Source organism: Phyllobates terribilis, unplaced genomic scaffold (assembly GCF_046119375.1).
Source record: "Phyllobates terribilis strain yellow unplaced genomic scaffold, ASM4611937v1 Scaffold_5__5_contigs__length_657084704, whole genome shotgun sequence".
In the NCBI taxonomy this organism is placed as follows: domain Eukaryota; kingdom Metazoa; phylum Chordata; class Amphibia; order Anura; family Dendrobatidae; genus Phyllobates; species Phyllobates terribilis.
This window is the reverse complement of record NW_027362765.1, coordinates 532,236,684-533,390,116: the sequence shown is the minus strand read 5'-3', so window position 1 is coordinate 533,390,116 and position 1,153,433 is coordinate 532,236,684. Positions and strand designations below refer to the sequence as shown.

At 44.3% G+C, this 1,153,433-nt stretch overlaps 4 protein-coding genes across 10 annotated transcripts; 2 read left to right on the top strand and 2 right to left on the bottom strand.

Moving 5' to 3' along the window:
* Positions 1 to 326,043: 326,043 nt before the first annotated feature.
* NFKB2 (nuclear factor kappa B subunit 2) lies at positions 326,044 to 382,243 on the top strand. Its single transcript, XM_073685777.1, has 22 exons — positions 326,044 to 326,306; positions 341,707 to 341,788; positions 343,291 to 343,331; positions 343,733 to 343,831; positions 346,422 to 346,573; positions 348,624 to 348,736; positions 349,581 to 349,739; positions 357,153 to 357,257; positions 358,357 to 358,442; positions 358,536 to 358,674; positions 358,906 to 359,022; positions 360,797 to 361,018; positions 361,200 to 361,341; positions 361,453 to 361,567; positions 362,174 to 362,381; positions 363,216 to 363,385; positions 364,759 to 364,861; positions 365,951 to 366,186; positions 367,461 to 367,527; positions 372,293 to 372,465; positions 372,548 to 372,659; positions 381,312 to 382,243. Exons 1-22 carry the CDS (start codon positions 326,274 to 326,276, stop codon positions 381,461 to 381,463), a joined length of 2,826 nt encoding a protein of 941 aa, XP_073541878.1. The 5' UTR covers positions 326,044 to 326,273; the 3' UTR covers positions 381,464 to 382,243.
* An 8,189-nt stretch (positions 382,244 to 390,432) lies between these two features.
* On the bottom strand, positions 390,433 to 945,774 carry LOC141273646 (PH and SEC7 domain-containing protein 1-like). 4 transcript variants are annotated; one of them, XM_073685772.1, is made up of 19 exons: positions 945,635 to 945,774; positions 931,287 to 931,398; positions 912,855 to 912,933; positions 766,632 to 767,675; positions 766,404 to 766,506; positions 752,765 to 753,227; positions 730,409 to 730,852; positions 666,177 to 666,377; positions 662,657 to 662,737; positions 658,699 to 658,811; positions 560,975 to 561,033; positions 548,262 to 548,351; positions 474,679 to 474,722; positions 405,440 to 405,618; positions 403,992 to 404,062; positions 403,016 to 403,173; positions 401,533 to 401,677; positions 398,879 to 399,022; positions 390,433 to 395,694 (listed from the first exon to the last, which is right to left on the bottom strand). In XM_073685772.1, exons 4-19 carry the CDS (start codon positions 767,574 to 767,576, stop codon positions 395,449 to 395,451), a joined length of 3,486 nt encoding a protein of 1,161 aa, XP_073541873.1. In that variant the 5' UTR covers positions 767,577 to 767,675; positions 912,855 to 912,933; positions 931,287 to 931,398; positions 945,635 to 945,774; the 3' UTR covers positions 390,433 to 395,448. The 4 variants fall into 4 exon arrangements, with proteins under 4 accessions (XP_073541873.1, XP_073541877.1, XP_073541874.1 ...); XM_073685776.1 differs by having other exon boundaries at positions 666,183 to 666,377; XM_073685773.1 differs by lacking the exon at positions 931,287 to 931,398 and having other exon boundaries at positions 945,635 to 945,769.
* A 62,449-nt stretch (positions 945,775 to 1,008,223) lies between these two features.
* FBXL15 (F-box and leucine rich repeat protein 15) lies at positions 1,008,224 to 1,046,887 on the top strand. The gene is made up of 5 exons (XM_073681433.1): positions 1,008,224 to 1,008,379; positions 1,022,779 to 1,022,848; positions 1,026,574 to 1,026,733; positions 1,037,813 to 1,038,315; positions 1,046,197 to 1,046,887. The coding sequence occupies exons 2-5, from the start codon at positions 1,022,823 to 1,022,825 to the stop codon at positions 1,046,384 to 1,046,386; spliced, it is 879 nt and encodes a 292-aa protein (XP_073537534.1). The 5' UTR covers positions 1,008,224 to 1,008,379; positions 1,022,779 to 1,022,822; the 3' UTR covers positions 1,046,387 to 1,046,887.
* Positions 1,046,888 to 1,092,708: 45,821 nt separating this feature from the next.
* Positions 1,092,709 to 1,151,974, bottom strand: CUEDC2 (CUE domain containing 2). 4 transcript variants are annotated; one of them, XM_073685769.1, is made up of 10 exons: positions 1,151,825 to 1,151,974; positions 1,149,566 to 1,149,688; positions 1,133,739 to 1,133,830; positions 1,125,726 to 1,125,869; positions 1,116,307 to 1,116,368; positions 1,115,089 to 1,115,195; positions 1,111,833 to 1,112,000; positions 1,106,402 to 1,106,454; positions 1,099,660 to 1,099,720; positions 1,092,709 to 1,096,540 (listed from the first exon to the last, which is right to left on the bottom strand). In XM_073685769.1, the coding sequence occupies exons 3-10, from the start codon at positions 1,133,810 to 1,133,812 to the stop codon at positions 1,096,394 to 1,096,396; spliced, it is 816 nt and encodes a 271-aa protein (XP_073541870.1). In that variant the 5' UTR covers positions 1,133,813 to 1,133,830; positions 1,149,566 to 1,149,688; positions 1,151,825 to 1,151,974; the 3' UTR covers positions 1,092,709 to 1,096,393. The 4 variants fall into 4 exon arrangements, with proteins under 4 accessions (XP_073541870.1, XP_073541869.1, XP_073541871.1 ...); XM_073685768.1 differs by lacking the exon at positions 1,149,566 to 1,149,688 and having other exon boundaries at positions 1,151,825 to 1,151,968; XM_073685770.1 differs by lacking the exons at positions 1,149,566 to 1,149,688; positions 1,151,825 to 1,151,974 and adding an exon at positions 1,133,917 to 1,133,961.
* Between the last annotated feature and the right edge of the window lie 1,459 nt (positions 1,151,975 to 1,153,433).

The window sequence follows — 1,153,433 nt, the reverse complement described above, 5'->3', positions numbered from 1 at the left end:
GATAAAGTCCATAGCAATGTGCTGCCATGGAGCAGCCAGTACGGGCAGGGGCAGGAGATGGCCAGCTGGTAGATGTCTGGGAACTTTGTTACGGGCACAGGATGAACAGGCCGTGACGAAGTCTACAACGTCCTTACGCAGGGTAGGCCACCAGTAATGCCGGGTAATGAGCTGGAAGGTCTTCTTTTGGCCAGCATGGCCAGCTAGTTTAGAAGAATGTCCCCAGCGAAGAACCCTCTCCAGATCTGGTACTGCTACAAACGTCTTACCGGGTGGAAGACGAGTCAAATCCAAGGGGGCCACATTCATCACCTTGGAAGAGTCAATGATGTGCGTAGGCTCCTCCTCTTGATCAGAGGACAGGAAGGACCGGGACAAAGCATCAGCTTTGACGTTCTTGTCTGCCGGGCGAAAATGAAGAATGAAGTCGAAGCGGGCAAAAAACAACGACCACCGGGCCTGGCGAGGATTGAGTCTCTGGGCATTTTGGAGATATGCCAGGTTTTTGTGATCAGTGTAGATGATTACCGGGTAAAGAGCCCCTTAAAGCAGATAGCGCCACTCCCCCAATGCCAATTTGACGGCTAGCAATTCACGGTCTCCTATGGAGTAGTTGCGCTCAGACGAGGAGAAGAGTTTGGAGAAGAAGCCGCAGGTAATCATTCTCCCGGTAGAAGATTTTTGGGTGAGTACCGCTCTGGCTCCGGAGGAGGAGGCATCAACCTCCAGGTAGAATTGCTTATTACAGTCCGGACGGTGCAGTACGGGGGCAGAGGCGAAGGCTCTCTTTAAGGAAAGGAAGGCCTCCTCGGCTTCAGGCGACCATACCTTGGGATTTGCCCCCTTACGGGTAAGCGCAGATATGGGGGCAGTCCGGGACGAGAAGTGTGGGATGAAAAGACGATAGTATTTGGCGAAGCCCAGGAATCGCTGTATCGCCTTCAAACCTTCAGGATGGGGCCATTTAAGAACAGAAGAGAGCTTCTCGGGATCCATTTGCAGACCTGTCTGGGAGATAAAGTAACCCAAGAATGGAAGGGAGGTCTGGTTGAAGAGGCACTTCTCGTATTTGGCATAGAGGTGGTTCTGCCGAAGCCTAAGCAGGACCTGACGAACATCCCAAGATATCGTCCAGGTATACCATTACGCAGGAGTACAGGAGGTCACAGAAGATGTCGTTGACCAGCTCTTGAAAGACAGCGGGGGCGTTACAGAGACCAAAAGGGCATCACAAGGTACTCATTGTGACCATCCCGGGTATTGAATGCTGTCTTCCACTCGTCTCCTTGGCAGATACAGACCAGGTTATATGCTCCTCGTAAATCCAGCTTGGAGAAGATCCTAGCGCCCTTGAGACGGTCAAACAATTCAGAGATGAGCGGCAGGGGGTATTTGTTTTTTACAGTGATTAGATTGAGTCCTCTGTAGTCTATACAGGGATGTAGAGAGCCATCTTTCTTTTTGACAAAGAAGAATCCGGGCTCCAGCCGGGGAGGTAGATTTTCGGATAAATCCCCTAGATTATTTTCTTCAATGTATTCTGACATGGCCCGGGTTTCGGCCGCAGACAACGGGTAGATATGCCCACGGGGAGGAGTGGCGCCAGGTACCATTTCAATCGGGCAGTCATATGGCCTATGGGGTGGCAATTAGTGTTGAGCCACCCCCGTAGTGTTCGAGTTCGGTTCGGTTCGTCGAACACCCGTGTGTTCGCCGAACTGTTCGTCGAACTGTTCGTCGAACACCTTCGAACACCGTTAAAACCAATGGCAGGCAAACAAAAACACATAGAAACACATAGAAAACACCTTCAAAGGTGTCCAAAAGCTGACAAACTGCTCAGAAGACACAACTAACACATGGAAAAGTGACAAGTACATATAGTCATGCGAAAAGAAAAGAGGTGGAGGAGTAAAAGGAGGGGGAGACACAGATATAGGCATGTCATGCCCTTCTAAAATCCAAAAAGTGAGAAGCCGACACGGCCAGTCCGTTCCTGCCCGTGCCACCTCTGTGTCGCCGGGTTTGTGCCAGAGCCGCGGTGGACCCTGACGGCCAGCCCCCCTATCCCAATACTGGTGCCTGTCTGCCGGTGGGTCAAGGCCCCCCACGGTGGGGGGGGGAGTAACATCTGCAGAAGAAAGACCATCTTCCAGCCAAACTAAGATGTCGACTTCTTTTCGTGGACAATGTGATACGATCCCATTCTTACGGACACGCCCATCGCTACAAATTCTAGATGAGGCACAAAAACAGCAGGTGCTTCAACGGATATCAAGTGCTCCTTCAAGTGGGCTCTCCATCACCTCAATTTCAACATCACAAATACTCCAGTCCTCAGAGGTGTCACCCCAATCGCACTTGCTTCCTCACAGCTCCCAAGTCTCCACCTGCCCGTCTGAGTATGGGGTAACACAGATGGTTGAGTCTGCACAGCTGTTTACTCATACTATAGCCTGGGAATCAGAGGTCGGCTCCAGCGCTTCTGTGAATCCAGACGAAGAAATGATCTGCACTGATGCCCAGAATCTTTGAGTCGGATCCAGGACCAGATGAAGAAGGTTCTGAGCATAATGTAGACCCTTGTTCCCAAACTGTAACTCCTGTTGGTGGAGAAAATGATGAAGACGATGATGAGACTCAAATACCTGATTGGAGCGACAACTTGACTTTTCGGTCAGGGCAGGAAGAGGATGGCTCTGAGGACGACGGGTGTGATAACACACAGGGTGATGATGACGAGGTTGGAGATCCCACTTACTGTCAACCCACAGTCAGCCAGTCGATGAGGTCAGCAGAGGAGGTGGAGGAGGATGTGACTAGTAGAGATGAGCGTTGTTCTACTCGAACTGTTCGCCAATCTCAAATTCGAGCTGTTTTGGGCGGTGGTCGAGCCATTCGGCGAACACGAACGATTTGAGAAAAATTCGGCTGTTCGAGGTTATGTTCGATAACTGTTCGTGCACCAAAATCATAACTGGATTTTTTCTCAGTAATGATGAAAATTAATGTTAATACGCAGTTTGAGTGTACAGCGGGGTGGGGGGAGGGGCAGGGGATGGATCTCTGCAGGAACAATGAAGATCTCCATTTTTTTTTCTCTTTCCCGCATTTACAGTGGGGAGGTGCAATCTGTCAGCCTATCAGCAGCGCACACACGGAGCGAAGTGCTTTTTTTCACACAAGCAAGGGCATGTGTCATTGGCAGTGTATGTCACGTGTCCTTGCCCTATAAGACCAAGCCATTTTCCCTGTCGCCACCATTTTCTCACTGCTGCAGCTGCGTGTTAGACGGCACCGCTGTTGCTGTGTGCGCTATACCTTGTTAATTTCAAGCCAATTTTCGCACAAATCTACAGATAGCTTGGGAGTAGGGAATAGTTGTGATTGCAGTCCTTTTAAGGACTAGGTTACAGCATTTCCTACGACTTTTATCAGGCAGGTCTGTGCTCTTAAATAGATAGATTGTGGGAGTAAAGACTAATTGTAATTGCAGTCCTTTTCAGGACTAGGTTACATCAGTTCCTATCAGTTTTTGCCAGGCAGGTCTGTGCCAGTGCTGTGCAAGTTTTTTTCACAGCATTTGGCTGAATCTAGCAAAGCTAATCCTTTTTGGCCTATTGCAGAGTGTGTTAGTCAGTGGAGTAGCCTATCTGTGTTGCAAGATATACCACCTGTGTATAGAATACCAATTTTTTTACTGCACCTAGTGAAGTAAAATCTTTTGGGCATAGCATCATTCTATTAGTCCATCTATACTGACCTCCATCAGGTTGCAAATTGAATATAATTTTTTTCTGCATCTAGCTCTGAAAAAATATTTGGGCTTCTAGCAGTGTGTGGGACTTGTTCTATTAGTCCATCTATACTGACCTCCATCAGGTTGCAAACTGAATATAATTTTTTTCTGCATCTAGCTCTGAAAAAATATTTGGCCTTCTAGCAGTGTGTGGGACTTGTTCTATTAGTCCACCTATACTGACCTCCATCAGGTTGCAAATTCAAAATAATTTTTTGTCTGCATTTAGCTCTGAAAAAATATTTGGCCTTCTAGCAGTGTGTGGGACTTTCTCTATTAGTCCATCTATACTGACCTCCATCAGGTTGCAAACTGAATTTTTTTTTTTTCTGCATCTACCTCTGAAAAAATATTGGGCTTGTAGCTGTGTGTGGGACTTGTTCTATTAGTCCATCTATACTGACCTCCATCAGGTTGCAAACTGAATTTTTTTTTTTTCTGCATCTACCTCTGAAAAAATATTGGCCTTCTAGCAGTGTGTGGGACTTGTTCTATTAGTCCACCTATACTGACATCCATCAGGTTGCAAATTAAAAATAATTTTTATATGCATCTAGCTCTGAAAAAATATTTGGCCTTCTAGCAGTGTGTGGGACTTTCTCTATTAGTCCATCTATACTGACCTCCATCAGGTTGGAAATTAAAAATAATTTTTAACTGCATCTACCTCTGAAAAAATATTTGGGCTTCTAGCTGTGTGTGGGACTTGTTCTATTAGTCCATCTATACTGACCTCCATCAGGTTGCAAACTGAATATAATTTTTTGTCTGCATCTAGCTCTGAAAAAATATTTGGCCTTCTAGCAGTGTGTGGCACTTGTTCTATTAGTCCATCTATACTGACCTCCATCACGCTGCAAATTCAAAATAATTTTTTGTCTGCATCTAGCTCGGAAAAAATATTTGGCCTTCTAGCAGTGTGTGGGACTTTCTCTATTAGTCCATCTATACTGACCTCCCAGGTTACAAATTAAAAATAATTTTTAACTGCATCTACCTCTGAAAAAATATTTGGCCTTCTAGCTGTGCGTGGGACTTGTTCTATTAGTCCATCTATACTGACCTCCATCAGGTTGCAAACTGAATATAATTTTTTTCTGCATCTAGCTCTGAAAAAATATTTGGCCTTCTAGCAGTGTGTGGGACTTTCTCTATTAGTCCATCTATACTGACCTCCATCAGGTTGCAAATTAAAAATAATTTATATCTGCATCTAGCTCTGAAAAAAATATTTGGCCTTCTAGCAGTGTGTGGGACTTTCTCTATTAGTCCATCTATACTGACCTCCATCAGGTTGCAAATTCAAAATAATTTTTTGTCTGCATCTAGCTCTGAAAAAATATTTGGCCTTCTAGCAGTGTGTGGGACTTTCTCTATTAGTCCATCTATACTGACCTCCATCAGGCTGCAAATTAAAAATAATTTTTATCTGCATCTACCTCTGAAAAAATATTTGGCCTTCTAGCTGTGTGTGGGACTTGTTCTATTAGTCGATCTATACTGACCTCCATCAGGTTGCAAACTGAATATAATTTTTTTCTGCATCTAGCTCTGAAAAAATATTTGGCCTTCTAGCAGTGTGTGGGACTTTCTCTATTAGTCCATCTATACTGACCTCCATCAGGTTGCAAATTAAAAATAATTTATATCTGCATCTAGCTCTGAAAAAATATTTGGCCTTCTAGCAGTGTGTGGGACTTTCTCTATTAGTCCATCTATACTGACCTCCATCAGGTTGCAAATTAAAAATAATTTTTTGTCTGCATCTAGCTCTGAAAAAATATTTGGCCTTCTAGCAGTGTGTGGGACTTTCTCTATTAGTCCATCTATACTGACCTCCATCAGGCTGCAAATTAAAAATAATTTTTATCTGCATCTACCTCTGAAAAAATATTTGGGCTTCTAGCTGTGTGTGGGACTTGTTCTACTAGTCCATCTATACTGACCTCCATCAGGTTGCAAACGGAATATAATTTTTTTCTGCATCTAGCTCTGAAAAAATATTTGGCCTTCTAGCAGTGTGTGGGACTTGTTCTATTAGTCCATCTATACTGACATCCATCAGGTTGCAAATTGAATATAATTTTTTTCTGCATCTACCTCTGAAAAAAAATTTGGGCTTCTAGCAGTGTGTGGGACTTGTTCTATTAGTCCATCTATACTGACCTCCATCAGGTTGCAAACTGAATATCATTTTTTTCTGCATCTACTTCTGAAAAAATGTTTGGGCTTCTAGCAGTGTGTGGGACTTTCTCTATTAGTCCATCAATACTGACCTCCATCAGGTTGCAAATTAAAAATAATTTTTTGTCTGCATCTAGCTCTGAAAAAATATTTGGCCTTCTAGCAGTGTGTGGGACTTTCTCTATTAGTCAATCTATACTGACCTCCATCAGGCTGCAAATTAAAAATAATTTTTATCTGCATCTACCTCTGAAAAAATATTTGGGCTTCTAGCTGTGTGTGGGACTTGTTCTATTAGTCCATCTATACTGACCTCCATCAGGTTGCAAACTGAATATAATTTTTTTCTGCATCTAGCTCTGAAAAAATATTTGGCCTTCTAGCAGTGTGTGGGACTTGTTCTATTAGTCCATCTATACTGACCTCCATCAGGTTGAAAATTGAATATAATTTTTTTCTGCATCTACCTCTGAAAAAATATTTGGCCTTCTAGCAGTGTGTGGGACTTGTTCTATTAGTCCATCTATACTGACCTCCATCAGGTTGCAAATTGAATATCATTTTTTTCTGCATCTACTTCTGAAAAAATGTTTGGGCTTCTAGCAGTGTGTGGGACTTGGTCTATTAGTCCATCTATACTGACCTCCATCAGACTGCAAATTAAAAATAATTTTTATCTGCATCTAGCTCTGGAAAAATATTTGGGCTTCTAGCAGTGTGTGGGACTTGTTCTTTTAGTCCATCTATACTGACCTCCATCAGGTTGCAAATTGAATATAATTTTTTTCTGCATCTACTTCTGAAAAAATATTTGGGCTTCTAGCAGTGTGTGGGACTTGGTCTATTAGTCCATCTACACTGACCTCCATCAGGTTGCAAATTAAAAATAATTTTTATCTGCATCTAGCTCTGAAAAAATATTTGGGCTTCTAGCAGTGTGTGGGACTTGTTCTATTAGTCCATCTATACTGACCTCCATCACGCTGCAAATTCAAAATAATTTTTTGTCTGCATCTAGCTCTGAAAAAATATTTGGCCTTCTAGCAGTGTGTGGGACTTTCTCTATTAGTCCATCTATACTGACCTCCCAGGTTGCAAATTAAAAATAATTTTTATCTGCATCTACCTCTGAAAAAATATTTGGCCTTCTAGCTGTGTGTGGGACTTGTTTTATTAGTCCATCTATACTGACCTCCATCAGGTTGCAAACTGAATATAATTTTTTTCTGCATCTAGCTCTGAAAAAATATTTGGCCTTCTAGCAGTGTGTGGGACTTTCTCTATTAGTCCATCTATACTGACCTCCATCAGGTTGCAAATTAAAAATAATTTATATCTGCATCTAGCTCTGAAAAAATATTTGGCCTTCTAGCAGTGTGTGGGACTTTCTCTATTAGTCCATCTATACTGACCTCCATCAGGTTGCAAATTCAAAATAATTTTTTGTCTGCATCTAGCTCTGAAAAAATATTTGGCCTTCTAGCAGTGTGTGGGACTTTCTCTATTAGTCCATCTATACTGACCTCCATCAGGCTGCAAATTAAAAATAATTTTTATCTGCATCTACCTCTGAAAAAATATTTGGCCTTCTAGCTTTGTGTGGGACTTGTTCTATTAGTCCATCTATACTGACCTCCATCAGGTTGCAAACTGAATATAATTTTTTTCTGCATCTAGCTCTGAAAAAATATTTGGCCTTCTAGCAGTGTGTGGGACTTTCTCTATTAGTCCATCTATACTGACCTCCATCAGGTTGCAAATTAAAAATAATTTATATCTGCATCTAACTCTGAAAAAATATTTGGCCTTCTAGCAGTGTGTGGGACTTTCTCTATTAGTCCATCTATACTGACCTCCATCAGGTTGCAAATTAAAAATAATTTTTTGTCTGCATCTAGCTCTGAAAAAATATTTGGCCTTCTAGCAGTGTGTGGGACTTTCTCTATTAGTCCATCTATACTGACCTCCATCAGGCTGCAAATTAAAAATAATTTTTATCTGCATCTACCTCTGAAAAAATATTTGGGCTTCTAGCTGTGTGTGGGACTTGTTCTATTAGTCCATCTATACTGACCTCTATCAGGTTGCCAACTGAATATCATTTTTTTCTGCATCTAGCTCTGAAAAAATATTTGGCCTTCTAGCAGTGTGTGGGACTTGTTCTATTAGTCCATCTATACTGACCTCCATCAGGTTGCAAATTGAATATAATTTTTTTCTGCATCTACCTCTGAATAAAAATTTGGGTTTCTAGCAGTGTGTGGGACTTGTTCTATTAGTTCATCTATACTGACCTCCATCAGGTTGCAAATTGAATATCATTTTTTTCTGCATCTACTTCTGAAAAAATGTTTGGGCTTCTAGCAGTGTGTGGGACTTTCTCTATTAGTCCATCTATACTGACCTCCATCAGGTTGCAAATTAAAAATAATTTTTGTCTGCATCTAGCTCTGAAAAAATATTTGGCCTTCTAGCAGTGTGTGGGACTTTCTCTATTAGTCAATCTATACTGATCTCCATCAGGTTGCAAATTAAAAATAATTTTTATCTGCATCTAGCTCTGAAAAAGTATTTATGCTTCTAGCAGTGTGTGGGACTTGGTCTATTAGTCCATCTATACTGACCTCCATCAGGTTGCAAATTGAATATCATTTTTTTCTGCATCTAGCTCTGAAAAAATATTTGGGCTTCTAGCAGTGTGTGGGACTTGTTCTATTAGTCCATCTATACTGACCTCCATCAGGTTGCAAATTGAATATAATTTTTTTCTGCATCTAGCTCTGAAAAAATATTTGGGCTTCTAGCAGTGTGTGGGACTGGGTCTATTAGTTCATCTATACTGACCTCCATCAGGTTGCAAATTAAAAATAATTTTTATCTGCAACTAGCTCTGAATAAAAATTTGGGCTTCTAGCAGTGTGTGGGACTTGTTCTATTAGTTCATCTATACTGACCTCCATCAGGTTGCAAATTGAATATCATTTTTTTCTGCATCTACTTCTGAAAAAATGTTTGGGCTTCTAGCAGTGTGTGGGACTTTCTCTATTAGTCCATCTATACTGACCTCCATCAGGTTGCAAATTAAAAATAATTTTTGTCTGCATCTAGCTCTGAAAAAATATTTGGCCTTCTAGCAGTGTGTGGGACTTTCTCTATTAGTCAATCTATACTGATCTCCATCAGGTTGCAAATTAAAAATAATTTTTATCTGCATCTAGCTCTGAAAAAGTATTTATGCTTCTAGCAGTGTGTGGGACTTGGTCTATTAGTCCATCTATACTGACCTCCATCAGGTTGCAAATTGAATATCATTTTTTTCTGCATCTAGCTCTGAAAAAATATTTGGGCTTCTAGCAGTGTGTGGGACTTGTTCTATTAGTCCATCTATACTGACCTCCATCAGGTTGCAAATTGAATATAATTTTTTTCTGCATCTAGCTCTGAAAAAATATTTGGGCTTCTAGCAGTGTGTGGGACTGGGTCTATTAGTTCATCTATACTGACCTCCATCAGGTTGCAAATTAAAAATAATTTTTATCTGCAACTAGCTCTGAAAAAATATTTGGGCTTCTAGCAGTGTGTGGGACTCATTGTATTAGGCCATCTATACCAAGCTCCACCAGCTTTGAAATTAATAATAATTTTTAGCTGCATCTAGCCCTGAAAATAATTTTTCCCAATAGTGGTAGCAATAGAAATATGGGGCGCGCGCCTGGCTAACAAAAATATACGCTTCATAACACAAAACACCAGCCTAGCGCACTGCTTTAATAAGATGGCATCATCGTCTCTCCCAGTGCTAGGCCTACTACGCAGGCTAGCATTCCTGTGCCTAAAACACAATGTATAGGTCCGCGCTAGCCACTATGCTGAGGGGTATAAAGCTGCTGCTAACGCTTTATAACAATTCAATTGGCAGATTTTCACAGAGCTCTTCCACAGCGCTCACCCATCGGGCAACAGTTGCCCACCCTCCCTATGGGATCTAGTGGCGAATAGTTGATGCCATTAATCAGAGCGTCAGTTGCCCCGTCAACGTGGCAAGCATACGGTAAGGCATGGGAAGAGTGGACACGACTAGTAGCAGGCAGACGGGTTGACCAATGTGAACAAGCCAGATCACAAGTCACCATAGAATTTCTCCACCAGCTAATGATGAGGGGCATATCAGGGGCGTCAACGCAGCGGTGTCTGACCGGAGTAGCATTTCACTTCCAACTACTGAATTGGGGAGATGTGACAAAGATTCATCATCAGACAATCCATAAAAGGGTGGAAAAGGGGTCAGCCAAGTCAGGAATGTAGACGTCCCGTCCCGTGTCACTAAAACTGATTTCTCACATCTTATCCCTAACACCATTAACATGACACTCACAATTTGAAGCAACACTAATGTCTACTGCATTTGTGACCGCCTTCTTCGGGGTGCTATGTATAAGCGAATTAGTCCCTCAATCCAAAATTACCACCAGTGGAGGCTTATTACACCAGGACGTAGTCATAGCCAATAATGCAATACGTCTACGCATACACCAATCGAAAACGGTTCCAGCGGGCAGGGGTACTTGGGTACTTCTACAACCCACAAACGGTGCACTGAGTCAGGTAACAATAGTAAAAACATATCTAACCATCAGATCACAAAGTAATTTCTTCCTATCACACATTGATGGAACGCCATTATCAAGATACCTGTTCCAAGCTATATTTAATAAATGCATAACATCGGCAGGGAACCACCCCAAAGATTACGGGACACACTCATTCCGCATAGGTGCGGCCACGGAAGCAGCAAGAGCAGGACTGTCAGAAACGGAAGTTCAGAGGATAGGGAGATGGCGATCCACGTGTTTGGCGAGATACATAAGACCGGACTTGTTATCCTAACGTGGTTTGTTTCTTTTACAGGTGACGCTAAGCCAACAGTGTGAGTTATAGGCCACTCGTATATATATTGGGCACAAAAAAGGGCGAAAGTCCGCCCAGGCAGGAGGAAATTAGAGTTTCATAACACATATTTCAACTGGAGAGGTATTAGAGGCCTGCTATGGCCACAGGTACTAATGGAGGTAATCAAGGTAGGGAGAGAGGCAAGAGGTCCGGTCATCTTAGTTATACAGGCCGGGGGAAGCACCCTAGGTCATCACAAGAGCGCATAACTAATGGCAATAATGAAACTAGACACTGAGCGCTTCAGAGAATTTTTCACAAAATTAGCTATAGTATGGTCAGAGATTGTTCCGATAGCGGTATGGCAAGGTGCGCGAGACATCACGGCCATCGAATGGACAAGGCGGGTAATAAATATTCGGATGGCAAAATTTAGAAGAGACAGAGGCGGTGTAGTGATACGACACCGACAACTGGAAGGAGATAAAGCAGGCCTCATACGGCCCGACGGTGTTCACTTAATAGATATTGGACTGGACATATTCCTGTCAGGACTCCAGGACGGAGTGGAACAAGCGTTAAGAGTGATGGGTGGGGGTCAGAGTCCTGCATACGAGTACGCTGGATCCTCCGTGGCCTGGAAATAGAAAGGACATGTTGGAGAGTTACACTTGTTGGCCAACTTGCCGGAGTGGGGACCCAGGGCATGCTGCAACAAGCTGAATTATTTTAGAAATAAAATGCCTTTCTAATGGAATGAGTATAAAGAGTTAATAAAGCTGTGACCGATCCTCACCCATCCAGTTGTAAGAGTTACATTATTGTATTGTCCATGAAAGGGGGGCGGTAGGGGGGCTGAGCGTCTGGGTTTGGTTGGGGGTCCCCACAGTCTGCCTAGGCTAGATTCATTTAAAAATTCTTATTAGATACACAGGCGGTGCAGCTTGCTTCGCAGCTGGGCTGCTACGCCCAAAGTATTGCCTAGGCTAGATGCAGTTAAAAATTCTACGCTGACTAGCAGACACTGAAGATTTGGAGCAGACCTCTGAGTAAACAGCTCTTCAGACTCAACCATCTGTGTTACCCCAAGCCATAGTGTATGTAGTTTCTTACAGTTAAAAGGGGGGGGGGGTGCGACCCAACCCACCTGGAATTGACGATGCCAACGTCACGTAAGACACAGCAAGGGGACTCCCAAAATTGTGGCACAGACACCACTTAACCCTAGAACGCATACCTGTGGCCTTGCAGGCCCGCCCAGTTAATTGTTTTCTATTTTCTGCAAGATTACTTTAGTTAGAATTTTGAAACTCTAGGTATTCTTCATGTATATAGTTGTTTGTCATTTGAGTTTGAGTTATTCCATGTTATTTGCACACGGGCCTAAAGGGCCCCAGGTATGTGAAAGTGTAGATTTTTATGGTCATGCGTTCTAGGGTTAAGTGGCATCAATTGCCCCACTGTTGCTTAAAACGTTTGGTGAGGTGATTTTACCAAATCCCCAAGCTTTTAGTCTCCCAAGGATGACACAGGGGTAGAAATGTCCTTGCGAATCCATGATTTGTTCATCTTTATGAACTTGAGTCTATCTACATTCTCAGTGGACAGCCGCGTGCGCTTATCTGTCAGCACACCACCAGCAGCGCTGAACACACGTTCAGAGAGAACGCTGGCTGCATGGAATGACAAGATCTCCAAGGCGTGAGTGATGAGCTCCGGCGATTTTTCCAGATTGGAATACCAAAATGAGCAAGGGTCCAGCGACACAGTCATGGCTTCGATGTTCACTTGGAGATTCTCCTGTACCATCCTCTCTAGGCATTGACTATGTGTCAGACTTCTTGTCTCCTGTGGCCTTGCAAATTATGCTCTAAAAAAGTGGTGAAACGATTCCACAAAATTGCTGTTACCAGCAGATACTGTGTTACTGTTACTGTTTGAGTGATGAAGACTCGACAGTCCCACCGTTGGCAAGTTAGAACTGTGAGATTCACTACGTGCACCACTGGTGTTTTGTGGAAAAGCACATGTAAGATTCTGCAACAGCGTCTGCAGATACTCCTGCATTCGTCAATACCTTTTTATGGCAGGAATTATTTCGGCAAATATACTTTTGTACCGGGGATCTAAGAGTGTGGCAACCCAGTAGTCGGCATTACTTCGAATTCTGACAATCCGGGGGTCATGTTGCAGGTAGTGCAGCAAGAAGGCACTCATGTGTCTTGCGCATCCAGAAGGACCAAGTCCTTGTTGTGTTGGTAGCGAGGTAAGAATCATGCTTCCTTCCTCTGCCCTCTCCCTCCAACCTCGCACAACAGAAATGTGATCAAGGTCTCCCTCATCTGATGAGTCTTCCATGCCCATCGCCAGTTCGTCCTCCACTTCTTCCTCGGCTCCTGCACCTTCCTCAACAGTTTGGCTACTACCATGCGCCCTGGTTAATCCCTCTCCCCCACCCTCCCATGCCTGCCGCCTTGGTGCTGCCAACCGTCTGGACCTTGGAGATGTTATCCCTTCCGCATACGACTCCTCCTCTACTTCCTCCACCTCCTCTTGTCCCACCACCTGACTCTGAATTCTGTTTAATGTGTGCTCCAGCATGTAAATCACTGGAATAGTCATGCTGATAATGGCATCGTCGTCAGCACTAAACATCTTCGTCGCCATTTCAAAACTGTGCAGAAGGGTGTGTGGCGCCCCTGAGGGTTCAGTCACCACAGAGTTACTGCATCTCACCCAGAGGTGTGGAATCTCACCCTCAGGTAAGGAAGGCGTATGGCTTGGGACCCTAACTCCTGCATCCAACACATACCCGCAGTGGGGGTAGGGCGAGATTGCTCCTAAGGGAGAGCACAGTCCCAGGTCCCTAGCTGGTTTGAGGGTCCTATGTAGTGGGTGCTTAGGGGAGCAGCTTAGGGGAGCACATGACAAGGAGAGTATAAATAGGAAGCCATCTTAGAAAGAGCAAGCCAGACAGAGGAGGAAAAGTGACAGGAGCAGAGACTAGGCATGAGCTCTGCTCCGGAGGCGGGCCTAGCCTGGGAGGCCCAGGACTGAAGGAGAGAAGAGAGGAGTGGGAGCTGGAAGGCTCCAGGAACCGAAGGGACCCTACGGCTACGGGCCGTGCAGAAGGCCACCCGTACTCCCGCTGCTACCAGGAGGTAGAGGGGTCAGACCACATAAGGGGAACCGGTCCCTCAACTAGCGGAGAAACAGCAAGGCTCAAGTAGAAACCGGAGGCTGCTTCATTTCATGTACTGCAGGCCAAAGTCCACACCAGTCTCACTAAGAAGGTAGCCACATAGGACCCAGGGGACGGAACACAAGTCACCCGCTAAGGCCCGAGGATACCGGATAGAAGTGTCACTGGGTGTGAGGTGCAGGGAGAAGGCCAGAGAAAGGACACACACAAGGGGGTCCTGCTAAGTACTCCGGAGCTATCTGGGGGTGGACTGAGCCCCTCACTGAGTATGCACAGCACGACGGGGGAGATTGCTCTGGTATCTGTAATCTGGACTACAACAACTGTGAGTAATATCTTGAGATGGCATCACATGGACTCTATGTTCATTACTGACTCCCTGCACTACAACCACCATCATCCACCCACACTGCCCTGAAGCTACACTCTTCCTGTGGTGAGTAATAATACCGTTGCTGCAAAACCACCAGCTTCAGAGGACTGTTCCGCAGCGGCGGCCCCTTTGGCCGCACTCCACAGGTGGCGTAGTCAGACATTATAAAATCCATATATACAAATTACCCTTGGATTGACCGCCCTGGGTCACGGACTGGGTCACCGCCACAGTGACTACAACCCCCAGCGTCTACCGGCCCGGCTCAGGGTACCCCATGGTCCAGGGGGCGCGTCAACTTCATAGGTCCCTGATCTGAGACCACTCCTGCAGCATGATTTGCCCCACCTCTGGATCTCGTTGGCCCAGGCTATACGTCAGAACGTATTGCACCAGGGCTTGTCGGTGCTGCCACAGTCGCTGCAACATGTGCAGAGTTGAATTCCACCGTGTCGGCACATCGCATTTCAGCCGGTGAACTGGCAGGCCCAACGACTTCTGTAGAGATGTAAGTCGTTGAACTGCGTAATGCGAACGGCGGAAGTGAGCACACAGCGACCGTGCCCTCTGCAGAAGGCCATCGAGATAAAGAGGATTGACGCACAACTCGTGGGGACGGTAAGACTTGGACAGCAGCCCCTTGTCCTGCTGTCACCATAGTTACCCAGTGCCCAGTCAGCGACATGTAACGCCCCTGTCCATGCCTTCTCATCCAAGGGTCTGTGGTGAAGTGCACCCTGTCACACACAGAGTTTCTCAAAGAAGCGGTGATGTTGTGTGCGACATGCTAGTGGAGCACAGGCACACCTTTCTTTGAGAAGTAGTGCCGCCTGGGCATCTGGTACTGGGGCACTGTGATGGACATAAGGTCTTGAAAATCCTCTGTGTCCTCCAGGTGGAAAGGCAGTCAACCCACAGTCAGCCAGTCGATGAGGTCAGCAGAGGAGGTGGAGGAGGATGTGACTAGCCCTGGGGATGGGGATGACTCGGTACCCGGGCATTTGCCTGGCCTTGGGGATGTCGCAGTGGTCGGCTCCCTGGCCCGTACCCAGGGGTCTCTCTTTAAAAGGGTGGATAATTGTTAATTTTATAAGAGTTCATGACGCCACCTGTGGTATCTGGTGACAAGCACCAGCGCTGCAGCAGTCCACTGAGGCCGGTGATAAGGCAGCTCGATGGTATAGCTCCCCACAGGTGGAGCTAGGTCTCAGGGCAGCGTATGCAGGGGGAATGCAGGACAGGCGAGACCCAGCTGGGTCAGAGCAAGAACGGGAACGGACACGGTAGTCACTTCAGTACCTTTTACTGGTGAAAATTCAGGCACATCCCGGAGCACTGTAGGGTGAAGGGTGCATATCAGGATCCTCCCCAATGAGCGGGTGTAGGGCCTCCTGTTTCTTGCCTCTGCGTAGTAAGTTTCTGACCTGCCTGGAGCTAGGCCTAACTTTGTCTCTGTCCTGCGCTGGCTGACCTTGTGGTAGGGCCTTCTCTTGGAGTTCACGCTCCCAGTATGCGGGGCCTAAGCGTCTCCTGGCTCTGTTACATATCAGCACCTTAGCGATCCTGGGACTTGTAGTTCTCCAGGGATTCCGGTTATGCCTTACTGGGTCATAGAGATACCGGTAAGCTCGGATCCTGTGTCCGGTAAATGCTTCGGGGTGAGCTGGTTAAGCTCCTCTGCCCCTTATGTACTAACTCGCCACTCGCCTTCGGCCTACTCGGGCCCTCACTAGGCTATACACACTAACGGCAGCTTGCCGCGCTTCACTGATCTTACGGCACCGGCACACCTTAAGCTCTATCTGGGCTCCCTGAATCTAGCAAGCAGGAGCCTCGTGCTCCACTGCTGAACTATTAACTGCGTTCTCTAGACTAGACTGAGCTCCACTGCAGACTGACCTCTCTTAGGCTTCTCTACTGCAGGAACTCTTCAGAGGAACTGAACTGCCTAGCTCCACCTTCCCTATTTATATCCCTAACGGGCTCCCTCTGCTGGTCTGAGGTGGAAGGTGGAGATGTGTGAATGTTTATGGGGGCCTCTTGTGGAGGATTCCATCAATGCACTCTTCTAGGATCTGTGATACCAAGCGCAGCGGGGCATCACAGATGCTATTGACGACAAGGTTAGGTTGCGCCTTCCTGAACAGAGACGGAGTACTGGAAGCACGTCAACAACTGCATCCTCAACCACAACTCTGCCTCTGACCACAAGTCGTAGTGGCTCTTCAGGTCATGTGGGCTCTAAGCCTTGCATAGCCTGGGCATTTATTCAGATCGATAAGGATGACCCAACTCGTGTTATCTGTAATATTTGTCAGCAAAAGCTAAGTAGAGGCCAAAAAATCCATAGTTTGAGTACTTCATGCATGTACCGTCACATGGATATGAAGCATAAGTTGCAGTGGGAAGCTCACTGTGCTACAATGCGGCCTAGTCGGCTGGGCCAACCACCGTCTGCCCCATCTTGTGCATCCGCAGCCTCTTCATCCTCTGTGACTGGGGGGACAGCAGTCACACATGTTTTTGGACGCAGACCTGCCACCTCTTTACCCGCAACAGCCAGTGTGATTGGCAGGTCATCAGTTCATTGGGAAGTGGAAACACCTGCTAGTGTTTGATCGCTCTCCGACATCGAGAGCACCACCTTTGGATCAAGGCAACCTAACATGTCCGTCTGCATCTTCCTCACAGACCGGCAGTTTGCCGGGGACACCCTACTCAACATCGTCTAAGCACAACAGCCAGCCCTCGGTCCCTCAGATGTGGAAAAGTAAAAGACCATTTCCTCCTAGCCATGAGAAAGCTAAGAGGTTGAATTTCACCATCTGCAAGCTGTTGGCTACAGAAATGCTGCCTTTCCACCTGGAGGACACAGATGATTTTCAAGACCTTATGTCCGTCACAGTGCCCCAGTACCAGATGCCCAGTCGGCACTACTTCTCAAAGAAAGGTGTGCCTGCGCTCCACTAGCATGTCGCACACAACATCACCGCTTCTTTGAGAAACTCTGTGTGTGACAGGGTGCACTTCACCACAGACACTTGGACGAGAAGGCATGGACAGGGGCGTTACATGTCGCTGACTGGGCACTGGGTAACTATGGTGACAGCAGGACAAGGGGCTGCTGTCCAAGTCTTACCGTCCCCACGAGTTGTGCGTCAATCCTCTTTATCTCGAAGTTCCTCCACTGCTTCTGCCTCCTCAACCTCCTCTCGGTCCTCCACCTGCACCCAAAGCCTGTCTGGTAATGTCACCTGCTTTCTAACTGCGCAGAAGGAATCCTGCACACCTCCTTACTATGCTGGCAGCAGGGCTCAACGGCATCAGTGTTTACTTTGAAATGTCTGGGAAATGTGAGTCACACAGCTGAGGAGTTGTGGTCAGCTCTGGAGACCCAGTTTCATGAAAGGTTGTCTCCACTGGACCTGCAACCAGGGAAGGCCATGTGCGACAATGCTGCAAACCTGGGTGCGGCACTTCGCCGGGGCAATGTCACACACGTGCCTTGTATGGCTCACGTGTTGAACCTGGTTGTCCAGCAATTTTTAGCCCACTATCCCGGACTAGATGGCCTTCTGCAGAGGGAACGGTCGCTGTGTGCTCACTTCCGCCGTTCGCATCCCGCAGTTCAACGACTTACATCTCTACAGAAGTCGTTGGGCCTGCCAGTTCACCGGCTGAAATGCGATGTGCCGACACGGTGGAATTCAACTCTGCACATGTTGCAGCGACTGTGGCAGCACCGACAAGCCCTGGTGCAATACGTTCTGACGTATAGCCTGGGACAACGAGATCCAGAGGTGGGGCAAATCATGCTGCAGGAGTGGTCTCAGATCAGGGACCTATGAAGTTGACGCGCCCTCTGGACCATGGGGTACCCTGAGCCGGGCCGGTAGACGCTGGGGGTTGTAGTCACTGTGGCGGTGACCCAGTCCGTGACCCAGGGCGGTCAATCCAAGGGTAATTTGTATATATGGATTTTATAATGTCTGACTACGCCACCTGTGGAGTGCGGCCAAAGGGGCCGCCGCTGCGGAACAGTCCTCTGAAGCTGGTGGTTTTGCAGCAACGGTATTATTACTCACCACAGGAAGAGTGTAGCTTCAGGGCAGTGTGGGTGGATGATGGTGGTTGTAGTGCAGGGAGTCAGTAATGAACACAGAGTCCGTGTGATGCCGTCTCAAGATATTACTCACAGTTGTTGTAGTCCAGATTACAGATACCAGAGCAATCTCCCCCGTCGTGCTGTGCATACTCAGTGAGGGGCTCAGTCCACCCCCAGATAGCTCCGGAGTACTTAGCAGGACCCCCTTGTGTGTGTCCTTTCTCTGGCCTTCTCCCTGCACCTCACACCCAGTGACACTTCTATCCGGTATCCTCGGTCCTTAGCGGGTGATGTGTGTTCCGTCCCCTGGGTCCTATGTGGCTACCTTCTTAGTGAGACTGGTGTGGACTTTGGCCTGCAGTACATGAAATGCAGCAGCCTCCGGTTTCTAGTTGAGCCTTGCTGTTTCTCCGCTAGTTGAGGGACCGGTTCCCCTTATCTGGCCTGACCCCCCTACCTCCTGGTAGCAGCGGGAGTACGGGTGGCCTTCTGCACGGCCCGTAGCCGTAGGGTCCCTTCGGTTCCTGGAGCCTTCCAGCTCCCACTACTCTCTTCTCTCCTTCAGTCCTGGGCCTCCCAGGCTAGGCCCGCCTCCGGAGCAGAGCTCATGCCTAGTCTCTGCTCCTGTCACTTTTCCTCCTCTGTCTGGCTTGCTCTTTCTAAGATGGCTTCCTATTTATACTCTCCTTGTCATGTGCTCCCCTAAGCTGCTCCCCTAAGCACCCACTACATAGGACCCTCAAACCAGCTAGGGACCTGGGACTGTGCTCTCCCTTAGGAGCAATCTCGCCCTACCCCCACTGCGGGTATGTGTTGGATGCAGGAGTTAGGGTCCCGAGCCATACGCCTTCCTTACCTGAGGGTGAGATACCACACCTCTGGGTGAGATGCAGTAACTCTGTGGCGACTGAACCCTCAGGGGCGCCACACACCCTTCTGCACAGTTTTGAAATGGCGACGAAGATGTTTAGTGCTGACGACGATGCCATTATCAGCATGACTATTCCGGTGATTTACATGCTGGAGCACACATTAAACAGAATTCAGAGTCAGGTGGTGGGACAAGAGGAGGTGGAGGAAGTAGAGGAGGAGTCGTATGCGGAAGCGATAACATCTCCAAGGTCCAGACGGTTGGCAGCACCAAGGCGGCAGGCATGGGAGGGTGGGGGAGAGGGATTAACCAGGGCGCATGGTAGCAGCCAAACTGTTGAGGAAGGTGCAGGAGCCGAGGAAGAAGTGGAGGACGAACTGGCGATGGGCATGGAAGACTCATCAGATGAGGGAGACCTTGATCACATTTCTGTTGTGCGAGGTTGGAGGGAGAGGGCAGAGGAAGGAAGCATGATTCTTACCTCGCTACCAACACAACAAGGACTTGGTCCTTCTGGATGCGCAAGACACATGAGTGCCTTCTTGCTGCACTACCTGCAACATGACCCCCGGATTGTCAGAATTCGAAGTAATCCCGACTACTGGGTTGCCACACTCTTAGATCCCCGGTACAAAAGTATATTTGCCGAAATAATTCCTGCCATAAAAAGGTATTGACGAATGCAGGAGTATCTGCAGACGCAGTTGCAGAATCTTACATGTGCTTTTCCACAAAACACCAGTGGTGCACGTAGTGAATCTCACAGTTCTAACTTGCCAACGGTGGGACTGTCGAGTCTTCATCACTCAAACAGTAACAGTAACACAGTATCTGCTGGTAACAGCAATTTTGTGGAATCGTTTCACCACTTTTTTAGACCATCCTTTGCAAGGCAACAGGAGACAAGAAGTCTGACACATAGTCAATGCCTAGAGAGGATGGTACATGAGAATCTCCAAGTGAACATCGAAGCCATGACTGTGTCACCCTTGCTCATTTTGGTATTCCAATCTGGAAAAATCGCCGGAGCTCGCCACTCACGCCTTGGAGATCTTGTCATGCCATGCAGCCAGCGTTCTCTCTGAACGTGTGTTCAGCGCTGCTGGTGGTGTGCTGACAGATAAGCGCACGCGGCTGTCCACTGAGAATGTAGACAGACTCACGTTCATAAAGATGAACAAATCATGGATTCGCAAGGACATTTCTACCCCTGTGTCATCCTTGGGAGACTAAAAGCTTGGGGATTTGGTAAAATCACCTCACCAACCGTTTTAAGCAACAGTGGGGCAATTGATGCCACTTAACCCTAGAACGCATGACCATAAAAATCTACACTTTCACATACCTGGGGCCCTTTAGGCCCGTGTGCAAATAACATGGAATAACTCAAACTCAAATGACAAACAACTATATACATGAAGAATACCTAGAGTTTCAAAATTCTAACTAAAGTAATCTTGCAGAAAATAGAAAACAATTAACTGGGCGGGCCTGCAAGGCCACAGGTATGCGTTCTAGGGTTAAGTGGTGTCTGTGCCACAATTTTGGGAGTCCCCTTGCTGTGTCTTACGTGACGTTAGCATCGTCAACTCCAAGTGGGTTGGGTCGCACCCCCCCCCCTTTTAACTGTAAGAAACTACATACACTATGGCTTGGGGTAACACAGATAGTTGAGTCTGAAGAGTTGTTTACTCAGAGGTCTGCTCCAAATCTTCAGTGTCTGCTAGTCAGTGTAGAATTTTTAACTGCATCTAGCCTAGGCAATACTTTGGGCGTAGTAGCCCAGCTGCGAAGCAAGCTGCACCGCATGTGTATCTAATAAGAATTTTTAAATGAATCTAGCCTAGGCAGACTGTGGGGACCCCCAACCAAACCCAGACGCTCAGCCCCCCTACCGCCCCCCTTTCATGGACAATACAATAATATAACTCTTACAACTGGATGGGTGAGGATCGGTCACAGCTTTATTAACTCTTTATACTCATTCCATTAGAAAGGCATTTTATTTCTAAAATAATTCAGCTTGTTGCAGCATGCCCTGGGTCCCCACTCCGGCAAGTTGGCCAACAAGTGTAACTCTCCAACATGTCCTTTCTATTTCCAGGCCACGGAGGATCCAGCGTACTCGTATGCAGGACTCTGACCCCCACCCATCACTCTTAACGCTTGTTCCACTCCGTCCTGGAGTCCTGACAGGAATATGTCCAGTCCAATATCTATTAAGTGAACACCGTCGGGCCGTATGAGGCCTGCTTTATCTCCTTCCAGTTGTCGGTGTTGTATCACTACACCGCCTCTGTCTCTTCTAAATTTTGCCATCCGAATATTTATTACCCGCCTTGTCCATTCGATGGCCGTGATGTCTCGCGCACCTTGCCATACCGCTATCGGCACAATCTCTGACCATACTATAGCTAATTTTGTGAAAAATTCTCTGAAGCGCTCAGTGTCTAGTTTCATTATTGCCATTAGTTATGCGCTCTTGTGATGACCTAGGTTGTTTCCCCCGGCCTGTATAACTAATTTGACCGGACCTCTTGCCTCTCTCCCTACCTTGATTACCTCCATTAGTACCTGTGGCCATAGCAGGCCTCTAATACCTCTCCAGTTGAAATATGTGTTATGATACTCTAATTTCCTCCTGCCTGGGCGGACTTTCGCCCTTTTTTGTGCCCAATATATATACGAGTGGCCTATCACTCACACTGTTGGCTTAGCGTCACCTGTAAAAGAAACAAACCACGTTAGGATAACAAGTCCGGTCTTATGTATCTCGCCAAACACGTGGATCGCCATCTCCCTATCCTCTGAACTTCCGTTTCTGACAGTTCTGCTCTTGCTGCTTCCGTGGCCGCACCTATGCGGAATGAGTGTGTCCCGTAATCTTTGGGGTGGTTCCCTGCCGATGTTATGCATTTATTAAATATAGCTTGGAACAGGTATCTTGATAATGGCGTTCCATCAATGTGTGATAGGAAGAAATTACTTTGTGATCTGATGGTTAGATATGTTTTTACTATTGTTACCCGACTCAGTGTACCGTTTGTGGGTTGTACAAGTACCCAAGTACCCCTGCCCGATGGAACCGTTTTCGATTGGTGTATGCGTAGACGTATTGCATTATTGGCTATGACTACGTCCTGGTGTAATAAGCCTCCACTGGTGGTAATTTTGGATTGAGGGACTAATTCGCTTATACATAGCGCCCCAAAGAAGGCGATCACAAATGCAGTAGACATTAGTGTTGCTTCAAATTGTGAGTGTCATGTTAATGGTGTTAGGGATAAGATGTGAGAAATCAGTTTTAGTGACACGGGACGGGACGTCTACATTCCTGACTTGGCTGACCCCTTTTCCACCCTTTTATGGATTGTCTGATGATGAATCTTTGTCACATCTCCCCAATTCAGTAGTTGGAAGTGAAATGCTACTCCGGTCAGACACCGCTGCGCTGACGCCCCTGATATGCCCCTCATCATTAGCTGGTGGAGAAATTCTATGGTGACTTGTGATCTGGCTTGTTCACATTGGTCAACCCGTCTGCCTGCTACTAGTCGTGTCCACTCTTCCCATGCCTTACCGTATGCTTGCCACGTTGACGGGGCAACTGACGCTCTGATTAATGGCATCAACTATTCGCCACTAGATCCCATAGGGAGGGTGGGCAACTGTTGCCCGATGGGTGGGCGTTGTGGAAGAGCTCTGTGAAAATCTGCCAATTGAATTGTTATAAAGCGTTAGCAGCAGCTTTATACCCCTCAGCATAGTGGCTAGCGCGGACCCATACATTGTGTTTTAGGCACAGGAATGCTAGCCTGCGTAGTAGGCCTAGCACTGGGAGAGACGATGATGCCATCTTATTAATGCAGTGCGCTAGGCTGGTGTTTTGTGTTATGAAGCGTATATTTTTGTTAGCCAGGCGCGCGCCCCATATTTCTATTGCTACCACTATTGGGAAAAATTATTTTCAGGGCTAGATGCAGCTAAAAATTATTATTAATTTCAAAGCTGGTGGAGCTTGGTATAGATGGCCTAATACAATGAGTCCCACACACTGCTAGAAGCCCAAATATTTTTTCAGAGCTAGATGCAGATAAAAATTATTTTTAATTTGCAACCTGATGGAGGTCAGTATAGATGAACTAATAGACCCAGTCCCACACACTGCTAGAAGCCCAAATATTTTTTCAGAGCTAGATGCAGAAAAAAATTATATTCAATTTGCAACCTGATGGAGGTCAGTATAGATGGACTAATAGAACAAGTCCCACTCACTGCTAGAAGCCCAAATATTTTTTCAGAGCTAGATGCAGATAAAAATTATTTTTAATTTACAACCTGATGGAGGTCAGTATAGATGGACTAATAGACCAAGTCCCACACACTGCTAGAAGCCCAAACATTTTTTCAGAAGTAGATGCAGAAAAAAATGATATTCAATTTGCAACCTGATGGAGGTCAGTATAGATGGACTAATAGAACAAGTCCCACACACTGCTAGAAGCCCAAATTTTTTTTCAGAGGTAGATGCAGAAAAAAATTATATTCAATTTGCAACCTGATGGAGGTCAGTATAGATGGACTAATAGAACAAGTCCCACACACTGCTAGAAGGCCAAATATTTTTTCAGAGCTAGATGCAGAAAAAAATTATATTCAGTTTGCAACCTGATGGAGGTCAGTATAGATGGACTAAAAGAACAAGTCCCACACACAGCTAGAAGCCCAAATATTTTTTCAGAGGTAGATGCAGATAAAAATTATTTTTAATTTGCAGCCTGATGGAGGTCAGTATAGATGGACTAATAGAGAAAGTCCCACACACTGCTAGAAGCCCAAATATTTTTTCAGAGCTAGATGCAGATAACAAATATTTTTAATTTGCAACCTGATGGAGGTCAGTATAGATGGACTACTAGAACAAGTCCCACACACTGCTAGAAACCCAAATATTTTTTCAGAGGTAGATGCAGAATAAAATTATATTGAATTTGCAACCTGGTGTAGGTTAGTATAGATGGACTAATAGAACAAGTCCCACACACTGCTAGAAGCCCAAATATTTTTTCAGAGCTAGATGCAGAAAAAAATTATATTCAATTTGCAACCTGATGGAGGTCAGTATAGATGGACTAATAGACCAAGTCCCACACACTGCTAGAAGCCCAAATACTTTTTCAGAGCTAGATGCAGATAAAAATTATTTTTAATTTGCAACCTGATGGAGATCAGTATAGATGGACTAATAGACGAAGTCCCACACACTGCTAGAAGCCCAAATATTTTTTCAGAGCTAGATGCAGATAAAAATTATTTTTAATTTGCAACCTGATGGAGGTCAGTGTAGATGGACTAATAGACCAAGTCCCACACACTGCTAGAAGCCCAAATATTTTTTCAGAAGTAGATGCAGAAAAAAATTATATTCAATTTGCAACCTGATGGAGGTCAGTATAGATGGACCAATAGAAAAAGTCCCACACACTGCTAGAAGCCCAAATTTTTTTTCAGAGGTAGATGCAGAAAAAAATGATATTCAGTTTGCAACCTGATGGAGGTCAGTATAGATGGACTAATAGAACAAGTCCCACACACTGCTAGAAGCCCAAATATTTTTTCAGAGCTAGATGCAGAAAAAAATTATATTCAATTTGCAACCTGATGGAGATCAGTATAGATGGACTAATAGAACAAGTCCCACACACTGCTAGAAGCCCAAATATTTTTCCAGAGCTAGATGCAGATAAAAATTATTTTTAATTTGCAGTCTGATGGAGGTCAGTATAGATGGACTAATAGACCAAGTCCCACACACTGCTAGAAGCCCAAACATTTTTTCAGAAGTAGATGCAGAAAAAAATGATATTCAATTTGCAACCTGATGGAGGTCAGTATAGATGGACTAATAGAACAAGTCCCACACACTGCTAGAAGCCCAAATTTTTTTTCAGAGGTAGATGCAGAAAAAAATTATATTCAATTTGCAACCTGATGGAGGTCAGTATAGATGGACTAATAGAACAAGTCCCACACACTGCTAGAAGGCCAAATATTTTTTCAGAGCTAGATGCAGAAAAAAATTATATTCAGTTTGCAACCTGATGGAGGTCAGTATAGATGGACTAATAGAACAAGTCCCACACACAGCTAGAAGCCCAAATATTTTTTCAGAGGTAGATGCATATAAAAATTATTTTTAATTTGCAGCCTGATGGAGGTCAGTATAGATGGACTAATAGAGAAAGTCCCACACACTGCTAGAAGGCCAAATATTTTTTCAGAGCTAGATGCAGACAAAAAATTATTTTTAATTTGCAACCTGATGGAGGTCAGTATAGATGGACTAATAGAGAAAGTCCCACACATTGCTAGAAGGCCAAATATTTTTTCAGAGCTAGATACAAACAAAAAATTATTTTGAATTTGCAACCTGATGGAGGTCAGTATAGATGGACTAATACAGAAAGTCCCACACACTGCTAGAAGGCCAAATATTTTTTCAGAGCTAGATGCAGACAAAAAATTATTTTGAATTTGCAACCTGATGGAGGTCAGTATAGATGGACTAATAGAGAAAGTCCCACACACTGCTAGAAGGCCAAATATTTTTTCAGAGCTAGATGCAGATAAAAATTATTTTTAATTTACAACCTGATGGAGGTCAGTATAGATGGACTAATAGACCAAGTCCCACACACTGCTAGAAGCCCAAACATTTTTTCAGAAGTAGATGCAGAAAAAAATGATATTCAATTTGCAACCTGATGGAGGTCAGTATAGATGGACTAATAGAACAAGTCCCACACACTGCTAGAAGCCCAAATTTTTTTTCAGAGGTAGATGCAGAAAAAATTTATATTCAATTTGCAACCTGATGGAGGTCAGTATAGATGGACTAATAGAACAAGTCCCACACACTGCTAGAAGACCAAATATTTTTTCAGAGCTAGATGCAGAAAAAAATTATATTCAGTTTGCAACCTGATGGAGGTCAGTATAGATGGACTAATAGACCAAGTCCCACACACTGCAAGAAGCCCAAATACTTTTTCAGAGCTAGATGCAGATAAAAATTATTTTTAATTTGCAACCTGATGGAGATCAGTATAGATGGACTAATAGACCAAGTCCCACACACTGCTAGAAGCCCAAATATTTTTTCAGAGCTAGATGCAGATAAAAATTATTTTTAATTTGCAACCTGATGGAGGTCAGTGTAGATGGACTAATAGACCAAGTCCCACACACTGCTAGAAGCCCAAATATTTTTTCAGAAGTAGATGCAGAAAAAAATTATATTCAATTTGCAACCTGATGGAGGTCAGTATAGATGGACTAATAGAACAAGTCCCACACACTGCTAGAAGCCCAAATTTTTTTTCAGAGGTAGATGCAGAAAAAAATGATATTCAGTTTGCAACCTGATGGAGGTCAGTATAGATGGACTAATAGAACAAGTCCCACACACTGCTAGAAGCCCAAATATTTTTTCAGAGCTAGATGCAGAAAAAAATTATATTCAATTTGCAACCTGATGGAGATCAGTATAGATGGACTAATAGAACAAGTCCCACACACTGCTAGAAGCCCAAATATTTTTCCAGAGCTAGATGCAGATAAAAATTATTTTTAATTTGCAGTCTGATGGAGGTCAGTATAGATGGACTAATAGACCAAGTCCCACACACTGCTAGAAGCCCAAACATTTTTTCAGAAGTAGATGCAGAAAAAAATGATATTCAATTTGCAACCTGATGGAGGTCAGTATAGATGGACTAATAGAACAAGTCCCACACACTGCTAGAAGCCCAAATTTTTTTTCAGAGGTAGATGCAGAAAAAAATTATATTCAATTTGCAACCTGATGGAGGTCAGTATAGATGGACTAATAGAACAAGTCCCACACACTGCTAGAAGGCCAAATATTTTTTCAGAGCTAGATGCAGAAAAAAATTATATTCAGTTTGCAACCTGATGGAGGTCAGTATAGATGGACTAATAGAACAAGTCCCACACACAGCTAGAAGCCCAAATATTTTTTCAGAGGTAGATGCAGATAAAAATTATTTTTAATTTGCAGCCTGATGGAGGTCAGTATAGATGGACTAATAGAGAAAGTCCCACACACTGCTAGAAGCCCAAATATTTTTTCAGAGCTAGATGCAGATAACAAATATTTTTAATTTGCAACCTGATGGAGGTCAGTATAGATGGACTACTAGAACAAGTCCCACACACTGCTAGAAACCCAAATATTTTTTCAGAGGTAGATGCAGAATAAAATTATATTGAATTTGCAACCTGGTGTAGGTTAGTATAGATGGACTAATAGAACAAGTCCCACACACTGCTAGAAGCCCAAATATTTTTTCAGAGCTAGATGCAGAAAAAAATTATATTCAATTTGCAACCTGATGGAGGTCAGTATAGATGGACTAATAGACCAAGTCCCACACACTGCTAGAAGCCCAAATACTTTTTCAGAGCTAGATGCAGATAAAAATTATTTTTAATTTGCAACCTGATGGAGATCAGTATAGATGGACTAATAGACGAAGTCCCACACACTGCTAGAAGCCCAAATATTTTTTCAGAGCTAGATGCAGATAAAAATTATTTTTAATTTGCAACCTGATGGAGGTCAGTGTAGATGGACTAATAGACCAAGTCCCACACACTGCTAGAAGCCCAAATATTTTTTCAGAAGTAGATGCAGAAAAAAATTATATTCAATTTGCAACCTGATGGAGGTCAGTATAGATGGACCAATAGAAAAAGTCCCACACACTGCTAGAAGCCCAAATTTTTTTTCAGAGGTAGATGCAGAAAAAAATGATATTCAGTTTGCAACCTGATGGAGGTCAGTATAGATGGACTAATAGAACAAGTCCCACACACTGCTAGAAGCCCAAATATTTTTTCAGAGCTAGATGCAGAAAAAAATTATATTCAATTTGCAACCTGATGGAGATCAGTATAGATGGACTAATAGAACAAGTCCCACACACTGCTAGAAGCCCAAATATTTTTCCAGAGCTAGATGCAGATAAAAATTATTTTTAATTTGCAGTCTGATGGAGGTCAGTATAGATGGACTAATAGACCAAGTCCCACACACTGCTAGAAGCCCAAACATTTTTTCAGAAGTAGATGCAGAAAAAAATGATATTCAATTTGCAACCTGATGGAGGTCAGTATAGATGGACTAATAGAACAAGTCCCACACACTGCTAGAAGCCCAAATTTTTTTTCAGAGGTAGATGCAGAAAAAAATTATATTCAATTTGCAACCTGATGGAGGTCAGTATAGATGGACTAATAGAACAAGTCCCACACACTGCTAGAAGGCCAAATATTTTTTCAGAGCTAGATGCAGAAAAAAATTATATTCAGTTTGCAACCTGATGGAGGTCAGTATAGATGGACTAATAGAACAAGTCCCACACACAGCTAGAAGCCCAAATATTTTTTCAGAGGTAGATGCATATAAAAATTATTTTTAATTTGCAGCCTGATGGAGGTCAGTATAGATGGACTAATAGAGAAAGTCCCACACACTGCTAGAAGGCCAAATATTTTTTCAGAGCTAGATGCAGACAAAAAATTATTTTTAATTTGCAACCTGATGGAGGTCAGTATAGATGGACTAATAGAGAAAGTCCCACACATTGCTAGAAGGCCAAATATTTTTTCAGAGCTAGATACAAACAAAAAATTATTTTGAATTTGCAACCTGATGGAGGTCAGTATAGATGGACTAATACAGAAAGTCCCACACACTGCTAGAAGGCCAAATATTTTTTCAGAGCTAGATGCAGACAAAAAATTATTTTGAATTTGCAACCTGATGGAGGTCAGTATAGATGGACTAATAGAGAAAGTCCCACACACTGCTAGAAGGCCAAATATTTTTTCAGAGCTAGATGCAGATAAAAATTATTTTTAATTTACAACCTGATGGAGGTCAGTATAGATGGACTAATAGACCAAGTCCCACACACTGCTAGAAGCCCAAACATTTTTTCAGAAGTAGATGCAGAAAAAAATGATATTCAATTTGCAACCTGATGGAGGTCAGTATAGATGGACTAATAGAACAAGTCCCACACACTGCTAGAAGCCCAAATTTTTTTTCAGAGGTAGATGCAGAAAAAATTTATATTCAATTTGCAACCTGATGGAGGTCAGTATAGATGGACTAATAGAACAAGTCCCACACACTGCTAGAAGACCAAATATTTTTTCAGAGCTAGATGCAGAAAAAAATTATATTCAGTTTGCAACCTGATGGAGGTCAGTATAGATGGACTAATAGACCAAGTCCCACACACTGCAAGAAGCCCAAATACTTTTTCAGAGCTAGATGCAGATAAAAATTATTTTTAATTTGCAACCTGATGGAGATCAGTATAGATGGACTAATAGACCAAGTCCCACACACTGCTAGAAGCCCAAATATTTTTTCAGAGCTAGATGCAGATAAAAATTATTTTTAATTTGCAACCTGATGGAGGTCAGTGTAGATGGACTAATAGACCAAGTCCCACACACTGCTAGAAGCCCAAATATTTTTTCAGAAGTAGATGCAGAAAAAAATTATATTCAATTTGCAACCTGATGGAGGTCAGTATAGATGGACTAATAGAACAAGTCCCACACACTGCTAGAAGCCCAAATTTTTTTTCAGAGGTAGATGCAGAAAAAAATGATATTCAGTTTGCAACCTGATGGAGGTCAGTATAGATGGACTAATAGAACAAGTCCCACACACTGCTAGAAGCCCAAATATTTTTTCAGAGCTAGATGCAGAAAAAAATTATATTCAATTTGCAACCTGATGGAGATCAGTATAGATGGACTAATAGAACAAGTCCCACACACTGCTAGAAGCCCAAATATTTTTCCAGAGCTAGATGCAGATAAAAATTATTTTTAATTTGCAGTCTGATGGAGGTCAGTATAGATGGACTAATAGACCAAGTCCCACACACTGCTAGAAGCCCAAACATTTTTTCAGAAGTAGATGCAGAAAAAAATGATATTCAATTTGCAACCTGATGGAGGTCAGTATAGATGGACTAATAGAACAAGTCCCACACACTGCTAGAAGCCCAAATTTTTTTTCAGAGGTAGATGCAGAAAAAAATTATATTCAATTTGCAACCTGATGGAGGTCAGTATAGATGGACTAATAGAACAAGTCCCACACACTGCTAGAAGGCCAAATATTTTTTCAGAGCTAGATGCAGAAAAAAATTATATTCAGTTTGCAACCTGATGGATGTCAGGATAGATGGACTAATAGAACAAGTCCCACACACAGCTAGAAGCCCAAATATTTTTTCAGAGGTAGATGCATATAAAAATTATTTTTAATTTGCAGCCTGATGGAGGTCAGTATAGATGGACTAATAGAGAAAGTCCCACACATTGCTAGAAGCCCAAATATTTTTTCAGAGCTAGATACAAACAAAAAATTATTTTGAATTTGCAACCTGATGGAGGTCAGTATACATGGACTAATAGAGAAAGTCCCACACACTGCTAGAAGGCCAAATATTTTTTCAGAGCTAGATGCAGACAAAAAATTATTTTGAATTTGCAACCTGATGGAGGTCAGTATTGATGGACTAATAGAGAAAGTCCCACACACTGCTAGAACGCCAAATATTTTTTCAGAGCTAGATGCAGATAAAAATTATTTTTAATTTACAACCTGATGGAGGTCAGTATAGATGGACTAATAGAGAAAGTCCCACACACTGCTAGAAGACCAAATATTTTTTCAGAGCTAGATGCAGAAAAAAATTATATTCAGTTTGCAACCTGATGGAGGTCAGTATACATGGACTAATAGAACAAGTCCCACACACAGCTAGAAGCCCAAATATTTTTTCAGAGGTAGATGCAGATAAAAATTATTTTTAGTTTGCAGCCTGATGGATGTCAGTATAGATAGACTAATAGAGAAAGTCCCACACACTGCTAGAAGGCCAAATATTTTTTCAGAGCTAGATGCAGACAAAAAATTATTTTGAATTTGCAACCTGATGGAGGTCAGTATAGATGGACTAATAGAGAAAGTCCCACACACTGCTAGAAGGCCAAATATTTTTTCAGAGCTAGATGCATAGATGCAGATAAAAATTATTTTTATTTGCAACCTGATGGAGGTCAGTATAGATGGACTAATAGAGAAAGTCCCACACACTGCTAGAAGGCCAAATATTTTTTCAGAGCTAGATGCAGAAAAAAATTATATTCAGTTTGCATCCTGATGGAGGTCAGTATAGATGCACTAATAGAGCAAGTCCCACACACAGCTAGAAGACCAAATATTTTTTCAGAGGTAGATGCAGATAAAAATTATTTTTAATTTGCAACCTGATGGAGGTCAGTATAGATGGACTAATAGAGAAAGTCCCACACACTGCTAGAAGGCCAAATATTTTTTCAGAGCTAGATGCAGACAAAAAATTATTTTGAATTTGCAGCGTGATGGAGGTCAGTATAGATGGACTAATAGAACAAGTCCCACACACTGCTAGAAGGCCAAATATTTTTTCAGAGCTAGATGCAGAAAAAAATTATATTCAGTTTGCAACCTGATGGAGGTCAGTATAGATGGACTAATAGAACAAGTCCCACACACAGCTAGAAGCCCAAATATTTTTTCAGAGGTAGATGCAGATAAAAATTATTTTTAATTTGCAACCTGATGGAGGTCAGTATAGATGGACTAATAGAGAAAGTCCCACACACTGCTAGAAGGCCAAATATTTTTTCAGAGCTAGATGCAGACAAAAAATTATTTTGAATTTGCAGCGTGATGGAGGTCAGTATAGATGGACTAATAGAACAAGTCCCACACACTGCTAGAAGGCCAAATATTTTTTCAGAGGTAGATGCAGATAAAAATTATTTTTAATTTGCAACCTGATGGAGGTCAGTATAGATGGACTAATAGAGAAAGTCCCACACACTGCTAGAAGGCCAAATATTTTTTCAGAGCTAGATGCAGACAAAAAATTATTTTGAATTTGCAAACTGATGGAGGTCAGTATAGATGGACTAATAGAACAAGTCCCACACACTGCTAGAAGGCCAAATATTTTTTCAGAGCTAGATGCAGAAAAAAATTATATTCAGTTTGCAACCTGATGGAGGTCAGTATAGATGGACTAATAGAACAAGTCCCACACACTGCTAGAAGGCCAAATATTTTTTCAGAGCTAGATGCAGAAAAAAATTATATTCAATTTGCAACCTGATGGAGGTCAGTATAGATGGACTAATAGAATGATGCTATGCCCAAAAGATTTTACTTCACTAGGTGCAGTAAAAAAATTGGTATTCTATACACAGGTGGTATATCTTGCAACACAGATAGGCTACTCCACTGACTAACACACTCTGCAATAGGCCAAAAAGGATTAGCTTTGCTAGATTCAGCCAAATGCTGTGAAAAAAACTTGCACAGCACTGGCACAGACCTGCCTGGCAAAAACTGATAGGAACTGATGTAACCTAGTCCTGAAAAGGACTGCAATTACAATTTGTCTTTACTCCCACAATCTATCTATTTAAGAGCACAGACCTGCCTGATAATAGTCGTAGGAAATGCTGTAACCTAGTCCTTAAAAGGACTGCAATCACAACTATTCCCTACTCCCAAGCTATCTGTAGATTTGTGCGAAAATTGGCTTGAAATTAACAAGGTATAGCGCACACAGCAACTGCGGTGCCGTCTAACACGCAGCTGCAGCAGTGAGAAAATGGTGGCGACGGGGAAAATGGCTTGGTCTTATAGTGCAAGGACATGTGACATACACTGCCAATGACACATGCCCTTGCTTGTGTGAAAAAAAGCACTTCGCTCCGTGTGTGCGCTGCTGATAGGCTGACAGATTGCACCTCCCCACTGTAAATGCGGGAAAGAGAAAAAAAAATGGAGATCTTCATTATTCCTGCAGAGATCCATCCCCTGCCCCTCCCCCCACCCCGCTGTACACTCAAACTGCGTATTAACATTAATTTTCATCATTACTGAGAAAAAATCCAGTTATGATTTTGGTGCACGAACAGTTATCGAACAAAACCTCGAACAGCCGAATTTTTCTCAAATCGTTCGTGTTCGCCGAACGGCTTGAACACCGCCCAAAACAGCTCGAATTTGAGATTGGCGAACAGTTCGAGTCGAACAACGCTCATCTCTACTGCTTACCTATTTAACCCCTTACCAGCATGGTCATTTTCTGTTTACGTTTTTTCCCCTACTTACAAGAGCCATCATTTTTTTTTATTTTTCCATCGACAGCCATATCGGGGCTTATTTTTTGCGGGACGAGTTGTATATTTGAATAACAGAATTCCATTTATCACGTGATGTATTAGAAAGTGGAAAAAAAAATTCCAAGCTTTCCAAAATTGTGAAAAAAATGGAAATTCCACAATGGTTTTTGGGGATTTTTACTTACAATGTTAATTATATGGTAAAAATTACCTGGCAGTATCATTCTCCAGGTCAGTGTGATTATGGAGATACCAAACATGCATAAAAAAATGTGCAAATATGGAGAAAAAAAATTCTGCTAGTGTCGCCATTTTCAAATATATAAAAAATAAAAAGTTTCAATCATCCCCTTTAAATATATTTAAAAAGTAAAGAAATAAAAAAAAATGATATTAAGTGTCCATAAAAGTCTGATCTATCAAGATATAAAATGATTTTAACCACACGTAAAACACCAAAAAGAAAAGTCAAAACGAAAGAATATAATTTCGGATGCTGTACCACCCACTAAAAGTGCAGAAAAAATAAATTGAAATGTCATATGAGCACTAAAATGGTCTCCATAAAAATGAAAGCTCAGGTCTACAGTTACAAGGCTCAGAAAATGGTGTCAAAAACCAATTTATTTTATTTACAAAGTTTTGAATTATTTTTTACCACTAAATTCTAAAAAAAATCTTTCTAAGTTTGGTATCACCGTACTGTAACTGACCTAAATAATAATACCGCCAGGCCATTTTTACCAATAATAAATGCCACAATGAATTGTGTTTTTTTTTCACCATTTTACCACTTTTGGATTTTTTCTGCCATCTTTCAGTACATTATATGGTAAAGTGATTGGTGTCATTAAAACTAGAATACGATCCTCAAAAAATTAAGTCCTCAAATGTCTATGTAGACCAAAAAAATAAAAGGATATGGCTCTTGGAAGAAGGAGAGTAAAAGAAGAAGGCTCCAAAATGGAAAATTTCCCAGTCATTAAAGCATTAAATAAGTCTGGGAAAATATATAATAACCATGATGTCTATTTATGCCGCCTGCCTTCTAGGTTTCTTCTGTCCATGTACAGTGAGCTCCCTCTAGTGGTAGCTCCACGTAGACAAAATTGTATCATTTGTGTGATGTAAATGGAAAATGTTGGCAAAGTATTTTGGATGAAGGCCAACAGGCGGAATTTGTTCACTAATGCTCTTCAAATTGCTGATATTTCTATATTTACATATGAGATGATAATTATGTTCCATGTAAAACAGGAAAGAAATCAAACAAGCATTACTAGAGAGATTAGAAAGGGAAGAGAAAGAGCTGGATGAGATAGAGAAATCTCTGTAAGTGCTTTTTTTCAGGTATTAATTATATAAACCCTATCTGCACATACTATATATCTGTCTACACTGATCGTGGTCATTCAGTGGGTGAAAGTCATTTCTCAGTTTAGGAGGTTTATAGGACACAAATTAGATGAATTCTATTTATCTGACTGTATAAAATGGTACCAGGAAAAATAGAACATGATCCGTCATTTTTATATGACTCGTTTAGTAAGACATAGGTTATAATTATAAGCATGTACACTTTCTATAGTATACCTCCTGTATAGGATGCTGGATTTGGGAAGCTGTCTCAGGAGGTTGGCACATGTCTAATCTGTATCCTCATAGATATGGTTGAATATAATAGTGGAGCAGAGAGCCGTCAGCTCCCTGCACCACCACACGGCCTATGCTCCCTGCGCTGTCTAAGGTCTGGTGCAGGAGACATAATGATGTCACTAGCTTATGCTTGTAGCCCCAGCCACACACAGCATACAGCAGAGCAGCCTGTAGATTCATGCCTATCATGGGAACAAGGCTTTGTGAAGGGTCCCAGGAAACCATCCAGTACGTATGTTATTTCTGGAAATATAATATATGACCAGCCTGATATATTATACAAGGTTGTGTTTCCGCTTGACCCGCTGGTGGAGTACAGCATTTTTATAACACTGGATGTCCTTTCATATATCCACGTAACATTGTACTTCCAAAGTCATATTAATCACAACAACATTACAAAGTGACTGGTTGTCTACCTGGTAATAAATAGAAGTAACTCCAATTAAAGGAATCGAAATTTACATTTTTATTAAACAAGATTAAAACATATTAAAAAAGGATAAGGTACCAAGTAATGGAAAACTTACGGAGACCTTTTACAAACTGTAAGGCGTGACTGGTGTATCAGACAACTATAAATATGTCATAATAGTTACTTAATTGTTTTCCACGATTCCTATAACAAAAGATGTAAAATCATAACCCTGCTATAGACATAGTAAATCTGTCATACAATGGCTGTTTTTAGTGCCTCATGAATGCATATCATGCCAGTGCAGCCCAAAATCACCGAGGTTAATTAGCATCCGGACGTTATAAGTATTGGCAACCTAAGGATGCATAAGGTACTAAACACCAAAGCTAGTAAATATGGAGGATTGTGAATAATTATATCCCTAATATAGAATGATAATACAGAGCTGATAGCATAAATGCAAAAATCTACAAATGTAATAATAATAATAATAATCTTTATTTTTATATAGCGCTAACATATTCCGCAGTTCTTTACATACATTATCATCACTGTCCCCATTGGGGCTCACAATCTACATTTCCTATCAGCATGTCTTTGGAGTGTGGGAGGAAACTGGAGAACCCGGAGGAAACCCACGCAAACACGGAGAGAACATACAAACTCCTTGCAGATGTTAAGAAAAGTGCATCAGTGCATTTTGACTGGTTTGCTAGAGGAATTGTGAGTGAGAAACTGGGGAATTTACTCTGTCACGTTCTTGAAAACAAACCTTTTACAAATCTTATGGGGAAACCTGGACTGCTTCAATTTTAGTGTTATAGAGGTCATTACGCCATCCCCAAGAGGAGGTAACTGGAAGAAGAGGATCCTGCAGAAGGAGAACAAGTGGATCTACTGCATGAGAACCAAGAACCCATTGGGCCTTAATGAGCAGATCCACTTTTGGTGATTTCTGTGGGATCCCTTGTTATCCTTCTGTGCGATTTTGAACAACTGTAGTCCTTACATTTGTTTATCATCTCAGGATTTATATCCCCTCCCTGAGGAACTATATGGATCTGGAAAGCCTGCTTTACCCATTGACCCATATGAGTAATTGTTAACCTCACTAAATATCCCCACCTTACACTGGTTGGGACCAGACAGGGCCGGCTCCAGGTTTTTCTGGGCCCCGGGCGAAAGAGTCTCAGTGGGCCCCTTTAACACATACCACGATTCATGATGCACAGATACCGCAGAGAAATATATATATATATATAGTACAATGCAAAGATTTCACTTCATGAGTGATATCTATTGTAAATTCCACAATAGCTCAGAAACCGGTGAATCGCTCCACACAGAATAGTGGCCCCCATATAAGGCTCCATACGGAATACTGGTCCCCATATAACGCCCATACGGAATACTGGCCCCCATATAACGCTTCATACGGAATACTGGCCCCCATATAAGGCCCCATACGGAATACTTGCCCCCATATAAGGCCCCATACGGAATACTGGCCCCCATATAAGACCCCATATGGAATACTGGCCCCCATATAAGACCCCATACGGAATACTGGCCCCCATATAAGGCCCCATACGGAATACTGGCCCCCATATAAGGCCCCATACGGAATACTGGCCCCCATATAAGACCCCATACGGAATACTGGCCCCCATATAAGACCCCATACGGAATACTGGCCCCCATATAAGACCCCATACGGAATACTGGCCCCCATATAAGGCCCCATACGGAATACTGACCCCCATATAAGGCTCCATGCGGAATACTGACCCCCATATAAGGCTCCATGCGGAATACTGACCCCCATATAAGGCTCCATGCGGAATACTGGCCCCCATATAAGGCTCCATACGGAATACTGGTCCCCATATAAGGCTCCATACGGAATACTGGCCCCCATATAAGGCCTCATATGGAATACTGGCCCCTATATAAGGCTCCATATGGAATACTGGCCCCCATATAAGGCTCCATAAGGAATACTGGCCCCCATATAAGGCTCCATACGGAATACTGGCCCCCATATAAGGCTCCATACGGAATACTGGCTTCCATATAAGGCTCCATACGGAATACTGGCCCCCATATAAGGCTCCATACAGAATACTGGCCCCCATATAACGCTCCATACAGGATACTGGCCCCCATATAACGCTCCATACAGGATACCGGTCCCCATATAATGCTGCATGCAGGCTGTTACCCCCCACATAATGCCCCATACAGGCTGTCCCCCCCTTATAATGCTCCATGCAGGCTGTTACCCCCCACATAGTGCCCCATACAGGCCCCTCCCTTTTAATGCTCCATGCAGGCTGTTACCCCCCAACATAATGCCCCATACAGGCTGCCCCCCCCTTATAATGCTCCATGCAGGCTGTTCCCCCCCACATAATGCCCCATACAGGCCCCCCCTTTTAATGCTCCATGCAGGCTGTTACCCCCCACATAATGCCCCATACAGGCTGCCCCCCCTCCCTTTTAATGCTCCATGCAGGCTGTTACCCCCCAACATAATGCCCCATACAGGCTGCCCCCCCCTTATAATGCTCCATGCAGGCTGTTCCCCCCCACATAATGCCCCATACAGGCCCCCCTATTAATGCTCCATGCAGGCTGTTACCCCCCACATAATGCCCCATACAGGCTGCCCCCCCCCTTATAATGCTCCATGCAGGCTGTTCCCCCCCACATAATGCCCCATACAGGCCCCCCCCTTTTAATGCTCCATGCAGGCTGTTACCCCCCACAGGCTGCCCCCCCCTCTTTATAATGCCCCATGCAGGCTGTCACCCCTCCTCTTTATAATGCTCCATGCAGGCTGTCACCCCTCCTCTTTATACTGCCCCATGCAGGCTGTCACCCCTCCTCTTTATAATGCACCATGCAGGATGTCCCCCCCTCTCTTTATAATGCCCCGTGCAGGCTGTTCCCCACCTTATAATGCCCCATGCAGGCTGGTCCCCACCTTATAATGCCCCATGCAGGCTGTCACCCCTCCTCATTATAATGCCCCAAGCAGGAATCCCCTCCTCTTTATAATGCCCCATGCAGGCTGTTCCCCACCTTATAATGCCCCATGCAGGCTGTCACCCCTCCTCTTTATACTGCCCCATGCAGGCTGTCACCCCTCCTCTTTATAATGCCCCATGCAGGCTGTCACCCCTCCTCTTTATAATGCCCCATGCAGGATGTCCCCCCCTCTCTTTATAATGCCCCGTGCAGGCTGTTCCCCACCTTATAATGCCCCATGCAGGCTGGTCCCCACCTTATAATGCCCCATGCAGGCTGTCACCCCTCCTCATTATAATGCCCCAAGCAGGAATCCCCCCCTCTTTATAATGCCCCATGCAGGCTGTTCCCCACCTTATAATGCCCCATGCAGGCTGTCACCCCTCCTCATTATAATGCCCCAAGCAGGAATCCCCCCCTCTTTATAATGCCCCATGCAGGCTGTTCCCCACCTTATAATGCCCCATGCAGGCTGTCACCCCTCCTCTTTATACTGCCCCATGCAGGCTGTCACCCCTCCTCTTTATAATGCCCCATGCAGGCTGTCACCCCTCCTCTTTATAATGCCCCATGCAGGCTGTCACCCCTCCTCTTTATACTGCCCCATGCAGGCTGTCACCCCTCCTCTTTATAATGCCCCATGCAGGATGTCCCCCCCTCTCTTTATAATGCCCCGTGCAGGCTGTTCCCCACCTTATAATGCCCCATGCAGGCTGTCACCCCTCCTCTTTATACTGCCCCATGCAGGCTGTCACCCCTCCTCTTTATAATGCCCCATGCAGGATGTCCCCCCCTCTCTTTATAATGCCCCGTGCAGGCTGTTCCCCACCTTATAATGCCCCATGCAGGCTTGTCCCCACCTTATAATGCCCCATGCAGGCTGTCACCCCTCCTCATTATAATGCCCCAAGCAGGAATCCCCCCCTCTTTATAATGCCCCATGCAGGCTGTTCCCCACCTTATAATGCCCCATGCAGGCTGTCACCCCTCCTCTTTATAATGCCCCATGCAGGATGCCCCCCCTCTCTTTATAATGCCCTGTGCAGGCTGTTCCCCACCTTATAATGCCCCATGCAGGCTGGTCCCCACCTTATAATGCCCCATGCAGGCTGTCACCCCTCCTCATTATAATGCCCCAAGCAGGAATCCCCCCCTCTTTATAATGCCCCATGCAGGCTGTTCCCCACCTTATAATGCCCCATGCAGGCTGTCACCCCTCCTCTTTATAATGCTCCATGCAGGATGCCCCCCCTCCTCTCTTTATAATGCCCCATGCCTCCATACATTAAAAAAAAAAAAAAAAAAAAAAATACTCACCTCCCTTCTCCTCACCTGCTACCTGCTGCCCGCTGCCTGCTGCCCGCCGCTCGCTGCTCGGCTCCGAACTCCAGCGTTGTCGGCATCTTCCCGCTCAGCGCTCCCTGTGACGGCTCAGGGGAGGGCGCGGTGTAAAGACGTCACCGCGCCCTCTGACCTGAGACGTCACAGGGAGCGCAGAGCAGGAAAACAGCTGATCTGCGGAGGCACGGGGAGAGGTAAGTATCGGGCTGCCGGGGCCCTGAGCAAGTGGCGGAGAAGGGCGGGCGCTGACACCGCTCTCCTCCGCCCATAGCCCAGCGGGGTGCGCGACCGCCAGTGGGCCCCTCTGCCTGCTCAGGGCCCCGGCATTTGCCCGGGTGCGCCGGGTGCTGACGCCGGCCCTGGGACCAGATAGCAAAAATGTGGGACACCTATAAAATGGAATGGAATAACTATTGTTACTGTTTATCACGCCTTTATATTCAGTGTTCGGACCTTGTTCAGTGTTCAACGCAAATCCTAATTATACAGGTTTCTTATGTGGCATAATGTACAGTACTGTTAAAGAGATCTATTTTCTATTTAATTGGTCATTATGTAAACTGATAGTTTGTACCATCATCCCTTTACTTACCCTGTGAAGGTGTTATATTCACACCTAGCATTAAAAATGTTGTAGGCCACATGCGTTTCATTGTGGAGCGCGCGGCCATTTTTTTTGGTATCTATTATGACTGCACCAGCACATATTATCTCGGTATTGCGTTCTACCCAATGCATTCCAGGGTGTAATACGTAGCCAGGTTCATTTATGTCATTTCTGGTCGCGTGGAGATATGCAGCCATATTGATGACATCACTTCTGGTCGCGTAAGTGCACTAACCAGAGGCATTCCACAGTGGACAATGATGCCATCTTATATTAGTCACTTCCAGGCGCAGTGAGCTGTAAATAGTATTTTGTTTGGTATTTAGTCTCTCTGAGTAAGATATTAAGGGGAAACCCACCTCTCCAGCGGAAGGGACCTCGCCAAATCCGGTCCTGAACACACTTAGGGAACAGAGCTTCACAATTGTGGCACACATTTCCTATGGGGTAGAGTGCGGCGGTGTTCACACAGTGCGATTTAACAGGCAGTGACTCAAGAATGTCCAACTTATAGTATAGTCCAAAAACTCACACAGTTAAGGGCAGCTTTATCCTCCAGATCGCAGCTGGGTCATCCAATACAGTCTGTACGTTGCCTTCTCGGGTCTGTGTTCAGCCTTCACACAGGCTTGCAGTGCACAGAGCTTCCTACTCTGCTGCTAGCAATCCAAACCTTTGCTGCAGGTTTAAATGAAAACTGTGGCCATGAGACTCTTGTAAGACCCGAGCTGGAGGGAATCACCCGCCCCACTACCATCCTGTAGATCACTCCAAAAACAAAAGCCCATGTTAGGTTTTCTTAATCTGACCTGGTCAAATGGCTTGACCCAGTCCACACTTACTTTTATTTTGCACTGCAACCCTAGCTGTGGCAGTGATTACAATGCACATCAGCAGGTTCAATATGTCTCTATGTGCATCCTGGGGGACACATACCGGCCCTCACATTTGATGCCCCTCACTGTCTCACAGGGGCCATTCAACTCTGGAGAATATATTCTTTGATATGTGCTTCCATGAGGACCCCACACTCCATTGGACCTGTAGTTAGTGAAATCCAATGATATAAGCGAAGTCATTTGGTCTTTATATCTATATCTATTTTGCTGCAGATCTGTTTTCACTCCTGAAGAAGCTCTGATGCTGGAGGGGAAACACGTTGAGTGATTTGGTTACAATATGTTTAGCGCTGATTGAGGTGCTTTGTCATTTAGGCTACATTCATTTTTAAAGCCATATATGAAAACTTGCTCTATACTGATTGAATTTGCACAAAACAATCTAGTTTACCGTTATAGTTTACCGTTATATTTGCTGATGATGAGGATATGAAGCCATGTTAGTTTGCAACTATCAGCATATAAGTCTGATTGTGTGGGTAATATGACCCTTATATCATTTGACTTAACTGTGACCTGTTCCCCTATGTAAAAGACTGTTTTGGCCCATTAGGTATTATTGGGGCTAGTCTTTGAGCAGGAGCGCTGTTTGCGTTTTCTAGGGTGCCAGTCTTTGCTGTTAGGTAGGATATGTAATAGGGTAAGTTTGGGACCCCACTTTGTCAGATGTTACACCTGTAGTTTTCCATTAGGGCTCACTACCCGGCCCATGGAGCATTTTTTTTACCACTGTGTTGATTTTAAGTATTGCTTTTTAATGAATATCTAATAAAGTATGATTTTATTGGTATATTTTCACTGTGAATATTGATCCTAATTTGCACTGTTACCTGTTTACATGAGAAGATATATGTTTCATGTACTGTAGACACAAGACCACCAAAAATGATGAAGAGGGGAAGACCACCACCCTGATCATGTAAGAGCAGAGATTACTGAGTAAACTTTCTAGATGACATAATGATATAGATGATTCCTGACTACTGTATATATCTGACTGCACAGATAGCGGCCATTTATTGTTACCACTCTGGCATCTTATATACCTGATATTGAAGAGGTTTTGGAAGAGTTTTTATTCCTGAAGCGTTCTTTGCTGCATTCTGATAGGACAGTAACATGTTTAGAGAGGTTTCTTCTTGGATCCTCGCCAAAGAAATGATATGCAATTTATTTCTGTCCATCAGAAATTTTTCTAAACCTCTTCAGAGAAAAAAAAGATGAAAAAATTCCTCTATAAACATTGGATTTCCCATAGAAATGAACTGGCATCCAAGAGTTTCTGAAGGTGAATTTTGGAGAGGATTTGCTTAAAAAAAATAAAATAAATTTTGTGCACATAGTCTTCATGATGTAACCAATTTTTAGCTTTAGGGAGTGTTCACATTTAGTGGTTTTACTGAGTTTTTAAAATAGAAACTCCAAAATCCTCTTCAAAATTTCACAACTCCTCAGAAACTAGGAATTTCTGCTATTTCCACTCCAAAGACTGAGCAAAAGACTTAGTATGAACACACTCTTAAGAGAACCTGTCAGCAGGATTTAGCTAATTATACCCATGGCCATATTGGTGCTGTGATACTGATTATAACGATACCTGTGGCGAAGAAATCTGTTTTGTAGATTTTGTGTAATCGGGGTTTGACGTTTTCTTATAATCATATCTTCATACATTGGGATGGGACTGTGGGTAGGGTCTTCGGCTCTGCCACGGCCCCTCCGCTGCCTCTGTTGTCTTTATTGTCCTTCTGGTTTAGACTTTGTGCTAGTGCCGTCCTAGCCGCAGACATCGCTTGTGCACATTGATCTCCTGGAAGTCTTCAGGAAAATGACGCCGGTGGCAGCGCATTAATAGATTTAGATCTTGACTCAATGACTAGCCAAGATTCAATCTGAACATGCGCCAACACTGGCGTCATTTTACTGAAGACCGCCGGGAGGTCAATTTTGCGCATGTGATATCACCAGCACCATTTTCCTAAAGACTTCAAAGAGATCAATGTGCTCCAGCACCGCTTGTGGCTAGGACGGCACCGGCACAAAGTCTAAACCAGGAGGACGATAAAAGACAACAGGGACCATGGCAAGACGAAGACCCTACCCACAGACCCACCCCAATGCACGAAAATATGATTATCAGAAAACTTTAAACCCTGATTGTAGAAAATCCACAAAACGGATTTCTTCACCCCAGGTATCGCTTTAATCACTATCACGGCGCCAATATAGTCATGTGTGTACTTTACTTAGCAAAATCCTGCTGACAGGTTCTCTTTAAGGTCTGGCAAAATGTTTTCCCCCTCATTGTTCCATCCAGTGCTTATACTTTTATTTTTTCATCATGATTAATCAATACAATTCATTGTATTTTGCAAGATGGATTTTTTAGTTTTTATAAAAGCAATAAACACATAAAAAGTGTTGAAAAATGTGTAAGTTTTTTAGAGAATGAAATTAAATCAACAGTAATTTCATCATTGCTTTTTGGGGTTTCTAATCACAGCATTCACCGCTTCAGACCAGATCTCTGTGCATACTCAGCCAAGCAGCCTATGGAGAAACAAAGCCAAAACTGCACATGCTCCACTGATAGCATTGGAGCCATGGGATGGCAACATGAGGGGGAATTTGCCAAAAGGGGAGATATAAATATGCATTGCATTGGCATACACAAATAAATATGGTCTTAATATTGTACATACATATTATGGTTTTGGGAGTACCCCTTTAAGTGAACAGTTATTAAAACATAGCTATTTTTACAGTATATGCAGTTGCCAATGACCATATAATTTTAATGCCATTTCCTTAATTTTTTTCTGCAAAATCATGCACCATAAAGCCATTGCATGCAGGAATGGTATCAGCATTACATGACATCCTGTAGTTATAGTAAATTATGTAGTAAATAATTTATTCATTATTCAGGATGGGAAAATGTTAAGAAACAAAAATATAGCTTATCTGTAACGTAAAGGGGTTCTTTTGTCACATCACAAGATATTGATTACCTATCCTTAGTATAGGTCATCAATATCAGATTAGTGGGGGTCCAACACCCTGCACCCCCCGATCAGCTATTATAAGCTCCGGTTGAATATAAACACATTGAATAGTGTTCCAGTATGTAGTCCCAGTCAATGTATAATGGTCATCACCAGACAATGCAGATCAGGTCCTACAACACCATATAACTGCTGATCTTTGGGGATAGATCCTGAGGATAGCTCATCAATATCTTGTGACTGGAATGCGCTTTAACATTATTATTTGTTATATCTCCACTTTATATAGCAAAGAAACTTCCGTCTAGCAACAACGACCAACGCCAAATTCCATCTGGCAAAAACCACCAGCAAATTCCATCAGGCAACCACCACCGCCAAATACCATCTGGCAACAACCACCAGCAAATTCCATCAGGCAACCACCACCACCAAATACCATCTGGCAAAAACCACCAGCAAATTCCATCAGGCAACCACCACCGCCAAATACCATCTGGCAACCATCACCGCCAAATACCATCGGGCAACCACCACCGCCAAATGCCATCTGGGAAGCACCACCAGCAAATTCCATCAAGCAACCACCATCGCCAAATACCATCAGGCAACGACCACCGCCAAATACCATCAGGCAACGACCACCGCCAACTACCATCAGGCAACCACCACCTCCAAATACCATCAGGCAACCACCACCGCCTCATTCTATCAGGCAATCACCACCACAGCCTAATTCCATCAGGCAACCATCGCCACCTCCTAATTCCATTAGGCAACTGTCACTACCGCTTCATTCCATCATGCAATCGCCACCACCGCCTAATTCCATCAGACAATCACCACCACTGCCTAATTCTATCAGGCAACCACCACCACCTAATTCCATCAGGCAACCGTCACCACTGCCTAATTCCATCAGGCAACCGTCACCACCGCCTAATTCCATCAGGCAGCCATCACCACCGCCTAATTCCATCTGGCAACCGTCACTACCGCCTAATTCCATCTGGCAACCGTCACCACCGCTTATTTCCATCTGGCAATGACAACAACAAAATTCCATCTGGCAACAACTACCACAACTTATTTCCATCTGGCAGCAATTTAAAGAGATTGTTCGACCCTAAAATTATCTATGCTCTGCATTGTGTATAACAATGCATTTTTATGGTGCCTGTATACTGAGGTGGAGAAAATGATTTTTTTGTTCCTATAAAAGAAATAAAAATAATAAGCAATTACAAAAATTTTTATTTTTTTCTGTTGGACTCCCCAGGATTCAAACTCACAACCTGAACTTTACACACAGGCACTTAAGCTACTGAGCCACAAGGTCTAGTGATATCATGGGGAGAATTTTGTGTACTTGATCTGTATTGCAGCCTTTGCCTCCACAGGCAGATTATACTCATAGAAATACACTGCTGTGTACAATATATTTGTATTCTAGAGAGAGAATAAGAAATTTTTTCATCCTATAAAATTGTTAAAAAATAATAATGAAAAATACTTGATAATGAAAAAAATAATGTAATTTTTAATGTTTTTTTAAAAAATAATAAACATCACAATTCAGAAAATAACACAGACATATTTGGTATCACAGTAATCGTAATGATCCGCATATCACAGCAATCCGATTATTTACGGGGATCGGTAAATAACGTAAAAAAAATGACGTCGTTGATATTTTTTATCTATTAAACCAATAAAAAAAAGTAATAAAACTGTAATGCTGAGGCCGTGTTCACACGTAGTGTAAAAGCTGCATTCTTTCTGCTGCTTTTTTTCTGCAGGTGTCCACACCACACAACGCCACAACAATCTTCTCTGATTATTGAGTGTTTGCTGCATTTCTTTAATGCATTTTCACACTTACCTGATGCGATTTTGAGGCAGATATGAAGCAGAGTTTTTGTTAAAATAGTTTTTACTAAAGGATTTTTTACATAAATGGCGTAAAAGAAAAAGTAATACACAGTAATATAGAAGCAAACAACAAGATAAAAGCAAGAAAAAAGCTAAATTTAAAGGGATAAAATATATAGGCGAAATAAAGGGTGGAAAGGGTTAAGAATGAGAAGGGGGAAGGAAAATATAGTTTAAGGAAAATCGGTAAAAGAGAAAAGGAAAAATTAAAGGGATAGAAGGGAAATGAAAAAGGTTAGTATGTACAGGATAGGCAAAGTAAAGGAGTTACAATACACATAAAAAATACCTTATATATAAAACATTTAGGGTGGAGGAGGGGAAGAAAAAGAACGGGAAAGGCAAGGAAAAAAAAGGGAAAGGAAGAGAACCTGTAAAAACAGCTGGAGAGACAAGCATATAGATAAACAATAACTTTTAAATATTGTAAAATATGGTTTGAGTTCTAATAAAAACATTATAATAGTCTGCATTGTAGAAAAATAAGTGGTTAGTAAGATGAAGCAGAGTTTTAAACCCTATTTTAATAGTACAGAAAAGCTTTGATTCTGCACCTAAAAATGCAACTGTGTTTTTTTTCATGCATTTTTGCAGAAGAAGCCTTTAGAGAAAACATACACCAAAACTGCAGAGTTCAGCAGCGTCTTAGACCCACAGGGGCCGGAGATTTCATGGAATCACATGCACTTTGCTTCGAAATTTAGACCTTGTTCACATGTAGCGTAAATGACGCGCCCCCTGGGCCATGTTCAGGGAATACCCGGAGCCGGATCTGTTGGGGTTAGTAGTCCTCGTGGCGGTGACCCGGTCCGTGCTCAGGGTGTCAAACTAAGTGGCGGAATTTAGTAGAAGATGTTATAGTGTTCGACTACGCCACCCGTTGAATGCGGTTATGAAGCCGCCGCTGCAGGGCAGACCGCTGAGGCCGGTGGTACGGTTGTGCAGCGTGGATAGTATAACCCCCAACGGGAGGGGTATGGCCTCAGGGCAGCGGACGTGGATGATGGGGATAGCAGAATTGCACGCAGGCACCAGGAACCACTCAGAGACGGTGCGGTGTAGTTCAGGGTCTTTACTGGTGGCAAAGGTAGACCCTCCCGGGAGTACTGGCTAGCGATCGGGGCCTGGTCAGTCCGTGAGCAGATAGGATCTCCCCCGGCCAGGCGGAGTTGTAGGCCTCCCCAACTAATTGTACTCTCCCTGGCTACCTTGCTAGAAGCGGGTAAAAGTAGCCCACGTCCCTGAGTGTACCGTGTGGTGCTCACCCGTATGGCCGGTGACTCGGGGCCTTCTGGTAGCCTCCGCTCCACGACGGCGGTGCTGGTCCCTTGCGTGTGACCGTACCTTCGGGTTTCGTGGCCAGAGGACCTGAAATCCCCTGCCGGTCGGTTTCTGCTGCTGGGTATGGTTCAGTCCCCACAGCCTCGGACTCCGTGTCCGGTGAGATCTCTTCAGTCAGGACGAGCTCTACAGTTTCCAGTCCCTGACCCCTTTTATCACTGCTCCCACAGAGCTCCTGATCTTGCTCTCCCTGTATCTGCTCCACTCCAGACCAGACTGTGTCTCTGTCTGGGACTCCTCTTCTTCTCCTCTAACCCCGCCTCAGTCCCAGTTTATATAGGGGAAGTTCTTCCCCTCCCAGGACTGGGCAGGAGGTGTTGCATGCTTAGGGTTCCTGACCAGGAGACCTCCCACCTGCTCTCAGACATAATATTGCTATTACTGTGGTAACCAGACCCCTGGGGTGCCACATTCCCCCCTAGTAAAATTTAGTACTCCGGGACTAAACATATTTTTGAAAACATAACAGGGTATAAACAGGAACAATACAATAGGAAAAAAAACACATTAGGGTGGTCACGGCGTGTCCGCAACCGGGTGCAATTTTTGAAGCAATAAGGGTGTCCATTTCACCAAAGAACGGGGAGCCGTAACCAGGTAGGGGTCTGTCCTGCCCCGAGTCTTTAACAGTCTATAGTCCGTTCCTGGGTTACGCTCCAAACATATATACAACAGAGTTCCGGTTAATCCACAAAAGACACCTATAAAATAACTGGAAAAACATAATTATTTACAAGCAACAGTAAACAGGTAAATACCAATAAAACAGTCTGAACACTTTAGATCCTCCAACGTACGGGCAACTGGCCTCTATTGGCCCTAGTAGACCTACGGAGCTTACTGACCGGTCCTGAGCTACAGGGTGTAGGAGCTGTCAAAGGTAAGCTGGGCAGCTGTCTACGGACTCTTTGGCTCACTAGGGGCACGGAAGGCTCACTATAAGCAGAGGGTCGATTCTCCTGGTCTGCTTGTGTGGGGTCTTCTGCCTCCTGGACCGGCTGCTCTTCCAGCTCTACCTGTTTTTCCGTAGGCACTTGGGATGCTGGCTGGAGGAAGGTGAGGACGGGTACCACAACAGCGCCATTTACTTGTGTCCAAGACCGAGGGAAGTCTCCGAGTACAGTACTGACCATCTCTTCCCTTTCCTCTGCGGGTCGAGGGTTTTCTTGATCTTCTTCAGGGTTTCGTAGCTGCTCGGGACACTTCTTCAGGTGATCTCGGGAGACAATGGCTGTGGTTTCTCCTCCATCCTTACTGATTGTGCAGATTTTTGGGTTTTCATGGCTTGATGGCAGTACGGTGTACGGGTCCTTCTCCCACTGGTCGTCCAACTTGTGGAAAAGTCTTTTCCTCTTCAAGACCTGCTCCCCAGATACCAGGGGAACAGCGGGAGCATACTGGTTGTAAGTCTTCTCCTGTCTTTCTCTTGCTTGACAGAGACTTCGCTCAACGCTCTCCTGTACTTTCCGGTACTGCTGCTGCCTCTCTGTGTCCCAGTCTGCTTCTGGTGAAGTGTCCTCGGGTGTCAGGACTCCCATATCCAGATCAACAGGCAGCTTACCAGGTCTTGCTCTCATTAGGTAAGCCGGGGTACAGTTGGTAGAACCTACAGGGATGTGGTTGTATAGGTCCACCAGATCAGGCAGTTTCTCAGGCCACAGACTGCGTTCTTCCAGGGGCAATGTTTTCAGAAGGTCTATCACCACCTGGTTCATCTTCTCGCAAAGTCCATTGGTTTGCGGATGATAGGGTGTTGTTCTTATCTTCCGGCAGCCATACAGAGTGCAGAACTCCTGGAAGACTTCCGCTTCAAAGGCAGGTCCTTGGTCCGTCAGCACCTGCTCTGGGTATCCGTGTGGACGGCAGAAGTGCTGCTGGAAGGCTCTAGCTGCTGTTTGAGCCGTTAAGTCCTTGACGGGGACTACAACCAAGAACCGGGAGTAGTGATCCACGATGGTTAACGCATAGACGTAGCCACTTCTGCTGGGGGTCAGTTTTACATGATCCAAGGCTACCAGTTCCAACGGCTGCCTGGTGACGATGGACTGCAGGGGAGTCTTCTGGCTGGCACGGTCCTTCCTTCTTAGGTTGCATGGGCCACAGTCTCCGCACCACCTCTCGATGGTTCCTCTCATGCCTACCAAGTGGAATCGCCCGCGCAGCAGGAACTCCAGCTTCTTCCATCCGAAGTGCCCAGCTCCGTCGTGGTATACCTCCAGTAACATAGCCGCGTCTCTTCTTGGCACCACTACTTGCCAGATCAGTTCATGCGTCCGGGAGTTAACCATTCTGCGACACAACTTCCCCTTGTAAAGGAACAGTTGACTCTTCTCAGCCCACAGTTGCTTGGTCTCCTCCGGAGCATCTGGGTCAAGGCGGGCATCTGGCTGAGTCAGCATCTCCATCACTAGTTGGACGGCGGGGTCACTGTCTTGCGTTTCCGCCCAGTTGTAATGAGGTAAGGGGTTGAATGTAGCGGATTGCTTACCCCTTACACGGTGGGAATACTTGGGTAGTCCCATGACGGTGAAACGCGGGGAGTTCAACTTCTTCCAGTTCCTCTGGATCTTCCCCTACGTCCAGTAGGTTTGGCATTCTGGACAAGGCATCCGCGTTGGTATTGGAGCGTCCTGCCCGGTATTTGATCGTGAACTCATAGTTGGACAGGCGGGCCATCCATCTCTGCTCCAGGGCACCGAGTCTTGCAGTGTCCAGGTGTGTCTACGGGTTGTTATTCGTGTACACGGTGAACCGGGAAGAGGCGAGGTAGTGCTTAAAGCGTTCGGTGACTGCCCACACTACCGCCAGGAACTCTAGCTTGAATGAGCTGTAATTCTCAGGGTTTCTTTCGGTGGGTCGCAGTTTTCGGCTGGCGTAAGCAATTACCCGTTCTCTCCCCTGCTGGATCTGGGACAGTACGGCTCCTAGCCCGATGTTACTTGCGTCGGTGTAGAGGATAAAGGGCTGGCTGTAATCAGGGTACGCCAGGATTTCATCCCCCGTGAGGGCCATCTTCAGCTGGCGGAAGGACTCTTCTTCCAGCTTCTCCCATCTGAAGGGCGGCTTCTGGTTCTTGGCCTTCCTGGACTGGCCTATCAGGAGGTCCTGCATAGGAGCTGCCTTTTTGGTGAAACCGGGAATGAATCTTCGGTAGTAGCCTACCAACCCGAGGAACTGCCGCACTTCCTTTACGCTGGAGGGTCTTGGCCATTCCTTAATCGCGGTGATCTTATCAGGGTCGGGAGCCACTCCGTCAGCACTCACCACGTGTCCCAGGTACTGCACTTTTGATTTTAGCAGGTGACACTTCGACGGTTTCACCTTCAGACCGTAGTTTGCCAGGGCTTCAAACACTTCCGCCAGGTGTTTCAGGTGGTCCTCGTAGGTTTTGGAATAAACTATAACATCGTCCAGGTACAGCAGGACCGTCTCAAAGTTCCGGTGTCCCAGACAGCATTCCATCAATCGTTGGAAGGTTCCTGGTGCGTTGCAGAGTCCGAACGGCATGCAGGTAAACTCGCTAAGTCCCATCGGGGTAGTGAATGCGGTCTTCTCCCGGTCCGCCTCTGCGACAGGAACCTGCCAGTACCCGCTAGTGAGATCCAAAGTGGAGAAGAAGTTAGCAGATTTTAAAGCAGCCAAAGACTCCTCTATCCTTGGTAAGGGGTACGCATCTTTGTGTGTGATACGGTTGATTTTCCGGTAATCTACACACATTCTCATGGTGTTGTCTTTCTTTTTAACCAAGACTAGTGGAGCTGCCCAGGGGCTACAGCTATCCCTGATTACCCCAGCCTCCTTCATGTCTCTAAGCATCCCCTTGGCGTGTTGGTAGTGTGCAGGGGGTACGGGACGATACCTTTCCTTTATGGGAGGATGATCTCCCGTGGGGATGTGATGTTCCACTCCCTTTACTCGCCCGAAGTCCAGCGGGTGTTTCCTGAACACTCTCTCGTATTCCTGGATCACCCGGTAGACTCCCTGCTTTTGGTGAGCAGGTGTGGAGTCAGTACCCAAATGCAGTTACTGACACCAGTCCTCCGTTTGTTGCTTAGAGCCGTTACCTTCCTCTGGATGAGATGGAGGCAAGGGTTCCACGGACTGTACAGAATTTTGGTTGATGGTATACAATTTGGCTAGCGTAGCATACCGGGGCAGGTACACTTCCCTCTTCCCGATATTTATTATGCAAACGGGCACCCTCCCATGGCGTACTTCAACCACCCCCCGTGCCGTCAAAATGGTGGGCCTACAGTCTGAGTAGACTGGTTCTACCATTGCCTGGTAATCTCTACCTCTCAGACCAATAGCTGCCCGGCACCAAATCATCATTTCACTTTTCGGGGGCATGGCAATAGGGAAAGGGTCACACATTCTCACGCTACCAATCTCACCACCGGAGAGTTCCACCTGTTGCCGTCGCATCAGTGCCCGGATCTCTTTTTGGAGCACTCGCTGCTGGCCGGAGCTGGCGTTCTTGGCAACCTGCTGTAAAATGAGAATCACCTCTGCAAGACAATTTTCAATCACATTAGTTCCTAGAGTTATCTTTGGGTGACTCTCGCGCTTGTCAATGTCCACAATGATCAGTCCCTGTGCTGCCAGTTCGACTTTACCGATTTTAATGGTCATCTCTTTAAATCCGATCTGTGGCACGGGCTGACCATTGCTGGCGATGATACTCAAGTCGTCGTCTGGGTAGCGGGTTATATCCGAGTCATTCCAGTACTGCTTGAAGAGCACGTACGGGATGGTGGTGACCTGTGACCCGGTGTCAAGTAGGGCACTCATAGGAATGCCATCCAGTACCACAGGCAAGACTGGACGTCCTCCCACGCATTTGTCACGCCAGTTCGATGGGCCTGGTGATCTTATTCCTAGGGGTTGGTCCTCTACCCCAGGTTGTGCCAGTTTAAAGGACAGTACCTTGCCATATGTCCGGGTTGATTGCAGTGGCGGCAGATGGGTTGTCCGTCCTCGTTGTATCGGTCGCTGGGTCTTCCTCTGGCCGGTGGGGTCCTCCTTGGTCGGCGCCACGGGATATCCTCCGGTCCGGATGCCAGCTGGATCTTCCCTGGAGTAGAAACCTGTAAAGACTGCACAGTTCGGGTTAGCGCGGCAACGCTTTTAGTTAGCTCTTGGACCTGATGGTGCAGGTCTGTAGCCGGGTCATTGTTTAAAGCCTGCGCATCAGCTCCCACAGGCCCTGCCGACAAGGGCGCCGTCTCCTGGTGGTAAGTGGTAGCAGGGCGTTTGTGGGTCACAGCGCCACCTGGTGCCGGTTCTCGGAGCACCCGGATGGCTCTGTCCTTGAACTGTGCAAAGTCCAGATGAGGGTCCTGTAAGGCCATTGCTCGCAACTGGGTTCGGTGGGCATTGCAATGTAGACCCTCTATAAATTGTTCAGTCAACAGCTTGTCTTCGTTTCCCACGCCGTCAGGGTCGGCCTGCTTAAAGGCTCTCAGGGCCTCTTGTAGGTTTAGTGCATAGTCCCTTATATTCTCATGTGCTCGCTGCTTGCACCCGTAGAATCTAAGCTTGATCTCGGCTGAGGTACGGGTATCAAAAGTGTCCTTCAGCCGGGCTAGTATCTCTGCGACAGTCCTCCTCCTCCCAAGTGGCCAGGACTTTACCTCCCTTTGGGCTGCCCCTGTTAATTAAGCCACCAGGATGCTCACTTTTTGCTCTTCTGTGAGGGGGTACACCTGGAAGAGGCTATCCAGCCTTTCTCTGAAGTCATTTAGGGTATGTGACTCCCCTGAGTACTGGGGTAGCCAGGCTGCCCCCGGATTATAGGGCATGGTGAAAGGCATGACCGCAGCAGCGGTGGCGCTGGCGGTGGCTGTGGCAGTGAAGCTCTCCTCCGTATCCGACATCCTCCTCCCCCCTAGTGGACCGTGGCCTACCTTGCGATGAGCCTCTTCCGTAGGCCGCGGCTCCGCAGTGGATCGTCAGGGTTGAGGACCTTCCGTCGCGCTCCTGTGACGTCGGCGTCTGCTGGGCTCCTTCCAGGACCTTACGCAACGTCCGGACGTGAGGCGGGGCTTCAGTTCTCGCGCGCTTTCGGAGTCCACGCCCCTCTTCTTCCCGCGCGGCGTCCTCAAGATGGCGTCCAATGGCGGGAAAACTCCACGGATGGCGGGAAGAAGGCAGAAGATGGCGTCGGATGGCGGGAATCTTCACCACAGGTAAGTTTAACAGTCTTTTTCAGGCACGCAGTACCCGGTGGTTGCGGGCACGGTATCCTGCCGACTACGCCAAAGTTGACGCGCCCCCTGGGCCATGTTCAGGGAATACCCGGAGCCGGATCTGTTGGGGTTAGTAGTCCTCGTGGCCGTGACCCGGTCCGTGCTCAGGGTGTCAAACTAAGTGGCGGAATTTAGTAGAAGATGTTATAGTGTTCGACTACGCCACCCGTTGAATGCGGTTATGAAGCCGCCGCTGCAGGGCAGACCGCTGAGGCCGGTGGTACGGTTGTGCAGCGTGGATAGTATAACCCCCAACGGGAGGGGTATGGCCTCAGGGCAGCGGACGTGGATGATGGTGATAGCAGAATTGCACGCAGGCACCAGGAACCACTCAGAGACGGTGCGGTGTAGTTCAGGGTCTTTACTGGTGGCAAAGGTAGACCCTCCCGGGAGTACTGGCTAGCGATCGGGGCCTGGTCAGTCCGTGAGCAGATAGGATCTCCCCCGGCCAGGCGGAGTTGTAGGCCTCCCCAACTAATTGTACTCTCCCTGGCTACCTTGCTAGAAGCGGGTAAAAGTAGCCCACGTCCCTGAGTGTACCGTGTGGTGCTCACCCGTATGGCCGGTGACTCGGGGCCTTCTGGTAGCCTCCGCTCCACGACGGCGGTGCTGGTCCCTTGCGTGTGATCGTGCCTTCGGGTTTCGTGGCCAGAGGACCTGAAATCCCCTGCCGGTCGGTTTCTGCTGCTGGGTATGGTTCAGTCCCCACAGCCTCGGACTCCGTGTCCGGTGAGATCTCTTCAGTCAGGACGAGCTCTACAGCTTCCAGTCCCTGACCCCTTTTATCACTGCTCCCACAGAGCTCCTGATCTTGCTCTCCCTGTATCTGCTCCACTCCAGACCAGACTGTGTCTCTGTCTGGGACTCCTCTTCTTCTCCTCTAACCCCGCCTCAGTCCCAGTTTATATAGGGGAAGTTCTTCCCCTCCCAGGACTGGGCAGGAGGTGTTGCATGCTTAGGGTTCCTGACCAGGAGACCTCCCACCTGCTCTCAGACGTAATATTGCTATTACTGTGGTAACCAGACCCCTGGGGTGCCACATAAATGCTGCCTTTTTTTTTGCCCAAAAATTCTGCTGTGTTTATGACGCGCCCCCTGGGCCGTGGGGTACTCGGCAGCCAGGCCTTTGGTTGCTGGGGGATATCACGGTAGCTGGCCCGGTCCGTGACCCAGGGCAGTCAGTAAAAGGGGGGATATTTATAAGGGATTTAAAGTGTTCGTGACGCCACCTGTGGAATGCGGCTAAGGGGTGCAGCCGCTGCGGAGCAGTCCTCTGGAGCTGGTGTTGCGGCAGCAGGGATGGTGTGGCTCTCCACAGGTAGAGCTAGCTCCAGGGCAGCGTGGGGTGTAATGGATGGTGGTGCAGGGAAGATGGGACCCAGCCGGGTCAGAGGAAGAACAGACACACACACCGGGGCTAGTTTCAGTACCTTTACAGCAGATGGTAGTCAGTTACGGTCCGGGGTACTTGTAAGTGGTGTGCACTTCTGGTCCTGCTCCCTCCTTTCTGTATCTCCCTGTCTCTCTCCCTGGAGCTTCTGACCTGCCCGGAATAGGGTCTAGCTCCCTTGATGTTTCTCTCACCCGTCTTGCTTGGCGGCGAGGGCTTTCCCACTGGTTACCACGATCCCTGGACGCTGGGGCCTTCGTGGTACCTAATCCTCTGAGTGTGTGCTATTCACGGGTGGACTGAGGGATATGAAATCCTCCTCAGTATGCCGGATTCCCTACTGGGCATAGAGATCCCAATAGGCTCGGGCCCAGTGCCCGGCTTGCAACAGGGGACGAACACTCTGTGGTTCCTCTGTCCCTCATGGCTCTTCTCTTCCTTCTTGCCTTCTAGCCCACTTTAGGCTCTCACTGGCCAGACTAGCCCGCAGCTTGGGCCTAGCCTGGCTTTCAGCCACACAGACTTCAGCTTGTCTGGTGCTGCAGCATCGTGTCACACTCACTGACTGACTTCCTGAACTGCACCCCCCAGTATATATATACCTGACAGGGCTCCATCTAGTGGACTTGGGTGGAGATGTCTGCATGTATTGAGGCCACTGGGGAGAAACCATCTGTGCAACACCCAGGAGTTCTGTGACAGCCTGCAGCCGCAGGGCGTCACATTTAACTGTCCAAGCAAAGTGGATGTGATTTCATGAAAACTACGCCCCATGTGCTGAACTGTGCGGTTCTGGTGCGTTTTTTTTTCCTCTCTTGTCTTCTATGTGGAGCCTAAAAAAACACATGTAAAAAACTGCAGATACTTTATTAAGTGCAGAATCAAAGCTTTTCTGAACTACAAAAAAACACATTAAAAACGCGCTTTCACATCTGCACCAAAAATGCATCAAGTAAGGGGGAAAAGATTGTTATTGTGTAGTATTTTGCGGACATCTGCAGAAAACAAAAAACACAGTATTTCTGCAATGTGTGAACACGACCTTACAGACACAAAAAAAAGTCAGATGCCATGTAGTGAAACTACAAAAAGATGAGAAAGTTCTGGCGGCTCCGACTGTGAATGAAGGAACAAAAAATGAATCCAGAGGTCCCAACTAGCAGGACACACAGATGATGTCGCGCTGCCCTGGGTGATCAAAAGCCGCGCCGGGGGCGCCGAAAGGTAAGAAGTTCGTGGCCTCCCGTCAAACTGCCAGGTAGCACTGTCCTGGACGCTGGACCAGAGACCTGGGAATCCATCCGCTCATCTCTAGTCCCAACTGTTCTGGGTACAGAGAGTCCCGAATTTGGGTCTGTGCCCTGCAGTCTCATGTGTCTGCTGAATGTCCCTCACTGCCAGCGCCCCTCTGACATCTCCTCCTGCCGGGGCAGGAAGAAATGGTAGATGGGAGTGGGTAGGGCTGTGTCAAGGGAGTGGCCAAAATTTGTCAAGACGCTCTACGCGCACCGCATCTTCTGTCCCTCTTTCTATTCTTTAAAAGTTGTGAGGTATGCTACAAGGGCCCACACATCTGACCAGCTTGCAGGGGGTGGGGGTCCCACGTCAAAATTATCCACTGGGGCCCATCAGACTCTGAAGGATACTAGTGAGTAGGGTCACATTGCGACCCCTGTGGTGATGGGACAAGTTACAATTTTTTTCAATTGCTTGTCGCAGTACGGGGACGTGATGTGACCCTATTCATTTTATTTATTTATTTCTGCTGCTATGTAATGTAGCAGCAGATACCAATGATTTTGTGCTTCATAACCTGCGCCATGGTCAAAATCATTGTGTAACCCAGCATCAATATATAACAGTGTAATGTAAAGCCGAATAAAAACATTCACAGGACTCCATTTTTATCGGATCAAGGTCATGCCAAGAAATTAGGATCGGTAAAGAAATAGTCGCCCTTGTAAATGTCACATACATCAAGGATACTTGTGTCCGAATCAGAGGCGTAGCTAGGGTTTTGGTTCAGGGGGGAGAAACTTCTGAGTGGGCTCCTTACCAGGTAACCCTGATTACAGCTATGGTGGCGCACCCAGATAGTGGATGTAGGAGAACCTCAGCAGATGACCGCTCTGTTACTAAAAATAATCTCTATACAAAGACCAGCACTGATACTACCGCCATATGGTGACATACAGTGGGTACGGAAAGTATTCAGACCCCTTTAAATTTTTCACTCTTTGTTTCATTGCAGTCATTTGGTAAATTCTAAAAAGTTCTTCTTTTTTTCTCATTAAAGTACACTCTGCACCCCATCTTGACTGAAAAAAACAGAAATGTAGAAATTTTTGCAAATTTATTAAAAAAGAAAAACTGAAATATCACATGGTCATAAGTATTCAGACCCTTTGCTCAGTATTGAGTAGAAGCCCCCTTTTGAGCTAGTACAGCCATGATTTTCTTGGGAATGATGCAACAAGTTTTTCACACCTGGATTTGGGGATCCTCTGCCATTCTTCCTTGCAGATCCTCTCCAGTTCTGTCAGGTTGGATGGTGAACGTTGGTGGACAGACATTTTCAGGTCTCTCCAGAGATGCTCAATTGGGTTTAGGTCAGGACTCTGGCTGGGCCAGTCAAGAATGGTCATAGAGTTGTTCTGAAGCCACTCCTTTGTTATTTTAGCTGTGTGCTTAGGGTCATTGTCTTGTTGGAAGGTGAACTTTCGACCAAGTCTGAGGTCCAGAGCACTCTGGAAGAGGTTTTCATCCAGGATATCTCTGTACTTGGCTGCATTCATGTTTCCTTCAATTGCAACCAGTCGTCCTGTCCCTTCAGCTGAAAAACACCCCCATAGCATGATGCTGCCACCACCATGTTTCACTGTTGGGATTTTATTGGGCAGGTGATGAGCAGTGCCTGGTTTTCTCCACACATACCGCTTAGAATTATCACCAAAAAGTTCTATCTTAGTCTCATCAGACCAGAGAATCTTATTTCTCATAGTCTGGGAGTCCTTCTTGTGTTTTTGAGCAAACTCTATGCAGGTTTTCATATGTCTTGCACTGAGGAGAAGCTTCCGTCGGGCCACTCTGCCATGAAGGCCCGACTGGTGGAGGGCTGCAGTGATAGTTGACTTTGTGGAACTTTCTCTCATCTCCCTACTGCATCTCTGGAGCTCAGCCGCAGTGATTTTGGGGTTCTTCTTTACCTCTCTCAGCAAGGCTCTTCTCCCACAATTGCTCAGTTTGGCTGGACGGCCAGGTCTCAGAATACCTCTGGTGGTCCCAAACATCTTCCATTTAAGGATTTTGGAGGCCACTGTGCTCTTAGGAACCTTGAGTAATGCAGAAATGTTTTTGTAACCTTGGCCAGATCTGTGCCTTGCCACAATTCTGTCTCTGAGCTCCTTGGGCAGTTCCTTTGAGCTCATGATTCTCATTTGGTCTGACATGCACTGTGAGCTCTGGGGTCTTATATAGACAGCTGTGTGCCTTTCCAAATCAAGTCCTATGAGTTTAATTAAACACAGCTGGACTCCAATGAAGGAGTAAAACCATATCATGGAGGATCACAAGGAAATGGACAGCATGTGACTTAAATATGAGTGTCTGAGCAAAGGGTCTGAATACTTATGACCATGTGATATTTCAGTTTTTCTTTTCTAATAAATTGGCAAAAATTTCTACATTTCTGTTTTTTGTCAGTCAAGATGGGGTTCAGAGTGTACTTTAATGAGAAAAAAAAATGAACTTTTTAGAATTTACCAAATGGCTGAAATGAAACAAAGAGTGAAAAATTTAAAGGGGTCTGAATACTTTCCGTACCCACTGTATATTGATAGATACCAGTCCTGCAGAACATATAAGAGATCACAGTACAGTTATATATTGTAACTTACAGCTGACGTTCTTTCTGATTAAATTGTTCATTTTTCCCGTCTTTTCCATCTGGCCCAGACCGACATGACAACTTCTCCATCCAGGACTCAGTCTTAGGTCTGAATAGATCCCAACATAGACACATTTGACTAATTACATTTCAGGCCCCGTCCCCATCTACTCCCAAACTGCACAAACTCCTCATCCTGCTGATAATCCAATACTGAGCCTTTGTTGCTGTATGTGTTCTTATTACTGCTCCTTCTGTGTGCTCTCAAGATTTTAAAACAACCCTCTAGAATATAGTAATGCCGTGTGCAAGTGCCCTAGAAAACAGTGCCCACATTGTGCCCCCTAGAAAGTAATAATGCCCTCTGTGTGCCCCTTTGACAGTCATAATAACCTGAGTTCCCCTATAACGATAACTGCCCAATTAACATTAAAAAATGTCTTGAGTCTCCCCTCATGTACAGCTCCCCTATACACAGTATGATGCTCTCTTATACACAGTATAATGCTCCCTCAAGGTATAGTACCCCACACAGTATACTGACCCCTTAGTAGCCTCCAAATTGATGGCTCCAACACTGCACAAAGACCCCACATTATCTGCCACACTGTATGATGGCCCCCACACTGTGCAAAGACCCCACATTATCTCCCACGCTGTATGATGGCCCCCACACTATACAAAGACCCCACATTATCTCCCACACTGTATGACCCTAACTGTAATCCCCACACTATATAAATAGCTTACATATAATATAATGCACCAGATAGTCCTTCATATAATATAATCCCCTCATAGGCCGAGTCCATAGCATAATCCCCCCCATAGGCAGTCTGTATCATATTCGCCCCCATAGCCAGTCTGTAGCATAATCCTCCCCATGGGCAGTCTGTAGCATAATCCCCCCATAGGTAGTCTGTAGCATAATCCCCCCCATAGGCAGTCTGTAGCATAATCCCCCCATAGGCAGTCTGTAGGATAACACCCCCATAAGTAGTCTGTAGCATAATCCCCCCATAGGCTGTCTGTAGCATAATCCCCCCATAGGCAGTCTATAGCATAATCCCCCCCATAGGCACTTTGTAGCATAATCCACCCCCATAGGCAGTCTGTAGTATAATCTCCTCCCATATGCAGTCTGTAGCATAATCCCCCCTATATGCAGTCTGTAGTATTATCCCCCCCCATAGGCAGACTGTAGTATAATCTCCTCCCCCCCATAGGCAGTCTGTAGCATAATACCCCCCCCATAGGCAGTCTGTAGCATAATCCCCCCCTATAGGCAGTTTGTAGTATAATCTCCTCCCCCATAGGCAGTCTGTAGTATAATCTCCTCCCCATAGACAGTCTGTAGTATAATCTCCTCCCCCCTCCATAAGCAAAGTATGTAGCATAATATCCCCCCCAATAGGAAAAATAAATAAATAAACACAGTACTCAACTCTCATCCTCGTTCCCTCGCTGCTCCGAGTGCCCGGCCCGCACACATCTTCAGCACAGCGGCCAGGCACTAGGTGATGACGTCATTGACGTCAGACGCAGAGGGGGGACTGAGGGGAGAGGGAGCGTCGTGCTCCTTCTCTCATTAGTTAACTTGCGGCGGTGACAGGCAGGGGTGCCCGATGATGGCACCGGGGCCCCCCCTCCTGCTCAAGGGCCGCGTATTGGCCGCCGGGCAGTGCAGGGACATCCAGTCTCCCTGCTCTACCCCTGCGCACGCCGATACAGTTACAGTAGCGTAGCCCCGGGTGGGCCCCCTCAGAGCGCGGGGCCCGGGGCGACCACCCCCTCTGCTCCCCTGGTAGCTATGCTACTGGTCCGAATACCAGCTGAAGAACATTGTGTGATCTTGATCCGACTACAATAGATCCTGTGATCGATTGGCTTGAGTCTGTAGATTATACACTTCATATACGAGGATGTGACACCCCAGGGGTCTGGTTGCCACAGTGATAGAGAGATTACGTCTGAGAGCAGGTGGGAGGTCTCTTGGTCAGGGATCCTATGCATGCCACACCTCCTGCCCAGTCCTGGGAGGGGAAGAACTTCCCCTATATAAACCTAGGGCTGAGGCAGGGTTAGTGAGTAGAGAAGAAGTAGAGACAGAGAAAAGAAGCAAATATAGGAACAGAACATCAGGAGCTCTGTGGGAGCAGTGTTACAAGGAGTCAGGGGCTGGCAGCTGCAGAGCTCGCCCTGACTGAGAAGTTATCACCGGACCCGGAGTCCGAGGCTGTGGGAACTAACTCCTATCCAGCAGCAGAAACCGACCGGCAGGGGATTGCAGGTCCTCTGGCCCAGAAACCCGAAGGCTCCGAGTCACCGGCCATACGGGTGAGCACCACACGGTACACTCAGGGACGTGGGCTACTTATACCCGCCTCTAGCAAGGTAGCCAGAAGAGTACAGTTAGTTTGGGAGGCCTACAACTCCGCCTGGCCAGGGGAGATCCCATCTGCTCAAGGACTGACCAGGCCCCAATCGCTAGCCAGTACTCCGGGAGGGTCTATCTTTGTCACCAGTAAAGACCCTGAACTACACAGTACCGTCTCCGAGTGGTTCCTGCTACCCCCATCATCCACGTCGGCTGCCCTGAGGCCATACCCCTCCCGTTGGGGGTTATACCACCACGCTGCACAATCTCACCACCGGCCTCAGCGGTCTGCCCTGCAGCGGCGGCTCCAAAGCTGCATTCAACGGGTGGCGTAGTCGTCCTACATCTACTGCTAAATACAGCGCCACTTAGTTTGACTCCCTGGGCACGGACCGGATCACCGCCACGAGACTACAACCCTCAACAGATCCGGCTCCGGGTAAGCTCCCGCGTGCGCAACGCAGCGCGACACAGGCCCAGGGGCGCGTCAAGGACATGTGTGAAGTTATTAAGTTATTGTTCTACATATAAGAAATGTAACCATATGAATAGAGATTGATATAGATACATATTTATTTATAGTGATATACAGCAAAATATCTCAGCACTCCAGACGTGAGATACTGTGAAGGAAATAAGTATTTGATCCCTTGCTGTTTTTGTAAGTTTGCCCATTGACAAAGACATGAACAGTCTATAATTTTAAGGGTAGGTTAATTTTAACATTGAGAGATAGAATATCCAAAAAATAGAATATTGCAAAATAAAGTGTTCTGATGTAGTTACATTTCTGCCAGTACGTGTCAGGATAGTCACAATGAGACTGTCCTGGAGAAAGTGTTTGTGATGGAAACAATTGTAACAAGTTCATTGGAATTAATTACTTGTTGGGGCAGGTGCCTAGGGCAACAGGTTGCAGGGGGGTAGCATCACCATGAAGGAAGACTACATTTTTTTTTTTAAATTTCCCCCTTCTTTTTACCTCCGCTGGACAGCATATGAAAAGTGCCATCCTTGTTGGGGGGGAGAGGATGAATGGGCAGGGGGGCACCAATCTGCTCTCTGCCCCTCAAAGGACCAAGATAAATGATAGAGGTGAAGAACCTATGATGACACCATGCCATGTGACTCTTATGGGCGGAGCCATGCAACAGTCTGTAAGTGAAATGTTTCCCCAGGCAGGAAGAGCAGATGTGGCACAGGTGACAGCTAATTAGGGAACAGGATGGGAGTATAAATATGGGGGTGCATGCTTCATGTGGGGTACATATTGGGTGCAAGCTATATGTGAAGATGTGAGGGTACATATGGAGTGCAGTCTATATGTGGGGGTATATATGGGGCAGGCTATATGTGGGGGTACATATGGGGTGCAGGCTATATGTGAGGGCACATATGGGGGTGCAAACTATATGGGCAGCATGGTGGCTCAGTGGTTAGCACTGTTGCAGTGCTGGGGTCCTGGGTTCAAATCCCACCAGGGACAAAATCTGCACAGAGTTTGTATGTTCTCCCCATATTTTCATGGGTTTCTTCCAGATTCTCTGATTTCCTCCCACACTCCAAAGACTGATAGGGAATTTAGATTAGACAGTCTCCTCACCCTTCCCTCTTCGCCTGCCTGGGAGAGAACAGCTGCGACTTTGGAGACTTCCAGGGCCGACTACCTCAACCAGTGGCCCCCCGCTTCTGGCGGGCCCCCACAGAGAGAAGGTAGCAGCAAGTTTAGGAAGCTAGCAGTCCATCAAGGTACAAGACCAGGAGACCCGAGGGTCCCACCCTTGCCTCTCCAAGAGTTTCCATGGGGCCAGGCGACTGGTGGGTACCTCCTGGCAACTCCAAATGTCTCCATGGATTCTAGGGACCGGTGGGGCCCTCCTAGAAACCCCAAAACAACATATCCATGGGGCCAGGTGACTTCTTCGTCCTCTTTTGGACTTCCCAAAAGTATCCATGGTCTCTCTGATGGTTAATGGAGCAGATCCGAATCTCTCCAGTCAGGGCCGATACCCTTAGGCTAGAATTATGTAGAATACAAATATGTGTCTTTTTGGGTAATGCCATGCAATCCATCTGCTATCCTGAAGGATGTCTCTCATTCTCCTTCTAAAGTCTTTCTGATGTTCCTTGATTCTCTGTCCCAAGTCTGACTGCTACAGAAGCACATCTCCTTTTTAAGTACACATCCACAGCTTAAGGGTCAATAGTCACATGTCAGAGGTAAAGGTGCAGGGCTCAGCTATCATTGTTTTAGCTAATATATTTACATAGTTGGTATCACAGGGGCTGTTGTAGATAAACATCTAGGTTCCTTTTAGTACAATTTGTCATTAGCATAGTAAACATGATTGTTTCCAAAGGAATAGAATTTAACATTCAGGGTTATACAAATACTGGTCTGTTCTTATTGACCAGACACAAATACACAAAGATAATGAGGTATTTATCTTGGATAAACAAATCTAAATGTCTGGCTTATTAATATTTTACTCTGTATAGTCACAAGCAGTGAGGCACACAGTGTGCATCACAGCTCTAGACTTCCAACCTCAGGAACGTCAATTCGTCAGCACAAAAACATTAGCAGCAGCAGCGTAAGTGGCAGAAGCAATTTCTGTGAGTCCTTTCACACATTTTTTAGACCAGATCGTGCATCAGCACAACAGAGTACAAGTCTGACACGTGGAGAACGACTGGAGAGGATGGTGCAGAAGTATCTTGAGCTCAATATCAATAACATCAGGGAGGGTTTGGAGCCTTTTACATTCTGGTCTTCAAAAATGGAAGAGTAGCCTGAGCTCGCCTGTCACGCCTTGGAGGTTTTACCATGCCCGGCAGCCAACGTTCTCTCAGGACGTGTTTTCAGCGCTGCTGGTGGTGTTCTTGTGGCGCCCCTGAGGGTTTGGTCGCCACAGGGGTACTGCATCTCTTTAATGAGGTGTGGTATCTCCCCTTCGAGGTAAGGATGGTGCAGCTGTCAGGACCCCACCTTAGCATCCAACACTACTCCTCTCCCACCTGAGGGGGGGCTTACATGCACCAGGGTGCTGCCCCAGCTGGGATAAGAGGAGATGGGGGAACCAAAAGTAAGGGGGAACCTAGTAGTGGGTGAGGGTGGAGGACGCACATTTAGGTTACACCACAAAATTCATATTTAATTAACAGCCAGCTTGGGCTTATGGTCTTTGATTGAGATCTTCATCGCTGAATGTGGCTTTCTGTGTGAACCTGCAGTTGATAGGGACACGGTCCTCGTACTCTGGCATTGAGTCGAGGAACGGGCAAGAGTTAACAGCTGTCTATACTCAGTCAAGGTCCTTACCCAAGAAGGCCTGGAGGGGAGCGGAGGAGGCGGCATACGCCACCTGTCCTCACTATTCTGGCCTTGTCAGAGGGATTCCTGCTGCAAAAGGGGTACCAGCCCCCGATATCTGACTCTGTCACTTCAAGTCTTAGTCGGAGAAGCCCGGAGGCTCAGTGGATCCCACCGGGTAACGGACGGAGCGGAGTCGCCACCCATACCCTTGTTCTGTGCATAGTCCAGAGGGAGACCCGGCCTTAGTACACGCACCACATACGGACAGGAGAGGACCTAGTGGGAAAGTCTAGGAACTCTCTGGTGCGGGGTCCTGAAAAAAGCACCTGAACTACCCGGAGGTTGTCGGACCCCCGGCCCTGGTGGCCGCAGCGCACCGTGAGGAGCAGGGAGAAGCCTTGCAGCTGTGCATTCTACCGTGAGTAAAGCTTGGAAGACTACCCCTATGGCCTCCGGTTTCTTATTGCAACGCGGCACCGCACGACACCGCACCACATCTCCCACTACAATTTCCATCCTCCTGTTCTCTCTGCCCTGAGGCCCTGCTCCACCTGTGGGGTGTAGTACCATCTTCTGTTGCCACTACATCCCCCCTCAGAGGACTGAATGCAACGCTAGTGGAGGTTTACCAGAAACCACAGGTGGCGTAGTCAATACAACCACTCGATTAACACCAAACTCCGAAAGCCCATTAAATCTTTTAATTGTGACAGCCCTGGGCACGGAACGGGTCCAGGCCACGACTGCAACCCCCAACATCTGACCTGGCTCCGAGTACCCCCATCTCCCAGGATGGGCTGTGAGCGTCACATTCTGACGAATAAACGCGCCGGCTGTCCCATGAAAGTGTAGACCGCCTAACTTTAATCAAGATGAACAAGTCATGGTTCTCCAAGGACTTTTGCATACCAATTGCAGACTGTGCAGACTAGGCAGTTGTGTGGTTTTTAGTGTGCTGCATTGATCTCATGTAATTACAGTCTGTGATATCTTTGTCGAGCCTGCTGTTCCTGCTGTTGATGTTAACAATAATTTTTTGAAATGTGAAGTCTACTACCTTGCCATTATAACATTTGCACTGTGAGTCAATTGATGCCACTTTTCCTGTTGTCTGCCCCTAATTTGAGCTGTTTTGGCAGCTTTTGGGTCCCTTTTGAAGGTGTTGTGTATGCGTTTATTTTTCCTCCCATTGATTGTAATGGGATTCGGATATGTTGAACTGTTCGACGAATTGTTTGGAGCACATCGGGAAGTTCGCCGATCTGAAACTAATCGAACCTTGAGAGGTTCGCTCATGTCTAATAATGACGCTGACACTCGGGATGGAGGATAATGACGCTGACACTCGGGGTGCAGGATAATGACGCTGACACTCAGGGTATGGAATAATGATGCTGACACTCAGGGTATGGGATAATGACGCTGACACTCGGGGTATGGGATAATGACGCTGACACTCGGGGTGCAGGATAATGACGCTGACACTCGGGGTATGGAATACTGACGCTGACAATTGGGATGCAGAATAATGACGCTGACACTCGGGGTGCAGGATAATGACGCTGACACTCGGGGTATGGAATACTGACGCTGACAATTGGGATGCAGAATAATGATGCTGACTCTCAGGGTATGGGATAATGACGCTGACACTCAGGGTATAGTATAATAACACTGACACTTGGGGTATGAGATAATGACGCTGACACTCGTGGTATGAGATAATGACGCTGACACTCGGGGTAAAGGATAATGATGCTGACACTTGGGGTATAGGATAATGATGCCGACGCACTAACACTGTCTGTACCATTAAATCACCTGCTGCCACAAGATACTGTATTTGGTTTAGTAAATTTTATTAATTTAACTGCTGATGTATAAAAACAGATGTCGTACGGATGTAAATATGGGAAATAGAGATTGCATACAGATGACAGTGTAATTCAATTATCTAATGATGTAGCACAGTATATAGCTCACACTCGAGGAAAGACACTGTGGCCCTGATTCGTCAATGAGTATTCACCAGTTTTCTGGCTTAAATATCACAAAATGTTGGCATTTTTACGCCATTCCCGGCCACCTGTGCCAAAGTAAGCAGCATTGGGGTGGAATGGGTCATGTCGAAGCCCACCCGTCAAATTTATCATAATTTGTGCATGTAAGTGATGTAAACTATGGCAGACATGTACATCAACCTTGCAGAGATGCATGAACGTTGTAAGATTTGACAAATGAATTTGGCACGTGTTACTCCAGTGCACTTTTCATTAGAACTGACTTGTAAGGCCTTGTGCACAAGGTGCTTTTTTGATGCGTTTTTTCCGAGCGGAATTGGCCCCAAAAACACATTGGAATCTTTATACCAGCATTGTCTATGAGAATTCTGAAGATCTGTGTACATGATCAGGAATTTTCCTGACAGGATTTCATGTGCGTTTAAATCTGCAGCACATCAATTATTTGTGCGTTTTGCCCTCGTTTTTCCTATTGAATGCATTGGCAAAAATGCATGGCAAAAAAACACACCAAAAACGTGTGTAATTTCCAAAGTTTTTTGCTGCCAAGAGGTGCAGAAATGTTGCAGACATCTCTACACAAAATGCTCATCATGCTCACATACCCTTAAACACCAGTCCTAATGAATCGGCGGAATATATTTGTAATATTTTCTAGTTCCTCTACAAACTTTTCTTTTTCTCAAGAAAACTTTTCCTGTAAATGTATACTTCCAGACTGAGCATTCTGTGTTCATCAGCCTGAGGATGGAGATGGATGATGCCTCTCCTGTATATGTTGTAAGTATAGCTGTCTAAAGGATCCATCTAAAGTTCTTAAATGGGTCAAGTCACAAAGTGTTTGTAAAATCAAGCTACTTTGCAATTTAACTCTTTTTTAGTGTTGAGCAAACATGCTCGACACTGCTCAGTACTCGCCCGAGCATCACGCTACTCGGGATGTTCGGCGAGCACCGAGCATTTCCGGGTTACTCGGGCGGGAGCTCGGGTCTCCGCCCTGCATGTTTGGCGCTCTTTACAGAGCCAATGAACATGCAGGGATTGCCAGCCAGTCACTGTAATGCTGCAGCCATGTTGGTTGTGGGCATTACAATGATTGGCTGGCCGCACAGCGTCACCTCGAGTATTTAAAACCGGGCGCCGCCATCTTGGACACAGTCGCTCCGGATTAGACAGTGTAGGGACAGCGCTGCTGATTTAGGGAGAGATATAAACTGTGAAATAGTTAGTGTAGGGTCTGTAAAGGCTGCCAGAACAAACAAACAGTCCTTTTCAGGACTAATATCCATCTCAGATACCAGGCAGGCAGGCAGGCAGGCTGTATAGGAGACGCAGTGGTTATACCAGCAAACGCTGCATTACAGTCCTGTGTGCTCCTGTTGCTGAAATTGCTGGACTTAGCACCAGGTGTCGGGGGCCAGGAAAAATCCTTTTTTTTCATCTAAATCCTCCTTTTTTTTCCCTCCTTCACACTGTACAAATACCCGTCTTATTAACCTTTTGGTGTCCCCCCCCCACTCCCCCAAAAAAAGCGTGTCTCTGATTTTTCAGACACAAATATAACTGTTGAAAATAGTCTGGTGTAGGCTAGGGAAACAGAAGTGTTGTTTTGCACTTCCACGGTTCAAACCTCTGTATTATCCATTTTGGGCCATTTGTATCTAAAAAAAAAACAGTTTGAGTGTGTCGCTCACTGTTCAGCCGCAAATCTATATATTTAAAAAAGTCTGGTATACCCCAGTAAACAATAACTGTGGTTTTGCCATCCCACGGTAAAAAATCTCTATTATTCAAGTTTTGGTATATTTTCCGTAAAGAAAAACAGTAGTGTCTCCTGACTGTTGTGACACAAAAATATATCTGTTAAAAATAGTCTTGTGTAGGCCCGACATCCCAGTGTGGTTTCGCAGTTCCATGGGTCAAATCGCTGTACTATCCAATTTTGGGCCTTTGGTATCTAAAAAAAGCAGTTTGAGTGTGTCGCTCACTGTTCAGCCGCAAATATCTCTATTTAAAAAAGTGTGGTGTACCCCAGTAAACAATAACTGTGGTTTTGCCATCCCACGGTAAAAAATCCCTATTATTCAGGTTTTGGTAGTTTTTTCTGTAAAGAAGAACAGTAGTGTCTCCTGACTGTTGTGACACAAAAATATATCTGTTGAAAATAGTCTTGTGTAGGCCCGACATCCCAGTGTGGTTTCGCAGTTCCACGGGTCAAATCGCTGTACTATCCAGTTTTGGGCCTTTGGTATCTAAAAAAAAAGCAGTTTGAGTGTGTCGCTCACTGTTCAGCCGCAATTATCTCTATTTAAAAAAGTGTGGTATACCCCAGTAAACAATAACTGTGGTTTTGCCATCCCACGGTAAAAAATCTCTATTATTAAGCTTTTGGTAGTTTTTTTCCGTAAAGAAAAACAGTAGTGTCTCCTGACTGTTCTGACACAAAAATATATCTGTTAAAAATAGTCTTGTGTAGGCCCGACATCCCAGTGTGGTTTCGCAGTTCCATGGGTCAAATCGCTGTACTATCCAGTTTTGGGCCTTTGGTATCTAAAAAAAAAGCAGTTTGAGTGTGTCGCTCACTGTTCAGCCGCAAATATCTCTATTTAAAAAAGTGTGGTATACCCCAGTAAACAATAACTGTGGTTTTCCTCTTCCACGGTTCTAATCTACTCCTTATTACCCTTTTTCCATTGATAGTGCAAGTGTAAGCTATTTTACTTCATTTACAATGGGCAAGGCGCGTGGCAAGGGACGTGGAAGTGGACGTTCTGGTGATGGTTCGTGCAGAGGACGGGGCCGTGGCCAAGGTGAAAATGTGCCACAACCAACAGCCACATCTTCTCGCTCCCACTTCTTGACCGAATTACTAGGGAAGCACAGAACAACACCAGTATTGAGAACTGATCAGTGTGAACAGGTTATTAATTGGATAGCAGATAATACTTCCAGTTACCTGGGCACCACCACCTCCGGTCTGTCTTCCACACGGTCAACTCTTAGTAGCCATGAGTCTCGACCGCATACTCCTCCTCACCCTGATGCTCCTTCCTCCCACCATGCCGAGTGTCGTCAGACAGCAAGTGATCCCACACTTGGACACTCTGAAGAGCTGTTCACTGGTCCATTTCCATATTTGGGCCCGTCGCCTGATACGCTTGAAGTGGTGGAAGAGGAGTTCCCATGTTGCGTTGCCCAAATATTTGAACAGCCACGGCCACAGGATGTCGACGTTGGCAATCTGTCACAAGAGGTGGACGATGACGAGACACAATTGCCAGGAAGTGAGGAGGAGGATCGTGGTGCGCAAGTGGAAGAGGAGGAGGTGGTGGATGATCTAGTAACTGACCCAACATGGAATGAGGACATGCAGAGTGAGGCCAGCAGCACACAGGGGGAGGGAGGCAGAGTACCCCAACAGGCAGGAAGAAGCAGTGTGGTGGCCGCAGACAGAAATCAGGCAACCGCTCCCCGTAACACCAACACGAGGGACGTTGCCAGTACAAGCGGTAGGTCTTTCAGAGTCTGGAATTTTTTTAAAGACTCTGCTGATAACCCCAAAAAGCCCATATGTTCCACCTGCCATGCCAGCATCAGCAGGGGTGACAAAATTACCAGCCTGACCACCACCAGCATGATCAGGCACATGACAGCAAAGCACCCGACTTTGTGGGGCGAAACCCAGGGTCAACGACCAGTGTCAGCGGGTGTCACCACTGCTTCTTCCACTGTTGTGCGTGCAATAGAACCCCCTGTTGTGTGTGCAAGGCAATCCCCTGTCCATACTGCATGTAAAGATGCCCCCTCCTCTCAGTCTTCACTTGTTATGGCAGTTTCTCAAGAAACAGCATCAATGTCTACGTCCACGTCCCACCGCAGCGTTCAATTGTCCATATCCCAGACCTTTGAACGAAAGCGGAAATCCGCAGCTAACGCCCCACAGGCCACAGTCCTAAATTCGCACATTTCACGACTGCTTGCGTTGGAAATGCTGCCTTTTAGGCTGTTGGATACCGAATCATTCTGCAATCTTATGGCGGTGGCCGTCCCTCGGTACTCGGTCCCCAGCCGACACTATTTTGCCCGGTGTGCCATCCCCGCACTACACAAGCACGTGTCCCAAAGCATCTGCCGTGCCCTCAACAACGCAGTTACTGGGAGAGTCCACCTGACAACGGACACGTGGACAAGTGCTTGTGGCCAGGGACGGTACATCTCTCTGACGGCACACTGGGTAAACATAGTGGAAGCCGGGACCCAGTCGGACCTTGGGACGGAACACATCTTCCCCACACCGAGGATTGCGGGCCCTATGTCAGTCAGAGTTGCCCCCACAGTGTACAGCTCCTGCGCATCCTCCTCCTCCTCCTCCTCCTCATCTTCAGCCTCCATCTCAGATATCACCACATCAGTTACAAGCTGGAAGCATTGCAGTACTGCCTTCGCCAAGCGGCAACAGGCTGTGCTGAAACTCATAAGCTTAGGTGATAAACCTCACACTGCTTGTGAGTTGTGGACAGCTGTGAAAGAGCAGGCAGATTTGTGGCTGAGACCGCTGAACCTACATCCAGGCATGGTCATGTGTGACAATGGCCGTAACCTGGTGGCGGCTCTGAGGCGAGGTGAGATCACACACGTACCATGCTTGGCTCATGTGCTTAACCTCGTGGTTCAGCAGTTTCTTAAATCGTACCCCGAGTTGCCAGATCTGCTCGTGAAAGTACGCCGCCTGTCAGCTCATTTTCACAAGTCTGCTACAGCTTCTGCCGCCCTTGCTGTGTTACAGCAGCGTTTGCAGCTTCCGGCACACCGATTGGTGTGTGATGTCCCCACACGTTGGAACTCTACCCTCCACATGTTGCAAAGGATTTGTGAGCAGAAGAGAGCAGTTGTGGAGTACCAGCTGCAACAAGGTCGTCTATATTCAGGTCAGACTCCACACATAAACCTCAGGAATGGACCTGGATGTCTGACATATGTACCATCCTGACAAACTTTGAGGAGGCCACCAAGATGGTGAGTGGCGATGACACCATCATTAGTGTCAGCATCCCACTTGTCTGTCTTTTGCAACGCTCTCTGCAGAGAATTAAAGAGGAGGCATTGCAGCCAGAGTATGATGAGATGGATCAAGAAGCCGTAGCGGGCGATTACACACAGCCCAGCCTCATCTCATCCCAACGTTCATTGGGGGACAATGAGGGAGAGGAGGAGGAGGAGGAGGAGGAAGAACAGGAGCTGCTATCATGCGTTGTAGACGGTAGTACCTGTACAAGTGTCATACCATCGGTTCAGCATGGGTGACCTGAGGACATGGGGGAGGAGGAAGAGGAGGAGGAGGAGGAGAGCATGGTCAGTCATCATCTTGGTGAGGACACGGAAATCTTGCCCGTTAACATTCTGGCACGCATGGCTGACTTTATGTTACGCTGCCTTAACCGTGACCCTCGCGTTGTCAAAATGTTGGGTGACAGTCATTACTGGTTGGTGACACTTGTAGACCCCCGCTACAAGGAGAACTTTCACTCTCTTATTCCTGAGGTGGAGAGGTCTACAAAAATGGGGCAGTACCAGAAGGCCCTTGCTGCAGAACTCTTAAAAAAATTCCCATCTGAACACGCTAGTGGCAGAGGTCACAGTTCGTTGCCCAACCAAGGCGTACAGGCGAGAGAGATGCAACTCCAATCCAGCAGAGGCAGGGAACACTGTCAACGTTCTGGGACAGTTTTCTGACACCCGCCCAGCTTACAGGCCCTGAGGCGCGGGGTACTCTCACAAGGAGTGGAAAGTTTCAAAAGATGGTGAGGGAGTACCTTGCCGACCGTACCAGCGTCCTCCGTGATTCCTCTGTGCCTTTTAATTATTGGGTATCCAAGCTGGACACTTGGAATGAACTCGCTCTGTACGCCTTGGAGGTCCTGGCCTGCCCTGCCGCTAGCGTGTTATCAGAGCGTGCTTTTAGTGCCGCTGTGGGAATTATAACTGATAAGCGCACTCGCCTGTCAACTGACAATGCTGACAAGCTGACCCTTATCAAAATGAACAAGGGCTGGATTGGGCCAGACTTCTCATCACCACCAAATGACAGCAGAGTAAGATAAAGTCAAATCCACTGTGTTATTTCGGGAGGTGTATTCACATGCACCGCTTCACACCCACACATGGGTATACGCTTCCTAGTTTCGGCTGTTTTATCTTCTTCTCCTTATCCTCAGCCTCCACCACCACTATACCACCAGGGTGCCAGCATTGCAAGTTCCTCCGTCCTTATTTTTGGCAGCTTTTGCTTGCAAGGCATAAGCAAATACTATGGGACACCCACTCCCCAATAATGGGACTTATGTTTGTAATATGCTGTACTGCATGGCTCTTGTAAAGGGCATTGCAAATTGCTCCGTCCTAATTTTTGGCAGCTTTTGCTTGGAAAGCATAAGCAAATACTATGGGACACCCACTCCCCAATAATGTGACTTATGTTTGTAATATGCTGTACTGCATGGCTCTTGTAAGGGGCATTGCAAGTTGCTCCGTCCTAGTTTTTGGCAGCTTTTGCTTGCAAGGCATAAGCAAATACTATGGGAGACCAACTCCCCAATAATGGGACTTATGTTTGTAATATGCTGTACTGCATGGCTCTTGTAAGGGGCATTGCAAGTTGCTCCGTCCTAATTTTTGGCAGCTTTTGCTTGGAAATCATAAGCAAATACTATGGGAGACCCACTCCCCAATAATGGGACTTATGTTTGTAATATGCTGTACTGCATGGCTCTTGTAAGGGGCATTGCAAGTTGCTCTGTCCTAATTTTTGGCAGCTTTTGCTTGCAAGGCATAAGCAAATACTATGGGACACCCACTCCCCAATAATGGGACTTATGTTTGTAATATGCTGTACTGCATGGCTCTTGTAAGGGGCATTGCAAGTTGCTCCGTCCTAATTTTTGGCAGCTTTTGCTTGCAAGGCATAAGCAAATACTATGGGACACCCACTCCCCAATAATGGGACTTATGTTTGTAATATGCTGTACTGCATGGCTCTTGTAAGGGGCATTGCAAGTTGCTCCGTCCTAATTTTTGGCAGCTTTTGCTTGGAAAGCATAAGCAAATACTATGGGAGACCCACTCCCCAGTAATGGGACTTATGTTTGTACTGCATGTCACGCGCCCCTGGGCCGTGTGTACACGTCTGTGGGATACCCGGTGCCGGGTCTCTGGGGTCTGTAGTCTCCGTGGCGGTGACACGGTCCCGTGGCTCAGGCTGGTCAAACCAGTGGCAGTCTTTCTTAGGTTTTGAGGTTAATTGTCCGACTGCGCCACCCGTGGATTGCGGTCAGGGAGTACCACCGCTGCAAGGCAGACCACTGAGGCTGGTGTTGTGTGCGCAGCAGAGAATGGGATAACTCCCCACGGGAGGAGTATAGCCTCAGGGCAGTGAGTGTGGATGATGGGGGTGATGGTGCACGAGCGCAGCAGGAACGACTCAGAGTCTTTGCAGTGCAGTTCAGGGTCTTTACTGATGATTATAAGGTAGACCCTCCCGGGAGTACTGGCTAGCATAAGAGGCCTGGTCAGTCTGTGAGCAAGCAGGAGTTCCCCTGGCCAGGTGGAGTTGTAGGCCTCCCCGTCTGTCTGCACTCTTCCTGGCTACCTTGCTGTAAGCGGGTAGAAGTAGCCCACGTCCCTGAGTGTACCGTGTAGTGCTCACCCGTATGGCTGGTGACTTGGGGCCTTCTGTTAGCCTCCGCTCCATGACGGCGGTGCTGGTCCCTTGCTTGTGACTGAGCCTCCGGGCTTCTATGGCCAGAGGACCTGAAATCCCCTGCCGGCTGGTTTCTGCTGCTGGATATATAAGTCCTCACAGCCTCGGACTCCTGTGTCCGGTTCCTATTGTCTTCTGCCAGGGCGAGCTCTGCTCAGCTTCCAGCCCCTGGTCTTTAGCTCCTAGCTCCTACAGAGCTCCTTGCTGTTACTTTCCCTTGCTCTCACTCTGACTCTGACTGTTCTCTGTTCTCTGACTCACTCAACCCCGCCCCAGATCCAGTTTATAAGGGCAGAATTCTCCCCTCCCAGGACTGGGGCAGGAGGATGTTGCATGTTTAAGGGATCCTGACCAGGAAACCTCCCACTTGCTCTCCAACATAATATCTCTATTACTGTGGTGACCAGACCCCTGGGGTGCCACACATGGCTCTTGTAAGGGGCATTGCAGTTCCTCATAATTTTTGGAAAGCCTTCCATTCACTGCTTAGGCCAACTGTGCACAGGAGATCCAGTTGCTATAAATGGAAAAAAAGGTTTAGTTAACGCCCTCTGACCTCCATGTCATTTCTAAGGGGCATTGGAGTGCCTCGAAATTTTTGGTAGGCATTGCACTCACTGTATGCCCTATAACTGTGTAGCCGAACCGCTCCTTTTGTTACAGAAACATATCCTACAAGACATATCTGGTTGACTGGCCTGATATTGATGTGAATGGTCCCTGTTCCTCCTGCTCTTTCTCCTTTGCCACTACCTCATCCATCATTTATCACCTGAAGCTTTGTTTTAACGGGAGTCATAGAACTTGGATAGTAGCAGGAAAACATCCAGCAATCCTCGGAGGAGGTAGGATATGCGCCAAAACGCTGACCACCTCAGGCCTAGCCGCTACTACATACATGCGCTTGCATTACAACAAAACAAAGCAGATGCTAACTTCTATCATCCTCATCATGCTCCTCACCTTGGCACTCTCAACTCCCCTGATGGAGAAGCCAGGGCCCACCGAAGGAGTCTGATAGTCCGGTGGGCTCGGCCAATGCTGCCCTAAAGCAGGCCAGGCTAAGAAAAGTGTGGGAAAGGTTACCGGGACAAAAAGGGGTGGCTGGGGACCGAGTATGGACACCCGGCCACCCCCTGGAGGCTGGGGAGCAAGCGGGGACACCCGGCCACCAGGCGGCTGGGGACTGAGTATGGATACCAGGCCGCCGACACAGCCATGGCATGGTGGCCAAATGCCTAAAAGGCCCAATTTAAAGTGCAAGCAAGCAAGCAGTATGGTATTGCAGCCTGGGGGTGGGTGGGTGGCAGGCAGCATACTTGCGCTTGCATTGCAAGGAATGGGAGAGGTACAATTGAACACTGCCCTGGGACAAGGACTTGAATGGGGATAGTTGCAAGTCTGCAACGACAGGTGCAAGGTGGGAGGCATCTTCGCATGTACCATGAACAGGGGTTTAGCATGCACACACTACAGCAGAATAGGCTCTCCTTCCCACTAAATGCACTGGGGAGGGCACAGGTAATGTTTTGGTATACGCGCTTAATCTTATGTATAAGGCACACCAGGACAAATAGGGGCGGCTGGGGACTGAGTATGGATACCTCGCTGCCGAAGCAGCCATGAGGTAGTGGCCAGCTTCGGCCTCCTCCAAACTAAAAGGCCCCATTTCAAGTGCAAGCTAGCAGTATGGCATTGCAGTCTGGGGGTGGGTGGGTGGCAGGCTGCACACTTACACTTGCATTAAAAGAAAACATAGCAGATGCTAACTTCTGTCATCATCATCATGCTCCTCACCTTGGCACTCTCAACCCCACCGATGGAGAAGTCAGGGCCCACCGGAGGAGTCTGGTTCTCTGGTGTGCTCGTCCAATGCTGCCTAAAGCAGGCCGGGCTAAGAAAAGTGTGTGGGGGGATGTTCCAAGGAGAACATCCGTTCAAATTAATTTGTTATCAGACCCACTGTCCCTTACTTTCCCTACCATTTTCTGAGTATAGTTGCTATATGTATAGAGGGATTGTCAGGTATATGTCTACTTTAATATAATAGACTGCTGTGTATATACAACTACAAGTTATATGTTCGGTATCTTGAGTAAATAGTAGCTGAGAGTTCAGCATCTATCAGGTTCCATCCTCTGCTGGTGAGATTTGCTTTTCAGACCAATGGCTTTGCGCAGAACATACAATCCAATAAGTCTGCTGCAGTCATCTTGTTGCAGAAGATGCATTCTCGCTGTGCTGTGGTTATTATTGTAGTAAGGACTTGGGCTTGTTTCACTTCAGTGTCTGTATCAATTTTATGTTGGGATTTACCTGGAAAACATTTACAATTAGAAGCAAGAATTTTCTTTATCATCATCACAAAAAGTTTTATGATTATTGCAACCACCACTATTATAAACACAGCCTGGATCAAGAAATGTATGACACCACTTATCCATCCTCCAATTCCCCTAAATAAATTTAAAGGATTCATCCAAGCGAGCCACTCGGGGAGTGGTAAATTATCTAAGGCATTTGCTTTTCGCACACCTTCCTTGATCCGCTGTGCTTGTTCTATATCATGTGTAACTTGCATTAAACCAGTGGGATTTATAAAATGGCAACATGCTGGACCTACAACCTGACAGAAACCTCCTTGTGAGGCAGTAAGATAGCCCAGCACCATAGAATGTTGATTGGTTATCATTATCAGTTGTTTCATGTAGGCAGATTCTACATTGATTGCATGAAATAAATAATCAGTTATATTATCAAAAACATCCCCCAGTTCTTCTAACATCTGGGCATTTCTCATTGTGCCAAAGGTTACTCCCAAGGGACCAGTTAAAACCATTCCTGCCTTGAGATACCAAGGCGTTCCCATGAGATGTTTTCTTGGTGGGGGAGTTATACTTCTTTTTGCAAGCATATGGTTGGGCACATTTTTGTAGGGAAAGTCCCTATCTTCCCAAACCCATGTGGCAGGCTCTAATCTAGCCAATGTACAGGTGCCTTCTGCACCCTTGGGTATCCATCGGTAGGCCTTGTCCCCACATACTATATATACACCCTTTGGCAACTGAAATTGAAATTCATTTAAAAATGCCATAACAATAGTTACCAAACGTACTGTTTTTGGGTATAAACACCAAGAATCTTCTAAATCAGTAGTGACTGCTCTATAGTATTGGAGAACTAAACATTGGGGTTGGGTGTTAATACTTATGGACATTTCGGATGCACCATCTCCCAATTGGCCTTCCCTTGTTTCTTCATCTATATATATAGCTCCTCTTTCTGTACATTGGTGGGTATCTCCTATGGCAAAGAGGTGTTCCTTTCTCCAATTCCTATGGATATGCCGTTCCAGGCAAGTGGGTTTACATTGCTGACCACCTTTACTGACAACATCAGGGACAGGGTTTTTTGCTGCGAAGCTGAGCTTCAATTGTTGATCAGGTATTTTTCCTACGTAATGTCTATTACTTTCCTTGCTTCTCCAGGTACCATCAAATTCCGCAAATTCATATATATTGTTTTTATCTTTGTTAGTTAGTGGCTCGGTCAAATTGACCTGAAACCAGGGCTGTTTGGTCCATCCCGTAATTGGTAGAGCTGCTAAAGTTTTACTCTCTTGGGACGGTAAATTTAATGCATACATGTCCCAACATCTTTCCCTAAGGATTTCATCTTCAGGGATGGGGGTTGCAAAATAGGGCATAGTTTTGGCAGCTATGGGGGCATGTGTGCAAATCCAACAGTTTGAAAGATTCCTAGCACGGGCTACATAATCATGATATTTTACAAACTTATTACTCCACTGTTTTGTTTGTTCATCATCCCACTCTATTGGTATCTGGGCACCCCTTTTTCTTTGGAATGACACAAGTAATATAAACACATGGAGAAAGTAATACTTCCCAAAGCCCATTCTTTTGGTTTAATTCTTGTAGAACTTCTTGCAATGTGAAGCGTGGATCCAGGTGGGTTTTCCTTCCACCTTTACTGACGTAGGTGTTGTCAATTGGATTTGGTAAGGCCCTTCAAATCGTGGATCCAAGCTTTTCCTTATGTGTTTTCGTATCGTCACCCAGTCCCCAGGGTTGAGGCTGTGCGTGCCTTGCAAAGAGGAAGGATCTGGAATGGAACTGAAAACACGGTCATGAATCTGTTGTAACACAGTTTGTAAAGCTCCCACATATGATGTCATATTTGAATGTAAGGCCTGCAACTGTTGAGGGAAATAAAGCCCAGTCTTTGGCGGTCCCCCAAACAATATCTCATATGGACTGAGACTAGTTTTCCTCATTGGGGTTACTCTAACAGAGTACAACGCTATGGGGAGGCACTCAGTCCAGGGCTTTCCTGTCTCTGCCATTGCCTTTTGTATTTTTGATTTGAGTGTACCATTCAGTCTTTCCACCCTACCACTGCTCTGTGGGTGGTAGGGAGTGTGGAAAGACTGTTGGATCCCTAAGGCGTCCAAAATTTCCTGACAAACTTGAGAAGTGAAATGGCTGCCTCTGTCACTTTCTATCACCTCAGGGACTCCATATCTGCACACCACTTCAGAGAGCAGTTTCTTGGCTACTGTTTTAGCGTTAGCTTTTGCAACTGGCCAGGCCTCTGGCCATGATGAGAATAAGTCGATACAGACAAGCACATATTCATAAATGCCTACCTTCGGGAGCTGAATGAAATCTATCTGAAGTAGCTGAAATGGGTATAATGGTCTCACGGTGCACTTTGGTGGCACTTTCACCGTTTTTCCCACATTATGACATGCACAGATTATGCATCTCTGTATGAATTTAACCGCAGCGTAATGGAATCCTGGTGCCACCCAATAGATTTTTACCTGACTTACCATTGCATCCTTGGACTGATGGGTTGGTCCATGAGAAAGAGTGCACATCATAGAGTACAGGGATCTTGGCAGACAGTATTTGCCATCTGCTCTCCATAGTCCATCCTTTCCCTGTTTAGCTGAGCGTTTAGTCCATTCTTCCTTTTCTGGTGCAGAGGCTTGATCCTGTAGACTTTGCAAGAGATCCAAGTCCACACTCCCAGACACTTGCACAGTGTATGTTTCTATTGGGAGGGGCAACAGGGCTGCAGCTTTTGCGGCTGCGTCCGCCCTCCTATTTCCCTCAGCCTCTTTTGTGCACTCTTTGGTGTGAGCTTGTACCTTTACAATAGCAACCTGTTTTGGCAACTCCAATGCTCTGAGGAGTTGTGCTACTGCTTCTGCATTCTTTATGGGTTTACCAGAAGAACCAATAAACTTTCTGCTTTTCCATATGGGACCATAATCATGGCAAATGCCAAATGCGTAACGACTGTCTGTAAAAACATTCGCAACTCTGTTTTCTGCATTTATACATGCTTCAGCGAGTGCTTTTAACTCAGCTTCCTGGGCAGACATTCTAGGGGACAGTGCTTCACCCTTCAATACTTCATTTTGACTGACTATGGCATAGCCTGTATGGGGCTTCCCATCTAGGTAATATCGGGAGCCATCTACATATAACTCTAGATCCGCCTCGGACATTGGTGTTTCTTGTACATTGGCTAGTGGCTTAGTTTCTGCGTCCATTAACTCAAAGCAGTTATGCTCAAAGTATAATGTTTCATCATCAATTGGTTCAGGTATTAGTGTGGCAGGGTTAAGAGTCATACACCTTCTGATAGTGACATTTGGGGGAGTCAATAGTGCCACCTCGTACTTGGTCAATCTGCTCATGGACAGGTGCTTTGTCCTGGCCTGGAGCAGAAGCTCCTGTACTGAATGGGGAGCTTGAATTTCTAGTGCATTGTCTAGCACTATATCAGCCACCTTTTCCTTTAAGATGGCACAGGCGGCTACCGCTCTGATGCATGAGGGTGCCCCCTTTGCAACAACGTCAAGCTGAGTAGAGTAGTACCCCAGGGGACGATGTCTGCCTCCATGTTTTTGAGTAAGCACACCTTTGGCATGCCCCCCTGATTCATAACAGAAAAGGAAAAATGGCAAACAGTAGTTTGGGATTCCTAGTGCTGGTGCTGAGAGAATGGCGTCCTTGAGCATTTGAAACCCCTGTTTTGCTTCTAGGGTCAGCAAATAAAGCTGACCCTTATTGCATGCGGAGAGCACGTCAAATAGGGGCTGCGTCATGGCAGATGCAGAAGGAATCCACTCTCTGCAGTAGCTGACCAGCCCCAGGAACGTTCTTAATGTGCTGGAAGTAGTTGGTTCTGCAGCCTGACTGCCTTTTTCCTCTCTGCAGTAATGTGTTTGAGTTGGAAGGAGATACAATGTCCCAGGAACACCACTCTTTCTTTTGCAATTTGCAGCTTTTCCTTAGATACCTTGCAACCTTCGTGGTACAAGAAGATCAGCAAAGATAATGTCTCTTTTAAACATACATCCTTACTTGGGGTACACAACAGTAGATCATCCACATACTGAAGTAGCTGAATGTCCTCATTCTCAGGATGCCACAAGTGGTACTCCACCATTGAGACTACAGAGCGGTACCAGATCACTCCAAGTGGCATCATAGTTCTCAGCTACCCCTTTCACCGCCTTATAATATCCTATCGGATTCTTATACATGTCTGGAAAACTATTTGCCATGGACAATTGTTCTGACCTAGTCCACGGTTTATACCAAGTAGTGGTATCAGTTTTCACCTGTTGTTCACCCTGTGTGCCTGTGGTTGTCTGTGTAATAACTGGGAATGCAACAGTCTCTGGTTGTCCTCTAACAAAGTTACAATTTTTACACTCGGATTCTGCATTGCTGTTACTATCCTGACATCCAGGGCAAATCCATGTTTTAGAGCGTAGTGCTATTGTTCCTCTTAGCTGCTGAGTGCGGGGAGGGGCTGTGGGCTGCACGTGTGTGCCTGCGTTCTCCTCTCCACCATCCTCCTCACTGGCAACTGAGCTGATAGCTAGATTTTCCCTTTCTCTCTCTTTATCCTCAACCCCCCAAGTCCCGTCCTTGCCTACTTTTAGTTTTAACACTATTGTCTCATGTGGAGTCCTGGATGGGGATGGTGTCATATGCAGATGAAGGGATCTGTCACTATCTGTAGTAGATGCAGTACTATGCGGGGGAGAAAATTGATAGGGGTCGTTCTCGGGAGGACTTTTGTTTCCTCTTTGTTGGGGTGGAGAAACTATCAGTAGACCCAGATGGGATCCCTGGAAAATGGTTTCCTATAGCGTAGGCTGGGGGATTCTCAGGTGTACCTGGACTGACTGGGAGTGGCGGATACAAAATTTGAGAATACTGATAGCCCTGTTGCCGTGGCATCAGGACGGGTGTCTGATACCGCGGCATCAGAACGGGTTGTTGGGCATAAGTATAATGAGGTGAGTGCTGTGGCTGTGATGGTGTAAAGGGTTGCATCATGGGTGGTGGTGGAGAGTCTAGAGCCTGGCCGGTTGATTCATCCATATACGGGATAGTGCTAGCACTATGCGTGGTTGCTGGGGAGGTAAAAATCTCGGACAATGATTTTTCTTTATCAACACTTACATTTGACTCTGGCCTATCCTCTGACGGAGCAAAGGATGCAGCCTGGTATGAACCCTGTTGTCGACTAGATGTCGGGGGTTGAGTGGGTTGAGATCTGCTTCTGATCACTACCTGATCAGTTTCTTCGTCATCAACCAGGCTGCAACCTGTGCTCCATAATCATGCTTATCAATCCATTCTGAATGTTCCTGACTGAATCGCTCCATCTTTCAGCATCTAAGCATCCCTTGGCTGGCATACCAGCCCTTTTTAATATCTTTGTTGCATCTTTTACAGCTGCCCTGCCATGCTCCATTCTCACCAGATCACACATGGTGCACCTCGGATCCTTGTTCCTTGATCTGGAGATTCGAGCACCCATAACAGGATTTGTCAAGGGTTGCGATCCCTATCTTCAGTATCCTGCTATATAATCAGCTGGGTCAACCAGTCAGATACGTTAGCTGGTTACCCCTGATTCAATCAGCTGGGTCAACTGGTCAAGTACGTTAGCCAGTTACCCCTGATTCGAGGGCCTTAAGCTGAATTGCAACTCTTTGCTCTACTCTGATGCTGAGACAAATCTGTCTAAACAAATAAATGTAGACTATTATAAACGTAACTGTTCCAAAGGCAATCGCTATATATTCTTCATACATCTGGCTCAGAGTCCCCACTTGATAAATATCCGATATCTATTCCTGAGTCTGTGTCAATATCGGCAAGATAATTGTCATGCGTAATAATATTCTGTCACGCAGGCATATAAAATCTGCTCTGTATAATGTATTGCCACTCTTGCCCTATAGCGTGTGGATGTGGCACAATATGGCAGGAGAAAACTCGGCATGTAAGGTTGCTTCTTCTATATTGATGTGCATTAACAGGGTACAAATGTATCCTTTCCAGAAACCAAGCAGTGTACCTACGATGAGGTACTCGCTTTCTCACTACTGTAACTGAACACAAACACTTTTCACAAACCATGTATATATTTCTCAATCACCATTTCATCACTGTTTCAATCACTATCACTTCCTCATTTTCAACCTCGGTAGTTCTGATATTCCAATTATGATAAAAACTATCTAAGGCCATTGGGCAGAACCATGTTATATTCTCTAGAATGTAGAGTCTACGTATTATTACTGCAAAATTAGCATAAGAATAGTCATAAATAGCACAAGGCTGAACGTAAGAATGACTATTAATACAGAGATATTCCAATGTACAGCATGAATTATCTTCCTCCCATAGCCCCCACCCTGTAGATTCTCTACTAATATCACAGTTACCCAAAATGCGTGTGATAGTTCCGTAATTGCAAATAAGTGTGCTACATATACATTGGGTACACGTCATCTAATCACTTATATCTCATACATTTTTGCTATAATAAGCATATAAGCATGAACTTAACACAGTTACACTTAGTATGAACGTTAGTTAAGTTGGAAGCAGCAATGATTGGGGATTAGTTGAGGTAGAAGTACTATATATATATTATATGAAATAGTTAATGCATGCAAAAGTGCAGAAATACGATATAGTATTTGAATTAGTAATTTTTCCAGTTATGTGAAATTGTTAGTAATAATATATATATATTAAAAGAAATTAATAATAATAATGATAATAAAATTGCTACCTGAGGGTTTCCCGTTCAAGATCCCCGGAGACTGACCTAGGTCGACCCCACCTCTCCCGGAGAGAAATTTGCTCAGAGTGTTAAGGCCACTCACTTACCCGGCCGGGGTTTGTTTCTGTTCGGGATAGGGGTAAAGCTGTTGTTCTGTCTCAGATGAAATTAAAAGGAAAAAAAGAAAATAGATCTCGCTGGGGCCTCCAGCTGTTAAAGACAGGAGGGGATCTCACTTCTTCTCAGGTAGACAAAAGAGATTACCTATATAGATTTCCTATAGGAATGACGCTTCAAATAAGACACTCACTACAGACTGTCTCAAGAGAATGATTCTGTTTATTTTAAGATGTAATGTAATTATATACCCCAATCAACGTGGGTTGTGCTTCGATACATGCGTATGAGATTATGTAAATAATATGTTATCCTTGGCGTAAAATAATTAAATAACAGGTGCTTGTCAATACATCTGCAGGATATTCATGATGTATGATACTCCCAACATCCTTTCTCACTGATAATACTGAATACAGTCCAGGTCATGGTGAACTTAGGGAGTTTCCTGGTGGTGATATATTGGGACTTTATTTTGTGTACAGACAGAGGACAAGTATGATAATTATAAACCAATGAGCCAATTCTTATAAAGGTCATGAGAACACTACAAGAAAACAGAACAAACAAAAGTATTGCTAAATAAGGATTATCTGACTGAAAAACTAGTCTTCTTAAAGGCAATGATTTGAAGCTGAACCATTATTTTAACCTGCACTACCTATACTGACCCTATAACTGACACATATTCACATTTCAAACAGGATATAGCGTTAAGTGCACACATACAGAAAAGGTGCAAGACCAGATCCTGGTCACCCTCTACAAGTGCTCCTGAACTACCTGGAGAGTGCTGAACCCCGCCCTGGCAGCCGCAGCTCACCGTGTGACAGCAGAGAGAAGCTCTGAGCTGAGTAAACACCACAGTGAGTAAAGACTTGGATGACTTCAACTACGGCCTCTGTCTGTTCTTTCCTCCGTGGCTCTGCACCCATCAATGCTCTATTCTACACCCTCTCTATGCTGCCCTAAGGCCCCACTCCACCTGTAGGGAGCCGTGTTGGCATATGCAACAGACTAGAACTTATTATAAGTGAAAGGAGGACTTTATACTAACCAGACAGCAGATGGTGATAGTGTGTAAAGTTATATGCTTGCTGTAATGTGTGGGAGGAAAGCTCTCAATTGTTGGTTGTTTATGCTTCCTGTGTTTTCTTTTTTTTCCTGAATGTGTTATGTCAGCAGCACACGGACTGTGTGACACTGAATTGTATCTCATGTTTAACCAGTATGAAGTAAATACTGTTTACTCAAGATATCTTGCTGATTGAAGCTCTCCTAAGTACAGTGGTGACTGTAAGAAGATACACTCTGCGACAAGCCGCACCAACTAAGCTGCCTGAACACTGGCCTCAGAGGACTGTCGCAGCGCTGGTGATCCTCACCAGTCACAACAGGTGGGGTCACAAACATCCCTATCCCATACAACTTCCCCCTTTCTTTTTTAAGAGTGACCCCAGGGTACGGGCCCGGGAGCCGACCACCGCGACATTCCCCAAGGTCAGGCAACAACAAGGCCTGGGCGCCGAGTCGTCCCCATCCCCTCGGCGTGTCACTAGAATCCTGGGAGAGCGCTCAATTTGGACCAGTACCGGGACCATGCTGGTCTAAACTGTAAATCTGCAGGAGCACACCACCTCCAGCAACCAGGAAGCCGGGAGTCAGGGAGCAGTGCAATCCTGAAGATACAATTTGAGAAAACCCTTTTAAGGCTAAGTTCACATATTGTGTTTTTTCTGCCCTTTTTTTTGCTGTTTTTTTATGCAAATTAAAAGCTGCTTTTTAAAAAGCTGGGATTTCAGAAATCTCATACACACACTTGCTTTTTTTCCTGATTGAATTGGAAAACTGCTGTTGTTTTTAAAATCTGCAGCATGTCAATTCTTTCAGCGTTTTTGCAGTTTTTTCACCATAGAAACCAATGAGAAAAAAGCAGCAAAAATACAACATGTGAACATAGCCTAAAGGTCTTTGTACACATTGTAGTTTTTGTCGCGTTTTTTTTTTGTGTGATCAGAAAATGACATATTGTTTAATGAGGACTTGTCACGAGGTCAAAACTGGCCAGTGTTTACTTTTATGTTATTCCTGCTCTTCCCTTTAGTATCCGAGATTTTTTTTTTATTTTTAAAAATCCACCATAGGGTATGTGCACACGATGTCTCACCGTCTGCGGCCCCGACGCTGCGAATATTGTTATGTCCTGCAGCTTCTCCGAACTTGTCTCCCATCAAGCATATCTTGAAAGTCATTGATTGACAATTGCACAGGGAGCTGCCAGCAGCGGATGTTGATGATTTGCCCAAATGCATTAAGTGTGGCAGAAAGCTCCTCAGACAATCATTAATAACCTGATTGGCAGCAACCAAGGTGTGTAAGTGCAGGGATTTCTGCGCTTGGCGCTCATACTTTATACTGAATAAATGAAGATGTTTTGAAATTTTGCTGCTATCCATCCTGTGATTTACCTAATTCCACAACTTTTCTGTATTGGTGCGTGTCCATAGCGAACAATAGCAAGGTAAGTACTTCTTTTATTTCTCCATCTCACAGTAGATGGGATATTATCCAGGGGGCAGGATACATAATGGTCCACAAAAGTAAAGCCTTCCTGGTTCTACTGTTTTGGCATCCACAAAAAGTGTTTCTACAATATTTTGTTTTATGGGGTTTTTTAGTAGTTGCTTTTATAACTTTTTATTTAAAAGTGTTGACATAAGATTTTACATAAATCTATTTAGAATAGGATTAAATAAAAGTTGCTAAAGTGGATCTGTCACCAAATCTCAAGATACAATCTGAATAAATTATCTTAGACTTTGAAATTCCCTTTAAGAAAGGCTGTGCGATCCTTTATTAAAGTTTTCCTATCTAATTTCCTGGGTGCATGCCACTCATTTGCTTTCACATTTATGGTGGTGGTGCCAGTTCACATTACTACCATTATAACTTTACATTGTGGCATCCCGTTCCCACCATCTTTATCCTGCCACTATACCTCCATCTTCTGTAAGGTCAATGACACCTCCTTTTTCCATCTATAACCACCCAATATGTCTCTTGCTGCACTAATGTACTATATTCCCATTACATCCCCTTGCACCAAGTCCACCTTTCCATATGTGATGGGCTTGAGGCTACTGAAATGGTGCACGGTTTGGTGCTATTGCAGGGTAATTACAGTGACTATGAAATATTTTTTATTTATTTATTTTATTTTATTCACATACGGTATATAGCGCCATTAATTCCACAGCGCTTTTCAGACATTATTGGCACTGCCCCCAGTGGAGCTCACAATCTAAATTCAGTATATATTTTTTGGAATGTGGGAGGGAACCGGAGAACCCAGAGGAAACCCACACAAACAGTCAAGTCAGGCATGACATCAGCGGATGCCAGAGCCGGCTGCAGCCGGGGGTCACACAATGCCTGTGATAGCACCGCTCACAGGCAAGATGCCCAACACAATGTATTTCCAAAACAACTTATTTACACCATTTAAATTGGGGCATTATCTACAGTAGTGTACAACCTCTTTAACTCTTAATTCCTTGCCATTTGTACCATTTACTACAGCAATCAAAAATTTAAATAAAAGTCTCAGCACAATGAACAGCATATAAAAATACACAGACACAAAAAATAGAGTTTATTCACTTTTAATCTTATCTATTATCAAATTTAGTTTAATTTAACCATCCAGGGACATTTATAGGATTTACTGCATAAAAAGGAAGTGAACCAGAGGAAGGCAAAACAACCCCATGTATGGGGAAAAATTCCTTCCTGACCCCAAGTACTGGCAATCGGCTAATCCCTGGTTCACTGCAGTGTCAGCTCTGGATGGACCCTGTCACACCTCTACATGGAATATTTATATATCTTATATTTATATCTAAACTATTGAATATTAAATATACTTATCCTTACTTATCTATACTTATACTTTCTTACCTACGCTTATCCTTTCTTACTGATATTTACCTATACTTTCTTATCCTTTCATGCCTATAATTATCCTTATTTACCTTTGTTTATCCTTTTTTTATTATTTTTATTGAATGTTAAATATACTTATCTTATTTTTCTTATTGAATTTATATATACTTATGATTTCTTACCTATTTTTATCCTTTTACAAATATACTTATCTTTTATTACCTAAACTTATCCTTTGTTACCTATATTTATTTTTTCCTAACTATACTTATTTTTTCCCTATCCTTATCTTTTTTTTCTTATTAAATTTTAAACATACTTATACTTTCTTACATATTATTATCCTTAGTTACCTATAGGGAAAAAAGCAACAGGTAGACCCACTTGTATAAAATAAAATAACTTCTTTATTTAGGTTCCATTATAAATTTGTTCAGACTATTCAAGCTATCTTCTCTAATGCGTTTCTGGCACAAATGTCGCCCTTAGTCATAGAGATCACCTGTGTACACAGAACAAACTATTTAAAATCAAAATAGCCAATCAAATACCTTGCAAATAATTAGCATACAAATTTTTGAACCTGGAAGTTGCTTAAATCAATAATTTTAAATTATACTTTGGACAAAAGAAAAGAGAGAAATTTTAATAGAAATATAGTGTGTCATTACAATAGTTCATACCATTAAGTTGCTTTGTATTCATCAGTAAAATCCAGTACATTTCTCTTAGCAGAGGTTTTTTCCACCAATTGCCTCCCCACTCTGGACATGTAGCTCTTTCCTCTTTCAATTCCATAGCATACAAAATTAGATAGATTATTTTTATGTATTTTGAGGTGTTTAGCTGCTCTTAATATATGCCATGACTTATTTATATTGTAGATGTGTTCAGATATGCGCTTTTTACATTGTCTTGTTGTACATTCAATGCAATTTATATTGCATATGGTACACACTATGCTGTATATTATATGATGTGTGCTACAATTCATGAAAGAAATGATTTTGTCTCTTTGTTTTGTGGTAATATTATTGTTTTCAGTTTTTCTGTGTATTGGCATATAATACATTTGTTTTTCCGACATTTTAAAAAAACCTTTCTGTGACAGCCATGTCAATTTAATGTCGTTATAAACTTGGTGACATGTTTCCCAATGATAATCCACTTTTTGCTACCATTCTATATCCATTTTTCTAAAATTTAGTTTAGTGTGTCGTCTTGATATAATATTGGTAGATATTTATTCATTATTTGTTTAATTTGGTTGAAATGTGTACTGTATGGAGTACTGAAGGTAAGAAGATTATTTTTAAAACTGACTTGGTTTTTTGGTTTATTGGATAATAATTCTATATGCAGTTTTGTTAATACTTTGTCATATGATCTCAATATATTATTTGGTTGGTATCCTATTTTTAATAATCATTAATGTTGTTGCACTGTTCTTAAAATATACATTGGTCAGAACATATTCTTTTGGCTTGCAAAAATTCACCATAAGGAATTGCTCTTAAAGTGTGAACAGGCTGACAGCTGTTGGCTTGTAATATTGTGTTACCACACAGTTTTGTGATATGGGAAGATATGCACTTTAAGTGATCAAAAGTCACCTACCAAATTAATATCCAAAAAATTAAGCTGTATTATTTGGTCTAGAAAAAGGGAATTTTAGGTTGTATTCATTATGATTTAAATATTTTAAAAAAACTGGTATGACCGCCGTGCTGCCTCTCCAAATGATTAGGATATTGTCCACATAGCGGCCATAACTTGAAATTTTCATAGAAAGGATTGTGTTCTGAATATATAAAGGTTTCCTCCCACCAGGCTACATATATGATCCCTAAAGATGGGGAGAAACATGACTCCATTGGAGTTCCTTCTGTTTGTATGAAGGATTCTTTATTATAGGAAAAATAATTGTACTTTAGCAAATAATCAATGGTTATAATTATAAATTGTTTGAGTTCATTTTTGTACAGGCTATAGTTATTTAAATGGTATTCTATAGCTGTAATTGATAGATGATGGAGGATGCAAGAGTTTAAATTGGTGATATCGCATGTTACTAATTTATAATTATAATCCCAGGTCATTGTATTCATAATATTCAATACAGATGTTGTATCTTTAAAAAAACCTGGAGATCTTTTTGTTAGTGGCCGCAGATATTCATTTATCTATGAACTGTGGCTTTTGTTCTAGGACCCGATTCCTGATATTATCGGTCGGAGTAGGGGGAGGGGGTGGGACACTCTTTGTGTATTTCAGAAGGCCATGGAATATGGGCATCAAATAAAACTCTGGTATCAAAAAATTCCTTCAATTATTTTTCTATTACTCCCTTTTTTTCTCCTTCAAATATCAGAGAGATTAGCTTTGAGGTCCAAAATCTAATACAAATTCTCAGAATACATTCATTTATCCATCACTACAACACATCCTGTTTTATCTGATTTTTTGATGAATAGTTTGTATTACTTTGGAGAAGTTTAATAGCTTCAATTTGATTATTTGAAAGATTTTTACTTTAAATAATAATCTTTCAAATAATCAAATTAAAGCTATGAAACTTCTCCAAGATAATACAAAATTAATCATCAGAAACTCAGACAAAACAGGATGTCTTGTAGTGATGAATAAAGGAATTTATTCTGAGCAGGTGTATGAGATTTTGGAGAACAATTTTACATATAGATGTTTAAGTTGTAACCCATATGTGTGAACAATAACTAATCTCTCTGATATGTGAAGGAGAAAATATGGGAGTAATAAAAAAAAAGGTTATGGAGTTTTTGATACCAGAGTTTTATGTTATTCCAATATTCCATGGGCTTCTGAAAACACACAAAGAATGTCCAACCCCCTCCCCTCACTCCGACTAATAATACCACTAATTGTGTCCTTGAACGAAAGCCTCAACTCATAGATAAATGAATATCTGCGGCCACTAACAAAAATAATTCCAGGATTTTTGAAAGATACAACATCAGTTTTGTATATTATGAATACAATGACCTGGCATGATAATTATAAATCTATAACATGCAACATCACTAATTTATACTATTGCATCCCCCATCATCTATCAATTACAGCTATAGAATACCATCTAAATAACTATAACCTGTACAAAAGTATACTCAAACAATTTATAATTATAGCCATTGATTATTTGCTAAAGAACATTTTTTTTCCTTTAACAACGAATCCTTCATTCAGACGGAAGGAGCTCCAATGGGGTCACGTTTTTTTAGGAGTCATATATGTAGCCTGCAGGGAGGAAACCTTTATATATTCAGAACACAATCCTTTTTGTGAAAATTTGATCTGGTATGGCCGCTATGTGGACGACATCCTAATCATTTGGAGCTGCAGCATGGCGGCCATATCAGATTTTTTTAAAATATTTAAGCCATAATGAATACAACCTAAAATTCACTTTTTCTAAACCAAATAATACAGCTCAGTTTTTGGATATTAATCTGGTAGGTGAATCTAGATGAAATAAAATGCATATCGCAAACCTGTGAGTGGTAACACAATATTTATTACAAGCCAACAGCTGTCACCCTGTTCACACTTTAAGAGAAATTCCTTATGGTGAATTTTTGAGGGCCAAAAGAATATGCTGTGACCAATGCATATTTAAAAAGGAGTGCAACAACATTAATGATCTAATAAAAAAGAGGATACCATCCAAATAATATATTGAGATCATATGATAAAGTATTAACAAAGCTGCATATAGAATAATTACACAATAAGCCAAAAAGTCAGTTTTAAAAATAATCTTCTTACCTTTAGTACTCCATACAGCACACAATGTAACCAAATTAAACAAATAATGAATAAATATCTACCAATATTATATCAAGACAACACACTAAACTAAATTTTTAAAAATGGATATAGAATGGAAGCAAAAAGTGGACTATCTTTGGGAAACATGTGACCCAGTTAAACACAGAACAAAAAACCACTAAAACAACATGGCTGTCACAGAAAGGTTTTTTAAATGTGGGAAAAACAAATGTAATATATAATACACAGAAAAACAAAAACAATAATGTTACCACAAAACAAAGAGTGCAAAGAAATTTCTTTTATGAATTGTAACAAGTGTCATATAACACACTGCATAGTGTGTACCATATGCAATGTAAATGACATTGGATGTAAAACAAGAAAATGTAAAAAGCGCATATCTGAACCCATCAACAATATAATAAGGGTCTTGGCACATATTCAGGAGCAGCTAAACACTTTGTCAAAATTCCTTAAAAATAATCTATGTAATATTGTATGATACGGAATTGAAAGAGGAAGAGCAAGGAGGCTATTGGCAGAAAAAACTTTTGCTAAGAGAAATGTACTAAATGTTACTGATGAACGCAAAGCAACCCCAGGCTATGGACTTTTTTTTTTGTCCATGGTGTAATTTATAATCAATGATTTATGCAACATCCAGGTACAAAAATTTGCATACTAATTATATGCAAGGTATGTGATTCACTGTTTTGATTTTAAATAGTTTGTTCTGTATAACCATGTGATCTCTATGACTAAGAGCGACATTTGTGCCAGAAACGCATAACAGATGAGAACTTCAACAGTCTGATCAAGTTTTTAATGAAACTCAAAGAAGATATTTTATTTTATACAAGTGGATTTACCTGCTGCTTTTTTTCCCTCAAATTGCATGTGAACCAGTTGGTCAACAGGCAAAGCAGCATCCACAACAGAATAGGTGAAGTTGTTCCCATGTGCGTGGTGAGCTAAGGAGCTTTTTCCTACTATTATTTATCTATAATTATCCTTCCTTACCTATGCTTATCCTTTTTTCATTATTTTTATTGAATTTTAAATATAGTTATCTTTTTTTATCTATGCATATCATTTCCTAACTATACTTATGCTATTTTACCGATACTTATCTTTATTTTCTTATCCTTTCTTATCTATTTGTATCCTTTTTCATTTATACTTATTCTTTCCTACTTATCCTTATCTACCTATATTTATTCTTTTTTTTATTGAATTTTAAATAAACTTATCTTTTGTTACTTATTCTTATCTCTTTTTATCTATATGTATTTTTTTTTACCTATACTTTTTTTACTAATACTTATCCTTATCTGAACAAAGTGTTTATGAAGGAGGCAATCCTGGCCCTTGCTCTTCTCATCACCCTTCTTGCGGGAATGCGGGGCCAGGCGCAGCAAGTTGTTTCCGCCTCCTCCTCCTCTGTTCTTGTGCTGCTTTCTTCTGACACAAGTTCTTCTTCCACTGTAGTATTGATGTCTTCTCCTGGAATATGCTCTATCTCTGGTTCCTAAAAACACAATGAAGTAAAACTAAATATCATGGCCACAATTCACCATATGTTTTTTGTTAAGTCATTTTACTTTATTGTCTTGTGGTATTAGTTTCCTTTTGTGGTGCCAAATTCATCAAAATGGTGCACAAGAGTCATGAAATTGGCATAAAGTAAAAAATGGCCCCAATACTGGTTTACTCAAAAGTACAGCAGGATTGGACTGGAGTAAGGTTGTGGAAAATTTTGAAAGGGTTTCAATTGATGAATCAGGTTACATTTGGAAGTATTAGACTGTTCCCATAAATGGGAAAACAAAACCAAAAAACAGGCAAGCACATATAATACAGACTTAAAAAAGGCGCAAATAAAATATTGAATTAGTTGGCGCTGCGAACAAAAAAGGAACTAAACATAAAAATCTAGACAAAAAAACAGGCACAAAGGCAATGATGAATCCGAGCCTGTGACCTGGAGCCGTTCCCTATGTGTAATAATCCGAGCGACTTAGAAGTGCATCAGCTGAGAGATGGGGGCGATACTGATATACAACTAACTAACTGTGTGTAAGTATAAATGCTGCATGTAGTGATGGAGATCTGTATATAACTACTATAACCAAATATAAGGACATTTCCATTTTTTTTTCCTCTACATGATGCTAATGTAAATCATGTCCTTTCAGTTCAGATACACACTGGATCATCACTACATCACTTACGTCTTCCTCTGGGATCCTGATGCCTTCATCCAGCTTTATGTAGATAGGCTGCAATACAACAGGTAAGAATTAGTTTGTTTGTATTTATTTTTTTTGTACTGTAAAGGGCTTGTGTAGCCTCGGTGGAATTTTCATAAAGCATTGGAATTTTCATAAAGCACACTGTCAGGATTCGGCTATGCCTCCTGGTTAGAGCAGTTATCATGTGATCAAAAGTATGTGATTTACATACAAGTGGTCATGTCAGTAGAACATTACATACTGTTTGGATTCAGCAGAATAAATTACACCTGGGCTAAACAACCCCTTTAATTTCAGTCATTTTATTAATTCCTCATATTATTGCATACTAGGAGTGATAGTTTAAAGATGCCTGCAGGACCATAGGTAAGGGAGCACTTATATAGACTATGGTGCCAATGAGACTCTTACCCCATCATCGTCGTCATATTCACCTGCATCCTGGTCCTTATAGAAGAAAAGAGAAAAATTAGAAATTGTATTGGGAAAATGTTTGGGCACTCTCAGATCTGCACTATATTATTGGTGTTTTCATGTGCCAAAAATTGTAGACATACAAATATATTCATAATTTTGTGCCCTTTTCACCAGTTGCTTAATACACTGCAATTTTTCAGAATATTACTTTTTGTACATGACACAGAGCGGAGTGACCTAGGTGAACTACAGTATAATAATTTCACCCTCATTAACTGACCACATATACAATATTTCTGCTGACTAAACATGAACATAGCAGATCTGACACCACTCACGGCCTTCACACTTATTCTCCTGTGATTTTGTGTGTTTTTTCTCCTTTTTGTGATTGGTAGAAGTTAGTATATATTGCAGTGTGACTTCAGTTACTGTGAACTTTGACTAAGAACAATTTGTTTGTGTGAAACGCGCTAGTGAAAGTTTATATGGTTTGTTATGGATTTAAAAATAACATTCTAGATAAAAGCTGAGTACGTTTTATTTGCATGGATGAGAGAACGGTCATTTTGATCAAGTGCTTGCAACCAGAAATTCTAGGTATATTACTACAGTATGGCTTTTGTTTTGTTGCTCTGAGGTAGGTAGAAAGTTAGCGTTTATTACACATAGCTGTCAATCGAATGATCTTTTGGCCAATAGATATCCCTATTGACCCCCGTACACTAGAACCCTTGATCAAGTGCTTTTGTGTTGTCTATGAGAGAGCTGCTGCCAAATTTCCGTGGCAGCGGCTTATCTCCCAGAGAATAAAAGGATTAGTCATTGGAAATCCAACAGGCCAGATCCTTCTCTCCTCCAACCTCATCTGTCAAAAAAGGTTCACACGGGCCCCATAAACACATGCACGATATTGGCAGATTCTGCTGATTTTAGTTAAATGTATATAGCGGCCTTTAAAGGTGTGAGGTTTCAGAGTAAATATCTGCAGAAAAAATAAAGTGATTCTGATAATATTTTCTTTTTTTCTTGATTGTACATAGACATTTATCTAATGGACATGAATGAGCGGCATTACATCTGTTCTGTGTAAGGATGTTTTCTAAATCGCAATTGCAGCATATGAGCCAGGAAAGCTTCCAGCGCTTTTGTCCATTTGTCACATTTTCGGGAAGTATTTTTGACATACCTTTTTAATTATATACAATAACTTAACCTATTATACTCTATACAAATACAGTACAGACCAAAAGTTTGGACACACCTTCTCATTAAAAGATTTTTCTGTATTTTCATGACTTTGAAAATTGTACATTCACTCTGAAGGCATCAAAACTATGAATTAACACATGTGGAATTATATACTTAACATAAAAGTGTGAAACAACTGAAAATATGTCTTATATTCTAGGTTCTTCAAAGTAGCCACCTTTTGCTTTGATGACTGCTTTGCACACTCTTGGCATTCTGTTGATGAGCTTCAAGAGGTAGTCACCGGAAATGGTCTTCCAACAATCTTGAAGGAGTTCCCAGAGATGCTTAGCACTTGTTGGCCCTTTTGCCTTCACTCTGCGGTCCAGCTCACCCCAAATCATCTCGATTGGGTTCAGGTCTGGTGACTGTGGAGGCCAGGTCATCTGCCGTAGCTTCCCATCACTCTCCTTCTTTGTCAAATAGCTCTTACACAGCCTGGAGGTGTGTTTGGGGTCATTGTCCTGTTGAAAAATAAATGATGGTCCAACTAAATGAAACCGGATGGAATAGCATGTCGCTGCAAGATGCTGTGGTAGCCATGCTGGTTCAAAATGCCTTCAGTTTTGAATAAATCCCCAACAGTTTGACCTGTAAAGCACCCCCACACCATTAAACCTCCTCCTCCATGCTTCACAGTGGGAACCAGGCATGTAGAGTCCATCCGTTCACCTTTTCTGCGTCGCACAAAGACACGGTGGTTGGAACCAAAGATCTCAAATTTGGACTCATCAGACCAAAGCACAGATTTCCACTGGTCTAATGTCCATTCCTTGTGTTCTTTAGCCCAAACTTGTCTCTTCTGCTTGTTGCCTGTCCTTAGCAGTGGTTTCCTAGCAGCTATTTAACCATGAAGGCCTGCTGCACAAAGTCTCCTCTTAACAGTTGTTGAAGAGATGTGTCTGCTGCTAGAACTCTGTGTGGCATTGACCTGGTCTCTAATCTGAGCTGCTGTTAACATGGGATTTCTGAGGCTGGTGACTCGGATAAACTTATCCTCAGAAGCAGAGGTGACTCTTCGTCTTCCTTTCCTGGGGCGGTCCTCATGTGAGACAGTTTCTTTGTAGCGCTTGATGGTCTTTGCAACTGCACTTGGGGGGACACTTTCAAAGTTTTCCCAATTTTTCGGACTGACTGACCTTCATTTCATAAAGTAATGATGGCCACTTGTTTTTCTTTACTTAGCTGCTTTTTTCTTGCCATAATACAAATTCTAACACTCTATTCAATAGGACTATCAGCTGTGTATCCACCTGACTTCTGCACAACACAACTGATGGTCCCAACCCCATTTATAAGGCAAGAAATCCCACTTATTAAACCTGACAGGGCACACCTGTGAAGTGAAAACCATTTCCAGTGACTACCTCTTGAAGCTCATCAAGAGAATGCCAAGAGTGTGCAAAGCAGTCATCAAAGCAAAAGGTGGCTACTTTGAAGAACCTAGAATATAAGACATATTTTCAGTTGTTTCACACTTTTTTGTTAAGTATATAATTCCACATGTGTTAATTCATAGTTTTGATGCCTTCAGAGTGAATGTACAATTTTCATAGTCATGAAAATACAGAAAAATCTTTAAATGAGAAGGTGTGTCAAAACTTTTGGTCTGTACTGTACATCCTGCAGTAAATGTACACAACATAGTATACTGTTTTATTTTCATAATGGATCCTTATAAGTGACATATGACATTATGGGGCCAATTCATTAAGCTCTTTTTATCAGAAAACTGGGGTAGAAAGGTCACAAATTTTTGCACAATGTATAGCTGTTCCAGAATTTTCCAACTTCCCTCCAGTATATTTCTTACTCTAACGCATTGGCAGCTGAAAGATGAACTTGGTATATCTTACTCCAGCATTGGATCACGACTGGTGTGTAAACCACTTGTTATGATCCATTTTCCCCTGAGTACTTATATCTCTGCCATACAGTTGGAATACACTTTAATGATATGATCTGCTCATATCGCTTACGTGGTATTCGGTGATCAGTAATCCATAGATTCTTATCTGTTGCAAAGAGAAAAACATTATTAGTAACTTATCTGTTTTCTAGTAACAGATCTAAAACAGTTCGCCTCATGTGGATTCTGTTAAAAATCAGGTCGAAGGCTGTGTGCCCACTATTTTTAAGCATTTCTGCAGCTACAATTCAGTCGCAGAAACGCTTAATAACGCTTGGTAGAAGATCTGCTATGTTCCCCAATGATAATCCTCATGTGCTGTGTACGTGCTGCAGGAATTTCTGCTGCGGATTATCATTGCGGAAAAATCCGCAGCACTACCAATTATTTTGCGTAACCGCGGCGTTTTTGCCGCCAATGACTTGCATTGAATCGCTTAATATCCGCATGACTACATGTGCACATGCGGATATTAAGCGATTCAATGTGCGGATGGTACCCGGGTCTGGAGAAGAGGAGACTCTCCTCCAGACCTGGGTGCCATAGTACCTGTAAAAAAAAAAAGATTTTAAAATAAAAAATAAACATTATACTTACCTTCTGATGGCCCCCAGTGTCCTTAGTGATGCGTCCTGGCTTGCCCGCACCTCGCGATGGTCGGCAGTCGCGTGAAGCCGAGACGCATCAGATAAGGACACCGGGGACCATCAGAAGTAAGTATAATATTTATTTTTTACCATTCTTTCGGTCACACTATATAAATCCATGCCGGTTGCATGGATTTATATAGTGTGATCAAGTTGTCAAGCACTTTTCCAAGTGATGCTAAAATCGCTTGGACAGTGCTTGACAACCCGCATATGAAATCGCATGTAAAAAACGCGTGAGAAACGCTTATCCCTGGCTGAAAAAATGCATGTAAAATCCGCATGCGTTTTTTCTGCCAGGTAGATGCAGAAACGCTCAGGAAAAATCCGGAGCATTTCTGCTTCATGGGCACATATAAAGGATAAGGTTATGTATCTGCCCTCCCACTGCACTTTATACGTTATCATATATCTTTGCCAATTCCTCATCAATCTTGTAAAATTACTGCTTTTCTTACTGAGGTTAAGGATTTGTTCAGATCTGCATAGTTTCTGTCATTTTGACCGCAAAAATAGCAGAGTGCTCTGACAATACAGAGACAACCTCTGAACATAAGGCCAAGTTCACACAATTTTATTTTCGGTCTGAGTGCTGTCTGTGAAAAAACTGCCACCACCCGGACGGCACGAGGACCAATGTGATTCAATTAGTTGATAGGAGCGTTTTTTTCATTTGTTTTTTTTTAATGGACCGAATCTCCACTTGAAAAACATCTCAGCGTGCATTAGTGTCTTCTGTATGTCGGATGAGACTTGCCTATTTAAGTCTATGGCTGCGCAAACAAAATGGATACCATACGGATCATCCATATGGGGTAAGATTTTTATGGATATTTGTATGATGGTCATTCTCCCCTGAGGAAGACACTTTGTGTCGATACACGTGGGGGCTCTCTTCCCTCCCTGGCCATGCTTTGTGTTCATAGGGGTAACATTCATGGAGTGCTGGGTATATGCTTCCTCTTATTACTTGCGCATTGTTTAATTATGTATATTAGATTGTGTTCCTATATCATATATGGTGCCTTCACTGGCATTGCTTGTTGAAAAGATTCTCTTTTAGCACAAATACATTATTTATGGTTATTGTACTTGTGATATTCTGCTTGTATCACTTAGGGACACATTCCATCTTGTGAATTGATATGGATTTTCTTGCACTTTAATTATAGTGATTAGTGTTGAGCGATACCTTCCGATATCAGGAAATATCGTATCGGATTGGATCGGACCGATACTCAAAAAGTATCGGATATCGCCGATTCCGATACCGGAAACCAATGCAAGTCAATGGGACACTAATATCGGAATGAAAATAAACCCTTTCTTTCCTTGTAGGTTAATTCTACATGAAGTAAAACAACTAAGAATAATGTAGAATGTATTACATGAAAAGCCGGCAATTCAGCAGCGCATACACCGTACCCGACAATTTACAACAGAAAGAATAGAGCTTCACACATAGATTAGATAGATAGAAACATGTCAGTCACATATATATGAAGTACAGTGACAGTGTTGCTAACTGTACTTGTCATTTAGTGTAAAGGATTTATTTAAAAAAATAATAGTGTTTTCATGCACCGTCTCTTTAAAAAAGCCTGCCGGCAATTCAGCAGCGGTACCCGACAATTTAGAATAGAAGGAATAGAGCATCACACATAGATTAGATAGATAGAAACATGTCAGTCACACATATAAGAAGCACAATGACAGTGTTGGTTACTGTACTTGTCATTTAGTGTAAAGGATTTATTTAAAAAAATAATAGTGTTTTCATGCACCGTCTCTTTAAAAAAGCCTGCCGGCAATTCAGCAGAGGTACCCGACAATTTAGAATAGAAGGAATAGAGCATCACCCATAGATTAGATAGATAGAATCATGTCAGTCACATATATAATAAGTACAGTGATAGTGTTGATTACTGTACTTGTCATTTAGTGTTAAAATAAAGGATTTATTTAAAAAAAAAATTGGCGTGGGGTTCCCCTTAATTTTAGTTTCTAGCGGAGGTTAAGCAGACGGCTGGGGCAGATGTTTGAAGCCTGGGAAGGGGGTAATACCCACGGAGCTCCCCAGGCTACTAATATCAGCCCCCAGCTGAATACCTAGCCTTTACTAGCTATTAAAATGGGGGACCCCCCCAAAAAAATGACGTGGGGTCCCCCCTATTTTAATAGCTAGCAAAGGCTAGGCAGACAGCTGGGGGCTGATATTAATAGCCCAGGAAGGGAGCCATGAATATTGGCCCCCTCCCAGGCTAGAAAAAATGATGGGCGTCTATAAGACACCCCCATTACTAACCTAAAAAGTGTTAAAAAGAAAAAACACACTACACCCAGAAAAAAATAATTTATTTGAAATAAAACACACCATTTTATTTAATTCTTAGTTTACTAAAAAAAATAGTTACCTGTCCACGTTCCTGCGCTGATCTCCCATGCACAGCTGTCACATCTGGAGATGGTGACAGCTGTGCATAGCTGCTGTAAGCTCACGCTGCCGGGAACACGTCTGCTCCCGGCAGCGGGAGCCCCTGACTGAGGTCAGCGGAGTGCATTCAGGCAGCGCAGCTCCGGAGACCTCCTTTACGGCACTGCTGTACCCTGGGAATTTCTCACGATACAGCAGGGCCGTAAAGGAGTTGACCGGAGCAGCGCTGCCTGAACTCCGGCGAACCCGCTTATGCAATGACGGGGCTGCTTTACGGCCCCGTCATTCTAGCGGCGGCAGTGGTTCAGAGCGGTCACATTCTATGTGGCTGCTCTGAACTGGAGATCATCGTGGGACACTCGTGGACTACTACGGAGGGGTAAGGATAAGGTTGTGGTTTATTATTTTATATTTTATTACAGGAGATCGATGGCTTTGGGGAATTAGGTGTCTAGGTGAGTATAGGTGTAGTTTTTTATTTTTTACTTTATTTTAGGTGGCGATCGGCGGGGACAGGTAATGTATGAACTAATTTATTGTAGGTAACCACTGGCCACCAATGACATGTATTTAAAATTTATTGGGGACACAGTAGGGCAATTTAAATAGCAGGATCAGGCTGATGGGAACTACTGCTCCCATCAAGCTGATCCTGCTGGCACGAGTGGACGGGGGACAGACATAGGCCGATGGGAGTAGTAGTGTCACATCGGCCTATGTCTGCCTGCACGCGCACACCCGCACACACCCGCAGACATCGCACAGACACCGCACACATCGCACAGACACCGCACACATCGCACAGACACCCACACACACCAATCATGACGGGTCTGGGAGGTGAGGCTGACCTGTGCGACCGTGGGAAAGTTCATGTGAGTTCATGCAGTCAAGCATGAACTCACATGAACCCTCTGAGGGCACCGCGGCGACTTCAAATGAACAGCTGATCGGCATCACCTGATACCTCAGCTGTTCATTTGAAATAACCGGCGGGAAAGCGCAGCACAGAACGGGAAAGCCGGCGGTGAAGTATTTTCACTGCCGGCTTCCCCGCCCGGGTCCTTCGCTCCGCGCTCCTTGGTGCTGCGCTCCCCGCCCGGTCCTAACTTACGATCGGGATGGGAGGTAGCGAGGGGAGCGGAGGATCGGGGTGGGAGGCTGCGGGGAAGCAGTATGGGGCTGTGTGATTGTTTAAAAGCCGGCGGCTTTTTACCGCCCGCCGGCTTTTTACCGCCCGCCGGCTTTTAAACAATCAGGAGAATTCTCTCACGCTGGGATGGCATTCTGATGACAGGCTGGATCTTAGCTGAGCGCTGCCATCCAGCTTGTCATCCTTCAGAGACACTGCAGAGCGCAGGCATTATGGGAACTTCCGATTCCGGTATTCGATATTGTAAAAGTATCGGAATTAAGTATCGGAATTCCGATACTGCGAATATCGGCCGATACCCGATATTTCAGTATCGGAATGCTCAACACTAATAGTGATGTAACAGTTTTCCCCTATATATGGTATTGAACTAACACAGTACTGGTCTTGTTAGGTACCACTACAACCATACCAGGTTGTTCTCTGTCTTTTTTTGTCGCCATGGGGCTTTTGAATTGTTTTTCAGTGCTCTGTTTTTACATGTTGTTTATTAGTTATAATAAAGTTATTTAATTTACCATATTGTGGTGATCCCTTTATATGCACAACCCTTTCTCTTGCTGTTTTTGTGTCTATACTTTTTTAGTGTGCATAAGGTAGATCCTCTTGTGTATTGGCAGTGCCGCTAATATAAACTTTCTAGCGGCACTAGCTTAGTCTTGGAGCGCATTCAGATAAACATATTAAGCGCCCATATGCAAAACTAATTCAGACAGCACAAGGACCAACTCAAGTCTATGAGACTGGATGACTTTGCACACACTTCTGTGAACCCGGCCTCAGTGTAAGCTGATGCTTTCCTGCTCCTGTGAGGAATTCTTTATAATGTAGATGTGAGGCTCTTACCTCCTCCAGGGTAATCTCTTTCCTGTGCAGGTTCCCGAAGAGCTAGAAAGATCAGACATCACATAGATGACATGAACAATATATGCTGGGTTAGGAGTGGGGGGCACTTCCATTTATTCTGGGGGTAGGTTGGGGTTCTGGTTCTATATATACTGGGGAAAGTAAGTATTTGATACATTGCCGATTTTGCAAGTTTTCCCACCTACAAAGAATGGAGAGGTCTGTAATTTTTATCGTAGGTACACTTCACCTGTGAGAGACAGAGTCTTGAAAAAAATCTAGAAAATCACATTGTATGATTTTTACTTAATTAATTAGCATTTTATTGCATTAAATAAGTATTTAACACAATAGAAAAACAGAACTTAATAATTGGTACAGAAATCTTTGTTTGCAATTACAGAGGTGAGACGTTTCGTTAAGTTCTTGACCAAGTTTGCACATACTGCATCAGGGATTTTGGTCCACTCCTCCATACAGATATTCTCCAGATCTTTCAGGTTTCGGGGCTGTCGCTGGGCAACATTGAATTTCAGCACCCTCGAAAAATTTTCTATTGGGTTCACCGGAAAATCCTCCAGTGGGCCATGGGGCCTTGGCGGGTCCTCGAGGAGGACGTAGAGGGACGCACACTCAGTTGAAATGTATTGCCCTGTCACCGCCAACCCAGCAGAGGCCGGCTGCTGATATGTGTGCGTCCATCGCAGGGGGCGCATGACAGTGCTGTCACCAGCACATGATGTCAGTGTCATGTGGTGCCTGCGATGAGAGCACTGACATTGGTCGCCGGCCTTTGCTAGGTCGGCGGCCATTTTAACATGAGCACACCGGATCTAAGAAGAGGATACCATGTGGCACCGGAAACGCGGGCAGGTAAGAGGGATCTTTTTTTGTTTTACACTTCAGCCACTGTGCATGTGGCATAATGCTATGGCCAGGCCAAGGGGCATGGGGGCACAAGTAGGGTCAATTGACATAAGGCCTTTAGGTCCCTTGGTCCCTGGCTATGCTCCCCTAGGTCCATGGTTGTGCTCCTTACGTCTCTGGCTGAGCCCTCTTGGTCCCTGGCTTTGCCCCTACTATAGGGGGCACAGCCAGGGCCAAGGGACTTAGGTGGCACAGCCAGGACCAAGAGATCTAGGGGGCGGAGATGGGGCACATTATTAAATAAAGGGGGCCAGGATGAGTGACTTAAAGGAAACCTGTCAGGTCCCCTATCCTCTCCAACTCAGCAGCATTCACTTATTTATGAGTAAATTCCCTGCCTAACCAGTCCTTTATAACGTTTTTCTGTTAAAATGAGGTTTACAAAATGCATTTATATTGTCCTCGTTTCCTATGCTAATGAGGGCTTTGACTAGTCAATGGGGTGTTAGTTGCCCCTGACTAGTCAGCCTCCTGTATATAGTGTATAGTGTACACTACGCACTATATACAGAGCTCATGTGTATAATGTCACCAGTGATCCCTGTATTACCTGTACACTATACACTATATACAGAGCTCATGTGCATAATGTAACTGGTGATCCCTGTATTACTTGTACACTGATACTATATACTATACTGTGCACTATGCACTACTGCATATATTGTCACATGGCAATAACAGTTGTTAGTATTGTGGTTTTTATTCATGATTAGTATTGTAGTACTCGGTCACTATGTGATGGTAATATGTGCTCTGGTCATGGTGTGACGGTATTTCTCCCTTATATGTAGTATTATCCGATGACTATGTTATGTGGTGGTAATATATGGTCTGGTCACGGTGTGGCGGTATTTATTTTCTGAATGTGGTATTATTTGGTCACTTTGTGGTGGAATATGTAGTTCAATCATTGTGTGGCAGTATTTCTTCCTTGTATGTGATATTATTATAACTTTTTTTAACCAAAGAAGCCCTTTAATGGAAACTGCCGTAATTGTATTATGATATGCGCACAGCAGATATGCAGGACCCTCCTGTGTTTTACAATCAATGCTCCACTATAACTGGGATAATGGCTAACAGATATTTGCATATAGCTGTAGGGTGGGTCCCTAGAGTCAATTCACCCTGTGGACCCTAGACACCCCAGTCCAACCCTGGATTCAGGTGTGGAGACTGCCTAGGCCACTCCAGGACCTTGAAATCCTTCTTACGGAGCCACTCCTTTGTTGTCCTGGCTGTGTGTTTCAGGTCATTGTCATGTTGGAAGAACCCGCCACAACCCATCCTCAATGCTCTTACTGAGGGAAGGAAGTTATTGGCCAAAATCATCGCGATACATGACCCCATCCATCCTTCCATCAATACGGTGCTGACGTCCTGTCCCCTTTGCAGATAAGCACCCCCAAAATATGTTTCCCCCACCATGCCTTCACCGTTGGGACAGTGTTGTACTCATCATTTTTCCTCCAAAAACGATGAGTGGAGTTGATACCAAAAAGTTCTATTTTGGTCTAATCTGACCACATGACCTTCTCCAATGCATCTACTGGATCATCCAGATGGTCATTGTCGACTGTGGTTCCAGCTCTCTTCTGTTCATTGAGCAGGTCCTCTCATGTAGTTCTGGGCTGATTCCTGACCTTTCTCAGAATCAACCTTACCCCACTAGACAAGATCTTGCATGGAGCACCAGACCAAGGAAGATTGACAGTCATCTTGTGTTTCTTCCATTTTCTAATAATTGTGCTAACTGTTGTTGCATTATCACCAAGCTGCTTACCTATTGTCCTGTAGCCCATCCCAGCCTTGGATGCAGGTCTAAAATTTTGTCCCTGGTGTCCTTAGACAGTATTTTGGTCTTCATCATGGTGGACAGGTTGGAGTGTGACTGAGTGTGTAGACTGGTGCCTTTTACACAGGTAATAAGTTTAAACAGGTGCAATTAATATAGGTAATGAGTGCAGAGTGGGAGGGCTTCTTAAGGAAAACCTAACAGGTCTGTGAGAGCCAGAATTTACTTCATGCATTAAAATGCAGTCTAATTATTTAAAAATTATACAATGTGATTTTCTGGATTTTTTTTAGATTCTATCTCTCACAGTTGAACTGTACATACGATTAAAATTACAGACATCTCCATTCTTTGTAGGTGGGAAAACTTGCAAAATTGGCAGAGTATCAAATACTTATATTCCCCACTGTATGTTTGGTTTTGGTTCTGTGCAGATTAGTGATAAAGCCCCCAAAAAAACTGATGCATGTTTTGTATCTGATAAATATGAGCGTCTGAATTCATAGATACGTCCCGGTGCGTTATCTGTTACGGTCACTTACACGGTCCTCAGCGGTCCTCAGGATGCTCTCCATAGTGTGGAGTGGCGGAGGCTACAGTACAACAGGAGATGCTGATATTTTAGGATGTTTCATAACGAAATCAAGTTTATACATTACACAGCCAATTTAATGGATGAAAGAGCCTGGCACTGACAATATTCTTAAAGCAGTCAAGCAATGCAGACGCCATCATGGTGGTCACGTCGCTCCATCCATCGTCCTGTGGCTGGAGGTCCATCTTTATATGGAAGGCGGTGGATCCCTGTTTCCTGGATAGAGATTAAAAATATGTTTAAACATATAAGAATATGTCATAATCCAGAGCCACCAGTATAAAGTGAAAATGTAAGACCATAACATAAGGCTAGAAATGTGCTCAGTAAATGGATATAACAGAGAGAATACAATATCTGAGTGTACAAGATACAGGATGACTGTACAAATCTATATTCCCCTGCGCCATGTTCAGTACAGTGGGTTTCCTGTTTAATCCTTTTCATTTTTGTGATTATGTTTTTCCTCATTTTCTTCCAAGAGCCAAAACTTGTTTTTATTTTTACGCTGATATAGCCATCTCAGGTTGTATTTTTTTACAGGTTGAGTTGTACTTTTGAATGACACCATTCATTTTACCTTGTGATATCCTGGAAAATTCAGCTATTCTGTTTTGTGTTTTGTTTTATGGCATTCATTGTGCAGTAAAATGTCCTAGCAGTATGATTCTCCTGGTCAGTGCAATTACAACAAAACCAAACTTCATATTTGTTTAGTTGTTGAAAAAAAAAATTGGAAGTTAGTAAAACAAAAATGTGATTGTGTGGCCATTCTCCAAGAACTGTTAAAGTTTAATTTTCAGTCAATGGAGCTGTGTGAGGGCTTGATTTATTGATATTATTTCGGGGTAGATATTATGTTTTGATCGCTTATTGCATTTTTTAAAGGAGTTGCTGCAACCGAAAAGCCACAATTCTTTAGGTTAAATTTTTTTCTCTTTATTGCACGTGTCCCCAATCTGTGGTTCGGGAGCCACATGTGGCTTGTGGATCCATGATGTGTGGCATTAGCACCAGGTCTAGCAAAGAGCTATGAACAGCAGATCTCCAGATGGTGACTTTTGTGATTAGCCCAGTAGAGAAGAGCAGATCTGGAAGCACATATATTGATCTTGGGGTTTAGAGATAATTTAAATATTGTAAGCTGGAGATAGGATACTTATAGTCAGAGGAGATGCTTGATGCTGGATGTCACAGTGTGGTGGGGGTGGTTGGTGCGAGAATACTGAATGTGGGTGAGGTAGGAACCCCTGGATCTAGGTATACTGCCCCAGTGTGATTTCTGTGGGAAAGCTTTTGCTGTCATTATACTGTTCATGGGAGCTCTTGGTGTCGCTACTGCGAGGGGGAGCGGAGGCCAGATGTCACAGTGGCGCCCCTGAGGGATCAGTCGCCACAGAGGTACTGCACCTCACCCAGAGGTGTGGTGTCTCCTTCTCTCAGGTAGGGAGGGAGTGCTGCCCGGAACCCCAACACCCACATTCAACACTATACTGCTCCTAGCTGGCTGGAAGGGCAAGATGCAATGTGTTTTCTGCTGAGCCCTGTCCCTGACTAGAGTGGGGGGAACCAAAGGTAGGGGGAACCAGTAGTGGGTGAGGGTGGAGGAAGCAGTTTAGGGGAGCACTTATAGAGGAGGTATATAAAGGGAAGCCATCTTAGGGTGGCAGAACAGTTCGTTCAGAGAGTGAGGACAGTCAGTTAGGGAGCAGAGTCTCGTTAGGAGCTCTGCTCCACAAGTGGGGCCTAGTGATAGAGGCCCAGGAGGGGAGCAAAGGAGAAAGGCTCCATTCTATAGAAGGGATCCCAGGGGGTACGGCGAGTGCAGGACGGCACAGGTACGCCCCGAATCTGCCAGGTGTGAGAGGGATCAGGCCGCAAGAAGGGGACCGGCCCCTGGACCAGCCGTGTTACTCCAGGTCTCTGCTGGAAAAAACGGAGGCTTCTGACTTTTATAGTGCAGTTGCCACAGCCTCATCCTAGTCACCGTGAGGGTCAAGTATGTCCGGGAACTCCAGGTTGCCCAGAGGGACTTCAGAGCACCCAAGCGGGACTGTGAGTGGGGAAGCGCAGGGCAGGAGGGAGAATACCCAGCGTGAAGTCGGTCAAAGAAAGGGACATAAGAAAGCGGGGTTCTGTCAAGCATTCCTGACGCATCTGAGGAAGAGCTGAACCCCCGGTCTGGTGAATGCAGCGTGACGTGGAAGGTTGACACGTGTACAGTGTACCTGTGGAACTTACATAAGAACTGTGAGTAAAAACTCGGATGACTGCACTGCACTGCCTCCGTCAATTATTTCAGCTGCGCCATCTCTCTGTCACGCTGTCTCTGTGTACTGGAGGTAGGGGGCCTAAGCTGACCCTAAGCTGGGGCCCTGACTAATCCCTCTACCTGGAGGTACTGTTAAAGGTACAGAGGTCCAGGTCGCCAGCGTAACCCCTACCTCCTGAGGATCCCTGCACCTAAGTAATTTAGTCCTGAGAAGGACCCCTGATCACAACAAAAGGGGACAGGTAATAATATGCCCACACTCAGTACTTAGACGAACGAGACAGTACAAGGGTAAAACCAAAACCACCTTGCATACAAAAACTACACAACTACAACAGAGGGAACACCAACGGGAAAGGAGATAAATGATAAAGCGAGGAAGGGAAAAAACACTCCAAATACACTTAGCTCTGAAACTCCAAATACCACGATCCGCTCTGTTAGTCTGCATGAAATGCTTTCACCGACACTTCCCTAACAGACCGGCAGGCATTTGAAGGAGTCCCACTACAGCAACATTGATTGCAGCTGGGCGAGGCTGGACCTCGTCTAGCACAGAGAGAGAGAGAGTTAACTCCCTCACTGCCGAAAAACACAAAGCACCAAAAACTCAGCTGCGAGAAGTCAGGCTGTGTAATCGTGACGATCTTCGTGGCGACACACCCGTGACAGTACCCCCCCTTCTACGAGGGGCCTCCGGACCCTCAGGGCCAGGTTTATCCGGGTGAGTCGTGTGGAAGGCCCGAACTAATCGGTCTGCGTTAATATCCGACGCAGGAACCCACATCCTCTCCTCAGGACCATACCCCTTCCAATGAACCAGGTACTGAAGGGACCGGCGATTAAAGCGTGAATCGATGACCCTCGATACCTGGAACTCCAAGTTACCATTGACCACCACTGGAGGGGGAGGTAAAGGTGACGGTACCACCGGCGCCACATACCTCTTAAGCAATGATCTGTGGAACACGTTGTGAATTTTAAACGTAGGGGGGAGGTCAAGACGGAATGCCACCGTCTTAATTATAGAATGGATCCTGTACGGCCCGATGAACCTGGGACCCAGTTTCCAGGAGGGAACCTTAAGTTTTATATTCCTGGTAGACAACCATACCCGATCGTTCACACTTAGGTCCGGACCAGACACTCTCCTCCTATCAGCCATACGTTTGTATCGGTTCCCCATAGTATTCAGATTCTTCAGCACCCCTCTCCATACTGAAGCGAGTGATGAGGAAAATCGTTCCTCCTCAGGAACCCCCGAAGAGCCCCCCCTACTGAAAGTACAAAACTGGGGGTGAAAACCATATGCCCCAAAAAACGGGGACTTACCAGTGGACTCGCTCCGCCTATTATTAAGAGCAAACTCTGCCAGAGGTAAGAAAGAAGCCCAGTCCTCCTGGTTCTCTGACACAAAACACCGGAGATATGTCTCCAAGCTCTGGTTCATACGTTCCGTCTGACCATTGGTCTGAGGATGAAAAGCCAATGAGAACGATAAATGCATCCCCCGCCGTGTACAAAACGCCTTCCAGAATTTGGACACAAACTGAGACCCCCGATCTGACACCACCTCGGAGGGTACCCCGTGAATCCTCACAATCTCCCCAATGAACACCTGCGCAAGTGTTTTAGCATTAGGAAGAGCAGGAAGAGCGATAAAATGTGCCATCTTGCTGAACCTGTCCACTACAACGAGTATGACCGTTTTACCCGAAGACGGAGGGAGGTCCGTAATAAAGTCCATAGACAGATGAGTCCAAGGACGCTCCGGGATCTTCAAAGGTAAGAGGGCCCCAGACGGACGGGTATGTGAGGTCTTAGAGCGCGCACAAACCCCACAGGATGCGACAAAAGTTACCACCTCCTTATGTAAGTTAGGCCACCAAAACCGACGCGAGAGGAGATCCACAGTTGCTTTACTCCCCGGGTGTCCTGCAAAAACTGAGTTATGGTGTGCCTCGATCACCTTTTGTCGCAACTGATCTGGAACAAACAGTTTCCCCGGAGGTCCAACAGGGGCGTCCCCCTGAGCCTCCAATACCTCCTCCTCAAGCTCAGAGCATACTGCCGAAACCACCACCCCCTCCTGAAGGATAGGAATCGGGTCGTCCGTATTCCCGGCCCCAGGGAAACTACGAGATAAGGCATCCGCCTTTACATTTTTTGACCCAGGACGATATGTAACGACAAAATTAAACCTGGTAAAAAACAATGACCACCTAGCTTGTCTGGGATTCAGACGTTTCGCGGACTCCAGATATAGCAGGTTCTTGTGATCGGTGATGACGGTGACCGGATGGACTGCCCCCTCTAAAAAATGGCGCCACTCCTCAAAAGCTAACTTAATGGCCAAGAGTTCCCTATTGTCGACATCGTAATTCCTCTCAGTGGACGACAATTTTTTAGAGAAAAAGGCGCACGGATGCCACTTACCAGGGGACGAACCTTGTGACAATACTGCTCCCACCCCTACCTCGGAAGCGTCTACCTCTACAATGAATGGCTGTGACGCATCAGGTTGAATGAGTATGGGTGCCGAGGCAAAACATTTTTTCAAGGAGGAGAATGCTTGACAAGCCTTGTCAGACCACCTAGAAAAATCCGTCCCCTTTTTAGTCATGTCTGTGAGAGGCTTAACCATGGACGAGAAATTACGAATGAACTTCCGGTAATAATTAGCAAACCCCAGGAAACATTGTAGTGCCTTAAGATTCTCTGGCCGATCCCACTCAAGAACTGCCCGCACTTTCCCAGGGTCCATACGAAAACCGGACGCTGAAACCAGGAAGCCTAAAAACTGGAGTTCCTGTACGGCGAACACACATTTTTCCCATTTGGCATACAGTTTATTATCCCGCAAGATCTGTAACACCTGCCTAACGTGCTCCTGATGAGACACCAGATCCGGCGAGTAAATTAAGATATCATCCAGATATATGACAACAAACTGTCCCACCAGGCGGCGAAAAATGTCATTAACAAAGTGTTGGAACACTGCCGGGGCATTAGTCAGACCGAATGGCATGACAAGGTTCTCATAATGCCCCTCCGGAGTGTTAAACGCCGTCTTCCACTCATCCCCCTCCTTCATCCTAATCAGATTGTACGCCCCCCTGAGATCCAATTTAGAGAACCATTTGGCGCCCACGATCTGATTAAAGAGATCGGGAATAAGTGGGAGCGGATACGGATCTCGGACCGTAATCCGATTAAGTTCACGGAAATCCAGGCAAGGGCGTAGGCCTCCATCTTTCTTCTTAACAAAGAAGAACCCCGCGGCCACCGGTGAAGATGAAGGTCTAATATGCCCCTTAGCCAGACTTTCTGAAATATAATCCTTCATGGCCTGCCTCTCAGGACCAGAAAGGTTATACAACCTAGCTTTAGGTAACTTGGCCTCAGGGAGCAGTTTTACAGAACAGTCATACTCGCGATGAGGAGGTATTTCCTGACACCCTTTCTCCGAGAATACATCCTCAAAGTCCGCCAGAAATGGAGGTAAGACCCTAGGAGTAACCGCACCGATGACCGTATTCATGCAGTTTTTATTACAGAATTTACTCCATTGGCTTATCTCTCTGGATTGCCAATTAATAACCGGGTTATGCTAAGTTAACCAAGGAAGGCCCAACACTATAGGAGTGGGAAGACCCTCCAACACGAAGCAAGACAACAGTTCTTTATGTATCGCCCCCACTTGAAGTTTTACGTTATGCACAGCTTGCAAAAAACTTCCCTGACCGAGAGGCCTGGCATCGATCGAGAATATGGGGATGGGTTTAGCCAACTCACTCAATCGCATACCTTGAACCCGGGCAAACCGAGCGTCCACCAGATTAGCCCCGGCCCCACTATCCAGAAGAACAGATATCCTCTCAGTTCTCGTACCCACCACCACCTCCTCCTGAACGAGAAACTGAGACGAACCTAGGGACGAAATACCTACTCCCAGATTGCCGTCCACCACACAACCTGGGATCAACAGTTTTCCGACGACTCTTCACTCTGCAAGGGACGGGATGGACACCCCCCAATAAAATGTCCCTTTCTCCCGCAGAAGAAACACCTTCCTGTCTTATGGCGCACCACCGGTCCCCTCCCCCGAAATGATGTCCCTCCTAATTGCATAGGCTCCTCTGGACTGACCAGGGGAACCACCATATGAGGGGACCTTGTAGGAGGTGGAGTCATCACAGGGGGTGGAGTTATCCCGCACCTCTCCCGAAGCCGTCTGTCAATGCGAATAGCAAGGGCCATAGCGGCTTCCAGTGACGCGGGAGAGTCATACTGTGCCAACACATCCTGTAATTTGTCGGATAAACCTTGACAAAACTGGCTCCTAAGAGCCGGGTCATTCCACTGGGTGTCAGTGGCCCATCTACGGAACTCCGAACAGAATTCCTCCGCCGGACGATCTCCCTGCTGGATCCTACGTAACTTAGATTCAGCAAGGGAGATCCGATCCGGGTCATCATATACAAGACCCAGAGCAGCAAAAAACCTATCCACTGACTGGAGAGCCGGGGAGCCCGGGGGAAGAGAGAACGCCCAAGATTGTGGGTCCCCTTGTAGGAGCGAGATGACAATTCCCACCCTTTGTTCTTCACTCCCCGATGACCGAGGCCGCAGCCGAAAGCACAACTTGCATGCCTCCCGGAAAACAAAAAACTTGTCCCGCCCCCCAGTGAACCTGTCAGGGAGAGCTACTTTAGGTTCTGGTCCGGCTTGCTCCTGAGGATACAAAACCTTGGACCTAACGTCCGCCAGCTCCATGGACAAACTCTGCAACTGCCGAGCTAGACCGGCTACTGGATCCATGGTAGCTGGAGAAAACCTAAGTGGTCGGTGAAAATGTCACGCTGTCTCTGTGTACTGGAGGTAGGGGGCCTAAGCTGACCCTAAGCTGGGGCCCTGACTAATCCCTCTACCTGGAGGTACTGTTAAAGGTACAGAGGTCCAGGTCGCCAGCGTAACCCCTACCTCCTGAGGATCCCTGCACCTAAGTAATCTAGTCCTGAGAAGGACCCCTGAACACAACAAAAGGGGACAGGTAATAATATGCCCACACTCAGTACTTAGACGAACGAGACAGTACAAGGGTAAAACCAAAACCACCTTGCATACAAAAACTACACAACTACAACAGAGGGAACACCAACGGGAAAGGAGATAAATGATAAAGCGAGGAAGGGAAAAAACACTCCAAATACACTTAGCTCTGAAACTCCAAATACCACGATCCGCTCTGTTAGTCTGCATGAAATGCTTTCACCGACACTTCCCTAACAGACCGGCAGGCATTTGAAGGAGTCCCACTACAGCAACATTGATTGCAGCTGGGCGAGGCTGGACCTCGTCTAGCACAGAGAGAGAGAGAGTTAACTCCCTCACTGCCGAAAAACACAAAGCACCAAAAACTCAGCTGCGAGAAGTCAGGCTGTGTAATCGTGACGATCTTCGTGGCGACACACCCGTGACACTCTCTCTCTGCACTACAAGTCCCAGCATCACCACCCACCAAACTCCACACTGCCCTGGGGGCCCGCTCCACCTGTGGGGAGCAGAAACACCTCAGCTGCCATCCCATCACCCCCCGGAGGTCTGCAGCAGCACTGGTAGACCTCACCAGGTACCACAGGTGGCTTCACAAACTATTTACTTTATTTTTATTTTCTATCCAAGTTACAATCCCCTTTTTGGTTGACCGCCCTGGGCCATGGACCGGGCCAGCCACTGTGACATATCCCCCACCAGCATCCATAGGCCCGGCTGGCTACCGAGTACCCCATTGCCCCAGGGGCGCGTCATCACTATTCGGGGGACATGTGGGGGTCTGAATGTGGATTGTGACCATCTCTCAGAGCTGAATGTGGCTCTCACTGTAAGAAAGATTGGGGCCACTGCTCTACATGTAATAAATACATTTTCTGATAGATTGTACTTTTACAAATGTCGAGATGTCAAATATATTTATTTATTTTTTACTATCTTTATCTTTATACTCACCTCTGGTGTTGGCGCCATTCCAGCGGTGTCAGCACACGCTTTCCTGCGGCTCACGTGCAGTTGTTTTGACATGTGAGCTCTGCGCCCAATCAGCACTGGCGTCACTGTCCCACCTTTGGACGTATACATAATCAAGAGAAAGTCAGAGCTGCGGCTGCCGCTCCCTTCCTCCTGATTACTAGTAGTGTCCTAATAGGGTACGAGAACATATAAACAGGATCTATGCACAAATAATGAGGATGATCCAACTTATCTGAAAACCATTCCCAGACACTTCAAGCTGCACCATGACTGTGATTCATCTGGATGTGACGGGCATTGATAGATTCATCTCAAATATAAGAGGTGGAAACATCAGCCAAATATTGGCACAGAGGGAGTCCAAATTGATTTATGACCCTGAATACGGAATACCGCCTGGGACTCAAAGAAAAATTAGTTTTGTCCTCTTCCTCTGACCACATTTGTCATCTAGCTATGTATTTTTAACCCCTTTCCAACTTGTACATGTACGGTACATGTCACGTTTCTCCCTTCAGCGCGGGCTCCAGCGATGAGCCCGCACCTTTCCAGGGACATGACAGCTGATCTGTACAGCTGTCATGTGCCCCTAACAGCCGTGAGTGGAATCGCGATCCACCCGTTGTTGTTAACATGTTAAATGCCACTGTCAATCTCTGGATGGCATCTGGGTCACATGACCGCGGGTCGTCGATGGGTTCGCATGACAACCCGGGATCTGCAGGAGACCCCTCCGGTTGTCATTGCCAGGATGCTATATATTTTTGGTATCTACGAACTAGTGATGACCTGGAGAATCATAATGGCAGGTCAGTTTTAGCATTTAGCGAACACAGTAAAAAAAACACCCCAAAAAACAACTGTCGAATTGCATTTTTTTTGTAATTTCACTGCACTTGGAATTTTTTTCCAGTTTTGCAGTACAGGATCTGGTAAAACCAATGGTGTCATTTAAAAGTACAACTTATCCTGCAAAAAATAAGCCCTCACACAGCCATATTGATAGAAAAATAAAAAAGGTATGGCTTTGGGAAGTAGGTGAGCAAAATATGAAAGCGCAAAAATGGAAAATGGCCTGAAGGTGAAGGGGTTAATGTATTTTTAAGGTTTTCTCGTTCATATCCTCTCTTCATGCATTTTTTTTCCATTATATGTTTTTTATGTATTTTTATGCAATTTACTCATCTTTCTACTTATTTTAGTGTCTCCAAGCGTTTATGGCATTTGGACGACTGTGACTGTGTCTTTAGTTTCTGAGAATGACTGCGATGTATCATCACATCATTCTCATCGTAATTCACTGTCCCTCTGAACCATCTGATATGTGCATTTTTACCACCTACGGTATGTAGATATACAATTTTTATAACATCATTAATATTTTTATCTATATATTACTGTGAATCTACACATTGTTGCTTTACTGTGTCCTGTTTGGTTTTTACACCCTGCACCGTTTATTCCGATTTCATTTTATGACCACTATACTCACTTATTTTCATATACAGTGCTGTGTAAAAGTGTTTGCCCCCTTCCCGATTTCTTATTCTTTTGCATGTTTGTCACACTTAAATGTTTCAGATCATAAAACAAATTAAAATAGTAGACAAAGATAACACAATTAAACACAAAAGGCAGTTTTTAAATTAAGGTCTTTATTATTAAGAGAAAAATAAATCCAAACCTACAGGTCCCTGTGTGAAAAAGTTATTGCCCACGCCCCCTTAAGTTATGTTTTAACTGTGGTTTATCACATCTTTTGGATGCTGAATTCAGTTTACCTATCCACACACAGGGCCTGATTACTGCCACACCTGTTCTAAATCAAGAAATCACTTAAATAGGACCTGCCTGACAAAGTGAAGTAGACCAAAAGATCCTCAAAAGCTAGACATCATGCTGAGATCCAAAGACATTCAGGAACAAATGAGAAACAAAGTAATTGAGATCTGTCAGTCTGGAAAAGGTTATGAAGCCATTTCTAAAGTTTTGGAACTCAAGCAAACCACTGTGGGAGCCATTATCCACAAATGGCGAAAACATGGAACAGTTGTGAACCTTACCAGGAGTGGCCGGCCGTACAAAATTACCAGAAAAGTACAGCGACGACTCATCCAAGAGGTCACAAAAGACCCCACAACAACATCCAAAGAACTGCAGGCCTTACTTGCCTCAGTTAAGGTCAGTGTTCATGACTCCACCGTAAAAAAGAGACTGGGCAAAAATGGCATGCATGGCAGAGTTTCAAGACGAAAACCACTGCTGAGCAAAAAGAACATAAAGGTTTGTCTCAGTTTTGCCAAAAAACATCTTGATGATCACCAAGGCTTTTGGAAGAATACTATGTGGACTGATGAGACAAAATGTGAACTTTTTGGAAGGTGTATGTCCCATTACAACTGGCGTAGAAGTAACAAAGCATTTCTGAAAAGGAACATCATGCCAACAGTAAAATATGGTGGTGGTATTGTGATGGTCTGGGGCTGTTTTGCTGCTTCAGGACCTGGAAGTCTTGATGTGGTAAATGGAACCATGAATTCTGCTGTCTATCAAAAAATCCTGAAGGAGAATGTCCAGCCATCTGTTCATGACCTCAAGCTGAAGCACACTTGGGTTATGCAGCAGGACAATGATCCTAAACACACCAGGAAGTCCACCTCTGAATGGCTTAAGTAAAACAAAATTAAGACTTTGGAGTGGCCTAGTCAAAATCCTGACCTTAATCTGATTGAGATGCTGTGGCATGACCTTAAAAAGGTGGTTCATGCTTGGAAACAATTTTGCAAAGATGAGTGGGCCAAAATTCCTCCAGAGTGTTGTAAAAGGCTCGTTTCCAGTTATTGCAAATGCTTGATTGCAGTTGTTGCTGCTAATGGTGGTCCAACCAGTTATTAGGTTAAGGGGTAATCATTTTTTCACACAGAGCCCTGTAGGTTTGGATTCCTTTTTCCCTTAATAATAATAAAGACCTTCGTTTAAAAACTGCATTTTGTGTGTACTTGTGTTATCTTTGTCTAATATTTAAATTTGTCTTGTGATCTGAAACATTTAAGTGTGACAAACATGCAAAAGAATAAGTAATCAGGAAGAGGGCAAACACTTTTTCACACCACTGTATGTGTTTTATATATACATAGTCTTTCCTTTCCCCACTTTCCCCATCTATCCATCTAGGACATACATAGAAATCATCTGGCGCCATAGCAGAAGTTCTAATTGGTTCCCCCTTCAAATAAAATAAAAAAAAATATCTAAATTTGTCAGGCTCATAGAAGAGCATATCTCACAACATTCTATCCTTTACACAGTAATTTTCCCACTGCTGAAGTGATAGATTCCTCTTTCATTGCCCCCATAAAGTATGGTGTGTAACATACCTGGCGGCGTCCTTGCATGGTGGTCCATCTCCCACTGTGCAAGAGAGCGCACTTGATCTCCTGTCCAGAGTGTCTCTCTGGCTTCCCTCCATGCTGTCTGTTTGTGTCTGTCTCTGCTGCTTAAGGGCGGCGCCCGATCACTTCCTGCTTTTTGTACCTGCTGTGGGTCACACCCCTTGTGCGTCCTCAGCCTATTGCTGTCTGACACTTGGTATATAGCTCAGCAGCTCCCTTCTATCCCTGCCTGAGCATAGTGTTTTCCTTCAGTGTGTGTTTGCACTCTGAAGGTGCCAGGTCCCGTCTTTGTTTCCTTGTCTGCCTTTCCTGGAGGCTTTATTTCCAGGCCTGTCTGAACTTAGTCCTGTATGTCTCCTGCTTTGCGGTATTAGTTCCCGTGTCTGAACTGAGTCCTTTCTGTGTATCTTGTCTGTCCTGTCTGAACACGCTCCTAGCCTGTTCCTCCCGCCTTCTAGGGGCCGATTACCTAGACCCGCTCCTGTATCTTGTCTGTCCTGTCTGAACACGCTCCTTGCCTGTTCGTCCCGCCTCTCTGGGGGCAGTATTCCCAGACCCGCTCCTGTATCCCGCTGCAGTGTCGGTCTCCTCCGTACACTCAGTTCCAGTCTGAACTCTCTCCTATCCTTTACCTGTTTTTCCTCTATGTCCGTTCCCTTCCTTTTTCTGCAGAGTCTGAACTCGTACCTAACTCCTGCCTGTTGTCTCTGTACTCCCGTTTGTGAGTTTGTGGTCCACTCGCTACTTCACTGCAAGTACCCTGTGGGTGTCTGGCTCTGTCTTTCCCTTCCTGTCTGTTCCGTGTGAACAGAGTCCTGTCCTGCCCTGTTTCTGCCCGCTGCTCCGGCAGTCCTGTCCTGCCCTGCTTCTGCCCGCTGCTCCGGCAGTCCTGTCCTGCCCTGCTTCTGCCCGCTGCTCCGGCAGTCCTGTCCCGCCCTGCCTGTACCCTTCTGCCTGTATTGTTCCTGAGTCCCGGTGTGTACTGGGTCCTATCCCGCCTGTGTTCCTACCTGCTAGTGCCTCCCTGTCTGCACTCTTGCTGTGCTTGCCTATACCCCCCTGCCTGCTTACCCGCCTGCCTGCATACCAGTCGTGCCTGCCTATACCCACCAGTCAGTGTGCCAGCCAACCAGTCTGTTCCTGTATTCCCCTGTGTGGGTCAACAGCCGTGTCCGGGGTCTGTCCTGGAGTAGCACCTGGTCCCTCTGCTCGGTTCCTCCTTGGTGCACTGGCGTCGTATGCCGTCGTGCGACCCTGGTCGGATCGGGTGAATACCTAGTTACGCCCCTCCAGGCATTCACTCTCCGGCACGGTCCAGTGGAATCACTACCAATCACACGCACACGCCGCTTAGCCCGGGCGTGTGCATAACAGCATGCTCAGGCCATGGTTCCCGTTGAGCCCCACGGCCTTCGCTCTCTGAGAAGTTTTTCCAGCAAATACATGCATTAAAATAAATAAATAAATTTTTTTTCCCTTTAGCTGAGTTCCAGGCGAATTACGCACCCGTCCAGATGGATCTATCAGCTCTCGTTCCTGCGGATCCGCCACGTTACTATGGGGATCCAAGACAGTGTCGTGCATTTGTGGAGCTATGCATGCTACACTTTAAGGCCTACCCTCTCTATTTTCCTTCCGATTGGGCTAAAGTGGCCTTTATGATTGACTACCTAGCGGGTGATGCCTTGAAATGGGTCACTCCCCTATGGGAAGCATGGGATCCTGTCGTCCTTGACCTGCAGGCCTTCCTGGTGGCCTTTCGTATGGTCTTCGAGGATCCTAACCCTGAAGCCCCTGCTGAAGCTTCACTTCCCAATATCCCGGAGCAGCCCCGACAGGTAATGTGTGTGGGTAGCGCAATAGTCCTCCAGCCCAATGAGACTACTGCCCACCCAGAATCCTCACAGGGTGACTACGCTTTCCGGAATACTTCTCTCAACCTCAAGAGGCAGTCCAGACGTGCTAGACGTAGAGGCAAGCCGTCACGCCAGGGTCTGTCCTCCCTGAGACCTCCTGACCCCAACCTTGAAGTCCCTACTGAAGCTTCATCTCCCTGTATCCCGGAGAAACCCCAATGGGTAATGTGCGTGGGTAGTGCACCAGTTCTCCTGCCCGAAGAGACTTCTGCCCATCCAGACTCCACACAGGAGAATTTCCTGCACCCGGCATCAGATGCTTCTCTCTCTTTAACCGGTGTGCATGTCCAAGGATGCTCCAAAGCTGTGGTTACCTCTGAGTCTGTGCACCTCTACTACCTGGCGGAGGATCCCCTGTTGCCTCCTGAATCCTCCGGGATACCACTCGATGACAAATGGAGAGAGACTTCTCTACACCCGGTACTCAATACTTTGTCCGCTTCGTCCTGTGAGCCTGACAATGGGTACCCCAAAGTGGTAGTTACCTCCGAGTCTCTACACCCCTCCGACCAGGCGGAGGATCTCCAGTTGTCTCCTGAACCCTTCGGGGTGCTACCTGGTAGCGACAGGACAGAGACTCTCCTATACTCTGTACCTGATACCTCGCTCGCTTCGTCCAGTGAGTCCAACCTAGTGTACTCCGAAGCAGAGGTTACTCCTGAGTCTCTACACCCCTCCGACCAGGCGGAGGACCTCCAGTTGTGTTCAGAATCCTTCGGGGTGCCACCTGGTGGTGAATGGACAGAGACTTTCCTATATCCTGTACCTGATACCTCGCTCGCTTCGTCCAGTGAGTCCAACCTAGTGTACTCCGAAGCAGAGGTTACTCCCGAGTCTCTACACCCCTCCGACCAGGCGGAGGACCTCCAGTTGTGTTCAGAACCCTTCGGGGTGCCACCTGGTGGTGAATGGACAGAGACTTTCCTATACTCGGTACCCGATACCTCGCCTGCTTCCTCCAGTGAGTCCGACCTAGTGTACTCTGAAGCAGTTGTTTTCTCTGAGCCTCTGCACTCTTCTGACCCGGCGGAGGACCTCCAGTTGTTTCCTGAATCCTCCGGGGTACCACCAGATAACAAAGAGACAGTGACTTTTCCTCATTATGTACCTGATAACCCGTCTATTTTTTCCTGTGAGCTTGACAAGATGTACCTCGAAGCAGAGATTACCCTCAAGTCTCTGTCCCCCTCCAACCCAGTGAACGACTGGTCCTCGAATTCCCTGCGGAAGATTCTGGCAGGCCTGAAGAAGAGGGGGCGTAAGGGGGGAGGTACTGTAACATACCTGGCGGCGTCCTTGCATGGTGGTCCATCTCCCACTGTGCAAGAGAGCGCACTTGATCTCCTGTCCAGAGTGTCTCTCTGGCTTCCCTCCATGCTGTCTGTTTGTGTCTGTCTCTGCTGCTTAAGGGCGGCGCCCGATCACTTCCTGCTTTTTGTACCTGCTGTGGGTCACACCCCTTGTGCGTCCTCAGCCTATTGCTGTCTGACACTTGGTATATAGCTCAGCAGCTCCCTTCTATCCCTGCCTGAGCATAGTGTTTTCCTTCAGTGTGTGTTTGCACTCTGAAGGTGCCAGGTCCCGTCTTTGTTTCCTTGTCTGCCTTTCCTGGAGGCTGTATTTCCAGGCCTGTCTGAACTTAGTCCTGTATGTCTCCTGCTTTACGGTATTAGTTCCCGTGTCTGAACTGAGTCCTTTCTGTGTATCTTGTCTGTCCTGTCTGAACACGCTCCTAGCCTGTTCCTCCCGCCTTCTAGGGGCCGATTACCTAGACCCGCTCCTGTATCTTGTCTGTCCTGTCTGAACACGCTCCTTGCCTGTTCGTCCCGCCTCTCTGGGGGCAGTATTCCCAGACCCGCTCCTGTATCCCGCTGCAGTGTCGGTCTCCTCCGTACACTCAGTTCCAGTCTGAACTCTCTCCTATCCTTTACCTGTTTTTCCTCTATGTCCGTTCCCTTCCTTTTTCTGCAGAGTCTGAACTCGTACCTAACTCCTGCCTGTTGTCTCTGTACTCCCGTTTGTGAGTTTGTGGTCCACTCGCTACTTCACTGCAAGTACCCTGTGGGTGTCTGGCTCTGTCTTTCCCTTCCTGTCTGTTCCGTGTGAACAGAGTCCTGTCCTGCCCTGTTTCTGCCCGCTGCTCCGGCAGTCCTGTCCTGCCCTGCTTCTGCCCGCTGCTCCGGCAGTCCTGTCCTGCCCTGCTTCTGCCCGCTGCTCCGGCAGTCCTGTCCCGCCCTGCCTGTACCCTTCTGCCTGTATTGTTCCTGAGTCCCGGTGTGTACTGGGTCCTATCCCGCCTGTGTTCCTACCTGCTAGTGCCTCCCTGTCTGCACTCTTGCTGTGCTTGCCTATACCCCCCTGCCTGCTTACCCGCCTGCCTGCATACCAGTCGTGCCTGCCTATACCCACCAGTCAGTGTGCCAGCCAACCAGTCTGTTCCTGTATTCCCCTGTGTGGGTCAACAGCCGTGTCCGGGGTCTGTCCTGGAGTAGCACCTGGTCCCTCTGCTCGGTTCCTCCTTGGTGCACTGGCGTCGTATGCCGTCGTGCGACCCTGGTCGGATCGGGTGAATACCTAGTTACGCCCCTCCAGGCATTCACTCTCCGGCACGGTCCAGTGGAATCACTACCAATCACACGCACACGCCGCTTAGCCCGGGCGTGTGCATAACATGGTGTCAACAAAAGTGTCCCCCAAACACAGTTGTAGCGCCGGCGTCCCTGCCCTCTGCTAGGCAGGGACGCTGTTCCCCTCACCCCTCTGCTCCGAGCCCGGCGTCCTCCTCCCGCTCTGCTGGCAGCGCGCGCTCCTTCCCGGCCACTGTGCTTAGGGCGCGCGCGCGCTCCCTCCCTCTTAAAGGGGCCGCGCGCGCCATCCTAAGGAGTCCCCGGCCAATGGCCGGAGGACTTCACCATATATAAGGCACCTCCTCCAAAATGGAGGTGCCCGAGCAATGTTGTTGCACTGTTCACTACTCTGCTTCAGCCCTCAGGTCCCGTTGCCAGTTACCTGCCAGATTCCTGCCAGTTTGCTGTCTGATTCCTGCCTGATATTCCGCTTACCTGCCTGCTAGCCTAAGGTCCGACGGTCTGCCCTCCAACTCCTGTCAGTCTGTCTATGGACCAGCTTACCCGCTCACCTGGGAGCGCACATCTGCTACCTGCCTGCTAGCCTACCTGGAGGCTCCGCCGTCACGTGCTGTGACCACCCGCCTGTCCAGAGACTCCTGCCCGCTCATCTGGGAGCGCTCATCTGCTGCCTGTCTGCTAGTCTACCTGGAGGCTCCGCCGTCACGTGCTGTGACCACCCGCCTGTCCAGAGACTCCTGCCCGCTCACCTGGGAGCGCTCATCTGCTGCCTGTCTGTTGGTCTACCTGGAGGCTCTGCCGTCACATGCTGTGACCACCCGCTTATCCAGTGACTCTCGCCTGCTCACCTGGGAGCTCACGCCTACCATCTGCCTGCTAGCCTACCTGGAGGCTCAGCCGTCACAGGTCGTACCAACCCTTTACCTAGAGACTGCCCCGGTCACTTGCCGTGACTTCCTGCCCGTTCATCCAGAGACTGCCCCGGTCACTTGCCGTGACCTCCTGCCCGTTCATCCAGAGACTGCCCCGGTCACTTGCCGTGACCTCCTGTCCGTTCACCCAGAGACTGTCCCAGTCACCTGCTGTGACTGACTGCCCGTCTTCCCTGTTCGCCACCTGCTCCCTTACAAGGACCGCCCCCTTGTATAGTAGCTCAGAGGTTCCGCCTCCCTGCCCCGTTACAACAGTATGATACCCCCATGGTGAATTCCTGCACATTAGCCTCCATATGCACAGTATAATGACCCTACTGTACCCCACTTCAACTCCCAAGGCAAAGTATGGTGACCCCAACACAGTATGATAGCCAACTGTGACCCCCATGCAGTATAACAGCCTCACACTGGATAATGGCCAGCACTAGCCCTCCAAACAGTATGATGGACCCCACACAAATCTTTACACTGTATAATTGCTTGCATACAGTATAATGGCCCCATATAGCTCTCCAAATATTATAATGGCCTCACATAGTATAATGGGCCTCATATAGTTCTACTTATAGTATAATGCGCCCCCATAATCCTACATATAGTATAATGCACCCCCATAATCCTACATAGAGCATAATGCGCCCCATAATCCTCCATATAGTATAACACGCCCCCATAATCCTTCATACAATAAAATACACTCCCTATGGTCCTCCACAGAGTATAATATATTCCCCATGGTTCTCCACAGAGTATAATACACTCCCCATAACCCTCCACAGCATATAATACACTCCACATTGTCCCCCACATAGTATAATACACTCCCCATGCCCCCCACCGAGTATAATACACTCCCCATGGCCCCCCACGAGAATAATACACTCCCCATGACCCTCTACAGAGTATAATGCACTCTCCACGGTTCTCTACAGAGTATAATACACTCCCCATGATCTTCTACACAGTATAATACACTCCCCATGGGCCTCCAGAGAGTATAATACACTCCCCATGGCCCTCCACAGTGTATAATACACTCCCATGACCCCACACAGAGTATAATACACTCCCATGGTCCCCCACAGAGTTTAATACACTCCCCATGGTCCTCCACAGAGTATAATACACTCCCATGGCCCCACACAGAGTTTAATACACTCCCCATGGTCCTCCACAGAGTATAATACACTCCCATGGCCCCACACAGAGTATAATACACTCCCAATGGTCCTCAACAGAATATAATATACTCCCCATGGTCCTCAATGGAGTATAATATACTCCCCATGGTCCTCCGCAGAGGATAATACATTCCCCATGGTCCTCCACACAGTATAATAAACTCCCAATGGTCCTCCACACAGTATAATGCACTTCCCATAATCCTCACACAGTGTAATACACTCCCATGGTCCTCAATGGAGTATAATACACTCCCCATGGTCTTCTAAAGAGTATAATACACTCCTCATGGTCCTCTACAGAGTATAATACACTCTCCATGGTCCTCCTCAGGTAAAATGCGCCCCCCCCCCACAGGGTAAAATGCGGCCCCCCCCACAGGGTAAAATGCAGCCCTCCCCCACAGGGTAAAATTCACAGCCCCATTGGGTAAAATGCACAGCCCATAGGGTAAAATGCACCCTCAATAGAGTAAAATGCACCCTCCATAGAGTAAAATGCAGCCCAGAGTCCTCCAGTATTATGGGCACCACGTATTCACTGACTTAAAAAAATACATAAATACAATACTCACCGCACCTCGTTCTCCGGTGCTTCGGTCTCTGGAGCTCGTCTCCTCACCTCACTAGCTGCACTGTCTGACACAGCGTGGAGTGCAATGAAGTGACGCCATGGCTCCACTGCGTCAGACACAAAGGGGGAATGATGAGAGAGGGAGTGACACGAGATGCTCCCTCCTCCATCATTGCTTTCCACTGTATCGGCATCTGCATCTTCGGCATCACAACCCAATTTGTGACACGGTTCGCACATGCGTCACTACACGCCGCGTCCCCTCTCCTATTGCCTAGTGCTGCATTGTTATACTGCCTCTTCCTGTGATGACGCCACCCCCTGACGAAGACATCGCCAAAACACACATTGGGGAGGGCGCAATGCAAGGAAGCTTTGTGAACCAAGTGTGAACTAAACTGGGGTGTGGTTACAGCCGCTGCTCACTGTGTACTGAGTGGTGACTGAAGCTGTGCCAGACACTGCTCTATAACTGAAAGCTGGTGGCTCCTCCATTGTCAGCATCCATGGTGATCGCAGTTCACTTGGATGACATCTGAGTGCAGTCCGATGTTTTGCACCCATAGACTTGTATGGGTACATGTGAGCTGAGTCTCACTGCCAATCACAGCATGCTGCAATTGCTCTCTTATGCTGAATCGGCATGAGAAAATAATCACAGCTCTGAGCTGCCCAATAGAATAACACTGGATCCGAGTGCTATCCGATGTTTTATCACCTGATGAGCGAGCCCTTAACTTGCATATTTATCCCATGTCTACAGGCTAATAGCTTTTGGGGACAGGAGAGGTTCCCTTTAAGCTCCTCCCAACAAAGCATCTTTCCTGTGATGTTATTATTCACTTTACCTGTTTCTTTTAGGGTGTTTGGGGAGGGTAAGGGGCATTTTTTTTTCAAACGCAGCATGCTGTAGTCTGCTTTTTTTCAGACTGTCACCGACCTGATGATATTGTACCCGAAGGATAAATCCCTTTTAATCGGTCAGCGCTGCTGAATAAATTGATCTTCAACAATAGGAGTATAAGGGTTTTCTTCACTTGATAATATTAGCACACTATGTGGCACTAGGCCGGGAATAGTGCGGAGAATATATGCACTAGACCTAATCCGCCCCGCCCTCGGGGCACTTGCATCCTCATGTACATATAATACTATATAATACTATGTTCTCTGATATAGTCCGCAAAATATGTTATATTATAAGACGCACACCAAATATTGGGGAGGAAAATAGAATTACTTTTTTTTTTTTTAATAAAATGGTGTTGCATCTTACAGTCTTCTTTTACGGTAGGTTACTGGGGGTGGCGGCTGCAGTGGAGCGGGGTCTGAGGAGGCAGGGTCGCTGCTGCAGGAAGCTGGCGGCGGTGTCAGGATTTTGGCGATTCTGTGGCCCCTGGGCTGGGAGGAGGGGGTGTTCGGTGGTGTGAGGCTGTGGCGGGCTCAGGGCTTTCACAAAATGTCGGCAGAGTCCTCGCACTTCCCATCCTTTTCACTGTGGCAGCCATTTTTCCAGAGGCAGCGCATGCACAGATTGAGATCTTGGGAGACGAGTTCTCTATCTGCACATTGCCAAATCCGGTGGCCATTTTCCCCAGATTCCCAAGATTTCACACCTTGACCAAGGTGTGAAATTGGACAATACCTGGTCAACCCAAAGGCTGAACAAAATGTGAAATTAAATAGTGTCCTACAAATTCAATGCTCTGTCAATGTCTTAGGTAAACTATTCCTGACTAGTGTTGAGCGATACCTTCCGATATCAGGAAATATCGTATCGGATTGGATCGGGCCGATACCCAAAAAGTATCGGATATCGCCGATTCCGATACCGGAAACCAATGCAAGTCAATGGGACACAAATATCGGAATGAAAATAAACCCTTTCTTTCCTTGTAGGTTAATTCTACATGAAGTAAAACAACTAAGAATAATGTAGAATGACATGAAAAGCCGGCAATTCATCAGCGGCATTCACCGGTACCCGACAATTTACAACAGAAAGAATAGAGCTTCACACATAGATTAGATAGATAGAAACATGTCAGTCACATATATATGAAGTACAGTGACAGTGTTGCTTACTGTACTTGTCATTTAGTGTAAAGGATTTATTAAAAAAAATATTAGTGTTTTCGTGCACCGTCTCTTTAAAAAAGCCGGCCGGCAATTCAGCATCTGTACCCGACAATTTATAACAGACAGAATAGAGCTTCACACATAGATTAGATAGATAGAAACATGTCAGTCACATATATAAGAAGTACAGTGACAGTGTTGCTTACAGAACTTGTCATTTAGTGTAAAGGATTTATTTAAAAAAATAATAGTGTTTTCATGCACCGTCTCTTTAAGAAAGCCGGCCGGCAATTCAGCATCTGTACCCGACAATTTAGAATAGAAGGAATAGAGAATCACACATAGATTAGATAGATAGAAACATGTCAGTCACATATATATGAAGTACAGTGACAGTGTTGATTACTGTACTTGTCATTTAGTGTTAAAATAAAGGATTTATTTAAAAAAAAATTGGCGTGGGGTTCCCCTTAATTTTAGGCTCTAGCGGAGGTTAAGCAGACAGCTGGGGCAAATGTTTGAAGCCTGGGAAGGGGGTAATACCCACGGAGCTTCCCAGGCTACTAATATCAGCCCCCAGCTGAATACCTAGCCTTTACTAGCTATTAAAATGGGGGACCCCCCCAAAAAAATGACGTGGGGTCCCCCCTAATTTAATAGCTAGCACAGGCTAGGCAGACAGCTGGGGGCTGATATTAATAGCCCAGGAAGGGTGCCATGAATATTGGCCCCCTCCCAGGCTAGAAACACCAGCCGTCAGCCGCCCCAGAAATGGCGCATCCATAGGATGCGCCAATTCTGGCACTTAGCCTCGCTCTTCCACGCTGCCCTGGTGCGGTGGCAGGGGGTAATAGGGTTGGGGTTGATGTCAGCTTATAATGCCAGCTGACATCAAGCCCAGGTTAGTAATGGAGAGGCGTCTATAAGACACCCCCATTACTAACCCCATAGTCAAAGTTAAAAGAAAACACAAACACCCAGAATAAAGTCCTTTAATTGAAATAAAGACACAATTCTTTATTGTTCTAAATTAAACCATACTTACCATCACGCCCATTCCAGCTGAAGCCAACGATCTCCTGCAATAAAAGAAAAATAATAAAGCAACCTCATCCTTACCTTTCGATGGTTCCCAGGACAGCTCCAGCTCTGCTACATCGAGATGACAGGCTGGACCGCAGCAGAAAGCTGCCATCCAGCCTGTCATCCCGCAGACACTGAGAAGCGCAGGCATGCTTGCGCTCCTCAGTGTCTCTCTGTGACGTCATCCAGATGAGCCGAGTTCATGTCCAATGAACTCAGCTCACCTCATGCACGTCACTGACAGCGTGGGAAAATTCTCCTGCACTCAGCGCTTCAGCGTGAGAATTCTCCCACGCTGTCAGTGACATACATGAGGTGAGGTCATGTCCAATGAACTCAGCTCACCTCATGCACGTCACTGACAGCGTGGGAAAATTCTCACGCTGAAGTGCTGAGTGCAGGAGAATTTTCCCACGCTGTCAGTGACGTACATGAAGTGAGCGGAGTTCATTGGACATGACCTCGGCTCATCTGGATGCCGTCACAGCCAGACACTGAGGAGTGGAAGTATGCCTGCGCTTCTCAGTGTCTGCGGGATGACAGGATGGATGGCAGCGTTCTGCTGCGGTCCAGCCTGTCATCTCGATGTAGCAGAGCTGAAGCTGTCATGGGAACCATGGAAAGGTAAGGATGAGGTTGCTTTATTATTTTACTTTTATTGCAGGAGATCGTTGGCTTCAGCTGGAATGGGCGTGGTGGTAAGTATGGTTTAATTTAGAACAATAAAGAATTGTGTGTTTATTTCAATTAAAGGACTTTTTTCTGGGTGTTGTGTTTTTTTAAATACTTTACTAGAAATTCATGGTGGTCATGTCTAATATTGGCGTGACCCCATGAATTTTGGGCTTAGGGCCAGCTGATAATGCCAAGCTGGCCTTAACCCCTTTATTACCCAGTGAGCCACCGCACCAGGGCCCTGGATGAGTTGGGTACAGCGCCAGAAGATGGCGCTTCTATGAACGCGCCATTTTCTGGGGCGGCTGCGGACTGCAATTTGCAGCGGGGGTGGCCCAGAAAGCTTGGGTCTCCCTGCGCTGCGGATTCCAGCCCCCAGCTGCCTAGTTGTATCTGGCTGGGCACAAAAATAGGGCGAAGCCCCACGCATTTTTTTTTAAAATTATTTCATGAAATTCATGGAATAATTAAGAAAAAAAGGGCTTCCCTATATTGTTGTGTCCGGCTAGGTACAAATAGGCAGCTGGTGGTTGGGGGCAGCCCGTTCCTGCCTGCTGTACCTGGCTGGACACAATTATAGGGCGAAGCCCCACATAATTTTTTTTTAATTATTTCATGAATTTCCTGAAATAATTAAAAAAAAATTGACGTGGGGCTTCACACTATATTTGTGTCCAGCCAGGTACAGCAGGCAGGAACGGGCTGCCCCCAACCACCAGCTGCCTATTTGTACCTAGCCGGACACAACAATATAGGGAAGCCCTTTTTTTCTTAATTATTCCATGAATTTCATGAAATAATTAAAAAAAAAAAAACGTGGAGCTTCTCCCTATTTTTGTGTCCAGCCAGGTACAACTAGGCAGCTGGGGGATGGAATCTGCAGCGCAGGGAGGCCCAAGCTTTTTGCCCTCCCCCCCCCCGCTGAAAATTGCAGTCCGCGGCCGCCCCGGAAAATGGCGCGTTCATAGAAGCTGGATGCTGTACCTGGCTGGCATACAAAAATATGGCGAAGCCCACGTCAAAAGTTTTGGGAAAAATTTATTAAAAAATAAATAATAATTTAGGGACTGCATCTTTATTAAGTCCTCAAATGTCATTTAGTGTTAAAATAAAGGATTTATTTAAAAAAAAAATGGCGTGGGATCCCCCATAATTTTAGTCTCTAGCGGAGGTTAAGCAGACGGCTGGGGCAGATGTTTGAAGCCTGGGAAGGGGGTAAAACCCACGGAGCTTCCCAGGCTACTAATATCAGCCCCCAGCTGAATACCTAGCCTTTACTAGCTATTAAAATGGGGGACCCCCCCAAAAAAAATGACGTGGGGTCCCCTCTATTTTAATAGCTAGCAAAGGCTAGGCAGACAGCTGGGGGCTGATATTAATAGCTCAGGAAGGGTGCCATGAATATTGGCCCCCTCCCAGGCTAGAAACACCAGCCGTCAGCCGCCCCAGAAATGGCGCATCCATAGGATGCGCCAATTCTGGCACTTAGCCTCGCTCTTCCACGCTGCCCTGGTGCGGTGGCAGGGGGTAATAGTGGTGGGGTTCATGTCAGCGCCAGCTGCCATGAAGCCCAGGTTAGTAATGATGGCCGTCTATATGACACCCCCATTACTAACCTACAAAGTGTTAAAAAGAAAAAACACACTACACCCAGAAAAAAATAATTTATTTGAAATAAAACACCATTTTATTTAATTCTTAGTTTACTAAAAAAAAAATAGTTACCTGTCCACGTTCCTGCGCTGATCTCCCATGCACAGCTGTCACATCTGGAGATGGTGACAGCTGTGCATGGCTGCTGTAAGCTCAGGCTGCCGGGAACACGTCCGCTCCCGGCAGCGGGAGCCACTGACTGAGGTCACCGGAGTGCATTCAGGCAGCGCAGCTCCGGAGACCTCCTTTACGGCAGTGCTGTACCGTGGGAATTTCTCACGATACAGCAGTGCCGTAAAGGAGCTAACCGGAGCAGCGCTGCCTGAACTCCGGTGAACCCTTACGGCCCCGTCATTCTAGCGGCGGCAGCGGTTCAGAGCGGTCACATTCTATGTGGCTGCTCTGAACTGGAGATCTTCGTGGGACACTCGTGGACTACTACGGAGGGGTAAGGATAAGGTTGTGGTTTATTATTTTATATTTTATTACAGGAGATCGATGGCTTCGGGGAATTAGGTGTCTTGGTGAGTATGGGTGTAGTTTTTTATTTTTTACTTTATTTTAGGTGGCGATCGGCGGGGACAGGTAATGTATGAACTAATTTCTTTTAGGTAACCACTGGCCACCAATGACATGTATCTAACATTTATTGGGGACACAGTAGGGCAATTTAAATAGCAGGATCAGTCTGATGGGAACTACTGCTCCCATTGAGCTGATCCTGCTGGCAGGAGTGGACGGGGGACAGACATAGGCCGATGGGAGTAGTAGTGTCACGTCGGCCTATGTCTGCCCGCACACACACACACCCCGCACACACACACACCCCGCACACACACACACCCCGCACACACACACACCCCGCACACACACACACCCCGCACACACACACACCCCGCACACACACACACCCCGCACACACACACACACACACACCCCGCACACACTAATCATGACGGGTCTGGGAGGTGAGGCTGACCTGTGCGGCCGTGGGAAAGTTGATGTGAGTTCATGCAGTCAAGCATGAACTCACATGAACCCTCTAAGGGCACCGCGGCGACTTCAAATGAACAGCTGATCGGCATCACCTGATACCTCAGCTGTTCATTTGAAATAACCGGCGGGAAAGCGCAGCACAGAACGGGAAAGCCGGCGGTGAAGTCTTTTCACTGCCGGCTTCCCCGCCCGGGTCCTTCGCTCCTTGGTGCTGCGCTCCCCGCCCGGTCCTAATTTACGATCGGGATGGGAGGTGGCGAGGGGAGCGGAGGATCGGGGTGGGAGGCTGCGGGGAAGCAGTATGGGGCTGCGTGATTGTTTAAAAGCCGGCGGCTTTTTACCGCGCGCCGGCTTTTAAACAATCAGGAGAATTCTCCCACGCTGGGATGGCATTCTGATGACAAGCTGGATCGCAGCTGAGCGCTGCCACCCAGCTTGTCATCCTTCACAGACACTGCAGAGCGCAGGCATTATGGGAACTTCCGATTCCGGTATTCGATATTATAAAAGTATCGGAATTAAGTATCGGAATTCCGATACAGTGAATATCGGCCGATACCCGATATTTCAGTATCGGAATGCTCAACACTATTCCTGACCAATTCACCTTCCCCCGCTGTTACATTTGTAATTGTGTATTTTTGCATGAACTCATATGAACTTTTTTAGAATAGTCATTCATTCTTATTATTTTTTCAGACATAAAAATATTTTTCCACTAAATAATTTGATCAAATTGCCTTTTTTTTTCTTCCAAAAATGGTTTTATGGTTTCACATACAATTGCATCTCACTAAATTAGAACATCATCAAAAAGTTAATTTATTTCAGTTCTTCAATACAAAAAGTGAAACTCACATATTATATAGAGTCATTACAAACAGAGTGATCTATGTCAAGTGTTTATTTCTGTTAATGTTGATGATTATGGCTTACAGCCAATGAAAACACAAAAGTCATTATCTCAGTAAATTAGAATACTTTATAACAACAGCTTGAAAAATGATTTTAAAATCCGAAATGTTGGCCTACTGAAATGTATGTTAAGTAAATGCCCTCAATACTTGGTCGGGGCTCCTTCTGCATCAATTACTGCATCAATGCGGCGCGGCATGGAGGCGATCAGCCTGTGGCACTGCTGAGGTGTTATGGATATAAATTACATAATAAATTACATGCACAAGATATATATATATCACCCACATATTTATATATATATATATATATATATATATATATATATATGTATAAATAAATCTGATTTTGTGTATGTATCTATCAATCTGTATATACAGGATATATATATGTATTAATATATTTATATATATATATATATATATACACACATGTATATATAGAGAGAGACAGAGAGAAATAGATAGATAGATATTTTTATTTATCTATATATAGATATATATATATAGTTAGATATAGAGATAGATATAAATATATATATATATATATACATATACACATATTTATATTTGTAGTGAAGAATATTGCCATAGAAAACTGTGTAAAAGCTTTAGACAATTCCCCTATGTAAAATCCCATGTTAAAATCGCATTGCATACAGATGTCACACGGATCCTAGGTGAGAAAATCGCATGGCACTCATCCGTTTTTTCGGTTCTTAATACAGAACTTTTTTTTCACACATATGGGTATGAGCCCTAAGACTAAAACTATAAATCTGTCATACAGTTCCTTCCTAATGATATAATGTGAGCAGTTCTGTTCCTATCTCTGTGTATACACTGTGCAATGTGAATGTATTGTGCTCTGGGAACTGTATATGGGGCACAGAGAATGATACTTGCCACATGATGACCAGTAACGGATGATGTAATCCAGTAAATCCAGGAAAAATGAATAAAGGGGCAATGGGGGAGGGTACAAATGGGAAGAAATGGGAAAAAATGACAAAACAATGCGCTTCTAAGGCTAAAAACTCTCCAGATGCTCCTTGTAGACAAGTCGCTGCGTCGCTCTCTCCCAACTGTCACCTGAGATACAAATGATAACATTACAGATGTCAGGAGCGACCAGTAACTGCCAATCACCTGCAGTCACATGACCTCCTCACTGCCGCCAGCACATTCCTCTTACATGGGAAACCTTCCAGTAAAGATTTAGCCGCCATTCACCAAGACCGGCCGTTCTCATGCCGGAATGTGCTGGTTTCTGGCCCTTACTCTGACATTTATTGGTTAGACATTGTGCCTGCATGAGCTCCTGGGTCTATTTGGCCATTTGCAGTAACTTGGGCTAATCCTAAATTATTGGAGGTTTCCCTTTTGTCAAAGAATTATAGCAGAGTCTGAAGATTCATTAAATCCATTAAAAAACACTGTGGGCCTGATTCATCATTTGTGATTTATTGAAGTCACTTTTCCTTTTTGTCTTCTGGCATTTGCTGCCCTTTTTTACATCAAATCCTTCAAAATGGCGTACGAGGCCCATGAATGGTGCAAAAGCAAAAATGCTTTTTATTGTTGTTTTTTATTGGTTTTTCACCTTTTCAGCATCAAAACTCGCAAATTTTTTATAAAGCTGCACAAATGCATCACATTGAAAATTCCTCCAAAAATCTTACTCCAGGCAGTGACTGGAGAGAGATGCGCCAAAGAATTTCCATAAAATTCTCAATTCATGAATCTAAAACATCTGGAAAAGCAAACTTGTCAAGAAAAATAAAAAAAGACTTGAAAAAGAAAGACAACTTAAAAAGTGGCACAAAACATAATGCAAATAAGGCGCAAATAGTAAAGCCACTAAAAAGCAGCAGAAACAGCAATGATGAATCGGGGCCTATGTGATTTCTGCCAAAGGCAAGCACTGTCAGGAAGGTCATTTATTGGAGAAGGGTCAGCAATTATAGGCAGGGGTACAACTCCAATACAGTGGCTTGAAGAAGTATTCACCTCTCTTGGCTTTTTAAGTAGCCAGCAAAAAAATGAGAATTTAAAACATTACTTTTACTAATACATATTAAGAATTGTTAAAAAGTGAAAACTCCCAACACGAAGACACATAAAGTGCCACGGACAAGATTATTTAAAAACTGAAGTAGTAAATGGTAATAAATGTCATCTAATGACATAATGGCGCCTGCTGAGCTGAGGCAGGATAAATGGTGGTACAGGAACAGTAATATTGTGTGGGGTGATGGGGGAACAGAGCGAGCACTCCCCAGGACTCATGGCCGTGTGGTCGTCCGCTATGGATGTAACACCCCTCACTGCAGTAGTTACAGTACAGCCGAAACCTGAATGCCAGATCAGATCTGATTGTAAGGAAATCTCTGTGCTATAACATTGGAAAGGAAGGGCTCATTCACATGGTTGTTTTGTACCAGGTGTGCTGTCTGTATTTTTCCCTGGCCCTTATATTCTATGGAGCTAGTAACATGTCAGCTCTGGGGAGAATTGTGGACCAAACTCACCCATTGACCGACTGGGAGGAAAAACTTCCATCAGCTTTTTTCCTTTTTTTTGCATATAAGAGAAATTGATGACATACTGATGGTAAAAATGGGCACACGGACCAAAAAAAAATGTAAATTGGATGCAGCACAATAATGATTTTATGCAGATGAAAATAAAATGAAGTGTGAATACGGCCTAAGACCATGGCCCCACTATCAGTATTTGGTCAGTATTCGGTCAGTATTTTTTCTCAGGACTGGGAGCCAAAACCAGGTGAGGAACAATCAGAGAAAAGGTATAATAAAAACAAGTCACCAATTCTGTATTTATCACCCAATCCTGGTTTTGGCTCCCACTCCTGAGAAAAATATTGGGGCCGTGGCCTAAAAATAAGTCAGTCATCCACTGCAACTGAGTGACTTTTATTAAATACTTCAGTAAATCTAATTCTAAACTGTTTTGTCTTTCAGCCACAGAACTAATTTACAGGTAAGAGTCTTTCCTCTCATTGTATAGTGGTGTGGGGCGCATGTGCCCCCGCGGCTCCATCCTACAGGGACATCTCAGAGCTGGAGGCTCCAGAGGACGGATCCCCAGAATCAGTACCTTATTTCCTATACTGTGGAGAGGGGAGAACTAAGTTGGGACATATTTTTTAATAGTTCAAATCAATTACCAGTATTACAAAAAATTCCTAGTTTATCCCTTACCTAACATACACATTGATATGCTTTCCTTGTTCTATAGGGTGGACCCCCTGAAAATAATTCTCCAGGATCTGAGTAAGGACATTATACAGAAGTTCTCAATAACGTAAGTGAAAAAGTGTAACGATCTAATGTATGGAAACCTTATAGATGACACAATGATAAAGACGTTTCTTATCTCAGACGACTGGTTCTTTTTATTCAGGTAGAGACATTACATGTAAATCCTGTCTGCACACAATATCTATCTACACACATAGCCGCCATTTATTGGGCCCCAGTCATGTGTCATATTTCACAGTAAAAAGATGCCATAGTAGTTTTGATGGGATACAAACAGAACAGGAATTAGTATTTAACCCCTTAACGACAGCCAATAGACAGCCAATAGGCATTAAAACAGCGGCCTCTAAGGGCTTTATTGCTGATCGCTGTGTTACAACAGCGATCAGGAATAAGTGACTAGCTGTATATGACAGGGGACAGCCTTTAGCATCCGCCCCAACCAGCTTGCAACTGATCAGAGCTGATTAACCCCTTAAATACTGACAGTGGCATCCAAGTGGTTTAAAGACCCCCTTTCGATGATCGTAATCGCTGGTGCCGATGGTTGCCATGGTACCCTAAGGTCATCTGATGACCCCAGTATATGGTGGCCTGTTAGATCCCACTTTAAGCACAGTCAGTGAGTCACTGACAGGTCTCATGCACTACAGTACATGACTAGTGCAATGCATGAGACCAGTGATTAAAGTAAAAAATGGACAAACCCATAGTGGGACTAAGCAAAATATTAGCACAAAATGAAATAAAATATGTAAAAAACACACAAAAAATAAATAATCACACAAAAATCAGAAACACAGCCTTTGTGTTAAAACAAAAATTAAAAAAGTACACAATTGATATCAACACATGCAGAATTCCCCAAAATGTACAACTGTCATTTTATTTATTACAGATGGCGAACACCTTAAAAAAATAAACTCACACAAAATGTTGCACTGATAAAAACATTTTACTTGTATGCAGAAGAAACTCAATAAGGCTTTAGGCCACACATGTCAAACTCCGGTCTGTGGGCCAAGTCTGGCCCTCAGAGTGATTATATTTGGCCCACAACACCAGGTACTATGTAGGGCCCATTATACTGTATGGACTACTATGTGTGGCCATTATACTGTGTGGAGGACTATGTAGGGCCCATTATACTGTATGGAGTACTATGTGGGGCCATTATACTGTGTGGAGGACTATGTGGGGCCATTATACTGTATGGAGTACTATGTGGACCCATTATACTGTATAGAGGACTATGTGGACCCATTTTACTGTATGGAGGACTATGTGGGACCCATTTTACTGTATGGAGGACTATGTGGGGCCCATTATACTGTATGGAGGACTATGTGGGGCCCATTATACTGTATGGAGGACTATGTGGGACCCATTATACTGTATGGAGGACTATGTGTGACCCATTATACTGTATAGAGGACTATGTGGGGCCCATTATACTGTATGAAGGACTATGTCGGGCCATTATACTGTATGGAGCACTATGTGGGACCCATTATACTGTATGGAGGACTATGTGGGGCCCATTTTACTGTATGGAGGACTATGTGGGGCCCATTATACTGTATGGAGGACTATGTGGGGCCCATTATACTGTATGGAGGACTACGTGGGGCCCATTATACTGTATGGAGGACTATGTGGGACCCATTATACTGTATGGAGGACTATGTGTGACCCATTTTACTGTATGGAGGACTATGTGGGGCCCATTATACCTTATGGAGGACTATGTGGAACCCATTATACTGTATAGAGGACTATGTGGGGCCCATTATACTGTATGAAGGACTATGTGGGGCCATTATACTGTATAGAGCACTATGTGAGACCCATTATACTGTAAGGAGGACTATGTGGGACCCATTTTACTGTATGGAGGACTATGTGGGGCCCATTATACTGTATGGAGGACTATGTGGGGCCCATTATACTGTATGGAGGACTATGTGGGACCCATCATACTGTATGGAGGACTATGTGGGGCCCATTTTACTGTATGGAGGACTATGTGGGGCCCATTATACTGTATGGAGGACTATGTGGGGCCCATTATACTGTATGGAGGACTATGTGGGACCCATTATACTGTATAGAGGACTATGTGGACCCATTATACTGTATAGAGGACTATTTGGGACCCATTATACTGTTATACTGCATAGAGGACTATGTGGACCCATTATACTGTATAGAGGACTTTGTGACCCATTATACTGTATGGAGGACTATGTGGGGCCCATTATACTGTATGGAGGACTATGTGGGACCCAATATACTGTATAGAGGACTATGTGGACCCATTATACTGTATAGAGGACTATTTGGGACCCATTATACTGCATAGAGGACTATGTGAACCCATTATACTGTATAGAGGACTATGTGGACCCATTATACTGTATAGAGGGCTATGTGGGGCCCATTATACTGTATGGAGGACTATTTGGGACCCATTAAACTGTATATAGGACTATGTGGGGCCTATTGTACTGTATGGAGGACGATGTGGGGCCCATTATACTGTATAGAGGACTATATGGGGCCTATTGTACTGTATGGAAGACGATGTAGGGCCCATTATACTGTATAGAGGACTATTTGGGACCCATTATACTGTATAGAGAACTATGTGGGGCCTATTGTACTGTATGGAGGACGATGTGGGGCCCATTATACTGTATAGAGGACTATGTGGGGCCCATTATACTGTATGGAGGACTATGAGGTGACCTATTATTATATATGTAGGACTATGTGGGACCCATTATACTGTATAGATGATTATGTAGGGCCCATTACACTGAATGGAGGACTATGTGGGGCCCATTATACTTTAAGGCGAACTGTGAGGTGGCCTATTATTATGTATGGAGGACTATGTGGGACCTATTATTCTGTATGTATGGAGGACTATGTGGGGCCCATTATACTGTATGAAGTACTATGTGGGACTCATTATACTGTATGGAGGACTATGTGGGACCCATTATACCGTATAGAGGACTATGTGGGCCCATTATACTGTATAGAGGACTATATGGGGCCCATTATACTGTATAGAGGACTATGTGGGGCCTATTGTACTGTATGGAGGATGGTGTGGGGCCCATTATACTGTATAGAGGACTATGTGGGGCCCATTATACTGCATAGAGGACTATATGGGGCCTATTGTACTGTATGGAGGATGATGTGGGGCCCATTATACTGTATGGAGGACTATGTGGGGCCCATTATACTGTTTCGAGGACTACGTGGGGCCCATTATACTGTATGGAGGACTACGTAGTTTCCATTATACTGTAAGGAGGGCTGTGAGGTGGCCTATTATTTTGTATGGAGGACTTAATTCTAAGATCTAGTAATTAAAATATACTTTGTTTATGGCACAATCCCTTTAAGTTTGTTTCCATAAGCAAAAGTTTCATCGTTACATTTGATAAGGAAAAACTTCCTCAATTGTAGACTTTTTTTTAATAACTCTCAAGGTTGGCCCATAACTTTGTCCAAGCTTTTAATTTTGGCCCTCTGTGTATTTGAGTTTGACATCCCTGCTTTAGGCTGACTTACCAGTAGAGTGCATTAAAAATCACAGTGCCTAGGGCAGTATGAGCAACAAATGGCCCTGACCGCTCACACCACTGATTGGCAGCTTTCTGGGTAAATTGTACATTGATAGAAAGCTGCTGATCAGTGCTGGGACGGAGTTATACAGAGCAGGAGGACTACATGGCAAGTAACAACTAGTCCTCTAGTGATAATCTCCTGCTGATAAATCAGTGATTTTATTGAATCTACAGCAAGCAGCCCATTAATTGACATCTTGCTGGAATCAAGGTCTCAGCCCCTACATAATACTGCTCTCAGGTAAAAACATACTGATGGATTCCATTTAACTGTGGAACGTAGTGAATGTAAAATGTTGGCATTGAAAGTACCTAGAAAGGAAGGAGAAGGGGAGGAATTTAGACAAATTTGTCATGGTCACTAACGTACATCGTAATAATTAATGGCATTTGTATATTCCAATATGAGACATATTTTCCATTTACAATAGGAAGAGGAACATACAGCTTCTAGAATTGAAGATTGAAGAAGAGAACATGGCCCTGAAAAACATTAGTCTGACTCTGTAAGTGCAGAGATTTATTTAGCTGTTAAAAGCAAACATTATAAATAACATAATGATAGATATTCTAAGGCTATGTTCATACGTTACATTTTTGCTGCGTTTTTTTCTGCAGGCAAAACCTGCTCTCTTGGCAGTAAAGAAGCTGCTTACAAAAATCAGGTTATGCTGCGTTTTTTAGGATCCCAAAGTTCAGCTTTGATTCCACCTCAGAAGCATGAACACAGGTCACCAATGCAAGACATGTGTGAAACCATAAAACCATTTTTGGAAAAAAAGGGAAATTTGATCAAATTATTTAGTGGAAAAAGATTTTTATGTCTGAAAAAATGCTAAGAATGAATGACTATTCTGAAGAAAAAAGTTCATATGTGTTCATGAAAAAATACACAATTACAAATGTGGGGGGAGGTGAATTGGTCAGGAATAGTTTACCTAAGACATTGGCAGAGCATTGAATTTGTAGGACACTGTTTACTTTCACATTTTGCTCAGCTTTTGAGTTGACCAGGTATTGTCCAATTTCACACCTTGGTCTGCAAATGTTTACTTTTTCACACATCACAAATTTAATTAAGCTGTACTAATCCTACTTAAATTGTACTAATCCTAAACTGACATTCTCAGGTGATGAGACCAAGACATTATGGTCTAAACTTGGGAAAATCACAAAAATAAATGGGTTTCACATTCTGCTGTACGTGCTTATTTTTCACTAAAAACGCAGCAAAACCTGATACCTACGTTTTGCTGCGCTTTTACACTTAGTGTTTTCTATGGGTGAAAACGCTGAAAGAAGTGACATGCAGCAGTTTTCCAATTCAGTCAGGAAAAAAACAATGTGTGTGCATGAGATTTCTGAAATCTCATATCTTTTGCTGGTACTGTAAAACACAGCTGAAATTTGCATAAAAACGCAGAACAAACAATGTGTGAACATAGCCTTACAGTTTTCCTCTTCCCTACCTTTATGGACTGTAACTTAGTGTGGTGCTAAAACTTTACACCAAGTTACATGGAAAATATGAGAATTTGACTGGGTGAAACAATAGTTATCAACAAGATTCAATGAAAAAAAAACACCTACTATGCAGGGAGCTACAACACAGCGCTATGTAGGTGAATGAGGCCTTGCCGCACCTAAGGCCCCATTTACACGTTCAGTATTTAGTGAGTAGATGTCAACACATTAAAGGGAATCTGCCATCAGGTTATTGCTGCCCCATCTCAAAGCAGCATGATGTAGGGGCAGAGACCCTGATTCCTGAGATGTAACACTTACTTGGTTATTTGCAACAGTTTTGATAAAATTACTGTTTTATCTGCTGCAGGTCTTCCAGTTCTCCGAATACTGAGCTCAGAATAACTCTGCCCCCATCACTGATTGACAGCTTTCTGCCTATGCACAGTGTACACAGAAAACTGCCAATCATTGGAGGGATATAGGGTTATACAGAAGTTATGAATATGGAGGACTACATGGCAGCATGTTTACTAATCCTTTACTGATAATCTACTGCTGATAAAACAGCAAGCGGCCCAGTAAGTGACACATCGCTGGATTTAGAGGTGACATATTCCCCATAAATCAGATGCATGTATTGTAATATAGAGTATAATGAGTGAGTAATGATACGAGGCCTCATGTATGAAAACTGTTTTCTTTTACGGTCCTGAAAAAACAAAGAAAAAGAGATGGCTCTGCTGGTGCCCAGCCATCAAGTACGTACCGTGTTTTTCGGATTATAAGACGCACATTTCCCCCCTAAATTTTGGAGGAAAAATGGGGGTGTGCCTTATAATCCAAATGTAGCTTACCTTGGGGGACATGGCAGCTGCGGTGGATCAGGGTCCCAGAAGGCAGGGTCTCTGCTGCAGGAAGCTGGCGGCGGTGTCAGGAGTGGGGCGATGCTGCGGGCCCCAGCTTGGGAGGAGGGGTGTTCAGTGCTGCGAGGGTGCAGTGGGCCCCGGGCTTTCACAAAATTTCAGTGGAGTCCCCGCACTACCCATCCTTTTTACTGTGGTGAATCTGAGGAAAATGGTCGCCGGAGGTGGCATATGCGCAGATTGAGATATCGTCTCCCAAAACCTCAATCTGTGCATGCGCCGCATCTGGAAAAATGGCTGCCAAAGTCCACTATAGTGAAAAGGATGGGAAGTGCGGGGACTCTGCCGACATTTTGTGAAAGCCCTGAGCCCACCGCAGCCTCTCACCACCGAACACCCCCTCCTTCCAGCCAGGGGCCTGCAGCATCGCCCCACTCCTGACACCGCCGCCAGCTTCCTGCAGCAGAGACCCTGCCTCCTCAGACCCCGCTCCACCGCAGCCGCCACCCCCGGTAACCTACCGTAAAAGAAGACTGTAAGATGCAACACCATTTTATTAAAAGAATATTTTTTATGTTTTCCTCCCCAAAATTTGGTGTGCATCTTATAATATACCATATTTTGCGGACTATATCAGAGAACATAGTATTATATAGTATTATATGTAAATGAGGATTTCAGTCTAGTGCATATATTCTCTGCACTATTCCCGGCCTAGTGCCACATAGTGTATCAATATTATCATGTGAATAAAACCCTTATACTCCTATTGTTGAAGACTAATTTATTCAGCAGTTCTGCCCGATTTAAAGGGATATATCCTTCGGGTACAATATCATCAGGTCGGTGACAGTCTGAAATAAGGCCGACTACAGCATGCTGCGTTTGAAATAAAAATGCCACTTACCCCCCAACACCCCCCAAAAAAAGGTTAAGTGAATAATAACAGCACAGGAAAGATGCACTGTTTGGAGGAGCTTAAGGGGAACCTGTCCTGTCCCCAAAAGCTATTAGCCTGCAGACATGGGATAAATGTACAGGTTTAGGGCTCGCTCACATGAGCGTATAACACGGCCGAGTGTCAGGTGATAAACATCGGATAGCACTCGGATCCAGTGTTATTCTATGGGGCATCTCAGAGCTGTAATTTATTTCTCATGCTGATTCAGCATAAGAGAGCAATCACAGCATGCTGCAATTGCATCCAAAACTCGGCTTACACACACCCATACAAGTCTATGGGTGCAAAACATCGGACTTCACTCAGATGTCATCCAAGTGCAGTGTGATCACCGTGGATGCCGGCAATGGAGGAGCCACCAGCTTTCAGTCATTGTGGAGTGTCTGGCACAGCTTCAGTCACCACTCAGTACACAGTGAGCAGCGGCTGTAACCACACCCCGGCACTGACTGACAGCCGGCACTGATGCACTTCTGAGCGATCTGTCAGTCAGTGTCGGGGTGTGGTTACAGTCGCCACTCTCAGTGATGTGAGCCATGATTGTAATTCCTCCGGGCACGCCTGCATGACTGAAAGCCGGCGGCTCCCAGAAGAAAGTTCATTCTCTCCCAGCTGACGAACATTCAGTACAGCGGCCGGGCACCTTCATAACGCTATTAACCTGCAGATTAATAACTTTATAGGACCAGACTGGTTCACTTTAAACTGCTTTTTAATTATTTTTTGTATAGTGAGTTCAAGATGCAGGTGGGAGTAGAAGGGGCTCTTAAGTGGAGAAGGAAGCATATTTTGTTTGTGACCATTTAACAAATTGATGTATCTTCCTTGTACAATAGTAAGGACACACCTAAGAAAAAATTAATGAAGAAGAGGATCAGGACCATGTAAGTGCCGAGAATTACTGATCTAATATAAGCAAACCTTATAGATCCCAATGATATAGATGTTTCCTTATCTCCAGTGTGTGATTCATTGTGTCCAGGTACAGATGATATACAATCTGTCTGCACATGATACACCGTATATCTACTACACAGACACAGTAGTTGCCATACACTTGGTGTCGCTCATTTATCATATTTTACTGAAAAAAGATGGCAAAGCGTTTTTTATGGGATAGAAACCTGAGAGGAATTGTTATTAAACTTGTGAGAAGAAAAGAAAAATGAGGCAATATCTTAATATGGCGTCTGTAGAAATATATCAGATATTATATATGTAAGCATATAGATAAAGTCATCTCACCGCTGGAGTTGAGGATTCCCAGATCGCAGTAACATCTGCCAGGAGACACAGACTTTTCAATCCAATATTTCAGTCCAGCAAAGCAGATCCCATAAGACGTAACATTTATACCATCATGGATAAAATATTGTATAAAAATACAGGAGATAATGGATTATTGCAGTAGATAGGTGACAAACCATTTTTGCATTTTGATTTCATTACAAATTTTGCACCATTTGGCTTTTACAGGCCTTTGTGTCCCTGCACATTCAGCTTTGATGTGGTCTGTGGTCATGAATTGACTGTGAGGAGCAAAAGAAGACAGATAAAAAGTTACAAACTCTCCCATTGGACCATTAGAACAAGTTCACTGACAGATTTTCAGTTAACTCATTATGCAGCCAGCAATATATATTGCAAAACAGAAGCTATAGAAGGCAAAGGGTGCAATGTTTTAATGAAACCCAATTGGAAAAATAATTTTTAGTCAAAAATAGGTTCATTCAAATAAGATTAAAAAAATTGTCCTCAAAGGTGGACAACCCCTTTAACCTCTTACCGAGACACATCCCATTAGATGCCCCAATTCTGGCGCTTTGCCCGGCTCTTCCTGATTGCCTTGGTACGGTGACAATCAGGGTAATGATTTTTGGGGTTGATGTCAGCTGTCTAATGTCCGCTGACATCAACCCCTGGGGTTAGTGAAGGAGAGGCGCCCATCAGACACCCCCATTACTAACCCAGTATGAACACAGTATGTTAAGAAAGAAAAACACACACATTTTATTTAATAAAACCTCCGACCAACTCTAGCCTTGTTTCACCAATTAAGATAAAAAAACAAAAACAAAGCATCCAGTGCGGGATCCCGATATACAGTCATGACCAAAAGTATTGAGAATGAGACAAATAGTAATTTTTCCAAAGTTTACTGCTTCATTTTTTGTAATGGCAATTTAACCCCCAAAACACATTTCAACATCATTGCAGTCCTGCCTTAAAAGGAGCAGCTAACATCGTTTTAGTGATTGATCCATTAACACAGGTGTGGGTGTTGATGAGGACAGGGCTGGCGATCAATCAGTCATGATTAAGTAAGAATAACATCACTGGACACTTTAAAAGGAGGCTGGTTCTTGGTATCATTGTTTCTCTTCAGTTAACCATGGTTATCTCTAAAGAAACACGTGCAGCCATCATTCCACTGCACAAAAATGGCCTAACAGGGAAGAGTATCGCAGCTACAAAGATTGCACCTCAGTCAACAATCTATTGCATCATCAAGAACTTCAAGGAGAGAGCTTTCATTGTTGTCAAAAAGGCTCCAGGGCGCCCAAGAAAGACCAGCAAGCGCCAGGACCGTATCTTAAAACTGGCTCAGCTGCGGGATCGGACTACCAGCAGTGCCGAGCTTGCTCAGGAATGGCAGCAGGCTGGTGTGAGTGCTTCTGCACGCACTGTGAGGCGGAGACTCTTTGAGCAAGGGCTGGTTTCAAGGAGGGCAGCAAAGAAGCCACTTCTCTCCAGAAAAAAACATCAGGGACCGACTGATATTCTGCAAAAGGTACAGGGAGTGGACTGCTGAGGACTGGGGCAAAGTCATTTTCTCTGATGAATCCCCTTTTCGATTGTTTGGGACATCTGGAAAACAGCTTATTCGGAGAAGAAGAGGTGAGCGCTACCACCAGTCTTGTCTCATGCCAACTGTAAAGCATCCTGAAACCATTCATGTGTGGGGTTGCTTCTCAGCCAAGGGAATCGGCTCACTCACAGTTTTGCCTAAAAACACAGCCATGAATAAAGAATGGTACCAGAATGTCCTCCAAGAGCAACTTCTCCCAACCGTCCAAGAGCAGTTTGGCGCCCAACAATGCCTTTTCCAGCATGATGGAGCACCTTGCCATAAAGCAAAGGTGATAACTAAATGGCTCATGGAACAAAACATAGAGATTTTGGGTCCATGGCCTGGAAACTCCCCAGATCTTAATCCCATTGAGAACTTGTGGTCAATCATCAAGAGACGGGTGGACAAACAAAAACCAACAAATTCTGGCAAAATGCAAGCATTGATTATGCAAGAATAGACTGCTATCAGTCAGGATTTGGTCCAAAAGTTGATTGAGAGCATGCCAGGGAGAATTACAGAGGTCTTGAAGAAGAAGGGGCAACACTGCAAATATTGACTTTCTGCATTAACTCATTCTAACTGTCAATATAACCTATTGGTACTCATAATATGATTGCAATTATATTTCTGTATGTGATATAAACATCAGACAAACACTAATAAAAACCAGAGGCCAGCAGATCATGTGAAAATATAATTTTGGTGTCATTCTCAAAACTTTTGGCCATGACTGTAGTCCACCGAATCCGAAGTAGTCCACAAATGGTGACCTGAAAGACATATAAAAGAGGTTAAGAAATAAAAACAACAAATATTCACTAATTTATTATTAAAGAATAATCCCCGCAGGCCCAATGTAATTCTTGCTGCTCCCACGACGTCCACCGATTCTGTGGACTCCTGTGTGGCATGTGGTGGCATCAGGGGCATAGAGCGGCTCAGAAACTGGACCAGGTAGATACTTGCTGCGTTTCACAGCGGTCATCGGCCTGTAACAGCTGCAGCGTAGTCAGCTCCACCTGCGGCTGCTTACCTATTTAACCCCTTACCAGCATGGTCATTTTCTGTTTACGTTTTTTCCCCTACTTACAAGAGCCATAATTTTTTTTTATTTTTCCATCGACAGCCATATCGGGGCTTATTTTTTGCGGGACGAGTCGTATATTTGAATAACAGAATTCCATTTATCACGTGATGTATTAGAAAGTGGAAAAAAAATTCCAAGCTTTCCAAAATTGTGAAAAAAATGGAAATTCCACAATGGTTTTTGGGGATTTTTACTTACAATGTTAATTATATGGTAAAAATTACCTGGCAGTATCATTCTCCAGGTCACTGTGATTATGGAGATACCAAACATGCATAAAAAAATGTGCAAATATGGAGAAAAAAAATTCTGCTAGTGTCGCCATTTTCAAATATATAAAAAATAAAAAGTTTCAATCATCCCCTTTAAATATATTTAAAAAGTAAAGAAATAAAAAAAAAATTGATATTAAGTGTCCATAAAAGTCTGATCTATCAAGTTATAAAATGATTTTAACCACACGTAAAACACCAAAAAGAAAAGTCAAAACGAAAGAATATAATTTCGGATGCTGTACCACCCACTAAAAGTGCAGTAAAAATAAATTGAAATGTCGTATGAGCACTAAAATGGTCTCCATAAAAATGAAAGCTCAGGTCTACAGTTACAAGGCTCAGAAAATGGTGTTGACTAGCCCAGGGGATGGGGATAACTCGGTAGCCAGGCCTTTAGCCTGGCCTTAGGGATGTCGCGGTGGTCGGCTCCCGGGCCCGTACTCTGGGGTCACTCTTTAAAAGGGTTGATGGTTAATAAAAGTTTGTGACGCCACCTATGGCTTCTGGTGAGAATCACCAGCGCTGCGCAGTCCACTGAGGCCGATGATAAGGCAGCTCAATGGTATAGCTCCCCACAGGTGGAGCTAGGCCTCAGGGCAGCGTATGAAGGGGGATGCAGGACAGACGAGAGACCCAGCCAGGTCAGAGCAAGAACAGGGACAGACACGATAGTCACTTCAGTACCTTTTACTGATGGAAATTCAGGCACGTCCCGGAGCACTGTAGGGTGAAGGGTGTATGTCCGGATCCTCCCCAATGAGCGGGTTTTGGGCCTCCTGTTACTTGCCTCTGCGTAGTAAGTTTCTGACCTGCCTGGAGCTAGGCCTAACTTTGTCTCTGTCCTGCGCTGGCTGACCTTGTGGTAGGGCCTTTTCTTGGAGTACACGCTCCTCAGCTTGCGGGGCCTATGTGTCTCCTGGCTCTGTTACGTATCAGCACTTTAGCGATCCTGGGACTTGTAGTTCTCCAGGGATTCCGGTTATGCCTTACTGGGTCATAGAGATCCCGGTAAGCTTCGGACCCGGTGTCTGGTAACTTCTTCGGGGTGAGCTGGTTAAGCTCCTCTGCCCCCTATGTACTAACTCTCCACTCGCCTTCGGCCTACTCGGGCCCTCACTAGGCTACTCACACTAATGGCAGCTTGCCGCGCTTCACCGATCTTATGGCGCCGGCACACCTAAAGCTCACTTCCCTGAGCTACACTGAGTCTTGACTGTGCTCCACTGCAGACTAACCTCTCTCAGGCTTCTCTACTGCAGGAACTCTCACAACAGGCTTGGTTCTCTGTCGACTCCAGTCTAGACTAACTGCTGCCTGGCACCACCTTCCCTATTTATATCCCTAACGGGCTCCCTCTGCTGGTCTGAGGTGGAAGGTGGAGATGTGTGAATGGTTAAGGGGGCCTCTTGTGGAGGAATCCATCAATGCACTCTTCCAGGATCTGTGATACCAAGCGCAGCTGGGCGTCACAGTGTCACAAACCATTTTTTTTTAATTTACAAAGTTTTGAATTATTTTTTACCACTAAATTCTAAAAAAAATCTTTGTAAGTTTGGTATCACCGTACTCTAACTGACCTAAATAATAATACCGCCAGGCCATTTTTACCAAATAATAAATGCCACAATGAATTGTGTTTTTTTTTCACCATTTTACCACTTTTAGGTTTTTTTTGCCATCTTTCAGTACATTATATGGTAAAGTGATTGGTGTCATTAAAACTAGAATACGATCCTCAAAAAATTAAGTCCTCAAATGTCTATGTAGACCAAAAAAATAAAAGGATATGGCTCTTGGAAGAAGGAGAGTAAAAGAAGAAGGCTCCAAAATGGAAAATTTCCCAGTCATTAAAGCATTAAATAAGTCTGGGAAAATATATAATAACAATGATGTCTATTTATGCCGCCTGCCTTCTAGGTTTCTTCTGTCCATATACAGTGAGCTCCCTCTAGTGGTAGCTCCACGTAGACAAAATTGTATCATTTGTGTGATGTAAATGGAAAATGTTGGCAAAGTATTTTGGATGAAGGCCAACAGGCGGAATTTGTTCACTAATGCTCTTCAAATTGCTGATATTTCTATATTTACATATGAGATGATAATTATGTTCCATGTAAAACAGGAAAGAAATCAAACAAACGTTACTAGAGAGATTAGAAAGGGAAGAGAAAGAGCTGGATGAGATAGAGAAATCTCTGTAAGTGCTTTTTTATGGTATTAATTATATAAACCCTATCTGCACATACTATATATCTGTCTACACTGATAGTGGTCATTCAGTGGGTGAAAATCATTTCTCAGTTTAGGAGGTTTATAGGACACAAATTAGATGAATTCTATTTATCTGACTGTATAAAATGGTACCAGGAAAAATAGAACATGATCCGTCATTTTTATATGACTCGTTTAGTAAGACATAGGTTATAATTATAAGCATGTACGCTTTCTATCGTATACCTCCTGTATAGGATGCTGGATTTGGGAAGCTGTCTCAGGAGGTCGGCACATGTCCAATCTGTATCCTCATAGATATGGTTGAATACAATAGTGGAGCAGAGAGCCGTCAGCTCCCTGCACCACCACACGGCCTATGCTCCCTGCGCTGTCTAAGGTCTGGTGCAGGAGACATAATGATCTCACTAGCTCATGCTTGTAGCCCCCAGCCACACACAGCATAGAGCAGAGCAGCCTGTAGATTCATGCTTATCATGGGAACAAGGCTTTGTGAGGGGTTTTTAGCCATTGTACTATTCTGAGTGTCGTGAGGTGGGCACTGGGGAGGGCATTTTGAGGCATTTTATTGAGCGTGAAGGAGCACCATGGGGCATTATACTGTGGGGGCATCATAGTGCGAGGGGTATACATTGGGGAAATATAGTGTGTGGGGGTGCAACTTTTTTGAGCATCATATGTAGGTGTATTGTAGTGCGTGTGTGTGAGGGGTATTATCCTATGAGTGGGAATGCATCACTGTGCTATCATACTATATGGAGGGGCATTGTGGGGGTGTCATATTGGGGTAGTTTTATACTGTGGGGAAGGGACATACACAGGGTATTCTACAGTGATAGAAGACTAAATGCCCTCACAACACATGACCTTCTTTTTTGTCAAAGTTGGGAGGTATGATGTAGGAATGTGATCTTATAAGAGCAATGCACCTGCTAAATGATCTAGATAAGATGTCTGAATGGGCAAACACTTGGCAGATGAGGTTTAATGTAGATACAGTAAATGCAGAGTAATGCACCTAGGACGGAGTAATCCTATTACTGCATATACAATAAATGGGAGTATACTTGGGACTACAAAAGAGGAGAAGGACTTGGGTATTCTGGTTACAAGTAAGCTGAGCAGCAGTACTCAATGTCAAGCAGCAGCCGCAAAAACAAACAAGATTTTAGGATGTATTAAAAGAGAGATAAAATCCTGTGATCCTAACGTATTGTTTCCCCTTTATAGATCAATTGTGAGGCTACATAAAGTATATGGGGTCCAGTTTTGGGTTCTACATTTTAAAAAGGATACTCAGAAGATAGAGTCAGTTCAAAGGCGGGCAACTAGATTATTACACGGGATGGAAAGCTTCTCATATGATTAGAGGTTGGAAAATTTGGACTTGCTTAGCTTAGTAAAAAGACGTCTTTACAGTCAGAGCAGTCGGACTGTGGAATGCCGACCACAAGAGGTAGTAATGGCCGACACTATAACAGCTTTCAAAAAAGGGCTGGACGATTTCCTCGATACACATAACATTGTGGGTTACAGTTAAATTAGACAAATGTTACACCTATAGTATTACATTTAATATGATAATAGTAATTACATAACTAGTATCATAATTAGGTTTGATCCAGGGCTCTTGGACTGATCGCCTTTTCTCGGAGTCAAGAAGGAATTTTTCCCCATGATGCAAATTGGCTGAATGTGTTCTGGGGTTTTGCCTTCTTCTGGAACAACAGATTTAGGCATAGGGACTTTAGTAATACCATTATTAGAATCATAAGAGTAATACAAAATATAAAACTAATCAAAAAAATTATAAACAGGTTCATTTTTAATTGTAATAGTGCAGCAATAATAAAAATGTTAATAATACATTTGTGAGGCCGAGTCCCAGTAAGTTAGTAAGTTAGTGCAGGGAGTACAATTTGGGGAGAAAGGCTGAACTGGAAGGACCTAGCTCTTAATTCAACCTACGTTACTATGTTACTATGTAATAAATGGACCTCACATGTAAACACGAATGCAGATGAAATAGAAAGTAATTCCCTAAAATCATTCTCATCCCTTCTTTATTTCGTAATATTAAAGTTGAAAAGAAAACCCAAAATGTCACTTTTTTATTGTAGATTTTGAACTTATGCATCAAGTACACGCAGTGGGCGCATTACTCAGCTGCCTTAAGTGCATTTTAACCCCTTAATGACGTGACTAATTTTAAGTTTACGAAACAGTTACTTTTATAAATAGAAGAAAAAACAGAATCTGAGTTATATTAAGAAAGAAAAACTAAAGCTCCAATACATCAAGACCGGTGATTTTCTGTCTGGTCTTGATGAGGGAACATGGTGGCATCAGATGCTCCTGATCCATGAAGAGGTGTCTGTCTCTTCATCAATCACTGGCATCTGACGAGTCGCGTGCACCATTTTGGCAGAGCTGGGAGTAAATTATGCCAAAGTGACAAAAGCTACAAAATATTTGCGCAACTCCAAGTTGTGCTAAAATTTTGCAATTTATCCCAGAATTCTGCTAAATTACTTTGATAATTGTCGGATCATTGTGGCTCTGAGGTCGCTGTCATACATTTGCTGATGTGAAATCTTTATCACTACTTTTCTTTTACAACAGAAGGATCCACAAAATCACCGAAAGACTGTTCGGGCCATCTATTCCCGAAAATAGTATGGAGAGTTCATCCCCGGAAACCATCCAGTACGTATGTTATTTCTGGAAATATAATATATGACCAGCCTGATATATTATACCAGGTTGTGTTTCCGCTTGACCCGCTGGTGGAGTACAGCATTTTTATAACACTGGATGTCCTTTCATATATCCACATAACATTGTACTTCCAAAGTCAGATTAATCACAACAACATTACCAAGTGACTGGTTGTCTACCTGGTAATAAATAGAAGTAACTCCAATTAAAGGAATTGAAATTTACATTTTTATTAAACAAGATTAAAACATATTAAAAAAGGATAAGGTACCAAGTAATGGAAAACTTACGGAGACCTTTTACAAAATGTAAGGCGTGACTGGTGTATCAGACAACTATAAATATGTCATAATAGTTACTTAATTGTTGTCCACAATTCCTATAACAAAAGATGTAAAATCATAACCCTGCTATAGACATAGTAAATCTGTCATACAATGGCTGTTTTTAGTGCCTCATGAATGCATATCATGCCAGTGCAGCCCAAAATCACCGAGGTTAATTAGCATCCGGACGTTATAAGTATTGGCAACCTAAGGATGCATAAGGTACTAAACACCAAAGCTAGTAAATATGGAGGATTGTGAACAATTATATCCCTAATATAGAATGATAATACAGAGCTGATAGCATAAACACAAAAATATACAAATGTAAGAATAATGATAATAATAATCTTTATTTTTATATAGCGCTAACATATTCCGCAGTGCTTTACATACAGTACATTATCATCACTGTCCCCATTGGGGCTCACAATCTACATTCCCTATCAGTATGTGTTTGGAGTGAGGGAGGAAACCGGAGAACCCAGAGGAAACCCACGCAAACACGGAGAGAACATACAAACTCCTTGCAGATGTTAAGAAAAGTGCATCAGTGCATTTTGACTGGTTTTCTAGAGGAATTGTGAGTGAGAAACTGGGGAATTTACTCTGTCACGCTCTTGAAAACAAACCTTTTACAAATTTTATGGGGAAACCTGGACTGCTTCAATTTTAGTGTTATAGAGGTCATTATGCCATCCCCAAGAGGAGGTAACTGGAAGAAGAGGATCCTGCAGAAGGAGAACAAGTGGGTCTACTGCATGAGAGCCAAGAACCAATTTGGCCTTAATGTGCAGATCCACTTTTGGTGCTTTCTGTGGGATCCCTTGTTATCCTTCTGAGCGATTTTGAACAACTGTAGTCCTTACATTTGTTTATCATCTCAGGATTTATATCCCCTCATTGAGGAACTATATGGATCTGGAAAGCCTGCTTTACCCATTGACCCATATGAGTAATTGTTAACCTCACTAAATATCCCCACCTTACACTGGTTGGGACCAACTATCAAAAATGTAGGACACCTATAAAATGGAATGGAATAACTATTGTTATGACTAAAGTACCTATCATTGTTAGTTACTGTTTATCACGCCTTTATATTCAGTGTTCGGACCTTGTTCAGCGTTCAACGCAAATCCTAATTATACAGGTTTCTTATGTGGCATAATGTACAGTCCTGTTAAAGTGATCTAATTTCTATTTAATTGGTCATTATGTAAACTGATAGTTTGTACAAACATCCCTTTACTTTCCCTGTGAAGGTGTTATATTCACACCTAGCATTAAAAATGTTGTAGGCCACATGCGTTTCATTGTGGAGCACGGGGCCATTTTATTGGTATCTATTATGACTGCACCAGCACATATTATCTCCGAATTGCATTCTACCCAATGCATTCCAGGGTGTAATACGTAGCCAGGTTCATTTATGTCATTTCTGGTCGCGTGGAGACATGCAGCCATATTGATGACATCACTTCTGGTCGCGTAAGTGCACTAACCAGAGGCATTCCCCAGTGGACAATGATGCCATCTTATATTAGTCACTTCCAGGCGCAGTGAGCAGGAAATAGTATTTTGTTTGGTATTTAGTCTCTCTGAGTAACATATTAAGGGGAAACCTACCTCTCCAGCGGAAGGGAGCTCGCCACATCCGGTCCTGAACACACTTAAGGAACAGAGCTTCACAATTGTGGCACACATTTCCTATGGGGTGTAGTGCGGTGGTGTTCACACAGTGCGATTTAACAGGCAGTGACTCAAGAATGTCCAACTTATAGTCTTGTCCAAAAACTCACACAGTTAAAGGCAGCTTTATCCTCCAGATCGCAGCCGGGTCATCCAATACAGTCTGTACGTTGCCTTCTCAAGTCTGTGTTCAGCCTTCACACAGGCTTGCAGTGCACAGAGCTTCCTACTCTGCTGCTAGCAATCCAAACCTTTTCTGCAGGTTTAAATGAAAACTGTGGCCATGAGCCACTTATAAGACCCGGGCTGGAGGGAGTGACCCGCCACACTACCATCCTGTAGATCACTCCAAAAATAAAAGCCCATGTTAGGTTTTCTTAATCTGACCTGGTCAAATGGCTTTACCCAGTCCACACTTACTTTTATTTTGCACTGCAACCCGAGCTGTGGCAGTGATTACAATGCACATCAGCAGGATCAATATGCCTCTATGTGCATCCTGGGGGACACATACCGGCCCTCACATTTGATGCCCCTCACTGTCTCACAGGGGCCATTCAGCTCTGGAGTACATTCTTTGATATGTGCTTCCATGAGGACCCCACACTCCATTGGACCTGTGGTTACTGAAATCCAATAAAATAAGCGAAGTCATTTGGTCTTTATATCTATATCTGTTTTGCTGCAGATCTGTTTCTGTATTCACTCCTGAAGAAGCTCAGATGCTGGAGGGGAAACGCGTTGAGTGATTTGGTTACAATATGTTTAGCGCTGATTTGGGTGCTTTGTCATTTAGGCTACATTCATTTTTAATGCCATACAGTACAGACCAAAAGTTTGGACACACCTTCTCATTTAAAGATTTGTCTGTATTTTCATGACTTTGAAAATTATGCATTCACACTGAAGGCATCAAAACTATGAATTAACACATGTGGAATTATATACTTAACAAAAAAGTGTGAAACAACTGAAAATATGTCTTATATTCTAGGTTCTTCAAAGTAGCCACCTTTTGCTTTGATGACTGCTTTGCACACTCTTGGCATTCCCTTGATGAGCTTCAAGAGGTAGTCACCGGAAATGGTTTTCACTTCACAGGTGAGCCCTGTCAGGTTTAGTAAGTGGGATTTCTTGCCTTATAAATGGGGTTGGGACCATCAGTTGTGTTGTGCAGAAGTCTGGTGGATACACAGCTGATAGTCCTACTGAATAGACTGTTCGAATTTGTATTATGGCAAGAAAAAAGCAGCTAAGTAAAGAAAAACGAGTGGCCATTGTTACGGGTCCGGGTGGTGGAACCTCTGTGCCGAGGTGCAAGGAGGGACCCAGAGGGGCGTGACTAAGTGTCCACCCGAACCGACCCTGGTCGTACGGCAGCTAATGACACCGTGACCAGGGAAGATCCGGGCAGAGGGACCAGGTGCTACTCTGGGGACGACCTTGTAAGAGAGCAGGTGGCTCCCACGGGTCAGAGGGCTCGGACTGACCGGTATGGTGGATGGCCACGGCAAGCAGGCGGACGTCTCTGGCAGCTGACAGGAGGTCACAGTTCGAGAAAGCAGGGCAAGTAGCATTCTTTCTTGTTGAAAACATCAGCATAAGACCAATAAGGAGCCGGTAGGCCGGGTAGATTGGCTGGAGTAGGAGAAGGACGAGCAGGACGAACAGGAACTAAACAAGTCTTATGACAGTCCTGCCCCCAGCGAAGGACCTCTCCGGTCTGCCAATTCAGCACGGGTGCATGTCTCTGGAGCCAAGGAAGGCCTAACAAAAGGGCGTGAGAGAGTCCAGGTAGAACATGGAAGAAGATCCTCTCAGAGTGCAGCATTCCCACCTGCAGAGTCATGGGTTCGGTGATGAGTTGGATGGTTAGTGGTAAGAGCCCTCCATCCACGGAGACGACAGATAAGGGTTCAGCCAAAGGTTTAGTGGGAATGCGGTATTTCTCTACCAGGGACTGGGAAATGAGGTTTCCGGCAGCTCCAGAATCGAGTTGAGCTAGTTCAAAGTAGCGGTTCTCCCCTCAGATGATAGAGACCGACAGCATTAGAGATGGAGGGGGTTTACTTTTGTCTAGGACGACCTCTCCGAGCGATCCTAGACACTGGCATTTCCCGGCCTCTCTCCGGGCAGGAACGAATCCTGTGCTCCTTACTGCCACAGTAGAAACAGCTCCCCTCGGTACGGCGTGATTCTTGACGGGTTTTGACCATCTTGGTCTGGTCGAGCTGCATGGGCTCTGGCGAGTGCGCCCAGGGAGTTACAGAGGAAGAGACGGGTCTCTGGAAAGTGGGAGCAAGACGGGGAAACCTCCTCTCACGGGTGACCTCTTTGGTACGCTCCTGGAACCGGATGTCAATCCGGGTGGCAAGTGTTTCTAAGTCATCCAGGGAGGTAGGAATGTCCCGACCGGCGAGTTCATCTTTAATCCGGCCGGATAGGCCTTCTCAGAAGACGGACACTAGGGCCTCGTTATCCCAGGCAAGCTCGGAAGCAAGGGTACGGAACCGTATGGCATATTGGCCCACGGTGAGACTCCCCTGGCGGAGGTGTAGCAGAGAGGAGGCAGATGAGGTCTTTTGCCCTGGTTCGTTGAAGACTTTCCGGAAAGCCGTGAGAAAGGCTGGCAGATTGGACACCAGGGGGTCTCCTCTCTCCCATAGGGTATTTAGCCAAGCCAGTGCTTCCCCAGTGAGATGGGACATAATGAATGCCACTTTGGCCCAGTCAGAGATAAACTGGTGAGCCAAGAGTACAAAGTGCAGGGTGCACTGGTTTATGAAGCCCCGAGCTTGAGCGGGGTCGCTTCCGAAACGAGGAGGTGCAAAAAGCCGGAGTCCGGGACAGGATGCCATGGTATTGGTGGACAGCGGCGCTGCCGGGGTGCGAGTCGTGACACTAGTGGTGGTTGCTGGTGGAGCAGTCAGTGTGTCCAGGCGGGAGTTGACATTTCGCAGGTTGTTCTGGATGGACTCCTGCTGGGATCTCTGACGGGAGACTTCAAGGTATAGGTCAGAGAGCGAGGGAGCTTGGGTACCACCGGGTTCCATGGCCCGAGCAAACTGTTACGGGTCCAGGTGGTGGAACCTCTGTGCCGAGGTGCAAGGAGGGACCCAGAGGGGCGTGACTAAGTATCCACCCAAACCGACCCTGGTCGTACGGCAGCTAACGACACCGTGACCAGGGAGGATCCGGGCAGAGGGACCAGGTGCTACTCTCGGGACGACCTTGTAAGAGAGCAGGTGGCTCCCACGGGTCAGAGGGCTCGGACTGACCGGTATGGTGGATGGACATGGCAAACAGGCGGAAGTCTCTGGTAGCTGACAGGAGGTCACAGTTTGAGAAAGCAGGGCAAGTAGCAGTCTTTAGGTTTACCAGGAAGGTGGTCACAGCAAGTGACGGCAGGGTCTCCAGGCAGGCTGGCAGAAAGCAAGCAGGTGCTCCCAGGTGAGCGGGCTGACGGACACAGCAGATAACAGGCAGGTAACTGGTGGACGCTCCCAGGTGAGCAGGCAGACAGACGAGACAGGTAACAGGCAGGTAACTGGTGGACGCTCCCAGGTGAGCGGTCTGACAGACGAGACAGGTAACAGGCAGGTAACTGGTGGACGCTCCCAGGTGAGCGGTCTGACAGACGGGGCAGGCGGATGCTCCCAGGTGAGCGGGCAGATAGCCAAGGCAGGTAACAGGTGTGCGCTCCAGGTGAGCAGGCTGGCAGGCTCGGCAGGTAACGGACGGATAACAGGCTGGCAGGCAGGATGAGAAGTCAGGCTAGCAGCGAAACCTGAGGGCTGAAGCACAGGTAAGACACAGTGCAAACAACTTTGCTCGGGCACCTCCTCCAAAATGTGGGAAGTCCTCTGGCCATTGGCCGGGGACTCTTTAGGAAGACGCGCACTGTCCCTTTAAGAGGGGGGGGAGTGCGCGAGCGCCCTAAGCACTCTGCTGGAGGAGGAACGCACGCCGGCCACAGCAGGGAACGGAGCGCAGGGAGAAGCCGCGCCAGGAGCCGGGGGGCGGGAGAGACGGTGTCCCTGTCTGACATGAGGCAGGGACGCCGCTGCGCCGACAGAGACAGGAACGCTGGAGGGACCCACGCGAGGAGCGCGGAGGTGAGAGTGACGGCGTCCCTGTCTAGCAGAGGGCAGGGACGCCGATGCTACAGCCATCATACTTTAAGAAATTAAAGTCAGTCAGTGCGAAAAATCGGGCCAACTTTGAAAGTGTCCCCAAGTGCAGTTGCAAAAACCATCAAGCGCTACAAAAAAACTGGCTCACATGAGGACCACCCCAGGAAAGGAAGACCAAGAGTCACCTCTGCTTCTGAGGATAAGTTTATCTGAGTCACCAGCCTCAGAAATCGCCGGTTAACAGCAGCTCAAATTAGAGACCAGGTCAATGCTACACAGAGTTCTAGCAGCAGACACATCTCTTCAACAACTGTTAAGAGGAGACTTTGTGCAGCAGGCCTTCATGGTAAAATAGCTGCTAGGAAATCACTGCTAAGGAAAGGCAACAAGCAGCGAGACTTGTTTGGGCTAAAGAACGCAAGGAATGGACATTAGACCAGTGGAAATCTGTGCTTTGGTCTGATGAGTCCAAATTTGAGATCTTTGGTTCCAACCACCGTGTCTTTGTGCGATGCAGAAAAGGTGAACGGATGGACTCTACATGCCTGGTTCCCACTGTGAAGCATGGAGGAGGAGGTGTGATGGTGTGGGGGTGCTTTGCTGGTGACACTGTTGGGGATTTATTCAAAATTGAAGGCATACTGAACCAGCATGGTTACCACAGCATCTTGCAGCATATTCCATCCGGTTTGCGTTTAGTTGGACCATCATTTATTTTTCAACAGGACAATGACCCCCAAACACACCTCCAGGCTGTGTAAGGGCTATTTGACCAAGAAGGAGAGTGATGGGGTGCTACGTCAGATGACCTGGCCTCCACAGTCACCAGACCTGAACCCAATCGAGATGGTTTGGGGTGAGCTGGACAGCAGAGTGAAGGCAAAAGGGCCAACAAGTGCTAAGCATCTCTGGGAACTCCTTCAAGATTGTTGGAAGACCATTTCCGGTAACTACCTCTTGAAGCTCATCAAGAGTATGCCAAGAGTGTGCAAAGCAGTCATCAAAGCAAAAGGTGGCTACTTTGAAGAACCTAGAATATAAGACATATTTTCAGTTGTTTCACACTTTTTTGGTAAGTATATAATTCCACATGTGTTAATTCATAGTTTTGATGCCTTCAGTGTGAATGTACAATTTTCATAGTCATGAAAATACAGAAAAATCTTTAAATGAGAAAGTGTGTCCAAACTTTAGGTCTGTACTGTATGTGAGGGTACATATGGGGGTGCAAGCTATATGGGCAGCAAGGTGGCTCAGTGGGTAGCACTGTTGCTTTGCAGTGCTGGGGTCCTGGGTTAAAATCCCATCAGGGACAACATGTACACAGAGTTTGTATGTTCTCCCCATATTTTTGTGGGTTTCCTCTGGATTCTCTGATTTCCTCCCACACTCCAAAGACTGGTAGGGAATTTAGATTGTGAGCCCCTTTGGAGACAGTGCCAATATTGTCTATGAAGCGCTGCGGAAAATGATGAAGCTATATAAGCAATGCATAATAAATAAAATATGTGTGGGGGTGCATATGGGGATGCAGGCTGTATGTGGAGGTTACATCAGGGGCTGAACCCTGCATGTGGAGCTTACATGAGGGTGCATGAAGTATGTGGGTGGGGTACATGGGGTTGCAGGCCGTATGTGTGGGTGACATGGGAATGCAGGCTGTATGTAGAGGGTACAAAGATAAGATTAAATATCGTATTCGTACAGAAACGTAACAATTTAAATATCTTATACATAGGCTTGGAGGATGTTCATTCAGTTGTTTAATGTTGAAAAAAAGCAGATCACAGACATGGCACAACACTAAAGTAAGTTCAAATGGCAACTTTAGGGCTTTAAGAAACACTAAAAGAAATCAATATTAAAAATGTGGTACTCAGTAAGGGTAATTTTTTTTCAGACCAAGCAGAGGGAAAAAATTCTGGAATCATGAAAAACAAACACACAAAAGAACCCTCCAATACATCACTAGTATTTTGTTGCACCACCTCTGGCTTTAATAACAGCTTGCATTCTCTGAGGCATGGACTTAATGTGTGACAAACAGTACTCTTCATCAATCTGGCTCCAACTTTCTCTGATTGCTGTTGCCAGATCAGCTTTGCAGGTTTGAGCCTTGTCATGGACCATTTTCTTCAACTTCCACCAAAGATTTTCAATTGGATTGAGATCCGGACTATTTGCAGGCCATGACATTGACCTTATGTGTCTTCTTTCAAGGAATGTTTTCACAGTTTTTGCTCTATGGCAGACTGCATTATCATCTTGAAAAATGATGTCATCATCCCCAAACATCCTTTCAATTGATAAGATAAGAAAACTGTCCAAAATATCAATGCAAACTTGGACATTTATTGAAGATGTAATGACAGCCATCTCCCCAGTGCCTTTACCTGACATGCAGCCCCATATCATCAATGACTGTGGAAATTTGCATGTTCTCTTCATGCAGTCAAGCACCAAACAAAAGTTCCAGCATCATCACCTTGCCCAATGTAGATTCGCGATTCATCACTGAATATGACTTTCATCCAGTCATCCACAGTCCACGATTGCTTTTCCTTAGCGGATTGAAACCTTGTTTTTTCCTGTTTAGGTGTTAATGATGGCTTATGTTTAGCTTTTCTGTATGTAAATCCCATTTCCTTTAGGTGGTTTCTTACAGTTCGATCACAGACATTGACTCCAGTTTCCTCCCATTCGTTCCTTAATTGTTTTGTTGTGCATTTCCTGTTTTGGAGACATATTGCTTTAAGTTTCAAGTTTTGACGCATTGATGTCTTTCTTGGTCTACCAGTATGTTTGCTTTTAACAACTTAACCATGTTGTTTGTATTTGGTCCAGATTTTAGACACAGCTGACTGTGAACAACCAACATATTTTTCTACATTGCGTGATGATTTACCTTCTTTTAAGAGTTTGATAATACTCTCCTTTGTTTCAATTGACATCTCTCGTGTGGGAGCCATGATTCATGTCAGTCCACTTGATGCAACAGCTCTCCAAGGTGTGATCACTCCTTTTTTTGATGCAGACTAGTGAGCAGATCTAATTTGATGCAGGTGTTAGGTTTGGAAATGAAAATTTACAGAGTGATTCCATAATTTTTTCCCTCTGCTTGGTCTGAAAAAAATTACCCTTACTGAGTACCACATTTTTAATCTTGATTTCTTTTAGCGTTTCTTAAAGCCCTAAAGTTGCCATTTGAAATGACTTTAGTTTTGTGCCATGTCTGTGATCTGCTTTTTTTCAACAACATTAAACAACTGAATGAACATCCTCCGAGACCGGTGATTCCATAATTTTTGCCAGGGGTTGTATGTATACACACACACACACACACACCCTCCCTTAAGAGAGGTTTTCTCCAATACAGCTTTGTGAAGACCCGGAGTCTTCAGACAACACAGGGTGAGAGTAAAACAGCGTGGCAATACTTTATTGAACCACAAAGTGGACAATAAACACATAGAACAGTCCCAGCAAATACCCCAAATGGTACAACATTACACAGTCTCCTCACCCTTCCTTCTCCGCCTGCCTGGGAGAGAACACCTGCAACTTTGGAGACTTCCAGGGCCGACTACCTCAACCAGTGGCCCCCCGGCTTCTGGCAGGCCCTCACAGAGAGAAGGTAACACCAAGCTTAGGATGCTAGCAGTCCATCGAGGTACAAGACCAGGAGACCCGAGGGTCCCACCCTGGCCTCTCCAAGAGTTTCCATGGGGCCAGGCGACCGGTGGATCCCTCCTGGCAACTCCAAATGTCTACATGAGTTCTAGGCGACTGGTGGGTCCCTCTTAGAAACCCCAAAACAACATATCCATGGGGCCAGGTGACTTCTTTGTCCTCTCTTGGACTTCCCAAACATATCCATGGTCTCTCTGATGGTTAATGGAGCAAATCTGAATCTCTCCAGTCAGGGCCAATACCCTTAGACTACAATCATGTAGAATACAAATCTGTGTCTCTTTGGGTAATGCCATTCAATCCATCTGCTATCCTGAAGGGTGTTTCTCATTCTCCTTCTAAAGTCTTTCTGATGTTCCTTGATTCTCTGTCCCAAGTCTGACTGCTACAGAAGCACATCTCCTTTTTAAGTACACATCCACAGCTAAAGGGTCATTGATCACATGTCAGAGGTAAAGGTGCAGGGCTCTGCTATCATTGTGTTAGCTAATATATTTACATAGTTGGTATCACAGGGGCTGTTGTAGATAAACTTCTAGGTGACTTTTAGTACAATTTGTCATTAGCATAGTAAACATGATTGTTTCCAAAGGAATAGAATTCAACATTCAGATTATACAAATACTGTATACTGAGGAAATGGCCTCAAGATAGATACAAATACTGGTCTGTTCTTATTGACCAGACACAAATACACAAAGATAATAGGGTATTTCTCTTGGATTAACAAATCTAAACGTCTGGCGTATTAAGATTTTACTCTGTATCATCACAAGCAGTGAGGCACACAGTATGAATCACAGCTCTAGACTTCCAACCTCAGGAATGTCAATTCGTTAACACAAAAACATTAGCAGCAGCGTAAGTGGCAGAAACAATTTCTGTGAGTCCTTTCACACATTTTTTAGACCAGCTCGTGCACCAGCACAACAGAGTACAAGTCTGACACGTGGTGAATGACTGGAGAGGATGGTGCAGAAGTATCTCGAGCTCAATATCAATAACATCAGGGAGGGTTTGGAACCTTTTCCATTTTGGTCTTCCTAAATGGAAGAGTGGCCTGAGCTCGCCTGTCACGCCTTGGAGCAGGGGCGTACATAGAAATCATGGGGCCCCATAGCAAAAGTCCAAATTGCCCCCCCCCCCATAAAAAATAATAATAAATTCTGTAGTGTAAGTAGAATCACAGTATATAGGCGCTTTCACAAAGGGCATAGCTCAGCTTTTGAAGACAGGGAAATGAACATGTCTTGTGGCATGTACATAGTGAATGTGCCCATACTGAAGTCCTTTAGTGTTCTCATCCCTTTTTATCGCCCTATTGATTTAAATACAACAAAACATGCATCCAACACACAGTATTATACCCCCCTACAGTAAATTCCCCTACTGTAACCCCCACACACACAGTATGATGACTCCATAGTCCCCCCAGTAAGGTATGATGCCCTCACAAACACCCACACAGCATGATGGCCCCCCATATACCCACACTGTATGATGGCTCCCTAGCAACCCCCTCCCTCACACAGTATTATGGTTCCCAAGAAGTATGATGATCCCCACAGACCCACATTGTATGATGGCCCTCACAGCTGCCCACACAGTATAATGGCCCACAGGTCCTCCACTGTATCATGGTCTCCACAGGACCTCCATACAATATGATGAAAGTACCCACAGTATAATGGCCTGCACAGGTACCCCACACACAGTAATGTTGGCCCCCACAGTAGTCCTCACCACAATATGATGGTCACCACAAGCCCTCCACACAGTATGATGACCCCACAGTAGGCGCCTCCACAGTATAAGGCTCCACAACCCCCTACAAGTCCTGACTGATAAAAAAATATATAAAAATTAATCACCTACCCCTGTTTCCCCAATGAGCTGCTCTATGCACCGTGTGAACAGAGGCGATGCACAGCAGACGTGACATAGTGACATCATGCTTGGTGAGCTGAGACACAGACTCATGGCTGAATGGTACAGCAGGGAGCCTTTAAGCAGCTGGTCTGCTAAAGAGCTCAAATGTGGCCATATGATCTGCCGCTATAATAGGCTGTGTGCCCACGATGCGTTTTTAGTGCGTATTTTGGTGCATATTTGCAGCGCGTAAACGCTCCAGAAACGCATTGCACACCTTATCCCATGACTTCCTATGACATTCTGCAAGTTCTGTGCACATGGTCCGTATTTTTTCTGCGCAGATTTTACTCGCAGAAAAAATACAGACATGACCAATTCTTGTGCGTTTCTGCATGCGTATTTGCCTATACAATGCATTGGAAAAACGCATGGCAAATACGCATGCAAATACGCGTCAAAAACGTGTCAAAAACGCATGTAAAAAACGCATGCGTTTTTCTGACAAGGAGATGCAGAAATGCTCAGGAAAATTTCTGCTTCATTTCTGCATCGTGGGCTGTATGCCTTAGTGGTATGCCACTGGTACTATAGTAAGAGCTATTTTACACAGTGACATTCTTATGTACATACATATATAGTGAAGTCCATATTACGTATAGAGCTTCACTTATAAAGACAACCTTTGTCCATTTGCCGATATATCAACATCGTGGATGAAATCCCCTGATCAGAAACTGGGCTAACTTGAGGCTATGTGCACACGATGCGTATTTCATGCGTATTTTGTGCGGAAAATTCCGCAGCGTAAACGCATGAATTACGCATGTTAGCCTTCTGCATGGTCCCCTATGGCATTCTGCAATTGTAATGCCCATTTCCGCAGCGTTTTGTTGTGCGGAAAATTCCGCAGCATGTCAATTCTTTGTGCGTTTACGCATGCGGAATTGCCATCTACAATGCAGTAGAAAACGCAAGGCAATTCCGCATGTGCAAAACGCGCGAAAAACGCATGCCAAATTCCGCATGCGTTCTCCAGGAAAAAGGACACGCAGAAATGAAGCTGAAATTTCCGCTTCAAATACGCATCGTGTGCACTTAGCCTTAGGCTATGTTCACACGTTGCGTTTTTGCAGCGTTTTTTTATGATAATTTTCTGCTGCGTTTTACAGTACCAGCAAAGTCTGAGATTTCAGAAATCTCATGCACACACTTTGTTTTTTTTTTCCTGACTGTTTTGTCAAAGAGCTGCGTTTTTGCAAACTGCAGCATGTCACTTCTTTCAGCGTTTTTCACCCATAGAAAGCAATGGGTAAGTGCAAAAATGCAGCAAAAACGCAGGTATCAAGTTTTGCTGTGTTTTTGGTGCAAAAACCTGAGGAAGTTGAATCATGTTTCTTTTTATGCACTAAACTTTATCAGCATGCACAAGAAACAAATGTACCCTGACAAAAACGCAGAAAAAAACTCAGCAAAACCTGCTTTTTTGACGCTGCTTCTCTACTGCCAAGAGAGCAGGTTTTGCCTGCGGAAAAAAATGTAGCAAAAACACAATGTGTGTATATAGCCTTACGGGTTTGTAACCTGTGAATATTGTGCAAAGCGCATCTCTCTACACTCCACTGTGTTAGCACTCAGAACGTCAGCTGGCTGTGAAGAACAGACTGGCCTGCCGAGAATCTGATCAAAAATATGGATGTGTGAATAAGGTCTTAGGCTGATGGGAGGGGATCAGTCAGATATGGAGACAGTCACCACCTCCAATAGTATATGATCTCCCATCAGCCTAAGGCCTCAATCACACGTGCAATATTCGCATACGAGTGCTATCCATCGTCTTCAAGAATAGCACTCGTACCTGTGATAGTCTATGGGGCCATTCACATGTTCGTGATTTTAGAGACATGCCCGATTTTGATCCAAGGGTCAGATTACACTTGGCCATGCAAGGTCAATGGGTTTGTGAAAAAAAAGAACGGACTGCACTCTGATGACATCTCAGTGCAGTCGATTTTCATGGTCTGTAAGAATGAAGTAGGTGGAGAATTGTTTAATTTTTTTATTTCTCCAGATACGAGAACAACGGATGACACTCAGGTCACACTCTGATTAAAGTCTGATCAGAATAATCGGTCCATTTTTCTTGTATGTGGAAAAATCTGAAGTGTGAATGAGTCCTAAGGTTGTTTTTAATTAGTAGTGGATCCTACCTGCCCTTTAAATTTGGTTAGTCCTATGAAAGAATGGTACATCTTGTCGTTCTTGATGGGCTCCCATGAATTGGCCAATTTATGCACCAAGTACCTTCAGTTTCCATAACTCTACGCTTACAGAGGCGACTGTATTCTTTATTATGCAGTGATAGCAGCAGCGCCTGTTCACACTTATTTTATTCTGTCTGGAGGTGATGTACATACAGAAACACAGAGGGGTTGTCCAATTTTGGGGTGAAAGTCTACAATCGCTCTATATGACTACGGTCATCTGAATCCTCACATCATACGCTGTCAGGATTCTTCGATGACAGTGGCAAGAACAGCTGGTCACGTACAAGTATGTGTTTTGCATATCTGTGGTCACGTGTCGGTTAAACGTGCTCGGCCGCATTCAGTTCCCTTGTATTGATCGAGGACGAACACGTCTAGTCATAATGTGACTGTAAGCATGCAAATTGTTAGAACCCTCCTGTTTGTTTTTATTTCCTTCCTGTGTTTTGCGGTCATGTGACCATTTGCCTTTATATTCCAGCTCCGCCCTTTTGGCTGTGCTGGACTTCAGTTTTTGACTGCTTCTCTAGCCAGGTGCTTCTGTGCCTATCTGGCAGCTCGCTTGGTCCTTCTGGGACCTTTAGTACCTTTTTGTCAGTTTGCATTTTTGTGTTCTGCAACTACTTCTCTGTTTAGGAGGTGTCCCATTTTTGTCCCAGACCTTAGTTCTTTTAGGGACCCCTCCCCTTATTCTATAGGTCTCCATTCAGACTAGCTGAAGACTAAGGCGGGTCTGTTCACTAGGAACAGGCAGCCCGCTACATCGTAGGGATTCAGCTTAGTCTTACTGTAGGGACAGCCTTCCCCTATCTTTCCATAGTTCATGTTGCAGATCATAACACAAATCACATACTTGTGGTCGGATGACCGCCTGCACGCGATGTGTGTGCTGTGAGGATTCAGAAGTCTGCAGTCATAGAGTGATTGCAGACTTTCATCTCAAGCCTGGACAACCCTTTAAAGGGGTTGTCCACTACTTTGACATTGATGCCCTGTCCTTAGGATAGGGCATCAATGTATGATTGGCCGGGGTCCCACACGTGGCATCCCTGCCGATCAGCTGTTATCGTGCCGGTGGCCGCCGGCCGGAAGGCCTTGCCTGTGGTGTCTGGCCGTCAAGTTGTAGTGGCGGCCGCTTGTAATTGTATATCCGCCTCCTATTCATTTGAATAGGAGGCGGATGTGCAGTTACGAGCGGCGGCCACTACAGATGGACGGCCAAGCACCGCAGATAAGGACTTGTGGCCGCTGCCGCCGCCACGATAACAGCTGATCGATGGGGGTGGGGCGTCCGGGACCCCAGCCGATCATGCATTGATGCCTTATCCTGTGGATAGGGCATCAATGTCATAGTGGATAACTTCTTTAAGAGTACATTCCCACTTTCAGGATTTGTTGCGGTTTTCACGCTGAAGAATTTTTGTACTTATTATGTAAATTACTGGACACTCATTTTTACACATGCGGATCTTCCTCATCTAAGCAAGTCTATGAGGAAAGTCTACATGCGGACCCACAAGAGAAATCGACATGCTGGGAGTCTGAAGGACACGCCGCATCTCAGTTTCTGCTGGTGATCCGCTGGTGCACAGAGATGCATAGTGGACATGGGATTTCTAGAAAGAACATCCACTATACTGTAACATCTGGCAGTTGCGGGTTTGACACTGCATAAATATGCAGTGTCAAAACCGCAGCAAATCTTGAACGATCCGGAGCCGCTGCGGGTTTGACACTGCGTGTTTATGCAGCGTCAAAGGAAAGTCTGTAGGTGAAAAAAAAATGGCGCTGCTCATTTGCAAATTGATAGCCGGCAGCTATTCCGCAGCATTGGAGCGCAGGCTGGTACGCATTGTGCGCACATACAGTGTGGCTAGCTGCAGCAATACTAGTGATTAGTGATGGTCTGGGGTCAAATGTACTCACTCTGACAGCCGTGTCCTTTGCTCTGCTGTGCACTATGCAGCCTGTCCATTCCTCCTTCAGTTAATCCTTCACTAGGGCTGCATGATCTGCAGTGCAGATAAATGTGTGTAAAGAAGTAATTTAAACAATTTATTAATAGGCTTCCATTGTCACAGATGTCCTAATGTTTAGCTCAACCCTCTGGTCCCAGGTTCAGGATCTCTGTGGTGACTGACAGACACAAGACAGTGGCTTGGTGTGAGGGGCTTCCTGACTTTTTATTTGCTTGCAGCCCTCCTCCCCAGTTACCCTAGATAGTTGGCAGAATTCCAAACACAACCCCTCCCCCTGCCTTAACACCCGCACATCCAAAACAGGACACAAGGTAAAAGAAACTCGTTTACATTTCACACTTACAGTACAGAGTCCTGCAGTGAGCCAGTCAGAGACTTACCCTGCAGCCAGTCAGAGACTTACCCTGCAGCCCGGCCGGCTCCCTCTGCCTCCACTAGGCAGCTCTAATGATGATCGCTCAGGCTGCTCAGCCTCAGCTCCTCTCTGCTGTGCACGCAGCGTAGCGATCTAGAGGGGCGTGTCTATGGACAGGACATCCGACGCCGGGCCCCCTGAACACTCGGGCCCCATAGCAGTCGCGTGGTCTGCCTCTATGGACAGTACGCCACTGCCTTGGAGGTATTATCATGTCTGGCAGCCAGTGTTCTCTCAGAACGTGTCTTCAGCGCTGCTGTTGGTGTCCTGACAAATAAGCGCGCTGACTAGCCCAGGGGATGGGGATGACTCGGGTACCCGGGCCTTTAGCCTGGCCTTTAGGGATGTCGCGGTGGTCGGCTCCCGGGCCCGTACCCTGGGGTCGCTCCTTAAAAGCTTTAATAGTTGTTTATTTTATAAAAGTTTGAGACGCCACCTGTGGCTTCTGGTGAGGATCACCAGCGCTGCAGCAGTCCACTGAGGCCGGTGATAAGGCAGCTCGATGGTATGGCTCCCCACAGGTGGAGCTAGGCCTGAGGGCAGTGTATGAAGGGGAATGCAGGACAGATGCGACCCAGCCGGGTCCGAGCAAGAACAGGGACAGACACGATAGTCACTTCAGTACCTTTTACTGATGGAAATTCAGGCACCGGTCAGTTGTCCTAATACAACGGCGGCTCTTTGTTTGCCGGTCATAGAGTACATGTCCAAGATACCACATATCTTCCTTTTGAACCCAGACAGGGTATCTGATATGCCGTTGTACTGGGGGAGCCACTTTGCTCCAGGAATGTACGGTAAAGTCATAGGAATGACGGGTGTTACAGGCGCTGCTGGTGGAGCGGCGGCTTCGGCCTGCTCATCATCGGGCGCGGGTTGAACCTCAGGGACGTTGGCCAGCATGTCGGCGTTCTGCTGTTGCTCGTCGGACATCTTGGCGCCCCCCTAGTTAACCGTGGTCTACCTACTGGTTGTTCTTCCGGTAGGCCGCAGCTCCGCAGGTGACGGTCTTCTACAGGACCTTGCGTCACTTGCGTCCTTCGTCAGCGCGTTCTGCGAAGCTCCTTACAGGACCTGGCGCTTCTCGGTTTGAGGTTGAGGCGTGGGGCGTGTCCAGGACTTCGCACTCTTTTGCAGGTGCGCCCCTGATTTTCCTGCGGTTACTCCCTTCTTCTCGCTCAGCGGCCCAACAATGGCGGCAACCTTCACCACAACTTTACGTACACAGTTCAGAATGAAGGCGCACAGTACCCGGTGGCAAGGGGCATAACACTCTGTCATTGCAGCGGGCACGTGATCCTGTTCGTGATGCCAGTTGGAGATGACTAGCCCAGGGGATGGGGATGACTTGGGTACCCGGGCCTTTAGCCTGGCCTTTAGGGATGTCGCGGTGGTCGGCTCCCGGGCCCGTACCCTGGGGTTTCTCCTTAAAAGCGTTAATAGTTGTTTATTTTATAAAAGTTCGTGACGCCACCTGTGGCTTCTGGTGAGGATCACCAGCGCTGCAGCAGTCCACTGAGGCCGGTGATAAGGCAGCTCGATGGTATAGCTCCCCACAGGTGGAGCTAGGCCTCAGGGCAGTGTATGCAGGGGAATGCATGACAGACGCGACCCAGCCGGGTCCGAGCAAGAACAGGGACAGACACGATAGTCACTTCAGTACCTTTTACTGATGGAAATTCAGGCACGTCCCGGAGCACTGTAGGGTGAAGGGTGCATGTCAGGATCCTCTCCAATGAGCGGGTTTTGGGCCTCCTGTTTCTTGCTTCTGCGTAGTAAGTTTCTGACCTGCCTGGAGCTAGGCCTAACTTTGTCTATGTCCTGCGCTGGCTGACCTTGTGGTAGGGCCTTTTCTTGAAGTATGAATGAGTCCTAAGGTTGTTTTTAATTAGTAGTGGATCCTACCTGCCCTTTAAATTTGGTTAGTCCTATGAAAGAATGGTACATCTTGTCGTTCTTGATGGGCTCCCATGAATTGGCCAATTTATGCACCAAGTACCTTCAGTTTCCATAACTCTACGCTTACAGAGGCGACTGTATTCTTTATTATGCAGTGATAGCAGCAGCGCCTGTTCACACTTATTTTATTCTGTCTGGAGGTGATGTACATACAGAAACACAGAGGGGTTGTCCAATTTTGGGGTGAAAGTCTACAATCGCTCTATATGACTACGGTCATCTGAATCCTCACATCATACGCTGTCAGGATTCTTCGATGACAGTGGCAAGAACAGCTGGTCACGTACAAGTATGTGTTTTGCATATCTGTGGTCACGTGTCGGTTAAACATGCTCGGCCGCATTCAGTTCCCTTGTATTGATCGAGGACGAACACGTCTAGTCATAATGTGACTGGAAGCATGCAAATTGTTAGAACCCTCCTGTTTGTTTTTATTTCCTTCCTGTGTTTTGCGGTCATGTGACCATTTGCCTTTATATTCCAGCTCCGCCCTTTTGGCTGTGCTGGACTTCAGTTTTTGACTGCTTCTCTAGCCAGGTGCTTCTGTGCCTATCTGGCAGCTCGCTTGGTCCTTCTGGGACCTTTAGTACCTTTTTGTCAGTTTGCATTTTTGTGTTCTGCAACTACTTCTCTGTTTAGGAGGTGTCCCATTTTTGTCCCAGACCTTAGTTCTTTTAGGGACCCCTCCCCTTATTCTATAGGTCTCCATTCAGACTAGCTGAAGACTAAGGCGGGTCTGTTCACTAGGAACAGGCAGCCCGCTACATCGTAGGGATTCAGCTTAGTCTTACTGTAGGGACAGCCTTCCCCTATCTTTCCATAGTTCATGTTGCAGATCATAACACAAATCACATACTTGTGGTCGGATGACCGCCTGCACGCGATGTGTGTGCTGTGAGGATTCAGAAGTCTGCAGTCATAGAGTGATTGCAGACTTTCATCTCAAGCCTGGACAACCCTTTAAAGGGGTTGTCCACTACTTTGACATTGATGCCCTGTCCTTAGGATAGGGCATCAATGTATGATTGGCCGGGGTCCCACACGTGGCATCCCTGCCGATCAGCTGTTATCGTGCCGGTGGCCGCCGGCCGGAAGGCCTTGCCTGTGGTGTCTGGCCGTCAAGTTGTAGTGGCGGCCGCTTGTAATTGTATATCCGCCTCCTATTCATTTGAATAGGAGGCGGATGTGCAGTTACGAGCGGCGGCCACTACAGATGGACGGCCAAGCACCGCAGATAAGGACTTGTGGCCGCTGCCGCCGCCACGATAACAGCTGATCGATGGGGGTGGGGCGTCCGGGACCCCAGCCGATCATGCATTGATGCCTTATCCTGTGGATAGGGCATCAATGTCATAGTGGATAACTTCTTTAAGAGTACATTCCCACTTTCAGGATTTGTTGCGGTTTTCACGCTGAAGAATTTTTGTACTTATTATGTAAATTACTGGACACTCATTTTTACACATGCGGATCTTCCTCATCTAAGCAAGTCTATGAGGAAAGTCTACATGCGGACCCACAAGAGAAATCGACATGCTGGGAGTCTGAAGGACACGCCGCATCTCAGTTTCTGCTGGTGATCCGCTGGTGCACAGAGATGCATAGTGGACATGGGATTTCTAGAAAGAACATCCACTATACTGTAACATCTGGCAGTTGCGGGTTTGACACTGCATAAATATGCAGTGTCAAAACCGCAGCAAATCTTGAACGATCCGGAGCCGCTGCGGGTTTGACACTGCGTGTTTATGCAGCGTCAAAGGAAAGTCTGTAGGTGAAAAAAAAATGGCGCTGCTCATTTGCAAATTGATAGCCGGCAGCTATTCCGCAGCATTGGAGCGCAGGCTGGTACGCATTGTGCGCACATACAGTGTGGCTAGCTGCAGCAATACTAGTGATTAGTGATGGTCTGGGGTCAAATGTACTCACTCTGACAGCCGTGTCCTTTGCTCTGCTGTGCACTATGCAGCCTGTCCATTCCTCCTTCAGTTAATCCTTCACTAGGGCTGCATGATCTGCAGTGCAGATAAATGTGTGTAAAGAAGTAATTTAAACAATTTATTAATAGGCTTCCATTGTCACAGATGTCCTAATGTTTAGCTCAACCCTCTGGTCCCAGGTTCAGGATCTCTGTGGTGACTGACAGACACAAGACAGTGGCTTGGTGTGAGGGGCTTCCTGACTTTTTATTTGCTTGCAGCCCTCCTCCCCAGTTACCCTAGATAGTTGGCAGAATTCCAAACACAACCCCTCCCCCTGCCTTAACACCCGCACATCCAAAACAGGACACAAGGTAAAAGAAACTCGTTTACATTTCACACTTACAGTACAGAGTCCTGCAGTGAGCCAGTCAGAGACTTACCCTGCAGCCAGTCAGAGACTTACCCTGCAGCCCGGCCGGCTCCCTCTGCCTCCACTAGGCAGCTCTAATGATGATCGCTCAGGCTGCTCAGCCTCAGCTCCTCTCTGCTGTGCACGCAGCGTAGCGATCTAGAGGGGCGTGTCTATGGACAGGACATCCGACGCCGGGCCCCCTGAACACTCGGGCCCCATAGCAGTCGCGTGGTCTGCCTCTATGGACAGTACGCCACTGCCTTGGAGGTATTATCATGTCTGGCAGCCAGTGTTCTCTCAGAACGTGTCTTCAGCGCTGCTGTTGGTGTCCTGACAAATAAGCGCGCTGACTAGCCCAGGGGATGGGGATGACTCGGGTACCCGGGCCTTTAGCCTGGCCTTTAGGGATGTCGCGGTGGTCGGCTCCCGGGCCCGTACCCTGGGGTCGCTCCTTAAAAGCTTTAATAGTTGTTTATTTTATAAAAGTTTGAGACGCCACCTGTGGCTTCTGGTGAGGATCACCAGCGCTGCAGCAGTCCACTGAGGCCGGTGATAAGGCAGCTCGATGGTATGGCTCCCCACAGGTGGAGCTAGGCCTGAGGGCAGTGTATGAAGGGGAATGCAGGACAGATGCGACCCAGCCGGGTCCGAGCAAGAACAGGGACAGACACGATAGTCACTTCAGTACCTTTTACTGATGGAAATTCAGGCACCGGTCAGTTGTCCTAATACAACGGCGGCTCTTTGTTTGCCGGTCATAGAGTACATGTCCAAGATACCACATATCTTCCTTTTGAACCCAGACAGGGTATCTGATATGCCGTTGTACTGGGGGAGCCACTTTGCTCCAGGAATGTACGGTAAAGTCATAGGAATGACGGGTGTTACAGGCGCTGCTGGTGGAGCGGCGGCTTCGGCCTGCTCATCATCGGGCGCGGGTTGAACCTCAGGGACGTTGGCCAGCATGTCGGCGTTCTGCTGTTGCTCGTCGGACATCTTGGCGCCCCCCTAGTTAACCGTGGTCTACCTACTGGTTGTTCTTCCGTTAGGCCGCAGCTCCGCAGGTGACGGTCTTCTACAGGACCTTGCGTCACTTGCGTCCTACGTCAGCGCGTTCTGCGAAGCTCCTTACAGGACCTGGCGCTTCTCGGTTTGAGGTTGAGGCGTGGGGCGTGTCCAGGACTTCGCACTCTTTTGCAGGTGCGCCCCTGATTTTCCTGCGGTTACTCCCTTCTTCTCGCTCAGCGGCCCAACAATGGCGGCAACCTTCACCACAACTTTACGTACACAGTTCAGAATGAAGGCGCACAGTACCCGGTGGCAAGGGGCATAACACTCTGTCATTGCAGCGGGCACGTGATCCTGTTCGTGATGCCAGTTGGAGATGACTAGCCCAGGGGATGGGGATGACTCGGGTACCCGGGCCTTTAGCCTGGCCTTTAGGGATGTCGCGGTGGTCGGCTCCCGGGCCCGTACCCTGGGGTTTCTCCTTAAAAGCGTTAATAGTTGTTTATTTTATAAAAGTTCGTGACGCCACCTGTGGCTTCTGGTGAGGATCACCAGCGCTGCAGCAGTCCACTGAGGCCGGTGATAAGGCAGCTCGATGGTATAGCTCCCCACAGGTGGAGCTAGGCCTCAGGGCAGTGTATGCAGGGGAATGCATGACAGACGCGACCCAGCCGGGTCCGAGCAAGAACAGGGACAGACACGATAGTCACTTCAGTACCTTTTACTGATGGAAATTCAGGCACGTCCCGGAGCACTGTAGGGTGAAGGGTGCATGTCAGGATCCTCTCCAATGAGCGGGTTTTGGGCCTCCTGTTTCTTGCTTCTGCGTAGTAAGTTTCTGACCTGCCTGGAGCTAGGCCTAACTTTGTCTATGTCCTGCGCTGGCTGACCTTGTGGTAGGGCCTTTTCTTGAAGTACACGCACCTTAGCTGCGGGCCTATGTGTCTCCTGGCTCTGTTGCGTATCAGCACTTTAGCGAATCTGGGACTCCAGAGATTCCGGTTATATCTTACTGGGTCATAGAGATCCCGGTAAGCTTCAGACCCGGTGTCCGGTAACTGCTTCGGGGTGAGCTAGTTAAGCTCCTCTGCCCCCTACGTACTAACTCTCCACTCGCCTTCGGCCTACTCGGGCCCTCACTAGGCTATACACACTAACGGCAGCTTGCCGCGCTTCACCGATCTTATGGCGCTGGCACACCTAAAGCTCACCTCTCTGAGCTACATGGAGTCTTGATCTGGATAAGCTCCACTGCAGGATAGCAATTGCAGGAACTGGAACAGGATTTTGTCCTCTGAGGTAACTCTTCACAGACTGTACTGGACTCACTGCTAAACCAGAATAGACTAGACTCTGACTGACTGCTGTCTGGCTCCACCTTCCCTATTTATCTATCCCTAACGGGCTCCCTCTGGTGGTCTGAGGTGGAAGGTGGAGATGTGTGAATGGTTATGGGGGCCTCTTGTGGAAGAATCCATCAATACATCCTTCTAGGATCTGTGATACCAAGCGCAGCTGGGCTTCACGGCGCCAGCTGTCCCATGAAAGTGTAGACCGCTTCACTTTCATCAAGATGAACAAGTCATGGTTCTCCAAGGACTTTTGAACACCAATCCAGACTGTGCAGACTAGGCAGTTGTGTGGTTTTTAGTGTGCTGCATTGATCTCATGTAATTACAGTCTGTGATATCTTTGTCGTGCCTGCTGTTGCTGCTGCTGCTAACAATAATTTTTTGAAATGTGGAGTCTATTGCCTTGCCATTATAACATTTGCACTGTGAGTCAATTGATGCCACTTTTCCTGGTGTCTGCCCCTAATTTGAGCTGTTTTGGCAGCTTTTGGGTCCCTTTTGAAGGTGTGTGTGTGTTTATTTTTCCTCCCATTGATTGTAATGGGATTCGGATATGTTCGTCGAACTGTTCGACAAATTGTTTGGAGCACATCAGGAAGTTCGCCGATCTGAAATGAATCAAACCTAGAGAGGTTCGCTCATCTCTTATAATGACGCTGACACTCGGGGTGCAGGATATTGACGCTGAAACTCGGGGTGCAGGATATTGACCCTGACACTCGGGATGCAGGATATTGACGCTGACACTCAGGGTGCAGGATATTGACCGGGGTATGGGATAATGACGCTGACACTCGGGGTGCAGGATAATGACGCTGACTCTCGGGGTATGGGACAATGACGCTGACACTTGGGGAATGAGATAATGACGCTGACACGTTCGGGGTATTGGATAATGACGTTGAAACTTGGGCTATAGGATAATGACGCTGACACTCGGTGTATGGAATAATAACGCTGACACTCGGGGTATGGGATAATGACGCCGACACTCGGGGTATGAGATAATGACACTGACACTTGGGGTATAGGATAATGATGCCGACGCACTAACACTGTCTGTACCATTAAATCACCTGCTGCCGTAGGAAACTGTATTTGGTTTAGTAAATTTTATTAATTTAACTGCTGATGTATAAAAACAGATGTCGTACGGATGTAAATATGGGAAATACAGATTGCATACAGATGACAGTGTAATTCAATTATCTAATGATGTAGCACAGTATATAGCTCACACTCGAGGAAAGACACTGTGGCCCCAATTCATCAATGAGTATTCACCAGTTTTCTGGCTTAAATATCACAAAATGTTACAATTTTTACGCCATTCCCGGCCACCAGTGCCAAAGTAAGTAGCAAAGTAAGTAGAGATGAGCGTTGTTCGACTCGATCTGTTCGCCAATCTCAAATTCGAGCTGTTTTGTGCAGTGTTCGAGCCGTTCGGCGAACACGAACGATTTGAAAAAAATTCGGCTGTTCGAGGTTATGTTCGATAACTGTTCGTGCACCAAAATCATAACTGGATTTTTTCTCAGTAATGATGAAAATTAATGTTAATACGCAGTTTGAGTGTACAGCGGGGTGGGGGGAGGGGCAGGGGATGGATCTCTGCAGGAACAATGAAGATCTCCATTTTTTTTTCTCTTTCCCGCATTTACAGTGGGGAGGTGCAATCCGTCAGCCTATCAGCAGCGCACACACGGAGCGAAGTGCTTTTTTTCACACAAGCAAGGGCATGTGTCATTGGCAGTGTACGTCACATGTCCTTGCCCTATAAGACCCAGCCATTTTCCCCGTCGCCACCATTTTCTCACTGCTGCAGCTGCGTGTTAGACGGCACCGCTGTTGCTGTGTGCGCTATACCTTGTTAATTTCAAGCCAATTTTCGCACAAATCTACAGATAGCTTGGGAGTAGGGAATAGTTGTGATTGCAGTCCTTTTAAGGACTAGGTTACAGCATTTCCTACGACTTTTATCAGGCAGGTCTGTGCTCTTAAATAGATAGGTTGTGGGAGTAAAGACTAATTGTAATTGCAGTCCTTTTCAGGACTAAGTTACATCAGTTCCTATCAGTTTTAGCCAGGCAGGTCTGTGCCAGTGCTGTGCAAGTTTTTTTCACAGCATTTGGCTAAATCTAGCAAAGCTAATCCTTTTTGGCCTATTGCAGAGTGTGTTAGTCAGTGGAGTAGCCTATCTCTGTTGCAAGCTACACCACCTGTGTATAGAATACCAATTTTTTTACTGCATCTAGTGAAGTAAAATCTTTTGGGCATAGCATCATTCTATTAGTCCATCTATACTGACCACCATAAGGTTGCAAATTGAATATAATTTTTTTCTGCATCTAGCTCTGAAAAAATATTTGGCCTTCTAGCTGTGTGTGGAACTTGTTCTATTAGTCCATCTATACTGACCTTCATCAGGTTGCAAACTGAATATAATTTTTTTCTGCATCTAGCTCTGAAAAAATATTTGGGCTTCTAGCAGTGTGTGGGACTTGTTCTATTAGTCCATCTATACTGACCTCCATCAGGTTGCAAATTGAATATAATTTTTTTCTGCATCTAGCTCTGAAAAAATATTTGGGCTTCTAGCAGTGTGTGGGACTTGTTCTATTAGTCCATCTATACTGACCTCCATCAGGTTGCAAACTGAATATAATTTTTTTCTGTATCTACCTCTGAAAAAATATTTGGGCTTCTAGCAGTGTGTGGGACTTGTTCTATTAGTCCATCTATACTGACCTCCATCATGTTGCAAACTCAAAATAATTTTTTTCTCCATCTAGCTCTGAAAAAATATTTAGCCTTCTAGCAGTGTGTGGGACTTGTTCTATTAGTCCATCTATACTGACCTCCATCTGGTTGCAAATTGAATATAATATTTTTCTGCATCTAGCTCTGAAAAAATATTTGGCCTTCTAGCAGTGTGTGGGACTTGTTCTATTAGTCCCTCTATACTGACCTCCATCAGGTTGCAAACTGAATATAATTTTTTTCTGCATCTACCTCTGAAAAAATATTTGGGCTTCTAGCAGTGTGTGGGACTTGTTCTATTAGTCCATCTATACTGACCTCCATCAGGTTGCAAACTGAATATAATTTTTTTCTGCATCTAGCTCTGAAAAAATATTTGGCCTTCTAGCAGTGTGTGGGACTTGTTCTATTAGTCCATCTATACTGACCTCCATCAGGTTGTAAATTGAATATAATTTTTTTCTGCATCTAACCCAGACAATAGTTTTGGTATAATACCACAGTTTGGCCACTCAGCTCTGCTCGGTTCCCATCCATTGTTTTTTTGTGCAAACAACTCCAGAGTTGTGAATTAGTTAACCACCAAAATGAGTGGAAAAAGGCCTGCTGCTGGTGGAAAGGGGAATAGGCGTGTTGGGAAGGGGAAAAAAGGTTGTGTCCGTGGAGTAGGTGTTAAAGCAACAGTAACATCTGCAGAAGAAAGACCATCTTCCAGCAAAACTAAAATGTCTACTTCTTTTAGCGGACAATGTGATAAGTTCCCTTTCTTACAGCCACGCCAATCGCTACAAATCCCAGATGAGGCACAAAAACAGCAGGTGTTTCAACGGATATCAAGTGCTCCTTTAAGTGGGCTCTCCTCCACATCAACTTCAACATCACAAATACTCCAGTCCTCAGAGGTGTCACCCCAATCAGCTCCCAAATCTCCAGCTGCCCGTCTGAGTATGAGGTAGAACAGATGGTTGAGTCTGCAGAGCTGTTTACTCAGACTATAGCCTGGGAATCAGAGGTCGGCTCCAGCGCTTCTGTGAATCCAGACGAGGAAATGATCTGCACTGATGCCCAGAATCTTTATGAGTCGGATCCAGGACCAGACGTCGAAGGTTCTGACCATAATGTAGACCCTCATTCCCAAACTGTAACTCCTGTTGGTGGAGACAATGAGGAAGACGATGATGAGACTCAAATACCTGATTGGAGCGACAACTTTAGTTTTTTGTCAGGGCAGGAACAGGTTGGCTCTGAGGACGACGGGTGTGATAACACACAGGGTGATGATGATGAGGTTGGAGATCCCACTTACTGTCAACCCACAGTCAGCCAAGAGATGAGGTCAGCAGAGGAGGTGGAGGAGGATGCTAGTGACGACGAGGTCAGGTTGCGCCTTCCTGAACAGAGACGTAGTACTGGAAGCATGTCAACAACTGCATCCTCAAACACAACTCTTCCTCTGACCACAAGTCGTGGTGGCTCTTCAGGTCGCATGGGTGCTAAGCCTTGCATAGCCTGGGCATTTTTTCAGATCGATAAAGATGACCCAACTCGTGTTATCTGTAACATTTGTCAACAAAAGCTAAGTAGAGGCCAAAAAATACATAGTTTGAGTACTTCATGCATGAACCGGCACATGGACATGAAGCATAAGTTGCAGTGGGAAGCTCACTGTGCTACAATGCGGCCTAGCCGGCCGGGCCAACCACCGTATGCCCCATCTTGTGCATCTGCGGCCTCTTCATCCTCTGTGACTGGGGGGACAGCAGTCACACCTGTTTTGGGACGCAGACCTGCCACCTCTTTACCCACAACAGCCAGCGTGATTGGCAGGTCATCATTTTCTTTGGAGGTGGTAACACCAGCTGGTGCTGAGCGCTGTCCGACATCGATAGCACCACCTTTGGATCAAGGCAACCTAACATGTCCGCCTGCATCTTCCTCATAGACCGGCAGTTTGCCGGGGACACCCTTATCAACCCCGTCTAAGCACAACAGCCAGCCCTCAGTCCCTCAGATGTGGACAAGTAAAAGACCATTTCCGCCTAGCCATGAGAAAGCTAAGAGGTTGAATTTCACCATCTGCAAGCTGTTGGCTACAGAAATGCTGCCTTTCTGCCTGGTGGACACAGAGGATTTTCGAGACCTTATGTCCGTCGCAGTGCCCCAGTACCAGATGCCCAGTCGGCACTACTTCTCAAAGAAAGGTGTGCCTGCGCTCCACCAGCATGTTGCACACAACATCACCGCTTCTTTGAGAAACTCTGTGTGTGACAGGGTGCATTTCACCACAGACACTTGGACGAGTAGGCATGGACAGGGGCGTTACATGTCGTTGACTGGGCACTGGGTAACTATGGTGACAGCAGGACAAGGGGCTGCTGTCCAAGTCTTGCCGTCCCCACGAGTTGTGCGTCAATCCTCTTTATGTCAAAGTTCCTCCACTGCTTCTGCCTCCTCAACCTCCTCTCGGTCTTCCACCTGCACCCAAAGCCTGTCTGGTCATGCCACAAGCTTTCTAACTGCGCAGAAGGGATCCTGCACACCTCCTTACTATGCTGGCAGTAGGGCTCAACGTCATCAGGCGGTTTTTACTTTGAAATGTCTGGGAAATGTGAGTCACACAGCTGAGGAGTTGTGGTCAGCTCTGGAGAACCAATTTCATGAATGGTTGTCTCCACTGGACCTGAAACCAGGGAAGGCCGTGTGCGACAATGCTGCAAACCTGGGTGCGGCCCTTCGCTGGGGCAATGTCACACACGTGCCTTGTATGGCTCACGTGTTGAACCTGGTTGTCCATCAATTTTTAGCCCACTATCCCGGACTAGATGGACTTCTGCAGAGGGCACGGTCGCTGTGTGCTCACTTCCGCCGTTCGCATCCCGAAGCTCAGCGACTTACATCTCTACAGAAGTCGTTGGGCCTGCCACTTCACCGGCTAAAATGCGATGTGCCTACCCGGTGGAATTCAACTCTGCACATGTTGGAGCGACTGTGGCAGCACCGACAAGCCCTGGTGCAATACGTTCTGAAGTATAGCCTGCGCCAATGGGATCCAGAGGTGGGGCAAATCACGCTGGAGGAGTGGTCTCAGATCAGGGACCTATGCACCCTTCTGCACAGTTTTGAAATGGCGACGAAGATGTTTAGTGCTGACGATGCCATTATCAGCATGACTATTCCGGTGATTTACATGCTGGAGCACATGTTAAACAGAATTCGGAGTCAGGTGGTGGCACAAGAGGAGGTGGAGGAAGTAGAGGAGGAGGAGTTGTATGCGGAAGGGCTAACATCTGCAAGGTCCAAACGGTCGGCAGCACCAAGGCGGCAGGCATGTGAGGGTGGGGGAGATGGTTTTACCAGGGTGCATGGTAGCAGCCAAACTAGTGAGGAAGGTGCAGGAGCCCAGGAAGAAGTGGAGGACGAACTGATGGAAGACTCATCAGATGAGGGAGACCTTGATCACATTTCTGTTGTGCGAGGTTGGGGAGAGGACAGAGGAAGGAAGCATGATTGTTACCTCGCCACCAACACAACAGGGACTTGGTGCTCCTGGATGAGCAAGACACATGAGTGCCTTCTTGCTGCACTACCTGCAACATGACCCTCGAATTGGGAGTATTAGAAATAATCCTGACTACTGGGTTGCCACACTGTTAGATCCCCTGTACAAAAGTAAATTTGCAGAAATAATTCCTGCCATAGAAAGGGATGCACGCATGCAGGAGTATCAGCAGAGACTGTTGCAGAATCTTACATGTGCTTTTCCACAAAACACCAGTGGTGCACGTAGTGAATCTCACAGTTCCAACTTGCCAACCGTGGGACCGTCGAGTGTTCAGCACTCAAACCGTAACAGAAACACAGTATCTGCTGGTAACATCAATTTTGCGGAATCATTTCACCACTTTTTTAGCTCATCCTTTGCAAGGCCACAGGAGACAAGAAGTCTGACACATAGTCAACGCCTAGAGACGATGATACAGGAGTATCGCCAAGTAAACATTGAAGCCATGACTGTGTCACTGGACCCTTGCTCTTTTTGGGCTTCCAATCTGGATAAATGGCCGGAGCTCGCCACTTACGCCTTGGAGATCTTGTCATGCCCCGCAGCCAGCGTTCTGTCTGAACGTGTGTTCAGCGCTGCTGGTGGTGTGCTGACAGATAAGCGCACGCGGCTCTCCACTGATAATGTAGACAAACTCACGTTCATAAAGATGAACAAATCATGGATCCGAAACGACTTTTCAACCCCTGTGTCATCCTGGGGAGAGTAAAAGCTTGATGATTGGTTAAAATCACCTCACCAACCGTTTTAAGCTTTCAAATTACTAATCATGTTTATCTGTATCTTGGCTGGAAAATAATTTGGGCTTTGTAGCAGTGTGCAGTAATGATTCTATTAGGCCATCTATACTAAGCTCCACCAGATTTAAAATTACTAATCATGTTTATCTGTATCTTGACTGGAAAATTATTTGGGCTTTGTAGCAGTGTGCAGTAATGATTCTATTAGGCCATCTATACTAATCTCCACCAGATTTAAAATTACTAATCATGTTTATCTGTATCTTGGCTGGAAAATAATTTGGGCTTTGTAGCAGTGTGCAGTACTGATTCTATTAGGCCATCTATACTAAGCTCCACCAGATTAAAAATTAATAATAATTTTTAGCTGCATCTAGCCCAGAAAATAATTTTGGGGCTCCGAGATCCGCAAGACACATAAGTGCCTTCTTGCTGCACTACCTGCAACATGACCCTCAGATTGTCAGAATTCGAAGTAATCCTGACTACTGGGTTGCCACACTCTTAGATTCCCCACACTCTTCAATCAACCTTTTCATTTTAATAAAGACCAAAAAAATGGTAATTTTTGAAATTATAAGCATTAGCAGGTTATTAGAAACTGAAATCAAACACTTTTCAACTCAAAACTTTATTCTAGGTGATGTTACATTTGCACATAGGAACCCTTTTTCGAAAGGAGCTTCTGAACTCTCTCGTCCATTGATTTTGTCAGGGTTTGGATGGTTTCTGCTTCAATTGCTGTGCATGAGGACAGAATACCCTCCCAGAGCTGTTGCTTAGATGTGAACTGCCTCCCGCCATCATAGACACTCCTTTTGATGATGCTCCAGAGGTTCTGAATGGGGTAGAGGTCAGGGGAGCATGGGGGTCACACCATAAGTTTGTCCCCTTTTATGCCCATATCAGACAGAGATGCAGATGTGTTATGTGCAGCATGAGACGGTGCATTATCATGCATGAAAATGATCTTGCTGTGGAATACACGGTTGTTCTTCTTGAACCATGGCAGGAAATGCTGTTTGAGAAACTCCACATACATTATGGAGTTCATCTTTACCCCTTCAGGGATCCTAAAGGGGCTGACAATCTCTCTCCCCATGATTCCAGCCCAAAACATTACTCCACCTCCTCCTTGTTGGCGTTGTAGCCATGTTTGCGTGGGGTGTCCATCAACCAGCCATCCTCCACTCCATCCATCTGGACTATCGAGCGTTGCACGGCACTCATCCGTGAACAAAACAGTTTTGAAATCAGTCTTCATGTAATGTTTGGCCCACTGGAGCCGTTTCTGCTTGTGTGAAGTGGATAGAGGAGGTCGACAGGATGGCGTACGCACAGCTGCAAACCTCTGACGGACCCTGCATCTTGTTGTTCGGGGGACGTTGGAGGCACCAGCAGCTTCAAAAACTTGTCTGCTGCAATGACAAGGCTTTTTTGCCGCTGCTCTTTTAACCTGACGTAATTGCCTGTAGGAAAGAGTCCTCAATTTGCCCTTATCAGCACGCACACGTGTGTACTGTGAATACGCTACATACTTCTTGATTGCCAAGACACTTCATCCTGATCATCGCACAATGTTGATTGTAGTCATGCCTTGACCTAAACACTCCACAATTTGTTGCTTCTCAGCAGCCGTCACATCCTTTTTCTTTCCCGTTTTGGCAGAAAATGTAGGCTGCTTAATAATGTGGGACTGCCTTCTTAAGAAGTCTTGCCGTTCATTGGACACACCTGCCAAACTAATTAGCACAGGTGTCTGCAATTGCTTACAGTGATATAAAGAGCCCTGACACACATCACCATCAATGAGTTTAACTGACAAACAAACAAATTCTTCCCTTATCACTCCTAAACACGTTTTGCATAATAATTTGGAACACAGTGTACATGTGCTTTTCCACAAAACACCAGTGGTTCACGTAGTGAATCTTACAGTTCTAACTTGCCAACCGTGGTCTGTATGGAGTTGTTCAATAAAGGGCCCAAAATTAAGATAACATAGACGGTAGAGGTCTCTATGAATAGGAATTCCTAAGAATTTGATACCTTGTGAGGGCCAGGCAAAGGGAAAGTTGGACTGGATGGAATCCTGTATGGATTTGGGGAGGGAGACATCGAGGGCCTCAGACTTCGCTGTATTGATTTTAAAATTTGACCATGTAACAAAGTGATCTATTTCAGCCATAACAGCCTGCTGATGGATATATGTGATTGACATCATCAGCAAATGCAGAGCACTTGTACTCGGTGCCTCCCACCTCAATCCACCTAATATTGGGGTTATGGCGAATTGATGAGAGCAGGTGCTCCGTCACTAGGATGTATAAGAGAGGGGACAGAGGACATCCCTGCCTTGTCCCATTGGTGATTATGAAAGGTGATGAAAATGTTCTGACGCGCCCCCTGGGCCTTGGGACATCCGGAGCCGGACCCTTTTTGGTGGATGCTGGTGGTTGCAGTCTCCGTGGCGGCGACCCGGTTCCATGGCTCAGGGCGGTCAAACCAGTGGCGGAACTATTTATGTGGTTTTGATGTTTAAATGTCCGACTACGCCACCCGTGGATTGCGGTCAGAGTGAACCGCCGCTGCAGGGCAGACCGCTGAGGCTGGTGTTGTGGGTGCAGCAGAGCGTAGCATAACTCCCCACGGGAGGAGTATAGCCTCAGGGCAGTGTATGCGGAGGATGGGGGTGATGGTGCAAGGCAGCAGCAGTAACGACACGGAGTCAGTGATGCAGTCCAGGGCCTTTACTCACAGTTCTTATTATCCAGACCACTTCTGCAGGTAACGGCTGCCCACGTCGTACTGTGCTCACCAGGTGAGGGGCTCAGACAGCTCCCAGATAATTTTGGAGTGCTTCACAGGATCCCCTTTGTGTGTCCTTTGTCTGGCCTTTCTTACCAACCCTTCTGTCCGGCTGCCTCGGGCCTCCTCTTGGTAAACTTGGCGCCAGTTTCCCTGACCCTATGTGCTGCCCTCCTAGCGGGTGTAGCGAGGGGCTGCGCCACATAAAATGTCACAGCCTCCGGTTTGTAGCTGAGGGTCGTTTCCCGCCTCCACTAGTTTCGGGGACCGGTCTCCCCCTTTGGCCTGACCCCTCCACGCAGGTGGATTCGGGCGTGCGGTGGCGACTCGCCCGTCCACACCCCTGGGATCCCTTCGTTCCTCATTCCTGGAGCCTTCTCCGCTCCTCTTCCTTCCTTTTCCCTCTTCCAGGCCTGGGCCTCTGTTACTAGGCCCGCCTCTGGAGCAGAGCTCATGCAGAGCCCCTGCTCCCTGTCACTTCTGCTCAGACTTCTCTGCACTGAACTAAGATGGTGCCCACCTTTTATACTCCCTTCTCAATGCACCCAGGAACTGCTTCCTCCCTGCTCCTGCACTACAGGGTTCCCCTTCCTCAGTGTTCCCTCCCCCCACTCCAGCCAGGGACAGGGACTGTCGTGCCCATCTCAGGGGCATATTGGTCGCCCTGCCCCACGGCAATGTGGTGTAATGCATGCAGGTGTCGGGGTCCTGATCCACACTCCATCCTTACTTGAGAGTGAGATATCACACCTCTGGGTGAGGTGCAATACCTCTGCAGCAACCGAGCCCTCGGGGTGGTACAGTTCCATTTATCTTCAGCCTAGGTGACGCATTGCGATACAGGGCCGTGATTTTGGCTATAAAAGGGTCCCCTAGACCCCTACCCCAAGCTTTTTAAGAGAATAATATATGGCGTGCCAGGAGACTCTATGGAATGCTTTCTCAGCATCCAACGAGAGTATCTAATTACAAATTTTTAACTGCATCTAGCCCAGGAAATACTTTGTGCCTAGTAGCAGTGTCTGCTAGTCAGCGGATTATCCCGGCTGTTAAGCAAGCTACACCACCTGTAATTTGGACACTTAATTTTTTCAAAGGAAATGCTTCGGGACCACGGGATACTCAGTGAAGAGCATCAGGAGGCACCCCAAGGCATAGGGGCTGGGACTGGCGGTAGGACGCCTTGCGGTGGACAGCCGAGCTCGATCCTTATAAAAGCTTTTTAACTGCAGCAGCTTTAGTGGACGCTACTGGAACTGAAATTACGCGGCTGCTGGCATGAGACTTGCCCTTCAATAGATCCTTGTAAAAGGATTTAAAGTGTATTCATTCAAATTAGAGAGACAATTTAAATTAAAAAGCTTAGAGCTGCCTCCACCACAGGGGGGCTCGCTCGACCCACCAGCGGACAGGCACCAGTATTGGGAGAGGGGGGCTGGCCGTCAGGGTTCACCGCGGCTCTGGCACAAACCCGGCGACACGGAGGTGGCACGGGCAGGAGCGGACTGGCAGTGTCGGCTTCTCACTTTTTGGATTTTAGAAGGGCATGACATGCCTATATCTGTGTCTACCCTTCTTTTACTCCTCCACAAGGGTGTTCGACGAACCGAACCGAACTCGAACACTATGGGGGTGGCTCAACACTAAAAGTAAGCAGCATTGGGGTGGAACGGGTCATGTCGAAGCCCACCCATCAAATTCATCATAATTTGTGCATGTAAATGACGCCAAACATGTACATCAACCCTGCAGAGACGCATGAACATTGTAAGATTTGCCAAATGAATTTGGCATGTGTTACTCCAGCGCACTTTTCATTAGAACTGACTTGTAAGGCCCTGTGCACACAGTGCGGAATAGGCCCCAATAACACATTGGAATCCTTATACCAGCATTGTCTATGAGAATTCTGAAGATCTGTGCACATGATCAGGAATTTTCCTGACAGGCTTTCATGTGCGTTTAAATCTGCTGCACATCAATTCTTTGTGCGTTTTGCCAGCGTTTTTCCTATTGAATGCATTGGCAAAAACGCATGGAAAAAAAAGCACCAAAAACGTGCGGAATTTCCACAGCTTTTTTCTGCCAAGAGGTGCAGAAACACTGCAGAAATTTCTACACAAAATGCTGATCATGCTCACATACCCTTAAACACCAGTCCTAATGAATCGGCGGAATATATATTTTATATTTTCTAGTTCCTCTACAAACTTTTCTTTTTCTCGGGAAAACTTTTCCTGTAAATGTATACTTGCAGACTGAGCGTTCTGTGTTCATCAGCCTGAGGATGGAGCTGGATGACTCCTCTCCTGTATACGTTGTATAGCTGTCTAAAGGAGCCATCTAAAGTTCTTAAATGGGTTACTTCGCAAAGTGTTTGTAAAATCAAGCTACTTTGCAATTTAACTCTTTATAAATGTCCTTTCCATTCTCAAGAACAGAAGGATTTTTACTTTTACAGTTTACAGCTCGTTACTTAGGTAATAGTCAAACAGACCGAGATCGGAACGCAGTGCACGGACCGGCCAGCGGTTGCCTGACCCAAGCGTGACAGCTCTATGTATTTCTATGAAGCTGTCATGTTCGGGTGGGGAGAGCCTCTGGCCAGTCTGTGCTCTGTGTTCCCATCTCTGTTCGATTTATACGGCCGTCTGACTGCGCACTAAGTGTGACCCGTTACTTAGGTAAGGAGAGTGAGGCTACATTCAGGCTCTATGCTTTAAAGCTATAGGATCTCCCGTGTTGCAGAGGCATGTTTGTTGCATTGTATTGTGTTTTTATAACTCGTTTACTGTGTTTTTATAACTTTATTGAACATGTACTATTGACAAATGACACGTAATCTGCACCTAAAAAAAACAGCAAAATTGCACCAAAAAAGTAGCAAAAACGCACTAAAACTTGTTTTTGTTATCAGTTTCGTTACTGCCAAGAGAGCGGGTCTTGCCTGCACAAAAAAGCAGCAAAAATACAACATGTGAACATAGCCTAAAGGTCTTTGTACACATTGCAGTTTTTGTCGCTTTTTTTTTTTTTCTGTTCAGATTTGTCAAAAAGCCTGGAGGATTTCCTAATTCCAGCAAAGTGAATGATATTCCTGAAGCCTAATGCACATGCTGCTTATATTTCAGAGCAGAATATTTTCTTCTGCGCACATATAAGCTGCTAGATTTCATTATGGCAGTTAAAGGGAATGTGTGATCAGAAAATGACATATTGTTTAATGAAGACTTGTCACAAGGTCAAAACTGGCCAGTGATTTTTTTTATTTTTAAAAATCCACCATAGGGTATGTGCACACGACGTCTCACCGCTAGTGTTGAGCGAGTATGTTCTGTTCCGAGTATGCTCGGGACGAGCACCGAGTAGTTACAGCTGCTCGGTGTTATGTTTGAATCGCTCCCGTGTGCATGATTTGCAACTGTTTCACAGCTTTATTACATGTGAGGAATGTTTAAGAAATAGACATTTTTCACATGTATTAAAACTGTCAAACAGTCGCAAATCTTGCACATGGGAGTGATTCAAACATATCACCGAGCAGCTGTAAATACTCGGAGCTCGGCCCGAGCATACTCGGCGAAAGGGTTAATAGAACATACTCGCTCAACACTACTCACCGCCTGCGGCCCCAACGCTGCGGGGAAGCCACTTTCACTCAGTATGCTAATGAGCGGAACCATTTATTTTTCTACATGCGGACTTTCCTTATAGAGGTAAAAGGAAAGCCCGCATGCGGACCCGCAGGAGAAATTGACATGTTGCGGTCTGGAAAGACGCGTCCCATATTAGTTTCCGCGGGTGTATGGAGACATCCACTATGCTGTGACATCTGGCCGCTGCGCTGCGTCCAATCCGCAACTAACACTGATCTGTGGACGTACCCATACAGAGACAATGCCGCTTCATGATGTTGCCCACATGGGCTTTCAGCAATCTCTAGTTATCACTGCATTTAAGAAATAGGCAAGTTCCAACACACCATAGCCTGTGAGAGTGGTGGCGTGAGATCAATGAAGAGGCCTTCACAACGGAAAGTCACACTGATTATACTCCTTGGCTTATGGTGTGGGGTGGCATAATGCATGGTAGCCGGACCCCTCTAGTCTTAATTCTAAGTACACTAACTGATCAGCATTACACTGATGTGGTCGTGGATCCAGTGGTAAGATTATTTCTCCAAAGTGTCTCAGGACCCATTTTTAAGCAAAACGACATCAGGCCGCATATTTCCCTTGCTACTGTGATCAGCCTGCTTGGCCTAAATGTCCTAACATGGCCTGCAGCATCTCCGGACTTGTCTCCCATCAAGCACATCTGGAAAGTCATTGGTTCGCAATTGCGCAGGGAGCTGCCAGCAGTGGATGTTGATGATTTGCCCAAATGCATTAAGTGTGGCAGAAAGCTCCTCAGACAATCATTAATAACCTGATTGGCAGCAACCAAGGTGTGTAAGTGCAGGGATTTCTGCGCTTGACGCTCATACTTTATACTGAATAAATCAAGATGTTTTGAAATTTTGCTGCTATCCATCCTGTGATTTATATAATTCCACAACTTTTCTGTATTGGTGCGTGTCCATAGTGAACAATAGTAAGGTAAGTACTTGTTTTATTTCTCCATCTCACAGTAGATGGGATATTATCCAGGAGGCAGGATACATAATGGTCCACAAAAGTAAAGCTTTCCTGGTTCTCCTGTTTTAGCATCAACAAAAAGTGTTTCTACAATATTTTGTTTTATGGGTTTTTTTAGTAGTTGCTTTTATAACTTTTTATTTAAAAATGTTGACATAATATTTTACATATATATATTTAGAAAATTATTAAATAAAAGTAGCTAAAGTGGATCTGTCACCAAATCTCAAGATACAATCTGAATAAATTATTTTAGACTTTGAAAATCCCTTTAAGAAAGGCATACACCGGAGACATATTTCTTTGGATAAAATTGGCTTTTTATTTAACAAATAATACAAACAATAACCATTTTACCTTTTCCAGAAAAAAACAGAGGGAGGTCCTTGGAGTTACCAAAAAGATCTGACACACCTTTTTCCAAAATTATTTAAATTAGAACTTGCTTTACCCTCAGCTGTAAAACCCAAGCTCAAGAGCACCACACCACGGTCAGTGGTAAATTCACGCCAATCACCAGCTCCCAGGGTCCACCCCCGTCCAGAGCCACATAAAGTGCCAGATCCTCCATTATTAATTCCATTCTGAGGAGAACCCTCCAACTGATTCCCCCCTAACCAATTCTTTTTAACACCACCGACCAAGGATCCCCCACCGCCATAGCAAGCGCATTCTGACCCCTCAAGTGCATGCGCTCCCCACCAACTTCAAGGCACGTTCAATTCCCTCTTGAATAGCTAACGCCCAAAAATCAATGCCCACTGGGTTCAAGTGCACTCCATCCTGTAACCAAAAATTTCCTTCAGTAGATTCCAAATCATGGTGACGTACACTAATGCTTCAGTTATGAACCACAAACTTCGATATAGCCCAGTTCAACTTAACCTTTGCCCTATTGACCCCTTCCACTGATCTCGCTGAATGCCAAACTTTTCTGCGCACAATTTCAGACCAGACAACTAAGGTATTCGGAAATTCAGACCACAATCGCAACAAATCAAAACTAATATCTTTAATTCTCGTACTGCCCGCGCACCCAAATCATTGCCTCCCATGTGTAGTATCAATACACCAGGCATCCTATCCAAGCGGGAGGGTTTATGCAATTCTGACAACACCCGACTCCACACCATACCTCTAAATCCCAGCCATCTAATTATCAGCTCCTTCCTACGAAAACCTAGCTGCCTCCCGTCTGGTCTGACATCCGAGCGCTTTGTTCCCCAATAAACGAAAGAATGTCCAAAGAGCCATGCTAACATTGGTTTAGTACCTGAAATACAAATTGAAAAAACATCCTAAATACTAAATCTTACCATCATTTACCAAGAAACCGATGAAAATTCCTTTATTGACATTAATGTCTCACATACAACTTGTATCTACCGAACTCCGTCTACCAATTCTCTTTATCTCATCCGGACCCAAACCCCTGTCCACCGCTTCTGTCACAGGCTCAGCCCCTATTCTAAAAGAATGAGAGTATAGCGATCTGCATCCAAACCTAACTCCATTAAAACTTTTTTTCAATACTGCGATAAACTGAAACCTAGACAGAAAGGAACCGTCCGCATGTCTAAGCAAAGGACCGCTTTCACCTTGACTCAACTCACGAAATTCTTTAAAACAACGCCATGGGCACATTTTAGAACCTGCAACAGTCCCTAATTTAACCTTCCTACCCTGACCAATCTGATCTGTCTTGGACCGTCTAATCCAAAACTCAATCATCCTACCTGTGCAAACCACATCTTCCCATAATAAACTGCCAGCTCTAAACCCACTTTTTGACAATAATTCCCCACCCTTAATGACCCAAAAATTGCAAGGGAAAAAGAACCTGAATAACACTGCTTCAAACTTTGAAGCGCAAAGACTTACCAAATTGTTCCCTAAGTTCTCCAACAATCCGAAAGAAATCGGGCAGCGTGTATCTATGGATACGTGACCCCTCCTGTACCCCTTTAAGGCTTTTCTTACCAAAAATTCCTTGGTTACATCACTCTGACCCCTAATCTTAAATCCAAAAGCCAACGATGCAATAAAACTATTAATTTTTGATACCGACCAATTAATCTCAGATCCCCGACTGATGAAAAATAATACCGCAAACATTTTATCCACATCTGCCACCATGTCACCCCAATAGGACAACCAGCTGTCTCACACTCACCAAGCCGCCTCATACGCTTCACAGATACCATCCGCAAACTAACACCATATCAGTCTGCTTGCTCCTCTGTTGCCAGCCTGCACAGGTGTGATGGACATTCCAAACCCGATTCCTGAGCCTCCGGAGCCAGTTCTAGAAAACGATCCCACTGAAATCGAGACAAAGAGTCGACAATACAATTCTTTATGCCTGGAACATGCACTGCCACCACCCATGCATTCAACTCCAAACAACGCAAAACCATTTTTCTCAAGATTCTTATCACTGGTGGGGAGGAAGCTGTAAGATTATTAATAATTGTCACCACTGCCATATTGTCACAATGGAACCTGATTTTTCGATTTCTAAACTCTTCACCCCAAATGAATAAAGCCACTAAAATTGGAAAAAATTCCAACAATGCCAAATTTTTTAAAAGACCCAGCTTACGCCACTCAACCGGCCAAACCTCCGCGCACTATTGACCTTTACAATATGCCCCAAAACCTACTCCTCCTGCTGCATCCATGAAAATCTCACAATCAAAATTTTCCTGTATCTCCTGCTGAATGATCGTTCTTCCATTATAACATTGTAAAAATTGATTCCACACCCTCAGATTGTCCTTGTGCTCCTTTTTTAACCTCACGTAATGATATGGAGACTTCGCCCCCGCTGTTGCCCCAGCAAGCCTGCGACAAAAAACTCTGCCCATAGGTATGATTCTGCAGGCGAAGTGCAAGTTGCTTAGAAGAGACTGTATCTCCCTCAATGTCAGCTTATGCATGCATTGTGCCCTCTCAACTTCTTTACGCAAAGCAACCAGCTTATGCTCCGGCAAACTACATTCTATTAACTCTGAATCAATTATGATCCCCAAGAAACTCAACTGCTTACAAGGTCCCACAATTTTCTCTTTTGCTAGTGGAACTCCAAAACGCCTCGACATCCATTCCATAGTAACTAACAGATTATAACAAATTACCAAATCCGGAGGACCCATAAACAAAAAATCATTCAGGGAATGAATGACTGAATTGATAGCAGAAACGTCCTTCACCACCCATTCTAAAAAACAACTAAATGTCTCAAAAAACGAACAGGAAATCACACAACCCATTGGCAAACACTGATCAACGAAATATCCCCCATTCCAAAAACAACCCAAGAGTCAAATACTTTCAGGGTGAACAGGGAACAGCCTAAATGCCATTTCAATGTCTGTTTTTGCTATTAAAGCGCCTTTGCCATAACACTGAACCCATTTTACCACTTTGTCAAATGACATATAAACCACTGAACATAATTCAGGGTCGATCTCGTTGTTTACAGATAAAGCTTTTGGATAAGAAAGATGCTGAATTAGCCAAAAAATTTTGGGCTCCTTCTTAGGTACCACCCTCAGTGGAGAAACAACCAAATTTGCTAGCGGTGGCACAGAAAAAGGACCCGCCATCCTCCCAAGTCTAATTTCTTTTTCAATTTTTTCCAAAACAACCTCAGGATTTAATAAAGCCGACCTCAAATTCTTTAAGGAAAAAGGAACTTGATGTAACGGAGGAGGAATCCTAAATCCATCCTGAAAACCATTAGTAATGATAGCCGCACTTTTCCTATCCAGAAATCTACTTAGATAGGGGGCCATCGCGACCAGATTCACTGGACTCTTCCCCTTGGCTATTACTATTGCCCCCTTTTCCTTTCCCTTTTTTAAAACATTTTGCTTCCCTGTGAGAGTTTCCGCTACAGTGCGAGCAAACATGCTTGAATTTGCAACTGGCTCCGTATTTACACTGCCCCTCGTTAAATTGCCAGCATGCTCCAAGATTATTTTTTGCTCCCTGTGTCCCGTGTCATGAGTTATTCCTGGTTCCCAACTGACTATTTCCGCCCCCAAGAAGGTACTGCCCATATCTGTAAGCTGCCATAACCTTTAACCACATACCAATATCTTTTTGGTCCCATCGGATACTAGGGCGGACCGCCTTCCTTTGACGAAATTGTTTGTCATATCGGAGCCACGCCTAACTCCCATAAGTTCTATGTTCCTCTCCGATTGAATCCATGTAGCAAAAAAGAGGGGAACAATTCTCCAGAGCTTTTTCCCCTATTACGCTTGCCAAAATTGCAAACGCCTGCAACCAATTTATAAACGTTTGTGGGATAAGATGCCACCTCCGTTTTTCTTCCTCCTTTTTTTTGTTGTCGTTTCTTTCTTTTATCTAAATTTAATTTTTCTAGAGGCAAAAGGGAAAATATTTCCACGTATTCGTCCTTCCACATCTTCTCCTTGTTTTTTTAAGTGGGCTCACAATGGCCCTTCAAAGCAGACGTACACCTCTGCTCTCGCTTTGTCATCCAACTTTATCCAACTTTATGGTGTCCCCCTTTTCTTTTTCCGTTTGCACAAACACTGATACGCCACCCGCACCTGACTCACTTCCTTGTGCAATACTTCTGCCGCCACTAGCTCTACTTTCCAAAACGTCCCATGCCCTCACTTTGTTATGATCTGCTACAAGAACTAAGGAAAGAAAGGGAATCTGTCCCTACAATAAGACTAAGCTGATTCCCTACGTTGCAGCGGGCGACCTGTTCCTTGTGAACAAACCCGCCTTCGTCCTCAGCTAGTCTGAACGCAGACCTATAGAATAAAGGGAGGGGTCCCTAAAAGAACTAAGGACTGGGACAAAATTTGGACACCTCCTAGCAGATGTTGGAGCGGAGCAAAAAGACAAACAGACAAAAAGTACTAAGAGGTCCAAAGGACCAAACGAACTAGAGAGATAGATACAAAAGCACCTGGCTAGATAGAGAGTCAAAAAACACTGAGGTCCATCAAAGCCAGAAGGGCGGAGCTGGAATAAATAGACAGCAGGTCACGTGACCAAAATACACTGTGTTCCAAATTATTATGCAAATAATATTTTCTCAGATTTTCCCAAATTACCTATATGTCACGTGACCAAAATAGAAAAAAACTAACAGGAGAGTTCTAACATACCCCCTCTTCTATGAGGATCCTCCGGATCCTCCAGGCCCATGCCTATCAGGAAACCTCCTGTGGAACGCTCTGACAAGTCTAGGGGCAGAGACATCATCCGCCTTAACCCAGGAGTTATCCTCGGGACCAAAACCTTTCCAAGCGATGAGATACTGCAATCTCCCTCTATGTCTTCTGGAATTCAGGATACTAGAAATTTCATATTCGCCGTCTTCCACCACCGGAGGAACTGTGACAATAGCATCCCTATCCGATACATCAGCCGTTTTCAACAAGGAAACATGAAACACAGGATTAATCTTCCAGTCTTCCAGGAAGTGGGGACCTCCAACCTAACAGCAGACTGATTAACCACCTGAAGCACCTTAAATGGCCCCACAAACTTCGGACCCAATTTTTAGAGGGAATCCTCAACCGCAGATTCTTTGAAGACAACCAAACCATGTCACCCACCGTAAACAAAACGTCTTTACATTTCCTGTTAAAATACATCTTGGACTTTTTGTTAGGCTCTTGAAGGTTACAACGTACGTCAGTCCAAACTCTCTCCACATCACCGGAAAAATTCTCCTCCGGCACAGCCGACACCAATTTAGAGAACGAACCAAACGACGGATGTCTCCCAGTACAGCAAAAATAAGGAGAACACCCAGCAGAAGAGGATGTATGGTTGTTAAGGGCAAATTCAGCGAGTGGCAGAAACTCAGACCACCCCTCTTGAATGTCTGCCACAAAACAACGCAAAAACTGTTCAACATCCTGGTTCTTTCTTTCTGTCTGTCCATTAGACTCAGGATGATACCCAGATGAAAATGACAAATGGATTCCCAACCTGTCACAAAAAGCACGCCAAAAGCGAGCCACAAACTGAGGTCCCCTATCAGAAACAATGTCGGTGGGAACGCCATGGAGTCTGACAATTTCCTTAACAAACGCCTTAGCGAGTGTCTTAGCGCAGGGTAGTTTAATGAAAGGAACCAAATGACACATCTTGCTAAAACGGTCCACGACCACCCAGATGACAGTGAAACCCTCTGACACAGGAAGGTCAGTAATAAAATCCATTGCCAGATGCGTCCAAGGCGCACTAGGAACCTCCAGAGGGCAAAGCAACCCCGCAGCAGGGGTATGCGAAGCCTTTGACCTATCACACACCGTACATTGACGCACCCACTTGATGACTTCCTTCTGCCACCCAGGCCACCAAAAATTACTATTTATAAGTCTCTTAGTCTCAGAAATTCCTGGATGACCTGCCAACCGAGACTCATGATATTCCACAAACAAATCTTTCCTAAAGGTTCTAGGCACAAACAACCTCCCATGGGGAGTGTTAGATGGGGCATCCTCCTGGGCATTCAGAATCCCATCTTCCAACACGGAGTCCAATGCTGCTTCCACAACTCCTTTCTGTAAAATGCTTTCCTCCTCCTCGGTACCAACCATGGGAGAAAAACTGCGAGATAAAGCATCGGCTTTAACATTCTTGGTACCAGGGATGTAAGTAACAGAAAAATTAAACCGAGAAAAAAAAAGTGCCCACCTAGCCTGACGGGCATTCAAGCGCTTGGCAGCATCCAGATAAATCAAATTTTTATGATCAGTGAAAACCTGAACCGGAAATTTAGCACTTCCAAGAAATGCCGCCAATGTTCAAACGTGAGTTTAATAGCCAGCAATTCCCGATTACCAACATCGTAATTAAGTTCGGTTCTGAAAATTTTTTCGAAAAAAAAAGCACAGGGATGTACTCCATCTTTGTTCTCCTGAGACAAAACTGCACCGACCCCCACTGATGAAGCATCGACCTCGACCAAAAAAGGCTTGGTCTCATCAGGCTGCGTAAGGATAGGGGCAGAACTGAACCTCTCCTTGAGATATAAAAAGCTTCAATGGCCTCAGTAGTCCACTGGATCGTATTCGCACCTTTCCTGGAGAGATCGGTCAGCGGCTTAACAATTATAGAAAAATTGTTAATGAATTTTCTGTAATAATTGGCAAAACCCAAAAATCTCTGCATCGATTTCAAACCAATAGGCCTAGGCAATTCCTGCACAGCCTGAACCTTCACCGGGTCCATCTCAAAGCCCTCGCTGGAGATAATGTAGAACAAAAAACTAATTTTCTGCACAGCGAACTCACATTTCTCCAGCTTAGCAAAAAATGAATTGTCACTTAATAACTGCAATACCTCACGTACGCTCTGCCAATGAGACTCCAGATCTGGCGAATAAATCAAAATGTCATCCAAATACACCACCACATTCTTACCAATCAAAGGTCTCAGGATGTCATTAATAAGCTTCTGAAAAAACGCGGGTGCCTTGGTAAGACCAAAAGGCATCACCAGATTCTCAAAATGACCTACCGGAGTGTTAAAAGCAGTTTTCCATTCATCACCCTCCTTTATTTGTAACAAATTGTATGCCCCCCGGAGATCAATTTTAGAGAACCACTTGGCCCCCACTAACTGGTTAAACAAATCAGGAATTAACGGCAATGGGTACGAATTGGGTAGGGTAATTTTATTAATTTCGCGAAAGTCCAGACATGGACGTAAACCGCCGTCCTTTTTTTTTACAAAAAAAAATCCAACAGCCACAGGTGACTTAGAAGGTCTAATGTGACCAGCAGCCAAGCTCGTCTGTATGTATTCCTCCAAGGCGTTTCTCTCAGGGATAGGCAGATTAAATAAGCGACTCTTGGGAAGAGTAGCTCCAGGAACAAACTCAATGGTGCAATCATAGTCCCTATGAGGAGGTAAAACTTGCGACTTCTCCTCTGAAAAAACCTTCCAAAAATCCTGAATAGGTACAGGTAATTCCCCTTTTTCCACAGCCGCAATGTGACCGTTACAACACTTATCATAGCACTTAGGACTCCATGACTTAATCTCATTAGTAGACCAGTCCAGTAAAGGATTGTGCAGTTTTAACCAAGGCAAACCTAAAACTACTGGAGAAGGTAAATTATTTAATACCACCAAATCCAAATTTTCCCGGTGAATACCAGTGATAGTGAGGGGAAATGCAGCAACCTTGTGAGTAATACATTTCAAAGGAGTGTTGTCAATAGCAATCACAGAAATAGGTGATGACAAAGGTTTGGATTCCAATTTAAGTTTTTCCAAAAACCCCTTATCAATCACATTAAGTGTTGAACCACAATCCACAAATACCTGAAATTCAATCAAATCTTCCTGCAATAAGGTACTCCCTGAAAGAAATACTCCCTTAGAATTCAAACAAGCAATACGGGCGTAACTGACCTTTTTTTTTTCTTTGCTTAAACAAAGCTCACAGTTCTTAATTAAATGGTCAGATTTACCACAGTAAAAACACAATCCCTTGGAAAACCTGCGGTCTCTTTCCTGAGAGCGGAGTGACATCGCCCCAACCTCCATCAGTTCTCCGCCGTCCGAGCAGACCCTCTGAGGACTAGGAGCTGCCATTGCAGGAATTTTCTCATCATTAGCCCTGGCACGCAGTCTCCTGTCCACACGTATAGCTAATTGCATGGCCTCTTGCAATGTCACAGGTGCAGGAAATGCAATCAGCAGATCTTTAACCCTTTCACTTAGACCGGCAAGAAACAAACATTTTAACGCCGAATCATTCCATTTCTCTTCTGAAGACCACCTTCTTAAGTGTGTACAATAATTTTCAACATCACCTAACCCCTTCTTCAAACATCTCAGTTCTGTCTCAGCAGATGAGACTCGATCAGGATCGTCATACAGTAACCCCATAGCAGAAAAAAAATCCTCCACTGATCTAAAACACAGATCATTAGGTTGGAGAGAAAAGGCCCACCCCTGTGGTTCCTTGCGCAAAAGCGACATGATAAACCCAATGAGCTGTGATTCATTCCCAGAGGACCTGGGTCTCAAACGAAAATATAATAAACAAGCATTTTTAAAGGAAAAAAAATCTTGTTGTTTGCCATCAAAAATATCAGGCAGTCCTACCTTTGGTTTCACAAAATGCGCTCCAGGACAGCTACTCACATGTTGCTGGAGATCGGCCACCTCTAGAAACAATCCCTGCAGGCATTGAGCCAACTCTTGAACTGACACCATACTGATCCCAGGATTTCTTTCCAAGTTTAGTTTCTCAAACAGCACTTCCTTCCATGTTTCAAGAAGAAGAACCGTGCATTCCGCAGCAAGATCATTTTCATGCATGATAATGCCCAGTTTCATGCTGCACATAACACATCTGCATCTCTGGCTTTATTAAAATGAAAAGGTTGAAAACTCTGCTGTGCATAATAATTTGGAACATGCATTTTGAGTGCAGTTTGAGTTTTTTATTTTTTTAAAAATATACTGTTATCATAGGCAGTTTGTACAAAAACCTTTCAATTGTACTCTAATAGTTATTTAACTGGAAAATTACAATGACTGCAATTCATATAGGTAATTTGGGAAAATCTGAGAAAATATTATTTGCATAATAATTTGGAACACAGTGTAGAAAAAACTAACGGGAGAGTTATAACACACTTAAGTTAATGCTGTCGAAACCTTACTACCCAAAGCCATGCCCCCTTTAGCCGTAATAACAATTCTCTCATGTTTCCTAGCAACTCTCTAACCCCTGACACTTCCAAACCTCCGCTTCTTTCCCTGGGTTCGACTGGCATCCCTACCGCCTGCCCCCCTAAACTTAGAAATGACAAGTTTGAATGTTGTGACGTACGGAACATAGAGTCATACCCGCCAGACGTGACTCCCGAATCCTGTTGATAATTCGCTCCAGGTCTTCCTCCCATGATCTCCTGTCCGCCTCCATCTTCCATCTGACCTCCACCCCTCACCTCGGATGAGGCCAGGGGCACATGTGTCCCACTTGTAGCCCAGGTGCCGCCGAGTCAGCCATTTGCTGCCTGGTTCCACTACTCGTATGGTCCTGCTGATTACTCACTGCCACTCTATCTGTGCTTCCTGTCATTTGCAGGTTCTTCTGCGCTGAGCTCCCCCAGGCAGGCCCTGCGGCCCTCTCCGCCGCCGAGTGGCACCCCGCTTCTGCTGCCCTCACTGACCACTTCTGCTTGCCTCTTTTGCTGCCACCAGATCTCCCCGCTGGTCCTCTGCATCCCGGTTCTGTGATGTCACAAGCAGGCCCTACGACAGGTACATCGCTGGCAGGGCCCGCCGCATCCACGTATGTATCCTGCCGTCTGGGAGGAGGGAGGTTGACGCCATGTGTGCACCGCAGCCTACTTCCTCCTGCAGCCTCAGGCAGGCTGTTAAGATTCTTCCCTGACTGCGGATGCCTCGAGGAAGCAGATGTATGGCGCCCACCACCAGGAGGGTCCCGAGAGGGGTTCCTGAGCCTTCGCCTGGAGCGAGGGGTGGTCTCAGGGCTGAGACACTCTGGAGGCCTTGTCCTCCTTTGCTGCCAACTGGACTCCTCATGCTGCTCCTGCTGCGGCACTGCAGAGCCCAGCAGTCCCAATACCAGCGCCTTTAGCCATTATTCTCCCCTGCTGTTCCCCGCCGCCCGCAGACTTTCCAGCAACAACTCCATATTAGCCATGGAATAACTGAGGTAATGGGGATAGTGTATGGTTAGTCACTCTTTACAATAAGTAACACCCTAATATGGCCACTTTCCCGCTTTTTTACTCTATATATACGCCTTCTATAACCCCACCCCTTTATTTGAATTCAAACTCCTTTTGCCCAATGCCTTTATTGTACTGCTCCCTGCCCAACCCTGTCATGTGGCTGCTCCTCTTACTTGTACAGTTTCGCCCCCTTTCTTTATTAAAGTTTTTCTGTCTAATTTGAAACAGATTTTTTTGAGTTTAGGTGTACCTGGACACATAAAATGCTATTTTATATTTGAGAATTAGACAGCCATTTTGACAATGATTTTTTATGGTAAGTGCACCTGTGGCACCCCAGGGGTCCGGTTGCAACAGTGGCATTGCCTCCCTCACAAGGGGTGATGCCATGCCTGGAAGCAAGGAGGGCTCCCCTAATCAGGTATACCAGCAAACAACACTTTCCTGGCTCCAGACCAGGAAGGGGAGCTCCTCCCCTTCACACTGGAATCTGGAGGCGGGGTTAGTAAGAATTAGTGACAGGAGTTGAATACAGGACAGCGACGAGGAAGGACCTGGGGAAGGGAGCTGTGTGCAAGCTCACCCGAGAGGAGAAAAGCACAGAAGAACCGGACACCGGAGTCCGAGGTTGTGGGGCACTGAAGGCCCAGCAGCAGAAACCGGAGGGCAGGAGACTGCAGGTCTCCTGGCCCCATCAGACGCCCGGCGACACAGCAGCACCATAGGGCCCAGCACCGCCACTTGGGAGTGACACATAAAGAAGGCCCGAGCTGCCTGCCATGCGGGTGAGGAACAGACGTTTTACTCAGGGACGAGGCAGCACCATAGCTACAAGCAGCAGGGCCAAAGAGATTAGCGCAGAGGGAAGGCCTACAATTTCACCTGGCGAGGTGGATCCCCAACTTGCTCCCAGGCCACCCGGACCTCTACTACCAGCTAGTACCCGTGCTCCGGTCTGCTTAACAAACGCAAGCAAAGATAAGAGGAAACCGCCATTAAGTTGTGGACTGGTCATTATCTGCGCCATCACCTGCACTACACCGCACCAGCAACATCTACCTCATAGCATCACTATATCCTGCCCTGGGGCTAAGCTCTGCCTGTGGAGAGCTGAACCAACTGTGCTGTGTCACCATCATCTCCAGAGGATCTGCACCGCAGCGGCGGCCTCATATAGCCGCATACTACAGGTGGCGTCACGAACATTATCGCTATAAAAACTTCATTTCCCTTTTACTTTTCCCCTTTTATTGACCACCCTGGGTCATGGACCGGATCACTGCCACCGTGACATCCCCCAGCATCGACCGGCCCGACTACTGAGTACCCCACGGCCCAGGGGGCGCTTCAATTTGGCGTCACGAACAGGATTCATGAAGCCCGGTATAACCGGTACTGTGTGCGGTGGACTTTACTGAACTGTATCATCACGTCATTTGCTGTCAGCAGAGGGGAAACAAGAGGCCCCAATCCGGTAAGCGATCACTCCCGCCTGCAGAGCAGCATACTGGTATATCAGCAGGAACCCAGGACCTGGATGAGGTTCACTAGGGGGGGTTTGGAGCCTGCCGCCGCCACTGTAATGCCGTTATCCATGCAATATATACCAGGGGCAGCGTGGTTGCCTCAGTACTCAGGGGAGTCGCACACCCTGAGCGACTTTGGGGAGAGACTGCTCAGTTTGTTCCAAGTGTACCCCCTTTCTGAGGAGCAGAAATTCAGCATCCTTATAGGCCAGCTAATCGGTGCAGCCCAGAGGGAGGTGAAGTCCTGGCTGGGCAGGGATAAAGGCACTGTTAAGGAAATACTGGCCCGGTTGAAGGATACCTTTGACACCCGAACATCAGCAGAGAATAAAATGAAGTTCTACGGGTGCAAACAAAGGTTGCAGGACAGTGTGCGGGACTATGCTCTAAACCTGCAGGAGGCGCTCACCGGACACAGCTGCGCATTATAGCTCTGCAAAACCGTGATCTGGACTTTGTGCAATTTAAAGACCAGGTCATCCGGGTGCTGCGAGAATCAACCCCAAGTGGCACTGCATCCCTCCGGCACCCAGCTATCACATACCACCAGAAGGTGGCGTCCTTTTCCCCGGCACCTGTAGACACTGACGCACAGACCCTAGATAATGACCCCTCTGCAGACCTATGCCTTCAGGTCCAGGAGCTGACCAAAAGTGTGGCTACACTAACCAAAACCATGCAGGTCATGCAAGTGTCTCCAAAGGAAAGAATCCAGCTGGCTTCCAGTCCAGATGACATCCCGTGGCGATGACAGAGAAGAATTCCACCGACCAGACGGAGGAACAGCGATCACTATGACCAGGACGGACAACCCATTTGCAGCTGCTGTCAAAAGGTGGGGCACTTCGCAAGATTCTGTAATTTAAGCAAGCAACCCCTGGGGCAGAGGGCCAACCCCCAGGAGTAAGATGACCAGGCCCACAAAGCTGGTGAGACAAGTACGTGGGAAGACAACCTGTCCTACCTGTCATGCTTGATAGCATCCTGATGAACGTATTGCTGGACACTGGTTCCCAGTTGACAACGATGCCATATATCCTTTTCAAATGATACTGGACTGATTCAGACATTACCCGCAGTCCAGATGATCATCTTAACATCTATGCCAGCAATGGTCAGCCCTTTCCTCAGGTGCGGTATAAAGAGGTGAACATAAAAGTTGGCCGAGTAGAATTGCCATCACAAGGAATGTTTATTGTTGATATTGATCACCGAGAAAGTCATCCTATGATAACCTTAGGCACCATTGTGATAGAAAATTGTCTTGGAGAAATTATTGTTTTGTTGCAAGAGGTCGCAGAGACTGCCAGTTGCAGTCAGCAGCGAGTTCTGCTGGAGGAGATCAAAGCCCTGATACAGAGACAACAGGGAGAGCTGTCTGGAAGAGAAGTCGGCAGTGTCAGAATGAGTGATCCATTCCCCATTGCAATGCCCCCTAGGAGTGAAATGTTAATATGGTGTAGGGCAGCAATAGGTCTCAGGGGTCAGGATTATCAGGCCCTGGTAGAACCTGTGTACTCTGATAGTAGGCCCACCATCTTGACAGCCAGGGGTGTAGTCTATGTCCGCAATGGGAGAGTACCGATACGCATCCTGAATTGTGGGGAGAATGAGGTCCATTTACCCCGGTATACCACCCTTGCTAAGCTGTTCACTGTCATTAACAATGCAATAAAGGCAGTTAAACCCTTGCCTCCATCCGAACAGGGGGATGATAATGGCTCCAAGGGGCAGAAGGAGGATTGGTGTCAAAAGCTACAAGAAGGCACCGACTTCACTCCTTTGCACCAAAAGCATGGGGTGTACCAGGTGGTCTAAGAATATGAGCAAGTCTTCAGCAAACACCCACTAGACTTTGGGGTCCAACATCATATCCCCACAGGAGATCACCCGCCCATTAAAGAGAGGTACCGGCCTCTACCTGAGCTGGGTCACTATCAATGTGCCAAGGGAATGTTACGGGAGATGAAGGAGGCTGGGGTGATCAGAGATAGTTGTAGCCCCTGGGCAGCTCCATTAGTCCTCGTTAGAAAGATGGTACAATGAGGATGTGTGTTGATTATAGGCAGATTAACCGCATTACTCATAAGGACACCTACCCATTACCCAGAATTGAGGAATCATTAGCTGCACTAAGATCCGCTAACTATTTCTCCACTTTGGATCTCACCAGTGGGTATTGGCAGGTTCCCGTGGCAAAGGCGGACAGAGAAAAGACCGCGTTTACAACATCAATGGGCCTCTGCAAGTTCAACTGCATGCCATTTGGGCTCTGCAACGCCCCAGGAACCTTAAGGAACCTTAAGCGGTTAATGGAGTGTTGCCTAGGACAAAAAACTTTGAAACTGTCCTGCTGTACCTAGATGATGTAATTGTCTACCCAAAGACATATGAAGACCATCTGGATCACCTGGCAGAGGTGTTCGAAGCCCTATCTGGTTATGACCTGAAAGTAAAGCCGTCCAAGTGCCACCTGTTGAAGCCCAAGGTGCAGTACCTAGGTCATGTGGTAAGTGCCAAAGGTGTAGCACCAGACCCTGAAAAAGTCACCGTGATCAAAGACTGGCCAAGACACTCCACTATCAAGGAAGTGTGGCAGTTCCTCGGGGCTGGTAGGCTACTACAGGAGATTCATCAAGGGTTTCACCAAGATAGCGGCAACCCATGCAGGACCTCTTAGTGGGCCAGTCCAAGAAGGCCAGGAACCTGAATCCTCCATTCAAATGGAGTAAAGAAGAAGAAGAATTCTTCACTAGACTGAAAGTGGCTCTTAAGGAAGACGAAGTCCTGGCCTACCCCGACTATGGCCAACCCTTTATACTCCATACGGATGCCAGTGACGTGGTATTGGGAACGGTGCTGTCCCAGGTACAGCAGGGCAGAGAGAGAGTGATTGCCTACACCAGCAGGAAGCTCCGTCCTACGGAAAGGAACCCCGACAACTATAGTTCCTTTAAGTTGGAGTTTTTAGCCATAGTCTGGGCTGTAACAGAGCGCTTCAAATACTACCTCGCCTCCTCCAGATTTACAGTCTTCACAGATAACAACCCGATGACGCACCTGGAGACTGCAAAGCTTGGTGCCCTAGAACAACGATGGATGGCTCGACTGTCCAACTACAAGTTTACCATCAAGTATCGGGCGAGGCATAAAAACGCTAATGCTGATGCACTGCCCAACTTGCCAGATGAGGGAGAAGACCCGGAAGAGCTGGAGGATATAGAGATACCTGCTTTCCATCATCATGGGGTGACCCAGTGCTCCCACTGTGTGAGAAACAAGCGCTCCACCAACAGGGAGGCCACGTTTAACCCATTGCCCCACCATGGATGGGCAGAGACGCAGGATAGTGACCCGACTGTCCACCTAGTCAAGGAGTTGCTGACACAAGCTGACTCGCACCCTGATCCAGATGCTCCATCGGAGACCCAACAGTTGTGGAAGGAGAAGGGCAAGCTGTTCATCTATGAGGGAAAGCTGTGTCAGAGAAGCATCAACTCCCGGACACACGAACTGGTCTGGCAGGTGGTAGTCAATTCTAGTAGTAGTCGATTCTACTTGGCTGGCATGAGGAAAGCAATCGAGAGATGGTGTCGAGAATGTGGTCCATGCAACCTGAGACGTAAGGACTGTGACAGCCAGAGGGCTCCCCTGCAGCCCATAATCACCAAACAACCACTTGAACTGGTACCCTTGGACCACGTGAAGCTAGCTCCAAGCCGGTCAGGCTATGTCTACGCTCTCACCATACTAGACCACTACTCCCAATTCCTGGTAGTAGTGCTAGTGAAAGATCAGATGGCTCAGACGACAGCCAAAGTGTTTCAACAACACTTTTGTCGCCTGCACAGTTACCCTGAACGAGTGCTTACCGACCAAGGTCCAGCCTTTGAAGCAGAAGTGTTTTCAAGAATTCTGTAACTTGTACAACTGCAAGAAAATAAGGACGACGCCGTATCATCCCCAGACCAATCGGTTTTGCGAGAAGATGAACCAGGTGGTAATAGACCTGTTGAAGACATTGCCCCTTGAATAATGTAGCCTGTGGCCAGAGAAGTTAACAGATTTGGTGGACCTATATAACCACATCCCGGTGAACTCCACTAGCTGTACACCCGCCTACCTGATGAGAGCAAGACCTGGCAAGTTACCCATTGACTTAGATATGGGAGTTTTAACACCTGAGATGACATCACCAGATCCAGACTGGGATACAGAGCGGCGTCAACAATACCGCAAGGTGCAAAAATGCGTAGAGAGAAGTTTGTCCAAGGCGAGACAGAGGCAGGAGAAAACTTATAATCAGCACGCACCTGCAGTTCCCTTGTCACCTGGAGAACAGGTACTCAAAAAGAAGAGACGAGTTCACAAATTAGATGATCAGTGGGAGGTTGAGCCATACACCGTCTTACCTTCCAATTTTGACAACACCAAGGTATGCCTCATCAGTAAAGATGGAGGAGAGACTTCAGCAGCAGTCTCAAGAGACCACCTGAAGATATTCCCTGACCAATTGAGACACTAAGAGGAAGACCAAAACAGGCGCCAGAACACAGAAAAGGTGGAAGAAACGGTTCAAACCATCCTTGGAGAATTTCCCCGGTCTTGGATGCAGGTGAACCAAGCAATCATGGTACTTGTCCTGATCTTTCCCCAAGTAGCCTCAGCGGAAGCCGCAGAGACTCTAGAACAGCCGAGAGACCAGTCAGCCCCAGAAACAGATGCTTCATCAGCAGCGGATCAGGAGAATCTACCCTCTACTAGCGGTGAATCTGTCATACCATGGTGAGTCAAAGGAGTCATATAAGACTACCAAGCCTACCGGTGTTACCTCAGACTAATCGTAGTGTAGTCCACACTGAGCCCACCACACCAGCGGTAGACACTAGCGACCTGGGTAGGTCATTGGCAACAAATGTACTGCGTAGATCAACCCGTAGTACCATAGGTCAGCTCCCTGCCCGTTATAGGGACTAAAGTGTAAAAGAATAAAAATGTAAGTTATATAGTTGTAACCGTTAAGTAATCTTGAGTATATATAGTTATTATATTGATGGACAAATGGAACACAGGACTAGGTGTGGTCAGGACAATGTTGAATAAAGTTAATGGTTGGCCTTGAAAATAAACCGCAGGCATGGCCAAAAACCAGGCCCACCAACAGAGTGCCCTGAAGCCACGCCCAGGGACGATACACAAAGTGGGTTGAGGCGGTTCCCACCATCCAACCTTCAAGTATCCGGAAAAAGACAATTCCCAAATAGTGGCGTAAAGACTAAGTGCAGCAATGACTGCTTTCAATTTTTGTTGGGTTTTTGTGATTTTACCTTTTTGAGACTTTGTAAACTATTTGTAATGTGAATTGTTATTGTTGTTAATTGTTAATTCAAAAGGTGACTTCAGTCCGGGAGTACTGAATTTAACTAGGGGGGAATATGTCACCCCAGGGGTCCGGTTGCCACAGTGGCATTGCCTCCCTCACAAGGGGTGATGCCATGCCTGGAAGCAAGGAGGGGTCCCCTAATCAGGTATACCAGCAAACAACACTTTCCTGGCTCCAGACCAGGAAGGGGAGCTCCTCCCCTTCACACTGGAATCTGGAGGCGGGGTTAGTAAGAGTTAGTGACAGGAGTTGAATACATGACAGCGACGAGGAAGGACCTGGGGAAAGGAGCTGTGTGCAAACTCACCCGAGAGGAGAGAAGCGCAGAAGAACCGGACACCGGAGTCCGAGGTTGTGGGGCACTGAAGGCCCAGCAGCAGAAACTGGAGGGCAGGAGACTGCAGGTCTCCTTGCCCCATCAGACGCCCGGCAACACAGCAGCACCATAGGGCCCATCACCGCCACGTGAGAGCGACACATAAAGAAGGCCCGAGCTGCCTGCCATGCGGGTGAGGAACAGATGTTTTACTCAGCTACGAGGGCCACACCATAGCTACAAGCAGCAGGGCCAAAGAGATTAGCGCAGAGGGAAGGCCTACAACTTTACCTGGTGAGGTGAATCCCCAACTTACTCCCAGGCCGCCCAGACCTCTACTACCAGCAAGTACCCATGCTCCGGTCTGCTTAACAACCGCAAGTAAAGATAAGAGGAAACCGCCATTAAGTTGTGGACTGGTCATTATCTGCGCCATCACATGTACTACACCGCACCAGCAACATCTACCTCATAGCATCACTATATCCTGCCCTGGGGCTAAGCTCTGCCTGTGGAGAACTGAACCAACTCTGCTGTGTCACCATCGGCTCCAGAGGATCTGCACCGCAGCAGCGGCCCCATATAGTCACATACCACAGGTGGCGTCACGAACATTATCTCTATAAAAACTTCATTCCCCTTTTACTTTTCCCCTTTTATTGACCACCCTGGGTCACGGACCGGGTCACTGCCACCGTGAAATTCCCCAGCATCCACCGGCCCGGCTACCGAGTACCCCATGGCCCAGGGGACGCGTCACCCCAGTCTTATCACATTTAGGAGACATAGTTAACAAGTTTTTCAGTGCGTAATGTGAAAGCAGCTAACAGATTCACTTTTAAGGTGTATTGCCATCTTAGACATTTGTGTCCATAGAATATGCCATAAATGTCTGACAAATGCTGTTTTCACATTTGTACTCCACACCTTTCTTCAGAATGGGTGTTCCCTATCCTGATTTTATGGCTATTTCAGTAACTCCCATGGAAATCATTGAAGAGGACCATGAATATGTATGGCCATCTCTCTATTCATTGGAAATTGAAGTGCATCTATCAGACAGTGATGACATATCCTGTAGATAGGCAATAACTATTCATGGTGGAAATACCCTTTTATTAGACTATTTAATGTTTAAAGGGGTTTTCTAAGAGTCGAAAAATTCTTAACCTGAAAAGATTTTGTGTTGAAAATTATTTCAATGCATTTTTTCTTGCTTTGGTTTTTTTTTCTGGTCCCATTATCCTTGGCGCATGTCACTCATTTGCTTTCACGTTTATGGTGGTGGTGCGAGTTCACCTTACTACCATTATAACTTTACATTGTGGCATCCCGTTCCCACCATCTTTATCCTGTCACTATACCTCCTTGTTATGTAAGGGCAATGACACCTCTTTTTCCATCTATTTCCACCCAATACATCTCTTGCTGCACTAATGTAATTATATTCCCATTACATCCCCTTACACCAGGTCCACCTTTCCATATGTGATGGGCTGGAGATTAATGAAATGGTGCACGGTTTGGTGCTATTGCAGGGTAAGTACTATGAAATATATTTTATTTATTTTACTCACAGACGGTATATAGTGCTATTGATTTCACAGCGCTTTACAGACATTATCGGCACTGTCCCTAGTGGAGCTCACAATCTAAATTCTCTATCAGTATGTGTTTTTTGGAGTGTGGGAGGAAACCGGAGAACCCAGAGGAAACCCACGCAAACACAGAGAGAACATACAAACTCCTTGCAGATGTTGTCCTTGGTGGGATTTGAACCCAGGACCCCAGCGATGCAAGGCTGCAGTGCTAACCACTGAGCCATCGTGCTGTCCTTTGACCTCCTTTACATGATTTGTGATATGCAGGGACTTAAGTGGAGGAGACTATGTGGCACCCCAGGTCTGGTCGCCACAGTGGCAGCAATGTCATGTCTGAGAGCAGGTGGGAGGTTCCCTGGTTGGGGACAATTAGCATACAGCACCTCCTGCCTCAGTCTAGGGAGGGGAGAAACCTGCCCTTTATAAACTGGATCTGAGGCGGGGTTAGAGAGTCTAGTGAGGGACAAGTTCCAGTGAAGTTGCAGATAGGGACAGGTCAGCAGCAGGCTGAGGAGTCCCTGTAGGCAGAGGAGGAACACGAGGCCAGGAGGGGAGCTAGAAGAGCTCATCCTGGCTAGAGACTTACTAAGCCGGACACTGGAGTCCAGCCCAGCAGCAGAAAACCACAATGCAGGGGACTTCAAGTCCTCTGGCCAAGGAAGCCCGGAGGCTCAGCCACACGAGAGGGACCACTACTGCCCCGGAGGGATGAGAGGTACGGAAGGCCCGAGTCGCCAGTCATACGGGCGAGAACAACACGGTACACTCAGAGACGTGGGCTACCACCACACTACAGTGGGATAGCCAAGAAAGAGTGAAGTCAGCAAGGTAGGCCTACAAACTCCCCCTGACCAGGGGGATTTCCCAGTTGCTCTCAGACTGACCAGGCCTCCATTGTTAACCTGTACTCCGGACGGGTCCCTTAATACCGCCAACAGTAAAGACCCTGAATTACATGACAGACTCCGTGTGGTTACTGCTGCTCCCACGCACCATCACCACCAACTTCCCTATTTACTGCCCTGAGGCTATACTCCTCCCGTGGGGAGTTATACTACCCTCTGCTGCACCCACAACACCAGCCTCAGCGGTCTGCCCTGCATCGGCGGTACACTCTGACCGCAATCCACGGGTGGCGTAGTCGGACATTCAGCAAATAGACTGCCATTTGGGTTGACCACCCTGAGCCACGGGACCGGGTCCCCACCACGCAAGGACTACAACCCCCAGCATCCACAAAAGATCCGGTTCCGGGTATCCCCACACGCACACGGCCCAGGGGGCACGTCAACTTTTGGCGTAGTGGGCAGGATTTCGTGCCCGCCACCAACGAGTACTGCGTGCCTGAAGAAAGACTGTAAAACTTACCTTGGTGGAGTTTCCCGCCATCCGCAGCCGTTTCCCGCCATCCGCAGCCATTTTCCCGCCATCGGGCGCCATCTTTGGGACGCCGCACGGGAAGAAGAGGGGCGTGGATGATGAAAGCGCGTGAGAACTGGAGCCCCGCCTTACGCACGGACGCTGCGCAAGGTCCTGAAAGGAGCCGAGCGGACGCTGACGTCACCAGGACGCGACGCAAGGTCCTCAACCCCGACGGTCGCCTGCGGAGCCGTGGCCTACAGAAGAAAAGCAACGGAAGGTAGGCCACGGGTGACTAGGGGGGAAGAAGATGACGGAAGCGGAGGGAACTGTCACTGCCAGTGCGGCCGCTGCCGCAGTAATGCCGTTCACGATGCCTTATATCCCCGGAGCGGCCTGGTTGCCCCAGTATTCAGGGGAGTCGCATACCCTGAGCGACTTTAAAGAGAGACTGTATAGCCTATTCAAAGTATGCCCCCTGACTGAAGAACAAAAAGTGACCATACTGATAGGCCAGTTAACCGGCGCGGCCCAAAGAGAAGTAAAGTCCTGGTCAGTCAGGGACAAGGGGACCGTGAAGGAGATTTTAGCCCGTCTAAAGGACACTTTTGATACCCGCACCTCAGCAGAGATCAAAATGAGATTTTATGGGTGCAAGCAGGGGGCCCAAGACAGTATAAGAGACTATGCTTTGAATTTGCAAGAGGTCCTGAGAGCCATTAAGCAGGCAGACCCTGACAGTGTGAGGAATGCAGACAAATTGCTGACTGAACAATTCATTGAGGGTCTGCTGTCCAGCGCCCACCAAACCCAGTTACGCCTGATGGCCCTGCAGAACCCTGAGTTAGACTTTGCACAGTTTAAGGACAGAGCCATCCGGGTACTCCGAGAACCCGCACCCGGTGGCATTGCAGCCTCCAGGCGCCCTGCTATCACTTATTACCAGGAGGCGGCGCCCCAGTCTACAGAACCTGCAGGGGCCAATGCACAGACTATGAATAGTTCCCCGTCTACAGACCTGCACCATCAGGTCCAAGAACTGACCAAAAGCGTTGCCGCACTAACCAGGACTGTGCAGTCGTTGCAGGTATCCTCTCCAGGAAAGATCCAGCTGGCTACCAGTCCGGAGGACGTCCCGTGGCGCCGACAGAAGAGGATCCCACCGTCCAGAGGGAAGGCAACGGACCGCTACGACCAGGATGGATAACCCATCTGCCGCTGCTGCAGCAAGCCAGGACATATTGCGAGGTACTGTAATTTAAACGAGCCCAACCTGGGGCAGAGGGCCAACCCCCAGGCATAAGATCATCAGGCCTGTCAAACTGGCGTGACAAGTATGTGGGGGGACGACCGGTCTTGCCTGTGGTACTGGATGGCAATCCCATGAGTGCACTGTTGGACACCGGGTCACAGGTAACCACTATCCCCTATGTACTTTTCAAGCGGTACTGGGATGACACGGATATTACCCGCTACCCAGATAATGACTTGAGCATCATCGCCAGCAATGGTCAGCCCATGCCGCAGGTGGGGTTCAAGGAGGTGACCATCAAAATTGGTAAAGTTGAACTGCCGGCACAAGGACTGATTATTGTGGACATTGACCATTGTGAAAGTCACCCTAAAATAACCTTGGGTGCTAACGTTATTGAAAATTGTCTTTCAGAGATAATTGTTATATTACAGCAGGTTGCAATGAATGCCAGCTCCAGCCAGGAGCGTGTCTTACAGAAAGAGATCAGAGCCCTGATGAAGCGGCAACAGGTAGAACTGTCTGGTGGTGAGATTGGTAGCGTTAGGATGAGTGACCCGTTCCCTATCGCCATGCCCCCAAAAAGTGAAATGATGATCTGGTGCCGGACTGCAATCGGGTTAAGAGGTAGAGACTACCAAGCTATGGTAGAGCACGTTTACTCAGACAGTAGGCCCACCATTTTGACAGCACGGGGGGTGGTTGATGTCCGCCATGGGAAGGTACCGGTCCGCATCCTAAATATTGGGGAAAGAGAAGTACACTTGCCCCGGTATGCCACTCTGACCAAATTGTTCACCATTAACCAAAACTCTGTAAAAGCCATGGAACCCTTGCCTCCATTTTCCCCAGAGGAAAGTAACGGCTCCAAAAAACAAATGGAGGACTGGTGCCAGAAGCTGCACGTGGGCACTGACTCCACTCCCCCACACCAGAAACAGGGAGTCTACCGGGTGTTTCAGGAGTACGAAAGAGTCTTTAGCAAACACCCGCTAGACTTTGGGCAAGTAAAAGGGGTAGAACATCACATCCCCACAGGAGACCATCCACCCATAAAAGAGAGATACCGGCCTGTACCCCCTGCACACTATCAGAATGCCAAGGGTATGTTACGAGAAATGAAGGAGGCAGGGGTGATCAGGGATAGCTGTAGCCCCTGGGCAGCTCCTCTAGTTCTTGTAAAAAAGAAAGATGGCACGATGAGGATGTGTGTAGATTACAGAAAGGTCAACAGAATAACACACAAAGATGCGTACCCATTACCTAGGATAGAGGACTCTTTGGCTGCATTAAAATCTGCTAACTTCTTCTCTACTTTGGATTTCACTAGCGGGTACTGGCAGGTTCCTGTAGCAGAGTCAGACAAGGAGAAGACCGCCTTCACCACCCCGATGGGTCTCAGTGAATTCAACTGTATGCCGTTCGAACTCTGCAACGCACCAGGGACCTTCCAGAGGCTGATGGAGTGCTGTCTGGGGCACAGAAATTTCGATATGGTCCTACTCTACCTGGACGATGTCATCGTGTATTCCAAGACCTATGAGGACCATCTAAAGCACCTGGCAGAGGTGTTCGAAGCCCTGGCAGGCTTTGGCCTAAAGGTGAAACCCTCCAAGTGTCATCTACTGAAGCCAAAAGTACAGTACCTGGGACACATGGTGAGTGCTGATGGAGTAGCCCCAGACCCTAACAAGATCACGGTGATTAAGGACTGGCCAAGACCCTCCAGCATAAAGGAAGTGCGGCAGTTCCTCGGGTTGGTAGGCTACTACCGAAGATTCATCTCCGGGTTCACCAAGATGGCAGCCCCTATGCAGGACCTCCTGTTAGGTCAGTCAAAGACTAAAAGTCAGAAGCCACCATTTAAGTGGGACAAGCTGGAGGAAGAGTCTTTCCGCCAGCTGAAGATGGCCCTCATGGGGGATGAGATCCTAGCCTACCCTGGTTACGGCCAGCCTTTTATCCTCCACACTGACGCCAGTAACGTGGGGCTAGGAGCCGTACTGTCCCAGATCCAGCAGGGCAGAGAACGGGTAATTGCTTATGCTAGCAGGAAGCTGAGACCCACAGAGAGAAACCTTGAGAATTATAGCTCCTTCAAGCTAGAGTTCCTGGCAGTGGTGTGGGCGGTCACCGAACGCTTCAAGCATTACCTGGCTTATTCTAAGTTCACTGTGTACATGGACAACAACCCGCTGACACACCTGGACACTGCAAGACTTGGTGCCCTAGAGCAGAGATGGATGGCCCGGCTGTCCAATTATGAATTTACCATCAAATACCGGACAGGGCGCGCAGATGTTAACGCAGATGCATTGTCCAGAATGCCTCACTTGCAGGACGGGGGAGAGGATCCAGAAGAACTGGAAGAAATTGAACTCCCTGCATTCCACCGTCATGGGATCACCCAGTGCTCCCACTGCGTAAAGGAGAGGTGCTCTGCCACCGCTACGTTCAATCCCTTACCCCACCACGGCTGGGCAGAGACACAAGATAGTGACCCCGCGGTCCGCCTGGTAAAAGAAATGCAGACCCAGGCTGATGCCCACCTTGATCCGGATGCTCCAGAAGAGGCCAAACAGCTGTGGAAGGAGAGGAGCAAGCTGTTTCTCTACGAGGGGAGGCTGTGCCGCAGTACCGTCAACTCTCGAACACACGAGCTGACCTGGCAGGTAGTGGTCCCAAGGCGGGATGCGGCTATGGTCCTAGAAGCATACCATGATGGAGCAGGGCACTTTGGATGGAAGAAGCTGGAGTTCCTGTTGCGTGAGCGCTTCTTCTGGGTAGGCATGAGAGGGGCTATAGAGAGATGGTGCAGAGATTGTGGCCCGTGCAACCTAAGGAGGAAGGACGGCGCCAGCCAGAAGACTCCCCTGCCGCCCTTCATCACAAAGCAGCCCCTTGAGCTGGTGGCCCTGGACCACGTAAAGCTGGCTCCAAGCAGATCGGGATATGTTTACGCCCTCACAATCGTAGATCACTACTCCCGGTTCCTAGTGGTGGTCCCTGTCAAAGACTTAACAGCGACGGCTGCCAGAGCCTTTCAGCAGCATTTCTGCCGCCCACACGGGTATCCAGAGCAAGTGTTGACTGATCAAGGTCCAGCGTTTGAGGCTGAAGTCTTCCAGGAATTCTGCAACCTGTATAGCTGCAAGAAGATAAGGACAACGCCTTACCACCCCCAAACCAACGGGATGTGTGAGAAAATGAACCAGGTAGTACTAGACCTGCTCAAGACGTTGCCCCTGGAGGAACGCAGCCTGTGGCCTGAGAAACTGCCGGATCTGGTGGACTTGTATAACCATATCCCAGTGGGTTCTACCAACTGCACCCCGGCTTACCTAATGAGAGCAAGACCTGGTAAGCTGCCATTTGACCTGGAGATGGGAGTCCTGACACCAGAGGACACCTCACCAGAAGCAGACTGGGACACAGAACGACAGCAGCAGTACCGGAAAGTACAGGAGAGTGTGGAGCGAAGTCTGTCTCAGCAAGAGAGAGGCAAGAGAGAAATTACAACCAGTATGCTCCTGCTGCTCCCCTGGCACCTGGAGAGCAGGTCTTGAAGAGGAAGAGACGGCTCCACAAGTTGGGAGAAAGACCCGTACACCGTACTGTCCTCGAGCCATGAAAACCCAAAGGTATGTGTTATCAGTAAGGATGGAGGAGAGACCACAGCCACTGTCTCCAGAGACCACCTGAAGAAGTGTCCCGAGCAGCTGCAAAGTGCTGATGAAGACCAAGATAGCCCTCAACCCGCAGAGGAAAGGGAGAAAATGGTCAGTACAGTGCTCGGGGAATTTCCCCGGTCCTGGACACAAATCAACAACGCTATAGTGATACCCATCCTTACCTTTCTCCAGCCAGCCCCTCAAGGGCCTGCAGAAGAGCAAGTAGTCTTGGAAGAGCAAGTGGCCCCAGAGGCAGAAGAGTACGTACCAGCAGCTCAGGAGAATCAACCCTCTGCTGGTAGTGAACCTGCCATGCCCGTGGTGAGCCAAAGAGTACGCAGAAAGCTGCCCAACCTACCCGTAGCATCTGCATACACCTCTAGTGCAGACATGAGCACAACCAGTACACAGGGGGTGGAAACAGGGGACACGAATAGAGTACCACCAGACAGTGGGTTACATAGGTCCACCAGGAGCACTAGGGGTCAAATGCCCGCTCGCTGGAGAATTTAAAATGTGATATATCTACCTGTATATTGCAAAAGTTGAAAATGTTTAATGTCTGTGTTACCTGGTTACTAATTATGTTTTTCTAGTTACCCGACAGGGTTCATGGACTAACAGGTTATGGACAATGAACAGCCGGAACTGGATCTTGTACATAGTTGCACCTGGTAAGGTGCCCTCTTTTGAAGACGACCACAGAACATAAAACCCGTGGAGGTGGCTGAAGACGTGGTCCAACTCCGGATCATCAAAGCCCTGTAGCCACCCCAGGGCCTACGTGGAGGGTTTGGGACGGGTCCCTTAAAGTGCATCATGGGTGACAAGGACACCTGGTTATGGGAGAGCGCCGTGACCTAAAGAGACTAAAAACTTCTTGTATATATGTTACTGTATTGTTGTTACCTGTTGTGTTTTTGCAAAATGTGCTTAGTCCCGGAGTACTAAATTTCACTAGGGGGGAATGTGGCACCCCAGGTCTGGTCGCCACAGTGGCAGCAATGTCATGTCTGAGAGCAGGTGGGAGGTTCCCTGGTTGGGGACAATTAGCATGCAGCACCTCCTGCCTCAGTCCAGGGAGGGGAGAAACCTGCCCTTTATAAACTGGATCTGGGGCGGGGTTAGAGAGTCTAGTGAGGGACAAGTTCCAGTGAAGTTGCAGATAGGGACAGGTCAGCAGAGGCTGAGGAGTCCCTGTAGGCAGAGGAGGAACACGAGGCCAGGAGGGGAGCTAGAAGAGCTCATCCTGGCTAGAGACTTACTAAGCCGGACACTGGAGTCCGAGGCTGTGAGGGTTATAAGCCCAGCAGCAGAAAACCACCACGCAGGGGACTTCAAGTCCTCTGGCCAAGGAAGCCCGGAGGCTCAGCCACATGACAGGGACCACTACTGCCTCGGAGGGGTGAGAAGTACGGAAGGCCCGAGTCGCCAGTCATACGAGCGAGAACAACACGGTACACTCATAGACGTGGGCTACCACCACACTACAGTGGGATAGCCAAGAAAGAGTGAAGTCAGCAAGGTAGGCCTACAAACTCCCCCTGACCAGGGGGATTTCCCAGTTGCTCTCAGATTGACCAGGCCTCCATTGTTAACCTGTACTCCGGACGGGTCCCTTAATACCGCCAACAGTAAAGACCCTGAATTACATGACAGACTCCGTGTGGTTACTGCTGCTCCCACGCACCATCACCACCAACATCCCTATTTACTGCCCTGAGGCTATACTCCTCCCGTGGGGAGGCTGCACCCACAACACCAGCCTCAGCCGTCTGCCCTGCAGCGGCGGTTCACTCTGACCGCAATCCACGGGTGGCATAGTCGGACATTCAGCAAATAGACTGCCATTTGGGTTGACCACCCTGAGCCACGGGACCGGGTCCCCGCTACGCAAGGACTACAACCCCCAGCATCCACAAAAGATCCGGTTCCGGGTATCCCCACACACACACTGCCCAGGGGGCGCGTCAACTTCACTTGGATTACAAAGCAGTAGCTGATGATGTTGGCACTGTCCCATGTACAACATGCAATTGCTGATCTGGTGCATATTGGGGCAGTAACATTAGTCTGGGAAAGCCATATGACTGATGACCATAACATCACTGTCATGATGGGAAAGAATCGGCATCAAGATCAGTGACCCAACTCCCCGCAAAAAAAAATGATAATAAAGAGGTAGTCCTCCACTACAAATAATGCCCCTATGTATTTAAATGGTGTAAATAAGTTGTTCTGTAAATACCTTATGTTGTGCTTCTTGCCTGTGAGGAGCGCTATCGCTGACTGCTCCCAAGCATCACATGACCCCCAGCTGCAGCCGGCTCTGGCATCCGCTGATGTCATGTCAAGTTTTGTCACGTTTCCACCGTGCCCCATTCCCAATGAATGAGGAGAGGGAAAGCGCAGGGTGGATGCTGGACTGTGACGCGTGGGGAAACCCCACCCACAGCCCATCAATCAGCGGGGAACACATCACTAAGTCACGCCTGACATCAGTGGATGCCAGAGCCGGCTGCAAACGGGAGTCACACAATGCCTGTGAGCGGTCAGCGATAGCACACAACACAAGGTATTTACAAAACAACTTATTTACACCATTTAAATACATTGGGGCATTATCTACAGTGGTGGACAACCTCTTTAACTCTTAATTCCTTGCCATTTGTAACATTTACTACAGCGGTAAAAATGTAAATAATAGTCTCAGCACAATGAACAGCATATAAAAAATACACAGACACAAAGAATAGAGTTTATTCATTTTTATTCTTATCTATTATCAAATTTAGTTTAATTTAACCATCCAGCGCCATTTATAGGATTTACTGCATAAAAAGGATGTGAACCAGAGGAAGGCAAAACAACCCTATGTGTGGGGAAAAATTCCTTCCTGACCCCAAGTACTGGCGATCGGCTAATCCCTGGTTCACTGCAGTGTCAGCTCTGGATGTACCCTGTCACACCTCTACAAGGAATATTTTATACATATCTACTGCATATATTTCTATCTTATCTTTATATCTAGACTATTGAATATTAAATATACTTATCCTTACTTACCAATACTTATATTTCATACCTATAATTATCCTTATTTACCTATGCTTATCTTTTTTTTATTTTTATTGAATGTTAAATATACTTATCTTTTTTTTCTTATTGAATTTTATATATACTTATCATTTCTTACCTATTCTTATCCTTTTCTACCTATACTTATCTTTCATTACCTAAAGTTATCCTTTATTACCTGCATTTATTTTTTCCTAACTATACTTATTTTTTTCCTTGTCCTTATCTTTTTGTTCTTAGTAAATTTTAAACATACTTTTCCTTTCTTACATTATTATTATCCTTAGTTATCTATAGGGAAAAAAAGCAACAGGTAGATCCACTTGTATAAAATAAAATAACTTCTTTATTTGGGTTCCATTATAAATTTGTTCAGACTATTTAAGCTCTCTTCTCTAATGTCGCCCTTAGTCATAGAGATGACCTGTGTACACAGAACAAACTATTTAAAATCAAAGCAGCCAATCACATACCTTGCATATAATTAGCATGCAAATTTTTGAACCTGGAAGTTGCTTAAATCAGTGATTTTAAATGATGCCTTGGACAAAAGAAAAGAGAAATTTCAATAGAAATATAGTGTGTCATTACAATAGTTCATACCATTGGGTTGCTTTTTATTCATCGGTAAAATCCAGTACATTTCTCTTAGCAAAGGTTTTTTCCACCAATTGCCTCCCCACTCTGGACATTAGATAATTTATTTTTATGTATTTTAAGAAAGTGTTTAGCTGCTCCTGAATATGTGCCATGACCCTTATTTATATTGTAGATGTGTTCAGATATGCGCTTTTTACATTGTCTTGTTGTACATCCAATGTAATTTACATTGCATATGGTACACACTATGCAGTGTGTTATATGCTGCGTGTAACAATTCATAAAAGAAATGATTTTGTCTGTTTTGTGGTAATATTATTGTTTTTTGTTTTTCTGTGTATTGGCATATATTACATTTGTTTTCCCCACATTTAAAAAAACCTTTCTGTGACAGTCATGTCGCTTTAATGTCGTTATAAACTTGATGATATGTTTCCCAATGATAATCCACTTTTTGCTACCATTCTATATCCATTTTTCTAAAATTTAGTTTAGTGTGTCATCTTGATATAATATTGGTAGATATTTCTTCATTATTTGTTTAATTTGGTTGAAATGTGTACTGTATGGAGTACTAAAGGTAAGAATATTATTATTAAAACTGACTTTGTTTTTTGGTTTATTGGATAATAATTCTATATGCAGTTTTGTTAATACTTTGTCATATGATCTCAATATATTATTTGGTTGGTATCCTCTTTTTAATAATCTATCATTAATGTTGCACTCTTCTTAAAATATGCATTGGTCAGAACATATTCTTTTGGCTTGCAAAAATTCACCATAAGGAATTGCTCTTAAAGTGTGAACAGGGTGACAGCTGTTGGCTTGTAATATTGTGTTACCACACAGTTTTGTGATATGGGAAGATATGCACTTTAAGTGATCAAAAGTCACCTACCAAATTAATATCCAAAAAATTGAGCTGTATCATTTGGTTTACAAAATGTGAATTTTAGGTTGTATTCATTATGGTTTAAATATTTTAAAAAATCTGATATGGCCGCCGTGCTGCCTCTCCAAATGATTAGGATGTCGTCCACATAGCGGCTATAACAGATGAAATTTTCACAGAAAGGATGGTGTTCTGAATATATAAAGGTTTCCTCCCTGCAGGCTACATATATGACCCTTAGAGAGGGGGATAAATGTAACCCCATTGGAGCTCTTTCCATTTGTATGAAGGATTCTTTGTTAAAGGAAAAATAATTGTACTTTAGCAAATAATCAATGGCTATAATTATAAATTGTTTGAGAATACTTTTGTACAGGCTATAGTTATTTAGATGGTATTCTATAGTTGTAATTGATAGATGTTGGAGGATGCAAGAGTATAAATTGGTGATATCGCATATTATAAATTTATAATTATCATCCCAGGTCATTGTATTCATAATATTCAATACAGATGTTGTATCTTTAAAAAAAATCCTGGAGTTCTTTTTGTTAGTGGCCGCAGATATTCATTTATCTATGAACTGCGGCTTTCGTTCAAGGACCCAATTCCTGATATTATCGGTCGGAGTAGGGGGAGGGGGTTGGGACACTCTTTTTGTGTTTTCATAAGCCCATGGAATATTGGCATCAAATAAAACTCTGGTATCAAAAATTCCTTAATTTTTTTTCTATTACTCCCGTATTTTCTCCTTCACATATCAGAGAGATTAGCTTTGTTGTCCTAAATCTCATACAAATTCTCAGAATACATTCATTTATCCATCACTACAACACATCCTGTTTTGTCTGATTTTTTGATGAATAGTTTGTATTACTTTGGAGAAGTTTAATAGCTTCAATTTGATTATTTGAAAGATTTTTACTTTAAAATAAAAATCTTTCAAATAATCAAATTAAAGCTATGAAACTTCCCCAAGATAATACAAAATTAATCATCAGAAACTCAGACAAAACAGGATGTCTTGTAGTGATGAATAAAGGAATTTATTCTGAGCAGGTATACGAGATTTTGGAGAACAATTTTACATATAGATGTTTAAGTTATAACCGATATGTGTGAACAATAACTAATCTCTCTGATATGTGAAGAAAATATGAGAATAATAATAATAAAAAAAAGGTTAAGGCATTTTTGATACCAGAGTTTTATGTTATGCCAATATTCCATGGGCTTCTGAAAACACACAAAGAATGTCCCACCCCCTCCCCCCACTCCGACTGATATCACGAATCGGGTCCTTGAACGAAAACCTCAGCTCATGGATAGATAAATACCTACGGCCACTAACAAAAAGAACGCCAGGATTTTTGAAAGATACAACATCAGTTTTGTATATTATGAATACAATGACCTGGGATGATAATTATAAATTTATAACATGCAACATTGCTAATTTATACTCTTGCATCCTCCATCATCTATCAACTACCGCTATAGAATACCATCTAAATAACTATAAACTAAATAACTATAGCCTGTGCAAAAGTATACTCAAACAATTTATAATTATAGCCATTGCTTATCTGCTAAAGTACCATTTTTTTTTCTTTAACAAAGAATCCTTCATACAAACTGAAGGCGCTCCAATGGGGTCATGTTTTTTCCCCTCTTTAGGGATCATATATGTAGCCTGCAGGGAGGAAACCTTTATATATTCAGAACACAATCCTTTCTGTGAAAATTTGATCTGGCATGGCCGCTATGTGCACGACATCCTAATCACTTGGCGAGGCAGCACGGCGGCCATACTAGATTTTTTGAAAATATTTAAGCCATAATGAATACAACCTAAAATTCACTTTTTCTAATCCAAATAATACTGCTACATTTTTGGATATTAATCTGGTAGGTGAATCTAGATGAAATAAAGTATATTCCTCTACATATTGCAAACCTATGAGTGGTAACACAATATTACAAGCCAACAGCTGTCACCCTGTTCACACTTTGAGAGAAATTCCTTATGGTGAATTTTTGAGAGCCAAAAGAATATGTTCTGACCAATGTATATTTAAAAAGGAGTGCAACAACATTAATGATAAATTATTAAAAACAGGATCCCATTCAAATAATATATTGAGATCATATTACAAAGTATTAACAAAACTGCATATAGAATTATTACACAATAAGCCAAAAAGTCAGTTTTAATAATAATCTTCTTACCTTTAGTACTCCATACAGCACACAATGTAACCAAATTAAACAAATAATGAATAAATATCTACCAATATTATATCAAACGACACACTAAACTAAATTTTTAAAAATGGATATAGAATGGAAGCAAAAAGTCTTTGGGAAACATGTCACCCAGTTAAACACAGAACAAAAAAACACTAAAACGACATGGCTGTCACAGAGAGTTTTTTTTAAATGTGGGGAAAACAAATGTAATATATAATACACAGAAAAACAAAAACAATAATGTTACCACAAAACAAAGAGTGCAAAGAAATTTCTTTTATGAATTGTAACACACATCATATAACATACTGCATAGTGTGTACCATATGCAATGTAAATGACATTGGATGTTAAACAAGAAAATGTAAAAAGCGCATATCTGAACCCATCAACAATATAAATAAGGGTCTTGGCACATATTCAGGAGCAGCTAAACACTTTGTCAAAATACATACAAAATTACATAGATTATCTTTTTTATGCTATGGAATTGAAAGAGGAAAGAGTTACATGCCCAGAGCAAGGAGGCAATTGGCAGAAAAAACTTTTGCTAAGAGAAATGTACTAAATTTTACTGATGAACACAAAGCAACCCAGTGGTATGAACTTTCTTTTTTTTTTGCCCAGGGTGTATTTTATAATCAATGATTTATGCAACTTCCAGCTTCAAAAATTTGCATGCTAATTATATGCAAAGTATGTGAATCGCTGTTTTGATTTTAAATAGTTTTGTTCTGTATACCCATGTGATCTCTATGACTAAGGGGGACATTTTTTGCCAGAAACGCAAAACAGATGAGAACTTCAACAGTCTGATCAAGTTTTTAATGAAACTCAAAGAAGATATTTTATTTTATACAAGTACATTTACCTGCTGCTTTTTTCCCTTCAAATTGCATGCAAACCAGTTGGTCAACAGGCCAAGCAGCATCCACAACAGAATAGGTGGAGTTGTTCCCATGTGCGTGGTGAGTAAGGCTATGTGCCCACGTTGCGGAACTGAAGCATATTTTTTACGCTTCTCCCTGGCGGGAAAATCGCATGCGGATTTTACATGCGGTTTTCCCGCCAGGTAGAAGCATTTGTGAGGCGTCTTTGCAGCGTCTTTGCATGCATTTCCGCATGCGGGTTATCAAGCACTTCTCCAAGTGATTTAAGCATCACTTGGAAAAGTGCTTGACAACTTGTTCACACTATATAAATCCATGCAACCGGCATGGATTTATATAGTGTGACCAAGTAATAGTTAAAAAAAAAGAATCAGAATGGTAAAAAATAAAAAAAATAAAGTTTATACTCACTTTCCGATGCATTCTCTGCCCCGTCCGGAGTCTTGAGCGGCTCACGCTGTTGTGTGCAGGACCTGCGGTGACGTCATTGAGTCATGTGATGGGTCACATGACTCAATGACGTAGCAGGTCCTTCACACAACAGCGCGACGGCGGGAAAAGACCGGGAAGACATCAGAAGATAAGTATAAACTTTATTTTTTCTTATTTTTACAGGTTCTTTGGTACCCAGGTCTGGATGAGAGTCTCCTCTCATCCAGACTTGGGTACCATCCGCACATTGATTGCGCTGCGCTTCCGCAAAATTAATGAACATGCTGCGGATTTTTGACCGCAGCATATACGCTGCGGAAAAATCCGCAGCATGGGCATTGACATTGCGGAATGCCATTGGGGACCATGGGGTGCGGATATACATGCGTTTTACAAGCGTTTACGCTGCGGAAATTCCGCAGCATATACGCTTGTAATACGCAACGTGGGCACGCAGCCTTAAGGAACTTTTTCCTACTATTACTTACCTATAATTATCCTTAGTTACCTATACTTATCCTTTTTTTGTATTATTTTTATTGAATGTTAAATATACTTCAATTAAAGGTAATTATACCTTTTTTACCTATGCATATAATTTCCTAGCTGTACTTATCCTATTTTACCCATACTTATCTTTTTTTTCTTATCTTTTCTTACCTATTCGTATCCTTTTTCATTCATACTTATCCTTTCCTATTTATCCTTATCATTTTCTACCTATACTTATCTTTTTTTATTGAATTTTAAATATACTTATCCTTTGTTACTTATTCTTATCTTTTTTTTATCTATATATATTATTTTTTACCTATATTTTTTTTACTAATACTTATCCTTATCTGAACAAAGTGTTTATGAAGGAGGCAATCCTGGCCCTTGCTCTTCTCATCATCCATCTTGTGGGAATGCGGGGCCAGGTGCAGCAGGTGGTTTCCTCCTCTTTCTCCTCCTCCTCTGTTCTTGTACTGCTTTCTTCTGATACAAGTTCTTCTTCCACTGTAGTATTGATGTCTTCTCCTGGAATAAGTTCTCTCTCTGGTTCCTAAAAACACAATGAAGAAAAACTAAATATAATGGCCACAATTCACCATATGCATTTTTGTTAAGTCATTTTACTTTTTTGTCTTGTGGTATTAGTTTCCTTTTTTGGTGCCAAATTCATCAAAATGGTGCACAAGAGTCATGAATTTGGCATAAAGTAAAAAATGGCCACAATACTGGTTTACTCAAAAGTACAGCAGGGTTGGACTGGAGTAAGGTTGTGGCAAATTTTGAAAGGGTCTCAATTGATGAATCAAGATAAAACATCTGGAAGTACTAGACTCTGCCCACAAATGGGAAAACAAAACCAAAAAACAGGCAAGCATATATAATACAGACTTAAAAAATGGCGCAAATAAAATATTGAATTAGGTGGCACTGCAAACAAAAAAGGCACTAAAACACACAAAACTAGACAAAAACAGGCACAAAGGCAATGATGAATCCGAGCCTGTGACCTGGAGCCGTTCCCTATGTGTAATAATCCAAGAGACTAAGAAGTGCATCAGCTGAGAGATGGGGGCGATACTGATCTAAAACTAACTAACTGTGTGTAAGTATAAAAGCTGCGTGTAGTGACGGGGATCTGTATATAACTACTATAACCAAATATAAGGACATTTCCAGTTTTTTTCCTCTACATGATGCTAATGTAAATCATGTCCTTTCAGTTCAGTATGAAGATACACACTGGATCATCACTACCATCACTTACGTCTTCCTCTGGGATCCTGGTGCCTTCATCCAGCTTCATGTAGATAGGCTGCAATACAACAGGTAAGAATTAGTTTTTTTGTATTTATTTTTTAATACTGTAAAGGGCTTGTGTAGCCTCGGTGGAATTTTCATAAAGCATTGTATCCTAACACACTGTCAGGATTCAGCTATGCCTGCTGGTTAGAGCAGTTATCATGTGACCAAAAGTATGTGATTTACATACAAGTGGTCATGTCAGTAGAAAATTACATACTGTTCAGATTCAGCAGAATAAATTACACCTGGGCTAAACATCCTCTTTAATTTCAATAATTTTATTAATTCCTCATATTATTGCATACTAGGAGTGATAGTTTACAGATGCCTGCAGGACCATAGGTAAGGGAGCACTTATATAGACTATGGTGCCAATGAGGCTCTTACCCCGTCATCATCATCATATCCACCTGCATCCTGGTCCTTATAGAAGAAAAGAGGAAAATTAGAAATTGTATGGGGAAAATGTTTGGGCACTCTCAGATCTGCACTATATTATTGGTGTTTTCATGTGCCAAAAATTGTAGACACACAAATATATATATAATTTTGTGCCCTTTTCATCAGTTGCTTAATACGCTGTCAGTTTGCATTTTTTTTTTCAGAATATTACTTTTTGTACCCGACACGGAGCGGAGTGACCTAGGTGAACTATAATGATTTCATCCTCATTAACTGACCACATTTACAATATTTTTGCTGACTAAACATGAACACAGCAGATCTGACACTACTCACGGCCTTCACACTTATTCTCCTGTGATTTTGTGTGCTTTTTCTCCTTTTTGTGATTGATAGCGGTTAGTATATATTGCAGTGTGTGACTTCAGTTACTGTGAACTTTGACTAAGAACAATTTGTTTGTTTGAAACACGCTAGTGAAAGTTTATATGGTTTGTTATGGATTTAAAAAAAACATTCTAGATAAAAACTGAAGATGTTTTATTTGCATGGATGCCGGACCGGTCATTTTGATCAAGTGCTTGCAAACAAAAATTCTAGGTATATTACTACAGTATGACTTTTGTAAGTAGAAAGTTAGCGTTTATTACACATAGCTGTCAATTGAATGATCTTTTGGCCAATATATATCCTTCTTGATCCCCCCATACACTAGAACCCTTGATCAAGCGCTTTTCTGTTGTCTATGAGAGAGCTGCTGCCAAACTTCCGTGGCAGCGGCTTATCTCCCAGAGAATAAAAGGATTAGTCATTGGAAATCCAACAGGCCAGATCCTTCTCTCCTCCAACCTCATCTGTCAAGAGAGGGTCGGATGGCCCCCATATACACATGCACGATATTGGCAGATTCTGCTGATTTTAGTCAAATGTATTTAAAGGCCTTTAAAGGTTTGAGGTTTCAGAGTAAATATCTGCAGAAAAAATAAAGTGATTCTGATAATTTATTCTTTTTTCTTGGTCATAAATAGACATTTATCTGATGAACAGGAATGAGCGGCTTTACATCTGTCCTGTACAAGGCTATGTGCCCACGATGCAGAAATGCTCCGGATTTTTCCTGAGCGTCTCTGCATCTCCCTGGCAGAAAAAACGCATGCGGATTGTACATGTGGATTGTACATGCGTTTTTCCTGCCAGGGACAAGTGGATGTGAAGCGTTCTTCACTTTCATTTCCGCATTCGGGTTGACAAGCGCTTTCCAAGCAATTTTAGCATCACTTGGAAAGTGCTTGACAACTTGGTCACACTATATAAATCCATGCAACCGGCATGGATTTATATAGTGTGACCTTAAAGAATGTTTAAAAATAAAAAAATAAATCTATACTTACCTTCCGATGACCCCCGGAGTTTTGCTTGCCGGCAGCTTGCGGTACACTGCACTGAAGGACCTGCTGTCACATGACTATGACATCAGCGCAGGTCCTTCAGTCCACCGCAATCTGCTGGCAAGGGAGGACAAGCACACCACGGGCCATCAGAAGGTAAATATAATATTTATTTTTTATTTTATTCTTTTTTTTACAAGTTCTATGGTACCCGGGTCCGGAGGAGAGTCTCCTCTTCTCCAGACTTGGGTACCATCCGCACATTGAAACGCATGGAATTTGCATCTATATATGCACTGATGCGTAATCCAAGTGATTCAATGCAAGCCAATGGCGGCGAAAACGCAGCACTTCCGCAAAATAATTAGTAGTGCTGCGTTTTTTTCCGCAATGATAACCCGCAGCTGAAATTTCCGCAGCATGTGCATAGCACATGCGGATTATCATTGGGGAACATGGCAGACCTTCTACCATGCGTTTTTTAAGCGTTTCTATAGCGTTTTTGCCGCTGCGGAAACACTTAAAAAACGCATCATGGGCACACAGTCTAAGGATGTTTTCGAAATTGCACTTGCAGCGTATGAGCCAGGAAAGCTTCCAGCGCTTTTGTCCATTTGGCACATTTTTGGGAAGTATTTTTGGCATACCTTTTTTATTATATACAATAACTTAACCTATTATATTCTATACAAATACATCCTGCAATAAATGTACACAATATAGTATACTGTTTTATTTTCATAATGGATCCTTATAAGTGGCATATGACATTATGGGGCCAATTCATTAGGCTCTTTTTATCAGAAAACTGGGGTAGAAAAGTCTCAAATTTTTGCGCAATGCATAGCTGTACCCGAATCTTCCAACTTCCCTCCAGTATATTTCTTACTGTAATGCATTGGGAGCTGAAAGATGAATTTGGTACATCTTACTCCAGCATTGGATCACGACTGGTGTGTAAACCACTTGTTATGATCCATTTTCCCCTGAGTACTTATATCTCTGCTTTACAGTTGGAATACACTTTAATGATATGATCTGCTCATATCGCTTACGTGGTATTCGGTGATCAGTAATCCATAGTTTCTTATCTGTTGCAATGAGAAAAACATTATTAGTAACTTATCTGTTTTCTAGTAACAGATCTAAAACAGCTCGACTCATGTGGTTTTTGTTAAAAATCCGGTCACCTTTATATGTATTTGCCCTCTGTTGGAGAGCCCCTGATGTGCCTAAACAGTGGAAACCCCCCACAAGTGACACCATTTTAACTCTTTCTCTGCTCCTCCTTACTGCCGGCGACATCTCTCCAAATCCTGGCCCTCCTCACCACATCCCTACAATCACTTCCACCTCCTACCCACGATCTATCCCAAACTCTCGTAACCCTTCTAAACTTATACCCATCCGCCCAGCCCCCGCTTCCTCAGATCCACTAACAGGAGCTCTATGGAATGCTCGCTCTGTCTGCAATAAACTTTCCTACATTCACGATCTCTTCATCACTAACAAGCTTTCCTTCCTCGGCATCACTGAAACCTGGCTCACCCCCTCCGACACAGCCTCTCCTGCTGCACTTTTGTATGGCGGATTCCACCTCTCCCATACCCCCCGCCCCACCGGCAAGCACGATGGAGGAATAGGTTTCCTCCTCTCAGAAAACTGCTCCTTCACCCATATCCCACTGCCGCCAGCAATTACTCTCCCCTCTTTTGAAGTGCACTGCGTGCGCATCTACTCCCCATCCGACCTCCAACTGGCTGTCATTTACCGCCCCCCAGGATCAACCACCACTTTCTTTGACCACTTCACCACCTGGCTACTTCATTTCCTCTCCGTTGACATCCCCACTATCCTCATGGGCGACTTTAACATCCCCATTGACACTTCCCTCTCAGCTGCCTCTAAGCTTCTATCCCTCACTTCCTCCTTTGGTCTTACTCAGTGGTCTTCCACACCCACCCACAAAGACGGCCACACGCTGGACCTCATCTTCACCTGCCTCTGTTCCCTATCTAACCTCTCTAACTCACCTCTCCCTCTTTCTGACCACAACCTACTCACATTCTCTTCTCCCTCCTCCCCGGGGCGACAATCCCCACTCCACAAACTTGCATACCCTCATAGAAATCTCAAACACCTTGACCTACACTCACTCTCTGAATCCCTCCTCCCTCTTACAGACATTAGTTCCTTACATGATGCAGATGTTGCTGCCACTTTATACAACACCACAACAGCTGCAGCTCTTGATTCGGTCGCCCCCCTCACACATACCAAGGCTCGCACAATCAACAGACAACCCTGGCACACCAGCCTAACTAAGGAACTGTGACGGGCCTCCAGGGTTGCTGAGCGTAGATGGAAAATGTCCCACTCCCATGAGCATTTCATCGCATTCAAACAGTCCCTCACTACCTTCAAGTCCACACTCACTGCAGCAAAACAAACATACTTCTCATCTATCATATCCTCCCTGTCTCACAACCCCAAACAACTATTCAACACCTTCAATTCTCTCCTCCGTCCCCCAGTGCCTCCTCCCTCTCCTCTTATTTCAGCCGAAGACTTTGCCTCATTCTTCAAGAAGAAGATTGACACCATCAGACAAAGTTTTTGCCTAAAGCCCCCCACAGCCCCTCCCCACACCTACTCAACCCTCTTCCTCCAAAACTACATTCTCCACCATTTCTGAAGATCAACTTTCCTCCTTACTCTTCAAATCACACCTCACCACCTGTAAACTTGACCCAATCCCGTCCCACCTCATCCCAAACCTTACCACCATCTTCTTCCCAGCTCTAGCCCACCTCTTCAACCTGTCACTAACAACTGGTGTCTTCCCCTCATGCTTCAAACATGCCTCAATCACACCCATCCTCAAAAAGCCCTCCCTTGACCCATCCTCCATGTCTAGCTATCGCCCCATATCACTTCTCCCCTATGCCTCAAAACTACTGGAACAACACGTCCATTCTGAGCTGTCCTCCCACCTCTCCTCCTGCTCCCTCTTTAACCGCTTACAATCTGGTTTCCGACCGCACCATTCTACTGAAACTGCACTGACTAAAGTCACCAACGACCTACTAACCGCCAAATCTAAGCGACACTACTCTGTCCTCCTCCTCCTAGACCTCTCATCTGCCTTTGACACAGTGGACCATTCCCTCTTACTACAGACTCTCTCATCTATCGGCATCACAGACTTGGCCCTATCCTGGATCTCCTCATACCTAACAGACCGGACATTCAGTGTCTCCCACTCACAGACCACCTCCTCATCTCGCCCCCTATCTGTCGGTGTCCCCCAAGGTTCAGTTCTAGGACCCCTGCTCTTCTCCATCTACACCTTTGGCCTGGGACAGCTCATAGAGTCTCATGGCTTTCATTATCACCTCTATGCTGATGACACACAGATCTACCTCTCTGGACCCGATATCACCTCCTTACTAACCAAAATCCCACAATGTCTGTCCGCTATTTCATCCTTCTTCTCTGCCAGATTTCTAAAACTTAACATGGACAAAACAGAATTCATCATCTTTCCGCCATCTCATTCAACCCTCCCAACTGACCTATCTATCAACGTCAATGGCTGCCCACTCTCCCCAGTCCCTCAAGCTCGCTGCCTTGGGGTAACCCTGGACTCGAACTCTCCTTCAAACCACATATCCAAGCCCTTTCCACTTCCTGCCGACTCCAACTCAAAAATATCTCCCGGATCCGCACATTCCTAAACCATGAATCTGCAAAAACACTGCTGCTCGACTAATCAACCTGTCCCCCTGCTATTCCCCGGCCTCTCCTCTCTGTCAATCTCTTCACTGGCTCCCCATTGCTCAGAGACTCCAGTTCAAAACCCTAACCATGACATACAAAGCCATCCACAACCTGTCTTCTCCATATATCTCCGACCTAGTCTCCCATTACATACCTGCACGCAGCCTCCGATCCTCACAAGATCTCCTGCTCTACTCCCCTCTTATCTCCTCCTCCCACAACCATATACAAGATTTCTCCCGTGCTTCCCACCTACTCTGGAACTCTCTACCCCAACGTATCAGACTCTCGCCTACCGTGGAAACCTTCAAAAGGAACCTGAAGACCCACCTCTTCCAACAAGCCTACAACCTGCAGTAACCACCACTCCACCACATTACTGCATGACCTCCTCTACCCCCACCTACTGTATCCTCACCCATCTCTCGTAGATTGTGAGCCCTCGCGGGCAGGGTCCTCGCTCCTCCTATACCAGTCGCTGTCACATTGTGTTCAAGATTATTGTAATTGTTCTTGTATGTATACCCTTTTTTCACATGTAAAGCGCCATGGAATAAATGGCACTATAATAATAAATAATAATAATAGACGACTTTATTCTTCGGGTCAGTGCAATAACAGCGATACCAGATTCATTTTGGTTTTTATGACACTAAAAGATGCTTTTTTTTTGCAAAGACTAGTTTTTGCATCACCATATTTTGAGAGCTATGATTTTTCCATATTTCGGCCGACAGTCATGTGATGGCTTGTTTTTTTTGAGGGACAAGTTAATGTTTTTATTGGTACCATTTTCGGCCATGTGACATTTTTTGATCGCTTTCTATTCCGATTTTTGGGAGGCAGAATAAACAAAAACCAACAATTCCAGAATTGTGTTTTTTTTGTTCTTTTTCTATTCTGTTCCGCATGTTGTAAAATTGATAAGACAGCTTTATTCTTTGGGTCAGTACGTTTATAGCGGTACCACATTTATATAGTTTTTTTTATGTTTTGGCGCTTTTACACAATAAAAACTATTTTATCGAAAAAAAAATTGTATCGCTTTATTCTGACAGCTATAACTTTTTGATTTTTTGGCTGATAAAGCTGTATGGTGGCTTGTTTTTTGCGGGACAAGATGACATTTTCAGCGGTACCATTTTTATTTGCATTTGTCTTTTTGATCGCGCTTTATTCCATTTTTTGTTTGGAGGTATGAAGATAAAGCATAATTTTTAGCTTCGTTTTTTTTTTTTTTACCGTGTTCACTAAAGGGGTTAACCAGTGGGACAGTTTTATAGGTCAGGTCGTTCCGGGTGCGGTGATACCAAATATGTGTACTTTTATTGGTTTATTTATTTTTTTTTTTATAATAAATAAATATTACGGGTACAATATATTTTTATTTTTAGGGGATTATTTTTTCATTTTTTTTTTATATATTTTTACAATTTTTTTTAAATATTTTTTTCACTTTCTGGCACTTTTTTTACACTTTGTCCCACTATGAGACTTTCACTTTTTGCAGCCTCATCAGCTGTATAGCATAGAGAGCAACAGCTTCCTATGCTATGCAGGCTGTTAGCGCTGCACACAGGGAGAAGTTACTTTGGTCATGCACTGCGCATGACCAAAGTAACTTCCTGCTGTCTGGTGACCAGGATGTTGTCTTGACGACATCGGGTCACCATGACAACATTCAGGAGCCGAAGCATTGCAGGGGCAAGGGGAGGTAAGTGCCGGTACTCACCTCCTCTGCCGGTGTCCCGCGCTGTCTGCGGCGATCGACTTTGATTGCAGAATTGTGGGGGTTAATATGCAGGACCGCTCCCGGCACATAGCACCGGGTGTCAGCTGACACCCGGCGGCGATTGCCCGCACCGCTTGTGTGCGGGCGCGATCGTATCACGTGTAATAGTACGTAGATGCCTTAAAGGCCCAGGGTGCAGCTACGTACTATTACTGACAAGGTCGGAAAGGGGTTAACATAGGAAACTGTATTTAGTCTTGTAAATTTTCAAAACTGATGAAGTATAAAAATAGATGCCATACGGAGGAATATTGAGATAAAAAGCATCTGTTTTTCTGGATGAAAATTGGACGATTTTCTTTTGTATATTCTTGTATGAACTTAGTCTTGGGGCTCGTTCAGACAAACATTTGAAACGCCCGTATGCAAAACTAATAGCATACAGACAGGACATGGACCAACTCAAGTCTATGAGGTTGTTGACTTGAAATTGTTTACACATGGACTGACGGTCTACGTGTAAGAAAATCGCAGCATGCCCTACTGTGATTCCTATTCTGGATCACACTCACCTATTATAGGGCAATGAGTGTGTAATAGATCGATCACGTACAAGTTATCATCCTTATCTCATGTGCTTTTCACAGATATATTGCAATAATAAAGATAGGGAACTGTATTTGATCTTTATTATGTATTAAAGTGTGCCATATGTGTGTGAGAATGAACATATGGATTGCATATGGACGTGAAAAAATATAGACATACGGATGACAATACAGATGGTTTTTCTGATTCATGGCAATTGTGAAACATGCATTATTGTGCTGCATGTATACCAACTTAAACCAAGCTCAAATTTTGTGTTTTTTCTTTGTATTTTTTGCATTCTGTGCAAGCCAGGGTGTGGCCTCCCTTCCTAGAGCTGGATAATACATTTAAAAAGCTCCCCTTGGCTGGTGTCAGTACTTATTCACACAGAGGTCAACTTGGAGACATGGTAAGGTTTTTAATATTAGACAGTTTAGGACTATCCCGAACGGGTTCACCTTGTCGATGGTGGGATAGCTTATATACTATTTTTGATCAAAATCAGTGTTACTAAGAACCCTATTTTATTCAAATGCACTTGCTTTTTATTTATTTACAGCTGGATTTATGTTCATTTTGCTTTTTGTAGGTTTTTACAGATGAAAAATTATTGGGGTTTTTTGGATGTAGACTGGATGACTTTGCACACACTTCTGTGAACCCGGCCTCAGTGTAAGCTGATGCTTTCCTGCTCCTGTGAGGAATTCTTTATAATGTAGATGTGAGGCTCTTACCTCCTCCAGGGTAATCTCTTTCCTGTGCAGGTTCCCGAAGAGCTAGAAAGATCAGACATCACATAGATGACATGAACAATATATGCTGGGTTAGGAGTGGGGGGCACTTCCATTTCTTCTGGGGGTAGGCTGGGGTTCTGGTTCTATATATACTGGGGAAAATAAGTATTTGATACACTGCCGATTTTGCAAGTTTTCGCACCTACAAAGAATGGAGAGGTCTGTAATTTTTATCGTAGGTACACTTCACCTGTGAGAGACAGTCTTGAAAAAAATCCAGAAAATCACATTGCATGATTTTTACTTAATTAATTTGCACTTTATTGCATGAAATAAGTATTTAACACAATAGAAAAACAGAAGTTAATATTTAGTACAGAAACCTTTTGCACACAATGCAGCAGGAATTTTGGCCCACTCCTCTATACAGATCTTCTCCAGATTAAATTAAATACAATTTAATTATTTAAAAATTATACAATGTGATTTTCTGGAATTTTTTTTAGATTGTATCTCTCACAGTTGAACTGTACATACGATTAAAATTACAGACCTCTCCATTCTTTGTAGGTGGGAAAACTTGCAAATTGTCAGAGTATCAAATACTTATATTCCCCACTGTATGTTTGGTTTTGGTTCTGTGTAGATTAGTGATAATGCCCAAAAAAAACTGATGCATGTTTTGTATCTGATAAATATGAGCGTCTGAATTCATAGATACGTCCCGGTGCGTTATCTGTTACTGTCACTTACATGGTCCTCAGCGGTCCTCAGGATACGCTCCATAGTGTGGAGTGGCGGAGGCTACAGTACAACAGGAGATGCTCATATTTTAGGACATTTCATAACAAAATCTAGTTTATACATTACACAGCCAATTTAATGGATGAAAGAGCCTGGCACTGACAGTATTCTTGTAGCAGTCCAGCAATGCAGACGCCATCATGGTGGTCACGTCGCTCCATTGATCGTCCTGTGGCTGGAGGTCCATCTTTATGTGGAAAGCGGTGGATCCCTGTTTCCTGGACAGAGATTAAAAATATGTTTAAACATGTAAGAATATGTCATAATCCAGAGCCACCAGTATAAACTGAAAATGTGAGACCATAAATGGATATAACCAGGGGTGGTTTAAGAGTAGCAAAGGCCCCGGGCAGTTTAGAAGGCATGGCCCCCCCAACACACACACACACACACACACACACACACACACACACACACACACACCTGATCATGTCACATGATCCCCTGTGATAGATCATGTGATAGTTCACGTGAAATTAATTTGGCACAATATTAATTATAATAATTTTTTTAGGCTGTGTGCCCACTATGCGTTTTTTAAGCGTTTCCACAGCGGCAGTTCCGCTGCAGAAACGCTTAAAAAACGCTTGGTAGAAGGTCTGTCATGTTCCCCAATGATAATCCACATGTGCTGTGCACATGCTGCGGAAATTTCCGCTGCGGATTATCATTGCCAAAAAATCAGCAGCATTACCAATTATTTTGCGGAAGCGCGGCGTTTTTGCAGCCATTGACTTGCATTGGAACACGTGGAATCCGCATCACTGCATCTGTACATGCAGAATCCATGCGTTTCAATGTGCGGATGGTACCCGGGTTTGGAGAAGAGGAGACTCTCCTCCGAACCCGGGTAACATAGTACCTGTAAAAAAAGAATAAAGTAAAAAATAAATATTATACTTACCTTCTGATGGCCCCCGGTGTCTTTATCCGATGCGTCCTGGATTGCCAGCAGCTCGCGATGGTCTGAAAAGGACCTGCCGTGACGTCATTGAGTCATGTGACTGGTCATGCGACCGCTGACATCGGCAGGCCATCAGAAGGTAATTATATATTTATTTTTTATCATTCTTTTACGGTTACACTATATAAATCCATGCTGGTTGCATGGATTTAAATAGTGTGACCAAGTTGTCAAGCACTTTTCAAGTGATGCTAAAATCGCTGGGAAAGCGCTTGACAACCCGCATGCGGAAATGCATGTGAAGAACGCTTCACTTCCACTTGTCCCTGGCAGGAAAAACGCATGTAAAATCCGCATGCGTTTTTTCTGCCAGGGAGATGCAGAAATGCTCAGGAAAAATCCGGAAAATTTCTACATCGTGGGCACATAGCCTTACATTAATTGTATGACTCAATTTTGAGCACACATAGCCATCTATACATGGCGGGAGGCCGCACGGCGCCATCTATACACAGCGGGAGGCCACACGGCGCCATCTATACACAGCGGGAGGCCGCACAGTGCCATCAATACACAGCAGGAGGCCGCACATAGCCACCTATAGACAGCAGGAGGCCGCACGTAGCCATCTATAGACAGCAGGAGGCCGCACGTAGTCATAGTCTTCTATACACAGCGGGAGGCCGCACGGTGCTACCTATACACAGCAGGAGGCCGCACGTAGCCATCTATACACAGCGGGAGGCCGCACGTAGCCATCTATACACAGCAGGAGGCCGCACATAGCCATCTATACAAAGTGGGAGGCCGCATGATATCTGCCTGCACACACACACACCCTCACTCAATCACACACACACACTACCTCACACACACTCACACCCACTCACTCACACACACTCACTCACACACTCACTCACACACACTCACTCACACTCACACACACACTCACACACTCACTCACTCACACTCACACACACACTCACACACACACACACTCACACTCACTCACACACACACACACTCACACACACACTCACCATCCCCCAGCTCCAGTCCTCCTGCTCCTCTCCGGCGCAGCAGTGCAGGCCGGGCGCGCACTGCATGACGTCACAGCTAGGAGACACGGCCGCGCACAGGGCCGTGTCTCCTAGCTGTGATGCGGCCGGGCCAGCACAGAGAAGTTAACAGCTGCAGTGCTGGCCGGGCCGAAGAAGAAGTAGAGGCCGGGTGCCGCTGCTGGGGGAGCGGTCCGGGGGCCCCCCCGCCACAGTCTGCCGGTATGTGCTGCGGTGGCGCACATATAATGAGGGCAATCTGGCCATAGACACCCCAGAGCCCCGTGCCCCCTGGAGGCCTGGGGCCCCCTGGCGGTAGCCCAGATTGCCCTCATTATAATCCGCCTATGGATATAACAGAGAGAATACAATATCTGAGTGTACAAGATACAGGATGACTGTACAAATTTATATTCCCCTGCGCCATGTTGAGTAGAGTGGGTTTCCTGTTTAATCCTTTTAATTTTTGTGATTATGTTTTTTTCTCATTTACTTCCAAGAGCTAAAACTTTTTTTTATTTTTACGGTTGAGTTGTACTTTTGAATGACACAATTAATTTTACCTTGTGATGTACTGGAAAATTCAGCAATTCTGTTTTAGGTTTTGTTTTATGGCATTCATTGTGCAGTAAAATGACGTAGCAGTATGATTCTCCTGGTCAGTGCGATTACAACAATACCAAGGAAGTTAGTAAAAAAATAATTTGATTGTGTAGCCATTCTCCAAGAGCTGTTAAAGTTTCATTTTTCAGTCAATGGAGCTGTGTGAGGGCTTGATTTTTGCATGGCGAGCTGCCGTGTTTATTGATATTATTTCTGGGTAGATATTATATTTTGATCGATTATTTTTTTACGGAGTTGCTGCAACCGAAAAACCACAGTTCTTTAGTTTAGATTTTTTTCTGTTTATTGCAGGTGTCCCCAATCTGCGGCTTGGGAGCCACATGTGGCTTGTGGATCCATGATGTGTGGCATTAGCACCAGGTCTAGCAAATAGCTATGAGCAGCAGATCTCCAGATGGTGACTTTTGTGAATAGCCCAGTAGAGAAGAGCAGATCTGGAAGCACATATATTGATCCTGGCGTTTAGAGATAAGTTAAGTATTGTAAGCTGGAGATAGGATACTTATAGTCAGAGGAGATGCTTGACGCTGGATGTCACAGTGTGGTGAGGGTGGTTGGTGGGAGAATACTGAATGGGGGTGAGGTGGAAACCCCTGGATCTAGGTATACTGCCCCAGTGTGATTTCTGTGGGAAAGCTTTGGCTGTCATTATACTGGTCATGGGAGCTCTGGATGTCACTAGTCCGAGGGGAAGCGGGAGCCAGATGTCACTATTCGGGTGACATGTGGGGGTCTGAATGTGGATTGCGACCGTCTCTCAGAGCTGAATGTGGCTCTCAATGTAAGAAAGATTGGGGCCACTACTTTACAGTAAATAAATACATTCCCTGATAGATTGTACTTTTACAAATGTGAAGGTACCAAATGTATTTATTTATTTTTTACTGTCTTTACTTTTAACGGAAGAAAGCGAGTGTGATTAAAATTTTTATGTTTTGTTTTAATTCTTTAAATATTTTTTTTAAACTTTTCCTTTAACTTTATTTTTTTAGTCCTTTTGGCTGATTGTCTATCGTTAATTTTACAGTTGCATTCCAGTATTAAGAGTTTTCACAAGCCTCCTTGATGATAAAATGTTTAGAAAAATCGTGGCTGATCCTCTTGGCGGATTCTACGATAATCAATACTTACCTAATAAATCTAGCATCATGTTTAGGAGGAATAAAAACCTCCGTGATCATGTTGTGATAAGTCACTACCATAACGATCCAATCATCCCATCATCGGGGATGTTCACCTTGTGGAGATGCATTTCCTGTCCTTACATTGAATGCATTGACACCTTTTGCTATTCCACAGGCTGAAACATTTTAATATCATTTATCAAATATCCTGTACCACGAAAGCAGTTGTATATTATGCCACATGCTGCTGTTCAAAAATAAACTTGAGTCTCACTCATCAGGGGTTGTCCACTATTAGGACAACTTCTTCTTCTTGATCTGAATGTTTGCTCCAGAGAAAATAAAAACACTTAGGGCTCTTTCACACATCAGTGTTTCGAGTACAAGTGGTGACAGTTTCCACACGTACCGGAGACACTGACACACGTAGACCCATTCAAATGGGAATCAGTGTACAATTAGCGCTGTTGCCAAGCCGGATGCTGAATGCTGCCCTCATAATTGTTCCCTGCCGGCGCTGCGATCAGCACCAGCAGGGACAATGATGAGAGTAGTAGTGTCTGCTCCTGCAGTGTCCTCCTGCAGAAATAAGAATACAATTTAAAAAAAACATATACTCTCCTGTCCTAAGGGTATGTGCACACAGTCGGTAGTGGCAGCGCTTTGAACGCATCATACATTATGCTGCGTCCAAAGCGCTGCACTCAGGTGAATCCGCATGTGTTCATTGAACACATGCAAATTCACCGCATTCTATACATTACAGTGATCTAATTTCTCTTGCGGATAGTAGCGTCTCCTCAACAGAAATTGACATGCTGTGGTCTGTAAAGAAGCGCTACATGTCCGTGTCCGCGGGTGATCCACAGGAGCATGGAGACCCATAGTGGGCATGGGATTTCTTGAAATCCCATCCACTATGCTGTAACATCTGGCCACTGCGGATTGCATGCAGCGCAAATGCGCTGCATCCAATCTTCCGCAATTACTAATCATGTGAATGTACCCTAAGTGTCCCCTTGTCCCCTGCTGTAATCAATGCAATCTATCGCGCCAAGGAGCCGGGAAAAATGACGTGCTGCAGTGAGCGGGCCCTGGAGCTGTGCTCAGTGAGTGGTGTCCTGTCACTCACTGAGCGCAGTGGAGGTCCGGGGCCCACTCGCTGCAGACAATGACCCAAAACACACAGCCAAGGCAACCAAGGCAACAAAGGAGTGGCTCAAAAAGAAGCACAGTAAGGTTATGGAGTGGCCTTGCCAGTTTCCAGACCTTAATCCCATAGAAAACTTATGGAGGGAGTTGAAGCTCCGAGTTGCCAAGCGACAGCCTCAAAATCTTAATGATTTAAAGATGATCTGCAAACTGCAAAAAGGAGTGGACCAAAATTCCTCTTGACATGTGCGCAATCCTCATCATCAACTACAAAAAAGTCTGACTGCTGTGCTTGTCAACAAGGGTTTTGCCACCAAGTATTAAGCGTTGTTTGCCAGAGGGATCAAATACTTATTTCTCACTGCAAAATGCAAAAAAAATTATCTAATTTATACAATGTGATTTTCTTGATTTTTTGGGGGAAAATTCTATCTCTCAATGTTAAAATTAACATACCCTTAAAATTATAGACTGTTCATATCTTTGTCAGTGGGCAAACTTACAAAAACAGCAAGGGATCAAATACTTATTTCCACCACTGTAAATGGGATCGATGCGGATGATCCAACTTGTTTCAAAACTATTCCCAGACACTTCAAGCTGTACCATAACTGTTATTCATTTGGATTCAATGTGACAAGCTTTGATAGAATCTTCTCAAATATAAGAGGCAGAAACATCAGCCAAATATTGGCACAGATGAGTCCAATTGGATTTGGATCCTGAATATGGTATACCACCTGGGACTTAATGAAAAGATTAGTTTTTCCCTCTTCCTCTGACTACATTCATCATCTAGCTATTGTAGTGCAGCGGCTTGCTGCATTACTAAAATGTCCAGGGGGTGTGTTCTGGCTGACCACGTACCTCCCCTTCAGATGACTGATCACATGACTGTGACATCACAGGTCCTGTGCGCACAGAAGGATATATAAATCCTGGTGGTTTTGAAACAGTGGGTAGGCAAGAGACCTGATCCCTGTGTCTGGGACACCATTAGCCTTGGAGAGGCAAGAGGCCTAATCCCTGTGTCTGGGACACCATTAGCCTTGGAAGGCAAGAGGCCTGATCCCTGTGTCTGGGACACCATTAGCCCTGGAAGGCACGTGGCCTGGAGACCATGTCTGGGGAGCCTTAAACCACAGCTGTGGCAGAACAGAGCTGATAGAAGCAGCTAAGACCCGGCAAAGGTAAAAACGGTGCTTTATATGGACATTAATGTTGTTACCTTGCTGAAGTCTGTATCTGAAGCCAAGCAGGCATAGCTGCCACTGAAAAGGCTCTAGGATATTACATGTTTAACATTCCTGCGAGCCACTGAGATGGACTATGTTATAAGCAGTTTATGATGTATAATAAACTGCTGGACTTCATATTACCGGAAAACGTTGCATGTGTGCTTTAATTGACCCGGTGAAGTGAGTGCCCCTCAACATGATCAATAGCGCTACCTTACACTATGTATTTTTTAACCCCTTTCCGACATGTGCCGTACATGTGTAGAACATGTCCTGTCCCTCCCTTCAGCGCGCTCTGGCGATGAGCCCGCACCTTTCCGCGGACATGACAGCTGATATGTACAGCTGTCATGTGTCCCTAACAGCCGCGGGTGGAATCGCGATCCACCCAAGGCTGTTAACATGTTAAATGCCGCTGTCAATCTCTGACAGCGGCATTTAACATAGCCGCAGCAGAAGGACGTCAAGTCCCGCCCATCGGCACCTGTGTCACATGACTTCGGGTCGCTGATGGGCTGGCATGACAACCCGGAGGCTGCAGGAGACCCCTGCTTTTGTCATTGCCAGGATGCTATGAGCACCGCCCATAGCAAGTGAGCAATTCTGCTACACACCGGTGATCTGATGATGTAGCACAGTCGATCAGAACATCGCAGCTTCTAGTCTCCCATGAAGACTATTGAAGCATGTAAAAAGTAAAAAAAAATGTTTTTAAAAATTAAAAAAAATATAGTTCAAATCACCCCCCTTTCGTCCTATTCAAAATAAAACAATAAAAAAAATATATATACACATATTTGGTATCGCCGCATTCAGAATCGCCCGATCTATCAATATATAAAAATAATTAATCTGATCGGTAAACGGCGCAACAAGAAAAAAGAAAAAAATTTAAAACGCCAGAATTACGTTTTTTTTGGTCTCTGGAACATTGCAATAAAATGCAATAAAGGGTGATCAAAACATTGTATCTACCCCAAAATTGTATCAATAAAAACGTCGCCTCGGTGCTCAAAAAATAAGCTCTCACCCAGCCCCAAATCCCAAAAAATGGAGATGCTACGGGTCTCGGAAAATGGCGACTTTTTTTTGTTTTTTTTTAAACAAACTTTGGATTTTTTTCACCACTTAAATAAAAAAGAACCTATACATGTTTGGTGTCTACGAACTCTTAATGACCTGGAGAATCACAATGGCAGGTCAATTTTAGCATTTAGTGAATATGGTAAAAAAAAACATATTCACTGCACTTGGAATTTTTAGCATTTAGTGAATATGGTAAAAAAAAACATATTCACTGCCCTTGGAATTTTTTTTCCCATATTCCAGTACACAATATGGTAAAATCGATTGTTTCATTCAAAAGTACAACTTGTCCCACAAAAAATAAGCCCTCACATGGACATTTTGGCGGAAAAATAAAAAAGTTATGGCTCTGGAAGGAAGAGGAGCAAAAAACAAAAGCGCAAAAACGGAAAATGGCCTGGGGGTGAAGGGCTTAATGTATTTTTAAGGTTTTCTATTCTATTATATGTTAATGTATTCTTATGCAATTTACTCATCTTTCTACTTGTTTTAGTGTCTCCACGCATTTATGCCGTTTGGCAGACTGTGACAGTGTCTTTAGTGACTGCGATGTATCGTCACATCATTCTCATCGTAATTCACTGTCCCTCTGAACCTTCTGATATATGCATTTTTACCACCTACGGTATGTAGATATACAATTTTTTAACATCATTAGTATTTTTAGCTATATATTACTGTGCATCTACACAATGTTGCTTTACTGTGTTGGTTTTTACACCCTGCACCGTTTATTCCAGTTTCAATTTATGACCCCTATGCTCACTTATTTTCTTATGCAGTGGTGTGAAACAGTGTTTGCCCCCTTCCTGATTTCTTATTCTTTTGCATGTTTGTCACACTTAAATGTTTCAGATCACAATACAAATTTAAATATTAGACAAAGATAGCACAAGTAAACACAAAATGCAGTTTTAAAATTAAAGTTTTTATTATTAAGGGGAAAAGAAATCCAAACCTAGAGGGCCCTGCGTGAAAAAAAAATGATTACACCCACCCCTTCCCTTAAAACTTAAATTAACTGTGGTTTATCACATCTTTGGGATGCTGAGTTCAGTTTCCCTAGACACACACAGGCCTGATTACTGCCACACCTGTTCTAAATCAAGAAATCACTTAAATAGGACCTGCCTGACAAAGTGAAGTAGACCCAAAAGATCCTCAAAAGCTAAACATCATCCTGAGATCCCAAGACATTCAGGAACAGATGAGAAACAAAGTAACTGAGATCTAACAGTCTGGAAAAGGTTATAGAGCCCTTTCTAAAGCTTTGGGACTCCAGCAAACCACAGTGAGAGCCATTTTCCACAAATGGCGAAAATATAGAACAGTGGAGAAGCTTTCCAGGAGTGTCTGGCCGACTAAAATTACCCCAAGTCCGCAGTGACAACGCATCCAAAAGGTCACAAAAGACCCCACAACAACATCCAAAGAACTGCAGACTTCACTTGTCTCAGTTAAGGTCAGTGTTCATGACTCCACCATAAGAAAGAGACTGGGCAAAAATGGCATGCATGGCAGCTTTCCAAGACGAAAACCACTGCTGAGCAAAAAACCATAAAGGCTCATCTCAGTTTTGCCAGAATTTTTGGAGAATACTCTGTGGACTGGTGAGACAAAACTTGAACTTTTTGGAAGGTGTATGTCCCATTACATCTGGTATAGAAGTTACAGCATTTCAGAAAAGGAACATCATACGAAAAGTAACATATAGTGGTGGTAGTGTGATGGTCTGGGGCTGTTTTGCAACTTCAGGACCTGGAAGACTTGCTGTGGTAAATGGAACCATGAATTCTGCTGTCAACCAAAAAATCCTGAAGGAGAATGTCCGGACATCTGTTTGTGACCTCAAGCTGAAGCGCACTTAGGTTTTGCAGCAAGATAATGATCCAAAACACACCAGCAACTCCACCTCTGAATGGCTTAAGAAGAACAAAAGTAAGACTTTGGACTGGTCTAGTCAAAGCCCTGAACTTAATCTGATTGAGATGCTGTGGCATGACCTTAAAAAGGCTGTTCATGTTAGGGAACCCTCCCATGTGGCAGAATTACAACAATTTTGCAAAGATGACTGGGCCACAATTCCTGTAGAGCGTTGTAAAAGACTCATTGCCAGTTATCGCAAACGCTTCATTGCAGTTGTTGCTGCTAAGGGTGGCCCAACCAGTTATTAGGTTTAGGGGCAATCACTTTTTCACACAGGGCCCTGTAGGTTTGGATCTCTTTTTCTCTTAGTAATAAAGACCTTCTTTTAAATACTGAAATTTGTGTTTACTTATGTTATGTTTGTATTTCAGTGTTGAAATTTGTTTTGTGATCTGAAACATTAAAGTATGACAAACATGCAAAAGAATAAGAAATCAGGAAGGGGCAAACACTTTTTCACACTACTGTATGTGTTTTATATGTACATAGTCTTTCTTTTCCACCTTTCATCTAGGGGCTTACATATAAATCATGGGGCCCCATAGCAGAAGTTCTAATTGGGTCCCCCTTCAAATAAAATTTAAAAATATATATATTTGTCGGGGTCACAGAAGTGCATATCTCACAACATTCCAGTCTTTACATAGTAATTTTCCTCCTGCTGAAGTCCTAGATTCCTTTTTCATTGCCCCATAAAGTGTGATGTCAACAAAAGTGTCCCCCAAACACAGTATGATACCCCCATGGTGAATTCTTTCACATTAGCCTTCATATGCACAATATAGTGACCTTACTGTACCCCACTTCAACTCCCAAGGCAAAGTATGGTGACCCCAACACAGTATGATCGCCAACTGTGACCCCACACAGCCCCCCATGCAGTATAATAGCCCCACACTGGATAATTGCCAGCACTATCCCTCCAAACAGTATGATGGACCCCACACAAACCTTCACACTGTATAATTGCTTTCATACAGTATAATGGACCCCCACATAGCTCTCCTAATATTATAATGGCCCCATATAGTATAATGGGCCCCATATAGTCCTCCATATAGTATAATGTGCCCCCATAATCCTCCATATAGTTTAAAGCACCCCCATAATCTTCTATATAGTTTAACACACCCCCATAATTCTCCATACAATAAAATACACTCCCCATGGTCCTCAACAGGGTATAATACACTCCCCATGGTCCTCCACAGAGTATAATACACTCCCCATGGTCCTCCACAGAGTATAATACACTCCCATTGTCCTCTATAGAGTATAATACACTCCCCATGGTCCTCCACAGGGTATAATACACTCCCCACAGTTCACCACAGAGTCTAATACACTCCCCACAGTCCTCCACAAAGTATAATGATGCGCCCCCTGGGGCCTTGGGGTACTCGGTGCCCGGCCGGTCGGTGCTGGGGATGTCACGGTGGTAGTGACCCAGTCCGTGGCCCCGGCAGGTCAAATTAAAGGAAAAGTAAAAGGAGAATAAAGTTTTTAGAGCTAATGTTTGTGACGCCACCTGTGGTATGCGGCTATATGGGGCCGCCGCTGCGGTGCAGATCCACTGGAGCTGATGGTGACACAGCAAAGTTGGTTCAGCTTTCCACAGGCAGAGCTAAGTTCCAGGGCAGTAGATAATGAATTGTGGAGGTAGATGTTGGTGCGGTGTGATGCAGGTGATGGCGTAGCAATTATTCAAGGACACAGTGGGGTGCAGTCTTCAGGTTTTACTCACAGTTCTTAAGTTCTCCAAGTTACAGTTACCGGTGTGCAACCGCCCATGTCGTCCTGTGTCCTCCGGGGTAGTGACCCAGCAAACTCTCGGGTATCTCAGGAGTACTTGGATGGGATCCCGTTCTATGTACCTTTCCAGGTCGTCTCACTGCGCTGGCTCTCGCCCTCCTGCCCTGCGCCTCACAAGTGTCCCAAGCCAGTGGCCTCGGGCCTTGTCGGGTGACCTACTCTCAGTCCCCTGGACGCTATGTGGCCACCTTTTCGGCGATGTAATTGTGGGTTTCGGCTGCAACACCTTGAAAATGCTGCGGCCTCCTGTTGGCTAGCTGAGCCGGGTTGTTCTCCACTAGTTTGGGGCCGGTCCCCTTCTGTGGCCTGATCCCTCCACCTCAGCGTGAATTCGGGCTCACGGATGGCTTCCTACACTCGCCGTGCCCCTGGGATCCCTTTTGTCTCCCTGGAACCTTTCCCACTGCTCCTCTCTCCTCTCCTCCTGGGCCTCTCTCCCGAGGCCCAACTCCTCTCGCTCTTCCCTTGCTCTCCTGAGCGGAGCTCCTCCTGAGCTCCCACTCCCAACAGACTCCTCTCTGAACTGAACTGACTGGACTCTTTCTAGATGGTTCCCCTTCTTCTTATACTCCTACCCTCTGTGCTTCACTGAACTTCTTCCTCCAAGCTCCTCCTCTACCTAGTTCTACCCTCCAGCTAGGGACCAGGAACTGTGCTCTCCCTTAGGAGCAATCTCGCCCTTCCCCACTGAAGTGGAGTGTATTGGATGTGGGTGTGTGGGTCCCGGGTAGTACTCCGTCCTTACCTGAGAGTGGGGTACCACACCTCTGGGTGACGTGCAGTACCTCTGTGGCTACTGGATACACAGGAGCGCCACAATAATACACTCCCCATGTTCCTTTTCCCATGTAAAATGCAACCCCCATAGGGTAAAATGCACCCCCATAGGGTAAAATGCACCCCAAAGGGTAAAAATCAGCCTACAGTCCTCCAGTATTATGGGAACCACTTACTCACTGATTTAAAAAAATAAATAAATACAATACTCACCGCTCCTCATTCTCCCGCTGCTTCGGTCTCTGCAGCGCATCTCCTAACCTCCGTAGCTCCACTGTCTGGCACAACGTGGCGCGCAATGAAGTGACATCATCGCACCCGGTAGGTCAGACACAGAGGAGGAATGATTGAAGAGGGAGTGACACGAGATGCTCTCTCCTCCATCATAGCTTTCAACTGTACCGGCATCTGTCGATACAGTTGAATTCGGCGCAGCTCCAGCTGGCCGGAGGGAGGGCCCGGTGCGGAGGGAGCCTGGTGCGGGCACTGACACCGGGCCCCCTCGGCTCATGGGCCCCTTAGCAGTCACATGGCCTGCCGCTATTGGCGGTAAGCCATTGTAGCCATCCCTCCTTCCCTTTCCTCCCTTTCCTCTGTTTTTCCCACCTCCCTTTTCTTACACATTTTACATTGTGGACTCACTCATATGCGCATATTACTCTTATCTAATGTAATGAAATCATGCTGCTTTGAGGGGTATAAACATTGATCTATGTGTTCCCTTATTCACATTCACGCATCATTGCTTGTTTGGATACATAAAAATCATATATTCTTTTTTTCTCTTTACCTTTCATCACACGCATTTATAAATTATACACTTTTTATTATATTCAATGCATTATTTCTATTATATTTTTATTATATTTAATTCATAAATTATGTTTCATTTCATGTTGTTTTTCTGCATTTGTCACTACAGATATTATCATTAATATGTATCTTATTTATGGCAATATTAATATCCTTATATCATAATGTCTGTGAAGTGCTGTGGAATTAATGGCGCAATATAGGTGAGTAAAATAAATAAATAAAATCACATAATGTGGTCTCTCCACTGTGCTGTAAACAGTTAATATGATGCTCCTTTACACCATCTTGTGGCTTTTTTTGAGTATTACGCTCCCACTATGCACAGTGTTGATTTCTCTCAACTATGAATGCTATGCTACTTTTGCAGATCGGCCCGGCAGCACGCATGCGCATCTGGAGCCTGGCCGGCTCTGCTCATCCTGCATCTTCGGCGTCGCAACCTAGTTTGTGACACGGTTCACACATGCGTCACTACACGCCGCGTCCCCTCTCCTATTATCTAGTGCTGCATTGTTATATTCCCTCTTAAATGGGAATGGATGGAGATATCAACTTCCTGTTTGTGGCACATTAGTATATGGGAGGGGGAAAACTTTTCCAGATGGGTGGTGACCATGGCGGCCATTTTGAAGTGGGCCATTTTGGATCCAACTTTATTTTATTCAATGGGAAGAGGGTCATGTGACACATCAAACTTATTGAGAATTTCATAAGAAAAACAATGGTGTGCTTGGTTTTAACGTAACTTTATTCTTTCATGAGTTTTTTACAAGTTTATGACCAGTTATAAAATGTGTTCAAAGTGCTGCCTATTGTGTTGGATTGTCAATGCAACCCTCTTCTCCCACTCTTGACACACTGATATCACCAACCATTCCCATCTAATTTATGTGTATCCATAATAATGGCCCACCCTGTATATGCTGGGACATATACTGTAAGCTAAACAAATATCTCTGACAGATGATGAACATTGGTATCTGTCACCATAGGAATCCATTGCAAAAATAGTATACAATTTATTTATTTATTTTATTCATTACTCACTTACAGTATGTAGCGCCATAAATTTCACATCGCATTACAGACATTATCATCTCCGCATTGAGGCTCACAATCTACATTCCCTATCAGCATTTCTTTTGGGTGTGGGAGGAAACCTGAGAACCCGGACGAAACACACGCACCCACGGGGAGAACATACAAACTCCTTGCAGATGTACTTTTAAGATATTTTACACTTCAACTAAGATATATTATTTTTTTAATTTATCATTAGTAATTTTAATGGTTATAAAAGCGCTTTGTAGAAACATGTACACTTTACAAGACTTATGTACCCCTTTTTCCACCCACCCCCAAAAAACAGGAAGATGTGGAGAAAGAAAGCAAAGAAAAAAAGGAATGAATTAAAAAAAAATTAGGGAAGGGAGAGGACAGGAATATTTGATTACTTTAATCATTATGTACCAGTCAGACGCATCCCTTTAGCTTAAACAGATAAAAAACATAAGTATAGTATAGTGTATACATTAACAAATGTCTATATATGATGTGAACATTCTTACTGGTCAGGTACCAAAGAAACGTCAAACATGAGGGGTATACCTGCTGTAGAAGGACCCTGTCTGCAGACAGACGGCATTAGCCTGCAGGCCAAGGAGTCATTTGTAGATAAATACTATATTACCCATGTGCAGCAATCTAATTAGAAGAGCGGCTGCAGGGAGAAAATGAAGTTACACTTTTCCTGCAGCTGCTCCCTTCCAGTCATCGGCTCTCAGGCAGTGAGCAGTCAGTGATCTCTACACACTGAGTGCTCTGTAATCACATCCATCGCTCCGACATCCATAGAGCAGGATGTCAGTGAGAAAGAAGGGGGAGATTACAGCTCGCTCACAGTGTAGTGACCGCTGACTGCTCACTGCCCGCTGCTGCCCCAAGAACAGGAAACAAGCGGCTGCAGGGAGAATACAACTTCATTTTCCCCAATCTCCAATTAGATGCCCCACATTGTATAAAACAGCATTTATCTGAAGAATTCTTTTTTTTTGCAGAGAGGTTTCTTTTAAGACTGTAAAACTATAAATCTGCCATACAATTCCTTCCTAATCATATAATGTGAGCAGTTCTGTTCCTATCTCTGTGTATACACTGTGTAATGTGAATGTATTGTGCTCTGGGAACTGTATATGGGGCACAGAGAATGATACTTGCCACATGATGACCAGTAACGGATGATGTAATCCAGTAAATCCAGGAAAAATGAATAAAGGGGCAATGGGGGAGGGTACAAATGGGAAGAAATGGGGAAAATGGCAAAACACTGCGCTTCTAAGGCTAAAAACTCTCCAGATGCTCCTTGTACACAAGTCGCTGTCGTCGCTCTCTCCCAACTGTCACCTGAGATACAAATGATAACATTACAGATGTCAGGAGCGACCAGTAACTGCCAATCACCTGCAGTCACATGACCTCCTCACTGCAGCCAGCACATTCCTCTTACATGGGAAACCTTCCAGTAAAGATTTAGCCGCCATTCACCAAGACCGGCCGTTCTCATGCCGGAATGTGCTGGTTTCTGGCCCTTACTCTGACATTTATTGGTTAGACATTGTGCCTGCATGAGCTCCTGAGTCTATTTTGGCCATTTGCAGTAACTTGGGCTAATTCTGAGTTAATGGAGGTTTCCCTTTTGTCAAAGAATTATAGCAGAGTCTGAAGATTCATTAAATCCATTAAAAAACACTGTGGGCCCGAATCATCATTTTAAAAAAAAGCTTTTAAAAAGCTGTAGAAATGCGCCACATTGAAAATTCCTCCAAAAATCTTTCTCCAGGTAGTGACTGGAGAGAGATGCACCAAAGAATGTGATATTCCATAAAAGTCGCAATTCATGAATCTAAAACATCTGGAAAAGCAAAGTTGTTAAGAAAAATAAAAAAGACTTGAAAAAGAAAGACAACTTAAAAAGTGGCACAAAACGTAATGCAAATAAGGCGCAAATAGTAAAGCCACTAAAAAGGAGCAGATTACTCCAGAAAAATGGAGAAACAGCAATGATGAATCGGGGCCTATGTGATTTCTGCCAAAGGCAAGCACTGTCAGGAAGGTCATTTATTGGAGAAGGGTCAGCAATTATAGGCAGGGGTATAACTCCAATACAGTGGCTTGCAAAAGTATTCACCTCCCTTGGCTTTTTACCTATATTGTTACATTACAAGCTTTAATTAAATTTTTTTAGTCCGAATTGTTTGTGATGCATCGGCACTAAATAGTCTAAGTTGGTGAAGTGAGAAAAATATAGGCATAATTTACATTTATGGGGTCAAATAACTCAAAATTGGCATGTGCATATGTATTCACTCCTTTTGTGATGAAGCCCCTAAAAATTCTAGTGCAAGCTATTACCTTCATAAGTCACATGCTTAGTGAAGTCCACCTGTGTGTAATCTAAGTGCCACATGGTCTGTCAGTATATACACACCTTTTCTGAAAGGCCATAGAAGCTGCAATGCCATTAAGCAAGAGGCACCACTAACCAAACAACATTATGAAGACCAAGGATATTTCCAATCAAGTCATGGACAAAGCTGTTGAGAAGTACAAGTCAGAGTTGGGTTATAAAAAAAATAAAAAAAATCTCAATCTCTGAAGATCCTCTGGAGCACCATCAAATTCATTATCATCAAATGGAAAGAATATGGTACAACAACAAACCTGCCAAGAGAGCGCCGTCCACCAAAACTCAGCCCATGCAAGGAGGTCATAATCAGAGAGGCAGCGCAGAGAAAAAAGGTAACCCTGAAGGAGCTGCAGAGTTCCCAAACAGAGACTGGAGTATCTGTCCATACTACCACAATAAGCCGTACACTCCATACAGGTGGCCTTTAGCGAAGGGTGGGCAGAAAAAAGCCTTTACTTACTATTTTTGTGTTAGGCTGTGTGCCCACGATGCGTTTTTTAAGCGTTTCCGCAGCAGCAAAAACGCTGCAGAAACGCTTAAAAAACGCATGGTAGAAGGTCTGCCATGTTCCCCAAAGATAATCCGCATGCTGTGCACATGCTGCAGAAATTTCCGCTGCGGATTATCATTGCGGACAAAAACGCAGCACTACCAATTATTTTGCGGAAGTGCTGCATTTTTGCCGCCATTGACTTGCATTAGAACGCATGGATTACGCTTCACTAGATAAGGACTTGCGGAATGCACGCGTTCCAATGTGCGGATGGTACCCAGGTCTAGAGTACAGGAGACTCTCCTCCGGACCCAGGTACCATAGGAACTGTGAAAAAAAGAATAAAATAAAAAATAAAGATATTTACCTTCTGATGGCCCGCGGTGCGCTCGTCCTTTCATGCCGGCAGCTAGCGATGGACTGAAGGACCTGCGCTGACGTCATAGTCATGTGACAGGTCACGCAACGCTGACGTCGGCAGGTCCTTCAGTGCAGTGTACCGTGATCTGCCGGCAAGGGATAACAGATGGAAACAAGACTGCGGGGGCCATCGGAAGGTAAGTATAGATTTATTTTTTTATTTTTTACCATTCTTTAAGGTCACACTATATAAATCCATGCCGTTTGAATGGATTTATATAGTGTGACCAAGTTGACAAGCACTTTCCAAGTGATGCTAAAATCACTTGGAAAGCGCATGTCAACTCGCATGTGGAAATGCAAGTGAAGAACGCTTCACTTCCGCATGTCCCTGGCAGGAAAACACATGTACAATCCGCATGCGTTTATTTCTGCCAGGGAGATGCAGAAACGCTCAGGAAAAAATCCTGAGCATTTCTGCATCGTGGGCACATAGCCTAAGGCTTGTTTTAAGATTGCCAAAAGATATTTGGGAGACTCCCTAAATATATAGAGGAAGGTGCTGTGGTCAGATGAGACCAAAATTGAACTTTTCAGCTACCAAGGTAATAAAATGCTGTCTTGCACCAAAGCAACACAATTCATCACCCCAAGAGCACCATACCCACAGTGAAACATGGTGGTGGCAGCATCATGCTGTGGGGATGTTTTTTGGCAAAAGGAATAGGGAAAATGGTCCAAGTCAAGGGGAAGATGGATGGTGCAAAATACAGGGATATTCTTCAGCAAAACCTGTTTCAGTCTGATTTGAGACTGGGATGGAGGTTCACCTTCCTACAAGACAATGACCCAAAGCATACTTCTAAAGTAACACTCTAGTGGTTTAAGGGGAAGCGTGTAAATGTTTTGGAGTGGCCTAGTGAAAGACCAGACCTTAATCCAATTGAGAATTTGGTGAATCGCAATCTTCAAGACTAACCACAAAGAAAACAATCTAACTTGAAGGAGCTGAAGCGGTTTTGCCTTGAGGAATGGGCAAAAATCCCAGTGGCAAGATGTGGAAAGCTCATAGAGACTTATCCAAAGCGACTTGCAGCTGTAATTGCCTCAAAATGAGACTCTAAAAAGTACTGACTTTACGGGGGTGAATAGATATGCACACTGAAGTTTTCAGGTATTTTGTCCTATTTGTTGTTTGCTTCACAAAAAAAAGAAAACCAAATGTTCACAGTTGTAGATATGTTCTTTACATGAACTGATGCAAACCCACAAAAACACCAGTGAATTCAGATTGTGAGGTAGCAAAACACAAAAAATGCCAAGAGGGGGGTGTGTGTGAATACTTTCGCAAGCCACCGTAGATGGAGGGGTTGCAATCTGAGGCCTAGAGGGCCCCAAAAGTCCCTTTGGTCTGTATGAAAAGACCAATACTATTAAAGACTTGCAATAATTGGGGGCTCTGTTAGAGATTTTGCATTGGGGCTCATGAACTTCAAGTTATGCCACTGAGTATAGGAAGTATTGAGAAAGTGCAAGATCAGCGAAGGTCCTCAAACGTGAGGATCAGTCAGATTGTTTGCAGAGGTAACAGTTCTTATCTAGTGAGAAAGCAGATGGCTTAAAGGAAACCTGTGAGGTTGAAGAACACTATTAATGAGCAGATAGATGGTTAATCTGCAGGATAATAGTGTTATGAAAGTGCCCGGCTGCTGTACTGAAAGTGCAGCACTTGGGAGAAAATGAACTTTAGTCAGTAAAAGTTCCGGGTCGTGCTTACATCCGCCACTCATAGTACTGCGGGCAGTGACTGTACCCACAGTAAACTCCAGCTGATTGGTGGAGGTGCTCACTTGACTGGCGTTGAGCAGATCTGCAAGCATTCTGTCCAGCCCCCCAAGTTCCCTGTATCAGTATGTTGGGCAGTACAGAGTATGACAGTAAAATGGATGGGGAGTGTGACTTCATTTGTACTGGAGTCTGAAGAAATAAAATGCACAGGGCAGGACAATAGCACTTTAGGGAGGGCTACTTGATCTCAGCAGCTCCAGATCAAGGATGTGACTAGTGATCACTGAATTGTATTACAGGCAGCAGATATTCTACCTTCCAAAGGCGTTTTGCACCCTAGAGTAAACTTGCAGCAAGTAGTGCAGCTAGCCAAAGAGTAACAGATTCACTCAATAGAACATCAAGAGAAGCGTATGAAAAGCTAGTTGACACGTGACTGTAAGTATGCAAATCACTATGATGACCTGTCACACTGGCTTCAGAGCTGAATCCTAACATTGTTTATATTACACACGGTTAGTATTTGGCAAGCTACATTGATTGCTGAAAGTTTGTCCTGGGGTGGAAGACCCCTTTACCTGGGTTTTAATTAATCCAGAGTTTTTATGATGCTACAAAACAGATTTTGCATCATTTTTGTAAATTCAGTGGCGTAGTTAATGACTTATAGGCATTGTTGCCACCACCATTACCAAAAAATCGCCCTTATTAATTTGGGTGTTAAACACATATTAAAATAATAATGTAGTGAATAGTCATATATTAAATTTCTGAAATCCCCCACAATCCAGTGCATAGGCTGCTCTGGTTCCCAACCACTGTCTGGTTGCAGAAGTTATTGATGTAGCAATGTAAACGATCACTGACCACAGTGAGGATACTACGCCCATACCTCCCAATTTTGGAAGAACAGAAAGAGGGACAAATTACGGTATGTGGCGTGCATCTCCTACCCGGTCAGGAGGAGATGTCAGAGAGGTGGTGGCAGTGAGGGACATTCAGAAGACGCCCCAGACTGCAGGGCGTAGACCCTAATCCGGGACTAGAGATGAGTGGACCGATTCACGGGACTCTGGCCAAGCGTCCAGCTCAGTGGTACCTGGTGGCTGGACGGGAGGCCGTGAATCTCTTTCCTTCCGGTGTCCCCGGTGCAGCCTTTGATTAGCCCGGCCGGCACTACATCATCTGTGCGTCCTGCTCATCTTTAGTTGGGACCTGTGGATTATTTTTGTTCCTTCATTTACAGTCATAGCAGCCAGAACTTTCTCATATTTATGTACTGTAACTTCACTATACGACATCTGGCTCTTTGGTGTCTGTAAACCTTGTTCACATGTTGCATAATTACTGTATTTTTGGAGTTTGAAAACTTTGTTCACATGTCGCATAATTACTGTATTTTTTGTTTTCTACAGATGGCTGCACCAAACTACACAGTAACAATGTTCTCTACTTATTGCTGCATTTTTTTCTAGGCGTCGTCTACCTTATTTGATGCGTTTCTCTTGCAAATGTGAAGCCGCGTTTTTAATGTGTTTTTTATAGTACAGAAAAGTTTTGATTCTACACTTAAAAAATAGTGATGAGCGAGCATGCTCGCTACTGCTCGGTGCTCGCCCGAGCATCTCACTGCTCAAGATGCTCGACACTCCCCGAGTATTTTCGGGATTGCTCGGCGGGAGCTCGGGTCCCCTCCCTTCATGTTTGGTGCTCTTTACATTGCCAATGAACATGCAGGGATTGTCTGCCACTCACCGTAATGCCGCAGCCATGTTGGTTGCGGCATTACAGTGATTGGTTGCGGCTATATCAGACCTGGCGCCGCCGTGCTCGTCACAGTCACTCTGGAATCAGACAGTGTAGGAAGAGCTGCTGCTGAGCTAGAGAGATTTGCTTGTTTATAGTTAGTGCAGGTATACCAGACTATATTAGAGACACATATCTATCTCAACAAACAGTCCTTCTGAGGACTAATCCATCTGCAGAGATATCAGGCAGGCAGGGTATATAGCTGACTGCAGTACATATAGCACAAGAGGCTCCATTCTAGTTTTGTCTGCTGCTGCTGCTGCTAGATATTTCTAAAAATAGGCCCAGGTCTCAGGGGCCAGGAATAATTTTGTTTTGGATCCTAATCCTCATTATTTGCTTAAAAAGCAATCCAGAGAACACTTTCTGTGCCATTTGCTTGTTGGCACTGCAGAATACAGCCAGGTCCTTTCCATATTACAGCGCTAAAAATCCAGCTATTTAAAACTGGTTTGTCCGTCACACGGATCACATATAATTGCGCTGAAAATACTGCCATTTCTGGCCTCCTTTAAAAATTTCTTTCAGTGTGTCAGTGAAGCTATTGACACCAGTTTGCTGTTCAAAATAGTTACCTACAGGCCAGCTGTTTAAAACTGTTTTTTCCGTCACACGGATCACATATAAATTCGCTCCAAATTCAGCCATTTGTAGTGAGCATGGAAGATATTGTCCTCCATTTAAAATGGGCACGTGGCAAGGGATGGGGAAGTGGACGTGATGGTGATGGTGCATGCAGAGGCCGAGGCCGTGGGCAAGCTGAAATTGTGCCATAACAAACGCCCACATCTTCTCGCTCTTCCTACCTGTCCCAATTAATACGGGACCGTAGAACACCACTATTGAACACAGAGCAGTGTGAAAAGGTTATTGGTTAGATAGCAGATAATGCTTTCAGTCACATAGCCACCACCACCACCATCCTGTCTTCCACACAGTCAAGTCTCAGTAGCCGTGAGTCTGGACCGCATATTCCTCACCCTGAACCTCCTTCCTCCCACCACCGTGCCCAGAGACAACTGATCCCACACTTGGACACACCGAAAAGCTGTTCACTTTTCCGTTTATAGATTCGGGCCTCTTGCCCGGTCCACTTGAAGCGGGGCAAGAGGAGATTGCATGTAGCGATGCCCAAATATTTGAGCAGCCACAGTCACACGAAGGCAACGGTGGGAAAGTGTCACAAGAGGTGGACGATGATGAGACACAATTGACAGAAAGTCAGGAGGAGGACCGGGGTTCAGAAGTGGAAGGCGAGGTGGTGGATGATATATTAACTGACTCAACCTGGCAGGAGGACATGCAGAGCAAGGAGAGCAGCACACAGGGGGAGGGAGGCAGAGCACCCCAAAAGGCAGGAAGAAGCAGTGTGGTGGCCGCAGACAGAAGACAGGCAACCGTTCCCCGTAACACCAACACGAAGGAAGTTGCCAGTACAACTGTTAGGTCTTCCCAAGTCTGGTTGTTTTTTAAAGACTCTGCCGATAACCCCAAAAAGGCCATTTTCACCACCTGCCAGGCCAGCATCAGCAGGGGTGGCCAAACGACCAGCCTGACCACCACCAGCATGATCAGGCACATGGCAGCAAAGCACCGGACTTTGTGCGCCGAACCCCAGGGTCCAGGAACAGTGTCTGCGCGTGGGACCACTGCTTCTTCCGCTGTTGTGCATGCAAGCCAATCCCCTGTCCATGGTGCATGCGAAGATGCCTCCTGCCCTGCACCTGTCATTGCACACTCTCAAGTAGCAGCATCAGGAAGCATGTCCATGCTCTTGTCCCAGCGCAGCGTTCAGTTGTCCATACCTTAGTCCTTGGAACGTAAGCGCAAATACGCAGCCAACTCCCTACAGGCCACACTACTAAATTCCCACATTTCGCGACTGCTTGCGCTCAAAATGTTGTCTTTTAGGGTCGTGGAGATGGAAGCATTCTGGAACCTGATGGTGGCGGCCATTCTTCGGCTGCCACTATTTCTCCCGGTGTGTCGTCCCCACATTACACAAGCACGTGTCCCAAAACATTAGCCGTGCCCTCAACAACGCAGTTACCGGGAAAGTCCACCTAACCACGGACACGTGGACAAGTGCTTGTGGGCAGGGACGGTACATCTCGCTGACAGCACACTGGGTTAACATAGTGGAAGCCGGGACCCAGTCGGACCTTGGGACGGAACACGTCCTCCCGACGCCAAGGATTGCAGGCCCTAGGTCAATCAGGGTTGCCCCCACAGTCTACAGCTCCTGCACCTCATCCTCCTCAGCCTCATCCCCCTCTTCAGCCTCCATCTCCGAAATTACCACATCAGTCACAAGCTAGAAGCACTGCAGCACTGCCTCGGCCAAGCGGCAACAGGCTGTGTTGAAGCTAATATGCTTAGGTGACAAACCACACAATGCTGAAGAGTTGTAGACGGCTCTGAAAGAACAGGCAGATCTGTGGCTCACACTGCTGAACCTACAGCCAGGCATGGTCGTGTGTGACAATGGCTGGAACCTGGTGGCGCCTCTTAGGCGAGGCGAGCTCACACACGTACCATGCCTAGCCCATGTGCTTAACCTCGTTGTTCAGTGGTTTCTCAAATCCTACCCGGAGCTGCCGTATCTGCTTGTTAAAGTACGCCTCCTGTGTGCTCATTTTAGAAAGTCACGCCGCCCTTGCTGTGTTTCAGCAGCATTTGCAGCTTCCGGCTCACAGACTGGTGTGTGATGTCCCCACGTGTTGGAACTCTATACTGCAGATGTTGGGACGGATTTGTGACCAGAAGAGGGCAGTTGTTGAGTGCCAGCATCAACAAGACCGTTGGTATTCAGTTCAGACGCCACACATAAGACCTCAGGAGTGAACATGGATGTCAGACATATGTACCATCCTCCAAAACTTTGAGGACTCCACCAAGATGGTGAGCGGCGATGACGCCATAATTAGCGTCACCATCCTGCTTCTCTGTCTTCTGAAACGCTCTCTGCTCACAATCAAAGAGGATGCATTGCAGGCGGAGCACGATGAGATGGAGCATGGAACCATAAAGGGTGATTACACACAGCCCAGCCTCATCTCATCCCAATGTGGATTGGGTGACAATGAGGAAGAGGAGGAGAAGGAAGAACAGGAGCTAGTTTCATGCGCTATAGACGGTACTACCTGCACAACTGTAATACCGTCTGTTCAGCGTGGATGGCCTGAGGACAGAGAAGAGGAGGAGGAGGAGGAGAGCATGGTCACTCGTTCTCTTGGTGAGGACATGCAAGTCTTGCCTGTTAGCAGTCTGGCATGCATGGCTGAATTTATGTTATGCTGCCCTTCTCATGACCCTCGCATTCTCAAAATTTTGGGTGACTTTTGGGTCATTACTGGTTGGTGACACTTCTAGACCCATGCTATATGTCATATATGTTATATATGTTATATCTCTTATTCCTGAGGCGGACATGTCTACAAAAATGGGGCAGTACCAGAAGGCCCTTGTTGCAGAACTATTAAAAAAATTCCCATCTGAAAACGCCCGCCGGCAGAGGTCATAGTTCATTGGACAACCAAGGACTACAGGCGAGAAAGACACAACTGCAATCCAGCAGAGGCAGGGGAATATTGTCAAAGTTCTGGGAGAATTTTCTCAGCCCCTCCCATCACAGGCCCTGAGGCCTACTCTCACAAGGAGTGCAAAGTTTGGGAAGATGCTGAGGGAGTACCTTGCCAATCGTACCAACATCCTTCGTGATCCCTCTGTGCCTTATGATTATTGGGTATCCAAGCCGGATACGTGGAATGAACTGGCTTTCTATGCCTTGGAGGTCCTGGCCTGCCCTGCTGCTAGCGTTTTATCAGAGTGGGTTTTTAGTGCCGCTGGTGGAATTATAACTGATAAGCACATTTGCCTGTCAACTGAAAATGCTGACAGGCTGACTCTTATAAAAATGAACAAGGGCTGGATTGGGCCAGACTTCTCAACACCACTGAATGATAGCAGCGTAACATAAACTCAAATCCAGTGTCTTTTCTTGGGAGGTGTATTCCCATGCACCTTTTCACACCCACACATGGGTATACGCTTCCTAATTTTGGCTATTTGTTCTTGTCCTCCTCCTTCTCCTCCTCCTCCTCCACCGCCATATCACCAGGGTGACCGTGGTCCGTGATGCAATACCCACATAATTTTTTTAAAGGGTCTTTATGATGCCCGTAAAAAAATATTTTATACAGTATGTTCATGAATACCCACCAGGGGTAAATGTTTGTCAGCCCATACACTTAGTGCATGGGCATTACAAGTATAGGAGACCCGCTCCTTTCTAATGGGAACATTTTTTTATGAGGCCCGCCTCCACATCTCTTCCAAGGGACATTGGAGTGCCTCCCAATTTTTGGCAGCCCTTGCATTCACTGCATAGGCCAACACTATGGGAGATCCACTTCCTAATAATGGGAACATTTTTTCATGAGTCCCTCTACGTCTCTTCCAAGGGGCATTGGAGTGCCTCCCAATTTTTGGCATCTTTTGCATTCACTGCATAGGCAAACACTATGGGAGACCCACTTCCTAATAATGGGAACATTGTTTATAGGAGGCTCTCTGACCTCTACGTCTCTTGCAAGGGGCATTGGAGTTCCTCCAAATTTTTGGCAGCCATTGCTTCACTGCATAGGCAAATAGTATGGGAGACCCTCTCCTTTCTAATGGGAATTTGTCGTTACTGTGGCTCTGCTCTATTTGTCTTTAAATTGTTAGTGGGGTTTTTCCTAAATTTTGTCACCCGTTGGACTCACTGCATACCATATAACTGTATAGCACACCCGCTCCTTTGTAATGGAAACATGTCATTACTGTGGCCCTGCTCTATGTGTCTTTAAATTGTTAGTGGGGTTTTTCCTAAATTTTGTTAGCCCTTGCAGTCACAGCATGAGCATTACCACTATAGGAGACCCGCTCCTTTATAATGGAAACATTTTTTTTTACTGAGACCATCCTCTATGTCTCTTCAAAGGGGTATTGGATTGCATCTGAATTTTTGGCAGCCCTTGCAGTCACTGCATACACAGTATAAGAGACCCACTCGTTAATAATGGGAACAACAAAGCATAGCCGGCTGATCGCTCTCTAACAATAGTGAGGGCCGACTGCTGGCCCTTTAAGAATAGTAAGGGCCGCCTGATGGCCCAATAAAAATAGTCTTTGTGACTTTCAGAGTCCCTCCATCATAAATGAAACAGGATGTGTCTGATGATGTGTCCCATACCACATGGCCAGTTAAGGTTGTAAAATGTTAAAATGACTTTTCCCAGTAAATGCATTTGTCTTAAAAAATAACAGTAGGTTTTTAGTATAAAAACAGAGTCGCCAATGTAACCTCAATGTAAACACATTGTTCAGCTCCTACACCTCCTCCTCCATCTCTGAAATGACCACATCAGTCACAAGCTGAAAGCACTGCAGCACTGCCTTGGCCAAGCGGCAACAAGCTGTGCTGAAGATAACATGCCTAATGCTTAGGTGACAAACCGTCCAGCGCTGCAGAATTGTTGAAGCTGTAACACAGCAGCCTGATCTGTGGCTCTCACCGCTGAACATACAGCCAGGCATGGTCGTGTGTGACAATGGGCGGAACCTGGTGATGGAGAAATGACAGCCGGGGTAGATACGGTTTCCCTCTATGCCAGTCATTTCACAGAGCTAAATAATATGGCTGTGGTGAAATACAACTCCCACTGAGAAGCTGTTTCAGATTGAAAAACATTGGGCCCACCAGAGGATTTGATTCTGAGGGCTCACCTTTCTCCCCCGCTCAAGAACCCCATAGCAGCTGCAAAGTTAGCGCTATCATGAACTCTCCTGATGTAGAAGCCAGGGCAAACCAGAGGATTCTCTCGTGGGACTGTCCAACCCTGCCGAGAGGCAGTCCTGGCTAAGAGAAGTGTGTGGGAAGGTTCCCGGACCCTCTATGGCTGCTTTTTTACTGAGGTGGAAACCCATGCAAACTCGGGGAGAACATACAAAATCCTTGCAGATGTTGCCCTTGCTGGGATTTGAACCGAGGATCCCAGCACTGCAAGTCTTCAGTGCTAACCACTGATCCAATGTGCTGCCGTTCACCCTCTGATATTGTAAGGATCTGAACCATATGCCTGTTGTGCCTGATTTTGCCCTTATCCAAGATGGAGTTGACAGCTTCACGGGGGCCATCTTGTTTCCTGTCTGACATTTCCTGCTTCCTGTTTGCTGGATGTATAAAGGGACTCCGTCCACTATACCTTCGCTTGTGTATCTCGTGCTTCACCTGTTGCCAAGCTTAGAGGACTTGTATTGTACTTGCCTCTTCTCATCATCTGGGTTCCCGTCTGCTTCTTATCTACCGTTCGTCTGAAGATTCAACTCGTACTGATCTGCCCTGCATCTATCTCCATTGCGGCTTGCTTCCGCAAGGAGCCCAGTCCGGGCTCTGGATCTTTGGACTTTGCATTTCTGGACCTTGAATACTTATCGGTTTGTAAAAGACATCAGATCTGTTTCTAGAGACTGTATTTGCTTATCATTTATTACTAAATCCTGATTGCTACAATATATTTACTGAGACATGATCTACTGTTTGATTTCATTCTGACCCATGCCAACGGTCTCCATAGCCTCAAGGAGTATATAATTGACAGATATCTAACAGGCTGGAGAAACTTTCACCTACTGCCACTCTATCTTCAGCTCCTTTTGTGAGAAACTAATGTATTTGGGCAGCCACTCAGTCTACCAAATAAAATTCCTGAGAAGGAAATTGGGGATGGCTTCGCTACTGGTACTGGGGGCAGTGCTAATACCATGGCATCGTACCATAGTTTACTGGAAATATTCCAGGCTGGTAGGAGGCAAGCAGATTCCCACAGAAAAGTACCAGCAGTACTAATGCAACAAGCTGCATTAGAGTACTTCCTGGGAGAAATGACACCCAGAGTAGATACGGTTACCCTCTATGCCAGTCCTTTCGCAGAGCTAAAGAATATGGCTGTGGTGAAATACAACTCTCACTGAGAAGCAGTGTCAGACTGAAAAACATTGGGCCCACAAGAGGATTTGATTCTGAGGGCCCACCTTTCTCCCCCACTCAAGAGCCCCATAGCAGCTGCAAAGTTTGTGCCTATCATGAACTATCCTGATGGAGAAGCCAGGGCCCACCCTAGGAATCTCTGGTGGGCCCATCCAACCCTGCTCAGAAGCAGCCCTGGCTAAGAAAAGTGTGTGGGAAGGTTCCGGGACACTCTATGGCTGCATTTTTAATGTGGACTGGCTCCGTACCATCCCTGGCCACATTCACCACGTGTTTGTGGTTAGGTGGTCCTTCTCAGTAAGTGCACTGGGGAAGGCAAGGGTAATGTTGTGGGACCCGTGATTGTGAAAGGCGGAGATGATACCGGGAGAAATAGTGGCGGCTGGGGACCAAGTATGGATACCCGGTCGCCGCCGCCGCCATAACTTTGTGGACAGCTTCCGCCTCCACGAGCCTAAAAGGCCACATTTCAAGTGCAAGCAGCTGTCAAAAATTTGGCAGTATAGTATTGAAGGCTGTGGGTGGCTGGCTGCATACTTGCGCTTGCATTCCAAGGAATGGGGTAGGGACAACTGAACGCTGCACTTGGCCAAGGACGTGGATGGTGATTGTTGCAAGTCTGCAATGACGGGTGCATGGTGGGAGGCATCTTCACATTCGCCAAGAATCACTTATGATGGGCACACTTTTAGGCAGTGACCTGGGAGTCAGAGATGCTTCCAGGGGTCTTCCCCATGCTGTTCCCATGTCTCTTCAGCACTGTATGCATGTGTCTGATGTGTCACACACCACATGGCCAGATAAGGTTGTAAAATGTTAAAATGACATTTCCCAGTGAATGCATTTCTCTTGGTTGAAAGCAATGCAAAAGTGCAAAAAACAATAAAAAACGCTACATAGCCCAAGGTGTGGAGGAGCATTTTTGTTTTTGTATATTTATTTTGCCTTTTCTACAAGTCATTACCCTGGAAAGGATGTTCCTTAACATATTTCCCAGGAAAATAAATTTTGGTTTCGTTTTTGTATGTTTTATTGTGAGTCCATAAAAGTGGTGTAATACTCTAACCACGTTGTTGACAGCAGTGACCTGGGAGTCAGAAATGCTTTCAGGGGTCTTCTCCATGCTGTTCCCATATCATTTGAGCACTGTTCCCATCGATTTGAGCAATTTTTAGGCCCTCTGCAGACCGCCGGGGGTAGCCGCCTTAAAAATGCTCGAGTTTCCCATAGTCTTACATTGGGCTTATTGCTCGGGTTGAGCACCCGAGTATTCCAATGTGCTCGACCCGAACATCAAGCACCCGAGTATTTTATTGCTCGCCCATCACTATTAAAAAAGTATCTACAGTTTTTTACATGTGTTTTTTTTAGGCTCCACATAGAAGATGAGAGAAAAAAAGCACCAAAACCTCTCAGTTCAGCAGCGTCTTTACACCACAGGGGGGCGCAGTTTTCATGAAATCACATCCACTTTGCTTGGACAATTAAATAAAGCAGAATATCTGTGCAAAAAATACACAGCATTTATGCTACATGTGAACATGGTCTAAATTTCCAAGCAAAGTTGATGTGATGCCATGAAATCTCCACCCTCTGTGCGTCTGATGTTGCTGAACTCTGCAGTTTTGGTGTATTTTTCCTCTATAGGCTTCTTTAAAAAAAAAAAAATAAAAAAAAAAAGGCATGAAAAAAAACGAGGTTACATTTTTAAGAGCAGAATCAAAGCTGCTCTATTTCATATCTGCACCAAAATCGTATAAAATAAGGGGCAAAACGCATAAAAGAAACGCAGCAAACACGCAGTGACCAGAGAAGGTTGTTTTTTCATTGTGTGGCGAGAAAAGATAAAATAAAAAAAGCAGTAGAAAGAACACAACATTTACGCTACGAGTGAACACGGCCTTAGCATTACATTTTTATTACATTTTTTAAATGTTAAATAAAGAAAAAATATCAATCACACCATTTTGCAGCAATAATCAGATTGCTGTGTTGTGCTGGTCATTACGATTACAGGGATACCAAGTATGTGTGTTATTTGCTGATTTGTAATGTTTATTATTTTGAAAAGTGCATTAAAAAATGCATTATTTTTTCATTATCAAGTGTGTTTCATTATTTGTTCGTTATTTTAAAGGATTAAAAAAACGCTTTTATTCTCCCTCTAGAATACAAATGCATAAATTGTACACAGCAGTGTTTTTCTATCAGTACAAACTGCCTGTGGTGTCAGAGCCTGCAATACTGATCAAGTACACAAAGTTCTCCCTGTTACAGCTCCAGAGCCTATGGCTCAGTAGCTTTAGCTCCTGCCTGTAATGTTGAAGGCTGTGTGTTCAAATACCAGGAAGTCTCACAAAAAAAGAAAAAATGATGTTTTGTAATTGCTTTTTAATATTTTTAGTTGTTTTACAGGAACAAAAAAATCTGACATTTTCTTCACTTATACAGGGAACATAGAAATACATTGTTATATACAAAGAATATCTATGTATATTAGTATAATCTGCTTCTGGGTTTACTGACTGCAATACAGGTCAAGATTACCAAATTCTCCAATCTAAATCATTGTGGACTGTGGCTCATAGCTAGAGCTGCAGCCTGCAAACCTAAAGATGTGTATTTGAGTGCTGTGGAGACCTGATCACAGAAGAGGGGTGAATATTTAATTTATTCTCCGAGCAGAGAAATACGGCACCACCCCTCACCCTCAAGACAAGCAGCTACAAAGTGATGAAGACGTCGGAGGGAGGTGAGTATTAAAAGCCCTGACGTGCCAGGGTGGTTGAGAGCGATTACGTCTGACCACTGTGGCCATCGATTGCTATGAAAAGGTCCTGTATTGATATGGCACGTCTGCTACTACAATGAAATCATACTGGTGGTGGATATTACAGCAGCAAAGCTGCATTAATGGGGATCACAGACAGCTCAAATCCACTGCAGATTACTGTATTTTTCGGACTATAAGATGCACAAGACCATAAGATGCACCTAGGTTTTAGAGGAACAAAATAGAAAAAAAATTTAAGCAAGAAATGTGGTCATGATGCCCTGTTAAGGGGGAGGGGGTCTGCTGCTGACACTGTTATAGGGGTAATGTCCCCCAATTCTGTTAATATCCCCCATCCTGGTATATATGGCCCCCTCCTTCCTGTTATACGTGGCCCTCATCCCCATCCTGGTATGCATGGCACCCCTCATCCCCATCCTGGTATTCATGACACCCCTCATCCCTCTTCCTGGTATGTCACCCCACGCCCATGGGGAGCAGTGAATATTCATTTTCTTTGGTAGCGGGCACAGTACAGGCTGCAGCAGGCGGCTCCTGCCTCCTGTGTCCTGCTCCTCCACCGCTGCCGCTACCCCCACACCACCCACAGCATATATATATACAGTGGTGGCCAAAAGTGTTGGCACCCCTGCAATTCTGTCAGATAATACTCAGTTTCTTCCTGAAAATGATTGCAATCACAAATTCTTTGGTATTATTATCTTCATTTAATTTGTCTTCAATGAAAAAAACACAAAAAGAATTGTCCTAAAGCCAAATTGGATATAATTCCACACCAAACCTAAAAAAGGGGGTGGACAAAAGTATTGGCACTGTTTGAAAAATCATGTGATGCTTCTCTAATTCGTGTAATTAACAGCACCTGTAACTTACCTGTGGCACCTAACAGGTGTTGGCAATAACTAAATCACATTTGCAGCCAGTTAACATGGATTAAAGTTGACTCAACCTCTGTCCTGTGTCCTTGTGTACACCACATTGAGCATGGAGAAAAGAAAGAAGACCAAACAACTGTCTGAGGACTTGAGAAACCAAATTGTGAGGAAGCATGAGCAATCTCAAGGCTACAAGTCCATCTCCAAAGACCTGAATGTTCCTGTGTCTTCCGTGTGCAGTGTCATCAAGAAGTTTAAAGCCCATGGCACTGTGGCTAACCTCCCTAGATGTGGACGGAAAAGAAAAATTGACGAGAGATTTCAACGCAAGATTGTGCGGATGGTGGATAAAGAACCTCGACTAACATCCAAACAAGTTCAAGCTGCCCTGCAGTCCGAGGGTACAACAGTGTCAACCCGTACTATCCGTCGGCGTCTGAATGAAAAGGGACTGTATGGTAGGATACCCAGGAAGACCCCACTTCTTACCCCGAGACATAAAAAAGCCAGGCTGGAGTTTGCCAAAACTTTCCTGAGAAAGCTAAAACATTTTGGAAGAATGTTCTCTGGTCAGATGAGACAAAAGTAGAGCTTTTTGGCAAAAAGCATCAACATAGAGTGTACAGGAAAAAAAAAGAGGCATTCAAAGAAAAGAACATGGTCCCTACAGTCAAACATGGCAGAGGTTCCCTGATGTTTTGGGGTTGCTTTGCTGGCACTGGCACTGGACTGCTTGACCGTGTGCATGGCATTATGAAGTCTGAAGACTACCAACAAATTTTGCAGCATAATGTAGGGCCCAGTGTGAGAAAGCTGGGTCTCCCTCAGAGGTCATGGGTCTTCCAGCAGGACAATGACCCAAAATACACTTCCAAAAGCACTATAAAATGGTTTGAGAGAAAGCACTGGAGACTTCTAAGGTGGTCAGCAATGAGTCCAGACCTGAATCCCATAGAACACCTGTGGAGAGATTTCAAAATGGCAGTTTGGAGAAGGCACCCTTCAAATATCAGGGACCTGGAGCAGTTTGCCAAAGAAGAATTGTCTATAATTCCAGCAGAGCATTGTAAGAAACTCATTGATGGTTACTGGAAGCGGTTGTTCGCAGTTATTTTGGCTAAAGGTTGTGCAACCAAGTATTAGGCTGAGGGTGCCAATACTTTCGTCTGGCCCATTTTTGGAGTTTTGTGTGAAATGATCAATGATTTGATTTTTGCTTCATTCTCTTTTGTGTTTTTTCCTTGCAAGCAAATTAAATGAAGATAATAATACCAAAGAATTTGTGATTGCAATAATTTTCAGGAAGAAACTGAGTATTATCTGACAGAATTGCAGGGGTGCCAATACTTTTGGCCACCACTGTATATGGTGAACTATAAGACGCACCCCTACTTTCCTCCAAAATTTTGGAGGAAAAAAGTGCGTGTTATAATCCGAAAAATACGGTAATTAAGAATGTTTTCTTCCCTGGACTTAACCTGTATTAAAAAATGCATAAATATATTAAGGCAAATTAACAACTGTTTACACAAATATTATAATAGATGAAACTTTTGGAATGAACAATTTCCCCTCCAATAGGAATTCTGACACCACTGTGATGTACACTGCTCAAAAAAATAAAGGGAACACTTAAACAACAGAATATAACTCCAAGTAAATCAAACTTCTGCGAAATCAAACAGTCCACTTAGGAAGCAACACTGATTGACAATCAATTTCACATGCTGTTGTGCAAATGGAATAGACAATAGATGGAAATTATTGGCAATTATCAAGACACCCTCAATAAAGGAGTGGTTCTGCAGGTGGGGACCACAGACCACAGACCACATCTCAGTACCAATGCTTTTTGGCTGATGTTTTGGTCACTTTTGAATGTTGGTTGTGCTTTCACACTCGTGGTAGCATGAGACGGACTGATCCAGGATGGCACATGAATGCGGACAGTCGCAAGAAGGTTTGCTGTGTCTGTCAGCGTAGTGTCCAGAGGCTGGAGGCGCTACCAGGAAACAAGCCAGTACACCAGGAGACGTGGAGGGGGCCGTAGGAGGGCAACAACCCAGCAGCAGGACCGCTACTTCAGCCTTTGTGCAAGGAGTAACAGGAGGAGCACTGCCAGAGCCCTGCAAAATGACCTCCAGCAGGCCACAAATGTGCATGTCTAACTTAAAAGTCTAATAGGTATCATGAGAGTAATTGTATAAATAACCATATAAAGAATACCTCAGACACATCGGAAATATGTAGAATATACTATAATTTTATTAAATACAAAATATTTTTATATAAAAAGCATCACATAGTAAGTGTTGGGAGAGGAACAGCTAAAACAATAAGGGGATACAGAGTTCAAAAAAGTGACAAAAAGGACTGCACTGACAGTCCCAGGTCATTGCAAACACTCTATAGGCATATCTAGTACAGCTGATACAGTAAAAATCCAGCAAATTCAGATATAAATCAATAGATGAGGAGGAGGAACTATGTCATCCCCCCCATCACCCGGGCAACGACGCACGGACCGCGACACCACCAGGGCGCCGCAGTGCACGAGCGAAAGCTTTGTGGACTTTTACCTACAGAGGTGTGTGGAGACCCTCCCATCCTTTGTAAAGGACACTACTGACATCCTGAGATGTTTAGACGGGATTGCCCTTGAGGAGGACATGTGGCTTGTTACCTGCGATGTGGAGTCCCTATACTCTTCGATACGTCACAACCAGGGCATGACGGCTGTGAAATTTTTTCTGACCATGACTAATTTAGACCCAGATCTTGTATCGTTTATTCTTTCTCTTTTGGACTTTATCCTTAGACATAATTACTTTGTGTTTAAGGACCGCCCCTTCCTACAGCTCCAGGGCATGGCAATGAGGGCGTCTTGTGCGCCCTCATATGCCAATTTGTTCCTGGGGCTGTGGGAGGGGGACACGGTCCTTAACACACCGGGTCATGAAGCCGTTGACTTTCTGGACTTACTAATTACCAAATCTAGAGACAACAGGATCGAGACAGATATCTTTCGGAAAGAGACTTCTACTAATGCCCTGTTACATTATTCATCTTCACACCCACCTAAACTTAAGAGTTCTATTCCCTTAGGCCAATTCTTACGAGCACGATGTATTTGCTCTAATGACGATAAGTTTCACAAACAAGCATATGATCTATCCCGCAGGTTTCAAGATAGGGGTTATCCAAATCAGGACATTAAACGTGGCTTCTTGAGAGCCAAAACTACCTATAGACAACATCTATTATCTGGCCCTAAAATAAACCAAGTACCACTGACACAAAACCAAGATTTATTACAACGTTTAATGCCAACTGGATTAACATCAGAAAAATCTTTTCTAAACACTGGCCTATCCTGCTCACGGATCGTGACCTACGACATCAACTCACCAAACAACCATTGGTAACGTGGCGTAGAGCCATAACCTTAGGAGACATAGTCTCCAGAAGTCATTATGTCCCCCCTAAAAATCAATTTCTCTTTGGCAGTAGGGGCCCACCATGGGGATGTTTCCCCTGTGGTAGATGCTCAATATGTAAATATATCACTAAAACAGTTGAATTTTCAAATTCCGGTAAAGAAAAATGTTTTTAAATTTTGCATCATATCACCTGCGAAACAGAAGCGGTCATTTATCACATCAGATGTCCCTGTGATATTGTCTATATAGGCATGAACACAAGACTCCTAAAAGTCCGCATTCAAGAGCATATTAGGGACATAAAAAATGCAGCTACCTGTTCGGATCCCCAACAACTTAAAACTATCCCTAGATACTTTTTCGATGTCCACAACTGTAGCCCTAAGGGTCTTTCAGTTCGAGGCATCGATAGAGTGTATATGGATATAAGGGGACGTAACACCAAACAAAAACTGCTCCAAAAAGAGACACACTGGATCACTGTGTTGGATACGGTTATGCCCTCTGGCCTGAACGAGTCTGTTAGCTTCAAGTCTTTCTTATAAACCTTTTGAATATCAGCGTTGTTTTAATGATGGGATTCTATATGTGTGTTTTTATTTTTATTCTTTTGCTTCTCTTATGTTTCTTTTTGCACTGTTGAACTGATATGGTCACTAATGATGTGCTTTTTGATATCCTTAGCACTTTGTCATATCTTGGCTGCTGCTTTATTATTATGACTACCCAATTCTATATGACGATTTGACGTGTTATCAAGTCCTAGAAAACATGTATATTTATTTCTATATTATTGTACTTATTATATTGTGATCTTGTCTGGAGCTGTCATTTGTGTTCTTATTATATTATATATGATGACTACTCCCTTTTTGCTCTTTTTTGGCCCACTACTAATAATGCGGTTTATTTATGATTACTATTTGGGGATAGAATATAACTGCTCTATGTGGATTCATATTTATACTGGACAGCGTTATATTTTCCCTTTCTTCTTCTTTTCCCCCTCTCTTCCTTTTTTCCCTCCCCTTTTTTCCTCTTTCCCAACCCCCACCCTCCTCTTTAAATGTAGAGGGTATACTCTTTTGGGTGGTAATTAGTACATATTAGACCTGGTGAGTAGTTATTTATATATCTCTACTAGTGTTGAGCCACCCCCGTAGTGTTCGAGTTCGGTTCGGTTCGTCGAACACCCGTGTGTTCGCCGAACTGTTCGTCGAACTGTTCGTCGAACACCTTCGAACACCGTTAAAACCAATGGCAGGCAAACAAAAACACATAGAAACACATAGAAAACACCTTCAAAGGTGTCCAAAAGCTGACAAACTGCTCAGAAGACACAACTAACACATGAAAAAGTGACAAGTACATATAGTCATGCGAAAAGAAAAGAGGTGGAGGAGTAAAAGGAGGGGGAGACACAGATATAGGCATGTCATGCCCTTCTAAAATCCAAAAAGTGAGAAGCCGAGACGGCCAGTCCGCTCCTGCCCGTGCCACCTCCGTGTCGCCGGGTTTGTGCCAGAGCCGCGGTGAACCCTGACGGCCAGCCCCCCTCTCCCAATACTGGTGCCTGTCCGCTGGTGGGTCGAGAGAGCCCCCCTGTGGTGGAGGCAGCTCTAAGCTTTTTAATTTAAATTGTCCCTCTAATTTGAATGAATACACTTTAAATCCATTTACAAGGATCTATTGGAGGGCAAGTCTCATGCCAGCAGCCGCGTAATTCCAGCTCCAGTAGCGTCCACTAAAGCTGCTGCAGTTAAAAAGCTTTTATAAGGATCGAGCTCGGCTGTCCACCGCAAGGCATCCTAGTGCCAGTCCCAGCCCCTATGCCTTGGGGTGCCTCCTGATGCTCTTCACTAAGTATCCCGTGGTCCCGAAGCATTTCCTTTGAAAAAATTAAGTGTCCAAACTACAGGTGGTGTAGCTTGCTTAACAGCCGGGATAATCCGCTGACTAGCAGACACTGCTACTAGGCACAAAGTATTTCCTGGGCTAGATGCAGTTAAAAATTTGTAAGTAGATACTCTCGTTGGATGCTGAGAAAGCATTCCATAGAGTCTCCTGGCACGCCATATATGATTCTCTTAAAAAGCTTGGGGTAGGGGTCTAGGGGACCCTTTTATAGCCAAAATCACGGCCCTGTATCACAATACGTCACCTAGGCTGAAGATAAATGGAACTGTAGCACCGAGGGCTCGGTTGCTACAGACGTATTGCACCTCACCCAGAGGTGTGATATCTCACTCTCAGATAAGGATGGAGTGTGGATCAGGACCCGACACCTGCATGCATTACACCACATTGCCGTGGGGCAGGGCGACCAATATGCCCCTGAGATGGGCACGACAGTCCCTGTCCCTGGCTGGAGTGGGGGGAGGGAACACTGAGGAAGGGGAACCCTGCAGTGCAGGAGCAGGGAGGAAGCAGTTCCTGGGTGCATTGAGAAGGGAGTATAAAAGGTGGGCACCATCTTAGTTCAGTGCAGAGAAGTCTGAGCAGAAGTGGCAGGGAGCAGGGGCTCTGCATGAGCTCTGCTCCGGAGGCGGGCCTAGTAACAGAGGCCCAGGCCTGCAAGGGGGAGAAGGAAGGAAGAGGAGCGGAGAAGGCTCCAGGAACGAGGAATGAAGGGATCCCAGGGGTGCGGACGGGCGAGTCGCCACCGCACGCCCGAATCCACCTGCGTGGAGGGGTCAGGCCAAAGGGGGAGACCGGTCCCCGAACTAGTGGAGGCAGGAAACGACCCTCAGCTAGAAACCGGAGGCTCTGACATTTTATGTGGCGCAGCCCCTTTCTCCACCCGCTAGGAAGGCACCACATAGGGTCAGGGAAACTGGCGCCAAGTTTACCAAGAGGAGGCCCGAGGCAGCCGGACAGAAGTGTTGGTAAGAAAGGCCAGACAAAGGACACACAAAGGGGGTCCTGTGAAGCGCTCCAAAGTTATCTGGGAGTTGTCTGAGCCCCTCACCTGGTGAGCACAGTACGACGTGGGCAGCCGTTACCTGCAGACGTGGTCTGGATAATAAGAACTGTGAGTAAAGGCCCTGAACTGCATCACTGACTCCGTGTCGTTACTGCTGCTGCCCTGCACCATCACCCCCATCCTCCGCATACACTGCCCTGAGGCTATACTCCTCCCGTGGGGAGTTATGCTACGCTCTGCTGCACCCACAACACCAGCCTTAGCGGTCTGCCCTGTAGCGGCGGTTCACTCTGACCGCAATCCACGGGTGGCGTAGTCGGACATTTAAACATCAAAACCACATAAATAGTTCCGCCACTGGTTTGACCGCCCTGAGCCACGGAACCGGATCGCCGCCACGAAGACTACAACCACCAGCATCCACCAAAAAGGGTCCGGCTCCGGGTGTCCCAAGGCCCAGGGGGTGCGTCAGAACATTTTCATCACCTTTCACAATCACCAATGGGACAAGGCAGGGATGTCCTCTGTCCCCTCTCTTATACATCCTAGTGACGGAGCACCTGCTCTCATCAATTCGCCATAACCCCAATATTAGGTGGATTGAGGTGGGAGGCACCGAGTACAAGTGCTCTCTATTTGCTGATGATGTCCTAGTATATATCACTCAATCACATATATCCATCCCTGCTGTTATGGCTGAAATAGATCACTTTGTTACATGGTAAAATTTTAAAATCAATGCAGCGAAGTCTGAGGCCCTCGATGTCTCCCTCCCTAAATCCATATAGGATTCCATCCAGTCCAACTTTCCCTTTGCCTGGCCCTCACAGGGTATCAAATACTTAGGAATTCCTATTCATAGAGACCTCTCCCATCTATGTTATCTTAATTTTGGGCCCTTTATTGAACAATTCCATACAGACCACGGTTGGCAAGTTAGAACTGTAAGATTCACTACGTGAACCACTGGTGTTTTGTGGAAAAGCACATGTACACCGCGTTCCAAATTATTATGCAAAAAGTGTTTAGGAGTGATAAGGGAAGAATTTGTTTGTTTGTCAGTTAAACTCATTGATGGTGATGTGTGTCAGGGCTCTTTATATCACTGTAAGCAATTGCAGACACCTGTGCTAATTAGTTTGTCAGGTGTGTCCAATGAAAGGCAAGACTACTTAAGAAGGCTCTCTCACATTATTAAGCAGCCTACATTTTCTGCCAAAATGGGAAAGAAAAAGGATGTGTCGGCTGCTGAGAAGCAACAAATTGTGGAGTGTTTAGGTCAAGGCATGACTACAATCAACATTGTGCGATGATCAGGATGAAGTGTCTTGGCAATCAAGAAGTATGTAGCTGATTCACAGTACACACGTGTGCGTGCTGATAAGGGCAAATTGAGGACTCTTTCCTACAGGCAATTACGTCAGGTTGAAAGAGCAGCGGCAAAAAAGCCTTGTCATAGCAGCAGACAAGTTTTTGAAGCTGCTTGTGCCTCCAACGTCCCCCGAACAACAAGATGCAGGGTCCTTCAGAGGTTTGCAGCTGTGCATACGCCATCCTGTCGACCTCCTCTATCCACTTCACACAAGCAGAAACGGCTCCAGTGGGCCAAACATTACATGAAGACTGATTTCAAAACTGTTTTGTTCACGGATGAGTGCCGTGCAGCGCTCGATGGTCCAGATGAATGGAGTGGAGGATGGCTGGTTGATGGACACCCCACGCAAACACGGCTACAGCGCCAACAAGGAGGAGGTGGAGTAATGTTTTGGGCTGGAATCATGGGGAGAGAGATTGTCGGCCCCTTTAGGATCCCTGAAGGCGCTAAAGATGAACTCCATAATGTATGTGGATTTTCTCAAACAGCACTTCCTGCCATGGTTCAAGAAGAAGAACCGTGTATTTCACAGCAAGATCATTTTTCTGCATGATAATGCACCATCTCATGCTGCACATAAAACATCTGCATCTCTGGCTGATATGGGCATAAAAGGGGACAAACTTATGGTGTGACCCCCATGCTCCCCTGACCTCTACCCCATTCAGAACCTTTGGAGCATCATTAAAAGGAGTTTCTATGATGGCGGGAGGCAGTTCACATCTAAGCAACAGCTCTGGGAGGGTATTCTGTCCTCATGCAAAACAATTGAAGCAGAAACCATCCAAAACCTGACAAATTCAATGGACGAGAGAGTTCAGAAGCTCCTTTCGAACAAGGGGTCCTATGTGAAAATGTAACATCACCTAGAATAAAGTTTTGAGTTGAAAACTGTTTGATTTCAGTTTCTAACAACCTGCTAATGCTTATAATTTCAAAAATGACCATTTTTTTGGTCTTTATTAAAATGAAAAGGTTGATCGAAAAGTTTGGGGGATCTAAGAGTGTGGCAACCCAGTAGTCATGATTACTTCGAATTCTGACAATATGAGGGTCATGCTGCAGGTAGTGCAGCAAGAAGGCACTTATGTGTCTTGCGCATCTCGGAGCCCCAAAATTATTTTCCGGGCTAGATGCAGCTAAAAATTATTTTTAATTTTAAATCTGGTGAAGCTTTAGTATAGATGGCCTAATAGAATCAGTGCTGCACACTGCTACAAAGCCCAAATTATTTTCCAGCCAAGATACAGATAAACATGATTAGTAATTTGAAAGCTTAAAACGGTTGGTAGGGTGATTTTAACCAATCATCAAGCTTTTACTCTCCCCAGGATGACACAGGGGTAGAAAAGTCGTTTCGGATCCATGATTTGTTCATCTTTATGAACGTGAGTCTGTCTACATTATCAGTGGAGAGCCGCGTGCGCTTATCTGTCAGCACACCACCAGCAGCGCTGAACACACGTTCAGACAGAACGCTGGCTGCGGGGCATGACAAGATCTCCAAGGCGTAAGTGGCTAGCTCCGGCCATTTATCCAGATTGGAAGCCCAAAAAGAGCAAGGGTCCAGTGACACAGTCGTGGCTTCAATGTTTACTTGGAGATACTCCTGTACCATCGTCTCTAGGCGTTGACTATGTGTCAGACTTCTTGTCTCCTGTGGCCTTGCAAAGGATGGGCTAAAAAAGTGGTGAAATGATTCCGCAAAATTGATGTTACCAGCAGATACTGTGGTTCTGTTACGGTTTGAGTGCTGAACACTTGACGGTCCCACGGTTGGCAAGTTGGAACTGTGAGATTCACTACGTGCACCACTGGTATTTTGTGGAAAAGCACATGTAAGATTCTGCAACAGTCTCTGCTGATACTCCTGCATGCGTGCATCCCTTTCTATGGCAGGAATAATTTCTGCAAATTTACTTTTGTACCGGGGATCTAACAGTGTGGCAACCCAGTAGTCAGGATTATTTCTAATTCTCACAATTCGAGGGTCATGTTGCAGGTAGTGCAGCAAGAAGGCACTCATGTGTGTTGCGCATCCAGGAGCACCAAGTCCCTGTTGTGTTGGTGGCGAGGTAACAATCATGCTTCCTTCCTCTGTCCTCTCCCCCCAACCTCGCACAACAGAAATGTGATCAAGGTCTCCCTCATCTGATGAGTCTTCCATCAGTTCGTCCTCCACTTCTTCCTGGGCTCCTGCACCTTCCTCACTAGTTTGGCTGCTACCATGCGCCCTGGTAAAATCATCTCCCCCACCCTCACATGCCTGCCGCCCTGGTGCTGCCGACCGTCTGGACCTTGCAGATGTTAGCCCTTCCGCATACAACTCCTCCTCCTCTACTTCCTCCACCTCCTCTTGTGCCACCACCTGACTCCGAATTCTGTTTAACATGTGCTCCAGCATGTAAATCACCGGAATAGTCATGCTGATAATGGCATCGTCAGCACTAAACATCTTCGTCGCCATTTCAAAACTGTGCAGAAGGGTGCATAGGTCCCTGATCTGAGACCACTCCTCCAGCGTGATTTGCCTCACCTCTGAATCTCGTTGGCCCAGGCTATACGTCAGAATGTATTGCACCAGGGCTTGTCGGTGCTGCCACAGTCGCTGCAACATGTGCAGAGTTGAATTCCACCGGGTAGGCACATCGCATTTTAGCCGGTGAAGTGGCAGGCCCAACGACTTCTGTAGAGATGTAAGTCGCTGAGCTGCGGGATGCGAATGGCGGAAGTGAGCACACAGCGACCGTGCCCTCTGCAGAAGGCCATCTAGTCTGGGATAGTGGGCTAAAAATTGCTGGACAACCAGGTTCAACACGTGAGCCATACAAGGCACGTGTGTGACATTGCCCCGGCGAAGGGCCGCACCCAGGTTTGCAGCATTGTCGCACACGGCCTTCCCTGGTTTCAGGTCCAGTGGAGACAATCATTCATGAAATTGGTTCTCCAGAGCTGACCACAACTCCTCAGCTGTGTGACTCACATTTCCCAGACATTTCAATGTAAAAACCGCCTGATGACGTTGAGCCCTACTGCCAGCATAGTAAGGAGGTGTGCAGGATCCCTTCTGCGCAGTTAGAAAGCTTGTGGCATGACCAGACAGGCTTTGGGTGCAGGTGGAAGACCGAGAGGAGGTTGAGGAGGCAGAAGCAGTGGAGGAAAAATGACATAAAGAGGATTGACGCACAACTCGTGGGGACGGCAAGACTTGGACAGCAGCCCCTTGTCCTGCTGTCACCATAGTTACCCAGTGCCCAGTCAGCGACATGTAACGCCCCTGTCCATGCCTACTCGTCCAAGTGTCTGTGGTGAAATGCACCCTGTCACACACAGAGTTTCTCAAAGAAGCGGTGATGTTGTGTGCGACATGCTGGTGGAGCGCAGGCACACCTTTCTTTGAGAAGTAGTGCCGACTGGGCATCTGGTACTGGGGCACTGCGACGGACATAAGGTCTCGAAAATCCTCTGTGTCCACCAGGCGGAAAGGCAGCATTTCTGTAGCCAAGAGCTTGCAGATGGTGAAATTCAACCTCTTAGCTTTCTCATGGCTAGGAGGAAATGGTCTTTTACTTGTCCACATCTGAGTGACCGAGGGCTGGCTATTGTGCTTAGACGGGGTTGATAAGGGTGTCCCCGGCAAACTGCCGGTCTGTGAGGAAGATGCAGGCGGACATGTTAGGTTGCCTTGATCCAAAGGTGGTGCTATCGATGTCGGACAGCGCTCAAGACCAGCTGGTGTTACCACCTCCAAAGAAAATGATGACCTGCCAATCACGCTGGCTGTTGCGGGTAAAGAGGTGGCAGGTCTGCGCCCCAAAACAGGTGTGACTGCTGTCCCCCCAGTCACAGAGGATGAAGAGGCCGCGGATGCACAAGATATGGCAGACGGTGGTTGGCCCGGCCGGCTAGACCGCATTGTAGCACACTGAGCTTCCCACTGCAACTTATGCTTCATGTCCATGTGCCGGTTCATGCATGAAGTACTCAAACTATGTATTTTTTGGCCTCTACTTAGCTTTTGCTGACAAATGTTACAGATAACACGAGTTGGGTCATCTTTATCGATCTGAAAAAATGCCCAGGCTATGCAAGGCTTAGCACCCATGCGACCTGAAGAGCCACCACGACTTGTGGTGAGAGGCAGAGTTGTGTTTGAGGATGCAGTTGTTGACGTGCTTCCAGTACTACGTCTCTGTCCAGGAAGGCGCAACCTGACCTCGTCGTCACTAGCATCTTCCTCCACCTCCTCTGCTGACCTCATCTCTTGGCTGACTGTGGGTTGACAGTAAGTGGGATCTCCGACCTCATCATCATCACCCTGTGTGTTATCACACCCGTCGTCCTCAGAGCCAACCTGTTCCTGCCCTGACAAAAAACTAAAGTTGTCGCTCCAATCAGGTATTTGAGTCTTATCATCGTCTTCCTCATTGTCTCCACCAACAGGAGTTACAGTTTGGGAATGAGGGTCTACATTATGGTCAGAACCTTCTGCGTCTGGTCCTGGATCCGACTCATAAAGATTCTGGGCATCAGTGCAGATCATTTCCTCGTCTGGATTCACAGAAGCGCTGGAGTCGACCTCTGATTCCCAGGCTATAGTATGAGTAAACAGCTCTGCAGACTCAACCATCTGTTCTACCTCACACTCAGACGGGCAGCTGGAGATTTGGGAGCTGTGAGGAAGCAAGTGCGATTTGGGTGACACCTTTGAGGACTGGAGTATTTGTGATGTTGAAGTTGATGTGGAGGAGAGCCCACTTAAAGGAGCACTTGATATCCGTTGAAGCACCTGCTGTTTTTGTGCCTCATCTGGAATTTGTAGCGATTGGCGTGGCCGTAAGAAAGGGATCTTATCACATTGTCCGCTAAAAGAAGTAGACATTTTAGTTTGGCTGGAAGATGGTCTTTCTTCTGCAGATGTTACTGTTGCTTTAACACCTACCCCACGGACACAACCTTTTTTCCCCTTCCCAACACGCCTATTCCCCTTTCCACCAGCAGCAGGCCTTTTTCCACTCATTTTGGTGGTTAACTAATTCACAACTCTGGACTTGTTTGCACAAAAAAACAATGGATGGTAACCGAGCAGAGCTGAGTGGCCAAACTGTGGTATTAGGCCAAAACTATTGGCTGGGTTAGATGCAGAAAAAAATTATTTTTAATTTGCAACCTGATGGAGGTCAGTATAGATGGACTAATAGAACAAGTCCCACACGCTGCTAGAAGCCCAAATATTTTTTCAGAGATAAATGAAGAAAAAAATTATTTTTAATTTGCAACCTGATGGAGGTCAGTATAGATGGACTAATAGACCAAGTCCCACACACTGCTAGAAGCCCAAATATTTTTTCAGAGCTAGATGCAGAAAAAAATTATATTCAGTTTGCAACCTGATGGAGGTCAGTATAGATGGACTAATAGAATGATGCTATGCCCAAAAGATTTTACTTCACTAGGTGCAGTAAAAAAATTGGTATTCTATACACAGGTGGTATATCTTGCAACACAGATAGGCTACTCCACTGACTAACACACTCTGCAATAGGCCAAAAAGGATTAGCTTTGCTAGATTCAGCCAAATGCTGTGAAAAAAACTTGCACAGCACTGGCACAGACCTGCCTGGCAAAAACTGATAGGAACTGATGTAACCTAGTCCTGAAAAGGACTCCAATTACAATTAGTCTTTACTCCCACAATCTATCTATTTAAGAGCACAGACCTGCCTGATAAAAGTCGTAGGAAATGCTGTAACCTAGTCCTTAAAAGGACTGCAATCACAACTATTCCCTACTCCCAAGCTATCTGTATATTTGTGCGAAAATTGGCTTGAAATTAACAAGGTATAGCGCACACAGCAACAGCGGTGCCGTCTAACACGCAGCTGCAGCAGTGAGAAAATGGTGGCGACAGGGAAAATGGCTGGGTCTTATAGGGCAAGGACATGTGACATACACTGCCAATCACACATGCCCTTGCTTGTGTGAAAAAAAGCACTTCGCTCCGTGTGTGCGCTGCTGATAGGCTGACAGATTGCACCTCCCCACTGCAAATGCGGGAAAGAGAAAAAAAAATGGAGATCTTCATTGTTCCTGCAGAGATCCATCCCCTGCCCCTCCCCCCGCCCCGCTGTACACTCAAACTGCGTATTAACATTAATTTTCATCATTACTGAGAAAAAATCCAGTTATGATTTTGGTGCACGAACAGTTATCGAACATAACCTCGAACAGCCGAATTTTTCTCAAATTGTTCGTGTTCGCCGACCGGCTCGAACACCGCCCAAAACAGCTCGAATTTGAGATTGGCGAACAGTTCGAGTAGAACAACGCTCATCTCTAATCTCTACCACCTTTATTAGACATTAATATGGGACGCCCTCCTCTATTATGTCATATTCACCTATAACTTCATCTTGACTTGTCCTCGTTGATGGCGGGGGACTGGCCACCCCCCCTTCGCAATGATGCCATTTAAGAAATGGGGCAATTCTTGCCCTCAGCCTTTCATCTTTTACACAAGGGTGCACTTTCGCTCGTGCACTGCGGCGCCCCGGTGGCGTCGCGGTCCATGCGTCGTTGCCCAGGTGATGGGGGGGGGTGACTTAGTTCCTCCTCCTCATCTCGCGGGTATGCGTGCCAGGCCGTGGCGTCACGGGGGGCATGGCATCGTGACTGACTGCACGCCGATTAGTGACTTGTACACCTGATTCATATAAATGGGACCCACCTCTTATTATAACCATGCCTCCTGATGAAGCCGAGGCGAAAGGCGCGTTGAGGCGTTTGGTTTACTGCTCTCACAAGCCCCAAGTTCCCCACCATGACTCAAGGTATTTATATCTAGCTGACATTCACTCTATTGCCTAGCATGCCGTATTATTACCACTAGATGGCCATATGGTATGCCAGCTATTATTTCACATGCACGAGGAGACCCATTTCAGGAGACCCTTCAGGTTTCCAAAAAACGCAACATTCGCTGGTGAATACATTAGAGAATACACCGGGCGCTTTCCATTTCATTTCTTGTGCAGAAGATCAAATGATTCTTAGGCTCCTCATGCTTCATCTCTCACACCACACAATATCCTGCTATCCGGGAAGCTTGGCGACACCTGTATTCTGACCATTTAAGTAGAAGGACAAGGTCTCCAGGAGGGAGGGCACCTGATACAATAACAACAGCAAATGTAAAATGTTTATGTAAAAGTGGACAGTCAATATAAACATTCAGAAAACACTATAATTACATGCAATGCTACAAGCAGAAAATTGGATATTGCAATTCAGGAGTACTCCACAAGGGAGCGCCACACACATTCACTTTTTTTTTTTTTTTAGCAAACCTGTCTCCCACTTTATACTGCTCTCTCTGAGGGCAACATGCAGGAATGACAGTCTTGCTGATAGTAGCTGCATGTTTCATGTAGAAATGTAGTGTTTTGGCTAAACTTACAGCTAGTTAGTTGCAGTGTGTTGCCAGCTCTGTGACCTTGGAGATTGGAACCACCATTCGCTAGTGATGAGCAGCTTTCTTCTTATGCACAATTAAATTGCATTTATTTTATTTATTTATTAAACTTTGCATATATAGCGCCATCATATTCCGCAGTGCTTTACTTACATTACCATCGCTGTGAGTATGTCTTTGGAGTGTGGGAGGAAACCCAAACAAACATGGGGAGAATATACAATCTCCTAGCACATGCTGTTTTTGGTGGGATTTGAAGCCAGGACCCAGAGGTGTAGCTAGGGGTTCAGCTGGGGTACGGGGGGGTGTGGGGGGGGTGCAAAATATCTGAATGGGCCCCTAACCAGGTAACCGTGTGTACAACTTAGGTGGTGAACCCTGATCATGGGTATAGAGGAACCTAAGCAGATGACCGCGTTATTATTGAAAATAAATCTCTACACAGAGACCAACACTGATATTACCGCCATATGATGACCCATTAGTGGTAGATATCAGTGCTGCAGACCATCCAAGTACCCCCACTTCTACATGTTTTCCTCAAAGCTCTCACCTCTCCATATTGTCCCCCCATGCTCTTATCTCTAAATACTGTGCCCCCATTTCTCCACTTTGTTCCCAAAGCTCTCACCTGTCCATACTGTCCTGTCATGCTTCCATCTTTACATACTGCTCCCCCACTTCTCTATACTGTGCCCTCACTTATCCATATTGTCCCCCACGTTCTCACCTCTCCATACTGTCCCCCCATGTCTACATGATGTTCCAGTTTTCTCCATACAATCCCCTCACACTCCCACTTCTCCATATGATCTCCACTCATTCCAAATTCTCCATCTTGTTCTCCCATTTTTCAATATTATCCCTTATGCTCCCACCTCACCATATGTAGAACAGGCAAGAAAGCTTGCAAAAGAACTTCAACATGACGTTTCAAGGATGGAGCGAGACTGCCATCTACTGGCCAGATACAGTCAAGCGGAACCAAAATATGCAAGGGAAGTTGCAGGGAGAGCAGGTTCAGACGCTGGACCCGATCAGGTGACTTCCAGGAAGGAGTTCCGGGAGATAAGAGGCCAGCGCGCAGCGCGTGCTCCCTGCGTCCTGAGAAACCCCGCGTGACAGGCCAAATCCAGAGGCCTGAGAGGTGCTCCAGCCGGGCACCGATAAAAGAGCTACGGATCCCTCACAGTTGTGACCCGAGTGCTGTGCCTGCTGAGGAGACTAGGAACCTGATCGCGGTGCTGAGTGAGTTCGCGGAACCCGACGTCGCCCGCCGATAGACGAGGCCTGGAGAGACTGCCTCCAACGGCCAAGCAGAGAGGAGTTGAGAGACGGTTGCCCCAGGAAAGTCACGCCAGCGGAAGCAGAGGAGCTGCATACATGAGCAGGGCCGTCACTTCCACTATTCACCCACGGTACCGGGGACAATTGGGTTTAGGTACTCAGGTTGGGAGGGGAACGGTTGGGGCTAAAGTAGCACAACGTGATCTAATTGAATTTATCCGGAAGAGACTCACGGCCTAGCAGGAATAACCGGTGACCCCCGCTAGGGCCAAATGCACAGTTAAAGAACTTGCGTGGTGTCTCCCATGATTGAGGGCATCACCTTACTTTGAGAGACTGCGCCTTACTTTGAGAGACTGCGCCTTACTCTGAGAGACTGCGCCTTACTTTGAGAGACTGCGCCTTACTCTGAGAGACTGCGCCTTACTTTGAGAAATTTCAGATTTTGCTGATATTTCAAACCACTGTTCATTACCCTTGTTGCTAATCCCTTGTTTCAGAATACCTGTTGTATAAAACTGTTTACAATCATCTCTGACTGTTCTCGCCTTGTGTCTCTGTGCGTTGCATTCCGGCACCTGCATTACACATACTGCCCCCCCCCACTTCATATTGTACACCCACTTCTCCATAAGGTCCACTCATGCTCCCATTTTGCCATAAGGTCCCCCACTTCTCCATATGGTTCCCCCACTCCTCCATATTGTCCCCCACTTCTTCATACTATGCCCACACTTCTCCATACAATGTCCCCGTAGTCCCACTTTTCCATATGGTCCTCAGATGCTCCAATTCTTCATCCTGTTCCCCCATATTGTCCCCTATGCTCCCACCTCTCCATACTGTGCACCCATTTCTCCATAATGTCCACCACTTCTCCTAAATGGTCCCCTCACTCCTACATATTGTCCCACTTGCTCCCTCCTCTCCATACTGTTTCAAAACGTCTCCCTCTCGTCCTCCCACCCCCCATGCTGCTCCTTCTCACAATTTTCCACACTGCCCCATATGCAGGTAAGACGTGTCCTTTGCCGCTCTGTGGCTCAGTGATCACAGAAGCAGCGCAGAGTGATGATGAGGTCAGCAGTGTGTGACCTCATCACTCCACTGCACATGCACATCGAGGCGGGGAGATGACGAGCGCTCTCCTACCTCCCGGTGCTGCAGTATTGCTCAGATGTATTCACATCTAAGAGACGTGAATACATCTGAACACAAGGAAAAGGGAGCGCTGTGTAGCTGTGGCTTTACATAAGTATATCGGCATAGCATAGCTCTGGGTGGGCACCCCGTGGTGGATTCCCCTTACTACGCTGATAGGGAGCTATGTGGGGGCTCATACAGTATGTAAGGGGCTGTGTGGGGGCTCATATTGTATGTAGGGGCTTTGGGGGGACATATTGCCTGGGTCTGTGAGTTGTTATCCTCATTGCAGTACTGCTTATGGTCTCCTTTTCTTGTCCTGATTGAAGGAACTTCCTGATGAACCCCTGAATGACCAAAAGAGGGGGAAAACGTGCCGGAAGAAGATGCCATTAAGCTAAGTACACTGTTCTGGCCATTTGGGTTTATATACACTGCTCAAAAAAATAAAGGGAACACTCAAATAACACATCCTAGATCTGAATGAATGAAATATTCTCATTGAATACTTTGTTCTGTGCAAAGTTGAATGTGCTGACAACAAAATCATACAAAAATCATCAATGGAGATCAAATTTATTAACCAATCGAGGCCTGGATTTGGAGTCACCCGCAAAATTAAAGTGGAAAAACACACTACAGGCTGATCCAGCTTTGATGTAATGTCCTTAAAACAAGTCAAAATGAGGCTCAGTATTGTGTGTGGCCTCCACGTGCCTGTATGACCTCCCTACAACACCTGGGCATGCTCCTGATGAGGTTGCGGATGGTCTCCTGTGGGATCTCCTCCCAGACCTGGACTAAAGCATCCGCCAACTCCTGGACAGTCTGTGGTGCAACGTGACATTGGTGGATGGAGCGAGACATGATGTCCCAGATGTGCTCAATCGGATTTAGGTCTGGGGAATGGGCAAGCCAGTCCATAGCTTCAATGCCTTCATCTTGCAGGAACTGCTGACACGCTCCAGCCACATGAGGTCTGTCATTGTCCTGCATTAGGAGGAACCCAGGGCCAACCGCTCCGGCATATGGTCTCACAAGGGGTCTGAGGATCTCATCTCGGTACCTAATGGCAGTCAGGCTCGGGCGAGCACATGGAGGGCTGTGCGGCCCTCCAAAGAAATGTCACCCCACACCATTACTGACCCACTGCCAAACCGGTCATGCTGAAGGATGTTGCAGGCAGCAGATCGCTCTCCACGGTTGTCACATGTGCTTAGTGTGAACCTGCTTTCATCTGTGAAGAGCACAGGGCGCCAGTGGCGCCTTTGCCAATCTTGGTGTTCTGTGGCAAATGCCAAGCGTCCTGCACTGTGTTGGGCTGTGAGCTCAACCCCCATCTGTGGACGTCGGGCCCTCATACCACCCTCATGGAGTTGGTTTCTAACCGTTTGTGCAGACACATGCACATTTGTGACCTGCTGGAGGTCATTTTGAGGGCTCTGGCAGTGCTCCTCCTGTTCCTCCTTGCACAAAGGCGGAGGTAGCGGTCCTGCTGCTGGGTTGTTGCCCTCCTACAGCCCCCTCCACGTCTCCTGGTGTACTGGCCTGTCTCCTGGTAGTGCCTCCAGCCTCTGGACACTACGCTGACAGACACTGCAAACCTTCTTGCCAAAGCTCGCATTGATGTGCCATCTTGGATAAGCTGCACTACCTGAGCAACTTCTGTGGGTTGTAGAGTCCGTCTCATGCTACCACGAGTGTGAAAGCTCAACCAACATTCAAAAGTGACCAAAACATCAGCCAGAAAGCATTGGTACCGAGATGTGGTCTGTGGTCCCCACCTGCAGAGCCACTCCTTTATTGAGGGTGCCTTGGTAATTGTCAATAATTTCCATCTATTGTCTATTCCATTTGCACAGCAGCATGTGAAATTGATTGTCAATCAGTGTTGCTTCCTAAGTGGACAGTTTGATTTCACAGAAGTTTGATTTACTTGGAGTTTTATTCTGTTGTTTAAGTATTCCCTTTATTTTTCTGAGCAGTGTAATATATATATATATATATATATATATATATATATATATATATATATATACAGTACAGACCAAAAGTTTGGACACACCTTCTCATTTAAAGATTTTTCTGTATTTTCATGACTATGAGAATTGTACATTTACGCATCAAAACTATGAATTAACACATGTGGAATTATATACTTAACAAAAAAGTGTGAAACAACTGAAAATATGTCGTATATTCTAGGTTCTTCAAAGTTGCCACCTTTTGCTTTGATGACTGCTTTGCACACTCTTGGCATTCTCTTGATGAGCTTCAAGAGGTAGTCACCGGAAATGGTTTTCACTTCACAGGTGAGCCCTGTCAGGTTTAATAAGTGGGATTTCTTGCCTTATAAATGTGGTTGGGACCATCAGTTGTGCTGTGCAGAAGTCTGGTGGATACACAGCTGATAGTCCTACTGAATAGACTGTTAGAATTTGTATTATGGCAAGAAAAAAGCAGCTAAGTAAAGAAAAACAAGTGGCCATCATTACTTTAAGAAATCATGGTCAGTCAGTGCGAAAAATTGGGAAAACTTTGAGTGTGTCCCCAAGTGCAGTTGCAAAAACCATCAAGCGCTACAAAGAAACTGGCTCACATGAGGACCGCCCCAGGAAAGGAAGACCAAGAGTCACCTCTGCTTCTGAGGATAAGTTTATCCGAGTCACCAGCCTCACAAATCGCAGGTTAACACCAGCTCAGATTAGAGACCAGGTCAATGCCACACAGAGTTCTAGCAGTAGACACATCTCTTCAACAACTGTTAAGAGGAGACTTTGTGCAGCAGGCCTTCATGGTAAAATAGCTGCTAGGAAACCACTACTAAGGACAGGCAACAAGCAGAAGAGACTTGTTTGGGCTAAAGAACACAAGGAATGGACATTAGACCAGTGGAAATCTGTGCTTTGGTGTGATGAGTCCAAATTTGAGATCTTTGGTTCCAACCACTGTGTCTTTGTGCGACGCAGAAAAGGTGAACGGATGGACTCTACATGCCAGGTTCCCACCGTGAAGCATGGAGGAGGAGGTGTGATGGTGTGGGGGTGCTTTGCTGGTGACACTGTTGGGGATTTATTCAAAATTGAAGGCATACTGAACCAGCATGGCTACCACAGCATCTTGCAGCAGCATGCTATTCCATCCGGTTTGCGTTTAGCTGGACCATCATTTATTTTTCAACAGGACAATGACCCCATACACACCTCCAGGCTGTCTAAGGGCTATTTGACCAAGAAGGAGAGTGATGGGGTGCTACGCCAGATGACCTGGCCTCCACAGTCACCAGACCTGAACCCAATCGAGATGATTTGAGGTGAGCTGGACCGCAGACTGAAGGCAAAAGGGCCAACAAGTGCTAAGCATCCCTGGGAACTTCTTCAAGATTGTTGGAAGACCATTTCCGGTGACTACCTCTTGAAGCTCATCAAGAGAATGCCAAGAGTGTGCAAAGCAGTCATCAAAGCAAAAGGTGGCTACTTTGAAGAACCTAGAATATAAGACATATTTTCATTTGTTTCACCCTTTTTTGTTAACTATATAATTCCACTTGTGTTAATTCATAGTTTTGATGCCTACAGTGTGACTGTACAATTTTCATAGTCATGAAAATACAGAAAAATCTTTAAATGAGAAGGTGTGTCCAAACTTTTGGTCTGTACTGGATATATATATATATACTGCATATATATATATATATATATATATATATATATATATATATATATATATATATATATATACAGTACAGACCAAAAGTTTGGACACACGTTCTCATTTAAAGATTTTTCTATATTTTCATGACTAAGAAAATTGTACATTCACACTGAAGGCATCAAAACTATGAATTAACACATGTGGGATTATATACTTAACAAAAAAGTGTGAAACAACTGAAAATATGTCTAATATTCTAGGTTCTTCAAAGTAGCCACCTTTTTCTTTGATGACTGCTTTGCACACTCTTGGCATTCTCTTGATGAGCTTCAAGAGGTAGTCACCTGAAATGGTCTTCCAACAATCTTGAAGGAGTTCCCAGAGATGCTTAGCACTTGTTGGCCCTTTTGCCTTCACTCTGCGGTCCAGCTCACCCCAAGCCATCTCGATTGGGTTCAGGTCTGGTGACTGTGGAGGCCAGGTCATCTGGCGTAGACCCCATCACTCTCCCTCTTGGTCAAATAGCCCTTACACTGCCTGAAGGAGTGTTTGGGGTCATTGTCCTCTTGAAAAATAAATGACGGTCCAACTAAACGCAAACCGGATGGAATAGCATGCCGCTGCAAGATGCTGTGGTAGTCATGCTGGTTCAGTATGCCTTCAATTTTGAATAAATCACCAACAGTGTCACCAGCAAAGCACCCCCACACCATCACACCTCCTCCTCCATGCTTCACGGTGGAAACCAGGCATGTAGAGTCCATCCGTTCACCTTTTCTGCGTCGCACAAAGACACGGTGGTTGGAACCAAAGATCTCAAATTTGGACTCATCAGACCAAAGCACAGATTTCCACTGGTCTAATGTCCATTCCTTGTGTTCTTTAGCCCAAACAAGTCTTTTCTGCTTGTTGCCTGTCCTTAGCAATGGTTTCCTAGCAGCTATTTTACCATGAAGGCCTGCTGCACAAAGTCTCCTCTTAACAGTTGTTGTAGAGATGTGTCTGCTGCTAGAACTCTGTGTGGCATTGACCTGGTCTCTAATCTGAGCTGCTGTTAACCTGCGATTTCTGAGGCTGGTGACTCGGATAAACTTATCCTCAGAAGCAGAGGTGACTCTTGGTCTTCCTTTCCTGGGGCGGTCCTCATTTGAGCCAGTTTCTTTGTAGCGCTTGATGGTTTTTGCAACTGTACTTGGGGACACTTTCAAAGTTTGCCCAATTTTTCGGACTAACTGACCTTCATTTCTTAAAGTAATGATGGCTACTCGTTTTTCTTTACTTAGCTGCTTTTTTCTTGCCATAATACAAATTCTAACAGTCTATTCAGTAGGACTATCAGCTGTGTATCCACCAGACTTCAGCACAACACAACTGATGGTCCCAACCACATTTATAAGGCAAGAAATCCCACTTATTAAACCAGACAGGGCACACCTGTGAAGTGAAAACCATTTCCGGTGGCTACCTCTTGAAGCTCATCAAGAGAATGCCAAGAGTGTGCAAAGCAGTCATCAAAGCAAAAGGTGGCTACTTTGAAGAACCTAGAATATAAGACATATTTTCAGTTGTTTCACACTTTTTTGTTAAGTATATAATTCCACATGTGTTAATTCATAGTTTTGATGCCTTCAGTGTGAATGTACAATTTTCATAGTCATGAAAATACAGAAAAATCTTTAAATGAGAAGGTGTGTCCAAACTTTTGGTCTGTACTGTATATAGGGTTAGATTTATCAAACATGGTGTATAGTGAAACTGGCTCAGTTGCCCTTAGCAACCAATCAGATTCCACTTTTCATTCCTTACAGACTCTTTGGAAAATGAAAGGTGGAATCTGATTGGTTGCTAAGGGCAACTGAGCAAGTTTCACAGATCTGGTTTTCACAGATAGATCTCCCCCAAATCGGTTTTCTTTTCAGATAATTCAGATAACACATAATGGCAAATAATTTAAATACAGATCAAAGAAAATGGATTTTAACACAGTATTGGAAATCTCAAAATGCTGAAACCGTTAGAGCAAATTGAGTTGAAACATTTGGTACTCAAGCCCCAAAGAGAAAAACTGTTTAACGCATTCGTGACAAATTCAATGCCACTGGCTCAATCCTTAATGCTCCAAAAACTGGTCGACCCAAAACAGTCTGTACAGAAGATAATAAACAACTTGCTGCTGAAACATTTGTTCAGAGTCCAAAACAGTCCACAAGAAGAGCCTCTTTGGAATTGGGAATTTCACGAGCTTCTATCATGCGAATCCAGAAATCCATTGGGTGGAAAGCTTATCGTCCACGTCTAATTCATGGTTTATTGGAGGATGATCCAGACAGGCGTCTGTAATTTAGTGAGATTATGACGAAATTGGAGAAAATCCAGTAATTTTAGATAGCATTATATGGAGTGATGAAGCTTCTTTCAAATTATCCGGCCATATTAACAGACATAATTATATTTACTGGTATAATGAGAACATGCATTTAACATTAGAGCAACAACTAAATGAGCCTGGTGTCAATGTTTGGGGTGGTATTTCAAGTCTTGGTGTTTTAGTACCAATATTTTTTGATGGAACAGTCACAGGAGATAAGTATCTCGAAATTCTAATGAATCAAGTTGTTCCCCAGTTACAGCAACAGCCTAATTCAAATGACCTTTATTTCCAACAAGATGGGGCAGTGAACGCCGCTCTGCCACGCCACTCACTGCTCAATGCCGGCCCCAGCCAGGCACCGGCCCAAGGCTTCGCCAGGCACAGACACCGGACCCAGCTAGGCACAGGCACCGGCACCACAGCATCTCACCTATTCTGCTGAAGCCGCCGGGTTCCTGAGGGAGGGAACGGCGGGCCCTGCGATCCTGCTCCATCACCACCGCAACTCCCTGCTGCTGGAGCACCTCCTTCTCACACCTCAGCATTCCTCCACTTCCGCTGGCTTCCTGAAAGACCCTGCCTCCCGTGACCCTTGCTCCACCGCCCCCGCCCCCCCCCACCAGGTAAGATACCTATTCAGTCTATAAGACGGACCCCCATCTTATAAAAAATATTTTTTTTCCTATTTTCCACCCCAAAATTTGGGGTGCGTCTTATGGTCCGGTGCGTCTAATAGTCTGAAAAATACGGTAGATGTTTTGTGGTTTTAATTGCACTGCTACTTGACTGGCTATTTATGATCTGAAAGGTTATTCTTTGTTTGACAAGGACATCATATACGTTTCTTCTTGGACTTTGTTAGGGTTTTTTTTTCTGGGCAGATTGTTGAAAAATATTTATAATATATATATACTGCTCAGCCCAGTAGTATCTATATTGTATGTATTTAGACATGTTCGTTACTTATTATCTGATCACGATTGAGGATGCCTTGTCAGTTAGAGTAGTGGTAGGGCTACATAGGGGCAGAGTCGGCGAGGAGCGGGGGCGCCAAACTCCACTGTCAGGAAGGGAATTGTGAAATGCAAAACTATCTCCCTAATTTCTGCTCTTATTTTTTAAAATCACTGTTTTTCTGTGCAAATGTGCATGCATTTATGTCTTTCTGTATTGTTTTTTTTAAACTAACTAGATAAAGAGAGAATTTTTCAAGGTTTTTTTTTGTTATGGTTTACATATATAAGGGCCCCATAGGTTGATCGCTTTGGTTGTTGATTGAGGGGGCTACGTGGGGGCTCAAGTTGTATTTAGGGGTGCTATGTGGGGGTCATACTATATATAGGGGGATGTCAGAATACTTAATTCTGCTGAATATTAAGTCATACAATTATTAATAATTATTTTTTATACTATGTTAATATTGAGGAGAATTAATTTCAGCCTATTGGTTTAGCCTCCACAACAGTCACGGTCTCTCATGAGGCCCCTTGGGAAAATTAATCTCCCACCCTGCTCTATTATGTATAGCGCTGTTATGTATGGTGCTGTACATAAAGGAAAAATTTGCGCGGCGCTCTAAGCTATCTCTGTTGTTTTCCATGTATGGATGTGCACCAAATCACCTGTGTGTTACTCACATGACCTATCACATGATCTATCAAACGGGATCATATGACATGTCACGTGATACATCCGGTACCTGGGGGGGCCATGCCTTCTAAACTGCCCGGGGCCCTAGCTACTCTTAATCCACCCCTGCTTATGGTACACTCCCTGGAGTCTTTATAATAAATATGACTACAATCCCCATCATCCTTCAGAATGCACCTATTGGTACTGTATATTCTAAAGGATGGTGGGAGTTGTAGTTACTCCCCTTCAGTGTCTCTGCTCACCTATAAAGCTGTAGATCTTTATTAAAGCCCACAGGACATTTCATACAAGGGACACTTTTTTGTCACTGACAGATCACTAATTTATGGAGGCAGCTCAGCAGCAGCTCCCTCCACCAATCAGTATCCAGCCCTGCAGAGAGGCAGGAGAATCACTCTCCTCTCCCTCCTCTGACTTAAAGAAAGTCGCCAGCTGCTGAGGAGCTCTGAATGCAGCATAAGTCATCCGGCCCTGCAGAATCATTCTCCTCTGCACTAAATGGAGGATTGAGTGGCCCACATGATCCACAGCCAGCATGTCCTGCCGCCATGATGCACAGCCCGCACCGCCCGTCACCATGATCCACAGCTGCTGCCTCAATGATACACAGCTCGCACCGTCCGCCACCATGATCCACAGCCCGCATGTCCTGCCGCCATGATGCATAGCCTGCACCGTCCGCCGCCATGATCCACAGCCCACATGTCCTGCCGCCATGATGCACAGCCCGCACCGTCCGCCACCATGATCCACAGCCCGCATGTCCTGCCGCCATGATGCACAGCCCGCACCGCCCGTCGCCATAATCCACAGCTCCTGCCTCAATGATATACACAGCCCACACCATCCACCGCCATGTTACACAGCTCCGGCCTCAATGATACACAGCCTGCACCGTCCGCCGCCATGATCCACAGCCTACATGTCCTGCCGCCATGATGCACAGCCCGCACCGCCCGTCACCATGATCCACAGCTGCTGCCTCAATGATATACACAGCTCGCACCGTCCGCCACCATGATCCACAGCCCGCATGTCCTGCCGCCATGATGCATAGCCCGCACCGTCCGCCGCCATGATCCACAGCCCACATGTCCTGCCGCCATGATGCACAGCCCGCACCGTCCGCCACCATGATCCACAGCCCGCATGTCCTGCCGCCATGATGCATAGCCCGCACCGCCCGTCGCCATAATCCACAGCTCCTGCCTCAATGATATACACAGCCCACACCGTCCACCGCCATGTTACACAGCTCCGGCCTCAATGATACACAGCCTGCACCGTCCGCCGCCATGATCCACAGCCTACATGTCCTGCCACCATGATGCACAGCCCGCACCACCCGCCGCCATGATGCACAGCCCGCAGCTCCCACCTCCAAGATTCACAGCCCGCACCGCCCGCTGCCATGATACACAGCTCTGGCCTCAATGATACACAGCCCGCACCGCCCACCACCATGATACACAGCTCCGGCCTCAATGATACACAGCCCGCACTGTCCACCGCCATGATCCACAGCCCGCATGTCCTGCCGCCATGATGCACAGCCTGCACCGCCCGCCGCTATGATACACAGCCCGCAGCTCCCACCTCCAAGATTCATAGCCCGCACCGCCTGCCGCCATGATACACAGCTCTGGCCTCAATAATACACAGCCCGCACTGTCCGCCGCCATGATCCACAGCCTGCATGTCCTGCCACCATGATGCACAGCCCGCACTGCCCGCCGCCATGATACACAGCCCGCAGCTCCCACCGCCAAGATTCACAGCCTGCACCATCCGCCGCCATGATCCACAGCCCACAGATCACACCGCCAAGATTCACAGCCCGCACCGCCCGCCTCCACGATTCACAGCCCGCCGCTCCTGCTGCCCAGTTCACAGCCCCTCGCCCACTAGCTGCTTCACATGACCACCCGCCGCACAGACTGCTAGTCGCAAGTTTCCCCTGTGTCGCGATGAGTGATAGCACAGTTTGCGCTTTCATGTAAATGTCTGGTCCCCTTACTTTGAGAGGAAAAGAAGTGCATCTTATAAAGCGAAAAATACGGTAAGTCAACAGCTCGAAAGTATTAAGTGAATAAAATCATAAATATTATAGCCATTTTCATGTGTAAACATTGTGCTCTGATTGGTACAACAATCAAACAAAAGTGGTATAAATATTATTAATGTAGGTCACTTTAAATTTATATAATATCAAGTATGTTCCCTCATCAAAGCTATAGGCATAACGTGCATCGGGCACATGCAGTAACTGTGGGGTTAGTATCCACCATTCAATAGTCAACTCCTTGTATATTATGCTGTTTTGGCTTACTTCATTTAATGTGTGAACAGTGACCTCTCTGGTGTAGTAAGTATCTTTGCACAGTTAATTTAATAGCACTTGTCACTTTATCATACATGGATTATACCACTTGTTTTTTTTATATTATATATCATCGTCAACATTACAACAAATTACATTATGACACTATGGTCGTCATGACAACACCATGATATCATTGTCACCTTGACATCATTGTCGAGATGACAACACAATGAAATCATCATTGCCATGACAGCACATGACACAATGACACCATCGTCGCCATGACATCATTGTCGAGATGACAACACCATGACATCTTCGCCGCAACGACAACACATGACATTATGTGAACACTATGACATCTTCGTCATCATGACAACACTATGATATCATCGTGGCGATGAGACACCACTCTGACATCATCGTTGCTATGACAACACATGACACTATGACATCATAGTTGCCATGACAACAGACGACACTATAACATCATCATTGCCAAGGCAACACTATGACATAATAGTCTCCATGACAATACACAGGGCCGCCATCAGGGCATTACTGCACTTACTGCTGTATGAGGCCTGGTGAACAGCAGTAAACAGCGGGGGCCCGGGCACAGTCTGGGGCCCCCCTCTTGTGCTTCTGTTCACCGGGCCCTGCGGTATCGTGTGCTGTTGTGCCGCCAGCCGCGGCGCGTACATCCCAGCGCAGGTACCTTCAGCCTTGGAGCTCTCATGGCCAAACTTTTTTTTTTAATAGAATTAATTAAATGGTCTTCGAAGGGTGGGGGGAGAATATGATGATCTCTGAGTGGGTAGTAGGGAAAGCATATGATGAACTGGGAGTAGGGGGTAGGGAGAGCACATGATGAACTGGGAGTGGGGGGTGAGATGAGCATATGATGAACTTGGAGTGGGGGTGGGAAGAGCATATGATGAACTGGGAGTAGGAGTGGGGAGAGCCTATGATGAACTAGGAGTGGGGGGTGAGGAGAGCACATGATGAACTGGGAGTGTGGGGTGGGGAGAGCATATGATGAACTCTCACTGTGGAGTAGGGAGAGCATATGATGAACTGGGAGTGGAGGGTCAGGAGATCATATGATGAACTGGGAGTGGGGGTTGGGAGCGCATATGATGAACTGAGAGAGCATATGATGAACTGGGAGTGGGGGTTGAGGAGCGCACATGATTAACTGGGAGTGGAGGGTGGGGAAAGCATATGATGAACTGGGAGTGGGGGGTGAGGAGAGCAGGGGCGGAACTACCGCCCGTGCAGCCGGTTCATTGAACGGGGGCCCCGAGGGAGAGGGGGCCCCTCCAGCCTCCAGCAGGGCCGCCATCAGGGCATGTCTGCCCTGACTCCAGTGTGGGGCCCAGCCGGTAGGGGCCCCCTTGGAGCCCCGTTGGGGGCCCCCTCTTGTGAGTCTCTCTCCTCATGGGGCCCCCGGCCCCATGCTAAGCGCCGGGTCCGGGACATCTCAGCGCTGCGCTGCGCTCCTGCGGCAGCGCCTTCATGATTCCCCTGATTTCCGGTCATGTGACGGCGCCGTCACATGGCCGGAAGTCAGGAGAACCTAGTGTCAGCGATTTGGACGAGCGCCAGGATTCTGCAGGGATCGCATGGGGGTAAGTATAACAAGTTTTGTTTTTTTCAAAATACAATTTACTAGGAGTGGGGGGAATGGGAGGTGTGTGTGTGTGTGTGTGTGTGTGATAAGAGATGCACATGGGGGGGGGGGAGATGATAAAAGATGCACATGGGGTGGGGGGAGATGATAAAAGATGCACATGGGGTGGGGGGGATGAGAGAGGTGCACATGTGGGGGGAGGGGGATGAGAGAGGAGCACGTGGGGGGAGGGGGATGATAAAAGATGCACATGGGGTGGGGGGGTGAGAGAGGTGCACATGTGGGGGGGGGATAAGAGATGCACATGGGGGGGAGATAAGAGATGCACATGGGGGGGAGATAAGAGATGCACATGGGGGGGGAGATAAGAGATGCACATGGCGGGGGATGAGAGAGGTGCACATGTGGGGGAGGGGGATGAGAGATGTGCACATGTGGGGGGGATGAGAGATGCACATGGGGGGGATGAGAGATGCACATGGGGGGGATGAGAGAGGGGCACATGGGGGGAGGGGGATGAGAGAGGGGCACATGTGGGGGAGGGGGATGAGAGAGGGGCACATGTGGGGGAGGGGGATGAGAGAGGGGCACATGTGGGGGAGGGGGATGAGAGAGGGGCACATGTGGGGGAGGGGGATGAGAGAGGGGCACATGGGGGGGTGGTGAGAGCTGCTCATGGGGGGGTGAGAGCTGCACATGGGGGAATTGGGAGAAAATGAGCTGCACATGGGGGAATTAGGAGTAGGGGGATAATGAGCTGCACATAATGAATGTGGGGTGGGGGAGAGTAAATGATAAATGACGATGGGGTGGGGAGAGCACGGACATGATATAATGAATTGGGGCAGGGGGTGCATGTGACGCGCCCCCTGGGCCAGTGTTGTTGGGGATACCCGGAGCCGGATCAGATGGGGGTTGTAGTCTCCGAGTGGCTGTGACCCGGTCCGTGCCCAGGGTGTCAAGCTCAGTGTGTGGCAGTCCTTATGATGTTACTAGATGTTCTTTTGTGTCGACTACGCCACCCGTTGATTTGCGGTCAAAAGGCCGCCGCTGCAGCAGGGTCCACTGAGGCTGATGATGTGAGTGCAGCTTAGGTAGTATAACCCCCAACGGGAGGGGTATAGCCTCAGGGGGTCAGTTGCAGAGGATGGGGGTTGTGGTGGTGCAGCGGGGATGGAAATGAGACTCAGAGTCGGGCTGTGCAGTTCAGGGTTTGTTTACTTACTGCAGTTGTTCTGGTCACTCCGGCCTTGAGTGACCACCCGAGCCGTGCTGTGTCCACCAGGTCCTGGACTCGGCCAACCCCCAGGTGATTCTGGAGCGTGGTCCTGAGCTCCCTTTCTGTCTTGTCCTCTTCTCTGGCCTTCCCCACCAGGGATCCACCTATGTCCGGCTCCCTCGGGCCTCTTGGTGGTAAACCCTTGTCTCTGGGTTCCCTGACCCTATTCCTGGTCTGCCTTCCGGGTGGATTTAGTGGGTGATCGTGGCAGATCGATCCTGCCCACGACCTCCGGTTCCTGGCTAAGGTGTGCTGTAGCCTCTGCCAGCTTGGGATCCGGTACCCTGTTGCCAACTCTTCACCCTCTGGTCTAATTTGGGCTCTTGGAGTTCCTTCTTTCTCCCCCTCTGGGTCTTTCTTTCTCCTCTCTCTCTCTCGTGGCCTTGGAGCTGCTCTTCTCCTCTGCTCTCTTCCTCTGACTCTACTCTGACAAAAGACTGACAGACTGACCCTGATCTAAGATGGTTCCCACCTTATATACTCCCTCTATGTGTGAGCTCAGGTGACCAGCACCCAATGAGCTCCTAACTTTACCCAGACTGCTCCCCCTATCTGCCCCTACACTACTGGGATGTTCCACCCCCCTCCCACTCCAGCCAGGAACAGACACTGTCGTACCTGCACATTTCTCTAGTGGGAGTACCATCGGTCTGTTCCTCGGAAATGGGATGTGTGTAGTGCATGCAGCCAACTGAGCTCAGTTCCACACTCCATCCTTACCCGGGAGTGGAATATCACACCTCTGGGTTGAGGTGCAATACCCCTGTAGCAGCCGAATCCTCAGGGTGCTACACATGTAAATAATGAATGCGGGGAGCAGGAAGTATAGAGTAGAGGTTCTAATTAAATTATATATTAAGTGCCTATTTACAGTTAATGGGGGCACCGTGGTGGATTACAATTTATATTTGGAATGGTAGGTTGCATAATAACTAACCATATATTGATGGTGGATGCACGTCTGTATTCAGCTGCGTAATGTAGAAGTTGGGGAATGTGCTCTAGATAACTGTGTTATTTTATGCAGAGACGAGTCCTGGCTGGAAGACGTGATGGCGGTCTGTGCTGGATGAAGGAGGAAAGCGTAGCTGAAGGACTTCACCTAGAGACGTCACCAGTGAGTCAGTGCATTACATGTACACTTACACTATATACTATGTACCGGGCTCCTGTGTATAATGTCACTGGTGATCACTGTATTACCTGTACACTATATACAGAGCTCCTGTGTATAATGTCACTGGTGATCACTGTATTACCTGTACACTGACACTATATACAGAGCTCCTGTGTATAATGTCACTGGTGATCACTGTATTACCTGTACACTGACAATATATACAGAGCTCCTGTGTATAATGTCACTGGTGATCCCTGTATTACCTGTACACTATATACAGAGCTCCTGTGTATAATGTCACTGGTGATCCCTGTATTACCTGTACACTATATACAGAGCTCCTGTGTATAATGTCACTGGTGATCACTGTATTACCTGTACACTGACACTATATACAGAGCTCCTGTGTATAATGTCACTGGTGATCACTGTATTACCTGTACACTGACAATATATACAGAGCTCCTGTGTATAATGTCACTGGTGATCCATGTATTACCTGTACACTATATACAGAGCTCCTGTGTATAATGTCACTGGTGATCCCTGTATTACCTGTACACTATATACAGAGCTCCTGTGTATAATGTCACTGGTGATCACTGTATTACCTGTACACTGACACTATATACAGAGCTCCTGTGTATAATGTCACTGGTGATCACTAGATTACCTGGACACTTACATTATACATACCATGTATAGAGCTCCCGTGTATAATGACACTTATGGTAATATTAGTAATGTGGTGGTAATATTAGTAATGTGGTGGTAATATGTGGTCTGGTCATGGTGTGGCAGTTTTTCTCCCTTCTGTGTGGTATTATTCGGTCACTATGTTGTGGTAATATGTGGTCTGGTGATGGTGTGGTGGTATTCCCTGTATGTGGTATTATTGGTCATTTAAAAAAAAAATGTATATGACACATTCCCTTAAAGAAAACTAAATAAAAATATATCTAAAAAGAGTATTGGATATTTTAAGAAAATTTTAATAGGTTAGAATAGGGCCCGGCCAGAAGAGTCTACCTTATCGTAGTGGCAGCTTTAAAAATCTTTTGGCCAAAACAAAAGCTGTTGGCTATGTATGTGGCACCGTCACATGGCCGAACGTCAGGAGAGCCTGGTGGCAGCGACGTGGACGAGCGCCAGGATTCTGCAGGGATCGCATGGGGGTAAGTATAACAAGTTTTATTTTTCTTAAATACAATTAATTAACTAGGAGTTGGGGGGATGAGAGATGCACATGAGGGGGGGTGAGAGATGCACATGGGGGGGGGTGAGAGATGCACATGGGGGGGATGAGAGATGCACATGGGGGGGATGAGAGATGCACATGGGGGGGATGAGAGATGCACATGGGGGGGATGAGAGATGCACATGGGGGGATGAGAGATGCACATGGGGGGGTGAGAGATGCACATGGGGGGGTGAGAGACGCACATATGGGGGTGAGAGATGCACATGGGGGGGTGAGAGATGCACATGGGGGGGTGAGAGATGCACATGGGGGGGTGAGAGATGCACATGGGGGGGTGAGAGATGCACGGGGGGGGATGAGAGATGCACGGGGGGGGATGAGAGATGCACGGGGGGGGATGAGAGATGCATCGGGGGGGTGAGCTGCACATGGGGGGGATGAGAGCTGCACATGGGGGGGTTATGTTTACATAACTTTGTTGCCTTATGAAGCGCAGGGGGGGGGGCCCCCAAAAATTTCTTGCACAGGGGCCCACTACAGTCTGTGTCCGCCCCTGGAGGAGAGCATATGATGAAATGGGGTGGGGAGAGCATATGATGAGCTGGGGGTGGGGAGTGAGTAGAGGATATGATGAACTGGGGGTAGGGAGAGTACATGATGAACTGGGAGGGGGGTGAGGAGAACATATGATGAACTGGGAGTGGGGGGTGGGGAGAGAGCATGATGAACTGGGAGTGGGGGGTGGGGAGAGCATATGATGAACTGGCGGTGGGGAGAGCATATGATGAACTGGGAGAGCATATGATGAACTGGGAGTAGGGGTGAGGAGAGCATATGGAGAACTGGGAGAGGGGGGTGGGCAGAGCACATGATGAACTGGGAGTGGAGGGTGAGGAGAGCATATGATGAACAGGGAGTGGGGGTGGGAGAGCATATGATGAACTGGGAGAGCATATGATAACCTGGGAGTGGAGGGTGAGGAGAGCACATGATGAACTGGGAGTATGGGGTGGGGAAAGCATATGATGAACTGGGAGTGGGGGTGGGGAGAGCATATGATGAACTGGGAGTGGGGGGTGGGGAGAGCATATGATGAACTGGGAGTGGGGAGAGCATGTGATGAACTGGAAGTGGGGGTGAGGATAGCACATGATGAACTGGGAGTGGGGGGTGGGGAGAGCATAAGATGAACTGGGAGTGGAGGTGGGGAGAGCATATGATGAACTGGGAGTGGGGGGTGGGGCGAGCACATGATGAACTGGGAGTGGGGGGGTGAGGAGAGTATATGATGAACTGGGAGTGGGGGTTGGGGAGCGCATATGATGAACTGGCAGAGCATATGATGAACTGGGAGTGGGGGGTGGGGAGAGCATATGATGAACTGGGATTGGGGGGTGGAGAGATCACATGATTAACTGGGAGTGGAGGGTGGGGAAAGCATATGATGAACTGGGAGTGGGGGGTGAGGAGAGCATATGATGAAATGGGGTGAGGAGAGCATATGATGAAATGGGGTGGGGAGAGCATATGATGAACTGGGGGTGGGGAGAGAACATGATGAACTGGGAGGGGGGGTGAGGAGAGCATATGATGAACTGAGAGTGAGGGGTGGGGAGAGAGCATGATGAACTGGGAGTGGGGGGTGGGAAGAGCATATGATGAACTGGCGGTGGGGAGAGCATTTGATGAACTGGGAGAGCATATGATGAACTGGGAGTGGAGGTGAAGAAAGCATATGAAGAACTGGGAGAGGGGGGTGGGGAGAGCACATGATGAACTGGGAGTGGAGGGTGAGGAGAGCATTTGATGAACAGGGGGGGGGTGGGAGAGCATATGATGAACTGGGAGAGCATATGATGAACTGGGAGTGGAGGGTGGGGAGAATACATGATGAACTGGGAGTATGGGGTGGGGAAAGCATATGATGAACTGGGATTGGGGGTGGGGAGAGCATATGATGAACTGGGAGTGGGGGGTGTGGAGAGCATATGATGAACTGGGAGTGGGGAGAGCATGTGATGAACTGGAAGTGGGGGTGAGAATAACACATGATGAACTGGAAGTGGGGGGTGGGGAGAGCATAAGATGAACTGGGAGTGGAGGTGGGGAGAGCATATGATGAACTGGGAGTGGGGGGTGGGGAGAGCACATGATGATCTGGGAGTGGGGGGGTGAGGAGAGCATATGATGAACTGGGAGAGCATATGATGAACTGGGAGTGGGGATTGGGGAGAGCATATGATGAACTGGGGGTGGGGAGAGCACATGATGAATTGGGAGTGGAGGGTGAGGAGAGCAGCTGATGAACTGGGAGTGGGGGTGGGGAGAGCATATGATGAACTGGGAGTGGGGGGTGGGGAGAGCACATGATGAACTGGGAGTGGGGGTGGGGAGAGCATATGATGAACTGGGAGTGGGGGGTGTGGAGAGCATATGATGAACTGGGAGTGGGGAGAGCATGTGATGAACTGGAAGTGGGGGTGAGAATAACACATGATGAACTGGAAGTGGGGGGTGGGGAGAGCATAAGATGAACTGGGAGTGGAGGTGGGGAGAGCATATGATGAACTGGGAGTGGGGGGTGGGGAGAGCACATGATGATCTGGGAGTGGGGGGGTGAGGAGAGCATATGATGAACTGGGAGAGCATATGATGAACTGGGAGTGGGGATTGGGGAGAGCATATGATGAACTGGGGGTGGGGAGAGCACATGATGAATTGGGAGTGGAGGGTGAGGAGAGCAGCTGATGAACTGGGAGTGGGGGTGGGGAGAGCATATGATGAACTGGGAGTGGGGGGTGGGGAGAGCACATGATGAACTGGGAGTGGGGGGGTGAGACCATATGATGAACTGGAAGAGAATATGATGAACTGGGAGTGGGGGTTGGGGAGAGCATATGATGAACTGGGGGTGGGGAGAGCACATGATGAACTGGGAGTAGAGGGTGCGGAGAGAATATGATAAACTGGGAGTGGGGGGTGGGGAGAGCATATGATGAACTGGGAGTGGGGGGAATATATGATGAACTGGGAGAGGGTGGGGGAGAGCAAATGATGGAGTGTGGAGTGGGGAGAGCAAATTAATTGGGAGTGGGGGATGGGGAGAGCAAATAATGAATTGAGGGTGGGGGAGTGCAAATGATGAATTTAGGGTGGGGAGAGCACATGATAATGAATTGAGGGTGAGGAACAACAAATGATGATGAATTGGGGGTGGGGGAGAGTAAATTATGATGAAGTGGGAGAGAGGACATGACAAAATGAATTGGGGCGGAGGGGGGCATGTAAATATAATGAATCAGGAGAGTGGGGGCGTTGAGGATGAGGGAGTGTGACTGGTAATGAATTGGGGGAAAGAATACAGGTTCTAATTAATTTATATATTTATTAGGTGGGGAAAGTGGCTATTTACAGTTAGTGGGGACGCAGTGGTGGATTACAATTTATATTTAGAATGGTGGGTTGCATAATAAATAATTATATATTAATGGTGGGTACACATTTGTATTCAGCTGCGTAGTGTAAAAGTTGGGGAATATGCTCTAGATAACTGTGTGTTATTTTATGCAGAGACGAGTCCTGGCTGGAAGAAGTGATGGCGGTCTGCGCTGGATGAAGGAGAAAAGCGAAGATGATTGACTTCAACTAGAGACGTCACTGGTAAGTTAGTGTATTATCTGTACACTGACACTATATACTATATACAGAGCTCCCGTGTATAATGTCACTGGTGATCCCTGTATTACTTGTACACTATACACTATATATAGAGCTCTTGTGTATAATGTCACTGGTGATCACTGTATTACCGGTACACTGACACTATATGCAGAGTTCCTGTGTATAATGTCACCGTTGATCCCTGTTTTACCTGTACACTCACACTATACACCGCGTGCAGAATTATTAGGCAAATGCGTATTTTGATCACTTCTATACTTTTTATACATGTCGTCCTACTCCAAGCTGCATAGGCTTGAGAGACAACTACCAATTAAGTAAATCTGGTGATGTGCATCTCTGTAATGAGGAGGGGTGTTGTCTAATGACATCAACACCCTATATAAGGTGTGCTTAATTATTAGGCAACTTCCTTTCGTTTGGCAAAATGGGTCAGAAGAGAGATTTGACGGGCTCTGAAAAGTCCAAAATTGTGAGATGTCTTGCAGAGGGATGCAGCAGTCTTGAAATTTCCAAACTTTTGAAGCGTGATCACCGAACAATCAAGCGTTTCATGGCAAATAGCCAACAGGGTCGCAAGAAGCGTGTTGGCCAAAAAAGGTGCAAAATAACTGCCCAGGAATTGAGGAAAATCAAGCGTGAAGCTGCCAAGATGCCATTCGCCACCAGTTTTGCCATATATCAGAGCTGCAACGTTACTGGAGTATCAAAAAGCACAAGGTGTGCGATACTCAGGGACATGGCCAAGGTAAGGAAGGCTGAAAAACGACCACCTTTGAACAAGAAACATAAGATAAAACGTCAAGAATGGGCCAAGAAATATCTTAAGACTGATTTTTCAAAGGTTTTATGGACTGATGAAATGAGAGTGACTCTTGATGGGCCAGATGGATGGGCCAGAGGCTGGATCAATAAAGGGCAGAGAGCTCCGCTCCGACTCAGACGCCAGCAAGGTGGAGGTGGGGTACTGGTATGGGCTGGTATCATGAAAGATGAACTTGTGGGACCTTTTCGGGTTGAGGATGGAGTGAAGCTCAACTCCCAGACCTACTGCCAGTTTCTGGAAGACAACTTCTTCAAGCAGTGGTACAGGAAGAAGTTGGTATCTTTCAAGAAAAACATGATTTTCATGCAGGACAATGCTCCATCACATGCATCCAACTACTCCACAGCGTGGCTGGCCAGTAAAGGTCTAAAAGAAGAAAAAATAATGACATGGCCCCCTTGTTCACCTGATCTGAACCCCATAGAGAACCTGTGGTCCATCATAAAATGTGAGATCTACAGGGAGGGAATACAGTACACCTCTCGGAACAGTGTCTGGGAGGCTGTGGTGGCTGCTGCACGCAATGTTGATCGAAAACAGATCAAGCAACTGACAGAATCTATGGATGGAAGGCTGTTGAGAGTCATCATAAAGAAAGGTGGCATACAGAAATGTTTATTTCTAAATTTTGTGCACTGATATTGGTTTAAATGGTGAAAATAAACAAGTGAGATGGGATTATATTTGGTTTTTATTAAGTTGCCTAATAATTCTGCACAGTAATAGTTACCTGCACAAACAGATATCCTCCTAAGATAGCCAAATCTATAAAACCCCACTCCAACTTCCAAAAATATTAAGCTTGGATATTTGAGTCTTTTGGGTTGATTGAGAACATAGTTGTTGATCAGTAATAAAAATAATCCTCTAAAATACAATTTGCCTAATAATTCTGCACACAGTGTACACTGTATACCATGTACAGAGCGGCTGTGTATAATGGCACTTATGATAATATTATTGTGGGTTTCTTTTTTTATTAATGATCCGTATTGTAGTATTCGGTCACTATGTGGTGGCAATATGTGGTCTGGTCATGGTGTGGAGGTATTTGTTCCTTGTATGTGGTATTATTTGGTCACTATGAGGTGTTAATATGTACTACAGTCATGGTGTGGCAGTATTTGTTCCTTGTATGTAGTATTACTCAGACACTATGTGGTGGTAATATGTGGTCTGGTCATAGTGTGTGATATTATTTGGTCACTATGTGGGGGTAATATGTGGTCTGGTTATGGTGTGGCGGTATTACTTGTATGTAGTATTATTTGGACACTATGTGGTGGTAATATGTGGTCCAGCAATGGCGTGGCGGCATTTGTTCCTTGTATGTGGTATTATTTGGTCACTATGTGGTGGTAATATGTGGTCCGGCCATGGTGTGGCAGTATTTGTTCCTTGTATGTGCTATTATTCGGTCACTATGTGGTGGTAATATGTGGTCCGGCCATGGAGTGGCGGTATTTGTTCCTTGTATGTGCTATTATTCAGTCACTATGTGGTGGCAATATGTGTTCCGACCATGGTGTGATGGTATTTGTCCCTTGTATGTGATACTGGTCATTTTAAAAAAATTATGTGACGCATTCCCTTAAAGAAAAATAAATAAAAATATACCTAAAAAGAGTACTGGATATTTTAAGAAATGTTTAATAGGTTAAAATAGAGTAGGGCCCTACCAGAAGAGTCTACCTTGTCGTGGTGGCAGCTTAAAAATTTTTTGGCCAAAACAAAAGCTGATGGCTGTGTGTGTGATATGGTGTTCGATGGGAAATGTTACTGTGTGATTGGTGAAGATGTGATGCAGAAGTGGAGTTTTTCCAAGAGTGGAGCGGTGTGACTGTGGAAGGTTCGAGGGGTGGAGGCGGAGCTGGGGTGTAGCCTGGGCGGAGTCTCAAGGGGGCCTGAAAATTTTGCCAGGATGGGGCCCTGAAATTCCTGCAGGCAGCCCTGACAATACACGACATTATGACATCGTCAGGATAACAGCACATGAAACTATGACATAATTGTCACCATGACAAAATAGGACACTATGACATCATTGTCGCCATGAGAGAACACAACACTGACATCCGTTGCCATGACAACATTATGAAATCATCGCCATGATAACACACGACAGTATAACATCATCAACACTATGACATAAGACTATGAAAACACTCGACACTGACATCATCGTCGCCTTGACAACACTATGACAAAATCGTTGACATGGCAATACACTACACTATGACATCATTGCCATGACAACACTATGCTATAATCGTCGCCATATCAAAACACGACACTGACATCGTCGCAATTACACTATGACATCATCGTCACAATGACAACACTCGACACTATGACATAATCATTGCCATGACAACACTATGCCATAATCGTCGCCATATCAAAACACGACACTGACATCATCGTCGCAATGACACTATGACATCATCGTCACAATGACAACACTCGACACTATGACATAATCATTGCCATGACTACACTATAACATCATCGTCGCCATGACAACACTCAACACTATGACATCATTGTCGTCTTGACAACACTATGACATTATCGTTGCCATGACAATACACTGCACTATGACATCATTGTCACCATGACAACACTATCATATCATTTTGAATTGTCTCACCTGAAATGCAGAAGAGTATATGAATAGCCGAAGTAAACAACATTGGTACAAGTGCTGTTCGTGTGAGGTTAGCTTTTTACGCAAACAGCATTGGTGTGAACGAACCCAAAGAGAAGTAATCTCATCTGATCTCTAGGGAGAACCATGTCCTGATCCACAGATGTTACTGGAGCTCCGACCATTTTACCTAAGTGGGGCTTTCTCACTTCACTTCTTGTGGTAGGAAAACTTTTAGAACCAGGGCTGTGGTGTCAGTAAACCAAACTTCTGCCTCCAACTATGAAATTATCGTAATCGCAAATGTAGTGCAATAAACAATAGTAAAAATTCAGCAAGTTATGTGATAACATAATTAATATTATCCACTTCACCCCCAAGCCTGTTTGCACCTTCATGACCAGGCCAAATTTTACAATTTTGATCAGTGTCACTTTATGTGGTAATAACTCTGGAACATTTCAGCGGATCCCAATGATTCTGATTTTTTTATGACACATATTGTGTTTCATGATAGTGGTAAAACTTGTTTGATATGACTTGGTTTATTTGTGAAAAAAATCGGAAAGTTGATGAAAATTTAAAACATTTTGCAATTTTCAAACTTTTCATTTTTATCCCCTTAAATCAGAGAGTTATGTAACACACAATAGTTAATAAATAACATTTCCCACATGTCTACTTTACATCAGCACAATTCTTGAAACAGAACTTTTAACTTTTTTTCACAAAAATTTTACTTTGATCCAATTTTTTTTATTTTTGCAAGGGTTACAGGAGAAAATAGACCACAAAATTTGTTCTGCAATTCCTTTCAAGCACTCTGATACCCCATATGTGGGGGAAAACTACTGTTTGGGAGAAGAGCAGGGCTTCCGAAGGTAAAAAGCTCCATTTGACTTTTGAAGCACAAAATTTGCTGGAATCATTAGCAGATGCCATGTCAGATTGGCAGAGCCCCTGATGTGCCTAAACAGTGGAAACCCCCACAAGTGACCCTATTTTGGAAACGAGACCCCTCAAGGAATATGCCCAAGAAAGAAAAAACCCAGAAATGATGGTCATTAAACAGACTCAAAAACTCAGTTAAGTAAATAAAAAAACTTTATTTAACAACCAATGGTTAATAGAGGCACTGTGAACCAAAAGTGCACACACACAATTAAGAAGTGTATTAAAAAATTACGTATATAGTGTAAATCAATGAAACATTACTCATGCAAACCGGACCCAATTATATATTTTTATATATATCAAAACAATCAACTGAGATTAAATACTTACAATTCTGAATATTATATCAACTGATACCTATTGTGCAGGTCATAATTTCACTTATAATACGTAGTTGGATCGTTACTCCCTATAAGTAGAGGTACCAATTATATCCACCTGGTGGCATGGTAGGATCATTTCATCAGAGAAACGTGCATATATTCAAAAACTTTCTCATGTGAGAAGGAAAGCAGGTATACATGGAGTACAATCATTTAAAAGGCTCATATATTATCCACAATAGAGGCACCACAGAGTGAATAAAGAAAATACATATATAAGTATTCATTTAACCTGAAATGTAGATCGCCATGTATAAACTGATAATACTTAGTCACATAACAGGACCGGTAGGTACAATACCTGGTGGTCCAGGAGGACTGTGTGTTTGTACGCCGAACCCGATGTGCATTTCGGATACATCTTCATCAGGGATGTATACACGAAGGACTGGTTTGAGGGTGTCATGTCACAATGGCAGGGCCCCTGAGGTGCCAGAAGAGCAGAACACTCCAAAAGTGACCCCATTTTACAAACCACACCTCTCAATGAATTCATCTAGGGATGCAGTGATCATATTGACACCACGGGTGTGTCACATAATTTTATACCATTGGGCAGTAAAGAAAAAATAATTACATTTTTACCACAAAAATGTTGTTTTAGCCCCAGATTTTACAGTTTCTCAAATGGGTAAAAATGGAACCAAAATTTGTCCCACAATTTCTGCTGAACGTGGCAATACCCCAAATGTGGCTGTACAGTACTGCTTAGCCATACAACGTGACTCGGGAGCGAAGGAGCAATATTTGTCTCCTGGAACACAGATTTTCCTAGAATAATTTGCGGACTCCATATACAGAACCCCTAAGTGCTAGAATAGCAGAATCCCCCCTCAAGTAACCCCATTTTGGAAATTATACCCCTTTGGGATCTTATCTACAGGTGTAGTGACAATTTTGACTCCATGAGTGTTTTAAAGAAACAATTAGCAATGGATGATGCTAAGTAAAAATTGCAAACTGCTATAGTAGTGCCCAGTACGGTGTAGTGCCCAGTATGTTGTAGTGATCAGTATGTTGTAGTGCACAGCTTATGCTCCTGGAGACACACACCTGTAAATTAGGTGCTTTCATCGCTACAGAAATGCCAAACATGTGGACGCTAAATGTAGTTTAGGCATACTGGGGCTCAGAAGGGAGAGGGGCATTTGAATAGAATTTGATGAATTTCTTTGGGGGACAAGGAGCCATTTCACTTTTCCAGAGCCTTTGTACTACCAGTAACGTGGAAGCCCCCTGTAACGGGTCTGGGAGGTGGAACCTCTGAGCAACTATACAAGGGGGCAGTCCTTGTAAGGAAGCGGGTGGCTCCCAGGGAAGGCGGGCAGGTAGTCACGGCAAGTGACAGGGACAGTCTCTGGGTAGAAGGGCAGGAGGTCACGGCAAGTGACGGGGACAGTCTCTTGACAGGCGGATGGTCACAGCAAGTGACAGCAGGGTAAGAGTCTCTAGATAGGCTAGCAGGCAGGTAGCAGGTGAGAGCTCCCAGGTGAGTAAGTAAGAGTCTCTGGACAGGCAGGTGGTCACAGCAAGTGACGGCTAAACCTCCAGGTAGGCTAGCAGGCAGGTAGCAGGTGAGCGCTCCCAGGTGAGCGAGTAAGAGTCTCTGGACAGGCAGGTGGTCACAGCAAGTGACGGCTAAGCCTCCAGGTAGGCTAGCAGGTAGGTAGCAGGTGAGCACTCCCAGGTGAGCGAGTAAGAGTCTCTGGACAGGCAGGTGGTCACAGCAAGTGACGGCTAAGCCTCCAGGTAGGCTAGCAGGCAGGTAGCAGGTGAGCGCTCCCAGGTGAGCGAGTAAGAGACTCTGGACAGGCAGGTGGTCACGGCAAGTGACAGCTAAGCCTCCAGGTAGGCTAGCAGGCAGGTAGCAGGTGAGTGCTCCCAGGTGAGCGAGTAAGAGTCTCTGGACAGGCAGGTGGTCACGGCAAGTGACGGCTAAGCCTCCAGGTAGGCTAGCAGGCAGGTAGCAGGTGACCACTCCCAGGTGAGCGAGTAAGAGTCTCTGGACAGGCAGGCAGGTATCAGGCAGGTATCTGGCAGGTACTTCCTGGTCCGCAGGCGGACTGATCCATAGACAGACTGGCAGGTGCTGGTAGGCAGACTGTCGGACCACAAGATTGCAAGCAGGTAAGCAGATATCAGGCAAGTATCAGGCAGGTATCAAGCAGGAATCTGGCAGGTGACTGGCAGGTAACTGGTAACGGGACCTGAGGGCTGAAGCAGAGTTGAAAGGCTTTGCAACAACATTGCTCGGGCACCTCCATTTTGGAGGAGGTGCCTTATATATGGTGAGGTCCTCCGGCCATTGGCCGGGGACTCCTTAGGACGGCGCGCGCAGCCCCTTTAAGAGAGGGGGAGCACGCGCCGCGCGCCCTAAGCACAGAGGCCGGGAAGCAGCGCGCGCTGCCAGCAGAGCGGGAGGAAGACGCTGGGCACGGAGCGTAGAGGTGAGGGGAACGGCGTCCCTGCCTAGCAGGAGGCAGGGACGACGACGCTACAGTGCCGAAACCCTTTAGGCCCCCCCTTTTTTAGGCCAGACAGAAATTTATCAAGGATGAGCGGGGCATGGATGTTCTCCCAGGGCTCCCATGTTCTCTCCTCAGGACCAAACCCCTTCCAATCCACTAGAAAAAAGGTCCTTCCTCTTACCCTTTTGGTGGCCAGAATTTTCTCTACCTCAAACTCGTTTTCAGCGGAAACCGGAGCAGGAGGCGTACCTGTAGACTTGGAAAAAGAGTTAAGTATCACGGGTTTGAGTAGAGATACATGGAAGGAGTTAGGAATCCACAAATTGGCCGGGAGTTTCAATTTATAGGCCACCGGGTTGATTTGTTTGATAACTTCCAGTGGGCCGATGAACCGAGGCCCTAACTTGTAGGAAGGAATCTTGAGCCGGACATATTTGGACGAGAGCCAGACCTTATCTCCAGGACGGAATTGTGGTGGATCCAGACGTCTCTTGTCAGCCTGTTTTTTCATCCGCTCGGATGACTGAAGAAGTGTGGATCTGGTACTTTCCCAAATGGAGGAAAATTCATTAACGAGAGATTCCGCAGCCGGATTGTCCACCGAGGAGGAGACGGGAAACGGGATCCGAGGATGCTGACCGAAGACTACAAAAAACGGGGATTTGGAGGAAGATTCGCTCTCGTGATTATTGTAAGAAAATTCGGCCCATGGTAAAAGATCCACCCAGTCGGAATGGTGAGCATTAACAAAGTGCCGGAGGTAACTGGTTAAAATTTGGTTGATCCGTTCTACTTGGCCATTGGACTGTGGGTGATAAGCAGAAGAAAAGTCCAAGGTGACCCCCAGCAGTTTACACATGGCTCGCCAAAAACGAGAGGTAAACTGAACCCCTCGGTCGGATACGATGTGGAGAGGAAGACCATGAAGACGGAAGACATGATGGATAAAGTCTTTAGCTAACTCTGATGCAGACGGGAGACCCGGCAGGGGAATAAAGTGAGCCATTTTGGAAAAGCGGTCAGCGACCACCCATATGACCGTACAGCCGGCAGAGACAGGGAGGTCCGTTATAAAGTCCATAGCTATATGCTGCCACGGGGCAGCAAGTACAGGAAGAGGAAGGAGACGGCCGGCTGGCAGATGTCTCGGAACCTTGTTGCGGGCGCAGGACACACAGGCTGAAACAAAGTCTATTACGTCCTTGTGCAAGGTAGGCCACCAGTAATGCCGGGTAATAAGCTGGAGGGTCTTTTTCTGACCAGCGTGGCCAGCTAGCTTGGACGAGTGTCCCCAGTGTAGAACCTTCTCACGATCAGGAACAGTTACGAACGTCTTACCGGGTGGAAGACAATTTAGATTCACGGGGGCCACCTGCATTACTTTGGCGGGGTCGATGATGTGTTTAGGCTCCTCCTCAAGATCAGAGACCAAAAAGGATCGGGATAAGGCATCAGCTTTGATGTTTTTGTCAGCCGGGCGAAAATGAAGAATGAAATTAAAGCGGGCGAAGAACAAGGACCACTGGGCTTGGCGCGGGTTAAGTCTCTGGGCACTCTGAAGGTAAGCCAAGTTCTTGTGGTCCGTGTAAATTATTACCGGGTGAAGAGCCCCCTCGAGCAGGTAACGCCACTCCTCCAGTGCCAGCTTAATGGCCAACAATTCTCGGTCTCCTATAGAATAATTGCGCTCAGAAGAGGAGACGAGTTTGGAGAAGAAGCCGCAAGTTACCATTCTTCCGGAAGACGACATTTGGGTAAGTACTGCTCCGGCTCCGGAGGAGGAAGCGTCGACTTCTAGAAAGAATTGTTTGTTGCCATCCGGACGATGCAGCACAGGGGCGGGGGAAAAAGCTCGTTTTAAGGAAAGGAAGGCCTCCTCTGCTTCGGGCGGCCATTCTCTGGGATTAGCGCCCTTACGGGTGAGCGCCGAGATAGGGGCAGTCCGGGAAGAGAAGTGCAGAATGAAGAGGCGGTAGTAGTTGGCGAAGCCCAGGAACCGCTGTATAGCCTTCAACCCCTCTGGTCGGGGCCACTTCTGGATGGCAGTTTCTCAGGGTCCATTTGTAGGCCAGTCTGAGAGATTATGTAGCCCAGAAACGGAAGCGAGGTCTGCTCAAAGAGGCACTTCTCATATTTAGCGTAGAGGTGGTTCTGCCTGAGCCTGAGCAGGACCTGACGAACGTCCCTCCGGTGAGTGAGAAGATCCGGAGAGAAGACCAAGATGTCGTCCAGGTACACCACCACGCAGGAGTAGAGAAGGTCACGGAAGATGTCATTGACCAACTCTTGAAAGAAGGCGGGAGCGTTACAGAGACCGAAGGGCATTACAAGATATTCATAGTGGCCGTCCCGGGTGTTGAATGCCGTCTTCCATTCATCCCCCTGACGGATACGGACCAGATTATACGCCCCACGGAGGTCCAGCTTGGTGAAGATTCTAGCCCCCCTCAGACGGTCAAATAATTCAGGAATGAGCGGAAGGGGGTATTTATTCTTCACTGTGATCTGGTTAAGGCCTCTATAGTCTATACAGGGACGGAGTGAGCCGTCCTTCTTTTTGACGAAGAAGAAGCCTGCTCCCGCCAGGGAGGTAGATTTCCGGATAAATCCCCGGGCCAGATTCTCCTCAATATATTCAGACATGGACCGGGTCTCAGCAGCGGACAAAGGGTAAATACGCCCACGGGGAGGAGTAGCGCCGGGCATCAATTGGGCAGTCGTATGGTCTATGAGGGGGTAGTGTCTCTGCTTCTCTTTTATTAAAGACGTCCGCAAAAGACCAATAGGGAACCGGTAGGCCGGGTAGATTGGCTGGGGTAGGAGAAGGACGAGCAGGATGAACAGGAACTAAACAAGTCTTATGGCAGTCCTGTCCCCAGCGAAGAACTTCTCCGGTCTGCCAATCAAGCACGGGTGCGTGTCTCTGGAGCCAAGGTAGGCCTAGCAAGAGGGCGTGAGAGAGTCCAGGCAGAACATGGAAGAAGATGCTCTCAGAGTGCAGCATTCCCACCTGCAGAGTTATGGATTCGGTGATGAGTTGGATGGGATGTGGTAAGAGGCCCCCATCCACGGCGGCGACAGATAAGGGTACAGCCAGAGGTTTGGTGGGAATGCGGTATTTCTCTACCAGGGACTGAGAAATGAGATTTCCGGCAGCTCCAGAGTCAAGTTGAGCCAGTTCAAAATAACGGTTCTCCCCGCAGATGATAGAGACCGACAGCATTAGAGATGGAGAGGGTTTATTTCTGTCTAGGGTGACCTCTCTGAGCCATCCTAGACACAGGCGTTTGCCGACCTCTCCAGGCAGGAACGGATCCGGTGCTCCTTACTGCCACAGTAGAAGCAGCTCCCCTCGGCACGGCGTAATTCTTGACGGGTCTTGACCATCTTGGTCTGGTCGACCTGCATAGGCTCGGGTGAGTGCGCCGGAGGAGTAACGGAGGAACTGACGGGTCTCTGGAAGGTAGGGGAAAGGCGTGGAAACCTCCTCTCATGGGTGACCTCTTTGGTGCGCTCCTGGAACCGGATGTCAATCCGGGAGGCAAGTGTAATTAAGTCGTCGAGAGTGGTAGGAATGTCCCGACCGGTGAGTTCATCTTTAATACGGCCGGACAGACCCTCCCAGAAGACGGACACCAGGGCGTCGTTATCCCAGGCAAGCTCCGAAGCAAGGGTACGGAACCGTATGGCATATTGGCCCACGGTGAGACTTCCTTGGCGGACGCGTAGCAGAGATGAGGCGGATGAGGTCCTCCGTCCTGGTTCGTCGAAGACCTTCCGGAAAGCCGAGAGAAAGGCTGGCAGATTGGACACCAGGGGGTCTCCTCTCTCCCATAGAGGATTTAGCCAAGCCAGCGCCTCCCCCGTAAGATGGGACATGATGAAGGCTACTTTGGCTCGGTCGGTGGAAAACTGGAGTGCCAACAGTTCGAAGTGCAGAGTGCACAGGTTAATGAAGCCCCGTGCCTGACCGGGATCTCCGCCAAAACGAGGCGGGGCGGTGAGGCGGGGACCGGGAAGAGATACCATGGAATTGATGGGCAGCGACGCTGCCGGGGTAGGAGTCGTGCGACTGGAAGCCGGTCCCGAAGATGTAGTCAGTGTGTCCAGGCGGGAGTTAACACTACGCAGGTGGCTTAGGATGGACTCCTGTTGGGACCTCTGACGGGACAGTTCATGGCATAGGTCCGAGAGCGAGGGAGCTTGGGGGCCACCGGGTTCCATGGCCCGAGCAAACTGTAACGGGTCTGGGAGGTGGAACCTCTGAGCAACTATACAAAGGGGCAGTCCTTGTAAGGAAGCGGGTGGCTCCCAGGGAAGGCGGGCAGGTAGTCACGGCAAGTGACAGGGACAGTCTCTGGGTAGAAGGGCAGGAGGTCACGGCAAGTGACGGGGACAGTCTCTTGACAGGCGGATGGTCACGGCAAGTGACAGCAGGGTAAGAATCTCTAGATAGGCTAGCAGGCAGGTAGCAGGTGAGCGCTCCCAGGTGAGTAAGAGTCTCTGGACAGGCAGGTGGTCACAGCAAGTGACGGCTAAACCTCCAGGTAGGCTAGCAGGCAGGTAGCCGGTGAGCGCTCCCAGGTGAGCGAGTAAGAGTCTCTGGACAGGCAGGTGGTCACAGCAAGTGACGGCTAAGCCTCCAGGTAGGTAGCAGGTGAGCGAGTAAGAGTCTCTGGACAGGCAGGTGGTCACAGCAAGTGACGGCTAAGCCTCCAGGTAGGCTAGCAGGCAGGTAGCAGGTGAGCGCTCCCAGGTGAGCGAGTAAGAGTCTCTGGACAGGCAGGCAGGTATCAGGCAGGTACTTCCTGGTCCGCAGGCGGACTGATCCATAGACAGACTGGCAGGTGCTGGTAGGCAGACTGTCGGACCACAGGATTGCAAGCAGGTAAGCAGATATCAGGCAGGTATCAGGCAGGAATCTGGCAGGTAACTGGTAACGGGACCTGAGGGCTGAAGCAGAGTTGAAAGGCTTTGCAACAACATTGCTCGGGCATTTTGGAGGAGGTGCCTTATATATGGTGAGGTCCTCCGGTCATTGGCCGGGGACTCCTTAGAACGGCGCGCGCGGCCCCTTTAAGAGAGGGGGAGCGCGCGTGCGCGCGCTCCCTAAGCACAGAGGCCGGGAAGCAGCGCGCGCTGCCAGCAGAGCGGGAGGAAGACGCCGGCCACGAAGCGGAGAGGTGAGGGGAACTGCGTCCCTGTCTAGCAGAAGGCAGGGACACCGACGCTACACCCCCCTTTCGTTAACAGATGATGGACCTGAATGGGGTCTTGTTTTTTTGTGGATTGAGTTTTATTGGGAACATTTTACATAACATTTTTCCAGTGCTCTGTGATGAGCACTTACTTTGGGGTTTCTATCTAAATCTCCGAGTGACATGATTCAGATGAAACCCCGAGGAATCCATTTACTATAATGAGGCAGCAGAGTTACTCTGGACTCCCTCTGGCCTCTGTTCAGTAGGGTCCTTCTTTTCAGAAGTGCACAAAACTGTGGCGGACTGCGCTTTTATGCATGCCTAATAAAAAGATGGACACCTCCGGATTACAGGCCAGACGGCCTCCACAGTGCCTCCATCTACCTCATTATAGGGACTCTTCCGCCGGGGGTTCCGTCTGAATCACATATTTACATGGAAACCCCAGTATAAGCGCACAAACTGTGGCTGACCACCAGAGGCGTAGCTAGGGGTTTAGTTCGGGGGGGGGAACTTGTGAGTAGGCCCCTAACCGTGTAACCCTGATTACAAATATGGTGACAGACCCTAATAGTGGATGTAGGAGAACCTCAGCAGATGACAGAGCTGTTATTGAAAAAAATCTCTATACAAAGACCAAAACTGATATTACCACCATATGGTGACATATAGTGGTAGATACTAGCCCTGCAGAACATATAAGAGATTACAGTACAGTTATTGATGGTGACTTACAGCTGATGTTCTTTCTAATGGAGTCGTTCACTTTTCCCATCTTTTACATCGGGCCAACCGACATAACAACTTCTTCCAGCCAGGACTCGGTGCAGAGATTACAACAAAGACACATATGAAATCTCACATTTCAGGCACAGTCTCCATCTATCCCCAACCTGCACATACTCCTTATCCTGCTGACATCACAATGCTGAGCCGCTGCTGCTGTATGTGTCCCTATTACTGCAACTACTGTGTGGTACTGTGTGCCCTCTAATTTTCCTCCTACTGGAGCCCTAGATTCCCCTTTCATTGCATTCGTAAAGTATATGGCTCTACTGTACCCACCACTCAACTGCTCCAGAAAGGTATGGTGACCCAAACACAGCATGATTCCCCAACTGTGACCCCCACACAGCCCTCCGTGCAGTATAATGGGCCTACATACAATATAATGGCCCCACACCTCCCCACACTGTGTAATGGCCCTCATACAGCCCTCCACACAGTATGATGAAGTCCACACAAACCTTCATAGTGTATAATTGATGGACACAGTTTAAAGGCTTCCACATAGCCCTCCAAATATTATAATAACCCAACATAGACATCCATGCAGGATAATGCATCCCATAGTCCATATAGCATAATGCACCCCAAAGTCCATAAGGCATAATGCATGCCATAGCCCATAAAGTATAATGCATCCCGTAATCCATGTAGTATAATGCACCCCGTAGCCCATACAGTATAATGCACATTCTATATAGTATAATGCACCCCATAGTCCATATAGCATAATGCACCCCATAGTCCATACGGCAAAATACATGCCATAGCCCATACAGTATAATGCATCCCATAGTACATGTAGTATAATGCACCCCATACAGTATAATGCACAGCCCATATAGTATAATGCACACCATAGACCATACTGTATAATGCACCCCATAGCCCATACAGTATAATGCATCTCATAGTCCATACAGTATAATGCACCCTATAGCCCACACAGTATAATGTGCCCCACCCCATACAGTATAATGCACCCCATAGTCCATAAAGTATAATGCATCCCATAGTCTATAAAGTATAATGCACTCTATAGCCCATATAGTGTAATGCACCCCATACAGTATAATGCATCCCATGATAGCCCATACAGTATAATGTACCCAATGCAGTATAATGCACCCTATAGCCCATACAGTGTAATGGACCCCATAGTCCATACAGTATAATGCACCCCATAGTCCATACAGTATAATGCACCCCACAGCCCATACAGTATAAGGCACAGCCCATAGTCCATACAATATAATACACAGACCATAGTCCATACAGTATAATGCACCCCATAGTCTATAAAGTATAATCCACTCCATATCCCATAAAGTATAATGCATCCCATAGTCCATATAGTATAATCCCGGCAGCACGGACATCAATACGTCCCGCACACAGATAACATAAAGTGTATTGTCTGTTTGACACGTTCCGGAATAGAATGCAGAATAGAAATTACAGATGTTTAGGTGTTAGACGTGCAAAGATAGATAGATGTCCGTGAGATATATAATTAGTGCCGTGCGTGTCTAGTTTATTGTACATGTATTTTGCTTAAATATTAATACCGGTAAATAAATGAAAAAAATGGCATGGGGTCCCCCCCTATTTTTAATAGCCAGCTAAGGGAAAACAGACAGCTTTGAACTGGTCTTATTATGCTTGGAAGGGGCCAATAACCATGGAGCTTCCCTGCCTATTAATATCAGCTCACAGCTGTCTGCTTTGGCTTTGCTGGTTATTAACCCCTTTACGACCTATGATGTATAGGTACGTCATAGGCCGCCTCCTCCTGTTTGATATTGGATCCAGCGATGGGCCCGCACTTTTTCTGGCACGTGTTAGCTGATTTTATCAGCGGACAAGTGTCCCTAAAGCCGCGGATGGAATCGCCATCCACTCGCAGCTGCTAACATGTTAAATGCTGCTGTCAAACTCCGACAAACATCTGTCATTCTATTTTGCATTCTATTCCAGTATGTGTCACATTGATGGTGAACACGGACGGCACATGGATGACACACACGAACACGGATAGCACCGGAAACTGTTTTTTTTCAGTACTTGAAATTTCAGGACGTGTGAAAGAGGCCTTATGAGCAGCCACTGTAAACTGCTCATATGTCTTATTTCACTAGTGTATTCAGAGTGAATGATCACTACAGAGGCAGAATACAATACAGTGCAAAGTTTCTTCTCTTCACTTGCATTTATTATTTCTAAAAATATATATATAATTAGGGACCTGTGTCAATTAGTCAAAATGTAGAGGGGTTGCTAAAATTGTCAGTACATTCCAGGTACACCCAAATGATTTCTATGGTTACCATGTGATGCTTTATTTCCTACGTGGTGGTGTTGCAGGGCAACTGAATGATGTTGAGGGGTTTCCCTATTTTCAGTTTATTAGCTAGGAAACTTTACAACAGAGAGTGATTGCCCAAAGCAGAGACAGCCTTTAATTTGTCACCAGGTTTTTGCTACCCCATCTGAGAGCAGCATGATGTAGGGGCAAAGACCATGATTCCAGGGATGTATCACTTACTGGGCTGCTTGCTACAGTTTTAATGAAATCACTGTTTTATTTGCAGCAGAGCTACCAGTTATCTGAATGCTGAGCTCTGTGTAACCTACCAACCCCATCAATTGGCAGTTTTCTGCCTATGCACAATGTACAAAGTAAGTTGCCAATCAGTGGTGGGGGTGGAGTTACACAGCGCTCATGAATATGGAGGACTACCTGGCCAAGGTTTATTAGTCATCTAGTGATAATTTCCTGTTGATAAAACTGTGATTTTAGTTAAACTACACCAAGCAGCCCAGTAAGTGACACATTGCTGGAATCAGGGTCTCTGTCTCTACATTATGCTGCTCACAGATTAGGTGGCAAAAACCTGGCGACAGATTCACTTTAATGTCACAATTTACCATTACTCAGTATTGAAATATGCTGCTAAAAACGAAAGTAGTTTTTTACTTGCTTCTGAAGAGTCCCAGGGACTATATACTGTAGATCATGCACTGATTTAGCAATACAAAACAAAAGTTCCATTTTCTCTTCTTCTAACACCCACATAAAATTTTACAGCAATTTTTATTTGGTAAAACCCCCCTCTGAATCCAGCCAGCAGGAAGTATTTTTGCATGGTAAGAGCAGTAATGTACATGTATACAATGTTGTGTAACTTCCTCGTCTCACAGTAGAGTGAGGTGGAGCTGCAGAACACTCCACATGTAGAGCCGTTCATACAGCTGTGCAGCAGATCCGTACCAATGTGGAAGTGCGGCGTACATAGACTTCATGATAGTAAGCTCACTGCCCTGCAAGCTTATCACATCCTGCTTGAAATGGCCATGATTTTATTATACTCAGTATTGATAAAAAAGGACACTTCCTTATGATCAGTAACCTATGTGTCACTCTGAAACACTGCATTATTTAAATAAAAACACAGGGAGGGTCTGATTCAGTAAAGGGAACAGGTCACCAGATTTTTAGTATGTGAACCAAAGCTACCACTTTTCTGAGCGCCTGTACTGAATTGCACAAATGTGTCCATCATCCCCTAACTCGCCCTATATACCACCAAAAATACCTTTTTATTTTCCCCCGCGCTCCCTACTTCGGGTAGAGCATAAAACATAACTGCGAATGCGCCCAGGAAACAATAGTTATAGAACCGAGGGCACTACCTTAATAAAAGACGGGATCAACCAACAGCACACTAAAGATAATAGAAAGGCAAAAAAAAGGGGAAAGAGGTGTGCAAGAAACACTGGGATCACCATAATGAACTATAATATAATTTTTATTAGACAAAAAAGATGAACATGAACAATTCCAATTCAAAACATTTAAAAAAGCAGAACATGCTGTAGTAAATACACTGCTCAAAAAAATAAAGGGAACACAAACAACAGAATATAACTCCAAGTAAATCAAACTTCTGTGAAATCAAACTGTCCACTTAGGAAGCAACACTGATTGACAATCAATTTCACATGCTGTTGTGCAAATGGAATAGACAATAGATGGAAATTATTGGCAATTATCAAGACACACTCAATAAAGGAGCGGTTCTGCAGGTGGGGACCACATACCACATCTCAGTACCAATGCTGTCTGGCTGAAGTTTTTGTCACTTTTGAATGTTGGTTGTGCTTTCACACTCGTGATAGCATGAGACGGATTCTACAACCCACATAAGATGCTCAGGTAGTGCAGCTCATCCAGGATGGCACATCAATGCGAGCTGTGGCAAGAAGGTTTGCTGTCTTTCAGCGTAGTGTCCAGAGGCTGGAGGCGCTACCAGGAGACAGGCCAGTACACCAGGAGACGTGGAGGGGCCCGAAGGAGGGCAACAACCCAGCAGAAGTACCGCTACCTCCGCCTTTGTGCAAGGAGGAACAGGAGGAGCACTGCCAGAGCCCTGCAAAATGACCTCCAGCAGGCCACAAATGTGCATGTGTCTGCACAAACGGTTAGAAACCGACTCCATGAGGGTGGTATGAGGGCCCGAAGTCCACAGATGGGGGTTGTGCTCACAGCCCAACACCGTGCAGGACGCTTGGCATTTGCCACAGAACACCAGGATTAGCAAAGTCGCCACACTGAGCACATGTGACAGACGTGACAGAGTCTGGAGACGCCGTGGAGAGCAATCTGCTGCCTGCAACATCCTTCAGCATGACCGGTTTGGTAGTGTGTCAGTAATGGTGTGGGGTGGCATTTCTTTGGCAGGCCGCACAGCCTTCCATGTGCTTGCCAGAGGTAGCCTGACTGCCATTAGGTACCGAGATGAGATCCTCAGACCCCTTGTGAGACCATATGCTGGTGCGGTTGGCCCTGGGTTCCTCCTAATGCAGGACAATGCCAGACCTCATGTGGCTGGAGTGTGTCAGCAGTTCCTCCAAGATGAAGGCATTAAAGCTATGGACTGGCCTGCCCGTTCTCCAGACCTGAATCCGATTGAGCACATCTGGGACATCATGTCTTGCGCCATCCACCAACATCACATTGCACCACAGACTGTCCAGGAGTTGGCAGATGCTTTAGTCCAGGTCTAGGAGGAGATCCCACAGGAGACCATCCACAACCTCATCAGGAGCATGCCCAGGCGTTTTAGGGAGGTCATATAGGCACGTGGAGGCCACACACAATACTGAGCCTCATTTTGACTTGTTTTAAGGACATTACATCAAAGTTGGATCAGCCTGTAGTGTGTTTTTCCACTTTAATTTTGCGGGTGACTCCAAATCCAGGCCTCCATTGGTTAATAAATTTGATTTCCATTGATGATTTTTGTGTGATTTTGCTGTCAGCACATTCAATGAGCATATTTCATTCATTCAGATCTAGGATGTGTTATTTGAGTGTTCCCTTTATTTTTTTGAGCAGTGTACATTCCATCAGATGCATCCATAATGGGACAAACACTTCTCCTCCAATGTCGTCTATGACTGGAATAATAGTATAAGTCACCCAACACACAAAATATACTTGAAAAGTGTAAACAAGCATGAATCATGACCTAAAAAATCATCAAGAGACCCTCCCTAGAAAAGGAGCAGGCAATATTGCATGACAAGATGTTTGAAAAGGGCAATATAGCCCAGATATAAAAAAAATATATATATAAAGAGGTGCAAATATGCAGTTATAGAAAAAGTATAAGTCAAACAGCCATGGTGGAGAAGGTCATGAAAGCAGAGAAGAATACCTGAGGGTAGACAGAATCAAAAGTATTGGAAGAGCTGGAGGCCCAACGCATGTCACCACCTCTAACGTGGGTTCATCAGGGGAAGGAAGTATGGAAAGGAGGTAACAGATCATCATTCATATAGCAAAAAATATTACACATGTTAAGGGAGTCGTAATTATCATGTGCAAAGCAGAGTGCAAGGACGGCGGCATATGGAGTAAGACGATACCAAGATAGTGTCAGTGCGCGTGGGGCAATCAGGCTTCAGTTATTGAAAGCCATTGGCACATAGATATGCAGAGCGCATATTACACATTGAGCAAGTGCGTCAAAAGCGCATGCGTACCAAAGAACCCTGCTCTGATAGCTGAATCTCAGAATAAGCAAGACGCATGTACGTAACCAAGGTCAACAAGTACAAATATGAGAAATATTCAAAAGAATATAAATGTGTACCAAGGGGTGTAGACCCCGATTATACATCATATCGGAGGCGGCGAAATAGGCGAGTTAGTGACATATATAAAAAGGAGAATATAGTATGCAGGTTTCTTCCAGGACAAAGGTAAGCACAAAGGGTATACATCCCCAAATGCAGAAAAAGTCAAGATATTATTTACTATAAAATTGAGTATAACCTTAGGACGCATTGCAGGAAAGGTGCAATAGTAGGATGGATTAATAATGAAGCAGCAAGCAAAGAGCATGCAGATTAACAACAAGCACATATGTATTTAAGATGACAATTAGAACATAGATAGAAAAAAGTTCATAATAGCTGTAGCATTAGATGTTAAACTGATAAGGAGGTGCCAGTCCTCGTTAGTCCAATAAAAGAGAGAGAAGAGCCACTGCGATAGATGTTTGTCCAATGAAGAGATGTCGAAGCTTGTTAGTCCAGATGGAATAGTCACAGCAACAGATGTTAGTCCAATGAAGAAGTGGCGAAGACTATCGGTCCAAATAGGAGAACAAATTCTTTTCATAGTAGAAGATGAATATTAGAATGCTGAAGGAAATACAGGAAACAACATTCCGGCTCTTTGTTACCAGAACCAATTATCAGGAATAAAGTTTCCCGAGCGCATGCGCAGTTATGTTTTGTGCATGCCCGCAGTCGTGCGGAGCAAAGTGCGCCGACGATGCTAATGCACATGCGCGAGATCACTTTTGACTATGTGGATGAAGTTGGTCATGTTATCCACATTAATCAAAGACAGAGGACGACTTTTGGGGGCAAAGAGGCAGCACAGATAATGGTGCCTATCAGACCGGACCTAAAGCATTTACATAAAGCACGGGAAAAAATAAAAAGGTATTGTTGGTGGTATACAGGGGGAGTTAGGGGATGATGGACACATTTAAGCAATGCAGTACAGACACTCAGAAAGGTGGTGGCATAGGTTCACACACTAAACCAATTGGTGACCGGTTCCCTTTAAGACTGGCGTTTTGTAGATTAGTCTTAAGGTGCACCTTCTAAAAAATTAAGAGCATCATTACCTGTGGCGTGTGCCTCCATGCACCTTATCAGAAACGTTATGCCAGTCAGGGACTGGAGTACATTTCTGGTGTAAGTTAGGCCACTAAAGTGGCATAACACCCGCAGAATTTTTCAGGCGGGTGCTGCCACACTCAGCTCAATTTGTGGATCTGGGCTGGTATGGTTGGAAATACACAATATTTTTGCACAACTGTTTTCACAAGTATTTTACACCAGAAATCTGGCAAAAACCCTTTGAATCAAGGCCACAGTTTTAAAAGTGCTGGAATCATGGAGAAGTGTCTGCTGTCTGGGTCGCCTCTCGCTGCTCCACGCCCAGGTCAGACTGATTAACAGATCTGTTAAGAGGAGCAGGATAGTGCACATGGCTCTGGGTTTTAGGGTTTATAACCATATTCTTTCTTATCTTTAGGGCACCATGAATCTGCTGGCAGATTCCTTTTAAGAACATGTTCCCTTAGGGCGGGGTGGACTTGTTACCAAAATTTCTGCAGCTGAAAGTACCTTCCGTACATCTTATTGTTTCTGTAGCAGATGTGAGGAGTTTTGCAGACGCACCTACTGTAGTGCTCACCCTCACTCCGGTGGACACCGCTTGTTCACTTCAGTGCTTTCATCTGACTTGAGGCAGTCTCTTCCTGGCAATCTGTATACTGAGCAAGGTCCACATAGACCGAAACGTCTGTTTATTTCTGGATTGCTGTCATCAATGAGAAAATCATCTCTTCATGATATGAGTGCCAAGTTTTGTGTCTACTAGGTCTGAGCAGTTTTGTGTCTGCTAGGTCTGAGCGTCCGCCATCAGTCGGGCGGGCACGACTGAAAATGATGTCCGACAGAACACATGTTGACTCTCTCGGCATCATTATAGTCAATGGCCCCATCAGCAGATACACCCGAATCCTGGTTTGCGGGGACGCAAGCTTCGACAGGACCACTGAACGTGGGCAAGAACGCAGTATGAAAGCACCCTTAGGAAAAAGCTGGAGAGTATGTTGTCGTATTTTGCGGTGGCTCCGCTGCCATAGTCTTCTCTCTGTACTTTCAATTATTTAGAGTAGGTGTCTTCCAATCAAGACCACTAAAAATATAAAAATAAATTAAAGTAATTGCTTATGGTTTGCAAACCCTGAAGTGCATTAAAATAAGTATCAAAAAACTGAACATGCACAAAGCAAGGTCTTTTTTACACTGCAGGCGCGTCTTCAGGCTGAAAAAAAAAACACATACCCTACTATGGTGGAAAAAAAAGCCTGTGTCTCCATTGATGAACAGATAAAGTTATGGGTCTCATAAATGAACGTACGTTTTTTTTTTTTTACAAAGTGAATATGTCAGTGGGGTCAACCCTACTTACCACTTCCCCTTTTATTTAACCCCTTGGATTATCCGATCAGTTGTGCTACACATAGAAGGGCTTCAGCTTCATGTGCAGCAGAAATGATCATCTCCTATTAGTGATGAGCGAGTATGTTTTGTTAACCCTTTCACCAAGTATGCTCGGGTGAGCTCCCAATATTTACAGCTGCTCGGTGATATGTTTGAATCACTCCCGTGTGCATGATTTGCGACTGTTTGACAGCTTTATTACATGTGAGGAATGTCTATTTCTTACACATTCCTCACATGTATTAAAGCTGTCAAACCGTCGCAAATCATGCACATGGGAGTGATTCAAACATATCACCGAGCAGCTGTAATTACTCGGTGCTTGCCCGAGCATACTCGGCGAAAGGGTTAACAAAACATACTCGCTCATCACTATCTCCTATGAACGCTGGGCATGGGGCGGTGCTCATAGCAGATCTATGACAAGTCTGCAAACCTTGGGTTTTCATGCCAACCGATGGGTGGGGTTAATGATGCGCTTCCGGTAAGTGCGAGTTAAATGCCGCTGTCAGCATTTAACTAGTTAATAGCCACGGGTGAATTGCGATTCCACTTGCGGCTGTTAGGGGCACATGATATTTGATCAAATCGGCTGTCATGTACCCGGAAAGGTGCGGGCTCAGTGCTGGAGCCCGCATCAAAGGGAGGGAGGCAACCTATGATGTATACATACATCATAGGTAGTAAAGGGGTTAAAATAATCTGTGGAGGCAGATTTGTGGATTTCTCTGGAATAACACATTGGATCGCAGATATCAAGGAGTGGTTTTATTTGGCTTCCTATCATCTGAGTGCCCAGATAGACGGCTTGGTCTGTGTTCACATGAAGCGTTTTTGTAGCATTTTTTTTTACTGCCTACCTTTGTGCAAATTAAAAGCGGCTTTTACAGTCCCAACAAAAGCCATGAGATTTCAGAAACCTCAGGCCCACGATTGTTATTTTTTTCTTTACGGAATTTAAGAACTGGGATGGTTTTTTTGAAACCTGCAGCAAAGTCCAATAAATAATGACAATTCACATTTTTTGCAGAATCTTTTCACTTATAGAAAGCAGTGAGAATGTGAGAAAACACAACACTTATTTGTGATGTTTTTGAAGCTTTTTTTGGTGACAAACTAAATTTATTACACATGTAGTGTAGGCAAAGCACACATGTAATCCGCACCCAAAAAATACTGCAAAAATGCGTCAAAAACGTTATGTAAACCAGTTTTTACTTCCAAGAGAGCAGGTTTTAGCTGCAGAAAAAAATTCTGCAAAACTGCTGTGTGTGAACAGTCTTCGGAGTATTGCTCCTACTGACAGGTCACAGATCCACTAAAATAGTAATAGAATAAAGCTTACAAGTGCGTCCTCTCCCTAATCAGGGGAGAATCATTCTCACGTCATCTTATTTGCACAATAAACATTAACAACGAAACTAAAAAAAAACAACTATTGTGAAATTGAGGTTTTTTCCACCATTTCACCTCACTTGAATTTTTCCCCGAACATTATATGGTGAAGTGATTGATACTATTCATAACTGCAACTTGCCCAAATACATTATGGCTCTGGCTAGAAGAGGAGGCGAAAATACGGCACATAGCTAATGCACACGCCGTCCTCTGCTGGCCCAGACAGACACTTATTAGGAGCCGGTGGGGCACGTCTGCTGTGGTGACCTGAGCAGGGGAGGCTCCGGCGGGGGTGACCGGAGCAGAGGAGGCTCCGGCGGGGGTGACCTGAGCAGGGGAGGCTCCGGCGGGGGTGACCGGAGCAGAGGAGGCGAGGCTCCGGCGGGGGTGACCGGAGCAGGGGAGGCTCGGCCGGGTCTGCGGGGGTGACCGGTGACCGCTCCAGTCCTCCCGGCGTCTACAGCTGGAGGAGCCGCGCGCCTGCGCTTCCGCCTCTGCTCGGAGGTCATGTGACCAGCTCGTCACCGCCCGCGTCGCTGGTATTTTAGGGACTTTCCTGCAGCTCCAGAGTTTCCCCGCTGTCCCTCCCTTTCTGCTGTTCTTGTACACACGGCAGTTGTTTTCCTGCTGCCCGGTTTAGGGTCGTCACTGAAGCTCGGGCTGTTGGCAGTGGCACAGGGAGACGTGCCATCCTGTAGGTGACCACTTGTTTGTGGCTGTGCCCTGGCAGAAGAAAAGGATTTCCCTCATGTCGGTCTTTAAAATGGAGCCCTATGATCCCGTGAGTATTATATTATCCCATGTACAGGAAGATGTAGAACTACAACTCCCAGTAATAGTGAGACTGCAATGCGCAGTTGTGGAACTACAACTCCTATTAGTAGGAATATAGTTTTCAGTTGCTGAAGAACTACAACTCTCAGCACTAGAACTGCTATTTACAGTCGCTGGGGGACCACAACTCCCAGTAGTCGTCGGCCTAAAAATTACAGTTGCTGGGGAACTACAACACCCAATAGCGACAGGACTATAATTTTCTGTAGAACTACAACTCCCAGCAGCAATAGGACTATAATTTTCAGTTGCTGAGGGACTACAACTCACAAACTTGGGCTACTGTTTTCAGCTGCTGGGGGACCACAACTCCCAGCTGTAGTTGGACTAAAAATTGCATTTGTTGTGTTACTGCATTGTGCAATTACTGGGGGACTTTAACTCCCAGCAGCAGTAGGACTACAACTCCCAGCATGTTGCCAGTCAGCGCTTGCCGGGAGTTGTCTGGGCGGCTGCGGAGCGTCCTGGATTCTTCTTGGGTATGGTGGTCTTTCCAGTGTTCCTCTTCTCGGTGGGGAGATGGCTGCAGCCTGGTGCTATAGTGGTGTGTGTGCTCACAGCAGCCAATCACATTCCAGCTCTCATTTTTCTTCAACCGTTTGGACATGAGAGCCGCATCCTGATTGGTGATTATGGGCTTTGCTATTTGCACAGTTTTTTTAATAACTCCCCTGATTGTTAATGCCCCCCCCCCCCCTCCTCCCCAGTATTCTGTGACTTCAGACCATGTTTCGGTGTGGATTGTATTTTTTCCACATCATGTGGCAGTGAGGGTCGCTGTCCGGATTGTCGCACAGCATTGCAGAATGTGGCACGTGCCATGACCGCGTCCTGCGTCTAGAGCGGCTGTGATGTGCCCAGGGTAGATCTTCTTAAGAAATGACATCCTACTCACAAGTGTTCTCCCGGTTTAGAAGAGTCAGACATGGTGCTATGGGGCGCACCCTTCTCCAGAAATCCCTGGATTTATCAGAATTGTGCAGTTCTGGGATTAATACAAATACCTGGAAGAATGCAGCATATCGGTGCAGATTAGGACGCTCCGCGCCCCTGTATGTGCAGGCACTGCCTTCATATGGTTTTTATTGACTTTTGAGTGTTTGCACCAAGAGGAGTAAAAAAAGGAAAAGGCATCATGGGAGCAAAAGGAATACAGCAAAGGTGGGCTAGAATGACACATAGCAGGGGTAGGTGTGTTTTTGTAAGGTCACAGATTTTGCAATAGTGTCCTAAAGCATCAAGTTACACCTCTGCACTATATACACTAATCACTTCAGTACTAAACAACAGGTTTTGTGTTAAAGGGATTTTCCAGCATTATGTAAATAAAGCTTAAAGGGGATTTCCCACATCAGAGCTGTATTCTTCACCAATGTGCTCCTTCTTTCCTATAGAGTTACGTTTATTTTTTTTTTCAAGGGTTTGATGGAGCAGGATTCCAAAATGTTACTTTCCAGCTTAGTCGGGAAAAGGTTAGCATACTGGGGGCCATTTTGCTGCCCATAGCAGTTCCATTGTAGACACAACTGTTATAATGTATAGTGAAGGGTATCTGTACTGGGTACATTCCCAGCCTCCCTCCTCCTCTAAAATCAGAGAAACCAAAAAACAGCTAACATATTTGATCAGATCTGTTATGGGGAAATCCCTTCACTTCAGCGTATAATAAGAAGTTTGGCAACTTTCTTATATTGTTTGTGGTTCAATTTCTTTCCATTTTCAACATTTTAACTTAGGCCATAGCCCCACTATCAGTATTTGGTCAGTATTCGGTCACTATTTTTCTCAGGAGTGGGAGCAAAAACCAGGAGTGGGTGATAAATACAGAATTGGTGACTTGTTTCTATTATACCTTTTCTCTGATTGTTCCTCACCTGGTTTTGGCTCCCACTCCTGAGAAAAAATACTGACCGAATACGGAAAGTGGGGCTGTGGCCTTAATATCAGAATAGCTCCATTCATTCTGTATTTGTAGTCAGTGTGCTGTATGCGCAGGGAATGTTCCTGACATTTGCATAGGCCTCCATCCTGATCAGTAGTTTTGCAGGTGTCACACTGCTGTACATCAATATACCATGTTTTGCAGCTGTATGTAGTCACTCAGACTGCTGGTTTATACCATACAGAGAGAGGCATAATGGAAACAAGTTGGTTGCCTATGAGTAAGAGATTGCACTGTGTACCTGCATGCCAGGCTGAATAAAGTAGATACTTTAGGGCAGGTGCCTGGGGTGGCAAAATCTAAGGGGCAGCAATATGATGAGTGTATTTTCTTATTTATTGATTGATATATATTTTTTCTCAAAGTAGCTGCTGTCACACAGGTCAGGCAATTGCTAAAAGGTAATCTATGGCCAGATTTATACTTCCAAATCTAAGGGCACCATTAAATAGGAACAGAGACCCTGATTCTTGTGCTGTAACTTACTGGTGTTTTTTGTTGTAGTTTAGAAATTACTGTTGTCTCTGCTGCAGATCTGCTACTTTTATGGATGCTGAGCTGTGTATAAACTCACCCAAACCACTGATTGGCAGCTTTCTGTGGACACTATGCATAGGTAGAAAGCTGTCAACCAGTGGTGAGAGCCGGGGATAGCTGGATTTATGACTAGAGGACGACAGAAGTAATCCGGTGACAAGATTCTTTTTAAAAATCTGCCAGAGTCAGGAATGTCGATAAATGGTACAATTGGCAAATGAGAATAATGTTGTCATGTGCATGTGCCCGCACACATTACATACATGTGTGCCTGCCAGGATGTAATGAATGGGCATATAGTGTGTGTATGTAGCATGTGTGCATAAATGAACATGTATGGATGTATGTGTAGGAATGCATATACAGTAGGGAAAATAAGTACCTTATTTGATCCCTTGCTGTTTTTGTAAGTTTGCCCACTGACAAAGACATGAACGGTCTATAATTTTAAGGGTAGGTTAATTGTAACATTGAGAGATAGAATATCCAAAAAAAAATCAAGAAAATCACATTGTATAAATTAGATAATTTTTTTTACATTTTGCAGTGAGAAATAAGTATTTGATCCCCTACAAACCATTATGAGTTCTGGCTCCTACAGACCAGTTAGACATTCCTAATCAACTCGTTACCTGCATTAAAGACAGCTGTCTTACATAGTCACCTGTATAAAAGACTCCTGTCCACAGACTCAATTAATGAGTCAGACTCTAACCTGTACAACATGGGCAAGACCAAAGAGTTTTCTAAGGATGTCAGGGACATAGACCTGCACAAAGCTAGAGTAGGCTACAAAACCATAAGTAAGATGCTGGGTGATAAGGAGACAACTGTTGGTGCAATAGTATGAAAATGGAAGAAATACAAAATGACTGTCAATCGACATCGATCTGGGGCACCATGCAAAATCTCACCTCGTGGGGTATCCTTGATCATGAGGAAGGTAAGAGATCAGCCTAAAACTACATGGGGGGAACTTGTTAATGATCTCCAGGCAGCTGGGACCACAGTCACCAAGAAAACCATTGGTAACACATTATGCCTTAAAGGTTTAAAATCCTGCAGTGCCCGCAAGGTCCCCTGCTCAAGAAGGCACATGTGCAGGCCCATCTGAAGTTTGCCAATGAACACATGGATGATTCTATGTGTTATTGGGAGAAGGTGCTGTAGTCAGATGAGACAAAAATTGAGCTCTTTGGCATTAACTCAACTCGCCGTGTTTGGAGGAAGAAGGATGAGTACAACCCCAAGAACATCGTCCCAACCTTGAAGCATGGTGGGGGAAACATTATACTTTGGGAGTGCTTTTCTGCAAAGGGAACATGACGACTGCACCGTACTAAAGGGAAGATGGATGGGGTCATGTATCACGAGATTTTGGCCAACAACATCCTTCCCTCAGTAAGAGCATTGAAGATGGATCGCGGTTCGGTCTTCCAGCGAGACAATGACCCAAAACATACAGCCAAGGCAACAAAGGAGTGGCTCAAAAAGAAGCACAGTAAGGTCATGGAGTGCCCTAGCCAGTCTCCAGACCTTTATCCCATAGAAAACGTATGGATGGAGTTGACGCTCCGAGTTGCCAAGTGACAGCATCAAAATTGTAATGATTTACAGATGATCTGCAAAGAGGAGAGGACCAAAATTCCTCCTGACATGTGCGCAAACCTCATCATCAACTACAAAAAACGTCTGACTGCTGTGCTTGCCAGCAAGGGTTTTGCCACCAAGTATTAAGTGTTGTTTGCCAGAGGGATCAAATACTTATTTCTCACTGCAAGATGCAAAAAAAATTATCTAATTTATACAATGTGATTTTCTTGATTTTTTGGGGGGATATTCTATCTCTCAATGTTAAAATTAACCTACCCTTAAAATTATAGACTGTTCATGTCTTTGTCAGTGGGCAAACTTACAAAAACAGCAAGGGATCAAATAATTATTTCCCCCACTGTATGTACTGAGTTCACCTTTAGTTTTTATTAGTTTGTAATTTTTATATTTGCTTTTGCAAGAAGGGCTCAGGAATAATTTTGTTGATCAGTAGTGTTCCAGCAGTTGCTCCCCCTTTACCTCCCAGCAATCAGAATTTTATCGCAGTTGGACCAAATATTGAGATTTATCTACTAAGGCTGCGTGCCCACTATGCGTTTTTCAAGCCTTTGTGGCGAGGAATTTCCGCAGTGAAAACTCTTAAACGCTTGGTAATACGTGTCACATGGTCCCCAATGATAATCCGCATGTGCTGTGCACATGCTGCGGAAATTTCCGCTGCGGATTATCATTGCGGAAAAATACGCGAATGTCCTTTAATTTTGCGGACACGCAGCATAATTGCCGCCATTGATTTGCATTGAATCACTTAATATCCACATGTATACATGTGCACATGCGGATATTAAGCGATTCCATGTGCTCATGGTACCCGGGTCTGGAGAAGAGGAGACTCTCCTCTAGACCCGGGTACCATAGTACCTGTTAAAAAAACAATTTAAAATAAAGATTATACTCACCTTCCGATGGCCCCCGGTCTCCTCAGCAATGCGTCCGGTGTGTTGGGTGGCTCGCGATGGTCTAAAAGGACCTTCCATGACGTCATTTAGTCTTGTGACAGGTCACGCCACTGCTGACATTGGCGCTTGCATGACCTGTCATGTGACTAAATGACGTCATGAAAGGTCCTTTCACACCACCGCGAGCTGTACAAGAGACCGGACGCAGCGGAGAAAAGACCGGTGGCCATCAGAAGGTAAGTATAATGTTTATTTTTTACTATTCTTATTCTTTTTTTTTTAACTATTACTTGGTCACGCTAAATAAATCCATGCCGGTTGCATGGATTTATATAGTGTGACCAAGTTGTCAAGCACTTTTCCAAGTAATGCTAAAATCGCTTGGAAAAGCGCTTGATAACCCGCATGCAAAAACGCTTGAAAAACGCTTCTACCTGGCATGCGGATTTTACATGCGTTTTTCCTGCCAGGGAGATGCGGAAAAAATATGCAGCATTTCTGCATCGTGGACACTTAGCCTTATTGCAATTTCTATTTAAATAGGAAAATGAATAGCGTGTTTAGAAAGTCACAAGAAAAGCTACAGCCAATAAACTGGGGCATGTTGAATCCCAATGCTTAAGGCGGCATAAGATGTAAATCCGTCCCTGCCTGTATGGCATCTGTCGGAGGTGTATGATGGGTAGTCCTTATTTATATCTCCCAAATAAGAGCCCAGTGAGAATTGACTCAAAGTAAATGACCTGAGAGGCTGCCACCATTGTGGCTAAACAGCCCTCTGGCTGCAGCAATGTAAGTGAGAAGTTTGTGCTGCTGCTAATGGGATTTCCTCACTAAGCTTACCTATACTAAACACAGTTGTAGCAAACCCTCAGCTGTGAGAAGCATAAGGCCTATATGAACCTCTGAATGGAAACCCCAAATACCCTGCACTGCGGACCATTTACGTGACGGTGACTCCAATTCTACTGTGACAAATTATGTTAAAGAATTGAAAGCGAAATCCTAATAGAAAGTCCCTGTACCTTATTGAGATACAAGTCAATGCATCCCCCCCCCCCCCAAAAAAAAAAAAAAAAATTGTTGCGCTGCTGCAGAAAAATCAACTTTGTGCAAATGGTTCTGGAAGTGCTTTTGAGTGCGCCTGAGATGGGATTTACTTCCATTGCCTCTGCCACTTCTTCACTCTCCTCCTCTAGGTAGTGCGAAGACATCATCATTCTATACCTGAAACTCCATGTATACTCCATGCCCATGCTTTTGCGCCTGTGGGTACAGGGACATTTATCTTACCTTTATTGAGGGTTATTGACATGAAACTGGAACCAAAGTGAACCAAAGCTACAATAAATGCTATTGAATACAAGTTCCCTGATTCCTATTCACACAGTTGAACGGTTATTCCCAGGAAAATGAAAATCCTTGTCCCTATTAATATTTTTTTTTTTCCTAGAAAACTTGTAGACTTAACTATTTGTACTGTATTTGTGAAATTGGCATGAAATTCTTCATGTCTGATCGCTGAAACCTCTGAAGAACAAAGGGGCCACTGTAACTTCAGTGTGTATCCAGATAGAGGATACACATTTTGTTCTGATGGTCGGTGATGGTACTTTTGAGTCAGCCCCCACCAGTCAGACATTGATGGACTACCCTAAGGAAAGGCCATCAGTGTTTTTGTCCTGAAAGATCCTTTCATGGGATTTAGTCCAGAAAAAACATTTATCACCTATCTGTGGGATAAGCGATAAATGTATGATTACTGGTGGGCACCACTGCTGGGACCCCACCGATCACTAAGTCCTCCTGAGCCACTGTGGTAAAAGAGTTTGAATGGCGAGATGGTCATATATGAACCACTGCTCCATGCAATATCTGTGGGACTGGCCTCACCTTCTGCAGTGGAAGTCTGCTAAAGTTATGTTTGTTATTCAGTTTATTTATTTCTTAAACTTTGTATAACATTAAAATACTAAATAATTGTCAATTATGGCACAGCCATAGATAAGGTCAAGCTGCTCCCTTCCCAGTTACAGAAGTGCTGTCATAGACTAATGCAGCATGCTCCTATATGGTTTTTTATTTCAGAATTTTTCCCTATTGGCTGTAATAATTGAGGAAACGTCATCAAAACAAAGAAAGAAAAGTGCTGTGAAGGAGGCGGAATGCTTGTATTACTAGGATGTAGTTCTTCCACTTGACATATTGTGCAATAACAAAATGTACCATTGTTCATAAAGATATTTTCTGGCCCGTAGACTAAACTTGCATTTTCACAGAAAACATTTTTGTTAGTAAAAGTTCATACTTGCTTTTCCAAATTTTATTGCAGCATACACCTAAAGATCTGACACAACTTATTTTACCATATCAAATAAAGGTCCTAGAACAAATGGATCAATCAGATTCAGTTGTGCTGCCGTCTAAACCACATGCCAGGACACATCTGGCATATACCATATATCATTATTGCCCGTTATGCATTGGTCCATCAAAACTCCACAGTAACTCAAAGGTGCATGTTCACTTGGAGACACGTTTAAGTTTAATAAAATGGAGTTAAAAATCTGATTTTTATTTTTCATATATCCACCCTAACAACCAAAAAATAACATAAATTGTTCAATAACTGTACCCAAAATAGTACAAATAAACCCATTTATAAAAAAGTGCCTAATTCGGCAATATCAACAGAAGAATAAAAATGAATAGGTCTTAAAATAACCACAGCTCAACCGCAGTGTCTGAATATACACTTAGGACAGGGGTGGACGTAGCCTTTAATCCAATTTGTACTGCCACAGGGGCCCAAGAGGTAAAGAGACCCTCTACCACCTGCAAAGCAATTGTTCTTTATGATGAGCTATGGCATTGCAAACGGCCCATATACTGTTCTTGCACAGGAGCCCATATCAGTTTGTCTGCCAGTGCCCGCAGTCTCTGTGCTGACTGTGAATGGAAACAAATGTGTTAAAGGGAACCTGTCACCAGTTTTTTCATGTCTGAGCTAAGACTAGCACCTTAATCAGTGCCTGTGCTGCATTACATAAAGGGGTATATAACCCCTGACTCCCTTTGTATACCCCTCCAAAACCTTTTGAAACTCCCGTGCTCTAAGAAATCCTGCCAGTCCAGTCCAATAGGCGTCTATCCCTCATCCCGGCTGCTGATTGACGTGGATGATGCCTCCTGCGTCAATCACATTAACCGGGCGAGATCTCCTACCTGCGCAGAAACATCTCCGGCTCGTGCATGCGCACTTTCCTCTACCCTACTGTGGCCAAAGCCTAAAACATAAGGGTGCATGCATCTAGTGTTGAGCCACCCCCGTAGTGTTCGGGTTCGGTTCGGTTCGTCGAACACCGGGATGTTCGAGGAACTGTTCGTCGAACTGTTCGTCGAACACCTTAGAACACCGTCGAACACCGTTAAAACCAATGGCAGGCAAACAAAAACACATAGAAACACATAGAAAACACCTGCAAAGGTGTCCAAAAGCTGACAAACTGCTCAGAAGACACTCTCTTTAAAAAAGCCGGCCGGCAAATTCAGCAGCGGCATACACCGGTACCCGACAATTTAGACAAGAAGGAATAGAGCATCACACATAGATTAGATAGATAGAAACATGTCAGTCACACATATAAGAAGCACAGTGACAGTGTTGGTTACTGCACTTGTCATTTAGTGTAAAGGATTTATTAAAAAAAATATTAGTGTTTTCATGCACCGTCTCTTTAAAAAAGCCGGCCGGCAATTCAGCATCTGTACCCGACAATTTAGAACAGAAAGAATAGAGCTTCACACATAGATTAGATAGATAGAAACATGTCAGTCACATATATATGAAGTACAGTGACAGTGTTGCTTACTGTACTTGTCATTTAGTGTAAAGGATTTATTTAAAAAAATAATAGTGTTTTCATGCACTGTCTCTTTAAAAAAGCCGGCCGGCAATTCAGCATCTGTACCCGACAATTTAGAACAGAAAGATAGAGCATCACACATAGATTAGATAGATAGAAACATGTCAGTCACATATATATGAAGTACAGTAATAGTGTTGGTTACTGTACTTGTCATTTAGTATTAAAATAAAGGATTTATTATTAAAAAAATTGGCGTGGGGTTCCCCTTAATTTTAGGCTCTAGCGGAGGTTAAGCAGACGGCTGGGGCAGATGTTTGAAGCCTAGGAAGGGGGTAATACCCACGGAGCTTCCCAGGCTACTAATATCAGCCCCCAGCTGAATACATAGCCTTTACTAGCTATTAAAATGGGGGACCCCCCAAAAAAAATGACGTGGGGTCCCCCCTAATTTAATAGCTAGCAAAGGCTAGGCAGACAGCTGGGGGCTGATATTAATAGCCCAGGAAGGGAGCCATGAATATTGGCCCCCTCCCAGGCTAGAAACACCAGCCGTCAGCCGCCCCAGAAATGGCGCATTCATAGGATGCGCCAATTCTGGCAATTAGCCTCGCTCTTCCACGCTGCCCTGGTGCGGTGGCAGGGGGTAATAGGGTTGGGGTTGATGTCAGCTTATAATGCCAGCTGACATCAAGCCCAGGTTAGTAATGGAGAGGCGTCTATAAGACACCCCCATTACTAACCCCATAGTCAAAGTTAAAAAAAACACCCAGAATAAAGTCCTTTAATTGAAATAAAGACACAATCCTTTATTGTTCTAAATTAAACCATACTTACCGTCACGCCCATTCCAGCTGAAGCCAACGATCTCCTGCAATAAAAGAAAAATAATAAAGCAACCTCATCCTTACCTTTCCATGGTTCCCACGACAGCTTCAGCTCTGCTACATCGAGATGACAGGCTGGACCGCAGCAGAACGCTGCCATCCAGACTCTCATCCCGCAGACACTGAGAAGCGCAGGCTTGCTTGCGCTGCTCAGCGTCTCTGTGACGACATCCAGATGAGCCGAGTTCATGTCCAATGAACTCGGCTCACCTCATGCACGTCACTGACAGCGTGGGAAAATTCTCACGCTGAAGCGCTGATTGCAGGAGAATTTTCCCACGCTGTCAGTGACGTGCAGGAGGTGAGCTGAGTTCATTGGACATGAGCTCACCTCATGCACATCACTGACAGCGTGGGAGAATTCTCCTGCACTCAGCACTTCAGCGTGAGAATTTTCCCACGCTGTCAGTGACGTGCATGAGGTGAGCCGAGTTCATTGGACATGACCTCGGCTCATCTGGATGCCGTCACAGCGAGACAGTGAGGAGCGCAAGCATGCCTGCGCTTCTCAGTGTCTGCGGGATGACAGACTGGATGGCAGCGTTCTGCTGCGGTCCAGCCAGTCATCTCGATGTAGCAGAGCTGAAGCTGTCGTGGGAACCATGGAAAGGTAAGGATGAGGTTGGTTTATTATTTTTCTTTTATTGCAGGAGATCGTTGGCTTCAGCTGGAATGGGTGTGATGGTAAGTATGGTTTAATTTAGAACAATAAAGAATTGTGTCTTTATTTCAATTAAAGGACTTTATTCTGGGTGTTGTGTTTTTTTTAAATACTTTACTAGAAATTCATGGCGGTCATGTCTAATACTGGCGTGACCCCATGAATTTTGGGCTTGGGGCCAGCTGATAATACCAAGCTGGCCCTAACCCCTTTATTACCCAGTGAGCCACCGCACCAGGGCCCTGGATGAGTTGGGTACAGCGCCAGAAGATGGCGCTTCTATGAACGCGCCATTTTCCGGGGTGGCTGCGGACTGCAATTTGTAGCGGGGGGGGGGCCCAGAAAGCTTGGGCCTCCCTGCGCTGCAGATTCCAGCCCCCAGCTGCCTAGTTGTACCTGGCTGGACACAAAAATAGGGCGAAGCCCCACGTACTTTTTTTTTAATTATTTCATGAAATTCATGAAATAATTAAGAAAAAAAGGCCTTCCCTATATTGTTGTGTCTGGCCAGGTACAAATAGGCAGCTGGTGGTTGGGGGCAGCCCGTTCCTGCCTGCTGTACCTGGCTGGACACAAATATAGTGCGAAGCCCCACTTCAATTTTTTTTAATTATTTCATGAAATTCATGAAATAATTAAGAAAAAAAGGGCTTCCCTATATTGTTGTGTCCGGCCAGGTACAAATAGGCAGCTGGTGGATGGGGGCAGCCCGTTCCTGCCTGCTGTACCTGGCTGGACACAAATATAGTGCCAAGCCCCACTTCAATTTTTTTAAATTATTTCAGGAAATTCATGAAATAATTTAAAAAAAATTGACGTGGGGCTTCGCACTATATTTGTGTCCAGCCAGGTACAGCAGGCAGGAACGGGCTGCCCCCAACCACCAGCTGCCTATTTGTACCTGGCCGGACACAACAATATAGGGAAGCCCTTTTTTTCTTAATTATTTCATGAAATAATTTAAAGAAAATTGACGTGGGGCTTCGCCCTGTTTTTGTGTCCAGCCAGGTACAACTAGGCAGCTGGGGGCTGGAATCCGCAGCGCAGGGAGGCCCAAGCTTTCTGGGCCACCCCCGCTGCAAATTGCAGTCCGCAGCCACCCCGGAAAATGGCGCGTTCATAGAAGCGCCATCTTCTGGCGCTGTACCCAACTCATCCAGGGCCCTGATGCGGTGGCTCACTGGGTAATAAAGGGGTTAGGGCCAGCTTGGCATTATCAGCTGGCCCTAAGCCCGAAATTCATGGGGTCACGCCAATATTAGACATGACCACCATGAATTTCTAGTAAAGTATTTAAAAAAAACACAACACCCAGAAAAAAGTCCTTTAATTGAAATAAACACACAATTCTTTATTGTTCTAAATTAAACCATACTTACCATCACGCCCATTCCAGCTGAAGCCAACGATCTCCTGAAATAAAAGAAAAATAATAAAGCAACATCATCCTTACCTTTCCATGGTTCCCATGACAGCTTAAGCTCTGCTACATCGAGATGACAGGCTGGACCGCAGCAGAACGCTGCCATCCAGCCTGTCATCCCGCAGACACTGAGAAGCGCAGGCTTGCTTGCGCTCCACAGTGTCTCTCTGTGAGGGCATCCAGATGAGCCGAGTTAATGTCCAATGAACTCGGCTCACCTCATGCACGTCACTGACAGCGTGGGAAAATTCTCCTGCACTCAGCGCTTCAGCGTGGGAGAATTCTCACGCTGAAGCGCTGAGTGCAGGAGAATTCTCCCACGCTGTCAGTGACGTGCAGGAGGTGAGCTGAGTTCATTGGACATGAGCTCACCTTATGCACGTCACTGACAGCGTGGGAAAATTCTCCTGCACTCAGCGCTTCAGCGTGGGAGAATTCTCACGCTGAAGCGCTGAGTGCAGGAGAATTCTCCCACGCTGTCAGTGACGTGCAGGAGGTGAGCTGAGTTCATTGGACATGAGCTCACCTTATGCACGTCACTGACAGCGTGGGAGAATTCTCCTGCACTCACAGCTTCAGCGTGAGAATTTTCCCACGCTGTCAGTGACGTGCATGAGGTGAGCCGAGTTCATTGGACATGAACTCGGCTCATTTGGATGTCGTCACAGAGAGACGCTGAGCAGCGCAAGCAAGCCTGCGCTTCTCAGTGTCTGCGGGATGAGAGGCTGGATGGCAGCGTTCTGCTGCGGTCCAGCCTGTCATCTCGATGTAGCAGAGCTGAAGCTGTCGTGGGAACCATGGAAAGGTAAGGATGAGGTTGCTTTATTATTTTTCTTTTATTGCAGGAGATCGTTGGCTTCAGCTGGAATGGGCGTGACGGTAAGTATGGTTTAATTTAGAACAATAAAGGATTGTGTCTTTATTTCAATTAAAGGACTTTATTCTGGGTGTTTGTGTTTTTTTTAACTTTGACTATGGGGTTAGTAATGGGGGTGTCTTATAGACGCCTCTCCATTACTAACCTGGGCTTGATGTCAGCTGGCATTATAAGCTGACATCAACCCCAACCCTATTACCCCCTGCCACCGCACCAGGGCAGCGTGGAAGAGCGAGGCTAAGTGCCAGAATTGGCGCATCCTATGAATGCGCCATTTCTGGGGCGGCTGACGGCTGGTGTTTCTAGCCTGGGAGGGGGCCAATATTCATGGCTCCCTTCCTGGGCTATTAATATCAGCCCCCAGCTGTCTGCCTAGCCTTTGCTAGCTATTAAATTAGGGGGGACCCCACGTCATATTTTTGGGGGGTCCCCCATTTTAATAGCTAGTAAAGGCTATGTATTCAGCTGGGGGCTGATATTAGTAGCCTGGGAAGCTCCGTGGGTATTACCCCCTTCCCAGGCTTCAAACATCTGCCCCAGCTGTCTGCTTAACCTCCGCTAGAGACTAAAATTAAGGGGAACCCCACGCCAATTTTTTTAATAATAAATCCTTTATTTTAATACTAAATGACAAGTACAGTAACCAACACTATCACTGTACTTCATATATATGTGACTGACATGTTTCTATCTATCTAATCTATGTGTGAAGCTCTATTCTGTCTGTTATAAATTGTCGGGTACCGCTGCTGAATTGCCGGCCGGCTTTTTTAAAGAGACGGTGCATGAAAACACTATTATTTTTTTTGATAAATCCTTTACGCTAAATGACAAGTACAGTAAGCAACACTTTCACTGTACTTCGTATATATGTGGCTGACATGTTTCTATCTATCTAATCTATGTGTGAAGCTCTATTCTTTCGGTTCTAAATTGTCGGGTACAGGTGTATGCCGCTGCTGAATTGCCGGCTTTTCATGTTTCACTGTTGGCACTGTTCCCATCGATTTGGGCAATCACTGTAATGCCACAACCACCATGGCTGTGGCATTACAGTGAGTGGCAGACAATCCCTGCATGATTGGTGCTCTAAATAGCGCCAGACATGCAGGACACGCTTTTGGTGCACGAACAGCTATCGAACATAACCTCGAACAGCCGAATTTTTTGCAAATCGTTCGGGTTCGTCGAACAACTCGAACACCGCCCAAAACAGCTCGAATTTGAGATTGGCGAACAGTTCTAGTCGAACACCGCTCATCTCTACATGCATCCTAATGCGGACAGAGCCTCAAAAGGTTTTTGGGGGGTATACAGAGGGAGTCAGGGGGTTATATACCCCTTTATGGAATGCAGCACAGGCGCTGATTAAGGTCTTAGTTCAGACATGAAAAAACTGGTGACCAGTTCCCTATAAGCTTCATGCACACTGATTTTGACTACTCAGATGTTGGAGTGAGCCACACAGCCGATCTGCCACCAAACTTCACAATCCAGAGTACGTGCAGTATTACCTAGATCTTTAAACCTGATGAGACTTTTGTATTTACTTTAAAACTCTATATCAGAATAGCTGTGTAAGCTTTCTTGAAAGTCTGCCTACCTGATCTTAAAATTGGTATTTTGACTCCAGTTCTACCTGGACACCTACAGTAAAATGCTCATCTGAATATCAGGATTATTCAGCCATTCTGACATTGATTATTAAAGTAAGTACACCATCATGGTCAGGTGTAAGAGGTGTATTACTAATATATGTGGTTTATAATGTGAATTCTGCTGCCAAATCCTCTTTACTCTGGCACAGACCACCAAGCTCTAAATACCCCTGACTTCATATGGGGCTTTTTTTTATGGGTCCATACGAATCCTGTTTTTTGCCATTAATTTGCTTGTAAGCTTCTCTCCCCACCAGTGTGTTACATGAACATGACAGCCTGTCTGGGGAGATGTACAGAATAACCCTCTGTGGGGCAGGTGGGAAGCATCACTGAGGAGTTTAGCACTAGTCATACTCATCCTGTTGTGTCAGGGCTGAATTCTCATTACTGAGCAGCATGGATCCCTGTAAAAACCCTGGGAGAGTCCATGGCTGCGCTGCACCCCTCATCTTATTACAACCTGACTCATTTTTGTATTTCTTACAATTTTTTTTTTTTTTGCAAAAGGATCTTTCTGATATTAACACTTGTTTTTTTTTTTTTCTTCTTTTATTTTCCACTGGTGATTTCTGTAATTCAGCCAGGCAAAAGCAAACTGCTATGAATTAGAGCTAAAAAAAGAAAAACCTCCCCTTGCTGCATCCTGTTATCTGCTGATTGTCATACTGGCGATCTTTACCTGGGACATGCCTCAAAGCAATGATGTCACTGTTATCCGCAGGGTTACAATGCCAGTCTTGCATCTTTTGGATGAAAATGAATGTTAGAGGGGTTTTGGAACAATATCCTGGTGTAAATTGCGAGGTTGGCTTGTACAGATGGGCAGGGGTTTCCTTCATATTCTCATAGACTACTATATATACCCTGACTCGACATGTAAGTGATTGTAAGCAGAAGAATATGATTGGCAACTAAATTGCAGTCTGCCTATTGTAAAAATATTCTTAATTTTCTTTTTTTTTTCCTATGTCTCCAAACAGCTTGTTCACAATGGGGATTTTGAAGAAAATGGTTATGGCTATCAACATTTAATAGACCACCATGAACCTGATTCGGATATTCGTACGTTAAACTTAATTTCCCTGTTATGTCGCCTATTAAAGATGTTTTCTTTACGGATTTCTGTTATGCTAAAGTCCTATGGATATTACTGTATTGTGGCTCTGAGCAACCTTTTGAGCTGTATGGAGCAGTGATATGTTACATAGGTTTCAGTGGGCTACACTGTACCTCCAATGCAACTTGCCATGTTTTATTTTGTGTTGAATTCATGCAGAATGTGACAAAAAAAAAAGTAACATGCTAAGATAGAACACTAACACTGCTTTATAATGAGCACCATTACCGTAAAATCACATGGAGAAAACTACACCAGCCTGGACTACAGACTGATAGAATGAATAAAAAATGCTATAACTACCTCCAAGACTGGTACCATTCCTCCAATTTCGGCATTGTGTCCCCTGGAGGTTAATGACTTCTGCAGCCAATCGGTAGTCACCGATCGGCTGCAGCATCAAAGGCGTTGCCCACCACTAGAACAACCCCTTTTTAAACTAAATGTTTGGCCCCAATAAAATTTTTTAAAAAAACTATCCCCCCCCCCCCCCCTCCCGTGATCCCGGGGATGTGACGTGGTGGAATGACACGCGATGCCTGGCACCCAATCAGCACTGGCGTCACTGTCTCTGCCTTAGGACAAACTGAACATGAAGCGTAAGTCCTGGTTGCAGCTGATCCCAGACTTCCTCTTCATGTTCAGTTTGTCCGAAGACGGGGACAGTGACGCCAGCGCTGATTCACGTGTCATTCCACCGCATCACAGCCCCGGGACCACAAGTGCCGACACCACTGGAATGGAGCTGGCACGGGAGGGGAGTATAGGTTTTTTTTATTTTATTGGGGCCGAACATTTCGTTTAAGAAGGGGTTGCCCTAGCAGTAGACAACCCCTTTAAGTATTCAGTAACAGCAGAATCTCAATTATCTGCTCTTGCTGGGAAATATGGCACCATCGTTGGAGGAACAGTGCTAGTCCGTATAGCATTTTTTTATTTTATGATGCACTTTTAGGAAATTCAGAAGGTGTGTAGCTGTTACATAAAGCTATGTGTTTGCAATAGGCCACAGTCATCATTTATTTGCATTCTCATACTGCCAGCTAAATAATTTTGGCTAATGTCAGTCTATCAAGGAAGTGCAGTAGTGTACTTACCTAGCAGTTAAAAGGCAGATGTCACAGTGGACATGTAGTCTAATGTGCAGGCAGCATGGTATAAAGCAGGAGGAGCGGGGCAGATTCATATACAGGTTTGTGGGAAATTGTTCAGAATAACTTGTATTTTATTCAAATACTTGCTCATTCTATACGTGGTGGGGATATACATTGCACTATTATCGGGAATGGGCATTCCTATGAACGCTCATTCCTGAAAATTGTGCAATGTAATAACCCAAAAAATGAGCAAAATGCTTGTTCATCTTTAAGTTTGCTTAAAAAAATGCTATGAAATTTAGTTTTTTCACATTTGTGTCGCTCATGGGACTTTTTTTTCTTTTGTTTAGAAGTTGGTCCATATCTGTCAATTATCGAACAACCCAAACAGGTAAATATATTATACTTGTAACAAAGTTTCTTAAAGAGGTTGGCCATTACATTTTTTTTTCTTAATAAAAAGTGCCTATGGGGGTGTTAAAAACAAAGAAGAACATATACTAGCCTACCTGACCCCTACCATCCCCAAAAATCTTTATTTTAAATTCATGACAACTCATCAAGCAGGCATAAAAGTAATTTAGGTGGAATTCAGAGCATTGTGACCCCCACACCCCAATGCTGATTAACGGCTTCATATCAAGTGCTCCACTGCGCAGCGGCATGAGCACACATATAAAGACATAAAGATAAATGGGGATGTCAGGATCAGCCATGGATAACTTTTTTTTTTTTTTAACAATTAGAAAAACACACATTGGCAATTTATTCCATTTACATTAATTTTTACAGCGTGGCTTTCGGTTCCGCTATGTATGTGAGGGGCCATCTCATGGAGGACTGCCTGGAGCTTCCAGTGAGAAAGGAAAGAAAACTTATCCGACTGTTAAAGTAAGTGTATTATTATTTGTTAGTTGTATTGTTATTTAGCAATGTGACATTTTACTAATACTTAAAACTACCTGTACTTACACAAATGTATTTAAATAGGACCTTTCATCAAATTGTTCATGTTGAACTGGACACACAACGCAATAGTTGGACTTAACTTTAGTTACCATACAGTTTTCACTGGGGCATGGACTTCTTCTCCCTGTATGATGCTGACCAATCATAAGTAGGAGCAACACTCAGCGGAAAGAACAACACATCCCCACTATAGCTTACAGCAGATTTCTCAGTGTGTGAGATGTATAATGACAGATAGCTCTGATCTCCTGGTCTAACCTCTTGCATGACTTGGTGTGAGGGGAGGAGCAGTACAGCTGAGCTTAGCTGTGTCAGTGTCGCACTTATGTCTGCTGTGCTGAGGCAACTTGAAATGACAGCCCTAATCTCACTGCAGAGTGATTACATTTCATTCAGGAGCAGCCTGCCTATTCTGAACTACTCACGTGTGAGATGTAATGACACCTTGCTCTGATGTCACTGCTGAGCAATTACAAGTTGAGCACAACAGACATAAGTTAAATTACTGACATCTAAAGACAGGTAGTGTGGATGAGGGGCAGTACAGTGGAGCTGACAGTGCTGCAAGAGGAGGAGAGAGTTCAATTCTACTGTTCCGCCCCTCCTACGGACCTGACCGGGACCTTATCTGAAAAGTGTTGGTCATCTCTGCTCTAATCTCCTAGCCCTTTCTAATCAAGCAGGGGGTTAGACCAGGAGATCAGAGCTGTCTGTCATACATGTCATATACTGAGAAAAATATCCAATAACTTTTTCTTAAAACTAAGTACCGTATTTTTAAAGGCGCACTTTTTTCCTCAACAATTTTGGAGGAAAGTGGGGGGTGCGTCTTATAGTCCTATATATATATTAATGAATATTCATGGTCTCTAATAGTGGGCACACAGACTGCAGAGCCGCTGTGGGTGGGGGGGGGGGAGCTGCAGCGGCGGAGGAGCAGGGCACAGGAGGCAGTTGCTAAAGAAAATGAATATTCACTGCTCCCCACACCCATTTTCCTTAATAGCGCGCACACTGTACTTGCAGCGCGGCTCCTTGTACTTATGGCACCCTTCATCCTGCAGCGCGGTTCCTGGTACCTATGGCACCCTTCATCCTGGTACTTATGGTACCCTTCATCCCTCATCCTGCTATGTATGGCCCCCTCTTCCTGGTATGCTTGGCACCCCCTGATCCCCATCACGCTGCACACAAAAAATAAACAATTATGTTCACCTCCTCTCTGCGCCACCGCTGCGTCCTGCTCTCCTTCCGACAGGGATCTCCCTGTGTGAGCCGCGCGTGGCTTAACTGCCATGCGTCCTCACACTGAGATGCTGTGTCGGAATGGTCACTGCTCCCCACGCCGGGACTGTGTGCATGGGGAGCAGTGACCATTGACTCTCCTTAATAGCGCGCACACTGTACCCGCAGCGTGGCTCCTGCAGCAGCTCTGCGGTCTGTGTGCCCGCTATTGGAGACCATGGGAGTGGGTTATAGTGAATATTCATGGTCTTTAATAGTGGGCACACGTGACCGCCGACTGCAGCAGGAGCCGCGCTGAGGGTATAGTGTGCGCGCTATTAAGGAGAGTGATTGGTCACTGCTCCCCACACACACAGTCCCGGCGTGGGGAGCAGTGACTATTCCGGCACAGCATCTCACAGTGTGAGGGCGCATGGCATTTACTGGCAGTTATGCAATACATACCAGGAAGAGGGATGAGGAGGGCCATACATACCAGGATGAAGGGTGCCATACATACCAGGATGGGGATGAGGGGTGCCATACATTCCAGGAAGAGGGATCAAAGGTGCCATACACACCAGGAAGAGGTATGAAGGGGGCCATACATACCAGGATGAAGTGTGCCATGCATACCAGGACGGGGATGAGGGGTGCCATGCATACCAGGATGGGGATGAGGGGTGCCATGCATATCAGGATGGGGATGAGGGCCACGTATAACAGGAAAGAGGGGGCCATACATACCAGGGTGGGGGATATTAACAGAATTGGGGGACATTACCCAAATATAATAGTGTCAGCAGAAGACCCCTTCCCCCTTAACAGGGCATCATGAACACATTTTTTTGCTTATATTTTTTTTCTATTTTCCTCCTCTAAAACCTAGGTGCGTCTTACGGTCCGGTGTGTCTTATAGTCCGAAAAATATGGTAGATGATAACCTTTATTATGTGCCAACTAATTTGACTGCAAATATCTCCATAACGGAGAGACAAAAAATAAAAATACCCAACCTTTTACTCTTCTTTGCAGCCACGATTACGTCTAGTTCAACATAAAAAATTTGGTGAAAGAGACTCTTTAATGACATATTTTTACCCATTGCCAAGAAAATATCTTTGGTAATTTCACCAAACAAGTTGGTGTTTTTGGTTAACCAGTTAGGGACACTTAGAATATAAGTGTGGATTTTTATAGCAAATGACTATTCAGTGCAGAACTATCCTTTGGTATAGTTGTACAGTATATTTTGGTCATCTTGTAATGATAGTTTATTTTTTTTCAGATCTTCAATTATGTTGGCATGGCCAAAATCGAAGTAGATTTAGTAACGCATTTAGACCCTCCTCAAGTCCACGCTCACAGTTTAGTAGGAAAACATGCCAACGAAACTGGAAATTATGTGGTTACTGTAGGACCTAAAGATATGACTGCTCAGTGAGTATTTTCACTTGCCATAAGGAGTTCTTAAAATATGTCGGAAAATCCATTGATAGAGCTGTATTGTGCGTGACTTCCCAGATCAGTCCTTTTACTATATCTCAATGGCATGTCAGCAGATTGCTAAAAGTGAAGACATGCCAGAACCCACTGCTTCAATCCACAAATGGGATGTGTGTAATTCTTTCAAAAGCGTTAATGCTACCATTCTCAGCTTCTTTAACAATATAAATCATTATTTAGCTATGATTAGACTGTTTGCATTTTTTTATTTATTTTTTCTTCATTAAAAATACATAGTTTAGGGAAAAGGTGCGGTCCTTAGCACATAGATCTTCCATAAGTTCTCGGCTTCAGGAAGCAAATTTCAAACTCCTTTCAAGGTGGCACAGCGTCCCGGTTAAGTTGAACAAAATGTTTCCCTCTATTGACCCTAAGTGTTGGAGATGTGGATCAGGCGAGGGAGATTTCCTTCATATCTTCTGGTCCTGTCCGGTTTTACAACCGTTCTGGACTAAAGTGAAAACCATTATCAGGTCGATTACAGGCATTTCATCTGAAATGTGTCCTGAACTATTCCTTCTACAGCTCTGAAACTTCTGTTTCCTCCTACAAACGGTCCCTATTAAGATTTTTGGTGTTGGCTGCCAGAGCTTGTATTCCGTTGTTATGGAAGAAAGTTAATCCACGTAGCCTGTCCCTCTGGATTTCCAAGGTCAATGATTTAATGTACATGGAGGATTTGACGGCTTCTCTCTACAGTAGATATGAGGTCTTCTATAAAACGTGGTTCTATTGGATGGAATTTAAGCAATCTCATGAATGTGGAAGCCTCGTGCAGCTCGACTCTCAGACGATTGCTATTGGGGGATTTTTGTTCAAACGGTTGTTTGGACTGGGGTGGGATTTGTTTCCTTTTTTGCGTGAAGTTCTACTTTTCTCTCTGCCTTTCTTCTCTTTCCTGTCTTAATATGAAAAATTTGGACGAAACTGAAGTCACAATGTGGATTCTTGATTACATTACTGATGTTTATTATAAAATATAATATATATATATATATATGACTGTTCTATGATACTTTTGTATTCTACTGTATTACTTTGCCAAAAATATGTTTAGTGTATGGCTTTATCTATATACTTGCTATGTTTTATGTTTCGGTCCTAAATAAAAAAAAATAAAAAATACATAGTTTTAAAATCTATATCCTGTATATAAATGTACAAATCAAGGAAACCTGACCAACTGAGACATCCTAAAACAAACCCCATAAAACGCACTGCATGATGTAGGCGCAAAAGCCACAGAAAGCAGTTCATGGTCCTGAGAATTAGGAGGAGGAAAAAGAAAAACTGAGAAGGAAGGACATTTTTTTTTTTTTTAGTCAAACGGTTTCAGACTTTTTATTTTATCCAGTCTTTTTAGAAAAAAAAGCTAGGTCTTAATGAGGAATCCAGCACTTTTTTTTCCCTCCCAAAACACCCCAGTATGTCTCTAAAAAAAATAAATACTCAAATAACCGGCCGCAGTTGTAACACATTATTTAGCACTGTGGCCACTTGATGTTCCCACCAGAAGAGAAGACTCATAGACTGGTGGTGATCTGCACATAATAATTATTTTTTCAACTTTTTTCTTTTGGGCCATGCTGGGACATTTTTAGGACAAAAAGTACTAAACGACTGTCCATTTTCAGAACAAATTAAGGCGAAGGTAGGTCATGCATCATTAAAAAAAAAATATATACTTTCCCGTTAAAGCTGCTTCTGCACGGCCTCCCTACTGGTTTTTGTTTATAGGGCAACAAAAGTAATGTCCTGTCTACAACACATGAGCGCTGCAACCAATCATTCAATGATCTTGTGCTGTTCATCTTAGCTTGACTGCTGAGGTCAGTGATTGGCTGCAGTGGACATTTGTATAAGAAAGAGTATCATCACAGAAACCCTGTACCAGATTCCTCCCTATTTATTTCACCAAAATAATACACTTACTGTTTTCAATTGTATAATTAAACACAGTGGAAATATTTTTCTTTATATTCAGGTTTAATAACTTGGGCATTGTTCATGTCACAAAAAAGAGTCAGATTGACATATTGAAAGAAAAAATTAAGCGACAACTAATGAGAAATGGCAGAGGAACACAAACATTCACAGGTATGGTCTTGATTATGCCTATCTAGTCTCACACTACAACTAATAAACTGTTACGGGGGGGATGCAGAGTAACGTTCATATGTTGCCTTTAATGCAACATGTCATGTTATTCATGCTGCCTGAACTAAAGGCAGTATGGATCAGAGCAAGATCCGGTTGACAAAAGTAGCTGGAGATGAGACTAGTCCACCCCAACCCCTGGACCACTTCTTCCAGCACCGCTCCAGTTGAGGGGAGAGATCTGTCAATCACCTGTAGCGGCGCTGGATTAGTCTTGTGTCTGGGGAGTCCAGTCAGATCTTCCAACTATATTTTTTTTTAGTCGCCGGAGCGTTTCAGAGAAGAATATACCTGTCTGCAGTCGTGCTGCCAGGCTCTGATTTGTGCTTGCTGTAGTTTGGGCAGCAGGAATCAGCTGACAGGTTCCCTTTAAGTGTGACAACCCTTTTTAAATTACCATACATTAAAGAGAAAAGGACTTGCTCGTTTTAGTTTATTAAGCCTTTGTTTTTATAGATGGAGAATGTGATCATAAATGCACAAATGGTGCACTTCTTGTAACTCTACAGTGAGGTTTCTAACTGGGGATCTATAGAGCATGTGGACACATTTCAAGTGATGCTGAAACTTGTATAGTAAAAAAGCTGTGTAGTAGTGTCAGATTGCGTCCATGCCAATATCAATATCACTGTCAATCCAAGATATTTCAGTATCAAATTACAGTTCTCTAAATTTGAGTTGGAGCTCATTACTGCTTTGGACAGTTAAAAAGCCCTGCTTATCAGATTATTTAATTAATCTAGTTTTGGAGATACGTATATTATTTATTATTCTGCTTTCACAGAGCTTGAGGAGAGGAAGATTGAGGCACAAGTGAAGGAGTTGAAGAAGGCTACAGACTTAAGTATTGTTCGCCTTCGGTTTACAGCCTATTTGCCGGATAGCTCAGGAGCTTTTACGCTATCCTTAAAGCCAGTTATTTCAGATCCAATCCATGACAGCAGTAAGTAAAGTTGGCCATTCCCCATATGCACGATGCGTCTTTACATTTATCTTTACTGTCTAGACTTTATGTCTCCTCATTGCATTCTCTTCATATCTTTTATTAAATAAGCTGTAGAACATAGTAAATATGATGTGTGTGTGTGCGCATTTTATTGCATGAAATAAGTTTTTGATCACCTACCAACCAGCAAGAATTCTGGCTCTCATAGACCTGTTAGTTTTTCTTTAAGAAACTCTCCTACTCTGCAGTCATTACTTGTATTAATTGCACTTGTTAGAACTCGTTACCTTTATAAAAGACACCTGTCCACACACTCAATCACACTCCAACCTCTCCACCATGGCCAAGACCAAAGGGCTGTCTAAGGACACCACGGACAAAATTGTAGACCTGCACAAGGCTGGGAGTGGCTTATAGGCAAGCAGCTTGGTGAGAAGGCAACAACTGTTGGCACAATTATTAGAAAATGGAAGAAACCCAAGATGGCTGTCAGTCTTCCTTGGTCTGGGGCTCCATGCAAGTTCTCACCTCATGGGGTAAGGAGGATTCTGAGGAAGGTCAGGAATCAGCCCAGAACCACACTGGAGGATCTGGTCAATGACCTGAAAAGAGCTGGAACCACAGTCTCAAACATTCCAGTTAGGCAGGAGACACACTAGCTTATAGCATCTGATTCGAAAGCATTGGATGCGATATGCTAATGACACTTAGCTCAAACTCTGCTTCAAGTTTGAGTTGAGTGTCAGTGCACTGTGCTCCGATCCTCTCGCATCAGAGAATTGGAGCACAGGTACGGAAGAGACGGAGAAAGTAATTTCTCAATCTCTTCTATTGCCTGCATCTGCAAGAATCAAACTGAACTCGGGTGACATCTCAGTGCAGTGTGATGTTTGACACGCACTCAATAGATTTGTATGGGTGTGTAATCTGAATCTTCCAGCCATTCGCAGCATGCTGCGATTTTCGCATGCCGCATCGTCATGAGCAAAAAATCGCTGTGAGTTGCCCCATAGTTTAACATTAAGCTGAGTGCAATCCGATTTTTTCTTTTTGTCGGATTGCACTCCTCCGATTTTATTTGCAAGTGTGAGCGAGCCCTTAGTAACACACTACGCCGACATAGCTTAAAATTCTGCAGGGCATGCAAGGTCCACGTCTCACGCCAGCACATGTCCAGGCCCGCTTGAAGTTCGCCAATGACCATCTGGATGATCCAGAGGAGGCATGGGAGAAGGTTATGTGGTCAGATGTGACAAAAATAGAACTTTTTGGTATCCACTTCACTCACCGTGTTTGGAGGAAGAAGGATGAGTACAACTTCAAGAACACCAACCCAACCGTGAAGCATGGTGGGGGAAACCTCATACTTTGGTGGTGCTTTTATGCAAACGGGACAGGATGACTGGATCGTATTGAAGGGAGGATGGATGGGGTCATGTATTGTGAGATTTTGGCCAACAACCTTGTTCCCTCAGTAAGAGCATTGAAGATGGGCCGTGGCTGGGTCTTCCAGCATGACAATGACCTTCAACTCACAGCCAGGGCAACTAAGGAGTGGCTCCGTACGAAGCATTTCAAGTCCTAGAGTGGCCTAGCCAGTCTCCAGATCTGAATCCAATAGAAAATCTTTGGATTGAGCTGAAACTAAATGTTGCCAGTGACAGCCTCGATACCTGAAAGATCTGGAGAAGATCTGTATGGAGGGGTGGGACAAAATCCCTGCTGCAGTGTGTGCAAACTTGGTCAAGAACCACAGGAAACATCTGACCTCTGTAATTGCAAACAAAGGTTTCTGTACCTAATATTAAGTTCTGTTTTTCTATAACAGAATAAAATGCAAATTAATTATGTAAAAATCCTGCAATGTGATTTTCTGTATTTTTTTTTTTAGATTCTGACTCTCATAGCTGAAGTGTACCTACGATAAAAAATATAGACCTCTCCATTCTTTGTAGGTGGATGTGAGGAGCTGATGGTTGCTTTGGCAGCCGGGGGCCTAACGCTAATCACCTGTTCTGCCTATAGATCAAAGCCTAATACACAAGGCCAGTGGCATGATGTATTGGGCTGCTTGTCAGTATAACACAGTGCTATGTATTACTAATGCAATCATGAGATCCCATATTCTAAGAAAGCATCATGGTTTAGAAAGAAAACACGTTTGGCAATTTCTTGGGCCCCTGATGGTGGTCTCAGTCAGACAGACTTGCTATCTATAGTTGTCAGGAAGACGTGTACTTTCCAGTAGCAGGCAGGGAATTACACTGCTGTTATGAGCTGGCAGGCACCAATGTTACCTTTTAGCTTTACATAAAGAACACAAATCTTCAGAAATTAGTCAGTGTTGTAGAAATATCAGTGGTGACAGGAAGCAGCCGAGATCAAAGGCACTTGTACAAGTCTACTGCTGGGTTTCAGTTTCTTCTTGATGTGTAGAATACCTTGTGCCATGATGTGCTTGTTGGCTTTTTTCATGTATTTAGTCTGAACTAAATAATGTATATTGTGCTTCTATTCCTCCACATGAGGTTTGTGCGTAAACATAAAATGAGGTTGGATTTACGAGTACCCCCGGCCTCCTGCTACCTGATTCTTTCCCATCTAATACCGGCAGTCTGCACTCCTGGATGTGAAGTACTGGAAACCTTTTTGCTGATAAATGTAAAGATTCTGTGTGTTCACATCAGCTTCAGTCTTTTGTCTTTGCACTACAATAGAATAGAAAAGGATGCATCATTGCCAATATGGTTGGTTAAAAATCTTCTACCTCTCCAGCTCAGACAAAAAGGGAAACTACCGAAACTCTGGTCCAAAAATCAAAGAACAGATGTCATGGGAACACGTCAAAAACCTTTATTACATGATTGGTTTAGTGGCACTACAAGCATAAGAGTGCTCACACTACAACATGGTTACAAGATAAAGAAAAATTGTAGAAGAGTATTCACAAAAGGACCATATTAAACATAGATATATATACCCTAGGATTAAGCAAAACTAAATAAAAATACACAAATGCTCATTCTGCATGACACACGTCATAGGATGCCCATGAAGTATAGCAAAGTAATATGTGTCAGCATCTGTATGTAGTAATATTACAGCGACAAAGATGGTAATTGTACGCCTGTATGGTATCTCTAATAACTATGCATTGGTATAGTAGCAGCAGTTTTGGACTGTGGGTCCTTTGTCCTTCTCCAGCTCCTATACAGACCAAAGCGTCCCTATGGTCATATACTGCAAACAAACCCTGTGTGACGTTTGATAATGCAGTGATGTGTTACTCCTTTTCTATCTGCCTTTTGATACTCCTTTCCATGTCTGTGGATCGAGGATATGGGTTTTTTTGTTTTGTTTTTTCCTGAGCATTTTTTTTCACTGGCAGTTTTGTCATCAAAGTCATGTTGGAAAAACCATTGGTAATCACCAAATTGCTCCTGGATCGTTAGGAGAAGTTGCTCTTGGAGGTTGTTTAGATCCCATTCATTATTCATGGCAGTGTTCTTAGGCAAAATTGTGAGTGAGCCCCCTCTATGGCTGACAAGCGACCCCCGCACATGAATGGTCTCAGGATGCTTTCCTGTTGGCATGACACAGGACTCGAGGTAGCGCTCGCTTGTTCTTCTGGAAGAATGATTGTCCAGAGATGTCCCAAACACTCTGAAGGGGGCTTCATCAGAAGAAATAGCTTCATAGGAAGTAAAGGTATAGGACTGCAGAGGACTGGGGTAAAAAAATTATTTTCACTGAAGCCCCCTTCAGAATGATTGGGACATCTGGAGGAATGATTGTCCAGAGAAGAGAAAGTGAACGCTACCATGAGTCCTGTGTCATGTCAGAAGTAAAATGTCCAGAGACCATCCACGTGCGGGTTGATTTTCTTCCAGGGGAGGGGGTTCACTCAGTTTTGTCTAGGAACACGGCCATGAATAAAGAATGAGATCTAAACCGCTTCCAGGAGCAGGGATGATGGTGATGAACTATACTTTTTCCAGCATGATTGAGACCATGTCATAAGGCAAAAGTGATTAACTAAGTGGCTCGGTTAACAAAACACTGACATTTTTGGTCAATGGCCTGGAAAATCACAAGATCTCAATCCTATGGAGAACCTGTTGTGGTTAATACTGAAAACGTGACAAACACAAGCTATGTAGATACGGAGTTTTCGCTGAGTTTCTGTTCCAAAATCTTACCAATAAGACTTTCCAGTTTTTGAGGAGTTTTGAGATTTGGAGGAAAATTTGAAGAGTTTCCTTTTTTCTTTTTTTTTTTTTACCCAAATTGTGATCAACTCCAAGCAGTGGCTAGACAAGGGTTGTCCTCTGTCATGATTTGGCCCCCAGAGGCCGATGTCCAGCTGCCAGAGAGAATTGTCAAAGTCTTGATAAATAAGGGTCAACGCTGTAAATATTGAGACTTTACATAAACTTGATTGATTTGTCAATAAGAGTATAAAAATGTATGAAATGCTTATAAATATACTTCAGGAACCATAGAAATATCTGATGAATAGATTCTAAAGACACTGAAGCAGCAAGGAGTGAAAAACAAAAAAAAAATTGTGAAAACAAAAAATTGGTTTAATCTCAAAACTTTTGTCCAAAACTGTATATGAACAATTGCAGAAGATTATGGGTTTCGTGGAAAGACTTTTCCCATGTCACTATGAGAGTACTTAAGAAATTCATTGAACTGCCATTGTTTGCATTTAGTAGTCACCGATCAATAACTATTAGGCTCAGATGACATAGATCCAGGAAACTAGGCTGATGGCTATATTGCCTGTCTGGAAGGAATTCCCCTCTCCCCTCCCCCTCCCGATGACTCACCGGGGTTTTTATTCTGTCTGCTGTCGTCATGTATAGAATACGTCTTTAGTTATATCCAGGTTGAACTTAAGGGGCCTTTGTTCTTTATTAGATTTTTGACTGTTTCCTACAGATATGACTCCTGGTAATCTATAAACTGTGTAGGGACGATTTACACAGATTCTTTGTGATCGTCTATCTTGAGAGTGAAATAAACAGCTGTAGGTTGAAAGCAATTCTTTATTCCATAGAAGGGTCATCCAAATGCTTCCGATTCCTCCAGACCTTAGGCTATGTGCCCACGTAGCAGATTTGATGCAGAGCGTTTTTGCCTCTCTCTAGCAGGAAAAAAACACATGCAGATTTACATGCGTTTTTTCTGCCAGAGAGAAGCGTTTTTACATGCGTTTTTTCAAGCAGTTTTCCAAGCATCACTTGGAAAAGTGCTTGACAAGTTGATCACACAATATAAATCCATGCAACCGGCATGGATTTATAATGTGTGAACAACTTAGATGCTTTAAATGCTGCATCTATAGTAAAAAAAAAATTGAATTAAAACGTTAAAAATAAAAAAAAAACCTGTATATTCACCTTTCCGGCGCGGCGGCCCCCAGTCTGCTCTCTGGTCTCCTCCAGTCTGCTCCCGGCCGCGTCGTCTCTCTCCTTGCCGTCCCGCAGTGTACTGTCAGAACCTGCGGTGACATAATTTAGTCACCTGATGGTCACGCGACCATCACCTGACCGTCGACGTCAGCGGTCGCATGACCATCAGCTGACTAAGTGACGTCACAGCAGGTCCTGACAGTACACTGTGGGACGCTGAAGAGAGAAGACGCCGCCAGGAGCAGACCGGGGACCGCCGGAGAGGTGAATATACAGGTTTTGTTTATTTTTAACTTTTTGATTTCTTTTTTTCACCGCGTGGTAGCCGGGATGAAGGGGAGTTGTAGTCTCTTCTTCATCCCGGGTACCACACGCACCGCGATTACGCTGCAAATTCGCGGCCATTGAATTTAATTGAAACGCAGCAAATCCACATATACCTGCGGGTTTGCTGCGTTTCAATGTTCCTCAATGGCCGCGAATTTGCAGTGTAATCGCGGTAGAAATGGTCATGCTGCGTTTTGCAACGCAATGCAAATTCGGCTTGCAAATTAGCGCATCATGTGCACAGCACATCCGAATTCACATTGCTTTGCATGGCAGACAGTTTTACAAGCGTTTTCGCGGCCGTAAAAAACGCCGCAAAAACGCTACGTGGGCACATGGCCTTACAATTGAGGCCTGGATGATCCCTTGAGTCATCAGAGGGGGTCTCTGCAGGGAGCTACTTTGCTGGGTCATCAGGGGGTCTCTGCAGGGAGCTACTTTGCTGGGTCATCAGGGGGTCTCTGCAGGGAGCTACTTTGCTGGGTCATCAGGGGGTCTCTGCAGGGAGCTCCTTTGCTGGGTCATCAGGGGGTCTCTGCAGGGAGCTAGTTTGCTGTGTACATGAAGCCTTCATGGCTTATCTTGAGCCGGTATCAGTTGTCTGCTAATACAGCAGGGTTTATTTTCATTTTGATTTTTGTAGGTTTTTCTAATATTTGTTTATGTAGTTTTTGTGGCACCAACACATACTGCAGTGCTGTACACAGACTGCTATCCCTCACATCTCAGACTTGCGTAGGTTATCCTATAAGATTGACCCCAATCTGTATGTGCTTGGAGTGTGGGAGGAAACCCGCACAGAGAACCTAATAACTGCATATAGATGTCGTCCTCGGTCGGGTTAAGCCACCATGCTTTTGCTTATCGTATCGGAGTTTCATATGTTAACGGGTTTTCCCAACATATCAGCAAGTATCAGAGCTCATTTATTAATGAGTGGTCTGCCCTGTGACGACTCTGTGCTGCAGTGACACAAATGGTGATAACCAATTACTTGTGAAAACTACATTTAAGACCTTTCTCATGAAAGCTGTACCCTTTGTGCTTGCATAACATTGTTATAGTCACCACTGATAAGGTATGTATCTATCTGGGATTCCCCTATATTTAAGATAATAATGGTCATATGAAGTGACATCATTCAGGAAATGCTTGTACACTCCGTCCTTATTGTGTAAGGTTATAGATGAATCATGATCGTAGTTTGGTTAAAATATTGCGTTATGTAGGTGGAGATTAAAGCAGTAAATTAAATTGTCGGGGCAGGACTGCGGATGACCATTTAATAACTTCTAATGTCCCGTAACGGACTCAGACTCGCTGCTTCCAAGGCCGCCATAGTGAGCAAAGCCTCACTGTTGTGAATACTCCAGACCTTTCTAGTTTTATGTCTGACCTCTAGTGGCTGCTTAGTTAACTGCAGCTGAATGTTCAGACAGTTGCAGTTTATTGCATGTGATTTTGTTTGTGACACTTATAGAAGTTTCTGTTTTTTCTGTAAGTATGTGATATTTATGTAGAAATATACTATTACCTGATCATGACCTTTTTCTTTACATACTGAGAAGAGCATAGTGGATCAGTGCAACCCAATATTACAATATAATGCCGGTTTGTATTCATTGAGTAAGATACTTACTCACTTTACTTTTACTCTTGACAGAATCTCCTGGTGCCTCCAATCTGCGCATTTCTAGGATGGACAAGATATCTGGGTCTGTGAAAGGAGGAGATGAGGTGTACCTGCTCTGTGATAAAGTGCAGAAAGGTGAGATACCGCAGCGCACCCCTGAATGTTAGAGGTGTGCATCAACACATTGTGCCACTATGCAAAATGCAAGCAAAAGGTTTCTCCTTCCAAAATGTAAAGATTTTCCATCTATAAATCTGGCAGAACAGACTATGCAGTTGTAAATTTAGCTCTTAAGGGATTATCCATCGCTGCAGACTTTACTTCTTAGCCCTTCCCCATATATCCCCTTCACCCCCCCAAAAAAAGGCATTTGGCTTGCATTAGATATTTTCCACTGGCCTTTATATGGTCTTTGTTTATCTGCACGCTCAACTTTGATGTGGCTATAAATCAACCAAGAGGCTCAGGAGAACACAGGTGAGTTACAAACTCCCCGTCGGACTGTCAGTGGGCTGCTGATGAGTTCTCAGTCAACTCTTTCTGTTGCCACCAATTGCCAGTGTAACTGATGATATAGAAGGCAAATGGTGCAATTTTTTTAATGAAACCTAATTGCAAAAATGTTTAGCCCAAAATAAAAGCAATTAAGTAAAAAAAAAATAAAAAAAAGCCCCCAAAAGTGGACAACACCGAATCTGCAGATAAAGTTTCTATAGACATCTTTTAAGTGAACTACAGTTTATTCATTACGCTTGCTTATATAGCGACAACATATTTCATAGCGCTTTACAGATATTGTCATCGCTGTCCCCATTGGGGCTCACAATCTACATTCCCTATCAGTATGTCTTTGGAGTGTGGGAGGAAACCCACGCAAACAAGAAGAGAACATACAAATTCATTGCAGACGTTGTCCTTGGTGGGATTTGACCCTAGGACCCCAGCGCTGCAAAGCAACAGTGTTAACCACTGAGCCAACGTGTTGCTCGAGGATTCTGGTTTGTACAAATGTTCCTTCATAGCAATTAGGCATCAGAAAATCAAAACTTTAACTCCAAATCCCTACATAACCAGCAGGTCAGCTGTTACATCAGCATCTTGCCACTATAGGAAGCTTAGGAGTTCACTTTTTTTTTTTTTTCTTTGTTGGTAATGTGCTTACAGAGTGGGTGATACAAGGGGCATTTACTCACTGAGTGTTGTGCATATTCATGTGGATTCCTGCTTGTTACAGATGATATAGAAGTGCGGTTTTATGAAGATGATGAAAATGGATGGCAAGCTCTTGGGGATTTCTCACCAACTGATGTCCACAAACAGGTATGGATGACCAGTTCCTCACTATCCTCGTGTGTGTGTGTGTATATATAGTATATAATGGTACCAACTGACCAATCCCTCTTATCCATCCAGTATGCCATAGTTTTCCGGACTCCTCCTTACCACAAACAGAAAATTGACCGTCCAGTCACCGTGTTCTTGCAGCTGAAGAGGAAACGCGGAGGAGATGTGAGCGACTCCAAACAGTTTACATACTACCCAATAGAGCAAGGTAACCTGCCTATATTCCTCATGTGTCTATAGGATCTCGATTAAGAGGTATCACCGTAAGCCAATGTTATAGACATAATAACATCCAAAATCATTTTATCGTTAATTGATTGTATGAATTGCCATTATTAAGTGTAAGTGGGCACTGAGGTCCTGTATCTTTCCCCAGAGCAGGTACTTCTTCATTGTTAAATACAAATATATAAATAATTTACATTTTCTTTCTTTACAGACATAGAAGAAGTGGAAAGAAAACGAAGGAAAGACTTGCCATCACTAAATCACTTTGGTGGCGGAGCACCTATGGGTGGCGCAGGAGGGGGATCGGGAGCATTTGGTCATGGAGGTGGTAAGTTCAATTTTTATGAATTAGGCTTCAAAAGAAGTCAAAATAAAAGACATTCGTCATTGTCTATCAATATACGAAGACGTGAACACCAGCTTACCAGGAGGATTCAGAGATGTGGTGTTTGCTGTACTTTCTGAATTTGTCATTTTTCAGTACATCATTCCTTTTTGGCTATTCTCATATACATATCGGTAATTTATGGGCAGTAACATTTTAATTTTTTTTTTCGCTTGTTTTTCCTTCCATCAAAATAGCCTTATGAGGGCTTGATTTTTGCAGGACGAGTTGTAGTTTTGAATGACACCATTCACTGTACTATATAATGTACTTAAGAATGGGAAAAATATTTCTTACCATGAATCATTTTCAGTTATTCTATATTGTATCTTCTCTTGATGAAGAATGACTTCCTGTTACCTTTGAAAAGGTTTTTCCAATTTTCATAGGTGGCAATTGTTGGATGACTCTTGTAAAAACAAGCACTTTTGCCATTTACTGCTTATTTAAATTTGCAGCTGTCCTACAGATATTAACACTTTTATTTACAGCTCGTTGCTTAGTAGACAAGATTAGGAGTTTACCAGCTATTTTCTAAGGCTATGTGCCCACGTAGCATTTTTGTAACGTTTTTGCGGCGTTTTTACGGCTGCGAAAACGCTTGTAAAACAGTCTGCCATGCAAAGCAATGTGAATTCAGATGTGCTGTGCACATGATGCGCTAATTAGCGCTCCGAATTCGCATTGTGTTGCAAAACGCAGCATGACTATTTCTACCGCGATTACGCTGCAAATTCGCGGCCATTGAGGAACATTGAAACGAGCAAACCCGCAGGTATATGTGGATTTGCTGCATTTCAATTAAATTCAATGGCCGCGAATTTGCAACGTAATCGCGGTGCGTGTGGTACCCGGGATGAAGAAGAGACTACAACTCCTCTTCATCCCGGCTACCACGCGGTGAAAAAAAGAAATCAAAAAGTTAAAAATAAACAAAACCTGTATATTCACCTCTCCAGCGGCCCCCGGTCTACTCCCGGCCACGTCCTCTCTCCTTGGCGTCCCGCGGTCTACTGTCAGGTCCTGCGGTGATGTCATTTAGTCACCTGATGGTCACGTGACCGCTGACGTCAGCGGTCAGGTGATGGTCGCGTGACCATCGGCTGACTAAATGACGTCACCGCAGGTACTGACAGTACACTGCGGGACGCCGAAGAGAGAGGATCGCCGCCGGGAGCAGACCGGGGGCCGCCGGGAGGAGACTAGAGGAGACCGGAGAGGTGAGTATACAAGTTTTTTTTTATTTTTAACGTTTTAATTCTCTTTTTTTTACTATAAATGCTGAATTTAAAGCATCAGTTGTTCACACATTATAAATCCATGCCGGTTGCATGGATTTATATTGTGTGACCAACTTGTCAAGCACTTTTCCAAGTGATGGCTCAAAATCGCTTAGAAAACTGCTTGAAAAAACGCTTCTCTCTGGCAGAAAAAACGCATGTAAATCTGCATGCATTTTTTTCTGCCAGAGAGAGGCAAAAACGCTCTGCATCAAATCTGCTACGTGGGCACATAGCCTAACAGCGGTGGTCAGTCTCCAAGGCGACAAGCTGTAAACAGAAGAAAAGTGTTTAATTTCTCCAGAATTGGTGAAAATTTTAATAAGCAGTAAATTGTAAAATTGCTTGTATATACAAGCACTAACCAACAATATCCATTTATGAAGATGGGAATAACCTTTAAAAATAAGTTAATTTTGCATGTATTTACTTGTTAGGAAACCAAATGAATTTTCCATTCGGAGGAATGCACACTGGATACTACTCTCATACTGGAGGGGCGTACCAGAGTGGAGGTTACAACATAAACGACGCATCATCTGACTTTAGCGATACAACAAAACTATTGTCAAACCTGAAAAAAGAAGAGCCCCCAACCAGCCCGCCACCAGGAAGCTCTGCATCGCCACATCGAGATTCTCAGAGCAGCGCACAACAAGGTATGGAGAACACTCATTGTTTTCTGTAACTGATTGGGCCCATTATATGATGGTACATTATAGATTTCTCCACCAATACCTGTTTTAAGATCAAACTTACTCCAGTTTAGTTGTGATACATATTTTAGCTCTTTCCTATTTCCCGCAACTGAAAAATTCCTTTTTTTTATTCCCATCACAGTTCACGTATGCAACATGAGAATGCTGTCTATTGCTCAGCGCACATCCAGAGCCTTAATGGACTATGCAGTAACTGCAGACCCACGCATGCTGTTGGCTGTACAGAGACCCTTAGCGGCTACACGGGATCAGAATGGGGACACGTAAGAAGTTCCTGTTGACTTTAATAGTTTGATAATACTCCACATGAAGTGAAGATATTTATATTTCTACCTGACTGTATGAGCTATTAATACAGTATATTCATTCTCCAGTCCGCTTCATCTAGCCATCATTCATGGACAGAGCGTTGTTGTTCAGCAGCTGGTAGATGTCCTCCGAAGCGTGCCGAATCAACAGATCTTCAATATATGCAACACCCTTCACCAGGTACGTCTGTTATTCTCCCCATCTAGTTTTACACTTTCTATCTGTGGGAAATATACAATTATTGTGCCTCATTTAGTAGAGGCGTCTGTAAACCGTAGAACAAAAATTGGGGGTGACTTTATCAATACGGTCTAAAATGCATCAGATTTATCATGGTGGCTCGTACTGTTTGATAAATCGGGGCATCTTTAGACTGTGTACTGTAAGTTACCACCTATCAGTTGGCATAGAGCCCAGGAGGCCGGAGCATCCAGTGTTATAAATGTTACCACTGTGACAAGTTTGTTTGTTTTGGGTTTTTTTTTTGGTGGGTGGGGAGAACTAGTGCCACAGTGCTTTTTCATGAATTAGCCCATCTTTGACATGCATGTATATAAAGGGCCTCCAAACCTGAACACCATGCTCCATAATCTGTAGACAGCTTGTCTGTCATATGATGTTATCAGAGCTATCTGATAATAATGAGAAGAGAGGCAGCCATTTGCAACAACCTGTATATTGTCACAGCGCTGCAGAACCAGCACAAAAGTCTGACCTATAGCTCCAGTTTACTGTATGATGTTGGATGTGAATATCTGTCTCATTGTCCTGTTTCATGTTGAACAGACTCCTCTGCACCTTGGAGTAATCACCAAGCAGTACCAGACAGTTAACGTTCTGCTAAAAGCCGGAGCAGACCCCACAATTCTCGATGGCTATGGGAACTCCGTGCTTCACCTGGCAGTTCAGGCTGGAGATGTTAAAATGCTTCAGGTTCTCTTGGAAAACACATTTTCTGGATACAAAAATCTTCTGAACATGCCAGACTACAACGGTAAGCAGCGAGTCTGGGTTATCACTCCAATTATCACATTCCCCTTTATGTGCACTCTTCACCTTTTTAATGGGAACCTATCAGCATTGCCCTAGCCATAGGCAACATGAAAAGCGAGAGCCGGGCATGGGGAGGGAGTTGACTCTAAAGCTCCTTTCCCGTGTCGTTCCACCTGCCTTAGCTTGATTGACAGGCTTTTCCCTATTTGTACTGAGATGGACCTGTCAATCATCACCACGTTTTACAGTAAAACTTCACTGCAGTGAGAGAGGCTGCCGCTTCTTCATGCTGTTTGTGGTTAGAGCAGCAAGAAACTTCTGACAGGTTCCCTTTAAACTTCTAACGGGTTAAAAGCTGGACAGTGGGAGTAATTATTGCAAATTATGCACTTGTCAGGTAGTTGCAACCGTGCAAGTGCAATACCATGACCATTTCCATTATATATACATCAATTATTGTATGAATGCATTCATTTTAGGGAGGGAAAACAGTGTGTAAGGACCCTATATAGCGGTACACAGAATCCCTATGGGTCTCTATTACATGCCTGTATGGATTATATGTTCCTCCTTCGAGATTGATTATATCACAATTTTTTAATTTCATGATTTTGTACAGAAATATTTTTATGTACCTATATATGAAAGAGAATACTTTTTTACTTGTATGCATCAATATGAATAGCATTTGAAAAAGTGATCAGCGGGAGACATATTCCCTGGGGAAGGGGGAGATTCAGTATTGGTGTCCGTTCATATGAATTAATGTCCTGTCGAGCCACATTTACCTTGTATCTCAACCAGGTCATAGATGACATCTGTACAACTTTTCTAGGTTTATACCCAGTTCACTGGGCTGTTAAAGTAAAAAGTGAGAAATGTCTGGAACAGCTGGTGACAAGTGGAGCTGAAGTTAATGCGGCCGAACGCAAGAGTGGAAGATCCCCCCTACATATGGCTGTGGAGATGGACAACCTTAATATAGCCATGTATCTAGTTAAGAAGGTAAGAATGGGAATTTTTTTTCTCCTATAACAAATAGGCTTTATTATCCACCATTGTAAATACAGTTTGCTTCTTCAGATTTAGTATGGAAAAATCTATCATTTACACTTTTTAAATAACATTACATATATGGAAATAAATGGTAAAGGTTATTGGTTGCTTCTAGTAATGTAGATATTTGGCAGGGAAGTTCTTTAAAAAAGAGAATCTTTCACCAAGTTTTTGCCACCTAATCTGTGAGCAGTATAATGTAGAGACAGAGACCCAATTTCCAGCGATGGGTCACTTACTGGGCTGTTCGCTGTATATTTTTTATAAAAAAAACACTATTTTATCAGCAAGAGATTATCACTAAAGGACTAGTATACTTCCTGCCATGGAGTCCTCCATATTCATGAGCTCTTTATAACCACTGCCCCCACCACTGATTGTCAGCTTTCTGCCTATGCACAGTGCACACAGCTGCCAATCATTGATGTGAGTGGGGTTATACAGAGCTCAGCATTCAGAGAACTCTTAGCTCTACAGCAGAAACAGTGATTTTATTACAATTGCACAAACAGCCCCGGGTATTTGCTCCTACATTGTGCTGCTCTCAAAGGGAATCTGTCACCAGGGTTTTGCTGCCCCCATCTAAGACAACCACCCTAAACTACTGAAACAGTCTTCTGGCGAGTAGCACACTGAAAGAGGAGAGCAAAGTTTCTATCCATTTAGTTCCCTTTCTCACCACCTCCCTAACGCTGAATTGACATGATACGATATTGTTCACGTTTCATCCAGTTTTTTTACACCATCTACAGTTTCCTATGTTAGAGTTGTAATGTATCTGTAAAAAAGGATGCTGCATGGATGTTCTGTATGAGATCCTTTTTTTTTCCGCACATCCAAAGACTTGAATGGACTAATCTGACCTGACATACAGAAGAGACTAGTGCATGCTGTGATTTTCTTCCCTTTCCCCCCTCAAGCAGATTTGGTCTGTGACCACAATCTCTCATCTGCACTGCCCCATTGAATAACATTTAATGGTCTGAGTGCTGTCCGGTTTTTCACAGACAGCACTCAGACCAAAAATACGCTTGTGTGAACGAGCCCTAACTGTGAGAAAAGGATCTTGCTTCTATCCGAGCCTGAAGCTTCCACTAACCTGATACATGACAGTCAGGGCTGCATACACACAGCGCACCGCGCTCTTCAGTGTATATGTGCAGGTGAGCCGTATTAATACGATCACTTCTTCACAAAAGCTGATCAAGGCCACGTCTGGACAAATTCTGTCCATCTGGTGTGATATTATTGTGAAGCCATTGTAACTATTACACTTCCAGCAGAGTGTTACATTCCTGACTTGTCTGTATATTCTCTTTCAGCTGGGTGCAGACGTCAATTCTCAGACATTTGGAGGAAATACCCCTTTGCATCTGGCTGCCAGCCTTGGTTCTCCAGTCCTCACAAAGATGCTGATCAATGCAGGTAATTACAAAGCTTTCTGCAAACTGCAAAACAGATGCCTAGAACAGGCCCCTGTGTAATAACCGCATATGGGATTCCTGATTAGTAAATAATCTAATCTATTTATATGTATTCACCCCTGGACTTATCTGACTACAGTAAATACATGCCAGGAAAGATCTGGTTCCCATGGCCAGTGATAAGATTCCCGCAGCTATGGATCAGCACAAGGCTTACATTACCAAGTTTGAGCACAATTGTGTTATCCTCTTATAGTGAAAAAATTTGAAGACCCTGTCACCCGGTGAAGTCATCAGTTTTTGCTAATTCTTTTATTCCTGCTGCTGTTTTTTTTTTTGTTTTATTGTTTTTTGTTCTTTTCTTTATTCTGCCCTAAGGTTCCAGAGATATGAGGCTTTTATTTACAGCAAATCTTTCTTTTCCAAAGGGGCGGTGCTCACAGGATACTCTGGGGTGTGTCTATAGAATGCTCTGCATTATTATCCCTCTGTGATTCCCATATTCCCTGCATAGAAATAGAATAATCAAATTCTGCCATCTTTTAGTTACCACTGGACTAATGTAGATTGTTTTATCATGGGGGGTTTTGAGGTGATTCATGCTACCTGAAGCATGAGCAGCATCAATCAGGGACATGCTGCTTATTGATGGCATTTATGTTTTACTCTCAATGGCTGCAGCATTTCCGAGAAAACCTAATTTAAAATGGAGTCAGGAGCAGGGACACCATCTGTTCAGGTCCCCACTGGCTTCTGCTTGGCTTAATTGACAAGTCTTTCCCTATACACAGAACATACATACAACATTAACAGAAATAAACACTTGAAATAGATCACTCTGTTTGTAATGACTCTATATAATATGTGAGTTTCACTTTTTGTATTGAAGAACTGAAATTAATTAACTTTTTGATGATATTCTAATTTAGTGAGAAGCACTTGTACTTTTTAAGCATTATTTGTGTGATACTGACAGAAAAATGATGTAGGTAATTTTCCCTGAGTCTGGTGTTTGCATTTATACACTTTTTTTTTATTTTGACCTATTTTGGGTCTTGGAGTATTATCATTTTTTTTTTCTGCTCGTCAGGTGCAAATGCTCTGTTAGAAAATGACGAGCCGGTGCATGCAGCTGCCTCCAGCGACAGTGATGATACCGACAGCGAGTCAGATGTGGAAATGGATACCGACTCTGACCAGCAGGGGGAGACTGAATCAGAAGAGGATGATACCATAGGCACAGAACAGGATAACGGAAGAATACACTGTGGGGTTAAGAGGCGGCATCCTGGACACAGACCGCTGGATTTAACCAAAAGTCAAAAGGTAAGGCTTTCATAGTCTTATCACTACAAGTTCTTACTTGGATTATTATATACACAGTAAGTCAGGGAATTCTACAATACACAAGTACAGTTCACTGTGTAATTGGCTTTTCAGAATAGACTGTTTTGTACATAAAGGGAACACATTATTTCTGGCCTTTTATAGGACTTGTAGCCTCCATTTTTATCCATTTGCTGAAGTCACTAGTGGCTGCAGCAGCCACTTTTTGTGTCTCTGCTTCCCTCTGTCCTTCTCCTTTTGTCATCCCTTTACTATACACTATTTTTAGGCAACAAATGTAATCTGATCCCTCAGTGAAGACTGCTTTGTGCAGTTTTGGAGATTGGGTGATCAGTGCAGGGGTGGATAAAGAAGTGACTGCGGGGAGAAGGAGACATTTTTCACTTCTAAAATATATTACCAAATTTCTTCTCTTTAAGGAAAAAATTGAGCGATCATTATACTTATAGTAAGGATGTTGGCCCTTAACGCTAAGGTGGCCCTTCACTTCTTGTGTGAGATCCATTCATTCATTTTACTTGCTTACATATCACAAATACAATGACTATAAGCTGCGTCTGTGACAGCTAGTGACATTTACACCTACCTCTGCTATGTGTCACTGTATTGTACTCTGCATCTTCAGCCTTGAGCCCTTGAAGCTAATTGATGCATATTGTGTAAGCGCTTGGCTTGTGTCCCCCAACCTGTCAGCTACGTGACGCAAGTCTGCTTTTTGCAATCTGTCATTTGGATAAAACTCACAGTTCTGAAGAAAAGAGAGTGACCATTTAACTGAAATATCACAGCTGATTTTGCAGCTTCATGTCCTCACAGCACAGAACAAATTGTACATCAGAAATGCCGGCACGTAGGGTTCCTGTGTGATAAATGGGGATGTCTAAACCTGTCGATTTCTTGCATAAAAGGGAATGAAAATGTCTTGGAGCCCGATTACTGTGTCTCTTATCTTACCATTGTAGCCAGAACAATTACAAAAATGCTGGAGGTGGTTTATATTATCTAAAATAATACACACATACACTGTAAGTTGAAATCCAGGTAACATCAGATGGGTTTCAAATACATTTTTGAAGGCAGCACAGTTCATAGAAGTTTTATTCTTAAATTTTGTGGTCACTGACATGTACAGTACTCTTAGGATTAGTAGACAAATCTGAACAGCTGCCTCTTCATCCATTGTAGAGCAAATGTACCCATGTCATACTATAGATTATGCCCCATACTAATGATAGCTTGCCTACAACTCTTAGGTGCGAGATATCTTGACTAAGCATCCACCTGGAGGAACAGCTAGAAAACCAGTGGGAGCAGAACCAGGTAATGCTGCACATCATAACCATTTTATTACTGAAGAATAATCTAATGGTCCTAAATTCCTGTTCTACATTCATTAGCATTATCCACCCACACAATAATGTCTGGCATAAATGTGGCAAGTGAAGCACAGAACTGTAATACCTGCTCTATTGCATCCTGCATAGTTCCCTAGGAGGATCTGTATGACAGTGTTTTTCTAAGGTTATGTGCACACACACGTTAAGTGTTTGCTGCAGAAATTTCTGCATATCTTGGCAGGAAAAACGCAGCGTGAAATACGTGAATTTTGCCAATTTTTTTACATGCATTTTGTTACAGATCTTTCCTCACTCATTACAATGGGTGACATCTGGGGAAAAATCGCTGAAAGAATTGATATGCTGCAGATTTTAATCTGCTGCAAATCTGCAAGTGAAAAAAAGCAATATATGCATAAGACTTCAGGAAGCTCATTCACTTTGCTGGTACTAAGACAGGTTTTGTGACAAAACTGTGCAGAAACAAACGCGATGGAGTTTTTTTTTCCCACTATGATGACCGCAAGCTGTAGATCAATCAGATTACCTCTGCATTTTATACACTGGAATGCATGAACCTTATAAAAGGCACCATAGGAATGTCTCGTGTTTTGATTTTAGTTTTTATTGGTTAGATGTTAGGCTGAGGAAAGTGTGTGTGTCTGTCTGTCTGTCTGTACAGTGACATGTAAAGTTTGGACACCCCTGGCCAAAATTACTGTTATTGTGAACAGTTAAGCAAGTTGAAAATGAAATGATCTCTGAAAGGCCTAAACTTAGAGATACACATTTCTTTTATATTTTAGGTCAATTTATATATATTCCTTTATCTTTTCCATTTTAAAAAGTACAAAAAGGAAAATGGACCCTTTTATTGTTAGTACCTAGTAACACCCCCTTTTTGAAAGTATCACGGCTTGTAAATGCTTTTTGTAGCCAGACAAAGGTCTTTCAATTCTTGTTTTAGGGATTTTCATCCATTCTTCCTTGGAAAATTCTTCCAGTTCTGTGAGATTCTAGGGTCGTCTTGCATGCACTGCTATTTTGAGGTCTAGCCACAGATTTTCAATGATGTTCCGATCAGGGAACTGTGAGGGCCATTGTAAAACCTTCAGCTTGTGCCTTTTGAGGTAGTTTATTGTGGATTTTGACGTGTGTTTAGGATCATTATCCATTTGTAGAAGCCACCCTCTTTTCAACTTCAGCTTTTTTTTATAGATGGTGTTATACAGTTAGGTCCATATATATTTGGACAGAGACAACATTGTTCTAATTTTGGTTCTAGACATTACCACAATGAATTTTAAACAAAATAATTCAGATACAGTTGAAATTCAGACTTTCAGCTTTCATTTGAGGGTATCCACATTAAAATTGGATGAAGGGTTTAGGAGTTTCAGCTCCTTAACATGTGCCTCTCTGTTTTTAAAGGGACCAAAAGTAATTGGACAGATTAAATAATTGTAAATAAAATGTTCATTTCTAGTACTTGGTTGAAAACCCTTTGTTAGCAATGACTGCCTGAAGTCTTGAACTCATGGACATCACCAGACGCTGTGTTTCCTCCTTTTTGATGCTCTGCCAGGCCTTCACTGCAGTGGTTTTCAGTTGCTGTTTGTTTGTGGGCCTTTCTGTCTGAAGTTTAGTCTTTAACTAGTGACATGCTTGCTCAATTGGGTTGAGATCAGGTGACTGACTTGGCCATTCAAGAATATTCCACTTCTTTGCTTTAATAAACTCCTGGGTTGCTTTGGCTTTATGTTTTGGGTCATTGTCCATCTGTAGTATGAAACAACGACCAATCAGTTTGGCTGCATTTGGCTGGATCTGAGCACACTGTATGGCTCTGAATACATCAGAATTCATTCGGCTGCTTCTGTCCTGTGTCACATCATCAATAAACACTAGTGACCCAGTGCCACTGGCAGCCATGCATGCCAAAGCCATCAAACTGCCTCCACCGTGTTTTACAGATGATGTAGTATGCTTTGGATCATGAGCTGTACCACACCTTCGCCATACTTTTCTCTTTCCATCATTCTGGTAGAGGTTGATCTTGGTTTCATCTGTCCAAAGAATGTTCTTCCAGAACTGTGCTGGCTTTTTTAGATGTTTTTTTAGCAAAATCCAGTCTAGCCTTTTTCTTCTTGATGCTTATGAGTGGCTCGCACCGTGCAGTGAACCCTCTGTATTTACTCTCAGGTAGTCTTCTCTTTATGGTAGATTTGGATATTGATACGGCTACCTCCTGGAGAGTGTTGTTCACTTGGTTGGCTGTTGTGAAGAGGTTTCTCTTCACCATGGAGATTATTCTGCCATCATCCACCACTGTTGTCTTCTGTGGGCACCCAGGTCTTTTTGCATTGATGAGTTCACCAGTGCTTTCTTTCTTTCTCAGGATGTACCAAACTGTAGATTTTGCCACTTCTAATATTGTAGCAATTTCTCGGATGGGTTTTTTCTGTTTTTGCAGCTTAAGGATGGCTTGTTTCACCTGCATGGAGAGCTCCTTTGACCGCATGTTTACTTCACAGAAAAACCTTCCAAATGCAAGCACCACACCTCAAATCAACTCCAGGACTTTTATCTGCTTAATTGAGAATGACATAACAAAGGGATTGCCCACACCTGTCCATGAAATAGCCTTGGAGTCAATTGTCCAATTACTTTTGGTCCCTTTAAAAACAGGGTGGCACATGTTAAGGAGCTGAAACTCCTAAACCCTTCATCCAATTTTAATGTGGATACCCTCAAATGAAACCTGAAAGTCTGAACTTCAACTGCATCTGAATTGTTTTTTTTTTTAAATTCATTGTGGTAATGTCTAGAACCAAAATTAGAAAAATGTTGTCTCTGTCCAAATATATATGGACCTAACGGTATTTGCATCAAGATTTTGTTGAAATTTCATTGAATCCATTCTTCCCTCTACACATGAAATGTTTCCCGTGCCATTGGCTGAAATTCTGTGCCCTTTTTACTCCTTTACCATACCTTTGATAATTGTGAAGAATTCTATTTTAACCTCATCGGTCAACAGGATTTGTTTCTAAAATGCATCAGGCTTGTTTAGATGTTCTTTTGTATACTTCTGACTGGTGAGGACGCAGGAGAGGTTTTCTTCTGATGACTCTTCCATGAAGGCCATGTTTGTGCAGGTGTCTCTGAACAGTAGAACAATGTAACCCAACTCCAGAGTCTGCTAAATCTTTCTGAAGGTCTTTTGTAGTCAAGCGGGGTTTCTGATTTGCCTCTCTAGCAATCCTACAAGCAGCTCTCACTGCTTGGTCTTCCAGACCTTATCTTGACCACCACTGTTCCTGTTAACTGCCATTTCTTAATTCTATTTTGAACTGAGGAAAGGGCAACTTGAAAACACTTTGCTATCTTCTTATAGCCTTCTCCTGCTTTGTGGGCCTCCACCATTTTCATTTTCAGAGTGTTAGGCAGCTGCTTAGAAGAACCCATGGCTGCTGTTTTTTGCCATAAGGTTAGAGGAGGCTGGTTTTTATAAAGCTGGGAAATGTGCATCACCTGGCCTTTCCTAACGATGATAGTGAACAAGCCATAACCCTAACAGGTCTGAAATCTTGGGGGCCAAACTTTTGAATCTTTCTTATTTTTAAAATGTAAAAAATGACACATATATTTTTTTTGCCTAAAGTACAAAGGAAATGTGTCATCTTTAACTTTAGGCCTTTCAGAGATCATCTCATCTTCAACTTGCTTGACTGTTCACAATAACAGTAATTTTGACCAGGGGTGCCCAAACTTATTACATGCCACTGTATGTGTATATAATATATATATAATATATATATATATGATTTTATTCCTCCCTAAAGCCCTTCATACATATTAGACTAATGTTGGCCAAACGCTCAAATATTGACAGGGGCGACTGCCAGTCTAATTTGCATGTGGGCGCCAAACAACTGATTGTTGGAAGATCTCACGGGCTTTGTTCTCCACGAGATAAGCCACCAGGAGGGTTGTTTGTTGGAGGCTTTTTTTCTAGAGGACACAGGAGCCAAGAGCATACAATACCCCAGCACTCTTGATGAATTGTACAGGCGTAGCCATGTCATCTTCCCACCGCAGCTTCTCACACTCAACACATTTTCAGCAAAGCACATTCAAGCTGTTGTGAAAATGCCAGAAGTCACAATTTCTGCACAACTCGGCGTTAAGCAAAAATTTAGTGACCTTTCAAAGCTTTTATGCCAGTTTTTTTGGCTGTGATGAATCTGCCCCTAAATGTGTCCTCAGTAAAATTCTGAATTAAAGAGAGGTTTCCCCCAGAAATGAGAAAGTGAGCAGTATGCTGGAGGGTTGGTTTTCTGCTGAAAAGCCATAGATGGTTAGTTAAGGCAGTAGGTTAAATAAATACTGCAAAATGGATGGGAATCGTGGACAAAAACCTGCAATAGAACTGGGATTTTGGATAAACATGAATTTTAGGGAAACTGGAAAAACAAGACTTATAATCCAGTTCTGAGATGACCAAGTCACCACCATCTCTTGAAGTTTAGATTTTGTTGGTGGACTTGAGAATAGCTGTCTACTTGTAATAAATACAAAGGTTCAAAAGTAGCTTGTGATGGTTAGAAAGTGAAATGGGCTTTAATTTACAAATCATCTGTATACATGTGAAACTAGAAAATGGACCAGATAAGGCAGAGCCGGCAGACTTCAGTGTGGTGGCATTGGTGGATTTCAAAGGAAACCTTTGCTCTTTTTTATTTCAGTAAATGTCCTCTCCCTGGAGACCAATACTGTGCAGCGTCTTGAGAGACTGTTAAATCAGGGTCAGACCGGGTCTGATTGGACTGAACTCGCCTCACGTCTACGTCTTCAAAGCTTAGTTGACACTTACAGGAACACGTCCTCCCCAACAGAAAGTCTTCTTCGTGGTTATGAGGTAGGTTGGTAGTTTGTGTTACACCACTCTGTGGATATCCTTTTCTTCTTTTAAGTAGCTAAAATTCTTCTTTGTTCATTAGCTTGCTGGTGGAAGCCTAAATGAGCTAATCCAAACTCTGCAGTCCATGGGATTAAATGAGGGGGTTGAGCTGCTGCGGAAATCTGAGACCTACATCAAGCAGGAGAATCAAGGTAGGCCTTTCCACTTATACAATGTGTGCTAGGCCGGTCATATGTGGCTATCAGCTGGTGTATATACTTATGCCATATACATGACATTGTATTTTTTTTTCAGAATTATTCTAAATGCATTATTCTAAATGCACCAATATATCGATAAATGATAAAACCTTTGTGTGACCTATATTCTGGGAGTGGAAGGAGTCTGTATTCCGCTAGTGGACTGAATGTACCTGTTTACATAAGCTTCAAATCCATTGTATTAGTCCCTGGCTGCATGGTGACATGGCAGTGGATAACACATGAGGTCATGACTGTTAACACTTTGAGAAAAAGGCCATGTACAGATGGACTGACACCGTCCATAGTATGATAAGGTGGTCCGTTAGCCCCAAAGTGCTGATTAACCATCTATATAGGGTACTTGAAATCATATAAAATTCATACCAGGCATCTGTATTTTAATGTTATATTTGCACAAAAAATCTACTTTTTTAACATGTAAATTGCGTGGTGCACTGTTACATTCTTTGATTTGCATTTTAAGCCCAGTGCCTTTATCCTGATTGACTTCACTCGCTTAGTAAGAGCAAATGCTGTCTAAAATCAATCCCCATGTCTGAGTTTGTGCACTGACACTGAAGGAGCCCAGCAGTATGATCAGTGTCAGTGCAGGCGCGCACACAGTGTGGCTGCGGATGTGCTCTGAGCCTGGCTTCTGCCTGTCTGCTGCTCAGTACACCCGGAAGTGTTGAGCTGAGCTCCCCCAGTGTCAGTGCAGGCGCGCACACAGTGTGGCTGCGGATGTGCTCTGAGCCTGGCTTCTGCCTGTCTTCTGCTCAGTACACCCGGAAGTGTTGAGCTGAGCTCACCCAGTGTCAGTGCAGGCGCGCACACAGTGTGGCTGCGGATGCGCTCTGAGCCTGGCTTCTGCCTGTCTGCTGTTCAGTACACCCGGAAGTGTTGAGCTGAGCTCCCCCAGTGTCAGTGCAGGCGCGCACACAGTGTGGCTGCGGATGTGCTCTGAGCCTGGCTTCTGCCTGTCTTCTGCTCAGTACACCCGGAAGTGTTGAGCTGAGCTCACCCAGTGTCAGTGCAGGCGCGCACACAGTGTGGCTGCGGATGCGCTCTGAGCCTGGCTTCTGCCTGTCTGCTGCTCAGTACACCCGGAAGTGTTGAGCTGAGCTCCCCCAGTGTCAGTGCAGGCGCGCACACAGTGTGGCTGCGGATGTGCTCTGAGCCTGGCTTCTGCCTGGCTTCTGCTCAGTACACCCGGAAGTGTTGAGCTGAGCTCACCCAGTGTCAGTGCAGGCGCGCACACAGTGTGGCTGCAGATGTGCTCTGAGCCTGGCTTCTGCCTGTCTGCTGCTCAGTACACCCGGAAGTGTTGAGCTGAGCTCCCCCAGTGTCAGTGCAGGCACGCACACAATGCGGATGTGCTCTGAGCCTGGCTTCTGCCTGTCTGCTGCTATGTACACCCGGAAGTGTTGAGCTGAGCTCACCCAGTGTCAGTGCAGGCGCGCACACAGTGTTGCTGCGGATGTGCTCTGAGCCTGGCTTCTGCCTGTCTGCTGCTATGTACACCCGGAAGTGTTGAGCTGAGATCCCCCAGTGTCAGTGCAGGCACGCACACAATGTGGCTGCGGATGCGCTCTGAGCCTGGCTTCTGCCTGTCTGCTGCTCAGTACACCCGGAAGTGTTGAGCTGAGCTCCCCCAGTGTCAGTGCAGGCGCGCACACAATGTGGCTGCGGATGTGCTCTGAGCCTGGCTTCTGCCTGTCTGCTACTATGTACACCCGGAAGTGTTGAGCTGAGCTCCCCCAGTGTCAGTGCAGGCGCGCACACAGTGTGGCTGCGGATGCGCTCTGAGCCTGGCTTCTGCCTGTCTGCTGCTCAGTACACCCGGAAGTGTCGAGCTGAGCTCCCCCAGTGTCAGTGCAGGCGCGCACACAGTGTGGCTGCGAATGCGCTCTGAGCCTGGCTTCTGCCTGTCTGCTGCTCAGTACACCCGGAAGTGTTGAGCTGAGCTCCCCCAGTGTCAGTGCAGGCGCGCACACAGTGTGGCTGCGGATGTGCTCTGAGCCTGGCTTCTGCCTGTCTGCTGCTCAGTACACCCGGAAGTGTCGAGCTGAGCTCCCCCAGTGTCAGTGCAGGCGCGCACACAGTGTGGCTGCAGATGTGCTCTGAGCCTGGCTTCTGCCTGTCTGCTGCTCAGTACACCCGGAAGTGTCGAGCTGAGCTCCCCCAGTGTCAGTGCAGGCGCGCACACAGTGTGGCTGCGGATGTGCTCTGAGCCTGGCTTCTGCCTGTCTTCTGCTCAGTACACCCGGAAGTGTTGAGCTGAGCTCCCCCAGTGTCAGTGCAGGCGCGCACACAGTGTGGCTGCGGATACGCTCTGAGCCTGGCTTCTGCCTGTCTTCTGCTCAGTACACCCGGAAGTGTCGAGCTGAGCTCCCCCAGTGTCAGTGCAGGCGCGCACACAATGTGGCTGCGGATGTGCTCTGAGCCTGGCTTCTGCCTGTCTGCTGCTCAGTACACCCGGAAGTGTTGAGCTGAGCTCCCCCAGTGTCAGTGCAGGCGCGCACACAGTGTGGCTGCAGATGTGCTCTGAGCCTGGCTTCTGCCTGTCTTCTGCTCAGTACACCCGGAAGTGTTGAGCTGAGCTCCCCCAGTGTCAGTGCAGGCGCGCACACAGTGTGGCTGCGGATGTGCTCTGAGCCTGGCTTCTGCCTGTCTGCTGCTCAGTACACCCAGAAGTGTTGAGCTGAGCTCCCCCAGTGTCGGTGCAGGCGCGCACACAGTGTGGCTGCGAATGCGCTCTGAGCCTGGCTTCTGCGTGTCTGCTGCTCAGTACACCCTTAAGTGTCGAGCTGAGCTCCCCCAGTGTCAGTGCAGGCGCGCACACAATGTGGCTGCGGATGTGCTCTGAGCCTGGCTTCTGCCTGTCTGCTGCTCAGTACACCCGGAAGTGTCGAGCTGAGCTCCCCCAGTGTCAGTGCAGGCGCGCACACAGTGTGGCTGCAGATGTGCTCTGAGCCTGGCTTCTGCCTGTCTGCTGCTCAGTACACCCGGAAGTGTCGAGCTGAGCTCCCCCAGTGTCAGTGCAGGCGCGCACACAGTGTGGCTGCGGATGTGCTCTGAGCCTGGCTTCTGCCTGTCTTCTGCTCAGTACACCCGGAAGTGTCGAGCTGAGCTCCCCCAGTGTCAGTGCAGGCGCGCACACAATGTGGCTGCGGATGTGCTCTGAGCCTGGCTTCTGCCTGTCTGCTGCTCAGTACACCCGGAAGTGTCGAGCTGAGCTCCCCCAGTGTCAGTGCAGGCGCGCACACAGTGTGGCTGCAGATGTGCTCTGAGCCTGGCTTCTGCCTGTCTGCTGCTCAGTACACCCGGAAGTGTCGAGCTGAGCTCCCCCAGTGTCAGTGCAGGCGCGCACACAGTGTGGCTGCGGATGTGCTCTGAGCCTGGCTTCTGCCTGTCTTCTGCTCAGTACACCCGGAAGTGTTGAGCTGAGCTCCCCCAGTGTCAGTGCAGGCGCGCACACAGTGTGGCTGCGGATGTGCTCTGAGCCTGGCTTCTGCCTGTCTGCTGCTCAGTACACCCGGAAGTGTTGAGCTGAGCTCCCCCAGTGTCAGTGCAGGCGCGCACACAGTGTGGCTGCGAATGCGCTCTGAGCCTGGCTTCTGCGTGTCTGCTGCTCAGTACACCCTTAAGTGTCAAGCTGAGCTCCCCCAGTGTCAGTGCAGGCGCGCACACAATGTGGCTGCTCTGAGCCTGGCTTCTGCCTGTCTGCTGCTCAGTACACCCGGAAGTGTTGAGCTGAGCTCCCCCAGTGTCAGTGCAGGCGCGCACACAGTGTGGCTGCAGATGTGCTCTGAGCCTGGCTTCTGCCTGTCTTCTGCTCAGTACACCCGGAAGTGTTGAGCTGAGCTCCCCCAGTGTCAGTGCAGGCGCGCACACAGTGTGGCTGCGGATGTGCTCTGAGCCTGGCTTCTGCCTGTCTGCTGCTCAGTACACCCAGAAGTGTTGAGCTGAGCTCCCCCAGTGTCAGTGCAGGCGCGCACACAGTGTGGCTGCGAATGCGCTCTGAGCCTGGCTTCTGCGTGTCTGCTGCTCAGTACACCCTTAAGTGTCGAGCTGAGCTCCCCCAGTGTCAGTGCAGGCGCGCACACAGTGTGGCTGCGGATGCGCTCTGAGCCTGGCTTCTGCGTCTGCTGCTCAGTACACCTGGAAGTGTTGAGCTGAGCTCCCCCAGTGTCAGTGCAGGCGCGCACACAGTGTGGCTGCGGATGCGCTCTGAGCCTGGCTTCTGCCTGTCTTCTGCTCAGTACACCTGGAAGTGTTGAGCTGAGCTCCCCCAGTGTCAGTGCAGGCGCGCACACAGTGTGGCTGCGGATGCGCTCTGAGCCTGGCTTCTGCGTGTCTGCTGCTCAGTACACCCTTAAGTGTCGAGCTGAGCTCCCCCAGTGTCAGTGCAGGCGCGCACACAGTGTGGCTGCGGATGTGCTCTGAGCCTGGCTTCTGCCTGTCTGCTGCTATGTACACCCGGAAGTGTTGAGCTGAGCTCCCCCAGTGTCAGTGCAGGCGCGCACACAATGTGGCTGCGGATGCGCTCTGAGCCTGGCTTCTGCCTGTCTTCTGCTATGTACACCCGGAAGTGTTGAGCTGAGCTCCCCCAGTGTCAGTGCAGGCACGCACACAATGTGGCTGCGGATGCGCTCTGAGCCTGGCTTCTGCCTGTATTCTGCTCAGTACACCCGGAAGTGTTGAGCTGATCTCACCCAGTGTCAGTGCAGGCGCGCACACAGTGTGGCTGCAGATGTGCTCTGAGCCTGGCTTCTGCCTGTCTGCTGCTCAGTACACCCGGAAGTGTTGAGCTGAGCTCACCCAGTGTCAGTGCAGGCGCGCACACAGTGTGGCTGCGGATGCGCTCTGAGCCTGGCTTCTGCCTGTCTGCTGCTATGTACACCCGGAAGTGTTGAGCTGAGCTCCCCCAGTGTCAGTGCAGGCACGCACACAATGCGGATGTGCTCTGAGCCTGGCTTCTGCCTGTCTGCTGCTATGTACACCCGGAAGTGTTGAGCTGAGCTCACCCAGTGTCAGTGCAGGCACGCACACAATGTGGCTGCAGATGCGCTCTGAGCCTGGCTTCTGCCTGTCTGCTGCTCAGTACACCCGGAAGTGTCGAGCTGAGCTCCCCCAGTGTCAGTGCAGGCGCGCACACAGTGTGGCTGCGAATGCGCTCTGAGCCTGGCTTCTGCCTGTCTGCTGCTCAGTACACCCGGAAGTGTTGAGCTGAGCTCCCCCAGTGTCAGTGCAGGCGCGCACACAGTGTGGCTGCGGATGCGCTCTGAGCCTGGCTTCTGCCTGTCTGCTGCTCAGTACACCCGGAAGTGTCGAGCTGAGCTCCCCCAGTGTCAGTGCAGGCGCGCACACAGTGTGGCTGCGGATGTGCTCTGAGCCTGGCTTCTGCCTGTCTTCTGCTCAGTACACCCGGAAGTGTTGAGCTGAGCTCCCCCAGTGTCAGTGCAGGCGCGCACACAGTGTGGCTGCGGATGCGCTCTGAGCCTGGCTTCTGCCTGTCTGCTGCTCAGTACACCCGGAAGTGTCGAGCTGAGCTCCCCCAGTGTCAGTGCAGGCGCGCACACAGTGTGGCTGCAGATGTGCTCTGAGCCTGGCTTCTGCCTGTCTGCTGCTCAGTACACCCTTAAGTGTCGAGCTGAGCTCCCCCAGTGTCAGTGCAGGCGCGCACACAATGTGGCTGCGGATGTGCTCTGAGCCTGGCTTCTGCCTGTCTGCTGCTCAGTACACCCGGAAGTGTTGAGCTGAGCTCCCCCAGTGTCAGTGCAGGCACGCACACAGTGTGGCTGCGGATGCGCTCTGAGCCTGGCTTCTGCCTGTCTGCTGCTCAGTACACCCGGAAGTGTTGAGCTGAGCTCCCCCAGTGTCAGTGCAGGTGCGCACACAGTGTGGCTGCGGATGCGCTCTGAGCCTGGCTTCTGCCTGTCTTCTGCTCAGTACACCTGGAAGTGTTGAGCTGAGCTCCCCCAGTGTCAGTGCAGGCGCGCACACAGTGTGGCTGCGAATGCGCTCTGAGCCTGGCTTCTGCGTGTCTGCTGCTCAGTACACCTGGAAGTGTTGAGCTGAGCTCCCCCAGTGTCAGTGCAGGCGCGCACACAGTGTGGCTGTGGATGTGCTCTGAGCCTGGCTTCTGCCTGTCTGCTGCTCAGTACACCCGGAAGTGTCGAGCTGAGCTCCCCCAGTGTCAGTGCAGGCGCGCACACAATGTGGCTGCGGATGTGCTCTGAGCCTGGCTTCTGCCTGTCTTCTGCTCAGTACACCCGGAAGTGTTGAGCTGAGCTCCCCCAGTGTCAGTGCAGGCGCGCACACAGTGTGGCTGCGGATGCGCTCTGAGCCTGGCTTCTGCGTGTCTGCTGCTCAGTACACCTGGAAGTGTTGAGCTGAGCTCCCCCAGTGTCAGTGCAGGCGCGCACACAGTGTGGCTGCGAATGCGCTCTGAGCCTGGCTTCTGCCTGTCTGCTGCTCAGTACACCCGGAAGTGTTGAGCTGAGCTCCCCCAGTGTCAGTGCAGGCGCGCACACAGTGTGGCTGTGGATGTGCTCTGAGCCTGGCTTCTGCCTGTCTGCTGCTCAGTACACCCGGAAGTGTCGAGCTGAGCTCCCCCAGTGTCAGTGCAGGCGCGCACACAATGTGGCTGCGGATGTGCTCTGAGCCTGGCTTCTGCCTGTCTGCTGCTCAGTACACCCGGAAGTGTTGAGCTGAGCTCCCCCAGTGTCAGTGCAGGTGCAGAAACTGTGATTGATTCTAGACATTGTTTGCTATTACCAAGTAAGTGATATCAGTCACGGTAAGGGGACTGATCTTAATATGCAAATTGAAGGGCGTAACTGTGCACCAAGCCATAGGCCACGTCAAGGGTGCAGTGAATTTCCCTTATTTGCATATTAAATTTCTGCAAATCTAACCCTAAAATGTAGATGCCTGATGTGATTTTTAGAGGGGTCAAGTCCCATGTATAAACATTTAAAGGGGTTGTCCGGCCTTAGGCTACAAGTCTGCAGTCACTCTATGTGACTGCAGACTTGTGAATCCTCATATCACACTGTGCAGGGAGAGGCCGGCATCTCACATATGTGTGGTCACGTGCCCGGCACTGGCAAATCCTCACACTGCGCGTGATCTGAGGATTCACAAGTCTGCATAGGGTGACTGCAGACTTGTACCCTGTGGCTGGACAACCCCTTTAAGCATTTTAATTTGCACTTTGAGGATGAGAGACACTGTGTTGGTAGTAATTGTATTCTGTCCAGTATGATTTAATGATATGGCGCCCAAGTGCTTTATGTTTAGACTGGCATTGCACACGTTAATACTTTTGATGAATCAGAACCATAGTTTTAGAAATATTTGTATGTTCAGTTGTAATTGCATGCGTTTCCAGAGCCCTATGTCAGCTTAATTGCTAACCAGAGGCAATAAGTATGGTTATTTGCATGTGAAATCTGAAGAGCGGATTCTCTGCAGTATTGATCTGGTTCATTAACATATGTTACTATTCCCAATGAGTAGCTACTTGATACTTCTGTGATACCAGAACAGCCGGATACAGATTTTCTCCACCTCGTTATGCTAATTCCTCTTATGTACAGTGGTTTACACATCTTGAAATGAAAAATCTTAAATCAAGGAGGCATTCATCTACATGGACACAAGCTTAAAGGGAGTCTGTCTATTTGTGGACCTAAAGCATAAGGTCCATTTATCTTAAAACTTTCCCAATACATATGTAAACTCGAAGGACCGGACATGTTGAAGTCCAACATGCCCAATCCGTCTTTCCTGAATTCATTTGTGGTTAGCGAGTCAAAAAACAACTGTGCACGTTAAGAGACTCACCTGATGTGTAAAGTCTCCTTCAGTCAAACCTTGTTACTCCACTTTCCTTCTTGCAATGAAGAGCCTACTAGTGAAACCTTTAAATATATCAACTCCAATTAGATATTCTCTTTCATTATTTTTTCTTTTTATTTCCTAAAAAATAATGGTTGGGTGTGATGTTAAGGTCCAATTACAGTCATTAGGTTGCAACTAGTGATGAGCGAGTATGTTCGGTTAACCCTTTTGCCGAGTATACTCAGCCGAGCACAGAGTATTTATAGCGTGCTCGGGCTTTAAGTTTTCGTCGCTCCGTGTGCATGATTTGCAACTGTTTAACAGATTTAATACATGTGAGGAATGCAGGAAAAACAGGCATTCCTCACATGTATTAAATCTGTCAAACAGTCGCAAATCATGCACACGGAGCGACGAAAACTTAAAGCCCGAGCACGCTATAAATACTCTGTGCTCGGCTGAGTATACTCGGCAAAAGGGTTAACCGAACATACTCGCTCATCACTAGCTGTAACATGTCAGATTTGAGTGTACTTTGGGACCACTTCCTTGAGAAGGAACTGCATACTGACATCGTTGGGTAGCCTAGATTTTAAAGGGAAGCCACTTGCCTTTTAAGTGCGCTTCATAGTAAAGGGAATCAGTTTACACCTACTATATACACTGCAATCTACAGTGACAGAAGACCTTTGTTTCAGATGTTATTTCTGACTGAACTGGATACAAATCTGCTGTTGATGTTTTCATTTCTAGAGTCAAAGGTGGACAGCGCATATGGAAGTCAGTCCGTGGACAATGACCAATCTACAGCTTCAGAACCTCAGAAACCTTTCCCCACGGGGTGTACAAGGTTGTCTCCAACACAAGAACTAGCACCACAGACAGAACCAACGAGCAGACAGTAAAACTGTCACCTGATAATGATAAACTCTCAAAGGAGATCTATTAATGCTAACATGGAAACCTTACAATTGGTGGCGGATGGGATGACCTAAGGATGATTTTTTTTCCCAGAGACGCAGTTGGTTAGAATCTAGAATACATCATAAAATCACTATTTCATATAATTCTGATGGATACTTTCCTGCTTTTGCCTACCCCTCCATCCTGTTTGTGTGCTTACATGCAGAAGTGCAGTAACTGATGAAGACCCGATACGACCAACATGAGCCTGGAGTTCTGCACATAGACGGAAATAATATGTGAACCCCTTTTCTTTGTAGACAGTGTGAATCAAAGGCAAGTTAATTGGAAACTTTAAGCACCAGCAAATGCAAACTATATCACTTCATCATAATGAAGTTTCCGCAGAAATCAGAAGTAAACAGCGCCCATATTGTGCTCCATTTCACAGGAATATCTTTTAAATCGGTGATCTCCAACATGTGGTTCTCCAGTAGTTGTGAAACTACAACTTCCAGCATGCCCTGACAACTGCTGATGAGCCACAGGTTGTAAACCACTGTTCTAAACTCTAGTTTGTTCGCTCTTATTACTGTTATTTAAAGATTTGTTTTTACTACAAATAAATATATCTTTTTTATGTGAAACATTTTAGTAATCTAGAAATGTCTAAATTTTCTGTATAGAAGCAGTTATTGCTTTTAAAATGTACCAATATGTGGGGATCCTATAAGCTAAAAATTCAATAAAACAGCAGCAGCCACTTTTTATCTATGTGTTGGAATGGAATCGTGCGTTATAAACATGTACTAATCTCCATCTGAGATTTATAATGATTCCCAATATACCATATTGTATTAGGAACATTGATAATGATCCGTTGTGTAGCAGACATTTCTCATAATATTAACTGTGCGGGAAAACTTTTCCAGGACATCCCTCATGACAGCACACCAGGAGGTAGTCCTTCGTGTCCTCTAGGGACTGGAAACACAAGAGAGGTTAAAAGCCCCCCATCATGATGAGAAAAACATGTGGGGGAAAGGGGGGAGACACACACACCTGGCCTATAATTCTCAAGCTCACTGGTGAACTCTAAACACGTAGACCCGGTGTCCTTCACCCATCCGCCCGCCCCCCACTCGCCTTTTTCTCATGTTTTTCATGGTTTAAATGGTCCAAATAAAAGTGATATTTTAATTCACTTACCTATTTTTGCTTCGGATGTTGGATTCACAGAAGCCGGTCTGGAGTCTCCGCGCCCTAATCAATGCATTTTCCCGTACTTGGTGAGCTGATATCAATGCTTTTTGTCTCTTTATTGTTTACATGTGTGTGTGTGTGTGTGTGTAATGTAGTGTACTCGCCACTGCCGCTCTCTCCGGTGTCCAGCGCCGGTCTTCTGAATGACATCACCGCTCTGCAGATTCCTCCCGGTCTCGCTGCGCTCTGTGTGACCCGGATGTGACTTTAACAGTGTAAGCCTATGGAGCATCAGAACGACGCCTCATGCGCTTTCATTGTAACAGCGACTTCCGGCTCACGCATTGTGTAGAATGAGCCGGCAGGAAGCATTAGCGGTGACGTCACTGAGAAGAGCTGAAGACCGGTGCTGGATCCCGGTGAGAGCGACAGTAGGTAATTATATTAACACACTCGCACATACACACATTTAAACAATAAATAGTGGGAGTGCTTAAGTTCCCATGATGAGTTTTTGGTGGTGCTTTTGATGCTGTGTATTTTCTCTGCACAATAAAATACAATATATTACAGTTCCAGCAAAGTGGTTGGGATTTATAGAAATCTTATGGCCACTATGCATTTTTCTTTTTGTGCTGTGTAAACTGACCCGTGGTGCTTGTTTGAAAGCCGCGTGTCAATTTCAATTTTGGGTACGCTGATGAGTGTTTGCACATTTTTGACATAGACTTGCCTTAGATGCGAAAAATCTGCAGGTAAAAAACAGTAATCCACGTGTCACTGTATCTAATGAAGTTTTGCCAAATATCAGGCAGTATCAAAAACAAAGGAGCTTTATTTAAAACATTACATACCAAAAAGAGGCAAAAAAGCACTATAAAAACACATGTAAATGAAAAAACTCAAGTAACCTAATGTAGCCATCAGTATTTGTAAGCCAAAACCAGGATTGTCAAAAATGCAGAATTGGTGACGTGTTTCTATAATACTTTTCCTCTGATTGTTCCACTCCTGGTTTTGGTTTACAAATACTGATGTAAAATACTGATGTGAACGTGTCCTAATAGGTGAAGAAAAATCTGCAACATCAATAACGCACCAAGTGCTCCGTGTGGGAGTGTAGCTTTAAGGTCCTTTTACACAGGTGGATTTTTGGCCATAATCCGCATTAATCAGTGCATGTTTAAAGGCCATTTTATACGGACAAAAAACAAAGTATATGCAAATGACTGACGTTAATACTGTCTTGTGGTCCGCATATAGTTTAGGTGATGTGCTGCCAACAAAGTCCATTTAGATAAGGTGATGTGCTGGCAAAACAATTTTTTTAGGTTGAAGAATAAGCATTAGCTATTCCTTTTTGGTTAATAAGTGCCACAAAAAGGGGCAAATGACCAGGAAGGATTGGTCTCAAAAACGCTTGTTTGGTCAACTATTGGCCACTGCAAAAAGGCTGATCCCATAATGCATTTTATAATTTACTATAGAAGATATTTCTAGTTTAAAAAAAAACACTATTACACATGACATGCGAAGAACTGTTTTAATTTAATAAATGTATGGAAAATAAAACTTAACACAGGTCATTTACACAGAAAACAGTTTGGCATATCTCGGGTGCATGACTTGCAATCAACCAGAATTACAGAAGGGAAATATAAAACATTAAAAGATTGTATTAAGCAGGTTCAGAAAAAATTAGAGATGCATAAGACATGATCTTCAAGAAAAACCTAAGCAGTCAAAACGTATCTGGAGCTGTCCGAGTGTATCCGTGGTTGGAGTAGTGCTTTGCTGTCCCAAATAATCATTGACTAGAAGATTAGAGGGGTGACGGAATGAAAAATTCTATTCAGTGTTTTGGTGCTGATTCTACCTGTCTGAAAGCCGCATAAGAAATGGAGAATCGTGCTCACAAATAGCTAAACAATGGACTTATACGTTAAAAAAGGTAATAATAGTATACAAAGCATTTGTCACAATATACATTGAAAGGAAGTTGGTGAAACACACGTTTGTCAAAATATCTTGTCCTTGTTTGTGCGATATATGTGTTGTAAAACCATTTAAAGTATCATTGCAGCTTGCATCTGCAATCCGTAAGATCAACGAATATGTCTAATTTTCATGGCAAGAAAAATAAGATATTCAAGGGAAGGTAAGAAAATAATGTCTGAAATGTCTTATTCACCTTGTTCAAACATGTTACACGGTCATTTCATAGACCATCAGGAAACCAGTTCCAAAGAGTTTCTAAAATTCAATTAATGGTGAATTGTTTGTAGCATGTAATGGCAAACCATACCCAGTATTTGTGATGGAAGCCTTTCCCAACCACTGACCGGTCATTTGTGTACAGAGGAAGATCGCCACAAAGCTGTTCAGGAGGCAACAAACCTTCCACATATTGTCTTAGCCTGACCCGTATGCAGCCATATTCTCTACCGCCCCAGATTTCACCAGAGAAGAGATCAAGCCAAAGGCAAAAATGCAATGCTCATCAATTAGTGCTAATTTTTAGTTCAGAGTAGAATACCATTTCTAACACTATAGAATGCTTCCCTGGAGTTTTATCATGTCAGTTTGTCAGAAGGACGTTGTGTGATTTTCAGGGGAAAAAAGTCTGCCTTATTCCCTCGAAAAACTTGGTGCCACTCTCGCCTATAGCTTCATATAGGTGGCATTTTTGGAGACCTTTTTATTTTGTAATATTTAAAATGTTCCTTTTGTATTGGCAATTTTCAAATACTTCAGAGGAGCTCCCCTATAAGAGAAAAAAACGGCAAAAGACTTCCTAAAAAAGCCAAAAGCAAAATACAATATATGGAGTTTGTAGTCTTTATTAATGTCCATAAATGTCTGGCGGCAGACCTAAAAATGCTTTGAAAAATGCTGGAAATCGCAGTTTGTTTATCTAGCTTTATACTTGCCCCTGGCATACATAGTGGGGTCTATGGTGATCATGGGACGGTGGCTGGAGTAGTACTGATATATAGTGGGGACGGTGGCTGGAGTAGTACTGATACATAGTGGGGTCTATGGTGATCATGGGACGGTGGCTGGAGTAGTACTGATATATAGTGGGGACGGTGGCTGGCGTAGTACTGATACATAGTGGGGTCTATGGTGATCACGGGACGGTGGCTGGAGTAGTACTGAGATGTATAGTGGGGTCTATGGTCATCATGGGACGGTGGCTGGAGTAGTACTGATACATAGTGGAGTCTATGGTGGTTGCTGGACGGTGGGCGGAGTAGTACTGATACATAGTGGGGTCTATGGTGATCACTGGACGGTGGCTGGAGTAATACTGAGATGTATAGTGGGGGTCTATAGTGATCATGGGACGGTTGCTGGAGTAGCACTGAGTGGCTTATAATGGGGTCTATGTTGATCATGTAACTGTGTTATGCCTTAATTTTTCTAAGCATACTGTGTTAGCAAAGAATAGTAAAAATTAATGAAATATCTTAGAAATGTACATTTATATTTGGTGGGTTTAGTTATACTACATAAAATATTTTTCAGGTATACAGTGATGGAATGTGTAATTTTTGTAATATGAGATATTGTACGACTATTTTATAAAATAAAAAGGATATAAAACTTGAAAAAAATATACATATACTTGTATATACACAGCAAGTTTTGTCATTGATGTGCATAAGTTGGGGCTTTTGTCACTTCTTTTAACTTCTTTAGGCTTAACCTATTAAATGGTTATAAGAAGTGACCGGTCCATTCTTCTGGCAGCTTCCATTATCATATACAGTGGGTACAGAAAGTATTCAGACCCCTTTACATTTTTCACTCTTTGTTTCATTGCAGCCATTTGGTAAATTCTAAAAAGTTCATTTTTTTCTCATTAAAGTACACTCTGCACCCCATCTTGATTGAAAAAAACAGAAATGTAGAAATTTTTACAAATGTATTAAATAAGAAAAACTGAAATATCACATGGTTATGAGTATTCAGACCCTTTGCTCAGTAGTGAGTAGAAGCCCCCTTTTGAGCTAATACAGCCATGAGTCTTCTTGGGAATGATGCAACAAGTTTTTCACACGTGGATTTGGGGATCCTCTTCCATTCTTCCTTGCAGATCCTCTCCAGTTCCGTTAGGTTGGATGGTGAGCGTTGGTGGACTGCCATTTTCAGGTCTCCAGAGATGCTCAATTGGGTTTAGGTCAGGGCTCTGGCTGGGTCAGTCAAGAATGGTCACAGAGTTGAACTGAAGCCACTCCTTTGTTATTTTAGCTGTGTGCTTAGGGTCATTGTCTTGTTGGAAGGTGAACCTTTGGCCAAGTCTGAGGCCCAGAGCACTCTGGAAGAGGTTTTCATCCAGGATCACTCTGTACTTGGCCGCACTCATGTTTCCTTCAATTGCAACAAGTCGTCCTGTCCCTGCAGCTGAAAAAACACCCCCATAGCATGATGCTGCCACCACCATGTTTCACTGTTGGGATTGTATTGGGCAGGTGATAAGCAGTGCCTGGTTTTCTCCACACATACCGCTTAGAATTATCACCAAAAGTTGTATCTTCATCTCATCAGACCAGAGAATCTTATTTCTCATAGTCTGGGAGTCCTTCATGTGTTTTTGATCAAACTCTATGCAGGCTTTCATATGTCTTGCAATGAGGAGAGGCTTCTGTCGGGCCACTCTGCCATAAAGGCCTGACTGGTGGAGGGCTGCAGTGACAGTTGACTTTGTGGAACTTTCTCCTATCTCCCTACTGCATCTCTGGAGCTCAGCCACAATGATCTTGGGGTTCTTCTTTACATCTCTCACCAAGGCTCTTCTCCCACGATTGCTCAGTTTGACTGGACGGCCAGGTCTAGGAAGACTTCTGGTGGTCCCAAACTTCTTCCATTTAAGGATTATGGAGGCCACTGTGCTCTTAGGAACCTTGAGTAATGCAGAAATTCTTTTGTAACCTTGGCCAGATCTGTGCCTTGCCACAATTCTGTCTCTGAGCTCCTTGGGCAGTTTCTTTGAGCTTATGATTCTCATTTGGTCTGACATGCGCTGTGAGGTCTTATATAGATAGGACTTGATTTGGAAAGGCACACACCTATCAGTTTAATTAAACACAGCTGGACTCCAATGAAGGAGTAGAACCATCTCAAGGAGGATCACAAGGAAATGGACAGCATGTGACTTAATTATGAGTGTCTGAGCAAAGGGTCTGAATACTTATGACCATGTGATATTTCAGTTTTTCTTTTTTAATAAATTTGCAAAAATTTCTACATTTCTGTTTTTTCAGTCAAGATGGGGTGCACAGTGTACTTTAATAAGAAATAAAAATGAACTTTTTAGAATTTACCAAATGGCTGCAATGAAAGAAAGAGTGAAAAATTTAAAGGGGTCTGAATACTTTCCGTACCCTCTGTATATGAAAGTTTTAAAAAAAAAGCCTGCGACAAAGCCAATGCAGAATATATCAAAGACGACGTTTCAAGACTAACGCTACTGGCGTTTTCCTAAATAAAAAAGATGCGTGTTCAAAACTGTTATATTAGTCAAAGAAAGCGAAGCACCAGTTTACCCCAGTGTCATCTCTGTGCCAGAAAGCAGATCCATCACACAAGTCCCATCTCTGGACGTCTATGTGTTTGTACTTCTTTTTTAAATGGATGTTTGGAGTAGGCTGTTAAAGGAAATGTCATCAGAAAGTGACCTATTTAAATTAGGTTTCTATGTTAAATGTATTTTTTAAAAACATTTTTTATTTATTTGTTTTCCCATATCACTATATTAAAACTTTGGCAAATCTCTCACTGGCCACTAGAACTAACATTAGACTCCTGCTTCCTGTTCTTCACATGCACATTAGCAGCAATAGACTGACTCTGACTCAGACTGATAATCAGGGCTATGGTCATTGTGAAGGGTAGGGGATCGGGGGAGTTATATAACATAGCCTATTGTAAATGGTGGATTTTGTGTTATCTCTTTTTTTGGGGGGGGGGATTGAATATCAGAAATTGTATTTTTTTAACAAAAAATCTTGATTTAAATAATAAGCCATTGTGAGTGAAATTCTTTCATGAGTATATTAGGGAATGGCTTAATTGTAATTCTCTCTTTGCAAGAATTCCTATTTTGATAGCTACCGTTGGGGAATTACCAGTAGGGTACAGATGCCAGTCATATCATATTAAAATATCTAGATTATTAAATGCAATTTTCATTCACCATCATAATTAGAAGTAATTAAACATACTTTGGCTTGCTATGTCCTCCTTTGCCCACAATTCCCTTACGTCCTGCATCGCCTTAGTGGAAGCTCCATTGTTTTTTTTTCTCCAATATATGTAATTTGATGATTATAATGAATTATTGATTTGGTTGATTAGATTGTCCTGTTACACAGTGACAATCCCTTTTTGTTAAAAAAATAAAAAATAAATAAAATCATCAAACTATCCTTTTCCCTCCCATACCCACTAGACAATACACTCTATATACTGTACATCTATTGCCATCCTTCATGTTACAATTGCCACAGATTAACATAATAAACACTTCTGCCTACATTTGATGATTGATTTATTCTTAGACTATACATAGTAAAATATGATAAAGTATTACATATTGAAACCACAAATATAAAAAATAGAATTTTAAGTACAGCATCAAAAAGATTACAGGTAAATGTGGGTGAAAGGCTTGGGATGGGACGCACCTGTCATCGGTGCCATCAGTCCCCACCATCTTACAGTATCTCATAGGTAATACATTGCTTAATCATGGCGTTCATGTGACCTGTAGAAATACTGAATATCAATAATTGTGGAGTTGGTATAAGGAAACCAGTTAAGCTTAAAAATTACATTTAGTAAAATCACTGCGTCCAGGGCTGTAGGTAGACTGAAGAGGCCTGAGGTACGATAGTATACTGATAGAGTTAATGCAATTAAATGTGGTGACTGCGGGTGCCAGGAGACCCTGGGTTAGGGCAAAAGACCCCGACATGTTACTCTCGTGCCAGCGACACCAATGATGGTACCATAAGTAGCATCGCTTAATGATGGATTTCTCTGTGCATTACCGGTTCTGTGCTTGCAAATACTGGAACTACCAGCTAAACAATTCAGAAGCACTCAATATAGGCAACACATATTCTGCAATTCATCGGCATTTCTTTCACTGTCGCCGCGGCTGCAAGTGTCACGGCTGTTAGACAGCTGTGACACATGCAGAGATTGCCTGTCAAACAGTCAATCTCTGCATGTGTTACAGCTGTCTAACAGCCATGACATTTGCATCCACGGCGACAGTAAAAGAAATGCTGAGCACGCCAAAATACTCGGCGAGCATGCTCGAGTTAAGGGTTAATGAAACCTACTCGCTCAACACTAGTGCTGACCCATCACTGCCATCATCTGTACTCCATATGAGTATGTGCAGATATCCATGCAGCTGAAGGCAGGCGAACAGAAGGGAAAATCAGGGGATTGACAACCACGGGAATTAAGACAATTCCCCTAATAAAGTGATTTGCACATAACTTTCCACGTTAGGCAAAATTATTAAAAAAAAATAAAGTTTACTCTTTAATGTAGTTTTTTCAAAATGATTGTATCCTTTTGGTATTCCTTACACTGTATCTTTTTGTTTCTTATTCCTGTACAGTCATGGCCAAAAGTTTTGAGAATGACACCAAAATTATATTTTCGCATGATCTGCTGGCCTCTGGTTTTTATTAGTGTTTGTCTGATGTTTATATCACATACAGAAATATAATTGCAATCGTATTATGAGTACCAATAGGTTATATTAACAGTTAGAATTAATTAATGCAGCAAGTCAATATTTGCAGTGTTGCCCCTTCTTCTTCAAGACCTCTGTAATTCTCCCTGGCATGCTCTCAATCAACTTTTGGACCAAATCCTGACTGATAGCAGTCCATTCTTGCATAATCAATGCTTGCATTTTGCCAGAATTTGTTGGTTTTTGTTTGTCCACCGGTCTCTTGATGATTGACCACAAGTTCTCAATGGGATTAAGATCTGGAGAGTTTCCAGGCCATGGACCCAAAATCTCTATGTTTTGTTCCATGAGCGATTTAGTTATCACCTTTGCTTTATGGCAAGGTGCTCCATCATGCTGCAAAAGGCATTGTTGGGCGCCAAACTGCTCTTGGACGGTTGGGAGATGTTGCTCTTGGAGGACATTCTGGTACCATTCTTTATTCATGGCTGTGTTTTTAGGCAAGACTGTGAGTGAGCCGATTCCCTTGGCTGAGAAGTAACCCCACACATGAATGGTTTCAGGATGCTTTACAGTTGGCATGAGACAAGACTGGTGGCAGCGCTCACCTCTTCTTCTCCGAATAAGCTGTTTTCCAGATGTCCCAAACAATTGAAAAGGGGATTCATCAGAGAAAATGACTTTGCCCCAGTCCTCAGCAGTCCACTCCCTGTACCTTTTGCAGAATATCAGTCGGTCCCTGATGTTTTTTCTGGAGAGAAGTGGCTTCTTTGCTGCCCTCCTTGAAACCAGCCCTTGCTCAAAGAGTCTCCGCCTCACAGTGCGTGCAGAAGCACTCACACCAGCCTGCTGCCATTCCTGAGCAAGCTCGGCACTGCTGGTAGTCCGATCCCGCAGCTGAAACAGTTTTAAGATACGGTCCTGGCGCTTGCTGGTCTTTCTTGGGCGCCCTGGAGCCTTTTTGACAACAATGGAAGCTCTCTCCTTGAAGTTCTTGATGATGCGATAGATTGTTGACTGAGGTGCAATCTTTGTAGCTGCGATACTCTTCCCTGTAAGGCCATTTTTGTGCAGTGCAATGATGGCTGCACGTGTTTCTTTAGAGATAACCATGGTTAACTGAAGAGAAACAATGATACCAAGAACCAGCCTCCTTTTAAAGTGTCCAGTGATGTCATTCTTACTTAATCATGACTGATTGATCGCCAGCCCTGTCCTCATCAACAACCACACCTGTGTTAATGGATCAATCACTAAAACGATGTTAGCTGCTCCTTTTAAGGCAGGACTGCAATGATGTTGAAATGTGTTTTGGGGGTTAAAGTTCATTTTCTGGGCAAATATTGACTTTGCAAGTACAGTAATTGCTGTTAAGCTGATCACTCTTTGACATTCAGGAGTATATGCAAATTGCCATTACAAAAAATGAAGCAGTAAACTTTGGAAAAATTACTATTTGTCTCATTCTCAATACTTTTGGCCATGACTGTATATGGGCTTATCTATAAGAGACCGAATGTGTGAATGGATGTAGCAGAAGGAGAATATTATTTTTCAGTCTCATTGCTTCTGTCAAATATTTCCACACTGAATATGAAACAAAGTATTAATATTGAATAGAAAAACAGTCATTTGCAGTATCTGGGATCTGTTAATATTAAGAACCCAAATAAATAAATAGAAAAAATACTGTAAATTTAATATAGGGAAATTATTGCTGCTACTAAAGCACCTAAGCATCGCCTGCTGTGAAGAAGGGAGTCCTACAATATAGAGTTACATATACCTGCTCCATAATATATTAATTATATTATACTCTATAGAAAGTGTACTATAAAATAAAGCAGACGCAATACATTAGTGGAGCCTTTCACCCACTTTTCTAGAGTTTAGGTATAAATGACCAAACTAAGAACTCACCCAATGTGCAGATAAGAATGTACCGATTCTTCTACAATTCATGGGTGTAATCTGCTGTATCCTTCAAATACTGATTCTAATATGAAGATATTAATGTCTCAGAGCGGAGTCTGCCATTTGCAATAGTAGGATGTGATATCACAATGTGTCACTTGTGGGTGTAAGTATACTAAATTATCTTTCGTATGAGTGTTTCAGCTACTTGGGGGTTATAAGAGCACTGGATGAAAAATGGCATCTCAGATGTGACTCAGCCGAAACCCGGCTAAATTCTGCATTATATCGGGGGTCTCCAACCTGTGGATGATGCAAAACTATAGCTCCCAGATTGGAAACACTGGGATATATGATCTCCAAGTTCCCTGCTTTTCTCAGGCAAGGGACCAATAAAATGATTTCACGTTCTAGATCTCATTTGCTAGATATATAAATGATATGGTGAGCATAAAGAGGAGAAGCCATTGTCGTGTAGCCTCCGTCTAGAGAATATTATAGGTCACAGCATACAATTAAAACATAAGAAATTGATTTTACAAACCTGTAGCCATTTTATATATTCCATACTCCCTTACTAACGACTTAGGCCATGACTGATGGAAATCTAACGGCCCCCTTATGGTCAATACAACTATTTGGCTGTATAAATGTTCCCTCTAGTCTCAGATATATGATTATTTATGTATAGAAGTCATAGAATATTTGCAGCATTTACATAAACAGACATGATACAATATGTAACAGAACTTGGCGCAAATTCAATCATTGTTAACTGAGATCTGTTGATATCGAGAACCCAAATAATAGAATAAAAAAATACTGTAACTAGGAAACAATGCACTCATTATTATATTATTTTTAGAATAAAAAAAGGAGTTTTGCGTAATTTCCTACTATGTGACTAAGGACTCCTACACATACATTTTACTAGCCAGGAAATCCATTTTACGAGAAACGGATCCTTAATCATTATCAAACATGGCACCCAATGGAGCCAAACATCAAACTGTCAAAAAAAATAAAAATAAAATAAAGTGTCTCTCTTAGTAGCAAATAATTCAAGACTTAGATTAATAGTACATGTAATATGTAACGGCGGCAGCTCCTAATGAATGGCTGCTAGTTATTACAGAATGAAAAACTGAGGGTGGCTTGCCTCAAGTTCTTCGGTTTCAGTAAATTTCTGCTGTTAATGAGCAGTTTGCCGTTCACAAGACGGAATTATTTACTTTGATGTCTACATGAGGGAAATTCTCTCCAGAAGATTAAATGTTGATCACCGCATGAACACTATATTATTCCTCAGGAAGTAACGGCATTTTATTGAATTACATACAGTACTATTCTTTCCAGGGCACAAGATTTAATAATACATAAAACCAAAATAAATCCCCCCAAATAATATACTTATATTGGGAACTTAAGGATGTCAACCAAATGGTAGCATCTTCTTAAATAGATGGGTTTTATATAAATGGATGAGGCTTTATTAGTATTGAGCTTTAATGCTGTCAACTGAGAAGTCTTGTTCAGTGATGTTATTGCATGTATATCCATCTGCTATTTTTCATATGCAAAAACTTAATGACTAACTTGGTTAATGAAGATAAGATGTAATCGTACGTGAGAGCATAGGGTCTACTTTTGTACGTTAACCTCTAGACCTGTATGTATGTATATGCAGTGATATAAGAGGTGTTCAGTTTTATGTGTTTTGAAATATATTGTAAAAATGATATCAGATAGTGATAATCAGGTAGATTAATATTGGGTATAAAACATTGATTAATAGAAGGTCGAAGCGCAAACAAAACGGCCAAAGTTATAAAAAAAAAAGCCAAAATTGTAGGTAAAGAGTGATGTTGGTAATTGAATGCGGCTTGCTGCAAATTGAGCAATTCTGGTCACAACCTCCTAGCCCTCTGGAGCTGCTTAAAAACTTGTTTCAAAATGAACAGTCGAGTACTGCTGCTTTGTAATTTACCAAGAATGTTGGGCAGTATATTATGGCTTAAAAGCTTGGCATTCAATTTCAGTTTCTCTTACCATCCTAAATTGTCCCAAACTCTTACCCATACAACTACATTCCTTATGTTCACTCCAAAAAAAAAAGCCAACGACAAATCGGAATTCTGCTGGTATTCTTCAGGTGTGTCCAACTTTGACTGTCCAGGTCCAACGCTTTATGGTAAGAAGTCAGTGATGTTTCTGAGACATGCAGAGAACGTTGCATCTTTGTTGCCTTTTTACATTAAGTGTAAACTTCCCTTTAGAGTATTTTATATAAAGAAATTTTGACATTCATATTTTTTTTTTCTTTTAGCATGAAACGAAACGATGCCCAAACCTCAAAAGGAGCGTTAATACTACAAAATATCAGCATGACAATCAAATTCAGTAAAGTAGTAAAAGTGCAAAAATATGTCACAAAAAGGGAGAAGTCCAGTAAAGAATTGGCACCATCCTAAAATGAAGAAGTCATTTTGCCAAACGCCTAATTGTCTAAGTTCCGCTTTGGGAGTCACGTGGCTTCACTCTATCTCCTCTCCTTAGCTTGAGTAGGTGAAACATATACAAAACGAATAGAAATTCTGTACATTGCCCTTTGTGTTTAGACTCGGAGGCTTTCATCTCTTTGTTGTCGCCGTAAAAAAAAAAGATTTGATCAACAAAGTTTGTGTGCTGTACTTGCTTCCGTGAAGTAGTTCGCTCAGATATGTGAGGAAACGCTATCAGTATCATTTAGGTTTGCTTTTTGGTAGACTCCCGCTAATAAAATTTAAAAATATGGTCCCGCTGGATCTGAATGGCTTAAATATAAAAGAAAGAGTATAGCATCTGGACATAGAGAAATACACACTGAAAAACCTCCATTCACATGCTCTTCTCTCCCCTCGCACAATACATGTGAGATGTCTTGGGCAGTGCTTGCAGTGATTGTGCAGCTTGTCATCCTTTCTAGGAATCACACCACTGTTTCTTAAAGCCCTTCAAGGTCTGAACCCGTCGAAGCACGTACCGGCAAAAAGTATTAAATCATGCAATACTTATTGGTACCAGCTTGAAATCCAACATACCACGTATATAGGATAGAGGGGCCCTTCATTTTTTTTTTCATTCATCAGCCAAGATTTTTCCCTAGCGGACGGTTCAAGATTTTTGCCTGGTACTGTTGTGGGTCGTTCTGCAGCTTCCTCTCGAAGACCCGCGGCATTTTGCTTTGGTGGATGTAACGGGAGGGTCCAGATTTAGAGAAGGACTGGAGCGGGACTTTTTAAGTCCATCCTCATCATTCTCTGCAGAGTCAAATAAGCTGTTTTCAAAAGCTTCCAAATCCTCCGTGCCGGCTTTCAGTTTGGCTCTTAAGAGCATGGCGTAAGTGCCGTAACGGGATTTCTGTCAAAACAAAATAAGAAAACTTTAAATGTATAAATGTGGGCCTGTCCGCATCATGCTTTGCTATCCTGTGGAAATAATGTTACTTTTTTTTATGTGATAAAAAAATGGAAAGTTTCAACAGAATGAGAACCTAGCCTTATATTAGAAAGGGGCACCCTTCCACCTAATTAGCTGTAATGATTAAGCTAATAGCATTTATTTCCCTTGTGTTTGTTTTGAATGTTTTTAGTTCTTCAATACAAAAGTTTAAATGGGGAACATCCTTATTCGGTTGCCATTGCCTAAAATGGCATTTGAGAGCGGATTGTTAGTAAATCAATACCCTTCTTCCGGCCATCTATTTTCTACAAAAGGTGATGGATAGGGGACTATTTGACTATATAAAGGTCATTTGTTTTGCATAAATTCAGTTGTCAAGAAGTAGGAGACAGATGGACCAGGGTAACACAGGATTATTCTATCCAGGAATAGCTTGAAATCTGTTCCCATAGAGAAACATGGATCAGCAAAGGAGCTGTGGACACAAAATAGTCTTCCATTTCCACCTTGTACATGGAGCATGGTGTATACTGATCAAATAAGATACTATGATGATGTAAATGTGAGGATCACAATTTACTAAATGCGAAGTAGAATAGACAGACTTTTACTGTCTCGTTTCTGACTGCTCCAATGTAAAACACTTGAATGCAATGGCTGTTACATGCTCATCAACCCAAACTCCATCATTTCCATTTTTGTAAATGGCAGCCTACACTTGGTAAATGCTGACTGCTCTGTAATTCCATTGGATTGCTGGCATGAGGTTTAGAAGCATCTTCGAAAACACTTTCATAAAAAAAAAATATATATATATATATATATATATATATATATATATATATGTGTAAAATCAGCGAAATCACCATTATTTTTAAGGTTAGTTCTTTATCTGTAGTGACCCATTAATTTCATTCACCTTTAGTGAATGTTTTCTATCCAAATGCTATACTAAGGGAGGGATACCATCTCTAATAAAGCTCATACATAAGTATTAGTGGGTTAATAGAGGTTTATTTTTGAAAAATGTAAATCAGTTTTAAATATTTCCAAAGCATGTCATGCATCAAGATGTGTGATTTAAGTTTAATTTATTTCCCTCCAGAGTATTTTAACATTTCTCTGCGATAATTAAAGCTGATAATGAACTCATCACTGGCATCTACTTGACAAACATCTTGTCATGGAAAGGCTTTAGAACTTTTCTAATGCGGCAGAATAGGAGGCACACCGAACTTCTCTAATGTTATACAGGATAAGGATGCATTATAGCTAAGGGTTAATCAATGGCCATACTCTGCAAATCAAATCTGACCCTTTATGCTAATAAGAAAGGAGTATAAAAACCAATCCTAAATATGCAGAAAGGGAGTGAATACATTTTTTCCAAGATGAATAGTGATGTGCATCCATTGTGCATTAATCAAGTGTTATATTTCAGTCATTACTCTTCTCTGCCATAAGTGAATTCCGCAGAATGAGATAGTTGGATATTATCTTATTGACAATAAGGATTTGTTCACTTGGAGTTCTTTAATGAGCATTTTTATGGCAGAAAGATCTGCAGAGCAAAGCAGAAGTATTTTTTAGATCACTTTTAGGCCACCTTCACACGTCCATTTTTTTTGGTCCGTATGCAGTCTGTTTTTTAAGGACTGCAAATACGGACACACGCACATCCATTGTATTCAATTGTGGTATGCACATGTCAGGTTTTTCACACATACCGTGTGTCCTTGTGAAAAACCCGCAGACATTTCCTTTTTTTCCAGCAGCACGGAGGAAATGCGTGCCGCACACATGCACAGTGATGACACATGGCTGACATCCGTGTGACATCTGTGTGACACGTACTGGAATAAAAAGCTCCAGTGGCTGGGAAAAGCAGTACAGTTGGCACTTTTCCCAGGCGCTGGGTGCTGTCTACAACTATCATCATCCTCTCGCTGATCACAGGGAGACCAGGCAGCGCTGATAATAGTTGTAGTGTATATAAATAAGCAAAAAAACTGCTTGGGGTCCCCCCTGTGTTTAAAAACATTCACATATAAAGCAGACGCTGCGGGCTTCTATTATCAGGCTGGGACAGTCAATGGCTAAAGGCCCGTCCCAAGCCAAAAAATAGAAGCCTACAGCCGCCCCAAAATTGGCACATCACATTAGATGCACCAATTTTGGCGCCTTACCCTGCTCATCCAGATGCCATGGTGCGTTGGCAATCGGGGTAATATATGGGTTTGATGACAGCTGTGATTTGGTAAAAATCACTACACAGCTGACATAAACCCCAAAACCATTACCCTGATTGCCCAAGCACCAGGGCAATTGGGAGGAGCCGAGGCTAAGTGCCAGAATTGGTGCATATAATGGATGTGCCATTTCTGGAATAACTAAGGGCTGGTGATATTAGTCTGGGAGGGGTCCAAAATCCATGGCCCCTTCCCAGCCTATTAAGATCAGCCAGCAGCTGTTTGTTTAGCCTTTGTTGGTTATTAAAAATAGGGGGGACCCCACGTCATTTTTTTTGGGACCCCCCTTTTTAATAACCATTAAAGGCTACACAGACAGCTGTAAGCTGATATTAATAGGCTGGGAAACTACATGGATATTGGCCCCTTCCCAGAATAATAACACCAGCCCCCAGCTGTCTGCTTTCCCTAAGCTGGTTATTAAAAATAAGGGGGACCCCAGGCCATTTGTATCATTTATTTAATTATTAGATAAATACATTACAGAACAGAAAAATACACATGCAAAGCACTGATTATATATATCTCACTGTCCAGTACTTGTCACACTGATGGTGCACACGGATGGTACACACGGACACACAAACATACATACGCCACACGGATGATGGCACACGAACCCTGGATCTCACCGGTACTGTTTTTTCCAGTACCGGAATCACCAGAACATGTGAAGAGGCCTTATGCTGTTCTTGATGAGGTTTTTGTGTATGGGTCTTTTTATTCCTGCTTTGATTCAAAGGTCAAAACTGGAGTATTTTCTAGACTAAAATGTGCAAGCAAGTACTAAGCACACTTTTTTATAACCCTTTGGTATGGATTTAGAAAGCGAATCTGCTTCACAATCTGCCATATAACTCAGTGTGAACATTTGAAGGATATAGGTGACAAACCTCAAACTCTAGATAGTCTTCTTTCTGCTTAAATTCGTCCACCTCTTTCCCTTTCACCTTCTTATCCGGAGGAGCCGTGCGATGTTCTATTAAGCTTGATGACATACTCTTGAATTTAGACTCATGTGTTTTCACCTGTTCTTCCTGGGCATGAAATATAAAGTAAACCCATTATTTATTTTCTTTAAGACAAGGTTATGATTGTGCGTCATCAGGTTCTTTATTTTAGATTCATTATTGTCAATTCAAAAAATGATGGAACCTTTATGTCTCATAATTATGTGCACAAATATTCTTTATTTTATTAAAACAGAAAGAAACTTATTTACTTAAAATATGATACACCTGTCTCACATGGCTACTTAACAGTAGGTAATAACTTCCTTAAAGGGGTTGTTCCTTTTCAGATAACGTTCAGCCCCGGCTGCAGATTGCTATTACTATATAAAAAAAAAAGCGCTCTACTCACCTTCCCAGGGTCTAGCCTGGGAAGGTAAGTACAGCACAGTTAGTTTTTTTTATGGCTACAGCGCTGATGTCACGCCGACACCATGGCAGCCAGTCAGTGAGCTCAGTTGATTTGAAGGGGGCGTTCAGTCTATAATGACAGAGCCACTGTGCTCATTGGCTGCCACGCTGTCAACATGACACCCCAGCGAATGCCAGATACTAAGAGCAGTGGCAGAGACTCATTGGTGGACCCGGGAAAGGTGGGTCCAGTACGGCTTTGCTTACAGGTACGTTGTACAAGGTTGGGTTAAAAAAAAAGTCCACACACTATAAGCTGGCATCACTAATTATTGCTCTACTATGTTATTGCCTTTTATATTTTAGTTTTGTTTTTTTTGTCCCTGCATTCAGGAAATCATGACTTTTTTTTTCCATTTATGCAGCCAGGCTCGGACTGGCACAAAGGGGAACAGATCCACCGATGGGCCCTTGTATAGGAGTTAGCCACTTACCCCTCAACATGAGCAGTGGTTGGCCCAATACACTCGGTTCTCTATTTAAGGACAAAAGCAACATCTCATCATGTATGTAACAAGATACCCAGTTTATTATTATATAGAAGCATAGGTACATTTGTGAAAGAGGGCAATGTAATATTTGCATGTGGCTGAACACTGGGCCCACCACAGTTAGCTGGATGCAGCTGAAGGAGAGTTTGTTTTTTTGAAGACTAATTGTATTTTTCTAATGGCACCATTTAGGTGTACATATGATGTATTAAAATTATATTTTTTTTAGGAAGGGGACTTAGAAAAAAACTGCAATTTTAGAATTACACTCAGGCTATGTTCACACAACGTCATTTAAACTCAGACAAACCCACAGTTTTTCAGGCAAAAGACGCATAAGACAACTCTAGCGTGTCGTTTCTATCGGTCCTTTTCCATGATTTTCTTTTTTTACTGAAGTTATTTTTCACTAGATTGAATAATAATGAAACTGCTAGCGTTTTTTTAAGTAAAGATTATGACATTATGCTCCAAAAGACGTCCGGTGTCCTCTGAGCATCTTTTTAGCTTTCCCATCGACTTGTATTCTAAGGTATAGAGCATCTTCAGAGCGAAAAAGACCCAAAGAATGGACAGGTTTCTTCTTTTAACCCTTTAGCGTCTTTAAAAACCTGAAGTGGCTAAAATACATCAAAAACATTGAACATATGTACAGCAAGTAATTTTTACATAAAAATGCATATGTCCATTCTTTTGAGTACTTTCCGATTGTTTATTTCAGGCAGTTTCTGTGGCAGAATCCTCCTTAAAAAGACGCCGTGTGTAAATAGCCATTGGGTTCTGTACTTATGTTGTTTAGTGTTAAGTAACATTTTGGTACCATGTTGAAGTACATGTGACATGCACCCTGTAATGCTTAGATACCAGGATTATTATTCCTGACATTGCTAGGGGTTAAATCAGAGTTATTGCTGACCCTGGCTGCAGCAGCAGAGTGTCAGCAGTAATCATAGGCGGATTATAATGAGGGCAATGTGGGCTATCTCCCGGGACCTGAGGCTCCAAGGGGGCCCATGGCCAGATTGCCCTCATTATAATGTCACGGGCAGGTAGCTTTTCTAGAGCTCTGTTGCAATACAGAATAGCAGCGCAGCTCCAGGGGAGCTCCCGTCATCTGTTCTGTGATGTGCCAGCTTGATAATGTTATTGCGAGTGCGCCAGCATGTACGCGCCAGCCACAAGAAGAAGTGTAGCTCCAGGAACCCCTACTCTATTATATATAGCGCTATGATATCAATAGTGATGTACATAAGGGAAACAATTTTCATAGTTTTCCAGCTACAGATGTGCATCAGAGCACGTGTGTGTTACTCACATGACCAATCACATGATCTATCAAATAGGATCATGCGACATGTTACGTAATACATCAGATGCTGGGGGTGCCCATGCGTTCCGAACTGCCCAGGGCCCTGGTTACTCTTAATCTGCCCCTGGCAGTAATATGCAGCTGACACCTGCTGCAGATGGTGCAGTCGCAGCTTCTGCTAATATTTTATATAGTTGCAGCTATATAAAAGTACAGCAAATGTCAACAGGGGGTTAAAACAAAAGCAAAAGACACAACTCAAATGATGTAAAAAGTAATAAATGCATGCCCAGTAATTTGGTATGAACTAAAAGTTAAAAATCTACCTGGGATAGGCGAGTGATGGCACTTGGAAGTAGTGGTCGGCTAAACTTTTTATGTGATCCAATTGCAGCTGGGAATGGAGGAGCAGAAAACATCGCTGCTACCACATTAATGCGGGTGATCCATGAATGCATCTGTTCTGTATTTCTGATTAAAAAAAAAAGAAAAAAGTTTTAAAAAATGCTTTCACACAAGCTCCATTTTCATGTAATGTCAGGAGTCACTAATGTGATGTTTGGGTAGTTGGCTACATTTGTCTATGCTTGTAATTTTCAATATATTAGAAAATATAAACAAGGTCTACAATATTTCTGCTTTTGTCACACATTTTTGAAGCTTCCTTGCTTTTCAATTATCAAAGTCATATTATAAACTCCAGTCGAATCTCATCAATCACATGTTTCATGTACAGCCCGCTTCCTTAACTATACTGTAATTTTGCGTGGCGTAACGATGATATTCTATTCCGATATCCCAGCCAGACTACTGCAACACCCTCCTGTGTGGTACATGGGCAAAGTGACTAGCGTCTCTCCAGTCTGTACTAAACCCTACCACCAAGCCCTGCTACCTTCCTCTAATGTCACCTCCTCTTCATCAGTCCCTAGACTGGATTCTTGCCAGACTAAAATACTTGCTTCAATCTGCAAAATGATATCAAGTTCTGCTCCATTCTATATTTTCTCTTTAATTTACACATTCAACTTCCATCTCTGTTAACAACCCCCTCTCTATATCTAAGTCTTCTCTCATGCCTCCTCTCTTAGAACATTGCTCCCATCTTCTAATCAGCACTACAAATGTGCCATGAAAACGTGCCCCTTCCAAAATCAATATAACCAAGAATAAAGGCTGCCATAATATTCCAACACTGCCTCTCTCTACCTGTGTCCTATGACCTATGAATGCCACTCCCTGATTTCTATCATTTACAGATAGTAAGTTCATATGGACTTCATTTGTCTGTACCACACTGTCTTTTGTAATTGTTAGAATGTGCACAACATTGTTATATTATAGACTTCAGCAAAAAGATTTGCAGGACCTTGATCCAGAGACCATGTCGATAGTCCGTGGCTGCCAAACCGAGTCTTGCAAACCTCCTCCTATCTGCCGGCATCCTTGGCGTCTCTTCTAATTAGTCGGCAGTGGCACGGCACAACGTCATCATTGTAACGTGACACACACATGATGTCATGCCGAACCTGCTAACCAAGAGAAGCGCTAAGGATGGTGGCTTTTATTAAATATTAATAAAATTATCTAAAACTAATTCTCAAATGCTGATGACGAATTTGGCTATTATTGGAAAGGAAAGTTAACTTTCTCATTAGGTGCTGTTAAGAGTCTGAATTTTGACTTCATTTTGCCAATGAATCAAGGGTGAAGTAACAGAAGTCTTGTCAACTACAGTAATTTATGACTGATCAGACCGGACCAGTCATTGGTCATCATCAGACATTTATGACAATTGTTATGACTCACTGCGCTTGAAAGAGGAATACTCTCCAGTCTGCTGTTCGTAGGTAAAAGACATTTGGCCTTTTGTTATAGTCGGATGCCCTGGTAGCTAAAGAATGATGTATGCTGATTGCATTTTTCAAGTCTTCTTCAGAAATTGGTTTGCCTGGTTTATATTCCTCCTAAAACAGAGACAGGAAATGTATTACTGTACCCAAGTGTCCGTATACTGAATAGATACCATCCAATGTCGGATTAATTAATTGAAATTACATGCTGAGCTGATGTTTTATCTTAGTGTGAATGCTAAGGTCACATTGATACAGGTTTGGTAACAACATGTCTTGATAATTTCATCGGAGAGCAATTGTATGCAAGATGGAAAATACTGAAAAGGAAATGAAAGTACTTCCATTATGTTTGACAAAAGGAATATCATTATCATGTCGGTATTATTAATCGCCCTTGTGCTGTGTACACTATTAACAAAACAGACAGTAATAACAACTCCTACATGTTACTGGGCGGTAAAGGAGAAGTCGCTAAAATACTGCCCCGCCTCTCTGACATCACTTCCTCCTTTACCGCTATTGAAACAGCTGCACCACTTCCTGCTGTATCCACCTACATTAAGGCATGTAATACCACTCAAACTGAGGACCCTTTTATATCTGCTTATTCCACCATTTGGACCAGAAAACACAAGCAAAAATCTCTCTGAGTATTATGTACAGAGGGGCAGGCAGAAGGCAAGCAGAGCAGGAAGACTACGGTCAGAATAAAAATATACTGTTTTCTTTTTTTTAATGAAATTATAAAAAAATAATTTTAGGATATACCAGAATAGAATACAAAAGAACACGTCTTTTTCTTTCTGAACTATATAAGCTATAAACAGTAAAGTAAAGAAAAGTCAAATAGTAACCAGTTACTTTGCAGAAATTAACTGTAGTGAAATGTGATGTGTTTGTAACTAAAGTATCCCACAACTAAATCATACCTTCTGTAGATAAAGTATCATGCCCTTCAGTATTCCATGAAACGTTTTCCAGCCCCTCTTTCCTCTTGGTGCTGCAAGGAATAAAGGAAGAAGAGATTTTCTACTGCAATTCATAAAAATTCATAATGTCATTTATTCTGTTGACCTATCCTTAGGCCATTGATGTTTAATTGTTGGGATCCTTGCCGATCAGCACAGTAAATGGGCCTTGGCATCCCAATCTAGGCGTTCAACGTAACTCTTCAAACATGCATTTGTTGATTAAACGTAATGTGAACAGAGCATATCATATGTAGATAGCCATAAAGCACCAAGAAGTATAATTTTCTTTTATTACTTTTTCTTTTAATTTTTGACATTTTGGTGCTGGACATGTAAGTAAATTTCGCCCACAATGAAATACCGGTAATGGCACACAGAATTCTTTACTATACTTCCATACAGGATTGCTACATTACATAGAGATTGGTGCTACTTTATCACCTGGGACTATAAAACCTTTGAATTGTGCAGCTTGACATTGCCTCATTAAGTGATATCCTCTCTCTATGCCAGCCAGAGTTGGATATCAATCCCCTCCCGTTTGTATTCTGCTCAGATGTGCACATGGGCAAACAATTATTTCTCTTATCTTCCTATTTGTTATCTTGCATTGTATATTTTTGACATATATATGTATCTAAAAATTTACTAAAAGATGCATGGCTACATGGAGATAATTTATCATAAGATATCACAGGTCAAATTCTAGTTACCAGAAAGTCAGACTTTGGATCACTTCACTTTGATTCATTTTTTTATTCATTTCTAGGATATGATCCTCTTTAAAAGAAATCTGTCAGTAGGATCAACCCTCCTAAGCCGGTAATAAAACGTAGAATAAAATAAAAACCTTGATATGTGCGCTCTGATGTCTTATTCCAGAGAAATCCACGATTTTCTTATATGTAAATAAGCTGTTAAGATCTATGGGCAGGACATAGATCTCACTGAGAATCTGCCTCCATAAATTATTTTAAATGTGCTAGACATGTAATGACTGACCGTCTGCGCTCTTGATCATTACATGTCTCACACTGGTAAAGCCCTCGATCATTTAACATAAGCCTTGGAGGCAGATTCTCAGGGAGATCTGTATCCTGTCCATAGATCTTAACAGCTCGTTTTCAGATTTATAAAAAATGAAGATATCTCTGGAATAAGACATCGTATCGCAGATATCAAGGTGTCATTTTATTCAGCTTCCTATGACCTGTGTACCCATATACACTGCTTGGGAGGATTGATCCTACTGACAGATTCCCTTTAAATACCAGAACTGTGTCTCCACAATGTACTACTTTACTAATAGAAAAACAGCAGACCTTTAACTGCAAATTTAAACATAAGAACAAGATCGATAAAAAAATTCCCCATACCTATAGATCATCTATTCTCCTACTACTCACTTTTTTTGCAGTCAGGATCTGCATGGATTTTGCGCACCAACACTCCATACTTGTAAGTGGTGATATTAGGATCTTGAGAGAAGTCAAGAAATGGTTTTCCACAACTATTGATGCGCTTTATTGATTTGGGGTTTGGATCTGCCAGTTCTGAGAGTGATCTCCTGAGCTCTTCTTCATCTCTGCAGACATAAATCATCACATGTTACTGCACACCTAACAAGACTGAAAGAAATCTTGTTGGCTTATTAGATTATCAATGTCTAAATCTGCTTATCAATTGTAAATTTTGTTACGGGTGAGCCATGATTGTCTGTGGCCACAGATACTTTGTACATATAAATGTAAAGACACAAAATATTGCATGCATTAAATCACTCATACACTGAGAAACTGTTGTGTTAGAGCTTATTAGAAGATAAAATCACGAAGCATGGCATAAATAGTCACGAAGCATAGCAAGGCATATCTTGCACAGACATCTAAATGGTTCCTTGCTGTTTCATGAAGAAAATAAATAAGAAAAACAGGTCACTAGAAGATTTGTCTATTCTTGAAGAAATAATAAGAACCAGATCTATATAGTTATAAAAACAGGCTGAAGACTTGACTGCATAAATGGTTGAGGTATTACAGCAGAGAATAAGGGTTCCTGTGCACAATGAGGCTGTGGAGCGGTAGCGTGGGGCTCCTGTCTGTTGCTGAAAGTACTTTCTATCTCTCCCATACTATCTTCACAGATCTGTTACAGTTTCTAATATTAACCCGTTTTATATTACATTGTGATAGTTTGCCATTTAGTGCACAGTGTATTTAAGTGGTCCTTTCTGATTTAAGGGTGGTATGGTAGATTTTAACTGGATGATTAACATTGCATTTTGGAAAAACCAGCCCTGTTACCATGCTGCTTGAGACAATTAGCAGAAGGTTTCTCTTCATTAGAAGACAGGTAGATCTGCAGAAGGTTCCATATCTTAGGCGGTCCACCAGACAGTAGGCAGTCCGCCAGACAGTAGGTAGTTCATCAGACAGTAGGCAGTCCACCAGACAGCAGGCAGTTCACCAGACAGCAGGCAGTTCACCAGACTGTAGGCAGTCTGACAGTAGCCAGTCCACCAGACAGTAGGCAGTTCACCAGAGAGTAGGCTGTCCACCAGACAATAGGTAGTCTACCAGACAGTAGACAGTCCACCAGACAGTAGGCAGTTCACTAGACAGTAGGCAGTTCACTAGACAGTAGGCAGTCTACCACACAATAGGCAGTCTTCCAGACAATAGGCAGTTCACCAGACTGTAGGCAGTCCACCAGACAGTAGGCAATCTACCAGACAGTAGGCAATCTACCAGACAGTAGGCAGTCCACCAGACAGTAGGCAGTTCCCCAGACAGTAGGCAGTCCACCAGACAGTAGGCAGTCCACCAGACAGTAGGCAGTGCACCAGACAGTAGGTAGTCTACCAGACAGTAGGCAGTCCACCAGACAGTAGACAGTGCACCAGACAGTAGGTAGTCTACCAGACAGTAGACAGTTCACCAGACTGTAGGCAGTTTACCAGACTGTAGGCAGTCCACCAGACTGTAGGCAGTCCACCTGCAATTGCTGATCAAGAGTCCTAATGGGCCTGACATAGTCTGCCCACATCATAGTGAGTGAGGCCTGAGAAAATAACAAGCCATTGTGACTGTTCTGGTGAACTGGATTGTAGCCACCAGTAATTTGCAAAGATATTGAATAGAAAGCACTACTGCCACATTCATCAAACTGAAAGTTTGCATTTTGTGGTTAGAATATCCAAGTTTGTAAACTTGTTCTTGTAATCATTATATTTCAGTGAGTAAACATTGTTCAGTTGTCTCAATATTCCTTAAGGGGGATCTGTCAGCAGGTTTTTGCTATGTAATCTGACAGCAACATGATATAGGGGCAGAGACCCTGATTCCAGCGATGTATCACTTATTACAGGGCCGGCTCCAGGTTTTTCTGGGCGAAAGAGTCTCAGTGGGTCCCTTTAACACATACCACGATTCATGATGCACAGATACCGCAGAGAAATATAGGTATAGTACAATGCAAAGATTTCACTTCTTACATTACATGAGCGATATCTATTGTAAATTCCACAATAGCTCAGAAACCGGTGAATCGCTCCATACAGAATACTGGCCCCCATAAAATGCTCCATACGGAATACTGGCCCCCATATAACGCTCCATACAGAATACTGGCCCCCATAAAACGCTCTGTACAGGATACTGGTCCAGTTATAACGCTCCATACAGGATACTGGCCCCATATAATGCTCCATGCAGGCTGTTCCCCCCACATAATGCCCTATGCAGGCTGTTCCCCCCTTATAATGCCCCATGCAGGCTGCTCCCCCCCATATAATGCACCATGCAGGATGTCACCCCCCATATAATGCCCCATGCAGGATGTCACCCCCCCATATAATGCCCCATGCAGGATATCACTTCTCCCCCCCCATATAATGCCCTATGCAGGATGTCCCTTTCCTCCCCATATAATGCACCATGCAAGATGTCCCTTCCCCCCAATATAATGCCCCATGCAGGATGTCACCCCTCATATAATGCCCCATGCAGGCTGTCACTTCTCCCCTCGATATAATGCCCCATGCAGGATGTCACCTCTCCGCCCCATATAATGCACCATGCATGATGTCACCTCTACCCCCATATAATGCCCCATGCAGGATGTCCCTTTCCCCCCCATATAATGCCCCATGCAGGATGTCCCTTCTCCCCCCAATATAATGCCCCATGCAGGATGTCTCTTTCCCCCCATATAATGCCCCATGCAGGATGTCACTTTCCCCCCCATATAATGCCCCATGCAGGATGTCCCTCCCCCCATATAATGCCCCATGCAGGATGTCACCCCTCATATAATGCTCCATGCAGGATGTCACCCCCCCATATAATGCCCCATGCAGCATGTCACCCCCCCATATAATGCCCCATGCAAGATGTCACCCCCCCATATAATGGCCCATGCATTATGTCAATCCCCCCCTTATAATGTCCCATGCAGGATGTCACCCCCCATTTTAATGTCTCATGCAGGATGTCACCCCCCCCCCCATATAATGCCCCATGCCTCCATACATAAAAAAAAAAAAAATCAAATACTCACCTCACTCCTCCTCACCGGCTGCCGCTGCTCAGGTCCGGACTCCAGCGTTGCTGACGTCGTCCCACTCTGCGCTGCCTGTGACGGCTCAGGGGAGGGTGCGATGGAAAGACGTCACCGCACCCTCTGACCTGAGACGTCACAGGGAGCACACAGCAGGAAGACAGCGGATCTGCGGAGGCACGGGGAGAGGTAAGTATCTGTCTGGGGCGCCCTGAGCAAGCGGGGGAGAAGGGTGGGCGCTGGCACCGCTCCCCTCCACCCATAGCCCGGCAGGGTGCCCGACCGTGAGTGGGCCTCCTGCCTGCTCAGGGCCCTGGCACTTGCCCGGGTGCGCCAGGTGCTGACGCCGGCCCTGACTTATTAGGCTGCTTATTGCAGTTTCAATAAAATCAGTGATTTATCTGCAGGAGATAGTCACTAGATGATTAGTTGCCTTGTGCTATGTAGTCCTCCTGCTATGTGAAACCACGCCTCTACTGCTGATTGGCAGCTTTCTGTGTACACCGTAAATAGGTAGAAAGCGGCAATCAGTGGTGTGGGCGGGGTTATACAGAGCTCAGCATTCAGAGAGCTGCTAGATCTGCAGCAGGAAAAACAGTGATTTTATCAAAACTACACCACCCATCAAAATAAGTGACATTTCGCTTGACTCAAGATCTTTCTCCCTTCATTATACTGCTTTCAGATTTCATAGCAAAAACATGGTGACAGATTCTCTTTAAGGCCTGACCACTTGCTTTGGCTGGCGCAGCACACAGTTGTCTGTTTTTTTCTAGCCACAGCCTGTGTCTAATAATGTCAGACTTTCACTTTTAGGTGCTGCACACTCAAATAGCTACAGTAGATAAACTATACTATACTATAAACTACACTTTACAGTGTAGCCTCCAATCAGGAATTCTTCCAACACATACCTCCAAACATGATGTGAGTAAGGTCTTTGATTTTGATGGCGCTAATGCCTCTCTTCTGCACTGCACTACAGTCTCTTCATTACTCTGGCTCCATGCTGATTCTCTTATATAAGGACCTTAAGTATGTATTTTCTCATTCTGTGCCAAACTCCTGCTTTCTTCTTACTTGGCCCTTTCCATTTTTCTGACATGTGAGCAGGGAGGAGAAAACAGCTGGGACTCATGGCAAATTACTATAAAGGCGCTTTCCTCCGGGGAGCCTCAGGTCCCTGGTTGCAACCCATACCACCCATATATCTGTGGTGGGGACCCTTTGCTGCTGGGCTCCACAGCAATTAGCAGATTGGGAGAATTGCTTGATGTTGGAATCTGGAAGATTTCCGTTTATTTTACAGAAGTCTTCTGGACATTCTAGTAGAGGTGGCAAGTTTTATTATTTAATGCATACTTTTCATAGTCATTTAAAATAAGCAGCCATGTGTGTATACTGGAGCATAAACACTATTTTTGGCCATTATTTGATATGTATTCTGAAATTTTTTCCTCTGCAGACTCTCTCACTTTAATTTTCAATTCACCCTGAGCTATTGGGTAAAAACTAGCGGATATGATGTCCCTTTGACACAACATACAAACATGAGGCATTCCTGCTCCTCTGTCTCTCTACATAGAAGCTGCAGTAGCATTGAGGGCATTATACAAAAGTACTGAGCAGTGTAACTGTGAATCCAACTTTTGGGTGATATAAAAATTACTAGAAAGCAGCAGCACTAGATCACTGGTTGATTTTATAGAATTACAATTCATGCAGACTGGGTCAGAAACAGACAAGAAAGTTAAGTAGACTGACTGGGAAAGTATATTCTATTCGGTGCAATATTGTTTCATGTTCTGATAATCTTCTGATGTTTAGTTTGTGGCCACATGACCTTGGTGTTTAAAATGAAAAGATATTGTGTTGGGGTGAAAAATATGACTTGTGCCAAACATCTCTTTCAGAAGATGGTGATAGCATAAGCTAATTTGTCCCAGAGTTGTAAAATATATATATTTAAGATTGGTCACCTACATGTCAGTCAGTTTCCTGGATTGTGACTGTAAAGTCGTTCAGCATGAAAAGAATTGCTTAGATTTTTTTTTTCAATACTTAGCTCCAAAAAAAGTGAGTATGGCCTGCCAAGAATAATGAAGCATGTAATAACACCATCTGACGAGTTACATGTATAGAGAGAAATCAACAACTCTAATCAAGCTGATAGCGAAGATGGTGGTTCAAAGCTACAAATATCACCACAATTACCCAATTACTCAACTGCTGAATATAGAAAGTCACTTCTCATGGTGGTGAATATAGAGCCAAAGTATGCTTTGTTTGCACTGATTTTCATCTTTGCTGACAGATTGCTATACTGTGTCATTGCTATTGAATGTCTGTTTTTAAGCCAAATAAGGACACATTTTAGGGAGAAATATGTATCCTCATTTATGCAATCCTAGAAATAAAGCCAGCTGAATGGAAAATAAACATCCTCTGTTACTCACCTGCATATTCATGGATGTAAAAATGTCTAGCTTCTACTTGTAAAAATGTAATAAAATAACAAACCAAGAATTTAGAAGTTTAAAGAGATTTTCCAGGCAAAACATTCATTTCTGCAGTGCCTCCATCTCACTGCAGATTAGTGAATTTACACTGTCAGGATTCCGCTCGGTTACCAGCTTGATCATTCATCACGTGACCACTTATATGTGATTTGACTATTTGAGGTCATGTGCTTATAAGCTTTTTCCCCCTACTTCTCTTAATATTCAATTGAGAGAGACGGATGAGAAGATAGTCAGCAAATGACTGCAAGTATGCAAATATCATATGAGTTGGTAACAGAGCAGAATCCTGACAGTGTGCATATTACATACTGTTAGGATTTGGTAATCTGCAGTGAGATAGAGGTACAGCAAAAGTTTATGTATAGCTTAGAAAAACTCCTCTCAGGACCTTTTGCATGGGCTGATAATTGGGCAAAAGGAAAGTTCAAAAGTCTGAGGCCACACATGCAGCTCAGTGCACATGTAGCTCGCATCCGAGATTTGTCTGCTGAGGATTCCCTTCCTAAATCCTGCAGCGGCTTTCTATCCATCATTATAAATTAATTACTAGTGGCTTTTCTATTGTTAATGAACACTCTTTTTTGTAGACACTGTGTGGGCATTAACAGTAAGTGAACCACTAGCAATTCATTTTTAATGATACAGCAGAAAGCTGCTGCAAAATTTAGTAAGCAGCTTCTCAGCAAATGTACTTACGGGCAGCACGGTGGCTCAGTGGTTAGCACAGCAGCCTTGCAGAGCTGGGGTCCTGGGTTCAAATCCCACCACAGACAACATCTGCAAGGAGTTTGTATGTTCTCCCTGTGTTTGCATGGGTTTCCTCCGGGTTCTCCGGTTTCCTCCCACACTCTAAAGACATACTGATAGGGAATTTAGATTGTGAGCTCCAATGGGGACAGTGATGATAATGTGTGTAAAGCACTGCAGAATATGTTGGCATTATATAAAAATAAAGATTATTATTATATGAAACATGGTACTGTTGTTCCTAGCACTGTGTCCCCAACCTAATAACTTTGTCCCCTACTAATGAGCCAACAACTTTTTTATGCTGTCTAACAATGGTCTTTGGCTGGCTGTAAATGGGATGTGCTGTCAGTGTGGGCTGTCCATGCACACACGAGTGCTGCAATGGAATGGACAGAACAGCAGAAACGCTAACCGACAATCAGGGAAGCACACCTGCGGCGTCATTTCGGGGGACCTCCCTCTTTCTGCAGCGTTCATGTGCGCATGGACAGCCCACACTGAAGTTCTGACATTGGCCTGGAGGCTTGTTGGAGCCCACATCACAGTCTGGATGTTTTCTCATTGTGGTGATTATAATATGAAATTACCAATAATTTGAAAGTATACTTATGAAATAGAAATGGATAAAAATTATAAAAAAAAATTATTTGATGTGTTGTTTTCTATACGATGGACTTTTGGCAGTTTGGAGGAACAACTGCATTACGGCCACTTCAAGGTGTGGGATATTTACATTAAAAAGGCCATTTGTTTGATTCATAGAAAATATGGAAACAGCTTCTGCATGGTTATGGGTCATAAGGTTTATAAATTGCACTATTAAAACAGATATTCAGAAAAATGAAAATGTATCCAGTATAAAAGAGTAAAAAAATAAATAAATACCTGCACCCCTGTTAATTTCCAAAAAAAGAATGGAACAAGAAAAGCTGGTTAGCTTTGCATCCCAAAAGCGAGCACCTGCAACAGGCCGATGTATTCATGTGGCGTATATGAGTCTAATATCGGACTGCTGCAGCAAAGAAGTGTGCCAAAAAAAGGAACATTCTTAGGCTGTGTGCCCACTATGCGTTTTTTAAGCGTTTCCGCAGCGGCAATTCCGCTGCAGAAACGCTTAAAAAACGCTTGGTAGAAGGTCTGCCATGTTCCCCAATGATAATCCGCATGTGCTGTGCACATGCTGCGGAAATTTACGCTGCGGATTATCATTGCAGAAAAATCCACAGCATTACCAATTATTTTGCGTAATCGCGGCGTTTTCGCCGCCATTAACTTGCATTGAATCACATAATATCCGCATCACTACATGTGCACATGCGGATATTAAGCGATTCAATGTGCGGATGGTACCCGGGTCTGGAGAAGAGGAGACTCTCCTCCAGACCCAGGTACCATAGTACCTGTAAAAAGAAAGAATTAAAATAAAAAATATACATTATACTCACCTTCTGATGGCCCCCGGTGTCCTGTATGATGCGTCCTGGCTCCCCAGCAGCTCCCGATGATCTAAAAGGACCTGCCATGACGTCATTTAGTCATGTGACGGGTCAAGTGACCGCTGACGTCGGCTGTTGCGTGACCCGTCACATGACTAAATGACGTCATGGAAGGTCCTTTAACACAACCGCAAGACACTTGGGAGACCGGATGCATCGGATAAGGAGACCGGGGGCCATTGGAAGGTGAGTATATGTTTTTTTTTATTTTTTACCATTTTTATTCTTTTTTTTTTAACTAACTTGGTCACACTATATAAAATCCATGCCAGTTGCATGGATTTATATAGTGCGACCAAGTTGTCAACCACTTTCCAAGTGATGCTAAAATCGCTTGGAAAGCGCTTGACAACCCACATGCGAAATCGCATGATCAAAACGCTTCACTTACGCTTGTCCCTGGCAGGAAAAACGCATGTAAAATACGCATGCGTTTTTTCTGCCAGGGAGATGCAGAAACGCTCAGGAAAAATCCGGAGCATTTCTGCATCGTGGGCACATAGCCTTAACAACATACACACTTTGTCAGGTATGCAGTTGATATTTAAATTTCTATTTTCTTGAGATTTATGATTTGCATTTAAAAAATAAATATGGCTTCCCTGCCTGTGACACACAAGCCTAGGTTTCAGGATTCTTTACTATAAAAATTAGAACACAAGGTATTAAACTGATCTCCTGGTTTATAATTTCGGTGGGTGAAGATTAAAGGGGTAGTCCGGTCCTAATGTACAAATTTGCAGTAACTCTATATGACTGCAGACTTGTGCATCCTCACATCTCACGCATTGCGCACTGTGAAAATTCTGTTGTGACGGACCAAGAGGTCATATGACCGCAAGTATGTGATATGCGTACTTCCAGCCACATTCCAACTAGCTGAGTACAGCCTCACTCAATACAAGTGTATTGAGTGAGATCGGAAACAGTCTAGTCGGAATGTTTGAAATAAGAGAGACCTGTGAATTTCAGCAAATTCAGTTCTAAACTGATTGATTTGATCATTTCTACTTAATAACAAAAAAATTGCAACCCGAAAACTTTAGATGTGTATTAAATATAAAATAGCATGAAATTCTTCTTTTTATTTGCAGTTTTTTTCTGTCAGTTTGTTTTTCTGTATATATACAGTACAGACCAAAAGTTTGGACACACCTTCTTATTTAAAGATTTTTCTGTATTTTCATGACTATGAAAATTGTACATTCACACTGAAGGCATCAAAACTATGAATTAACACATGTGGAATTATATACTTAACAAAACAGTGTGAAACAACTAAAAATATGTCTTATATTCAAGGTTCTTCAAAGTAGCCATCTTTTGCTTTGATGACTGCTTTGCACACTCTTGGCATTCTCTTGATGAGCTTCAAGGGGTAGTCACCGGAAATGTTTTTCACTTCACAGGTGTGCCCTGTCAGGTTTAATAAGTGGGATTTCTTGCCTTATAAATGGGGTTGGGACCATCAGTTGTGTTGTGCAGAAGTCTGGTGGATACACAGCTGATAATCCTACTGAATAGACTGTTAGAATTTGCATTATGGCAAGAAAAAAACAGCTAAGTAAAGAAAAATGAGTGGCCATCATTACATTAAGAATTGAAGGTCAGTCAGTCCGAAAAATTGGGCAAACTTTGAAAGTGTCCCCAAGTGCAGTTGCAAAAACCATCAAGCACTACAAAGAAACTGGCTCACATGAGGACCGCCCCAGCAAAGGAAGACCAAGAGTCACCTCTGCTTCTGAGGATAAGTTTATCCGAGTCACCAGCCTCAGAAATCGCAGGTTAACAGCAGCTCAGATTAGAGACCAGGTCAATGCCACACAAAGTTCTAGCAGCAGACGCATCTTTTCAACAACAGTTAAGAGGAGACTTTGTGCAGCAGGCCTTCATGGTAAAATAGCTGCTAGGAAACCACTGCTAAGGACAGGCAACAAGCAGAAGAGACTTGTTTAGGCTGAAGAATACAAGGAATTAGACCAGTGGAAATCTGTGCTTTGGTCTGATGAGTCCAAATTTGAGATCTTTGGTTCCAACCACCGTGTCTTTGTGCGACGCAGAAAAGGTGAACGGATGGACTCTACATGCCTGGTTCCTGGTGAAGCATGGAGGAGGTGCAATGGTGTGGGGGTGCTTTGCTGGTGACACTGTTGGGGATTTATTCAAAATTGAAGGCATACTGAGCCAGCATGGCTACCACAGCATCTTGCAGCGGCATGCTATTCCATCCAGTTTGCGTTTAGTTGGACCATCATTTATTTTTCAACAGGACAATGACCCCAAACACACCACCAGGCTGTGTAAGGGCTATTTGACCAAGAAGGAGAATGATGGGGTGCTACGCCAGATGACCTGGCCTCCACAGTCACCAGACCTGAACCCAATCGAGATGGTTTGGGGTGAGCTGGACCGCAGAGTGAAGGCAAAAGGGCCAACAAGTGCTAAGCATCTCTGGGAACTTCTTCAAGATTGTTGGAAGACCATTTCCGGTGACTACCTCTTGAAGCTCATCAAGAGAATGCCAAGAGTGTGCAAAGCAGTCATCAATGCAAAAGGTGGCTACTTTGAAGAACCTAGAATATAAGACATATTTTCAGTTGTTTCACACTTTTTTGTTAAGTATATAATTCCACATGTGTTAATTCATAGTTTTGATGCCTTCAGTGTAAATGTACAATTTTCATAGTCTTGAAAATACAGAAAAATCTTTAAATGAGAAGGTGTGTCCAAACTTTTGGTCTGTACTGTATATATATTTTTTTTAAATGTACATTTTCTTTCCACGTGCCTACTCATTGGTAAGAGTCTGTCATGTGATGTCAGAAATGTTATGTGTTCTGATCAGAAATATACAGTCTGCTGCTCCTCCCTCCCTCTTACAGCACGAGACTTGTGCACAGGCAAAAAGATTGTATCACTACATGATTCCTCGCCATCTTCTGACGGGACATTGTCTAGCTGCTATCTGTAGTAATAAAGCTCTTCATAGTTTGCTATGAGAGACCCATTTTACACATGGCAAGGAACAGGGGTGTAATTTGAAGCTTGTGGGCCCCAATTCAAAGTCTCCAACAGGGGCCCAAACCATCATGTCTTGTTAGTAGCATTGGACTACTCAGATAAACAAAAGGTACCCTGTGGACCCAACTAGGTTCAGGTGTGACTGCAACCCCTGCGTCCGCTATAGTTACAACATTGGTTTGGATCCAATGATGTTACTATTCTTTTTCATATTTAGTGCTGTCACTTAAACCACCAGAAAAAAAAACAGAGAGTCATGGAGATTCATTTTAATTATAAATATCAAAAATACCACTAGTCACAAGTATCTAGTCCTTACAGCCACTTGGGCAAGTCATTCTGCACACTTGGTCACATATCTATAGCTATGGAAAAAGCACATTTTATTTAGATGTACAGTATGTAGTTGGCCGGTAAGTTTCCTGTGGTTTGGCTGAGCAGCGTGTAGGAAGGCGGCCAATATTGTTATGCAATACATGTCACTGTGGAATACGGCATTCTGTCACATGGCAAATGTTACTAATATACCACTGTACATGATTAATTCATTCATGCAGGTCCGGATATAATGCACACTGGATTGAGTCTGCACTGACAGAAGTGTTGTCTTCCTCTTTCCATAGAAACAAACCAAAGTCAATGTGGAGAAAGCATGGTACATTGTTTCCTCTGCCAGCTGCAATCAGTTCTCCACTGATTTGCTCAGTAATTGCATAAAAAGAATTGTATGAAGCACAAGGCAGAAGAGTTCAAGACAGCAGGAAGAATCATGGACACTGCACTCATTGCAGACCTGTCAGCTGTCATTACAGGGAAGCGTGCATATTGAACATCTACCTATACTTTAGTACAATCCACTTTTCCTGCATTTTGGTTACTGCGGTTTATTAACTTAAAATGTATTAATTACAGTCAGTTACAATGTTATTACAGATGTATGATGCAACCCTCAGTTACCAGATAATGATATACATTCGCCTGTGCAGCCTTATGTTTAAAGAGGGTTTCCAATCCAACCCTTAAAATGTTCATATCGAAATCTAAAACTTAAACATATTCTGTCACCTGGTGGATGCAGACCTATCTGAGGACAGTAGAGACTGATATTCATATCTGTCACTTGATAGCTGTCCTGCAACCGTTTTGATAAATCACACTTTATGACGTGCACCATGAGCGAAGTACTGCGTCCATATATTCATAAGGCAGCTTGTTTCCTGGCCCTCCCACAGCTGATTGACAGCTTTTTCCATATACTTTCTCACTATATGGTACGTAGGCAGAAAGCTAGCAATCTGCGATGGGAGGACAGAGGAGTAGACAGCTTATGAATATAGGGGATTCCCCTACGAGAGCAGATTGTTTCACTTTGCACCCAACTACTTCAAGGGAAATATAATATAATACATGCTGGTTATCCAAATAAATATCCTTCCATGTAGGCTGGCATCTTGTACTAGACGAGCAAGAGCTGATATTTGCAGTACCTCTTGGTCTGGCTTTTAGAAGTGTCTCTTTAAACCAGGGGTGGGGAACCTCAGGCCTGCGGGCCATTTATGGCCCTCAATGACCTTTAATCCGGCCCCTGGGTAGATTCTCAGGGACCGCAGTGCTTGGGCCGGCAGCTGTATTTTGCCAGCCGTTGGGCCCATTAATTTCTTCTTGCTTTGTGAGAATGCGCACACAGTGTTCACTACTGCTTGCGCGTGCAATGGAAGATTATGTCAGGACACCAGTGCCAGCGTCAGGACGTTCTTTGTGGGTACAGTTAGCAAGCAATTTGTACGGACCCCGAAGGATGGTATAAATATCCAAATGGGCCTTGTTAGAAAAAAGATTCCCCACCCCTGCTTTAAACCATACTATGTATTACAATGAAATTATCTAATATATCATGTCTTTAACTTGATAAGTCATAATTAACAGATGTGTACAGTGCTTACGAAGCGGACTCCAAGTGCTTCTGTGGCCAGGACACCTGGGAAATGTTTTTTACTAATTTATAATGAAAACTTGAGCAAGCACAGACTTAGGTTCTGGAAGTCATCTCCAGCTAAACTCTGAATGACCTAGTCTGAAATATTGAAAATATTCATTTTTTTTCAGAACTGCTTTGTTCATCTCCACTTCCTACCCTAACCCTTCTTTGGAAAAAACTTTAGAGTGCTTAAGATAGTTGTCCAGGCATAGGAATTTGATGACCTACAGTGGTGGCCAAAAGTATTGGCACCCCTGCAATTTTGTCAGATAATACTCAGTTTCTTCCTGAAAATGATTGCAATCACAAATTCTTTGGTATTATTATCTTGATTTAATTTGCTTGCAAGGAAAAAACACAAAAGAGAATGAAGCAAAAATCAAATCATTGATCATTTCACACAAAACTCCAAAAATGGGCCAGACAAAAGTATTGGCACCCTCAGCCTAATACTTGGTTGCACAACCTTTAGCCAAAATAACTGCGAACAACCGCTTCCGGTAACCATCAAAGAGTTTCTTACAATGCTCTGCTGGAATTGTAGACCATTCTTCTTTGGCAAACTGCTCCAGGTCCCTGATATTTGAAGGGTGCCTTCTCCAAACTGCCATTTTGAGATCTCTCCACAGGTGTTCTATGGGATTCAGGTCTGGACTCATTGCTGGCCACCTTAGAAGTCTCCAGTGCTTTCTCTCAAACCATTTTATAGTTCTTTTGGAAGTGTGTTTAGGGTCATTGTCCTGCTGGAAGACCCATGACCTCTGAGGGAGACCCAGCTTTCTCACACTGGGCCCTACATTATGCTTCAAAATTTGTTGGTAGTCTTCAGACTTCATAATGCCATGCACACGGTCAAGCAGTCCAGTGCCAGAGGCAGCAAAGAAACCCCAAAACATCAAGGAACCTCCGCCATGTTTGACTGTAGGGACCATGTTCTTTTCTTTGAATGCCTCTTTTTTTTTCCTGTACACTCTATGTTGATGCTTTTTCCCAAAAAGCTCTACTTTTGTCTCATCTGACCAGAGAACATTCTTCCAAAACGTTTTAGGCTTTCTCAGGTAAGTTTTGGCAAACTTCAGCCTGGCTTTTTTATGTCTCGGGGTAAGAAGTGGGGTCTTCCTGGGTATCCTACAATACAGTCCCTTTTCATTCAGACGCCGACGGATAGTACGGGTTGACACTCACTGTTGTACCCTCGGACTGCAGGGCAGCTTGAACTTGTTTGGAAGTTAGTCGAGGTTCTTTTTCCACCATCCGCACAATCTTACGTTGAACTCTCTCGTCAATTTTTCTTTTCCATCCACATCTAGGGAGGTTAGCCACAGTGCCATGGGCTTTAAACTTCTTGATGACACTGCGCACGGAAGACACAGGAACATTCAGGTCTTTGGAGATGGACTTGTAGCCTTGAGATTGCTCATGCTTCCTCACAATTTGGTTTCTCAAGTCCTCAGACAGTTCTTTGGTCTTATTTCTTTTCTCCATGCTCAATGTGGTACACACAAGGACACAGGACAGAGGTTGAGTCAACTTTAATCCATGTTAACTGGCTGCAAGTGTGATTTAGTTATTGCCAACACCTGTTAGGTGCCACAGGTAAGTTACAGGTGCTGTAATTACACGAATTAGAGAATCATCACATGATTTTTCAAACAGTGCCAATACTTTTGTCCACCCCCTTTTTTAGGTTTGGTGTGGAATTATATCCAATTTGGCTTTAGGACAATTCTTTTTGTGTTTTTTCATTGAAGACAAATTAAATGAAGATAACAATACCAAAGAATTTGTGATTGCAATCATTTTCAGGAAGAAACTGTGTATTATCTGACAGAATTGCAGGGGTGCCAATACTTTTGGCCACCACTGTATCTACAGGATAGGTAATCATTAGCAGATCGGTAGGGGTCCAACACCCGGTGAACAAATTTGTCAGCTGTCTTTTGCTCCAGCAGTGGTCAAATGCCCACACTGAAAGGAGCTGCTGAGCACCGGCTACTGCAGCACAGCCCACTGCAGCACAGCCCATGTTCTTTTGAATAGAAGCTGTATTGCAGTAGCTGGCAACGGACCCCTATCGAAATTACCTTGGAGGGTTCAACCATAACTCCCAAGCAGCATGCTGGCTGCTTGGGGTCATACTCGACACTAAATTTTACTTTATTCCCTATATCCGATCACTCACCTGATCTTGTCACCTGCATCTTAAAAACATGTCCAGAATCCAACCTTTTCTCACCTTTGAAACTGCTAAAACTCTTACTGTCGCTCTTATTCACTCTCGTCTGGACTACTGCAACTCTCTTCTGATCGGTCTCCCTCTTACCAAACTTTCTCATCTGCTATCTGTCCTGAAAGCGGCAGCCAAGGTCATATCTCTGTCCAGCCACTTCACCGATGCTTCCATCTTTTGCCATTCCTTACCCTCGTTACCCATTCGCTACAGAGTCCAATATAAACTCATCGCTCTCACCCACAAAGCTCTCCACAGTTCTGCACAACCTTACATCTCAGTCTATCGCCTTACACATGCCCTCCGTTCTACAAGTGACCTAAGACTAACATCCCCCATAATCCAAACCTCGCAACTCCGTCTCCAAGACTTCTCTCGTGCTGCGCCAGTTCACGGGAATGAACTACCCCAGACGATCCGACTGATGACTAGCCCCCATGTCTTCAAGCGCGCTTTAAAAATCCTTCTCTTTAAAACAAGCCTACCACCTCAACTACTCAGTAAACTAACTTTCCCCTGTTCCCTCCTTCTAAATATATTTCAGAATCTGTTCCCTACTATTCATCAGTCTCCACACCCTCCATGCACATGATAACTACACTTGATTCTTGATTATTGCACTTAAACATACGGGCTGATGACCGGATCATGCAGCTTTACATGAAAATCCCTATTTATTATAATTGCTAGAGCTGAAATAACAAGCACTTTTCACCTAGTGTGCCCCCCTATTTCCTTTTAGATTGTAAGCTTGCGAGCAGGGACCTCACTCCTAATGTAACTGTTTAAACTGTCTTACCTTGTATTGAATTTATTGTCTGTATATGTCCCCGCTTAATTGTAAAGTGCTGTGGAATATGTTGGCACTATATAAATAAAAATTATTATTATTATTGTTGTAGATCGGCTCACTTGGTTGCATATAGAGGTACACAGGAACATTGTCTCTTTAAATCTTCTGTGGTTTATTAACCCTAGAACGCATACCTGGGGCATCGCAGGCCCGCCCTGTAAATTGTTTTCTATTTTCTGCAAGATTACTTTAGTTACAATTTTGAAACTCTAGGTATTCCTCAGGTATATAGTTGTCATTTTTGTTTGAGTTATTCCATGTTATTTGCACACGGGCCTAAAAGGCCCCAGGTATGTGAAAGTGTAGATTTTTATGGTCATGCGTTCTAGGGTTAAGAGCACTGCATAAGCCACAGCATTGTTAGCAACACAAACACAGCCTTCCTGGCCTAACAGGAAAACAAAACATAACGTATGGCACAGTCCTTGTTGCTACGGGTAACCGCCCGCTTCCGGAACAAAAACAACCCCGGTGTAGCTTTCCTTAACCGGTTCCCAACCGCCCACTGTAGATAAACGTCGGCGCTTGCTGGGCTCTGTGCAGCGCCAACGTTTAAAAACGGTGGGTGGTCTCGCAGAGCTCAGGACCCCCAGGGTCCTGCAAGCGCTGCGATTCCGGTGCAGAGCGTTAGCTCTGACAGGGGACATCATCGGGACCTGATTGGATCAGGTCCCAGTGATGTTAACCCTTTGCTATGTTCTATATGCCGCAATCTATAGTGATCGCGGCATATAGAAGATAGAAGGAGGAGAGGGGGTCTTCTTACTTACCTCTCCGACGACCCCTGATAGCTTCCAGGACCTGGGGTTGCTATGGCAGCTGGAGGTCACATGACCGCCTCCAGCTCTGCCATATATGATGTCCTGCCTGGCTCAGCCTGCAGCTGAAGCCAGGCAGGAGACTGACTGTGAAACAGTCAGGGAAGATCTCATGTAATGTAATACATGTCTATTACATTACATGAGATCAGTGATCAGAAAAATAAAAATGAATGTCCCATACAGGGACTAAGTAAAAATGTAAAAAAAAGTAAAAAAAAAGTTTTTAAACTGTTAAAAAAAAAAAATCACAAAATAAATAAAAATAAATAAATAAAATATTAAACCAATAAATCCGTATATTTTTACAAAACCAAAAAAAGTACACATATTTGGTATCGCCGCGTCCAAAATAACCCGAGCTATAAAACTGTCACACTAATTAACTCCTTCTGTGCACACCGTAATAAAAATCAATAAAAAACGGAGCAAAAAAATATGCTTTTTCATCATATCGCCAAACAAAAAGTGGAAAAAAATGCAATCAAAAAACAAAATAGAAATAAAAATGGTACCGCTGAAAACATCATCTTGTTCCGCAAAAAAAACGCCGCCATACAGCTCCATCAGCCAAAAACTAAAAAAGTTATAGCGCTCAGAATAAAGCAATGCAAAAAAATATTTTTTTCTATAAAATTGTTTTATTGTGTAAAAGCGCCAAAACATAAAAAAAAATACAGTAAGTGTAGTATCGCTGTAAACGTACTGACCCGAAGAATAACGCTGCCTGATCACTTTTACCACACGCAGAACGGCATAAAAAAAACTCAAAAAACAATTCCTGAATTGTTTGCTTTTGTTAATTTTACCTCCCAAAAAACGGAATAGAAAGCGATCAAAAAATGTCACGTACCCAAAAATGGTACCAATAAAAATGTCAACTCGTCCCGCAAAAAACAAGCCATCACATGACTCTGTCGGCCGAAATATGGAAAAATTATAGCTCTCAAAATATGGCGATGCAAAAAAAAGCGTCTCTTAGTGTGTAACAGCTGTCAGTCATAAAAACCCGATATAAATCTGGTATCTCTGTAATCGCACCGACCCGAAGAATAAAGTAATCTAATCAGTTATATCACACTAGGAACGGCGTAAAAAATAAATAAAACCAATTCTTCACCTGCTACTGATGTGTTTATTATGTCTCCCAAAGATCGCAGTAAGGCTCTGCTCACATTTATCCTGCGCTCTGCGCTGAGCGCTTACACCAGAGTTTCCGTGTAAATCTCTGAAATACGTGATTCAGACGGAACCCATGACGGAAGATTCCCTGTAATGAGGCAGATATAGGCCACTGTGGATGCCGTCTGGCCTGTGATCCCACGGTGTCATTTGTTTTAGGCGTGCATAAAAGTGCAGTTGGCCACAGTTTTGTGCACTTCTGAAAAAAAGGACACCGCTAAACAGAGGCCAGACGGAGTCCAGAGTAACTCTGCTGCCTCATTACAGTGAATGGATCCGGCAGGGGTTTCATCTGAATTACATCACTTGGAAATTTAGATGGAAACCCCGATGTAAGTGCTCAGCCTAGAGCGCCGGATAAATGTTACGTAAAATGTTCCCAATAAAAGCTTCAACTCAGTCCTCAAAAAAAGCTAGTCCCCACTCAGGTCCGTCATCTGTTAAAATTATAAGGGACTTCCAAGTTACTGGTAGCAGAAAGGCTCTGGAAAAGCGAAATGGCCCTTGCCCCCCAAAAGAAATTCATAAAATTTTGTGCTCCCAAATCCAAATGCCTATTTACAATAATTTGTTCTCCAATTGTCAAATAGCACTCCGTCCCCCCCAGATCTCACCGTATGGCTGAGCGGTACGATACAGCCACATATGGGGTATTGCCACTTTTAGAAGAAATTGTGTGACACATTTCGGCACCATTTTTACCCATTGCCCTGTGTGAAAATGTAAAATCTGAGGGTAAAACATTTTTATGTGGTAAAAATATAATTATGCTTTTTTCACTGCCCAATGGTATAAATTTAAAAATACTCACTACTTCCCTAGATGAATTCCTTGAGAGGTCTAGTTTACAAAATGGGGTCACTTGTGGGGGTTTCTGCTGTTTCGGCATGTCAGCGACTCTTCAAATGTGACATGGTGTCTGCTGCCTATCCCAGCCAACATAGCGCTCCTTTCTCTTCCGAACCCTGCCGTACACCAAAGCAGTGGTTTTCCCCCACATATGGGGTATCGGCGTACTCAGGAGAAATGGGACAACAAATTTCATGGTGCAATTTATCCTGTTACCCTTATGATAATACAAAATTAGGGAATGAAAAACATTTTTTGTGGGAAAAATGTGAACATTTTATTTTTACGGCTCAATATTATAAACTTCTGTGAAGCAGCTGGGGGTGCAAGGTGCTCACCACACATCTAGATAAGTTCCCTAAGGGGTCTAGTTTCCAAAATGGTGGCACTTGTGGGGAGTTTCCACTGTTTAGGCACATTAGGGGCTCCCCAAATGCGACATGGCGTCTACTAATTATTCAAACAAATTTTACATTCAAAAAGTCAAATGGCGCTCCTTCCCTTTCAAACCCTGCCATGCGCCCAAACAGTAATTTGCCTCCACATATGGGGTATCGGCGTGTTCAGGAGAAATTGCACAACAAATTTCATGGTGCAATTTATCCTATTACCCTTATGATAATGCAAAATTAAGGGATGAAAAACGGTTTTGTCGGAAAAATGTGAAAATTTTATTTTTACAGCTCAATATTATAAACTTCTGTGAAGCACCTGGGGGTTCAAGGTGCTCACCACACATCTAGATAAGTTCCCTAAGGGGTCTAGTTTCCAAAAAGGTGTCACTTGTGGGAGGTTTCCACTGTTTAGGCACATCAGGAGCTCTCCAAACGCAACATGGCGTCTGCTAATTATTCAGACAAATTTTACATTCAAAAAGTCTAATGGCGCTCCTTCCCTTCCGAACCCTGCAGTGCGCCCAAACAGTGGTTTTCCCTCACATATGGGGTATCAGCACGCTCAAGAGAAATTGCACAAAAAAATTTGGGATCCATTTTTTCCTGTTACCCCTGTGAAAATAAAAAAAATTGGGTCTAAAGTAACATTTTTGTGAAAAAAGTTAAATGTTCATTTTTTTCTTCCACATTCCAAAAATTCCTGTGAAGCACCTGAAGGGTTAATAAAGTTCTTGAATGTGGTTTTGAGCACCTTGAGGGGTGCTGTTTTTAGAATGGTGTCACTTTTGGGTATTTTCTGTCATAAAGACCCCTCAAAGTGACTTCAAATATGATGTGGTCCCTAAAAAAATGTTTTTGTAAATTTTGTTGGAAAAATGAGAAATCGCTGGTCAACTTTTAACCCTTATAGCTCCCTAACAAAAAAAAATTTTGGTTCCAAAATTGGGCTGATGTAAAGTAGACATGTGGGAAATGTTATTTATTAACTATTTTGTGTGACATATCTCTCTGATTTAAGGGCATGAAAATTCAAAGTTTGTAAAATTGCAAAATTTTCAAAATTTTCACCAAATTTCTGATTTTTTCACAAATAAACGCAAGTTACATCGAAGAAATTTTACCACTATCATGAAGTACAATATGTCATGAAAAAACAATCTCAGAATCAGGGGAATACGTTGAAGCGTTCCAGAGTAATTACTTCATAAAGTGACAGTGGTCAGAATTGAAAAAATTGGCCCGGTCGCGAGGGCAAAAACAGGCTCTGGTGCGAAGTGTTTAACATGCAAACCACAGCTCCAGAGCTTCTGCCTCCAGGCCCTCCCCACACCAAATGCTCTGAAAGGCTGTTATTTTATCCTCTGAGTTCCTCCCTTTCTACCGGTGCCTAATCACCCTAGAACCAAGATGGCTGATTAACCCACTCGTGTGCTGGAACCTTTTTCCTATGTTTAATTACTGGAGCTAATAATCTCAGTGCTACATATCTCCCCTCCAGTACTTTGCCAGTGACTTTGTCACATATTCCCCCCTTCTGCCCAAAGCCATAGGTTCTGGCACCTTCAGTCACCAAACAGGGGAGTCTAAACTGGCATCTGCGTTACTATTCAGCTTGCCAGGCCTGTGTTCACATGAAAGATGAAGTCCTGTAGCCCTGAGTTTTAACTCTTGGAACGCCATCTCATATTCAAGAGACCATTTGACCACTGACGTATTCGTGCCTTTAAGAAGGTCGATCAGGGGTGCAGCTATCATGGCGAAATTCTGGATACACTGCTGATAGTATCTCACCATTCCCAGAAATGCCTGAAGCTGTTCCTTGGAGACCGGTTTCGGCCAACTTATTCACTTGCGGCTTTACTTTGCTTCTTCCAACTATGTAGCCCAGGTATTTCCCCTTCTTTTTAACGATGGCACACTTCTTTGGATTTATGATAAACGCCCCTTTCCTCAGCACATCCAGCAGCACAGCCAGGACCTTCTGCAGATGACTTCCCCAATCCGGGCTGAATATCACAATATCATCGAGGTAAACTGTGGCGTACTTTTTGTGAGGGGCTAAGATCCGGTCTATGGCCCTCCAGAAGGTAGCTGGGCCTCTTTGCAGGCCCAACGGGCATCTGGTATACTGGAAGCAACCGTCAGGTGTAAAAGAAGTCGTCTTCTTCTTGGCACTTTGAGAAAAGAGGATTTGCCAGTAACCTTTTGTTAGGTCCTGGGAGATGATGTATCTGGCTGACCCTAACTTCGATATGAGTTTGTCGCGGGGTATCGGATACGCGTAATTTTTAGCCCTTTCCTTTGAAATCACTTTGTGGCGGACTTCGAGGATTCTATACACCTTTTGGTTCACCTGCACATGTGGTTCTGTCCAGGATTCCTTGTTCATCAACCGGCGTACGTCTTGGTAACTCCAAAAACAGGTCCAGGTTCCAAGTTCTTGGCACTGTTGTTTCTGGGCCGGTGACAGTGTCTCTGCCACAGAGACACCGTTAGTGTCACCTTCTGGTCAATCCAGCCCATGTGGAGTTTCAACTTGGTTTCTCTGTTGCCCAGCCTTAACGGATAGCGGCATAAGAGGATTTTGGAATAGAGAGGTGGTAGTGGTTAACTGGCAGGTGGGACAGGACTTTCAATATTTTAGGATTTCATGGTGACATCTAGGCCAATAGTAGCTCTTCATGACCCGTTGTTCAGTTTTGTCCACCCCCTGATGGCCACACAAGACATGTGAATGGGACCTGTTCAACACCCTTTGTCTATAGGGACCTGGAACCAATAATTGCTCCACTATCAAATCCCTCACTTTATTAACTCCGTACAATAAATCCCCACTCAACATAAAATAGGGAAACCTGGTGTCAGCCCCCGACTCCTGTGCTATGCTGTTTATGATGATTACCTTATTGAACGCTTCTTTTAGTGATAGGTCTCTATGTTGGGTGAGCCCCAAATTTTGTCTGGTCACCCCTATCTCAGGAATGTCTGCCTCAAGGAATACTACGTTCTCCTCTTTTTCCATTACACAAAATGGAAACCCATCAGACTCTGGAGTTGGTGAGACTTTTTTAGGGCTAACCCGTTTCTTACCCGCGTAATCCAGGTCTCTGCCCCTCCCCCATAAGTCCCAAAACAACACAAAGTCTGATCTGGCCTATGATGGGTGCAACAAATCTGGGACCACGCCAACTTCATGAGACTCAGTACCTCGGGCCATCTCAATGACCACTCTGGCCATCGGATAGCCTTTAGCATCCCCGTGAATGCAGCGGACGCCAACCTTCTTCCCAGGGATCAATTGGAGAGGGAGTGTGGCCCTCACGAGGGTCACCAAACTTCCTGAGTCTAGTAGTTCAGTCATTTGCAGGCCATTCACTGTTACAGGACAAGTTTGGAGCCCCTTGCTGAGTGGACAGTCCACACTGGAAGCTGGTTATGAGTAGAAGGAATAATGGCGTTCTATGCTACAGTCCATTTGCTTGGTGGTCAGGGGGCAATAGGCTTCTATATGACCTGGACCATGACATCCCCCGATGAGGGCCTTGGCATGACCTCTACCGCCCCCATGGACTTTGGATGCACCACCCCCTTTTTAACCTCCGCCCCCCAGCATGAAATGTGTTGCCTCCCCACGGACCCTTCGACACCCTGATACCTTTGGACCACTCCGACCAAGTCATCGGTGTTCCAGGGATGTCCATGGGCAACCCAGGTCTGCATCGGGCTCGGAAGGGAGTGCACGAACCGGTCCATTACCACTCGCTCCACCATCTGCGCTGAGTAGAGGACTCTGGCTGTAACCACTTTTGGACGAGGTGCAGCAGATCAAACATTTGGGAGCGAGGGGGTTTGTCACAGTGATATGCCCAGCAGTGGACCCTTTCTGCTCTGACAGACATTGTCACCCCCAAGCGCACCAAAATGGCTGTTTTCAATTTTTCATATTCTTTGGCGTCCTGTGAAGCCAAATCATAGTAGGCCTTTTGTGGCTCCCCTGTTAAGTATGGCGCCAGGACTTCCGCCCACTGATCTAGCGGGAGTTTCTCTCTATCGGTAACCCTTTCAAAAACGGTTAAAAAGGTCTCTATATCATCACCTGGGATCATCTTCTGCAAGGCTGTCCACACCACCTTTCGGACAGAGAAATTATCAGCTGACATTGGAGTCGGAGCCGCTGCCATGCAACAAATTGCCTCTCTGAGTAAATCAATCTGCTGCTGTTGTCGGAGCTGCTCCCGATGCTGCTCCCGTTGCTGCTGGAGCAGCTGCTGCTGTTGCTCCCATTGCTGCTGTTTCTGTTGCTCCCGATGCTGCTGCAGTTGTTGCTCCTGGTGCTGCTGATGTTAGCTTTGGACCAGGTGCTTGATCAGCTCCTCCATTTTGTCTGACCGCTGTTCAATGTTCATAGCCGCCTTCACCCAGGAAATGCAGTCTGTCCACAGCCGTCACACTTGCTACCTGGGGGGATGTTACCCGAACTTCTAACACCAACTGTGGTAGTTCGGCTCACTTGGTTGCACAGAGAGGTACACAGGAACACTGTCTCTTTCAATCTTCTGTGGTTTATTAAGAGCACTGCATAAGCCACAGCATTGTTAGCAACACAAACACGGCCTTCCTGGCCTAACAGGAAAACAAAATATGACGTATGGCACAGTTCTTGTTGCTATGGGTAACAGCTCGCTTCCATAACAAAAGCAACCCAAGGTTTAGCTTTCCTTAACCCCTTAACGACTGCTGTAACGCATTTTTATGGCGGTCATTAAGGGTATTTATTCCACAGTGCCGTGAAAATGACGGCGGCGATTCCTGTCAATTGTGACAGCGGTATTGAAGTGCTTACCAGGGGGTCGCAAGACTCCCTTAGTAACCATCGGACCCCTGCGATGAGAATCACAGGTCCCGATGGTTACCATGGTACCCTGAGATCATGTGATGATCCCAGGGTACGGTGGCCTGTGAGATCCAGCTTATTACTGGGTTCAGTGTCAGTGACTCACTGACAGGCCTCATACACTGCAGTACAGCTGTACTGCAGTGTATGAGATCAGCAATGAAAGTGAAAATTATACATGTCCCACAGTGGGACTTGGTGAAAAAGTAAAAAGAAGTTAAATAAAATATGTAAAAAAGTTTAAAAAAAAAAAAAAAAAAAGCACAAAAAATGCACACAAATCACTATTGGTATCGCTGCATCCGGAATGACCCGCTCTATAAAATGTTGCGTTATTTAGTCCGTTTGGCGAATGCCGTAAAAATAAAAAAAAACATGCCAAAAATGACGCTTTTTCATCATACTGACTCACAAAAAAAGTGAATAAAAAGTGATCGTATGTTAAAAAAAAAATAATATAAATGAAAATGCCAAATCGTCCCGCAAAAAGGAAGCCATAATATGGCTCTTTCGGCAAAAAAATAAAAAAGTTACAGCTCTCCCTGAGTTGCACTCCCAAATAGAAATGCCCCCTCCTTCTGAGCACCACTGTGCCTAAACAGCAGTAAGCGGCCACATGTTTGGCATTATTGTAGCAGGGAGAGCACTTAATTTACGGGGTGTGTGTCACCAGGAGAAATGTATGCCCTTTAAGGGGGCACAATGTATGCACTAAACTGGCATATTTGGAATTCTCCAGAATAAAGCCTGGCATGGATTTTACATAATAGTCACTGCAGCAGTAGATTAATTCATTGAGATGTATAATTTCTACAATGGGGTCACTTTTGGGGTTTTTCTGCTGTTCTGGCACCTTAGGGGTTCCGCAAATGTCGCCCACAAATATTTCTACCACAATCTATGCTTCAAAAGCCAAATTTCTGATGACATATGGGGCATCATCGTGTTCAGGAGAAATAGCATAACAAATTATGGGGTCCGTTTTCTTCTATTATCCATTGCAAAAATTACAAATTTGGGGCTAAAACTACATTTTTGTGAAAAAAAAATGAAAATTTTCAGTATGACGACCTAATATTATCAAATTCTGTGTAGTACCTGTTGGTTTAAAATGCTAACTATACCCCTGGATAAAATCCTTACGGGGTACAGTTTCCAAAATGGGGTAACTCGTCAGGGGATCTCCAAACGCGACATGACACCCACAGACCATTCCATCAAAGTCTGCATTCCAAACATCACTTCTTCCTTTCCAAGCCCTGCCGTGCACCCAAACAATAGTTTTCCCCTACACATAGGGTATGTCCGTACTCACGAGCAATTGCACAACAAATTTTGGGGTCCATTTTCTTCTGTTACCCTTGTGAAAATAAAAAAATTGGGGCTAAAAGTACATTTTTGTGGAAAAAAATGAGATTTTCTTAATTTCACAGCTCCACATTATAAACTTCTGTGAAGCACCTGGCGGTTCAAGGTATTCACCACACATCTAGATAAGTTCCCTGAGGGGTCTAGTTTACAAAATGGGGTCACTTGTGGGGGATTTCCACTGTTTAGGCACATCAGGGGCTCCCCAAACACGACATGGCGTCTGCTAATTATTCAAGCAAATTTTACATTCAAAAAGTCAAATGGAGCTCCTTCCTTTCCAAACCCTGCTGTGCGCCCAAACAGTGTTTTTTCCTCACATATGGGACATTGGCTTACCAAGGAGGAATTGAACAACAAATGGTATGGGGCAATTTCTCCTGTTACCCTTATGAAAATGCAAAATTGGGGGCTGAAAAACATTTTTGTGGGAAAAATGTGAAAATTTTACTTTTACTGCTCAATGTTATAAACGTCTATGAAGCACTTGGGGGTTAAAACATACTTATTTCTCACTGCAAAATGGAAAAAAAGTATTGAATTTATACAATGTGATTTTCTTGATATTTTTTTGGGATATTCTATTTCTCAATGTTAAAATTAACCTACCCTTAAAATTATAGACTGTTCATGTCTTTTTCAGTGGGCAAATGTACGAAAACAGCAAGGGATCAAGTATATATATTCATAAATGTATATATGTATATATATATATATATATATATATATACAGTCATATGAAAAAGTTTGGGCACCCCTATTAATCTTAAGCTTAATGTTTTATAAAAATTGGTGTTTTTGCAACAGCTATTTCAGTTTGATATATGTAATAACTGTTGGACACAGTAATGTTTCTGCCTTGAAATGAGGTTTATTGTACTAACAGAAAATGTGCAATCTGCATTCAAACAAAATTTGAAAGGTGCATAAGTATGGGCACCCTTATCATTTTCTTGTTTTAAATACTCCTACCTACTTTTTACTGACTTACTAAAGCACTTTTTTTGGTTTTGTAACCTCATGGAGCTTTGAACTTTATAGCCAGGTGTATGCAATCATGAGAAAAGCTACTTAAAGTGGCCACTTGCAAGTTGTTCTCCTGTTTGAATCTCCTCTGAAGAGTGGCATCATGTGCTCCTCAAAACAACTGTCAAATGATCTGAAAACAAAGATTATTCAACATAGTTGTTCAGGGGAAGCATACAAAAAGCTGTCTCAGAGATTTAACCTGTCAGTTTCCACTGTGAGGAACATAGTAAGGAAATGGAAGAACACAGGGACAGTTCTTGTTAAGGCCAGAAGTGGCAGGCCAAGAAAAACATCAGAAAGGCAGAGAAGAAGAATGGTGAGATCAGTCAAGGACAATCCTCAGACCACCTCCAGAGAGCTGCAGCATCAACTTGCTGCAGATGGTGTCACTGTGCATCGGTCAACTATACAAGGCACTTTGCACAAGGAGAAGCTGTATGGGAGAGTGATGCGAAAGAAGCCGTTTCTGCAAGCACGCCACAAACAGAGTTGGCTGAGGTATGCAAAAGCACATTTGGAGAAGCCAATTTCTTTTTGGAAGAAGGTCCTGTGGACTGATGAAATCAAGATTGAGTTATTTGGTCATACAAAAAGGCGTTATGCATGGTGGCAAAAAAACACAGCATTCCAAGAAAAACACTTGCTACCCACAGTAAAATTTGGTGGAGGTTCCATCATGCTTTGGGGCTGTGTGGTCAATGCTGGCACTGGGAATCTTGTTAAAGTTGAGGGACGCATGGATTCCACTCAGTATCAGCAGATTCTTGACAATAGTGTTCAAGAATCAGTGATAAATATGAAGTTACAAAGTGGATGGATCTTTCAGCAAGACAATGATCCAAAACACCGCTCCAAATCTACTCAGGCATTCATGCAGAGGAACAACTACAATGTTCTGGAATGGCCATCCCAGTCCCCAGACCTGAATATCATTGAACATCTGTGGGATCATTTGAAGAGGGCTGTCCATGCTCGACGACCATCAAACTTAACTGAACTGGAATTGTTTTGTAAAGAGGAATGGTCAAAAATACCTTCATCCAGGATCCAGGAACTCATTAAAAGCTACAGGAAGCGACTAGAGGCTGTTATTTTTGCAAAAGGAGGATCTACTAACTATTAATGTCACTTTTCTGGTGAGGTGCCCATACTTATGCACCTGTCAAATTTTGTTTGAATGCAGATTGCACATTTTCTGTTAGTACAATGAACCTCATTTCAAGGCAGAAACATTACTGTATCCAACAGTTATTACATATATCAAACTGAAATAGCTGTTGCAAAAACACCAATTTTTATAGAACATTAAGCTTAAGATTAATAGGGGTGCCCAAACTTTTTCATATGACTGTATATGTTTGTGTGTGTGTGTATGTGTGTGTGTGTGTGTGTGTGTAAAGAAGATCACCATGCCTTAGTAAGATTACGAAACAACAGATTATGTGATTATGGAAATCACAGGATCGATAGAAATGTTAGTGACGCGCCCCCTGGGCCTGTGTGTGCGGGGAATGCCCGGAACCGGATCGCTGCGGGTTGTAGTCTCCGTGGCGTGGACCCGGTCCGTGCCCAGGGTGGTCAATTCAGTGGCAGTCTTATTAGTGAGATAATAGTCCGACTACGCCACCCGTGGATTGCGGACAGTGGGGACCGCCGCTGCAAGGTAGACCGCTGAGGCCGGTGTTATGTGCAGCTAAGAATGGGATGACTCCCCACGGGAGAAGTATAGCCTCAGGGCAGTTAGTGTGGATGATGGGAGTGATGGTGCACGAGCGTCCCAGCACTGGTAGTGCTGGTGCGGCGAAGAAGCACAGAGACGTGTGGTTGCAGTTTCCAATGCTTTACTCACAGTTCTTTACTGGTCCTAGTCACCTCGGTACCGGCGGTGACTGCCCAAGCCGTGCTGCGTCCACCAGGCAAGGGGCTCGACCAACTCCCAGGCAATTCCAGAGCGTGGCACAGGGCTCCCTTCTCTTCCCTTCTCTGGCCGTGCCCCACCAGTGACTCTACGTTTGTCCGGCTGCCTCGGGTCTTCTCTGGGCACGCTGATCTCTGCGTCCCTGACCCTGTATGGTGTGCCTTCCTGGTAGGTGTAGTGAGGGGTCGCACCGAGATATAGTCACGACCGCCGGTCTTTGGCTGAGGATTAGTCGCCTCCACCAATTTGGGATCCGGTACCCTGTTCTGCCAACCCGTCACCCGTGATTTCCTGGGCCTATGGGGTTCCTTCTTCTCTCGTGTCTCTGGGCCTCTCTTAATGTTCCTTTCCTTCTTTCCTTTCTGTTCCTTTCTGTTTCCGTTCTCTCTCTCTCTGGCTCCGGCCTTCACCCTAGACCTGCCTCGTGGAGCTGGGCCCAGACTGAGCCACAGCTCCCTGTCAGCCCTCCCTGGCTGAACTCCTTCTCTCCTCTGACTGTCTGTCCGAACTGACTACTGTTCTAAGATGGTGCCCACCTTATATACCTCCCTCTCTGTGTGAGCCCAGGTGACTAGCAACCAATGGGCTCCTACCTTTGCCCAGAGACCCACCCCTATCTGCTCCTACACCACTGGGTTTTCCTCCCCCTCCCCACTCCAGCCAGGGACAGATGCTGTCGTGCCTGCACTTCTGTCTCGTGGGAGCACCGTTGAGCTGTCCCTCGGAAGTGGGGTGTGTGTGTTGCATGCAGCCTACCGAGTCCTGGTCCACACTCCATCTTTACCCGGGAGTGGAATATCACACCTCTGGTTTGAGGTGCAATACCCCTGTAGCAGCCAAGCCCTCGGGGTGCTACATTAGTAATATGAAAATTATGAAAAAATGGAACCAAAATTTTCAAAACATCTCATTTATTCAGCATTGCCTATGAGCGCTATGTGCAGAAATACACACAAATACACACACTTACACACCTTGGCTGCTATCAATAATGGCTTTACATACAGATAATTGTAGGCTGTTTGGATTTAGTCCTGTCTGAGGAATGTTCTGCCACGCTGAATGCACTTAGGCAAATCATCAAGAACCACTGCTGACAGCTCCTTTTGTAATTGCTGACCAATGACATCCCAGATTTGCTCGATGGGAAACATTTGAAACACTGTAGGTCATAGTAGCACGTTTAAGCCACGCAGACTGTTCACAGTAGCATGGGGAGCTTGCAGATTGGTGTGTTGTGCTGAAAAATAGCTCCTGGAACACTTTGGAAAAATGGCCGTGCCACTGGTTTTATGACCAAATCATTGTAACATTGCTGTTCATGTACCTGCAATGAAGACTAGAGGGGTTTGGCAGCCATACATTATGCTACCTTACTTCATAATCCAGTGTGATATTTCTTCATGAAAACCTTTTCATTGACCTCACGCTACCTCTCTCAAAGGCTATCATAGTCCAAAGCAAGATGACGTTATAGATGAATACTTGAAAAGTTGGAAAAAGCAGCTGCGAAAACTAAAGAAAATATGTTTAACATAAAACTTGGATATTTTCAGATGATACATTGACTTCATATGTGTGTTCATTGTCCCATTAAAAATTTTGAGAACAGTCTATCATTCATGATCAATATGTTGATTTAATCCCAAGGGACATTTAATTGCTCTTAAACATCTAAATGGTATTACAATATTTAACTTATAATGACCTCCGATAAGCATTTTTATGGCAGTTTTTAATTGGTTTTATTCCTCAGAGCTGCCTTTTCACTTTACAGAGAAATAAGTAAATAGCGTCCCTCGATTGGTGAAAATGTAGGGGGTGTCAGCAGTATACGCTATAACTGACACCCTGTTGCATTGGTCACGATTGGTCTTAGCACCAATTAAGCCAGTTAAATCTTGGACGTTACCATCAATCGCAACAGCGGCATCTAGATGGTTAACAAAAGGAGAGTTCTCCCTCTATAGCACTGTCGGCACCCAATGGTTACCTTGGCAACCCAAGGACAAGACCTGCGGGTATGGTGGCCTGTTAGATTCGGTTTATAGCAGGGCCTAACAAGCTGTGTCAGTGTAAAAGCGTTGCAGTGATCAAAGTGAAAATATTGAAGTTCTGTAGCGCAGATAAGTAAAGAGGTAAATGAAAAGATGAAGTAAATTTGTAAAATGTATAAAGGCACTCCAAAAATGTATGAAAAAAAATAAGGAAAAACAGTTTTACCACTAAAAATGGAGCTTTTATGTAAAAACAAAAATAAAAAAAGAAAAAGAAAGAACACGTAATTCATATTGCCACGTCTGGAAAGATCTAAATTATTAAACTGTCACATTATTTATCCTGTACAATAAACACCATTAAAAAATAATAAAAAAAAACACACCAAAAATGTAACTTTTTCATCATATTGACACACAAAATATGGAGTTAAAAGGTATAAAAAAAAATGGTATTGCTGAAAACGTCTTGTTCTGAAAAAAGCAAGCCCTCACGAGTTACACTTCTCAGAATACAGTAATGCAAATTAGATTACGTAAAATATTGTTTTTAGTGTGTTAAAGTAGCAAAAAAAACGATATTATTCTGATACCACTGTAATCATACTTACCCAATGAACAAAGCTGTTTTATCACTTTTACGTCACAGTGAAAAAAGTAAATAAAAACAATTCTCGAATTGCTGGGTTTAGATCATTCTGCGTCCTAAAAATCTGAATAAATAGTGATTATAAAATGGTATGTTCCCTAAAATAGTACAAATAAAAATTTCAACTTGTCCAGAAAAAAATAAGTCCTCATACAAGTCTGTCGGCTGGCCAAAAAATAAAGTTATAGTTCTCAGAATATGATGACGAAGAAAACTATTTATTGATTAAAAAAAAAAACATTTTTAGTGCGATAAAGAAGCAAAACATAAAAAACCTATATAAAATCTGGTACTGCTGTAATCAAACAAACCTGAAAAATAAAGCTGTCTTGTCACTTATACCGTACAGTGAAAGGTATAAAAGAAAATTAAAAACAATTCTTGAACAGATGTTTTCATTTTTCATTGTCTCCCAAAAATCAGAATAAGCCTCAGTTCGCATTGGTCCTACTCTACGCTGAGCACTTACCACAGGGTTTCCCTATAACGCCTCAAAAATCATGATTCAAAAGAAACCCCCAACAGAACCACTCACTATAATGGGTCAGATGGAGTCACTTTGAACTTCTCTGCACTCTGTTCCAGCGGCATCCATTTTTTTAGACATCTTTTTAAGGCACAAATGTGTGGTCGACCACCAGTTGTCTGCATGTCTAAAAAGACGGGACACTTCCAAATAGAGGATAGAGTCCAGAGTAAACCTGTCTGCATCATTATAGTGAATGTTTCCATCTGAGATTAAGACCGAAACCTCGAAGTAAGTTCTCAATGTAGAGCACAAGATAAATGTGAACCGAGCCTTAAATGCAATCCAAAATATTATGTACCCCAAAACATTAGCGATAAAAACATCAACTCATTCCACAAAAAATAAGTTCCCTCTCCGGTTCACCATGTGTCAACAGAAAAATAGAGGCATAAACTACAGTTAGCTTCCACATATATGGCAATTCTGTAGCGGTAAGGACCCACTTAATTTATGGGGTGCGTGTCTCCAGAAGCACAAGTTGGGACAATGTATTCGGCACTAACCTGCCATATTGTCAATTTTACATGGAGAGGATGTAAAAACACTTGTGGGGCCAAAATATTCACTGCAGCTGTAGATTAATTCATTGATGGGTGTAAATTTGAAAATGGGATCACTTTTGTGGGCCTTTTGTGATGTTCTTGTACCTTAAGCGCACTACAGATGGCACCTGCAAACTATTCCAGCAAAATCTGCACTCCAAAAGTCAAATAGCGCTCCAAGCCTTAGAAGAGCTTCTAAGCTCTGCCGTGGGGTCAAGCAGTAGTTTCGGACGTCATCACTGCATTCAGAAGAAATTGTGTAGCAAATTTTAGGGGCCTTTTTCTCCTATTACTGTTTGAGACAATAAAAAATTGAGGCTAAAGTACTATTTTATTGTAAAAATCTATACATTGTTTTTTGTTTTCACAGACCAATCTTATAAAATTTTGTGACTCACCTGTGGGTTAAAAATTCTCACCGTACCCCTAGATAAATTCTTTGAGGGGCTAAGTTTCCAAAATGGGGTCACTTGTGGATTTGTGAGGATGGGGTCTCTGCGGTTTTGGCATCTCAGAATCTGTATACTTGCGACATGGCATCTGTCACCAACCAAATTTACACTTCAAAAATCAAATAGTGCTCTTTTATTTATGAGCCCTGTCGTGTGCCCATACATTAGTTATCAACTACATATGGAGAATCAATGCAAATCGGGAGCAACTTAATAACACATTGTGGGATAATTTTTTTTCCTATTACCCCTTAAGAAAATGACAAATTTGGGGCAAATACAACATTTTAGTGGACAATTTTTTTTTAATTTTCATGTTATAAAGGTCTCTGAAGCACTTGTGGGTTCAAAATGTTCACCACACTCCTAAATGAATTCCGTAAGGGGTCTAGTGTACAATATGAAGTAATTTGAGGGGGGATTCTGCTGTTTTTGGCACCTCAGGGATTCTTCAAATTACGACAAGGTGTCAGCAATGTATTCCAGACAAATTTTAATTCCAAAAATCAAATACCTCTCCTTCCCTTCCAACTCCTGCCATGTGCCTAAACAGCACTTTTTAACCACATATGGGATATTGCCGTGTTAGGGAGAATGTTTTTTCTATTACCCCTTGTAAAATTAATATTTTGGGCCTTAAGCAATATTTTAGTGGGAAAAATGTAATTTTTAATTTTTTCATTCCACTTTGAGTTAATTCTTGTGAAGCACTTGAATTTTCAGATATTTTCATTTAACTCTTTAGTGACAGAGCCAATTTTGACCTTAAAGGAAACCTGTCATGTCCTTTTTAGCATGTAAACTGTCCCCAGTGTGTTGTTAGTGATGCAATGTGCATCACTAAAATGTTTTTTTATTTTTTTCATCAAAAACAGCGGTCTAATCATGTGCAAAAATACTTTATATAGTGTAATGCAGCGGTTTGCTGCTTTGCTAAAATGTCCAGGGAGTGTGTTCTGGCTGACCATTTACCTCCCCCTCAAGTGACTGATCACATGACTGTGACATCATCACAGGTCCTGTGTGCACAAAAGGATATATAAATCCTGGTGGTTTTTGAAAATGGAGAGAGAGGCCTGGTGAGGCATGGTGAAGCCTGGAAGGCAGAGGCTGGATCCCTGTGTCTGGGATACCAGTAGCCTTGGAAGGCAAGAGGCCTGGTCCCTGTGTGGGACTCCATTAGCGTGAGAGGCATGAGGCCTGATCCCTGTGTGTGGGACACCGTTAGCCTTGAAAGGCATGAGGCTTGATCCCTGTGTGTGGGACACCATTAGCCTTGGAAAGGCAAAAGGCCTGATCCCTGTGTCTGGGACACCACTAGCCCTGGAAGGCTCGAGGCCTGGAGGCCACATCTGGTGAGCCTTAAACGACAGCTTTGGCAGAACAGAGCTGAGAGAAGCAACTAAGACCCGGCAAAGGTAAAAACGCTGCTTGATGTGGATATTGATATTGTTACCTTGCTGAAGGCTGTATCTAGAGCCAAGTGGGCATATCTGTCACTGGAAAGGCTCTTGGATATTATATGTGTAACATGTCGGCGAGCCACTGAGACGGACTATGTTATAGGCAGTTTATGATATGTAATAAACTGCTGGACTGTGAATTACCGGAAAAACGTTGCATGTGTGCTGTAATTGACCCGGGGAAGCGAGTGCCCCTCGACATGATGAATAGCGCTACCTTACAATAGTACCTGCTCATTTAGTCATAGGGGTGTGCTTGATTTCATTCAGTCACGGTTGTCGCCTCCTATGCAATTTGAATGATGTTCCCGGGGTTTGTCACTCAAATCCGCTTTGAAAAATCCCATGCTTGCGCAGTGTTGATCGGGGAGCCGCGCATGTGCCATGATAAGTGGCTCCCCGCACTTGCGCTCCAGCCGTACACAGACAGCTTCAGTACGCATGCGTAGGGAACCGTTTGTCATGGTGCATGCGCGGCTCCCCAATCGACACTGCGGAAGAGCAGGATTTTTCAAAGCAGATTTGATTGACAAATTGACAAACAGGAAGTTAGAAGGGTTAAAAGTTGACCAACGATTTCTCATTTTTCCCAACAAAATTTGCAAAACCATTTTTTTTATTAACCACATCACATTTAAAGTGATGAGGGGCCTAAATGACAGAAAATACCCAAAAGTGACACCATTTTAAAAACTGCACCCCTAAAAATGCTCAAAACCACATTCAAGAAGTTTATTAACCCTTCAGGTGCTTCACAGGAATTGAAGCAATGTAGAAGGAAAAAATGAACATTTAACTTTTTTTTACAACAATTTTACTTTAGACCCCAATTTTTTTATTTTCACAAGGGTAACAAGAGAAAATGAACCCCAAAATTTGGTGTACAATTTCTCCTGAGCATGCCGATACCCCAAATGCGGGGGAAAACTACAGTTTGGGCGCATGGCAGGGCTCGGAAGGGAAGTGGCACCGCTTGACTTTTTGAATGCACAGCTTGACTTTTTGGCTAGAATCGAGAGCAGACATCATGTTGCGTTTGGAGAGCCCCTGATGTGCCTAAACAGATGAAAACCGTCACAAGTGACCCCATTTTGGAAACTACACCTCTCAAGGATTTTATCCAGATGTATAAGGAGCATTTTAAACCCACAAGTATGACACAGAATTTAATAACATTAGATCGTCATATTGAAAAAGTTCATTTTTTTCACAAAAATCTTGCTTAGCCCCAAATTTCTCACTTTTTAAAGAGGTAACACTGAAAAGTGGACCCCACAGTTTGTTACCCACTTTCTTATGAGCGCGGCGATACCCTAAATGTAGTCAAAATGTTCTGTTTGGACAAACGGCAGTGCTCAGAGCGAAAGGAGCAAAATATGAATTTTGGAACACAAATTTGGCTGAAAGAAACGGCGGGCACCATGTCGCATTTGCAGGGCCCCAAAGGAACCTAAACAACTTAGCCCTCCCCCATCTGACCCCATTTTGGAAACTACACCCTTCATGGATTTTATCCAGGGGTATAGTGAGCATTTTGAATCCACAGGTACGACACAGAATTTAATAACATTAGGTTGTCATATTAAAAAAAGTTAATTTTTTTTCACCAAAATCTTGCTTTAGTCTCAAACTTTTCACTTTTGCAACAAGTAACATCAAAGAGTAGACCCCACAGTTTGTTACCCACTATCTTACGAGTGCAGCGATACCCCACATGTAGTTAAAAAGTTCTGTTTGGATAAACGGCAAGAGCAATATTTAAATTTTGGAACACAAATTTGGCTGAAAGATGGTGGGCACCATATCCCTTTTACAGGGCCCTTGAGGTGCCTAAACAGCAGAAACTCCCCACAACTGACCCCATTTTGGAAACTACACCCATCAAGGATTTTATCCAGGGGTATAGTAAGCATTTTGAACCCACAGGTACGACACAGAATTTGATAACATCAGGAAGTCATATTGAAAAAGTTCATTTTTTTCACAAAAATCTTGCTTTAGCCCCAAATTTTTCACTTTTGCAACAGGTAATACCAAAAAGTGGATTCGACAGTTTGTTACCCACTTTCTTACAAGTGCGGCAATACCTCACATGTAGTCAAAAAGTTCTGTTTGGACAAACGGCCGGGATGGAATCATAGAATCATAGAATGGTAGAGTTGGAGGGGACCTCCTGGGTCATCTGGTCCAACCCCCTGCTCAAAGCAGGATTCACTAAATCATCTCAGACAGATGTCTGTCCAGCCTCTGTTTGAAGACGTCCATTGAAGGGGAACTCACCACCTCTCGTGGCCGCCTGTTCAACTCATTGATCACCCTCACTGTCAAAAAGTTCTTTCTAATATCTAATCTGTGTCTCCTCCCATTCAGTTTCATCCCATTGCTTCTAGTCTTTCCTTGTGCAAATGAGAATAAAGATGATCCTTCTTCAATGTGACAGCCCTTGAGATATTTGTAGACAGCTATTAAGTCTCCTCTCAGTCTTCTTTTTTGCAAGCTAAACATTCCCAAATCCTGTAACCGTTCCTCATAGGACATGATTTGCAGACCGGTCACCATTCTGGTCGCTCTTCTCTGAACTTGCTCCAGTTTGTCGATGTCTTTTTTAAAATGTGGTGCCCAAAACTGGACGCAGTATTCCAGATGAGGTCTGACCAAAGAGGAGTAAAGACCGATAATGACTTCACGTGATCTAGACTGTATGCTTCTGTTAATACATCCCAGAATTGTATTTGCCTTTTTTGCTGCTGCATCACACTGTTGACTCATGTTCAGTCTATGATCTATTAGTATACCTAAGTCTTTTTCACATGTACTGTTGCTTAGCTCTATTCCTCCCATTCTGTATATGCTTTTTTCATTTTTATTGCCCAGATGTAGTACTTTGCATTTTTTCCTGTTAAAAACCATTCTGTTAGTTACTGCCCACTGCTCCAGTTTATTTTGGTCTTTTTGAATCCTCTCTCTCTCTTCTCTAGTGTTAGCTATCCCTTCTAGCTTTGTGTCATCAGCAAATTTAATCAGTTTACCCTCAATTCCTTCATCCTTCATTGGAACGAAAAGGATCAATATTTGTATTTAGGAACACAAATTGGCTGAAATAGATTGCGGGCACCACGTTGCATTTGCAGGGCCCCCAGCAAACAAACAGCAGAAACCCCCCAACAAATAACCCCATTTTGGAAAACTACATAAACGTGAGGAAAAAGGGAAAACAGGAGAGTCAGTTCACCAGATCCACGTTTTATAGAAGCTGTGTGTCGCCCAGGACCAGGTGCAGTTAGCAGACAGCAGAAAAACAAAATATCTCCAGTGTAGAATCAAATGAGTAAAACTTCAGTATTTATTTAAACATCATAAAACAGTAGCGGTTCTTACTCATGGTTATTATAGATTGCAGGCACCATGTTGCATTTGCAGGTTCACTAAGGTGCCTAAACAGCAGAAACCCCCACAAATGATCCCATTTTGGAAAACTACACCCCACGAGGATTTTATGCAGGGGTATAGTGAGAATTTTGAACCAAAGGTACTACACAGAATTTGATAATATTAGGATTAGGTCGTCATATTGAATGCAACTTCATTAATGTTGAGTGCAAGTGCTCGCTACTCGAGTTTGCATCGGGTGAACGGGTATGCACCGAATATTGTGGGTGCTCGAGTGACATGCTCGAGTCCTCACCCTGCATGTTTTGCAGCTGTTAGACACCAAAAAAAAAAGCATACAGGGATTGCCCATGTATGGCAGGCAATCCCTGCACGTTTTTTTTGGGCTTTCTAACAGCCATGAGCATCTCACTCGACGACCCGCGATTCTCGGTGCATACCCGAGCACCCAATGCAAACTCAAGTAGCGAGCACTGCACTTGCTCTCAATACTAGTCATATCGTCGTCATATTTTTTTTTAACTTTTGAAAAAAAAACAATCCTAACTCCAAACGTAAGTCTAACCCCAACCCTAACTGTAACACAATCCAAATCCCAGCCCTAACACAATCCAAACCCTAATCCGAACTCTAACCCTAACACAACCCCAATCCTAACACAACCCTAACCCGAATCCTAATGGCAAAGAATTAAAAATATAATTTTATTTTTTTATTTTAGAATTTTCATCTGACTAAGGGGATGACAAAGGGGGGTTTGATTTATTAATTATTGGCTTATTATCAGGGTCTATCACAGTGATCAAAAGAAACCAATAGGAAAAATACCTTTGCTGTTGCCAGGTACCAGCCGGCAGATCTCGGAGGGCCCAACATTTTTTTTTCAGAAAGATGACGTGGAGGGCCGGGGGACGGAGCAGGAAGGCCTGGGGGATGGCGGAGGTACCGGGGGGCGCTTGGGGACATAATTTCTCTCTCCTCTGACATTTATATCATGTCAGAAGAGAGAGAAATGATTTTAATAACGGCACCGTTTTTTCTTTCTGATCGGGGACCGAAAATCTGGCCCTGATCATGTTCTCCAGGGTCTCAGCGACCCCGGAGACTTTCCAATTCTGGGGCGGGGGGCGCTATATCCTTATTCCCGATCGCCATTTTAAATATCAATGAGGGAATAAGGCCGCTTAGCGGCCGCCATTTTAATATGTATCGCCGGTTGTTAAGGGGTTAAAAAGGCAAAACATAGTGACCCACATTTACCACCAACATAAAGTACAATGTGCCATGAAAAATAAAATAAACTCAGAATCATTGGAATATGTAGCATTCCAGAATTATTACCACATACAGTGACTCGTCAGATTTGAAAAATGGGGCTGGGTCAAACTGGAGCCAAGAGAAAGGGTTAAATAATCCTATACGCACCACTGTTTACTATGGTCTGGAGGCTGAAAATATTAGTGTACTTCAGGTCAGAATGGATTTATTCATCCGTATTTTACCTGATCAAATAGTGAAAATCCTGGAAGAAATGATTAAATAATCACAATAAAATATGGCTATTTTTGTGTTATTTATTTTTCCTCACAAACTCACTTGAAATGGATGCTTATTAGGAGAGCGCTCAGCATCTGTTCTGTGTCACCATAGCAACAATGACTAGGGCAGCCGAACGCATAGATTACGTGGCAGTATCACTAATCCCCCTGAAATGACAAGCCCTGAAAATGCAGCTCGCAATGACAGGAAAGGAGCACTGGGCAAACATTGCAGGCTAACCTAACTTTTACCTCCGGCAATGGCTTTCCGTTCCCCTCTCGTTGTGTGGATATTAATACAGAACATTAGCCATGTTGCGTAATGCTAATCTACAGAAGTCAATAACAATGGTATTGTCCATAGGCTGTCCTCACTGTAGCCCAATTGTCTATGCTGTAAAATATACTTTTCCCTCAGGATATACTTTACCAACATGACTGAGGAACGAAGGTGAAAAACCTGAATCACAACACACAATATCAATACATAAAAATGAAATTATCTAACATTACCCAGTCAAATAACGCTGCATTTATTAATATTCATGTAATAACATCTCAATTTAATGATAAATGCTGCAGAGAACCTGAAAGCTTTTAGTGTAGTAAAATACTTCCATAGACTTATGGGGGTCCCGCAGTGTGAGATCTGGTATACTTCTTGCAGGCCACTCGTGGTTCCTGCTGTACCAGCAAATGGGAAATCTGCGGGTACTGTTCTACCTCTTCTACTATGCACTTATGGGCATTTCATAATTAGGTACAAGGACTAGGCACAAACATTCCCAAGATCAGTAGAGGAACCAGTGGCCGGACCAATCCAATAAGACTTTTATCAACTAGCTAGCCTTTATAAACTACACTGAAAAAGCCTTTAAAGAGACATCTCACTATGGTGCTCAATGATCGCTTTCACAATTCAAATAGTTTGAGGACGAAGCAGTTGCAAAACGCGCGTCGTGTGGATGGAGGGTGAGTCACTGCTGTAATATTATTTTGGGCATCTCTGGAATCTGCACTCCATTAAGGCTATTCTTATTGGTCCACAGTGGTTTGTACTTTTCACTCCTTCATTGTGCCTTAAACTTTGTGTTTTGTGATATTATTGGCTTATTCCATTTCATAATCCTTGGCACTTTATTTCTATGATTTTTGTCATTATATGAGAGATACAGTGGGTGAAATAAGTATTAAACACGTCACCAATTTTCTAAGTAAATATATTTCTAAAGGTGCTATTGACATGAAACTCTCACCAGATGATGGATTGGCTGGGCTATTCTAGTAGCTTTATTTTTTTTCTCTGAAACCAGTTGAGAGTTGGTTGTGTGTTTGGGATCATTGTCTTGCTGAAATGTCCACCCTCGTTTCATCTTCATCAGCCTGGTAAATGGCAGCAGTTGTTTTTTTTTATCAAGAATGTCTCGGTACATTTGTCCATTTATCCTTCCTTCAATTATATGAAGTTTGCCAGTGCTGTACGCTGAAAAACAGCCCCACAGCATGATGTTCTTCACCATTGCTATGGTCGTTTTGGGGTGAAATGCAGTGCCTTTTTGTCTCCAAACATGGTGTGTATTATGGCATCCAAAGAATTCAATTTTGGTCTCATCTGACCAGACTATATTTTCCCAGAATTTTCACAGGCTTGTCTAAATGTTGTTGAGCAAACTTTAAACACGCTTGAACATGTTTTTTACTCAGCAATGGAGTCTTGCGTGGTGATCATGGGTACAGGCCATGGAGGTTGAGTACATTACTTATAGTTTTTATTTAAACAATTATACCTGCTAATTGCAGGTCTTTCTGTAGCTCTGCACAGGTAGTCCTTGGCTCTTTGCTAACTTTGCCTGCTTGTGGCCACTTTATGATGAAATGCTGTTCTTTTCACTTCTGGATTATGGCCCCAACAGTGCTCAATGGAGCCTTCAGTAGTTTAGAAATTCTTCTGTAACCAATGCCATCAGTATGTTTTGCAACAATAGGGTTGCAAAAGACTTGAGACAGCACACTTGTTTTACCCATCATAAGATGTTTCTTGTGTGGCATCTTGGTAATGAGAAACCTTTTTATAGGCCATGAGTTGTACCAGCTGACATTATTTTCATTAAGTGGCAGGATTGCTATCTAATTACTGATAGGTTTCAGCTGGTGTCATGACTTTCCATGGCTTTTTGCACCTCTCTTTATCATGTGTTCAATATTTTTTCCTGTGTAATTTCTCATTATTAATCATAACTTAATTTATTGACGTCTACGATTTGATTTATATGCCTGTGTGGATTGGATTGGTTGTTACCCGATATCTGGTGAGAATTAAATATCAATAGCACTTTTTGAAATTTATTTGCTTAGAAAACTTCTAACGTGTTCAATACATACTTCACCGGATGAACAATTTTTTTGTCTCTCTGGCTCATCCACAATTTTTGTCAAATGTCTGTGTAGGTTATCTTTACTTAATATATGTTTATATATTATCTTTTTAACTGTACATAATAAAGTTTAATATATTTTAATTGTGAGTTTCTATATCATTCAGATTTCTTTTTGTGCCTTAACATTGTGTTCATATATGTATCTTTTTATTGGTATCCAATAAAGTTTATATATTTTATCGTGCTTCTTTTTTTCATGCTATTTTTGTGCATTTGGGATTTCATTATTTCTGGCTTTGGGCAATTACGTTTTGGTTTCCACTGAGCATTTTAAAAGCTTAGCTCTGGTTGGAAGATTATACAGACATATATTTTAAAAGTACTAAGAGATGTAGTCTAAGATCAAATTAATAATGTATAAAGTTTGTATTATCAAATCTGATGACACATCTGCTTTAAGTACTTTAATGGTGCCAGACACTGCTCATTGACCTGAATAATGTTGGGACGATCTCTCTTGTTAAAACTGTAATTTGTATTCTAATCAGTTGATGTAGCACTGAGCATTTTTTTGCTGCACCACATTGGGCAAGGAGAACATTCAGTACATGCCTTGGTGCTTATGGATGATGCTAAGTGTACATAAGGTCTGGGTGTTGGTTCAGATGTATGTAGTGTGATGGACGATAACCCTGACTCAGTGAGCACACACAGCTATCATCGGAGATTGTATCTGTGACAACAATTCCCTCTGAATTAGAGTGCTGCTAGTTTTACTAGCACTAGTGTTGGCACTAGATATAAGAGTGGGTATGTGACACGGATTCACTCAAATGACATTTGATGTGGTTTGAAACCTTTCAGAGCTAAATGTGTCTCTCAAGGTAAGAAAGGTTGGGGAACATTGGTTTAATTAGCGGGACTGCTTGTTCCTGTATGGTGGTTCTATTCTTTGATTCTGTGATTAAATTAGTGTAGCAACCAGGGGGAACCACCCACACCCATCTACTGTTTGGAGAAGTGTGGCCAGAATTGATCTTCATGGAAGAATTGTGGCAAACAGCCAAACCCTGAACATGAAAACAAGGCCAAGTGACTAAACTATACATAAAAACTGGGTGCAGAAAATGGCAGTAAGCTGTCTGGACTAATGAGTCAAAATGTGAAATATGTGGATGTAACAGAAGACATTTTGTTCTCCAAAGGCCTGGAGAGGGTACAATAATGGTGTTGCAAAAGAGGCTGTAACACCATTAAGCAAGAGGCACCACTAACCAAACACCATGAAGACCAAGGAGATCTCTAAACAAGTCAGGAACAAAGTTCTTGAGAAGTAAAGTCATGATTGGGTTATAAAAAAATATCTCAATCTCTGATGATCACCATCAAATCCATTATCATCAAATAAAAAGAACATGGTACCACAACAAACTTGCCAAGAGAAGGCCACACACCAAAGCTCTCAACCTGGACAAGGAGGGCATTAATCAGAGAGGCAGGACAGAGACCAAAGGTAATCCTGATAGAGCTACAGAGTTTCCAAGTAGAGACTGGAGTATCTGTCCATATGACCACAAAAAGTCATACACTCCATAGAGGTCTCCTTTGTGGAAGAGTGGCCAGAAAAAAAGCCTTTTCTTACACAAAAATATTGTAAGGCTCATTTTGAGTTTGCCAAAAGACATGGGAGACTCCTCAAATGTATGAAGGAAGGTGCTGTGTTCAGATGAGACCAAAATTGAACTTTTTGGCCACTAAGGTAAATGCTATGTCTGGCCCTAAACCAACACAGCTCATCACCCCAAGAACACCATCCCCACAGTGAAACATGGTGGTGGCAGCATCATGCTGTGGGGATGTTTTTCAGCAGCAGGGACAGGGAAAATGGTCTGAGTCGAGGGAAAGGTGGATGGTGTGAAATACAGGTATATTCTTGAGCAAAACTTGTTTCAGTCTGTCAGTGATTTGAGACTGGGATGGAGGTTCACCTTCCAACAAGACAATGACCCAAAGCATACTGCTAAAGCAACACTCGAGTGGTTTAAAGGGAAGCATGTAAATGTTTTGGGGTGGCCTGGTCAAAGTCCAGATCTTAATCCGATTGAGAATCTGTGGTCAGACTTTAAGATTGAAGTTCATCAGAGGAAACTATCTAATTTGAAGTAGCTGGAGCAGTTTTGCCACGAGAAATGGGCAAAAATCCCAGTGCCAAGATGATGAAAGCTCATAGAGACTTATTCAAGGCAACTGTCAGCTGTAATTGCTCTACAAAATACTGACTTTAGGGGGTGAATAGTTATGCACACTTAAGTTTTCAGTTATTTTGACCTATTTGTTGTTTGCTTCACAATAAAAAGAAAACCAAATGTTCACAGTTGTAGGCATGTTCTCTGAACTGATGAAAACCCTCAAAAAACAGTGAAATTCCAGGTTGTGAGGTAGCAAAACATGAAAAAAGCTAAGGGGGTGAATACTTTCGCAAGCCACTGTATGTCCGATCTTCCTTCATATAGGATACAAAGCTTTCTCAATCATTTCTACAGATGTGAGTACATGTTCTACTTGCTTATGCATCATATTAAAAGTAAACTGCAAACAAGAAACAGTAAATGGTAAATGTCCCATTGTATTTGGAACAGTTCTTGTCACATAAATGACATGTGATTTCCAGGTTTTAAGCAATGTGTTCATGGCAGCAGCCCATTGCACCACTGTGTATTTTGGCGGTGGATTCCTGTATACCAATCTGTCTTTAAGACCCCACATTTTGTTTCTTTCTGCTGGTTAATTTTCTTATAGTGCAGTTTTAGAGCTATGTGGAACAGCTTTGATAACATTTACATTGAGCATTATGTAAAATGCAGCCCCAGGTTCTGTTGCTTAGCAACAGTGAAACATTAGTTCTATATTTTGTTGCCTTTATGTGTGTCCACTTATGAAATCCACCCTGTGTACTCAGTGGGCTGGAGTAAGGGTCACTGTCAGAGCACACTCATACAAAATCATTAGTGTCAATGGGATGTAAGGATTTTTGTAGAAGATGGATGAATGGTTATAGGGAGGAGAAGAAGGAAGTCAAGCCCATGTATTCTACAAAGAATATAGCTATAGCACCTGACTTTAAAAATACTCTCTAAGGCTCTGTTACAGATAGAAGACTATGATGTATTCATGTGTATAGGCACTTAAGAGACTTTTCTCTCTTCTTAAAAAAATGATGAGCAGTTAATAATGTGACTAACAATGTATTTACAGTACTGTGCAAAAGTTTTAGGCAGGCATGAAAAAAATTCTGAAATGTAAGAATGAAGTCAAAAATAGAAGCGTTAATAGTCTATTTTTTTCAATTAGCAAAATGAATGAATGAACAAAAGAGAAATCTAAACTACATTAATGTTTGGTGTGACCAGCCTATTCCATTTAAACAGCATCAAAGCATCAGTTCTGGGTATACTTCCACGCAGAAGGAGCTCGGCAGGACCGTGTTTCCAGGTGGATAACTAACCACAGATCTTTTGTAGATGTAGACTTGTTGAACTCTATCTGTCTCTTCATGCAATCCCAGAGACTTGATGATGTTGAGATTAGGACTTTGTGGGGGCCATATTATCACTTCCAGGACTCCTTTTTCATCTTTACACTGAAGATAGTTCTTAATGACGTTGGCTGTATGTTTTGGGTTGTCCTGCTGCAGAACAGATTTGGAGACAATCAGATGCCTCCCTGATGATATTGCATGATGGATAAGTATCTGCCTGTATTTCTCAGCATTGAGGATACCATTAATCCTGACCAAATCTCCATCATCATTAACTGAAATACAGCCAACATATTCTTTCCATTTGATGATAATGGGTTTGATGGTGCACCAGGGAATCATCAGAGATTGGGATATGTTTTATAACCCAACCCTAACTTTACTTCTCAAAAATGTTGTACTTGACTTGTTTGGAGATCTCCTTGGTCTTTATGGTGTTGTTTGGTTAGCTTTCAGAAAAGATGTGTACAGTCATGGCCAAAAGTATTGACAATGAGACAAATAGTAATTTTTCCAAAGTTTACTGCTTCATTTTTTGTAATGGCAATTTGCATATACTCCTGAATGTCAAAGAGTGATCAGCTTAACAGCAATTACTGTACTTGCAAAGTCAATATTTGCCCAGAAAATGAACTTTAACCCCCAAAACACATTTCAACATCATTGCAGTCCTGCCTTAAAAGGAGCAGCTAACATTGTTTTAGTGATTGATCCATTAACACAGGTGTGGGTGTTGATGAGGACAGGGCTGGCGATCAATCAGTCATGATTAAGTAAGAATGACATCACTGGACACTTTAAAAGGAGGCTGGTTCTTGGTATCATTGTTTCTCTTCAGTTAACCATGGTTATCTCTAAAGAAACACGTGCAGCCATCATTGCACTGCACAAAAATGGCCTAATACGGAAGAGTATCGCAGCTACAAAGATTGCACCTCAGTCAACAATCTATCGCATCATCAAGAACTTCAAGGAGAGAGCTTCCATTGTTGTCAAAAAGGCTCCAGGGCGCCCAAGAAAGACCAGCAAGCGCCAGGACCGTATCTTAAAAATGTTTCAGCTGCGGGATCAGCAGAGAAGCCACTTCTCTCCAGAAAAAACATCAGGGACCGACTGATATTCTGCAAAAGGTACAGGGAGTGGACTGCTGAGGACTGGGGCAAAGTCATTTTCTCTGATGAATCCCCTTTTCGATTGTTTGGGACATCTGGAAAACAGCTTATTCAGAGAAGAAGAGGTGAGCGCTACCACCAGTCTTGTCTCATGCCAACTGTAAAGCATCCTGAAACCATTCATGTGTGGGGTTGCTTCTCAGCCAAGGGAATCGGCTCACTCACAGTCTTGCCTAAAAACACAGCCATGAATAAAGAATGGTACCAGAATGTCCTCCAAGAGCAACTTCTCCCAACCGTCCAAGAGCAGTTTGGCGCCCAACAATGCCTTTTCCAGCATGATGGAGCACCTTGCCATAAAGCAAAGGTGATAACTAAATGGCTCATGGAACAAAACATAGAGATTTTGGGTCCATGGCCTGGAAACTCCCCAGATCTTAATCCCATTGAGAAATTGTGGTCAATCATCAAGAGATGGGTGGACAAACAAAAACCAACAAATTCTGGCAAAATGCAAGCATTGATTATGCAAGAATGGACTGCTATCAGTCAGGATTTGGTCCAAAAGTTGAATGAGAGCATGCCAGGGAGAATTACAGAGGTCTTGAAGAAGAAGGGACAACACTGCAAATATTGACTTGCTGCATTAACTCATTCTAACTGTCAATATAACCTATTGGTACTCATAATATGATTGCAATTATATTTCTGTATGTGATATAAACATCAGACAAACACTAATAAAAACCAGAGGCCAGCAGATCATGTGAAAATATAATTTTGGTGTCATTCTAAAAACTTTTGGCCATGACTGTATATACTGACAGACCATGTGACACTTAGATTGCAGACATTATGAAGGTAATTGCTTGCACCAGACATTTTTAGGGGCTTCATAGCAAAAGGGATAAATACATATACACATGCCAGTGTTTAGTTATTTGATCCCATAAATGTAATTTATGCCTATATTTTTCTCACTTCACTTCACCAACTTAGACTATTTAGTACTGATGCAATATTTTTTCAAGCCACTGTAAGTGATACAATAAAGTGAGTACAGCGCTTGGCGGTCTCCCTCAGTCTGGATTTTTTTAATTTAAACTGAGTACCTCCTCCATTTGGTGGTGATTCACTTATTCTGAAACAGTCTTTCTTTTTAGTCTGTGCCCTACATTCCAAAGTTATTATTCCCCCTGGCAATAATGGTGTAAGTTTTTCCTTCAATTAGTTGGATGTATAATACTGAACTTCTATATGGGAACAGCTGTGTATTCACTGGCCTGCATCAGAAGAAAAATGTGAAAAACACCCAAGGAGAAGTTCTGTGCATACGCTCAGTTGACTGAACGTTACCAGGAACCATTACTTTGGAAAAGAGTTCATAGCACAAAAAAACTCGTACATAAATAGTGGAGCAGCTCCAATTGGAGGAGGCACTCTAGTGATTAGTGGAGGTTAAGTGGAGGGGCCTCCAGCCATCATACATTTATCACCTATCCTTAAGAAACTTACTGTAATGGCAGAACTAAATAGCAATATTCAGCTATGACATCCACCTAGTAGTATTACACTAGCAGCTTTTAATTCAACCCTATGTAGTCTTGAATTTTCAAGTACCACCTCCCACCAGGAAAAGAGTGGTAGAATAAGGGTGCGTGCACACCGCTTCTTTATTAGGAGGGTAAGCTCTGTAACCCGCCTGAAAAAGCACTTAGGAAATGCTAAAGAGAATGAACATATGCACAGCAATGACTTGCTATGTATATGTTCAGTTCTTTGGGCCTTTCTTAACCACTTAAGTTATCCAAAGACCCAAAGCTGTTAAAAGAAGTCAGTAGGCTTCCGCTTGGAAGATGCTCACTATTTTAAATACAAGTAAAATATCAAACAAACAAAAAGACTAAAAATAAGAAAAAAAACCTCTAACATGTCCTGAGGTATTTTCTGCTTGGAAAAACTTGTTTAAAAGACATCCAGTGCGCTAATATTGTGCTAACACCTGTACAAGATGTCAGTTTAGGTGAATGGCATGGGGAGCACCATTAGTCATGGCATTTAGCAGCTATTGCCCAATCACAACATTCTGAAGCAATTCATCTAAGTCACGTTCATGACATCCCACAAGGCTAAGTCAAAGGACAAACTGTGCACCTGCAAGAAAAACTCAGATCTGTTGCATCATCAGTCTAAACTACCTAGAATCCAGTTTCGAAGCATTACATGTTTTATGCAAGCTTTATCTTATTTTGGTTCCATCTTTCAAAGAAATATGACCCACCATCAGTCATTTCATTTAAAACTAGTGAATAGTTGGAAAATCTGCAACAAGGCCTAAATGTTATATGGTATAGGTGTCCACTTTTTGAGCAGAAGAATTGTACATCTTCTCTGAAACTAAGTTTGATAGGAATAGCCGGGTCATCCGGTTCTACTTCTGCTGGACCTCGTTGTCTATGCAGCTCAACGAACCTCAAAACCTATTGAAGGATCAGCTAATAAACGGCCAGTCTAACCCCAATCATTGCCTCTAAACTAACGTGGAATATTTCTATCCAGGCTGAGAGAACTGCATTTTCTATCTGATATCATACAGAATCCAAGTATAAAATAGTAGTTGTCCCATCTGCTTGGAGCCTGTTGCGTCTAACTACTTTATAAAGAATGTGACTCACCACATGCTGATACCCTGTGGATCTCCAACGAAAAACTCATCTCCTTTACTCAAAGCATTAAGTTTAACCAAAAATCATTTATGTGTTTTATTAGTACGATTGGCCTATGCAGCCAGCTGCTTAACAGAATGCAGGGAACATATGGATAACCGCAGGTGGTCTTTTCCTGCTCTATATGGTTTGATTACATGTGTTATTTAGGTAATTTTACCCTTGCCCATTTCTTCCATGTAAAAGATTATTACTGTAAATCACACACAAAATGATGTTGAATATGCCCACAATGCTCAAAGGGATATAATGTGACAAGCTGAGTTATTATGAAGAGAGAAGAATTGCCCACTGGCTGCCAGATGGGACACGTCTAGGTTTGGTTGTGTGTTTTACACGGAAGCTGAAGGATAGAAAATGTGCACAGCGTCCATATTACATAATTAGCCAAGTCAGCAATGGGACTATTATATTGTATTCAGCTAAAAGAACTGTGTTAGTCAGATGCATCTCAATAATTGTGATCTCACGGATACGCATGATCTGCTGGTAATCTTACCGCAACACACAAACAATATAAATGACAATGGTTATCAGTATTAAAATAATTTCTTTCCTGAAAACTGTCCAGAAAGAATAAATGTCAAACTTTAAGAACCTTATCATTTGCATTTTCATCTTTGGGTTCATTTCTTGAAACATAATGAATGAATGAATGAATGAATGCTATAAGCTATACAATCTCCCAAGTGGTGCCGAATAACAATAGGAAGAAGAGTGTCCTCGGAGCCAGAGGGTATTGAGACTTATATGCAGCAAACTGCTCAGCCCCTGTGGCACTGAAACAAATAGCTGGATTGGCTGTATGATTAATCCCTCCATGACCCAAAGCCTAGAGCCTATGGAGACTACAGATAATGAGCGCAGTGATAGCAGAATTCAGGAAAACAACCGGTAATATATACCGAACAAACATCAACCATTCAATATTTATATGTACATACATAAACAAGAGGCACAACTGCTTTGCATAGCAATCTGAATAATAAAAATTAGTGAGAGGGCATTCTGCTGCTGCCGCATGGTCAGGTTGCGTCTCTCTTGTATTTGTGGGTCGTGTATATTGGACATGTTAAAGAAGATGACCCAGTTTTGTTTTCAGCTTTTCTTTAAAGTGGTCACAGTGGCAATTGGATATAGGTCAAGTGACGTTACACAGTCACAATAAAGGCACGATACCCTAGATATTTATTTAGAAGATCACTAATCTATTATTAAGTATGTAACAGGTCCCTAGAATCGTAAGTGCAGAAATTCATGACAAACAACTGCACAGTTTTGTAAATGATGAGCAATATAGGACCAATCAGGCATAATCCAAAAGTATTGCTACTTGCTCTTCAGTCATTGTCACATAGCATTGTGACTTAGCATGGTCAGAGCCAGATTTCTGAATGTACAAATAGTTCAATTCTTATTGTACGTCTCCACTTACTTGACCACCCTGTCCTCATGATAGTTTAATCTTACATGAGCCATGGTTTTACATAAGAACCTTTATAGCTATGTGATTTAGGCACCACAAAAATCTGGACACGTCTGTTCATGCAATGGTTTCCCTTATTCTTATGAATCTGCACATTCTAGATTTAGACTGAAAGCAGCAAAACCACTTATATATGCAGTACAGACCAAAACTTTGGTCACACCTTCTCATTTAAAGATTTTTCTGTATTTTCATGACTTTGAAAATTGTACATTCACACTGAAGGCATCAAAACTATGAATTACATGTGGAATTATATACTTAACAAAAAAGTGTGAAACAACTGAAAATATGTCTTATATTCTAGGTTCTTCAAAGTAGCCACCTTTTGCTTTGATGACTGCTTTGCACACTCTTGGCATTCTCTTGATGAGCTTCAAGAGGTAGTCACCGGAAATGGTTTTCACTTCACAGGTGTGCCCTGTCAGGTTTAATAAGTGGGATTTCTTGCCTTATAAATGGGGTTGGGACCATCAGTTGTGTTGTGCAGAAGTCAGGTGGATACACAGCTGATAGTCCTACTGAATAGACTGTTATAATTTGTATTATGGCAAGAAAAAAGCAGCTAAGTAAAGAAAAACGAGTGGCCATCATTACTTTAAGAAATGAAGGTCAGTCAGTCCAAAAAATTGGGAAAACTTTGAATGTGTCCCCAAGTGCAGTTGCAAAAATGATCAAGCACTACAAAGAAACTGGCTCACATGAGGACCGCCCCAGGAAAGGAAGACCAAGAGTCACCTCTGCTTCTGAGGACAAGTTTATCTGAGTCACCAGCCTTAGAAATCGCAGGTTAACAGCAGGTAAGATTAGAGACCAGGTCAATGCCACACAGAGTTCTAGCCGCAAACACATCTCTACAACAACTGTTAAGAGGAGACTTTGTGCAGCAGGCCTTCATGGTAAAATAGCTGCTAGGAAACCACTGCTAAGGACAGGCAACAAACAGAAGAGACTTGTTTGGGCTAAAGAACACAAGGAATGGACATTAGACCAGTGGAAATCTGTGCTTTGGTCTGATGAGTCCAAATTTGAGATCTTTGGTTCCAACCACCGTGTCTTTGTGCGACACAGAAAAGGTGAACGGATGGACTCTACATGACTGGTTCCCACCGTGAAGCATGGAGGAGGAGGTGTGATGGTGTGGGGGTGCTTTGCTGTTGACACTGTTGGGGATTTATTCAAAATTGAAGGCATACTGAACCAGCATGGCTATCACAGCATCTTGCAGCGACATGCTATTCCATCCGGTTGGACCATCATCTATTTTTCAACAGAACAATGACCCCAAACACACCTCCTGGCTGTGTAAGGGCTATTTGACCAAGAAGGAGAGTGATGGGGTGCTACGCCAGATGACCTGGCCTCCACAGTCACCAGACCTGAACCCAATCGAGATGGTTTGGGATGAGCTGGACCACAGAGTGAAGGTATAAGGCCCAACAAGTGCTAAGCATTTCTGGGAACTCCTTCAAGATTGTTGGAAGACCATTTCTGGTAACTACCTCTTTAAGATCATCAAGAGAATGCCAAGAGTGTGCAAAGTCGTCATCAAAGCAAAAGGTGGCTACTTTGAAGAACCTAGAATATAAGACATATTTTCAGTTGTTTCACACTTTTTTGGTAAGTATATAATTCCACATGTGTCAATTCATAGTTTTGATGCCTTCAGTGTGAATGTACAATTTTCAAAGTCATGAAAATACAGAAAAATCTTTAAATGAGAAGGTGTGTCCAAACGTTTGGTCTGTACTGTATATATAAGGAAACAAGGAGTAAGGAAACGTGGGAAAAGCACTAGAATATGTGTTGAATCTTAGATTCTTCCAAGTATCCCCTTTTTAGTCTGATGACAGTTTCTGAAGACCGGTGATTCCACACATTAACTCTTGATGAGACATACCTGTTCATTGGAAGCTATTACTGGTGACTACCTGATGAAGCTGCTTGAGAGAATGACAGGGGGGTGTAAAGCCTTCACAAGAGTAAAAGGGAAATACTATGAGGAGTTTAAGGTTTAGCAAAGGTTATGCTTTATATTACACGTGCTCCTGTACATCTTATTTCCATATGTGTTCCTTTGTGGTTTTGTTGCTTTCAGTCTAAATCTACAATGTCCAAATGTCATTAACAACAAGTAAAACCATGACATGCGCAGGTGTGTCCAAACGTTTGACCGGTAATGTAGGGCTGTTATTTTGGTACTGTTAAGGATATTCAGCACATAACACTTCATGGAGGCATTATTGATGATAAATTTTTTTTCAAGCTTCCTCATCAATATTTAATAAAAAAACATAAAGAAAGCCAAAAATCTTGCAGTTTTCACACTGGCCTCTATGTCTTAAGGGCTCTATACACATTAGATAAAAGTCAACCAAACCAGCTGATCAGCAGCAGACCTGACCATCCAATGTTCAAGGGGTCCTGCCCATTCTCCCTCAATATGTTTTCAGTAGAGTGAAGTATTTGGCCTCTTGGATTTCATATCTTTTGTTTGGTACAGAGATAAGCCATTGTCAGATGAGTCTAGCATCGGCGCAACGACTCTCTCCTAGAGAACACAGGAACACTCGCCATAGCCGAGTATTACTGTGCATGGAGGAGTTGGGATAGATAGCTAATATGTATCGCTAGCTTTATACTTGAGACTCGCACTTCCTGATCATTACAGAAGACTTTTCACTAGTTTCAATATCACAGACAGGATCACAATGACAGGTACCACTGTATATACAGCAGATAACCCAGGATCCACCATTCCCAATAGATGATGTCCGAGATCTTTTGCTTCCCCTCCCTTCACAATGACTTTTGCACTTATAGGAGTATGCTCAGATTACAAGCTCAGACGGCTTTTGTACAGAATATAGGGTTTGAGTCAGTCTATTGCTGCTAATGTTCATGTGTCCAACAGGAAGTAGGAATCTTAAAGGGGTTATCCGAGACTTTGCTTATGTTTTTCTCATGAGGCCAAGAACTTACAGGCAGGCAGTGGGGAGCCAGCTGTCAATCAGCATGTCAGTCACACCCAGTCGACAGAACGTAGTGGAAGAGCAGAAGCTGTTCTTTTGACTTGACGTCACTGGAAAACCACAGAATCGCCGGCAGGAGCGGTCCATGACCACTTTGAGCAGGAAGAGATTGTCCTCGGTCAGAGCATGCAGGCAGTTAGCAACTATTTACCTGTAATTTCTTAGCCTCCAGTAAGACAGTAAGCAGAGTCCCAAGATAACCCCTTTAAATTAAGCTTAGTGGTCAGTGTTGAAAACAGCAAGATTTTATTAATTTTCAACAAAAATCATGCTACGAAAAAAAAAAAACATTGTCAGAAATATAAACTAAATACATATCATGGATTTATTGTGACAGAGAGATGAGCCAGAAGACTACAGCATCTGAGTTCATGTGCTCCTGCATTGAGTAGAAGCACTTGTCCCTCTTATTAAATTGTGCTAGTTTCTTTCAGCAGTGCAGGAGTTAATCTGCTCAGAGTCTTTGTAGCTTCTCAGATGTGCAGTTTCAGCTACTCTCCTGTCCTATATAGTTTTTGCTCTGGCAATCTGGATTGCCAGTGTTAAGTCTTGTATTGCCTGATGAGTAGTGGAGGATTCAGTGTTCGGTAGAGGAGTTTAATGAGAGTTGTTCTGTGACTGTTGCTTGGTGTTTTGGTTGTGTGCATAGTCCCATCCTCTTCTATTTTTGCTTACCTTCCTAATCCCTTTGGTGTTTCCCTCTGTTCTCTGTGAATGCATATTTGTGTGTTTGGTATTTTATTTTGTCACTGTACATCCTTCCTTGTTTGTCTGTTTGGTGTATTTACATACACTATTCCTGCCCACTTCCCTGGGTGGGGAAGGGGACAGATAAGGGCTGATTCCGGAGAACAGCAAAATTCCTGCCATTATGCATTATATGAAATAACATGTTATATTGTATACTTATATAACTTACAAACAGTGACTTTAAAATCCAGATACAGTATGCTTAAAAAATATCAGTCATTTTAATTTTATTTCATAAATCAATAGTATGCTTTAAAATTCCAACTTTGTAATATATCTTATCAGAGACATCAGCTCCTTTCTCCTCCTGGACTGATCAATTCATGGGTAATATCTGTATCCAGTGCAGACAGATTTTAACATTACTCAGACAGATGACAGTTGGTGCTTTTAAAATTCTATGGAGGTGGAGAAGGGTGGCGCTAAAGGCAAATGCAGACATTCTGCTGCAAGTTCACTTGAAACAACAGTTACAGTTTTCCATAGAACTTTATGATCACCAACTGTCATCTCCTCTCAGTAATGGGAAAGTCTGTATTCACTGAAGGCAGATTTTACCCCTGAATTGAGAATGAATGATAGAAGGAGAAAGAAGCTGATTAGCTATATTACAAAGTTTCTTATTTCTATGAGTATTATTGATTTATGGAGAAAATTAAAATGATGTTTACTCTTTAACATTATATATGATATATGCCTGTTACAAGTCCAAGTGCTGCAATTTGATTTCCTTCCACAATTCCAAGACTAGAATTGATTATTTGCCCCTTTAAAGTATTTTGGATGCAAAATGTTCATTTGCGAAGTTACTGTATAAAAGCAAACAAGCAACCAACCTACATAGAAAACAATAATAAGTCAATAAAATGATTCATTGCCATAAAATAGGACATATCTGCAGTGGATGCCCCCAAAAGCAACAAGCAAATTATGGCCCACCTCATTTAGTGCTAAAAAACTGTTCTTCACAATATACCGGACTCTACATAACCTAATGTAATGTTCCCACCCTGTGCTAATGAGCACTCTATAACAGCAGTAATAAATAATAAGGGGCGAACGGTAATGTCTTTGGTGGTCCCGCTGATTCATTGTGGCAAAGGCAGAGCATATATGATATCGTAAAGCTGACACAGGGGATATGGCAACAGGCAAAACATTTAGAATACTTCTATATCATTAAAAAATGTTATAGTCGAGATAATATAAAAAAATCGAATATATGAAGTGAGGAAATTGTGCATTTATGCTTAGTTTTTGCAAACAGCCTGACCACGTTATCTGTTTTGTCCGAGAATAACCTCAGATGCAACGTATGTAGTGTATTCTCTCCTAATTGCCAGCTCAAGAACATAACCATATGGCGGACTTATTTCCTAACAGCGACCAGTCTGCTATGCTGCAGTGACCTTATATCTTTTTGGAAGGATTTCTTTATCCATGTAAAAACTAAATGGATGCTTGACACAAAAGCCATCCAACGGTTGAGTGCTTTGACATTAGTGTTAAAAATAAAAGACTTTTATCTCTCCTGGACCTTACAGTAACTTTGCTTTTTCAGCACTGCTGGACTGCACAAACTGCTGCACAGTGATTATTACTGTACAGGCCTGCCAAAACGTCATCCTCCATCTCCTCTCTGCTCAGTCATCTATTAGAATATTGTTTTGATATAGCACACATTGCTCTACATAACCTAGGTCGAAATGTTCCGTACAAGTATTAACCCAAGTATTCTTACAACACAGCTAAAATTCAGACAGTTGGGTCTTTTTTTTTTTCATCAAGCATTTTCCACTAGTTTTCTGGCATCAAAAAGGTCACTAATGTTTGTGCAACAAGTAGATGTGTAAAAAAGTTGCAGTTGGCTTGATATTTTTACGCCAGCTCAACCAACTTTATGAAAAATGGGCGAAGCTTTACAGAAGGCGGCATAACCCCTTCTTTGCTACTTAGGTTTCCAGCTGGGGCTAGCACAGAAGATATGTAGTATTTCATGCAGCTAATCACCAACAAGGATATTTAAAAGCATAGGGGTGGTCCCAAATGACTCTACGACCTCTAGATGCCCTAAAAGGACATGTAAACCAGAGTTGCCCTGATGGGATAAACCCTTTAATTTTTTCAAGACCTGCAGCAGAGTAACTGTCTGGCTATGCTGACGCCAAATTAAATGGCTTTTACAATACTGCTTTCAAATCTGTTTTGTATCTCCATTTTTTAAATAAAGCTGCTTTGTTTTTGATACTTCGAATTACATTTTATGCGTACTAAAAACATATGCACATTTTCTACCGGCGGATTTTACGCATCTAATGCAATTCTATGGAGAAAATCCGCACATAAAACTCAGCGCACCTGGAAGAGAAGTTGACATGTTGCGAATTTCAAACACGCACCGCAGGTCAGTTTACGCTGCGTAAAAAAAGCACAGCGGGCTGGAGGTTTCTATAAATCCCATCTACTTCGCTGGAACTGTAAGACGCTGCGTTTTTTTGCACAGCAAAAATATGCGGCTTTAAAAACTCATCACAGAAACTTGGCCTTACTAAGAAAAAAACTGAAAATTCAGGTTTTTGCCAAATTTACATATCCCTAAAATATAGCTTTCTACTTCTGCTTCTTCTATTTGTTATATCTTAATAAATTGCAATTTGGAAAGCTAGACTGCATTTGCTTGGTCGTTGCTTTGGTAAATGTGAAGGTGGAAACAGTTAAATATTGCCATCCTTATTACTTTACATTACTGCTACTTAGAGGTCACCTGGTTCACATTCACACGGAACAACAACCGTAGCAAAAACCCTATTTTAATACATGCAGTTTTTGCCGTCATCGGTGCTCATGGGTTATGGATGTGACCCAACATCTGATAACATGGGCAGTACGGTGGCTCAGTGGTTAGCACTGCAGCCTTGCAGCACTGGGGTCCTGGGTTCCAATTCCACCAAGGACAACATCTGTAAGGAGTTTGTATGTTCTCCCTGTGTTTGGGTGGGTTTCCTCCGAGTTCTCCAGTTTCCTCCACACTCCAAAGACATACTGATAGCGAATCTAGATTGTGAGCCCCAATGGGGACAGCGATGATAATGTACTGTATGTTAAGCACTGTGGAATATGTTGGCGCTATATAAAAATAAAGATTATTATTATTACCATGAAAATCCATATTATGGTGCCACATGTGGTTTCTACATGTCATTTTCAAGGTCTTCTGTTCTATATGCCTTGTTTTTCATACATTGCCCTCCGAACAGGCAGTATATCCTACCTGAACATGCAGATCGCACACCTGCCTGTTTACAACCTAGAGACCATTCTCCTGGAGATAATGTAGTAAGCAATGATCTGCATAACAATTAGCATTTTACAACTTCAAAGAACCATTTAAGTAAGAAAAGATATCCATTACTGATCATTCCCCCATCTCCAGGTCACAGGTTGGACACTTCTCCAGTGCAAACAGTGATGGTGACAAGGAGAGAGTATGATGTGTGGCTTTTTTCTAGGTGTTGAAAAAGCTGTAAATGAAAAACAATGCACAGTTTGCATTATTTTGAGTTTATAATAAACAAAACTAATGTTCTGATCCATTTCCACTTCTCATTTGTGGTTTCTTGCATTACAGTGGCTTAAATGTATATACAGTACAGACCAAAAGTTTGGACACACCTTCTCATTTAAAGATTTTTCTGTATTTTCATGACTTTGAAAATTGTACATTCACACTGAAGGCATCAAAACTATGAATTAACACATGTGGAATTATATACTTAACAAAAAAGTGTGAAACAACTGAAAATATGTCTTATATTCTAGGTTCTTCAAAGTAGCCACCTTTTGCTTTGATGACTGCTTTGCACACTCTTGGCATTCTCTTGATGAGCTTCAAGAGGTAGTCACCGGAAATGGTTTTCACTTCACAGGTGTGCCCTGTCAGGTTTAATAAGTGGGATTTCTTGCCTTATAAATGGGGTTGGGACCATCAGTTGTGTTGTGCAGAAGTCAGGTGGATACACAGCTGATAGTCCTACTGAATAGACTGTTAGAATTTGTATTATGGCAAGAAAAAAGCAGCTAAGTAAAGAAAAGCGAGTGGCCATCATTACTTTAAGAAATGAAGGTCAGTCAGTGCGAAAAATTGGGCAAACTTTGAAAGTGTCCCCAAGTGCAGTTGCAAAAACCATCAAGAGCTACAAAGAAACTGGCTCACATGAGGACCGCCCCAGGAAAGGAAGACCAAGAGTCACCTCTGCTTCTGAGGATAAGTTCATCCGAGTCACCAGCCTCAGAAATCGCAGGTTAACAGCAGCTCAGATTAGAGACCAGGTCAATGCCACACAGAGTTCTAGCAGCAGACACATCTCTTCAACAACTGTTAAGAGGAGACTTTGTGCAGCAGGCCTTCATGGTAAAATAGCTGCTAGGAAACCACTGCTAAGGACAGGCAACAAGCAGAAGAGACTTGTTTGGGCTAAAGAACACAAGGAATGGACATTAGACCAGTGGAAATCTGTGCTTTTGTCTGATGAGTCCAAATTTGAGATCTTTGGTTCCAACCACCGTGTCTTTGTGTGACGCAGAAAAGGTGAACGGATGGTCTCCACATGCCTGGTTCCCACCGTGAAGCATGGAGGAGGAGGTGTGATGGTGTGGGGGTGCTTTGCTGGTGACACTGTTGGGGATTTATTCAGAATTGAAGGCATACTGAACCAGCATGGCTACCACAGCATCTTGCAGCGGCATGCTATTCCATCCGGTTTGCGTTTAGTTGGACCATCATTTATTTTTCAACAGGACAATGACCCCAAACACACCTCCAGGCTGTGTAAGGGCTATTTGACCAAGAAGGAGAGTGATGGGGTGAGCTGGACCGCAGAGTGAAGGCAAAAGGGCCAACAAGTGCTAAGCATCTCTGGGAACTCCTTCAAGATTGTTGGAAGACCATTTCCGGTGACTACCTCTTGAAGCTCATCAAGAGAATGCCAAGAGTGTGCAAAGCAGTCATCAAAGCAAAAGGTGGCTACTTTGAAGAACCTAGAATATAAGACATATTTTCAGTTGTTTCACATTTTTTTGTTAAGTATATAATTCCACATGTGTTAATTCATAGTTTTGATGCCTTCAGTGTGAATGTACAATTTTCATAGTCAAGAAAATACAGAAAAATCTTTAAATGAGAAGGTGTGTCCAAACTTTTGGTCTGTACTGTATGTAATATCAGAAACGGCATTTGCAATACTAATAAACCGTTTTCCTTCGCCTTTTGAGGCTTTTTTAATGGTCCTCCACTTCACTACAGGTGAACATTTTATCCTCCTGGAACACAGCTGTTCCAAGAGGAAAACATTTTCAGAAAACACTACTCCATTATGTCTTGGCCTCCATAATCTTTTAGCTCAGAACATAATTTAAAATAAACTATGTGCATTCAAGTGAACTCGCAATTCACTCATCCCTAAAATGTGCAATGGTAATGATGCCTTAAGGATGGGCCTTAAAACTCTTTTGCTACAATGCATATATCAGTGCTTAGGCAGGGCGCTGCAAAGAGCGTTGTCCCATTAACACACCATACTGCATGACGGCATTAGCATTTCTCTTTCATTCCAACTCTATAATAAAGTGTTTCGCCTATAGGCTTCTTCAAGTTTTGCTATTCAGCTGTAATTAAAAGAGTCTACAGAACAAAAATCTTCCATCTGACCTGCTAATTAAAGAGGGAATCATAGATTAGAATAGTGAATGCTCGGCAGTTCAGAGGAGCATCCCGGGCTGTCATATTCAGTCACTGGTGACATTATTGGATTCAAGTGGCTGAAACTCAGCAAATAAGAGAACAGACAGCTCAGTGCATGTAAAGAGTGCTTAATCGCTATTAGACAGATTATCCGTGGCTTTTCTGATACACACCATGTGCTGGATGAATCCTGTCACTTGTTAGTGAAGACTATACTGTCGGATAATGAAGTTAGGGGTCCTATTCGTTGTCATGAATGTCGGTCAGCCTAAATGCAGAACATGATTTACTTTTTCATATGCATCACATTAAAAATTGGCTGCAAATATTATCCAATATCGGAATGTGCTACCCCTGTAACATATAGATTAACGCATGTAAAATTTATTATATTTGTTACTAAATAAAACAATGAAAAATGTGTCAAAAGACTCCAATAAAAATGCTCCCACTCCTGAGAAAAAATACTGACCGAATACTGACCAAATGCTAATAGTGGGGCCGTGGCCGAATACTAAGCAGCCATCCCTCTCATGGATGATAGGTCTATGAGTGGTTGTAGTATTTTGTACCAGTGTTGCCTCCGCCTTTATCATGAAGGTCTGCTGCATCCATTCATCCTGCAGTATATTAGTATTGTGATCCGGTATTGGTAAGTATAGCGTTTTTTCTGTGATGTTTTTTAACTAAGTCCTCTTCAGTGTATTGAATATGCCATTATATAGCCACATAGTGTTGAAAAAAGCCATACTGATGTATATCAGAGCAAAGGAGGTCAAAAGGACACTCGGCTTCATCTGGATGAATTAAGGTCCTATAGAAAAATATTTAGATTTGAAAGTCCTCAGTGGTTGATACATTTTTAATGGCTAACTGAACAGATGGTAACACATTGCAAGCTTTTGAGACTACGCAGGTCTCTTCATCAGGCTAGTATAACACAAAATCTGAAGAGTCACATATTTATACACAGCAAGACACAGAAATAATGCAATAGATGAGACAAGTGAGGTAAAGCAGAACTATTACTATGGGAGAGGGGTAAACAGTTGTGGCCGTAAATATTGGAATAGGTCATAGATAAGGATTGTGAAAGTTTTATTTTCCTGTGATTAAAGTCTGGTCCGGGGCTGTAAGGTCCTATAGACACGTTTAATGTACAGTATGTACTGGGGGCTTTCCTGGTGTATATTCTAATTAGACACTGCAAAACAGTGCAAAAGGAGCCCAAAGGCAAAAAATATTGGCTGTAAAAGGCAATAACGGATTCAATCAAGTTTCAGGAATTTCTAAGAGAAAACCTCACACCTTCTGTGAGGAAGTTGAAGCTTGGGAATCATTGGACCTTCCAACAGGACAATGATACCAAACAAACTTTAAAGGCCATAAAGGCTTAGATTCAGAAAAAGTCCTGAAAGATTCTGTATCGTCAGTCACAGTCGCCTGACTTGAACCCCATAGAAAATCATTGGTGGAATTTAAAGAAGGAACAAGCAAACCCAAGAGTCAAGATCTAGAGAACATTACCCTTGAAAATGGACTAGGATTCCTTGGAAATGCTGTTGTCTGGCTATGTATCACGTTTTCAGCAGGTCAGAACGGCCAAAGGGGCTCTACTAAGTGGTTAAAAGTGGCATTTTGGGCCTGATTCATGAAGGTGTTTTTTGCCAGAATTCTCAAGTAAAACACCTTAAAACATCACAAAATTAATGACTTGGAGTTTTCATGCCTATTTCAACCAGCTCCGCCAAAATGGTTGGAGTTGGGGCAAGACAGGCCATGACGAAGCCTGACCAACAAATTCATTAAAAGTCGTATCATAGCTTACGTCAGATATGTTACTTCAGTCCCCAACTGGAGTAACATTTCTAGCAGAAGCCCATTCTAGTTGCAACATGCACCTAATTAATCAAGTAGCATGCATCTCTTAATGAATTAACATGAAGACAAAGAAAAAAAGGAAATATGTAAAAGGTAAGAACTACCTCAATAACTGTAACGTTTATTGAATCATATGCATATAACTTGGACAAAAATTTTAAAAAGTTAAACCAAGTTAAGCCAATTATCTGATGTTCCTGAAATGGGTTAACCACCCCGCCTGCACTACAAAGAAGGTATAATAACGCAATATAAAAGGTCCCAAAAAAATATATAAGCTGAAATACTACAAACACATGCAAATAAATACTAAAGGTCTCTGTTCTCCCTTTCTTAATGAATTAGGAGCATCATTAACACAGGTGTGCACAATACCACTCGTAATGAATATTATTATTAATATTATATTAGTTGTGTTGAGCTATTTAAGTTGTTCTTGTTTGATTTATTGAAACATGAGAAAGTTTGCACATTTACAATGAGGGTTGAATAATTTTGATTACAACTGTGCATAATAACCAAAGTCTTCCCAGAAGAGCAGAATGGCTCAAATTGATTCATAACCAACTTATACGCTTTAGTTCCGCAGTATTTCCATAAGTTATCGCTGCTAGATCTTAACAGGTGTCTTCAGGGGTAATGAACAAATAGAAAAATGTCCTCTCATGAAACATGTTGAATAGATTACACAACTGAATCCTGGCTCTTACATCAGATTGGCAGCTGTCTGTAAAACACATCATTTGTTTAAAATAAGGGCACCGACTCCACAGATGAGAGGTTAGAAAAAGGATTAGAAACCATATCAAACTGCTAAAGTAAATTGTTGGCTATCTAATCGGAGATGTGACTTAACGAATACTATTAAAGATAACACAAAAAGCAGACTTTAACCCCTTCAGGACTGACCTATTTTGGGAATTCAGGACGAAGCATTTTTTTTTTTCGTATTTTCTCTGTCGCTCAGAGCCATAACATTTTTATATCTCCTTTGATGTAACAATATGAGGGCTTGTTTTTTGCAGGATGAGTTGTACTTTATCAGTGGAACTATTTTGGAGTACATATTACTTAAAGGGAACCTGTCATGTAAAAAAAAAACCTATTAATCTGCAGATATGGGGATAATCAGCAAGTTAATAGCATTTTGAATCTGGCCAGGGGCTCCCACTGAGAGCCCCACTGTCAGGAGGAAATTAACTTTATTCCCCCCGGCAGGCTTAGCCTTTCAGTCATAGAGGTGGGCCGGCATGGCTTCAGTCACCGCTCAGTGCATAGAGGGCGGTGGCTCAAACCAGGCGTGCTCCACTGGCTGACAGACGATTCTCGGCCCACCCCCCATGACTGAAAGCCCGAGCCTAAAGCCAAAAGGACTTAATAAACTTAATTTACTCCCTCAAAACAGGTTCTGAATGCTATTAACCTGCAGATTAATCCCATATCTGCAGGTTAACAGCATTTTTTTTACATGACAGGTACCCTTTAATAAGCAACTTTTATTAACTCTCTAAAGGAAGGAATAGGAAAAAAACTATTCTGCCATTGTTTTGTTTTACATTTTATCTTTTGCACCATTCACTGTGATGTACATATGAGGTGTCATCCTCCTTCTGTGGGCCAGTATGATTATGGCGATACCCTGTTAGAAAAAAAGGATCATTTGTTTTTGTGTCACTATTTTCTGAGAACATTTTTCCGTCAATAGCGGTGTGAGGACTTATTTTTTTCACAGCAAGGAGTTTTCATTGGTATCACTGTGTGGACTTTTTGATCATTGCTTATTACACTTTTAGTGGACTGAACAAAAAAAACCCATCAAATTCAGATTATGTTATGTACCCATTTTTTCCCCGTTCTGGATAACTGACATGTCATTTTTAGCCCAGTAGCGGACAAGTGTATGAAAACTTGGGCCAGTCATCTCCGCAAAATGCAGACATGACTGGTTCCGAGTGCAGCTCCGTGTGCTCTTCCGAATATCAGATGAGTGCAGCAGCTGCCGGCCACTTACATGCATTATTCTGGTTTGTAAATCGGCCAAATTAGTGCATGCTGTGATTTTTTTCTCACAGGCGGAGACAAATATCGTTCATCTGAACAGCCCTATTGAATAACAAGGCTCCTGCTGTCCACGTGCTATCCGATCAAAAATGTATGAGCTCATCTGTAAACACTTTTTGTTGGTGTCCAGATTCTTATGTTATTTTTCTGTAGATAGAGCTGCTTTAGGATTTGTTTTTGTGCAGGACAAACTGTAATTGTCACTAGTACCATTTGTGGGTACATACAACTTTTTGATAACCTTTAATTCAATCTTTTTGTTCCAAGAATGAATAAAAAAAACAGCAGTTTGATATGATTATGGTGGCATGATGAAAATATAAGCAATAACGGCATGGTTTTTCATTTTTTTTTTTTTGGCGCAATTCACCAACTGAGATAAGTAATGAAATAGTTTTATAGTCCAGGTTGTTACGAATGTGGCGATAACAAACGTGTTGTTTTTGCGGGGTTTGTTTTTATTGTTTTTTTGGTTTTTTTACAAATAAACCATTTTGTTATTAATAAAACTGCTTTTTGTACCTTTTTTCACTTAAAAACATTATTTTTAATTATTTTTACAATACTTACTAGTCTTATAATGAACTTGAACAACTTATGTTACACAGTGCATTACTATGAATGCCAGTGTTTGATTGACAGTTGGCCTATCCGACCCCTCCCAGGGAGGGATCTGGTAGGTGGTAGTATATAGCAGATGCGCGGAGGCCATTGTTAAGTCTCCGGCTACCATAACACCGTGAAATCATGCTACAGGGGTGATGATGGTGCTGATAGAGAGAGCGATCTCTCTTTTGGTCAAAGTATTTACATGCATAGTCAGTACGACAGTGGCATGGAATGCGTTAAACATTGCACATAGCTGCAATACTGGCTGTTGCAGTAGGAGCCAACTGTATGTAACAGCCGGCTCCCACTGTGGATGGCACAGGCACAGCCCTCTGTGCCTGCTCCATCCCCGCGTCGTACATGCATGCTATGGTGGGGTGAGTAATCTCAAAATGATGCACTATACAATTGCTCTGTTATTCCTCATAGAAATATGTGAATACATTGACAAACGGGCAATACCATTTTTATTATCAATAGGTAGTCGTTCCTACCTAGACAATCAGAAAATGTAAGGACTGAGTGGACAATGTTAGGGCGCAGTCAGACGTCCATATAAATCGGAGTGAGATCAGAACGCAGTGCACAGACTGGCCGATGGCTCTCCTGACAAAAGCGTGACAACTGCATAGAAATACATGAAGCTGTAAAGCTTGGGTCGGGAAAGCTGCCGGCCAGTCCGTGCACTGCGTTTTGATCTCGCTCCGATTTATACAGCCATCTGACTGCGCCCTTAGAGTTAGAGCGTGTACGAAACAGATAAAAAAACAATATTCTAAATTCACTTCAACATTCTAATCCCAGCAAATTTTATCACCCTACAAAAAGTCCAGAAATAAAAGAAAACATACATCGATTTCCTGGGGTAAAGAGTAAACTGCCCTCTTCTGGGACTGGTTTCTGTGCGATCTGGACCTGGGCTTTGACATTTTACAACTCTCAGATTTTTTTTTTAATTTTTAAGCCATAGTTGATTTGATTGTGCGTTTTGAATCAATGTACCACTGAAAGATCCATTTTAGCTTCAGCTTTCTGACAGATGGCCTCAATCTACACTACAGAATTTCTGGTATACTGCAGAATCCATGAGTGTATTCTGCCCAGTCCCTGCAGCTGTAACAGAGAGCCAACCCAATATAATTCCACTAACATGATTTATATTTTGTTGTTTTTCTTTGTCTTTGCCAAAGAACTTAATAGACTTTTTTTTTTCTTCCATTTACAACACATCACAGATCATACTCTTTACAATAGTAAGGAGAAATGTAAAATGTAATCATATTTCTAAGCACAACTGCAAGGGTTAATTTCGAGATTGCCAAATTAGCACGTCAGGGAGAAAGAATTATGTTGTGAACCATATTTTTGTGCTAACATAAGCAGCTACAAATAAATATTTTATGTGCATTCAGATTCTAAAAGAGTTACTATGTTATTATTTTCTACTACAGATAAAATGACTTTTTGCGCATTATTTCCTTCCTCTACTACTAAACATATACATTATATATACATCATATATTCTTCATATATACTGCATATTCTTACTATCATGGACATAATCAATTCAGTTAATAAACAGTTTAGTTCTCTGATTGACTTTTAAGCTTTTGTAAGCCTGTAGTTAAGGCTTGTTCACATTCCTGCATTTTTGCTTCGCTTTTTTACTAAGTGTTTTTCAAGGGTAAAATACGCCACAGTTTACGTATAGGGCAAGGTGTGTACATATACTATTTTTTGATTTGGCAACTGCTGCCAAAATGTTTGATGCATGTGGCAAAGGAAGACGAGGCTCTTGACCATATACTGTGAGAAAAAGGAGATCTTGATGAGCATTGGAAAGAATTTGTAGGTATTGCTTCTTGGATTGACTGATTCTCTCAGTTTGCCAATTACTTTGAGGGTGATAGGCACAGGGAAATTCAAAAGAGATTTTTAGATGCTTGCAGAGTGCCCTCCAGAACCCGGAGTCAAACACCATGGTCAAAAACTGGAAGACCAGAAAATGTATTTGAATAATACTTAGGCCAGCTGCAGAGCAGATGGAAGTCTTGGTAAAATAACAAAATGAAACATCTTGGGAGTATTGGCCCATCACGACCCTAATAGTAGTAAACACTGGTGCCTCAGTAAGATCTGTAACAAAGTCCATAAAAATGTCAGCCCCAAACTCTTGTGGTATAGGTAGAGGATGAAGTGAACCAAGAGGCATTACACATAAAGGTTTGCACTGTGAACATGCAGGGCAAGATTACCACAATTTATTTGACCTCTGGTTTCCATGTAGGCCACCAGTAAATTTGGGGAGGGAGTTCATCAGTTCATTTTACACCTGGGTGACAGGAGAGGAGGGGAGATGGGCCCAAGATAATACTTTCCAGCATAGTGACTTAGAAACAAGAGAACATCCTTTAGGTGGCAAACAGGAAGACAAAGTAATGGAAGCAAGAATATATTCAGTTTCGATTGTATGTGAGGGGCAGATCTATTTAGCAAGACGGTAGGTGAGAATGAAGTCAAACTGCGAGAAGAAGAGTTATCATCAGGCTTGACGTGGATTCAGCCTAAGTGTAGACTGGTGATGTTACAGGTTTTCATGGTTCATATAGATGGTCCCTAGAAACCTATATCCTTCACGTAGATGACGAATACCAATAGAGTAATTCCAAATTTCTTGGAGAAGAAATTGTAGGGAGAATTTTTTCATTTTGAAGTGAACTGTGATAGAACTGCTTGTACACCAATAGCTTTCAAGGTGCTGTAGAACTGGAGCTGTGAGTGAACAATATTTAAGCTGCTTGAAAGTTTAAACTGCAGAGTCCGACCCGTTCTGTGAATTAACACCCTTTTGAGTGAGTGTCATAAGTAGAGGTACCATTTAGGAGTAGTATTTAATATACTAGCGGTAGTAGTTAGCAAAGCATATGATTCTTTGAATGGCTTTAAGACCAATGGGTTCGGCCCATCAAGAACAGCTGAAACTTTCTTTGGGTCTATACGCAGACCTCCACAAGAGATGATTTAACCAAGGCAGACAGGAAGGAAGATAGAGAATGCATCATAGGATCATCTCGTTCCCATAATTGTTCGCCCCAAGCCAAGGCATTTCCAGTCAACAAAGAAAAATATATGCCACTTTAGTCAGAAAAAAATAGTTGGGAACAAAGTTCAAAACGTACCATGCATTGGTTCACAAATCCCTGTCATGCCTTAGTATCTCCATCAAAACTGATAGCATTAGGTAGATATGGAGTGGCAAGGATTGAGGAGTCAGAAGTGTAACAGCTGGAATTTGAGGCAATGCAACCATATAAGCTGAGAGGTAAGCTTTAGCTCTGGGTGAGTAGTAAGGACTGGAGTGACAATGCAGTGGAGGAGATATAGATGGATGGCATGAGAATCAGCTGGGACAACAGAGTATGCAGGGTGGGCTGACAAACAAGCAGAGCAGGTAGTACAGATGAGCAGCCAGGTGTTTACTTTGGTTGAATTTGAACGAAATATCCGTGGAACTCGGTCTTGTAAAAAATTATCGTTTTCCTCAATTGAATAATGGTGGTGAGTGACTGGCATTACCCTTTTGGATATTTATTACCCCCTTATGTTGAAATGCTACATAACTATACTTGGCTTTGGACTTGGCATTTAGGACTCATCCTGTTTTTTCTTTGTTGCTCTAGTGGGTTAATGGATTGATTTGACGTCACAAAGATCTATAATATAATATCTTTGGTTGTAGCATGAATGTGAGGAGTAGAACATCTCGATGATTAAACCCCTGGCTCGAGTTCAGCTAAGTGAAGAAGACAAAATCACCTAACAATTGAAACTATGCTATTTATTACCTATGCACCAGGAAACTGCCAAAGCCGGCCTTAAAATGTTTAGAGTCAAAGAAGGTGACCTAAGATACCTAGCATAGATTACTGCAAAAAAGGCAACCATAAGAGAAGAAAGCCAGGTCAGGCTTGACAGGTAAGTAACACCCATTATATTAGGATGATAAAGGAAATTCGACTTCCTTATTTGAAAAGATCTGTAATCACTTTAAGAGCTCAAGTAAAGGCCCCCGTACACATTAAATAGTTGTCGGTGTACAATCTCCCCCCCATTCTCCCATACAGAGGAATGCTTGGCTCACCGAGCGCTACTGTGTTCTCTATCGAAGAGTGGCTGCCAGACTCCTCTTGGAGTGGGCTCTCTTCACCGATCAATGGAATAGGCAGTTGAAATGGTTGGATCTTCCTCTCCCCTGACATCTGTTGGGGGAGGGTCAGGAGGCCCCTTACACATTAGACTGTCAGCCGAGCCTGCCAATATTAGCCGGTTCGGATTACTTTAGTCTAATTTTTATGGGGGTCTTAACTCAGTGTACTGTATTTCTCATTTTCAATAAATAACTGAATAACCTTTCAGAGTTATGTCTGGAGTTGTGTCAACTTTATTTATAGCAGACCAAATAGTCATAGTATCAGAAATATTGTAATTAATCTTTTTACAAGGTGTAACCGCTTTCTTCCAAAATGCAACATAGACTCTAATATATGCAAAAAGCTTCAATAATTATTGTACTTATGTAGAGGCATTTACTTTGAGTATGATTTCAATCATATTATACTACAGCATCAAGTCCAGCCAATGTCCTATAGACTATACACCTTCATACTGATATACTACATCAAATTTGTAATAAACTTTTATCTCCCTGCTATTTTGGGTCTGCAAACAGAAGCCTTACATATTAATATACTATAAACAAAATCAAAATGCAAAACAAAGAAAAATATGATATCCAGCTGCCTGTAGGTTAATAATGCATACATGTGACAGGTTGTTGAGAAAAATGAGAAATATTAATGTCCTCTCTAGACAAGTACAGGACAAAATCAAGATTGTGTTCACATTTACTTACATTGTCCACTGTAACTTCTCATTCTTGATTGAACTGTACAAAGCCTAGAAGAAAAAGAAAATAAAATGTAAAGTGTACGTTCAAGATGCGATAATGATTTAATATTAAAACTAAAACTTAAAGAGGTTGTCCACTACTTTTACATTGCTGGCCTATCCTTGGGATGGGTCATCAATGTCTGATCAGCTGTTATCGGTGTTGGCGGTGGCGGCCATAAGTACTTACTTGCCGAGCTGCTCCGTCTTCTGATAGTGTCCGCCGCAGGGTACTGCACATCCGCCTCTTATTCAAATCAAGACTGATAACAGCTGATCGGCGAGGGTGCTGGGTGTCGGACCCCTGCCGATCAGACATTGATGACCTATCCTAAGGACCAATGTAAAAGTAGTGGACAACCTCTTTAAACCTACAACTAACAGCAAGAAGACGGAAACTAGTTCTCCAGCAGCACTGCCCACTTGGCTAGAGAGAGCAGTACGCGGCATGTTAAAGTAATTTTTTACCATCAAATTAATGCTAATTTACAAGGCGCATGTTTAGAACTGCATCACCATAAAGGATAGCAACGTACCCCTAGTTTAGTCACCTAAATAACATTCACAGGTTTCTTTTAACTGAACACATCCTGATTCAATCACTTTGTGATTATTATAGATTGCGGTGCGATATCACGCTCATGTTAACCTTTGAAGGACGCATGGAATCATGTATGCATGCTGCATCATGCGCCTGTGATTTTGGATTGCAAAGAATCCACCATTTTTTAATCAGGATCATAATAAATGAGATGAAATGAGATAGATGGATTACAGCTCATGAGATAAATCCTGAGAACTTGCTGTGCAGACGTTTCACAGGCAAGTGGATAGACGTAATCTGCTGAGAAAACTGAGGTGCCTACAAGGATCTATTTTTTATGTCTCCAGCCATATAAAAACTACAAAGCCTTTCTCACTTGAGGGCGTCAGAAATAGGAAATGTTGAATGCAGTCAAGTAGGGAGAGGTAAACGTGTTCCTAAAGTGTTAAATTGATCAAAAATTCAATGGCTGCCAAGTGAAGTGGATGGAAGTGAGAGAGGCTCAGTCTTTCTTGCATATGTTCCTTTATATGCGCTGTTACTAATTTCCTTATCATTACCTCGCATTGTAAGGTCTGAATATTCTTTACAAATATCCATTTGTATCGATGAGTGTAGTTCACAAAGAAATCATTTACAATACATAAACGTCTCTCATTACGATACCTGTTTTCTTTTGGTTTGCATCCTTTATCAGCACATAAAACACATGTAATATCCTTGTGATTCTCACTTGAATCCAGTTAAAAAAGCATTGAGTATTTACTTTTCATACTAATTGAAAAAAAAGTGTCTATCTGTATTATTGACACCGAAGTTTCTTTTTATTTGATTATACTGTACTGGTAAGAGCAATATATAATTGAAAGACGCTGATAACATCACATACAATTGGTGATGGGAAAGTACTGTAATTCTGTTAAGAAGAATCTGTCATGTCCAAAATTCTATAAACCTGCAGATTAACCCAATAACCCCAATAGTGTTACAACACTGCCTGGCCACCTTACTAAAAGCCAGAGAAAAACAGCTTTATTTCTCCAGGAAGCCACTGGCTTTCAGTCATAGAGGTGCGGCCAGAGAGACTGTAGTCACCACTCAGTACACAGCGAGAAGTGCCTGAAACCAAGCCCCGGCACTTTGACAGCCGACGCTGCACAGATGTGCTGCAGAGTGAGCAGTTTATCAAATTGCCGGGTCGTGCTACATCCTCTGCTCACTGTGTGCTGACTGGTGACTACAGACACTCCGGCCACGCCTCTATGACTGAAAGCCAGTCGCTTCCTGGAGAAATAAATCTCATTTTCTCCCAGTAGACACTTTTTTGGTTACCAGGCAGCTTTGTATTGGTCAGAAATGGAGGAATTGCGGTGCGGAATTGAACAACGTTTATGACCAGGTGTGTGATGTGTTAGGATATCAAATCACAAATATGGCAAAATCTCCTGATGTATGAGCCAATCAAGTCCTTAGGTTAAAATGGATATTATTGGGCATATTTATCAATACAGTCCAATTTTTATATAGTGCAAACTTACACTGAACAAGATTTATCACAATACTTCATGCTGTTTGATAAATAAGGTACATTTTAAGACGGTCTAGTCTAAAGGCCACCCATACATATTAGACTAAAGTTGCTTGAACTTGTTGATATTGATGGGTTTGACCAACAGTCTAATGTGTATGGGGCCCAAGAGATGATTGTCAGGGGAGTAAAAAATCCAGAATGTCCGATTTAGGACTGCCAATCCTTTTGTTCTTTTGGGATAAGCCTCCAACAGAGGAGTCTGGCAGCGTTTCTCTCTCATAAACAACACAGGATCACTTGGTAGAGTGAGAGCACCTGTGTATGGGAGAGTCGGGCGAGATAGCTGCCGACCGAACCATTGTTCAGCCGACACGTATCTAAAGTGTATGTGGGGCTTAAGTTTACACCATCTAACTATGTATTGGCACATTTTCTGGCACATAATGCCATAAGTTAGGCTATGCCTGTCCCTTCTAAACTACACCTTTTTTCAGCGAAAGCCATGACCTACGGTTGGGTGTCCAACATACATAGTGAATATGGACCATCCTTTACAGTAAAAATATAGACCGTCCTTTACAGTACAAATATAGACCATCCTTTACAGTACAAATATGGACCATCCTTTACAGTACAAATATGGACCATCCTTTACAGTACAAATATAGACCATCCTTTACAGTACAAATATGGACCATCCTTTACAGTACAAATATGGACCATCTTTTACAGTACAAAGACAAAACATAAAAAGCTATACATAGAGTACAAATTGTCTTTACTATAGGAATATAGCATATAGTTACAGACATTAGCCATTATGTTCCAAGTATGAGGTTTTCCTGGCATATTACTAAATGTCTGTATGAACAGAGCCTAAATGGTGAACATTAGTATTAAATTGTATTTGCTTAACAACGTCTTGAAACCTAGAAGTCTTTAATTGAAACCTAGCCTAAATATATTCTCTACCACACCATGTCCAGTGATCAGTGAAAATAAATGAGCATTACTTTTCTACAACTCCACAAGGAATACGGTCTGTGGGAAGCGGAAAAGAACTGTGGTTTGTGGTGTCTGTTGTAGCAGTGACAGTCGATGAGGGCAAATTACAGCGCACATTTGGGTATATGGCATGATCTGTATGGTAAGATGAGCATCTTAAAACTAAGATGATAAACCAAAACACGTGAAATATGATTTCCAGGCACTCGTTGCCATTTCAGTCACGATTAATGTAACCATGGATATAATAATAGATATTATTGTTTCACACGCTCTCTTCTCTCTGTTACCATCACGTGCCTGTCATCTTGCCTTGACGTTCACTGAACAATGAAGAAGTCAGCATTTGTTTGTACAGAACACGTGAATGCGTCCTACCTGCTGCATGCTAATAGGGCTCATGAGAGGAAGAGCTCAGCTTGGTGAAGCACACAGCTCAAGGAAGGCTCGGTGGGCTCTCATAGAGCGTCGCTAAGCAACTTTCTGCAATCTGACGCACTACATAATGGACTGATATTTTTATGGTTTACTTATAATGCATGTATGGTCACACCAGCCTCGCTATCTTAGCATTGCTGAAGCAAGTAAAAAAAATGTTCTAACTGTTGTGACTACACAAATATATTAACACAGTCACATACTTCACACTAAGACTATCATCACTCTGTGAATACACAGCTATCATGCACATGTTTGGTGGACTTTAACTAGAGTCATAGATAAGTGAAGTTCAATTTGAAGCTGCGTTAAACATTTTAAAAATTGCATAATTTGGAACTGTCTAATATGACTTCATTGTAATTAGTAACAGATACAGTTGAAACCAGAAGTTTACATAACCTATATAAAAAGACACATTTGAATGGTTTTCTCAATATCTCACATGAAATCTGAATAAACCTTTCCAGTTTTAGGTCAATTAGGATTACCATAATTTTTAAAATTTGCCAAATGCCATAATAATGAGAGAGAGAATGTTTTAAGGCATTTTTATTACTTACTGCAAAGTCAAAAAGTTTACATACACTAAGATTACTATGCCTTTAAACAATTCTGGACTGTCCATATGATGATGTCATGTGTGTGGAAGCTTCTGATAGTTTTGTTTGTCAACATCTGAGTTACTTAGAGACACACCTGTGGATGTATTTTAATGCACACCTGAAACACACTGCTTCCTTGTGTAGCATCATGGGAAAGTCTAAAGAAATCAGGTAAAATATCAGGAAGAGAATTGTGGACTTACACAAGTCTGGCTCATCCTTGGGTACAATTTCAAGATACCTGAAGATGCCTCGTTCATCTGTACAAACAATTATACACAAGTACAAACAACATGGGAATGTCCAGCCATCATAATACTCAGGAAGGAGACGGGTTCTGTGTCCCAGAGATGAACATGCTTTGGTCTGACATGTGCATATCAGCCCAAGGAAAAAAGCAAAAGACCTTGTAAAGGTGATGGAAGAAGCTGGTAAGTTTGTGTCAAGATCCACAGTGAAACGAGTACTGTATCAACATGGGCTGAAAGGCCAGGAAGAAGCCATTACTCCATAAGAAACATAAAAAAGCCAGATTAATGTTTGCAAATGTACACAGGAACAAAGACCTTAATTTTTGGAGACATGTCCTGTGGTCTGATCAAACAAAAATGTAACTTTTTGGGCATAATGACCATCGTTACGTTTGGAGGAAAAAAGGAGAAGCTTGGAAGCCTAAGAACACCATCCCAACTGTGAAACACGGTGGTGACAACATCATGTTCTGGGGTTGTTTTGCTGCAGGAGGGACTGGTGCACTTCGCAAAATAGATGGCATCATGAGAAAAGAGGATTATGTGTCAATACTGAAGCAACATCTCAAGACATCAGCCGCAAAATTAAAGCTTGGGCAGAAATGGGACTTCCAAATGGACAATGACCCTAAGCATACTGCCAAAACGGTCAAAGTCAATGTTTTGGAGTGGCCATTACAAAGCCCTAATCTCAATCCTATTGAAAATTTATGGGCAAAGTTGAAAAGGCAGGTGCGAGCAAGGCGACCTACAAACCTGGATCAGTTTCACCAGCTTTGTCAGGAGGAATGGGCCCGAATCCCGACCAACTATTGTGAAAAGCTTGTGGAAGGATATCCCAAACGTTTGAGCCAAGTTCTTCAGTTTAAGGGCAATGGTACCAAATACTAATGAAATGTATGTAAACTTTTGACTTTGCAGCAAGTAATAAAATTGCCTTAAAACATTCGCTCTCTCATTATTCTGCCATTTGGCAAATATTAAAAATTATGGTAATCCTAATTGACCTAAAACGGGAAAGGTTTATTCTGATTTCATGTCAGATATTGAGAAAAACATGCATATGTGTCTTTTTATATAGTGTATGTAAACTTCTGGTTTCAACAGTATATGGGCAAAATATTTATGGCGTGCTGCTTCATAAACTTTTAATTGTTCTTAAAGGGAACCTGTCATCATGATATTACACTCATAACTAAAGGCATGTGTATAGGCCCTCTAATTCTTATTAAATCTGTGCCTTGCTTATAGTATTTTGTTTTGAAATTTTAGAGAAATCCAGTCTTGAAGTTTTTATCGGAAAGGACAGAAAGTATGAGTCTAAAATTGCCCCAGTCACCGGTGGTGTAAAAACTGCAAAATTACTATTTTTTCTTTTTTTTTAATAAAGTTTTGTGATATGAAAAAAAAGATTGTCAAAAATGTTTTAAGAATACCTGATTTAAACAATAGGTCATTTTCTCATGATAGTTTCCTTTTAAGAGGAAAACAAAAATTATCACGACGGTGAATTGTAAGGACTTAGGAACAGTGGTGATGACAATGGGATTATGGTTTTGAAACTTCACAGAAAAGCGATCAACAATCCGTAGTTGAAAAATGTTTCAACATTCTATTTTATTTTTATGGAAATAAAGGTAGATAATTTGAGCCTCTATGTAATTGTATGTATGTGGTAGGCTGCTTCTCTAGTTTACTTATTCACAAGATAGAGAAACAAGAGATTTCATTGGTACTATCTTAATTTCTGTATGTAATTCTGTTCTCAAAATAGTCATCATACATCAGTCATGACGACGTCTTATTGGCCTGACCCCACTATGAATGAATTAATTTGCAGCAGTTGTTGCCTTGGAGACAGAAGGAACACAAAGTAGCGCTGGAATAAGTACTATGAACTGTCACTCGGTGGGGGTAGCTGTGTTGCCATGAATCTATTTTCTTTAACTAAAGATAAAACCATGAGCCATCTTCAGAATCGACCAAGCATTTATTTATAGATGGTTCAGATATTTTTTATTGCACAATATGATACTGTTTATTGAAATTTATCATAGTGGAGATTATGTTATTTAATGTAGCCATGACATGTGTGGCATTTCCAGAATCTGAGATTTGTTCTTGAAAATGTCCCTGTTTTCTTCTTATAGACAGGCAACATGAAAATTAATATTTTATGCAACCTAAGAAATATTACTGGGCAATACACATTTACACAGGGATGCAAACTGAATCAACCTATGAATACTGCATCAGGAATGATTCAAGAAATGATAAAAGTAATGCTATTTTAAAGAGGTTATCCACTGCTTTTACAATGTTGACCTATCCTTAAGATAGGTCATCAATGTCTGATCGGCCGAGGTCCGACACCCGACACGCCAAAAGATCAGCTCTCATTGGTGTCAGTGGTGGCGGCCGCCAGCCAAAAGTACTCACTTGAAGAGCTGCTCCGTTTATTTGTAGTGGCCAGGGCTTGGTACTGCACATCCGCCTCCAATTCATATCAATAGAAGGGGGATGTGTAGTACCCTGCGGCAGCCACTACCAGAAGATGGAGCAGCTCGGCAAGTGAGTACTTCCGGCTGGTGGCCAACACCGATAACAGCTGATCAGCGGGGGTGCCGGGTGTCGGCCACGGCTAATCAGACATTAATGACCTATCCTAAGTATAGGTCATCAATGTAAAAGTAGTGGATAACCTCTTTAATTTCAGAATTTGCCTACAAAAAGAACTATTATGTCGGGACCACAGAAACTGAAACATTTTGGAAAAATCCACATGCGGATTTTGCTGTAAATCTATGATGAATCCTTATGTTACACATGCAGATTATGATGCGGATGTGAAACAGCATTTACCACAAATTCCTTACTGTTAAAAGCGGTGAACTCTAAGGTGAATATCCACAACACAAATTGACGTGGTGGATTGTAAAATTTGCCCCACAGAGTAATTGTAGTGTGGAAATTTTCCCCAGCATGTGGATGAAATTTGCGGAAAAGTCATCCACGTGACTGGTACTGAAATTTGTGGTGGATTTTTTGTACACATTTCCCTTAGGTGTGCATTTACCTTTTAGTCCCACATACACTTAAGATAGCTGTCAACCAAACCATGGATCGTCCGTCAGCTATCTCTCCTGACTCTCATAGACAAGAGTATTTGCTCTGCCCAGAGCATCTGTCTTTTCTATCAGAGAGCCGCTACCAGACATCTCTGGCGGTGGCTTTTCTCTTAGAGAACAAAAGGATCGTCAGTCTGAAATCAGACATTCTGGATCTTTCTATCCCCCGACATCATCTATCAGGGAACAGTCAGCAGGCTCCCATGCATATTAGACTGTTGATCGAAACCCATCGGTATCTGTGGGTTCCGCCGACGCTCACCTAATGTGTATGGAGGCCCTTAGACTAAGACAGATGCCCTGAGGCCTGTCCTATGGATTCAAGACTGAATGTGTAAATACTAACACCATCAAATAACAGTACCATAAGCTATTATTATTATTATTTATATAGCGCCATTGATTCCATGGTGCTGTACATAGGAAGGGGTTACATGCTAAATACAGATATCACTTACAGTAATCAAAACTAACAATGATAGACTAGTACAGAGGGAAGAGGACCCTGCCCTTGCGGGCTTACATTCTACAGGAATGGGGAGGAGACAGTAGGTTGGGAGGTGTACAATGCCTCCATGGCTGGGCTATACAATTGATAAAAATAACTCTACAATACTTGAATAATATGGACATACAGAGGTCAAGTAACAGTGTGACATACTAGATGAATAAAAGTACTATTTAACTTCAATATCCCGATCTAGGGTGTGTAAAAGGTTAATATCCCTGGAACTCCAAAGTGTTTTAGGGGTTTATATTTCTGGTGGTCAAAGGTGTTTAAGATCTTAAGATCACTGTTTTGAATTTTTAGGGGATAATAATCCTCGTGGTCTAGGGTGTTTTTGGCTTAGTATACATAATGTCTTATAGCACTATAAGAGTTTTTCCTTTTTTTTTTTAAGTCCTACTCTTCTAGAGTGTTTTTAAAGTGTATGATAGTTTAAAAGATAATCTTCTTGGTGGCCAAAAGTGGTGAAAACATTACTCAAAAAAGTCTATTTAACATTAATATTCCGATCTAGGGTGTGTAGGAGGTTAATATCCCTGGGGCTCCAGACTGTTTTGGGTTTATATTTCTGGTGGTCAATGATGTTTCAAGCCTTAAGGTCACTCTTGTTTTGAGTTATATAAGGGATAAAAACCCCGGTAGTCGAGGGTGATTTTTCAACATACATGTAATAAAGCACTATAAGAGTTTTTCTTATTTTTGTTATTCCTGCTCTTCTAGAGTGTTTTTCGAGTGCCCTGGTGTTGTATCATAGTTTAAAAGATAGATCTTAGGCCCTTAGGGGTCAAAAGGGGTGAAAAAGTTAATACCATTGGTGGCACAAATCATTAAAAAAGTCAGTTATTTTGAAACGGTAAATATAATACAAAACATAATATATTTTGAACCAACATAGTCTAGTAGGAATATGCATTTCTCAAATTACTTAAAAAGGGTTAGGGTTAAACCAAATGCCCAACAAATGGGCTCACACTGCTATTAGCAGCTTATAGGTGTCATTTAAGTTCAATGAAACTAAAGGGCCAAGGAACAGTCACTTATTGGCTAATCTAAGGCCCAGCCCCCCAGCTAAAATACACTAAGAGGGCAGCTAAAATACTAATAAATAATAATAGATAAACACATGTGATACTTGGTGGAAAACCACATAATAAGGACTATAGTGGTTTTCTGTATCTTAAAGTGAAATCTATTTTTGGGAAATGATTAAAGCAGACCATTGCTACATTGTCTTTTCAGGATTTTTGGACTATTGAGAGAACAGTTTTGTGCTGTCAATCTGTGCCTTATCAGATAAAGCTCTATGATACAATTAACATTTGGGGCTGCATTATCAGAGTGTAATGGTGGCACTGCTTGCTTGTCTGTGAAGCTTCATGAAACAACAATATCTATATCTAACAGGAAAAAAATGTGTTTGTCATTGTAGAACTTTCCATGTATATATTTTATGCAACCGCAATTTTTTTTTTTTAAATTAAAAATTCCAACAAATAAGAAGAAAAGATTCAGAAAGCAGTCCCTACTGACAGCTGAAGTAATGATGTCTTTAAATTACAGCCTGTCGTCTGAGACAGAGACACATAATCAATCTCCTGGGATAGCGGATGAAAAATCATTTATCTGCGGTGTAAAAAAAGTGGCCTGTTTACAGATAATGGCAACAGATCTGACACCATCTGCATGCGGCCTTGAGAAATTAGCTGGTATGATATGTACTAATATGTTAATGCAATTACCCTTTGTTAAGCCTGTTTTTCTGCTAGATAGAGCAGCATTAGATAAATTAGGCATTAGCGATCAAATGACTAAATAGTAAGTACACCTTCTTACCATACACTCTTGCATATAGTAAAGAGATCATAATGAGGTCTAATGGAGAACGCAGGTGAATGCACATTACAATCTATTTTATGGACTGTTCAATCCTTAATAACTTTCATATAGCAGCAATATTGGCTTAAGCATCAGGTTATACATTTCTTTCACAAATTACAAACCAGTGAGAAGGCATGGATGGGAAAAGAGACAACCTGATATTAAAAAGATGAAGACAGGCAGACAGGGGGAGGAACACACATATGAGACTATTTCTCAGAGGTGCTTGATAAGGAGAATAAAAAATAAACATTGTTGCAATCTCGAAAAGGATATACTGTATAATATGTAAGAAAAAAATAGTGCAAAATTTTTCAAATACATAACAGATTACCCAATTCACCCCAAACCAATCAATTACCGTTTTCTTTTTTCTCCGGTTTTGCAGTCGGCTCACAACCAGATCAGTATATAGCACAGGTTTAAGGGTCCTGGATCTCTGTGGCCAGCCATAGCACAAGGTTTCCATACCCCTGTAATTACGGCCATAGCGTACCGAGCACATGGACCGAGAACGCAGGCGACCAGCGCTGCTGTTGATACTGTTCACCCCTATCATCTTTACGATGGTGACTGCAATCCGTGTCTATGTCCCTTAGCCAAGGAAAAATTGAATACAAATAGGAGGGGGATAAAAAAAAAAATCTGTTTCTGCAAAAATTCCGTTGATCTAGAAATGAAGAATTACTGGAGAATCCGCGCCGGTGGTGGTAGACTCGGATATTGTGCAGGCTTCCACCATTAGAAGGCAAAGGACCAGGGTGCTGCCTGTTGAAAATATTCCTTCCTCATTGCTACCACATAGCTTGCAAGTCATTTGCTTTCACATAGATGGTATTTTTGATCCCCCTGTGCTTCACTTCCACAGCCAGTCACCAATGACAACAGGAACAAGCTCTTGTGTGGATAGAAACTATTTCTCCTCCCCCTCGATCCTACGCTGCTTTCTGCCGCAGATGAAGGCCAGCTGTGATCTCTATAAGGAGTGAGTCAATCTCATAGAGCAGGGCAGACAGGAGGAACAAAATTACACTCACTGACATTGAACCAATCGCAAGCCTGGGCTAGCATCTGCACGGTAAAGGCAATTAGTATTCACAGCAGCAAAAGCTTTGTGGGAAAGAATAGGATAAGTAACTCAATGCAGCAAGGCTAGCGAGAGGAGTCAATGTGACAACCGGGGAGGATAAATGGTTAAAACGGGAATGTCTAGGCTGCTGTATAGCCTCTGGGTCAACGCGGCAATCAGAACGCTCGCAAGTTATTGAAAGCCTGCCATCATTGCTGCCTATTACACTGCTGCCAATTACAGACAAAAGGAGATGTCAGCAAGTTTACAGATGCAGAGATGGGTTTGTCATTTGAATCTGACATCATGAATTTTCATAGGACTGCAGGTAAACCCATAACATAGGGAGTGATCACAAGGCAGAAATACTGTGGCTTCAAAGAGTTAAATGACAAATGTATAACTGTATTACGCCATGTTACACGTTATTTGTAGTAAGTATGAACAGTCCCTCCACTGAGCGCAACTGTTAGTGCTGCACTCTTCAGCCCGCAATGTCCTGAAACATGAAGAATCTGCCTCCTGTCCCTTATGGTAACTCTCATGGGGCAAATTCCTCGCTAATATGCTGCGGTGAGATTCTGGGTATTTTCTTTCAAGCATATCCCCAGAGAAAAATACAAAAGTCTAGATTCTTATGCACAGTACATTTATGGAGCTTTTCCCGTTAAAGCCCAGTCATTTATATTGTGAATAAACTTTGAAAGCAAATATTAAGTGGAGCTACAGTCGCCTAGCCCACAAACCTTTCCATTCTTCTCATTTTCCCTTTTAATACACTATGGCACAATGCCCACACTTGCCCAGGCTGCGGCAATCACACAACTTCATTAGCTAGAAAGGTTTCTCATCAGGCACAAAGCTTGTAATTACCGGTTTGGTAAACGATCCTTTACACTGCTCCTGTTGACCACCTACCAGTAACATTTTGCCAGATGGCAATCATGTAATACCTTGTTTACACAGGCCGACCCCCTTCAGATGGCACTGAACAATCTGTAATAGATCATTCAGTGCCCATAGGTTGCCATTGTTTTCGGCAGCACAAGTCCTGTTTATACAGGACGATGTGCTGCAGGGAACAGTGAGATTTTGTGCAGCCCCAAAGATCATTTCACCCACTGAATGAGCGTTTTGTCTAATGATCGGGTGAACGCCAGTCTATCTGGACTGCATGAATATCGAGAAATGGGCTTTCTTAGGAATGTTCGTTCACGATAATTGGGCAGTTTAAAGGTCCTTTAGTTATTCAAGTCATTTAGCTATATCTCCGTCTGTTTACAACAGCAGGGAGGAATTAAAGCGCAGCAGTAATTCTCCACCTATACAGCTCCATATTGAAATCAGTGAGCAGCCTTTAAGGGGAAGCTAGAATTAGAAAATGACCTCCTTCTTAAATCAGACCTGTATGATAAATACGTTCTTTACATAACTTGCATTTTTTGTAACATATCACAATTTGTATTAAGAATAGAAAAATAGAAATCTTGCAGTTTTCACACTGACCACTAGGGCTTTTTTATACTAACTTTTTTTTGTTTCAGGAAACAACACATGTACATTAATTACAATACACAGACTCCAACCCTGTACTTTTGTTATGAAGGGTTTAATACAGAGTCTTTGTGAAGGGAGGGGAAGCACGGTCAACTGTGACATCGCCTAGTGTGACTGGTGGGTCCTGTGTTATCATCTGCGTATAGAAGTGTTACTTGTCATTGTAATCCTACCTTTTATTGATAAGAAGCCTGCTGAAAGCTCTTTCTGAAAGGGCAGGAAGTAAGAGTTTATTAACAACCCCAGTTAATAGTGTGACAATTGCAAGATTACCATTATTTTTTTTTATTTGAATAATATCCCAAAAACCTAATTTAAACAATAGGTCATTATAAAATGATAGCTTCCTTCTAAGTAAATGAAATGATCAAATAGCAATGATAACCATTGAATACCAGATGCAAAAGATGAGGCTACATGTAGCATATGCTAAGAGGTTTTCAAGTGGATCACTGAAGGTAATTGTGAGTCCCTGCACATATGTATGTATCAAGAAAAAGCAAACATCACAAGCAACCTTATGGTCATTTGGGGTGGAAACTATAAATAGAAAATCATTCACCATAGCCAGTATTCATGGAAGAACACAAGGCATTCAGTTGTCTTCAGAAACATTTTGTGACTCTTTGCATTTTCACTTCACTTACTCCCAGCGCCGATAAAGTGGGCAGAGCTGGGGCGGGATGGGGGCATGACGAACCCAGATAGTCGGCGTTCCTTACTCAACAATTTTACTCCAGTCCCAACTTCACCTTAGTCCCTCATCATGACTGTTATGAAAAACTCCGGTCTTCATGAATTGGGTCCTATGAGTTTTTGCAGACTATAGGGTAACTTGAAGTTAAATGCAGCGTGAGGACGTTTAACATCAAACACATGTTGTTGGTGCGAGATTATTGTGCAGCATGCAATATTGAAGGTAGAGTTATTTATATAGAATTCGTTCATGGCTTGAGTGGTACTTCATTACGTTATGTTACTTTAGTTTGTGCATAAACATACCAGCAGTGTTAAGCCCTCTTTTCTACTCAATTAGAATTACTCAAATACCATAGTTATGCTTAGGTCTTATTTATAGCAAAATTACATAAATGTTGATTATCTAATGTTTAATAACAGGTTATTTTTTCCACAAATCTCATCATATCTTTCATGTTATGATGTCATGTGATCATGTCATTTTTTGCTGCAAATTTCCCTACATCTGGATCCCTTTTTAAATAAATATTCTTTCACTTCAGTAATTTGTTTATATATATATATATATTGTAGGGATTTGTACTCACTGAGCCACGTTGGAGGTGGCCATGGGTTCACACAGTGATGCAGTCCACGGGTTCAAACAAATTGGTGGTTCAAACAAACAGGTCCATGTAGCACGGCTCCAGCGGTTTAAACAAGGTGCTTTTCTCTGCCTCCTGCAGAGTCTAAAGACCACATGCAAGGTCTGCTCACCTTGCCAAACAAAAAACACAGACAGACTGAGACAGGCGCAGCTGTCTTAAATCAGCCTTCCAAGACCTGGACTGGAAGTAAGTGAGCAGCTGTTTCCCCCCCAGCTCTTTCAGCTGCTCGTAAAACCTGGCCCTGTAATCCGGGCTAATTAAATTCCTCTCAGCACTATGTGTGCTGGAGCCTTCTTCTCCGGGTCCTACATCACCGAAGCTTGGCACATCAGGGACACATACCTCCTGTCCACGACCTGTTCGGCTGTCACCTTACATACCCTCCCCCTCTGCCCAAAGCCGGGTGGCTTGGCACCTTCTGTCACCATACAATAAACCCTTGACAAGGCATCAGCATTCCCATGTTGTTTCCCAGGCCTATGCTCTACCCGGAAACTAAAATCTTGTAGAGCCAGGAACCACCTAGTTACTCTGGCATTGTTCCCCTTCTTTTCTTGCATCCACCTCAGTGGGGCATGGTCTGACACTAACCTGAACCTTCTACCTAACAGGTAATACCTCAGAGTGTCTAACGCCCACTTAATGGCCAAACATTCTTTTTCTACAAAGGAGTAGTTCTCCTCACAAGTGGAGAGCTTCCGACTGAGGTATATTACAGGGTGTTCTTCTCCGTTAATCTCCTGGGACAAGACTGCTCCCAGCCCGACATCCGATGCATCCGTCTGGACCACAAACTCCTTGGAGAAGTTGGGCGCCACCAAGACTGGCTGTTTACAGAGGACCAGTTTCAATTCCTGGAAGGCCGCTTCTGCTTCCGGGGACCACTTGGCCATAGCTGATTTCATCCCTTTCAGAAGATCCGTCAGCTGGGCTGCTATCAGGGCAAAGTTAGGGACAAATCTTCGATAGTAGCCCACAATGCCTAGAAATGCCCTGACCTGCTTCTTCGAGAGGGGTTGTGGCCAGTTCAAGATAGCCTCGACCTTATTTATTTGTGGTTTTATTTCCCCTCTACCAACGACGTACCCTAGGTACTTGGCTTCCTCCATCCCCATGGAACATTTCTTCGGGTTGATAGTAAAGCCCGCCTTCCTTAGGGCATCAAGTATTGCTTGAACTTTGTCCAGATGACTTTCCCAGTCCTGGCATTGGGTAGGCGTCAAACTTTGAGACCTCGTTCAGCTTCCTATAGTCGTTGCAAAACAGCCATTCCCCATCTGGTTTCGGCACTAAGACTATAGGACCGGACCATCCACTTTTGGACTCTTCAATGACTCCCAGGTGAAGCATCACTTCTTTTGAGATCACCTCTCTGCGGGCCTCGGGGATCCGGTATGGTTTTAGATTAACGAGAACATGAGGCTCTGTGAGAACCTCATGCTCTATGACCTGAGTGAGTCCTGGCAACTCCGAAAACAGGTCTTAATTTCGCTGTAACAACTCTTTGCACTGTTGCTTTTGGGCACGTGACAGTGACTCTGCCACCTGGACCTCTTTCACATCGGCCTTAGCCTCAGCCACTAAACAGGGAACTTCCGCGGGTTCTCTATCTTGCCATTGCTTAATCAAGTTTACATGGTAAATTTGGTAGGGCTTCCTCTTCCCTGGTTGGTGGATTTTATAGTTGACTTCCCCCACTTTCTCTACCACCTCATAGGGGCCCTGCCACTTGGCCATGAATTTGCTCTCCACTGTGGGCACTAGCACAAGCACTCGATCTCCTGGGTTGAACGATCTCACCCTGGCTGACCTATTATACACCCTGGACTGTGCCTCTTGTGCCTTGATGAGGTGCTCCTTCACAATGGGCATCACGTGGGCAATCCTCTCTTGCATCTGGGCAACGTGCTCCACCACGCTCCTATAGGGAGTGGTCTCAGCTTCCCAGGACTCTTTCGCCACATCCAGGAGTCCTCGAGGGTGTCGTCCATAGAGTAGTTCAAACGGGGAGAAACCTGTGGAAGCTTGGGGAACTTCCCTGATGGCGAATAACAGATAAGGAATCAGACAGTCCCAGTCTCGGCCATCCTTTTCCACTGCTTTCCTCAACATTGCTTTCAAAGTTTTGTTAAACCTCTCGACCAGTCCGTCCGTCTGGGGGTGGTACACGGAGGTTCTCAGTTGCGCAATCTGCAACGTCTTGCACAATTCCCTCATGACCTTCGACATAAATGGAGGTCCTTGGTCAGTTAGGATCTCCTTAGGCAACCCCGTTCTTGAAAGCATGTGGACTAACTCCCGGGCTATACACCTGGCGGAGGAGTTTCGTAGTAGTACGGCCTCCGGATACCGTGTAGCATAATCTAATACCACCAGGATATACTGATGCCCTCGGGCGGACTTGACCAGAGCCCCCACTAGATCCATTGCTGTGCATTCAAATGGAACTTCGATGACTGGTAGGGGCACTAAGGGACTGCGGAAGTGGGCCACTGAGGAGGTTATCTGGCATGTGGGGCAGGAACGACAATAACTCTTTATTTCTCTATAGCCACCTGGCCAGAAGAATCTCTGGAGGATCCGTTCTTGAGTCTTGTCTGCACCCAGGTGACCACCCAACACATGAGAATGAGCCATGTCTAACACCCCGCGTCTATAGGGCCCTGGCACCAGCAACTGTTCTATTACCTCACCCCTTGGCTCGGTTACTCTGTACAGCAAATCCCCAATCACAGCAAAATGAGGGAACCGAGTGTCAGCCCCCGGTTCCTGAGGCACCCCATTTAACACAGTAATATTTTCAAAGGCCCATTTCAGAGTTAAATCCCTGTGTTGGGCAGTTCCAAAGTTTCCCTTGGACACCTCCAGCTCAGGGATATTGGCCTCAGGGGATGGTACCTCATCCTCATCGCCCACAAACACACACATGGGAAACTCATCTACTATGTTCTGCGGGTAAGTTTCCTTAGGGGCAATCTGGCTGTCGTCCGATCAATCAGATGTCCCCACTTTCCTCCACATTTTCCAGAATAATGCAAAGTCTCGTCCAATTATTATGGGATGCAATAGGTCCATAACGACCGCCATTTCATGAGATGTGGTGCCACAGTCCGTGTTTACATCCACCTGGGCCACAGGATAGTTCTTAGCGTCCCCATGGATACACTGGACACCCACCACCTTCCTAGGAACCAGCCGATGAGGGAGTGTGGCCCTTATCAGGGTCACCAAACTTCCTGAGTCCAATAGTCTAGAGACTTGTACCCCGTTTACTGACACTGAGCATGCCTGAGGGCCCTCGCCATTTTGAGGAACCGCGCTGCAGGCGGGTAGGCAAAATAAGAGCAACGCCGGCCCATGTTGCAGTCCATTGGCTCAGAGTTTATGGGACACTGGGCGCCAATATGGCCAGGGGTATGACATCTCCAACATACTATATTATGGGGTGGGACCTTGGGCAGCAACTGAGACCCCTCCCGAGCCAGGTGTGGTGCTAGCTCCCTTCTTTTGGATGTCCACCGCCTTTTGGGAACCCCAATATGGAGAGGCTACGACCCCTTGTTTTCCCAACGGACTCTCAACTGCCTGGTATCTTTCCACCAACCCCACCAAGTTATCGGCATTATGGGGATCTCCCTGGGCAACCCAGGATTTCACCGACTTCGGGAGAGAGTGTATAAATCTGTCCATAACGATCTTCTCCACCATCTGTGCTGGGGAGGAAGATTCAGGTTGCAACCACTTTTGGACCAGGTATAGGAGGTCGAACATCTGGGACCGGGGAGGTTTGTTACTGCAATAGGCCCAGTGGTGCACCCGTTGCGCCCGGACAGTCAGAGTCACTCCCAAGCATGCCAAAATCTCAGTTTTCAACTTAGCGTACTCTTTTGCATCCTGTAAGGCCAAGTCATAATAGGCCTTCTGCGGCTCGCCTGTCAAATATGGCGCCAGTACCTCCACCCACTGCTCTGAAGGCAATTTCTCCCGCTCTGCCACCCTCTCAAAGACCGTCAGGAACGCCTCAACGTCATCACCCGGGGTCATCTTTTGTAATGCTCTTCTTACCGTCTTCCTGACGTGCGAGTCATCATCTGGATCTGAGGATGTGGCAGTCATCCTGCCAAGGATCTGCTCTGCCAAGATTTCCATTTGCCTTTGCTGCTGTTGGATCTGCTGCATCAGAAGTTTATTTGTTTCCTGCTGCTGCTCCCGTTGCTGCTGCTGTATGCTCTGCTGGCTCTGCAGGTACTGCTGCTGGAAGTGCGCCTGCTGAGCCTGCTGTTGCTGCACTTGTTGTGCCTGCTGTGCCTGCAACATATGTTTAAGCAGGTCTTCCATTTTGTCCGGCGACACTTGCTGGCTTATGGCCGACTTCACCCAGGACATATAAGTCTTCTTGTAGCAGTCACACTGCCGCTTGGGATCTGTGCCCGTGCTTCTAGCACCAATTGTAGGGATTTGTACTCACTGAGCCGCGTTGGAGGTAGGCACGGGTTCACACAGTGAAGCAGTCCACGGGTTCAAACAAACTGGTGGTTTATTTAGTGTCCATACACCAGTTAAAAACAAAAGTAACAGCCTTTTCCTGTGGCACCAAAAGGAATAACAGAACAAAGCTCAAAATAACAGGTCCATGTAGCACGGCTCCAGCGGTTTAAACAAGGTGCTTTTCTCTGCCTCCTGCAGAGTCTAAAGACCACATGCAAGGTCTGCTCACCTTGCCAAACAAAAAACACAGATAGACTGAGACAGGCGCAGCTGTCTTAAATCAGCCTTCCAAGACCTGGACTGGAGGTAAATGAGCAGCTGTTCCCCCCCAGCTCTTTCAGCTGCTCGTAAAACCCGGCCCTGTAATCCGGGCTAATTAAATTCCTCTCTGTGTGCTGGAGCCTTCTTCTCCGGGTCCTACATCACCGAAGCTTGGCACATCGGGGACACATACCTCCTGTCCACGACCTGTCCGGCTGTCACCTTAATATATATATATATATATATATATATATATATATATATATAGTTTTTATTTACTTACCTACACAATCCTCAATATTGAAATTACAACACCAAGAAGGAGATTTCATGGAAAAACACACACTTGCACACCTTGACTGCTATCAATCAGGTTATTAATGGTTGTCTGAGGAAGGTTCCGCCACGCTGAATGCACTTGGGAAAATCATCAAGATCCGCCACTGGCAGCTCCCTTTGTAGTTGTCAACCACTGACGTCCCAGTCCCAGATGTGTTTGATGGGAGACAAATTCGGAGACATTGCAGGCCATTGTAGTATGTTTAGGTCACACAGGCTTCTCACAGTAGCACAAGCAGCATGCGGCCTGGCATTGTCAAGATGAAAAAAAGCTCCTTGGACACGTTGAGGAGATGGTTGTACCACTGAAGATGACAAGTGAGATACAGAAAACAGCTTTGGAAAAAAAGAATGGCTGGCCTTGGCTTCACTTAGCTGTTTGACTGGGGTGCCAGGAGCAGGACCTGGACAGATCAGGTCATTGCCCCATTGAACACAATTTGAAAGACGATATGCCGATGAGAAAAACCCTTTAACTGATATATTTTCATTTTTAGATTCTCTTCACCCAATCCTTTCTTCACCAGCCTTCTTTCCTAGCACAGGCTACACAATAGGAATTGGGAATAGTATGAGATCCAAAAGCTATGTATGATGTGAAAGATAATATGTGTAACGGGTCTGGGAGGCGGAACCTCTGAGCTACTATACAAGGGGACGGTCCTTGTAAGGGAGCGGGTGGCGACCAGGCAGGCAGTCACAGCAGGTGACCGGGACAGTCTCTGGGTGTACGGGCAGGAGGTCACGGCAAGTGACCGGGACAGTCTCTGGATGACCGGGCTGGAGGTCACGGCAAGTGACCGGGGCAGTCTCTGGGTGAACGGGCTGGAGGTCACGGCAAGTGACCGGGGCAGTCTCTAGGTAAAGGGTAGGTACGACCTGTGATGGCTGAACCTCCAGGTAGGCTAGCAAGGCAGATGGAGGATGTGTGCTCCCAGGTGAGCAAGCGAGAGTCTCTGGAATAGCAGGTGGTCACAGCACGTGACGGCGAAGCCTCCGGGTAGGCAAGCAGGCAGGTAGCGGAGAAGCGCTCCCAGGTGAGCGGGCAAGAGTCTCTGGAATAGCTGGTGGTCACAGCACGTGACAGCGGAGCCTCCGGGCAGGCAAGCAGGCAGGTAGCAGAGAAGCGCTCCCAGGTGAGCGGGCAAGAGTCTGGAATAGCTGGTGGTCACAGCACGTGACAGCGGAGCCTCCGGGCAGGCAAGCAGGCAGGTAGCGGAGAAGCGCTCCCAGGTGAGCGGGCAAGCTGGTCCATAGACAGACTGACCGGAGTTGTAAGGCAGACCGTCGGACCTCAGGCAAGCAGGCAGGTAGCTGATGTGCGCTCCCAGGTGAGCGGGCAAGTTGGTCCTTAGACAGACTGACCGGAGTTGTAAGGCAGACCGTCGGACCTCAGGCAGGCAGGCAGGTAACAGGAAATCAGGCAGGATTAGGACAGCAAGCTGGCAGGAATCTGGCAGGTAACTGGCAGGTAACTGGCAACGGGACCTGAGGGCTGAAGCAGAGTAGAACGGTGCAACAACATTGCTCGGGCACCTCCATTTTGGAGGAGGTGCCTTATATATGGTAAAGTCCTCCGGCCATTGGCCGGGGACTCCTTAGGACGGCGCGCGCGGCCCCTTTAAGAGGGAGGGAGGGCGCGCGCACGCGCCCTAAGCACAGTGGCCGGGAAGGAGCGCGCGCTGCCAGCAGAGCGGGAGAGGGACGCTGGGCACGGAGCAGAGCGGTGAGGGGAACAGCGTCCCTGCCTAGCAGAGGGCAGGGACGCCGGCACTACAGTACCCCCCCCTTTAGGCCCCCCCTTTTTTAGGCCAGATAGAAATTTAGCTAGGATGAGAGGGGCATGGATGTTCTCCCGGGGCTCCCACGTTCTCTCCTCAGGACCAAACCCCTTCCAATCTACCAGAAAAAAGGTCTTTCCTCTTACCCTTTTGGTGGCAAGAATGTTCTCTACCTCAAACTCGTCCTCAGCAGAAACCGGAGCAGGAGGCGTACCTGTAGACTTGGAAAAAGAGTTAAGCACCACGGGTTTGAGGAGAGATACATGGAAGGAGTTAGGGATCCGTAAGTTGGCCGGGAGTTTCAATTTATAGGCCACCGGGTTGATCTGACTGATGACCTCCAGAGGACCGATGAACCGAGGCCCTAACTTGTAAGAAGGTATCTTGAGTCGAACATATTTAGATGAGAGCCAGACTTTATCTCCTGGATGAAATTGTGGAGGATCCAGGCGTTTTTTGTCAGCGTGTCTTTTCATACGCTCGGATGACAGAAGAAGTGCGGACCGGGTACTCTCCCATATGGAGGAAAATTTGCTAACGAGAGATTCCGCAGCCGGGTTGTCCACAGAGGTGGAGACAGGAAAAGGAATCCGAGGATGCTGACCAAAGACTACAAAAAACGGGGATTTGGAGGAGGATTCGCTCTCGTGATTATTATAAGAGAACTCGGCCCATGGTAGGAGATCCACCCAGTCAGAATGGTGGGCATTAACGAAGTGCCGGAGGTAACTGGTCAGGTTCTGATTGATCCGCTCCACTTGACCATTGGACTGTGGGTGGTAAGCGGAAGAGAAGTCCAGGGTGACGTCTAGTAGTTTACAAGTGGCTCTCCAGAAACGTGAGGTGAACTGTACCCCACGATCCGACACGATGTGGAGGGGCAGGCCATGAAGACGGAAGATGTGGCGGATAAAGTCTTTAGCCAGCTCGGGTGCAGACGGAAGGCCTGGCAGGGGAATAAAGTGAGCCATCTTGGAAAAGCGGTCAGCGACCACCCAAATGACCGTACAACCGGCAGAGACGGGGAGATCAGTTATAAAGTCCATCGCTATATGCTGCCAGGGGGCAGCAGGTACAGAAAGCGGAAGGAGGCGTCCGGCTGGCAGATGTCTCGGGACTTTGTTGCGGGCGCAGGACACACAGGCAGAAACAAAGTCTATTATGTCCTTGTGCAGGGTAGGCCACCAATAGTGCCGGGCAATAAGCTGGAGGGTCTTTTTCTGACCGGCGTGGCCAGCTAGTTTAGATGAATGGCCCCAGTGTAGGATCTTCTCCCGATCAGGTACTGAAACAAACGTCTTACCGGGAGGGAGACGATTTAGACTCACAGGAGCCACCTGCATTACTCTGGCGGGATCGATGATATGTTTAGGTTCTTCCTCGAGATCGGACACCAGAAAGGATCGGGACAAGGCGTCTGCTTTGACGTTTTTGTCAGCCGGGCGAATATGAAGAACAAAATCAAAGCGAGCAAAAAACAAGGACCACCGGGCTTGGCGCGGGTTAAGTCTCTGGGCATGCTGGAGGTAAGCCAAGTTCTTGTGGTCAGTGTAAATTATTACCGGATGAAGAGCCCCCTCGAGTAGGTAACGCCACTCCTCCAACGCCAGCTTGATGGCCAATAACTCTCGGTCTCCTATGGAATAGTTGCGCTCAGAAGAGGAGAAGAGTTTGGAGAAGAAGCCACAAGTTACCATTCTCCCGGAAGATGATTTTTAAGTAAGTACCGCTCCGGCTCCAGAGGAGGAGGCGTCAACTTCCAGGAAGAACTGCTTGTTGCCGTCCGGGCGATGCAGCACCGGGGCGGAAGAGAAGGCCTGTTTTAGGGAAAGAAAGGCCTCCTCTGCTTCAGGCGGCCACTCTTTGGGATTAGTACCCTTACGGGTGAGCGCGGAAATTGGGGCAGTCCGGGAAGAGAAGTGCGGGATGAAGAGGCGGTAATAGTTGGCGAAGCCCAGGAACCGTTGAATAGCCTTCAACCCCTCTGGTCGGGGCCATTTCTCGATGGCAGACAGTTTCTCAGGATCCATTTGTAGGCCGGTCTGAGAGATAATGTAGCCCAGAAACGGAAGCGAGGTCTGCTCAAAGAGGCACTTCTCATATTTAGCGTAGAGATGGTTCTGCCTGAGCCTGAGCAGGACCTGACGAACATCCCACCGGTGAGTCTGGAGATCCGGAGAGAAGACCAAGATGTCGTCCAGGTACACCACTACGCAGGAGTAGAGAAGGTCCCGGAAGATGTCATTGACCAACTCTTGAAAGACGGCAGGAGCGTTACAGAGGCCAAAGGGCATTACCAGATATTCATAGTGGCCGTCCCGGGTGTTGAATGCCGTCTTCCATTCATCCCCCTGACGGATACGAACCAGGTTGTACGCCCCACGGAGGTCCAGTTTGGTGAAGATTCTAGCCCCCCTCAGACGATCAAATAACTCCGGAATGAGCGGAAGGGGGTACTTATTCTTCACCGTGATCTGGTTAAGGCCTCTATAGTCTATACAGGGACGGAGAGAGCCGTCCTTCTTTTTGACGAAAAAGAAGCCTGCTCCCGCCGGGGAGGTAGATTTCCGGATGAATCCCCTGGCCAGATTCTCCTCAATATATTCGGACATCGACCGGGTCTCAGCAGCGGATAATGGATAAGTACGCCCACGGGGAGGAGAAGTACCAGGTAACAGGTCGATAGGGCAGTCGTATGGTCTATGAGGGGGTAGTGTCTCTGCCTCCTTTTTATTAAAGACATCAGCATAAGACCAATAAGGAATCGGAAGTCCAGGTAGATTAGCTGGGGTAGGAGAAGGACGGACGGGATGAACGGGAACCAGACAGGTCTTATGGCAGCCCTGTCCCCAGCGAAGGACTTCTCCGGTCTGCCAGTCAAGAACGGGTGCATGTTTCTGGAGCCAAGGTAAGGCCTAGCAAGAGGGCGTGAGAGAGTCCAGGCAGAACATGGAAGGAGATACTTTCAGAATGCAGCATTCCCACCTGCAGAGTAATGGATTCGGTGATGAGTTGGATGGGGCGTGGTAAGAGCCCCCCATCCACGGCAGCAACAGACAAGGGTACAGCCAGAGGTTTGGTGGGGATGCGGTATTTCTCTACCAGGGACTGTGAAATAAGATTCCCGGCTGCTCCAGAGTCCAGTTGGGCTAGTTCGAAATAACGGTTCTCCCCGTAGACGATTGAAACTGACAACAGCAGGGATGGAGAGGATTTATTCTTGTCTAGGTGGACCTCTCTGAGCGAACCTAGACACAGGCGTTTCCCGACCTCTCCGGGCAGGCACGGATCCGGTGCTCCTTACTGCCACAGTAGAAGCAGGTCCCCTCGGCACGGCGTAAGTCCTGACGGGTCTTGACCATCTTGGTCTGGTCGACCTGCATAGGCTCAGGAGGGTGTACCTGGTTAGAGACAGAAGGAGTGACGGGTTTCTGAAAAGTAGGAGCTAGACGTGGTAACCTCCTCTCACGGGTGACCTCTCTGGCACGCTCCTGGAACCGTAGGTCAATCCGGGTGGCAAGAGTTATTAAGTCATCGAGAGTGGTAGGAATGTCCTGACCGGCAAGTTCATCTTTAATACGGCCGGACAGACCCTCCCAGAAGACGGAAACCAGAGCGTCGTTATCCCAGGCCAGCTCCGAGGCAAGGGTACGGAACCGTATGGCATATTGGCCCACGGTGAGACTTTCCTGACGGAGGCGTAGCAACGACGATGCGGATGAGGTCTTCCGGCCGGGTTCGTCGAAGACTTTCCGGAAAGCCGTGAGAAAAGCAGGCAAGTTGGACACCAGGGGGTCTCCTCTCTCCCATAGAGGATTTAGCCAGGCCAGGGCCTCCCCGGTGAGATGGGACATGATGAATGCAATTTTGGCTCGGTCGGAGTTAAACTGGTGGGACAATAGTTCAAAGTGCAGGGTGCACTGATTTATGAAGCCCCGAGCCTGGGCTGAGTCGCCTCCGAAGCGAGGAGGTGCAGAAAGCCGAGGTCCGGGGTAGGATATCATGGTGTTAGTGGACAGCGGAGCTGCCGGATTGCGAGACATGGCACTGGCGGAGGTTGTTGGTGGAACAGTCAGAGTGTCCAGGCGAGAATTGACATTCCGCAGGTGACCCAGGATGGACTCCTGTTGGGACCTCTGACGGGACAGTTCATGACAGAGGTCCGAGAGCGAGGGAGCTTGGGTGCCACCGGGTTCCATGGCCCGAGCAAACTGTAACGGGTCTGGGAGGCGGAACCTCTGAGCTACTATACAAGGGGGCGGTCCTTGTAAGGGAGCGGGTGGCGACCAGGCAGGCAGTCACAGCAGGTGACCGGGACAGTCTCTGGGTGTACGGGCAGGAGGTCACGGCAAGTGACCGGGACAGTCTCTGGATGAACGGGCTGGAGGTCACGGCAAGTGACCGGGGCAGTCTCTGGGTGAACGGGCTGGAGGTCACGGCAAGTGACCGGGGCAGTCTCTAGGTAAAGGGTAGGTACGACCTGTGATGGCTGAACCTCCAGGTAGGCTAGCAAGGCAGATGGAGGATGTGTGCTCCCAGGTGAGCAAGCGAGAGTCTCTGGAATAGCAGGTGGTCACAGCACGTGACGGCGAAGCCTCCGGGTAGGCAAGCAGGCAGGTAGCGGAGAAGCGCTCCCAGGTGAGCGGGCAAGAGTCTCTGGAATAGCTGGTGGTTACAGCACGTGACAGCGGAGCCTCCGGGCAGGCAAGCAGGCAGGTAGCGGAGAAGCGCTCCCAGGTGAGCGGGCAAGAGTCTGGAATAGCTGGTGGTCACAGCACGTGACAGCGGAGCCTCCGGGCAGGCAAGCAGGCAGGTAGCGGAGAAGCGCTCCCAGGTGAGCGGGCAAGCTGGTCCATAGACAGACTGACCGGAGTTGTAAGGCAGACCGTCGGACCTCAGGCAAGCAGGCAGGTAGCTGATGTGCGCTCCCAGGTGAGCGGGCAAGTTGGTCCTTAGACAGACTGACCGGAGTTGTAAGGCAGACCGTCGGACCTCAGGCAGGCAGGCAGGTAACAGGAAATCAGGCAGGATTAGGACAGCAAGCTGGCAGGAATCTGGCAGGTAACTGGCAGGTAACTGGCAACGGGACCTGAGGGCTGAAGCAGAGTAGAACGGTGCAACAACATTGCTCGGGCACCTCCATTTTGGAGGAGGTGCCTTATATATGGTAAAGTCCTCCGGCCATTGGCCGGGGACTCCTTAGGACGGCGCGCGCGGCCCCTTTAAGAGGGAGGGAGGGCGCGCGCGCGCGCCCTAAGCACAGTGGCTGGGAAGGAGCGCGCGCTGCCAGCAGAGCAGGAGAGGGACGCCGGGCACGGAGCAGAGCGGTGAGGGGAACAGCGTCCCTGCCTAGCAGAGGGCAGGGACGCCGGCACTACAATATGTAATGCTGTTGTGGTAGAATATCTAGGGGTATTATAGATTTGGGAATCCATTACAGCATGATGAGTGTATGTGTTTCGAGATTGCATTAAAATATAAATAATGACATATTGGCATTATGTATACATATTTTTCATACTGTTACATTTATTTAAAAGTAAATAAAATGCATTCATACAATGTAACATAAAATTATGAACAACAACGACCACATTTCTCAATGGCCCAAACGGTCAGTGACATAGATTCCTGGGCCATAGATTCCTATTAGACCCGTGGTCAGGGTGGGTCTTCTGGCTGTTGCATAGAAATAAGGTAAGTCTTAAAATGAGCCATTCTGTGTATGGGAAAAATTATGGATTCACTTAATAAGACAAGGTCAAATTACATGTGCCAACAATAAAGCCTGGTATAATTGACTCCAGAGAGTATAAAACACTATAGAAGGGCCTTCTTTTACTTTAGCGCAAAAATGGCTTCAGTTTTCCACCTACCTACCACAACTTGGCAAGTAAGCACAAACTGGTGTGTAATCTAATTCCATTATGTCCCAGCTAGGTTTTCCAAAGGGAATGAATCACCAGTTTATATAATCATTTTGCATTTCATTAAATGATAATCATCCACAAAGGGCAGTTTAAAAATGTTCTCAATATGTGCTGTCCAGCCATCTTTGCAGAGCTTACAAATATCACTAGGAGACACAAGTACAATGTCTTAATAGTATCATTATACCTGTACTAGATGGTGGCCCGATTCTAACGTATCGGGTATTCTAGAATATGTATGCGGCCGACCGGGCGCAATCAGCAGAGCGTTGTTTAAATTTGGTGCCAAAATCGCTGATTGGTCACGGCCAGCGACCGCGACCAATCAGCAAAGCGGTGTTTAAATTTGGCGCCAATATTGCTGATTGGTCGCGACCGGTGACCGCGACCAATCAGCAAAGCGGTGTTTAAATTTGGCGCCAAAATCGCTGATTGGTGGCGGCCGGCGACCGCGACCAATCAGCAAACCGTGTTAGTGAAGACCAGAGAGCGTGTTTAAATTTGGTGCCAAAATTGCTGATTGGTCGTGGCCGGCGACCGCGACCAATCAGCAAAGCAGTGTTTAAATTTGGCGCTGATTGGACGCGGCCGGCGGTCGCAGAGCGGTGTTTAAATTTGGTCGCGACCAATCAGCGAATCGTATTAGTGAGGACCGGGGAGTGGCGCTGCCTGTGCGGGTACTTCTGCTGCGAGCAGCCGGGAGATGACCAGCTGCTCGCAGCAGAAGTATCCCGACCGGCGGCGCCGCTCCCTGGTCCTCCCTTCACACTTGCCGTCGGGAGATCAGCGGGCGACGGTAGTCGCATGGAGGTCAGCGGCGCCGCCGGTCGGGGTCCTTCTGCTGCGAGCTGCTAGCGCCGGTCATCTCCTGGCTTCATCGCCACTGACCTCCGTGCGGCAGATGAGCCACTAACAGCTGCCATCTTTTTCTGAAAACCTGCGTCGCTGATTGGCCGCGGCCAGACCAATCAGCGACGCGGGATTTCCTGGACAGAAGGACAGACAGACAGACGGGATAAGACGATTATATATATTAGATACCAGAGTCTGTTATCCTTTGCTGCTATTTACTGGCAATTGTTATTATATGTTCCCATATATTCTAGCTTTAACTCCCATCATGCCTCTCTCTCTGTAACTTCTTCTACCTTCTTTCCTCACATTCTTTCTTTCTGGTCAGTGCCATATTGGCAGAAGCGTGCTTCAGAGCTGGAGAGAGGATTCTCCTGTTACCTCTATCTTCTATGCTCCAACCTCCATCTCCTACCTCATCCTCATCCCTTCATCTTCTCTGACATTTCAACCCCATCATTTGTCAAGGTACTGTGAATAAACTACTTAAAAGTTTGACCATTGCATCTTCCTTTCTGAATTATCCACTTGCAGCTGGTCAGACTAGTGATGGGAGGATAGCGAGTAAACTATCTACCACTGCTTGTACAGAGATCCATAGTCAAAACCTTCAGACAAATCTCACCTACGTACATCGGTGGAAGAATAGAATAACTGATAGGGTCATTGAAAGAAAAGCTCATCTGTTCTCCTCAGTATTAACATGATATATACTTTTTTCTTGGTTTAACTTCCTTCAGCAAGAGTTATGCTCATTTTTCCACAAGATGCTGCTCTAAAAGTTGGTTTACACCACCGGCTTTGTTGTATTAAAGGGAATTTGTTAGCAGTTTTCTGCTATGTAACCTGAGAGCTAAAGAAGAAAAAATGATTTTCCAGCACATCCATTCATAAAATCAATCTTTTTTTATTACAGATTCATTTATAAACAGGAGGATCCATCATAAGGATAAAACCTTATGCATTTCTGGAGTATACTATGCCTATACTACTAGTCATAGGAAAGAAATCTGAGAGCAGCATGATTTCAGGGAACTGTCACTTACTTGCCTGTGTGTTGCTGTTTTTACCCCTTAGTGACTGGACCAATTTTTTGAAATCTGACATGTGTCACTGTATGTAGTAATGAATCTGGAATGCTTCAAAATATCCCATTTATTTTGCGACGTTTTTTAGTGACACATTATACTTTATAATAATGGTAAATTTAGGTTGATAAGTTTTGCGTTTATTTATTTAAACGGCGATGGTCGGTGCCAACACTGATCATGGCTGATGTAGCAAGTTGTCAGCTATAGTGTACAGCTGACAGCTACAGGATTGTCACCTGTCGGGTGCTAGTCTCTTTTATCTCAAGTCAGTAAAAAGACGTATTGGTGGTCACTAAGGGGTTAATATAATAAGTGTTTTATCAGCAGGGCATTATCACTACAGGACAAATGGCATTGTGCCTCCTAGTCCAATCATGCCTCTAGCATTAATAAGCAACTTGGTGTCACTATACATTATACATAGAAAGCTGCCAATCAATGGTGGGGGCGGTGTTACATTATTCTGAGCTGCTAGATATGCAGCAGTGAAAACTGTGATTATATTACAACTGCTGCACCCAATAAACTTAGTTATACATTGCTGGAAGTAGGGTCTCTGTCCCTATCCCATGTTGCTGTCAGATTATATTGCAAAAACCTGCTGATAGATTCACTTTAAACAACCACCAGTCAGTAATTATTTACAGATTGATGGCTGTTTAATAATCTTTTTACACAGTGTGACAAAGTCACTGGCAGAGCGCAGGAGGGGAGATATGTTTCACTAAGGCAATTTGCTTCAGTGATGTGAAACCTGGAAGTATTCTTCTGCATGATACGTGCTGAGAGGTTTAATCAGCTATATTTAAAAGGGCTTGCTTTTTCTGAATGGCCATAGTGTGGGTGGGAGGCCATTCACCATATCTCCACCCCAGGGTGTGGTCTGGGGTTTAAATACTCGGCCTGCTAAGGCATTCAGTGTTCAGTGAGATTGGGGAGACAAACTCCAGACATGTTTGTGTTGAGCTGGCCTGAACCATGTGGGGTTGTTAAACTCTGAGCAGGCGGATCCCTGCTACCACAAGGACTGTGCTTCGTGTTGCCATTTTGTTTTGGTTTTCCTGTTTTTGCCCAGAGGGCTGTGTTTTCTTTTATGGACTTAATGTTGCTTTATGGTGCACTTTAATAAACCAACACAAAATTTAAAGAGACAGCGTACCTGTGTCTACCTCCCTGTGCCGCTGAGTAAGCGATCTACCACAGGTAGTGGAGAATGCGGGCAAGATCCCCAGGAGCCACGTGTAGCGGCTGAGGAAAAACTGCATGTCCTGGGTAAAGGCGGCCATAAGCCAGGAAACGAAGACAGAAGGTATGGGGGACCTGATCAAGCATCTTGTGCTAGCCCAGCAGGGGACAAGCAAGCTGCTATTGCAACAGATCCACCAAGAAGAGCAGCACCAGCAAGACCAGCTCCAACAGCAGCAGCAGATGAAATTGCTCACAGAGGCGGTTCATGAGAGGCCGGCAGCCCCCCCCCCAACTTCAGGTGACGACTCATATGTCCGGAAAGCGGTAAGACGAGCCATGCAAAAAATGATCCTGGGCAATGATGTGGAGGCACTTTTGACTGTGTTTGAGAGGGTGGCAGAGGGGGAGATACTACCACCAGAGAAGTGGTTGGAAGTACTGGCCCCTTATCTGACTGGTGAGCCGCAAAAGGCTTATTACAACCTGGCCTTGCAAGATTCCCAGGAAAATGTTAAACTTAGAACTGAAATACTGGCACATGCTGGAATGACTATGTCAGTCAGAGCACAAAGGGTTCATCACTGGGCGTATTATGGTGATAAACCCCCTCGCTTCCAAATGTTCGACCTTCTGCATCTTGTGCAGAAGTGGCTGCAGCCGGAGTCCTCCACTTCAGCCCAGATGGTCGAGTGGGTTGTCATGGACAGATTTGTGCACTCATTTCCTAGGCCTGGGTTTCCCAGGGAGACCCCCGGAATGCGGATGACCTGGTTGGCCTCATAGAAAGATACCAGGTGGTCGAGAGGTCCCTAAGGAAGCCGGGTGGTGCTGCATCTCCATACTGTGGTACTCAGAGGGAGCTAAAGTCCCAAAAGAGGGTGAGTAGAGCCACAACTGGGGGGGGGTCCAAGGTCCCAAGGGGTTGTTGAGGGGTTGCCAAATGCCGCTGGGAAAGATATGATCTGCTGGAGATGTCATGGTCCTGGACACATAGCTGCTCGTTGTCCTATGTTCTCCGAGCAGATTGACTGCAGAGTTGGAGGGCGCTGTTCGTACTATGCATACCCTGCCTGCAGTGTGGACTGTCAGCCTGGTAAGGGGTCAAAGTCCTGTCCCGTGACCATAAATGGGGTACTGGTGTTGGGATTTTTGGACCACACTCCCCCACCTGTTGATCCCTGGGAAACACGAGGGTGTCCGCTGTATCCACAGGGGCACCAAGGACTACCCCGTCGTCCAAGTGACTATAAAAAGCAAACCGTGGTACTGAGTCCCATGAGGTTGGGATAGTCAGAGACTTGTTACACCAAGTCAGGGTCGGACTGGGGTACCGGGACACCGGAGAATTCTCCAGTAGGCCTGGGTCCCCGGCGGGACAGCGAGCAGGACGCACGGAGGCCCGCTGATTAATATGGCTGCCGGTGCACCTGCACTGGGGCCCGAAGGTGGAGGGGGCCCTTGCAGTGCGCCTTATGAGGGCAATCTGGCCTGCTTCTCGGACCCCCAGGCTCTGGGGGGCCCATGGCCAGATTGTCCTCATAGTGTGAGGCGGTCAGGGAGCGATCCCTCTAGCTCCGCTGCTGACAGGAGGAAAATGGCAGCGGAGCATTGCAATGATGATGGAGGAGGTGGGGGGAGATATGGGATAGCAATGGTGATGGAGGAGGTGGGGGAGATGAGGGAGAGCAATGGTGATTCAGGAGGTGGGGGGAGATGAGGGAGAGCAATGGTGATGGAGGAAGTGTGGGGAGATGAAGGAGAGCAATGGTGATGGAGGAGGTGTGGGGAGATGAGAGAGAGCAATGGTGATGGAGGAGGTGTGAGGAGATGAGGGAGAGCAAACGTGATGGAGGAGGTGGGGGGAGATGAGGGAGAGAAATGGTGATGGAGGAGGTGGGGGAGATGAGGGAGAGCAATGGTGATGGAGAAGGTGGGGGAGATGAGGGAGAGCAATGGTGATGGAGGAGGTGGGGGGAGATGAGGGAGAGCAATGGTGATGGAGGAGGTGTGGGGAGATGAAGGAGAGCAATGGTGATGGAGGAGGTGGGGGGAAATATGGCATGGCAATGGTGATGGAGGAGGTGGGCGGAGATACGGCATGGCAATGATGATGGAGGAAGTGGGCGGAGATATGGCATGGCAATGATGATGGAGGAGGTGGGGGAAGATATGGCAATGATGAAGGAGGAGGTGGTGGAGATATGACAATGATGGAGAAGGTGGGGGGAGATATGGCAATGATGGAGGAGGTGGGGGAGATATGGCAATGATGGAGGAAGTGGGGGAGGTATGGCAATGATGATGGAGGAGGTGGTGGGAGATATGGCAATGATGATGGAGGAGGTAGGGGGAGATATGGCAATGATGGAGGATATATGAAAATGATGGAGGAGGTGGGGGAGATATGACAATATTGGTGGGGGTGAGCAATGATGGAGAAGGTGGGAGAGAGCAATGATGGAGGAGGTGAGGGAGAGCAATGATGGGGATGGGAGAGAGCAATGATGGAGGAGGTGGGGGAGGATGGTCAGGATGTGGTGGTATTTCTCCCTTGTATGTGGTATTATTCGTTCACTATGTGGTGGTAATATGTGGTCTGGTCACGGGTGTCACTGTATTTCTCCCTTGTATGTAGTATTATTCGGTCACTATATGGTGGTAATATGAGGTCTGGTCACGGTGTAGCAGTATTTCTCCCTTGTATGTGGTACTATTGGTGTTGGTATAGTGGATTGGGATGTCTATAGCGGTCATTTGTTCTCTCTGATATTAATTAGGAGAAGATCATTTATTTCCATTAGTGATTAAATACTTGGAACAAGATGCACTTAAAGGGGTTCTCCGGGGAAACAAGTAATCACCTCTCCACAGGATTAGTGGGGGTCTGAATGCTGAGACCCGCACCGATTGGTAGAATGTGGAGTTTTTATCCCCATTAGACTGGAGCTCATGTGCGACTTGACCACTGATCCATTCATTCCCTCAGTGGCTGTTCTTGTTTTTTTCTGGAAGCCCCAAAGAGAATGAATGAGTCTGCGGTCAGACGTCCCACCTGCCGCTGCATTTTAAAATGGGGATAAGTGTCCTGACAGTGATAAAACTTCCCCATTCTTCCGATAGGTGCATTTTCCAATGTTCGGACCCAAACGATCAATAAGTGATCAACAATACTGTGGAGCCCATGGATCGGTGATAACTTGTTTTAACCAAACCCCTTTAATGCAAACTACCATAATTGTACATCCCAGTTATGGTATGTGCACAGTAGATGTGCAGGAGCTGCCTGTGATTTACAGTCGACGCTCCATTATAACAGGGATAACGGCTAACAGGTATTTGCCTATAGCTGTAGGGTGGGCCCTGAGGATCAATTCTTCCTGTGGGCCCCAGACACCCCAGTCCGACACTGCACCCAGTAATAATCGGGCGGGACTTCAGACTGTTCTGGGACTTGCTGGGAAAGGTGGGGGTACCCACTAACTCAGACAGGAGCCGGTTCATCCATGCATAATCCCCTTTGCAGTCGGAGGCGGAAGAGTTTCCCTTGTGTGTCCTTGCTGGCGATGAGGACGAGAAAGTGACCCATGAGGATGAGATTCCGGAATTGGGAGTTTCTTGGGGGAATTTTGGGACTGCTCAAATGGAGGACCTTACGTTAAAAGGGGCATGGGACAATGTGACTGTGATAAATGAGGTTGCCCAAGAGCCAGGGTCTGACATCAGGTTTCCTTATTTTTCAGTTAATGAGGATTTGCTATATCGGGTCACTAAACAGAGAGGGGAAGTGTTAGATCAGCTGTTGGTATCAGGTCCCTATAGGCATAGGGTACGAGACCTTGCCCATTCTCATGTCTTGGAGGGCCATCTGGGCATACACAAAACCCAAGAGGGGGTCTTTCAAAGGTTTCACTGGCCGGGTGTCATCGGGAGGTTGTTAATTATTGTCGGTCCTGTCCTACGTGTCAATAAGCTGCTCCTGTGTCCGTCCCACTTCCGTGGACCCTTGGTCCCATTACCCATTATAGATGGTCTGTTTGACCGAATTGCTCTGGACCTTGTAGGGCCCTTAGTTAAGTCCGCCAGGGGTCACCAATACATCCTGGTGCTGCTGGACTACGCAACACGGTACGCGGAGGCGGTACCATTGAGAAACTCCTCTGCCCGGAGTATAGCGAATGAACTAGTCCATATTTTCTGCCGAACGGGCCTGCCAAAGGAGATTCTGATGGACCAAGGAACTCCATTCATGTTGAAGGTGATGAGGGAGTTGTGTAAGGCTCTGCAAATTACCCAACTCCGAACGTCGGTGTACCATCTGCAGACAGAAGGCCTAGTAGAGAGGTTCAACGAGACCCTGAAGTCTATGCTTAAGAAGGTCGTGGAGAAGGATGGCCGAGACTGGGATTGCCTACTACCGTACCTACTGTTCTCTATTAGAGAAGTTCCCCAGGCCTCTACGGGGTTCTCACCCTTCGAGTGGCTTTACAGACGGCACCCTCAGGGACTATTGGACATTGTGAAGGAGACCTGGGAAGCCGAGGTAACACCCCACTGGAGCGTCATCGAGCATGTGGCCAAGATGCAAGACCAGATCGCGAGGGTGATGCCGATTGTAAAGGAAAGCCTCCTTCATTATTATTATTTATTTATTTATATAGCGCCATTGATTCCATGGTGCTGTACATGAGAAGGGGTTACATACAAAATAAAGATATCACTTAGAGTAACAAATAAACAATGATAGACTGGTACAGAGGGAAGAGGACCCTGTTCTTGCGGGTTTACATTCTACAGGATGATGGGGAAAGAGACAGTAGGTAGGGGGTTGCAGCAGCTCCAGTGTTGGTGAGGCGCAGGTCCGGTGTTGGTAAGACAGCAGCTCCAGTGGTGTTGAGGAGGAAGCAGGGTCATGGCAGGCTGTAGGCTTTCTTAAAGAGATGGGTTTTCATGTTCTGTCTGAAGGATCCGAGTGTGGTGGATAGTCGGACGTGTTGGGGCACAGAATTCCAGAGGATGGGGGATATTTGGGAGAAGTCTTGGAGGCGATTGGGTGAGGAACGAATGAGTGTGGAGGAGAGAATGAGGTCATGGGAGGACCAGAGATTACGTGAAGGAATATATCGGGAGATCAGTTCAGAGATGTACGGAGGAGAAAGGTTAGGGGTGGCTTTGTAGGTCAGTGTTAGTAGTTTAAACTGGATACGCTTGGCAATTGGGAGCCAGTGAAGGGATTTGCAAACAGGGGTAACAGAGGAGTAGTGAGGCGAGAGATGGACTAGTCGTGCAGCAGAGTTAAGGATGGACTAGAGGGGTGCGAGAGTGTTAGCACGTAGGCCACAGAGGAGGGTGTTGCAGTAGTCAAGGCGGGAAATGATGAGGGCATGCACAAGCAGATTAGTAGATTGAGGGTTGAGGAAAGGAAGGATTCTGGAAATGTTTTTGAGCTGGAGGCAACAGGAGGTGGCGAGAGCTTGAATGTGGGGTTTGAAGGACAGGGCAGAGTCAAGGGTTACTCCGAGGCAGCGGATTGCCGGTGCAGGGGAAAGTGTGGTGTCATTTATTGTGATAGAAAGATCAGGTGGAGAAGATATGCAAGATGGAGGAAAGATAATGAGTTCAGTTTTGTCCACATTGAGCTTGAAGAAGCGAGAGGAGAAGGAGGATATGGCTGATAGACACTCCGGGACACTGGACAGCAGAGAGGTGAAATCTGGGCCACAGAGGTAGATCTGAGTGTCATCAGCGTATAAGTGGTACTGGAAGCCATGGGAATTTATGAGTTGTCCCAGGCCAAGGGGTCAAGGCTCTGTCCTAGGACCCCTACTCTTCTCCGTCTATACCTTTGGCTGGGTACAATAAACCCAAAGAAGTGCGCCATGGGAAAAGAAGAGGCGAAATACTTGGGCAACATCGTCGGAAGAGGTGAAATCAAGGTACAAGTGAATAAGGTAGAGGCAATCCGAAATTGGCCGCAACCAGCCTCCAAGAAACAGGTTTGAGGATTTCTGGGAATTGTGGGGTACGATCGGCGATTTATCCTGAATTTCACCATGATAGCCGCACCCCTCACCGACCTGCTTAAAAGGGACAAAGACGATGATGGCCAAATGGTCAGCTGAAGCGGAGGGAGCGTTCCAGGAATTAAAGCTTGCCCTGTGTAAGTAGCCAGTCTTGATTGCTCCTGACTTCAATAAAGAGTTTGTGGTTCAGACGGACGCCTCGGAGGTCGGGTTGGGAACCATGATGTCCCAAGAAGTGAACGGGGAGGAACATCCCATCCTGTATTTAAGCAGGAAACTCTCTGCCTGTGAGAAGAACTACGCCATTGTTGAAAAAGAGTGCTTGGCCGTCAAGTGGGCAGTTGACACCCTGAGATACTATCTGTTAGTTCGAAAGTTCAGGCTAGTATCGGATCATGCATCCCTGAGATGGATGAGGGAAATGAAGAGGAAGAAAGCCCGGGTGACTAGGTAGTTTCTAGCACTCCAGGACTTTAATTTTTATGTGGAACACAGGCCAGGGAAACTACATAGTAATGATGATGCCCTGTCCAGACTTTCCTGCTTAGCGAGTGAAGGTGCCAAAACCCCTGGCTTTGGGCAGAGGGAGGGGGGGATATGTGACAAAGTCACTGGCAGAGTGCAGGAGGGGAGATATGTTTCACTGATGCTATTAGCTTCAGTGATGTGAAACCTGGAAGTATTCTCCTGCATGATATGTGCTGAGAGGGTTAATCAGCCATATTTAAAAGGGCTTGTTTTTTTGTGAATGGTCATAGTGCGGACAGGAGGCCAGTCACCATATCTCCACTCCAGTGTGTGGTCTGGGGATTAAATACTAGGCCTGCTGGGGCATTCAGTGTTCAGTGAGACTGGGGAGGCAAACTCCAGACATGTTTGTGTTAAGCTGGCCTGAAACATGTGGGGTTGCTCTAAGCAGGCGGATCCCTGCTATCACAAGGACTGTGCTTCGTGTTGCCATTTTGTTTTGGTTTTCCTGTTTTTGCCCAGAGGGCTGTGTTTTCTTTTATGGACTTAATGTTGGTTTATGCTGCACTTTAATAAACCAGTACGAAATTTAAAGAGACAGCGTACCTGTGTCTACCTCCGTGTACAGCTAAGTGAGCGATCTACCACAACAGGCAGAACGCGCTTAACAATATACACTGAAGGATCTGCACTAAATCGTTCAGTGTGCATAGGCTGCCATAGCTTACTCATGATGCTCTGTGGAGAACAATGATTTTTTGTGTACCACAAAAGATAATTTTACCCGACAAAAATTTTTTTTGCAACCTGTTTAGACAGCAAGATTATCATGAATGAGCATTTCTAAGTACACTCGTTCACGACAATTTTGCAATGTAATTGAAACCCTTACATTCTCACAATTTAAATTTTTTTTTTTTTTTGCAAAGAGCAGTATGTTTCCTTTTCAAACTCATTTACACCGGCAAACTTCTAATATTAAATGACTAGTTATTTATAATAGTAATTGCAATTGTCTGTTTGGACAGTCTGACTGCATTTCCAATACGCTCAAAAACGATCAGTGATAGATCGTTCTCTGTGCATAAACTGGCATTGTTTTCAGCAGACCAGTTTATACAAGATGATGTGCTGCCAAAACTAAAATCATTTCACCTGACGAACAAGGGTTTTGCTCTTCGTTGGGTGATTGGCAACCTATTTACACTGGTCGATTATCGGGAAACATGTGTTTCTAAAAATGCTTGTTCATGATAATTAGCTAGAGTAAATGCACCTTTACTCCTAGAAATTACTTGGCTATTTCTTCAACCTACTATGTCGCTGACCTCTCTTACTACCCTGTTGTATGAAAAGGCTATATTTACACATTAGGCTTCTCTTTTGCTTGTACCGATGGAATCTAAGATCCCCAATGTAACACAACCCTCTAAACTCCACCAGTCCCTTCTGAGGTTTCAATTGCTTCTACAGACCCTTCTCCCTGGTCTTGTCCCATACCTGTCCTTTGTGGATTTAAACTCTGCTGCAGAAGACTAGACTCAGCTTTGTACAAGAAACTCTGATCTTTGCAGTCTGGTTATTTAGGACTCCATCTGTCTTTTTTCAGCCTTCCATGTATAATCAGGATATTAGTTTTCCAAGCTCATGAGTTAGCAAAATTAATGGTTTTTGTTCACAAGCTCAGTGGCCCCTCTACACTTCTGATTAATCCCCCTCTAATCTTTCCAGCTAGTGCTGCAAGCTAGAGGTGCTTCCTGGGTATTGCCATTTGTGGCATTTTTCACATTAATTGTTACATTAACCCTTTGTCTCTCCTACATTGCTTTTCTCAATCATCCTTCCAGAATTGTTTCCTTTTTGTATTCCTTCTCTGAGTAAACTATAAATGATGTTGTACATGGCTTTCCTATAGTGTAACGGTAATAGTTCCCAAATATAACTGTAAGTATAACATAAAAAAATACATCAAGTATATAAAACATGAATATAAAAATGATATATGGCACACAAAACAGACATCCTCAAATTAAGTATTTTATTTTAAAGAAATACAAATATTTACGAAAATTTAAACTAATATATTTCAGATACTGTCTTATTTCAATAACTATCGACAACTTTTTTTTGAGGTTTCTGTGAGATAGGAAAACATACAGTGCTGGCCAAAAGTATTGGCACCCCTGCAATTCTGTCAGATAATACTCAGTTTCTTCCTGAAAATGATTGCAATCACAAATTCTTTGTATTATTCTCTTCATTTAATTTGTCTTCAATGAAAAAAACACAAAAAGAATTGTCCTAAAGCCAAATTGGATATAATTCCACACCAAACCTAAAAAAGGGGTGTGGACAAAAGTATTGGCACCCTTTGAAAAATCATGTGATGCTTCTCTAATTCGTGCAATTAACAGCACCTGCAACTTACCTGTGGCACCTAACAGGTGTTGGCAATAACTAAATCACACTTGCAGCCAGTTAACATGGATTAAAGTTGACTCAACCTCTGTCCTGTGTCCTTGTGTGTACCACATTGAGCATGGAGAAAAGAAAGAAGACCAAAGAACTGTCTGAGGACTTGAGAAACCAAATTGTGAGGAAGCATGAGCAATCTCAAGGCTACAAGTCCATCTCCAAAGGCCTGAATGTTCCTGTGTCTTCCGTGCGCAGTGTCTTCAAGAAGTTTAAAGCCCATGGCACTGTGGCTAACCTCCCTAGATGTGGACGGAAAAGAAAAATTGACGAGAGATTTCAACGTAAGATTGTACGGATGGTGGATAAAGAACCTCGACTAACATCCAAACAAGTTCAAGCTGCCCTGCAGTCCGAGGGTACAACAGTGTCAACCCATACTATCCGTCGGCGTCTGAATGAAAAGGGACTGTATGGTAGGATACCCAGGAAGACCCAACTTCTTACCCCGAGACATAAAAAAGCCAGGCTGAAGTTTGCCAAAACTTACCTGAGAAAGCCTAAAACGTTTTGGAAGAATGTTCTCTGGTCAGATGAGACAAAAGTAGAGCTTTTTGGGAAAAAGCATCAACATAGAGTGTACAGGAAAAAAAAAGAGGCATTCAAAGAAAAGAACACGGTCCCTACAGTCAAACATGGCGGAGGTTCCCTGATGTTTTGGGGCTGCTTTGCTGCCTTTGGCACTGGACTGCTTGACCGTGTGCATGGCATTATGAAGTCTGAAGACTACCAACAAATTTTGCAGCATAATGTAGGGCCCAGTGTGAGAAAGCAGGGTCTCCCTCAGAGGTCATGGGTCTTCCAGCAGGACAATGACCCAAAACACACTTCCAAAAGCACTATAAAATGGTTTGAGAGAAAGCACTGGAGACTTCTAAGGGGCCAGCAATGAGTCCAGACCTGAATCCCATAGAACACCTGTGGAGAGATCTCAAAATGGCAGTTTGGAGAAGGCACCCTTCAAATATCAGGGACCTGGAGCAGTTTGCCAAAGAAGAATGGTCTACAATTCCAGCAGAGCATTGTAAGAAACTCATTGATGGTTACCGGAAGCGGTTGTTCGCAGTTATTTTGGCTAAAGGTTGTGCAACCAAGTATTAGGCTGAGGGTGCCAATACTTTTGTCCGGCCCTTTTTTGTGTGAAATGATCAATGATTTGATTTTTGCTTCATTCTCTTTTGTGTTTTTTCCTTCCAAGCAAATTAAATGAAGAGAATAATACCAACGAATTTGTGATTGCAATCATTTTCAGGAAGAAACTGAGTATTATCTGACAGAATTGCAGGGGTGCCAATACTTTTGGCCAGCACTGTATATCATGATTGTGTACAGTACATAAAGGTTATAAAATAACAGAATAATTAAGCAACTAAGCAGTATTGTTGTATGAAACACTGTACATGTGAACCACAGAGACGAGCCCAATATGTCTAGAAATGAGGTCACAATATACACCATTAGCATTATTATGCGCCAAAGAACGTGATGCCAACAGGAATCATCTTCCCTATATGTATGAGAGATGGGAGCCACTACTTCTATTCAGGTTTCCATACGTTCTTTTATGTTTTCGCACACCATGGGGTGTTCATACATACATCACCATGGCAACTCTGTATTGCGTGTGTGCATCCAGTGTATGAAGATACTTGTGATTCCACTACTGCTTGCTCTCCATTCTAGATGTCCAGTAACTCGTTGTATACTATGTATCTTATGATGTTACTCAGTCCTTGATTGATATTACGGACCTAACCTTTAGACATATTGGTCTCCCCTATGTAGTTCACATACCATATACAATGCTGTCACTTAGGATACATTCCCCCCAACCGAGTGTTACCAACTGAGAGAAATGGATCAATTCTTTTTTTTTTTTAGGTGTCATCCTAGTTGCATCCATTTTTTTTCTTATCCCTATTTTTTCATTAGGGCAGGTAGACAGAGCTTTTTTTTTTTTAGCCATTAACTTTTAACAATGTATTGGTTAAAAACGTAGATGGAAATCTGAAAATATGAAATACAAAGTCTGTCTTCCTAGTTGCATCTCTGTCTCATGGATCCTCATAAACCTTAATGGCTGAGTCTGATCTGCAAAACTGATGAGAATAGGGCCTGCCATGAGTCTGAAGGACTGGACACACAGATCCGCTTTAAATACTGATATGTGTATTGCTCAATGAAACATGGAGTCAGTGTGCTGTCCGAGCACGGGCATTATACTGGGCAGCACTAGAATGTGTCATAGGGAGGCATGAACATAGCCTCAGGGCTTGTTCAGACTAGTGCATTAAACATACGTGTACTTTCCATATACAAAGTGGGTAGATGCCAGACAGCACAAGGACTGATGGTTTGCGTGTAAAAAAAAATTGTATCATGTGCTAGTTTGATCTATATGCTGGATCAGACTTGCCCGTTATGTCACTGTTTGCGCAAAAAAATGGATCACATATGTGTTACCATCCGTATGTCATACGTTTTAATGGAGACATTACAATTATTAAAAAAAACTGTATTTGTCCTTTATTATTTGTTAAATTGTTCATGTAAAAACCAAAACTGTATTCCATACAGATGTACAATACAGATAAAACAGCAAGTGGACATAAAAAATGGTTATATAGATGCAATGCGGTTATGAAAAATGAACATATGGATACAAAAATGTCAGTTTTTTCTGTCCGAAAAATTGACTATTTTGCATACGCTCGTGTGAACCTGGCTTTACAGTGCTGATTTTGTCTATTATATTTACCAACATACATGGTTGTTACAATATTCTGTAATATCACAATAAATATTTTGATTCTTTTAGCATGTTATCCTGTGTGTGTATATATATAAATACTGTATATATATATATATATATATATATATATATATATATATATATATATATATATATATATATATATATATATATATATATACACAGGTCTGATATGTGAATATATATATATACAGTTATATGAAAAAGTTTGGGCACCCCTATTAATCTTAAGCTTAATGTTTTATAAAAATTGATGTTTTTGCAACAGCTATTTCAGTTTGATATATATAATAACTGTTGGACACTGTAATGTTTCTGCCTTGAAATGAGGTTTATTGTACTAACAGAAAATGTGCAATCTGCATTCAAACAAAATTTGACAGGTGCATATGTGACACCCCAGGGGTCTGGTTGCCACAGTGATAGAGATATTACGTCTGAGAGCAGGTGGGAGGTCCTTTGGTCAGGGATCCTGTGCATGCCACACCTCCTGCCCAGTCTTGGGAGGGGAAGGACTTCCCCTATATAAACCCGGGGCTGAGGCAGAGTTAGTGAGAAAGAAGACAGAACAAGAGTAGAGAAGAGAAGCAGCATAGCAAGAAACATCAGGAGCTCTGTGGGGAGCAGTGTTACAACGAGTCAGGGGCTGGCAGCTGCAGAGCTCGCCCTGACTGAGAAGATTTCTTACCGGACCCGGAGTCCGAGGCTGTGGGGACTAACTCCTACCCAGCAGCAGAAACCGTCCGGCAGAGGATTTCAGGTCCTCTGGCCCAGAAGCCCGAAGGCACGGTCACACGCGTGGGACCAGCACCGCCATCGTGGAGCGGAAGCCATTAGAAGGCCCCGAGTCACCGGCCATACGGGTGAGCACCACACGGTACACTCAGGGACGTGGGCTACTTATTCCCGCCTCTAGCAAGGTAGCCAGAAGAGTACAGTTAGTTGGGAAGGCCTACAACTCCGCCTGGCCAGGGGAGATCCCATCTGCTCAAGTACTGACCAGGCCCCTATCACTAGCAAGTACTCCGGGAGGGTCTATCTTTGTCTCCAGTAAAGACCCTGAACTACACCGCACCGTCTCTGAGTGGTTCCTGCTACCCCCATCATCCACGTCGGCTGCCCTGAGGCCATACCCCTCCCGTTGGGGGTTATACCATCCACGCTGCACCATCCTTCCACCGGCCTCAGCGGTCTGCCCTGCAGCGGCAGCTCCATAGCTGCATTCAACGGGTGGCGTAGTCACCAACCATCTACTGCTAGTACATCGCCGCTCAGTTTGACTCCCTGGGCACGGACCGGGTCGCCGCCACGAGACTACAACCCTCAAGAGATCCGGCTCCGGGTAAGCTCCCGCGTGCGCAACGCAGCGCGACACAGGCCCAGGGGCGCGTCAACTTTGGCGTAGTCGGCAGGATTTCGTGCCCGCAACCACCGGGTACTGCGTGCCTGAAAAGCAAAGACTGTTCAAACTTACCAGTGGTGAAGATTCCCGCTATCCGTGGAGGTTTCCCGCCATCCGGCGCCATCTTCTACCTTCTTCCCGCCATCCGCGAAGTTTTCCCGCCATCCGGCGCCATCTTCGACCTTCTTCCCGCCATCCGTGGAGTTTTCCCGCCATTGGACGCCATCTTGAGGACGCCGCGCGGGAAGAAGAGGGGCGTGGACTCCGAAAGCGCGCGAGAACTGAAGCCCCGCCTCACGTCCGGACGTTGCGTAAGGTCCTGGAAGGAGCCCAGCAGACGCCGACGTCACCGGAGCGCGACGGAAGGTCCTCAACCCTGACGATCCACTGCGGAGCCGCGGCCTACGGAACAGGATCATCGCAAGGTAGGCCACGGTCCACTAGGGGGGAGGAAGATGTCGGATACGGAGGAGAGCTCACTGCCTCAACCCCCGCCAGCGCCACCGCTGCTGCAGTTATGCCCTTCACCATGCCCTATATCCCGGGAGCAGCTTGGCTACCCCAGTACTCAGGGGAGTCACATACCCTGCATGACTTTAGAGAAAAGCTGGATAGCCTCTTCCAGGTGTACCCCCTCACAGAAGAGCAAAAAGTGAGCATCCTGGTGGCCCAACTAACCGGGGCAGCCAAAAGGGAAGTAAAATCCTGGCCACCTGGGAGGAAGACTGTCGCAGGGATACTAACCCGGCTGAAGGACACCTTTGATACCCGCACCTCAGCCGAGATTAAGCTTAGATTCTACGGGTGCAAGCAGCGAGCGCATGAGAGTATAAGGGACTATGCACTAAACCTACAAGAGGCCCTGAGGGCCATAAAGCAGACCGACCCTGATGGGGTGGGAAACGAGGACAGGCTGTTGACTGAACAATTTATAGAGGGTTTATATTGCAATGCCCACCGAACCCAGTTGCGGGCAATGGCCTTACAGGATCCCCATCTGGACTTTGCACAGTTCAAGGACAGAGCCATCCGGGTGCTCCGAGAACCGGCACCGGGTGGCGTTGTGACCCACAGGCGCCCAGCTATCACTTACCACCAGGAGGCGGCGCCCTTGTCGGCAGGGCCTGTGGGAGCTGATGCGCAGGCTTTGGACAATGACCCGGCTCCAGACCTACGCCATCAGGTCCAAGAGCTAGCTAAGAGCGTTGCTGCGCTAACCCGAACTGTGCAGTCTTTACAGGTTTCCACCCCAGGGAAGATCCAGCTGGCATCCAGACCGGAGGACATCCCGTGGCGTCGACCAAGGAGGACCCCACCGGCCAGAGGAAGACCCAGTGACAGATACAGCGAGGACGGACGACCCATCTGCCGCCGCTGCAATCAACCCGGACATATGGAAAGGTACTGTTCTTTAAACGGGCACAACCTGGGGTAGAGGGCCAACCCCCAAGAAAAAGATCACCAGGCCCATCGAACTGGCGCGACAGATATGTGGGAGGACGTCCAGTCTTGCCTGTGGTACTGGATGGCATTCCCATGAGTGCCCTACTGGACACCGGGTCACAGGTCACCACTATCCCGTACGTGCTCTTTAAGCAGTACTGGAATGACTCGGATATTACCCGCTACCCTGACGACGACTTGAGTATCATAGCCAGCAATGGCCAGCCCGTGCCACAGATCGGATTTAAAGAGGTGACCATCAAAATCGGTAGAGTCGAACTGGCAGCACAGGGACTGATCATTGTAGACATTGACAAACATGAGAGCCACCCAAAAATAACTCTAGGAACTAATGTAATTGAGAATTGTCTTGCAGAGGTGATTTTCCTTCTACAGCAGGTTGCCAAGAACGCCAGCTCCGGCGAGCAGCGAGTGCTCCAGAAAGAGATCCGGGCACTGATGCGACGGCAACAGGTGGAACTCTCCGGCGGTGAGATTGGTAGCGTAAGAATGTGTGACCCTTTCCCTATTGCCATGCCCCCAAAAAACGAAATGATGATTTGGTGCCGGGCAGCTATTGGTCTGAGAGGTAGAGATTACCAGGCAATGGTAGAACCAGTTTACTCAGACAGTAGGCCCACCATTTTGACAGCACGGGGGGTGGTCAATGTACGCCATGGGAGGGTGCCCGTTCGCATAATCAATATCGGGGAGAGGGAAGTGTACCTGCCCCGGTATGCCACGCTAGCAAAATTATATACCATCAACCAAAACTCTATACAGTCTGTGGAACCCTTGCCTCCATCTCACCCGGAGGAAGGTAACGGCTCTAAGAAAGTAATGGAGGATTGGTGTCAGCAACTACACTTGGGAACTGACTCCACTACCTCCCACCAGAAACAGGGAGTCTACCGGGTGGTTCAAGAGTATGAGAGAGTGTTTAGTAAACACCCGTTAGACTTCGGGCGAGTCAAGGGGGTAGAACACCGCATCCCCACGGGAGATCATCCTCCCATAAAAGAGAGGTATCGACCCGTACCCCCTGCACATTACCAACACGCCAAGGGGATGCTTAGAGACATGAAGGAGGCTGGGGTAATCCGGGATAGCTGTAGCCCCTGGGCAGCCCCGCTAGTTTTAGTCAAAAAGAAAGACAACACCATGAGGATGTGTGTAGATTACCGGAAAATCAACCGTATCACACACAAGGATGCGTACCCCTTACCAAGGATAGAGGAGTCATTGGCTGCTTTAAGATCTGCTAACTTCTTCTCTACCTTGGATCTCACTAGCGGGTACTGGCAGGTTCCTGTAGCAGAGGCGGACCGGGAGAAGACCGCATTCACCACCCCGATGGGACTTAGTGAGTTCACCTGCATGCCGTTCGGACTCTGCAACGCCCCAGGAACCTTCCAACGATTAATGGAGTGCTGTCTGGGCCACAGAAACTTCGAGACGGTCCTGTTGTACCTGGACGATGTCATCGTATACTCCAAAACTTATGAGGACCACCTGAAACACCTGGCGGAGGTGTTCGAAGCTCTGGCGAGTTACGGCCTAAAGGTGAAACCCTCCAAGTGTCACCTCCTGAAACCAAAGGTGCAGTACCTGGGACACGTGGTGAGCGCTGACGGAGTGGCTCCCGACCCCGATAAGATCACCGCAATTAAGGGATGGCCAAGCCCCTCCAGCGTAAAAGAAGTGCGGCAGTTCCTCGGGTTGGTAGGCTACTACCGAAGGTTTATTCCCGGTTTCACCAAAAAGGCAGCGCCTATGCAGGACCTCCTGATAGGCCAGTCCCGGAAGGCCAAGAACCAGAAGCCGCCCTTCAAATGGGAAGAGCTAGAAGAAGAGTCCTTCCGCCAGCTGAAGATGGCCCTCACGGGGGATGAAATCTTGGCGTACCCGGATTATAGCCAGCCCTTCATCCTCTACACCGACGCCAGTAACATCGGGCTAGGAGCCGTACTGTCCCAGATCCAGCAGGGGAAAGAACGAGTAATCGCCTACGCCAGCCGAAAACTGCGACCCACCGAAAGGAACCCCGAGAATTATAGCTCATTTAAGCTAGAGTTCCTGGCCGTGGTATGGGCAGTCACTGAGCGCTTTAAGCATTACCTTGCTTCTTCCCGGTTCACCGTGTACACGGATAACAACCCGTTGACACACCTGGACACGGCAAGACTTGGTGCCCTGGAGCAGAGGTGGATGGCCCGTCTGTCCAACTACGAGTTCATAATCAAATACCGGGCAGGGCGCTCCAATACTAACGCGGACGCCCTGTCCAGGATGCCCAACCTGCCGGACGAAGGAGAAGATCCGGAGGGACTGGAAGAAATTGAACTCCCTGCGTTCCACCGTCATGGGACTATCCAGTATTCCCACCGGGTAAGGAGTAAGCAGGCTGCTACGTTGAACCCCTTACCTCACTACAACTGGGCGGAAACGCAAGACAGCGACCCTGCCGTCCGACTGGTGAAGGAGATGCTGACTCGGCCGGAGGCTCGCCTTGAACCAGACGCTCCGGAGGAAGCCAAACAACTATGGGCAGAGAAGAGTCGACTGTTCCTTTACAAAGGGAAGTTGTGCCGCAGAATGGTTAACTCCCGGACGCATGAATTACTCTGGCAAGTAGTGGTGCCACGAAGAGACGCAGCCATGGTGATGGAGGCATACCACGACGGAGCTGGACACTTCGGGTGGAAGAAGCTGGAGTTCCTGCTGCGCGAGCGATTCCACTGGGTAGGCATGAGGGGAACCATTGAGAAGTGGTGCAGAGACTGTGGCCCGTGCAACCTGAGAAGGAAGGACCGCGCCAGCCAGAAGACTCCCCTGCAGTCCATCGTCACCCGGCAACCGTTGGAACTGGTAGCCTTGGATCATGTAAAACTGACCCCAAGCAGAAGTGGCTACGTCTACGCGTTAACCATCGTGGATCATTACTCCCGGTTTCTGGTTGTCGTCCCCGTCAAGGACTTAACGGCTCAAACAGCAGCTAGAGCCTTCCAGCAGCACTTTTGCCGTCCACACGGGTACCCGGACCAAGTGCTGACGGACCAGGGACCTGCCTTTGAAGCGGAGGTCTTCCAGGAATTCTGCAATCTGTATGGCTGCCGGAAGATAAGGACGACACCCTACCATCCGCAGACTAATGGACTTTGTGAAAAAATGAACCAGGTGGTAATGGATCTTCTAAAAACATTGCCCCTGGAAGAACGCAGTCTGTGGCCTGAAAAGTTGCCCGATCTGGTGGACCTATACAACCACATCCCGGTAGGTTCCACCAACTGTACCCCGGCTTACCTAATGAGGGCAAGACCTGGTAAGTTACCTGTTGACCTGGAAATGGGAGTCCTGACACCCGAGGACACTTCACCAGAAACAGACTGGGACACAGAGAGGCAGCAGCAGTACCGGAGAGTACAGGAGAGCGTGGAGCGAAGTCTCTGTCAGGCTAGGGAAAGACAAGAGAAAACTTACAACCAGTATGCTCCCGCTGTTCCCCTGGTACCCGGAGAGCAGGTCTTGAAGAGGAAGAGACGGCTCCACAAGTGGACGACCAGTGGGAGAAGGACCCGTACACCGTACTGCCCTCAAGCCACGAAAACCCGAAGGTCTGTACCATCAGTAAAGACGGAGGGGAAACCACAGCCATTGTATCCCGGGACCACCTGAAGAAGTGTCCCGAACAACTGAGGAACCCTGAAGAGGAACAAGAAGACCATCGACCCGTAGAGGAAAGGGAAGATATGGTTAGTACCGTGCTCGGGGACTTCCCTCGGTCTTGGACTCAAGTCAATGGTGCAGTTGTGGTACCCGTACTCACCTTCCTCCAACCATCATCCCAAGAACCTACGGAGCAATCGGTAGAGCTGGAAGAACAGCCGGTCCAGGAGGCAGAAGACTCTACACAAGCAGACCCGGAAAATCAACCCTCTGCTTATAGTGAGCCTGCCATACCCCTAGTGAGCCAGAGGGCCCATGGACAGCTGCCCAGTTTACCCTTGGCAGCTCCTACACCCTGTAGTTCAGGGCCAGACAGTCAGCTCCGTAGGTCCACTAGGGCCACTAGAGGCCAGCTACCCGCACGTTGGAGGATCTAAATGTTTAAGCTATCTTATAATGTTTACTTGTTTATAGTTGCTTGTGTATAATTTTGTGTTTCTAGTTCTTTTTAGGAGTCCTTGGTGGATTTACCGGGAATCCTTGTACACAGTTGGAGCGTAACCCAGGATGGACTAAAGACTGTTAAGGACTCGGGGCAGGACAGGCCCCTACCTGGTTACGTCTCCCTGTTTTGGTGAAATGGACACCTTGCTTTTCAAAACTGCACCCGGTTGCGGACACGCCGTAACCATCTTATGTGTTTTTCTTATTGTATTGTTATTGTTATACCTTGTTATGTTTTTCTAAAAAAAAAAAAAATATGTTTAGTCCCGGAGTACTAAATTTCACTAGGGGGGAATGTGACACCCCAGGGGTCTGGTTGCCACAGTGATAGAGATATTACGTCTGAGAGCAGGTGGGAGGTCCTTTGGTCAGGGATCCTGTGCATGCCACACCTCCTGCCCAGTCTTGGGAGGGGAAGGACTTCCCCTATATAAACCCGGGGCTGAGGCAGAGTTAGTGAGAAAGAAGACAGAACAAGAGTAGAGAAGAGAAGCAGCATAGCAAGAAACATCAGGAGCTCTGTGGGGAGCAGTGTTACAACGAGTCAGGGGCTGGCAGCTGCAGAGCTCGCCCTGACTGAGAAGATTTCTTACCGGACCCGGAGTCCGAGGCTGTGGGGACTAACTCCTACCCAGCAGCAGAAACCGTCCGGCAGAGGATTTCAGGTCCTCTGGCCCAGAAGCCCGAAGGCACGGTCACACGCGTGGGACCAGCACCGCCATCGTGGAGCGGAAGCCATTAGAAGGCCCCGAGTCACCGGCCATACGGGTGAGCACCACACGGTACACTCAGGGACGTGGGCTACTTATTCCCGCCTCTAGCAAGGTAGCCAGAAGAGTACAGTTAGTTGGGAAGGCCTACAACTCCGCCTGGCCAGGGGAGATCCCATCTGCTCAAGGACTGACCAGGCCCCTATCACTAGCAAGTACTCCGGGAGGGTCTATCTTTGTCTCCAGTAAAGACCCTGAACTACACCGCACCGTCTCTGAGTGGTTCCTGCTACCCCCATCATCCACGTCGGCTGCCCTGAGGCCATACCCCTCCCGTTGGGGGTTATACCATCCACGCTGCACCATCCTTCCACCGGCCTCAGCGGTCTGCCCTGCAGCGGCAGCTCCATAGCTGCATTCAACGGGTGGCGTAGTCACCAACCATCTACTGCTAGTACATCGCCGCTCAGTTTGACTCCCTGGGCACGGACCGGGTCGCCGCCACGAGACTACAACCCTCAAGAGATCCGGCTCCGGGTAAGCTCCCGCGTGCGCAACGCAGCGCGACACAAGCCCAGGGGCGCGTCACATAAGTATGGGCACCTCACCAGAAAAGTGACATTAATATTTAGTAGATCCTCCTTTTGCAAAAATAACAGCCTCTAGTCGCTTCCTGTAGCTTTTAATGAGTTCCTGGATCCTGGATGAAGGTATTTTTGACCATTCCTCTTTACAAAACAATTCCAGTTCAGTTAAGTTTGATGGTCGCTGAGCATGGACAGCCCTCTTCAAATGATCCCACAGATGTTCAATGATATTCAGGTCTGGGGACTGGGATGGCCGTTCCAGAACATTGTAATTGTTCCTCTGCATGAATGCCTGAGTAGATTTGGAGCGGTGTTTTGGATCATTGTCTTGCTGAAAGATCCATCCCCTGCATAACTTCAACTTTATCACTGATTCTTGAACACTATTGTCAAGAATCTGCTGATACTGAGTGGAATCCATGTGTCCCTCAACTTTAACAAGATTCCCGGTGCCGGCATTGGCCACACAGCCCCAAAGCATGATGGAACCTCCACCAAATTTTACTGTGGGTAGCAAGTGTTTTCTTGGAATGCTGTGTTTTTTTGCCACCATGCATAATGCCTTTTTGTATGACCAAACAACTCAATCTTGGTTTCATCAGTCCACAGGACCTTCTTCCAAAAAGAAATTGGCTTCTCCAAATGTGCTTTTGCATACCTCAGCCGACTCTGTTTGTGGCGTGCTTGCAGAAAATGCTTCTTTCGCATCACTCTCCCATACAGCTTCTCCTTGTGCAAAGTGCGTTGTATAGTTGACCGATGCACAGTGACACCATCTGCAGCAAGTTGATGCTGCAGCTCTCTGGAGGTGGTCTGAGGATTGTCCTTGACTGATCTCACCATTCTTCTTCTCTGCCTTTCTGATGTTTTCTTGGCCTGCCACTTCTGGCCTTAACAAGAACTGTCCCTGTGTTCTTCCATTTCCTTACTATGTTCCTCGCAGTGGAAACTGACAGGTTAAATCTCTGAGACAGCTTTTTGTATCCTTCCCCTGAACAACTATGTTGAATAATCTATGTTTTCAGATCATTTGACAGTTGTTTTGATGAGCCCATGATGCCACTCTTCAGAGGAGATTCAAACAGGAGAACAACTTGCAAGTGGCCACTTTAAGTAGCTTTTCTCATGATTGCATACACCTGGCTATGAAGTTCAAAGCTCAATGAGGTTACAAAACCAAAAAAAGTGCTTTAGTAAGTCAGTGAAAAGTAGGTAGGAGTATTTAAAACAAGAAAATGATAAGGGTGCCCATACTTATGCACCTGTCAAATTTTGTTTGAATGCAGATTGCACATTTTCTGTTAGTACAATAAACCTCATTTCAAGGCAGAAACATTACTGTGTCCAACAGTTATTACATATATCAAACTGAAATAGCTGTTGCAAAAACACCAATTTTTATAAAACATTAAGCTTAAGATTAATAGGGGTGCCCAAACTTTTTCATATAACTGTATATGTGGATTATGTCTTTCTCTCCACGGTTAGTAATTTAAAAGTAGTGGATGAAGATAAATAAAGATGACAAGTCCTCCTACAATGAGATACATTGAGCTTTCTTTTACATTAATATTCAAGGCTAAATTCAGAATTAGTTTTTTGTTGTCAGACAGCAGTGCATTGTGGGAACTCAGATGAAGCGTTAGAGGATGGCGGTTTCCAAAGGAAACCATCTGAGGAGACTTCTTCTAGACATCCATGCAGCAAAGTTTACAACGCAATAGCTTGCCACCCTAGTAAACCCTGGTTATATAATATACTATAAGTATAAAAAGCTTCTTGGGACATAGTAAGATATCACCCCAAACATAACTCTTAAAGGGATCGTCCCACAAAATTGTAGATTTAGTCTGTTAAATCAGACAAAAATAAAAAGTTTATATTGAATCACATAAAATAAAATCTCACTGGGTTTGTATATGCCTTTTTTTGTTGATTTTAACACTTTTTTGGTTTGCCTAATAACGATGTAAAAAATTAAATTTTTAAAACTACATTTGATTTTGCATTGATTTTTACAAATTACCGCAGTTTTGCAATGAAGTTGTGTGGTATTAATCAAAATAGGGGTGACACAAAGGCTTAGTTGTGATGGGCAAATGGAGCAATAATAGCAGGAATCGCTCTTCCTACTGTGCTTATTACACACCCGGAATCTTTTTAGGGGACGGTTTTGGGTGGGAGAGGCAGGGACGAGGCAAATAAAATGCCGCTCTGAAAGACAACCTCAGACTCGAAGACCGACTACTGTGACCTCGAATCAAATAGGAGACACTCAATAATAATTGGAACTGGAGAAAAGTGAGTGCTCCTTGAGACTTCTTGTAGAGTACAACACGGTTATACGTAGCAATATGGATGAGGTAGAATGCTATCTTTTTATACCAGGCACTGGTTTTACCTTTATCAGATATGGTTGAAGTACCTCGTCTGACAGGTCAATGCCTCCCATAAATTTACTATAGACTGGTTTCTGTTTGTCTCTGGTGACACCCCTGTCTCTGACCGTCACAATGGTGTCCGCATGTAAAAACAATTTCCGTTTCTTGACAACAGAAATTATCAAGTTGTCTGCTATACAGAGTGTAGGGGTGCGCTTTCTTTACAAGGAGTGTAGTTCCTTTATTTTGTAGCTTGTTGCCCTTTTAAAACAGATTTTGGTCTCTCCAGTTCTAGTAATTTTATAAAGATATATGCATGTTGACTTAGGCCTAAGTAGCATGGATGGACTCTGCACATTGTAAAGTGAATCTGTCATCAGGTTTCACAATACAAACTGAATACATTAAATAGGTCTCTTAGACCTGATGAGGCTGGTGTATTGGTGTGTAAATTCATGTCTGAATGGTTGTATAATCCTTTATTCATGCCTAATAGTGAAATCAGTGCTCTACACTGCGTTCCAAATTATTATGCAAATTGGATTTAAGAGTCATAAAGATTTAATTTTTTATTTTTCAAATAACCTCATGGATGGTGCTGTGTCTCAGGGCTTTTTGGATCAATGAAATCAATCTCAAATACCTGTGATAATTAGTTTGCCAAGTGAGCCCAATTAAAGGAAAACTACAAAAAGGACATTCCACATTATTAAGCAGCCACAGGTTTCAAGCAAAAAGGGAAAGAAAAAGGATCTCTCTGCTGCCAAAACAGCGTCAAATAGTGCAATGCTTTGGACAAGGTATTAAAACATTCGATATTTCTCGAAAACTTAACCCCTTTAAAGCCCAAGATGTAATAATACGTATCTGCGCCCTGGGCTTTAAGAGCCTGATACGTATTACTACATCTTTGCGATCGCACCCGCACACAGGCTGTGCGGGCGCGATTGCCGCCGGGTGTCAGCTGATTGTCACAGCTGACACCCGGTACTATGTGCAGGGAGCGGTCCTGCACTGCTCCTGGCACATTAACCCCCACAATGCTGTGATCGAAGTCGATCACAGCATTGCGGTGGCAAGGGGAGGTGATCGCAATACTCACCTCCTCTTCCGGCCTCCAGCGCTGTCTGCCGCGGCTTCCCGGATGTTGCCATGACGACCTGATGTCATCATGACAACAACCGGGTCACCAGACAGCAGGAAGATATTTTGGTCATGCGCAGTGCATGACCAAACTATCTTCTCCCTGTGCAGCGCTGACAGCCTGCATAGCACAGGGATGTGCTCCATTCCTGTGCTATGCAGGCGATCAGAATGAAAAAAGTGAAAGTCCCATAGTGGGACAAAGTATAAAAGTAAAAAAAAGTGTCAGAAAGTGAAAAAAAAACTAAAAAAAAATTGTAAAAATATTTAAAAAAAAATAAAAAAAAATAATGCACCAAAAATAAAAATATAATGTACCCATCAATAAATATTATTATGAAAAAAACAAAACAATAAAAGTACACACATTTGGTATCGCTGCGTCCGGAACGACCTGACCTATAAAATTGTCCCACCAGTTAACCCCTTCAGTGAACACGGTAAAAAAAAACAAAAAAAACGAAGCAAAAAAACAATGCTTTATCATCATACCGCCAAACAAAAAATGGAATAACACGCGATCAAAAGGATGAACATAAATAAAAATGGTACCACTGAAAACATCATCTCGTCCCGCAAAAAACAAGCTGCCACACAGCTCCATCAGCCAAAAAATAAAAAAGTTATAGCTCTCAGAATAAAGCGATGCAAAAAATTATTTTTTCTATAAAATTGCTTTTATTATGTAAAAGCGCCAAAACATAGAAAACCAATATAAATGTGGTACCGTTGTAAACATACTGACCCGAAGAATAAAGCTACCTTATAAATTTTACCACAGGTGGAACAGAATAAAAAAAAAAAAAAAAACAATTCCTGAATTGTTGTTTTTTGTTTATTCTGCCTCCCAAAAATCGGAATAGAAAGTGATCAAAAAATGTCACGTGCCTGAAAATGGCACCAATAAAAATGTCAACTCATCCCGCAATCGTCACATGACTCTGTCGGCCAAAATATGGAAAAATTATAGCTCTCAAAATATGGCGATGCAAAAACTAGATTTTGCAAAAAAATGCGTCTTTTAGTGTGTGACAGCTGTCAATCATAAAAACATGATATGATTCTGGTATCTCAGTAGTCGCACCGACCCGAAGAATAAAGTCGTCTAATCACTTATACCGCACAAGGAACGGCGTAAAAAATAAACTCTCGGGTTAGGGTTAGGGTTGGGGTAGGGGTTAGGGTTGTGCTAGGGTTAGGGTTGGGGTTAGGGTTAGGGTTGGGCTAGGGTTAGGGTTGGGCTAGGGTTAGGGTTGGGCAAGGGTTAGGGTTGGGCTAAGGTTGTGCTAGGGTTAGGGTTAGGATTGGGGTTAGGGTTGGGCTAGGGTTGGACTAGGGTTAGGGTTGGGCTAGGGGTTGTGCTAGGGTTAGGGCTGGGGTTAGGGTTGGGTTTAGGATTGGGTTAGGGTTGGGCTAGGGTTGTGCTAGGGTTAGGGTTGGGGTTAGGGTTGGGGTTGGCCTAGGGTTGGGGTTAGGCTTGGGCTAGGGTTGGGTTAGGCTTGGGCTAGGGTTGGGTTAGGCTTGGGCTAGGGTTAGGGTTGGGATTTTTTTCAAAAGTAAAAAAAAAAAAAGATGACGATATGGCAACTAGTGTTGAGCGCAAGTGCTCGCTACTTGAGTTTGCATTGGGTGCTCGGGTATGTATTGAGTATCGCGGGTGCTCGAGTCTCCGCCCCATATGCTTCGCGGCCAAAAAAAACTTGCGGGGATTGCCTGCCATGGACGAGCGATCCCCGCATGTTTTTTTTGGGGTGTCTAATAACCGTGAAACATGCGGGCGGGGACTCGAGCATGTCACTTGAGTACCCGTGATACATGGTGCATACCTGAGTACCCGATGCAAACTCAAGTAGTGAGCACTTGCGCTCAAGACTAATGACAACTTATTCAATATGATGACCTAATGTTATCAAATTCTGTGTCGTACCTCTGGGTTAAAAATGTTCACTATACCCCTTAATAAAATCCTTGAGGGGTGTAGTTTCCAAAATGAAACTTGTGGGGGGTTTCCACTATTTAGGCACATCAGGGGCTCTCCAAGCGCGACATGGCGTCCGCTCTCGATTCCAGCCAATTTTGAGTTCAAAAAGTCACACAGTGCTCCTTCCCTTCTGAACTCAGCCGTGCGCCCAAACACTGTATTTTCCCCACATATGGGGTATTGGCGTACTCAGGAGAATTGCACAAAAGTTTTTGGGGTCCATTTTCTCCTCTTATCCTTGTGAAAATAAAAAAATTGGGGCTAAAACATCATTTTTGTGGAAAAAGTTTGATTTTTTTATTTTCACGGCTCCATGTTATAAACTTCTGTGAAGCACCTGGGGGTTCAGGGTGCTCACCACACATCTAGATAAGTTCCCTGAGGGGTCTAGTTTCCAAAATGGTGTTACTTGTGGGGGGTTTCCACTGTTTAGGCACATCAGGGGCTCCCCAAATGCAACATGACGTCCGCTAATTATTCAAGCAAATTTTACATTCAAAAAGTCAAATGGCGCTTCTTCCCTTCCGAACCATGCCGTGCGCCCAAACAGTGGTTTTTCCCCACATGGGGTATCTGCGTGCCCAGGGGAAATTGCACAACAAATTTTGGGGTCCATTTTTTCCTGTTACCCCTGCGAAAATAAAAAAAATTGGGTCTAAAGTAACATTTTTGTGAAAAAAGTTAAATGTTCACTTTTTTCTTCCACATTCCAAAAATTCCTGTGAAGCACCTGAAGGGTTAACAAAGTTCTTGAATGTGTTTTTGAGCACCTTGAGGGGTGCAGTTTTTATAATGGTGTCACCTTTGGGTATTTTCTGTCATAAAGACCCCTCAAAGTCACTTCAAATGTGATGTGGTCCCTAAAAAAATGGTTTTGTAAATTTTGTAGGAAAAATAAGAAATCGCTGGTCAACTTTTAACCCTTATAGCTCCCTAATAAAAAAAAAATGTTGGTTCCAAAATTGTGCTGATGTAAAGTAGACATGTGGGAAATGTTATTTATTAACTATTTTGTGTGACATATCTCTCTGATTTAAGGGCATAAAAATTCAAATTTTAAAAATTGCAAAATTTTCAAAATTTTCGCCATATTTCAGTTTTTTTCACAAATAAACGCAAGTGATATCGAAGAAATTTTACCACAATCATGAAGTACCATATGTCATGAAAAAACATTCTCAGAATCAGAGGGATCCGTTGAAGCATTCCAGAGTAATTACCTCATAAAGTGACAGTGGTCAGAATTGTAAAAATTGGCCTGGTCATTAACGTGCAAACCACCTTGGGTTGTAAAGGGGTTAAAACTTAACCTCCGTTTTAATTTTATTTCATAAATCAAGAGGTAACACGAAAATAAGCAACTTCGCAATATATCTTATCAGAAAAATGTACTTCTTTCTCAGCCAAAACTGATCAGTCATTATCAAATTCTCAATTTTGAGGTAAAATCTGTATTCAGTGAAGACAGACTTTCCCATAACTGAGAGAGGAGGTGTCAGATGCTATGGATATAATTCTATGTAGATGGAAGGAGCGAGGAGCTAGACACATATTGAGGTATTTAAGCTTATTACTTGTTTTTAATTGATTTCAATAAAGTATTTTGATTTTATTGTATTTTATTGCATAAGAGCAGTCACTTGGTATATCTGACTAAGAGTTCTTAGAGATGAAGATATATACTGATATTTATTTCTCTGTGGAGTGGCGCTACCTAATATATTGATTAGAGTATTTGGGCCCCCTTTCTGATTCATGATTTGTTTCACACATGTTGCTTTACTCCTTGTTTCCATATGTGTCCCTTTTGAGGTCTTGTTGCCTTCAGTCTGAATCTACAATGTGCACATTTCCATACAAGGAAAACCATTGTATGTGTGTCCAAACTTTTGACCAGTACTTTATATACCAACAAAAATAGTGGTTCTGAGGTTAGCACTGTCACCTTATGATTCCAAAGACATGGGTTACACTATTGTTAGGCCACTTTTAGACAAATGGTTCTACTTAATCAGAGTTGGATAATCAAAGGATCCTACGTTTAAGGGGATAGAAGGTCTAAGCATTGCCTTTTTTGCGCGTAGGCACAGGTTCTCTATAGATAATTCAGTTTCCTCCCAATGGACTTTAGAATGGCATCCTACTGCTCTGGCCTAGGTTGAATTTCCATAAAACTTTGCCTTTGCATCCCTAAGCCACAGTGTTTAGAAAAATATGAAGTATAGGTTTGTAGCACTAAATATAAATTATACATAGGCTTGTAGCACTAAATATAAATTATACATAAGGTAAACTGGTTACTCTTTAATAGAAATCAATTTTTGCAAGACACATCAAACAAACTATTATGCCTAACATGAATTATCGTCAGGAAATGTGGCAACGTGTAACAAACTAATAAATCATTCATTCACATCTGATGTCATCAGGGTGAGGATGAGTCACGGAGAATTTAGCTATTTTTCTCCAGATAATTACAATGTTAGTCCTACTGAGTCAGTCCAATGAACTGATCTTTGGATTTAATCACTATTTCTACAAGTTTAATTTTCAAACATAAAAGCCTAATGAACTCACACAAATATAGATATATTTAATTATCTACTGATCAATGCTAGATCTCTTTAAGATGGAAACTCTATTAAATTAGTGCGTGACAGTATTTATTTTTGTTACAGTTTTCACCAACAAGCAGATTGGTGGAGAACACTTGCGGTAGATAAAATCATTGTCATCTTCTATTTATATTTGCCAAATGAAATGAGTAATGCTGGCCTCACATAGGGAAGAATAAGAGCCAATACTGGGCAATTAGCCTAATATTGCAGCATGTGTGGGCAAAAAATGACCATAATGCCTGAAAATAATTTAGACAAAGACAACAGCTACGTGCTTCTATATGCATATCCATCTTCCACTTCATATCAGACCAAGACAATCATGTTGGTTGGTTTAAATCGAATTCCCCATTTTTATAGGTAAAACCATTCTGCAAATGCATCGTACGAACTACAATAACATTTTTCATTATTGTAGCCTACCTTAGTAACGAGGTTGCCCACTACTGGACAACCCCTACTTAATCAATTCAATTCAATTGGGTGTGTGCAGTATACCGTAGTAGCTTGAGTGTAGTATATGCAGGGTTTGTAAAGCATTGTTTGTGTGTAATATCTTCATGTACACTGTGTGCAGAATTATTAGACAAGTGAGTACTTTGACCATATCTTCATTTTTATGCAGGTTTTCCAGCTCCAGATGAATAATTGTGACTGCTTGTTGGATGAAGCAGATCAGGTGATGTCTATTTGTGTAATGAGGGTGGTACGGCCTAAGCACACAACACCCGTTATGAAGGTGTGCAGAATTAGGCAGCTTGTTTTCCTCCGGCAAAAGGGGCCAAAAAATTAAATTTAACTGACTGAAAAGTCAAAAATTCTTACAGTTCTTTCAAAGGGAGGTGGCACTCTTGGAATTGCTAAGATATTGGAGGTGTTGTGATCACAGAACCATTAAAAGTTTTGTTGCAATTATTCAACAAGGTCGCAAAAAACGTGTTGAGAAAAACAGGTCCACATTAGCTGCCAAAGATTTGAGAAGAATCAAACGTAAAGCGACCAGTAACCCATTATTTCCCTGTGCTGTCATATTCCAGAACTGCAACCTCTTTGGATTGTCCAAAAGTACAAGATGTTCAGTCCTCAGAGACATGGCCAAGGTTGGGAAGTCTGAGTCCGACCACCACTGAGCAAGACACAGAAGGTGAAACATCAATACGGGGCCAAGAATTATCTGAAAACAGAATATTATGGACTGATGAGATGAGATTGACTCTTGACGGATGGATGGGCCCATGGCTGCATCAGTGATGGGCACAAACCTCCACGGACTCAGACACAAGCAAGGTGGAGGTAGGGTACTGCTATGTACTTGTGTGTCACCCCAGGCCTGGATGCCACAAACTTGTAAGGCTGTGTCTGAGAGCAGGAGGGAGGTTCTCTGGTCATGGACCATTTGCATGCCGCACATCCTGTCCCAGGCCAGTAGGGGGAGCAGGCTGCCCCTATAAAAACTGGTACTGAGGGCAGGGTTAGGGAGACCAGGACCCACTTCTGAAGTATCCAGAAGGGTTCCCAGAAAAGAGAGACAGGTCAGCCGCAGCTGAGGAGTCCAGGAGGCAAAGGAGAAACAGAAAGCCAGGGACAGAGGCGACGAGAGCCGGTCCTGGTTGAAAGGGAACTACATACCGGACACTGAGGTCCAAGGCTGTCAGGATTGCAAGTCCTGCAGCAGATCATCTACCTGCGAGGGATTTTAGGTCCCTTGGCCTAAGAAGCCTGGAGGTTCTGCCACACAGAGGGAACGGTACAGCACGGAGAAGCTACAGGTACCTAAGGCCCGAGTCGCAAGCCATACAGGCGTAGTACACGGCAAGCTCAGGGACGTGGGCTATCATACCACTAAAGGGGAAGATAGTCAGCAAGGGTAGAGAGAGAACGGTAGGCCTACCCACTCACCCTGACCAGCGGAGCTCGCCCGAATGCCCTCAGACACCCAGGTCCATTCCTACCCTGTACTCCTGTTGGGTCTATGATAAGATCAGTAAAAGACCCTGGACTGCATTATTGGACTCTGTGTCGTTACTGCTGCGCCTGCACCATCACCCCCAGCATCCTATCACACTGCCCTGAGGCTACACTCCTCCCGTGGGGAGTTGTACTATTCCCTGCTGCATCCCCAACATCAGCCTCAGCGGTCTGCCTTGCAGCGGCGGTCCTCCCTGACCGCAATCCACAGGTGGCGTAGTCGGACATTACCTAAAACACATCATAGACTACCACTGGTCTGACCACCCTGAGCCACGGGACCGGGTCGCCACTACTACTCCCAGCATTGCCCTGAAGTCCGGTCTCGAGTGCCCCACGGCCCAGGGGGCGAGTCACTTGTATTATTAAAGATGAGCTACAGTAGTTGGAACTTTTGGGGTTGAATTTAGAGTCAAAATCAACTCCCAAACCTACTGACAGTTTTTAGAAGACACTTTCTTCAAGCAGTGTCACAAGAAAAAGTCTGCACCTTTAAAGAAAACCATAATTTTTAGCAGGGCAATGCTCCATCGTATACATTGAAGTCTCCACTGCTTGGCTGCCAGTAAAGGCCTTAAGGCTACAGCCCCACTATCAGTATTCGGTCAGTATTCAGTCAGTATTTTTTCTCAGGAGTAGGAGCCAAAACCAGGTGACGAACAATCAGAGAAAAGGTATAATAGAAGCAAGTCACCAATTCTGCATTTATCACCCACTCCTGGTTTAGGCTTCCACTCTTGAGAAAAAATACTGACTGAATACTGATAGTGGGGTCATGGCCTAAAGATGAAAGAATAGTACCTGTATGAACATTTTAGCTCCGCTCAAGCTTTCAACAGCAATGCTGTTGAACGTTTATGAGGAGCTGAATCATTCATATAGGTCCTGAATAAAAGAATCAAGATTCACGTTATGTGTGAGTCCCGGGAGTTCTTCACCTATATGTACTTTTGAATGGCACAAGCACCATTCATTTTATCATGTGATGCACTGGAAAGCAGGAAAAAAAGTCCAAGTGTGTTGAAATTGCAAAAAAAGTGCAATTTTGTCAATTGCTTTTTATTTTTCATGTTTATTATACAGTAATGCTGACTTGGCAATATGATTCTCCAGGTCAATACGATTATGCAGATACCAAATATACATGTTTTTTTTTTAAGTGGTCAAAAAAAAATTTAATTTTGTAAAAAAAAAGAAAAAAAATTTTGTGCCGCCATTTTCCAACACTCTTAACGCTTTCAATTTTCAGAATACGGGGCTGGGTGATGGCTTATTTTTGTGCCCTGAAATGATGTTTTTTACTGATACCATTTTTGGGTACCATTTTATTGCAATTTTACGGTGGCCAAAAAAAAATGTAATTCTGATGTTTTGATTTTTTGGGGGTTAAGCCGTTTACTGGTTGGATTAATTAATTTTATATTTTGATAGATCAGACTTTTACGAATGCAGCAATATCACATATTTGTATTTTTTTTAAATTGTTTTATTTTTAATGGGGCAAAAGTGGGGTGATTTGAACTTTTGTGTTTATTTTTTTTCATATTTTTTTAAACATTTTACTGTGTTTAAAAGTCCCCTTAAGGGACTTGAAGCTGCAATCATCTGATCTCTTGTACTATACATACTACACATACCAATGCATCAGCTATGTATAGCAAAAATCATGATCTCCTATGAAAGCCAGCTAAACGCTGGCTTTTACAGGAGAATCGTCATGACAAGCACGGGGGTCTTCAGCAGACCCTCGGCTGTCATGACAAACCATCTGTGCCTCGCGATCATATCACGGGCGCACCGATGGGCACGTGGAATGACGCTCCCCCCTATTGGCGTGTGGTACATGCTGTTGTCAGAGACTGACAGCGGCATTTAACAGGTTAGCAGTCGTGGGTGGAGTTCGGCTAATACTTCTTTGTATTATTTCTTTTGGACATGACTTAAGCGCTACATATAAGAATTAGAAGCAAAACATTGAAAACATTCATGGCTAAAATGTCATCTGAAAATGTTTTCATTATTTGTTATTCTAGAAAAATCTTCAGAAATAAACACGGTATAACGGTGTTCTAAGAAAAATAAGTAACATAACCTTGCCACAAAAACACATGAATGCATATAATATCCGCAATGTTATAGATGTTTCGCAGTATTAAGAATTCTTCAGATTGTTGTGAAATATTTTCTTCACGTAAAGAAACATTAACCCCTTAGTAACTGAGCCAATTTTGCTCTTAATTACCAGGCCAAATTTTTTAAATCTGACCAGTGTAATTTTATGCGGTAATAACTCTGGAATGCTTGAAATGATCCTAGTGATGCTTAGATAGTTTTTTTTCTGTGGCATATTATAATCCATAATAGTGGTAAAATTTATTCAATATAACTTGCGTTTATTTGTGAAAATATGGGAAATTTGGCAAAAATTTTGAAAATTTCACAATTTTCAAATTTTAATTGTTATGCGCTTAAACAAGAGAGTTATGTCACACAACATAGTTAATAAATAACATTTCCCATATGTCTACTTTACATCTGCATCATTTTAAAAACATCATTCTTTTTGTTAGGAAATTAGAAGGGTTAAAAGTTGATCAGCAATTTCTCATTTTTCCAACAAAATTTAAAAAAACATTTTTTATGGACCACATCACATTTGAAGTGACTTTGGGGGGCCTATATGGCAGAAAATACCCAAAACTGACACCATTCTAAAAACTGCACCCCTCAAAGTGCTCAAAACCACATTCCAGAAGTTTATTAACCCTTCAGGTGCTTCTCAGGAACTAAAGCAACGTGGAAGGAAAAAATTAACATTTTACTTTTTTTCACAAAAATGTTATATTAGCCCCAAATTTTTTACTTTCACAAGGGTAACAGGAGAAAATGGACTCCAAAAGTTGTTGTGCAATTTCTCCTGAGTACACCAATACCCCATAAGTGGGGGAAAACTACTGTTTGGGCACGCAGCAGGGCTCGGAAGGGAAGGAGCATTGTTTTGACTTTTTGAACGCAAAATTGGCTGGAATCGAGAGTGGATGCCATGTCGCAGTTGGCGAGCTCCTGATGTGCCTAAACAGTGGAAACCCCCCACAAGTCACTCCATTTTGGAAACTAGACCCCTCGAGGAATGTATCTAGATGTGTGGTGAGCACCTTGAACACCAAGGTGCTTCACAGAAGTGTATAACGTAGAGCCATGAAAATAAAAAATCTAATTTTTCAAACAAAAATGTACTTTCAGCCCCAATTTTTTTATTTTCACAAGGGTAACAGGAGAAAATGGACCCCTAAATTTGTTGTGCAATTTCTTCTGAAAAAAGATACCCCATATGTGAGGGAAACTACTGGGCACACGGCAGAGTTTCCTCCGGGTACTTCCGGTTTCCTCCCACACTCCAAAGACATACTGATAGGGAAATTAGGTTGTGGGCCCCAATAGGTACAGTACTGATAATGTCTGTAAAGCACTGTGAAATTATTGGCACTATATAAGTAAGTAAAATAAATAAATAAATATACTAATCATTTTGTTTTATCTATACGGTGGCATATAAAAGTTTGGGCACTCCTGGTCAAAATTACTGTTATTGTAAACAGTTAAGAAAGTTTGAGATGAAATGATCTCTAAAAGGCTTAAAGTTAAAGATGACACATTTCCTTTTAGAGATCATTTCAACTTCAACTTGCTTACCTGTTCACAATAACATTAATTTTGATCAGGGGTGCCCAAACAAGCCATAACCCTAACAGACTAATTAAGGTCTAAAAACTTGGTCAAAGTTACCTGAGCACACAAATCTCCAAGGGTGCCCAAACTTTGCATCAGGCCATTTTTCTTTTTGCAATTTTTAAAATGTAAAAGAGGAAAAAAAATTATATATATATATATATATATATATATATATATATATATATATATATATATATATATATATATATATATTTATTTTTTTTCCCTAAAATACAAAGGAAATGTTTAATCTTTAACTTTAGGCCTTTAAGAGATCACTTCATCTCCAACTTGCATACGTGTTCACAATAACAGTAATTTTGACCAGGGGTACCAGTCCAGAATATAAAGTGTACCAATATGTATTTTTTTACTGATTAGATTCACAACATGTTTAAAATATTGGGATTTTAGGCTTATTAATGTGTTAAATATGTTAAATATTGTAGTTTACAAGGGAAAATCTAGCTGATTTTACGCATTTATTTCAATTGTTTACCATTTCCATAATTTGTGACAGGAACTGCCAGACATTTAAAAATGATTTAGTAAGGTTAACTCTATAATACTTTTGTTATTATTATTATTTAATATTATAGCGCCATTTATTTCATGGCGCTTTACATGTGAAAAAGGGGGTATACATAGCAAAAACAGCTACAAAAATCTTGAACAAAAACGCAACAGCAAGATGGTACAGGAGGAGAGAGGACCCTGCCCTCGAGGGCTCACAGTCTACAAGGGATGAGTGAGGATACAGTAGGTGAGGGTAGAGCTGGTCGTGCAGCGGTGTGGTGGAGCGATGGTTACTGCAAGTTGTAGGATTGTCAGAAGAGGTCTTCAGGTTCCTTTTAAAGGTTTCCACTGTAGGTGAGAGTCAGATGCTTTGGGGTAGAGCGTTCCAGAGTAGGGGGGATGCACGGGAGAAATCTTGTAAGCGATTGTGGTAAGAGGAGATAAGAGGGGAGTAGAGAAGAAGATCTTGTGAGGATCGTAGGTTGCGTGTTTACCGGGAGACTAGGTCACAGATGTATGGAAGAGACAGGTTGTGGATGGCTTTGTATGCCATGGTTAGGGTTTTGAACTAGAGTCTCTGGGCAATGGGGAGCCAGTGAAGTGTTCGACAGAGAGGAGAGGCCGGGGAATAGCGGGGGGACAGGTGGATTAGTCAGGCAGAGTTTAGGATAGATAGGAGGGGTGTGAGAGTGTTAGAGGGGAGGCCACAGAGCAGGAGGTTGCAGTAGTCGAGGCGGGAGATGAGGAAGGCATGCACTAGTGTTTTTGCAGATTCGTGGTTGAGGAATGTGAGGATCCTGGAGATGTTTTTGAGTTGGAGTCGGCAGGAAGTGGAAAGGGCTTGGATATGTGGTTTGAAGGAGAGATCAGAGTCCAGGGTTACCCCAAGGCAGCGAGCTTGTGCGACTGGGGAAAGTGAACAGCCATTTATTTTGATGGATAGGTCAGATGGGGGGGGGGCTGAGTGAGATGAGGGAAAGATGACGAATTCTGTTTTATCCATGTTAAGTGTTAGAAATCTAGCAGAGAAGAAGGATGACATAGCGGACAGACATGGTGGGATTCTAGTTAGTAAGGAGGTGATATCAGATCCATACAGGTAAATCTGTGTGTCGTCTGCATAGAGATAATACTGAAAGCCGTGGGACTCTATGAGCTGTCCCAGGCCGAAGGTGTAGATGGAGAAGAGCAGGGGTCCTAGGACTAAACTTTGGGGGACACTGACAGATAGGGGGTGAGATGAGGAGATGGTGTGTGAGTGAGAAACACTGAAGCTCCTGTCTGTTAAGTATGAGCAGATCCAAAATAGGGCCAAGTCCGTGATACCAAGAGATGAGAGAGTCTGTAGTAAGAGGGAATGGTCCACTGTGTCAAAGGCAGATGACAAGACCAGGAGGAGAAGGACAGAATAGTGTCGCTTGGATTTGGTGGTTAGTAGGTCGTTGGTGACTTTAGTCAGGGCAGTTTCAGTAGAATGGTGCAGTCGGAAGCCAGAATATAAGCGGTCAAAGAGGGAGCAGGAGGAGAGGTGGGAGGACAGTTCAAAATGGACGTGTTGTTCAAGTAGTTTTGAGGCATAGGGGAGAAGTGATATGTGGTGATAGCTAGTCAGAGAGGATGGGACAAGGGAGGGTTTTTTGAGGATGGGTGTGATCGAGGCATGTTTGAAGCATGAGGGGAAGACACCAGTTATTAGTGACAGGTTGAAGATGTGGGTTAGAGTTGGGATGAAGAATGTAGTGAGGTTAGGGATGAGGTGGGACGGGATAGGGTCAAGTTCTCAGATGGTGAGGTGTGACTTGGAGAGTAAGGAGGAAAGTTGATCTTCCATAATGGCATAGAAACTGGTTTTGGAGGAGGAGGATTGAGTAGATATGAGGAGGGGCTGTAGGGACTTTAGGCAAAAGCTTTGTCTGATGGTATCAATCTTCTGCCTGAAGAATGAGGCAAAGTCCTGAGGCTGAGATGAAACAAAAGGGAGGAGGCGCTGGGGGATGGAGGAGAGAATTGAAAGTGTTGAATAGCTGTTTAGGGTTGTGTGACAGGGAGGATATGAGAGAAGAGAAGTAGGTCTGTTTTGCTGCAGTGAGTGTGGACTTGAAAGTAATGAGGGACTGTTTGAATGCGATGAAGTGCTCATTGGAGTGGGAATTTTTCCATCTCCGCTCAGCAATCCTGAAGGTCCGTCTCAGTTCTTTAGTCAGGCTTGTATGCCAGGATTGCTTGTTGATTGTGCGAGCTTTGGTATGTGTGAGGGGGGCGACCGAATTGAGGGCTGCAGCTATTGTGCTGTTATATAAAGCTGCAGCAGCATCTGCATCATGTAAGGAACTTATGTCTGTAAGAGGGAGAAGGGATTCAGAGAGTGAGTGTAGGTTGAGGTGTTTGAGATTTCTGCGAGGGTATGCAAGTTTGTGGAGTGGGGATTTTGCACCTGGGGAGGAGAGGGAAGAGAATGTGAGTAGGTTGTGGTCAGATAGAGGGAGAGGTGACTACACAATTTTAATTTTTGCTTCATGTACCTTAGAAAATAAAATGCACTTTTTTGGACTTTATCTGTGAGCTGTATTTTTCTGCTTTCTCTATTGGATGTTGCGCCCTGCCCCGGCGCTATCCGTGTTCCAGAAGTGTGGGACTGCAGGTGGTGAGCTGGATTTACTTCTGTGACATTTAACCTATACAGAGTTCTTTTAGGAATACCCAACTCTGCGGTATTACAAAATTTGTTAAGAAAACCTATGGTACATATGAAGCTGGAAACCGGCATATCAGTTGAAGTCATACTATAGTCATCAGCTGTCCAATTGTTGCACTTCAAATCAAGTACTTTGTGCAAGTTTACTGTTAGCTTCAATTACTCTTCCACTAGAAAATGTGAGCAAATGCATAACTGAAACTCTGAGATTCTAAAAGTGGCGAGTTCCACTTAAAGGTCTAGGACTGGATTCATACATGACATTGATAAGAGCAAGTATCAGATCGAACCAATCCACTGCACATGTTGAAAGTAATTAACAGTCACTCTGACTTTTTAAAGGGAATCTAATAGGATTTCATACACCAAATTATTTATATGTGAATGTAGCTCTTACAAACACAAGTGCAGCAATACCTTTACATAGCCAGTCCATTCCCTGAGAAAACAGGTTTGAATTAATATGCAAATGAGGGAATAGATCTGAAGCCTCAGTCACTCCAGCTCTATTCCCCTCCTAGCAGTGCCTTCTCCTGTTTAACTGATAGCAGAGAGGCTATCAGTGAAGCAGGAGGAGGCGGTACTGGGCAGGGAATAGAGCTGGACTGACAGAGGCTTTAGATCTACAAATAGCTCTTCAGCTTAATTTGCATATAAATTCAAACACTGATTTCTCAGTAATGGAGGAACACACTGGTCATGTAAAAGAATTGCTGTGCTTTGAAAGAGCTGCATGCACATATAAACAGTTTGGGGCATGAAACCCAGCTGACAGATTCCCTTTAAAAACTGGGTTTAAATAGGGAATATGGTTGAAAAAATCTGTATCCATCAAGTTTAAGTGATGGATGATTCCCATCTCCACTATAGCACACGTGGAAATCTCATAGATATCCTAATTGTAACTACTGCACAGATAATGTAATAAAATAATGTTACTACTAAGTCAGCTTGTATGTAGCCAACTTAAAGGCGCACATACACATTAGAAGAAAAATTACCCAAAATCTGATGTTTATCAGAATGTCTCCTTTGCAGATGTTAATGAAAAGCAGGATCGGATATGATGAACTTCAACACACCAGATCTTTTGTTTCTTCAGGAGATAGGTTGCAACCAGAAGTGCACGTCACCCTCTCCCCATTAAAAACAAATGCATGCTTAGGTGACAGGAGCCTACAGGATCATATGATAGTCAAATACAATAACCTAAATATATCTAAATAGTATGGACTCACATGATAATGGATAATGACAGCCTATGTAAGAGTTTAGGATGTACTAGGGGTTACTATCCAGGAGGTGATGCTGCATTAACCTTCCACAGTAGACAAGAAGGATGGTGAACAAGAGCTGGGCAATGAGAAAAAGGTAGGGGGGTAACAGGGAGGTGTAAGCTTTTTAAATTACTCTTTATTATTTATGAAGTAACATCCTGTCCTCTATATAATAAATATATATAAAATATAAAATGTATATAAAATTAGATTTTGTGATCAGTCATTTTTATGTTGTAATATTTTTGATTAAAATTTTGCACAGCTTACAAATTTAGGACATACAGTGTTCAACATTAAATTTGACAATGCATCAAGCACAGAGGAACAACCTGAAAATCCTAAGCTCCAGTGCAAAATCTGTAACAGGGCCATTATAATATTGGTGTTTTAAGTTGCAGAGAGGCATTCGTGTCTGCTTCCTTTGCACCCCCATATCAAACGTCTAATAAAAATTTTCTGTACAGTAGCAACAACTTACAAATTTGCATATATACTGTATAGATTTATTTTTATTAGGAAACATTTAGGTGTCTAGTACTCAACAATTTAAACATTTCTTCAGTCACGAATACATTTTGGATTCCTAGTTCTCTCAAACTGTCTTTAAGCAGCAACAATTATTATGGCCATTATAAAAAATGAAAAGATCCTAATAGATATGGAAGTTAATCTTGCAGAATAGTAAAAGTAGTCAATTATGCACAAAATAGAGAGATGGAATTTGGTGAGCACTGTATAATGAGTCACTCACTGTTCCAGCAGCTGGGTACTCCAACGCAAGAAAGTCTGATCAGTGTTTGACTTTCCAAATAACTATCGCTTTTAGATGAAAAATACCAAATTTTGAGCGCGAGCATCTGTGCATCATTCACATTTTGTCTAATTACAAAGGCACAATTAATCCCTTTTAATATATATGTATATATATATATATATATATACAGTTATATGAAAAAGTTTGGGCACCCCTATTAATCTTAAGCTTAATGTTTTATAAAAATTGGTGTTTTTGCAACAGCTATTTCAGTTTGATATATGTAATAACTGTTGGACACAGTAATGTTTCTGCCTTGAAATGAGGTTTATTGTACTAACAGAAAATGTGCAATCTGCATTCAAACAAAATTTGACAGGTGCATAAGTATGGGCACCCTTATCATTTTCTTGTTTTAAATACTCCTACCTACTTTTTACTGACTTACTAAAGCACTTTTTTTGGTTTTGTAACCTCATTGAGCTTTGAACTTCATAGCCAGGTGTATGCAATCATGAGAAAAGCTACTTAAAGTGGCCACTTGCAAGTTGTTCTCCTGTTTGAATCTCCTCTGAAGAGTGGCATCATGGGCTCCTCAAAACAACTGTCAAATGATGTGAAAACAAAGATTATTCAACATAGTTGTTCAGGGGAAGGATACAAAAAGCTGTCTCAGAGATTTAACCTGTCAGTTTCCACTGTGAGGAACATAGTAAGGAAATGGAAGAACACAGGGACAGTTTTTGTTAAGGCCAGAAGTGGCAGGCCAAGAAAAACATCAGAAAGGCAGAGAAGAAGAATGGTGAGATCAGTCAAGGACAATCCTCAGACCACCTCCAGAGAGCTGCAGCATCAACTTGCTGCAGATGGTGTCACTGTGCATCGGTCAACTATACAACGCACTTTGCACAAGGAGAAGCTGTATGGGAGAGTGACGCGAAAGAAGCCGTTTCTGCAAGCACGCCACAAACAGAGTCGGCTGAGGTATGCAAAAGCACATTTGGAGAAGCCAATTTCTTTTTGGAAGAAGGTCCTGTGGACTGATGAAACCAAGATTGAGTTGTTTGGTCATACAAAAAGGCGTTATGCATGGCGGCAAAAAAACACAGCATTCCAAAAAAAACACTTGCTACCCACAGTAAAATTTGGTGGAGGTTCCATCATGCTTTGGGGCTGTGTGGCCAATGCCGGCACCGGGAATATTGTTAAAGTTGAGGGACGCATGGATTCCACTCAGTATCAGCAGATTCTTGACAATAATGTTCAAGAATCAGTGATAAAGTTGAAGTTACGCAGGGGATGGATCTTTCAGCAAGACAATGATCCAAAACATCGCTCCAAATCTACTCAGGCATTCATGCAGAGGAACAATTACAATGTTCTGGAATGGCCATCCCAGTCCCCAGACCTGAATATCACTGAACATCTGTGGGATCATTTGAAGAGGGCTGTCCATGCTCGGCGACCATCAAACTTAACTGAACTGGAATTGTTTTGTAAAGAGGAATGGTCAAAAATACCTTCATCCTGGATCCAGGAAGTCATTAAAAGCTACAGGAAGCGACTAGAGGTTGTTATTTTTGCAAAAGGAGGATCTACTAAATATTAATGTCACTTTTCTGGTGAGGTGCCCATACTTATGCACCTGTCAAATTTTGTTTGAATGCAGATTGCACATTTTCTGTTAGTACAATAAACCTCATTTCAAGGCAGAAACCTTACTGTGTCCAACAGTTATTACATATATCAAACTGAAATAGCTGTTGCAAAAACACCAATTTTTATAAAACATTAAGCTTAAGATTAGGAGGGGTGCCCAAACTTTTTCATATAACTGTATATATTAATTCTGCTCAATAATAATATTAACATATTAATTATAATTATTTTATATTAATTGTATCACTTAATATTAAGCAGAACTAAGCATGCTAACATGCCCCTGTAAGGGTCTGTAAGGGTATGTCAGGGTGGATTCATGCTCTTCATCCCTCCCTAGTAAAACGGGTACACTTGTTTGTGGAAATGTGGATAATCTATATTATAACGCTAGGTGCATCCTTCTGTCCGAAGCCGGTACAGGATGCGCATGCAAAGTGCGGCCGGAGTGAGAAGGACGCATCCAGCGTTAATAGACCGTCCAGTGCCACGAGTTGACCCGGAGTAGGACAAGGCTGAAGGAGGAGTGTGGCACCAGAGATTGTGGTATGTGAAAGCAATGACCACATACCCCCATCTCCGGTGCCATGAGGACGAGGCTGGAGGAAGAGTGTGGCGCCTGAGTAATCGTCTGCACATGAGTGCGATCTCCGGCGCCTTTTTATTGAGGACAAAATCACACACAGTGTCTTCAAAAAAAATGGCGCCAGATATTGCGGGATGTGTACACGTTGACTCTGGCGCTATTTAATTGAAGAATTCTACTACACTGTCAACATAGCAGTGCGCACGCGCCAGCCGCCATTATCCCTATGGCCGGAGCATGTGCACTGCTATGGTGATGATGAAGTACATTACTTCAATAGAATGGTGCTGGAGTCAGCGCATGCGCATGCCACAATCTCTGGTGCCATTTTATTGAGGACACTGTATATGCAAATTCGCAGACACTGTGTCTTAAAAAAAATGGTGCTGGATAGCACGGTATATGCACGTGCTGACTCCAGCGCTACTTTATTGAAGCATTGTACCACAAAATTAAAGTAAACCTGTCACCAGAAATAACGCTGTTAATCTGCAGATATGTGGTTAATATGCAGGTTAACAGGGTTATTATGCTGCTAGGCGCCTGCACGCAGTCGAATGCAGCAGGAAGAAAATTAACTTTATTCTCCCCGCCAGCATTAGGTTTCAGTCATGGAGGAGACGCTGGTTCAGTCACCGCTCTGAGTATACAGAACGGCAATTGTAACCGCGCTCCCAGCCCTGACTGACACTGGCTCTGCATTGAAGCTGGCTGTCCTATATAAAGTATGAGCCCCACATAGCCTCCCATATACAACATGAGCCCCACATAGCCTCTTATATACAGCATGAGCCCCCACATAGCCTGTTATATACAGTATGAGCCCCCACAAAGCCCCCTATATACAGTATGAGCCCCCCATTGCCCCTCTATATACAGTATGAGCTCTAAAATAGCTCCCTATATAAGAGCCCCCACATAGCCCCCTATATACAGTATGATTCCCCACATAGCCTCCCATATACAGCATGAGCCCCATATAGCCTGTTATACACAGTATGAGTCCCTCATAGCCTCTCATATACAGTATGAGCCCCCACATAGCCTCCTATACACAGTATGAGCCCTCATGTAGCCTCTTATATACAGTATGATCCCCCACATAGCCTTTTATATAAAGATGCACCATGTGCATTCAACCTTAGGGTTCAAGGCCTTAGGTTTATAAATTATAAAATTTAAAAAGGATCTTTGGCAAAATGTTTCAACATTTTTTGTTTGATTTTTTTTTGCCTCTCCGTTGTGGAAATATTACCAGTTGAATTATTTGGCAGCTAACAAATTTATTTTCGTTATGTACAAGTGAACGTTATTAGAGACTATCACTGGGGGCGTGTACTTCTTCCCCCTGTATTCTGTTTACCAATCAGAAGCAGGCAGCAAATCTCAGAAAAAAAAGAACATGCCTCATCATAGCTCAGAACAGGCTACTCTTGTGTGAAACATATAATGTCAGAGAGCCCTGATCTCACTGCACAGTCATTACAAGTTGTTGTGAACACAGTAGACACAAGTGTGATTATTGACACTTTATAGATTTTATTTCCTGGCAGTCCATGTGTGTTTGTTTGTTTTTTTGGGGGGGGGGGCAGTAGAGCTGAGTTTAGCTGTGTCACATTACAAACCCTTCTATCAGCTTTCCTCCTCTCATAACACTGTCACTTCAGCTGTACTGGCCTTTTCCCCACATAGACTGCCAGGAGATGACAGCTTAAAAGTGTTGTTAATCACACTTATGTCTGTTATACTCACAGCAACTAGTATTCACTCTGCTGTGACATCAGAACAGGTTGTTGTTACATCTCACCCAGGAGTAGCCTACTCTAAGCTAATATGGGGTGTGTTCTTCTTTCTGCTGTGTGTTTCTGCATGCTTATATTTAGGCAATGCCACAAAGGGGGGAAAAGTACATGTCTCCAGTGAAAAGTATCTGATAACACTCACTTGGACTTAACAAAAATTAACTCATTAGATTACCTGTGACCAGTGTCTTGCTCTATGATGAGCTGTTCTTGCAATAGGTATCAATCTCAAATTTCCTAATTTTTTTTCTACAGCTTCAAAGTAGATTATCTGTTTACAGGGCAACAAAGAACAAACAAATTATGTATAGTGTAAACCTAAAGTTTTATACTTTTTCCATTTGCACCTACATTTTGCTAACACACCTAACATACATTTGGCACAGTACAAAGAAAAGGAAATGTGACTGATGCATCAGACTGCTCAGGGTTTATTAGCTATCTGTTACATAGATTGCAGAAGAGCTGTCGAAAAAGAAACCCTGTGGAAAATTTTTATAAAGAGCTATTGCAAAGTTGTTTTATTTTATATATTTGAAAACAAGTCTACAAATGTGGATATAGCCTTTAAATGTACCACTAATAGAAAATGTCTTACCTTGAGAAGTTCCCTCGGAAAGTCTTTTCCTCCATTTAATCCTTCCAGGTTTCCAATGAATTCAGAGCAAGACATCCTTTTACCGATGTTCTGAAAGGAATAAGTTTTTTATTGCTTCATTGTTTACATGTGTGAAATATTTTTCTGGGATGAGAACCTAAGAAATGATTGCCCTTCAAAGCAAAATGAAGCCCTAGTCCACATGATGGCATTTCCCAGCCAATCACCTGTCACACATCCTGGGATCATAATAGAAATGTTTGCATAACAGTTATAAATGGAATCCAACACTATAGTCCGGATTCTGCAAAGTGATTTGAAACGTTGCAAAATTTTTGCGTATTGCAGAGATGCGCACAAATTTTGAGAATTTTGGTGCTTTCACGTTAGTTTTTCTCAGCTCTGCCAAAATAGGTGCAAACGGGGAAGGATAAAGGTTTGTCAGCTTGATAGACTTGGATATCAGCCCATTTAGATGCCACTTTGGAATAAGTTGTGGGAATCAGGAGGAAAAGAAGAAGAAAAATTTGGGGAGAAAATGATAAAAAATCCAATCTTTATTGTGTTAGATAACCACTTCAAATATGTCTAGTCATAGGTTAGTAAATAAAAGGAAGACTGTAGGATCATCTGCTATTAAGATAGTAATTCTAAAATACTAAGTGCATTTAAGCTGATACTGAAGAATGTATGGTTTGCAAACAACCAATCCTGGCAAGAATAATCCTCTTGCAATAATCCTCTTAAGAAAAGGATTATCATTTAAGATGCTGGGCAATGCTGGTCAATGAAAAGTGTCAACAGCCATGTGGCACTGTGTACAGTATGTGGCTATCACCTCACTGCAATGGATCAGATGCCATCAACTTGAAAATTTGTTGCCGACCCTTTAGATGAATAGAAATGATTTTCAGTCATAGACAATTTTACCACCTGTTATTGTAGCCTTTTATCAATTTGGAACTGATGGACAGTACACATGGACCCACTGACTATTCTAGATATCTTCAACATAATCTAGTTAATCATGTATTTTAATTTTTTTTCAAACCACTAAGGAGACACTGGTTTAAAAAATTGCATCATTACTAGTGTTGAGCGAGCATGCTCGACACTGCTCGGTACTCGTCCGAGCATCTCAGTACTCGGGATGCTCGGCGAGCACCGAGCATTTTCGGGTTACTCGGGTGGGAGCTCGCGTCTCTGCCCTGCATGTTTGGCGCTCTTTACAGAGCCAATGAACATGCAGGGATTGCCAGCCAGTCACTGTAATGCCGCAGCCATGTTGGTTGTGGGCATTACAGTGACTGGCTGGCCGCACAGTGTCACCTCGAGTATTTAAAACCGGGCGCCGCCAACTTGGACACAGTCGCTCCGGATCAGACAGTGTAGGGAGAGTGCTGCTGAGCTAGGTAGAGATTTATACTGCGAAATAGGTAGTGTAGGGTCTCTAAAGCCTGCAAAATCAAAGAAACAGTCCTTCTGAGGACTAATATCCATCCCAGATATCAGGCAGGCTGTATAGGAGACGCAGTGGTTATACCAACAAACACGGCATTACAGTCCTGTGTGCTGCTGCTGCTCAAATTGCTAGACTTAGCCCCAGGTCTCAGGAGCCAGGAAAATACCCGTCTTATTAACCTTTTGGTATCCCCCCCAACAAAAAAAAAAAAAAATTGAGTGTGCCTGTGAGTGTTGAGACACAAATATATCTGTTTAAAAGAGTCTGGTTTCGGCCAGATAACTAGAACTGTGGTTTTGCAGTTCCACGGTTCAAATGTCTGTATTATCCACTTTTTTGCCTTTTTTCCATAAAAAAAACAGTTTGAGTGTCTCGCTGACTATTCAAACACAAATATATCTATTTAAAAAAGTCTGGTATACGCCAGGAAATTAGAACTGTGGTTTTCCTCTTCCACGGTTCAAATCTGGGTGTTATCCACCTTTTTGCCTTTTTTCCATAAAAAAAAACAGTTTGAGTGTCTCGCTGACTGTTCAGACACAAATATATCTGTTTAAAAGATTCTGGTGTAGGCCAGAGAACTAGAACTGTGGTTTTCCTCTTCCACGGTTCAAATCTGGGTGTTATCCACCTTTTTGCCTTTTTTTCATAAAAAAAAACAGTTTGAGTGTCTCGCTAACTATACAGACACAAATATATCTGTTTAAAAGATTCTGGTGTAGGCCAGAGAACTAGAACTGTGGTTTTCCTCTTCCACGGTTCAAATCTGGGTGTAATCCACCTTTTTGCCTTTTTTACATAAAAAAAAATAGTTTGAGTGTCTCGCTGACTGTTCAGACACAAATATATCTGTTTAAAAGATTCTGGTGTAGGCCAGAGAAATAGAACTGTGGTTTTCCTCTTCCACGGTTCAAATCTGGGTTTAATCCACCTTTTTACCTTTTTTACATAAAAAAAACAGTTTGAGTGTCTCGCTGACTGTTCAGACACAAATATATCTGTTTAAAAGATTCTGGTATAGGCCAGAGAAATAGAACTGTGGTTTTCCTCTTCCACGGTTCAAATCTGGGTGTAATCCACCTTTTTGCCTTTTTTACATAAAAAAAAACAGTTTGAGTGTCTCGCTGACTGTTCAGACACAAATATATCTGTTTAAAAGATTCTGGTGTAGGCCAGAGAACTAGAATTGTGGTTTTCCTCTTCCACGGTTCAAATCTCCTTTTTATTACCCTTTTGCCATTGATAGTGCGAGTGTAAGCTATTTTACTTAATTTACAATGGGCAAGGCGCATAGCAAGGGACGTGGAACTGGACGTTCTGGTGATGGTGCGTGCAGAGGACGGGGCCGTGGCCAAGGTGAAAGTGTGCCACAACCAACAGCCACATCTTCTTGCTCCCAGTTCTTGACCGAATTACTATGGAAGCACACAACAACACCACTATTGCGAACTGATCAGTATGAACAGGTTATTAATTGGATAGCAGATATTACTTCCAGTCACCTGGGCACCACCACCTCCGGTCTGTCTTCCACGCGGTCAAGTCTTAGTAGCCGTGAGTCTCGACCGCATACTCCTCCTCACCCTGATGCTCCTTCCTCCCACCATGCCGAGTGTCGTCAGACAGCAACTGATCCCACAGTTGGACACTCTGAAGAGCTGTTCACTGGTCCATTTCCATATTTGGGCTCCTCGCCTGCTCCGCTTGAAGTGGTGGAAGAGGAGATCCCATGCAGCGATGGCCAAATATTTGAACAGCCACGGCCACAGGAAGGCGACGCTGGCAATTTGTCACAAGAGGTGGACGATGACGAGACACAATTGCCACGAAGTGAGGAGGAGGACCGTGGTGCGGAAGTGGAAGAGGAGGAGGTGGTGGATGATCTAGTAACTGACCCAACGTGGCAGGAGGACACGCAGAGGAGGCCAGCAGCACACAGGGGTAGGGAGGCAGAGTACCCCAACAGGCAGGAAGAAGCAGTGTGGTGGCCACAGACAGAAGGCGGGCAACTGTTCCCCGTAACACCAACACGAGGGACGTTGCCAGTACAACCAGTAGGTCTTCCAGAGTCTGGAATTTTTTTAACGACTCTGCTGATGACCCCAAAAAGGGCATTTGTACCACCTGCCAGGCCAGCATCAGCAGGGGTGACAAAATTACCAGCCTGACCACCACCAGCATGATCAGGCACATGTCAGCAAAGCACTCGACTTTGTGGGGCAAACCCCAGGGTCCACGACCAGTGTCAGTGGGTGTCACCACTGCTTCTTCCGCTGTTGTGCGTATAAGAGAACCCCCTGTTGTGCGTGCAATGCAATTCCCTCTCCATACTGCATGCAAAGATGCCCCCTCCTCTCAGTCTTCACTTGTTATGGCAGTTTCTCAAGAAACAGCATCAACGTCCACGTCCACGTCCCACCGCAGCGTTCAATTGTCCATATCCCAGACCTTTGAATGAAAGCGCAAATTCACTGCCAACGCCCCACAGGCCACAGTCCTAAATTCGCACATTTCATGACTGCTTGCGTTGGAAATGCTGCCTTTTAGGCTGGTGGAGACGGAATCTTTCCGCAACCTTATGGCGGTGGCCGCCCCTTGGTACTCGGTCCCTAGCCGACACTATTTTGCCCTGTGTGCCATCCCCGCACTACACAAGCACGTGTCCCAAAACAGTTGCCATGCCCTCAACAATGCAGTTACTGGGAGAGTCCACCTGACAACGGAAACGTGGACAAGTGCTTGTGGCCAGGGACGGTACATCTCCCTGACGGCACACTGGGTAAACATAGTGGAAGCCGAGACCCAGTCGGACCTTGGGAACACATCCTCTCCACACCAAGGATTGCGGGCCCTATGTCAGTCAGAGTTGCCCCCACAGTGTACAGCTCCTGCGCATCATCCTCCTCCTCCTCCTCATGTTCTGCCTCCATCTCAGATATCACCACAACAGTTACAAGCTGGAAGCACTGCAGTACTGCCTCAGCAAAGCGGCAACAGGTTGTGCTGAAACTCATAAGCTTAGGTGATAAACCTCACACTGCTTGTGAGTTGTGGACAGCTGTGAAAGAGCAGGCAGATCTGTGGCTGAGACCGCTGAACCTACATCCAGGCATGGTCGTGTGTGACAATGGCCGTAACCTGGTGGCGGCTCTGAGGCGAGGCGAGATCACACACGTACCATGCCTGGCTCATGTACTTAACATCGTGGTTCAGCGGTTTCTTAAATCGTACCCCGAGTTGCCAGATCTGCTTGTCAAACTACGCCGCCTGTCAGCTCATTTTCAAAAGTCGGCTACAGCTTCCGCCGTCCTTGCTGTGTTGCAGCAGCGTTTGCTGCTTCCGGCACACCGACTGGTGTGTGATGTCCCCACATGTTGGAACTCTACCCTCCACATGTTGCAAAGGATTTGTGAGCAGAAGAGAGCAGTTGTGGAGTACCAGCTGCAACAAGGCCGTCGATATTCAGGTCAGACTCCACACATAAGACCTCAGGAGTGGACCTGGATGTTTGACATATGTACCATCCTGACAAACTTTGAGGAGTCCACCAAGATGGTGAGTGGCGATGACGCCATCATTAGCGTCAGCATCCCACTTGTCTGTCTTTTGCAACGCTCTCTGCAGAGAATTGAAGAGGAGGCATTGCAGCCAGAGTATGATGAGATGGATCAAGAAGCAGTAGCGGGCGATTACACACAGCCCAGCCTCATCTCATCCCAACGTGCATTGGGGGACAATGAGGGAGAGGAGGAGGAGGAGGAGGAGGAAGAACAGGAGATGGTATCATGCGTTGTAGACGGTAGTACCTGTACAACTGTCATACCGTCGGTTCAGCGTGGGTGGCCTGAGGACAGGGGGGGAGGAGAAGGAGGAGGAGAGCATGGTCAGTCGTCATCTTGGTGAGGACACGGAAGTCTTGCCCGTTACCAGTCTGACTTTATGTTACGCAGCCTTAACCGTGACCTTCGCGTTGTCAAAATGTTGGGTGACAATCATTACTGGTTGGTGACACTTTTAGACCCCCGCTACAAGGAGAACTTTCACTCTCTTATTCCTGAGGTGGAGAGGTCTACAAAAATGGGGCAGTACCAGAAGGCCCTTGCTGCAGAACTGTTAAAAAAATTCCCATCTGAACACGCTAGCGGCAGAGGTCACACCTCGTTGCCCAACCAAGGCGTACAGGCGAGAGAGACGCAACTCCAATCCAGCAGAGGCAGGGGAACACTGTCAACGTTCTGGGACAGTTTTCTGAGACCTGCCCAGCTTACAGGCCCTGAGGCGCGGGGTACTCTCACAAGGAGTGGAAAGTTTCAAAAGATGGTGAGGGAGTACCTTGCTGACCATACCAGCGTCCTCCGTGATTCCTCTGTGCCTTTTAATTATTGGGTATCCAAGCTGGACACTTGGAATGAACTCGCTCTGTACACCTTGGAGGTCCTGGCCTGCCCTGAAGCTAGCGTGTTATCGGAGCGTGTTTTTAGTGCCGCTGGGGGAATTATAACTGATAAGCGCACTCGCCTGTCAACTGACAATGCTGACAAGCTGACCCTTATCAAAATGAACAAGGGCTGGATTGGGCCAGACTTCTCATCACCACCAAATGACAGCAGAGTAACATAAAGTCAAATCCACTGTGTTATTTCGGGAGGTGTATTACCATGCACCGCTTCACACCCACACATAGGTATACACTTCCTCATTTCAGCTGTTTTTTGCTCTTCTCCTTATCCCCAGCCTCCACCACCACTATACCACCAGGGTGACTGTGGTCCGTGTTGCCAGCATTGCAAGTTTCTCAGTCCGAATTTTTGGCAGCTTTTGCTTGGAAGGCATAGGCAAAGACTATGGGAGACCCACTCCCCAATAATGGGAATAATGTTTTTAATATGCTGTACTGCATGGCTCTTGTAAGGGGTATTGCAACAACCTCTGTCCTAATTTTTGGCAGCTTTTACTTGGAAGGCATAGGCAAAGACTATGGGAGACCCACTCCCCAATAATGGGAATAATGTTTTTAATATGCTGTACTGCATGGCTCTTGTAAGGGGCATTGCAAGTTCCTCCGTCCTAATTTTTGGCAGCTTTTGCTTGGAAGGCATAGGCAAAGACTATGGGAAATTTTTGGCAGCTTTTGCTTGGAAGGCATAGGCAAAGACTATGGGAGACCCACTCCCCAATAATGGGAATAATGTTTTTAATATGCTGCACTGCATGGCTCTTGTAAGGGGCATTAAAATCGTCTTGTTAAGCTACTGTGACCTCCACGTCTCTTCCAAGGGTCATTGATATTGTCTTTTTATTCCACTGGGACCTCCAAGTCTCTTCCAAGGGGCATTGATATTGTCTTTTTATTCCACTGCGACCTCCACCACTCTTCCAAGGGGCATTAAAACCGTCTTGTTAAGCTACTGTGACCTCCACGTCTCTTCCACGGGGCATTGATATTGTCTTTTTATTCCACTGTAACCTCCACCACTCTTCCAAGGGGCATTGATATTGTCTTTTTATTCCACTGCGACCTCCACCACTGTTCCAATGGGCATTAAAACCGTCTTGTTAAGCTACTGTGACATCCACGTCTCTTCCACGGGGCATTGATATTGTCTTTTTATTCCACTGTAATCTCCACCTCTCTTCCAAGGGGCATTAAAACCATCTTGTTAAGCTACTGTGACCCCCACGTCTCTACCAAGGGGCATTAAAACCATCTTGGTAAACCACTCTGAACTCCACAGCTCTTCCAAGGGGCATTGAAATGTTGTTTTTAATTACCTCTAGCCTCCACGACTCTTCCAACGGGCATTGCATTTCCTTCTAATTTTAGTCAGCTTTTGCTTTTCAATGCATAGGCGAACACTAAGTGAGACTCACTCCCCAATAATGGGTAGAAGGTTTTTATTACACTGTAATCCACGTCTGTTTCAAGGGGCATTGCAGTTCCTCATAATTTTTGGAAAGCCTTCCATTCACTGCTTAGGCCAACAGTGTACAGGAGACCCAGTTGCTATAAATGGAAAAAACGGTTTAGTTAAGGCCCTCTGACCTCCATGTCACTTCCAAGGGGCATTGGAGTGCCTCGAAATTTTTGGTAGGCATTGCACTCACTGTATGCCCTATAACTGTGTGGCCGAACCGTTCCTTTTGGTACAGAAACATATCCTACAAGACATGTGTGGTTGACTGGCCTGATATTGATGTGAATGGTCCCTGTTCCTCCTGCTCTTTCTCCTTTGCCACCACCTCATCCATCATTCATCACCTGAAGCTTTGTTTAAACGGGAGTCATAGAACTGGGATAGTAGCAGGAAAACATCCAGCAATCCTCGGAGGAGGTAGGATATGTGCCAAAACGCTGACCACCTCAGGCCTAGCCGCTACTACATACATGCGCTTGCATTCCAAGGAACAGAAAGCTAAGGAGATGGATGGCCTCATGATCATGAATAATTTACTCATTGTGTAGGAGGCCGACCACAGCTGCGGCCTACCTTATGAACTTTGTGTTGAAGCTTGATTGACCCAGGACCCGCAATCCTCTATGTCTGGAGGACGTGTTGCATCCCAGTGTCCAACTGTGTCCCGGCTTCCACAATATTAACCCAGTGTGAAGGCGTCAGTGAGATGGACCATCCCTGGCCACATTCACTTGTCCACATGTTTGTGGTTAGGCTGTCCTTCCCACTAAATGCACTGGAGAGGGCACAGGTAATGTTTTGGTATGCGCGCTTGTGTAAAAGGCGCACAGGGACAAATAGGGGCGGCTGGGGACCGTTTATGGACACCCGGCCGCCCCCAGGCGGCTGGGGACCGTGTGTGGGCACCCCGCCGCGGGGCAGCTGGGGACCGAGTATGGACACCCGGCTGCCCCCTGGCGGTTGGTGACCAAGCGTGGACACCCGGCCGCCGGGTGGCTGGGGACTGAATATGGATACCAGGCCGCCGACGCAGCCATGACATGGTGGCCAGATTCCGCCACCACATGCCTAAAAGGCCCAATTTCAAGTGCAAGCAAACAAGCAGTATGGTATTGCAGCCTGGGGGTGGGTGGGTGGCAGGCTGCATACTTGGGCTTGCATTGCAAGGAATGGGGGAGGTACAATTGAACACTGCCCTGGGACAAGGACTTGAATGGGGATAGTTGCAAGTAGATGCGGGAGGCATCTTCGCATGTGCCATGAACAGGGGGTTGGCGTGCACAAACTACAGCGGAATAGGCAGTCCTTCCCACTAAATGCACTGGGGAGGGCACAGGTAATGTTTTGGTATGCGCGCTTGTGTATAAGGCACAGCGGGACAAATAGGGGTGGCTGGGGACCGAGTATGGACACCGGGCCGCCCCCTGGCGGCTGGGGACCGAGTGTGGACACCCGGCCTCCGGGCGGCTGGGGACTGAGTATAGATACCAGGCCGCCGACGCAGCCATGACATGGTGGCCGGCGTCTGCCTCCACAAGCCTAAAAGGCCTCATTTCAAGTGCAAGCAAGCTAGCAGTATGGTATTGCAGCCTGGGGGTGGGTGGGTGGCAGGTTGCACACTTACGCTTGCATTCCAAGAAAACAAAGCAGATGCTAACTTCTATCATCATCATCATGCTCCTCACCTTGGCACTCTCAACTCCCCTGATGGAGAAGCCAGGGCCCACCGGAGGAGTCTGGTTGTCTGGTGGGCTCGTCCAATGCTGCCCTAAAGCAGGCCAGGCTAAGAAAAGTGTGGGGAAGGTTACCGGGACAAATAGTGGCGGCTAGGGACTGAGTATGGAGACCTCGCTACCGAAGCAGCCATGAGGTAGTGGCCAGCTTCAGCCTCCTCCAAACTAAAAGGCCCCATTTCAAGTGCAAGCTAGCAGTATAGTATTGCAGCCTGCGGGTGGGTGGGTGGTTGGCTGCATATTTGTGCTTGCATTGCAAGCAATGGGGGAGGTACAATTGAACACTGCCCTAGGACAAGGACTTGCACGGGGATAGTTGCAAGTCTGCATCTTCTGATGTGGCAAGGATCACTTCTGATGGGCACACTGTTAGGCAGTGACCTGGGTGTCAGAGATGCTTCCAGGGGACTTCCCCATGCTGTTCCCATGTCTTTTCAGCACTGTATGCATGTGTCACACAGCACATGGCCAGATAAGGTTGTAAAATGTTAAAATTACATTTCCCGGTGAATGCATTTGTCACGGTTGAAAGCAATACAAAAGTGCAAAAACGCATAAAAAATGCTACTTGTGAACATAGCCCAAGGTGTTGAGGAGTATTTTTGGTTTTGGTTATTTATTTTACCTTATACACAAGTCATTACCCTGGAAAGGATGTTCCTTAACATATTTCACAGGAAAACCGTTTCAGTTTAGTTTTTGAACGTTTTATTGTGAGCCCGTAAAAGCGACTTAATACCTCTGACTATGTTGTTGACAGCAGTGACCTGGGGGTCAGAAATGCTTCCTGGGGCGATCCCCATGCTGTCCCCATGTCATTTTAGCACTGTCACTATTGTTTTGGGCACTTATTAGGCTTTCTACAGACTGCCGGGGGTGCCGCCGCAAAAATGCTCGGGTCTCCCATAGACTAACATTGGGCTCGTTGCTCGGGTCAAGCACCCGAGTATCACGGTGAGCTCGGCCCGATCTTCGAACACCCGAGCATTTTAGTGCTCGCTCAACACTAATCATTACAATTACCAAATATACACTAACATCTCTGTATTAATATACTGTACATTAAAACTCAGTCTCCAGTATCATGTATACTCGTCGCCTCCCTCCAGCGTCACAGGGCCCTGTGGTGTCTAGTAGTTGTCCTGCACCTGTGCCCCGCAATTGCGATATTCAAAGTTACTTTTCCGCCTTTCTATGGGCATTGACTTTTTGTTTCTTCTACGCAGGTGCCGGTGCCTGCGCAGAAGAAACAAGAAGACAATGCCCATACATGCTGATGGGAGGTGACAGGTATGCAAATGAAGAACGGAGGAGGCAGAGTTTTCTTCCAGACACCGCACGCCCCAGAGCATGGAAGAACGCATTAACCTAAAGGATTAAAAGATGAATTCTGTACAACAAGACCACAGATATGAGGCATACAGGTATGACTCTTTTACACATGTGGTCAAAATTGTTGGTAACTCTCATTTAATGAAAGAAAAACCCACAATGGTCACAGAAATAACTTGAATCTAACAAAAGTAATAATAAATTAAAAATCTATGAAAATGAACAAATGAAAGTCAGACATTGCTTTTCAACCCTGCTTCCACAGAATTTAAAAAAAAATTAAACTCATGAAATAGGCCTGGACAGAAATGATGGTACTCTTAACTTAATATTTTGTTGAACAACCTTTTGAGGCAATCACTGCACTCAAACGATTCCTGTAACTGTCAATGAGACTTCTGCACCTCTCGACAGGTATTTTAGCCACTCCTCATGAGCAAACTGCTCCAGTTGTCTTGTGTTTGAAGGTTGCCTTTTCCAGACGGCATGTTTCAGCTCTTTCCAGATGTTCAATATGATTTAGGTCAGGGCTCATAGAAGGCCACTTCAGAATAGTCCAATGTTTTCCTCTTAGCCATTCTTGGGTGTTTTTAGCTGTTTTTAGCTGTGTGTTTTGGGTCATTATCCTGTTGCAAGACCCATGACCTGCAACTGAGACCAAGCTTTCTGACACTGAGATTTCATTGTACCCTGCACAGATTCAAGACACCCTGTGCCAGATGCAGCAAAGCAGCCCCAAAACATAACAGAGCCTCCTCCATGTTTCACAGTAGGGACAGTGTTCTTTTCTTGATATGCTTCATTTTTCCGTCTGTGAACATAGAGCTGATGTGCCTTGCCAAAAACTTCCATTTTTGTCTCATCTGTCCTTAGGACATTCTCCCAGAAGCTTTGTGGCTTGTTAACATTTCTGAATAATATGTGCAATTGTAGTCACAGGAACATCAAGCTGCTTGGAGATGGTCTTATAACCTTTACCTTTAACATGCTTGTCTATAATTTTCTTTCTAATCTCCTGAGACAACTCTTTCCTTTGCTTCCTCTGGTCCATGTTGAGTGTGGTACACACCATGTCACCAAACAGCACAGTGAGTATCTGTAGCCCTATATACAGGCCCACTGACTGATTACAAGGTTGTAGACACCTGTGATGCTAATTAGTGGACACAACTTGATTAAACATGTCCCTTTTGTCACATTATTTTCAGGGGTGCCATCATTTCTGTCCAGGCCTATTTCATGAGTTAAATTTTTAGTTAAATTCTGTGGAAGCTGGGTTGAAAAGCTATGTCTGACTTTCATTTGTTCATTTTCATAAATTTTTAATTTATTATTACATTTGTCAGATTCAAGTTATTTCTATGACCATTGTGGGTTTTTCTTTCATTAAACGAGGGGTACCAACAATTTTGACCACGTGTGTAAGTATTCTAGAACCTGTATGCCCATATTAATAGGTTAGGTATGTCCATGGGGTTGACAGATTTCCTTTAAGCTTTGGCAAACACAAGTCCATCCATAACTTTAGCTAGAAAGTCGGTTCATTTAAAGGTATATTACCGCCATCTCAATATCCACCACTTAGTCAATTTCTTAAAATTACCATGTGAATGTAATATTTGTGCCGATTTGTGTCTCTGTTTCCGCTTTGGCCACTGGGTAGCGGTGCATCTTTATTGCTTGTCACGCATGGCAGCACTAGTCCTATTTTTCCCTGGGACTTTTGGTGCTGCTTTATAATGGGCCTATGGAGCTAATTTTGGTCTAGGTATTGATCACACCTTCCTGAGAGTCCTGGGCAGGGCAGTCAGCTATTTAAACCCCTGAAACTCTGACTCCCACTGCCAGTCAATATTGTTGTTGTCCTGGAATATACTGCTGTGCTGTTCTCCTGTTTGTTTGTTCTGATTATTTCTGTTCTTTGACCTCATATTGACTTTTGACTACCCTCTAGCTTTACTATTTTGTCCCTGATGTGACCTCTTGGCTTTGACCATGAATGGCTATCCTTCCTGCCTCTGGTTCACTCCTCCGTACGGCAGCCCTTTCGTGGAAGCAATCCAGTGGACCCCATTGTAAGACCAGATCCCTGTACAGTGGTTAAAGTGTGAAGGTCAGAGTTCGTCTGGAATCTGTCAGATGGAGTGGCTTGTGCCAAGTCTGTCCGAGGTAGCCTTTTTGAACCTGACAGTCGTGACAGTGAAGATATTACACAACTTGACTTCAAAATGTATAATATTTTTAGAAATCACGATAAAAAAGCTTACTTACATGTCCATGCAAGTCTGTGTTTAACAGCATCAGTGCACATGTTAGGGTATGAACACCATCTGAAATGGCAAAAAAAGAACAACGCATAAGCTTTGGTGACATACTACATTGTTTTTCTGCTATGTACATCTTAGGCTAGGTTCACATCTGAATTAGAGAATCTGTCAAAATTCCATTATTTTTGAGAGAATAAAAAGCTCAGCATCTTGTGCTACTTTTTATAGTAAAATGATGGACACCTTGAATGAAAACTGGTACACCCTACTATATGTTGATGGGGTTCCCCTAACACTGATTGGGTCCATCATATGACAAATGGATTCTTTTTTTTTGCTTCTAATATAATGCACAATAATGGAATTCAAAATGCTGAAATGAACCCAGTCTTAGCTGTACACATCAACTAAGTTACAAAAATAAAGTTGAATGAAAGGAATAATTGAGTAAAATTCAAAGTTTATTCATGAATCTGTATAAAAAGGTGGCTTTAGACACCACAACTTGAGGGTGTTCATGAACGTGAGCAGATCAACATTACATATGCAATTAACGCTTTCATTAAAAGCGACATTACTCTGGCAGGATTTCAAACTGACCTCAATATAGTGAATTTAAAGAAGTTGTGCTCTACTTTATTTTATTCCCCCAATGTATCCCCCCCAGGGCCCCTAAGACTTTTTGTAAATACCTTCCGTTGCAGATAATGCCTGTGAGCGGCACTATTGGTGGCCGCTCACAGGCATCACGTGACCCTGTGCTGACGTCACGACAAGTGAGGCGTGATTCAGCGCTGGGGTCCCCGCGGTGGCTGCTGGGCAGTGGAGGGGTTACCCCCCGCGTCACACCCAGCATCCACCGCGCGCTTTCCCAATGAATGGGGAGAGGGAGAGTGCGCGGTGGATGCCAGGAGTGACGCGGAGGGTAACCCCGCCCACAGCCTGGCATCCACATAGCGCCACTCACAGGCATTAACTGCAATGGAAGGTATTTACAAAACGTCTTAGGGGCCCCGGTGGTATACATTGGGGGTAATATAAGTAGTGGACAACCCCTTTAACCATCATTTTGGGCTGAATCACTTAGGATACTGCATTTTTTCTTCATTTCATCCATCCTCACTTTACTTTAATGGTTGATAAAAGATATTGTGACACGTAATGATCAGCAGAGTTGTGTATATCACCTCTCAGTTGTTAAGGAAGGATCCTGTGTTATCTAATTCTAGCTTTTTAATAGAGGCAATTCTCTCTACAGTATTGTAACCCCCCTTGTGATCATAAATAGATAGCTCCAAGAAGTGACCTCTACAGAAGAGGAATTGTACGTCAATTGTGAGGTTCAGTCATTCAAGAGAAAACTGTAACATTTAATTCACTGTTTTTACATAAATAGTGACATATAATAAATGCAAAAAGTTGAATCCATTCCTGACTGAGCCGATATACATTTTAGCACTTTTGTTCTTCCCTTCACTTCTTCTAAGAGCCAGAACTTATTTATTTTTTAATCAACATAGAGTATGAGGACTTGTTTTTTGGGGGGTGAAGTGTATTTTTGAATAATGTGAAATGTTGAAAAATAGTAAAAATGTGAAATGGTAAAAAAGTGCAATTTTGTTATTGGTGACTAGATAGACTTGTCACACAAAAGGTTTGGTACATAAAATGAGAGTAATGGGACTAGTTGAAAATAAGATATGTGTAACTGGGTTAAAACTGTCTCAGAGATAAGACACAAAGGGTGGTTATTAATGTAACACACTCGGATTGGGTCGCAGTTAACAGGGAGGTACTGCAGGGATCAGTATTGGACCCTCTTCTTCTTTTTAACATATTTATTAATGACCTTGTAGAGGGCATATAAAGTAGAATTTCAGAATTTGAAGATGATAATAAACTCTACAAGGTAATCAACAAATCAAGACAGAGGAGGATAATTTAATGTTACAGAGGGATTTATATAAGCTAGAGGCTTGGACTGAGAAATGGAATTGAAGTTTAATGTACAGTGGGTACGGAAAGTATTCAGACCCCTTTACATTTTTCACTCTTTGCTTCATTGCAGACATTTGGTAAATTCTAAAAAGTTCTTTTTTTTCTCATTAAAGTACACTCTGCACCCCATCTTGACTGGAAAAAAAAACAGAAATGTAGACATTTTTGCAAATTTATTAAAAAATAAAAACTGAAATATCACATGGTCATAAGTATTCAGACCCTTTGCTCAGTATTGAGTAGAAGGACCCTTTTGAGCTAGTACAGCCATGAGTCTTCTTGGGAATGATGCAACAAGTTTTTCACACCTGGATTTGGGGATCCTCTGCCATTCTTCCTTGCAGATCCTCTCCAGTTCCGTCAGGTTGAATGGTGAACGTTGGCAGACAGCCATTTTCAGGTCTCTCCAGAGATGCTCAATTGGGTTTAGGTCAGGACTCTGGCTGGGCCAGTCAAGAATGGTCACAGAGTTGTTCTGAAGCCACTCCTTTGTTATGTTAGCTGTGTGCTTAGGGTCATTGTCTTGCTGGAAGGTGAACCTTCGGCCAAGTCTGAGGTCCAGAGCACTCTGGAAAAGGTTTTCATCCAGGATATCTCTGTACTTGGCCGCATTCATGTTTCCTTCAATTGAAACCAGTTGTCCTGTTCCTGCAGCTGAAAAACACCCCCATAGCATGATGCTGCCACCACCATGTTTCACTGTTGGGATTGTATTGGGCAGGTGATGAGCAGTGCCTGGTTTTCTCCACACATACCACTTAGAATTATCACCAAAAAGTTATATCTTTGTCTCATCAGACCAGAGAATCTTATTTCTCATAGTCTGGGAGTCCTTCATGTGTTTTTGAGCAAACTCTAGGCGGGCTTTCATTTGTCTTGCACTGAGGAGAGGCTTCCGTCGGGCCACTCTGCCATAAAGGCCCGACTGGTGGAGGGCTGCAGTGATAGTTGACTTTGTGGAACTTTCTCCCATCTCCCTACTGCATCTCTGGAGCTCAGCCACAGTGATCTTGGAGTTCTTCTTTACCTCTCTCACAAAGGCTCTTCTCCCACGATTGCTCAGTTTGGCTGGATGGCCAGGTCTAGGAAGACTTCTGGTGGTCCCAAACTTCTTCCATTCAAGGATTATGGAGGCCACTGTGCTCTTAGGAACCTTGAGTAATACAGAAATTCATTTGTAACCTTGGTCAGATCTGTGCCTTGCCACAATTCTGTCTCTGAGCTCCTTGGGCAGTTCCTTTGAGCTCATGATTCTCATTTGGTCTGACATGCACTGTGAGCTGTGAGGTCTTATATAGACAGCTGTGTGCCTTTCCAAATCAAGTCCTATCAGTTTAATTAAACACAGCTGGACCCCAATGAAGGAGTAGAACCATCTCAAGGAGGATCACAAGGAAATGGACAGCATGTGACTTAAATATGAGTGTCTGATCAAAGGGTCTGAATACTTATGACCTTGATACTTAGAGCCCTGACCTAAACCCAATTGAGCATCTCTGGAGAGACCTGAAAATCGCTGTCTGCCAACGTTCACCATCCAACCTAACGGAACTGGAGAGGATCTGCAAGGAAGAATGGCGGAGGATCCCCAAAATCCAGGTGTGAAAAACTTGTTGCATCATTCCCATGAAGACTCATGACTGTATTAGCTCAAAAGGGTGCTTCTACTCAATACTGAGCAAATTGTCTGAATACTTATTACCATGTGATATTTCAGTTTTTCTTTTTTAATAAATTTGCAAAAATGTCTACATTTCTGTTTTTTATTCTGTCATGATGGGGTGCAGAGTGTACATTAATGAGAAAAAAAATGAACTTTTTAGAATTTACCAAATGGCTGCAATGAAACAAAGAGTGAAAAATGTAAAGGGGTCTGAATACTTTCCGTACCCACTGTAGATAAATGTAAGGTCGTGCACTTGGGCAAAGGAAATAAAATGTAGCTTTTAATGTTATAGGTAGACTTAAGTCCATTAAGTCTAACCTATAGCCTAACATGTTGATACAGAGGAAGGCACAAACCCCATGGGGCACACGGTAATAGCTCCATATGAGGGAAAAAATTTCTTCCCGACTCCACATATGGCAATCAGACTAGTTCCCTGGATCAAGGTCCCATCACATAATCTAGTACCATAATCTGTAATATTATACTTTTCATGGAAGGCATCAAGACCCTTACTGAACTATTGTAGTGAATCAACCATTACAACATCATGTGACAGAGAGTTCCACAGTGTCACTGCTTTTACAGTAAAGAATCTGCATCTCTGTACTGTCCCTTCATATATCTGTACATTGTAATAAGATCGCCTCTAAACCTTCATTTTTTCAAATTGAATATTCCCAAGTTTAATAACCTGTTTGTAAACAGTATTCCAATTGTGGCAGCATTAGTGACCTGTATAGAGGCAAATTGCCTCTTCAGAGAAAAAGAGGACTTGTACTCTATAGCACCACCTATTGGAAGTAGCAATCCTACAAGTCACAATCAACCCTTTAACGAGTCGTGCAATATGACTTAGGATAAAAGCCAAATCAGAATCTCAATTTGCAGACACGGTGTTTCGGGCTGTTGGCCCTCGTCAGTGCAAAGTATGAGAACTGATTTGGCTAGGTGAGAGGCTCTGGACTGAGGTCTAAGGGGTAGCATTTCTCCTTATGGAGAGTGACACACCAGCTCTGGCACATCAAGGTAAGGAGGATTATTCGCCGTGCAATGCTCCTCTGGGAAATTGAATATGCAAATTGCCTCTTCAGAGAAAAAGAGGACTTGTACTCTATAGCGCCACCTATTGGAAGTAGCAATATACCCATTATAGACTATGGGGCTGTTCACATGTCCATACTTTTTGTGGCTGTGAACCTAGAGCACTAGTGATGAGGGCGCGCGCTCACTATTTCTCGGTACTCGCCCAAGCGTCTCACTGTTTGAGGTGCTCAGAGCTCGGCAAGCACTACGGGATGCTCGGGCGGGAGCTCGAGTCCCTGCCCCGTATGTTTGGTGCTGTTTTAACTGCGAATAAACATGCAGGGATTGCTGCCACTCACTGTAATACCATAGCCGTGTTGGTTGTGGCATTACAGTGATTGGCTGGCCGCATAGCGTCATCGGGTCTATATCAGACACGGTGACCCTATGCTTGTCACAGTCTACCCTTCAGACAGGCAGAGTAGGGAGGAGGTGCTGCTGAGCTAGGGAGAGAATTAGCGGTTTAGTAGTAAGGTATAGGTATTCCACAGCAAGATATATATACATCTGAACTATCAGTCCTTCTAAAGACTAATCAAGCTGCATATATTATTACTGGTGATAACAGGAGTTAGGCAGGCAGAGTTTGTGAACTGTGTATACAGCAGAATAGAGTCCATTGCACGTTCTGTCTGCTGCTGTTACAGATATCTATAGCCCTAAATGTCAGGGCTATTTTTTTTTTGCTCACAATCCTGATTATTTGCTTAAAATGCAATATAGTACACCATTTTTACTGCTCTATTTGTTTGTTAGCAGAATACAGCCAGATTTGTTTGATTTCATTCGCATTGCTGTATTGTGGAAGCAGAGAAACTTCTCCATCATCAGACGTGATCCAATATTACTGCCATAATAATGGTGACATTTTTTGGAGCGTGCCAAATATTACATTCCAGTTAAAGTCTGCCACTTGGGTTTTGTTCAACCTATTCACACTTAGTCGCTGATCAATACCATATCTCTAACGCCACTGCCTGAAACTGTGGTCATCAGACGTGATCCGATATTACTGCGATAATAATCGTCATATTTTTGGGAGCGTGGCAAATATTATACTCCATTTAAAATGGGCAAGGCACGTGACAAGGGACGGGGAAGTGGACATGATGCTGATGGTGCACACACAGACCGAGGCCATGGGCAAGATAAAACTGTGCCTGCTGAGGGAGCACAACAAACTCCCACATCATGTCAAACTACCTTCCCGTCCCAATTTCTAGGGGGCCGCGGAACACCACACTTGAAGCCAAAGCAGTGTGAAAAGGTTGTTGATTGGATAGCAGATAATGCTTCCAGTAAGTTTGCCACCACCACCACCACCCTGTCTTTCACACAGTCCAGTCTCAGTAGCCGTGAGTCTGGACCACATATTCCTCACCCTGATCCTCCTTCCTCCTACCATGCCGAGTGCCCAGAGAGAAGTGATCCCACACTTAGACACTCCAAAGAGCTGTTCACTTTCTCATTTATAGATTCGAGCCTAACGCCAGGCAAGAAGAGATCGCATGTAGCGATGCCCAAATATTTCAGCAGCCACGGTCACACGAAGGCAACGGTGGGAAAGTGCAATTACTGTTGGAAGAGGTGGATGATGATGATGAGACACAATTACCACCAAGTCAGGAGGAGGCCCAGGGTGCGTATGTGGAAGACGAGGTGGTGGACGATGAAGTCATTGACCCAACCTGGCAAGGTGACATGCATAGCGAGTAGTGTTGAGCCACCCCCGTAGTGTTCGGGTTCGGTTCGGTTCGTCGAACACCGGGATGTTCGAGGAACTGTTCGTCGAACTGTTCGTCGAACACCTTAGAACACCGTCGAACACCGTTAAAACCAATGGCAGGCAAACAAAAACACATAGAAACACATAGAAAACACCTGCAAAGGTGTCCAAAAGCTGACAAACTGCTCAGAAGACACTCTCTTTAAAAAAGCCGGCCGGCAAATTCAGCAGCGGCATACACCGGTACCCGACAATTTAGACAAGAAGGAATAGAGCATCACACATAGATTAGATAGATAGAAACATGTCAGTCACACATATAAGAAGCACAGTGACAGTGTTGGTTACTGCACTTGTCATTTAGTGTAAAGGATTTATTAAAAAAAATATTAGTGTTTTCATGCACCATCTCTTTAAAAAAGCCGGCCGGCAATTCAGCATCTGTACCCGACAATTTAGAACAGAAAGAATAGAGCTTCACACATAGATTAGATAGATAGAAACATGTCAGTCACATATATAATAAGTACAGTGACAGTGTTGCTTACTGTACTTGTCATTTAGTGTAAAGGATTTATTTAAAAAAATAATAGTGTTTTCATGCACTGTCTCTTTAAAAAAGCCGGCCGGCAATTCAGCAGCGGTACCCGACAATTTAGAACAGAAAGATAGAGCATCACACATAGATTAGATAGATAGAAACATGTCAGTCACATTTATAATAAGTACAGTGACAGTGTTGGTTACTGTACTTGTCATTTAGTGTTAAAATAAAGGATTTATTAAAATAAAAATTGGCGTGGGATCCCCCATAATTTTAGGCTCTAGCGGAGGTTAAGCAGACGGCTGGGGCAGATGTTTGAAGCCTCGGAAGGGGGTAATACCCACGGAGCTTACCAGGCTACTAATATCAGCCCCCAGCTGAATACTTAGCCTTTACTAGCTATTAAAATGGGGGACCCCACCAAAAAAATGACGTGGGGTCCCCCCTATTTTAATAGCTAGCAAAGGCTAGGCAGACAGCTGGGGGCTGATATTAATAGCTCAGGAAGGGTGCCATGAATATTGGCCCCCTCCCAGGCTAGAAACACCAGCCGTCAGCCGCCCCAGAAATGGCGCATCCATAGGATGCGCCAATTCTGGCTCTTAGCCTCGCTCTTCCCACTGCCCTGTAGCGGTGGCAGTGGGGTAATAGGGCTGGGGTTGATGTCAGCTTATAATGCCAGCTGACATCAAGCCCAGGTTAGTAATGGAGAGGCGTCTATAAGACACCTCCATTACTAACCCCATAGTCAAAGTTAAAAAAAACACAAACACCCAGAATAAAGTCCTTTAATTGAAATAAACACACAATTCTTTATTGTTCTAAATTAAACCATACTTACCGTCACGCCCATTCCAGCTGAAGCCAACGATCTCCTGTAATAAAAATAAAATAATAAACCAACATCATCCTTACCTTTCCATGGTTCCCAGGACAGCTCCAGCTCTGCTACATCGAGATGACTGGCTGGACCGCAGCAGAACGCTGCCATCCAGCCTGTCATCCCGCAGACACTGAGAAGCGCAGGCATGCTTGCGCTCCTCACTGTCTCGCTGTGACGGCATCCAGATGAGCCGAGGTCATGTCCAATGAACTCGGCTCACCTCATGCACGTCACTGACAGCATGGGAAAATTCTCACGCTGAAGCTCTGAGTGCAGGAGAATTTTCCCACGCTGTCAGTGAGGTGCATGAGGTGAGCTGAGTTCATTGGACATGAGCTCACCTCATGCACGTCACTGACAGCGTGGGAGAATTCTCCTGCACTCAGCACTTCAGCGTGAGAATTTTCCCACGCTGTCAGTGACGTGCATGAGGTGAGCCGAGTTCATTGGACATGACCTCGGCTCATCTGGATGCCGTCACAGCGAGACAGTGAGGAGCGCAAGCATGCCTGCGCTTCTCAGTGTCCGCGGGATGACAGGCTGGATGGCAGCGTTCTGCTGCGGTCCAGCCAGTCATCTCGATGTAGCAGAGCTGAAGCTGTCGTGGGAACCATGGAAAGGTAAGGATGATGTTGCTTTATTATTTTTCTTTTATTGCAGGAGATCGTTGGCTTCAGCTGGAATGGGTGTGATGGTAAGTATGGTTTAATTTAGAACAATAAAGAATTGTGTGTTTATTTCAATTAAAGGACTTTATTCTGGGTGTTGTGTTTTTTTTAAATACTTTACTAGAAATTCATGGCGGTCATGTCTAATACTGGCGTGACCCCATGAATTTTGGGCTTGGGGCCAGCTGATAATACCAAGCTGGCCCTAACCCCTTTATTACCCAGTGAGCCACCGCACCAGGGCCCTGGATGAGTTGGGTACAGCGCCACAAGATGGCGCTTCTATGAACGCGCCATTTTCCGGGGTGGCTGCGGACTGCAATTTGCAGCGGGGGGGGGGCCCAGAAAGCTTGGGCCTCCCTGCGCTGCAGATTCCAGCCCCCAGCTGCCTAGTTGTACCTGGCTGGACACAAAAATAGGGCGTAGCCCCACATATTTTTTTTTTAATTATTTCATGAAATTCATGAAATAATTAAGAAAAAAAGGCCTTCCCTATATTGTTGTGTCCGGCTAGGTACAAATAGGCAGCTGGTGGTTGGGGGCAGCCCGTTCCTGCCTGCTGTACCTGGCTGGACACAAATATAGTGCGAAGCCCCACTTCAATTTTTTTTAATTATTTCATGAAATTCATGAAATAATTAAGAAAAAAAGGCCTTCCCTATATTGTTGTGTCCGGCCAGGTACAAATAGGCAGCTGGTGGTTGGGGGCAGCCCGTTCCTGCCTGCTGTACCTGGCTGGACACAAATATAGTGCGAAGCCCCACTTCAATTTTTTTTAATTATTTCATGAAATTCATGAAATAATTAAGAAAAAAAGGCCTTCCCTATATTGTTGTGTCCGGCTAGGTACAAATAGGCAGCTGGTGGTTGGGGGCAGCCCGTTCCTGCCTGCTGTACCTGGCTGGACACAAATATAGTGCGAAGCCCCACTTCAATTTTTTTTAATTATTTCATGAAATTCATGAAATAATTAAGAAAAAAGGCCTTCCCTATATTGTTGTGTCCGGCCAGGTACAAATAGTCAGCTGGTGGTTGGGGGCAGCCTGTTCCTGCCTGCTGTACCTGGCTGGACACAAATATAGTGCGAAGCCCCACTTCAATTTTTTTTTAATTATTTCATGAAATTCATGAAATAATTAAGAAAAAAAGGCCTTCCCTATATTGTTGTGTCCGGCCAGGTACAAATAGGCAGCTGGTGGTTGGGGGCAGCCCGTTCCTGCCTGCTGTACCTGGCTGGACACAAATATAGTGTGAAGCCCCACTTCACTTTTTTTAAATTATTTCAGGAAATTCATGAAATAATTAAAAAAAATTGACGTGGGGCTTCGCACTATATTTGTGTCCAGTCAGGTGCAGCAGGCAGGAACGGGCTGCCCCCAACCACCAGCTGCCTATTTGTACCTGGCCGGACACAACAATATAGGGAAGCCCTTTTTTTCTTAATTATTTCATGAAATAATTTAAAGAAAATTGACGTGGGGCTTCGCCCTGTTTTTGTGTCCAGCCAGGTACAACTAGGCAGCTGGGGGCTGGAATCCGCAGCGCAGGGAGGCCCAAGCTTTCTGGGCCACCCCCGCTGCAAATTGCAGTCCGCAGCCACCCCGGAAAATGGCGCGTTCATAGAAGCGCCATCTTCTGGCGCTGTACCCAACTCATCCAGGGCCCTGATGCGGTGGCTCACTGGGTAATAAAGGGGTTAGGGCCAGCTTGGCATTATCAGCTGGCCCTAAGCCCGAAATTCATGGGGTCACGCCAATATTAGACATGACCACCATGAATTTCTAGTAAAGTATTTAAAAAAAACACAACACCCAGAAAAAAGTCCTTTAATTGAAATAAACACACAATTCTTTATTGTTCTAAATTAAACCATACTTACCATCACGCCCATTCCAGCTGAAGCCAACGATCTCCTGAAATAAAAGAAAAATAATAAAGCAACATCATCCTTACCTTTCCATGGTTCCCATGACAGCTTCAGCTCTGCTACATCGAGATGACAGGCTGGACCGCAGCAGAACGCTGCCATCCAGCCTGTCCTCCCGCAGACACTGAGAAGCGCAGGCTTGCTTGCGCTCCACAGTGTCTCTCTGTGAGGGCATCCAGATGAGCCGAGTTAATGTCCAATGAACTCGGCTCACCTCATGCACGTCACTGACAGCGTGGGAAAATTCTCCTGCACTCAGCGCTTCAGCGTGGGAGAATTCTCACACTGAAGCGCTGAGTGCAGGAGAATTCTCCCACGCTGTCAGTGACGTGCAGGAGGTGAGCTGAGTTCATTGGACATGAGCTCACCTTATGCACGTCACTGACAGCGTGGGAAAATTCTCCTGCACTCAACGCTTCAGCGTGGGAGAATTCTCACGCTGAAGCGCTGAGTGCAGGAGAATTCTCTCACGCTGTCAGTGACGTGCAGGAGGTGAGCTGAGTTCATTGGACATGAGCTCACCTTATGCACATCACTGACCGCGTGGGAGAATTCTCCTGCACTCACCGCTTCAGCGTGAGAATTTTCCCACGCTGTCAGTGACGTGCATGAGGTGAGCCGAGTTCATTGGACATGAACTCGGCTCATCTGGATGCCGTCACAGAGAGACGCTGAGCAGCGCAAGCAAGCCTGCGCTTCTCAGTGTCTGCGGGATGACAGGCTGGATGGCAGCTTTCTGCTGCGGTCCAGCCTGTCATCTCGATGTAGCAGAGCTGAAGCTGTCGTGGGAACCATGGGAAGGTAAGGATTATGTTGCTTTATTATTTTTCTTTTATTGCAGGGGATCGTTGGCTTCAGCTGGAATGGGCGTGATTGTAAGTATGGTTTAATTTAGAACAATAAAGAATTGTGTCTTGATTTCAATTAAAGGACTTTATTCTGGGTGTTTGTGTTTTTTTTTAACTTTGACTATGGGGTTAGTAATGGGGGTGTCTTATAGACGCCTCTCCATTACTAACCTGGGCTTGATGTCAGCTGGCATTATAAGCTGACATCAACCCCAGCCCTATTACCCCACTGCCACCGCTACAGGGCAGTGGGAAGAGCGAGGCTAAGTGCCAGAATTGGCGCATCCTATGGATGTGCCATTTCTGGGGCGGCTGACGGCTGGTGTTTCTAGCCTGGGAGGGGGCCAATATTCATGGCACCCTTCCTGGGCTATTAATATCAGCCCCCAGCTGTCTGCCTAGCCTTTGCTAGCTATTAAAATAGGGGGGACCCCACGTCAATTTTTTGGGGGGTCCCCCATTTTAATAGCTAGTAAAGGCTAGGCATTCAGCTGGGGGCTGATATTAGTAGCCTGGGAAGCTCCGTGGGTATTACCCCTTCCCAGGCTTCAAACATCTGCCCCAGCCGTCTGCTTAAACTCCGCTAGAGACTAAAATTATGGGGGATCCCACGCCAATTTTTTTTTAAATAAATCCTTTATTTTAACACTAAATGACAAGTACAGTAATCAACACTGTCACTGTACTTCATATATATGTGACTGACATGTTTCTATCTATCTAATCTATGTGTGATGCTCTATTGCTTCCATTCTAAATTGTCGGGTACAGATGCTGAATTGCCGGCCGGCTTTTTTAAAGAGACGGTGCATGAAAACACTATTATTTTTTTTAATAAATCCTTTACACTAAATGGCAAGTACAGTAATCAACACTGTCACTGTACTTCTTATATATGTGACTGACATGTTTCTATCTATCTAATCTATGTGTGATTCTCTATTCCTTCTATTCTAAATTGTCGGGTACCGCTGCTGAATTGCCGGCCGGCTTTTTTAAAGAGACGGTGCATGAAAACACTAATATTTTTTTTTATAAATCCTTTACACTAAATGACAAGTACAGTAATCAACACTGTCACTGTACTTCTTATATATGTGACTGACATGTTTCTATCTATCTAATCTATGTGTGATGCTCTATTCTTTCGGTTCTAAATTGTCGGGTACCGGTGTACCGCTGCTGAATTGCCGGCTTTTCATGTTTCACTGTGAGCACAGTTCCCATCGATTTGGGCAATCACTCTAATGCCACAACCACCATGGCTGTGGCATTACAGTGAGTGGCAGACAATCCCTGCATGATTGGTGCTCTAAATAGCGCCAGACATGCAGGACACGCTTTTGGTGCACGAACAGTTATCGAACATAACCTCGAACAGCCGAATTTTTTGCAAATCGTTCGGGTTCGTCGAACAACTGGAACACCGCCCAAAACAGCTCGAATTTGAGATTGGCGAACAGTTCTAGTCGAACACCGCTCATCTCTAATAGCGAGGACAGCAGCACAGAGGGCAAGGGAGGAGTAGCACTACAACAGGCAGGAACAAGCAGTGGGGTGGCCACAGACACAAGGCGGTCAACAGGTCCCCGGAACACCAACACGAGGGAAGTTGCCAGTTCAACAATTGGGTCTTCCAGAGTCTGGCTCTTTTTTAAAAACTGTCCAGATAATCCCAAAAAGGTCATTTGCAACATCTGCCATGCCAGCATCAGCAGGGGCGCAAAACTACAAGCCTGACCGCCACCAGCATACTCAGGCAGATGACAGCAAAGCACCTGACTAGGTGGTCCGAACGCCAGGGTCCAGAAACAGTGTCTGCTGGTGACACCACTGCCTGTTCCACTGTTATGCATGCACGCCAATCCCCTGTCCATGACGCAGGCAAAGATGCCTCCCGCCCTGCACCTGTCATTGCACACTTGCAACCACCATCATCAGCAACCACATCCACATCCTTGTCCCAGTGCAGCGTTCAGTTTTCCCTACCCCAGTCCTTTAAAAGCAAGCGCAAATACGCAGCCAACTACCCACAGACCAGAATTCTAAACTGCCACATTTCTCGACTGCTTGCACTTGAAATGTTGCCTTTTAGGCTCATTGAGGCAGAATCTTTCTACAACCTCATGGCGGCGGCCGTTGTTAGAACTCTCCTGTTAGTTTTTTTTTAGTTTGCTGGTCACATGACCATTTTTGCCTATTTAATCCGGCTCCGCCCTCCTGGTCTTGCTGGACTTCATTGTATTTACTACTCTTGAGCTAGCTTGGTGCTCTGTTGCCGTTCTCTGTTAGTTTTGCTAGGTCTTCTGACCTCTATGCTTTTTGTTGTGTGTTTGTCTTTGACTGCTACTATTTCGGCTAGGAGGTGTCCAACTTATCCCAGTCCCTAGTTCTTGTAGGGATCCCTTCCTCACATCTATAGGTCTTCGTTCAGACTAGCCGAGGACTTTAGCGGGTCTGATCGCAGGATCAGGTTCCCCGTTACATCGTAGGGATCTAGTTTAGTTCTATTTTAGGGACAGTTCTCCTGTCTTTCCTTAGTCCCTGTAGCAGATCATAACAGTAAGTCCAGCCCTAAAAGAAAAAAAAAAAATTTTCTCTAAGGAAAGACCTCCAGTTTTCCATCATGGTCTCGGTTCAAGATTTGGCTCAACGCTTGCAGGGACTCTCTCTGGAGGTGGCCAAGCTCCAACAACACGTGAGTAGCTGTTCTGGAGCACATTTTGTGGAACCAAAGGTACGTCTGCCTGATTTATTTTTTGGCGAACAACAAGATTTTTATTCTTTTAAAAATGCTTGTTTATTGTATTTTCGTTTGAGACCCGGATCCTCTGGTGATGAATCACAGCGCATAGGGTTCATAATGTCACTTTTGCGCAAAGATCCTCAGGGATGGGCCTTCTCTCTCTATCCTAGTGATCCATGCTTTAGATCAGTGGATAGTTTTTTTTCTGCTTTGGGTTTGTTGTATGATGATCCTGATCGTGTCTCATCTGCTGAGTCTGAATTGAGACGTTTGAGGCAGGGATCAGGTAATGTGGAAAAATATTGTTCTCACTTCCGTCGTTGGTCTGCCCAGGTGGGGTGGAACGATTAAGCTTTGAAAAGCTTGTTTCTTGCAGGGCTAGGTGAAAGGGTTAAAGATTTACTGATTGCTTATCCCACACCTGGAAACTTGCAGGAGGCTATGCAATTAGCTATACGGGTGGACAGGAGACTGCGTGCAAGGGTTAATGAGAGCAAATCCTCTGCTATGTCAGCTCCGAGTCTTGAGAGGGTCTGCGCTGACAATGGAGAGCCGATGGAGATTGGGGCGATGCCACCCCGCTCTCAGGAAAAAGATCGCAGGCTTTCTGAAGGCTTGTGCTTCTATTGCGGAAATTCTGGTCATTTTATTAAGAACTGTGTGCTTCGTTTGAAGAAAGAAAAAAAAATGGTCAGTTATGCCCGTATTGCCTGTTTAAATTCTAAGGGAGTATTCCTATCTGCCACTACTGCTGCTCAGGATGAATTAATTGAATTTCGGGTATTTGTGGATTGTGGTTCTACTCTGAATGTGATTGATGGGGGATTCTTGGAAAAACTTAGATTAGAACCTAAAACTTTGTCATCCCCTATTACTGTGGTTTCTGTTGATGGCTCTCCCTTGAAGAGTGTTACTCATAAGGTCTGTGAATTTCCCCTCACTATTAATGGTATTCACCAAGAAAATTTGGATTTGATGGTATTGGATAATTTGCCTTCTCCAGTAATATTGGGGTTACCCTGGTTAAAATTGCACAATCCTGTACTGGATTGGTCTACCAATGAAATTAAGTCCTGGAGCCCTAAGTGTTATGACAAGTGTTGTAACGGACGTATTGCTGCTGTGGATAAAGGGGAATTGCCTGTACCTATTCAGGATTTTTGGAGAGTTTTTTCTGAGGAGGAGTCACAAATTTTGCCTCCCCATAGAGACTATGATTGTACCATTGAATTTGTCCCTGGAGCGACTCTTCCTAAAAGTCGTTTATTTAATCTTACTATTCCTGAGAGAAAGGCTTTGGAGGAATACATACAGACAAGCTTGGCCGCCGGTCACATTAGGCCTTCCAAGTCTCCTGTGGCTGTTGGATTTTTTTTTGTAAAAAAAAAAGATGGCGGTTTACGTCCTTGTCTGGACTTTCGTGAGATTAATAAAATTACTGTACGCAATCCTTACCCACTGCCATTGATTCCTGATTTATTTAACCAGTTAGTGGGGGCCAAGTGGTTCTCTAAAATTGATCTCCGGGGGGCATACAATTTGTTGCGCATGAAGGAGGGTGATGAATGGAAGACTGCTTTTAACACTCCTGTGGGTCATTTTGAGAATCTGGTTATGCCTTTTGGTCTTACCAATGCTCCAGCATTTTTTCAGAATCTTATTAATGACATCCTTAGACCTTTAATCTGCAAAAATGTGGTTGTGTATTTGGATGACATTCTGATTTATTCGCCTGATCTGGAGTCTCATTGGCGGAGCGTACGTGAGGTATTACAGTTATTAATGGACAATTCGCTTTTTGCTAAGCTGGAGAAATGTGAGTTCGCTGTACAGAGAATTAGTTTTTTGGGCTACATTATCTCCAGTGAAGGTTTTGAGATGGATCCGGTTAAAGTTCAAGCTGTGCAGGAATGGCCTAGGCCTATTGGTTTGAAATCGATACAGAGGTTTTTGGGTTTCGCCAATTATTACAGAAAATTCATAAAAAAATTTTCTATTATTGTCAAACCGCTGACCGATCTCACCAGGAAAGGTGCTAATGCGGTTCAGTGGACTTCTGAGGCCATTGAAGCTTTTGTGTTTCTAAAGGAGAGGTTCACCTCTGCTCCCATCCTTATGCAGCCTGATGTGACTAAGCCGTTTTTGGTTGAGGTTGATGCTTCTTCGGTGGGGGTCGGTGCGGTGTTGTCTCAGGAAAACAAGGATGGAGTACATCCCTGTGCCTTTTTTTCAAAAAAATTTTCTGAGACTGAACTTAATTACGATATTGGTAATAGGGAATTGCTGGCGATTAAACTCGCATTTGAACACTGGCGTCACCTCTTGGAAGGTGCTGAATTTCCCATTCAGGTTTTCACTGATCATAAAAATCTGATCTATCTTGATGCTGCCAAGCGCTTGAATGCCCGTCAGGCTAGGTGGGCACTTTTTTTCTCGCGGTTTAATTTTTCCGTTACTTACATCCCGGGTACCAAGAATGTTAAAGCGGATGCTTTGTCTCGCAGCTTTTCTCCCATGGTCGGTGTTGAGGAGGAAGAGGAGAGCATTTTACAAGAAGGTGTTGTGATTGCTGCTTTGGACTCCGTTTTGGAGGATGAGATTCTTAAAGCTCAGGAGAATGCCCCATCTAACACTCCCCATGGGAGGTTGTTTGTGCCTAGGACCTTCAGGAGAGATTTGTTTGTTGAGTGTCATGAGTCTCGGTTGGCAGGTCATCCAGGAATTTCTGAGACCAAGAGACTTGTGGGTCGCAGTTTTTGGTGGCCTGGATGGCAGAAGGAAGTCATTAAGTGGGTGCGCCAATGTACTGTGTGTGCTAGATCCAAGTCTTCGCATGCTCCTGCTGCGGGGTTGCTTTGCCCTCTGGAGGTTCCTAGTGCACCTTGGACACATCTGGCTATGGACTTTATTACTGACCTTCCCCCCTCTGAAGGTTTCACGGTCATCTGGGTGGTCGTGGACCGTTTTAGCAAGATGTGTCACTTGGTTCCCTTCATCAAACTGCCTTGCGCTAAGACACTCGCTAAGGCCTTTGTCAAGGAAATTGTCAGACTACATGGTGTTCCTACTGACATTGTTTCTGATAGGGGACCTCAGTTCGTGGCTCGTTTTTGGCGTGCCTTTTGTGACAGGTTGGGAGTTCATTTGTCGTTTTCATCTGGATATCATCCTGAGTCTAATGGCCAGACAGAAAGGAAGAACCAGGATATTGAGCAGTTCTTGCGTTGTTTTGTGGCAGACAATCAAGAGCGGTGGTCTGAGTTTCTGCCACTTGCTGAATTTGCTCTTAACAACCATACATCCTCTTCTGCTGGTTGTTCGCCTTTTTTTTGTTGTTCTGGGAGACATCCGTCTTTTGGGTCATTCTCCAAATTGGTTTCGGCTGTGCCTGAGGAGGAGAGTTTTTCCGGTGATTTGGAGAGAGTTGGTTGGTGATGTGCGTGGTAATCTTCAGGAGGCTAACAAAAAATCTAAGAGGTACTTTGATAGGAAACGGCAAGAGGTTTTGTTTGCTGTTGGTGACATGGTTTGGTTGTCCTCTAAGAATCTGCGATTGAGGATTCCTTCTAAAAAATTGGGTCCCAAGTTCGTAGGGCCCTTTAAGGTGCTTCAGATAGTTAACCAATCTGCTGTTAGGTTGGAGGTTCATACGTCCTGGAAGATTAACCCGGTGTTTCATGTTTCTCTGTTGAAAAAAGCTGATGTGTCTGATGGTGACGCCTCTGCCACTGTTCCTCCGGTGGTGGAGGACGGGGAATATGAAATTTCCCGCATCCTAAATTCTAGACGGTATAGAGGGAGTTTGCAGTATCTCGTCGCTTGGAAGGGTTTCGGACCTGAGGATAACTCATGGGTGAGGGCGGATGATGTTTCTGCTTCCAGACTTGTCAGAGCGTTTCACAGGAGGTTTCCTGGTAAGCCTGGGCCTAGGGGATCCGGAGGATCCTCTTAGAAGAGGGGGTACTGTTAGAACTCTCCTGTTAGTTTTTTTTTAGTTTGCTGGTCACATGACCATTTTTGCCTATTTAATCCGGCTCCGCCCTCCTGGTCTTGCTGGACTTCATTGTATTTACTACTCTTGAGCTAGCTTGGTGCTCTGTTGCCGTTCTCTGTTAGTTTTGCTAGGTCTTCTGACCTCTATGCTTTTTGTTGTGTGTTTGTCTTTGACTGCTCCTATTTCTGCTAGGAGGTGTCCAACTTATCCCAGTCCCTAGTTCTTGTAGGGATCCCTCCCTCACATCTATAGGTCTTCGTTCAGACTAGCCGAGGACTTTAGCGGGTCTGATCGCAGGATCAGGTTCCCCGTTACATCGTAGGGATCTAGTTTAGTTCTATTGTAGGGACAGTTCTCCTGTCTTTCCTTAGTCCCTGTAGCAGATCATAACAGCCGTCCCTTGGTACTCGGTCCCCAGCCGCCACTATTTCTCCTTACACAAGCACGTGTCCCAGAACATTGCCCTCAATAACGTAGTTACTGGGAAGGTCCACATAACCACGGACACATGGACAAGTGCTTGTGGCCAGGGACGGCACATCTCGCTGATGGCACACTGCGTTAAAATAGTGGAAGCCGGGACCCAGTTGGACCCTGGGAAGGAACACGTAATCCCGATGCCGAGGATTGAGGGCGCTGGGTCAATCAGGGTTGCCCCCACATTCTACAGCTCCTGCTCCTCCTCCTCCTCTTCAGTCTTCATCTCCGAAATGACCAGTCGGAAGCTGGGAGCACTGCAGCACTGCCTCAGCCAAGCGGCATCAGGCTGTGCTGAAGCCAATATACTTAGGGGACAAACCGCACACCGCTGCAGAGTTGTTGACAGCTGTAACAGAGCAGGCAGATCTGTGGCCTACAGTCAGGCATGGTCGTGTGTGACAATGGCCAGAACCTGGTGGCGGCTCTGAGGCTAGGCGAGCTTGCACACGTACCATGCCTGGCTCATGTGCTCAACCTAGTGGTTCAGCGGTTTCTCAAAACCTTCTTGGATCTGCCTGATCTGCTTGTGAAAGTACGCTGAGTGTGTGCCCATTTCTGAAAGTCACCTACAGCTTTCGCTGCCCTCGCTGTGCTTCAGCAGATTTTGCAGCTTCTAGCTCACCGACTGGTGTGCAATGTCACTACGCGTTGGAACTTAATGTTGCATATGTTGGGAAGATTTTTAGAGCAGCAGAGGGCAGTTGTTGAGTACCAGCTTCAACACGTCCGTCGGTATTCAGGTCAGCCTCCGCACATAAGAGCTGATGAGTGGCCATAGATGTCTGACATCTGTGCTGTCCTCCAAAACTTTGAGGACTCCACCAAGATGGTGAGTGGTGATGACGCCATAATTAGCATCACCATCCTGCTTTTCTGTCTACTGAAACGCTCGCTGCTCACAATTAAAGAGGAGGCATTGCAGGCGGAGCACGAGGAGATGGAGCAAGGAACCATACAGGGTGATGCTATATAGCCCAGCCTCATCTCATTTCAACGTGGATTAGGTAATAATGAGGAGGAGGAGTAAAAGGAGGATGAGGAGGAGGAACAGGAGCTGTTTCCCTGTGCTACCGATGGTACTACCCACACAACAGTCATACCGTCTGTTCAGCGTGGATGGCCTGAGGAGAGGGAGAATGAGGAGGACCAGGAGGAGGAGAGCATGGACAGTCATCCTCTTGGTCAGGACAGGGAAGTCTTGGCTGCTGGAAGTCTGGCACACATTGCTGACTTTATGTTCCGCTACCTTTCCCGTGACCCTCACGTTGTATACATTTTGGGCGACAGTAATTACTGGTTGGTCACACTTCCCGCGCTACAAGGAGAAATTTCTATCTCTCCTTCCTGTGGCAGAGAGCTCTAATAAAATGTTGCAGTACCAGAAGGCCCTTGTTCAAGAATTATTAAAAAAAATTCCATCTGGCTGGCGGAAGAGGTCACAGTTCGTTGGACAACCAAGGAATACAGGCAAGGGATGCAGCAGAGGCATGGGAACACTGTCAAAGGTGTGGGACAGTTTTCTCAGACCCTCCCAGCGCCCAGGCCCTGATGCGCGGGGTACTCTGACAAGGAGGGAAAAGTTTTGGAAGATGCTGAAGGAGTACCTTGCTGACCGTACCAATGTCCTCCGTGATTCCTCTGTGCCTTATAACTATTGGGTATCCAAGCTGGATACGTGGCATGAACTGGCTCTCTTCGCCTTTAAGGTCCTGGCCTGCCCCGCCGCTAGCGTTTTGTCAGAGTGGGTTTTTAGTACTGCCGGAGGCATTATAACTGAAAGGCGCATGCGCCTGTCAACTGGTAATACTGACAGGTTGACTCTTAACAAAATAAACAAGGGCTGAATTGGGCCTGACTTCTCAACACCACCGGATGATAGCAGCAAAAAATTAAGTCAAATCCAGTGGGGTTTTTTTGTGGGGGTCTGTTTTTGTCTATTTTCTGTTGTCCTCCTCCTTCTCCTTCTCCTCATCCTCCACCACCATATCACCAGGGTGACAATGATGCAACACCCACATAATTTTTTTAAGGGTGTTTATGATGCCCATAAGAAATTTTTTTAGAGGCCTACCTCTAAAATTCTGTATGTTATACAGTATGTTTATGTATACCTAACAGGGGTAAATGTTTTTCAGCCCATGCACTTAGTGCATGGGCATTACCAGTATAGGAGACCCCCCCCCTTAACCAAGGTAACAATTTACTTAATGAGGACCTCCTCTGCGTCTCTTTAAGGGGGTATTGTAGTGCGTCCAATTTTTTGGCAGCCCTTGCAGGCACTGCATGGGCATTACCACTATAGGAGACACACTCCTCAACAATGGGAACAATTTTTGTTTAATGAGAACCTCCTCTACGTCTCTTCAGAGAGGTATTGGAGTGCGTCCAAATTGTTGGCAGCCCTTGCAGTCACTGCATGGGCATTAACACTATAGGAGACCCACTCCTTAATAATGGGAACAATTTTTTTAATGAGGACCTCCTCTACGTCTCTTTAAAGGGGTATTGGACTACGTCTTAATTTTTGGCAGCCCTTACAGTCACTGCATGGGCATTACCACTATAGGAGACCCAGTCCTTAATAATCGGAACAATTTTTTTATTGACATCTAGATATACACTGTAGAATTAAAAATCCCTTTGTTATTGAGAATGGAATGGATTTTTAATAAGTGGTAAATGGCATTTCTGGGAAATTAAATTTGTTGTTTTGGGCCTTTCACTAACAATTGAATGGTACTGTATTATAGAGGAGAGGAAAACGTGCAATACAAACTTCCAAAATGCTTACAGAATTCTTTAAGTTTTCCCAGTCGGCCAAGTTTGGTGCTGCTACAATGGTGCTGGCTGCTGGGATGCTAGATAGATGCAGGTTCAATTTGTGGCACTTATACTTTAAGAGAATGTACCTTGAAAGTATTTATTGTTATTGTTCTGTTATGGCACTTTATCACACACTGGTGTGAATAAGATAACAGTGTTCCTCTTTTGCCAGGAGTGTTTCTTTAGTTTGTTATTTATTCATTATATTGGTTATTTATTGGTTAATAAAGCTGATTCATTTTGAAAGAGTTTGTGGACTTATGTTATTCCTATATACGGTAACTGTATGGTGCTGGTGGGCCCCAAGATTGATTTTTTCCTGGTGGGCCCCAGGTACTCCAGTCCGGAGCTGCTTATATGCATACTTTACTTATCTCATGGAACATTGCCTGTAAGTTTCCATACCCAGCTGATCTCTATGAGAACTAGTACTTCCCCCATCTTATCTTGAGTGCACATTAATAATTCTCTATCCATGTGAGCGTTATGTAATTTTCAATAATAGTCTCATAATCCAAAAAATTTACAATCTTTCACCTAGCAGGTTACATCAATTCTGCAATAAAGGAATTTAAAAATATTTATAAGATTGCTGATTTTTTGGCACACTTTAACTGAAAAAATGTTATTAATTGGTGTTAAAGAGCAAAGTTTTCCTTTATTTACTTTAAGCATGTGTATATGATTAGGGGTTTAAGACAGTAGGCGATTTTATTGTATTCCCCTATGATGCAAAATAATAAAAGAATAATGGCTGTCTTGCTGACTCCAGCACATATATAATTTGCAAAAATGTGATTTTATTTTTCTTTCCTTTTATCTTTGCTGTTGACATAAGATAAAACACAATTTGTAGTGCTGAATAAGAAAAAACAGCTTCTGTTTATTGTAAGACAATTACAAGGCATAAAAAGAAACATATTTTTGTGAATATGAAGCAAATGTATGATATCCAGTCGCAGTTTCTTAAAGATGTGAGATCAAATAAATTATATAAAAAATAAATTCAATCCGTTTATTGGATATGTAAGAAATCCCAATGGATATGTAATCAGAAATATAAATCGATTTATAGCTGCTTTAACTATAAAATAATCAAATAAATATGTAATGGAGTTTACATGAAGAATTAAGATAAACCAATGCTGTCCTACCTATTTCACAACAATATCCGAATATTTAAAGGGGTTTTTCGAAGCTTATAAAACAGTAAAGTACCTACACTATTTATGTCTGAATGTTCTTCAGAGGATGTCACTATACCTTAGAATTATTTTTACTATTATATTGCCCAGCTCCGTGCAGCACAGAGAAGTGGACAAAATGTCAGTTGTCCTGTACTTCAAGGAAGCGGAAATGAGAGATAACCATATGTTACATGCAGAAGTAGTGCTGTTGCTTCAAAAGCATCCAGCAACTATTACTAATAACACACACACAGGAGACAGGAAGTGTTGTGCTTCAGAAGCATCCAGCAACTAGATGGGTTAACACAGTCACAGGAGACAGGGAGTTTTTTAGCAGAGCTCCAGGGGGATTGTGGGGAACTTGTTATTGTAGTATAGCTGAAGCCGAAGAGAAAGGTAGTGTGTTATCTGTATCTGACAGAAGGCAACTGAACAGGATTCCAATCAAGAGAGAAACTAAACACAGGTCAGATAAACTCTCTGAACTAACAGTGCAGAGTATTATTGGGCAGGAAGATAAGGGCTGGAAGGAATTGTGTCACAGGGATCATCTCCCTCATCAAACCCTCCTCCCCTCCATCTCCATGCAGGATAAAGAATGCTGTGAACTATTGTGTCCTTGTGAAGGAAAAACCTGTGGCTGTGTATGCATAGAAGTGTGCTGCTAAGAGATCTAATTTATGCTGAATTATGCTACTTAAGACATTGTAATACTGTGCCTTGTGAAGAAACTACTGTATTGTTACTGGAGCCGGTTGCTCAAGAAACTCAGCCTGTACTGTAATGAAGATTGTTGCTGTAATATCACTGAATTGCACTGGTCGTGCTTCAGATTAAATTCCACTGTTAAACTGTTGAAAAAGACTCTTGTCAGATGTGTCTGGTCAGCAATTGAATCTATTGTGTGCCTGAGAGAAGCTACAGCCTATGGTCGCCCTGAGTAACGGTTCCCCCAGGATTCCAAAGAATTCATGAAACCCGTCTCGCCCTATGTGAACCTAGCGGCATGCGTGTAACACATATGTTCTTATTGAAAGTATGAGCCGTCAAACATGATATTTACATTTATGTTATAGTAATATGACTGCATGTGTGACTGTTCTACAGAGGCATCTCAACTATAGACAATACATTTATAAGGGATAAATCCCACTGAATTTACTTGACTTGCATATGATTTACAACATGGAAACTCCTTAATGGCTAGTTTGTTGCTAACTTAGCGTGGCCCACCAATAGCTGTCTAACAATGCTGGTGTTGTTATGTGGCTTACAACCAACACATACAATACAAAAAAGGGTTGGGTAGATCTGCAGTAATGTTTCCTACTGACTGGCTTCCTTTCTGCTTTTGCAACAAAATGCACCATCTGACCATACCTCCTATCAACACTTCCCATCCCTTTCTCAACTCTTATCTCTGTTTCCTGCTGGGACCCCAGCTCAGCGCCATCCACCTATCTTTATGTCCCGCTTGTGAATCGTGGACCCACTGCGCCATGGACTAATGGACTAGGCAGAGCCTGGAGGGGTTAACTAAGCGACCACCTGAGTTTTCATTAGAGCCCATGATGGTGGAATTAGGCTTGGGCCCAGGTGGACGCAAGGTGCTGCTCCTGGATAGATCTCGGCACCGCAGCAACTGACCCCACGGGTCAGGACAGTAGAACAAATAGGAGTCCAACGCAGGACTGGATACAGAGGATATAGATGTAGCCGCTCGTTCGAATGGGACAGATACTGGGACCGGCATTGGCAGCGTGGGATTCCGGCTCAGGTACCGCCGGAGCAGTTTAGGATTCAGGTACCGCCGGATCGGTTTTGAATTCAGATACCGCTGGAGCGGTTTCAGGTTCAGGTACTGCCGGAGCGGTTTCGGATTCAGGTACCACACAGACAGGACGGGAACAAGAAAGAAAAGCTGGTACTGGTACAGGTCAAACTGGACTGGTACTAGGACCTGGTCACTAACTAGCAGCTTGCAGACTGACTAACTACAATTGTTGCTCAGGCATCTCCCAACAGGTGGAGGTGCCTTAAGTATTAAGTGCCTCAAAGCTATTGGCTGGGGACACATTAAGAGTGTGCGTGCAGTCTCAGACCCTGGGACACGGAAGGTGCAGCAGGGCAGCCTGGGCGGTGAGTAAGTCCACGTCCCTGCCGGATGGGAGGAGCAGAGGCATGCAGAGATGCTGGTGTTACACTTTACACTTGCCACCTTCCTGTGACACCAAGAGCTACACATGGCAAGCAACATTTTAGCTGATTTCTCCAACTTCATCCTTGTTCTACTTTAACTTGCTAGAGCTCGATTGGGGAGGGGGTCCCCATATGATGATGACCCACCAGCATTTGTTGCTCTTTACAAGTGTCATTATCTACCTTAGCTATCCGTCTCGTTTAAAATTTCAATGTTATAATGAAGAGACAACAGTCACAACAGAAATATGCATGCAAATGATCTCTATTCCAGGAAGAAAAAAAAACTCTCTCTTTAGTACCATCTATTGTTAGCATCAAACCAGTTACCTCATAAGTCAAAATCTAACCCTTTAAAGAGAACCTACCTTGTCTCCAAACGCTATTAACCTGCAGATGTGGGGTCAACATGGAGGTTAATAGAGTTCTAAAACTGTGTGGCTGAAAGCCCGGTTGCCAGGAAGAAATTAACTTTGTTACTCCTGATAGCCTAAGGCTTTCAGTCACCATTTAGTACATAGTGAGCAACGACCATAAGCACGCCCCTACACTGACTGATAGCCGAGACAGCAATGCATCAGTGCTGAGCCGGCTGTCAGTCAGTGCCAGGGCATGGTTCCTGCTGTCGCTCACTATGTACTGAGTGGTGACTGAAGCCGCACCTCTATGACTGAAAGTCGAAGGCTGAATTGAAGGAACAAAGTTAATTTCCTCACAGCAGCCACACTCCAAGTACAGCAGCAGCAAGGCTTTAAAATGCTATTATCCTGCAGACTAACCCCATATCTGCAGGTTAACAGCATTTATTTACATGACAGGTACCCTTTAGATAACCTAACAGCTGATCCATGCTGCCTGAACAATGGTCAGCATGAATTAGAGTCTGGCTCCATTATTTAAAAAATGTATGTTTTACTCTGAAATACTGTAGCATTTTAGAGAAAACAATTTTAAAAGCCCTCCAGGATCATGCTATTTGGATGATTAACCCAAATGCGAGTCTCCCGACAGCTTCTCCCCACTCATCTCCCCCAGACAGACAGGTATTTTTCTATAAACACATATAGAGAGACACTTTCACTGAGAAGCCGGAAAAAAGCCACTGGAGATCAGCCTCTTGGACTATTCATCTGAGTCACATGGTCTCCGGTAAGTTTTTAAAAGTAAACTTTCTTTGAAACACAACAGCATTTCAGAGTAAAAAATACAGAACCAGTCAAAAGTTTGGACATATTTGTTCATGAAATGTTTTTTTTTGTTCTTATTGGAATGTGCACATTGTAGATTGAGACTGAAGGCATCAAAACCAGGATGGAACACATAGAAACAAGGAGTAAAGAGAGACAAATAAAAAAAAACAGAAAGTGTGTTAAACCTTAGGTTCTTCAAATTAACCCCCTCTTCACCTTTTATTCTAATCTTAGCTTTATACCCCCTGGAATTCTCTTAAGCAGCTTCATCAGGTAGCCACCTGGAATGGCTTCCAACAGGCTTGAAGGAATTTCCAGAAGTGCTCAGCACAAATAAAGGGATGTATCTGTACCTCTTTATTCACATGGCCTGATGAGAGCACTTGTACAGTGCTGAAGTGCATAGTCTCAATAAAGAAACGGTATCTCTATCCATGAGCCGTTATTTTCCAGTTCCTTGTTTTTTTCCACACCCTGCATTACCCATTGAGGTTGCCATCGTGCATATCCGGCACAAGGAGGAGCAGGAGCTGGACCACTCTTTACAAATTCCCAGACAGAATTATGCCTGTTCTAAGCACATCCCACCAAGATGAGCAGTTCCACTCACTCTCAGAGTCACTACATTTACCTAAAATATCTACACTAATTTCTGTTTTGTCTTTTTCTTTTGACTCAAACATGGATATTCTTGATTGTGGCCCTCTGTAGACGCTTTTTTACTGTAATTCCACCATAAAGGTTTATTTCTTGCAGTCTCCTTTAGACACTCGATGTTGAGAGGTGTCTGCTACTTGATGTCTATACATCATTATTTAAGCTGTTATTTGAGGTGCTATCAATCTGCATTTTCAGAGATTGGTAATGGTGATGAACTTATCCTCTGCAGTAAAGGGAATTGTTGGTCTTCCTTTCCTAAAGCGATCCTCATGAAAGCTAGATTCAACCTAGTCATTGATGGTTTTCATAACTGCACTTGAGGAAACCTTCAAGGTCCTAGCAATTTTCCAGAATGACTAATCGTCATGCCTTAAAGTAATGATGGACTTTCGTTTCACTTTACTTAGTTGAATGGTTCTTGCCATATTTTGGTTTGAAATAAAGTTCAGCACTGTATGGAACTGGCCCTGCAAAACACACCTGATGGTCGCAAACACTTTCTGAATGCTGGTGATTCCACAGATTAACTCTTGATAATGACAAGGCATACCTGTTCATTGGATGCTATTGAGGAATACAAGGTTTAATACATATTCTAGTTTGTTTCACACATATTTTTTTACTCTGTTTCCATATGTATCCCTTTGTGAATTTGCTGACTTGTTTAGTTTCCTTTAACAAGCCTTGCAACATAATTAGTAATGGTATAAACCTGTTACCTCTGAGGTCACCATAAAAGAAGCAAAACATGTTGGATGTAACTTTTTACAGAGGCTGCTTTTTTACTAAGTGTAACAGAGAAAACAAGCTGCGCTCATTCACTGTAAGTACCAAGAAATATCCTATTGAACTTAACAGGAGCTGAGCTGCAGTTCTCAGCAACAACCACCATACAGAGAACGGAGACGTTCTGCTTCAGCCATGCTCTGATTACATCCATCCAGTGCCAGAGCTAAAAACAGCTGATAGCTGAATAAAAGCAAAGCAGTATACCTGTGCTACAATGTAGCTGATACTTTGAACAAAATGACAAGAGCGCAATGGATTAACTTTCTATTTCCTCCTCTAAAGGTACAGTTACTATTTCTACAAGAACAAAGCATAGTACATCAAGATTTCCCTGGTGTACCTTGTTCACATGGGAAATTAACTTAGGCAAACCTTTTCCTTACGTTATTGATCTATAATGATTTCTAAAGCATGTTTGCATATAGTGTATGGTTTTACCAATATGATAGAAGCTACAAAGGGTAGATGATTATATAAACCACAATGTAGTTTTACATATTGTCTCCCAAAATGTTCTATACCTCCTAGCATCAAGAATTTTGTTTTTGAGATAATAAGTTACTAATAAATCTTTAAAGGGGTATTCCCATCTCGAAGATCCTATCCCAATATGTAGTAGGTGTAATAATAATAATTTTAGCAAATACATTACAGGACCTTAGGTATCCATGGTTACAACCACTAGCAGCTAGCTAAATAACTGTCACTATATCAGTGGTAGTAACCATGGATACCTAAGGTTCTGCAATGCCTGCACATGAAGAAAGAGACATAGCGAATCAGAAAAACTATACTATATTTCTAATTGGAGGTATTTGCTAATATTATTATTACACCTACTAGATATTGGGATACGATCTTGTAGATGGGAAAACCCCTTTAATGTTACGGGATGGGCCCAAAGTAATTAACAGTTTCCTCAATGCCATTGCCCTCAATATAGGATCGTTTGCGATTAAATGCCAATTTTTACTTATACTATATTTAATTTGTGACGCCATAAGACATGACAAGCTAAGAGGGATCCGGTTGTTAAATTATTTACCAAAAAATTACACATCCATTTAATACCCGATATATGTAAATAATACATGTAACTGCATGTAACTTGGGTAAATGGCCACAGCAGCCTTTATTAAATTATTGCAATAAAAATCAGGGGGCTACTAAAATTACATTAACACATACCCAAAAAAAGGTTTTGACCAAAGGTAAGGGCACTTCAAGAAATTAACAAACCCTACAAAAAACGAAGTTTCAAAGCCCAAACAAAATTCAATAAATTGTATTAATTGTAAGTATTAAAATAAACATAGAGATTAAAAATGGAGACAAAATAAACACTTGAAATAGATCACTCTGTTTGCAATGAGTATCTAATATATGAGTTTCACTTTTTGTATTGAAGAACTGAAATAAATTAACTTTTTGATAATATTCTAAATAAATTAGATGCACCTGTACATATCCAGTATAATAAATATAAATAAATGCAGAGCAAAACAAATTCATTAATGAAGAAATATATATATTGCATTCTAGGGGGACCAAGTGGTCATGTGACACACAGTATGCCACAATAACTATGTAAGGCAGGTTTGGAAATCATCCAAGAAAGTGCACTATGCATGAAGATGATTTCATATATACAGTGAAGGAAATAATTATTTGATCCCTTGCTGTTTTTGTAAGTTTGTCCACTGACAAAGACATGAACAGTCTATAATTTTAAGGGTAGGTTAATTTTCATTTTGAGAGATAGAATATCCAAATAAAATCAAGAAAATCAAATTGTATAAATTAGATAAATTTATTTGTATTTTACAGTGAGAAATAAGTATATGATCCCCTACAAACCATTATGAGTTCTGGCTCCTACAGACCAGTTAGACACTCCTAATCAACTCGTTACCTGATTATTGATTTGATTCCTCTGGCAAACAACACTTAATACTTGGTGGCAAAACACTTGTTGGCAAGCACAGCAGTCAGACTTTTTTTGTAGTTGATGATGAGGGTTGCGCACATATCAGGAGGAATTTTGGTCCACTCCTCTTTGCAGATCATCTCTAAATCATTCAGATTTTGAGGCTGTCGCTTGGCAACTCAGAGCTTCAACTCCCTCCATAAGTTTTCTATGGCATTAATGTCTGGAGACTGGCTAGGCCACTTCTTTTTGAGCCACTCCTTTGTTGCCTTAGCTGTATGTTTTGGGTCATTGTCTTCCTGGAAGACCCAGCCATGACCCATTTTTAATGTCCTGACGGAGGGAAGGAGGTTGTCACTCAGGATTTTATGGTACATGGCTCCATGGATCCATTCTCTCATTGATGCGGTGAAGTAGTCCTGTGCCCTTAGCAGAGAAACACCCCCAAAACATAATGTTTTTACCTTCATGCTTGACAGTGGGGACGGTGTTTTTTGGGTCATAGGCAGCATTTCTCTTCCTCCAAACACGGCGAGTTGAGTTAATGCCTTACTGTGCTTCTTTTTGAGCCATTCCTTTGTTGCCTTGGCTGTATGTTTTGGGTCATTGTCTTGCTGGAAGACCCAGCCACGACCCATCTTCAATGCTCTTACTGAGGGAAGGAGGTTGTTGGCCAAAATCGCGCGATACATGACCCCATCCATCTTTCCTTCAGTACGGTGCAGTCGTCATGTCCCCTTTGCAGAAAAGCACTCCCAAAGTATAATGTTTACCCCACCATGCTTCACGGTTGGGACGATGTTCTTAGGGTTGTACTCATCCTTCTTCTTCCTCCAAACACGCTGAGTTGAGTCAATGCCAAAGAGCTCAATTTTTGTCTCATCTGACCATAGCACCTTCTCCCAATAACTCACAGAATCATCCAGGTGTTCATTGGCAAACTTCAGACGGGCCTGCACATGTGCCTTCTTGAGCAGGGGACCTTGCGGGCACTGCAGGATTTTAAACCTTTAAAGCGTAATGTGCTACCAATGGTTTTCTTGGTGACTGTGGTACCAGCTGTCTTGAGATCATTAACAAGTTCCCTCCATGTAGTTTTAGGCTGATCTCTCACCTTCCTCATGATAAAGGATACTCCATGAGATGAGATTTTGCATGGTGCCCCAGATCAATGTCGATTGACAAAAATTTTGGATTTCTTCCATTTTCTTACTATTGCGCCAACAGTTGTCTCCTTCTCACCCAGCGTCTTACTTATGGTTTTGTAGCCCATTCCAGCTTTGTACAGGTCTATGATCTTGTCCCTGACATCCTTAGAAAGCTCTTTGGTCTTGCCCATGTTGTAGAAGTTAGAGTCTGACTGATTGAATGTGTGGACGGGAGTCTTTTATACAGGTGACTATGTAAGACAGCTGTCTCTAATGCAGGTAACGAGTTGATTAGGAGTGTCTAACTGGTCTGTAGGAGCCAGAACTCATAATGGTTTGTAGGGGATCATATACTTATTTCTCACTGTAAAATACAAATAAATTTATGTAATTTATACAATTTGATTTTCTTGATTTTATTTGGATATTCTATCTCTCAATATGAAAATTAACCTACCCTTAAAATTATAGACTGTTCTTGTCTTTGTCAGTGGTCAAACTTACAAAAACAGCAAGGGATCAAATAATTATTTCCTTCACTGTACAAATATATATACAGTACAATAGATGCAAGTAAATAAAAAGCAGAGACAATTAATTAATGAAAAATCAACAGGTAAGGCAGTGTAAGAGAGTACAACCTATGTATAGCAGATGTGACCCCTGACACGCGATTCGCGTTAGCTTCTTCCAGACTGGCTTCAAACATCAATAGAATGTCAGAACATCCAAATGAATCTATCACCAGCAGAAAATATAAACCTGCACCCAAAAGGGGATCGGCGGACAAATGAAAACAACTGTGTTAAGCTATACAGACTGCAGCCAGAATAGCAGAACCCAAACACCCAGAGAAAAGGTGTGTTTGCTGTGGCTCAGCAGAAAGAGAAGCCGACCACAGAAAACAAGCTCAGGGGATTGAATCCAGGAGCATGACAGCCACTACAAAAGTACAGAGTCCTTCTGTATGATCCATGCTTTGTTCACTGTTTGCATTCTGTCAGCACCAGGGCTGAAAACAACTGATTGGTTGGAGTACTATTTGTTGAACTCTCACCAGTCTGATGAAAATGATCTATCCTAAGGATAAGTCATTCATACCATAAGATCAGACAAGGCCAAATACCAAAATCTGCCATGCTTTTAAAGGGAATCTGTCATCACTTCTGGAGTTATCAGACCTCTACTATGGCCATACAGGGTATAGAAAAGTAAATCTATACATACCTGTATGGCCCATAGTAGAGGTCTGATTGCAAAAAAGCGCTTTAATCAATTCTATTTTGTACACGCTTGGAGTCCGGAAGACGCCAAGCAATCCCCGCCTATGTGCTTATTATTCCCCCAAATCCCTGCCTATATGCTTAATTATCATATTCCCCCCCTCCCCTGCACTTCACAGGGTCCTGTGATGTGCACTGTGCTCCCTGACTTCCCGGGCATACGCAAAGCGTCACTCACATAGAGCGTGCTTTGCTTCATCCCGGCCCCGTCTCTCCATGTACTGCACTTCAGGGTTCTATTGCGCATGCGCCAGGGAGTCACTGTCACTTGTACGACAAGCCTGTACAACATAGAATTGATTAAAGTGCTTTTCTCTGCAATCAGACCTCTACTATGGGCTATACAGGTAAGTATAAATTTACTTTTCTATACCCTGTATGGCATAGTAGAGGACTGATAACTCCAAAGTTTCCTTTCCCAGATTCCCTTTAAGGGGTTAAATTGAAAGGGACAGTTTTGGGCCTGCAGTAAATAATCCCCTTAAAAATTCAATAATGAGCATGAGTGAAGAATTAATAAAGTATCTACATATGTCACACATTGAGTCTGTCACAACATTATTGATAAAGTAAAAATCTTTTTAATTGAAAAAACACCTCATGTGGGCAGATTAGCTGATATCAGGCCTCATTTTCACATATCTGGCCTGCCGGCTGTCTTTCCTCCAGCATGAGAGTTAATGGGGTTGTCCCAAGAACAAAATACATTTAATTAATAGATCTTGAGATAAAAATAAATTCTGCATTTGGATATGTTAAAAAAATGTTCCTGGGCTGAGATAATCTTATACATGTGCCCCTGCTATGTACTGTGTAATGGATGTGTCTGACCATGCAGGAACATAATCTGATCACAGCTCCTGGGCAGGGGAGGACGCGAAGGAGAATATAAAGACAGGGCAGCATGGGATCAAAGCTGATTCTTTCTGTGAGGTAAAACATGTTTTTAAACAGGCAGGGAAATGTTTTACCTCACAGAAAGCATCAGCTGTGATCCCATGCTGTCCTGTCTATTTATTCTCTCTCCCCACACCCAGGAGCTGTGGTACATAGCAAGGTCACATTGATAAGATTATCTCAGCACAGGAACATTTTTTTAACGCATCCAATTGTGGAAATTATTATTGTTACAAAATCTATTAACTAAAATGTACTGTGTTCTTTGTTAGTGGGACAACACCTTTAAAGCTGTTATGATCTGCAACAAGTACTAAGGAAAGAAGGGGAAAGCTTTCCCTACAATAAGACTAAGCTGAATCCCTACGATGTAGTGGGCTGCCTTTTCCTAGCGAATAGACCCGCCTTAGACCTGGCTAATCTGAACGAAGACCTATCGAATAAAGGGAAGGGATCCCTAAAAGAACTAAGGACTGGAACAAAAATGGGACACCTCCTGAACCGAGAAAGTGGTTGCAGAACACAAAAAGATAAGCTGACAAAAAGGTACTAGAGGTCCCAAAAGGACCAAGCGAACTGACAGAGATAGGCACAGAAGCACCTGGCTACCAAAACAGTCAAACAACACTGAAGTCCAGCACAGACAAAAAGGCGGAGCTGGAATATAAAGGCATATGGTCACGTGACCGCAAAACACAAGAAGAAAAAAACAAACAGGAGGGTTCTAACAGTACCCCCTCTTTTAAGAGGATCCTCCGGATCCTCCAGGCCCAGGCTTATCTGGAAACCTCTTGTGGAAAGCTCTAACAAGCCTAGGAGCAGAGACATCATCCGCCCTTACCCAGGAGTTATCTTCGGGACCGAAACCCTTCCAGGAGACGAGATACTGTAATCTCCCTCTATGCCATCTAAAGTTCAAGATACGAGAAATTTCATATTCGCCGTCTTCCACCACAGGAGGAACTGTGACAGTGGCATCTCTATCAGATACATCTGCCTTTTTCAACAAGGAAACATGAAACACAGGATTAATCTTCCAGGAAGTAGGGACATCCAACCTAACCGCAGACGGGTTAACAACCTCAAGCACTTTAAAATGGACCCACAAACTTAGGACCTAGTTTTTTAGAGAGAATCCTCAACCGCAGGTTCCTTGAGGACAACCAGACCATGTCACCCACAGTAAACAAAACCTCCTTACGTTTCCTGTCAAAATACTTCTTGGACTTCTTGTTAGCCTCTTGAAGGTTGCAATGTACATTAGTCCAAACTCTCTCCAAATCACCGGAAAAATTCTCCTCCTCCCGCACCGCCGACCCCAATTTGGAGAACGAACCAAAAGACGGATGTCTCTCAGTACAACAAAAAAAAGGAGAACACCCAGCTGAGTAGGATGTTTGATTGTTAAGAGCAAATTCTGCGAGAGGCAGAAACTCAGACCACCCCTCTTGATTGTCCGCCACAAAACATCGCAAAAACTGTTTTACATCCTGGTTCTTTCTTTCAGTCTGTCCATTAGACTCAGGATGATACCCAGACGAAAATGACAAATGGACTCCCAACCTGTCACAAAAAGCACGCCAAAATCAAGCCACAAACTGAGGTCCTCTATCAGAAACAATATCCGTAGGAACGCCATGAAGCTTAACAATCTCCTTAACAAACGCCTTAGCAAGTGTCTTGGTGCAGGGCAACTTAATGAATGGAACCAAATGACACATCTCACTAAAACGGTCCACGACCACCCAGATGACAGTAAAACCCACGGACACAGGCAGATCAGTAATAAAATCCATTGTGAGATGCGTCCAAGGCACACTAGGAACCTCCAGAGGGCAAAGCAACCCCGCAGCAGGTGTATGTGAAGCCTTTGACCAAGCACCCACTTGATGACTTCTTTCTACCATCCAGGCCACCAAAAACTGCAACTGATAAGTCTCCTAGTCTCAGAAATTCCTGGATGACCTGCCAACCGAGACTCATGACATTCCACAAACAAGTCTCTCCTAAAGGTTCTAGGCACAAACAACCTCCTATGGGGAGTGTTAGATGGAGCATCATCTTGAGCTTTTAGAATCCCATTCTCCAAAACGGAGTCCAATGCCGCCACCACAACTCCTTTCTGCAAAATGCTCTCCTCCTCCTCGGCACCGACCGCAGGAGCGAAGCTGCGAGATAAAGTATCGGCTTTAACATTCTTAGTACCAAGGATATAGGTAATAGAAAAATGAAACCGAGAAAAAAAAAGTGCCCACCTAGCTTGCCGGGCATTCAAGCGCTTGGCAGCATCCAGATAGATCAAATTCTTATGATCTGTGAAAACCTGAATAGGAAATCTAGCGCCTTCCAAAAAATGACGCCAATGTTCAAACGCGAGTTTAATAGCCTGCAACTCCTGATTTCCAACATCATAATTCAATTCGGTTTCCGAAATTTTTTTCGAAAAGAAGGCACAAGGATGTACTCCATCCCTGTTCTCCTGAGACAAAACTGCTCTGACTCCCACCAATGAAGCCTCGACCTCGACCAAAAAATATTTGGTCTCATCAGGCTGCATAAGCATAGGGGCTGAACTGAACCTCTCTTTGAGATACTTAAACGCTTCAATGGCCTCAGTAGTCCATTGGACCGTATTCGCACCTTTCCTGGTGAGATCGGTTAGAGGCTTAACAATTACAGAAAAATTCTTAATGAATTTCCTGTAATAATTGGCAAAACCCAAAAATCTATGTATAGATTTCAAACCAATAGGCCTAGGCCATTCCTGCACAGCCTGAACCTTCACCGGGTCCATCTCATAGCCCTCGCTGGAGACAATGTAGCCCAAAAAACGAATTTTGTGCACAGCGAACTCACATTTCTCCAGCTTAGCAAAGAGTGAATTATCTCTCAAAAACTGCAAAACTTCACATACACTCTGCCAATGGGATTCCAGATCTGGCGAATAAATCAAAATGTCATTCAAATACAAAACCACATTCTTACCAATCAAAGGTCTCAGGATGTCATTAATAAGATTCTGAAAAAATGCAGGTGCATTGGTAAGACCAAAAGGCATCACCAGATTCTCAAAATTACCTACCGGAGTGTTAAAAGCAGTTTTCCATTCATCACATTCCTTCACTCGTAACAAATTGTATGCCCCCCGGAGATCAATTTTAGAGAACCACTTGGCCCCCACTAACTGGTTAAACAAGTCAGGAATTAACGGCAATAGGTAGGAATTGCATACGGTAATCTTATTAATTTAATGAAAATCCAGACATGGACGCAAACCCCTGTCCTTTTTTTTCAACAAAGAAATATCCAACTGCCACAGGCGACTTAGAAGGTCTAATGTGACCAGCTGCCAGGCTGGTTTGTATGTACTCCTCCAAGGCCTTTCTTTCAGGAATAGTAAGATTAAACAAGTGACTCTAGGGAAGAGTAGCTCCCGGAATAAACTCAATGGCGCAATCATAATCCCTATGAGGAGGGAAAACAGGCGACTCCTCCTCCCAAAAAACCCTCCAAAAATCTTGAATAGGTACAGGTAATTCCCCTTTTCCCACAACCGCAATGCGACCATTACAACATTTATCATAGCATTTCGGACTCCATGACTTTATCATATTAATAGACCAGTCCAGCAAAGGATTGTGCATTTTTAACCAAGGCAATCCTAGAACGACCGGAGAGGGTAAATTATCTAATACAACCAAGTCCAAAATTTCTTGGTGAAGTCCATTGATAGGGAGGGGAAATGCAGCAACCTTGTGAGTAATACATTTCAAGGGAGTGTTATCAATTGCAATCACAGAAATAGGTGATGACAAAGGTTTGGATTTCAATTTAAGTTTTTCCAAAAACCCTTTATCAATCACATCACGTGTTGAACCACAATCCACAAATACCTGAAATTCAATCAAATTTTCCTGCAAAGTAGTACTCCCTGAAAGAAATACTCCTGCAGAGCATAAACAAGCTATACGGGCATACCTGACCTTTTTATTTTTCTTTACTTAAACAAAGCTCACAATACTTAATCAAATGGTCAGCTTAACCACAATAAAGACACAAACACTCGGCGAACCTCCGGTCTCTTTCCTGAGAGCGTAGTGACATCGCCCCAACCTTCATCAGATTTTCTGGGGACTAGGACCTGGCATTACAGGAGTCTTTACCTCATTCTGCCTAGATCTCAGCCTCCTATCCACACGAACAGCTAATTGCATGGCATCCTGCAGAGTCTCAGGTAAGGGGAATGCAATTAGCAAATCCTTAACCCTTTTTATCAGACCAGCAAGAAATAGACATTTCAGAGCAGGATCATTTCATCTGACTTCAGAAGCCCACCTTCTAAAGTGTGTGCAATAAATCTCAGCATCATCTGACCCCTGATTCAAATGCCTGAGTTCTGCCTCAGCAGATGAGATTCGATCAGGATCGTCATATAATAGACCCATAGCAGAAAAAAACTCTTCTACCGACCTCAAGCATGGATCATTAGGTTGAAGAGAAAAGGCCCAACCTTGTGGTTCATTGCGCAAAAGTGACCTAATAAAACCAATGCGCTGTGATTCATTCCCAGAGGACCTTGGTCTCAAACGAAAATATAACAAACAAGTAGTGTTGAGCGAGCATGCTCGACACTGCTTGGTACTCGCCCGAGCATCTCACTACTCGGGATGTTTGGCGAGCACCGAGCATTTCCGGGTTACTCGGGCGGGAACTCGGGTCTCCGCCCTGCACGTTTGGCGCTCTTTACAGAGCCAATGAACATGCAGGGATTACCAGCCAGTCACTGTAATGCCGCAGCCATGTTGTTTGTGGGCATTACAGTGATTGGCTGGCTGCACAGCATCACCTCGAGTATTTAAAACCGGACGCCACCATCTTGGACACAGTCGCCAGTCGCCAGACAGTGTAGAGTCAGTGCTGCTGATTAGGGAGAGATATATAGTGCGAAATAGGTAGTGTAGGGGCTCTAAAGCCTGCCAAATCAAACAAACAGTCATTCTCAGGACTAATATCCATCCCAGATATCAGGCAGGCAGGCAGGCTGTATAGGAGACGCAGTGGTTATACCAACAAACACTGCATTACAGTCCTGTGTGCTCCTGCTGCTCAAATTGCAAGACTTATCCCCCGGTCTCAGGGGCCAGGAAAAATTCTTTTTTTTTCATCTAAATCCTGTATTTTTTTTTTCCCTCAGTCAGACTGTACAAATACGCGTCTTATTAACCTTTTGGTATTCCCCCACCCCCCAAAAAAAATTCAGTGTGTCTGTGACTGTTCAGACACCAATATATCTGTTTAAAAGATTCTGCTGTAGGCCAGATAACTATAACTGTGGTTTTGCAGTTCCACGGTTCAAATCTCAGTATTATGCAGCTTTTGGCCTTTTTTACGTAAAAAAAAAAACAGTAATAGTGTCTCACTGACTGTTCAGACACCAATATATCTGTTTAAAAGATTCTGCTGTAGGCCAACTATAACTGTGGTTTTGCAGTTCCACAGTTCAAATCTCAGTATTATCCAGCTTTTGACCTTTTTTACATAAAAAAAACAATAATAGTGTCTCCCTGACTGTTCAGACACAAATATATCTGTTTAAAAGATTCTGATGTAGGCCATATAACTATAACTGTGGTTTTGCAGTTCCACGGTTAAAATTTCTGTATTATGCAGCTTTTGGCATTTTTTCCGTAAAAAAAAAAACAGTAATAGTGTCTCGCTGACTGTTCAGACACAAATATATCTGTTTAAAAGATTCTGGTGTAGGCCAGAGAACTAGAACTGTGGTTTTGCAGTTCCACGGTTCAAATCTCAGTATTATCCTGCTTTTGGCCTTTTTTCCGTAAAAAAAACAGTAATAGTGTCTCGCTGTGTTAGGAGGGCGGTTGCAGACAACTTTATTATAATGGAACACAACCGACCCTGGGGTCCACGATGCAGCCTGGAGGACTGCTGCCGAACACTTTCCAGGTGAAACGGAAAGCAACTAACTTAAATGATAAACCCTTCCGTGTTACTGCACACAGGAACGGGTATAGCGGTTCGCTCTATCTCAATTAACAGCACTGGAGATGTGCGACCGGGAAACTATCTGTAGCCCTGTTAACTACACAAGGACTACACTGGCGGCGCTAGGATTCGTGTGTGACTACGCCGACGGGTACACGTGCCTCCAGCCGGCGTGCTACCGGACTGCAGGGTATTACTCCACGTGTCTGACAGACGATAGCCGTGAACAGGACATCTGCAGGCTGCTCGGGGTGTTAGGCGACCCCTTTGGCTGAGCCAGACTGCTAGACGAAGCTACCTGCCTCTCTGGAGCAAACCTGCCTCTATGGAGCTAACCTGCCTAGCAGAAACTACACGTGGAACAGAGTCGTCCACACAACAGCATCACTGCTCAAAGATCAGAGCGCGCCGCCATGTTTGTGGGCGGGCCTTTTAAAGATTAAGCCCTGCCCACCGACGCGCCATTGGTGACGCTACCCGTGGACCAATCAGGCGGTGCCAGGTCACCGGGTCAGGTGGGTGCCAAACCACCAATCACGATCCGCCAGGTCACGGGCATGCTCAGTGCGGCGAATCCTGGACTTAGACTCCAAAAGCCCTGTCTCCCTCTGCAACCTATGCTTAACATTGCTAGGCACAAATACCTGGGAGACAATCTGCACATCTCGTGGACCAGCTAGGCGTTGGGGCTGATGATGATGCTGAGCAGCATCAGCCCTGGCTGGACCAAAATGGGAGAACACAGAAAGTTCTGGACCCATTTCGAAGCCAGCAACAGACCGATGCTTAACATTATCCCCCCTTCTAACATCCCCCTCCGCTTGACGCTCATTCTCCTCCATAAGCTGGGGGGGCAAGAATGGGGTCCACCAGGTCACAGAGAGGATTCACAGAACCGTGACCCCTCCGGTGTACAGGGTACCCTTTTTTAAAGCGGGGGGCAAACTTAGCAGACTCCGCGCGTACTTCAGTATTGTGGCCCGAGAGCCACACTCTGTCGCCCGGATAGAATACGGGGACAGGGCGACGATAAGTGGCAACCGACTCACTATGTGTGGAGTCTGTCACGGGTGACAGATGGGGAAGACCAACCGGACTTTGGCAGAAAGATTTAACTCTCACACAGACGGGGCACGCGAGAACAAAGTCCCTGATGTCCTGGCGCCACCGGGGCCACCAATAGGAAAGTTGAAGGGACTTAGCGGTACGTTTGACCCCCAGGTGGGCTCCGATCTAAGGGACATGAGCCCAGGAGAGCACCATATTCTGTAGATTAGGGGAAATAAATGTCCTCCCCGACGGAACCGGGTTAGTGGACACTGCAGCCACCCTCTCTACTTGAGAATTCTTTTCGACATAGTCTGACAAGACCCGGGTCCTGGGGACAGACAAAGAATCTGTACCGGAGGCCACATCGGTAGAGGGATCAGAGACTACCCTCCGGGTGACTTTGACCATACACTGAGACGCACAATTCTCACTCCAGGAAGAAATTCTCCCCGTATTCCAGTCAATGTGTGGAGTATGACAGCGTAGCCAGGGGAGACCTAATAACACCTAGTCTAATCCACCGGGAATAATAAGAAATGAGATGACCTCCCGGTGGCCCTGAGGAAATGACATGGTGAGGGGAATCGACTGGTGGGTGATTTGTGCGTCCAGGAATGAACCATTGACAACACTAATGTTCATTGGTCTTGAGAGTAACTCTATAGGGATGGCATGCCTCTGGGCAAACGTAGATGATAAAAAAATTGCCATCAGCACCAGAGTCCACCCACGCCTTGGCAGTAACTGCAGATGTACCAAAAGACAATGTCACGTTATATAATAATTTGGAGGAAGAAGTCCCAGAATTTAATACACCTCCTCCAACGGTGGTAAGACCTACTCGTTTTCCCGACTGCTTAGAACCCTTATTTATGGGGTACTCCAAGAGATGTGCAGGACGGGAACGAGAAGGACCAGACTCAGTCCGGGATATATCCATAGCCTCAGGCTCTGTGTCGAGAGTCTCGGGTTTGGAAATGGGTCTAGAGAAGGATGGTGCCAACTGATACTGAGGTCTGGCAACCTCCAGCTCTAACTTGTGTTCCGCATGACGCAAATCTATGCGGTCAGCGAGAGATATTAACTCCTCCAGGGAGGTTGGAATCTCTCTGGTAGATAGAGCATCTTTAATATGCCCAGCCAGACCCTTCCAGAACACCGGGATAAGCGACTGCTCAGACCAATCTAGTTCAGCCGCTAGGGTTCTGAACTGGATGGCATAGTGGCTAGCGGTGGCCGAACCCTGGATCGATGCGAGAAGCTTAAGAGCCGTATCATGCGTGACCTGAGGACCTAGGAATACACCTTTTAAGGTCTTAAGGGAAAGACCCGCATTTACTACAACCGGATCATTCCGCTCCCATAGAGGAGTAGCCCACTCCAGAGCCCTGTGAGAGAGTAATGAGATGATATATCCCACTTTGGCTCTTTTGGAGGGGAATCGTGCCTCCATCATCTCCAAATGAATGGAGCATACATTAATAAAGCCCCTGCAGAGTTTACTATCCCCAGAAATTTTTTCCGGGAGAGCAAAACGGGGTAATGGGGCACTTGCAGTGCTTGCAGTATTCACCGCAGCCGAGTTAATAATATTGGCTGCTAGAGTAGCCGCCTGGGTAGCTAATGCAGTGATATCAGCGACCGGGACAGCTTGTTCCAGAGATTTAAGTCTGGCCCCAATTCGCTGTACATACTGCAGCAATTGCTGGTTGTCGGCCATGTTCGGCAAGACCCTGGCGCTCTGATACTGTTAGGAGGGCGGTTGCAGACAACTTTATTATAATGGAACACAACCGACCCCGGGGTCCTCGATGCAGCCTGGAGGACTGCTGCCGAACACTTTCCAGGTGAAACGTAAAACAACCAACTTAAATGATAAACCTTTCCGTGTTACTACACACAGGAACGGGTATAGCGGTTCGCTCTATCTCCGTTAACAGCACGGGAGATGTGCGACTGGGAAACTATCTGTAGCCCTGTTGACTACACAGGGACTACACTGGCGGCACTAGGATGCGTGTGTGACTACGCCGACGGGTACACGTGCCTCCAGCCGGCGTGCTACCGGACTGCAGGGTATTACTCCACGTGTCTGACAGACGATAGCCGTGAACAGGACATCTGCAGGCTGCTCGGGGTGTTAGGCGACCCCTTTGGCTGAGCCAGACTGCTAGACGAAGCTACCTACCTCTATGGAGCTAACCTGCCTAGCGGAAACTACACGTGGAACAGAGTCGTCCACACAACAGCATCACTGCTCAAAGATCAGAGCGTGCCGCCATGTTTGTGGACAGGCCTTTTAAAGACTAAGCCCTGCCCACCGACGCGCCATTGGTGACGCTACCCGTGGACCAATCAGGCGGTGCCAGGTCACCGGGTCAGGTGGGTGCCAAACCACCAATCACGATCCGCCAGGTCACGGGCATGCTCAGTGCGGCGAATCCTGGACTTAGACTCCAAAAGCCCTGTCTCCCTCTGCAACCTATGCTTAACATTGCTAGGCACAAATATCCAGGAGACAATCTGCACATCTTGTGGACAAGCTAGGCGTTGGGGCTGACGACGATGCTGAACAGCATAAGCCCCGGCTTGACCGAAATGGGAAACTGCAGAAGGTTCTTGTCCCATTTCGAATCCAGCAACAGACCGACGCCTAACACGCAGACTGTTCAGACACAAATATATCTTTTAAAAAGATTCTGGTGTAGGCCAGATAACTAGAACTGTGGTTTTGCAGTTCCACGGTTCAAATCTCAGTATTATCCTGCTTTTGGCCTTTTTTCCGTAAAAAAAAAACAGTAATAGTGTCTCCCTGACTGTTCAGACACAAATATATCTGTTTAAAAGATTCTGGTGTAGGTCAGAGAAATAGAACTGTGGTTTTCCTCTTCCACGGTTCGAATCTCCTTTTTATTACCCTTTTTCCATTGATCGCGCGAGTGTAAGCTATTTTACTTCATTTACAATGGGCAAGGCGCGTGGCAAGGGACGTGGAACTGGACGTTCTGGTGATGGTGCGTGCAGAGGACGGGGCCGTGGCCAAGGTGAAAATGTGCCACAACCAACAGTCACATCTTCAAGCTCCCACTTCTTGACCGAATTACTAGGGAAGCACACTACAAAACCAGTATTGCGAACTGATCAGTGTGAACAGGTTATTAATTGGATAGCAGATAATACTTCCAGTTACCTGGGCACCACCACCTCCGGTCTGTCTTCCACACGGTCAAGTTTTAGTAGCTGTGAGTCTCGACCGCATACTCCTCCTCACCCTGATGCTCCTTCCTCCCACCATGCCGAGTGTCGTCAGACAGCAACTGATCCCACACTTGGACACTCTGAAGAGCTGTTCACTGGTCCATTTTCATATTTGTGCCCCTCGCCTGCTCCGCTTGAAGTGGTGGAAGAGGAGATCCCATGTAGCGATGTCGAAATATTTGAACAGCCACGGCCACAGGAAGTCGATGCTGGCAATTTGTCACAAGAGGTGGACGATGACGTGACACAATTGCCTCGAAGTGAGGGGGAGGATCGTGGTGCTCAAGTGGAAGAGGAGGAGGTGGTGGATGATCTAGTAACTGACCCAACGTGGCAGGAGGACACGCAGAGCGAAGCCAGCAGCACACAGGGGGAGGAAGGCAGAGTACCCCAACAGGCAGGAAGAAGCAGTGTGGTGGCCGCACACAGAAGGCGGGCAACAGTTCCCCGTAACACCAACACGAGGGACGTTGGCAGTACAACCGGTAGGTCTTCCAGAGTCTGGAAATTTTTAAAGACTCCGCTGATAACCCCAAAAAGGCCATTTGTACCACCTGCCATGCCAGCATCAGCAGGGGTGACAAAACTACCAGCCTGACCACCACCAGCATGATCAGGCACATATCAGCAAAGAACCCGACTTGGTGGGGCGAACCCCAGGGTCCACGACCCGTGTCAGCGGGTGTCACCACTGCTTCTTCCGCTGTTGTGTGTGTAAGAGAACCCCCTGTTGTGTGTGCAAGGCAATTCCCGTCCATAATGCATGCAAAGATGCCCCCTCCTCTCAGTCTTCACTTGTCATGGCAGTTTCTCAAGAAACAGCATCAACGTCCACGTCCCACCGCAGCATTCAATTGTCCATATCCCAGAGCTTTCAACGAAAGCGCAAATTCACAGCCAACGCCCCACAGGCCAGAGTCCTAAATTCGCACATTTCACGACTGCTTGCGTTGGAAATGCTGCCTTTTAGGCTGGTGGAGACGGAATCCTTCCGCAACCTTATGGCGGTGGCCGTTCCTCGGTACTCGGTCCCCAGCCGACACTATTTTGCCCGGTGTGCCATCCCGGCACTACACAGGCACGTGTCCCAAAACATCTGCCATGCCCTCAACAACGTAGTTACTGGGAGAGTCCACCTGACAACGAACACGTGAAGAAGTGCTTGGAGCCAGGGACGGTACATCTCCCTGACGGCACACTGGGTAAACATAGTGGAAGCCGGGACCCAGTTGGACATTGGGATGGAACACATCCTCCCCACAGCGAGGATTGCGGGCCCTATGTCAGTCACAATTGCCCCCACAGTGTACAGCTCCTGAGTATCATCCTCCTCCTCCTCCTCATGTTCAGCCTCCATCTCAGATATCACCACATCACTTACAAGCTGGAAGCACTGCAGTACTGCCTCAGCCAAGCGGCAACAGGCTGTGCTGAAACTCATAAGCTTAGGTGATAAAACTCACACTGCTTGTGAGTTGTGGACAGCTGTGAAATAGCAGGCAGATCTGTGGCTGAGACCGCTGAACCTACATCCAGGCATGGTCGTGTGTGACAATGGCTGTAACCTGGTGGCGGCTCTGAGGCGAGGCGAGATCACACACGTACCATGCCTGGCTCATGTGCTTAACCTCGTGGTTCAGCGGTTTCTTAAATCGTACCCCGAGTTGTCAGATCTTCTCGTCAAAGTACGTCGCCTGTCAGCTCATTTTCGGAAGTCGGCTACAGCTTCCGCCGCCCTTGCGGTGTTGCAGCAGCGTTTGCAGCTTCCGGCACACCGACTGGTGTGTGATGTCCCCACACGTTGGAACTCTACCCTCCACATGTTGCAAAGGATTTGTGAGCAGAAGAGAGCAGTTGTGGAGTACCAGCTGCAACAAGGCTGTCGATATTCAGGTCAGACTCCACACATAAGACCTCAGGAGTGGACCTGGATGTCTGACATATGTACCATCCTGACAAACTTTGAGGAGTCCACCAAGATGGTGAGTGGTGATGACGCCATCATTAGCGTCAGCATCCCACTTGTCTGTCTTTTGCAACACTCTCTGCAGAGAATTAAAGAGGAGGCATTGCAGCCAGAGTATGACGAGATGGATCAAGAAGCCGTAACGGGCGATTACACACAGCCAAGCCTCATCTCATCCCAACGTGCATTGGGGGACAATAAGGGAGAGGAGGAGGAGGAGGAAGAACAGGAGATGGTATCATGCGCTGTAGACGGTAGTACCTGTACAACTGTCATACCGTCGGTTCAGTGTGGGTGGCCTGATGACAGGGGGGAGGAGAAGGAGGAGGAGGAGAGCATGGTCAGTCGTCATCTTGGTGAGGACACGGAAGTCTTGCCCGTTACCAATCTGGCACGCATGGCTGACTTTATGTTACGCAGCCTTAACCGTGACCCTCGCGTTGTAAAAATGTTGGGTGACAGTCATTACTGGTTGGTGACACTTTTAGACCCCCGCTACAAGGAGAACTCTCACTCTCTTATTCCTGAGGTGGAGAGGTCTACAAAAATGGGGCAGTACCAGAAGACCCTTGCTGCAGAACTGTTAAAAAAATTTCCATCTGAACACACTAGCGGCAGAGGTCACAGTTCGTTGACCAACCAAGGTGTACAGGCGAGAGAGATGCAACTCCAATCCAGCAGAGGCAGGGGAACACTGTCAACATTCTGGGACAGTTTTCTGAGACCCGCCCAGCTTACAGGCCCTGAGGTGTGGGGTACTTTCACAAGGAGTGGAAAATTCAAAAGATGGTGAGGGAGTACCTTGCCAACCGTACCAGCGTCCTCTGTGATTCCTCTGTGCCTTTTAATTAATGGGTATCAAAGCTGGACACTTGGAATGTACTCGCTCTGTACGCCTTGGAGGTCCTGGCCTGCCCTGCTGCTAGGGTGTTATCGGAGCGTGTTTTTAGTGCCGCTGGGGGAATTATAACTGATAAGCGCACTCGCCTGTCAACTGACAATGCTGACAAGCTTACCGTTATCAAAATGAACAAGGGCTGGATTGGGCCAGACTTCTCATCACCACTAAATGACAGCAGAGTACCATAAAGTCCAATCCACTGTGTTATTTCGGGAGGTGTATTCACATGCACCGCTTCACAACCACACATGGGTATACGCTTCCTCATTTCGGCTGTATTTTGCTTTTCTCCTTATCCTCAGCTTCCACCACTACTATACCACCAGGGTGACCGTGGTCTGTGTTGCCAGCATTGCAAGTTCCTCCGTCCTAATTTTTGGCAGCTTTTGCTTGGAAGGCATAGGCAAAAACTATGGGAGACACACTCCCCAATAATGGGAATAATGTTTTTAATATGCTTTACTGCATGGCTCTTCCAAGGGGCATTAAAACCATCTTGTTAAGCTACTGTGACCTCCACCACTCTTCCAAAGGGCATTAAAACCGTCTTGTTAAGCTACTGTGACCTTCACCACTTTTCCAAGGGGCATTAAAACCGTCTTGTTAAGCTACTGTGACCTCCACCACTTTTCCAAGGGGCATTAAAACCGTCTTGCTAAACCACTCTGAAATCCACAGCTCTTTGAAGGGGCATTGATATTGTCTTTTTATTCCACTGCGACCTCCACAACTCTTCCAAGGGGCATTAAAACTGTCTTGTTAAGCTACTGTGACCTCCACCACTCTTCCAAGGGCATTGATATTGTCTTTTTATTCCACTGTGACCTCCACCACTCTTCCAAGGGGCATTAAAACCGTCTTGTTAAGCTACTGTGACCTCCACCACTCTTCCAAGGGGTATGAAAACCGTCTTGTTAAGCTACTGTGACCTCCACCACTCTTCCAAGGGGCATTAAAACTGTCTTGTTAAGCTACTGTGACCGCCACGTCTCTTCCAAGGGGCATTAAAAGCGTCTTGTTAAACCACTCTGAACTCCACGCCTCTTCCAAGGGGCATTAAAACCGTCTTGTTAAGCTACTGTGACATCCACCACTCTTCCAATGGGCACTAAAACCGTCTTGTTAAGCTACTGTGACCTCCACCACTCTTCCAAGGGACATTAAAATCATCTTGCTAAACCACTCTGAAATCCACAACTCTTCCAAGGGGCATTAAAACCGTCTTGTTAAGCTAATGTGACCTCCACCAGTCTACCAAGGGGCATTAAACCGTCTTCTTAAGCTACTGTGACCTCTACTACTCTTCCAAGGGGCATTAAAACCATCTTGTTAAGCTACTGTGACCACCACCACTCTTCCGAGGGGCATTGATATTGTCTTTTTATTCCACTGCGACCTCCACCACTCTTCCAAGGGGCAGTAAAACTGTCTTGTTAAACCACGCTGAACTCCACAGCTCTTCCAAGGGGCATTAAAACCGTCTTCTTAAGCTATTGTGACCTCCAACACTCTTCCAAGAGGCATTGATATTGTCTTTTTATTCCACTGCGACCTCCACCACTCTTCCAAGGGGCATTAAAACTGTCTTGTTAAACCACTATGAACTCCACGTCTCTTCCAAGGGGCATTAAAACCATCTTGTTTAGCTACTGTGACCTCCACCACTCTTCCAAGGGGCATTAAAACCGTCTTGTTAAGCTACTGTGACCTCAACCACTCTTCCAAGGGGCATTAAAATCGCCTTGCTAAACCACTCTGAAATCCACCACTCTTCCAAGGGGCATTAAAACCGTCTTGTTAAGCTACTGTGACCTCCACCACCCTTTCAAGGGGCATTAAAACCTTCTTGTTAAGCTACTGTGACCTCCAACACTCTTCCAAGGGGCATTAAAACTGTCTTGTTAAGCTACTGTGACCTCCACCACTCTTCCAAGGGGCATTAGAACCGTCTTGTTAAGCTACTGTGACCTCCACCACTGTTCCAAGGAGCATTGATATTGTTTTTTCATTCCACTGCGACCTCCATCACTCTTCAAAGGGGCATTAAAACCGTCTTGTTAAGCTACTGTGACATCCACCACTCTTCTAAGGGGCATTGATATTGTCTTTTTATTCCACTGCGATCTCCACCACTCTTCCAAGGGGCATTGATATTGTCTTTTTATTCCACTGCGACCTCCACTACTCTTCCAAGGGGCATTAAAACCATCTTTTTAAGCTACTGTGTCCAGAACCAATCTTTCAAGGGACATTAAAACCGTCTTGTTAAGCTACTGTGACCTCCACCACTCTTCCAAGGAGCATTAAAACCATCTTGTTAAGCTACTGTGACCTCAACCACTCTTCCAAGGGGCATTAAAACAGTCTTATTAAGTTACTGTGACCTCCACCACTCTTCCAAGGGACATTGATATTGTCTTTTTATAACACTGCGACCTCCACCACTCTTCCAAGGGGCATTAAAACTGTCTTGTTAAGCTACTGTGACCTCTACGTCTCTACGAAGGGGCATTAAAAGCGTCTTGTTAAACCACTCTAAACTACATGTCTCTTCCAAGGGGCATTAAAACCGTCTTGTTAAGCTACTATGACATCCACCACTCTTCCAATGGGCATTAAAACCGTCTTGTTAAGCTACTGTGACCTCCACAACTCTTCCAAGGGGCATTAAAACCGTCTTGCTAAACCACTCTGAAATCCACAGCTCTTCCAAGGGGCATTAAAACCGTCTTGTTAAGCTACTGTGACCTCCACCACTGTTCTAAGGGGTAATAAAACCATCTTTTTAAGCTACTGTGACCTCCACCACTCTTCCAAGGGGCATTAAAACCGTCTTCTTAAGCTACTGTGACCTCTACCACTCTTCCAAGGGGCATTAAAACCATCTTGTTAAGCTACTGTGACCTCCACCACTATTTCAAGGGGCATTGATATTGTCTTTTTATTCCACTGCGACCTCCACCACTCTTCCAAGGGGCATTAAAACCGTCTTGTTAAACCACGCTGAACTCCACCCGTCTTCCAAGGGGCATTAAAACCGTTTTGTTAAGCTACTGTGACCTCAACCACTCTTCCAAGGGGCACTAAAACCGTCTTGTTAAGCTACTGTGACCTCCACCACTCTTCCAAGGGGCATTAAAACCGTCTTGTTAAGCTACTGTGACCTCCACCACTCTTCCAAGGGGCATTAAAACCGTCTTGTTTAGCTACTGTGACCTCCACCACTCTTCCAAGGGGCATTAAAACTGTCTTGTTAAGCTACTGTGACCTCCACCACTCTTCCAAGGGGCATTGATATTGTCTTTTTATTCCACTGTGACCTCCACCACTGTTCCAAGGGGCATTAAAACCGTTTTGTTAAACCACGCTGAACTCCACAGCTCTTCCAAATGGCATTAAAACCATCTTGTTAAGCTACTGTGACCTCCACCACTCTTCCAAGGGGCATTGATATTGTCTTTTTATTCCACTGCGACCTCCACCACTCTTCCAAGGGGCATTAAACCCATCTTGTTAAAATACTGTGATCTCCACCACTCTTCCAAGGGGCATTAAAACCGTCTTGCTAAATCACTCTGAAAACCACAGCTCTTCCAAGGGGCATTAAAACCGTCTTGTTAAGCTACTGTGACCTCTACCACTCTTCCAAGGGGCATTAAAACCATCTTGTTAAGCTACTGTGACCTCCACCACTCTTCCAAGGGGCATTGATATTGTCTTTTTATTCGACTGCGACCTCCACCACTCTTCCAAGGGGCATTAAAACCGTCTTGTTAAGCTACTGTGACCTCCACCACTCTTCCAAGGGGCATTGATATTGTCTTTTTATTCCACTGCGACCTCCACCACTCTTCCAAGGGGCATTAAAACCGTTTTGTTAAACCACGCTGACCTCCACAGCTCTTCCAAGGGGCATTAAAACTGTCTTGTTAAGCTACTGTGACCTCCACCACTCTTCCAAGCGGCATTGATATTGTCTTTTTATTCCACTGCGACCTCCACCACTCTTCCAAGGGGCATTAAAACCGTCTTGTTAAGCTTACTGTGACCTCCACCACTCTTCCAAGGGGCATTAAAACCATCTTGTTAAGCTACTGTGATCTTCACCAGTCTTCCAAGGGGCAGTAAAACCGTCTTGTTAAGCTACTGTGACCTCAACCTCTCTTCCAAGGGGCATTAATACTGTCTTGTTAAGCTACTGTGACCTCCACCACTCTTCCAAGGGGCATTAAAACCGTCTTGTTAAGCTGCTGTGACCTCCACCCCTCTTCCAAGGGGCATTAAAACCATCTTGTTAAGCTACTGTGACCTCCACGTCTCTTCCAAGGGGCATTAAAAGTGTCTTGTTAAACTACTCTGAATGCCACGTCTCTTCCAAGGGGCATTAAAACTGTCTTGTTAAGCTACTGTGACCCCAACCACTCTTCCAAGGGGCATTAAAACCATCTTGTTAAGCTACTGTGACCTCCACCACTCTTCCAAGGGCCATTGATATTGTCTTTTTATTCCACTGCGACCTCCACCACTCTTCAAAGGGGCATTAAAACTGTCTTGTTAAGCTACGGTTCCCTCTTTCTCTCTTCCATGGGGCATTAAAACCGTCTTGTTAAACCATTCTGACCTCCACATCTCTTCCAAGGGGCATTAAAACCGTCTTGCTAAACCACTCTGAATTCCACAGCTCTTTCAAGGGGCATTAAAGCTGTCCTGTTAAGCTACTGTGACCTCCACCACTGTTCTAAGGGGTAATAAAACCATCTTTTTAAGCTACTGTGACCTCCACCACTCTTCCAAGGAGCATTAAAACCATCTTCTTAAGCTACTGTGACCTCTACCACTCTTCCAAGGGGCATTAAAACCATCTTGTTAAGCTACTGTGACCTCCACCACTCTTCCAAGGGGCATTGATATTGTCTTTTTATTCCACTGCGACCTCCACCACTCTTCCAAGGGGCATTGATATTGTCTTTTTATTCCACTGCGACCTCCACCACTCTTCCAAGGGGCATTAAAACCGTCTTGTTAAACCACGCTGAACTCCACCCCTCTTCCAAGGGGCATTAAAACCGTCTTGTTAAGCTACTGTGACCTCAACCACTCTTCCAAGGGGCACTAAAACCGTCTTGTTAAGCTACTGTGACCTCCACCACTCTTCCAAGGGGCAAAACCGTCTTGTTAAGCTACTGTGACCTCCATCACTCTTCCAAGGGGCATTAAATCCGTCTTGTTTAGCTACTGTGACCTCCACCACTCTTCCAAGGGGCATTAAAACCGTATTTTTAAGCTACTGTGATCTTCACCACTCTTCCAAGGGGCATTAATACTGTCTTGTTAAGCTACTGTGACCTCCACCACTCTTCCAAGGGGCATTAAAACCGTCTTGTTAAGCTGCTGTGACCTCCACCCCTCTTCCAAGGGGCATTAAAACCATCTTGTTAAGCTACTGTGACCTCCACGTCTCTTCCAAGGGGCATTAAAAGTGTCTTGTTAAACCACTCTGAATGCCACGTCTCTTCCAAGGGGCATTAAAACTGTCTTGTTAAGCTACTGTGACCCCAACCACTCTTCCAAGGGGCATTAAAACCGTCTTGTTAAGCTACTGTGACCTCCACCACTCTTCCAAGGGGCAAAACCGTCTTGTTAAGCTACTGTGACCTCCATCACTCTTCCAAGGGGCATTAAATCCGTCTTGTTTAGCTACTGTGACCTCCACCACTCTTCCAAGGGGCATTAAAACCGTCTTCTAAGCTACTGTGACCTCCACCACTCTTCCAAGGGGCATTAAAACTGTCTTGTTAAGCTACTGTGACCTCCACCACTCTTCCAAGGGGCATTGATATTGTCTTTTTATTCCACTGTGACCTCCACCACTGTTCCAAGGGGCATTAAAACCGTTTTGTTAAACCACGCTGAACTCCACAGCTCTTCCAAGGGACATTAAAACCGTCTTGTTAAGCTACTGTGACCTCCACCACTCTTCCAAGCGGCATTGATATTGTCTTTTTATTCCACTGCGACCTCCACCACTCTTCCAAGGAGCAATAAAACCGTCTTGTTAAGCTACTGTGACCTCCACCACTGTTCTAAGGGGTAATAAAACCATCTTTTTAAGCTACTGTGACCTCCACCACTCTTCCAAGGGGCATTAAAACCGTCTTCTTAAGCTACTGTGACCTCTACCACTCTTCCAAGGGGCATTAAAACCATCTTGTTAAGCTACTGTGACCTCCACCACTCTTCCAAGGGGCATTGATATTGTCTTTTTATTCCACTGCGACCTCCACCACTCTTCCAAGGGGCATTAAAACTGTCTTGTTAAGCTACTGTGACCTCCACCACTATTTCAAGGGGCATTGATATTGTCTTTTTATTCCACTGCGACCTCCACCACTCTTCCAAGGGGCATTAAAACCGTCTTGTTAAACGACGCTGAACTCCACCCGTCTTCCAAGGGGCATTAAAACCGTTTTGTTAAGCTACTGTGACCTCAACCACTCTTCCAAGGGGCACTAAAACCGTCTTGTTAAGCTACTGTGACCTCCACCACTCTTCCAAGGGGCATTAAAACCGTCTTGTTAAGCTACTGTGACCTCCACCACTCTTCCAAGGGGCATTAAAACCGTCTTGTTTAGCTACTGTGACCTCCACCACTCTTCCAAGGGGCATTAAAACTGTCTTGTTAAGCTACTGTGACCTCCACCACTCTTCCAAGGGGCATTGATATTGTCTTTTTATTCCACTGTGACCTCCACCACTGTTCCAAGGGGCATTAAAACCGTTTTGTTAAACCACGCTGAACTCCACAGCTCTTCCAAATGGCATTAAAACCATCTTGTTAAGCTACTGTGACCTCCACCACTCTTCCAAGGGACATTGATATTGTCTTTTTATTCCACTGCGACCTCCACCACTCTTCCAAGGGGCATTAAACCCATCTTGTTAAAATACTGTGATCTCCACCACTCTTCCAAGGGGCATTAAAATCGTCTTGCTAAATCACTCTGAAAACCACAGCTCTTCCAAGGGGCATTAAAACCGTCTTGTTAAGCTACTGTGACCTCTACCACTCTTCCAAGGGGCATTAAAACCATCTTGTTAAGCTACTGTGACCTCCACCACTCTTCCAAGGGGCATTGATATTGTCTTTTTATTCGACTGCGACCTCCACCACTCTTCCAAGGGGCATTAAAACCGTCTTGTTAAGCTACTGTGACCTCCACCACTCTTCCAAGGGGCATTGATATTGTCTTTTTATTCCACTGCGACCTCCACCACTCTTCCAAGGGGCATTAAAACCGTTTTGTTAAACCACGCTGACCTCCACAGCTCTTCCAAGGGGCATTAAAACTGTCTTGTTAAGCTACTGTGACCTCCACCACTCTTCCAAGCGGCATTGATATTGTCTTTTTATTCCACTGCGACCTCCACCACTCTTCCAAGGGGCATTAAAACCGTCTTGTTAAGCTTACTGTGACCTCCACCACTCTTCCAAGGGGCATTAAAACCATCTTGTTAAGCTACTGTGATCTTCACCAGTCTTCCAAGGGGCATTAAAACCGTCTTGTTAAGCTACTGTGACCTCAACCTCTCTTCCAAGGGGCATTAATACTGTCTTGTTAAGCTACTGTGACCTCCACCACTCTTCCAAGGGGCATTAAAACCGTCTTGTTAAGCTGCTGTGACCTCCACCCCTCTTCCAAGGGGCATTAAAACCATCTTGTTAAGCTACTGTGACCTCCACGTCTCTTCCAAGGGGCATTAAAAGTGTCTTGTTAAACTACTGTGACCCCAACCACTCTTCCAAGGGGCATTAAAACCATCTTGTTAAGCTACTGTGACCTCCACCACTCTTCCAAGGGCCATTGATATTGTCTTTTTATTCCACTGCGACCTCCATCACTCTTCAAAGGGGCATTAAAACTGTCTTGTTAAGCTACGGTTCCCTCTTTCTCTCTTCCATGGGGCATTAAAACCGTCTTGTTAAGCTACTGTGACATCCACCACTCTTCCAAGGGGCATTAAAACCATCTTGTTAAACCATTCTGACCTCCACATCTCTTCCAAGGGGCATTAAAACCGTCTTGCTAAACCACTCTGAATTCCACAGCTCTTTCATGGGGCATTAAAGCCGTCCTGTTAAGCTACTGTGACCTCCACCACTGTTCTAAGGGGTAATAAAACCATCTTTTTAAGCTACTGTGACCTCCACCACTCTTCCAAGGAGCATTAAAACCATCTTCTTAAGCTACTGTGACCTCTACCACTCTTCCAAGGGGCATTAAAACCATCTTGTTAAGCTACTGTGACCTCCACCATTCTTCCAAGGGGCATTGATATTGTCTTTTTATTCCACTGCGACCTCCACCACTCTTCCAAGGGGCATTGATATTGTCTTTTTATTCCACTGCGACCTCCACCACTCTTCCAAGGGGCATTAAAACCGTCTTGTTAAACCACGCTGAACTCCACCCCTCTTCCAAGGGGCATTAAAACCGTCTTGTTAAGCTACTGTGACCTCAACCACTCTTCCAAGGGGCACTAAAACCGTCTTGTTAAGCTACTGTGACCTCCACCACTCTTCCAAGGGGCAAAACCGTCTTGTTAAGCTACTGTGACCTCCATCACTCTTCCAAGGGGCATTAAATCCGTCTTGTTTAGCTACTGTGACCTCCACCACTCTTCCAAGGGGCATTAAAACCGTATTTTTAAGCTACTGTGATCTTCACCACTCTTCCAAGGGGCATTAATACTGTCTTGTTAAGCTACTGTGACCTCCACCACTCTTCCAAGGGGCATTAAAACCGTCTTGTTAAGCTGCTGTGACCTCCACCCCTCTTCCAAGGGGCATTAAAACCATCTTGTTAAGCTACTGTGACCTCCACGTCTCTTCCAAGGGGCATTAAAAGTGTCTTGTTAAACCACTCTGAATGCCACGTCTCTTCCAAGGGGCATTAAAACTGTCTTGTTAAGCTACTGTGACCCCAACCACTCTTCCAAGGGGCATTAAAACCGTCTTGTTAAGCTACTGTGACCTCCACCACTCTTCCAAGGGGCAAAACCGTCTTGTTAAGCTACTGTGACCTCCATCACTCTTCCAAGGGGCATTAAATCCGTCTTGTTTAGCTACTGTGACCTCCACCACTCTTCCAAGGGGCATTAAAACCGTCTTTTTAAGCTACTGTGACCTCCACCACTCTTCCAAGGGGCATTAAAACTGTCTTGTTAAGCTACTGTGACCTCCACCACTCTTCCAAGGGGCATTGATATTGTCTTTTTATTCCACTGTGACCTCCACCACTGTTCCAAGGGGCATTAAAACCGTTTTGTTAAACCACGCTGAACTCCACAGCTCTTCCAAGGGGCATTAAAACCGTCTTGTTAAGCTACTGTGACCTCCACCACTCTTCCAAGCGGCATTGATATTGTCTTTTTATTCCAATGCGACCTCCACCACTCTTCCAAGGAGCAATAAAACCGTCTTGTTAAGCTACTGTGACCTCCACCACTCTTCCAAGGGGTCATTAAAACCATCTTGTTAAGCTACTGTGAACTCCATCACTCTTCCAAGGGGTCATTAAAACCGTTTTGTTAAGCTACTGTGATCTTCACCACTCTTCCAAGGGGCATTAAAACCGTCTTGTTAAGCCACTGTGACCTCAACCACTCTTCCAAGGGGCATTAATACTGTCTTGTTAAGCTACTGTGACCTCCACCACTCTTCCAATGGGCATGAAAACCGTCTTGTTAAGCTACTGTAACCTCCACCACTCTTCCAAGGGGCATTAAAACCATCTTGTTAAGCTACTGTGACCTCCATGTCTCTTCTAAGGGGCATTAAAAGTGTCTTGTTAAACCACTCTGAACTCCACGTCTCTTCCAAGGGGCATTAAAACCGTCTTGTTACGCTACTGTGACCTCCATCACTCTTCCAAGGGGCATTAAAACCGTCTTGTTAAGCCACTGTTACCTCAACCACTCTTCCAAGGGGCATTAAAACCGTCTTGTTAAGCTACTGTGACCTCCACCACTCTTTCAAGGGGCATTGATATTGTCTTTTTATTCCACTATGACATCCACCACTCTTCCAATGGGCATTAAAACCGTCTTGTTAAGCTACTGTGACCTCCACAACTCTTCCAAGGGGCATTAAAACCGTCTTGCTAAACCACTCTGAAATCCACAGCTCTTCCAAGGGGCATTAAAACCGTCTTGTTAAGCTACTGTGACCTCCACCACTGTTCTAAGGGGTAATAAAACCATCTTTTTAAGCTACTGTGACCTCCACCACTCTTCCAAGGGGCATTAAAACCGTCTTCTTAAGCTACTGTGACCTCTACCACTCTTCCAAGGGGCATTAAAACCATCTTGTTAAGCTACTGTGACCTCCACCACTCTTCCAAGGGGCATTGATATTGTCTTTTTATTCCACTGAGACCTCCACCACTCTTCCAAGGGGCATTAAAACTGTCTTGTTAAGCTACTGTGACCTCCACCACTATTTCAAGGGGCATTGATATTCTCTTTTTATTCCACTGCGACCTCCACCACTCTTCCAAGGGGCATTAAAACCGTCTTGTTAAACCACGCTGAACTCCACCCGTCTTCCAAGGGGCATTAAAACCGTTTTGTTAAGCTACTGTGACCTCAACCACTCTTCCAAGGGGCACTAAAACCGTCTTGTTAAGCTACTGTGACCTCCACCACTCTTCCAAGGGGCATTAAAACCGTCTTGTTAAGCTACTGTGACCTCCACCACTCTTCCAAGGGGCATTAAAACCGTCTTGTTTAGCTACTGTGACCTCCACCACTCTTCCAAGGGGCATTAAAACTGTCTTGTTAAGCTACTGTGACCTCCACCACTCTTCCAAGGGGCATTGATATTGTCTTTTTATTCCACTGTGACCTCCAGCACTGTTCCAAGGGGCATTAAAACCGTTTTGTTAAACCACGCTGAACTCCACAGCTCTTCCAAATGGCATTAAAACCATCTTGTTAAGCTACTGTGACCTCCACCACTCTTCCAAGGGGCATTGATATTGTCTTTTTATTCCACTGCGACCTCCACCACTCTTCCAATGGGCATTAAACCCATCTTGTTAAAATACTGTGATCTCCACCACTCTTCCAAGGGGCATTAAAACCGTCTTGCTAAATCACTCTGAAAACCACAGCTCTTCCAAGGGGCATTAAAACCGTCTTGTTAAGCTACTGTGACCTCTACCACTCTTCCAAGGGGCATTAAAACCATCTTGTTAAGCTACTGTGACCTCCACCACTCTTCCAAGGGGCATTGATATTGTCTTTTTATTCGACTGCGACCTCCACCACTCTTCAAAGGGGCATTAAAACCGTCTTGTTAAGCTACTGTGACCTCCACCACTCTTCCAAGGGGCATTGATATTGTCTTTTTATTCCACTGCGACCTCCACCACTCTTCCAAGGGGCATTAAAACCGTTTTGTTAAACCACGCTGACCTCCACAGCTCTTCCAAGGGGCATTAAAACTGTCTTGTTAAGCTACTGTGACCACCACCACTCTTCCAAGCGGCATTGATATTGTCTTTTTATTCCACTGCGACCTCCACCACTCTTCCAAGGGGCATTAAAACCGTCTTGTTAAGCTTACTGTGACCTCCACCACTCTTCCAAGGGGCATTAAAACCATCTTGTTAAGCTACTGTGATCTTCACCAGTCTTCCAAGGGGCATTAAAACCGTCTTGTTAAGCTACTGTGACCTCAACCTCTCTTCCAAGGGGCATTAATACTGTCTTGTTAAGCTACTGTGACCTCCACCACTCTTCCAAGGGGCATTAAAACCTTCTTGTTAAGCTGCTGTGACCTCCACCCCTCTTCCAAGGGGCATTAAAACCATCTTGTTAAGCTACTGTGACCTCCACGTCTCTTCCAAGGGGCATTAAAAGTGTCTTGTTAAACTACTCTGAATGCCACGTCTCTTCCAAGGGGCATTAAAACTGTCTTGTTAAGCTACTGTGACCCCAACCACTCTTCCAAGGGGCATTAAAACCATCTTGTTAAGCTACTGTGACCTCCACCACTCTTCCAAGGGCCATTGATATTGTCTTTTTATTCCACTGCGACCTCCACCACTCTTCAAAGGGGCATTAAAACTGTCTTGTTAAGCTACGGTTCCCTCTTTCTCTCTTCCATGGGGCATTAAAACCGTCTTGTTAAGCTACTGTGACATCCACCACTCTTCCAAGGGGCATTAAAACCATCTTGTTAAACCATTCTGACCTCCACATCTCTTCCAAGGGGCATTAAAACCGTCTTGCTAAACCACTCTGAATTCCACAGCTCTTTCAAGGGGCATTAAAGCCGTCCTGTTAAGCTACTGTGACCTCCACCACTGTTCTAAGGGGTAATAAAACCATCTTTTTAAGCTACTGTGACCTCCACCACTCTTCCAAGGAGCATTAAAACCATCTTCTTAAGCTACTGTGACCTCTACCACTCTTCCAAGGGGCATTAAAACCATCTTGTTAAGCTACTGTGACCTCCACCACTCTTCCAAGGGGCATTGATATTGTCTTTTTATTCCACTGCGACCTCCACCACTCTTCCAAGGGGCATTGATATTGTCTTTTTATTCCACTGCGACCTCCACCACTCTTCCAAGGGGCATTAAAACCGTCTTGTTAAACCACGCTGAACTCCACCCCTCTTCCAAGGGGCATTAAAACCGTCTTGTTAAGCTACTGTGACCTCAACCACTCTTCCAAGGGGCACTAAAACCGTCTTGTTAAGCTACTGTGACCTCCACCACTCTTCCAAGGGGCAAAACCGTCTTGTTAAGCTACTGTGACCTCCATCACTCTTCCAAGGGGCATTAAATCCGTCTTGTTTAGCTACTGTGACCTCCACCACTCTTCCAAGGGGCATTAAAACCGTATTTTTAAGCTACTGTGATCTTCACCACTCTTCCAAGGGGCATTAATACTGTCTTGTTAAGCTACTGTGACCTCCACCACTCTTCCAAGGGGCATTAAAACCGTCTTGTTAAGCTGCTGTGACCTCCACCCCTCTTCCAAGGGGCATTAAAACCATCTTGTTAAGCTACTGTGACCTCCACGTCTCTTCCAAGGGGCATTAAAAGTGTCTTGTTAAACCACTCTGAATGCCACGTCTCTTCCAAGGGGCATTAAAACTGTCTTGTTAAGCTACTGTGACCCCAACCACTCTTCCAAGGGGCATTAAAACCGTCTTGTTAAGCTACTGTGACCTCCACCACTCTTCCAAGGGGCAAAACCGTCTTGTTAAGCTACTGTGACCTCCATCACTCTTCCAAGGGGCATTAAATCCGTCTTGTTTAGCTACTGTGACCTCCACCACTCTTCCAAGGGGCATTAAAACCGTCTTTTTAAGCTACTGTGACCTCCACCACTCTTCCAAGGGGCATTAAAACTGTCTTGTTAAGCTACTGTGACCTCCACCACTCTTCCAAGGGGCATTGATATTGTCTTTTTATTCCACTGTGACCTCCACCACTGTTCCAAGGGGCATTAAAACCGTTTTGTTAAACCACGCTGAACTCCACAGCTCTTCCAAGGGGCATTAAAACCGTCTTGTTAAGCTACTGTGACCTCCACAACTCTTCCAAGCGGCATTGATATTGTCTTTTTATTCCACTGCGACCTCCACCACTCTTCCAAGGAGCAATAAAACCGTCTTGTTAAGCTACTGTGACCTCCACCACTGTTCTAAGGGGTAATAAAACCATCTTTTTAAGCTACTGTGACCTCCACCACTCTTCCAAGGGGCATTAAAACCGTCTTCTTAAGCTACTGTGACCTCTACCACTCTTCCAAGGGGCATTAAAACCATCTTGTTAAGCTACTGTGACCTCCACCACTCTTCCAAGGGGCATTGATATTGTCATTTTATTCCACTGCGACCTCCACCACTCTTCCAAGGGGCATTAAAACTGTCTTGTTAAGCTACTGTGACCTCCACCACTATTTCAAGGGGCATTGATATTGTCTTTTTATTCCACTGCGACCTCCACCACTCTTCCAAGGGGCATTAAAACCGTCTTGTTAAACCACGCTGAACTCCACCCGTCTTCCAAGGGGCATTAAAACCGTTTTGTTAAGCTACTGTGACCTCAACCACTCTTCCAAGGGGCACTAAAACCGTCTTGTTAAGCTACTGTGACCTCCACCACTCTTCCAAGGGGCATTAAAACCGTCTTGTTAAGCTACTGTGACCTCCACCACTCTTCCAAGGGGCATTAAAACCGTCTTGTTTAGCTACTGTGACCTCCACCACTCTTCCAAGGGGCATTAAAACTGTCTTGTTAAGCTACTGTGACCTCCACCACTCTTCCAAGGGGCATTGATATTGTCTTTTTATTCCACTGTGACCTCCACCACTGTTCCAAGGGGCATTAAAACCGTTTTGTTAAACCACGCTGAACTCCACAGCTCTTCCAAATGGCATTAAAACCATCTTGTTAAGCTACTGTGACCTCCACCACTCTTCCAAGGGGCATTGATATTGTCTTTTTATTCCACTGCGACCTCCACCACTCTTCCAAGGGGCATTAAACCCATCTTGTTAAAATACTGTGATCTCCACCACTCTTCCAAGGGGCATTAAAACCGTCTTGCTAAATCACTCTGAAAACCACAGCTCTTCCAAGGGGCATTAAAACCGTCTTGTTAAGCTACTGTGACCTCTACCACTCTTCCAAGGGGCATTAAAACCATCTTGTTAAGCTACTGTGACCTCCACCACTCTTCCAAGGGGCATTGATATTGTCTTTTTATTCGACTGCGACCTCCACCACTCTTCCAAGGGGCATTAAAACCGTCTTGTTAAGCTACTGTGACCTCCACCACTCTTCCAAGGGGCATTGATATTGTCTTTTTATTCCACTGCGACCTCCACCACTCTTCCAAGGGGCAATAAAACCGTTTTGTTAAACCACGCTGACCTCCACAGCTCTTCCAAGGGGCATTAAAACTGTCTTGTTAAGCTACTGTGACCTCCACCACTCTTCCAAGCGGCATTGATATTGTCTTTTTATTCCACTGCGACCTCCACCACTCTTCCAAGGGGCATTAAAACCGTCTTGTTAAGCTTACTGTGACCTCCACCACTCTTCCAAGGGGCATTAAAACCATCTTGTTAAGCTACTGTGATCTTCACCAGTCTTCCAAGGGGCATTAAAACCGTCTTGTTAAGCTACTGTGACCTCAACCTCTCTTCCAAGGGGCATTAATACTGTCTTGTTAAGCTACTGTGACCTCCACCACTCTTCCAAGGGGCATTAAAACCGTCTTGTTAAGCTGCTGTGACCTCCACCCCTCTTCCAAGGGGCATTAAAACCATCTTGTTAAGCTACTGTGACCTCCACGTCTCTTCCAAGGGGCATTAAAAGTGTCTTGTTAAACTACTGTGACCCCAACCACTCTTCCAAGGGGCATTAAAACCATCTTGTTAAGCTACTGTGACCTCCACCACTCTTCCAAGGGCCATTGATATTGTCTTTTTATTCCACTGCGACCTCCACCACTCTTCAAAGGGGCATTAAAACTGTCTTGTTAAGCTACGGTTCCCTCTTTCTCTCTTCCATGGGGCATTAAAACCGTCTTGTTAAGCTACTGTGACATCCACCACTCTTCCAAGGGGCATTAAAACCATCTTGTTAAACCATTCTGACCTCCACATCTCTTCCAAGGGGCATTAAAACCGTCTTGCTAAACCACTCTGAATTCCACAGCTCTTTCATGGGGCATTAAAGCCGTCCTGTTAAGCTACTGTGACCTCCACCACTGTTCTAAGGGGTAATAAAACCATCTTTTTAAGCTACTGTGACCTCCACCACTCTTCCAAGGAGCATTAAAACCATCTTCTTAAGCTACTGTGACCTCTACCACTCTTCCAAGGGGCATTAAAACCATCTTGTTAAGCTACTGTGACCTCCACCATTCTTCCAAGGGGCATTGATATTGTCTTTTTATTCCACTGCGACCTCCACCACTCTTCCAAGGGGCATTGATATTGTCTTTTTATTCCACTGCGACCTCCACCACTCTTCCAAGGGGCATTAAAACCGTCTTGTTAAACCACGCTGAACTCCACCCCTCTTCCAAGGGGCATTAAAACCGTCTTGTTAAGCTACTGTGACCTCAACCACTCTTCCAAGGGGCACTAAAACCGTCTTGTTAAGCTACTGTGACCTCCACCACTCTTCCAAGGGGCAAAACCGTCTTGTTAAGCTACTGAGACCTCCATCACTCTTCCAAGGGGCATTAAATCCGTCTTGTTTAGCTACTGTGACCTCCACCACTCTTCCAAGGGGCATTAAAACCGTATTTTTAAGCTACTGTGATCTTCACCACTCTTCCAAGGGGCATTAATACTGTCTTGTTAAGCTACTGTGACCTCCACCACTCTTCCAAGGGGCATTAAAACCGTCTTGTTAAGCTGCTGTGACCTCCACCCCTCTTCCAAGGGGCATTAAAACCATCTTGTTAAGCTACTGTGACCTCCACGTCTCTTCCAAGGGGCATTAAAAGTGTCTTGTTAAACCACTCTGAATGCCACGTCTCTTCCAAGGGGCATTAAAACTGTCTTGTTAAGCTACTGTGACCCCAACCACTCTTCCAAGGGGCATTAAAACCGTCTTGTTAAGCTACTGTGACCTCCACCACTCTTCCAAGGGGCAAAACCGTCTTGTTAAGCTACTGTGACCTCCATCACTCTTCCAAGGGGCATTAAATCCGTCTTGTTTAGCTACTGTGACCTCCACCACTCTTCCAAGGGGCATTAAAACCGTCTTTTTAAGCTACTGTGACCTCCACCACTCTTCCAAGGGGCATTAAAACTGTCTTGTTAAGCTACTGTGACCTCCACCACTCTTCCAAGGGGCATTGATATTGTCTTTTTATTCCACTGTGACCTCCACCACTGTTCCAAGGGGCATTAAAACCGTTTTGTTAAACCACGCTGAACTCCACAGCTCTTCCAAGGGGCATTAAAACCGTCTTGTTAAGCTACTGTGACCTCCACCACTCTTCCAAGCGGCATTGATATAGTCTTTTTATTCCAATGCGACCTCCACCACTCTTCCAAGGAGCAATAAAACCGTCTTGTTAAGCTACTGTGACCTCCACCACTCTTCCAAGGGGTCATTAAAACCATCTTGTTAAGCTACTGTGAACTCCATCACTCTTCCAAGGGGTCATTAAAACCGTTTTGTTAAGCTACTGTGATCTTCACCACTCTTCCAAGGGGCATTAAAACCGTCTTGTTAAGCCACTGTGACCTCAACCACTCTTCCAAGGGGCATTAATACTGTCTTGTTAAGCTACTGTGACCTCCACCACTCTTCCAATGGGCATGAAAACCGTCTTGTTAAGCTACTGTAACCTCCACCACTCTTCCAAGGGGCATTAAAACCATCTTGTTAAGCTACTGTGACCTCCATGTCTCTTCTAAGGGGCATTAAAAGTGTCTTGTTAAACCACTCTGAACTCCACGTCTCTTCCAAGGGGCATTAAAACCGTCTTGTTACGCTACTGTGACCTCCATCACTCTTCCAAGGGGCATTAAAACCGTCTTGTTAAGCCACTGTTACCTCAACCACTCTTCCAAGGGGCATTAAAACCGTCTTGTTAAGCTACTGTGACCTCCACCACTCTTTCAAGGGGCATTGATATTGTCTTTTTATTCCACTATGACATCCACCACTCTTCCAATGGGCATTAAAACCGTCTTGTTAAGCTACTGTGACCTCCACAACTCTTCCAAGGGGCATTAAAACCGTCTTGCTAAACCACTCTGAAATCCACAGCTCTTCCAAGGGGCATTAAAACCGTCTTGTTAAGCTACTGTGACCTCCACCACTGTTCTAAGGGGTAATAAAACCATCTTTTTAAGCTACTGTGACCTCCACCACTCTTCCAAGGGGCATTAAAACCGTCTTCTTAAGCTACTGTGACCTCTACCACTCTTCCAAGGGGCATTAAAACCATCTTGTTAAGCTACTGTGACCTCCACCACTCTTCCAAGGGGCATTGATATTGTCTTTTTATTCCACTGCGACCTCCACCACTCTTCCAAGGGGCATTAAAACTGTCTTGTTAAGCTACTGTGACCTCCACCACTATTTCAAGGGGCATTGATATTGTCTTTTTATTCCACTGCGACCTCCACCACTCTTCCAAGGGGCATTAAAACCGTCTTGTTAAACCACGCTGAACTCCACCCGTCTTCCAAGGGGCATTAAAACCGTTTTGTTAAGCTACTGTGACCTCAACCACTCTTCCAAGGGGCACTAAAACCGTCTTGTTAAGCTACTGTGACCTCCACCACTCTTCCAAGGGGCATTAAAACCGTCTTGTTAAGCTACTGTGACCTCCACCACTCTTCCAAGGGGCATTAAAACCGTCTTGTTTAGCTACTGTGACCTCCACCACTCTTCCAAGGGGCATTAAAACTGTCTTGTTAAGCTACTGTGACCTCCACCACTCTTCCAAGGGGCATTGATATTGTCTTTTTATTCCACTGTGACCTCCACCACTGTTCCAAGGGGCATTAAAACCGTTTTGTTAAACCACGCTGAACTCCACAGCTCTTCCAAATGGCATTAAAACCATCTTGTTAAGCTACTGTGACCTCCACCACTCTTCCAAGGGGCATTGATATTGTCTTTTTATTCCACTGCGACCTCCACCACTCTTCCAAGGGGCATTAAACCCATCTTGTTAAAATACTGTGATCTCCACCACTCTTCCAAGGGGCATTAAAACCGTCTTGCTAAATCACTCTGAAAACCACAGCTCTTCCAAGGGGCATTAAAACCGTCTTGTTAAGCTACTGTGACCTCTACCACTCTTCCAAGGGGCATTAAAACCATCTTGTTAAGCTACTGTGACCTCCACCACTCTTCCAAGGGGCATTGATATTGTCTTTTTATTCGACTGCGACCTCCACCACTCTTCAAAGGGGCATTAAAACCGTCTTGTTAAGCTACTGTGACCTCCACCACTCTTCCAAGGGGCATTGATATTGTCTTTTTATTCCACTGCGACCTCCACCACTCTTCCAAGGGGCATTAAAACCGTTTTGTTAAACCACGCTGACCTCCACAGCTCTTCCAAGGGGCATTAAAACTGTCTTGTTAAGCTACTGTGACCTCCACCACTCTTCCAAGCGGCATTGATATTGTCTTTTTATTCCACTGCGACCTCCACCACTCTTCCAAGGGGCATTAAAACCGTCTTGTTAAGCTTACTGTGACCTCCACCACTCTTCCAAGGGGCATTAAAACCATCTTGTTAAGCTACTGTGATCTTCACCAGTCTTCCAAGGGGCATTAAAACCGTCTTGTTAAGCTACTGTGACCTCAACCTCTCTTCCAAGGGGCATTAATACTGTCTTGTTAAGCTACTGTGACCTCCACCACTCTTCCAAGGGGCATTAAAACCTTCTTGTTAAGCTGCTGTGACCTCCACCCCTCTTCCAAGGGGCATTAAAACCATCTTGTTAAGCTACTGTGACCTCCACGTCTCTTCCAAGGGGCATTAAAAGTGTCTTGTTAAACTACTCTGAATGCCACGTCTCTTCCAAGGGGCATTAAAACTGTCTTGTTAAGCTACTGTGACCCCAACCACTCTTCCAAGGGGCATTAAAACCATCTTGTTAAGCTACTGTGACCTCCACCACTCTTCCAAGGGCCATTGATATTGTCTTTTTATTCCACTGCGACCTCCACCACTCTTCAAAGGGGCATTAAAACTGTCTTGTTAAGCTACGGTTCCCTCTTTCTCTCTTCCATGGGGCATTAAAACCGTCTTGTTAAGCTACTGTGACATCCACCACTCTTCCAAGGGGCATTAAAACCATCTTGTTAAACCATTCTGACCTCCACATCTCTTCCAAGGGGCATTAAAACCGTCTTGCTAAACCACTCTGAATTCCACAGCTCTTTCAAGGGGCATTAAAGCCGTCCTGTTAAGCTACTGTGACCTCCACCACTGTTCTAAGGGGTAATAAAACCATCTTTTTAAGCTACTGTGACCTCCACCACTCTTCCAAGGAGCATTAAAACCATCTTCTTAAGCTACTGTGACCTCTACCACTCTTCCAAGGGGCATTAAAACCATCTTGTTAAGCTACTGTGACCTCCACCACTCTTCCAAGGGGCATTGATATTGTCTTTTTATTCCACTGCGACCTCCACCACTCTTCCAAGGGGCATTGATATTGTCTTTTTATTCCACTGCGACCTCCACCACTCTTCCAAGGGGCATTAAAACCGTCTTGTTAAACCACGCTGAACTCCACCCCTCTTCCAAGGGGCATTAAAACCGTCTTGTTAAGCTACTGTGACCTCAACCACTCTTCCAAGGGGCACTAAAACCGTCTTGTTAAGCTACTGTGACCTCCACCACTCTTCCAAGGGGCAAAACCGTCTTGTTAAGCTACTGTGACCTCCATCACTCTTCCAAGGGGCATTAAATCCGTCTTGTTTAGCTACTGTGACCTCCACCACTCTTCCAAGGGGCATTAAAACCGTATTTTTAAGCTACTGTGATCTTCACCACTCTTCCAAGGGGCATTAATACTGTCTTGTTAAGCTACTGTGACCTCCACCACTCTTCCAAGGGGCATTAAAACCGTCTTGTTAAGCTGCTGTGACCTCCACCCCTCTTCCAAGGGGCATTAAAACCATCTTGTTAAGCTACTGTGACCTCCACGTCTCTTCCAAGGGGCATTAAAAGTGTCTTGTTAAACCACTCTGAATGCCACGTCTCTTCCAAGGGGCATTAAAACTGTCTTGTTAAGCTACTGTGACCCCAACCACTCTTCCAAGGGGCATTAAAACCGTCTTGTTAAGCTACTGTGACCTCCACCACTCTTCCAAGGGGCAAAACCGTCTTGTTAAGCTACTGTGACCTCCATCACTCTTCCAAGGGGCATTAAATCCGTCTTGTTTAGCTACTGTGACCTCCACCACTCTTCCAAGGGGCATTAAAACCGTCTTTTTAAGCTACTGTGACCTCCACCACTCTTCCAAGGGGCATTAAAACTGTCTTGTTAAGCTACTGTGACCTCCACCACTCTTCCAAGGGGCATTGATATTGTCTTTTTATTCCACTGTGACCTCCACCACTGTTCCAAGGGGCATTAAAACCGTTTTGTTAAACCACGCTGAACTCCACAGCTCTTCCAAGGGGCATTAAAACCGTCTTGTTAAGCTACTGTGACCTCCACCACTCTTCCAAGCGGCATTGATATTGTCTTTTTATTCCACTGCGACCTCCACCACTCTTCCAAGGAGCAATAAAACCGTCTTGTTAAGCTACTGTGACCTCCACCACTGTTCTAAGGGGTAATAAAACCATCTTTTTAAGCTACTGTGACCTCCACCACTCTTCCAAGGGGCATTAAAACCGTCTTCTTAAGCTACTGTGACCTCTACCACTCTTCCAAGGGGCATTAAAACCATCTTGTTAAGCTACTGTGACCTCCACCACTCTTCCAAGGGGCATTGATATTGTCATTTTATTCCACTGCGACCTCCACCACTCTTCCAAGGGGCATTAAAACTGTCTTGTTAAGCTACTGTGACCTCCACCACTATTTCAAGGGGCATTGATATTGTCTTTTTATTCCACTGCGACCTCCACCACTCTTCCAAGGGGCATTAAAACCGTCTTGTTAAACCACGCTGAACTCCACCCGTCTTCCAAGGGGCATTAAAACCGTTTTGTTAAGCTACTGTGACCTCAACCACTCTTCCAAGGGGCACTAAAACCGTCTTGTTAAGCTACTGTGACCTCCACCACTCTTCCAAGGGGCATTAAAACCGTCTTGTTAAGCTACTGTGACCTCCACCACTCTTCCAAGGGGCATTAAAACCGTCTTGTTTAGCTACTGTGACCTCCACCACTCTTCCAAGGGGCATTAAAACTGTCTTGTTAAGCTACTGTGACCTCCACCACTCTTCCAAGGGGCATTGATATTGTCTTTTTATTCCACTGTGACCTCCACCACTGTTCCAAGGGGCATTAAAACCGTTTTGTTAAACCACGCTGAACTCCACAGCTCTTCCAAATGGCATTAAAACCATCTTGTTAAGCTACTGTGACCTCCACCACTCTTCCAAGGGGCATTGATATTGTCTTTTTATTCCACTGCGACCTCCACCACTCTTCCAAGGGGCATTAAACCCATCTTGTTAAAATACTGTGATCTCCACCACTCTTCCAAGGGGCATTAAAACCGTCTTGCTAAATCACTCTGAAAACCACAGCTCTTCCAAGGGGCATTAAAACCGTCTTGTTAAGCTACTGTGACCTCTACCACTCTTCCAAGGGGCATTAAAACCATCTTGTTAAGCTACTGTGACCTCCACCACTCTTCCAAGGGGCATTGATATTGTCTTTTTATTCGACTGCGACCTCCACCACTCTTCCAAGGGGCATTAAAACCGTCTTGTTAAGCTACTGTGACCTCCACCACTCTTCCAAGGGGCATTGATATTGTCTTTTTATTCCACTGCGACCTCCACCACTCTTCCAAGGGGCATTAAAACCGTTTTGTTAAACCACGCTGACCTCCACAGCTCTTCCAAGGGGCATTAAAACTGTCTTGTTAAGCTACTGTGACCTCCACCACTCTTCCAAGCGGCATTGATATTGTCTTTTTATTCCACTGCGACCTCCACCACTCTTCCAAGGGGCATTAAAACCGTCTTGTTAAGCTTACTGTGACCTCCACCACTCTTCCAAGGGGCATTAAAACCATCTTGTTAAGCTACTGTGATCTTCACCAGTCTTCCAAGGGGCATTAAAACCGTCTTGTTAAGCTACTGTGACCTCAACCTCTCTTCCAAGGGGCATTAATACTGTCTTGTTAAGCTACTGTGACCTCCACCACTCTTCCAAGGGGCATTAAAACCGTCTTGTTAAGCTGCTGTGACCTCCACCCCTCTTCCAAGGGGCATTAAAACCATCTTGTTAAGCTACTGTGACCTCCACGTCTCTTCCAAGGGGCATTAAAAGTGTCTTGTTAAACTACTCTGAATGCCACGTCTCTTCCAAGGGGCATTAAAACTGTCTTGTTAAGCTACTGTGACCCCAACCACTCTTCCAAGGGGCATTAAAACCATCTTGTTAAGCTACTGTGACCTCCACCACTCTTCCAAGGGCCATTGATATTGTCTTTTTATTCCACTGCGACCTCCACCACTCTTCAAAGGGGCATTAAAACTGTCTTGTTAAGCTACGGTTCCCTCTTTCTCTCTTCCATGCGGCATTAAAACCGTCTTGTTAAGCTACTGTGACATCCACCACTCTTCCAAGGGGCATTAAAACCATCTTGTTAAACCATTCTGACCTCCACATCTCTTCCAAGGGGCATTAAAACCGTCTTGCTAAACCACTCTGAATTCCACAGCTCTTTCAAGGGGCATTAAAGCCGTCCTGTTAAGCTACTGTGACCTCCACCACTGTTCTAAGGGGTAATAAAACCATCTTTTTAAGCTACTGTGACCTCCACCACTCTTCCAAGGAGCATTAAAACCATCTTCTTAAGCTACTGTGACCTCTACCACTCTTCCAAGGGGCATTAAAACCATCTTGTTAAGCTACTGTGACCTCCACCACTCTTCCAAGGGGCATTGATATTGTCTTTTTATTCCACTGCGACCTCCACCACTCTTCCAAGGGGCATTGATATTGTCTTTTTATTCCACTGCGACCTCCACCACTCTTCCAAGGGGCATTAAAACCGTCTTGTTAAACCACGCTGAACTCCACCCCTCTTCCAAGGGGCATTAAAACCGTCTTGTTAAGCTACTGTGACCTCAACCACTCTTCCAAGGGGCACTAAAACCGTCTTGTTAAGCTACTGTGACCTCCACCACTCTTCCAAGGGGCAAAACCGTCTTGTTAAGCTACTGTGACCTCCATCACTCTTCCAAGGGGCATTAAATCCGTCTTGTTTAGCTACTGTGACCTCCACCACTCTTCCAAGGGGCATTAAAACCGTATTTTTAAGCTACTGTGATCTTCACCACTCTTCCAAGGGGCATTAATACTGTCTTGTTAAGCTACTGTGACCTCCACCACTCTTCCAAGGGGCATTAAAACCGTCTTGTTAAGCTGCTGTGACCTCCACCCCTCTTCCAAGGGGCATTAAAACCATCTTGTTAAGCTACTGTGACCTCCACGTCTCTTCCAAGGGGCATTAAAAGTGTCTTGTTAAACCACTCTGAATGCCACGTCTCTTCCAAGGGGCATTAAAACTGTCTTGTTAAGCTACTGTGACCCCAACCACTCTTCCAAGGGGCATTAAAACCGTCTTGTTAAGCTACTGTGACCTCCACCACTCTTCCAAGGGGCAAAACCGTCTTGTTAAGCTACTGTGACCTCCATCACTCTTCCAAGGGGCATTAAATCCGTCTTGTTTAGCTACTGTGACCTCCACCACTCTTCCAAGTTGCATTAAAACCGTCTTTTTAAGCTACTGTGACCTCCACCACTCTTCCAAGGGGCATTAAAACTGTCTTGTTAAGCTACTGTGACCTCCACCACTCTTCCAAGGGGCATTGATATTGTCTTTTTATTCCACTGTGACCTCCACCACTGTTCCAAGGGGCATTAAAACCGTTTTGTTAAACCACGCTGAACTCCACAGCTCTTCCAAGGGGCATTAAAACCGTCTTGTTAAGCTACTGTGACCTCCACCACTCTTCCAAGCGGCATTGATATTGTCTTTTTATTCCACTGCGACCTCCACCACTCTTCCAAGGAGCAATAAAACCGTCTTGTTAAGCTACTGTGACCTCCACCACTCTTCCAAGGGGTCATTAAAACCATCTTGTTAAGCTACTGTGAACTCCATTACTCTTCCAAGGGGTCATTAAAACCGTCTTGTTAAGCTACTGTGATCTTCACCACTCTTCCAAGGGGCATTAAAACCGTCTTGCTAAATCACTCTGAAATCCACAGCTCTTCCAAGGGGCATTAAAACCGTCTTGTTAAGCTACTGTGACCTCTACCACTCATCCAAGGGGCATTAAAACCATCTTGTTAAGCTACTGTGACCTCCACCACTCTTCCAAGGGGCATTGAAATTGTCTTTTTATTCCACTGCGACCTCCACCACTCTTCCAAGGGGCATTAAAACCGTCTTGTTAAGCTACTGTGACCTCCACCACTCTTCCAAGGGGCATTGATATTGTCTTTTTATTCCACTGCGACCTCCACCACTCTTCCAAGGGGCATTAAAACCGTTTTGTTAAACCACGCTGACCTCCACAGCTCTTCCAAGGGGCATTAAAACTGTCTTGTTAAGCTACTGTGACCTCCACCACTCTTCCAAGCGGCATTGATATTGTCTTTTTATTCCACTGCGACCTCCACCACTCTTCCAAGGGGCATTAAAACCGTCTTGTTAAGCTACTGTGATCTTCACCACTCTTCCAAGGGGCATTAAAACCGTCTTGTTAAGCTACTGTGACCTCAACCTCTCTTCCAAGGGGCATTAATACTGTCTTGTTAAGCTACTGTGACCTCCACCACTCTTCCAAGGGGCATTAAAACCGTCTTGTTAAGCTGCTGTGACCTCCACCCCTCTTCCAAGGGGCATTAAAACCATCTTGTTAAGCTACTGTGACCTCCACGTCTCTTCCAAGGGGCATTAAAAGTGTCTTGTTAAACCACTCTGAATGCCACGTCTCTTCCAAGGGGCATTAAAACTGTCTTGTTAAGCTACTGTGACCCCAACCACTCTTCCAAGGGGCATTAAAACCGTCTTGTTAAGCTACTGTGACCTCCACCACTCTTCCAAGGGCCATTGATATTGTCTTTTTATTCCACTGCGACCTCCACCACTCTTCAAAGGGGCATTAAAACTGTCTTGTTAAGCTACGGTGCCCTCTTTCTCTCTTCCATGGGGCATTAAAACCGTCTTGTTAAGCTACTGTGACATCCACCACTCTTCCAAGGGGCATTAAAACCATCTTGTTAAACCATTCTGACCTCCACATCTCTTCCAAGGGGCATTAAAACCGTCTTGCTAAACCACTCTGAATTCCACAGCTCTTTCAAGGGGCATTAAAGCCGTCTTGTTAAGCTACTGTGACCTCCACCACTCTTCCAAGGAGCATTAAAACCATCTTCTTAAGGTACTGTGACCTCTACCACTCTTCCAAGGGGCATTAAAACCATCTTGTTAAGCTACTGTGACCTCCACCACTCTTCCAAGGGGCATTGATATTGTCTTTTTATTCCACTGCGACCTCCACCACTCTTCCAAGGGGAATTAAAACTGTCTTGTTAAGCTACTGTGACCTCCACCACTCTTCCAAGGGGCATTGATATTGTCTTTTAATTCCACTGCGACCTCCACCACTCTTCCAAGGGGCATTAAAACCGTCTTGTTAAACCACGCTGAACTCCACCCCTCTTCCAAGGGGCATTAAAACCGTCTTGTTAAGCTACTGTGACCTCAACCACTCTTCCAAGGGGCACTAAAACCGTCTTGTTAAGCTACTGTGACCTCCACCACTCTTCCAAGGGGCAAAACCGTCTTGTTAAGCTACTGTGACCTCCATCACTCTTCCAAGGGGCATTAAATCCGTCTTGTTTAGCTACTGTGACCTCCACCACTCTTCCAAGGGGCATTAAAACCGTATTTTTAAGCTACTGTGATCTTCACCACTCTTCCAAGGGGCATTAAAACCGTCTTGTTAAGCTACTGTGACCTCAACCTCTCTTCCAAGGGGCATTAATACTGTCTTGTTAAGCTACTGTGACCTCCACCACTCTTCCAAGGGGCATTAAAACCGTCTTGTTAAGCTACTGTGACCTCCACCACTCTTCCAAGGGGCATTAAAACCGTCTTGTTTAGCTACTGTGACCTCCACCACTCTTCCAAGGGGCATTAAAACCATCTTGTTAAGCTACTGTGACCTCCACCACTCTTCCAAGGGGCATTGATATTGTCTTTTTATTCCACTGTGACCTCCACCACTGTTCCAAGGGGCATTAAAACCGTTTTGTTAAACCACGCTGAAATCCACAGCTCTTCCAAATGGCATTAAAACCATCTTGTTAAGCTACTGTGACCTCCACCACTCTTCCAAGGGGCATTGATATTGTCTTTTTATTCCACTGCGACCTCCACCACTCTTCCAAGGGGCATTAAACCCATCTTGTTAAAATACTGTGATCTCCACCACTCTTCCAAGGGGCATTAAAACCGTCTTGCTAAATCACTCTGAAATCCACAGCTCTTCCAAGGGGCATTAAAACCGTCTTGTTAAGCTACTGTGACCTCTACCACTCATCCAAGGGGCATTAAAACCATCTTGTTAAGCTACTGTGACCTCCACCACTCTTCCAAGGGGCATTGAAATTGTCTTTTTATTCCACTGCGACCTCCACCACTCTTCCAAGGGGCATTAAAACCGTCTTGTTAAGCTACTGTGACCTCCACCACTCTTCCAAGGGGCATTGATATTGTCTTTTTATTCCACTGCGACCTCCACCACTCTTCCAAGGGGCATTAAAACCGTTTTGTTAAACCACGCTGACCTCCACAGCTCTTCCAAGGGGCATTAAAACTGTCTTGTTAAGCTACTGTGACCTCCACCACTCTTCCAAGCGGCATTGATATTGTCTTTTTATTCCACGGCGACCTCCACCACTCTTCCAAGGGGCATTAAAACCGTCTTGTTAAGCTTACTGTGACCTCCACCACTCTTCCAAGGGGCATTAAAACCATCTTGTTAAGCTACTGTGATCTTCACCACTCTTCCAAGGGGCATTAAAACCGTCTTGTTAAGCTACTGTGACCTCAACCTCTCTTCCAAGGGGCATTAATACTGTCTTGTTAAGCTACTGTGACCTCCACCACTCTTCCAAGGGGCATTAAAACCATCTTGTTAAGCTGCTGTGACCTCCACCCCTCTTCCAAGGGGCATTAAAACCATCTTGTTAAGCTACTGTGACCTCCACGTCTCTTCCAAGGGGCATTAAAACTGTCTTGTTAAGCTACTGTGACCCCAACCACTCTTCCAAGGGGCATTAAAACCGTCTTGTTAAGCTACTGTGACCTCCACCACTCTTCCAAGGGCCATTAATATTGTCTTTTTATTCCACTGCGACCTCCACCACTCTTCAAAGGGGCATTAAAACTGTCTTGTTAAGCTACGGTGCCCTCTTTCTCTCTTCCATGGGGCATTAAAACCGTCTTGTTAAGCTACTGTGACATCCACCACTCTTCCAAGGGGCATTAAAACCATCTTGTTAAACCATTCTGACCTCCACATCTCTTCCAAGGGGCATTAAAACCGTCTTGCTAAACCACTCTGAATTCCACAGCTCTTTCAAGGGGCATTAAAGCCGTCTTGTTAAGCTACTGTGACCTCCACCACTCTTCCAAGGAGCATTAAAACCATCTTCTTAAGCTACTGTGACCTCTACCACTCTTCCAAGGGGCATTAAAACCATCTTGTTAAGCTACTGTGACCTCCACCACTCTTCCAAGGGGCATTGATATTGTCTTTTTATTCCACTGCGACCTCCACCACTCTTCCAAGGGGAATTAAAACTGTCTTGTTAAGCTACTGTGACCTCCACCACTCTTCCAAGGGGCATTGATATTGTCTTTTAATTCCACTGCGACCTCCACCACTCTTCCAAGGGGCATTAAAACCGTCTTGTTAAACCACGCTGAACTCCACCCCTCTTCCAAGGGGCATTAAAACCGTCTTGTTAAGCTACTGTGACCTCAACCACGATTCCAAGGGGCACTAAAACCGTCTTGTTAAGCTACTGTGACCTCCACCACTCTTCCAAGGGGCAAAACCGTCTTGTTAAGCTACTGTGACCTCCATCACTCTTTCAAGGGGCATTAAATCCGTCTTGTTTAGCTACTGTGACCTCCACCACTCTTCCAAGGGGCATTAAAACCGTATTTTTAAGCTACTGTGATCTTCACCACTCTTCCAAGGGGCATTAAAACCGTTTTGTTAAGCTACTGTGACCTCAACTCTCTTCCAAGGGGCATTAATACTGTCTTGTTAAGCTACTGTGACCTCCACCACTCTTCCAAGGGGCATTAAAACCGTCTTGTTAAGCTGCTGTGACCTCCACCCCTCTTCCAAGGGGCATTAAAACCATCTTGTTAAGCTACTGTGACCTCCACGTCTCTTCCAAGGGGCATTAAAAGTGTCTTGTTAAACCACTCTGAATGCCACGTCTCTTCCAAGGGGCATTAAAACTGTCTTGTTAAGCTACTGTGACCCCAACCACTCTTCCAAGGGGCACTAAAACCGTCTTGTTAAGCTACTGTGACCTCCACCACTCTTCCAAGGGGCATTGATATTGTCTTTTTATTCCACTGCGACCTCCACCACTCTTCCAAGGGGAATTAAAACTGTCTTGTTAAGCTACTGTGACCTCCACCACTCTTCCAAGGGGCATTGATATTGTCTTTTAATTCCACTGCGACCTCCACCACTCTTCCAAGGGGCATTAAAACCGTCTTGTTAAACCACGCTGAACTCCACCCCTCTTCCAAGGGGCATTAAAACCGTCTTGTTAAGCTACTGTGACCTCAACCACTCTTCCAAGGGGCACTAAAACCGTCTTGTTAAGCTACTGTGACCTCCACCACTCTTCCAAGGGGCAAAACCGTCTTGTTAAGCTACTGTGACCTCCATCACTCTTCCAAGGGGCATTAAATCCGTCTTGTTTAGCTACTGTGACCTCCACCACTCTTCCAAGGGGCATTAAAACCGTATTTTTAAGCTACTGTGATCTTCACCACTCTTCCAAGGGGCATTAAAACCGTCTTGTTAAGCTACTGTGACCTCAACCTCTCTTCCAAGGGGCATTAATACTGTCTTGTTAAGCTACTGTGACCTCCACCACTCTTCCAAGGGGCATTAAAACCGTCTTGTTAAGCTACTGTGACCTCCACCACTCTTCCAAGGGGCATTAAAACCGTCTTGTTTAGCTACTGTGACCTCCACCACTCTTCCAAGGGGCATTAAAACCATCTTGTTAAGCTACTGTGACCTCCACCACTCTTCCAAGGGGCATTGATATTGTCTTTTTATTCCACTGTGACCTCCACCACTGTTCCAAGGGGCATTAAAACCGTTTTGTTAAACCACGCTGAAATCCACAGCTCTTCCAAATGGCATTAAAACCATCTTGTTAAGCTACTGTGACCTCCACCACTCTTCCAAGGGGCATTGATATTGTCTTTTTATTCCACTGCGACCTCCACCACTCTTCCAAGGGGCATTAAACCCATCTTGTTAAAATACTGTGATCTCCACCACTCTTCCAAGGGGCATTAAAACCGTCTTGCTAAATCACTCTGAAATCCACAGCTCTTCCAAGGGGCATTAAAACCGTCTTGTTAAGCTACTGTGACCTCTACCACTCATCCAAGGGGCATTAAAACCATCTTGTTAAGCTACTGTGACCTCCACCACTCTTCCAAGGGGCATTGAAATTGTCTTTTTATTCCACTGCGACCTCCACCACTCTTCCAAGGGGCATTAAAACCGTCTTGTTAAGCTACTGTGACCTCCACCACTCTTCCAAGGGGCATTGATATTGTCTTTTTATTCCACTGCGACCTCCACCACTCTTCCAAGGGGCATTAAAACCGTTTTGTTAAACCACGCTGACCTCCACAGCTCTTCCAAGGGGCATTAAAACTGTCTTGTTAAGCTACTGTGACCTCCACCACTCTTCCAAGCGGCATTGATATTGTCTTTTTATTCCACGGCGACCTCCACCACTCTTCCAAGGGGCATTAAAACCGTCTTGTTAAGCTTACTGTGACCTCCACCACTCTTCCAAGGGGCATTAAAACCATCTTGTTAAGCTACTGTGATCTTCACCACTCTTCCAAGGGGCATTAAAACCGTCTTGTTAAGCTACTGTGACCTCAACCTCTCTTCCAAGGGGCATTAATACTGTCTTGTTAAGCTACTGTGACCTCCACCACTCTTCCAAGGGGCATTAAAACCATCTTGTTAAGCTGCTGTGACCTCCACCCCTCTTCCAAGGGGCATTAAAACCATCTTGTTAAGCTACTGTGACCTCCACGTCTCTTCCAAGGGGCATTAAAACTGTCTTGTTAAGCTACTGTGACCCCAACCACTCTTCCAAGGGGCATTAAAACCGTCTTGTTAAGCTACTGTGACCTCCACCACTCTTCCAAGGGCCATTGATATTGTCTTTTTATTCCACTGCGACCTCCACCACTCTTCAAAGGGGCATTAAAACTGTCTTGTTAAGCTACGGTGCCCTCTTTCTCTCTTCCATGGGGCATTAAAACCGTCTTGTTAAGCTACTGTGACATCCACCACTCTTCCAAGGGGCATTAAAACCATCTTGTTAAACCATTCTGACCTCCACATCTCTTCCAAGGGGCATTAAAACCGTCTTGCTAAACCACTCTGAATTCCACAGCTCTTTCAAGGGGCATTAAAGCCGTCTTGTTAAGCTACTGTGACCTCCACCACTCTTCCAAGGAGCATTAAAACCATCTTCTTAAGCTACTGTGACCTCTACCACTCTTCCAAGGGGCATTAAAACCATCTTGTTAAGCTACTGTGACCTCCACCACTCTTCCAAGGGGCATTGATATTGTCTTTTTATTCCACTGCGACCTCCACCACTCTTCCAAGGGGAATTAAAACTGTCTTGTTAAGCTACTGTGACCTCCACCACTCTTCCAAGGGGCATTGATATTGTCTTTTAATTCCACTGCGACCTCCACCACTCTTCCAAGGGGCATTAAAACCGTCTTGTTAAACCACGCTGAACTCCACCCCTCTTCCAAGGGGCATTAAAACCGTCTTGTTAAGCTACTGTGACCTCAACCACTCTTCCAAGGGGCACTAAAACCGTCTTGTTAAGCTACTGTGACCTCCACCACTCTTCCAAGGGGCAAAACCGTCTTGTTAAGCTACTGTGACCTCCATCACTCTTTCAAGGGGCATTAAATCCGTCTTGTTTAGCTACTGTGACCTCCACCACTCTTCCAAGGGGCATTAAAACCGTATTTTTAAGCTACTGTGATCTTCACCACTCTTCCAAGGGGCATTAAAACCGTTTTGTTAAGCTACTGTGACCTCAACCTCTCTTCCAAGGGGCATTAATACTGTCTTGTTAAGCTACTGTGACCTCCACCACTCTTCCAAGGGGCATTAAAACCGTCTTGTTAAGCTGCTGTGACCTCCACCAATCTTCCAAGGGGCATTAAAACCATCTTGTTAAGCTACTGTGACCTCCACGTCTCTTCCAAGGGGCATTAAAAGTGTCTTGTTAAACCACTCTGAATGCCACGTCTCTTCCAAGGGGCATTAAAACTGTCTTGTTAAGCTACTGTGACCCCAACCACTCTTCCAAGGGGCACTAAAACCGTCTTGTTAAGCTACTGTGACCTCCACCACTCTTCCAAGGGGCAAAACCGTCTTGTTAAGCTACTGTGACCTCCATCACTCTTCCAAGGGGCATTAAATCCGTCTTGTTTAGCTACTGTGACCTCCACCACTCTTCCAAGGGGCATTAAAACCGTCTTTTTAAGCTACTGTGACCTCCACCACTCTTCCAAGGGGCATTAAAACTGTCTTGTTAAGCTACTGTGACCTCCACCACTCTTCCAAGGGGCATTGATATTGTCTTTTTATTCCACTGTGACCTCCACCACTGTTCCAAGGGGCATTAAAACCGTTTTGTTAAACCACGCTGAACTCCACAGCTCTTCCAAGGGGCATTAAAACCGTCTTGTTAAGCTACTGTGACCTCCACCACTCTTCCAAGCGGCATTGATATTGTCTTTTTATTCCACTGCGACCTCCACCACTCTTCCAAGGAGCAATAAAACCGTCTTGTTAAGCTACTATGACCTCCACCACTCTTCCAAGGGGTCATTAAAACCGTCTTGTTAAGCTACTGTGACCTCCATCACTCTTCCAAGGGGTCATTAAAACCATCTTGTTAAGCTACTGTGATCTTCACCACTCTTCCAAGGGGCATTAAAACCATCTTGTTAAGCCACTGTGACCTCAACCACTCTTCCAAGGGGCATTAATACTGTCTTGTTAAGCTACTGTGACCTCCACCACTCTTCCAATGGGCATGAAAACCGTCTTGATAAGCTACTGTGACCTCCACCACTCTTCCAAGGGGCATTAAAACCATCTTGTTAAGCTACTGTGACCTCCACGTCTCTTCTAAGGGGCATTAAAAGTGTCTTGTTAAACCACTCTGAACTCCACGTCTCTTCCAAGGGGCATTAAAACCGTCTTGTTACGCTACTGTGACCTCCATCACTCTTCCAAGGGGCATTAAAACCGTCTTGTTAAGCCACTGTGACCTCAACCACTCTTCCAAGGGGCATTAAAACCGTCTTGTTAAGCTACTGTGACCTCCACCACTCTTTCAAGGGGCATTGATATTGTCTTTTTATTCCACTGTGACCTCCACCACTCTTCCAAGGGGCATTAAAACAGTCTTGTTAAGCTACAGTGACCTTCACGTCTCTTCCAAGTGGCATTAATAGCATCTTGTTAACCCACTCTGATCTCCACGTCTCTTCCAAGGGGCATTAAAACCATCTTGTTAAGCTACTGTGACCTCCACCACTCATCCAAGGGGCATTAAAACCGTCTTGTTAAGCTACTGTGACCTCCACCACTCTTCCAAGGGGCATTAAAACTGTCTTGCTAAACCACTCTGAAATCCACAGCTCTTCCAAGGGGCATTAAAACCATCTTGTTAAGCTGCTGTGACCTCCACCCCTCTTCCAAGGGGCATTAAAACCATCTTGTTAAGCTACTGTGACCTCCACGTCTCTTCCAAGGGGCATTAAAACTGTCTTGTTAAGCTACTGTGACCCCAACCACTCTTCCAAGGGGCATTAAAACCGTCTTGTTAAGCTACTGTGACCTCCACCACTCTTCCAAGGGCCATTGATATTGTCTTTTTATTCCACTGCGACCTCCACCACTCTTCAAAGGGGCATTAAAACTGTCTTGTTAAGCTACGGTGCCCTCTTTCTCTCTTCCATGGGGCATTAAAACCGTCTTGTTAAGCTACTGTGACATCCACCACTCTTCCAAGGGGCATTAAAACCATCTTGTTAAACCATTCTGACCTCCACATCTCTTCCAAGGGGCATTAAAACCGTCTTGCTAAACCACTCTGAATTCCACAGCTCTTTCAAGGGGCATTAAAGCCGTCTTGTTAAGCTACTGTGACCTCCACCACTCTTCCAAGGAGCATTAAAACCATCTTCTTAAGCTACTGTGACCTCTACCACTCTTCCAAGGGGCATTAAAACCATCTTGTTAAGCTACTGTGACCTCCACCACTCTTCCAAGGGGCATTGATATTGTCTTTTTATTCCACTGCGACCTCCACCACTCTTCCAAGGGGAATTAAAACTGTCTTGTTAAGCTACTGTGACCTCCACCACTCTTCCAAGGGGCATTGATATTGTCTTTTAATTCCACTGCGACCTCCACCACTCTTCCAAGGGGCATTAAAACCGTCTTGTTAAACCACGCTGAACTCCACCCCTCTTCCAAGGGGCATTAAAACCGTCTTGTTAAGCTACTGTGACCTCAACCACTCTTCCAAGGGGCACTAAAACCGTCTTGTTAAGCTACTGTGACCTCCACCACTCTTCCAAGGGGCAAAACCGTCTTGTTAAGCTACTGTGACCTCCATCACTCTTTCAAGGGGCATTAAATCCGTCTTGTTTAGCTACTGTGACCTCCACCACTCTTCCAAGGGGCATTAAAACCGTATTTTTAAGCTACTGTGATCTTCACCACTCTTCCAAGGGGCATTAAAACCGTTTTGTTAAGCTACTGTGACCTCAACCTCTCTTCCAAGGGGCATTAATACTGTCTTGTTAAGCTACTGTGACCTCCACCACTCTTCCAAGGGGCATTAAAACCGTCTTGTTAAGCTGCTGTGACCTCCACCCCTCTTCCAAGGGGCATTAAAACCATCTTGTTAAGCTACTGTGACCTCCACGTCTCTTCCAAGGGGCATTAAAAGTGTCTTGTTAAACCACTCTGAATGCCACGTCTCTTCCAAGGGGCATTAAAACTGTCTTGTTAAGCTACTGTGACCCCAACCACTCTTCCAAGGGGCACTAAAACCGTCTTGTTAAGCTACTGTGACCTCCACCACTCTTCCAAGGGGCATTGATATTGTCTTTTTATTCCACTGCGACCTCCACCACTCTTCCAAGGGGAATTAAAACTGTCTTGTTAAGCTACTGTGACCTCCACCACTCTTCCAAGGGGCATTGATATTGTCTTTTAATTCCACTGCGACCTCCACCACTCTTCCAAGGGGCATTAAAACCGTCTTGTTAAACCATGCTGAACTCCACCCCTCTTCCAAGGGGCATTAAAACCGTCTTGTTAAGCTACTGTGACCTCAACCACTCTTCCAAGGGGCACTAAAACCGTCTTGTTAAGCTACTGTGACCTCCACCACTCTTCCAAGGGGCAAAACCGTCTTGTTAAGCTACTGTGACCTCCATCACTCTTCCAAGGGGCATTAAATCCGTCTTGTTTAGCTACTGTGACCTCCACCACTCTTCCAAGGGGCATTAAAACCGTATTTTTAAGCTACTGTGATCTTCACCACTCTTCCAAGGGGCATTAAAACCGTCTTGTTAAGCTACTGTGACCTCAACCTCTCTTCCAAGGGGCATTAATACTGTCTTGTTAAGCTACTGTGACCTCCACCACTCTTCCAAGGGGCATTAAAACCGTCTTGTTAAGCTACTGTGACCTCCACCACTCTTCCAAGGGGCATTAAAACCGTCTTGTTTAGCTACTGTGACCTCCACCACTCTTCCAAGGGGCATTAAAACCATCTTGTTAAGCTACTGTGACCTCCACCACTCTTCCAAGGGGCATTGATATTGTCTTTTTATTCCACTGTGACCTCCACCACTGTTCCAAGGGGCATTAAAACCGTTTTGTTAAACCACGCTGAAATCCACAGCTCTTCCAAATGGCATTAAAACCATCTTGTTAAGCTACTGTGACCTCCACCACTCTTCCAAGGGGCATTGATATTGTCTTTTTATTCCACTGCGACCTCCACCACTCTTCCAAGGGGCATTAAACCCATCTTGTTAAAATACTGTGATCTCCACCACTCTTCCAAGGGGCATTAAAACCGTCTTGCTAAATCACTCTGAAATCCACAGCTCTTCCAAGGGGCATTAAAACCGTCTTGTTAAGCTACTGTGACCTCTACCACTCATCCAAGGGGCATTAAAACCATCTTGTTAAGCTACTGTGACCTCCACCACTCTTCCAAGGGGCATTGAAATTGTCTTTTTATTCCACTGCGACCTCCACCACTCTTCCAAGGGGCATTAAAACCGTCTTGTTAAGCTACTGTGACCTCCACCACTCTTCCAAGGGGCATTGATATTGTCTTTTTATTCCACTGCGACCTCCACCACTCTTCCAAGGGGCATTAAAACCGTTTTGTTAAACCACGCTGACCTCCACAGCTCTTCCAAGGGGCATTAAAACTGTCTTGTTAAGCTACTGTGACCTCCACCACTCTTCCAAGCGGCATTGATATTGTCTTTTTATTCCACGGCGACCTCCACCACTCTTCCAAGGGGCATTAAAACCGTCTTGTTAAGCTTACTGTGACCTCCACCACTCTTCCAAGGGGCATTAAAACCATCTTGTTAAGCTACTGTGATCTTCACCACTCTTCCAAGGGGCATTAAAACCGTCTTGTTAAGCTACTGTGACCTCAACCTCTCTTCCAAGGGGCATTAATACTGTCTTGTTAAGCTACTGTGACCTCCACCACTCTTCCAAGGGGCATTAAAACCATCTTGTTAAGCTGCTGTGACCTCCACCCCTCTTCCAAGGGGCATTAAAACCATCTTGTTAAGCTACTGTGACCTCCACGTCTCTTCCAAGGGGCATTAAAACTGTCTTGTTAAGCTACTGTGACCCCAACCACTCTTCCAAGGGGCATTAAAACCGTCTTGTTAAGCTACTGTGACCTCCACCACTCTTCCAAGGGCCATTGATATTGTCTTTTTATTCCACTGCGACCTCCACCACTCTTCAAAGGGGCATTAAAACTGTCTTGTTAAGCTACGGTGCCCTCTTTCTCTCTTCCATGGGGCATTAAAACCGTCTTGTTAAGCTACTGTGACATCCACCACTCTTCCAAGGGGCATTAAAACCATCTTGTTAAACCATTCTGACCTCCACATCTCTTCCAAGGGGCATTAAAACCGTCTTGCTAAACCACTCTGAATTCCACAGCTCTTTCAAGGGGCATTAAAGCCGTCTTGTTAAGCTACTGTGACCTCCACCACTCTTCCAAGGAGCATTAAAACCATCTTCTTAAGCTACTGTGACCTCTACCACTCTTCCAAGGGGCATTAAAACCATCTTGTTAAGCTACTGTGACCTCCACCACTCTTCCAAGGGGCATTGATATTGTCTTTTTATTCCACTGCGACCTCCACCACTCTTCCAAGGGGAATTAAAACTGTCTTGTTAAGCTACTGTGACCTCCACCACTCTTCCAAGGGGCATTGATATTGTCTTTTAATTCCACTGCGACCTCCACCACTCTTCCAAGGGGCATTAAAACCGTCTTGTTAAACCACGCTGAACTCCACCCCTCTTCCAAGGGGCATTAAAACCGTCTTGTTAAGCTACTGTGACCTCAACCACTCTTCCAAGGGGCACTAAAACCGTCTTGTTAAGCTACTGTGACCTCCACCACTCTTCCAAGGGGCAAAACCGTCTTGTTAAGCTACTGTGACCTCCATCACTCTTTCAAGGGGCATTAAATCCGTCTTGTTTAGCTACTGTGACCTCCACCACTCTTCCAAGGGGCATTAAAACCGTATTTTTAAGCTACTGTGATCTTCACCACTCTTCCAAGGGGCATTAAAACCGTTTTGTTAAGCTACTGTGACCTCAACCTCTCTTCCAAGGGGCATTAATACTGTCTTGTTAAGCTACTGTGACCTCCACCACTCTTCCAAGGGGCATTAAAACCGTCTTGTTAAGCTGCTGTGACCTCCACCAATCTTCCAAGGGGCATTAAAACCATCTTGTTAAGCTACTGTGACCTCCACGTCTCTTCCAAGGGGCATTAAAAGTGTCTTGTTAAACCACTCTGAATGCCACGTCTCTTCCAAGGGGCATTAAAACTGTCTTGTTAAGCTACTGTGACCCCAACCACTCTTCCAAGGGGCACTAAAACCGTCTTGTTAAGCTACTGTGACCTCCACCACTCTTCCAAGGGGCAAAACCGTCTTGTTAAGCTACTGTGACCTCCATCACTCTTCCAAGGGGCATTAAATCCGTCTTGTTTAGCTACTGTGACCTCCACCACTCTTCCAAGGGGCATTAAAACCGTCTTTTTAAGCTACTGTGACCTCCACCACTCTTCCAAGGGGCATTAAAACTGTCTTGTTAAGCTACTGTGACCTCCACCACTCTTCCAAGGGGCATTGATATTGTCTTTTTATTCCACTGTGACCTCCACCACTGTTCCAAGGGGCATTAAAACCGTTTTGTTAAACCACGCTGAACTCCACAGCTCTTCCAAGGGGCATTAAAACCGTCTTGTTAAGCTACTGTGACCTCCACCACTCTTCCAAGCGGCATTGATATTGTCTTTTTATTCCACTGCGACCTCCACCACTCTTCCAAGGAGCAATAAAACCGTCTTGTTAAGCTACTATGACCTCCACCACTCTTCCAAGGGGTCATTAAAACCGTCTTGTTAAGCTACTGTGACCTCCATCACTCTTCCAAGGGGTCATTAAAACCATCTTGTTAAGCTACTGTGATCTTCACCACTCTTCCAAGGGGCATTAAAACCATCTTGTTAAGCCACTGTGACCTCAACCACTCTTCCAAGGGGCATTAATACTGTCTTGTTAAGCTACTGTGACCTCCACCACTCTTCCAATGGGCATGAAAACCGTCTTGATAAGCTACTGTGACCTCCACCACTCTTCCAAGGGGCATTAAAACCATCTTGTTAAGCTACTGTGACCTCCACGTCTCTTCTAAGGGGCATTAAAAGTGTCTTGTTAAACCACTCTGAACTCCACGTCTCTTCCAAGGGGCATTAAAACCGTCTTGTTACGCTACTGTGACCTCCATCACTCTTCCAAGGGGCATTAAAACCGTCTTGTTAAGCCACTGTGACCTCAACCACTCTTCCAAGGGGCATTAAAACCGTCTTGTTAAGCTACTGTGACCTCCACCACTCTTTCAAGGGGCATTGATATTGTCTTTTTATTCCACTGTGACCTCCACCACTCTTCCAAGGGGCATTAAAACAGTCTTGTTAAGCTACAGTGACCTTCACGTCTCTTCCAAGTGGCATTAATAGCATCTTGTTAACCCACTCTGATCTCCACGTCTCTTCCAAGGGGCATTAAAACCATCTTGTTAAGCTACTGTGACCTCCACCACTCATCCAAGGGGCATTAAAACCGTCTTGTTAAGCTACTGTGACCTCCACCACTCTTCCAAGGGGCATTAAAACTGTCTTGCTAAACCACTCTGAAATCCACAGCTCTTCCAAGGGGTATTAAAACCATCTTGTTAAGCTTCTGTGACCTCCACCACTCTTCCAAGGGGCATTAAAACCGTCTTGTTAAGCTACTGTGACCTCCACCACTCTTCCAAGGGGCATTGATATTTTCTTTTTATTCCACTGCGACCTCCACCACTCTTCCAAGGGACATTAAAACCGTCTTGTTAAGCTACTGTGACCTCCACCACTCTTCCAAGGGGCATTGATATTGTCTTTTTATTACACTGCGACCTCCACCACTCTTCCAAGGGGCATTAAAACTGTCTTGTTAAGCTACTGTGACCTCCACCACTCTTTCAAGGGGCATTGATATTGTCTTTTTATTCCACTGTGACCTCCACCACTCTTCCAAGGGGCATTAAAACAGTCTTGTTAAGCTACAGTGACCTTCACGTCTCTTCCAAGTGGCATTAATAGCATCTTGTTAACCCACTCTGATCTCCACGTCTCTTTCAAGGGGCATTAAAACCATCTTGTTAAGCTACTGTGACCTCCACCACTCATCCAAGGGGCATTAAAACCGTCTTGTTAAGCTACTGTGACCTCCACCACTCTTCCAAGGGGCATTAAAACTGTCTTGCTAAACCACTCTGAAATCCACAGCTCTTCCAAGAGGTATTAAAACCATCTTGTTAACCTTCTGTGACCTTCCCCACTCTTCCAAGGGGCATTAAAACCGTCTTGCTAAGCTACTGTGACCTCCACCACTCTTCCAAGGGGCATTGATATTTTCTTTTTATTCCACTGCGACCTCCACCACTCTTACAAGGGGTATTAAAACCGTCTTGTTAAGCTACTGTGACCTCCACCACTCTTCCAAGGGGCATTGATATTGTCTTTTTATTACACTGCGACCTTCAGCACTCTTCCAAGGTGCATTAAAACTGTCTTGTTAAGCTACTGTGACCTCCACCACTCTTCCAAGGGGCATTAAAACCGTCTTGTTAAGCTACTGTGACCTCCACCACTCTTCCAAGGGGAATTAAAACCATCTTGTTAAGCTACTGTGATCTCCACCACTCTTCCAAGGGGCATTAAAACCGTCTTGCTAAATCACTCTGAAATCCACAGCTCTTCCAAGGGGCATTAAAACCGTCTTGTTAAGCTACTGTGACCTCTACCACTCTTCCAAGGGGCATTATAACCGTCTTGTTAAGCTACTGTGACCTCCACCACTCTTCCAAGCGGCATTGATATTGTCTTTTTATTCCACTGCGACCTCCACCACTCTTCCAAGGGGCATTAAACCGTCTTGTTAAGCTACTGTGACCTCCACCACTCTTCCAAGGGGCATTGATATTGTCTTTTTATTCCACTGCGACCTCCACCACTATTCCAAGGGGCATTAAAACCGTTTTGTTAAACCACGCTGAACTCCACCGCTCTTCCAAGGGGCATTAAAACTGTCTTGTTAAGCTACTGTGACCTCCACCACTCTTCCAAGCGGCATTGATATTGTCTTTTTATTCCACTGCGACCTCCACCACTCTTCCAAGGGGCATTAAAACCATCTTGTTAAGCTACTGTGACCTCCACCACTCTTCAAAGGGGCATTAAAACCGTCTTGTTAAGCTACTGTGACCTCCACCACTCTTCCAAGGGGCATTAAAACCATCTTGTTAAGCTACTGTGATCTACACCACTCTTCCAAGGGGCATTAAAACCGTCTTGTTAAGCTACTGTGACCTCAACCTCTCTTCCAAGGGGCATTAATACTGTCTTGTTAAGCTACTGTGACCTCCACCACTGTTCCAAGGGGCATTAAAACCGTCTTGTTAAGCTACTGTGACCTCCACCCCTCTTCCAAGGGGCATTAAAACAATCTTGTTAAGCTACTGTGACCTCCACGTCTCTTCCAAGGGGCATTAAAAGTGTCTTGTTAAACCACTCTGAATGCCACGTCTCTTCCAAGGGGCATTAAAACTGTCTTGTTAAGCTACTGTGACCCCAACCACTCTTCCAAGGGGCATTAAAACCGTCTTGTTAAGCTACTGTGACCTCCACCACTCTTCCAAGGGGCATTGATATTGTCTTTTTATTCCACTGCGACCTCCACCACTCTTCAAATGGGCATTAAATCTGTCTTGTTAAGCTACGGTGCCCTCTTCCTCTCTTCCATGGGGCATTAAAACCGTCTTGTTAAGCTACTGTGACCTCCACCACTCTTCCACGGTGCATTAAAACCATCTTGTTAAACCATTCTGAACTCCACAGCTCTTCCAAGGGGCATTAAAACCGTCTTGCTAAACCACTCTGAACTCCACAGCTCTTCCAAGGGGCATTGAAATGGTGTTTTTAATTTCCTCTAACCTCCACGACTCTTACATCGGGCATTGTATTTCCTCTTAATTTTAGTCAGCTTTTGCTTTTCAATGGATAGGCGAACACTAAGGGAGACCCACTCCCCAATAATGGGTAGAAGGTTTTTAGTACGCTCTAATCCAAGTCTGTTTCAAGGGGCATTGCAGTTCCTCATAATTTTTGGAAAGCCTTCCATTCACTGCTTAGGCCAACAGTGTACAGGAGACCCAGTTGTTAAAAATGGAAAAAACGGTTTGGTTAAAGCCCTCTGACCTCCATGTCACTTCCAAGGGGCATTGGAGTGCCTCGAAATTTTTGGTAGGCATTGCACTCACTGTTTGCCCTATAACTGTGTAGCATAACCCCTCCTTTTGGTACAGAAACATATCCTACAAGACATGTGTGGTTGACTGGCCTGATATTGATGTGAATGGTCCCTGTTCCTTCTGCTCTTTCTCCTTTGCCACCACCTCATCCATCATTCATCACCTGAAGCTTTGTTTTAACGGGAGTCATAGAACTGGGATAGTAGCAGGAAAACATCCAACAATCCTCGGAGGAGGTAGGATATGCGCCAAAACGCTGACCACCTCAGACCTATCCACTACTACATACATGCGCTTGCATTCCAAGGAACAGAAAGCTAAGGAGATGGATGGCCTCATGATCATGAATAATTTACTCGTTGTGTAGGAGGCTGACCACTGCTGCTATCTACCTTCTGAACTTTGTGCTGAAGCCTGATTGACCCAGGACCCGCAATCCTCTATGTCTGGAGGACGGGTGGCATTCCAGTGTCCAACTGTGTCCCGGCTTCCACAATATTAACCCAGTGTGAAGGCGTCAGTCAGATGAATCATCCCTGGCCACATTCACTTGTCCATGTGTTTGTGGCTAGGCTGTCCTTCAAATAGGGGCGGCTGGGGACCGTTTATGGACACCCGGCCGCCCCCTGGTGGCTGGGGACCAAGCGTGGACTCCCGGTCGCCGGGCGGCTGGGGACTGAGTATGGATACCAGGCCGCCGACGCAGCCATGATGTGGTGGCCAGATTCCGCCTCCACATGCCTAAAAGGCCCAATTTCAAGTGCAAGCAAGCAAGCAGTATGGTATTGCAGCCTGGGGGTGGGTGGGTGGCAGGCTGCATACTTGCGCTTGCATTGCAAGTAATGGGGGAGGTACAACTTAACACTGCCCTGGGACAAGGACTTGCACAGGGATAGTTGCAAGTCTGCATCTTCTGATGCAGCAAGGATCACTTCTGATGGGCACACTTTTAGGCAGTGACCTGGGTGTCAGAGATGCTTCCAGGGGTCTTCCCCATGCTGTTCCCATGTCTTTTCAGCACTGTATGCATGTGTCACACAGCACATGGCCAGATAAGGTTGTAAAATGTTAAAATTACATTTCCCGGTGAATGCATTTGTCCCGGTTTAAAGCAATACAAAAGTGCAAAAAGGCATAAAAAATGCTACTTGTGAACATAGCCCAAGGTGTGGAGGAGTATTTTTGGTTTTGGTTATTTATTTTACCTTATACACAAGTCTTTACCCTGGAAAGGAAGTTCCTTAACATATTTCACAGGAAAACCATTTCAGTTTCGTTTTTGAACGTTTTATTGTGAACCCGTAAAAGTGGCTTAATACCTCTGACCATGTTGTTGACAGCAGTGACCTGGGGGTCACAAATGCTTCCTGGGGCGATCCCCATGCTGTTCCCATGTCATTTGAGCACTGTCACTATCGTTTTGGGCACTTTTTAGGCTTTCTACAGACTTCCGGGGGTGCCGTCGCAAAAATGCTCGGGTCTCCCATTGACTAACATTGGGCTCGATGCTCGGGTTGAGCACCCGAGTATCACGGTGAGCTAGGCCAGAGATCCGAGCACCCGCGCATTTTAGTGCTCGCTCAACACTACAAACAAGCATTTTTAAAGGAAAAAAAATCTTGCTGTTTACCAAAACATCCGGCAGTCCTACCTTGGGTTCCACAAAATGCGCTCCAGAACAGCTACTCACGTGTTGCTGGAGCTCGGCCACCTCCAGAGTCAACCTCTGTAAGCATCGAGCCAAATCCTGGATGGAAGCCATGCTGATTCCCGTATTAATATTTCTTCTTTTTTTGGGGGGGGGGGGCTGGACTTACTGTTATGATCTGCAACAAGTACTAAGGAAAGAAGGGGAAAGCTTCTACAATAAGACTAAGCTGAATCCCACGATGTAGTGGGCTGCCTTTTCCTAGCAAACAGACCCGCCTTAGACCTAGGCTAGTCTGAACGAAGACCTATAGAAAAAAGGGAAGGGATCCCTAAAAGAACTAAGGACTGGAACAAAAATGGGACACCTCCTGAACCGAGAAAGTGGTTGCAGAACACAAAAAGATAAGCTGACAAAAAGGTACTAGAGGTCCCAAAAGGACCAAGAGAACTGATAGAGATAGGCACAGAAGCACCTGGCTAGCAAAACAGTCAAACAACACTGAAGTCCAGCACAGCCAAAAATGCGGAGCTGGAATATAAAGGCAGATGGTCACGTGACAGCAAAACACAAGAAGAAAAAAACAAACAGGAGGGTTCTAACAAAAGCAACTCTCCAGCATTTTTTTTTATTCCAGCTCTGGAGTGGTGTCAATAATCTAAGTTCCCTGCCCCTAGTCTTATACTTACCAACTGCTGTCTTCATCTATTCCCAGCGCCATTCCGGTCGGTCTCCAGCAGTTGAGACCTGCCGGATCGCTCCAGTGTTTGCTGGGCAATCCAGAAGTCACAACTCACTATAAATCTATGAGAGGCAAAGTGAGGCCAGAATGAGGCTCTCATAGACTTGCATTTAGAGCTTGTGACCGCTATCTCTGACTTCCGGTCAGTCAGAAGCTGCGCTCACAAGATTGCAGCGCAGAACTGGACCAGCATCGGGAGGAGCAGAAGACGGCAGTAGGTAAGTATAATACTAGGGACAGGGACCTTATATTAGTGGCACCACTCTAAAAAAAAAAGTTGGAGTGGTGGTTTAAATACTGGAGGAAAATTGATGTATAGTTTCTTATGGGATCGTTCACATTCATATGGTGCATCAGCTGTTGCTCCGGACCTTTCAAGGAGATCAGATCACCAGTTTTGTATTAGAAACGGGGGAAAAAGCCTGATTAAGACTTTATGCCATTTTGACATCAGTTGCCATCAGTTAAAGGCACAAAAAAATGTGATACTGATGGGCCGGATACAAGCTCTGACTGCAGAGAATAGTTATGACATTTCTAAACATATTTCATTCAAGGCTGCATTAAATTAACACCACAAAATCCAATGATCTGCTCAGCACTTCTTTGCTTCAACCAACAAAACAAGTTTTTAACCCTGATATGTCTGCACCATCTAGAAGTAGAAAAAATAGATGCGTCATCTCTGTTATAAATAATTATCAAGTCCCTAAATTGTAGATGTGTGAACCATTTAATTTACAATGTGGGTGTATGAGAATATGTTGTTGATAACCAGTTATAATGATAAAACTGGAGAAATAATGGTTGTTGCTGAGAAACAGAGACTGGTAATAGATACATTAACAATGGTCACATTAAAGAAGCACTCCCATCAAAGTATTTATCCTCTTAATATATTGCAATCATCATATTATATAGCACTGTGCACTTACAATTGCTCATTTTGCCTTTCTACCCAGTAAATTGTTCGCTTATCTCTGCTCTATGTAGAAATAGGAAGTTTCTTTTCTCTGCATTTATCATTCCCTTCAACTCCTGACTCAGCTGCTCTCGTCTCTTGCCCTTCCATGACACTTGATGTACATTTACATCATATTTTGTGTCCCTGACTTGAAGGAAAAAGAAGTATGCAATAGCTATGGGTTCACCATATAAAAAAACTTTATTAAATAGAACAACAAGAGACATGTGTAGCGCCCCGAGGGTTCGGTCGCTACAGAGGTATTGCATCTCACCCAGAGGTGTGATATCTCACTTCCAGGTAAGGATGGAGTGTGGCTCAGGACCCTAACACCCACATGCACTACACCACATTTCCGGGGGGCAGGGCGACAATGCTCCCAAGAGTGAGTACAACTGCCCCTGTCCCTGGCTGGAGTGGGGGGAGGGAACACCTAGAAAGGGGGAACCCGGTAGTGTGTGGGTGGGGAGAGTAGATTCTGGGTGCACTGGAAAGGAGGAGTATATAAGGTGGGCACCATCTTGGAGTCAGTGAGAAGAGAGGTGAGAGAGCAGAGAGTGAAGGAGGCTGGAAGCAGGGGCTCTGTACGAGCTCTGCTCCGCGGGCAGGCCAAGTCACAAGGCCTGGGCCTGGAGGAGAGGAAAAGGAGAGGAGAGGAACGGAGGAGGCTCCAGGAGTGGAGTGAAGGGACCCCTGGGGTGCCGACCGGCCAGTCGCCACCGTACGCCCGCCGTTACCAGAGTAGGGGAGTCAGGCCAAGAAAGGGAACCGGATCCCTCATCTAGTGGAGGAGAGCAACTACCCTCAGCTAGTAACCGGAGGCCGTGGCATTGCACATGTTACGGCCCCTCACTACACCCGTTAGGAAGGCACCATATAGGGCCCAGGGAAACGGAACATACATTTGCCCGCCAAGGCCCAAGGCAGCTGGACAGAAACATGGTCAATTGTAGGGTACGACGGGCCAGAGAAAGGACACATGAAGGGGGTCCTGAAAAGCATTCCAAAGGTACCTGGGAGTTGGCCGAGCCCCTCACCTGGTGAGCACAGTACGACGTGGGCAGCCATTACCTGCAGAAGTGGCTTGGAGTGTAAAACTGTGAGTAAAGACCCTGGACTGCATCACTGGACTCTGAGTCATTACTGTTGCTCCCGCGCACCATCACCCCCACCATCTGCACTCACTGCCCTGAGGCTATACTCCTCCAGTGGGGAGTTATACTACCCTCTGCTGCGCACACAACATCAGCCTCAGCGGTCTGCCCCGCAGCGGCGGTTCCCAGTGACCGCAATCCACGGGTGGCGTAGTCGGACATTTCAACATTAAAAACCAAGTAAACAGATCCGCCACTGGTTTGACTACCCTGAGCCACGGGACCGGGTCGCCGCCACGGAGACTACAACCCCTGACATTACACAGAGACCCGGCTCCAGGTATTCCCCCACACACAGCCCAGGGAGCGCGTCACATGCAAAACAAATAGACAATAAAAACAATTAAAAACTTAACTAGCAAGTAAATGTACGAGGTGTGCTCATAATCATAGGCGGATTATAATGAGGGCAATCTGGGCTATCAGGGGGCCAGGGGCTCCGAGGTGTCTATGGCCAGATTGCCCTCATTATATGTGCGGCGCCGTGGCACATACTGGCAGACAGTGGCGGGGGGGCCCCCGGACCGCTCCCCCAGCAGCGGTGCACGGACGCTGCTTCTTCTCCGGCCGGGCCAGCACTGCAGCTGTTAACTTCCCTGTGCTGGCCCGGCCGCGTCACTGCTAGGAGACACGGCCCTGTGCACGGCCGTGTCTCCTAACTGTAGCGTCTCGCAGTGCGCGCCCGGCCTGCAGTGCTGCACCGGAAAGGAGCAGGAGGACTGGAGCCGAGCCAGGGGATGGTGGGTGTGTGTGTCTGTGTGTGTCTGTGTGTGTGTGTGTGAGAGAGTGTGTATGTGAGAGAGTGTGTATGTGTGAGAGTGTGAGAGTGAGTGTGTGTATGTGTGATTGAGTGTGTGTGTGTGCTGGCAGATATCATTGTGTGATGTCTGTTTATATGTATTTTTGTGTTTCAAATGTGTTTATGCGTGTATGTATATGTCTGTATATGTTTGTGTGTGCGTGACTGCGTGCGGCCTCCCGCTGTGTATAGATGGCGCCGTGCGGCCTCCCGCTGTGTATAGATGGCGCCGTGCGGCCTCCCGCTGTGTATAGATGGTGCCGTGCGGCCTCCTGCTGTGTGTAGATGGCGCCGTACGAACTCCCGCTGTGTATAGATGGCTACGTGTGGCCTCCCGCTGTATATAGATGGCTACGTGCGGCCTCCCGCTGTGTATAGATGGCACCGTGCGACCTCCTGCTGTGTATAGATGGCTACGTACAACCCCCTGCTGTGTATAGATGGCTACGTGCGACCTCCTGCTGTGTATAGATGGCTACGTGTGGCCTTCCGCTGTGTATAGATGGAACCGTGAGGCCTCCCGCTGTGTATAGATGGCACCGTTCGGCCTCCCACTGTGTATAGATGGCTATGTGCGGCCTCCCGCTGTGTATAGATGGCTACGTGCGGCCCCCTGCTGTGTATAGATGGCTACGTGCGGCCTCCTGCTCTGTATAGATGGCTACGTGCGGCCTCCTGCTGTGTATAGATGACTACGTGCGGCCTCCCGCTGTGTATAGATGGCTACGTGCGGCCTCCCGCTGTGTATAGATGGCTATGTGCAGCCTCCTGCTGTGTATATATGGCTACGTGCGGCCTCCTGCTGTGTATAGATGGCTACGTGCGGCCTCCCACTGTGTATAGATGGCTATGTGCGGCCTCCTGCTGTGCATAGATGGCTACGTGTGTTCCATATTGTGTCATACAATTAATGTAAGGTTATGTGCCCACGATGCAGAAATGCTCCGGATTTTTTTGAGCGTTTCTGCATCTCCCAGGCAGAAAAAATGCATGCGGATTGTACATGCGTTTTTCCTTCCAGGGACATGCGGATGTGAAGCGTTCTTCACATCCATTTCTGCATGCGGGTTGACGAGCGCTTTCCAAACGATTTTAGCATCACTTGGAAAGTGCTTGACAACTTGGTCACACTATATAAATCCATGCAACCAGCTTGGATTTATATAGTGTGACCGTAAAAGAATGGTAAAAAATAAAAAATATATACTTACCTTCTGATGGCCTGCCGACGTCAGCTGTCGCGTGACCCGTCACATGGCTAAATGACGTCATGGCAGGTCCTTTTCAGACCATCGTGAGCTGCCGGCAAGCCAGGACGCATCGGATAAAGACACCAGGGGCCATCAGAAGGTAAGTATAATATTTATTTTTTATTTTACTCTTTTTTTACTGGTTCTATGGCACCCGGGTCCGGAGGAGAGTCTCCTGTCCTCCACACCCGGGTACCATAAGCACATTGAAACGCATGGATTCTGCATGTACAGATGCAGTGATGCGGATTCCATGCGTTCCAATGCAAGTCAATGCAGGCGAAAACGCCGCGCTTCCGCAAATCATTATCATTGGGAAACATGGCAGACCTACCAAGCGTTTTTTAAGTGTTTCTGCAGCGGAATTGCCGCTGCGGAAACACTTAAAAAATGCATAGTGGGCACACGGCCTAAAAAAATATATTATAATTAATTTTGTGCCAAATTAATTTCACGTGAAGTATCACATGATCTATCACAGGGGATCATGTGACATGTGATACATCAGGTGTGTGTGTGTGTGGGGGGGGGGGTGCCATGCCTTCTAAACTGCCCAGGGCCCTTGCTACTCTTAATCCACCCCTGTTCATAATGAAGTCACCACCTAATCTCTTCTGCCTAGTGTGATGTCAGATTCACAGATTCTAATAATACAAAGCTATAAATCCAAATAAGGTACGTATAGATACTAGTGCAAAATTGAAAAAGGTACAAAAAAAGTACAATAATATTGAATATATTTATAAAAAATCTCCAGGAGGATCAAGAACAATATCGAATGAAACAAAAGACCAACAAAATAATAGCAATATAATTGCAGGTAAAAGAAAGTTACAAGATTAATATATGAAATACCAAGAGCAGAAAAATAATCAGCTCAGGGCACAAAAAATAAGCCATCACACAGCACTATATCCTGAAAATTGAAAGCTTTACCGGTCTCAGAAAATGGTGACACAAGCAGAGTTTTTTTTTTATTTTTTTTATAATTTTCAGTATTTTTTTTTCACCATTTAAATAAAAAAAAAAAAAAAAACTATAAATGTTTGGTATCTGCGTAATCGTACTGACCTAGAGAATCATATTGCCAGGTCAGTTTCACTGTATAGTGAACATGGTAAATAACTTCACCCCCCTAAAAATTGTGGAATTGCACTTTTTTTGCACCGCACTTAGAATTTTATTCTCGCTTTCCAGTACATCACATGCTAAAATTTAAGGTATAATTCAAAAGTAAAATTCGTCTCGCATAAAAACAAGTCCTCATATGGCTATGTGGATGAAAAAATAAAAAAGTTATGGCTCTTGGAAGAAGAGAAATTAAAAACGAAAACGAAAAAACAGGAAATCGCCCGGGGATGAAGGGGCTAAGAAGAGGGGTATAAGCTGCTGAGAGACGTCTAGCAATGCCTATTTTACAGTGAATTAGGCACAGGGAAATAGAACACGTCCAATACATCACCCCTAACTTCTGCAGCAGAAGTTGTGTGTCACTCTGGTTCAATCCAAAAAATATGAAATTGGATGTTCACAATTAGAAACAAAGGTCTGCTTTTCTCCCAGAAACAGAACATCTGTCCATTAGCTCTGTCTGGTATTGCTGTTCTTTGCTAATCACTTGAATTAGGATGACTAGTCTATGAACAGTCAGTGCTTTTTTTTTTTTAAGAAAAAGAGATGTCCAGCCACCTTTGGACTAATGAAACGCCATTAATGCAACAAGTTAATGAATGGAATTTCTCCCCTGCTAAATATTCTACGATCAGTTGTGAAGGGCATTATTAAAATGTGGAAGCGTTTAAGAACCACAGCAACTCAGCCATAAAGTGGAGAACACGTAAAGCTACAGAGTGGAGTAGCCGAGTGCTGAGATCCATAGCTCCTCTGACATTAATATCAGCAGGAAAACTGTGTGCTGAGAACTTCATAGCATGGGTTACATGGCCAATCAGCTTGATGCAAGCCTTATATCACCAAGCTCAATGCCAAGTGTTGGATGGAGTGGTGTAAACCACACTGCTACTGAACTCTGGAGGGGTGAAAACACATATAAATCACATACAGTATCTCTATCTGGTAAACTGATGAATGAGTTGGATTTGGCGAATGCCAGGAGAACGTTACCTGTATAACTACATTATGCCAGCTATGAAGTTTGGAGGAGGAACTAGGCTATGTAATTGTTTTTAGAGGTTGACTAAGCCCCTTAATTCCAGTGAAGGGAAATCTTAAAGTTTCAGCATAACAAGACAATTTGGACAATTGTATACTTCCAACTTTGTGGGAACAGTTTGGGGAAAGACCTCTTCTGTTCCAGCAGGACTGTGCCCTAGGGCACAAAGCGAGGTCCATAAAGGCATGTTTGGGCGAATTTGGTGAGCAAGATTGACTGGCCTGCATAGAGTCCTGACCTTTGGATTATTGGGTGTTATTGGCTGTTTTAAGTATCCTGTACATTTCTTTGTCGCAGAGAAAAGTTGTAAAATCCATAAAGACATCTCTGGAGAGGGACACATCACCCTAAAATTGAACATATGGGATTAATTATAACTGGGGAAGTGAGAAAGATCTGACACTTCAACCTCAATTGAAGTAGGACCTCCTGCTATGAACAGGTAATTACAACAAGGAATATACTCAGAGGTGAAGACACACAGGGGCTTCCTCTCAGACACTCTGGACCAGTTGTCAGTGATGACCATTGGGGTTTGCATCAATACAATATTTATGGGACATATATTTCTGCCATTGTCGCGAAGGAAAAACTGCGAGGGTTCCAGCATCCACCAATGATTAGAAGTTTAAAACATGACTTTTAATGAAAAAAGATTTAAAAAGTTTTTTTTGCAAAAACATGTCAATGAAGTGGGAGAAAGGGAAAGGGTAACATGGGGGAGGGAGATAAAAAGGACACGGGTCTACGCGTTTCAAGCTGTGAAGCTCTTAGTCTTGAGTCAGGACACATTTTGTCTCAGTACACTACCATGATTTGTAAAACAATAGTATATGCATGCACAAGGCTATACTTTCACTTCACACCAACCTTCAGATGATATGCTGTTTGTGTTGCACTGGTGATATCGCTGAGAGAAGTGGGCCAGTATTCGCTCTCTCTCTTGGGTCTCGCCCATAAGAGCCAGTTCTTTCAAAAACAATCTACAGAGACAAAATGTATCTTCAAAGTCCATTACAGCATATATATTTTTATATCACCAAGTATTGAGGATAAATGTGCATACCAATTCTTTTTAATCATATGTTAAAATGGTTATTGTGGGAAAAAAAGACAAATGATTGCATTTCCTTATATATTTATTTATCCATATTTTTAGTTATTTAATGGTGTTTAGGATCTGAGTTTGTTATAATTCAATCACCTCTCCAGCGTATTTTTAAATTTTACTGCTGGAGTGGCATCACAAATGTACAGTGGTGTGGAAAACTGTTTACCCCCTTCCTGATTTCTTATTCTTTTGCATGTTTGTCACACTTAAATGTTTCAGATCATAAACCAAATTTAAATATTAGACAAAGATAACACAAGTAAACACAAAATGCAGTTTTTAAATGAAGTTCTTTATTATTAAGGGAAAAAGAAATCCAAACCTACAGGGCCCTGTGTGAAAAAGTGATTGCCCCCCTGAAAACATTAATTAAGTATGGTTTATCACATCTTTGGGAAGCGGAGTTCAATTTCCCTAGCCACACACAGGCCTGGTTACTGCCACACTTGTTCTTAATCAAGAAATCACTTAAATAGGATCGGCCTGACAAAGTGAAATAGACCAAAAGATCCTCAAAAGCTAGACATCATGCTGCGACCTAGAGAAATTCAGGAACAAATGAGAAACAAAGTAATTGAGATCTATCAGTCTGGAAAAGATTATAAAGCCATTTCTAAAGCTTTGGGACTCCAGCGAACCACAGTGAGAGCCATTATCCACAAATGGTGACAACATGGAACAACGGTGAACCTTCCCATTAGAGGCCGGCCGACTAAACTTACCCCAAGAGCGCAGTGATGACTCATCCAAGAGGTCACAAAAGACTCCACAACAACATCCAAAGAACTGCAGGCCTCACTTGCCTCAGTTAAAGTCAATGTTCATGACTCCATCATGAGAAAGAGACTGGGAAAAACTGGCATGCATGGTAGAGTTCCAAGACGAAAACCACTGCTGAGCAAAAAGAGCATAATGGCTGATCTCAGTTTTGCCAGAAAATATCTTGATGATCGCCAAGACTTTTGGGAGAATACTCTGTGGACTGACGAGACAAAAGTTGAACTTTTTGGAAGGTGTATGTCCCATTACATCTGGCGTAAAAGTAACGCAGCATTTCAGAAAAGGAATATCATACCAACAGTAAAATATAGTGGCGGTAGTGTGATGGTCGGGGGCTGTTTTGCTGATTCAGGACCTGGATGACTTGCTTTGGTAAATGGAACCATGAATTCTGCTATTTACCAAAAATCCTCAAGGAGAATGTCAGGCCATCTGTTCATGACCTCAAGCTGAAGCGCACTTGGGTTATGTAGCAGGACAATGATCCAAAACACCCCAAGTCCACCTTTGAATGGCTTAAGAGAAACAAAATTAAGACTTTGAAGTGGCCTAGTCAAAGTCCTGACCTTAATCTGATTGAGATGCTGTGGCATGACCTTAAAAAGGCGGTTCATGCTCGGAAACCCTCCAATGTGGCTAAATTACAACAATTTTGCAAAGGTAAGTGGGCCAAAATTCCTCCAGAGCGTTGTAAAAGGCACATTGCTAGTTAGCGCAAATGCTTGATTGCAGTTGTTGCTGCTAAGGGTGGCCCAACCAGTTATTAGGTTTAGGGGGCAATACATTTTTCACACTGGGCCCTGTAGGTTTGGATTTCTTTTTCCCTTAATAATAAAGACCTTAATTTAAAAATTGCATATTGTGTTTACTTGTGTTATCTTTGTCTAATATTTTAATTTTTTTTGTGATCTGAATCATTTAAGTGTGACAAACATGCAAAGGAATAAGAAATCAGGGAGGGGCAAACACTTTCTCACACCACTTTAAGTTCCCTGCCTCCAGTATTATACTTAACAGCCGCCATCTTTATCTGTTCTTGGCACCGCTCTGATCATCTTCTGTAGTTTGTAACCTGCTGGATCGCTCCAGTGTTTGCTGGACGAGTCGGAGATGATTTCTCAATGTAAGTCTATGAGAGCCAGATCGAGGGCAGAGCGAGGCTCTTATAGACTTGCATTGAGAGCTTGTGATCATTACTTCTGACTTCCAGGCAGTCAGAAGGTGCAGTAATAGGATTGCAGATCAGGACTGGATCGACGCTAATAACAGATGAAGACTGCGGCTGTTAATTAGATTATTAGGGGCAGGGGTAATGTACTGAGCAATGGAGAGAAAAATTGCAAGTGGAGTAAAATTTATATACAGTGGAAGTAAGGAATCCTCCTAAGAGAACAACAAGCACATGTTTAGTATCATCATGCATGAGAAGGGCAGGAAAATGTTTTATCAGGTCATTGTGACCAATCACCAATGGTTTGTGCAATATATGATTGCTTGAAATAAAACATTTATTTTTTTTAATGCATTATGTCGAAATTCTGAAAAAAAGCCTGTTAGATCCCTATAAATACAGCTCAACTAAAGGAAAAATACAGTTATTGGCTCAGAATATTGCGACACAAAGCAAACTATAATTTTTTTTAAAAAATAAGGCAATAAAACAAATATGTAAGTCTGTGTTGATGTAACTGTACTGTACTCGTGCCATGGAATAAACATTCTGTGCAAAGAACAAAATAAGAATGAAAGTACAATGGCAGAATTATATTGATTCGCCGTTCTCTCCCACAAAGAATTGTATTCCCCTTTTTACTACATTATAGGATCAATTTAATGCTGCTATTCAGAACTACAACTCCTCGTCCCGCAAAAATTAAGTTCTCATACGTTGGCTTTGCCAACAGAAAAAAAAAGTTATGGCTCTTGGAAGACGGGAATGAAAAATCTAAAGCAAAGAAACTAAACGGAGTTAAACAAATCAGTGATTTAGGAAACCACAAGTATCGATTCAAATAGCATATTGAAAAACTGTATAACTTCTCATCATGCAGGAAATATACCTTATTTGCTCAAAGTTAGGATCAAGATGGTGATCTATTAGATGTGCAAAAAAAGGTGCAAAAAGGGAATCTTACTTAAATTTACATATAAAGAGCTCTGCCACTACTGCTTGTTTTCTTAGACAAAAACAAAATGAGCATATACCCTGTAGTAATTAAATAAGTAATTGTACATGTAAATAACATAGGGTACTTAGTTAACACTATTTTGATCACCTCGTGTCAGCCAACCTCAGTATAGATTGGGGCTGAATAGGACCCAGGTCCAAATGTTCATCCACCTGTACATGGGAAGCTATATAGATAAATGCCTAGCTCAGTAAGGGGAGCACAACCCTATTTGTACAAAGTACAAAACACTACAGCAAAACCAAAGAAATGAGCCAGAGCATAAGTTGGTACATGACACACGGTGATTGGGTACGCCTTGTTGCAGTGGGATGGCTTTTATGCTTTTTTGATCGAAATAGCGTTAACTAAGTACCCGATGTTATTTACATGTACTATTACTATTTCCTTATTTACTTACTATAGGGTATATGCTCATTTTGCTTTTGTCTTGGTTTTCATCTGTTAAATGACCACAGTGTGAATGTGTTCCTACACATTGCATGTATACCATCTTATGCTCCAGCTCATTTCTTTGGTTTTGCTTGTTTTCTTAGCCTTCTTGAATCAATTATATAGCGATTGTACAGTATTTTCTACAATTCCTACAAGACATCTGAAAGCCTTTTCCACAATGCCGAGTTGCCCACTGGATCCATACTAACCCATCATATTCAAATCTAATATATTAACCTGCTTCATAAAGATATTTAACCTTCTTCCCATAGAGTGCAATCTAATCAGAGTAAAGTGTAAAACAATCCTTTACCTCAGAGCTTGATCAAGTGTCAGTCCGGTGAAGACAAAAAATTTCAGATACTCTTCTGCAACCATCTTACTGAACTCATTGCTGAAAATGAAAAAGGAAAATGATTGTCTTAAGGTCACACGGAAATGCACACAAAGTTTAGACAGGTCTACGAGGACCATGACAGAGAAATGTTGAAAATACATGAGGTCTGGCAGGATGAGAGACAGCAAGGAATCCGAGGAAAGCCCTTTAATATTCTTATATTGAAGGATACCTGATAACTACGGTACCTAGTAGTCCTTGTTAATACACGCTTCTATTTATTTGTCCTACTTCATACTGATACAGAGATAATTTGACTAAATAATGAAATAAAATCATAGTATAAGTGGACATGTGATGTACATGTGCTGGCCACGGAAGATAGATTGTAATATATGTCATCAAGAATGTTTCTAGGCATTCTTGCATACAATGTATTATGAAGTCAAGTTTTTAGTTTTATTTGCTATTGGCTTTAGACATTGAATAGCAGGAATGCTTTTAGTAGGATTTACTTATGCTATCAAGGACCGACAGACCAGAAACCAAACTAGCTCTGGCAAATGGTCTTGTAAAACAAAAAACTAAGAGAAATAAATTTGTCAATAATGGTATGAGCACAGTGCGTCTTTTAGACACCGACGCACCTTACTTTTTAGAGGCAAAGCCGTTTCAGGATAACACAGGCGGTTGTTTTTCTAAAGCGGATTTGCTGAAAGTCTTGCTGTCATTCTTGTGGCACCGGCATCTTTTGATCTGTACTCTCAGGTTAGAGAACAGGAGAAGTCACTTCTTTTAACCGCTGCATGGTTTCCGAACCCGGAAGTAGTTTAAAGACGTTACATAAGACAGAACATATGCACAGCAGTATCGTTTTGACACTGCTGTGTATTATGTTCATTTTACAGGACGCTTTTGATGCACTTTTTCATGCGAATTCCAGGAGGAATATGCCTGAACATGATACCGTGTACAAGGAGAAATCAGATTAGCTTCACATCTTCAATTTCTATGGTACCTGCTCTAACATTATTGTTTAATGGGTTGAGTTTTAAAGTAGTTGTCTGGGACTAAATAGTTGATGTTGGGTCTAGGTTCAGTCATGCTTGAATGGATTTTGGCTCTTTACAGAAACCCACAAGCACAAATAAGGAAAAATGACTTAGGTTTACCCCCTTTATCATAAGTAATGGCTCCAGAAAGGGCTGTGTCTTATCACCCTTGTGCTACATCCTTGTATTGGCACACCGGCTGCAAGCGATACAAGGCAGTGTTGATGTGCAGGGAGTCCAAATTGGGGACATACACCTGAAATGCACCACCTTTGTGGTTCATTTACTGCCCTGTGTTACCCAGCCCCACACATCTCAGTAACTACAAAATGAATGTATCTTTCAAAGTTGTCCCACTGAATGTCACCTTAGATCCAGCGCTTGTCAGCCTCTTGCGTCACAATTTCTCCTTCGTTTGGCATACCAAATAATTCAGGTATTTGGGAACACATATCTCCACAAACCGGACCCATATTTTTTAATAAAATTTTGCCCCAGTCTGGGACAATACAAAGCTGATTTATCAAAATGGGAATGTAAAGATTTCTCCTGGCTTTGCAGTATGAAGATTTTAAGCAGTCTCATCTTCTCCCATGCTCAATTTTCATACACATCTCTAAACTATTCCCTTACTTCACTTGGGCACATTCACTTCAATGTGAGGCTGCATTTCGTCTACACAGCCTCAGCAATGACCAGTTATCAACTGGTTCCATTACATTGATACCAAACTATAGATTCTAATGGAGAAAGCTCTAACTACCCTCTAGCAGCACTCTCATACATGCGCCCTTAATTTTGATCAAAACCAGAATGCTCAACACTTCCTTTGATAGACCAATTTACATTGTACATTAAATGTTTAAAAGTGCTATGTACCGAAAACTGGTCTTTTACATGCTGATGGCCCTTTATTACATATTTGGTGAAACCCAGACTTAATTCCAGGCTTAAACTCCACCATTCTTTTGACCCCCTCAGATAAACCTTCTCTTTTCCAACACTAGAACCTTCTGCATTTTCTCCTTCGTGTAGCTAGGACTGTGATTCCTAGATTATGGAAAACCACTCAATTGTCATCCACTATAGATTAGTTCAACATAATCCTCCAGATACAAGGAATGGAAGAACGGGTGATGGGGTCTAAAGAGTAAATAGAAACTCACACCTAAACCTGGGCAAACTGGGCATTCTTTGAGCAATCTTCTGCATACGTAAAATGATTAGGCCTCTCATCATTACACAAAACCTCTAACAATACTCTTTTCTAGATTTCTGCCACTCTCACCTTCCCCTTTTTTTAGTTTGGTCTAATCTAGCAGGTTAGTCCACCCTTCTCATGCCTATCTGAAGTCTTAAGATTTTAATTATATATTGCATGACTTGTCTGCAAATCCAAACACAACACCTTAGGTACACATAATGAGAGCTACTGCATAATCTTAATACATATATCATTCTTTGGTAATCTCTCCAAAGAAACTTCTTAAATAACCGGCCTGCTCCTCAGGTGTCCTGCCTTATAAAGTTACTGCAAGTTATTCTTCCCCCCCCCTTAATGAATTCAACTTTTTACCTTGTTTTCTGTACTTTTTTTAAGAACCTTCAATGAAGCTTTGAATAAGGAAACAATTGATTTATCCATTGGATAGGTCATGAATACGAGATCGGAGAAGATCAGACACCTGATAACTTCACCGATCAGCTAAAATCAGCTCCAGCACTAACTGAATGTAAGCAATGTATGGAGTGGAACACAGGGGCTCCGTTCATTGTTTAGTGGCTGCTGTTTATCCCCCTTTCAGCAGAAGACACTAAACAAGGTACGGAGCTGCGTTGTTCCTGTCCGTACATTGATTACATCCAGTCACTGATGGAAAAGATTTCAGCTGAGTGTTGGAGCTGTCGGGTTTTGGTCTCACTCCAATCTCATATTAATGACATATGCTACAGATATGTCATCAATTGTTCAATCCCAGACAACCACTTTAATAACAAGGGTCCGAGCTTTAATAGCACAGGGTCCAAAAATCTCTGATAATGCCCCGTTCAAAGAGAATTGACATTATTGCTCCATGTTACTCCCAATCTGCTTAGTGAAAGAAGTGGAGTATACGAACCATTTTTCCTAGTAAAACCTGAGTTGTTCTATTTTTTATTCTTGAGTATGGCTGCTGCTCTACATAGATCGCAGAACAATTCAATGAAAAACAAATTTGTTTCCCATATGGAAGCTTTTTTTTTTTTTTACTGGCAAGTTTCTTCAATGACTTTCAATGAATGACGATCTGAAAATGTCATGTCATGCATGAAACCAAAAAACGTAGAAATGTGGTGGAGACTAATTGTTGAAGTACGACACTGATCGGAGATGAAGTCCTGAAGTTCACCACATGACAGATACTGGATAACAGGTCTTTTTATATAGTTCTTACAATACCCACACGTACTTCTTCCCCAGGTGCCTTGCCACATCAGCTTTCTTGAACCCATCCAGATTGTACAGCCTTTTTGCCAAACGTTTTGCTGCTTCTTGATCTGCCTTATGCCCATTGGATAGGGTATCTGTGCTTCCTAATGCCAGCCTTTCGGTGCTGTCCATTTCTGAATCAAAATCTGATGCCATATTGCCGAGAGGTGGTTCACTATGTATGAAATAGACAGGACAAAAGTAAGCAATCATATTCCATTACATATACTAGGAAACAGCAGAAGCAGTGGTTATGATTTGGGACAACCTCTGACAAAATACCTGAGCAGTAAGACAGTCCCAACTTGGTGACTAATCAATTGATCCCTTTAATATCCTAATAACAATCATCTTTGCTATTTATTACCTGTACTACAACATAGTTGGCGTTATAAATAAAAAAGTTGTGAAAAAGACAATGTTAGCACTATCCGGGTCAACCAATCATAAACCAAGTGCTATTTTGAAAATGAATTGTGACTCTTTAATTATATTTGCCAACAATTTTTTTCTCTGCCCTATATAGCGTATTACACAGCAACTTGCAATATTGTCATCTTTGTATATTATGACATTATCTACATTGTCATTTATATAGCTTAATCTCACTACCATTACATATGTTTCTATTGGAGATAACATAGAACATCCTAGGCTCGGCATCAATTTAAGATATATCCTGACTGGTAAAAAAAAAAGTAGTATGTGCAAGAGAGAACTAGTAACCCATGAACACTTCATGCAGTTTTGCAAACTGCAGAATAAATCTTTGAGAATCTGACAATTCTATGTCATCTAGTTAAAATGCTTATAATTTACTTTACAAGCTCCGGAGAATGTATAGGCAAAAATAAAAGCTTTGAAGATTAGTAGTAAAATTCTAACCTTGCTCTTCTCATTTTTTGCCAAACAGTAAAGTTGTCTGCCGACTTCTCTACAACGGAATATCTATCGTAAGGTGTTAAAAAGCTTCCGAGTGGATTACAGTGGGTAGCTCTTGTTTTACAGGGGACAATGTGAGTATATCCACAATCTTATATCACTACTATACCCAAAAAATTAACAAAGCACTCCACCCATGTATATTTTTTTTATTAAATGCATGTATATGTGCGTGTAATGTATTGTGAGTGTATTAATATACTCACCTACCGCTGCTCTCTCTGGTGTCCTGCTCCACTCTGCTCCTCTTCTCATTGACGTCATCCCTCTGCAGAATATCCAGGTCTTGCTGCTCTCTGCAGAGGGGTGGCTTCTCAATGTAAGCCTATGGAGAGTCAGAACGAGGCCCCATAGGATTTCGTTGTAAATTAGACTTTTGGCTCACGCATAGGGTACAGAGTGAGCCGGCTACTCGCAATTGCGGTGACGTCACTCTGAACCAAAATAGAAGAATGGCGCTGGATACTGGAGATAGCAGTGGTAGGTGAGTATATTAATACCCTCCACTACATTACATGCAAATACACACATCTAGTAAAAAAAATAGAGTGTAAGGAGTAATAGGTGTAATGATTAAATGAGACTTCATCTTATCTGAGAGATGGACAAACTGGCAGATTAAAATGGCTACCTTCACATGAACATGAAATCAGTATAATCTGAACTAAAGGAATGAACCAAATTGAAAATAGTAGAGCCATGAATAGAGAAATTGGCTACTAGTATAAGGGAATAACTCCTGAAGCATGCTAAATCCTACAGAAGGAAAGCATGGAGGAAAAAATCCACCAATAATAATGATGAAAAATATATACTTTATCAGTAAATACAAAATAGTCATAAGTGTGAGTGTAAAATCAGAGATGAAGACTCAGGTATAGCAAAAAATGGGACGAGGTCTACATAAATAAAGTAAGAGAAGGGTCAGTACGGATCGAAATGGTAATTGCGAAACACGCGTCAGGGTCGTGGTTACGTGGTCCAAATACAGGGAACAATGGGTAAGCAGGATGATGTCATTTAAATTCACTATAGACCTTATGACCTTCACCACTTTTCATTATCTGATCATTATGGGTTTGATCGGAGGCTCTCATTACTGACATTAATATGCAATTACCATTTTCATCTGCACTGACCCTTCCCTTATTTTATTTATGCAGACCTCATCCCATTTTATGCTATACCTCTGATTTTACACTCACTTATGACTGTTTTGTATTTACTAATAAAGTATATATTTTTTATCATTATAATTGGTGGATTTTTATTCACATGACCATGTCCGATAGTGTGACTGCAAAAACAAAGTATCAATAAAAAAATGAAAAGCGCGACTTTTATCTGCATTTGTTCTGTATTATTTTTTTTGCTCACTCCCAAAGACTTGCAGGGTCAAGTATGATTGGCAAATACAGACCAGAAAGCGCACTGGTCTGTTAAAAAAAAAAAAATGTTCTGTCTGTTTCTAAAATATACAGCACACGGACAAGAAAAGCATGTGTGTGAGTAAGCCCTACATGCAGCCATAATGATTACTATTATTAATGTTAACCTTGTTATGGTTAGTAATTGAGAAAATTGCAAAATTTCAGGAAAACAATGCATCTATGATGAATGGTGAAATAAACACCTAAAAACAAAGTGAACAGCTGAAATGCAGTGCTTAAGTAGAAATTTGCATAGGACTGAATGTTTTCGATACATTGAGTACATTGCCAGTGTCTCCTGTACAAGCTGTTGGAGAAATGTTTGACATTTTGCAGCTAATTGCGAACCACCATTAAAATTGAATATATCGGCTGGGCCTTCCAGTTCCCATAGCAGCAGCATTCTGCGCTCAGGGGTTTATTGTTTAAAGCCATAGTACAGGGCTTTACACTAACCCAGGCACTTTTCTGTTTACTAAAATGAATGAATTATTATTTGTATATTACAATATCTGATGCTACTTACTGTAATGCTACACTGAGCAAAATTCTGGACAAATTACAAACACGTAAGGGCCACATATTATGCCAGGCCCCCTAATGTCTTCTGAAGGTACGGCCTGTAGTCTCATATGCCTATGACGCTGATGAATGCTATCCAGGAGACCTGCGGCCGGCCAGGCATGTTCTAAAGTATGTCTGTGAAGGGGGTCATCTTTAAAAAAAAATGTGCAAGCTCCGGCATACTTTAAGCACATGGAAATGAAAGCAAATCTTTCACCAGATTTCACATTATAAACTGAATATATTCTTAAATAGATCACTTGGATGTGATGATGCTGGTGTTCTTACTTTGAAAATCCATGTTAGAATAGCTGTATAATCCTGATATTGAAATGAAATCTTCATGACAAAAAAAAAACTAAAAAAAAAAAGATTATGCAGCCATTCTTACATGGATTTTCAAAGTAAATACACTAACTTCATCAGGTTTAATAATATATTCAGTTGGTATTGTAAAATCTGTTGGCAGATCTTCATTAAATTCCGGAAGCATTATAGTGCTCACTAAACAAAACAGCACACATTGTCATATGCAATATACCTACATGGGTGTAATAATGTCATTGGTAAAACAAATAGGAAGTTAATCAAGGAAAAACATAATGAGAAAAAAAAGAGCACAATATACCAAGCAAAATTGTACCTTCTCATAATCTCTTACTCAACAAAGCGAAACCTTGATGTATAGGATGTGTTACCAAAAAATAAACTGACTAAATACACAAAACATAAAAACATAGCTGCTCAGAACAAGTTTGCTGCAAGCATGCTGCTGGGGTCAATGTCTGTTCAGATAAAGTAATTAAGATCCTTAATTGCCAGATTAATTAACATTTTAGATGTTGTGATAACTGCATGATCGAAATTAATTAACATGAACTCTTTTTATACTTTTTGTGTTGTGCCACTATAGTATCACCATTCACCACTAATTCCACAGAACTCTACAGACATTATCATCGCTGTCCCCATTGGGGCTCACAATCTACATTCCCTCTCAGTATGTCTTTGGAGTGTGGAAGGAAACCGGAGACCCTGGAGGAAACCCACACAAACACGGAGAGAGCATACAAACTCCTTGCAGATGTTGTCCTTGGTGGGATTTAAACTCAGGACCCCAGCGCTGCAAAGCTAACCACTAAGCCACCATGCAGCTAAATGTTATTAAAATGTTTTAGTTTTCTGACAAAATTGTAGATATAAAACTCACATGCAAAATCACAGTCTCACAATTTATACGCATTTGTTTCTGGTACGTGCTAGGCTAAGGCGTCACTGCGACTTTGGCCAATGCACGTATTGTGCGGTCACTTCCCTTGATAAAACACCAGTGCGAAACCCTCGTCGGGGCGGTCGTGGTGGTCTTGATGGTCCTGTGACTACACCATGGGTAAGCAATAATCTATCAGCTCTGCTTATATGGATTAGCCTGTTTGAATGGGTCAATTTCAGACCATATACACATACAGTTATATGAAAAAGTTTGGGCACCCCTATTAATCTTAAGCTTAATGTTTTATAAAAATTGGTGTTTTTGCAACAGCTATTTCAGTTTGATATATGTAATAACTGTTGGACACAGTAATGTTTCTGCCTTGAAATGAGGTTTATTGTACTAACAGAAAATGTGCAATCTGCATTCAAACAAAATTTGACAGGTGCATAAGTATGGGCACCCTTATCATTTTCTTGTTTTAAATACTCCTACCTTCTTTTTACTGACTTACTAAAGCACTTTTTTGGTTTTGCAACCTCATTGAGCATTGAACTTCATAGCCAGGTGTATGCAATCACGAGAAAAGCTACTTAAAGTGGCCACTTGCAAGTTGTTCTCCTGTTTGAATCTCCTCTGAAGAGTGGCATCATGGGCTCCTCAAAACAACTGACAAATGATCTGAAAACAAAGATTATTCTACATAGTTGTTCAGGGGAAGGATACAAAAAGCTGTCTCTGAGATTTAACCTGTCAGTTTCCACTGTGAGGAACATAGTAAGGAAATGGAAGAACACAGGGACAGTTCTTGTTAAGGCCAGAAGTGGCAGGCCAAGAAAAACATCAGAAAGGCAGAGAAGAAGAATGGTGAGATCAGTCAAGGACAATCCTCAGACCACCTCCAGAGAGCTGCAGCATCAACTTGCTGCAGATGGTGTCACTGTGCATCAGTCAACTATACAACGCACTTTGCACAAGGAGAAGCTGTATGGGAGAGTGATGTGAAAGAAGCTGCTTCTGCAAGCACGCCACAAACAGAGTCGGCTGAGGTATGCAAAAGCACATTTGGAGAAGCCAATTTCTTTTTAGAAGAAGGTCCTGTGGACTGATGAAACCAAGATTGAGTTGTTTGGTCATACAAAAAGGCGTTATGCATGGTGGCAAAAAAACACAGCATTCCAAGAAAAACACTTGCTACCCACAGTAAAATTTGGTGGAGGTTCCATCATGCTTTGGGGCTGTGTGGCCAATGCCGGCACCGGGAATCTTGTTAAAGTTGAGGGATGCATGGATTCCACTCAGTATCAGCAGATTCTTGACAATAATGTTCAAGAATCAGTGACGAAGTTGAAGTTTCGCAGGGGATGGATCTTTCAGCAAGACAATGATCCAAAACACCGCTCCAAATCTACTCAGGCATTCATGTGGAGGAACAATTACAATGTTCTGGAATGGCCATCCCAGTCCCCAGACCTGAATATCATTGAACATCTGTGGGATCATTTGAAGAGGGATGTCCATGCTCGGCCACCATCAAACTTAACTGAACTGGAATTGTTTTGTAAAGAGGAATGGTCAAAAATACCTTCATCCAGGATCCAGGAAATCATTAAAAGCTACAGGAAGCGACTAGGGGCTGTTATTTTTGCAAAAGGAGGATCTACTAAATATTAATGTCACTTTTCTGGTGAGGTGCCCATACTTATGCACCTGTCAAATTTTGTTTGAATGCAGATTGCACATTTTCTGTTAGTACAATAAACCTCATTTCAAGGCAGAAACATTACTGTGTCCAACAGTTATTACATATATCAAACTGAAATAGCTGTTGCAAAAACACCAATTTTTATAAAACATTAAGCTTAAGATTAATAGGGGTGCCCAAACTTTTTCATATAACTGTATATAATTTAGGTCAGACCTAACTTACCACCACTTTCTTTACTTGATTTTCCTCTTTTGAGTCTTCATACATGTATTATTGTTGCATGTCCTTTGTTTTTAAGTATGTTCAATAAAATTTTATTTATTTTAGCTATTTCTGGAAGTGATTTAATGAATACTTAGTTTTCATACGTACAGTAGGCTGTCATATGGAGTAACCCACTCCTATAGTGGTGGCCAAAAGTATTGGCACCCCTGCAATTCTGTCAGATAATACTCAGTTTCTTCCTGAAAATGATTGCAATCACAAATTCTTTGGTATCATTATCTTCATTTAATTTGTCTTCAATGAAAAAACACAAAAAGAATTGTCCTAAAGCCAAATTGGATACAATTCCACACCAAACCTAAAAAAGGGGGTGGACAAAAGTATTGGCACTGTTTGAAAAATCATGTGATGCTTCTCTAATTTGTGAAATTAACAGCACCTGTAACTTACCTGTGGCACCTAACAGGTGTTGGCAATAACTAAATCACACTTGCAGCCAGTTAACATGGATTAAAGTTGACTCAACCTCTGTCCTGTGTCCTTGTGTGTACCACATTGAGCATGGAGAAAAGAAAGAAGACCAAAGAACTGTCTGAGGACTTGAGAAACCAAATTGTGAGGAAGCATGAGCAATCTCAGGGCTACAAGTCCATCTCCAAAGACCTGAATGTTCCTGTGTCTTCCGTGCGCAGTGTCATCAAGAAGTTTAAAGCCCATGGCACTGTGGCTAACCTCCCTAGATGTGGACGGAAAAGAAAAATTGACGAGAGATTTCAACGCAAGATTGTGCGGATGGCGGATAAAGAACCTCGACTAACATCCAAACAAGTTCAAGCTGCCCTGCAGTCTGAGAGTACAACAGTGTCAACCCGTACTATCCGTCGCCGTCTCAATGAAAAGGGACTGTATGGTAGGATACCCAGGAAGATCCCACTTCTTACCCCGAGACATAAAAAAGCCAGGCTGGAGCTTGTCAAAACTTACCTGAGAAAGCCTAAAACGTTTTGGAAGAATGTTCTCTGGACTAGAAAAAATAGAAGCATTCAAAGAAAAGAACACGGTCTCTACAGTCAAACATGGTGGAGGTTCCCTGATGTTTTGGGGTTGCTTTGCTGCCTCTGGCACGGGACTGCTTGACCGTGTGCATGGCATTATGAAGTCTGAAGACTACCAACAAATTTTGCAGCATAATGTAGGGCCCAGTGTGAGAAAGCTGGGTCTCCCTCAGAGGTCATGGGTCTTCCAGCAGGACAATGACCCAAAACACACTTCCAAAAGCACTATAAAATGGTTTGAGAGAAAGCACTGGAGACTTCTAAGGTGGCCAGCAATGAGTCCAGACCTGAATCCCATAGAACACCTGTGGAGAGATCTCAAAATGGCAGTTTGGAGAAGGCACCCTTCAAATATCAGGGACCTGGAGCAGTTTGCCAAAGAAGAATGGTCTACAATTCCAGCAGAGCATTGTAAGAAACTCATTGATGGTTACTGGAAGCGGTTGTTCGTAGTTATTTTGTCTAAAGGTTGTGCAACCAAGTATTAGGCTGAGGGTGCCAATACGTTTGTCTGGCCCATTTTTGGAGTTTTGTGTGAAATGATCAATGATTTGATTTTTGCTTCATTCTCTTTTGTGTTTTTTCCTTGCAAGCAAATTAAATGAAGATAATAAGACCAAAGAATTTGTGATTGCAATCATTTTCAGGAAGAAACTGAGTATTATCTGACAGAATTGCAGGGGTGCCAATACTTTTGGCCACCACTGTATATCATTTTTTCTTTAATATTAATGGAGACAGATAATGATTAGTGTTGAGCCACCCCCGTAGTGTTCGGGTTCGATTCGGTTCGTCGAACACCGGGATGTTCGTGGAACTGTTCGTCGAACACCTTAGAACACTGTCGAACACCGTTAAAACCAATGGCTGGCAACTAAAAACACATAGAAAACACCTTCAAAGGTGTCCAAAAGCTGACAAACTGCTCAGAAGACACTCTCTTTAAAAAAGCCGGCCAGCAATTCAGCATCGGTACCCGACAATTTAGAACAGAAAGAATAGAGCATCACACATAGATTAGATAGATAGAAACATGTCAGTCACATGTATAAGAAGTACAGTGACAGTGTTGGTTACTGTACTTGTCATTTAGTGTTAAAAGATTTATTATTAAAAAATAATAGTGTTTTCATGCACCGTCTCTTTAAAAAAGCCGGCCGGCAATTCTCCTGTTCTAAATTCTCCTGCGCTCACTGCAAGCGCAGGAGAATTCTCCCACGCTGTCAATGACGTGCATGAGGTGAGCTGAGTTAATTGGCCATGAACTCGGCTCATCTGCATGCCGTCACAGCCAGACACTGAGGAGCGCAAGCATGCCTGCGCTTCTCAGTGTCTGCGGCATGACAAGCTGGATGGCAGCTTTCGGCTGCGATCCAGCCAGTCATGTGAATGTAGCAGAGCTGGAGCCGTCCTGGGAACCATGGAAAGGTAAGGATGAGATTGGTTTATTATTTTACTTTTAGTGCAGAAGACATTGGCTTCAGCTGTAATGGGCGTGATGGTAAGTATGGTTTAATTTAGAACAATAAAAAATTGTGTGTTTATTTCAATTTAAGGACTTTATTCTGGGTGTTTGTGTTTTTTTTAACTTTGACTATGGGGTTAGTAATGGGGGTGTCTTATAGACGCCTCTCCATTACTAACCTGGGCTTGATGTCAGCAGGCATTATAAGCTGACATCAACCCCAGCCCTATTACCCCACTGCCACCGCTACAGGGCAGTGGGAAGAGCGAGGCAAAGTGTCAGAATTGGCGCATCCTGTGGATGCGCCATTTCTGGTGCGGCTGACGGCTGGTGTTTCTAGCCTGGGAGGGGGCCAATATTCATGGCACCCTTGCTGGACTATTAATATCAGCCCCCAGCTGTCTGCCTAGCCTTTGCTAGCTATTAAAATAGGGGGGACCCCACGTCATTTTTTGGGGGGTCCCCCATTTTAATAGCTAGTAAAGGCTAGGTATTCAGCTGGGGGCTGATATTAGTAGCCTGGGAAGCTCCATTGGTATTACCCCCTTCCCAGGCTTCAAACATCTGCCCCAGCCGTCTGCTTAGAGACTAAAATTAAGGGGAACCCCACGCCAATTTTTTTTTTATAAATCCTTTATTTTAACACTAAATGACAAGTACAGTAATCAACACCGTCACTGTACTTATTATATATGTGACTGACATGTTTCTATCTATCTAATCTATGTGTGATGCTCTATTCTTTCTGTTCTAAATTGTCGGGTACCAACATTATAACTGTATGCGGCTGATGAATTGCCGGCCGGCTTTTTTAAAGAGACGGTGCATGAAAACACTATTATTTTTTAATAATAAATCTTTTAACACTAAATGACAAGTACAGTAACCAACACTGTCACTGTACTTCTTATACATGTGACTGACATGTTTCTATCTATCTAATCTATGTGTGATGCTCTATTCTTCTGTTCTAAATTGTCGGGTACCAGTGTATGCCGCTGCTGAATTGCCGGCTTTTCATGTTTCACTGTGAGCACTGTTCCCATCGATTTGGGCAACCACTGTAATGCCACAACCACCATGGCTGTGACTTTACAGTGAGTGGCAGACAGTCCCTGCATGATGTGAAAAAATCCAGTTACGCTTTTGGTGCACGAACAGTTATCGAACATAACCTCGAACAGCCGAATTTTTTGCAAATCGTTCGCGTTCGTCGAACGAATCGAACACCGCCCAAAACAGCTTGAATTTGAGATTGGCGAACAGTTCTAGTCGAACACCGCTCATCTCTAATAATGATATACAGTATCTCTATCCGTATACAAGGTTATATGGTATTTGAATATTTGTATGAAAAGATCACACTGTACATATATTCCAATGGTCCCAAACTTGCCAAAACTGTCACAATGTTTATAAACAATCTTGCCAATTTGTGGCATCCTGGGCCAGAGATACGCAAATCCCATTCACAAATGGGCGGTTCCATGCATTCAGACACAGCAAATAAGACGGTACATAGCAGGGGCACATTTATCTTAGATTATCTCAGCATAGGAACATCCAATCTTGGAATTTATTATTATTCCAAGATCTGTTGGCTAAAATGTACTTTATTCATGGGAAAAATCAAGAGTGGAACAATCAGAGGAAAAGTATAACAGAAACACGTCACCACTTCAGCATTTTTCATCCACTTCTGGTTTTGGCTTACAAATACTGAGGTAAAATACTGACCAAATACTCAATGTGTGAACGTGGACCAAGACTTTTTGCAATTAAGAGATTTGTGCCTCTTAAAGGGAAGCTGTCAGCAGGTTTTTGGGTATGTAATCTGAAGACAGCAGGAAATAGAGGCTGAGACACTGAATTCAGGGATGTGCCACTTGTCAAAGTGCGTGCTGTTTACTAACTGTGAAGAATTTATCACTATGAGATTAACATTGCTGGACTAGGTCGGCAACTAAGCAGCTCACTGTCTATTGACTTTGTACCCTTGCGTGGGCGGGGTTAGCTTTCTCAGCTCTGCTGCAAGTCTAAATCTAAAAGCTCTGATTGTGTGAGAACGTCTGCACCCAGTAATCTATGTGATACATTGTTGGATTCAGCTTCTCTTTGCCTACATTATGCTGCTCTCAGGTGAGGTAGAAAAAACCTGTTGACAGATTCCCTTTAAATAATTTGGCACATCTCTCAGTTGCCACCATAGGAACTGCCAAGGACTGGAGGACATTCAGCCACTGGAGTACATGTCTGTCTTAATTTACTACACTTTTATGGCGTAAATTATGATGAATTTGTCAGCCGCACTTGACGATTTCTGTCCTGTCTGTTTTTTTTAAATATTGACAGAGCTGACCAGGAATGTCATAAAATACCACCAAAAGTTGGAAAATGTTTGTGCAGCTACACAAACATTTTGTGATATTTCTATCAGTTTTACACAAGAATTCTGGAGTAAACTGTTTGATGAATCAGGGCCTAACAGTATTGCAAAAAACGCTGCTGGGCTGGACTCCTTCACTTGTACTTCTGGCTCTGGTCGAGCTACACTCTCACCCATGCATTTGACTTGTGGGTGGATCTCTGATAATTGTCACACTGAGGAGCTGACATGTCAAATGACAAATGGATTCCAAAGACTGACAAGAGGAACAAAAAATGGTTCACCATACACTGTAGGTTGAACCAGTTTCAAGAAAATGAACCACAGTCAACACATAAGTATGGTCCTGCCAAACAATTCAAGTGTCTTCAACATCCTACAGCTTCATACAGTGTGAAGGGTAGCTATCTGGTTGAAAAGATGTATAGTGCAGAACTACTAGATATGAAAGGTATAAAAGTGGTTTATTGGCTATGCTCACACATAAAAACATCTAAAAAGCGCCTTCATTAAAAACAATACAAAGTGTCCATAAGTAGCCACCTCAGGGCATTACCGATCAGTTAGTCCGAACTAACTTTGGTTGAATTTGTAAAATCTGGCTCAATTCACCTTGAGCTCTTTCTTTATTGGTTTAGTAGTGGTGATGAGTAGAGATGAGCGGATTGCTTCAAACTCGGTCCACGGTTCAGGTCCATAATCTCTGGCCATAAACAGGAGCTGTGCAAATTTCCTGAGTTTCCAGGTACCCGACACCGTGTTTAGTTCACTGGCATGGTATTTGTCACGGGTGTGTCAGAGGTGACAGACAGCCACCCTGCAGTGGTCTGCAGGAGATCTCCACGTTTGGCAATGCAGACAGCTGCCTAGATAAGAGGCTGTGCTTAGGACCCAGCGACTACCTCCCTTTAGTCTGGGTGTGTCTAGGTGGGTGTCACCGGTTATACTCATTTCTACTTGGAACTTAGCTGAAGCAGCATCACATCCTCTCTGGAGTCTTGAGGCCGTGTGCCCTGTTGGAGTTCTTCTAAAGCTAAGTTGTTGTTCCCCTGTGTTGTCTTCCCCTTTTGTCTTTAGAGGGCTAGCGGAGGTTGACTAGTGCTCATCTCCTTCCACCCCCAGCTATAGCCTTATGCCAGGGATAGTAGGGTGAGGAATGTGATCGGCGACAGCTGCGGAGGCTGTATAGGGACGTTAGGGGGAGACAGGGTGACGCTAGTCCAGATTAGGAGGTCACCTCTTCCCCTTTTCCCTAGTGTCTGGGCTCCCTTTCCCTTTCCCCTCTGTGTTGAACTCACACCTGGCGTGACTCTCTGTGTTGCACTCACACCTGGTGTGACATTATTACGTAATTTATGTGGGGGAAGCACACTGGAGACATCTCAGATAATCATAAGCCAAGCCTGAGATCCTGGAGGGTAAGGAAATGCGTGCAGCTCTTGTCCGCAGCCAGAGACTACTGACCTGGACCATGGACCAGGGTTGCCCGAAGTGAACTGCTCTAATTGTAAGTGATCACTATAATCCTTCTTGATTTTTTAGCATTTTTTAGTGCTTTATCACCTGAGTATCTATATTCTACTTTGAACTTACCTTATTTATCCATAACAGATTGACTTGGGATAATGGACTGATATAATACCTGTATTTATCAAAATTTCCCTACAGTCGCACTACAGGGGAAATATACAGTGCCCATTCAAATCTGCGGGGTATAATGTAGGGCAGAACAGGTCCTCCAGAGTGAGACATGATCTTTGTAACCGTTTACATTTTGGCTAAGAAATAAGAATCCGGATTGACATCTATTAAATCAGAATTCCCTAATAGAATACATGAAAATGTGTTTTCTAAACTCGACAATACCTCTGGGTAAATACGACCTATTAATTGTGCAATGAACAATTATGCAACTTCTTACACAATTTGTACTTCAAGACCTCATAATTTTCTAAATCTCTCTCTGCATGAGGTCCATAAATGGGAAAATTAATTCTCCAAATGACACGGTTGACAGCTCATTAGAAGGAAAAACTCTGGTAGCCGGTGAACCTGTATCAGTTGCACATGATGGGGACACGTTTTGTTTTTAATAAGAACATCTTTAAAACAAGAATGATAATTGTTTTTGTTTGTTTTTTTTGTCCAAGAGACTTTATTTCTCTATTCATAGAATACACAGTATGGCTTTACAAAGGTTTGTCCGATCACAACACGATTTTCAACACATTTGAAACCTTCTTGTAAACCACAGATGGGTCAAACCTTTCTTTTCTTACTTAGAGAAACAAATCAAAATACTCTTAAGGTCATGGCAGTCTGTGCAACCTAAACTTCAATAATCTCCTTTTATTTTCTGAGAATAAACAATAAAAAAGCATCTTTAGAGGATATGTAATTTGTTATTGAAGGCAATCTGCCACAAGCTTCATGCTGCCCTATCGAGGGCAGAATATAATAATGACAGAGACCCTGATTGCATTGAGTTCGATGTTCACGAGCTGCCAGCAAATTCTGCCCTTTGGCTCCTGATTGACACTATTTCCCTTATACTGTAAATAGGAAGACATTGGCAGAGGGAGGGTAGGCCTATCTGGCCAGTCATGAATATTGAGACTTCTGCCCTGACGGTTAATTATCAGTGATTTTATGAAATCTACTGCACCAACAAAAGTAAGTGACACAGCGTGGAAATGAAAGTACCTATCAGTACTCTATGCCCTGTCTGATAGGGCACCATAAACCCAGTGATGAATTCCCTTTAAATATGACAAACTTATCAGGACCATAATACAGGTAATAATAGAGACAATAAAGTAATCAGCACTTATAAATCCAATGCAAGAGAGATTAAAGAGGTTGGCCGTTCCCATGAAAGTGTTGACCTATCCATGAGATACATCATTAATAGCAGATTGGGGGGACTGACAACTGGTACCCCCACTGATCAGCTGTTATAAGCTTAGGCAGTGTACTGATGCATACACACTGAATAGAGCTGCAATGCACAGCTCCATTCCACATGTAGCGATCACTGTCGATACTGCAGAACAGTTTCTATTCAAGAGAACAGGAGGTGTGCTGCAGTAACGGGCAGTGGCCACTACACATTGATGGAGCTGCTTAAAGGGATTTTCCCATGAACAATAGTTAATTTTAATCAATAGATCTTGGAATAATAATAACTTCCACAATTGGATGTGTTTAAATAAAATGTTCCTGTGCTGAGATAATCTTATAAATGTGCCCCTGCTGTGTATTGTGTAATGGATGTGTCTGACCGTACAGGAACATGGTCTGATCATACCACATCTCCTGGGCAGGGGAGGACACAAAAAAGAGTATACAGAGATTACAACATGGAATCACAAATAATTATTTTTCTGAGGTAAAACATTTCACTGCTTGTATTTAAACAATGTTTTACCTCAAAAAAAGAATCAGCTGTGATCCCATGCTATAATATCAGTATACGCTTGTTTTCTCCCCTGTCCAGGAGATGTGGTATGATCAGACCATGTTCCTGTACGGTCAGACACAGCCATTACACAGTACACAGCAGGGGCACATTTATAACATTATCTCAGCACAGGAACATATTATTTAAATACATTCAATTGTGGAAATTATTATTATTCCAAGATCTATTGATTAAAAAGAACTTTTGTTCTTGGGAAAACCCCTTTAACCCCTTAATAACATCTGACGTACTAATACGCGTCTGTGCCCTGGGACTTAAGAGCCAGACCCGTATTAGTACGTCATCGCGATCGCGCGCGCACACAGGCTGTGCGGGCGCGATCGCCGCCGGGTGTCAGCTGATTGTCACAGCTGACACCCGGTACTATGTGCAGGGAGCAGTCCTGCACCGCTCCCAGCACATTAACCCCCGCGATGCTGCGATCGAAGTCGATCGCGGCATTGCGGGGGTAAGGGGAGGTGATCGGCGATACTCACCTCCTCTTCCGGCTTCCAGCGCAGTCTGCAAAGGCTTCCCGGGTGTTGCCATGACGACCCGATGTCGTCATGACAACATCCGGGTCACCAGAGTGCAGGAAGATTGCTTGGACATGCGCAGTGCATCTCCAAGCAATCTTCACACTGTGCACTTCTGACAGCCTTCATGGCATAGGGATGGTGCTCCATTCCTGTGCCATGCAGGCGATCAGAAAAAAAAAAGTGAAAGTCCCAGAGTGGGACAAAGTAATAAAGTGTATAAACTGTGTGAAAGTGGAAAAAAAAAAAAAAAAAAAGTGCAAAAATATTCTAAAAAAATAAAAAAAAAATACACCAAAAATAAAAATATAATGTACCCATCAATAAATATTATAAAAAAAATTTTAAAAAAAACAATAAAAGTACACATATTTGGTATCGCCGCGTCCGGAACAACCTGACCTATAAAACTGTCCCACTAGTTAACCCCTTTAGTGAACACGGTAAAAAAAAAAAAAAAAAAAAAACGAAGCAAAAAACAATGCTTTATCACCATACCGCCAAACAAAAAGTGGAATAACACGCGATCAAAAAGACGTATATAAATAAAAATGATACCGCTGAAAACGACATCTCGTCCCGCAAAAAACAAGCCGCCACACAGCTCCATCAGCCGAAAAATAAAAAAGTTATAGCTCTCAGAATAAAGCGATACTAAAAAATATTTTTTTCTATAAAATAGCTTTTATTGTGTATAAGCGCCAAAACATAGAAAAATGATACAAATGTGGTACCGCTGTAAACGTACTGACCCGAAGAATAAAGCTACCTCATCAATTTTACCACACGCGGAACAGAATAAAAAAAAACAATTCCTGAATTGTTGGTTTTTGTTTATTCTGCCTCCCAAAAATCGGAATAGAAAGCGATCAAAAAATGTCACGTGCCTGAAAATGGCACCAATAACAATGTCAAGTCATCCCGCAAAAAACGAGCCATCACATGACTGTCTGCCAAAATCTGGAAAAATTATAGCTCTCAAAATATGGCGATGCAAAAACTAGATTTTACAAAAAATGCGTCTTTTAGTGTGTGACAGCTGTCAGTCATAAAAACCCCATATGATTCTGGCATTGCTGTAATCACACCGACCCGAAGAATAAAGTCGTCTAATCACTTACACCGCACAAGGAACGGCGTCAAAAATAAACTCTTGGGTTAGGATTGGGCTAGGGTTAGGGTTGTGCTGGGGCTAGGGTTGTGCTGGGGCTAGGGTTGTGCTGGTGCTAGGGTTGTGCTGGGGCTAGGGTTGTGCTAGGGCTAGGGTTGTGCTAGGGCTAGGGTTGTGCTAGGGCTAGGGCTGGGGTTGGGATTTTTTTCAAAAGTAAGAAAAAAAGATGACGATATGGCGACTAGTGTTGAGAGCAAGTGCTCGCTACTTGAGTTTGCATCGGGTGCTCTGGTATGCATTGAGTATCGTGGGTATTTGAGTGACATGCTCGAGTCTCTGCCCCATATGCTTCGCGGCCAAAAAACTTTACGGGGATTGCCTGCCATGCACGAGCAATCCCCGCATGTTTTTTTTTGGGTGTCTAATAACCGTGAAACATGCGGAGCAGGGACTCGAGCATGTCACTCGAGCACACGCTGTACATGGTGCATACCTGAGTACCCGATGCAAACTCAAGTAGCGAGCACTTGCGCTCAAGAATAATGACAACTTATTCAATATGATGACCTAATGTAAACAAATTCTGTGCCGTACCTCTGGGTTCAAAATGTTCACTATACACCTTAATAAAATCCTTGAGGGGTATAGTTTCCAAAATGGGGACACTTGTGGGGGAGCTCCACTGTTTAGGCACATCACGGGCTCTCCAAACGCGACATGGTGTCCGCTAACGAATTGAATGGAAAATCGGCTCAAATTGTTAGCGGACGCCATGTTGTGTTTGGAGAGCCCCTGTGTGCCCAAACATTGGAGCTCCCCCACAAGTGACCCCATTTTGGAAACTAGACCCCCCAAGGCACCTATCTAGATGCATAGTGAGCACTTGGAACCCCCAGGTGCTTCACAAATTCATTCGTAAAAATGAAAAAGTGAAAAAAAAACACTTTTTCATTTTTATGAATCAATTTGTGAAGCACCTGGGGGTTTAGAGAGTCCCTGTGTGCCCAAACATTGGAGCTCCCCCACAAGTGACCCCATTTTGGAAACTAGACCCCCCAAGGCACCTATCTAGATGCATAGTGAGCACTTGGAACCCCTAGGTGCTTCACAAATTGATTCGTAAAAATGAAAAAGTGTTTTTTTTTTTCACTTTTTCATTTTTACGAATCAATTTGTGAAGCACCTGGGGGTTCCAAGTGCTCACTATGCATCTAGAAAGGTGCCTTGGGGGGTCTAGTTTCCAAAATGGGGTCACTTGTGGGGGAGCTCCAAAGTTTGGGCAAAGAGGGGCTCTCCAAACGCAATGTGGTGTACGCTAACAATTTGAGCCGATTTTCCATTCAATTTGTTAGCGGATACCATGTTGCATTTAGAGAGTCCCTGTGTGCCCAAACATTGGAGCTCCCCCACAAGTGACCCCATTTTGGAAACTAGACCCCCCAAGGCACCTATCTAGATGCATAGTGAGCACTTGGAACCCCTAGGTGCTTCACAAATTGATTCGTAAAAATGAAAAAGTGTTTTTTTTTTTCACTTTTTCATTATTACGAATCAATTTGTGAAGCACCTGGGGGTTCCAAGTGCTCACTATGCATCTATAAAGGTGCCTTGGGGGGTCTAGTTTCCAAAATGGGGTCACTTGTGGGGGAGCTCCAAAGTTTGGGCACACAGGGGCTCTCCAAACACAACATGGCGTCCGCTAATAATTCAAGCAAATTTTACAATCAAAAAGTCAAATGGCGCTCCTTCCCTTCCGAGCCCTGCCGTGCGCCCAAACAGTGTTTCTTCCCCAAATATTGGGTATCTGCGTGCCCAGGGGAAATTGCACAATAAATTTTGGGGTCCATTTTTTCTTGTTACCCCTGTGAAAATAAAAAAAATTGGGTCTAAAGTAACATTTTTGTGAAAAAAGTTAAATGTTCATTTTTTTCTTCCACATTCAAAAAATTCCTGTGAAGCACCTGAAGGGTTAATAAAGTTCTTGAATGTGGTTTTGAGCACCTTGAGGGGTGCAGTTTTTAGAATGGTGTCACTTTTGGGTATTTTCTGTCATAAAGACCTCTCAAAGTGACTTCAAATGTGATGTGGTCCCTAAAAAAATGGTTTTATAAATTTTGTTGGAAAAATGAGAAATCGCTGGTCAAATTTAACCCTTATAGCTCCCTAACAAAAAAAAATTTTGGTTCCAAAATTGTGCTGATGTAAAGTAGACATGTGGGAAATGTTATTTATTAACTCTTTTGTGTGACATATCGCTCTGATTTCAGGGCTTAAAAATTCAAATTTTGAAAATTGCAAAATTTTCAAAATTTTCGCCAAATTTCCGCTTTTTTCACAAATAAACGCAAGTGATATCGAAGAAATTTTTCCACAATCATGAAGTACAATATGTCACGAAAAAACAATCTCAGAATCAGGGGGATCCGTTGAAGCGTTCCAGAGTAATTACCTCATAAAGTGACAGTGGTCAGAATTGTAAAAATTGGCCCGGTCATTAACGTGCAAACCACCCGCGGGGCTTAAGGGGTTAATTAATGTTACGCCCTTCAATTTGTTTACTTCCATCCATCAGCAGATCCAATAAAGCTGATCAGTGAGAATGACAGGAATAATAGCAAGGGGTTAAAATGATTGTTTTCTTAATTCTTAGTAAAAAAAGAAACAAATTCGCACCCAAAGTGCAATGTACATAGAAAGACAACATGGATGTGCGCCTATAGCCGCAACCGAATTCTTAACAGAAAAAACAAATCCTGGAAAGTACGATTGAAACCAGAAGTTTCCATACACTATATAAAAAGACACATACTCATGTTTTTCTCAATATCTGACATGAAATCAGAATAAACTTTTCCCGTTTTAGGTCAATTAGGATTACCATCATTTTTAATATTTGCCAAATGCCAGAATAATGAGAGAGAATGTTTTAAGGCATTTTTATTACTTACTGCAAAGTTTACATACATTTCATTAGAATTTGGTACCATTGCCCTTAAACTGAATGACTTGGGTCAAACGTTTGGGAGACCCTTCCACAAGCTTCTCACAATAGTTGGTTTGAATTCGGGCGCATTCCTCCTGACAAAACTGATGTATCTGATCCAGGTTTGTAGGTCGCCTTGCTCGCACCTGACTTTTCAGCTTTGCCCATAAATTTTCAATAGGATTGAGATCAGGGCTTTGTAATGGCCACTCCAAAACACTGACTTTGTTATCCTTAAGCCACTTTGTTACCATTTTGGCAGTATGCTTAGGGTCATTGTCCATTTGGAAGACCCATTTCTGCCCAAGCTTTAACTTCCTGGCTGGTGTCTTAAGATGTTACTTCAGTATTGCCACATAATCTTCTTTCCTCATGATGCCATCTCTTTTGTGAAGTGCACCAGTCCTTCCTGCAGCAAAACAACCCCACAACATAATACTGCCACCCCCGTGTTTCACAGTTGGGATGGTGTTCATAGGCTTCCAAACTTCTCCCTTTTTCCTCCAAACGTAACGATGGTCATTATGTCCAAAAAGTTCAATTTTAGTTTCATCAGACCACAGGACATGCCTCCAAAAATTAAAATCTTTGTTCATGTGTGCATTTGCAAACATTAATTTGGCTTTTTATGTTTCTTTTGGAGTAATGGCTTCTTCCTGGCAGGGTGGCCTTTCAGCCCATGTTGATACAGTAGTCGTTTCACTGTGGATATTGACATAATCTTACCAGCTTCCGCCATCATCTTCACAAGGTCTTTTGCTTTTGTCCTTGGGTTGATATGCACAAGTGGGACCAAAGCACGTTCATCTCTGGGACATAGAACCCGTCTGCTTCCTGAGCGGTATGATGGCTGGACATTCCCATCTTGTTTGTACTTGCATATAATACTTTGTACAGATGAACGAGGCACCTTCAGATTTCTTGAAATTGTACCCAAGGATGAGCCAGACTTGTGCAAGTCCACAATTTTCTTCCTGATATCTTGGGTGATTTCTTTAGACTTTCCCATGATGCTAAACAAAGAAGCAGTGTGTTTCAGGTGTGCATTAAAATACATCCACAGGTGTGTCTCTAATTAACTCAGATGTTGCAAAAAAAACCTATCAGAATCTTCCAAACACATGACATCATCATATGGACAGTCCAGAATTGTTTAAAGGCATAGTAATCTTAGTTTATGTAAAGTTTTGACTTTGCAGTAAGTAATAAAAATGCCTTAAAATATTCTCTCTCTCTCTTTATTCTGGCATTTGGAAAATATTAAAAATTATGGTAATCCTAATTTACCTAAAACGGGAAAGGCTTATTCTGATTTCATGTCAGATATTGAGAAAAACATGCATATGTGTCTTTTTATATTGTGTATGTAAACTTCTGGTTTCAACAGTACTATTTTGTACCAAGAGACCGGTTTCTTTACGCCACTGTCCAAATTTTTTGGTACCTTACTTTAATCAAATATCAAGTGAAAGGTCTGCTTTGGGCAGCATGGTAAGTCGTATTAGTGGCCAAAATCTTAATCACTTGCTATGATAAGAGTCATCTTTTTCTTATATTAAGCACGAGAGGGCTCCAGTTGTACATCACAGCCAGTGTTACTCAAATAGTTGGTCAGCTGAAGCAAAACACTTAACAAAAGTTATAACTTAGTCTCTTAACATTATCAGAGTCATCTTATCACTCAGACCCAGCATGAGGAGACTCTAAATACAGACCACATTTAGGCTAAGTGCCCACGATGCAGAAATCCTTCTGATTTTTTCCGCATCTCCCAGGCAGGAAAAATGCATGCAGATTTTAAATGCGTTTTTCCTGCCAGGTAGAAGCGTTTGTCAAGCGTTCTTCACATGCATTTTCGCATGCAGGTTATCAAGCGCTTTCCAAGCGATTTTAGCATCACTTGGAAAAGTGCTTAACAACTTGGTCACGCTATATAAATCCATTCAACCGGCATAGATTTATATACAGTGCTGGCCAAAAGTATTGGCACCCCTGCAATTCTGTCAGATAATACTTAGTTTCTTCCTGAAAATGATTGCAATCACAAATTCTTTGGTATTATTCTCTTCATTTAATTTGTCTTCAATGAAAAAAACACAAAAAGAATTGTCCTAAAGCCAAATTGGATATAATTCCACACCAAACCTAAAAAAGGGGGTGGACAAAAGTATTGGCACCCTTTGAAAAATCATGTGATGCTTCTCTAATTCGTGTAATTAACAGCACCTGTAACTTACCTGTGGCACCTAACAGGTGTTGGCAATAACTAAATCACACTTGCAGCCAGTTAACATGGATTAAAGTTGACTCAACCTCTGTCCTGTGTCCTTGTGTATACCGCATTGAGCATGGAGAAAAGAAAGAAGACCAAAGAACTGTCTGAGGACTTGAGAAACCAAATTGTGAGGAAGCATGAGCAATCTCAAGGCTACAAGTCCATCTCCAAAGACCTGAATGTTTCTGTGTCTTCCGTGCGCAGTGTCATCAAGAAGTTTAAAGCCCGTGGCACAGTGGCTAACCTCCCTAGATGTGGACGGAAAAGAAAAATTGACGAGAGATTTCAATGCAAGATTGTGCGGATGGTGGATAAAGAACCTCGACTAACATCCAAACAAGTTTAAGCTACCCTACAGTCCGAGGGTACAACAGTGTCAACCCGTACTATCCGTCGACGTCTGAATGAAAAGGGACTGTATGGTAGGATACCCAGGAAGACCCCACTTCTTACCCCGAGACATAAAAAAGCCAGGCTGGAGTTTGCCAAAACTTACCTGAGAAAGCCTAAAACGTTTTGGAAGAATGTTCTCTGGTCAGATGAGACAAAAGTAGAGCTTTTTGGGAAAAAGCATCAACATAGAGTGTACAGGAAAAAAAAAGAGGCATTCAAAGAAAAGAACACGGTCCCTACAGTCAAACATGGCGGAGGTTCCCTGATGTTTTGGGGTTGCTTTGCTGCCTCTGGCACTGGACTGCTTGACCGTGTGCATGGCATTATGAAGTCTGAAGACTACCAACAAATTTTGCAGCATAATGTAGGGCCCAGTGTGAGAAAGCTGGGTCTCCCTCAGAGGTCATGGGTCTTCCAGCAGGACAATGACCCAAAACACACTTCCAAAAGCACTATAAAATGGTTTTAGAGAAAGCACTGGAGACTTCTAAGGTGGCCAGCAATGAGTCCAGACCTAAATCCCATAGAACACCTGTGGAGAGATCTCAAAATGGCAGTTTGGAGAAGGCACCCTTCAAATATCAGGGACCTGGAGCAGTTTGCCAAAGAAGAATGGTCTACAATTCCAGCAAAGCATTGTAAGAAACTCATTGATGGTTATTGGAAGCGGTTGTTCGCAGTTATTTTGGCTAAAGGTTGTGCAACCAAGTATTAGGCTGTGTTATGCACACGCCCGGACTGACTGGCGTGTGCGGGTGTTGTGGTTCCACTGGACCATGGACTGGAGAGTGCCTGGAGGGGCGTGACTAAGTATCTGGCCGATCCGACCAAGGTGGCACGACGGCATACGACGCCAGTGCACCAGGGAGAAACCGGGCAGAGGGACCAGGTGCTACTCCAGGTCAAACTCCGGACACGGGGGTTGACCCACACTGGGAATACTGGAACAGGCAGGTTAGGCTGGCACAGACTGGTGGATGTAAGCAAACACGGCAGGTATGCAGATGGGTGGATACAGGCGAGTATGCAGGCAGGGAGGTACTGGCCGAAAGGACGGGCTGGAGCACAGAGAGGTTAAGACCCAGTACAGACTGGGTCACAGAACCGCAGATGTGGTAGACAACCACAGCAGAGAGGGAACGCCCGAAGCGGTGGGCAAGAACAGAGCAGGACGGGGCTGCAGGAGCAGCGAGCACAAGCAGGGCAGGACAGGACTGCCGAAGCAGGGCAGGGCGGAAACCGCAGAAGCAGTAAGCAAGATAAGAGCAGAGCAGAAACCGCAGGAGCGGCAAGCAAGGCAAGAGCAGAGTGAAAACCGCAAGAGCGGCAAGCTAAGCAGGAGCAGAGCGGACACCGCAGAGCGGTAAACAAGGCAGGAGCAGAGCAGAAACCGCAAGAGCGGCAAGCTAAGCAGGAGCAGAGCGGACACCGCAGAGCGGTAAACAAGGCAGGAGCAGAGCAGAAACCGCAAGAGCGGCAAGCTAAGCAGGAGCAGAGCGGACACCGCAGAGCGGTAAGCAAGGCAAGGGGATAGGACTCTGTTCACAAAGAACAGACGGAGAAGGAAAGGCAGAACCAGAAGCACGCACAGTACTTACATAGAAGTAGCGAGCGTACACTAAATTCACAACAGAGGTACAGAGACGACGAGAAGGAATTTAGGAGCGGGTTCAGACTCTGCAGAAAGACGCAGAAAACAGACATAGAGGGAAAAGGGAGACAAGGTTAAAGTAGAAACGAGGCACAGACAACAGGGAACCGAGGAACGGGAACAGAGACAGCAAGGCAGGAACACAAACAGGACTCTGTTCAGACGGGAACAGATACCGCAAGACAGGGACACAAACAGGACTCTGTTCAGACGGGAACAGATACCGCAAGGCAGAGACACAAACAGGACTCTGTTCAGACGGGAACAGATACCGCAAGACAGGGACACAAACAGGACTCTGTTCAGACGGGAACAGATACCGCAAGGCAGAGACACAAACAGGACTCTGTTCAGACGGGAACAGATACCGCAAGGCACAGATAGGCAGATCTAGGAATACGGCCCCTAGAAGGCGAAAGAACAGGCAAGAAGCGTGTTCACAAGAACAGACCACAGTTCAGACACAGAACTGGAAAACAGGCAGGAAAGCAGGATAGGACCTGGCATGTCAGAGACAAAAAGCCAACTGACAAGAAACAATGCTCAGGCGCCATCTTGAGGAAGAAGGTGGTATAAATACCCAAAGATGGACAGCAATAGGCTGAAGGTGCAACAGGGGTGTGTCCGCAGCAGGTACAAGAAACAGGAAGTTCAGCGGGCGTCGCCCTATGCAGCCAAAGTGGAGCAGAGCAGAGCACAAGGAAAGAAGCCAGACCAGGAAGCTGGGCGGGAGATGAAGTTTGCGATCTTGCATGATGAGAGATGGAACACCATGCAAGAACGCCGCCAGGTATGCTACAGTACCCCCCCCCCCTTACGCCCCCTCTTCTTCAGGCCTGCAAGGATCTTCCGCAGGGAATTAGGGGGCCAATCCCTCTCTTCAAGGAGATTACTTCTATTGTCCACAGGAGGAGACAAAACTGGTCTCATAATCTGGATGGCTAGGATGCGACTTCCCATCCAGCCATCTTCAGCAACAGATGAAACGGGTGAAGTACCAGAAACAGCACACAAAAAAGTCTCTCTACATTTATTTTTAGGCAGCACCCCAAAAAGTTCAGGAGACAACTGGAGGTCCTCTGCCGGGTTGGAGGGGTGCAGAGACTCGGGGGTAGCCTCTGCTTTGGGGTACATCTTGTCAAGCTCACAGGATGAAATGGGCAAAGTATCAGGTACAAGGTGTAGAGAAGACACTGCCTCTTTGTTATGTGGTGGTACCCCGGAGGATTCAGGAAACAACTGGGGGTCCTCCGCCAGGTTGGAGGGATACCGAGACTCGAGGGTAACCTCTGCTTCGGAGTACACTAGGTCGGACTCACTGGAAGAAGCGGGCGAGGTATCAGGTACCGAGTAAAGGAGAGTCTCAGTCCATTCGCTATCAGGTAGCACCCCGAAGGGTTCAGGAGACGACTGGAGGTCCTCCGCCTGGTCGGAGGGGTGTAGAGACTCGGGGGTAACCTCTGCTTCGGAGTACACTAGGTCGGACTCACTGGAAGAAGCGGGCGAGGTATCAGGTACCGAGTAAAGGAGAGTCTCAGTCCATTCGCTACCAGGTAGCACCCCGAAGGGTTCTGGAGACAACTGGAGGTCCTCCGCCTGGTCAGAGGGGTGTAGAGACTCGGGAGTAACTACCACTTTGAGGCACCCATTGTCAGGCCCACAGGACTGAGCGGACGAAGTATCGGGTACCGGGTGTAGGGAAGTGTCTCTCCAATTGTCAACGAGTGGTATCCTGGAGGATTCAGGAGGCAACAAGGGGTCCTCCGCCAGGTAGTAGAGGTGTACAGACTCGGAGGTAAACACAGCTTCGGAGCATCCTTGGACATGCACACTGGTTAAAGTGGGTGTAGAATCTGATGCCAGGTGCAGGAAGCTCTCCTGTGTGGACTCTGGATGGGTAGCAGTCTCTTCTGGCTGGAGAACTGGTGCACCACCCACGCACATCACCCGCTGGGGCTTCTCCGGGATACAGGAAGATGAAGCTTCAGTAGGGACTTCAAGGTTGGGGTCAGGAGGTCTCAGGGAGGACAGACCCTGGCGTGACGGCTTGCCTCTGCGTCTAGCACGTCTGGACTGCCTCTTGAGGTTGGGAGCAGTATTCCGGAGAGTGTAGTCATCCTGAGTGGATTCAGGGCAAGCAACAGTCTTTTCGGGCAGGAGAACTTGTGCGCTACCTATGCACATTACCCGTCGGGGCTGCTCCGGGATACAGGAAATGAAGCTTCAGCAGGGGCTTCAGGGTTAGGATCATCGAAAGCCAAAAGGAAGGCCACCAGGAAGGCCTGTAGGTCAAGAACGATAGGATCCTGTGCTTCCCATAGGGGGTTGATCCATTCCAAGGCATCACCCGCTAGGTTGGACATTATAAATCCCACCTTAACCCGATCAGAAGAATAAGCATTAGCATAGAACCGGAACTGCAGCAAGCATTGCCACACAAACGCACGGCATTGTTTTGGATCCCCGTAGTACCGTGGTGGATCCGTGGGAGCAGGTGCAGCTTCAGCAGGGACTCCAGGGTTGGGGTCATCGAAGACCATTAGGAAGGCCACCAGGAAGGCCTGCAGGTCAAGGACGATAGGATCCCAAGCTTCCCATAGGGGGGTGACCCACTTCAAGGCATCCCCCGCTAGGTAGTCAATTATAAATGCCACTTTAGACCAATCAGAAGGAAAAGAAAGAGGGTAGAACTTGAAGTGCAGCATGCATTGCTCCACAAATGCACGACTTTGTTTTGGATCCCCATAGTACTGGGGCGGATCCGCAGGAACGGGTGCAGAAAGCTCCATCTGGACGGGTGCGAAATTAGCCTGGAACTCAGCTAGAGAAAAAAAAAAAATTATTTATTTATTTTTAATGTACGTATTAGCTGGAAAACGTCTCATAGAGCGAAGGCCGTGGGGCTCAACGGGAACCATGGCCTGAGCATGCTGTTATGCACACGCCCGGACTGACTGGCGTGTGCGGGTGTTGTGGTTCCACTGGACCATGGACCGGAGAGTGCCTGGAGGGGCGTGACTAAGTATCTGGCCGATCCGACCAAGGTGGCACGACGGCATACGACGCCAGTGCACCAGGGAGAAACCGGGCAGAGGGACCAGGTGCTACTCCAGGTCAAACTCCAGACACGGGGGTTGACCCACACTGGGAATACTGGAACAGGCAGGTTAGGCTGGCACAGACTGGTGGATGTAAGCAAACACGGCAGGTATGCAGATGGGTGGATACAGGCGAGTATGCAGGCAGGGAGGTACTGGCCGAAAGGACGGGCTGGAGCACAGAGAGGTTAAGACCCAGTACAGACTGGGTCACAGAACCGCAGATGCGGTAGACAACCACAGCAGAGAGGGAACGCCCGAAGCGGTGGGCAAGAACAGAGCAGGACGGGGCTGCAGGAGCAGCGAGCACAAGCAGGGCAGGACAGGACTGCCGGAGCAGCGGGCAGAAGCAGGGCAGGGCGGAAACCGCAGAAGCAGTAAGCAAGATAAGAGCAGAGCAGAAACCGCAGGAGCGGCAAGCAAGGCAAGAGCAGAGTGAAAACCGCAAGAGCAGCAAGCTAAGCAGGAGCAGAGCGGACACCGCCGAGCGGTAAACAAGGCAGGAGCAGAGCAGAAACCGCAAGAGCGGCAAGCTAAGCAGGAGCAGAGCGGACACCGCAGAGCGGTAAACAAGGCAGGAGCAGAGTAGAAACCGCAAGAGCGGCAAGCTAAGCAGGAGCAGAGCGGACACCGCAGAGCGGTAAACAAGGCAGGAGCAGAGCAGAAACTGCAAGAGCGGCAAGCTAAGCAGGAGCAGAGCGGTAAACAAGGCAGGAGCAGAGCAGAAACTGCAAGAGCGGCAAGCTAAGCAGGAGCAGAGCGGACACCGCAGAGCGGTAAACAAGGCAGGAGCAGAGCAGAAACCGCAAGAGCGGCAAGCTAAGCAGGAGCAGAGCGGACACCGCAGAGCGGTAAACAAGGCAGGAGCAGAGCAGAAACCGCAAGAGCGGCAAGCTAAGCAGGAGCAGAGCGGACACCGCAGAGCGGTAAACAAGGCAGGAGCAGAGCAGAAACCGCAAGAGCGGCAAGCTAAGCAGGAGCAGAGCGGACACCGCAGAGCGGTAAACAAGGCAGGAGCAGAGCAGAAACCGCAAGAGCGGCAAGCTAAGCAGGAGCAGAGCGGACACCGCAGAGCGGTAAGCAAGGCAAGGGGATAGGACTCTGTTCACAAAGAACAGACGGAGAAGGAAAGGCAGAACCAGAAGCACGCACAGTACTTACATAGAAGTAGCGAGCGTACACTAAATTCACAACAGAGGTACAGAGACGACGAGAAGGAATTTAGGAGCGGGTTCAGACTCTGCAGAAAGACGCAGAAAACAGACATAGAGGGAAAAGGGAGACAAGGTTAAAGTAGAAATGAGGCACAGACAACAGGGAACTGAGGAACGGGAACAGAGACAGCAAGGCAGGAACACAAACAGGACTCTGTTCAGACGGGAACAGATACCGCAAGGCAGGAACACGAACAGGACTCTGTTCAGACGGGAACAGATACCGCAAGACAGGGACACAAACAGGACTCTGTTCAGACGGGAACAGATACCGCAAGGCAGAGACACAAACAGGACTCTGTTCAGACGGGAACAGATACCGCAAGACAGGGACACAAACAGGACTCTGTTCAGACGGGAACAGATACCGCAAGGCAGAGACACAAACAGGACTCTGTTCAGACGGGAACAGATACCGCAAGGCACAGATAGGCAGATCTAGGAATACGGCCCCTAGAAGGCGAAAGAACAGGCAAGAAGCGTGTTCACAAGAACAGACCACAGTTCAGACACAGAACTGGAAAACAGGCAGGAAAGCAGGATAGGACCTGGCATGTCAGAGACAAAAAGCCAACTGACAAGAAACAATGCTCAGGCGCCATCTTGAGGAAGAAGGTGGTATAAATACCCAAAGATGGACAGCAATAGGCTGAAGGTGCAACAGGGGCGTGTCCGCAGCAGGTACAAGAAACAGGAAGTTCAGCGGGCGTCGCCCTATGCAGCCAAAGTGGAGCAGAGCAGAGCACAAGGAAAGAAGCCAGACCAGGAAGCTGGGCGGGAGATGAAGTTTGCGATCTTGCATGATGAGAGATGGAACACCATGCAAGAACGCCGCCAGGTATGCTACAGGCTGAGGGTGCCAATACTTTTGTCCGGCCCTTTTTTGGAGTTTTGTGTGAAATGATCAATGATTTGATTTTTGCTTCATTCTCTTTTGTGTTTTTTCCTTGCAAGCAAATTAAATGAAGATAATAATACCAAAGAATTTGTGATTGCAATCATTTTCAGGAAGAAACTGAGTATTATCTGACAGAATTGCAGGGGTGCCAATACTTTTGGCCAGCACTGTAGTGTGACCAAGTTAATAGTTAAAAAAAGAATAAAAATGGTAAAAAAAACAACAACATTATACTCACCTTCTGATGGCCCCCAGTCTTCACTCCGGTGCGTCCGGTGTCTTTGGCGGCTCATGGTGGTGTAAAAGGACCTTCCACGACGTCATTTAGTCATATGACAGGTCACACGACCGCCGACGTCAGCGGTCATGTGACCTGTCACATGACTAAACGACGTAATGGAAGGTCCTTTTACACCACCGCGAGCCAGGACACATCGTACAGGAGTCCGGGGGACATCGGAAGGTGAGTATAATGTAAATTTTTTATTTTAAATTCTTTTTGGTACTATGGTACCCAGGTCTGGATGAGAGCCTCCTCTTCTCTAGACCCGGGTACCATCCGCACATTGAATCGCTTAATATCCGCATGTGCACATGTAGTGATGCGGATATTAAGCGATTCAATGCAAGTCAATGGCGGCAATTACGCCGCGTTTCCGCAAAAATAATGGACATGCTGCGGATTTTTCTGCAATGATAATCCGCAGCAGAAATTTCCGCAGCATGTGCACAGCACATGCGGATTATCATTGGGGACCATGGGGCACATACTACCAAGCGGTTTTTAAGCGTTTTCGCTGAGGAAATTCCACGGCAAAAACGCTTGAAAAACGCATAGTGGGCACGCAGCCTTAGTATCACCCATATGTTACTTTATCCATATTGGTAAACTTATCTCTTTGAGACATAGACATTATTTGACATTTATATTTCCAGCATTATGAGTACAATGTCGATATCATTCAAAAGATAGACAAAACATACATTAAAGGGTATTCAGGCTGCCTCATTCCTATCCTTTAGACCAGGGGTCTCAAACACGCGGGCCGAGGGCCGCATGCGGCCCCTGAGACTGCTTAATGCGGCCCGCAGGCCCCGGAGCCTCCCATAATGATTGCGGCCTGGTCCTGAGGGCCGCCGAAGTCAGTGATTCTTTTAAGTTGAATGTTCTACAAATTAGGGACCAGCATGGGCCATTACTCAATATAGGGACCTGGATGGACACATTACTACAAGATGGGGACCAGGATGGACACATTAGTACAAGATGGGGACCAGGATGAGGACATTACTACAAGATGGGGTCCAAGATGTGCACATTACTACAAGATGGGGACCAGGATGGGAACATTACTACAAGATGGGTACCAGGATGAGCACATTACTACAAGATGGGGACCAGGATGAGCACATTACTACAAGATGGGGACCAAGATGGGCACATTACAACAAGATGGGGACCAGGATTGGCACATTACTACAAGATGGGGACCAGGATGGGACACATTACTACAAGATGGGGACCAGGATGGGCCATTACTACAAAATGGGGATCAGGATGGGCACATTACTACAAGATGGGGACCAGGATGGCCCATTACTACAAAATGGGGATCAGGATGGGCACATTACTACAAGATGGGGACCAGGATGGGGCACATTACTACAAGATGGGGACCAGGATGGGCCATTACTACAAAATGGGGATAAGGATGGGCACATTACTACAAGATGGGGACCAAGATGGTCACATTACTACAAGATGGGTACCAGGATGGGCACATTACTACAAGATGTAGACAAGGATGGGCACATTACTACAAGATGGGGACCAGGATGGGCACATTACTACAAGATGGGGACCAGGATGGGGAACATTACTACAAGATGGAGACCAGGATGGGCACATTAGTACAAGATGGGGACCAGGATGGGGACATTACTACAAGATGGGGACTAAGATGGGGGACATTACTACAAGATGGGGACCAGGATGGGCACATTAGTACAAGATGGGGACCAGGATGGGGACATTACTACAAGATGGGGACTAAGATGGGGGACATTACTACAAGATGGGGACCAGGATGGGCACATTAGTACAAGATGGGGACCAGGATGGGCACATTACTACAAGATGAGGAACAAGATGGGCGACATTACTACAAGATGCAGACAAGGATGGGGACATTATTACAAGATGGGGAAACTACTACAAGATGGGGACATTACTATAAAAAGTTGGTCAGAATTACTATATGGTGTTAATTGTAAGGAAAAAAATCACTGCATGTGGCCAATTAGGGGACACAAAAAGGAGATAAAAATTGCAAAAGCTGTAAAACTGTAAACTTGTAAAAACTATAAAACTGTACCATAGCCCATAAAATGAATGCCATTTAAAAGAATAAAATAAAAAAGCCAAAAATGTTCAAAAAAATGATCCAAATGGTGTGTAGAAAAAACAATATGGTATCATTAAAAATTTCATATCATCCTACAAGGAATGCGGCCCTTTAAATTCACATTTTTTCTATGTGCGGCCCATATACTTAACCGAGTTTGAGACGCCTGCTTTAGACAGTGTCATTATCCCTATATGTATTGATTTTTTTGGCATAATTATTGAAACTTAGCCACCTTAGCTGACCAACTATATGAGTAACACTGGCTGTGATGTACAATTGGAGTCCTTTCGTGCTTAATATAAGAAAAAGATGACTCATCATAGCAAGTAGTGTTGAGCAAGTATGTTCTATTAACTAGTGTTGAGCCACCCCCGTAGTGTTCGGGTTCGGTTCGTCGAACACCGGGATGTTCGAGGAACTGTTCGTCGAACTGTTCGTCGAACACCTTAGAACACCGTCGAACACCGTTAAAACCAATGACAGGCAAACAAAAACACATAGAAACACATAGAAAACACCTTCAAAGGTGTCCAAAAGCTGACAAACTGCTCAGAAGACGCTTTCTTTAAAAAAGCCGGCCGGCAATTCAGCAGCGGCATACACCGGTACCCGACAATTTAGACAAGAAGGAATAGAGCCTCACACATAGATTAGATAGATAGAAACATGTCAGTCACATATATATGAAGTACAGTGACAGTGTTGCTTACTGTACTTGTCATTTAGTGTAAAGGATTTATTAAAAAATATAATAGTGTTTTCATGCACTGTCTCTTTAAAAAAGCCGGCTGGCAATTCAGCATCTGTACCCGACAATTTATAACAGACAGAATAGAGCTTCACACATAGATTAGATAGATAGAAACATGTCAGTCACATATATATGAAGTACAGTGACAATGTTGCTTACTGTACTTGTCATTTAGTGTAAAGGATTTATTAAAAAAAATAATAGTGTTTTCATGCACCGTCTCTTTAAAAAAGCCGGCCGGCAATTCAGCATCTGTACCCGACAATTTATAACAGACAGAATAGAGCTTCACACATAGATTAGATAGATAGAAACATGTCAGTCACATATATATTAAGTACAGTGATAGTGTTGGTTACTGTACTTGTCATTTAGTATTAAAATAAAGGATTTATTATTAAAAAAAATTGGCGTGGGGTTCCCCTTAATTTTAGTCTCTAGCGGAGGTTAAGCAGACAGCTGGGGCAGATGTTTGAAGCCTGGGAAGGGGGTAATACCCACGGAGCTTCCCAGGCTACTAATATCAGCCCCCAGCTGAATACATAGCCTTTACTAGCTATTAAAATGGGGGACCCCCCCAAAAAAATGACGTGGGGTCCCCCCTAATTTAATAGCTAGCAAAGGCTAGGCAGACAGCTGGGGGCTGATATTAATAGCCCAGGAAGGGAGCCATGAATATTGGCCCCCTCCCAGGCTAGAAACACCAGCCGTCAGCCGCCCCAGAAATGGCGCATTCATAGGATGCGCCAATTCTGGCACTTAGCCTCGCTCTTCCACGCTGCCCTGTAGCGGTGGCAGGGGGTAATAGGGCTGGGGTTGATGTCAGCTTATAATGCCAGCTGACATCAAGCCCAGGTTAGTAATGGAGAGGCGTCTATAAGACACTCCCATTACTAACCCCATAGTCAAAGTTAAAAGAAAACACAAACACCCAGAATAAAGTCCTTTAATTAAAATAAAGACACAATCCTTTATTGTTCTAAATTAAACCATACTTACCATCACGCCCATTCCAGCTGAAGCCAACGATCTCCTGCAATAAAAGAAAAATAGTAAAGCAACATCATCCTTACCTTTCCATGGTTCCCACGACAGCTTCAGCTCTGCTACATCGAGATGACAGGCTGGACCGCAGTAGAACGCTGCCATCCAGCCTGTCATCCCGCAGACACTGAGAAGCGCAGGCATGCTTGCGCTCTGCAGTGTCTGGCTGTGACGGCATAAAGATGAGACGAGTTCATGTCCAATGAACTTGGCGCACCTCATGCACGTCACTGACAGCGTGGGAAAATTCTCACGCTGAAGCGCTGAGTGCAGGAGAATTCTCCCACGCTGTCAGTGACGTGCATAAGGTGAGCTTATGTCCAATGAACTCAGCTCACCTCCTGCACGTCACTGACAGCGTGGGAGAATTCTCCTGCACTCAGCGCTTCAGCGTGAGAATTCTCCCACGCTGAAGCGCTGAGTGCAGGAGAATTTTCCCACGCTGTCAGTGACGTGCATGAGGTGAGCCGAGTTCATTGGACATTAACTCGGCTCATCTGGATGCCCTCACAGAGAGACACTGTGGAGCGCAAGCAAGCCTGCGCTTCTCAGTGTCTGCGGGATGACAGGCTGGATGGCAGCGTTCTGCTGCGGTCCAGCCTGTCATCTTGATGTAGCAGAGCTGAAGCTGTCATGGGAACCATGGAAAGGTAAGGATGATGTTGCTTTATTATTTTTCTTTTATTTCAGGAGATCATTGGCTTCAGCTGGAATGGGCGTGACGGTAAGTATGGTTTAATTTAGAACAATAAAGAATTGTGTGTTTATTTCAATTAAAGGACTTTATTCTGGGTGTTGTGTTTTTTTTAAATACTTTACTAGAAATTCATGGTGGTCATGTCTAATATTGGCGTGACCCCATGAATTTTGGGCTTAGGGCCAGCTGATAATGCCAAGCTGGCCCTAACCCCTTTATTACCCAGTGAGCCACCGCATCAGGGCCCTGGATGAGTTGGGTACAGCGCCAGAAGATGGCGCTTCTATGAACGCGCCATTTTCCGGGGTGGCTGCGGACTGCAATTTGCAGCGGGGGTGGCCCAGAAAGCTTGGGCCTCCCTGCGCTGCGGATTCCAGCCCCCAGCTGCCTAGTTGTACCTGGCTGGACACAAAAACAGGGCGAAGCCGCACGTCAATTTTCTTTAAATTATTTCATGAAATAATTAAGAAAAAAAGGGCTTCCCTGAAATAATTAAGAAAAAAAGGGCTTCCCTATATTGTTGTGTCCGGCCAGGTACAAATAGGCAGCTGAAATAATTAACAAAAATTGAAGTGGGGCTTCGCACTATATTTGTGTCCAGCCAGGTACAGCAGGCAGGAACGGGCTGCCCCCAACCACCAGCTGACTATTTGTACCTGGCCGGACACAACAATATAGGGAAGGCCTTTTTTTCTTAATTATTTCATGAATTTCATGAAATAATTAAAAAAAAAATACGTGGGGCTTCGCCCTATTTTTGTGTCCAGCCAGGTACAACTAGGCAGCTGGGGGCTGGAATCTGCAGCGCAGGGAGGCCCAAGCTTTCTGGGCCCCCCCTGCTGCAAATTGCAGTCCGTAGCCACCCCGGAAAATGGCGCGTTCATAGAAGCGCCATCTTCTGGCGCTGTACCCAACTCATCCAGGGCCCTGGTGCGGTGGCTCACTGGGTAATAAAGGGGTTAGGGCCAGCTTGGTATTATCAGCTGGCCCCAAGCCCAAAATTCATGGGGTCACGCCAGTATTAGACATGACCGCCATGAATTTCTAGTAAAGTATTTAAAAAAAACACAACACCCAGAATAAAGTCCTTTAATTGAAATAAACACACAATTCTTTATTGTTCTAAATTAAACTATACTTACCATCACGCCCATTCCAGCTGAAGCCAACGATCTCCTGCAATAAAAGAAAAATAATAAACCAACCTCATCCTTACCTTTCCATGGTTCCCACGACAGCTTCAGCTCTGCTACATCGAGATGACAGGCTGGACCGCAGCAGAACGCTGCCATCCAGCCTGTCATGCCGCAGACACTGAGAAGAGCAGGCATGCTTGCGCTCTGCAGTGTCTGGCTGTGACGGCATCCAGATGAGCCGAGGTCATGTCCAATGAACTCGGCTCACCTCATGCACGTCACTGACAGCGTGGGAAAATTCTCACGCTGAAGTGCTGAGTGCAGGAGAATTCTCCCACGCTGTCAGTGACGTGCATGAGGTGAGCTCATGTCCAATGAACTCAGCTCACCTCATGCACCTCACTGACAGCGTGGGAAAATTCTCCTGCACTCAGCGCTTCAGCGTGAGAATTCTCCCACGCTGTCAGTGACGTGCATGAGGTGAGCCGAGTTCATTGGACATGACCTCGGCTCATCTTTATGCCGTCACAGAGAGACAATGTGGAGCGCAAGCAAGCCTGCTCTTCTCAGTGTCTGCGGGATGACAGGCTGGATGGCGGCGTTCTGCTGCGGTCCAGCCTGTCATCTCGATGTAGCAGAGCTGAAGCTGTCGTGGGAACCATGGAAAGGTAAGGATGAGGTTGCTTTATTATTTTATTTTTATTACAGGAGATCGTTGGCTTCATCTGGAACGGGCGTGACGGTAAGTATGGTTTAATTTAGAACAATAAAGAATTGTGTCTTTATTTCAATTAAAGGACTTTATTCTGGGTGTTTGTGTTTTTTTTAACTTTGACTATGGGGTTAGTAATGGGGGTGTCTTATAGACGCCTCTCCATTACTAACCTGGGCTTGATGTCAGCTGGCATTATAAGCTGACATCAACCCCAGCCCTATTACCCCCTGCCACCGCACCAGGGCAGCGTGGAAGAGCGAGGCTAAGTGCCAGAATTGGCGCATCCTATGAATGCGCCATTTCTGGGGCGGCTGACGGCTGGTGTTTCTAGCCTGGGAGGGGGCCAATATTCATGGCTCCCTTCCTGGGCTATTAATATCAGCCCCCAGCTGTCTGCCTAGCCTTTGCTAGCTATTAAATTAGGGGGGACCCCACGTCATTTTTTTGGGGGGGTCCCCCATTTTAATAGCTAGTAAAGGCTATGTATTCAGCTGGGGGCTGATATTAGTAGCCTGGGAAGCTCCGTGGGTATTACCCCCTTCCCAGGCTTCAAACATCTGCCCCAGCTGTCTGCTTAACCTCCGCTAGAGCCTAAAATTAAGGGGAACCCCACGCCAATTTTTTTAATAATAAATCCTTTATTTTAATACTAAATGACAAGTACAGTAACCAACACTATCACTGTACTTCATATATATGTGACTGACATGTTTCTATCTATCTAATCTATGTGTGAAGCTCTATTCTGTCTGTTATAAATTGTCGGGTACAGATGCTGAATTGCCGGCCGGCTTTCTTAAAGAGACGGTGCATGAAAACACTATTATTTTTTTTAATAAATCCTTTACACTAAATGACAAGTACAGTAAGCAACACTGTCACTGTACTTCATATATATGTGACTGACATGTTTCTATCTATCTAATCTATGTGTGATTCTCTATTCCTTCTATTCTAAATTGTTGGGTACAGATGCTGAATTGCCGGCCGGCTTTTTTAAAGAGACGGTGCATGAAAACACTATTATTTTTTTTGATAAATCCTTTACACTAAATGACAAGTACAGTAATCAACACTGTCACTGTACTTCATATATATGTGACTGACATGTTTCTATCTATCTAATCTATGTGTGATTCTCTATTCCTTCTATTCTAAATTGTCGGGTACCGCTGCTGAATTGCCGGCCGGCTTTTTTAAAGAGACGGTGCATGAAAACACTATTATTTTTTTTGATAAATCCTTTACGCTAAATGACAAGTACAGTAAGCAGCACTTTCACTGTACTTCGTATATATGTGGCTGACATGTTTATATCTATCTAATCTATGTGTGAAGCTCTATTCTTTCGGTTCTAAATTGTCGGGTAACGGTGTATGCCGCTGCTGAATTGCCGGCTTTTCATGTTTCACTGTTGGCACTGTTCCCATCGATTTGGGCAATCACTGTAATGCCACAACCACCATGGCTGTGGCATTACAGTGAGTGGCAGACAATCCCTGCATGATTGGTGCTCTAAATAGCACCAGACATGCAGGACACGCTTTTGGTGCACGAACAGTTATCGAACATAACCTCGAACAGCCGAATTTTTTGCAAATCGTTCGGGTTCGTCGAACAACTCGAACACCGCCCAAAACAGCTCGAATTTGAGATTGGCGAACAGTTCTATTCGAACACCGCTCATCTCTACTATTAACCCTTTCGCCGAGTATGCTCGGGCCGAGCTCCGAATATTTACAGCTGCTCGGTGATAAGGTTAAATTGCTCCCGTGTGCATGATTTGCAACTGTTTGACAGCTTTATTACATGTGAGGAATGTCTATTTCTTACACATTCCTCACATGTAATAAAACTGTCAAACAGTTGCAAATCATGCACACGGGAGCGATTCAAACATATCACCGAGCAGCTATAAATACTCGGAGCTCGGCCAGAGCATACTCGGACAGAACATACTCGCTCAATCCTAATAGCAAGTGATTAAGATTTTGGCCACTAATATGACTTACCACAGTGCTCAAAGCAAACCTTTGATATGGTACTAAAGTAGGGCACCAAAAAATTAGGACAGTGGCCTTAAGTAACCAGTCTGTTGGTAGAAAAAAGTACCTTCCAGGATTTGTTTTTTGTGTTAAGAATTCGGTTGCGGCTATAGGCGCATATCCGTGTTGTCTTTGTATGCACATTGCACTTTGGGTGTGAATTTGTTTATTTTTTTTTAGTAAGAATTAATAAAACAATAATTTTTAACCCCTTGCTATTATTCCTGATTACAATTTGGGTTACCACATTACGTTAAATCAGTAAGAATGTCAGGCGTCGGATGCCCACTGATCTGGTATTAATGACTTATCCCAAGGAGAGGCCATCAATATCTTGTGAAAATGATGATCCAGCTTCACAAACTCAAATGTCCTTTAATAGTGCAAATTGCCATTCAAGTGAAAAAAGATAAAATACAAAAATCCAGGTGTAGTTAAAATCCATAGATCTACATGTTTTGAGTGTTAGACACTCTAAGACTTAGAGTGACTTCAAGTCAATCAGTGTCTAACACTCGAAACGCGTAGATCTATGATGTCTGTGTAGTGATTGTTCCTTCTATGGATTTTATCTACACCTGGATGTTTGTATTTTATCTTTTTTCACTTGAATGGTAATAATTTGCACTATTAAAGGGCATTTAAGTTTGTGAAGCTGGATCATAATTTTCATTTAGTTCACCACTCCTTGGCTAAGATGTTTCCCAGCTCCGAACCTGATGGAAATTGAATGAGGGTGAGCTGGACTTATTCTTTCTTAATATCAATATCTTGTGCCTGGATAACCCCATTGAATTAGACTTGCACATTATTTATTTACTAGGTTTAGGAACTAAACTCCAAAACAGATCTCACTTTGAAGCTGTGTAGCCCCCAATCTCAATACTTATTTTTTAAACTTTTTTCACTGGAACCTCAGGATTCCCAAGCCAGTGGTCAGTGTCATCAAGAAGAGTTATTTTTGCTGTCCTATGTAAGTGGCTGAGTTTATTAGAGAGCCTGTGCGTCTGAGTGGGTGTTAGTGTGGAGGAAAGCACACACTCCTCGCCGCTGTGTAGGAGAGGGTGGCCGTGTGTGACACAAGGAGCTGACATATGCTGAGTAATGTTTCCAGCTGCTGCTACTAACATCATAATCTCACAGCTGTCACTGAGAACATTTCCTGGCCTCGCTGATGGCAGCATCCTTATAAAACTTTTGCCTTTCCTGCACACAACCCCTCCTGGTGCTCTACAGCTTCATGTGATGCATTGTACAGACACAGCACTAAACACCTAGTTCACACTGTACAGGAATAGCACACGTACAAAGTAAAAAAGGAAAATAAAAGTCACTAGTGACACCTATCAGCTTGTACATTTACAGGTACTCTTAAATCTGCTCAAAGGGAATCTGTCACCAGGTATTTTCTACCACATCTGAGAGCAGTATAATGTAGAGTCAGAGACCCTGATTCCAGCTATGTATCACTTACTGGACTGATTGCTGTAGTTTTGATAAAATGACTGTTTTATCAACAATAGATTATTACTAGAGGACAAGTAAACCTGCTGTCAGGTAGTCCTCCATATTCATGAGCTCTGTATAACCGTGCCCCCACCACTGATTGGCCTATGCACCGTGCACACAGAAAGCTGCCAATCAGTGGTGTGGGCGGAGTTATTGTCACGCCAGGTGTTAATGCAACACAGAGGGAAAAGGGAAAGGGAGCCCAGACACTAGGGAAAGGGGGAAGTGGAGAACTCCTAGTCTGGTCTAGGGTCATCCTGTCTCAACTACCGCCCCTATATTGCCTCTTCAGCAATTATTATTATTATTATTATTATTTATTATTATAGCGCCATGTGAAAAAGGGGTATAATACAAGAACAATTACAATAATCTTGAACACAATGTGACAGCGACTGGTACAGGAGGAGCGAGGACCCTGCCCGCGAGGGCTCACAATCTACGAGGGATGGGTGAGGATACAGTAGGTGAGGGTAGAGCTGGTCGTGCAGCGGTATGGTGGAGCGGTGGTTACTGCAGGTTGTAGGCTTGTCGGAAGAGGTGGGTCTTCAGGTTCCTTTTGAAGGTTTCCACGGTAGGCGAGAGTCTGATACGTTGGGGTAGAGCGTTCCAGAGTAGGGCGGAAGCACGGGAGAAATCTTGTATATGGTTGTGGGAGGAGGAGATAAGAGGGGAGTAGAGCAGGAGATCTTGTGAGGATCGGAGGTTGCGTGCAGGTATGTAACGGGAGACTAAGTCGGAGATATATGGAGGAGACAGGTTGTGAATGGCTTTGTATGTCATGGTTAGGGTTTTGAACTGGAGTCTCTGAGCAATGGGGAGCCAGTGAAGAGATTGACAGAGAGGAGAGGCCGGGGAATAGCGGGGGGACAGGTTGATTAGTCGAGCAGCAGAGTTTAGGATAGATTGGAGGGGTGCAAGAGTGTTAGAGGGGAGGCCACAGAGCAGGAGGTTGCAGTAGTCAAGGCAGGAGATGATGAGGGCATGCACTAGTGTTTTTGCAGATTCATGGTTTAGGAATGTGCGGATCCGGGAGATATTTTTGAGTTGGAGTCGGCAGGAAGTGGAAAGGGCTTGGATATGTGGTTTGAAGGAGAGTTCCGAGTCCAGGGTTACCCCAAGGCAGTGAGCTTGAGGGACTGGGGAGAGTGGGCAGCCATTGACGTTGATAGATAGGTCAGTTGGGAGGGTTGAATGAGATGGCGGAAAGATGATGAATTCTGTTTTGTCCATGTTAAGTTTTAGAAATCTGGCAGAGAAGAAGGATGAAATAGCAGACAGACATTGTGGGATTTTGGTTAATAAGGAGGTGATATCGGGTCCAGAGAGGTAGATCTGTGTGTCATCAGCATAGAGGTGATAATGAAAGCCATGAGACTCTATGAGCTGTCCCAGGCCTAAGGTGTAGATGGAGAAGAGCAGGGGTCCTAGAACTGAACCTTGGGGGACACCGACAGATAGGGGGCGAGATGAAGAGGTGGTGTGGGAGTGGGAGACACTGAATGTCCGGTCTGTTAGGTATGAGGAGATCCAGGATAGGGCCAAGTCTGTGATGCCGAGAGATGAGAGAGTCTGGAGTAAGAGGGAATGGTCCACTGTGTCAAAGGCAGATGACAGGTCTAGGAGGAGGAGGACAGAGTAGTGTCGCTTAGATTTGGCGGTTAGTAGGTCGTTTGTGACTTTAATCAGTGCAGTTTCAGTAGAATGGTGCGGTCGGAAACCAGATTGTAGGCGGTCAAAGAGGGAGCAGGAGGAGAGGTGGGAGGACAGTTCAGAATGGACATGTTGTTCCAGTAGTTTTGAGGCATAGGGGAGAAGTGATATGGGGCGATAGCTAGACACGGAGGATGGGTCAAGGGAGGGCTTTTTGAGGATGGGTGTGATTGAGGCATGTTTGAAGCATGAGGGGAAGACACCAGTTGTTAGTGACAGGTTGAAGAAGTGGGCTAGGGCTGGGATGAAGATAGTGGTAAGGTTTGGGATGAGGTGGGACGGGATTGGGTCAAGTTTACAGGTGGTGAGGTGTGATTTGGAGAGTAAGGAGGAAAGTTGATCTTCAGAAATGGTGGAGAATGTAGTTTTGGAGGAGGAGGGTTGAGTAGGTGTGGGGAGGGGCTGTGGGGACTTTAGGCAAAAGCTTTGTCTGATGGTGTCAATCTTCTGCTTGAAGAATGAGGCAAAGTCTTTGGCTGAAATAAGAGGAGAGGGAGGAGGCACTGGGGGACGGAGGAGAGAATTGAAGGTGTTGAATAGTTGTTTAGGGTTGTGAGACAGGGAGGATATGAGAGATGCAAAGTATGTTTGTTTTGCTGCAGTGAGTGTGGACTTGAAGGTAGTGAGGGACTGTTTGAATGTGATGAAGTGCTCATGGGAGTGGGACCTTTTCCATCTACGTTCAGCAACCCTGGAGGCCCGTCGCAGTTCTTTAGTTAGGCTGGTGTGCCAGGGTTGTCTGTTGATTGTGCGAGCCTTGGTATGCGTGAGGGGGCGACCGAATCGAGAGCTGCAGCTGTTGTGGTGTTATATAAAGTGGCAGCAGCATCTGCATCATGTAAGGAACTAATGTCTGTAAGAGGGAGGAGGGATTCAGAGAGAGAGTGTAGGTCAAGGTGTTTGAGATTTCTACGAGGATATGCAAGTTTGTGGAGTGGGGATTGTTGCCCCGGGGAGAAGAGAGAAGAGAATGTGAGTAGGTTTCGGTCAGAAAGAGGGAGAGGTGAGTTAGAGAGGTTAGATAGGGAACAAAGGCGGGTGAAGATGAGGTCCAGTGTGTGGCCGTCTTTGTGGGTGGGTGTGGAAGACCACTGAGTAAGACCAAAGGAGGAAGTGAGGGATAGAAGCTTAGAGGCAGCTGAGAGGGAAGTGTCAATGGGGATGTTAAAGTCGCCCATGATGATAGTGGGGATGTCAACGGAGAGGAAATGAAGGAGCCAGGTGGTGAAGTGGTCAAAGAAAGTGGTGGTTGATCCTGGGGGGCGGTAGATGATAGCCAGTTGGAGGTTGGATGGGGAGTAGATGCGCACGCAGTGCACTTCAAAAGAGGGGAGAGTAATTGCGGGCAGCAGTGGGACATGGGTGAAGGAGCAGTTATCTGAGAGGAGGAAACCTATTCCTCCACCGTGCTTGCCGGTGGGGCGGGGGGTATGGAAGAGGTGGAATCTGCCATAAGAAAGTGCAGCAGGAGAGGCTGTGTCGGAGGGGATGAGCCAGGTTTCAGTGATGCCGAGGAAGGAAAGCTTGTTAGTGATGAAGAGATCGTGAATGTAGGAAAGTTTATTGCAGACAGAGCGAGCGTTCCATAGAGCTCCTGTTAGTGGAACTGGGGAAGCGGGGGCTGGGCGGATGGGTATAAGGTTAGAAGGGTTACGAGAGTTTGGGATAGATCGTGGGTAGGAGGTGGAGGTGAATGCAGGGATGTGGTGAGGAGGGCCAGGATTTGGAGAGATGTCGCCGGCAGTAAGGAGGAGCAGAGAAAGTGTTATTAGGTGGGAGCAGGAGAGGGCATGAGTTGGCTGTCTGTGTTTGGAGACAAAGGATTGTATGTTGTGGAATAGCTCTGAGGAGGAGGTGAGATGGGTGGGGAGAATGGAGGGAGAGATGAAGAGTTCCTTACTAGGTGTAGGGATTAGGGGTGGTCGTAAGAAGTGAAGGATTAAGGGGGTGAGAGTGAAAACAAACACAAACATTGTTTACTGTGACTTAGTATCCAGTTACCTTCAGTTCACTTCAGGTTCAATTCAGAATTAATTCAAATTTCAGACACTTCAGCTCATGGACACTTAAGCTGAGGGACACAGACTGAAGTCTGACACAGACTCCTAGTTCTCAATATATGGCCTACAGAATGCATTCAGCTGTGAAGCAGATGGGAGTGGTCTGTGCTCATCTTGATCAGCTGATTAGATTGAACCAGATGCTGGATGCTCAAAACAGAGTAAACAAGGCCATAAATGAAACTGGGGGGATGGCTGGGTCACATACCAGTAGAACATAGGGGTAGAGAAATAGAGAAATCTGCATGGGAGTCAAGACGGAAAAGCTGGGTGAAGTACCATTAGAGAATTGGAACAGAATGGTATAGGGAAGACAGCATGGAATTCAGCATGGGAAAAGCTGGGTGATGTACCATTAGAGAATTGGAACAGAATGGTATAGGGAAGACAGCATGGAATTCAGCATGGGAAAAGCTGGGTGACGTACCATTAGAGAATTGGAACAGAATGGTATAGGGAAGACAGCATGGAATTCAGCATGGGAAAAGCAATCACCTCAGGCGTGCCTCGCCCTACTTTCCCTGGCGTATGGCTACGGCTACGGATGAGAGGAGATGAGCACTAGTCAACCTCCACTAAACACTATAGACAACAAGGGTAGATAAAACAGGGGGAAATAGCTTAGCTTTAGATGACTCCAAATATGCACATGGCCTCAAGCTTCAGAGAGGACGAAGTACTGCTCCTGCTAAGCCTCAAAAGTAGAAATGAATATAGCCGGCAACTCCCTCTCAAACACAACAGGTATATATACACCCAGGCCAGAGAGCTAATTAGCAGAGGGAGGTAGCTGCTAGGTCCTAAAGACAACTTCTCATCTAAGAAGCTGTCTGCAATGCCAAACGTAGAGATCTCCTGCAACCCACTGCAGGGTAACTGTCACCTCTGACACACACGTGACAGTTATACAGCGCTCAGCATTCAGAGAACTGTTAGATCTGCAGCAGATAAAACAGTTTTTAATCAAAACTGCAGCAAGCAGCCCAGTAAAAGACACATTACTGGAATCAGAGTCTCTACATTATGCTGCTCTCAGATTAAGTGGCAAAAACTTGTTGATAGATTCCCTTTAAAGAGGACCCGCCACCCCGGCTGACATATCTGTTTGATAAATACTTGTATTCATATTTCTGTGTTTTCATCTCTATTGTGCCATTCCTCAGTTACACCTCCTGCCTCTTATAAATGTATCAACAAATGGACAACGTGGGTATTACTATTCCTCGGTCGTGTCTGCACACAGTGAATCACTGTCAGTATTGACTGGATAGTCAAGAGCGAATTTGTCATCCATATTTTAACCATTTTTCATGGATAGATGTATGGCACTTATGTAAAACAATAGGGCAAGTCACATGGACTTTTCACGACTGTTTTAAAAAAATGCCTCTTGTGTATTTTTTATCTAATAGAATATGCAAATTAAAGTCTATGGAGAATGCTTAGGATACAGATACATCATCATTCCATTTCATTAGTTTTTTTATCTATATTTGCATGTATTGTTATTTTTTATTGGACAAACACGGATATGTTTTTGCTGAATAGAAAAAAATATAGAAATGAATGTAACTAATGATACATACAGTTTAACTATATGTCCATATGGCAGATCCGTATTACAGATGTATAATAATATGCTGGTGTGAAAGATCTACAGAATTATTTTATGGCAAATGCAAGAATTTAGAAAGCATATGTCAGTAGAGCATACTGCTGTTCAATACTTATTTGTCCAGCAGATAAAGGGTGCAGAGACTGCTTTATAAAAATAAAGCATACGCGACATTCGCCCTCCTAATCTCCAGTGTCAATATTTTCCTGGTCCCTACTTCTTGGTCCACTCCTGCCACACCGCTGCAGTCAGTGATTGGCTGTGCAGGCATTTGCTGTAATGTTTGGTGTGTTGAGATAGAAACAGAATGTAGAGAACATCAGAGACCAGGTCAGGGCTTGTTCACAAGCTGCGTTTTTGCCTTGTTTTTCTGAACCTTTTTTTTATGGGGAAAAAATGCTGCACTTTACAGTGCCAGTAAAGTCAATGAAATTTCTAAAGTCTCGTGAACATGCTGCTGATTTCTTCCAAAGCTACCCCTGATGAAGCTGTGGTGAAACACGTGTCGGGTCTCTTGATGGCTGAGCTCACCACATTTAGGTATTATTGATTGTTTGTGTGTATACCATTTGCAGTATTATTGATCGTTTGTGTGTATACTAGTGATGAGTGAGTCTGCTCATTTAACCCTTTCACCGATCATGCTCGGGTGCTTTCCGAGTATCTTTGGTATGCTCGTATATTACACTCCCTGACAGAAGTTATGTCGCTTATCCATGTTATGTAAATAAAAGCTTATAACCTGACGTTAAATTCATCAGTTGGTTTTAAAAATTACTCTTTTGAAAGCTGAAACCCTCCCAAATTTAGTTTTGGTTAAGAAAATAAATTGGCATCAATGCTGAAATATTGATCATTTAATGAACATAGAATGGTCAGATTTTGGCAAGACAAAAGTTTTGTCGTCTGGTCATATAATGCACCCAATCCTAGTTTACATCCTCACCAGTGCTCAGTAAATGATCGGTTAATTAGTGGGTGTGTATAAAAAGAAACCCAGCACCCCAGACCTTCACTTGAACTGCAACTTGAGCTCTGACAACATGCCAAGAATCCACCCTGCGACCAAAGCCTTGATTATCAAGAGGCTGAAGACCAGATCCACTGCAGAGGTGGCTGCACCTTTAATGTGTCTCATCATCAAGTACAAAGAATTAAAAAAAGATTTGAAGAGACTGGAGATGTGTTTGACAAGCCCAGGTCCGGCAGACCCCGCAAGACAACTGCTCAGTAGGAACGTTTGTTGGTTAGAAAATCCAAAGCAAGCCCCTCTTCCACTGCAGCAGAGCTCCAACAGGCCTGGTCACCTCAAGTCCCTGTGTCAACTAGAACAGTTTGTAGGATTCTGTCTCGAAATGGCCTCCATGGTCGAATCAGTGCCCAGAAGCCAGCACTAACCAAAAGGCAAATAAAAAAAAGCGTGGCATTTGCAAAGTCCCACAGCCTGCTAAACAGATGGACGCTAGAAAAGTGGCAGAAGGTGGATTTCTCTGATGAATCTTCAGTAGCATTACACCACAGCCGCCGCAAATACTGCAGGAGACCTACTGGAGCCCGTAGGGATCCAAAATACACCCAGAAAACAGTTACATTTGGTGGTGGAAAGATCATGGTCTGGGGTTAAATTCAGTATGGGGGTGTGCGAAACATTTGCAAGGTGGAAGGCAATATCAATAGCCTAAAATATCAAGAAGTATTAGCTACCTCTTACATTCCAAATCATAAAAGGGGTCAAATTCTGCAGCAGGATGGTGCTCCATCTCATACATCCATCTCTACAACAAAGTTCCTCCAGGCAAAAAAGATCAAGGTGCTCAAGGACTGGCCAACTCAGTCACCAGACATGACCATCATTGAGCATGTTTGGGGCAGGATGAAAGAGGAACCTTGGAAGACAAAACCAAAGAATCTAGATGAACTCTGGGAGGCATGTAAGACGGCATTCTCTGCTATTCCTGATGACTTCATTAATAAATTGGATGAATCATTGTTGAACCACATGGATGCAGTCCTTCAAGCTCATGGAAGTCACACAAAATATTAAATATGACTCTAATAGCACCACAACTTCATTCACCAATGTTATGCAACATATATTTGTATTTTAAGATCATTATTTGTTTGAATATCACATTACTTTCTGTGGGCGACAAAACTTTTGTCTTGCCAAAATCTGACCATTCTGCGTTCATTAAATGATCAATATTTCAGCATTGATGCCAATTTATTTTCTTAAACTAAACCAAATTTGGGAGGGTTTCAGCTTTCAAAAGAGTAATTTATAAAACCAATGGATGAATTTAATGTCAGGTTATAAGCTTTTATTTACATAACATGGGTAAGCGACAGAACTTCTGTCAGGGAGTGTATGTTTGAGTCTCTGCGTCTGTATGATTTATGGCTGTTAGCCTCAACACATGCAGGGATTGCCTGTTTGTTAGAGAATCCTCACATGTGTTGAGGCAGACTAACAGTCATAAATCATGCAGGCGCAGAGACTCAAACATAATATATGAGCACGCCAAAGCTACTCGGAAAGCACTCTCACCACTAGTGTATACCATTTGCAACTCTTCCCCTTCTTTTTCTTGTATTTATACTCTATTATGGATTATACACATTATTCCTCTTAAAGGGGATTCACCTGTAATTGTGATACATTACTAATAGCTGCCATACCTAAGGCCCTCTAGATAGGCTTTAGCAGTCTAGGTGAACCAACATGAGTTCTCTTATTTTACTATGAAATCTACCTCCTGGTGCTTTGCTTTTGGTATACCCATGTACACATGTACTTACCTACTCAATCTTCTATGTGATCAGCTCACTCACCAACTTTCTTTGTCGCCTTTGTCCGTTTCTTGCTTTTACTGTATTGCTGCTTATGTATACTTTTTGACTGACTCAATAAAATGTATGTTTTTAATAAAAACATTGTTGTAAGTTGTTCCTGGCACATCCCCCTTTTTTCGCTTTGGTTACATTTTTTTCAAATCTGCAGCATGTCAATTCTTTCAGCGTTTTTGCAACGTTTTTCACTGTATGAACCCAAAAAAACGCAAGTAAAGACGCATCAAAAACGCATCAAAATATGCATTTTTATCCAGTGTTTTATTATTATTATCTGGTTTTTGGTGCAGAAAAATCTGCTGCAAATACTCATCATGTGCATATAAGTTTTCGAACAGTAGAAATGTGGGTTCAATTAGAACATTGGACAACCTCTTTAACCCAATGCAACCCTAAAGCGTTAAATAAAAAATGTAATTCTGTTACATCGGCATACAATATTGTATCGCTGGACATCAGTCACTAGTAAAGATCTGTTGTGTTGCGGCATAGACCAAAGCTGTCACTTTGATAGAGATACACTAGGCACAAAGGCATGTACAGCAACGCCACAAGTTCTTAATGATTTCTAAGGCGAAGTACAATGCCAAGCACGTACTACTGACTATTCAATCAATGGACATCTATTGCACGGCTCATGTAGATTTCTTACTCGTAATCATGGCTCCCTCTAGTGACAAATTGTGGACATTCACTTATACGTTGAAATCTCACTTGGCCTAGATTACATAGGATACATGGTAGGAAGATAAATATTACAGTATTAGCAATTACCATTAATAAAAGAAAAAAATGAATTGTATTAATATTTTGTTTGAATTGGCTTTTAGCAAATATTTTATATGATATTAATTTCAGTCTATGTCAAAAAGCATTTGTTGTAGTATATAGGCACTACATAAAGTACATATAGAGGCAAATACTTATAGGTAAAATCTGCCAAATATTGTATATTGCTGGGGGTCTGACCTCCACCAGTCACTAAAATGTGGAACTCTACCCACCACCCCAACCGGCATGAGAGTTAAAGAGATGGATGACCATGTGTACTGTGGCTTCATACAACTCCATAAGTGTTATAAATATAGCCAAGCACTTGACTGTTTCTATAAAAACTGGGTTCCTCCACAATTGGTGGAGGTCTCAGTGGTCAGACCCCAACCTGTCTAACATTTATCACTTATTCAGTGTATAGGTGGAATATTGTCTACCAGATTGCCTCTTCAAGGCCGGCTGCAGGCAAAAGTGTGAAAAATCCTCCGACATTCGTCCAGAAAACTCGGGCAAAATTCAACTAATTTTCATCCAATTTTCGTGCGCCATCCATATGTTCATTTTTTTACGTCCATGTAACGTCTCTGAGCGATCCATTTTTATACATCTACACTAAAAAATCTATTTTATCAAATACAGTTTCCTAGATTTATCATAGGATTGTATCTGTAAAAATCAGATACCACTCGGATGTTCTGTGTGGGATCCAATTTTAATACACACCCATAGACTTGAAAGTGTGAGTCTCATCCGATATGTAAAAGAAAGCAGTGCGTGCTGCAATTTGTCTCTCATGGACAGTGAGAAAATTCGCTCATCTGAACAGCCCTACTGAATAACATGGGTCAGTGTGCTGTGCGTGTGCTATCCGATCAGAAATCAGACAGCACACTTACGATGTATACGCTCATCTGGAAAACCCTAAGGGTGACTTTTATCAGTGCGAACTAGAGCACAGCTACCAGTGTAGTTAAATAACATAGTGAAGGAAAATGTACATTCAGTGAGCTCTTTGGAGCGACCCATTTTTTCACAGAAGTTTGGAAAGACTTCATGGCTCGGGATTGTATTGTATACACCTCTGGCAATGGGACTGAATAAAAACCTAAATTCATTGATACTATACTTTTCTCTACACATTGTATGTGTCTCCGCATTGGGTGGTTGTAGATGGAGGTAGCGACCCTCTTTAACGGTAATATAGTTGTGGCTCTTGGTGGTGGAAATGTGATTTTGATAACTTTCGTTATAGTAAGGCCAGATGTGGTGTCCTCGTTTCAGCTGTGCCTTATAGCAAAGCCAGATGTGGTGTCCTCCTTTCGGCTGTGTCTTATAGTGAGGCCAGATGTGGTGTCCTTGTTTCAGCTGTGCCTTATAGCAAGGTCAGATGTGGTGTCCTCGTTTCAGCTGTGCCTTATAGTAAGGCCAGATGTGGTGTCCTCGTTTCAGCTGTGCCTTATAGCAAGGCCAGATGTGGTGTCCTCGTTTCGGCTGTGCCTTATAGTAAGGCCAGATGTGGTGTCCTCGTTTCAGCTGTGCCTTATAGCAAGGCCAGATGTGGTGTCCTCGTTTCAGCTGTGCCTTATAGCAAGGCCAGATGTGGTGTCCTCGTTTCAGCTGTGCCTTATAGCAAGGCCAGATGTGGTGTCCTCGTTTCAGCTGTGCCTTATAGCAAGGCCAGATGTGGTGTCCTCCTTTCAGCTGTGCCTTATAGTAAGGCCAGATGTGGTGTCCTTGTTTCAGCTGTGCCTTATAGTAAGGCCAGATGTGGTGTCCTCGTTTCAGCTGTGCCTTATAGTGAGGCCAGATGTGGTATCCTCGTTTCAGCTGTGCCTTATAGTGAGGCCAGATGTGGTATCCTCGTTTCGGCTGTGCCTTATAGTGAGGCCAGATGTGGTGTCCTTGTTTCAGCTGTGCCTTATAGTGAGGGCAGATGTGGTGTCCTCGATTCAGCTGTGCCTTATAGTAAGGCCAGATGGGGTGTCCTGGTTTCAGCTGTGCCTTATAGTGAGGGCAGATGTGGTATCCTCGTTTCAGCTGTGCCTTATAGTGAGGCCAGATGTATCCTCGTTTCGGCTGTGCCTTATAGTGAGGCCAGATGTGGTGTCCTTGTTTCAGCTGTGCCTTATAGTGAGGGCAGATGTGGTGTCCTCGATTCAGCTGTGCCTTATAGTAAGGCCAGATGGGGTGTCCTGGTTTCAGCTGTGCCTTATAGTGAGGGCAGATGTGGTGTCCTCGTTTCTGCTGTGCCTTATAGTTAGGCCAGATGAGGTGTCCTGGTTTCAGCTGTGCCTTATAGTAAGGCCAGATGTGGTGCCCTCATTTCGGCTGTGATGATTTTAAAATTGCTTACAAAACAATTATTTGATTTTGGGGTGAAGCAGCTTGTTCTTACTGCAAAATCAAAATTAGGCTATGTGCCCACGATGCAGAAATGTTGCATATTTTTTCCGCTTCTCCCTGGCAGGAAAAACGCATGCGGATTTTACATGCGGTTTTCCCGCCAGGTAGAAGCGTTTGTCAAGCGTTCTTCTTCATTTCTGCATGCGGGTTATCAAGCGCTTTTCCAAGCGATTTTAGCATCACTTGGAAAGTGCTTGAGAACTTGGTCACACTATATAAATCCATGCAACCGGCATGGATTTATATAGTGTGACCAAGTAATAGTTAAAAAAAAGAATAAGAATGGTAAAAAATAAAAAACAATGATTATATTTACCTTCCGATGGTCCCCGGTATTTTCTCCGCACCGTCCGGTCTCCCCGGTGTCTCGCGGTGGTGTGGAAGGACCTGTGATGACGTCACTGAGTCATGTGATAGGTCACGCGACCGCCGACGTCAGCGGTCGCGTGACCTGTCACATGACTAAATGACGTCATAGCAGGTCCTTCCACACCACCGCAAGCCGAACCAGAGACCGGACGCATCGCTGAGGAGTCTGGGGGACATCGGAAGGTAAGAATAATCTTTATTTTTTATTTTAAATTCTTTTTTTACAGGTTCTATGGTACCCGGTTCTGGAGGAGAGTCTCCTCTTCTCCAGCCCCGGGTACGATCCGCACATTGAAACGTTTAATATGTGCAAATGTGCTGACATGGATATTAAGCGTTTCAATGCAAGTCAATGGCGGCAATTACGCTGCAAAATTAATGGACATGCTGCGTATTTTTCCGCAATGATAATTCACAGCGGAAATTTCGGCAGCATGTGCACAGCACATGCGGATTGTCATTGGGGACCATGGGGCATGTATTACCAAGCGTTTTTTAAGCGTTTTCGTTGCGGAAATTCCACAGCAAAAAAAAGCTTGAAAAATGCAAAGTGAGCACGCAGCCTAATTGTTTAATAGGCAATTTGGAAACCGAAAAGTGGCAGCTCGTTTTTGTAGTTCTCATCCTCGTCATGTCCTAATTACAGCCACAAGGTGAATGGCATATATGGCCAAAATGTGCCAAGATGGCAATGTTTCCATCAATCTCATGCAACACTTTACAGATACTTTACTAGCACTTTCAACACATTACCGACACTTGAGAAACTCTGCTGGCAATCCCTTCAGCAGCACTTCTGTCACTCAACAATGAGTTAAGTGGATACATTCCCATGAGAATGACTCTGCAGACTTTCACGAAAGGAAATTCTGCAATGAAATCCTAACTAGCAACAAGCACACCAAATTGTGTCATTTTTCATTATGGAAATGCTGCGGATTCGACTCAAGGAAATCGGCAGCATCAATTGACATGGTGGTGAAGAAAAACACAATCCAGAGGTCTATTTTCACAAAGTAGGTAGATAACATTTGTCATAATGTAATCCAAATTGCTACTACTGTAATACGTAGAAAATTTTCTGCCATCAAACCAGCGCCAGAAAATCATTAACATATTTGCAGTATGGCAAAATACTCATAGCTCAGAACAAATTGGAGTCATAATATGGCTGTGTACAGGAGCCCTAGCGCAAAAAGACATTAATAAAATAGTGGAGGAAAAACTGCGCAAGTTAAACACATCCAATAGCATGACTCATAAAGTGCAGATTTTGATGCTGATAATTTGATGATTTGCAAAGATATGGCTGCTTTGCATATATTCCTGACACTGTTTCAAAGCCTTCTTGTCACCTACCTCTTCCTTAGTCCCTCTTCTTTTCCACTGACCTCTGTCCGGATCCTAGAAGGGGCTTTCCAAGATTGGAAATATGTCTGATTTCCTTCAGAAACAGTTTCACAACGGTCTATTGACGTGAATAGGGCCGAAATACACAACTACACACAATTTGTGAACACATCTAGTAGTGTTTTTGAAAGAAAGCAGTCATGATTTTCTCTTTGCCATATTGAAGAGTGGGTACAAAGAGCATATTTTACTCTGCGGGACCAGTCCTGTCCTACATGGCATAGACAACCCAATGATTTGAATATACAATTATACAACGCTACATTTTAAAATTTTCTTTGTGGAGAAGGAAGGAGGAGGAGGACGAGGAGCTAGAGGCAGAAACAGTACAGTTCTCTATAGAACTTTATAAGCACCAACTGTCATCTCATATCTCAATAATGTGAAAATCTGTTTACACTGTGGACAGATTTTACACATAAATTGAAATTACTGAGAATGAAATATCAGTTGATGAAAAAACAGATTTCTCTGATAAGATATATTAAGTTTTGCATATTCACAGGTACTGTTGATTTATGAAAAAAATACTCTTTAGGGCCCCCATACATATTGGACAAAATTCATCCAAATCTGCCAATTTTAGCAGCCCTGGCCAACCATTTGATGGGTATTGAGGCCTCCTTCCACAACAGATGACATTAGGTAGAGAAAAATCAGGCATTTGGAACTTCACAGCACTACTTTGTTTTACTTCATGGGCTTTCTCCTCTCTTCCCATTGAAAACACATAGATGATCTTCTGAGCAGGACACTCATGTGAATAAGAGAAGTAGTTATCTGCTGGAGTAGTGAACAGTTGACAGCTACTGTATTTTATGTGTATGGCCAGTTTAAAGGCCCATTTTACACTGACCGTAATCTGTAAAAAAAAAAAGCCTAATGCCAATGACCCATCGTTCACAATAATTACGTAATGTGGATGGGTTGAGCAACTGAATGATCTGTTAAAACACGTTCATTCATTGTGTACGAAATCATTTGAGGTGAGCAAAAAAATTCTGATTATTTTTTGGAGACTGTGTAATGTAAATGCAAATTGTTTGCTTTTTCAATGATAAGACCAGAAACTAGGATGAGTGGAGCTATCGCTATTCACCCATTTTATTCATGCTGCTCTGCTCGTATAAATTAACCCTTACAACCAGTTTTACTTACAGATTACATTTGATTGCTGTGGGTACCAGCAGGGGTTTACTCATCAGTGATTAGCTTATTGTCAAGGGAACATTCTAATAAGTAGGATTGTTAATACTTCACTTTTCTGCTTTGTAGGTACAGGTGCATCTCACTAAATTAGAATATCCTCAAAAATGTAATTAATTTCAGTTCTTCAATACAAAAAGTGAAACTCATATATTATATATAGTCATTACAGACAGAGTGATCTATTTCAAGTGTTTATTTCTGTTAATGTTGATGATTATGGCTTACAGCCAATGAAAACACAAAAGTCATTATCTCAGTAAATTAGAATACTTTATTACAACAGCTTGAAAAATGTTTTTAAAATCCGAAATGTTGTCCTACTGAAATGTATGTTCAGTAAATGCACTCAATACTTGGTCATGGCTCCTTTTGCATCAATTACTGCATCAGTGCGGCGTGATATGGAGGCGATCAGCCTGTGGTACTGCTGAGGTGTTATGGAAGCCCAGGTTGCTTTGATAGCAGCCTTCAGCTCGTCTGCATTGTTGGGTCTGGTGTCTCATCTTCCTCTTGACAATACCCCATAGATTCTCTATGAGGTTAAGGTCAGGCGAGTTTGCTGACCAATCAAGCATTGTGATACTGTTGTTTTTAAACCAGGTATTGGTACTTTTGGCAGTGTGGACAGGTGCCAAGTCCTGCTGGAGAATGAAATTTCCATCTCCTAAAAGCTTGTCGGCAGAGGGAAGCATGAAGTGCTCTAAAATTTCCTGGTAGACAGCTGTGCCGACTTTGGTCTTGATAAATCACAGTGGACCTACACCAGCAGATGACATGGCTCCCCAAACCATCACTGATTGTGGAAACTTCACACTAGACCTCAAGCAGTTTGGATTGTGGCCTCTCCACTCTTCCTTCAGACTCTGGGACCTTGATTTCCAAATGAAAATTGGAACTCTGGGACCTTGTGGAGTGTGTCAATGACTGCCTTCTGGACATCTGTCAAGTCAACAGTCTTCCCCATGATTGTGGAGCTTACGGAAACAGACTAATGGACCTTTTTAAAAGCCTATGAAGCCTTTGCAGGTGTTTTTTGTTAATTATTTAAATTTACTGAGATAATGACTTTTGTGTTTTCATTGGCTGTAAGCCATAATCATCAACATTAACAGAAATAAACACTTGAAATAGATCACTCTGTTTGTAATGACTCTATATAAAATAAATTAACTTTTTGATGATATTCTAATTTAGTGAGATGCACCTGTATGTGCTGTCCAGCCAATCCTCTGCAGAAGATACTGCCATTACAAGGACATACGCATAATATCTTGATTGTATTATTATGCTCGTGTATAGTATTTGTTGATCTTTGCTGTCATTTACTGGCCATTGTTATAATATGTTTTCATGTATTGTTGTAGTAATTTCCTACTATGCCACTCTCTGTAATTCCTCTTATCTTGTTTCCTCGCATCCTATTTTTTCTAGTCAGTGCCATCTTGGCAGAAACGTGCATCAGGGAAGCATTCTCCATCCTCCATCTTCCATCTTCTACTCTTCATCCTTGTTTTTATCTTCTCTAGACATCTCAGCCTCATCATTTGTCAAGGTACTGTCAATAAACTACCTAAAAATTCTTACATTGCATCTCCCTTCCTGGATCACCTACTTGCAGCTGGTCAGGCTAGAGAGGAGAAGATAGCGAGTAACCTATCTACCATTTCTTGTGCAGAGATCTGTGGTCACATCCTTCAGACACATCTCACCTATGTACATCGGTGGCAGAATATCGTACCTTCATTATTATATTATATATTTATTAGATCACTGTAATGCTCCATCTACACTGACATATTATTTAGCTAATATTTAATTTGGACCCTATCCATTATTGTACAGTTGGTAAGGAAAGTATTCAGACCCCTTTACATTTTTCACTCTTTGTTTCATTGCAGCCATTTTGTAAATTCAAAAAAGTTCATTTTTTTCTCATTAATGTACACTCTGCACCCCATCTTGACTGAAAAAAAACAGAAATGTAGAAATTTTTGCAAATTCATTAAAAAAGAAAAAACTGAAATATCACATGGTCATAAGTATTCAGACACTTTGCTCAGACACTCATATTTAAGTCACATGCTGTCCATTTCCTTGTGATCCTCCTTGAGATGGTTCTACTCCTTCATTGGAGTCCAGCTGTGTTTAATTAAACTGATAGGACTTGATTTGGAATGGCACACACCTGTCTATATAAGACCTCACAGCTCACAGTGCATGTCAGACCAAATGAGAATCATGAGCTCAAAGGAACTGCCCAAGGAGCTCAGAGACAGAATTGTGGCAAGACACAGATTTGACTTAGGTTACAAAAGAATTTCTGCATTACTCAAGGCTCCTAAGAGCACAGTGGCCTCCATAATCCTTAAATGGAAGAAGTTTGGGACCACGAGAAGTCTTCCTAGACCTGGCCATTCAGCCAAACTGAGCAATCGTGGGAGAAGAGGCTTGGTGAGAGAGGTAGAACCCCAAGATCACTGTGGCTGAACTCCAGAGATGCAGTAGGGAGATGGGAGAAAGTTCCACAAAGTCAACTATCACTGCAGCCCTCCACCAGTCGGGCCTTTATGGCAGAGTGGCCAGACGGAAGCCTCTCCTCTGTGCAAGACATATGGAAGCTCGCATAGTTGTGCTCAAAAACACATGCAGGACTCCCAGACTATGAGAAATAAGATTCTCTGGTCTGATGAGACGAAGATAGAACTTTTTGGTGATAATTCTAAGTGGTATGTGTGGAGAAAACCAGGCACTGCTCATCACCTAGCCAATAAAATCCCAACAGTGAAACATGGTGGTGGCATCAAGCTATGGGGGTGTTTTTCAGCTGCAGGGACAGGACGACTGGTTGCAATTGAAGGAAACATGAATACGGCCAAGTACAGAGATATCCTGGATGAAAACCTCTTCCAGAGTGCTCTGGACCTCAGACTTGGCAGAAGGTTCCCCTTCCAACAAGACAATGACCCTAAGCACACAGCTAAAATAACAAAGGAGTGGCTTCAAAACAACTCTGTGACCATTCTTGACTGTCCATCCAGAGCCCTGACATAAACCAAATCGAGCATCTCTGGAGAGACCTGAAAATGGCTGTCCGCCAACATTCACCATCCAACTGACGGAACTGGAGAGGATCTGCAAGGAAGAATGGAAGAGGATCCCCAAATCCAGATGTGAAAAACTTGTTGCATCATTCCCAAGAAGACTCATGGCTGTACTAGCTCAAAAGGGTACTTCTACTCAATACTGAGCAAAGGGTCTGAATACTTAGGACCATGTGATATTTCAGTTTTTCTTTTTTAATACATTTGCAAAAATTTCTACATTTCTGTTTTTTTCATTCAAGATGGGGTGCAGAGTGTACTTTAATGAGAAAAAAATGAATTTTTTAGAATTTACCAATTGGCTGCAATGAAACAAAGAGTGAAAAATGTAAAGGGGTCTGAATACTTTCCGTACCCACTGTATATGCGGCTTTTTATTCTTAGTTTTGGGGGTTTTTCACTGGTTTTTTATTTGCACCTCATTATTATTTTAGTTTGTGCCTTTTGTAACGACTACACTGTGTGCAGAATTGTTATACAATTTGTATTTTTGATGATTAATTTTATTATTAAACAACTACCGTGGTGTCAGTCAATCCAAAGTTTAATAAACCTGAAACCTGAATATTTAACCCCTTTCTGAAGTGTGCCGTAATAGTACAACACACGTCGGATCCCCCTGTTTGGTGTGGGCTCCAGGGCTGAGCCCGCACCTTTCCAGGCACATGACAGCTGATCTATCCAGCTGTCATGTACCCCTAACAGCCGCGGGTGGTATTGCGATCCACCCGCGGCTGTTAACTAGTTAAATGCCGCTGTCAATCTCTGACAGTAACATTTGACTTGCGCTTACAGGAAGCGGGTCACTGGCTCCGCCCATCGGCAACCCCGTCACATGATCGCGGATCACCGATGGGTTGGCATGACAACCCGGGTTCTGCAGGAGACCCCTGCGGTTGTCATTGCCAGATTGCTATGAGCTCCACCCAGCGGTCGGCGCTCATAGCAAGTGAGCAATTCTGCAAAACACAGGCGATCTGATGATCACCTGTGTGTAGTACAGGCGATCAGACAATTGCAGCTTCAAGTCTCCCATGGAGACTATTGAAGCATGCAAAAAGTAAAAAAAAAATGTTTTTAAAAATATTAAAAAAATATAAAAGTTTAAATCACCCCCCTTTCGCCCCATTCAAAATAAAACAATAAAAAAAATCACATATACACATATTTGGTATTGCCGCATTCAGAATCGCCCGATCTATCAATATAAAAAAATAATGAATCCGATCAGTAAACGGCGTAACGTAAAAAAAATTCAAAATGCCAGAATTATGTTTTTTTGGTTGCCGCTACATTGCAATAAAATGCAATAATGGGCAATCAAAACATCGGATCTACCCCAAAATGATATCAACAAAAATGTCAGCTTGGTGCGCACGCATAAAAATAAGCCCTCATCCAGCCCCAGATCCCGAAAAATGGAGACGCTATGGGTCTCGGAAAATGGCGACATTTTTTTTTTAACAAACTTTGTATTTTTTTTCACTACTTTAAATAAAAAAGAACTTATACATGTTTGCTATCTACAAACTCATAATGACCTGGAGAATCATAATGGAAGGTCAGTTTTAGCATTTAGTGAACATGGTAAAAAAAAAACACAAAAAACAATTGCACTTTTTTTGCAATTTTACTGCACTTGGAATTATTTTCCCGTTTTCTGGTAGAAGATATGGTAAAACCAATGGTGTCATTCAAAAGTACAACTTGTCCCACAAAAAATAAGCCCTCACATGGACATATTGACCAAAAAATAAAAAAGTTATGGCTCTGAGAAGAAGTTCAGCAAAAAACGAAAACGCAAAAACGGAAAATGGCCCGGTCATAAAGGGGTTAAGAACGTAAAAGTGAGGTCTTGTCTTTCTGTGTGCAGAATTATTGGGCAGCTATTACTGTGCAGAATTATGATGCAACTAAATGTAAAATGTAAATTTTCACATCTCCATTGTTTATTTTCATCTGTTAAAGCGAGAATAATAATCAAACAGCTCAAAATGTACAAAAATAGATTTCTGACATTTTAAAAAAGATCAGTGACCAATATAGCCGTCTTTCCTTTCAATAACAGTCATAAGCGTTCCATCCATGGAGTCTGGCAGGTTCTTAATTTTTTGACGATCAACTTTTTGGGCAGCTCCAACCATAGTCCCCCAGACACTGATCAGAGAGGTGACTGTTTTCCTTCATCAAAAACCTCCCATTTAAGAAGAGCCCACAAGTTCTCAATAGGGTTTAGGTCAGGTGAGAAGGAGCCATGCCATTATTCTTTCATCTTTAATGTCCTTACTAGCTAGTTAAGCAGTTGAGACTTCGATGTTGTGATGGAGCATTGTCCTGCTGAAAAATCATGGTTTTCTTGAAATATGCAGACTTCTTCCTGTACTACTGCTTGAGGAAAGTGTTTTCTAAAAACTGGCTGCTATTTTGGGAGTTGATTTTAAGTCCATCTTCAACCCGAAAATGTCCAACTAGCTCATCTTTAATAATACCAGTCCATAGCAGTACCCCACCTCAACCTTGCTGGTGTCTCAGTCAAAGTGGAGGTGTGTGCCCGTTACTGATCCAGCCACGAACCGATCTATCTTGTCCGTCAAGAGTCACTCTTATCTCACTAGACCATAAACATTTGAATAATCTGTTTTCAGATACATCTGGGCCCAGTCTTAACATTTCATCTTCTGTGTCTTGTTCAGTGGTGGTCAGGTTTCAGCCTTCCTTACCTCGGCCGTGTCTCTGAGTATTGAACACCTTGTACTTCTAGGCCTCCAGGGAGGTTGGAGTTCTGGAAAGTGACATCACTGGAGGATAATGGCTTCCTAATCATTTCACATTTAATTCTTATCAAATCTTTGGCAAGTAGTGTGCTGCTTTTTTTCTTAACATGTTTTTTGAAACCCTGTGGACTATTGGCAACAAAACCTTTGATGGTTCTGTGATCACAACCCCAAAATCTTAGCAATTTCAAGAGTGCTGCATCCCTCTGTAAGACTTGTAACAATTTTGGACTTTTCAGAGTCAGTTAAATTTCTTTTTTGGCCTATTTTGCCCTAGTAAAACAAGCGGCCTAATAAATCTGCACACATTGATAAAAGGCATTGCATCCTTAGATCACATCCTCCTCGTTACACAAATACACATCACCTGATCTGTTTCATCTAATAAGCATTCAAGTTTATGTGGCACCCCAGGGGTCTGGTTTCCACAGTAACAGCAATGTTATGTCTGAGAGCAGGTGGGAGGTCTCTTGGTCAGGAATCCTATGCATGCCACACCTCCTGCCCAGTCCTGGGAGGGGAAGAACTTCCCCTATATAAACCTGGGGCTGAGGCAGGGTTAGAGAGTTCAGAGGGAGAGTTCAGCCAGGAGGGCTGACAGGGAGCTGTGGCTCCGGCTGGGCCCAGCTCCTGGGCCATGCCAGAAGTAGAGACAGAGAAGAGAAGCAGCTATGGGAAGAAACAACAGGAGCTCTGTGGGAGCAGTGTTACAAGGAGTCAGGGGCTGGCAGCTGCAGAGCTCGCCCTGACTGAGAAGATTTCTTACCGGACCCGGAGTCCGAGGCTGTGGGGACTAACTCCTACCCAGCAGCAGAATCCGTCAGGCAGGGGATTTCAGGTCCTCTGGCCAAGAAACCCGAAGGCACGGTCACACGCATGGGACCAGCACCGCCGTCGTGGAGCGGAAGCTACTAGAAGGCCCCGAGTCACCGGCCATACGGGTGAGCACCACACGGTACACTCAGGGACGTGGGCTACTTATACCCGCCTCTAGCAAGGTAGCCAGAAGAGTACAGTTAGTTTGGGAGGCCTACAACTCCGCCTGGCCAGGGGAGATCCCATCTGCTCAAGGACTGACCAGGCCCCAATCGCTAGCCAGTACTCCGGGAGGGTCTATCTTTGTCACCAGTAAAGACCCTGAACTACACCGTACCGTCTCCGAGTGGTTCCTGCTACCCCCATCATCCACGTCGGCTGCCCTGAGGCCATACCCCTCCCGTTGGGGGTGATACTATCACGCTGCACAATCCTACCACCGGCCTCAGCGGTCTGCCCTGCAGCGGCAGCTCCTTCGCTGCATTCAACGGGTGGCGTAGTCGTACAACATCTACCGCTAATACAGCGCCACTTAGTCTGACTCCCTGGGCACGGACCGGGTCACCGCCACGAGACTACAACCCTCAACAGATCCGGCTCCGGGTAAGCTCCCGCGTGCGCAACGCTGCGCGACACAGGCCCAGAGGTGCGTCAACTTTTGGCGTAGTCGGCAGGATTTCGTGCCCGCAACCACCGGGTACTGCGTGCCTGAAAAAGACTGTTCAAACTTACCTGTGGTGAAGATTCCCGCCATCCGGCGCCATCTTCCGCTTCCTTCCCGCCATCGGTGGAGTTTTCCCGCCATCCGGCGCCATCTTCAGCCTTCTTCCCGCCATACGTGGAGTTTTCCCGCCATTGGACGCCATCTTGAGGACGCCGCGCGGGAAGAAGAGGGGCGTGGACTCCGAAAGCGCGCGAGAACTGAAGCCCCGCCTCACGTCCGGACATTGCGTAAGGTCCTGGAAGGAGCCCAGCAGACGCCGACGTCACAGGAGCGCGACGGAAGGTCCTCAACCCTGACGATCCACTGCGGAGCCGCGGCCTACGGAAGAGGATCATCGCAAGGTAGGCCACGGTCCACTAGGGGGGAGAAGGATGCCGGATACGGAGGAGAGCTTCACCGCTTCAACCCCCGCCAGCGCCACCGCTGTTGCGGTCATGCCTTTCACCATGCCCTATATCCCGGGGGCAGCCTGGCTACCCCAGTACTCAGGGGAGTCACATACCCTGCATGACTTTAGAGAAAAGCTGGATAGCCTCTTCCAGGTGTACCCCCTCACAGAGGAGCAAAAAGTGAGCATCCTGGTGGCCCAATTAACCGGGGCAGCCCAAAGGGAGGTAAAGTCCTGGCCACCTGGGAGGAGGACTGTCGCAGAGATACTAACCCAGCTAACCGAGGAGGAGCTGCAGTACTACCAATACGAGGAAAGCCAAGAGGACCCGGACGGGTCTGAGGACTACCCTCAGGAGGGAGCACAAAGAGGACATAGCTACTGAAGGGAAGTAGCGTGAATAAAGAGCTGTAAATAGTTACCCGTAAGGGTACAAGGACTGCTGCTAATTAAAATATGGTCCCCGTTGGGATTAGTGAATTGTTCCCCATGTGCCCCTATCTTAAACCAGGCTGAGGACTGTGAGCAGCCATTCCTTATCCCCACTGGCCGAGGACTGAGAGCGGCCATATCCTGTAAATAATTATGTGTTTCTAGTAATTTATGGGAGTCTTTGGTGGATTTACCGGGAATCCTTTGTACATGGTTGGAGCGTAACCCAGGAATGGACTAAAGACTGTTAAGGACTCGGGGCAGGACAGACCCCTACCTGGTTACGTCTCCCTGTTTTGGTGAAATGGACACCTTACTTTTCTTCAAAGACTGCACCCGGTTGCGGACACGCCGTAACCATCTTTATGTGTTTTTCTTATTGTATTATTATTGTTTATACCTTGTTATGTTTTTCTAAAAATATGTTTAGTCCCGGAGTACTAAATTTCACTAGGGGGGAATGTGGCACCCCAGGGGTCTGGTTTCCACAGTAACAGCAATGTTATGTCTGAGAGCAGGTGGCAGGTCTCTTGGTCAAGAATCCTATGCATGCCACACCTCCTGCCCAGTCCTGGGAGGGGAAGAACTTCCCCTATATAAACCTGGGGCTGAGGCAGGGTTAGAGAGTTCAGAGGGAGAGTTCAGCCAGGAGGGCTGACAGGGAGCTGTGGCTCCGGCTGGGCCCAGCTCCTGGGCCATGCCAGAAGTAGAGACAGAGAAGAGAAGCAGCTATGGGAAGAAACAACAGGAGCTCTGTGGGAGCAGTGTTACAAGGAGTCAGGGGCTGGCAGCTGCAGAGCTCGCCCTGACTGAGAAGATTTCTTACCGGACCCGGAGTCCGAGGCTGTGGGGACTAACTCCTACCCAGCAGCAGAATCCGTCAGGCAGGGGATTTCAGGTCCTCTGGCCAAGAAACCCGAAGGCACGGTCACACGCATGGGACCAGCACCACCGTCGTGGAGCGGAAGCTACTAGAAGGCCCCGAGACACCGGCCATACGGGTGAGCACCACACGGTACACTCAGGGACGTGGGCTACTTATACCCGCCTCTAGCAAGGTAGCCAGAAGAGTACAGTTAGTTTGGGAGGCCTACAACTCCACCTGGCCAGGGGAGATCCCATCTGCTCAAGGACTGACCAGGCCCCAATCGCTAGCCAGTACTCCGGGAGGGTCTATCTTTGTCACCAGTAAAGACCCTGAACTACACCGTACCGTCTCCGAGTGGTTCCTGCTACCCCCATCATCCACGTCGGCTGCCCTGAGGCCATACCCCTCCCGTTGGGGGTGATACTATCACGCTGCACAATCCTACCACCGGCCTCAGCGGTCTGCCCTGCAGCGGCAGCTCCTTCGCTGCATTCAACGGGTGGCGTAGTCGTACAACATCTACCGCTAATACAGCGCCACTTAGTCTGACTCCCTGGGCACGGACTGGGTCACCGCCACGAGACTACAACCCTCAACAGATCCGGCTCCGGGTAAGCTCCCGCATGCGCAACGCTGCGCGACACAGGCCCAGGGGTGCGTCATTTATACAGCTTGAAGTTGGAAAATCTGCATAAAAATGATGATATGGTCAAAATTCTCACTTGAATAATAATTCTGCACACAGTGTATTTTATATGTTCTTGCCTGTTCTTTTTATTTTTTTACTGTTCTTTATTGTGGACGGGGTTTAGGATTTCCAGATATTTTCAGTTGGTTCATCAATTGCACATTTTTAAAAAGTTGCAAAACTTTTAAGCAAATTTACTCCAGTGCCCCCCTGGAAATTTTTTTTACTGTAAAAATGCACAAAAAAGATAAAAGACATAAATGAAGAGCAGTTTTGATTTTGTGTGATCTTCATGAACCATGTGTGTCATTTTGTAGAATTTGGCACAAAAAACACCAACAAATATGATAAAACAAATAAAGAAAAGTGACTAAAAAAATGATGGCTCGAGCCTTAAGGGTATATTGTATATTTGGTTGTATAAATGTCTCTTCTTTTTTCTGCTATGTTGTAATTTTTTGCACCACTGTATTTAGTAAAAATTTCAAAACAAAAAAAATCAATAAAAATAGAGTTACATAAAAAAAATGCATGAGTGTCTCCTATATACTGGACTCTTTAAAGAATTCACGCCTGGTGTTGGTTAAAAAGGAAAAACACAGACATCAACTATACAACATTAAATGTACCAAACCTCCCTGGCCTAGGTAATTGGACTTCTTTCATACAAGGATATTCATAGATACTATGGAGAATCACTCCACACAAAAAATGCAATCATATTTTTCTGGCAAACTTATAAGGAATTATAACAGAAAAAAAAATCGGAAGTTCAGTAGAGGCCTCATTGATCACTTTGACAGCATGGCAGCCAATCCATGAGCTCAACAGCTCTGACAGAGCCTCTAAGTTCACCGATTGCTGCTGTGCTGTCAACGTCTCGTCAACACCACAGCCAATGTTGGACACCAAGAACAGCGGTGGAGATTCGTCAATGGACGCGGGGACGGTGAGAACAGCAAGGTTTGTTATTTTTTAACAATTTGCAGCTGGGATCAAACATTATTTCAAAGGGAACAGCACCTTTAACTCAGAATTCCCTAATAGGTTATTTGAAAGCGTCATTATTCCAAAACCAGTAGGGTTACGTTAAGACATACCTGTGTATAATGGCATCAGCAATAATTAGGCTGTGCTCAGATGGAGAGGAACTGTGCAGCTCATTGTGTGTAACTCTTAGAACATTTATGGTTTCCTCTTCTTTCTCGCTCCAGGCAGACTCAGTAGTGGAACTTGTCCCCGAGTCCTGCTCCAAGTGAGCTAAAGGTGCAAAGTTGTCTTCAATAAGCTGAGCATTCTTGCAGATCTGCTTCTGGGTTTCTGAGGTCAGTGTTGGAAGGTCAAATGTGAAGAAGCTGTTTTGATTTTGTAAAGAGGAAGAAAGAATGTCAATGGAATCAAGACTGGAGTAAGATGTACCCTTGGCTCTATGAGATTCCATAATACTTTCAAAATGTTTGCTGAATGAGTCCATGCCTTCTTCGGAGAATCGATGACACAAATGGAAAGTCAAAGGTGAACGCAATGGTGTCTGTATAATTTCCCTGAAAAACAAAAAATATATAGTACAAGTTACCATTAAAAAGTCAATAAAATATAAAATATTTCACTAATTAAACAGTATGAAAAAAGTTAGGAGAAAAATGGAAGATATGAGAAAACATCAATTTTTATGTGGCAGTAGTGACCTCGCAATAGATTTCTCCTGATAAGTACGATTACATTGATACTAAATTTTTATTCTTTTTAAATTTAAGTGGTGAAAAAAAAAACCTGTATAAAATCTACCACCCTTTTCTGAGACCCATAACTTTTTTATTGTTATCTTGATGGACTTGTAAAAGGGCTTGTTTTTTGGAGATGATCTTTAATTTTTAACAGTGCTCTTTTGGACTACATCTGTTTTGGCTGCTTTTTATTGCAATTTTGGGGGGAGGTAATGAAAAACTGTAATTCTGGCATTTTAATTTTTTTATTGTACAGGTTAACTAATTTTATATGATGATAAGTCGAACTCTGGTGGATGTTACCATACCAAATATGTTTATTTTTTAATTACTTCTTTTTTCGTAATGAGTAAAAGAGGAAGGATTCAAAATTTTTATGTCTTTTACTGTGCTTTAAAGGAGGTCCAAGATGGTAAGAGGGACCTCTTCAGTAGACCCCAAATGCCATGAAAACCAATCGGCACACCACGATCACGTCAAGGGGGGACAATGGGAGCCAATGAATACGTGCACCAGCAACCAAGCCATTTAAATTCAGTGAATGACAGCAGCATCTAAATGGTCAAACAGGAGCAATCAGCATCTAAATGGTCAAACAGGAGCAATCAGCAGCTAAATGGTCAAACAGGAGCAATCAGCATCTAAATGGTTAAACAGCTAGCTTCAACCACTGCTGTTACATGCAGATGCCGGCTGTATAATACAGCATTTGCTGCATATGGAATAGGCTCAGCTAATGAGCCCGCTTCATACGGGCGGACCCCGGGATGGATGTACAGTTAAATCCATATGCGTTAAGTGGTTAATTACCTTGTTTGTACCTACAGTGCATTCTGTGTGTGATCCAAAGCCCAAGACAGAAACATGTACACGGTACACCATGTAGTGTATACAAATCTCATACTTGCTGTCATATGACCACTTGGGCTCAATACCAGTATCGGAAAATCCTCAACACGCAGTGCGTGCAATGTGAGGATTCCCACTTTCGTAATAAACCAGGACAACTCCTTTAATGCAACTCTCAAGTCCCCTGTCTCTACAGAGTCATTAGAGATTTAGAAGGGGGTATCCCCACAAACTACATTTAGTAGGTATCCACAGAATAGATGATAAATATATGATCGCTGTAAGTCCAACCACTAGGATCCACACTTACAGGTGCATCTCACTAAATTAGAAAATCATCAAAAAGTTAATTTATTTCAGTTCTTCAATGCAAAAAGTAAAACTCATATATTCTAGAGAGTCATTACAAACACAGTGATCTATTTCAAGTGTTTATTTCTGTTAATGTTGATAATTATGGCTTATCTCAGTAAATTAGAATACTTTATAACAGCTTGAAAAATGTTTTTAAAATCCGAAATGTTGGCCTACTGAAATGTATGTTCAGTAAATGCACTCAATACTTGGTCGGGGCTCCTTTTGTATCAATTACTGCATCAATGCGGCGTGGCATGGAGGCGATCAGCCTGTGGCACTGCTGAGGTGTTATGGAAGCCCAGGTTGCTTTGATAGCAGCCTTCTGCTCGTCTGCATTGTGGGGTCTGGTGTCTCTCATCTTCTTCTTGACAATACTCCATAGATTCTCTATGAGGTTAAGGTCAGGTGAGTTTGCTGGCCAATCAAGTACAGTGATACTGTTGTTTTTAAACCAGGTATTGGTACTTTTGGCAGTGTGGACAGGTGCCAAGTCCGGCTGGAGAATGAAATTTCCATCTCCAAAAAGTTTGTCGGCAGAGGGAAGCATGAAGTGCTCTAAAATTTCCTGGTAGACGGCTACGCTGACTTTGGTCTTGATAAAACGCAGTGGACCTACACCAGCAGATGACATGGCTCCCCAAACCATCACTGATTGTGGAAACTTCACACTATACCTCAAGCAGCTTGGATTGTGGCCTCTCCACTCTTCCTCCAGACTCTGGGACCTTGATTTCCAAATGAAAATTGGAACTCTGGGACCTTGTGGAGTGTGTCAATGACTGCCTTCTGGACATCTGTCAAGTCAGCAGTCTTCCCCATGATTGTGGAGCCTACTGAAACAGACTAAGGGACCTTTTTAAACGCATTAGAGGCCTTTGCAGGTGGTTTTTGTTAATTATTTTAATTTACTGAGATAATGACTTTTGAGTTTTCATTGGCTGTAAGCCATAATCATCAACATTAAGAGAAATAAACACTTGAAATAGATCACTCTGTGTGTAATGACTCTGTATAATATATGATTTTCACTTTTTGTATTGAAGAACTGAAATAAATTAACTTTTTGATGATATTCTCCTTTAGTAAGATGCACCTGTATGTTGTGAACACGGTCCTAAAGTCATTTGCATAAACAGAACAATTGTGCGTATGTGTGACCACATCTCCATTCACTGATAACTTTATCCGTTCTGCCTGTCCTATAGAAGTGAATGACATAGGGGTCAGTGTGATTCCACTTCACTCACTCAGGGGAATTTAGGATCCCTGTCCTCTATATTGGTGGGGATCCCAGTGGTCAGTCCCTCAGAGATCATACATTTATTACTTACTCTGTCGATGATACATGTATTTAGTGAGGAAAGCCATTTAATTATATTTGTTAACACACTATTGTAAAACTACTTTCCCATTATGCCTCTGCACAGTAGTATTTTTTTAAAGGGAACCTGTCACGTTAACCATGCTATCCAAGGCTGGAGAAGATAAATAGAGTAATGAATAGTTTTTGTGGGAAGAGATTCTACAAAACTTGTAATCTATTCATTTCATTTCCTGCTCATTCTGGAGAGTATTTTATTAGTGAATGACAGCCTTCGCTGTATAACTGTACATATGTAAAGAGAAGGACATATTGCCCTGTTCCCCCTTGAAGACACCAATGTTATTGTGATATGTCATGTGTAGTGTGATAAGTGTTAATGATGTGTAATGGTGACGTATTGTAGTGTTTTGCACTGTGCTGTGAGAAAGCTGAGTTCTGTGTAGCAACAGTGAGTAAGGAAAGTCAGAGTTAAGAGTTAGGACTAGCCCTGAGAGGGAGGGGCATGTAGAAGGATGAGAGAAGACTTCCTGGCAGTGAGTCACACAGGGCCTAGCTTGCAGCTAGAGCAGATGTTTGGTCTGAGTGCTCAGCAAGGCCCATGCAGTGAGTGTTCTGTGGCAAGAGAGAAAGGAGATCGGGACAGAGATAGTGTGATCCTGAGGAACTTACCAAGACAGAGAGAGAGAGTTACAGAGGTGCAGAGAGAAGGACAGTGCCAGCTTAGAGGACTAACCAGAGAGCACAGTGATGAAATGAGAATGGTCCGGAGAAGGAACACCTAGCAGCACGGCCCAGAGTATCTTACAGCATTTAAAGGTAACGGGCCAGGATGGAATTGAACGTGAGATGAAGTGAGTGCCCCGAGTGGGAGTTCTCTAGGCATCAGAGAGCTTCAAGCTGAGTCCGGCCATAATGCCAAACCCTCTCCTTTACGAGGAGAATCAGACGTGGACCCGCTGGAAGAGGGAATGACTTTCATGGACCGTTCTGTGGTGTTAAGTTGGGTGGTGGTGAACGAAATGAGACCACTGGAGGCAGGAATGTGTGAGACCGAAGAAGTAATGAGTCTGTGTATTGAAATGCTCTGTATTAATGAAGAAACTTGGGAGAAGTTGTGTACCCGCTATCCTGTTTGTACATAGTTGTCACGCAATGGCTGTTTAGAAAAGCATCGCTCGTTAAGAACTGGTGGAAACTATCTCCAAAGGCAAGACTGAACATTAAAGGGAATCTGTCATTAGATTTTATACCCTAAACTAATGGCATGTATATAAAGGTGCTTTAATGCTGAGTAAATCCTTACCTTTCTTGTAGAAATCTGTTTTCCTTTATAGAGAAATCCATAAATGAAATTGTATTGTAATGAGTTGCAGTGGGCAAGCACTGCACTCGCAGCTCTCCTACTTCTCAACATTTTCCCCACCTCCGCCTGACTCTTGCCTCTAGATCACTTGTGTGTCTGATCTGTCAGCAAGTTACAGGAGGCAGGCAGCAGAATAGGGAATAGGGAGAGATGGCAGGAGAGCAGTAAGTGCAGAGCCGGCTCACTGCACTTGTGACTCGATAGTATACAATTTCAAGTATAGATTTCTCTAAAACAACAAAACGGATTTCTATAAGGAAGGTAAGGATTTACTCAGCATTAAAGCACCTTTATATACATGGCATTAGTTTGGGATATAAAATCCTGGTGACAGGTTCTCTTTAAATAAATAACAGGTTGTACCATTTATTTTCAGACAAAACTACATATTAATGCACTCTGCAAATCCTACTCTATAACATGATTTCTGAAGCTCAGACTATATGTTCAGCATGGCAATACTTGATAAAATGATGGTGAACGTACATTTAAAACTGTGAGAAGAGTAACAGAAATATATTTCTACTACTAAATATCACCAAGCATTCTTATACTCCAATTAGGAATGGGAAAAATCTCAGAATAATGGGGACAATAACGAACCTTCTCTCAGCACTGCAGTAGGGTACAAGCAGTGTATACAAGCACAGTATATAAAAGCGCAGTCTATACAAGCACAGTGTATACAAGCACAGTGTATACAAGCACAGAGTATACAAGAGCAGTGTATACAAGCGCAGTCTATACAAGCGCGGTGTATACAAGCGCAGTCAATACAAGCACAGTGTATACAAGCGCAGTGTATACAAGCGCAGTGTATACAAGCGCAGTGTATACAAGCCCAGTGTATACAAGCACAGTGAATACAAGCAGTGTATACAAGCGCAGTATATAAAAGCGTAGTCTATACAAGCACAGAGTATACAAGCACAGTGCATACAAGCACAGTGTATACAAGCACAGTGTATACAAGCACAGAGTATACAAGAGCAGTGTATACAAGCGCGGTGTATACAAGCACAGTGTATACAAGCGCAGTGTATACAAGCGCAGTCTATACAAGCACAGTGTATACAAGCGCAGTGTATACAAGCACAGTGTATACAAGCACAGTGTATACAAGCACAGTGTATACAAGCACAGTGTATACAAGCGCAGTGTATACAAGCCCAGTGTATACAAGCACAGTGAATACAAGCGCAGTGTATACCAGCGCAGTGTATACAAGCACAGTGTATACAAGCACAGAGAATACAAGCACGGTGCAGACAAGTGCAGTGCAGACAAGCTCAGTGTATACAAGCGCAGTGTATATAAGCGCAGTGTATACAATTGCAGTGTATACAAGCACAGTGAATACAAGCACAGTGTATACAAGCACAGAGTATACAAGCGCAGTGTATACAAGCACAGTGTATACAAGCACAGAGTATACAAGCACAGAGTATACAAGCGCAGTGTATACAAGCACAGTGCAGACAAGTGCAGTGCCGACAAGCGCAGTGTATACAAGCGCAGTGTATATAAGCGTAGTGTATACAATTGCAGTGTATACAAGCACAGTGTATACAAGCACAGTGTATACAAGCACAGAGTATACAAGCGCAGTGCATACAAGCACAGTGTATACAAGCACAGTGTATACAAGCACAGTGTATACAAGCACAGAGTATACAAGAGCAGTGTATACAAGCGCAGTCTATACAAGCGCGGTGTATACAAGCGCAGTCAATACAAGCACAGTGTATACAAGCGCAGTGTATACAAGCGCAGTCTATACAAGCACAGTGTATACAAGCGCAGTGTATACAAGCACAGTGTATACAAGCGCAGTGTATACAAGCCCAGTGTATACAAGCACAGTGAATACAAGCAGTGTATACAAGCGCAGTGTATACCAGCGCAGTGTATACCAGCGCAGTGTATACAAGCACAGTGTATACAAGCACAGAGAATACAAGCACGGTGCAGACAAGTGCAGTGCAGACAAGCTTAGTGTATACAAGCGCAGTGTATATAAGCGCAGTGTATACAATTGCAGTGTATACAAGCACAGTGTATACAAGCACAGTGTATATAAGCGCAGTGTATACAATTGCAGTGTATACAAGCACAGTGAATACAAGCACAGTGTATACAAGCACAGAGTATACAAGCGCAGTGTATACAAGCACAGTGCAGACAAGTGCAGTGCCGACAAGCGCAGTGTATATAAGCGTAGTGTATACAATTGCAGTGTATACAAGCACAGTGTATACAAGCACAGTATATACAAGCACAGAGTATACAAGCGCAGTGTATACAAGCACAGTGCAGACAAGTGCAGTGTATATAAGCGTAGTGTATACAATTGCAGTGTATACAAGCACAGTGTATACAAGCACAGTGTATACAAGCACAATGTATACAAGCACAGTGAATACAAGCAGTGTATACAAGCGCAGTGTATACCAGCGCAGTGTATACAAGCACAGTGTATACAAGCACAGTGTATACAAGCACAGAGAATACAAGCACAGTGCAGACAAGTGCAGTGCATACAAGCGCAGTGTATACAAGCGCAGTCAATACAAGCACAGTGTATACAAGCGCAGTGTATACAAGCGCAGTCTATACAAGCACAGTGTATACAAGCGCAGTGTATACAAGCACAGTGCAGACAAGTGCAGTGTATATAAGAGTAGTGTATACAATTGCAGTGTATACAAGCACAGTGTATACAAGCACAGTGTATACAAGCACAGTGAATACAAGCAGTGTATACAAGCGCAGTGTATACCAGCGCAGTGTATACAAGCACAGAGAATACAAGCACAGTGCAGACAAGTGCAGTGCAGACAAGCTCAGTGTATACAAGCGCAGTCAATACAAGCACAGTGTATACAAGCGCAGTGCATACAAGCACAGTGAATACAAGCACAGTGCAGACAAGTGCAGTGCTGACAAGCGCAGTGTATATAAGCGTAGTGTATACAAGCACAGTGTATACAAGCACAGAGTATACAAGCACAGTGTATACAAGCACAGAGTATACAAGCGCAGTGTATACAAGCACAGTGCAGACAAGTGCACTGCCGACAAGCGCAGTGTATATAAGCGTAGTGTATACAATTGCAGTGTATACAAGCACAGTGTATACAAGCACAGAGTATACAAGCACAGTGTATACAAGCACAGAGTATACAAGCGCAGTGTATACAAGCACAGTGCAGACAAATGCAGTGCCGACAAGCGCAGTGTATATAAGCACAGTGTATACAAGCACAGTGTATACAAGCACAGTGTATACAAGCGCGGTGTATACAAGCGCAGTCTATACAAGCACAGTGCATACAAGTGCAGTCCATACAATTGCAGTGTATACAAGCACAGTGTATACAAGCAGTGTATACATGTGCAGTGTATACAAGCACAGTGAATACAAGCAGTGTATACAAGCGCAGAGTATACAAGCACAGGGCATACAAGTGCAGTACACAAGCGCAGTGTATACAATTGCAGTGTATACAAGCACAGTGAATACAAGCACAGTGTATACAAGTGCAATGAATACAAGCGCAGTGCATACAAGCGCAGTGCATACAAGAGCAGTTCATACAAGCGCAGTGTATACAAGAGCAGTTCATACAAGCGCAGTGCATACAAGTGCAGTGCATACAAGAGCAGTTCATACAAGCACAGTATATACAAGCGCAGTGCATACAAGCGCAGTGTATATAAGTGCAGTGTGTAAAATTGAAGTGTATACAAGCACAGTGAATACAAGCGCAGTGTTTACAAGTGCAATGTATACAAGCACAGTGCATACAAGCTCAATGTATACAAGCGCAGTGCATACAAGTGCAATGTATACAAGCACAGTGCATACAACAGCAGTGTATACAAGCGCAGTGCATACAAGCACAGTGCAGACAAGCGCAGTGCATACAAACGCAGTGTATACAAGCGCAGTGCATACAAACGCAGTGTATACAAGCACAGTGCAGACAAGTGCAGTGTATATAAGAGTAGTGTATACAATTGCAGTGTATACAAGCACAGTGTATACAAGCACAGTGTATACAAGCACAGTGAATACAAGCGCAGTGCATACAAGCGCAGTGCATACAAGCGCAGTGTTTACAAGTGCAATGTATACAAGCACAGTGCATACAAGCTCAATGTATACAAGCGCAGTGCATGCAAGTGCAATGTATACAAGCACAGTGCATACAACAGCAGTGTATACAAGCGCAGTGCATACAAGCACAGTGCAGACAAGCGCAGTGCATACAAACGCAGTGTATACAAGCGCAGTGCATACAAACGCAGTGTATACAAGCACAGTGCGGACAAGTGCAGTGTATATAAGAGTAGTGTATACAATTGCAGTGTATACAAGCACTGAGTATACAAGCACAGTGTATACAAGCGCAGTGTATACAAGCGCAGTCTATACAAGCACAGTGTATACAAGCGCAGTGTATACAAGCACAGTGCAGACAAGTGCAGTGTATATAAGAGTAGTGTATACAATTGCAGTGTATACAAGCACAGTGTATACAAGCACAGTGTATACAAGCACAGTGAATACAAGCAGTGTATACAAGCGCAGTGTATACCAGCGCAGTGTATACAAGCACAGAGAATACAAGCACAGTGCAGACAAGTGCAGTGCAGACAAGCTCAGTGTATACAAGTGCAGTCAATACAAGCACAGTGTATACAAGCGCAGTGTATACAAGCACAGTGAATACAAGCACAGTGCAGACAAGTGCAGTGCTGACAAGCGCAGTGTATATAAGCGTAGTGTATACAAGCACAGTGTATACAAGCACAGAGTATACAAGCGCAGTGTATACAAGCACAGTGCAGACAAGTGCACTGCCGACAAGCGCAGTGTATATAAGCGTAGTGTATACAATTGCAGTGTATACAAGCACAGTGTATACAAGCACAGAGTATACAAGCACAGTGTATACAAGCACAGAGTATACAAGCGCAGTGTATACAAGCACAGTGCAGACAAATGCAGTGCCGACAAGCGCAGTGTATATAAGCACAGTGTATACAAGCACAGTGTATACAAGCACAGTGTATACAAGCGCGGTGTATACAAGCGCAGTCTATACAAGCACAGTGCATACAAGTGCAGTGTATACAAGCACAGTGTATACAAGCAGTGTATACATGTGCAGTGTATACAAGCACAGTGAATACAAGCAGTGTATACAAGCGCAGAGTATACAAGCACAGGGCATACAAGTGCAGTACACAAGCGCAGTGTATACAATTGCAGTGTATACAAGCACAGTGAATACAAGCACAGTGTATACAAGTGCAATGAATACAAGCGCAGTGCATACAAGCGCAGTGCATACAAGAGCAGTTCATACAAGCGCAGTGTATACAAGTGCAGTGCATACAAGAGCAGTTCATACAAGCACAGTATATACAAGCGCAGTGCATACAAGTGCAGTGCATACAAGAGCAGTTCATACAAGCACAGTATATACAAGCGCAGTGCATACAAGTGCAGTGCATACAAGAGCAGTTCATACAAGCACAGTATATACAAGCGCAGTGCATACAAGTGCAGTGCATACAAGAGCAGTTCATACAAGCGCAGTGTATACAAGTGCAGTGCATACAAGAGCAGTTCATACAAGCACAGTATATACAAGCGCAGTGCATACAAGTGCAGTGCATACAAGAGCAGTTCATACAAGCACAGTATATACAAGCGCAGTGCATACAAGCGCAGTGCATACAAGAGCAGTTCATACAAGCGCAGTGCATACAAGTGCAGTGCATACAAGAGCAGTTCATACAAGCACAGTATATACAAGCGCAGTGCATACAAGTGCAGTGCATTCAAGAGCAGTTCATACAAGCACAGTATATACAAGCGCAGTGCATACAAGCGCAGTGTATATAAGTGCAGTGTGTAAAATTGAAGTGTATACAAGCACAGTGAATACAAGCGCAGTGCATACAAGCGCAGTGCATACAAGCGCAGTGTTTACAAGTGCAATGTATACAAGCACAGTGCATACAAGCTCAATGTATACAAGCGCAGTGCATACAAGTGCAATGTATACAAGCACAGTGCATACAACAGCAGTGTATACAAGCGCAGTGCATACAAGCACAGTGCAGACAAGCGCAGTGCATACAAACGCAGTGTATACAAGCGCAGTGCATACAAACGCAGTGTATACAAGCGCAGTGCATACAAACGCAGTGTATACAAGCGCAGTGCATACAAGCGCAGTGGATACAAGCACAGAGTATACAAGCACAGTGTATACAAGCACAGTGTATACAAGCACAGAGTATACAAGCACAGAGTATACAAGCACTGAGTATACAAGCACAGTGTATACAAGCACAGTGTATACAAGCGCAGTCTATACAAGCACAGTGTATACAAGCACAGTGTATACAAGCGCAGTCTATACAAGCACAGTGTATACAAGCACAGTGTATACAAGCACAGAGTATACAAGAGCAGTGTATACAAGCGCAGTCTATACAAGCGCGGTGTATACAAGCGCAGTCAATACAAGCACAGTGTATACAAGCGCAGTGTATACAAGCGCAGTCTATACAAGCACAGTGTATACAAGCGCAGTGTATACAAGCACAGTGTATACAAGAGCAGTGTATACAAGCCCAGTGTATACAAGCACAGTGAATACAAGCAGTGTATACAAGCGCAGTGTATACCAGCACAGTGTATACAAGCACAGTGTATACAAGCACAGAGACTACAAGCACAGTGCAGACAAGTGCAGTGCAGACAAGCTCAGTGTATACAAGCGCAGTGTATATAAGCGCAGTGTATACAATTGCAGTGTATACAAGCACAGTGTATATAAGCGCAGTGTATACAATTGCAGTGTATACAAGCACAGTGAATACAAGCACAGTGCAGACAAGTGCAGTGCCGACAAGCGCAGTGTATATAAGCGTCGTGTATACAATTGCAGTGTATACAAGCACAGTGTATATGTGGCACCCCAGGGGTCTGGTTCCCACAGTAATAGCAATATTACGTCTGTGAGCAGGTGGGAGGTTTCCTGGTCAGACATCCTATGCATGCCACACCTCCTGCCCAGTCCTGGGAGGGGAAGAACTTCCCCTATATAAAGCTGGGGCTGAGGCAGGGTTAGTGAGTAGAGAGAAAGAGCAGAGAACACAGACAGAGACACAGTCTGGTCTGTAGTGGAGCAGCTATAGGAAAGAAAGATCAGGAGCTCTGTGGGAGCTGTGCTAAAAGAGGTCAGGGGCTGGAAGCTGTAGAGCTCGCCCTGATTGAAGAGTTCTTACCGGACCCGGAGTCCGAGGCTGTGGGGACTAATCCTTACCCAGCAGCAGAAACCGCCCGGCAGGGGATTTCAGGTCCTCTGGCCAAGAAACCCGAAGGCACGGTCACACGCAAGGGACCAGCACCGCGACGTGGAGCGGAAGCTACCAAAAGGCCCCGAGTCACCGGCCATACGGGTGAGCACCACACGGTACACTCAGGGACGTGGGCTACTTTTACCCGCCTCTAGCAAGGTAGCCAGAAGAGTACGATTAGTTGGGGAGGCCTACAACTCCGCCTGGCCAGGGGAGATCCCATCAGCTCACGGACTGACCAGGCCCCGATCGCTAGCCAGTACTCCGGGAGGGTCTACCTTTGCCACCAGTAAAGACCCTGAACTACACCGCACCGTCTCCGAGTGTTTCATCATCCACGTCCGCTGCCCTGAGGCCATACCCCTCCCGTTGGGGGTTATACCATCCCCGCTGCACAACCGTATCACCGGCCTCAGCGGTCTGCCCTGCAGCGGCGGTCTCATGACCGCATTCAACGGGTGGCGTAGTCGAACATTCTAACATCTACTGCTAAATACTGCCGCTCAGTTTGACTCCCTGGGCACGGACCGGGTCACCGCCACGAAACTACTACCCCTCTCAGATCCGGCTCCGGGTAGGCCCCCGCGTGCGCAACGCTACTCAGCACAGGCCCAGGGGCGCGTCAATTTTGGCGTAGTCGGCAGGATTCCGTGCCCGCAACCACCGGGTACTGCGTGCCTGAAAAAGAGACTTTTAAACTAACCTGTGGTGAAGATTCCCGCCATCCGGCGCCATCTTCAGCCTTCTTCCCGCCATCCGCGAAGATTCCCGCCATCCGGCGCCATCTTCAGCCTTCTTCCCGCCATCCGTGAAGTTTTCCCGCCATCCGGCGCCATCTTTTGCCTTCTTCCCGCCATCCGTGGAGTTTTCCCGCCGTTCGACGCCATCTTGAAGACGCCGCGCGGGAAGAAGAGGGGCGTGGACTCCGAAAGCGCGCGAGAACTGAAGCTCCGCCTCACGTCCGGACGTTGCGTAAGGTCCTGGAAGGAGCCCAGCAGACGCCGACGTCACAGGAGCGCGACGGAAGGTCCTCGACCCTGACGATCCACTGCGGAGCCGCGGCCTACGGAAGAGGATCATCGCAAGGTAGGCCACGGTCCACTAGGGGGGGAGGAGGATGTCGGATACGGAGGAGAGCTTCACTGCCGCAGCCACCGCCAGCGCCACCGCTGCTGCGGTCATGCCTTTCACTATGCCCTATATCCCGGGGGCAGCCTGGCTACCTCAGTACTCAGGGGAGTCACATACCCTGAATGACTTTAGAGAAAAGCTGGATAGCCTCTTCCAGGTGTACCCTCTCACAGAAGAGCAAAAAGTGAGCATCCTGGTGGCCCAACTAACCGGGGCAGCCCAAAGGGAGGTAAAGTCCTGGCCACCTGGGAGGAGGACTGTCGCAGGGATATTAACCCGGCTGAAGGACACCTTTGATACCCGCACCTCAGCCGAGATTAAGCTTAGATTCTACAGGTGCAAACAGCGAGCACATGAGAGTATAAGAGACTATGCTTTAAACCTACAAGAGGCCCTGAGAGCCATTAAGCAGACCGACCCTGACGGCGTGGGAAACGAGGACAGGCTGTTGACCGAACAATTTATAGAGGGACTATATTGCAATGCCCACCGAACCCAGTTGCGGGCAATGGCCTTACAGGATCCTCATCTGGACTTTGCACAGTTCAAGGACAGAGCCATCCGGGTGCTCCGAGAACCGGCACCGGGTGGCGTTGTGACCCACAGGCGCCCTACTACCGCTTACCACCAGGAGGCGGCGCCCTTGTCGGCAGGGCCTGTGGGAGCTGATGCGCAGGCTTTGAACAATGACCCGGCTCCAGACCTGCACCATCAGGTCCAAGAGCTAGCTAAAAGCGTTGCCGCGCTAACCCGAACTGTGCAGTCGTTACAGGTTTCTGCTCCAGGGAAGATCCAGCTGGCATCCGGACCGGAGGACATCCCGTGGCGTCGACCAAGGAGGACCCCAGCGGCCAGAGGAAGACCCAGCGACCGATACAACGAGGACGGACAACCCATCTGCCGCCGCTGCAATCAACCCGGACATATGGCAAGGTACTGTCCTTTAAACTGGCACAACCTGGGGTAGAGGGCCAACCCCCAGGAATAAGATCACCAGGCCCATCAAACTGGCGTGACAAATATGTGGGAGGACGTCCAGTCTTGCCTGTGGTACTGGATGGCATTCCTATGAGTGCCCTACTTGACACCGGGTCACAGGTCACCACCATCCCGTACGTGCTCTTCAAGCAGTACTGGAATGACTCGGATATAACCCGCTACCCTGACGACGACTTGAGTATCATCGCCAGCAATGGTCAACCTGTGCCACAGATCGGATTCAAAGAGATGACCATTAAAATCGGTAGAGTCGAACTGGCAGCACAGGGACTGATCATTGTAGACATTGACAAGCGCGAGAGTCACCCAAAGATAACGCTAGGAACTAATGTGATTGAAAATTGTCTTGCAGAGGTGATTTTCATTTTACAGCAGGTTGCCAAGAACGCCAGCTCCGGCCAGCAGCGAGTGCTCCAAAAAGAGATCCGGGCACTGATGCGGCGGCAACAGGTGGAACTCTCTGGTGGTGAGATAGGTAGCGTGAGAATGTGTGACCCTTTCCCAATTGCCATGCCCCCAAAAAGTGAAATGATGATTTGGTGCCGGGCAGCTATTGGTCTAAGAGGTAGAGACTACCAAGCAATGGTAGAACCCGTCTACTCAGACAGTAGGCCCACCATTTTGACAGCACGGGGGGTGGTTGATGTACGCCATGGGAGGGTGCCCGTTCGCATAATAAACATCGGGAAGAGAGAAGTACACCTGCCCCAGTATGCCACGCTAGCTAAATTGTTCACCATAAACCAGAATGCTGTACAGGCCGTGGAACCCTTGCCTCCATCTCAACCAGAGGAAGGTAACGGCTCTAACAAACCAATGGAGGACTGGTGTCAGCAACTACATCTGGGTACTGACTCCACTCCCTCACACCAGAAACAAGGAGTCTATCGGGTGGTTCAAGAGTACGAGAGAGTGTTTAGTAAACACCCGTTAGACTTCGGGCGAGTAAAGGGGGTAGAACACCACATCCCCACGGGAGACCATCCTCCCATAAAGGAGAGATACCGACCCGTACCCCCTGCACACTACCAACACGCCAAGGGGATGCTTAGAGACATGAAGGAGGCTGGGGTAATCAGGGATAGCTGTAGCCCCTGGGCAGCTCCACTAGTCTTGGTTAAAAAGAAAGACAACACCATGAGAATGTGTGTAGATTACCGGAAAATCAACCGTATCACACACAAAGATGCGTACCCCTTACCAAGGATAGAGGAGTCTTTGGCTGCTTTAAGATCTGCTAACTTCTTCTCTACTTTGGATCTCACTAGCGGGTACTGGCAGGTTCCTGTAGCAGAGGCTGACCGGGAGAAGACCGCATTCACCACCCCGATGGGACTTAGCGAGTTTACCTGCATGCCGTTCGGACTCTGCAACGCACCAGGAACCTTCCAACGGTTGATGGAATGCTGTCTGGGACACCGAAACTTCGAGACGGTCCTGTTATACCTGGACGATGTCATCGTCTACTCCAAGACCTACGAGGACCACCTGAAACACCTGGCAGAAGTGTTCGAAGCCCTGGCAAACTACGGCCTAAAGGTGAAACCCTCCAAGTGTCACCTCCTGAAACCAAAGGTGCAGTACCTGGGACACGTGGTGAGTGCTGACGGAGTGGCTCCCGACCCTGATAAGATCACCGCAATAAAGGAATGGCCAAGCCCCTCCAGCGTAAAGGAAGTGCGGCAGTTCCTCGGGTTGGTAGGCTACTACCGAAGATTCATTCCCGGTTTCACCAAAAAGGCAGCTCCTATGCAGGACCTCCTGATAGGCCAGTCCAGGAAGGCCAAGAACCAGAAGCCACCCTTCAGATGGAAGAAGCTGGAAGAAGAGTCCTTCCGCCAGCTGAAGATGGCCCTCACGGGGGATGAAATCCTGGCGTACCCTGATTACAGCCAGCCCTTTATCCTCTACACCGACGCAAGTAACATCGGGCTAGGAGCCGTACTGTCCCAGATCCAGCAGGGGAAAGAACGAGTAATTGCTTACGCCAGCCGAAAACTGCGACCCACCGAGAGAAACCCTGAGAATTACAGCTCATTCAAGCTAGAATTCCTGGCAGTGGTGTGGGCAGTCACCGAACGCTTTAAGCACTACCTCGCCTCTTCCCGGTTTACCGTGTACACAGATAACAACCCGTTGACACACCTGGATACAGCAAGACTCGGTGCCCTGGAGCAGAGATGGATGGCCCGCCTGTCCAACTTTGAGTTCACAATCAAATACCGGGCAGGACGCTCCAATACCAACGCGGATGCCTTGTCCAGAATGCCAAACCTACCGGACGTGGGGGAAGATCCAGAGGAACTGGAAGAGGTTGACCTTCCCGCGTTCCACCGGTATGGGACTATCCAGTATTCCCACCGTGTAAGGAGTAAGCAATCCGCTACGTTCAACCCCTTACCTCATTACAACTGGGAGGAAACGCAAGACAGTGACCCCGCCGTCCGACTGGTGAAGGAGATGCTGACTCAGCCAGATGCCCGCCTTGACCCAGACGCTCCGGAGGAGGCCAAGCAACTGTGGATTGAGAAGAGTCGACTGTTCCTTTACAAGGGGAAGTTGTGCCGCAGAATGGTTAACTCCCGGACGCATGAACTGATCTGGCAAGTAGTGGTGCCAAGAAGAGACGCGGCTATGGTGCTGGAGGCATACCACAACGGAGCTGGGCACTTCGGATGGAAGAAGCTGGAGTTCCTGCTGCGTGCGCGGTTCCACTGGGTAGGCATGAGAGGAACCATCGAGAGGTGGTGCAGAGACTGTGGCCCATGCAACCTAAGAAGGAAGGACCGTGCCAGCCAGAAGACTCCCCTGCAGTCCATCGTCACCAGGCAGCCGTTGGAACTGGTAGCCTTGGATCATGTAAAACTGACCCCCAGCAGAAGTGGCTACGTCTATGCGTTAACCATCGTGGATCACTACTCCCGGTTCTTGGTTGTCGTCCCCGTCAAGGACTTAACGGCTCAAACAGCAGCTAGAGCCTTCCAGCAGCACTTCTGCCGTCCACACGGATACCCGGAGCAGGTGCTGACGGACCAGGGACCTGCCTTTGAAGCGGAAGTCTTCCAGGAGTTCTGTACTCTGTATGGCTGCCGGAAGATAAGAACAACACCCTATCATCCGCAAACCAATGGGCTCTGCGAGAAAATGAACCAGGTGGTGATAGATCTTCTGAAAACATTGCCCCTGGAGGAACGCAGTCTGTGGCCTGAGAAGCTGCCTGATCTGGTGGACCTATACAACCACATCCCGGTAGGTTCTACCAACTGTACCCCGGCTTACCTAATGAGAGCAAGACCTGGTAAGCTTCCTGTTGATCTGGAGATGGGAGTCCTGACACCCGAGGACACTTCACCAGAAGCAGACTGGGACACAGAAAGGCAGCAGCAGTACCGGAAAGTACAGGAGAGCGTGGAGCGAAGTCTCTGTCAAGCTAGAGAAAGACAGGAGAAGACTTACAACCAGTATGCTCCCGCTGTTCCCCTGGTACCTAGAGAGCAGGTCTTGAAGAGGAAGAGACGCCTCCACAAGTTGGACGACCAGTGGGAGAAGGACCCGTACACCGTACTGCCCTCAAGCCATGAGAACCCGAAAGTCTGCATAATCAGTAAGGATGGAGGAGAAACCACAGCCATTGTATCCCGAGATCACCTGAAGAAGTGTCCCGAACAGCTACGAAGCCCTGAAGAAGAACAAGAAGACCCTCGACCCGCAGAGGAAAGGGAAGATATGGTTAGTACTGTGCTCGGAGACTTCCCTCGGTCTTGGACTCAAGTCAATGGCGCAGTTGTGGTACCCGTCCTCACCTTCCTCCAACCAGCATCTCAAGTACCTACGGAGAAACAGGTAGAGCTGGAAGAGCAGCCGGTCCAGGAGGCAGAAGACCCCACACAAGCAGACCAGGAGGATCAACCCTCTGCTTATAGTGAGCCTGCCATACCCCTAGTGAGCCAAAGAGCCCGTAGACAGCTGCCCAGTTTACCTTTGACAGCTCCTACACCTGGTAGCTCAGGACCAGTCAGTCAGCTCCGTAGGTCCACTAGAGCCACTAGAGGCCAGTTACCCGTACGTTGGAGGATCTAAGTGTTTAGACTGTTTATTTGTATTTACCTGTTTTCTGTTACCTGTAAATAATTGTGTATTTTTAGTTATTTTATAGGTGTCGTTTATGGATTATCCGGAATCCTTTGTACATATGTTGGAGCGTAACCCAGGAAAGGACTAAAGACTGTTAAGGACTCGGGGTAGGACAGACCCCTACCTGGTTACGGCTCCCTGTTTCTTGGTGAAATGGACACCTTTGTTTTCTTCAAAGACTGCACCCGGTTGCGGACATGCCGTGACCATCCTAATGTGTTTTTCTTTATTGTACTGTTTCTGTTTTTACTTGTTATGTTTTACAAAAATATGTTTAGTCCCGGAGTACTAAATTTCACTAGGGGGGAATGTGGCACCCCAGGGGTCTGGTTCCCACAGTAATAGCAATATTACGTCTGTGAGCAGGTGGGAGGTTTCCTGGTCAGACATCCTATGCATGCCACACCTCCTGCCCAGTCCTGGGAGGGGAAGAACTTCCCCTATATAAAGCTGGGGCTGAGGCAGGGTTAGTGAGTAGAGAGAAAGAGCAGAGAACACAGACAGAGACACAGTCTGGTCTGTAGTGGAGCAGCTATAGGAAAGAAAGATCAGGAGCTCTGTGGGAGCTGTGCTAAAAGAGGTCAGGGGCTGGAAGCTGTAGAGCTCGCCCTGATTGAAGAGTTCTTACCGGACCCGGAGTCCGAGGCTGTGGGGACTAATCCTTACCCAGCAGCAGAAACCGCCCGGCAGGGGATTTCAGGTCCTCTGGCCAAGAAACCCGAAGGCACGGTCACACGCAAGGGACCAGCACCGCGACGTGGAGCGGAAGCTACCAAAAGGCCCCGAGTCACCGGCCATACGGGTGAGCACCACACGGTACACTCAGGGACGTGGGCTACTTTTACCCGCCTCTAGCAAGGTAGCCAGAAGAGTACGATTAGTTGGGGAGGCCTACAACTCCGCCTGGCCAGGGGAGATCCCATCAGCTCACGGACTGACCAGGCCCCGATCGCTAGCCAGTACTCCGGGAGGGTCTACCTTTGCCACCAGTAAAGACCCTGAACTACACCGCACCGTCTCCGAGTGTTTCATCATCCACGTCCGCTGCCCTGAGGCCATACCCCTCCCGTTGGGGGTTATACCATCCCCGCTGCACAACCGTATCACCGGCCTCAGCGGTCTGCCCTGCAGCGGCGGTCTCATGACCGCATTCAACGGGTGGCGTAGTCGAACATTCTAACATCTACTGCTAAATACTGCCGCTCAGTTTGACTCCCTGGGCACGGACCGGGTCACCGCCACGAAACTACTACCCCTCTCAGATCCGGCTCCGGGTAGGCCCCCGCGTGCGCAACGCTACTCAGCACAGGCCCAGGGGCGCGTCATATACAAGCACAGTGTATACAAGCACAGAGTATACAAGCGCAGTGTATACAAGCACAGTGCAGACAAGTGCACTGCCGACAAGAGCAGTGTATATAAGCGTAGTGTATACAATTGCAGTCTATACAAGCACAGTGTATACAAGCACAGTGTATACAAGCACAATGTATACAAGCACAGTGAATACAAGCAGTGTATACAAGCGCAGTGTATACCAGCGCAGTGTATACAAGCACAGTGTATACAAGCACAGAGAATACAAGCACAGTGCAGACAAGTGCATTGCAGACAAGCTCAGTGTATACAAGCGCAGTGTATACAAGCGCAGTCAATACAAGCACAGTGTATACAAGCGCAGTGTATACAAGCACAGTGTATACAAGCCCAGTGTATACAAGCACAGTGAATACAAGCAGTGAATACAAGCGCAGTGTATACCAGCGCAGTGTATACAAGCACAGTGTATACAAGCACAGAGAATACAAGCACGGTGCAGACAAGTGCAGTGCAGACAAGCTCAGTGTATACAAGCGCAGTGTATATAAGCGCAGTGTATACAAGCACAGTGTATACAAGCACAGTGTATATTAGCGCAGTGTATACAATTGCAGTGTATACAAGCACAGTGTATACAAGCACAGTGCATACAAGCACAGTGCATACAAGCACAGTGTATACAAGCGCAGTGTATATAAGCGTAGTGTATACAATTGCAGTGTATACAAGTGCAGTGTATACAAGCACAGTCTATACAAGCACAGTGTATACAAGCACAGTGTATACAAGCACAGTCTGTACAACCGCAGTGCATACAAGCACAGTGCATACAAGCACAGTGCATATAAGTGCAATGTATACAAGCACAGTGCATACAAGCGCAGTGTTTACAAGTGCAATGTATACAAGCACAGTGCATACAAGCACAGTGTTTACAAGTGCAATGTATACAAGCACAGTGCATACAAGCACAGTGTTTACAAGTGCAATGTATACAAGCAATGAGGACAGGTACAATTACCTCTGTACAATCACTGAATACAAGACCCTTATTTGACTGAAGACACATACTCACTCCATCTTGTGCAGAAGGTGATTTTGGTAAAATGAATAATATAATAACATTAGCTATAATTTAGGTGAATTCTGAGAGGTGTAACTTCACTATGAAGGGCATACAGTATATGTACAGTGCATTGTGAAAGTATTTGGCCCCCTTGAACTTTTCTACCTTTTGCCACATTTCTGGCTTCAAACATAAAGATATAGAATTCTAATTTTTGGGGGAAGAATCAACAACTAGTGGGACACAATCGTGAAGGGGAACGAAATTTATTGGATATTTTAAACTTTTTTAACAAATTAAAAACTGAAAAGTGGGGCGTGCAATATTATTCGGCCCCTTTACTTTCAGTGCAGCAAACTCACTCCAGAAGTTCAGTGAGGATCTCTGAATGATCCAATGTTGTCCTAAATGACTGGTAATGATAAATAGAATCCACCTGTGTGTAATCAAGTCTCCGTATAAATGCACCTGCTCTGTGATAGTCTCAGGGTTCTGTTTCAAGTGCAGAGAGCATCATGAAGACCAAGGAACACACCAGGCAGGTCCGAGATACTTTTGTGGCGAAGTTTAAAGCCGGATTTGGATACAAAAAGATTTCCCAAGTTTTAAACATCTCAAGGAGCAGTGTGCAAGTGATCATATTGAAATGGAAGGAGTATCAGACCACTGCAAATCTACCAAGACCCTGCCGTCCCTCTAAACTTTCATCTCGAACAAGGAGAAGACTGATCAGAGATTCAGCCAAAAGGCTCATGATCACTCTGGATGAACTGCAGAGATCTACAGCTGAGGTGGGAGAGTCTGTCCATAGGACAACAATCAGTCGTACACTGCACAAATCTGGCCTTTATGGAAGAGTGGCAAGAAGAAAGCCATTTCTTAAAGATATCCATAAAAAGTCTCATTTGAAGTTTGCCACAAGCCACCAGGGAGACATACCAAACATGTGGAATAAGGTGCTCTGGTCAGATGAAACCAAAATCAAACTTTTTGGCCACAATGCAAAACGATATGTTTGGCGTAAAGCAACACAGCTCATCACCCGCAAAACACCATCCCCACTGTCAAACATGGTGGTGACAGCATCATGGTTTGGGCCTGCTTTTCTTCAGCAGGGACAGGGAAGATGGTTAAAATTGATGGGAAGATGGATGGAGCCAAATACAGGACCATTCTGGAAGAAAAACTGTTGGAGTCTGCAAAATATCTGAGACTGGGACGGAGATTTATCTTCCAACAAGACAATGATCTGAAACATAAAGCAAAATCTACAATGGAATGGTTCAAAAATAAATGTAACTATCCAGGTGTTAGAATGGCCAAGTCAAAGTCCAGACCTAAATCCAATCGAGAATCTATTGAAAGAGCTGAAAACTACTGTTCACAAATGCCCTCCATCCAACCTCACTGAGCTCGAGCTGTTTTGCAAGGAAGAATGGGCAAGAATTTCAGCCTCTCGATGTGCAAAACTGATAGAGACATACCCCAAGCGACTTGCAGCTGTAATCACAGCAAAAGGTGGCGCTACAAAGTGTTAACTCAAAGGGGCCGAATAATATTGCACGCCCCACTTTTCAGTTTTTAATTTGTTAAAAAAGTTTAAAATATCCAATAAATTTCGTTCCACTTCACGATTGTGTCCCACTTGTTGTTGATTCTTCCCAAAAAAATTAGAATTTTATATCTTTATGTTTGAAGCCAGAAATGAGGCAAAAGGTAGAAAAGTTCAAGGGGGCCAAATACTTTCACAATGCACCGTAACACCATTTTAGTAATGGATTATATTGTTGTACAATTTCTCACCTTTTTATCTCTCCCAACTTCATTGATTCAAACACTTCATCGTCGTCCTCTTCGACACTGCCTTGGGTCACATTCTTATGAAATTCAGGTATCTTTGTGATGACAGGGTCTTCTTGATGCTCTGCTTTCTCGGTGCTGGTATCAGTATTGCTTTCACTGTCCTTTTGACTGCCAATAGCTGAATCCAGTCCTTCGTTTTCCGCCAAAATATCATCTATATTGGTTTCTCGGTAGCACCTGAGTGGTACTGAGTCCAGGTCAGTCTCAGAGTATTTGATAGTTCTGCGGATAATGCCCGTCTGACAGGCTTGTGGTATCTGATTCAATGAAGGTGTTGTCTCTATTTCAATCTCCACGTGGCACAAGCTGTGCTCAGACACTTCTACAGGTACGGCCTGATTTTTCAAATTGCAATTGCTGATAGGCGAGCATGGAGATGATGACGTCTCAGATACTTGTAAACCTGAAAATAATGAATTTCTTGACTTGAATACATTATATTTGCATTAGCGCAAAGAGCACTCTATAATTAGACCCCTGAAGGAGCAAATCATTTATGGTATTTAAGAGCAGAAGAATCATTTTGTGTTTTCCGACATTCTAGTAATTTGAACATTTTTACATTGAGACAACTATATTGAGCATTTATTTCTGATGGATAAACTGTACATATAACTTCTATTAATACTTCTGGGGGTAGAATTCAAATAATGTATTCCCCATTTTTGTTAATTCAGCTGTTCCCTGGGACTTCAAATAACTTATTACCTTTAGGCTGGTACAGAAGGCCATAGATTCTCTCCTCCGAGAGAATCGGGCTGATTATGCAAATGACACTCTGATCACACTCTGATAAAAGTTTGATCAGAGTGTGAGCATAGTGTGCTCTGATCCTCTCAGATGAGGAGAAAATGGAGAATAAAAAATTCTCCATCTTTTCTATTTCGTCAGTGCGCTGAAATTGGACTGCACTCAGATGTGTTCCGAGTGCAGTCTGATGTTTTCCACAGACTCATTGACTTGCATGGCCGAGTGCGATTCAAATAGCAAATCAAACTCGGGCATGTAGCGTTTTTTTCCTTGAACAGTCTCTGTCTGAGGAAAAAATCAGATACAGTCATATGAAAAAGTTTGGGCACCCCTATTAATCTTAAGCTTAATGTTTTATAAAAATTGGTGTTTTTGCAACAGCTATTTCAGTTTGATATATGTAATAACTGTTGGACACAGTAATGTTTCTGCCTTGAAATGAGGTTTATTGTGCTAACAGAAAATGTGCAATCTGCATTCAAACAAAATTTGACCGGTGCATAAGTATGGGCACCCTTATCATTTTCTTGTTTTAAATACTCCTGCCTACTTTTTACTGACTTACTAAAGCACTTTTTTTGGTTTTGTAACCTCATTGAGCTTTGAACTTTATAGCCAGGTGTATGCAATCATGAGAAAAGCTACTTAAAGTGGCCACTTGCAAGTTGTTCTCCTGTTTGAATCTCCTCTGAAGAGTGGCATCATGGGCTCCTCAAAACAACTGTCAAATGATCTGAAAACAAAGATTATTCAACATAGTTGTTCAGGGGAAGGATACAAAAAGCTGTCTCAGAGATTTAACCTGTCAGTTTCCACTGTGAGGAACATAGTAAGGAAATGGAAGAACATAGGGACAGTTCTTGTTAAGGCCAGAAGTGTCAGGACAAGAAAAACATCAGAAAGGCAGAGAAGAAGAATGGTGAGATCAGTCAAGGACAATCCTCAGACCACCTCCAGAGAGCTGCAGCATCAACTTGCTGCAGATGGTGTCACTGTGCATCGGTCAACTATACAATGCACTTTGCACAAGGAGAAGCTGTATGGGAGAGTGATGCGAAAGAAGCCGTTTCTGCAAGTACGCACAAACAGAGTCGGCTGAGGTATGCAAAAACACATTTGAAGAAGCCTATTTCTTTTTGGAAGAAGGTCCTGTGGACTGATGAAACCAAGATTGAGTTGTCTGGTCATACAAAAAGGCGTTATGCATGGTGGCAAAAAAACACAGCATTCCAAGAAAAACACTTGCTACCCACAGTAAAATTTGGTGGAGGTTCCATCATGCTTTGGGGCTGTGTGGCCAATGCCGGCACTGGGAATCTTGTTAAAGTTGAGGGACGCATGGATTCCACTCAGTATCAGCAGATTCTTGGCAATAGTGTTCAAGAATCAGTGATAAAGTTGAAGTTACGCAGTGGATGGATCTTTCAGCAAGACAATGATCCAAAACACCGCTCCAAATCTACTCAGGCATTCATGCAGAGGAACAATGACAATGTTCTGGAATGGCCATCCCAGTCCCCAGACCTGAATATCATTGAACATCTGTGGGATCATTTGAAGAGGGCTGTCCATGCTCGGCGACCATCAAACTTAACTGAACTGGAATTGTTTTGTAAAGAGGAATGGTCAAAAATAGCTTCATCCAGGATCCAGGAACTCATTAAAAGCTACAGGAAGCGACTAGAGACTGTTACTTTTGCAAAATGAGGATCTACTAAATATTAATGTCACTTTTCTGGTGAGGCGCCCATACTTATGCACCTGTCAAATTTTGTTTGAATGCAGATTGCACATTTTCTGTTAGTACAATAAACCTCATTTCAAGGCAGAAACATTACTGTGTCCAACAGTTATTACATATATCAAACTGAAATAGCTGTTGCAAAAACACCAATTTTTATAAAACATTAAGCTTAAGATTAATAGGGGTGCCCAAACTTTTTCATATGACTGTATGTGCACAGCCTCATAGCATAACATTAGTCCGAGTGCAATCTGATGTTTTGCCGGATCGCAGTCGGACCAAAAATACGCTGGTCTGCACCTAACCTTATTCTACAGGTTGTTGCATTTCTAGGTATATTACTATAATTTGTTTTGTTTTCATGTTAAGAAAATTTTTTTTCTGTTTTTTAATACTTTTATTCTTTATCTTAATTTCATTACTCTTTATTAATATCTCTTCCTGTTATTCTTTCTAATGCAATGCACTGAAATAAGCAAAGGCCTTTGCTTAGACATCCATGAGGCATGCCCAAACAGACAGTCTCATTTTATAGCCCTTAGGGGCTTTTTTAGCCAATTGTTTGCTAATATGGTACTCCTCTCATTGTTTGTTTCACAAAGGTGCTGAATACCTAGGATAAAGAGGACTTTTCACCTGTTCAAATTTTTCATGTTGAACTGGACAAACGACACACAATTATTTTTTTGGCCTCTTTGTAGTCGAGATATTAGAGATCAAAGCATTATTTGACACCTAAATAGTTTTTTTAAAAGTCCAAGTGGGCGCTACCAGAGAGATCTAACTGGGGGGCGTGCACTTCTTCGTCTTTCTGATGCAAACCAGTCATAAGCAAGCAGCAACACATTGGGGCAAGAAGGACACACTCCACAGTAGCTTAGAATAGGCTCAGTGTGAGATATGTATCGAGAAGCAGTCTATACTCCTGAGTGTGATGACATGTGCTGGAGCATAGTAGACCTGAGTGTGATTAACTGACAGCTTGAAGCTCTCATCTCTGGCAGTCAGTGTGGGGGGAGGGGCAGTGCTGCAGAGTTGAGTCTCATTACAAACACTCCTAGTATCTCTTCTCTCATAGTTCTGTCAGCTCTGCCAGTCATAAGCAGACATCCACTTACAAGGGGAAAAAGGACAGCCCGCACTAGAGCTTAGAACAGACTCTGTGTTAGACATAATGACACACTCTCCTCTGCTCACTGCAGAGTGATTACATGGGCCACAGCGCAGAAGAACCGAGTGTGATTAACAGCTTTAATCTCCATCAGTCAGTGTGGGGGGAGGAGCAGCACAACAGACTTGACAGCACTACACTTGGTTTGGAAATGCTGATGCGTGTTCGGTCCTGCAAATAAAGCTCATTTGAATTTGAGAGGAGAGCTACTAGACCTGTTGGTAATGAGACTCAACTCTCAGCACCGACCTCTATGCTGCCTGCCATAGATGAGAGTTGAAAGCTGTCAGTTAATCACACTCAGGTCTGCTGTACTCCAGCACATCATCACTCTGCAGTGAGGAGTGCACACTGTGAATACATGTCTCACACTTCACCTGTTCTAGGCTATTGTGGTGACCTGTTCTTCTTTCCCCAGTGTGTTGCTGCCTATGATTGGTCAGCATCAGAATGAGGAAGAAATACACACCCCAGTGAGATCTCTCTGCTAATAAACCACTTGGACTTAAACATTTTTTTAACGGTTTAGGTCCAAAATACTTTGATGGCTAATATCTTTGCAACAGAGAGGCAAAATTTAAAAAAAAGGACCAAAAACATTTTATTCTGCTCTTTCAATACTAAAGACATGGAGTCAATAGTCCAAGAATAAAGTGTAACAATTTTTATTTAATTATAGTAACACAATGCATACACAAATACAAATATATGTACAGACGTGATCAATAGCAAGGGGTATAAAAGGTATAAAAGGCATGTGGACCAGAAGTAAGTATTGGGGCAGGGAGAGTATATACTAAGATAGAAGACTATAAAGTGCTAGTGCTGAATAAATAATATAAAAGATATATGTATGTCATATGGTGGTGCTGGATACAAATAAACAAATTCAACACAAAGCCAGTCAATGAATGGTAATCATTATTTGTCACTGTGACACCCCAGGGGTCTGGTTGCCACAGTGATAGAGATATTACGTCTGAGAGCAGGTGGGAGGTCTCTTGGTCAGGGATCCTATGCATGCCACACCTCCTGCCCAGTCCTGGGAGGTGAAGAACTTCCCCTATATAAACCTAGGGCTGAGGCAGGGTTAGTGAGTAGAGAAGAGGTAGAGAAGAGAAGCAGCATAGGAAGAAACTACAGGAGCTCTGTAGGAGCAGTGCAACAAGGAGTCAGGGGCTGGCAGCTGCAGAGCTCGCCCTGACTGAGAAGATTTCTCACCGGACCCGGAGTCCGAGGCTGTGGGGACTAACTCCTATCCAGCAGCAGAAACCGACCGGCAGGGGATTGCAGGTCCTCTGGCCCAGAAACCCGAAGGCACGGTCACACGCGTGGGACCAGCACCGCCGTCGTGGAGCGGAAGCTACTAGAAGGCCCCGAGTCACCGGCCATACGGGTGAGCACCACACGGTACACTCAGGGACGTGGGCTACTTATACCCGCCTCTAGCAAGGTAGCCAGAAGAGTACAGTCAGTTTGGGAGGCCTACAACTCCGCCTGGCCAGGGGAGATCCCATCTGCTCAAGGACTGACCAGGCCCCAATCGCTAGCCAGTACTCCGGGAGGGTCTATCTTTGTCACCAGTAAAGACCCTGAACTACACCGTACCGTCTCCGAGTGGTTCCTGCTACCCCCATCGTCCACGTCGGCTGCCCTGAGGCCATACCCCTCCCGTTGGGGGTTATGCTATCACGCTGCACAATCCAACCACCGGCCTCAGCGGTCTGCCCTGCAGCAGCAGCTCCTTAGCTGTACTCAACGGGTGGCGTAGTCGTCCAACATCTACCGCTGATACAGCGCCACTTAGTCTGACTCCCTGGGCACGGACCGGATCACCGCCACGAGACTACAACCCTCAAGAGATCCGGCTCCGGGTAAGCTCCCGCGTGCGCAACGCAGCGCGACACAGGCCCAGGGGCGCGTCAACTTTTGGCGTAGTCGGCAGGATCTCGTGCCCGCAACCACCGGGTACTGCGTGCCTGAAAAAGACTGTTCAAACTTACCTGTGGTGAAGATTCCCGCCATCCGGCGCCATCTCCCGCTTCCTTCCCGCCATCGGTGGAGTTTTCCCGCCATCCGGCGCCATCTTCAGCCTTCTTCCCGCCATACGTGGAGTTTTCCCGCCATTGGACGCCATCTTGAGGACGCCGCGCGGGAAGAAGAGGGGCGTGGACTCCGAAAGCGCGCGAGAACTGAAGCCCCGCCTCACGTCCGGACGTTGCGTAAGGTCCTGGAAGGAGCCCAGCAGACGCCGACGTCACAGGAGCGCGACGGAAGGTCCTCAACCCTGACGATCCACTGCGGAGCCGCGGCCTACGGAAGAGGATCATCGCAAGGTAGGCCACGGTCCACTAGGGGGGAGAAGGATGTCGGATACGGAGGAGAGCTTCACCGCTTCAACCCCCGCCAGCGCCACCGCTGTGGCGGTCATGCCTTTCACCATGCCCTATATCCCGGGGGCAGCCTGGCTACCGCAGTACTCGGGGGAGTCACCCTGCATGACTTTAGAGAAAAGCTGGATAGCCTCTTCCAGGTGTACCCCCTCACAGAGGAGCAAAAAGTGAGCATCCTGGTGGCCCAATTAACCGGGGCAGCCCAAAGGGAGGTAAAGTCCTGGCCACCTGGGGGGAGGACTGTCGCAGGGATACTAACCTGGCTGAGGGACACCTTTGATACCCGCACCTCAGCCGAGATTAAGCTTAGATTCTACGGGTGCAAACAGCGGGCACATGAGAGTATAAGGGACTATGCCCTAAACCTACAAGAGGCCCTGAGAGCCATTAAGCAGACCGACCCTGACGGCGTGGGAGACGAGGACAGGCTGTTGACTGAACAATTTATAGAGGGTTTATATTGCAATGCCCACCGAACCCAGTTGCGGGCAATGGCCTTACAGGACCCTCATCTGGGATTTGCACAGTTCAAGGACAGAGCCATCCGGGTGCTTCGAGAACCGGCACCAGGTGGCGTTGTGACCCACAGACGCCCCACTACCACTTACCACCAGGAGGCGGCGCCCTTGTCGGCAGGGCCTGTGGGAGCTGATGCGCAGGCTTTGAACAATGACCCGGCTCCAGACCTGCACCATCAGGTCCAAGAGCTAGCTAAAAGCGTTGCTGCGCTAACCCGAACTGTGCAGTCTTTACAGGTTTCCACTCCAGGGAAGATCCAGCTGGCATCCGGACCGGAGGACATCCCGTGGCGTCGACCAAGGAGGACCCCACCGGCCAGAGGAAGACCCAGCGACCGATACAACGAGGACGGACGACCCATCTGCCGCCGCTGCAATCAACCTGGACATATGGCAAGGTACTGTCCTTTAAACTGGCACAACCTGGGGTAGAGGGCCAACCCCCAGGAAAAAGATCACCAGGCCCATCGAACTGGCGCGACAAATATGTGGGAGGACGTCCAGTCTTACCCGTGGTACTGGATGGCATTCCTATGAGTGCCCTGCTGGACACCGGGTCACAGGTCACCACCATCCCGTACGTGCTCTTCAAGCAGTACTGGAATGACTCGGATATCACCCGCTACCCTGACGACGACTTGAGTATCATCGCCAGCAATGGTCAGCCCGTGCCACAGATTGGATTTAAAGAGGTGACCATTAAAATCGGTAGAGTCGAATTGGCAGCACAGGGACTGATCATTGTAGACATTGACAAACACGAGAGTCACCCAAAGATAACTCTAGGAACTAATGTAATTGAAAATTGTCTTGCAGAGGTGATTTTCCTTTTACAGCAGGTTGCCAAGAACGCCAGCTCTGGCCAGTAGCGAGTGCTCCAGAAAGAGATCCGGGCACTGATGCGACGGCAACAGCTAGAACTCTCCGGTGGTGAGATTGGTAGCGTGCGAATGTGTGACCCTTTCCCTATTGCCATGCCCCCAAAAAGTGAAATGATGATTTGGTGCCGGGCAGCTATTGGTCTGAGAGGTAGAGATTACCAGGCAATGGTAGAACCAGTTTACTCAGACAGTAGGCCCACCATTTTGACAGCACGGGGGGTGGTCAATGTACGCCATGGGAGGGTGCCCGTTCGCATAATAAATATCGGGAAGAGGGAAGTGTACCTGCCCCGGTATGCCACGCTAGCCAAATTGTATACCATCAATCAAGATTCCATACAGTCCGTAGAACCCTTGCCTCCATCTTCCCCGGAGGAAGGTAACGGCTCTAAGAAAACGATGGAGGACTGGTGTCAGCAACTACATTTGGGTACTGACTCCACTCCCTCACACCAGAAACAGGGAGTCTATCGGGTGGTTCAAGAGTACGAGAGAGTGTTTAGTAAACACCCGTTAGACTTCGGGCGAGTCAAGGGGGTAGAACACCACATCCCCACGGGAGACCATCCTCCCATAAAAGAGAGGTATCGACCCGTACCCCCTGCACACTACCAACACGCCAAGGGGATGCTTAGAGACATGAAGGAGGCTGGGGTGATCAGGGATAGCTGTAGCCCCTGGGCAGCTCCACTAGTCTTAGTCAAAAAGAAAGACAACACCATGAGGATGTGTGTAGATTACCGGAAAATCAACCGTATCACACACAAGGATGCGTACCCCTTACCAAGGATAGAGGAGTCTTTGGCTGCTTTAAGATCTGCTAACTTCTTCTCTACCTTGGATCTCACTAGTGGGTACTGGCAGGTTCCTGTAGCAGAGGCGGACCGGGAGAAGACCGCATTCACCACCCCGATGGGACTTAGCGAGTTTACCTGCATGCCGTTCGGACTCTGCAACGCACCAGGAACCTTCCAACGATTAATGGAGTGCTGTCTGGGCCACAGAAACTTCGAGACGGTCTTGTTGTACCTGGACGATGTCATCGTATATTCCAAGACGTATGAGGACCACCTGAAACACCTGGCGGAAGTGTTCGAAGCTCTGGCAAGCTACGGCCTAAAGGTGAAACCCTCCAAGTGTCACCTCCTGAAACCAAATGTGCAGTACCTGGGACACGTGGTGAGCGCTGACGGAGTGGCTCCCGACCCTGATAAGATCACCGCAATTAAGGAATGGCCAAGTCCCTCCAGTGTAAAAGAAGTGCGGCAGTTCCTCGGGTTGGTAGGCTATTACCGCAGATTCATCCCCGGTTTCACCAAAAAGGCAGCTCCTATGCAGGACCTCCTGATATGCCAGTCCCGGAAGGCCAAGAACCAGAAGCCACCCTTCAGATGGGAGAAGTTAGAAGAAGAGTCCTTCCGCCAGCTGAAGATGGCCCTCACGGGGGATGAAATCCTGGCGTACCCTGATTACAGCCAGCCCTTTATCCTCTACACCGACGCAAGTAACATCGGGCTAGGAGCCGTGCTGTCCCAGATCCAGCAGGGGAAAGAACGAGAAAGAACGAGTAATCGCTTACGCCAGCCGAAAACTGCGACCCACCGAGAGAAACCCTGAGAATTACAGCTCATTTAAGCTAGAGTTCCTGGCAGTGGTGTGGGCAGTCACCGAACGCTTTAAGCACTACCTCGCTTCTTCCCGGTTCATCGTGTACACGGATAACAACCCGTTGACACACCTGGACACGGCAAGACTCGGTGCCCTAGAGCAGAGATGGATGGCCCGTCTGTCCAACTACGAGTTCACAATCAAATACCGGGCAGGACGCTCCAGTACCAACGCGGACGCCCTGTCCAGGATGCCAAACCTACCGGACGTAGGAGAAGATCCAGAGGGACTGGAAGAAGTTGAACTCCCCGCGTTCCACCGTCATGGGACTATCCAGTATTCCCATCGGGTAAAGAGTAAGCAAGCCGCTACGTTTAACCCCTTGCCTCACTACAACTAGGAGGAAACGCAAGACAGTGACCCTGCCGTCCGACTGGTGAAGGAGATGCTGACTCGGCCAGAGGCTCGCCTTGACCCAGACGCTCCGGAGGAAGCCAAGCAACTATGGGCTGAGAAGAGTCGACTGTTCCTTTACAAGGGGAAGTTGTGCCGCAGAATGGTTAACTCCCGGACGCATGAACTAATCTGGCAAGTAGTGGTGCCACGAAGAGACGCAGCCATGGTGATGGAGGCATACCACGACGGGGCTGGACACCGGATGGAAGAAGCTGGAGTTCCTGCTGCGCGAGCGGTTCCACTGGGTAGGCATGAGGGGAACCATCGAGAGGTGGTGCAGAGACTGTGGCCCGTGCAACCTAAGAAGGAAGGACCGTGCCAGCCAGAAGACTCCCCTGCAGTCCATCGTCACCCGGCAGCCGTTGGAACTGGTAGCCTTGGATCATGTAAAACTGACCCCAAGCAGAAGTGGCTACGTCTACGCACTAACCATCGTGGATCACTACTCCCGGTTCTTGGTTGTCGTCCCCGTCAAGGACTTAACAGCTCGAACAGCAGCTAGAGCCTTCCAGCAGCATTTCTGCCGTCCACACGGGTACCCGGACCAAGTGTTGACAGACCAGGGACCTGCCTTTGAAGCGGAGGTCTTCCAAGAATTCTGCACTCTGTATGGCTGCCGGAAGATAAGGACAACACCCTATCATCCGCAAACTAATGGACTTTGTGAGAAAATGAACCAGGTGGTAATGGATCTTCTGAAAACGTTGCCCCTGGAAGAACGCAGTCTGTGGCCTGAGAAGCTGCCCGATCTGGTGGACCTATACAACCACATCCCGGTAGGTTCCACCAACTGTACCCCGGCTTACCTAATGAGGGCGAGACCTGGTAAGTTACCTGTTGACCTGGAAATGGGAGTCCTGACACCCGAGGACACTTCACCAGAAGCAGACTGGGACACAGAGAGGCAGCAGCAGTACCGGAGAGTACAGGAGAGTGTGGGGCAAAGTCTCTGTCAGGCTAGGGAAAGACAAGAGAAAACTTACAACCAGTATGCTCCCGCTGTTCCCCTGGTACCCGGAGAGCAGGTCTTGAAGAGAAAAAGACGGCTCCACAAGTTGGACGACCAGTGGGAGAAGGACCCGTACACCGTACTGCCCTCAAGCCACGACAACCCAAAGGTCTGTACCATCAGTAAAGACGGAGGGGAAACCACGACCATTGTATCCCGAGATCACCTGAAGAAGTGTCCCGAACAGCTACGGAACCCTGAAGAGGAACAAGAAGACCCTCGACCCGTAGAGGAAAGGGAAGACATGGTTAGTACTGTGTTCGGAGACTTCCCTCGGTCTTGGACTCAAGTCAATGGCGCAGTTGTGGTACCCGTACTCACCTTCCTCCAACCAGCATCCCAAGCACCTACGGAGCGACAGGTAGAGCTGGAAGAGCAGCCGGTCCAGGAGGCAGAAGACTCCACACAAGCAGAACAGGAGGATCAACCCTCTGCTTATAGTGAGCCTGCCGTACCCCTAGTGAGCCAAGGAGCCGGTAGACAGCTGCCCAGTTTACCCTTGACAGCTCCTACACCCTGTAGTTCAGGGCTAGACAGTCAGCTCCGTAGGTCCACTAGGGCCACTAGAGGCCAGTTACCCGCACGTTGGAGGATTTGAAGTGTATAAATTGTTTTATTTGTGGTTACCTGTTTTTCTTGTTGCTTGTGTATAATTATGTGTTTCTAGTTGTTTATAGGAGTCTTTGGTGGATTTACCGGGAATCCTGTGTACATAGTTGGAGCGTAACCCAGGACGGACTAAAGACTGTTAAGGACTCGGGGCAGGACAGACCTCTACCTGGTTACGTCTCCCTGTTTTGGTGAAATGGACACCTTGCTTTTCTTCAAAGACTGCACCCGGTTACGGACATGCCGTGACCACCTTTATGTGTTTTTCTTATTGTATCATTATTGTTATACCTTGTTATGTTTTTCCAAAAATATGTTTAGTCCCGGAGTACTAAATTTCACTAGGGGGGAATGTGACACCCCAGGGGTCTGGTTGCCACAGTGATAGAGATATTACGTCTGAGAGCAGGTGGGAGGTCTTTTGGTCAGGGATCCTATGCATGCCACACCTCCTGCCCAGTCCTGGGAGGTGAAGAACTTCCCCTATATAAACCTAGGGCTGAGGCAGGGTTAGTGAGTAGAGAAGAGGTAGAGAAGAGAAGCAGCATAGGAAGAAACTACAGGAGCTCTGTAGGAGCAGTGCAACAAGGAGTCAGGGGCTGGCAGCTGCAGAGCTCGCCCTGACTGAGAAGATTTCTCACCGGACCCGGAGTCCGAGGCTGTGGGGACTAACTCCTATCCAGCAGCAGAAACCGACCGGCAGGGGATTGCAGGTCCTCTGGCCCAGAAACCCGAAGGCACGGTCACACGCGTGGGACCAGCACCGCCGTCGTGGAGCGGAAGCTACTAGAAGGCCCCGAGTCACCGGCCATACGGGTGAGCACCACACGGTACACTCAGGGACGTGGGCTACTTATACCCGCCTCTAGCAAGGCAGCCAGAAGAGTACAGTCAGTTTGGGAGGCCTACAACTCCGCCTGGCCAGGGGAGATCCCATCTGCTCAAGGACTGACCAGGCCCCAATCGCTAGCCAGTACTCCGGGAGGGTCTATCTTTGTCACCAGTAAAGACCCTGAACTACACCGTACCGTCTCCGAGTGGTTCCTGCTACCCCCATCGTCCACGTCGGCTGCCCTGAGGCCATACCCCTCCCGTTGGGGGTTATGCTATCACGCTGCACAATCCTACCACCGGCCTCAGCGGTCTGCCCTGCAGCAGCAGCTCCTTAGCTGTACTCAACGGGTGGCGTAGTCGTCCAACATCTACCGCTGATACAGCGCCACTTAGTCTGACTCCCTGGGCACGGACCGGATCACCGCCACGAGACTACAACCCTCAAGAGATCCGGCTCCGGGTAAGCTCCCGCGTGCGCAACGCAGCGTGACACAGGCCCAGGGGCGCGTCATCACCGTAGACAATAAGTAGAGATGCTCGGTGTAAGATTGCATGTGCATAGATAAAAAGTGCATCCAGCTGCAAAGACATTCATAAAGAGCTCTTACCCATATTTCCTCATATGTAGAACCACGACTGCAGCCCCGACGCACATTTCGACACACGTTGTCTACGGTGACATTTAAATAATGATTACCATTCATTGACTGGCTTTGTTTTATTTACAGCCAGCACCACCATATGACATATATATATCTTTTATATTATTTACTTGGCACTAGCATTTTATTGTATTCTATGTTAGTACATACTCTCCCTCCCCCAATACTTGAGGTCCACATGCCTTTTATACCTGAGTCCCCCTTGTTACATTTTATTCTTGGACTATTGACTCCATGTCTTTAGTATTGAATTCCCTATGAGGAGTGTTCATAGTGATTACCTTTTTTTGGGCCGCCTACTATGAAACATAGGACATACTCTACATTTTGATTCTATTATGCATTCTGTTCTGATGATAAGGTGGCTCAGTGGTTAGCACGATGGCTCAGTGGTTAGCATTGCAGCCTTGCAGTGCTGGGATCCTGAGTTCTAATCCCACCAAGGACAACATCTGCAAGGAGTTTGTATGTTCTCCATGTTTGCGTGGGTTTCCTCCGGGTTCTCTGGTTTTCTCCCACACTCCAAAGACATACTGATAGGGAATGTAGATTGTGAGCCACAATGGTGACAATGCCAATATTGTCTGAATTGTAAGCGCTGCGGAATATGTTGGCGCTATATAAATAAAAAGATTATTATTATTATACTGTTTCAAGTTTTTTTCTGCTCTGCAGTGCCTGCTACATTGTGTGTCCAGGTCAATATGAAAAATTTAGTGAAAGGTCTCCTTTAAACAGCCTGATCATAGCTTTCTCAATTAAGTTCAATTGCCTCGATGCCTTGAACATTTGAACATTTAAGTAGAGCATTATTTTGTATTATGATTAGTAATAATATTTTGTGTATATATTTTTTTTATATGTATCTAATTATGAGTATACAATCATAAAGTTTGTGCGTAGCTGGGCAACACCTGCCAGCTTGGTTGAAGCACACCCCTTACCAGTCCTTTGTGTTTCTGGTGAACCATAGAAGAACTCCCATTTGGCTTTTGCAATCTTCTGTGCATGTAAAGAGGCTTCCTTTGGATAACCCCATGTGTCCGTCTGAAAAAAAAATTGTAAAACAAGAAAACAAATGGGAACAAAAATTGAAAATACAATACATTCAATAGATATACAGCATTTAAACTGATTTCTTAATATACAATATAATGAGAACCTTACCGTACCTGCTGAATAGGATCGAATCTCCTTGGACTTCTAGGTGACTGCTCATTAGAAACTTCCTGTTTTGATGATGTGACATCTTCTTTATTGAAATTGGATTCTCTCATAGTCCGTCGGAGGAGGGGGCTTTGAGAAGGACTTGATGACATTTTATTAGCTGGTGATGTATTACCTGATGTTGGACAGTTTGTATTACCATATGTACTGGGAGAATCACATTGTGGGGTCGGCTGAGTGTCTGAACCACCGACTGAGCAGGGGTTTCCATTCCCTGATTCGCTGTCTGATGGCATCTGGCATGTTTGAGGACTCTCAGACTTTAGCTGTGTTTTACTTCCTTGGGGAGAAAATATAGGTTGTGGCGAGCCAACCCGCTGTTTATTGCAGCTAGCAACATCTGCTATCTCCCCAGTGTCTTTGTGGCCAAGTGCTAGCTCAGCAGCACAACTCTCTTCTCTGTGGATTTCGCCTTCTTGTGGTGCAATCTGGCTGGAATCAGACTCAGATGGGATTCCATTTAAAGTCTGCACACTGGATTTCTTAACAAATGTAAATGTTACAATAGAACTATGTCCCGCAGCCTGAGAAAGTGCACAAGGTCTCCTGCTGACAGGTGAATATTGAGGATTGCTTCTCAGTGGACTGCAAGGAGCCGTTACCCTTCCAGACCGATGTCCTGTTTCAGTAACGTTGCAAACCAAAGACCCTGTACTGTTATACATTCCTAGATGAGCACGTCTGGCTTCTGGCGTAAGGCTTTTTCTAAGAACTTGGATTCGTCGAGAATTGAGGTCTGGAGTAAAACATCTATGTGGACTAAAAGCTACCTCTGAGTTCAATCCTGGTAACCAAGGCTTGCCTTCAATGTCTCGGAGGGCCCTTGGAGATGAAAGGATGCAGTCCCCTTCAGGAAGAAAGCGTACCACCCCACCAGTTTGAGCCATCATTTTATTTTATAGATCAGTTACATTCAGAGGCTTCATGTATATACAGAAAGGTTCACTAAACATAGTTTGGTGTACATATCTATGCTTCTCCAGAGAAGTCTGAAAAACACAAAAAAACACAAAAAATATAAGTTATTAAACATCAACATCTGCCTTTTATATGTAACATACAAAGTAAAACACTTTATTTTTAAATATAAATCAGAACCTGTTCATTATTTATTATTATTATATTATTATTATTATTATTATTACAATAATTATGTTAGGTCGCTGTCCTATGAATGTTGCCGTTACCCGGCCAGGGCAGCTAGGTTGGTAGTAGCTGCAAAGCAAAATGAGGATACCATGTTTACTAACTGCAATGTATATGTTTATAAGATTTCTTAGAAGATGCAATTTGCTGTAAGTAACAAGTAGCGGAGCTGAATTTACTATTGTAGTTACTCGCATTAGCCCTTTTGTATAGTGGGACACCCTCCAGATCAAATTTTTAGGAAGACAATTTTCTTATGAATTTTCGGAAGAAAGCTAAAGTACCTAGGGGAAACCTGTTAAGACAAGGGGAAAGAGACAAGCCAAGTTGTAGGTGGCGTCCATAGACCTGGTTCAGGTTTATGTGTCTACATATCTTCAAACTACATCTGTCTGAATATTGAAGCATATGTCATCTATGTCTATATACTTAAAAAAAATATATATATATATATACAGTACAGACCAAACTGTAACATACCTGGCGGCGTCCTTGCATGGTGGTCCATCTCCCACTGTGCAAGAGGGCGCACTTGATCTCCTGTCCAGAATGTCTCTCTGGCTTCCCTCCATGCTGTCTGTTTGTGTCTGTTTCTGCTGCTTAAGGGCGGCGCCCGATCACTTCCTGCCTTTTGTACCTGCTGTGGGTCACACCCCTTGTGCGTCCTCAGCCTATTGCTGTCTGTCACTTGGTATATAGCTCAGCAGCTCCCTTCTATCCCTGCCTGAGCATAGTGTTTCCTTCAGTGTGTGCTTGCACTCTGAAGGTGCCAGGTCCCGTCTCTTGTCTCCTGCTTTTTGTATCAGTTCCCGTGTCTGAACTGTGTCCTGTATGTCTCCTGCTTTGCGGTATCAGCTCCCGTGTCTGAACTGAGTCCTGTATGTCTCCTGCTTTGCGGTATCAGCTCCCGTGTCTGAACTGTGTCCTGTATGTCTCCTGCTTTGCGGTATCAGCTCCCGTGTCTGAACTGAGTCCTGTATGTCTCCTGCTTTGCGGTATCAGCTCCTGTGTCTGAACTGAGTCCTTTCTGTGTTCTCTTGTCTGTCCTGTCTGAACACGCTCCTTGCCTGTTCGCTCCGCCTTCTAGTGGCCGATTTCCTAGACCCGCTCCTGTGTCTGGTCTGTCCTGTCTGAACACGCTCCTTGCCTGTTCGTTCCGCCTCTCTGGGGGCCGTATTCCCAGACCCGCTCCTGTATCCCTCTGCAGTGTCGGTCTCCTCCGTACACTCAGTTCCAGTCTGAACTCTCTCCTGTCCTTTACCTGTTTTGCCTCTATGTCCGTTCCCTTCCTTTTTCTGCAGAGTCTGAACTCGTACCTAACTCCTGCTTGTTGTCTCTGCAAGTACTGTGTGAGTATCTGGCTCTGTCTTTCCCTTCCTGTCTGTTCCGTGTGAACAGAGCCCTGTCCTCCCTGCTCAGCCTTGTCTGCACTCTAGCTGTGCTAGCCTGTAACCCTCTGCCTGTATTGTTCCTGAGTCCCGGTGTGTACTGGGTCCTATCCCGCCTGTGTTCCTACCTGCTAGTGCCTCCCTGTCTGCACTCTAGCTGTGCTTGCCTTTACCCCCCTGCCTGCATACCCGCCTGCCTGCATACCAGTCGTGCCTGCCTATACCCACCAGTCTGTGTGCCAGCCTACCAGCCTGTTCCTGTATTCCCCTGTGTGGGTCAACAGCCGTGTCCGGGGTCTGTCCTGGAGTAGCACCTGGTCCCTCTGCTCGGTTCCTCCTTGGTGCACTGGCGTCGTATGCCGTCGTGCGACCCTGGTCGGATCGGGTGAATACTTAGTCACGCCCCTCCAGGCATTCACTCTCCGGCACGGTCCAGTGGAATCACTACCAATCACACGCACACGCCGCTTAGCCCGGGCGTGTGCATAACAGCATGCTCAGGCCATGGTTCCCGTTGAGCCCCACGGCCTTCGCTCTTTGAGAAGTTTTTCCAGCGAATACATGCATTAAAATAAATAAATAAATTTTTTTCCCCCTTTAGCTGAGTTCCAGGCGAATTACGCACCCGTCCAGATGGATCTATCAGCTCTCGTTCCTGCGGATCCGCCACGTTACTATGGGGATCCAAGACAGTGTCGTGCATTTGTGGAGCAATGCATGCTACACTTTAAGGCCTACCCTCTCTATTTTCCTTCCGATTGGGCTAAAGTGGCCTTTATGATTGACTACCTAGCGGGTGATGCCTTGAAATGGGTCACCCCCCTATGGGAAGCATGGGATCCTGTCATCCTTGACCTGCAGGCCTTCCTGGTGGCCTTTCGTATGGTCTTTGAGGACCCTAACTCTGAAGCCCCTGCTGAAGCTTCACTTCCCAATATCCCGGAGCAGCCCCGACGGGTAATGTGTGTGGGTAGCGCAATAGTCCTCCAGCCCAATGAGACTACTGCCCACCCAGAATCCTCACAGGGTGACTACGCTTTCCGGAATACTTCTCTCAACCTCAAGAGGCAGTCCAGACGTGCTAGACTTAGAGGCAAGCCGTCACGTCAGGGTCTGTCCTCCCTGAGACCTCCTGACCCCAACCTTGAAGTCCCTACTGAAGCTTCATCTCCCTGTATCCCGGAGAAACCCCAATGGGTAATGTGCGTGGGTAGTGCACCAGTTCTCCTGGCTGAAGAGACTTCTGCCCATCCAGACTCCACACAGGAGAACTTCCTGCACCCGGCATCAGATGCTTCTTTCTCTTTAACCGGTGTGCATGTCCAAGGATGCTCCAAAGCTGTGGTTACCTCAGAGTCTGTGCACCTCTACTACCTGGCGGAGGATCCCCTGTTGCCTCCTGAACCCTCCGGGATACCACTCGATGACAAATGGAGAGAGACTTCTCTACACCCGGTACTCAATACTTTGTCCGCTTCGTCCTGTGAGCCTGACAATGGGTACCCCAAAGTGGTAGTTACCTCCGAGTCTCTACACCCCTCCGACCAGGCGGAGGATCTCCAGTTGTCTCCTGAACCCTTCGGGGTGCTACCTGGTAGCGAAAGGACAGAGACTCTCCTATACTCTGTACCTGATACCTCGCTCGCTTCGTCCAGTGAGTCCAACCTAGTGTACTCCGAAGCAGAGGTTACTCCTGAGTCTCTACACCCCTCCGACCAGGCGGAGGACCTCCAGTTGTGTTCAGAATCCTTCGGGGTGCCACCTGGTGGTGAATGGACAGAGACTTTCCTATATCCTGGATCTGATACCTCGCTTGCTTCGTCCAGTGAGTCCGACCTAGTGTACTCTGAAGCAGAGGTTACCCGTGAGTCTCTACACCCCTCTGACCAGGCGGAGGACCGCCAGCTGTCTCCAGAACCCTTCGGGGTGCCACCTGGTGGTGAATGGACAGAGACTTTCCTATACTCGGTACCCGATACCTCGCCTGCTTCCTCCAGTGAGTCCGACCTAGTGTACTCTGAAGCAGTTGTTTTCTCTGAGCCTCTGCACTCTTCTGACCCGGCGGAGGACCTCCAGTTGTTTCCTGAATCCTCCGGGATACCACCAGATAACAAAGAGACAGTGACTTTTCCTCATTATGTACCTGATAACCCGTCTATTTTTTCCTGTGAGCTTGACAAGATGTACCTCGAAGCAGAGATTACCCTCAAGTCTCTGTCCCCCTCCAACCCAGTGAACGACTGGTCCTCGAATTCCCTGCGGAAGATTCTGGCAGGCCTGAAGAAGAGGGGGCGTAAGGGGGGAGGTACTGTAACATACCTGGCGGCGTCCTTGCATGGTGGTCCATCTCCCACTGTGCAAGAGGGCGCACTTGATCTCCTGTCCAGAATGTCTCTCTGGCTTCCCTCCATGCTGTCTGTTTGTGTCTGTTTCTGCTGCTTAAGGGCGGCGCCCGATCACTTCCTGCCTTTTGTACCTGCTGTGGGTCACACCCCTTGTGCGTCCTCAGCCTATTGCTGTCTGTCACTTGGTATATAGCTCAGCAGCTCCCTTCTATCCCTGCCTGAGCATAGTGTTTCCTTCAGTGTGTGCTTGCACTCTGAAGGTGCCAGGTCCCGTCTCTTGTCTCCTGCTTTTTGTATCAGTTCCCGTGTCTGAACTGTGTCCTGTATGTCTCCTGCTTTGCGGTATCAGCTCCCGTGTCTGAACTGAGTCCTGTATGTCTCCTGCTTTGCGGTATCAGCTCCCGTGTCTGAACTGTGTCCTGTATGTCTCCTGCTTTGCGGTATCAGCTCCCGTGTCTGAACTGAGTCCTGTATGTCTCCTGCTTTGCGGTATCAGCTCCCGTGTCTGAACTGTGTCCTGTATGTCTCCTGCTTTGCGGTATCAGCTCCCGTGTCTGAACTGAGTCCTGTATGTCTCCTGCTTTGCGGTATCAGCTCCTGTGTCTGAACTGAGTCCTTTCTGTGTTCTCTTGTCTGTCCTGTCTGAACACGCTCCTTGCCTGTTCGCTCCGCCTTCTAGTGGCCGATTTCCTAGACCCGCTCCTGTGTCTGGTCTGTCCTGTCTGAACACGCTCCTTGCCTGTTCGTTCCGCCTCTCTGGGGGCCGTATTCCCAGACCCGCTCCTGTATCCCTCTGCAGTGTCGGTCTCCTCCGTACACTCAGTTCCAGTCTGAACTCTCTCCTGTCCTTTACCTGTTTTGCCTCTATGTCCGTTCCCTTCCTTTTTCTGCAGAGTCTGAACTCGTACCTAACTCCTGCTTGTTGTCTCTGCAAGTACTGTGTGAGTATCTGGCTCTGTCTTTCCCTTCCTGTCTGTTCCGTGTGAACAGAGCCCTGTCCTCCCTGCTCAGCCTTGTCTGCACTCTAGCTGTGCTAGCCTGTAACCCTCTGCCTGTATTGTTCCTGAGTCCCGGTGTGTACTGGGTCCTATCCCGCCTGTGTTCCTACCTGCTAGTGCCTCCCTGTCTGCACTCTAGCTGTGCTTGCCTTTACCCCCCTGCCTGCATACCCGCCTGCCTGCATACCAGTCGTGCCTGCCTATACCCACCAGTCTGTGTGCCAGCCTACCAGCCTGTTCCTGTATTCCCCTGTGTGGGTCAACAGCCGTGTCCGGGGTCTGTCCTGGAGTAGCACCTGGTCCCTCTGCTCGGTTCCTCCTTGGTGCACTGGCGTCGTATGCCGTCGTGCGACCCTGGTCGGATCGGGTGAATACTTAGTCACGCCCCTCCAGGCATTCACTCTCCGGCACGGTCCAGTGGAATCACTACCAATCACACGCACACGCCGCTTAGCCCGGGCGTGTGCATAACACAAACGTTTGGACACACCATCTCATTTAAAGATTTTTCTGTATTTTCATAACTATGAAATTTGTACATTCACACTGAAGGCATCAAAACTATGAATTAACACATGTGGAATTATATACTTAATAAAAAAGTGTGAAACAACTGAAAATATGTCTTATATTCCAGGTTCTTCAAAGTAGCCACCTTTTGCTTTGATGACTGCTTTGCACACTCTTGGCATTCTCTTGGTGAGCTTCAAGAGGTAGTCACCGGAAATGGTTTTCACTTCACAGGTGTGCCCTGTCAGGTTTAATAAGTGGGATTTCTTGCCTTATAAATGGGGTTGGGACCATCAGTTGTGTTGTGCAGAAGTCAGGTGGATACACAGTTGATAGTCCTACTGAATAGACTGTTAGAATTTGTATTATGGCAAGAAAAAAGCAGCTAAGTAAAGAAAAACGAGTGGCCATCATTACTTTAAGAAATGAAGGTCAGTCAGTCCGAAAAATTGGTTAAACTTTGAAAGTGTCCCCAAGTGCAGTTGCAAAAACCATCAAGCGCTGCAAAGAAACTGGCTCACATGAGGACCGCCCCAGGAAAGGAAGACCAAGAGTCACCTCTGCTTCTGAGGATAAGTTTATCAGCCTCAGAAATTGCAGGTTAACAGCAGCTCAAATTAGAGACCAGGTCAATGCCACACAGAGTTCTAGCAGCAGACACATCTCTTCAACAACTGTTAAGAGGAGACTTTGTGCAGCAGGCCTTCATGGTAAAATAGCTGCTAGGAAACGACTGCTAAGGACAGGCAACAAGCAGAAGAGACTTGTTTGGGCTAAAGAACACAAGGAATGGACATAAGACCAGTGGAAATCTGAGCTTTGGTCTGATGAGTCCAAATTTGAGATCTTTGGTTTCAACCACCGTGTCTTTGTGCGACGCAGAAAAGGTGAACGGATGGACTCTACATGCCTGGTTCCCACCATGAAGCATGGAGGAGGAGGTGTGATGGTGGGGGGTGCTTTGCTGGTGACACTGTTGGGGATTTATTCAAAATTGAAGGCATACTGAACCAGCATGGCTACCACAGCATCTTGCAGCGGCATGCTATTCCATCCGGTTTGCGTTTAGTTGGACCATCATTTATTTTTCAACAGGACAATGACCCCAAACACACCTCCAGGCAGTGTAAGGGCTATTTGACCAAGAAGGAGAGTGATTGGGTGCAGTCCCAGACCTGAACCCAATCGAGATGGTTTGGGGTGAGCTGGACTGTAGAGTGAAGGCAAAAGGGCCAACAAGTGCTAAGCATCTCTGGGAACTCCTTCAAGATTGTTGGAAGACCATTTCCGGTGACTACCTCTTGAAGCTCATCAAGAGAATGCCAAGAGTGTGCAAAGCAGTCATCAAAGCAAAAGGTGGCTACTTTGAAGAACCTAGAATATAAGACATATTTTCAGTTGTTTCACACTTTTTTCTTAAGTATATAATTCCACATGTGTTAATTCATAGTTTTGATGCCTTCAGTGTGAATGTACAATTTTCATAGTCATGAAAATACAGAAAAATCTTTAAATGAGAAGGTGTGTCCAAACTTTTGGTCTCTACTGTATATATATATATATATATATATATATATATATATATATATATATATATATATATATATATATATATATATATATATATATATTCTTTTCTAAATTAGTTTTTCAGACTCAGATGGCACACTGGATTTCTTACTGCATTTCATTTCAATACATATCCCATTAAGAGAAATGGAGAAAAAAATGTTTACATCATTCATGTTTTTTTTGAGACAGAAAAAAAAACAGTGGTCCTCTACATTTTTCTGTATGTCCAAAAAAAACACAATACAATACACCTTGACAAAATAAAAAAAAATTATTATGTCTTTTCCATTTTAGTCTATTTAGTCTATAACTTTTTACAATGCCGTCGAATATGTCCAGCAGAATGTGCATCATAAAACTTAACTTTCTCCCTTTTAGTAAGGCGGCCAGGCAGTATTGTAACACTATTAACCTGCATATTAACCCTATATCTGTAGGTAAGTTTTATTTTCCAAGGTGACAGGTTCCCTTTAACTACTGTCCTGCAGAAAACTAGCAGTAACATTTCCTGATTCCACAATGATGAACATGACAGCTCCCCTCTGCATAGAAACTAATGAAGACGTGGTAATTCATTTTTAAAGTGTACTCCTTCTATTCCTGCTTATTCCTTGAAGCCCTGTTTAACTGCTAAATAATATTGCTGACAATGACAATTCTTTTTTTAAACATCTGTTTGGATCTTTGATGGCTTCTTTTTTTACAAGTAAATATGCTGTTCACATATTGCCTCATTCTAAATCCCCAAAAGTGCGAATTCAGGAAATTTGTTTTCTAAGGCAGTTTGGCTGGAGATTTCACAGTGACCTGTTTTGAAATGTTTGTACTTAAATGTAGGTCAATCTGTGAGCAGAATAAGGCCCATATTTGGAGAATTCTAGTTTATTGCTGAGAAAGAAGAGTCCAACTTTGGAATTTGACGTAATACACTAAAAAGAATAAAAACACTCAAACATTAGCTTCATACAGTGGGTACGGAAAGTATTCAGACCCCTTTAAATTTTTCACTCTTTGTTTCATTGCAGCCATTTGGTAAATTCTAAAAAGTTCATTTTTTTCTCATTAAAGTACACTCTGCACCCCATCTTGACTGAAAAAAGCAGAAATGTAGACATTTTTGCAAATTTATTAAGAAAGAAAAGCAGAAATATCACATGGTCATAAGTATTCAGACCCTTTGCTCAGTAATGAGTAGAAGCCCCCTTTTGAGCTAGTACAGCCATGAGTCTTCTTGGGAATGATGCAACAAGTTTTTCACACCTGGATTTGGAGATCCTCTGCCATTCTTCCTTGCAGATACTCTCCAGTTCCGTCAGGTTGGATGGTGAACGTTTGTGGACAGCCATTTTCAGGTCTCTCCAGAGATGCTCAATTGGGTTTAGGTCAAGAATGGTCACAGAGTTGTTCTGAAGCCAATCCTTTGTTATTTTAGCTGTGTGCTTAGGGTCATTGTCTTGTTGGAAGGGGAACCTTCTGCCAAGTCTGAGGTCCAGAGCACTCTGGAAGAGGTTTTCATCCAGGATATCTCTATACTTGGCTGCATTCATGTTTCCTTCAATTGCAACCAGTTATCCTGTCCCTGCAGCTGAAAAACACCCCCATAGCATGATGTTGCCACCACCATGTTTCACTGTTGGGATTGTATTAGGCAGGTGATGAGCAGTGCCTGGTTTTCTCCACACATACCACTTAGAATTATCCCCAAAAAGTTCTATCTTTGTCTCATCAGACCAGAGAATCTTATTTCTCATAGTCTGGGAATCCTGCATGTGTTTTTGAACAAACTCTATGCGGGCCTTCATATGTCTTGCACTGAGGAGAGGCTTCCGTCGGGCCACTCTGCCATAAAGACCCGACTGGTAGAGAGCTGCAGTGATAGTTGACTTTGTGGAACTTTCTCCCATCTCCCTACTGCATCTCTGGAGCTCAGCCACAGTGATATTGGGGTTCTTTTTACCTCTCTCACCAAGGCTCTTCTCCCACGATTGCTCAGTTTGGCTGGACGGCCGGGTCTAGGAAGACTTCTGGTGGTCCCAAACTTCTTCCATTTAAGGATTATGGAGGCCACTTTGCTCTTAGGAACCTTGAGTAATGCAGAAATTATTTTGGAACCTTGGCCAGATCTGTGCCTTGCCACAAATCTGTCTGTGAGATTCTTGGGCAGTTCCTTTGAGCTCATGATTCTTATTTGGTCTGACATGCACTGCGAGCTGTGAGCTCTTATATAGGCAGAGGTGTGCCTTTCCAAATCAAGTCCTATCAGTTTAATGAAACACAGCTGGACTCCAATGAAGGGGTAGAACCATCTCAAGGAGGATCACAAGGAAATGGACAGCATGTGACTTAAATATCAGTGTCTGGGCAAAAGGTCTGAATACTTATGACCATGTGATATTTCAGTTTTTCTTTTTTAATAAATTTGCAAACATTTCTACATTTCTGGGTTTTTTCTCAGTCAAAATGGGGTGCAGAGTGTACATTAATGAGAAAAAAAATGAACTTTTTAGAATTTATCAAATGGCTGCAGTGAAACAAAGAGTGAAACATTTAAATTGAGGTCTTCTGTACCCACTGTCTGTGGTTGTTGAGTATCTCAGTCAGTTAATATGTAATATTACCACCATACTGTAACTAAATGTTATAATACAGTGACCCTACTATGGTCAGATGTCAGTTTGTTTTATTTAATATTAACATTTTTATAGTTGCTCTCATTCTATAACTCAGATCCAGCTCAGATCACTATGATGAATTCTAACAACTGCAGAGTTTTCTATTGAGACATAGTTATCCCCTCAATTCTGTAGACCATTAGGAGACCAGACTTGCTAAATTTAATTTTACCCCACAAATTAATTCACACTCCCTAAATTAATTAAGACTTCAGACCAGACCACAAAAGTATTACAGACTCCAAAAAAAATGTACAGCTCATACTCCAAAATAATTTAGGTCCTAGATGAAACCCTTAAAGGGAATCTGAAACCAGATTTTTGCTATGTAATCTCAGACCACCATGAATTAGTGGAAGAAAACCTGATTACAGGGATGTGTCACTTACTGAGCTGTGTCTTGCTGTTTCAATACAATCAGTATTTTAACAGCATAAGCTTATCACTACAGGACAAGCTGCCTAGTGCCTCCTAGTCCAACCACACCCCCAGCTCTTTGTCACTATGCAATCAATGTATACAGAAAGCTGCAAGTCAGTGGTGGGGTTATACAGGGATCAACATCTGAGCACTGTTAGATCTGCAACAGAGGAAACTGTGATTCTATACCAACTGCTGCACTCAGTAAACTAAGTGATACATCACTGGATTCATGGTCACCGCCCCAACATCATGCTGTTCTCAGGTTACATAGCAAACCATTATCAGATCTCCGAATTAAAGGGAATTTACAGTTTTAACTTTTTTTTTTAACTTCTTACCTATGATGTACATTTTTGTGACAGGTTGAGAGTGGTGTGTATAGAGCAGACCCAGGAGCCAAGTCCACAACACAACAGGCAGATACAAACTGTGTTACATAGTCAGCATCTGCCTGTAACAGCAGATACCAGAACTATCTCCGATCACTGCCATTTAACCATTTACTTGGCGATGTCAATACTTGACATCAGCCTTTAAATACTTTTTGATGCATTCACACACTCACCCACTAGCTCCTATTGGCTTTCCACAACACAACTGTGGGGAGCCGATGGGTTATTATTAGAGATGAGCGGTGTTTGACTAGAACTGTTCGCCAATCTCAAATTCGAGCTGTTTTGGGCGGTGTTCGAGTTGTTCGACGAACCCGAACGATTTGCAAAAAATTCGGCTGTTCGATGTTATGTTCGATAACTGTTCGTGCGTCAAAAGCGTGTCCTGCATGTCTGGCGCTATTTAGAGCACCAATCATGCAGGGATTGTCTGCCACTCACTGTAATGCCACAGCCATGGTGGTTGTGGCATTAGAGTGATTGCCCAAATCGATCGGAACTGTGCTCACAGTGAAACATGAAAAGCCGGCAATTCAGCAGCGGCGTACACCGGTACCCGACAATTTAGAACCGAAAGAATAGAGCTTCACACATAGATTAGATAGATAGAAACATGTCAGTCACATATATATGAAGTACAGTGACAGTGTTGCTTACTGTACTTGTCATTTAGTGTAAAGGATTTATTAAAAAAAATATTAGTGTTTTCATGCACCGTCTCTTTAAAAAAGCCGGCCGGCAATTCAGCAGCGGTACCCGACAATTTAGAATAGAAGGAATAGAGAATCACACATAGATTAGATAGATAGAAACATGTCAGTCACATATATATGAAGTACAGTGACAGTGTTGATTACTGTACTTGTCATTTAGTGTTAAAATAAAGGATTTATTTAAAAAAAAATTGGCGTGGGGTTCCCCATAATTTTAGGCTCTAGCGGAGGTTAAGCAGACAGCTGGGGCAGATGTTTGAAGCCTGGGAAGGGGTAATACCCACGGAGCTTCCCAGGCTACTAATATCAGCCCCCAGCTGAATGCCTAGCCTTTACTAGCTATTAAAATGGGGGACCCCCCAAAAAATTGACGTGGGGTCCCCCCTATTTTAATAGCTAGCAAAGGCTAGGCAGACAGCTGGGGGCTGATATTAATAGCCCAGGAAGGGTGAATATTGGCCCCCTCCCAGGCTAGAAACACCAGCCGTCAGCCGCCCCAGAAATGGCACATCCATAGGATCCGCCAATTCTGGCACTTAGCCTCGCTCTTCCCACTGCCCTGTAGCCGTGGCAGTGGGGTAATAGGGCTGGGGTTGATGTCAGCTTATAATGCCAGCTGACATCAAGCCCAGGTTAGTAATGGAGAGGCGTCTATAAGACACCCCCATTACTAACCCCATAGTCAAAGTTAAAAAAAAACACAAACACCCAGAATAAAGTCCTTTAATTGAAATAAAGACACAATTCTTTATTGTTCTAAATTAAACCATACTTACAATCACGCCCATTCCAGCTGAAGCCAACGATCCCCTGCAATAAAAGAAAAATAATAAAGCAACATCATCCTTACCTTTCCATGGTTCCCACGACAGCTTCAGCTCTGCTACATCGAGATGACAGGCTGGACCGCAGCAGAAAGCTGCCATCCAGCCTGTCATCCCGCAGACACTGAGAAGCGCAGGCATGCTTGCGCTCCTCAGTGTCTCTCTGTGACGGCATAAAGATGAGCCGAGTTCATGTCCAATGAACTCAGCTCACCTCATGCACGTCACTGACAGCGTGGGAAAATTCTCACGCTGAAGCGCTGAGTGCAGGAGAATTCTCCCATGCTGTCAGTGACGTGCATAAGGTGAGCTCATGTCCAATGAACTCAGCTCACCTCATGCACGTCACTGACAGCGTGGGAAAATTCTCCTGCACTCAGCGCTTCAGCGTGAGAATTCTCCCACGCTGAAGCGCTGAGTGCAGGAGAATTTTCCCACGCTGTCAGTGACGTGCATGAGGTGAGCCGAGTTCATTGGACATTAACTCGGCTCATCTGGATGCCCTCACAGAGAGACACTGTGGAGCGCAAGCATGCCTGCGCTTCTCAGTGTCTGCGGGATGACAGGCTTGATGGCAGCGTTCTGCTGCGGTCCAGCCTGTCATCTCGATGTAGCAGAGCTGAAGCTGTCATGGGAACCATGGAAAGGTAAGGATGATGTTGCTTTATTATTTTACTTTTATTGCAGGAGATCGTTGGCTTCAGCTGGAATGGGCGTGATGGTAAGTATGGTTTAATTTAGAACAATAAAGAATTGTGTGTTTATTTCAATTAAAGGACTTTATTCTGGGTGTTGTGTTTTTTTTCAATACTTTACTAGAAATTCATGGTGGTCATGTCTAATATTGGCGTGACCCCATGAATTTCGGGCTTAGGGCCAGCTGATAATGCCAAGCTGGCCCTAACCCCTTTATTACCCAGTGAGTCACCGCATCAGGGCCCTGGATGAGTTGGGTACAGCGCCAGAAGATGGCGCTTCTATGAACGCGCCATTTTCCGGGGTGGCTGCGGACTGCAATTTGCAGCGGGGGTGGCCCAGAAAGCTTGGGCCTCCCTGCGCTGCGGATTCCAGCCCCCAGCTGCCTAGTTGTACCTGGCTGGACACAAAAACAGGGCGAAGCCCCACATCAATTTTCTTTAAATTATTTCATGAAATAATTAAGAAAAAAAGGGCTTCCCTATATTGTTGTGTCCGGCCAGGTACAAATAGGCAGCTGGTGGTTGGGGGCAGCCCGTTCCTGCCTGCTGCACCTGACTGGACACAAATATAGTGCGAAGCCCCACGTCAATTTTTTTTTAATTATTTCATGAATTTCCTGAAATAATTTAAAAAAATTGAAGTGGGGCTTCGCACTATATTTGTGTCCAGCCAGGTACAGCAGGCAGGAACGGGCTGCCCCCAACCACCAGCTGCCTATTTGTACCTGGCCAGACACAACAATATAGGGAAGGCCTTTTTTTCTTAATTATTTCATGAATTTCATGAAATAATTAAAAAAAATTGAAGTGGGGCTTCACACTATATTTGTGTCCAGCCAGGTACAGCAGGCAGGAACGGGCTGCCCCCAACCACCAGCTGACTATTTGTACCTGGCCGGACACAACAATATAGGGAAGGCCTTTTTTTCTTAATTATTTCATGAATTTCATGAAATAATTAAAAAAAAAATACGTGGGGCTTCGCCCTATTTTTGTGTCCAGCCAGGTACAACTAGGCAGCTGGGGGCTGGAATCTGCAGCGCAGGCAGGCCCAAGCTTTCTGGCCCCCCCCCCCCCCGCTGCAAATTGCAGTCCGCAGCCACCCCGGAAAATGGCGCGTTCATAGAAGCGCCATCTTCTGGCGCTGTACCCAACTCATCCAGGGCCCTGGTGCGGTGGCTCACTGCGTAATAAAGGGGTTAGGGCCAGCTTGGTATTATCAGCTGGCCCTAAGCCCAAAATTCATGGGGTCACGCCAGTATTAGACATGACCACCATGAATTTCTAGTAAAGTATTTAAAAAAAACACAACACCCAGAATAAAGTCCTTTAATTGAAATAAACACACAATTCTTTATTGTTCTAAATTAAACCATTCTTACCATCACGCCCATTCCAGTTGAAGCCAACGATCTCCTGTAATAAAAATAAAATAATAAACCAACATCATCCTTACCTTTCCATGGTTCCAAGGACAGCTCCAGCTCTGCTACATCGAGATGACTGGCTGGACCGCAGCAGAATGCTGCCATCCAGCCTGTCATCCCGCAGACACTGAGAAGAGCAGGCTTGCTTGCGCTCCTCAGTGTCAGGCTGTGACGGCATCCAGATGAGCCGAGGTCATGTCCAATGAACTCAGCTCACCTCATGCACCTCACTGACAGCGTGGGAAAATTCTCCTGCACTCAGCGCTTCAGCGTGAGAATTCTCCCACGCTGTAAGTGACGTGCATGAGGTGAGCTGAGATCATTGGACATGAACTCACCTCATGCACGTCACTGACAGCGCTTCAGCGTGAGAATTTTCCCACGCTGTCAGTGACGTGCATGAGGTGAGTTCATGTCCAATGATCTCAGCTCACCTCATGCACGTCACTGACAGCGTGGGAAAATTCTCCTGCACTCAGCGCTTCAGCGTGAGAATTCTCCCACGCTGAAGCGCTGAGTGCAGGAGAATTTTCCCACGCTGTCAGTGACGTGCATGAGGTGCGCCGAGTTCATTGGACATGACCTCGGCTCATCTGGATGCCGTCACAGCGAGACACTGAGGAGCACAAGCATGCCTGCTCTTCTCAGTGTCTGCGGGATGACAGGCTGGATGGCAGCTTTCTGCTGCGGTCCAGCCTGTCATCTCGATGTAGTAGAGCTGGAGCTGTCCTGGGAACCATGGAAAGGTAAGGATGATGTTGGTTTATTATTTTATTTTTATTACAGGAGATCGTTGGCTTCAACTGGAATGGGCGTGATGGTAAGTATGGTTTAATTTAGAACAATAAAGAATTGTGTGTTTATTTCAATTAAAGGACTTTATTCTGGGTGTTTGTGTTTTTTTTAACTTTCACTATGGGGTTAGTAATGGGGGTGTCTTATAGATGCCTCTCCATTACTAACCTGGGCTTGATGTCAGCTGGCATTATAAGCTGACATCAACCCCAGCCCTATTACCCCACTGTCACCGCTACAGGGCCGCGGGAAGAGCGAGGCTAAGTGCCAGAATTGGCGCATCCTATGGATGTGCCATTTCTGGGGCGGCTGACGGCTGGTGTTTCTAGCCTGGGAGGGGGCCAATATTCATGGCACCCTTCCTGATCTATTAATATCAGCCCCCAGCTGTCTGCCTAGCCTTTGCTAGCTATTAAAATAGGGGGGACCCCACGTCATTTTTTTGGGGTGGTCCCCCCATTTTAATAGCTAGTAAAGGCTAAGTATTCAGCTGGGGGCTGATATTAGTAGCCTGGGAAGCTCCATGGGTATTACCCCCTTCCCAGGCTTCAAACATCTGCCCCAGCCGTCTGCTTAACCTCCGCTAGAGCCTAAAATTACGGGGAACCCCACGCCAATTTTTATTTTAATAAATCCTTTATTTTAACACTAAATGACAAGTACAGTAACCAACACTGTCACTGTACTTATTATAAATGTGACTGACATGTTTCTATCTATCTAATCTATGTGTGATGCTCTATCTTTCTGTTCTAAATTGTCGGGTACCGCTGCTGAATTGCCGGCCGGCTTTTTTAAAGAGACGGTGCATGAAAACACTAATATTTTTTTTAATAAATCCTTTACACTAAATGACAAGTGCAGTAACCAACACTGTCACTGTGCTTCTTATTTGTGTGACTGACATGTTTCTATCTATCTAATCTATGTGTGATGCTCTATTCCTTCTTGTCTAAATTGTCGGGTACCGGTGTATGCCGCTGCTGAATTTGCCGGCCGGCTTTTTTAAAGAGAGTGTCTTCTGAGCAGTTTGTCAGCTTTTGGACACATTTGCAGGTGTTTTCTATGTGTTTCTATGTGTTTTTGTTTGCCTGCCATTGGTTTTAACGGTGTTCGACGGTGTTCTAAGGTGTTCGACGAACAGTTCCTCGAACATCCCGGTGTTCGACGAACCGAACCGAACCCGAACACTACGGGGGTGGCTCAACACTAGTTATTATAACAGCCAGGGGCCTGAAGAAGAACTCAATGGCTGCCATCTTAGTCCACCATTGAAGCCCAGCCGTAATCAAGAGAAATCATGCTAGATAATTTTAACTACATAACAAAACCTAAAAAATAATTTCATCCTGATTGGAATTTTTTCCCCATTTTTTTTGTAATTTATATGGTAAAATGAATGATGTCATTCAAAACTACAACTAATCCCATATAAAACAAACCCTAAAAAAGCTATGAGCTATGGCTTTTGAAAGAAGGGGAGGAAAAAATGAAGAGCAAAAATGAAAAATCTGCAGGTCATGACAGAGTTATAGGTGGTCAGTGGACTTGTGCTATTCAAATTGACATTACAGACGTAGTTCTGACGTTACTACTAAAATCGACTGAGCTGGGGCGCGGCGGGGTGTGATGCCACAGCTCATCGAATTCATGATGAGATGTGGCATTCCCTGACTGGAGTAAGAATTCTGGTATGGTGCATGGAGGTGTACCCCTCTCGTCAGTGGCTCCAAATTCATAAAAGGGAGTGCACCTCTTTATAAATCGGGAGCGCCTGACTCCGCCATGCTCTCTCATGTCAGACATTCATGCCAATCAGTCCGAGCAGAGACCCCTAAAACACGGACTGGCCGCGGCTCTCCTGACCAGAGCGTGACAGCTTCATATATTTCTATTAGGCTGTGATGTATGGATCGGCCAGTCCGTGCATTGCAGTCTGAAATCAGACCGGTGTGCATGGACGTCGTAATGAGCCCTAAGACGCTCTGCCCTTGGAACAATGCATCTAGTAAGGAAAAAGTAAAGAATACAACATGCCTTGGAGAATGCTACAAATTAGATTTTTGCATGGAGGTTCAAAAAGGATGCAATCTAGTCTGTCAGACTGCCAGACTTCACAATCATAGTTCATTTTTCAAATTTTTTGCAGTAAACATTTTTCAATGGCTTAGTTGTGGATAAAATCATATAATAACCAGCAAATAAACATTTACAGAAAGGTGCTCATTTATAAGTTCACTCTGCACTTGCTGGCTGCACATGGGCCTGGTAAAGCTGTATTTCTGCAAGCATACGTCCAAAAAAAGAATACAATTTTATCCCCAGGAGCAAATAATAAGTCCTGCCAGATTCCTTACACCGAACCGGATTTCTCTGTGCATATTCAGAATCACCTTCAATAGAAAGTGACATATAAACCCTGAGTTACAGCATTTTCTACGACACCACAAAGGGTCTGAGCAGAATTATTCAGTGTCTTCCCAAGGATAAAGCAATATGTCTATGAAAACAATGATGGAGAAGTCACAGTTAGGATTATCCAGTTGATATATAGCAAGTATTGAATGCAGAAGACTTGAACTTTTAGCATACCAAACAGATATATTGTAAAAGCAGCTTGAATAATAAAGCAGGGGTCTTAATGCTAGAGGGCAACAGGAAATTCTTTTCACCAGATTACAACAGTTGTTGCGCTTTATAAAAGTGTAACTTTATTGTGCCATTTTTATTGCATACATCTGACTGCTTAGAAACGTACTCTGGTGGCTGCACACACATGATTTCAGGTCCACTTGCAAATGCCATGGAGATTTTACTAGAGAATTGCTCCAAATCTGTTCAATATACAAATGGTTAGAATTTTTTCTCTAATCCTGTATACAGTTGTAACCAAAATTATTCAACCTCCATTGCAAATTAGATTTATTAGCAAAATTACAACTCGTCATTAGTCATGAGCGGGCATGCTCGCTACTGCTCGGTGCTCGCCGAGTATTGCCTGGTTGCTCGGCGGGAGCTCGGGTCCCCTCCCTGCATGTTTGGCGCTCTTTACAGAGCCAATGAACATACAGGGATTGCCTGCCATGCACTGTAATGCCGTAGCCATGTTGGTTGTGGCATTACAGTGATCGGCTGGCCGCACAGCATCATCAGGTCTATATCAGACCTGGCGCCCCATGCTCGTCACAGTCACTCCGGAATCAGACAGTGTAGGGAGAGGTGCTGCTGAGCTAGGGAGAGATTTGCTTGTTTCTAGTTAGTGTAGGTATACCAGACTATATTAGAGACATATATCCATCTCAACGAATAGTCCTTCTGAGGACTAATCCGGCTGCAGAGATAACAGTGCTAGGCAGGCAGGCAGTGTATATAGGCAGGCAAAATATAGAAACTACCGCACTCCTGGAGTGGGAAAGGTGTCCAGGTAGGGTTACAAGCCCGTAATAATATTTATAAATAACTTGGCACTCAAATGACTTGTTGATATTTTTGAATAATTATTTAGTAATATTGTAGTACAAGAAGCAGACGTTTCGGTCACAAAGGACCTTCATCGGTGTATCAGTGGTATGTGTATCGGTCGACTTGTACATGCCGACATCAGCACCACTAACACCAGACCCCGTCAAAGATTTTTTTCTACACCCAGAACGGGGACATTCCCATGCCTACAATGTTACCAATGTAACAATATAATCAGAGGCAACACTCTCTACCATCCACAATCAGGGAAACAATATAAGATAAAAGATTATTTTACTTGCAATTCTTCCTACGTGGTCTATGTCATTAAATGTCCCTGCGGCCTCATATATGTTGGTGAAACCACCCAATGCATTAAAGATAGAATTTCAAAACATAAGTCCACCATACGCTGTAAAAATTTCTTCTTGCCCATTCCATCACACTTCGCGTCGGCAGGGCATTCTGTCTCGCAACTCAAATTTCAAGTCATTGAACAAGTTGCCCCCCCCAAGACGTGAAGGCGATCGCATTCGCTTACTTAAATATAGGGAGGCATTCTGGATACACGAGTTACAATCCTTGTCCCCAAAAGGTCTAAACAAAGAATATGATCTTTGTTCATTCATCTGAGTACACAGTATTTGTCTATTCTTGTTTGTTATTTTCCATTTAGCTACCGGCACATAAATTGTCAACGATCATAGTGCCATAGATCCTCTATGGATATGGATCACTCATGGTTAGAGATTTAATGATGTCTATTTAAAATTGTTGGTGTATGCAATATATTTATATTGATCTCTTGTTTTTCTAGATACCACCCTAAATGGCGCTCCCATTCCTGACCCCCATCCCTCCTGGACCTCCATCTGGGTCCATCCTCCTTTCCTGCATCTTATCCATCACCTCAGTGCTTCCAGAACCCGATGGAACGCACTGATTCATCAGTGGAGCGCATCACTAACGTCACTTCCGGTCACATGACCGGTGATCAGATTACAGGACCTGACTAACGTCACTATAACGTCACTTCCGGTGCGCAGGTCCTACGCCGCGTCATTCACCTCTCTCGTTCACTCCATTGCCACCTATGATTGGCCAAGGGGCTGGTATTACACCCACCCACCCCCTACTTATACTCTCACTGTCCTTCCCCACCTTAGACTACCTTGAACAAACGGTGGACACCGTGTTCAACCACCTCCACGGCTGTATATGGTCTCTATACCTCACAGGTATTTTTTCATCTATAACTTCTATTCCACCATGTCTTTTTGGTATCTCCTATGAAGTTCACACTTCTATTTTCCTCCACAGTTCAGTATACCTACCTGGCTTCCGCCTTACACATACCATCACTCATATTCTGGTAGGTTTCATCTTGTATATTTCTATTCTACTCCCTTTTCCTCCTTCACATCCATTTCCCATGTTGTTTACCCAACATCTATTTTACATGATGATTTGATTGATTTTCATTATGTCTATTTTGATTTTGTTTATCATGATTGTATATGCATTGGTCCACGTGATACTTATCTTTGTTATTTTTATTTTTGTCATTCCTGTAGTACACCGATGAAGGTCCTTTGTGACCGAAACGTCTGCTTGTTGTACTACAATATTATTAAATAATTATTCAAAAATATCAACGAGTATATAGGCAGGCAGGCAGTGTATATAGCACAAGAAGGTCCATTCCAATTCTGTCTGCTGGTGCTTTTACAGATATAAGTAGAAATAGGCCCACGTATCAGGGGCCAGGAAATATATATATATTTTTTTATCTTAATCCTGATTATTTGCTTAAAAAGCAATCCAGAGAACACTGTTGTTCTGCACCATTTGCTTGTTGGCACTGCAGAATACAGCCAGGTCCTTTCCATATTACAGCGCTAAAAATCAAGCTATTTAAAACTGTGGTTTCTCCGTCACAAGGATCACATATAATTGCGCTGAAAATATTGCCATTTCTGGCCTCCATTAAAATTTTGTTTCAGTGTGTCAGTGAAGTTATTGACACCGGTTTGCTATTAAAAATAGTTACCTACAGGCCAGCTATTTAAAACTGTGGTTTGTCCGTCACACGGATTATACAGGGTGGTCCAAAAGTAGGTGGACAGAAAGTGTAATAAGGTTATAAAGGTTATGGAACAGTCACAGGAGATAAGTATCTCGAAATTCTAATGAATCAAGTTGTTCCCCAGTTACAGCAACAGCCTAATTCAAATGGCCTTTATTTCCAACAATATGGGGCCCCTCCACATTATTCAAGAGTAGTCCGCGAGTATCTTGATGAAACATTTCCTAATAAATGGATTGGCTGAAGAGGCCCACTTGATTGGCCGGCACGTTCACCAGACTTGACCCCAATGGATTTTTTCTTTTGGGGAGTACTCAAGGACAAAGTTTATAGTCGAAAACCAAAAAGTGTCAGTGATTTGAAAAATTACATGAGATGCATTTCAAGAAATTAATACCCAAAGAGACTTGTGCAAAAAAGTTTGTCGAAGTGTAAGAGGCAGACTTCAAAGCTGTGCAAATTGTAATGGAAAACAGTTTAAGCACCTGCGTTGATAAAATTTAAGGGCTTTTGTATTATTGTTCAGAATAAAATTTAATTGTCAATGTTATGCTTATGTTAGTAAATATAATTTTATACATAAATCAAAATAAATGTTATTATTTTCTGGCCACCTACTTTTGGACCACCCTGTATATAATTGAGCTGAAAATATTGCCATTTCTGGCCTCCATTTAAATTTTATTGCAGTGTGTCAATGAACTTATTGACATGAGGTCGGCACTGTTAAAAATAGTTACCTACAGGCCAGCTATTTAAAACTGTGGTTTGTCCGGCACATGGATCATATATAAGTTCGCTCCAAATTCAGCCATTTGTAGCGAGTGTGGAAGATATTGTCCTCCATTTAAAATGGGCAAGGCACGCGGCAAGGGACGGGGAACTGGACGTGATGGTGATGGTTTATGCAGAAGCCGAGGCCGTGGGCAAGCTGAAATTGTGCCACAACAAACACCCACATCTTCTCGCTCGACCTTCCTGTTGCAATTAATAAAGGACCGCAGAACACCACTATTGACCACAGAGCAGTGTGAAAAGGTTATTGGTTGGATAGCAGATAATGCTTCCAGTCACTTAGCCACCACCACCACCACCACCACCCTGTCTTCCACATGGTCATGTCTCAGTAGCCGCATATTCCTCACCCTGATCCTCCTTCCTCCCACCATTCCGAGTGCCCAGAGATAACAGATCCCACACTTGGACACTCCGAAGAGCTGTTCACTTTTCCATTTATAGATTCGGGTCTCTCGCCTGGTCCACTTGAAGCAGAGCAAGAGGAGATTGCATGTAGCGATGCCCAAAAATTTGAGCAGCCACTGTCATACGAAGGCGATTGTGGGAAAGTGTCACAAGAGGTGGACGATGATGAGACACAATTGCCAGAAAGTCAGGAGGAGAACCAGGGTGCGGAAGTGGAAGACGAGGTGTTGGATGATATAGTAACTGACCCAACCTGGCAGGAGGACATGCAGAGCAAGGACAGCAGCACACAGGGGGAGGGAGGCAGAGCACCACAACAGGCAGGAAGAAGCAGAGTGGTGGCCATAGACAGAAGGTGGGCAACCGTTCCCCGTAACACCAACACGACGGACGTTGCTAGTACAATTGTTAGGTCTTCCCGAGTCTGGTTGTTTTTTAAAGACTTTGCTGATAACCCCAAAAAGGCCATTTGCACCAACTGCCAGGCCAGCATCAGCAAGGGTAGCAAAACTACCAGCCTGACCACCACCAGCATGATCAGGCACATGGCAGCAAAGCACCCGACTTTGTGGACCGAATCCCAGGGTCCAGGAACAGTGTCTGCGGGTGACACCACTGCTTCTTCCGCTGCTGTGCGTGCAAGCCAATCCCCTGTCCATAGTGCATGCGAAGATGCCTCCTGCCCTTCGCCTGTCATTGCACACTCTCAACTAGCACCATCAGCAAGCACGTCCTTGTCTCAGTGCAGCGTTCAATTTTCCATACCCCAGTCCTTGGAACACAAGTGCAAATACGCAGCCAATGCCCCACAGGCATTCCCATATTTCGTGACTACTTGCACTCGAAATGTTGCCTTTTAGGCTCGTGGAGACGGAAGCTTTCCGCAACCTGATGGCGGCGGCCGTCCCTCGGTACTCGGTCCCCAGCCGCCACTATTTCTCCCGATATGCCATCCCCGATTACACAAGCACGTGTCCCACAACATTAGCCGTGCCATCAACAATGCAATTACAGGGAAAGTCCACCTAACCACGGATACGTGGACAAGTGCTTGTGGGCAGGGATCTCGCTGATGGCACACTGGGTTAAAATAGTGGAAGCCGGGACCCAGTCGGACCTTGGGATAGAGCACATCCTCCCGATGCCGAGGATTGCGGGCCCTAGGTCAATTGGGGTTGCCCTCACAGTCTACAGCTCCTGCACCTCATCCTCCTCAGCCTCCTCCTCCTCTTCAGCCTCAATCTCTGAAATGACCACATCAGTCACAAGCTGGAAGCACTGCAGTACTGCCTCGGCCAAGCGGCAAAAGGCTGTGCTGAAGCTAATATGCTTAGGTGACAAACCGCACAATGCTGAATAGATGTGGACAGCTCTGAAAGAGCAGGCAGATCTGTGGCTGACATAGCTGAACCTACATCCAGGCATGGTCGGGTGTGACAATGGCCGGAACCTGGTGGCGGCTCTGAGGCGAGGAGAGCTGACACATGTACCATGCCTGGCCCATGGGCTTAACCTCGTGGGTCAGCGATTTCTCAAAAGCTACCCAGAGCTGCCGGATCTGCTTGTCAAAGTACGCCACCTGTGTGCCCATTTTAGAAAGTCAGCTACAGCTTCTGCCGCCCTTGCGGGGCCTCAGCAGCGTTTGCAGCTTCCGGCTCACCGACTGGTGTGTGATGTCCCCACGCATTGGAACTCAGATGTTGGGAAGGATTTGTGAGCAGAAGAGGGCTGTTGTTGACTACCAGCATCAACAAGGTAGTCGGTATTCAGTTCAGACTCCACACATAAGACCTCAGGAGTGGACATGGATGTCAGACATCTGTACCATCCTCAAAAACTTTGAGGAATCCACCAAGACGGTGAGCGGCAATGACGCCATAATTAGCGTCACTTCTCTGTCTTCTGAAACGCTCTCTGCTCACAATCAAAGAGGGTGCATTGCAGGTGGAGCACAATGAGATAGAGCAAGGAACCATACAGGGTGATTACACACAGCCCAGCCTTATCTCATCTCAACGTGGATTGGGTGACAATGAGGAAGAGGAGGAAGAGGAAGAACAGGAGCTACTTTCATGCGCTATAGACGGTACTACCTGCACAACTGTCATACCGTATGTTCAGCGTGGATGGGCTGAGGACAGGGAGGAGGAGGAGAGCATGGTCAGTCATCCTCTTGGTGAGAACATGGAAGTCTTGCCTGTTAGCAGTCAGGCATGCATGGCTGAGTTTATGTTATGCTGCCTTTCCCGTGACCCTCAAAATTTTGGGTGACAGTCATTACTCCTTGGTGACACTTCTAGACCCACGCTACAAGGAGAACTTTATATCTCTTATTCCTGAGGCGGACAGTTCTACAAAAATGGGGCAGTACCAGAAGGCCCTTGTTGCGGAACTATTAAAAAAATTCCCATCTGAAAACGCTGGCGGCAGAGGTCACAGCTCGTTGGACAACCAAGGAGTACAGCCAAGAGAGACACAACTCCAATCCAGCACAGGCAGGGGAACACTGTCAAAGTTCTGGGAGAGTTTTCTCAGCCCCTCCCATCACACAGGCCCTGAGGCGTGGGGTACTCTCACAAGGAGTGCAAAGTTTGGGAAGATGCTGAGGGAGTACCTTGCCGACCGTACCAACGTCCTCCGTGATTCCTCTGTGCCTTATAATTATTGGGTATCCAAGCTAGACACGTGGAATGAACTGGCTCTCTACACCTTGGAGGTCTTGGCCTCCCCTGCCGCTAGTGTTTTATCAGAGCGGGTTTTTAGTGCCGCTGGTGGAATTATAACTGATAAGTGCATCCGCCTGTCAACTGAAAATGCTAACAGGCTGACTCTTATAAAAATGAACAAGGGCTGGATTGAGCCATACTTCTCAACACCACCGAATGATAGCAGCGTAGCATAAATTCAAATCCAGTGTCTTTTTTTGGGAGGTGTATTCCCATGCACAATTTCACACCCACACATGGGTATACACTTCCTGATTTTGGCTATTTGCTCTTGTCATCCTCCTTCTCCTCATCCACATCCTCCACCACCATATCAAAAGGGTGACCGTCGTCCGTGATGCAACACCCACAGAATTTTTTTAAAGGGTGTTTATGATGCCCGTAAAAAAAATTTTTATACAGTATGTTCATGTCTACCCACCAGGGCTAAATGTTTGTCAGCCCATACATTAAGTGCATGGGCATTACAAGTATAGGAGACCCGCTCCTTTCTAATGGGAACATTTTTTTATGAGGCCCTCCTCCACGTCTCTTCCAAGGGTCATTGGAGTGCCTCCCAATTTTTAGCAGCCCTTGCATTCACTGCATAGGCCAACACTATGGGGGACCCACTTCCTAATAATGGGAACATTTTTTCATGAGGCCCTCTACGTCTCTTCCAAGGGGCACTGGAGTAGGTCCAAAATGTTGGCAACCCTTGCATTCACTGCATAGGCAAACAGTATGGGAGACCCACTTCCTAATAATGGGAACATTGTTTTCAGGAGGCCCTCCTCTAAGTCTCTTCAAAGGGATATTGGGGTGCATCCAAATTTTGGGCAGACCTGCCACTCACTGCATACGCAATAACAGTATAGGAGACCCACTCTTTAGTAATGGGAACAACAAAGCATAGCTGGCTGATGGCTCTCTAAGAATAGCGAGGGCCAACTGCTGGTCCTTTAAGGATAATAAAGGCCTCCTAAGGGCCCTATAAAAATAGGCTTTGTGACTTTCAGAGTCCCTCCTTCATAAATGAAACAGGATGTGTCTGATCATGTCTCACACACCACATGGCCAGATAAGGTTGTAAAATGTTAAAATTACATTTCCCGGTGAATACATTTGTCACGGCTGAAAGCAATGCAAAAGTGAAAAAACGCATCAAAAATGCTACATATGAACATAGCCCAAGGTGTGGAGGAGTATTTTTGTTTTTTTGTCATTTGTTTTGCCTTATATACAAGTCATTACCCTGGAAAGGATGTTCCTTAACATATTTCCCAGGAAAATCCATTTTGGTTTTGTTTTTGTATGTTTTATTGCGAGTCCGTAAAAGTGGCGTAATACCTCTGACAACGTTGTTTACAGCAGTGACCTGGGAGTCAGAAATGCTTCCAGGGGTCTTCCCCATGCTGTTCTCATGTCATTTGAGCACTGTTCCCATCGATTTGGGCAGACCGCCGGGGGAGCGGTCTGAAAAATGCTCGAGTTTCCCATAGACTTACATTGGGCTCGTTGCTCAGGTCAAGCACCAGAGTATTCCAATTTGCTCGACCCGAGCATTGAGCACCCGAGCACTTTAGTGCTCGCCCATCACTGCTCGTCATGCAAAAAGCAAGCCCTCATATGACTATATTGACGGAAAAATAAAAAAAGTTATTACTCTTGGTAGAAGGAGAGGAAAAAACTAATCCGAAAAAATGTGAAGGTGGTAATTGCCATTTTCGGGGTGACAGACTCTGAAATTTATAGTAACTACAAACAATAAAAAAAAACTTGTATTACTCTTTTCTCTCAATGAACTTCAGACCTAATGTAAGACCATTTGCATTAGGATGCACAATAAAAAACAGCACCCACGAGGATGGTTCCTCTTTTATTACACCCAATAAGTAGATCAATTCTCTGGACTTTGGGAAATATGGTAATGCTATATGAATAGTAGATTCTATTTGTCTCAGCAGTGGGTTGACATGTGCATGTTGATGAAGACATTAGATGTGAGTCAGGCGTTGACGGAACTGTTATTAGATAGCTGATATGATTTAGCATTCTAGAAAGGCCACTGTAAAGCACTTGGAACGAAATATGGAAAAACATGCGTCAGCCATTTACTTTTATGGATGGCTTCTGCATACAAAAAAATATGTGCTGAGAATTGATTATATTGCTCCACAGTTTTCACTGCTGTTTTCTGAATTGGAGTGTAATGAAAAACTAAAGCGCAGGTACAGATTTTTGTCACCTATCCACAGAATAGGTGAGAACATTTTTATCATTGGGTAATCCACCGCGGGGACCCCAATGATTACAGGGAGAGAGATTCCAATCTCTTGTTGCTCCTTACTGCAGTTGGTTTTGAAAAGAGGAACGTCGTGTCTTATAAGCACTGCTGCTCCATTCCCGTCTATGCAACACTGAATGTAGCATCAGCAGTGAAGGGCAAGCATAAAGCTTTATTTCATCCCATAGTGTGGTGAAACATGGCACCAGTACCCCCACTTTAGGTGATTGGTGGCGTTCCAGTAGTGGTAAATGAGGAGAACAATGCTTAGATTGTGAGCTCCAATGGGGACGGAAATGATGATATCTGTAAAGCATTATGGAAATTAATTGCAGTATATAAGTTAAATAAATAAAATAGTGGAAGAAGAGCATTTTTGATGGACCCTCTAGGAAAGCGAGCTCTGCATTTAGTTTTGGAAACTATATATTTCTGGCTGTGTTATAGAGTCACTGACTGGCACATATGGGAACACAGAGCTGGCACTATATGGGCACCATAACTAAATCTTCTGGGTATATGGTTGCCATTACAATGTTCTGCTCTATTTAACACTCGATTCATACTGCCCAAACCACGGGCAGAATGAATCAGAGCCTGGATGCACAATTGTAGCCAAGAATGTTTTTCTCTGAAAAGCTAAGGCATTTCAGAGAAACCATAGTTTGAAGAGTCTTGCGTCTCTCCAAGTGATTGACAGGTCTTTCCCATGTGTGTAAACAGAGAGTGACCTGTCAATCACCTGGATTGATGCGGAGAGAAGCCGGCCGGAGGGAGCATGAATCGAGTGACAGGTTCGCGTTCATCGTGTAATGGTCTTGAGAGATGTGCAAGTATTGCGTTGCTAAATAGTACAAATAAAAAGTACATCAGATGGCCATAGCGTATTAGCAACCAATCTGCTTTCAGTCTTCATTTTTAAGATCCTCTTTTTAAAAATAAATAAAAGTTACAATAGAGTTGATTGCTATGGGCAACTTTTTCACTTTACCATCACACCAGTTTTGATCAATTTCTCTCATTGGATGCACTATCATTTTGTTAGAAGATGTAGTCAGATTTCTGCTGGATCTCATTTGAATTAGTTGTACTCTGTTCTGCATTCTGGGGGAAATATTTGTTTCCTAATTTTTATTGTTCAATGCTCCTGAAAGAGCATAAAGCAAATCACATGAGCAAGCTTTGAGCACTGAGGGCTGACCCAGAGGGAATGGTGGGGATGCATAGAAGCTAAGAAAAGTAACAGAGATGGGTTTATATAGATTGAATCTATATGTAAATGTTTATCACTTTATATTTCCAGTTTCAGCTATTCAGTGTGAATTACTCTTCCCACTGGTGGATATGCAAAATTGCAGAAGAATTTAAGCCTCGCAAATCTTCTAATCCCTCTTTCAAATGCCAGCTAAGTACTTCGAGCCTAGGCTTCTTATATTCTATATGGCAGGATAAGAAGAGTAATTCATCTGTAAAGTTAGAAGACCAAGAAATAAGTCTTTAAAAACAGTACAAATGAAAGCATTTTAAATGTTCAGGGCTGCTGGAGTGACATACTGTACGTATTTATATTTGTTTGAAATACATATAACCAACATAGACCATTGCATTGTAAATCCTGTTGCATCGGTCATAATCAATTTATCAAACAATTGACTTAAAGTGGTTCTTCGGTGGAAACAATTCATCACATAGAATAGGTAATAACTTATTGATCGTTGGTAGACCAAACGCTGGCACCAGCACCAATCGGCAAAACAGGAATTTTTATCCGTGATTGGGCTTTTTTATCCCCATTTTAGAATGGAGTAGCAGTGCACATGCCCAACCATTGCTCCATTCATTTTAAAAGGGACTGTCATAAAAGCTGAGTGCTGCACTCGGCAGCTCCATAGTTAATGAATGGAGACACAGTCAAGCAGATGTACTGCCGCTCCATTTTAACGGGGATAAAAGTTCTGCTCTGCGGGTCCCAGCGGTCAGACCACCACTATCAATAAGCCATCACCTATCCTCTAGTTAGATGATAACTTGTTTTCACCTCACAACCCCATTAATTTCCTTTTGACGTACTGGATTGTTATTTATGACACAACATTTTTTGTTAGGGTCTTAACAAACTAGTTACAGCAAAGCTAAATATCAAATTTGGACGGCATTGCTACTATATAGAATACACTTATAAAAATGAAGGTGCTGCTCAGTTTTTTGTTTTCGTAGTATACTATTGCAGGTTCTATACTATTGGAGGAACACTTCTCTGTTCGGAGGTGCTGGTCAGTTCTTTGTATTATCACGTTTCTTGTATTCTCATGAGCCCCTAACTTATGCAAAACAAAGTACAATAAGGGCAGATTCACAAGAGCGTATAAAAAATCATTCAGTGTTTCATTCAGAAAAGTGGAATGATTTTTTTCTCATCCATGTGATGTCCATATGTAATCCGACTTTTACAGCACCAGCTATTAATCATTTACATGACCATTTACAGGAGCTGTTAATCATTTACAGGATCATTTACAGTTTCACATGTTGCAGAATTGCAATATATATAACAGAAAAAAATTACCCCGTTAAAATTGAACTTTTAATAGATATGGCTAAAATAATGCCCATATGGGCACACAATAGGTGCTGTATACAACAGGATAGAACACAATATTTAATGTGACTAAGTGCTAGATCCAATAAAAACTACAAGCATTCACAAAATTATAACTCAAAGTTCACTACTCCGGGACTAGAAATTAGCTCCCTGGATACCAATAAGAATAGTCCAGTTAGATCATTGTAATACATATGATCATGATATAGCCTCTTGTCACCACAAAACACACACAAATAACAAAAATTGGAACTGGAGTGTACATTTATACATATATAATGCTGTGTTCATAAAATTGGCATACAAATATAATAACAGCAGGGGTATCATTACCAGTCTAGGTATTCCTGATGCTACAAACCCTGATATAGGCAAATTAATAACTTCCCCCCCTGTCTGATAATTCAGGGGTGGTAAGCCGCTATCACCAATTTATATAAGTGTAATAAAAAAGGGGGTGCTACTCCATGCCAAATAGCTTTCAAGTACTCCAGCTGGGGTATGCGAGATTGTGACACAAAAAATGATCAAAGAAGACCAAAAACTGATAAGGGATATGCTCTATACAAGTAACATAGTAACATAATTTTTTAAGGTTGAAGGAAGACTAAGTCCATCTAGTTAAATCCATAGCCTAACATAGTAGTCAGAAGGGACAACAGATGAGTCCATTATTTATCTCATTAAAGTAGAATCTCGCCTCCCCAATATATATCCAATTTTCTCGACGCGTTTCCCCATAGGATTAGGGTTCATCAGGAGACGTTGGGACCAATGTCAGGTGCATCATGCTGATAATCTAAGATATATAATTTAGTGAATGCTTGTAGTTTTTATTGGATCTAGCACTTAGTCACCTTAAATATCGTGTTCTATCCTGTTGTATACAGCACTTATTGTGTGCCCGCATGGGCATTATTTTAGCCATATCTATTAAAAGTTACATTTTAACGGGAAATTATTTTCTGTTATACGTATTTACATCCCCTAACCAATAGTTGGTATTTGTGAACAGAATTGCAATATATTCATAAAAATGTAATGATATACTGTGGCTCCATATGACATCCAAGTTTTTTCTTGCTCTCAAAAACTTGAATGCGTGAGTCTCATCAGATTTACGGATGAAACTAGAGCACAGCACTTGGACCAAAAATATGGTCATGTGAACGAGACCTTAGTGTGATGGTATTTAGCCTACCCTGCTGTTAAAGCACCACTCCAGCAGTTTTTTTCAGGACTGGAGTGGTGCTTTTACTGTAAAGTCCCTACCCATGGTCTTATACTCACCCTCTGGCGTCTTTATCTTTTTTCGCCACCGCTGCAGTCTTGCAGTTCCCTTTTGTGACCGCACCTTCTGACTGGATGGAAGTCAGAAGTTACGTCAGAAGCGCTTAATGCAAGTCTATGAGAGCCAGAAAGAGGCCAAAACGAGGCTCTTATAGACTTCTATTGAGTTGTGACATTTGGCTCGCTCCATGAAACACTGGAGTGATCCACAAGCTGCCGGAGACCAGCAGAAGCGGTGGCGATAGAAGGGGAAGACGGCGACAGCTAAGTATGAGAGTAGGGTCAGGGACCTTAGGTTAGAAGCACTACTCTAGTGGTAAAATAAAAGACCCGCTGGAATGGTGCTTTAAGACACCTGCTCCAAACTAGCTACGTACTGAGAAAAAATTAGTACCACTTCATTCTTCAAATACACACTATACCCGCTGGTTTTTATCCTTTTGGACAAGAATTCATACTGTGGAGGGATAACAACCAGAGACACATGTCAAAGTTTTGCAAGAACCAGTGAATACTTAAAAAGAGAAAGGAGTGCTGACTGCTTTGTTCATTCTTCCCCAGTTATCTGATCTCAACTCTGACAAACATTTAAGAGGGCACATGATGAGCAAGCAACCCAAGCATTCTGTTGTGTCGCAGACTTTGAAAAACCTACTCCCCCATGCTTAAATAACATGAATCATATGAAGCCCGGAACCAAATGCTAAAAATTTCTGACATTTAAGTATGTATTCTAAATATTCTACTTTACAAGCTGCAAATGTAATTTGAAATGTGAAATGTTTAATAAAATTACAAATTACTGCAAAATATGACATTTTTGTGATTCTAGACCTTGGTACTCCGAAGTATATTTAGTATATTTAACAATACATTTTTGAAAACAAATTTTTGAAAACATCATATAACCCAGTTTCAAATTAAAGTAGACAAGATTGTTCAAATCTGAAGTTAAAAAAGATACAGTGAAAATGTCTTGGTGGTAGGTTATTAACATTGTTCAAATCTTAAATTGCTTTGCAATAAAAAAAAAAAAGTCAGGTGTTTCTGTTCACCCTTCTTCAGTAAGAAGATAACCTACTGCTATGGGTCATACGGGATGTATATCTAGCAAACAGCCTTTAATAAATAAAGAAAACAAACTTTAAAGTGACTGCACTCACACAGGAATTACAAAAGATATAACTTTATTTATCATTACATAAGTACAGAGAATATATAATTTTAAAATGGTACATGAAAATGCAGATAATCATCATATTGTCAATTGATGTGCAAATGATTAATGTGCTAAGTAGCAGCATAAAATAAAGTTAATGCCAATAAATCAAAAAAATTTGATGCCATAATCTAAACTATTTTCTAATAGCATTAAAGATTCCCTACGGTTCCATAACTGCACTATGTAACAGCTATTCTATTTTATTTTTACTACTTCCTTTCTGATGACGCTTTGTTTGAGAATCCCAGTAGATAGAGATTCATGAAGGAATTTACTTTATCTTTGGACCACCCCTTTAACATCCTACATTGATTATTATCAGTATTATATAAATAAAATACAATTCATATCATAAAGTGCAAATGCACCTGTAATCATTTATATTTAATACAATACAGCAAGATAATCTAAATATATCCACAGTAGCTTGGACTACTCCTACTACTAAGTGGATAGATCTATGTGATGATCACCCCCTGGATGAAACGTGAAACGTACGTTGGGCGTGCACGTGCAAAGACTATTGGTCGGTATATGCTAATTATTTACTATGATTAGATATTGTTAGATGTTCTTTAGTAGTTCCCTTTCCTTTAATTCATGTGCACAAGTCAATTTTTGTCAGAGTGATGTTAAGGAGTTAAAGGGAACTGCGGGCAGCATGTATGAGCCACTGGCTGAAGTATCCAAGCCATGTACTGTATTTTGAGGACTATAAGACACACTGGACCATAGTTTTGGGGAGGAAAATATCTATAATTTTTTTTAAATAAAATGGTGGCCCATCTTATAGTCCTAATTTACTGTAGTTACTGGGGGGCAGCGGCGGTGGAGCGGGTTCACAGGAGGCAGGGTCGCTGCTGCAGGAAGCTGGCGGCGGCGGCAGGAGTGGGACGATGCTGCGAGTCCCGCAGTATGTTTGTATCTGCATTTCAGAGAGAAATATACTTTTAATATCCGTCGGGGACCGAGAAGTCCTATTGAATAGTGGTATAGGCAAGTTCCTAGCGGCTGCTCCCTCCCTGCTGACAGTGACTGACAATCCACTGCCTGCTAGCGCATATAGGCAAAGGCTTGTCAGTTACTGTCAGTGTGTGGGGAGATGCCACTGGGGACCCACCTGTATACAATAGCATAGGTCGGTCCCAGACGGTTATTAAAAGTATGTTTTTCTCATAAACGCCGCAGCATTTCAGATACAAACATACGTGGCTGGGATACTACAGCCAGTAGCTGATACATGCTGCCCACGGTTTGGGCAGCAAGTAGCAGGTGACAAGTTCCCTTTAACCTATTATTTCAGCACTTTATTATGGATGTTTCAACCAGGATGGGTAATCCAAGCTAGTATGGAAATATTTTGATTATCTTGTTATATTATTTATATATGATTACAGGTGCACTTGCACTTTATGATTTGGATTGTATTTCATATATACAGCGGTTGAAATAATAATAATAATTCTATTGACATGAAATTCTCACCACATGTCAGTAATAACCCATCCAATTCACACAGGCAAAGAAATCAAACAATTGATGACCATACATTATGTGTAATAATGAGAATGCCACAGGGAAAAAGTATTGAACACATGATGAAAGAGAGGTGCAAAAAGCCATGGAAAGTCATGACACCAGATGAAATCTATCAGTAATTATAAAGCAATCCTGCCACTTAAGGAAAAATAATATCAGCTGGTTTAACTGATGGCCTATAAAAAGGTGACTCATTACCAAGGTGCCACACAAGAAACATCGCATGATGGGTAAAACCAGTGAGCTGTCTCAAGACCTTTGCAACCATATTGTTGCAAAACATACTGATGGCATTAGTTACTGAAGAATTTCTAAACTACTAAAGGTTCCGGTGAGCAATGTTGGGGCCCTAATCCAGAAGTGGAAAGAACATAATTTCACCATAAACTGACCATGACCAGATGCTCTCTGAAAGATTTCAGACAAAGGAATGAAAAGATTTATCAGAAGAGTTGTTCAAGAGCCAAGGACAACCTGTGGAGAGCTACAGAAAAATCTTGAATCAGCTGGTACAATTGTTTCAAAGAAAACGATAAATAATGCACTCAACTCCATGGCCTGTATGCACGCTCACCAAGCAAGACTCCATTGCTAAACACAGCAACATTCAAGTGTGGTTAAAGTTTACTCAATAACATTTAGACAAGCCTGTGAAATAATGTAATAATATAGTCTGGTCATATGAGACCAAAATCGAGCTGTTTGGATGCCAAAATACACACTATATTTTAAGGCCAAAAGGCACTGCATATCACCCCCAAAACACCATTTCAACAGTGAAGTTTGGAGGTTGGAACATCAAGAAAGGGGCTGGAGGCAGGGCAACCTAGAAGGAAGCCCCACATGACCGGGATGGGCCAGCAGGGTGTAATTTGAATCCCAATGATCGGGATTGGGTAGAGGTCAGGAAGGGCGGGCATTGGGACAGGGGTGGAGATGGGGGAAGAGAGGTATAAGAAGGAAAAGTGCGGGAAACGGTTAGTCCAGAGGAGAAGAGCATAGGAAAAAGTAACAGAGAACACTGTAAAAAAAAAAAAAAAATCTTACCTTAATTCCAAATCGTTTGGGACGCTTCTCTGGCTGTCATGGAGTCTGTAGAGTCCCTTGTCGCTAGGTTGAGGGAGGCAGCAAGATCCAGGCGAGGAGGATGGCTCGAGGCCCAGCTGTCCGGTCTGCTGGGGAATGCAGGTGAAGAAGAATCCACGTCGGGATCAGGAAGAACCGCAAGGAGGACGCGGCCACCCAAGAGGCTCTCCCCGGAGATGGTGGGTACGGGCAGCAGGCGCAGGCTGCGGAGCCCCTCAGGGGACCCTGCGTCTGGTGACCATGCCGGCAGAACCCCCCGCCAGCATGCACGCCGCGGCAGGAATCCGCCCAGCAGGCCTGCTGGCTCCCCAAGTGTCGGGTTGCGGTCCAGGAAGGAGGTGCCCCGCTCCGTTGTGGTGCGGCCTACTCCAGCGGCGTGCCGCAGTACCAGAGCGCAGGCCGCGCCGGAAGCAAGGCCCATGCTGCAGACGCGTCATCCAGGGGGCGGGGCCTCACCGGAAGGGCGGCCCACGTCACTTCCGCCCCCGGAAACAGACGTCAGGAACGACAGGCCTATCAGCGGCGGGCGCGCGGACACGCCCCCCGCTCCAAGATCCCGCGGCAACGTGCAGAGCGGGAAATTCAAAAGACGGAGCACCAGCGCTACTGCAGAGGCGGATAACGGAGGGAACACTAGCGCGGCAGGCACACCTGGCGAGGTACCTGTCGGGGTGTCTGCCAGACAGACCAGCAGGGGAAGGATGCGGCAGAGGTGCATGGGCAGGCAGCAATTCCAGGACCTCCAGCCTGGCCCAAGTCACACTAGGCAGAGGGATGAGGCGGCAGGCAGCAGCATGGGGTTGCCTGGCAGTTTTTCTCTGTCTGACACGGATCAGGCCAGGGAGTCCGGATCTGTTAATCAAGGCCGTACATGGATGGCGGTGAGGACCGGAGCAGAGATGAGTGGAGGACGAGCGGCTGGGACATCAACACGGGCTCAGGTCCCCCCTGGTGACGTGGAGGCCAGGGGCACGGGCCCTGAGCATTGGAGGCGGGCGGATTGGACTTCGGTGGAGATCAAGGCGAAGCAAGGAATCGTCAGGACTCGGGGCGTACGGCTGGCAGGGACACAGCACCCGTGCAGCTCGGTGAGTATGCATCTATGTATGGTTTGTCGCCCGCGGGGTCTTTAGCAGACGGGGTGGGGGATAGGCAATTGGCGGGCCCCAGCGGGGGTAATGTTAGAGGAGGTAGTAGGTCGGATGTATGCGGGATTAGGGATATGTTGGTTAACATGTCGCGCATTCTGGCCAGATTAGAAGGCGGTGGGGCTAATCAAGTGGGGTCGTCACCAGCGGGGGCTTGGGTACATAGTCATGTGGTGCTGTCACAGGAGGGGAGCGAATCGGCCAGGTCAGCGGCGGTGGCAGCCGGGATACCGTCTGGGGTGTCGGTGTGTGTGCAGACGGAAAAGGAGAAAGGGGATACCGTAAAACTGGATGATAGGGCGAAAGGGGAAGTATATGTGTGTTTTGAGGGGCCGTTGGGGGCGCATTTAAAAAAGAGGTTAAGGAAAAAATTTGGCGGGATGAGTACGTGGGAATTTTTTCCCTTCTTCCGTTGGAAAAGTTTAACCTGGATAAGGGAAAAAAGGACGACAGTAAGAAAGAGGAGGAAGAAAAGCGCAGGTGGAGGTTGATTCCACAGACGTTTGTTAACTGGTTACAAGCTTTTGCAATAATGGCTAGCGTTATTGGGGAAAAGGCTCCTGATAATTGCTCGGGGCTGTTTTGCTACGTGGACGCCATTGGGGAGGCTCATAGGACTTATGGGGGTCAGGCATGGTTACGGTATGACGAGCAATTTCGTCAGAGGAAGGCAGTTCGCCTGGAGATTAGATGGGATCAAAAGGACATTGGATTGTGGCTGAAGGTTATGGCCCCAGTGAGGTATGGGCAGTCCTTTCACGGGAGCAACAGTGGCGGGAACCAATCAGCAGGACATGGGGGAAACAGTCAGGGGGCACAAAGCACTAAGAAAGAAGCGGGAACTTGCTGGCAATTCAACGATGGCCATTGCAAATATGGGAGCTCCTGTAAATTTAAACATGTGTGCTCCCATTGTAGTGGAGGCTCACACGGAGCAACAAAATGTTTTAAAAAGGGTAAGGGAAAGCCGACAGTGGGTACTGGTCAAGGGGGTGACTCCAGTGAGAGTGCACGCGATGGCCCCCTTTCTAAGTAGGTATCCGGATCAGTTGAAGGCTAAGGTTATTTCGTACGTTTTTTCGGAAGGTTTTAGAATACCTCTTCCTGAGCACGAGGTCCCCGTTTCAGTAAAAAATTTGATGTCTGCCTCCCTTCATCCTGATGTGGTCAGTGTGAAATTGGCTAAGGAAGTGGAGTTGGGCAGGATGGGGGGACCGTTTCATGACTTACCTAGTAGCAAAGTGATTATCTCGCCACTGGGGGTTGGGCCCAAAAAAGAGCGGAATAAGTTTCGGTTAATTCAGCATTTGTCGTACCCGAAGGGGCTCTCGGTGAACGATGGCATTGCACAAGAATTGTGTTCAGTTGAATATACTTCATTTGATGCTGCGGTGCAATGGGTACGGCGATATGGGTCAGGATCGTTGCTAGCAAAAACGGATATCGAGTCGGCTTTTAGGTTGCTGCCAGTTCACCCGGATAGTATCCCGTTGTTAGGTTGTTTTTGGAATGGGGCATATTACGTGGATAGGTGTTTGCCAATGGGTTGTGCAATTTCGTGTTCTTTGTTTGAAACGTTTAGTACATTTTTGGAATGGGTTGTGAAGGACCTGGCATCAGTTAAGTCAGTCATTCATTATTTGGATGATTTCTTGTTTATAGGCCCTCCGCAATCGTTGTTGTGTAGGAATTTATTAGGTACTATGGTGTGGGTGGCAGAGCATTTTGGCGTACCATTGGCTGAAGAAAAGACAGAAGGCCCTTGCACAACCATAAGTTTTTTGGGCATTGTAATTGATACAAAAAGGATGGAGTGTCGGTTACCAGAGGACAAATTGATTTTGCTCAAGCAGGAGGTTGATAGAGTCGGGAGGCTGCGCAAGGTGACCCTGAGGGAGTTGCAATCGCTGTTAGGGCGACTTAATTTTGCATGCAGGATTATGCCAATGGGCAGAATATTTTGTCGCAGGTTGTCAGGCGCGACAGCAGGAGTGCGGGCCCCCCATCATTTTATTCGGCTAAATAGGGAACACAAGGAGGATCTAAAGGTTTGGAAGCTGTTTTTGGAAAGTTATAACGGCAGGTCATTAATCCAGCAGGAGTTCTTAAGCAGCTTTGATTGTGAGATATTTACGGATGCGGCAGGAGGTGCTGGTTATGGGGCCTATTGGAAAGGGAGGTGGAGTGTTGGAGTATGGCCGGGCGAGTGGACGGAGAAGGGTCTTACGAAGAATTTGGCTTTTTTGGAATTGTTTACCATCGTTGTTGCAGTTACTATTTGGGGTGAGTGTTTTGCCAACAGGAGAATTCGGTTTCATTGCGACAACATGGGAGTGGTGTCTGTCATCAACTGCTTGTCTGCTTCGTCCCCGCCTGTGATTAGGTTGCTGAGGGAACTAGTTCTTTGTTGCCTTAACTTGAATGCTTGGATTACAGCGGTACATGTTCCAGGTGTGCAAAATACCATAGCGGATGCCTTGTCTCGTTTTCAGTGGGACCGTTTTCGGGCGCTAGCACCAGAGGCCGAGGACGCGGGACAGGAATGCCCTTCGCATTTGTGGCAGCTGGTTATGGAAGAGCAGGACGTTTAATACAGGAGTCCATTACAAGGCAGACTTGGGCATCATACGAGGCATCATGGCGAGTATGGCAAAGCTGGATTTTGCAGTGGGGTGGTGTGGAGAGTGAGGGAGATAGAGAGATGGCGGTGTTGTTTCTTGTGGGAAAGGCAGCGGAGAGCGGATGGTCTGTTTCAAAAGTTAGTAAATTTGTTGCAGGATTGGCATTCGGTTTTAGATTACAGGGGTTAAAAGATGTTACAAAATCGTTTTTAGTGAAACAAGCAATTAAGGGCTTTAGGAGGGGAAGTAAAGTGTTAGATAAACGAAGACCGGTGACTTTTAGTATTTTAGAGCAGTTGGGTTTTGCGTTGGATAAGATCTGTTGTTCGGTTTTTGAAGCCACACTGTTTAGGTTGGCTTTTTCATGAGCGTTTTTCGGCGCACTAAGATTAGGTGAGTTGGTGGCACCAAGTAGGAATAAGGCTGGGGGTTTGTTTGCCGAGGACGTGAGCGGTCGGGACAGGTGCATTGAATTCTGGATCAGGAGGGGGAAGACGGATCAATTGGGAAGAGCAAGCGAGTGGTATTGGGGGAAGTTGATGGATCGTTTATGTGTCCTAGGAGATGTTTAACTGCTTATTGGCAAGTCTGGTCGGGACGTAAGGGCCCATTATTGTGTCATAAAAATGGTGAGTTTTTGTCTCGTTTTCAATTTATTGCAGTGTTTAAGAAAGGGATCATAGAATTGGGCCTTAGCCCTGAGGTTTACGGGTCGCATTCATTCAGAATCGGTGCGGCGTCAGAAGCGGATGGTTTGGGTTTAAGCAAGGAGGTGATAAAGCGCATCGGGAGGTGGAGTTCAGATCGTTATCTGTCCTATGTACGGCATTAGGTGTGCAGGCTTATGTTTTATCTGGTCAGAAGTGAATACAATTCTTTGGTTGTCTTTTTGCAGGTGGCGTCCCGTTATTAGTCTGGATTCTCGGACACTCTTTCGTTCATTGGGGGGCGCTGCGGGCGGACGTGAGGCCGAACGGTAGGCAATTGGGTTTTAGCAGAGAGCAAGCGGTGGTTCGGTGGCTGGGTTTTCGAGGGATGGTATGGAGAAGGATGCTGTCTGAATTCCATAAGGCGGCTCGTTTGGACCGGGCGCCGGATATTTTGGTAGTGCATTTGGGGGGGAATGATTTGGGGTCTCGGCCGGTTAGGGAATTGATGAGGGATATTCGGATTGATTTTTTAAGGTTGTGGACATCTTTTCCGGGGGTGTTAACGGTTTGGTCTGACATTGTACCGAGGAAAAAATGGAGGGAGGCTAGATCAGTGAAGGGCATTAACAGGGCACGAGTTAAGTTAAATAGGGCCATAGCAGCGTTTGTCGGTAGGAACGGGGGAGTAAGTGTTCGGCATCTTGATCTTGAGGCAGGGGTTGGAGAATTTTGGGCAAAGGATGGCGTACATCTGAACGATGTTGGAATTGATTTGTGGACATTGGCTATACAGGAGGGGATTGAGAGGGCCATGGCGGTGTTGGGGCGCTCACAAGCCTGAGGTGGTCAGGGCTGTTCGTTTGTGGCGGGGGGTGGGGTTCTTGGAGTTGGCACAGAAGTGTCGGTGGAAAATTATTTGAATTTTACAGGCAGTGGTTTGATTAAGCGGGGTGATCTGGCATCTGGTTTTTGGGGCTCTGGACGGGGTTTTACCCTGGGAGCTTTTGGTGCCCTCGAGCTGGTGATGGACGGCTGAGGGTAACACGGTGGTTCGACTTCGGTTTAGTTTTGCCAGATCAATTTTTAACTCCAAGAACCCTCCCGTCTTATTTATTTCATAATAATGTATATATGTTAATGTTGTTTGTTAATAAAATGGCCGCTGTGGCCAAATTTATCCAAAGAAAATTACAGGTGCAGTGTTTTTATTTGTTAAAGTATGTAAGTGTGGTAAGATGGGGGTGGAGGCATATGAACAGTGGAACCCGGGTTGGCCGTATACGGTCAAGAAAGGGGCTGGAGGCAGGGCAACCTAGAAGGAAGCCCCACATGACCGGGATGGGCCAGCAGGGTGTAATTTGAATCCCAATGATCGGGATTGGGTAGAGGTCAGGAAGGGCGGGCATTGGGACGGGGGTGGAGATGGGGGAAGAGAGGTATAAGAAGGAAAAGTACGGGAAACGGTTAGTCCAGAGGAGAAGAGCATAGGAAAAAGTACCCACCCACCCACCCTCTTTTTTTTTTTTTTTTCCGTTGGTATCTTTGTAGGTTATGGGTAAAAGGGTGTTTTTTTCCGTTTAGCAGGGACGGATTAAAGGTGCATTTGATGTGGCATAAAGAAGACTATTTAAGTTGTGTAAGAAGGATTGTCACAGTGGCTTGGTTAAGCGGGGTGATCTGGCATCTGGTTTTTGGGGCTCTGGACGGGGTTTTACCCTGGGAGCTTTTGGTGCCCTCGAGCTGGTGATGGACGGCTGAAGGTAACACGGTGGTTCGACTTCGGTTTAGTTTTGCCAGATCAATTTTTAACTCCAAGAACCCTCCCTTCTTATTTATTTCATAATAATGTATATATGTTAATGTTGTTTGTTAATAAAATGGCCGCTGTGGACAAATTTATCCAAAGAAAATTACAGGTGCAGTGTTTTTATTTGTTAAAGTATGTAAGTGTGGTAAGATGGGGGTGGAGGCATATGAACAGTGGAACCCGGGTTGGCCGTATACGGTCATGATGTGGGGCATTTTTTCAGCATTTGGAACTGGCAAACTTCATAAAGGAAGGAAGAATGGACAAATGTACTGAGACATTCTTGATAAAAATCTGCTGCCATCTACCGGAATGATAAAGATGAAACAAGGGTGGACATTTCAGCAAGACAATGATCCCAAACACACAGCCAAGGACACTCTCAATTGGTTTTGGAGAAAGAAAATAAAGCTGCTAGAATGGCCCAGCCAATCATCTGACCTGAATCCAATAGAAAATTTATGGAAGGAACTAAATCTCAGAGTTCATAGAAGGAGCCCACGTAACTTTCAGGATTTGAAAAATTGTTTGTGTGCAAGAATGGGCCAAAATCACACCAGAGCAATGCATGCGACTTGTTTCTCCATATAGGAGGAGTATTGAAGCTAAAATCACCAACAAAGGATTTTGCATGAAATATAAATAAATTTCAGTAAGTATGTTAAATACTTTATCCCTGTGTCATTTCATTACACATACCGTAACTTAATTTGTGGACATCTATGGTTTGATCTCTTTGCTTGTGTGGATTGGATGGGCTGTTACTGCCATCTAGTGAGAATTTCATGTCCATAGCACCTTTAGAAATATATATCCTTAGAAAACTGTTCACATGTTCAATACTTACTTTTGTACATATAATACTAAACTGATAACCACTCTGTAGGATGCTAAGTGGACTTTTTTGTTTTATTGGAACTTTTATGAGCAGTACTACAGTAACTTTATGATATGCTGCTACTTAGAGCCATGATCCTTTGCACATGAATTGACAATATGATTATTTCCATTTTTATGTGTGATTTTAAATGTGATTTTTTACAGCAGTTATGTAAAAATAAATCAAGCAATATCTTTTATAATTTCTGTCTGAGTGATGTCACTTTGTAGTGTTTTTACATTAATAATAAATCAAGCAATATCTTTTCTAATTACTTTCTGAGTGACGTCACTTTGTAGTGTTTTACATTCTGTTAAGTGTGACAAGAAATGATCGAATCGTTTGAAATTTGAATTTGCCAGCTTTGATGCATTTTTCCCCAAAATTTGATTTGCAGCTAAAAAACTCGCCAAAAATATCAAGCGTTGCTAAGCATAAAACGGCCCAGAAAAGATGTTAAACTCTCTGAGGGCTCCTAGAACTGAGTTGAACCCCTATCTAGCTCTTTATTAGAAACACAGCCAAACAAATGATAATTATTAGTAACCAACAGTCTATTTAATAACTCACTCCACCAGCAGACTGATTTGACTACTTAAATTGTAAAAACTTTCCAAAAAGTATCCCTTATTGCAGGTAGATGTTGGTGTTGGGGCCTGCCTTGCTGATGTTTATACAAAGCTGGTGCAAATGAAAAAAGCTGTTGCTTTTTACAAGGGGTAGTGCAAAATTTATTTCTGTTTAGAGAGCAGGTTAATTCTTTTGAAAGTGAAGAAGTGATTAACTTCTGAAAAAAAGTATTCCTTTTTTGGGGATCTGCAACAGATTCAAAATTCTCAATATGATCAATTACAAATGCTTTTTATCAAGTTGTCCAAAATGATTACATTAATTAGGAATCAGGAACACGTTAGCTGTTTTCAAAGTGAAGAATGCAATGACTTGTCATCAAGCGGAAAAAAAATCTGTATTTTGGGAACTGTTTCACGTTGGAATATCCTCAAGAGAGTGCTGCTTCCTAGCTGCAGTAACGTTTAGCTATACAACACACTGGATACGACATGTATGTGGGCGTCTAGCATTGGTGGCAGAAGCCGAACAGTATAACAATGTGACGGGCCAGTCATGGAAGTGTCTGGCAATGTACGGTCAGTAACAGCAGGCCTGGAAAAAGCAGTGTTTAGCACTATAAAACATAGTGGGCAGTCAGGAGATGTGTGGCTGGTCAGTCTGGGCAGCGGAAGTTGCAAAAGCCACAGGACATAGAAATATGACATGGCAAGCAAGGAGATGTCTGGCAGGGTAGGGCTAACAAAGGCCAGCTTCAGCAGCAGCAATACAGTGATTAGGATCTTCAAATGGTGCCAACACATGATGTAAATAATTATAAATAGCTAGCAGCACCTGTGGATTGTATATCAAACAGGGCATAATCGCTAATGATACACGAACAGGCAAAGAAAAAAACACAATCAAATAACCCCAATATCAAGAACTACTGTATGTGAAAATAGAATCTTTATCAGACAAATAAGTTAAAATTGATGTACAGGTAAGTGGAACATAATGGTAGGGAAACAGATACACATGAAAGAAGACAGCGCGTAACACTGTGGGACTGTTATACTAAAGAACTCTATGTTGCACAACAGCATAATGGTGCACAAAACCACACATAACCTTTCCCTACCATTATGTTCCACTTACCTGTACATCATGTTTAACTTTTTTTGTCTAATAAAGATTCTATTTTCACATAGTTCTTGATATTGCGGTTATTTGATTGTGGTTTTTTCTTTGCCTGTTCGAGCAGCTATACAGTGTAGATGTCATGTTATGATAAACAGGAATTAAATGCCCGGTTGAGTATGGGCCATTGGCACTAGTGACAGCAGAACACTGTAGAAAACAGACAACGGACAGGCAAGTAGGCGGTACAATATGTAATCATTTCCATCAGCCGTAGGTAAGTTGGCACTGATCCATGCTGGATTCATTTTTAAAAATGTAAGGTTTTGTAAACTTGTGGAGGATAACCCTTTCCGCATTCAATGGACATAACAGTACGCCTATAGCAAACTGGACCAGTTCTTGCTACTAGTCCAATCTGCTGAGCCAGAAGTTCATGGGATCTGGGCATATGTTGGAGAAAGGGCATAGTCTGGGTAAAAACTGAACCTGGCTATTCAGCCAATGTGTCTCTGTTTGCTGAAGTGCGCCAGCCTTGCACAGAGTCCAATAACCAATCGGGTTCATCATGTCAAATATACTGTAGCTGTGGTAACTGCCTTGGATACATGTAGCCCTAGCAGTGGCACAGGCAAGGGAGCGTTGATTCTGTGCAAGTGGAGAGGGGTTTCTTGGTCAGTCATTCAATTGGCAGGCGTCAGGACGGCAATAGCTTTGCCAAGCAGGGAACACAGGTTGCCCTGATAGTAAGCCAATTTGGGCTCCCTTTCAGACGCTGTAAACAATTCCCCTACTTTGCTTTTACTGCAAAGACCTAAAAACAAAGCTATCCAATAGTCATCCTTGTTGCTTGATGGTAATGATATGCCTGCCATCCCACAAGCATTCCAGCATACAGCTTGCCATGCTAACCAGCATGACTGAGAGCCCCATTTGTTCACTTTCCACACCCCACTGGATGGTTGGTCGTCATGGCCAGCATCGCCATCATTTTCACTTGGCAGCCTCATTTCCTGCCTGTCTGTCCTCCTCCACTTCCACCTGCTGCTCCTGCTCCTCTCCCTTTTCCATATCCTGCTGTATGTAACATGGAGCAAGAGTGTCCCCAACAGCCACAGGGCAGTAATAAACATGTACAAGTTGCTGATCTTCTACCCCCTCTTGCCTTCTGGTGTTTTTTCCAGACTAAATTTGAAGGGGATGACATAGTTGATTTGACTCTTGTCACTAGTGATACATTTTGTATGCTCTTTGAAGGGCTTGAGTTGGCAACATGTATTCCTCATCAGCTGCCAATGACGGTTCTCAAAGTAACCCATGTTCCCACATTCCAGTTTGGCTGCTGTATGATATAGTCTGTCACCAGTTTACACTGCTTGAATTCCAGCAGACTGCAACATTGCAAATCAGGTAGCGCTCTGGCAGGCCATTCTGTTTTTGCATAGCAAGGAAGGTGTACTTTGCCATGTAATGACGGTTGACATGAGCAGAAACTTTCTTGGTCATAGCCACTGCCGTTCCTCAAGCGAGTATATTTCTTAAAAAAATGTTGCACAATTAAAGTCAGGACATGTACAATGCACAGAGAAACTTTCTTGGTCATAGCCACTGCCGTTCCTCAAGCGAGTATATTTCTTAAAAAAATGTTGCACAATTAAAGTCAGGACATGTACAATGCATAGAGCATGAGCTACTTAGCCCAACCATAAGGCAGCCAGAATGTTCTGGGCACTGTGACCCACAACAGTTCCCAATGGCAGTAGATAGGGAGACATCCAGCATGAGATTTGCAGCTTGTTGTACATCAGTAACTCATTCACTGCAAGGCTTTTGTCCCCGATGCTTTCAAGCAGTTAAAAAAATTGCAAGCATTTTACATTGCAAGAACTAAAAAAGTAAGGGCAGTATGTGAAATCAATGCTGTGCCCTGTTGCTGCTGGAGATGGAGTCATGTTTGTTAAGTAGGATGTAGAGGAAGTGTAGGAGAGAAATAACCGCAGCCTGTCAGTGAAAACAAACTTAGCTCCCAGTCTCGGAGGCTTCAACATCTGTCCTGGTTGCGGTGGTGGATCGTTGACACTCAAAACATTCACTCAGTGGGCAGTGAAACTCATGTATTGTCCATGCCAATAGTTGCTGCGCCAGGTGTCTATGGTGAAGTAAACTTTGGAACTCAAATACAAGTTGAAAGAGAGGCCCATTCTCTCGTGTACATGAGAGCATGAAGTGGGCTCCACTTTCTGTGAGAAATAATGGTACCTGGGTATCTTCCAGAAAGGCTGAGCGCACACCACCATTTCTGAAAAGGCAGTTGACTCCACTAAGTGGTATGGCAGAGACTGAACAACCAGCAACACGACCAGGTGAAAGTTTAGTTGGTACACAAACGGATGACTGGTAGCATATGTCTGCTTCCTCAACACACAGTCAGAGATGGATATCAGTCGATTCGAGAGAGATGGAGGAGTACTTGGTGTACAACAACCAGTAGTGGTAGATGACAATGGTGATGATAACACTGACCAGGTACTACATGAAGATATTGTCTTGATAACAGATGAGCGTGAGAAGGAGTAGGAGGACAACTTGACACTTGCTCTGATTGCTGTCCGGCTTGCTTTTCCTAAATAAGCTGTTGATGTCACTGCATACACTGATGGAGAACTCTTTTTCCTAGTCCATGCAAGATTGAACTTTCATGGCTTACTTTCCTCTTATAAAGCCTGCAGATTGCCATCGAGCAGCAAAGTGAAAAAGAACTCCCTCAAACAAGATGATTGTGCATCCAATTTGCCGCCACCACCACCACGGCAAGCGCTTCCAGGTGCTGTTGAACCTCCTCCAGTGAAACACACGTGGAATTAGAGCTGACCGCAAAACAAGCAGATTTGGCCACATATCTGTTAGCTGCACGTCGCCTGTGCTGTGTATCACCAAGACGAACACCCTCCTCACTGATCACATCATCTCCTCAGCAACTCTATCTGGCACCCAGGTCTTGTCCACTACTGAATTATTATTATCATTGTACCAGACTAGGCGTACAGTTACCTCAATCTCAAAAATGTCCTGAGCTTGTTGCTCTATCATCACCCACCTGATTCCCAACAAGAGATTTGCCCAGGTTCAGCGTGTAGGTATCACTGTCAGTAACCCTACCACCTACTACTGTCTCCTTTCCCATTATCCTGTAGAACATAAGCCGAAAAGGGCAGGGTACTCACCCTCCTGTACCAGTCTGTCATTATTAGTTCATTCAATGTAATTTATTTGTACTTTGTATGTAACCCCTTCTCATGTACAGCACCATGGAATCAATGGTGCTCTAAAAATAAATAATAATAATATTATTAATTTGACAATTTAAAAAGGTGTGCCACAGCAGACCTGCACTGTTAAATGTCTCGATTTAGTGCAATAATTTCCCTTCAGATTTTTGGTTGAGCAGATAAATTCCCCCTGATTAAGGACGATGTAACAAATGCCAGGAGATAAATACATGGATTACAAATGTGGCAAGAACCCACAGTGTATTTGTGGGGTGTATGGTTATCAACTTGGACTAGTATGTATGCAAAATGATATTTTTCATTTTTTTTATTTAATATATATTTATAAAATAATAAATAACACCCACCCCTCATGGTGTTTAGCAAAAAGGATGTGACATGAAAAACTAGGTAGGTTCAAATCTCAAAAGCAATCACCTGCAACAGGCCACTGTCACAAGTGTGCAAAAACTAAAACTGACTGCACAATTAAATATGCATACTTTGTGAGCTATACAGTACAGACCAAAAGTTTGGACACACCTTCTCATTTAAAGATTTTTCTGTATTTTCATGACTTTGAAAATTGTACATTCACACTGAAGGCATCAAAACTATGAATTAACACATGTGGAATTATATACTTAACAAAAAAGTGTGAAACAACTGAAAATATGTCTTATATTCTAGATTCTTCAAAGTAGCCACCTTTTGCTTTGATGACTGCTTTGCACACTCTTGGCATTCTCTTGATGAGCTTCAAGAGGTAGTCACCGGAAATGATCTTCCAACAATCTTGAAGGAGTTCCCAGAGATGCTTAGCACTTGTTGGCCCTTTTGCCTTCACTCTGCGGTCCAGCTCACCCCAAACCATCTCAATTGAGTTCAGGTCTGGTGACTGTGGAGGCCAGGTCATCTGGCGTAGCACCCCATCACTCTCCTACTTGGTCAAATAGCCCTTACGCAGCCTGGAGGTGTGTTTGGGGTCATTGTCTTATTGAAAAATAAATGATGGTCCAACTAAACGCAAACCGGATGGAATAGCATGCCGTTGCAAGATGCTGTGGTAGCCATGCTGGTTCAGTATGCCTTCAATTTTGAATAAATCCCCAACAGTGTCACCAGCAAAGCACCCCCACACCATCACACCTCCTCCTCCATGCTTCACGGTGGGAACCAGGCATGTATAGTCCATCCGTTCAACTTTTCTGCGTCGCACAAAGACACGGTGGTTGGAACCAAAGATCTCAAATTTGGACTCATCAGACCAAAGCACAGATTTCCACTGGTCTAATGTCCATTCCTTGTGTTCTTTAGCCCAAACTTGTCTCTTCTGCTTGTTGCCTGTCCTTAGCAGTGGTTTCCTAGCAGCTATTTTACCATGAAGGCCTGCTGCACAAAGTCTCCTCTTAACAGTTGTTGTAGAGATGTGTCTGCTGCTAGAACTCTGTGTGGCATTGACCTGGTCTCTAATCTGAGCTGCTGTTAACCTGCGATTTCTGAGGCTGGTGACTCGGATAAACTTATCCTCAGAAACAGAGGTGACTCTTGGTCTTCCTTTCCTGGGGCGGTCCTCATGTGAGCCAGTTTCTTTGTAGCGCTTGATGGTTTTTGCAACTGCACTTGGGGACACTTTCAAAGTTTTCCCAATTTTTTGGACTGACTGACCTTCATTTCTTAAAGTAATGATGGCCACTCGTTTTTCTTTACTTGGCTTCTTTTTTCTTGCCATAATACAAATTCTAACAGTCTATTCAGTAGGACTATCAGCTGTGTATCCACCTGACTTCTGCACAACACAACTGATGGTCCCAACCCCATTTATAAGGCAAGAAATCCCACTTATTAAACCTGACAGGGCACACCTGTGAAGTGAAAACCATTTCCGGTGACTACCTACCAAGAGTGTGCAAAGCAGTCATCATAGCAAAAGGTGGCTACTTGAAGAACCTAGAATATAAGACATATTTTCAGTTGTTTCACACTTTTTTGTTAAGTATATAATTCCACATGTGTGGATACATAGCTGATAGTCCTACTGAATAGACTGTTAGCTGCTTTTTTCTTGCCATAATACAAATTCTAAGTAAAGAAAAACGAGTGGCCATCATTACTTTAAGAAATTAAGGTAAGTCAGTCCAAAAAATTGGGAAAACTTTGAAAGTGTCCCCAAGTGCAATTGCAAAAACCATCAAGCGCTACAAAGAAACTGGCTCACATGAGGACTGCCCCAGGAAAGGAAGATCAAGAGTCACCTCTGCTTCTGAGGATAAGTTTATCTGAGTCACCAGCCTCAGAAATCACAGGTTAACAGCAGCTCAGATTAGAGACCAGGTCAATGCCACACAGAGTTCTAGCAGCAGACACATCTCTACAACAACTGTTAAGAGGAGACTTTGTGCAGCAGGCCTTCATGGCAAAATAGCTGCTAGGAAACCACTGCTAAGGACAGCCAACAAGCAGAAGAGACTTGTTTGGGCTAAAGAACACAAGGAATGGACATTAGACCAGTGGAAATCTGTACTTTGGTCTGATGAGTTCAAATTTGAGATCTTTGGTTCCAACCACCGTGTCTTTGTGCGACGCAGAAAAGTGAACGGATGGACTCTACATGCCTGGTTCCCACCGTGAAGCATGGATGAGGAGGTGTGATGGTGTACGGGTGCTTTGCTGGTGACACTGTTGGGGATTTGTTCAAAATTGAAGGCATACTGAACCAGCATGGCTACCACAGCATCTTGTAGCGCGAGCTATTCCATTCGGTTTGCGTTTAGTTGGACCATAATTTATGTTTCAACAGGACAATGACCCCAAACACACCTCCAGGCTGTGTAAGGGCTATTTGACCAAGAAGGAGAGTGATGGGGTGCTACGCCAGATGACCTGGCCTCCACAGTCACCAGACCTGAACCATATCGAGATGATTTGGGGTGAGCTGGACCGCAGAGTGAAGGCAAAAGGGCCAACAAGTGCTAAGCATCTCTGGGAACTCCTTCAAGATTGTTGGAAGACCATTTCGGGTGACTACCTCTTGAAGCTCATCAAGAGAATGCCAAGAGTGTGAAAAGCAGTCATCAAAGCAAAAGGTGGCTACTTTGAAGAACCTAGAATATAAGACATATTTTCAGTTGTTTCACACTTTTTTGTTAAGTATATAATTCCACATGTGTTAATTCATAGTTTTGAAGCCTTCAGTATGAATGTACAATTTTCACAGTCATGAAAATACAGAAAAATCTTTAAATGAGGTGTGTCCAAACTTCTGGTCTGTACTGTATATATATATATATATAAATAAATATATTACATTTTATTCTATATGCATAATAACAACAGTAATAACAGTAATATTAATAATAACAATAATAATCATAATAAATACACATATTAGGTATCCATATGACTGTATTAACCTGGAGAATTCATTAAGCAGGTTATTTGGTGTGAAACAACACACATTAAAAAATATGAATACAAAAAATAGCTTATTCTATATTTTTCGTACACAATTTTTTTTTATTAATTACATGGTAATTTATATGTATCCCAAAACAGTGCTAAAATTACAATTTGTCCCACATAAAAACAAAGTCTTATAAGTGAACAAAATAAAAAGGTTATAACTGTTGAAATCCAAAGAGGCAAAAAATAAAATAATTGGCTGGGTCATTTGGACCTGGTGATTAAGAGGTTAATTATTATTATTTATATACAAAGCAGCAACATATCAAACAGAATGGAACACAGCATGTTAGTAGGATGCAAATACAGCCTGTACCAAAATACATACAAAAACATGATACACGAGAAGCAACCCCAGACCAAATGAGCTCAAAATTAGAGGTTGTCCACTACTTTTACATTGATGACCTATCAATATCTGATCGGCCAGGGTCCGACACACGGCAACCCTGCCAATCAGTTCTTATCGGCTGCTCCGCCGGCCGGAAGTATTCACTTGCGGAGCTACTCCATCTTCTGATAGTGGCCACCACAGGGTATTTGACATCCGCCTCCTATTGATTTGAATAGGAGGCGGATGTGCAGTACCAAGCCTCGGCCACTACCAAAAGATGGAGCAGCTTGGCAAGTGAGCAGGCACCGCCGACACCGATAACAGCTGTTCGGCGAGGGGCCGGGTATCGGATCCAGACCGATCAGATATTGATGACCTATCCTAAGGATAGGTAATCAATGTAAAGTAGTGGACAACCTCCTGAAGGATGTATCACACTGGCATCAGACTCTCCAGACAGTTTTGGCAAACTTGCTCTGGATACAGTAAGTCAGGGAAAAAGTATCATTATTGTAATCTTTCTCATTGTAAAACTCTCACTCAGAAGAACTACTCTTGTTCCTGTATTCAAAGAAAAAAAATGCGCCAGATAAAACTCAAACAACATTTGTGTAAATGGAATCACACCATATGAAACATTTCTAAAAAACAAAACTAAAAAACACCTTCATCTGCCTTGAATAACCAAGCTCTTTTTTTTCTTTTAAGTCATGTATACGATGAATATGATTTGAGCAAAAAGATTCGTAGGTTGCTGATCCAGTAGCAGTGTGTGTCTATGACTGCCATACAAAAGTATGGTGGACCTCCTCCTATCTGCAGCATCCCTAATTAGTAGGCCCCATGACCTCATTACGTTGTGGCACAACACACGCATGATGGGGGCATGCTAATCAAAGGTGTCTCCGGAATGCGGCAAGACGTAGAAGGTTACAGTGCTCTGGTCCGGTGGCCTTGGGTGCCAAGCTGGCTACTGGGCCTGGGTCCAGAGAATTTTTCTGATCAACATTACCTCCAACTGTAGCATCAAGAACACTTTGGGGTGGTGGGGGGTGTTCAAACAGGTTTCACCAGGAAGCTGATGTGGAAAAGTTGCAATTTTTGCACAATGAGTATTTGAGCAAAACTGTTGCAATTTTTAGTGTTTTTATGATAGCTTTGCCAACTTATAAGACTGTGTGCCCACGATGCGGAGTTTCCGCAGCGTTAACGCTTGAGAAACGCTTGGTAAACCTTCCCCCATGGTCTCCAATGCAATTCCGCACTTTCAATGCCCATGCTGCGGATTTTTCCGCAGCGTTTATGCTGCGCTCAAAAATCCGCAGCATGTCCATTAATTTTGCGGAAGCGCTGCGTTTTCGCCGCCATTGACTTGCATTAGAACGCGCCAATTCCGCAAGACTGCATCTGTACTTGCGTAATTGGCGAGTTCTAATGTGCGGGTGTGGAGGATAGCAGACTCTCCTCCACACCCAGGTACCATTAAAAGCTGTAAAAAAACTGAATAAAATAAAAAATAAAGATTATATTCACCTTCCGACGGCCCCCGGACTCCTTCCCTGTGCTGGCTGCCGACAGATCGCGCAGGACTGAAGGACCTGCGCTGACGTCACAGTCATGCCGGCAGCCAGAACAGGAGCGCAGCAAGACTGCTGGGGCCATCAGAAGGTAAGTATAGGTTTATTTTTTATTTTTAACCATTCTCTCGGGTCACACTATATAAATCCATGTTGTTTGTATGGATTTATATAGTGTGACCTAGTTGTCAAGCACTTTCCAAGTGATGCTAAAATCGCTTGGAAAGCGCTTGACACCCACATGCAGAAATGCATGTGAAGAACGCTTCATTTCCGCATGTCCCTGGCATGGAAAACCCATGTACAATCCGCATGTACAATCTGCATGCGTTTTTTTCTGCCAGGGAGATGCAGAAACGCTCAGGAAAAAATCCTGAGCATTTCTGCATCGTGGGCACATAGCCTAAAAAGTATTTTGATGTGACCTAGTGCAGCTCTTCGGATTCACTATAATTTATACCACAGACGTGGCATAAACTGTAGCAGAAATGTACTCCAGCCCATGACTCAAGGATTAGAATCTCATAAACATAAAATACTTAGTTTCTTTGAACCATCTTGAGTTTGCTAAAAAAAACTAAATCCTTTTCCACTGCAGGGATGGCCAAAAGTGTGAATATAATTTATTGGTTCACTATTGATCAGTATTCATTAGATACAACAAATAGACTGTAATGAGCTTTAAAAAATTCACAAATGTGTATGCCATCCATCTTCATGGAACAATGTCTAATGTTTTGCTTAAAAAACATTCTCCATTTTGAGTGATTTCATATTTCTTGTATTGATGAAGAAGACACAGTCTCAAATACTAATGTAACATGGAATGGACACTGTATTGGATCTAAGTACTATTTCTCAACGGTCAAAGTTAAATTTAGATTGGCTTTATTCCATTTTCAGGATTCATCCTGTTCTTCGAGCTACACATCTCTCCTCATGTCCTCCAATCAATAGGAAAAATATGTCTCTTTTTATCACCAGCACATTCAGTACCAGGCTCTCAGTCATCATGATCTTATTTCATTCTACAGTAAGCTCTGCTGTGCACCACATCTTTAGCATAGTGCTCTCTAAACAGAGGCAAGATTAAACTAGCTACATGTTGCAAGCTAACATCAGGCAGTTCAGAGGAATTCTGGAGAATTCATCTCATCAGTATTCCCAGTGTGTGGTCAAGGGAGGCAAAAGTATTTTTTCTGCAATTGTCAGACGCACGTTCCAATGACTGAAGGTGAAAATAGACTGTGGTCTGAATTTAAAAAAATGTAACCTACAAAGAACACTTTGCAGAGGTGTCATATTGTCTCGCACCAAAAATATCCTCTACACTAAAATTCTGCACTGCATTGAGATCACACTACCTTATATTCATTATGATTCCGATATTTATTTCTGTAGGTCTAAATTAGGATAAGGTCTCCTAAAGTTATTTTTCCCTACATTGTAGATATACAGTGGGGAAAATAAGTATTTGATACACTGTTGATTTTGCAAGTTTTCCTACCTACGAAGAACGGAGAGGTCTGTAGTTTTTGTCGTAGGTCACTTCACCTGTGAGAGACAGAATCTAAAAAAAATCCAGAAAATCACATTGTATGATTTTTACATAATTAAATTGCATTTTATTGCATGAAATAAGTATTTGATCACCTACCAACCAGCAAGAATTCTGGCCCTCACAGACCTGTTAGTTTTTCTTTAAGTAGCCCTCCTTACTTTGCACTCATTACCTGTATTAATTGCACCTGGTTGAACTCGTTACCTGTATAAAAGACACCGGTCCACACACTCAATAAATCACACTCCAACCTTTTCACCGTGGCTATGACCAAAGGAGGACACCAGGGACAAAATTGTAGACCTGCAGAAGGCAGGGATGGGCTACAGGACAACAGACAAGCAGCTTGTTGAGAAGGCAGCAATTATTATAAAATGAAGAAACACAAGATAACTGTCAATCTTCCTCTATCTGGGGCTACATGTAAAGTCTCGCCTCGTGGGGTAATGATGATTCTGAGAAAGGTCAGAAATCAGCCCTGAACTACATGGGAGGACCTGGTCAATGACCTGAAGAGAGCTGGGACCACGTCTCAAATATTACCGTTAGTGACACACTACGCCATCATGGATTAAAATATTGCAGGGCACGAAAGGTCCCCCTGCTCACGGCAGCACATGTCAAGGCCTGTTTGAAATTCTGGATGATCCAGAGGAGGTATGGGAGAAGGTCATGTGGTCAAATGAGACCAAAATAGAACTTTTTGGTATTAAATCCACTCACCGTGTTTGGAGGAAAAAGAAGAATTACTAGAACTCCAAGAACAAAGTTCCAACCATGAAGCATGGTGGGGGAAACATACTTTGGGGGGTGCTTTTCTGCAAATCGGACAGGACTACTGCACTGTATTAAAGGGAGAATTGATGGGGTCATATATTGAGAGATTTTGGTCAACAACCTCCTTCCCTCAGTAAGAGCATTGTAGATGAGTCGTGGCTGGGTCTTCCAGCATGACAATGACCCAAAGCACACAGTCAGGGCAACTAAGGAGTGGCTCCATAAGAAGCATTTATTATATTAACTTTGTTTTTTCTATTATATCAAATACTTATTTCATGCAATAAAATACAAATTAATTATTTAAAAATCATACAATGTGATTTTCTTGTTTTTATTTTTAGATACTGTCTCTCACAGTTGAAGTGTACCTATGATAACAATTACAGACCTCTCCATTCTTTGAAGGTGGGAAAACTTGCAAAATCGGCAGTCTATCAAATACTTATTTTGCCCCCAGTACGTCATATAATTGGAGAATTCCACAAATCCATTCTGAGACACACATAATAAAATTGAGTTCCAAGTACTGTATTTTTTAGACTATAAGACGCACCCCAAATTTTCAGGAGGAAAATAAGGGGAAAAATGTAATACATCAAATGGGGGTTCGTCTTACAGTCCAAATTCAGCTTACTGGCGAGGGGCGGTAGCGGTGCTGGAGCAGGGACACTAGATGTTAGGAGGTGCGATGCTGCAGGGTGATGCTGCGAGTCCCATCCCAAGCTGGAAGAAAGGGCTGCTCAGTGTTGCTCGGTGGCAGGAGTCGGGCGATACTGTGGGCGATGCTGCGGGTCCTGTGCTTGGAGGAGAGGATGTCTGGAGGTGCGACGCTGCTTGTCCCAGGGTGGTAAGAGGGGGTGTTTGACGGTACTCGGCGGTCCGGGAGCTCCGCCATTTTGTGAAAGTCCGGAACCCCCACACTTCCATGTTCTCTATGCAGTGGACTCCGGGAAAATGGCCGCCAGAGGCAGTGCCTATGCATATTGAGATCTCGCACTGAGATCTCGTCTCCAGTCTATACGATTACAAAAAGGTTGGAGACAAAAGGAATGGGAATGACATCAATCAGAGAAGATGTCACCTTATAAGGTACCATTCATGTACTGACAGTGGGTCTGGTATTGCTTTCATGTACTGACAGTGTTTCTGATCAAGCAGCAATCCATAATTTGCTTCATGTTAAAAGTGAAAAATCCTCAAAACTTAGTTTTGAGATTATGGGGAGGATTTGGTTGAGTTTCTGCTCCAAAAATTCAGAGTAAGTTTGGGTGCGTCCACACTGATTTTTTTTTAGCAGAAACTCTCTATCGTTCTCAAATACTCTTGGTTCTGATGATGTATTAATGTACTGACAGTGGTTCTGGTGATGTATTCATGTAAGTACCACTTTAAAAAATGTTGTGGCCCTTTATATTGGTTCAGTATTACAATGTGGCCCTTGGATCAAAAAAATGTAGGGCACTCCTGCTGTAGGAGGTCCCCTTTCAAATATTTGCACTGCAAAATAACCATTAGAAGGAACAGGATTTGATAGGAATATTAGCATGGATATCCAAAAAAAATTTAAAAAATGTGGCTTGAATAAGCATCCAAGAAGAGGAGCCAGATTTTGTGCCAAGAAGCAAAGCCAATGTTCCTGAAATCAGCTGCTAATAAGGTATAATTGTTTCTATTAATAAGAGAGTGAGAGAAGCTCTTGCCATAAAGAGAAAGTAGTAAGAACTCTAGTATTAATATACAAATGAAAAAGATACAAGCAAATAGAAATCTGCTTATTTATTCATAGAAAAAAACAATAAAATGCTTCAAATTAACCCCTTAAGGACTGAGCCACTCTGTAGGTTAATGACCGGGCCAATTTTTTCAATTCTGACCATTGTCACTTTATGAGGTAATTACTCTGGAACGCTTTAACGGATCTCCCTGATTCTGAGAATGTTTTATCGTGACATATTGTACTTCATGAGAGTGGTAAAATTTCTTCGACTTGACTTGCGCCTATTTGTGGAAAAAAATGGAAATTTGGCGAAAATTTTGAAAATTTTGCAATTTTCAAACTTTGAATTTTCATGCCCTTAAATCAGAGAGATATGTCACACAAAATAGTTAATAAATAACATTTCCCACATGTCTACTTTACATCAGCACAATTTTGGAACCAACATTTTTTTGGGTTAGGAAGTTATAAGGGTTAAAAGTTGACCAGCGATTTCTCACTTTTCTTACAAAATATACAAAACCATTTTTTTTAGGGACCACATCACATTTGAAGTGACTTTGAGGGGTCTATATGACAGAAAGTACCCAAAAGTGACAACATTCTAAAAACTGCACCCCTCAAGGTGCTCAAAACCAAATGCAAGAAGTTTATTAACCCTTCAGGTGCTTTACATGAACTGAAGCAATGTGGAAGAGAAAAATGAACATTTAACTTTTTTTCACAAAAATTTTACTTTAGACCCATTTTTTTTTATTTTCACGAGGGTATCAGGAGAAAATGGACCCCCAAATTTGTTGTGCAATTTCTCCTGAGTACTCAGATACCCCATATGTGGGGGAATACCATTGTTTGGGCGCACAGCAGGGCTCAGAAGGGAAGGAGCACGGTTTGACTTTTTGAACGCAAAATTGGCTGGAATCGAGAGCGGACGTCATATTGCGTTTGGAGAGCCCCCTGATGTGCCTAAACAGTGGGAACATACCACAAGTGACCCCATTTTAGAAACTAGACCCCTCAAGGAACATATTTAGATGTGTGGTGAACACCTTGAACCCCCAGGTTCACAGAAGTTTATAACGTAGAGCTGTAAAAATAAAAAATATTTTTTTTTCCACAATTTTTTTTTTATTTTCACAAGGGTAACAGGAGAAAATGGACATCAAAAGTTGTTGTGCAATTTCTCCTTAGTACGTTAATACACAATGTGTGGTCAGAAACTACTTTTGAGGCACAGTGCAGAGCTCAGAAGGGAAGAAGCGTCATATTGGAGTTCAAATTTAGCTGGAATGGTTTGAGTGTGCCATGTCACATTGGCAGAGCCCCTGAGGTGCCAAAACAGCAGAATCCCCCATAAGTGACCCCATTTTGCAAACTACACCTCTCAATGAATTCATCTAAGGGTGCAGTGATCATATTGACACCACAGATGTGTCACAGAATTATATACCATTGGGCAGTGAAGAAAAAAATAATTGCATTTTTACCACAAATATTTTGTTTTAGCCCCAGATTTTACATTTTCACATGGGGAAATTGGTAAAAAAAATGGCTCCAAAATGTGCCACACAATTTCTGCTGAACGTGACAATACCTCACATGTGGTTGTACAGTACTGCTTAGCCACACAGTGAGACTCGGGAGGGATGGAGCGCTATTTGCCTGCTGGAGCGCAGATTTTCCTAGAATAGTTTGTGGACTCCAAATACAGAGCCCCTAAGTGCTAGAAGAGCAGAACCCCCCCTCCAAGTGACCCCATTTTGGAAATCATACCCCTGCCAAACATGTGGATGCTAAACGTGGTTTAGACACATTGTGGGGCTCAGAAGGGAGGGAGGATTTGAATTTAGGAGCGCAGAATTTGCTGAATTTCTTTTGGGGGGGCGAGGAGTCATTTAGCTTTTCCAGAGCCTTTGTACTACCAGTAACGTGGAAGCCCCCCTATATTTCCATTAACACATGACAGACCTGAGTGGGGGCTTTTTATGTGAAGCTTTTATTGGGAATATTTTGGATCACATTTATCCAGCGCTCTACGCTGAGCACTTACTTTGGGGTTTTCATCTAAATCTCTGAATGACGTGATTTAGATGAAACTCCCAAGTGATCCATTCACTATAATGAGGCAGCAGAGTTACTCTGGACTCCATCTGGCCTCTGTTCAGCGTTGTCATTTTCAGAGGTTCACAAAACTGTGGCTGACCGCGCTTTTATCTACGCCTAAAAAGACGGACACCGCCGGACCATAGGTCAGACGGCGTCCACAGTGCCTCCATATGCTTCATTACAGGGAATCTTCCGACGGGGGTTCCGTCTGAATCACTTATTTCAGAGATTTACACAGAAACCCCGATGTATGCTCTCAGTGCAGAGCGCAAGATAAATGTGAGCAGAGCCTTATTGCGATCTTAGGGAGGCAGAATGAACAAATCAACAGCACATGAAGAATTGGTTTTATTTATCATTTACGCCTATCCTTGTGCGGTACAAGTGATTAGACGACTTTATTCTTTGGGTCGGTGCGATTACAGCGATTACAGATTTATATCGGGTTTTTATATTTGGCAGCTGTCACACACTAAAAAAATGCTTTTTTTTGCAAAGACTAGTTTTTGCATCGCCATATTTTGAGAGCTATAATTTTTCCATATTTCGGCCGACAAAGTCATGTAAGGGCTTTTTTTTTGCGGGACAAGTTGACGTTTTTATTGGTACCATTTTCGGGCACGTGACACTTTTTGATCGCTTTCTATTCTAATTTTTGGGAGGCAGAATAAACAAAAAACAACAATTCAGGAATTGTTTTTTTTTATTTTTTTTTATGCCGTTCTGCGTGTGGTAAAATTGATAAGACAGCTTTATTCTTCGGGTCAGTACGATTATAGCGATACCTCATTTATGTAATTTTTTTTATGTTTTTGCAATTTACATAAAAACTTTAATAGAAAAAATAATTATCTTTGCATCGCTTTATTCTGATAAATAACTTTTTTATTTTTCGGCTGACGTAGCTGTATGGTGGCTAGTTTTTTTGAGGGACAAGATGACGTTTTCAGCAGTACCATTTTTATTTACATTCGTCTTTTTGATCGCGTTTTATTCCACTTTTTTCTAGTGGTATGATGAAAAGGCATAGTTTCCCATGTTTTGGAGCTCCCGTCCCTCTGCCTGCCTCCTGAATGCTGCGATTGCGCTCGATAGCAGTATTCAGGGGGTTAACAGCCAGGGGCGGCGCTGACACCACTCCTGGCTGTTTCGTGCCGGAGTTCAGCCACTGGCAGCGCTGAGCTCCGGCACTGATTGAGCAGGAGACACTGATATTCCAGCTTCTCCTGCGCGATTGTGCTGACTGACCGATCACAGTGATCTAGGTGCGGGGACCACCAGCATGGGTCCCTGCACCTCTATCCCTGTTGCTCAGCTGTCTGTGACAAGATGTCGGCACTGAATTGTCACTGTGTGTTTACACGCAGTAACAGTTCAAAGTCATGACGGGATAACATGTCATGGTGCGCGAACGAGCATCCTGCCATGACAGGTTATCACCGTCATTGGGCGCTAAGGGGTTAAAGAAGCACTCCTATTAAACTTTTTATTGGCTAAACTTGTCTAAATTAGTGTAAGTGCGGTAATATGCTCACCGATTGCCATCTTCCCCGGTTTTCAGCTCCACTACAGTCCTCTTCTGGGTCATGTGGCTTCTATACAGACTAGCTGGATCACACTGGGGTTTATGTGTGAACCAGAAGTGGCTTTTACAATGTAAGTCTATGGAGTATCAGAACTAGGCTCCATGGGCTTACATTGTAATAGTTTTAGCCAGAAAGTTGGAATAGTCATCACGTGACCCAGAAGAGGATGGGTCGGGCACTGGAAAACCTGGGAAGACAGTGAATGATAAGTATGTTAATGCACCTACACTGTAGTACATATAAATTTACATTAAGAAGAAGCATCTATAGCGAACCATATTTGTTATATGCATTCTGAGTAATGTAAATTGTTTTTTGCTCAGAAACAGCACCACTACTTTGTTCAGGCAGTGTCCGGCATTGCATTCACTAAAATGAGGTTAAGCTGTAAAACCAAGCACAGCCCACAGACAAGCACTGAGCTTAAAAAAAACCAGACCCATTATCCAAATATTGTAGAACTTTTAAAATAGGACCTATGCACTCTCCTGATACATTTATTTTAGGAAATACTTTTATTCTCCATACAGTAGCAATTCTAGAGCATCTTTTCTTCACTGTTTAACCAGTTCAGAACAGGACCATTTTCCCTATTCCTGACCAGGCACAATGTGGGGTTTTATCTTACAAAAAAATTTTTAAAGGGAACATGTCAGCTGGTTTTTGTACCGTAAACATAATTTTGTCTTTAGTTTTTTGTAATGTTAATATTTATGCTTATTTTATTTATGTCACAGTGTTTGAAAAAGGCTCCAGTGTATAGGGCCGAAACGTCACCTATTTTGGGATTGCTTTCTGAAATAAAAGAAAAGAAATATATTACTAACATTCTCCTTTTTTGAGTGCTGAGTACTTATATATATATATATATATATATATATATATATTAACATAGATTGGTTGATGGTACAAAAACCTGCTGACAGGGTTCCCTTTAATGGATCGAAAAAAAAATTCTCATTCTGATATTCAGATTTTTTTTTTCCCTTTTTTTAGCGATACATGGGGCTTAATTTTTATGTCATCTTTTATACTTTTTTTTTTAACAGAGTAAAATGTAAAGAAAAATAAGAAATACGCGTCTACTTTTAACCTTTTCTTTTACCACCAAAAGGATTGCTAAAAAATATTGTAACTTGTGTTCCCCTTTCCATGGAAATGGTTTTTATATATTTGAATATTTTTTTTCTTTTTGATTGAGCGGGACAACAACGATTCAGTCTGGCAGTGTCTCTTTTTTAGTTTTATTTATCTAGTTTGCTTTTTTTATTTATTTATTTTTAATTTATTTCACACACTGTGCCCCCCATAAGGTATTCAAAATTATTATAACATGTCCATAAATTCTTTACATTGACAATTTCCACTGTAAATGACGCAGGCATTTTAGCCAGAGCAACAGGGAAAATTCTGTCTCCTGGCTACATAGCAGAGCTGACTGGGAGTCCTATTACCCAGCAGCCCCTGTTCCCAATGAGGATGTACAGTCAATATTTCCTAATCTATATACACAAGTGCTACAATGATCTAAAAGAAAACATGGTAATAAATCTGGTGGTGTTTGACAGCTGGCTACTCGCCCCAACACTTGCACAATCTCCTGCAAGCTGCTTAGTTTGCTCTGACATTTTGGAATGTCGATGCAGAGTAAAGTGTGGACTGACCCAACATTTATAGTCTAAGAGTGGTACAGAAGTAGTTAAGGACCACGCCTATTTGGGTCTTACACAACAAACATTTTTTGGTATTTTTTATTTTTCTTTGTCCCAATCCAAGAACCATATTTTTTTTCTATCAATGTAGCTGTGTGGGAGCTTGTTTTTTTTCAAGATGTGTTATATTCTTCAATGGCATCTTTTGGGGGTACATATAACTTATTAACTATTTATTAACTCTTTCTGGGGGAGAACAAGCAGAAAACATTCTGGCATTGCATGTTGCTATGTTTATTTTTTGTTTTACTGCTTTTGCATAAGAAACACAGTTTTTGCAAAAGTTTTTAAGTCGCCATTTACTGATAACAATAACGTTTTTATATTTTATCAACAAAGCTGTGTGAAGGCTTATATTTTGCCTGCTGAATTGAATGTTTCATTGGTGCATTTTGGGGTTAATATGACTTTTTTTATAGCTTTTCATTCCATTTTTTGGAAGGGGGAATGAATAAATTGAAATTCTGCAACTGTTTTAGATGTTTTTTTCTGGCATTCATGGTCCAGTACAAATGACGCCTTAACTTTACTCTGGGTCACTATTAGTGGGTTGCTATCATTATGGCACTACCACATTTATATGTTTTTCATTATGTTTTACTAATTTTGCACAATGAAAACACTTTTAGAAAATATATACCAAACTGTTTGAGTGCTTGATTTTTGCAGAATGGGCTGTTTTCTTGATTGTTTTTTTATTCTTTTTTTTGAGAGGTAAAACAAGGAAAAACACCAATTTTGGCACTTCTATTTTTTGCAGATTTTACTGGAATATTATGGTAATTGAATAGGTCAAGTAGTTACTGATAAAGTGATAATGATGTGCAGATTTTTATTTTACTTTTTAGATTTTTACATTACATTTTACATTGCAAATATTTTTTAGAGGAGAAATATATTTTTGTGTTTTGCTTTTACTTTGTTTTTTTCTTTATATATTTTATACATTTTATTATTATTTTTTATTCTAATACCACTAGGGGACTTCAGGAAGTTCAATTGCGCATTTTAATTCACTGTAATACTGCAGCGCATTATGCCTATCACCAAAATGGTGAACGGCATTCTATTATATCATACCTAAAGGTTTAAAAGAGGTTTGAAAGAGTATCATGAATGAGCATTCCTAGGAACACTCTTTTAACGATAATCTTGCTGTGTAAACAGGCTGCTGATCATTCAATGAATGAGCAAAATACTCGTTCATCGGGTAAAATTATTTTTTGTGCTGCACAAAAGATCATTATCGGTAGTGCGTTGTCATGCATAAACGAGACTCTGGTGGTGTAAACTGACCTTTAGACAAGGCCTTATAGGAGAATCAATATGGCCGCCTTGGGGCTCCACAATTGCATCACAGGGGGCTGATGGGTTACAGAGGGAGTCCTCTCTCTGTTTAGTCATCTATATGTCATAGTCGCTATTGACTGCAGCATGTATACAGTAAAACTGCCAAGATCAGCACTAGCATTGATCCCGACAGTTGAGGCAGGAGCAGAGGTATATAATTGAGTCCCGCTCGTGCCACAGATCTTGCTGGTGCACTTATAGAACCTGTTATATCAGCCAGACAAAACTATACATTACAGAGCAGAACCTGTGCAAGGTACATTTTCGGCACTGGTTGGGAACCAGTTAAAAGTCTGCGCTGTATCATTCCTTTTATTCCTCTGGGAAATGTATAAATAAATTCACAACCTGGTGTTATCAGTCATCACGGTAACAAGACTAACGCTAACTGCACACATCACTTTCGGTTACTGTGGGGCATATATGTTAATGAAAGAAGCACTTCTCCCATCAAAATTTTTATCCTCTGAATATATTGCACTCATCATATTATATAGCACTGTGTACTTACAATTGCTCATTTTGCCTTTCTACCCAGTTAATTCTTCTCTTTTTCATTACATCTATGGCATCATGTGATTAAAAACTGATTAGCTGAATCTTATTACGCTCTATGTAAGAGCAGGAGGTAAATTTTTCCTGTGTGACTTGTAAGTCACTGCAAAAGTCTGTGGCAGGAACAGGGTCAGGAGGTGAAAAGGAGAATGATAAATGCAGGGACAAGAGACTTCCTGTTTCTACATAGAACAGAGAAAAGAGAAGAATTAACAGGGTAGAAAGGCAAAATGAGCAACTGTAAGTACACGGTGATATATAATGTGATTGCAATATATTAAGAGGATAAACACTTTGATGGGAGGAGAGCTTCTTGAAGTATACTTTAAAGAGTGGCCGCAGTTTGGATGGATGGTGTCAACCATAGGCATCCATTGCAAAAAAAAGTATAATGCATAGCATACATTTTTTGTGGTGGCCCTCTGTTTAGAAAAGCAACATCTGCTGCTCTTTCCTATACAGCTAAATAAATTATATGCAAGAGCATATTGCCAAGACAGTGGCCAGAAGAACTCTTGTTAGATGGTGTAGAGCACCTTATTGAAAAGGGGAATGGTAAAATCTATTCCCAGTTTAATATTAAAGGGGTTTCCCTACGAACAAAAGTTAATTTTAATAATTGTGTAGCACCGGCGTCTCTGCCTCCTGCCCAGCAGAGACGCCGACCCCCTTACCACTGCGGTTCTGCTCCGGCATCCTCTGCTCCTCCGGCTGTGTGTGCCCGGGGTGCGCGCACCGCGTGCAGATCCCCGGGCACTGTGCTTATGGCACGCGCGCTGAATGCTTCTTAAAGGGGCCGCACGCGCCATCCTAATATGTCCCTGGCCAATGGGCAGAGGACAGCTGATATTTTAGGCACCTCCTCCAAAATGGAGGTGTCTGTGCAATGTTGTAGTTTGTGTGCTAACACTCTCTCCAGCCCTTACGTCCCAGTGCTGCCCGCCAGCCTGTCTATCAGCCGTGCCCACCAGCCTGTCTATCAGCCGTGCCCGCCAGCCTGTCTATCAGCCGTGCCAGCCAGTCCGTCTGTCAGCCGTGCTCGCCTATCAGCCTGCCAGCCGAGCCTGTCCGTCAGCCAGCTCCGTCCGCCTGCCTACCAGCCGTGCACATCTGTCTGCCCATCTGTCGTGCCAGTCCGCTTCGGCTATCAGCCCCGTGGGAGTCTCCTGCTTTCAAATGAGGTCAGTCCCAGAGTGGCACCTGGTCCACCTTCCCGGTCCCTCCTTGGTTCACGGAGTCGACTAAGCCGCCGTGTAGCCAAGGTCGGTCTGGGTAGGCACTTAGTTACGCCCCTCTGGTCCCTCCTTGTACCACGGCACAGTGGTTCCACCATCCGGACCTGTAACAAATTGTCTATGTCTGACCATGTACGGAACATACCACAGCTCATTGGCAGGGGAGGATTCAAAAGAGTATACAGACATTACTGCAAGGGATCGCAGAGGATTCATTTTGTGAGGTAAAGTATTTCACTACCTGTTTTTAAACAATTTTTTACCTCACAAAATGAATCATCTGCAATCTCGTGCTGTAATGTCTGTATACTCTTTTGCTTCCTCCACTGCCCAGGAGATGTGGTATGATCAGACTGTGTTCCTGCACGGTCAGACACAGCCATTGATTAAAATGAACTTTTGTTTGTGGGAAAACCCCTTTAATTTCCAGGAATAATAGAGAAATAGCACAATGCAGAGTTGTAAGAAAATATACTCCAGAATTATGATTTCATGGGGAATGCAAGTATTTAACAAACATGTCATGGAAGCTGATTGATCCTCCTTAAAGGGGTTTCCCAAGCCAGAGCTAATATTCGTCAATCACTGTGTCATGCCAAATCCTAACAAACACATAAGGAAAAGAGAACAAGAGTTTTCAAGTGAAAATCCAAAAATGGGTTTATTGCCACTGCAGGAAGAGAAGCTTTAAGGCCCCGTCACACTTAGCGACGCTACAGCGATCCCGACAACGATACGACCTGTCAGGGATCGTTGCTGTGTCGCTATGTGGTCGCTGGTGAGATGTCAAACAGTCAGATCTTCCCAACGACGCAGCAACGATGCAGCGACCCGTAACGATCTGTATAACGATGCAAGCCTATGTGTTTCTGTGTCTGGGTCGTTAACAAGGTCATTGGTAAGGTGTCAAACACACCGATGCATGATACCCAGCGGGGCCTCAACGATCAAAGAAATGTCCAGACCATTCCGACACGACCAGCGATCTCACAGCAGGGGCCTGGTCGCTGCTAAGTGTCAAACGTAGTGAGATCGCTACTGAGGTCGCTGTTGCGTCACAAAACTTGTGACTCAGCAGCGATCTCGCTAGCGATCTCGCTTAGTGTGACGGGGGCTTTAGTTTCATGCTTCTAAAATGTTATCATTTTTTACATAATTATTCAAGATGTTCTATGTGTGCGAACACATAAATGGGTAAAATCTGCGCCAAAACATGGCATTTCTGCAAAACAGAAAGTGATCTGAAAATGCAACAAAAGTCAATTTCCACGCAGATTCCGCTCACAAAATAAAACTAAAAATGAAACAGAGCATGTGGATGCTATTTGGTTAAAACTCATCCACTTTGTTTTTACTGTAAAATGCTGCAGGTCTGCACCAAATACGCAATATTTGAACCCAGCCTTAATGGGAAAATGTTAACAAGACATATGTTGCAATCTTAAATAGTTTTGCATATGAATTCTTCAGATACTACTGTAATATGTAATCTTAAAGAGCACCTATTATCAATCTGGGGCTACCCTTTCTATTTAATAAAAGAGGGGGTAGATGCAGACTAGTAATTATTCTAAATATATGGATGTTACCGCTCGGTCACCGCTTAGTAGACAATACGGTAGCACTCAGTCAGTGCAAAGAGCAAGATCTTATGTTCTTACTGCAAAAGGGGCCACGGAGGGTTGAAATGGCCCTCTCAGGGAACATAAGAGAGTATTCTCGGCACTTTTGACACTCATTTATATTTATAAAAATCACCAATCTGGGGCTGTCCACTCTTATATTAAATAAAAAGTGCAACCTCATATTGGTGATAGGTATTCTTTAAAGAGGACCTTGCTAAAAAATATAATATATGTTTTGCACTGCGTCCCTTCATTGCAGAGATAATCAGATTTGTTGCTTTTGAAGCGCAGTATGTGAAATCTCTGCTTGCAGTCAAATTGGGTGTTTCATTAGAGTCTTTTCTAGAGGCGTTCGCTTTCACCCCTCCCAGAAGCTGCCAATCCCAGATCAGCATTGTCTGAGCTTTAATTAACAATGTCTGGGAGGGAGGGGTGAAAGTGTGGCGCCCCTGCGGGTTCAGTCGCCACAGAAGTATTGCATCTCACCCAGAGGTGTGGTATCCCACTCTCAGGTAAGGATGGAGTGCTGCCCGGGACCCTAACACCTGCATCCAACACATCCACTTCAGTAGGGCAGGGCGTGATTGCTCCTAAGGGAGAGCACAGTCCCTGGCTGGAGTGGAGGGGAACCAAGTGAGGGGGAACCATGTAGTGGGTGTGGGTGGAGGATGTAGTTCAGGGGAGCACAGGAAAGGAAGTGATATAAATAGAGAAGCCATCTTGAAAGGAGAGTTCAGTCCAGTCAGAGTGGTCAGTCAGAGGAGGAGTGGAGGGAGCAGGGGCTCTGCAGGAGCTCTGCTCCAGAGCGGGCCTAGCCAGAGAGGCCCAAGACTGAGGAGAGGAGAGGAGCAGGAAGGAAGGCTCCAGGAGGAACGAAGGGATCCTAGGGGTACGGGCAGTGCTGGAGGCCACCGGTACGCCCGAATCTACCTGGTGTGGAAGGATCAAGCCGCAGAGGGGACCGGCCCCTAAACTAGTTGAGAACTACAAGGCTCAGCTAGAAACCGGAGGCTGCTGTACTTGCAAGGTGCAGTGGCCACAACCACAATTACATCGCCGAAAAGGTGGCCACAGAGGGTCCAGGGGACGGCAGGTCGCCCGACAAGACCCAAGGCTACTGGCTTGGGACACTGATTGTGAGGCGCAGGGCAGGAGGGCGAGAGCCAGCGCAGGAAGACGACTGAGAAAGGCACACAGAAGGGGGTCCCGTTAAGTGCTCTTGAACTACCTGAGGGATTGCTGAACCCCTGCCTGGTGAACGCAGCGCGACGTGAGAAGTTACACCGGTACCTGTAACTTGGATTGCAACAACTGTGAGTAAACTCTGAAGACTGCACCCTACTGACTCTGTGAATTACTACTGCGCCATCACCCCCTGCACTACACTGCACTACACTGCACTACAACACCCAGCAACATCTACAACATCTCTACACTGCCCTGGAGCTAAGCTCTACCTGTGGAGAGCTAAACCAACTCTTCTGCATTAACAACAGCTCCAGAGGACCTGCTCCGCAGCGGCGGCTGCCTTTAGGTGCATACCACGGGTGGCGTCACAAACTATATATTTAAAACTATAAAATCCCCTGTAAATATTCCCCCTTTTGATTGACCGCCCTGGGTCACGGACCGGGTCACCGCCACTGTGACATCTCCCCTAGCAACGACCGGCCCGGCACCGAGTACCCCACGGCCCAGGGGGCGCGTCAAAAGCACATGTACCTGGAGAAACGTCCAGTTGGACTTTGAGCAGAGATTTCACATGCTGCGCTCCAGAAAAACAAATGTGAATATCTCTGAAGTGGAGCGACACAGTGCAAGACGCAAAAGTCTGAAGCAAATACATTTTGTGGGAATATACCCTAAGGAGTTTAATGACAGGTTTATTACATTTACACCAGTTAGATTAACCATTCAAATTACCATTTCCTCATCATTTCCCTGCATCATTAAAAAAATGTCCCTGTATACTTGGCTTTGTTATAAAATTTCACAAGACAAATTGTATATTTTATTAAATTGATCTCTTACACCTGTTGAGACTGGTGTACTTACCATGGAAATCCAACTTGGAATGGCTGTATAATGCTGTTATGAGCATTTTTCTGTAGTCCAGCTATGGAATGAAACAGGTTAGTGGTCCATTTAGTCTTACCACACCCTGCCTGACTGACAGCTGCAGCTTCTACTGAGCAGTGTGGGATCTCCGCAGCAGGAGGGACACTGAGGAGCTGTCAATAAGGCTAGGTGGATGTAGAATGAGTTACATTATCATAAAAAGAATATACAGAAATGTTGACATTGATTTTCAAAGTAAATATAGCATCCTCATCAGGTCTATGAGATCAATTTACTAATATATGCAGCCTGTATTATGAAATCTCATGACAGACACTACTTATTTAATATATGTGTAAAGAATTTTTTTGCAGACAAGTTTCCAAGTTACGCTGACAGTGATATTTTGCTGACAAACCACATTTTCTTCAGATTTTAATGGTTCTTTGAATGTTTCCTTGAATGAGCAGTGATTACTGAGATGACTTTAATGTAAGTAAAAGTATAGGGAGAACAGTCCATAAAATATTAAAGGTAAATTTCTGCTAAGATCCAGCCTCGGTGACACAGCAAAATAATTGACTGTTTTACTCAGGCTTGCAATGGAGCACTTGACAAAAGCATATTTTCTACGTTATTAAAACACCGTGATTGACAGCATCATAAACTCAAAGTTTTAAAACCAATTTAGAAAATGACATTAAAATTCAGCTATTGGGTTCCATCGTCTTTATAAATGCACGTAGTACAGCATGTGCAAAACAATAATTGCTCTGTTGTATGATATGTTCTCCATGGCGTCATATATGCTCAGAAGAATTACGCAGCATTACTATTTGCACAAGATAATAAAAAAAGCAAAGAATCAAATCATTCATTTTACGGCACATCCACGCAGACATTTCCTCACGTTTGTAAGTTTTTTACTGCTTGCTTCCCTGGTCACATATTTTTTCATGTATGATACTGTATCTGTGCGGTCAGTCCCAATTCTGTAACCCCAGTGGATGATTGGCCAAATAGAGAAGAAATGATAGAAATCAATATCTATGTTGGAGGAATAAGCTCAGCTTACTGTAGCTATCAGCTCACAATATTAATCAGGGTGAACGGCATAGAAAGGGTTAGCAGCAAACTGCATGAATAACCATGTGTACCAACATACAGAGGCGCTAATCTTGTAAGATTCCTCTCTAATTGGCTATGGCACAAGATTTCTTAGTCACCATTGCTCTATTTCCTTTCAAGCTATTGTATAAGGCAGCAAACATAGAAGCTAATTAGGCTCACCGGTTGCATAGTTCATTACTCACCGTTGCAGTCCTGAATGTCCCATTCTCTTGTTTCTTGCCTTTCAGCTACACAAGAAAGATATCTGCGGCTGATTGCAGACGCTGGACCTGCAAACAGTATTCATTCTCTCCGTTCAGCAGTTATATTGCTGTTGGAGTTCAGCAACAGCCTTCCACTGCAGGATTAATCCCAATCTTTCCTCGCTCCCTCATCCATTGTCATTCAAAGCCAGGATGGCACTAACAGCCAATCCGCTCCTGCTCGTCATACGGAGAGCCTGCCTCGTCATTTAATTCTCTAGGTGGCAGATGGAAGAAGTGCTTTTGTCCTGGTGGCTGATGGCAAGGTCATAAACAAGTTACCATTAGCCCTTCATTGAAAATGTGAAGTGCAACACCTAATGTGCAGGTGAAGTCATCCGCCATCATGGAAAAGCAGCAATTTTTATTTGAATATGCACTTTTTTTTTTAATTGAGAAAAGAATCTGAACAGTCAAATTAACAGAAAACTCAATGATGAAGTATTTATCTGCTATAATTACGAATAGATTGCATATGTCTTCACAAAGGTGTCAGACGGGCCGCATTTGGATAAAGCCTGTCTGGAGCTTGTTGCAGCAGATATGGGCCGGACCAGGATCTATTGAGACATCCCGTCATAAAGTTCATTAGTAAAGGGATTATTTCATCAACCATATTTATCACCTATCCATAGGAATATGATAGATGTACTATTGCGGAGTCCGCCACCGATCACAAGAACAGGGGTTACAAAGTCACTTGTGTGAATGGAGCAATAGTGAGCATACGCGACCACTGCTTTATTCACTGTCGCAGGAATTCTCAAACTTTTTCTACTGGGAGCTATCAGAAAGTCAAAGAAAATGCCAAGACCTCACCATCTGTAGTGGAAGTCCATATTAAAAAGTCCCTATAAATATTTATATTTTATCCATACTAAAAAATCCCTGTTAATATTACTATTTTGTCTCATAAATATTAATAATAATAATACAATAATTACAAAACAAGTCAATTATGTTGCTAAATTAAAAAAACACTCCTCCCATCAAAATTTTTTATCCTCTTAATATATAGCAGTCATCATATTATATAGCTGTCACGCCAGGTGTGGGAAAGACTTAGTGCAACACAGAGGGAAGAGGGAAAGGGAGCCCAGACACTAGGGAAAGAGGGAAGTGGAGACCTCCTAGTCTGGTCTAGTGTCACCCTGTCTCAACTACCGTCCCTATATAGCCTCTTCAGCAATCGCTGCATGCGTGCCTCGCCCTGTCTTTCACTGGCATATGGCTAAGGCTAGGGATGGGAGGAGATGAGCACTAGTCGATCTCTACTAAACTCTATAGACAACAAGGGTAGACAAACAGGGGGAGAATGCTTAGCTTTAGATGACTCCAGACAAATGTGAACTCAGCCTCAAGCTCCAGAGACGACGAAGTACTGCTCTTGCTAAGCATTCACAAGTAGAAATTAATATAGCCGGCACCTACCTCTAAAACACACCAGGTATATATACACCCAGGCCAGGGAGCTAATTGCAAGAGGGAGGTAGCCGGTAGGTCCTAGAGACAGCCTCTCATCTAAGAAGATGTCTGTAATGCCAAACGTAGAGATCTCCTGCAACCAACTGCAGGACGACTGTCTGTCACCTCTGATACACCCGTGACAGTACTCCCCCTCTACGAGTGGCCTCCGGACACTCAGGACCAGGTTTCTCAGGAAAAGAGGTGTGGAATGAGCAAACCAATCTGGGAGCGTTCACCTCTGACACTGAAACCCACATCCTCTCCTCTGGACCATAGCCTTTCCAGTGCACCAAGTATTGTAGAGAATGACGTTGGAGACAAGAATCTACAATCCTCAAAATCTGGAACTCCATATTACCATCAACCATTACTGGGTGGGGTGGTAGAGTTGAGGGCTCAAGAGGTTCCACATACTTTTTGCATAAGGACCTGTGGAACACATTGTGGACCATAAGGTCCTGAGGAAGTTCAAGACGAAACACTGCTGGGTTAATGACGGCGGTTATTTTATAGGGACCAATAAACCTAGGTCCCAGCTTCCAAGAAGGAACTTTCAATCTTATATTCCTAGTAGACAACCACACAAAGTCATTCACATTCAGGTCCGGACCTGGCAAGCGTTTTCTGTCAGCCATACATTTATACCTGTCTACCATGATCTTTAAATTACTCAGAACACCCTGCCATACCGAGGATAGCGACGAAGCAAACCGTTCCTCCTTAGGAACTCCTGAAGCTCCTCCCCCACTAAAGGTACCAAACTGTAGGTGATAACCGTATCCACCTGCCAGTGGATTCTTGCCGGTGATTATTAATGGCAAATTCTGCGAGCGGTAAGTAGGATGCTCAATCTTCCTGATTTTCGGAAACGAAACACTTGAGCTAGGTCTCCAAGTTCTGATTGACACACTCGGTCTGACCATTCGACTGAGGGTGGAAAGCAGAGGAAAAGGACAGCTGCATCCCCAGTCGAGAACAGAATGCCTTCCAGAACTTGGAAACAAGCTGGGTCCCCCGATCTGACACCACATCGGAGGGAACCCCGTGAAGCTTCACAATCTCATTTATGAACACCTGAGCAAGTGTCTTGGCATTTAGAAGTGCAGGCAATGCGACGAAGTGAACCATTTTACTGAACTTATCTACTACCACCAAAACCACCGTTTTGCCTGCAGAAACCAGTAGGTCAGTAATAAAATCCATGGAGAAGTGTGTCCAAGGCCTACTAGGGATAGGTAGCGGAAGAAGAGTACCAGACGGACGGGTATGTGAAACCTAAGAACGCGCGCAAATACTGCAAGCAGCTACATGTTCAATCACATCCCGATGCAACCCCGGCCACCAAAAACTATGAGAAAGGAGGTCCGTTGTTGCCTTACCACCTGGATGCCCAGCAAGCACAGAGTTATGATGTTCTTTAATTACTTTGCGGCACAGATCAAATGGTACAAATAACCTTCCTGAAGGTCAGGGGGCAGGGGCGTCCCCCTGTGCCTCCAACACCTCACCCTCAAGATCAGGATAAAGTGCCGAAATGACTACCCTTTTCTGTAATATCGGGGTAGGGTTCTCATGGTCACCACCACCAGGGAAGCTCCAGGACAAAGCATCAGCCTTGACATTTTTGACCCCTGGACAAAAAGTGACAACAAAATTGAACCTAGTAAAAAACAGGGACCATCTGCCTTGCCTAGGGTTGAGACGTTTAGCTGACTGTAGATATGACAGGTTTTTATGGTTAGTAATAACAGTAATAGAAGGGACAGCCCCCTCCAACCAATGTTGCCATTCCTCGAACACCAATTTTATCGCCAAAAGTTCCCTATTACCCACGTCATAATTTCTCTTAGCTGGAGACAATTTTTTAGAAAAGAAGGCGCATGTACGCCATTTACCAGGAGACGAACCCTGAGACAACACAGCTCCAACCCCGACATCCGACGCATCAACCTGCATAATAAAGGGTTGAAAAACATCGGGTTGACTGAGTATAGGTGCAGTGGCAAAATGATTATTTAAGGAAGAAAAATCAAGGAGGGAAGCATCCGACCATTTGGAAAAATCAGACCCCTTTTTAGTCATGTCAGTAAGGGGTTTCACAATAACAGAGTAATTTTGGATGAATTTCCGATAAAAATTAGTAAAGCCCAGAAAACGTTGTAGAGCCTTCAGGTTCTCGGGACATTCCCAGTCAAGGACTGCACGGATCTTCTCCGGATCCATCCAAAAACCCAAGGATGACAACAAGTACCCCAAAAACTGCACCTCCTGAACAGCGAAAACACATTTTTCTAGTTTGGCATAAAGTTTGTTATCCCTTAATATCTGGAGCACCTGCTTAACATGCCCTCGATGAGTCTCAAAATCAGGTGAGTAAACCAAAATATTGTCCAGATAGACCACCACAAACCTCCCCACCAAATGATGGAAAAGATCATTGATGAAATGCTGGAATACCGCAGGTGCATTGGTCAAACCAGAAGGCATAACCAGACTCTCGAAATGTCCTTCCGGGGTATTGAACGCTGTTTTCCATTCATCCCCTTCTCTGATTCTAACAAGGTTGTAGGCTCCCCTTAAATCCAACTTGGAGAATACCTTAGCTCCCACAACCTGGCTGAACAAATCAGGAATCAGAGGAAGAGGGTATGGATCACGGATAGTAATTTGATTTAATTCCCGGAAATCTAAATAGACTTTCCACAATGAAATCCTTCATGGTTTGTCTCTCAGGGCCAGAAAGATTATACAGTCTAGACTTCGGTAGTTTAGCTCCGGGGGTCAGGTTAATAGAACAGTCATAAGCACGATGAGGAGGGAAATCCTGACACCCCCTCTCAGAAAAAACTTCCTCAAAACCAGACAGAAAAGCAGGTAAAATTTTCATAGAGACAGTAGCAAGGGAAATTTCTAAACAGTTCTCATGGCAGTAATCTCCCCATTCAATAATTTCCCCGGTTTGCCAATCCACCAGCGGATTATGTTTAACAAGCCAAGGTATACCCAAGACAAATTGGTGTGGAAAGATTGTCCAGAACATAGCAAGGAATGATTTCACAATGAACTGACCTCACCCTCAGTTTTACATTATGTACAATCTGAGTAAATGCTTTCTGTGCAAGTGACACCGAGTCAATGGCAAAGATGGAAATAGGTTCATCTAAAGTACAGCAAGCAAGACCATGAGTTTTCACAAACTTAGCATCAACCATGCTGACTCCGGCTCCATCAACAAACACAGAAACTTTCTCGTTTTTTCTCTCTAGCACCACCTCAGCTGTCAGGACAAAGTGGGAACTGCAGTTTGGCCACAAATGAAAGCCTTGTTTATCCAACTCTAGACTACCACGAGTTAATCGAGTCTTCATTTGTTTAGGAATTGAAGGACAGGTCCCTATAAAATGTCCTTTTTTCCCACAAAAAAAAACATACGCTTTTTTTCTTGCAAATCCCTGGGCAGATGTATGATGTAGAGTCATCCCCTAACTGCATGGGTTCCTCCATCTCCCCCACTACTGGTTCACTCCCAGACCGTTCCCCTGGCAGAAGTACACAACCCCGACAAGAAGACCCCGGAGAAGTTGGCCTCACCCATCTGTCCCGAAGGCGTCTATCAAGACGTTTGGCCAAAGACAGGGCAGCCTCCAAGGACTGAGGGGTTTCATATACTGCCAAGGCATCTTTCAACCTTTCAGTAAGCCCCTCACAAAATTGACTTCTATGGGCTGAGTCATTCCATTTGGAATCCGTTGCCCATCTACGGAATTCCGAGCTGTACGTCTCCACTGACCGATTCCCCTGCTGAAGGCGATGTAGCCTAGACTCAGCCAAGGCGACTCGGTCAGGTTCATCATAGATGAGGGCCAGAGCTCCGAAAAACCCCTCCACAGACTGAAGACAAACCGAGTCCTGCGGTAATGAAAACGACCATGACTGAGGATCTCCCTGCAATAGCGAGATCACAATACCAACCCATTGCTCCTCATTACTGGAATTACTGGAAGAGTAAGGACGAAGTTTGAAATACAATTTGCATGCCTCCTTAAATACAAAAAACTTGTCCCTACCTCCTGAAAGCCTGTCTGGGAGGGCAACCTTGGGTTCAGACTGGACAGGCTTACCGGCTGAGACTTCCACATTGACGACATGCAAATGCTGATGCTGTTGCTGTACCTCACTGCGGAGGTCATTCACCTACAGAGACAGCCTGGGCAGCCGCTCTGCAAGCTCTGCAACTGAACCCATACCAAGGGAGAAAGGAAAAAAAAGGTGCACACCCAAAAACACACAGAAAAAAACGTTTCAAAACGTGCTCGGCCAGCTATAAAGTCACGCCAAGTGTGGGAAAGACTTAGTGCAACCCAGAGGGAAGAGGGAAAGGGAGCCCAGAGAGAAAGTGGAGACCTCCTAGTCTGGTCTAGTGTCACCCTGTCTCAACTACCGTCCCTATATTGCCTCTTCAGCAATGGCCGCACGCGTGGCTCGCCCTATTTTTCCCTGGCGTATAGCTAAGGCTAGGGATGGGAGGAGATGAGCACTAGTCAATCGCCACGAAACTGAGAGCCCATCTACGTACCACCCACAAGGGCTGCGTTGACTCCCAATCAGAAGTAATTTACAGGTATATATCCATATCCTAACATTTTCTCTATTGTCTTAACCACTTTTTACCTTACCTGTCCATTTTTCCTTCAGTCCACAAAGGTTTCCTGCCCGGATCCTGCCTCCATAACACCCATCCCCCACCACTAGGAAGGTAACTGTTTTTCCATCCACAGTTCCACAGGCAATTACTAGTGCACCTGAGGTTCTTATATTTTTTTCTTTTCTCTCTTCTCTTTTCTCCTCCAGGGGATGACCGCATTCTAAGTCATGAAATACCCATTGGAAAACTAAGGACCATTCTATATACTAAACCAAAAGCTACAAGGAAATCTTTTACTCCCCGCCTACTACGGTTTTCATCTTTTAAATCCCCCGATCTTATCCGCATGCCATCTTTTATCTCTAATAATTGTTTTAACGGAACCTATAAAATTGTTTGTTTTTAGTCACTACTGTACCATTCCAATTATTATTACCATTACCTTGGTTATTTAACTATCCCATTGATATAACCCCTTTAATTACCCTGTTGATATCACCCCTTTCCCTCCCTACTTCTCCAGCGCAAGTTGCTTATTTTATTAATTTTATATTTACTTGACAACCCGTGGTAGGTGTCCTTACTTGAAGAAGGAAACATCAGGGCGACCCATTAGCGCCACTACATACCATTTTTCCAATTTTAGTCATAAATGTTGTTTAGGGCACAAACTCTTGGTTCCTCTTTAAAACATGTCTAAAGGAAATCATGAAACTCAGTATGAAAAAAGGAGTGGAAAAATTAATCATGTTAAAAGATACAATACCTTTCAGCAAAAACAAGCCCTCATATGCCTAAATCGATCAAAAAAAGTTAAAAAGGAGGGGCTCTCAGAATGCAGTGTAGTGACATGTAAGAAAAAAAAAACACAAAACACAAAAAAACCTGCTGCATTCTCAAGTCCCAAAAAATATATGTGTAATTGGTTTATTTGTTACATGAACATTCTTTAAGTGTGGTGAGTCTGTAATTTTTGCCAGGGGTTGTTGTAAACAGCCTGTTAAATGCCATTAACTCCAACTTGCAGGCAGATGTTTTGGGCTAATTAGCTTTCATCAGTGCTAGATATTCACAAGGTTAGTATGTCTTCATCAACTGTCCCAGAATGATGATTCATCTCCTAATAGTGTGGATATGTGCCATGAGTGAGCATGTAAAACTGTCTAAAGAAAACCAGTTATTTATGTGTGAAGTACTTCCACTTATAATTTTACCATATTAAAAAAACTTGAACCATATAAAAAAAAATGCTTGATTTGCTGCGGGACTAGCAGGACGGATTTGAAAAGGAGACTAATTCTTATATTATTATTTCATACCATTCCTTGCCTCCAGTCCAGTTTAAAAAAATTATAATTTTATGATTATGATTTGTGTCTAAGGGATAATGTCTGTCCTTGTGGAGAATGACATGCCTGACATGCCAGTGTGAGGAGACTTATAGGCCATGCTATGCTCCGCTGGGAAATTAAATATGCAAAATTGTGTCTTCAGAGAGGAAGAGGACTTGAACTTCAGTGCCACCTATTGGAAGTATCAATCCTAAAAGTCAAGATCGACCCTTTAACAATCTTTACCATATGATTTGGAAGAAAAGCCAAATCAGAATCTCAATTTGCAGACATGTGTTTCGGGGTGTTGCCCCTCCTCAGTGCAAAGCATGAGATCAGATTTGGCTGTATAAGGGGCCTCTGACTGGAGTCTAAGGTGTAACGTATCTCCTAGCTAAAGACTTTTAGGATTGCTACTTCCAATATGTGGCACTATAGTTCACCTCCTCTTCCTAACTGAAGAGGAAATTTGCATATTTTGATTTGTGACCCATTGTGTCTGTTTAATGATACGTCACTTTATATTCTGTGCACTTTTTTCGATGTTGAGTCTATAGTAGGCAAAATGGCCAAAGGAGTTACATAAGATTAAAAGTAATTTCTATATCACTTTTGCAAAAAAATAAAACAAAGCCTCCAATTGTCGTTATTGTTTAGGGAAGAGCTTCATACTTGGTTATTTTAGTCCATTTTCTAGGCATTGTTAGATTTTGTTTGGGTTAGCAACAAGAGCAATGGTTACAGATTCTAATGTTGTGATCTTTCGTGAAATGCAAGAATCAATTTCAAACCCAAGGATAGGTGATGTGGAAGTGAGCGGCCAATGATGTCACATCTACAGATATCTGTAGACGTGGCGTCTTCCACTCATCTAGATTACTCCTTTGAGATTACATGTGATTAATTCTTAGGGTGCTTTCACATTTCACACTGCATTCAGGCACCAGCGTGCGTTGGTCCCGTCAGGGCTTACGTCCGAACTTTCACTCAAAACGGGATTCGGGCGTATGCGCTGACCTGGCCATAGAATATAATGGTGCACAGAGTGAACATGCGCTCTGACATGCATCATTTTCAGGCGTGTACGTCTACTGGAGGAGGACACTCAGATGTTTTAGACTGCATCTGGGTGTCCCCCTCCAGTAAGAGTATACGCCCGAAAATGATGCATGTCAGGGCTCTGCCGGCACCACCATAGTCTTTGACCCCCTCGAATCATGCGCCCAAATCCTGTTTTGCAGTCGGTTTGGATGTAAGCCCCGATGGGACTAACGACCGGGTGCCTGAACGCAGTGTGAACGCACCCTTACTGGCCTCTTTCAACATTTTCAGTGTGCTTGATCAGATTTTCATCAGGGCTTGGCGAGTGTGTCCATTTTTAACATCAATGTGTCAACAGTTTTTCTCATAAGCAAAAAAAAATTTGATGGAGGTTTCCAAAACTACTCCTAGCAAACATTCATTGAAAGTCGGACAGCACTAGGTTGGCATCAGTATGCTTTTTTTTTTTTATATTCACTGATTAATTCAGTTGAATGTGCGAGTTTTTCCGCAAAACAGACCAAAAACAGGATGTCTCTGTTTTTTTCTTATGAGGGCCATCGATCAGCAGAAAAAAACAAATAGCATCATAGAATATAACGTGGCATACTTATCAAGCTATGAGCCAGCATTCTGGTGTAATTTGCTGTAAAAAAAACCTGTCTTTCATGACTTGCAAAAAATAGAGAGAATCCAGCCATTCTTTGGATAAAAAAAATTGATGCAAAAACTTTTTTACAGATTTAGATAGAATATGGCATTCCCAGTACCGTCAATATAGGAGAGCTTATCCCACGCATTTCGAACTAAAACATAGTCATCATCCAAAAGTAAGGACTATGTTTTAGTTTGAAATGTGTAGGTTAAGCTCTCATATTTTTATGTCCTGTTTTATCTAAATCTATAAAAAAAAATGTTTGCATAGATTTTTTTATCTGAAGAACGGCTGGATTCTCTCTATTATTCACTCATTTGTTACCACCTTGCAGGAGTGGTTTTATCCAAGCCAAGGATCGCTGGCAACTTCATTATGAGTGCGTTGGATTACAATTTTTTCCTTTGTATTTTCATGACTTGCACCATATTTGTTCTATGTTTTAGACACTTTTTACTACGTATATGACTATCAGTTGTGACCTGTCTGAAAAGGGGGTGGCTTATAGGGAAAGTGTCTTGGCATGATGTGCAATACAATGTACCTAAAAATGTGCCAAAATTGTGGTGCCCATTTCTGGTACAAAGTAAGCCAACTAATAGATGATGATTAATTTAGACTAAACTGTCTTAGGCTATGTGCGTTTTTGCAACATTTTTTTCTTTGCGGAAATGGGCCAAAAACACTAGGTAATCCGTGTGCCAGCTAATGCAATGACAATCCTGAAGTGCTGTGCACATATCAGGAATTTTCCTGTCAGGATTGTCATTGCGTTTAAATCTGCAGCATGACAATTCTTTGTGTGTTTCTGCAGCGTTTTTAACCCATTGACTTCAATTGAGTCAGTCAAATCTGCAGCAAAAACACAGGTATAAAAATAATTGCAGATTTGCTGCAGATGTTAGCTGCGTATTTGACTGACTCAATTCAAGTCAATGAGTCAAAAACGCAGCAAAAACGCACAAAGAATTGCCCGTGGAAGGTTACTCCTCCCATCAGCCTACGGCCGCTCCCGCTGATAACACACAGCAGCTAGCCAAACAGCTGTGAGCTGTTATTAATAGCCAAGGAACATGTTGACCTAATGGCCCCTTTCTAGGCTAAAAATAGCAGCTCTCAGCTGCCCCTGAAATGACATGAATGGGAATTAGGGTTAATGGGATTACGGTTTATGCGATTAGGTGTTGCTGACACCAAGCCCTTTGTTTAGTGATGAAGAGGTGTCAACCAGACACCCTCATTACTAAACCTGTAAGTAAAGAGTTAAATAAACACACACACTGAGAGTAAAACACTTTATTTGAAATACAACAGACACATTCTTTAATCATTTAAATGAACCAATATACTCACCCAAGGTCTGATGGCAATCCAAGGTTAAAGCGATGTCCCACGTTTCTTTTTTCAAATATCTTTATTTAGCTAAAAAAAACATTCATTGCTGTACAAAAACACATAAAAAATGCATCAATAAAACGCATCAAATATGCATAAAAATGCATCAAAAATGCACCAAAATCGCGACAAAATGTGCGTTTTTGCCGCATCATTTTTGCTGCCAAAAGATACAGAAGCCTTGCAAAAATTTCTGCAATCAAATCCTGAACGTGCGCACATACCCTTAAAATTAGACTGATTTTTAAAAAAGCATGATAAATATGGAGCATTATAAGGCTGTGTAGTCTAGTTTTGCATAGTCTAAGAATTTGATAGTTTTGATACATTTTCCCCCCATCTGACACTATGGTGAGGAGGAATTTGTATAGCTGTTATAAAATATTTACTCTCTAATCTAAACACAGTTGATTATTGTATCAGACGGGAAAGAGGAGATATTACCTTATACTGAAGATACATCAGAACCATTACGACATCTTACAACAACATTTACACCTATGTTTAGTAAATGACACATTAAACTTTTGGATCTTTCAAAAAAAAATTTAGCAAACAATGGCACTCCTCATTTACAAAAATGGGCACAGAAATGTTCAAGGGGTACAACACATTCTTCTTTCTGCAAAGTTAAATTTATGTTCTCAAATTCATAGCTGTGTTTGAACCATCTTCAAAGTCTAGGGAGCTGCCTCCTCATTCATATTATACAGTATACAGTGGTATTTCATGGGTAACAGAGTGATCTGGTAAGATACTAAGTTCAATTGTAGTGTGGGATATTTAAGATCTTTGTGCCCCCACACAATATGGATCTGTGTTTCACTCATATATACAGTAGTTAAGCAAGTTGAAGATTAAATGATCTCAAGGCCTAAAGTTAAAAATGACACATTTCCTTTCTATTTTAGGCAACAAAAAGGTTTTGGGGGTTCTTCTAAGCAGCTACCTAACATCTTGAAAACTAAAATAGTGGAGACCCACACAGCCTTTTCCTCAGTTAGAAATGTAATTAAGAAATGGCAATTAACCGAAACAGTGGAGGTCAAGATAAGGTCTGGAACACCAAGCAAAATTTCAGTGAGAGCTGCTCCTAGGATTTCTAGAGATGAAAATCATAGCCCCCGCTTGACTGCAAAAGACCTTCAGAAAGCTTTAGCAGACTCTGGAGTTGTGGTACATAGTTCTACTGTTCAGATACACCTGCACAAATATGGCATTCATGAAAGAGTCAACAGAAGAAAACCTGCGTCCTCACCATTAAAGGGAATCTGTCACCCCCTGGGACTTATCTGACCTCTAATATGGGCATACAGGTGATAGAAATGTAAATCTATACCTACCTGTATGCCTCATATTAGAGGTCTTGTTGCTGTGAAATGTCTTTTTAATCTTTGAATTTCCGAAGCGTGCAGGGCCGGGAAGAAATCTCTGCCTCCTGTGGTAATTATAATGTTTCCCCATCCCCTGCATGTCACAGTGCCCTGTGACGTGCAGTTACCGCGGCCAGATCCCTGATAGGAACATCATTGAAAATCTGTAGCAAGAACCTCAAAATAGCAGTGCATGCAAGACGACCCAGGAATCTCAGAGAACTGGAAGAATTTTCTAAAGAAGAATGGGTGAAATCCCTCAAACAAGAATTGAAAGACTCTTGTCTGGCTACAAAAAGCGTTTACAAGCTGTGATACTTTCAACAGGAAGTGCTACTAAGTAATAACCATGGAGGGTGCCCAAACTTTTGCATTGGCCCATTTTCCTTTTTATAATTTTTAAAATATAAAAATGAAAATATAAAATACAAAGGAAATGTGCCTAAAATATAAAGGAAATGTGTCATCTTTAACTTTAGGCCTTTTAGAGATAATTTCATCTTCAACTTACTTAAAGTGAACCTGTCATGTCCTATCTACTATGTAAACTGCCCCCATTGCGTTGTTAGTGATGCAATGTGCATTACTAGCATGGATTTTTCATTAAAATCGGTGCTTATATCATGAGTATATAGCATTTTCTAAACATATTATACCTGCTCGTTCAGTCATAGGGGTGTGATCCTCGCATTCATTTAGGGCTGGCACTGCCCACACATTTGAATTCTGCTCCCGGCTCTCGCTGAAGTATGGGGCGCTTGCGCAGTATGACATGGCGAGCTGTGACGTGTGGCTCCCCGCGTGTGCGCAGTGAGGCAGTGTTGCCATGACGACCCGATGTGCATGACCAAACTATCTTCTCACTGTGCAGCACTCACAGCCTGTATAGCACAGGAATGGTGCTGCATTTCTGTGCTATACAGGCGATCAGAATAAAAAAGTGAAAGTCCCAGAGTGGGACACAGAATAATAGTCCACAAAGTGTTAAAAAGTGAAAAAAAAAAAAAAATGGAAAAATATAAAAAAAAAATAATAATAATAATATATTGTACCCATCAATAAATATTATTATGAAAAAAAACAATAAGAAATAAATAAAAGTGCACATATTTGGTATCACCGCGTCCGGAACGACCTGACCTATAAAACTGTCCCACTAGTTAACCCTTTTAGTGAACACAGTAAAAAAAATAAAATAAAAAACGAAGCAAAAAACAATGATTTATCATCATACCGCCAAACAAAAAATGAAATAACACGAGATCAAAAAGACGAATATGAATAAAAATGATACCGCTGAAAACTTCATCTTGTCCCACAAAAAACAAGCTGCCATACAGGTCCATCAGCTGAGAAATAAAAAAGTTATAGCTCTCAGAATAAAGCGATGCAAAAAAATATTTTTTTCTATAAAATAGCTTTTATTGTGTAAAAGCGCCAAAACATAGAAAAACAATATAAATGTGGTACCACTGTAAACGTACTGACCCAAAGAATAAGGCTGCCTTATCAATTTTACCACACGTGGAACAGCATAAAAAAAAAAAAACATAAAAAAAATTCTGGAATTGCTGTTTTTTGTTTATTCTGCCTCCCAAAAATTGGAATAGAAAGCGATCAAAAAATGTCAAGTGCCTGAAAATGGCACCAATAAAAACGTCAAGTCATCCCACAAAAAACAAGCCATCATATGACTCTGTCGGCCAAAATATGGAAAAATTATAGCTCTCAAAATATGGCGATGCAAAAACTAGATTTTGCAAAAAAAATTAGTCTTTTAGTGTGTGACAGCTGTCAATCATAAAAACCCGATATGATTCTGGTATCGCTGACCCGAAGAATAAAGTCGTCTAATCACTTATACCGCACGAGGAACGGCACAAAAAATAAACTCTAGGGTTAGGGTTAGGGTTGGGCTAGGGATTTTTTTCAAAAGAAAAAAAAAAAAAGATGACGATATGGCGACTAGTGTTGAGCGCAAGTGCTCGCTACTTGAGTTTGCATCGGGTGCTCGGGTATGCACTGAGTATTGCGGGTGCTCAAGTGACATGCTCGAGTCTCAGCCCCATATGCTTTGTGGCCAAAAAAACTTTGCGGGGATTGCCTGCCATGCACGAGCGATCCTCGCATGGTTTTTTGGGGGTGTCTAATAACGATGAAACATGCGAGCGGGGACTCGAGCATGTCACTCGAGCACCCGTGATACATGGTGCATACCCGTGTACCTGATGCAAACTCAAGTAGCGAGCACTTGCGCTCAACACTAATGACAACTAATTCAATATGATGACCTAATGTTATCAAATTCTGTGTCGTACCTCTGGATTCAAAATGTTCACTATACCCCTTGATAAAATCCTTGAGGGGTGTAGTTTCCAAAATGGGGTCACTTGTGGGGGGGGGTTCCACTGTTTAGGCACATCAGGAGCTCTCCAAACGCGACATGGTATCCGCTCTCAATTCCAGCCAATTTTGCGTTCAAAAAGTCACACAATGCTCCTTCCATTCTGAACTCTGCCGTGCGTCCAAACACTGTACTTTCCCCACATATGGGGTATTTGCGTACTCAGGAGACATTGCACAACAGTTTTTGGGGTCCCTTTTCTCCTCTTACCCTTGTGAAAATAAAAAAATTGGGGCTAAAATGTTATAAACTTCTGCAAAGCACTTGGGGGTTCAGGGTGCTCAACACACATCTAGATAAGTTCCCTGAGGGGTCTAGTTTCCAAAATGGTGTCACTTGTGGGGTTTTCCCACTGTTTAGACACATCAGGGGCACATCCGCTAAGTATTCAAGTAAATTTTACATTCAAAAAGTCAAATTGCGCTCCTTCCCTTCCGAACCCTGCCGTGAGCCAAAATAGTGGTTTTCCCCCATATATGGGGTATCTGCTTACTCAGGAGAAAATGCACAACAAACTGCATGGTGCAATTTCTTCTGTTACCCTTATGAAAATGCAAAATTGCGGGCTGAAAAACATTTTTGTGGGAAAAATGTGAACATTTTATTTTTACGGCTCAATGTTCTAAACTTCTGTGAAGCACCTGGGGGTTCAAGGTGCTCACCACACATCTAGATAAGTTTCCTGAGGGGTCTAGTTTCCAAAATGGTGTCACTTGTGCGGGATTCCACTGTTTGGGCACATCAGGGGCTCTCCAAACGCAACATGGCGTCCGCTAATTATTCAAGCAAATTTTACATTCAAAAGTCAAATGGTGCTCTTTCTCTTCCGAGCTCTGCCGTGCGCCCAAACAGTGGTTTTCCCCCTCATATGGAATATCGGCGTGCTCAGGAGGAATTGCACAACAAATTGCATGGTGCAATTTCTCCTGTTATCCTCATGAAAATGCAAAATTGGAGGCTGAAAAACATTTTTGTGGGAAAAATGTGAAAATTTTATTTTTACGGCTCAATGTTCTAAACTTCTGTGAAGCACCTGAGGGTTCAAGGTGCTCACCACACATCTAGATAGGTTCCCTGAGGGGTTTAGTTTCCATGATAATGCCCCGTCTCATGCTGCACATAACACATCAGCATCTCTGGCTGCTATGGGCATAAAAGGGGACAAACTTATGGTGTGGCACCCATGCTCCCCTGACCTTAACCCCATTGAGAACCTCTGGAGCATCATCAAAAGGAGTGTCTATGATGGCGGGAGGCAGTTCACATCTAAGCAACAGCTCTGGGAGGGTATTCTGTCCTCATGCAAAACAATTGAAGCAGAAACCATCCAAAACCTGACAAATTCAATGGACGAGAGAGTTCAGAAGCTCCTTTCGAACAAGGGGTCCTATGTGCAAATGTAACATCACCTAGAATAAAGTTTTGAGTTGAAAACTGTTTGATTTCAGTTTGTAATAACAGGCTAATGCTTAGAATTTCAAAAATGACCATTTTTTTGTTCTTTATTAAAATGAAAAGGTTGAAAACTCTGCTGTGCATAATAATTTGGAACATGCATTTTGAGTGCAGTTTGAGTTTTTTATTTTTTGAAAAATATACTGTTATCATAGGCAGTTTGTACAAAAAATTTTCAATTGTACTCTAATAGTTATTTGACTGGAAAATTACAATGACTGCAATTCATATAGGTAATTTGGGAAAATCTGAGAAAATATTATTTGCATAATAATTTGGAACACAGTGTAGTTATGTGCAGAATACATGTGCTTTTAATGCTCTTCCACAGCAAGAATACACAGCATCAAAATCTCACCAAAAACTCATTGTTGGAACTTCACCTTAGACAGGTCCTGTAAGTTAAAGCTATATTCCCACCCAGCCTCTGATATACACTGATTCGGGATATAAGCTAGATAACTTTCGCAGCTTATACACCGGCTGGGTCACTGAACATTGCGGTGGTCATCATTAAAATGCATACTCACACCCCTGGCTATGTGACAGAGTCCATAAAAAAAAACCTGTTTCCCTCTAATAAAAACCAGACACACAGACAGTGTAAGGCGGCTGTTAGAACCTTCCAGTTTGTTTTTTCCATCTTGTGTTTTGTGGTCACGTGACCATCTGCCTTTATATTCCAGCTCCGCCCTTCTGGCTGTGCTGGACTTCAGTGTTTGACTGTTTCTCTAGCCAGGTGCTTCGGTGCCTTTCTCTGTCAGTTCGCTTGGTCCTTCTGGGACCTCTAGTACCTTTTGTCAGTTTGTCTTTTTGTGTTCGGCAACAATTTCTCTGTTTAGGAGGTGTCCCATTTTTTGTCCCAGTCCTCAGTTCTTTTAGGGACCCCTCCCTTAATGCTATAGGTCTTCGTTCAGACTAGCCGAGGGCTAAGGCGGGTCTGTTCGCTAGGAACAGGCAGCCCGCTACATCGTAGGGATTCAGCTTAGTCTTACTATAGGGACAGCCTTCCCCTATTTTTCCTTAGTGCATGTTGCAGATAATAACAGCGGCGGTTTTCACACCGTGCAGTAACTGAGGCAGTGACCCAAGCAAGTCCCAGCCGGGTTAACATAAGTCCATAACAACGGTTGATATGGGCAACGGCCGCGCTGGGCTGCTCAGAGCCTGACAGGTGCAGAGCCTTCCCAGGCGTGGGTTCAGCTACACACAGGCCCGCCGAGTTTCCCTGCTATGCTCCTAGCAGGTCCCAACATTGAACAACACTAACCCTTAATGCAGGGTCTTTAAAGGACCTGTGGCAAGAGCCACTGGAAAACCCGGGTTGGAGGGAGGAGGCCACCCCACTGTCTTCCTGTAGCCTCTGCCGGGTTTTACTTAATCTGCCTTAGCCAGATAGCCTAACCAGACCATTGCTCACCTTCATTCCTGCATTGCAGCCGTAGCTGTGTCTGTGACTGCAATGCACTCCAACGGGTTTAATAGGTTTTTGTACACAATAGCCAAACACTCCTTCTCTACCACGCTATAGCTTTTCTCCGCCGGGGTAAGCTTTCTACTCAAGGAGGTGACCGGGTGCTCTTCACCATTCACTTTTTGTGACAATACCGCCCCCAGGCCTACCTCCGAGGCATTTGTTTGTACAATGAAGGTTTCCTTGAAGTTGGGGCTGATGAGGACCGGCTGTCCACACAGGGCCATCTTAATGGACTGAAAAGCATCTTCTGCCTGAGGGTTCCACCGAACCATTACAGATTTTTTTTTTCTTTCAAGAGATCAGTCAGGGCAGTCGTTCTCCCCGCGAAATTAGGTATAAACCGGCGGTAATACCCAAGGATGCCAAGCAACGCCCTCATCTGTTTTGTACTTGACGGTTTAGGTCAGTTTTTAATGGCCTCAACTTTATTGATTTGGGGCTTGGTAAGACGACATAGTGATATAGACCCACTGGAGTTATGAAGGTGGTCTTTTCCTTCGCCGATTTTGTGAGAGGTATCAGCCAATAACCCTTGGTGAGATCGAGCGTGGTAAAGTACTGGGCCTGCCCCAGACTCTCAATCAGCTCATCCACCCTGGGCATTGGATAAAGGTCCAACTTCGACACTTCATTTAATTTCCGGAAATCGTTACAAAAGCGTAACGATCCGTCTAGTTTCGGGATCAGTACGATGGGGCTAGCCCACTCACTCCGTGATTCCTCGATGACGCCTAACTGGAGCATTTGTTTTACCTCAGCGGTGATGGCTTGCCTCCGGGCTTCGGGTACCCGGCACGGTCTCATTCGTACCCTTACCCTAGGTTCGGTGACGTCATGTTGGAGAACCGTAGTCCTACGCGGTAGTTCTGAGAACACGTCGGTATTCTGCTGCACCAGCGAGCGAGCCTCCCGTCGCTGCTGTTTATTGACAGCATCACTTATCCTGACCTCTCCCCTGGACGCATCCCTGGCTGAAGGTAGAGATCTCTCTGGCAGCATGCCCGGAGTGGCGTCTCTAACTGAACACTCTCGAGCTTTCCAAGGTTTTAGCAGGTTTACATGATAAAGCTGCTCAGGTTTCCTCCTTCCGGGCTGATACACCCAGTAATTTACCCCCCCACACACCTTTTCTCGAACTTCATATGACCCTAGCCACTTGGCCATGAGCTTACTCTCGGCTGTGGGCACCAGTATTAACACCCGATCGCCCTTGTTAAAATACCTGACCTTGACTCTTTTATTATATGTACGCCTCTGTGCTGCCTGGGCATCTAACAGATGTTCTTTCATGATGGGCATGACCGCCGCAATCCGGTCCTGCGTAATAGCCACGTGTTCAATTATACTCCTATGTGGAGTTGGCTCTTGTTCCCACGTCTCTTTGGCTACATCCTAGGGTGTCTGCCGTACAGTAACTCAAAGGGAGAGAACCCTGTGGAAGTCAGGGGTACCTCATGGACGGCGAACATCAAATAGGGTAGCAACATGTCCCAATCCCTTCCGTCCTTAGAAACCACCTTTTTTAACATGGACTTGAGGGTTTTATTGAACCGTTCTACTAGCCTGTCGGTTTGAGGGTGGTACACCGAGGTGCGCAATTGTTTTATTTTTAGAAGTTTGCACAGTTTCCTCGTCACCTTGGACATAAAAGGGGTCCCTTGATCAGTTAGGATCTCCTTAGGTAGCCCAAAGCGACAGAACATGGCAAACAGCTCACGTGCAATCAGTTTCGCCGAGGTGTGGTGTAGTGGTATAGCCTCCGGGTACCGGGTGACATAGTCCACGACCACCAGTATATGTTGGTGGCCACGAGCAGATTTTACAATGGGCCCTACCAACAAGTCCATTGCAATCCGTTCAAAAGGTACCTCTATCACTGGCAGAGGTACCAATGGGCTACGGAAACTTGAGGTGGGTGTGGTCAGCTGACATTCGGGGCAGGATTTGCAGTACTTTTGGACCTCCGCGTAAATCCGAGGCAAAAAGAACTGCTGCAAGATACGCTGTTGCATCATTTTAACCCCTAAGTGTCCACCCAGCAGGTGTGTGTGTGCCATCTCCAGAACCGCCCGACGGTACGACTGAGGTACCACAAACTGTTCCACGACCTCGTCCCTGATTTTGTCTACCCTATAGAGCAACTCACCATTGACCAGAGTGCGTGGAAACACAGTATTTGCACCGGGCTGTTGAGCTACACCATTTACCTCTAACACACTTTCCCGCGCCCGAGTCAGGGTAGGATCCTGTAGCTCAGCTGTCCCAAACGTGCCCCGGGACACTTCCAGCTCGGGGATCGATGGGGTCTCCTCGACCTCTCCTGCCAGCACCTCTAGGGGAAACCTATCGGGGTCACACTCTGTCCCTAGGTTGGACACCCCTACGGCAGTTACCCCTGACTCGGGTTCTTTGGGTACAGCGCCCGTAATAAATTTTACTGGGGGGAGAGTGGTTTTTGTTTTTCCACAGAGTCCAGAAAAGGGGCAAGTTTCTTCCCAACACAGTCCCATAGGGAAGAGTTTTTAACACCCCCACCACATGTTCCGTGTCCCCACATGGCGTGGACAACACTACCTCCATGGTTGGGTATTCTCTGAGGTCCCCATGGATACACACAACCCCGACTGTCCGTCCACTAGGGTTGTCTCCTGCCACCAGCGACTCATGTACCAAAGTCACTAGGCTCCCCGAGTCTAAGAGGGCCTCCGTTGGGTACCCATTAACCAGTACCTGGAACAGTTGAGGTTCACTATCCGGGGGGTCGGCACTCGCAGTGCGTGTACAGTGAGACCCGGCGGTTATACCCGCAGTCCATGGGCTCTGTAGTCAGGGGGCAGTTAGCAACCACATGGCCCGGCCCCTGACACCGCCAGCACCTAATGGTGGAGGTACTGTTAGTTCTTGTGACCGTTTGGGAGGGAACTGGTCTCCTGCCACTCTCACTACGGGGTACCTCTTTAGCATGGGTACGGTGCTGACTGTCCTCAGCAGAGAGACGCGACCCCTTTCCCGGTTCCTGGGTTGGCAGGGTCCGGCGTGCCAGCCGCAAGGGGGCAGAGTCCCGTATAAAGTCCTGAGTGGCTGAGTACCGCTCGACCAGGCTGACCACCTGGTCGAGGGTGCCGGGGTCCCCTTGCCCCACCAATAGCGGCCGGAAAAGTCCTCACCAGCTGGTCGATCACCACCCTCTCCACCATCTGGGCTGCAGTCAAATTCTCAGGCTGGAGCCACTTCTTTACCAGCAGCAGAAGGTCATAAGCCTGAGAACGGGTGGGTCAGGTCTCCACAAAGGCCCATGAAAATACACGCTGAGCCCTCACGTATGTACTGACCCCCAGTCGGGTAAGGATCTCACCTTTGAGCCTCTGGTAGTCATGGGGGTCCTCCCTACTGAGGTCGAAGTAGGCCTTCTGGGCATCGCCGACCAAAAACGGAGCCAGCACTTCCGCCCACTGGCCAGCTGGTAGGTTTTCCCGCTCTGTTGTGCATTCATAGATGGTAAGAAAGGCTTCCACGTCATCCTCCGGTCCCATCTCCCTCAATGCTGAGCGAGCCTTGTCCCGGGCCTCTCGACGTTCCGGGGCTGGTGCCGTCGGCGTCTCCCGCAGAGCTGTGATTGCTGCATAATGAGCTCCTGCTGCTGCCGCTGCATGAGGATCAATTGCCTTAACAGCTCCTCCATTTTGTCCACGGGTTTGGGCTGAAAGGTGGCAGGCCGGATTGTGGTCATGCAGCTGCCGGTGGGGTATGCCTCAGTCACAATGCCCACATTCTCCACCAAGCTGTAAGGCAGCGGTGTTCACACCGTGCAGTAACTGAGGCAGTGTCCCAAGCAAGTCCAACATAAACAGCTTTTAATCAGCAACTCACGGGTAAAACAGAAAGTCCTTCGGTTCACAGCCGGGTTAACATAAGTCCATAACAACGGTTGCCGTGGGCAACGGCCGCGCCGGGCCTCTCAGAGTCTGACGGGTGCAGAGCCATCCCAGGTGTGGGTTCAGCTACACACAGGCCCGCCGAGCTTTACTTCTATGCTCCTAGCTGGTCCCAACACTGAACAACACTAACCCTTAATGCAGGGTCTTTAAAGGACCTGTGTTATAGAGCCACTGGAAAACCCGGGTTGGAAGGAGGAGGCTGCCCCACTGCCTTTCTGTAGCCTTCTCCAAGAAATGAAGGCCCTGCCGGGTTTTACTTAATCTGCCTTAGCCAGATAGCCTGACCAGCTCCATGCTCACCTTCATTCCTGCATTGCAGCCGCAGCTGTGTCTGTGACTGCAATGCACTCCAACGGGTTTAATAGGTCTCTGTACACATTCTGGGGGATATATAACGTCCCTCATGTACGATCCCAGTCACTGCCTCACAACAGACAGAAGGAAAAAGAGATATGTAGACCAAAGAAAGTGTCTGCATCATAGCTAGCTAGCAAGTAGGGTGAGTAGCTCTAGGTATCCTATCCCAGGGCTATAGCAAGGGACATAGAGGAGCAAAGCAGGAAGATTCAGCTAGTTCTACCATCCCATGGTATATCCACACTAAAGGACACCAGTCTACCTGCAAGACAGTATGCCAGTATTATTGAGAGATGATGAGGATCACCACTACAGAGCATTGGTAGTCTTGTGAGTGACGAGGGCATCTGCTTGATGGTGAAATTTAGTTGATATAAGGACAAAGTTTAGTCAAGCCACATGAAGTTGGTATTCTGATACCTGTGAATGAAGAGGTTTTCCACCACAGAGCAGGCAAGGATACTGGTGCCTGAATGTGAGAGACTAATATGGGGTAACTGTATGGTTAGGACAAAGAAGTCCACAAAGTTCCAAGAAGTGCTGTTGCAGTATATTGCTATAAAGAGAAGCGACCTGAGGAAGGACTGGCACAGAGACTGTGCCTTAGAAGCTGCTGAGACATCTGCATTTAGGTTGTGTAAAGTGTTGCAAGTGCAAGTTCACCTTTCATGTTTATTCCAATCATCTTCTGTTCTAGCTGTTGTATAATGTAAGAATGCATTGCATTAAAATTAGTCATTTGGTGTATGCATGGCATCGGATCACTACATAACATCATGTACTGAAATATTTTAGAAGTTTATCAAATGTATCCCTAAAATATCAAAAATAAGAAAAAAAAATGTGACTACAGATCGAGTTCTTACACGTGCTAACTCTTGGTCAGTGTATATGTAGCACCCTGAGGATTCGGCTGCTACAGGGGTATTGCACCTCAACCCAGAGGTGTGATATTCCACTCCCGGGTAAGGAAGGAGTGTGGAACTGAGCTCAGATAGACTGCATGCACTACATACATCCCATTCCAGAGGAGCAGGCCGACGGTACTCCCACTTAGAAATGTGCAGGTACAACCGAGCCTGTTCCTGGCTGGAGTGGGAGGGGGGTGGTACATCCCATGTAGTGTAGGGGCAGATAGGGGGAGCAGTCTGGGTAGTGATAGGAGCTCATTGGGTGCTGGTCACCTGAGCTCACACATAGAGGGATATATAAGGAGGGCACCAACTTAGATCAGGGTCAGACGCTGAGAACAAGTCAGTTGGAGAGGAGAGAGACCCTGAGTGAGAGAGGAGCAAAGAAGGAGTACCCAGAGGGGAAAACAGAAGGGACCCAAGAACCCAAATTAGAGCACCGGGTGAGGAGTCAGCAAAAGGGTACCGGAACCCAAGCTGTTGGGGGCAGAAAACACACCCCAGCCAGAGACCGGAGATCGTGGGCAGCGTTTGCCACGGTCACCCACCACATTCACCCCGAAGGCACACCACATGAAGGGTCAGGGAACCCAGGGCCAAGGGTGTCCCAACAGAAGGCCCGAGGGAGCTGGACCTAGGTGAATCACTGGTGGGGACGGCTGAAGAAAGGACAGAGGGAGAGCTCAGGGCCACGCTCCGGACTTGTTTGGGGGTTGGCCGGATCCAGGACCTGGTGGACGCAGCACGGCTCGGGTGGTCACTAACAGCTGGAGTGACCGAAACATCAGCAGTAAGTAAACTCCCTTAACTGCACAACCCGAGTCTGTCTTCATTGCCGGCTGCACCGCACCACCACAACCCCCATCCTCTGCGCCTGTCCCCTCTGAGGCTATACCCCTCCCGTTGGGGGTTATCCCACCAAGCTGCACATCCACCATCAGCCTCAGCGGACCCTGCTGCAGCGGCGGCCACAGTGACCGCATTACAACGGGTGGCGTAGTCGACACAAAAGAACTCTTATAACATCAGTAAGGACTGCCACATAACACATAGCTTGACGCCCTGGGCACGGGACCGGGTCTCAGCCGCTCGGAGACTACAACCCCCCATCTGATCCGGTGCCGGGTATTCCCCTCAAAAAGGAATATGTCCCAGGGGGCGCGTCAACTTTGGCGTAGTCGGCAGGATTACGTGCCCGCAACACCCGGGTACTGCGTGCCTGAAGAAAAGTGCAAGTTTACCTCAGAAAGAAGTCTCCCGCCGGTTCCGGAGGGTCCACGCCATCGGACTCCATCACCAGTCGTTTCCCGCCGATTGTCCGCCATTTCCAACTTGTTCCCGCCATCTGCAGAGTTTCCCGCCACTGGGCGACGCTTCCCGCCAAAACCGCAGATTTCCCGCCTTGGAAGAGCAGCGGACGCCATTATGGGCGTGCCAAAGGAGGGCAAGAGGCCACCTCCCATCGTGGGCCAGGACAGAAAATGGCGCCAAAAGTGGAAACCGCCCCCACCAACAGAGACTGTGATGCTGGAGGTGTCTGTCAGCGTGAAAGAACTCCCCCTGGAGCTGACAGTCACCGAGTTGCCCCGGGACCGCCCTCGAAGTGGGAGGAGACGAAAGAGAAGAGAAAAGATGGGTGTCGCTTGGAGCAGTCTAGAACGAGCGCACCCGGAGGCAAGGTGTCCAGAACGAGAGCACCCGGAGTCGAGGAGAGGAAGAATAGACCCGGGAATGGAGCGGCAGCAGCGCAGCACCGGCCCGCTGGCCAGGAGCCTGCAAAAGGAAGAAAGAGGAGAGCAGAGCAGCACCGACCCGATGGTCAGGAGCCTGCTGGAGTCAACAACCCCGCTAGGCTTAGCGGAGATCCTGGCGCAGCTTCCCCGAGATCGGGAGTGCGCGCGGAGTGCCCTGGAGGGCCTCGCGGGAAGGATGGCCCGAGTGCAGAGGGAGATCCTGGCGGAGTGGGGCCGGGAGATGGCCCAGCAAGCTGGAACCCGTCCACGGAACCCGCTCCCTTGGAAGAAGACACCGACTGCCTCTGCGGATGACGCGGGAGGACCCAAGGCCGGAGACGGCGCAGAAGAGGGAGCGAGACGCATGGCAGCAGGTAAGGGGGACGCCTATACCCCATACCGGAAGACCGCTTATCTGCCCCAGCTCCCCGTCGCAGAGCCCGAAGGTCCCCCGGCCGTACCCGAGACCGCCATGACACCGCCACCGACTAGGCCCCGACCGGAAGCCGCCGTCGCGACCCCGGTGACGTCACGCGTCGTGACCCGGAGCGTGGCGAAGGAAGAGGAGCCTCCGGCCTGGTCGCAGGGCCTAGCGTTTCCGGGCGCCGCATCCCCAGCAGAGCCATCTACCTCCGCGGAGCCTCCGGCCTGGTCGCAAGGCCAGGTAGCCCAGGGCGCCGCCGTGTTAACAGTTCCATTTACCTTCCAGATGCCCCCGGCCTGGCCGCAAGGCCTGGGTAACCTGGGCGCCCCCACCATCGCGCCCGCACCCGAAACACCAAGGGTGCCATCTCTGGGAGAGGACCCCTTCAGCCAGCTAGCGTGGCCGGACGGGCGGCCTTTCATCTGGCCCGAAGAATTCTTGGAACTGGAGCGACAAAAGAAGTTAGGTCCCCTGTGTGAGCCCCTGATTCCGGCTCCAAAGCCCGTGACTCGGGTCTCGCCTCCACTAGAAGAAGCCCAATTCGTGTGGGACCCCACGGGAGAAGATTTGATGGGGTTCACCGGAGAGACTCGGGCAGCTGCAGCTGAACGCACAGAGTGTTGCCGTCAACAGCTGGCAGAGTTTAAGAGAGAACGGGAGGAGAGACGGGTCAGAGAGCAATGGGCCCAGACCCGCAGCGCGGAGCAAAAGAGTCGGACCAGAAGGGACCCCTATGCAGCAAATCGTCCCCGTACCATCGGGACGGTAATAAAGTTTAATGCGCAGCATGGGTGGGGCTTCATAAAGGACCGGAACACCATGGGTGACGTCTTCGTTACCCGACGGGACGTCGAGTCCCACCTGCCAGAGGGTCACAAAGGCCGTGACCTCTACGTCGGTGACGAGGTAACGTTCACCCGGCACAAGTGTGCCAAGGGACCTTACGCCCTCCACGTGCATCGCCTGACAGAGGAGGAGTTGCGGTGTAGGGAGGAGGAGCCAGAAGACCCGGACGGGTTCAAGGCTAGAAGGTACTATGACTGAGATAGTACAAAGGACTGTATATAGTTACCTGTCGGGGTACCCAAGTAACCGTGGCTGCTTTAAAGTTTAGTCCCCGTTGGGACCAGTGAACAGTTTAACCCGTGTGTCCCCTACCCAAACCAGGCTGAGGACTGTGAGCAGCCATCCCTTTCCCTTTACCTGGCCGAGGACTGAGAGCGGCCAACTTTCAACTTTCCCTGTATATAGTTGCGCTTCCTAAAGCGCCCCCTACCGGTTTTATAGGAGAAACCATTTTTCTAAGAGACTGTCGCACTTTTCCCGGACACACGTTGCACAGTGTCCGGAGGAGGAACCTGAAACCAGAGACGACGAGAATGTTTATATGAAAAAGTTTTTATATATATAATGTTTTACATGTTTTATATGTTCATATAAAAATTTTGTATGTTTTGGTGTTTTGTCTTACAGCCCGAGGACGTGCTGTGATTTACCAGGGGGGAATGTAGCACCCTGAGGATTCGGCTGCTACAGGGGTATTGCACCTCAACCCAGAGGTGTGATATTCCACTCCCGGGTAAGGAAGGAGTGTGGAACTGAGCTCAGATAGACTGCATGCACTACATACATCCCATTCCAGAGGAGCAGGCCGACGGTACTCCCACTTAGAAATGTGCAGGTACAACCGAGCCTGTTCCTGGCTGGAGTGGGAGGGGGGTGGTACATCCCATGTAGTGTAGGGGCAGATAGGGGGAGCAGTCTGGGTAGTGATAGGAGCTCATTGGGTGCTGGTCACCTGAGCTCACACATAGAGGGATATATAAGGAGGGCACCAACTTAGATCAGGGTCAGACGCTGAGAACAAGTCAGTTGGAGAGGAGAGAGACCCTGAGTGAGAGAGGAGCAAAGAAGGAGTACCCAGAGGGGAAAACAGAAGGGACCCAAGAACCCAAATTAGAGCACCGGGTGAGGAGTCAGCAAAAGGGTACCGGAACCCAAGCTGTTGGGGGCAGAAAACACACCCCAGCCAGAGACCGGAGATCGTGGGCAGCGTTTGCCACGGTCACCCACCACATTCACCCCGAAGGCACACCACATGAAGGGTCAGGGAACCCAGGGCCAAGGGTGTCCCAACAGAAGGCCCGAGGGAGCTGGACCTAGGTGAATCACTGGTGGGGACGGCTGAAGAAAGGACAGAGGGAGAGCTCAGGGCCACGCTCCGGACTTGTTTGGGGGTTGGCCGGATCCAGGACCTGGTGGACGCAGCACGGCTCGGGTGGTCACTAACAGCTGGAGTGACCGAAACATCAGCAGTAAGTAAACTCCCTTAACTGCACAACCCGAGTCTGTCTTCATTGCCGGCTGCACCGCACCACCACAACCCCCATCCTCTGCGCCTGTCCCCTCTGAGGCTATACCCCTCCCGTTGGGGGTTATCCCACCAAGCTGCACATCCACCATCAGCCTCAGCGGACCCTGCTGCAGCGGCGGCCACAGTGACCGCATTACAACGGGTGGCGTAGTCGACACAAAAGAACTCTTATAACATCAGTAAGGACTGCCACATAACACATAGCTTGACGCCCTGGGCACGGGACCGGGTCTCAGCCGCTCGGAGACTACAACCCCCCATCTGATCCGGTGCCGGGTATTCCCCTCAAAAAGGAATATGTCCCAGGGGGCGCGTCATATACATTTGCACAAGAGGTTCTGCAGCAGTTCTTTGTTTGGCCAGAAGCAAGCAGTAGCATTCTCTGCATACTTAATATTCTGTGTTTGTATCACTCGTCCATTTTCCTCAGCAGGCACCGTATTGTGTATCTCTAATTACAATCAAACGCCTAGCTCCATTTTGCAGCTTGCACACAGTACCTAGTCAGAAGATTGCGCTTTTTTCCTATTGATTTAATTTTTTCCCCCTCCTTATTAACCCATCATTTGCCAACAGAAAGAAGAACCATATTTGACAACATTATTTGCATTCAACTGTTCTCTCTTTTGCCTTAATGCTGCCAAAGTCTTAAAGGAGAATGTTGTATTTTTTCTGCTGAGTCGATATATCGACCTCTTGTTTGTTCTAAGTCACTTTTTAGTCCTTCACACATAGATGCTTGCCAATATGCTCTTCACCTCTGCACAAAAACAGTATTCAATAACACTAGTCTATGCTTTAGCATATTTTATTATCTCATTTCCTAATGTTCAGAATGCCTAAAAAGACACTTTCTCCTATTTCAAAAAATGATAATTGACCTATCAATATGTTTTTGATCTCTGTAAGACGATCAGATGGCACAAAACAACATAAGGAGAGTTCGTAAACATTTTGCATTTATAGTACTAGTCAAAAGCAATTATGATGCAACATATCTGCATCTAGGTTGCCAATACAGTTGAAAAACTGTAATACAAATATATTATATAAAAAAGTCATTTCACCCTAAAGGTAAATGTATATATTTTTGTTAAACACTACATTACTTTTGACTATAACACATAAAATTAACAAGGGGATTTTTTTAAATATTTGGTACAACCTGTTGATACCAATGACACAAATTATAAACTTTGTAATATAGTTATCTTCAGAAATCTTTCTGTTTTCTGCCTCCAGCCTCTATCACATCCATGTACTCCTAAAGCCTCTGTGGTGTTTCATCTGTGTAAGGCCACAGCCCCACTATCAGTATTTGGTCACGGCCTCAGTATCAGTATTCGGTCAGTATTTTTTCTCAGGAATGGGACCGGAAACTAGGAGTGGGTGATAAATGCAGAATTGGTGACTTGTTTCTATTATACCTTTTATGTGATTGTTTCTCGTCTGGTTTTGGCTCCCACTCCTAAGAAAAAATACTGACCAAAATACTGATAATGGGGCCGTGGCCTAAGTGTGTGGTTTCACATGGCCACAGAATGCTATTGGGGAACGCTGACGTGTGATAATATCAAAGTGGTGCATCATCACGGAGTTAGGTTTGTAATGGTAAATCATTAAACATTTCTTTTTCTGATTCACAATTTTTTTTACAAAATGAAAAAAGGACTAGCAATATTTTATAATTATTTGTTAAGTAAAAGTATATATAATATTTTTATATATATACATATATATATATATATATATATATATATAAAGACTATAAAGATAAACACAAATTTGCAATATTTCAATCAATCTTGGTGATAAACAAGGGAAAGTACACTAGTATTAACTAACAAATACTTAATATATTTAATTAATTTGACAAAAATCAGGTCCACCAAAAGTAACTTACATTTTACAGCATTAGGCTATGTGGACACGGTCAGGATTTGAAGCAGAAATTCCCTGTGTGTTTCCGCATCTGCTTGGCAGGAAAAACGCATGTGTATTTTCCGTGCGTTTTTGACGCGTTCTTGATGCGTTTTTGATGCGGTTTTTGCATGCGTCTAAGTACATCAATGAATGATTTTTGGAGCTAAATAAAGTTATTTGGTGGGACATTGCTTAAACCTTGGATTACCATCAGAACTGGGGTGAGTATATTGGTTAATTTGAATGATTAAAGAATGTGTCTGTTGTATTTCAAATAAAGTGTTTACTCTGTGTCTGTGTGTTTATTTAACTCTTTACTTTACTTTAATTAGGTTTGGTGATGAAAGGGTCTGATTGACACCTTGACATCACCAAACAAAAGAGCTAGGTGTAAGCTAATCCCATGAACCCAATCTTCATTAGCATTTTTATTCATGTAGTTTATGCGGCTGCTGTGAGCTGCTATTTTTAGCCTGGGAAGGTGCCATTTGCAAACATGGTCCCTGGCCATAATTAACAGCTCACAGTTGTTTCATTAGCCCCTACGTCCCCCCGATCAGCACTCAGCAGCGATTTGGACGCAGCGTATTTTTGTTGCATCCAAAACGCGGTGTTCTAATGCCTCACTTTTGTTGTCGGTACATGTGAATCCACCGCATATAATGACACTTCAATCAGTCAAAATCTGCAGCGGAGACTAGCATGTCCGCTACAGAAATTGACATGCTGCGGGTGAGTTTGGGTAAGTGGCCATGATCAGGAGTCACTGCAGGTTTGATGCTGCGTGTTTATACAGAGTCAAACCCACAGCGTCCAGATGTTTCCATATAGTGGATGGAATCTCTAGATATCCCATGTCCACTATGCGTGCATCAGAGGCTGTGAATCACCAGTGGACACTGACATGCGGCGCATCTTTCAGGACCGCAGCATGTCAAATTCTCTTACCGAGTCGCTAGTCTCCACAACAGAAATTTGACCACTAGAATGTATAGAATGCGGTAAATACGCATGGTTCAGTGAACACATGTGGATTTACCTGCGTTCAATAGAATGCAACGTTTTGGATGCAAAAACGCTGCTATGTACGATCATGGGCACAGAGCCTAAAATTTGAACAAAAAATGGTGTGGGCTCCCGCGTCATTTTTATAACCAGCAGAGGGAAAGCCGATTGCTGGGGGCTGATATTAGTAGTCGGGGAAGGGGCCATTAGCCAACAATGTTCCCTGGCTATTAATATCAGCCCACAGCTGTTTGTAAATCCTTTACTGGCTAGATTACAGGGGGACCCCAGAAAAAAATTGACGTGGGGTCCCCCTATAAAATCTAACCAGAAAAGGCTAAACTTGACAGTTGCGGGTTGATATTAATAGCCAGGGAAGGTGCCATGGATACTAGCCCCCTCCGTGGCTATTAATGTCAGCCCTCAGCAGTCCCAGAAATGGCGCATCCATAAGATGCGCCAAATCTGGCGCTTAGCCTTCGCTCTTCCCACTGCCCTGTAGCGGTGGCGAGTGGGGTAATGGGGTTGGAGTTCACGTCAGCCTTGTATTGGTGGCTGACGTGAAGCCCAGGTTAGTAATGGAGGGTGTCTATAAAACGCTTTAATGGAAACCCAGCAAATCCGCAGGTATAGATATTATACCTGTGGGTTTTGCTGCGTTTCAATGCAAGTCAATGAGCGGGAATTTGCGGTGGAAATGCTCGAACAATGGTCATTCTGTGTTTTTTTTCCGCAATGGTAATCCGGAGCGGAAATTTCCGCATCATGTGCACAGCACATCCGGATTACCATTGCTATACCTGGCAGACCTATTAACAAGAGTTTTCGCAGCGTTTCCGTGGCGGGAAAACCGCCGTGAAAATGCATCAAAAATGCTTCGTGTGCACATAGCCTTAAAGTATATCTTCAGATTGGTGAATAAGGTAATAGTGTGTAGGATTCGCCAAGTGGTGTTACTCCCTGATATATAGTACTAAGCAAAAGTTTTAAGCAGATGTGGAAAAAATAATGACTGCCTATAGGTAACAGTGAAGCATGTTGGTGGTTACTCGCAAGTTTGCGGCTTCATTTCAGCAAAGTTGTTGGTCAGGATTAATGTTGTTCTCAATGCTGAAAAATACAGGCAGATACTTATCCATCAGGCAATATCATCAGGGAGGCATCACATTGGCTCCAAATTTTTTCTGGAGCAGGACAACGATCCCAAACATACAGCCAAAGTAATTAAGAACTATCTTCAGTGTAAAGAAGAACAAGGAGTACTGGAAGTGATGATATGGCTTCCGCGAAGTCCTCATCTCAACATCATTGAGTGTGTCTGGGATTACATGAAGAGAATTTGACCAAGCCTACTATCTGTGGTTAGTTCTCCAAGATGTTTGAACCAACTTCCCTGCAGCATTGCTTCAAAAACTGTGTGGAAGTGTAACTAGAAGAATTGATGCTGTTTGTAAGGCAAAAATTTATTTGATTTAAATAACTCTTTTCTTTCTTCACTTTGCATTTCATTAATTGATAAAAAAGAGACTTGCATTGAAAAGTGACCTCCAGCTTGCCCCAGCAAGCACTGGAGCGATCCGGCAGATCACAAACTGCTGGAGATTAACGGGAGCGCCAGCAATAGAAGGGTAAGACGGCGACTGGTAAGCATAATACTAAATCAGAAGCACCACTCCAGCACTGCAATAAAAAAAATACTGGAGTGGTGCATTAACTATTAACACTTCTATTTTGTAAACTATTTGTGCTTTACCCCATTTTTTCAACACCTGCCTAAAACTTTTGAACAGTACTGTACTTCATAAAACTGTTCTTTTTCTACCTTCTCTTAACCCCTTCACCCACCCCTCAGCCTGTTTTCACCTACCTGACAAGGCCAATTTTTCTCTGGAACGCTTTAACATATCCCAGTGATTCTGATATTGTTTTATTCGTGACACACTGTATTTCATTTTAGTGGTAAATTTTGGTCGATATGATTTGCGTTTAATTATGAACAAAAATTTGACAAAAAAAGTTGAACATTTTGCAATTTTCACACTTTTAATTTTTGGGCCCTTAAATGAGATAATTATACCATACAAAATAGTTAATAAAACACATGTCTACTTTATATCAGCATAATTTTTAAAACATCATTTTTTGTTAAAAGTTTATCAGCAATTTTTCATTTTTACAACAAAATTTACAAAACCAATTTTTTTTAGGGACCACATCACATTTGAAGTGACTTTCAAGGGTAGGCCCCGGAGCTGCGTTGAGCGAGCGGTGTCCTGACACTCACTGAGCTCAGCGCAGCTCCAGGGCTCGCTCGCTGCAGAACTCATTCTCCTCTGCTCCTCGGTGTGAGCAGTCGCATGGATTACAGCGGGGGACACCTTCGGACAGGTGAGTATAAGGATTTTTTATTTTATTCTTATTTTTACAGTTGGACACTGCAGGAGCAGACACTACTACTCTCATCATTGTCCCTTGATGGTGCTGATCGCAGCGCCAGCAGGGAACAATGATGAGGGCAGCGTTCAGCACCTGGCGCTTGGGAACAGCGCTAACTGTACTGCTGATTCCCAAACGCCGGTACATGTGATACTGATGTGGCACATGGGCGGCACACGGACACATGGACATGGATATCTCTGGTACTGTTTTTTCCAGTACCAGAAATATCAGGACGGGTGAAAGAGGCCTTAGGGTTTGTACATGCCAGACCTTTCCACAGGTGACATAATGCAGCAGTAAACACCACTGTGGATTTAGTGGTGCACATGTTGCAGATAAGCTTCAAATTCAATCCTTTGCTTTTCAAATTCGTGGCACCAGTAAATTTACATTGTGGGATCTCCTTGAAGAGTGTGTATGTGATTTCTTAAAATCTTTGTTTCACTACATTACATTCACTACATTACTAATGTAATAAGCAGCGTATTTTCCATGCAAAAGTACTAAATAGTATAGCATTTGTAAGCCAAAATCAGCACTGGAACAATCAGAGGAAAAGTATAATAAAAATACGTCACCAGCTCTGTATTTAACACCCACTCCTGGTTTTGGCTTACAAATATTGTTATAAAATACTGACCAAATACTGAACGTGTGAACATGGCCTTATAAGAAGATTCTTTGTCTGCATTATTTACCAAATAAAGTGTATAATTAAATAAAATGTAAAAAAAATAATTCCAGACTGAAAACAAATTCCGAAGCTGTAATTTAGTCCAAGTTATATACATATAATATAGAAATGATACATTAAACCATTTACAGTGTTGCTTGGTCACCTGGGCTTTTAAACAAAGTGGAAGGCGTATTAGCTATGATATTTTATAAGAGATTTGAGAGTAAAAAAGATTGAAAAAACACATTAAAAAATGTATACAATGTATTTGGAAAGGAGAAAATTTAGCCTAACATAACATAATTCTAATTACGATGGCAGACTTAATTATTGTAGGTTCTAATTGTATTATACATAATTAAAAGTGGTTTTCCCACAATGGACCTTATAACCAATCCATCAGTAGGTGATAAAACCCTGGGACTCCCACTGATCATAAGAATGAGAAGAGTCCCCAGTTCCTCATCACTGCTGTGAATACAGCATGTGTGATGCAGCTGTATTTGAAATCTATGGGAGCAATGGATCAAAAAATGCCAGCGAACAGCACTCCAGGATTGGTAGAAGGGTATACTGAACACCTTCTGATTGGCATGGTTCATTTTAGAAATATAGCAAAATGTGGGAAGCAAAAATTTAATTGTATTAATATCATTAAAAAATTGGTTGCTTGTTTTTTTAAAAAAAAATTGTTATAACTACTGTTATGTCCCATAATTTGTGTAGCAAAATACAGAGGTATAAGTCTCATTTAACATGTATAGTGTTAACTCCTGTTATGTCCCACAATTTCTGCAGTACAACACAGAGGTATGAATCATATATGTTAGATAAGTAGTCAAACAATAAGAGAGGGGAGAAGAAGGTATTCTTATATTTCAGGATAAAGGAAAAGTCTCACCCATAAGATGCAAGAAGACTGAAGAAACATCAGAGAAAATTCCCGGTTATTCCAATTATGAGTCACTCTGACTGATAGCCAGTAATGCGGCTGTATATCCTTGTAGCCGGTAACCTGGCAAGGATGTTACCCTGGTTAAAAATGTAAATTATCATTACCAAACTTCCCTGATTAATCTAAACTCAGGAGATAAATTGAGCGTGATGGGAATGAATACTACCCGGAACAGGAGACCCCAACAGGTTGGAGCCTGAGTGTATGATTGATGCCTCGTGATACCCATGAGACCCGACTGGTATAACTGAGATTTTTTGCTGATGCCCCTTGATTCTTTTTGCATTTTATAGACAAGACTGTTCCTTTGTCCTCTAATATTTATGGTGACAATGATATATGAGAATACCTTCTTCTCTCCTTTCTTCTTTTTTTATTACTTGGATGTACAAACAATATCCAACTTATATGATTCATACCTCAGTATTGTACTCCGGAAATTGTGGAACATGACAGGAGTTATAGCCATTTTTTAATGTAGTAAATAAAAGTTAATTTCTAAAGTCCCACATTTGCACTATTCATTTTACCTTGGCTGTACATACTTCATTTTACCCACATACAGTGGTGGCCAAAAGTATTGGCACCCCTGCAATTCTGTCAGATAATACTCAGTTTCTTCCTGAAAATTATTGCAATCACAAATTCTTTGGTATTATTATCTTCATTTAATTTGCTTGCAAGGAAAAAACACAATAGAGAATGAAGCAAAAATCAAATCATTGATCATTTCACACAAAACTCCAAAAATGGGCCAGACAAAAGTATTGGCACCCTCAGCCTAATACTTGGTTGCACAACCTTTAGCCAAAATAACTGCGAACAACTGCTTCCAGTAACCATCAATGAGTTTCTTACAATGCTCTGCTGGAATTGTAGACCATTCTTCTTTGGCAAACTGCTCCAGGTCCCTGATATTTGAAGGGTGCCTTCTCCAAACTGCCATTTTGAGATCTCTCCACAGGTGTTCTATGGGATTCAGGTCTGGACTCATTGCTGGCCACCTTAGAAGTCTTCAGTGCTTTCTCTCAAACCATTTTATAGTGCTTTTGGAAGTGTGTTTTGGGTCATTGTCCTGCTGGAAGACCCATGACCTCTGAGGGAGACCCAGCTTTCTCACACTGGGCCCTACATTATGCTGCAAAATTTGTTGGTAGTCTTCAGACTTCATAATGCCATGCACACGGTCAAGCAGTCCAGTGCCAGAGGCAGCAAAGCAACCCCAAAACATCAGGGAACCTCCGCCATGTTTGACTGTAGGGACCGTGTTCTTTTCTTTGAATGCCTCTTTTTTTTTCCTGTACACTCTATGTTGATGCTTTTTGCCAAAAAGCTCTACTTTTGTCTCATCTGACCAGAGAACATTCTTCCAAAACGTTTTAGGCTTTCTCAGGTAAGTTTTGGCAAACTCCAGCCTGGCTTTTTTATGTCTCGGGGTAAGAAGTGGGGTCTTCCTGGGTATCCTACCATACAGTCCCTTTTCATTCAGACGCCGACGGATAGTACGGGTTGACACTGTTGTACCCTCGGACTGCAGGGCAGCTTGAACTTGTTTGGATGTTAGTAGAGGTTCTTTATCCGCCATCCGCACAATCTTGCGTTGAAATCTCTTGTCAATTTTTCTTTTCCGTCCACATCTAGGGAGGTTAGCCACAGTGCCATGGGCTTTAAACTTCTTGATGACACTGCGCACGGAAGACACAGGAACATTCAGGTCTTTGGAGATGGACTTGTAGCCTTGAGATTGCTCATGCTTTCTCACAATTTGGTTTCTCAAGTCTTCAGACAGTTCTTTGGTCTTCTTTCTTTTCTCCATGCTCAATGTGGTGTACACAAGGACACAGGACAGAGGTTGAGTCAACTTTAATCCATGTTAACTGGTTGCAAGTGTGATTTAGTTATTGCCAACACCTGTTAGGTGCCACAGGTAAGTTACAGGTGCTGTTAATTACACGAATTAGAGAAGCATCACATGATTTTTTAAACAGTGCCAATACTTTTGTCCACCCCCTTTTTTAGGTTTGGTGTGGAATTGTATCCAATTTGGCTTTAGGACAATTCTTTTTGTGTTTTTTCATTGAAGACAAATTAAATGAAGATAATAATACCAAAGAATTTGTGATTGCAATCATTTTCAGGAAGAAACTGAGTATTATCTGACAGAATTGCAGGGGTGCCAATACTTTTGGCCACCACTGTAAATCATAAGGAAGTCAATAACATAGAACAGCACTCACATATTACACTTAATAAATTTAGTCCAAAAACCATCCAAAATCTGATCAGTTTGTGAAGGTTTCAATTAACCACTTCCTGATCATCGATTTGCTATTTTTCTGCTTTAGATATTTCCTCCCCCTCTTCCTAGAACCATCACTTTTTTTATTTTTCTGTTGATATAGCTGTATGAGGGCTTGCTGTTTTTGCAGTAAGAGTTGTACTATCGAATTAAACTGTTGATTTTACTATTCAATGTATAAGAAAACAAGGAAAAAATTCCCAGTGTGAAAAAAGTGTCATAAAGCCCAGAACCCAGCAGTATATATTTACTGCACTTGGTCGATATATGGTTAAAAATTCACATAAAAAAATAATAGCGGAAATTATTTTTTGACCACCTCATCTGTAAAAAAAAAATTATACAAATAGCGATCAAAATGTCACATAACCCCAAAATTATTCCATTAATAACTACAGTTTGTCCTGGAAAAAAACAAGCCCATGCTCAATACTACTGGTGAATAAAAATATTGTTATGGCTTTCAATATGACGACACACAAAAAAACTATTTTTTATATAAAATTTATTGTAAAAGTAATAAAATATAAATAAACAAAAGAAATTTGATATCACCATGTTTGTAACAACCAACATTTTTAAATCAATGTTATTTATACTGCTTATTTAACTCTATAAAAAATGTGCTGTTTTTTTGGTCACCTTGCCTTGTGAAAAATAGAACAAAAATAGATCAAAAAGCCACAAAACTAAATGAGCCACCATATACCCACGCTGACATAAAAATAAAAAAGTTGTAGCTCAATAAAGGAACACAAAAGAGGAATTTAATTGCACAACAGTAATATAACATAAAAAATATGCATACCGTAATTTATATTATTTTGTAACAACCTGCACTATAACGTTATTATAGCATTTATTTAGAAAAAGTAAAAAATAATAGAATAGCTTGTTTTCGTTCATCTTGCCTCCCAATAAAAGTGTTAAAAAGGGATAAATATATTGTATGTGCCACAAATTTGAATCAGTGAAAACTACAACTTTTTTTTAAATAAAAGTAAAAGCCCTCAAAGCATAATGCTTATTTTTAAAGTGTTTTTATTGTACAAACACAGTAAAACATACAGAGGGTACGGAAAGTATTCAGACCCCTTTAAATTTTTCACTCTTTGTTTCATTGCAGCCGTTTGGTAAATTCTAAAATGTTCATTTCTTTTTCTCATTAAAGTACCCCATCTTGACTGAAAAAAACAGAAATGTAAAAATTTTTGCAAATTTATTAAAAAAGAAAAACTGAAATATCACATGGTCATAAGTATTCAGACCCTTTGCTCAGACACTCATATTTAAGTCACATGCTGTCCATTTCCTTGTGATCCTCCTTGAGATGGTTCTACTCCTTCATTGGAGTCCAGCTGTGTTTCATTAAACTGATAGGACTTGATTTGGAAAGGCACACACCTGTCCATATAAGACCTCACAGCTCACAGTGCATGTCAGACCAAATGAGAATCATGAGCTCAAAGGAACTGCCCAAGGAGCTCAGAGACAGAATTCTGGCAAGGCACAGATCTGGCCAAGGTTACAATAGAATTTCTGCATTACTCAAGGTTCCTAGGAGCACAGTGGCCTCCATAATCCTTAAATGGAAGAAGTTTGGGACCACCAGAAGTCTTCCTAGACCTGGCCGTCCACCCAAATGGAGCAATCGTGGGAGAAGAGCCTTGGTGAGAGATGTAAAGAAGAACCCCAAGGTCACTGTGGCTGAGCTCCAGCGATGCAGTAGGGAGATGGGAGAAAGTTCCACAAAGTCATTTATCACTGCAGCCCTCCACCAGTCGGGCCTTTATGGCAGAGTGGCCCGATGGAAGCCTCTCCTCAGTGCAAGACATTTGAAAGCCCGCATAGAGTTTCCCCAAAAACACATGAAGGACTCCCAGACTATGAGAAATAAGATTCTCTGGTCTGATGAGACGAAGATAGAACTTTTTGGTGATAATTCTAAGCGGTATGTGTGGAGAAAACCAGGCATTGCTCATCATCTGCCCAATACAATCCCAACAGTGAAACATGGTGGTGGCAGTATCATGCTATGGGAGTGTTTTTCAGCTGCAGGGACAGGACAATTGGTTGCAATTGAAGGAAACATGAATGTGGTCAAGTACAGAGTGATCCTGGAAGAAAACCTCTTCCAGAGTGCTCTGGACCTCAGACTTAGCCGAAGGTTCACCTTCCAACAAGACAATGACCCTAAAATAACAAAGGAGTGGCTTCAGATCAACTCTGTGACCATTCTTGACTGACCCAGCCAGAGCCCTGACCTAAACCCAATTGAGCATCTTTAGAGAGACCTGAAAATGGCTGTCTGCCAACGTTCACCATCCAACCTGACAGAACTGGAGAGGATCTGCAAGGAAGAATGGCAGAGGATCGCCAAATCCAGGTGTGAAAAACTTGTTGCATCATACCCAAGAAGACTCATGGCTGTACTAGCTCAAAAGGGTGCTTCTACTCAATACTGAGCAAAGGGTCTGAATACTTATGACCATGTGATATTTCAGTTTTTCTTTTTTAATAAATTTGCAAAAATTTCTACATTTCTGTAGGGTGCAGAGTGTACTTTAATGAGAAAAAAATGAACTTTTTAGAATTTACCAAATGGCTGCAATGAAACAAAGAGTGAAAAATTTAAAGGGGTCTGAAAACTTTCAGTACCGACTGTAAATAAAAATGATATACCATATTTTTCCATTCATCGAACGCACCTTATTATAATACGGACCCTACTTTTAGACAGTAGAAAATTTGAAAAACATATTTCCTACTAATTAAAACAACCCTGGAGGTAAAGTAGTAGATGGTCAATATCAATCATTGTAATGCACAAGGGTATAATAGGGAGGTAATAGAGCTATTGTGCTTCTCTGCAATATATGTAATATATAAATATAACTTTAGAGCACTTAAATTATGTTCACTCTGTGAAGTGCAGACACACACAACACTGCTGCATGCACAGTATATGCACACGCAGCTCTGCTATATAAACACTGGCCTCTGCTACATACATACACATACAGTACATCTATGCTACATACTCACACACCCACCCACACATCTGCTATATACACACACCTTTGCAATATACACACAACTCTGCTACACACTTAACAATTTTGCTACATACGCACACACCTCTACTACATATATACACACACGTCTGCTACATAAATATACACACCTCTGCTACATATAGAAACCTCTGCTACATACACACACTTCTGCTTCATACACACCTCTGCAACACACACCCCTGCTAAATACACACACACAACTTTGCTACATACACACATACATCCCTGCAACATACCCACACCTCTGTTACTTACAGACACACACACTCCTCTTCTTACTTACACACACGCAGCTCTGCTAGATACCCTTTCACCGCTGCTAGAAACATAAGCACCTCAGCTACATCACATTCAGCTTAGCAATATCAAAGCATACACACAACTCAGCTGCAATGCAACCAGCTCAGCGACATTGTTAAAACACACACCTCAACTACAACAAACACACAGTATATATTGCCATAGTTTGAAGTTCCTTCCAGGCATGTGATAGGTCACATGACCTGAATGGTCTTCAGCTGCTCAGGTGAAATGATTGGACATATAAAAGATGATAACATAAAGCAAATATATGGTAAATGTTAATTATTAACTATTATGTGTGGTGTGTGTATATCTGTTATAGGTGTAAAAAATATGAAATGTTTGAAAAATGCTATTCAAATTTTTTTTGTAAATTTCAGGTCTTTTTTTTTAATAAACTCAAAACATAAGCTAAATTTACTATTAAAGCCCAATCCCAGCATTTTTTCAAAAAATTTTGCCGCTGGAGGGTTGCTTCAAAATCTAAGTCCCCTAATACCTGTTTTATACTCACCCTACGGTGTCTTCATCTATTATCACCGCCGCTCCCGTCTTTCTCCGGCAGTTTGTGACCAGCCGGCAGCTCCAGTGTTTGCCGGGTTAGCCGGAGGTCACAATTCAATAGAAGTCTATGAAAGCCTCTTTCTGCCTCTTATAGTCTTGCATTGAGAGCTTGTGATGTAGCTTCTGAATTCCGGCTAGTCAGAAGCTGTGGGACCAGAGCAGCACCGAACAAAAGGTGAAGATATCAGAGGGTGAGTTTAAGAGTAGGGGCAGGGACTTTAGGTTTAAAGCACCACTTCAGCGGTGAAAAAAAAACCTGTTAGAGTGGTGCTTTAATGTGAAAACCAAAAAACAATCTCTAGAAAACCTTAATATGTAAAACCATTCCAAACTTGTTGCTACATAGAGTGACACATAGAATGAAAAACAGGTCCAAATCCTAATTTCTAAAATAGGCTGCATCATTAACCCCATTTTCTCCTCTTACCCTTGTGAAAATAAAAAAATTTGGGTTAAAACATCATTTTTGTGGAAAAAGTTTGATTTTTTTATTTTTACGGCTCCATGTTGTAAACTTCTGTAAAGCGCTTGGGGGTTCAGGATGCTCATCACACATCTAGATAAGTTCCCTGAGGGGTCTAGTTTCCAAAATGGTATCACTTGTGGGGGATTTCCAATGTTTAGGCACATCAGGGGCACATCTGCTAATTATTCAAGCAAATTTTACATTCAAAAAGTCAAATGGCACTTCTTCCCTTCCAAACCCTGCCGTATGCCCAAACAGTGGTTTTCCCCCACATATGGGGTATCTGCTTACTCAGGAGAAATTGCACAACAAACTGCATGGTGCAATTTCTCCTGTTACCCTTACGATAATGCAAAATTGGGGGCTGAAAAACATTTTTGTGGGAAAAATGTGAAAATTTTATTTTTACGGCTCAATGCTCTAAACTTCTGTGAAGCACCTGGGGGTTCAAGGTGCTCACCACACATCTAGATAAGTTACCCAAGGAGTCTAGTTTCCAAAATGGTGTCACTTGTGGGGGGTTTCCACTGTTTAGGCACATCAGGAGCTCTCCAAACGCAACATGGCGTTCGCTAATTATTCAAGCAAATTTTACATTCAAAAAGTCAAATGGCGCTCCTTCCCTTCCGAACCCTGCTGGGGTATCTGTGTGCTCAGGAGAAACTGCACAACAAATTTTGGGGTTCATTTTTTCTTGTTACCCCTGCAAAAATAAAAAAAATTGGGTCTAAAGTAACATTTTTGTGAAATGTTAATTTTTTTCTTCCACATTCCAAAAATTCTTGTGAAGCACCTGAAGGGTTAATAAAGTTCTTGAATGTGGTTCTGAGCACCTTGAGGGGTGTAGTTTTTAGAATGGTGTCACTTTTGGGTATTTTCTGTCATAAAGACCCCTCAAAGTGACTTCAAATATGATGTGGTCCCTAAAAAAATGGTTTTGTAAATTTTGTTGGAAAAATGAGAAATCGCTGGTCAACTTTTAACCCTTATAGCTCCGCAATAAAAAAAAATTTGGGTTCCAAAATTGTGCTGATGTAAAGTAGACATGTGGGAAATGTTATTTATTAACTCTTTTGTGTGACATATCTCTCTGATTTAAGGGCATTTAAATTTTGAAAATTGTAAAATTTTCTAAATTTTCGCCAAATTTCCGTTTTTTTCCACAAATAAACGCAAGTGATATCGAATAAATTTTACCACTATCATGAAGTACAATATGTCACGAAAAAACATTCTCAGAATCAGGGGGATCCGTTGAAGCGTTCCAGAGTAATTACTTCATAAAGTGTCAGTGGTCAGAATTGTAAAAATTGGCCTGGTCATTAACGTGCAAACCACCCTCGGGGGTAAAGGGGTTAAAAAAAATGTCCTTAAGGCTTCATTCTGCATATAAATAATTCCTGTCAGACAACAAAACAACTTCCCACCTTGCACCCCCTACTGTTGACTACACAGATTTTCTGTCCAACCTTCACAGTACTGAACACTTGGGTACTTTTGATGCTTCAGAAAGATCATTGTATTTTTGCACCTCAGATTTAGCTTTGAAGGTATCCCAGAAATCAGCATGTCACATGTACGATTAGATGACATTTCTGTCTTTTTGTTTTTCAGCAGGTTTTATTCCAGACATTTACCCAAAACCACAAACATGAATGCGTTTGGCCCAAAACCAGACAGAAGAATGACACAACAGTAATTAACTTAGAAGGGTTTCCTTTGGAATACAGATCTTTTAGCCAGAATAAAAAGCAACAGTAACCTACTTTTAAGTATTGCAAGAATGCAGGTTTGAAAAGTTAGGAAAAATAAGGAAATGAGAAAAATTTGTGTTTTTATTATTCACTTTTAGGAACGACCAGTCATCTTAAAGGGTATGGACACCTTAAAGGCATTGATTTCATTGTAAATTAGTTTGGTTTCTACAGCTTCCATGCTTAACGGTATATAGCTGGCTGCTAAATAAGTGAACAGTGAATCCTTCAGTGAGCTCATTCTGACAACTGGGTTTGTTACTTTTTTTTAGTGAACTCCTCTAAGTGGACTTATAACTACATCACATTAGCTTAACCCCTTCTCTCCGTAGCCAATTTTTGTTTTTGCGCTTTAGTTTTTTTTCTCTTCTTTCTAGAGCCATAACTTTTTTATTTTTTCCGTCCACAGCTGTATGAGGGCTTGTTTGTTGCAGGACAAGATGTAGTTTAGAATGAAGCTATAAGTTTAACATTCATTGTACAGGAAGACAGGAAATTGTGAAAAAATGCAATTCTGCCATGTTTTGGGGGTTTTGTTTTCACGGTTTAGATTCTGTATTTGAAATTACTCTAAATCATGATTTCCAGGTCAGTACAATTATGGTGATACCACACTTGTCTATTTTTTTCATTTAAATAGAGAAAAAAAAACTCTAAAAAAAAATTTGGTTTGCGTGGCCATTTTGTAAGACTCATAAAATTGTTATTTTTCCATCGATTGAGCTTTAAGAAGGCTTGTTTTTTTAATGACAAACTGACAGTTTTATGTTGCCATTTTGGAGTAGATATGACTTTTCGATCTACTTTTATTGTATCTTTTTAGGTTGTAGTGGTGACTGAAACACTGCAATTCTGGCGCTTTGATTTTTCTCTCATTACAGCGCTTATCAATCAGCCTAATTAATTTTATATTTCGAGAGATCGGACCTTTATGGATGTAATGATACCAGATATGTCTATTTTTTTCTTAATTTCTTTAGTTCTAATGGGGGAAAATGGAGGTGATTTTAATTTTTATATGCTTTTTACATTTTTTTAAGATTTTTAAAAACTTGAATCTGTGATTGTCTGATCGCTTATACTATGTAATGCAATACCACAGTGTATAGTGAAAATCCCGGTCTCCTTTGAAGAGTATCAAGATGCTGGTGATGGGGTGTCATGGCTCAGTTTGGGGATTCGATCCGGTGACCTGTTACTTCATGGTTGGTTCTTCTGTCTGTTGGGCTATTGCCCTTTTCTCCGGTGTCCAAGTGCGGATAGTTCCTATTGTCTTTATTCTCCCTTCTTGGTTTACTCCAGGTGTTTTGCATTTCCCAATTTGGTTTGCCCTATCACATTCAAGGTTGGGCTTTATATAGTAATCCTTCACTGCTCTTCCTTGCTGGCTAAACTTCTAGGTGGAGTGTGCTAAGGAATTCTAGCCCTTCAGTTACCAGATTTTTACTGCTAGGAAAACACGGTTTGTATTCCTGCTGAGGGATTGTCTAGTCTGTACAGGGACCAGTAGGGTGTGGATGCGGCTTCTCTCTGTAATAGGTTGTCCTTATTCCTGCTACCCGTGTGTGAGTGTGTCACATTCATAACAGGGGGACTTCAGCAGGCACCCGGCTGCCATGGTAACCATCTGCACCACACAATCACATCACGGGGTGCCAATTGGAACGGAAAGCATGTGCAGTGACACGCATTCCATTTAAATGCCACTGTCACAGATCAACAGTGGCATTTAAATGGTTAACAGCTGCAACAGAGCTCTGCGGCTGTTAGGAGACAGATGCCGGCTATTTAAAGAGATTGTCCCATAAACAATGTACATTTTAATTAATAGATCTTAGAATAAAAATAAGTTCCACAATGTGGATGTGTTAAAAAAATGTTCTTATCCCGAGATAATTATAAATGTGACCCTGTTTAGTGAATGCGTCCGACCATGCAGGAACATGGCCAGATATACCACAGTTCCTGGGTAGGGGAGGAAGTAAAAGGGTATACAGACATTACAGCAGGGGATTGTAGCTGATTCTTTCAGTGAGGTATAACAAGTTTTTAAACAGGCAGGGAAATGTTTCATCTCACAAGCAGCAGCTCCTATCCCATGCTGTCCTGTCTGTATACTCCTTTTTGCTCCCTCCCCTATCCAGGAGCTGTGGTATGATCATACCATGTTCCAGCACGGTCAAACACATCCATTATACAGTACATAGCAAGGGCAGATTTATAAGATTATCTCAGCACAGGAGCATTTTTTCAACACATCCAATTGTGAAACTTATTTTTATTCCAAGATGTGCAATTTATTAAACTGTACTTTGTTCGTGGCAAAACCCTTATAATATAGCCGGTATCAGCAGTACATGGAGGGAGCTCACCTCCTGAGCCATCACCACACGTGATGACCCCTGCAATCACGTACATGCATAGTCGCTGGAGAGTTCTAAAGTGGCCAACAATAAGTCTGGATCTAAATCCCATTGAACACCTGTGGAGAAATCTTAAAATTGCTGTTGGGAGAAGGCACCTTCAAATATGAGAGACCCGGAGCAGTTTGCCAAAGAAGAGTGCTCCAAAATTCCAGTTAGGAGGTGTAAGAAGCTTCTTGATGGTTATAGGAAGTGATTGAGTGCAGTTATTTATTCCAAAGGGTGTGCAACCAAATATTAAGTGAACGGTGCCAATAATTTTTGCTTTTCACTGATTTATTGGATTGGTGAACTGGTTAGTTCTTCTAGGCAGAATTTGGATGGTTCAGCATTATCTAGGTATTAGTTCATTACAGTATTTCAGGAATGTTTGACAAGTTTGGGAGAGAAGCTCAATGAATATGGATCGCATTATTTTCCCATTGGGGCAGGCATCTCATTGGGGTTTAGGTGACAAGATCGTTCGACGCATTGGGCGTAGGGAATCTTCAAGATTTCATTCTCATGTTCCCCCTCATTTGGTTACATTGTAAGGGACTATCGTTTGAATTTTGCATGTTAATTTTGCATGTTATGGTATGGTTGATTTGTATTAATCTAGTTGGTTGTTTTATCATAGGTAAATGCTTGATTTGGATCCTTGGGCACTTCTACGTTTTCTGGGGGGCGTTACGGCCTGATGTGCGCCCTGATGGTTGGCAGCTTGGGCAGTCTAGGTCTATGGCGTCGGTCAGATGGATGGAAATCTGACCGTGGAGTAGGATGTTGCTGGAATTTTCCTATTACTGCTGAAAGTACCGACCTCCGGATGTTTTGGTGTTACATGTTGGGGGGGAACAACATTGGTGTCAGATCCTCCAGGGAATTTATCCGAGTCATTAAATTTGATCTGTTACGGTTGTGGTCGTCCTACCCGATGATCATAATTGTATGATGGTCCAACATTGTGGCGCGGATTACTTGGAGGTGTGCGAGGTCGGTCGATAGTCTTAAGGCAAGAATAAAAGTTAATAAGGCTGTGGCTCATTTTGTGGTCAGGAATGGTGCGATTATGGTGCAGCACAAGAACTTGTAACTCATTCAAGAGAATATTTGAGGCTCGACGTCATCCATATTAACGTGATTGGCACATATTTTTGGATGCTGGGATTGCGGGATGGCGAGGAGCAAGCTTTGGATGTGTGGCGGGACCAGTCCATGTAAGGTGTCACATGGTCAGGTCTGTGGTGGGGAAAAATTTGGGTCTGAGGCTTGGCAAGTATCAAATCAATTGGCATGAAGGGCACTATGGGGGGGATAGTAACTTCGGTTATATCAAAACATAAATGGCGGGCATAGGTCCTGCATGATTAAGGGTATTAACTGTGTGTTGTTGATACCTTACTCACTGGGCTTGTGTGGTGCGGCCAGGGGAAGTTCTCTAGGATGTGTGGTTTGCCCCTGGCCTGGACCTATTAGCCTTTATGCAGAGATTTAAATGTATAACTTGTTTATAACTTGTGGGTCGCTATTGTTGTGAAAGACGCTCCAGGTTTTTGTTATGTTAAAAATTTAATATAAGGCTGCTGTGGCCATTTTTACCCAAGTCGCATCTAGTCGTGTGACTTACTTACATACTTTAGGTATTTTATGGTGTTATGGGTTAATGGATAATTAAAACGACCGAATCCCTCTTAGGCCTCCTTCACGCTACCGCTTAAAAAAAATAAGCGTGAAACGGCCTGTTTTTACTATCCGTGTGGTTTTGTTTTGTCCGTCCGTGTGTACCATCTGTGTGTCATCCGTGTGCACATGTGTGACATCTGTGAGCCATCCTTGTGACACGTACCAGAATAGAATGCAGAATAGAAATTTAGATTTTTAGCTCCATCAATTTTTTGGGGGACACAAATCCAATTGAGCCTGCCAATATTTAATTCCATATATTTACATTTCACAATAACTTCACAAATGGGAGCGATTTACCTGGCAAAATCAGTCAGGTGCCAGTAGTACAGGGAAGAGCAGGGGAGTCCAGCTGCATTTTAAAAGGGTTGTGTCTGATGAGTTAATCCCTTTAAGACATACTTGAACAAATGACCAGCATTGTATTAAGACTAGTAGATGAGATAAGACCTTATAAGATAATGGTAATGATAATTTGTACAGAAAATCACATTATACATCCGATGTTACAATTATATATCTACTTTACCATCTGCCCTCTTTATATAGATGAATCTCCCCTGACTTGTTTTATTTCTATGGTCAGAGCAAGAACCTTTCACAACTAAAATTAAATCTGCAAGCGATGTTACATGGTCCGCAGTGGGACTGAGATAACATACTGGTCCATGACGCCCTCCCACACTCACTTCCAAAGAAGGGGGTCTCTATTACAAATATGACCCTGCCTGGTAAAGGCAATAAATAATTGTTGTAATTTAAATGTAATTCCAAAACGCATGCTAGACCTCTCTTCTCATGACTATTAAGCCATACTATAGGGCCCTATTACGAAGATTGCATAACCAGAGCAGTGCCAGGAGTAAGGATTAAGCCTGAGGAGGTGACCTTAAAAGATGTGGAGCAAAGATGGAATAACAGGGGAGTAATGACAGTCCTAAGGAACTCAGGGCAACATGTGTGCCTGGTCCCCACCACCAGCACGATGCTTGGATGAGTTGGCGCCTTGGGCATTGACAGGGTCTACAAGAACATGCTGGTGCTGGGCCCAGGCCCAAATGCTACACATCTGCATACACACATAAATATACTAAAGACAACTAAGATATAACATTCTGTTTAGATGGATAAAAACAGAATTCATGTGTAATTAGTATTAGTTGCATAACTGATGCAAACAGAAGCAAAGGGCCACTGATTACGATGGGTCGGTCTAGATTTGTCTCAATTTTAGAATGAAAAAAAATGTTCTGCATGCTGATTTTATTCCATTCTAAAAACGGACAGATAAGACAACACAGACAGACCCAATTTTGATCAATAGGACCCCTCTGCTTCTCTTTGCATCAGTTATGCATTGGATCCATTTTTGTCATAAATTCTGTTGGACTGTTCCTCTGCACAGAGCAGACAAACAAAGCGTGCAAATGAACGTGTAGCCTAAAAGTAATATTAATACTTAATAAAATACAGTATACCAAGACTACTATTACCAATAAAACAACCATTTAAAGGAAAATACCACCATACTGATTATTACCAAACACGAATGTACCAAGACCAATATTACCATAAATACTGAAATTTAAGAGACAAATTATACCAATAAACCATAACCAAATGCTATCAGTATATACAGTAGTGACTGAATAATCTCACCATATTGACCATATTGATCAATAACCCTTAACGCTCCATTGTGTACTATTATGTCATGGAGTGTGTCATGGACTTTGGAGCGGGCTCAGTCTCTGGGGACTGATGTTGACTATACTGCATAATTGGCATCTGCCTTTAACAGCAACTCCTGCAGATTACTGCTGTTAACCTATTAAATGCTATTGTCAATCATCAAAAGTGACAGTAAAGTGTTGTAATCTGGCCCAAACCTCAGTTCGGGTGCCCTTTGACCCAACAGTGATGTGATCACAGGGAGCCAGTTGGCTGCTATGACAGCAGGCGGGGCTGCTGAAGGCCCCCAAACTTGTCATGTGATTTCTCCTGTGACTTCCTGCCACAGCTGTGCATCATAGGAGACCTACAGTTTTATTATACACAGCAATGCCATTGTATTGCTGTATATTGTAGAAGCGATCAAATAAACAATCACAGGTTCATGTCCCCTAAGGGAACTGAAAAACGAAGTGAAAAGCTATAGAAAAAGAAAAACTTTTTTAAAAAAACAAAACAAAAACAGGATTTCTGTGTAAATCTCTGAAATATGTGATTCAGATAGAACCAATGGCGGAAGATTCCCTATAATGAGGTAGATGGAGTCACTTTGAGCTTTCTCTCGCCTATGATCCAGCGGTTTCCACCTTTTTAGGTGTCATTTTAGGTGTGCACAAAAGCGCTATCTGCCATAGTTATGTGCAACTTTGAAAAGAAAGAAACTTCTGAACAGAGACCGGACAGAGTCCAGAGTAACTCTGCTGCCTCATTTTAATGAATGGATCCCTCAGGGGTTTCATCTGAATCACATCATTCAGAAATTTAGATGGATACACCTGCCAGTATAAGTTCTCAGCGTAGAGCACAGGATAAATGTGATCCAAAATATTATGTGAAATGTTCCCAATAAAAGGTCAACTCAATGCACAAAGAAAACAAGTCCCCACTCAGGTCCATCATCTGTCACTGGAAATATTGGGGGCTTCCACATTACTGGTTGCACAAAGGCTTTGTAAAAGCACTATGGCTTTTTGCCCCCCAAAAAAGAAATCAAGCAAAATATGAGCTCCCAAATTCAAAACCCTCCCTTCCTTCTGAGACCCACAGTGTGCCTAAACCACATTTTTAGCAATTCTGTAGCGATGAGAGCCCGCTTAATTTACAGATGCATTGCTCCAGAAGCACAAGCTGGGCACCACAATGTACGGGCACTACAATGGCAGATATGAAATTTTCACTCAGCAACATCCACTGCTACTTGTTTCTGAATAACACCCATGGAGTCAAAATCATCACTACACCTGGAGATAAATTCCCAGAGGGGTATAATTTCCAAAATGGGGTCACTTGTGGGGGGTTTCTGCTGTTTTGGTACATAGGGGCTCTGTATATGGAGTCCACAAACTATTCTATGAAAATTTGCTCTCAAGGAGTCAAATTGCGCTCCTTCCCTCCCGAGTCTCAACTTGTGGCTAAGCAATACTGTACAGCCACATATGGGGTATTGCCACATTCAGCAACATTGTGTAACAAATTTTGGTGTCATTTTTACCCAATTCCCCATGAGAAAATGTAAAATCTGTGGCTAAAACAAAAGTTTTGTGGTAAAAATCTAATTATTTGTTCATCACTAGTCCAATAGTATAAAATTCTGTGACCAACCTGTGGTGTCAATATGATCACTGCACCCTTAAATGAATTGATTGAGAGGTGTAGTTTGTAAAACAGAGCAATTTATGTGGAGGTTCTGCTGTTCTGAGATCTCAGGGGCAAATCTGCACAATAATATGCTCATTCCCTTCTAAGATTTCCACTCTGCTTGAAAAGTAGTTCCCGATTATATATAAGATATTGGCGCACTCAGGAGAAATTGTATAACAGACTGTGGGGTCCATTTTCCCTATTAGCCCTTAGAAAAATTAAAAACTTAACAAGATTTTATGAATTCCTTGAGAGCTGTAGTTTCCAAAATGGGGTCAATTTGGGGGATTTCTGCTGTTTTGGCATGTCAGGGGCTCTTTAAATATGATATGGCATGCGCAATATATTCCAGCCAAAATGCTGCTCCAAAATTCAAATAGCGCTCCTTCCCTTTCAAGCCCTGTCGTGTACCTAAACAGTAGTTTTCCCCCACCGTATGGGGCATCGTTGTACTCATGGGAAGTTGCACAATAAATTGTGTGGTACAATTCCTCCTGCTTCTCTTGTGAAAAGCTAAAGCAACATTTTTGTGGTAAAAATGTATTTGTTCATTTTCACGGCTCAATGTTGTAAAATTCTGTGAAGCACCTGTGGGTTCAAGGTGCTTACCACACCTATAGATAAATTCCTTAAAGGGTATAGTTTCCAAAATGGGGTCACTTGTGGGGGGTTGCCACTGTTAAGGCACATCAGGAGCTCTGCAAACTCGACATGGAGTCCGCTATTTACTCCAGCCAATTTTGCACTCCAAAAGTCAAATAGCGCTACTTCCCTTCTGAGCCTTGCCGTGTGCCCAAACAGTAGTTTTCCTTCACATATTGTCATCCTGGGTATGGGGAGGACACAGCGTATAACAACAGGAAAAGGGAAGGGTGCCCTATAAGTAAGAAAAGGGGGAGTGGAGGCCCCTAAACAGCTCAAACGACAAACCCTGACTCCCCTATGGACCCTATATAGGTTCTACAACTATCGCTGAACAGGAAACCTGGCCCTAGCTGACCCTGAAGCTAGGCCCAAGGTAGGGAAAGTACACACAAGGGAAACAAACAAGAGAATACACTTTGCTTCAATATAACACTGGAGGGAAAACGGCAACAATCCACAAAGCAACTCCAAGAAAAAAAACACTCTATCACCAGCAACTCTTTTGAGATAGTGAGTGAATTTAAAGATGCAGCAAAGACGTGCTAATTAGCAGCAGAAGGTGAGGATCACCGCTGGGTCCTAAAGGTATAATTCCCAAGCAAGGTAAGGATCACCGCCAGTGTCAGTCTGGGGTGCCAAAGGCCTACCAGTAACCAACTCCAGGGCTCCACTTTTTAGCTACATGCAAATGTGACATTATCCTCAATCACAAATATATATAACAATGAACTGGGTAGATTGTGAAATGAATAAGATGCTGCCTTTGTCTGTACATAGTGAATGAAGTGTATTGTGCCAAGTGCTGCTCATATAAGAGGGTGGTGGTCCACTGCTGCACAGGGGCCTACCAGAGGATTCTCCTGTTCTCCTGTGGGCCAGTCCAAGCCTGATCACCGCTGGGTCCTAAAGCGAGAGGGATCATGAAAGGATCAAGAAGATGTATGTAAGGCTAAATGCAGCGACCTTCTACATCCGGACCTCGTATGACTGTCTGTCAAACCTGACACACTCGTGACAGTAACCCTCATTCTACCAGAGAATGACCAGCAAGCACAGAGTTGTGATGTTCCCTAATTACTTTACTGTGCAGATTAGATGGTACAAATAACCTCCCCGAAGGGCAGGAGAGAGGGGCGTCCCCGAGTCTCCAAAACCTCCCCCTCCAGGTCAGGGCACGAGGCCGAAATGACTACACTCTTCTGCAAAATAGGGGCAGGGTGGGTTCTCATGGTCACTACCCCCAGGAAAGCATCAGCCTTGATGTTTTTAACCCCTGGAGGGAAAGTGACAACAAAATTGAACCTAGTAAAAAACAGAGAACAACTAGCATGTCTACTATTGAGATGTTTAGCAGTCTGAAGATATGACAGGTTCTTATGGTCCGTGATAACAGTAACAGGATAAACTGCCTCATCCAACCAATGTCGCCATTCCTCAAAAGCCAATTTAATCGCCAAAAGCTCCCCATTACCCACATCATAATTTCTCTCAGCCGAAGACAACTTTTTGGAAAAGAAAGCGCATGGACGCCATTTACCAGGGGATGGACCCTGAGAAAACACAGCCCCAACCCGCACCTCCGACGCATCAACTTTTACGATGAAAGGTTGAAAAACATCGGGTTGACTGTGACCACAGTATAGGTGCTGTGGTAAAAACATCTCTTTAAAGAGGAGAAAGTCTGCTGGGTGGCATTTGACCATTTAGAGAAATCTGACCCCTTTCTTGTCATGTCAGTGAGGGGTTTCACAATTATTGAATAATTTTAGATAAATTTCCCCGTAAAAATTAGTAAAGCCCAGAAAGCGCTGTAAAGCCTTCAGGTTCTCGGGATAGTTCCAATCAAGTACAGCACAGATTTTCTCTGCATGTAGAAGACAAACACCCCCCCGATTATCCAACCCCACACTACCAACGGTCAATTGAGTTCCAGATGTTCCTTTTTGCTTAGGAACCGAGGGACAGACCCCAATAAAATGTCTCTTTTTACCACAAAAAAACATACCCCCTTTCTATTGCGTATTTCAGGGGAAATATGCAATGCAGCTGTTCCCCCTAAATGCATGGGTTCCTCCAAATCCATAAGTACAGGTTCACCCCCAGACCACCCTCCAGCAATGGGGCGCTGCCCTGAAAAGGGGGCTTAGGAGAAGGTGGTCACACCCACCTATCCCGAAGTCGCGTATCTACGTGTATACATAGCTAATGACATGGCAGCTTCCAAAGACCCAGGGGTTTCATAAACTGCCAAGGCATCCTTCAACCTTTCTGAAAGACCCTGACAAAACTGGCTTCTAAGAGCCAGGTCATTCCACTTGGTATCGGTTGCCTATCTACAGAATAGGTCTCCACTGACCGATCCCCCTGCTGAATGCGACGCAGCCTGGATTCAGCCAAGGATATTCAGTCAGGATCATCATAGATGAGGGCCAGAGCCCCGAAAAATCCTTCAACCGATCGGAGGGAAGCAGAGCCTTCTGGCAAAGAGAAAGCCCAGGATTGAGGATGTTCATGTAACAGTGAGATCACAATCCCCACTCGCTGCTCCTCATCTCCAGAGGAGTAGGGTCGAAGCTTAAAGTACAATTCACAAGCTTCTTTAAACACAAAAAAAATTGTCTCTACCTCTTGAAAACCTGTCCGGTAGGGCAATTTTGGGCTCAAGCTGGACCGGCCTACCCGCAGAGTCCCCAACATTAGGAATCTGCGACTGCTGCAGTTGCTGCTAAACAGCTGATCGAAGGTCAGCTACCTCCAGTGACAAACTCTGAAGCCGCTCTGCCAGCACCGAAATAGGATCTATAACAACACAGAAAAAAAAACACGCAAAAAAACCCCCATAAAAAAACAAAAGTCAGGTTTGTTTTTTTTTTTAAACGGATGGTGATAATGTCATGCTGGGTATGTGGAGAACCCAGAATTCCAGGCCTGAATAGTATCAGAACACTCTATCACCAGCAACTCTCTGGAGAAACTGAGTGTATTTAAGGATACAGCAAGGGCATGCTAATTAGCAGCAGAAGGTAAGGATCACCGCTGGGTCCTAATGGTATAATCCCCAAGCAAAGTGAAGAGAAGATCACCGCTGGGTCCTAAAGTGAGAGGGATCATGAAAGGATCTGGAAGATGATTGCAAGGCCAAACGCAGCAACCTTCTACAGAAGGACCCCTTATGACTGTCTGTCAAAACTGACACACCCGTGACACATATGGGGTATTATTGTACTCAGTAAAAATTGCACAACAAATTAGGGGGTCAAATTTCTCCTGTTACCGTTGTGAAAATGAAAAATTTGGGGCTAAAGCAACATTTTTGGGGGAAAAAATAAAAATATTTTGCTTTCCTTTCACATTGCTTTATTTCCGGTGAAGCACCTAAAGGATGAGGGGTGTAGAAATAACGTACCCCTGTGCATCCTCTTGCTAATATAAACCACTGTATTAATAGTGTACCCCTGTGCAACCTCTTAGTAATAGCCCCCTGTAGTAATAATGCCCCCATGTGCCTTGCAATGAACTAAAATATAAAAAAAGTCACCTCACTCTGCTTTCACGAAGAGCAGTGATGTGCTTCTACTTCTCATCCACAGCAGTCTCCAGCCTGGCACAGGAAGTGTGAGGAAGTGATGTCATGGTGCCACCTGACATTCCCTGCAAGTAGCCTGCAGCCTGTCAGAGTAACTGGTGGAACCGTGAGCCGATGGCTATATATGGCCACAGTCATTAGCAATATCAGTGTCCTAAGGACACAGATACTATTAAATGTGCTGAGAGCTGATGTAGCCCACTGCCTGCACAGCCCATCTGGCATATGCTATCATTTCCAGATAGTCAGTCCTGCCCTGGATGTTACTTTATGCATTATGTCAGTTTTCTGTTTACCCAGCTCTATGAAATGCCTAAGAGACTTCTACCTGTTGATTACTGTATCTGTAATTAATGTTCTTGCTTTTTAGCCTGTTTTGCTGATTAATGAATTGAAGGCAAACAGATGAGTTCAACAAATAATTGGAGGAACAGGGGAATAGCTTGACAAGAGAGATCTTAAGACAAAAACATAATGGGCACGTTCATACCATTCACTGCAAATTTATATGATGTGTGACCTTTTTCACCTTGTATTTTAATATTAAAGAAGTACTCGCGTCAAAATTTTTATCCTCTTAATAATATATTGCAGTCATCATATTATATAGCACTGTGTACTTACAACTGCTCATTTTGCCTTTCTACCCAATTAAAGGGGTTGATTGGTCTAAAATGAAAAGTCTGCAGTCACTCTGTGTGACTACAGACTGTTGAATCCCCCCAGCGCACGCAGTGTTTCTGAGTCGGGAACGCCCGTGATATATGCAATATATATACTCCCGGGAAGAAGCTGTCTAGTGAGCATGGCCTTGCTCCATACAAGTGTATTGAGTGAGGCCGTGCCCACTAGACGGCCGTGCCCTATGACAACATGTGATTAAAAACAGACTGGCTGAATCCTCCTAAGCTTTATGGTAGAAACAGGAAGTCTCTTTTCCCTGCATGAGTCATAATTAGAACTACATTTCTACATTATTGCAAAGTCCCTGGCAAGAGTGAAGAGCGGAGCAGCTGGGTCAGTAGTTGAAGAGGGGTATGACTCATGCAGGAAAAATTGACCTCCCGTTTCTACATAGAGCTTAGAAGGATTCAGCAGTTTTTAATTATGTGATGTCATTGACTTAGTGGAAAAGAGAAGAATTAACTGGGTAGAAGGATAAAATGAGCAATTGTAATATATACAGTACAGACCAAAAGTTTGGACACACCTTCTCATTTAAAGATTTTTCTGTATTTTCATGACTATGAAAATTGTACATTCACACTGAAGGCATCAAAACTATGAATTAACACATGTGGAATTATATACGTAACAAAAAAGTGTGAAACTACTGAAAATATGTCTTATATTCTAGGTTCTTCAAAGTATCTCTACTAATCTGCAAATTCACTTTACACTTTCCATCCCGAACACCTCCTCTCAAACATGGGTAAAAGAGGCTGCCAGCTCGAATCAGTGTAGATTGTGCGATCATTGTGTTCTGTAGTGGGTACCTGCGACAAATAGCTAATACTACAATGTTTGGGTAAGATAATAAAGATATTTTACAGTCATTTCTTTTTCACTATTTAGCAAGGAAGAAGGAAATGACTACCTAAAAAAGCATAATAGGAAACATACATGCATGCATGATAGGAAATGTTTGAGAGATGCCTTATTCATATTTTACATATAAGTGATATATGAGTGCACTGACCTTGAATATTTAACGCTAAAGATAACTCTGATACTTGTATTTTTATATCATGTGTCAGTGAGGCATCTTGCTTCTGTGTGTAGCAGAATATGTGGGTGTAGTACATGCAGAGAGGCACTGTGCCATTGGTTTCTGCTTTAGGAGAAGCCGAGCACTGACTGATGACTAGATGCAGTGACAGCCGAGAACATGTTTTTACAACATCAATGCATTCTGCTTTTACTGCATTTATTGGTCATAAATCTCCCTCTCCTAGACTGAACTAAGGAAGGCAGCTTCCATAATCATAGTGACAGCTGGATGTACAATGGATATATTTAAGAGCAATTATCTCCAAAATACAATGATAAAAGTACGCAGTATACACATATAAATAGCGCCATTTTTTAGTTTACAGGCTAGGGCGTCACAGGGATACATAATCTGAGAGTATTACACCAATCCAATAGAATTAGAGCGCAGAGCAGTATTTAATTTATGTATTCCTATGAGGTTGCAAGTCATGACATATGAGTATGATGTCACTACACAAGTGCAGGAAAAATGTTAACTAAGCAACTGTTGTGTTTCACCCTGGATCCATGTACAAACATACAAAACACAAAATTGCATGATTATGATTTTCTGAGCTACCACAATGCAATTTTTATATCTTCAAAAAGAAAGCTTCTTGGAAATTCCGGAGATGCAACATCGCATAAAATCACAATGCGTTGTATGGTAAAAAAAAAATTGGCATGGTATAAGTCACCTTCTTATCTTTTGGATTTGGGACATGAATTTGTATATGAATGCAAATATTCCCTAAATGGGTTTTCTAAACCAGATACCCTACTTAAAACTGCAAAGTTTGAAGCAGCCTGCAGTTTCAGTGGTAGAATGGGATTTTCTTCTAAGTCCATATTTTACATTTTGAAACTATTGACTCATTCCTGCCCTGCCCTGTATATTTGCAGTGCATGTAGTAGATCTTTAAAGTATGCAGTCATACATTTATGGCATCATCCACAGCAGGACCTAGCTGTTACAGCCGGGCTCACTCTGCGATGGCCTGGATTTGAGACTCTACTGGCCTTTTAGCATGTTAGTTGCCTTGGTCAATACCTGTCACGCAAGGTGTGAGAAAGACTTAGTGCAACACAGAGGGAAGAGGGAAAGGGAGCCCAGACACTAGGGAAAGGGGGAAGTGGAGACCTCTTAGTCTGGTCTAGTGTCACCCTGTCTCAACTATTAACCCTATATTGGCTCTTCACCAATCGCCACACGTGTGCCTCGCCCTGTATTTCCCTGGCGTTAGACTCAGGCTAGGGAAGGGAGGAGATGAGCACTAGTCGATCTCCACCTAACACTATAGACAACAAGGAAGGACAAATGGGGAAATAGCTTAGCTTTAGACGTCTCCAGACAAATGTGCACACGATCTCAAGCACCAGAGAGGAAGCAGTACTGTTCTTACTAAAGCTTTCACAAGGAGTAAATGAATATCGCCAGCGCCTCCCTCTGATACACAGCAGGTATTTATACACCCTGACCAGGTGAGAGAGTTAATTAGCCAGAGGGAGGTAGCCGCTAGGTCCTAGAGACAGTCTCTAAGAAGATGTCTGTAATGCCAAACGTAGAGATCTCTTGCAACCAACTGCAGGGCGACTGTCTGTCAACTCTGACACACCCGTGACAATAGCAACTGTAGAACATATGGAACTAGAGAGGTGTCGGGGGCGGGGCACAATCATGGGATGTTGATGAGTTAATACATCAACCAGAGATCTGACAATAGCCTCCATGTACAAAAGGCTATCAAGGGCAAAATAGGCTGCACTACCTTAGTAGTATGATCTATAATGTAAGCAATCAAAAATGGATCAATCCCCTTGTGAAACTAATACTGTAGAAAAAAAAAAGAAATATTTTAAGTAAACAAAATCCACTAAAATAATTGCCATTTTAAGAATAAAAGATGCTTTATTATGGGAAAAAAGATACAAACTTGGTATTTACACTTAAAAACTGACCCACATTATAAAATATTACATTATTTATTTCGCATAGTAAATGCAAAAAAGTATGGCTATACAAAAAAGTGATTCTATAGTGTAACAGAAGTAAAACCTAAAACAATGTGGTATTTTGTAAAGTTTATGTATCAAAACAGCGCAGTAATTAATTTAGACAACTGTTTTTCTGGTGCAGAAGGAGTAAAACAAACAACAATGTAAATTATTGCACCGACCCACAGAAAAAGTGCATATGGTGAATGCAGCAAAATGTAAAAGGTCAGAAGACAATAGTTGCTGTTTTTTATTATTCCTCCACTAAAACATTTCATGAAAGTTAATTAATAAGTAAAGTTGAGCAAAATTATTTAAACTACCTATTGTTGGACCAGTGTCCAGTGTGAGTTTTCCTGGCAGCCGGACCAGGGCAGTCTTCACTTCCATGGGTGCATTCTCAGCCCGATATCCTGGGTACTCCTGGCATATACTAGGCCCTGTGACATCATGACATCGTGAGGGCGTGATGCCTGTCATGACATCTTCTAAGAACTAGTGACTAAGCCTAATGTGATGTAATGATATCACAGGGCCTACTAATGCCAGGATGCCAGCTCCTGCTGTAGAAGTGAAGACTGCCATGGTCAGGCTACCTTGGTAGGCCAGACTGGATGCCAATCCTGGACAGCATGAATTTTTTTGCTCAACTCTATCAATAAGAAATATGCATCCGAAAACTGGATATAAAAATCCTCATATGGCTACATCAGCAGAAAAATTAAAGTTATGCCATTTGGAAACAAACCACCACATCCTAAAGGCAAAAACTTGCTGATCCTTAAGAAAATGAAAGTATTTCTATGCCATGTACATTTATTTTATGACTACTTTGGCATCACATTTGGCCAGTGATTGATTGCATCAGCCTTGTGTCTATAGGACAAAAACAAAATAAGCAAATACCCTGCAGTAAATAAGTAAATAGCAATAGTGCATGAAAATAATATAGGGTGCTTAGTTAACATAATTTTGATAAAAAAAAAATGTAAATGCCATCCCACCACGTCATGGTGACCCTATTCGGGACAGTCCTTCCTAACGTCTAGTATTAAATCCTTACCATTTGTCAAGTGATGTACTTGTGGATAGGGGCTGAGCAGGACTGAAACACGGCTAATGGATACTCAGGCATGGGGAACTAGATGAATGTAATGTCCAGCTCAAAGAAAATTGAGGCCACACCTTTATTTGAACAGAGTGCAAAAATCCCAACCTATAAAACAGTCACACTAGTTAACCCCTTCAGTGAACACCGCAAAAAAAAAAAAAACAAGGCAAAAAACTATGCTTTTTCTTCATACCGCTGAGCAAAAAGTAAAATAAAATGCTATAAAGAAAACAAATGTAAATAAAAATTGTACAGCTGAAAACGTCATGTTGTCTCGCAAAAAAACAAGCCCACATACTGCTTCATCAGCATAAAAATCAAAAAGTTATAGCTCTCCGAATACAGAGATGCAAAAATTCACATTTGCAAAACAGTTCTAAAGTGGATTTCACTGCTAAAGAAAAGCTTTTTTGTTTAACGTTTGCATTGATTTGTCTTCATATAACCTACACACATATAACCTACACACGTGTTATCAGTTTGAGGAAGGGTTATAAAATGAGATGACAGGTTTAGTTTAGGCAACAAAACAGAGCTCAGTGCTTAAACATGGGATCTAAGTGGTAAAGTTTCTCCTCGTGGAGAGTTCAAAGTCAGGAAAGGAGCAAAAATTGTAAAGGGAACAGAGCGAAAAAGACCATAGTGATACCCTACTAAGGAGATAATGAAGATCTAAAGTATGTGCTCACCTGAGCAAGTTGTGTAAGGCACAACTCCTGTAAAAATATGGTATCAGCTGCTGCTGACTTGTGGCTGGGGTATGAAATTCTCCAGGATATTTGACCAGATGGACGATGCAAGGTATTGGGCTGCACTGCCGACATAAAGAACCTTCTGCCAAATGTAGTTTAATGTCTCAACAAAAAACCCAGAATAAAATAATCTGAGCATAGGAGCGATCCATTAATATTGCGGCGAAACGCGAGTTGGGGTGAGGGGACGCTGAACACCTCTAGCACTTCTTTGGTGACACTGCTGATTCCCAGGTAATTGACAAACTTTTCCAATAATTTCTTTGTTATATTGCACAGGCTAGAGAGGTGTATGCTGGATTCCAGCACCAGATTCATACATCTAGTGAATTTGTGGAGTCATTTTACTTATCTCATCTCCACTTATATCTATACCTGTTTTATATCTATTGTACTACATTTGTCAGTTATAATTCTGATATCTGGTGGAAGAGCAGCACTTACGATTACTATTGAAATTAATTAAGGTCATATGTTCTATCTACTTCTATCATTATTAGTGTTCAGTGTCCCCTGTGTACAGCATTCTGCTCCTTTAACTCTATATTTTAATTGTATACTAATAAAATATGTTTTTATATTAATGGATCGCTTCTATGCTCAGATTATTTTATTCTGGTTTTTTTGTTGAGACATTGTGTAAGAAGTGCCATTTTTCTTAATTTTGAGATAGGACATTTTTGAATTAACAAATGTAGGTTAAGCAGTTTTTATTCCACGACGCATTTTGACGTCGGACTGGCGAAAAAGACACCAGTCCGGTGTTGAAATGCGTTGTATAATGAAAACCACTTAAACTACATTTGACAAAAGAATCTTTCATTTGGCAGCGCAGCCCAATACCCTGCATCGTCCATCTGGTAAAGTTGGGAAATTAGTTTTATAGGCCAATGCTCCTCTTAGAATTAATCTGCATGCAAAAATGTTAAAAGTTTGCATTTTTTTCACATCTGCATTATGGTTAGACTAGTGCTAATATTTAACCTACCGAAAGCCATTCTAAGTGCAGAAAATTTCTCAGTGTTAAAGGTGCTAGAATCTGGAGGCAATAATAATAATAATAATAATAATAATAATCTTCTTTAATAATAATATTTTTATTTATATAGCGCCAACATATTCCGCAGCGCTTTACAATTCAGACAATTTTTACATACATCATCATCACTGTCCCCATTGGGGCTCACAATCTACATTCCCTATCAGTATGTCTTTGAAGTGTGGGAAGAAACCGGGGAACCCGAAGGAAACCAAAGCAAACACGGGGAGAACATACAAACTCCTTGCAGATGTTGTCCTTGGTGGGATTTGAACCCAGGACCCCAGCGCTGCAAGGCTGCAGTGCTAACGACTGAGCCACCGTGCTGCCCCTGTGTGGCTATGTGTGACGATGAGTCACTTCTCACGGACAAGCCGTGATTTGGGATAGTCAATGAGTCCAAGGTCAAAAGCCAGGAGGGTACATCATAAACAGAAAGAAGAGACAAAAGGCGTAGTCAGGTAACGGTCCGAGGTCAAAATACCAGAAGGATAGCGGATCAGAACAAAGGGGTTAAACAGACAGAAGGTTAGAACGAGGTCCAAGGACAGGCAACGAAAGATCATCAAGTAAAACACAAGGCACAGAGAAAACCAACCAAACTTAACTGAAGCTACGTCTTGCAGAACTCTGGGACTAACAGCCGAGCTAAGTAGCCGGGCGATAACCTGGGAAAATGAACACCTGGAGACAACTCAGCACTTCCGAGGCTCAGATTGGACGGCCGAGCTGTCAATCAACACACCGACAGCTCAGCACGCCCCTACACCAGATTGGACACTGAGCTGTCAATCAAAGTACTGACAGCTTCAGCATGCCCCTGTACCAGATTGGACAGCTGAGCCGTCAATTACTGCATCCCAGACACACTGAGGGGTGGAATCATGACACTATGAAGCAGATTTGAACAGAGGTCAAATACTTAGAGGGGACAGCTCTATGGAAGATCAGCATGCCAAAAACTGGAATGGATGGAATTAGCACTCTGCCCAAATTACCATGTGCACTAACTGCACCACTCGCTGCAGAACTCACTTGTTACTGTGTAATACTCTACTCTGGCGTGGTAAAGACCTCCCTATATAAATATATGATGGATCACATCCTACGTAAATGGGACCTATAGCACACACCAAATAGTTGGTGGGGAACTTCTTCATTATCATGTAACTAGAAACACAGTAACCCTAAAATAACGTTATGCATATTGTACTTTTCACAGCATAATAATACAGAAATTTTGCATAAACTAACACAACCACATTGCTGCATCATACAGATCACTATGCACCATAAAGTAATGAAGGAACATTACTTCTCAGTAATAAATCCAGAAGAACACTTTTTCATCTCTTAAATGCTTTTTTCACATAAGTGTAAAACAAAGCTTTAAGGGCTTAGGAAAGTTGAAAAAAAAATAGCTAACTATTGTTTTTCCACTTACCACAGTGTCAGGAAGGACAAATTATTCTTGTAAGGAAAGAAAAGTCAATATTACCCTTGGTGTATTGTGTTCTGTGAAGGTTGAACTATTTACATGTACAGATCATAGTTGCAATTTAAAGCAATCACAATAATAGTTCTCAGGTTTGTGTAATTGTAATATGTAATGGACATCCTGTAACTTATCTCCATTGTACTGTGTGCGGTTGAATATGTGTATAGAATTGTTCTTAATACATATGGTAATTGAAATATTCTAAACTGGTCTATCTAAAGATGGAAAGAATTTCAGGCCAGCGTTCACTAATGGTTCAGTTAAGAAAATGTACAGAGTAAATATACCTTTATACAGTACAGGAATTCAGACAGGTCTAGCCATTTGGGAATGCAATATTAAAAGATTAATTGATTTCCATGTCATATCTATATATTCACCCTTCTTTACCTTGCTTTATAAAGGGAAAGCTTGGTGTAAGATGGTCCTGGAAATTTCAGCAGGTAGTATCCTCCAGATTCAACCAAATGCTAATTTTTGAATTGATATTACAGGGGATTTATATAGTCGAATAACATTTTTCTCAGTGTCTCGCACAACATTTAGTTTCATATAAGTGGAGAAATTAGACAACAGATCAGAGATGGCATAGACCATGTTCCTGTATCAGAATATTTAATATGAATTTTACATGAATTATGAACTCTGCAACATACAGTGCCTTGAAGAAGTATTCATACCCTGTAAACTTTTCCACATTTTTTCAGGTTACACCCAACAAACTTAAAAGTATTTTATTGGGATTTTACGTGACATACCAACACAAAGTAGCAAGTATGTGTGAAGTGTAAACAAAATGATACATGGTTTTCTGATTATTTTAAAAATATAATTTTGATAATTGTGACGTGCATTTGTATTCAGCCCCCTGTAGTCTGATACCCCTAAATAAAATCCTGAGAGACCAATTGCTTCCAGAAGTCAGATAACTAGTAAATTGAGTCCACCTGTGTGCAATTTACTTTCAGTATAACTACAGTTGTTGAGTGAAGGCCTCAGAGATTTGTTTGAGAACATTAGGGATCAAACAGCATCATGAAAACCAAGGAACACACCAGACAGGACAGGGATAAAGTTGTGGAGAAGAGTACAGCAGGGTTAGGTTATAAAACAAATAGGCCAAGCTCTAAACATCTCATGGAGCAATGTTCAATCAGTCATCTAAAAAGGGAAGGAGTATGGCACAACTGCAAACCTACCAAGACATGGCCGTTCACGTAAACTGATATCCCAAGTAAGGAAAGCAATAAATAGAGAAGCAGCTAAGAGGCCCATTGTCACTCTGGAGAAGCTGCAGAGAACCATAGCTCAGGTGGGAGAATATGCCCACGGGACAACTATTGGTCATATACTCCACAAATCTGGCATTTAAGGTAAGAGTGGCAAGAAGAAGTCCCTTTTGCAGTTTGCAAGCAAGCCATGTAGGGGACACAGTTAGCATGTTAAATAAGGTGGACTGGTCAGATGAGATAACAGTAGAACTTTTTGGGCTAACTGCAAAACACTAAGTGTGGTGGAAAACTAATACTGCACATCACCCTGAAAACACCATCCCCACTGACAAATATGGTGGTTGCAGCAACATGGTGTGAGGAAGCCTTTCTACAGCAGGGACAGGGAAGCTGGTCAGAAATGATGGGAAGAGCTACAATGGAATGGTTTAGATCAAAGCATATTTATGTTTGAACGGCCCAAAGTCCAGACCTAAATCCCATTGAGAATCTGTGGCAAGACTTCAAAATTACTATTCACAGACAGTCACTATCCAATCTCACAGAGCTAGAGCTAGTTTGCAAAAATTTCAGCCTCTAGATGTGCAAAGCTGGAAGAGACATACCCGATAAGACTTGCAGCAGTAATTGCAGTGAAAGGTGATCCTACAAAGTATTGACTCAAGGGGGATGAATACAAACGAATATCACAATTTTCAGATTTATATTTTTGAAATAATTAGGAAACCATGTATAATTTGCTTTACACTTCACAAATACTTGTTTTGGTAAATAACATAAAATACATTTACATTTGTAGATGCAGAGTGAAAAAAATGTGGAAAAGCTCATAGGGTATGAATACTTTTACAAGGCACTGTAGCTCTAATTAATGGTGATTTTTGGGATATTACTATTTTGCCACAACAAACTAAAAGAGAAATTGAGTTCTTCCATGAAGTACACAGGACAGCATCAGAAAAAAACACAACTAAAGGCCTCGTCACACTTAGCGACGCTGCAACGATCCCGACAACGATACGACCTGTCAGGGATCGTTGCTGCGTCGCTATGTGGTCGCTGGTGAGCTGTCAAACAGGCAGGCTCACCAACGATCAGGGGAGCAGCGACATCGTGGAAAGAATATTTCCACGATGTCCTGCTCCTGGTTACCAGCCTGCTACTGAAGCAGGAGCAGGCTGGTAACCATGGTAAACATCGGGTTACTAGGGGCACACGCGCACCTAGTAACCCGTTGTTTATCATGGTTACCACTCTGCTACGGTGAGCGGGAGGTTACCGCTCACTTTAGCAGGCTCGTAACCATGATAAACAACGGGTTACTAGGTGCGCGTGTGCCCCTAGTAACCCGATGTTTATCATGGTTACCAGCCTGATCGCTGCTCCCGCTGGTCACACACAGCGATGTGTGCTGACCAGCGGGAGGGCAACGACCAAAAAATGGTCCAGGACACTTTGCAGCGATCAGCGACCTCACAGAGGGGCCTGATCGCTGCAAAGTGTCACACATAGCGACATCGCTGGTGAGGTCGCTGTTGTGTCACCAAAACCGTGACACAGCAGCGATCTCGCTAGCGATCTCGCTATGTGAGACGGGGGCTTTAGGCAAACAGAAAAAAGAAGTGAAAATATTAGACATGATAGTATTGTGAAAGACAATGATAAAAAGAAGGAAAGGCAAAACAATCTAGAGATGCTGAACACACTAAAATATGTCCTAAAAAATATGTGAAATTAGAGAAAACATCAGCTGGTACACCAAATAAGTATTGACAGAGGCAGAGGAAAGGCAGCAATGCACACAAGTGTCACTTAGAGTTTCCTATTTGCCTATGGCTGCATGGTCACTTTGGTCCCAATATTCAGCAGGGACATAGCTAAACATTACAAAGCATAAAAACGGTCTTATTCACTAAAATAAGACATTTTTATACCATGAAGATCCCAAGAAAATTTCACCACTAAAGTATACATATCACATAACTTCATGCATATCTTTAGTATAAAATTAAATATCTGATTTCTAGGTCAACTGGTTATTTAAAACATTGGGGCAGGTTTATCAATACGGTCCAATTCTTAGAGTAAACCTAGACTAGACAGCCTTAAAATGTGCCTGATGTAATCCCATCACATCAGCCTGTTTTCGCCTTGCGGGGGTTCTGCTGTTCTGAGCCCCTTCCCGACCATGATGCAAACTTACGTCAAAGGTCGTCAAGGGGTTAAAGTGGATCTTTCACAAACTTTTACATTATGAACTCTACATAAAGCTGTAGGAATATAGATCAAAATGGTTTTTTTTCTCCACTCCATTGTGGAGATACAGGGCAAACAAAATTACTGATGCCTTATGGGTTAATTCATTTTATCATTCAACTGGACATTTTATTTCAGTCAACTCAGCCGGCGTATACTTTCAACCCAGTATGACGCTGCCCAATCATAAAAATGCAGCGTCAGTGCCTTGGAAGAGTATACGCCCACAGTTCTGACCGGAAAAAACGTCAGTAGCAACGGTCCGAACTCCCAGAGCGTCACTAACAAGAACGCCTGCCACCCGGCACTTACTCTCAAAGACGAGCTGGAGGCAAAGACATAGAGTCGCGGGAGCAGCTGTGGACCTAGGGAGGCAGACCTACTACGGGTAAGTAAGTTATTACTAAGAGCCTTCTCATATACAACAAGAATTGCACTGATAATTTTGATGGCCACTAACTTTGCTATTATTTGCAGACCATATTTTAATCCCCTATGGCAATGAGCATCACTCTATGTACAATGGGGGGCTAATTTCACCCCTTGTTTACAAACAGTATAATGAGAAGGGGGCACAGATCACCTTCCTCATTATATTGATATATCTGCTCATTATCAAGGGGTGAAATGTCCCCTCCTCATTATACTGCTTGTAATGCTCCTAACCAAAAAATGAAATTCTCCCACCCCTCCCCCCAGTTACACTTGGCGTGATGCTCGTTGCCATAGGGAACTAATATGAGAAAATGAGAGTAAAGATGGTGGCCATCAAAATGATCAGGGTAATGTTAGTTGTATAGGGGAATGCTATTAGCAATATATAGTATACCCATACTAGGTATGCCGCAGGAAAAGTTGAATTAGGAGGCACACAATTCCTAATGAATTTGGCGCATCTTCCTCCAGTGGACTCTAGATGAAGACTGGCATTTTGAATTCCTCCCTAAGTTTACATCAACTATTAATTGGCTTCCTCTGTGTCAAAAATGTATGCCACAGTTCAGCTGCAATTTTTGCCGCACAGTGTCGCAGTTTAGGACATGGCCTGTTGCAGCTAAGCCATGTCCCTTTTCATTAAATCCATGACACCTTGTCAGACAAGGCCCAGAAAGTGTCTACAATACATAATAAATATGGTGCAAGTCATGAGAAACACTTTTTGGTGCAAATTGTGCCAGAAGCTGGGCACAATTTTATTGATAAATCTCCCCTAATATGTTCAATTGTCAGAAAAAGAACACAAACATGTTGCCTATCTCATGTAGAAAACTCAATTGTTTAATCAGTTGCCGAAGGGAAAATTTGCTATAAGCCACACCAATGTAGTAATATATGGCTGTCAGATTATACATACATGGACGAGCCGGATCCATCATAATAGGAATCACTAATACTTAGTGAGTTTCCACTTCGGCTCACAGAGGTTGGGGTAGGGGTCATCCCATTTAATGGCTCCTACACATCTTTCAGACCCCAAGGATTTGGGATATTCTCTCACAATGTAAAGATGGATAGAAATTTTGAAGAGAGTGGTGCTTGATTTCCTCTGATCTGTCATACCTGAATATTACAAGGGGATGTCTTGCCTGATGTTGGTGGCGTATAGCTGGGATATGCCACCAGTGTCAGGATGCTGAGGGTCTAACTACTGTTTTTTACAAACTCAATGTATCCCTGTACATAGCAGACTGAAGAATACGTTAAATGGAACCTGTCTCCTCACTTGGCAAAGTTACCTGTCACGCACTTGGCAAAAACTCATTGTGACAGTGCAATCTAAGGTTTAACATCACTCTAGCTAGAAACAAGGCTCAATCCATGCCAACATAGAGATTAGTACAGGAAATAAAGTACTATTCTAGAAGAAAATGTAATGTGACTTCTCAGATATATTTTATATAGGGGAACAGCTGGATGGTTATTTCAGAATGCAATGCTTAAATGTACACTGACTTTGGGATTTTGCAAGTGGTTAAAAAAAATCAGCAGTTTCTAGGTCATTCTGATTAAAATACAGTATCTCATTGATTTTCACATCACAGTAGCCTGAGATTCTTTAGGAATCTTAAGAGATAAAGGAAAGCGAGCTGCATTGTGAATAGACAGAAGCCACATAGCTATAGCTCAGTTGTTGGCTGTGGCCATTTGACCTGACTAATTACTGCATGTGTGAAAAGTGAAGGCAGCACCATGTGAACTCTTGCACATTGCAATGATTGTTAAGTGGTCTTTGTATCAGGAGTTAAAATAGCTCATAAACAATTTACCAGACATTATACCTTCATACGATGCGGGTCCAGATATCCGGGTATCGATAAACAAGACCCAAGACATTGCTAATATTTTAAGATTAGACTCACATAAGCAGTTTTGATGCAGCTAAGTCACTTTTTCCTGTCTCTTTCTCTTCTGTAGTTTTCCTGTGACCTCTACTGTCTACCCCAAAAGTCCCAGTGTTCTCAATTAGAAGAGGCCAGGGTGAAATTTTGCTGCTGCAAGCACTTGCCTTGTAAATCTTGCAGAGTACGTCCAAGGGTTTACTGCATACATTACAATAGTTTACAGTAACCGTAAGCTTTTACTTAGTTTATAACCGGCTTTATGATGTAATAAATATTCAAAGCACACTATGGTCAAAAGTATGTAGAAATCTGACCATCAGATCTATAAGAGCTTGTGTGACTACACTTTCCAAATAGTTCTTCTATTTACAAATAAATCCTAACAACGCACTTCCATGTAATTACAATACTGAAATACAGTGCAAATAATCATATATAGCAGCTTGCATTGGGTCATGTACCTCGCCTACCTATACAAGTAAAAGACCAATGCTATAGTCCAAATGGTACGATATATTGCAATATGTGACCAATGTTGCAGTAAGCGAATAATAACAATAGTGTAAAATATAATGCAAACAGGCATATATAGCAAATTCTACCGGATACTGTACCACACCTACCTATACAGGTAAAAGTCCAATGCTGTAATCCAGATGATACAATTTGTGTCCAATATTGTTGTAAGCCAAAATTCCCATGTTTCCACAGCAGTATGTGTAAAAATCTAAGTCCTGAGGCAAGTAAGGTAATTGTGCAGGTGCCTCGGCCGGTGGCGCTGTAGCAAACTTACTGCAATCAACAGAGCAGCACACTCAAGGTGACGGTCACCCGAAGGAGGGGTACATCATTAGACCCATCCATCAGAGGCCTGCACTCTGCATTGTTATTTAACTAAGCCCACTGATGGATCGATCTGGGTCTAAAAGTGATGAGTGTGAATTGTATTCTATAGTGGATGGGCAACCAGTGCAGTCACTGGAACAGGGCAAGGACATTGGTGTAGTGGTTAGACAGAAAGATGAGCCTCGCTTCAGGATGGACTGTAAAGGGCAATACTGAAAATGAGAATGAACCAGAAAAACTGTGAGCATATGTTTATGCTTTTTTTTTATTTACAGTAAAACTGCATCAGAAATTTTGCTTGTTTTTTATGTATTATTTTGCTGCTAGAACATGACAAAATGCTGCCCACTGTGCAGTGGCCAGCATTTTGTCATGTTCTATCTTTATAATTACATCTACAGGGCTGTAACTCCCACATATTGCTTTTATGTTTTGACCAAAGGAACGCTAGTAAGGGCGGGTATCATTGTATTTATTTATTTTGTTACTAATCCATTTTTCTTTTATATTCAATCTGTTTTATTAAACATTAATTAAACATTAATTATTGATTATTATAAATTTTGCAAATCAAAAAATATATTGAATTAGAAGAAAACATAATATAGAAAATGTCCACAGTTCCAATGAGATCACCTCTTTCAATATCAATTCACATTGTAATACCTTGAACATCATATTGTTTATGTAATAATCACCAATAAGAGGTTCTTATGTTAAGGTAACTTTTATATTATGTCTGAAGAAATCATATAAAGAGAGGAAAGAAAAAGAGAGAGAAAAGAGAAAAGACATAGGGATGAGGGATGGGGAGGGGGTAAGGTCCTTATGCCCATGTAGATAATTATGAGCACAATCACATAAATCTGTTGAAACTATTAAAACAGAGTATGTAAATCATGTGAATCCTGAAACAGAAGCCATCCGCTCCAAACCCTTCTGAATTTATCGTTGGTTCCATTACATTCTGCAGAAAGTTCTACATAAATTCACCATTTAATTGTACCAATCCAATATGCTAGGTGGGTTTTTAAGTTTCCATTTTGCTTTTAATGTGGAAAAATTACAGTAAGGATTCTGAAAACATGTACATATTGCATATTTTAAAAAATGCATCACAGGTAAAAAAAAAAAAAATGATCATATGAATGACATTTTTAGAAATCTCATTCATTTTGCTGTTACTGTAAAACTCAGGGTTTTTTTTCGAATGGAAAATGCACAAGAAAAATGCAACGTATGAAGAAACCCCAAGTGAGAATTGTGAAGATGTTTTTGAGGTACAGTTTTCTTGAGCGTGTAAATCACTGAAAATAGGCAATGAAGGAAACATCTGAATCAAATATAACTCCAAATCAATGTACATTTTGTCTAGGAATTAGAGTGCCAAAAAATGAATTGGAAATATTAGGTTTAGGTAGTTTATGAGATGGTGGAAACATGGGGTCAGTTTTTGAAAGATTCAGAGGACATGGGGTTATGCCTCATTTAGTAGTCTTTTTTTCCTCATACTTACAAAAAAAAATGGTCTTATTTTCATCAGTATTTTGTTTTAAATCTGTTTTGGTCAGTGTGTCCTTTTTTACCAGGAGTGCTTCAACGGTGATTTTCTAGTATGCCAAAAAGAGAAAAATAAATTGTAAAGCTTGTCCTGTTTCATTGGACTACAAAACCCTTCCCCAGATCTCCATTCCATCAGGCAACTAAAACAGTGAGCAGTACCTAGTATCCACATTGAGGCGGCAAACAGGAAGGAATATTTCTAGAAACAATAGACTTTCGAACATGGACACAGCTGGGGTAAAATGCTGGAATATCTTTCCAAGGAGGGGCAGTCCCTTCCTATAGTCCCTAATATAACTGAGGCAGATGGTACTGTTACTACCTCTCCAGAGCGTATTCTGAAGGCCAGTTCACCATTTACTATCGGGATCTCTACAGCTCACATACGCTAACAGCACATCAGGAGACAAGTCAGACTCTCCCATCTATTACACTGCCATCTCTAACAGCAGAACTGCAGACCTTCTTAGAAAAACCATTAGGAGATGGCAAGAACACTGAGGCCATCTCATCTCTTAAAAATGGAAAGGATTCAGGCCCTAGTGGGCTAGCTGGTGAGTTTTCTAAAAAGTTTGCAAACATCCTTACAGCTCACCTAAAGGAAGTTTCCAATACAGCTAGAGTGGGGGGACTGATTTCACCCTCATTATATGAGGCAACTTTCGTGTCTCCCTGTTTCCTCATAGACTGTAAGCTTGCGAGCAGGACCATCGCTTCTCTTAGTATCTGTTGAATTATGTGTTTATTCTGTAATGTCTTTATTGTTTGTACAAGTCCCCTCTGAAATTTAAAAAGTGCTGTGAAATATGTTGGCGCTATAGAAATAAAAATTATTATTATTATTCTTCTTCTTCAGACAGACATCAAAATCTTAGCAGAAATACTCACAAATGGGCACAAAACAGTTATTTTTTCCTTTATCATGCCAAATAAAGCCAAATTTTTACTGTTAGGAGGATTTATGATAACATTCAAGCAATAGACGAAAATTTAGACACTCGAGTGGCAGTCTTCCTTGAAGCCACCAAGGAATTTAAACTATTTGTTGGCTACTCTGGAGATATTTGGGTTTGGTTGGACATTTGTATGTTGGGTCCAACTTCTATATTATGCCCCTGTCTCATAAGTTAGAGTACATGGATGGTTGTTGAACCCTCTTCTGCAGCACAGAAATACTGTACATTCATGGGTGCCCTCTCATTCCCCTTTCTGGCTGAACATATCTGCACAGATCCTTCTATTATTGGTCTATGAAAAGTATATATGCCTATACACAGATGACATGATGTTTATGATTTAACTAGTGGACCCCGAGCCATCATTACATAGGGACCTTACACTTATTGACAAATTGGGTATTCAAGCCTTAAAATATATCAGTCTAAGGCTTGTATTTTGCCCTTGGATATTTTCCCTTCGGCCCAGTAATAGTACAATGCTTCATTACAGAGGTGCAGGACCATAAAATACTTAGGGATAGAAGTAAGTAGACATATTCAAGATTATTACACCCCGAACTTTGTACCTCTCATCACTCATATTACTGCAAAGTGCACAACTTAGGCCCGGTTTCAATCTATGCTAGGTCAAGAAGGTCTTTTTCTACCTAAAATACTACATGTTATCCAACAATCATCTAAATACTTAGCTATATACAAATTCCAAAAAATAAATCTGATTCTGTCATCCTTCATCTAACATAAGGGCAGGCATGGAAGAGACTGCTAAATCGATGGGACTGTGGAGGAGTGGGAGTTCACGATCTAACTTGTATTATGTAGGAGCCTAACTGAATCACACACATTATTGGGGCAGACTGGATTGTGAACCTACAATGCCTTACTTATGGGAAGTAATACCCAAAACAAGATATATGGTATTTCTCAAAACTATGTCATGTAACCCCGGGTCAGCCAAATTATATTCTTCACATAAGACAATTATGGCAAACTACGGTATAATGCGTCTTTATAATGCATCCAGTGTTCACAAATTCACACTTTTATGGTTCAATAAATTTCTGTTTCTGAAACAATGGATAAGCAAAGGGATAATGTACATAGAAAATATTTATACACAATCTGGGTTTAAGACATTCCAGACTCTAAAGGAGGAGTTTGATTTCCTAACTGAATGCCATTTCAATATTTTCATTTAAGACATGCATTTACACTCAAATTTGTCAGGACTCCCTGAAATTTCAAAACTTCTCAATTTCTTTCATCCTGATGATAGGTAATCCCAAAAATAATTTAGCATTTTACACCCGTTTAATTGCCATAAGGTAATCTGACTTAGTAGCCCATAGCATGTCCAAATGGGAGCAGTACCTGGGCAATATGAATTGGGAAGATTGGGAAGACAGTCTGAATGTACCCTAAAAAACATCTCATAGATACCCAGAATGCATGAAATTCCTATATATTACACATAATGTATACTTCACAACGAGACTGACCATATCATCACTAGATATGGAGACATCTTCTCGAAATGTGGCCAAACATTGGGCACCTTTTATTGTGGAATTACCCACAAATCTAGGGCTTCTGTTATTCTGTTTCTAAATGATCTCATGGGTACCTGTGACAATACAGCTTAAAATCTTAATCGGCCAGATTAGATTTGTTAAGCCAAGAGAAATACATTTACAGGTCAACATGAACACAATACTGTATGTGTATTTCTGTGGCTGTCAAGAAGGTCATACTATTTATATAATCCTGATTGTTGTCTCATCTTGAGTCTGTGAACAATGAATGTTTGCTAAATATGTTGATTAACCATTGTGTGGACCCTGTGGCTTGTTGACTCACAAAACAGGAGGACAAACTATGTAAATTCATTAAATGCTCAAACAATGAGACCTGAGCCCTGTGAGTAATGCCCTCCCTAACCCCTTATCAATGAATGTGTACTTGAAAGGACAACTGTAACTATTTTAAGGGACATGTGCCTCTGTGGCACACAGATTTGAAACAGAGATTGGAAAGAGACTTTACAAGGAGAATCAAAGTTCAGACTCTCTCAGACCATCAGCTTGGAAGCATGGCTTTAACCTAAGAGACACAGATTTGGATTCTACATGATTCCAGCATAAGGGTATATGGCCCTGACTGGAAAGATACAGATCTGCTCCATTGATCATCAGAGAGCCCATGGATACATTTGGGAAGACCAGGTTGGGACGATGAAGTCACCTGGAGCCATGGATATGTTGTTTGGGGTTGCCAGGTGGGACCCTCTGGTCGCCTGGAACCCATGGAGAAGCAAGATTGGGACCAACCAGTCATCTGGCCCCATGGAAACTCTCGGAGAGGCCAGGGTGGGATTCTTGGGTCTCCTGGCCTCGTACCTTGATGGACTGCTAGCTTCCTAACCTTGCCGCTATGTTCTCTCTGTGGGGGCCTGCCAGAAGCGGGGGGCCACTGGTTGAGGTAGTTGGCCCTGGAAGTCCCAAAGTCACAGCTTTTCTATCCCAGGCGAGCTAGCGGAAAGGTGAGGACTGTGTAATGTTATACCATCTTGGGTATTTGCTGGGACTGTCCTATGTGTTTATTGTCTGCTTTGTGGTTCAATAAAGTATTGCCACGCTGTTTTACCCTCGCGCTGTGTTGTCTTAGTAGTATTACGCCCACAGAAGACCCCAGGTCTTCACAGTACCCTAGTGCAATTAGACCCCAGATGATGCTTACTGGGCCCATCTAACAGCAGAAAATTTCAGCTTCTTACATGAGACCATATTTTAGGCAAGAAAATTAATTGCTTGATTCGGATGAGTGAAAATATACGGTCTTCTACCCTGTGGATATCCTGCTTAAATACATCTTTACAGTGACATGGTAACAAATCTAAATAATTAAGGTATTAGCATGTGCGGACGTGGTCCGCAGGGCTGGTTGTGGATATAATTTTACTCCCTCTCAGATATTGACTGTAAACAAAGATTCTTTTCTGCTTTGTAGAAGTTGCATTTTCAAATTTAAAAAAGAGAGCGAGAGAGAGTCAGCGCACGGATTGCACATAGATAACAATGTGTGCTGTCTAAGATTTACAGTACATTGACCCATACACTTGTGTAGGTGATTTTGATCTGTGACTCTGCTCAAAAAGACATTTCTTGTTTATTTTTTTGAGGATATACAATCAGTAAAAAAACACGCACATATGAAAAGCACCATAATGGGTAAAAGTCCATCTGTTGAAAGCACAAGTAGAACACATACATAAAGAACATACATTGATAAGAGGCCTTACAGACAATCAGTGGTGTTTTGTAGCAGTGCAGGGGTGATAGCACGTGAAAAGATATGTAATTGGGTGCCATCAATGTAGAATTGGTCCTGGAAGTCAAATCGGCTGAGAAGTCATATGATAAATGTCTTTTTGGTGTATGGTTCATCATGTTACCATATTCATAGTAAAGATCACAAAACATTAACAATGTTTATATTTACATGCTATTAAAAAATGCCAACAAAGTGCACATCCACTAATCAGCAGAGTGCTGGTAGACTCCCAATAACTCTCCTTACTGGCAGGTCTCTGCATAGTGATGCTTTGTTCATTGCAGAACAGGTAAAGCTGTTGTCCAGTCTGATTTACATTGATGATCTATTGTTATGACACATTGTATGGAAACATGCTGTTCCAGCTCTACACTATGTGAATGTCCAGCCGCTGCGGGAGCAGCAAACCGATGATCACTGGGGGTCTAACAGCTGATGGGTGAGGGGCTTGGACTTGCACTGTTTAACAAGGATAGATCATCAAAATTTAAGCATTGGATAACCACTTTAATAGAAAAAGCTACTTCATTCTTTGCTTGTCCGTGAAGAAGCAGAGCTTCCAAATTAGTAGGGCAGAATAGTTGAGAAGACTCCTTCTGCAGTGGAAGTATGAAGAGACTATATTATCAGCTGACGGGGAGGCCATCCTCAGAACAGCACCAAGATGCATACGTGGAAACAATAATCAATACAAAAAGGTATTAAAACACTGTAGATTACATTATGACATCTTCTATCAGCCTTTAAGGACTTTTTGTATGAAGATTAGTCATAGGATAACCATTCGATAGTGTACTGTTTTTCTTCATTAAACACAATTGTACGGCTTACTAATTTATCAAGACAAAAGCAAAAAAATATATATACTTTTTGTAACTTACCAGCTGTCTTAAATCTCATAATTTCACATCTGGAAATGCTTTCAAAATGTATTCTGATCTTGGATGACTGTTTGTAAGTCTGATAAAAACAAAACAAATTGCAATTAATATTATTAAAAGCAACATAAAAAAAACCTGCAAAGATATACACATTTGACTAACTTGACAAGTACAGAACTAAATATGTACAGCACAATTAGATATAAAATAATACATATGAGGTGGCATTGCTTACATCTTATTTGCTAAAACCACTTACTTCTGACACATTGTCTGGCAATGAATTTTAAAAAAGGAAAAAGGAAAAGCAAGTTCGTAGAAAACTTTAAATTGAATCTGTCAGCAGGTTTTGATGTGTAATCAGAGAGCATCATGATGTAGAGATAGAGAGCCTGATTCCAGCGATATATCACTTAGTTTACTTGGTTCAGCAGTTATCATAGAGTCACAGTTTTCTCTGCTGCAGATTGAGCAGATCTCAGTTGTTGATCTATGTATATCCCTGCCCACATCACAGCTTTCTGTGTACATTGTATAGTGACAGAAAGCTGCTAATCAGTGCTGGGGGAGGGGCTAGACTAGGATGCAGCAGGTTAGTTGTCCTGCAGTGATAATCTCCTACTGATAAAACACTGATGGTATTGAAACACAAAAACACAGGCCAGTAAGAAACACATACTTATAATCAGGGTCTCTGCTACTACATCACGGTGCTCTTAAATTACAATGCAAAAACCTGGAGACAGGTAAGTTGGGGGGTCCAGTGCTGAACAGCACTGCTTCCCTCCTGCATTTCAATTTCAATGGTATCTACGTTACATTCCTGCTTCCCCATTTAGCCTGTGCTTCTGAGTCTTAGAGCAGCAGATGCGATGACATCAACAGATCGTGCCTACTGCAAGGAGCCTTAGTCTTCACAGTGCACAGACCGTACGCATCGGAAGAACGGGGCTAAATGAGTTGTTATGTATTTATATATACACTGCTCAAAAAAATCCTAGATCTGAATGAATTAAATAATCTCATTGAATACTTTGTTCTGTACAAAGTTGAATGTGCTGACAACAAAATCACACAAAAATCATTAATGGAAATCAAATTTATTAACCAATGGAGGCCTGGATTTGGAGTCACCCCCAAAATTACAGTGGAAAAACACACTACAGGCTGATCCAACTTTGATGTAATGTCATTAAAACAAGTCAAAATGAGGCTCAGTATTGTGTGTGGCCTCCACGTGCCTGTATGATCTCCCTACACCGCCTGGGCATGCTCCTGATGAGGTTTGCGGATGGTCTTCTGTGGGATCTGCTCCCAGATCTGGACTAAAGCATCCACCAACTCCTGGACAGTCTGTGGTGCAGCGTGACGTTGGTGGATGGAGCGAGACATGATGTCCCAGATGTGCTCAATCGCATTCAGGTCTGGGGAACAGGCGCGCCAGTCCATAGCTTCAATGCCTTCATCTTGCAGGAACTGCTGACACACTCCAGCCACATGAGGTCTGGCATTGTCCTGCATTAGGAGGAACCCAGGACCAACCGTACCAGCATATGGTGTCACAAGGGGTCTGAGGATCTCATCTCGGTACCTAATGGCAGTCAGGCTACCTCTGGTGAGCACATGGAGGGCTGTGCGGCTCTCCAAAGAAATGACACCCCACACCATTATTGCCCCACTGCCAAACCGGTCTTGCTGAAGGATGTTGCAGGCAGCAGATCGCTCTCCACGGCGTCTCCAGACTGTTACATGTGTCCCATGTGCTCAGTGTGAACCTGCTTTCATCTGTGAAGAGCACAGGGCGCCAGTGGCGACTTTGCCAATCCTGGTGTTCTGTGGCAAATGCCAAGCATCCTACACGGTGTTGGGTTGTAAGCACAACCCCCATCTGTGGACATCGGGCCCTCATACCACCCTCATGGAGTGGGTTTCTAACCGTTTGTGCAGACACATGCACCTTTGTGGCCAGCTGGAGGTCATTTTGCAGAGCTCTGGAAGTGCTCCTCCTGTACCTCCTCGCACAAAGGCGGAGGTAGCGGTCCTGCTGCTGGGTTGTTGCCCTCCTACGGCCCCCTCCACGTCTCCTGGTGTACTGGCCTGTCTCCTGGTAGTGCCTCCAACCTCTGGACACTATGCTGACAGACACAGCAAACCTTCTTGCCACAGTTAACCGCGCATTTTGAAGCTTTTTTTTTAAGCTTTTTTCACTGTTTTCAGAACATTAACAATAAGAACATGGAAGAGTCCAGGAGCCATTTGGTGAGCTGCATATCCTGCTACATGTTCACAGACTTGCCAGTGGAAAAGCCAAACTTCACATGCCAGAAATGCAAGCTTGTGTCCCTGTTGGAGGAAAAGTTGCGAAATCTAGAAGAGAGGTTAACTACCTTGAAAATCATTAAGGAAGGTGAAGAGTTCTTAGACAGAGCAGAATTATCTCTTCATGATTCAGAAAGAGAAGAAATTCGAACTGCACCTGACGAAACCGAGGAATGGAAGCATGTGACCCACAGAAGCAGGAGGATCGAGAGGCAGTCAGCACCCATACTGCTCAGGAACCAGTACCAGGCTCTCACGCAGGAGAACCATGAAGAAATACAGCAAAATAAGACTTTGCCAGCAATGAATAACCTTGTAAGCCCTCAGAATCCTCCTGGATGGAGAAAGAAGAATGTTGTGAAGAAAAAACGGAAAATGGTGGTTATTGGGGATTCCCTGTTAAGAGGAACAGACGCCGCAATCTGCAGACCAGACATAACCTCAAGAGAAATGTGCTGTCTTCCAGGAGCAAAAATTAAAGATGTGTCTGACAGGATATCAAGACTCTTCAGACCTACAGATCACTACCCATTCCTGCTAATACATGTGGGGACAAATGACACCGCAAGAAAGGACCTGGAAACCATCTGCAGTGACTTTGAAGACTTAGGCAAGAAAGTGAAAGAATTGGGAGCGCAGGTGGTCTTCTCATCCATCCTCCCAGTGGATGGCCATGGAACAATGAGGTGGAATAAGATTCTACAGGTGAACAACTGGCTACATCGATGGTGCCGTCAACAAGGATTTGGATTTCTGGATCACGGAATGAATTACCTATACGATGGACTACTTGCTAGAGATGGGGTGCACCTTACGAAGACTGGAAAACATGTATTTGGAAGTCGCCTTGCTACACTCATCAGAAGAGCTTTAAACTAGAACAATGTGGGAAGGGAAGCAAAAGGCCAGAAAAAGCCATACAGCTGACAAATACTATTGAGATCTCTGCTACTGGAAGTGGAAAAGAAGAACAAAGACAAAACAATTTAAATAATAAAAATATGGGAGGAAGAGAAACCAATCACAAACTAAAATGTTTTTATACAAATGCACAAAGCATGGGCAACAAACAAGGAGAATTGGAACTACTAATGCAGGAAAAGGAATATGATGTAATTGGAATCACTGAAACTTGGTGGGACGATACACATGATTGGAATAAAAGGCTAAAAGGATACAACTTATTTGCAAGAAACAGACTTGATAAACGAGGAGGAGGTGTTGCATTGTATGTTAGAAAAGCGTATATCTGCACAGAGATTGAAGCTTCAGAGACTGGGAGTTCTGTGGAAACTGTTTGGGTAAGAATACAAGGAGAGAACAACGGAAAGGACACCATTGTAGGCATTTACTACAGGCCACCTGGGCAAGCTGAAGATATGGATGAACTCTTTATGTATCAAATGACCAAGTTCTCCAAAAAATATGACGTAGTGGTCATGGGAGATTTCAACTATCCAGACATTTGTTGGGAATCTCTCTCAAGTAAAACTAACAGGTCAAGCAAATTCTTATCCTCTCTTGCTGACAACTTTATCTTCCAAAAGGTAGGGGAGAAAACAAGGGGATCTGCTACTTTGGATCTAATCCTTATAAACAGGGAGGAAATGGTTGAGGAGGTAAAGGTGGCTGGGACCCTAGGAGGCAGCGATCATGCTATTATAGAATTTTGGATAACTAGAGGAGGAAGACATGTGAAGACTCAAACTTCAAGGTTAGATTTTAGAAAGGCAGATTTTAAGAGACTCAGAAAGAGAATAGGAGGGATCCAATGGCTGGATGTCCTTAAGGACAAAAATGTCCAGGAAGGATGGGAAATTTTTAAAAATGAGATTCTCAAAGCACAATCGTTAACAATCCCGAAAAGTAGGAAGAATGGGAAGCTTTTAAGGAAACCAGGATGGATGAACACAGAACTTAAACACATGCTAAAAAGAAAGAAAGAAATGTTTATTAAATGGAAAGAGGGAGGCATATCTAAAGAAGATTATAATGCAGTCTGCAGATCCTGTAGGGCACGTATCAGGTTAGCTAAAGCTGACAATGAATTAAGGCTTGCAAGAGATGTCAAAAGCAATAAAAAAGGATTTTGGGGGTATGTCAAAAGTAAAAGAAAAGTCAAAGATGCTATAGGATTTTTACAGGATGAAAATGGAGAAATGGTAAGAGAGGATGTTGAGAAGGCCAAACTTTTTAATTCCTATTTTGCATCTGTTTTCTCTCAGAAAGAAAATGTAACATCAACTGATCTTCACTGTCCTTTTAAAGGAATAGAGGAATCCAAGTTATCTGTAAACAGAAAGATTGTGAGGGAATATTTAGCTAACATAAATGAGTTCAAGTCTCCAGGTCCAGATGAATTACACCCCAGAGTACTGAAGGAGATCGTAGAAGAAATTTTAGAACCACGCTCCATAATCTTTGAAAATTCTTGGAGAACAGGAGAAGTCCCAGAAGACTGGAGAAGAGCAAATGTTGTTCCTATCTTCAAAAAGGGGAAGAAGGTGGACCCAGGGAACTATAGGCCGGTGAGTCTGACTTCTATACCAGGAAAGATCTTTGAACAAATTATTAAACAACATGTATGTAAGTACATGGATAAGCATGAAGTGATTAACCAGAGTCAGCATGGGTTTGTAACTAACAAGTCATGTCAGACTAACTTAATTTCCTTCTATGACAGAATCACTGACTGGGTGGATCAGGGAAATGCTGTAGATATAGTATATCTTGACTTCAGCAAAGCATTTGACAAAGTATCTCACACCATCCTTATTGAAAAAATGACCAAGTATGCAATGGACCAGGCAACTGTTAGGTGGATTCATAACTGGCTTAGTGATCGGACTCAAAGGGTGGTTGTAAATGGCTTCACATCCAGCTGGATGAATGTCTCAAGTGGGGTACCACAGGGCTCCGTCCTGGGACCTGTATTGTTCAACATCTTTATCAATGATTTAGATGAAGAAATTGAGGGTAAGCTGATTAAATTTGCTGATGACACAAAGCTAGGAGGGATAGCTAATACTAGAGAAGAGAGAGAGAGGATTCAAAAAGACCTAAATAAACTGGAGCAGTGGGCAGCAACCAACAGAATGGTTTTTAACAGGGAAAAATGCAAAGTACTACATCTGGGCAATAAAAATGAAAAAAGCATATACAGAATGGGAGGAATAGAGCTAAGCAACAGTACATGTGAAAAAGACTTAGGTATACTAATAGATCATAGACTGAACATGAGTCAACAGTGTGATGCAGCAGCAAAAAAGGCAAATACAATTCTGGGATGTATTAACAGAAGCATACAGTCTAGATCACGTGAAGTCATTATCGGTCTTTACTCCTCTTTGGTCAGACCTCATCTGGAATACTGTGTACAGTTTTGGGCACCACATTTTAAAAAAGACATAGACAAACTGGAGCAAGTTCAGAGAAGAGCGACCAGAATGGTGACTGGTCTGCAAACCATGTCCTATGAGGAACGGTTGCAGGATTTGGGAATGTTTAGCTTGCAAAAAAGAAGACTGAGAGGAGACTTAATAGCTGTCTACAAATATGTCAAGGGCTGTCACATTGTAGAAGGATCATCTTTATTCTCATTTGCACAAGGAAAGACTAGAAGCAATGGGATGAAATTAAATGGGAGGAGACACAGATTAGATATTAGAAAAAACTTTTTGACAGTTAGGGTGATTAATGAGTGGAACAGGCTGCCACGAGAGGTGGTGAGTTCCCCTTCAATGGACGTCTTCAAACAGAGGCTGGACAGACATCTGTCTGAGATGATCTAGTGAATCCTGCTTTGAGCAGGGGGTTGGACCAGATGACCCAAAAGTGACCAAAACATCAGCCAGAAAGCATTGGTACTGAGATGTGGTCTGTGGTCCCCACCTGCAGAACCACTCCTTTATTGAGTGTGTCTTGATAATTGCCAATAATTTCCATCTATTGTCTATTCCATTTGCACAACAGCATGTGAAATTGATTGTCAATCAGTTTTGTTTCCTAAGTGGACAGTTTGATATTCTGTTGTTTAAGTGTTCCCTTTATTTTTTTGAGCAGTATATATATATATATATATATATATATATCAATCAGTCAGTATTTGTGGTGGAAAACTGAAGGGGGCTATGTGGGAATCATATTGTGTGTGGGGGTGACATCATACAGTATTTGAGGGCTGTGGGGGCTAACTTACTGTGTGTGGGGGAGGAGGCATCTTTCAATGTGGAGGGGAATATGGAGCACACCACGCAATGTGTGGGGGCCATGGAGGTCTTCATGCAGTGATTGGGGGCTGTGGGAATTGTGGAGCCATAATACTCTGCAAGGGAGCTGTGAGGGCTGTAATATTGTATGTGTCCATTATAGTGTGTGGAGGAACTATGTGGGTGTCATACTGTGTGTGGAGGGCTGTGGAGGACATCATATTGTGTATGGGGCATCATACTATATGATGGGCTGTGGGAGCATCATACTGTGGAGGGTTAATGGGTCCATCACAATGTGGGGGGATCATACTGCATGGTGGTCTGTGGGGGCCATCATAGAGTGTTAGCAGGGCACAGTAGTAGCAGCCAAGTTGATGAGATTTAAACAATTTCATCCACATGCTACAGAAGTTTTCCATGCAGTGGATGATCAATTTATGCCACAGAATGGTTGCAGATTTGTCAGATTTCCCAATCCCTACTAAGTTCAATGGATAGTTCAAAATCCATGACACACCCAATAATTGGAGATTTGACTGTGAATTACTCAAATATCTGCATTAAAACATGAAAACTCAGAATTAAAAAAATCAACACTTTCCTTAAATGGTTTCCCCACTACTTTGATACTGGTGACCTATCCTTAGGATAGGTCATCAATATAGGTATCAGATCAGTGGGGGTCTGAAATCTGACACCTCCACTGATCAGGTGGTCTCAGTGGCAACCGGATATTACCAGTTGTTGAACAGAATAGCACAAATCCGTCAACTGTGTAGCAGCTGCTGCTGGGTACTGCAGATTCACTTTTATTCATTTGATTGGGAGTGAATGTGCAGTATCTGGCAGTTGCCACTACACAGTTGATGGTGCTGCGGTGTTCAGCTCCGCAGCTGCTAACATCCAGCAGTCACCAAGAACAGCTCATTGGAGGGGTTGCAAGTGCCAGCCCCCCACCGTCTGATATTGAGGGCCTAACCTTTGGATAGGTCATCAATATAAAAGTAGCAGAGCAACCCTTTAAAGTTGAAAACAAAAAGAACACTATTCTCAGCCATTGTGCATTTCTGTGGAAATACCAACATGGTCAGCCTACGTATACCAGGGAAGATGAGATTTGTGTTTTCAAATCTGCACTAATATTCAAACAAAATGAGAAATGGACGCTTAACCCTCAATGGATGGAAAGGAGAATGTTATAAGTTCCTATGGAGCAGACTATGCTTCTAAATTCATCAATATGGAATCATTATAACACCAAAAAGGCACAAAAAATTCATATTATTTCATTTTTCTCATATCCAGAATCCACACTGCTGTAAGTGTAATGTACAGTGAATTAATTGTACAGATACCCTCCAATCAAGCAGAATTAGCAAGATGTCCTTCCATAATGATAGGAAGTCAGGCTCTAAATATGAGACCTTACATTTTTGGGTATTGTTTTTGGAACATCACCGCTATCCCACTACACTCAACTCAGCAACTTTCTATAGCGGCTTTCTATAATTTTGAAAGGACATCTTGCTAATTCTGCCCACAACCTTATGAAGAATACTAGCAGCCCGAGTTCTGAAACAAATAAGTTTCGGAAGCTAGAAAAGTGTGCTCTACATAATAAAAACTAACTCAAATTACCCATGTCTATTCACTTTCAGCCTTTTTACACGATAAACAACAAAGTTGTCATAATTAATAAATTAGTAAATGGCATTATGGAAAGCAAAAATAAAATTTAGAAGATTACAGAGACGTTCGCCAATTCAAAAAGTGAACTGCCCAGGTTAGATTGCATGGAAATCTCTCTGTATGTCGTATCACCTTCAGCTGATCCTGTTAAAATCTCTGCCTCAAGAACATTTCTATTCAATGATGTTACAACTAATCGTGTACCGTTGCAGAGTCCTTGTTTTGTATTCAAATTTCTCAACAACATAATAATGCTGCCCACCTTAAGTCTAAGGCAATGACTTGGCATGCCTGATGAGGTTAAGCTATTTAAAAATTCAATAGGAAAATGTTCCCTTTCATCGTCATCATCTACAACAACAGAGTCATCGCTCCAACGTCAGCTGATGTTTTTCTCGGACTCCCCTCAACATTAAGCTCTTTATGTAGTAAGATATGACCTGAAATGTTGTCACATCTACATTTCGCTTTACACTTCACCTAAAGGGGTGTGAATTACGGATCTGAGAAAAACAAATAAAAAAGCATTTGAAGATTTTTTTTGTGCCTTCTTGGTGTGCAGTCTCTTCAAGTAATGATTCCATCTGCACTAATATTGTCCTGTGGCTTCTCCGGATTGACTGTAGAAATAATACATGCGGTATTTGTTTTAAGCCAAACCAGAAGTGGAGGAGTTCAAAGGAAATGGAAAGTATAAAGGATGGCTCAAGAACTGCATCAAAAACTGCAAGTGTGATTCCAGCTTACAGAATTGTAAAGGATGGATGACAAGTAGTGATGAGCGAGCATGCGCGGGTGCTTACCGAGTATCTTCGGCATGCTCATATATTATGCTCCAGTCCCTGCGTCTGCATGATTTACGGCTGTGAGACAGCATCAACACGTGAAGTTTCCCTAACTAACAGGCAATCCCTGCATGTGTTGAGGCTGTCTAACAGCTGTAAATCATGCAGATGCAGGGACTCGAACATAATATACGAGCATGCCGAAGATACTCGGTAAGCACGCTCGCTCATAACTAATGACAAGTAATAAGCGCATTAAATCTGCTTGTTCGTCATCAACTTTTTTTTCTCAAAGGCAAAAGCGATATTTTTTTCACCCTACATACTGTTGCACAATGCAGCAATTTGGCTTTCAGATACACAATGTAATATATTTTTTAGACAGTGTTACAAGTCCATTTAATTGAGTATGCATGCTTCCGCTGCTTGTCTCCCATGTGCATTGCCTGGAATAATTTATCTTCATTTGGTCGATTACTGTAATACACACATACTAGCAATATGCAATTCCAATTCACAAATGAATGCGCAAGCTAAAAATAAACACCGACAGGAACAAGCGAAATATGGAAGCCAACCGGCCTGTCCTGGTCCCAAGAAGGCTTAGAGCTCTTTCTCCATGTTTACACTGCAACGATCTCACGGAAAAGTCCGCATTCATTGCAGTTTATCATTTTGATTCAGAGCACATATTTCCTCTTCCTAAATGACTCCAAACCTGACAGATTTGCTGTGAGAAATATAAGTCTGTCTCCTGCATTTGAGCCCATGCAGAGTGGTACTATTTAGGTTGCTTAGCAACCATGGGAGGCATGTCAGAGAGCACGGAGAGCTGGTGGAACAAGGATGGGGGATCGAGAACGTATTGTGCATTCTTATAACCATTTTCTTCCAGCCCACTGCCTGTGTCCCACTCACCCATTCCAGCAGGGAGGCGCAGGCTTGTCAAACGGGAATATGTTAGATCAGATGTCAAACTTAAGAAATGGTTGAGACGGAGAGCCATAAGGGTGTTACCGAGGACCAAGCGTTTCCCTTATTCACTCTTTACTGTCGGAATACTGTGGGGGAATCAGTGAGCTAGAAATAACAACTCAGTGAACGCTTTGCCACAGTTAATTAGTAAAATGTATATTTTGATAATTATACATTCAGAATCACTCATTAATTTAACCCCTTGTCTCCGCAGCCAATTTTATTTTTTCCCTCCCCTACTTCCAAGAGACATAACTTGTTATTTTTCCATCAACAAAGTCGTATGAGAGTTGTAGTTTTGCATGACACCATCCATTTGACCATACAATGTAGTGAAAAACAGGAAAACTCATGTGGGATGACATGATAAAAAAAAAATCTATTCCGCCATTGATTTTTTGGTTTTGCTCTTACGGTATTCACTGTACATGGCGTTACCTAACTGGCCTGGATTTGGTTTGGGGAGCATGACAGGTTCTGGTTCCCTTTAAAACAGGCCTGTGGTTTCAGGTATTTTTACAGAATAAGCTGTCGTGTGCGCATAGATGAGGAATAACACCATATCTGTCCATTTCATTACTTGTACCTTGCACTTTTCAACAGTTTTGCCCTCTGCAGGCTCTACTTTTTCCGTTCCCTGTGAGCCAGTGAGTGGAGACTAGTTGCTTTTCCTACAATGTGTTCCATACACAATACAAAGAGAAAAGCACATGAGGTAGAAGTAGCATCAGCAGTAGCATGGAAGACCTTCTGCAGCAGTACTAAGATGTGTAGCTGTGTGTCCTTCTCTGGAGTGAGCTAATACAGTTGCTTAAAGCTGTAACTCAACCTGCCTGTATCTGTCCGTTTTGGTCTCTCACTCTGCTGGCTAATGCCTCCTCACTGCTCCCCTTCTATATGGTATAGGAGGTGTCCCCTAAAACCTCATTGTCCGTACAGTCCATTTTGCTTTAGCCAAGACAGATTTAGTGGATGGTGAGTTCAGGAGGCAATGGAATGGGAAGAAGTGGCTCATAACTGGAGAAAGAAGCAGATTTCTCTGATAATAAGATATATTACAGTTTCTTATGTTCGTCTTTCTATTGATTTATGGAAAGTTTGTTGAAACAACGATGACCATTTAGATCAAAGTGTCCCATTGATTTCAAAGGAAATGCTCCCATAGAACACAAAACGTTATTTTTCCCCTTTTTCTTTTCTGCTTCTATAAAAAGTGTCATGTAAATTCTTGAAGTGTTCTCGGTTTGTGAACTACGTATTATTGGGTCTGTAAAACTGTACTGCAAAAAAATTGTGTCAAAAAAACACATGACAAATAAAAATAGTGCAATAAAACTCAGTTTCCGCATGAGCTTTTTCTGGCAGCAAAAAAAAATCAATGAGATCATATCCTATGGAAATATGCACTCAATGTCTTTAAAATGCCAGTGGACCTGCCCATGTTTCCCTAGCCGAGGCTGCTGGCTTTTTCTTGATGTGGCATTGTTGGTGGTAGGCCGTCATTTTTGCGGTGGCTCACCTGCCCACATCTTTTTTCTATAATTTGAATTACAACTAACTAGAAAAGGATAAGTATGCTACTTCTTTTAACCCCTTCGTGATTTCCTAGCCCTAGAAGAGGATGAAAGAAGAAAAAAATCACTAAACGTGCACAACAATGTCATTTTTACATTGCTATGTAATATGTTTGTTTTTTGTGGTGGTTTTGCGGTGCTTTTATAGACAGGTTTCAGATGGGATTGCCTAAAATAGAGACACATAACCCAAGAGTACATCTTGATGTAGCATAATATATATGATATATGCAACATAAGTTGATATAACTCTGTAGGTACTAATATCCATGCAGATTTTTTCACTGTGTGTATCTAAAAGCCTCATTAATTGGCATTGTGCTGACATTTGTTGTTGATTTTTTAGTATAAAACATTCACTAAAAAATAAAAAAGCTCTCAAATGTTAATAAATAATGCATTTTAGCCAAACTTTTAGAAAGCCACACATATTAAGTGAGGGAGTGAGAATGTAGTCTGCCGATACAAAACTGATTAATTATTAAAGGGGTTGTCCGGTCTAAAATGATAAGTCTGCAGTCACTCTGTGTGACTGCAGACTTTTGAATCCCCCTCAGCGCAGGCACTGTGCACTGCGAGGAGTCGCTTCTGAGCCAGGAATGTCAGTGATGTATGCGATACCAGAGTGACTGCAGACTTATCATTTTAGACTGGACAACCCCTTCAATGATCATTTCTGTCAAAGGGAATCATTCACTGGCACAAAGCAATTTAAACAGTTATATAGGGGACGAAGCCCCCATAAAAATCATATCGGCAGTATAGATTTCATTGTTATAGCTACCTTGAAAACTGGTTTTATTCCACATGTGGCCAAGGGCTTAGTGAACCATTACACCCCCTCAATTTGCATTATGAGAGTTCCTCTCATTCTGATTGACAGCGCTTGCCTGACCAGATCAAGCAATGCCTGCGTTCAAACCGCAGCCCTGTGAAGGAGTCAGCAGAATGCACACGGTACAAGGGCAGCACCCCCTTTCATCAATGTATCTGGTCAGCAGCCAGAGCTTGCTGCTGTGATACACCCAGAAGTGTATTGAGTGAGCGGCTTCAGAGAGGAGGAGAGTGTTAGTTATGTGCTCCTCCTGTTTTCACTGTATCAGACTAGATCAATGTCAGTGGTGATATTGACGTACTGAAGACAGGAGGAGCACATAACTAACCCTCTCCTCCTCTCTGAAGCCGCTCACTTGCTACACTTCCAGTATCAGTCTTTACCCCTTGGGTTAAACAATCATGTTTCATTCATAGATAACAAGCAGTGGTCTGGAAAAGAGCAAAGAAGTGTAATACAAGGAATTTAAGAAATATCTGATATATTTCAACATAATTAGATCACCCCTCAGACATATTTTCTAAACTGAATAAACCTAATTTTGATAATTTCTCTTGGTACTTCAATCCACTTATTCCATCTATTATTTTAGTTGACCTCTTTCGAACCTGCTCAAGTTCTAACATAGGTTCTCTGCACACTGCTGCCCAAAACAGTAAACAATATTTCACTTTGTAAAGTGGCATAACTGTGTTCGCAGCATCCATACCCATTTGATGCACCACATAATCCATGTCAGACTGGTTGCTGTAGCAATGCCAGGTAGGCTAGAGTTAAATCCTAGCTCTGCAGGCTTTGATTAGTACACCTGGCTAGCTCTGCATATAAACAGGCTAAGTGTTCGTCTAAGTCAGTCTGCTGGGGAGGCTGAGCAGACTGGATATGTCTTGAAGCTAAAAAGAGAAACAAGCCAGAATCATTTTGAGAAGATTCTGCACAGGCTGTTTGCACCAAACTGCAAGTGTCAGTGGTTGCTATAAATGATAGCAGTTTTGTTTAAACAATCTGGGGCTAGCTCAACAGTGTCTGAAGTAGTCAGGGTCTATACTGTTTAGTTAGCGCCTGGAGAAAGCTAGGGATTTCTGTTTAGGATTTTGGAGAACTCCCTGAGCAATCAAGGGAGCCTAAATTCACATTTCTGGGAGACCCAAAAGAAGAGGCCCAAGCTCACATCTGAGGGGTGCACAAAGACCCAGTACGGGTCAGAGCCAGATTCAAAGGTTTCAACTCGTACTATGATCTGTTGGAGGTGTCAAGTCCCAGGTCATAAATCAGCCTTGACATCGGAGTCAATGGACTGCAGCATAGGCCAACACTACTCCTACGCCTACCCTGCCTGCAATGCTGTTCCTCATCTTGGAAAGGGACCTCAGGAATGCCAGGTGACTGTGAACAGTGTCCAAGTGATGGGACTTCTGGACTCCGGGAGCCTGGTGACAATGGCAAGAGCCACACTTCCGCATATGCTAGTCCCTGGGAAGGGGGTGGGATAAGATGTATGCATGGAGACACCAAGAACTATCCCACGGCCCAGGTCGACATATGCACAGACTGTGGTTACATGTCCCACCAAGTGGGAGTGGTCAAGGACTTGTTGCATGCTATTGTTGAGATTTTCCTTTGTTCTGGGACTTGTGGGCGAAAGCTGTACCACCCAGTAGTCCAATATGCCGCCAGGAGTCGGATATGGTAACAAAGTGACATGATGTAAACAGTGAATTTGCACTCATTGTACTGGCTAGAAAGGAGGATGCTTAAGCATCCCCTGAAGCCAATTTCCCTGACCTAGAGGAGTCCAAGGACAACTCACAGACTGCCCAGCTCAGAGACTTAACAGTAAAAGGTACTCTTCGAAATGTAAATGGGGTTCCCCAGGAGCCAAGAGTCGATTTCCGCAAGGGTCAAAGCATAATGATTTGTTGTGTTGTCAGAACAAGGTGAAGAGACAGGTAAAAGAGTGCCCCCATAAGGCCCAAGAGGGAAAATACAGGCGGTACAATCGGTCAGCTCGAGTGAGACAATTTAAACCTGGGGATCGGGTACTTGTGTTAGTGACCACAGTGGAGAGCATGTTCCTTACCCAGTGGCAGAGGCCAGATTGGGTGGTGAAAAAGGTGGGATAGGTCAACTATAAAGTACACCAACCATGGAAAAGGAAGGCGTTTCCCATATATTATGGCAACCTACTAAAACCCTGGAAGGGTAGGGAGCTGCGTGAAACCCCTTGCTGGTTGGACTGGTGAGAAGTCAACATTGCAGGTGTCAAAGTGGTAGGAACTTTGCCGCCATCCAAAAATCAGCATGGCCAAAAATTGGCACACAAAAAAGGGGCAGGTTCTTGGAGTTACTAGGTAACTCTCGTGTCATCAAGCATAAGCCTCATGTTCGGGTCAATTTAAAATCCTGTAGGCTCTGTGTGTTGGCAGACTGTGCCCAGCCCTCGACTTTGGGCAGAGGGGGACGGTATGTAGCCATGACATGTAGGCTAGGGTTAAATCCTAACTCTGCAGGCTTTGATTAGTACACCTGGCTAGCTCTGCATATAAATAGGCTAGGTGTTCAGACTGAGCAGACTGCATGTGTCTTGAATTGAACAGAGAAACAAGCCACAATCTCTTTGAGAAGAGTCTGCACAGGCCGTGAGCACCAAACTGCAAGTAGTCAGGGTCTATACTGTTTAGTTAGTGCCTGGACAAGGCTAGGGATTTATGATTTTGTTGTTTTGGTGCTGTGCAACCTGTGGAAAGCAATAAAAACTGCACGTGTTTGAACCAAAACTGCATTGCCTGTGTGAACACTACCTAAGGCCTAATGCCTACCAAAGCGAGTGAATCTCTACACTGCATAATCCTTTTTGAAAGTATTCCCTTCTAATATTAAAATAAACATTTTTGGAATTCAAATAGAAGTGGACCAGTAAAAAAACATTAATTAAATAAATGTAATAATAATATACAAGAAAATTTTCAAAAAGGATTATACAGCCAAGCTTACATGTATTTTTAAAGTAGGTACACCAGTCTCATCAGGTCCAAAAGATGTATTTAATAATATATGCAGTTTTCATTGTGAAATCTGGTGACAGAACCACTTTAAGCAAATATGAACATAAAAAGCATCTGTATAAATGAAGATATTGTTAAAGGGCATCAGTCATCAGGATTTTATTGTTTATGTCTGTATACATAGAGCCTGTAACTCTTTCGAAGACAAGTTCTGCAATACCTTTACATGATTAGTCCATTCCTCCGATACTGAGAAATCAGTGTTTGAATTGATATGCAATTGAGGCTGTTGATCTGAAGCCTCTGTCACTCCAGCTCTATTGCCTGCCCAGCACCACACCCACCTGCTTGACTGATGGCTCCTTAGCCTCAATTCACACAGCAAAAATGCTGTATCTCAAGCAGGACGAGGCAGCACTGGGCAGGGAATAGATATGGAGTGACAGAGGCTTCAGACCTACAAATAGCTCTTCAGCCTCATTTGCACTATAAATCAAACACTCAGAAACGGAGGAACGGACTGACCATGTAAATGTATTGCTGGACTTGTTTTTGAAAGAGCTACATCCACATATTAATAGTCTGAGGTGTGAAATCCTGCTGACAGATTCCATATCAGACCAAGGGTTGGTTTAGGTGAGCTGATCATCGTTTAAACGATGACGGGACGCCGGCCTCGGGTTAGCAATGCGTGACGGGCAGCATGGCTGCGCCATCCTGTACATCATATACATTGAATATGCAACTCCACTGGGATCCCAGAAGGTAATCATGTGGAATTAATCACTATTCACTCATCAGACTAATGATGCACGATAGGGCATAATAATTGGCCCAACCCCTCTGGGCAACTATTTATGATCAGACTGCTCACTGCCCTAAGTACCCCCCGAGGAAGCAATATACGCGAAACGTGCGTTGGGGTGCTTGGGTGGTGTGGAGATACTGCCATGGCATCTGGTTTGTATTCTAGCTGTTATACATTCAGCTTATGTTGAGGATTATACATATGTTACTTAATGGTTGAGGCTAAGTGTTATATATGCTAACTATACTGATATATAAGTATTGGATTGTATAATACATCCTGATTGTAACTTAGCTAAACTAATTGACTCATGCTGTGCATTATATATGCTGGTAATACCGATGTATATTGACCTAATCTGCACAACATACTACCTCATGTCAATAAGATAGTGGTGGACCACACCACCCATGTGGTTTCATGGGATTTTTTTAGTGGCTGTTTTTTGCTTTTTTCTTGTCTGATGTGTTAAAATAACTGAATAAAGTAATATCATGAAATAATAGATGACTATTTTTTATTATTTGATTATCATAGTAAGGGGAGGAAGTGTGTATATCCACATATTAATAGTCTGAGGTGTGAAATCATTTAAACGATGAATGACAATACTACAGTAACTCACGACTAGCAAACAATGTCAGATAAGTGTTTATATAGTATGAGAATCGTGAATTTAATGGTTGACTACCGATCATTACAGGGGCGGACACTGACAGTTTGGGGCCCCTGTGAAAGAAATGTGTATGGGCCCCCCTCCTTTTATTGCGACAAAGCTACAGATCTCTCTCTCTCTCTATATATATTGTGACAAAGTCACTGGTAAAGTGGTGGAAGCGAGATATGTTTCCCTGAGGCTATGGGTGTCAGTGAATTGAAACCGTTAAGTTTCCTCCAGCATGTTATGTGCAAGGAGGGCTTAAGTCTCCATTTCCAAAGGGTGTGTTTTTATGAGAACAACCATAGAGTGGGTGGGAGGTTGTTCTCAATATCTCCTCCCCAGGGTGTGGTCTGGGGGGAGGTTTAAATACTTGGCCTGCTGAGGCATTCAGCTTTCAGTAGGTCTGGAGTGAGGAACTCCAGGTCTGTTTATGTGGAGCTAACCTGAACCACACAGAGTATCTGCACTCTGAGCAGGCGGATCCCTGCTACCACAAAGACTGTGCTTTCGTGTTGCCATTTTGTTCTGTTTTTCCTGTTAGCCCAGCGGGCTGTGTTTTTCTTTTGTGGACTCAGTGTTGGTTTATGTTGCATTTTTTAATAAACCAACCAGAAGTTTTAAAGAGACAGCGTACCTGTGTCTACCTCTGTGTGCAGCTGAGTGAGCGATCTACCACTAAAACATATAATATATATATATATATATATATATATATATATATATAGCCACACACATATATATATATATATTTATATATATATCTTACATAGTCTCCTTATCATGTATATTGCCATCCCTTATTACACAGTGTCCTCTCTTGTTATGTACAGCACCATCCCTTACATATCGGACTATCTATATCGCCCTGTTCTTTATTGCATACCATCTTCTCTTGTTAGATATATAATGCAATGATGGCTGATGGAGCATGGGAAAGCTTCTTTTCTAATGGAGGAGCTGATGGGCTGGTCTCCTAGTCACCAGCTGCTCCAAGAGCAGTCATTTTATATCTAACAACAGAGGACTATTTAATAAATAGAGAGTGCTGTGACTGACAAAAATAACAATACACTATGTAAGGGACAGCACTGTACATAACAGCAGAGGAAGCTATATATAACTAGAGAGGATGGTATGTATTAAGAGACGGTGTCATACATAATAAAAGAGGAAACTATGTAACTAATGACAAAGCTAACGACGCTATACATAATAAGTGAGAATACTATATACTAAGGGACTGTGCTATACATAATAAGGCTACATTCCTGTATCCGTGTGCAGTGTCGGTATGCTGCCTGCTTTTACAGACGCATTGAGCATGTCCTATTCTGATTCTCAAAATCAGATCAGAACAGGACATTCTCTGACCCTCACAGATCTCATTCTCAGATCTGTGATTTTCACAGATGTGTGAATGAATCTATAAAACAAGACAAGTCCTTGTGCTGTCCAATAAAAAAATCTGGCATCACATGTGAGAATGCAGCCTAAGGGATTTTAAAGATAAAATTATCACTCCAAGTCATACAGTTCAGATACAGAATAATATGTACATCCAGGCACTTACCGCTGACGTCTCATCTGATTAGAGTCGGTTTCTGCTGTTTCTTCTCCGACTGGTCAGACCTTCATGTCGACATCTCCCAGCCACGACTCATCTTGTCACGATTATCTCCAGCCTAGAAAATAACAAGGTCACATATATTGTATATATACATGTTTCACCCGCACTGCGCCCCTGAATACAGCTATGTACCCCCCCATTAATATACTATTAGCCACGCACCAATAAAAATATAAAGTGATAAGCAGCACTGTGCCCCCCATTAACTATAATCTCCGCCGCCCAATAATATAAACTATTCAGTCTCTGTGACTCTCTCCAATTAACTGTAATGCTATGTGCACACGGAAAATATACAAGGTTTTACAGTACAAGCAAAGTCAATGAGATCCCTGAAGTCTCATGCACACATTGCTTATTTTTTCCTTGCAGATTTGCAGCAGATTAAAATCTGCATAATGTCAATTCTTGCAGCATATTTCACCCGTACTAATGAGTGGGGGAAAATACGAAACAAAAGCATGTCAAAAACATGGCAAAAAATTATTTTACGTAGCATTCTTCCTGCCAACACATTAAGACATACAGCAGAGTTTTCTCCTGCAAATCCTGAATGTGTGCACATAGCCCTAGTCCTTGCCTTGTGTCCCCCACCCATTTATTATAAGTCCTTGATAGCATCATAATGAATTTGGAGGTGGGAGAAGACATTATCAGGTACTGAGCATCCTCCGTCACCTCCCAATTCATTACAAGTCCCTGACAGAGTCTTCTCCCACCTTTCAATTCATTATAAAAGTGTCTTATGTACCTTACCCCCATCATTGTTGTCCTCCCATCTTTGTTCTCCCACACACCTGTGTCTCCCCCACCCCCATCATTGCTGTCCCACACCACCCCCATCATTGCTGTCCGACACCACCCCCATCATTGCTAACCCACACTCCCCCATCATTGCTGTCCCACACTCCCCCCACCATTGCTGTCCCACACTCCCCCATCATCCTCATCATTGCTCTCTCTCCATCATTGCTCTCCCCCATCACTCTCATCATTGCTCTCCCCCATCACCCTCATCATTGCTCTCCCTCCATCACCCTCATCATTGCTCTCCCCCATCACTCTCATCATTGCTCTCCCCCATCACCCTCATCATTGCTCTCCCCCATCACTCTCATCATTGCTCTCCCCCATCACCCTCATCATTGCTCTCCCCATCACCCTCATCATTGCTCTTCCCCATCATTGCTCTCCCCATCACCCTCATCATTGCTCTCCCCATCACCCTCATCATTGCTCTTCCCCCATCTCTGCTCTCCCCCCATTACCCTCATCATTGCTCTCCCTCCATCACCCTCACCATTGCTCTCCCCCATCACCCTCATCATTGCTTTCCCCCATCACCATCATCATTGCTCTCCCCCATCACTGTGCTCCCTCCATCACCCTCATCATTACTCTCCCTCCATCACCCTCATCATTACCCTCCCCCCAATCACCCTCATCACTGCTCTCCCCCCCTCACCCTCATCATTGCTCTCCCCCCATCATTCTCATCATTGCTCTCCCCACATCATCCGCATCATTGCTCTCCCCCATCATCCTCATCATTGCTCTTCCCCCATCATCCTCATCATTGCTATCCTCTACCACATCTCAGTGTCCTCAGTCTCCCCAGTGTAATGTATAAAAAAAAATGAAAAAACATCTCTTTGATTGATTGCCTGCAGCATCATCTTCACCGGCAACTTTTTCTCTGATACAGGTGCGTGCTACATGATGACGTCATCAAGCTGCGCGCGTCTGCGTCAAATAGAAACTGCTGGGCGGGCAGGAAGCAGAGGACGGATCCCTGCAGCTCAGCTGCCATTTTCTCCTATAGGCAGGGAAGCTGCAGGAATCGCTCTCTGCCCGCCGTGTATAATGAGGGCAATCTGGCCATGGGCCCCCCCAGAGCCTCGGGCTCCGAGAAACTGGCCAGATTTCCCTCAGTATTAGCCACCGTGCAAGGGCCCCCCTGCACCGCCGGGCCCTGGTGCAGTTGCACCGGCGGTATGTCCGCCCCTGGATCATTACATCGTAATATCATGGACTGTGTTCACACTGACAGATAATCTGAAGTGCATGTGTGTCCAACATTCAAATCCCATAAGTAATACTATTTATTTTGGATACATGAATCCATAAACCCCTTTACCCCCCGAGGGTGGTTTGCACGTTAATGACCAGGCCAATTTGTACAATTCTGACCACTGTCACTTTATGAAGTAATAACTCTGCAACGGTTCAACGGACCCCCTGATTCTGAGACTGTTTTTTGTGACATATTGTACGTCACGATAGTGGTAAAATTTCTTCGATATCACTTGCGTTTATTTGTGAAAAAATCTTCAATTTGGTGAAAATGTTGAAAATTTCGCTATTTTCAAACTTTGAATTTTCATGCCCTTAAATCAGAGACATATGCCACACAAAATAGTTAATAAATAACATTTCCCACATGTCTACTTTACATCAGCACAATTTTGGAACCCAATTTTTTTTTTGTTAGGAAGTTATAAGGGTTAAAAGTTGACCAGCGATTTCTCATTTTTCCAACAAAATTTACAAAACCATTTTTTTTAGGGACCACACCACATTTGAAGTGACTTTGAGGTTCCTTTATGACAGAAAATACCAAAAAGTGACACCATTCTAAAAACTGCACCCCTCAAGGTGCTCAAAACAACATTCAAGAAGTTTATTATTCCTTCAGGTGCTTCACAGGAATTTTTGGAATATGGAAGAAAAATTATTTTAGACCCAAATTTTTTTATTTTCGCAACGGTAACAGGAAAAAATGGACTCCAAAATTTGTTGTGCAATTCCTCTTGAGCACGCTGATACCCCATATGTGGGAGAAAACCACTGTTTGGGCGCACGGTAGGGTTCAGAAGGGAAGGAGCGCCATTTGACTTTTTGAATGTAAAATTTGCTTGAATAATTGGAGGAAGCCATGTTGCGTTTGGGGAGCCCCTGATGTGCCTAAACAGTGGAAACCCCTCACAAGTGACACCGTTTTGGAAACTAGACCCCCCAGGAAACTTATCTAGATGTGTGGTGAGCACCTTGAACCCCCAGGTGCTTCACAGAAGTTTATAACATTGAGCCGTAAAAATAAAATTTTCACATTTTGCCGCAAAAATTATATTTTAACCCCAAATTTTTTATTTTCACAAGGGTGAGAGGAGAAAATGGACCCCAAAAACTGTTGTGGAATTTCTCCTGAGTACGCCGATACCCCATATGTGGGGAAAATACACTGTTTGGGAGCACACCAGGGTTCAGAAGGGAAGGAGCACTGTGTGACTTTTTGAACACAAAATTGTCTGGAATCGAGAGCGGACACCATGTCGCGTTGTTTGGAGAGCCCCTGATGCACCTAAATAGTGGAAACCCCGCACAAGTGACACCATTTTACAAACTACACCCCTCAAGGATTTTATCAAGGGGTATAGTGAAAATTTTGAACACAGAGGTACGACACAGAATTTGATAACATTAGGTCATCATATGGAATAAGTTGTCATTAGTCTTGAGTGCAAGTGCTCGCTACTTGAGTTTGCATCGGGTTCTCGTGTATGCACACTGTGTCGCGGGTGCTCAAATGACATGCTCAAGTCCCCGCCCTGCATGTTTCACGGTTGTTAGACACCCAAAAAAAAACATGAGGGGATTGCGGGTGCATGGCATGTCACTCGAGCACCCGCAATACTCGGTGCATACCCGAGCACCCGATGCAAACTCAAGTAGCGAGCACTTGCGCTCAACACAAGTCGCCATATCATCATCATTTTTCTTTCTTTACTTTTGAAAAAATCCCAACCCCAGCATAATCTTAACTCCAGCACAACCTTAACCCCAGCACAACCCTAAACCTAACCCTAGCACAACCCTAACGCTAGAGCTTATTTTTTACGCCGTTCCTTGTGCGGTATAAGTGATTAGACGACTTTATTCTTCGGGTTGGTGCGATTACAGCGATGCCAGATTCATATCGGGTATTTATGATTGACAGCTGTCATACACTAAAAGACACTTTTTTTTTGCAAAGACTACTTTTTGCATCGCCATATTTTGAGAGCTACAATTTTTCCAAATTTCGGCCGATAGAGTCATGTGACGGCTTGCTTTATGCGGAACGAGTTGACGTTTTTATTGGTATCATTTTCCGGCATGTGACATTTTTTGATCACTTTCTATTCCGATTTTTGGGAGGCAGAATAAACAAAAACCAACAATTCAGGAATTGTTTTTTTTTTTTTTTATGCCGTTCCGCATGTGGTAAAATTGATAAGGCAGCTTTATTCTTCGGGTCAGTACGTTTACAGCGGTACCACATTTATATTGTTTTTATTTTTTGGCGCTTTATAGAAAAAAGATTTTTTTTGTATCGCTTTATTCTGAGAGCTATAACTTTTTTATTTTTCGGATGATGGAGCTGTATGGTGGCTTGTTGTTTGCGGGACAAGATGACATTTTCAGCAGTACCATTTTTATTTATATTCATCTTTTTGATCGTGTTTCATTCCATTTTTTGTTTGGCGGTATGATGATAAAGCATAGTTTCTTGCTTATTTATTTTTTACTGTGTTCACTAAAGGGGTTAACTAGTGGGACATTTTTATAGGTCAGGTCGTTCCGGATGCAGCGATACCAAATATGTGTACTTTTATTGTTTTTTTTTTTTTCCATAATAATATTTATTTATGGGTACAATATATTTTTATTTTTTGGGGATTATTTTTTCTTTTTTATACATTTTTACAATTTTTATTCTATTTATTTTTTCACTTTTTCACACATTATTAACTTTTACACTTTGTCCCACTAAGGGACTTTCACTTTTTGCAGTCTGATCGCCTGTACAGCATAGAGATGCAGCAGCATCTCTATGCTATACAGGCTCTCAGCCTGCATGTAGAAGTTACTTTGATCATGCACTGCGCAAGATCAAAGTAACTTCCTGCTGTCTGGTGATCCAGATGTCGTCACCATGACAACCACTGGGACCCCGCACAGACAGCGTGGGACGCCAGTGAGCAGGTAAGTAACGGCGCTTACCTCCTCTTGCCACGGAATACTGCAATTGACTTCGATCGCAGCATTTCGGGGGTTAATGTGCTGTGAGTGGTGCGGTACTTCTCCTAGCACATAGCACCAGGTGTCAGCTTTGACAATCAGCTGACACCCGGCGGCGATCGAGCCTGCACAGCTTGTGTGTGGGCGAAATCGCCAGGGCGTACTAATACGTATCATGCCCAAAAGGCCCAGGGCACAGATTCGTATTAGTATGGCCTATGGCAGAAATGGGGTTAAAGGGGTTGTCCGGTCCAGAACGATAAGTCTTCAGTCACTCTGTGTGACTGCAGACTAATGATTTCCCACAGCGCACAGTGCCTGCGCTGGGGGGATTCATAAGTCTGCAGTCACACAGAGTGACTACAGACTTACTATTTTGGACCGGACAACCCCTTTAAGTATTATACAAACATTTTGGTAGATACAGTACAAAACAATGCAATCAAATTAGCAATAAAATGTTCGATAATTAATTTCACGGTTTCATATGAATAGTCTCATTTGCAATAATAACGATGAATAATACAATAATATGTACTTGTTCCAATGCTCCAACTGCTACTGAACAATTGTCTCGGAACACGATCAACCAATGGCTAAGAGCCAGACCTATTTAGGATTTGACTGTCCACTCCTCTTTTTTTGCTGGTTGAATGAGTGAACAATCTCTATTTATTTTACATTATATTCGAAAGATGAACAAGAATTTTTTGCTCGCAAATGATTCTATGCATAATGAATGAACATCTTTGGACACATGGCTCAGTCATTCAACCCATTCACATTACGTAATTATGTATGATGAGTCGTTATTGTTAGAACCTGAAAAATTATCAGCTAGTGTAAATGCGCCTCAAGGCTAAATTGACGTGAGCATATATAAATCATCCAATTTTCATCCCGAAAAAAATGATGATTTTTTTTATCTGTATCCGCAGTTATTAAAATTTACAAGAACACATACGTTTTCCTATCTGTAAAAATCGAATGCTCTATGGATGATCTATATGGGATCCAATTTTTTTGTGCACCTATAGACTTGAATAGATGAGTCTTATCCAAAATACAGAAGAGGCTAGTGTATACTGTGATTCTGTGATTTTTTGAAGTGGACATTTGGTCTGTGTAAAAAAAACAAACAAACCAAAAAAAAACGGGGATCTGAACAGCTGTATTGAATAACATTGGTCCGAGTGCCGTTAGTTTTTTCATGAACAGCACTTGGACAGAAAATACAGTTTGTGAACATAGCATTAAACCGTAAGGTGTACATAAGTAAGAAAAGAAAATCTCTCCTACAATTACGATTGCAAAGTCTACATTATACTTGTAGCAATTTATATACCTAGTGTAAATATTGTTTGCCAGCCCTGAGTGAAGGACATTGGTAATAGATCTATATGAAACCATTGCTACGTCATTCTCTCCCACAGCTAAAACATATTTATGGTAGAGGTAATACATTTTTATGTTATCTTTTAAAATGCTCTACAAATAATGACACCAGAGAAAGTGTTTGATGTTGTAGAGTCCATTAAAAAAAATGACTCAGCCATGCCAAGCAATTTTCAGCCTTCAATTTACATCAGAAAGCATATGAGACTTCACCAAACAACTCACACATAACAATAAAGCCCCCGTCTCACATAGCGAGATCGCTAGCGAGATCGCTGCTGTGTCACGGTTTTGGTGACACAACAGCGACCTCACCAGCGATGTCGCTATGTGTGACACTTTGCAACGATCAGGCCCCTGCTGTGAGGTCACTGATCGCTGCAAAGTGTCCTGGACCATTTTTTGGTCGTTGTTCTCCCGCTGGTCAGCACACATCGCTGTGTGTGACCAGCGGGAGCAGCGATCAGGCTGGTAACTATGGTAAACATCGGGTTACTAGGGGCACGCGCGCACATAGTAACCCGCTGTTTATCATGGTTACGAGCCTGCTAAAGAGAGCGGTAACCTCCCGCTCACTGTAGCAGAGTGGTAACCATGATAAACAATGGGTTACTAGGAGCGCGTGTGCCCCTAGTAACCCGATGTTTACCATAGTTACCAGCCTGCTCCTGCTTCAGCAGGCTGATAACCGGAGCAGGACATCGTGGAAAGATTTTTTCTACGATGTCGCTGCTCCCCTGATCGCTGGTGAGCCTGCCTGTTTGACTGCTCACCAGCGACCACATAGCGACGCAGCAACGATCCCTGACAGGTCGTATCGCTGTCGGGATCGTTGCAGCGTCGCTAAGTGTGAAGGGGCCTTTAGGCTCTCTATGGCACGTATGACACTAACTAATCTCAAGGCCTCTCTAGCAATGACGCTACCTAATCTCAACTAATCTCAAGGCCTTTCTAGTAAACAGGACTTTATTAAAATGGTTGCATATTGGAAAAGATTGGACAGATACCAAAATGATGTGGAAAATGGCAGTAGTCTACATGTTTTGTAGATATCTTAACCATTTGCAAATGTCTACAAGGAGGCACTGGAGGGGTAAGAAAGGGATCTCTATTTATTAATTTTATTACATTTGTAAAGGTTTTGTAAATGGTGGCTCAATGTAAAAATTCTAACAGTTTATCAAATTATAACTCTGAAGGTATAAACATTGTAAGAAACCTAAGCCCTTAATGACCTCCGATACACCTCTTTATACTGGTCATTAAGGGTCCGTATTCTTTAGTGCAGCCTTTCACAGTGCTAAGAAATAAAAGAATAGCGCTGCCAAACATACGAGGATGCAGTGGGTGTCCGCTGTATACTAAAGCTGACACCCGGCTGCAGTGGTCATTATCGGTGCTAACACCAATTGTGGTTATTGAACCCCCTTAGATGCTGCTGTCAATAGCAACAGCAGCATCTAGATTTTTAACAGAGGTAGGGAGCTCCCTTTTTCACCCCATCAGAACCGCAACAGTGTGATTGTGGGGTGCTAGTGATTTCTATATCAACCTAAGGCCAATAAATGGAATCTATAGGTGTGTATCAGTGTAAAACTGACAGCCCTGATGTAGAGCAGTACAAAAATATTGCAGTGCATTCAGTCAGTGATCAGGGTGAGAAATGTTCATATTTCATAGTGGAACTAAGTTAAAATAAAGAGATCAATAACATTTGTTTAAATGTAAAAAAAAAAAAAAAAAAGTCTAATTGGTATTGCTGTACCCCTAGTGAACTCGTAACCCAAACTATAAAACTGTCAAATTATTTAAAAGGAAATCTGACAGCTGAGACATGCTGCCCAATCCACAGGCAGCATGTATCAGGCTCTGACTGTATGATCTCAGCCAGGTATGATTGACTCTGAAACACTGCAGCATTTCAGAGAAAAACATACTTTAAAAGCCGCCAGGGACGCCCGCTGCCCTGGACTCACAGATCTCTCCCAGCAAGTGTGTATAGTGAGAAACCTGTCACTCCAGGGCAGCGGGCGGGGAGAAGCACGATGAAAGGTGGTAAAAAAAATGAATAAAAACAATTTGTGAATGGCTGTTTTTGGTTCATTCTGCATCCCCAAAAATCTGAATAAAAAGCGATCAAAAACTATTCTGAACCCAAATTGGTACCAAAAAAATTGTACTGATCCTGCAAAAAACAACCCATCATACAGATCTGCTTTGAAAAAAAAAGTTACAACACTCAAAATATGGTGATGTAAAATCAATTTTGTTTTAAAGCATTTTTAGTGTTCAAGAGTAGCAAAACCTTAGAAAACAAAAAAAATAAAAAATATATGTATTACAAAAATGCCATATATATATATGGCATTTTTATAATCATATTGACATGAACAATAAAGTTGCCTTATCACTTATATCTCACAGTAAATAACGTAACAAAAAAAAAATCCTGCGCTAATGTTTATTTGTTCATTCGGCTTCCAAGAAAATTAGAATAAGGCTGTGTTCACATTCATCATGTGCTCTACGCTGAGCATTTACATCGGGGTTTCCATCTAAATCTGTGAAAAATGTGGTTCAAACAAAACCCAGAAGGAACCATTTGCTCCTTCCACCTCCGCCTGCACACGCTCACAGGCTCCTGCCGATACTCTGAGACAAGTTTCTGCCAGTATAACAAGATGGCGACAATTTTAATTTTCTAGCGATCTCCATAGCCTAACGATTGTGATTTGCTAATTAAAATTATATAGGAATTTATTCACAATTACATTTTCTATATTTCTTTACTTATTTTTTATATTCTTGGAGAACTCTCTATAATTAGATACATGTACATCATCTGCAGAGGGTACTCGTCGAAGAGTGATATACATGTGGGATCATCACGGGACACCAGTTATTACTGAGTAACCAGCTGCAAAGGTCAAGATCACAGATATTACTAACCATTTATCACCTTAAGTGCCCAGTCAAAACTGCAACATCTAAGGCTACAGTCCCACGATGAGTTTTTGATGTTGCAGATGTTCTGCATCATTTCTGCTCCCATTAAGTAAAATAGGTTAGTTGTATTTTTTAGAAAATACACAGCGTAAAAAACTCACCAAAAAACTCTTCATGGGAACATAGCCTAAGCGGATTGACGGGCATCTGGTCTGCGCTCCCCGCAACGCAATTGCAGGTTGTCACTGCAGCCAGGAGCCTAATGAACATGCTTCATACTTCCCGTGGTTATGTAAGCACGAATCTGTTGACATTAAATGTTTGGCTCTTCTTTACTGCATATTTTGCAATAATGTCTATAAACAGAAATAAATTCTAGGATAAAAATGGCGCTTATTGGCTTCAGCAGTCACAATACGTTGACATGTAAACAAAGACTGGTAGTATTGCGCTAGATCGCTGGGTTATAACAATGGCACCTGTTTTTTTTTAAATGATAGGCTGTAAGATCCTTCTATGTGATACTTGTTAGACGGACTGTTCTTATGCACAGTTAGCGTTTTTTCACTTGTTACTGTAAACTTACAGAAAACCCACAAAATGCTACAGCTTCTGCATAATTATGTCGATACAGAAGCATTATGACACAATTCTGCAGTAATTGTAGCAATAAACTGAATTTCACCGAACTGTACGAATAGACCCTTCTACATTGCAACAAAGCGCTATGATGTGGAAGAATAAAGTAAGCTTTTTTATTACTGTTTTTATTATGCATGATTGAAAGAACCTTTTTGGAGAATGATACAGAAGCTGTTACGCCCAACGGTGGCACATGTGGATTTGTGGACCCACTGTGCCACAGGGCCGGGTCTGCCTAGGTAGGGGTGTAGCTAAGCAGCTACCTGGTGTTCACTGAAGCTCCAGATGGTGGAGACAGGCTGCATGTAGCTGTCAGGTACCACTCCTAGGCAGATGCCGACATTGCAGCAGCTGACCGACTCTTGCTCCGTTCAGACTAAAAGGTTCAGTTCAGGATCACTGCAGAATGGTTACTGACACGGAGATTCAGATATGGAAACATTCAGATACTGGCCGAACTGGGACCAGGGGACAATGTTCAGGACTCTAATAGGACCAGGGTACGTCGGAAACTGGACTGACCGCACCAGGACTCAGGCACTGGACGTACACAGACCAGGGATTCAGGTTCAGGACCTGGCCACATCGGGACCAGGGATTCAGGTTCAGGAGACTGACCACACTGGGACCAGAGAACTTAACAACTCACTAGTAGGGGAGACTACGTACTAATGAAAGCTTTTGCTTCGGCAACTCCCTAAGGGAGAGGGAGTCTTTTATATAGGATGACTCTGAGTAATAGGCTGAGAGCCATCCAGCAGGTGAGGTCATTACACTAAACGCCTCTCAGCAACTGGCTGAGGGCATTTACCATATGCGCACGCTGCCCCTTTAAGAACCGGGGAGCACGCGCATTAGGCAGAACAAAGCAGGAAGCAGGGAATGTGCCGGGGACTATGCCACGGGGCAGTGAGTAAGCCGGCGTGCCAGCATGAAGGGAGAAGGGGACACCATGCAGGGGCGCCGTCCACAGCGCTACAGAAGCTAGTGGTGTACTACCACACTATAGGCAGTTTTGGCATTCAGTGGTCTGGAAAAGTTGAGTCGTAACTTCCAGCTGTAGTAGCAGCTATTTTAGAAACATCTGAATAGAACTTTTAGAATTTGGCAGAAGAGGACAATCCAAAGACATAGATTATGACTTATACGCATGAAAATGCAGTGTGTTTGCACTCTCTGGGTAGGACACCGTGCCCCTACAGGCAGGTCTGTATTATGTGTGTCGCTGTGTAATGCCCCCTTCAGACACCGTACCCTACCTTATTAGTAATACCTCCATAATACAGCATGCAATGGAGTATTCCATATATTTCTTACAGTCTCTAATAGAATCTGTAAAAAAATAACTTCTGTGTAAAATCAGAGACACGTGAAGGTGCAGTAAGGGTCAAGAGAACTTTATGGGTGCAGAAATGAATTCTATCACGCGCTATAAAAATGTCCTAGTAACTACTTAGCGCTGTTTAAAACACTTTTTAAAAGTGTTTTCCTATGTGACAAAATCTAATATTTGTGCTTGTGGTCAAGCAGTAATTTGTGTATTATATATAGCTGATGCAGCCTAAAACTAATTTAATTCACTTTCATTTAAGATCATTTAAAAGGCCTCCACCGTTCCTTGATTTTGCTGAACTTTATTACATGCTAAAAATGTGTATAATATATACAGTATATATATATATATATATATATATATATATATATATATATAAATATGCAAACACACACATATATATACACACAGTGCCTAGAAAGTTACTCACATCCCGTGAACTTTTCCACATTTTTTCACGTTACACCCATAAATTTAAATGTATTTTATGGATTTTATATGGATTTTACATATGATATAACAACAGTAGCAAGTATTTGTGAAGTGTAAAGGAAATGATACATGGTTTTCTAAATACTTTAAAAATATAAATCTGAAAATGTGCATTTGCATTCAGCCCCGAGTCAATACTTTGTAGGACGACCTTTCGCTGCAGTTACTACAGGAAGTCTTTCCGGGTATGTCTCTACCAGCTTTGCACATTTAGTGGCTGAAATTTTTGCCCATTCTTTTTTACAAACTAGCTCTAACTCAGTGAGGTTAGATGGAGAGCGTCTGTGAACAGCAATTTTCAAGTCTTGCCACAGATTCTCAATGGGATTTAGGTCTGGACTGTGACTGGACCATTCACACACATGAATATGCTTTGAACTAAACTACTCCATTGTAGCTCTGGCAGTATGTTTAGGGTCGGTGTCCTGCTGGGAGGTGAACCTACGCCCCAGTCTCAAGTCTTTTGCAGCCTCTAACAGGTTTTCTTTCCATCAACTCTGACCAGCTTCCCTATCCCTGCTGAAGAAACGCATTTCCACAAAATGATGTTGACACCACAATGTTTGACATTGGGGATGGTGTTTTCAGGATGATGTGCAATGTTAGTTTTTCGCTACACATAACGTTTTGAATTTAGCACAAAAAGTTGTTCTTTGGTCTCATCTGACTAGAGCACCTTCTTTCACATGCTAGCTGTGTCCTACATGGCTTTGTGGTGCAAACTGCAAATGGGACTTGCTATGGCTTACTTTCAAAATGGCTTTCTTTTTGACACCCTTCAATAAAGGCCAGATTTTTAGAGTATATGACTAATAGTTGTCCAGTGGACAGATTCTCCCACCTGAGCTGTGGATATTTGAGCGCCCTCCAGAGTGACCATGGGCCTTTTGGCTCTTTCTCTAATTAGCGCTCTCCTTCCTTGGGATGTCAGTTTAGGTGGATGGCCATGTCTTGGTTGGTTTGCAGTTGTGTCATACGCCTTCATTTTTTGGATGATCGACATCCACGAGATGTTCAGAGCTTGGGCTATTTTTTTATAACCTAATTTTGCTTCTCTCCAAAATTTTATCCCTGACCTGTCTGGTGTGTTCCTTGGTTTTCATGATGCTGTTTAATCCCCAATGTTCTCAAACAAACCTCTGAGGCCTTCACAGAACAGCTGTAGTTATACTGACAATAAATTACACACAGGTGGACTCAATTTACTAATTAAGTGACTAGGCAAATGATTATTCAGGATTGTATACAAATGCACGTCACAATTTTCAGATTTATATTTTTAAAATATTTAGAAAACCATGTATCATTTCCTTCATACTTTACAAATACCTGCCACATCACAAAAAATACCCCAAAAATACATTTAAGATTGCGGGTGTATGAATACCTTTTCAAGGCATTGCTTATATAAATATACAAACACATGTACAGACATAAATATATAAATATACACATGTACTCACACATATATATACATATTCATATACATATATATATATGAACTGTAATAAGTTTTAAATCCAAACAAAAAATGCTTATAACAGAGTAAATTTGGTTAATATACAGATGTCATAAGATGAACTCAGCATGGGCATTTTATTCTATAGAATTGTTGTCAGTATATTGTAATAATAACATTTTAAATTTACTGTAAGAAAGAAATACATTTCTGATTTAATAATACTCGAAAATGACTTGATTAGAAAATGGGGGCAAGGAACTAAACACATTTGCTAATATTAATTACATAGGACTGCAGGCTACAATTAGAGGGTAAAGAATCATTTCAAGCGTTGAAAATGACATAAGTAGAATATTAACTCCTCGGTCCTCTGCAGTGTGAATCTTGAAGTGGTTACAAACCCTGTGGTGCTGACGCGACTGCTTACGGGGTCAGGTACGATTTTGTCTCCAGCTGTAATATATGCGATTCGCTTTGCTACTCAGATGGCTAATGACTGCAATTTAGCATGAGCCGGATGAGAGCTTGGCACATAAAAGGGTTAAATGACATGCGTGCTGAAAAATAACTAAAAAATGCATCTCAATCTTATTAACCTTAACTTTACTTGTAGTACCTGTAAGGAAATACCCTTGGAGGATGGCGAAAACAGATCATGCCGTATTTTACAGATTGAGAAATCTGTCGTTATGGTAACCGGAGTAATACCATGGCTGCAAATCTGTTTTCTATTTCTAAGAGGCTGCAATCACTAACAGGCATGTCTGTGATATTAATATGTGTACAAGACGCTATGTAGAGTGAGCGCAGCCTGCAATGTAGCATCTCTCCCAAGGTGTCCTCTAACCGGCTGCAGGCAAGACCTAATAGCAAGCAGACCCACCCTGTTCTGTCTGTGCCAGCACCTTCCTCCTGCAGATACACCATACACGTACCATCCATCCTCAGCGCTCTACTCACCTGCACTGGCAGGAACACATGGGCCACACTGGCTGGGTCTAAGGAGGAGAAGAAACAACTTGGGTGGCTTACAATCGCGTGGTGCTGAAAAGACAGCTCTAAGATAATATATAACTTCCATCTGAGCATGCTCACAACTGCAGAATAGACTGTCCCATTGGGGAGGCTGTAGTCCTGGCTGAACAAAGGGTAGATAACAATCAGTCACGGAGAACACACAGCTGGACGGGCACGACTGTTAAACACATATACAAAATAAAACCATGAAATATCACACACTTCATTATTTCAACAATGGAAGAAAAATCCGCACATTCTTAGTTTAAAAAAAAAACCATGAGAATGGAGTTCTACTTTGAAAATATTTTCCGAAACATAATAGAAAAAAAAAATCACACAATAGTAACCTTTTTATTAAATATTACCAGAAAAGCTACATTTACCTGACACTGTGACCCTTTTGGAGAATTATAGTTATCCTATGTTTTACCTACAGATTTGTACCAAACCTAGGCTGTAGTCTGCAGGCCACTTGTTATACAAGATGCAAAACCTACAAAAGACAAAAATATATCTCATACCCTACCATCATTATATATAAATGTAAAGCAAAGTTGCATAATAAATATAGGGTACTTAGTGAACTATTTTTGATCAAGATCTTGCATGGAGCCACAGGCCAAGGAAGATTGACAGTCATCTTGTGTTTGTTCCATTTTCTAATAATTGTGCCAACAGTTGTTGCCTTCGCACCAAGCCGCTTGCCTATTGTCCTGTAGCCCACCCCAGCCTAGTGCAGGTCTACAATGTTGTCCCTGGTGTCCTCAGACAGCTCTTTGGTCTTGACCATGGTGGAGAGGTTGTAGTGTGATTAAGTGTGTGGACAGGTGTCTTTAATAAAGGTAACGAGTTCTAACAGGTGCAATTAATACAGGTAATGAGTGCAGAGTAGGAGGGCTTCAATAAAGGAAAAACTGACAGGCTGTGAGATCCAGAATTCTTGCTGGTTGGTAGGTGATCAACTACTTATTTCATGCAATTTAATTATTTAAAAATCATACAATGTGATTTTCTGTTTTTCATTTTTAGATTGTGTCTCTCACAGTTGAAGTGTACCTACAATAAAAATTACAGACCTCTCCATTTTTTGTAGGTGGGAAAACTTGCAAAATCGGCAGTGTATCAAATACTTCTTTTCCCCACTCTATTTTAGTTTGGGTGGGTTATTCTATTTTCTTTAATGGGGCTGGGTATCAATTTTGGCTGAGTAAGAATGGCTTACATTTAGCGTTCTGAACATCACATAAAAAATGTTTGATGTGATACATTCCAGGTCTCAGAGTAAACTCCTTAAATACAAATTTAATAGAGTTTGCTTTGTGCATGTAGATACTGTACAGCGGAATCTAAAAAAAAATTTCAAGGGTCCAAGGAAGAAAAGAAGAAAAAACTATGGTATTTGCTTTTAGCACCCTGATAATTCTATAGTATATACACATATGGTGCAGCTGTTATATACATGTAATAGAACTGTATGTGTAAGTACGGATAGATATGGTACTTGCCATAGTGCTGTCATGCAAGTGAAGAAGTATTATGGTGTAGCACAATGTCTACATGCCATAGTCATAGTTAGGGCTAAATAGCCTTGTTTATTGGATGACTTTTGCTGCACTTGGCGACTAGTTAAACATTGGTAAACATTTAAATAAGAATGAGCTGCAATGTCAGTCACAACCTATTAACTGACATAGGCGGATTATAATGAGGGCAATCTGGGCAACCACCCAGGGCCCGAGGCTCCGGGGGGGGTCCATGACCAGATTGCCCTCATTATGTTTTATGCGCCGTGCTGCCGATGCGGCTCACATACCACGGCATCTCAGGCGGGGCCGGGCTGGGCCAGGGGAGCCCTTGGCAGCTCCCCCAGCACCTCCTTAGCTGCTCCCCTTCAGCTCCTTGGTCGCTCCCCCAGCCCGGAGAGCCCTTGGCCGCTCTCCCAGCGGCTATGTACAGAATAGATAGCAGACATGGCCCTTTGCGTGGCCGTGTCTGCTCAAGTGACGTCACGCAGTGGAGGCCTGGCCTGCACTGCTGCGTGCTTACCACTGGACAGGACCTGGACCGGAGATAATCCGGGAGATGGGGACCGGAGACAAGCTAGGGGATGGTGAGTGACTGCTGCCCAATGTGTTCCCCTGTGAATGTATGATTGGGTTTATCTATGTATGTTTGTGTTGTCTGTTTATATGTATTTTTCTGCATGTCTTCAAATATGTTTAGGCCTGTATATGTCTGTATAGGTGTCTGTGCGTGTGCACATTTCTGCGACCCGAATATGTGCAAGTCTCTATGTATATACATGACTACGTGTGTGACTGCATGTGCATGATTTTGTGTGCGCGTGCCTGCTGGTGTCTGATTGCATGTGTGACTGCGTGTGTGTACTGTACCTAGTGAGCTACGTGTGGCCCCATAGTATACCCAGGGAGCTACGTGCGGCCACATACTATACCCACTGAGCTACGTGCGGTCCTATACTGTACCCAGGGAGCTATGTGCGGCCCCATACTGTACCCAGGGGGCTATGTGCGGCCCCATACTGTACCTAGGGAGCTACGTGCGGACCCATACTGTACCCAGAGAGCTACGTGCTGTTATGATCTGCAACATGAACTAAAGAAAGAAAGGGGAAAGCTATCCCTACAGTAAGACTGTTCCTTGCGAACAGACCCGCCTTAGTCCTCGGCTAGTCTGAATAAAGACCTAAAGCATAAGGTGAGGGGTCCCTAAAAGAACTAAGGACTGGAACAAAAATGGGACACTTCCTAAACAGAGAAGTTGTTGCAGAACACAAAAAAGACAAACTGACAAAAAGGTACTAGAGGTCCAAGAAGGACCAAGCGAACTGACAGAGAAGTTACAGAAGCACCTGGCTAGCAAAACAGTCAAACAACACTGAAGTCCAGCACAACCAAAAGGGCGGAGCTGGAATATAAAGGCAGATGGTCACGTGACCGCAAAACACAAGAAGAAAAAACAAACAGGAGGGTTCTAACAGTACACCCTCTTTATGAGGATCCTCCGGATCCTCCAGGCCCAGGCCTATCCGGAAACCTCTTGTGGAAAGCTCTAACAAGCCTAGGAGCAGAGACATCATCCATCCTTACCCAGGAGTTATCTTCGGGACCGAAACCCTTCTAGGAGACAAGATACAGTAATCTCCCTCTATGCCATCTAGAATTCAAGATACGAGAAATTTCATATTCGCCGTCTTCCACCACAGGAGGAACTGTGACAGTGGCATCTGATACTGTACATCAGCCTTTTTCAACAAGGAAACATGAAACACAGGATTAATCTTCCAGGACATAGGGACATCCAACCTAACCGCAGACAACATGAAGCACTTTAAATGGACCCACAAACTTAGGACCCAGTTTTTTAGAGGGAATCCTCAACCGCAGGTTCTTTGAGAACAACCAAACCATGTCAGCCAAAGTAAACAAAACCTCCTTACGTTTCCTGTCAAAATACTTCTTGGACTTCTTGATAGCCTCTTGAAGGTTGCAACGTACATTAGTCCAAACTCTCTCCAAATCACCGGAAAAATTCTCCTCCTCCGGCACCGCCGACCCCAATTTGGAGAACGAACCAAAAGACGGATGTCTCTCAGTACAACACAAAAAAGGAGAACACCCAGCAGAGGAGGATGTATGATTGTTATGAGAAAATTCCGCGAGAGGCAGAAACTCAGACCACACCTCTTGATTGTCCGCCACAAAACAGCGCAAAAACTGTTCTACATCCTGGTTCTTTCTTTCAGTCTGTCGATTACACTCAGGATGATACCCAGACGAAAATGACAAATGGACTCCCAACCTGTCACAAAAAGCACGCCAAAAGCGAGCCACAAACTGAGGTCCTCTATCAGAAACAATATCCGTGGGAACGCCATGAAGCTTGACAATCTCCTTAACAAACACCTTAGCAAGTGTCTTGGCGCAGGGCAACTTAATGAATGGAACCAAATGACACATCTTACTAAAACGGTCCATGACCACCCAGATGACAGTAAAACCCTCGGACACAGGAAGATCAGTAATAAAATCCATTGTGAGATGTGTCCAAGGCGCACTGGGAACCTCCAGAGGACAAAGCAACCCCGCAGCAGGAGTATGTGAAGCCTTTGACCTAGCACACACCATACATTGACGCACTCACTTGATGACTTCTTTCTTCCAACCAGGCCACCAAAAACTGCGACTGATAAGTCTCTTAGTCTCTGAAATTCCTGGATGACCTGCCAACTGAGACTCATGACACTCCACAAACATATCTCTCCTAAAGGTTCTAGGCATGAACAACCTCCCATGGGGAGTGTTAGATGGAGCATCATCTTGAGCTTTCAGAATCCCATTCTCCAAAACGGAGTCCCATGTTGCCACCACAACTCCTTTCTGTAAAATGCTCTCCTCCTCCTCGACACCGACCGTAGGAGAGAAGCTGCGAGATAAAGCATCGGCTTTAACATTCTTAGTACAAGGGATATAGGTAACAGAAAAATGAAACCGAGAAAAAAAAAAGTGCCCATCTAGCTTGACGGGCATTCAAGCGCTTGGCAGCATCCAGATAGATCAAATTCTTATGATCTGTGAAAACCTGAATAGGAAATCTAGCGCCTTCCAAAAAATTATGCCAATGTTCAAACGCGAGTTTAATAGCCAGCAACTCCCGATTTCCAACATCATAATTCAGTTCAGTTTCCGAATTTTTTTTCGAAAAGAAGGCACAAGGATGTATCCATCCCTGTTCTCCTGAGACAAAACTGCTCCGACCCCCACCGATGAAGCATCGACCTCGACCAAAAAAGGCTTGGTCTCATCAGGCTGCATAAGGATAGGGGCTGAACTGAACCTCTCTTTGAGATACTTAAGCGCTTCAATGGCCTCAGTAGTCCACTGGACCGTATTCGCACCTTTCCTGGTGAGATCGGTTAGAGGTTTAACAATTACAGAAAAATTCTTAATGAATTTCCTGTAATAATTGGCAAAACCCAAAAATCTATGTATAGATTTCAAACCAATAGGCCTAGGCCATTCCTGCACAGCCTGAACCTTCACCGGGTCCATCTCAAAGCCCTCGCTGGAGACAATGTAGCCCAAAAAACTATTTTTTTTCACAGTGAACTCACATTTCTCCAGCTTAGCAAAGAGTGAATTATCACTCAATAACTGCAAAACTTCACGTACACTCTGCCAATGGGACTCTAGATCTGGTGAATAAATCAAAATGTCATCCAAATACACAATCACATTCTTACCAATCAAAGGTCTCAGGATGTCATTAATAAGGTTCTGAAAAATTGCAGGTGCATTGGTAAGACCAAAAGGCATCACCAGATTCTCAAAATGAACTACCGGAGTGTTGAAAGCAGTTTTCCATTCATCACCCTCCTTCACTCGTAACAAATTGTATGCCCCCCGGAGATCAATTTTAGAGAACTACTTGGCCCCCACTAACTGGTTAAACAAGTCAGGAATTAACGGCAATGGGTAGAAATTGCGTACAGTAATCTTATTAATTTCACGAAAATCCAGACATGGACGTAAACCCCCGTCCTTATTTTTAACGAAGAAAAATCCAACTGCCACAGGCGACTTAGAAGGTCTAATGTGACCAGCAGCCAGGCTAGTCTGTATGTACTCCTCCAAGGCCTTTCTTTCAGGAATAGTAAGATTAAACAAGCGACTCTTGGGAAGAGTAGCTCCCGGAACAAACTCAATGGCGCAATCATAATCCCTATGAGGAGGTAAAACTTGCGACTCCTCCTCCGAAAAAACCCTCCAAAAATCTTGAATAGGTACCGGTAATTCCCCTTTTTCCACAGCCGCAATGCGACCATTACAACATTTATCATAGCACTTCGAACTCCAAGACTTTATCCAGTAAAGGATTGTACAGTTTTAACCAAGGCAAACCTAGAACGACCAGAGAGGGTAAATTATCCAATACAACCAAGTCCAAAATTTCTTGGTGAACTCCATTGATAGTGAGAGGAAATGCAGCAGCCTTGTGAGTAATACATTTCAAGGGAGTGTTATCAATTGCAATCACAGAAATAGGTGATGACAAAGGTTTGGATTTCAATTTAAGTTTTTCCAAAAACCCTTTATCAATCACATTAAGTGTTGAACCACAATCCACAAATACCTGAAATTCAATCAAATCTTCCTGCAAAGTAGTACTCCCAGAAAGAAATACACCTGCAGAGCATAAGCAAGCTATACGGCCATACCTGACCTCTTTTTTTTTCTTTACTTAAACAAAGCTCTCAATACTTAATCAAATGGTCAGCTTTACCACAATAAAGACACAATCCCTCGGCGAACCTCCGTTCTCTTTCCTGAGAGGGAAGTGACATTGCCCTAAACTCCATCGGTTCTCCGCCGTCTGAGCAGATTTTCTGGGGACTAGGACCTGGCATTACAGGAGTCTTTACCTCATTCAGCCTGGACCTCAGCCTCCTATCCACACGAACAGCTAATTGTATGGCATCCTGCAGAGTCTCAGGTGCGGGGAATACAATTAGCAAATCCTTAACCCTTTCACTCAGACCAGCAAGAAATAAACATTTCAGAGCAGGATCATTCCATTTGACTTCTGAAGCCCATCTTCTAAAGTGTGTGCAATAATTTTCAACATCACCTGACCCCTGATTCAAACGCCTGAGTTCTGCCTCAGCAGATGAGATTCGATCAGGATCGTCATATAATAGCCCCATAGCAGAAAAAAAACTCTTCTACCGACCTTAAGCATGAATCATTAGGATGGATAGAAAAGGCCCACCCCTGTGCTTCATTGCGCAAAAGTGACATAATAAAACCAATTCGCTGTGATTCATTCCCAGAGGACCTTGATCTCAAACGAAAATATAACAAACAAGCATTTTTAAAGGAAAAAAAATCTTGCTGTTTACCATAAAAAACATCAGTCAGTCCTACCTTGGGTTCCACAAAATGCGCTCCAGAACAGCTACTCACGTGTTGCTGGAGCTCGGCCACCTCCAGAGACAATCCCTGCAAGCATTGAGCCAAATCCTGGACGGAAACCATACTGATCCCCGAATATCTTTCCTTTTTGTTTTTTGGGCTGGACTTACTGTTATGATCTGCAACATGAACTAAGGAAAGAAAGGGGAAAGCTATCCCTACAGTAAGACTAAGCTGAATCCCTATGATGTAGCGGGCTGCCTGTTCCTTGCAAACAGACCCGCCTTAGTCCTCGGCTAGTCTGAATGAAGACCTATAGCATAAGGGGAGGGGTCCCTAAAAGAACTAAGGACTGGAACAAAAACGGGACACCTCCTAAACAGAGAAGTTGTTGCAGAACACAAAAAAGATAAACTGACAAAAAGGTACTAGAGGTCCAAGAAGGACCAAGCGAACTGACAGAGAAGGCACAGAAGCACCTGGCTAGCAAAACAGTCAAACAACACTGAAGTCAAGCACAGCCAAAAGGGCGGAGCAGGAATATAAAGGCAGATGGTCACGTGACCGCAAAACACAAGAAGAAAAAAACAAACAGGAGAATTCTAACACGTGCGGCCCAATACTGTACCCAGGGAGCTACGTGCGGCCCCATACTGTATCCAGGGAGCTACGTGCGGCCCCATACTGTACCCAGGGAGCTACGTGCGGCCCCATATTGTACCCAGGGAGGTACGTGCGGCCCCATACTGTACCCAGGGAGTTATGTGTGGCCCCATACTGTACCCAGGGAGCAATGTACGGCCCAATACTGTACCCAGGGAGTTACGTGCGGCCCCATACTGTACCCAGGGAGCAAAATGCGGCCCCATACTGTAACCAGGGAGCTACGTGCGGCCCCATACTGTACCCAGGGAGCTACGTGCGTCCTCATACTGTACCCAGGGAGCTATGTGCGGCCCCATACTGTACCCACACTGTATCTAGGAGGCTATATGGGGCTCATACTATATATAGGGAGCTACAGTGGTGGCCAAAAGTATTGGCACCCCTGCAATTCTGTCAGATAATACTCAGTTTCTTCCTGAAAATGATTGCAATCACAAATTCTTTGGTATTATTATCTTCATTTAATTTGCTTGCACGGAAAAAAACACAAAAGAGAATGAAGCAAAAATCAAATCATTGATCATTTCACACAAATCTCCAGACAAAAGTATTGGCACCCTCAGCCTAATACTTGGTTGCACAACCTTTAGCCAAAATAACTGCGAACAACCGCTTCCGGTAACCATCAATGAGTTTCTTACAATGCTCTGCTGGAATTGTAGACCATTCTTCTTTGGCAAACTGCTCCAGGTCCCTGATATTTGAAGGGTGCCTTCTCCAAACTGCCATTTTGAGATCTCTCCACAGGTGTTCTCTGGGATTCAGGTCTGGACTCATTGCTGGCCACCTTAGAAGTCTCCAGTGCTTTCTCTCAAACCATTTTATAGTGCTTTTGGAAGTGTGTTTTGGGTCATTGTCCTGCTGGAAGACCCATGACCTCTGAGGGAGACCCAGCTTTCTCACACTGGGCCCTACATTATGCTGCAAAATTTGTTGGTAGTCTTCAGACTTCATAATGCCATGCACACGGTCAAGTAGTCCAGTGCCAGAGGCAGCAAAGCAACCCCAAAACATCAGGGAACCTCCGCCATGTTTGACTGTAGGGACTGTGTTCTTTTCTTTGAATGCCTCTTTTTTTTTTCTGTACACTCTATGTTGATGCTTTTTCCCAAAAAGCTCTACTTTTGTCTCATCTGACCAGAGAACATTTTTCCAAAACGTTTTAGGCTTTCTCAGGTAAGTTTTGGCAAACTCCAGCCTGGCTTTTTTATGTCTCGGGGTAAGAAGTGGGGTCTTCCTTGGTATCCTACCATACAGTCCCTTTTCATTCAGACGCCAACGGATAGTACGGGTTGACACTGTTGGACCCTCGGACTGCAGGGCAGCTTGAACTTGTTTGGATGTTAGTCGAGGTTCTTTATCCACCATCCGCACAATCTTGCGTTGAAATCTCTCGTCAATATTTCTTTTCCGTCCACATCTAGGGAGGTTAGCCACAGTGCCATGGGCTTTAAACTTCTTGATGACACTGCGCACGGAAGACACAGGAACATTCAGATCTTTGGAGATGGACTTGTAGCCTTGAGATTGCTCATGCTTCCTCACAATTTGGTTTCTCAAGTCCTCAGACAGTTGTTTGGTCTTCTTTCTTTTCTCCATGCTCAATGTGGTACACACAAGGACACAGGCCAGAGGTTGAGTCAACTTTAATCCATGTTAACTGGCTGCAAGTGTGATTTAGTTATTGCCAACACCTGTTAGGTGCCACAGGTAAGTTACAGGTGCTGTTAATTACACGAATTAGAGAAGCATCACATGATTTTTTAAACAGTGCCAATACTTTTGTCCACCCCCTTTTTAGGTTTGGTGTGGAATTATATCCAATTTGGCTTTAGGACAATTCTTTTTGTGTTTTTTCATTGAAGACAAATTAAACGAAGATAATAATACCAAAGAATTTGTGATTGCAATCATTTTCAGGAAGAAACTGAGTATTATCTGACAGAATTGCAGGGGTGCCAATACTTTCGGCCACCACTGTATATGGGGACTCATACTGTATATAGGGGGATTATGTGGGGGCTCAAACGGTATGTAGAGGGCTATGAGGGAGCTCATATTGTACGTAGGGGGCTATATGGGGGTTCATACTGTATATAGTGGGATGCCAGCATACTTAATTGTGCTCAATATTAAGTCATACAATTAATTATAATTAACATGTTAATATTAATATATTAATATTGTGCAGAATTAAATTCAGCCTATTAGTGCGGCCTCCACAACAGTCACAGTCTCTCATGAGGCCTCTTGGGAAAATTGATCTCCCACTCCTGCTCTATTTTGTTTAGCGGTATGTTATGCGTAGAGCTGTACACAAGGGAAAATTTGTGCGACATGCTACGCGCGCCGTTTTCTGTCTTTTTCCATCTACAGATATGTACCAAAGCACCTGTGTGTTGCTCACATGACCTATCCCATGATTTGTCAAAGGGGATCATGTGACATGTCACGTGATACATCAGGTACCGGGGAGGGGAGGTTGGTGCAACCCCTTCTAAACTGCCCGGGGCCATGGCTACTCCTAATCCACCCCTGTTAACTGATATAACACGATTATTGGAGAAACAGCAGACCTGTTTCTCTAAGCCTGGATGACCCCTTTAAGTACCATTTAAAGAGCAAGCGTATCGTCTTCTTAGGATGTTTTATATATGGTACTTTTTAGAGTTAATTCTCTCTTCAGGGAAAGTTCTCTACTATATTTGGGAACATAGCACCCTATTCATCAAGACTGACATTTCATAAGGGCATGCAGGAGTAAGATGCCTAACGTATTAAGTGGTGCACGATACTTTGGATGAATTTATCTGGTGTGCTTCGCCACACCTCAACCAGCCCCAGGTCTGTCCCATCCCCGCTCCTCAGAGCACGTCAAAACTGGCTTAAAACGCCAAAAGATGCAATTCTTTTTGCGTAACTTTGTGTTACTCAATAAGTTTGCAACATTTGATGGTATTTAACACCTTGATAAATTGGGCTTTGATTTCCTGTTAGAACAGGTACCAATTGCAGGAGTAATACATGGATCTGATATTCCAAGTTCAGTCTCTAACATTGACATGGTGGCTGCCTCAATGCAAGCACTTGCAGTAAAGTAACCATTCACTCCAGAAAAATGGTGGGGCGCTGTCTTTATAATGCTGGCGACACAATGATACACCAGAGGTACAAACTGCAATAATTTAGATGACTGTATTAGCACAATATTTTCATTAGATCAGGAGCTCAAATACTTTACTAGAATAGCATTACGATCAGGATCAACCACTAAAGTCTCTCATATTTTAAAAGAACCAAATGTTCTTTGTTTAATTGTAACTATATCTGACAGGGAATGTGTAGATCTTATCATTTAGAGAGACAAATTCTGAATAACACTATAATAAAGAAAAGCACATGACAGTGTGTGCCTTTAGAAAATGTATGGTAGTGGTCTCCTACTGTACAGATCTATAAAGTCGTTTCCATGTAAGAAGACAGTTAAGCCAGTAAAAACGCTGAGCCTATTTGCTAATTTGGCCGGCATAAGGCCTTTTTAATCCTTATCATGCTAAACAGAAAATCTCATTTGGGCTATAGCAGCTTCCACTGTATGAAAGCCACGTCTGTACTGCAGTGGGTAGCCCATATCCATGATAATAGCTACTGCCTAGCACTGGGAAAAACAACAGAACAATTTTGTCACACAATGATAATAAAGATACATTTTTCATTTTATAGTTTTTTTTACATGTTCGTATATGTCGATATTTACCTCCAAAGTGTCTCTGCAGTACATGATTACAGATCCGTAAAATCTGCGACTAGTATGAGGGTGGAATACAGAACCAACAGATTTCTAAGTGGCCCTACTGTACCTTTGTAAGTCTCCCAAATGTATGCAAAGGAATAAGGATGTTTTTTCTTCTACCGTGTTCCATTGAATGCCAAATCTCTACAATACAACGCCATACTGAATGCCTGTGCTTGCAAGGCTCTGTGCACAATATGCAGCAGTGTGTGTGACCCTAAAGGGGTATTCCCAAATTGAACATATAAGGCATTTTAATAGAATATGCCACAAGTGTATAATAGCTGCGAGTCCATCCTAGGTGAAGAAGATAGGGTCACCCAACCCACTGCAGCATACAGGTAGACAATGGCCTTGTGATTTACTACTAAGGGTATATGCACACATTTAGCATTTGCTATTTCTGCTGCAGAAAACAGTGTTGGCAGGAAAAACGCAGCATAAAATACACATGCATTTTTGCCATGTTTTTCTGTGACTTTTTAATTCCGTTGAATGGGTGAAAAATGCTGCAAAATGCTGAAAGAATTAACATGCTGTAGATTAACAAAATGCTTTGAATGCTCAAATCTGCAAGGAAAAAGTGAGCAGCATTCCCAGAGCCGAGAAACTATGTTCGCCGCTCTGCTCCTTCCTGTGTCAGGCTGCTGCGCTTAGTACTCATGCTGCACTTTTAACTCTGCTGAATATACATGCTGTCCCCACATGGCTATAGGGAGGAGCAGCCGGGTCCTGCAGAAATGTAACCCTACTGTGCCCTGCAGGGTTTGGTTTCCCAGTTTATCTTCTGCCAGCAGGGGGTATATTAGGCTGCTCCTCCTCCTGTTCCCTGTCCGAATTTAGGTTCCTGTTCGTCTCCAGCGATTAGCCAGTGTTTTAGTCAGTGTTACTGACCTGGCTCGTTTACCCATTCTGTCTGACATCTCCATTCCTGACTCCGGCTTTGTATAGTGAACCCATGCTGCCTGCCTCAGACCGTCTGACTACGCTTCACCACCACAGGCTCTAGCGAAAACCAGGTAGTTGCTTAGTCACGCCCCTCCGGGGTAAGCTTGGCTCGTGGTGCAGTGGGTCTACACCCACTGTTGTCACAATATGTACAGTACAGACCAAAAGTTTGGACACACCTTCTCATTTAAAGATTTTTCTGTATTTTCATGACTATGAAAATTGTACATTCACACTGAAGGCATCAAAACTATGAATTAACACATGTGGAATTATATACTTAACAAAAAAGTGTGAAACAACTGAAAATATGTCTTATATTCTAGGTTCTTCAAAGTAGCCACCATTTGCTTTGATGACTGCTTTGCACACTCTTGGCATTCTCTTGATGAGCATCAAGAGGTAGTCACCGGAAATGGTTTTCACTTCACAGGTGTGCCCTATCAGGTTTAATAAGTGGGATTTCTTGCCTTATAAATGGGGTTGGACCATTAGTTGTGTTGTGCAGAAGTCTGGTGGATACTGTAAGGCAGCGCTAGTCATCATAATGGGGGATACTCGCTGCACCGGGTCAATTAAGGCACATAAGCAATGTCCTTCCGATAATTCACAATGCAGTTTATTATTTCGTCATAAACCGCTAATCACACAGTCCATCTTAGTATACGCCCGGCATGTTTACACCTATCACCTCCGGGAGCTTCTCAAGTGGCAGACCGGCATATTACACACATCACAATTCGGGAGCCTTTCCAGCGACAGATACGTCCACTTGGCTCCCGTTATAGCCCTCGGCTAGGCAACAACATAAATGTCCATATAACGCAGCGTTTTTACCTTTAGCGGGTTTTGGCTGCTACAGTCCGTTTATTCCGCCACCACTGTGGCTTTGCGGCTTTCCCAGGTGGGGGTCTCTAGCCGTCGTCCCCTCGTAGGCTACTGGTATGTCTTCCACACTTGACATCCAGCCTGCGCCTTTCAGGGTTCTTCACCAAGTAGGCTCTCCCTCAAAGGCCACTGACATCCACGCACAGGATCCAGGCTCGGCCTTTCAGGCTGCCAGGCTTCACTCTCGGCCTCACTAGGCCTCTCACAAACGGTGTCCCACACACACGGAGCACAGGCCTCACACCGAACACACCGGATACCCATCAAGGAGGGTTTATATATGCAACCCGTGCACACACACACACATACTGACAGGACCTTGCTGATGTCACAGTCATGTGACCAGTCAGCTGTGTGTATAGGTCCTGTGTGCTGTCCCAGTCATGTGTACAGACCTTTACTGTGCATACAGGACCTGTGTGATGTCACAGTCATGTGACCAGTCACCTGAGGGGAAAGGTATATGGTCAGGTAAAACACATCCTAGACCATTACCGTAATGCCAGCAAGTCGCTGCATTACATATCCCCCCCCTCTGTTCAAACTTGTGGGGTTGAACACATAATATACACAATCACCTCATATCCCACAGCTCATACCGAGACCATGTACTTGTCAATTGCGCTGTTCAGCCCCTGGAATATTAGTCAATGACATTAGCCCATTCCTTAGGGACCTACCATTTGTCACTGTCACTGACTTCGTCGGGTCACCTTTCCGGGTCGTAACCTTGTCAGAGCTCCCCCGCTCCCAGCGGTCAGTTGTAACCTTGTCAGGTCTCCCCAGCTCCCAGCGGTCAGTCATAATCTTGTCAGACCTCCCCCGCTCCTAGCGGTCAGTCATACAGCGGTGTGACTCACATGCCCTGGTATCTAAGGACCGGTTCGACTCCGTACTGTCCCGTCCTCTATGGGGTCGTTTGTATGGGCCGCTCAAACCTGAGTTACTGGAGGTCTCACTACCTCTAAACCCACACCCACTACTCTCAGGACATCTTGAAAGGTCCCTAACTCCAGCTGTAGCTGTTCTGTTATTTAGGGGGCCCTTTCTCTGTCGGGTCTCACTATTTCTAGACGGCTTCCATCTTCTGCTGCTCAGATGATGCTGTCTATCTACTCGCAGTTTAGCGAGATTCAATTGTTCTACCTCCTGCAGGTAGGTCACTCCGTACTCAATCAGCATGCGTATATATTCTAGGCTTTCTTCTGTTCCTACAGCGGAGAAGGACACCATGCCGTCTTCGTCTGGTATCCAGTCCTGATGATCACGTGGACTGCTTACTTTCACCACACCAGACTTCTTGACCATCATCTGCATGGCTCGACCGCTTCTCCCAATGAGCTTTCGCACCAGAACATGAGGCACCCGGAAGACCTCTTCACGCATACTGTGAGCTTTCCTCATCAGCTCCAGTTGTCTAACGGCTTGTTCCGTCTTCAACTGGAGAAACCGCTTCGTGCGAATACATCGCCAATGCATATCACTTAGGATTGCCACCCTCTTCACTGTGACTTCGGTCATGGACAGAACCACCAGCTGTTTAGCTTCGGAGGTCAAGTACACCTTACAGGCTCCCACAGCCTTCTTAAACTCTTCATGCACGGACTCATGGGTGCATTCTTCCCTAAAATCCTCGGGTACATCTACGAGGCATTTGTACCAAGACGTTTCGGTCTCACCAGTAGTTTCCAGACGATCAACCAGCTCAGGGTTCAGGGATAACTGGTTTTCAGCTTCTTCCCCCTGTATGCTTACCCTGAGCTGACTCACAGCTACAAATTCACGAATTTTCGTCTTGACCTCTTCCACTTCATATTTGTCTTCTGTTACCATGCTCTTAGCTCTCCTCAGGTCCACCTTCTCATGGTATAAGGGAGTGAGTGCAACGTGTATGCCCTTTTCCTTCCCCAAGGAGGCCTCGCTCACCGAGTGATACTTTGTCAGGCGACTTTTGAGCCCGGAAACCTCTTCCTCTAGTTCCGTCACTCGCCTCTCAGCGGCCCTTCTCTGAAGCTCTTCCTGCTTCAACTGCTCTTTTAACAGTAGAGTTCTCTCAGACCTCTTTTGCTTCAAATGGGCCTGAAGCAATTCCTTGAGCTCCCTGATCTTGGCTCTTACTTCCACCGAATCATCCAAGCTCGCATCACTCGAGGAGGTATCTGCTTCATACCTCCCCTCACCAGCGGCCAACTCCTGGCCCTGGTCTGTGGCTTCTCCGATGGACTCCTCCATCTTTTTCCGCTCAGCTCCCATCTTGCTGACTGTTTCTTTAAGGCACGTCTCTGCCCTCTGGAGAGTTTCACAGGACATCTGTAGCTCCTTCACCTGAGCTTCCAGACCTAGGGTCTTTCCACGGAGATCATCATTCTCCTCACGGGTCTCTTGCAGAGTGGTCTCACCCACTTGGCGCACTTGCTCTGCACCCGCCTTATCCTCCTCTAGTTTTTCTTTTACCTTGAGGAGATCCTCATAATCTCTCTTAAGTTGTTGCAGTTCCATACCGAACTTTTCATCACACTCCTTCTTGGAGTCACACAGCTCCTGGTTGAACTGTTCGCGCAATCGTTCTAGGTTTTGTTCACGCCCAGCAACTTCATGCTGCAGCGCCTCTTTGAGGGCAGACAGCTCTAACTGTACCAGGAAGAAGCGATCTTTCACCTCGCATAACTCATCTTCATACACCGCTTTGTCAATCTGTAATTGAAAAACCTCCTCCTTGATTTTACGGCGGTCCTCCTTAATTCCGTAGAACATTTCCTTTCAATGGTTAATTTAAGCGTTGCTTCCCTCCATGTCTCGCTGCCAGTTCCTCATAACCTGGTATATTTTCTGCTGCTCAGACTCCAGGTTCAGCTGGTCTGAGGACATGTTCCCCAGGTTTTCACATAACTGCTGCACGTCAATCTGACATTGCGGCCTGATAGGCTCCAGCTCTTGGTCATGACTGGCCGCCTCCCCTTTCAGGGCTGTTGGATCCTGACCCGTCAGTCTCAGTACCGTACCGGAGGTTGCTACTGGCAACGTCATCTCCTCTTCTACCTCTAAAGGAGGATCCACACTTGAAGCATAGGCACACAGTACTATATTCTCTTTATTTTCATTTTCAGGGAGTACTACCGGAGCAACCTTTTTGTGGCCCTTGCGCCGTCGACGACGAGAGGGGGACTCTCTCCCCTCGTCTAACCCCTCCTGACCAAACTCACTTTTTACTTTCATAGTGTCACAGTCAGCTACGGGGTCTGTGTCACTCCCCATGGTGTTGTGGACTAACAGGTCACCTCCCACTTTGAAGTCACCCCCTTCTACTGGAGTTATTCCATTATCAACGGTCACATTGTCATTTTTAGGAGGTACCAACCCACAACCAGTAACAATTTCCAGTTTTCTGCAGTCCACACTCTTGTGAAAACCCGCCCCTTCTTAGACTCCGCCCCCTTTTTAACAACCACACCGGCAGGGTAATTTTTACACAAAAAATCAGCAGCAGTCTTAGGACTCAGTTCACAACATCTCTTACCACTTCCCCGGGCACTCTGGGACAACACTGGCGCCCCCGGAGAGTCCATAGAATGGTCCACTGCCGCCATTCCATATGGTGCCCACAGCTCCTGCGGTTCCTGCACCATGTCCAGTAAAAGTTTCCCAAATACCTGCTCCGGTCCCAACCGGCCCTTCAACCGCTCAATAGCTCCAGACAGATCTGCTGCTTTGCTTACAGCCATCGCGGTACGCTGTTCACACTAGAACTTCACCGCTCTCCCGGAAAAATATTCGTGGCCCCGCCGAGCCACCGCAAACCAGGTTTGAGTGCGACGATAATCTTCGTAACCCCGCCGAGTTGCAGCCAGATGCATTTAATTTCGTGAGCCCCGCCGAGCCACAGCAAACCAGGTTTGAGTGCGACGCCAATCTTTGCAACCCCGCCGAGTTGCAGCAAACAACCGGATTTGAGTGCGACGACAATCTTCGCAACCCCGCCGAGTTGCAGCAAGATGCTTTATCCACACTCGTCGTCCTGTGCCGTTGCCCCTAGCAACCGGGTTGTCGTTGCCGCTAGCAACGGGGTTGCCGTTGCCCGCATTCTCCACCATATGTAAGGCAGCGCTAGTCATCATAATGGGGGATACTCGCTGCACCGGGTCAATTAAGGCACATAAGCAATGTCCGATAATTCACAATGCAGTTTATTATTTCGTCATAAACCGCTAATCACACAGTCCATCTTAGTATACGCCCGGCATGTTTACACCTATCACCTCCGGGAGCTTCTCAAGTGGCAGACCGGCATATTACACACATCACAATTCGGGAGCCTTTCCAGCGACAGATACGTCCACTTGGCTCCCGTTATAGCCCTCGGCTAGGCAACAACATAAATGTCCATATAACGCAGCGTTTTTACCTTTAGCGGGTTTTGGCTGCTACAGTGCGTTTATTCCACCACCACTGTGGCTTTGTGTCTTTCCCAGGTGGGGGTCTGTAGCCGTCGTCCCCTCGTAGGCTACTGGTATGTCTTCCACACTTGACATCCAGCCTGCGCCTTTCAGGGTTCTTCACCAAGCCGGCTCTCCCTCAAAGGCCACTGACATCCATGCACAGGATCCAGGCTCGGCCTTTCAGGCTGCCAGGCTTCACTCTCGGCCTCACTAGGCCTCTCACAAACGGTGTCCCACACACACGGAGCACAGGCCTCACACCAAACACAACGGATACCCATCAAGCAGGGTTTATATATGCAACCCGTGCACACACACACACATACTGACAGGACCTTGCTGATGTCACAGTCATGTGATCAGTCAGCTGTGTGTATAGGTCCTGTGTGCTGTCCCAGTCATGTGTACAGACCTTTACTGTGCATACTGGACCAGTGTGATGTCACAGTCATGTGACCAGTCACCTGAGGGGGAAGGTATATGGTCAGGTAAAACACATCCTAGACCATTACCGTAATGCCAGCAAGTCGCTGCATTACAATACACAGCTGATAGTCCTACTGAATAGACTGTTAGCTTCTTTTTTCTTGCCATAATATAAATTCTAAGTAAAGAAAAACGAGTGGCCATCATTACTTTAAGAAATGAAGGTCAGTCAGTGCGAAAAATTGGGAAAACTTTGAAAAAGTGTCCCCAAGTGTAGTTGCAAAAACCATCAAGCGCTACAAAGAGACTGGCTCACATGAGGACCGCCCCAGGAAAGGAAGACCAAGAGTCACCTCTGCTTCTGAGGATAAGTTTATCCGAGTCACCAGCCTCAGAAATCGCAGGTTAACAGCAGCTCAGATTAGAGACCAGGTCAATGCCACACAGAGTTCTAGCAGCAGACACATCTCTTCAACAACTGTTAAGAGGAGACCTTGTGCAGCAGGCCTTCATGGTAAAATAGCTGCGAGGAAACCACTGCTAAGGACAGGCAACAAGCAGAAGAGACTTGTTTGGGCTAAAGAACACAAGGAATGGACATTAGACCAGTGGAAATCTGTGCTTTGGTCTGATGAGTCCAAATTTGAGATCTTTGGTTCCAACCACCGTGTCTTTGTGCGACGCAGAAAAGGTAAACGGATGGACTCTACATGCCTGGTTCGCACCGTGAAGCATGGAGGAGGAGGTGTGATGGTGTGGGGGTGCTTTGCTGGTGACACTGTTGGGGATTTATTCAAAATTGAAGGCATACTGAACCAGCATGGCCACCACAGCATCTTGCAGCGGCATGCTATTCCATCCGGTTTGCGTTTAGTTGGACCATCATTTATTTTTCAACAGGACAATGACCCCAAACACACCTCCAGGCTGTGTAAGGGCTATTTGACCAAGAAGGAGAGTGATGGGGTGCTACGCCAGATGACCTGGTCTCCACAGTCACCAGACCTGAACCCAATCGAGATGGTTTGGGGTGAGTTGGATCGCAGAGTGAAGGCAAAAGGGCCAACAAGTGCTCAGCATCTCTGGGAACTCCTTCAAGATTGTTGGAAGACCATTTCTGGTGACTACCTCTTGAAGCTCATCAAGAGAATGCCAAGAGTGTGCAAAGTAGTCATCAAAGCAAAAGGTGGCTACTTTGAAGAACCTAGAATATAAGACATATTTTCAGTTGTTTCACACTTTTTTGTTAAGTATATAATTCCACATGTGTTAATTCATAGTTTTGATGCCTTCAGTATGAATGTACAATTTTCATAGTCATGAAAATACAGAAAAATCTTTAAATGAGGTGTGTCAAAACTTTTGGTCAGTACTGTAAATGAGGCAGTAGATCTGAAGCCTCTGTCACTCCAGCTCTATTCCCCACCTCCTCTTGCTTGACTGATGCCTCATTTACCTGAAGTCACACAGCATAGAGTCTGTCAATCAAGCAAGAGAAGGTGGTGCTGGGCAGGGAATAGAACTGGAGTGACAGAGGCTTCAGATCTACAAATAGCTCTTTAGCCTTATATACATATCAATTTAAACCCTGATTTCTCAGTAATGGAGGAACGGACTGGACATTTAAATGTATTGCAGAACTTGTCTCTGAGTTTGACAGATTCACTTTAAAGAAGGAAATGGACATAATTTTGTCATGTAGTAAAAAGTCAGATAATGAGCACAAGCTGACAGATTGCCATCTGGTGTAATTAAAAATATTCTCTCCAGCTGATAATAATGGACTCAATATAGACCATGGATGTCAAACTCAAACAGACAGAGGGCCAAAATGAAAAACTTGGACAAAGTCGCGGGCCAACCAGCATACAGTATAATGGGTGCTACAAAGTCCTCCATACAGTGTAATGGGCCCCACATAGTCCTCTATACAGTATAATGGGCCCCACTTAGTCCTCAATACAGTATAATGGGCTCCACAAAGTCCTCCATACAGAATAATGGGCCCCACATAGTCCTCCATACAGAATAATGGGCCCCACATAGTCCTCTATACAGTATTATGGGCCCCTCATAGTCCTCCATACAGAATAATGGCCCCACATAGGGGTTTTTCTAGTGATTGGATGGCATGTTCAGGGAATTAAATTGGAAGGGTTCTGAACAAGTAAAGGATCCGGAGAAGCAAGACCATCTTCACTGAATTAATTCTACCTGTCCAAGAAAGATAAGAAAGGGCATTCCCAATTAGCTAAATCAGCTTTTAGTTACTTGAACATCGGATCATAATTACATTTGTATAAGTTGTCTATTGGGTTAGTGAGTTTGAAACCCAGATAGGGCAAAATGGGAGGTGGAAGACTGAAGTCCAAAATTTATTTCAATAAGCTTCTGAATATACGTAGGGTTGTCACAGAATTAGATATCTGACTGATGTGTTAATTTTTAGCAAATTTCTCCAAAATATTGGTTAAATTGGGTAATTTTTTTTAGGTAATTTGTTAAAGTGTGCATGTGGGCAGCATGCATTAGACACTCCCGGTTTGATCTCAGCCAGGTACGTTTGACTCTGAAGGGGTGGAGTGTTTCAGAGAGAAACACACTTTATAAGTGGCCAGCAGCTTTTCCTCGCCTGCTGCTAATGACTGACAGGTCTCTATGAGCAAGCAGGGAGAGACCTGTCAATCCACGGCACCTGAGATCATACAGCAAGTGCCTGATACATGCTGCTCATGGATCAGGCAGCATGTATCAGCTATCAGGGTCCCTTTAATAATAATACAATATGTATTAAGCTCCCTCTAGTGGTGACAGAATTTAGTCTTTTACTACTGCAGCCATACAGGGATTTGAAGATATAATTTTATTTGGGCATGGTTGTAAATGTTTGTAACGCTATTGGTCATAAGAACAGTTTGACAAGTGTTTGGACACCAGATTGCTGGTTTACATCTTCTCTACTACAATTTATAGAAGATATAATTGAATCAATTATTTTGTAACAAAAGTGGGCTTAATGATCGCTGTGGTGAGACATATCTAGCACCCCGAGGGCTTGGCTGCTACAGGGGTATTGCACCTCAAACCAGAGGTGTGATATTCCACTCCCAGGTAAGGATGGAGTATGGACCAGGGCTCAGTTAGCTGCATGCACCACACACACCCCATTTCCGAGGGACAGCTCAACGGTGCTCCCACTAGACAGAAGTGCAGGCACGACAGCATCTGTCCCTGGCTGGAGTGGGGAGGGGGAGGAAAACCCAGTGGTGTAGGAGCAGATAGGGGTGGGTCTCTGGGCATAGGTAGGAGCCCATTGGTTGCTAATCACCTAGGCTCACACATAGAGGGAGGTATATAAGGTGGGCACCATCTTAGAGTCAGTCAGTTCAGTTCAGAGAGGAGTTCAGCCAGAGAGGGCTGACAGGGAGCTGTGGCTCAGTCTGGGCCCAGCTCCATGAGGCGGGCCTGGAGTAGAGGCAAGAAACAGCAGAGAGAACAGGAACAGAAGAGAAAGGAAACAAGGAACAGAACATTAAGAAAGGCCCAGAGACACAAAGGCAGAAGGAACCCCAAAGGCCCAGGAGATTGTGGGTGAAGGGTTGGCAGAGCAGGGTACCGGAACCCAAATTGGTGGAGGCAACAGATTCCTCAGCCAAAGACCGGAGGTTGTGACCACATCTTGGTGCGACCCCTCACTACATCCACCAGGAAAGCATACCACATAGGGTCAGGGAAACCGGAGATAGGTTTTGCCAAGAGAAGGCCCGAGGGAGCTGGACAAAGGTGAGTCACTGGTGAGGACGGCCAGAGAAGGGAAGAGAAGGGAGCCCTGTGCCACGCTCTGGAATTGCCTGGGAGTTGGTCGAGCCCCTTGCCTGGTGGACGCAGCACGGCTTGGGCAGTCATCGCCTGCAGGATTGACACGAATAACAACTGTGAGTAAAGCATTGGAAACTGCAACCACACGTCTCTGTGTTTCATCGCCGCACCAGCACCATCAGTACTGGGACGCTCACACCATCACTCCCATCATCTACACTAAGCTGCCCTAAGGCAATACTTCTCCCGTGGGGAGATATCCCATACTTGGCTGCGCATACAACATCAGCCTCAGCGGTCTGCAGCGCAGCGGCGGTCCCCACTGACCGCAATCCACGGGTGGCGTAGTCGGACATTTGTTATCACACTCAGACTGCCACTGGTTTGACCGCCATGGGCACGGACCGGGTCACAGCCACGGAGGACTACAACCCCCAGCGATCCGGCTCCGGGTATCCCCTGCACAGCACAGGCCCAGGGGGTGCGTCAACTTTGGCGTAGTCGGCAGGATCTTTACCAACCCGCCACAAGCGGGTATTGCGTGCCTGAAGAAGATTGTACATGTACCTTGAAAAGAAGTCTCCCTACATTTCCAGAAGTTTCCCGCCGTCCGGAGTCGTTTCCCGCCGTCCGGAGTCGTTTCCCGCCATCCGGAGCTGATTCCCGCCATTAGACGCCATCTTGGACCGTTTCCCGCCATCTTCATCAGTTTTTCCCGCCCTGGCAGAGCGGACGCCATTATGTGCGCACCAAAAGACAGCAGGAAGCCGCCTCCCATCGTGGGCCAGGTCCCAGAGTGGCGCCAAAGAAGGGGCCTGCCCCCAGCAACTATGAGTGCAGCAGTGGAGATGTCCATCAACGTGGGGGGCTGCCCCTAAGGGTGATTGTCAGCAGATGCCCCCAAGACCACCCCCCATGTCGGCGGATAGGAAAGAAAACTGTGGGGCCGGGCGCGGCCTGGATCAGTCTGGACCTGCTGCACCCGGAGATGGAGGGAGCAGCGAACCCCACCAGCACCCTGGCCCGCAGCCTGCTGCAAGCTGAACCACCCTGCAGCCTGACAGAGTTGCTGGCCCAGCTGCCTAGAGACCCGGACTGCGCACGAGCTGCGCTAGAGGACCTAAACCAGAGGATGGTCCGGGCGCAGCGAGATGTGTTTGCCGGGTGGAAGGAGGAGTTGGCCCGGCAGCACGTAACCGGCCAGCAGAAGACACCGCGAGGACCGAGCAGTGCGCCTGCCTCTGAGAGCGGTGAAGATCGTCCGGTGGCTGCGGACGCCGCCGCGGAGGACGCAACGGAGGCCGAGGCAGGTAACGGGGACGCCACCACTCTACGCCCTGAGATCACCAGCCTGCCCCCACCCTCCTTTGCGGGACCCGAAGCCCGGGGGACCGTACCTGACACCACGCCTCCACCGCCGCCAGCTAGGCCTCAGGCTGCAAGCGTCGCTGACACGCCCCGCCCCGCGCTGTGCCCTCTGAACCCGGGCGCCGTAAAACAGGAGACGTCACAGGCCGCGACGCAGGGCCTTGTACACCCGGGCGTCACTGCCTCACCAGCGCCCCCTACCGTCACTGTGCCATCCCCGGGCGCGACCATCAGATGACCACCGGCCTGGTCGCAAGGCCGAGTGCCCCCGGGCGCTGCTCCCCAAAGGGGGTCCCGTGCCATAACACCCCTGGGCACGGATCTCTTCACCCAGCACACGGGCCCGGATGGGATGCCCCTGGTGTGGCCGGCCAAACTGACCAGCGGTCAGCCCAGGAGAGTTCCACTCCCGCGTGAGCCTCTAATACCGGCTCCGGAGCCCGCGGAAGTCGCCCAGCCTGCACTACAGGAAGCCCAGCGCGAATGGGACCCCCACCGGCGAAGATATAATGGGGTTCCCCCAAGGAACACGGGCGGACGCAGCCCGTCGCCTGGATCCCTGCCGTCAGCAGCTGGCCACCTTTGAAAGGGAGCGGCGGCAGAGGAGCATCAGGGAGGAGCGACTCCAAGCCCGGAGCGCGGAGCAGAAGAGGAGGGCCCGTCAGGACTCCCAAGCCATCCGTGGTCCCCGAGCCACCGGGACCGTAGTAAAGTTCCAGCTGGAGCACGGCTGGGGCTTCATCAGAGACCCGGAGGCTGACACCGACGTCTTCGTCACTAGAAGAGACGTAGAAAGCCACCTGCCGGAGGGACATCACGGACGTGACCTGTACCCCGGGGACGTGGTCACCTACACCCGGCACAAGGGCGCAAAGGGACTGTACGCCCTCCATGTCCACCGTCTAACGGAGGAGGAGCTGCGGTACCGCCCAGACATGGACTACCCTGAGGGTCCGGACGGACCTGAAGACTACCCGGAAGAGCGAGGAGGACACCGTTACCAGTGAATGGTAAAGTGGGACTGTATATAATTACCCGTAAGGGTATAGAAACTGTTATTGATTGGAATGTGGTCCCCGTTGGAACTAGTGTGGAACTGTTAAAGGGACTGTTACCTGTGTGCCCCTATCCCCTAACCAGGCTGAGGACTGTGAGCAGCCATTCCCCTATCCCCACTGGCCGAGGACTGAGAGCGGCCAATCCCTTGTAAATAGTTGCGCTTCTTAAAGCGCCCCCTACTGGTTTTATAGAAGAACTGCAATGTCTACCTCAAGACGGATTAAATGGACTGTTGCACTTAAAAGAAGAGTGAACACCTGGTCGCAAGTTGCACGGCGGCCAGAGCTCAAGAATGTGTTTTTGAAAAAAATGTTTTACTTAAGAGTGTCTTGTACTGAAAAAGTTTCATATGCTGCTAAAAGAGTTTATAGTATTTTATATGTGTGTGAAGAAAGTCTTGTAATGTTTTATACCAGTAACATTAAAAGGGAAAAGTGCCTCCCATAAAGGGATGGGTTAATAGTTGATGTCTTACATACGAATGCATTCTAAAATTTTTGTATGTTTAAATTGTTTTGCTCTTTTCCAGCCAGATGACGTGCTGTGATTTACCAGGGGGGAATGTAGCACCCCAAGGGCTCGGCTGCTACAGGGGTATTGCACCTCAAACCAGAGGTGTGATATTCCACTCCCGGGTAAGGATGGAGTGTGGACCAGGACTCGTTAGGCTGCATGCACCACACACACCCCATTTCCGAGGGACAGCTCAACGGTGCTCCCACTAGACAGAAGTGCAGGCACGACAGCATCTGTCCCTGGCTGGAGTGGGGAGGGGGAGGAAAACCCAGTGGTGTAGGAGCAGATAGGGGTGGGTCTCTGGGCATAGGTAGGAGCCCATTGGTTGCTAATCACCTGGGCTCACACATAGAGGGAGGTATATAAGGTGGGCACCATCTTAGAGTCAGTCAGTTCAGTTCAGAGAGGAGTTCAGCCAGAGAGGGCTGACAGGGAGCTGTGGCTCAGTCTGGGCCCAGCTCCATGAGGCGGGCCTGGAGTAGAGGCAAGAAACAGCAGAGAGAACAGGAACAGAAGAGAAAGGAAACAAGGAACAGAACATTAAGAAAGGCCCAGAGACACGAAGGCAGAAGGAACCCCAAAGGCCCAGGAGATTGTGGGTGAAGGGTTGGCAGAGCAGGGTACTGGAACCCAAATTGGTGGAGGCAACAGATTCCTCAGCCAAAGACCGGAGGTTGTGACCACATCTTGGTGCGACCCCTCACTACATCCACCAGGAAAGCATACCACATAGGGTCAGGGAAACCGGAGATAGGTTTCGCCAAGAGAAGGCCCGAGGGAGCTGGACAAAGGTGGGTCACTGGTGAGGACGGCCAGAGAAGAGAAGGGAGTCCTGTGCCACGCTCTGGAATTGCCTGGGAGTTGGTCGAGCCCCTTGCCTGGTGGACGCAGCACGGCTTGGGCAGTCATCGCCTGCAGGATTGACACGAATAACAACTGTGAGTAAAGCATTGGAAACTGCAACCACACGTCTCTGTGTTTCATCGCCGCACCAGCACCATCAGTACTCGGACGCTCACACCATCACTCCCATCATCTACACTAAGCTGCCCTGAGGCAATACTTCTCCCGTGGGGAGTTATCCCATACTTGGCTGCGCATACAACATCAGCCTCAGCGGTCTGCAGCGCAGCGGCGGTCCCCACTGACCGCAATCCACGGGTGGCGTAGTCGGACATTTGTTATCACACTCAGACTGCCACTGGTTTGACCGCCCTGGGCACGGACCGGGTCACAGCCACGGAGGACTACAACCCCCAGCGATCCGGCTCCGGGTATCCCCTGCACAGCACAGGCCCAGGGGGTGCGTCACATACATTTCACAAAGTAGTATGAAAGAGAACCTGCCACTAGATTCACGCTGACCCGAACAAGAGACTTCATGAATCAGACACATGCTGCACGACCTTGGGTTTTTCCGTTTTTGCGCTTTCTTTGTTTGCTCCGTCTTCCCAGAGCCATAACTTTATATTTTTCCGTCAGTATGGCTATGTGAGGGCTTGTTTTTTGCGGGACGAGTTGTACTTTTGAATGAAATCATTGATATTACCATATAGTGTACCGGAAAACAGGAAAAAATTTCCAAGTGCGGTGAAATTGCAAAAAAAATGCAATGCCACAATTTTTTTTTTTTTACCAAGTTCACTAAATGCTAAAACTGACCTGCCGTTATGATTCTCCAAGTCATTACGAGTGGTGAAAAAAAATAAAAAATTTGTAAAAAAAAAAAAAAAAATGGCGCTATTTTCCGAGACCTGTAGTGTCTCCATTTTCGGGATCTGGGGCTAGGTGAGGGCTTATTTTTTGGGCGCCAAGCTAACCTTTTTATTTATATCATTTTGGGGTAGATACAATGTTTTAAGATCGCCTGTTATTGCATTTTATTGCAAAGTTGTGGAGACCAAACAAATGTTTTTCTGGCTTTTTGATTTTTTTTTCTCGTTACGCCGTTTACCGATCGGATTAATTCTGTTTATATATTGATAGATCGGGCGATTCTGAACGCAGCGATACCAAATATGTGTATTTTTCATTTTTTTAATTGGGCAAAAGGGGGGTGATTTGAACTTTTTCTTTTTTTTTAATTTTTAAAAACATTTGCTTTTACTTACTTCAAATGTCTCCTTAGGAGACTTGAAGCTGCGATCTTCTGATCGCTTGTATTACACATATTAGGGCTTCAGCCCTGCTATGTGTAGCAGTAAGGATCATCTGCTATGAACGCAGGCCATGGGGCGGTGCTCATAGCAGATTTGCAATGACAGGTAGGGAGGTCTCCTGCAGACACCCAGTTGTCATGCCAACCCATCGTTGACCTGCGATCATGTGCTCTACAAAGTCCTCCATATAGAATAATGGGCCCCACATAGTCCTCCATACAGAATAATGGCCCCACCTAGTCCTCCATACAGTATAATGGCCCCACATAATCCTTCATACGTATCAGGGACCCCTCACAGTCCGCCATGCAGAATAATGGCCCCACATAGTCCCCATTACAGAATAATGGGCCACACATAGTCCTCCATACAGTATTATGGGCCCTTTATAGTCCTCCATACAGTATTATGGGACCCTCATAGTCCTCCATACAGAATAATGGGCCCCACATAGGGGTGGTGGTTCTGGTATCGAGGGCCAAATAAAACCACCCCGCAGGCCAGATTTGGCCCATGGGCCAGAGTTTGACATGTATGATATAGATGGATTCAATTGCAGATTATATTTACATTTTATCTGACAGCATAAAACAATGGGATACGAAGTATAGGGTGAAATTTGACTCGGTTGAGGAAGCAGAGGGTTCAAGGTCTAGATCAAGGTGGGACAAGTAATAGGGGAGAATAGACAGGCTTCCATATGCACACATATTGGGGTGATATTATCAGCAATTTTAGAGTGTTTATTGGCCCATATAAAATAGAATATTTGTTTTTCTAGTGATTGGATGGCATGTTCAGGGAATTAAATTGGAAGGGTTCTGAACAAGTAAAGGATCCGGAGAAGCAGGACCATCTTCACTGAATTAATTCTACCTGTCAAGAAAGATAAAAAAGGGCATTCCCAATTAGCTAAATCAGCTTTTAGTTACTGAACATCGGATCATAATTACATTTGTATAAGTTGTCTATTGGGTTAGTGAGTTTGATACCCAGATAGGGCAAAATGGGAGGTGGAAGACTGAAGTCCAAAATTTATTTCAATAAGCTGCTGAATATACGTAGGGTTGTCACAGAATTAGATATCTGGCTGATGTGTTAATGTTTAGCAAATTTCTCCAAAATATTGGTTAAATTGGGTAATTTTTTTAGGTAATTTATTAATGCGAGCACGTGGGCAGCATGTATTAGACACTCCCGGTATGATCTCAGCCAGCCGGTAACCACACAGCCTCACTGCGCAGGCAGCTGGACATATACAAGTGCGCCTGCGCCCCACAATATCAGAGCTTTCCGGGAGCAGGATTCAAATACATGGGTGGCGCCAGCAGTGAGTGAATGCTGTGCCCGCCCATGACTGAATATGACAAGCACGCCCCTATGACTGAAAAGGCAGGTAGGATCTAAGTTTATTAAACGTTATAAAATCATTATAGCTGCACCAATTTTAATGAAAACAGCTTGTTAGTGATGCATATTGCATCACTAACAACGCTATGGGGGCAGTGTAGAGGGCAGCTAGGTTCCCTTTAACATAACAGCCATGGGTGGATCACGATTCCACATGTGGCTGTTAGGGACACATGTCAGATCAGCGGTCATGTGACTGAAAAGGTGTGGGCTCAGCGCTGGAGCCCGCATCAAAGAGGGGATACACAACCTATGACATACCTACACATCACAGGTCGTGAAGGAGTTAAAGGCTAGTTTGAAAAGCTAGTTTGAATAGGGAGAGACCTAACTAGTCCGGGGCAGTCCCTGGCCGACTTCTCTTCACCCTGCACCACTTGATTGACAGGTATCCCTATGTGTTTATATAAGGATAATTCTGTTAATCAACTGGAGTGGGTCAGGTCACACCGAGCTAATCAAGTCTCTCCCCATAGTCCCCGGAAGACTTTTTAAACTATGTTTTCTCTGAAAGGCTGCAGCTTTTCAGAGTAAAACCTACCTGGTTGCAATAGCTCAGCTAGGCTGACTCGTGCTGTCCATGGTTTGGGCAGCATGAACCTAATGACAGGGTTCCCTTTAAGTGCCTGCCAATCATTTGATGTAAAGCGTGAACAGGTCAAGACCACTAATAAGAGAAAACAAAGGGATGCCATTGTGAAACAACTCTTTTTGGAAAAATGCCACAACATGTTTTTTTTTCTGATGTTTTCATTACATTTTTGTAGCAGAGTTCACTCTAAAGACAATATTGAAATATAAAATGCATTATCTACAACAAGATTAATTAATGTGGTCTTAATGGAGAACAGCATAAACCTAGGGGAGACAAACAGTGTATCAAATAGCATGTTATGGGATTGGTGCACCTAGACAAATATGTTTAATACTTTTCTCTACCTTAGGCCTCATTCATAGAACCATGTTTAAAGTACAAGTTGTACGTGTGTTTTACAAAGATAGAACATGTCCCTGTTATCATCTATGGGGCCATTCACAAAGTCCGCAGAAAAAAAAAATACAAACAAAAAAGGCATGAACCGGATCAAAGTCGCCCATTCATATTAATGGGTCTGTAAAAAAAAACAGACAGCACATAGATGCCATTAGTGTGTCATCCAAGTGCTGCTCATTTTTACTGTTTAATAGGTAAGAGGATTGGAAATGTATTTTTTTGTTCATATGAGAAATACAGATATCACAATAAGACCACTATCCGTATTCGGTCAGTATTCGGTCAGTATTTTTTCTCAGGAGTGGGAGCCAAAACCAGGTGAGGAATAATCAGAGAAAAGGTATAATAGAAACAAGTCACCAATTCTGTATTTATCACCCACTCCTGGTTTTGGCTCCCACTCCTGAGAAAAATACTGACCGAATACAGATAGTGGAGCTGTAGCCTGATGGTAAAAGTGGAAATACTGGCAAAACGCTGATGAAAATAAGTCTATTTGAACTGCCATGTGAATGAGGCCTTACGCTACCCCTTGTTTGGCTTTCTTTAGACCAGAGTTTCGTGACGAACCTGTTGTGCATGTCATTTATACATTATGCACCTAATTATTGGTGCATTTTAGTATTCCACTTAATCACAATCCTTTTCTTAGCTACTTTTGAAAAGTATCTAAAGGTGGTCTTCATACCAGCCATATTTTTATGGCAGTATTTCTGTTTGTTTTTTTTTTTTTACCCAAAGCCAGAAGTGATTCAAGTGAATTGGGGAATATAAAAGAAGGATTTTTACTTCTCCTTCCTGCTGGATCTACTTTTGGCTGTGGCTCAAACTGCAGTGGCGTTTAAAAAACAAAACAAAAAAAAACAACGATTTTCTAAGCTAATTAAGCCGAATTCTGGCGCTATAAACTTCTGCACAGGCGAGTCTCTGTTACTTCAGTAGCAGTGACTCGCCGGCGCCTGCGCAGAAGAACAATTAAACCACTGCCCAGATAAAGGAGGAATAGATGAGTATAATCATGCGACTGCAGGGCGCAGAATTCGGGGGCCACCAGTACACGTCACAGGCCAGTGTGATGCTGATGGGAGGGGGGGCGCTATTCAAATGAAGACCGGAGGCGGAGATTTCTTCCAGACCCCTCACACCCCAGAAGAAATCATTAGCATAACAGAGTAAAAGACAATTTCTGCACATCAAGACCACAGCTATGGGCATACAGGTAAGACTAGTTTAACCATTCTATTACCTGTATGCCCATATTGATAGGTAAAAATGTCCCAGGGGCAGTTGTGACAGATTCCCTTTAAGACGCACTTTTTTGCATTTTCACAAGGAATAATCAGAGAAATACATCCCACAATGTGTTACCTAATTTCTGCTGAGTACTGCAATACCCTATGTTTGGATGTACACAACTGTTTGGGCACACAGCGAGACTCAGAAGAGAAGGAGCGCCATTTGGGGTGCATATTTTGCTGGAATAGTCTCCTTTTGCAGTTATGCATATGCAGAGGAAGCACCTCAGAAGTGGCGTTTATAAAGGGGTGTAGTGACCATTTTGACAATAAAAGTGTTCTCAAAAAATTAATGGGCAGGAGATGTTAAAGAGTTAAAATTGCAATTTTTTTTCTCAATTATGGTTTATTTTTTTCAACATTGACTATGTGGGATAAGTGACATTAACTTTATTCTGTGGGTCAGTACAGTTAAAAAGACATACAATTTATGTAGTTTTATGTTTTCTATGTTTGTACAATAAAAATACTTTGTGTAAAATTAAAATATTTTTGACACCAGATTCTGGTAGATGTAACTTTTTAATTTTTCTATTGAGGGCCTAATATTTGGTCGACAATTTGTACTTTTCATTGGTGCCATTTTGGGGTGTATGTCACGTTCTGATCACTTCTTATTTCACCTTTTGTGAAACAACGTGACAGCAATTCTGATCTTTTTTATGATGCTCACTAGGTGAGATAAATAACATTCTCATTTTATACTTTGGGTGTTATGGACACTGATTCTAAATCTGTATAGTTTATTTTTTCACAATAAAATCCAATTTTTCAAAAAATAATGTTTACTTGTCACCATATTTATGAGCTAATTTTATTTTTCCGTCGACGCAGCTGTGTGAGGGCTTCTTTTAGGATTCATGAGACTTTTTGATCGCTTTTTGTTTAAATATTTTAAGCAAAATGATAATAAAACTTCAATTTTGACAAGTTTCTTTCTGGTGTTTGCTGGGTGGGATAAATAGTAAGCTCATCCTCTAGTTTGGGCGGTTTTGGACATGGTGCTACCAAATACTGTATGTATAATTTATTTATACTTTATTATTATCTCACAATAAAATTCCATTTAAACAAAAAAGTTTCAGTCACAATATTCTAAGAGTTATAACTTTTTTTTTTTTAGATACTTTTGCGGATGGAGGTGTAGAAGGGCTTCTTCCTGCGCTAGATGAGCTGTAATTTTAGTTGGTATAATCTCTGGGCTCAATCGTTTTTTGTTTGATTTTGGCTAATTTTTTGGAGCTAAAGTGACCAAAAAATAGCAATTTTGGCTTTTCTTTTTCCGGCATTCACCAGAAGAGCTAAGTAACAAGCTAATTTTATAATCCGGGTCATTAGAGCTGCAACAATGCCAAATATCTGCATATTTTTCTCAATAATAAAGGACTTAAAAGAAAGGTCTATTTTCGTTTTTTCATTATTTTTCTAAACTTTTTTTTTACTTTCCAGGCGTGATACATAAAACCTAATGTTATAAGGGGACAACAGGAGATCAAACATCATCTCTCTCCTGTCCCTGCAGCCTGTCCACTTCCCCTGCAGGAAGGAGGGTATTTTAACAGGCTGTACCTCAGCCTATGATATCACGGGGTAGGCCACATCCAAATGGCAGTGATTTTTCACGTACGCAAAAAAAATCAGAGATTTACAAATTGCTAAGTTTATCCTATCAATTGCAATGTTAATCATGGACAGCAGATGGACTCAAACTGATGTCATCCGTGTGCAGTCTCTGATTTTCACAGATCCATAGAGTTGTATAGGTGATTTTCATCCGTGACTTCACAAAAAAAAAACAACAGACGTCTCTGTGATTTTTCTGTGGACACTCGGTCTGCAAAAAAACTCAGACTTGTGAACAGCCCCATAGACTATAGTAGGTACATGTTCTGTGAAAACTACAGTTAGAACGCGTATGTGAAAAACGCATGTCTGAATGAGGTCTTAAAGTGTGAGCTTGGAGTGCTTGCATACTTTAGCTCACACAGGGAATCTGTCAGCAGGTTTCTGCCCTGTCATCTGAGCGCAGCGTAATGTAAGCTGAATCCAACAATGTATCACTTAGATTACTTGGTGCATCCGTTCTCACACAATCTGAGCTTTTAGATTTAGCAATGAAGCAGAGCTGAGAAAGCTAACCCCGCCCACACCAGGCTCTGTATGTACAAAATCCATAGACAGTGAGCTGCCTGTCTCAGGAGGGGGAGTTGCTGGACTAGTCCGGCAATGTTAATCTCTTAGTGATAAATCCCTCATAGTTAGTAAACAGCACGCACTTTGACAAGTGACACATCCCTGAATTCTGTGTTTCAGCCTCTATCTCTGGCTGTCTTGAGAATACATAGTGATAACCTGATGACAGATTCTCTTTAATGTCTGATATCTCAGGCTTTAAAATAAGCTCTGTAGTACAATCCAGGCTGAGATATGGCCATTACTAGTTGGGATGTATCTCATATGTCCTCAGCTATGGAACTGCCACCTTTGCAAGGTCATACAAGGTATGTCCTCAGCAGGGAGAAGATTAAGGTACATTCATGTGTAACACTCTGTTAGAACTTTTCTAGGGCATACGAGATTAAAAAAAAAAAATTCTGCAGCAGCCATAGAGGTGCACAGACACAAGACTTTTTGGCCATGTTGCCACATAGGGTGAACACTGTTTATTATGTAAAATAAAATCTCCTGAATTTAACTGTTCAAGCTGAGGCCGGGGTCAAACAACAGTATAAAAAATGGGCAGATTTACATCCAGGAAAGTGGGAGGATTTTTTCCTCTCTTGTCAACCGTATACAATCAGTTTTTATACAGCAGCTATTAATCATTTACTGACCATTTATAGTTTCCTATGTTACAGAACTGCAATGTATCTGTAATAATTGGATGCTATACTGTGCTTCTGTACGATATCCGATTTTTTTCTCACTCCCATAGACTTGAATGGGTGAGTCTCATCCGATTTTCGGAAGAAACTTAGTGAATGCTGCAATTCACATGCTGATTCAGTCAGTGAAAAACTGTTCATCAGCACGGCCCCATTGAATACCATTGGTCCGAGCACGATCCGTTTTTTTAAACGATTAGCACTCCGACCGAAAATACGGTGGTGTGCACGAGCCCTACGTAGGTAGGATTTCACGAAAACTCTCAGCCATTGTGCATCCACAAAACTGTGCAATTTTTCGCTATAGACCTTCATGGGGAGCCCGAAAAAGCACAAGTAAAAATGCCGTTATATTTTTAGGAGCAACTTTTCTGTATGTAAAAAAAAACGCATAAAACACACTGCTTCATACCTGCACCAAAAATGCATCAAATAATGGGAAAGCCACAGCAAAAACACAATAATTTGAGAAGCTCGCTATTGTGTACTATCATTCAGACACCTGAAGAAAAAATGCAGCATCAATGCTACGTGTGAACACGTCCATTAGCTGCACAGTTGGCACTGTATGAAAAATTGGGGGGTGGGGCTTATCCGCATATTGGTCTTGTGGACGCTACCGGTGATGCAAGGAAGATAAATGTGTTTAGCCAGTAAAAGGCTGCCAGCTAAACGCCACAGTCACAGTAACAACACCGCTGTGATAGATGCAGCTAAACGCCACAGTCACAGTAACAGCACCGCTGTGATAGATGCAGCTAAACGCCACAGCCACAGCACCGCTGTGATAGATGCAGATAAACGCCACAGTCACAGTAACAGCACCGCTGTGATAGATGCAGATAAACGTCACAGTCACAGTAACAATACCGCTGTGATAGATGCAGCTAAACGCCACAGTCACAGTAACAGCACCGCTGTGATAGATGCAGCTAAACGCCAGTCACAGTAACAGCACCGCTGTGATAGATGCAGCTAAACGCCAGTCACAGTAACAGCACCGCTGTGATAGATGCAGCTAAACGCCACAGCCACAGTAACAGCACCGCTGTGATAGATGCAGATAAACGCCACAGTCACAGTAACAGCACCGCTGTGATAGATGCAGCTAAACGCCACAGTCACAGTAACAATACCGCTGTGATAGATGCAGCTAAACGCCAGTCACAGTAACAGCACCGCTGTGATAGATGCAGCTAAACGCCAGTCACAGTAACAGCACCGCTGTGATAGATGCAGCTAAACGCCACAGCCACAGTAACAGCACCGCTGTGATAGATGCAGATAAACACCACAGTCACAGTAACAGCACCGCTGTGATAGATGCAGCTAAACGCCACAGTCACAGTAACAATACCGCTGTGATAGCTGCAGCTAAATGCCACAGTCACAGTAACAGCACCGCTGTGATAGATGCAGCTAAACGCCACAGTCACAGTAACAACACGGCTGTGATAGATGTAGATAAACGCCACAGTCACAGTAACAGCACCGCTGTGATAGATGCAGATAAACACCACAGTCACAGTAACAGCACCGCTGTGATAGATGCAGCTAAACGTCACAGTCACAGTAACAGCACCGCTGTGATAGATGCAGCTAAACGCCAGTCACAGTAACAGCACCACTGTGATAGATGCAGCTAAATGCCACAGTCTCAGCACCGCTGTGATAGATGTAGCTAAACGCCAGTCACAGTAACAGCACCGCTGTGATAGATGCAGCTAAACGCCACAGTCACAGTAACAGCACCGCTGTGATAGATGCAGCTAAACGCCACAGTCACAGTAACAGCACCGCTGTGATAGATGCAGCTAAACGACACAGTCACAGTAACAGCACCGCTGTGATAGATGCAGCTAAACGCCAGTCACAGTAACAGCACCACTGTGATAGATGCAGCTAAACCCCAGAGTCACAGTAACAGCACCGCTGTGATAGATGCAGCTAAACGCCACAGTCACAGTAACAGCAAAGCTGGGATAGATGCAGCTAAACACCACAGTCACAGTAACAGCACCGCTGTGATAGATGCAGCTAAACGCCAGTCACAGTAACAGCACCACTGTGATAGATGCAGCTAAACGCCAGTCACAGTAACAGCACCGCTCTGATAGATGCAGCTAAAAGCCACAGCCACAGTAACAGCACCGCTGTGATAGATGCAGATAAACGTCAGTCACAGTAACAGCACCGCTGTGATAGATGCAGCTAAACGCCACAGTCACAGTAACAATACCGCTGTGATAGATGCAGCTAAACGCCACAATCACAGTAACAGCACCGCTGTGATAGATGCAGTTAAACGCCACAGTCACAGTAACAGCACCGCTGTGATAGATGCAGCTAAACGCCACAGTCACAGTAACAGCACCGCTGTGATAGATGCAGCTAAACGCCACAGTCACAGTAACAGCACCGCTGTGATAGATGCAGCTAAATGCCACAGTCACAGTAACAGAACCGCTGTGATAGATGCAGCTAAACGCCACAGTCACAGTAAAAGCACCGCTGTGATAGATGCAGCTAAACGCCACAGCCACAGTAACAGCACCGCTGTGATAGATGCAGCTAAACGCCAGTCACAGTAACAGCACCGCTGTGATAGATGCAGCTAAACGCCACAGCCACAGTAACAGCACCGCTGTGATAGATGCAGCTAAACGCCAGTCACAGTAACAGCACCGCTGTGATAGATGCAGCTAAACGTCACAGCCACAGTAACAGCACCGCTGTGATAGATGCAGCTAAACGCCAGTCACAGTAACAGCACCGCTGTGATAGATGCAGCTAAACGCCACAGTCACAGTAACAGCACCGCTGTGATAGATGCAGCTAAACGCCAGTCACAGTAACAGCACCGCTGTGACAGATGCAGCTAAACGCCACAGCCACAGCACCGCTGTGATGGATGCAGCTAAACGCCACAGCCACAGTAACAGCACCGCTGTGATAGATGCAGCTAAACGCCAGTCACAGTAAAAGCACCGCTGTGATAGATGCAGCTAAACGCCACAGCCACAGTAACAGCACCGCTGTGATAGATGCAGTTAAACGCCACAGCCACAGTAACAGCACCGCTGTGATAGATGCAGCTAAACGCCACAGTCACAGTAACAGCATCGCTGTGATAGATGCAGCTAAACGCCACAGCCACAGTAACAGCACCGCTGTGATAGATGCAGCTAAACGCCAGTCACAGTAACAGCACCGCTGTGATAGATGCAGTTAAACGCCACAGCCACAGTAACAGCACCGCTGTGATAGATGCAGCTAAACGCCACAGTCACAGTAACAGCACCGCTGTGATAGATGCAGCTAAACGCCACAGCCACAGTAACAGCACCGCTGTGATAGATGCAGCTAAACGCCACAGCCACAGTAACAGCACCGCTGTGATAGATGCAGATAAACGCCACAGCCACAGTAACAGCACCGCTGTGATAGATGCAGCTAAACGCCACAGTCACAGTAACAGCACCGCTGTGATAGATGCAGCTAAACGCCACAGCCACAGTAACAGCACCGCTGTGATAGACGCAGCTAAACGCCACAGCTACAGTAACAGCACCGCTGTGATAGATGCAGCTAAACGCCACAGCCACAGTAACAGCACCGCTGTGATAGATGCAGCTAAACGCCACAGCCACAGTAACAGCACCGCTGTGATAGATGCAGCTAAACGCCACAGCCACAGTAACAACACCGCTGTGATAGATGCAGCTAAACGCCACAGTCACAGTAACAGCACCGCTGTGATAGATGCAGCTAAACGCCACAGCCACAGTAACAGCACCGCTGTGATAGATGCAGCTAAACGCCACAGCCACAGTAACAGCACCGCTGTGATAGATGCAGCTAAACGCCACAGCCACAGTTACAGCACCGCTGTGATAGATGCAGCTAAACGCCAGTCACAGTAACAGCACCGCTGTGATAGATGCAGCTAAACGCCACAGCCACAGTAACAGCACCGCTGTGATAGATGCAGCTAAACGCCACAGCCACAGTAACAGCACCGCTGTGATAGATGCAGCTAAACGCCACAGCCACAGTAACAGCACCGCTGTGATAGATGCAGCTAAACGCCACAGTCACAGTAACAGCACCGCTGTGATAGATGCAGCTAAACGCCAGTCACAGTAACAGCACAGCTGTGACAGATGCAGCTAAACGCCACAGCCACAGCACCGCTGTGATAGATGCAGCTAAACGCCACAGCCACAGTAACAGCACCGCTGTGATAGATGCAGCTAAACGCCAGTCACAGTAACAGCACCGCTGTGATAGATGCAGCTAAACGCCACAGTAACAGCACCGCTGTGATAGATGCAGTTAAACGCCACAGCCACAGTAACAGCACCGCTGTGATAGATGCAGCTAAACGCCACAGTCACAGTAACAGCACCGCTGTGATAGATGCAGCTAAACGCCACAGCCATAGTAACAGCACCGCTGTGATAGATGCAGCTAAACGCCACAGCCACAGTAACAGCATCGCTGTGATAGATGCAGCTAAACGCCACAGCCACAGTAACAGCACCGCTGTGATAGATGCAGCTAAACGCCAGTCACAGTAACAACACCGCTGTGATAGATGCAGTTAAACGCCACAGCCACAGTAACAGCACCGCTGTGATAGACGCAGCTAAACGCCACAGCTACAGTAACAGCACCGCTGTGATAGATGCAGCTAAACGCCACAGCCACAGTAACAGCACCGCTGTGATAGATGCAGCTAAACGCCACAGCCACAGTAACAGCACCGCTGTGATAGATGCAGCTAAATGCCACAGCCACAGTAACAACACCGCTGTGATAGATGCAGCTAAACGCCACAGTCACAGTAACAGCACCGCTGTGATAGATGCAGCTAAACGCCACAGCCACAGTAACAGCACCGCTGTGATAGATGCAGCTAAACGCCACAGCCACAGTAACAGCACCGCTGTGATAGATGCAGCTAAACGCCAGTCACAGTAACAGCACCGCTGTGATAGATGCAGCTAAACGCCACAGCCACAGTTACAGCACCGCTGTGATAGATGCAGCTAAACGCCAGTCACAGTAACAGCACCGCTGTGATAGATGCAGCTAAACGCCACAGCCACAGTAACAGCACCGCTGTGATAGATGCAGCTAAACGCCACAGCCACAGTAACAGCACCGCTGTGATAGATGCAGCTAAACGCCACAGCCACAGTAACAGCACCGCTGTGATAGATGCAGCTAAACGCCACAGCCACAGTAACAGCACCGCTGTGATAGATGCAGCTAAACGCCACAGTCACAGTAACAGCACCGTTGTGATAGATGCAGCTAAACGCCACAGTCACAGTAACAGCACCGCTGTGATAGATGCAGCTAAACGCCACAGCCACAGTAACAGCACCGCTGTGATAGATGCAGCTAAACGCCACAGCCACAGTAACAGCACCGCTGTGATAGATGCAGCTAAACGCCACAGCCACAATAACAGCACCGCTGTGATAGATGCAGCTAAAAGCCACAGTCACAGTAACAGCACGGCTGTGATAGATGCAGCTAAACGCCAGTCACAGTAACAGCACCGCTGTGATAGATGCAGCTAAACGCCAGTCACAGTAACAGCACCGCTGTGATAGATGCAGCTAAACGCCACAGCCACAGCAACAGCACCGCTGTGATAGATGCAGCTAAACGCCACAGCCACAGTAACAGCACCGCTGTGATAGATGCAGCTAAACGCCAGTCACAGTAAAAGCACCGCTGTGATAGATGCAGCTAAACGCCACAGCCACAGTAACAGCACCGCTGTGATAGATGCAGCTAAACGCCACAGCCACAGTAACAGCACCACTGTGATAGATGCAGCTAAACGCCACAGTCACAGTAACAGCACCGCTGTGATAGATGCAGCTAAACGCCACAGCCATAGTAACAGCATCGCTGTGATAGATGCAGCTAAACGCCACAGCCACAGTAACAGCACCGCTGTGATAGATGCAGCTAAACGCTACAGCCACAGTAACAGCACCGCTGTGAAAGATGCAGCTAAACGCCAGTCACAGTAACAGCACCGCTGTGATAGATGCAGCTAAACGCCACAGCCACAGTAACAGCACCGCTGTGATAGATGCAGCTAAACGCCACAGTCACAGTAACAGCACCGCTGTGATAGATGCAGCTAAACGCCACAGCCACAGTAACAGCACCGCTGTGATAGATGCAGCTAAACGCCACAGCCACAGTAACAGCACCGCTGTGATAGATGCAGATAAACGCCACAGCCACAGTAACAGCACCGCTGTGATAGATGCAGCTAAACGCCACAGTCACAGTAACAGCACCGCTGTGATAGACGCAGCTAAACGCCACAGCCACAGTAACAGCGCCGCTGTGATAGACGCAGCTAAACGCCACAGCTACAGTAACAGCACCGCTGTGATAGATGCAGCTAAACGCCACAGCCACAGTAACAGCACCGCTGTGATAGATGCAGCTAAACGCCACAGCCACAGTAACAACACCGCTGTGATAGATGCAGCTAAACGCCACAGTCACAGTAACAGCACCGCTGTGATAGATGCAGCTAAACGCCACAGCCACAGTAACAGCACCGCTGTGATAGATGCAGCTAAACGCCAGTCACAGTAACAGCACCGCTGTGATAGATGCAGCTAAACTCCACAGGCACAGTTACAGCACCGCTGTGATAGATGCAGCTAAACGCCACAGTCACAGTAACAGCACCGCTGTGATAGATGCAGCTAAACGCCACAGCCACAGTAACAGCACCGCTGTGATAGATGCAGCTAAACGCCACAGCCACAGTAACAGCACCGCTGTGATAGATGCAGCTAAACGCCACAGCCACAGTAACAGCACCGCTGTGATAGATGCAGCTAAACGCCACAGCCACAGTAACAGCACCGCTGTGATAGATGCAGCTAAACGCCACAGTCACAGTAACAGCACCGTTGTGATAGATGCAGCTAAACGCCACAGTCACAGTAACAGCACCGCTGTGATAGATGCAGCTAAACGCCACAGCCACAGTGACAGCACCGCTGTGATAGATGCAGCTAAACGCCACAGCCACAGTAACAGCACCGCTGTGATAGATGCAGCTAAACGCCACAGCCACAATAACAGCACCGCTGTGATAGATGCAGCTAAAAGCCACAGTCACAGTAACAGCACCGCTGTGATAGATGCAGCTAAACGCCACAGCCACAGTAACAGCACCGCTGTGATAGACGCAGCTAAATGCCACAGCCACAGTAACAGCACCGCTGTGATAGATGCAGCTATACGCCACAGCTACAGTAACAGCACCGCTGTGATAGATGCAGCTAAACGCCACAGCCACAGTAACAGCACCGCTGTGATAGATGCAGCTAAACGCCAGTCACAGTAAAAGCACCGCTGTGATAGATGCAGCTAAACGCCACAGCCACAGTAACAGCAGTGCTGTGATAGATGCAGCTAAACGCCACAGCCACAGTAACAGCACCGCTGTGATAGATGCAGCTAAACGCCACAGTCACAGTAACAGCACCGCTGTGATAGATGCAGCTAAACGCCACAGCCATAGTAACAGCACCGCTGTGATGGATGCAGCTAAACGCCACAGCCACAGTAAGAGCACCGCTGTGATAGATGCAGCTAAACTCCACAGCCACAGTAACAGCACCGCTGTGATAGATGCAGCTAAACGCCAGTCACAGTAACAGCACCGCTGTGATAGATGCAGCTAAACGCCACAGCCACAGTAACAGCACCGCTGTGATAGATGCATCTAAACGCCACAGTCACAGTAACAGCACCGCTGTGATAGATGCAGCTAAACGCCACAGCCACAGTAACAGCACCGCTGTGATAGATGCAGCTAAACGCCACAGCCACAGTAACAGCACCGCTGTGATAGATGCAGCTAAACGCCACAGCCACAGTAACAGCACCGCTGTGATAGATGCAGCTAAACGCCACAGTCACAGTAACAGCACCGCTGTGATAGATGCAGCTAAACGCCACAGCCACAGTAACAGCACCGCTGTGATAGACGCAGCTAAACGCCACAGCTACAGTAACAGCACCGCTGTGATAGATGCAGCTAAACGCCACAGCCACAGTAACAGCACCGCTGTGATAGATGCAGCTAAACGCCACAGCCACAGTAACAGCACCGCTGTGATAGATGCAGCTAAACGCCACAGTCACAGTAACAGCACCGCTGTGATAGATGCAGCTAAACGCCACAGCCACAGTAACAGCACCGCTGTGATAGATGCAGCTAAACGCCACAGCCACAGCACCGCTGTGATAGATGCAGCTAAACGCCAGTCACAGTAACAGCACCGCTGTGATAGATGCAGCTAAACGCCACAGCCACAGTAACAGCACCGCTGTGATAGATGCAGCTAAACGCCACAGTCACAGTAACAGCACCGCTGTGATAGATGCAGCTAAACGCCACAGCCACAGTAACAGCACCACTGTGATAGATGCAGCTAAACGCCACAGCCACAGTAACAGCACCGCTGTGATAGATGCAGCTAAACGCCACAGCCACAGTAACAGCACCGCTGTGACAGATGCAGCTAAACGCCACAGCCACAGTAACAGCACCGCTGTGATAGATGCAGCTAAACGCCACAGCCACAGTAACAACACCGCTGTGATAGATGCAGCTAAACGCCACAGTCACAGTAACAGCACCGCTGTGATAGATGCAGCTAAACGCCACAGCCACAGTAACAGCACCGCTGTGATAGATGCAGCTAAACGCCACAGCCACAGTAACAGCACCGCTGTGATAGATGCAGCTAAACGCCACAGTCACAGTAACAGCACCGTTGTGATAGATGCAGCTAAACGCCACAGTCACAGTAACAGCACCGCTGTGATAGATGCAGCTAAACGCCACAGCCACAGTGACAGCACCGCTGTGATAGATGCAGCTAAACGCCACAGCCACAGTAACAGCACCGCTGTGATAGATGCAGCTAAACGCCACAGCCACAATAACAGCACCGCTGTGATAGATGCAGCTAAAAGCCACAGTCACAGTAACAGCACCGCTGTGATAGATGCAGCTAAACGCCACAGCCACAGTAACAGCACCGCTGTGATAGACGCAGCTAAATGCCACAGCCACAGTAACAGCACCGCTGTGATAGATGCAGCTATACGCCACAGCTACAGTAACAGCACCGCTGTGATAGATGCAGCTAAACGCCACAGCCACAGTAACAGCACCGCTGTGATAGATGCAGCTAAACGCCAGTCACAGTAAAAGCACCGCTGTGATAGATGCAGCTAAACGCCACAGCCACAGTAACAGCAGTGCTGTGATAGATGCAGCTAAACGCCACAGCCACAGTAACAGCACCGCTGTGATAGATGCAGCTAAACGCCACAGTCACAGTAACAGCACCGCTGTGATAGATGCAGCTAAACGCCACAGCCATAGTAACAGCACCGCTGTGATGGATGCAGCTAAACGCCACAGCCACAGTAAGAGCACCGCTGTGATAGATGCAGCTAAACTCCACAGCCACAGTAACAGCACCGCTGTGATAGATGCAGCTAAACGCCAGTCACAGTAACAGCACCGCTGTGATAGATGCAGCTAAACGCCACAGCCACAGTAACAGCACCGCTGTGATAGATGCATCTAAACGCCACAGTCACAGTAACAGCACCGCTGTGATAGATGCAGCTAAACGCCACAGCCACAGTAACAGCACCGCTGTGATAGATGCAGCTAAACGCCACAGCCACAGTAACAGCACCGCTGTGATAGATGCAGCTAAACGCCACAGCCACAGTAACAGCACCGCTGTGATAGATGCAGCTAAACGCCACAGTCACAGTAACAGCACCGCTGTGATAGATGCAGCTAAACGCCACAGCCACAGTAACAGCACCGCTGTGATAGACGCAGCTAAACGCCACAGCTACAGTAACAGCACCGCTGTGATAGATGCAGCTAAACGCCACAGCCACAGTAACAGCACCGCTGTGATAGATGCAGCTAAACGCCACAGCCACAGTAACAGCACCGCTGTGATAGATGCAGCTAAACGCCACAGTCACAGTAACAGCACCGCTGTGATAGATGCAGCTAAACGCCACAGCCACAGTAACAGCACCGCTGTGATAGATGCAGCTAAACGCCACAGCCACAGCACCGCTGTGATAGATGCAGCTAAACGCCAGTCACAGTAACAGCACCGCTGTGATAGATGCAGCTAAACGCCACAGCCACAGTAACAGCACCGCTGTGATAGATGCAGCTAAACGCCACAGCCATAGTAACAGCACCGCTGTGATAGACGCAGCTAAACGCCACAGCCACAGTAACAGCACCACTGTGATAGATGCAGCTAAACGCCACAGCCACAGTAACAGCACCGCTGTGATAGATGCAGCTAAACGCCACAGCCACAGTAACAGCACCGCTGTGACAGATGCAGCTAAACGCCACAGCCACAGTAACAGCACCGCTGTGATAGATGCAGCTAAACGCCACAGTCACAGTAACAGCACCGCTGTGATAGATGCAGCTAAACGCCACAGCCATAGTAACAGCACCGCTGTGATAGACGCAGCTAAACGCCACAGCAACAGCACCGCTGTGATAGATGCAGCTAAACGCCACAGCCACAGTAACAGCACCGCTGTGATAGATGCAGCTAAACGCCATAGCCACAGTAACAGCACCGCTGTGATAGATGCAGCTAAACGCCACAGCCACAGTAACAGCACCGCTGTGATAGACGCAGCTAAATGCCACAGCCACAGTAACAGCACCGCTGTGATAGATGCAGCTATACGCCACAGCTACAGTAACAGCACCGCTGTGATAGATGCAGCTAAACGCCACAGCCACAGTAACAGCACCGCTGTGATAGATGCAGCTAAACGCCAGTCACAGTAAAAGCACCGCTGTGATAGATGCAGCTAAACGCCACAGCCACAGTAACAGCAGTGCTGTGATAGATGCAGCTAAACGCCACAGCCACAGTAACAGCACCGCTGTGATAGATGCAGCTAAACGCCACAGTCACAGTAACAGCACCGCTGTGATAGATGCAGCTAAACGCCACAGCCATAGTAACAGCACCGCTGTGATGGATGCAGCTAAACGCCACAGCCACAGTAAGAGCACCGCTGTGATAGATGCAGCTAAACGCCACAGCCACAGTAACAGCACCGCTGTGATAGATGCAGCTAAACGCCACAGTCACAGTAACAGCACCGCTGTGATAGATGCAGCTAAACGCCACAGCCACAGTAACAGCACCACTGTGATAGATGCAGCTAAACGCCACAGCCACAGTAACAGCACCGCTGTGATAGATGCAGCTAAACGCCACAGCCACAGTAACAGCACCGCTGTGACAGATGCAGCTAAACGCCACAGCCACAGTAACAGCACCGCTGTGATAGATGCAGCTAAACGCCACAGTCACAGTAACAGCACCGCTGTGATAGATGCAGCTAAACGCCACAGCCATAGTAACAGCACCGCTGTGATAGACGCAGCTAAACGCCACAGCAACAGCACCGCTGTGATAGATGCAGCTAAACGCCACAGTCACAGTAACAGCACCGCTGTGATAGATGCAGCTAAACGCCACAGTCACAGTAACAGCACCGCTGTGATAGATGCAGCTAAACGCCACAGTCACAGTAACAGCACCGTTGTGATAGATGCAGCTAAACGCCACAGTCACAGTAACAGCACCGCTGTGATAGATGCAGCTAAACGCCACAGCCACAGTAACAGCACCGCTGTGATAGATGCAGCTAAAAGCCACAGTCACAGTAACAGCACCGCTGTGATAGATGCAGCTAAACGACACAGCCGCAGTAACAGCACCGCTGTGATAGACGCAGCTAAACGCCACAGCCGAAGTAACAGCACCGCTGTGATAGATGCAGCTAAACGCCACAGCTACAGTAACAGCACCGCTGTGATAGATGCAGCTAAACGCCACAGCCACAGTAACAGCACCGCTGTGATAGATGCAGCTAAATGCCACAGTCACAGTAACAGCACCGCTGTGATAGATGCAGCTAAACGCCAGTCACAGTAACAGCACCGCTGTGATAGATGCAGCTAAACGCCACAGTCACAGTAACAGCACCGCTGTGATAGATGCAGCTAAACGCCAGTCACAGTAACAGCACCGCTGTGATAGATGCAGCTAAACGCCACAGCCACAGTAACAGCACCGCTGTGATAGATGCAGCTAAACGCCAGTCACAGTAACAGCACCACTGTGATAGATGCAGCTAAATGCCACAGTCTCAGTAACAGCACGGCTGTGATAGATGCAGCTAAACGCCAGTCACAGTAACAGCACCGCTGTGATAGATGCAGCTAAACGCCAGTCACAGTAACAGCACCGCTGTGATAGATGCAGCTAAACGCCACAGCCACAGCAACAGCACCGCTGTGATAGATGCAGCTAAACGCCACAGCCACAGTAACAGCACCGCTGTGATAGATGCAGCTAAACGCCAGTCACAGTAAAAGCACCGCTGTGATAGATGCAGCTAAACGCCACAGCCACAGTAACAGCACCGCTGTGATAGATGCAGCTAAACGCCACAGCCACAGTAACAGCACCACTGTGATAGATGCAGCTAAACGCCACAGTCACAGTAACAGCACCGCTGTGATAGATGCAGCTAAACGCCACAGCCATAGTAAATGCATCGCTGTGATAGATGCAGCTAAACGCCACAGCCACAGTAACAGCACCGCTGTGATAGATGCAGCTAAACGCTACAGCCACAGTAACAGCACCGCTGTGAAAGATGCAGCTAAACGCCAGTCACAGTAACAGCACCGCTGTGATAGATGCAGCTAAACGCCACAGCCACAGTAACAGCACCGCTGTGATAGATGCAGCTAAACGCCACAGTCACAGTAACAGCACCGCTGTGATAGATGCAGCTAAACGCCACAGCCACAGTAACAGCACCGCTGTGATAGATGCAGCTAAACGCCACAGCCACAGTAACAGCACCGCTGTGATAGATGCAGATAAACGCCACAGCCACAGTAACAGCACCGCTGTGATAGATGCAGCTAAACGCCACAGTCACAGTAACAGCACCGCTGTGATAGACGCAGCTAAACGCCACAGCCACAGTAACAGCGCCGCTGTGATAGACGCAGCTAAACGCCACAGCTACAGTAACAGCACCGCTGTGATAGATGCAGCTAAACGCCACAGCCACAGTAACAGCACCGCTGTGATAGATGCAGCTAAACGCCACAGCCACAGTAACAACACCGCTGTGATAGATGCAGCTAAACGCCACAGTCACAGTAACAGCACCGCTGTGATAGATGCAGCTAAACGCCACAGCCACAGTAACAGCACCGCTGTGATAGATGCAGCTAAACGCCAGTCACAGTAACAGCACCGCTGTGATAGATGCAGCTAAACTCCACAGGCACAGTTACAGCACCGCTGTGATAGATGCAGCTAAACGCCACAGTCACAGTAACAGCACCGCTGTGATAGATGCAGCTAAACGCCACAGCCACAGTAACAGCACCGCTGTGATAGATGCAGCTAAACGCTACAGCCACAGTAACAGCACCGCTGTGATAGATGCAGCTAAACGCCACAGCCACAGTAACAGCACCGCTGTGATAGATGCAGCTAAACGCCACAGCCACAGTAACAGCACCGCTGTGATAGATGCAGCTAAACGCCACAGTCACAGTAACAGCACCGTTGTGATAGATGCAGCTAAACGCCACAGTCACAGTAACAGCACCGCTGTGATAGATGCAGCTAAACGCCACAGCCACAGTGACAGCACCGCTGTGATAGATGCAGCTAAACGCCACAGCCACAGTAACAGCACCGCTGTGATAGATGCAGCTAAACGCCACAGCCACAATAACAGCACCGCTGTGATAGATGCAGCTAAAAGCCACAGTCACAGTAACAGCACCGCTGTGATAGATGCAGCTAAACGCCACAGCCACAGTAACAGCACCGCTGTGATAGACGCAGCTAAATGCCACAGCCACAGTAACAGCACCGCTGTGATAGATGCAGCTATACGCCACAGCTACAGTAACAGCACCGCTGTGATAGATGCAGCTAAACGCCACAGCCACAGTAACAGCACCGCTGTGATAGATGCAGCTAAACGCCAGTCACAGTAAAAGCACCGCTGTGATAGATGCAGCTAAACGCCACAGCCACAGTAACAGCAGTGCTGTGATAGATGCAGCTAAACGCCACAGCCACAGTAACAGCACCGCTGTGATAGATGCAGCTAAACGCCACAGTCACAGTAACAGCACCGCTGTGATAGATGCAGCTAAACGCCACAGCCATAGTAACAGCACCGCTGTGATGGATGCAGCTAAACGCCACAGCCACAGTAACAGCACCGCTGTGATAGATGCAGCTAAACTCCACAGCCACAGTAACAGCACCGCTGTGATATATGCAGCTAAACGCCAGTCACAGTAACAGCACCGCTGTGATAGATGCAGCTAAACGCCACAGCCACAGTAACAGCACCGCTGTGATAGATGCATCTAAACGCCACAGTCACAGTAACAGCACCGCTGTGATAGATGCAGCTAAACGCCACAGCCACAGTAACAGCACCGCTGTGATAGATGCAGCTAAACGCCACAGCCACAGTAACAGCACCGCTGTGATAGATGCAGCTAAACGCCACAGCCACAGTAACAGCACCGCTGTGATAGATGCAGCTAAACGCCACAGTCACAGTAACAGCACCGCTGTGATAGATGCAGCTAAACGCCACAGCCACAGTAACAGCACCGCTGTGATAGACACAGCTAAACGCCACAGCTACAGTAACAGCACCGCTGTGATAGATGCAGCTAAACGCCACAGCCACAGTAACAGCACCGCTGTGATAGATGCAGCTAAACGCCACAGCCACAGTAACAGCACCGCTGTGATAGATGCAGCTAAACGCCACAGTCACAGTAACAGCACCGCTGTGATAGATGCAGCTAAACGCCACAGCCACAGTAACAGCACCGCTGTGATAGATGCAGCTAAACGCCACAGCCACAGCACCGCTGTGATAGATGCAGCTAAACGCCAGTCACAGTAACAGCACCGCTGTGATAGATGCAGCTAAACGCCACAGCCACAGTAACAGCACCGCTGTGATAGATGCAGCTAAACGCCACAGTCACAGTAACAGCACCGCTGTGATAGATGCAGCTAAACGCCACAGCCACAGTAACAGCACCACTGTGATAGATGCAGCTAAACGCCACAGCCACAGTAACAGCACCGCTGTGATAGATGCAGCTAAACGCCACAGCCACAGTAACAGCACCGCTGTGACAGATGCAGCTAAACGCCACAGCCACAGTAACAGCACCGCTGTGATAGATGCAGCTAAACGCCACAGTCACAGTAACAGCACCGCTGTGATAGATGCAGCTAAACGCCACAGCCATAGTAACAGCACCGCTGTGATAGACGCAGCTAAACGCCACAGCAACAGCACCGCTGTGATAGATGCAGCTAAACGCCACAGCCACAGTAACAGCACCGCTGTGATAGATGCAGCTAAACGCCATAGCCACAGTAACAGCACCGCTGTGATAGATGCAGCTAAACGCCACAGTCACAGTAACAGCACCGCTGTGATAGATGCAGCTAAACGCCAAAGTCACAGTAACAGCACCGCTGTGATAGATGCAGCTAAACGCCACAGTCACAGTAACAGCACCGCTGTGATAGATGCAGCTAAACGCCACAGTCACAGTAACAGCACCGTTGTGATAGATGCAGCTAAACGCCACAGTCACAGTAACAGCACCGCTGTGATAGATGCAGCTAAACGCCACAGCCACAGTAACAGCACCGCTGTGATAGATGCAGCTAAAAGCCACAGTCACAGTAACAGCACCGCTGTGATAGATGCAGCTAAACGCCACAGCCGCAGTAACAGCACCGCTGTGATAGACGCAGCTAAACGCCACAGCCGCAGTAACAGCACCGCTGTGATAGATGCAGCTAAACGCCACAGCTACAGTAACAGCACCGCTGTGATAGATGCAGCTAAACGCCACAGCCACAGTAACAGCACCGCTGTGATAGATGCAGCTAAATGCCACAGTCACAGTAACAGCACCGCTGTGATAGATGCAGCTAAACGCCAGTCACAGTAACAGCACCGCTGTGATAGATGCAGCTAAACGCCACAGTCACAGTAACAGCACCGCTGTGATAGATGCAGCTAAACGCCAGTCACAGTAACAGCACCGCTGTGATAGATGCAGCTAAACGCCACAGCCACAGTAACAGCACCGCTGTGATAGATGCAGCTAAACGCCAGTCACAGTAACAGCACCGCTGTGATAGATGCAGCTAAACGCCACAGTAACAGCACCGCTGTGATAGATGCAGTTAAACGCCACAGCCACAGTAACAGCACCGCTGTGATAGATGCAGCTAAACGCCACAGTCACAGTAACAGCACCGCTGTGATAGATGCAGCTAAACGCCACAGCCATAGTAACAGCACCGCTGTGATAGATGCAGCTAAACGCCACAGCCACAGTAACAGCATCGCTGTGATAGATGCAGCTAAACGCCACAGCCACAGTAACAGCACCGCTGTGATAGATGCAGCTAAACGCCAGTCACAGTAACAACACCGCTGTGATAGATGCAGTTAAACGCCACAGCCACAGTAACAGCACCGCTGTGATAGACGCAGCTAAACGCCACAGCTACAGTAACAGCACCGCTGTGATAGATGCAGCTAAACGCCACAGCCACAGTAACAGCACCGCTGTGATAGATGCAGCTAAACGCCACAGCCACAGTAACAGCACCGCTGTGATAGATGCAGCTAAATGCCACAGCCACAGTAACAACACCGCTGTGATAGATGCAGCTAAACGCCACAGTCACAGTAACAGCACCGCTGTGATAGATGCAGCTAAACGCCACAGCCACAGTAACAGCACCGCTGTGATAGATGCAGCTAAACGCCACAGCCACAGTAACAGCACCGCTGTGATAGATGCAGCTAAACGCCAGTCACAGTAACAGCACCGCTGTGATAGATGCAGCTAAACGCCACAGCCACAGTTACAGCACCGCTGTGATAGATGCAGCTAAACGCCAGTCACAGTAACAGCACCGCTGTGATAGATGCAGCTAAACGCCACAGCCACAGTAACAGCACCGCTGTGATAGATGCAGCTAAACGCCACAGCCACAGTAACAGCACCGCTGTGATAGATGCAGCTAAACGCCACAGCCACAGTAACAGCACCGCTGTGATAGATGCAGCTAAACGCCACAGCCACAGTAACAGCACCGCTGTGATAGATGCAGCTAAACGCCACAGTCACAGTAACAGCACCGTTGTGATAGATGCAGCTAAACGCCACAGTCACAGTAACAGCACCGCTGTGATAGATGCAGCTAAACGCCACAGCCACAGTAACAGCACCGCTGTGATAGATGCAGCTAAACGCCACAGCCACAGTAACAGCACCGCTGTGATAGATGCAGCTAAACGCCACAGCCACAATAACAGCACCGCTGTGATAGATGCAGCTAAAAGCCACAGTCACAGTAACAGCACGGCTGTGATAGATGCAGCTAAACGCCAGTCACAGTAACAGCACCGCTGTGATAGATGCAGCTAAACGCCAGTCACAGTAACAGCACCGCTGTGATAGATGCAGCTAAACGCCACAGCCACAGCAACAGCACCGCTGTGATAGATGCAGCTAAACGCCACAGCCACAGTAACAGCACCGCTGTGATAGATGCAGCTAAACGCCAGTCACAGTAAAAGCACCGCTGTGATAGATGCAGCTAAACGCCACAGCCACAGTAACAGCACCGCTGTGATAGATGCAGCTAAACGCCACAGCCACAGTAACAGCACCACTGTGATAGATGCAGCTAAACGCCACAGTCACAGTAACAGCACCGCTGTGATAGATGCAGCTAAACGCCACAGCCATAGTAACAGCATCGCTGTGATAGATGCAGCTAAACGCCACAGCCACAGTAACAGCACCGCTGTGATAGATGCAGCTAAACGCTACAGCCACAGTAACAGCACCGCTGTGAAAGATGCAGCTAAACGCCAGTCACAGTAACAGCACCGCTGTGATAGATGCAGCTAAACGCCACAGCCACAGTAACAGCACCGCTGTGATAGATGCAGCTAAACGCCACAGTCACAGTAACAGCACCGCTGTGATAGATGCAGCTAAACGCCACAGCCACAGTAACAGCACCGCTGTGATAGATGCAGCAAAACGCCACAGCCACAGTAACAGCACCGCTGTGATAGATGCAGATAAACGCCACAGCCACAGTAACAGCACCGCTGTGATAGATGCAGCTAAACGCCACAGTCACAGTAACAGCACCGCTGTGATAGACGCAGCTAAACGCCACAGCCACAGTAACAGCGCCGCTGTGATAGACGCAGCTAAACGCCACAGCTACAGTAACAGCACCGCTGTGATAGATGCAGCTAAACGCCACAGCCACAGTAACAGCACCGCTGTGATAGATGCAGCTAAACGCCACAGCCACAGTAACAACACCGCTGTGATAGATGCAGCTAAACGCCACAGTCACAGTAACAGCACCGCTGTGATAGATGCAGCTAAACGCCACAGCCACAGTAACAGCACCGCTGTGATAGATGCAGCTAAACGCCAGTCACAGTAACAGCACCGCTGTGATAGATGCAGCTAAACTCCACAGGCACAGTTACAGCACCGCTGTGATAGATGCAGCTAAACGCCACAGTCACAGTAACAGCACCGCTGTGATAGATGCAGCTAAACGCCACAGCCACAGTAACAGCACCGCTGTGATAGATGCAGCTAAACGCCACAGCCACAGTAACAGCACCGCTGTGATAGATGCAGCTAAACGCCACAGCCACAGTAACAGCACCGCTGTGATAGATGCAGCTAAACGCCACAGCCACAGTAACAGCACCGCTGTGATAGATGCAGCTAAACGCCACAGTCACAGTAACAGCACCGTTGTGATAGATGCAGCTAAACGCCACAGTCACAGTAACAGCACCGCTGTGATAGATGCAGCTAAACGCCACAGCCACAGTGACAGCACCGCTGTGATAGATGCAGCTAAACGCCACAGCCACAGTAACAGCACCGCTGTGATAGATGCAGCTAAACGCCACAGCCACAATAACAGCACCGCTGTGATAGATGCAGCTAAAAGCCACAGTCACAGTAACAGCACCGCTGTGATAGATGCAGCTAAACGCCACAGCCACAGTAACAGCACCGCTGTGATAGACGCAGCTAAATGCCACAGCCACAGTAACAGCACCGCTGTGATAGATGCAGCTATACGCCACAGCTACAGTAACAGCACCGCTGTGATAGATGCAGCTAAACGCCACAGCCACAGTAACAGCACCGCTGTGATAGATGCAGCTAAACGCCAGTCACAGTAAAAGCACCGCTGTGATAGATGCAGCTAAACGCCACAGCCACAGTAACAGCAGTGCTGTGATAGATGCAGCTAAACGCCACAGCCACAGTAACAGCACCGCTGTGATAGATGCAGCTAAACGCCACAGTCACAGTAACAGCACCGCTGTGATAGATGCAGCTAAACGCCACAGCCATAGTAACAGCACCGCTGTGATGGATGCAGCTAAACGCCACAGCCACAGTAAGAGCACCGCTGTGATAGATGCAGCTAAACTCCACAGCCACAGTAACAGCACCGCTGTGATAGATGCAGCTAAACGCCAGTCACAGTAACAGCACCGCTGTGATAGATGCAGCTAAACGCCACAGCCACAGTAACAGCACCGCTGTGATAGATGCATCTAAACGCCACAGTCACAGTAACAGCACCGCTGTGATAGATGCAGCTAAACGCCACAGCCACAGTAACAGCACCGCTGTGATAGATGCAGCTAAACGCCACAGCCACAGTAACAGCACCGCTGTGATAGATGCAGCTAAACGCCACAGCCACAGTAACAGCACCGCTGTGATAGATGCAGCTAAACGCCACAGTCACAGTAACAGCACCGCTGTGATAGATGCAGCTAAACGCCACAGCCACAGTAACAGCACCGCTGTGATAGACGCAGCTAAACGCCACAGCTACAGTAACAGCACCGCTGTGATAGATGCAGCTAAACGCCACAGCCACAGTAACAGCACCGCTGTGATAGATGCAGCTAAACGCCACAGCCACAGTAACAGCACCGCTGTGATAGATGCAGCTAAACGCCACAGTCACAGTAACAGCACCGCTGTGATAGATGCAGCTAAACGCCACAGCCACAGTAACAGCACCGCTGTGATAGATGCAGCTAAACGCCACAGCCACAGCACCGCTGTGATAGATGCAGCTAAACGCCAGTCACAGTAACAGCACCGCTGTGATAGATGCAGCTAAACGCCACAGCCACAGTAACAGCACCGCTGTGATAGATGCAGCTAAACGCCACAGTCACAGTAACAGCACCGCTGTGATAGATGCAGCTAAACGCCACAGCCACAGTAACAGCACCACTGTGATAGATGCAGCTAAACGCCACAGCCACAGTAACAGCACCGCTGTGATAGATGCAGCTAAACGCCACAGCCACAGTAACAGCACCGCTGTGACAGATGCAGCTAAACGCCACAGCCACAGTAACAGCACCGCTGTGATAGATGCAGCTAAACGCCACAGCCACAGTAACAACACCGCTGTGATAGATGCAGCTAAACGCCACAGTCACAGTAACAGCACCGCTGTGATAGATGCAGCTAAACGCCACAGCCACAGTAACAGCACCGCTGTGATAGATGCAGCTAAACGCCACAGCCACAGTAACAGCACCGCTGTGATAGATGCAGCTAAACGCCACAGTCACAGTAACAGCACCGTTGTGATAGATGCAGCTAAACGCCACAGTCACAGTAACAGCACCGCTGTGATAGATGCAGCTAAACGCCACAGCCACAGTGACAGCACCGCTGTGATAGATGCAGCTAAACGCCACAGCCACAGTAACAGCACCGCTGTGATAGATGCAGCTAAACGCCACAGCCACAATAACAGCACCGCTGTGATAGATGCAGCTAAAAGCCACAGTCACAGTAACAGCACCGCTGTGATAGATGCAGCTAAACGCCACAGCCACAGTAACAGCACCGCTGTGATAGACGCAGCTAAATGCCACAGCCACAGTAACAGCACCGCTGTGATAGATGCAGCTATACGCCACAGCTACAGTAACAGCACCGCTGTGATAGATGCAGCTAAACGCCACAGCCACAGTAACAGCACCGCTGTGATAGATGCAGCTAAACGCCAGTCACAGTAAAAGCACCGCTGTGATAGATGCAGCTAAACGCCACAGCCACAGTAACAGCAGTGCTGTGATAGATGCAGCTAAACGCCACAGCCACAGTAACAGCACCGCTGTGATAGATGCAGCTAAACGCCACAGTCACAGTAACAGCACCGCTGTGATAGATGCAGCTAAACGCCACAGCCATAGTAACAGCACCGCTGTGATGGATGCAGCTAAACGCCACAGCCACAGTAAGAGCACCGCTGTGATAGATGCAGCTAAACTCCACAGCCACAGTAACAGCACCGCTGTGATAGATGCAGCTAAACGCCAGTCACAGTAACAGCACCGCTGTGATAGATGCAGCTAAACGCCACAGCCACAGTAACAGCACCGCTGTGATAGATGCATCTAAACGCCACAGTCACAGTAACAGCACCGCTGTGATAGATGCAGCTAAACGCCACAGCCACAGTAACAGCACCGCTGTGATAGATGCAGCTAAACGCCACAGCCACAGTAACAGCACCGCTGTGATAGATGCAGCTAAACGCCACAGCCACAGTAACAGCACCGCTGTGATAGATGCAGCTAAACGCCACAGTCACAGTAACAGCACCGCTGTGATAGATGCAGCTAAACGCCACAGCCACAGTAACAGCACCGCTGTGATAGACGCAGCTAAACGCCACAGCTACAGTAACAGCACCGCTGTGATAGATGCAGCTAAACGCCACAGCCACAGTAACAGCACCGCTGTGATAGATGCAGCTAAACGCCACAGCCACAGTAACAGCACCGCTGTGATAGATGCAGCTAAACGCCACAGTCACAGTAACAGCACCGCTGTGATAGATGCAGCTAAACGCCACAGCCACAGTAACAGCACCGCTGTGATAGATGCAGCTAAACGCCACAGCCACAGCACCGCTGTGATAGATGCAGCTAAACGCCAGTCACAGTAACAGCACCGCTGTGATAGATGCAGCTAAACGCCACAGCCACAGTAACAGCACCGCTGTGATAGATGCAGCTAAACGCCACAGCCATAGTAACAGCACCGCTGTGATAGACGCAGCTAAACGCCACAGCCACAGTAACAGCACCACTGTGATAGATGCAGCTAAACGCCACAGCCACAGTAACAGCACCGCTGTGATAGATGCAGCTAAACGCCACAGCCACAGTAACAGCACCGCTGTGACAGATGCAGCTAAACGCCACAGCCACAGTAACAGCACCGCTGTGATAGATGCAGCTAAACGCCACAGTCACAGTAACAGCACCGCTGTGATAGATGCAGCTAAACGCCACAGCCATAGTAACAGCACCGCTGTGATAGACGCAGCTAAACGCCACAGCAACAGCACCGCTGTGATAGATGCAGCTAAACGCCACAGCCACAGTAACAGCACCGCTGTGATAGATGCAGCTAAACGCCATAGCCACAGTAACAGCACCGCTGTGATAGATGCAGCTAAACGCCACAGCCACAGTAACAGCACCGCTGTGATAGACGCAGCTAAATGCCACAGCCACAGTAACAGCACCGCTGTGATAGATGCAGCTATACGCCACAGCTACAGTAACAGCACCGCTGTGATAGATGCAGCTAAACGCCACAGCCACAGTAACAGCACCGCTGTGATAGATGCAGCTAAACGCCAGTCACAGTAAAAGCACCGCTGTGATAGATGCAGCTAAACGCCACAGCCACAGTAACAGCAGTGCTGTGATAGATGCAGCTAAACGCCACAGCCACAGTAACAGCACCGCTGTGATAGATGCAGCTAAACGCCACAGTCACAGTAACAGCACCGCTGTGATAGATGCAGCTAAACGCCACAGCCATAGTAACAGCACCGCTGTGATGGATGCAGCTAAACGCCACAGCCACAGTAAGAGCACCGCTGTGATAGATGCAGCTAAACGCCACAGCCACAGTAACAGCACCGCTGTGATAGATGCAGCTAAACGCCACAGTCACAGTAACAGCACCGCTGTGACAGATGCAGCTAAACGCCACAGCCACAGTAACAGCACCACTGTGATAGATGCAGCTAAACGCCACAGCCACAGTAACAGCACCGCTGTGATAGATGCAGCTAAACGCCACAGCCACAGTAACAGCACCGCTGTGACAGATGCAGCTAAACGCCACAGCCACAGTAACAGCACCGCTGTGATAGATGCAGCTAAACGCCACAGTCACAGTAACAGCACCGCTGTGATAGATGCAGCTAAACGCCACAGCCATAGTAACAGCACCGCTGTGATAGACGCAGCTAAACGCCACAGCAACAGCACCGCTGTGATAGATGCAGCTAAACGCCACAGTCACAGTAACAGCACCGCTGTGATAGATGCAGCTAAACGCCACAGTCACAGTAACAGCACCGCTGTGATAGATGCAGCTAAACGCCACAGTCACAGTAACAGCACCGTTGTGATAGATGCAGCTAAACGCCACAGTCACAGTAACAGCACCGCTGTGATAGATGCAGCTAAACGCCACAGCCACAGTAACAGCACCGCTGTGATAGATGCAGCTAAAAGCCACAGTCACAGTAACAGCACCGCTGTGATAGATGCAGCTAAACGACACAGCCGCAGTAACAGCACCGCTGTGATAGACGCAGCTAAACGCCACAGCCGAAGTAACAGCACCGCTGTGATAGATGCAGCTAAACGCCACAGCTACAGTAACAGCACCGCTGTGATAGATGCAGCTAAACGCCACAGCCACAGTAACAGCACCGCTGTGATAGATGCAGCTAAATGCCACAGTCACAGTAACAGCACCGCTGTGATAGATGCAGCTAAACGCCAGTCACAGTAACAGCACCGCTGTGATAGATGCAGCTAAACGCCACAGTCACAGTAACAGCACCGCTGTGATAGATGCAGCTAAACGCCAGTCACAGTAACAGCACCGCTGTGATAGATGCAGCTAAACGCCACAGCCACAGTAACAGCACCGCTGTGATAGATGCAGCTAAACGCCAGTCACAGTAACAGCACCACTGTGATAGATGCAGCTAAATGCCACAGTCTCAGTAACAGCACGGCTGTGATAGATGCAGCTAAACGCCAGTCACAGTAACAGCACCGCTGTGATAGATGCAGCTAAACGCCAGTCACAGTAACAGCACCGCTGTGATAGATGCAGCTAAACGCCACAGCCACAGCAACAGCACCGCTGTGATAGATGCAGCTAAACGCCACAGCCACAGTAACAGCACCGCTGTGATAGATGCAGCTAAACGCCAGTCACAGTAAAAGCACCGCTGTGATAGATGCAGCTAAACGCCACAGCCACAGTAACAGCACCGCTGTGATAGATGCAGCTAAACGCCACAGCCACAGTAACAGCACCACTGTGATAGATGCAGCTAAACGCCACAGTCACAGTAACAGCACCGCTGTGATAGATGCAGCTAAACGCCACAGCCATAGTAAATGCATCGCTGTGATAGATGCAGCTAAACGCCACAGCCACAGTAACAGCACCGCTGTGATAGATGCAGCTAAACGCTACAGCCACAGTAACAGCACCGCTGTGAAAGATGCAGCTAAACGCCAGTCACAGTAACAGCACCGCTGTGATAGATGCAGCTAAACGCCACAGCCACAGTAACAGCACCGCTGTGATAGATGCAGCTAAACGCCACAGTCACAGTAACAGCACCGCTGTGATAGATGCAGCTAAACGCCACAGCCACAGTAACAGCACCGCTGTGATAGATGCAGCTAAACGCCACAGCCACAGTAACAGCACCGCTGTGATAGATGCAGATAAACGCCACAGCCACAGTAACAGCACCGCTGTGATAGATGCAGCTAAACGCCACAGTCACAGTAACAGCACCGCTGTGATAGACGCAGCTAAACGCCACAGCCACAGTAACAGCGCCGCTGTGATAGACGCAGCTAAACGCCACAGCTACAGTAACAGCACCGCTGTGATAGATGCAGCTAAACGCCACAGCCACAGTAACAGCACCGCTGTGATAGATGCAGCTAAACGCCACAGCCACAGTAACAACACCGCTGTGATAGATGCAGCTAAACGCCACAGTCACAGTAACAGCACCGCTGTGATAGATGCAGCTAAACGCCACAGCCACAGTAACAGCACCGCTGTGATAGATGCAGCTAAACGCCAGTCACAGTAACAGCACCGCTGTGATAGATGCAGCTAAACTCCACAGGCACAGTTACAGCACCGCTGTGATAGATGCAGCTAAACGCCACAGTCACAGTAACAGCACCGCTGTGATAGATGCAGCTAAACGCCACAGCCACAGTAACAGCACCGCTGTGATAGATGCAGCTAAACGCTACAGCCACAGTAACAGCACCGCTGTGATAGATGCAGCTAAACGCCACAGCCACAGTAACAGCACCGCTGTGATAGATGCAGCTAAACGCCACAGCCACAGTAACAGCACCGCTGTGATAGATGCAGCTAAACGCCACAGTCACAGTAACAGCACCGTTGTGATAGATGCAGCTAAACGCCACAGTCACAGTAACAGCACCGCTGTGATAGATGCAGCTAAACGCCACAGCCACAGTGACAGCACCGCTGTGATAGATGCAGCTAAACGCCACAGCCACAGTAACAGCACCGCTGTGATAGATGCAGCTAAACGCCACAGCCACAATAACAGCACCGCTGTGATAGATGCAGCTAAAAGCCACAGTCACAGTAACAGCACCGCTGTGATAGATGCAGCTAAACGCCACAGCCACAGTAACAGCACCGCTGTGATAGACGCAGCTAAATGCCACAGCCACAGTAACAGCACCGCTGTGATAGATGCAGCTATACGCCACAGCTACAGTAACAGCACCGCTGTGATAGATGCAGCTAAACGCCACAGCCACAGTAACAGCACCGCTGTGATAGATGCAGCTAAACGCCAGTCACAGTAAAAGCACCGCTGTGATAGATGCAGCTAAACGCCACAGCCACAGTAACAGCAGTGCTGTGATAGATGCAGCTAAACGCCACAGCCACAGTAACAGCACCGCTGTGATAGATGCAGCTAAACGCCACAGTCACAGTAACAGCACCGCTGTGATAGATGCAGCTAAACGCCACAGCCATAGTAACAGCACCGCTGTGATGGATGCAGCTAAACGCCACAGCCACAGTAACAGCACCGCTGTGATAGATGCAGCTAAACTCCACAGCCACAGTAACAGCACCGCTGTGATATATGCAGCTAAACGCCAGTCACAGTAACAGCACCGCTGTGATAGATGCAGCTAAACGCCACAGCCACAGTAACAGCACCGCTGTGATAGATGCATCTAAACGCCACAGTCACAGTAACAGCACCGCTGTGATAGATGCAGCTAAACGCCACAGCCACAGTAACAGCACCGCTGTGATAGATGCAGCTAAACGCCACAGCCACAGTAACAGCACCGCTGTGATAGATGCAGCTAAACGCCACAGCCACAGTAACAGCACCGCTGTGATAGATGCAGCTAAACGCCACAGTCACAGTAACAGCACCGCTGTGATAGATGCAGCTAAACGCCACAGCCACAGTAACAGCACCGCTGTGATAGACACAGCTAAACGCCACAGCTACAGTAACAGCACCGCTGTGATAGATGCAGCTAAACGCCACAGCCACAGTAACAGCACCGCTGTGATAGATGCAGCTAAACGCCACAGCCACAGTAACAGCACCGCTGTGATAGATGCAGCTAAACGCCACAGTCACAGTAACAGCACCGCTGTGATAGATGCAGCTAAACGCCACAGCCACAGTAACAGCACCGCTGTGATAGATGCAGCTAAACGCCACAGCCACAGCACCGCTGTGATAGATGCAGCTAAACGCCAGTCACAGTAACAGCACCGCTGTGATAGATGCAGCTAAACGCCACAGCCACAGTAACAGCACCGCTGTGATAGATGCAGCTAAACGCCACAGTCACAGTAACAGCACCGCTGTGATAGATGCAGCTAAACGCCACAGCCACAGTAACAGCACCGCTGTGATAGATGCAGCTAAACGCCACAGCCACAGTAACAGCACCGCTGTGATAGATGCAGCTAAACGCCACAGCCACAGTAACAGCACCGCTGTGACAGATGCAGCTAAACGCCACAGCCACAGTAACAGCACCGCTGTGATAGATGCAGCTAAACGCCACAGTCACAGTAACAGCACCGCTGTGATAGATGCAGCTAAACGCCACAGCCATAGTAACAGCACCGCTGTGATAGACGCAGCTAAACGCCACAGCAACAGCACCGCTGTGATAGATGCAGCTAAACGCCACAGCCACAGTAACAGCACCGCTGTGATAGATGCAGCTAAACGCCATAGCCACAGTAACAGCACCGCTGTGATAGATGCAGCTAAACGCCACAGTCACAGTAACAGCACCGCTGTGATAGATGCAGCTAAACGCCAAAGTCACAGTAACAGCACCGCTGTGATAGATGCAGCTAAACGCCACAGTCACAGTAACAGCACCGCTGTGATAGATGCAGCTAAACGCCACAGTCACAGTAACAGCACCGTTGTGATAGATGCAGCTAAACGCCACAGTCACAGTAACAGCACCGCTGTGATAGATGCAGCTAAACGCCACAGCCACAGTAACAGCACCGCTGTGATAGATGCAGCTAAAAGCCACAGTCACAGTAACAGCACCGCTGTGATAGATGCAGCTAAACGCCACAGCCGCAGTAACAGCACCGCTGTGATAGACGCAGCTAAACGCCACAGCCGCAGTAACAGCACCGCTGTGATAGATGCAGCTAAACGCCACAGCTACAGTAACAGCACCGCTGTGATAGATGCAGCTAAACGCCACAGCCACAGTAACAGCACCGCTGTGATAGATGCAGCTAAATGCCACAGTCACAGTAACAGCACCGCTGTGATAGATGCAGCTAAACGCCAGTCACAGTAACAGCACCGCTGTGATAGATGCAGCTAAACGCCACAGTCACAGTAACAGCACCGCTGTGATAGATGCAGCTAAACGCCAGTCACAGTAACAGCACCGCTGTGATAGATGCAGCTAAACGCCACAGCCACAGTAACAGCACCGCTGTGATAGATGCAGCTAAACGCCAGTCACAGTAACAGCACCGCTGTGATAGATGCAGCTTTGTGGTGAATATAACGCCCTGTTTGTGGTGTTTTCCCCATGTTCGTCAATGGAGAACATCTAAAAAACACTTTTTTCACAAAAGCATTTTAAGGAACGTTATCCTGTTACTGTGCCTTTAAGAAACCTATAACTGATGAAAACCACACACAGGCCCCCTCCAGCTCTGGCAGTGGGGCACATTTACTATGGCAGCTCGTACTGACACAACCAGGACACAACGCTGGGCTCATTACTGCGGTCACAGCAGCCCCGCAATTACCACAGGACCCTGAGTGCACCCCACGGCAGGCGGCATTTCTGAGGAGAATGTCTCCTTTATTTACAAGCATTCCCCCTGTGTACAAATATCCACCATTATACAAGTAATCTGCTCCGTGTAAGCACTGCCGCACTATACATATACTGATAGGCTACCTCCCTGACATGACTTCCGCCTCTACCAAGATGGCGGAACGCCAGCTCCTGACGGTCTAATTGCGCGACGGGCGACGGAATTGCGTCATTTGCCGTTGCTATGGGAAACCGGCAGATTTGACAGCAGACGACTAGAGGAGGTGTTGGCTGAAGGTGGAGAGCGGTCGCCGTGTGTGCAGAGCGGAGGTCTGTGCTCTTCTGTGTCCAGTGTGGTCTGTTCATTACCAGAGCGTATGTGTCAGTGTACGGCAGGTGTCCTGTATGGCTATTACATGGCAGTCTGTCATATTGGTCTGTTATATAATGGGATGTGCAGTATCTGTGGATTTATTAGAGTGGAAATCATGGAGTGTGCTAATAGTACGCCCCCTGTAGTCCCTCTCAGGGGCGGACTTAAAAGGCATGGGGTCCACAGCAGAAGGTGTAGTTGCCCACCACCTAATACACACACACAGCAACACTTTCATTTTCTCTGATTTTTCTCTTTATATTTTTCAGTAAAATGTACATTGTTGTTTTAGTCTATAAACTACTGACAACATGTCTCCGAAATTCAAAGCTAAAAATGTTGTATTTATTTGCAGCAAATGATAAATTGTCAAAATACTAAAAAATAAACAGTACTTTCAGACCTCAAATTACTCATGTTTTAACTCGGGAAGAGTTCAGAAATCAATATTTGGTGGAATAACCATGATTTTTAATCACAGCTTTCCACCAGTCTTTCCATGCTTTCCAATAGAAAACTGTTCAGTGGTCTCTTAATTTTTGCCAGAGCTGTATGTATTTTACACCCCTATTGGGGCCCCTCAGTGTTATCACCGAGACCCCTGTCATAGCCATTATACAGTTTGATGCTAGCAAAAATGCCCCCAGCACACAGTATGATACCCCCACACCTTTCAGTATGAAGACCCCCACAGTCATCACTCAGTGTGATACCCTGACACGGCATCGTTATCCATACAACCCCCCCCCCCCCCCACATGCGCACACACAGTACAGTGGCCCCTCAGTATAAAGCTCCCACAGACCCCACTCTGTATAATCACCTACCTCAGTATGGTACTCCACAGCCCCCCACCCTGCATAGTATCATGGTCACCACAACACCCTACATCGTATGATTATCTCCAATGAAGGTCCCCACTCAGTATGATACCACAGCCAGCCCCCCACTCAGTATGAGGGTCCCCACAGCTACTGACAAAATAATAAATAAAATAAACATTACTAGCCTTGCCCCGTTCCCCTGGCATGCTGCTCTGGTCTGTGCAATGTTGTAATGTGATTGTGGCTGCAGTGCACAGAGCCTCAGACTTGCATGCACTGGCTGGAGGGTGGATCAGGGAGACTTCGGCTCCATGAGCTGCCATTCTATTCGATAGTATCCCTGGATGCTGCTGAAATTGTGATGATGGGTGGAGATAGAAGCAGGTGCTGAGCACCGCCAGGCTCCCCCTCGTCTCACAGGCCCATTTGCCTCTATGTGCAGTATGCCCCTGGTCCCTCTTTATCACCTAAGTAGTACTTCTATAGTAACTCTGTAAGGCCTCGTTCACATGTTCAGTATTTGGTCAGTATTTTACCTCAGTATTTGTAATCCAAAACCAGGAGAGAAAAAGTATAATAGAAACACGTCACCACTTCTGTATTTATCACCCACTCCTGGTTTTGGCTTACAAATACTGAGGTAAAAAACTCACCAAATACTGAACGTGTGAGCGTGGCCTAATGCCTCATAGGGTACGTGCCCACGATCCGTAATAGCAGTGTTTTGGACGTATCTCACCTGCGCTGCATCCAAATCCCATGGCCATTGTGCTTCTATTTAGCTGCGTTAACTCACCGGCAGCGCGGCTTTATGAGCCACAGCATGTCAATGTCTGTTGCGGAGACTGTGTCCACAATAGAATGTATAGGATGTGGTGACTCCGCATTGTTCACTGAACACATGCGGATTTACCTGTGTGATCGGACGCAGCGAAAATACTCAGCGTCCAAAGCTTTGCTATAGCCTGATTGTGGGCACATAGCCTTAGTGCTTCTTCACATGGGCACTTCTATTATACTTGTCAGATTTGAAAAATTGCTTAACCCCTTCTTGAACAGGCAATTTTTCTTTTTTTTGCACTTACTTTTTTCCCTCTTCTTCATTTAATAGCCAGAACTCTTTTTTTTCCGTCAATATAGCCATGTGAGGTCTTTTATTTTACTGGACGGGTTATAGTCTTGAATTATATTTATTTTATCATATAATTGTAAAAAAAAATAGTGGAAAAAAACCCCCACAATTCTGCCTATAACGTTTTTTTCCCCTTCAATGGTGCTGTTCGAGGACTTGTTTTTTGAGTGGAGAGCTGACGGTTTTATTGATACCATTTTGAGGTACATAAGACGTTTGATCTCTTTTTATTCCGGTTTGATGCTTTTTTTTCTTCATTGCTATTACCCCACTGCTTAATTAATTTTAGATTCTCAAAGATCAGACTTTTACGGACGCTGGGATACCAAATATGTTTATATTTCTTTATTTTTGGACTAGGAAAAAAGTAAGGGATGATTCAAATTTTTATGTATTTTTTTTAAATACTTTTTAGTTTTTGCTTTATTTTTAAGAGTTTTAGGGGACTTTATTCTATATCTTGTAAAATACTACTGTATTGCAGTATATAGTGAAAATGATGTTCTCCAATGAAGCCTAATCTGTGGCTTTCAGCGGACCCGTGACTGCCACCGCAGCCTATCGGCACCCTGCGATCACATCATGTGGGGGATCGATGGGCACCTGAACCTGCTGTGCCAACATGATTGTGCCACTAAAATTCCATTGTCTGGGTTTGATGTAGCATTTTTAATAAAAATGGGAAAAAAAATCAGTTTTTCAGCAAAGCGCTGTGTGTAAAATGAGCCTGATATTCCATATGTTGAGCCTTAATCTACATATTTTTTCACGCCTTAATTTTCTCCTTTTAAGAATAATAAAAGCAACAGTACTCACTTTCGTTTTCTCCAGTATTTGCTCTCCGTCGTTGCTCCCGGTGATGGTATACAAGCTGCAGCAGTGACATTGTAATTAGAGCACACATCAACGCTGCAGCCAATCATTGGGTTCATCGACTCATCTCCTCTACATCAGCACCACCACTGTGATTGACTGTAGTGGTCACATACACTGTAGTCGTGTCATCACCGCTTCAGCCTGTCGAAGACTGGGAGCAATGGTGGAAAGCCGACAGTTGTGCTCCTGATTGTATAATGTTTACATGGGGCGAGCCGAGGAGGCGAAAAATGTTAAAGATGGGAAATCTTTGTTAATGACCCCTTGTCTCTGTTACGTGTTGTCACTCCATGTACCTTCTTAGCTCTTCATACTGTTAGGCCTTCATGAACAATTCTTTTTTTCTTAACTCTTCTATAAACCATCAAAAATTTTCAGAATGTTTGTTGCCTTTTTTATTACATTTGTGCTGTGCTTTTCAAGCTTTCAAAAAAAATTCTGAGAATAACAAAAAGCAGTTTACATTTTATTAGATTTTCATGTAATATCTTGTTGGATTGTGACTTTCTAATTATTATTTTTTTTGCAGTTTTTTTTTTCTGCATAAGTTTAAGTTCCCACAGTGAGTTTTTCGCAAGTTTTTTTTTTTTCAAAATCTCACCAGACACCCCTAGTGTGAATTTAACCTAACACATCCTTTACTTTGTGCCCTTTGGGTATGTGTGCACTGAGTATATTTGCTATGTTTTTGGAGTAGAAACTCCTCCTAATTTTTTTAAGGAGCCTTGCATCTTTGAGGAGGAGGATTCTGAGCGTTTCCTAACAGTTTCTGTTCTAAAAAAGCTTTGTGTGCACATCCCCTTTTAATACGCTTCAGGTAACACTGCAACCTTATTAAAATGGTTCAAAATACACCAGGCATCTTCCGTCCGTCTTTTTGGGCTCCACATAAACTTCTTTTTATTTAGTTTGTGACGTCTTCCAAGACACCTAAGGAATTATCAGGTCACTTCTTTTAACTGCTTTGCATCTATGAAAACCCCAAGCTGATAAAAGACAATTTAAAGACTGAATATATGCACGGAAAGTCGCTTTACGTAGAAATTTTTATACTCAAATTTTGAACGTTTTTAGGGCATTTTTTTAGGCAGGTTAAGACTTCATGAAAATGCTTGTTACATTTCATGAAAACACCGAATTTAATGCATTTTAGGTTGCTTCCACACACATAGGCCCGGCTCACCATTTTCATTTTATTTAAGTCACTTGCCTTTCTTTTTTGCACTGGTGGATTTTACACCAGATTCATCAAAATGGAGCGCAATGTTTGAATTTTGTGCAGATTAAAGATGCTTTTTTTTGGCCATTTTATGCCTCTTTAGGGTATTTACACAAAATATCTTTTTTTTTAGCGCATTTTTCTTCAGTGTCATTTTGTGGTGTTTTTCAAGTCCCATAGACAAACTTACTTGAAGAATGGTATAAAAAAGTTAAACATTAGATATGCTTTGTGGTTGGTTTATATGGGCTGCAAAAAAACCCTTACTTTTTACCAGTTTTCATACATCTGTCCCAGTGTACGTCTGGTCTTTGTGTTTTTCTAAAAAATATTGTGTGAAGTCAGCATCAAAGTGATTTTTTTGTCTTTTTCTCCATCAGAAATATGGCTTTATTTTTATTTTTTTTTATAATTTTTATGCTGATTTTACAGACATCAGTTTTCATTAAAAAAATTCATTTGTGTTTTCAAAGGCTTTTTTTTTACATTTTTTGTCATTTTTTTGTGCAGTGAGATTATATTACATGACCTTTATAATACACCTCTTATTAAGTTTAGCGCACCCAACTCCAGCAGATTTTGATCCAAACTGCCATATAAAATGCCAGTATTGAAGAATTCCCCCTGCGGTTTTCTGTAAGATTCCTTAGTTTTTGGTTCAGTTTTTCATGCAGGTTTTTGAGCCAAAGGCAGAAGTGTATTCAAAATATAGGAACGATGTGAGAGAAGGACTTGCGTGTCTCCTTCCGGCTTTTTTTATTCACTTCTGGTTTTGATTTAGGCCTCATTCAGACATCTGTCTTTTTCACTTACGCAAAAAAAAATGGTCCAAGTGTCATCAGTGTTTAGTATCTGAGTTTTATCAGTGTTCGGTCAGGTCCGTCTGTCAGTTTTTACCATCAGTGTTTCCGTGAAAACCACAGATGGAACACGTACGTGAAAAACGGACGCCTGAATGAGATCTTAATCTGGATGTGTCACCAGATTTCACAATACAAACTACATAAATGTTTAAATAGATCTCATAGGCCTGACGAGGCCGGTGTAGTTACTTACAAAATCCATGCTAGAATGGCTTCATAATCATATTTTTTATATGAACAATTTTATAAGTTAAAGATCTCAATTTAATTTCGGGCAGAAAAACTGTCAAAGTATTACAGAACCATTCTGATGTCGATTTGCAAACTAATTACAGCATCATCACCAGGTTGTGAAATCTGGTGACTAATGTATGTTAAAAACTGCTATAATAGTTAAAAATATAAAAAAAACCCTTTACATGAGTCCAGCCTTGGACTATGTGCACACAGTGTTTTTTAGATGCCGGTGCAGCTGGCAAGTTTTCTCAGGCAAAGCTGGTTGAGTGTTATTGCCGCCGGCGTCTTTTACCCTATACTGTGAAGTATAGAGAGCTGGCGGTTTTCCAGCAGAAGCCGCCCGAAGCATGAGCATGTCACTTTTTTTTAACCACTTTAGGTTTTCCGAATCATGAAGTTGTTAAAAGAAGTGACCTAAGATGGAACGTGTGCACAGTAGTGTCGTTGTGATATTGCTGTGTATTATGTTCATCTGATGAAAGTCTTTTTTTCAGGCGGATTCTGGGCGGTATCCTCCTGAAAAAGATGCTTTATACACATAGGGTATGTTTACATGATGTTTTTTACTGTTGACTTTGAAGCATGTCCGCTCCTAAAAAAAAAACAAAAACAAAAAAAACTCCTGAAAAAGCGCATAGAATACGCTAAAAAGAATTTTCCTATTAATTTCTTTGTAAAAATCACTTGCTTTTCGCTTTTGAGTGTCCTTTAAACACTTTAGGTTTCCAAAAATGGCAGTTAAAAGAAGTGACCTGACCATTCTCCTGTCTTTTTCTGCTTAGAAGATGCTCAACGGGAAGTTTAAAAAAAAAAAAAAAAAAAACATCTGGAAAATGTATGGGGGTCTTCTTGAGTGTTTTTGTTTCAAAATCCTCTAACATTTTCCTCGTTGCTTAATGGCTTTTTTAAAGTCCGGAAAACAGTAATAAAAAAGATGCCCAAAGAAGTGCCAGAAAACTTGTGTAAAATTTTTGAAAAGTCTCAATTTAGCAACTTTTGGCATTTTCACATCCGTTTTAATCGGCTCTGCCACATCAGTCTGTCAAATTCATCCAATGTGACGGCATTTTATAAGCCAGAAATGTGCATTTTGACGCAATGCATGGAGGCGCACACCTCACAAAAGAGGCTCCGAATTCATTAAATGGTACAGTAGTGTTCAGTATAATAGCAGTGTGTTCAAAAACATGAGTTAAGCACAAAATCTTTATACTAGTTTTTATTCCCATGCATTGGGAACATTACACACTGTTTTCTAATTCAAAACATGAAGAGAAATGTGTATAATTTTTAACTACTTTACAGAAAATAACAAAAAAATGAACTTTGGGCTGTTCAAAAAAACAGCAGTGTCTGCATTTGTCTTTACAAACTCACAATATGTACTCTTTTTTTTTTGAGGACTTAGCATTCCTGTGAATCACTAACCTAATATTTAGTTGTATAGCCACAGTTTTTTAGAACTGCTTCACATCTATGTTGCATAGAGTCAACCAACTTCTGTCACCTGTTTTTCCAGCCAAGGATGCTTTGACTACATCCCACAATTTTTTGGCATTTGATTTCTATGCCTCAGAAACGGCATTTTAGATGTCACCCCACAAGTCTTCTATCGGATTAAATTCCGGGGGTTGTGCTGGCCACTCTATAACCTCAATTTTGTTGGACTGGAACTAAGATTTTGCCATTTTACTGGTGTGCTTAGGGTGATTGTCTTTTTGAAACACCCATTTCAAGTGCATAACCGCTTCAGCATAAGGCAACATGGCCTCTTCAAGTATTTTAACCGCTTCGCGAGGGCCCACTGTGGATAAACGTCGGCGCTTGCTGGGCTCTGTGCAGCGCCGACGTTTAAAAACGGTGGGTGGTCCTGCAAGCGCTGCGATTCCGGTGCAGAGCGTTAGCTCTGACAGGAGACATCATCGGGACCTGATTGGATCAGGTCCCAATGATGTTAACCCTTTGCTATGTTCTATATGCCGCGATCTATAGTGATCGCGGCATATAGAAGATAGACAGAGGAGAGGGGGTCGTCTTACTTACCTCTCCAACGACCCCAGATACCTTCCAGGACCTGGCGTTGCTATGGCAGCTGGAGGTCACATGACCGCCTCCAGATCTGCCATATATGGTGGCAGGACACACTGACTGTGAAACAGTCAGCAAAGATCTCATGTAATGTAATACATGTCTATTACATTACATGAGATCAGTGATCAGAAAAATAAAAATTAATGTCCCATACAGGGTCTAAGTAAAAATGTAAAAAAAAAGTAAAAAAGAATGTTTTTAAACTGTTAAAAAAAATCACAAAATAAATAAAAATAAATAAATAAAATATTAAACCAATAAATCCTTATATTTATGCAAAACCAAAAAAAGTACACATATTTGGTATCGCCGTGTCCGAAACAGCCCGATCTATAAAACTGTCACACTAATTAACTCCTTCTGTGCACACCGTAATAAAAATAAAGAACGGAGCAAAAAAATATGCTTTTTCATCATATCGCCAAACAAAAAGTGGAAAAAAATGCGATCAAAAAGCAAAATGTAAATAAAAATGGTACCGCTGAAAACGTCATCTTGTGCCTCAAAAAAAAGCCGCCATACAGCTCCATCAGCCGAAAAATAAAAAAGTTATAGCGCTCAGAATAAAGCAATGCAAAAATAATATTTTTTCTATAAAATTGTTTTATTGTGTAAAAGCGCCAAAACATAAAAAAAATATACAGTAAGTGTAGTATCGCTGTAAACGTACTGACCCGAAGAATAACGCTGCCTGATCACTTTTACCACACGCAGAACGGCATAAAAAAAAACTCAAAAAACTATTCCTGAATTGTTGGTTTTTGTTAATTTTACCTCCCAAAAAACTGAATAGAAAGCGATCAAAAAATGTCACGTACCCAAAAATGGTACCCATAAAAATGTCAACTCGTCCCGCAAAAAACAAGCCGTCACATGACTGTCGGCCGAAATATGGAAAAATTATAGCTCTCAAAATATGGCGATGCAAAAACTAGATTTTGCAAAAAAAAGCGTCTCTTAGTGTGTGACAGCTGTCAGTCATAAAAACCCGATATAAATCTGGTAACTCTGTAATCGCACCGACCCGAAGAATAAAGTAATCTCATCACTTATACCGCGCGACGAACGGCGTAAAAAATAAATAAAACCAATTCTTCACCTGCTACTGATTTGTTTATTATGTCTCCCATAGATCGCAGTAAGGCTCTGCTCACATTTATCCTGCGCTCTGCGCTGAGCACTTACACCAGAGTTTCCGTGTAAATCTCTGAAATACGTGATTCAGACGGAACCCATGACGGAAGATTCCCTGTAATGAGGCAGATATAGACCACTGTGGATGCCGTGTGGCTTGTGATCCCACGGTGTCATTTGTTTTAGGCGTGCATAAAAGTGCGGTTAGCCACAGTTTTGTGCACTTCTGAAAAAAAGAACACCGCTAAACAGAGGCCAGACGGTGTCCAGAGTAACTCTGCTGCCTCATTATAGTGAATGGATCCTGCAGGGGTTTCATCTGAATTACATCACTTGGAAATTTAGATGTAAACCCCAATGTAAGTGCTCAGCCTAGAGCGCCGGATAAATGTTACGTAAAATGTTCCCAATAAAAGCTTCAACTCAGTCCTCAAAAAAAGCTAGTCCCCACTCAGGTCCGTCATCTGTTAAAAATATAAGGGACTTCCAAGTTACTGGTAGCAGAAAGGCTCTGGAAAAGCGAAATGGCCCTTGCCCCCCAAAAGAAATTCAGAAAATTTTGTGCTCCCAAATCCAAATACCTATTCTACAATAATTTGTTCTCCAATTGTCAAATAGTGCTCCGTCCCCTCCAGATCTCGCCTTATGGCTGAGCGGTACGATACAGCCACATATGGGGTATTGCCACTTTTAGAAGAAATTGCGTGACACATTTCGGCACCATTTTTACCCATTGCCCTGTGTGAAAATGTAAAATCTGAGGGTAAAACATTTTTTTGTGGTAAAAATATAATTATGCTTTTTTCACTGCCCAATGGTATAAATTTAAAAATTAAAAAATACTCACTACTTCCCTAGATGAATTCCTTGAGAGGTGTACAGTCATGGCCAAAAGTATTGAGAATGAGACAAATAGTAATTTTTCCAAAGTTTACTGCTTCATTTTTTGTAATGGCAATTTGCATATACTCTGAATGTCAAAGAGTGATCAGCTTAACAGCAATTACTGTACTTGCAAAGTCAATATTTGCCCAGAAAATGAACTTTAACCCCCAAAACACATTTCAACATCATTGCAGTCCTGCCTTAAAAGGAGCAGCTAACATCGTTTTAGTGATTGATCCATTAACACAGGTGTGGGTGTTGATGAGGACAGGGCTGGCGATCAATCAGTCATGATTAAGTAAGAATGACATCACTGGACACTTTAAAAGGAGGCTGGTTCTTGGTATCATTGTTTCTCTTCAGTTAACCATGGTTATCTCTAAAGAAACACGTGCAGCCATCATTGCACTGCACAAAAATGACCTAACAGGGAAGAGTATCGCAGCTACAAAGATTGCACCTCAGTCAACAATCTATCGCATCATCAAGAACTTCAAGGAGAGAGCTTCCATTGTTGTCAAAAAGGCTCCAGGGCGCCCAAGAAAGACCAGCAAGCGCCAGGACCGTATCTTAAAACTGTTTCAGCTGCGGGATCGGACTACCAGCAGTGCCGAGCTTGCTCAGGAATGGCAGCAGGCTGGTGTGAGCGCTTCTGCACGCACTGTGAGGCGGAGACTCTTTGAGCAAGGGCTGGTTTCAAGGAGGGCAGCAAAGAAGCCACTTCTCGCCAGAAAAAACATCAGGGACCGACTGATATTCTGCAAAAGGTACAGGGAGTGGACTGCTGAGGACTGGGGCAAAGTCATTTTCTCTGATGAATCCCCTTTTCGATTGTTTGGGACATCTGGAAAACAGCTTATTCGGAGAAGAAGAGGTGAGAGCTACCACCAGTCTTGTCTCATGCCAACTGTAAAGCATCCTGAAACCATTCATGTGTGGGGTTGCTTCTCAGCCAAGGGTATCGGCTCACTCACAGTCTTGCCTAAAAACACAGCCATGAATAAAGAATGGTACCAGAAAGTCCTCCAAGAGCAACTTCTCCCAACCGTCCAATAGCAGTTTGGTGCCCAACAATGCCTTTTCCAACATGATGGAGCACCTTGCCATAAAGCAAAGGTGATAACTAAATGGCTCATGGAACAAAACCTAGAGATTTTGGGTCCATGGCCTGGAAACTCCCCAAATCTTAATCCCATTGATAACTTGTAGTCAATCATCAAGAGACGGGTGGACAAACAAAAACCAACAAATTCTGGCAAAATGCAAGCATTGATTATGCAAGAATGGACTGCTATCAGTCAGGATGTGGTCCAAAAGTTGATTGAGAGCATGCCAGGGAGAATTACAGAGGTCTTGAAGAAGAAGGGGCAACAGTGCAAATATTGACTTGCTGCATTAACTCATTCTAACTGTCAATATAACCTATTGGTACTCATAATATGATTGCAATTATATTTCTGTATGTGATATAAACACCAGACAAACACTAATAAAAACCAGAGGCCAGCAGATCATGTGAAAATAGAATTTTGGTGTCATTCTCAAAACTTTTGGCCATGACTGTAGTTTACAGAATGGGGTCACTTGTGGGGGTTTCTGCTGTTTCGGCATGTCAGCGACTCTTCAAATGTGACATGGTGTCTGCAACCTCTCCCAGCCAACATAGCGCTCCTTTCTCTTCCGAACCCTGCCGTACACTAAAGCAGTGGTTTTCCACCACATATGGGGTATCAGCGTACTCAGGAGAAATTGCACAACAAATTTCATGGTGCAATTTATCCTATTACCCTTATGATAATGCAAATTTAAGGGATGAAAAACGTTTTTGTGGGAAAAATGTGAAAATTTTATTTTTACAGCTCATTATTATAAACTTCTGTGAAGCACCTTGGGGTTCAAGGTACTCACCACACATCTAGATAAGTTCCCTAAGGGGTCTAGTTTCCAAAATGGTGTCACTTGTGGGGGGTTTCCACTGTTTAGGCACATCAGGGGCTCCCCAAATGCAACATGGCGTCCGCTAATTATTCAAACAAATTTTACATTCAAAAAGTCAAATGGCGCTCCTTCCCTTCCGAACCCTGCAGTGCGCCCAAACAGTGGTTTGCCTCCACATATGGGGTATCAGCGTGTTCAGAAGAAATTGCACAACAAATTTCATGGTGCAATTTATCCTATTACCCTTATGATAATGCAAAATTAAGGGGTCTAGTTTCCAAAATGGTGTTACTTGTGGGAGGTTTCCACTGTTTAGGCACATCAGGAGCTCTCCAAACGCAACATGGCGTCTGCTAATTATTCAAACAAATTTTACATTCAAAAAGTCTAATGGCGCTCCTTCCCTTCCGAACCCTGCAGTGCGCCCAAACAGTGGTTTTCCCTCACATATGGGGTATCAGCGTGCTCAAGAGAAATTGCACAAAAAATTTTGGGGTCCATTTTTTCCTGTTACCCCTGCGAAAATAAAAAAAAAAATGGGTCTAAAGTAACATTTTTGTGAAAAAAGTTAAATGTTAATTTTTTTTCTTCCACATTCCAAAAATTCCTGTGAAGCACCTGAAGGGTTAATAAAGTTGTTGAATGTGGTTTTGAGCACCTTGAGGGGTGCAGTTTTTAGAACGGTGTCACCTTTGGGTATTTTCTGTCATAAAGACCCCTCAAAGTGACTTCAAATATGATGTGGTCCCTAAAAAAAATGTTTTTGTAAATTTTGTTGGAAAAATGAGAAATCGCTGGTCAACTTTTAACCCTTATAGCTCCCTAACAAAAAAAAATTTGGGTTCCAAAATTGTGCTGATGTAAAGTAGACATGTGGGAAATGTTATTTATTAACTCTTTTGTGTGACATATCTCTCTGATTTAAGGGCATGAAAATTCAAAGTTTGAAAATTGCAAAATTTTCAAAATTTTTGCCAAATTTCCGATTTTTTCACAAATAAACGCAAGTGATATCGAAGAAATTTTACCACAATCATGAAGTACAATGTGTCACGAAAAAACAGTCTCAGAATCAGGGGAATCCATTGAAGCGTTCCAGAGTAATTACCTGATAAAGGGACAGTGGTCAGAATTGAAAAAATTGGCCTTGTCACGAAGGCAAAAACAGGCTCTGGTGCGAAGTGGTTAATAAATGCAAACTGGTCCACGATCCCTGATATGCGGTAAATAGGTCCGGCACTATAATAAGAGAAACATGCCCATATCACGATGCTTGCACCACCATGCTTCACTGTCTTCAGAGTGTACTGTGGCTTGAATGAAGAGTTTGGGGGTCGTCTGACGAACTGTCTGCGGCCCTTGGACCCAAAAAGAACAATTTTACTTTCATCAGTCCACAAAATGTTTCTCCATTTCTCTTTATGCCAGTTGATGTGTTCTTTGGCAAATTATATCCGCTTCAGTTCATGTCTTTTTTTTAACAGTTGTTAAACAGAGGTTCGCATGCTTTACCTGCACCCACTTATTGTCAAAGGGACTGCTGGAAATGGCCAAACTCTGTACTCCGCTTTCTTCGACAGACCAGGATTGGAGGAGAGGCCAAGCTTGCGCACCTCTGCTCCATTCAAGATGGGACTCTAGGTTTATGGATAGAGGATAACTTGTGATTTGGGGAAAACCCCTTTAAAGGGAGTCATGTTGTTTATAAGCCCTTCACTCAAATACTGGCTGTGTTCCCAAAAAATGTGTGACCTTGAACAATTATAACCAGAGTTTCTCTCCCAAACTGATTTAGGAGCCCACAGCCCCATACGCTGTTTAGTGTCTGCTGGCAAGTACTTATGATCATCAATTAAAGAGAACAGGAGCTGATGTGCAGCACCCGGCTGCAGACGCTAAGCAGTAGAACTGACTAGCTGTTTTGTACACTGTTTTCTCCCAGGCTGCCCCTGAAGGTCATAACTGCTGATCAGTGGGGGTGCCAGGTTCTGGACCCCATTGTCTTATATTGATGACCAGTATCACAGCTAGGTCATTAATATACATAAAAATGTACCTTTGCTTCTTTTATTATTATTTTTTTTTTTAACTCCACTGTTCTGAAAAATGACAAAAATAGTCCATCCTATTGATACTTAATGCGAAAAAAAACCCACATATAGCTATGTCAATTAAGACGGTATCGCTGTTTGAGTACAGGAAGACAGCACAATAGAAAATGTTGTGGTCCTTAAAGGCAAAAATTGGAATAATGGCTTGGTCCCTAAAAGGTTAATAATTGAACTGGAGTGACTGTGTAGTAACCTTTTGCTCTGATTGCTTTATCCAGCGCTGTGGTCACATGTATCCCGGTGGCCATTGTGCAGCCTTACTGTCATGAATCGATACTGTGCCCTCTGGAAATGTAAGCTCACATGGGGCTATCAGACTGTTCCTGAACATTTGCTCTTTGTGTCAGGAGTTATTTTTCCGTAGTGTCTCTGGTTAATAGTGAGATACAGTCACCTCTTTTTGGAAGGAGGCTCCTAAGCTAAATTGGGATATGAGGAACTAGCGTGAACAGGTACTTCAAAGCCTAAGACTGGAAGCTGCTATGGAAAAGGCGCTATGAGAATAATGATCATGGGCGACATTGTATTACTTTTGTGCTGCTCTATTATTTGGGTCTATTATATGGTCTGGGTCCCACTGTTGGAGGAGAGACTAGAAGGACGAACAGTAGAGAATGTCCCCCCTTCTCCACTGCCTGCAAGATCACGTTCCGGAGGAGCGGGGCAGCTTGTTACGCATACGTCCTGCTGCTCCTTCTGGCCGCGGTCTTGATCTTGGATAAGATGCATTGAAGGTGTCTGGTAGCTACTCGCTTCCTCTGCCAAAAAAAAGGATTCACATGCTTAGTTTAGCTGGTGATCATTTTCTGTCTTTTGCCATTTTAAAATGAAATGATGCCAGATAGCAGACTTAGTATGAATATTGTATATGATAATGTGAATTAGTGTACAAGTGATTGTATAGAAGAGCTTAGAGAAAGTAAATAGAGAATGGAAGAGTTAGGGAGTTCGGCTTGTGGTGACTAGAATGGGATCGGCTTAGAAATGATAAGAAAGGAAATAAAACTGAAATAAATTAATTGAATCAATGTTGTATTTTTCTTTAGCCGGCAAGCATAATACATATCGTAGATTTCCAATTACCTTTAAGATGGCCAAGGACAAGATGAATGGCAGGTAAGTTGATTGGTTTGTACCTAGTGGTCTTTTGGTTTCTTTCCTCAAACCTTTTTCTAAGGGCTCATACCCATCTGCGTTAATAAAATCGGTTCAATGTTGTTCCTGAAAAGTTGGACGAGTGTCAGTGCGAGTACAATGCAATTTTTCTCACGTAGCATCTGTATGACATGCATATGCAATCCGTATGCAATGCAATTTTAACATTAGCTTTTACATAGAGTGATTCTCTTTCATTTAGAGAGAGTTTTCAAAAGAAATATTGTTCAATACATAGATAGAAATATGTGAGTGAGATATATAATCAATTCTTTGCGTGTAGCTTACTGTACATGTATTTAAGTAATAAATTAATGAAAAAAATGGCGTGGGGTCCCCCATAATTTTTATTAACCAGCAGAGGATAAGCAGACAGCTGGGAGCTGATGTTTACAGCCTGGGAAGGGGGCAATTCACATGGAGCTTCCCAGGATATTAGTATCAGCTTTTTGCTGTAGACTTAGCCTTTGTTGGTTCATAAAATGGGGAACCCCCCCCCCCCCCCCAAAAAAAAATGACGTGGGGTCCCCCCCTATAATTAATAACCAGCAAAGGCTTAGGTAGACCGTTGTGGGCTGATATTAATAGCCTAGGAAGGGGCTATGGATATTGGCCCCCTCCCAGGCTAAGCACATCAGCCGCTCAGATGTACCAATTCTGGCGCTTAGCTTCCACTCTTCCCACTTGCCCTGGTACGGTGACAAGTTGGGTAATAGTATTAGAGTTGATATCAGCTTTGTATTGGCAGCCCAGAAGTTAATAAGACGTTCCCATTAGTAACTCCGTAGTCAAATTGTTTAATTGAAAGAAAGACACTGACACCTTTATTTGTAATAAACTCTCCCACCCTCCCACTTTTACCCATTTATTATTAAAAAATAAAAAAACACCATATTCCTCACCTGTCCACGAGGAGATAATCCATCAAGTTCTGCTACATCTAGATTCCTTGCTGAACGGTGGCATGGTGCGACCATTCAGCCTGGCATCCAGAAGAGGCACTGAGCTGACGTGATAGCGCAGCATCAGTGCCTCTCGCTCGAATGAAGACAAATTCCCTAATAAAGTGATTTGCAAAGTTTCATCACTTTCCAAGCTAGACAAATTTATTAAAAAAAAATGAAAATTTGGTTACTTTTAATTTACTTAACTTCTGGCATAATTATAGTAACTTTGTTGGTGTTTGTGAGGCTACACCTCTTTTTGTCAAGCCGAGCCCACTTTTTTACAAAAGTGGAGAAAACCATGTAAAGTCGAAAAAAAAAAAATAAAGATCAATTTCTGTGTAAATGAGGTTTGATACTAAAATGTTTCCTTTTTTCTCTCTACAACTCTGACACAACCCTTGATAAATATAAATAATATTATTACCAGTGGTTTATCCTCTCTGTAATCAGCTGTACTTTACTACTGTAACTCTGGGGCAAAGTGCATGGAGATAAAAGTACTGTGTGATTTGTGGTTTTATTGTTACCATACACAAAGTGCTGGATATGACCCTAACACCCTTCTGTGGGCCCATTAGCATTGGTGTAAACACGTTATTATACTCGTTATTTGCATTAAGAACATATACAACACACACAGGGGGAATTCATCAAGGTTATTATACCAGAAACATGGCGTGGGGATTAGCAGAGGTGGCTAAATACAGCCAAACATATCCGTCTAATTTATGCCAGAAAGTGGCAATATTATATAAATATATCAATTATTGGAGAAACTTACTCTGGCTCATAGCTGGAGTAGGTTTCTGCTTTTGGTACAGCCTAAAGATGAGCTAAATTCATTACCAACCATCACGGGATAAGTGTTCAATATAGGATTGCCCACCAATCACAAAAAAAATTAGAGTCCCGAAGTCCCATGTGTGAATAAAGCTTTAGTGAGCATGTACAGCCACTTCTTTTAGTGCAGTGGTCGCACATGCTCACTAATGCTTTATTTTCACAGGAGGTGTGTGGACCCCTGTTCTCAGAATCAGCGGGGGGCAGAGCAGGCAGACAACCCCAACTACTATATAACTTTCACTTCTTTTCTGGGTAGGTGAGATGTTGGCAATGAGACAACTCTGTAGCATCACCATGTATTAGCTTTACCTGAAGAATTCAAAGGGAAGGGCCATCTGTATCTCAAAATTAGGAAGCAGTCTATGTACCATTATGGAATGCATAGATTACCCAGATAATAATACACTGCTCAAAAAAATAAAGGGAACACTCAAATAACACATCCTAGATCTGAATGAATGAAATATTCTCATTGAATACTTTGTTCTGTACAAAGTTGAATGTGTTGACAACAAAATCACACAAAAATCATCAATGGCAATCAAATTTATTAACCAATGGAGGCCTGGATTTGGAGTCACCCCCAAAATTAAAGTGGAAAAACACACTACAGGCTGATCCAACTTTGATGTAATGTCCTTAAAACAAGTCAAAATGAGGCTCAGTATTGTGTGTGGCCTCCACGTGCCTGTATGACCCCCATACAACGCCTGGGCATGCTCCTGATGAGGTTGCGGATGGTCTCCTGTGGGATCTCCTCCCAGACCTGGACTAAAGCATCCGCCAACTCCTGGACAGTCTGTGGTGCAACGTGACATTGATGGATGGAGCGAGACATGATGTCCCAGATGTGCTCAATCGGATTCAGGTCTGGGGAACGGGCGGGCCAGTCCATAGCTTCAATGCCTTCATCTTACAGGAACAGCTGACACACTCCAGCCACATGAGGTCTGGCATTGTCCTGCATTAGGAGGAACCTAGGGCCAACCGCACCAGCATATGGTCTCACAAGGAGTCTGAGGAACTCATCTCAGTACCTAATGGAGTCAGGCTACCTCTGGCGAGCACATGGAGGGCTGTGCGGCCCTCCAAAGAAATGCCACCTGCTTTCATCTGTGAAGAGCACAGGGCGCCACTGGCGACTTTGCCAATTCTGGTGTTCTGTAGCAAATGCCAAGCGTCCTGCACTGTGTTGGGCTGTGAGCACAACCCCCATCTGTGGACGTCGGGCCCTCATACCACCCTCATGGAGTCTGTTTCTAACCGTTTGTGCAGACACATGCACATTTGTGGCCTGCTGGAGGTCATTTTGAGGGCTCTGACAGTGCTCCTCCTGTTCCTCCTTGCACAAAGGGGAAGGTAGCGGTCCTGATGCTGGGTTGTTGCCCTCCTACGGCCCCCTCCACGTCTCCTGGTGTACTGGCCTGTCTCCTGGTAGTGTCTCCAGCTTCTGGACACTACGCTGACAGACACAGCAAACCTTCTTGCCACAGCTCGCATTGATGTGCCATCCTGGATGAGCTGCACTACCTGAGCAACTTCTGTGGGTTGTAAAGTCCATCTCATGCTACCACGAGTGTGAAAGCACAACCAACATTCAAAAGTGACCAAAACATCAGCCAGAAAGCATTGGTACTGAGATGTGGTCTGTGGTCCCCACCTGCAGAACCACTCCTTTATTGAGGGTGTCTTGATAATTGCCAATAATTTCCATCTATTGTCTATTCCATTTGCACAACAGCATGTGAAATTGATTTTCAATCAGTGTCGCTTCCTAAGTGGACAGTTTGATTTCACAGAAGTTTGATTTACTTGGAGTTATATTCTGCTGTTTAAGTGTTCCCTTTATTTTTTTGAGCAGTGTACATTAATGCTTTCTCTCTTCTTGCTCGACAGCCTGCACTTGCTAGATCTGCCTTGGGAAGATGTGCTGGTTCCTCATATCCTTCCCTATTTACCCTTGAGGCACATAATAAGTCTGCAGAGGGTCGGTAAAGCTTTCCAGTCCTTGGTCCAGCTCTATCTCGCCAATTGTCGCAGCTTCGACTCCACCCAGGTAAATGATTAACTCTTTGGGCCTCATTTAACAGAACGGTCTGAGACCAATTTCACATGTCGGTAGTCGGAACTAAGTAACCAGTCCAGATGTTACATAAAGTGTGAAACAACTGAAAATATGTCTTATATTCTAGGTTCTTCAAAGTAGCCACCTTTTGCTTTGATGACTGCTTTGCACACTCTTGGGATTCTCTTGATGAGCTTCAAGTGGTAGTCACTGGAACAAAGCGGACCACAGTTGCATAACGCTATAGACCACCACTTCAATTACAACTAAGTGGTTTTAGTCCAAATCAAAAAGGGCTGTCATACAATAAATGTTTCTATAAGTATACATCAAAGCATTTAAACAGACAGGCATGCATTAAAGCTCTCCTACACCCATGCCATTAACTCAGAGATGGGTGAGGAAAAGAAAATAGACCAATTGTATTATAGAGTCTGGATGTGACATGAAATTGTTGGTGAACTATTAATACATGGAACAGTCTCACCGTTAGGATGTCAGTATCATCGCTGTTGACTCATGTCTGTGCAGTCTTGGGGCAAACCCTTTGGATGTGACATTAACCAGTCAAGTACAGGACTCCTTTCATCTGGCAGAACTTTCAGACCAACAGGGTACGGAGTGCCCTCCCGACGCTTTTGCCGTGGCACTTCTATTTTCGGGCTGATAGACCCATCAATACCACCGCTCTCTCCCCTGATGAATCAATAATATGAGGAAACGCGTTGGGAGGGCACTCCTTACCCTGTTGGTCTGAAAGTTCCGCCAGATGAAAGGAGTCCTGTACTTGACTGGTTAATGTCACATCCAAAGGGTTTGCCCCAAGACTGCACAGACATGAGTCAACAGCGATGATACTGACATCCTAACGGTGAGACTGTTCCATGTATTAATAGTTCACCAACAATTTCATGTCACATCCAGACTCTATAATACAATTGGTCTATTTTCTTTTCCTCACCCATCTCTGAGTTAATGGCATGGGTGTAGGAGAGCTTTAATGCATGCCTGTCTGTTTAAATGCTTTGATGTATACTTATAGAAACATTTATTGTATGACAGCCCTTTTTGATTTGGACTAAAACCACTTAGTTGTAATTGAAGTGGTGGTCTATAGCGTTATGTAACTGTGGTCCGCTTTGTTCCTATGTAAAAGGAACTATATTAGAAGGGTTACCAGTTCCACAGACGTACTTTTTTTAGGCGGCTGAGTACCGTGTGTAAGACTCGCCATCGCTTCTTCCTTATATTTTATTTCCATTCACCATAATTTTAAATAGCTGAATAAAAGTTAATTTTTAATCTATATAACACATTTTGCCACTTTATGCTCATCGTACAATTTTCATAGTCCTGAAAATACAGAAAAATCTTTAAATGAGAAGGTGTGTCCAAACTTTTGGTCTGTACTGTATCTGTATGCGAGGGGCAGGGAGTGTGGTATTAGACAATGAAAAATCAGAAGCAGAAAAATGTAATTCTTTGCTGCCAACCATCTTGTTCCTTCTGCCACCGAGCTTCGCATAGGCATGCACCATATGAAGAAAAGTATTGGGACACATCTTTGAACTAATAAATTCACATAATTCCTGTAGTTCCATTGTCACAGGTGTATAAAATTCAGTACCAGCCGTACAGGCAATTTTTTTATGCAAGAATGGGTCATTCATAGAAGAAAGTGATTGTTTGCTGGATACAGCAGTTCTGTGGAATTGCTGTATATAACACAAGTGATCAGATGATCGCAGGTTCAAGTCCCAACAAGTACAGTGAAGTGAAAAGTTAAAACAAACAAATGTTTTGGAAAGTACAAATTACCTCCCTTTTGCCCCATTAAAAATAAATAAAAAATACACACATGTGATTAATGTTCCGTCCATAAAATTCCGATCCATCAAAATATAAAATTAATTAACCCGATCAGTAAACAGTGTAATGAGAAAAAAAAAACAAGCACCAGAATTGCAGGTTTTCAGACGCTGCAAAACTTCAAAATATGCAACAACAGATGATCAAAACATTGTATCTAACCCAAAATGGATTCAATAAAAATGTAAGCTCAGAGCGCAAAAGATAAGCCACCACACAGTTTCCTGAACCAAAAATTGCTAACGTTACAGCTTTCGGAAAATGGTGGCCAAGCAGAAGACTTATTTTTTCATTTTACAAATTTCTAAAGTTTTTTTGCCATTTAGAGGGGTTGTCCGGCTTCAGGGTACAAGTCTGCAGTCAGAGTTACAATTACGGAGATACCAAACATATAGACTTTTTTTATTACTTAAAGAGGTTATCTGGTCTTAGAGTGACTGCAGACTTGAGAATTCCCACAGTGTGCACACAGCGTGCTTTGAGCATTTTCTGGCTTCGGGAACAGGTGACCACAAGTATGCGATTTGCACACTTCCGACCAGATTCCAACTAGACGTGTCCAGCCTCGCTCAATACACTTGCACTGAGTGAGGTGACTTTTGTTTAGTTGCCACGTGATCGCATGTATGCAAATCACATACTTTCGGTCATATTCCCTGTATCTGAAAACCCTCACGGCACAGTGTGTGTGCACGCCATGAGGATCCACAAGTCTGAAGTCACATAGGGTACAAGTCAGCAGTCTCTTTAAGACCGGACAACCCCTTTTTAACCCCTTAACGATGATGATCTGATCAGCTGTCATGTGCACAAATAGCCGCTGGTGAAATTGTGATCCACCCGTGGCTGTTAACATGTTAAATGCCGCTGTCAAACCCCGACAGCGACATTTAACATGGCCATGCCGGAAGTGCATCACAAACCAACGTCCGTCACATGATCGCAAGGCGCCGATGAGTTGGCATGACAACCAGGGGTCTGCAGAAGACCCCTGTGTGTTATGATCTGCAACATAAACTAAGGAAAGATAAGGAAAGCTGTCCCTACAGTAAGACTAAGCTGAATCCCTACGATGTAGCAGGCTGCCTGTTCCTTGTGAACAGACCCGCCTTCGTCCTCGGCTAGTCTGAACGGAGACCTATAGAATTAAAGGAGGGGTCCCTAAAAGAACTAAGGACTGGGACAAAAATGGGACACCTCCTAAACAGAAGTTGTTGCAGAGCAAAAAGGACAAACTGACAAAAAGTACTAAAGGTCCCAGAGGACCAAGAAATGAAAGAGATAGGCACCGAAGCACCTGGCTAGAGAGACAGTCAAAACAACACTGAAGTCCAGCAAAGCCAGAAGGGCGGAGCTGGAATATATAGGCAGATGGTCACGTGACCGCAAAACACAAGATAGCAAAAACTAACAGGAGGGTTCTAACACTGTGGTTGTCATAGCCGATCTGCTATGAGCGCCATCCAGTGGTCGGCGCTCATAGCAGATGAGCATTTTTGTTACACATAGCATATACAGGTCCAACAGGGGCACATAGGCCCAACATTGACACAAACCAGGGAGTATGCTGTGTCCCCCAATGAAGGCTCCAAGAAAGAGATTTTACGGTGCTACCAAAAATCCTTCTTTTTTTTTTTTTAACTTTCTTTATTGCTTCATTGGGGGACACAGGTAACCATGGGACATCCTAAAGCAGTCCCACGGGCAGGAACAGAACAACTTGCTCAAATCAGGTCGGGTGACAGGCAACTGCAGCTTGCAGCACCTTTCTATCTAGGCCGGCATCGGCCGAATAGTAGGTTTGAACCTTGTAGAATTTTGCGAATGTGTGAAGAGACGACCAGGTAGCCACCTTGCAAACCTGAGTTGCCGAAGCCTGATGGTGAACAGCCCAGGAGGCCCCTACTGCCCGGGTGGAGCAAGCCCTTAATCCAAAGGGGGGTGGTCTGTCCTTTACTCGATAAGCCACTAGTATTGCCAAGCGAATCCAGCGAGCCATGGTAGACTTACAAGCCGGGTGACCCTTACGGCGACCCTCAGAAATGGCAAACAGGGAGCAGAAAGTCTCTCCTTGAGAGATAAAAGCTCTCTAACCAAATCCAGCTTGTGAAGGGCCCTTTCAAGCAGATGAACAGGACAAGGGCAAAAGGAAGGCAGGACTATATCTTCGTTGATGTGGAAAGAGGAGACGACCTTGGGAAGGAAAGAAGGAACTGGTCTAAGAACTACCTTATCCTGATGGAGGACATGGAGCGACAAGAGAGAGCGGCCAGCTCAGAGACTCTTCTGATGGACGTGATGGCTACCGGAAAGGCAACCTTCCAGGAAAGAAAGGACAATGAGATATCCTGAATAGGTTCGAAGGCCGGTTTCTGAAGAACACTTAACACAAGGTTAAGGTCCCAAGGTTCTACGGGATGGCGATACGGTGGTGCCAGACGAGCAACACCCTGAACGAATGTCTTTACCTCAGGACAAGAGGCCAAATTGCGCTGAAACCAGATCGAAAGCTTGGAGACCTGACCCTTGAGGGTTCTATGGAATAAACTGGAGTCAAGGGCAGACTGGAGGAAAGACAGGATGGAAGGCAGGGGGAAGGACATGGGAGCTGATTGGCTGTCTTCACACCATCGAGAAGGTTTTCTTGCCCTAATCATGGTCTGTATGACCTGGGGGGAAAAACCTGCCTCTCTCAGCACCGCGGCCTCAACAGCCATGCCATTATACTGAGATAACAAGAATTCGGGTGGAAGAGGGGCCCCTGAGAGAGAAGGTCTAGACGGTCTAGGAGTCTCCAGGGTACTTCTGCAAGCAGATTGACCAGCTCTGCATACCAGGTTCTTCTGGGACACCAGGATAACCGGAACTCCCTTCTTCTTGATGACTCTGAGAAACAATGAAAGGGGCAGGAAGAGATACGGAAGGTGAAATTGAGACCATGGAATGACTAAGGCGTCGTAAGCGATTACCAGAGGATTGAAGTGACCTCACTTCGTAACCCACCTTTGACAACTTAGGTCGAACACTGTGTGTGAAGGGATCATTGGCCCATTGAAAGGCCCTGATGACTTAGGAAGTTGGCGGCCCAATTATGCACACCTGGGATGTGCACCAGTGATATTGAGACCTCCGTCAACACCGACTTGCTTCTTGTGCCGCCTTAGTGGTTTATGTATGCCATGGCTGTGGCATTGTTGGATTGAATTCGAAGTGGTTACCCTTCTAGAAGGGCCTGCCAGTGGAGAAGGGAGAAGTAGATGGTTCTGATTTCCAGTAGATTGATGGGAAGAGAGACTTCCTGAGAATTCCGACGACCCTGAACTGTGTGATGGAAAATCGCTCCCAATCCGAGAAGACTGGCTTCCGTCGTGACAACTAGCCAATGGAAAGGGAGGAATGATCTCCCAAGGTGGATGGAAGGGGAGAGGATCCACCAAGCCAATGACTGCCTCACCCAAGGTGGTAACAGAATGGGATGGTCCAGGGATGAAATCCTCTTGTCCCAAGCCTACAGCAGAGCGAGTTGGAGAAGATGGGTATCGAACTGGGCAAAGGGGACGGCCTCCATTGCGGCGATCATCTTCCCCAGGACATGCATGCAGAGCCGAAGAGGGCGTGGGGTTGGGTATATTAGCGCACAAATTTCCAGATGGAGGGCTGTGATCTTGTCTCCTGGGAGGAGAACTCTGGCCAGGGTGGCGTCGAACATCATACCTAGGAAGATTTAGGCGCTGGGTCAGAATCAGGGACAATTTCGCCCTATTGACTATCCAACCGAGATGGGCATGCGTGTCCATGGTGATCTGAAGACTCTGGCAACAGTCCCGGAAAGACGCACCCTTGATCAGGAGGTCTTCCAGATAGGGGAGAATTAACTATCCCCTTGGATCGAAGAATGGCCATAACGGTTGCCATCACCTTCATAAACACTTTTGGGGCAAAGGGTAGAGCCATGAATTGATAGTGATTCTCCTAAATTGCGAATCGGAGAAATCTCTGATGTGACACACAAAGCGAAATATGAAGGTAAGCATCCTGAATGTCCACCGAGCAGAGAAATTCCTCGGGTTCCATGGAAACGATTACCGAGAAGAGAAGCTCCATTCTTAAATGAATCGCCCGCTGGTTTAGGAGTTTGAGATGCCGGATCGGATGTAAGGAGCTTTCCTTCTTTGGGACAACAAAAAGGTTGGAATAAAGTCCCGCAAAGCGTTCCTGAGAGGGAACAGGTATGACTCCTGCTTGGAGGAGGGAGGAGATTGCCTGGAAAAAAACTGGAACGTGGTCTGGGCCCCTTGCAGAATTGGAGATGAAAAAACGACTGCTTGAGTGTGAAGAAAATTCTATGCTTTAGCCTGTGGAAACTATTTTCATGACCCAGGCATTGTTGACCACTGAAAACTATGCATCCCGGAAGAGAAGAAGACGGCCACCCACCTCAGAGGATTCCCAGGTGGGGGTGACCCGTCATGCCGAGGCGAATCTATTAGAGCGGAATCCAGAGGGCAGCCTTGTACAACGGGCTGATTGGGTAGTTCGAACGAGGGGGCGTGGCCTCGCCGACAGTAGAAGTGCTGTGATAGGCGAAAAGAAGCCCGCGGTGATCGTGCAATGCTAGTTAGACGTACGGTGTGGTGAGCGGCTCCGTGTGCAGAATAATGTGCGCCCTGATAGGAGGTAAAGTTCGCGAGGGGAGCCTCCCGCTTTGATAGGCATGGAGAAAGGGGACGTGACTAAGAGCAGGCCGAGACCGGGTACTAAATTGGATTAGGAGCCGACTCATCGGGAGCAGCAATAAGCATAACTCCACCGATGCTCCCCTGCTGCGTTGATGGACAGTGGAGTAGATGCACGGTACCTGTGTTCAATTGACGTCCGACTTCCTGTTCTCATTTCTTGATGAAGGCATCAGGAGGGGGTCACTGGGAGAGGGCGTCCTTCTTTCTTCCTGCACCGTTTTGGTCCCAGACGGTGCAGAAAACGGTATCGACCCCAGGGGGGGGGGGGGGTCACTGCAAGTAGCCACGGTCTCCCACCCGGCCTGCTGTGGATGTAAATAGGCAAGGACCGACTGCCCTGAGCACTGAGGTGACAGGGAGAAAGGTCCTGCCTCGCAGACCAGAGTGTGGGCAATGTGGATCGCACCACACTGCTCTCTCGGTCGCACCTGTGCAGGAAAACAGGGTGCAAAATTACACCCTTTTATCCTGTGGAGGAAATTCTGAAAAAGAAAAGAAAGGGAAAAATATGGATAAAACACAACAGAGTGACCTAGAAAGGAAAAGACTGATCTGGGATCAGATCCAGGTCTGCCTCCTACAGACACTAAGCTTAAACTGGTGAGCTTAGTGCCAGTCGGTGGGTGTATACTGCTGATGAGGAGCTAACTCTTTTTTTTGCCTAGTGTCAGCCTCCTAGTAACAGCAGCATACACCCCATGGTTACCTGTGTCCACCAATGAATTGCACTTTTTTCACAGTTTGGAATTTTTTTTTCCACTTTCCAGTACATCATATGATCAATTGAATAGTGTGATTTCAAATATACGGCTCATCCCGAAAAAATTAAACCAAGCGCTTGTATGACTATGTCGACTGAAAAATAAAAAAGTTTATGGCACTTGGAAAAAACAAAAATGCAAAAAAGAAAAACTGCCATGTGAGGAAGGGGTTAATATTCCACAATCAACTATGACTGGTATTATTAAGAAGTGGAAGTGTTTAGGAACCGCAACAACTGAACCATAAAGTAGAAACTACGTAAAATTGCAGAGCGAGGTCACTGAGTGCTGAGGCGCATAGTGCAAAAAAGTTACCAACACTCTACTAACTCCATAGCTATAAAGTTTCAAACCTCCTCTGCCATTAACTGCATCGCATAAGCTGCATCGGCGCTTAATGGTTGGGGTTTTCATGGCTAAACAGTTGCATGCAAGCCTTACATCACCAAGCACAATGCCAAGAGTTAAATAGAGGGTGTAAAGCCTCCACCACTGCACTGTGGAGCAGTGGAAAGTGTTCTGTGCAGTGATGAATAGCACTTCTCTTTCTGGCAGTTTAATAGATGAGTCTGAGTTTGTTGAATGCTACACACACACACTCATACTCACTTTATTACACTCAGTGTCGTGCGTGACCAGAGACTGAGCGGTGGAGGAAGGATCTTTTGGCTCTTTCCTCCACCATTATATTCCGCTGCATCTGTGACCTTAACACACTTCTTGGGACAATTTTTTGGGATTTGGAACAGTTGGGTAAGCAAGAAATTCCCAAAGACACACCAAAAATTTTATAGAAAGCCTTCTCAGAAGAGGTGAAGGTATTTTAATTGCAACGGTATTGGGAGAGGGGGAACTTTAATATTATTGCCTATTGATTTAGACTGGGATGTCATAAAATCTCGTGTAGGCGTCCTAACACTTTTGTCTATATAATGTAGATTTAAAACACAACATCCTGGCTGCCGGCATCCACCACTAGAGGGAGCTTACTTTTAATGCCGAGTTCAATGTATAACTGTAAGCAGTGAGCTCCCTCTAGTGGTGACTGCATGACGCCAGGATGTTGTGTTTTGTCTGCTTAAGCTGATTTGTATCTGTATCCGGTAAGTTTCCTTCCAGTAAATGTATGTATTATGAAATTAATCCACACACAATTTTCAACCTATTAATTACAAATAAAATCACCAGAATAAATATTCACGTGAAATCCACAATAAGAGAAAGTTGACTAAAATCCATGAAAATTAACGTCTTCCTCTTTTAAAATGAATTCAATTTTTTTACAAATGCAAACTAGCCAGGATTTTGTGTCATTAAATAAATTTATCTCAAGGTCTCCCCTGGTAGATAAGGCAGACGTAGAAAAAATATCAGGAGATGAATTAAGTTCCCACTAAAGAATCAATTGTGTGGTATGAAGCAATCAATATCATTTCACTCGGATTCATTCTCTTCTTAATCAATAATTATTCAATAAGGTAATTGAAATGAAGAGTGTAGGAAAATATCCATCATCTTCGCAGTCAGAAGTTCTCAATGAAGATGTTGTAAGAGCCGGACTCCACAATGTGGGATCAGGGCTGAGACGTTGACCTTTTATTCTCTGAGCAGTAGGTGGCACGGCTGGTTGACAAATGATGTGACCAAGCTGACAAAGCCTGTTAGATAATAGAGAAATCCAATTTCATACAAGGCAGCTTAGATTCTGGAAATATCCAAGAAGCAAATCAATAATTGCTGCTCAGTGCAATATATTTTTTGATATATTTCTTGATAAATGGCCAATAAATATGAAGTGAGTATTTCTATTTGCAGTGTGGATCTCAGGCATACATATGTGCTAATTGGATTACTAGGGGATTACTGACTGTGCTTCATAAATACCCACTTAGATTTGACTATCCAATGCCTGTACAAGTGTAACCTTCATGTTTTAATTAGCCATTAGCTCAACTGTATTTAGATGGCATTGTAGTAATAGAAATCTGCATTAAGTCTAACTATCTTGGTAAGTGATGGCGTTTCACAAAGATGATGTTACTTAAAGGGAACCTGTCACCAGGGTTTTGCCACACAAGTTGAAAGCAGTATGGTGTAGGGGCCGAGACTCTTATTCCAGTGATGTCACTTACTGGGCTGCTTGCTGTAGTTTTTATAAAATCACTGATTTATCAGCAGGAGATTCACTTGAGGACTAGTAAACCTGCTGCCATATAATCCTCAATATTCATTAGCTCTATATGACCCCTCTCCCCACCACTGATTGGCAGCTTTCTGTGTATACTGTGCATAGACAGAAAGCAGCCAATCAGTGATGTGGGCAGGGTTATACAGAGCTTAGCATGCGAAGAACTGATAGATCTGCAGCACATAAAACTGATTTTTATCAAAACTAGAGCAAGGAGCTCAGTAATTGACGCATTGCTGGAATCAGGGTCTCTACCCCTACATCCTGCTGATATCAGATGGGGCATATTCCCTTTAATGATCACTGAGGATCTGACCTCTGGTATTCTCCCTAATCGGCAGAATGCCCTCCAGCCTTTTCAGTCTCTCCTGTGTACTGGGCCGTCCACAGCCACATACTGCAGCGCAGCTCTATTCGAATGAGCGTCACTGCAGCCCTTTGATTCTCAGGATTGGTGGGGGTCCTAGTGGCTGGACCCACAGCTATCAATAAGTAACACTGAACCATCAATAAGTTATGGCATATCCTTGCGAAATGCCATTACTTACTAACATTGGAATACCCCTTTAGATGGCCATACACAGTAGATGAATTGTAGACTGAACCCCATGACCATCTAATGTATATGGTGGCATTCTACTATTCTTGGATAGCATGTATGGTGGAAAAGAAGATAGGCATGCTGGATTTCTACATGCCCAATCCTTTAGTACATGAGGGAGATACGTTGCCTCTTGAGGGGTCTGGCAGCTGCTTGCTGCCTTCTCCTTAATAAGAGCCAAGGTCTGTAGGAATAGCTGTACAGCTAATGTTTGCCCACAGCTATCTAAATGACACATTTGCCGCCCTGCACAATCTGGTGTGTGGGAAATTACAGATGTAGAGAGATCAGAGATACTCTGCCCTAATCCCTGTATAAAGCATCGCTCCCTGTGCTGAATTTCATCATCAAGCAGGAGAATTCCTTTATACAGATACCAGGGTGGAGAAAGACACTGGATATAACTTTCGATAGGAGGAAAGCTGGGAATAGAACCAAAGGTTTGTCAGATGCAGTGCATGTATATAATAGTGACATTTATTATATAGCCTCAGTCATATGGGCCCTTTAAGGAGCCATGTCACATGACTTGGGATATAAAGCCAAACTCGTCTCCAAATGGAAAAGCACTCAATTTGCAAACAGCTGTTTTAGGATCTTGTCCATCATCTGTGAAAAATAGGAGACTAGTTGGCTTGGACAAAGCTCTGGGGGGGGGTAAAGTTTCTCCTTGAGGAGAGTGCTAAGTCGGATTAGGGACATTTCTAGGCCAGGCAATGCTTCTTGGGGAGAAAGGTATGCAAATAGCCACTTCAAAGAGGAAACAAGCAGGTTCTCTACTGCCACCTATTGGAGGTAGCAATCCTAGCAGTTAATGTCAACAGTTTTAATAAGTAAAATTTGTGTTATTTAGCCATGTTGTTTTCAGCTGTCTGTGTATACATGTCTGACCTTTTCACTTTTCTCTAACAGCTTGGCTCGCAGTTACCCAAAAGTGCTTTTTCCAGCATGCTCCGACACAATTCAGTGTTACAGAGACTTGACCTACGAAGTTGTTCTGACTGGTTAACAGATGAGGAGCTACTCCCAGTCATTGGGCAGAACCACCACCTCCTTCATATCAATCTGAACAGCTGCGTCCAGTTGAGCCGTCAGTCGTTGGTGGCCGTCTCGCTCAGCTGTCCCCACCTGCAGAATATCTGTCTCGGTCACTGTGAATGGGTGGACTGCCTTTCCCTCCGCAGTCTGGCGGATCACTGTAAACATTTAGAGACGGTTGACCTGACAGCTTGTCGTCAGCTGAAGGATGATGCAATATGTTACCTGGTGAAGAAAAGCACGCAAATGAAATCTCTCTCACTAGCTGTTAATGCAAACATTAGTGACGCTGCCGTGGAAGAAACTGCGAAAAATTGCAGGGACTTGGAGCACTTTGACTTGACTGGATGTCTGCGAGTCAAAAATGAATCCATTAGGTAATCATGATTTTCATCTACTTACACAGTTACTGACATCTAAAATACTGATACATTAGACTGAATGGCCACTTTATTAAGAGACACCTGCCTGTACGTAAATCACCCACATGACATGTAAGTGGCAACTACCTGCCTGTTAGTTTTTAGTTTTTATGCCCATATTAAAAAAAAAAAAAAAATAGTTCTGGATAAACCCTTTTATGGTTCATTTAAACAAATCAACAATCGTCCCATGTGACTGTAGCAGCAATTACCTAGAATAAGAAAGAATTTATGTCGGTATAAAAAATCTACGTTATTGGTAGCTCATCAATAGATGTACATGGGACATGCTGCTGTTAGCGTTTATTCATTATGCTAACTTGTATAGCGCCATCATATTCCACAGCGCTTTACAGATATTGTTATCGCTGTCCCCATTGCCCTGTCTGGAAACGGGAGAACCCAGAGGAAACCCACACAGGGAGAACATACAAACTCCTTGCAGATGTTGTCCTTGGTGGGATTTGAATCCAGGACCCCAGTGCTGGAAGGCTGCAGTGCTAACCACTGAGCCACCGTACTGCCCATGATACTCTATGGGGACAGAGCAATAGTATTAATGATCATTTTGTTTCCATCAGTATTTGTCAGCAGTGTAAACAGGCCAGTAATTGAATGAAAATACATAGTTTAAGGATTCTTCCTGCACCATTCTAATTGATTTACAGGTCTCTTCTATATTTGTACATATGGAGGGACCTGTCAATCAACTGCAGCGATGCAGGAACACGCCTGTCAGAGTGGTACCAAACTAGTTTTGTCCCCAGTGGAAATCCATACAACCACAGCAAAAAATACAGATGTTAGTCAGATTTGAACCCAGGATCCAAGCGATGACCATGGGGGTACCATAGTGAGAGTCAAAACTAGTCTAGCGCCTGCTCGGCCGGCCCAAGATTGTCTGTGTTTGTACATAGGGAGAGACTTGTCAATGAACTGCAGCGATGGGAGCAGAAGCTGGCTGGGAATGGTGGTGGACTAGCCTTGTCACTAGTGAAAACCCATACAATCACAGAGAGAACATATAGATATTGTCTTTGGTCGGCGATACAACAGTGCTATCCACTGCACAGCTATATGGCATCTGAAAAAAAATCTGGCGCCATTCAATGTAGTGTAAGAATATAGTGGTCACAGAGTTATAACCTGACCGGGTACATGAGGCCTTCACCTGCACAGAACTCCATTAGATGGGTTTACGTTAGAGAATGAAGAGCAGCTTCTGAATTTCTGCTGTATGATGTATTGGACAGCTTTAAGATCTACTCCCAGATCTGCCTGGTGTAAAGCATTTAATTGCCTTTGTAACACTTTTTAAGTGGTTTGAGTCTTGCAGTAACACACTGTATGATTCCTACCCAGTGACAATGAGCTGGAGGCAAACTCTTCTGTATTTGCTTACAACGCAGTTTTGTGAAACCATTAAATTAGTAATCACAAGGAGTGTTGGTTTTCAATCCAGCATCCAGGAGAATATTCATTAATATTTTATACGTCTATATGATAACTTATTTACAGGGTGGGAACTGTAATGAGTATTATTGAGTTTTCATCACTTGGGAATCTGTATTTACTTACATTACTAAATATTTGTTATAATGACAAAGCTTAATACAAAAAATATTCCACAGAACTGAGGTATTGCTGAAGATGGTAGAGTTTGGTTTGTTATACAGGGTCTACGGATGTATGACTGGAAATACAACCAGATCAATCCCCACATCTCCTCATGTAAAAACATCATCATTCATCAGAGGAACTACTTGTAAGTGACATATAACAATTAGGTACTGAAGTCAGATGTGGCAGCTGAATATATGTTGGACTTAATTCAGACATCCATGATTTCTTGCATACTAGTTAAAAACTGTTTTTCATCAGTGAGCTGGATCTAATTTTCATCCATTTTTGTATGCCAAAAGTTTGCATTTTGGAGATTTGCTTCGTATTAGACCAGGAATGAGGAACATTTGGCCCCCTCCCATGTTATGTATATAGCAGAGCTTCAGAGTATCCTATGTGATGTGTACAGCGGTCTTGGTGTTTCCTATGGGATGTACAAAGTAGTCTCAACAACTTCTTTGTGATATATATACACAGCAGTGTCTCTGTGTCTTCTCTGTGATCTATAAAGCAGTTACAGTGGTTGCTTTGTGAAGTATATAAAGCAGTCTCGGTGTGTCTCCTATGTGATTTACTGTATACGCAGCAGTCTTGGTGTCTCCTATGTGATATATACACAGCAGTCTCGGTGTTTCTTATATGATGTATATACAGCAGTCTCGGTGTCTCCTATGTGGTGTGTATACAGCGGTCTCGGTGTCTCCTATGTGATATATACATAGCGGTCTCGGTGTTTCCTATATGATGTATATACAGCGGTGTCTGTTTCTCCTATGGGATGTATATACAGCAGTCTCGGTGTCTTCTATGTGATGTATATACAGCAGTCTCTGTGTCTCCTATGTGGTGTGTATACAGCGGTCTCGGTGTCACCTATGTGATGTGTATATATAGCGGTCTCGGTGTCACCTATGTGATGTGTATATATAGCGGTCTCGGTGTCACCTATGCGATGTGTATATATAGCGGTCTCGGTGTCTCCTATGTGGTGTATTCTGCAGAACCCTCCCCCACTGCTTGAGTTCTATCTCACTTGAGCAGTAATAAATTTCCCACTGTGAGGAGACCTGCAGTGTAATATGCATCTGTGTTTGGATCCAATTACTACTGCGAGCCGTTCTTTACACAACTTATCACAAAGAGTTAGCTGTGCTCCAGACTAACTGATGTAAACCTGGCAAAGAATTTGTGAGTACCAGCATCATCCATACCACTTAACACCACACGTCTCACCAAAGAAAAGCCGCTCCAGCCGTCACATTAGAGATGAGGTAATTAAATGTTTAACCAGTTATAGCAGGGTAATTGTTAAGTTATTTTGTATGGCATCTGAATGAGGTTATAAAAGCCAAATGGCCCTTGGTACAAAATAAGGTTCCTCACAGGGAATTAGACAACACTGTAATGACATACAGATGGCAGCCAAGTGTTGTCCACTTTGTGACCAGCCTATTCACTTGAATGGGTGAATTTCCATTCACAAATAAGCATGCTGGGTATTTTAGCCGATCTCGTACACCTTCAAAGGCTAAGTCTGGCCATAGATTTTCAATTATTAGGATTCTATAGTCACTTTAAATATTTTGTTAGGAAATGAATATTGTTCAGTTCCATCTGATGCAAATATACCACAATACAATTTTTTGGTTTACAAGTTTGTCTCTATAATTAGTGGCGTGCTTTAATTGTAACATTTACTTAACTATTTTGTGAGCAAAAAGAAAATATATACAATATTTTCTATTTAAAAAAAAATAAATTGGGGAAATATCTTGACAAACACTGATAACACAAATGCAGTAAGCAATAGGCTTCCTGGGTTAGACTTTCCCCACCAGGGATCATGAATAAGTACTGCTCCAATTTCTTTTTGGTACTGTCATGGTCTTGGAATGTGTCTTGTGGAAGCTGCATTAGTAAGGTCTCTTCTTGTTCTATTTTTATATACATGATACTTCACAGCAGGGGTAACTTCTGTTGTGCCAGAAGGAACAGTAAAACATATGCATCACCTTAGAAGTACATTCAGCTGTCTGATGTCTCTGCCTTTTGCACTTTCTCGGGAGTGAGGCAACAGAGGAGTATATTGCCATAGTCTAGATGGAAGCTAATGAGGACATACACTAACTTTTTTGTTGATTCAAAGTTGAGAAAATAGTGGGTTCGAGAAATGATTTTGAGTTTTTGAGTAATAAGGACTTGAATGTGTGATTTAAGGAAGAGACTGTCAATAGTTACCAGGAGACCTCAGCCTTGGGAGACTGAGGAATCTATGGAACCATTAACAGTGATTGTTAAGTCTAGTGTGGTATTTCAGCAAGGTAGTGGAAATATTATAAAGTCTGTTTTGTCCTTCTTGAGTTTACGAAACGTAAGAAGAACTTGGATGTAGCCAATTGCTGTCCTGAATATCAGAGTATCTGAAGGGTAACGTCTGGGCCAAAGAGGTAGATTTGAGGATTATGACCATAAAAGTGGTAGATGGAGAGTAGTAGTGTGGTAATGGAAAACCCTAAGGGCCCGATTCATCAAGACCGGCTTTGTTCACGCTGGTCTTGATGAGGGGGCGGGCTAGAGTCAGACTCTCCTGACTTTTGAAGAGGTGCACACCTTTTCAGGAATCTGGAGTGTCTAAAAAAGAGGCGTGCGCCTGTGTAGTACACCACGTCAGGATATATTACTCCAGTCAGGTACGAATGAGATTTCTGGCATAGGGATTCCACAGCTCATCATAAATTAGATGAGCTGTGGTATCCTGCCATGCCCTCGTTCTGCCCATCTTGTTGGAGCTGGAGAAACTGGCGTGAAAGCTCCAAAAGTTGCAAAATTTTGGCACAACTAAATTTTGCAACTTTTCAAAGCTTTTATGCCAGAATTCTGGAGTGAAAGCTTTTATGAATCGGGCCCTAGAACGGCGCTGGATACCGGAGAGAGCAGCGGTATGTGAGTATATTAACACACGCTACATTCATACACTTACATTTAAACAATAAAAATGTTAGTGGGAGTGCTTCTTTAAGGTGATTTCAGCATGTTAAATAGCAATGAGAAGTGGAAGAACAGTTCAAGGTGGACATGCTGAACATGGAGTTCAGCGGCAAATGGTAATGAAATGGAGAATAGCTGGACACACAGGGTAAATGGAGGGATGGCATAAGGATGGGTGTGCTCTATGTTAAAGGAGGAAGGCAAAATGCCAGTGCTTTATCAAAGGTTAAAGACCTGAAATATACACTGTAGTAACAGTAGGGGTGAGATGGGAAAGGGTCTAGTGGACAAGTAATGAAGTGGGATTTGGATAGCCTTTTATCTGTGGTGGAGAAGTAGGTCATTGGGACATGGGCTGGCAGTTTTATAGTTGGTTGGTGGGGACTGTAAAATGAAGCTTTCTCTGATATATTTATATATATGTATATATATATATATATATATATATATATATATAGAGAGGGATAGATAGATAGATATATAATGTATGTGTGTGTGTATGTATATATATATATATATATATATATATATATATATATATATATATATTTAATATATATAATTTTTATTAACTTTTTCAAAAAGAAGCAAAACATACCAGATTAAGGTGATAATCAGATACCTGTTCGCAGACAGGGTATAAAGAGAGAGTCTTACATATTTGATTGGTAAAGCAAAATAATATAATATAAGAACTTAATAACAATGTAATTTACATCAGTTTAATTAACATGCAATCCAGTTGATACTCTGATTTATTGAAGCCATCTTGTTAGATTAGACCACCTATGTTAGTATTATAGACCTTCACTAAATGATCCCTCCATTCCACTCTCTCCCCCTCAATCCAGGCGTAATGGACCTATACTATCCCCAAGATCTTCCAGAATGTACCACGCTGTGGAAGTGAATGATTCCACCATTTTCTTTTTTTCTGCTTTCTCTGATATTATCAATCTTTAGTTTGAAGTATGTTGCCAAGCTATTGGTGCGATAGAAAACCAACACACTCAGCATTCATGATCTGCATGTTTTTGAGTCTGTCTATTTGAATAATTAATTGAAAGGGGGTGTGTTTAAAATAATAGCAGTGTGGAGTTCAATTAGTGAGGTCAATGATTCTGTGAAGAAACAGGTGTGAATTAGGTGTCCCTTATTTAAGAGTGAAGCCAGCACTTGTTGTACATTCATTTCCCCTTGAAAGCCTGAGAAATCTGGGTCGTTCGAGAAATTGTTCAGGAGAACAGCGTACTTTGATTAAAAAGTTGATTGGAGAGGTTAAAACTTATAAAGAAGTGCAGACAATGTTAGGCTGTTCATCTAAAATGATCTCCAATGCTTTAAAATGTGAAGCAAAACCAGAGAGACATGGAAGAAAACGGAAGACTACCATTCGAATGGATTGAAGAATAGCCAGGACGGCAAAGTCTCAGCCAATGATCAGCTCCAGGATGATCAAAGACAGTCTCAAGTTACCTGTGAGTACTGTGACAGTTAGAAGACGCCTGTGTGAAGTTAATCTCTTAGCAAGAAGTCCCCGCAAAGTCCCACTGTTAAAAAAAAAAAAAAAAAAAGACATGTACTGAAGCTGATACAATTTGCCAAAGAACACATCAACTGGCCTAAACAGAAATGGAGAAACATTTTGTGGACTGATGAAAGTAAAAGTGTTGTTTTTGGGTCCAAGGGCCAAAGACAGTTTGTCAGACGACCCCCAAATTCTGAATTCAAGCCACAGTACACTCTGAAGACAGTGAAGCATGGTGGAGCAAGCATCATGATATGAGCATGTTTCTCTTACTATGGTGCCGGACCTATTTACCGCATACCAAGGATTATGGACCGGTTTGCATATATTAAAATACTTGAATGTTGCCTTATGCTGAAGCGGATATGCCCTTGAAATAGGTGTTTTCAACAAGACAACGACCCTAAACACACCAGTAAACGAGCAAAATCTTGGTTCCAATCCAACAAAATTGAGGTTGAGTGGCATCCCAATCGCCGGACCTTAATCTGATAGAAGACTTGTGGGGTGACATCAAAAATGTCGTTTCTGAGGCAAAGTCAACAAATGCCAAAAAATTGTGGGATGTAGTCAAAGCATCCTGGGCTGTAATAACAGTTGACAGATGCTAGAAGTTGGTTGCCTCTATGCAACATAGATGTGAAGCAGTTCTAAAAAACTGTGAGTATACAACTAAATATTAGGTTAGTGATTTACAGGGATGCTAAATCCTGAAGAAAAAAAAGTAAATATTGTGAGTTTGTAAAGACAAATGCAGACACTGCTATTTTTTTTGGAACATCACAATGTTCATATTTTTTTATTTCTGTAACTTAGTTAAAAATTATAGACATTTCTCCATGTTTTGAATTAGAAAACAGTGTGCAATGTTCCCAATGCTGGAAATAAAAACTAGTATAAAGATTTTGTGCTTAACTCATGTTTTTGAAAACACTGCTATTATTTTGAACTCTACTTATTGTATGGAACAGTTTAGAAATATCTACAACAAACCTATTACTTGTGAATGTGCATTTCCGCTTTGGACCTTCCTGAGTGGTAAGTATCAGATGTTTTTTTCGAAAAATGTTGCAAGATGCCCATTTTATTCTCCACATTACAATGGGTGGAATATACAATGACATCTACAACATTTAATAGCCAGAACACTAGTTAGAAGAGTTGTCCAGGCTTGAAGCTCAAGTCTGAAGTCACTCTATGAGACTACAGACTTGTGAATCGTCACAATGTGAACAGTACTCTGTCAGGATTTTCTGGTGCCAGCGCCAGGAGCGGACAGTCATGTGACTGCAAGTATGTGATTTGCATACTTCCGGCCACATTCTGACTAGACGTGTCCGCATGTCTATTTGGCATGTGACTGCATGTATGCAAATCCCATAATTGTGGTCATATGCCTGCCTGCTACTGCCAGCGGAGATCTCCGACAGGGTACACTGTGAGGATACACAAGTCCTGCAGTCACATAAAGTGACTGAAGACTTGTACCCCAAGCCTGGACAACCCCTTTAATTTACTCTGGGTATTTCTGTCAGGGTATGCATGTGCAATGTTATTCCTATAAAACACAATGCTTATTTACGCTATGAGGGATTGTATCCTAATTGTCCAGTTTCTCACAAGACTTCTAGAAATGGTTTTACATTATTTTCATTTGTTTAAAGCAAATCATTGTTTCATTTTTTTCCCCTCTACAGGACTCTTGCCGAGTATTGTGCCAAGCTGAAATCACTCAAAGTAAAGCACTGCCATAACGTGACTGAATCTAGTCTAGGAACCTTGAGGAAGAGAGACGTTACCTTGGATGTGGAGCCCCCCTTACAACGAGCGTTGGTTCTCTTGCAGGACGTTGTTGGATTTGCACCATTTATTAATCTTCAAATATAGCAGTATTTGCAAAGCTAGGCCACCCATTATCTCATTTACCCCAAGACCCATAACACTACCACACCGGCACGGTCTGCAGCCAGACTTTACAGCAGCAGTAAACATTTTAAAAGGTGCTGTGAGGACGGAGAACATTACTTTGTGGCTGGAGGCAGCGGAGATTTACTGCCATAATTCAACAGGAGGTTGATAGTGATTATTAGCACATCAAGATCTTTGATTTGTTGACCTTTTACAGAGCAAGGAACAGCAGCCTGCCCCGCCGGTGACACCACGGATGGTTTTATTTATTACTGCAGAGCAAGATAAGACGTATTTACACAGTATCATTCACTCCAGCTAACTTTATGCAGCGACTGAAGCGTGGCCCGGCCGCCGACTACACTGTCAGGATAGAGTATTAATATGGATAAACTGTTTGGTGGAAATATTTTGTGCTTAATGATAATGTTAAATATGAGTTAATAAAATGAAAGGATTATGTGAAGCTTGAGTGTGGATTGTTTGCATTTTAACAAATTACAGAATTAATGTACCATTTGTATAGACACATAATGCTGGTGGTGATTGGCAGCTATTCTTATCAGGGAACAAAGTAGCAAGATTAAGACCAGAAATTTTGTAAATAGACCCTACACCACTATATTTTTGTTCTTCTGTTATAGTAGGGGCTGTTCTCCTTGGAAGCTGTTATGTATGACTGGCCGGAAAGCACAATATCCCAACACAGAGACCCAGGTGAAGAGTAGAATTCTCTAAATTGTTCAATATCACATACAGTATGTTTATAGGATTCCTTTCCAGCTTATTCTACAGCACCTGCACTATTACTTCTGCTCCAGTGTGTCTGCTCACTTCTATGCTAATATTATATTAAATATACATGCATAATTAATTCTTGGAGAAGTTCAGCATCTAGGTAAAAGTTTGGAATTCGTGATGAGCGCAAGTGCTTGTTACTTGAGTTTGTGTAGACTGCTGAGGTATGCACTGAGTATCGCAGGGATTGCCTGACATATCCAGGCAATCCCCGCATGTTTTGTGGCTAACAGCTGCGAAACATGCGGCCATGGGGACTGGAACATGTCACTCGAGCACCCCCGATACTTGGTGCATCCCCGAGCACCCTAGGCAAACTCAAGCAGTGAGCACTTGCGCTCATCACTAGTTGGAATATAACGAGATGTCAAAACATCTGGGGCCCAGCCATCTAGATGATATCAACAGTTTGTTAGTAAATTCCCAAACTACAGATAACACAGAAGTAACAAGAACAGGTGGTTATTTCGAACAGAGTATAAATCATGCTTTCATAATGTTAGGGAAACTTGCTTGTTATAAAAAACAAGAATAGATTTAGAAAGTTAGAGGAGAAAACCGGTAATTGGAAACAGTATACAGATAATAAAATACTACATTTTAAGCAGCTTCTATAGAATTGAAATTTGTTTCATCCAAGATGGAGTCACTTAAAGGACCTTTGTCAGCACATAATAACTGTTCAAACCAAGTACAGGCACTCGGTGCTTCATGGGGCCATCGTCTACATCTTCCCACCTGCTTGTTTTCCCTCTATCCCCCCCTTTCCCTTCTTTGACTGACAGCTCTGGCTTCATGGAGCCAGAGAAGGGTGGAGATAGAGGGAAAATATGTAGGTGGGAAGGTGCACTTAAATGTTTGGCCCCGCCGCAGTGCACCAAGCGCCTTTACTTGGTTTGAACAGTTATTCTCTGCTGATAGTCCCTTTAAGGCACTTTTTAATCTTAATAGGTCAAATAAAATAATAGAGATGTGTTAGATCAGGCCTGGACAATGTGAGGACCTGCGGGCTACATGTGGTTGTTTGTTTGTCCCAATCCGGCTCTCGGATAGGGACAGCCAAGAAATGGAAGGCAGTGTTAGCAGTGTGGGGGCGTTGTTGGGGGTCTCTATGACATAGTGTGCACCTGACCTGTGTAGAGAGGTCAGATGCACATAGTACAGCATTCACTCCCTGACAGAAGTTATGTTGCTTATCCATGTTATGTACAGTGCTGGCCAAAAGTATTGGCACCCCTGCAACTCTGTCAGATAATACTCCGTTTCTTCCTGAAAATGATTGCAATCACAAACTCTTTGGTATTGTTCTCTTCATTTAATTTGTCTTCAATGAAAAAAACACAAAAAGAATTGTCCTAAAGCCAAATTGGATATAATTCCACACCAAACCTAAAAAAGGGGGTGGATAAAAGTATTGGCACCCTTTGAAAAATCATGTGATGCTTCTCTAATTCGTGTAATTAACAGCACCTGTAACTTACCTGTGGCACCTAACAGGTGTTGGCAATAACTAAATCACACTTGCAGCCAGTTAACATGGATTAAAGTTGACTCAACCTCTGTCCTGTGTCCTTGTGTGTACCACATTGAGCATGGAGAAAAGAAAGAAGACCAAAGAACTGTCTGAGGACTTGAGAAACCAAATTGTGAGGAAGCATGAGCAATCTCAAGGCTACAAGTCCATCTCCAAAGACCTGAATGTTCCTGTGTCTTCCGTGCGCAGTGTCATCAAGAAGTGTAAAGCACATGGCACTGTGGCTAACCTCCCTAGATGTGGACAGAAAAGAAAAATTGACGAGAGATTTCAACGCAAGATTGTGCGGATGGTGGATAAAGAACCTCGACTAACATCCAAACAAGTTCAAGCTGCCCTGCAGTCCGAGGGTACAACAGTGTCAACCCGTACTATCCATCGACGTCTGAATGAAAAGGGACTGTATGGTAGGATACCCAGGAAGACCCCACTTCTTACCCCGAGACATAAAAAAGCCAGGCTGGAGTTTGCCAAAACTTACCTGAGAAACGTTTTGGAAGAATGTTCTCTGGTCAGATGAGACAAAAGTAGAGCTTTTTGGGAAAAAGCATCAACATAGAGTGTACAGGAAAAAAAAAGAGGCATTCAAAGAAAAGAACACGGTCCCTACAGTCAAACATGGCGGAGGTTCCCTGATGTTTTGGGGTTGCTTTGCTGCCTCTGGCACTGGACTGCTTGACCGTGTGCATGGCATTATGAAGTCTGAAGACTACCAACAAATTTTGCAGCATAATGTAGGGCCCAGTGTGAGAAAGCTGGGTCTCCCTCAGAGGTCATGGGTCTTCCAGCAGGACAATGACCCAAAACACACTTCCAAAAGCACTATAAAATGGTTTGAGAGAAAGCACTGGAGACTTCTAAGGTGGCCAGCAATGAGTCCAGACCTGAATCCCATAGAACACCTGTGGAGAGATGTCAAAATGGCAGTTTGGAGAAGGCACCCTTCAAATATCAGGGACCTGGAGCAGTTTGCCAAAGAAGAATGGTCTACAATTCCAGCAGAGCATTGTAAGAAACTCCTTGATGGTTACCGGAAGCGGTTGTTCGCAGTTATTTTGGCTAAAGGTTGTGCAACCAAGTATTAGGCTGAGGGTGCCAATACTTTTGTCCGGCCCTTTTTTGGAGTTTTGTGTGAAATGATCAATGATTTGATTTTTGCTTCATTCTCTTTTGTGTTTTTTCCTTGCAAGCAAATTTAATGAAGATAATAATACCAAAGAATTTGTGATTGCAATCATTTTCAGGAAGAAACTGAGTATTATCTGACAGAATTGCAGGGGTGCCAATACTTTTGGCCAGCACTGTAAATAAAAGCTTATAACCTGACGTTAAATTCATCCATTGGTTTTATAAATTACTCTTTTGAAAGCTGAAACCCTCCCAAATTTGGTTTAGGTTAATAAAATAAATTGGCATCAATGCTGAAATATTGATCATTTAATGAACACAGAATGGTCAGATTTTGGCAAGACAAAAGTTTTGTCGCCCACAGAAAGTAATGTGATATTCAAACAAATAATGATCTTAAAATACAAATATATGTTGCATAACATTGGTGAATGAAGTTGTGGTGCTATTAGAGTCATATTTAATATTTTGTGTGACTTCCATGAGCTTGAAGGACTGCATCCATGTGGTTCAGGAATAGCAGAGAATGCCGTCTTACATGCCTCCCAGAGTTCATCTAGATTCTTTGGTTTTGTCTTCCAAGCTTCCTCTTTCATCCTGCCTCAAACATGCTCAATGATGGTCATGTCTGGTGACTGGGCTGGACAGTCCTTGAGCACCTTGATCTTTTTTGCCTGGAGGAACTTTGTTGTAGAGATGGATGTATGAGATGGAGCACCATCCTGCTGCAGAATTTGACCCCTTTTATGATTTGGAATGTAAGAGGTAGCTAATACTTCTTGATATTTTAGGCTATTGATATTGCCTTCCACCTTGCAAATGTTTCGCACACCCCCATACTGAATGTAACCCCAGACCATGATCTTTCCACCACCAAATGTAACTGTTTTCTGGGTGTATTTTGGTCCATACGGGCTCCAGTAGGTCTCCTGCAGTATTTGCGGCGGCTGTGGTGTAATTCTACTGAAATCCACCTTCTGCCACTTTTCCAGCATCCATCTGTTTAGCAGGCTGTGGGACTTTGCAAATGCCACACGGTTTTTTATTTGCCTTTTGTTTAGTGCTGGCTTCTTGGCACTGATTCGACCATGGAGGCCATTTCGAGACTGAATCCTACAAACTGTTCTACCCAGTTCAAATGCAAGAGAAACATTCTGGCACCACTCTGTTTTTTCAGAGGATCAATCACCAGGGCATAATTCAGACTGTGTGCTTCAAGACTTAAACGGTGGTGCACATCCAAGAAATATTTCAATCACAAGCAAGAATAGAAGGAAAGGCAGCACTCACCCAGTCTTCTTTAAAACGTTCCTTTATTTTTGTGTGCGGAGCATTTCAGCATGCAGCATTGGACTGAGACCCCGAAGGGTGTGCGGGGAGAGGAAAAAAGGGACAATGGCCGTTTCGCTGCCTTCCGGCGCTTCAACGGGTCCAAAAAAATACTTGCTAAATGCAAGTATGCTAAAACTGACCTGCCATTCTTATTCTCCAGGTCATTACGAGTTCGTAGACACCAAACATGTATAGGTTCTTTTATATTTAAGTGGTGAAAAAAAATTCCAAAATTTGGTGGTAAAAAAATAAAAAAAATAGCGCCATTTTCTAAGACCTGTAGCGTCTCCATTTTTCGGGATCTGGGGCTGGGTGAGGGCTTATTTTTTGCGCACCGGGCTGACGTTTTTATTGATAACATTTTGGGGTAGATCTGATGTTTTGATCGCCCGTTATTGCATTTTATTGCAATTTTGCGGCGACCAAAAAACGTAATTCTGGCATTTAGAATTTTTTTCTCGTTACGCCGTTTACCGTTCAGATTAATTCTTTTTTTATATTGATAGATCGGGCGATTCTGAACGCGGCGATACCAAATATCTCTATGTAGGGTTTTTTTTTATATATTTTATTTTGAATGGGGTAAAATGGGGGTGATTTAAACTTTTATATTTTTTTTAAATTATTTTTATATTTTTAAAAACTTTTTTTTTTTTTCACTTTTTGCATGCTTCTATAGTCTCCATAGGAGACTAGAAGCAGCAGTTGTCTGATCGTCTCTGCTACATACAGGCGACGAGCAGGTCCCCTGCATATAGCAGAATTGGTCCTGTGCTATGAGCGCCGACCACTAGGTGGCGCTCATAGCGACCAGCTCATGACAACCACAGGCGTCTGCTGCAGACCCTGGGTTGTCATGCCCACCCATCGGTGACCCGCGATCACGTGACGGGGTCGCCGATGGGCGGGGCTTAGGATGCGCTTCCCGGAAGCGCGAGTTGAATGCCGCTGTCGGAGATTGACAGCGGCATTTAACATGTTAACAGCCGCAGGTGGATCGCAATTCCACCCGTGGCTGTTGCGGGCACATGTCAGCTGTAAGAATCAGCTGACATGTGCTCGGTTCAGTGAGGGCTCAGTGCAGCCGCCCTCACTGAACGGGGGGATGCAATTTGTGCGTACTAAGACGTCATGGGTTGCAAAGGGGTTAAAGATGTTTTTTCTGCTAGAAAATCAATATTCAGAAGAACTAAGCTTAACCTATTGGATCAACCGTCCATAATAGTCCAAGTTCTTATTGTGGTTGTTCAAGTTGGAGGTATTGAACCATTGCGGAAACCTTAGTCTAATGGAATCAAGAAGGGTACATTAACACATGTAGATTTTCTGCGGCAAATGAGTATTAAAACATTTGTTAAATGTGGATTATATATTTAGAATATATTTTCCCCAGATTTCATATTATGGATTGTAGAGGGTGAAATTCATGAAGAAGAGCTGCAAAATAAATGGCTATGTTGCAAATCTAAAATCCAAACGACAATTTTTCCATAGCGTGTGGTCAAGATGTAGTGAAATCTCATCGCTTTCCTGCTACTATAATTTGCTGCTGATTTTCCACTCGCAAGCACAAGTGGAATACTCTGCACGGCATTGCTTCATGTGAACAACCCACTAGACTTTGAGAGGAAGGTTCCCTTGTGGCAGACACGAGAAGTTTTCATTTCGTAGTGAATGAGATTTCATCAAACGGATATTCACAGCACACATCCAGCACTGGGCAAAAGGTTTACAATGAAACTTGAATGAAAAAAAGAGAAATCTAAATCAAATCAATATTTGGTGTGAGCACCATTTGCCTTCAAAATAGCATGAATTCTAGGTAGACTTGCTCAAAGTCAGAGATTTTATAGGATTATAGTCAGGTGTATGACTAACCAATTACAGTGAAGGAAATAATTATTTGATCCCTTGTTGTTTTTGTAAGCTTGCCCACTGACAAAGACATGAACAGTCTATAATTTTAAGGATAGGTTAATTTTAACATTGAGAGATAGAATATCCCCCCAAAAAATCAAGAAAATCACATTGTATAAATTAGATAAATTTATTTGCATTTTGCAGTGAGAAATAAGTATTTGATACCCTACAAACCATTATGAGTTCTACAGACCAGCTAGACGCTCCTAACCAACTCGTTACCTGCATTAAAGACAGCTGTCTTACATAGTCACATGTATAAAAGACTCCTGTCCACAGACTCAATTAATCAGTCAGACTCTAACCTCTACAACATGGGCAAGACCAAAGCGCTTTCTAAGGATGTCAGGGACAAGATCACAAGCCTGCACAAAGCTGGAATGGGCTACAAAACCATAAGTAAGACGCTGGGTGAGAAGGAGACAACTGTTGGTGCAATAGTAAGAAAATCGACATCGATCTGGGGCACCATGCAAAATCTCACCTCGTGGGGTATCCTTGATCACGAGGAAGGTGAGAGATCAGCCTAAAACTACATGGGGGGAACTTGTTAATGATCTCAAGGCAGCTAGGACCACAGTCACCAAGAAAACCATTGGTAACACATTACACCTTAAAGGTTTTAAATCCTGCAGTGCCCACAAGGTCCCCCTGCTCAAGAAGGCACATGTACAGGCCTGTCTGAAGCTTGCCAATGAACACATGGATGATTCTGTGAGTTATTGGGAGAAGGTGCTGTGGCCAGATGAGACAAAAATTGAGCTCTTTGGCATTAACTCAACTCGCCATGTTTGGAGGAAGAGAAATGCTGCCTATGACCTAAAGAACACCATCCCCACTGTCAAGCATGGAGGTGGAAACATTATGTTTTGGGGGTATTTCTCTGCTAAGGGCACAGGACTACTTCACCGCATCAATAGGAGAATGGATGGAGCAATGTACTGTAAAATCCTGAGTGACAACCTCCTTCCCTCTGCCAGGACATTAAAAATGGGTCGTGGCTGGGTCTTCCAGCAAGACAATAACCCAAAACATACAGCCATGGCAACAAAGGAGTAGCTCAAAAAGAAGCACAATAAGGTCATGGAGTGCCCTAGTCAGTCTCCAGACCTCAATCCCATAGAAAACTTATGGAGGGAGTTGAAGCTCTGAGTTGCCAAGCGACGGCTTCAAAATCTTAATGATTTAGAGATGATCTGCAAAGAGGAGTGGACCAAAATTCCTCCTGACATGTGCGCAACCCTCATCATCAACTACAAAAAACGTCTGACTGCTGCGCTTGCCAACAAGCATTTTGCCACCAAGTATTAAGTGTTGTTTGCCAGAGGAATCAAATACATTTATTTGCATTTTGCAGTGAGAAATAAGTATCTAATTTATACAGTGTGATTTTCTTGATTTTTTGGGGGGATATTCTATCTCTCAATGTTAAAATTAACCTACCCTTAAAATTATAGCCTGTTCATGTCTTTGTCAGTGGGCAAACTTGTCAAAACAGCAAGGGATCAAATAATTATTTCCTTCACTGTATACCAAGCCAGTAATAATAATCATCATTTTTATATGTAGGCTGAAGTACAGTCATTAACAAAAACAGAAACAGCCGTGTAGGAGGCTTAAAACAGAGTAAGGAACAGCTAAACTCTGCTAAAAGGGTGATGTTGTGGAAACCAGTTTTATGTTACCAGTCCTACACCATGGTAAGACTGAGCCCAGCAACAAAACACATGGGCCCAATTTATTAAGGTGTTTTCACCAGAATTCTGGCGTAAAACACCTTTATAATGTTGCAAAAATTTGGCACAACATGAAATTGGGCAGAAATTTTGCTACTTTTGTAATTTTCACATCAGTTTTGGCCACACCTGCCCGTCTAATTTATGATCAGTTGTGGTGTATCTTACTGCAGAAATCCTACTCCAGTCCCAGACTGGAGTAGAATATCTGGCGAGTGGCATGGAGGCGCATGCCACTTGCAAGATACGCCTGAAGTAGCAAGCACCTCTTAATGAATCAGGAACCGCTTAACTCCACCACACACCTTCATTAAAACTGGCATGTACAGTGCTAGTTTTAATGAATTGGGACCATGGTGTATCCCAGCTAAAGATTTCAAAGCAGACCGGGGTTTCAAGATGTTCAATCTCTTTTGAAGAAACACCAAGAAATAAGAAACGTTGAAGACCCTAAGTACAGTGGTTGGCCAAAGCAACTTAGTGCAGCAGATGAACGTCACATTGTGCTTACTTCCCTTCGAAATCAGTAGATGTCCAGCAGTGCCATCAGCAGAGAACTGGCAGCAAATAGTGGGACCCAGCTACACCTTTTTACTCTTTGGAGAAGTCTGGCCAGAAGTGGCCTTCATGGAAGGATTGCAGCCAAACGTCAGACCTTTTACATGAAACCAATACATTAAACTATTCACAAAAAGATAGGAATTGGGTGCAGAAAAAGGGCAGCAGGTGTTCTGGACTAATGAGTCAAAATATTTATGTAGAACAGGAGGCTGTTTGTTCGCTGAAGAGCAATAAAATAATGTCTGCAGGCAGGAGTGAAGCATGGTGGAGGGTTCTTGTAAATTTGAGGCTGCATTTCAGCAAATGGAGTTGTAGATTTGGTTAGGATTAATGGTGTCCTCAATGTTGAAAAATACGTCAGATACTTATCCATTATACAATATCATCAGGGAGGCGTCTGATTGGCTCCAAATTTATTCTGCAGCAGGACAACGACCCTAAATACACAGCCAATGTCATTAAAGGGGTTATCCAATACATATAATGGCCCTTATAAATATCTACCGTATGTTTAAGCCATAATCTATTTTGTAATTTGCTTTATTTGAAAATTCTTTGTTATTCTGCCTTGTTTTATTTTTCTTTACGTCCAGTGATGTTTTGTTTGGAGGGGAGTCTTACACTGAACATCAGGAGGATGGCCCTACAGTCACTTACCCGCAGCTTCTATCACCAGTCACCACCCCTCAGAGGGCTTCATCAGGAGGCACTGCTGTGGGCACTTACCACAGCTTTTTTCTCCGCAGTTCTCTGATGATGTCTGGAATTGTGGTGATGGAAGCAGCGCCGTAGCTTCTGGTCCCACCCCCTCTTTCATCAGGGGACGGTGATAGAAGCAGAGTGAGAGACACCAGCGTTTTCCTTGATGACGATTTGTTTCAAGCCGGTGACAGAAGCTGTGGGGCAGCGCTGCTGTCACTCATCCTGATGAAGTCTCGTTTCAGTGAAAGACAGCAGTTCCGGGACAGCGGTGATGGAAGCTGCGGCCACTTTTCTCTATCTCCATCATTGCGATTGATTCACCGAGGACGGCAGTGACAAACTGTGGAAAGTGACAGCAATAATGCCCCCTGACAAACATAAAGGGATTTAGCATATTAAACATATAGGGATTAGCTGTATAGGGAGAGTAGTAAGGAATTTTTAAATAAAGCAAATTTAACAAGTGTGTAGGGCTTAAAACTAGATATTCATAAAGTTAATTTTGTATTGGACAACACCTTTAAGAAATAACTTCAACATAAAGAAGTACAAGAAGTCCTCGAAGTGATAATTTGGCCCCCACAGAGCCCTAATCTCAACATCATTGGGTCTATATGAGATTACATGAAGAGACAGAAAGATTTGTGCAAGCCTATGTCCACAGATCTTAGTTCTCCAAAATATTTGGCTATGGCTTGAGAGTCACATGGGGCTTGCGAACCCCTGATGTGTGGCTATTTGCCAGCTGGGTGCATTAGCAGCTATTAAGAGCAGATCTTTATATAGCGACTTTTGTGAGTAGCCCCATACACAAGAGTAAGGCTATGTTCCCATGTCCAGTAATGATCCGTTAGAATGGATCCGTTAGGAAAAAAGTTGTGCTGACATAACTTTTTAGTCCATTATTCACAAACTGATCTCTGCCGGATCCATTTTTTTTAACATTGGAGTCAATGGACAATGGATCCGTTAATGTGGCATCCTTTGTCATCTATTTCTAAAGGATCCAGCAAGAAAAAGCCGGATCCGTTAGAAATAGATGCCCCAATAGTAACAATGGGAGTGGAAAGATTAATTACGTATGGGAAGCTGGAGATAAGATGATGCTGCCAGTCAGAGGAGATGCTTGAATCTGGATACTAAATAGGGAAACCCCTTGCTGGGAGTACACTGCCTCGGTGTGATTTCAGTGGAAAAACTTTGGTTGTCATTATACAGGTAATGGGGGCACTGGTTGTCACTAATGTGGGAAGGTGAGGAGTGATGGAGCTGAATGTCATTACTCAGGAGACCTGGATGCGGCTTGTGACTAGAGATGAGCGTTGTTCTACTCGAACTGTTCGCCAATCTCAAATTCGAGCTGTTTTGGGCGGTGTTCGAGCCGTTCGGCGAACACGAACGATTTGAGAAAAATTCGGCTGTTCGAGGTTATGTTCGATAACTGTTCGTGCACCAAAATCATAACTGGATTTTTTCTCAGTAATGATGAAAATTAATGTTAATACGCAGTTTGAGTGTACAGCGGGGTGGGGGGAGGGGCAGGGGATGGATCTCTGCAGGAATAATGAAGATCTCCATTTTTTTTTCTCTTTCCCGCATTTGCAGTGGGGAGGTGCAGTCTGTCAGCCTATCAGCAGCGCACACACGGAGCGAACTGCTGTTTTTCACACAAGCAAGGGCATGTGTCATTGGCAGTGTATGTCACATGTCCTTGCCCTATAAGACCAAGCCATTTTCCCCGTCGCCACCATTTTCTCACTGCTGCAGCTGCGTGTTAGACGGCACCGCTGTTGCTGTGTGCGCTATACCTTGTTAATTTCAAGCCAATTTTGGCACAAATCTACAGATAGCTTGGGAGTAGGGAATAGTTGTGATTGCAGTCCTTTTAAGGACTAGGTTACAGCATTTCCTACGACTTTTATCAGGCAGGTCTGTGCTCTTAAATAGATAGATTGTGGGAGTAAAGACTAATTGTAATTGCAGTCCTTTTCAGGACTAGGTTACATCAGTTCCTATCAGTTTTTGCCAGGCAGGTCTGTGCCAGTGCTGTGCAAGTTTTTTTCACAGCATTTGGCTGAATCTAGCAAAGCTAATCCTTTTTGGCCTATTGCAGAGTGTGTTAGTCAGTGGAGTAGCCTATCTGTGTTGCAAGATATACCACCTGTGTATAGAATACCAATTTTTTTACTGCACCTAGTGAAGTAAAATCTTTTGGGCATAGCATCATTCTATTAGTCCATCTATACTGACCTCCATCAGGTTGCAAATTGAATATAATTTTTTTCTGCATCTAGCTCTGAAAAAATATTTGGGCTTCTAGCAGTGTGTGGGACTTGTTCTATTAGTCCATCTATACTGACCTCCATCAGGTTGCAAACTGAATATAATTTTTTTCTGCATCTAGCTCTGAAAAAATATTTGGCCTTCTAGCAGTGTGTGGGACTTTCTCTATTAGTCCATCTATACTGACCTCCATCAGGTTGCAAATTAAAAATAATTTTTATCTGCATCTAGCTCTGAAAAAATATTTGGCCTTCTAGCAGTGTGTGGGACTTTCTCTATTAGTCCATCTATACTGACCTCCATCACGTTGCAAATTAAAAATAATTTTTATCTGCATCTAGCTCTGAAAAAATATTTGGCCTTCTAGCAGTGTGTGGGACTTTCTCTATTAGTCCATCTATACTGACCTCCATCAGGTTGCAAATTAAAAATAATTTTTATCTGCATCTACCTCTGAAAAAATATTTGGGCTTCTAGCTGTGTGTGGGACTTGTTCTATTAGTCCATCTATACTGACCTCCATCAGGTTGCAAACTGAATATAATTTTTTTCTGCATCTAGCTCTGAAAAAATATTTGGCCTTCTAGCAGTGTGTGGGACTTTCTCTATTAGTCCATCTATACTGACCTCCATAAGGTTGCAAATTAAAAATAATTTTTATCTGCATCTACCTCTGAAAAAATATTTGGGCTTCTAGCTGTGTGTGGGACTTGTTCTATTAGTCCATCTATACTGACCTCCATCAGGTTGCAAACTGAATATATTTTTTTTCTGCATCTACCTCTGAAAAAATATTGGGCTTCTAGCTGTGTGTGGGACTTGTTCTATTAATCCATCTATACAGACCTCCATCAGGTTGCAAACTGAATATAATTTTTTTCTGCATCTAGCTCTGAAAAAATAGTTGGCCTTCTAGCAGTGTGTGGGACTTTCTCTATTAGTCCATCTATACTGACCTCCATCAGGTTGCAAATTAAAAATAATTTTTATCTGCATCTACCTCTGAAAAAATATTTGGGCTTCTAGCTGTGTGTGGGACTTGTTCTATTAGTCCATCTATACTGACCTCCATCAGGTTGCAAACTGAATATAATTTTTTTCTGCATCTAGCTCTGAAAAAATATTTGGCCTTCTAGCAGTGTGTGGGACTTTCTCTATTAGTCCATCTATACTGACCTCCATCAGGTTGTAAATTAAAAATAATTTTTATCTGCATCTAGCTCTGAAAAAATATTTGGCCTTCTAGCAGTGTGTGGGACTTTCTCTATTAGTCCATCTATACTGACCTCCATCAGGTTGCAAATTAAAAATAATTTTTATCTGCATCTAGCTCTCAAAAAATATTTGGCCTTCTAGCAGTGTGTGGGACTGTCTCTATTAGTCCATCTATACTGACCTCCATCAGGTTGCAAACTGAATATATTTTTTTTCTGCATCTACCGCTGAAAAAATATTGGGCTTCTAGCTGTGTGTGGGACTTGTTCTATTAATCCATCTATACAGACCTCCATCAGGTTGCAAACTGAATATATATTTTTTCTGCATCTACCTCTGAAAAAATATTGGGCTTCTAGCTGTGTGTGGGACTTGTTCTATTAATCCATCTATACAGACCTCCATCAGGTTGCAAACTGAATATAATTTTTTTCTGCATCTAGCTCTGAAAAAATAGTTGGCCTTCTAGCAGTGTGTGGGACTTTCTCTATTAGTCCATCTATACTGACCTCCATCAGGTTGCAAATTAAAAATAATTTTTATCTGCATCTAGCTCTGAAAAAATATTTGGCCTTCTAGCAGTGTGTGGGACTTTCTCTATTAGTCCATCTATACTGACCTCCATCAGGTTGCAAATTAAAAATAATTTTTATCTGCATCTACCTCTGAAAAAATATTTGGGCTTCTAGCTGTGTGTGGGACTTGTTCTATTAGTCCATCTATACTGACCTCCATCAGGTTGCAAACTGAATATAATTTTTTTCTGCATCTAGCTCTGAAAAAATATTTGGCCTTCTAGTAGTGTGTGGGACTTTCTCTATTAGTCCATCTATACTGACCTCCATCAGGTTGCAAATTAAAAATAATTTTTATCTGCATCTAGCTCTGAAAAAATATTTGGCCTTCTAGCAGTGTGTGGGACTTTCTCTATTAGTCCATCTATACTGACCTCCATCAGGTTGCAAACTGAATATATTTTTTTTCTGCATCTACCTCTGAAAAAATATTTGGGCTTCTAGCAGTGTGTGGGACTTGTTCTATTAGTCCATCTATACTGACCTCCATCAGGTTGCAAATCGAATATAATTTTTTTCTCCATCTAACCCAGCCAATAGTTTTGGCCTAATACCACAGTTTGGCCACTCAGCTCTGCTCGGTTCCCATCCACTGTTTTTTTGTGCAAACAACTCCAGAGTTGTGAATTAGTTAACCACCAAAATGAGTGGAAAAAGGCCTGCTGCTGGTGGAAAGGGGAATAGGCGTGTTGGGAAGGGGAAAAAAGGTTGTGTCCGTGGGGTAGGTGTTAAAGCAACAGTAGCATCTGCAGAAGAAAGACCATCTTCCAGCCAAACTAAAATGTCTACTTCTTTTAGCGGACAATGTGATAAGATCCCTTTCTTACGGCCACGCCAATCGCTACAAATTCCAGATGAGGCACAAAAACAGCAGGTGCTTCAACGGATATCAAGTGCTCCTTTAAGTGGGCTCTCCTCCACATCAACTTCAACATCACAAATACTCCAGTCCTCAAAGGTGTCACCCCAATCGCACTTGCTTCCTCACAGCTCCCAAATCTCCAGCTGCCCGTCTGAGTATGAGGTAGAACAGATGGTTGAGTCTGCAGAGCTGTTTACTCATACTATAGCCTGGGAATCAGAGGTCGACTCCAGCGCTTCTGTGAATCCAGACGAGGAAATTATCTGCACTGATGCCCAGAATCTTTATGAGTCGGATCCAGGACCAGACGCAGAAGGTTCTGACCATAATGTAGACCCTCATTCCCAAACTGTAACTCCTGTTGGTGGAGACAATGAGGAAGACGATGATGAGACTCAAATACCTGATTGGAGCGACAACTTTAGTTTTTTGTCAGGGCAGGAACAGGTTGGCTCTGAGGACGACGGGTGTGATAACGCACAGGGTGATGATGATGAGGTTGGAGATCCCACTTACTGTCAACCCACAGTCAGCCAAGAGATGAGGTCAGCAGAGGAGGTGGAGGAAGATGTTAGTGACGACGAGGTCAGGTTGCGCCTTCCTGGACAGAGACGTAGTACTGGAAGCACGTCAACAACTGCATCCTCAAACACAACTCTGCCTCTCACCACAAGTCGTGGTGGCTCTTCAGGTCGCATGGGTGCTAAGCCTTGCATAGCCTGGGCATTTTTTCAGATCGATAAAGATGACCCAACTCGTGTTATCTGTAACATTTGTCAGCAAAAGCTAAGTAGAGGCCAAAAAATACATAGTTTGAGTACTTCATGCATGAACCGGCACATGGACATGAAGCATAAGTTGCAGTGGGAAGCTCAGTGTGCTACAATGCGGCCTAGCCGGCCGGGCCAACCACCGTCTGCCATATCTTGTGCATCCGCGGCCTCTTCATCCTCTGTGACTGGGGGGACAGCAGTCACACCTGTTTTGGGGCGCAGACCTGCCACCTCTTTACCCGCAACAGCCAGCGTGATTGGCAGGTCATCATTTTCTTTGGAGGTGGTAACACCAGCTGGTGTTGAGCTCTGTCCGACATCGATAGCACCACCTTTGGATCAAGGCAACCTAACATGTCCGTCTGCATCTTCCTCACAGACCGGCAGTTTGCCGGGGACACCCTTATCAACCCCGTCTAAGCACAATAGCCAGCCCTCGGTCCCTCAGATGTGGACAAGTAAAAGACCATTTCCTCCTAGCCATGAGAAAGCTAAGAGGTTGAATTTCACCATCTGCAAGCTCTTGGCTACAGAAATGCTGCCTTTCCGCCTGGTGGACACAGAGGATTTTCGAGACCTTATGTCCGTCGCAGTGCCCCAGTACCAGATGCCCAGTCGGCACTACTTCTCAAAGAAAGGTGTGCCTGCGCTCCACCAGCATGTCGCACACAACATCACCGCTTCTTTGAGAAACTCTGTGTGTGACAGGGTGCATTTCACCACAGACACTTGGACGAGTAGGCATGGACAGGGGCGTTACATGTCGCTGACTGGGCACTGGGTAACTATGGTGACAGCAGGACAAGGGTCTGCTGTCCAAGTCTTGCCGTCCCCACGAGTTGTTCGTCAATCCTCTTTATGTCAAAGTTCCTCCACTGCTTCTGCCTCCTCAACCTCCTCTCGGTCTTCCACCTGCACCCAAAGCCTGTCTGGTCATGCCACAAGCTTTCTAACTGCGCAGAAGGGATCCTGCACACCTCCTTACTATGCTGGCAGTAGGGCTCAACGTCATCAGGCGGTTTTTACTTTGAAATGTCTGGGAAATGTGAGTCACACAGCTGAGGAGTTGTGGTCAGCTCTGGAGAACCAATTTCATGAATGGTTGTCTCCACTGGACCTGAAACCAGGGAAGGCCGTGTGCGACAATGCTGCAAACCTGGGTGCGGCCCTTCGCCGGGGCAATGTCACACACGTGCCTTGTATGGCTCACGTGTTGAACCTGGTTGTCCAGCAATTTTTAGCCCACTATCCCAGACTAGATGGCCTTCTGCAGAGGGCACGGTCGCTGTGTGCTCACTTCCGCCGTTCGCATCCCGCAGCTCAGCGACTTACATCTCTACAGAAGTCGTTGGGCCTGCCACTTCACCGGCTAAAATGCGATGTGCCTACCCGGTGGAATTCAACTCTGCACATGTTGCAGCGACTGTGGCAGCACCGACAAGCCCTGGTGCAATACGTTCTGACGTATGGCCTGGGCCAACGAGATCCAGAGGTGGGGCAAATCACGCTGGAGGAGTGGTCTCAGATCAGGAACCTATGCACCCTTCTGCACAGTTTTGAAATGGCGACGAAGATGTTTAGTGCTGACGATGCCATTATCAACATGACTATTCCGGTGATTTACATGCTGGAGCACATGTTAAACAGAATTCGGAGTCAGGTGGTAGCACAAGAGGAGGTGGAGGAAGTAGAGGAGGAGGAGTTGTATGCGGAAGGAGTAACATCTGCAAGGTCCAGACTTTCGGCAGCACCAAGGCGGAAGGCATGTGAGGGTCGGGGAGATGGTTTTACCAGTGCGCATGGTAGCAGCCAAACTAGTGAGGAAGGTGCAGGAGCCCAGGAAGAAGTGGAGGACGAACTGATGGAAGACTCATCAGATGAGGGAGACCTTGATCACATTTCTGTTGTGCGAGGTTGGGGGGAGAGGACAGAGGAAGGAAGCATGATTGTTACCTCGCCACCAACACAACAGGGACTTGGTGCTCCTGGATGCGCAACACACATGAGTGCCTTCTTGCTGCACTACCTGCAACATGACCCTCGAATTGTGAGAATTAGAAATAATCCTGACTACTGGGTTGCCACACTGTTAGATCCCCGGTACAAAAGTAAATTTGCCGAAATTATTCCTGCCATAGAAAGGGATGCACGCATGCAGGAGTATCAGCAGAGACTGTTGCAGAATCTTACATGTGCTTTTGCACAAAACACCAGTGGTGCACGTAGTGAATCTCACAGTTCCAACTTGCCAACCGTGGGACCGTCAAGTGTTCAGCACTCAAACCGTAACAGAACCACAGTATCTGCTGGTAACATCAATTTTTCTGAATCATTTCACCACTTTTTTAGCCCATCCTTTGCAAGGCCACAGGAGACAAGAAGTCTGACACATAGTCAACACCTAGAGACGATGGTACAGGAGTATCTCCAAGTAAACATTGAAGCCATGACTGTGTCACTGGACCCTTGCTCTTTTTGGGCTTCCAATCTGGATAAATGGCCGGAGCTAGCCACTTACGCCTTGGAGATCTTGTCATGCCCCACAGCCAGCGTTCTGTCTGAACGTGTGTTCAGCGCTGCTGGTGGTGTGCTGACAGATAAGCGCACGCGGCTCTCCACTGATAATGTAGACAGACTCACGTTCATAAAGATGAACAAATCATGGATCCGAAACGACTTTTCTACCCCTGTGTCATCCTGGGGAGAGTAAAAGCTTGATGATTGGTTAAAATCACCCTACCAACCGTTTTAAGCTTTCAAATTACTAATCATGTTTATCTGTATTTTGGCTGGAAAATAATTTGGGCTTTGTAGCAGTGTGCAGCACTGATTCTATTAGGCCATCTATAATAAGCTCCACCAGATTTAAAATTACTAATCATGTTTATCTGTATCTTGGCTGGAAAATAATTTGGGCTTTGTAGCAGTGTGCAGCACTGATCCTATTAGGCCATGTATACTAAGCTCCACCAGATTTAAAATTAATAATAATTTTTAGCTGCATCTAGCCCGGAAAATAATTTTGGGGCTCCGAGATGCGCAAGACACATAAGTGCCTTCTTGCTGCACTACCTGCAATATGACCCTCATATTGTCAGAATTCGAAGTAATCATGACTAGTGTTGAGCCACCCCCGTAGTGTTCGAGTTCGGTTCGGTTCGTCGAACACCCGTGTGTTCGCCGAACTGTTCGTCGAACTGTTCGTCGAACACCTTCGAACACCGTTAAAACCAATGGCAGGCAAACAAAAACACATAGAAACACATAGAAAACACCTTCAAAGGTGTCCAAAAGCTGACAAACTGCTCAGAAGACACAACTAACACATGGAAAAGTGACAAGTACATATAGTCATGCGAAAATAAAAGAGGTGGAGGAGTAAAAGGAGGGGGAGACACAGATATAGGCATGTCATGCCCTTCTAAAATCCAAAAAGTGAGAAGCCGACACGGCCAGTCCGCTCCTGCCCGTGCCACCTCCGTGTCGCCGGGTTTGTGCCAGAGCCGCGGTGAACCCTGATGGCCAGCCCCCCTCTCCCAATACTGGTGCCTGTCCACTGGTGGGTCGAGCGAGCCCCCCTGTGGTGGAGGCAGCTCTAAGCTTTTTAATTTAAATTGTCTCTCTAATTTGAATGAATACACTTTAAATCCATTTACAAGGATCTATTGGAGGGCAAGTCTCATGCCAGCAGCCGCGTAATTCCAGCTCCAGTAGCGTCCACTAAAGCTGCTGCAGTTAAAAAGCTTTTATAAGGATCGAGCTCGGCTGTCCACCGCAAGGCATCCTACTGCCAGTCCCAGCCCCTATGCCTTGGGGTGCCTCCTGATGCTCTTCACTGAGTATCCCATGGTCCCGAAGCATTTCCTTTGAAAAAATTAAGTGTCTAAACTACAGGTGGTGTAGCTTGCTTAACAGCCGGGATAATCCGCTGACTAGCAGACACTGCTACTAGGCACAAAGTATTTCCTGGGCTAGATGCAGTTAAAAATTTGTAATTAGATACTCTCGTTGGATGCTGAGAAAGCATTCCATAGAGTCTCCTGGCACGCCATATATGATTCTCTTAAAAAGCTTGGGGTAGGGGTCTAGGGGACCCTTTTATAGCAAAATCACGGCCCTGTATCGCAATACGTCACCTAGGCTGAAGATAAATGGAACTGTAGCACCCTGAGGGCTCGGTTGCTACAGACGTATTGCACCTCACCCAGAGGTGTGATATCTCACTCTCAGGTAAGGATGGAGTGTGGATCAGGACCCGACACCTGCATGCATTACACCACATTGCCGTGGGGCAGGGCGACCAATATGCCCCTGAGATGGGCACGACAGTCCCTGTCCCTGGCTGGAGTGGGGGGAGGGAACACTGAGGAAGGGGAACCCTGTAGTGCAGGAGCAGGGAGGAAGCAGTTCCTGGGTGCATTGAGAAGGGAGTAAAAAAGGTGGGCACCATCTTAGTTCAGTGCAGAGAAGTCTGAGCAGAAGTGGCAGGGAGCAGGGGCTCTGCATGAGCTCTGCTCCGGAGGCGGGCCTAGTAACAGAGGCCCAGGCCTGGAAGAGGGAGAAGGAAGGAAGAGGAGCGGAGAAGGCTCCAGGAACGAGGAATGAAGGGATCCCAGGGGTGCGGACGGGCGAGTCGCCACCGCACGCCCGAATCCACCTGCGTGGAGGGGTCAGGCCAAAGGGGGAGACCGGTCCCCGAACTAGTGGAGGCAGGAAACGACCCTCAGCTAGAAACCGGAGGCTCTGACATTTTATGTGGCGCAACCCCTCGCTACACCCGCTAGGAAGGCACCACATAGGGTCAGGGAAACTGGCGCCAAGTTTACCAAGAGGAGGCCCGAGGCAGCCGGACAGAAGTGTTGGTAAGAAAGGCCAGACAAAGGACACACAAAGGGGGTCCTGTGAAGTGCTCCAAAGTTATCTGGGAGTTGTCTGAGCCCCTCACCTGGTGAGCACAGTACGACGTGGGCAGCCGTTACCTGCAGACGTGGTCTGGATAATAAGAACTGTGAGTAAAGGCCCTGGACTGCATCACTGACTCCGTGTCGTTACTGCTGCTGCCCTGCACCATCACCCCCATCCTCCGCATACACTGCCCTGAGGCTATACTCCTCCCGTGGGGAGTTATGCTACGCTCTGCTGCACCCACAACACCAGCCTCAGCGGTCTGCCCTGTAGCGGCGGTTCACTCTGACCGCAATCCACGGGTGGCGTAGTCGGACATTTAAACATCAAAACCACATAAATAGTTCCGCCACTGGTTTGACCGCCCTGAGCCACGGAACCGGGTCGCCGCCACGAAGACTACAACCACCAGCATCCACCAAAAAGGGTCCAGCTCCGGGTGTCCCAAGGCCCAGGTGGTGCGTCAGAACATTTTCATCACCTTTCACAATCACCAATGGGACAAGGCAGGGATGTCCTCTGTCCCCTCTCTTATACATCCTAGTGACGGAGCACCTGCTCTCATCAATTCGCCATAACCCCAATATTAGGTGGATTGAGGTGGGAGGCACCGAGTACAAGTGCTCTCTATTTGCTGATGATGTCCTAGTATATATCACTCAATCACATATATCCATCCATGCTGTTATGGCTGAAATAGATCACTTTGTTACATGGTCAAATTTTAAAATCAATGCAGCGAAGTCTGAGGCCCTCGATGTCTCCCTCCCCAAATCCATATAGGATTCCATCCAGTCCAACTTTCCCTTTGCCTGGCCCTCACAGGGTATCAAATACTTAGGAATTCCTATTCATAGAGACCTCTCCCATCTATGTTATCTTAATTTTCGGCCCTTTATTGAACAATTCCATACAGACCACGGTTGGCAAGTTAGAACTGTAAGATTCACTACGTGAACCGCTGGTGTTTTGTGGAAAAGCACATGTACACCGCGTTCCAAATTATTATGCAAAAAGTGTTTAGGAGTGATAAGGGAAGAATTTGTTTGTTTGTCAGTTAAACTCATTGATGGTGATGTGTGTCAGGGCTCTTTATATCACTGTAAGCAATTGCAGACACCTGTGCTAATTAGTTTGGCAGGTGTGTCCAATGAAAGGCAAGACTACTTAAGAAGGCTCTCTCACATTATTAAGCAGCCTACATTTTCTGCCAAAATGGGAAAGAAAAAGGATGTGTCGGCTGCTGAGAAGCAACAAATTGTGGAGTGTTTAGGTCAAGGCATGACTACAATCAACATTGTGCGATGATCAGGATGAAGTGTCTTGGCAATCAAGAAGTATGTAGCTGATTCACAGTACACACGTGTGCGTGCTGATAAGGGCAAATTGAGGACTCTTTCCTACAGGCAATTACGTCAGGTTGAAAGAGCAGCGGCAAAAAAGCCTTGTCATAGCAGCAGACAAGATTTTGAAGCTGCTTGTGCCTCCAACGTCCCCTGAACAACAAGATGCAGGGTCCTTCAGAGGTTTGCAGCTGTGCATACGCCATCCTGTCGACCTCCTCTATCCACTTCACACAAGCAGAAACGGCTCCAGTGGGCCAAACATTACATGAAGACTGATTTCCAAACTGTTTTGTTCACGGATGAGTGCCGTGCAGCGCTCGATGGTCCAGATGGATGGAGTGGAGGATGGCTGGTTGATGGACACCCCACGCAAACACGGCTACAGCGCCAACAAGGAGGAGGTGGAGTAATGTTTTGGGCTGGAATCATGGGGAGAGAGATTGTAGGCCCCTTTAGGATCCCTGAAGGCGCTAAAGATGAACTCCATAATGTATGTGGATTTTCTCAAACAGCACTTCCTGCCATGGTTCAAGAAGAAGAACCGTGTATTTCACAGCAAGATCATTTTTCTGCATGATAATGCACCATCTCATGCTGCACATAAAACATCTGCATCTCTGGCTGATATGGGCATAAAAGGGGACAAACTTATGGTGTGACCCCCATGCTCCCCTGACCTCTACCCCATTCAGAACCTTTGGAGCATCATTAAAAGGAGTGTCTATGATGGCGGGAGGCAGTTCACATCTAAGCAACAGCTCTGGGAGGGTATTCTGTCCTCATGCAAAACAATTGAAGCAGAAACCATCCAAAACCTGACAAATTCAATGGACGAGAGAGTTCAGAAGCTCCTTTCGAACAAGGGGTCCTATGTGAAAATGTAACATCACCTAGAATAAAGTTTTGAGTTGAAAACTGTTTGATTTCAGTTTCTAACAACCTGCTAATGCTTATAATTTCAAAAATGACCATTTTTTTGGTCTTTATTAAAATGAAAAGGTTGATCGAAAAGTTTGGGGGATCTAAGAGTGTGGCAACCCAGTAGTCATGATTACTTCGAATTCTGACAATATGAGGGTCATGCTGCAGGTAGTGCAGCAAGAAGGCACTTATGTGTCTTGCGCATCTCGGAGCCCCAAAATTATTTTCCGGGCTAGATGCAGCTAAAAATTATTTTTAATTTTAAATCTGGTGGAGCTTATTATAGATGGCCTAATAGGATCAGTGCTGCACACTGCTACAAAGCCCAAATTATTTTCCAGTCAAGATACAGATAAACATGATTAGTAATTTGAAAGCTTAAAACGTTTGGTAGGGTGATTTTAACCAATCATCAAGCTTTTACTCTCCCCAGGATGACACAGGGGTAGAAAAGTCGTTTCGGATCCATGATTTGTTCATCTTTATGAACGTGAGTCTGTCTACATTATCAGTGGAGAGCCGCGTGCGCTTATCTGTCAGCACACCACCAGCAGCGCTGAACACACGTTCAGACAGAACGCTGGCTGCGGGGCATGACAAGATCTCCAAGGCGTAAGTGGCTAGCTCCGGTCATTTATCCAGATTGGAAGCCCAAAAAGAGCAAGGGTCCAGTGACACAGTCGTGGCTTCAATGTTTACTTGTAGATACTCCTGTACCATCGTCTCTAGGCGTTGACTATGTGTCAGACTTCTTGTCTCCTGTGGCCTTGCAAAGGATGGGCTAAAAAAGTGGTGAAATGATTCCGCAAAATTGATGTTACCAGCAGATACTGTGGTTCTGTTACGGTTTGAGTGCTGAACACTTGACGGTCCCACGGTTGGCAAGTTGGAACTGTGAGATTCACTACGTGCACCACTGGTATTTTGTGGAAAAGCACATGTAAGATTCTGCAACAGTCTCTGCTGATACTCCTGCATGCGTGCATCCCTTTCTATGTCAGGAATAATTTCTGCAAATTTACTTTTGTACCGGGGATCTAACAGTGTGGCAACCCAGTAGTCAGGATTATTTCTAATTCTCACAATTCGAGGGTCATGTTGCAGGTAGTGCAGCAAGAAGGCACTCATGTGTGTTGCGCATCCAGGAGCACCAAGTCCCTGTTGTGTTGGTGGCGAGGTAACAATCATGCTTCCTTCCTCTGTCCTCTCCCCCCAACCTCGCACAACAGAAATGTGATCAAGGTCTCCCTCATCTGATGAGTCTTCCATCAGTTCGTCCTCCACTTCTTCCTGGGCTCCTGCACCTTCCTCACTAGTTTGGCTGCTACCATGCGCCCTGGTAAAACCATCTCCCCCACCCTCACATGCCTGCCGCCTTGGTGCTGCCGACCTTCTGGACCTTGCAGATGTTAGCCCTTCCGCATACAACTCCTCCTCCTCTACTTCCTCCACCTCCTCTTGTGCCACCACCTGACTCCGAATTCTGTTTAACATGTGCTCCAGCATGTAAATCACCGGAATAGTCATGCTGATAATGGCATCGTCAGCACTAAACATCTTCGTCGCCATTTCAAAACTGTGCAGAAGGGTGCATAGGTCCCTGATCTGAGACCACTCCTCCAGCGTGATTTGCCCCACCTCTGAATCTCGTTGGCCCAGGCTATACGTCAGAACGTATTGCACCAGGGCTTGTCGGTGCTGCCACAGTCGCTGCAACATGTGCAGAGTTGAATTCCACCGGGTAGGCACATCGCATTTTAGCCGGTGAAGTGGCAGGCCCAACGACTTCTGTAGAGATGTAAGTCGCTGAGCTGCGGGATGCGAACGGCGGAAGTGAGCACACAGCGACCGTGCCCTCTGCAGAAGGCCATCTAGTCTGGGATAGTGGGCTAAAAATTGCTGGACAACCAGGTTCAACACGTGAGCCATACAAGGCACGTGTGTGACATTGCCCCGGCGAAGGGCCGCACCCAGGTTTGCAGCATTGTCGCACACGGCCTTCCCTGGTTTCAGGTCCAGTGGAGACAACCATTTATGAAATTGGTTCTCCAGAGCTGACCACAACTCCTCAGCTGTGTGACTCACATTTCCCAGACATTTCAATGTAAAAACCGCCTGATGACGTTGAGCCCTACTGCTAGCATAGTAAGGAGGTGTGCAGGATCCCTTCTGCGCAGTTAGAAAGCTTGTGGCATGACCAGACAGGCTTTGGGTGCAGGTGGAAGACCGAGAGGAGGTTGAGGAGGCAGAAGCAGTGGAGGAACTTTGACATAAAGAGGATTGACGCACAACTCGTGGGGACGGCAAGACTTGGACAGCAGCCCCTTGTCCTGCTGTCACCATAGTTACCCAGTGCCCAGTCAGCGACATGTAACGCCCCTGTCCATGCCTACTCGTCCAAGTGTCTGTGGTGAAATGCACCCTGTCACACACAGAGTTTCTCAAAGAAGCGGTGATGTTGTGTGCGACATGCTGGTGGAGCGCAGGCACACCTTTCTTTGAGAAGTAGTGCCGACTGGGCATCTGGTACTGGGGCACTGCGACGGACATAAGGTCTCGAAAATCCTCTGTGTCCACCAGGCGGAAAGGCAGCATTTCTGTAGCCAAGAGCTTGCAGATGGTGAAATTCAACCTCTTAGCTTTCTCATGGCTAGGAGGAAATGGTCTTTTACTTGTCCACATCTGAGGGACCGAGGGCTGGCTATTGTGCTTAGACGGGGTTGATAAGGGTGTCCCCGGCAAACTGCCGGTCTGTGAGGAAGATGCAGGCGGACATGTTAGGTTGCCTTGATCCAAAGGTGGTGCTATCGATGTCGGACAGCACTCAACACCAGCTGGTGTTACCACCTCCAAAGAAAATGATGACCTGCCAATCACGCTGGCTGTTGCGGGTAAAGAGGTGGCAGGTCTGCGCCCCAAAACAGGTGTGACTGCTGTCCCCCCAGTCACAGAGGATGAAGAGGCCGCGGATGCACAAGATATGGCAGACGGTGGTTGGCCCGGCCGGCTAGGCCGCATTGTAGCACACTGAGCTTCCCACTGCAACTTATGCTTCATGTCCATGTGCCGGTTCATGCATGAAGTACTCAAACTATGTAATTTTTGGCCTCTACTTAGCTTTTGCTGACAAATGTTACAGATAACACGAGTTGGGTCATCTTTATCGATCTGAAAAAATGCCCAGGCTATGCAAGGCTTAGCACCCATGCTGTTATGTTCTGCTACCAAAGCTAAGGAAAGAGAGGAGATCTGTCCCTACTATAAGACTCAGCTGAATCCCTACGATGTAACAGGGAACCTGATCCTGCGATCAGACCTGCTAAAGTCCTAATCTAGTCTGTACGGAGACCTATAGATGTGAGGAGGGAATCCCTACAAGTACTAAGGACTGGGAGGAATATGGGACACCTCCTAACAGAAATAGTAGCAGACAGACGAACAAACAAAATAGATAGAACATAGAGGTCCGTAGACCAAGCAAACTAACAGAGTTAGATACAGAGCACAGGCTAGCTAGAAAGTAGATATACAATGAAGTCCAGCAAAGCCAGAAGGGCGGAGCAGGATTAAATAGGCCAACAAGGTCATGTGACCAGCAAAGGAAAAAAAACCTAACAGCAAGGTTCTAACAGTACCCCCCCTTCTAAGAGGATCCTCCGGATCCCCTAGGACCAGGCTTATCAGGAAATCTCCTGTGAAACGCTCTGATAAGTCTGGACGCGGAAACATCATCTGACCTCACCCAAGAGTTATCCTCGGGTCCGAAACCTTTCCAGGCCACAAGATACTGCAAACTACCTCTATACCGTCTAGAGTCAAGGATGCGAGAAATTTCATATTCCCCGTCCTCCACCACCGGAGGAACAGAGGCAGAGGCGTCACCATCCGACACAACAGCTTTTTTTAACAGAGAGACATGAAAGACCGGATTAATTCTCCAGGAGGTAGGAACCTCCAACCTAACAGCAGATTGGTTGACAACCTGAAGCACCTTAAAGGGCCCTACAAACTTGGGACCCAATTTTTTAGAAGGAATCCTCAACCGCAGATTCCTAGAGGACAACCAAACCATGTCACCAACAGCGAACAAAACCTCCTGTCGTTTCCTATCAAAGTAGTCTTTAGATTTTCTGTTGGCCTCCTGAAGATTACCACGCACATCCGTCCAAACTCTTTCCAAATCACCGGAAAAATTCTCCTCCTCAGGCACGGCAGATCCCAACTTGGAGAACGACCCAAACGACGGATGTCTCCCATAACAACAAAAAAAAGGCGAACAACCAGCAGAAGAAGATGTATGATTGTTCAGAGCAAATTCGGCAAGTGGCAGAAACTCAGACCACCCCTCTTGATTGTCTGCCACAAAACAACGCAAGAACTGCTCAACATCCTGGTTTTTCCTTTCTGTCTGGCCATTAGATTCAGGATGATATCCGGACGAGAACGATAAATGAACTCCCAACCTGTCACAAAAGGCACGCCAAAAACGAGCCACGAACTGAGGACCCCTATCAGAAACAATGTCAGTAGGAACGCCATGAAGTCTGACAATTTCCTTGACAAAGGCCTTAGCGAGAGTTTTAGCGCAGGGCAGTTTGACGAAGGGAACCAAGTGACACATCTTGCTAAAACGGTCCACGACCACCCAGATGACAGTAAAACCCTCAGAGGAGGGAAGGTCAGTAATAAAGTCCATAGCCAAATGTGTCCAAGGAGCACTGGGGACCTCCAAAGGACAAAGCAACCCCGCAGCAGGAGTATGTGAGGACTTAGATCTAGCACATATAGTACATTGGCGCACCCACTTAATGACTTCCTTCTGCCATCCAGGCCACCAAAAACTGCGACCCACCAGTCTCTTGGTCTCAGAGATTCCGGGATGACCTGCCAACCGAGATTCGTGACACTCAACAAACAAATCTCTCCTAAAGGTCCCAGGCACAAACAACCTCCCATGAGGAGTGTTAGATGGGGCATTCTCCTGAGCTTTAAGAATCTCATCTTCCAAAACGGAGTCTAAAGCAGCTATCACAACACCTTCTTGTAAAATGTTTTCCTCTTTCTCAGCACCGACTATGGGAGAAAAACTGCGAGACAAGGCATCCGCCTTAACATTCTTAGTACCAGGGATGTAAGTAATGGAGAAATTAAACCGCGAGAAAAACAGTGCCCACCTAGCCTGACGGGCATTCAGGCGCTTGGCAGCATCAAGATATATCAGATTTTTATGATCCGTAAGAACCTGAACGGGAAATTCCGCACCTTCCAAGAAGTGGCGCCAGTGTTCAAATGCGAGTTTAATAGCCAATAATTCCCGATTACCAATATCGTAATTCAGTTCAGTCTCCGAAAATTTTTTTGAAAAAAAGGCACAGGGATGTAATCCATCCCCGTTATCCTGAGACAATACTGCGCCAACCCCCACAGAGGAAGCATCAACCTCAACCAAAAACGGCCTAGTAACATCAGGCTGCATAAGGATGGGAGCAGAGGTGAACCTCTCCTTGAGATACACAAAAGCTTCAATGGCCTCAGAAGACCACTGAACCGCATCAGCACCTTTCCTGGTGAGATCAGTCAGAGGTTTGACAATACTAGAAAAATTTTTTATGAATTTTCTGTAGTAATTGGCGAAACCCAAAAACCTCTGTATCGATTTCAAACCAATAGGCCTAGGCCATTCCTGCACAGCCTGAACCTTAACCGGATCCATCTCAAAACCTTTGCTGGAGATAATGTAGCCCAAAAAACTAATTCTCTGTACAGCGAACTCACATTTCTCCAGCTTAGCAAAAAGCGAATTGTCCATTAATAACTGTAATACCTCACGCACGCTCCGCCAATGAGACTCCAGATCTGGCGAATAAATCAAAATGTCATCCAAATACACAACCACATTTTTACCGATCAAAGGTCTAAGGATGTCATTAATCAGATTCTGAAAAAATGCAGGAGCATTAGTAAGACCAAAAGGCATAACCAGATTCTCAAAATGACCCACAGGAGTGTTAAAAGCAGTCTTCCATTCATCACCCTCCTTCATGCGCAACAGATTGTATGCCCCCTTAAGGTCAATTTTAGAGAACCACTTGGCCCCCAATAACTGGTTAAACAGATCAGGAATCAATGGCAGTGGGTAAGGATTGCGTACCGTAATTTTGTTAATCTCACGAAAATCCAGACAAGGACGTAAACCGCCGTCCTTTTTTTTTACAAAAAAAAATCCAACCGCCACAGGAGACTTAGAGGGCCTAATGTGACCGGCGGCCAAACTTGTCTGTATGTATTCCTCCAAAGCCTTCCTCTCAGGAATGGTAAGGTTAAATAAACGACTTTTAGGAAGAGTCGCTCCAGGGACAAATTCAATAGAACAATCATAGTCTCTATGGGGAGGCAAAACCTGCGATTCCTTCTCAGAAAAAACTCTCCAAAAATCCTGAATAGGAACAGGCAATTCTCCCCTATCCAAAGCTGCAATACGCCCGTTACAACACTTGTCATAACATTTATGGCTCCAGGATTTAATTTCACTGGTAGACCAATCCAGTACAGGATTGTGAAATTTTAACCAGGGCAAACCCAATATTACTGGAGAAGGCAAGTTATTCAACACTACCAAATCCAATTTCTCATGGTGAACACCATTAATAGTGAGAGGAAATTCACTGACCTTGAGAGTAATATTCTTCAAAGGGGAGCCATCCACAGAAACCACAGCAATGGGGGATGATAAAGGTTCAGGTTTTAAATTGAGTTTTTCCACGAATCCCCCATCAATTACATTCAGTGTAGACCCGCAATCAACAAACACCCGAAATTCCATTAATTTTTCCTGAGCAATCGTGGAAGCAGCTAAAAATATACCCTTGGAATTTAAACAGGCAATACGGGCGTGACTGACCATTTTTTTTTCTTTCTTCATACGAAGCTCACAGCCTTTAATCAAATGACCAGATTTTCCGCAATAGAAACACAAGCCTTCTGAAAAACGACGGTCTTTTTCTTGAGAGCGAGGTGCCACCGATCCAATCTCCATCGGTTCACCACTGTTAGTACACACATTATCATAACCAGAAACTGACATAGCAGAGGATTTGCTCTCATTAACCCTAGCACGCAGTCTTCTATCCACCCGTATAGCTAATTGCATAGCCTGTTGCAAATCCTCAGGTGTAGGATAAGCAATTAGCAGGTCTTTAACCCTTTCACTGAGCCCAGCAAGAAATAGACTTTTCAGAGCAGAATCGTTCCACCCTGTTTGAGTGGACCAACGACGAAAATGAGTACAATATTTTTCGACATTACCTGATCCTTGTTTTAAACGTCTCAACTCAGTCTCAGCTGATGCCACACGGTCAGGATCATCATATAATAGTCCTAAAGCAGAAAAAAAACTATCCACTGATCTGAAGCATGTATCACTAGGTTGCAAAGAAAAGGCCCACTCCTGAGGCTCTTTGCGCAAAAGTGACATTATGAACCCTACGCGCTGGGATTCATCCCCAGAGGACTTGGGTCTCAAACGAAAATACAATAAGCAAGCATTTTTAAATGAAAAAAATTCTCGATGTTCACCAAAAAATAAATCCGGCAAACATACCTTAGGCTCCAAGAAATATGCTCCAGGACAGTTACTCACATGCTGACGGAGCTCGGCCACTTCCAGAGAGAGTCCCTGCAGGTGTTTAGCCAAATCCTGAACCGACACCATGATGGAACAAAAAAAAAAAAAAAAAATCTTTCCTTAGAGAATTTGCAGGCTGGACTTACTGTTATGTTCTGCTACCAAAGCTAAGGAAAGAGAGGAGATCTGTCCCTACTATAAGACTCAGCTGAATCCCTACGATGTAACAGGGAACCTGATCCTGCGATCAGACCTGCTAAAGTCCTAATCTAGTCTGTACGGAGACCTATAGATGTGAGGAGGGAATCCCTACAAGTACTAAGGACTGGGAGGAATATGGGACACCTCCTAACAGAAATAGTAGCAGACAGACGAACAAACAAAATAGATAGAACATAGAGGTCCGTAGACCAAGCAAACTAACAGAGTTAGATACAGAGCACAGGCTAGCTAGAAAGTAGATATACAATGAAGTCCAGCAAAGCCAGAAGGGCGGAGCAGGATTAAATAGGCCAACAAGGTCATGTGACCAGCAAAGGAAAAAAAACCTAACAGCAAGGTTCTAACACATGCGACCTGAAGAGCCACCACGACTTGTGGTGAGAGGCAGAGTTGTGTTTGAGGATGCAGTTGTTGACGTGCTTCCAGTACTACGTCTCTGTCCAGGAAGGCGCAACCTGACCTCGTCGTCACTAGCATCTTCCTCCACCTCCTCTGCTGACCTCATCTCTTGGCTGACTGTGGGTTGACAGTAAGTGGGATCTCCGACCTCATCATCATCACCCTGTGCGTTATCACACCCGTCGTCCTCAGAGCCAACCTGTTCCTGCCCTGACAAAAAACTAAAGTTGTCGCTCCAATCAGGTATTTGAGTCTTATCATCGTCTTCCTCATTGTCTCCACCAACAGGAGTTACAGTTTGGGAATGAGGGTCTACATTATGGTCAGAACCTTCTGCGTCTGGTCCTGGATCCGACTCATAAAGATTCTGGGCATCAGTGCAGATCATTTCCTCGTCTGGATTCACAGAAGCGCTGGAGTCGACCTCTGATTCCCAGGCTATAGTATGAGTAAACAGCTCTGCAGACTCAACCATCTGTTCTACCTCATACTCAGACGGGCAGCTGGAGATTTGGGAGCTGTGAGGAAGCAAGTGCGATTTGGGTGACACCTTTGAGGACTGGAGTATTTGTGATGTTGAAGTTGATGTGGAGGAGAGCCCACTTAAAGGAGCACTTGATATCCGTTGAAGCACCTGCTGTTTTTGTGCCTCATCTGGAATTTGTAGCGATTGGCGTGGCCGTAAGAAAGGGATCTTATCACATTGTCCGCTAAAAGAAGTAGACATTTTAGTTTGGCTGGAAGATGGTCTTTCTTCTGCAGATGTTACTGTTGCTTTAACACCTACCCCACGGACACAACCTTTTTTCCCCTTCCCAACACGCCTATTCCCCTTTCCACCAGCAGCAGGCCTTTTTCCACTCATTTTGGTGGTTAACTAATTCACAACTCTGGAGTTGTTTGCACAAAAAAACAATGGATGGTAACCGAGCAGAGCTGAGTGGCCAAACTGTGGTATTAGGCCAAAACTATTGGCTGGGTTAGATGCAGAAAAAAATTATTTTGAATTTACAACCTGATGGAGGTCAGTATAGATGGACTAATACAACAAGTCCCACACACAGCTAGAAGCCCAAATATTTTTTCAGAGGTACTGTAGATGCAGATAAAAATTTGTTTTAATTTGCAACCTGATGGAGGTCAGTATAGATGGACTAATAGAGAAAGTCCGACACACTACTAGAAGGCCAAATATTTTTTCAGAGCTAGATGCAGATAAAAATTATATTCAGTTTGCAACCTGATGGAGGTCAGTATAGATGGATTAATAGAACAAGACCCACACACAGCTAGAAGCCCAATATTTTTTCAGAGGTAGATGCAGAAAAAAATATATTCAGTTTGCAACCTGATGGAGGTCAGTATAGATGGACTAATAGAACAAGTCCCACACACTGCTAGAAGCCCAAATATTTTTTCAGAGGTACTGTAGATGCAGATAAAAATTAGTTTTAATTTGCAACCTGATGGAGGTCAGTATAGATGGACTAATAGAGAAAGTCCGACACACTACTAGAAGGCCAAATATTTTTTCAGAGCTAGATGCAGAAAAAAATTATATTCAGTTTGCAACCTGATGGAGGTCAGTATAGATGGACTAATAGAGAAAGTCCGACACACTACTAGAAGGCCAAATATTTTTTCAGAGGTAGATGCAGAAAAAAATATATTCAGTTTGCAACCTGATGGAGGTCAGTATAGATGGATTAATAGAACAAGACCCACACACAGCTAGAAGCCCAATATTTTTTCAGAGGTAGATGCAGAAAAAAATATATTCAGTTTGCAACCTGATGGAGGTCAGTATAGATGGACTAATAGAACAAGTCCCACACACTGCTAGAAGCCCAAATATTTTTTCAGAGGTACTGTAGATGCAGATAAAAATTAGTTTTAATTTGCAACCTGATGGAGGTCAGTATAGATGGACTAATAGAGAAAGTCCGACACACTACTAGAAGGCCAAATATTTTTTCAGAGGTAGATGCAGAAAAAAATATATTCAGTTTGCAACCTGATGGAGGTCAGTATAGATGGACTAATACAACAAGTCCCACACACAGCTAGAAGCCCAAATATTTTTTCAGAGGTACTGTAGATGCAGATAAAAATTAGTTTTAATTTGCAACCTGATGGAGGTCAGTATAGATGGACTAATAGAGAAAGTCCGACACACTACTAGAAGGCCAAATATTTTTTCAGAGCTAGATGGAGAAAAAAATTATATTCAGTTTGCAACCTGATGGAGGTCAGTATAGATGGATTAATAGAACAAGACCCACACACAGCTAGAAGCCCAATATTTTTTCAGAGGTAGATGCAGAAAAAAATATATTCAGTTTGCAACCTGATGGAGGTCAGTATAGATGGACTAATAGAACAAGTCCCACACACTGCTAGAAGCCCAAATATTTTTTCAGAGGTACTGTAGATGCAGATAAAAATTAGTTTTAATTTGCAACCTGATGGAGGTCAGTATAGATGGACTAATAGAGAAAGTCCGACACACTACTAGAAGGCCAAATATTTTTTCAGAGCTAGATGCAGAAAAAAATTATATTCAGTTTGCAACCTGATGGAGGTCAGTATAGATGGACTAATAGAGAAAGTCCGACACACTACTAGAAGGCCAAATATTTTTTCAGAGGTAGATGCAGAAAAAAATATATTAAGTTTGCAACCTGATGGAGGTCAGTATAGATGGATTAATAGAACAAGACCCACACACAGCTAGAAGCCCAATATTTTTTCAGAGGTAGATGCAGAAAAAACTATATTCAGTTTGCAACCTGATGGAGGTCAGTATAGATGGACTAATAGAACAAGTCCCACACACTGCTAGAAGCCCAAATATTTTTTCAGAGGTACTGTAGATGCAGATAAAAATTAGTTTTAATTTGCAACCTGATGGAGGTCAGTATAGATGGACTAATAGAGAAAGTCCGACACACTACTAGAAGGCCAAATATTTTTTCAGAGGTAGATGCAGAAAAAAATATATTCAGTTTGCAACCTGATGGAGGTCAGTATAGATGGATTAATAGAACAAGACCCACACACAGCTAGAAGCCCAATATTTTTTCAGAGGTAGATGCAGAAAAAAATATATTCAGTTTGCAACCTGATGGAGGTCAGTATAGATGGACTAATAGAACAAGTCCCACACACTGCTAGAAGCCCAAATATTTTTTCAGAGGTACTGTAGATGCAGATAAAAATTAGTTTTAATTTGCAACCTGATGGAGGTCAGTATAGATGGACTAATAGAGAAAGTCCGACACACTACTAGAAGGCCAAATATTTTTTCAGAGGTAGATGCAGAAAAAAATATATTCAGTTTGCAACCTGATGGAGGTCAGTATAGATGGATTAATAGAACAAGACCCACACACAGCTAGAAGCCCAATATTTTTTCAGAGGTAGATGCAGAAAAAAATATATTCAGTTTGCAACCTGATGGAGGTCAGTATAGATGGACTAATAGAACAAGTCCCACACACTGCTAGAAGCCCAAATATTTTTTCAGAGGTACTGTAGATGCAGATAAAAATTAGTTTTAATTTGCAACCTGATGGAGGTCAGTATAGATGGACTAATAGAATGATGCTATGCCCAAAAGATTTTACTTCACTAGGTGCAGTAAAAAAATTGGTATTCTATACACAGGTGGTATATCTTGCAACACAGATAGGCTACTCCACTGACTAACACACTCTGCAATAGGCCAAAAAGGATTAGCTTTGCTAGATTCAGACAAATGCTGTGAAAAAAACTTGCACAGCACTGGCACAGACCTGCCTGGCAAAAACTGATAGGAACTCATGTAACCTAGTCCTGAAAAGGACTGCAATTACAATTAGTCTTTACTCCCACAACCGATCTATTTAAGAGCACAGACCTCCCTGATAAAAGTCGTAGGAAATGCTGTAACCTAGTCCTTAAAAGGACTGCAATCACAACTATTCCCTACTCCCAAGCTATCTGTATATTTGTGCGAAAATTGGCTTGAAATTAACAAGGTATAGCGCACACAGCAACAGCGGTGCCGTCTAACACGCAGCTGCAGCAGTGAGAAAATGGTGGCGACGGGGAAAATGGCTTGATATTATAGGGCAAGGACATGTGACATACACTGCCATTGACACATGCCCTTGCTTGTGTGAAAAAAAGCACTTCGCTCCGTGTGTGCGCTGCTGATAGGCTGACAGATTGCACCTCCCCACTGTAAATGCGGGAAAGAGAAAAAAAAATGGAGATCTTCATTGTTCCTGCAGAGATCCAACCCCTGCCCCTCCCCCCACCCCGCTGTACACTCAAACTGCGTATTAACATTAATTTTCATCATTACTGAGAAAAAATCCAGTTATGATTTTGGTGCACGAACAGTTATCGAACATAACCTCGAACAGCCGAATTTTTCTCAAATTGTTCGTGTTCGCCGAACGGCTCGAACACCGCCCAAAACAGCTCGAATTTGAGATTGGCGAACAGTTCGAGTAGAACAACGCTCATCTCTAATCATGACTACTGGGTTGCCACACTCTTAGATCCCCCAAACTTTTCGATCAACCTTTTCATTTTAATAAAGACCAAAAAAATGGTCATTTTTGAAATTATAAGCATTAGCAGGTTATTAGAAACTGAAATCAAACAGTTTTCAACTCAAAACTTTATTCTAGGTGATGTTACAATTTCACATAGGACCCCTTGTTCGAAAGGAGCTTCTGAACTCTCTCGTCCATTGAATTTGTCAGGTTTTGGATGGTTTCTGCTTCAATTGTTTTGCATGAGGACAGAATACCCTCCCAGAGGTGTTGCTTAGATGTGAACTGCCTCCCGCCATCATAGACACTCCTTTTGATGATGCTCCAGAGGTTCTGAATGGGGTAGAGGTCAGGGGAGCATGGGGCTCACACCATAAGTTTGTCCCCTTTTATGCCCATATCAGCCAGAGATGCAGATGTTTTATGTGCAGCATGAGATGGTGCATTATCATGCAAAAAAATGATCTTGCTGTGAAATACACGGTTCTCCTTCTTGAACCATGGCAGGAAGTGCTGTTTGAGAAAATCCACATACATTATGGAGTTTATCTTTAGCGCCTTCGGGGATCCTAAAGGGGCCGACAATCTCTCTCCCCATGATTCCAGCCCAAAACATTACTCCACCTCCTCCTTGTTGGCGCTGTAGCCGTGTTTGCGTGGGGTGTCCATCAACCAGCCATCCTCCACTCCATCCATCTGGACCATCGAGCGCTGCACGGCACTCATCCGTGAACCAAACAGTTTTGAAATCAGTCTTCATGTAATGTTTAGCCCACTGGAGCTGTTTCTGCTTGTGTGAAGTGGATAGAGGAGGTCGACAGGATGGCGTACGCACAGCTGCAAACCTCTGAAGGACCCTGCATCTTGTTGTTCGGGGGACGTTGGAGGCACCAGCAGCTTCAAAATCTTGTCTGCTGCTATGACAAGGCTTTTTTGCCGCTGCTCTTTTAACCTGACGTAATTGCCTGTAGGAAAGAGTCCTCAATTTGCCCTTATCAGCTCGCACACGTGTGTACTGTGAATCAGCTACATACTTCTTGATTGCCAAGACACTTCATCCTGATCATCGCACAATGTTGATTGTAGCCATGCCTTGACCTAAACACTCCACAATTTGTTGCTTCTCAGCAGCCGACACATCCTTTTTCTTTCCCATTTTGGCAGAAAATGTAGGCTGCTTAATAATGTGAGAGAGCCTTCTTAAGTAGTCTTGCCTTTCATTGGACACACCTGCCAAACTAATTAGCACAGGTGTCTGCAATTGCTTACAGTGATATAAAGAGCCCTGACACACATCACCATCAATGAGTTTAACTGACAAACAAACAAATTCTTCCCTTATCACTCCTAAACACTTTTTGCATAATAATTTGGAACACAGTGTACATGTGCTTTTCCACAAAACACCAGTGGTTCACGTAGTGAATCTTACAGTTCTAACTTGCCAACCGTGGTCTGTATGGAGTTGTTCAATAAAGGGCCCAAAATTAAGATAACATAGATGGGAGAGGTCTCTATGAATAGGAATTCCTAAGTATTTGATACCCTGTGAGGGCCAGGCAAAGGGAAAGTTGGACTGGATGGAATCCTGTATGGATTTGAGGAGGGAGACATCGAGGGCCTCAGACTTCGCTGCATTGATTTTAAAATTTGACCATGTAACAAAGTGATCTATTTCAGCCATAACAGCATGGATGGATATATGTGATTGAGTGATATATACTAGGACATCATCAGCAAATAGAGAGCACTTGTACTCGGTGCCTCCCACCTCAATCCACCTAATATTGGGGTTATGGCGAATTGATGAGAGCAGGTGCTCCGTCACTAGGATGTATAAGAGAGGGGACAGAGGACATCCCTGCCTTGTCCCATTGGTGATTGTGAAAGGTGATGAAAATGTTCTGATGCACCCCCTGGGCCTTGGGACACCCGGAGCCGGACCCTTTTTGGTGGATGCTGGTGGTTGTAGTCTTCGTGGCGGCGACCCGGTTCCGTGGCTCAGGGTGGTCAAACCAGTGGCGGAACTATTTATGTGGTTTTGAAGTTTAAATGTCCGACTACGCCACCCGTGGATTGCGGTCAGAGTGAACCGCCGCTGCAGGGCAGACCGCTGAGGCTGGTGTTGTGGGTGCAGCAGAGCGTAGCATAACTCCTGACGGGAGGAGTATAGCCTCAGGGCAGTGTATGCGGAGGATGGGGGTGATGGTGCAGGGCAGCAGCAGTAACGACACGGAGTCAGTGATGCAGTCCAGGGCCTTTACTCACAGTTCTTATTATCCAGACCACGTCTGCAGGTAACGGCTGCCCACGTCGTACTGTGCTCACCAGGTGAGGGGCTCAGACAACTCCCAGATAACTTTGGAGCGCTTCACAGGACCCCCTTTGTGTGTCCTTTGTCTGGCCTTTCTTACCAACCCTTCTGTCCGGCTGCCTCGGGCCTCCTCTTGGTAAACTTGGCGCCAGTTTCCCTGACCCTATGTGGTGCCTTCCTAGCGGGTGTAGCGAGGGGCTGCGCCACATAAAATGTCAGAGCCTCTGGTTTCTAGCTGAGGGTCATTTCCTGCCTCCACTAGTTTCGGGGACCGGTCTCCCCCTTTGGCCTGACCCCTCCACGCAGGTGGATTCGGACGTGCGGTGGTGACTCGCCCGTCCGCACCCCTAGGATCCCTTCATTCCTCGTTCCTGGAGCCTTCTCCGCTCCTATTCCTTCCTTCTCCCTCTTCCAGGCCTGGGCCTCTGTTACTAGGCCCGCCTCCGGAGCAGAGCTCATGCAGAGCCCCTGCTCCCTGCCATTTCTGCTCAGACTTCTCTGCACTGAACTAAGATGGTGCCCACCTTTTATACTCCCTTCTCAATGCACCCAGGAACTGCTTCCTCCCTGCTCCTGCACTACAGGGTTCCCCTTCCCCAGTGTTCCCTCCCCCCACTCCAGCCAGGGACAGGGACTGTCGTGCCCATCTCAGAGGCATATTGGTCGCCCTGCCCCACGGCAATGTGGTGTAATGCATGCAGGTGTCGGGTCCTGATCCACACTCCATCCTTACCTGAGAGTGAGATATCACACCTCTGGGTGAGGTGCAATACCTCTGTAGCAACCGAGCCCTCAGGGTGCTACAGTTCCATTTATCTTCAGCCTAGGTGACGTATTGTGATACAGGGCCGTGATTTTGGCTATAAAAGGGTCTCCTAGACCCCTACCCCAAGCTTTTTAAGAGAATCATATATGGCGTGCCAGGAGACTCTATGGAATGCTTTCTCAGCATCCAACGAGAGTATCTAATTACAAATTTTTAACTGCATCTAGCCCAGGAAATACTTTGTGCCTAGTAGCAGTGTCTGCTAGTCAGCGGATTATCCCGGCTGTTAAGCAAGCTACACCACCTGTAGTTTGGACACTTAATTTTTTCAAAGGAAATGCTTCGGGACCACGGGATACTCAGTGAAGAGCATCAGGAGGCACCCCAAGGCATAGGGGCTGGGACTGGCAGTAGGATGCCTTGCGGTGGACAGCCGAGCTCGATCCTTATAAAAGCTTTTTAACTGCAGCAGCTTGAGTGGACGCTACTGGAGCTGGAATTACGCGGCTGCTGGCATGAGACTTGCCCTCCAATAGATCCTTGTAAATGGATTTAAAGTGTATTCATTCAAATTAGAGAGACAATTTAAATTAAAACGCTTAGAGCTGCCTCCACCACAGGGGGGCTCGCTCGACCCACCAGCGGCCAGGCACCAGTATTGGGAGAGGGGGACTGGCCCTCAGGGTTCACCGCGGCTCTGGCACAAACCCGGCGACACGGAGGTGGCACGGGCAGAAGCGGACTGAACGTGTCGGCTTCTCACTTTTTGGATTTTAGAAGGGCATGACATGCCTATATTTGTGTCTCCCCCTCCTTTTACTCCTCCACCTCTTTACTTTTCGCATGACTATATGTACTTGTCACTTTTCCATGTGTTAGTTGTGTCTTCTGAGCAGTTTGTCAGCTTTTGGACACCTTTGAAGGTGTTTTCTATGTGTTTCTATGTGTTTTTGTTTGCCTGCCATTGGTTTTAACGGTGTTCGAAGGTGTTCGATGAACAGTTCGGCGAACACACGGGTGTTCGACGAACCGAACCGAACTCGAACACTACGGGGGTGGCTCAACACTACTTGTGACCGCCTCTCAGAGCTGTCTATCTTAAGGTAAAAAAGTTGGAAACCACTGTCTTAAAGTAATGACACAGTTTAATTTTCACATACAAGCATGGTGTAGACCAAGGGTGGGGAACTTCCGGCCCACAACATATTTTTCTTTGGCCCATGAGCAGACTCCCGGGGACCGCAGAGCTTGGGCAGGCCCTTTAATTGCCACGGACACTATGTGCACGGAATAAGGAATTATGCCATGTGTCACGACGTACTTTGCGGACGGAGTCAGCACATCCAGTTCCACCAAAGACAACAGCAGCGGCAGCCCCTGCACCTCCTGTGTATATATGTCCCTCCTGTGATGTATATTTGCCCCTGGCCCCTCATGTAATATATATGTGCCACCAGCCCCTCCTGTAATGTATGTGCCTCCAGACCTTCCTGTGATTTATGTGCCCCCAGCGTCTCCTCTGATATGTATGTGCTATCAACCCCTCCTGTAATGTGTGTGCCCCGACGTCTGCTGTGATGTATGTGTCTCCAGACCTTCCTGTGATGCATGTGCCTCCAGTGTCTCCTCTGATATATGTATGTGCCCCCAGTGTGTCATGTGATGTATGTGCAACCAACCCCTCCCGTAATGTATATGCCCCAGAATCTCCTGTGATTCATGTGCCCCCAGCATCTCCTGTGAGGTAGGATTGTGCCCTTAGCATCTCCTGTAAGGTGTGTATGTGTCCCCAGCATCTCCTGTGAGGTATGTATGTGCCCCCATAGTCTCCTGTGAGGTATGTATGTGCCCCCAGCATCTCCTGTGAGGTATGTATGTGCCCCTAGCATCTCCTGTGAGGTATGTATATGCCCCCAGCATCTCCTGCGAGATATGTGCCCCCAGCATCTCCTGCGAGGTAAGTATGTGCCCCCAGCATCTCCTGTGAGGTATGTAAATTTGAAAAAAAGTATGTGAAAATAGTAGGGATCTCCAAAATGAATAGTACAAATATTTTATTAACATATAATGTCACACAAAAACATTTAAAGAAACATACAAGCTATAAAATGATCCAGCAGGTGTGTCCCTGTAAGGACCCACACCTCCTCTTGAATGTCCAAATGGTAGCGAAAAAAACAAAGTAAAACACACTACAAGTAAATGAAATATCAGTCCAGGAAAATGCCTGGGAAATCTCAAGTAAGGAAAGTATCACAAGAAAGTGCTTTGGTGTGCGGTTGGTTGATCCCTATTTGATAGGTAGTGCCCTCGGTTTCTTGTTTGTATCATGTGATGTATGTCCACCAACCCCTCCTGTAATGTATGCGCCCCCAGCATCTCCTGTGATGTATGTACCCCAGTTTATCCTATGTGATGTATATGCTGCAGCCCCAATGTCTCCTATGTGATTATATATATATATATATATATATATATATATATATATATATATATATATATATATATATATATAGAGAGAGAGAGCAGTCTCGGTGCTTCCTATGTGATGTATGGGGCATTTATAGGCACCAGTTTATCACATCAGATGGGGCAGACTCAAGCTCAATTGCAGGTTTTTGTCTGGTTATTACTAATGTTAGTCTTATGGATGTTTTAAGTGTTTTTAATGCATTTTTCGTTTGGCTTATACTGTATGTTTATTAAATATTGACATTTATGGGTGATTCCTTTTCTCTGCATATTTTATTTGTCACTTCATTTGGTAACCCCTTAAAATGCAACACAAACCAACTCTTGGTAGAAAGCAAGAAAAAAAGAACAAGTGCAAAAATTAATAATCACCAGGTCCTTAACCCCTTTCTGATGTGTGGCACCATCGCCGCCGGATGTCAGCTGATTGTCACAGCTGACACCCGGTACTATGTGCAATGAGCGGTGCCACACCACTCCCTGCACATTAACCCCTGAAATGCTGCGATCAAAGTCAATCGCAGCATTCCGGGAGCAAGGGGGAGATAAGCGCGCTTACTTACCTCCTCTCCAGCATCCCGTGCTGTCTGTGCGGGGTCCCGGTAGTTGTCATGGTGACCCGTTGCAGTCATGATGACATCCGGGTCACCAGCCAGCAGGAAGTTACTTTGATCATGCGCAGTGCGTGATCAAAGTATATTCTGCCTGTGCAGCGCTGACAGGCTGTATAGCATAGAAATGCTGCTGCATCTCTATGCTATACAGGCGATCAGACTGCAAAAAGTTAAAGTACCATATTGGGACAAAGTGTAAAAGTAAAAATAAGTATCAAAAAGTGAAAAAAAAATAATAAAAAAATAAATTGTAAAAATATAAAAAAAAAAATGAAAAAAAAAAAACAAAAAAATACTGCACCCACTAGTTAACCCCTTTAGTGAACACGGTAAAAAAAAACAAAAAAAAACGAAGCTTTATCTTCATATCACCAAACAAAAAATGGGATAAAAAGCGATCAAAAAGATTAATGTAAAAAAAATGGTATCGCTGAAAATGTCATCTTGTCCCGCAAAAAACAAGCTGCCATAAAGCTCCATCAGCCGAAAAATAAAAAAGTTATAGCTCTCAGAATAAAGTGCTACAAAAAAATCTTTTTTTATAAAATAGTTTTTATTGTGTAAAAGCGCCAAAACATAAAAAAAATATAAATGTGGTACCGCTGTAAACTTACTGACCCAAAGAATAAAGCTACCTTATCAATTTTACCACACGCGGAACGGCATTAAAAAAAAAAAAAAATTCCTGAAGTATTAGTTTTTGTTTATTCTGCCTCCCAAAAATCAGAATAGAAAGCTATCAAAAAAGGTCACGTGCCCGAAAATGGTACCAATAAAAACGTCAACTTGTTCCACAAAAAACAAGCCATTGATGACTCTGTCAGCCGAAATATGGAAAAATTATAGCTCTCAAAATATGGCGATGCAAAAAAAAAACAACATTTTTTAGTGTGACAGCTGTTAATCATAAAAAAACGATATGAATCTGGTATCGCTGTAATCGCACCGACCCGAAGAATAAAGTCGTCTAATCACTTACACCGCAAGAGGAATGGCGTAAAAATTAAACTCTAGGGTTAAGGTTGTGCTAAGGTTAGGGTTCTTTTCAAAAGTAAGACAAAAATGATGATGATATGGCGACTAGTATTGAGCGCAAGTGCTCGCTACTTGAGTTTGCATCGGGTGCTCGAGTCACATGCTTGAGTCTATACCCCATTTGTTTCGCGGCAGTTATACAGCCAAAAAAACCTTGCAGGGATTGCCTACCATGCACGAGCGATCCCTGCATGTTTTTTTGGGGTATCTAACAACCGTGAAACATGCGGGGCGGGGACTCGAGCATGTCACTCGAGCACCCGCAATACATGATGCATACCCGATGCAAACTCAAGTAGTGAGCACTTGCGCTCAAGACTAATGACAACTTATTCAATATGATGACCTAATGTCATCAAATTCTGTGTCGTACCTCTGGGTTCAAAATGTTCACTATACCCCTCGGGGGGTCTTGTTTCCAAAATGGTGTCAATTGTGGGGAGTTTCCAATGTTTAGGCACATCAGGGGATCCCCAAACGCGACATGGCATCCGCTAATTATTCAAACAAATTTTACATTCAAAAAGTCACAAAGTGCTCCTTTCCTTCCGATCCCTGCCGTGCGCCAAAACAGTGTTTTTTCCCCACATATGGGGTATCTGCGTGCTCAGGAGAAATTGCACAACAAATTTTGGGCTCCATTTTTTCCTGTTACCGTTGCAAAAATAAAAAAAATTGGGTCTAAAGTCACATTTTTGTGAAAAAAAATAAATGTTTTTTTTTCTTCCACATTCCAAAAATTCCTGTGAAGCATATGAAGGGTTAATAAACTTCTTGAATGTGGTCTTGAGCACCTTGAGGGGTGCAGTTTTTGGAATGGTGTCACCTTTTGGTATTTTCTGTCAAAGGCTCCTCAAAGTCACTTCAAATGTGATGTGGTCCCTAAAAAAATGGTTTTGTAAATTTTGTTGAAAAAATTTAAAATCACTGGTCAAATTGTAACCCTTATAGCTTCCTAACAAAAAAGAGTTTTGGTTCCAAAATTGTGCTGATGTAAAGTAGACATGTGGAAAATGTTATTTATTAACTATTTTGTGTGACATATCTCTCGGATTTAAGGGCATGAAAATTCAAATTAGAAAATTGCAAAATTTTCAAAATTTTCGATTTTTTCACAAATACACTTCCATTCAAAAGTTTGGGGTCATTTAGAAATTTCATTATTTTTGAAAGAAAAGCACATTTTTTTTCAATGAAGCTAACATTAAATGAATCAGAAATACACTCTATACATTGTTAATGTGGTAAATGACTATTCTAGCTGCAAATGTCTTTTTTTTATTGCAATATCTACATAGGTGTATAGAGGCCCATTTCCAACAACCACCACTCCAGTGTTTTAATGGTACATTGTGATGGCTAACTGTGTAAGAAGGATAATGGATGTTTGAAAGGTAGTGTAAACGCAAGTCATATCGAAGAAATTTTACCACTATCATGAAGTACAATATGTCATGAAAAAAACAGTCTCAGAATTAGTGGGATCCATTGAAGCGTTCCAGACTTATTACCTCAAAGTGACAGTGGTCAGAATTGTAAAAATTGGCCTGGTCATTAACGTGCAAACCACCTTCGGGGATAAAGGGGTTAAAAGACTGCACCATTTACATTGTAGTTCCAGAAGGATGCAAATGACTTCAAAGACTCAGGAAGTGCACTGCACAGCTTTCAAGAATACTAGGCAGCCTGATGGAATCCCCTCAATCCAAGCAAGAACAAAGCCTACAGCCAGCCATACACATTAGATGGTTGTCAACTGAATGAAGCTTCGGCTACTCGTTCAGCTGACCGCCACCTCAGCTAACTCTCCCAAACACAGGATTGCTCGTTTGGCCGTCGCCAGATATGTCTACCGGCGGCTTATCTCCAGAACAAAGTTATTGGCAGTCTGAAATCAGACATGCCTGGTCGACATCTGTGACGACACAGAAATTAATCTTAATTATGCCACATGTATATTTTCAGTAGGCCAAGAGACAGACTATTGTTCATATGAATCTGAACGTTGACTCTTGAATTGATGTTTTTCTTTGGTGGGTCAAGAAAGACTATTGTCTGAACGTTGACTCTTGAATTGATGTTTGTAAATTGTTGCCGTTTACCTATTATATCAGCTCCTACAGGTAATTGTGTTGCTATCTTTGGAGGATGTTGGGTCATTGAGCAATCAACGTTTGCTAATATGTTGATTACATATTGTATAAGTTCATGTAGCCTGTTGACCTACAAAATGGTGAAGGCCAAACTATGCAGATTGATTAACTCATTGTTTAATTATTTAATCTCATCCCACCTTCCCCCTGACCTGTGGATGATGGCCTGAACCACAGATGTGGATATAAAAAGGGATCTATATCCTTCTGCACAGAAACTCTACAGAACAGCAGCCATGACACCATGGCTCCATCAAGAGGGACACAGATTTGAAATTCTACAGGATGCCAACCTAAGGGACCACGGCCCAAGCTGGAAGAATACAGATCTGCTCCATTGACCATCACTGAATCCATGAAGACATTTGAGGAAGCCAGGTTGAGACCCTTTGGTCACCTGGCACCATGGATAAGTTCGGAGAAGCCAGGTTGGGACCCTCCAGTCACCTAGCCCCATAGAGACGTTTGGAGAAGCCAGGTTGGGACCCTCTGGTCACGTTAAATTAGACAATGTTACACCTAGAGAAGTACATTTAGTACGGTAATAGTAATTACATAACTAGTATCATAATTAGGTTTGATCCAGGGTTCTAGGACTGATCGCCTTTTCTTGGGTTCAAGAAGGAATTCTTCCCTGTTACACAAATTGGTTCAATGTGTCCTGGGGTTTTGCCTTCTTCTGGATCAATCGATTTAGACATAGGGATTTTAGTAATACCTTTATTAGAATCACAAGAGTAATACAAAATATAAAACTAATTAAAAAAAACTATAAAAGGATACATTGTTAATTGTACTATTGCAGCAACAATAAAAATGGTAATAATACATTTGTGAGGCCTAGTCCCAGTAAGTTAGTAGGTTAGTGTAGGGTGTAAAATTGGGGGAGAAATGTTGAAATTGATAGACCTAGGTCTTTGTTCAACCTACGTTACTATGTTACCTCAATGAACTGTCAGCTTCCTAAGCTTGTCGTTACCTCCTCTCTGTGGGTGCCCGCCACTTCTGGGTGCCACTGGTGGGGGTAGTTGGCCCTGGAAGCCCAGAAGTCACAGCTGCTCTAATCCCGGCGAGTCAGCGGAAGGGTGAGACTCTGTAATTCGCACCATCTTGGGCATTTGCTGGGACTGTTCTATATGTTTTTTTGTCTTTTGGTGGTTCAATAAAGTATTGCCACACTGTTTTACCCTCAGCCTGTGTTGTCTGAATAGTATTTATGCCCAAGGGAAAGGAGTGCGTACATTCAGTGGGATGAGTCCAGGTCCATAGTCTTTCTAAAGACAGCAGGGCCAGCGGACAACAGCACCCACTGACCCTCGTGACTCCACATCTCTCCTAACGGCAGCATACACAGAGAGTTGCCCGAGCCCATTGATATTGACGGCTGCGAACAGGATTAGTCTAACGTGTATGATAGCCTTAAGTCAATCAGCAAACTGTATTGTGTGACCTCAAATAACATGGCAACGTTTTATCCAAAGCCACTTGTGATAGATAATGGACAGAATTGCATGTTTCGGAAGAATCTTTGGAAACAATAAAATAAAATATAAAACCACAGCATAAGTCAGTGCATCCAATCCATAATTTATTGAACCACACAGTTGTATAAATAAAACACAAAATATCAGCAAACAATAATGCAAAAATTAGGTCTGCAGCAAAAAAAAGTTATATATCGGATCAGGATCCATTCCCAGATCACTCAGGAGAAGGAAGATAGCACCTGTCACCACCATATTCCCCGTCTCAATGAAGATAACTAGCAGTTCAGTTGCAGATACTTCTAATTTCTGGTCATTGCTAGAAATGTAATTACATTTCTTACATTTTTACAATATAACAGAAGATAAAATCTCATTTACACAGGCCCACTGCAGCCATTAAATGATTGCTGATATGCAAGCTGATCGCTGGCTGTTTAGACTTGCACCAGAATTCTATGCACACACGATGGTTAATATGATCGTTCTGTGCGCATGGAGTATAAAGTTATCGAATCATAAGGTTAACACGAACGAGTGTTTAATGTTCCAGCGGGGTTTTTTTTTTTTTGTAGGAATGCTCATTGCCAGATTATCAGCCCATCTAAATGGGCCTTAAATCAGCACAGATTTTGGCAAGTAGTAAGCTACAATGAAATATTAAGCGTATTTCAACTATTGTATTTTTCTAGCACCTTTAATATGTAGTCTCAGTGTCTATGTTTCATGGTCGTATATGAGGCTGTCGAGTTTAGATCAATAGACAAGTATCTGGTCCAGAAATCATAGTCTGTGAAACATGGATGTTTGAATGCCGCCTTAGGCCAGTTTCACGCATCCGTAAAACACGGACCATGCCCTGATCGGAAAACCTGGCCCTTGTAAACCCAGAATGGGTCGTGTTTCACAGATGGGTAAAACCTGCCTAAATCTGAAGTTATGAAATCAGCAGGTCTTAAATACAGAAGCGTTGGAGACTCCAGGAACAAGCACATTTGGAAGGGATGGAAATGGCGTACAGAGTATCGCTTCAGAAAACAATTTTGTATATTGATGTGAACATGGTGAAATAAATGGTTTATACATGACCGTGTAATGCTTAAGGTAATACTACATACGGTACTGTCCCACTTGAATGAGGTTCTGCAGCAGCAAGCTCCTGGATTCCTGGTTTTAAATATCGCACTGTGGTATTAATAGATTAGACCGTATGAAAAATGCTCAACATTCATCATCCAGAATAAGCCACTATGATATTTGGGGAATTTAAAGACTGTTTAAACTTCAATGCATGCTGTTGCACACGATTAATAAATCTGCCCAATTATCTTTAATTGCAAGATCAAAATCTTCTGTGCTGCATCAAGTAGTGATGGAACGTAGATCAAGAGCGAGGGGTGAACATGGTGGGTGCATTTATACATAATGGATGAGTCTCTTGCACTAGAATCACAAGCATGTAACTAAGCATGCAACTTAACACCAGGGATAGCAAACATTTAACATTCCTTCATGTTAAACGACTACAAAATCCAAGATAAAAGGTGTACAGTTTGGCACTTATACAGGAGCATATGAAGGTGGCAAGGCATGAAAGCCGACATAGACCGAGTTCAGTATCCAGGACAGCAATGCAATAAAAAGATAATAATAATAATAAACTGCCATTGGAAAATAATGCAAATATGCTGGAAACACTGCATTTTGCAAAGGTTTGCAGTATAGTAATCATTACTAGCAAATAACAAACAGCTTTCATTTTCTAATTTTTTATTTAAAGTCAGCTTTCATTTTATATGAATTGCTCTAACAAAATTTAACGTTGCCTGCTTGGTTGAGATGGTCAGGAAGCCACTTTTTTGACATTTAGGATATAAATCATAGCTGTACAATTCTGATGGTGAAAATGAATGCAGACTTGTCCTGTCCCTAGATGCAATGTATCCAGTCTGGGCAATGCTCTGAGTGCCATACATTAGCATCAGCTCTCATGTATTAGGCTAGGTTCACATGCATAAAAAATGCTCTACGGGGTTAACCACATTTACAGACATGCTCAAAAAAAGAGAAAATACAGCCAGGACGGAGTCCGGATCGTGTCCACAGTGATTCCATCATCTTCATTGAAGTGAGTGGCTCCGTCAGGGTTCCTGTTGAAATTGATTTTCTAGTATTCCGAGGGAAACCCTGATGGGGTGCTCACCGGAGAACACTGTATTAATGTAAACCTAGCCTTATCCTGGGGTTTAGCATTTGCCGCACAGCACACGGCCTAGGGATTAACACAAAGTATGTTACAAAGTGGTGTGTTTTTATTATACAGGCATTAAATTGAGAAAAAAATGAGGATTATTTTATGTTACATGGATGTGATTGCAATTTTGTCAAACAAATTTACCAGTTGGCAACAACAAGCTTTAAGGCCTATTACAGTTTTTTTCCCCATCAATTCAATGGACCATCTGAGGGAATTTGTCACCTAGGACTATGTGCACACAACATCTATGTCAGGTAGATGCCGCCCGGAACCCAACTGAAAAAGTGCTCAATAAATGTAATAAAAAATGAAGATGCAAAATGACTTGCTGCGTATGTGTGCAGTCTTTTTCAGCTTCTTTTTACAGCTTTGGGCTTTGAAAGCTGTGAAGCGGCTAAAGAAAAAAAAAGGACCAGTCTCTCACTACTTTATATTTAGTTTACAAAAAAAAAAAACACATCAAAGTCAAGGAAAATGCTATAGGAAAACCACCATTGTCAGTTTCCTGAAGCGCCTTACTATAGCAAAAACTCAGTGGGTACACCAGCATGTATAAGATGCCGTGAGTCCATACCCCAATAGCTTCAATTAAAAAAAAAAAACTATCAAAACCAATTACAAGTTCTAGAAAAACAACAGTGGACATCTGTAAAAAACACATGCATTAACAATAGTTGGCACACTTCTTTAGTGAAGTTCTACTTCACTATTCCTTTCTGTAGGAAAAGGGGTTGCAACAAGATTGCAACTATCGCTTATTTTAGTACTTTCATCTTGTAGGATAATTGGTGTCATATTTTTAAAGTTATGACTTTTATGGATATGATGAGGTCAAAGATTTTTTTTCTTTATATAATACTTCTGTATTGCAGTATACTGTAAATTTAGCTATCTCCTATAAACCTTTAAGAATAGAGTGCAGGGTGGTGTCTGTGATGGGGTGACAGACGGGGGGCACCCCTCCACTTTCGAATTACTTTGTCAACCACTGCATCTAAGGGGTTAGACCACAGCGATCGAAGACAGATCTGATACCTTCAGTTAGGAGGGTGCCGGCTGTGTAACATAACCGACACCTGCCATATACTGGGCCAGGGTCAGTCCTAAGTCTGATTCATACACCTGTATCTAGAAGGGAGAAATAAAAATAGAATTGGATTATGGTGCACCACTTTCTGGTAGCTCAGCTTTTCGGCTTGAGGCCCATAGTTTCTTTGGGCATATTGCAGTTAAAGCTGTTCATGCCCTGGCAGTATATGTAATGTACTACTCAGTTTCTGATCCTATGGATATAGATGTAGTAACCAGCATGGCCTTGATGTAGAGGCTAGACTCTTCCACCTGGCATCATATATTGCTTATTTATTGTGATGGAGATGCCCGCATGCCTGTGAGCGAATAACCCAGAGATATAAGTTCTCTTCTCTGTTACAGAGATGTATTGTATCCACCCATCGAGGATCATGCTCCAGACTCAATAAATGCTGAAAAGCTCCCGTTTCATTTTCGCCTCAATGAAACTTGTACTTTCTTGCAGGCTTCAGATTTATGTAGGTTTTCTTCATCTCCTCGCTCTCAGGTTTCTTCATATCTTTGTACCTCTCCCCCTTTGTGCTGACCACTTGGTTGTCAATGTATCTAATCATTTTCTTAGGGGCCTGAAAACAGATCAACACAAATAAGTCTGTTGGCATCGCAGACTCCCATTTTGGACAATCACAAATACAAATACCGTATTCCATGGGTGTGGTGAACATTCATGGACTTTAATAGAGGGCAAGTTGACAGCAGAGCGCAGCAGGAGCCGTGCTGTGGATACAGCGTGCGCGCTATTAGGGAGAATGAATGGTCACTGCTCCGCACGTACGCAGTCCCGGAGTGGGGAGCAGTGACTATTCCGGCACAGAGCAGGACACAGCGCTGGAGGAGAGAGGACGTGAGTATAATTGTTTATATGCAGCACGACAGGGATCAGGGGGTGCCAAGCATACCAGGATGAGGGGGGCCATACATACAGGAATGAAGGGTGCCATACATTCAAGGATGAGGGGGGGGGCATAAATACCAGGAAGAGGAATGAAGGTGCCATACATACCAGGATGGGTGTGAGGAGGTGCGATACATACCAGGATGGGTGTGATGAGGTGCCATACATACCAGGATGGGTGTGATGAGGGGCCATACATACCAGGATGGATGTGAGGAGGGGCCATACATACCAGGATAGGTGTGAGGAGGGGCCATACACACCAGGATAGGTGTGAGGAGGGGCCATACATACCAGGATGAAGGGTGCTATACATACCAGGAAGAGGGATGAGGGGGACTATGCATACCAGGATGGGGGATTGGGGTGCCATGCATATCAGGATGGGGATGAGGGCCACATATAACAGGAAGGAGGGGGGCATATATACCAGAATGGGGGATATTAACAGAATTGGGAGACATCACCCCTATAACAGTGTCAGCAGCAAACTCCCCCCCCACCCCTCCCTTAACAGGGCATCATGACCACAATTTTTTGCTTACATTTTTTTCTATTTTCCTTCTCTAAAACCTTTGTGCGTCTTATGGTCCGGTGAGTCTTCTAGTCCGAAAAATACGATATGTCATTATATTATGGGCCATTTTATGAACTATCTGTATTATCCATTTTTTTCTCCAACTGGGGTATACATAACATCTGTACACTAGTGTTGAGCGAGTATGTTCTATTAACCCTTTCGCCGAGTATGCTCGGGCCGAGCTCCGAGTATTTATAGCTGCTCGGTGTTATGTTTGAATCGCTCTCGTGTGCATGATTTGCGACTGTTTGACAGCTTTATTACATGTGAGGAATGTCTATTTCTTACACATTCCTCATGTGTAATAAAACTGTCAAACAGTCGCAAATCATGCACACGGGAGCGATTCAACCAAATCACCGAGCAGCTGTAAATACTCGGAGCTCGGCCCGAGCATACTCGGAACAGAACATACTCGCTCAACACTACTGTACACATTTAGGGCTCATTCAAATGCAGAATTTTTCTCGCATGTGAAAAAACTGAAACAAAATCAGTTTTCATCACAGTGCTGGATACAATTTTCATCCATTTTTGATCAATGTGTCCATTTTATATTAGCAGTATGACACCGGTCTTTCTTGTTTAAAAAAAAAAAAAAAAGTAGTCCAAACTTCTTCTACCCATTAAACTGTAAAACATGAATGGCATTAGGATGACACAGGACTGGCATCCATGTGCTGTCCATTTTTTTTCAGGGACCCATTGATTTGAATGGGAGAATTTGATCCATGAAATGGATCAAAAATGTAAATATAAATCCAGTGTCACGCCAGGTGTGGGAAAGACTTAGTGAACACAGAGGGCAGAGGAAAAGGAAGCCCAGACTCTACGGAAAGGGGGGAGTTTAGACCTCCTAGTCTGGTCTAGTGTCACCCTGTCTCAACTACTGTCAATATATTGGCTCCTCGCAAATCACCGCGCACCCGTGCCTCGCCCTGACTTTCCTTGGCATATGGCTAAGGCTAGGGAAGGGAGGAGATGAGCACTAGTCGATCTCCACTAAACTCTATAGAAAACAAGAGTAGAGAAACAGGGGGAGATTGTTTAGCTTTAGACGACTCCAGACAAATGAGCATACGTCATCAAGCTCCAGAGAGGACGAAGAACTGCTTGCTAAGCCTTCACAAGTAGTAATGAATATAGCCGTCACCTCCCTCTCAGACACACCAGGTATTTTATACACCCAGGCCAGAGAGCTAATTACCAGAGGGAGGTAGGCACTGGGTCCTAGAGACAGCCAGCCTCTAAGAAGATGTCTGTAAAGCCAAACATAGAGATCTTCTGCAACCAACTGCAAGGCGACTGTCTGTCACCTCTGACACACCCGTGACAGCCTGCACTCCAAGTATAATGATGACAAACGTATGAGCGCTGCATCATAAGTACGGTAATGCAATTCCATAGAGCAGAGTGTACCCTAATTATGAAGGCCTGTTTGGCCTTTGTGTCATTACACGGGATACCCCTAATCTGTATACTGCTCCTTCATATTTATTATTATCTATGGACACTGATGTTTCTGATGAAGGATTGCTTTTGGCCAAAACATTGATTATTCAGTGGATGAATTTGTATCATTAAACACGTTTGTCATCATTATACTTGGAAATTAATATTCACATTTTATGGTGGTGTAGAATCCTATCCGTGTGCTCACAATCCAGAGAGTGCTGCGCAGCCTATTTCTTTCTATGGATCAAAAATAGACAGCACTATTTTTTTTTTTTGGAAACAAATTCTGCAAAATAACAGGGACTTGTGGACATCCCCATAGACTACAATGGTTGTGTGTTCTGTGAAAAACATGGATATTACACGTATGTGAAAAACTGGAGTCTGAGTGAGGCCTAACACAGATTTTTTTGTAGCATACATCGATTAAAAGTGATGTTCATATTTTGACATATTCACTCGCTAATGTAGCTGAATTAGAACTCCTTCCTTTACGTTATGGGTGGGAGTTCCCCCTTTACAGGCCACACGTGGACCCTGCATACACCGTCGTGCATATACATGTAATGAGGGCACTTATCAATGGATCTGGTGCTGCATTTCTAGTTTCTACCCATTCACTTACACGCTAGCCCAGAATATTTGATAACATTGAATTAATTATCTATAGATAATAAAAGAAAGAAAAACAAAGCGACAGTGCTACGTTTGGTCGTAACACTTGATTTTGGGCTGTGACATGCTGTTGCTCTTACCTCTTTAGGCATCAAAGGCTTGTGAGTTTTTTTGTCATCGTTGTCATCAACCAACATGTATCTGAAGACCATAAGAGAAGCAGAATTATCATATTCATACAAGTGTGCTGATCACAAGATCAGATCCGGCTTTCTATAAAGAATTCAATGTAACGCTGCACTGTTTCCCAGTCTATGAGTCAATTTAGGAAAGAGCGTTATAGTCAGAGTCTCAGGGGACAGATCAATAATGATCTCTTAACATTACTAAGAGGAAGACTACTATGCTTTTATGGACGTCCGATAGCCGAGGACTCCCATATGGTCGTATAACACTGGCCACAGCTCTTTGCTATACTTGATAAAGAAACGTGGGAAACTGTGTTTAATACCGGCTTAGTCTCCTTCAATCCCCTACATATCCCTAAACTATTGTGAGACGGCATATACACCGCTGTTGATGTTTGGAACGTAAGGGAAAGACATTAATTAACAGAATCTTTCTTAATCAAAGTGTAAAATAGCAGGACGGCAGGGAGGAGGGGGTCATCAATTGAATGGTCAGTAGTGTTGAGCGATACCTTCCGATATCAGGAAATATCGTATCGGATTGGATCGGGCCGATACCCAAAAAGTATCGGATATCGCTGATTCCGATACCGGAAACCAATGCAAGTCAATGGGACACAAATATCGGAATGAAAATAAACCCTTTCTTTCCTTGTAGGTTAATTCTACATGAAGTAAAACAACTAAGAATAATGTAGAATGACATGAAAAGCCGGCAATTCATCAGCGGCATTCACCGGTACCCGACAATTTACAACAGAAAGAATAGAGCTTCACACATAGATTAGATAGATAGAAACATGTCAGTCACATATATATGAAGTACAGTGACAGTGTTGCTTACAGAACTTGTCATTTAGTGTAAAGGATTTATTTAAAAAAATAATAGTGTTTTCGTGCACCGTCTCTTTAAAAAAGCCGGCCGGCAATTCAGCATCTGTACCCGACAATTTATAACAGACAGAATAGAGAATCACACATAGATTAGATAGATAGAAACATGTCAGTCACATATATATGAAGTACAGTGACAGTGTTGGTTACTGTACTTGTCATTTAGTGTAAAGGATTTATTTAAAAAAATAATAGTGTTTTCATGCACCGTCTCTTTAAGAAAGCCGGCCGGCAATTCAGCATCTGTACCCGACAATTTAGAATAGAAGGAATAGAGAATCACACATAGATTAGATAGATAGAAACATGTCAGTCACATATATATGAAGTACAGTGACAGTGTTGATTACTGTACTTGTCATTTAGTGTTAAAATAAAGGATTTATTTAAAAAAAAATTGGCGTGGGGTTCCCCTTAATTTTAGGCTCTAGCGGAGGTTAAGCAGACAGCTGGGGCAAATGTTTGAAGCCTGGGAAGGGGGTAATACCCACGGAGCTTCCCAGGCTACTAATATCAGCCCCCAGCTGAATACCTAGCCTTTACTAGCTATTAAAATGGGGGAACCCCCCCAAAAAAATAACGTGGGGTCCCCCCTAATTTAATAGCTAGCACAGGCTAGGCAGACAGCTGGGGGCTGATATTAATAGCCCAGGAAGGGTGCCATGAATATTGGCCCCCTCCCAGGCTAGAAACACCAGCCGTCAGCCGCCCCAGAAATGGCGCATCCATAGGATGCGCCAATTCTGGCACTTAGCCTCGCTCTTCCACGCTGCCCTGGTGCGGTGGCAGGGGGTAATAGGGTTGGTGTTGATGTCAGCTTATAATGCCAGCTGACATCAAGCCCAGGTTAGTAATGGAGAGGCGTCTATAAGACACCCCCATTACTAACCCCATAGTCAAAGTTAAAAGAAAACACAAACACCCAGAGTAAAGTCCTTTAATTGAAATAAAGACACAATTCTTTATTGTTCTAAATTAAACCATACTTACCGTCACGCCCATTCCAGCTGAAGCCAACGATCTCCTGCAATAAAAGAAAAATAATAAAGCAACCTCATCCTTACCTTTCGATGGTTCCCAGGACAGCTTCAGCTCTGCTACATCGAGATGACAGGCTGGACCGCAGCAGAAAGCTGCCATCCAGCCTGTCATCCCGCAGACACTGAGAAGCGCAGGCATGCTTGCGCTCCTCAGTGTCTGGCTGTGACGGCATCCAGATGAGCCGACAATGAACTCGGCTCACCTCATGTACGTCACTGACAGCGTGGGAGAATTCTCCTGCACTCAGCGCTTCAGCGTGAGAATTTTCCCACGCTGTCAGTGACGTGCATGAGGTGAGGTCATGTCCAATGAACTCGGCGCACCTCATGCACGTCACTGACAGCGTGGGAAAATTCTCACGCTGAAGCGCTGAGTGCAGGAGAATTTTCCCACGCTGTCAGTGACGTGCATGAGGTGAGCTGAGTTCATTGGACATGACCTCGGCTCATCTGGATGACGTCACAGAGAGACACTGAGGAGCGCAAGCATGCCTGCGCTTCTCAGTGTCTGCGGGATGACAGGCTGGATGGCAGCGTTCTGCTGCGGTCCAGCCTGTCATCTCGATGTAGCAGAGCTGAAGCTGTCCTGGGAACCATGGAAAGGTAAGGATGAGGTTGCTTTATTATTTTACTTTTATTGCAGGAGATCGTTGGCTTCAGCTGGAATGGGCGTGGCGGTAAGTATGGTTTAATTTAGAACAATAAAGAATTGTGTCTTTATTTCAATTAAAGGACTTTTTTCTGGGTGTTTGTGTTTTTTTTAAATACTTTACTAGAAATTCATGGCGGTCATGTCTAATATTGGCGTGACCCCATGAATTTCGGGCTTAGGGCCAGCTGATAATGCCAAGCTGGCCTTAACCCCTTTATTACCCAGTGAGCCACCGCACCAGGGCCCTGGATGAGTTGGGTACAGCGCCAGAAGATGGCGCTTCTATGAACGCGCCATTTTCCGGGGCGGCTGCGGACTGCAATTTGCAGCGGGTGGGGCCCAGAAAGCTTGGGTCTCCCTGCGCTGCGGATTCCAGCCCCCAGCTGCCTAGTTGTACCTGGCTGGACACAAAAATATGGCGAAGTGCCACACATTTTTTTTTTTAATTATTTCATGAAATTCATGGAATAATTAAGAAAAAAAGGGCTTCCCTATATTGTTGTGTCCGGCTAGGTACAAATAGGCAGCTGGTGGTTGGGGGCAGCCCGTTCCTGCCTGCTGTACCTGGCTGGACACAAATATAGGGCGAAGCCCCACATTAAAAAAAAATTGACGTGGGGCTTCACACTATATTTGTGTCCAGTCAGGTACAGCAGGCAGGAACGGGCTGCCCCCAACCACCAGCTGCCTATTTGTACCTAGCCGGACACAACAATATAGGGAAGCCCTTTTTTTCTTAATTATTCCATGAATTTCATGAAATAATAAAAAAAAAAAAAACGTGGAGCTTCTCCCTATTTTTGTGTCCAGCCAGGTACAACTAGGCAGCTGGGGGATGGAATCTGCAGCGCAGGGAGGCCCAAGCTTTCTGCCCCCCCCCCCCCACCCACTGAAAATTGCAGTCCGCGGCCGCCCCGGAAAATGGCGCGTTCATAGAAGCTGGATGCTGTACCTGGCTGGCATACAAAAATATGGCGAAGCCCACGTCAAAAGTTTTGGGAAAAATTTATTAAAAAATAAATAATAATTTAGGGACTGCATCTTTATTAAGTCCTCAAATGTCATTTAGTGTTAAAATAAAGGATTTATTTTAAAAAAAAATGGCGTGGGATCCCCCATAATTTTAGTCTCTAGCGGAGGTTAAGCAGACGGCTGGGGCAGATGTTTGAAGCCTGGGAAGGGGGTAAAACCCACGGAGCTTCCCAGGCTACTAATATCAGCCCCCAGCTGAATACCTAGCCTTTACTAGCTATTAAAATGGGGGACCCCCCCAAAAAAAATGACGTGGGGTCCCCCCTATTTTAATAGCTAGCAAAGGCTAGGCAGACAGCTGGGGGCTGATATTAATAGCTCAGGAAGGGTGCCATGAATATTGGCCCCCTCCCAGGCTAGAAACACCAGCCGTCAGCCGCCCCAGAAATGGCGCATCCATAGGATGCGCCAATTCTGGCACTTAGCCTCGCTCTTCCACGCTGCCCTGGTGCGGTGGCAGGGGGTAATAGTGGTGGGGTTCATGTCAGCGCCAGCTGCCATGAAGCCCAGGTTAGTAATGATGGGCGTCTATAAGACACCCCCATTACTAACCTACAAAGTGTTAAAAAGAAAAAACACACTACACCCAGAAAAAAATAATTTATTTGAAATAAAACACACCATTTTATTTAATTCTTAGTTTACTAAAAAAAAAATAGTTACCTGTCCACGTTCCTGCGCTGATCTCCCATGCACAGCTGTCACATCTGGAGATGGTGACAGCTGTGCATGGCTGCTGTAAGCTCACGCTGCCGGGAACACGTCCGCTCCCGGCAGCGGGAGCCACTGACTGAGGTCACCGGAGTGCATTCAGGCAGCGCAGCTCCGGAGACCTCCTTTACGGCAGTGCTGTACCGTGGGAATTTCTCACGATACAGCAGTGCCGTAAAGGAGCTAACCGGAGCAGCGCTGCCTGAACTCCGGTGAACCCTTACGGCCCCGTCATTCTAGCGGCGGCAGCGGTTCAGAGCGGTCACATTCTATGTGGCTGCTCTGAACTGGAGATCTTCGTGGGACACTCGTGGACTGCTACGGAGGGGTAAGGATAAGGTTGTGGTTTATTATTTTATATTTTATTACAGGAGATCGATGGCTTCGGGGAATTAGGTGTCTAGGTGAGTATAGGTGTAGTTTTTTATTTTTTACTTTATTTTAGGTGGCGATCAGCGGGGACAGGTAATGTATGAACTAATTTCTTTTAGGTAACCACTGGCCACCAATGACATGTATTTAAAATGTATTGGGGACACAGTAGGGCAATTTAAATAGCAGGATCAGTCTGATGGGAACTACTGCTCCCATCGAGCTGATCCTGCTGGCACGAGTGGACGGGGGACAGACATAGGCCGATGGGAGTAGTAGTGTCACATCGGCCTATGTCTGCCTGCACGCACAGACACCCCGCACACACACACCCCGCGCACACACACACCCCGCGCACACACACACCCCGCGCACACACACACCCCGCACACACACACACCCCGCACACACACACACCCCGCACACACACACACCCCGCACACACTAATCATGACGGGTCTGGGAGGTGAGGCTGACCTGTGCGACCGTGGGAAAGTTGATGTGAGTTCATGCAGTGAAGCATGAACTCACATGAACCCTCTGAGGGCACCGCGGCGACTTCAAATGAACAGCTGATCGGCATCACCTGATACCTCAGCTGTTCATTTGAAATAACCGGCGGGAAAGCGCAGCACAGAACGGGAAAGCCGGCGGTGAAGTCTTTTCACTGCCGGCTTCCCCGCCCGGGTCCTTCGCTCCTTGGTGCTGCGCTCCCCGCCCGGTCCTAATTTACGATTGGGATTGGAGGTGGCGAGGGGAGCGGAGGATCGGGGTGGGAGGCTGCGGGGAAGCAGTATGGGGCTGCGTGATTGTTTAAAAGCCGGCGGCTTTTTACTGCGCGCCGGCTTTTAAACAATCAGGAGAATTCTCCCACGCTGGGATGGCATTCTGATGACAGGCTGGATCTCAGCTGAGCGCTGCCATCCAGCTTGTCATCCTTCACAGACACTGCAGAGCGCAGGCATTATGGGAACTTCCGATTCCGGTATTCGATATTATAAAAGTATCGGAATTAAGTATCGGAATTCCGATACAGTGAATATCGGCCGATACCCGATATTTCAGTATCGGAATGCTAAACACTAATGGTCAGTACTCAGCAGCTGCTGAACAATGTATGGAACTGCGATGTGCCGCTCTATACATTGCTTATATCCGGCCACTGAGGGGTAGATAGCAGCTGATCAGTTGCGGAGTCGGGTGTTGGACTGCCACCAGTCTCATAGTTATGAGCTTTCCAATGGAAACATGTTTCTCCTCGGACAATTGCATTAATGGGAATCTGTCAGTAGGATCAACCCTCCTAAACCGATTACATGGGCATGTAGATCATAGAGAGTGGAATAAAATAGTACCTTGACATCTGCTCCAGAGATATGTTTTTCTTATATGTAAACAAGCTGTTAAGATCTATGGGCCGGACATAGATCTCCCTGAGAATCTGCCTCCAGAGGTTATTGTAAACGAAAGGAGGCGTTACCAGTGTGAGACATGTAATGACTGACAGTCTGCTCTCCTGATCTACATGTCTCACACTGGTACTGTCTTCCATTGTGTACAATAATCCCTGGAGGCAGATTCTGATGTAGATCAGTGTCGGGCACACAGTCCTGATCAGCTCATTTACATTTAGAAAAAACATGGATTTCGCTGGAATAAGATGTCGGATCAGAAATATCAAGGTAACATATTATGCAACATGCTATGCGCCATGTACGCGGCTTAGGAGGGTTGATCCTACTGACAGATTGCCTCACACTTTTCTAACCTCATACAAACTTTTACAAATATCACTAAAATATCTAGTTAACCTGATTCAGCACAAAAATAACAGAAGGGAGACTTATATCTGATCCATTAAAAAGAAAAAGGGCTGCTCAAGACCCCTGAACAGTCAGCTGCTAAAAAGATTGGTCATATTCACTGAAAATTGTGTATGTGCACCCGGCTTCCCTAAGAGATACAAACAGAAGATTTATGGTCAAGTACTTACTTCTGTAAAATGAATTCTTTCAGGTCTTCTTTTTTTGGTATTTTTTGCAATACCTAACAGAGAAGGATAATAGGTATGCATAACATTATTTGACAACACTAAAGGGGGTTTCCACGGTTTACAAATAAAGTATTTTAATGCTGAAATCATTTAAAAAACAAAATCACATAACATATAGCACACTTCTCGTATTGATTCTGCCCCGTCCCATGCGGGCACTCCTCAGTGTGGCATTACTGAACACAGCAGCCGGGTGCAGCAACCATTTGCATATGCCGATGTCACACGTCTTAAAGAGCACCTGTCAGCAGGATTGTGCTCAGTAAACTATATACACGGTCAGGTGGGCGACATTACACTCATCTTGTTTAATCTTTACTGTCAGTTTGGAGATAATGGTATGCTCGAGCTCTGGGGCGACCTGTGGGGGGCACTCTATCTGGTGCTCTGCTTACATATTCATCTGTATGCGCTTATAACAGCTCACTGATCCTTCACTGACCTGCCTCCTATTTTACCTAGCCCTGCACTACTAGATGCATTATGTAAAATAGGAGGCAGGTCAGTGAAGTCACAGTGAGCTGTCATAAGAGCATATAGATTAATATGTAAGCAGATCACCAGAGAGCGCCCCCCACAGGCCGCCCCGGAACTGACAGTAAAGATTACACAAGGACCGCAGGACTGATTTCATCAACCAAGGTATCATTTTAATCAGTGTAACGGCGGCCACCTGACAGTGTATGTAGTTTACTGCGCACATTCCTGCGCTTTAAATGCCACAGTGACTTGACGTCATGTCATGAAGTAAGTTTTGCAAAAGAGACCATTTACAGCATCATTTTGTTTATCTTGAATTTTAATCGAAGGATTTGATGTTTAAACCTAGCACATTAATGAAACCGGTCAGCTGCAGAAAAACTATTACCAGCAGGTATTGTGAAAATCTGCAAATAGCAGCGGCTACAGGGAAAAAATATGACGTTATATTGTTCCAACAGTTTCTCGCTTCAAGTTATTGGGGCGTTGCAGGGAGCAGTGACTGCTCACTACACAGTGCGTATGCTGCCCCATCAATACCATTTTGGGTTACAATGAACATTTTGGTAGCTCCTTATTGCACGTTTTAGGAAAATTTGGTGCCTGAAAAAACGCAATTCTGGTATTTTGATTTTTTTTTTGTCTTTGCAGCATTTACCATATGGGTTAAATAATGTTATATTTGATAGACTGGATTATTATGCAAGCGGCGAAACCAGATGTTTATTTAAATTTCTTTATTTTTACAGGTGATTAGACTTTTTATATATTTTTTTAGATTTTTAAATGCTTATTTATTTAGTCCTCTTAACCCCTTAACAACATTTGACGTACTAATACGCGTCTGTGCCCTGGGACTTAAGAGCCAGACCCATATTAGTACGTCATGGCGATCGCGCGCGCACACAGGCTGTGCGGGCGCGATCGCCGCCAGGTGTCAGCTGATTGTCACAGCTGACACCCGCTACTATGTGCAGGGAGCGGTCCTGCACCGCTCCCAGCACATTAACCCCCGCGATGCTGTGATCGAAGTCGATCGCAGCATTGCGGTGGCAAGGGGAGGTGATCGCAGATACTCACCTCCTCTTCCGGCTTCCAGCGCTGACTGCCGTGGCTTCCAGGATATTGCCATGACGACCCGATGTCGTCATGACAACATCCAGGTCACCAGACAGCAGGAAGATTATTTGGACATGCGCAGTGCATCTCCAAACAATCTTCTCCCTGTCCAGCGCTGACAGCCTGCATGGCACAGGGATGGTGCTGCATTCCTGTACCATGCAGGCGATCAGAGAAAAAAAAGTGAAAGTCCCACAGTGGGACAAAGTAATAAAGTATTAAAACTATCAGAAAGTGGAAAAAAAAATAAAATAAAAAATAATAATCCACCAAAAATAAAAATATAATGTACCCATCAATAAATATTATTATAAAAAAAAACAAAAAAAACAATAAAAGTACACATATTTGGTATCGCCGCGTCCGGAACAACCTGACCTATAAAACTGTCCAACTAGTTAACCCCTTCAGTGAATACGGTAAAAAAAAAACGAAGCAAAAAACAATGCTTTATCACCATACCGCCAAACAAAAAATGGAATAACACGCGATCAAAAAGACAAATATAAATAAAAATGGTACCGCTGAAAACGTCATCTCGTCCCGCAAAAAGCAAGCTGACATACAGCTCCATCAGCCGAAAAATAAAAAAGTTATAGCTCGCAGAATAAAGCTATGCTAAAAAATAATTTTTTCTATAAAATTGCTTTTATTATGTAAAAGTGCAAAACATAGAAATACGATATAAATGTGGTACCGCTGTAAACGTACTGACCCGAAGAATAAAGCTGCCTTATCAATTTTACTACACGCGGAACAGAATAAAAAAAAAAAAAAAACAAAAAAACAATTCCTGAATTGTTGGTTTTTGTTTATTCTGCCTCCCAAAAATTGGAATAGAAAACGATCAAAAAATGTCACGTGCCAGAAAATGGCAACAATAACTACGTCAACTCATCCCGCAAAAAACAAGCCGTCAAATGACTGTCTGCCAAAATCTGGAAAAATTATAGCTCTCAAAATATGGCGATGCAAAAACTAGATTTTACAAAAAATGCGTCTTTTAGTGTGCGACAGCTGTCAATCATAAAAACCCGATATGATTCTGGTATCGCTGTAATCGCACCGACCCGAAGAATAAAGTCGTCTAATCACTTATACCGCACAAGGAACGGCTTAAAAAATAAACTCTCAGGTTAGGGTTGTGCTACGGTTGGGGCTGGGGTTGGGATTTTTTTCAAAAGTAAGAAAAAAAGATGACGATATGGCGACTAGTGTTGAGCGCAAGTGCTCGCTACTTGAGTTTGCATCGGGTGTTCTGGTATGCATTGAGTATCGTGGGTATTTGAGTGACATGCTCGAGTCTCCGCCCCATATGCTTCACGGTCCAAAAAACTTTGCGGGGATTGCCTGCCATGCACGAGCGATCCCCGCATGTTTTTTTTTTGGGCGTCTAATAACCGTGAAACATCCGGGCGGGGACTCGAGCATGTCACTCGAGCACACGCAGTACATGGTGCATACCTGAGTACCCAATGCAAACTCAAGTAGCGAGCACTTGCGCTCAAGACTAATGACAACTTATTCAATATGATGACCTAATGTTATCAAATTCTGTGTCGTACCTCTGGGTTCAAAATGTTCACTATACACCTTAATAAAATCCTTGAGGGGTATAGTTTCCAATTCATAAAAATGAAAAAGTGTTTTTTTTTTTCACTTTTTCATTTTTACAAATCAATTTGTGAAGCACCTGGGGGTTCCAAGAGCTCACTATGCATCTAGATAGGTGCCTTGGGGGGGTCTAGTTTCCAAAATGGGGTCACTTGTGGGGGAGCTCCAATGTTTGGGCACACAGGGGCTCTCCAAATGCAACATGGCGTTCGCTAATTATTCAAGCAAATTTTACAATCAAAAAGTCAAATGGCGCTCCTTCCCTTCCGAGCCCAAACGTGCGCCCAAACAGTGTTTTTTCCCCACATATGGGGTATCTGCGTGCCCAGGGGAAATTGCACAACAAATTTTGGGGTCCATTTTTTCTTGTTACCCCTGTGAAAATAAAAAAAATTGGGTCTAAAGTAACATTTTTGTGAAAAAAGTTAAATGTTCATTTTTTTCTTCCACATTCCAAAAATTCCTGTGAAGCACCTGAAGGGTTAATAAACTTATTGAATGTGGTTTTGAGCACCTTGAGGGGTGCAGTTTTTAGAATGGTGTCACTTTTGGGTATTTTCTGTCATAAAGACCCCTCAAAGTGACTTCAAATATGATGTGGTCCCTAAAAAAATGGTTTTGTAAATTTTGTTGGAAAAATGAGAAATCGCTGGTCAACTTTTAACCCTTTTAGCTCCCTAACAAAAAAATGTAGGTTCCAAAATTGTGCTGATGTAAAGTAGACATGTGGGAAATGTTATTTATTAACTATTTTGTGTGACATATCTCTCTGATTTAAGGGCATAAAAATTCAAATTTTGAAAACTGCAAAAGTTTCAAAATTTTCACCAAATTTCTGTTTTTTTCACAAATAAGCGCAAGTGATATCGAAGAAATTTTACCACTATCATGAAGTACAATATGTCACGAAAAAACAATCTCGGAATCAGGGGGATCCTTTGAAGCGTTCCAGAGTAATTACCTCATAAAGTGACAGTGGTCAGAATTGTAAAAATTGGCCCGGTCATTAACGTGCAAACCACCCTCGGGGGTTAAGGGGAGAAAAACTATCACCAGCAGGTATTGTGAAAATCTGCAAATAGCAGCGGCTACAGGGAAAAAATATGACGTTATATTGTTCCAACAGTTTCTCGCTTCAAGTTATTGGGGCGTTGCAGGGAGCAGTTATAGTGACTGCTCACTACACAGTGCGTATGCTGCCCCATCTATACCATTTTGGGTTACAATGAACATTTTGGTAGCTCCTTATTGCACGTTTTAGGAAAATTTGGTGCCTGAAAAAATGCAATTCTGGTATTTTGATTTTTTTTTGTCTTTGCAGCATTTACCATATGGGTTAAATAATGTTATATTTGATAGACTGGATTATTATGCAAGCGGCGAAACCAGATGTTTATTTAAATTTCTTCGTTTTTACAGGTGATTAGACTTTTTATATATTTTTTTCGATTTTTAATTCTTATTTATTTAGTCCTCTTAAGGGAGTTGAACCTTGCATCACAGGAGTACCAAAATGGCCCAATGCTGCCATGGTAAACCATCGGATTCCTGCGATTGCATCACGGGGCGCTGATGGCAGCCCACGAACGTGAGCGCCAGCCGCATTGTTAGACACAGATTGCTTGCTATTTAATTTAGCCGGCATCTGCCGTGTGTGAAACAAGCTCTACCCATGAACTGGCTTCATACACGGGGATCCACTCCATGACAAGTATATTTGCTAAGGGGTAAAAGGGGTGAATTCACCATTACATATCACATCCACTGTATACATGATAAAAAATAAATATTTGCCATTTACATGTCATTTAAAAGCAGTCCAATTAATTAAGACATTTTCTTACATAATATGGTGCTAAAGTAACATGTCTGTCCATGTAATGACCTGCATGCTGTTTCTGTTGTCAGCTCTGCAGTAACCAATGATTCACTAAGCAGTGATCAGATCATTACATGGACCTGTGTATTACATTTGCGTTCCTGTAGGGGTACTGTAAAGGTCGCTTCGGGTTTTAATTGTGTTTGAAACCAAGAAAGTGAAATACATTTTCTGCTGGCTGTGCAAAGTTGTTAACCTTCTATCAAAGATCACTCCTCTCTGCAGATTGGGAAAAGATGATGATAGTGTATTGTGTGTTGATAAGTCCCTGACACTCACCTGAGCTTCTGATGGATCATCCAGAGTCACCTCTCCTTCCACTATAATCTGTACAGCATCTTCTAGGTTTCCTTTAGCCATAGAGAGCACTTTCTCAGCTTGACGCAGTGAACATGCTGGGAACATCTCCAGAAGAACATCTGCATTATTTTTTGTACAACGATCTTGCTTAAAAATATAAAAAAGTAATGGTGTGAGTGAGTTACTGCTTGCAGAATACTGGACAGTATTATTGACAGAATTAAGATCCTGCAAGATACATATAAATACTACGGTATGCAGACAGTCACCAAATCATACTAGTATGTAGGTCTGACAGTTGTGCATCTGATCACCCTAAGCCACATTCACACGGTCAGTATTTTATATCAGGACTGGGAGCCAAAACCAGGTGAGGAACAATCAGAGAAAAGGTACAATGGAAACAAGTCACCTATTCTGTATTTATCACCCACTCCTGGTTTTGACTTACAAATACGGAGATAAAATACTGTCCAAATACGTTGTCTAAAGCTAAGTTCACATGAGTGTATTTAACCCCTTTACCACCAGGCCAATTTTTACAAATCTAACCACAGTCACTTTATGAGGTAATAACTCTGGAACGCTTCAACGGATCCCCCTGATTCTGAGATAGTTTTTTCGTGACATATTGTACTTCATGATTGTGGTAAAACTTCTTCGATATCACTTGAGTTACTTTGTGAAAAAAACGGAAATTTGGCAAAAATTTTTGCAATTTTCAAACTTTGAATTTTCATGTCCTTAAATCAGGGAGTTGCGTCACACAAAATTGTTAAAGAAGTTGTGCACTACTTTATATTACCCCCCCAATGTATCCCCCCGGGGCCCCTAAGACTTTTTGTAAATGCCTTATGTTGCTAATAATGCCTGTGAGCGGCACTATCGGTGGCCGTTCACAGGCATCACATAACCCCGCATCTGACGTCACGACAAGTGAGGAATGAATCGGCACTGGGGTCCCCGTGGTGGCTGCTGGGTTGTGGGCGGGGTTACCCTGCGTCACACCCAGCATCCACTGCGCGCTTTCGCAATGAATGGGGAGAGGCAGAGCGCGAGGTGGATGCTGGGTGTGGCGCAGGGGAATAACCCCACCCACATCCTGGCATCCACCTGGAACGCAGAAGACAGAGACCCCCGGCTGCTGCTAGCACTTGTTGTGACATCAGCGGATGTCAGAGCCGGAGGTCACGTGGTGCCTGTGAGCGGCCACTCACAGGCATTATCTGCAACATAAGGTATTTACAAAAAATCTTAGGGGCCCCGGTGGATACATTGGGGGGGTAATATAAAGTAGTGTACAACCCTTTTAATAAATAACATTTCTCACATGTTTACTTTACATCAACACAATTTTGGAACCAAAATTTTTTTGGGTTAGGAAGTTATGCGTGTTAAAAACTGACCAGCGATTTCTCATTTTTACAACAATATTTACAATACTGGTTTTTTTTTGTTTGTTTTTTTTTTTTTTTTTAGGGACCACATCACATTTGAAGTGACTTTGAGGAGCCTTTATGACAGAAAATACCCAAAAGTGACAACATTCTAAAAACTGCACCCTTCAAGGTTCTCAAAAACACATCCAAGAAGTTTATTAACCCTTCAGGTGCTTCACAGGAATTTTTGGAATGTGGAAGAAAACAATGAACATTTATTTTTTTTTCACAAAAATGTTATTTTAGACCCAATTTTTTTTATTTTTGCAACGGTAACAGGAAAAAATTGAGCCCAAAATTTGTTGCGCTTCTGCTCCTGCCTAAGCAGATACCCCATATGTGGGGGAAAACCACTGTTTGGCCACATGGCAGGGCTCGGAGGGGGAAGGAGTGCCATTAGACTTTTTGAATGTAAAATTTGCTTGAATAATTAGCAGATGCCATGTCGCATTTGGAGAGCCCCTTATGTGCCTAAACAGTGGAAACCCCCCACAAGTGACACCATTTTGGAAACTAGACCCCTCAATGAACTTCTCTAGATGTGTGGTGAGCACCTTGAACCACCATGTGTTTCACAGAAGTTTATAACATTGAGCCGTAAAAATAAAATTTTCACATTTTCTCCAGCAAAAAATGTTTTTTCAGCCCCCAATTTTGCATTTTCATAAGGGTAACAGGAGAAATTGCACCATACCATTAATTGTGCAATTTCTCCTGAGTACGCCGATACCCCATATGTGGGGGAAAGCCACTGTTGGGCGCACGGCAGAGTTCAGAAGGGAAGGAGCACTGTGTGACTTTTTGAATGCAAAATTGGCAGGAATCGAGAGCGGACACCATGTCGCGCTTGGAGAGTCCCTGATGCGCCTAAACAGTGGAACCCCCCCACAAGTGACCCCATTTTGGAAACTAGACCCCTCAAGGATTTTATCAAGGGGTATAGTGAACATTTTGAACTCAGAGGTACGACACAGAATTTGATAACATTAGGTCATCATATTGATTAAGTTGTCATTAGCCTTGAGCTCAACCTGCAAAGTCAAGTAGAGAGCACTAGCGCTCAACACTAGTCGCCATATCGTCACCATATTTTTTTTCTTTACTTTTGAAAGCGGGACAGCTCCTGGCACATAGTACTGGGTGTCAGCTGTGAGAATCAGCTGACACCCGGCGGCGATCACCCAGCACAGCTTCTGTGCGGGAGCAATCACATTGTGAGTAATAGTCTGTACCTGGTACATAAGGCCCAGGGCACAAGGATGTACTATAACTGACAATATCAGAAAGGGGTTAAAAAAAAAACAGAAAAACACCAGATTTTCATCTAGAAAAAAAAAACAGATGATTTTTCTTCAGTATTGTCATTAATATACAATCCATATGCGGTCACATTTGGTCCATATGACAAAACTGTCATTTCAACAGCCCAATTGAATAGCATTAGTCCTTGTGCCATTTGTCAATTTTCTTTCACAGACAGCACTCGGACCGAAAATACGGTCGCATGAAGGTACCCTGTGAGTAGTCACAATTTGTCAGTATTGTGAGACACTGAGATTACACCATATGTAAGCACAATGAAGCTTGTGCCATGTTTTGCTCATCAGGCACCGAGTGCTTTTTGTAGGCGTCAGGCTTTTCTGGACTAGACAACTGTTTTAATTGAACAAAAAAGTGCAGTTTTAATGGTGATGTAAAAATTTATCAAAACTGGTCATGTTGCAGGTCCCCCCGGCATATAGCAAATAGCAGAATTAAAATGTTTAACATTAGTGTGAACGTAGCCATGAGCTCACCTGGGCTTCTGCTCCTTCAGACACTACGGGTAATCCGTTTTCTCTTGGTTCAATGCCACCAGATTCTTTAGACGTCGGTGAAGTCTCAGATGTTACAGTTAAGCGTTCTTCACGAAAAAGTGAAAACACATTTTAAAACTGGAGATGCAATTTGAACCCTCAATATATGCAGTAAATGATTTGTGACTGTGTCCTAAGAGGTATTATAAGAAGCATGTGGTGGGCATACTGCTCAGATCCCCACCCGTCTCCAGGTTTCCTTTTCTTGCCAGGACAAATGTGATTGTTGCATTAAACCACTGACTGCAACACATGATATACAACAGGAGCAGCTAGTTATTAGCCATATCTGTCACATGGCTGTCCTGGCTGGAAGGGAAACTAGTGAGGATCCAGGCAGTGTTAAAAAGTAGGGGCAAGGAGAGGTAAAGTAAGTTTAATCCATGTTTTGTTTGGATATGAAGATATCCACCTTAGCACTTTTGATCACTAACCTGTTTCCGTGGAAGTGATCAAAAACCCACTGTGAGTGACAATCTTTTCTTTTTTAACTACTCAAGAAATAGTTGGAGAACTGATTTATTTTCTTGTCTGCTATGGAAAATATGTAATATGATGTTACTGCAAAAGTATCTGTTTTATTACAGAACCTACTATTCACGATACTAGTGCAGAAAGCATTTACCAGCAAATATCATACACGCTAAATAAGTCTGCCATTGTATATTTGAGAGTTATAGTTTTAGAGCAGACAATATTTCTACTGGCGCATCCTGCACAAAGCGGCAGATCAATGGATTTATCCAAAAAAAAAAAAAAATATATATATATATATATATATATATATATATATATATATATATATATATATATATATATATATATATATATATATATATATATATATATATATATATATATATATATATATATATATATATATATATATATATATATATATAAGGGGTTGTAACCCTGACTGACATAGCCGTCCCAAAAAGCCTCAAACAAATGTAAAACCAAGAGGAAAAAAAGTGTGCAACGACTAAATAAATAGAAGTTGATCAAAAATCTTTTTATCATCTTTTATTTATTTTGTCCTTGCACACTTTTTTCTTCTTGGTTTTGTAAAAAAAAATAATAGCCCCCCCCGTTAACATATCATAAAGTGCTCAAACTATATGAAATTATCCACAATATTAACTACATCTAACTTACCATTATTCCGAGCTTCATTTAGCCGTCCTGATAGCTCAAACATCATCTCATAAACCGTTTCGCTACAAATGAACAGACCAAGTTACTCATGAACCAACAAAAACTGAAGCCTGTAGACCTCTCACATCTGCACCAATTGTATTACTTTTTTGCTAGCCGAATAAAATGAGGTCATTGGACAAAATGTCCCCTATAAATAGTAATGCAATAAGTTATTCTTTTTAGGAGACCCCGCAGAGAACATGAGGACATTGCATTCGCTTACTGACCGTCTCCATTCCGAAGCCTTACTTGAATGGTTTAAACAGCGGCGTTACAGAAGCTAATAAGCAGCGTATCACCTATCCTTTTTGATTTGCTAATTAGAACCAGGCACTGATACATTTTTTTTAATCCAGGTTTGTTTTCCCATTATAAATTTTTTTAGTCTTTTTGTACAGGATTATTGGGGCAGTTATCTTGCCTGAGCTTCCGCTCTAAGCCGAGATTTGCTTTATAACCACTAGATGGACAAAAGAAATATCACCTAGGGGGCAGTCAGACGGCTGTATAAATCGCACCGTGATCGGAACGCAGTGCACGGACTGGCCGGCGGCTCTACTGACCCGAGAGTGACAGCTACATAGAAATACACAAATCTGTCACACTCGGGTCAGGAGAGCCGCCGGCCAGTCCGTGCACTGCGTTCCGATCACAGTCTGATTTATACGGCCAACTGACTGCACGCTTAGAAAACAAACTGTTGCCTTCTACAGGCATGCTCAGAGGTCACTGAGCAGAGAGGGGAAAAAAATAATATGTGTGCATCACCTATTGTCAATAATAAGTCCCATGTTATCTATACATACACGTGTTACCTTTCATTGTAAAGGTATATTCACACATGGAGTTTTTCTGCAGCCAAAACCTTTACTTATTGCAGTAAAAACGTTTCTTATAAAAACACTGCATATATGTTATATTTCATTTTTTTCTTTTTCAGCATTTTTGCTGTTTCTCATTATTTTCAATGAGTAAAAAATGCTGCAAAAATTGACATGCTGCAGATTTTCAAAAACACTGCAGTGCTCAAATTCAGTCAGGAAAAAAAAAAGCGTGTACATTAGATTTCTGAAATCTCATTGCTTTTCCTGGTACAAGCAGTCTCTGGTTCTCTGGTTTACGAACTAGATACTGTTTGGTACTTTTCTTCGTAACCTGGATATGTAGGTAAAGTTGGAACAGGGCTGGGGGAAAAAAAGGCAAAACAAAAAACACTAATACCTCAGCACGCTGGCCGCCACGTGCTCCTCTTCTTTCTGTCATTTGGCATGCCACTTCTCCATAGGCCATGACTTATGGGTGCATCCAGGCCTCATAGGTTTACTGTGCAGTCTCCTCCGGGGCCTGGGCACAGCCAGAAGTCTGGGAGATGTGGCATGCGACGGAGGAAAAAAAAAAAAAGAAAAGAGAAACGGCCAGTGAGCAGTGGAGCAAACAGAGAGGGGAGTATTTATTATAAAAAGAAAAAAAAAAAAACAAAAAACATAAAAATCTCAAACTAATACTCATTTCTCCGGTGGGCCCACCGATCCTCTTCTTTAAGCAGGTGCACTGCACCGCCGTTCTTTTCACTATAGGATGAAAGTCGATGCACGTTATAAGATCGCAACGTTAACAGAAGTCTGGTAGATATGGTGGAAAGAGGAGGAGGAGTGGACGGTCAGCAGCTGGACAGCCGGGGAGGTGAGCAGTTGTTCTTTTTTAAACCAATACTCACCTCTGCGTCCTGTCCACTTCTTTCCGTTGTCAGGTGTGCCACATCTCAAGCATCTTTATTATAGGCCAGAACTTGAGGCACAGTGAGCTCCAGATTGGGCATGGCTGGGAGCCTGGCCTATAGTGAAGAGGCTGGAGATGCGGCATGCGACAGTGCAAAGAAGTAAACTAGACAAATGGAGCAGTGAGGTGAGTATATTTCGGACTATAAGACGCATTTTTTAATAAGAAAACTTTTGTTAGAAAGTGTGCGCGTCTTATAGCCCGGAGACAGCTTCCTGTGATGGAGGAGAGCGCTTTCACCTAGTCCTCCCGGATCACAGAGAGCTGCGGTCTCCCCTCCTGTCTGACACTGATCTATGTGATTGGTGCAGAGCAGGAGAGGAAGCTACCAGGACTGAATGGAGGCTGCAAGAGCTGAGCAGCAGCAGGACCTTCTGCATCAGTAATTCCAGGACCTTTCAGGTCATGTGACTGATGACATGACATGAAAGGTCCTTGAGTTAGTTGTGCAGAAGGTCCTTCAGCTGCTCAGGTCATGCATCCTCCGTTCAGGTCCCGATCAGGAACTTCAAGATGTGGTAATGTATAGTGAGTGCATTGAAATGTGCATGTAGCAGAGCTGTGTGTCTATAGATGTATATAATGTAGGGAAAGAAAAGAGGGAATAGCTATGTGATTAAAATTTAGCTTTTATTTATTATATATAAAATGAAAGTTTCTTGTGCTTAGAATTATTAAAAATAATAAGGCATCATATCCTCAGTACTTTGACTGAATGTATACTGGATCACTGTTGCATGCTGATCAATGGTATTATCTGCTATGGGTCTGCGAGCCACTAAAGTCCCAGTATGCAAGTAACAGGGTATTATGAAGCTTAGGTAAATTCTAGCCAAGGTCTGTTATATCATAGAATTGGCCAGAGGTAGAGGATTATTGATTGTCAGCTGTAATAAAAAGTGATGCAGTAGCTCCTGCAGTGAACTTCAAGGAAGTTTTAATTAATAGAAAAAATGTTTTTCCTATTTTCTGCTATCTAAGCCTGGTACGTCTTATAGTGCAAAAACAGCGAGGCTACATACCTGTGGCCGGTTTTTCCTGAACCCATGACAGCACACCTAGAGAGAGGGATCCGCCCCATCAAGGACAGGAAACAGTCGGAAATAAAAGGGTGGTACCTTTCTCTCGCTATATAACACCCAAAAAAGTTGGAATCCTCTGGCGTGGAATACCGATCCCTCAATGAGAAGGTCTGGCCTCTCTGGTAGGACCCAGGGATCTGAAACCGACATTAGAAGAAGAAGCAGGGAGAACCAGGGTCTTTTTGGCCAAAAGGAGGCTATAAGAATTATCCACGCCCCATCCTACCAAATCTTCCTCACCACTGCCAAAACCATTACTAACGGGGGAAAGGCATACGCCTTCCTGAACGTCCATGGAATCTGAAGGGCATCTACTGCATGGGGATTTTCTGTTTGGTTTAAGGAACAGAATCTCTCTACCTTCCTGTTTGCTCTTGTGGCGAACAGGTCTATGTCTGGTTGCCCCCATAACTGGACAATCCCTCGGAAGACCAACGGGTTTAGGTTCCACTCCCCCTGTCTTAGGGTATGGCGGCTGAGAAATCTGCTCTTGCGTTTTCCACCCCCCCTTATGTGTAGGGCACTGAGGGATGGGAGATGTTGCTCTGCCAGATGTAGGATTCTGTCTGCCACAGTCAGAGAGCGTGACCTTGTTCCCCCCTGGTGATTTACATAGGCTACGGTTGTCCGATTTTCGGAACTGACCTGGACATGATGACCCTGAATGTGAGGAAGGAAGTCTATCAGGGATTTCTCCACTACCCAAAGTTCTTTTAAGTTTGAAGATGCCCCCATCTCGTGGTATGCCCAGTGACCCTGTACTGAGAGCTCTGCTAGATGACCCTCCCCCCATCTGGAGCTGCTCGCATCGGTTGTAATCACACGGTCTACTGGTCTGGACCACTGTATGCCTGAGGTCAGATTTTCCCTGTTTGTCCACCATGAAAGGGAATCTACAGCTTCTAGGGAAAGAGATGGTTTTCTTTCTAAATGCCCTTTGAAGGATCTCTGCGCTATGCCCCTCAGCCCATCTGACTGCTGGGAGACAGGCTGTCATGGAGCCCAGAGGGACATTGCCGGAAACTCTATGGCCTTCGAGACTAAACTGATTACTTTGCGGACTTTGTCTTCTGGGAGGAAGCAGGCTTGGAGACGAGAATTCAGGATTAGACCCAGGAAGATTTGAGTCCTTAAGGGGGTTAATTTTGATTTTTGGGTATTTATCAACCATCCTAGATGTTGCAACACCGCCGTGACTTCTAGAAGTCGACTGGAGCAGTGGACTTCTGATTTCCCTCTTACCAAAAAGTCATCTATGTATGGAACGATCACTACGTTTTTGATTAGTAGAAAGGCTGTTACTTCTGCTATTAATTTTGTAAATACTCTCAAGGCTATGGAGAGGCCGAAGGGTAGGGCAGTAAACTGAAAGTGCCTCACATCCTCCTGAATGAACAGGGCTCAGATATTTCTGGTAGTCTGGATGAATTGGGACATGATAATAGGCATCCTTCAAGTCTATTACTGCCATAAAGCAATTGTGGTACAAGAGCTTTATTGCCGAGCTCACTGACTCCATTTTGAAAGTCTGGTTCTCTATCAACCGGTTTAGACTGTTGAGGTTGATGATGGTCCTTAAGGACCCATTTAGTTTTTTTATCATGAATATAGGGGAATAGAATCCCTTCCCCCTTTGTGATATCGGAACTTCGAGAAGGACCTGTTTCTCTACTAGCTCTAATATTTCTGACTCCAGAGCCATCTGTTCTTCCTGGACCTTCTTCTTAGGGGTAATCACAAAGGTCCGGCGAGGAATCTGGCTGAACCGCATCTTTAGGCCACCACTCAATATTCATAATCCAGGGGTTTGATGTAACGGCTTCCCATGCTGGAATAAATTGGGAAAGCCTTCTCTCTACCTCCGGTCTTGCGTCATTGGGAACATTTCTTAGTATTGGAGGATGGTCCTCCAAACATATAGCCTGACTCCTTTTTTTGATTTGGACTCCCATCTCCTCCTGTCGGGCGACCCAGATTAAATTTTCTTCTCCGAAAACTAAAATCTTTTTGAGTCCCCCGAGAATCCTGGGAAACCTTTGTTCCTATCGCCAGCCTTCTATAAAAGGTCATCCAGCTTCTGGCCAAACAGGAGTCTGCATTCACAAAGGAGGGAACATAACTTATGTTTAGATGGTAGGTCACCTGGGCAACTCTTGAGCCACAAGGCCCGTCTGGCAGCATTAGATAAATTTGCTGATCTAGCCGAGAGACTAAAGGTACCGTCACACTTAGCGACGCTACAGTGATCCCGACAACGATACGACCTGGCAGGGATCGTTGCTGCATCGCTATGTGGTCGCTGGTGAGATGTCAAACAGTCAGATCTTCCCAACGACGCAGCAACGATACGGCGACCCGTAGCGACCTGTATAAAGATGCAACGCAAATGCACGCCTATGTGTCTCAGTTCTGAGTCGCCAACGAGGTCGTTGGTAAGGTGTCAAACACACCGATGCATGCTACCCAGCGGGACCTCAACGATCAAAAAATGGTCCAGGCCATTTCAACAAGACTAGCGATCTCACAGCAGGGGCCTGGTCGCTGCTACGTGTGCTAAGGTCGCTGTTGCATCACAAAACCTGTGACTCAGCAGCGATCTCACTAGAGATCTCGCTTAGTGTGACGGGGGCTTAACTGAGTCCGCTGAAGAGTCTGCCAGGAAGGCTGATGCTGCCTGCATTAGGGGCAGATTAGAAAGGATTCTATCCCTAGGGATCTTTTTATCCCTAAGCTGGTCTTCTAATTTTTGGAGCCACACCATGAGAGATTTTGCAACACAGGTGCCTGCTACCGTAGGCTTCAGGCACCCTGCTGCAGCTTCCCAAGTGTGACATAGAAAGGAGTCAGCTTTTTTATCAAGGGCATCTATTAGGACGCCTGAATCCTCCAAGGGTAGGGGTGATTTTTTGGACGATCTGGCAACTGCCCCGTCAACTTTGGGGATTTTATCCCAAGGCTGAGTCCTTCTCCTCAAAGGGGTACCTTCTTTTATAGAAGGAGGGTAAGGCCCCTGATCTTTATGGTTTCCTCCATTCTTGGTCAATGAGGCCCTGAATTTTAGGGTTTACCGGAAAGGAGAGTCTCTTTCTTTTTCTCCAAGGCCCACAAACAATGTCTTTCTGGGTTCTGGCTGCTTTCCTCTCCCCCAAATCCATGGTTGACCTGACCGCTCTGACCAACTTGTCCATACCCTCAATTGGGAAGCAGGGTCTACCATTATCCGATGAAGAAGAGGAACGATGAATCACTCAGCCATAGATCCTCGGACTGGGAGGAATCAGAGTCAGAGGAGATATCCTTATGGGATTTTTTCTTCCCTCCAAGTAACCCCTTCAGGGACCCTTGAACCTCTGGATTTTAGATTGGATGCGAAATCCAGAGAACTTTCTGCTATGGTTCTATTAATACAGTTTGAGCAAAGCTGTTTTTGTCAATCTATGGGAAGGGAAATTTGGCATAGGGCACAAATCCTGTGTATTTACTTGGCGCTCCTCTTCTTAGGCTCCTACAGAAGGAAGCACATAAAAGCCTTCCCATTACTAAAAGGTGACATTCACAAAGATCACTCACCCCTGAAGTCACAAACGGTTACCGAATTCGGAGGCTGAGGCGGAATATGCGATGATTCCTTTCTGGATGGTTCAGAGACGTCCGATACCTTACTCCTGCGGGTGCCACTACGATTGCTTGAGCGGCAGTCTGTGTGAGAGACGTCAGTCTGCCTCTTCCGTTGCTGAGGTGGGGGGCTTAGCTGCTGCTCCTGGCTGTCCTGGTCAGCGATGTTTTACCCAGACTTGTGTGCTGGAGCATGAGTAGCACTTCCAGGATAACCCCCCCCCCCCTTTAAATAGGGCCATCCAGAACCTCCTCCAGTTCAAGGGCGCAGCCCCCCCACCCCCAGGCCAAGGCTTCAGAAAAAACGGCCGGGGAATGCTTTACAGGGCGCCGCCATCTTGGATCGGGCGCCACCCCGACGTCACTCGGCACGCCTCTCCCAGCGTGCCCCGCGCCGTGACGTAAGGCGCGTCATACCCAGAAGTTGCCGCTCCAGAATGCAGCCAACTGAGGCGGCAGGGGGAGGGAGTCACAGTGGTCTGCGGGAAGCCGGAGCTTGTCTCACCGTGTGCGCCCACTCGGACACAGGCCCCAAGGGAGCTACGGACGGCGCTTCTGGAGCCTGGAACCCGATGCACAGGCCAGCGCCCGTTCTTCCACACCGGAACAGACCCAGGTAAGCTTGCATCTTCTTTCCAGACAGGTTCCCATCAAGGACAGGAAACCAACTGAAACGAGGGAGAGGTACCGCCCTTTTATTTCAGACGGTTTCCTGTTCTTGATGGGGCATATCCCTCTCTCAAGGTGTGCTGTCATGGGTGAGGGGAAAAATAAAGTATATCATTTTTTTCTTTTTGAACATCCGACGTTCGTAACTCGGAGTCATATGCAAGTTGGATATTCTTAACTCAGGGACCCGCTGCACTGTAAAATGCAGCTTCTTTTCCCCCCTAAACAAATGCACCAAGAAAGCCATGTATGAACACACCCTAATCCTGCAAATGATGAGCTAAATAGTTAAAGGTGACCTCATAAGAAGTGTCAGCCCATTAACAGGCTCAATAATTTCAGCAATTTTAATACAGATAATGATGAAAAAAGTTTAAAACCAAAAATGATTAAAAAAATAAATAAAAATGAATATCTGTGTAGATTGGGAGGAAGAAGGCGCTATTAGGCCGCTCACTATGGTGGCTGCGAATTTGTAGACAGGGAACCGATGCCTGTCCGTATGGATGTATTGTAGATTTAGAGTATTTTTAAAAATTGCGCCAGCGATAGTGGAATGGATTAGGGAGACGGGGTAATTAGTTAAAATTCCTTTATTGGGTTACAAGTTATTAAAATGTGTAAAATTGGAATAGAGTAGAATATAAGATGGTCCGTAAGAAGTACACTAGGTCCGGGTGTGTACAGTAAATTTTCAATAAATAAAATAAACTAGAGTTCATAGATTTCAATAGGCCAGTAGTTCAATGGAAATGGGTCAGTACTGGCATATGGTCCCGATTTTCCTTGATGGAGGTATTGGTGCGGAGACCGTGGTCAGACGTGGTGATCGTCCCTCAGCGTAGTGGGGTTTTTTGGCTTCTTTTTGGATTTAGCTAGGGAGAAAGGTGGGGGGGGGGGGGGGGGGGGGGGAGAAAATATATAATGGGAGTAAGATGATTCTTTTAGTATAGAGTTGTGCATACAGTTTGGTGATCAGGGGTGTGATCACGTACCTTCTGCCGGATGTGATTGGCCCACTTTTTCGTTGATCCTGTCTGTGGGGCCTGTAGACTTCACAGTGTATTAGTCATATTCAACCGCTGTGTCAGATTCGAACATGGCCAATGTCCTGAGAAGGAAGAAGCAGGGTGAGCTGGGTCCCGCCTGGGGACCCTGTTTAAGTGGGATCTGACCTTGGTGAGGTACCTGCCCTTTTTTGGACGTGCTTTAGTGTGTAAGTTCACTGACCTGTGATGGGTCCAGAGGGTGGGTGTCCTTGCTGAGAGCCCCACAGACAGGATCAACGAAAAAGTGGGCCAATCACATCCGGCAGAAGGTACGTGATCACACCCCTGATCCCCAAACTGTATGCACAACTCTATACTAAAAGAATCATCTTACTCCCATTATATATTTTCTCTCCCCCCCCCCCTTTCTCCCTAGCTAAAACCAAAAAGAAGCCAAAAAACCCCACTACGCTGAGGGACGATCACCACGTCTGACCACGGTCTCCGCACCAATACCTCCATCAAGGAAAATCGGGACCATATGCCAGTACTGACCCATTTCCATTGAACTGATATTCATCTATTGAAATCTATGAACTCTATTTTATTTTATTTTATTTATTGAAAATTTACTGTACACACCCGGACCTAGTGTACTTCTTACGGACTATCTTATATTCTACTCTATTCCAATTTTACACATTTTAATAACTTGTAACCCAATAAAGGAATTTTAACTAATTACCCCGTCCCCCATAATCCATTCCACTATCGTTGGCGCAATTTTTAAAAATACTCTAAATCTACAAAAATGAATATCTATCTATATATCTCTGAAACATGTAAGCTTGAATTAAAAAATAGACCATTTTCTGGTGACCCTATTCCTTTTGAAGAAAGTATATTGTATTTTTCTGAACCTAATCAGCTACTGATAGTAATGTACAATATTATTCCAGAGAACCATAAATATCCCAGTAGGTATCAGGAAGGAATAGTTTTCCGCTTTAAGTCAACACTACCGTGGTTTACACCTTTCTCTGGATTAAAGATTTTAAACGGTTACATTTGATTCGATCTTGCTAGTCTTTGAAAGCAATGATTTTTCTTTTTTTTATTATAAAGATTAGCATTGTATTGAAAACCACCCTGTTTCTCACATGATCCAGGTTAACAAAAGCTCCCTCTGAATTATGTAGGACACTAGTCAATAATACAATTCTGCTTTGGATCAACACTATACCTGTCAATGTCAGCAAATCCGGGGATGTATCCCTCCAGCATTTCCATAAAAGTTTCCATATCAAAATCTTCATCTGAGGAGTCTTGAGATCCCAGTTCTTCTAAAACCCCAGTGACATAGGAAAAGAAAACTTCATCCATAGCACTAAGGGGGAAAAAAATCGGAAGGTGCACACACACAAGGATAATTATTTAATGTCAAAATTCTACGGAGACGAAAGACATTGGGGGAGCTTTATCAAGCTAAATATGTCAGAATTCTGGAGCACGACTTACATGCCTTGGATCACATTTCTTATAAGTGACAGGGGAGCTTCACACGACCATATAAAAAAAAATCAGTTTCACCCAGAAAAGTGGGACAATTTTTTCGCACTTGTCATCCGTCTGCAATCCATTTTTTTTTACAGCAGCAGCTACAGTGGTGGCCAAAAGTATTGGCACCCCTGCAATTCTGTCAGATAATGCTCAGTTTCTTCCTGAAAATGATTGCAATCATAAATTCTTTGGTATTATCTTCATTTAATTTGTCTTCAATGAAAAAACACAAAAAGAATTGTCCTAATGCCAAATTGGATATAATTCCACACCAAACCTAAAAAAGGGGGTGGACAAAAGTATTGGCACTGTTTGAAAAATCATGTGATGCTTCTCTAATTTGTGAAATTAACAGCACCTGTAACTTTTTTGGAAGTGCATTGAGGTGAAGGGTACATTGCTGGAAAAGGAAGAAAAAAAAAAAAAAAAAAAAAAAAAAAACTCTTTAAATCTCTTAGTTTGCGAGTGTGAACGAGCTGCGTGTGTCCGGAGCGTAAGTGCGAACGAAAGTAAGTGTGTGACTTGTTTTTCAGTGACTTTGTATTCAGGGAGTTTGGAAGGGAGGACTTAGGACTGAATTGCTGACTGTATTTCATTCTTTCTTTACTTTACACTTAATTAATCCACCTGACCTACTTATCTGATTCCCCCGTCCATACTTGATACTTAACTGATCCCCCGCCGATATCTAATTGATACACTTGCACATCCCTAATTGATCCCCGTCCATACACCTATATATAAATAATTGTGTTTTGTACTTGTATATATATACTGACTGTATCCCCATATTTAGAATGACGTCCATGTTGGCCGGAGCTGTGCAGTGTAAATCTTGCGCAATGTATGCATTCCGTGAGCAACCGCTCGAGGATCCATACTGCTGCGAGAGATGTGAGCATATCGTGCACTTGGAAGCCCAAATTCTGGATCTAAGTGCTCAGATAACGATACTGAGGAGCATCGACAACATGGAACGGAGTTTGCTGCTCACCGAGCAGACACTCAATGGGTCAATACTGGGGGTGGAGCATAGAGGGGAAGTGCAGGCTGAACAGGCAGGGAGCTGGATAACAGTTAGGAGGGATAGAGGGAAGAAGTATAGGAAGGCTGGTTCAGAACCGGCATTATTGGAGCACGACAGATCCTCTGACCGCCGGGGGAGTGTATGCTCCAGTAATGAGGGGGAGGGGGGAAGTGTAGGGCAGGCAAGACAGGTTCTGGTAGTGGGCGACTATTATTAGGGGGACAGACAGGGCAATCTGTCACAAAGACCGGGATCGCCGAACGGTGTGCTGCCTCCCTGGCGCTCGAGTCCGGCACATCGCGGATCGGGTTGACAGGTTACTGGGTGGGGCTGGCGAAGACCCAGCGGTCATGGTCCACATCGGCACCAATGACAAAGTGAGTGGTAGATGGAGGGTCCTTAAAAATGATTTCAGGGACCTAGGTAGGAAGCTTAGGGCAAGGACCTCCAAGGTAGTTTTCTCAGAAATACTACCAATCCCACGAGCCACACAGGAGCGCCAACGGGAAGTTAGGGAGGTGAATAAGTGGCTAAAGAGTTGGTGCAAGGCAGAAGAGTTTGGGTTCATGGAGAACTGGGCCTCTACCGTAGGGACGGGCTGCACCTCAATGGGGAGGGTGCAGCGGTGCTGGGGAAGAAGATGGCTAATAGGTTGGAGGAGTTTTTAAACTAGAGACGGGGGGGGAAACCAAGGAAATAGGTGGAATGTGAGGCAAGCAAGGGGGAAGGGGAGAAGTGAATATAATGAGGGTGGAGAGGGGGGTGGGGATAGTACAGTTAGATCGTTAGAGAAGAATAGGATGCTAAATAACCCCAAAGTTTTATCTTGCATGCTGACCAACGCAAGAAGCCTGACCAATAAGGCGGATGAGCTGCAGGCGCTTATATCGGAGGAGAGGTATGACATCGTAGGTATAACAGAGACTTGGCTAGACGATAGCTACGACTGGGCGGTAAATTTATTAGATTATAGTTTATTTAGAAGGGACCGGAAACAGGGGAAAGGCGGAGGAGTCTGCTTATATGTAAAGTCATGTCTAAAACCCAGACTAAGGGAAGATATAGGAGAGGGAGAAGAGGGGGTCGAGTCCATGTGGGTAGAGATAGAGGGAACTAAAAATAATAATAAAATATTACTGGGGGTCTGCTATAAGCCACCAAATATAACAGAGGAGAATGAGAATCTGCTATTATTAGGACAAATAGACAAAGTAGCAAAACATAATGAAGTGATTGTAATGGGGGATTTCAACTACCCGGATATTGACTGGGAAACAGAAACCTGTAGATCTCAGAAAGGAAAAAGGTTCTTGACAAATATTAAGGATAATTATCTCTCCCAACTAGTGCAGGAACCAACGAGAGGGAAGGCCGTGTTGGACTTAATATTGACTAATAGGCCTGATAGAATAACTGAGGTACAGATAGGGGGGCACCTAGGTAATAGCGACCATAATATTATCGACTTCAAAATGCCCTTCAGTAGGGTTATCAATAAGGGAACAACAAAAACATTAAACTTTATGAGGGCGAAGTTTGATCAGCTGAAAGAAAGCCTTCAACTTATTGACTGGGACAAAGTTCTTAATCAAAGGAATACGAATAGTAAATGGGAAACCTTCAAAAGAATTCTGAATACTCAGTGCGAGAGGTATATACCGTATGGGAATAAAAGGGCCAGAAATAAGAGGAAACCAATATGGTTGAATAAGAACGTAAAAGGGGCGTTAAATAGCAAAAAAGAGGCATTCAAGAGATTAAAACAGGAAAACAGTAAGGAGGCACTAATGTGTTACAAGGAAAAAACGAGAACCTGTAAAAAACAAATAAAAATAGCGAAGGAGGAAACAGAGAGACGTATTGCTAGGGAAAGTAGATCAAATCCCAAACTGTTCTTTACGTATATAAATAGTAAAAGGATTAAATCGGATAATATTGGACCGATAAAAAGTGAGGAAGGCAAAATCATAGAGAAAGATGAGGATAAAGCTAATCTATTAAATAATTTTTTTCGACAACTTTCACAAAGGAAATAGAACTAATAGGAGAAATGAGAAGTGACAAACTTAATCCTCCACTAAGTATGACAAATCTAACCCAAGCTGGGGTACAGAAACGCCTCAGTAACATTAAAATAAACAAATCACCAGGACCTGATGGCATACACCCACGGGTACTAAGGGAACTAAGTAATGTGATAGACAGACCGTTATATCTTATATTTAAGGACTCTGTTGAGACTGGGTCTGTGCCACTTGATTGGCGACAGGCGAATGTAGTGAACAATATTCAAAAAGGGAGCGAAAAGTGACGCCGGAAACTATCGGCCGGTGAGTCTGACGTCCGTTGTGGGCAAAATTTTTGAAAGCTTCATTAAAGAGGCAATTACGGAGCATCTTGATGCTAATAATCTTTTAATCCCGAACCAACATGGATTCATGAGGAATCGCTCCTGCCAAACAAACCTGATTGACTTCTACGAGGAGGTTAGCTCTCGAGTAGATCAGGGGGAACCAGTGGATGTCGTGTATCTCGACTTCTCAAAAGCGTTCGATAGCGTGCCACATAATAGGTTGGTATACAAAATGAGAATGATGGGGCTGGGGGAAAATGTCTGCAAGTGGGTAGCTAACTGGCTAAAGGATAGAAGGCAGAGGGTGGTTATAAATGGAATATACTCAGATTGGGTAAGCGTCACTAGTGGGGTACCACAGGGGTCTGTACTAGGCACAATGTTATTTAATATCTTTATTAACGACATAGTCAACGGGATAAATAGTAAAATATCAATATTTGCAGATGACACAAAGTTATGTAAAACAATTAATACCAAAGAGGACAGTGCAGACCTACAGAGGGATTTGGATAAGCTGGGTAGGTGGAGCATTAAATGGCAAATGAGGTTTAACGAGGAGAAATGTAAGGTCATACATATGGGAAGAAAAAATGGAAGTCACCAGTACTCACTGAATGGGAAATCATTGGGGAATTCAGAGATGGAGAAGGACTTGGGCATCTTGATTGATAGCAAACTAAATTGGAGTGCCCAAAGTCAGGCTGCTGCTGTAAGGGCAAACAGGGTAATGGGATGTATCAGAAGAGGTATAGCTGCAAAGGATGAGAACATTGTTCTTCCACTGTACAAAGCACTGGTCAGACCACACTTGGAATACTGTGCTCAGTTATGGGCCCCAATATATAGAAAGGATATAAATGAGCTTGAAAAGGTACAAAGGAGGGCAACAAAATTAATAAAGGGAATGGAGGGACTGCAATACCCAGAGAGGTTGGCAAAACTAGGACTATTCAGCCTGGAAAAGAGAAGGTTGAGGGGGGACATAATAAATGTGTACAAATATGTTAGGGGACAGTATAGAGATCTTGCCCGGGATTTGTTCAAAAGGAGGGATATTACGGTAACAAGAGGGCATTCACTAAGACTGGAAGAGAAAAGGTTTCAGCACCAGCATAGGAAGGGGTTCTTTACGGTAAGAGCAGTGAGAATATGGAATTCACTGAGTGAGGAGACTGTAATGTCGGATTCACTACACCAGTTCAAGCGGGGACTGGATGCATTTCTAGATACCAGGCAGATTTCAGCATATACTTAAAAATAAAATAAAATAATAGGTTGATACAGGGATTTATTCTGACTGCTGGTTTCAGAGTCGGGAGGGAATTTTTCCTCAGGTGAAGATTGGCCAAATCATTTGGGGTTTTTGCCCTCCTCTGGATCAACTTTAGCAATTACAGAACTAACAGGTCGAACTTGATGGACGCAAGTCTTTATTCGGCTTTACAAACTATGTTACCTGTGGCACCTAACAGGTGTTGGCAATAACTAAATCACACTTGCAGCCAGTTAACATGGATTAAAGTTGACTCAACCTCTGTCCTGTGTCCTTGTGTGTACCACATTGAGCATGGAGAAAAGAAAGAAGACCAAAGAACTGTCTGAGGACTTGAGAAACCAAATTGTGAGAAAGCATGATTAATCTCAAGGCTACAAGTCCATCTCCAAAGACCTGAATGTTCCCGTGTCTTCCGTGCGCAGTGTCATCCAGAAGTTTAAAGCCCATGGCACTGTGGCTAACCTCCCTAGATGTGGACGGAAAAGAAAAATTGACGAGAGATTTCAACGCAAGATTGTGCGGATGGTGGACAAAGAATCTCGACTAACATCCAAACAAGTTCAAGCTGCCCTGCAGTCCGAGGGTACAACAGTGTCAACCTGTACTATCCGTCGGCGTCTGAATGAAAAGGGACTGTATGGTAGGATACTCAGGAAGACCCCACTTCTTACCCAGAGACATAAAAAAGCCAGGCTGGAGTTTGCCAAAACTTACCTTAGAAAGCCTAAAACGTTTTGTAAGAATTTTCTCTGGTCACATCAGACAAAAGTACACCTTTTTGGCAAAAAGCATCAACAGAGTGTACAGGAAAAAAAAAAAGAGGCATTCAAAGAAAAGAACACGGTCCCTACAGTCAAACATGGCGGAGGTTCCCTGATGTTTTGGGGTTGCTTTGCTGCCTCTGGCACTGGACTGCTTGACCGTGTGCATGGCATTATAAAGTCTGAAGACTACCAACAAATTTTGCAGCATAATGTAGGGCCCAGTGTGAGAAAGCTGGGTCTCCCTCAGAGGTCATGGGTCTTCCAGCAGGATAATGACCCAAAACACACTTCCAAAAGCACTATAAAATGGTTTGAGAGAAAGCACTGGAGACTTCTAAGGTGGCCAGCAATGAGTCCAGACCTGAATCCCATAGAACACCTGTGGAGAGATCTCAAAATGGCAGTTTGGAGAAGGCACCCTTCAAATATCAGGGACCTGGAGCAGTTTTCCAAAGAAGAATGGTCTACAATTCCAGCAGAGCATTGTAAGAAACTCATTGATGGTTACCGGAAGCGGTTGTTCGCAGTTATTTTGGCTAAAGGTTGTGCAACCAAGTATTAGGCTGAGGGTGCCAATACTTTTGTCAGGCCCATTTTTGGAGTTTTGTGTGAAATGATCAATGATTTGATTTTTGCTTCATTGTCTTTTGTGTTTTTTCCTTGAAGACAAATTAAATGAAGATAATAATACCAAAGAATTTGTGATTGCAATCATTTTCAGGAAGAAACTGAGTATTATCTGACAGAATTGCAGGGGTGCTAATACTTTTGGCCACCACTGTATTAAAGGGAACCTGTCAGACTGATCCGACCACCCCCAAACTGTCTTTATGGTCATGTTGCCCTCTGAAAGGTAATGTCATGCTTTAACGCCTGCAATCTGTTGCTCCCTGACTGCAAAATTTGTTATTTTAATTAATATGCAAATGAGGCTTAACCTTTCCCAACATCCTCCCTGTAGGTACAGTGCAAGTGGTGAGTGGGTGTATGGAGCGGACTCAGAGTCCGAGCTCGTCAGTCACCAGATAAGATCTGCCTCTAACATCCGGGGCAGAGATGAGCTCCGCTCGCAGCTAATAACATAACATCTTATATGCCGCTATCAATCTGTGACCAAGCATTTAATGCTCGCAGACGGGGAAATTGTGTTGTTCCACCTGTTTAATGGCCACTCCCTTGCTGTGGTCTTAGACTGGGCTTCAAAGATGATTTTTCCCTATACACAGCAGTACTGTAGTATTACTGTATATAGTACAGGTGATCGCAGGTTCAAGTCCCCTAAAGAAATTAACAAATAAAGTAAAAAAAAAACAAAAACACAATTTTCAAAAATCTTATCTTCTAAATATCATGTATTAACTAAACTCCTCAGAATGGCCCCTAATGTCCCCCTAGAGGAGCCGATTCTTAGCAAAAGTTGGGCCTGAACTGCAGGGTTGTAGGATCCCAGCCACTCTCACAGTGAAAGAGCGAGATCTCGCCATGTGCACTAACCAAACCCTGCCGGGCCGTGTACTTTACTACGATGCGACTGAACAGTAACATCATTATGGCAGCCAACGTCAGTAACATCTTAGTAAAGTATGTGCCAGTGGGCAGTTTGTACAAAGAGCAAGATCTCACTACAACAGCAGCCACAGAGGGATCCCACAACCCTAAAGTTAGGGCTTCACTTTAGCTAGAAAGTTGGACTCTTTCTGGGGGATATTAGAAGTCATTCTAAGGGGTTTTGCTAATAGAAGATATTTAGAAATATCACCAATCTGGGGTCGACCACTCTTTTATGAAACAAAAAGTGCAGCCCCACACTGCTGAAAGATCTTTGAGTGATCAGAGCACTTTCTGACTGTCTCCCTGGCTCTATTCCCAGTCCCATGTTCCTCTGTTTGACGGACAACTCATTGGTGTCACTTCATGATCAGTGAGCTGTCTGGCAAGCAGAGAAAGGTGGGGCTGGGAGAGGAATAGAGCCTGGACGGCGGGGGTTTGGGAAGTGCTCTGATCATGCCCATAGAACTTGTGCCTCATTTGCATATGCATTAAAACAGATTTTTTTTTTCATTCAGCGAGCAACAGACTGCATACATAAAGGTATGGCTGACATTATCTTTCGAAGAACAACATGGCCATGTAAACAGTTTGGGAGGTTGGATCATTCTGACAGATACCCTTTAAGGAAATGAATAATTTCACCTATGTCTGCCATGTCTGGAGGGGAGGTCAAATGTGTGCAGTGTAGATAATAAAAGGCATCAATACAGTCTAAAACTTACCTTAAATCGGCATTAGGTATACGAGACTGGATGAAAGCTGTGAGTGCATCTCGGATAATCTTTTCCAGAGACATCCCTTTTCTTATTTATACCTAGAAGTCAATAAGACTAGGTTTTAGGATGCACTTCAGTTTCAGAGCGCTGCCAATAGAGGAAGAAATCTAGTCTTTCACATTACATGATTCTGCTTGGAGATGAGGCTCTAAAAAGGCAGCAATCTGTTGTGTGCGAGTAGTGGGGGGAAGAGACAGAAATAGATCAGTAGAAATAGCACGTTAAAAATACACTGAATGCCATGCTGAACCCAGCACAGATGAATGAACACTGTCTGCGCAGCCTGGGTCAAATCACTGGATTACCAACAATCTGGGATCAAGCTTTAGGAAACATCAAAACTACAGCCAAATGTGATAACCACAGTACTGAGCCAGGAATGTGCTCTGAGCAATGGTCACTCAAAGTTCTCTGACGGAACAGTGAATGCTGCAGCCGGTCAGTGGCCACTGATTGGCTGCAGCAGTCAATTGCCTTTGTTTATGTGACGTGACTGCCGAAGAACACAGTGCTGAGATTGGAGAAATGGCTCCAGTCCTGGACGTAAGTAAAGGATAGGACACAGATTGAGGAACTTTTATCCTTGGTAGAATGTAGTAGCAGCGCACATGGTCGACCTGCACTATATGCATTCCCTATAGGGCCGCAGAGCGCTGCTCTCTGCTTTTCCTGGTAGCCCCATAGAGAATGAATGGAGCGATAGTCAGACGCGCACACACATTGCCACGTCATTCTAACAACAGTAAAAGTCACGCATCAGGGATAAAAATTTCCTGCTTTGCCAATTTGTGCTGTCCCAGAGGTTGGACCACAAGCTATTAATAAGGAGAACAGGAGATATAGCAGCTAGTCTCCTCAGACCAGCTCAGAGACAACTGAAAATCAGAGCTAAAGCCAGAAGACGAGAAAACACAGGATACTAGTCATAATGAGCAGACAGTGCTATTCCTTGTGTACATGCAAGGCTGATCCTGAAACAAGTCAACTTTTAAAACAACGGTTTCCTATGTCTTACATTAAAAAGAAAAAATAATTAGTTTTTTTCTTGCCAGCAATCGTTGACACAAATAAAACAACATAATATATCCTGGGTGGTAAATAAATACCATAAAAATAAATGGTTTGTTTTTAAGTTGCTTCTTCCTAAAAATCGGAATAAAAATTAATAAAAAAAAAAAATCGTATGTATGCCAAAGAGGTACCAATAAAACTATAACAAAGGGCTCATTCAGACATCAGATTTTCACGTACGAGTGCCATCTGTGTTTTTCACAGATAGCATCCGTACCGGTGATGGTCTATAGGGTCATTCACATGTCCATGATCTTTCGTGGATGAGTGGTACATAGGGTGTTGAAGAGACATGTCAGACTTTGATCCGAGGGTAAGATTAATATCAGCAATGCATCTGTGAAAAAAAAAACAAACTTGGAGCGCGCTCAGATGTCATCCAAGTGCAGTCCGATTTTCATGAACTGTCAGAATGGAGATGGTGGAGAAGCTTTTTTTTTTTTTTTTTTTTTATTTATTTCTCAACGTAGAAGGAAAAAAGGATGACACCCTGATCACTATCCAGTCAATGTCTGATCGTAATAACTGGTCCAACTGACTCAAAGCCCTCACAAAACTCAAATCGATAGAAAAGTTATGGCACTCAGAGTATGGCAACACAAAACAAAGGGTTAGATAAGGCTGCGTGCCCACTATGCATTTTTCAAACCTTTGTGGCGCGGAATTTCCGCAGTGAAAACTCTTAAACACTTGGTAATACGTGCCCCATGGTCCCCAATGATAATCCGCATGTGCTGTGCACATGCTGCGGAAATTTCCGCTGCGGATTATCATTGCGGAAAAATACGCAGCATGTCCATTAATTTTGCAGACATGCAGAGTAATTGCCGCCATTGATTTGCATTGAATCGCTTAATATCTGCATCACTACATGTGCACACGAGGATATGAAGCGATTCAATGTGCGGATGGTACCCGGGCCGGGTCTGGAGAAGAGGAGACGCTCCTCCGGACCATGGAACCTGTAAAAAAAATAATTTAAAATAAAAAATAAACACATACTCACCTTTCGATGACCCCCGGTCTTTTCTCCGCTGTGTCCTGGCACTCCGGCAGCTCGCGGTGGTGTGAAAGGACCTTCCATGATGTCATTTAGTCATGTGACAGGTCACGCGACCGCTGACGTTGGTGGTCGCATGACCTGTCACATGACTAAATGACGTCATGGCTGGTCCTTTTACACCACCACAAGACACCGGATGCATCGGAGAAAATACCGCGGGCCATCAGGTGAGTATAATCTTTATTTTTTACCATTCTTTTTTTTATTTTTTTTTTTTAACTATTACTTGGTCACACTATATAAATCCATGCCGGTTGCATGGATTTATATAGTGTGACCAAGTTGTCAAGCACGTTTGTTTGATGCTTAAAAAAAAAAAAAAAAAAGCGCTTGATAACCCGCATGCAAAAACGCTTCTACCTGGCAGGAAAACCGCATGTAAAATCCGCATGCGTTTTTCCTGCCAGGGAGATGCGGAAAAAATATGCAGCATTTCTGCATCGTGGGCACTTAGCCTAAAGTGTGTAAAAGTAATAAAACATAAAGGATCTATAAATTTGGCATTGCATCGTTTTGAAAAAAAAAATCAAGTGATTGATTACTAAATAATGACAACCGAAACTGATTGCACCTGAGCTTTTTGGCCTTTTCAAGGGTCTCCAATGAGTAGCCGATGCAGGGGATCTGGGTGTCACCAGTTATAACTAGGGCAGAGCGTCACACCACAGAGTGAACACTACTCATTAGGGCACGTTCACCAGCTGTGTCCGTATATTGCTGCCAACAGAAGTGGATGGCTTCCATGTGCATTCCAATTTTTTTTTTTTTTAAATCCGATAACGTTTTTTAATAATGTTTTAAGAACAAACAAAGAAATAAAACAAAACCTCCGTCCCCTTCCATTCCCCCTCTAACTGGTCAAACAAGGAACAGTAGAGAAAAGGCATCACCAATTACATCAGTAAGGCAAATCTGAATACACTATATAATACATATATTACAGTCATTCTCAGAGATACAAAGTTGCACCAGGATACCCGAGAATGATTAGAACAAGGTCTAAAAAGAAACATTGCAGCAAGTTAAATTCTCAGTGTGTACATAAGGCTATGGGAGAAGCATTTAGGTAAAGCTTTCCACTTTCACCACATCTGATCATAGGTACTTACAGCCTTCCGTTTCTCGTAGACATCTTCCTCTAGTCTAATGACAGAGTTTGTGCTTTTTAAAAATTCTATCAATCCTGGAGCATTGGAGGAGGCGAGCAGCTTCCTAACCTGATATAATACACGTTTCAAAGCAATTCTCTCATTCATCTTCTGTTCGGCATTCCATTTTTTATGGAGCCTCTTACATTGCACGGCTGAGTCTGACCCACAAAAATGGATCAGAACTGAACAAGCATTTAGCTTAACATAACAAACACGGATCAGTAAAAAATTAAATAAAAAATGGATGTGTTAAAAGATCCATTTAATTCTACAGGTCGGTGTGCTGTCTATTAGGAAATGGACAGTACATTGATGAGAAATACTGTTGTCTGAATACACCGGTTTGCTGATCAGGGTAATAAAACAGTCATGGATGGGGCAGGCCCGGTGTTTATAGGACCTAATAGCATTATATAAAAGACTTCTGTTACCTCCAGTTTAATATTCTGCTTCTATGCTGAATTTGCACATTGAAGCCCTCTCTGTATAATCTCTCAGATATCTGAACCTCATTGAGGCTAGTTCTCACTTAGGACCCCCAGCATGGAGAGCTGAAAGCGAAATGTGGGAAAAAACTAAAACAAATGGGTTAACCTGCGCTGCCGTCGAAATATAAGAAAACAGGAATCCAAGTAATGCAGTTTGTGAACACGTTTCGAAGCTTGAAACTTTCTCATCAGGACAAACCATGATCATGATCGCGGTTTGTCCTGATGAAGAAGTTTCAAACTTCAAAACACGCTGACAAATAAACTGCATTACTTGGATTCCGGTCTTCTCATCATCTTTCGATGGCAGTGCAGGTTAACTCATTAGCTTCTATTTTTTTCCTTGATTTTCCCTTGTGGGTCACATCAGGGGCACTCCAAACACGACGAGGCGTCCGCTCTCAATTCCAGCTATTTTTGCGTTCAAAAAGTCAAAAGGTGCTCCTTCCCTTCTGAGCCCTGCCGTGCGTCCAAACTGTGGTTTTCTCCCACAGGTGGGGCATCAGCGTACTCAGGAGAAATTGCACAACACATTTTGGGGTTTAATTTCTCCTGTTACTCTTGTGAAAATAAAAAATTTGGAGCTAAAGTAATTTTTTTGTGAAAAAAAGTAAATATTAATATTTTCCTTCCACATTCTATTAATTCCTAAGAAGCACCTGAAGGGTTAATAAACTTCTTGAATGTGGTTTTCAGGACTTTGAGGGGTTGCAGTTTTTAGAATGGTGTCACTTTGGGGAGCCTATGACCAGAAAATCCCCTAAGTCACTTCAAATGTGATGTGGTCCCTACAAAATTTTTTTTTTTTTGTACATTTTTCGATTATTTTCATGAATATACGCAAATCACATCGACCAAAATTTACCACTAATATGAAGTACAATATGTCACGAAAAACAATCTCAGAATCAGTGGCATCCGTGGAAGTGTTCCAGAGTTATTACCTCATAAAGTGACACTGGTCAGATTTAAAAAATTTGGCCTGATCATTAAGGTCAAAATTAGCTCTATCACTAAGGGGTTAATGGTTGTGTGAACACAACCAGACCAGGTAAGCACGATTGTGCAATTTTATTTCTACATTTTACCCTATTGCGTTTTTTTGTCATTCTTTAGTTTTATGAAAAAGAAATGTGGTCTCTCACCATTTATATGAATGGGCACTGTGCACAGTACAGTACATTTTCCCTGCAGCTTTCCTATCTGACTACCGCTGGGCGGGGGGGGGGCGCGTCTGGGTGACTGCCAGGGCTGTGGAGTTGGAGTCGGTATAAAATGGACCGACTGATTCTTAAAATATATAATACATTGGGTACAGTAGTTCAATACAGTTTATGTGGAATATTTTTTATAAGACTTTGGGAAAGTTACGAAGTGTCCTATAAATGTCTGTCCCATTCCTGATCTAAGGATCTAGACTTTTAGCTGAGATGAATCTGTTCTGCAGTTTATGTACATAAGTAGTGAAGCTCCTCCTCTACAGATAAGGGAAAAAAAGCCTGCACTCATCTCAGAACTGCTGGAGTGAACAGGAAAGCAGGATTAAGAACAAAAAAGAACAGGTTCTTCCTATTATAACTGATAATGCTTCAAACATGATAAGTACAATTAAACTGATGAATGAGAATAATGAAGATAAACAGCAGCTAGAAGAACATTTCCAATTCAGTATGTTGGAGATGGAAGGCCACAGTCCTGTTCCCATAACGCAGGAACAAACAGATATTACTACAGAAAAACAGCAAAATGATTCTTTCCAATTAGATGATCTTGTTGAAGCTGCTTCACACCTCTCTCCTATTCATCACATGCGCTGTGTTGTGCACACGGTGCAGCTGGCAATAAGAGATAGTCTGCAAGAGGGCCATGCTGCAACTCTGATTAGTAAAGTGAGGAAATTGGCTATTACTGCCAGAACCGCTAAAATTGATTCCATCTTGAAGAGACGTGCTGGAAAAGGGGCAATTGTGGAATTACAAGATTTTTCACTTGCTCTCAAAGAAGTAGAAGAGTTCAATTGTTCATCAAAACTGACTGAGCACGAGGAAATTCCTTTATACCCTGAAATTGTTATAGATGTTGCCCATGTGGTTACTGCTTTGCCACCAACCCAACTCAGTGTAGAGAGGTTGTTTTCTAGCCTTAACCCCTTTACAGCCTGTGCCGTATTTGTACGCACAAGGCTGTAACCCCCGGTTCAGTGAGGGCTCCGGCGCTGAGCCCTCACTGAACCGGGCACATGTCAGCTGATTACACTGTGTTCCAAATTATTATGCAAATAATATTTTCTCAGATTTTCCCAAATTACCTATATGAATTGCAGTCATTGTAATTTTCCAGTCAAATAACTATTAGAGTACAATTGAAAGGTTTTTGTACAAACTGCCTATGATAACAGTATATTTTTAAAAAAATAAAAAACTCAAACTGCACTCAAAATGCATGTTCCAAATTATTATGCACAGCAGAGTTTTCAACCTTTTCATTTTAATAAAGAACAAAAAAAATGGTCATTTTTGAAATTATAAGCATTAGCAGGTTATTACAAACTGAAATCAAACAGTTTTCAATTCAAAACTTTATTCTAGGTGATGTTACATTTGCACATAGGACCCCTTGTTTGAAAGGAGCTTCTGAACTGTCTCTCCATTGAATTTGTCAGGTTTTGGATGGTTTCTGCTTCAATTGTTTTGCATGAGGACAGAATACCCTCCCAGAGCTGTTGCTTAGATGTGAACTGCCTCCCGCCATCATAGACACTCCTTTTGATGATGCTCCAGAGGTTCTCAATGGGGTTGAGGTCAGGGGAGCATGGGTGCCACACCATAAGTTTGTCCCCTTTTATGCCCATAGCAGCCAGAGATGCAGATGTGTTATGTGCATCATGAGACGGGGCATTATCATGCATGAAAATGATCTTGCTGTGGAATGCACGGTTCTTCTTCTTGAACCATGGCAGGAAGTGCTGTTTGAGAAACTCAACATACATTATGGAGTTCATCTTTACCCCTTCAGGGATCCTAAAAGGGCCGACAATCTCTCTCCCCATGATTCCAGCCCAAAACATTACTCCACCTCCTCCTTGTTAGCGCCGTAGCAGTGTTTGCATGGGGTGTCCATCAACCAGCCATCCTCCACTCCATCCATCTGGACCATCGAGATCATTTCATGCATGATAATGCCCCGTCTCATGCTGCACATAAAACATCTGCATCTCTGGCTGCTATGGGCACAAAAGGGGGCAAACTTATGGTGTGGCCCCCATGCTCCCCTGACCTCAACCCCATTGAGAACCTCTGGAGCATCATCAAAAGGAGTATCTATGATGGCGGGAGGCAGTTCACATCTAAGCAACAGCTCTGGGAGGGTATTCTGTCCTCATGCAAAACAATTGAAGCAGAAACCATCCAAAACCTGACAAATTCAATGGACGAGAGCGTTCAGAAGCTCCTTTCGAACAAGGGGTCCTATGTGCAAATGTAACATCACCTAGAATAAAGTTTTGAGTTGAAAACTGTTTGATTTCAGTTTGTAATAACCTGCTAATGCTTATAATTTCAAAAATGACCATTTTTTTGTTTTTTATTAAAATGAAAAGGTTGAAAACTCTGCTGTGCATAATAATTTGGAACATGCATTTTGAGTGCAGTTTGAGTTTTTTATTCTTTTAAAAATATACTGTTATCATAGGCAGTTTGTACAAAAACCTTTCAATTGTACTCTAATAGTTATTTGACTGGAAAATTACAATGACTGCAATTCATATAGGTAATTTGGGAAAATCTGAGAAAATATTATTTGCATAATAATTTGGAACAGTGTATTACAGCTGTTAACATGTTAAAAATGCTGCTGTCAATCTCTGACAGCGGCATTTAACAGCGCCGCGCTGGAAGCGCGTCACTTACCCCGCCCATCGGTGACCCGTCACGCGATCGCGGGTCACCGATGCGTGGGCATGATAACCCTGGGTCTGCAGCAGACTCCAGTGGTTGTCATGAGCTGATCGCTATGAGTGCCACCTAGTGGTCATTGCTCATAGCACAGGACCATTTCTGCTACACAGAGGTGATCTGCTGATCATCTGTATGTAGCAGAGGCGATCGGACAAGTGCTGCTTTTAGTCTCCCATGGAGACTATAGAAGCAAGCAAAAAGTGAAAAGAAAATGTTTTTAAAAATATAAAAAAAAAATTATATAAAAGTTTAAATCACCCCCCTTTCACCCCATTCAAAAAAAAAAAAAAAAAAAACAATAAAAAAAAACCCACATACACATATTTGGTATCGCCGCGTTCAGAATCGCCCGATCTATCAATATGAAAAAAGAATTAATCCGATCGGTAAACGGCGTAAAGAGAAAAAAATTCTAAACGCCAGAATTACGTTCTTTGGTCGCCGCAACATTGCAATAAAATGCAATAACGGGCGATCAAAACATCGGATCTACCCCAAAATGGTATAAATAAAAAAAGTCAGCTCGGCATGCAAAATATAAGCCCTCACCCGGCCTCAGATCCCAAAAAATGGAGATGCTATGGGTCTCGGAAAATGGCGCTTTTTTTTTTTTTAAGAAAACTTTGGAATTTTTTTTCACCACTTAAATAAAAAAGAACCTATACATGTTTGGTGTCTACGAACTCGTAATGACCTGGAGAATAGTAATGGCAGGTCAGTTTTAGCATTCAGTGAACGTAGTAACAAAAATGAAAAAAAAAACATCTGTGGTATTGCACTTTTTTTGCAATTTCACCGCACTTGGAATTTTTTTCCCGTTTTCCCGTACACGATATGGTAAAACTAGTAATGGCATTTAAAAGTACAACTCGTCCCGCAAAAAAATAAGCCCTCACACGGCCATATTGACCAAAAAATAAAAACGCTATGGCTCTGGGAACAAGGGGAGCAAAAAAACGAAAATGCAAAAACAGAAAATCCCAGGGTCCTTAAGGGGTTAAAATAATTAGGTCAGATTTGAGGTCATCTATGAAGGATGATCTGATGGAGGCAATACTATTTCTCAGAACAAATTCATAGACTGCACAAATGTTATTCAGTACATTTTTGTTGAAAACTGTTTCTTTCCCCCCAATTACTGCATAGTGTATAATAAATTGTAAATATGCAAAAGTTCTTTTGTTGTAAAGTTGCATTCCAATAAATGTATTTTATGTTCTATCTAAATAGCTTGATTATTGTATCATAATAATGATTAAAAGCCTGATGTTACCATTTTACTACAGTAAATTTATCACTTAAACATGAGCCATGTATGAGGGAGTCAGAGTCGTGGAGTTGGAGTCATGGAAATTGAGGAGTCGGAGTTGGAGGTTTGGCTTACCGACTCCACAGCCCTGGTGCCTGCAACGACCATCATGGATTGTTAGTACTGTGGATAGGGAGTGTTGAATAGCCCAACATATCTGTTCCACGCACGCCGCTAGGTTCAGATAGTGGGGAGACAGGTTGCATGAATTCTTTGGAATCCTGGGGGAACCGTTACTCAGGGCGACCATAGACCATGTGCTGCAGCTTCTCTCAGGCACACAGGGGTATTGACCCTCAGGCACAGACACGTAGGTTGTTTCACTTGCTGACCAGACACACTTCACAAGAGTCCTCATAAACTGTAGAACAGTAGCATTTAATAAGAAGCCGCACAGCAAGTGCAAGTTAAGTCTTATGAGCAACAGGCTCCAGTGACAAACAATACAGTTTCCTTAGCAGCACAGCAGTTCACAGTCTTCCCAGTAGTATAGGACAGCACAGTTCTAATGCAAAGGCACATTCATGAACACAGCATTCTTTAGAGCAGTGAGATGGAGGAAGGGGGGGGGGGGTTTGCTGAGGGAGATGATCCCTGTGACACCATTTCTTCCAGTCCTTATCTTTCTGCCGGACAACACTCTGCACTGCTAGTTCAGGAACTCTACCTGACCTGTGCTTAGCTTCACTCCTGACTTGAATCCTTTTCACTTGCAGGGGTACTTCTGTGAGATACAGATTACACACACCACCTTTCTCTTCAGCTCCAGCCAGACAGTAAACAACTTCCCCACAATCCCCCTGGGGTTCTGCTAAAACACTTCCCTTCTCCTGTGACTGTGTTAACCCCTCTAGTTGCTGGATGCTTCTGGAGCATAACACTTCCTGTCTCATGTGCTTGTGTTACTTCTAATAGTTGCTGAATGCTTTTAAAGCAACAGCACTACTTCTGAATGTCACTCTCTGCAACAGCACTACTTCTGCATGTCACATATTCCTACTTGTAAAAAGAGTTTCCAGATCCACAATGACCTAATTATAAATTATAATGAAGCGTATAATATAATTATAAAGGAGTGTATACAGAATGATTTGCAAGAGCTATGTGGCATCTTAGAGATATAAAAGTCCACAAAGAAGAGTGAAAATAGCGCCCTGCACAGCACGGGGGTAATGTTTTGGTTGATCTCCAGCAGAACTGTCCTATTATATTTCTGAGACTTACAATAATGTGGACAGCTCACCATATCAAGAAGTATAACACGTAACCAGATGACATGTTGGGTGTCTTGTAGACATTTGCCACCGAAGGACACATTATAAAATGAAACAAAAGGAAACAATTCCTGCAGTTGTCACAAGTCGGATGTAACATCAATCAGATCTGTGAAGCAGTCGAGGGATCAAAGTTACACTTGACAGAAGCATTGAATTCCCAGTCTGATCAGTCATGGACTTGTGCAACTTCACAATCCTGTCTGGAGCAGCTATTAGACTGACTGCTATTCAATGCGGTAATTAATACCGATCCAGTGCTGCAAACTGATGAAGAAAGCCGTTCAATTCACAAGTTTTCTAAATAGGGCTGCTACCAGACAGCTGGCGCTTCAATACAACAGCAGAAGCTGGAATCGGGGAATACCAGGCATCTTCAGAATATCACAATGTGGATATTGTTATTGCTGACCAGAGGAAATTTATTTATAATTAGAAAACGGAATAAACAAAAAACTATTATATATTAAATGATGTTATTCATTTTGTTTGTTTCTTCTAGAGATTAGGAACAGACGAATGAATATCATTTACAGACAACTGATAATTTACGCTACATAGTATGAGGACATCTGGGGGTATACAGAGTATATAGAAAGCAGGAATAAGTTTACATAAAAAGTTACACACTGCTGCCATATAGCAGGCTGGGACAAAACCTTTCTAGGTTTTCACCAGTGTTTCCCAAACGTCAGTCCTCACGCCCCCCACAGGTCATGTTCTCAGGATTTCTTTAGTATTGTACAGATGGTGGAGGCATCATCAGGAATTCTCTCACCTGTGCAACACTATGGGAATCCTGAAAATATCACCTGTGGTGGCTGTGAGGACTCGAGTGTAGGAAACACTAGTTTACAGAGTGAGGAAAGTTGGCACTTGCATGCCACTTTAGGATTTGCTCATGTTCCCCTCACACGGAATAGAAAGTGCCTCCTGGGAGTCTTCTGCCACTCCCAATAATTGGGTTTACTTTTACCACAGCCTTCCCCCACTTCCCTTGTAGTCACAGTGGCTCCCGTTCACAAGCAAGTAAACACAGCAGCGATCCCCCCACTACCCATCTAGTAGTCACAGCACACCTCCTTCACCCCTTCCTCAGTCCCAGTAGCCACCAGGTTTTCTCCAGTAACAGCATATTTTGTCCCCTCTTAGAGTCTGTGACGAAACAGCTTCTTATCTTAATCAGCCAGATGTCTAGATTTGTTAAGCCAAGAGAAATGCACTATTGTGTTTGTGTTGATTTTAGAACTTATGTGTGTTTCTTTGGTGGGTCAAGGACAAACCAGTATTTGTATAACCCTGAATGTTATCATTGTTTCAGAACCAAGAGAAGACGTTTGTTACTATGCTAATTGCATATTGTACTAAAGCCAGCTAGATGTTTATTTACAAGAGCCCCCTGCTATACCAATTATGTAAATTGATTAAATGCTCAAACAATGAGACCTGAGCCCTGTGGAATAATACCCTCCCTAACCCTTGCCCCGTCGATGTGTACTTGAAAGAACAAATGTGAACTATTTAAGGAACATATGCCTCTGTAGCAGGCAGAATTGAAAGAGACTTTACAAGGATAATCAAAGATCAGACTATCAGCTTTGTAGCATGGCTTTATCCAAAGAAACACAGATTTGGATTCTACATGATTCCAGCCTAAGGGTATATAGCCCTGACTGGAAAGATAAGGATCTGCTCCAATGACAATCAGAGAGCTCATGAAATACATTTGGGGACACCAGGTTGGAACGACGAAGTCACCTGGCCCCATGGATATGTTGTTTTGGGTTGCCAGGTGGGACCCTCCGGTCGCCTGAAACCCAAGGAGACATTTAGAGAAGCCAGACGGGGACCAGCCAGTCATCTGGCCCCATGGGAACTCTCAGAGAGGCCATGGTGGGACCTACGGGTCTTCTGGCCTTGTACCTCGATGGAATGTCAGCTTCCTAAGCTTGCTGCTACCTTCTCTCTGTGGGGGCCCGCCAAAAGCGGGGGGCCACTGGTTGAGGTCGTTGGCCCTGGAAGTCCCAAAGTCGCAGCTGTTCTATCCCAGGCGGACCAGCAGAGGGGTGAGACTATGTAATGCTGTACCATCCTGGGCATTTGCTGGAACTGTTCTGTGTTTTTATTGTCAGTTTGGTGGTTCAATAAAGTATTGCCACACTGTTTTACCCTCACTATGGGTTGTCCGAATAGTATTATGCCCACGGAAACCCCGTGTCTTCACAGTGTCCATAGCAAATGTACTTCAGCCCTAACCCCCCATGCATTAGTCGGAGCAAGCCTTCGCTTTTCTTCTCAGTCTACCTCCAGCCCCCTCCCGCTGGTAAGCACCAATACACCTCATCCCTTCTGCTGTATGAAACTTCTGGGTTGGTGATGCACCGCCATATGACACCTGCTATGAGCATGCTACCCTGCGGGAGCAGACTCTGGTCACTTCTGAAGGGTGAGATAGAGCTTCATCTTATTTAGCATCCAGTTCACATAATGAAAGACAAGAAGTAACGCTCAGTCACCGGGGTGGCTTTTCTTGTTTCGATGGTAACTAAGTTTTGTTCAGATCCACCAAATAATGTTTCTGCATGAATTTATATATACACTGTGTGCCGAATTATTAGGCAAATGAGTATTTTGATCACATGATATTTTTTATACATGTTGTCCTACTCCAAGCTGCATAGGCTTGAGAGCCAACTACCAATTAAAGTAAATCTGGTGATGTGCATCTCTGTAATGAGGAGGGGTGTTGACTAATGACATCAACACCCTATATAAGGTGTCCTTAATTATTAGGCAACTTCCTTTCCTTTGGCAAAATGGGTCAGAAGAGAGATTTGACGGGCTCTGAAAAGTCCAAAATTGTGAGATGTCTTGCAGAGGGATGCAGCAGTCTTGAAATTTCCAAACTTTTGAAGCGTGATCACCGAACAATCAAGCGTTTCATGGCAAATAGCCAACAGGGTCGCAAGAAGCGTGTTGGCCAAAAAAGGCGCAAAATAACTGCCCATGAATTGAGGAAAATCAAGCGTGAAGCTGCCATTCGCCACCAGTTTTGCCATATTTCAGAGCTGCAACGTTACTGGAGTATCAAAAAGCACAAGGTGTGCGATACTCAGGGACATGGCCAAGGTAAGGAAGGCTGAAAAACGACCACCTTTGAACAAGAAACATAAGATAAAACGTCAAGAATGGGCCAAGAAATATCTTAAGACTGATTTTTCAAAGGTTTTATGGACTGATGAAATGAGCATGACTCTTGATGGGCCAGATGGATGGGCCAGAGGCTGGATCAGTAAAGGGCAGAGAGCTCCACTCCGACTCAGACGCCAGCAAGGTGGAGGTGGGGTACTGGTATGGGCTGGTATCATCAAAGATGAACTTGTGGGACCTTTTCGAGTTGAGGATGGAGTGAAGCTCAACTCCCAGACCTACTGCCAGTTTCTGGAAGACAACTTCTTCAAGCAGTGGTACAGGAAGAAGTCGGTATCGTTCAAGAAAAACATGATTTTCATGCAGGACAATGCTCCATCACATGCATCCAACTACTCCACAGTGTGGCTGGCCAGTAAAGGTCTAAAAGAAGAAAAAATAATGACATGGTCCCCTTGTTCACCTGATCTGAACCCCATAGAGAACCTGTGGTCCATCGTAAAATGTGAGATCTACAGAGATGGAAAACAGTACACCTCTCGGGACAGTGTCTGGGAGGCTGTGGTGACTGCTGCACGCAATGTTGAGAAAACAGATCAAGCAACTGACAGAATCTATGGATGGAAGGCTGTTGAGTGTCATCATAAAGAAAGGTGGCTATATTCATCACTAATTATTTTGTTTTTTTGTTTTTGCATGTCAGAAATGTTTATTTCTAAATTTTGTGCACTGATATTGGTTTACCTGGTGAAAATAAGCAAGTGAGATGGGATTATATTTGTTTTTTATTAAGTTGCCTAATAATTCTGCACAGTAATAGTTACCTGCACAAACAGATATCCTCCTAAGATAGCCAAATCTAAAAAAAAAAAACACTCCAACTTCCAAAAATATTAAGCTTGGATATTTATGAGTCTTTTCGGTTGATGGAGAACATAGTTGTTGATCAATAATAAAAATAATCCTCTAAAATACAACTTGCCTAATAATTCTGCACACAGTGTACACATCAGCCCACATTTACTAATTCTGTGCTAATAGGTAGACAGCTGGAATCCAGCTTACACAAGGTTCATGGCACTATCGACCAGGCCTGGACAAATGTTACTTCAGTCATACCAGTGGTCAGAACAGAACTCATTAATAAGGCTATGTTCCCACAATGAGTTTTTGGTGAGTCTTTTACGCTGCATATTTAAAAAAAAATGCAAATAATCGATTATACTTAATGTGTGCAGAAAATCTGCAACATCAAAAACTCACCAAAAGCTCATTGTGGGAATGTAGCCTAATGCTATGTTCACAAGTGGCGTTTCTGGTGTGTTTTTTCTCTGCACCAAAACCTGCTCTCTTGGCAGTCAAGTTTCTGCCTCAAAAAAAAAGCAGGTTTTCCTTGATTTTTGCTGTGGTTTTTACCTTTTACAGCATTTTTGTCACTGTCCATTTGTCTCTTGTGCATGCCGATAAAGTTTAGTGACAAAAAAAAAATATCTTAAATTCAACTTCCTCAGGTTTTGGCACCAAAAACGCAGCAAATACTGATAACTGCACTTCTTTTTCCTGCGTCTTTGCAGCGTTTTCGCACTTATTCATTGCTTTCAAGGGGTGAAAAACGGTGCAAAAACGCTGAAAGAAGTGACTTGCTGCATTTGGCAAAAACGCAGCTGTTTGACAAAACAGTCAGGAAAAAACAAAGCTGTGTGCATGAGATTTCTGAAATCTCATAGACTTTGCTGGTACTGTAAAACGGAGCTGAAAATTTGCATAAAAAAAAATGCACCAAAAACGACGTGTGAACATAGCCTAACACTTCTAGTAGTCCTTCTTGCCTTTGAACCACAGGTGCCCCTCACCACAGTAGTCGGAGCAGGCTCACATCCAACGCACTCCTGTGATGCAGCCTTTGCTGGCAGGAAGCTACTTACCGCAGACTATTGCTGACCTAAGGACAATGCAGGAGCACACACCACTGTCACAGATGTCTCTGCCTCACAGGGGTGGTCTGTGGTCACTTGTGCAACTCCGTAATCCAGGACAATCAGGTTTTTCTCTCGCCCCACTATACACACATATTACAGTACACACGGCTATCCCTATATTAAACTATTAGTAGACTCTGTATAGAGAGGGTAGTCCCTGCTGGCACACACTATATCAAGTTGGTTTTCCTTCCAGTCCTCTAAAAATACAGCAATGTCAATAATCCAGTGTGTTCAGCCACAGGTCATCCCCTTGGGTGCAGAGCACACATTATTATAGTCAGCATTAAATGGCAGCTTGCATTGTTTAAATACAGTTCATATATATTTACTTATGGGGATCCAATAGTCCGGACCAACACTGATGTTCTGAATGATGGGGTCCAGAGCTCCATTTCTTACTGGACAGGTGACCATACACATGTAGTTAATCTCCCCTACATTCGGTGCAAGTTCTAAAATGCAATAAAAATATCTATAACCATAAAACTAAAGGCATAAGTTCACCTATTAGTGCATAAGGATTTCACACAGGAAAGTTGCCCAACTACGTATCTTAGCCACAACTCAAAACAACAAGGGCCTCCACCTCTAGTTCAGGTAAAGAGATCCTATCACTTCCTCAAAACAATTAAATACCTTGTAAAACTCCCTGCTCCCCTGATTCTGCCGCATGGCAGAGATATTCATATTTGTTTCTTCTGGATCGCAATATGTGAAATCTCTGTTTCAAGCCCTCCCAGGCTGCTACTCACAGCTCAACAGCACCAAAGACTGATAGATCAACTGGTGAGCTGTAATTGGCAACTTTTAAAAGGGAGAGATGAGGGTGCATGCCACCAGAGGACTCTGAAGAAATGCCCAGTTGGACTGCAAGCAGAGATTTCACATACTACGCTCCAAAAGCAACAAATGTGAATATCTCTGTAACGGAGCGATGCAGTGCAAAATGGAAGGGAGCAACAAAATCAAGGAAGATCAGGGATTTTTGCAATGTATTTAACTCAATTTTTACACAACTAACAGGTCCTCCTTAAAGACAACCTGTCGTCAGGTGTATTCCCTCCCCAACATAGTTTGAAAAAAAAGCTGTCCTGCGCTGTATGATAAATGAGAACTGAGCATTTTGAAGGGTAGGAAAGGAATTGGGGAGACGTGGAGGTTAGAGCTGTTCACACTGGTAACATGGATGAACTTATTGCTGTGATTAGAAACCAGTGGGTGCCGTACCTGCTGGTGATTGCAGCTGACAGAGAGAAAAACGAGGGTAGTTTCCGGCACAACTGACTGGATAAAAAAAAAATATATATTTTGTGCCGGAAACTACCCTAGTTTTTCTGTCATTTGCGAGGGTGAATACTTATTGCCCCCTCGGTGCTTGGTTACACCACCACTCTGAATGGTGTGGATGACGTCAACTATAAAACCAATAAAAATCTTCAGCCTGCACAACTGACGAGATGACTTGCCCATGCGTAATTTGCTTTGCTATATTGAGGGTGGTGCAAAGGGATTCTCTGCACATAAGTGGTAGGCAATGACATCCATGTCAATAATAGGCAAAAGGGCGGGGTTACCAAACACACAGATGCAGAGCATTGTCCAGGCGTGCCAAGCTCAGCACTCAATATCATACAGCATGGGTAATGTAGAGGGGTTGTAGGAAAGTGATAACATGGTGGGGACGGATTACAAAGGTAAAACCTATTGTCCGGTTACTTTTAACCAAATTAGCTATTTTGATTAGCGAAAAATGTTTCTTCTAAAGAGATTTTACATTCAGTGTGGGCCCAGATGAATGCTCGCGTGCAGTGAGAAGTAACAGGGTTCTCCTCTTATAATTGATCATATAGTCATGACAACAGGAGCCTTAAAGGAGTTTACCGCCCCGGGCACAGCACTGAGACTCTGCCCCTGCTCCTAATGGTTTTGTCTGTGGCATCAACATCACATTGATAGTGCTGCAGCCAATCACTGAGCTCAGTGGCTCTGCCTGAGACGATTATACAAGCCGCTGTGCTCGATGATCGGCTGCAGTGCTGTTGACATGACATCAGCACTGCAGACAATAACATACACCAGGAGCAAAGGCGGCAAATATTCTCCGGGGGAGTAAACCAGTCTATTTTCTTAAAACAGCCGGGGACAGTGGTTTTACGACACAGGAAAACCCCTTTAAATGCTTGTGTGTGAACAGAGGTGGCGGGCATGCTCCATTCATTTCTACAGGACGGAGGGGGCAGAGGACGGCTGATGAATGGATTTAGTGGGAAGATTTCGGAATAGTGCAGCAGATGGGCAGCTATGAGCGCCCCATGGCCTTCCTGGGCACAGGGCCATTGGTGTGCTGCAGTGAATGTAGCTATGCCAGGGGTCTGCTGCTCTCTCAGGTGTCAGCTCCATGCCCGCCCCCTGCTGGCAGTGGCATAGGCCGCATCAGTGCACCTGCACAGACTGAAGGCAGGCATTACATAGCACCTGTACAGAGGCGTCCATGTCACCAGGGGGCACACTGGAGAACTACAGCGGCAACCGCGTCCTCCTATCGCTGCTATAACTGCACAAAACAACCTGAGTGCGTTCAAACCTACCGCTCCAATCCAGGACACAGGCAAAGGTGTAGCGCCGCGCCTCTTACTGACGTCACTTCCGGACACAACACTCTCCGGAGACTGCAGACGCCGCCATCTTGGTTATGGGCAGTGCTCTCTTTTCAGGGGCTCTGGTGACAGCACGGCAGCGTAATTGTGCATGCACTGTACTACGGATGGGACACGCCTTCCTCAGCTCCGCAGGAATGAAGGAATACGGTAATACGAGAAGGAAATCTGATCTCATTGGTGACAGGCTCCAGGCTAGCAGGCGACCAATCAGTGCTGAGGGCGGAGCTTGCTATGTTTACAAATAGTGCTGTGCTCACGTGATTGGAGGCTTTCTGCGCCACTTCCAGTTCCTACATGATAGAAGGCCGTAGGTAGTAGTGCAGTCGGTATGAGACAATGGGGCGGAGCGCTATATTTATCAGCCCCAGGAGGAGACGTGTAAGACAAAGCAGCGAATAAGATGCCAGCTTTCATTTTCCTAGAGATGTTTGAAAAATGAAAGCTGGAATCTGATTGGTTGCTAAAGACAACTAGTACATTTCTTTGTACAATCGTTCCAATGGCGATGATTTGGCTGATCTGGGTCTTTTTTTTGCCAGGGGTTTCCACTGTTGGGGAAGCCACTATTATTAGCGCCTGGGTGCTAGATAAATGAATAATATCTACTTCTCTCCGCTCCTCACTGTCAGTGCCGTCCCCTGCAGTCACCTGACATAATGTAACACCACCACTGCAGCCAGTTAGCAGCTGCTGATGAGCTGCAGCCCTCAGAGCAGTGTTTGTTTCTCAGAGGAGCAGTCAGGGTGTGAGTGTCTATATATACAGTATATATCATGTATTGTGACGATACAGCGTAAAATCTTAATTATGCCAGACATACTTTCTGATGGCAGAGCTGTATACATTTATTTTCATGTTGGCTTTTTAACCTGTGTTCTTCTTTAGTTGATTAACACAGACCAGTATTTGTATAACCCTGAATGTTGAATTCTATTCATTTGGAAACAATGATGTTCTATGCTAATGACAAATTGTACTAAAAGTCAACTAGAGGTTTATTTACAAGAGCCCCTGTGAGACCAACTATGTAAATTGATTAGCTCAAACAGTGAGACCTGGTAAGCCATGCACCTTTACCTTTTACCTGTGACTTATGACCTTACACAGATGTAAATATAAACAGGGATGTCTGTAATGCTGCAAGCAGAATCAAGGAGCATCAGAAAGACTTTACAGAGAATGAGAGACATCCTTCAGGAAAGTAGATGAATAGCATGGCATCCAAAGAGACACAGATTTGGATTTTACACGATTCTAGCCTAAGGGTATCGGCCCTGACTGGAAAGATATGGATCTGCTCCATTAACCATCATGGAGACATGGATACATTTTGGAGAGACCAGGGTAGGACGAGGAAGTCACCTGGTCCCATGAATATGTTGGTTGGGGTTGCCAGGAGGGACCCACTGGTCGCCTGGAACCCATGGAGTCAATCGGAGAAGCCATATTGGGACCCGCCGGTCATGTGGCCCCATGGAAACTCTCGGAGAGGGCAGGGTGGGACCCTTGGGTCTCCTGGTCTTGTACCTCGCTGGAC

Excerpts from the sequence above, each read along its gene's own strand:
- NFKB2 (XM_073685777.1), top strand. The coding sequence starts at position 326,274 with ATGTCGGTCTTTAAAATGGAGCCCTATGATCCC. Across the intron at positions 341,789-343,290 it reads TGAACCTGATTCGGATATTC|AAGTTGGTCCATATCTGTCA; the intron begins GTACGTTAAACT and ends TCTTTTGTTTAG. Across the intron at positions 367,528-372,292 it reads ACCAGTGGGAGCAGAACCAG|TAAATGTCCTCTCCCTGGAG; the intron begins GTAATGCTGCAC and ends TTTTTATTTCAG.
- LOC141273646 (XM_073685772.1), bottom strand. The coding sequence starts at position 767,576 with ATGATGGCTCAAACTGGTGGGGTGGTACGCTTTCTTCCTGAAGGGGAC. Across the intron at positions 666,378-730,408 it reads GCTGATGCCATTATACACAG|TGAACCACCTCTCGGCAATA; the intron begins GTATGTCTTAAC and ends TTTCATACATAG. Across the intron at positions 399,023-401,532 it reads CCATCACTCGCCTATCCCAG|GAAGAACAGGTGAAAACACA; the intron begins GTAGATTTTTAA and ends TTTCATGCCCAG.
- FBXL15 (XM_073681433.1), top strand. The coding sequence starts at position 1,022,823 with ATGGCCAAGGACAAGATGAATGGCAG. Across the intron at positions 1,026,734-1,037,812 it reads GCAGCTTCGACTCCACCCAG|CTTGGCTCGCAGTTACCCAA; the intron begins GTAAATGATTAA and ends TTTCTCTAACAG. Across the intron at positions 1,038,316-1,046,196 it reads GTCAAAAATGAATCCATTAG|GACTCTTGCCGAGTATTGTG; the intron begins GTAATCATGATT and ends TCCCCTCTACAG.
- CUEDC2 (XM_073685769.1), bottom strand. The coding sequence starts at position 1,133,812 with ATGTCTCTGGAAAAGATTATCCGAGATGCACTCACAGCTTTCATCCAG. Across the intron at positions 1,115,196-1,116,306 it reads AAATGAAGCTCGGAATAATG|AACGCTTAACTGTAACATCT; the intron begins GTAAGTTAGATG and ends TTTTTCGTGAAG. Across the intron at positions 1,099,721-1,106,401 it reads AAAGAATTCATTTTACAGAA|ATACATGTTGGTTGATGACA; the intron begins GTAAGTACTTGA and ends TATGGTCTTCAG.